The following is a 937,315-nucleotide window of genomic DNA, read 5'->3' on the forward strand; positions in this document are numbered from 1 at the left end:
TTTTCATATGATTATCGCAAGATACCTCACTTATCGTTTTTACCAACGAACTAATCCCACTAGCATTGTGATCGTCGTGGATGTTTCAGCATAAAACTATGTTATCTTTTGAAAACTATTTACACCTTATTTTTATGCTTTTTTGGGGATAGATTTTTTTGGTATACTGATAAATAACAATGTTCACATACGAATACTGCAGGATTGATTTAGTTTCACAGCAGTTGAAAGACATTTTGGAGGCGCTAATAAAATTCACAACGGCACATATACACACTTAACATAAAACAGTATAAATAATGTTTGTCAATATATGGTCAATGGTTAAAAACCCATAAACAGTTGTTATAGAGAAAAGTTATATCTCCCATTTTAATTTTATTGGCTCTTCAATCATCGTCATCGTGATGATTTTAATGTAGTACATATTAGTCAAATATCAAACTAAGAGTTCGGTTGTTTTGATAAAGTGACTTTTGGAATGTGGATTTTACTGAAACAAAAAATTCCTTCTCACAACTTTGGTCTGTTCTGAATATAAAAAATATAGAAGCACAAAAATAATTGTCGTATCAAATTCTAAACGAGGCAACTTTTTATAATCAATTTGATTGCCAACAACTTATCATTTATTAAGAGCGCGAAGTTCAGTTTGAATTTGAATTTTATTCAAATTTGGCGTCTATTGTCCAGCCAATAGAAAAATAATTACTTGTATCCAGCCAATAGCTATTGTCCTCAGAGATAGAAAACAAAAGCCGTTAAATACTAATGTTCCATGGCTTATTGCATTTAGCGTCGTGTTTTAAGTGGGTAGTTGAAAGTGCATAATATTTTGTATAAAAAAAATATCGGAATTTAAAACGTAATTGTTGATTTGAAATGGCTTCACCAAGCAAACGACTTCGACTTTCCCCGAGATCATCCCAAAGTCTGAGGACAACTCAGGATACCCAGGACTCGAAGATTACAAGTACCCCCATAAGATCAAGTGGAAACTTCCATTCTCCAGACATTTCAAGTATATCCTCTAGCAGAACTGTAAGGACGCGGTTGTCTGATGTCTTTGAGGCAGAAGATAATAGAGAAGTTTTCGAGTCTTCTAGCATCAGTGCCAAAGAAAAAGATGCGAGGTCATTGACTCCTGCTACCACAGTTTCCGAGGTTTCATATATTCCAGTGGGTAAGACAAACCTTTATCATGATTTCTTCAACCATACATACAAAGTCATATCTTTTGCTTCAATTTATAGTCTTCTTAGGAAAATATCAGTAGAAATTTTCAGTCTACAGATACTTTTGTTTCTTCAAGATAGGAACTGGAAAAAGATATCCTTCTGAAACTACCTCACTCACTCACTCATTTTGAACTTCTCATGGTGATTATTGAAATTTTGAGTTTTCTTTGACTTCTTGACACTGTTAGAAACAAATAGCTGATACCAATGATAAGGATTGCATATTAAGAATTCCCAGAGATAAAAATATTTAGAAAAAAACTTTTTTTGGTTTCCCACCTCTGGATTAATACTTGAATTGTATGATAATTTTGAGTTGATATTTTTTTCCAACAGCTTGACCTTATTAACCTTTCTCTATTTCATATCATTTCCAGAAACATGTGGATTCGTTTTCCAATGGCGTTTCAGAAGAGCTTCCCAAATTTCTGTTAACGCAGTTGTCGGTTTTGAAGATCGGTCAAAGTTGTCTTGGTTTTTCTCAGTTTGTCTTCAATCGATGACTGCCTGCCCGGTACTGATGATGCCCAACAGGCTGAAACATCTGTCTTACCAGTGGCTCTTTCAAAATATGTATTTTCTAATAAGTATGTATGTCTGCTGGATACAGTCTTCAGACATGGTTTGACCACTGTATTGGTACATGGGATGTTTCTTTCCTGCTTGGCGTTTTGTTCACGAGATGAAGCTGTTACTAGCTAACAACCTTTCTCTCAGAAGAAGGTTTCATACATGCAGTTAAGACGCATTGAAATTAATTGATTTCCAGGCACTTTGCTGTTTGGGTCAGATCTTTCCTGCACTGATGAGAGGTGATACTTGAAAACCGGTCTGTAGGTGATACTCAAATAATTTCAGCATAGTCCTGCTGCTGGGTGAATGTGAAATATCTGCGAGATTAACCTCTGTGAGGTATCTGGCATAAATATCTGTCGGATATAATTTAATATCCAGGCACTGGGGTGCCTGAATATTGATGATGGATATGGATCATGGATATGGATCAATATCCAGGCACTGGAGTGCCTGGATATTGAATTCAATTCAAAATAGTTATTTTCTACTATTTAATGTGTGAATAACTACAACTTAACATTTGCTAATGTTTTAAAATTTCAGAGGAGGACTACGATGCATATTTCAATAATTTGGGAAGAATCAAATATGTAGGGACAGTTTGGAAGTTGTACAAGCCTGTGAATGAGCATTCACTTTATCATAAAATTCTAGACGACCCTTTAAGTATACAGGTGCTTACGAAAATATGGCTAATAGTTCAAGTTTATAATTTGGTTAATTGTAGGAAATTGTTACAAAATTGTTCTTGAAATTCAACGTGAAACCAGAAAAAGTTGTTCACAGTTTAATTCAACTCTGTTTGGATGTTGCAAATTTCCAGAATTTTGATGTTACCAAGTATTACAAATTTCGGGAAAATTCAGAGAAAGAAATTATTGCTTTACTGGAAACTGATGAAGTCATTGATGATCATGAGACACTAAAGGTAATTGGAGATTTTATAAAGACTTTTCATCGTTAACAGCCTGACTTTACAGAGTAGTGGGAGATACTTATTTATGGAGTCGAGAAGTTCCCTTGTAAAAACGATGAAAATGGCCATTTACAATTTCTTCAAAAAACTGATCCTGGCTTCATATGATAATAACGTGCTGTTCAATAAATTTTTCTCAAAAAATCTGTTTAATTTCATCAAGTGCATGTCTTTCAGTAATATGATGGTCCTTCGACATACTGGTGTCATTATAGGTATGGAAATTGTGGATAATGTTCAAAGTTTGAAAATCTTTGTTATATTAGCTTACAGGTATAAGGATTCTGATACTTCTTCATCAAAATATATTTCTCTTTCAGCTATGAAAATCCTGACAGCTTTAGTGATAATTTACAACAACATCATTCATCGTCTCAACAACTCAAGTTCATCTGGCTCTGTTGAATCAGAAAAGATTGATCGAGAAAGTCAAAGAAAAGTTTTCAACAGTCTAATTGAATATTTCTATTTCATAGTCATTAAAAACTGGTAAGTTCGAAAGTCCCATGATGACTTATCTGAGATTTTTCTTTTAGTCGTTTACAAGAAAATAGATTACTCCTGATGAGAATAGAGTGTATACATGAATTTCAAGTTTGGGTGAAGTATTTTCCAAAAATTTTCATCAGTGAGCTGCAAGTTTGCACTTGTTTAAACAGACTCATTATTGATTCGGTAAGTATTTTAATAAATTAAAATTGTAAACTTGTCAACTTAGGTATTTTTATTTAATTATTTAATATGTGTGATTGATGACTTGTTTATTTATGGTAATTCATGATCACTTAAATGAAATGAATAAAAACACTTTTGTCTAAATACCACTGGTAGATTTTATTTATACGACCGGTTTTGAAAATATTATTTTATAGCATTTATTTATATTTAAATGAAGCATGTTTTCATCACCCCATCGAGGTAAGTTATTTGAAGAAGGGATTTGAATTGAAATATAAAGACAAAATAAAAATTGATGAGTGAATAAATATTTTTTCAGAAAAATTAAAATTCACCTCATTTTTTGAACAGACCTTGTGAAATGTATGCATTTTTAATCGGGAAATACAATTGTTCAATTAATTACACTTATTTTTGTGTTTTTTTCAGTCGAAAGATGTCCGATATGCAGCTCTTGAAGCATTCGAACGTTTTATAGAATCTCCTACTATTATAGAGTTCCTAAAACCGAACATATCAGAATTTATAGAAGTTATTTCTAAAAGGTTTTATGACATCGATTATAAAGTGTCAGTCAAAGCAATAGATATTTTTACCATATTGTTACAGAGGTAACTTGTTCATAATTATGTTTCAGCAACTCCTAATGATTTTTGTTTTAGTAATGAAAACTTCGTATCTACTCATCATTTCCAATTGATAACAAATTTGGTTTTTGATAAAATTTTCCATGTAGCAGAGGCTGCTGCTCGTTTTCTTAAAAAATTTCTTCAAGTTCAGGAATATTCCTCTGAATGTATACTTGAAAAACTTGCAAAAATGTCACTCTTGGTAAAACCTCTCGAGCAATATTATTCTGAGTGCTTAATGACTATTATTTCAGCCTAATGATTGTTCAAAACAACTTGTTGTCGAAAGTTTCCTTAATTGTTGCTCGGAAATGCAAAACTGGCAGTTATATTTGAAACTTTTGCTTGGCAAAGAAATTCAAGATCTGAAAATGAGGGAAGCCTTGGCCGAAATGTTAGCGGAGGCCATACATCAAATTTTGATTGGAAAATCTACAAAACAGAGAACGTTTTCACGAGAAGGTAAATAGATCTCTCTGATGCTTTTTAAGTCATTTTTGCCAATGAGAAAATTCATAACATCTGTTTAAAATCTGTTTTTCCGTTAATCAGCTGTCGCCCCCATACGAACGACAACTCTCAGAAGTTGAGAAACTTGTGCGAGCTAAGGACTAACGAGGTCTTACCTTTTAACGTGTGATTCCTAACATGCGATAAGGCTTTGTCTTTGAAATCCATCTTTTATTATTTGACTTTATTTTTATTGTTTTCGCATTACCTTTTAAACAAACTGGACATTTTTGCATATATTTTTTTTCAAGTCTGAAGATTATCAAGGAGAGACATATATATATATATATATATATATATATATATATATATATATATATATATATATATATATACATATATATAAGAAAATAAATATTTTGAAATAAAATCTCAAAATATTTGGAATGTCTGTCGGAAAACAACTACTACCCTGACTAATACCACGTTGGTCATTGAAGTATATCCTGTATACATTATGCAAAATATCTCACAGAGGTTAGTCTTGCAGATGTTTCTTATTTGTCCAGCAGCAGATCCATGCTGAAATCAGTCGATTAGATCTCCTACAGACCGGTTTTGAGGTATTACCTCTCAGTGCAGGAAAGATCCTACTCAAACAGCAATGTGTCTGCGACTTGATTAATTTCAACGCAGCTCGCCTGCATGTATGAAACCTTTGTCTAAGAGAAAGATTGGTAACTAGTAACAGCTCCATCTGTTGAACAAAGCTCTAAGCGGAGAAGAAACATCTCATATGCCAATACTCTTGACAGAAATCATGGTGCTGTGACCTGAAAATAGTCATTATAAATGTATTTCAGATACTCAAGTTTTGACCATTGGAGTACCTCAAGGATCAGTGTTGGGACCACTATTATTTATATTATATTGTAATGATGTTGGGGGCCGCGGTTGCTGAGAATACGTGCGTTATGTATGCAGATGACACATTACTTGTACATCTAAAGATTGAACCTCAAATGTACAAGCCCTTCTCGGATATACCTACACAGTAGGTCTGATAGGCGTCAGTCTATTCAACCTACTGTGTAGGTATATCCGAGACGGACTTTACAGTTCATTTCTTTAGATTTGTTTACTGCCTGTCCTCAAGCATAGCCCACTAACTAATAAGAAAGTTTTTCTTCCTTATTCAGAGAAATTGGGCAAATTTCTGATATGCAGTTGGTTAGTACCTCATTCACTAGATGGAGTGACAGTTTTGTTGTTTGCTCCAACTTAAGACAAGGAATGAAATACTCCGAAATGATTTCGATTTTCAATTATGGAATATCATTGACTTTAGGTCGATGATGGCCACTGTCTTGCATTGACGAGTGGCTAATGAGCCCGAAACCGGTCTGCAAGTGTGCCCGTTCCAAAATTGAAGGTCGACTCTTTCACTTGTATTGCCAATTGCATATGCAGGAAATGTTCTGTGAAGATTCCTGTACTGACGCCTATCGGATATTATCCAACGCCGTTCGTGGTATTAGCCAGTGGAGTAGTTGTTTTCTGATAGACGTCAGTACATTCAACCTACTGTGTAGGTATATCCGAGACGGACTGTCAAATATGATATAACCGCTAACTCACCTTCTTACTTGTGGCTAAAACTTTATAACAAACTGCCCGAATGATTGAAAACTACTGATAGAATTCAGGTTTTCAAAACCACCCTTATTTAGATCATAATTTTTATACCATAGAATTTCTCAAGCTTCTGTAATTTTATTTCTCTATCACATTAATTTAATGAAACTGGAGTTGAATGAAGTTGATATGTTTTGTCCATGACAATCTTTCATATTTTGTATGTTTGGTTTAATTTTACTTTAAGTATTAAAAAAAAATCTGTTTTAAAATCTGTTTTTCCGTTAACCAGCTGTCGCCCCCATACGAACGACAACTCTCAGAAGTTGAGAAACTTGTGCGAGCTAAGGACTAACGAGGTTTTACCTTTTAACGTGTGATTCCTAACACGGTATTATTGTACAAAATTATATTTGAGCTATCCTATAACTTTATAAGTTCTGAAGGATTAATAAAGTGATTTGATTTGATGAATTTATTTCAATGAAAGTACAGGTTACCCTGGTAGTCATGTTTTTTTTTTTTAAGAAAGTGTTTTGTTTTCATTTTGGTTGAATTATTTTATTCACGATTATTTCTCACAAATTTATTTTTAATTTTACAGTCGTTGACATAGATTCAACAGAACATCAGAAAGTTGCAAAACTATTCCCGACATTTAATAAGCTTCTACAAATATATGGAGAACATCCTACAGTTTTGAATCAATTGCTCAAGATATTTCCATTGGTGAATACCAATCATATATCTGGTAAACTCTGTGTAGTAAGTTTTTTCATAAGCAAAATCCTATTGTTGGGGACATGGAAGTAGTATTTATTTTGAGAAAAATCGTTTATTTGGTATTTTATTTCAGGAATGTACTGATCTTTTCAGTACAATGACTATATTGTTTGGTTATCATTCGGATGAGGGTTTACTGAAGAAATTGGCAGAAACCATGTACCACTTTGGAACCATCGCAGCTATTAGAGAAAGGATAAAGCAAGCTACTGAAATTTTGTGCACTAAACATGTTGACGAACTGCAAGCTTTCCTTTCAAACCCTGTAAATACTTTTATCAGAGGGTATCAGAGAATAATAGTATATTAATTAACTTTCATTTCAGACCAAGCACGTGTGTAAGGCATCTCTTAGAGTTGCTGTTTTATTTTCCCATTTCAATTTGACTGAAAACTTTACCTGGGAGATATTGTGTGACTGTTGGGCAGACGTGAATGAGAAAGTTTGTAGTGGTACCTTAGTTGATTTCGAAAACTCAAAAATGTGACTTTTTAGGCGATTGCCAATCTTATGATCTGTTGCAAATGGTTCTTGATTTGGCATTTGCGGAATTTATGGGATATGGCTCAGAAACATCAGACAAAAGAGCTTTCGAATATGTTCACACCACTCTTACATAAGTGTAATGAGTTCACCAGTTCATGTATCAACATGATTCAACATTTGCGAGGCGAAAAATTACATTTTCAGGTATACTATGATTATTCATTGCAAAGTAGATATGAACTTATACAGTGCATTTCTTTAATGTCCCCCACCCCTTTTATATTTTGAACGGGTCAACTTGAAAAATTGAAATTTGGGATAATGATATTAATGCATAAATACTTTATTTTGAAGTGAAATTGACAGGTGAAACGTTCAAAATGGCGACTGGGCGCCATCTGGGAAAAAAATTGAATGAAAAGGGGGGGTCTTGTGATACATCATTTTGAAGCTCCTGACAAATACTTCACAACCCTAGAATAAGCGAATCCTAACGAATTCGATATGGATATAGTATTCCAACAAGATGGAGCACCACCACATTACTCCAGACAAGTAAGGAACTATTTGGATACTACTTTTCCCGGTCGTTGGATTGGCCGCCGAGGTCCTACAGAATAGCCAGCCCGCTCGCCAGATTTGACACCTTTGGACTTTTTTATGGGACTATTTGAAGCAAAAGGTGTACGAAACTGAACCTGCTTCAATGTTGGATATACGACAGAGAATAATAAATATTTGTAGAGATATTGAGGTTACTGTGTTCGGAGTGAAATATCGGATAGGCTGTTCATATGTCAAGAAGTTCAAGGCAACCATTTAGAGCATCTTCTGAACTGACCTCAAGCTTATTACCTCAGATTATGTAGGTCAATGTTTTCAGGCAATTATTGAAAGTTTCGCCATTTTGTAGTAGATGAAGATATTGACATCGTATTCTTGGGTTGTGAAGCATTTGTCAGGAGCTTCAAAAAGATGTGCCATAAGACCCCCCTTTCTATTTATTTATTTTTTTCATGCATTAATTTCATTATCCCAAATTTCAGTTTTTTGAGTTGACCCGTTCAAAAAATAAAAGGGGCGGGGGACATTAAAGAAATACACTGTATGATAGTTTTATGAGCTCCATTTTTCATTTCAGGTATATGAAACCTTATGTGAATTTTATATATTGTACAGTAAAGAGCTCGAAACACCAATGAAGTTCAACAAACAATTTGAAAATCTGATACTGAGAATTGAAGATGCTCAAATACAAAAATCTTTGACTAATTTTCTGCATGAACGTGTTTTATCTAATAGAGAAAGTAAGCAAATTGACACATTTCTTATATTTTTAGTTAGATAGTTTATTTCTTTTTTAGTGGAACTTGTTGAACGTAGGGAGAACGTTGTTAGATATATTGATATGGTTCATTGCAACATTTTGCCTATAGAAGCGCTCGCTAATATTTTCAAATTCTATCACGCTGTAAGTATTTGCCTAGGAATAACCTTCATGAGATTCATCAAATAAACGTTCTTTCAGAATTACAATGACTATGGTTCCATAATAGAAAGTTCTTTATCGAGCATGTTGCAGGCAGATGATGAAAACACAATATATCTCGTTATTGTGTATACCTTAACTGTTGTCTACGAAGAAATCGTCAGAAAATTATCTGTAGTTGATATCAACACAGACGAAGCAAAACATCTCAAGGTAATGAATAACAGTGCAGTAATAGATCAAAATTGATTAAAAACGAAAGGGGTATATGTTTACCTACCTCTCTATCTTTATACATAAAATGTGAGAATCTCCCAAAGAAAGAAAACAGTTGACTTGCAGGAGACTGATGTGAAATCCAGGGGTTCTGTTTTTAAGCTTTCTAGTGTCCACATTTTTTTATCTTTGCTTTCTGCCCAACGTCTCTTCAACCAGCTTCTTGGAGTATTCATTCTGTTGAATAATCCTTTTAATGCTGCACCATTTCTTGTAGAAACTTGCATTGGTATTGCAGGCTGAATGCACAACGAATCGGGGGTGTTGATGTTTCTTCTCTTGGTAGAATGATGGTTTGTTTAGATGAATAATTCAAGTACTGATTTCCTTTATTGTCGTTGCTGCAGTTCATTTTGAGAATAATATGAGTTTTATGAAAGATAACATGTAGAGAAAAATAGACACCTGTCCAGTGTTGAGTAATAACATACTATAAAGGTAACCTCAAACAAACGAGACTGCTTCTTATGGGCGATCAGCAGCCCCTAGCAAGAAAAGGCAGTACAATAAAATTTTAATGGAAAACTATCAAAAAGTTTTTACATATGATTTCAATTATTCATGTGTATCCAAAATATTTCATCTTGTTCTTCAGATTCAGAAACATATAGAAAAGATTTTGAGGATATCATTTTTACTTATGTCATTAAGTATATTGTGTAGAAATCCTGTGAATGATATCTGATTCGATCCCATACGAATGTTTGGACTACAAACGGAATAGAGAAAAGTGTTTTCCTTATAATTCAGCGTTCATATATTGATTGATTGATTGATAATATGTTTATTGTTTAAGAATAAATTCTTGTTACAAACACAATGCCATAAATAAATATCAATATAAACACGAAGTATAAGATGTGAACTATAAGTGTATAAAGTATAAATTATTAAAATAAAATATAAACTATATATACATACATATGCAGAGGTTACTTGACAAGAACTTGGACAACGAATAAAAATATATGTTTCACACACAGTACAATCACAGTTTCATGACATTCTAAATTACAGGACATCGTCAAAATATTCTTGTAGGTCATAATAGGCTTTATCATGTAATAGTTTTGTACATTTCTTTCTGAATATAATGAAAGGAGTCTCTTTGATTTCATTGGGAAGTTTATTGTATATTCTGATTCCATTATATATCAACGAGTTTTGAACCAAACATGTTTTTGGAATTGGTAGACTCAGTTTCATTTGACCGCCTTGTGTAGTATGTGGCTGTAGCTGTATATTCATAATTCTCCCTATTTTTATTTACAATTGATATGGTTTCCTATAAATATTGAAATAACCGTAAGGATTATATGTTCTCGAAAAAGGGGTTTACAGGAATCCCGCCATTTCGCTTTACATAAGTACCTGATAGCCCTTTTCTGCAAAAGTATTTGTTTTGAAAGTATTTCTCTTTTGTATAATTCAATGTTTATATGAAAATAGCTGTTTTGGAAGGGCTTTTTCTTCTGGTTTGTGTCATAAAGTTACTTCTTTGCATGATCTACACATCTTTGTGTAGAGTTGATTTTTTTAAGTTGATTTCTTCCTTCCTTTCTTTCGAAGATTCCCACATTTTATGTATCAAGACTGATACAATTGTTCTCCTTCATTCTCCAGAAAATACTGAATCTTTCTTTTAGTTCTAGAGGGATACCATTGTTACGTTTTTCTCCGTGGGTTGACCAATGATTGACTACACTGAATAATCAAACTCAGCTTTACTTCACTTTAAATACACAAATATTTCAACTAAAACTTCAACTATTATTTGAAAGTCTATCGCCTCACTAGATCACTTCGCGTACCGCACTGTATCGTCCACTTGACTGTCTCAATATCCTCGTGGCTAGCCTTCCAATATCGTAATCGAATGTCGTCGAAATTTCTCGGAAGTTCTGTCGAAGTCGGTAGCATTTTTCTCGCTGCTTCTCGATCGGCGGGGAATCATCATGCACTCGCGCGCTCTTAGCCACGTCACGCCTGGTTTATGGCTATCAGCGGCGGCCGGCGTTATTTTCTTTCGGGCATGATTTACAACACTATGTTTTGTAAACGAAGAAGGTCAGTTATTTTGTAACAGAATCAATTGAAATTTTCAGCGCCGCCACCTATCACGTTCAAACAATATCATTTTTGAAAATTTACTAAATACTCACAACTCATGAGGAGCTGATTTTATCCATAGGTATTCTACTATTTGAAATGAAAAGTACGCTATATGTATAAAATAAAGATTTTTTTTATTGTTTAGTATTTTTTCGTAGAACTGTCGTGAATTTTTTGTTTATTCTTCTTTTTTCTTTGTGAATGGCTAGTCACCGAACGAAACATTTTAATTTGGGAGGATTTTCATTCTCTTTTATTTTTATTTCAGCTTTTAGTGAAGCAGTTTATAGCCTTCAGCCATTTCCGCAGCACCAAAAAACAATTCAAGAAGCTTCTTTACTTCTCAATAAAGTATGCACTGAAGGAAGAAATGAAGTATGCCTTTCTTTATTTTGTTGGTTATTTTATTGATTTGTTGAACGATATTGATGATCGAAAGGAAGTGTAAGTTATTATCGATTTAGTAAAATTCACTACTGCAACGAACTATCAATTTATTTGCCTATAGTACATTTTGCCTATTCATTTCAGATTTGAGTTCTTCAAACAAAAAATTCCATCAGGTGCAGAAAAAAATGATGCAGTGTTATATTTTGGGAATTGTTTTAAAAAGGTCTCCGCAACTAAGACACCAAGTATGAATAATGTCACTTAGTCTATGGAACCCTTATTTATATTTTTTTCAGAACCCCCCAAAAAGGTAGGAAATAAAAAAAGCAAAGAAAATGAAAAGCCAAAGAAAGGAACGCCTGAAGGAAAACAGGGACGAAACAAAACAGACGATAAAGTTTCAAAAAAACGCTCTGCCCCCCTAAAGAGCTCAACGCCTTTAGCGCATAAAAGAGGAGCTTCAAATAGAAGCAACAAGTTCAAGAAAAGAGCCGTAACAGAAACTGAAACTGAAATCTCTGATGATAATATCAGTATTCATGATGACAGTGATGATATGGATATATCAGTTTCAGGAATTAAATTGTAAAAAGTATTTGAGTACTGCAGAGACTATTGAATATTAGTCGATGAGTATTATCTGTAAAGAGTATCGAAATTTTTGTTAGAGTTTATGTATCCTTATTTAAAAAGAGTGTGTTTAGTTTTTAACTTTATTCTTGAAAAAGTTGTGAATAAAGTGAATTGAATATTGGTTTGTTTCAATTCATTACCATTATTGACATTCTCTTCTCAAGAGTTCCTACAGAATCTTGCTCAGTACGGACACTAATGAAACATTTTTTGTATGTTCATGGCATCAACAAATAGGATCATAGAATGTAAACTTTCACGGCCAGATATAACTGCGTGAAAGCTATTTTCTGGGTTTTTTGGTCGCGGTCCGCAGGTTTTTAGGTCTGACGTTTCGTCTACTACTGCGGTAGACATCAAAGGCGAGGAGGTAACGGTCAAAGTGCTCGAGTTGTTCCCAACGCAAAAACTAAAATGCTGGTATTTGACTCTGGTTCTATATTATCAATAGTTGTTGGCCGCGGCTTCGCCCGCGTAGAATTTGGTTTGTCACATTGTTTCGTGACAGACCATTTTAAGCAAGGAGTTGAAATATTTTTTAATTACCTAAAACTTGAGGTTTCCAACTTCAAAACCGACAAAATTCAATAAAATCTTTGAACCATTTTCCCTCTTGGGGGTGGAAATTTCTTATTCCCTTTCTTGGTGCTTATTTGCGCTATACAAAGAACCTACCTGCATATTTCAAGATTCTAGGTTCAGTCGCTTCAATTGTACATAAATATAAGAGCGGGCAACAGCTAGTAATTTATATTTCTACTTTAAAAATATAGAAACTTGAAAAAATATGCCAACTGCACTAAGTAATGAACGCAGCTTCAAGAATCGAACTATGTTACCTATGAAGAAATTCGCAAAACTAACACGACCGTCAAAAGACGTCTGCCTGCGTTCTCGGCGATGGCGCTTCATTGCTCTGATCGCGCATCATCTCCCGTCGTCTTACAGTAGATTCGACGCGTAATGGCTTACTGCGTTGCGTCAAGTTAATCTTATGGTGATAACTTTTTAACGATTCGTCCAAATACTCTGTGTAAAAGACAAAGTATACCATATTAAATACTTAAAACGACAATTGTATCAATTTTTTTGAAAATTTGACAGATATTCTAAAATGTGCATTGGAAAAAATGTATCCAGTTTAATTGTATACAGTGGCTACCACATAAGAGGTAGATATATGCTAACGGGGACTTTTATTTAGAACTATTCAAGATAAACAATATTATGGTGCAGTATTTGCATGTAACTCCAACGGTATAGGCAGCGCACGCCGAGATAGCTTTCAGAGAGCAACAATTTTTCCGACTTACTTAAAATACTTATCATTATATTAACATCAAAATTACAAAAAATATTTGTAAATTGTAGCCTATATGTTATTCTGATGTATAAGCTGTAATTATGTAAAGTTTCATCTAAATCCGTTTAGGCGTGAAAGAGCCACAAACGTGCCTACATCCAATATTAGTATAAACAGGTGGGCGTGGCTTGGTTTCTCACAATTGGATTACCTGACCTTGTTTGTGTACAATTGAGGACAGGTAGCCAGATTTTAATAATGTTCATTGCCTATTTTGACTCTCTATATACTCTTGGATAATAATTTTGGGTTTTGCAAGTATTACTGTATCTTCGAAGTATAAGTAACCGTCAAACGAGATGTAGCCGAACATTCTTTAAAAAAAGGAGGTGTTCATATTATCTCATTGGAAGTTACAGTTTCACTCGATAAAACTCAAAATCACTATTCAGGAGTATAAAGGGAGTACATTGAAATTCAAAAACAGGGATAAGTTCATTGGAAAAGGGAAGGCAATAAACATTAATAAAATCTGGCGTATGCCTCTTCAGGAACTGGGTTAGTTTACAAAGTGGTTTTTTGGGTTCAGCTCTGCAATGTTTTCCTCAAACCAGGTTAGTACATCCATAAGGTTAGTTTCAACTCATTCAATAAAACTGCAATGATCTTAATTCTAGGTTAGTGGGGTCGTAGGTTTCCTGATGGTTTTTGGGAATTGTCCTTGTAAAGTTGTTCATAGAGTTGCGGGCACAATAGCTGGCGAGGGTATGGTTCAGGTACAGGTAGACCAATGGTGGGATTAGGCGAGTTATTGAACATTAGAGTGGCTGTAGGCTGTCCCACTACTTGATTGCCAGCGGGAACTGGCAATAGCTCAGGCATATCCCCTGACTGGGGGAAACTTAAACCCACAGAAGGCCTTCAGGTGGTGGCCAGCAAGTCGATAACAGCGGTGTTGGTGCTGCTAAGGGTTCTAGTCAACCCTTAGAATTGGGCCATCTATAAAGTTGTGCTTGCCCTGTAGACGTAAATTTAGGGTGTTTCAACTAACTCCCAAAAATTATATTGACTTTGGGCAAATTATTTTAAAGAAATCAAATATCTGGAAATTTTTAATGATCATGTCGTATAAATCCATCATAATTTAAAACCATCAATATCTAATGCAGAATAACGGGCTACAATCACAGAATGCCAATTTCAAGAAATAGGGATTCTTGAAGGAAAAGTACGAATTCTACAGATACATCACTCCTGATTATTTCAAAATGTCTTATGATGGAAGGGACTTCTTAACTTGCGAATGGCTGTCGTGTTGGTGATTGCTGAATATGTCATTCTGATGGTGAACAGGTGAACTAGATTCATTGGGTCATCGAGTGTTCATGTCACGAACGTCGTGGTTTTTCTACCTCATCTCTAGCAGAATGTCAACATGTTTTTATGGATTGAACGATTATTCAATTCATGGCAATTAAAATATTTCGCACTTACTCATATTACCAACCTTTCATTCAGAATTACACTGTTCTTATGGTGACGTGTTACTCTTATTGGAATTGTCTTGTTTCATTAGTGTTACACATATTAGATCGATCAAGAGGCCCAATAATGACTAAATGATTATTTTAGTCACTTATTCCACTAAATACAATTTGAAGTTCTACTTATAACTATCAAATTCTACTTATAACAGTAACACAAGCAGTACCTACTGCGGCCAAACATCATCAGTGGTATATGCATTAACTGCTAAGACTTTGAGATATAACCTTCATCGCTGTTGACGCATATATCACTGATGATGTACATCGCAGTAGCAGACGAAACGTTTGGTACTTCAGGTTCCATACTATCACAGCTCACCAGCCCGGATTTTATTCTCTTCAATTGTGAATCCAGCCGTTAGAGCCTATATTCGGATACAATTATTTCACTTCTGCTTTCTTAGTTCCTTGTTATCTATTCAGTATCCAACAATAAAATTGTTTATTGTTGGATACTGCAGCGATAACAAGTAGTTTCTTGGAAATTCCGCTCAATCAATAGCCCCTACTACTATCGGAATAACATTTCCACCTCGTTTCCTAGGTCTAATTCCAATAACAAATATTTTTTGAGGAGTTTCACTGAAGCTGTCATGATTCCGCCTGCTTCGTTTCCGACTTATTAGTTGAAGACTTTCATTTGGCGTGGTACTTCTTGGGCCCAGAGGAAGGTATCTGATTTCAAGGCAAACATGATGGCACATCGTACAGATTCGCAGAAGTTTTCTCATTCTGATTTATAAATGCTTTTGATTTTTCTTGTCTTTTCATCCACTATTATTTTCCGCTGTCGCCCCAAACTTTCGACGATAAATGGACTAGAATATTTCATCATTGATGGCTGAGTTGGATGTTGATTTCAATTTAAAATTTTTCCTCTTAATTTTCAGGAGTTTAAAAATTTCTGTTTTAAGTTCTTGAACGCCTTGCTGTTCAAGTTTCTCTTCAATGATAAGTAGCAACTGCAACCGTTAAAAAAAAATAAGTTTTTTGTCTTCGTTCTGCTTGTTCCAACCATTTTAGTTCTGTCGCTTCCCTGTCGTCTATTTATATTTTTTTATAAGATCCAATATTTGAAGATCATTTGTCGACTACTACAAATCAAAATGGTGTAACGGTTTATGAATGTCAGTTTATTTTTTTATCTTTCCGCGTTACGGTCCACGTTCAGACCTCGCCAACGTTTTATAATCTATATTTCTTTTATGTCTGTAAATCTGTGCTTGCCAATCAATTCGAAATATACATTATTATAATTCAAATAAATCAAAATATTTTCAAAGTGTAGCGTCACTACTTTTACTACAAGAGTGGCAAACTACCTGAATCCGGGACTGACTAAATCGACAGAAACAAGCTACGTGCCTCAGATTCTAGAATATTAATCAGTACTAAGATGCCTAGAAACCCGCTAGTATTATATTCCTGATAGATCTCGAATCTCAATAATTCAAAAAGTTTCAGAAACATGAATCTTTCACAGTGGAGTAGACCGTAAACGTGAGCCTAGGCACGTCCATTCAATTCGTCGACACCAACAGATGATTAAATATGACACATTTTCCGAGCCAATAGAAAATTGGTAGGGTAAAATAGGAGACAGGGGTCACCTTGGAGCGGATATCTTGAAATATTTCAGTATTTTGATTTTGAGTTTGTTTTTGGGAGGAAATTAAAAATTATTCGGTGGTTCTTTATTGTTCATTAGGTAAGTATTATTAATACACAATAATTTATAAATTTTCTAGATAGTGAAAAACTACCTGCCGGTGTTTCTGTTCTTTAGAATGTTTCATATTATTGTTAAACTAGATTGTTTATTACATTTATGAAATTTTAGGCTAAAATGACAGAAAGAGCTGGATCAAAATTTATAGAACGGGGTGCCCATAAAGGCAAGGGTATCGCCGTTTTTACAAGTGGTGGTGACTCCCAGGTAAGATTTCAATTCATTTCTGAAAGGAAAAGTTTTTCTGATCCTTATCCTACATTTTAGGGTATGAACGCAGCTGTCAGAGCTGTGGTTCGTATGGGAATATATCTTGGCTGCAAGGTATTCTTTATTCGCGAAGGATATCAGGGTATGGAGTTGAAGGAAACAAAGACAGAAACCTAATTACTAATGTTTTTTATGAATAGGTATGGTTGATGGGGGTGAAAACATAATAGAAGCAAATTGGTCATCTGTTAGCTGTATCATTCACAAAGGTGGTACTATTATTGGATCAGCCCGTTGTGCTGATTTCAGGTAAACTTTTCTATTTTCATCATCTTCAGTTGCCAAGACGTACAGTTTTTTCATTCATTGCGTAGAAATATTACTTAATACCAAATTCTAAGCTACTTCAGTAATTTCAGGTTTTTGCTTTGCTATCTGTTTATCGGTGATATTGCTAGTCAAGGGATAAACCTCAATATTGAAAAATGTGGGACCATGTTTGAGCTCGTTCTTATTCTATTACTTCTATTTAACTGTCTATAGAGGATCTAAAATATCTTAACGTTCTCTAAAATTCAAAATTTCCTATAATTCTTCCAAAAAATTACTGTCATATATGTTAATCTTCAAAATTATGTTGATGATGTTTCTTAAAACACTAAGAGTTTTTATTCAATACTTAAAGATACTTAGAGAATAGGTACTTAAAATCAGAGAAGCAATTTTTTTGTCGAAAAGACTGTCTACAGTTTCTCATCTACCTTCTTTGGGTATTTTCACCTCTACAAAAAATTACTTTTGTTCAGTACTTTCTACAGATTAATTATTACTAGCAAGGCTCATTTTTTGTTCATTTCATTTATACATTTATAGACCACTCAAATTTAGACTCCAAAGGTCAAAGAACTATTAAATTGATGTGAATCCTCATAACTTACTACCTTGGGTTTTTATTGTGTATTATTATATACATTTTATTATCTGTATTGTCTTCCAACATACTATTTTTTTACACCATGTGACAAATTGATCATTCTTATTTATTCTCTTTTTAATTATTTTTATAATTCTCTTTTTTATTATTTTATTTATTCTCTTTTTAATTAAATAATATTTTGCAGTTTTCTTTGAAACTTCACTAGTTCAGTGATAAGTCTGTTGTAATCTGATTTGTTTTTGCTTCGGTGGGTTTATAAATGACTGCACTAAAATTAGTATGAGAATATTATATGTGAACAACTCATTTCAATGTAAATTTATTAGAGACAGATTTGGTTTTTTGCCAATATAACTTTATAATATGAATACGGTGTCTACCTCATGAAAAATTACTATAAGCAATGGTTTTGAATTGAAAGTCAACTATCCTGCAATGGCTTGTGAATTATTTTCTCTAATAATTATTTAATAAATTGATTGATGTAGCCGTACCTGGTAGAGGATGAAGTTATTCTGAATGACATGTTGTTCCTCCTGTCATTCAGATAACTTTTATTTTCTTTCATTATTTGTTTCAATTATCTTATTTATATGTACATGTATTTGATTATTGGTTGTATTTTTACAATTTTAAAATAATTTTTGTACTGAATAAGTTTTTTTACAGTTGAGGTTCGCAGTAAAAGTAATTATATAGAGAAACACTTCCAACTTTCCACAATTTTTTCAATGGATTATTGTATATCAATTTATAAATTTTCAAAACTGTTGCTTTTCAAAAGTATCATGTTGAGGAGTCCTTTTTTTTTTGTTGTGTAACAGGAGCAAGTCTTGATAGTATTTTTATTTATATATTTTTGAACTCTAGGTGATTAGGAATAACGATTGAAGAATGAAGGAGAATCGATTCTATTCACCAATTTATTTTTCAGAGAAAAGGAAGGTCGCCTTAAGGCTGCCAAAAATCTGGTGCAGAAAGGAATAACAAATCTGGTTGTTATTGGAGGTGATGGTAGTCTTACGGGTGCAGATTTATTTCGACAGGAATGGGGTAGTCTGCTTGACGAACTCCTTGGAAGAAATGAAATAACTGCTGAACAGCGAGAAAAATACAAGGTCTTGCAAATTGCCGGGCTTGTTGGATCTATTGATAATGATTTTTGCGGTACAGATATGACCATTGGTACAGACAGCGCTTTACACAGGTAATTTTGAATATGATTCAGTAGGGAGCATGAACTGTCTATCAAGAATTCTATCAAATACTTCAATCAATCAATCATTTACTTAATCCTGTGGAACTTAGAAAGTTATAGGACAAGTCAATTTGGAAACATTACAACAAATAAAACTCTAAACATGGAGAGTATAATAAGCATATAAATAAAATCAAACTTATTATGACAGTATGTAAGTCAAATAGTATGAAATTAAAATTAAATCAATTCAAGGAATTCTTGAATTGAGTAAGGACATAGATCTATCAAAACTTTTTTTAGTTGTCTTTTAAATGTATGAGTTGGCAAACTTATTAGATTGTATGTTGGTCATTGAATGATGTGAATGATTTTTGTATATAACTGTAAGGGGTATATTAGATATCACAGCGTTCATGAATCAACTTTAATGGGAAGAAAATGTTATTCTATTATTACTTATTACTTATCATCATAAAAATAATCTGTTTTGTAACTAATATAAAGGCTTTCATCATTATTATCATTTTTTCAACATAATTAGTACACTAATTGATGTGTACTAGGTTTCTTACTGAAATATGAAACACCCATAGTTTATTAGTGGTGAAATCAACTTTTTGTATAGCATTCAAGAATTGAAACCGTAGAAGCTTTTCAATAAAACAACAAGGAATCGGTATATGTTTAGGAGGAATTATTTTTGGGAAACTCAGGTTTTGGCTTTCTACTTCTCCATTTTTATTAAAAAAATATGAGAATCTTCCGAAGAAAGGGAGAAAGCAACTGATTTCGAAATAAACTTACAAAGAAGTAACTTTCAAACACAGATTAGAAAAAAATACCTCTCAAAACAATTTCTTACACGAAAGAAATAATATTTATGAAACAACATGTTTTTCTATTCAGTATGTAGTCCAAACATTCATTAAGGAATTCAATCAGATATCATTCACAGGATTGTTACACAATATAGTATATGAAAGAGGTGAAATTACATTTACATGTATATAATGCAAACTAATACGATAGTAACATGTCATCAGTTGGTATCAAAATCTACGAAATTGCTAGCAACTTTTATTTGCATAGCTTCCTCTTTTAGTTTAATGAATATAAGCTATCATCTGAAGAAGAACTATCTCTAATTGAATTCAAACTCTAATTGTTTTGCGTTTTTTTTTTGCAATGTCATAGTACGTGTTTTATCATGCTTATATGTATTCTTTCAACATCGGGACAGATAATTATTTTCCAAATGATTGGTTCAAGACAAGTTTATTCAAAAAATACTTTGTGATTAATAATTTTTAAAATAGTTGAATATGTTATGGGTTCAATTAGTTCTTGGAATAAAATAAAAATTATTGTACTTGAGAATTTTTAGTATATACACTGTCTGTTCAAAAAATAAGGTGTATTTTAATTTTTCTCAAAAAATATTTATTTATTCATTAATTTCTATTTTGCCACCTTCAACTACACTTGGCCAGCGATTTGGTTTTTATCTCTTCAATTGTCGCAAAACGCCGACCTTTCATGGGTCTCTTCAATCTTGGGAAAAAGTCGCAGGGGGGCAAATCTGGTAGATACGGTGGCTGAGGCATGATTACGATGTTGTTTTTGGCCAAAAAATTGCAAACAAGCAATGACGTGATGAAATCCATGAATTGCTTTCCCACAATACCGGATGGTTTATTCGTATTGCTTCTCGCAAGCAACGCATAACTTCAAAATGATACTCCTTATTGACCGTACAACCATGTGGCAAGATATTCTGTTGCACTACGCCACAGTAATAGAAGAAAATAGTCTTAGTTTTCCTGGGCTCTTCCATTGGGACGATTGTACTTTGGCTTCGATGTCATAATTATATACCCACGATAGATGTCATTCAAAAATTCATGGGCGATGCCCATGTAACGGTTTTTTTGGTCAAAATTTAGCAATTTTGGAACCAACATCGCTGCCACATGCTTTAAGCCCAAAATTGCTGAAAAAATTGCATGGCATGAGCCATGCAATTTTTTCTCAGCAGCTTCTCTCAGCAATATTATTCAGTTTATCTTTATGTCCCTCTTCAACAAAATAAAGATATGGAGTTAAACAATTGCAATTTCGAGTTGAAAAGTCGTAATTTCGCGTTAAAAACTCTAAATTTCGACTTTATACTCGAAGATTAAAGTCGAAATTTCGAGATTTAAGTCGTAAGTTCGAGATTCAAGTCGTAATTTCGAGATTTAAGTCGTAATTTCGAGATTTAAGTCGTAATTTCGAGATTTAAGTCGTAATTTCGAGATTTAAGTCGTAATTTCGAGATTTAAGTCGTAATTTCGAGATTTAGGTCGTAATTTCGAGATTTAAGTCGTAATTTCGAAATTGAAGTCCAAGTTTCTAGATTAAAATCGAAATTTCGGGATTCCGTAATTTTGAGTTGAAAAGTTGTAATATCTAATTAATAAAAAGTCGTAATTTCGAGTTAAAAAGTAGTAATTTCGAGTGTTAAGTCGAAATATCGAGATCAAAGTCGAAATTTCGCGATCAGAGTCGAAATTGCGCAATTCAAAGTCGTAATTTCCAAGAAAAAAATAATTAAAATATGTGGCCTTTCTGCTCTTCAGTAACTCCAAGTATGCTCCTGTATGAAAGTAAAATTGAAAATCTCGCTTATGAAAAAGTATATCACATAATAATAATTATAATGTGTTTTTATTTTTTCGAAAAAGTTAATGTTAAAATATAAATCAATAATAGCGGAAGGCGATATTCAACAGGGTTGCTATTCCACATAATATAACGATTCTCCATAACAATATTCTTCACTTTCTACACATTTTCATCGTTTGTTGATATTCTGAGGCGTCCAGGGCGAGTGTCGTCATTCACATTTTCTCGACCTTCTGTGAAAAGTGTGTACCACTTGTTAACATTATTTTGATCAGAGTACAATCACCATATGCCACTACAAACATTTCTAGTGAATTTGATGCAAATTCTCTTTGATAGTAAAAAATCGCTGAACATACAAAACACTTCAAACTTTTCTGCCTCTCATCAACAAAATAAAGATACTAACATAAAAAAATCGCTAATGGAATGCATATTCACCTTATTTTTCGAACAGTACTTATATTATCTTTTTGTTATTTGAGTTTCTTGTACCAGGCGGTAAAATCTTCTTCAGTATTATCATTTTCTGTAGAATAATTTAATTTGAAAAGAAGTCTTGGTATCATATCATCTCCAATCCGTTTTTTTTTTCAACTTTCACAGAATTATTGAAGCAGTAGATGCAATTGTGAGTACAGCTTACTCTCATCAACGTACGTTCATCATGGAAGTCATGGGCAGACATTGCGGGTAAGATTTTTATTTTTCTGTTCATTATTTTTGAAGAACATGCGACTTTGTTGTCTACTGTGAAACTACCCAAAATGTTATAGGTATTTAGCATTGGTCGCCGCTCTAACTTCTGAAGCGGATTATGTTTTTATTCCGGAATCTCCGCCGCCAGATGACTGGCAAAAAAGACTATGTGCAAAGTTGATACAGGTATATCGTTGTGAATCGCTTTGAAAATATAGGTGTTGTGGTTTGACTCTTGTACAAAATCTAACCATTGTGTTTTCCGTAGATAGTCTAACTGTATTTTTCTTCACTACTAATATTTCTTAGTAATCGTATAAAATTAAAGCAAAAAATTCTGTGAAATGATAGGTATTTATTATGGGGAACATTTCAACGTGATCGACGAAATAATTTCAGATGATACAATAATTACACTTGATTGTACAAAAAAAAAATTTTAAAGTACATTTATATGTATTTGAACATACACATATAATAACATTGAGAAAAATATAATTAGAATTTGAATCATAGCAACTGAATTCCTCAAACAGGTGTTAGGAATCACACGTTAAAAGGTAAGACCTCGTTAGTCCTTAGCTCGCACAAGTTTCTCAACTTCTGAGAGTTGTCGTTCGTATGGGGGCGGCAGTTGATTAACGGAAAAACAGATTTTAAACAGATTTTTTTTAAAACAGGTTTTAAAAGCCAAATGGAATAAATTCATTATTTCGGTTACGGTACATATTTTAAGAAAATCCCGAAACAAGTCATATTTAAATTATAATTTGACATACTTCAACGGAAAAAATGCTTCCCCTACTTTCAACCCCCGTCGAATGATAGGACAACCCCCAATTTTTAAAATGGGAAGTATAGGCTTGTGATATATCGTATGAAACGTCTCTCCATTCTCTATTCAAACATGTTATCGCTTTCAAGTTTATTGCAACAATTAAGATAAAATTAATTAAAATCATGTGTTTACCGAAATTCGATAAAATACTCCTAAAACTTATTGCAATGTACTCAAAACTTATTTCATGTGTAGGTATTGATAAGCAGAAAGTAAGCAAATACCATAGCAATGTTCTTTTCAGGTGGCATCCTTTAAAAAACTTTAAATAATTTCCATGGCAACGTTGGTTAAAAACGCCTTGTTAACTTGTTTTGTATGTCAGTATTTTAAAGTTTAAAGTTTAAAGTTCGTTAACTTCAAGTCTGACAAATGGTTAGATTAACGGAAATGCATAACAGTTTTACAAATGATTGGTTATGGAGATAAAACCCAAACACAACAGGTAGTAGCTCACCTATTTCATGAGAAATTTCCTAATTTACCGCCCATATCTCAAGGAACAATAAGCAAAATAGGGAAGCAGTTTCGTGAGCTTGGCCATGTGGGGCAGATAAAAAAAGCAGCTGCCAATCTGTTTGAAAAATCTGTTTTTCCGTTAACCAGCTGTCGCAACTCTACGAACGATAATCCTCAGAAGTCGAAACCTGTGCGAGCTAAGGACTAACGAGGTCTCACCTTTTAACGTATGATTCCTAACGCGAGTTGGACGATAGCAAGTCCGTTTTTCATTGAGGGCAACTTGAATGGCGATAATTTTTAAATATGTTTAGTAACCGAAATAATGAATTTATTCCATTTGGCTTTTTACACACTGTATAAAATTGATTGATTAAAATATGGGTATTGCTTTTTTCCAAACCTCAATAGTTAGCCCTCCTTCCTAATTAATCTTGATCACGTGAACTGATGGAAAGGATAAATAATAAGAATTCAATATTTAAAAAGAGAAATGATGTCTAAAATTCTTTACGTATATAGACTAAATTGTTGATTTCTTTTGAACTAATTCAAACATCCACTTTATTGTAACAATTTTTCTATTTTTGATTTATTGAATTTTGAAGTTAATCCGAATTATCATTTATACAATATTTATTTAATATATTGATTTACATCACATCGTGAAGGATGTTATACTTTGTATTCTAAAATATGTTACAACTGAGTAGAGCTCAATATTCATAAATGAACCTCAACTGACAATAGAAACGTATAACTCATTATATATTTTTGAAGCAGAATACCGGAAATGCCATCTTATAAGGCTGGTTAATGGAAAAAACTTTTTTTTTTAATATATTGACAAAATTCAGCTAATTTCCAATATTCAATCAATTTGATACTATTGCAGACACTTACTTCTGCCATAGAATTAATCTAACAGAAACACTTGGCCAACATACTAAAACTGTAACACTTTTCAACAGGTTTCAAACTAAGTTACAACTCTGATTCTAGTGTGTGATTTTGTATAAATTATGAGGATACAATTCAGAATTTCCAATCAGTCAATTGTATGTAAATGTTTTTTTTGGGTTATCGGAATGAAAAAACATTCAAGGTTGTTATATCAATCTCGTGTGTTTTCCTAAGTTATTCATGAGCAAATTTTTTATGTGACACTACTCATATAACCCTAATGCCAAAATCGATTTTTCGATTTGCGATTTATGTAGTAAATTCTGTTATTGACAATTTTGTTTAGCAAAGGTGAATATAATCAAATTGATATCAATGATACCAACTTTATGTAAACAAATATTTCAAGTGATCTCATTTGAACTAAATGTTTCTTAATTAAATATGGTTATACCTATCATACTGTATCGATTGTGTGAATCATTTGTTCTTCATGTGTAACGTCGTTAAGGGACAAAAGTTAATGTTCATCTCACTGACACTGTATTCAGCTTTTTCGTCAAAGAATTCAAGACGGAAAAAGCTTGCTCGTCCTCTCGAACTAGATGGATACAAATACTAGATTTATTCAATCAATCAAATTGCGAGATCAAAGTCTAAATTTCGAGTTGAAAAAGTCGCAATTTCGAGTCGAAATTTGGAGATTAATGTCCAAATTTCTAGGTTAAAGTCAAAATTTCGAAATTTAAGTCGTAATTTTACAAGATTAAAGTCGTATATCGAGCTAATCAGTCGCAATTTCGAGTTGAAAAGTCGTAATTTCGAATTTATAGTCAAAATTTCTAAAGCCTAATTTCGAAATTAAAGTCGTAATTTCGAGATTGAAATCGTAATATCTAGTTAAAAATTTGCGGTTTCAAGGTATAAAGTCGTAATTTCGAGTTAAAAAGTCGTAATTTCGAGTTAAAAAGTCGTAATTTCGAGTTTAAATGTCGTAATTTCGATATTAACGTCTAAATTTCTAGATTAAAGTCGAATTTTCGAGATTAAAGTTGTAATTTCGAAATTACAAGTTCAATGTCATAATATCGAGTTAAAAAGTCTCAATTTCTAATTAAAAAGTCGAAATTTCGAAATTAGATCGTAATTTTGAGATTAAAGTCATAATTTATAGTTTTAGTTGTAATTTCGAGTTAAAAAGTCGTAATGTCCAGTTGAAAAGTCGTAATTTCGAGTTAAAATGTCATAATTTCTAGTTTGACTTCGAAATTTTGAGATTAGTAGTGGTGGTAGTAATTTAGAGTTGAAAAATCGTAATATCGAGTTAATAATGTCGCAATTTCTAGTTAAAAAGTCACAATTTCGAGTTAAAATGTCGTAATTTCGAGTTAAAAGTCGAAATTTCGAAATTAGGTGGTAATTTCGAGAATAAAGTTGCAATTTCGAGTTAAAAAGTCGTAATGTCCAGTTGAAAAGTCGTAATTTCGATTTAAAATGTAATTTCCTGTTTGAAGTAGTGATTTCGAGTTAGAAAGTCGTAATTTCGAGTTTAAAGTCGTAATTTCGAGTTAAAAATTTGTAATTTCGACTTTTCAAGTCGAAATTTCGAGATCAAAGTTAAAATTTAGAAATTCAAAGTCGTAATATCAAAATTCAAAGTCGTAATTTTCAAATAAAAATATGTGGCCCTTCTGCCCTTCAGATAATCGAAGTATGCTTCTGTATGAAAGTAAAATTTAAAATATCACTTATGAGTATATCACATAATAATAATAATAATAATAATAATAATAATAATAATGTCTTTATTTTTTCGAAAAAGTGAATGTTAAAATACAAATCAATAACAGCGGGAGGCGATATTCAACAGGGTTGCTCTTCCACATAATATAACTGATAATATAACTTCATTTACAAATATATATGTATTTCTAAGATATTTTTAGTGATTATTCGTTAGCATTTCGACTATCCAGTTGTAGACAACAGAGCAAACTAGTGGAATAAAATATCACATTGTTTCATCATTCTAGTTACTTAGCTATAATAGCTGCACTTACTGGAGAAGCTGATTTTGTTTTTATACCGGAATGGCCAGCAGACGCAGATTGGCCCCATATGCTATGCAAGAAGATTTTGCAGGTACCTGCTCCTAAAAGGGTGGAGTATAGTATCACTGGGAACTACTCATGCTTTCATTTCAGTGACATCATCAATTAGTAAAACATGGAATTTTGCTAACCAACGCACATTCGAAATAAAGTCTTGTATAACAGTTGAGACAGTTATTCAAGTTGAGTATTTGAAACAACACATAGAAATAATCCAAGTCTTTTTTCAAGAATTGTTTGACTCAAGATATCCTAAATAATGGAATGTAAAATTGGTTGGTTGTAATCTTTTTTTATTCACTTGGTTGGTTATCTAACATATTAATTGCTGCTTGGGGGTATCACATCTTATTTACCTTCATCAAATATACATTCACAAAGCAAGTGGGATATAAAAAATCATAAATAAGTGGCTAGACACTTGTTTCAACTCTTGATAATCCATCTACATGTGCTTCTCATGTATCTGAGGTTATTATGTCAGGCATGTGTGCATGTAGGTATTTCTTTTTAATGAAGCGACCTGATGAGAAACAATGATTTAACAAAAGTTGAGAGCAAGCCGTTGCCTCTAATATATAATCGTGGCTTCAGGCAGTGGGGCGAAAGTTTTTTATTACTCGCAACAAAGAGATAAAAGTAAAGTACGTCACAACGCTATCACTAAATGAATCTAGATTCGGGTCAATGGCTTGAGATGTTAGTTAAAATTTCACCTCTAACACAAATGGATGGTTCAAGAGTAGCAATAACGATAAGAAAGCTAATTCCCTTGCTAAACAATTCACATTTTACCAAAATGTTCTGATGAAGTACTTGCCACTCCTGCCAGCACCTACACCATGGTGTAGAGTAGGGCATATTGAATAAACCTGCATATCTCGTTCCATATGCATGAATATCACAATGTTTGTCAAATTCATTAACGTTTTCAATAACACAATAGGTTGCCTTTTATATTTCAGGATTAAAGAACAAAAACAAATATTGATCATCGAAAATAACTTTATTGTTTTTCAAAATATTCCCTATGAAGATCTATACACTTTTGCATGCGTTTGAACCAATTGTCGAAGCACTTTTGCCACTCTGGTTGAGGTATCTCCAAAACATGCATTCTGAAGGCAGCAACTGCTTTTTCAGGTGGCGAAAAACGTTGACCTCTCAGTTTGTTTTTCACGTGCGGGAATAAAAAAAAGTCATTCGGTGCCAAGTCAGGACTATACGGCGGATGACTCATCAAATCGATATTTTGGGTGCCCAAAAATGCAATTGTTTGAGCAGATGTGTGAGAGCTCGCATTGTCGTGGTGAAGAGGGATCCGTCTTCGGCGGTTGGTTTTCCTGATTTCTTGGAAGACAACTGGCAAACAAATGGTTGCGTCATGTCCAATTTTTTGGAAAAAACGGGCGACCATTTGCTTGGAAGTGCTTCGTGCGCGAACAGCTTTTGTTGGATTTGGCTCATCTTGAAACAACCATACAGTCGATTGCTGTTTACTTTCGGGCTCATATGCGTAAATCCACGATTCATTATCTATCACGATGTCATAGACGTGTTTCGAAGCACCGCGATCGTATTTTTTGAGCATTTCCTTCGAACAATAGACATTAGTATTTTTTTGAGCGATTGACAAATTATGTGGGATCCAACGCGAACAATTTTTTTTGACAGTCAAATGTTTATGCAATGTATGCTTGTCCCACTAATGCCTAAGGTTGTCTCAATCTCACGATAGGTCACATGACTATGTTGCAATATCAGTTCGCTCACAGCATCAATGGTTTTCGGAACAACTACTGATTTTGGACGACCTTCACGAAATTCGTCTTGGAGTGAACTACGACCACGATTGATGAAGCTTTTTCGTCAAAAATTGAATTAAGTTCATCCATGCACTGTTGCTAAGTTAATCCACGTCGAAAGTTGTAAAAAATAATCGCACGAAAATGTTCACGATTTAATTCCATTTTTGGGCCGAGATGAATCTTTTAAGTTACTGTAATTTCTATCAAAACCGACAATGTTGTCAAACAATTTCTTTGGTGGTGCGACAATAACCGTCTAATTCTCAATTCGGAAAAAACTAAAATTATGCAATTTTCCACAAATCCTAGGTCACTGTCCAATAATATATCAATCAAAATAGATAATTTTATGGTCACTACCAGCCCGACCAATACCTTTCTCGGCACAATTATTGATGAAAAATTTATGTGGTCTGATCAAATCAACAGCGTATGTCAGAGATTGAACAAATCGTTTTTTGCCCTATATTCACTGAAATCAACCTTGAACAGATCATCCCTGCTAAACGTTTATTACCCTTTGCCTACTCAGCTATTAGCTATAATATCACCACATGGGGACAAGCTACAGAACGGAACCGGGTATTCATGATCCAGAAACGCATTATTCGATTAATATATAGCCTGGAATACCGGGAATCGTGTAGACCAACTTTTAAATCTCAAAAAATTCTTACTGTAACAGGTATATATTTATTCAAATTATTGATACACACATAGGAATATCATCAACCTACAAAAAATTCAGATCTTCATCAATACTCTACGAGAAAACAGGAGAATATACATCTCAGAAGCTTCAAGCACCTCTCGTATAAAAAATCACCAGAGTGGGCAGGAAGTTACTTTTATAACCTGCTGCCGAAGGAAATAAAAAATACCACCGTTAACAGATTCAAAAAGCTTGTAAAAACTCTACTGGCTGACAATCCGCTTTATAATATTCAAGAATTCGTAGATCTTCTAAATGTTAATAAATACTAATTTTGCATTCAAATCTGGGTGAGAATACTTGTTTATTGTACTGTTTCTTTAACATTTTTTTATCATTAATTCTACCTTTTTTTTTATATATTTTTTTCAATATAATGTTAGATTTTAAAGATTGTATCCGGTTGTATCCCATGATTGTAACTAACGAACCTACACTTATGTGGCTAATGAGGTAATAAAGTTATCTATCTATCTATCTAACAACACAAATAGCGCGCATATGTCAGAACGTTCTGAGTACGTATAAGCTCAAAAATGTCCAACTTTACGATAGAGCTGTCAGTTGCCAGATTGCAACACTAGGGTTGCCAAATACCGAAACATAAAAGACAACCCTCGTATCCAATGAAACTTTATAGATATTTGATGTTTTAAGTGGCATAATACCAAGTCGAATAAAAAAAGGATGTGCTCCTTGTAATCTGCTTTGGCTATTATTCTTATGGCCTTTTTCTGGCACCTAAAACACTAATGGAGTTACTTGAATGATTTGAAACCAGAATACCATATGGCATAACTGAGTGAAATAATCCATAGTAGGCTCTTTTGAGCATCATCAAGCTGACCACATCATTTAGTCGTCTCAGAACAAACAAAACAGTAAAACGTTTAGTAGCCACAGCTTTGTTATGACCAAACCAGCCGAATCTATTATCAATAACGAATCCTAAAAAATATATATTTTTAGTTGGGTTAATATTGGGATTATAAGATAAAATTATATTTTGAGTTTTACTTTCATTCACTTATTAGAAGCAAACCATTTATGTGCTAATGTTTCGCTATCCTGCGTCATTTATTGTGAGCTGGAAAAGTCTTTGCTACAACATATTAAAGTCGAATCATCTGCAAACAAGGTATATCTTGCTGGTTTTATAAAATTACATAGATCATTGATATAGATCAAGAACAATAGTGGACCTAAAACGGAGCCCTGAGGAACGCCATTTCCGTTATATGTTAACGATATAATGCTAACAAAGTATGTGTTTAAAACCATGAGGTGCATAAAGTTTTTTACAGAGGAGAATGTTATATATTGATTATTAGAATAAAAGCAATTATTTTTTAATTGGTTCTGACACACCACTCTCAAAATGGAACCGGTAGACAACAGAGTATAAGTATATGATTCCCTAATTTCCGTTTCACAATTGTCCTAAATTGCAGTTATTTAGCCTTAGTAGCGGCGTTGACTAGCGAAGCAGATTATGTGTTCATTCCAGAAGATCCTGCTGATGTAAATTGGCCTGAGGTTCTTTGCGATAAGCTAGTGCAGGTATTTTCTGTAGATGAAAAATGCAAAACAGCATAGTTTATGATGTATAGTTGCAAACACATCGGCTTTTTATATTCAAGTTTAGTGATATATCTGAATTTCCGAATCGTCAAAAAAGTTTTGATTTCAGTATATAGGTAATATGGTTTTGATGACAATATAGAGTCATTCCACTACTTGTTTTAGAAGTAATAAAATGGAAAAACTTTCATAACTTGATATGACTATGTTGAAATAATATCTGGGATGTCCCAAAGTCATGGATCATACAAAAAAAGGTGATGTGAGAGTTTATTACCGACGCAAAAACCCAAATATCCCCGTTTGATTCTGCACACTTTGAGAAAAAAACTTTTTGGTGGTGTCGAATTTTTTATGAGAAACAGAGAGGCCTTCAGAGTAGCACACTGTAATTGTAATTACTGTGTAACTTCTGCTCTACAATCTAGAACTTATTTGTTGTGTTACTACTGATTTTCATGATATTGTCATAATGAAGTTTCTATCAAAAATTTAATTAGGACGTGTAAATTAATTGACTCAAAATGTAACGCTTTCAACAATTGCTACTTATATTCTTTGCCCAGTTTTATTTTTATTTAGTTTCACACAATTAATTTTGTTTGCGAACGAAACCAAAAAGATGTCAACATTCAGTTTGGCTTTTTTAATGGGCGCAGAGGGTCAGGTACACAATTTGTCAAAACTATTGATTATTGAAATATTTCAGAAAAGAATAAAATAAATTGATTTGACAGCCTAATCTTTCAACGGGGACTTCCTAACTTTGACAACTGATAACAACCAACTAGTTGAAGTTACTTGAAAAAATGGTATATTTGGCATGTTTTGTTGGTAATAACCTCTCCTTTCTACTTCTTTATACTCATTCAAGACAAACTGTAATATAAAAAAAAATATGGTCCACTTTTCACTCACTTTTTTATTCAGTGTTGAATATCTCTCGTCATCATATTATGAATATATAAAAAACTACCAGGTAGATGTGTTGAGTATATCTAATCAGGATGTCTGGGATAACCTATCATTCAAAAGTTTTTTGCTAATGAACTATTTTTCTTCATCGAAGCATGTACTAACATTAAGTATTTGATTTTTCTCAGTTTTGCATGTTGTATTCATACATATTCAGATGTACTGCTAATCTAAATGTATAAATTTCTTTCTGCCAACATTTTTCAAACATATTTTTTTGTTATAACATATTTGGATTATGATATATTATACTTGATATATTTAACATAATCTGGTATGCTAAGAGTGAATTAAGAATTAACACTCTAACTTTTTCTTATTAAAAAAAACTCGTCACATAGTAACTGTTCTAAGGAAAAACTTCGGTTCTACCTTCTACCTGCATTTGATAGACGACTTTTATAATCGCTGTATGTTCCTGGAAACGAAGCCCTATAATTATTTTCATTGCACATAATCTTAGTATGTCTTTCATATTTCAGATTGTTGGCATAAAGAAATGCAATCAAGCTTTTTTACATATGCATTTGCTTTTATGTATTTTTAATTTTGTTTCATTGGAGTACCCAATAAAAAAAGTTTAAACGAAATTTTCCCTTTACATGCAAATATGAAGGAGAAGAAAGTGGAAAATAAAAATGTTGTGGAAAGAACAAATATAAATATAGATTTTTTTTTGAATACCTTAAAATGGTTTTGAATTTTTTTTATACTTTTGCTAATTAATTTAGGAATTTTAATCTATTCGCCAGTAACTTTTTGATATTTTTTCCAACAAAGTGTAATTTTGTTTTCTGTATTATCGCTAAAATTACTTTCATTTCCCATATTTTTCAAATCAGTTCCAGAAGCAAATTATGAAATTTTCTAAGATAAACTATTTAGCCAGATATTTAATAATTTATGAAAGCAAAAAATCTACTTTCACCCCTCCAAGGAAATATTTTTATCAGATATGTATTACATTCAGTTATTCTCAACATTTTCTTTTTTTTAAATTCAGGAACGAAGCGTCGGACAACGTTTGAACATCATCATCGTTTCCGAGGGTGCGATTGACCGAAATGGAAAACCGATAACTGCAGAACTCATAAAAAAAGTTGTTGTCGAGAACTTGAATCAAGACACCAGAATCACTGTTCTCGGTCATGTTCAACGTGGTGGAAATCCCTCTGCTTTTGATAGAGTCTTGGTGAGTGGTTGTAATTCAGCATCTGTTAATGGTTTTTAGGCAGTTTCTCTGGAGCAGAATTTATTTTTTTTTAGGGATGTAGGATGGGTGCTGAAGCTGTTATGGCCTTGATGGAAGCAAATGAACATACTAAGCCTTGTGTCATATCTTTGGAAGGTAATCAAGCTGTTCGACTGCCACTCATGGAATGTGTTCAGCAAACTAAGGCTGTGGCTCAGGTACGGCGGGTTTTTCAATAGTTTTTCCCTATATATGCTACTTTGATTTATGGCGTAGAAATAGATTTATTATCGTGTCGTGTCGGGACTGGTGATAGGTGAATTATTAATTAGACGGGCACAGCGTTTACAAATAATAAAATTCATTAACACCGCCAACAAATGAACAAACAGAAAATAACAGTGTAACCTCGTGGCGAGGAGAATCAGAATTAAGAGTAGTTCCCGGCCGAAATCCCTGAACCGAATGAATCGGCTAAGAAATGTGTTCGAAGTCACTTTCTCCCTGAAAATGGTCGAGTCATGAATATAGTCAAAAAGGATCAACCACTTGGGCCCTTATCTTACCCATAAAAGTATTAACAATGAGTAAGTACCTACTTGAAACATCCCAAATGGTTTCATTCTAAATATCCATCTGTTTTTTCGGCAAAAAACTTTCTTTTCGAGAGGAAAATAAAAGAATTAACACAAAAAACCTAAGCAGATGGATATTTTGTACGACTGCTCGATAATAGAGTTATGAAAAGTTAATTTCCCAACGAGAATTCATAATACGAAAATAAAAATCAATAACGAAATAAAATGTTTCTAAAGTAAGTAGTTGTAGAAAAAACCTTACAATCTTCTATTTCATGGCTACCAACCCCAACAAACACTTATGAAATTGAAGAAAGATGAACCAGCTGATGATGGTCAAACGTTAATTACAGAAACATTGAATGGATGAATTCTTTGAAAAATTATATAATTCAAATTCAAGATTTTTCACAATAATATTATAGTTACTATATTCGTTTTGCTTCCGTTTCCAATACAAATATTTACCATACTATTTTTTTTGTTTTACAAAATAATTAAGTTGGTCACTTTTTGAGTTGTTACAAAAAGTGAAATTAAAAATTTTGAACAAGATGTTCATTATTTTTCAAAATACTTACCTATAAGGTTTATAAATTTTTGTGAATGTGTAGAGGGATGAAAAATCATTAGGCGAATAAATCACGAGAATACAGCATGGTCAATGGATCTTTACACATGCATCAACAATTTGTCTGTCCAAAATAAGTCAAAAGAGTATTGACAACAAAACGACTTGGCTACTGCTCCGAACATCTTAACCTTTTGATGAATTGCTTATATTTTTATGTATGTTTTTATTTTTCTGAGATTGTTGATCTTTTTATTCAAAACTTACCAGATAAGTTAATGAAACATTATTTTTTGAGAATTAAATTTGTTCAACAGGTATTTTACCAGCATTGGTCAATCAATTATTTCCAATGTAGATATTAATATAGAAAGTATAGATTTTGAGGAACTAACGTGTGGCAACTCATTATTCCTAAAGGAAACCAATGCTAAAGAGGTATCTGAAGTCATTGTCGCTCTCAATAAAAACTCAGCAGCAGGGCACGACAACATATCCGTTAAAGGCATAATATTAATTGAAAAAAATGTCATTTCCATACTTGTTAATTTGATAAACGATATTTTCAAAGCGGGGGTATTTCCTGAGATACTGAAAACTGGAAAAGTAATACCATTATTTAAGGGTGGGGATAACAAAAACTTAGAAAATTATAGACTTATAACAATTGTGTGCTGATTCTCTAAAATTATTGAAACTATAATAAAGACAAGAAAAATGGACTTTGTCGATCGTTATGTGGGATTTGATGAGTATCAGTATGGTTTTATCAAGGGTAGCAGCACTAGATTTCATTCATAATATTACATCGGAATTGGATAAAAAAAGAATGGTTATCGCAGTGTTCATTGATTTAAGAAAGGCATTTGACGTTGTTGACCATACTGTTCTTCTGAACAAACTACGTTGCATGTGTATAAGGGGCAAAACTTATTCTCTCACTGAGACATTTTTTAAGAAAAGATCCCAGTTTGTCGCTGTTGATAAAAAATAATTGTGGCGTACCACAGGGATCCGTTTTGAGACCCATGTTGTATGCACTGATGGTTCTGTCACTGAGGCAGGCGGGGCTTAAGGGAAGGTATTTCATGTTCGCCGATGTCACGGTCCTTTTGTACAGTGGATATGATTTACATTTACTGGAGAAGATAGTTAATGAAGATCTCTCTAAAAACCCAAATTGGCTTGTGGACTCTGCAAAAACCGTTTACATGCTATTTAAACAAAAAAAAAAAAAAATAGAATTTGTGGAAATATTGAATTAAGAATAAATAACTTACCCTTAATTAATGTTGCAAAAACCAAGTATTTGGGACTCATAATAGATGATAATTTAAACTAGTCAGGACACATAGAACATATTATTGATAAAATTGTACCAATGTTAGGAGCTCTATATAGGTGTTTCAGTTACTTGACTTTATGTAATAGACACTTGGTTTACAATGCATATGTATTGGCGAATCTTAGGTATCTGTTAATCATATGGGGAAATTGTGGCATTACTAATTTCAAAAAAATTCAAATGCTACAAATTAAATCAATAAAAATTTTATTTCAAATTCCATTTCGAACCCACACAAATGATTTATTCTCACAGACTGAACTACACACTATTAAATATCTACTTAAACTTGAGCAATGCAAGAGTATATATAAAATTAAAAACAAAAGAATTAGTTACGAGTTTATATTTCCTTTCAAGGCTATGGAAGACAAAAATTGGGAGTTAGCTGTCACACTACGAGGCAAATCATTCAAGAGAAACTTAGATACATATAAGCTACTGACGCGTCTAAAACCCCCAAAAGATGCTTTTGACGATAGAGGCCATGGAAAAGTAAGTTCAATATTTTCGAATTTTTTTTTAATCTGAAACAATGTGAATATTCATTTTACTTTCAAAAGAATTGTATGAGTATCTTATTTAATTTTCATTTAACAATAGTTATAAGTATGTTTTGATCATAAATATTTTCAGTTCACTTGTGTGATAGAAATTATAGGTGGTTTGTGGCAATATTCAGTAAGATATACAAAGTTGAAATGAGTAATCTATCACACACAAAGTTGAAAATATTTCTGAGATTTATTGTAACAAATTAATACTAATATTTTGGGAAATGTTTTTTTTACTGGTAATGATAGTGTCTATTATTTAACTTTCTTTCTTTATGAACTTGGAAAAAAATGTTGAAGATATTGATCTCTCCATCAGAGATACTTTTTAAAGTGTTATTTGCTGACCTTGCAGAGTTGGATAAATATTGTTGAGAACCTGTTGTATAGTCTTGTCAAATGTAATTTATCATTTGAAATTCTATCTTTCATGTCACCAAATATTTTATTGTAGCAAGTTTTGAAAACTTCACCTCCGGTGTTTTTAGCATTTAAAATAAATCCACCATTTCTAAACCGTGTAATCACAGAATCAACTTTGGGTTCATAAATATTTTTTGAATCCTCTACATTTTGTTCTGTTTTGTTCTGTTGTTCTGTTCTGTTGGATATGTATCAATGTCAATTTGACAGTGATGTGTCTCAAGCTAACCACTTTTCTATTGACTAAGATAAGTTTCTATATAAAACCTATTATTTTTTATTAAATTCAATAAAAGGACAAGTTGAATCAGTCAAATTTTCTCTTGTTTGTTTGTTCAGTTTTGTATTTATTCTGTTAGCCTGAGATGTGTGAAAAAATAGTGTTCAAACAGCAAACGCAAGTGATTGTGAATTACTTTTATCCAAATCTGTTAGGTAATGTTCTAATAGATGTGTATTGCATGCTAATATTTTGTAATAATAATTAATCTTTTATTTTTCACATCTTGGTAATATCAACAAGTTATCTATATTTTTGACATCCTTTATTTATTAATTTTTTTTCTTGTATTTGATCAAATACTAACACGTGTGTTTTTTTTTAATAGAAAGATATTTTGTGGCAATCAGTAAGTATTCTAAAAATTGAAATCCTTTGCTTTTCGTAGCTTCTTCAGGCGCTTGGCACTACTTTCCGATAAATGCTTGGTAACCACTTTATGTATATTTAATGCTGTAAGTGTTCACAGATAAAAAAAACAATGATATTGAGTTGGGACTACTATAACATGGACTTAGTTAACAAGAATATATTGCAGTTACACATACACACATCGGAAAAGTCTAGGGATATTTTTATAACATACTAAATATCATAAAAATAAATGCATGAGGTCGTTTAATTTCGATTAAATTGGTACACTCGACCATCCTGTAGATTTCTATGGGTTGAACAAAGCCTGCAAAAACGGTAACTAATCTTTTATCAAGTTTTTTACAAACTGTAGGTTTTCGGCTAAAATGAATAATCTGAAAGTGTCGAGTTTGTACATTCTATGCAGTTATTGCTCAGCAATTAAACTGGAAATATTGTGCTTTAGCATGGAACGCCATCACTTACCATTGGCTGAGATGAATAGAGCTGTAGGGCTTCTTCAAGGTGGCATGCGACAAAATGATGTAGTTCTTCGTTTGGGGGTCTCCCAAAGTGTTATCAGTCGATTGTGGCAGTGTTTCCGTGAAACTGGCAGTCCAGCCGAACAACATCCAGGGCGAGGACGCGCTACAACTGCAGTTCAAGACCGATTTTTGGTCTTAACCGCAAGAAGACAACCGACAAGCACAGCACCTGAGTTGGTTAACGTGTTGCAGCAGACGCACCAGGTAACCATTGGTCGTGCTGTCAGAAATCCACTGCATGAAGCAGATCTCCACAACAGAAGGCCACTTAGATGTCCACCTTTGTCGAGAGGCAATCGCGGTAGAAGATTAGAGTGGTGTCAAGAACATCAAAACTGGGATGCAAATGATTGGGCCAGAGTTTTGTTTACAGACGAATCCAGATTCTCGTCGAGTAAGACTGTGGAGACGACCTGGAAATAATGAACGTTTGAGACACGTCCAGCAAGTCCACACATACAGAGGTGGTACAGTAATGCTATGGGGCGGAATCATGATCGGCGGCAGAACCGATCTCGTTTTTCCAAATCGCTCCTTCACAGCTCGACAGTACCTCGACACCATTCTTCTACCTATCGTCCGTCCGTTTGCTGGTGCTGTTGGTGAAAACTTCCACCTGATGCACGATAATGCTCGTCCACATGTCGCGCGTCTAGTGACTGACTGGCTCACCAACGAAGGAGTTGATGTATTGCCATGGCCAGCACAATCACCGGACCTGAATCCCATCGAGCATGTGTGGGACATGCTTCAACGAAGAATTACTCCGCATATGGGGAACATTCACACAACGTTTCAATTGAGAGAGCTTTTAATCGCTGAATGGGCAAATATACCTCAACAAGACATTGACAATCTCATTTTGTCGATTCACGATAGATGTAGGGCCGTAATAAACCAGCGTGGAGGCCATACTTTGTACTGATTCCATTTTTTTTTGTATTATAATTTTTTTTGGGGTGCCAAAGAAGAGCCATATTTTTTTTGTTTTGACCATTTAATAAATTTTGTTGTAAGTTACATTCGTTTAATAATCACCCGTCAATTTTTTTTTCCCTAAAACGATCTAAAAAAAATTATTGCCATTTTTTAAAATATCCCTAGACTTTTCCGATGTGTGTATATACATGTATATGCATATAAAGTTCAATCGTATTGAAATAGCTTAAATACAGAGAAAAATATATATCTGCCTAAATATAGACATATAGTAAACAATTTTTTCCAAACACATACATTAAGTATAATGTATATCACATTTGCCAAAGTAAAAATACAATCATTTAGATAGCAAATTGGAACTCCAGTAGGCCCAAATAATAGTTTTAATGTTTGATCGTTGAACACACTGTTCAACGATGGGCCAATTTGAATTCGTAGAGAAAAATTGGCTGAAAATTGCTTAATGACATCAAATAGTAACGGGCTGAAAAGGGGCAAAAAATTTAAATTTGATGAAAATGAACAGCATCGATATATAGATAAATTAATTGTAATTATTATCAAGTTCAGATCAATATTTTTTTATGAATTTTTTTGTAGACTTTTCAAGAATTCTTAGACTCGAAGTAGGCGTTCTTGTAACCTAAGGGTTGCCTCTTGTAGATGTTAACGGCGAAAAAAACCCTATTTTATGCATCAAACATCACTTCTAAGATTTTGACGTTGAGTGTTTATTGAATAGGTAAACTAGACAGTCAGTTTTTCATAGTTCAAAGCCCCAATATGCTTGTCTAAAAGTTGCTTAGTTCTGCTCTTCTACGCTTGACTACTTCATAATTGCACTCAGTTTCGTTCTTTTTCATGTACAAAATCATTTTCCTTCGTTGTTCCATTACTAAGGAGTTTTTGTGATTTATAGGAAGGGTATACTTTTGCGGTAATGCACATTGGAGCTCCGGCATGTGGTATGAATGCTGCAGTACGTTCCTTTGTTCGTAACTCCATTTTCCGTGGAGACAGCGTGCTGGGAATACATGATGGCATAGAAGGACTCATAGCAGGAAATATCAAAAATATGGGTAGGTTAATTCACATTTACATTTATAGCTTGTTCAATATTGACACAAATATTAGTAATACAGACTATAGTAATTTCAATTCTGTTCCAAACAAATTCAAATAGTCAGCTGTGGCAGATCTAATAAATAATGTATACAGGGTGTAACTGAATAAGTGTGAAACATTTAAGGAGGTGATTCCTCATCGAAAAAAAGATAGGATCTTTCATATAAAGAAACTTCATCCCTTGTTAAGATACAGCCCCTTAAAGAGAGAGAGAAAGTACTTTATTGTTCATGAATAACATCATGGTTACAAAGTTGAAAATTAAAAAAAAAAAAAATATAAAATATACATAGCACTGATACCAGAGAAAATATGTCAACAACAATTAAACTTGTTAATAAAAGGTAACATGTCACACTTAATACTATATAAATCTACACAACTATACATAATAAAAGATGAGCAACACTATGCGACATATGGAAATTAAAAAAGGATTATTCTAGTATTTCACTAAAGTATTCATTCAGACTGTAATAGGCTCTGTCTAATAATAGATTTTTTACTGCTCTTTTGAATTTATAGAAGGATCCAATGGTTTTTATTGCAAGTGGTAAGTGATTATATATTTTGCCACCTTTGTAGATAAAAGAGTCATATACAAGAGACGTGGTAGGCAGTGGGAGTTTGATGTCATTACTTTGCCGAGTTACGTAATGTGAAGAATTTGAACCAAATTTATTCAAATGTTTTTTTACAATGAGTACCGTTTCTAAAATATACAATGCTACTACAGTTAGAATTTTATGAGATTTAAATAGAGGTTTACAGTGGTCGTTAAATTTAGCTTTACACATGTATCTAATGGCACGTTTTTGTAAAATGAATATGCTATTGAACAGAAAATTACAGCAACTGCCCCAAAATGGAATGCCATATCTTAAGTGTGATTCAAATAATGAATAATATACAATTTTAGCAGTTGGAAAACTTAATTCTTTAGAGATTAGTCTAACTGCATAGCAACCAGAAGATAATTTTTTTTTAAGAACAGTCAAGTGATTATCAAATTTTAGTCTATCATCAATTAGTATTCCCAGTGTTTTCACAGTACCTATATTTCCAATATTCTTCGAGTTAATATTTAAGTCATCAAAATTACATTTGAAAGTCATCAAATTGGTTTTCTGTATATTGAATGAGAGACGATTCGATTCACACCAGATGAAGACTTTTGTTAAATCGTTCTCAACTTGTATTTTTAGAACATCAGTGTCTTTATTATGCCAAATAATAGGTACATAAAATTTGTATTACAATTTTTTTCACAAGCACTGAAAAAGTTACAATATTGAAATTAACCTGAAGTTTTGTACTACCAAAAAGACTTAACCAGTAATTTATTTGGTTTACCCCATGGTTGTAAAGGGTGGAAAACGCAACCCCTAAAATTTATTTCCAATGTAACTTTTTGTCTTATTATTTGTTTACCATTTTATAATTTATTTCCGATAGCCTGGTTCATTCTAAACAAAAAATGTCTCTTGGGTTTTTTTGCCTAAAATAAACCAATTCGCAGCAAAAAATTATTTTACGAACAACTACAGAGATACTGTATTTATTGCTATTTTGTAGTTAGTACCTGCATTAAACAATTAAACGGTAATAAACAAAACTAATTTATTAATAACAAAACACACAACATGTAGAAATTGTAAATGTTCAATATGTCTACCTTCAGACATTACGCATGCGTCTAGACGTCGGCGCATTGAGCCACGTATTCGCTCAAATATTCCTGGAGTCTCTCTGATTACCCTGCACGCATCGATGATGCGGTTTCTTAAGTCGTCTACATCGCGACCAGGAGTACGATAAACCAAATGCTGTAAATGGCTCCAAATAGAGAAATCGAGAGGATTGAGATCCGGGGATCCAGCGGGCCAGTTCTGTGGTCCTCCTCGACCTATCCACTGATTTACATATGTTTCAGTTAAATGCTGACGTGCTACTTGACTAAAATGGGCGGGAGCCCCATCATGCATAAAAAACATATCCCTTCTGACGCCCAAAGGAACTTCCTCTAGCAGTACTGGATGCACTTCTCTTAAAAATTGAACGTATGCCTCACCATTTAATCGAGGAGGTAGAAAATGAGGTCCAATTAAATCATTCTCAATAACTCCGAGCCACACGTTAAGAGAAAACTGTTCTTGATGGTTAGTTTCGACAATAGCGTGAGGGTTTTCATCAGCTCATATGTGGTAATTATAATAATTAATAATCTTGTCCCGAGAAAAACTACATTCGTCTGTGAATTCTATCGTCTTCAGAAAGTCGCAATTTTTTCTAATTATTTTCAGCATCCAATTGCAAAATTCAGAACGGTTCGGAAAGTCTCGCGGTAACAGTGCCTGTACTCATTGCGGATGGTAAGGGTATAAGAGTTGTTCCTTTAAAATTCGAAATACCGTCATATGATCAACATTTAGCTGGACAGCAATCTTTCTAGTACTGGTAGTAGGTTTTTCTTCAATCAAATTAAGTACTGGTTCCTCAAGCTTTGGTGTTCGTATTTCTCGATGGCGACCACAATCCTGCGTTCTTTTGTCGAATGAACCATATTCTCGTAATCGTTGATGAAGTCGAGCAAATTATCTATGTGAAGGATATTGCCGTTGAGGATATATTTCAGCATATCTTCTAAAAGCTTCTAACCCATTCCCCTGCGGCATACCGTAAACGTAATGCATATCAGTCATTTCCTCATTTGTGTATGTCATTTTAATAACAAGGTAATTATTAAAGTAACAAATTAAGAACAGAACAAAAACACACAATTAGTATTCATTCAATTTCGAAAATTCACAAACTGACAGCGTCATACCAATTTAATTGTCACTATCGCTAATAGCGACCTACTAGATAGATTAGTTTCGTATTTTCGCATTTATGACGATGTATCTCTGTAGTTGTTCCTAAAATAATTTTTTGCTGCGAACTGGTTTATTTTGGGCAAAAACCCGAGACATTTTTTGTTTAGAATAGAACAGGCTATCGAAAATAAATTTTCAAATGGTAAAAAAATAATAAGACAAAAAGTTACATTGGAAATAAATTTTAGGGGTTGCGTTTTCCACCCCTTACAACCATGGGGTAAACCAAATAAATTTCTGGCTAAGTGTCTGTTTGGTAGTACAAAACGTCAGGTTAATTTCAATATTGTAACTTTTTTAGTGCTTGTGAAAAAATTGTTATCAAAATTTTAGTACCCCCTTTAAGGGGCTGTATCTTAACAAGGGGTGCTCCAATGAAATTTCTTTATATGAAAGATCCTATCTTTTTTTCGATGAGAAATCATCTCCTTAAATGTTTTACACTTATTCAGTTACACCCTGTATTATGAACATATTCCGGAGAAATGCATATGACATGCCCAATTTCAGGTGAAAAACACCTTATCCCTTGCCTCTCATGTGGACCTACGACTTTGTAGGTAAGTGTGGCAGATATCCGACGGAAAAGCAACAACTAACCCAGCTAATGATGCATAGAAAGCTGAAGTAAAACTATCGAGCACCTGTGCAATGATTTGTAAGATTCGTCGCAATTAACTTCCTATATATGAAAAGCAGAAATTAATTTCATTTGGTCGAGACGATCACCGATAGACCGATTTCGAAGTACTTGCTCCTCGTCAGTACCGGGCAGGTCATTTCAGACAGAGTGAACTGTCTGAGTATTCCCAATGAACAAAATCAATTCCAACTATTTGATGAAATTTATATACCTTTTTTCTAATTCTAGGATGGTCGGATGTGACTGGTTGGGTAAGTCATGGTGGTGCTTACCTGGGTACCAAAAGAACACTTCCCGGCAATCGATTGGGTTTAATTGCCTCTAGGCTTCAAGAGTTCAAAATCCAAGGTCTTGTTATTATAGGCGGTTTTGAGGTAAGTTATTAATATATGTCGGTGCCCTAATAATAAAATATTATGTTATGGCACATTTGAATATATTACATATCGATGATTAGCGGAAAGTAAAAAAGTTGTTTGTCCATGAGAGTGTCTATTGTTGCAGAGTAATATTTTCTTCAGTCAGGTATAATAAGATCGTTAATATTCTCACTGATATCAGTATTAAAGTATCTAACATCTCTTTATTGGAAGTGCTTTCATTACAATTCAGTAATGCCCTCATGATTCTATTTTTCATTTTTTTAAATAATATATTGCTTATTCCTACTGTTCAGAATATCATAACTTTTTATATTTTGTGTAGACGTTCAAGATCTGGCAACATTTACTGTCTTGTATTTGTAGGCGAATGTTTTCTCGTTATCGAACAACTGCATCACCCTTAGGTAGGTAGGTAGATTTCTGACCCTTGCCACATGTTGGGTTTTAGATATTTGAAGTGGTGTTAATAATAACTTTTTGTGTGATTCAAACAGAGTAAAATAACATACAGTCCACGAAGGTTGTGTTGTAATCATCTAAGAAAGTGAACAATAAATACAGACAGCAAACACTGGAGTTTTTCTTTTTTTAGAATAATTGGAGTTCGAATTCAAGGGGGTAAACCCCAACACCTACAAAAAGACATTTTTAATTTGAATGAAAACGTTATTCTTAATTTCAATGAAATCGAAAAGAATACGCGACTTATTGGTGATGCATCTAGCTTCCTTAAGTAGGTCGGCTATTGTTGACAAATGTGACTTGAGTCATATTTTATTCTTATATCAATGTATTCAACTGAGAATATTTCAGGAGAAAATGTTCACGAATACCACTCGACCTAAAAATGTTCTCAGATAAAAATCCATTTTTTCAAACTCAAACTTTGTTATTATTGAGCTGTCCCAATCCAGCAACCACTCGTTCTAAGAACTCGTGGTTTTATAATAATAATAATAGCTTTATTGTCCCAACAGTTACCCATTTACAGGACAATATAAAATTTTATTCACAATACTTAACCATAAACGAAAAATAAAATGAACAAAAAAGAAAAACTAATTCTAATTATCTACTTTTAGTACACGTTAGCAATTCTAATAATGTTATGAAGGCAGGGAAGAATAAATCACCATGGGCACAAATGCTATTGAAATTTGTGCACATAACATATATTGAGGAATTGAGCATAATGTTAGTTCTTGCTCTGAGTGGTCTAAAAATGGATTGAGGTCGTGAAGCTGGCCGTGGTACATTGAAGTTAATTTGTTCAAAAATTTTAGGACAGTCAACTCTCTCATTCACTAACTTCAATAAAAATATGAGCGACGCACATTTTCTGCGATGCTCTAAACTAAAAAGTTTCAAATGTTCATATATGACATCATTACTGATACCTTGCTCAGGGTAAGAACCTATTCTGAAAATTATAAATTTACAAAACTTTTTTTGAACTCTTTCAATGGCTATGTTATGAATCTCATAGAATGGACTCCGGACGATACTTGCATATTCTATCTTCAAGCGTACGTAGGTGAAATACAACAGCTTCATGGCTTTAATATTATGAAAGTTTCTGCAATTTCTAGCAATGAAACCCTGAGAGATTCTGAAATTTTTTGTGAAATATGTCTATCAAATGTTAATTTATGATCGAACATTACCCCTAGGTCTTTGATCTCATTACATCTCAGCAGATCTGAATCCTGTATTACATACGGGAATGTATAAACCTCTTTTTTTTTACTATAACTCAGTACTTTACATTTCTCCACATTAAGTTTCAATTTATTATTGCTACACCAAGCAACAAGAAATTCTAATTGAGATTGAAGATTTACACAATCACCTACTTCCTTAATTATAGAAAATAATTTCAAGTCATCCGCGAAACATAACCGCGCACAAGCTAAACTTTCATATAAGTCATTAATAAATAATAAAAACAAAAGAGGACCTAGGTTGGAGCCCTGGGGCACACCAGAAGAAGCTATATGTATGTTCTAGATTTATAACCGTTATAGGACACGAATTGTTTTCTACATGTCAAATAGGATTGCATCAGCTGACAGGCAGTATTCGAAAAACCGAAACTCATCAGTTTATTGATTGATAATGCTGTTAAGGAAATTTAGCGATAAATTGTTGAGGTCTTGTGGTATTACTGTTGATAAAAAATCAATAGCTATTGTTAATTATATTTGTAAATCGGTAAAATGAAAACAAAAGTTCGAGTATGTAAAGGATTTTCGGTAGGTTCTCTTTTCAACTGATATTTACAAAATGATGAAGAATTTGCTCAATTAATAATAATAATAATAATAAATTTATTATTTACCAATACATAAAGTAATACAAAATATTTTTACAAAACAAAAGTATTAAATGCAGGTAAATAAAAGAAGGACAGTTAGACTCTGCAGCAAATTCTTCCACAGTCCCCTTGAGAAGCGGATAAATACATATACACAATAAGAAAAGTAAACTATACATTTTCGAACTCTAATCAAATATTTTGTCAACCAACTATGGTTGTTGAGTAGGATTTAATAAAACATAATCAAAAGGTACAGACAGGCAACAAACTATTGGTGACTAAATAGAAATCGTTTATACCTAAATTTAAATGCATCATAAGACAACGAAAAGTTAGGTACATCCAGGACATCGCGGAAAGTCGCGATTTATAAGAGAAAGATCGTTTAAATACTTCTTTTTTATGCTTGGGTATAGTTAGCATGTTCCTCCGTCGCAAGTTCAAATGATGTACGTCAGTCCTAAATCCAACTTTCTGATATAAGTATTGGGGGATTTATTTTTCAAAATTTTGTAAAAAGAACATACCATATGATGCTTTCGACGGTTGAACATACTTAGCCACCCAGCATCCTTTAATTTATGTGAAATATGCATAGGACGCTGTATTCCATGTATCATTCTCATACAAGAATTTTGAACCTTTTTTACTCTTCTTATATCAGAACTATCGATGCAAGGTCCATAAACTACATCACAATAATTGAAATGGGAGAGAACCATACTATCACACAACTTGATTTTCAATTTGTAGTTCAGAATGTGTCTTTGACTGCAAATAAGTTTCAATGACATATATGCATTTTTTAATTTTTGGGTAATATGGTGTTTGAATCGTAACTTATTATCCATAATCAGTCCAAGATTCTTACAATAATTAGCAACTTCAATCTTATCTCCTCCTACCCTTATTTTCATTATATTATTTGCTGAGGTCACTTCCTGATCAGTGCCAAATAAGAGTGCAACAGATTTAGTTGAGTTGATTTTTAATGGATGACTATTTGTGAGGGTCAGTAATTGATTTAGGTCAGAATTGATGCCGTCCGTAGCTTCCGCTAGATCACAAAATTTGAAAGAAAGATATAGCTGTGTGTCATCTGCATAAAAATGGTATTTACAGTTTGTCAGGTGTAGAGAGAAGTCGCTAGTGTAAATGGTGTATAATAATGGTCCCAAAATACTTCCCTGTGGAACGCCCTGACATATGTCCACAGAATCCAAAATATGATCATCTAATTTCACCTGTTGCGACCTACCAGATAGATAAGACTCAATAATTGAACAAGCAGTTGCTGTGAATCCAATGAAATGTAAGATAGAGAGAAGAATATCATGTCTTAAGGTATCAAATGCCTTGGAGTAATCAAGTAGAATTAGAGCACACATTTCATTATTATCAATTGACCTCAATATATCATCAGTAATATTAGGTAATGTTAGAAAAAAATAATTTTTGAACAGTTCCTAACTTGGTTAAAAATGGTTCAGGATCCTGTGTGAGAGAAAACAATTTACCTATTTCAACTTGTTCTCCATTTCTATGAATAATTGATTCATATCTTATTTTTCTCTAGAATAAATTATCTTCCTATAACGTTATTATTGTTATTTCAAAGTCAATCAATAACACCCTCTATATTAATCATTTGAAAAATTATCAAACCTCTGTTTTATTATTGCCACTTCCATTGAATCCGAATTTTTAGGCTTACCAAGCTGCTCTCCAGCTATCCGAGAACCGCGATGATTATGAAGCTTTCTGTATACCTATGATGGTCATTCCCAGCACTATAAGTAATAATGTTCCTGGCACTGAATTTTCTTTGGGATGTGATACAGCTCTGAATGAGATAACGGAAATTTGTGACCGCATCAGACAATCCGCACAAGGAACAAAAAGGCGTGTCTTCATTATCGAGACTATGGGAGGATATTGTGGTTATCTAGCGACAGTGGCAGGTATTTGAGTAGTCATATTATGCAATATAGAGAATTGAATAACGATTACTTTAATGATAAATTTTATGGCGTCGATCTCTTCACATTCAAACTTTTCTACCTCTTTATTTCCCTGTATGTTCTTTTTAATTCGTCCAGATGAGGTGTTTCTTAGTTCTCTGTAATTCCTTTTTTGTAATCATGAACATGTTTCTGCTTTATACATGAATACCAGTCTAATGGATATTTTGTATGTGGTCATTTTTTGTTTTATCAGTGATAATTCTACTCTATACTAGGTTTTTGTTGAAATAGAAAGCTTGGTTTGTGTTTCTTATGAAAGAGTAGATATTTCACATACATGGAACGCTGTCACCCTCAATGGCGGACATCGATGTTTCGGAATAAGACACGTGTCTTATTGCCAGCACCAGTCTGGATAACATTACAAGATAAAGTCTCTCCTTAAAGTTTATCCCTTTCAATTTAAATCTTTATTACGCGGTATACCCGCACTGTTCAAAGAGTTGATCAGTAACATTTTTGTGATTCAAGAGAGAAAAAAACATGTTTATTTTTTCTTTAGGCCTGGCGGGGGGTGCTGATGCAGCCTATATCCACGAAGAGAAGTTTACCATCAAAGACCTGCAACAGGACGTTTATCACATGGCCACCAAAATGTCGGAAGGTGTTCAAAGAGGATTAATTCTCCGCAATGAAAAAGCTTCCGAGAATTATAATACAGATTTCATTTACCGACTTTACTCCGAAGAGGGGAAAGGATTATTCAGTGCTAGGATGAATGTTTTAGGTAAGGTTTAGGTAGTAGGATCATTGACTTCAGATAGGAATAGAGCTTTGCCTGGTTTTTGAGAAAAATGAAAATTCACTTTATTTGAATAGAACTCGTATACAGAAAATGTATTACACAGTCGATGACTTCCTCAGTGCTGACCCGGGTTGTTACTGAACGGAATTTGATTAGCTTCATTTAGATAATTTGACCTTAATTTTTTATACAGTTCTGTACTTTTGTCTTGTTTGATTTATTTTAATTGTAATTTGTATGTTACTTTATATGTATTTTACGATTCAACCACATTCTTGACCTAGTGTAATGACTTCGCAAAAGCTGTTGAAAATTTTCTTGTTTGTAGGTCAACCCTTTCTGTAGTCTGCAAGAAAAGTTATGAGGATACTCTTCAATTTTTCATTTCATAAATATATCCTGGGGTTCATAGCAGACTGAATTTTGATAATCACACAAACTAGCATCTGGATGTTATGCAGTTCGAGACATATCCAATGAACTCGGACTGTCCAATACAAAGATGGTTTATCATTCATTATTCAAATCTTACTTGCGTTATGGTATTGTCTTCTGGGCGGCTAGTAACAACCACATGCCGGCCATTTTGATCCAACAAAAGGGTCAATACGGTACATGTGTAAAGCAAAAAATCGAGATTCTTGTAGATCATTATTTATTAAGTATAAAATTCCGATAGTAGTAGCATTATTCATTTTGGAAACTGTGTGCCTGATAAGAAAACACATTAATAGCTTTAAAGCCAACCAAAGGAATTATATTAGATTTTTATTCCAACCTCAAATCTTGTCAAAGACTCTCTTATATACAAAGGTTGTAAAATATATGATTATCTACCACTGGAGATAAGAAAAATCAAAATCTCAACAGTTTTTAGGAAAGCATTGAACACTTACTGAGAAACCATACTACTGCCTTGCTGATTTTTTTAATTAAAAATTTCAAATCGAATTCATTTGTGTTATATCGTGTCATGTGTAAATTACCCTGGTCTGATGTAGCATTGGATATTATGCACCTTCATTCATTATTTTTGGACTAATTTATGTTTTTTTATATGTTGTTTTGAATTATTTAGGTATATTTTCTGACTGATATGTTTTGTTATGTGTGTATTTTTTAAACTCCTAACATAAGATAGTTTGTCAATAACAATTTTTGTTCTTCAGACAATAAAGAATATTTCTCTCTCTCTCTCTCTCTCTCTCTCTCTCTGTGTATTTATGCTTTGATTTTTTCTTTCTATTAACCGCTTTAACCATAATATATACACTACATTACATTTTCGTCGGCGATTTTCAATGCATTATTTTTTCCAGGTCATATGCAACAGGGTGGATCGCCAACACCTTTTGACCGCAATTTAGGCACTAAAATGGCTGCTAAAGCTTGCGACTGGATTGTGTGTCAGTTGAAAGGTAATATTGATGCAGAAGGTAAAGTTAACTGTAAGGATCCTAACTCAGCTTGCCTCTTGGGGGTTATAAGAAGCCAGTATACATGTTCGTCATTGAAATCTCTGAAGGAACAAACCAACTTTGAGTAAGTTTTTGGAATTTTACAGAATTTTAAAATAAGGTATGATTTTGATTTTAAAAACTCTCTCGTACACTTTCTTAACCTCCCCCCTATTACATATTTTAAGTTGAAGAATTTTGTCACACGTTAAATATTTGTGAAAAATTCGATATAATAATAATAATGATAATAAAAATAATTCATTTCCAAGAAACAAAATATTGAATTGGAATTGTCCAGAAAAAAACATACAATGTACATTTAACATGTTCACATTCGGAGCTTTGAAATACAAAGAATCACAGTAAAAATTGTAAATATATTATAACAGAAATATTGATAACAATATTCTTATGAAAACTAATTAATACAGTTTATTGTATGATTTTCACCATGAAGTGGTGTGGTTGTGGAATTGGCCGCGGTGGTAGTGCGCCCGAGTCACTATCGGAAGACCGTGGGTTCGATTCCTGCCTTGACCAGATATTTTTCTCAAGAGAATTTATCTGGTTGAAGCTGGGATGATTCTGCAACCGTGTTAGGAATCACAGATTGACAGGTAAGACCTCGTTAGTCCTTAGGTCGCACAAGTTTCTCAACTTCTGAGAGTTGTCGTTCGTATGGGGGCGACAGCTGATTAACGGAAAAACAGATTTTTTTTAGGGGAAAAAGTTTACGCTTGAAGACGCTATTGAATAGCAAAACACGTGTCGCGGTTTTTGTAAAATCTTTCATAGTGTGAATCATACAATAAATTGTATTTGTTTTAATTTGGATTTTCAAGTATCGGCCAGTTTTATTCAATATTCTTGTGAGATATATTTATAAAGAATTCATCTGTTGAATTGAAACATCTTGTAACAAGTAATTTTTCGAGTTGCTTTTTGAAAGTCAATAACAAAGAACAGTTTTTCAATTCATTCGGTAATTTATTGAATTCATGTCAGCCATGATTAGTAGGAGAGCAGAAATGTACTCTATTTTTACAAATTGGTACATGGAAGTGATTTTGAGGATTATTTACTTAATGTACATCAGAATTCTTCACAAAACTATATCTATTCTTGAAAATATAAAGACACAATTCAAAATATATAACGATGAGACTGTCAAATTTTCATATTTGCTGAAAAAAAAATTACAACTCTCGGTACTAGGCACATTCATGATGCACCTGATAATTTTTTTTGTGCAATGAAAACTTTCTGAGACATGGTTGACCATTCTCAGAAACAAACACCATAACGCATACGATTCTCCACTTGCTCGTAATACACCATCAGCATTTGAGAATGTTTATGTACCGTTCTCAAATTTTTCAGAAGATAGCACTGCGAATGGAGCGCTGATATCAGACTCAAACATATTTTTTTTATATATCCCAGAAGTGTAAAACTCTCTTTTGTAAAATATTCTGGAATCAACTGGAATCTCTTTAGTATGGCCAATAGGGGATATTCCATTGGAAGGAGTATCTATGGAATGTGTCACAGAGGATCTACTTCCCAAGCGACATATTTGTGCTGCTTACCTACCTCACCAAGGTAGTCGCGGACTGATCGCCTATCAGGTCCTCACTAGATTGAGGATAATGTACCATGGTCTGTCTACCATGAAGTAGATTATTCTTCACAAAAAAATTTTAGGCCCTAGTAGCAAAGCACTTATTCTCTGACTACCCCACCACGGATAGAATTAAGTTGTCAGCATTTGGTAGTCTCACTCTTGCCAAGTAACCTGAGAAATCATTTGTCAAATAAAGTAGTCAGCTCTATTGAAAAGATGAATTTATTTTGTTGAGTTTTAATAGGTGTGAATAACAATGAACCCTCACAAGTTGCAGTGGAGGGTGGAATATACTAACTTTAGACCTACTCCCCACCTTGCCTACCTTACATCTTGGTCCTCTTGGTGAATGCTAATGTGACCTATTCGAATGGGCTCATATTATGTTTTTTCTGGACTAAGACGACTAAGTTTTCTGCATAACCTCTTCTAGGTTTTCCTATGAATGATACAGTGCCGATGATATCTGTCACAGTAGCAGACGAATCATATCTAGTTAACAGAAAACCTTTCGTCGAATATGAATCTTTCAAATCGGCTCAGTACGTAGTTACATCTGAGGTACCACAAGGTTCTCATTTTGGACCTCTTTCATTTTTAATTTTTATTAATGACTTGGCAACCTCTTTGAATATTTCTAGCCTACTATTTGCAGACGACCTGAAACTATATTATAAAATCGACGACATTAGTGACTGCCAACATGAATTAGATGTAATCAAACTTTGGTGTAACAATAACCGTCTACAACTGAACGTATCCAAATGTAAAATAATATCATTTACAACAAAATAGCGAACTTTAAAGTACGATTATTCATTCAACAATACTACAGTCAATCGCGTACATGAGATAAAAAATGTAGGTATAACATACAACAGTAGATTAACATTTACAACACATCAGGAATATGATTGTTGATGTAAATAGGATGCTTGGATTCATTTACAGAAATGGCAAAAACTTCAAAAGTATTGCCACCTTAAAATTGCTATATTTTGCGTATGCCAGATCTAAGTTAGAGTATGGCTCTATGTTATGGAATCCAGTTTACGACTACCAAAAACATCAATTGAGAGCGCGAAAAGGAAGTTCATTATTTCTAAAAGTTGATGGACAATACCACACGAGAGGCATCGATCATAACATTTTGTTGACACGATTTGATATGACATCTTGTTTTAGCATTTACTTTTATATATTCTATATTCCATTATTTTTAATATTCATTTCATATATACTCTTTAATAATAGCATTTCCTGTAACTGGTTACTCCTGTTGGAAATAAATCGCTTTTTTTTTTTTTCATTATACCTGACGATTCGATCCAAAAAGGATCATTTCGGTTGCGCAAAAGCAAAAAGAACAGAACTCGAAACGTGAAAATTTCTGCTGATCATTCAAATTGTGGGGCACCCACTTTTCAGCTTCTGGGTCTTTCCAAAACGTTTCAAACCAAAAAAACCTCATAGGAGCTGACGCCCAGTTCATACGCCATCCCACGCACCATTTGTAATGAGTCAGTCTTCATCAGGGTCCTTAAATCCTCGTCCTGGTTTCGCAAACCGACGTCGAACAGCGCGATCATTAACACTATCATTGCCAAATGATTGAGAAAAATTGGCAGAAAATCGTCTAACGACATCCTATGGTAAAGAGCTGAAGAGGCAAAACTTTTGAAACAACCTAATATTCAGTTGAAATTTCATTTTAATTTACAAACATAAGTTAAATGGAATTTTTTTGCAGGAAACGTGTTCCAACTGATCAGTGGTGGTTGAAGCTGCGCCCTCTCTTGAGAATTCTCGCCAAACACGATTCTACCTATGAGGAAGAAGGCATGTATATGACAGTTGAGGATCGTGCCTTCGGGGACTCTCTCTATGGTTGAATCTCACTCGAATGTCGAAAGATTATTAGGTTCACCTAATTTAGTGAAAGAGTATCCCTAAAGGTCTCGAATAAGCATAGTTAGTCGTGATATGTATTTTGAGAGCCTTTTTTCTTAGTAGTGTAAATTATTTATACCATTCACATTTTACGAGTATAGTATTGTCAACATATTTATTATAATTTGTAAGTGACATTTATAAAGTTTTAAATAATTATTGATGTTAACATAGACAAAGCTATAAATAATTATGAATAAAAATTATTTATAAAAATTCAAGTAAACCTTTCCACAGCTCCTTGAACCGTATTGGTTTTAGAGATTAAATTTATTTCAATACTACTATTACATGCTAACAATATTTGTAGAAATACTACAAATTTTCCATCTAATCGAGACAATGGGGAATGTTCCTCAATTTCGGTTATTACAGCAAATGCAAGTTTGAACAAAATAAAGTTGAGTTTAATTCATGATTTTTTCAAATACACTTCGAAAAGTATCCAAATTGATGTGTCAAATGTTTAGTTTTAATTTTTAAAGGGATTTGTTTCTAATTCACATTGGCAACAGCGCCTATATCAAGTTGAAATAATTTATACGTACCTAGATATTCTACTTTGAAAAAGGAAAATTATCTTTATAAATCAACAATAAGGCAAAATATAAATTATAGTTCAATGCCACCTCCACAAGCCACATAAACAACAGTTGTTTTGTTATTTATTTATATACATGAAGATAGGTTAGGTGCATAAAATATCATGTCACAGAATGTCTTGGAACATAAGTTAAAAAAACAGTTTTTTGTGATATTGATGACTTATTTATTTTGTGGAAATTCATCTTCAATTAAATGATAGATAAAATACTTTGTCCAATTTCCACTTACTTAATGTATTGATATAAATACGACCAAGGTTTCGGTTTTTACACCATTCTCAAGTATTATAACACTACTGACCTAAGAGAAATATCTAGGTATATATATCCGAGAGTAGGTAATAAGATATATACCTACATTCATTAATACCAAGTACATAAACTTCAAACTGTGATTAATTGCGTTGTCATCTTTATAAATTCACAAATCTGTTTGTTCATTAAGGGTTCTATATTTTGAGTTTTTAATTGATTTATTGATTTCCATGGCTTCCAACAAATTCATTTTTCTTCCTTTACTACATATATGTAAGATTTTGAGGTTTTCCTTACTTATTTTGTGGTTTGTTTCTTCATAGAAATTTCGAAGTAACACTCCTTGAACACGTTGGTGTAGACAAAAAACTCTTTTATATACGAATTGCTACAACTAGAAACGAATCCCTTTAAATGTTGAATGCATTATTTCATTCCTCTTTTTCAAGTATTTAAATAATTTTCTAAAGAAAAAGGTTGAAATAATAAGTTTAAAATGCGTTGTTTTAGAGCTCTTTTATGAAAACTACTTGATTTTCGTCAGGAGGAACATTTCCCATTCTAATACCAGTAGTGTGTAGATGAAATCAAAAAACCATAGATATTTGTGCCCAATTTTTCAACTGTTCAACTAATTATGAAATATGTGTTAGTCTAGGTGGAACTAATTCAACAGATAGGAACATGTTGCTGTTTCTAACTGGTACCAAACCTCTTTTTGTTTATACTTCATGGTCCAGTACCAACCTTTAAATAAATCACCAGAACAGACATGTGTAAAAAACTAACAGTACCTGATCGGCGGTTGACCATATGAATCACTTGGCCACATACATTTCATGCATACTATAGGTATCAAAAGTTCCTGAGTATCAAGTATGTGGAATGTTCAAAAAATAAGGTGAATGTTCCATTTCGAGGGCTACTTACGTTCGATTAGTGATTTTTTTATGTTGGTATACTCGTCTGGAACATATGTTCACAGTTTAGTTTGTTTGTGAGGAGCATAAAAGTTAGAAGTGTTTTGCATGCTCGGTGATTTTCTGCTATAAAAAAAATTGGATCAAAGAATTTGCATCAAATTTTTGTGTAAAAAATGGAAGCAAGGGCTCAAAAAACACTTAAAATGTTGACAGTGGTGTACGGTGATTGTACTCTGAGTCAGAAAAATGTTGGTTTGAAGGTGGTTGACAATGTTTCATAGTAAACTTCATTAGTTGCGACTTCCATTGTCTAATATGATATAAAATGATTTGAAATTCCTGAAAGAATCAATAAAATTGAAATGAATAGCTGAAAATAACAATTATATTAAGCACAAAAAACTTTGAATTGAAATTACAAAAAAAATACAAGCAACAATTGAAAATTGAACAATAAAAAAGAAATAAAAATTGAAAGATTTCAAGCCAAGTTACTTTACGACGTTTCGATTATTAGTATCCACAATCATCTTCGGGTGATGACCTATGACAGAAAAAATTTACAAGTGGTACACAGTTTTCACGGAAGGTCGAGAAGATGATAATGACGACTCTCGTCCTGGACGCACCAGCACATCAACAACTGATGAAAATGTTGAGGAAGTGAAGAAAATTGTTATGGAAAATCATTGAATCACTATCAGAGAAGTTGCTGAGGATGTCGGCATATCATGCCATGCAATTTTTTCGGAAATTTTGGGCATGAAACGTGTGTCAGCGAAGTTCGTTCCAAAATTGCTAAATTTTGACCAAAGAAACCTTATAGCGATCATCAATGCTCAGGAAATACATATCATGTAGATATCTCAATAATCTATTAAACATCCTGAATATATTCAGCCTTTCAGGAAGATTCAATAAAAATGTTTGTACATTATGAAATAGTTTTTGAAAGCAAGAATCATTTTTTGAAAGATCCCTTCAATTTCTGTTTGAAAAATTATCGTTTATTACGTATAAGAACAGATTTTTACATTAGAAAGTTTTTTCTAATGTATCAGACAAGTTAAAATTGCTGAATTTTGACCAAAAAACCGTCGCATGAGCATTGCTCCGGAACTGTTGAATGACGTCAACGGCGATCCAGATTTACTTAAAAGAGTCATAACTGCTAACGAATCATGGGTATATGGTTATGACATCTAAATCGAAGTCCAATCGTCCCAATGAAAGAGCCAAGACCAAAAATAACACGCCAAGTTCAGTCAAATATCAAGGTTTTGCTCAGCGTTTTCTTCGATTACCGTGGCTTAGTGCATCAGAAGTTCTTGCAACATGGTCGTACGGTCAATAAGGAGAATTATCTTGAAGTAATATGCCGCTTGCGAGAAACAATACGAAGAAAACGTCTGGTATTGTGGAAAAACAATTCATGGCTTTTGCATCTCAATAATGCACCAGCTGACTCGTCATTGCTTATATGTAATTTTTTGGTCAAAAACAACACCGTAATCATGCCTCAACCATCGTATTTACCAGATTAGGCACCATGCGACTTTTTTCTGTTCCCAAGATTGAGGAGACGGCTTTTTGAGTTGATGAAAACTGAATCTCTAAGAGAGCTCAAGGACATACCAAAAAGTGCTTATCAGAACTGCTTGGAGGATTGGAGAAAACGCTGACACAAAAAAAAAATCTGTTTAAAATCTGTTTTTCCGTTAATCAGCTGCCGCCCCCATACGAACGACAACTCTCAGAAGTTGAGAAACTTGTGCGAGCTAAGGACTAACGAGGTCTTACCTTTTAAGGTGTGATTCTGAGGGGGATTACTTTGTAGGGAAAAAAATAAATAAAATAGTTTTTGAGAAAAATGAAAATTCACCTTATTTTTTGAGCAAAAATTTCAACGAACATTTTAGATCCAAAGGGAAAGACTCGCGCTAAAGAAAATTTGCTTAAATAACAATTTTTTAGGGCCAATCGATTTTGTGGAAAAAATGGAAATTCTGAGAAGAAGAGGAACATTGGTAGAGTATGAGGTTATTGAATATAGAGCGGACTGGCTTGAGACGCAGATGCAGCAAATTCACAAGAGGCACATGGCTAGGATATCGCGTGATTCCTGATTATCAAAATGCGTCGAAATATAAGTATTGAATAACCTTTATCGTGATATTCGTGGCTGTGATATTTTTTGTATGAAATACAACCCATTTTGGTCCAATCTAATTTGTTGTTTTGACTTGATGGAATAATTCTGAAATCAATTCATAGTATACTTTTTAAGGTTCATAGCTGACATTCAGTACAAAAAATTGAAAGGGTTTCATTTTATTTCATAAGTTGCTACACACAATATTTCTTATTTTAAATTCACAATTCAGCGGTGTATTGTCACAAGTGGTAATACCCCTGACTTGCGATCGAAAAGTCATGTAGTTAAAGTTGGGGCGAAACTGCAACGTTATATGGCGACGGACTACAAAAAGCCAGATGCTCCCTAATAGTGGCTCGGGGAGTTATCAAAAAAATCACATTTGTCACTTACATTTTCACTATCATGAAATTTCAAACTGGTAGTAGTTGAATGTTGGTCAACAATCCCGGAAAAAGGCATATGCATGTTTTGCGAAATTGATATCAAATATTTGAATTATTTTTTGAAAATGCATATTCTGAATAGGAAATGGAAATACAGAAGTTCTATAGAGGAAAAAATTGTATTCATCCCTTCACGCTCTCACCTTACTCGTATCTTTTTCTTAAGAATTTCGCGAATTGAATAAATTTATTAATTCCAAGAAAAATTACATGTTTATAGTAGTAGTAGGAACAATGTAACAAACAAATTTTAAAAAAACATACCAAGAATAATACAACAAAAAGAAATGAACAGAAAACAAATAAAAATATGTGAAACTACAAAAACTGTCAATCTATTTCAAGATATATTCTTTCAGTTTTGGAAGTTGAAAAATTAAATAATTTATAGAAAAAGCGTATTCTGGCTAGAAAATGAAAATAGAGATTTTGTATAGATAAAAACAGTTTATTCACCCTTCCCCTTTACAGAATAGATGTTAAATATTCAAATTGTTTTCTGAAAATGCATATTTTGACTAGTAAATGAAAAAATAGACATTATTCATTGTAGAAAAAAAGTATCAACCTCCCTACACAACTGCTTTACTCTCATTTTTATAAAATTTTTTGTCGAATAGGTGTTGAATATCCAAATAATTTTTTGATTATTGGATTGAAGGGGGTATGAGTCAATATATTTTCTAAGAACATGAAAAAAGTTTTCAATTATGAATAAATGCTTGTATTTTCGTATTACCTATCAAATCTTTTTTTAATTTTTACTCACACATATATTAACTTTCTCACACCAGCATATGTTCTGTTTTCAAGTGTTACATTCCATAATAATAATAATAAAAATAATTTTATTCCAGTCAGATCATAATTCAAATGATATTGGAAAAGTCAAAAAAAGAAAACACAGCACATGTATATATATAAAATCTTGAATAAAGTAATATTCTGCTAATTATCACCGGTCATATACATAAAATATAAAATACATATTTAAAATGCATTCAGGCACCATAGTTACTCAATAAAAAATTCATCTACTTGTAAAAATCTATTTTGATAATATTTGATTATAATAATGAAATAAAAATTATTTCATCAAAGAACTAAGATTATAAAAAAAAAGAAAGAAAAAAAATCACCTCAAAGGTGCTGCTTCGTTCCCTCCTGTTCATAAAAGAGGACATATGCCTCATCAATGATTTTGGCGAAATTGTGAACACGTGTGAATCGTTGTATTCATGCCACGTGTCTGCAATATGCTGTGTAATGTCCGTCGCAAGTAGTCCCACTGTTATTTGAAAGTGGATATAGATTATAACGACAGTTATAATCTATATCCATAGTTATTTTTCATGTACTCCCGTGATATCAGTATTAAAAGATTTTGCTGAAAAGTATACGAAAAATTGAAATGACGTCATTTTGTACATTTCAATGATTTATCAAATGAAAGGATTCCAGGGGGAAAATTAAAAATAGCGGACAACATGGCCGCCATACCAATTTCAAAGAGTTACGACTCAGCTAAGGTTGAGGCTGGTTTGGTCACAGTATTAAGCTTTCTATTGTGGTTTGGTGTTTCTTGAACAAATGTATAGGAACTTAGCACGCAACAATGACGCATAATATGCATATTTGGCGATAACTGATTAATAATAAAAAACATTTTTAAAAACAAGCCTTTTTACATGTTTGAAAAAAAAGAACATTAATTCTAACCCACCAGTTTATTATATTACATAATTGGTCGCGATTTTGTCTAAAAAAAGCAAAAATACAATGTGTAACTTGATCTTGAGCGAGAATTATAAGACACTAAATGTATTATATTATATAAAAATGTGTAATGCGATAAGATTATGCATTTGATTGATTTTCAAGTTTATTATTTTCTTTTCAGAGCATGTAAATGAAAGCTTGTTTTCAAAAATGTTTTTACTGTTCATTTATCGAAAAATGGAGTTGTAGTTTTCTATAGATAGGAGTCTTCATATGAGAGGTAGATATTTTTCAATGAAATAAAATAGTTTTTTAATTATTTTTTATTCGACACATCAACATGTTATAAAATACTTTAGAAATAGTTATACAGAAATATATGTATATGAATAAATGCTTCAGTTTAATGAAGGTATGCATTATGCAACTGTCGCTAGACCATCAGGCTTAAGTTTTCGGGCTCCGGTGAACTTTTTCATCTCATCTGGTGTCAAGTCGGCGAATTTATTGATACCCATTTTCCACGTAACTTCTCCGTTATCATATTTCTTGTTATGTTCTTCTATTTTCTGAAGATTGGTTTCAAAAATGGCACGACGTGTTGCTTCCTCTTCCTCATTTTCATAAGATTTGCCATGTGCTTCCTAAAAATAATATTGCTAGAATGAATAATTTTTACTTTTTTTTGGCGTGTAATTAACATGTGATTGTTGTGTTATATTATAAATACCCCAACAATAATGACAAAATGGTTTAGACTTTCGCGGCTGGGGTTTTCAGTGTCACTGTTTTTCGAGTTTGAAAGCCGTGGATTTTCAAATTTATCACTTGCTGGTTTTGCAACAGAATTAGAAATATTTAACTACTTGATATTTTGTCAACGAGTTTCCATTGAGAAGTTTGAGGTGGAGACGTGATCGAAAAATTTTTGTTATCAAAATTTTAGATATGCTTTGGTCCTTTTGTTGAAGAGTATATTTTGTTATGAGGATATTTTGAATACGTAGATTTTCTGCATAGAATAATAATTTCATCAAATTCTTTTTCTAATATGGGCTGAATTAAATTTCAAAAAGATTTTTATTTTGAAATCGAATGATTTTGAGTTGAACCTTTTCAAAATCAATTCATTAACTGTCGATAGTATCTCTTATGTCAATCCTTTCTCCTGTTGCCTTTATGTTGAATCAACATTAAACAAGCTATTCATCTTGTTTTCGCCATTCTTCAACATAACTACTGTTTTGTTACATTAATCGTCTTGCAAAATGAGATTGCTGGTATTATTAGAATGGTTTTTGTCTCACTGATTTAGGGTAAGGAAGAGTAACGCCGGTCACTTGAGAGAAACCATCTTTTTATCAGAGAATAATCAACTTTCATTGAAGAACAATAACCTTAAAAAAAAATTCACCGGCATTGCCAGACACGGCGAAATCATATGTACCAAAGCTCGTTATTCTGACGAAGACTGTTGGTTATTCTCATCTTAGAGAACTATTTTTTGCTAATGATATACTTTTTGCTATACTTTTTCATACAGTTCGTACAGAGTTCAAATTATTTTCTTTTTTCTAGTTTCTGGTAAATAGGTAGATATTCGTTTTGAGGGCACTCGGCGATTTTGAAAAATTTTTTGACTGTACCTAAGTATTTTGATGCGTAGATTACGAATCCGAAAGAAAAAAGCGGCGGTCTCCCTTATTTACAAAGTTACGGCCCTTTAAAGTTCAGAAAAGGGCAACTTTTCGGCCTTCTTTTTCACAAGATAAACTATTTAAAAACACAAGCATTTATTCACTAGGTCACCTTCAGGTACACCTTATTCCTTCTTAATTGACACTTTTCAATTCAACAATCAACATTTTTCGTATAAAAAACTTGAATAAAAAACGAATGCTTGCATCAGTCGTACCAACTATGCCATTAACCTTAAAACGTTAAATACAGAGATCGGTATATAACCAAAAAGCAGCTCCGTACATTTTTCAACATTTTTATTGGAAAAATGTTGATTGTTGAAGTGAAAAATGTCAAGGAAGGAGGAATAAGGTGTAAAGGTGACTAGTGAATAGAAGCTTGTGTTTTTAAATAGTTTATCTTGTGAAAAAGAAGGCTGAAAAGTTGCCCATTTCTGAACTTTGAAGGGCCGTAATTTTGTAAATAAGGGAGAGCGCCGCTATTTTCTTTCGGATTCGTAATCTACGCATTAAAATACGTAAGTACACTCAAAAATTTTTTCAAAATCGCCGGGTGCCCTCAAATCGAATATTTACCGATTTATTAACGACTGCGAAACAGCGGGAGACATCATGGTACCTACTATTATCTAGAGCTATCTCAATTTAAGTGATGGCGAATTCGGTGCTGATCCAGGTGGATCTGTGCTAAAAGGAATGACTTCTGCCCCTGGAGTTTTGTTCAATTGGTCGCGCTCATCATCTGTTCAGCAGCAAGAAAGTCTTCATTTGTAAATATATCTGGATTTGAAGCATGAATTCCAGTAACGGAAAATCCTGCTTTGGCTTTTGGAATTGTTTTGCCATACAAAAGCTTTATCAAGCAAGTTAGTATGAAAACGCTTTTTTACAGTATATCAACAATTAAACCTATTCATTTTCCTCAGTAACATTTTGTCAAGGGATTTGGGGTGCTACTGCTTACCAACATAATGGAAATTATTAACATTTCTCACAGAAATGACTTTTTAGCATCACAAAATTCTTCAGATTATTTCAACCAATTTCTTTCTGGGTTTGAATTTGCAAAATATGACTGCCTAAGAGTCCTTGGAGGTGTGAATTTCAACCCTTTTGGGCAGTTTCAAAAATGAGTCTAGTGTACGAAATAGGATAAACAAATTTTTTAAATTTTTATTCGAACTTTATAACACGTTAGTCATTTTTCCTCATCTTGTAATTGGATTTTGAAAATTATTTTTGATATCTGATAATAAGGTGTTAGTTTTCATTTATGATATATCAGTTTATTCAATTTAATCTTGTTCTTCTTCTAATCCCAGGTTTTGATTCCTGAATTCTTCGTCTGTCAAATCAGCAAACTGGTTTATTCCCATAAAGTAAGATTCTTCACCTGCGTCATATCTTTCATTATGTTCTCGAATTTTATTCAAGTTATTTTTGAAAATCTCAAATCGCCGTGTTTCCTCTTCCGGGGTAGGGTAGGATTTACCATGTTCTGACTGAAAAACAAAAATGGATGATGATGAACTTTCGACGAGGTTGTCGAAATTTCAAAAATGATAAATTACGTGTATAGGGTCTTCCAACAGGGATTTCCGAACATTGATAATTGATAACGGCCATCTTGTTGAAGCTACATCTGTCAAATCAGTAGTCATTTATTCAGTCCAGTTTTCCCAAGTCACCATGGATGGGTATAGCATTCAACAAGTGTAAACAATAAAATTGTTTTATCAAAACGGGTGTTCCGTTTAGGCAACGTATCGCGTCCTTCGCCCATAATACGGTCGCCATAATCGTTCTACCGAGAGGACTACACGCCATGTGGAGGCTAAATTTGAGTCTACTGGTTCAGTTAACGATCGACCAACAACCGTACGTGGAACGAAACACAAGATCTGTCGAAAACATCGCCGCTGTCTGTGAGAGTGTGCAAGAGGATCTGAGGCAGTCGATTTCGCGTCGCTCACAAGAACTCGACCTTTCGCAGACCAACAACTTGACGAATTCTGCGTCGTGACTTGGGCCTGCACTCGTATAAAATTTCCACTGGCCCAAGAACTGAACGTAAACGACCACAGACAACGACCTGTGTTCGCTAAATGGGCTCTGGAGCAGTTGGTAACTGACCTTAATTTTCATCAAAAAATCATTAATAGCAACGAGGCCCATTTTTGGATGAACGGGTAGTTGGCAACTGACCTTAATGGGGAATGTTCCTCCTGACGAAAATCAAGTAATTTTCATAAAAGAGCTTAAAACAACGCATTTTAAACTTATCATCTCAACCTTTTTCTTTAAAAAAATATTTAAATACTTAAAAAAGGGGAATGAAATAATGCATTCAACATTTAAAGGGATTCGTTTCTATTTCACCATTTGGCAACATCGGTTATAGCTAATAAAGGACAATGAATCTGTTACCTGTATGAGACAAACAAAGATGACATATTTCAGAGGCGTGCTGTTCTGTTTACTTATGTTCCGAGTTTCGAGACATTCTGTGACATGACATTTTGTGCACCTAACCTATCTTCCTCTAAATAAATAAATAACAAAACAACTGTTGTTTATGTGGCTTGTGGAGGTGGTATTGAACTATAATTTATATTTTGCCTTGATTGTTGATTTATAAAGATATCTAGGTACGTATACATTATTTCAACTTGATATAGGCGCTGTTGCCAATATGTGAATTAGAAACAAATCCTTTTAAAAATTAAAATTCAACATTTGAAACATCAATTTGGATACTTTTCGAAGTGAATTTGAAAAACTCAACTTCATTTTGTTCAAACTTGCATTTGTTGTAATAACCCAAATTGAGGAACATTCCCCATTCTCATTGAAAAATCATTATAAGCAACAAGGCCCATTTTTGGATGAATGGGCAGTTGGCAACTTACCTTAATTTTCATCGACTTGTTCGTGTGAGGTTTTCTCAGGTATATGCGAATAAGTCCAAAACTACATCGGTTTTCCAAGTCCAATACCAGCGTGGTTCGAACAGAACTGACTGGTATCTCAATCACATCATAAGAAATAACCAGGAAAGGAATTTCTGGCAATAACATAACAATCTGCACTGATAGCAGATAAACTCTATTAGCTTTGAAGAGACAACGTGTTACCTCAGGGCTAGTACTAGAGTGCCACCAAGATTTAGCCAAAGCCTTGGTAGATAATAACATTATCCTGAGGTGGATTAAAGGGCACGACAGGAGTGAAGGTAATCGCATTGCCGACTTTTTAGCCAAGGAAGCGGCTGGACTAAGAATTTTAGAACCCAGTGGCACCTACAGTCTGATGACTTCGACGATTGCGGAACTAGCCAAACATCACACCCATGCTCAATCCCTAAAAAGATGGGATGAAATCAAAGGATGCAATTTTGCTAAGATCACCCATGGCGACCCTGGGAAGCTGGCGCCGAAGAAATATCTGGCGATGACCAGGAAAAATCTACGCTTAACAGTAGGATTTCTGACTGACCACTGTCAACTAAGGAAACACCTCCACAATATGGGGCTAGTGGACACACCTCTATGCAGGATGTGTGAACAGGAAGATGAGACTGTCAGGCATGTCCTGTGCGAGTGCCCGGGGTTATCGTCAATAAGAGAGTGTGTGTTCGGCGAGTCTTGGCCTACACCTGCCGATATAAAGGAGAGGTATCCCAGAGACCTATCCACCTTCCTGGAAAGGACAGGATGGACGATGACCTAGGAGGACAACTCCTTGGGAGGATTTACAATGGATCACATGTGGCTTAAGTGCTGTGGGCCTACACTCACCCTGCCTACTCTACATATACAAAACCCATGCCATCGGTCAAATTCAGCCTCTTGGGCAATCAACATTTTTCATTTCAAACTAAACAATAAACTATTTCTTAAAAATTTAGTGATGTTAGAAAAATGAATAGAGAGAGAATTTTGATTTTCAATTGTGGTGATGGGAATTCCCCCTAGTCCCCTTCGGTCAGTCGAATTTTCGTCACAAAAAAATGTATTGAATTCTGTTGTTTTCTATGAAAATTGACGCTAGAAAAAATATTTTAGTGGAAACTCTGGTTTTCGGTTGTGGTAGTGAATATTACGACCCCAAGTCCCATCGTGCAGTCGAAATTTTTCAATTAAAAATAAAATACATTCAATTGTTGACTGTCTGAAAAAAATTGGTGATGACAGAAAATTCATTTCACGTGGAATAATGAGTAAATAGTAAAAGGGTATAAATTAACAACCCTCAGTATGTCGAGCATAAAAACCTGCAAACCACAGCCAAAAAACCCAGAAAATAGCTTTTACACAGTTAATCTCCGGTCGTGAAAGTTCATATTCTTTGATCACCTCTCAGTATTTATTTTGGTCAAAATTTTCAAACCACGTTGAAATGTTCTATGAGAATTTGGTGACGCTAGAAAAATTATTTCAATTGGAAATTTGATTTTCATATAAGGAGGCGGGAATTATCATCCCGATTCCCAACGAACTGTTGAAATTTTTTCATGAAAAATGAATTGGATTTAACTAATCTATTGATAGTCTAATAACCCATTCTATGGGTATTCTGTAAAAATTTGGTGATACTAGAAAATTGTTTTTATGAGTAATAATAATTTTCAAGTAATAAGAGGGTTGAAATTAACATCACCCATCAGTTTGGACAGTCATCTTTTTCCATTTCAAATTGAATAAGAAATGCATCAGAATATTTTCAAAAATTTTTGTAATGCTAATGATTTATTTGGCTTTAGAATTACCTCTCCTAATCCCTTTCTGCAACTGTTATTTTTCGATAAAAAAATAAATGGACGATGTTGTTAGTACTTAGTCTGTGAACTTTTGGTTATGCTATAATTAGAATGTATAATAAATTTAAATTTATTTCAAAACAGATCAAGCAATGAAATGTGCATTTCATAGATATATATGTGATGGAATTGGCTGATATGTTGGGGGAGCTATAACCATTATTTCCAAAGAGTTAAATAGGAGGGTGACATTATATTAATGATAATAAATTTATTGATCCTAAGAAAAAATACATGTTTCTAACTTAATTACTGATTATCGTTCCATTCTGAATTTTTGAAGTTATTTTTACTCATAGGGACGCCGATTGTTTATTGTATGATTTATTTTGGGTGGAATTTCAGTGTAGTAGGTAATCTATTGGATAATTTCTCATCTTTACATCAAAAATCTCAAAATGTATTTCTGCTCTCTGGGAATGGACTATTTAATTTTCCTATTTGAGTTCACAATTCAACTATTCCATTGTTGCCACGTACATCATAGGTACATTTAAACAATAGCTGGGTGGTCTGATTTTATATTTTACAATTCATTGTATTTACGGACTGTTATCATTTCTGATATCAAAAACTATATCCCAGCTTAATTGTAACTCATCAACATATATTTACATTATCAAATGATACCAGTGATTTCATTGTATTGTATGCATTATGACTGATTTGAATTTATGGATGAATGTAACTCTAAATGCAACCAATGAAAATATCATAATGGGTAGGTACCTACCTTGAAATTTTTCCATTGTTCCTCCACTGACAGTTGTGTAGCCATGACGACCGACAAAACTACGAGAAGTAACACTGTTATTTTCATAATCTATAAAAATGGATAATTGATTAAGAAATCCTTATCTACTTATCTAAAAAATATATGATCGGAAACCGAACAACAGCTATATTCTTATTCAATTCACAATGTATAGGTATCATAACCTTGAAAGTCTACATACAAAAACGGATATGATCAGTTCAGACGAATTTCAACAAATACTCACCTCAACTACGTTGATAATTTGGAAATACTAAGCTTGACCAACAACAACTAACCAAAACTAATCAAGCAGAATAAAATAGTAAATACAAAATATTTCTGTACTCTGTCAGTTACTGCGTCAGAGAAGATGCATTTCACAGTGGCGTAGATAAATTTGAATTAGAGATCAGCGGTTAAATTTATATATCAAAACTTGAGTTGGGCCCAAAAAAGCGGGCTAAATGCCATGACTAATAATAGCTGTTCAAACAAGGCCAAACAAATGACATGAGAGGTATGAATCGGCCAGCTGGTTTGGCTAAAACGGGCTAAGTGCCACCAAGGCTAGGTAATAACCTGTTGAATGTGAGATTTGTCTATGGTAGATAAGCAGATAACATCACTAAATTGCAATAAAACCTGTTGGTTGTCACAAGTTTTAGATAGAATTAAGTCTAGGTAGAATAGAAAATGGAAATAAATAGTGACACGGCCAAAAAACGGAAAAAGGGAGAATCAATTTGGAATGAAAGGAAACATCGTAGAAGTGAAGGAAAATCTTATGTGAACTGTAAAAACGTGTTGGTAGAAGGAAAAACTGAACCAAAACAAGAGGTGTGTATAATATATTTACTTAATTCTAATAGTTATTGTTGTGCCAGATATCCGTCTATTTTATTCATTTTTCCAAAGGAATTTATGTTCAGTACCTTGTTTAAAGCTAAATTTCTAAATTTACTTGGATATTTTCCAAAGTTCGCTTATACTATTACTATTTTCTGCTTGTATTAAAGTTTTAAGCATCTCTGCTGGACTTGATAGTTTAATTTTTTTAATAGATTATGTCTTGTTTTGTTTCAGTTCAGCTGCAAGTGTAAGTTTCGGTGTGATTATGTCCTGCATAAGCCGACAATACCCACAATTTCTATGCCCTGAAAGACAGTGTGAATCAAAACTCTTTTTTAATGGGTCTGATGGTCATCATTCCTGTAAAACGAAGAAGTCATGGTCAGTATGATGATGCAAAGGACAGCAGACGGCAAGCTACGGTCTGTTTCTCATTGCTAGATGGAAAGAGTGATGTACTGATTTGCAAGAATACTTTTATGCACGTTTTTGGAACGCAGAATTGAAACTCTCGTGAAAGCTAAAAGAAATTGGTGAAGTGATCTTTAAAGAAAAGTGGGGTAATAAGGCTCAAAACAGCAAGTTCTCAGCGAAGATGTGGATCTTATTATCGGACATGTTAACTCTTCTCCAAGGAACGAGAGTCATTATGGAAGGAGGAAAAGCAATAAGCACGGTACAGCAGGCTGCAGCAGGTATATAAGTAGGTTTCTGATCAAATTTGGTAATTTCCCTACATATTTGTTTTAATTCAAGAACCATTTTGATTTAATTGACGTGCAATATGATGCTGAGTATGATGGGCCCTCTGCTGAATTGGAACATGAAAATTATTTTGGTAACTGGAAAATGCATTAATTCATTCACCAAATGATGCTAACTTCAAATAAGTTTCCGACAAAAATGATATTCACAGGACTACATATTATTGATTAGAGAAAGTCAACTTTTATTCAAAATATAACATCTTATTCAATTCTTCTTTCGTCAGGTCGGCAAACTGGTTTATTCCTAGGAAGTATGATTCTTCACCCGCGTCATATTTTTTATTATGTTCTCGAATTTCGTTCAAATTAGTTTTGAAAATCGCCAACCGCCGTGTTTCTTCTTCCGGAGTAGAGTAGGATTTACTGTGTTCTGACTGAAAACAAAAATAGATGAAAAACATTTTTTTTTGTCGAGGCTGTCGAAATTTTAATGATTAGGAAACGTTTAAGTGAATATCTAGTTCTCAATTTTATTGTTTTATAACAAAATCTAGAAGAATTTCAAGAATGGAAAAACTTTGTTCACTTCTACGATACATATGTTCACTATATATCTTGAAATAAATATATATATATATATATATATATATATACCGCAGTTGTCGGTTGATTGGTCAAACCACCAACACTGACATAAAAACTTGGCAAGTTGACTTGGGTGTCACACCAATAGATGATTCCACTTATGTTTCGCTTGCGTTTACGCAGCTATTTTTATCAAGTACTTTCTTAGTTTTTCTCATTTTGTCTTCAATCGAGGACCGCCTGCCCGGTACTGACGATATATATATATATATATATATATATATATATATATATATATATATATATATATCTATATATCAGAACGATCGTATGATTATAATTAGAACAACCGAAAACATATTTCGGAAGCATGAACAATGAAAGAACAATAATGATCGATGAGAATGGCAATTTATTTTCATTCACATACACAGTCTCTGTGTGTGTGAGAATGAAAGTTATTTTCGTGTGATTCAATGTTCATATTTGAAAGTTGAAAGTAGTTGTTCCAGATTGATTTTTCCAAAGGCTTCTCTATTCGATGATGGAGAAGTAGAAAACTGAAAAGTTTTTTCCAAAAAATTATTCTAGAAAATATTCCCATTTCAATTTTCATTCAGGTTTTTTCTACGATAGACACACGACACACTCATAGATAGACAAACATAACTCCAATGTATTCATTTTATAAAAATAAATAATGTAATTACATTTCAGTCTTCAAACTCAAAAGGTCTTTTGTTACGCCTATGTCGACTATCTCCATCAGTGAGTCACCCATGATTCATTGAAATAACAAAAAAAACTGGTCTCCCGTGAGGACATAGCATAGCTATTGAAGTTTCAAATACAAATGTTCAAGCTGTAAGTACCATTTGTGATTAGTAATCTCAAATTACTATGCATTGATATTTTTATAATAGGTTATGTCGAGTGTCATTTACATAAACTACAGGAAAACAAGAATAACATCAATTCAAACAATAAACGGGGAGAAAATCTTGAAAAATGCGAGTGGAACAAAATGGATAACTTCTATTATACAAAAATATATATGAATAATCAAATTATACCTTAAATTTCTTCCATTCTTCTTCAGCAGACAGTTGAGAGTCCATACTGATTGTGAAAAAAGTATAAGAGAAGAAAAAATAGTTATTTCTTATTTACTCCTTGAAAATATTTTACTATTATCTGTTTTAAAAGTAAATATACAATGTTTGATACTGACATGGAAGAGTTCAAGAGATCGGAAATTTCAACTGCATACTGAAGAGTACAAAGTACAAGCTGTACAAGTAAACACGATATACTTACGGCATCTAATACTGTTTACAAGACATTGACGTATATAGGGGTGGCCCAGCAGGTCCCATAAATGTTATTAGAAATCAATTTTTCCAAGCTACTGTACAGAAAAATGAATTAGTCCATTTGGAATACATTTTTCTGGGTTATTATTAACAAAGTAAATTCACTTAAATCCTTAGTTGAAATAAAAAAATCAGTTCGATTCAACGTATGAGATATATTTATTTTACGTATTTACTCATAGCAAACAAATTTAATCCAACGAATCACGATGGGAAACAATTTTTTACACACGTCAGTGATACAAGGTCCTTCATGATAATGTTTCGATCTATTCAAGAGATGATCATGAACTGAGTATTCATTAAGGGTGAGAAAGATCTTTCTTCACACAAAACTACAACAAAAAATACAGGTTCGTGTTTGAAAATTCAAAGATGGGGGTGGCCCAAGTCAGATGACACCCTGTATAAAAGATTCGTGGACATATTCTGATAGCCCACATCGAGTGCCAATAGCAAAATGTGAACAGATTTTCAATATGTCTGCGAATAAAGAAGATATAGGCAAAAACATAATTTGGGATTTTTTGGTTTTTCCTGTATATCTCTAGAACCAAAATAGCTATATTCGATTTTTTCACATCATTGAATAGGTCTCTAAAATACGCAACTTTGCCACAATTTAACCGACACTCTATCTCTTATCGTTTACGAGATCCCCATGTACAGAAACGAATTTGAATGACCCTGTATATACATAATATAGAATAAATAATAATAATATATAAATAAAATATACACATAGAAATTTTAAATCAAGAGCAATTGACATTTCCAATCCCGAATTCCGTAACAAAAATCTCCAATTAATCGAGAAAGACCTTGTAAAAAATAATTTTCCAAGAGCCCTCTTTCGAGAAATGATTAAAAAAAGAAGTTCCTCTTCCCAAAATACAAGAGTCTACACCAAATATCATAAAATACCATATGTAAAGATTCACCCGAAAAACTTGGAATGTCACTTATTAACGAACATATTCAAACAACCTTTTTAAATGAAAATACAGTTCATACATACAGTACAAATTGAACTGTGAAAGCTGTCCCAACTGCTATGTTGGTCAAACCGGACGATAACTTGATAAACGAGATTCAGAACCCTAAGAAACTAAATATCAAAAATCCCACAGCTCTTGTTGAACATGAAAGAGAACATGGACATATTTTTGAATATCCGACTATTCTAGATGTTCAACCATATTTATCCAAAATATGTTTGAGCAAAACGATACATATGTTCAAACACTATAGTGTAGTTGCAGTTTTTGGTTGACCCAAAAGTTCATCGTCCAGTGAGTAGCCCATAAATAGAACCGTACTAAGTGCCAGATTTTTCGCATATCTGTTGAATATCTCACAGACCTGACTATAGGTATGTATAAAGTTTATTCAGTTTCAGCACATACCTATGCGAGACAAATTACAAAGGTATCAAAATTAATGTCATAACGTATAAGTTGATCCAAACTTTTTGCGAGTTCAATTTAAATTCAAAAACTTAAGAAACATGACGGTCTGGATGATTTTGGAAAACAACATGGACATGAATGACAGTGGCATTCCACTGATACTAGGATATTATTACAGCCTGGTTCCCCAAGTAACATTCCCCAAAAAACATTGTTGACCATATTCCGCTGACATTTTTCAATGAATTTTAAAAAGCTATGCACATAAGTTTTTGTTATTGTGACTTTTGATCAATAGATCAAAAAAGTACAGGAGACCGTACTTGGTTCTTTTGTATAAATTCAAATAGGAAATAATCAGGTACTAAACACACCAGGGGTTTGTCTTGAGGTAGCAAAATAATATGATAGAACGCGTTATAGAAATGATATTTTCTCAATAACAGTTTTTTAAATTACTTCATTCAATACACAACTTTGTGAAATATTGCAACGAAGATATTTTTTTGTGAAAAAATCCTACAATTTCAAAATTATACGCATTATGCGAACGTAGCAAGACCGCCTTTAGGTGTGCGGCGTACACCGTTGTAAATTTTCATCTCTTCTGGTGTTAAATCGGAAAATCTATTGATCGCCATTCTCCAAGTAACTTCTCCATTGTCATATTTTCTGTTGTGTTCTTCTACTTCCCGAAGATGAGTCTCAAAAATGGCACGACGTTTTGCTTCCTCCTCTTTGTTTGCGTAAGATTTGCCATGCGATACCTAAAAAAATAATACACTTAATACACTTTCGGAGATAGAATCAGTACATCAAGCAAATCATAGATGTTATCTGTTATATTTGTATTGGTGGTTGTTATAATCCGCCTTGCAGTATGCGGCCTTAAAATTTCTCTGCCGAGAGAAGTTTCATCAGTGGAGGTAAAAGAAATCCTAAATGACACATCATCCTACTTACTTGTGATACCCTTATTGAACCATTAAGTAACCAAAGAATCCGATCCCTACTCTACAGGAAAGATGAAATCTACCAAACGACCCCAACTGTTCTCCATGTAACATCGGGTTGGCGGTCCTTGTTCATCTTTCACTGCCTGAACCACTGTGCATGTTGTTTTTGGGGAGTGCCAAAAACAACATGCAACCGATGGCCGGTTTGCTCAACCCCCACATCCCAAGCCATTGCAGTTTGGGATGTGGGGGTTGAGCAAACCGGCCATCGGTTGCCTCCACGTAGCCCCGCTGAATACGGGAATGACAGAATCACTTGTGGTTCTGTTATTCCCTAACTGAATGGCATCCCAACGATAGCTTAATCGTAAGGTGTGTGTATCCGTATCGAGAGGACGAATGACACTGAGCTTATCAGCTGCCTCTACGGAACCTTCGAGATACTGGGTGCCCTCTCGTCGTAGCATCGTCTTGTCACGGTAATGCGGGGCTCTGCCGTGATTGTTCATCTTTCCCAGCTACTCGCGGGACTTTTATGAACGGAGTAAACTTAAAAATTCTTTCTGACGTTGAGTCTACAGAGGAGATGGATGTCGAGCTTATGACTCCAACTGACTTCCCTGTAAATTCAGATCAGTAACGAGAGCTTCTCATCTCTCCAACTCCTGATCCAATAACTGAACAAAAAAAAAGTTATTGTGGTGCAGCCAGAAAACGACCGAGTCGTCTCATCAAGAGTGGGTTACCTTATGAAACCGCCTTGCACCAAATTCTTGAGCGGCGTACGCAGAATCTGTCTCAGGTGGAGGAACAAACCCCCCGTGAGCAGGTTAGCAAACGTTTGCGCTCAAGTGATGATTCACCAAAACCAGAGGCGAAAAAGACCTGCACGGTTGATTCTAAGGCGGCATCAGGTATAGCTGACGTGCAAAACACTCATATGGGAAGGTAGAAGTATCAAGAGGGATTCTTGCACCTTGACTATCCGACTAAGTCATTAACGACGAAACAGCAGAGCATATACTTTGTGCTTGCCCCGCTGGGGACCGAATCAGGTTTTTAGAGTTCGGCAGAGCCGTACTCTTACCATCTGACCTGAAAGACCACTCACCATAGACACTAATCGGCTTTGTTAAGAAGCTGGGTTTATTTGGTGTAGTGTGAATGAGTGTGGGTACCTAATCTAATCTAACCTAACCTAACTTCGGAACAAGAATATCACTGGAGTTCTATCCCAACACCGTTATTTTAACACCTCGACACGTGGTTTTGTTGATGAGGACTTGGGTCCGTTTCAAGTGGTCAAAAGGTTTGTAGTCCACTGTTAGCGTAGTATTGCAGTTATTATTGAATAGTTTGATTTGGTGACAAAATATCATACCTTGAAACTACTCCATTGTTCGTCCACAGATAAACTAAAAGTATTTGTAGTTATAAACACTGAGAAAACTACAAAAAGTAACAGTGTTATTTTCATTTTCACAGGAGATAAAAATTGATTTATTAGAGGTTTTTCTCTAGTTATCTAATGAAGAACTGATCAAAAACTCAACAACTCAGATATCATATGTAATCACATCCTCGAACTTTGAACTATGTTTACATATAAAAAGTGATACGATAACAGGGGACTACAAAATATTTTACTCGAAATCAAAATATATTTGATCTCGAAGTATTGAATTCAAATCGAACATCTGAAATACTCTGATGGATCGAGTTTTCAGGTCATCCAAACAAAAAATTAATGATGTTTTTTTGGTAAGGGTTGCCTTTTATATTTCGGGATTAGAGAACAAAAACAAATATGAACCATCGAAAATCACTTTATTGTTTTTCAAAATATTCCCTATGAAGCTCTATACACTTGCATGCGTTTGAACCAATTGTCGAAGCACTTTTGTGACTCTGATTGAGGTATCTCCAAAACATGCATTCTGAATGCGGCAACCGCTTCTTCAGGTGTCAAAAAACGTTGACCTCTCAGTTTGTTTTTTGCATGCGGGAATAAAAAGAAGTCATTCGGTGCTAAGTCAGTACTATACGGCGGATGACTTATCAAATCGATGTTTTGGGTGCTCAAAAATGCAGTTGTTTGAGCCGATGTGTGAGAGCTCGCATTGTCGTGGTGAAGAGTCTTCGGCGGTTGGATTTCCTGATTTCTTGGAAAACAACAAACAGATGGTTGTGTACCACTCAGAATTGACTGTTCTGCGTTGTTCTAGTGATACGGTTGCGACATGTCCAGTTTTTCCGAAAAAACAGGCAACCATTTGCTTTGGAAGTGCTTTGTGCGCGAACAACTTTTGTTGGATTTGGCTCTTCTTGAAACACCCATACAGTCGACTGCTGTTTACTTTCGGGCTCATACACGTAAATCCACGATTCATCACCTGTCACGATGTCATAGACATGTTTCGAAGCACCGCGATCGTATTTTTTGAGCATTTCCTTCGACCAATCGACACGAGCGATTGACAAATTGTGTGGGATCCAACGCGAACAAATTTTTTGTCAGTCAAATGTTTATGCAATATTGAATGTATGCTGGTCCCACTAATGCCTAAGGTTGTCTCAATCTCACGATAGGTCACATGACGATCTTGCAATATCAGTTCGCGCACAGCATGACCATGACAATGAACTACGGTAACGTCAGTTACGAACACGAGTGGTTAAAAACATAGAAACTCTCAGTTCTCATTTTTCATACTTGTTTCTTTTCTTCAGTATAATTAACTTATAAGAAGTGGACTAGTTCGTTTTAATGCAAATTGGATGCATTTAATACCTAATAATATTACTTTGTACATTGCCCACTCTAGTATTTCACTAACGTACTATATGTTTAATACAATATAACCCGCATAATGAAAAGGCGAGTTCTAGCGTTAAAAATCGCAGATATTAAACAAATGATAGATATAGTTTTCTATAATGTAATAGTTCGTAAAGAAAACTTACCTGTTTCTTGATAAATAAGATAATCACAGGTGTTATTATTTTTCTTCGCGACACAATTCAAATTTCAACTTATTTATTGGATTCGTGTTATCGTTTTAAATCTATGTAACATTATTTATTCTGACATCAAATACTTGTTGAGAAATTATAATACAGGAACATGAAGCGAGACTGCATCTGCATGCGATACTTTGATTGGCTTTCTAGTAAGGGAAAGTCCCGAGGTCTCTGACCGAGGATTCCCCGCGATAGTAGCTTGACGCCAAGTAATGTTGCCAGACCAAATAAAAACGAATGATATAAACGACAAATATGATAATTTTATAATTAATTAATTTCATAATATAATATAGTTTATCAGAGAAAAAATGTATTCAGCAATTTTTTACTTTTGTGCGCCGAAGAGTGGAATATCTTCAGGTTGAGAATTTTCTAATGTATTTTTCATTAATAAAACGGTGGTCCACACCTTACGCCGCCTCTGATAGCCGCCCCTTACTTTCATCTCTCATACATTTTCGTACTCGTTTTTGAACTGTTTAGCTACGAGTAAAATATTTGATAGGAAACATCATTAAATGATTACATGTTACGGGCATATTGTTGAGTGATTTGCCACGCTTCATTCGTAAACTTCAACTTGCGATTCGAATTTTACATCGCTTGTAAGCTTCGGTCATTAAACCTCGGATGAGTCAGACTGTTTTTCCTTGAATCGGATTAAAGATAAGATAACTAAATCAGGTGATGTAATCAATCAATAACTTATTTTTATGAACTGAAAATGAAATAAGCCTCATTTCTTTTATAGTCATCCAATCATCATGGCCTCCCCACTATCCGTTGAAGAAGAATTCAAAAATTTTAAGGTATGGCACTTCCGCTATTAGATATTCGTGTCATGGAATGTAATTTATTTTGAATTCTATTTCTATTTGTTCCACGTTGTTTCCGCTTGGCGTGCGTTACTTGACCCCATCAATTGTAACCTAACCTATATTTTGAAACTAATCCCGATTTACAAATACTCATCAACTTCTTGAAAGTTTTCAGTTCGAAACAGCCATACTTATCTTCACGATGGCCAGGCTTTAATTATTGTAACGAACCATAAGATAGATGGTCGACAAGGGCGTAACATTGGGTTTGCAGCTGGAATTCCCAGTCATTACATAATTTATTTTTGTACTTGTGATAATAATAATAATACTCTTGAATCATACCGGCTTGCCGCACTAAGGCAGGAATCTCAGCTGGAGAGATGCAGAAGGCTGTCACTCTTGGCTCACTGCGCTTACTCAGGGCACATGATTCTCGGACCCAGTGATCACTTACCCCACGGTGTGGGGAGTGGTCATTGGTTGATAATACTGGCACGTCCTTCTGAATGTTTCGGGGGATAGGGCCTGACGACCGCAAACTAAGGTTGAAAAAAAAATATAATGATGGTTTTTGTCAGAGGTGAGATTATACATAAAAAATAATACAAAATGAACAATAACAAATGGCAGGATTCAAAATCAGATCTTGCCACGTCTGAAGTGACCCAATCAGGGTTTGCTTTGCATTTATACAAAAAAAAACTGTTCGTATAGTTTGAATACATACTATTCCCAGGATTACATTAGATATATCAGACTAAAACATTATTAACATTGATGAAAGAATGTTATATGAAATCAGAGACGAATATTTCGAAATTTCATTTCGAAATATTTATTTTCTGAATGTAGAAATGTGTGTTGCCTTCAGATCTGTCGATGGCCACTTTTATTGTAAAACGTACGTAAGATTATATGTTTGTATAGTTAAGTTGTTTTTGTCTTCACGGCCATGAAAAAATATGAAAATACAATTATTACGTATTTAATAACAATTAGATGACGTGTCAAATTTTCAAGGAATTCATACATCATAACATGTATATTAGTGTAGGTATCCATGGATGAACACAAATAATGAAATTAAATACTTGAACACGACTCATTTGTACCTATTCCTATATATACTGGTCAAACTCGACAGTCTATTAGTCGAACAAGTGATTTTCTAAGAAATTAATCAAGTCCTGCGAACATCGAGATGAAGATATTCGTTTTATTGTGTATCGCCGCTTTCGGTATGGCAGAATTTTTGTCGGATGATGAGGAGTGGAGCAACTTCAAGGTGAATCTGATCTTTATATTTTCATTCAGGTCATCAAAATTGAAAATAATGATTCAATTAGGTTTTTTAGTGTTTGCATCTCTTGAATCGACTACTAAGTAACGCGAAGGCTGAATCTAGTGTAATTGTCAAGTGCTATTCCACACGCAAGTTTGAAAGTTATTTATTTATCTTAAAAACTCTCGAAGATATGCAAAATTTGAAACAGTTTAAATACGGAAAGAAACGACGTTCGATTTAGTTGCTTCAACAAAAAAATCCAACTCATCTGAGTATAAGTATGAGTATTAAACAAATCAGGTGCTTGGTGGAAGTTTTCCTCACAATTATACTCATTCAACTTTCCCCAAGTTGAATGTTTACATAAAATCCTAAAAAGTTGATAAAACAAACTGAACTGTTGCTTATTTATTATTGATTTGTTCAATAAGCAAAAATTGACATTACTGACTATCATAGATATAATTTTTGTATTTGAATTTCCTGATATTGAATCTTTTCAATTGCTCACGCAAAGAATTTTAGAGTTTCGCAGCACCGAAAAGAAATGATCTCTAAAACTGTGCAGTGGAATATCATGGCATAGTCAGTTTGATTTTATTTCTAATATTTAATAAGTGGATATATATCTTCACGTAAAATTAGTTATTGTATTAAAAAGGGAGAGTGGGGAAGAATTATCAATTTATGAACAAAACTACCCAAATGGTAATACGATTTTTCACTTTGAGCCAGCGGGATACTTCAGAAATGTAATCATACTTGCGAATTCCATAAATTACGCGGTAACAAGAATTTTTAACTTTAACTTTGACTAAGTATGGCCAATATATGAAGTCATAGTAGACGAAATAGCTTAGCACCAAACTATCACAAAGCATTTTTTTCAGAGATTGGCTCAAAATAGAACGATTGCAGTATAACAGTTTCAATGACATAAAAGTTTTTTTTTCATTAAAATTTCCGCATGATCAGTGAAGTGTTATAGCTGTATTGACATGAGTCAAAATAGTATGACCTAGTTCTAAGTGGGTTTTTTTCTGCAAATTTACGACTCTTCTGCGATCCAAAATGCATTATCATTGTTCAAATTATATTCACTTGATAGATAATTGATCTAGATTAGCGTTGAAGAGATTTGTGCCTCAGCATACTCAACGATTTTAAATGCATATGCATATGTCATCAGCATTAGCCTGTATTCAAGTCTTGATCGACGAGATGATGTCAGTAGTATAAATGATGAACAATAAAGGTCCCAAAGTGGAACCCCTGGTACTCCAGATAGAATATCAAAAGATAAGGAGTAGTGACGATGAAAAAACACTTTTTGAGATCTACCCAGTAAATAAGACCAGATAAGAAATAAGGCAGCACCATGAAAACCAAAATATTTGATGGTGCCGAATGCTTTCGAGAAATCTAGTAAAACCAGAGTACTAATCATTCCCTTATCAAGTCTCTCAACAATATCTTGTATAACAGTAGCAAGAGCTGTACCTGTACTGAAGCCCTGCCTAAAACTACATTTCACAAATCTGGAAAATATGAACGTTCAGAAGAACAGTTGATGATGTGTGATGATAATTTATTTATCTATATATGGGCTATGAAGTTTCAACATTCTGATTGAAATATTATCCACCCCTGAAGCTTGGCATTTCATACCATTCAAGATTTCATGCACAATTATTAAAAACATTTTGTGCGAATTGAGCAAAATAATTGTTTATTTCATCGGAATTCGAGAGGTGATTGAGTAATAAGTATTGTTATTTTTTTGAGCGAACATTGAGGTTAGAGAGAGCATTCCAGGTCCTATAGTGCGAAATATTGGAAAAAGTGGGAAATAATCATTTTAGCATCCAATCCAATGTATTAAATGAAATATTCATTCATTTGAATTCTCAGCACCTCTTATAGTAACACTTTCAATTGAATATGTGGTATATCACTCCAGAGTTTTTTTAAAGATAATATTGAACATCCAAGTTGGTTGGGTTTTCAAAACTGAAACTACCCATAACCTTACTTTCTAAAATGTCAAAGACCAGTGGACTTCGTTTTTTTATTTCGTGCTGTGAGTGCTAGTTTTAAAATGAAGCCGTGATTGGCCAACAAGTTTTTTAACTATGTAACCTTTTTTTCAGTCTAAATTCAATAAAGTCTACAACACTCCTGAAGAGGAAGCACGCCGATTCGAGATTTTTAAAGATAACCTGAACCACGTCCGAGAACACCAAAAAAAATATGATGCTGGTGAGGTGACTTACAGTCTAGGAATAAATGATTTTTCTGATCTAACCACTGAAGAATTCAAAATAAGATACACAGGATTGAGGACTGATTGAGGACTAAACAACTCAAAGCAATTCAGGACATTCTATAAGTTCTGATATTTTTATATTATTAAAGATATCAAATGAAATGTTGTTGTTGCTTTTGTTTCTCCGACTCTTAATTTGAGGATAATCAACACTGTTATTACACGATGGTTTAAAAACAAGTATATTGGAAACTAACTGATAACTTGGCACAGGACAGTGATCTTTTCATCTACTTGTTGTCTCGAACAGAACTAGAACTGTGTCACCTGTCACAACTGTCACAGGCAGTGAATATGGCCTAAGCTCCTGAAACCGTTGACCATATTCCTAGACTTGTCTGGTTGAGGGTTTGTTGTGTATACGTGGCCTGCTGCTCATTTTAATTTCAATAAGTCAGCAGTCCTCACGTTAACATTTACAATGTGAGGGTTTTACGAAAACTGCGACAGGTTTCGCTATAGAAAAGCTCTTGCTTGAGAAAGCTCTTTTATAGCGAAACACGTATCTGGTGTTTTGTGTTATTAAAGTGGAATACATTTGAATTTTTAAGGATCATTTAATTGCTACCTTGTATAATTTTCTTAATTATGAAGTAAGAAATGAGTTTCGGTTAAGATAATATACGTGTAAATCTTAGAAAATTGAAAACAACCCAAGTGGGGAGTAATTTGACAGAAGTTCCTGTATGGCTTTCAAAAATTTAGATACCAATTATGACTGGGACCTTTCCTCATAAAAATTTTCAGCTGTGAAATTATTTTTTTAGTTGAAAAAACGGCCATTAAACGTAAGATCAATTCTCGAATTATATGTCATAACAAATTAAATGACTGTTTCGAAATATAAAAAAGTAATTTCACAAAAGCCGTGCATTCATCACCTTTGCATATCGAGGTCACTTTTCAAAAAATTTAAAGTTTTCCTATTTATTTATTCGTTTAGAAACATACAGGCTACAATTAGAATACATTACTATGAACTGACAAGGTAATTGAAAATAAGATTAAATAAATGCCGATGAATGCTTAAATAAATACAACTTATGACTCACAAGTAATCGACATCTAATTCCTTTAAATGATTCATACCCAGCTTTTTTGATAAGGATTCCTCACAACTGAATCATATTCTAGTCTAGTTCTTACAAGAGAAAAAATAAATATTTTATGGTCCCCATGTCAGTAAACTCGGAGGTTAAGCGCTGGATAAAGCCAAAAATTTGCTAGCCTCTCCAAACATGGAAAAACTCCACGATAGTACCTATTTTTTTAAATGAAGACAAGTTGGATCGTATCCAACAAGTATCAGCACAAACTTCGACAGATGGGGTCACCGGAACTGTCGGGGAAGAACAAAGTTGCTGCAACAAATATGCTTTCCGTTCCAATCTTACTCTACTCGTTTGGAGTAGTGAACTGGACTCGGGAGGAGCTGTATCAACTCGACGTAAACACCCGAAAAATGATGCATCTCTATAGAAGTTTGCATCCCAAATCGTCTGTTCCACAGTTGTACTGCCCCGACAACAGGGAGGCCGTGGACTTTTGAGTTTGGATTGTCTACGTGACAGAATGGTACTGGATATAGCCTGTAAAGTCGTCAGGAGTTCGGATCCCCTTCTCTGCATGGTCTGTGACCATGAGAGAGCAAGAAATGGAGCATTTCTCTTCAGGGCAGCTGCCCGACCAGCTGATGAACTCGGTTTAGTTTTCGATACTGAACGAGGTGACCACAAGTCTGTCACCGAGTTGGAACCTGTTCAGCTAAAAGCTCATATAAAAGCCTCAGAGATCACCCCATTTCTGCAGAAACACAAGGATAAACCAATGCATGGGGTCTTCTTCAATAACATTGAAGACCTTTCCTCAGGTCGAGTAGGCTGAAGTCGGAAACTGAGGGGTTCATCATGGCTTGCCAAGATGGTGTCTTCAACACCTTAGTCTACCGCAGTCGCGTGATAGGTATAGAGGTTCCTGACACAAGGTGCAGGGCCTGCCACGGAGCGCCCAAGACCCTAATGCACTTGTCTAGGCGGTCTCGGCCTATATCCATCGTCATAACGCGGCCCTGCGACACTACGGTATTGACGGGACACTGGTGCTGCCCTACGTTTCGGAGGATATTGAATTCGTTGTGGGGGACGAGAAGTGCCGAATTTATTGAACCTATTCGTTCCCTACCCTCAGGCTCATACAAGATAATATGTAGTCCTTCTCGACCACCAGAGCCAGACGATATTTGTCGTGGAGTTTTCAGCTCCTGGCGAGACATATCGTCCGAAAAGAAAAACGGAAATAAAATCGAGATTTTCTCTTCGAACTCCACAGACTCTATCCAGACCACTCTGTCAAGATGGTTGTTCTGATTATTGAAGTCCTTGGTAGAAGGATGCCCTCTCTACTCTCGAATCTTGAAATCATACCGGCTTGCCGCACTAAGGCAGAAATCTTAGGCACATAGATGCAGAAGGCTATCATTCTTGGCTCACTGCGCTTGCTCTGATTCTCGGACCCAATGATCACTTATCCCACGATGAGGGGAGTGGTCTTTGGTTGATAATGCTGGCGCGCCCTCCCGAATGTATCGGGGCTTCGGGGGATAGGGACTGGCCAGCGCAAACTACGGTTGAAAATAATAATAATAATCTTACCGTGTAGGAACGTCGGGATGAGTGAATGTTTCTAATTTCATTTCAAATTATTCATACTCTTGATCCTTATGTATTTTTTCAGAAACAGCCTTCAGACTTCATTTGATTTCAGGTATAAAATTTTCAAATTATTCTTTTATATTTTCCGTAAAGTGCACAAAAGAAAATTCTTTCAACTTTTTGGGAATCTGTTCGCGCTTTTTTCCAAAAACTGTAGATTTTATATTTTTCATCGATATAACGTGAATTTATCTCAAGAGCTTTGATCATTTCGAAACGAGGGCTATCAGACTGTAACACTCCGTATAACGTTTGGTTTAAAGTCTACAGTGACTTACATCAATGTGTTCAAAACATATAGAATTTTAATGCAGTACCACCTTTTCATTTTTTAAATCCATGTTTTTGAATACGTTACAACTTTTCAAAAAGATATGTTATCCATATATAGTACTACAATAAAGGACCAAGCTGAATGTACCAGTTTCCAGAGTTTAGGAATCCAGAAATTGTTCGAATAGATTATATTATAATATGATAAATTACTTGATCATATAAAAAGTTGTCCAAACCTGTTACAATTTAAAAAAATATTTAAAACAATTTTTCATTGCAAAAAGCTAATATAAGGTAGATTGGACAATGTAGAGATATATATCTTTTTAGGTGTTGTACTTTATTTCATAAATTTTCTTTCAATCTGAGTGTTGTAAGGTATTCAGTTTAGTTATAGTACCATTTTATAATAGTAGGCACTGAATTCATTGGATTGAAACGAAATCATTATTGTCAAGGTTGTGTTCTATATATTTTTTAATCATTTTTCCTCATCTGTTCAGTATAATTCCCATACGCCACTGCAACAGACAGATTAAGGCAAAAACATCATTAATTTCTCAGAATTTAGTGTCTACTATTGTGTAATTATAGTATAGGCTAATTGAAAAACTACTCATACAATATTTGTAAATTGTTTTTTATTGGACAGTAAAGTTCAATTTTCCACTTTTGTATTTGATCAGTGAAAAATTTAATCAATAGAATAATTTTGTTATTATTTCGTTTTCAATTCATAATAACAATTTTGCTTCATTTCAAAGTGAGTAAATTCATTTAGGATTGATCCTTCCGGCCTCTGAATCCTCCGGTATATCTGTCCTTAAATTCTTCAGGTGTCAGATCGGTAAATTGATTCACTCCTTGATAATATGACTCCTTCCCAGCATCATATCTTTTGTTATGCTCTCGGATTTTCTTCAGGTTCTCTTTGAAAATTTCAAATCGACGAGCCTCTTCACTAGAGGATTCGTAGGATTTTTCATGTTTTGACTGAAAAAAAAAACATCAATGACTCCGCTTCTAAATACAAAGTTGTTGAATCATTCTTGAATAGAAAATTGCCACTGTACAAGTTATCACTACGAGGTCAATCAACTGGAACGATTATCAAAGAATTAGGTACATGTCCTACATACCAGAGCAATGTCAAGTGGCCATATCAACAACCGAAAATGACCCTGCAGGGTAGGTATATAAATCAATTCACATTGTCTTGGACAAAAAATTCACTAGGGTCAAAGAAATCGTCTCCAGGTTGAATTCGACGTTTACAACTGTCGAAAACCATAAGATCTGCAAATAGATTGATGAAAGATTCCTGGTTCAAATCATGGTAGTTTCTCAAGAAGAAAGAAATTTTAGGAAACACATCATGTCCAAAAATAAAGCACAAGTCATCAACATTTCAAACATCCAATAGTCTACTACACACCAAAAACTGAATAGATTGTCGATGTCTAAAAGATGGCACAGGTTGACAACATCCAAAAGATCAACTACGTTAGAAAAAAACCGATAAAAACGTTGTGTAATGAAAGCTACGAGAGAAATATCTCGAAATCTGCAACAGTAATAAACTTTGTTGAATAATACGTGCCAGAACGATGAATATGGATTCTGAAGAATCCGGCCAAGAATGAAGTTAGAAACAAATCAAATTGATCTGAACGGCGAATGGAGTTTGATCTGATAGGTATCGGAATAATGCAGTTGTCAATGACATTTCCTTCAACTACACAACCTATCGTTCTTAAGTCCAAGATTTTCTAGACCAACTGCTTAGTAGTCCAGTAGGAAGACTCAAAATTTGGCACTCTCTCATTACCCATGAAGCAACTGGCTATTTGTCATCCACCCTTATAACTGGTAACGAGATGATTTACCATTAGATTCACTACTACCATTAGATTAACGTGTACACGTGTATTCTAAATTATTGGCGGCCACTTCCATCAGAAATTTTTAAAAATGATGGGATATGTAACACATACTCTGATAAATATGATCTCATGAATACATTCAATTGTTCAAAAGTCGAAATCAGTGAATTTTCTCTTCAAATTATCTGTATAATCGAAATGAAAATCATATTTTCAGTAAATTTATTGTTTAACAGTTTGTGGGTTGGTAATTGATCTAGTTATATCCGAACAACCATTTGTTTTAATTATAAGCTGTCATTCAGTATCTCGTAAAAATTCAAAATAAGTGATAACGATCAAGATATTTTTGCTACCCCACCAGATATCACCGAGCAAGCAAATATTGTGATGAATAATTAGCTGCCAGCAAAATCGTGAGAAAATTACGAATATAATTTTGAAAATTTCGAGTTGGAGAGAGGAGAAAAACATAACTTCGTTCTCATTAAGGAAGTTCCAGATTGTAAATATTCGTTTTCGAAGGTAACACAACTGTGTTTTTATTTCTATTCATTTTTTATGAACGTTTCGCAACAATTTTTTAAAAACTAAGACCCAACATAAAGGTGTAAACTGAATTATTCAACCTCACCAGCCTACAGCCAATCGTATTTCATTTGCCAGACGCCTCTAAAGCAAAGCTTACTTCCGGTAATTCTATGAACTATAGAACTATAACAGCCAAGCAAAAGGATTTGAAAATATTTTACAGACCAAAAAATACCTGTTCGCACTTGTATTTGACATTATTATATTTTTTAAAACTCTTCAAACTGATTTATTTACTCACAAAGTGAATATCACTACTCATATCTCAATCAAACATCAAATTGGTAATCGCCAGAGTAGCTCAGCGGTAACGCGTGTATATATTGCATGTATTTTCCTATACCCCGAGTTCAAATCCCACTGCTGGAATTCTTTTTTATGTGAATGATATAATTATATATTAGTGTAACTATAAATGTACATAATTATAACAAAAATGAACCCTAATAAAATAATTTGTAGGAAATATTGTCAATCGTAGAAAAAGTATAGTACGCACTTCCAGGATTAGACCAATTACGTCCACTCGCGAATTATTGCACTTGGCTAACGCCATATGCTTACAATTTTTCGCTCGTGGGTAATTGGCTCCTTATTCTACTCGGTACGTAATATACTATTTATCCGCCAATGGGTTTATTATGTCAAGTATTATGTCAGGTAAAAATTTGTTCTTCGTTCAGTGGCAAACAACATTATGTTTAAAGCCAAGACCTGGCCGACTTATATAATTTGAAAGGAATGCCTAGTTTTCTTCTTCTCAGAGGAATAGAGCAAGTGTCATATGTTTTAGTGGCTCCTATATAGATTGGTGCCCTTACCTCACCTTTAGGGTTCCGGGTTCAGAATCAATTATCTTTATTTGTTTCAGGAGCAATAATATGTAGGGAATTAGTGAATGATTTCCTGAAATCATTTGGATGGGGAAAATCTGTATATCCTAAATATAAAGTTTGTGCAAGGTTTTGACACCAAGTTTTTATCGAAGACTGCTAATATTTTTGAAATGTAATAATAGTGAAAACCTCATGATACGATTTTGGTGCAATTTCATATAATTTGTCAGCTCTTCATTGATTATTATGCTAAAACATATTTTATTATCTATTTCTCAAATTCGATTTCTGCCGATAAAAATTTTCCCGTATTCGGAGCATTAGACACAGCCATTCCCAATTTGGTGTTAACATTCATGATTACGATTTGAAATTACTCACTGTGGAATATGAAATGCCCAGTTTCCAGTTTATTAGTAGTGAAAACAGTTATTTGTGTGGTATAGAACAATTGAAGCCATTAAAACTTTTCAATAAACATGAACTGTCAAACGATAGTTGTTCGTCATCAATCGGCCCCAAAATCTAAGATCTAGCTCTAGCTATCTCTCTTTGATGTAGCGAGTGCAATCTATCCTTCAAACAAGAGTTTTGTTTCTGATCAATGCAAACGTTGATTGTATTGTCTTCCTTTTTCACATGAAGAAGAAAAGGATGATATATGAAATTATGTGTTTTATCGGGTATTTTATTGATGACGCATCCAAATTCTTTAGGGTCCTAACTGTAACAAACATATTATGCATACAGACTAAGTTAACAACTGTCCTGAACTAGTGACGTGATTTATAATCACAGTCATGAAAGCGCATATAGGAAACAATGAAGACACCGCATTAAAGGTGACCTAATTCACAGATCTACTTGTTATCTTATGAAATGGAAATAAGAAATACATTTTAATTAAAACTTACGTTCAAGTCCAACTTACCTTGAACTTATTCCACTCCTCTTCATCGGACAAAAGTTGAGCCATTGCAAATGCTACTACGCACAAAAATACCAATATTCTCAAATGCATTCTTATCAAGAAGATTCGATATTACTGCTGTGACTGGCTGATAATTCGACACTGATGTTTGTCATGTTGAATATATATCAGGAAATTATCAGATGTGCTTCTCCCACGACAGTTGATTCTTGAAATCCTTCAATATCAAAACATTCATCTGATGATGAACAATCAACTTTTCAAACATGTTTTTATAAGGCAGATTTGAATGATTTTGTTGGGCTACTACTTTATTTCAACATATTCAACGAATTTGCATTCATGGAAGCCTTTTTCATATAGATTTACGGATTGCAGTGCTGTACAAATAACGTCAAGAATACGAGGAAGTAGAAATTTCAAGGCCAAAAAATGAGAAAAACAAAACATAATTGAACGAATTAGAGCTACAGAATCGTATATCAAATGTAACGAAAATTTAACTGAATACTTTAATATATCGATAAGATAAAAGTTTCTATGAACCGCTTAGACATTTTTTTGGATAAGCAAAATTATCAAATTCGACAAGTTACTTGTGAAGATCACATTTTCCTTTGAGAAAAATATTTTGATTTTACGATGTAATTTTTTCTTACTATTTTTTGAGTTCATAACTTTCCACAGTCTAAAAAATAAACAAAGCTAAATCAATAAATAATATCTATTATGTGATAGAATACTGACCTAAAAGTTCACCCCGAGAAGTTACTGCGTAAAATAAACCGCTGAAGAGTCCAATTGGTCAGTCATTCTTTGTACGAATCACATAGTTGATGGATGAAAAGGTAACTTTATTTTATGAACACTCTTTTTTTCCCGCAGCTCCAGTCGGAACATTTAAAACTCCTTTCTATTGCACATCTACAACATAAAATGAACCAACATACAAAATTTCAGCCTCCGAAAATATACCGGTACGGTATAGGGTAACCTTTAAAACAATTACCCAGCAACTAAACTCCAGGAATGTACCCTTGGTAGTAGGAGAATGGATACTTAAGATGCTCTCTAGCAGAGCAATAAGTATTAATGTAGAAGACATCACAGTGAAAGGACTGGTCATGAGGGGATGTCCACAGGGACACCCCTCCTATGGAACATAGTTCTGGATACCCTGAATAATTACCTCAACAATAATGGATTCTATTCAATTGCATATGCAGTTGATATATGTATCTTGCAGACCGGCAAATTTGTGAACACAATGTGCGATAGAGCGCAGGATGGTCTCAAATTAATAATACAATTTGATACCCCTCCTGTAGAAGATAAAAAGGTAAAATTAGGAAGACTCTATAGCAAAAAAAACTATAATGTATTTCAACAGCTTTGTAATAAAACTGATTGGGCAATTAAATTACGTAATAACGATGCATTCTTGGAATTTTATGAAAAACTCCGCACCAACTTTGAAAAAGCATTCCCTATTAAAAAAATTAAACGCAAAATGAAATTAAAGACTCGGATAACCAAAGGCATCAAAATAGCGGGAAAAAATATGAGATCCTTGCACTTGATTCATAAATTTACTGAGGAACCGTTCTTCCACAAGTATTACTTGGCATACCGTAAAATATACTGAAATGTCATCAAAGCAGCAAAAACAAATCATTAAACTAGTAGGATGGACAGTGCAAATAATATGAATAAAGAATGCTGGAAAGTGATTGATGAATTGAGGGGTAAATACAAAAAATATCAAGAAATTTCAATAGACGCCAACGACCTAAATACTTATTATTGCAACACAGCACGTGAGATAATTAACTCAATTTCGGTACCTCACTCTGCTTTAGATTACATGAATGGAACCTGCATAACAGAAGAGTTTTATTTGGATGACGACACCAATCTTTCCGAACTGAAAAAAATTCTCAACAATACTCAACTCAAAAAATCCTCGGGAATTGATGATATCTCAATGAGAGTAATACAGAATTTGCCAGATTCAGCCTTAGATGCTCTAATAGTGCTAATCAACCACTCATTCAAAATTGAGATAGTTCATCCATTTATTAAAAATGCAGTTATTATTCCTATACATAAGGCGGAAATATAAATGACCCTTCAAACTATAGACCAATATCGCTCATAAACAGTTTAGTGAAGTTATTAGAAAAACTAGTGAAATATCGACTTCAAAACTTTTTACTATCAAAAAATATAATAACAGAAGAACAATTCGGATTCTGCTGCAAAAACTCGAATTCTATGGAGTCAGAAATGGGAGTTTGAAATGGCTAAAAGTTTATTTAGAACAGCGCAAACAAATCGTTCGACAAGGTAACATGGTACGGAGTCTGAAGTAGGACACATACAATATGGCGTCCCTCAGGGCTCGGTTATTGGCCCATTACTTTTCTTACTGTATATAAACGACATCACTAAATTGAACATCTCAGCAAAAATTACCCTCTTTGCGGATGACACCACTGTACTGTGGCACAGTAAAACACCACAGCAACTGTTTAATAAAATAGAAAAGGATTTGTGCAAAATAAAACAATGGTGCGACTCAAACTTTCTAGCTCTGAACTTAAATAAAACTAGCATAGTCACTTTCCGCTGCATACCACTGATATACCAATGTCAAATGAACTAATAACTAATAAATCACAAACGAAATTTCTTGGGTTCGAAATTGAAAATAAATTGAAATTTGAATGTCACATAAAATCTTTGTGTAAAAAACTCTCATCAGGTTGTTACGCAGTTCGTATAATCTCCAATGACTTGGGTAGTTCCACGGCCAAAACTGCTTATTTCGCTCTGATTGAATCCCACATGAGATATGGAATCGCCTTCTGGGGTGTTTGTAGTACCTACTTATTTGATAGTGTGTTTATGCTGCAAAAAAGAGCATTGAGATATATATATATATATATATATATATATATATATATATATATATATATATATATATATATATATATATATATATATATATATATATATATATATATATATATATATATATATAAAGTGGATCGAAGATGCTCGTGTAGAGAATTATTTAAGAATCATAAAATATTAGCAGTAACATCACTTTATATACTTGAGACGGTGAGCCTCATACACAAGAATAGACATACCTTACATAGATCCCTGAATCATCGTGAATCGAGCCAAAGCTCTCTCTTCAGACTACCTATCCCCTCCAGCAATTTAATAAAGGATTCAATTATCTATAATGGGATTAAAATCTACAACCATCTTCCGACAGTTATAAAGGACAGCGCATGCATTAACCGTTTCAGAAAATTGTCCAAAAAACTACTGCTTGAAATCTCACCTTATCTGTTTCTGTTTAAAATCTGTTTAAAATCTGTTTTTCCGTTAACCAGCTGTCGCACCCCTACGAACGACAACCCTCAGAAGTCGAAACTTGTGCGAGCCAAGGATTAACGAGGTCTTACCTTTTAACGTGTGATTCCTAACACGGGTTGTCGGTAGCAAGTGAAGATCGATCGTTCAGACTAGGGCTTGAACCACCGACCAGCACGGCAGTCAATTCGAGTGAGTGAACAAAGCACCCACACCGAACCGCTTGGCTACCGACTGACCCTTAATGAATATTTTTCCTCCACTTTTGACTAATTATCTTCATAACTGTATGTTTACTACGTGGGCTGCTCATAAAACATCTCAGCATGTATCCATATATGAATATAAAAATCATGTGTAGAGTTGTAAAACATGTCTAAATCTCAATTTATTTATATTAATTAGTATTAGGATTTAGATATTGAGATTTTTTACGTAGATGTAATCTAACTAATTGTTTGACCAAATCACATTGCATAGCTTTGTCTAGGAGAATTATGTTCTTCTGACAATAAAGCATATCGTTATTGATTGATTGATTAATAGAAACATGGCGTAGGCAACACTCACTGTCGATCAATCCCAAGAAAACTAAGATGGTCCTTTTCACGAGTAAAAGAAGTTTATCGGGTTTACCTCCCGAAATCTTCAGAAGCAAACTTCTCTGAAGAGGTGAAATACCTTGACATGAACCTACAGAGTAGAGCAAGAAGAGCATATGTGGCTTATGAGCAACGTCGGAGGTCAGTGGGATGCACATAGGGTCTTTCATCCTGTTTGGTCACCTGGATCTACACTGCAATAATAATACCTATGTTAACGTACGGACTCATTGCACGGAGAACAAAAGTTCTACAAGCATCACAGGAGCTATGAGAACAACATCAACCGAGGCAATAGAATTAATTACTGGTCTGACCCTTCTGGACCTGTAAGTTAAAGAGGTTGCGTTAATGGTCATGTTACGATTGCGCATGGCTGGTGTAAACCTAGAAGTAGGAATGGTTCAATTGAGGCTAAGCCTATGGCGAGAAGCGCTTACTGCGCAAACTCTGCTGCAGGCAGCCAAGTCTGTGTTTAATAAACCCTACGAGATACAAATAAAACAGAACACATAGTCAGATGCTACAAATACAATACGCATATATACCAAAGTCTCAAAAACCAAGGAAGGCTCAGGATGTGGAGTACTCCAAATCACTAAGCCTAAGAATTAAGTGGGGAATGGGAAAGAATACCAGCGTGGTTCAAACAGAACTGGCTGGTATCTCAATCGCCACAAAAGAAATAACCAAGAAAAGAATTTCTGACACTTGCACTGATAGTAGACAAGACCTATCATTCCTGAATAAACGTGTTACCTCAGGGCTAGTTCTAGAGTGCCACCAATATTTAGCCATAGCCTCGGTAGATAATAACATTATCCTGAGGTGGGTTTAAGGGCACGACAGTAGTAAAGGTAATCGCGTTGCCGATTCTTTAGCCAAGGAAGCGGCTGGACTAAGAATTTTAGGACCCAGTGATTACTACGGCCTGATGACTTCGACATTTGCGGAACTAGGCAAACGTCACATCCATGCTTAATTCCCAAAGAGATGGGATGGAATCGAAGGATGCAATCTTGCCAGGATCACCTTTGGCGACCCTGGGAAGCTGGCGCCAAAGAAATATCTGGCGATGACCAGAAAAAACCTACGCTCAACAGTAGGTTTTCTGACTGGTCACTGTCGACTAAGAAAACACCTCCATATTATGGGGCTGGTGGACAACACCTCCATGCAGGATGTGGCCTAAGTGCTATAAGTCTACACTCACCCTCTCTACTCTACATATACAGATACTGGTACGGAGAAACACTGATAAAAAGATAATTTTCATATGGCGCGTCTCTAGGGATACGCCCCAGTTGGAATATTCAAAAATCCTTTCTTATTTCACATCAAAAACATAAAACGAACCTACATACAAAATGGCAGCCTCCAAAAATATAGCAGTACGGAGAAGCAGTGATGAAAAGGTAATTTTGATATGTAGACGCACCCCTTTTACCTCCACAGGGGGCGCCCCAGTTGGAATTTTTTAAAAAATTATTTCTTAGTGCGCATCTAAGACCTGAGAACCACATATATACCAAATTTTGGGTTTCTAGGACTCACCATTACGGATAAACAGAGATGATTGATTGTAACGTTAAAAAGAAGCCTGCAGCCTGATCATACTTTATTGGAAAAACCTACGGTTGTAATTTCATTTGTTGTCCAAATACATGTATACAGTGCATTGCAGTTGAAACGTACCACTCTGAATAAGTCATTTGATATTGAGACTGTAAAAAAACGTGAAAGCCGTCAACTCTACTTTTCAAGGAGACACATAAAAGTCAGTCACCCTCTGACTCATATAACAAATCACATGAAAACCAGTTTAAATGGAATTAATATTCGAGCGACTGCTTATTTGAAAGGTCTTTTATCTCGGTATTCAATACTGCAACATTTTTGATATTACAACGAAAACCAATGTCAGGAAAAAAAGAAGTACCTACTTTTCAAAGTTTGTATTCGATTTCGAACAAAAAGGTGAAACTGAACAAAATCAGTTCCTTTATCAAATGTTCGAAGTGACCGTCATTACCTTGCATACTTGTGATGCACTGTGTGGAACCTTTGGTGTAGTAACCTCCATCAAGACAGCGCATCGTGTCACCGTGGACCAATGTTTTTTTCTTTGCCATATGCAGTGATTCCTCTGCAATTTAGGTCTTCAAGCGCCCGAATAAAGTTATATTAAATTCACTGTTGGTTTTATTTCCCTTCTCAAGATAGTCGATGAATATTACACCACGCACAGCCCAAAATACCGAGGTCATTAACTTTCCAGCCGATTGTTGTGATTTCGGCGCGGACGAGGTTCACCAGTTGTTATGTTTGAACTTGGCCAAACACTACTTGTTTTTGATTCATTGTGAGCTCGCGCGGCATCCGCTTTGAACAGAGGTTTTTCATAGTCAAATGAACATGCAATATAAAGCTAGGATGTTCTTTTGATATTTTTACGTCAGCTAACTCACACAACTTCACTTTTCGATCATTCAAAACGATTTTGTGGATTTTTTTAACGTTTTCTGGTGTTACTGTCTCATTTGGACGTCCACTGCTTTCTGCATCATCGGTGTCTCTACGACCACGTTCGAAGTCAGCAAACCAACATTCAGAACAGACTTACCGATACAAGTAATGATGGAATTACTGTGTAAGAAACTGCTACTTTCAACTGAAGGACGAATTCTTTACGCAAGATGAGGGACTTCCAATGGAATCACCACTTTCACCGGTTATAGTCAATATAATATATGGAGAGGTTTAAAACCCTGACCATTGAAGAAGAGTCTGGTTGAGATACGTGGACGACACCTTCATAATATGGAACCATGGGAACGCAGAACTAGACACCTTCCTGAAGCACATCAACAACGCAAGTCCTTCCATCACTTTCACAATGGAGAAGGAAGTCCACAACGAATTGCCATTCTTAGACGTATTGGTGAAGAGGACCGACACGAAATGGGAAACGTCTGTGTTTTGAAAACCCACTTACACAGGACAGTATCTGAACCAGGAATCCAACCATCATCAATCAACTAAGAGAGGAATCATCAAGGCTCTACTAGACCGTGCTTTCGGGCTCTGTTATACAAAGGAAGGTCTTGAAAAGGAACTGAGCACCATCAAAAATGACCTTCAACGAAATGGTTACTCCAAAGTGATGGTGGAACAGGCTTTAGCGAGAAGACAGCAAGAGCTCCACTAGGAAGAGAAGCCGCCACAACCAATACTTGTACTTCCCTACATCAGAGGATTGTCGGAAAGGATAAGAATAATTGGGTTCAAGTATAACATGCTTCAGATCTGGGAACACTATCCGTAGCAGCCTCACAAAAACCAGGCCACCAAAGTCGAACTGCGATTCCAAGAATTGCATTTACCGGATACCCTGCGAGTGCAGAGAATCATACATCGGTGAAACTAAGAGACTATTGAAAGTTCGCATTGCCAAGCATAAGAAACACACATAGCGGGAGAAATCAGCAAATCAGGAATAGCAGAGCACGTTTGGACTCGTCAACATAACATCAAGTGGGCTCAAGCTGAAATCATCCACAAGAAGGTTTAGGAGAAAATTCAAAAAAGCAGCATATATGTTGTCCAACAACGCATTTAGCCACACTAGCATAGAGCTCTAACACACTAGCATATGCTCTAATCAAGCGGAACACGACCAGCTCCCGCCAAACCGTCAGCTACCGCTAAAACCGATGAAGCGGAGAGAGGGAAGAGGTGATAGGTGAAAGCACTCGAATGACCTATAAACAGTCAGATCTCTGAGGAATAAGTCCAAATCAGCTGCAAGGGTAAGGGAGCTAGGCTCCAACCTGATTGAACTGAGGATGAGCTTGGTCTGAGTAAGTCCAGTTATCACCCAAAGACGATTGTGGATACTAACAATCAAAACGTCGTGAAGTAACTCCATTTCTTGTTAATATTTTTTTAATTTTCATCTGGTGTTGATGGTTCAATTTTTTTGACTTTTTGGTTGTTGCTTGTATTTTATCTCATTGTAATTTCAGTTTTTTTGCTCAATATAATTGTTATTTTTTCAGTTAACTTCTTTTAATTTTTTATACATTCTTTCAGGGATTTCAAATCAATTTATATCATACTAGTACTATGTTGCAGTGCCCGAGAATACCTACCAGTATTCTCGGCCAGTGCCATCTAGTGGCGAGTTACAGAAAAATTGATAGCCTAAAAACCTTCTCTATGAAAAATTACTTATACGTGTCAAATTTCAACACGATCGGTTGAGCGATGTAGAAGTTTATCACTTACCAACCAACAAACATCCATTTTTATATATTAGATTAGACAATGCAAGTCCGAACTGATGAAATGATCATTCAGTTGTTTCTGATGAAGCGAAGTCCTTATAACATATTTTTTCCCATCAAGAAGCACTGTAAAATTTAAACACGAAATTTTTTTTACAATTGGTTCTGAAAGTAACAAAAATAGTGTCACTCTTAGCACAATAACTCACTAACTTATGAGTATAATATCATGAAATTTCAACAGCTTTCTTTTGAAGTTCAGTACGAACTGAAAAAGCGGTGAATGCAATAAGACTAACACCATCTATGTGTTAGGCCCGAGACCTTTCAGCCCATGTTACATATTATGATGTGTAAGTTCATGTATGGCATTCATTTCAATATCGTCATGAATGTTTGTAGTGCAAGCTGAATGAGAAAAAAATGATATTCCTGTAATTCAATTTTCATATTTGAAAGTTATATTTTCAAGTGGACTTTCCCTTTCAGATTGTATGAGAAAAAAACTTCAGTGTATGAACCACACATCTTTTTATTTGAAGAGTTTTTCTTAAAGTATTTGATTTTTTCTTCTATTCTTCAGCAGCTTCCCGAACATTTTTTTTCGATTAATCTATACAGATTGGAATTTCAGATTTGTTGACAATTTCTGGAAATTTAATCAGATGTGGGATTATGTCATCCTGAAATCATCATTTTAGGATATATAGCTTATTGCTCTTTTCTGGCTGATTGCATTTTTGAAAGCAGAATCACAACAAAACCTTTAGAGGATGCAAAATATATATTTACTACTGAACAATAAAGGTCATTCACAACAATGAAACAAGTATAAAGAATCAAATATTTAATACTAACATAATTAAGGCATGTTACAATCATATGTATGTTGCCCCAAACAAGCACAAAAACCCCTAATTTGGAGGTGATAGTAAAAAGGCACTGTCCACTTGGTCTCTATCAAAATTTTATCATTTTCATCATAATTATATATATGTATATAAATATATACCCTTTCATTTACAGTATTACCATGTACAAATTAACAATATATTTTCAACCTATGCATTTCGTAACTATAAAATTAAAATACTAAGTGATAATTTTCACAATTACTGTACCTGAGTGCAAAACAAAACTAAAGGATGAGAATCAATCTAACCCATACTAAAAATTGACTAAAAAAGACCAATAAGTGAAGTTTTTACAAGGATTGGTAGAGTTACATCTGATCACCATCACATCTACAATTTTTAAGCCAATGACAGAAATGTAGATATATCACTGCCAGCTTTTCTAATAAGACCCGTTTAGTTATGAATTAGATTTTGCGATAGCATCACGAGTTTTTATCATCCTTTTTGGCAGACATGCTTTTGTGTTCCAGTGATAAAAATCGTCAGTCTAAGTGAGAAAATGAATACAGGCTTTTTAAAAAAATGGATACACGTTATTGTGCTGATAGAGCACTAAGAAGACTATAGCTGGAACTAGATGCCTAATTGGAAACTCTCAGAAATCTTGGAAAGCATACTGGTTAATGCCTATAAGAACTGCTTGAAATGAAGAATGATTTTTGAAGTTCCGCTTCAAGACCTTTCATGGAGACTGACAGAGATATGAAAAATTCTTTAATCTGTAGAGTATAGGGACTACATGAAAAATATTTCATAGAAGTGAATAGAATTAGAAGGCAGAATATTCATTTTGTCGACGTTGAAAGCGTTAACTTTGCTATAATATTTAATGGTTCCAGGGAAAGATAAAAAAATGAGAAAACCCCTAATGAAATAATTGATAATGAACCTCAGTCCCATGCTGAGTTTTTAGGGTGTCATTTTATTTGGATACCAATTATGACTGGGATTTTTCTTACCCAAACGCCATCCACTTTTTGAAAAAGTGAAATCTATCTTCAAAGGTCATACATTCTCTTACCGCTTTTGTGAACCTAGATTTTTTTATAAAAAATTGTGATTTATTGGGTCATGCCGTTCAAATTATTTGGTTGTTGGGGCGGTAAAAGTAAAATCAACCACACAGGCATAACGTACTTAGAAAAACACAGTAATATGAGATTTCCACATGAAACTTCACAAAACTGTGACACGTGTTTGGCTATACAATAACATCTACATAGCATATACAATAGCGTGCATAGCATCTTCGGATGTACTGTGACGCCTAAAGATGCTATAGCGAAACACCTGTCACGGTTTTATAAACTTTCAAGTGTAATATAACATTATGATGTGTTTTTTGAATATGTTATAAAGAAAATACTCTGTATTCCGGTGCCATATTTTTGTATGTTTAGCTAGGAAAGATCTTAGACGTAATTAATATCTAAACTTATGAAAAAGAACTTTTAGCAAATTATTTCCTGAAAACTAATTTTCAAGTTCAGAATTATGAAAGTCATGTATTCAAAACACAAAACCGCGACACGTGTTTCGCTGTACGATGGCATCCTCATGCGTCATAATAATCCTATAATACGCCTGATGATGCTATTATATAGCGAAACACATGTTGCGGTTTTGTAAACTTTTTCATCAAGTGTTGGTCATTTATGAAAGTCATGTATTTTCAAGAGGTAATAAATCCCCCAACAAATTCAGCATAGGCTTACGCAGTATTACGAAAATCAAAATAAATAATTCATGAACGATATTTGGAAAGGTTGTTTCTTATGAGCGGGGAGAAAGTTGCGGAAATGGAATTGGCATAGATGAGACTAAAATTCTGAAGGATACCCATACAGATACAGTCATTTCAAATAACTTGAATAAAAAATTGAGGCTTTCACATATTCAGATAAATTAACGAAAACTAGACCTCATATATTGATTTTTGCTGTTATGGAAAAATGAAATGAGGAGGAGACGTAGAAAAAAAAATTTAGATACCATTTCTACGTTCGTCCTACCAGTGGACAGATCAATATTAGAGGCCGACTAATGTGATCATCTTTTCATGTTACTGGCTAATTTAAACAAATTCGTTTCTATCAGACGTTTGTCGTCTACCACTCCGCTTGTCTAATATTCACCTATGGGGCATTCAAAATATTTTTGAGCAAAACGGTTCTTTGAGTCTTGGGTCCCAAACAGGTCTTATTTCCATTTTGAAAATCCCCCAGGTGAACAGGTGTTCATATACAGGGCGAGTCATTGTTCAACAAAATAACAAAGGACTATAAAATACTGTTGGCTGGTACAATTTTCGATGCAAACTGAATGAACACATAATTTTCTTGAAAACGAAACTCGCCTTGCATAATAATTCAGGTAATAGAGAAGAATAAATATTTTTAAATACAAAGCATTCATATGAAATAAATATAAAATTCCATAATTATTTAATAGTGAGCCGGTTGCATTCAACAAATAAATTTCAACAAACTAAGGAACGTGTCTTCATTTCACGTAATTAACTAAACAGCAGATTCCATTTTGGAATAGTTTATTTCGCAATAGGAATATCCCAAAATGAGAGTTTGGTCAGCAGCACCAGATTTCAAACAATGTTCCCAGTAATTTCATAGTCAAAAACATATTGCAACCGTCCCATCAATCAACGTGATACGCTGTTACGATCTCTTAAAATCCGTATAAAAACATTTTATACAGAAAACGAGAAGTATACAATTTACAAAAAATTTTCTATATTTTGTTTTATATATTAGTAATAATATATACAATTTTTTGGTATTTTTCTTCATTTATTTAGCATTCACTCTAGGAAGTGCACTTTAAACAGTTTTTTCAGTGAAATAAAAATGGAAACGGTATACTGATTGTTTTCTATAGGAAAGGCAATCGTAAAAGTGTGGTGAATTTCTGACAGTTTGGCCTACATTTCATAAACATTTGAATAAATCGAAAATTGGACTAAATCACACATTCTTCAGTTGCATATTTATTCAAAATATTATAATTTCGCACATGATAAAACAGTTGAACCATGATTTTGAAAAAATTCAGATGGTACTCAAAATTCTAATGTAGTTCCAAATTTTCATAAAGTTCTCAACGGCCTCTCAGAAATTCACATATCTGAAGATTGATTGTAAAAGTAAAACTCCTAATGAAAAATAATGCATTACTTTAAAATTCTTCAGGAAGAAACCCTGTAAAAACTGTCAAGAAACGTGTATCACAGCCTTCTAAATTGTTTCAACCATATCATTTTACACCACCTTATGAAAACAAACAACGTACCTGGGAAAAAAACAAAAATTTCTCTAAATGAAAACCTAATCTTTGTCTCGCCATTTTTATCACATTCAGATTTTTCTGGTAACAATTACATTTTTACTTCCATTCGATTTACACACACTATATCAACTAAGATTGGACTCACACATCCAAACCTTGACTAACACCTAAATCACATACAAACTAACAAAACAGTAACTATAAATTGAAGAAAAGAAATCAGATGGCCTAACAGAGGATCTTTTTTCTTCCCTTTCCAATGACGGCGGTGGAGGAGGAGCCACATGCGTTTTTCCTGATTTTTGATTGAGGCGTATCAGGGTGTTCAGATATATCTTCCAGTTTTCGCTTCCTCGTCCTGTTTGGTAGAGATATGAACTCCACTGGCGGTTCTCCGTCAATCTCCAACCTAGTTCGTCTTATCCTTTCGCTCTGCCTAGTTTGTACGTAAACCTTCTTCTGTCTTTTCTTCCTTTCCTTGTTGCTGTCGATGGAATTCTTGTCTGATACCACAATGCCACTAGAACTCGTAGACTCGCGTATCGTTTCACTTGTTCTACTCTCACACTTGCTGGAGTCCGAAGTACGTACACTGTAATTCGACAATGAAACGTTAGAGTTTGTGGGGTTAGAGGTGATTGTTTGTAAGTATTCGGTGACGCGGTTCTCGCTATTGTCTTTTTCTTGCTGCGTTGAAACAACAGTTTCGTCTTTGTTGGGTGCATTTTCAGTCTTTTTGGGTTCGAGAGATAGTTTGGGTTTTGTGAGGGTGGTGGAACTCTTGAGAGAACCTTCACTCGTGAATGATGAGGAAGAACTGTTGTTCTCTGATGAACTTTTCTTCTTGCGCCTACGTTGAGCGAGTTTGGCATTCAGAACGTCCTGTAACCTGTAAGCAAAACATTAATTCAATGATGTAACCAACGAGTATCGAATTACAGTAAACTCATTCTGATTGACTATCACTCCAAATAATGAAAATAATAATAATAATGATGTTTATTTATGAATATACAACAGCACAAGACAGTAACATAAAAATAATGCAATACAAACAAACATGGATAAACCCACTAAAACCGAAGTTATGCGTGAAAATTCTTCAGTTACGCAATGCATAACTGATGTGCAGTATTGATTTCACATTTAAACATGTTGTAGTGAAACGAGAAATGACAAAAAAAATTAAGATAATCTGATCATATTGTTTTTCAATAATGATAACAAGGTCTGCTATGAACAAATTGTAGGATATTTAACTAGTGATTTTAACAGTATTTTCTGTGCAGATTACGGAAAAAATTGTAAAAAATTCTGTCACCTATAGATAAGTCACAAATTTAACCTGAAATTTTCTTACCAAATGGGTTTTTAAGTTCGGTAAGGGTTCGATGTTTCTGTATTATATAGCCTATACCGATTTAGAGAAAGGGAATTTGTCCCGGCGTCATGGAAATGTTCAACATAACGTATGAACCAGAGAAATGGAGACTTTCCATTGATTCACCAAAAAGAAGTTTGAAAGCTGTACTTCTTCGCAATGGGAACCCATATGCTTCTGTGCCTGTTGGACACTTCATTTGAAAGAATGCTACGAAAATCTTGAATTTGTTATTAACAAGCTCAGCTACTCTGATCATAAGTAGACCATTTGTATTTCAATGTTACTAGGTCAACAAAGTGGTTACACTAAGTTTCCATGTTTCCTATGTGAATGGGATAATGAAATCCTTCAGTTATGTTTAATCCTCAGTTCCAACAAACCTACTGCTAGAATGTTGGGAGCAGTTCATTATTATTTTGGGAAAATTTTATTTCAGTCTGACTCATCATCTATGAAAAATAAAAAGCCTGCGAATGTGTAAGAAAATTATGAAAAAAATCCTTTACCTGAATCCCTCTCTCTGCGCTTGGTGGAAGGCGTTGAAGGTTGTCTGCAAGCTCTTTTCCGCCGAGCTTCCCAGCACCTCAGGAGTCATAAGCGAAGTTTGTGAGAAGTTTTGACTGCCCTGTACCCAAGGATTGTTCTGGAGATCGGACATCCTCAATCGTAGCGCGGGGTTGACCGTTAGCAGTCCCTGGACAACCTGCTTCGCCTCGTTGCTGACGCCCTGCCAAGTGGGAGAGTCGAAATTGAAATCACCCTCCTTGATGCGTTCCATGATCGAAGTTACACTCTCATCAGTAGACCTGGCGTGGAAAGGAGCCTTACCGCAGAGCATCGTGTACAAAACCACCCCAAGACTCCACAAATCGCAGTTTTCGTCGTACCCTTCGGGATCACCTTTCAGTACCTCAGGGGCAGCATAATGTAGAGTGAAACAAGGCGTGTGCAAGGACTCCTTCTCTTCCTTCAACCTAGCGAATCCAAAGTCTATGATTTTTATTTCGGCGTTGTCGTCTTTCGAAGTGAAGACCAAGTTCTCAGGTTTCAAGTCGCGATGCACAACACCCCTCGAATGCATGAAACTCACAGCCGAAACGAGCTTCCTGAGAATGCTGGACGCCTCGGACTCTGTAAATCTCGACTTCATTCGTATTCGATCAAAGAGCTCACCGCCCTTTAAATACTCCAACACGAGATAGGTGTAATTCTCGTCTTGGATGAACTCGTGAAGGGAAACTATGTTGGGGTGATCTTGACAGGCTCGTAGGAGATTCACTTCCTGGGTACAGTCGCGCGCTTTGCTAACGATCTTGACGGCGAATTCTTTTCCGGTGGACTTTTGCACGCATCTTCTGACTATGGAGAAAGTTCCGTCTCCTATGATTTCTTCGCCGAAATCTACATCGTACGACTGGAAGAACTGACTGTTTCCGAGAGCGAAGTTTTCCAGATTGTCGTGCTCTCGTTTCGGATGGAGAATATCTTCGGAAACGACGTTTTTGCTCAGGAGAACCGACGGAGCAACGTAGGAGTAGCCCTTGAAGATCTTTCCATAGTTTACGGGAACTGAGGATGGTGAGTCAGTGGGGGGCATGGCTGTAAATTCCTCGCTGAAGTTGGAAACATCCAGTTCATTTCTGTAAAAACAATATGATACTTGAAAATACCTCCTCTGCATTTTCTTCATCAAGTTGGAAACCGAATCATGAGATAATTTTCTTATTATTATTTTTCTATTCCTCATGTAAATTTATTCACAGATTACTAATTTCATATTGATACTAATTAAAACAGCACCGAAAAACAAACGAAAAATCACTCTACTCACTTTATAATTGGTTTGAAAGGAGCAGGAATTTCCTTCCTGGCAAGTTTGTCCCAGTCTAAACCTCTGAAAAAACTGTGCCGTTTCAGTTCATTGGCGTCTTCTTCTCCACCTCCCAAACGTTTCCTAGGGTCTTTTACTAGAAGTTGTTTAATGAAATCCGCTACGTCAGCTCCCAGTGCTGAAAGAAAAAAAACTATTTTGAAACAAACTTGTCAGAAAACCCATGAAATTTAAATGGTATCAACCTTATTATAGTCCTTAAGAATTATAATAAGAGGACAACTATTATGCACAAAAACAAATGTTTGTATCTTCCACTTTTTCCAGAAAAAGACGATTGAATTTTGGAAAAATGCAACCGTGTATTGTCAGTCCTGACACTTTTTCCAATTGTACTTGCCAGATACGATAAATAGACCTTTGGTGTATTCGTAAATCTATTAGGGGAAATCAACTTATTCAGCAACACAAGGTTGAGAAGTTCGGGAGATTCCTATTTGAATATCAAAATTTATGTATCCAAAATTCGACATTTCATAATGCATGTGTTACAATGGTTGGAAATGAAATAGAAGTACCTTTCACAAAATAGGGCAATTTGAATGTTGTGTCCCTCAATATTGATATATTCAATATTTTTTATTATCCAAATGTTGTAGATATCAAAAAACTAAACAAAAAAGTTGACTATTAATAAATATTGATTCTAGCTCTTGTTTAACGTGGCATTTTTCGACTAGCCAAGTTGTTCCGATTATAATTTGACGAAGACCATAATAAAAATTGATAAATACTTGCTAAAAATTGATTCGAGTAAATTTTAGAGGAATCGAAACGATATTTGTATGAACAGGAAAAATAATTTGGATGCTTGTGTAGATGAAGAAATCTCGGTTCTGATAGTAGCTAAACGAAGAAGAATTCCCGTTGAATAAATTATTCAGAGATGTAGTTGATTATAGTACCAAAATAAAATAATACTCAATTGATTTTCAAGAAAAAACTCTTATTTTCATTCCTGAAACAAACAAATTTGGAAGTACATTCAAAGCTAGACGAGAAAGAGTTTGTTAAAGAAAGTTCGATTTATTTTAGGAAGCTGAAATATTGATCAAGGCAAAGAAATGACAATTGACCAATTTGGTGATGTCTGGAACGATTTATGATCATAATATAATTGAATATGTGATTTGAAGAGGCTTTCTAACAATTGTAATTTTCAGTAAGGCTGTAATTGAGAAATATGTGATTGTTTTTTTTCTTCTGCAGATACTATGTTGTACTGATATTGCTCCACCAAGAGGATTGCATAACTGTTTGGACAATATTTGCTACTATTATCAAATAACACTTCTGTTGACTATATTTTACTAAAACAATTATGAAACTGCGTTAGAATGAAAATTAACAGAATAATTGTATTACCGAAGTCATTTGAAACAACTCCGAATTTGCCATTTTTTCATTTTTGTTTTTTATATTATTCGAAATCGGAAAACGTTTGAAGCGATGAGAGACTTTACTTTAAGAATATGTATGATATTTATATGAGAAATTCAATTTTGCGTGGATATGTTTATTTATACTCCAATCGATTACTTATTTGAAGAATATATGCCTATAAATTGCATTGACAGGCAAGCCCTATTAGCCTTGAACAGACAACGTGTTACCTCAGGGCTAGTACTAGAGTGCCACCAAGATTTAGCCAAAGCTTCGGTAGATAATAACATTATCCTGAGGTGGGCTAAAGGGCACGACAGGAGTAAAGGTAATCGCATTGCCGACTCTTTAGCGGAAGGAAGCGACTGGACTAAGAATTTCAGGACCCAGCGACACTTACGACTTGATGACTTACACTCACCCTCCCTACTCCACAGATGCCTATAAGAGAACAGCAAAAATGAAAATAGGGTCAATAGCGTCATTGGCAAAAAACTGTCAGAAAATGACATTGACTGGATTCAAACCGAAAGTGATGTGGATCATTTGATTGTACAATCAGATCCAGATAGTAACAACGCTCATGATGTAATTGCTGTAGCAGAAAGCACTGATGTGTTATTGGTATTGATTGCACCTGATAATGAACAAGCCAAAAATAATGCCTAACGAATATCCTAATTGGATAAGTAGAAATTGGAACCACTGGCGTGAAATGAATCTATTTTCTTAATCATCATTATCAGACAACATTTTAATATTTTGATTTGTAAGGAAAAAGTGTTTTCGATAGGTTAAAAATCCTTGATCATGCAGACACTGTACGTTATACAACTGTAGAAAGCGTATAATGTTTTTATACTACATTGTATGGACGGTAACCTGGTGGGTTGACGTGGATGATAAGCTTCACTCAGACAATCGACCGATGTGCGAACCAGTGGTTCAAACCGCAAAGCCGGACGATCGATTTTCACTTCCTATCGTCACACGTTGGAAGGTAAGACCTCGTTAGTCCTTAGGTCGCACAAGTTTCGAGTTGTAACAGATTCATTGCTTTTATAATAAAAATCATTTTATTTTCTAATAGTTTCATTATCATGTTCGTTACCTTCGACAGAGGCTACAGAAAAATAACATATTAAGAGAGTATACTTGCAAGTTCAGCAATAGAAAACTAACTTTATAATATCTCTTAAAAAAGGGTGGGCAAAAAGATGACTAATTAAAATCAATCGAAATGACGCCGTTTCATAATTTTTTCTTTGAAATAAATTTTCAAATAGATAATCGATTCAAATATACTTATATACATATTATTCAAACGATGTAAACAATTCTATTTTCGTTTCAAAGGATTACTGATTTGAAATAAATAAAAAAACAAAAAATTTGACACAAAAATCATCAAAATCAGACCTGTTTCTGAAGAATACCCCATCATCCGAAGACGATTGTTGATACTAACAATCGAAACGTCGGCGACGTAAAGTAACTTGGCTTGGGATATCTAAATTTTTTATTTTTTGTTAAATCTTTAATTTTTTTTACTTGTATTTTATTTCACTTTAATTTCATTTCAGGGTTTTTTTGCTTAATATAATTGTAATTTTCAGTTATTGTTTTTAATTGGAATCGGCCGCGGTGGTAGTGCGCCCGACTCACGATCGGAAGGCCGTGGGTTCGATCTCCGCCTCGACCAGATATTTTTCTCGAACGAATTTATCTGGTTGAAGCTGGGAAGATTATGTAATCGTGTTAGGAATCACACGTTGAAAGGTAAGACCTCGTTAGTCCTTAGCTCGCACAAGTTTCTCAACTTCTGAGAGTTGCTCGTATGGGGGCGACAGCTGATTAACGGAAAAACAGATTTTAAACAGATTTGTATTGGTTCTTTTGGGGATTTCAAATCATTTCATATAATATTAGACAATGGAAGTCCGAACTAATGAAATTCATCATGAAACCGTTGTCAATCACCTTCAAACACCCCTTAAAAGTATTTATTGACGCGACTAATTGTTTTCACTGAAAAAAACTTACAATCAGGAATTGGGGGAGTAGTCCTCAATATCCTCCTGGAGATCTCCTGCTGGTGATTCCTTTCGCCCTCCACGGTGAAGGGAGACGCCCCGGTGAGCAACTCGTACGTCAATACCCCTACGGACCACCAGTCAACAGCCTGGAAACAAAAAAAAAACAACTGTAAAGAGAAAATCGTTTTTGCGACAATATCGTTCGAGAATCAGTTTCATTTCGGTCGTAAAGTGAATGCCAGCCCACTGAAAGGACAACCTGTTGGATGACAATATTGTGGATAGGTGTTTTGGATGAAGAGTATATTATGTTCACTGGCGAACAGAAACATGTGAACGTTGAGGCTGTTGATGGAATTTTGTGTAGGGGAGAGAGGAACAAAAAGTGTGATTATGTTCAGCTTGTTGAAGCTGTATCTGTCAAATTAGTTGTAATTTATTCAGTGTGTTTTGCCAAGCCACCACGTACGAATATAGCAGTCAACAACGCGTGCGAATAATAAAATTGTTTTATCAAAATGGAAGTTCTGTTCAGGCAACATACCGCGCACTTCGCCCATTTTACTGTCGCCATAATCGTCCGATCTAGAGGTCTATTCGAAATGTGGTGAATTAATTTGAGTCTACTGGTTCAGTAAACGATGTACCAACACCAGTACGTCGACGAAACGCAGGATCTGTGAGAGTATGCAGGAGAATCCAAGGCAGTTGATGTCGCTCACAAGAACTCTGCCTTTCGCAGACCACAACTTGAAGAATTTGCGCCCGTACAAAATTCAACTGAGTCAGGAATTTAAGGTACACGGCCATTGACAACGACATGTGTTCACTGAATTGGCTCTGGAGCAGTTGAAAACTGACCCTATTTTTCATCTAAAAATCATATTTAGCCATGTGGCCCATTTCTGGATGAATGGGTATGTGAACAAACAAAATTGTCGAATTTATGACGATACCAATCCACAAGAGATCCAAGAGCATCCAACGCATCTCGAAAAGTCACTGTTTGGTGTGGATTTTGAGCTGGCGGCGTCATATAACAACTCATTTAGGTTTGATCTGTACACCAACGACATGTGGTTTCGACAGGACGACGGTACGTGTCACACAGCTCATGAAACATTGGATATTCAGCACGAGCGATTTGAGGGCATAATCATCTTACATGGAGGTGATGTGAAGTGGCCACCGAGGTCGTGTGATTTGACCCCGTTAGACTTTTTCTTGTGGGGTTTTCTTAAGTCGCAGGTATATGCGAATAAGCCACACATGGTCCTCAAAGCCAATATAACCCATGCCATCGGTCAAATTCAGCCTGATTTATGCGCTAGAGTCATGGAAAATTGGACGTTTCGGATGTGCTCCACTCAGAGAAGCCGTGTCAGACATTTAAACGATGTAATATTCCACACATCAATAGGGCTTTCAAACGAATAAAACATTTCGATGATATCTTACACATACTTTATTTTATTTAAATTTAAAGATAGAAAGCGAGGAAGATAGGTCTATAATGTCTGGGATGGCATATGTCTATCTTTTAAGGATAGCTTCCTATACCCATTTTACTGTTTGGAATGATAGTAACATATAAATAAAACCATGAATAAACAAAATATGTCAGAAATTACTAAAGAAAGGAAGAAAGAAAAAAAATTGTAATTAAAACATTTATGAAGGTGGGTCTATAATGTCCGGGATGGCATATGTCTATCTTTTAAGGATAGCTTGCTATAAAATAAATGAATAAACAAAATATGTGAGAAATTACTGAAGAAAGGAAGAAAGAAAAAAACTAATTGAAACATTTATCAAGATAGGTCTACAATATCCGGGATGGCATATGTCTATCTTTTAAGGATAGCTTTCTATAACCATTTTACTGTTTGGAATGATAGTGACATATGAATAAAACCATGAATAAACAAAATATGCGAGAAATTACTAAAGAAAGGAAGAAAGAAAAAAACTGCAATTAAAACATTTATCAAGATAGGTCTACAATGTCCGGGATGGCATATGTCTATCTTTTAAGGATAGCTTGCTATACCCATTTTACTGTTTGGAATGATAGTGACATCAATGAAATCATGAATAAACAAAATATGTGAGAAATTACTAAAGAAGGTAAGATAGAAAAAACTGTAATAAAAACACATAAAGATATGTAGAACATACACAGAATGCAGGAGCCAGGACCCAAATACCATCATTAGAGAGTGATGAAGTGACATCAAATGTATGTCTCGACGTGGTTGAACGTGGAAAAGCCAGGACAAAAGGCTTCGCTAATAGGATTGGTGTAAGAAGAGAATTTGTGAGTTCAGTCCTTTCTAGAACAAATGAATCGATGCTTTGAAGTAACGAGATTTCGATTTATGGTTCGTTTGCTGTTGTTGGTATCAAGCCAAATAGTTTTGCCCCCGATCTCCCCCTCATGTAACTCATTCAATAGAGAAATCCATAGCCATTATATAAGTGCATAGTTTCAAATATCGCCTTCAAGTAATTTGATACTGCAAAAAATCGATGGCCGGTAATAGGTTGCTTGAGATTTAATATGCGGCATGTGACTTCATTATTACACGTGTAGCTAATAATAAGCTTTTTTCGTTCCTGGTATTGCACAAAATCGCAAGTTTGGTCTTTTTTTGTAGTTGAAACACACAATTCATAAAACGATCATGATGAACATTTGCCTACTGAAATATTCCTTAGTAATTCGGGAAGCTTCCTTTTTCCCAGCCGTTTTAAAATAAGCAAGCTAAAAATAAACAATTAATTAAGTTCAACTCATAAATGTCGCGCAAGATATAGTGATCTTGCAGAAAATGCACATTCTTAATAATTCAAGAGGCTAAAAATAATCCAGAGAAGAATGGAAGAATTTGATCTTTGCTCTAAAAGCTTGTGCTCTCTCTATAGACTGGCTATTTTTGCAACAATCAAGAGCTATACGTTACGATTACAAACGTTGGCAAGTTTTTTTACATTTAAATTCGAAAACAAGTCGCGCAAATATTTTTATCGGTTTTAATTTCAGCGGCATAGGTCATGGTTATGTTTATTCAAGGAAAACACCAATCTCGTGATAAGTTGTGTCTGATATAAAATGAACTGGTATGTTTTCACTATTGGTCGCAAAACATGAGTACAGTCTCTTAGTTGCTTCAATTAATTGTTGTTTCTTCTAATAAATTTAATGTAACATTTTGCACATATAACACAGGAATGGGGCCTTGAGAAACTTCAACAAAGAACGGAATCCAATACAAACATACGATTACAGATTAATGCCCGAAATAAGAAGTTTTTTATTTATTTATGGCATTGCCTATTTTTACAAAATAATTAACAAATTCGCACATATGTATAGTCAAAGTAATCTTCATTGTGAACATTTAAAGCTATCGGCACCTTCAAAGGCCAAAAAACCAATACAGAGAAATCATGCAGCTGCGAACTAGTTCACGTGGACTGAAGAATTGGCGGTTTGTATTGGATGATTTTTACTAACCGAGTTTTATGATTGGCTGAAGAGTCAAAAAATTAAATTATGAAGTCATGTTACGGTGACGAATAGAATGTGGGGATGAGTATCGCTGTTCTGTCGTCAATTTTCAGTCCAGGAACTGATCGCAATTTGAGTATTGAAATTCGATATTGGTGCAGTTATAATTACTTAAAATTTTTGTTATCTGTTTAAAATATGGCGTCCTTGGACAAGTACTAATAGTAATAACGAGTATGATAACAACGCAGACTTATTCCTGTGTAGTGATTCCAATAACGATGGTGAACAATGTAAAAAAGAGATACAAGTGAATAAGATTCGGATTCATTTGAATATTGAAACACAGAGAGTATGTTTCAATGTATATAAGAATCTACATCTCAAGTTTGGTTCTTTGAAATTATGTGAAAAAAAAAACTTGAGGACTGCAATGTTGACTATCATAAGAACACGGAAGCTAATATTTTTGAGGAATAGTTTGAAAACACATTGATCCTAAATTTGGATGCGATTAGTGTAATAGTTCTTGACAATGCTTCCATCATTCGCGACGGCTCATCAAAGTACCGAATAAAAATTCGAGGAAATATGAAACACAAAGTTTTTCGCTGGATAACAATTTGTATTTTGGCGTTTGAAGTTTTACAAACAAAAACATTTGAAAAAGTGTATGCCCTTGAGAGTATTGCCCCCCTATTTTTGTGTTTTCAATCCCATCGAGTTGATTTAGGAAAAATTGAAATAAAGCATCAGGCATAAAAATAATTTCCCAAAATTTGATAAGAAGGTGATAGAGCTAGTTAAAGAAGAAGTATCTAATATTATCGAAGAAGACTGGCAGAAAAGGAGTCAAAAAGTAATTTTAGTTGAAAAAGACTATAATATGGAAATTGGACACTTCCATATTAATGGTGAAAATACATTCGTTATGGATTTAAATGACGACAGTGATAGTGAAACAGGACTATGGAAGAGGAATTATCAGAAGCTTTCGAAGAAAGAATAATTAGTGACTGGATTAACTATAAATCGGTTCAATTCGTGAGGTTGCAGTCAATAGCTGGGCTGTTACAAAGAAAACTCTTTGTTATATGTCAAGCTTTCGGTATATTTCACACCTTCGTCAGGACAACTACAATAATAAGATTATATATCTTGTAAAAAAATATCCAATTCACTATTGAAGAGGAAATAAACAACTCTGTTCCTTTCCTCGATATGAAGTTATTGAGATCAGAACAAAATATTATCACACTGAATGGTACAGAAAACCAACATCAAGTAATAGATTTATTAATTACCATTCCTACCATTCAAATAAAATGAAAATGAATTTAATAAAATCATTAAAAAACAGAATCATCAAAATTACCCATCCCGATTTACGAAACCAAAGTTTGTCTAATTTCAGTAAAATTCTGATCCAAAATTCTTATCCTAAATTTTTAGTAAATAGAATTTTATTTTGTGAAAGAACAAACTTTCAAAATAAAAATGAAGAAGTTGAACATAACAACGTTATACCTCATTCATATATAAATCGCTCCCATATATTCAAGAATTGACACCAAAATTAATTAATGTATTCCGAAATAATAACCTCAAAATATCTAAAACAAATGTCACTACTATATCTAAATTATACAGTAAACTAAAAGCTCCTATTTCAAATAAACAAAAAATCAATTTAGTATACAAAATTTCTTGTATGGATTGTTCTAAAACATATATGGGACAAACATCTAGACCTCTAAGTAGTCGCATCACTTCCCATAAGAGCGACTGTAGACGAAATGTTAATTCTTGTGCATTAACAGAACATGTTATTTCGGAGGATCATAAAATGAATTTTGAAAACCCAAATATTTTAGATAGAGAAACCAATACAACTAAAACAATATTTTTGGAAATGATACATATTAATAACGTAGAACATTCAATGAATAAACGAACTGATATTGATAGTCTTAGCAAAATTTACACGTACCTACTGAAATATGATAAAGAAAATAAAAGATCTAGTAATTCGAGTATCATTCAGAATTTTCCCACTTGACATTGTCAACTAAAAATTTTTCATGTTTTTCTATCTGTTTTTAAACCTTTTTATATTTTATTCTCACGTTAGTGAGTTCTCCATATTTATATATTTTTTACAAGATATATAATCTTATTATTGTAGTTGTCTTGACGAAGGTGTGAAATATACCGAAAGCTTGATTGATATATAACAAAGAGTTTTCTTTGTAACAGCCCAGCTATTGACTGTAACCTCACGAATTGAACTGTATATATATATAATATAGTTATTGTGATTCTTATATAATCAGAAACGATTGTTGAATAACAAACTTAGTTAGATCCCTAACTATATTATTGAAGGAGAACTCTTGTAGGTTGCACTATATCGTTTACTTGAACTATATTATAACTATCAGCGAGATGTACGTAAATAATATATAAAAAAAGAAAGACAAAAATAAGCCAAGTCTTTTTAAATGATTCCCAGAGGAATTAAAACATTCTAAATCCACATTGTAACTGTTTGGAAGTCTCAAAATTCTATCTATACACTCATTCTGGCCATAGTTTGTATGATGAAAGGGTACTTTGGAGATTTCTGTATTTCCTGTTCTCTTTGGATTACATTTGAAGTTATAAATTCGACAGGTTCCTGGGAACTGATGCTACCATTGATTATTTTGTGAGTTAGTGTATACAAGATGAGAATGTCCAATATAATTTTACAGTTGTATTCACTAATACGATACCCCAGTTTGTATACAGAGTACCTTAAAAAACTTATTTTGAACACTTTCAAGCATATCAATATCCAAGTCATATGAAGGGCACCAAATTGTGGAGTTGAATTCGATTATTGATCTGAAACTCGAGCACTTTACTATGAAAATTAATCTTCAGATTTCCATTTTCAGTTTTCCGAATGCCACTTTTTGAATTGTTATTTCTGAACGTTATTCAAACGAAACGAGGACTTCGTTCTTAAAATACCTCTACGAAACCTATTCTTAGCTTCAATTCATAAAGCGTGCAATCGCGAACCGATTTGGTATCATTGAAAACCACTAGCACGGATCGTAAATTTACATAATATGTCTAGAAGAAGATCCTGCTTGTTGTCATGTATGCGACTCGGAGAGTAAGCCGTATAACTGTACAGTTGCGATTACAGTTACAAAAGTTACACGAATAAGCTCCACTCAAAAATGAAGTTTATATTATACTGTAGCAAAAGCTACGCCAGAAGTAGGTCGGCAATGATTGTGGAGTATCTCGGACGGATATAGGAACTTAGGCGTAGTCAGGTTGAAATTTAAAAGGGGAACGACAAATATAAATACGAAGATAATCAATAAATTGATTGATGTAGCCATTACTACGTGGTAGGAGATCATTATGAAAAAATGAGAAATTAAACTTCCTAAACTTGCCCTAAACTATATGGCCTAATAAAAACACATAAAGAAGATAACCTCATAAGACCGGTAGTTTCGTATGTGAACAGTCCGGTGAAAACGTCTTAACAAGTTGTTCAAAAATATTACCAATTTCGTCACACGTCACAGCGTTAAAAATTCGCTCACTTTAGTGGAAAAAGTAAGTAACCAAACCACGCCACATAATTCAATTTCAGTTCAATTCCATGTAAATAGTATGTGCAACAAGATACCCTACAACGAATGAAAGCCTCTCATATTAGATATATTAGATCAAGCCAAAGTAGACCATTTGAAATTTCGACAGCTTTCGATGTGTGCTTAAAGTCTATCCAAATCCAAGATAGAGTAAAACAAAACAAAACCGCACAGGGTTGTAATCAGTCGTTTGCGTGTTTGTGTGGCGTGCGTTATAGTATATTGTTTACAATTGTTTTCCAAGATGTCCAGTACAGACACTGCTGATGACACTGTGAGCTATCCTCCGAGTCCAGCCAGGAAACGATCCAAAAAAAGACATTTGAGTGTTGAGATGAAAGAAGTGATTTCAAATGTGTTCAAGAAAGAAATGGAAGAAATTGAGACATCGACTGTCGACGAAGTCGTATCGAAAGTTTCCGATAAAATTGGAGTGTGTTGTGCTTCGATTTACAATGTTTTACGGGAATATAAACAAATTCATACATTTTCCAAACCGAATACAAATCAGAATCGTTAAACCATTATAAAAGCAATAGATGATGATGATAAACATGCAATCAGGAGGAAAGTGCATGAGTACTTTTTCAGAAATGAAATACCCACGATAGACAAAGTACTCACAGAAATAAATGAAGATGTTTTATTGCCAAGTTTTAGGCGGTCAACATCCTATAAAATATTGAAACATTTGAATTGTGTATGGAAAAAACGAGGGCGCAATAGTTCATTTTGGATAGAGAGGAAATTGTGTTATGGAGGAGAGAGTATTTGACCAAAATTCAATATTATAGGGAACAATAGGGAACAATCTATTATATGGATGAAACCTGGGTTAATGCTGGTACTACCCCTAAGTATGGGTCGATAAAACTGTGACCTCATCTAGGAGGGCCTTTCTAGATGGACTATCCATCGGATTAACAAATCCATCAGGTAAACTTATATTTATATTAAGACCTGCCTCAATCTCAATATATAAAAAGTAATCCTCGTACTTGTTTTATTTACTTACATGAGAATGAGAATGGGTTTATTGCTGAAGGGCTGTGGTGTTTCGAGTCGAAGAAAACTGGAGATTATCACGAAGAAATGAACGGTGAATCTTTCGAACAGTGGTTTTCCAAAGTTCTACCCCGTCTGGAGGATAATGCTATGATTATAATGGATAATGCACCTTATCATTCGCGACGGTTAGAGAAGATTCCGACAACGTGTTCAAAGAAGGTTGAAATCCAAAATTGGCTGCGATCAAAGAATATTAACTTTGAAGACTCAATGTTAAGAGTACAGCTACCAAAAATTGTCAAGGAGCGCAAGCTTGAATACCAAAAATATATAGTCGATGAGATGGCAGCAGGCCAAAACAAAACTGTCCTTCGCCTAAACTGCAAAACTTGTGCATTTCACTCGTTATTATAAAAAAGTTTTCCTAAGTATGATATAGCATTTGCGATCAACAAGATGTTGGTTCTGAATACGACCCTGGCAAATTCTTGGGATTTTCAATATCACGTGCGTAGGGCAAGTCAATGTGTACATCCACTCTATCTTGGATTTGAATTTGCTTTGAATCAGAGTTACTTACAGTTCAACAACATATTTTGTATGTATTTTGTCCACTTTTAGCAGATATATTTATGACCAGCTTGGAAACCAACCATATTTATTTTTGATACAGATGTGTACACGACATTCTCTACCTCTTGAAGATGATCACTTGGTGATTGAAGCACGTGTCCAGTGATATTCATTACTACACCAAAGGTTCCACAAGTACTTAACAGTTATTTTATGCAAAAAGGTATTTCTTTAGCCAGGCATTTTGTTTTGCCTTATATTCTCGTTTCCAATTTATTCGGGACTAAAGTTATTACTCCAGAACAAGAGGGGATGGAGTTTTGTTAGAATATGGGTTAGGTGACAAGTAAATAATCACAGAAAATAATTTGGTATAGAGGTGAAGGTGATTTTTTTGAAAGCAAACGTGCAAATTGTGGTTAGGAGAAAAATAGATGAACAAAAATAATCATTCCTGCTCGTAAAATGACCAACAACTATTCTGAACTGCTTTTGATAATTTTGTTTGCGGAGTAATAATAAATAAAACTTAGTTTGTTGTATCTCAAAGTACCGAAAGTCCAAATAATAATCATTTTGATGTTTGGGCATTTTATCATAATATAAATTGGTTTTTCGATTTAATACTGCACTAACTAGTATGGAACTAATAAAAAAGCGTATGTTGTGACCATATAGTAAAATTATCCATGATAATAATTATAGAAATTTCACAATAAATTTTATTCATGACCTGTTTCGTTATACGGTATCTTCATCAGTTAGGCTGGTAAAATACTTTTGCAAGTATATTAGTTCACATCAGATTTCGAATGGCTCTTTAGTTCTATCACTTTTCGTTCCAAAAATGCACACTTCGAGTACCACACCCCCTTAACCTTGAAATATGATTTTAGTAATTCAATTTCACATCATTTCAACATACTTGCACTTGACTTGACTTGACAGAGATTTCTTTGTTCTCGTCCGTACCATCCATTGTAAATGAGAAAACATTTCTTTTTCATTTGTAGTTTCTCCGTGGTTTTTTATATTTGAAAAAAAAATACGTATGAGATACGCATCGAAACTTTTGATTTCGTCCTTAGGAAATAGCCCGTTTACTTCTCAGCTATTGTTTACTTATTCAATCTTTTGTAATTATCCTTCGATGACCAATAATTACTCGTGAATTCATTAAAGATTTTTACCTGAAGCCGGTGCCTTCGAAAATTGTATTGGACATGCCTCCTAATTATCCTGATTATCATCATATTTATGCGCACGTACGTATAAGAGATTAGCAGTATAAAGACCCAAACGTATTGATTATAACAACTATAGGTTTTACTTTTATACGTTCATATCGTGAACACAATTAATTGCAATCAAATGCTTTCTATTTCAATTTTACGAGAATCGAGCCATGCACATAACAACAAATCGTAACGGAACTACTGAATAATATTCAGTCGTGACGAAAATTTTAATTTACTTGACTGGCGGTCCCATTTCTCATAACGGTTTTCACGAAATACTTTCTTCTGTTCCAATTTCCACAGAACAGAAACCAAAGAGAGTGAATGAAGATTGCTAAATGGACTGTATACCCGTGATGTGATGTTTACCTATATTATGCAATCGAGGCTCCAAATTTTAGAAGACTACCGCCATTGTATTTGATGGTAGTTACTAGGTGGGTTGAGAAGTTCGTAAGCTTACACACAGATGGCACTGCTAGCATTGAATCCATATGAATACTAGTTTACCCTAACCTTGGTGTAATATTCATATTATCACAAGTCAATAAAAACGATGACAAAATTGCATGAATTGGGCTTCGAATTTCTTCCGCATCCAACGTATTCTCCAGATCTGGTCCCCGGCGACCTATTTTGAGGCTAAAGACAAAAACATACTAAAAAAAATAGTATGAAAAAATGTATGACCGCTATAAACGTTGTATCGCCCTCGAAAACATTAAATAATAAAATCAATTTTTATCAGAAACTTTTTTTTCTATGTTATTCTACGAACTTTTCTGTTATATACCTTTGGAAAATTTACCTCATCAATTATTAGCGAATCCAAATAAGGTTCTAGTGAAATTTTCTTTCAACATTTTTACGAAAGAATATGACATACCAAATGCTATTGTCAATCACCTTCAAATGCTATTATATTCTGAAGCAAAGTGAAAAATTGTTCTGGATATCAAAGGATTGTTCAAACAAGATAAATTATTCTTCGAATATTGATAGCACGTGTTATCAATCCTCGACATGATCAACACGTAATTTATAAGTTTTGTTAAAACTTGAAGCATGTTCAAATCCAAAGCTAGATAGTCAAGTCGTGATATAAACACATGCATATTTGTTCCATTAACATAATTTGATAACAAAACAATAACATTGACACATTTCCATTTTTTTTCTGGTTTCTATGAGCATATAATCCATAAATAACAACGTGAACAAGTTCTATGAAAAGTCGGACAAACAAAATTATTGAGGAATTTCAAATTAGCAAAAAACAAAGTATAAAAAAAGTATAACAATTGCAAACACAGATTTCTTGGCGGGCAATCTCAAATTATTTGGAATGGGTGATTCACAGATCAATACATTGGCGATTAGATTTCCTGCGAAGTTTATAAATATCTACGATGAACGAAACGATGTATTATTACCTGATTTTGCTTATTTTTCTCAAACTGTTTTCGAATTCGTGTAACTAACTGAACTATATATTCAGTTATATATAAATGAACAAAGAATTTTTCAAAAACCTTTTTCTGAATCATCTTTGATTTGAAAAAAACCGTCTGTGAAATTTAATCTATTTTTACGGTTAATATCCATACGTCTTCTTGAGTGAGGATCTTGAAAAAAAAACGTATTTACCGTACTTTTGATACACGGTTTTCTGAAAGTTCTAGACTCAGACCACAGCATGCAAGGATGAAAAGCAGTCGAAAGGAGTCTAATAAACAATATATTAAAGTACGCCACAAGCGCTCGCAGTTGTTATTTGACAAATGAGCTTTTCAATGAATAGCGAAGGATCAAACAGTGGCGTTCAATAGTGAACCGAATAAGTGAAATATTCTGAGTTGAAATATAAAAACGTAACAACGATTTCTAGTAACAGGTATTCTAGACTTCGGATGACATTTTCATAAAATATTTCACAAACAATTCGCAGATTGGATTTATATCCCAAGGTATATATTTTAAAGCCAAATCATCTGAAATCTAAAGGAACAATTCGTTCAGGCTAGTCCCAACTCCCTATATACCGTAGGTTGATAGACTGACACCCATCAGAAAGTAACTACTTCCCTGGCTAATACCTCGAAGAGCGTTGGATTATATGCGACAGGTATCAGTGGAGGATTCTTCACTGAAGTTATTCCTGCATATGCTGTTGGTGATACAACTGCTCTCTTTCACCATGTTATTTGTGTCATATGTTTTTTCGTTTTCATTCCTTATATGACTAATAGAAACGTAGAAAACCAGGATCAATCTGACAGATCATAATCACAAGTACAACCGTCTTGTCATTTTTTCCGAATTCCACATTTAGCGAAAAGAGTGATATTTCACTATGTTTTAGTTTTAATGTACATTTTTTTATATGATTCAACAACCCTTCAATGAACTTAAGGGTTTGTATAATTCTCGATCTTGAGATACTGTATATTTTATACAATAAACCTTTAATAAACCTGATAGTTTCTCAAGTGAGTAAATTTTAGTAAAAATTTGATATTTCGATATGTTTTACTTTAAACGTACATATTTTTCTATGGAAGTGATCTTGAAATACTGAATGAACTTTGAATTATACAACAAACTGAATGGGAAACCTTTTTTTTTGTATAATTCAATGTTCATATATTTTCTTTCGCGTAATTCAATGTTTCTATGACAGTAGTTGTTTCGAGAAGGCTTTTTCTTCAGTTTGTGTCTGAAAGTTACTTCTTCTTTGCATGATCTACGCATGTACATTTTGTAATGAATCGCTTTCTTTTTTACTTTAGAAGATCCTCACATTCTTTTTTGTATAAAGATGGAGAAGTGGAAAGCCAAAATCGTTCTTTCCCAAACATCTATTCAAATTCTGGCAAGAGTCATCATCTCTACTTTTGTATTGTCGTTTTTTTCTTAATAAAATTTAAAATTTTCAATTTGTAATATTTTTACTTATTAATTAACGTCATTCAAAATGCAGAATTATATAAATATAAATTACACCAATTGGCACCAAATGCGTCTTTGTTTTCAAAGGGTATAACATAATTTACTTTAATCCCTATTGAGTGCTTGCCTACCTGCTGATTTTATCTTCAAGGTTTGAAATGTTAACTCGGTGAGTCTCTGGAAACACTTTATCATATTCATTGAGAAAGAATATCATAGGATGTAAAAATTCTTACTTATCGCAATGATAGATACGAAGACGTGATGATGTGGTATCTTCATATAAGGAAGACTATATTTTGATGTCAAACATCTATAGCCGCAGGTTAAACCGAATGCTGCCGTGGCGACGGTCTCCATGCGCAAGCAACTGTGCGATTTTCCCCACTGATTAGGCGTTACGCTGCCTCTTTCGTCACACTGAGCTAGGATACCTATAGTGTATACAGGTTTTGTTTACTACAGTATACATAACCTGTGTTTAACTAAATGAATAATTTCTGAAAATTATTAAAAATAAAATATATCTGACAGTGATAGTTTAGAAAGTAAAAGTGAGTAGCCTACTGCAAAGAAAGCAAAATCACAAGGCGACACACTATCAAGTCATTAGTAATTTAATTATATTTTCATATTTTATAATTGAAATGTGCATTGAGCCCGCGTATATTTTGGTCTGTCTCAGGGGTCAGTAAATGTAAAATCTTCTCGCTTGGTAGATTAAAATTTACACAATTTTCATAGCATATATTTAAAAATTGATTATTAATTAATTTTAATTGCATAATTATGAAATAATGCAATTAAACACTTGCTTGAAGAATAAATTTAATGAAGACCGACAAAATTGTATTTCAAATCATTTGATAGCGAATAGCGCACGAAAGTTTTTCTTTTTATCAACAGGAACATCAAAAAATTAATTAATTTATTTATTCTCTAATGATGGTGGAATTTATATCGAAATTTATTATTGATATTCATAAATTGAGATCTTCAGTAATATGTTGCAATAACTAGCTGATATTCTTGAGTTTACTTGTATATTGAAGCCACATTGAAATTTTTTCATGTATATTTCAATTGCATATTCGTTATAATTATTTCAGTACCCAACAATCATCACAGGGGTCACAAAATATTACAATTGGTGTTTTTCATTACTATTTTTGATAAAAATCATGTAGAGGGAATAACATATTGTATTGTCATCATCGCACGTTTATATTCAAGAACTTCTCAGTTGTTTTCATTTAGAACCTAATTATTTCTTTTTCAACGTGATTTCCATCTGCACTCGATTAATCTTGACCTACTAATCGATTTGAAATCGAAACACCAACCAAACATTGCATTATTCAATTAACCAATAAATCCCAAGGTGATTCATCCAACGAATAACCAACAAATGAATAATAATACAAGTATCATTATCAAGTTACCGTTTTCATAGACGAGGTGCGCTTTGAAAACTAGCCGAGCGCTATACCACCATAATCTAGGCCGCAGAAGTATGCCAACGATTGATCGCATTGGAAACAATATTGTCGCAACATTTTATCGCCGTTACAAAACATTCTGCAAACATGCGGTACCGGCTTGACTTGTTTGTTTTTTATTAACCTCATTGGAGAGATCAGTAGGGATTTGAATATAGGGCCTTCCAACAGAGACTTTCGAACACAATTGATAACGGCCATCTTGTTGAAGCTTCATCTGTCAAATTGGTTGCGGTTTATTCAGTCTGTTTTGTCAAATCACCATTGACGGATATAACATTCAACAACATGTGCAAATACTAAAATTGATTCATCAAATGGGTGGGCAACATACCGCGCGCTTTGCCCATTTTACGGTCACTATTATCGTCCTGCCGAGAGGGCAGGGTAGATAAATTTGACTCCACTAGTTCAATAAACGATCGAACAATATCCGTACGTCGACGAAACTCAAGACCTGCCGGAAATATAGCCTCTGTCTGTGAGAGTGTGCAGTAGAATCCGACGCAGTCGATTTCGCGTCGCTTACATGAACTCGGACTATCGCAGGCGACAACTTGACGAATTGTGCGTCGTCACTTGGGCCTGTACACGTACAAAATTCAACTGATCCACATAACGGCATCAATAGGTCTCTCAATAGGAAGCGCTTAATGAAATACCTTTGCAGTTTTCGTTATTACACGTTGACGTGAACCAAACGTGATATGGTTCATATTCCAAAAAGTTCGAGATAAGATAATTCGATGAGGTTGCTAATCGTTTAACACGTAACTTCAATGACAGCGATTATATAATATTTTGGTCCTTTTTTTAATTTATATAGGGGACTAGTACTATGTTGCTGTATCGCTGCTTAGGCGTCGCAGCTTTATAGAACAGTGCTTTAAGTTTAAACTAGAATATATTGAAATATCAGTTTTTATTAAAACTGACTCAATTAAGAAACTTTCAAGTTTATTAAATGATTATTGTATAAAATATACAGTATCTCAAAATCAAGAACTATACAAAAATTTATAAGTTTGAAGTAGAACATATCGAAATATCAGTTTTTTTTTACTAGAAGAGTCTCACTTAAAAAATTCTTTAAGTTTATTAAAGGCACATTTTATGAAATAAACAGTATCTCAAGATCAATATCTATATAAAAATGTGTACATTTAAAGTAAACTATATTAAAATATCAGTATTTTTACTGAAACTGACTCATTTTAAAAACTCTCAAGTTCATTAAAGGTTATTGTATGAAATATACAGTATCTTAAGATCAAGAACTATACAAAAATTTATAAGCTAAAATGAGAACATGTTGAAATATCAGGTTTTTACTGAAACTGACTCACTTGAGAAACCCGTAAGTTTATCAAAGGGTTATTGTATAAAATATACAGTATTCCAAGATCAAGAACTATACAAAATTTTATATATTTAAAGTAGAAAATATTGAAATATCAAGTTTCTTTCACAAAAACCGACTTATTTGAACTTTTAGTTCACTGAAGGGTTACTGAATAAAATATTAATGAAGTTTCTCCAAATCCTGTCATACAAAAATTTGTCCGTTGAAAGTAAAACATATCACTCTTTTCACTAAAATTTAATTAACTAACTCTTTGATCAACAAGTTTTTACGTAACCGAGAAGAGGGACAGAAGTGATTCCCAAAATGTTTTTTTTAATAGATAAGTGTTTTAAATCGAAATAACATTCATAACATCGCCTAAGAATTTGGTACAGTTCCCCGGCTCGCGATTCACCCTGTTAAAGAATCCAACTGTGTTTACGTATATTATCCAAGCTCTATTATTCAATAACTCTAATGATAACAATTCTGAATCATCTCGCAACAAAGTTGACTAACAATTCCAAAAACCACCGAGCGCATCATGCACAACCGAAGAGAAGACAGGAAGCATTCGCAGACCTCATTAAAGGTGCTCTCATTTCATTTCCTTGCCAATTAAGAAGCGCCGTGTCTCACATTCAATTTTTTCATCATCGCCCGGCTCCATTCATAACAAACGCCCAATTACCGCGCCATACCAATTAAGCTAATAATTAGACACTTACAAGTGCAACCCATAAACCTACTTTGATTTCAATTGTCCAAGGATAATACGGGCTAATTTGTAATAAGTTCAACACCGTAATCTTAATGTTATACAAAAAAATATTCATTTAATTCGACCGTTTCGGAGAAACAGATACTAATACATATGTGTTACAAAAACAGTATCGGAAAACGGAAAAATAAGACACAAAATTTAAAAGAATCCGGTTCAGAGTTAGAAATCAGTATAGGTCATCTCCTGATGATGCCAACTGGGTTGATGAAACGTAAGTCGATGCGAGTGTAACAGTTCTGGTATTTGGGAGCAGTGGTCGTTTTGGATAAAGAGAATCGTTCTAAATAAATTATTGATTAGGGCATATAATCAAAGAAATTCGCATTTGAGGATATGTATCCTTTCGCTCAAAAGTATATTGGATAAATATGATTGAACATCTAGAATAGTTGAATGATCAAAATAAAAAATGTGTCAATATTCTTTTTTTCATGTTCAACAAGGGCTGTGGGGTTTTTTATATTTAGTTTCTTAGAGTCTCTCATGTGTTCTGAAATTCGTGTTTCAAGATACCGTCCGGTTTCACCAACATACCATTTGTGACAGCTTTCATAGTTCAATTTGTACACTATATTAAATTGTATTTCATGTGGTGTTTTTGTTTTTTGTATCGAGAAGAAATGCTTCATAAGTGTGTTTTCATTTGAAAAGGCCACTTTAAGTTGCTCGGTACTTAGTAGCATTCCAAGTTTATCAGATACATTTTCTACAAATGGAATTTTGTGATATTTGGGTTTCACCCCTGTATTTTGGGAAGAGAAACTTTTTTCTTCAATAATTTTTCTAATAAGAGCTCTAGGAAAACTACTTTTACTAGATAATTCTCAATTAATTGGATATTTCTGTTAAAGAATTCAGTATTAGAAATGGGAATTGCTCTTGATTTCAAATTCCTTATGATGTTAATTTTAATTCATGTTCCTCGTGATTCTTTGATCTAGGTGAAATTTACTGAAGCAAATGATTATCTCACATTTTGAGACACTCAAATTCATGAACTGATCGAATATCTGAACGGTATTAAAACAAATCTGCAGTTCGATATGATGAAACTAATTTTTCTCCCAAAAAAGTCACTAAAAACAGCCATTCCTCACTCTTAAACTATCACACTACTTTGAAGACTATCTTCCGTTTCTCCAACTCCATTTGCAGCAAAAATGATTGGGAAAATATTCAAATGAAAATCTTCTCAAACTCAGTATTATAAGTAACAATTTTTATTGCCAAGTTAAAAAAAGAGGTGGAGAAAAATCAAGTGTAAATTCCATTTACTCCACTCTGGAATTTATTTTAACAACCCCTATAATCTTCACTGTTGAATTTTATACTTGGCACCCTCGGATATCCAAGGGTGCCAAGTATATCTAGTATATAGTTAAAACGCCGAAACAAATTCAGAAACAATCATTGGTAAACTTTCATGAACTGCACCAACAAATACTATTCTCTCGAGTGTTATAACTAAAACAGAAGTGGAGGCTAGCTACTGAAACACAGAGGCTTTCAATGTCTTGATGAAGTTTCGCATTTACAAAGAAATCTCATTAAAATCTCGTAATGAATTGTGTCGATTAATATGATGCCAGAGTCAGGACTTGGATTTCATCTATTGAGCGGAACACAACTCTCAATTATTAATTAAACAAGCTCTAAAGAACAGGTGAAGTAGTTTCAGTAAACAGTATGTATACTTTATAAATTACCTCTAAATGCAAATAAATTGGAAAAGAGAATATATAAGGGACCATGAAAATTGCAAATTTCTTCAATGACTGGATGAAAGAAATTTTTAATGATAAGGACACATGTGTCCAGGACACATAATTGCGCGGTTATGTTCTTGACTGAAAATTGCGAGCTTATATTCCAGTATAATGTAACATCATGTATGAAAATGGCTATGTTGTACGTACACAACAATTTTTTTATAGTATAACAAATCCCGAAAAAGTGTTCAGACATAAAAGACATCACTATCATTATTTTTTGCAATTGACCAGCTGCATTTCAGTCTACAAAATAATGGATGCCACATTATTTGTAATTACTTTCTGCTTAAAAAAAAACGATTATGCTATTTATTTAATCCTATTTTAACTGCGACAAAGTGTTTACACCGAGGTACCTATCACAGTTATTTTTTTTATAAGTGTGTTTACTAATGGTCGCTGGACTTCAAAGTCATTTCGAACGAGGTTTCAATGTTGGATGTCGCTGAGCCAACGGTGTGTTTATTATTATTATCATTTTCAAAATACATCATTGGTTTTCATCCTCGACATATCGAAGAGCAGAACAATTCCCATTCATCATCCTGATAACACCCCTAAGAGAATAAAATTCCAAGCAAATATTGCACTCAGGAACTTAAAATCAATATTTATTAATCCATCAAATGAACCTACTAGAGTTATGAGTCGTGTTAAAGATACGGCCCCCAAGCCGTATCACTACGGCCTGAGATCGCAATAGATCACAGAACGAAGCGCGTGCCTAGACAAGCAAGAGAGTGTTAGTTAGGTACCTATTCAGTTCTAGTAAACAACTCTATCATAGACAGTAACGCCATCTCTTAGCAACAAGCGAAAATACCCTATTATTTTTGTAGAGAACGATAAAATCTTCCACGCGCTTCGATTCTTATCGACATAAAAGGAGTGCGTCGGCGCGACGTGAGCCTGTTGAGTCGAGTAATCGAAGCGATACGGTCGGAGAAGGATTCTAGTTGTACTGTGAAGTAGTGATTGTGAAGTCTAGTGATTATGCATTTGTTTGTGCCATGCGATATCCATAATTGTTATGTCGAGTTCCATAATTCCGGAATTCAACAACCGTTTTAAAGAATTCCACAAATTGAATGAAATGGAATTCCCAATTTTCAACAATCCGTTCAATTTTGAAACTTCACAGGCACCAGTTCATTTGCAAATGAAACTGATAGATCTTCAATAGGACAGTATTTTTAAATAAAAATTAAAAGAGGTTAACGCTCTTACATTGTATACATAATATTCCAAGAGATTGGATAACTACCCGGGATGAAAAAAGCATGTAGCACGCATTCTGTGCATGTTTGGTAGTACCTATTTATGTGAGCAGATGCTTTCCGCCATGAAAATAAATAAGAACAAACATCGCACAAGGCTCAAGAATAAACATCTTCAATTTATTCTTGAAATAAACACAAAGAATATGATACCTGACATCAATGAGCGTGTCAAAAAGAAGAGAAGTCAGGTATCTGGATCCTCGAGCTCAAAATAATTACTCTCTGATATGATTTTTAACAACAGTATATTATACAGGGTGTAACTGAATAAGTGTAAAACATTTAAGGAGATGATTCCTCATCGAAAAAAAGGTAGGATCTTTCATATAAAGAAACTTCATTGGAGCATCCCGTGTTAAGATACAGTCCCTTAAAGGGGGTACATAAAATTTGAGCGAATACGTGGCTCAATGCGCCGACGTCTACAAGCATGCGTAATGTTCATCGTACTCCTGGTCGCGATGTAGAGGACTTAAGAAACCGCATCATCGATGCGTGCAGGGTAATCAGAGAGACTCCAGGAATGTTTGAGCGAATGCGTGGCTCAATGCGCCGACGTCTAGACGCATGCGTAATGTCTGAAGGTAGACATATTGAACATTTACTATGATTTCTACATGTTGGTGTTTTAGTATTAATAAATTAGTTTTGTTTATTACCCTTTAATCGTTTAATGCAGGTACTAACTACAAAATAACAATAAATCCAGTTCGCATTTATGACGATGTATCTCTGTAGTTGTTCCTAAATTAATTTTTTGCTGCGAACTGGTTTATTTTGGGAAAAAACCCAGGAAACATTTTTTGTTTAGAATGAAACAGGCTATCGGAAATAAATTTTTAAATGGTAAACAAATGATAAGACAAAAAGTTACATTGCAAATAAATTTTAGGGGTTGCGTTTTCCACTCCTGACAACCATGGGGTAAACCAAATAAATTTCTAGGTAAGTGTCTTTCTGGTAGTACGAAACGTCAGGTTAATTTCAATATTGTAACTTTTTTAGTGCTTGTGAAAAAAATTGTTATATAAATTTTATGTACCCCCTTTAAGGGGCTGTATCTAACAAGGGATGCTCCAATGAAATTTCTGTATATGAAAGATCCCATCTTTTTTTCGATGAGGAATCACCTTCTTAAATGTTTTACACTTATTCAGTTACACCCTGTACACTTCATAATTAAATAAATAAAAAGGTATAACAATTGAATACATTTTTTTTATTTGAGTTTGGCCCGCCTACACAATCTAAATTGAATATATGAATGACCCTCTGCAAAATTGAGTTCGACACCTCTGCATTAAACCAAACTCCTGCACACAAATTCAATTCTGTTGTTATTATTCACCACGGAGCACTCAAAGAAGAAAGTCTACAACAGTAGACAACACGAAGTCTAGGGATTTACCATACTTAATTTCATTCGTTGAATGGTCACAATAGACACATAAACTACCTCCCTGACATCGATCAGCTCATTATTATGTTAACTCATGAGTCCTCTATCACTTAGAAAAATGTTCCAGCATAAACGAGTATTGAAAACAATTTGATTTTATTCTCGACCTTGACCTGAGGGATAAACATATTCCGTTGAAAAGCTCGCATTCATACCTCAATATCGATGTTTTAGATTATAGCAGAAAGTTTCCTGTAGTAATTTTATTTTCCTGCAAATTGACAGGTGGCGAAATGTTACGAATATCGAAAATATACAAGTAAATGATTAATCGTTGTAATTAACTATACAGTACTTTCATTTCTTATAAAATATTTGAAAGATGTTACAGCTAAATTACGCAAAACTGATTTGGCAACACTCGATAAGTGAAAATTGAGAAGGAATTAAATCGAACGGGTATACTCAATAACCTACAAAATTCGAGAATAATTAGCCAGTGTGTCTTGTTCTGAACAACTTTCAAAAACGTCGGAAAGAGAAAGGTTTTCGAATAATGAATGAAGAGAAAAGAACATTGAATCATTTGAAAATATAAATGATACACCTCATTAATTCATTTATAACTGTTATATAACCATATATTTCCTCGTTCTTTGCCGCATATTGTGAAAAAAATTATAATACGGCTATATCGAGAAAAACGCTTTTCGGGCTTTCTACATATATATACATTAAATTCAAGGTGGAAAACAACCGGAACTGAAAGAAAGCAATTAACTTCAATAAAAACGCTTTACCAAGATATGCAAGTTATGTACAGAAATTTATTCCAGATAAAACTTTCGAAGATCTGTACATTGAGTTACACAGAAATCTTTCTTTCTACGGAGATTTTCTACATTTAAAGCATAATGATGAAGAAGTAGTAAACAGATTTTTCTATGAAAACCAATTTCTTCTAAAGGTATTCCCTTGTCAATTTTAATGGTTATATTGTTATGTTGTCAAATAACTATTGAAACTCCTTCAATCAGAAAGATAAATAGATAATGGAAGCGGATAGTTTAGAAGTTCATTACTAGATGGGCAACTGTCATGATAAAAAGGATGTTGGTCAAACTAAACGAACCGTAAAAAAAGTTACAAGGCCCACAAGGTATGTATTTATTTTTCTAGACAAAGAATATGGAGTTGTATAGAGTTGTTTGGCACCCAATAATTAACGTTTACGTTTAAACAACAAAATATCTTGTTGTTTAAACAATGATGATAGTTTATACTCGATACATCGAAGAGAGATAGATATACAAACGTGAGTCGTCGGTATTTTCTTAGATTAAGACCAATTGATGATGTATTACTGATATTTGATGCAAAAATTTAGTTCGTTTTAAAGTTTCTGTGCTTTGCCGTCTTTAATTCTATACAAATAGTTATTTTCGCAACCAATACTATATATCTTATTTTCATCTCAAATTGTGGATGGCTCTGTCTGTTATTCTGTAAATGGAACTTTTGAATAGCCAGATATATAGGGTCTTTCAACAGAGACTTCCGATATCGCCGCTGTCTGTGAGAGTGTGCAGGAGAATCAGAGGCAGTCGATTTCACGTCGCTCGTAAAAACTCGGCCTTTCGCAGACTACAACTCGGTGAATTTTGCGTCGTGCACCTATACAAAATTCAACTGACCCAGGAACTGAAAGTAAACGAGCATATACAACATGTGTTTGCTAAATGGGCTAAGGAGCAGTTGGCATCTGACTCTACTTTTATTGTAATTTAAATTCTGTAAAGTCATAAATGAACGTAGTTAATGTGATTTAAAATTTTATTTTGATGTTTTTAGGGCACTTGAATAAAAGCTTGTTTTGAAAGTTTTTTTATCATTATTTTATTTTATATTTTTTAGATTGAATCGATAGTTATCGATCGATACGAAAGTTCATCTATAAAACGGAGAGTCCTTCAACAGAAAAACTTAAGGAACTGGGAAAACTATTATTGGGATAAACTATAGGTAGGTACCTACTCCTCCGGCATACCTTATAAAAGAGTTAGCTTGTTATATTTCTTAGTCTATTCATTTCATTGATGGCGTCATTATTATATGGCCGAGTTCCAGTTAATTTCGAACGGTCTAATATTTTTTACAATGCAAATAAATATGGGTTCTTACAACCTACTACACCATCTATTGTCTTCTTTTTAGACTCGGGAAGTAGGTATTTAAAGGTAAAAGCTTGATTTAATTTTTTTTTCTAGAAATATATTTTTGTTATTGAAGCCAACCCTGGATGTGGCATCTATTTCATGGTGGGCCTACCAACTGCCTATCATAAACGAATGCGTATACAAAATGTCGTGTACTTGCTATTTACCGCTGAGGAGATCTCTCGTACGGAGCCGATCCTGGCAGCAGCATCAGGTCACGTTTATGATTAACATGCATTGTCATCGGTTCTGGACCAGCATGCAAAATTTCAGGTCAATCGGATACCGGGTAGTGGGTCAAATTTAACTTGCAAGATTTGTTAATGTACATACAAGTCAAGTTAAATAAAAGCTTTTAAAAAAATCGATGATATCTCACACACAATTTGTTTTATTTAAATTTGAAGATGGGAAGCGATCAATGACATATCCTGGAAAGATAATGGAATATAAAATGTGAAGTTTTCACAGAATAATCAATAACTCGCCGCCGAATTTCAAAAATGAATGCAGTTTTGTCATGTTTGGTTGAGTTATTAAAGGCCGATGAAATATTACGTAAGCATATTTATTACAATTATTTACCACCCACCCCCTTTGTAAGCAATAGTAAGCATCCTACCCCCCATGTTCACGTAAATATTGTTATATGCATTCTTCATTTTTCAAACATAGACAATGTGTGGGTTACCATATGTGTAAGAAAGTAAATAACTACTGCTAACGTAATCACCATCTAAACTCCCCTGCCCCCCATGTCATCAAAAATAAGCAAAGCAAAGACCCCCGCCCACCTATAGTGCTTACGTAGTTTCACTGAATTCCAAAGTGCTTTAAACTACCTCACAAAACATTCATTTTATTCTACTGAAGAATTTCTACAACTCTAGGTACTATTGTAAAATTACTTAATTTTGCTTGTACAAATTCATAGATTTTACAATTTTAACTAATTTAAGCTAATCACCGTTCTTGCGTATTTTTCATATGTCTACTTAACTGCTAACGTGTATATAGACATTGTAAGTATAGATAAGCGCAGTTGCTTAATGTTCTGTTCTCACTAGTCTGATAAAGTTTTATATCTGTATGTACTACATGTATGAAATGTTCAATGATGCATACATTTCTATTCTATTCTATTATAATCGTAATATTTGAACGGCAGTAGCTACATCATTTTGTTCCAACGTATATTAACTACACAAAACTGATTCTTTTGTCGTCCAAACTGTACTTTTTCACTTGAAAATTTCTAATTTTCCATTCATCACAAGTGCCACAGATATACTCAGTTTCAAACAATTTCCCCCGCTACCTCTTATTGAACGGCATCATGCACGACCTTTACCTGAGTCAATAAGCGCAAGCATAAGTCATTACATAAGTTGAACAATAGTCTCGACCCCCTTAGAGGGAGGCTGACCCGGTTATATGCCACACCAGACGACAGAATCTAGGTTAGATTTGTTTGGCGATCCTCTCGTATGTAGAGAATCATATTCTCACTCTTTTCCTCTCGAACGGAGAGCCGCTGCAACAAATTTCACTTTCGCCGACTGCCGGCAAGTTTAAAAGTATCGATTCCTGCAAGCCCGCAGGTATATACCATCGGGCGATGAGTCACGACGAGCCATGGGTTTTTCGAAGGATGTTTCATCATGGGTTCAGTTCTGTTAGGCATGCGAGCTATACGAGGATGTATTTGGAATTGCAAACAAAAACAAGTAGGTATGTCTCATTGAAGATGCTCTAATTGGTTATGATAATATTTGATAGATTCATAAGAACGTTATCAAGGTGTATTAACAAGAACAGCTTATTAATTATATCAAAGTGCGTAGCGAATGAAAATTGGTGCCTCTACGGCATATGCCACATCCTCAAGGACTCACTCTTCTCCTGTTTTGTTTATAATGGTGTTAGCAAATCTTTCGGTGTCAACTTTAATAATGGATGCCTCAAATGATAATACTGTATACAGTAGGTGAGAAAAATCAACTGGACGAATGTAATTGCATATGGGTTTTCACAACCCCCACTTCAATAGTCTTGTTCCTCATTTCCATTAGGGTATTACATACAAAATTCCATAAATCCGGGGGGGGGGGCGTATGCCTACTGTAGATATAATACCCTCTACCGAGAACAACCTCTTGCTACCAATTCCACTAAGTCCCAATAGTTGTCGTGTATAGCAACCTTCTCTAGGCGTGCAGCCTATCCACTTGTAGTTAGTATCGTGGAGCTTTCTTTTCATCAACGACTCGATGACTGATTATAAAGACTCATTATGGAATGCATCCTTGGTGCTACTACTTGGGCTAAAAAGTCTCGGACCTAACAGATAGATGGCGTTAGTCTTGAATTCACCACTTTTTCAGTTACTACTAACCTAAGGTAAAAGCCTCGATATTTTGGGAAGTGTGTGGTGTAATATTCCTCGACTATCTTGAGAAGGGATTCCATTTAGAGAAAAAGAAAGTGCTGCTCCATCAAGGCAATGCACCGTGTCACAAATCAATATAAACGATGACTTCGAGTTGCTTCTGCATCCACCGTATTATCCAGATCTGACCCCCAGCGAATTTCCCTGTTCTCAGATCTAAAGAGAACGCTCGCTTGAAAGCCAGATACAACTCCCTAATATGCTTGTTGAATAGTTTTTCTAATGTTCTCAATGCAAAAAAAAACAAACCTTCTCTGGGTCCAAACAATTTATAAAATAGAAGTTTCGGTCATTTTTACATCATTACTGGACGAATGCCTTCTGGTATTGGTGATTTGTGGGCCTCTAGTTCTTCCTTTGACACCGGGACTGCAGTAGTAAATTCGTAATTTTACATCCGGGAATTGAGAGATCTTTTTTATAGAAACTTTTCAGAACAAACGTTACTTTGATGCTCCGCCTAGGTCGCCAAGCGAGCACACTCTTTATCATATCGTCGCAAATTATTCTCAACCTTCAAATAATAGATTAACATTCAGCTGTAGAGTTCTATTGTCATCTATTCCGTAGTTATCTGACTGTAATGAAAGCTGTAGAGAGAGAGAGAGAGAGAGAGAGAGAAAGCGAGCGGTTTTTCATTCGGAGCTTGATGTCTAGCCTTGACTTCGCAACGGAGCTCTTGTGTATTTTTGATATTCGTAATTTGAGTTTTCAGTTGATCCAATAAATGGTATTCATGAGGGGAAAGGGGAGTCATAATCAGCACTTCTCAACCCCCGAATTATTGAATGATGGGTTTAAACTTCAATGTGAATACTACGACCATAAGGCCTTTGTTGAGAGAGCCTATTTATGTATTATCCAAAATTTGTTCTTTAAAATATCGTTATATTTTCAACCTTCATTGGGATAGTTAAAGAAAAAGTGATTTCTTCTGTTTCTCAAAAGTTTTACTCAATTGCCAATTTAAAAAAAAATATTTGGACTCCAGTGAAATTTGACAACAATAGATGTTACATGTTATGACGTTTTGAATTTAGAAAATGTCGATTACTTTCGGATATGTTCGAAAGAACCGAAAATCTTAAATTTCATTTTCATTTTTATTCTGGCATCGTTTAAAATTCTACAAAAAATCTTATCATTGCCATTTTCAAGCTGTACAGTTGACATTCACAGATTTACAATACCGGAAAAAACATCACTGGGTCTATTCCACTATGACGTTTGACAAGAACAATGATTCAAAATTTCATTTTCTGAAGAAACCCGATTTGAATATGAAAATTGTGGGTTATTATGATCTGAACTGAAACTGCATTACAGCAATTGCCCTAGAAACAAGTCAATTATGTCGTGAAAGGTAAATTAAATTTCCGACAAATAGTAAACAACTTCATTGTTGATATTTCATCGGCTGGCTGACCATCCGCGAAGTTATAGATTGAATAATTTCAATGACAAGCGATTTGAATGTTTGAAATTGAAAACGATGCGATAATTTCTAAAACAAACGAACTATGTAAAAAAAAGCTAGATAATTTGATAATTTGTCAACTCAAAATTGACACGACGAACTTTGAAAGGGAAATAAGAAACTCAAAGAGTTTGATCTTTTGAGGGAATAACTTTTAGGATTCGTTTTTTAATACAACTAATAAAGACACGTCGTTATGGGATATATTTGTTCCATTTGAATTTACAGTTTTCGTCATATTAGAAAGTTGATGATTATTTATGATTTGGAAATTTTTCTATTAAACGAAGTTAACTGTAGATGGAAAAATGGTAAAAAAATTACAGAATTCAACTAGCTTAATAGCTTATCAAATAACAAATGTTATTATGGCAGATTTGATATATGATGACGTAAGAATGAATGGAACTAAGATCATCGTCTCGTGATTTTCTAGGAATGTTCAATCACGAATTTGAGAACATATAGGTTATATCTGAATAGTTGCTTGTTGTTTACACCGACGTTTCAACTATAGTTTACAAAAACAGAGACAAAACACCGAAACCTTTTGATCTTTCTGCCCGACGACGGAAGATTTCGTTATTGACAAAAAAAGTTGCCTGCAATACAGTTTTCTGAATGTTTCGGATTCTCACAACTCAAGTTTATTTTGGCGAAATCGCCTATTTTGCTGTGGTTTTGTTCGTTTAGTGGATATCCGCCTCAACACAGCAACATGTAATAGGTTTCGCCTACTTTCTAACAACTTTAGTTTTTTCTAAAAAAAAATAGCCTTGAGACTTATCAGTGGCATTCTCATGAATGAAATCATAGTTCATATAATATTCCTACGACTACTAATCCCCTTATAGTGAATATGAATTGTGACTTAACAATAGTATGATCAGGACGCGAAGATTGAAACCTAAATTTTTTGTATTTGGATAGCAGGTATTCGTAAACCAAAAAATTGATATGATAATGATAATAATAATTTCTTTATTTCCTGGGGTATCTTAGAAGTATGGAATCCGTGTGAAAGTATTCGAATATAATATACGAAAGCATGGAATGTCAAACAAATGCCCTGATTGAATTAAAACAGCTTTCTATTGAACTAATTATCGTCCAAGTGGAAAAACTCGGAGTTAACTAGAGATAATTTCAACAATTCTTTCTTGAATTTTTTTTTTTCAGATACAATAATAGGGCCAGTTGTAAACCTAAGACATTCGGTAAGTTCCCAGTTATATTTTCGAAATGGGAGTTGAGGATACCAATCTTTTTGATATCGATACCCCGATTCTCCAATAGAGCAATAATAATTATTCATTATTAGCAACTTCGATCGAAAGTGATATTCAAAATCGTCAAGCATCATAAAACCACTCAATTCCGACTATTTTCTCCATCATATTCCTATAGACGTTTTCCCCCATTCATTCAACGTCATTCATCATAAATGGTAATTCATATGAGAAAAAATCGCTGGTCATTCAGAGACTACGCAAACAAATCACCATTTCATTGGTGTACATTGGAAAAGTAGAACTTCCTCGAAAATCCTTCTCCTCGTTGCCCATTCCTAGAGTGTCCTGATTTACGATGGAGTTTCCGAGAAGTGGGAAGTGCACGATACGAGGAAAAATTCCGCTTTTCGAGAGGCGAACAATAGAGTGGGTTTAGCCAGACGTATAAATTCAGTGGAAATGCTTCAGATCAAACTTAACAACCATACTCAGAAGTGGCATTCAAAAATGTTATGGACGATGATCTTCGGAGAATACCGCATTATCTATTTTGTTATTAGAGGGTGATCAATAGTACATACTAACTTTTGAAAAAAAAGTTCGATTGACATTTTTGTTTACCTTACCTTTTTATCGAAGCGAAGCCCAAGGCACTTGTGTAAATAAAAAAAAACTTTTTTCAAACGAAGAAATACATGTAAAGTGAGTTCGAATTATATCAAGGAGGTTACGTAGAGCGCCATCTATAGATAGATCAAGCGAATAATGTTGATAATTCTGTCAAATACAGATCCAGAGCATTCAAACGGGAATAAATATAAAATGAAAAGGAGAGTTATAAACAAACAAACATACATACAGGTGAAGCAAATAAAAGTGTGTTGAAAAATCTCGAAACATTTATCTCTTCCAACGTACCTAAACAGTAGGCTTTGTTGGAAAACAACTACTTCTCCGGCTAATACCACGCTGGACATATCCTTGTCAGAATTAAGCCAACAAGCCCGCGGATAAAAAATTGTATTCACCTGTCACCCGCATTTTCACATTCGCCATAATTTTGGTAAAGGATAAGCCTTTCATGCGATGAGTTTCGCATTCACCATAATATCGACATCGGTTTTGGTGATACAATAATTGCATTTCAATCAATCCATCTGTTCCAGTTATGCTCAGTTTTCTCCTAATTACCCTCAATTAAGAGGTCGTTGACGACAAAAACATATTTATGTAGAATTTTTTCGAAAGCGGTACCAAGAAAAACAAATGATTGGCTCCAATAGCGTGAAAAAAAGTCACGCGCCAAACGCACGTTGAAGTTTTAAAATATGAATAACGTGAAAACGTGAAAAGGAAAAATGCTACGATTTGAAGCTGATTTTTCTAAGATATGGAATTCATTCCCGTGATTCACTGTGAACTCAGTTTGTTGTTCGAATTACATGAATGTAAACCAATTTTAATTTTTCTTGGTTATAGATGCAATAATTTACTTGTATTGTTGAAACCGTTCTTAAAATTGTAGATGACCGAAGCTTCACAAACTGGTCGATATTTAAATATGTAAAGAAAAACATATTAAAATATATGGAAGGTTATATATGAATGTGGATTTGAATAAATTACTTTTTCAGGTGGGAATTTTCAACCTGATAATATTTTGAATTCCAATGTCATTATCTAGGCCAAACAGAATAATTTTAAAGATTGAATTAATCGGACAATTCCAGCTACCAACTCGATATTCTGGCAATTAAATTATATACGCACAATTTTCCCAAATTATATACACAACGCAATTCCATGCAATATTTCACAATAACATCGAAATACAGCTACAATTTCATAAAATGTCATCGCCATTAAACGCGGTGACCTCCTTTGGTTCTGGAAACGAAATTTCGTGAAAAATGTCACGGTATTCCTCGATATCTAACGAAAATTAGTTTCTGGTGTTCAGTTACAGCAATTGTCTTGCAACTCGTGACCTCTTTTTAGATAATGTGGTGAAAAAATGGTGTCGACGCGCATGAACAGGTACTCGAACTGATTGGCAGTTTTCGGTTTCCATTGGGCGTTTCATATCGGTGAACAACATTCTTTTGATGCGGATGTAAAAAATCACAATATAACAATTGTAATTTCATCATAAATCCATCAAAACCAAGTATATTCTTAGTATGATTTCAATGTTCGGAAAAGTAGCTTTGAAATTTTTATTTTCAAGAATGCGGTAGTGAAACAGCTCCTTACATTGGTCTTTTTGTAGTCTTTTTTGTATAAGTCTATTAAAGACACAAATTGAACCAACTCATCAATAAGGAAAGATTCTGAATCGTTTTTGTAAACTTTTACTCATTCCTCTGCAGCAGCATACAAATTTATAGCGTCCATCTCTTCTAGGTGATTTAGAAAGCCAAATCTCCAACAAACACCTTTCAGTAAGAGAAACAAAGTTGATCAACCTCTGGCCCAAAACCAGACACTTTCAGTTTGTCTCTGGATGACACGTGATACATTAATTGTGTCTTGTGATATATCGATAACAATATAATTATTATGTTTGTGCAAGTAAAAATGCAAAAAAAAGTTTGGAACAAAAAACGTAATCAAAATTTTGATATTTTTCAACTGATAACTTCTTATGGGAGAGTAAACCGCTTCGTTATCTAACGCGTTACAGATTCAGTCTGTCTGGCAGGCTCCTCCTCTATCATCGGACAAACGCTCAGTATTTAGTGTGCGTTAGACATATACTGTTGACACTATTATAACAATCTAACCAGTGGGCACGTAATATTCTTTTATTATTTGAAATGTGGCTTAAAAATGATGCTACTAATTTTGTGCATGTACATTATTGGTATAATTATTTATTCCTAAGAAAGTAACAAGTGGATTTTGGTAGCTAAATTAAATGTACACACAAAATAATCAATAAAATATTTTCAATATTATCTAACAAAATCTAGTTTCTGTGCAACTTCAAGTTATCCTCGAAGAACCTGCTTGTCGAGGTTATTTAAAATTTAAATAGTCTACAAGCTGACAGTACAATATCAACGTTTTTAATTGCCGACTCGTCAATTATTCAATTATGGACGTGATTATGCTAGAAGGCGGTTCCAACGGCATCGTTTACTAAATAGGTTTCCGTAATCTTGAACGACCTCCTTTAGAATCTGATAATATGCGTTCGTATATAACGGCAATAAAAAGTAAAGAATGCTCAAGAAAGAAGAGAGTAAATTCACTTGTGAAAAGTGTTACGACAAAACGGTAATTCGGTACGGATTCCGTAGCCCATTAAAATGTTTCCACTACCTGATGAGAAGTACCGGTCGGTAACGAAACAAATAAGTGTATGAGTTGATCCTGTCATCAACTGGGTAGACGGTCATGCGATTCAAATTATTATTATATAAAACACTAATTAGGTAGAATTTAGGCAGTAGGAACCCGCCTGGGGAATCTATTGTATAGCGAAACACATGTTAAGTTCTCGGGAACTTTATTCCACATAAACGCAGTTCTCCAAATGAAAGATCTCTTAAAAAGTGACGCTCGAGGTGTATTGAGTTGAACCTCGAAACGATGAGCAGTCACAGTCCGTCGCAACTTCTGATATGTACCATTCTTGGTGGAATCAAATGTGCCAAGAACACCTCCTGTTAAAATATCCATAAAAGAGAGAAATATCTCCAACCTTTCTTCGATGTTCCAGACTATCAAGGTCGCGACTGATGTTCGTATCTCTAATCAGGCGGATGACTATTTTCTGGCTGAAATACAGCAGCTTCAGAGTATGCTTGGGAGCGGAACTCCATACATGTGAACAATACTTCAAAGAAGATCTGATCTGAGCTTTATAAAGCATCAAAAGTTGCTGAGGTGTGCTCAGTTTTCGGGTTCGGAACAGTATTCCAAGCTTTTGAGAAGTAGCCTTTGCAGTTCCAGCGACATGATTGTGCCAAGACATATTTGTGTGCATTTCAACCCCCAACAAACGTATTCAAGCAGAAAGCAGAATTGTCCTGGCATTATTATATCCGGTTCAGTAATATGGATTTCCAAACGGACTCGCTTGTTCTTTATCATTTCCAGCAAGAACAGTTTTCATCATGCCTTCTCTGCCAATATATTTCTGAAACCATTGATAGAAGATCCGAAACTGATGTCACATATACGGACTCCTCTAAGGCGTTTGACAGACTTGATCACGGATTACTGCTATCGAAATTGTACAGGTACGACTTTTCTCTGACCCTGATCCAACTTGTTATATCATACTTCACTGACAGGCGTCAGTATGTTATATTCAATGGCTTCAAGTCCGTGGAATATGCAGCTACCTCGGGTGTTCCACAAGGAAGCAACCTAGGTCCACTTCTCTTTAACGCCTTCATAAACGACATAGTTGAGATCATTGTCATCAACTGTTTGATATACGCGGATGACCTGAAATTATATTGTGAGATCAATGGCATCGAGGACTGCCTCTTCCTCAATCTGAAACGTGTTGAGCAATGGTGTTTTAGCAATAATCTTCCTTTAAATGCGAGTAAATGTAATGTAATGACGTACACACTGAAAAATCGTCCATTTTTATATCAATATTTAATAAGCGATATTCCACTTAAACCTTATACCATGCTCTCGTCAGATCAAAATTAGAATATGCATTCATAATCTGGAATCCATCTCATCAGTTGTATACAGAGAAATTTGAATCAGTACTTTCTACTCTCCTATAGATCAGACAATATCTATCCACCAATTGGGATTTCCTCATGATGTATTGTTAGCTAGACATGCTATGAATAGCTTGAGTTGCCGTCGCGTCGTGATTGTCACTCCACAATTTTTCTTTTTAAACTGATTGATAATTCAATTATTAACCCACATATTCAGCAAAAACTTAATTTCAATGTACCTAGACCAACCTCTAGGGTGGGTAATCCATTTTATCTGCCAACACCACGTACAGATATTCTGAAACGTTCACCTCTGCATAACATGAGTGTCAAATGCAATTCTGCAAGTTGTCAGCTCGACATTTTTTCTGTTCCATCTCTGAGATTAGGTCTTTTTACTTCTGCTAATTCTATATGTATTATTTTTATCTTATAAACTTATTGTAATTATGTTTTTATAATGGGCTGCGATTTTCTTTATAATCGAATCTTCTGAGTGAAAGAACGAAAGCGAAAACTAACAAATTTCTAGATGTGATCATTGTTAAGAAGATGAGTAGATTATGGAACGGTAAAATTATGGCAGAAACAAATGGAACTGAGATCATCGTTTCAAAATTTTTTAACAATGTCCAATCAAGAATTTGAGAATATATTAAATGTACTGGGACCAAAAATTTTCGAACAGAATAAAAATTACAGATAGTTGCTTCTTGTTAGCGTCAACCGATTCCACAAAGCGAACTTTGTTTGCAAAAACACAGACAAGACACCGAAACCTTTTGATCTTTCCGCCTGCCGACGGGACATTTCGTTGTTGACAAAAACAGTCACCCACGACACAAAGTCTTCGAAATGTTTCACATTTTGACAACTGAGGTTTTTGTTTTGTCGAGATCGACACAGTTGCTGATTTGTTGTGGTTTTGTCAGTTTCATGGAAATCCGCCAACACGTTATGGATTTTCACGAAGTATCGGTCGAATCCATTACATATTTGAGTAACAATGCGTGACATTTCCCTTTCAAATAGGATCTTATTTCCAACAAAATCAAATCACCTCGAACTTCGAATCTATACAATTTCTCCGTTCTACCAATTAGCGATTAAATCAAAACATGAAAAATATCTCCGCTCCATGGCCGACATAAAATAATAAACGAGCCGTGATTGAACCCCATTAGGGCTTATTTGATTACTTCCATTCAATTAGAAAGGCAATAATAGGAAAACTTACGATATCGTGTCCTTGGGTTCCTCCCCTAACTACTTCCGGAGCCATGTATTCGATCGTCCCGCAAAAGGAATACGCCCTTTGTTCGCCGTTTTCCTTCGGCAACTCCTTGCTCAGTCCGAAATCAGTGAGGACAATATGGCCGGATTCGTCCACCAAAATATTCTCTAGTTTGATGTCCCTGTAGATTATGCCCAGCTGGAAACAAAAATGAAGAATTATAAAAGTTGCATTGTTGTAAAAGATTTCATTACTTCTGACTTTACAAAGAGCCAAAATATCGCAGATATTCGAAATTTTTCTTAATAATTCACAGTTATATGCATATTTTTGTCAAGGGCAAACTAATTCAATGCGACGCACTTGATGAAAATCATAATTTTCTTTCATAACAATCTTAACGTCGTCTGTGGCTTGGTGTGGACCAATGATTACCAAAACAAGAGTAATTTAAAAGAATGCCATATTCTTGTTTCAAAAACATCATAAATAAATTCTTGGCCGATCCGTAGGTAAAAGCCTCACTTTAAATTTTGTCTTAATAAAGCAATTTGTAATTGAATCTGTGAAAAACAAGGATTGTTTTCAACACTTAGCACTTCACTCACCTCTGAAAATTACACCCGAAAAAAAATATTGTTGGCAGTTTTGAGGAGACTTGAAGATATAAAAAAGGTAACCAGTTTGAATGCAAGTCAACTACTTACCATAGCGGTTTATAATTTTGTCACCAAAAAAATACAATTGGTCATATCCATAAATTTAAATTTTACTTGCATGGAAATTTAGCACTCGCAAGTTGAACTTCTCGATCACCTCAATAATCTTCAGTTTCTTTTTTTACTTTCTTCGGGAATTTCTCACATATTTTTGTATAAATGTGGAGAAACTAGAAAACCAAATTGGTTTTTTCCAAAAACTAATATCTCCTAGAAATATACCCTCTTTCAGATAAAGAAATAATGTGTGTATTCCAATTTCTCTACATAAAATCTTCAATCTACAAAAACACAAAATTATCAATTAGCTTCTAAACTACAACAAAAACTAATTTTGAGGTTGAAAAGTGTGCTGCCTCTCTCAGTAATGGACCGCAAGGATAATATGTAATAAAATAATATCATATGGACAGTCCAAAAAAGGATAAAAAGCTTATTTTATCACTTGTACTGAAACATACACCTTCAAATTATGTGGAACAAATACTGAGTACAACTATTATATAAGACGAGTTGTACTCACTACCAAGGAAACAAAAAAAGCTCAACTTGAAAGGTTCTTTTGTTCCACACCCTTCAAAGTTTTCCTGATGTTCAAACAACTGTAAATGTTAGATAGGAGACGTGTAATAAAATATTCAATATAGAAAATTTTATAAGACATAATGTGTAGCAAATTAAATTGTTCACAACTTAATTCCTGTTACTTGTTAACTTAAAATGGAAAATGAAAAAAATATGAACAAAAATAGCTGATTTGTTTTCAACAAATTTTCTTTTAGGCCATTTTACAATGAAATAACATCAGATCAGTCTTATATAGAGTTTTTCAGCGAATAATTTGGACTACAAATGTGCTCAATTTCATTAATTTATCTGGGTTTTATAGCGCTCCAAAGTTGACCGGGTTCTTGGATGGTGATTTGGGATCGGAATTCGTCTCTGAACAACATTCTTGATGAATATGTTGTGTATGTAGAAGAACACTATGGACTATGTGTCAGTATAATATTTGATGGCTAATCCGAAAACTCTTATATCGTAGGAACAAAGTCGTGGGAACGCTTGCGTCGCACGACACAGATAAAGGTTTGATAAGAACTCCTCACCAACATTATCCCAAGATAAATTTCTTGGTGATGAAAAGAACGAAGCTAACTTAATAGAGCTTCCCAAAACTGCTCTATCAAAGGTGGGTTTTAGTGTCGACCAAGCTGAATCAGATGCTGATACAATCATTGTCCGTTCTGCGCTTGCTGCATCCCAATCTTATGATTCTGTGACTATCGTAGCAGATAACATTGACATTCTTGTCATGCTCACGGCATTAGGAAGGAAGCAGTCCAATGTATTTCTTTTGAAACCTGATCAATTATACTGTCCCTTCAGGTTTCATGTATGGCAGATAATTTGCTCTTCTCCATGCTTTTTCTAGCGAAACATCATTATTTCTGAGCGAGGAAGTCGAGCCATCTTTGCTCACTGGCGGTGGCGAATGTTTTTTTGTCTCTTTATATGGTCCCCGAGTTTATCACCAGGTTCAGTCGTGGCTCGATAAACACTGTGATCCTGAAGATTGAAGCTGGACAAAGGATGGACAAATTTTGACACCAATCCATACTTCCAAGCCTCCAACACCCCCTGAACTTCTGAAATAAATGTTCAGCAGATGCAAGGGAAACTTTGGAAGTATGTGTGATTGCTGAAAAGCAGGCTTCAAATGCTCTGCAGTGTGCCTGTATTGTTCTGGTGAAACCTTCAGTAGTAGCAAGAAAATATCAAAATTAATCGAAGAAAATGAATTCCAAGATGAATTACCTTCAATGACGTCAATTTTTGTGCCTGCCCCGCTGCGGACCAAATCAGGTTTCCAGGTTTCCAAAGTTTGGCAGAGCCTCACTCTCACCATCTGATCTGAAAGATCACTCACTAATCGGCTTCGTTAAGTAACTGGCTTTATTTGGCCGAGTGTGAATAATTGTGGGACACAATAAATCCTTGCGGGTTGCGGCGAAGGATCGAACAGACCAACTAACTTTTGACCTAACCTAACCTAGGCCTACTGGTGATACCATGTTAAATAACACACGTCTAGACTCTACCTCATAGGCGGTGGAGAAAAGGGGTCAATAATAAATTAATAATAACATAGGAGTGTTAATAAAACATAAAAAAAACTAGAATAGAAAAACTAAGCTTAATGGTTCATTTTTGTCGTATTTTTACGAGTTATCAAGAACCCAGTCAACTTCGGAGCGCTGTAAAATTCATATAAATTGATGAAATCAAACAAATCTGTGGGGAAATTATTCGTTGAAAACCACTCTATAAGATTGCTCTGATGCCATTTGATTGTAGAATTAACAAAAAATAATTATTACAGCCTACCATGTTGAATAACACACGTCTAGATTCTATAATAAAAAAAACTATAATAAAAAACTAAGACTAATGGTTCATTTTTCTCGTATTCTTACGACTTATTAAGAACCCGCTCAACTTCGGAGCGCTGTAAAATTCATATAAATTGATGAAATCAAACAAATCTGTGGGGAAATTATTCGTTGAAAAACCCTCTTTAAGATTGCTCTGATGTCATTTTATTGTGAAATGACCAAAAAAATAATTATTACGGCTTAAAGAAAATTTGTTAAAAAAAATTGTATACCCTTTGCACCCTTTTTTAAAGGTGCCGGCCGGTAGACAAGGGTTGCGACTCCACAAACTCGAACTTTTGCTTCAGCTAACCCCCTAACAGATTGTAAAAAAATTAAATTGTGTCCTCTGAAAAACGCACGCTAAGGCCTGAAAAATGTAGGTAACATTTCAATGGACTAGATAAAAAAGATAAAATTCGAGAATAAAAATTCATCTGTTCGAACGGTAATAATTTTCAAAAGGCCCAAGTCCGGGACAAGGTCTTAATTACTTCCAGGGCAAATAAACTGAAATTATCACACCAGTCAACAGGTGTTCCTGAAATCTATCAAGCCATCAATCACATATGTCAACTCGACTCCCTTCAGCAGACGATCAGAACCGACACTTCCCGTATCTTTTTCCGCTTACATAACGCCTCGAGAAATAAAAATATCGTCCTTGGTGTCGATTAACGGAAGAATGTCTTTTGTCTAGCGCTTCGCCAGAGAAAATAGAATAATCTATTTTTGTACTTTCACTTATTACATTTGCATTTAACGTGTGTGTCATGGACGACTTGAAAACATATGTGCCGGTGAAAGCGACCGTTTCGATATAGCTTTTTCGCGTTCTAGGGGCGAGGTCGAAACGCATTTCGTCTGCTCTCATGGGGGTAGTTTGTTAGAGGTCGTTCAACCTTACAGGGGTGGGTATTGTGTTTGACTACGAGTAAAATGAATTAATTGCCGAGATATATCTATTGTGGCTCAGATATGGGACGTTTATAAAATATATGGGTTTCATGTTTTCACATTTCCAAGGGCCGAACTTTCTCCCGGGGGATTTTCGTCATCATACCGTTTTTGTGGAAAACACAAATTCAACATCATTTTCTGATGCTATATTTTTACGGAGCTCATATTTTCAAATTTAATACCAACAAGAATCAACAGAAAACTTAGGCCAGAGTATACGATTCAGCTTACAGTAGAAGTGCCAACAGATTTTTTTAAGGACAAACCACAAGCACTACAGGAAAATCCCTAAGAGTGGAGACTGTGCTTGGATTTGAATCGCAGGAGAGTTCGAGGTGTACCGAGTTGAACCTCAAAACGATGAGTAGCCACAGTCCGTCGCGTATTTCTGATATGTACCGCTCTTGGTGGGAAAAAATGTGCCAAGTCACTTGAACAGTTCCCGTGAAAGTATCTATAGAAGAGGGACAAATCTCCAACCTTTCTTCGATGTTCCAGATTATCAAGGTCTGGATTCCAAATGAAATGACGAGACAAGTGTGCTGTCGTCAGCAGAAATATTGGATTCGTCTTTTTTCCAATAAGTCGTTGATATAGAAAAATCGAGGGTTGGAGACAATATAGGTTCTACGGTGCGCGTAGAATAGTAGCTGATTGCCGGTTTGAACGAAACTAATATGTTAGCTTTGATTTACTTTTGTTTTCCTCCAAAATACACACATCGGAAAAGTCTAGGGATATTTTTATAACATACTAAATATCATAAAAATAAATGCATGAGGTCGTTTAATTTCGATTAAATTGGTACACTCGACCACTCTGTAGATTTCTATAGGTTGAACAAAGCCTGCAAAAACGATAACTAATCTTTTATCAAGTTTTTTACAAACTGTAGGTTTTCGGCTAAAATGAATAATCTGAAAGTGTCGAGTTTGTACATTCTATGCAGTTCTTGCTCAGCAATTAAACTGAAAATATTGTGCTTTAACATGGAACGCAATCACTTACCATTGGCTGAGATGAATAGAGCTGTAGGCTTCTTCAAGGTGGCATGCGACAAAATGATGTAGCTCTTCGTTTGGGGGTCCCCCAAAGTGTTATCAGTCGATTGTGGCGGCGTTTCCGTGAAACTGGCAGTCCAGCCGAACAACATCCAGGGCGAGGACACGCTACAACTGCAGTTCAAGACCGATTTTTGGTCTTAACCGCAAGAAGACAACCGACAATCACAGCACCTGAGTTGGTTAACGTGTTGCAGCAGACGCACCAGGTAACCATTGGTCGTGATACTGTCAGAAATCGACTGCATGAAGCAGATCTCCACAAAAGAAGGCCACTTAAATGTCCACCTTTGTCGAGAGGCAATCGCGGTAGAAGATTAGAGTGGTGTCAAGAACATCAAAACTGGGATGCAAATGATTGGGCCACAGTTTTGTTTACAGACGAATCCAGATTTCGATTTCATCCAGATTCTCGTCGAGTAAGTATGTGGAGACGACCTGGAAATAATGAACGTTTGGACTCTGTATGTGTGGACGTTGGAAGTCCACACATACAGAGGTGGTACAGTAATGTTATGAGGCGGAATCATGATCGGCGGCAGAACCGATCTCGTTTTTCCAAATCGCTCCCTCACAGCTCGACAGTACCTCGACACCATTCTTCTACCTATCGTCCGTCCGTTTGCTGGTGCTGTTGCTGAAAACTTCCACCTGATGCACGATAATGCTCGTCCACATGTCGCGCGTCTAGTGACTGACTGGCTCACCAAGGAAGGAGTTGATGTATTGCCATGGCCAGCACAATCACCGGACCTGAATCCCATCGAGCATATGTGGGACATGCTTCAACGAAAAATTACTCCGCATATGGGGAACATTCACACAACGTTTCAATTGAGAGAGCTTTTAATCGCTGAATGGGCAAATGTACCTCAACAAGACATTGACAATCTCATTTTGTCGATGCACGATAGATGTAGGGCCGTAATAAACCAGCGTGGAGTACTTTGTACTGATCAGTACTTTGTACTGATTCCAATTTTTTTTAGTTTTGCTTATATGCGCACTCAGTATTTTTGACCATTTAATAAATTTTGTTGTAAGTTACATTCGTTTAATAATCGCCCGTCAACTTTTTTTCCCTAAAGCGATCTAAAAAAAAATTATTGCCATTTTTAAAAATATCCCTAGACTTTTCCGATGTGTGTATATTCATTTCGCATTCATTCCGGTCCTCGTATTTTCTTTACCACCAGACACTATCTAAATATTTTGTTTCTCAATTTTTTTATTGCCTGTTATTACTTCCACTTTACATTATTCGTGTTGAGTAAACTTTGCAAAAAAATCAAAAAAGATTAGTTTGTATACCTACTGTAATGCAGATTTAGGGATCCCACTTTTCTCTAAAAAAAAACCTAATATAATGTTTCCGTTATAAAAATTTTGAAGAATTTTTTGGTGTTAAGTGAATACAGAAATGATAGTTTACTTGTTTTCTATAGCAAGTTCAGGGAATGTATGAATTTCTGGCGAATAATTGCAGTCTTTATCCACTCTACAATCACAAGATAACTTTAATCCTTTCCAAGACTTCAAAAAACTGAAAATGTTTTCGGTGTTCAATGATTCCATAAAATATGAATAAATAGAATATCATTTTCTAGCTATTCAAACTCGATATTGTTTTTCGTTTCATCAGTGGTCTAACGGAAACAAAAGTATAATCAAATAAAACTTGAATATGCAAGTTGAATATTTAACTAGCTTACTTTGAATACCGAATTCATGCGTGAATGACATTGATCAACCTTCAAACGCACTTCAAAATTCATGTACATTAATTTCAGAAAATATTCCCTGTTATTATTCATCACTAGATAAATTGATTCAAATTACACGGATCATGAGATTTGAAGGTTTTCGTTGAAGTCTAGGAACCACAAACATGTCAAACCTGAATAGTCGGTTGGAAATTCAAGCGTATATTTTCATTCTAAACGATAGAAATTGATCTTCATTCTATCTATATATATATATATATATATATATATATATATATATATATATATATATATATATATATATATATATATATATATATATATATATCTCTATTTATCTAATGGATTTATCTAATATATCTGTAACTAGCCGTTCGATAAACGACTTTTGTTAATCCCTGTGTAATTATGATGGATGTAACACCTTAACAACCAGTACTCAATAGAAAAGTATCTAGAAATCCCTTTTTTATAAATAATTTATCATTCTAACTATATTATTTTCTGTTGAATTAGAAGACCTAACATACGTTTTGAACTGAATTTATAAGGAATGTGAGAAATAATGAACCACTCTATTCAATAGAAAATAACCATTTCAACGCTTTCAATTTTCACTATATTTATTGAGATTTTCAATTGAATTGATTGCTTGATGGAAATTCATAAAATATTACCAAGTTTTAGTCACGCTAATTTAAAATATGTATATTCTAATCGATTTATGGTTCAGCATAGATTTCATGGATGAAAATTTCCTTTGATTTCATGAACCTATTTAAAAAACATTTGGAAGTTTATTATATTTTTTACTGTTATATAATCTCTCCTGAAAACTAATCTGTAAAAAACTGTAACACAAAGAACATTCGAGCATTTACGTTAATTTTATTAAATCTTTTTTTTTCTTGATCTGTATTATTTTGTCTGAATCCTGGGATGATAAAGAACCGCTACAATGAATGTAAACAAAAAATATTAATATAATTTTCAATTTCTGAGGGTTAAATTCTTATTTTTGAACTTACAGCTACAAACAAAGTAACTACTAAAATTATTCATTTTCCAATCATAAACTATTCGTACTATTAACATTTTATCTTTTTTCAACTAACAATTTGATTGTGAAACCAATTTATAAACTTGATAACGCACGAGTTTGGGCTAGACCTTGTCTTTGTGCTATATCATTGCCACACGCGAAAATAAAAGTAAATAAAGATATCTACACAGTTGCAGAAAATAGTAGAAAACTTCGAAGAAACAACTAATGTCTGTAATTTAATCACAACACTAATGAGCATTCCTAAGTCTGGAAAGATTTAAATGTATAGGATCTATGAAGTCAATTGGAATGGCACACTAACTGAATAGTTACCGAACGTCGGCCCATTCTTTGTGTGGCATGGGCGGCGTAGTAGTTTTTTCAAAATTAGTTTCATTTTTCTTAAACCTACACGGATTTTTTTATTAGTAGTCAAGAGTAGTGCCAGAGTAATGTCTTTCATTTAGCTGTTCAGATTGACTTCGTATAGACTATACTCATGCAGATTACTTTAAAATGGCTACTTGAAGAGATAATGGTGTTCTACTCCAATGACGCAAGAAATATTTGTTATATTTCATATCATCAGAGAAAACGGTATTGAGAATGTTTTGACTGAAATTTATTTCAGTTCATTAAAAATACTTAATGACAATTTGATCAACGCGTTTTTACTCCATTGACCGATCTCGAATTTTCATTCCTACATCATATCTTTAACACCGTTGTAATTATTTTTGGAGCCAGTGTTGATATATTCGGCGTTTCTACAGATTCATAAATTGTAAAGCTGGAGGAAGAAGAAACCATTATTAGAGAATTGTTACGCGAACGATCTTGCTACATCATTCGCTTTTGAAACTCATATTGCAAAAGCTGTTATTTACGAGAAAAATATGCAAAGAGGAACAACAATGCGTATTGTAGTTATCACGAATGCTACTTTGCCGGAAATTGGCAAGAGAAAATAATAATTGTATACCTACACGGCAAAAAATCGTTTCGAAAAATGAACCGAATATTTAAAACACACGTTATCCTTGAACAAAAATATTCAGATACGGTTAAATAATACTGAAAAGTTTGATTCAATAAATCGAAAATCATATCTAAATTCTGTTTATCTGAAATATTTTCATACGCTGTATTTCCCCGGTTTTGCAATAATCGTACATCCGGGGAAATACTGATGCATCTGAAAAACAACTGCAACTCATTCAATGAGCATAAGCAGCAAAAAGCCGCTGGGATTTTTCCCCATAAAACTACTTACGATTTCTTCAAAGGATTCGATGTTTTCCTATTTCGTAGTTGACGTCAAAACACCAATTTCTATTAATTTTTTTCTGAAATATTCATACTATATTTGAATTGTAAATTAATCATAAAGTATACACGTGTTTGTCATTCATAGGAATTACTACAATAATGACCAGCAACTCGTGCTTTCGAAACGAGGAAATTATTATCGCTTTCAATGAAATTGCACAAGGTGTTCAAGTTGAAGAACTTAAACAAATAAGTTAACATTTTCAATTAGTACTGTTAAAAATAGATTCATTTTAAAGTTGTAAAGTTGTATTACTGCTGGTTTTCGAGTTTGTTCACTGACTGTCTATTTAAACTTGTCAACATTTTGTCAACACAAACGATTCTCTTCTCCAGGAGTGCTTTCAGTGTTAAACATATGACAAATACATACCTCGTGGATGAATTCCAGTAGTTTGCCATGTGTGTATGTTATCAGATCATCAGACTTTCCCTAAATTGATGTTATTGTCGTTTTCAGATCTACTGGCAGTGATTTGGGACACAAGCACTTCCACCCCTTTCTTCCAATTGATTTATTTATGACCGTATAGGTGAACTCATATAGTTATCTGGTATGAATAGAATAGAATAGAATAGTTTATTGGCTACGTGATACATTTGAACAAATATTTGTAGCAAGTCAAAACACAAAAATTTCTAAATATGACGTCATATATACAAATAAAACCATCACAATGCTTGTATGACAGAACAGTGTACATAATAATGAAAACAATCAATCAACTAATGTTAAAAATGAGAACAACTGTTACTCACTCAAAGTCACATGAATTATCTATGTTGTATAACATGTATTCATCTGTAGAATAAAAACAGTGATTAAAAAAAATGATTTGAGTTTTTGCTTGAAACAATAGAAACTGAGTTGTTTTATGTGACATGGTAACTTATTATAGAATTTCAAATTCAATGAATTATTTTGTGAGGTGCTCAGTCTGAATCTCTCAGTTCTTATCAGATTTCCTGATCTTGTAGGATATTCATGTTGTTGCGATTGTAAAATGTATTTTGATTTATCAATTTCAATCAATGTTTCATATACATAGGCTGTAGGAAGCGGCATTATTTTGAGATGAATAAAAAGTGGGCGACAATGATCTTTAAAGTTGGCATTAGATATTAGACGTATGACTCTTTTTTGCAATATAAAATTTTTTTTGGAATGACAAGAATCCCCCCACAACACTATGCCATATACCATGTGACTATGGAAGAGTCCGAAGTACGAAGATTTGACCGCTCTTATACCGGCGAAATCCTCCAGTCTACGAATCATAAATATTGCACTTGATAATTTCTTGGCCAGTTTGTCAACATGACATGACCAGTTCAATCTGTCGTCTATATGAACCCCCAGTAGCTTAACACTTTTACCCGAGGTTAAATACGTATTTGTGGAAATTATAAGATTTTGATTTTTAGCCTCATTAAGGAGAAGTCTATTTGAAACAAACCAGTTACTTGCAGACTTCATGGTGGCGTTGGCAAAAACACTCAAATCATTAACACTACCGTGACAGTCCACCAAAGTAGTATCATCCGCAAAAAGAAAAAATTTTTTAGGAAGTATGTGGTAGTATAGGTCATTTATATATAATATAAACAAGATTGGTCCCAGTACAGAACCCTGGGGCACACCATGTTTGACAGATTTCACATTCGATTTAAACCCATGTAATGATACACACTGTGATCTATTGTGCAAATAGAATTCAAAGAATTTAAGGGACAGTCCGCGGATACCATAATAGGAAAGTTTCTTAAGCAGAATATCATGCGAAACACAATCAAATGCCTTCGATAGATCGCACAACGTTATAAATGAATGTTTGCCCTCCTCAAAACCTATCACTATACTGGATATGATATTCAATAGAGCATCGATTGTGGACTTACCCTTTCTATACGCAAATTGTCCAGGGCAGAAAAGAGAATTAGCTTCTAAGTATGCTAAGTATGAATGTTATAGTGGCTTTAGATTGTTTTTGCCAAATAATTGTTTGATATTGTTATTTTTGTACGTTCATTTCATAAACTTGTTCAAATATATCAGATATCCATGTAGAGTCAATAAAAAAGAACTGAGTTTTGATTCCTATTGATCTATGTAGACATCAATTCAAAATAATTCACAGTATCGTCTCTTCAGACCTTCTTGAAACCGCTTTCGTGCCTAGGTTCAACTCGCATTCCTTACAATCCAACTATTTTCGAATTGTGATCATTCACCAATTGCATATGTTGGCACATGGTTCTACAAATCTAGTATTTACTTTCCAACAAGTCAAACACGTGTGTGAACTATTTAAAAGTGATTAGTAAATGTTAATGTTTACAGATCGAGATTCGCATACATAGGCACAAAATCTGACGATGTGAATATAAACAAATGGGTGAAACTAAGAAATGAAAGGTACTTTCGAAAATAATTCTACGCTTTTAAACGTATGGCTGGGACAAGGTACAAAATAACCAAGATCAACAACCACATGGTTTATTTTTTCTGCGGTTTTTTTATTGATGATTTCAGAAGAACTCGATAAAAGAAATAAACTCTTCGAAAGAAATCTCGTTTTTTGCACGCTTTTTTCAATTATGATTGTATATGTACATTAATCTGTAGTTTCAGGTTGAAACTTTTTTTTTCGAATGAGAGTTTTCGAAACGAAATATTCAAACACGGTTACGAATCTATACTTCAAAAATAACTAAACTGCCAAGTGCCACCTTGCCAGGTAATTGGGTGTTATAGTCCAGGCAATAAAATAGACAATATACTTTGCAAATCGTATTTAATATCAAAGTTCTATTCCTAAAATCGAAAGTCAAAAGAGCCTTGTTTGTGGGGTTCACTACTATGAGTACTTTCTACTATTTCTAGAACTGGAAAGCAAATTTAGATACGCAGTTTCGAAGCCCATGAATCAATATATACAGAGTATAATCAGTAATTGAATACACTAAACCTATTGAAGGACTAAAAAAAAGTTCATCAAAAGACTTGGCATCAATAATTTTGACATACGATTATCATTTTTGACATCTTTTCCATAAATTGTCAAATTTCGATAACGAAAATTTTTTCGAGTCCACCTTAGCTTTTAATTTTCTGACAAAATTTCAAAAATAGCATTAAATTTAAAGCATTCGGCATATAACTCTTGATTATTTATTTAGAAATTAGTCCCAGCGGTTTTTTAAAAATTTTACGACACTTGATTCAACGTCAGAATCGATATAAATAAAAATGTGTGTACTGTCGAGAAAAACATATGTAAAAAATATATTTTTGAGATATCTTTCGCCACTATATTATTTTAGGTATTTTCTACATATAAACCACAAATTATAAAATTGAAAAAAATAAAGTTCCTGATTATAAAAAATTTAATTTCTGTCGATGGATAAACGTGAACTATGAAATTGCAACTACAAGAATCCATTTATTTCTCGGGCTATAATAGGTACAAAAAGTGTATTGTATATAGCTTATACCTACCTACATCTTCTGTTCTTTCGGCAACCGAAGATATAATTCGGGCACGCACCATCTGCCGTTCAGATTCTGTGTGTTTTTATACTTCGAACACCATAATATAAGAGTCATTTTCAGAGAGCACAGATAGACACACACCTGGCGATCAACACAATGGCCCTAAACGTAAATCTCCTCGGTTTGCATGTGCTATTCAAGAGCACGAATTTTCTTCACCCCAACAAGAAAAATTTGAAGGTATCGCAGGTTGTGGGAACATTTCGAACAGAAAATGGCGAATGATGCAGAAGGTCGACTCAATAAAATAATTGTAACAATTCAACAATTAAGTTTTATTCTATACTCGGTCCATCAGAGCAATGGAGTGCTTCAAAACATTTTCATGCATAGTGCACGTGATCTCCCAGACAAGGCTGCTTGAACAGAGTCGCACTAAGGAACAACCTATTTTTTTTTGATAATATGTATTGTGGCTAGGTATAAAAAAAAATTTATATGGAGTGTAGGGACACAAATTAGCAGTTTCTTCAGCCGTATCAGCACATGACATTTTAAAAATTTTAAACTTCAAAAAACCGTATATGTACACACCATATCGGGTCGCTCGGTAGCCAAGCGGTTCGGCGTGGGTGCTTTGTTCACTCACTCGAATTGACTGCCGTGTTGATCGGTGGTTCAAGCCCTAGTCTGAACGATCGATCTTCACTTGATACCGTCCAACCCGTGTTAGGAATCACACGTTAAAAGGTAAGACCTCGTTAACCCTTAGCTCGCACAAGTTTCAACTTCTTAGAGTTGTCGTTCGTAGGGGTGCGACAGCTGGTTAACGGAAAAACAAATTTTAAAACAGATTTTTTTTAAACCACAGGCGTTAAAACGTAACTGACCATTTCGACAGCCGATTGCAGTTAAATCCGATTGGCCAGCATAGGGAGGCTTGTTTATTTTACCCAATACATGCAAATGTGATTGATGATCGCGCTTTGATCACGCATCTATCTTTGTTTGGTCTGCTTTGTTTGTTGGAGGGATATACTTTAGATCAACCACAATAGCAACCACTGAACATAGGACTATTATTTTGGTGAGCATGCATCAGTAGTGAAATACGATAAGAAATTTCGGAATAAAGTATATAAAATAATTATAAGAATATTGTAATGTTATATACCAAGTATAAATTGATACTTAGGTAAGGTACACTATGCCTTTATTAATTGAAATAATATTTTGAAAGTGAAGAGTTAAAAGAAAATACAAAATTAACACGTGATCTCATATGTGACAAATTGTGTCTGCTTTTCGTTGCAAGTATATTTTTCAAAGATATTGCAAGACAAGAATTTACTCATTGATTAGAACTGGCCGACACTTGAAAATCCATATTAAAACAGTGTATTATATGATTTTCACTATAAAGGATCTTACAAAAACCGTGACATGTGTTTCGCTATACAATAGCTTTCTCAACCGTTAATAAACCTTTAACACTTGAAAAAGCTATTGTACAGCGAAACACGTGTCACAGTTTTTGTAAAACACTTTATAGTGAAAACCATACAATAAACTGTATTAAAGAGTTTTAAGAATTCACTCATTTTACGACAATTTTGAACCTGTTCGAGGTTCAATCTTTCGCGGTCCGCAAACGAATCGCGGTCCGCCTGTTGATGACCGTTGCTCTAAAGAGGAAAACAAATTTTTTTTTCAGAAAATTAAATAACTACAAATGTGACAAACATTCTTTCTCCAATGAAAGCATTTCCAGAAAGCAGAATATTTTCTGATAAGTTATTGTACAGAATGTCGAACAAACAAAATCAATAATCGAAAATTCACGTATGCGATAAGGTCAACAAACAAATCAGGTAAATCGTGTATACACCTTGTAACATCATGGCCGCAAATGCTGATAAAGCAAGTTACCGCCCTATCGGTTCTATGATTTTCAATAACCTTCCACTACTGAAAATGAATTCACCTCGACAGTTCCGTTATCAGCTATCATTTTGCGAAATGTTTTATCGTTCATACGCAGAATTTATCAAATGTAGCACATGCGGAATATATGTTATTTATATAATATATGGTAGCTCCTATCGTCTTATTGTTCGTCAAGGAAAGTTTAAAAACATTACATTATGAAAGGGTATCACATATGAAAGGTCATATTAAATCTGTTTAAAATCTGTTTTCCGTTAACCAGCTGTCACACCCCTACGACCGACAACCCTCAGAAGTCGAAACTTGTGCGAGCTAAGGATTAACGAAGTCTTACCTTTTAACGTGTGATTCCTAACACGGGTTGGACGATAACAAGTGAAGATCAATCGTTCAGACTAGGGCTTGAACCACCGACCAACACGGCAGTCAATTCGAGTGAGTGAACAAATCACCCACGCCGAACCGCTTGGCTACCGACCGACCGGTAGGGGTTTGGTGATCTTTTGGTCATACCGCGGTAGATACTAAAGTAGAATATAAATATACAAAAACTCACTACAAATCATCAGTTTTGAAACGTCACCTGTACAGAATTAATGATTATGTTGTTGATTATTTCCGGATGTCTTTTTCCACGGGCACAATTTGAAGTGGTTGTTCGAGTAACAAATTCACTTAAAACTCCATTAACCTATCATTACTCGAAACAATTTAAGCACTGAGAAGTAGTTGAGGTACGTTGTGCGGTACCGAAAACGAAATATCGAATATTTTCAAGACACATTTGTAGAGAAAAAATTATGAAACAGGTTAGTTTTCAATTCAAGGGGGAAACCTTTCCATCACAACCTCAACTGTCATCCCTCCTCTCCCACCCCTTGGTGACCATGACCCCTACAAAAAGATAATTTTACATGGAATTCATCTATGTGACTATTCAATGCATGGGTTCGGCTCTACCGAACTCTAAAAACCTGATTCGGTCCCCAGCGCGGCAGGCACAAAGTATGTGCTCTGCATATGATTCAAATGACAGTGACCTGTAAGAAGGCCTGTTAGACATCATAGTTCATGCCTATTGGAGTGAGCCAATCCTGGAAGATTCTGCCAGAAGTCCATAATTTTGTTTGCCATCCAGGTGTTACATCTAAAGCGATGCCAGTGACAAGTTCTGGTCCGATGAAGCTGCTTGCAGCACCCTCTTTTGCAAGGGAGTCAGCAGCCTCATTGCCTTCCAGGCCAGCATGGCCAGGAATCCAGACCAGAGACAATCTGTTGAGTCTTCCTATAGAGGAGAGTGGCTTTTGGCAATTTTTTACCAATTTAGACCTTGCTCGGTAGGAGCCAAGAGCTTCCAACGCCGCTTGACTGCCGGAGAATATTTTTATTGACTTGTCTATGAGGTTAGATTCTTTCAATCTCTCCGCACAAAATTCAATAGCGTAAATTTCCGCTTGAAATACAATCGCATAGGTTCCTAGGCAGGTTTATATCTCTGTCCTGGGTCTGGGACTGAAAACACCTGCACCAGAACCGGAAGGTGTTAAGATCCATATGTGAACCAACAACTATTTGCTCTTAATATTTCCTTCTCCCGGAGGATCCAGCCCCCTCTACTCGGGAACAGTACTTTATAAGGTAGTTCGTAGTTGACAGTTGTAGGCATAAAGTCAGAGGTCATTTCCAGAGTGCTGTGAGTTCCAGTGTTAACCAACAGTCTGTTGCACTCTGCATTAAATTGATTTGTGCAATTGGCAATGTCCACAAGTTTATATGCAGTCCGTCTAGTCTCTCCAGAAAAATGTGGAGGCGGTAGATCTAGAAGGATTTCCATGGCCGCTGACGGTGTGGTACTGATGCCACTACTGATGACCAGACAAGCTTGTCTCTGTAAGCCAGAGGGCTTCGCCTGGACCGTTTTCTGTAGAGCCTTCAGCCACCAGGCAATTGCACCATAACTGATCATTGGTCTGACAATCATCACATAAATTCAATGGCTTTATTTGGAACCTAAACACCAAGTTTTACCACAAATCCTTCGACATGTCCATAGGCTTGTCTGGCTTTGTGTGAAACTTTTTCCAAGTGAGCGTTCCAGGTGAGTTTTTTTTCAAGGACAATGCCGAGATATTTCACCTCCGTTCCAAATGGAAATACCTCACCATTGAGGAAAAGTGCCGTTAGATCGTCCAATTTTCTCCTCCAGGGTAACTATTACTATTCATTTTGGAGACCTCTTGCGGTAAAAACAATATCATTAAGTAACTCCAGAAATGCTCCAAAATGTCAGACAACGTTCCCACTGTAGTTTTTTCGGATTCAAATTTTTTGGGGTCATACAAAGTATTTATTCTCGTTGTCTTTTTATGATTTGTTCACATTATCTTCCAAATATCAAAATCTGAAATAACTTTTTAATGATGTCAGACTTAGTACTTTCCCCATTTAGAATTCAAGGGAGACTGTCACCAAGGGACGAGGGATGATCTATGACAGTTGAGGATATGAAGAAATATGTCCCCTTGAATTAAAAACCTGTTCTTGTTGGATTTCAGATAGGATCAACATTAGTGAATTATTCGAAGTCACCTACTTATCTCGTCGTTTACGAATTAACTTTTAAAACAAATTGCTGAATACTGCATATGTGTGTAAATCTGAAAATTATCACTTTGAATATGAGTAAAATATATGCTTTCGAGGGGTCATTTTGTTCAGGGGCGTTGTACTACTTATTGAGAAAATACCGAATACTTGGCTTTTTAGCACTTCCAGTCATAAAAAAGTTCAAGAACCAAAAAACCTTTGAGATTATTTCAATAAAAATAAATAAATTAGTTATTGAAGAGATGTAAAAAGAAAACAATGAGACTGATTTATTTGAATGTTTGCTGGAATCTGATATTTGAGAGAATTAAAGACTGAACCTCTATTACATGAGTGAAACTAACAAAATGATATAATATCTTCAACCTAAGCAATTGAAATTAACCTCTTTAAAGTTATTGTCACGACTTTTAAAATGACAGTGTAAATAATAGAAAAAACTTTAGATTGTTGAAAAGGAAAAATAAATTCATTTTGAATAATTTCAGGTATTTGTTTATATCTTTAGGTACTTAGCTTTCTCAGAATTAAAATAACAATGCCTCATAAATTTTGAATTTAGAAACCATAAGATTGTAGTGATTTCGGCGATTTCGGCTTAGGACCTTAAGAGAGATGGAATTCTCAAGTCTCTTCCTAGTTTTGACAAGCTGTACATCTGTTAGTTTAAATTTTCAATGAACAAACGTTCATTATTTTTACCTGACTTTTCTGAAATACAGAAAAAAGGAGACTCTTTGCGGTATAATTACGAAGCCAACTGAAAAATGTATAACAAATCTAATGAATCTTATAGCTTAACACCTTTATATTTCCTATATCTTCTAAGAGTTCTGAGAACGCACATTCTTAGTATATAGATTTTTGACAAGGTATCGTATATTTACGAATATTCACTCAAAAAAAAAGGAAAACCCAAAATCACTATATTTATCGCTATACGAAATACATACACGGCGTTTTTCAAAGGAATATAACTTCGTCCAGTTTACAAAGTTAATAGATATGCGAAAGCTTCGAAGAGAGCAGGTAAAAAAAGATCTTAGTGTGCAACTTTGACCGGAAATTGTTCAGCTTGTCAGATATGGTTGGATCATCAGAAAAGATGATGTTTGGCCATGTCTGAGGACATTGAACTGATGCATTTTTAATGTTACAATGTTGAAATATAAAAAAATTGGGGAAATTATAAAAGAATAATGAATGAAAACGTGTTTTCTATGTGAAATATAATATTTTCAAACACTTTTCTCAAGAGCTGAAATGAAGAATTTCGTGAAATGTATGTCCATAGATGTTTAAATGCGAAAAATCTATCTATACTAATATAAATGTGAAAGTTTGTGTAGCCGTTACTACGTGGTAAGAGACCATGATGAAAAGAGAAATGAAAATTTCTATGTTTTTTACCACTTTTTAACCATAAAAGTGGTAAAAAACATAGAAATTTTCATTTCTCTCTCTTCATATATATATATATATATATATATATATATATATATATATATATATATATATATGAAGGCTAAGCAGCAAATGAAAGAGTACTCTTTAAAGTTTGTCCAAGCTTTCGGAAATTTAATAAATTGTTTCCATCATCAGGGATGCTACAATTTGAGGGTGTAAGTAATATTAATATATAGTTATGAATGGTTAGACTCACAACTTTTTGAGGATGTTTCATACGATGGTTATGTAAAATATTGGACACAACATGATGGATGAACATTGATACAATACATTTATAAAACTGGTTAAAGGATGTCTAATATTGGATAAAATATTTGTGAAAAACGTTACAGTTTAAAATTATTTTGAAGGAAGAATAATGTCACATGTCGAAATTTCACAAAACACTAATTTGGAAGGATTGACAGATAGTTGACATGACATATGTCAGTGGTTCTAGTGATAAAAGCTGTTACCAACTTTGATTTGTAAAGAATTATTTTTGGAAATTTTTACCTGTGCAGCTTTTTTTTAAAGTGAATGTAGGATAATAACATTTGGATTAAAGTATATTAATAGAATAATGTACTTAATATATATATATATATATATATATATATATATATATATATATATATATATATATATATATATATATATATATATATATATATATAAGGACAATCTTTGCTGACTAGTTAGAAACTTAGGAACTATCTTTGGGTGAACAGCAGAACGGAAGTGTACTCTTATAACACAAATTATTCCAAAATTTCGATAAAGTTTATTATCATTATCAAGGAAGAGCTACAAAAAATGTGATGCAATAATATAAATTTTGTTACAAAAAAGGGCTCAACTTACTGTTGGTGAGGATGGCCGTGTCAAAACAAATGTTACATTTAAATAGTTGAAACATGTCAATAAAGTAATAGTATATTATGCAACGATCATGTAATGATGGTTATTAAGACACGAGCATTAACCGGGATACGAAACGAGCCGAAGGCGAGTTTTGTATGGTATATGCGAGTGTATTAATAACCATTACACGAGAGTTGCATACGCTATTTTTTCTAAATCCGATAAATAATGAAAAACTATAAATATTATATTTGTATTGAACACATTTACAGTAATTAACTCATATTTTTTTTAAAAAACACAAACTTAATGGTATTATCATGGATATATGAAAACTATAAAGATTCTAATTATATTTATATTGAATATAACAACTGTAATTAATCTGATCTTTTAAAAATATTGGAGTCGATGGTATTCCTTCTATATCGCTGTTTTCAGACACTTTGATAATATAGGTAGGTAACATGAAAACTGATTTTGACAAATAAAGCAATTAGTTACTCAGGTTAAAATCTAGGACAAACAAAGGAACAGGATTCTTGATTGAAAAATTATGGGTTTCTATTGGTTGATAATCTGTATCGTTATGAAAAATCTGTATCATAATGGATATCATTATGAAACGGATTATGGTCATATAAGTGTATTGTTAGAGTACGGGTGTAGAAAAAACAAATTACCAGATTAAAAGAAAGTTTTGACTCCTCACTGATACAAGGAAGATTGTTTAAATTCACATAATGAAATCGTTATGGTTTGAAAATTATAATTTACTGGTAAAAGCCATGTTGATATAAACCACAGAGCGAGATAAAAACAATTGACACTGACAGCTGTCCTGTGATTCAATTTGAAAGATCGTTCGTTTGTAAGTTTATGTTTCAGTGTGGAACAAAAGAGAACAGTTATCGCTTACTTAATATTGATAAAAATCTACATGATTTTCAAATCAGTAACACTGCTGAATTCTCAATAACTCAACTCATAACTCGAAATATTCGAAACTCGATAAAGTTTATTATCATTATCAAAGAAGAGCTATAAAAATGTGATGTAATAATATAAAATTCCTTTATGTATAAAGGTAAGCGGTGTTATTATACAATATTTTTATTTTTTATGATTTCTTTTAGTACAAACATTTGAATGAAAAACCTTGCACAGATTCCCACTGCATACAGATTATCTCGAAAAAATTTACCTTTTCAATGGCCATGAAAGTAATTGGTAAGGGTAATGTTGCATTGCCATCGAGTTTAATTAAGTTGCAAATCTCTAGCAGGCCGGAAATTTTATTTAAAATCAACTGATGTATGTAGCCATTACTACTTGGTAGGCGATCATGGTGAAAAATGGAAACTAAAAGTTACATAAGAAGTTTCAATTCTTATTTTTCATGATTAGAAAATGTATACCGAATAGACAGAAAAACGAGAGAATTAAAATAGGAACTAGTCCTAGTCCAATTTTGATAGGAGAAGGATGGACAAATGTGCCTGAGAGAGAAGCAACGTCAAATAAGTAAGAAACACGAACGAAATCTTATATCAAGTCGCAAAAATGGATACCCAAATCGAAATAACATGTTAAGGAGACATTCAAGGTTAGACGGCGATTCGTAACGAAAATAACATTTTTTTTATCTCACATCTTCTATTCACAAATGGATTGTTGCTAGGTTGAGAAAGGTCAGGTTTGCAAAAAATAACTAATCACATGCATATCGCCTGTCGCAAGGTGAAATACATGTAGATTGTGAAACAAGTGGCAAGATGCCACTTTTATCGGAGTACTAAATCAGCTATAAATAATTCTTTGTTTGAAATAATTCGAGTTTTTGGTGAGATAAAGAACGAACTGCGAAACAGTCTATCGGAAAGAAACCATCTCAATTTGCATCAATCAATAACGTCGAAAAAGCCATGAAAAATATTTGTATTTGTATCAAGACCATCAATACCTAACGAGATGAACCACATGATATAACGTCATATTCTTTCACACGTGGGAATGAAGACCAAAACAATTAACACATGCTTTCATCACATCTGTTGTTTTGATGACCGCTTGGAGTCGTAAGTTCACCAAAAGGAGATGGAGATAGGTTGTGAGCACGATTTACGACTTCGTACTTTGTTTACACCGTGGTTGGTTTATAGCCGTGCACTCGAATTTTCAATTCTTCCAAGTTGTTTCCTCCGAGACTACATTTTATTTTTCATGGCCATATCACAATATTACGGAATAATTATAATATCAAACTGGCAAGCATTTCTTTCTGAAGGATGAGGAGTTTTCCTTTCTGTTGGGAGGTTGTTCAAGATCAGCCTATAATACCACGTCAAACAGAAAGTTAGGGTGTTTTTTTATAGAGGTATAGAATTTTGAAATGGAATAAAACAAAGATGACTTTCTAAATTAACATGAAATTTATTTTATTCGAAAGATAATCTTCTGGCATTATAACTTGAATATGATTTCTGGCATATGACCGCCACGGCTGGCTCGGACGTGTTCAAATCTGGAGGTCCAAGTTTTTCCGACATTTGTGGCCGTATATCGGCGATAACGTGGCAAGTGTTGTCCTCCAAGTGGTTAATAGTTTCGGGCTTAACGGCGTAGAGTAGCGACTTCACAAATCCCCACAGAAAATAGTATAGCGGCGTTAGATCGCACGATCTTGGAGGCCAATTCCCGATTCCAAAACGTGAAACTATGCGTGGACCAAACGTTCCCTTCAATAAATCAATTGTGGCACGAGCCATGTGACATGTTGCGCCGTCTTGTTGAATCCACAGCTCCTGCACAGCAAGGTTTTTGAATTTTTTTTGAATTAGCTTTATTTATTGTCTCATCAACTATTACAGTTATTAAAGACATTCATATTGTTAGTGAATACATTGATACTGTGTAAAGGTACTAAATATTGTTTAAGAGATTAGTTTGTTTTAAAAAGTTTATCACATTTTCGACTGCGCTGTATTCTCCTAAGATTTGCGCAATATTCTATGGGATGTTATTGTCCTCTCTTTGTTGATAATACAATGGACATTCTTGAAGAATGTGTTTAACAGTGATTTTTGTCTGGCAAATATCACAGTGTGGTTCTTCAGTTTTGTCTATGATATGCCCATGGGTAAGCCTTGTGTGTCCTATACGAAGTCTTGTGAGGATGACATGATGTTTCCTAGACATTGGTATGTATTTCCATTGTTTTACTGACGACTTTATTTCCTTCAGCTTTGACCCATTGGTGTTCCATTTTTGTTGCCAACTATTTATCAGAATGTTCCTCACAATTTTTTTGAAATCGGATCGGGCAATTATGTTCGTACATAGGGGTGCTTCACTCTTTGTTGTATTTCTTGCAAGTAGGTCACTTTTTTCATTTCCCTAAATGCCGATATGTGATGGAATCCATAGGAAGATAATGTTCTGTTCACCCATTTGGAGTTGTTGGAGTTTTATTTTTATCATTCGAAGGATTACATTATGAGGATAGATTTGGGAAAGGCTCATTATGGAGCTGAAAGAGTTAGTAAGGATAAGGGAGTTTGGTAATTTTACATTTTTTGCAAATTCCAAGGCTTTCCATACAGCGTAGAGCTCTGCACTGAAAACACTGAATGTCGAGGGGAGTTTGTAGGTGGCGTTGTATTGGTTTGTTGAAAATGCTGCAGCTGTTCCTTCAGGAGTTTTGGATCCATCAGTATATATACGTGAGTATGATGGCATTGTGTCGAGCATCTGGTATAGGTGTTGCTTTATTGTTGTAGGGTTAGTATGGTATTTGTTGTATTGTTGCAAGGATGTATTTATTTTCGGGATATTTATTGTCCATGGTGGAGGCGACAGAATGTGATGGGGATAGCATTCTGGTATTCAGCTTGATATCTGTTTATTCTTTCGTAGAAGGGTGGAGCAAGGTTTCTCATTCTCCTATAAGTGGATGTGAAGCGATCTGAGAAGCAGTAGCTGTGGACTGGATTATTTTTATTTGAAGATATCGCTGTAGCGTAAGATAGGCTCAAGTACTTTCTTCTGGTATGTAGTGATGGTTCTCCAGATAAACACAGTAGGCTTGGGCTTGGGCTGGTACAGAACGCTCCAGTAGCTAGGCGGATAGCTGTGTTCTGTATACTGTCTAGTGACTTCAGAAGTGACTTTTTTGCCGAATTGTAAATAATGGATCCATAGTCCAGTTTTGATCTGATGAGTGATTTAGATATATGTATTTGGCATGAATAATCTGGGTTTTTGAATTGATGAACGAAAAAGCTAGTAATCATGGCTCCATAGCAGTCACCATCAACTGTAACGTTTTGACCAGCATCGTTTTTGAAGAAGTACGGAGCATATAAAGCACACCAAACAGTCAGTTTTTCTGGATGTAACGGTGTCTCGACATACACTTGAGCATTTTCATAACTCCAAATACGGCAGTTTTGTTTATTGACGTATACATCGCTAAACAAAATTCGCTTATGAAAATTGGGATCAACGGCAAATGATTTGGGCCCATTCACCGAATCTACGCCTTGCTTGGTGATCCTGGGGCTTCAAATCTTGCACGAACTTGATTTTGTAAGCAAGCAAACCAAGATCTATCCGCAAAATCTTCCAGAAAGTGCATGGACACATATCCAATTCCTGGATAGACTGATTCCTCAACGTTACACTCTAGAGCAGCAATGACTTTTTCTGTACGCACTGTACGACGTCTCTGTAGATGCGTACTATCATTTTGAATAAACGTGGTGGGAAAATGTTCCATAGTTAATCGAGTTAATTGCTTTGATGGACGATTATGTTGACCGTTAAATGGACGTAGTGCGCGATACGTATTTCGCGATACAAATTTGCTCAGTTTGGAAGCGTTGTTCAGGCGTCAGTCTATTCATATTGAAATGCCAAACCAAACTGAATATAAATCATTTGACAGCTGACAAAATGGCCGCCAGTTAAAAAAGTGTTACCAAGTTAAAAGTTCTACACCTCTATTAAAACACCCTTACTCTTCCAAAAACTGTACATCAGTTGCTTTTTTACTTTCAGTGATATCAAAAATCAGGGGAAAACTTTTAAAGGATGGTTTTCGGGAAACATTGAATATCAGAGATGTTTGTCACATATTGAATCAATATTTAGGCATGGAAAAGCTATTCGCGCGCTGGGTGCCGCGTTTGCTCACTTTAGACAAAAAACGTGTTCGAATGAACATTTCCAACGCTCTGTTGGTGCAGTTTGGAGGCACTAATTTCGAGTTTTGGCGCAGATTGCTTACTGTAGATGAAACTTAGATACATCATCATATAATAAGGGAGCCCAAGCGGGGATTTCGGGATTTACTAAAGCGCGGCAGATTAATATACAGGTTAAGTACCTCCACCAAATATGAGCCCCATATATAAGGCCGCCCGTGAGGGATGAAGGATCAAATTAGGGATGAAGGATCAGAAGTTGAAGGCAGAAGGAAAAAAGTCTGAAAAATATCTTGCATCTTTGTTAGGTCGGAAACTTTTCATACACCCCTCGTAGCTTCACAATGAAGTGTTAAATTGTTAAAAAGCGTCGATAGACTGACACTTTTTTGGACGAATTTTTTTAAAATGAAAACGGAAATCAATTTAATATTTTATTACATTCAGTATCGACACCAGGGTGGTCTTGTACAGAAACAAAAAAAAAATCACCAAAACCACATACACTTGCAGTGTTCAACTTCATCCGCTGGGCGAGAGGAAATAGTTTCGCCGGCATTTGTTTCGAAATCTAGCTACAACCGAACCCAAAGACAAATTCCGACAATAAACGGAACGTCAACCTATGGCACACGTGGCGCTACGCGTGTAACACTATACATGCGTATATATGTCATAGCCAATTTGACATTTCGCTTTCGAGGAGCCATACCGTCGTTTGCAAATGTTTCGAGTTATTTCCAGTTAATTAATGCCCACTCTGAGCTGGTGTCGATGCGACCCAAATTCCGAAATCTAGCTCTGTTTGGCCCGACTACAGCGGTTCGTTGTTACTGGGCGACATTGGCGGGGAAAGAAGTTATTTCAGTTGAAAAATATCAACATATAAACGCTTTCTCAGTTATATTTTTCACCAAATGAATATTTACTGTTTCTAATTTGCAGTAGATGTTTTGGCTCTACTTAACGCTTCGAAGTCAAACACTGTCTCAATGTACTTAATTCAAAGTTTTTTTTTGGCTGAATCGATGTATTAAACTAAACTGAAACTTAGAGAGTTACTATTACATTGAAGGTTCATCTATCTCTATAATACCAAAAATAATTGATCAATTTTTCATTTCAATGACTAGCCGGTCTAAGTTTACTGAATAGTTTTGTTGAAAATGAAGCAAAAGCCAAATCAATTCCTCTACGAAACCCTTCATCATTCGGAAGGATCAATTGCAGCTTGAAAAATGGTTCATATGCAGATTCTGTGAAATATGTTCTTCCTTACGAATCAGTAGATAGTTGTCCTGAAAATCTAGAGAAGAAAATTGGATTGGATAATTTAGGAAACACTTGCTACATGAATAGCATTTTACAAGTGTTGTTCATGACGAAGAATTTCAAGAACAGGTTTTAATGATGAACGAGACCAATAATGTTTCCTATCTATTCACCAAACTCAAACACCTGTTCATGCAGCTGAAGTTTCGTAAGAATGTATCATCTCTCCCTCCAACCGATTTCCTGGAGGCTTTGAAGTGTACTAGATACTGATAAGGACCACAAGAGCATTGTTTTCAATTATTGGGGTTCTTGTTGAATACTATTCGTGAGCAAAACAATAGCACAATTAATACTCCTGACCGCTCTGGTTTGAATTATTCCGCCTTGTGTTTGTAATTTTTTTGCTGGAAAAATCCTCACTTGTTTACTTTGTAGTAAATGTTCAAGACGTATGTGAATTTCTGGCGATGCATTGAATTCAGTGGATCCTCTGGAGACATACATTTTGTTTTATGAGAGAGAGGATTGGCAGGTCAAGATCTTCAGATGATATGTTGCTGCAGGTTTTTCTGGGTGCATTAACGTGTTCATATACACTTTCAGTGATAGTGATATCAACATGAAAATGTCTACTACCGGAGATATTTCAAAAATAACGTTTTTATTGGGTTTTGTGTTATTTGGATCCCACGTATAAATCATTCCCCCTTTCAATGCATTTCTTACCCTTCCTTCTTAGATTTAGTTGTCGGAAGTGAGTGTGATTTTACTTTGAATCACGAATGAATCAGAAACTGTTTATACGCTCCGTGAGTTTTACAATTTTGGCAATGTTCATTATTTGTATTCTAGGCCCGTGACGTCACGGGCCTACAAAATCCTATTTTTCATAATTAATTACGGGAAAACAATGCTATTTAGAGAGCTGAAACAAAATACACTATTTTTCAATTTGAAATTACTAATCAAACCAAAAAATCATGAAACAAGCCCATTATTACGACTAAGATAGACATAAACTTTCTGTTTGGTTTTGTTTCGGATATAATTAGATGTAAATAATTTCATGTTTTGAACAAATTCATGAAACACTTTACTGTGAGATATTCACTAAACAGTTTTACAAACGCGTGTTTCGCTATACAATAGTTTCTTCAGGTCTATACTCTATAGGTCTGAATAATTTGTTTTATAGCGAAACATGTGACTTCGTTCAAATACTGAGGATAGAGAAACAATATTCAAAGCATAAAATCAATTAGTCTTCATCTCTGGTAATCTCACTCTCCATTTCAGTCACTCTGTACAGTTTTCTGTTTTTTTATATTTGAATTTATCAGTTAAATTGGTCCTACACTCCTTGAAAATGTGTTGGTATCTTATTCTTGAATATTATGCCATTTAACAAAAACAAATTTTTTGATATTTATAGTGACATGTTGATACAGAAGTGCCACACAAAGTGAAGGCATAGTTTATTTGACAGATTGTAATATTTTCAGAATAAATAACCAGATGAGAGAATTTCAAAGTAATTAAAGATCAACATCAGTGACGACAAAGAAATGAAATTCAAATTATTCCAATTCTAGATGTTACTTTCGCTTGGTATTAAATATATAAGTAGGTATGTTTATTCTAACCACAAAACCGCATATATGATATGCGAAAAGGGAATGTCATGAATGTGAAACAAGTTGAACGAATGTGATGTCTATAAAACAAAACCATATCTGGATTTATTTTCAAATGTGTCGTGGATTGTACATATGGAATAGTCAACGAAATTTTTCTATAATAAAATCGTCATATTTTCTATTAAAATTTCCACAGTTCTCTTGATGTAGACACTTCCCGAAAACTTCATGTATTTGATCGTTGATTCAACATAACCTAACATTTGATTAATTCAATTCTGACGTGAACCACGAAGACTATTCAGTGTTCCCAACTCTCAAAAATTTATAGTTCCAAAGCCCCAATAAGAAATCCCTAAAATCCGCACAATTGCCAGGAATTCCCCAGTAAAATTTTGAATCATTTGTGGAATGAATAATTAAATATTTTTACATGAATGAAGCATTACAAATCATTATTATATGATAAAATAGAATTAAACAAATAATAAATTCAAAACAATCAATAAACAATATCATTCAGCAACATTTTTTAATGTTCATTATTCATAAATTATTTATCTGAAACTTCAAGAAACAAATCATTTTCTTTAAATTCTGACTCTTTTTTAGAGTCATACATGTTAACATTGAATAATTTTGACATTTTTTCAGACGGTTGAAATGTTATACAGGATCCACTATTCCTTTGCAACGCGAATCGAAACATAAAAAAATCGATGTTATATAAATCCCTAAAAATACCCTTCAAAATATAACACCCCTAAAAATCCCATTCTACTTTTTTCCCCTAAATTTGCGGGGTAAACCTTCAAGTTGGGAACCCTGAAACTATTCAAGGAATCGAAAACGAGTCCTCCGCCCATGTCCCCCCTCTGCGCCATATGAAAATCAACACCGAAAAACAAGTGCATATCTGGTGGGCGATGCCATGGACGGAAAGCTATAATACAATTTGACAATGCTGCCAACCACGTGACGCCAAATAAACCGCACACCAGACGAAAGTGTGTGAACAACGTGGAAATATATGCATGGTACACAGAAATTATTCATGAAAGAGGAACATGTTCGATATCAGCTTGAATTAATTATAGTGGTCTGTAAACGGTGAAGCTGAGTGAAAATCTTTTGTATCGCGCGAGATTTTCAATTTAAGCTTGCCATTTAGGAACTGGTGAAAGGTTACCAATCTTTATGAGAATCTAGACATATTATTTTCCCCTAGTATTTTCAGCATACTTGAAACCAGAATCCGAAAAAAAAAATAGTTTTAAAACCTGGTGGTTGTGGAATTGGCCGCGGTGGTAGTGCGCCCGACTCACGATCGGAAGACCGTGGGTTCGATTCCTGCCTCGACCAGATATTTTTCTCGAGATAATTTATCTGGTTGAAGCTGGAATGATTCTGCAACCGTGTTAGGAATCACACGATAAAAGGTAAAATCTCGTTAGTCCTTAGCTCGCACAAGTTTCTCAACTTCTGAGAGTTGTCGTTCGTATGGGGGCGACAGCTGATTAACGGAAAAACAGACAGAGAGAGAGAGAGAACCTTTTCGATGCCAATGATAACAACTATGACGACCAAAATCGAGGATCACTTTTGATTAGAAGAGGTTCCAACAGATTTAAAGTATTCCATGATCGATAACAAGCTCAAATTGATGTGCCATATTGATTTTTATATATTTATTTGCTTGATCAAGTTAATTTTCGTTGACTGTTTATAGTATGACCAATAGTTCAAGAACCTACCAGAACTGAAAGGCTTACGATACCAATCTATGAGGAGAGTATTATCTGGTGTTCTGATTACCTTAGCGTCAAAAGGAACGGAACCCATTGCTCGTTGTTTTCAGTTACGAATGTCCATAATGTCAGATATTCCATCTTGAGGAAGGGAAATGATGTCATCTACATATTTTTTCATAAAAAAGAGAAAAAAGGGAAGTACGAGTAAAACCAAGTCTAATAGGTTGTCCATGGCATATGTTGTTAAGATGGGGCTAAACTTAGCTTCCATTGGAGTACCAAAAGTTTGTATATAAATTTCACCGTTGAACTTTTGACGTTTCATTGCCTAATATAATTGATATTTCAGGTATTTATTCTGATTTTATGTTTTCTTTCATAGATTCCGAATCATATTAGACAATTGAAGTATATATCTAATTATAGTTTTCATTCACAATATGTTTATATTGGCCCGACAATATATTACAATCAGCAAACTTAGTACTTTGTATCATTATAATAAAACAAGATGTTGTTATTCTATATGTGATTTTCTTGAGAACGTAGATGGATTTGGCGCCTAGTTATAAGGAGTTTTGCAAAACATGTAAATTAGGCGCGTGCAATTTAGGAGTGTCTCAGTCTCATTAGATACCTTCCAAATGGTTTAGGGTCAATTATTAAAATAATAATCACTGATATTTATTGTTATTTTGAGGAACAAGACGATTCTTATTATAAGAACGGTATCGAAATTAAGGCCGTATCTGGGAAAAGCATATAGAGCTGCAAGGAGATTATTTTGAAAAATAAATAATTTTTTTTACAAAAATTTTTGTGTTTTCTTTGTTGGGTCGGTTATTTCTGGAACCCCTCTACTTGCAATGCAATAAATTATTTATTATTACTTATTTTGTTTTTATTTATTTTTTTAATTGAGTTGATTAAAGTCATTATTATTTCTTTACAAAACAGAGATTAATTGTCTTACATATTCCAGAAGGCGTTACTTATACAAAAATTATGTTTTATTTTAGCCCGAAATATTAAATAGGATTAACAAACTTTGCTGAAATCCTTAGTATGTTATTCCAAAATTTTGTGACTCTGAGTTTCCTTTTTCGCATATAATTTGAATAACTATATGTATGTAACCCGATGTGGATAATTTAGGTCTAGAATATCTATCCTTGACTTTTCGCATTATCGATTTGTGCCTTGAAAAACTGCTAATGATAAACAATATTATATTACAGAAAGTGACAAAACAATCAAATGAGTTTTCCACGCGGAGTCTGAATGAAAATTTGACACTTCTCTACACTCAAGTTCATTGATAAACAAATATTCTAACTTTAATCTTATAATTCCATTCAGTTCTATTCGGTTTATTGTCCCAAGAAACAATGAATGCTTATAATTAGGGACTATAACTAACTACAAAGTATAATAAAATAACAGAAATAACATACTTTACAATGAACACATATTATATAAAAAAAATACCAATGAAATGCACTCAAATATAATAATGATATAATTCTAATAAAAGTATCTCTACTTCAAATTATTAGGAAGATGGAAACCTTTTTAGGTTGAACGATTGTGGCGCAGCTGTAAATTTTGTATCAAATCAATCGCAACATTACTGTCTCTAAAAAAGTGAAAACTCGAAGAAATAGTGATTTAGATGGAAAAAAAAATTCTTCGAAGTGGATATCATACCTCTTCAATTTCTTAAGAATAAAGAAATAATCTGCGATTCTTAGTATCTCAATTTGAAAATCAAAAATATTATGATTAGAGAAATTATACTCTACGCCAATAAAAATATTGGCGTAGTTTCCCGAAATCAGTTTCATTAAAACTTCACAATTGTGTAGCTATCTCAGAATTCATCATAAATACATCTGACGCAAGTCAACTGTAAAAATCGCGTACAATAAACTTGTAACAAGCCACAAACAAAGAAAATCTTCCGACACCTAGGCCAAACGTTCGAAAAACAAAACAATAGCCTTTGTGAAAAGCCTTTCACTGAACCGAAGGCCGATCTATTTTTCACATCGGAGATAAAACAAAAAGTAAAAACATGTTATTAATAAAACGCGAACCCACAAAGTAAAGTCACCTACAACGAGGTTTAACGACTGGGAAAGAATAACAAATTTGTTGTAAACATCGTGGGTATGGGTATCTTGATTGTATTCGAACTACACAAGTTAGGGCCAGATTGCATGTAATTATAATATTAAGAGCGAGGAAACGTGAAATTAGACTTTGGAACTGACAGAGATAACTATGACGAGTTGTAAAAAACTCGTAATGTGTTTTACCTAAAGTTCAATAACCACTTTATTTTGGCAATAACCCATGATAACTTCACGGGATAAAATTGGTATCACATGACTGATAAAACTCAATTCTGGACAAGCAAAAACAAGTCGATGTTGTTTATTTAGACTTTCAAAAAGCCTTCGATCAAATAGACCATCATTTTCTTTTCAGCAAAGTGACAAAATGGGGGCTCTCTAAACAACTGCTTACTCTAATTCATTGTTTCTCATTCTTTTTGATTTCGCGACCCCTTTACAAGTTGGAAAATTCTGGCGACCCCCTTATGTCATAGAAAGACAAAGAAATAATTTAATTTTATCAAAAGACTGGGTTAATGGTCTTTTCTATTTTGGTATATTCATCTATTATTTAGATCCACACTCTGCAAGAAGCCGCCAGAGTTTTTAAAGTAAATAAGAGGTACGCGCGACTCAAGGTAGTACTGAATTTCACTAGTTCAGACTTCCATTGTCTACTATATAAAATGATTTGAAACAACTAAAATAGGAGAATTGAAAATAACAATTATATTAACGAAAATAAACCTGAAATGAAATAATAGTGAAATAAAATACAAATAAAAATAGAACAATTGAATAAATAAAAATAAAGAAATGAAAAAAAAATAAAAATAAAAAGTGGAGAGATTCCAAGTCACGTTAGTTCACGATGTTTCGATTGTTAGTATCTACAATCGTCTTCGGGTGATGACTGGACTGATTCCTCCGAGAGATGACTATTTATAGGTTGTTCGAGTACTTTCACTGATTCCCGCTTTCCATTTTCCGCTTCACTGGTTCCGTGGGAGATGACCGTTTTGGCAGGAGTTGGCCATTTTTCGCTTGATGATGGGTTTCCATATGTTGCGTATTTCTACGCTGGCTTGGCTGAATACGTTGTTGGACAACATGTATGCGGCTTCCTTGAATTTTCTCCTAAACCAATGTTCCTCTCTGTGCAAGATCTCAGCTTGGGACCACTCGATGTTGTGTTGATGGGTCCAAACATGGTCTGCTATTCCTGATTTGCTGGTTTCCCCTCGCTGTGTGTGTTTCTTGTGCTCGGCAAAGCGAATATTCAATGGCCTCTTAGTTTCACCAATATAGGATTTTCCGCACTCACAGGGTATCCGGTAAATGCAATTCTTGGAATCGCAGTCCGCGTTTGGTATCCTGGTTTTCGTGAGGCTGCTATACGGATAGTGTTACCGGATCTGAAGCAGGTTCTGATGTTGTACTTGGAACCAATTCTTCTTATCCTCTCCGATAATCCTCTGATGTAGGGAAGTGCAAGCATTGGTTGTGACGGCTTATCTTCCTCGCGAGGCTCCTGCTGTCTTCTAGCCAAAGTCTTTTCTACCATAGCTTTGGAGTAGCCATTCTGTTGAAGATAATTTTTGATGATGTCTAGTTCCTTCTCGAGAAGGAACCAAACCAAACCACGATCTAATAGAGTGTTGATGATTCCTCTTTTAGTCGATTGATGGTGGTTGGATTCGTGGTTCAGATACTGTCCCGTATGAGTGGGTTTTCGGTATACAGATGTTTCCCACTTAGTGTCGGTCCTCTTCACGAGGACCCCTCGAGTAAGGCTTCGCGACCCCCCTTTGGGTCGCGACCCACAGATTGAGAAACACTGCTCTAATTGAATCATATCTAGTTAACAGAAAACAATTCGTCGAATATGAATCTTTCAAATCGGCTTAGTACGTAGTTACATCTGGGGTACCACAAGATTCTAATCTTAGACCTCTTTTATTTTTAATTTTTATGAATGAGATGGCAATCTCTTTGAATATTCCTAGCCTACTATTTGCAGACTACCTGAAACTATATTATAAAATCGACAACATTACTGACTGCCAAAACGTATCCAAATGTAAAATAATATCATTTACAACAAAAACGCGAACTTTAATGTACGATTATTCAATCAACAAAACTACAATTAACCGCTTATATGAGATTAAAGATCTTGGTATAACATACGTCAGTAAATTAACATTTACAACACATATAAGGAATATGACTGCTGATGCAAATAGGATGCTTGGATTCATTTACAAAAATGGCAAAAACTTCAAAAGTATTGCCATCTTGTAATTGCTATATTTTGCGTATGCCAAATCTAAGTTAGAGTATGGCTCTGTGTTATGGAATCCAGTTTACGACTTCCAAAAAACATCAATTGAGAGCGTGTGAAGGAAGTTTCTAAAATACTTATTTCTAAAAGTTGATGGTCAATACCCCACGAGAAGCATCGATTTTAACATTTTGTTGACACAATTTGATATATCTTTGGAAAATAGGAAAGTTATCCTTGGTATAAAATTCCTGCATAAATAACTCAACAACAATATTGACAGTACAGTTCTTTTACCCGAGATCGATTTCTTAGTACCAAGAAGTGAATGTCGACACAATCTGAAATTCTATTGCGAAGTATCACGCACAAATGTTATGCTACGATCACCATTGAATTTTATGTGCAGTAGCTTCAATAAAATCTGTGAACACTGCAATACTCATTTCGACTCTCTCAACGCCTTGGTATCATGTATTCACAATCACTTTTAATAATACTATAAATAACATTTGTGTCAGTACTGCTACACTGCATGATTTGTAACTTTTTTGTTATATACTCAATTTTTCATTCCTTTTTTGAAATTCTACATATATAAATATTTTATATATACTTTGTTTTAGCATTTACTTTTATACATTTCTATATTCCATTATTTTTAATATTTCGCTCATATATATTCTGTAATAATAGCATTTCCTGTAACTGGGTACTCCTGTTGGAAATAAATCGCTTTTTCTTAAATCCTCGGATATCATAGACCAACGAGGCTCCCAAGGGCGGTCACTTGCATTTATTTTCCACATTTATATAGGTTTTCCCAGGTAATTCTTCCAGGATTCTTTTTTTGACATTGAATCATCTTCCTATCTGGAGCCAAAAGAAAAATTATATTATTGATCCCCACAGATGATTCGGGGATTTTATAATTCGTGGCTAGCTCATTAATCAGCTTTTTTATTGGGTGTGATTTCTGACTATCCTGTCAACTAGTACAGAGTCGATTTTGTTCTGTTCGTCAATTTTCTCACAGCATTTCCAGTTGTCACGTATGGGCGCAATGGCCCTAAATCAGCTCCTAAGTCTTTTTATGCTATATTTATATGTTAGCCCAGTATAACGACCCAAAAATTGTTTCTCATTTACTGTTTTTTCTTTTCAGAACATTAGAAATGATACTTTTTCGTGTTTATGTTTTTCTCTTCCACAAAATTTATCAAACATCAACGCATTTCGATAAATTCAACATTTTTCAATACAAGAAAAATTTAAAAACCGCAGGTTACACCTACTGCTTAGTTGGGCAAATTAATTCACCTCTTGAGTATGAAAGCTCAAGGAAACAGTTTTTATTGACCTGACCTTCTTTGGGTATTTTCACCTAAGTACCACAACCTGAAAAGTATGAAAAGTGTAATGGTGAAAATGTCCAAAGATGGTCGATAAAAGCTGATTTTCCTCCACAAAAACGACTTTCGTTCAGTATATAAGGAAACAACTTACAGCGTGTAAATGTTCCAAGGCCAAGATTATTTCTCCGATGTAAATACGAACTTCATCTTCGGTGAAGTGTTCTCTTTGGTATAAATGAGTGAAGAGTTCTCCACCAGCTACGTAATCTGAAACAAAGAAATACTCTTTTTATAAAAAACAAATTCCATTCAAATTAATCGGAATGTGAAGAAAACGTCCGGTAATGTGAAAAAACAATTCATGGCTTCTGCACCCCGATGTTCCTAATTTTTTGGCGAAAAACAACACGGTAATCCTACCTCAGCCACCGTGTTCACCAGATTTGTCTCCCTGCGACTTTTTTCTGTGCCTAATATTGAAGAGGCTCATGAAAGAACTACATTTTGCAACGATTGAGAAGATAAAAACCGAATCGCTATGAGTGCTCAAGGGTATACCAAAAAGTGCATATTAGAACTGCTCGGAGGATTGACACAAGTGTGTTATATCTAAATAATCTAATAATAATAAATATCTAATAATAAATATCTAATAATAAATATCTAATAATAAAGAAATCTTTATTATTTTTTTGATTGATTCGGCCGTTACTTGATGAAGATCAATAGTAATTTCAAAAACTGCATATATAACAAGTAATACGTTGGGAAGTTTGTTAAAAATAATGAAGACAAAACATTAAAATTCGAGAAATCAGGAGTATATAAATTAAAATGTGGAACGTGCCCTAAGGTATATATTGGTCAAACTGGCAGGACATTTAGGAATCGAATCCAGGAACATTATACATTAGAAAACTAATTCAACATATTGGAATCATCTTTTAGAAGAAAATCATATCTTCTACGAAGAGTTCGAAATTTTGCAAACATTCTAATAAATGACCAACTAGATTTGAATAGATGACCATTATTGAACATGTTTTCTTAAAAACCGAGAAAGAATTATTATTGATGTAGATGTGAGGTGATATGCTTCAGGTGATCATAATTGAAGAGGTACCTTAGGTAGATGTCCAGGTAATTTTTTGGAGGTAGTCTCAATTATGGTTAGCTGTAGTATATAAATATTAATGTAAGAACAACTATAACAAGTATAAATTACTTGAAAAAGCTACTGTTCTAGCGAAACATGTGGAGATCAATTCGTGAGGTGTAACTTTTCAAAAAATATTCATTAGTGAAAAATGAAAATCATACTGATAATAATAATACATGGTCTTCATTTTTATCTTGGCGGATAAATTCACCTTATTTTTTGAACGTACCTCGTATTTACACAAACAATGACCAAACAAGAATTGCCAATGAAAGCTTCAAGAATGGGGAATGTTCCTCCTGACGAAAATCAAGTAGTTTTCATAAAAGAGCTCTAAAACAAGAGCTTTAAAACTTATTTAAATACTTAAAAAAGAGGAATGAAATAATGCATTAAACATTTAAAGGGATTTGTTTCTATTTCACCATTTGGCAACATCGGCTATAGCTGATAAAGGACAATGAATCTGTTACCTGTATGAGACAAACAAAGATGACATATTTCCGAGGCGTGCTGTTCTGTTTACTTAGGTTCCGAGTTCTCCGAGACATTCTGTGACTTAACATTTTGTGCACCTAACCTATCTTCCAACTGCTGTTTATGTGGCTTGTGGACGTGGTATTGAACTATAATTTATATTTTGCCTTAATTGTTGATTTATAAAGATAATTTTCCTTTTTTTAAAGTAGAATATCTAGGTAACTTGAACTCCGATCTAACATTGTAGGCGCTGTTGCCAATATGTGGATTAGAACTAAATCCCTTCAAAAATTAAAACCCAACATTTGAAACATCAATTTGGATACTTTTCGAAGTGAATTTGAAAAACTCATGCATTAAACTCAACTTTATTTTGTTCAAACTTGCATTTGATGTAATAACCCAAATTGAGGAACATTCCCCATTAGAAAACTACAGGTTAGTTTTTATGAGAAGGATTTGTCAATTATCCCAAATTGATATTTGAAACAAATGTATTTTTAACGATAATATCAGAGTAAATGTTACAGAAAATTTGGGAATTTCAAAGTTGAACATATATGGGGAAATCCTTGTTGAATTCCCCGGGAAATGCCAGTTCATTCGAACAAATTTCTAAAAGAATGAATCTTTTTTGTTCCTCAACATCTCTGAATCTTTTCATTTCCAGAGGCTTTGGAATTGAACTCTGATCTCTACAATTGCCATAACACATTAACGACGATACGCTTTTCAGTTATCTACTGACGCATGATATCAAATAACATTAATAAACACATTAAATATTTCCCCACGTAATTTCTCAGCGTGCGTCCCTACTTCAACGAATTGCATAAAACAAAACCAATTTAATTGTACTCGAGAACCCAACCACGCAATACGAAATAAAAGTTTTTTATAATGACAAGCGAACACATCAAACAATTTATCATAAACCATTGACCTTGGATAACTGTACTCTGTTGCAAAATTGCTGAAAATAAACAAAACCTTATATATTGTAATAAATCTTTGCTTTAATCACTACCATATCTCTGAAAGTTTTTCAAAGCTCGATATGAATAGGTTTCGAATAAATAACAGTTATAACTGATACGATGGTATTAACATTTCGTTATTCACAGTAACAAAGCAAAAATGAATTTCGTTGAATTAATTTCGATTCTAACATCTGCTTACAGTGCTTAATTTGAAAGTAAGGGCCAACTTTCAAAACTGAGCGTTTCTGTTCAATTTTTCATGATTCCTGTAAGGAGAGACGAATAACTAGGAAAAAACCAATGAGATTCAAAAAAAAACCTTAGTTAATTAAATGTAGACCAGTAAAGTGTAGGAAAGTGAAAAATAGATGACTTTAACACAGAAAAATAATAGTTTACAAAAACTGAATAAACTAAACTATTAATTTCACATTTTTTTGTTTTCCTTGCTATTTCAAGCCCATTTGATTTGATATAAAATATATACGCATGCGCAGACAGTGTGGTTGTCTCACTTGCTCTGACATCCTGGAGATAAGGATGATAAGGATAATGAGAGAAACTTATGAAACTATTGTATTGTCGAGTCCAAAGAAGTCGGTTACAAACTTGAATAAACGTCATGTGTATTTCCTATGCAATGAACATTTTCCTGTTACTGCTACTGTTGATTATATTTTAGTAAAAAATAAAACTATTGTAAAGAATTTGAAGTCGCCCCTGACCGATATGCCGGCCGACTCAGCGAACAAACACACGACATCACCACGAAAGAATGCAGTCGGGAATCGCCGGTAAAATTCTATGACCGAACCGACTACAGATTTCTATAAAGGACCGTTACCGATATAAGGACGTCTTCCTGACCCAAGAGGGCAGTTCAGAAAGTGAATCGAGCGGCTAAACAAAAAATTCAAATAGTGGAAATAAATTAAGCGTTTGATTTCTAAATAAAAAATGTTTTAAATTATCTGGTTATAAAAATTCATATTTATTTTCTAGAGCATTTTCCTCTTTACCCTTGTTTCTTCAATCATACCGAGTGTGTGATTATAATACATTAAATACTGAAATAATTATTTCATTCATTAAACTTTTCATTTCCTGTAAAAATATTTTTTGAACTTTACAAGTCGAAGATAACAATCAACTTGTTCTCTACGAACTCAAAACAAATAGAAGACTTATTTATGACAACGCGAAAATATATATTTGTTGTAAAATCCAGTACCTAGCAATTACAGATAATACGTCGCAAAAAAATTTATTCCAACCTAAGTAGACTGTTTACTATACCACAACTCGAGACGTGTAATTTCAATAATGTCTTTGATGACGTACACTTGATTTAAAAACAACGCTGTACACGTCACCGAGGCATCAATTACAAATTTGTTTATTTTCGACTGAGAGGACACGTGAAAAAAATAAGCAATTTTGTTCGATATAGCTAGTGCTGTGCGAATACGTAAAATCCTCATCTACCATAAATCCTCACTAACATGATTCTTTAACGGTATCTCCCAATTTATATTTTTCCTCCATGTTATTCCAACTGTAAAACGATAAACATAAAGAAAAAAAGAACGTGTTCTACATTATCATTACATCCACTGAACATCATATTATTATTAGTTAGCTCAAAAAGTGTATCTACCTCACATGAAACGTATCCTTTGTTTAATGTATGTGGCAAACGTTTGCTCCTTGCGTGCTCAGGTGTTTATTATTTCTCAATTTTCCACGAGGTTTTCACAATATTGTTCAAACACGTTGAAACAGAAGAGTCTTTACTAAGTACCGAATCGAAATTGTTCAATACTAGAAGAATAATAAAATTATAAAGTATAAATTATACTATACATTCATAAAAAATAGTCTTGTGGCTTTATTTTGAAAACTGATTGATATGACAGTTGTTCCTCACTTCCTTTTTTGACATTTTGAAATTGACAACTAAAAAAGTAGAATTACTTTGGAATTTTTGAAACGACTTTCAAAATAATGATAAAATTTATACGTGAGAAAAACAATCTCTCCTAAATTATTAATCCCTTTCAATTTGAAATTTATGATTATCAATAATAATAATAATTTTCAAGTAATACTTTCTTCAATCAGAAATATATATTTGCTGGATCATTTCCATGTGACTAAGTGACGAAGAAAGGTAAACACCCATTTATATTGAAAATATTTTAATAATTTTTTACTCAAATACTTGACAGATAAAAGCAACACAACGAGTAAGTTTTCAGAGGAAGTGGATGATCGTGAAACCAGTGAAGTTCAGTAGTGTGATGCAGATACTCGATGTCTTATACACTCATGGATACGTTTGGGCATTGCCCTGATAAGGTGGTCTATATCCTGTTGGGGTAACTAATTCCATTCTACTTCTAACTCATGTCTAAGTGCTGTTGAGGCTGTTGTAAATTCAGTATTCTGCGACCAAGAATATCCCACACATGTTCTATCGGTGAAAGATCGGGCGATCTGGGTGGCCGTGGAAAGCGGTTAATGGCATGGTGATCCATGAATACAAGAGTTGCTCTAGCCACATGACGTCTAGCGTTATCTGATTGTTATATGGGGTTCTCGATGATCTCAAGATATGGAAGGACCTGAGGCTATACTACTCCGTGAAATAAAGACTAAAGGTGTCCTGCTACCATATGCAATGGCACCCCATACTATTAAACCAACAGTATGGTGAACATGCCTCTCCACATCAAACTGGGGATCTCGTCTTTCACCACGACGCCTTCTTACTCTTGCTAGTCCATCGTGCATACCCAAACATAAGCGAGATTCATCCACTGTTGATCCAAATGTATTCTGTCTCTGCACCAGTGCAATCGGTTGCGTCGATGCTCGAGAGTTAGTGGCAACACCCAATGGGGATAACTCCGAAGCTTCTTATTCGCCGATATATTGTGGGCATTCCAACAACCTTTCCGTTTGTTTGAAGGTGATGCTAGAAGACAGCAACAGCTTCACAAAGAAGAGAAGCCGCCACAACCAGTACTTGTACTTCCCTACATCAGAGGATTACCGGAAAGGATACGGATGATTGGGTCTAAGTATAACATCAGGACCTGCTTCAGATCTGGGAACACTATCCGTAGCAGCCTCACGAAAACCAGGCCACCACACGCGGACTGCGATTCCAAGAATTACATTTACCGGATACCCTGCGAGTGCGGAGAATCATACATCGGTGAAAGTAAAAGGCCATTGAAAGTTCGCATTGCTGAGCACAAGAAAAGCACACAGTGGGCTCAAGCTGAAATAATCCACAAAGAGCAACACTGGTTCAGGAGAAAATTCAAAGAAGTCGCGTATATGTTGTCCAACAACGCATTTAGTCAAGCTAGCGTAGTGATACGTAACATATGGACATCTCTAATCAAACGAAAAACGACCTACTCCCGCCAAACGGTCATCTTCCGCTAAAAACCAATGTATCGGAGAGAGAGAATAGGGGATAGGTGAAAGCACTCGAATGGCCTATAAATAGTCGGATCTCGGAGGAATAAGTCCAGTTATCACCCGAAGACGATTGTGAATACTAACAATCGAAACGTCGTGACATAACTTGGTTTGAAATCTTTCAATTTTCATTTTTTGTTAATAATACTTTTTATTTTCAGCTTTTATTAATATTGCAATTTTTATTTTTTTTATTGTTGTTTGGTTTTCTGTTTATATTTCTTTGTGATTTCAGTTTTTTTGTTCAAATAAAATTGTCATTTTCGGTTTATCGTTTTAATATTTTTCAGAAATTTCAAATCAATTTATATTAAATTAGACAATGGAAGTCCGAACTGATGAAATACACCACGAAACATTGTCAACCACCTTAAAACAATACGAAACACTTTACAACAAACTTTAACAGTTAAAGCAAAATAAGAATAAAATTAGAGACATGGTAAATGCTCACACAAAAAAAAAGTTGAAAAACTGGTCAGAATAGCTTCTGATACATCTGAAATTTTACTAACTTTTTCCTGGCCTCAACATAAACACATTTTTGAAATATTTTCAATATAAATGGGTGTTTACCTTTATTTGTCACTTGTAAATATATTTGATATTAGTGCTCATAAACGCTTTGGGGGTTGAGACTTTTCCAAGTTGATGAAATTGAAAATTCTTCATTTGGCAGCATGAAATTTTTATGCTGAGCTACTCGAAAATTGTTTTTCTACTTATAGATTAATTTATCATAAGAATAAGAAATCAAATTATTCAGGCACGCATCAAATAAAGGACACAGGCTTTCACGATTATAAAACACAAACTCTGGTTTACCAGAGCCTAGATCTTGTTTTCTCTAAAAATAAATTTTTCTGTGTTATGCACGACTATCATGAATATTCTAAATTGAGTATAATAAAAGTGAAAGTTGTACATATTTGATGGCTCCATGCCTGTTAACTGTCATCAGAATTATTTTCCTTTAAGATCCACACAAGTAATTTTTGAATGAGATTATATAATACACATCTTACAGTTTGGATAATTTCTCGAAGAGGCTCAATTTTCACTTCAACTTTGAGCTAGTTACCGTTGCTTTCTTGATGATGATGGAATAGAAAAGTTCAAGCTCATTGCTTTACAAAATGAAATTCAATATTTGAATTTTATGATGGAAATACATTCATAATAATATTGAATCATCAAAAATGAATAATGACAATTTTCTAGAAAATAGAAATAAATCATTTTTTATTCTTGTTGACAGATCTCAACCTAATAGAAGATGAATGTAGTAGGTAAACGCCTAGGTATAGACATGAAAAAACAAAAAAGAAGACAAGAACCAGAATTTTCGGAAGAGTTATCCAAAAAAGAAAATCCTATCCAAATATCATGTCCAGATCATATATATCTCTCTCATTTTTGGAAAATATGTTCATTTTCACTCATCAGAACATTCTGGTCTAAACAGTATTATTTCTTATTTTACTCAAGTTTTGAATCTGTAAACGTTTTGAGATTCTGAACGACCCAATCTCTCGAAACAAATCATCTGTTGATATCTGTTGATATAAATGATATAGAAGTCACTTGAAATCTAATTATTCCCATTGTATTATAGTGTTATCAATTCCAATACATATTTTAAAAGCTATAATGACATATTTTGGGGAATCACCATCTGAATCATTAACTTATACAAAATATGATTTGTTACTATTGTTTGATTTGTTGATTTTATCGTTGAACACCACGTTTTGATGAATAAAATGTAGGATTGTTGGACAGTAAGTAATTCAGATCTCTACATAAACTAGTATGATGACTATCTTGAGAAGGGAGATACCATCATCTTTGAATATTAGAGCTGCTTCATCAAGAAAGTGCTGCTTCATCAAGACAATGTCACAAATCAATGAAAACGATGGCAAAATTACATAAATTCGGCTTCGATTTGCTCCCGCATATTCGCCAGATTTGTCTCCCAGCGACTACTCACTGGTAAAAAGTTTCGTTTGAATGAAGAGGTTATTGTCCCGGGACTTTTCAGCCCAGGTGTTACTGAAATGATTATACCATCGAAATCTTCCAGATTCATTCATTTCAAACACTTGAGTGGCAAAGAAAACTATTTCTAGAGATGAATGAACAAAACATCGGTCCAGCGGCCTCAATTGATAAACCAGCTAATTTATTTTTAGTTCTAATTATCACAATGGCCGTGCGCATATATCTATCTACGAACGAACATATGTCCAATTTTAGTAGGTGGAGGTCTTCCTCTCGCAATATTCTCCTTAAGCAGTAGGTAGAGATAATCGAGATAAAAAGGACTGGAGCGAGCTCCGCAAAGCATTTCAAATAGAATGCCATCTTGACCGACTGATTTTCAAAAACATTATTTCTATGATCTTTTTGCTGTTACATCTATATTCTGAGAGTAACAAACAAAAATGAATTTAAAATTAGGGACAGTTGTTCTTTGAAAACAGTTTATCGAAACTTTTAAGAGAACTTTTTTTAACACAAACATTGACCTATTGACCTCTATTTTTCGAGGTGTTCAAAAACCTCAATGTGAAGCAAAAAATAGGTACAGAATAGCATACATCCTATATTTGTATTTGTTTTATCTACCTCCTTATTTTATGCTAACGAACTTTTATAATAATAAAATAAACATGAAAAGTGTTCATATTTGCACATGTAAATAAATAATTTTGTAAAATTTAAGAAAATAACAACGTAAAGAAGTAGACAAAATCAATATAAATATAACTTGCATTACAGTTAGGTGTATATACCTAACTTACCTAGTCGTTGCATCGCCAAGAGGTTTTATGATACTTCGAAAAATAAAAATTGAGTACAACAAAAAAAATATGACGTTTCATATGGATACAATGATATTTTTACTACACTAGCAGATTTTTTTATGATGATTTATGTCGTCAATCATAAAGTAGGGTCAGTTATTGCCTTGTTCATAACGCATTTCAAAATTTAATGGCCAACAATTTAGACCTGTACCCCGAGTACCAAATATATACACAAATGAATAATAAATTGTCATTACTTTCAATGACCAAATGGACATTGTTGTTTAGATTGTAAAGCAGACAAGGACATTATCGATGGCTTTCCAGACAGAAAAATATAAAAACTGATTATTTGTAGACAAATATGTTTATCTTGAACTTTCATCTCCTATGATAAAAACGTACTTACTAAATCTGACTCATTTACGTCGTTATGTACAAATCTCAATAGGTGCCTAGCTTTAAAACATACTAAATATTAATCTGGGCTACGTTCTTGTAGCAGAAGAGCGAGTTTTCATTCTAAAATATACACCCAGGTTACTTTTACTTTCAAATAATCCCACTTTGTCTCTGGCATGGGGTTAATTATCAGTAGTGATAGCCCAATGAGTGATAATTACCAGATAATTTCACAATAATTTTCAAAAGCAAGCAGGCATTTTCCGAAGGCGACGTGCTTGCTCAAGTGTCATTAATGAAAATGAATGTTTTGTTTTCTTTTATGCCATGCAGTTTCAATACACTTTTTTCGATTTCTGTCAAATATTTTATGGAAGATAATTAACTCAATAACGATTATATAGCACTGAAAAAAATGAACTTTTTGACATTTCATGTCATCTTGAAAGTGAAAGATTAGAAGAATATGTTTGTCAAAGGTTGAAAATGATTCGATAGTTTTTGTCAAAATTCATTTCAAAGTTATAATTAGTTAGGAATTGAATAATTTTTTAAGCACTGAAATCATGTCCAATTCAACTTTCAAGATAGTTCTAGGTTTTTATATAGTGAGCATGTTGTAAAAATGTTATCAACCTAAAAGTGGACCCCATATGGTTCCTTGGCGTACTCCGTAAATGAAAATATTGATTTATTGACTTCGACATGTTGTGTTCTATAGTTGAATTGAATCCTTGAAATTCTATATTTCCTAATGAATTAGGTAATAATTTATGTGATATACTGTGTCAAAAGCTTTTCTTAGATTTATAAATATTACTATAGTTGTTGTGCAGATATATTTTTCTTGGATCCAAATTGACTACGAACCTAACCTCCAATGTGCAACACGATCATCTCTCCAGTCTTTCCTATTCCGATGGTTAAACTACATGCACCATACTTGGTCGGCGATTCATGATAGGAGAGAAATGCTCAAGATGAAATTCGGATGAGTCAGAATTGGAGAATTGAGTAACTGGAAACGAAATTACACAGCGCGATATATTCGTCGGATGCATTCAGTAGGATGGTGTTATAAGAATTTCGTCATTAACAGAACGGATAAAGCGCAGTACACTTGGTACTAGAAAATCGATGCAAGAACCATCGATACGAGGGCGGTCCCAGAAGTTGGGTGGGGCCCAACAAAGACAACACAAAAATTTGTAAAAAAAAAAGGATATTAACTTTTCAACATAATCTCCTTACAGCTATATTGTTTTGCTCCTCAAAATAGCTATTGACTGCCGACATCACGTCTTCATCGTTGGATAATCTTTGACAACTGAGTATTTTTTTCAAGTTTAGGAACAGAAAATAATCCAAGGGGGCTAAATCTGGCGTACAAGGTGCATGAGTTAACAATTCAAACTTCAACTCGTTAATTTTGGTCATTGCGATAATGGATTTGTAAGCTGGTGCATTTCATGATGAAACAACACTTTCATCACAGTTGAATAATACAACCAGTAGGGTCTCTTACCAGATGATCCGCCCGAGTTGCCGAGGACCTTCAACCGCTCTTAGGATGAGATTCTCATCAAACGCGTTCAGTGCTGTAGTATCGAAGGATTCGACGGTACCAGGGGCATCGGATTATTCATAATAAACGGTCGGAAATTATAAATGTGTTTAAGTTTATTCGCTGTTGTTATTATTGTTTCAAGTTTTTGTAGTTGGTTATAAGTGAAGTAACTTACCACAAAATCTTCTATAATATCCTTGAATTTCGTTTTTATATTTTATATGAGCGCACGCAAATGGTAAAAGAACGAAATTGGCTCCACACTTCGTTTCGAGGTCACCAAGAACTTTGTGATTTTATGAATTAAAGTAGTGGGAGTGGACTTGGAAAAATTTTTACTGTGCTTTTATCTTAGCCAAATGAGGCCGTTTTAGCTTGATTTCTTACCCCAAATGTTGCAATTAGTTCCCATAATACTCGCAGTTGATAGTTTTACCTTTTTTATGATATTCAATGAAAATTATTCCACGCTCATCGCAAAAAACCGATGCCATGACCTTGTCTGCAGATGAAACAGTATTCGCCTTATTTGGAGCCTGTTCTTCCTTTTGAGTCCACTATTTCGATTGTTCATTTGTCACGGGTGTAAGTAAAGGCGGCTTTATCGATAGTGATCACTGTTGATAAAGCTACTGTATTAGTAACACATGTCGTTATATATTTTTCAAATAAAGTTTGTGGAGATCAAATCGTGAGATGTAGTTTATGAAATTAATACGGTGATCTGGTATATGTAATGTAGGGAGGGTAAGTGTAGGCCCACAGAACTCAGACCACATGTGACCCATTGTACATCCTCCCGAGGAGTTTTCCTCCTAGGTTATCGTCCATCCTGTCCTTTCCAGGTAGGTGGACAGGTCACTAGGAGACATCTCCTTTACATAGCCACGTGTAGGCCAAGACTCGAGGAACACACAATCTCTTTGGCAACCTTGAGGTGTCTCATTGTGGCCTCCGCGAAGGTTTTGGAAGGTTCAGCGATATTACTGTCGTTGCGCGGCTTCTTCAACCTTCTTGGGGTTCCCTCCGTGGAAGTGCACAAGTGGGGGAGCTCTCCTGCAAGGGCAGCCGGTTCCTTGCCTTTATTCAAGGCGGAGCTCTTGGCGCCCGCCGCAGGAAGTGCTCTTGCTGTTGAAAGGCATTTCTGTTCATCCCCAGCCACCGCCTCAGATCAACTCTTTTAGCAGAAAATTTTACCAAAAAAAAAACAGTAGTGGAGCAACAAAAATTTTATTCATAAATTTTTATAAAATTTATGTTGAATGATAAGGTATGCGTAACAAACATAAAGGTAACTTTTTTTCCAAAATTGCATTGATTGTTTCTGACTTATGGGATGGTACAAATAAGGTAGCACCAAGCCATACAGTACGAAAAATTTTATTCTCTTTGGTGAATTATCTTTTGGAATTATTGGGCATATAATAGGGAACGGTGTTACATTTTCTGAATTATTTTGTACAACATCGGCAACACCAGAAGAACTTTCAAAATCTGGAGGTGGAGTTGGTTTACAAGTATTTGGCCAAGTTGGTGGTGTATAAGGTAGAGCAACATTTTGGCGGGAATATGAACAGGGTTAGTATTGACAATTATCTCCATTATCTCAGACAGGGGTAAATCAGATTCGAACCCATCACTTTCGAAACTTCCATCATTGTCAATTGCAACAAGGACATTATCTACCAAGTCTTTGTCATCGAAGGCGTGAATTTCAGATTCGCAATCAGACGGTATAGGTTCTACGTCTTCATCCACAATAGTATCGGGTCCTTCAATCTTGTTGTATAATTCTTCTAAAGAAATTCCAACTAAATTGAAAGGTAATTCATCCTTTCTGGGCCTCTCCATGTTACTGGAAAAATTACATAAAAAAAGTTTCAACCGATGCGGTGGTACACGAAAGGTACCACAACAATTAATTGTTTATGTTTACTTGTAATGTAATATTTTCAGTTTTGATGCTAATGACACTTACTTCAAACATTAGCTATCCAATTTTCCTCAATTATTGCATAAAAACTGATTTTTTTCATACAATAAGACCACTAAACACAACACATCAGTTGAACGTACAAAGTTTTGAGGTTAGTGGCTGCAACACGCGACCAAATCTGTAACCAACTGTTGTGAGCAATAGCTCACAACAGCAACCAGAGCAATATCTCTGTTGAGAAGGTGGTACACTTCATTTACCACCGCCACCAAACGTGGTGGTACATGGTGGTTTATCATATGCACCGTCGTTGCCTAAAGAGTGAGCCTAAAGGTGAGCACTTCTGTCCAGCATCGACAATGGTTTTTGTTGTTTCTGTTTTTCTGTTGTTTCATTCATGTGTGGTCCCACGAGTAGCAAGGGAAGAGTTAGTCACCTCTGGCAGAGCCACGCATTACCAGAGGTAGGCTGATTACAATGAGATTTCGCCCAGTTCCCCAAGGGTATCGTTCGTGACTGCATATCACCCTGCGGCTATTCGGCACGATTCCTTACACCTTAGCTTGGGTAGGTTGGTGCACGGTGGCATGTTTTGCAAAGGCTTTTGGGGGTTTTAGTTCCCCTCATTCTATTTATTTCTGCCACTGACCAGAAGTCCGGCGACCTCGTCCATAAGGCCACATTAGCTTCCCGGACAGGGCCTCCAGTCCCCTGGCCGTTCACCTATTCACCTGGGGACCTGCCCGATTGGTAGCCCAACCCAGTGATATTTTTCAAACAACTACCGCCGTCAGGCCGGATACTTTTGGGACCACCCAGAACATTTCGTGTCCATCTGGGACTACACTGGTAAATAAATTTGAAAGTATTTGATATGAATAAATTTATTGGAAAAAAGGTACTATTGAATTGCTTGTTAATATCTTGAATACAAAAGTCAACAATTGAAGAAGAAGCCATTTTTTATGAAGATAAATTTTCTTTCTCTCACTGGCGTATTTTGACCACGTCACTGAAGATGACTGTCGCAGTTGCAGTTGAAACGTTTGAAGATTGTAACCAAAGAACATCAACCAAAGAAGCCTACCAAAATATTGACGCCAGCAGTGAAAGTCTACATTCCTCTAGTAGAAAAACAGTAACGAATTTGGATCGCCTTCCTTAATCAATTAAGAAAAAGATAAGAAAAAGAGCGCAGAGTTCTCTTGACCTGACATGATTATCTCAATGCAGAGGAAGTAAACCAAAACAAGTAGACCACATATTTGTCCGACATTCTTTCGAGTTGGTTTTGTCGAGAGCTTCGCTGTCTTAGCATTTCAGACAAAAATTCCGTTATCGGTTGTTCTTGTTACAACACAATCACATTCTTATCTGTGTATACACAGATTTCTAGCAACCCTCATATCGGAGCTGCAGTCGAAATATTCAAAAGAAAACACCTATAAGAGGTCGGGTCGGGTTAACAGATTTTATTGCATGAATCATATGAGTCAAGCCAGCTTTCAAAGCTATCCTTTTTTGGAGCCCTTATTCGAAGAACAGTGAACAAAGGATGACTGTCGTAAAAGTTCGGTATCCTTGAAAGAAATCATGCCAACTCCATGAACGGTAATTGAGAACATATTTATGTTCTATCTATTGATTTAGAATGATTGTATCCGGTTATAGCCGGTTGCAGATAAATTTGAGGAGTACACTGAGATAATGAATGAAAATATAAAGACGAGATAAAATATATCAAATATATTTGAACTTTTTTTACTCGACTAACCCATTAATGGAAATAACGAGTTAAAATTCAGATAACGTCCAGACAAAACTAGTTGAAACATCAAATTCGTGATTAAAACATCTAAGAAGTTATTACACGTTTTAGTAAGTATTGATCCCTAAACATATTGTAGAGGGAATTGATTGTCAGTCTCAGACTGATGTCATCTATACTGATTTTTCTGAAGCGTTCGACAGACTTGACCATAGTATCCTGCTCAACAAGCTTTCGACTTTTGGATTACCCAATGAATTGATTACCCTCTTCAAATCGTATTTTTACAACCGTAAACAGTACGTCCAACTTAATGACCTCCAATCTATCGAATACATAGCCACATCTGGTGTACCACAAGGATCAAATCTAGGACCCCTCCTGTTCAATTTGTTCATTAATGATATCGGAGCTGAGATTGATGTCAATTTCCTTTTATACGCAGATGTCTTGAAACTCTATCACAATATAACAATGTTCTAATGATTGCGTCTCGCCATGAATTTAAATCGCGTTGCTACGTGGTGTCGGAAGAATAATCTGTCTCTCAACATATCCAAATGTAATGTAATGTCTTACTCACTGAAAACGAACTTGAATTTACACTACGTCATAAACAATCAAGTTCTGGAGCCTCCTGACACATTCACTGATCTAGGTGTTACTTTTGATCATCCTTCTCTTTCAATAAACATATTGACAGCTTATCGCATGTATGGATGTATAATGATTTTGAAATTGAATCGCAACCGTTTTGAAAACGATATAATCAGTTAGTTTGCTATCTCCTCGATATACCGCTATTTATCCCTTTTGTGAATGTTGTGTCAACGAGTATATGCATCAACAGTTAGCTGGAAAACATTCCAAGAAGCTCCTGAGAAAACTCAGAGCAGCTTATCCAAGAGGAAAACTCCAACTATCAGGTAACTTTGATGCTCTCGTATCGAAATTATTTACAATAAAAATTACAGTCCACTGATAACGCCATTTATGTACGTTCGCTATATCATTTGTATTTTTTAACGAACATTTTTTTGTTGTTTTTTTTTGTTTGTTAGTTAGATATACAAAAGATTTGGAAAAAGCTTCAATATTGAAATTACTTTATTTCACTTTTGTTCGATCTAGGCTGGAATATGCATCTGTCGTGTGGAGTCCCTACTATCAGATTCATATATATCAACGCTCCCTAAAATTAATGTCTTTTAAACTGGAAGGCACGTATCCTACTGTAGGAATACCCTATCATGAATTGGTTGTAACTCACAATTTTTGTAGTCACGATGTAAGGCGTGAATATTATTAATTTTCTTTTTATTCAAGGTCATACACAATATCATCACCCGCTCTCAACTGTTACAAATATGTTGAATTTTTGGGTTCCTAGACTGTCATCTAGGAATAGTGTCACATTTTATCTCAACACTTCGCGTACAAATATAATGAAAAAATCTCCAATTTATACAACGTGCGATACCTCTAATTCTGTTAGTTATGTTCTAGATATATTCAACTGCCAGATTATACAAATCGAAAAACATTTCCTAGCCAACTGACAGATCTGTTTTTAACTTTTTTTTATATAGATTCACAAATTATATTATGTAAGCACCGTGTTAGGAATCACAAGTTAAAAGGTAAGACCTCGTTAGTCCTTAGCTCGCACAAGTTTCTCAACTTCTGAGAGTTGTTGTTCGTATGGGGACGACAGCTGATTAACGAAAACCAGATTTTAAACAGATTTTTTTAAAAACATATTTATAAATGCCACTTTTACTCCCTATTCTGTAATTGGGTTCATACTGTAGAATATTGTATGAAATAAGTAAATAAATAAATAAATGCTAATTTACGGGACTTGAACGAAGCTGGTTATTATTGGAGGTAATGCGCTTGTCGGCAATACAATTTTTCTGTGCGGGAAAAACCTTCCATTGTAAAGACTTGGCATTTGAATTGACATTGACTTCAGGCAGATTATACCGTCATATTAAGGATTTTTTCGAGGAACTACAGCTGCATACTTAGTCACTAATGATTCATTCGAATTATCTCATGGAATAAGTGGAGGTTATAATTTAGCATCGAATTTTTATCATAATGAAGAAACCATATTCCGTATAACATTCAATAACGTTCCGTTCCAATAATTATAACTACTACTATAACAAAACGATTGTTCATAGTAATTTATCCTGAATTATTCTGAATTTCCATTTACTTCCTTCAAGGTACTTATGAACCTTCCCAATGCAGGTGAGATCATTTGACCTTCCTCATATTGCAAATCTGATGGAAATTCTACAAAAATGTACAATTAAATACGTTAACCTTATTACGAAGTTAGCTATTTATTGATGTGACCTGAGAAAAAACACCTAAGGTATAGATTTCTGATATTACTCCCAGGTGAATGACATGAATTCAACTTCTATATTTCATTTATTTATAATCACAACACCACTAATCAAGAAAGTCTTCTTTGCATCAACAAAAGATAGTAATATTTGCTACATATTTCCTTGTAATCACCTGATTTGGCATTCTCAGATTTATATTTAGTATCAAATCAAAAAAAAAGTCACCAATACGAAACAGAACAAGAACTTTTACATTATGATTTCAACAACTACTTCATATAGTTTTAGTCCAGATATATATTCAATATATCACGAATACTCTCCTGTTTTGGATTATCGAAAACACAAACAATAAAAAATAATTCAAACATGAAATTATGTATATATCCCCATTACTTTATGAATATGAATGAAAAAAAAAACTACAAATTACGACATATTTTCACAACCGGAAGTAGACAAACACTGAATGAAATAGATAATGAATGGATTGTTTAGCTGACGATACCAAAGTACCGAAAAACAATTATTACTTCCGTTAGGAATTAAAAAAGCATTTCATGTCTTCAAGTATGAACTGTACACCATGGTCCCAAGTTAATAATGCAACTTTGGGCGTCAAACAGAGATTGTGGTTATATAATTTATAATGAATTATAATGAATGACCAATGAAGAAAAATCATTGGCCTTCTAGCAAATATTTTAACGGGAAATGATGAATAAGAAAATTGTTTTGAATTACTAAAATTTACTTTCAGATTATATTATTCATTCATTTATTTATTCAACGGCAAAGCCAATTCACAAAAACATATTTAACAAAGTCTGAAGAACTACAAAGTATTTTTTAATGCTCATGTCTGATGTCTACATTACGATTTACAATTTAGCAAAACATTTAGCGAAGTGTGAAATACAAAATATTATTAAATTCTTGTATTGTGACTACATCACTAAAATATGAAACAATTCTGGTACTTACAAGGAAAAAGATGTAACAAATCTGGTACTTAGAAAGAAAATGGTAAGGTAAAGAAAAGCTTCGAAAACGCTAAAGACCTGAATGGACACATTAAACAGATCTAAGTTATTATGATATTAATTTCCCAGCTTCAGAATACGAGGAATCGGACTCTTCAAAGCATAATTGGTATAGAAAAATGTATATACAAAATTTCAGGATTTCTCGTATCTTTTTGTTTGACATGAAAAGTTATTAGTTGAAGTAGTTCTGGGCAGTTTATCTCACTATTTATTGATTTGAATAGGAAACTCAAGTTCATAGAAATTCTTCTTCCAATGATTTTATATTTAACTTGGTTAAGAGTTGACTTAGGCTAAGATTAGGACTAATTGAGATAGGCTATCCCTATTTGAGAAATAATAAATTCATGGTTTAGAATTTTTCAGCAAAATTTGAAACTCTTTTGTTGAAACGCTTGACTAATGAATTTGATTGATAAATGTAGAATTTTCATTAAAAGCAATAGGAAGTTGAACTAATGTCGGCAATGAAACAACTTAACACCTTCAAAAAATCAAAATAAATGAGCAAAACTACAATAAATTACCAATGAGAAAAAATAAATATTAAAAGTGATTGAATTATTTTCAGTACAGCTCATTAAGATTGTATTGCGGGCATGAATTGAAATTATTATATCATTGTGAATGAATTATCCAAGTATCTTCAAATCAATATGAAAATTTGGAGTTTATATCCACTTTCCCACACAAAATATATGACGAATGGTGATGCGTTGTTGCAATAAAAACCTAATGAAAAGGGATTGAAAATAATAAACAAATCTTCCAATCTAGAACAACCTAAATCAGTTCATATCGTAGAAATTTATAAATTTGTTTACATTTTAACACATACTGGCGAATTGGGAACCTCTTCCATTTTGAAAGTAGTTGGAAATCAAAAAATAAATATAATATAGGTGTACACCTATAATAGGTATCGAAAAACAATGCCAAAAACAAACAAACAATAATTTTAGGATAACAGCATGAGAATTTTCATCACAGAACTGTGTAATTTCTCGTAAACCAAAACATTTCAGTCTTGCATAAATTACAAAGGATACACCGTAAGTTTGTGAAATTATGTGTGATTCAGTCAGTCACCCGAAACAAGTATTTGATTATCGATTTAAGTGAATTGATTGGATTCTTGGTATCCGATAATGAGGAAAGGATATGTATAACATCAAAATAAATACCGAAATATGCATTAAACTTGTTGAAGCGCTCAGTACTGTTATAACCACATTCTAATAATTCGAATGCCGCCGATAGCATTGTGAATCAAGTCGACATAAAATCCTGCCTAGAAAAGAGAAAGTGCTTTCATATGAAAGACCCCAGAACTTGTCCACTTTCACTGAAAACCAAGACTGTTAACCTGATACGGTAACATTTAATTATTTTTGCAATACATTATAAGGAAAATATAAAGCGGTTTTAACCGAGACATTACAGGAAGGATCAAGTTATGCTTTCTTCTTTAACGGTGGGCCAAATATCTTCGAAACCGCATACAAAGCATGATAACTTCAGTAAATACTTCCTGTTCCTATTACAGAAAAGAAACACCAAAATTTAAAATCCAACTTCATGGAACGCGCACAAGAAAGTGATGAAGCAATTGTGAAACACTCTTCACGGTAATTTACAAGAGAGTGTTATATATACAGGGAGCGCCAGTGGAAACTAAACAGGGCTGATTTCACTCAGTTGGCGTTTGGAAAAAAATCGCCTAGCCTCTCGACGGGTTGCAATGTAACCCTTAAACTTTAAGAGGTGGGGGGGCTAGAGTTTAAATGCTAGCAATGGATGCCGAAAACTTATAAGTTGAAGACGAGTTAACATGAAGAAAGTTACTTTTTTTATGACTATTAAAAAGTTGTCAATTATATGACCGTTTCCTATTGGGCGAGTATGCTAAATGATTCAAAATCCACACCTTCAAACCAATCACAGTTGACTAGATTCAGGTCACTGAAATGACATTTCGTTTTGAAATATACACAGGCGGTTATTTTTTGCTGTTCCCACTATTGCTATCTCAGAAACGGTAAAACCTACAAGGTCGGTTAAATGGGACAAGAGTTTTCTATTTTGGGGAATTAGAATAATACCTTTTCAGATTGAGAGTATCAGTGGTTGTTTTTGAAATATTCGCCAAAAACTAGAAACGTCGATTTTCGTTTTTTGGCTCTACCGCCTCATTTTCATATGATTTAAAAAAAGGCGGAGGAACATTCAATACTTATAATCTGATATAAACCAATTCGCAATTCGACGTTTCGTTCATTATATTTCATCATCAACTTAATTTTTTTAAATGTAGACCTCTGGTTTTTTCATCGATTTCTGTAGTCACTGTGGTAACAAATTGAATCGATTTTTCTGATCCTTTGTCCGACCACTCTGTCGTTCACAACATCAATTCACTTTAACTGCGGACGTGTTTAAAACTCTTTCGTAAATCGTAAAATATATCGGTTGATAGAAACTATTATAGAGAGTTTATATGATACGAATAGTCAAAAAAATTAGGGCTCGTCAAAACATCCATTTTTGTGAGAACAAGTCAGAATAATAATAATTGAAACGAAAACAAAGAATGGAACAAATATAGGTTTTCCTATATATATAGGAAAATATAGGTTTTCCGTCAAATTTGTTGTTAAACAAATAATCGATTGGATTGAATTGCTCCGAGAAGTATATTTTTCTGTTCCTCTACTGAGTCTTTTCGAAATAAGGAATATTTTGTAACTTGTTTTGAGTCCTCGTGGCTCCACTGATGATGACTCTCAAAGTAATAGTAAATTAAAAAACAATTGTTTTAGAAATGTCCTTTCCAATGACAATATTTGTGGATTTCGTTTAGAAATGAATGATATTTGGGTCATAAAAGATCTGAAAAACTAATTATATACTTTTAAATTCACATTGCTGGATACAAAAATACTCACTATAAATATCTCGAAACCATTTGAATATCGACATCGATATTCAAATTAATTGTTTCCACTTTGTATGCTGGAACAGTTACGCCAATCGAATTAACTCAAAAAAGGGGCCAGCAAAGCGAACATTTTTCCTGGCAACTTCATTTCGGAATTCAGGCAGACTTAATTTGAGTTCTCGCGGTACCAGACTCGTTGCGTCATCCGCCATCTTGAAGTCAAGAGTTGTATTTTGTTTATTGAACAATTCGTTTATTTTCAATTTTACACAAAAAATTGTTATTGTAAAAGTTGTTAATCAAATTTCCTACAATTTTGGTCCTTATCGATGTTTTGGTAGAGTCAATATTTTTCGATTTATACCCGAGAAAATGAGACGGTAAAATCATTGTATTTTTATGTTTATTTTTCATTTTACAAGAAAAATTGTGATGAGCAAAGTTGTATGAAATTAAATTTCCTACAGTTTTATTTATTTATTCATTTACGAAAATGACTACTTTTTACGAGATAATTAACAAGTTCACACATATGTATATTTAACAGTAATATAAGCTAGGTTTAAGGAAAAAATATATGAAATAAAATAAAAAAATCGTAAAAATTATGAATTACAATCTTTTCAGTCTTTGTAAATGTGTTCAAAGAAGAATTAACAAATTCTAAATCTACATTGTATGTATTTGCAATTCTCAAAATTCTACCTACAGATTCATTCCGGCCATAGTTGGTGTGACAAAAGGGTACTTTAAAAATATCCAAATTTCTTGTTCTCCTTGGATTCACATTTAAAGTTATAAGTTCAAGGGGAATTGATGCTACCATTGATTATTTTATGAAATAGTGCAAGGTCTTGCTTCTGATCTTCTATAAGCCAGAGTTTTCAAGTTAAGAATGTCCAATATAATTTTATAGTCATATTCACCAATATGATATCCCAGTTTATATGCAGAGTACCTTAAACACTTATTTTGAACACTTTCAAGCATATCAATATCCACATGATATGAAGGGCACTAAATTGTGGAATTGTATTCGATTATTGATCTAACAATTGAACAATATATGATTTTTATTGAAGTGAGAGGTAATTCATTTGCAAATCTCAGAATGAAACCTAACATTTTCAAAGCTATAGAAGTAATATTTGCAATATGGGGTTTAAATGACATTTTTGGGTCGAGAGTGATTCCTAAATCTCTGATTGTGTTCGTTGTTTTCAGTTCTGATTGATTGATATTATATGGCCAGTTAATGGGATTTTTGTTTCGGAAAAAAGCAAATTTTTGACATTTGTCTATATTTAATTTTAGTAGATTTATATCACACCAGCAAACAAAGTTAGATAAATCGTACTGTAATAATTTTAGTCAATCAGTTGAGTCATGAATAACTTTAAACATCTTCAGGTCATCAGCAAACAAAAGAAAGTCACTATAAAGAATAACATCTTTCAAGTCATTGACAAATAAGTTGAAAAGCAATGGCCCTAAATGAGAACCCTGTGGTATACCCGATGAAACTGTGATCGAGGAAGATACTGAGTTACCATATTTTACAAAATTGTACTCTGCAGGCTAGATATTTTTCAATCCATTTCAGAATGTTTTCTTGAATACCCAAAGCGTTTAGTTTATGCAACAACAAATTGTGGTTTACTTGGTCAAATGCCTTTGAAAAATCAGTGCAAATAGAATCAACCTGGTGTCTATTTTCAAAGGCGTTTATTAAACAGTGTTGATAAATTAGCAGATTTGTGCTGGTAGATCTACCACGACTGAATCCATGTTGTTGATTAATGATTATATGTCTACAATCCCATGTTAGTTTTTTGTAATTAGGCTGTCTAACAATTTGGGTAATTCTAATTGATTGCTCGATTATTTTTTATATCATTATGTGATCCACTTTTATAAATAGGTTTTAAAAAACTGTTTTCCAATAATCTGGAAAGATCGACGATTTCAAGGAAATATTCAATATCATGTGAATTGGTTTGCTCAGGGTAAAAATACATTTTAAGATTAGGATTAGCGGAAATCCATCAGGACCTGTAGACAATTTCCCGGGTAATGACATGACTAGATCGATTAATTCTCCAATATCAACCCTATAACTACATATACCAATCGTCTTACTAAATTTACATTCTGGAATTTGGTTAACCGTTTCATCACTGTAGACCGATGAGAAATATTCTGCAAAAATATTCACAAAATCATCACTGACAGAGTCATCATAATACATTTTAGATGGTAAGGAGTGTGATTTTTTTATTATTAATATAATTCCAGAAGCTTCTAGGATTATTGTTGATATTATTCTCTATTTTATTTATGTATGCTTGATGGCAAGCGTTTCTCAAAGTTTTGCACTTATCTCTCAAATATAACAAAATTCTTCATATTTATAAAAATTTCCATTTTTGTATTCTCTGTGAACCGATTTCTTCTTGAAAACTAATTTTTTCAGCTCAGAATTGAACTATATTGGGAAAGTAGAAGCTTTATATTTTTTTTAGTGGAACAAAGTACTTCTCATGGCTGGGATTAAATCAAATAGGTGAATGAATGTCATTACGATGTCATCGATGATATAAGCAGATCAAGCTTATTCCGTGACATTCAAAATCGTAATTCATGAATGAAGTGTGTGTATTTTCTATAATGTTATCCAATTTGGTACTGAAGAGCCTTAGGGCAAGTGTCTTAAGGCGAAACACGTGTATACCAGTTAGGGTGACAGTGTTCCATGTGAGTACAATTTATTACCATTCATTCAAAGTAGAACTCATGTGAATGATATCTGATTCTTATTCCTCCACAAATGTTCGATATACAAACTGAATAGAGAAAAGTATCTTCTGTATAATTCAGTGTTCATATAGAAGTATTTGTTTCGAAAGAATTTTTTCTTTCGTGTAATTCAATGTTTATATGAAAGTAGCTGTTTCAGGAGGACTTTCTTTCAGTTTGTGTCTGAAAGTTACTTCTTTGCATGATCTACACATCCATGTATAGAGTTACTTATTTTCAAATTGATTAATCCTTCCTTTCTTTGGAAGATTCTCTCATCCATTTTTTTGTATCAGATGGAGTAGTAGAAAGCCAAAAACTTTCTTTCCCAAAAAATTAATCACTCCTAAAAATATAACCCTTTCAAATCAAAGTACTCCAGAGCTGTATAGAGAATGTTGTAAAAATTTGTAACTACAATATTTAAATCCTCATCCTTCAGTATCTGGATATATCAATAAACAAAAATCAGTCCTTTAATTCAAGATGACGGATGATGCGACGGGTTTGGTACTCCGGGAACTTAAAGTTAGACTGCCAGTGCCCCGAAAAAAAATTGCGAGCAAAAATTTGTGCGTTGTCGAATCCTAATCAGACTGAGCTAAGTGTAGAACATCAGAATCTAAACGTAGAAATGAATTAATAAGAAGCACCAGAAGAATGGTCACATGCTGAGCATACGATGGACCCACCTCTTGGCACTCGCCCAGAATGTTTGGTTCAAGACGTTGACCGGGCGTTGTGGGATTGTTGATAAATCAATTCATTCGTACAAAAAAACATGTTATTTCAATACAACGGAATCATCAAAATATGACAGTAAACTAAAAACATTAAAAACAAACATTTCTATGAAACGTTCCGCGTTGACAAACAGTTCCGAAGCCAAACGCGCGGAACGTTGAAATTTTCTTAAAACTCGTGACAGAAATTATTTCTATTTGCATTCGTGTGCGATCTACTCCACAAAGGTATGCCTAAAAATAAAAGCATAATATACAAATATTTGCACAATTAAATATAGTTCCGTCGAAAAAGCAAGGTCGATGGTTAATTTTAATGAACTGTATTCGGGTATTTATAGAATTCCTTGCATGCTAATATCACCGCAACGTCACCGTAAACCCAGCTGCAATTTGGGACACTAGCTTTTGGAACAGATATTTCTCTATTTCGATAGCAAGAGAGAAAGATAAACACTTGCAAAATATCACTTTCACTCAGACCAGCAGCTTCGAAAGTGAAAATGTGTCAAGTTTAACGATTTTCGCAATTGTTTAATGTCTACTTTATTCGAGATTAATTATCTAGTACACAGGCTTGTTTGCGAAGGCAATATTTTCGATATAAAAAAATGCGCTCACACTTTTACGCTGTTGATCGATTAACGATTTGCCAACTCGATTTGGGACATACACACTAAGCCAAGAAAGTGTTAGGATGCAAATCATTTTGATAGATACCGGGTGATCCAAAATATGACGTTATGAAATAACGAAATAGATTATTTTTTAAAGAATTTTTCATCTATTTGACTTCATATTTTTTACCTTTTTTGTGTTTTTTCGAAACAGTTCTTTTATATCTAATAAATACCATCAACCGCGGCAATGGAATTAATTACGGGTCTGACCCCTCTGGATCTGTACGTTAAGGAGGTTGCCATGGTACGATTGCGCACGGCTGGTGTAAACCTCGAAGTAGGAATCGGTCAATTGAGGCTGAGCCTATGGCGAGAAGCGCTTACTGCGCAACCTCTGAACCTTTGAACCCAGGTTTGTGTTTAATAAACCCTACAAAATACAAATAAAACAGAACACAGAGTCAGATGCTACAAATGCAATACCCAATAATAAGCGAGTTGATGTTCTAAACTCTAGAGTAAGATCCCAGAGCGATCAGACATAACTTATTTTCACACAGATGGAACCTTAGAGTCTCAGTAGCGTTTCGTGTGTTTTGAATACCTGCGTGTTTATGAAACTTGCTGAGTGACACCTGGGCAGGTACCAGGTGAGAAAGGTAACTAAAAATAGGAGCTACTTAACTCAAATTTGTATAACTTATTTTTATACATATTTTGTAGAATATTATTTCGAATAACTGTAATAAGTGTCAGACACTTGTCATGGACCAGAACTTTTGTCAGACGCTTTAAAGCTCCATTAAAATTAAATGAACTTTACTTACTTTTACATGTCTGATTTTTAAATATGTTATTAATGTGACTATAATAAAGTTACAAATTAGAATGACCAAACATCCCTCAAACACAAAAATTAGTTAACCAGAAGTATGAGCGCGAGAGTGCTGTGCTTGCATTTCAGAGTGAGTGAGACGTCCATAAAAACTCGTGTAATTTGTGAGAAATATTAAGTTATTTGCAATAGTGAAAATCATGGAAGAAAACAATTCAAAATGTATATTTTGTAGACAATCCTGTAATGCGTTAAAGTTATTTACTAAAGAGACATTAAAAAAAATCAAAATTGTATTAAACAGCGAATTATCCATAACAAATTCCAAGGAAATTTAGTTATAAGATATTCTGATACTGACATTGCGATAATTATGTTAGGACATATGCATAATTTAAAAAATGATGATTCGAATGTATGGTTAAACGCAGGCACTGGAAATAACCAGAGATACATCAATTTGACAAAGGTTTACGAGTACTTGGGACCATCTTTATGTGTAAGTTTGCCAGGGTTTCACGCTCTAACTGGATGTGACTTTAATCCCGCCTTTTTTAAAAAAGGTAAACAAAGACCATTCAATATATTAATGAAGAAACATGAATATCAGCGAGCTTTCATGAAGTTTGGAGAATCAGAGTTGTTTACCGATGAGCGCACCCAAAAAGATATTTTCAAAATAATCCAAAAATTTATCTGCGAAATTTATAGTGTTCCTGATACGTGCAACATTGATGCTGCCCGGCTTCAGTTATTTTTGAATAATTACAGCGTATCTAATATTAACGAAGAATTCAATCGCAGAAATTTAAAAAAAAAAATTGATGCTAGCAGTTTACCACCATGCCAAAGTGAGTTATTCCAATTCAGACATAAAGCTTCAAAACAAAAAAAAAATGAAAAATTAACATAACCCTCCCACTGAATATCCAGACTTGAAAATTCCATATTTTTAGAACCGTAACAAAACAGTGAATACAAATTTGATGTAACAATTCAATTTATACGACATATTCAAAATCTCGGCCACAAAATTCAATCCACAAGGTTCTATACTGGGGCCCATTTCATTTCGATTGTCTACAAACGATTTTGAAAAAATTCTCACAGGAATTGATGGTGATGACATCTTGTTGAGGAGACGATGAAATTGTTTCTCAACAGAGGAGTAAACGATAAATGAATGCATCGAAAACCCAAGTTATTGAATTTCACAACTAGGAAAAAGTTGTTCTTCAACTGTTTTCGTTAATGAAGTATCAACAGCGAAGAAAACATTCTTAGAACTGTTTGATGAAAACAAGTCCGTAACTAGGTATGGCACATGTCTATAGAATAATTCAACTTACGAGTAATGACATCTCAATTTCACAGAAAAGAACCATTAGAATATTAGCAAGAGTCCCCTCGACTTTCTCTAGTAGAGGATTGTTTAATGATATACGCGAAATGTGCCTATATGTTGATACAAATAATAAGTTTAGTATGAATAGAAAGAAACCACAATTTCCACATTCCACTTTGTAAATATGAAGTCTCTCAAAGTTTGAGAATTCATAAAACACTTTCTAAAAAATTAAAAATTCTAATCTGAGTAAAGAGTTTCATAAATGTATCAGAAATTTTAGTATTTGTAGAATTTCAGTTCATGGTTTAGTTCTTGTGTTTTTTTTGTTTCATGGCCTATTTTTTCATAAACTACACCGCACAATTTGAACTCCACAAACTTTATTTGAAAAATATATCACGACATGTTTCGCTATAGTAGCTTTGTCAACAGCCACTTTTTCTGGAAAAAGTGGCTTCATTTTTGTGGAAATGAGATATTGAAATTGCATATAGAACAAGTAATATGTTGGAAAAGTTAGTTAAAAATAATAAAGATAAAACGTCTAAATTTGAGAAATCACGGGTATATAAATTAAAGTGTGGAAGGTGTCCTAAAGTATATATTGGTCAAACTGGCAGAACATTTAGGAATCGAATCTAGGATCATCATATGAGCTATGTAAAAAAGAAAACAAGTTCAACATATTCAAATCATATTTAACGAAGAGTAAGAAATTTTAAACATGGAAAATAAAGGTTTTAAACTGAATCATTTGAAAGCAATGGAAATTAATAAACTTAAAAACTGAAACATTCTAATAAATGACCAACTGTATTTGAATAGATCACCATTATTGAACTTGTTTTCTTAGAAAAACCGAGAACGGATTATTATTGGTGTAGAAGTGAGGTTCAGTTGATCATAATTGAAGAGGTGCTTCAGGTAGAGGTTTAGGTAATTTGTTGGAGGTAGTCTCAATTGTAGTATATGAATATTAGTGCAAGAAGCAACTTGTAGTATTCAAATCGCTGTTGACAAAGCTACTGAGTTAGCGAAACATGTCGTGATATATTTTTCAAATAAAGTTTGTGGATATCAAATCGTGAGATGTTAGGAATCACACGTTAAAAGGTAAGACCTCGTTAATCCTTAGCTCGCACAAGTTTCTCAACTTCTGAGAGTTGTCGTTCGTATGGGGGCGACAGCTGATAAACGGAAAAACAGATTTTAAACAGTTTATGCAATTACTATGGATCTTCATCAAGAAACGGCCGAATCAATCAGAAAATGTATGGACTATGTTCAAACAGAAGTATATACATGAGATGTTTATAATTCGATAAATCTACTGAGGTTCAACAGTGATCCTTTTTTACCAAAAACGTACGTGGCACGAAATATCAATAATAACGCCCCAAAATCATTAGTAGCATTACTAAATAATTAATTCTGAAGGACAGTGAAATTGCTGACCTACGTGCAAAAATACCACGAGTTCTGTGCCTACATTGTCAAGGATTGAGGTCAAGTTATAATCATTCACACATTAAAACAATTTATTTATACGTATAGTCAGTGGGCATACTTGAAGACTGGCTATAAATCAAATCATCTAAAAGAACAATTCGTTCAGGCCAGTCTCATTGCGGCAGTTGTATCGCCAACAGCATATGCAGGAATAACTTCAGTGAAGAATCCTGCACTGACACCTGTCGGATATAATCCAACGCCCTTCGTGGTATTAGCCAGGGGAGTAGTTGTTTTCTGATAGGTGTCAGTCCATTAACCTACTGTGTAGGGTGTTGAGACTGGCCTGAACGAATTGTTCTTTTAGATGATTTAATTTATTTATATTTCTTATAGTAGTTTTGGTTGAAAGCATAGAAAGTTTCTCAAGCACCTAAAATTATTGCGTAATGATTCGCTGTCCGTAACAACAATTTGGTTTAAATGTTCAATTATCTATTGAAGCGGTATGTATCGTTTTCAGCGTTTTGCTGTATTTTAGAAATTTGTTAGTAATTTGGTATACGTTGCTATATTCTCGATAAGGATTTCAAATATTTCGATAAATGTTTCAACACCGAACTGACATAGATTGAAAATGTAAGACACCGAGTGGAAAACGATTTATAAATCAATAAAGTGATGCCTTCTCTTCACTAATGGACATATTGCAATTCATGTTTTTAGGTGATGTCCGACTATTATTATTGATCAACTCTATCATTAGTTGATCATTAGAACTATTGCTCAATTTGACGAAATTGAATAATTACTCATTTAGTTTTCACACTACGATGTTGAGTGGAAATTCGGAGAATATGAAAAATTAACTGTTAATGTCCGTAATTCATCTTTAGTAAAATGAAAACTGGAAGGATTTCTAGGTCAAGTCAGAGTCCAAAACCGTTGCAGTCGTTATCCAAAACAGTTCTAATAACTACCGTAGAATTTACCAAACTATTCTTAAGCTTGCTAAATCTAGCTATTTCCAAAATAGAATTAACTCTGCGAATAATAAAATGAAGGAGACGTGGTCCATAGTAAATGGCCTGAGAGAGAATCCCATAAAAAAGTTCAATGTTAAAATTTCAATCTGTGCAGACGAGATCAATGAGTTCTACTATTCAATTACTCGCAAGCTCAATAATAACATAATTGTCCCTTACGACCCTCTTATCAATGTTCATAACTGTCATACAGGAGATACTTTTATAATATACGATACTATAGTCTATTTCAAAAGAGTGTAGAGTAATAAATCATGAAGTGTCATAAAATTTGCCTGAATTTCGTTGTCGTCCATGGGCGTAGGCAAATCTTAGGATTATTAAACTTAATAATTAAAGTAAATTAAAAATTACAGACATAGATAATAATAAAAGGCCATTTTTGGGAAGTAATTTGGTCTAAAACTAAGTACCTACATGTATTTAGGTAAGTAAAATTTCTTAAAAAAAGATTAAGATTAATTTTAGTGGTTCTTGTAAACTTATTTAATATGCAATTTGGGTTCATATATTTGAGCATGATTTCTCAAAAAAGGGTTAACACTTAGTTCCGAGGTGCCATGTCATTATAATAATCCCTTTTTGACCCTGCCCACCAATCATGCAATACCTATTAAACCCAGGTAATTAAGAAAAAGGGTTTAAATATATTGTAATGGTGTCTTAAACATTCGAGTTATAATAGTAATTGTTACTACACCAATTAAACGTACAGTGATATTGTGATATAGAAATAGTGAAAAAGTTATAAAATGGGGACATTTACTCCAAAGAAAAGAAGTGTAAAAAATTCTCCGCTATCTGTTTGCGAAAAAGTTATAATTTTAAATGTATATGATTGCATAAAACACGATCACCCTAGTTTGTCTGTGCAAGAAAGTGTTGAGCGATGTGCCCGAATGACTGGAATTGGACAGTCCACGATTTTTAAATTATTGCGAGAAAGAAAGATATCAGGCCAGGTAAGTCCATGCAAGAGAAAATCAGGAAGACCAATAAAAATCTTAGATGAAGACACCAAATGTGACATTCGAAGAAAAGTTCATTCGTTTTATTTTAAAAAGGAAATACCCACTCTTGATTAAAGTGCCTTCGGGAAAAGGGAAGAGGCTTATAATTGCTCACATTGGAAGCGAAGACGGATTTTTAAAAGAAGGTTTGTTAAGCTTTGAGTCGTGCCGGACGGGAGATTATCATGAGGACATGAATTCGGATGTCTTCGAAGACTACTTCGGGGAAATGTTAAAATTTCTTTCAGCTGATTCGGTCGTGGTTATGGATAATGCAAGCTACCATTCGAAGCGCTTAGAGAAGGTACCAACTTCAGCTTGGAGAAAGCAGGAAATTATTAACTGGCTGTCAAATAAAGGTATTCAGTTTGAGACGAATTCAGTAAAGAAGGAACTACTAGCCATAGTAAAACAACATAAATCTCGCTTCATGAAATATGCCGTAGAAGATGTAGCAGAAAAGTATAAAGTAACTGTGCTGCGCCTACCGCCATATCATTGCGAATTAAATCCTATAGAACTTATATGGGCACAAGTTAAAGGATATGTTGCAAGGCACAATACCACATTTAAAATGAAAGATGTCAAGGTATTGTTTGATCAAGCCATTATGGAAATCACATCAGAAAACTGGCAAAAAGCAATCCAGCATGTTTTAAAAGAGGAAGATAAAATGTGGGAACTGGACAACTTGGTCGATCAGGTGGTTGACCCTATAATTATAACACCAGGGGATGATGACAGTTCTTCGGATGAAGACTATACTGATGTAGAATAATTTAATTGAATTGTAAATATACTGTAGCGGGATAAGCAATCTGGACAGAGACCAGTGTATCAGTGACAGTGACACTTTTGCTTAGGTTAGGGTTTAGAATTAAGGGTAGTCTGAATAATTATTTTCTCGGAAGGTTCTCGAAAATTGTACCTAGTAATCTCTAGAACATTCAATTAGGGTATAAATAGAGTGTTGTTAAACGTTAAGGGAAGTTCACAGTTTTAGTATTGTTCAAGTGTCAAATTGTAATAACGTATCCAGTAAAGTTCTTGTCGTTTTTGTGAATAAATTGATTTAAAGTCCCCACAAGTGTTTCAATACGTAAAGTTCGTTCGTGTGTGTTTGTGAGTATTTCCCGATTTCGGTTCGTATATATTTTATTGTTACATTTTATATTTTTTTAATAACACTGTTCTGCTGTATTAAATTTTTATTTCCTTTAATATAATTTTTATGAATGCATATTCTTTTGGCAATTATCCCACTAGCGCGCCTCTGGCTCAGTATTTATCCGTCGATAACAATGGACAAATCCCTTAAAACAGGGTGATACCTACCTGCTCTTTATGAAACGACATAATTTTGCAATGCGGACTAGGGAAGTGACAGAATTTATTGACGGATCACCCTGTAGCGCTTTTGAATACTTAATGAGATTTTATTACTATACACTCTTTTGAAATAGACTATAGTTTTGATGAAATTATCGAAGTGTTTGGGGATATTAGGAATAAAAAATCATCTGGATGGAGTAGCGCTTGAAACTCTTGTCGTATCAATGAATCTTTCGTTTCGCAATGGTACATTTCCTTCATTCTTGAAAAAGTCTATGATAATTCCCTTGCACAAAGGCGGTAGCTTAGACCATCCCTCCCACTATCGTCCAATATCACTTATACCGACCCTAGCAAAAATAATTGAAAAACTAGTGAAAAAAAGGCTCAATGAATTCCTTATTGCTCATAAAACCATAAAAGAAAATCAATTTTGATTCCAGGCTAAAAAGAACAACCAAGAAGCAATTTTTTCCTTCCTGTATGAGGTATATTCAGATATAAAAGCCGCAGATGTTGCTGCAGCAGTATTTTGTGACGTAAAAAAGGCTTTTGACTGTGTAGACCACAAAATACTTTTGCAGAAACTACATTGCTATGGCTGTGAGGGAGTTACTTTGGATTGGTTCGACTCCTACCTACTAACTGGGCGCAGTCAAGTCGTAAAAAGTCATGTAACTTCAAAATATAATAATATAGACTATGGAGTGGCACAAGGATCGGTTTTGGGACCCATTCTTTTTCTTGTATATATCAGTGATTTACTGTGTATAAACACTTCTGGCAAAATTACCTTATTTGCAGACGACACCACCATTTCATGGCATAGTAAAACTGTTGGAGATCCGAATGTTATATAATATTAACAATTATAATATTATTAACAATATTATATTGACAGTAAATTGAAGTTTCAACCAATTGAAGAATAAAATCTCCTCAGGGTGCTATGCAATGAGAATTATTACAAGGGAACTTGTACTGCCACGACTATGAACGCATATTATGCATTAATTGAATCTCAACTGAGATATGCCATTCCTTTCTGGGGGGTATGTAACTCTAGTCTGTTAGATTCAGTACTTAAACTGCAAAAGAGAGCCATTAGATATGTGTTCAAACTAGGACCGCGCAATTCATGTAGGCAGAGAAAAATATATTGACAGATGTGGCTCTCTTTGTAATGGAAACTGCGTGTCTTATACACAAACATACGTCAAAATTTGAATTTATTTCGTGTCATAGCACTCGTCTTAAATCTAAAAATAATTTTAAATTACCATTGCCTTCTTTATCCCTATTAAAGGACTCCATTTTCTATAACGGTGTTAAAATATATAACCACCTACCGCCTCATTTTAGAAATAGCCACGATAGTATTGACAGCTTTAGGAAATACACAAAAAAACTTCTCGCGAGCAGACCCTATTATAGTTTGCAAGAATTTTACAATGACAACTTCCAGTAAAATTGTGAACTACTGTTAAATTATAAGTAGTTATATAATTGACAAAATGTTCAAATAACATTGTATGATTGATATTTTATTTATTTATTGACACTTATTCTATCGAATAAAATGTATAATTGATAAATTTATATGTTTATACACTGCTTGTTTATATAACAATTTTATTTTAATTTTATTTTATTTTATTTATATTTTACATAATTGTAAACAAGATTGATTTTGAGCAAATGAGCATCATGACCCCTACAAAGACACCATTTACGGTATCGGCAGTAAACTTCATTAAATAAAAGATGAACAAAACCTGTAGTTTCAACTTCAACGGCCAAATGAGAACTCGCCGACCATCTGCAGCTTTCACAACATTCGTGACCCAGCCGAGTACCACACTTATTTTATCCTTTTTTAGGATTATCTGACACATTTGATAAACATTCCGAAACCAATAATATCGAAAGTGAAAGCCTGAGAATGCTGGTTCATACGATATCGATTTTTTAAGTTCCATTTGAATGATTTACGAGATTTTTTCGAATTATTAAAAAACCAAGAACATTGCAACAATTTCACAATGATAAAAATGATTCCGTAAACAATGGACAAGGTTGGAAACACGTGCCCGTTCTAGAAAAAACAACAATCATAATTACTGCGGAGAAGGCATAATATCGTGTTGTCATGCTATTTGGCAAACTTCATTTATATCAACTCTAGTTGGAAATATCAACCGTTCCGAGTACGAATAAAACTCGGAATGAACGTTCAAAATATTTCCAAGAATCTTAATATTATCGCGCATACGAGGTATGTTGAAAAAATAGGGTGAATTTTAATATTTCTCAAAAAACCAATTTTTATTTTGTTCCGGTTTTGGCCAAAGCCATGAATTCTTCACTTTCTTTTAAATTTCTCAACATTTTCATTCGTTGTTGTTGTGCAGAGGCGTCCAAGACGACGTCATTCACAACTTCTGAACCTTTTGTGAACATTTTTCTAACTCAGAGTATAATCACCGTATGCCACTGTAAACATGTCTAAGTGTATTTGAGCACTTAATTTTATTTTTCACATGAAATTTGATGCAAGTTCCTTGATCCATATTTTTCGAATGCAGAAAATCGCCGAACAGTTCCAACAGAACCAACAAACTAAACATGCTAAACAGTTGAAATTGTGAATATACAGTATGACCCATTTGAAAGCGGGACACCTCCATCTTTTCTCCGATTTCGAAAAACTTTATTTTGAATTGTAGAGCTCAAAATACTGTACTATGGAACCATATATCATTTTGTTTCTACAAGAACCAATATTTTTATAGATTAAAATATAAAAAATCGCATTAGCGATTTTTTTTGGGAAAATTAAAAACACCATTGTACTGGACACCTTCTCAAATGGTGGTATACCAAATTTCATAAAAAACATTCAATATTAATTATTGTATAAACTTCTTCGCCACAATTTGTTCAGTGATGAAGCTACGTTCACTACGAATGGAGTAGTCTCGTTCCAAAATTCAAGGTACTAACTAGTCTGCGGATAATCCTAACTGGGCTATAAACGCAAAAAAGCAATATTCTAGCAATAATAATCCATAAGATTATCGATTCATTTTTCCTCGAAAGTAATCTGAATGGAAGTATATTTTTAGACTTTTTGAGAAATGACTTTTGGGACGCAATACATAACTTACCAGTGGCGGATCGCCCAAATTAGTTTCAATTAGATGGGTATTTTGTACATAATGCAGTTGTTGTAAGAGAATGGCTGAAATCGATGGACAGGTCGAAATAATCCTTACATTGAGTGACCGCCAAGATCACCGGACCTGACACCGCTGGTTTTTTCTTTGAGGTATTGTGAAGCAAAACGTTTACAAGTCCAGACCGCAGTCAGTAGAAGAACTAAGCATCTGAATATCTGAAGCTTGTGCAGAAATTACAACAAAGCAACCGAGGAAAGTTATATCGAATATTACAATAATTTGTTGAATATTGTTTTCCAATTGTTTAATTTGTCTAATAATAATTGATCAGAATGAATATGCTCATTTGTTATTCAATTTGCCACATAGTTGTCAACGATTATACGAAATTTATTTTACTTTTCAGTTCATCAGATACTTGAATTAATTCATAATAAAAATATCTATGATTCGACGACAGAATTATTAATATTGAATATTTCTTTATGAAATTTGGTATACACCCATTGGAGAAAGTGACCGGTCCATTGGTGTTTTAAATTTTCACTAAAAAAATCTTCTAATACGATTTCTTGTATTTTACCCTATAAAAATAGTCGCTTTTGTAAAAATAAAATGAATATTTGGTCCCAAAGTACAGTTTTTTGAGCTCTACAATTCAGAATGAAGTTACTGAATATCACTGAAGTTTTCTCCCAAAACCTAACCGTTATTTCAACACCTCACCACATGTTTCGATCATCAAGTGGTCACCTTCAAGAGGAACATCAGTTTTGATATATGTCATCAGTATATGTCTAACGCACACTAAACACTGAACGTCTATCCGACGAGAGAGGCGGAGCCGGCCTCCCGCTGACGTATGCGTGAGAGAAAGGAAAGCCAGACACAATGGCGACGTTACGCGTTAGGTAACGAAGCGGTTTACCCTCCCATAAGAAGTTACGAGTTCAAAAATATTTATAATGAATAAGTTTCCAATGACTAGCTTCATTATGCTATTGAAATTGTAGGTGTTTGCGGCACCGCAAACAGATACGTTGAATCGTATCTTGAATCGTATCTTGAATAATTCAGATCATCGTAAAACTATTCACCCCAGTAAATAAAAGTCTCAATAGTACGGAACTATTAAATTTTTCATTACAGTAAATTTTCGCACGCAAGGCGATGGATATCCATAACATGAATCATCATTTATTCAACTTCATAACAGTCAAGAACGTTCCCATACCAGCTTCAATTGATAATTTTCCTCAATTATTGATTTCATTACGGTGTTCTCCTACTGCAGAAATTTTTTACGTAACACCACGAAACTATAGCTGTACGGAGAAATTAAAGACCACTTCCGAAGTGCAAATATCGCGAATTTAAGTTTTACACGCTCCTTCAACGTGACGTGGATAACTGTCTCGAAATGGATGACAAATAGAGGAAGCTAGTCTACGAGCTCATTAACATACTTTTAAAAAATTACGGGTTCCACTCCAAAATAAACATCGATATCTAATTTGGAAAATTTCCATTTTCTTGGACAAGTATGAATCATTTGTTTTAATAGCTAATAGTTCAATACGGACTTTTCATATTTTAGTAATCGTGATAATTATCAATACAGATAATATGAGAGTTGAATGCTTGACATGATTCAATTGACACACGAGAGATATTTTTTTGCAAAACAGTGATGAAGAACAATATTTTTCTGCAATGACGATGAATTTATTCAAAGGCCTTTTACTAAGGATCTTCATCAAGTAAAGCTGAGTCAATCAGAAAATTAAATGTTCTATTTAATTAATTAAACTTATATTTACCAATTTCGCCAGTGGAGAATACAATGGGTAATATAGGTTTATTATGGTCAGAATAAACTACTATTGTTTTGGTCAAATGCCAAATTTCTTATATCTTTCTATGTTGTTACATGTTTACTTATATCTTCCAAATGGAAATGTATAATTTTGATTGATGCAACTAGTTTCCTTTATTTTCAATGTTTTAATAATAAAACTTGTTCAAAAAAAGGATTTGAAGCTTTAATAGCTTCTAATTATTATATGCGAGCGCTTTCGATAGCAGATTGGTAATTATTATCATGGTTCTACTCAAACTGAACGTTTTATCTTCTTGTTTGTTCTTTTATACGGGTAGATCGTCTCGGTGTAGGTATTTGTCCTCTTCTTTCATCCGGAAGTCTCTTTAAATTTTCCGGTACTTCGATTTCATTAGGTAATATCGTTTGGGTTGATTTTTAACTAGGTTTATTGTTTCTAAGAATCTGAATTATTTTGTGGAGTATATTGAATGTTAGGTGTTGCTGGGTTTTGATTTGTATTCTTTCCTCGATAAGTGAGTGACTTTTGAATTTATGGATGTTCAGGTTTTCACAGAAGTTCATACGGTTTCCTTCATTGACTTGTTTTATGAGCTTCATGTTTTCTGATTGTGGAAAGTTATGTTTGTTTTGTACATATACATATCAAAACACAACAAGACCTAACATTCAATATACTCCACAAAACAATACACATTCTTAGAGACGATGAACTAGAAAAACACCAACACAATATTGCCTGATATAACCCAAGTACAGGCAAAAATGAGACACAATAAGCAGACACAAGTCTGCTTATGACGTATTTGTAAATCACAATTTCTCTGATTAATATCTTCAGGAATAAAACACGCATAGTAATAACACTCTTATAAAAAATGACAGTACGAAATCATATATCAAAAGGGGTATATTTTAGGAGAGATTAGTATTTATAAATAACTTAGTCAAATGATCAAATAAGTAAGGGAGTTGAGCTTAAATTATACCTTCTGATTTTGCTGAATTATACAGTGGGTAACTGAAAATGTCAATGAACAATAAAAATGATTTTTGTGCGGTGATAATGCAGAAATCATTCTCATATTACATATTACAAAAACTGATTCATCGAATTTTAAAATATGCTTAGGGTGGTTTTCAATAATTCCAGTAGATAATTATAACAAAACACCAGCATGTCAATAAACGAAAAAAAAAATTGATGGAGTTGAAAAAACAATACTTTATAATCCAACGATTTTTGAAATTGATTATAAATATGAATGTAATTTATTAATGACAGAAACTGAATCGTTCCTTCATAAGACACTATTTTATCGAATGATCTATACATATTTTTATCGCTATTATTGATATTTCTCTGTGAAAATATTATGTTTTTTTTTATCTTCAGAACACCAACTGAATGATTAAATTCCTATGAGATAAGGTAACATTTCGAATCTATACGGAAACATGAAAATTTCAAAATAAATTATTCATGACAACATATCAAAACTATGTCAACAGTTTTTGTGGATCTTGCAAAAAAAATCCGTTTGCACTAGCAAAATTAATTAAAGTATAAGTATTGAATAAATTCTTCATAATGCTTTCATAATTTTTACTGTCTACATACAATATAACAAACACCAGAAGCAATTATGTAATAATAAAAAAATAGGTAAATATTATGGATTATCGTTCATTTGAGGCAGTTAATAACTATATTCATTATTTTCTCGATAAACCAGTAATTACGAATTTACTTTCAAGAATTTATTATTGCATTGAAGGTGGATTTCCTATATATTTATCCTGTGTGTATCATTGAAGGTACCAAAAATATCAACGGAGGAATTTCAGCACAACATTATCGAAACTTCAAAAGGATTGAAAACTGTAAAATCGCTGAATTCCCAACAAGTAATAATCGAATTCAGATTAGCGGCGAAAACCCAAAAGTAGAACAAGTGAATGTCGCGTTATCGAAGATACCGCTCTGTTCCAACAGAAACCACAGGTGAAAGTTTTAGTTGAATAATTCAGCAACTTTATGCTGAAACCATATTGGCTAATTAAAGACTTCTCATACTCAAATCACTTGGTAACAGGATCGTGTTCCAAATATTCACGTAGAGCGCGATTAGGTTGAAAATAATTCAAAAATGAACTTACCCGCCATTTTACTCGATAGCAACTAAGGACATAGTAAGTGGACTGAGAAGTTCGTAGACTAACATACAGATGGCGCTACTAGTATATGATGAATATGATTTATAGTTTACCCTAACCTTCAAATTTCACAGCTGTCGGACTAGTAGTTTGTGGTATAGAACATTTTAAGTGAAGCAACTTTTGATAGTATGAAGAATTTGGATTAACAGGAAAAACAGTGCTAGGAAATAAGTATTAGGAAATCTTACATTCAACTCAGATATGAATACATAGAATAGTCGTCCATTGAAGGAAAAGAAAAAGACCATGTTTTCAGAACCACAGCCAAGCGCAAGCACCTGTTGTGAAACCTTTGCTAGTGACATTTCAGGATTGACACCATGTATGGTCCAATAAATGCTTCCCTCTTTGTTGGGACTCACTACTAGTTTGAAAAAGGCCACCTGGCGAAACTAACTCATGAAGGTTTTCAGTTGAACCCAAATATTTTGCAAGGAAAGTTTTCAACTTATACTTGCGACCAGAGCAGAGTTTTTCTAGTATTGTATAACGAAGGTGATGTTATTCAGAATGTGGTTACCTGGTTACAGTGAAACGATACAACAAAATGACCCAATAACCAAGCAGTGAAATCCACTAGAAACAAAGAAATTAAACTATTGTGGTAAATCATGACTGAAAGAAAATAACGCCGGCCGCCACTGGTAACCATAAACCAAACGTGACGTAGCTAAGAGCGCGCAAATGCACGATGATTCCCCGCCACTCTAGAAGCAGCGAGAATAATGCTACCGATTTCGAAGGAACTTCGCCGAAATTTCTACGGCATTCAATTGCGATATTTAAAGGCTGGCCACGAGGATATCGACACAACCAAGTGGACGTTACAGTGCGGTACGCGAAGTGATCTAGTAAAGCGATATACATTCAAATAATAGTTGAAGTGTTTGTGTATTTGAAGTTTCGTTATTAGTACCAACCATCAACTTCATTCGTGTCAGTCATCCTATAATATCATTTTTATCATTCTTACCTAATATGAGGTGCAATTTGGCATCCGTCTGGAAGGCATAATGTAAAGTAACAAGGAAAGGGTTGTCTCGGACGGCCTCCAAGACTTGTCTTTCCGTTTTCGTGTGTTCAGTCGTTTTTTTCTTTTGGACGATCGTTGCCTTTTTCAGTACTTTCATGGCGTAGAGTCGACCATCGTCCGATCCGCCCCGTTTCCTCACTAGGAACACTTTACCATAAGCTGAAAAAAAAACTTCATATATTGTAATTGCTTGAAAATGTCCTTATAGAGTACGAAACAGCAGTAACATCAGTTACGAATAAAAGTGTTTAAAAAACAGAAAATTTTATTTCTCGTTTTTCATGATGATCTACCATGTGGTAAGGGCTACATCCACCAATGCATTCATTAGTTCATTAATTACTGAAACTTGGTATCTAGTAACTGCTTCTTAAGTATATTTATTCCCGGACAATAAATATTTCATAAACCTGTCATTACCATGCTATTAATCGAATGTAATCATCATTTTCAATCCTTTTCAGTGGTAAGAATGGGGGGTATAGTTGATTTCTTTTGTTATTACAATCAATTTAATATTTTTGACAAACATAGATTATCATATTAATAGTTAGATATTTTTAAAACACACAACACCAGTTGTATCTATCAAGTGAAGAATATATTTTGAAACAATCGTGTTAATTTATCGGATCGATTGGAACGCCAGAAAGAATTGTTTATTCAATAATCCACAATATCTCAAATGTCTCCAAAAAATACTATACTCTTGAAAACCACAACTCTGGATGGTGTAGATCACTAGTTAGCTGTTATATATTTCTTGATAAAGTTAAAACCTACCGTTTAAATGTTTATAATAATGAATTCCGCCCAGAAACGAGATCAGACATCTCAAGTTGGAAATATCAAACTAGTACTGGTAAATACGAAACTCAATTTCCAAAAAAGTTCAAATCTTGTTCAAATTGAAAGGGGTATATTTCTAGGAGAAATTAATTTTAGGGAAACAAACGTTTTGGCCTTATCCATCTACATTATATGCAGCCCCCTTGAATAATCACCAGTATGCATATCAAACAGGCAAATCGATTTAGCACTAAACAACCTTTTAGAGAAAATGTCCCAATCCCTTGACAACAAGAACATTGCGGTTGTTATATTTCTCGACAATGAAGGAGCATTCGACAATGCTTTACCTAAATCTATAGGATCATCCCTGGCTAAGAAATGCACAGAATCCACCATAACTGGCTAGATCTATGTCATGCTGGTAAACGGAACTGCAACTACGACTCTTCAAGGCGAGGCAATTAGGTTCAGAGTCACGAAGTGGAGTACTATCTCCCCTTCTGTGGTCGCTTCTAATGGATAGTCTGCTGGATGCCCTCAACAGAAGAACACTAGATCTGAAAGCTCGTGCAGATGACCTTGTCATTTTGGCAAGGTCCACGTCGGGTAATATCCACCAAAGCACGATGGATGTTGTTCACAGTTGGTGCCTGAGGGAGCAGATGTCTGTCAACCGCAGTAAAACTGTGATAATCTCCTTCACCAGAAGGAAAAAATTGGTTGATTTAACGCCACCAATGATCGCTTATGGAGCAATTGCATGGTGGCCGAAGGCTTTACAGAAAACGGCTCAGGCGACGCTCTCTGGTTTACAGAGACAGGCTTGTCTGGTCATCAGTGATGCCATCAGAGTACAACACCGTCAGCAGCCATGGAGATCCTTCTAGATCTACCTCCTCTCCACATCTTTTTGGAGAGAGAAGCTAGATGGACTGCATATAGACTTGTGGATATTGCCAATTGCACAAATCAATCTAATTCTGAGTACAACAGACTGCTGGTTGACACTGGAAGGGCATTCCCGAAATGCTGACCTGCGGGTCATTCCCAGAATTCTCCGGGGGAAGGAAATATTAAGAGCAGGTAGTTTCTGGTGTTCACAGATGGATCAAAACACATTCAGGTTCTGGTGGAGGTGTTTTTATAGTCTTTTGAGTATTAAAAAGTACTGAATACCATTTTTCGGTAGCGATCAATTTGGACAAATATTTTTAGTCCATTTGTACAGAGGATAAGGATAACTGGTTTATTGTAATTCTTCTCAACAACTCGACCTTCAAAATATTCGAACTATATAGGTTGAAACTATCGTTTTTGATAGACTACCTAGTTGTGAAAGGTTTTTGAAGACAATTAACAAGTCGGATTGCATAAACAATGAAAAAGTTTCTTCATTTGCAGTACAATTTGTATTTTTCCTTTCCGATAAACTACATACGCTTTGAACAGTGTTTTCAATCGATGTTTTTAGAATTATTCCACGAATAAAGTCTACATCAAGTCAAATAGCAGGAATATTTTACTGATAATTTTAAGGCTTCACTAATGTAATATTAATTCAATTTTTACTTGAGCTATCCAGTGATAACTTTAATGGTTTATTTGCGTCTAAAAAAGAAAAGATTTTTATATTGAAAGATGAGCACGACGTATGTTTTTGATTTGGTGACAAATGTTTCAGTGGAAAATAGAAAAGATGAGAAATAGAAGAAAAAACTGATGATGCAAATCTGATACAGAGAGGTAATTTATATCTAAATCTGACGTCGATCTACTCAACTGCAAAATACATTTTATATATTTAAAATACTGGAACCTACATTGTTAGGAGTGTTTTCAGAAAAAATTACTATGTAGAGCAACATTTTGGAGTGTGGGTTAGCAATTTTTTTTTAATTTTTGAAAATCCTTTCTCAAGTAAGAACGTTCTAACAAGGTAATATCCACCAAATAGTACATTGGTACGAGTTCGGTACCAGCACAGGGTTGTAATCAGTCGTTTGCGTGTTTGTGTGGCGTGCGTTATAGTATATTGTTTACAATTGTTTTCCAAGATGTCCAGTACAGACACTGCTGATGACACTGTGAGCTATCCTCCGAGTCTAGCCAGGAAACGATCCAAAAAAAGACATTTGAGTGTTGAGATGAAAGAAGTGATTTTAAATGTGGTCAAGAAAGAGATGGAAGAAATTGAGACATCGACTGTCGATGAAGTCGTATCGAAAGTTTCCGATAAAATTGGAGTGTGTTGCGCTTCTATTTACAATGTTTCACGGGAATATGAACAAATTCATACAATTTCCAAACCGAATACAAATCAGAATCGTCAAACCATTATAAAATCAATAGATGATGCTGATAAACATGCAATCAGGAGGAAAGTGCATGAGTACTTTTTCAGAAATGAAATACCCACGATAGACAAAGTACTCACAGAAATAAATGAAGATGTTTTATTGCCAAGTTTTGAGCGGTCAACATTCCATAAAGTATTGAAGCATTTGAATTTTGTATGGAAAAAACGAGGGCGCAATAGTTTATTATTGGATAGAGAGGAAATTGTGTTATGGAGGAGAGAGTATTTGACCAAAATTAAATATTATAGGGAACAACAGAGAACAATTTATTATATGGATGAAACCTGGGTTAATGCTGGTCATACTACCCCTAAAGTATGGGTCGATGAAACTGTGACCTCATCTAGGAGGGCCTTTCTAGATGGACTATCCACCGGATTAACAAATCCATCAGGTAAACTTATATTTATATCAAGACCTGCCTCAATCTCAATATATAAAAAGTAACCCTCGTATTTGTTTTATTTACTTACATACCTCTTCATAATTTCAGGTAAAGGAAAACGGCTTATTATTTGTCACATCGGCAATGAGAATGGGTTTGTTGCTGAAGGGCTGTGGTGTTTCGAGTCGAAGAAAACTGGAGATTATCACGAAGAAATGAACGGTGAATCTTTCGAATAGTGGTTTTCCAAAGTTCTACCCCATCTGGAGGATAATGCTGTGATTGTAATGGACAAGGCACCTTATCATTCGCGACGGTTAGAGAAGATTCCGACAACGCCTTCAAAGAAGGTTGAAATCCAAAATTGGCTGCGATCAAAGAATATTAGCTTTGAAGACTCAATGCTAAGAGTACAGCTACTAAAAATTGTCAAGGAGCGCAAGCTTGAATACCAAAAATATATAGTCAATGAGATGGCAGCAGGCCAGAACAAAATTGTCCTTCGCTTGCCTCCATACCACTGCGAGCTCAATCCCATCGAGTCAATATGGGCGGATGTGAAGAATTTTGTAGCTCAGCATAACACCACGTTCAAATTTGCAGATCTCAAAGAACTTTTTGATGAGGCTTTGAAAAGAGTCACAGCGGAGAAGTGTGTTCGGCATGTGATATCTGAAGTCGAGACAAAGATGTGGAAGCTTGATAACATAATAGAGGCACAAATCGAGCCACTGATAATTCAGATTGGTGAGGATGACACTACTGATGAAGAGACACATTCATCCAGTTGAATAATTTTGATTAATATTCCTTTTGATTTTACATAAAATAAAAATTATCAATAGAGAAATAATTACGTCTTTTTTCATATAATGCTTGAGTGCGCTGTGAAAAATCCAATGAAAATCTTTTTATATTATTCATATTATCCGCATTTTTCCCGTTAAACTGCAAAACTTGTGCATTTCATTCGTTATTATAAAAAAGTTTTCCTAAGTATGATATAACATTTGCGATCAACAAGATGTTGGTTCTGAATACGACCGTGGCCAATTCTTGGGATTTTTAATATCACGTACGTAGGGCATGTCAATGTTTACATCCACTCTATCTTGGATTTGAATTTGCTTTAGTCATATAGGAATTGACGGTAATGAGAAAGCTGACGCTGCAGCAAGAGCTGCAACTGAGAATAATGTCGATCTGAATACACCTGTGAGTCCAAATGACACAAAAATATTCATAAAATTATAATTATTGGAGCTCCAGTTCCGGAAGATGGAACTTTTAAAAAAATGCCCTTGCGGACTAGTCTATATAATAAATAAATATAAATCGAAATATTTTCCCTGCGAAATGGATTCGCGTGTAGAAAAAACACATTAAAACTGAAAGGGGCCCGTCAACCACCTACCGCGGGTCGCCGACGTTCGGCCTTGGGCCTCCGAAGCCGACGAACTGTACCGTTGCTCGAAAGACCACAAAAACACAACGACCGAAAATGCCGGATAAAGTTCCGCAGCAGAACGAGAGAGTAACGCCCTATTCGAAGAGGTCATAAACACGAAGACGGCACTGACCACGGGTTATTTTCCGTCTACGGCGGAGGAAAGAAGCCAAACCACCACCTGTCCCACATATGCGGATCGGGTGTTGTGCTACAGATGGTCACGAATCTTTTTGAAATCGTCGTTTTTCATCTCGGTTGCAGCATGCTACAGCTTGGCTTCTGATTCGATGGGCCGAACCCCGCATAAAAACGAAATACAATTATTTGACGTAAGTGTCGATTTTTTAAGTTAGCCAGAGGTTTCAGTTATACATTTTAGAAAGAAAGATTGAAACTGACAAAGTCGCTTAGACGCTTATTTCTTCGAGATCAACCATCTATGGTTTCAATAATAACGAAATCGATGAATTCGTTTCTCTTACCAATTTGTGTATGAAACGAAATCAGTTCCAGGTAGAAGGTTGCTTTTATGAACAACAGGAAGGAACGGCCATGGGAAACTCCTTGTCCCCCTACCTGGCAGACCTGTTCATGAGCAGATTCGAAACGGAAACCAAAGAAAAGTAGAAGTATTTTCCTAGGATTTGGCTGATATTTTCGCGATATTCGATACCAAAAAATCGAATATTGACGACTTTGTTTCCATTTTAAATAAAAGATGTCCATCAATAAAATTCACGCATGAGTTAGAAAATAAGGGACAACTACCATTTCTTGACGTTTTGGTAATGAGAAGCCAATATGGAGGGTTAGAATACGATATATTTAGAAAAGAAACAAGCACGTACAGGTACCTATATTCCTGACAGTTCACATCACTGTGGACAGCACAAACGTGCTGGGTTGAATTTTTTAGTACATCGTCTTTTGACTTTTCCTCTTACACATGATAGGTTCATAAAAGAAAGACGTACAATACAGGAAATAGCAGCCACTAACGGTTTCTAGAGGGGTATTGTAGATGACATAATAAGGAAAAAGAAGTTTAGGTTGAGAATGAACGAAATCTCGACTTTCAGAAAGGACAAAAACCAAGATAAATACATCTCAGTTCCATACCACCAATATACGAGGAACTTTGGTAAGATTTTCAAGGAACTAGGTATGAAGGTGGTTTTAAAAACAAGTCATACATACAGAGCCTTTTGGGTAGTCCAAAAGACATAGTCGAGAATTCGGAAAAGTCTGGAATTTACGAAATTGAATGTAAGGACTGCGATGCAAAACATTATGGACAGACAAAAGGATCAATTGAAGTAAGATATAAGGAACAGATAGTACACTTAAAATATGGAAGACCTGAAAAATTAGCAGTCGCCCATCATATTTTGCAACAAAACCATTCCATAGAGTTCAGTTCATTAAGATTAGTTAGACAAGTTAACAACAACAGGCAACTAGATGCCTATGAGAGTGTAGAAATAAGTAAACACAATAATATTATGAATAACGATGACGGACATATACTAAAGAGCATACTATATAGCTTGTTAAAATAAAATAATGTTGTTGGGTTTACTGATTAGTACATAAGGACACATTGCAAAAATATATTTGGAAAGGCAATATTGTGAAATTAATTTTTATTTAGCTGAAAATTGTTTTATATAAACATAAATTGTAAAATTAATTTAGGTTGGTATACCTTTATGGTTGGTACGCCTGGATGGTTTACCTGTATGAGTTACCTTTATAGCATAAATAGGATTAGCTCGCAATAGTTCCTATTTTTATTCTTCCTCTTTGAAGATGATCACTTGGTGATCGAAACACGTGTCGAGGTGTTGAAAATAACGAGTTGGTGTTGGGAAAAAACTTCAGTAATATTCAACCATCTATGACTGAATAATTTCTGGACACTTCTGCCTATCTTCAAACAAACTATCAAACATCTCTTCAGTTTTCCTTTCCTCTTACATTCTTTTGTATGGGTCTTGCTTTCAGCATTTTTTCACCTGTTGATCGTGATTCATTCTTTCTAGATATCTAAACACTTTCTCTGGTGGATCAGCTTTTAACTTCTTTCTAATGTTATGTATTTTAACTTTTCTGTAGTTTTTTCAGTTACATTTAAATTGCGCCGTATTGGTACTTGCCTTTTTTATATACACAAGTATATATCTTTTTCTATGACTATTGAAAAAAAAAACCATTATATGACCGTTTCCTGTTGAGTCCTGTTGAGCAAAAAGCACATGGTGTGACCACCTTCAAGACCAACCACAGATGAGCAAATTCATAACTTTACTGTTGTGTCTGAATTATTTTCATTCGCAAAGCAAGCCAATTAAAACTATTTGTCATTACTCTAAGTTACAATGATAAAAATGTTATAGATTAAGGACGCCATAGTCTAGACATTTCTTAGTTAGATGCGCATGAAAAACCATGCAGTTGATTAGGGAAAAAACAACTGATATATTTTTTATGTAAACTTTGGTTTGTTTTGAAGTAGATGGAACAAAATTGGATGGAATTATCAACACAAATATTTTGCTGGAAAAACCGTGGAATAAAGGATAGTTTAAGAATTGGGAATTAGGTATTTTTGTGGAAGAAAATGTTATTATTGGAATTCAGGAATACTGGTCACTCGGGAGCTTGGATATTTTTATGCTGTGCCAACTGAAATTTATTCAGATTAGTTTAGATATATTATTATTTTATCTTGGCGGAACTCTGGACAAGACTTTGAACAAGAAGCAGAGGTCAATACTCCAGCAGCTAAGCCACTACTTCTAAAAGGTAATGACTGTGGTCAATCCAAAATGATGAAGAGGGCCGTGAACCAGACTTGATATCACACGTGTATAGATTAGCTCTTTCGATATTCACGGGGTACATAAAAACCTGTGTGGAGTAATTGATTTCGCAAGCTTCCCATGGTTTGAGACCCGGATTATGACTGTGTTAGTGTTAAAGGTACGAAGTGCGTGCTTTTCAGTGTTTGGCAAAACCTAAAGTGATGACAATGACAAGTTCAGATTGCAAAGAAGATTGCAAGTCAGAGTGATCAGGAGTCCATACCAGAGATGATTTTTCACGTGTTTCTATTAATTGGCTTCCACCAATTTCTCCACCCAAAAATAATCAAAGGCGTACATTTCCTTCAAAATATGATTGCATAGGTCCCCAGGCCGATAGATATCTCTGACCTGGGTCTGCGACATTAGCACAGATCCTTCGACATGTCCAAAGGAATAGTCTGGCTTTGTGTAAAACATTTTCCAAGAGAGCTTTACATCGATTTATAAAAATATTAACCGTCTTCCGTTCTGAACGATATCAATCAAAGATTTTTGTATTTGTTTACCGGTGGAACGAAGCCCACTGTAATTATTTAAAATAATTGTATTATAGTCGCACCAGGGAGATCATATCTCCAGATATGAACGCTACCAGTCTCGCTGCTTATTATAATTACCGAATGAATATGGCATGTACTGCCATTATTTACCGAACGATATTCCGATGCAAATTGTAAATGAACAGTTTGCTGAAGGCGTCGGCGCCCGTCCCTGCTTCCTCTTCGCACCAGCCTGTCGGATCTTCATAATAGTCTAGTTAACGAGTACAATTTCATCGGAATCCTGACTCAAATCAACTGAATGAACAATTCGTTCAGGCCAGTCTCAATGCAACTACACTGTAGGTGAATGGACTGACAGCCATCGGAAAACAACTACTTCCCTACGTGGTATTAGCCAGGAGAGTAGTTGAAATCCTGACTTTCAAGAAAAAAATGTTAGTGCCTTTATTCGATTGGGAACGGCATGTGGAAACTTTAAGGGACGTTCAAATAAAGGCCGTCAAAAATAGGAAATGTATTTTTTTTTCATTTTTCAAATTACTAATTTTCAAATAATCACCAGAAAAATTCATGTTTTGACACATTTTTTTTTAAATAGTTTTGGAAAATACTAAAAATGATTATTTTCTAAAAAATATAATTCAACAACAAAACTACATTAAGTAACGATTTTTTTAATATTATTTATAAACAATTATATTGCTAAAATTCATTTTGAATTTTAGCAATATAATACAATTCATTTTTGAATTGTATATAATATAGAACTCGCAAGTTCTAGTATGGAAAAAGTGTTTTCATTAGATTCATTTTGAGCCAGAGGTTCCAATTTCTCCATCAAATAATTTTTCAAACAAAAGGAGTTGAAAATTATCAGAAAATATTATTACATAGCTTTCAGATGTGTTCAGATATTGTAAAAATCAACTTATCAACAAAAATGCAGTTGATTCAAAGGTTACGGTGTCCCAAGCTGATATCATCTATAGGGAGGAACACTGGTTCAAGAAGAAGTTTAAAGAAGCAGTCATCACCTGAAGACGATTGTGGATACTAACAATTGAAACACGTCGTGGAGTAACTTGGATTGAAATATATTTGTTTTAATTTTTATTTATTTTACTCTGTGATTATTTTCATCTTCTATCTTGATTATTTCATCCGTTTTATTGAAATTTCATTTCACGTTCTATCGCTTAATATAATTGATATTTTAGCGCTTCATTTTCTTTTTATTTGTTCTTTCAGAGATTTCAAATCATATCAGAGAATTGAAGTCCGAACTATTAAAATTATCAACTTTTTCACCTCGAAATTGAAATTTCCTCAAAGACCTTTTTTAAGATTTTGGATATCTCGAATAGTTTATGAGATAGCTGAAAACCAAACCGTTATATTTTTTACTTAATCGTTTATAACTTTTGCAAATTTTACAGACCAACTATCAACATTTTCATAGACACAGACACCTTAATCGTATTTTTCGTCTTGGGAGAGAGACTTTCGATAAAATAGCACTTTGTGAGCTAGACTATAAAATGTCTAGGCAAGACTGATTTAGTATCCAGTACATTCCGGACGAGGCAAACTAGCGACTGCTTCTTTGTCTGTTTCCTAGCAATTAACGGTTTGTTGTTAATGACATTATTCTCTAACCGTGAAGTATATGATCTTATTACGTAGCTGGGCGATGGTCAGCTGAGATTTGTCATTATCGTCGACGATTTTGTCAATGTTTGTTTACTAGAAAACCCAGGATGAGTAGGAGGTTTGATTTCTGTTTTTCTGGACATTATTCTGTTGTTGTAAATTTAATTGTTGAACGCTTCCAATGTTCGTAGCATTTCACAACTGATACGAAACGCATGGTATATATCAAGATGACATTGAAGAAATATTCTTTACAGAAGCAAAACAAGGTAAAATATTAGCAGGATTTTATTTGGAGCACAAAGTATTTTTTCTGAATTGGTTATATATACTGTTTATCTTTTATCTATATATGGTAGTAAACATTTTTGAGATTTATTTGCTGTTCGAATGTCGCTTTTATCGTTTTAATTTCATTGTCTTTAAGCACAAGCAATTTGTTTGTGGCATATGTATTTTTTTAGATGGCTACTTTTTATATTTGTTATTGGTGCCAGTTTTGATAAGTAGTTGGATATTCTATTTGCTGTTTTCATTAAATTCATTTCCCAATTGATATTCTTAAAATCTAGTGTAGTAACAACGTGAACAATCAACATGACAAATGACACTAAAAATAATTAAACAGAGTAGCCACCTTAGAAAAAACTACACGAAACACCTATCCCATATCGTCTATTGGAAGTTTATTTTCGCTAATATTCCGTAATATACAGTATAATAAGTTACAACTTCATGAGGCAAATACATAGTCATATTATTAGCAAAAGAAATGTTATTTCTTCTGGAGATCAGTCTATCGAAATATTAAATGATAAAACCGTCATACAAAAAAAAAGTCAAATACGCATGATATCATTATATAGAATGCTTACTAAACAGAAAGAAAACTGAACCCAATGTACATGTGCCTGTGAATCACACAAAGTGGCAATGCAGGTGTTTGTTCTTCGGATTGTCAATATTTTGAGAAAAAATCAAGTTTTTTACGGTTAGAAAGATTGATGTCTTGTCTAACTTTTGAGGCAAGATCAGTTAGCACGCTTTGGATTGATACAGAAGTAAACTAAAAGTTTTGAAATACCAAAGAGAAAATGTTGTATACAGAATATACTCCAAAATACTGGAGAATAGTCCAGAATGAATTTGATAATTCAGTAACTTAACAGTAACTTTTTCAACACACTTCAAATCTGTTAACCCCTTTTCAGATAGTGGAAGCCCGAATCGGGATAATTGGCTATTAAAACAAATTGAGAATACGAAAATTCAAATAACGTTTGAGAATGTATCAACCAAGAATACTCAAATATGCTCATACCTAGTAAACCCTCAACTAAATGTAATAGTCTAACAGATTTGACGATATGGTTTTATTATGATTTCAAAAAAGGTAAGGTATACAGATTGATAGTCTAGTCGACACTAAAAAAAATAACAATGTAAAGTGAGAGCGGACGCAAAAAACGGATTTGGAAATTAGGCTCGAAAATGATATAAAACATAGTAAAGTACATTGGTACTCAATATTGTATGCCTAATCGAATAAAATTCATAGTGACTTGATACAAGTAAGTACGATAGATTCGAAAATACGCATCAAAATATCTATTTAGGTGTGTGAATCAAGGCTAAATTTCAGTTTCAATCGTCTAACAATGCATGTCAAAAACAAAGCTAATAGATTTTAATGGATGTAAATATGATGAATGATCATTATAGTTAAGACCTGACATTTCACATTCCTTTATGCCGAGTCAGTTCTTTCTGTGTTTCCACTTTAGACAGATGGCAAGTTGGCAAGCAAGAACTCTTTGAAATGATAACGTCCCCAGAGATCTTTGATAATGAAAATTTCCAGAAAAATACTGATACCCAGGCTAATACCACACCTTTCACAGAAATATATTTTTTCAAGTTCTCATTGGTGTTGGACACAATATAATAAGATTACCAAATAATAATAATAAAAATACCCTGAGTATCAATACAGTTGATACAAAAACTCATTGCTGCATACAAATATTGGATGAAACAATATTTTTTATTGTACTAGCAAATACAAAAGTAGCACAGTATTTACTAATGACAAGGAAGAGGATTTCACCAAAATGTTGATATAAAAAATGAAATAACATATTTAGGACCTATTTCAAGAGAAAATTTTTTGTTTTTTATCGGCTTCTAAACATTTCCTTCGGCGTGTACAACAATTGAAACGATGAACATAATGTTTGACTTACATTTCTCTGCCAACTTTTTGAATATACTTAGAAATTACCACCTATAAACCCTAGATAAAATTTAAAAACAAAATTGAGATAATGCTGATGGACAAGTAGTCATAAACAACAGTAACAAGTACATTCCGGTTTTTAACATGTTGAATATTTAAAAAGGGCAAGCGACACGGGTATTATATGCAAAGTATGTTTCCGCTTGCTTTTTCGAGTTTCATTACGATTTAAAACAAACTCGACGATATGCCATATAATTCTTGTTGCAATTCAAATGTCAATGAACCTCTTATGTGTTCCTCAATAATTTTATTTATACATTCAAGAAACTCCTCGATACTTCTGAACCTGTATCCTGTTAGCATCTTTCATAAGCAATAAGTGGAATATTTCATTATAGTTTTAGTAATCAAAAAACTTCTTAAAATCATTTTCACGTCAAGTACTTATTCACAGAAAGAAGGGCGAAGTTTCAATTTATAGGACCGGATTCTTCTATCGCATACATAGATAATATACTGTAAACAAACAATCGAGAAATAAAACAAACTTCAGAGTTGTTTCTTCATTACTGATACTGTTTATATCAAGGATTGTTGGAAGTCCATAGTATGAGAAAAATGAGGATAATAACATCTCTATAGATGAATAAATTGTTTGAGCATTAGAATCTAGAATGCGCAATTACGTGTGATTCCGTGTTAGGAATCACACGTTAAAAGGTAAGACCTCGTTAATCCTTAGCTCGCACAAGTTTCGACTTCTGAGGGTTGTCGTTCGTAGGGGTGCGACAGCTGGTTAACGGAAAAACAGATTTTAAACAGATTTTTTTTAAACATCTATCGATAGTAACATGCTTCATAATGGGACTGTTCTTTGATATGAGCCGGGCGTTCGATACCGTTGATCACAATTTGTTGAAAGCTAAACTGTATCATATTGGTGTTAGAGGCCCGGTTTGGAATGGATACATTCATATCTGTCAAATAGAAATCAACAAGTAGAAATCAACGGGGTCCGATCCGAGCCGATTGAAACTAGAATAGGCACTCCTCAAGGATCATGTTTGTCACCAACCGTATTCAATATATTTATAACTGATCTACCCATGGAGGTAAATAAAACAAGCTATCCAATTATTTATGCAGATGACACTAATTTAATCATCACTGGACACTCAAGGGGGGAAATACAAGACAAAGCTGACGAATCTATCAAAAACATAACCCAATGGTGTGGTAATAATAACATATCTCTGAATATAGACAAGTCAATAGCTGTTTACTTTAATACAAAAAATGCCACTGTGAACCAGAGCATACTACTTAAAACTGAAGAAACATCATTAGAAAACTCGACCTGTACAACATTTTTAGGGGTCCACTTGGATCAAAAACTCACATGGAACTATCATGTTGAACATACATCCTCAAAACTGAGCTCATATTGCTTCATTATTAGAAACTTGCGTAACACAGTGTCAATGGAAGTACTGAAACTACTATATTTTGGCCTTATTCAGTCATGCCTGTCATATGGTCTGATTTTCTGAGGAAAAGCCCATAATAGTGGTCAATTATTTATCACTCAAAAAAAATTATAAGGTGCATGCTGAATTTATCTAGCAAAACATCTTGTAAAAACCACTTTGTTGAGCTGGGTATTATGTCATTACCAAGCTTGTACATTTACTCAATAATTGTTCACATCATAAATAAACATAACTCTCTCAAAACAAGAAAGGATGTTCACAATCATAATACGCGGCAGAAGGACACCATCAATTTATGTTTCTCTAGATTATCAATCGGACAGGAGAATCCCAATAATATAGGAATCAAATGCTACAATAAAATATGTGACATTAAGAAATTTAGAGAACTCAGCACAAGTTTATTTAAAAATTATCTAAAAAAGTTTTTAGTACAGAAATGCTATTATTCAGTTCAGGAGTTTTTGAATGAAAATTTTGATTCGGGCCACATGAAACAGTAGTCTTTTGATTCAAATTTTTAATAAATAATCCTAATTAGTATTGATAAACTTATATTTCATTTATTAATTTTTAAAATGTGTACATGTACCTATTTATTTATATTAATTTATTTTATTTCATGACCAAAAAGTGAAATTGTAATATTATTATAACCTACTTATTAATGACGATTCCCATAATGTATGGTACTTGTATTGTAACATTCAGTGGAAAATAAATTGTCTTGTCTTGTCTTCAATTAATTATTCAAAACGGTTGAGTATTACGTTATATGAAATATGACATAGGAAGATACTTGGGAAGACATTCATTCAGAATAAGACAAAGTACGGTTAGAAATTTTGCTTCAATATTCGATAAATATTCTCATTCTGCCTCGAATCGGTTGAAACTAGTCGTTGTCATGACACATTTTTTTTCTCATGGAGTATATAACATTTTTTAACAGACTTATGGATAGGCGAAAGTATAACATACAGAGCATCATTATGAAAATAAAATATGCCATATTAATAAGTTATGACACTTTTGTTAGGAGTCACTAGGATTCTCTCTTCTCAGTAACAACCCATCCAGCATTATTACGTTCAATTCAAAAAAATATCAACAATATGAGAAAAACACGTTTAAAGTTTCGCAGTGTTTTACTTCTATGTATATGCTTTCAGTGGTCTGAGTTTCTGTGACGGCACTCCTTCAATCAGCGATGTTTACTCTCGTTGAAGTGTAGCGGTAGCTTCGGTTATCGAGTCTGTGATTGGGCTACAATGCAGCTGATTGAAGTAACCTTTTCTAAAGTAACCTTTTCGTTTCTGGGTTTTTCATCTGATCACCACAAATGATTTTTTCAGTTTCGTGATTTTCGTGTGGATTATTAATTTTCATAAATTCTATTTTATTATAATGAACGCGAGTGACGATTTTGGAAAAAATCGAGAGGTTTTCTATAAAGAGTTCGAAGCGGTTACTGGGATATACGCTCCTGTGGGTTGGGCTACCTATCGGGGGCGCGTCCCCAGGTGACGGATAGGAGAACAGCCAGGGGACTGGAGGCCCCGTCCGGGAAGCCAATGTGGCCTTACGGACGGGGTCGCCGGACTCCTGGTCAGAGGCAGAAATAAGGAGGATGAGGGGAACCAAAACCCCCAAATGCCTTTGCAAATCATGCCACCGTGGACCAGCCTACCCAGGCTAAGATTTAAGGAAACGAGCCGACAGCTGAATGGCCGCAGGGTGTTATGCGATCACGAACGATCCCCTTGGGACACTGGGCGAAACATCATTGTAATCAGCCTACCTCTGGTAATGCGGGGCTCTGCCAGAGATGACCAACTCTTCCCTTGCTACTCGTTGGAACACACACGAATGAAACAACACAAACACAGAAACAACAAAAACAAAAACCAGGCGGTGACTGGGGATGAACAAAAATGTCCACCCCAATCTACCGCTTGGAATGAGTCTGGACATAGCAGATCACCTCCAACAGCAAAGGCACTTCCTGCGGCGGGCGCCAAGAGCTCCGCCTTGAATAAAGGCAAGGAATCGACTCCCTGTACAGGAAAGCTCCCTCATTTGTGCACCTCTAGGGAGGGAACCCCAAGAAGGTTGAAGAAGCCGCGCAACGACAGTAATATCGCTGCATCTTCCAAAACCTTCGCGGAGGCCACCGTGAGACACCTCAAAGTTGCCAAAGAGAGTGTGTGTTCGGCGAGTCTTGGCCTACACCTGCCAATATAAAGGAGATGTCTCCCAGTGACCTGTCCACCTTCCTGGAAAGGACAGGAGGGACGATGACCTAGGAGGACAACTCTTCGGGAGGATGTACAATGGGTCACATGTGGCCTAAGTGCTATAAGTTTACACTCACCCTCCCTACTCTACAGATACGATACGATGCGGTTCAATTTGAATGATACACAACTGAATAGTTCTAACATCAGCTTCGTAGAACTTGAAGAATTTATCGTGCCTGTGCCTGTACCTTTTTTAAGCGAATTGTTCTGATTATACGATTACCAAATGAAGGTTTGGCGAAGTTCACATGGAAGAGCGAGATTTCAAGTGTTCGAAACCGTCGTTAAGTCAAAACAGACTTTTGACACACTGTAACTTTTTTCCGCGAACACCACACATGTGTTTTCCTAAATATCAGTCCGTAGCTTATTTCTCACTTCTGACTGTGTGACAAATGAAGCCACTTCTTAAGAACTTGGAAATGGTGATGAGCGATTCTAGAATCATTAGTTTTTGAACATGTTGGTTATTGGAAGATCGCCAACACATTTTTATCAAAAGAACTATGGCTAAAATAAATATTCTTGAGTGATTTATTCTATATCAATACACCGATGACTTAAGACAGGGTTCAGTTTTCCGGTAAAATGAATGGGATTTCGTTCAAGAATTTACATTAAACTCGCCCACAGAGAATGTCTCCTCGAGGCCGCGATTTTCAAACCAAAATCGTCTTGGCTATAACGAAGAAATTATTATAAAGTAACAATTGACGAGAGACAGATGTTACGAAAAGAAGAAACAGAACCAGCTTCGAGAACATCTTTTGTTTCAATGGCCGCCGTTCAGTGACACTTCTTTGGATGGCGTCCAGAATCCTATAATATGCAATTTCTTCGTTTCGGAGAACTTCGAACATTATATTCGCGAATCCTTGATAATATTCGCGACATTTTAACGACGATAAGTATTCCAGACTGCAATGCGGAGATATGAGAACGTTGGCCGTGGTGCAAATAAACCTTGGGTGTGTGTGTACAGGGTCGAGCGATTGTTGCGAATGATTCATCCTATCATTTAAAATACAATTTACGCTGTAGCATGGCAGTTAGTTACAGTTGAAGTTTCCTAAAATGTTAGTCTCAAAGCCGTTTGATTCATTGGCTACAATATTACGCAACAGTCTTTCAGGCAGATATTTACGCCTTTGAAAATGCTGTGGAAGCATTTTGGCATTTTGAAGAGCAGCATCAAAATTGGTATTGAATTGCCAAAGAGCTTTTTCTAAGGGAAGTCCACTGATTGGAGAATATGACCTTTCTTGGTCCGAGGTAACTTTGCCAAAGCCTTTTTCCGGGTTCTCTGCCCGTGGTCTGCAGTTTTTTATTCAATTTCGTTCGTCTACTGCTGGCGTAGACATTATCAAAGACGACGAAACAACATACGAAGGGCTCTAGTTGTCCAACGTTAATGGTTTGGGTCACAGGTTATATTCCATTGGTGGTATGTGTATCTCTGTTAATATTGGTTGAATTGAAATTGCTGATGATACGTGTACAACTGAATGCAAGTAGCCAGTTTTTTATACGGGTCTGAATCAGCTTGAGAACAATAACAGGGGCTGGAAAATGAGTTCATTATGATGGGAAATAAAGACCTTTATCATCATTATTAATAATTCCTAGCTACACTGTCTTGGAAGGAAGTGAAACTGATGATTCCCTAGCAAGGAAGGGTGCAAGCCATTTCATTGAATCATGACCTGTTATTTGCATCAGTTCAGGTTTCCCCAAACAAACAATGAATATCTGGACCGCAAGAAGAGGATCAAACTCTTGCCATTGAACCCTCCAAATATGCATCCTTCGAATAATGTCACCGAACAGTTGTGAGCAGGGATCACCTACTTTATATAACAGGCCTACTTATAGGTCTTCAGAAGATACTTGGACAGTCAGCAGAGCTAATACTTGATGTGTCCCGCCGCTCACATCAGATTGCAATGTTCAGCAGAGAGTTTCGGTTTAGCCATCAGACCTAATGAATCATCACCAAACAAACTATGTAGCTCAGCTGGCTTCATTTAACAGAGTTGGTGTGACCCACAATAAACCCTAACGAGTTTCAGTGAGGTTCGATTGGGCCACTTACTTTGAACCTATACTAACTTAGATAATAGGATCAGGAAGAACCAGGGCTATTTACTGAGGGTTGGAAGAAGAAATATTTACAAAACTTATTTCGGAGAGATTCAAGATGTCAAAGCATTCATTCACAACAAATCATTTTAATATTTTTTTGCAATTTTTAACACGCAACTTTATGATGACAACATCTTCTAGTTTATTTCCCTTTATGAGGTATGACCCTGTATAGGTACCTAGATATGAACACGTTACAAGGAATTTTTTATATTATATATTCATCAAAACACAAGGGCGAAACCCCTTGTTTTGTTGTGTAGCATTCATCTATTCAAAACAATAAAATGAAATAATATCTCTCAGTCGGGCTGAGAGAAATATGTTCATAAATATGTATACAGGGTGTTGAAATAAAAATAAAAAAAAGTTATTCGTACTATAATAATATATATAATCTTAAATATCCTTTGCCTAATTTTGTTGTAATTTGGCAATGGTATTTATAATATCAAGGGGCTAATTTAGCCCGAACGTGATTCAATTTATTAAGTCCAGTGGCGTCTCGAGTGGGATTTGAACGAATATTTTTAACCTAAAACATATAATTCTTTGTGAGGTCCAGGGATATGCAATTAGGTCGACTTTTTTTTCTTAAAAGCTAAGCAAGATACGAACAAATTTTAGGAGACAAAAAAGTTGTATTTCTACTTGCTCAATCCAAAGAAATAATAAAAATTGCACAAAAGTCAGTGGCGTTCATTTTTTAGTAAAAATATTCGTTCAAATCCCGCTCGAGACGCCACTGGACTTAATAAATTGAATCACGTTAGGGCTAAATTAGCTCCGTAATGTTATAAATACCATTGCCAAATTACAACAAAATTAGGTGAAGGTAAGATATTTACGAATAACTTTTTATTTTTATTTTAACACCCTGTATCTTGAGAACGAAGGATTTGCAGACCAAGTTTATATGAACATTTCGTCTTAAAATGACCTAAAGAATCGTCTGTTGAATTTACGGTACATACTTAATTAACACCCTGTATGCTCATAAATAATAAAAATAATAATGTTATTAATGTATACAATAAATTTGTAACAGAATTTAATTGTATCTATATCTATTGTTCATAATAAAACTTCCTTGAAAATTGAATAATCATGTTTTGTTTATTGCTCAACACGCTACTTTGTAAACATTATCTTTTAATACTCGTGACAACCATTAAAAATGTCACTTTTAATGACAATTGTACAAAAACATAATTTTCATATGTAAACGCTCCCCGTTTATCCCCAGGTGGCACCCCAGTTGGAATTTTTAAAAATTCTTTCTTATTGCACATCTACAACATAAAATGGACCTACATACAAAATTTCAGCCTCCAAAAATATAGCGGTACGTAGAAATAGTGCTGACAAGGTAATTTTCATATGTAAACGCACTCCTTTAACTGCACGGGGGAGCTCCAGTTGGAATATTTGAAAATACTTTCTTAGTGCGCATCTAAGACCTAAGAAGCACCTATATACCAAATTTGAGCTTCCTAGGACTCACCAGTATGGAGAAACAGAGATGAATAAGTGTTTAGAGACTTTCGTATTTATAAGTAGAGAATCTCATAAAAAAATTGAATGAAAATAGCTTTTCATCGGCATTGAGTAAACAATAACATACTTTTTTCAATCCATGTTAACGTGTTAGGAATCACACGTTGAAAGGTAAGACCTCGTTAATTCTTAGCTCGCACAAGTTTCGACTTCCGAGGGTTGTCGTTCGTAGGAGTGCGACAGTTGGTTAATAGAAAAACAGATTTAAAACAGATCTAAGCAACCTTTTGTAATAAATCTATTGGAAAAATTCTGGCGTAATTATCGACGAGAATCGATTTACATCAAACGAAATCCGTGTATATTATTTACCGGGAGCAGAACGGTTACTGAATTTTTATGTTTTTGCCAAGGTCGCAGAGTTCGAATCCGTTCATTTGAAACAATTAAACATGTACTCGTTTTCTGCAGATTATCGAATGAGTAATGCAATCACACTAGCTATTATGTGATCGAAACAAATCAAAAAGTCGTAAAAGTATAATTCACTGAATGAATGTATGTATTGTCGAATGAACTTGGTATAATATTTCAACTGAGAAAAACCGTTAATGAATATTTGAATTTTTAAATTTCCTAACGTATTATTAGATGCAGTCAACTGATGCGTGTAATAATTCTATTACTACCTGTCAATATCCCTACCAGACATCAAATATTAGGTTTCAACATGTATTATATTGATTCAATCAGAGAGTTATGTTGAGATATTTTTTATTTAAAATTGCCTCAAGAATGATAAAATATTTCTTGAGTCAAATTGAGTTTTCACAACTTGCATTTATAGTACAGGGCTGATTCTTATATAGTTAGAAGAATTAGAAAAAATAGTTTTAAAAAACATAACTTTGAAATATCACAAAAACATTCATACTCCTCGAAGGGTCGAATGTGAATAGGCGTGAGCCACAATAAACCCTTGCGAGTTGCGGTGAAGGATCGAATAGATCCACATGCCTTTGTCCTAACCTGAAGTACTCCTCGAGAAGGAGATGGATCAAAAACATTCGCAGAGCCAGGATAGAGATATCAACCTGCCTAGGAACCTATGCGACTGTATTTCATGCGGAAATTTACGCTATTGAATGGGGAATGTTCCTCCTGACGAAAATCAAGTAGTTTTCATAAAAGAGCTCTAAAACAACGTGTTTTACAAACAAAGATGACATATTTCAGAGGCGTGCTGTTCTGTTTACTTATGTTCCGAGTTCCGAGACATTCTGTGACATATGACATTTTGTGCACCTAACCTATCTTCCTCTATATAAATGAACAACAAAACAACTGTGTATGTGGCTTGTGGAGGTGGTATTGAACTATAATTTATATTTTGCCTTAATTGTTGATTTATAAAGATAATTTTCCTTTTTCAAATTAGAATATCTAGGTACGTATGAATTATTTCAACTTGATATAGGCGCTGTTGCCAATATGTGAATTAGAAACAAATCCCTTTAAAAATTAAAACCCAACATTTGAAACATCAATTTGAATACTTCTCGGAGTGAATTTGAAAAACTCATGAATTAAACTCAACTTTATTTTGTTCAAACTTGCATTTGCTGTTATAACCCAAATTGAGGAACATTCCCCATTGTGTGCGGAGAGATTGAAAGAATCCAACCTCATACAGAAGTCAATAAAAATATTCTCGGACAATCAAGCGGCGTTGAAAGCTCTTAGCTCCTACCAAGCAACGTCTAAATTGGTAGCAAATTGCCAAAAACGACTCTCCTCGATAGGAAGACATAACAGATTGTCTCTGGTCTGGATTTTTGGCCATACTGGCCTGAAAGGTTGTTGGACTACAGTAGGGATGAACTACGATGTCTAACAGGCCTTCTTACATGTCATTGTCATTTGAATCACCATATACAGAGACTAGAACTATCGGAAGACGGTGTGTGTCGCCTCTGTTTGGAAAATAATGACACAGCAGAGCATATAATTTGTGCCTGCCCCGCTGGGGACCGAATCAGGTTTTAGAGTTTGCCAGAGCGGTTCTCTTACTATCTGACCTGAAAGAGCACTTACCATGCAAACTAATAGGTTTCGTTAAGAAGCTGGGTTTATTCTGTCGTGTGTGAATAGGTGTGAGCCACAATAAACCCTTGCGGGTTGCGGTGGAGGTGGACCTAACCTAACCGAACTCCTCGAGGAAATAAATCTAATATTCTTTTTGACATCTCGATCACCTTGAACACTGACAAATTAGTTTTATCATCATCAGTATAAAATTGAAAGATCCTCAACTCTAATGTTCACTTTCAAATATTAAGTAGATTTGGACTTTTGTCTGGAACTATACTTTATTATTTGACCAGGTTCAAATGCGTAGTTTCTTATTCTTATCTGCTATTGTTGGAACACGAAACGCTCGGAAAAGATATTAGGAAGAATACTTCATAAAAACAAATATATGAACGGAGAGTTCGTTTACAGAAAAATCAAGAACCTTCGTGATAATGAACAACTTTGTTTTCAATATTTACCTTGGATTAGTTTTAATTGGAGTGTTCTCAATAACACCGTACAGATTTCATAACCTTAATAAAATAGTAGGCTGTTGATTTCTACAAATCTCACTTCCTGATAAAAAGTAAATTAATACAATATAAAAAGGTATTATCGAATTTAAAGTTTCTGCAAAACATTCAATTAAACCTTCGAGGAGAAAATGAAAGCACTTCTGAATTACTTTCGAATGAAATAACGAACAACTTATTTGAAAGGAAAAAATCAGAGGACTAGTAAACTTTTCAAAGGAAACAGTATACTGTCCTCGATGAGAAACGAATTAATAACCTCTTCGAATTGAAATTATTCAATTCATTCTATAAATATATTCAATTTGGATTATTCCATTTGAATTTCAATTATAATTCAGTAGTACTAAACATATAAAATACTAAGAGTAGAGAAAAACGTTGTAAAAATATTCTGTTGACAAAAAACTTACCTCCAGTTCCTAAAACTTTGAGCAAAACGAAATCCGACGCATCCACTTTATCAGCTCCGGAAAGATTTACTGAAACAAAAAATAAAGATATAAACTGATTATTCTACAATACCAACCGATAAACTAAATTAATATAAAGTCAGAATCTAATTAGGCTTATACAATATATGAATTCACAGGGGTATATCAAACATGAGACCGACTCGATTTAATCTTAGATCACCATGATATCTCAATGAATATTTAATTCGAAAGTCACATGTAGTTTTCCCATATGCAAATGACATTAAATTTTACAGGTTAATGAAGGCAAATGATCCCTAGGACTGTCCTCGATTCACTGTTTTCGGAGCAATGCTTTCATATAATCAAATCAATTTTCCTAAACCACAAACTTGCGCAATTAGCTGCTTAAAAGCAAATGTCGTTTTTTTTTACTGGGTAATTAATTCCGTCTCCAATTACTGTTTAACTATTTATGAGTACTTAAAAGAAATGTATAATGAAACTTATTAATAATATTAACATTCAGAAATAGATTTTTCATTGCCTTCCTATCGAGGAAAGTCGTTTTTGGCAATTGCGACTGAAAACACCTGCACCAGAACCGGAAGGTGTTTTTGATCCCATCTGTGAACCAGCAGCTCTCTGCTCTTAATATGTCCTTCTCCCGGAGGATATAAGGCAGTTCGTAGTTGACAGTTGAAGGTATAAAGTCAGAGGTCATTTCCAGCATGCTGTGACTTCCAATGTCAACCAACAGTCTGCTGGACTCTGCATTGAAATGATTTGTGCAATTGGCAATGTGCACAAGTCTGTATGTAGTCTATCTAGCCTGTCTCTTCAGAAAAATTTGGAGAGGAGGTAGACCTAGAAATCTAGAAGGATCTCCATGACCGCTGACGAATCTAGCTAACTTGAACCTCTAACTTTTTCGGTATTATCGATACCGAATAAATCTACTTGACGACATTCTTTTGAGGGTATTTAATAATTTTCAGGATTTTTTTCGTGTATTTAATAACAACCTTTATACCCACGTTGTCATGATGGATCCTGAACAAACTGCCACCTGAAAAAATTCTTCGTTTCATAACCACAATAGGGAAATGACTCGGGTTTCTCTCCCAGTTTGGTTTCTTGTTAGTTATGTTATAGCCGAATTAGTTCGATGCTTTTTTTTAATTTCTTATAACCAACAAATTTCTTTGTATACCAGAAATAGAAGTTCATGTGTAGCAGTGTAGAATAGAATAGAAATTTATTTATACTGAACAACAAACAGAATGGTGTCCACTTACATGATGTACAGTTTTTTCAAAAGTTCCTTACATATAGTATTTATTGAGTACCATTGATACAGTTAAAATCCATATAAAATATAACAATATGAAACAATAAATAATAAAATGACCGTAAAAAGATTCAGACACATTTGAGCATTCGGAGGAGTTGTCCCAGTTCACAGTTCCTCGCCATTTTGTTAACTGTTTCGAGACATTGTTGAAGAGGAGACAAATTGTTTGAGATACGATATAGATTGTCTCTTCCTCTCAGTCTTACGTCAGGTAACAATAAAATCAATGGTATAGAGAATGTTGAAAACAAAAATCACTTCCGAGAACTCACGGCGGTCTTTCAATGGTTGCATGTTAAATTCTTGTAATTGGCTACAAAACGATATAAATAAAGGCCAAACATTGTGTTTCCTGAAAAAGAGTGTTCTTAAAAATCGTTTCTGGACCTTTTCTATAGTTTCAGAATATAAAAAGGTCTTTGGATTCCAAATGACACAACCATATTCCAGCTTAGAACGAACAATGGAGTTGAAGAGTAACAAACAAGTATCGTGATTGAATTCACGGCTAGATCTATAACATTCAGATACTAAGTATTCAATGTGCCGAGAGAAAATAAACACAGCAGTAAAAATGATCCCGAGATCTTTCATCTCATCGATTCTCTGTAAATTGGTATGATTAATGAAATAGTCCTTGATAATAGGTGACTTCTTTCGTGTGAAACTCATTATTTTGCAATTAGCTTCATTGAGAGATGGGTCAGATACTGAAAAGTAAGTAGATAGATTATTGAGATCATCTTGAAGCATATCAGAATTTTTTTCACTTTCGATTCTTCTAAACAGCTTGAGATCATCGGCACATAGGAGAAATTGAGAATGCTCGATATACCGAGAAATGTGATTAACAAATAACAGGAAAAGAAGAGGTCCCAAAATCAAGCCCTATGGAACTCCCGAAGTAGCGGTAAATTTGAAGGAAGATATGTTGTTGAACTGTACACTGTATTCCGTTGGAGAGATAGCAGTGAAAGAAATCAAGTGTGTTGTTTGTGAAACCGGATGCTTTTAATTTCAGGATCAAAACCTCGTGGTTAACTCTGTCGAATGCCTTGGCCAAGTCAGTGTATATCTGTATCTGTAGAGTAGGGAGGGTGAGTGTAAGCCCACGCACTTAGGCCACATGTGACCCATTGTACATCCTCCCAAGGAGTTGTCCTCCTAGGTCGTCGTCCATCCTGTCCTTTCCAGGAAGGTGGACAGGTCGCTGGGAGACATCTCCTTTATATCGGCAGGTGTAGGCCAAGACTCGCCGAACACACACTCTCTTATTGACGATAACTCCGGGCACTCGCACAGGACATGCCTGACAGTCTCATCTTCCTGTTCACACATCCTGCATAGAGGTGTGTCCACTAGCCCCATATTATGTAGGTGTTTCCTTAGCTGATAGTGGCCAGTCAGAAATCCTACTGTAAGGCGTAGATTTTTCCTGGTCATCGCCAGATATTTCTTCGGCGCCAGCTTCCCAGGGTCGCCCAAGGTGATCCTGGCAAGATTACATCCTTTGATTTCATCCCATCTCTTTAAAGATTGAGCATGGGTGTAACATTTGACTAGTTCCGCAATTGTCGAAGTCATCAGGCCGTGGGTGCCACTTGGTCCTAAAATTCTTAGTCCAGCCGCTTCCTTAGCTAAAGAGTCGGCAATGCGATTACCTTTACTCCTTTCGTGCCCTTTAATCCACCTCAGGATAATGTTATTATCTACCGAGGCTTTGGCAAGTCAGTGTATATAACGTCTATTTGAATAATTATAGAAATATCTGTTTGCAGAGTCAGATTGCAAAGATCATATACATGGCCTTCAACACGAGATTAACAAGTTTCCTTGAATCTCGAAATATCTTAGGCTCATCTCAACACGGTTTTTGACAAAACAAGTCTACCAGTTCTGCTATGGCAGAATTATGTTTGCAACTATATGATGCTTTGAACTCAAAAAAACAGCTCTATTGTACTCTTCTTTGATCTGAGTAAAGCGTTTGATACGGTCGATCACAATCTCCTAGTTGAGAAACTCTATCACATTGGTGTTAGAGGGACGCCACTAAATTGGCTCACATCGTATCTCGAAAATCGAAAACAAGTATTGATACTGGGTAGTGCAAAATCGGAAGAGAAAAATCAAATTTTATCTCATTCATTCCAAAAAACATCAATAATACGTTCTGTTCCCTGAATAGAATTGATGGCAAAAGTATTGAACAGGTCACATCAACGAAGGTTCTAGGTATTACCTTGGACCATAAACTAAGCTGGGGAAACCATATTAACAGCTTATGTAATAAACTGAGTAAAAACTGCTTTGTACTAAGGCAATTGAAGAATACAGTGTCAATGGACGTGCTGTTATTGGTTTACTATGGTTTGATACAATGAAATATATCCTATGGGTTGATATTTTGGGGAGGCTCAACTCAAATAGAAAAAGTATTTCTACAGCAAAAGAAAATTATTAGATGCATAAAAGGGGTACATCAAAGAATATCATGCAAAGAAATATTTACTGAATTTTCTATTCTAACTGTGCCATCATTGTACATATTTTAAACTATTTTAAACGTAAAAAAACAATTGGAAGTACTACCTACAAATAGTGCTCACCATAACAATAATACACGAAGTGCAGGGAATTTGCAGCAGCCGTTTTCGAGACTTGCCATTGGTCAATGCTCTCACATATACAAAGGCATCATATTTTATAATTATTTCAAGAACAAATATGGCAGTGAAAAAAATTTCAATGATTTTAAAACTTTTAAATCTCTTTTAAGTAAGTTCTTGCTGAGAAAAGCATGCTATTCTGTGAAGGAATTTTTAAATGACTGAATATGACCTTTTTAACAAATTTTAGCGTTGAAAGTAGGTTGTGTATGTAGAATAGTCTTATAAATAGGTATATATTCTGATTTTAGTTGCCTAGTCTAATGAAGTAGTAACATTTGTGTACCAAATTATTTTGTAACATATTATGTTCTGCTTTTACAGATGATTAAATTCTATTCTATTCTATTTGATAGCCATTTTTTATTCACTAAGCAAAAATCAAGAAAAAAGTAATTATGAGTTTTAATTCTTTCGGTATTTTCAAAATATCCTCATTACAAAACTTTATCTTCAACTGAGTTATGATTGAAATAGATCAGCATTTTGATATTTTTTTTCCATCACTTTCCATCAGTATTCGGCAAATATTCAATCTTTCGAAATTTGTTTGAAACGGGAAACGGACTGTAAAACTGTATCAAAGTGTACGTATGTGCCAGTGGTGTTTCTGTATATTCATTGAATTGTTGATTCAAATAATAAAACACTCATTATCTTCAAAGTTCACCGCTTTTGCATTCTAATAATTCATAATTAATGAAGTTTTCTCAAAAAGTGATTCACGCTTATCCCCAAGAAGAGTCGGCTAGACGCCTAAAAAAGGTTGACGATCGGGTCGACATTGTTGAACTCCGGACGGTGTAAAAAAATGACCTCGCTACCCTCTTTCAATACGAACCACCTGGCGTTGGTGGCAATGCGTAGGGTCAATGTAAAAAACCCGAATCATAGTCTCTGCCCGGATTTTCAGACAGATAGTACGTTTTCAGCGACGGGATCGAGTTAAGAGTGTGCCAGTTTCCTTTTTCGGCGCTTCAGACGTCTACGTTTTTGCTACGCTTTTTTATTCGGAGGTACAGACACTCATAGGAGGCGAGACAGAGCAAGAAACCTTTCAGGACAAATTAAGAATCGAGGTGAAGCCAATGAGGAGTGTAATAAGACTGGTAAGGATGGGGACTTTCTAAATGTCCTGAATTTGGGCGGTTCGATACCGATTTCTGGGATCGATGACCCGATTAGAACTACTCTGAAAATAAATCAGGCATTATATAGATGGACCTTGAATATATTACAGAAATGAATGAAAATATCTTTTTTGGAAAAGAAAGTTTTTGGCTTTCTACTACTCCATCCTAATACAAAAAAAGGGGATGAGGGAATTTTCCAAAGAAAGGAAGGAAGTAATCAATTTGAAAATAAGTAACTCTATTCATGGATGTGTAGATCATGCAAAGAAGTGACTTTCAGACACAAAATTAAAGAAAGTCCTCCTGAAACAGCTACTTCCATATAAACATTGAATTACACGAAAGAAAAAAATTCTTTCAAAACAAATACTTCTATATGAACACTGAATTATACAGAAGATACTTTTCTCTACTCAATTAACATTCGTTGTGGAATAAAAATTAGACATCATTCACATGAGTTCTACTTTAAATGAATGGTAACAAATTGCACTTACATGGAACACTGTCATCCTCACTGATATACATCGATATTTCACCTTAAGACGCTAGCCCTAAGGCTCTTTAGTACCAAATTGGATAACATTATAGAAAATACACACAATTCATTCATGAATTACGATTTTTAATGTCACGGAATAAGCTTATGTCATGGAATAAGTAATAATGAAAATAAGTAAATAAGTAAAAAAACATAAGTGAGAAAATAAGTAATTCATGAATGAATTGTGTGTATTTTCTATAATGTTATCCAATTTGGTACTGAAGAGCCTTGGGGCAAGTGTCTAAAGGCGAAACATCGATGTATACCAGTGAGGATGACAGTGTTCCATGTAAGTGCAATTTGTTACCATTCATTTAAGGTAGAACTCATGTGAATGATATCCGATTTTTATTCCACAACGAATGTTTGAAATACAAACTGAGTAGAGAAAAGTAGCTTCTGTATAATTCAGTGTTCATATAGAAGAATTTGTTTCGAAAGATTTTTTTTCTTTTGTGTAATTCAATGTTTATATGGAAGTAGCTGTTTCAGGAGGACTTTCTTTCAGGGCTCATGAAAATATAACCCCTTCAATTCAGAAAATATCTTCTTACGATAGAAACAGGATTTTTATGGGGAAGCACATCGACTACATGAAATCCCTAAAGCTTTCTGATAGCGATGATCGTGCAATGCCGATGAAAAATCCTCTTTTTTTTGTGCGAACTATTGAAAAAAACACAGATGGTTCATCGACGTTATTTTCAAATGCGATAATACGTATTATCGCCGTTATTTTTGAAAGCGATAATAGGTATTATCGACGTTATTTATTAATGTGATAATAGGTATATTTTTGTGAATTTCATAACATACCCCCGACAATTTAGAAATCTTTTGTGCCAACTCTGTCTCCAGTTACAGCATCGAACCAAAACCAGTTGTGATTGTAATAAAACTGAAAAGAAACGAGTGAAAGAGAGAGGTGTTGTTGAAAAAAAGCTCACTAGATTGGTCACACTAATTTAAAAGCAAGAAGAATTTTCGTTACTTTTACTCCCATTAACAATGATTTTATCAGACAAGATCTTCAAAATAAATTATTTACTTGCAGTGCAATGCTGACAACCTTCTCTGCCTTTCACCGTTTTACTTATTGGCTTGAACAAAAAATAAAACAACAGAAAGTCGCAGAGTTTGATATATGTGGACTGATCTGCATTAAAATAATAATATTGTGCTGCTAATTGCAGCACAATATTATTATTTATATAAAGGAACGAAATTCGTGGGAAAAGTTGATTCCATAGATAATAGTTAGGCCTTTATAGTTGCAACAATGAGTGAATGTGAAGTCGTCAAATGAAGGAGTTGATGCAAGATAGTGAAGGTTGAAAATTAAATGTTAATTAATGAAAATTGATTGTAACATATCGTTGTCCTTTTATTATGAAACAATTCACATACAATGTTTTTCAGTTGTGCCAGTTTTAATACACACCCAAGAACAAATAGCAATTGGGCACATTTTGCTTCATGTTTAATTTTGATCAACTTAAATAACACTAGTTTATAGCCAATTTACGACTGTAATGCCAAAGGTAGTTCTTTGTAAATTTTTGGTACCTAAATGCGAAAATGATAGTAAAAATTTCCTAACACGTAAGATTTTTGAGTTAAGGTTTTTTTTCAAAAAAAAATTAATGAACACGGTATTCCAAATTTGCTTTTTCCCTAAATTGAAGAAATTGTTTAAAATCTGGCAACACAGCGGCTCTGCTCAGTATTCGAATCTGCTTCCGCTGTATGAGACTTGTAACGCCGCTTCTCGAACTTCCGATACTCGAAGTTTCCAGAAAATATCAGAAATACTTTAAAAGTAGCAGGTTGACCTAAAAGTCATAGGACTATTGCTAGGTCTTCAGGGCGGATTCACGAAGGTTTGCTGTTTTCTTTGCCTTTGGAACAGTAGGGCAACACAGAGCCATTATCAAATAAAAGAATGGCCTTCGAGAGATAAATATATTCCAGGTCAAGCTAACGTGAAGAATATACCTCTTGTTAATCCCAAAAACGTTTTGTTACTGCCATCACACATTAAACTGGGGTTAACAAATAATTTTGTGAAAGCATCAGACTACGAAGCTAATGCGTAATATCTTGAACACGTTTTTCCAAAATTAAGTGATGCAACGCTCAAGGAAGGTATATTTGTTGGACCACAAATTATAAAACTACTAAGCAATCAACAGTTTGATAAAAAATTAGGAAATTTTGAATTAGCTGCCTGGAGTTCTTTCAAAAGAATTGTTTCGGAGTTTTGAGGGAACAAGAAAGTAGAAAATTACGAAACACTTGTTGAAGAACTACTTGAAAACTACTGCAGAATGGGATGTCGCATGTCTCTCAAAATCCATTTCTTGCACTCCTATTTGAATTTTTTCCCAGAAAATTTGGGTGCTGTCAGTGACGAACAAGGAGAAAGGTTCCACCAAGACATGACAATGGAGCAACGTTACCAAGGCAGATGGGATGCAGGAATGATGGGGGATTATTGTTGGCTCCTTATGATTTTGATAGTCAACATTTGCAAAAAGGTTATGCACAAAATACTTCATTTGAATGTTTTTTAATATGTATTGTAAATAAAGTCTGTTATCCTTAAAATATATTGTTTTTTTCTTGTTTTGATCTTACAAAGACCTTCGCGCCATTAGTTTATTACCAACTTTTTCAAAAGATCTTGAAAGAGCTATTGAAGTTCAGTTGAAAGAACACCTTGACAATTTCTCTATACTTCCAATAACTCAATCCGGATTTCGTTAAGGACATAGTTGTACAACTGCTTTGCTGCATATAGTTGACGATATTATAAGATCACGTGACGCAAAAAATAATACAGTATTGGTGCTTCTTGATTTTAGTAGAGTGTTCGATACTATTAACTTAATGTTATTAATTCTTGGCTATATAGGACTCTCTAAAAATGCTATATCACCAATCATATCGTATCTCACCAACCGTCAACAAAAGGTTACCATAGAAGGAAACAGCTCACAATATTTAAAGCTGATATGTGGAGTGCCACAGGGCTCTATTTTGGGACCCCTTTTGTTTGCTATCTACACATGTCAACTTGCAAATTTTTTAAAATTTTGTAATATACATTTGTATGCAGACGATACCCAGTTGTATTATTGCTTCTCATCTGAAATGATGAATCAATAGTGAATTATTTGTGAAAAATGCTTCTGATCACTGCTCAAATATAATTTGTAGTAAATCCAATGTTATTGTTTTCGGACCAAAAGGCCCTAGAAATGATATTTGCAAATCTGTGAAAGTAGTAGTAAGTGATCATGTACTTGGGGTTGTCCCAGAAGCCAAAAGCCTGGGCATCATTTCAGATAAGGACTTGTTCATATTATTCGCCTAAAATCATATATGGACACCGAAATTTCCTACCCATGAAGGTGAAGGCGAATTTGTGCGAATCATTAGTTTTATCTATATTCAATTGTGCTGATGTTTTGTATGGTCCATGTTTAACCAACCAATTCAAGAAAAACATACAAAAAGTTCAGAATTCCTGCTTACGGTAATTTTTGGTATTAGAAGAAGAGAAAGAATATCACATAAACTGAAGGATACCGGCTGGTTAAATATGAACGATAGGAGAGTGTTTTACATGCTGCGACTTTGTTTCACAAAATAATTAATAGTAATGTGCCGTCTTAATTACACCAGAAAATTACTTTTAGAACTGATGTGCATAATATTAATGTAAGGTATAAAGGCCGACTAACTGCGCCATCCTTTCGCACAGAGTTCTTTAGAAGGAGTTTCAGCTACCAGATCTGTGCAATTTATAATGACATTCCCGAGCCCATGAAACGGGATGACATCAATCATTTTAATATCAATTTCAAACGATTCTTATTATCTTCAAACTATTAACGACCCAATAGCTACCTACCTATTGCAAATCTATATATAGTCATAATATTTTAAGATATTTAAAAATCCTTTTTGTTTATTCCTTTGCGTACTAGGCGACATTTTTGAGGTTAAGTGGAAGAGCAATTGAATGACGACCTGTCATCATGTGAATTGAACTTCGCCTTTTATCTTCATATAATAAATGAACTGTACATGATTAATTTGCTTTAAATGTATTAGAAGATAATAAATACGATATTATTATTATTATTATATTTCCCTATAATATGTGAAAATTTTTGTATGAAATAGAAATAACTTTAACTTGAAAAATTTTTGATGCTGAAGTCGCAGTCAGGATATGCTTTAATGTATAGCCATTATAATATTAGATATTTTTTAGCTAGTTCAAATCTAACCCTTAGAACACCATTAAAACAATATGGAAATAACACCTCATCGAATATCTTCCATTTCTACCAGTCGTTTCAGCATCAATTTATCGCCTCTCCGTACATAAGGACATCTAATTTTCCATTTCATGTTTGAGTCCCTGACACCCACTCAAATTACTTTGCTTTCCAATAATATCAGAGGCGCTGATTCGCATAAAAAAACAAGGCCGTTTGGCGTATTTTTAGATCGTCATGTTGTATTTTGATTTCAGCTACTATTTGATTGGGAAAAATAAATTTTTGTCGATGAATGGCACATTTATGCCGGCAAACATCAACAAGTGTTGCAGGGGAATAAAGAGAATGTATCCACGAGTTTCACGAAACACATGTAGATTTTGAGTTGAAAAATACAAATTTTATTGGCAATTAGTTCGGCACAAGTGTAAGGAATTCAATATCTAACCCCGTACTGAGGTATTCAGGACATAAAAAATACATTTTCAAATCCTTTTCCACGTCTCCATTTCAACTAGTTTTCGAGTTATCTTCCTCACAAAAAAAATGTTTTTCGAAGAACAAAAAATATAATGATTTCTAGGAAAACTAATTATCTACTATAGTAGATAGTCGGTAGCCAAGCAGTTCGGCGTGGGTGCTTTGTTCACTCGAATTGACTGCCGTGTTGGTCGGTGGTTCAAGCCCTAGTCTGAACGATCGATCTTCACTTGCTACCGTCCAACCCGTGTTAGGAATCACACGTTAAAAGGTAAGACCTCGTAGAACAAAATATCAGAGAGCAGGAAAGTTTACTTTCCTACGACATCGAAACGACGCGTTATAGATGGCGATTATTATTGAGTAAAACCATATAATGAGTTATAATCAGTGATAACAAAAAAAGGGACCTGTGGGCAAAAAGACGGTTATTGTGAGTAGTCAACATTATACAGCAAGCGCCAAATGTGATGGCGAGTCCGACCCCATGCGCACAAACTCATTTTCAATGTATCCCCCACAACAGCTCTTGTAAAACATACAAGTGCTCTCTAAAGAGGCGTATCATTTCTAGTTCTCCAATGCTAATTGGCGTTTGGCATTGTCTGAATAATTTATGTTGTTTCTGAAAAAATGTCATCGCCTAACAAAAAACCAGTCATCGAGAGTGAATAATTATATAACATTTTAATGAACTGTACCACTACCTTTAATACTAAATAAAATATACAAAGAAATTACAATGAAGTCATGTTCCATATGCTACCCTAATTAAAACTAATTATAGGTTCGACACTTGCCGGCAAGGGGCTTATCGTAATCCGATTGAAATTTAGTTGGGAGAGTCTATACCTGCGCGGTCGCTAGCCATCACGTTTGGCGCTTGTTACAGTTTTTATTTGGATCTCATCCTAGTTGCCTATTTGCGATATATTTTTTCTTGAATTGATATAAAAATTAAAATTATATCCGTTTAGTAATACTTCTCCCACATACTTACGTTTAACCAACCAAGTTGGCATCATTAGGAGATGATATAAAGTGAATCTAATCAAATTCTACCTTTCAATCCTATTAGTTAAAAATTCCCTAAACTTCCCCCTGCCAACGTAATAAAAACACAACAGTAAATGTCAAATGAAAACGAATTTGTTGAACTACACTGTAGTTTCGATGAATGATCGTTCGAGAGGTACTTCGAACACATTTCTTAGCCGGGTGCATTTAGTCTGTTCTGGGATTTCGGCCGAGTAACTATTTTTTATTCAGGGGTTTTCGCCGAGAACTAAACCTGCTCTACAGTCTCCTCGCTGATAGAGAAAAGACTTAGAGCGTTAGTTCCTCGAGGTTACCCTATAATTTCCTTTTTCCTGTTTTGTTTGTCGTTTTGTTTTATTGTTGATAAATTGTTATTGACAAACCCTGTGTTAGTCTAAATAATAATTCACCTGTCACCAGTCCCGACACACAAAATCAATTTACATATTTCAACATTCATTGTCCTAGTCCAAATAGTCAAAATGTGACAGTATCATTGCCTCTATAGAGGCATTTATTTTCAACTGGTTTGGTCAAGTGGATTCTTGACTGGTTTTTTGTCGTGACATCCCGTTATTCAATTCGACTATATCTTCAATCTAGCGTATGCCAAGACCGAAAATACCGTCATTAATTAAAACCCACTATGTCGAAATTTTTCAATGAGATTCTTCAAGATTATGTGGTAATTTTAATCGTAACTACTTTTTCTAAGAACGCCCAAATAACTACTTCAATAGTTGCCTTATTAACAACACTGCTAGTGGATTTAATCTTGAAAAAGGTGTTTAGTAGACCGGTCAAAATGAACAAACAATTTCACTACATCAATATCAAATGTAATAGAAACTTCGTCTCTAACATCGATAGTCTTATCTATTGATTGAGTTCGTTTATAAACAAGGCTTTTTGAGTACTCATTTTAAATTCATCATTACGTTGTGTATTGGTTTTCCATCAGTATTCATTTCAATTCCTTCAATATTTGATGATTATTTAAGAAAAAAACTAATTTGTATGTAATGCATTATCTGTAGAGGGTAATTTTAACAGATGGTTTTGTTTCGGGTTTGTAACTGGAAAAACCATATAGTCTGGATCACAAGATCCTTTTTTTTTGGAACTTCTGTCCAAGGGCGCCAAAAATTATGATCCAGAGCTCATTCCATTCAGAATGACCTCTAGCAACTTTTTCAAAAATTTAAAGAGGGGCTCGAAAAACTTGCAAAAGTTATAAACAATTTAGTAAAAAAAGGGGGTTTGGTTTTTTGCAAATATCTCGGAAAATATTGAAGATATTCGAAATTTAAAAAAAAAATCCTTAAAGAGAAGGAGATTTATTAAAAAAAGTCCTACCTCCTGGAACATTAGTATTTATAATTTTAATTTAGAGACGAAAATAGCGATAAAAGCGTGCTATGCACCTTTGAACGATAAAAAGTGACACATGTTTGTTTTTGTTTTTTTTTGTAGTATTTATACAAAAATAGGTCGTTAAAATTAAATTGTTTGAAACAAATTGTTTATTATATAAATAAAGAATATATAAATTTTAAAAAAGTTTTTTTTTCAGAATATCAAAGAGAAATGGAAATTATGATTTTAAAAAAATTGTTCCTTAATATTCGTATTTATTAGTAGCAAAAAAATTGTTACTCCATTATTCTTCCTTGATTGACAATCCCAAAAAATTGCATTAAAAGTTGTCATAGTACTACACCAATAAAAATATATAAAAATACATAATACATACACCCACTTAAAAAATTCAACAATTTAAAACTATTACATACATACATTCATTCATAGAGATAGTCAGCAACTGAATTTTTCCAACAGAAACTGTTTCAATAATTTTTTAAAAACATGTAAACTTTCCTTTCCTTTTATTAGAGGTGGAAGGTTATTGAAAAATCTAGCGTTTTTAGGCAATAACAAAATTTTTTTAAGAAACGATTTTGTTTTAAAAAATCATAATATTCATCACCGATGAAAATCCCCCAAACAAAAATTCAAATATCTCATAAACAATACATTTGTTTATAACAATTTTTCAAACAAAAAGAGCTAAAAATTATGAAAAATCATTTTTATGTAACTTTAAATAATAAGAATACGAATGAATTTGATTATTTGATTATTAAAAAAATATTTTCATTGCTTTAGTTGAATTTTTCATTTTTTAATCTTTCATTATTAATAACAAAGTGGAAAATTATTTTTTTTAAATTTTTCCAATGCGAATCTTTTTCGAAGGCTTTCAAGAAAAGCTCCAAGAAGTGAAAAAAAATTGAGGTTTTTAGTTTAAAAATTATCAGGGTTTCTATGTAAATTTAAAACTTGTAAAAATTAGTTAATTAACTGAAGTAAATCTAATAAAATAATCACGGGAAAAAATTTTTTTCATGGATTTTCGTTCATTCAAGTGTCTAGAAGATATGATTTTTTTGAATAATGATATTTAGTGCTACTTTCGCCTCTGAATTAAAATTATAAATATTGGTGATAGAGTTCCGGGAGATGGGACTTTTTTTAGGAAATTTCCTCCTCTTTAAGGGTCTTTTTTCAAATTTCGGATATCTTTAACATTTTCCGAGATATTTGCAGAGAACCAAACCCCCCCTTTTTTACTAAATTGTTTATAACTTTGGCAATTTTTTCGAGCCCCTCTTGAAATTTTTCAAAAAGTTGCTTAAGGTTATTCCGAATTGAATTATAATTGTCGGTGCCCTTGGACAGAAGTTCCAAAAAACGGATCTTGTGTCCCAGACTAATGACCACATGAACTGCATATCTCGCAAAAGAATTTTCATAAATGTTTTCTAATGGCTTTGCCTATTATCACTTTTTTTTCTTGAAGACGACTACTTTTCCCGCAAAAAGACAAAAGTGTATCATTAACTATCTAGAAAAAAGTGGAACTCCTTCCAGCACAAACAATAACCCAATCATTTGCATCACAACAATCTTAATGCAGCAGTACGATTTCATTCAAGAATTTCCATCGAACATTCCGCCGTCCTCAAAACTAACTTTATAGCAGTACCAAAGGTTATTCAAGGTAATCTTCGACACGAACACTATTATTCGTTTCAAAGCTTTCGCGTATCTTTCCTCATTTCAAGAAGAATGTGAATGGCATCCAACAACTGTTATAAATAGGCAAATACTTGTCTGAAATAGACTTTCAATGTTCTCGAATACATTTAAATTGTTACCTTTTCTCAACTTATTGAAAGGTGCAGTAATGTGAATAACTAAAAATAAACCAAGTTCTTCAGAAGTGCAGGTAGGCGTAGGTATAAAGATTTTGACCTTATTGTTTCTTGAACCATTATTGGGATAAACGAGTGCAGAAAGATTAGGAATTAGGTTTGGTTTTATCAGCTTTAGATACTCCAAATAAATATAAATACGTTTCCAATGACCTAATGAGAGCATGAAAAGAGAAAATTAATTGAAAGGGGCACATTATCAGAAGAAGTTAGCTTTTGGGAATGAAATGTATTCAACTTTCTACTTTGTTTTCAAGTTTCTGTATCGTAAAGCATTTTGATTACTTACGATTCATAAAAAACTAATAATAATAAAATCAACATATATGATGCAGGATTCTGCTATAAAATACGTGGTTACCGAAAGTAAGGGTTCTAGTTAAAGCTGCAGAGAGAAAGCTATTCTTCACTAAGAAGGCTATGCGAAAGCTTGGCTTCATAACGGTTCAACGTGGGGTCCTTGTTTATCTTTGATAGTGCCGGTTTGAGTTTTCTGACGATCTTATAGATGACATCTTCCCAATGGAGTAACCCTTGATAAAGAATCAGTGAACGTTCATTTATGAAGTGATTTACACAAACGTTGGTTTTGAAGTAATATTTGGGAAAACATTCCAGATGACATTGCTGACCTACCAATCCATCATAACTTTTTAGAAGCCCTATATAAATTTTATTGTAGGTTGATTTTAGAAATTTATTTTTTCAGTTACTTCTTCACTTATAAAGAGATGATAGTGCATAAAAACGACAGACAATTTGGTTAGTCCACTCCATATATAAACAATCAACTTCAGAAAAAAACACAAAAGCATGTTGTTGGATTTCAAGTCTTCAAAAATGTTGAATGAAAAGTTTGCGATTTGTTTATTGATTTTTCAAGAAATTAAAAAAAATACCTATATATAGGTATGTATTGTAATATTACGGACAGTTTGTGACAGTATTGATACTGAAATCAAGTATTAATTCAATGATTTGAATGTTCCAATGCCATAGTTGTGATCAATAGTTCAAAATAAACTTCTAAGGTGTATTTTTACGAGATGTATTGAAAAAAGTTTAAAGTACAACAGATTTTTAGCGAATCGGTAAAAGTAACAGTATTTAACAGCTGGGGAGAAATGTGCAAATAAATGTTCAATCGTAAAACTTTTTTGTCGTTATCTTCTTGTCATAATCTTCAAGAGGAAGATCAATCTTTCTCTGGAAAATGATCACTAGATTATCGAAACGCGTATCGGAGTGTTAAAATAACGGTTTGGTGTTGGGAAAAAACTCCACTTTGGAATGCATAGCTTATGAGTGAGAACAAAATATGCAACAATTACATCTTATACCAAAATTATTGGGGCTTTCATCTTGGAATGAGAGATAGTTAGTTATAAACTTCTATAAATCTTTATTTTGACAACCCTAATTCTGGGATTCTTAATCATGCCCTAACCAAGTCTGAACTTGATAATATACACGGTTGAAATAATTAATAAAAAATGCAAATTATTTATAATTACATATTTAGCAGCACCTCATCATCTGGAGATGATGTGCTGCAGGTTTTTTCGGGTTTTCCTGCAGCTGAAAAAGCAAATGCGACACTGGAATCAATCAATTCGCCCCGGAGCGCCAATTGATTTTTTGTTGTTGTTGTTGCATAATTTCATAATTTGTTCAACTTTTTTTATGTTTCTATAATTAAAATTAAAAAAACCAAAGAAAGTGAACAAAAGTTGTAGAGAATTTAACCCCCTACAATATTTAAAATGAATACAAATAGCATAAAACTCCTAGCAAACGAAACATTGGAAATAAATATGTAAAAAATACAATTTTTGACCGTTGACCTTGGAGTATCTGTAGCCGCGAAAAGTAGGTTTTTAGGGTGGCAAAATAGAGGCTTATACCAACTTTTTAGCTGACTACCCCTCATTCCGAGATACTTCCCTCATTCGACTGATATTCCTGGACTATCTACTTTCAGACAAAATAAATAAACCCGAAACTCAGTACCGAACCTCACAAGGTACAAGACAGGGAGACTAAAAAACTCATCTAGTTTACACCGAGTGAAACTTCCGGCAGGACATTCACCCCAGCAGAACCCTCCGTTTGAAATGTATGTATACTTTACCCCATGCCATGACGATGCCATCGAACCTTAACAGCTTGACTCGAGCACCAGTTGCTGTAAAAAATGAAAACAGATCCCCAAAATGGGCATATATGTATACAGACATGCACTCTATTTCTGACGCGTTCGGGGGCTCTTTATTACGAGGTCGGATGGATAACTTCCTGAACTCTACAAGAAAGATTCGTACTAGACTTTGCTAAAAACACTTCTACGAATTTTTTTTGACAAATGATAGTTTCAATGTTTGATTTATGTGATGTTATAAATTGTTGGCCAAAAGTAACTTGAGGAAAAATTATGCTACTTGAGATGGCCAATAAATTCGCTCGGTATATTGAAAACCTACAATTATCCTAAAATATACTTGACATACTAGATATGAACTTGGTTTATCAAAAGAATTGCACAATTTACTTAATAAATCTCAGCTGTTTTTCAACCACAGAACCAAAAACAGCGGCAATCAACAATGCAACAACAAAAATGGAATTGTCCGAAATGTTGATACAAATTTGACACTTCTATACAAAAATTTGCAGCTTTTTCTATCAACTTTTGGAACGGTCCAATCACAGTGTCATTTTTTCTGAATAAAGAATTCAACTTCTCAGAAAGTCTTCGCATATGGATTATCAAATACAGGAATAATTTAAAAACCTCATTAACTTAAATCAATGTCAATTGAATGTCATTTTCCTGAATGAGAATAAATTATCCACATTTAAAGTTCATGAATGTCTAATTTCACATTAGCCAAGAAATTATTCTAAATAAATTTCAAAGGACCCATTATGTTAATGTTATCACTATTCAAAATTTAAATTAGTGTTTCTGCACAAACACATTAGGTTTTGTGCTAAAAGAAACTTTTGCTCTGAACTCAATTTTCAGACTGCCGTGAAATGAGACAGAAGATCATCAAACCATGCTGATATTTTTATTGTTATCCCATGTTAAAATGTCTTATTTACTTAGTCTCATGAAACTTGATTCTGTTATATGTCAAATAATGTTCTTATTTCGTGGAGTAGCAAAGTGTAAAGGACGTAAACGAAATTTAATTGAAATATGATTGAATATCGTTAGATTCGTGTTGCCAATTTTCCATCTGCATTTCCGATGTAACTGGAGAGAAAAATGCCATTATTAAGGAAAAACACTAAAAGTAAACTCTATATATCAGCCGACATATACACTTCTTCATAATAAACCGTTCTCTTCTGGTTGGAAGACAGCTGAACAGGATATCTATGGGACCAAGAATTCTAACGTAGGATTTTGGAATAATGTGTCACTTGTCCTTGGTGTCAATTTTTTGGGACCTCTTCTTACACTCATATACTTTGTCTTCAATTCATTCAAAAATAAAGAGTGATCAGAAAACATATGACAAAATAATAGAGTCTAGTATATCGGAGAAGATTAGTCGGCATATAAAATGAAAAATTCATTCATCATCCACGTACTGGCCAGAATCATTCATACGGATGAGGATAATTAGTGGACTCAGAATGGACCCCTGTAGCCCACCGAAACAACAAGTAACGAAGACCAACAAGTGTTCTTGATAATATTGATGAGGCCCACGTACTGTTTTCTATCGAACAGAAATGTACACCAACAACTTTTTATTAGAATCGAACTTTTCCCGATATCAGTAGGTATAAGTTAGTAAAAGTTCACATAAAATACTTATCTTTTTGTTTTGTCACACGCCACCTGCCCTAATAGCGATAGTCCCCTTTTGGAAGGTGGAGGATAAAAATAAAAAAACGTCGCATGTTTATGTTAATCATGATAAAATAATAAAAGAAGAACGGAACCAAAGTCAGACTTTGGAACATAAAATGTCAATGTGCATGTTTTCTTCAGTAGAAAGCGGGGAAGTTGAATTAAGAATGAAAAGTGGGCAATGAATAAATGAATAATGCAATTATGAGTAGTATTTCAACTGTTCAAATTGTGCAGTTGAAAGTGATAAAACGTTATACAGTGTGTAACAACGGAAACTTAACAGAGCCGTTTTTGAATATAAAAAGTACGCACCCCCTCGGAGGGGTGCGTCCGACGACTCTTATTTAGATAGGAAAAGTAGGTCGAGTGGCACCTTGTTTTAAAGGTCTTTCGAATACCTTTACAACTCTGTTAAAAGAAAATTTTTGTAACGATTAGTTTTCGAGATAATTTGAAGTTAAAATTGCCACGTTAATAATACATTAGACAGACCACTCGGTAACTTGTATGCCTAAATAAAAAATAAAAAAAATTTCGAGCAGTTCTTCTTATCAGTTTTTTGTTGAATCAAATCCCTTTTCTAAAATCAATACCCACTCCTCTTCTTCCAGTTTTCATTATACATCGTTCGATTGTTTTGTTTAAACGGGTCGTTTATTGTTATTTGCTTAAAAATGCCTTACACTACTGCTAAAAGGGTTTCAGTTATTGCTTTATTTTTTGGCAACGACCAAAATGCTAATAGAACATCAATTTTATTTAACGAGCAAAACCCTGGTAAACATCTAAGCAGAAATCACGTTCTGGATTTGGTCACAAAATTCAGGGAGACAGATTCGGTTTTAAATAAGAAAAGAAATGTTCAGAGAAGGGTAGTGAATGACGATAATGCGATTGGAGTGATTGGTCAAGTCATCGTCAATCCCAGGTTAAGTACCAGAGGTTTATCAGCAATGGCCGGAATAAGCCATATAAGCGCATGGAGAATCCTTAAAAACCACAAATTCCATCCTTACAAAATTAAACTTGTTCATGAACTCAATGAGGATGATTTTGACCGAAGACAGGGGGCATGAGTGAGAGATTAATGCAAAATTCCGAGCTGCTTTACAACATCTGCTTTTCGGACAAAAGCTCATTTTAATCAAATGGTCGGATGAAAACCCAAGACAATACGCAGAAATACATACCCAATATCCCCAAAAGTTGAATGTCTGGACCGGAATATTAGGCAATCATATTATAGGTCCATTTTTCATTGATGGATATTTAACCGGTGATTCTTATTTACAACTTCTTGAAGAGGCAATACAACCTCGTATAGTTGAAATAATTGAATAGGGTCCAAGATGTCAAGATGAATTTATCCATTTTCAACAAGACGGTGCACCACCCCATTATGCTCAGCAGGTTCGAAATTTTTTGAATAATAATTGTGAAGGACAATGGATTGGCAGAAGAGGTCCAATTGAATGGCCAGCACGATCACCAGATTTAACACCACTGGACTACTTTTTGTGGGGATATTTAAAGTCTGAAGTTTATGCTACACAGACAGCCAATTTGGATGAATTACGTCGTAGAATTATTGATGAATGCCGAGCTATAACTCCTGAGATGTTGAATAATGTAAGAGCAAAATTCGAACAAAATCTTTATTGTTGCATGGAGCAAAATGGCGCACATTTTGAACATTTACTCTAAATGTCCTATGTGGGTTACCCTTATTAAGTGTTAATTTTTTTGTGTGTGCTTTAAAAACAATGATTGGGATTTGTTAACCCCAAAACAGTTTTTTAAACTCTTCTGTGTCATCAGCATTCAAGGAAATCAGCAGGTTGTATTCGTTGTGTAGGTAAGTTTTTAGTATGATTCACTTTTTTATCAGAAGCATAAAATATCCACGTCTAAAGGAAACCTTTATGAGGAGGTGCCACTCAATTTACCTAAAATGTAAGGGTGGTAACCAACACCATCCTCCGAAAAAATCTCCTCGTAATAAACAAATAATTCTTACTTTTTTACGAAATCAAATGGACGCGTATTAGCAGTTTGTCATAAAAAGCAAAAAATTAATTTTTTTATAAAAGTTCTGAACGTAAATTGTACCTTAAAAACAATTTGATTTATTTTAAAAAGAGTTGAACTCAATAAAAATACCTTTAAATCTTCAAATTATCTCGAAAACTAATCGTTACAAAAAATTTTCTTTCAACAGAGATGTAAAGGTTTTCGAAAGACCTTTAAAACAAGGTGCCACTCGACCTACTTTCCCTCTATAAATAAGGGTCGTCGGACGCACTCCTCCGAGGGGGTGCGTACTACAAAAAATCTGATTAGTCTGAAAGGTGTCCCCATTTAATTAGAAATCGACGTGTCCAAGCTTTTTTAAAAATCTTACTTTTTATATTCAAAAACGGCTCTGTTAAGTTTTCGTTGTTACACACTATATACAGAGGACACAAGTGCAATAAAACACAGGATGCAGCTTTGAAAACTCACATGACTATAAATGGATATTCACAAAAGTAGAACACGTTTCAGGAAAAAAAACTGAAAAATTAATCACAATTTTTATATTGGTTGTAATGATGGTTCGTTCTGATAACCGTTTGTCTTTCACTCAACATTCTGACTTATTTCTTATTTTCTGATATATTCCTAGATAGAAAATTTTGGAATTGTCTTTAATTTCTCTGAACATAGACAAAAAGTTCAGAGTGACAAACGAACCAATTTCAGTTGAAGGTTTGCTTCCTCTTAATCATAAGGCAATACTAATTTTGTTGATGAGATGAGGAAACAAACAATGCGGCAATGCGGATGGTCAAGCAGTTCAAATCGTTTGTTTGAAGGTGATTGACATTGTTTCATGATGAATTTCATCCTACTAAGTCTGCCATACCAAACTTAGTAGACATTTCAAAAAAGTGCGGTACATGTTTATACTATGTAGATTTTGGACATGAGAAAGCTATGTGCAAGATGGGTGCCGCGTTTGCTCACACTCAAGCAAATGGGTGTTTAGCGAAAATTAAATATATTTTTCCCAGAATGGTTGTGTTTTCTTTGTTGGGCCGACTGTACCAATAATGTGTTACAAGTTGTAAATTTTATCAAAGCCTGTCTATGAACAATAAATTCACCCCCGTACAAAAAAAAAACGCAATTCACGGATGTTATTTTTCAAATAGGGGATAATTATCAGTGTCGAGTAACCCTCGTGCTTTCACGGCTGGCACATTTATCTGAACGATAACGGATTGTCGACGTTCGGAAAACATTGAATTTGGAAACAAAGTGTGGAATTCATGTCATCGACCAACAGACACGGCGCGATAAGACTTGCATTTCATATATTTTTCGAAGTAGATACAGTTGTGCTGTCGAAACGCCAAATGTTTTGACTTGCTGTAACGCCTCTTTTGACGTACTACCAGATGTCTCAGCTTCTACATCAGTTTGAGTATTTGAAATAAGTGATAATTAACTGAAAGAACAATTTGTTCAGGCTAGTCTCGACTCACCTACCTTGTAGGTTAATGAACTGACACCTATCATAAAACAACTATTCTCCTGGCTAATACCACGAAGGGCGTTGGATTATATCGGACACGTGTCAGAGCAGGAATCTCCCCAGAAGTATTTCCTGCATATGCTGTTAGCAATACAACTGCTGGAATCGATTTTCAATTATAGGAACGGGCACACTTGCAGACTGGTTTTGGGCTATTTGGCCTCTCGTCAGGCCGGCCGTTAAGAAATCAACTATTCAAATATTTTTTTTCAAAACTTTATTCTGCTTGCAATAACAATTGTAATAATACTAACTATTCATGAATTTGAAAAGAAATATCGCTATTATTTAAAATTTCTATTCCATCGATGAGAGATTTACCGTCTATAGCACCAGATTTGACTTTGTAGTCGGTGTGGTATGAAATAGTTGTCTCGTTATCTTCATTCTCTTTGAAACTGAATTTTCAATATACGACTCCGCCACCGCCGATGATTTCCAACCTCCAAGTTCTTTTATCGATAGTAGATCGCCACCACGTTCTACAAGCATAGTAGCCGAGGATCTGCGAAACGAGTGCCCTGTGTAGAGCTGAGGATTTCCCAATTTTAAGAATGCTGCACAAATTCCATCCTTATAAAATTAAACTTGTTCCTGAACTCAATGAGGATGATTTTGACCGAAGATAGGAGTTTTGTGAGGGCATGAGTGAGAGATTAATGCAAAATCCCGAGCTGCTTTATAAGATCTGTTTTTCGGAAGAAAGCTCATTTTATTTAAATGGTTGCGTGAACCGTCACAATTGCCGTTATTGGAATATTAGGCAATCATATTATAGGTCCATTTTTCATTGATGGAAATTTAACCGGTGATTATTATTTACATCTTCTTGAAGAGGCAATACAACCTCGTATAGTTGAAATAATTGAACAGGATCCAAGATGTCAAGATGAATTTATCCATCTTCAACAAGACGGTGCACCACCCCATTATGCTCAGCAGGTTCGAAATTTTTTGAATAATCATTTTGAAGAACAATGGATTGGCAGAAGATGTCCAATTGAATGGCCAGCACGATCACCAGATTTAACACCACTGGACTACTTTTTGTGGGGATATTTAAAGTCTAAAGTTTATGCTACACAGCCAGCCAATTTGGATGAATTACGTCGTAGAATTATTGATGAATGCCGAGCTATAACTCCTGAGATGTTGAATAATGTAAGAGCAAAATTCGAACAAAATCTTTATTGTTGCATGGAGCATAATGGCGCACATTTCGAACATTTACTCTAAATTTCCTATGTGAGTTACCCTTATTAAGTGTTACTTTTTTTGTGTGTGCTTCAACAATTATTGGGATTTATTAACCCCAAAACAGTTTTTTAAACTTTTCTATATCATCAACATTCAAGGAAATCAGCAGGTTGTATTCGTTGTGTGTTATCTTCATTCTCTTTGAAACTGAATTTTCAATATACGACTCCGCCACCGCCGATGATTTCCAACCTCCAAGTTCTTTTACCGATAGTAGATCGCCACCACTTTCTACAAGCATAGTAGCCGAGGATCTGTGAAACGAGTGCCCTGTGTAGAGCTGAGGATTTCCCAAATTTAAGAATGCTGAATTTTTCTTCGGAACAGCTCCAATAGTATGAATACCCATTTATTATTCTTATAACCAATGAAGACCGCATTTTTGGGATAAACCATAGGCATCAAAAGGAAGTGCTTCTTTGGGGAATGACGAATACCTTGTTTTTTCTGTTTTTAGTATACCTGAATGTAACCAAAACTCTAGTACTGATGCTTTTCAAATCATCCACAGTTAGCTTAACAAGTTCGTCACGTTTACAGGCGCGAAAAATACCACACATCAATACAACCCACGTATAATCATCTCCTTCCAACAAAAACTTGGTTAATTCTTCTTCACACAAAATTTTTGCTTTCTTTTGTGTGTATCCATCAGACTTTTGTCTCAAGAACAAAGATAATTTTCCAAATTACCACCTCTGTAGGTAATACTCTGATATGGTGTACGATTTAAAAAACTAACCTTGAAATGTCAATGTTGTCATGAACTTTCAAAGCAAGTTTAAACATTGAAATATTGGTCCACAGCGAGTTAAGAGGATAAACCTCTGATTTTTCTTTCGTATAAGATAAAAATATTCACCTTTACATTTTTGCTTTTACTACTCTTTTGCTACTCTTCAAAATTTTCATATTCTTTTATATATCGCTGTTGAGTTATTTTTGGCAGTGAATCAACACGCTGCACAAGATTCTCCCAATATTTCTAAAGAAATTTGATTTTGTTCCTCAATTTCTTCAATTTCATCAATGGTCGTTGTTAAAGCGAACTCGTGAACACAAAAAACTGACCTTGTTTGGATTTTTCTGTAGAATAACGAGGTGGTTTGTTCTTTCCTCGGAATCAAAATGTATTCTTTCAGGGTAATCACGAAAAGTCTATAACGGTTGTTAAAATTCAATTACAATATTCAACCTCATCCATTATTTGCTACATATCGACCTTATAACGTTAATAACTGTTTTGTATAATTAGTTCTATTGATATATTCTGGTAATTTCACATCAATCACGTTACAATTCAAGTCGAATAGTGTGATTGTGTTATCAACAACAGAAAAGTAAGTGTGGTAAGGTAAGATTGATGAGAGTGATTTGCATAAGCACTAAATCATTTTCTTTAGTTGTTTGCCAGATAAATATCTTCTTACTGTTTTTTGGATATAGAACTTTCCACAATCTAAAAAATAAACAATGCTGAAGCGAAATAAAGGGCAAACTGAAAAGTTACTGATATAAACCAATTAGTCAATAACTTGAATTCATAATTTTTGCTTGTGAATTGAAAAAAATCAATGGAAAAATAGGAAATATCTATACTTAAGCTTTCTTTAGTGGTCTGGAAGGTTATATAACCAAAAAACAGTAAGAAATATCGAGTCCTCCACAAAAAAATGTCTTTCAAAGAATATAAATATCTTATAACGTCATATCATGACCAATGGTCATTTGTGGTTTTATTGAATACAATCAATAGTTTACTCAATTCATAAAATCGGAATTTACCACTAGGTTGTTGATAGTCGCGATAAATTTATGACATGCATGAGCAACAACAAAATAATCAATCAACATCGCTTCAATTTTTGCACAAAAAACAGTTTTGTTGAATGTTTGGACTCCAATTATGTCAAAATATTGACTGATTAGAAATATAAGGGAAACTGAATGAATCGAGTATAAAAAAAACGAGAATGAAAACACCGAAATATAGTGAAAATATTGAAAAGCAAGCAAGCACAGACAATTAAAGGTTCGATGCTTTTGTATTATACAGCCTTTATAAGCGGTAAATTGAGTCTGAATTATGGAGATTTTATGCTGAACAAGTTACTACACAATGTGAGTGTGTATCTAAGATAAAATACGGTTTTAATCTATTCATTTCAATAACAAAACAAGACTTGAAATTTATTTCAATGTTACTATGTCAACAAAGTGGTTACACTAAGTTTCCATGTTTCCTATGGGAATGGGATAGCCGTGACAGGAAACAACACTATGTCAAGCAGGTGTAGCCAATAAGAAAGGGGCTTATTCCTGGAGTTGAAAATGTTGAAAAACAAAGTTTAGTGGATCCTAAAAAAATCTTACTTCCACCACTCCATATCAAATTGGGGCTAATGAAACAGTTTGTGAAAGCATTAGACAAAGAAGGAGATTGTTTCAAGTATCTTTCTGAAAAATTTCCTGGTCTATCCGATGCTAAACTAAAAGAGGAGTCTTCGTTGGGCCTGACATGAGAAAACTTTTTAAAGATGAAAGCTTTTTCACTAAAATGGAAATGAAAGAACCCAAACTACAAAACTCTGGTTGCTGAATTGATACAAAACTACAAAATGTTGTGCTAAACTAAAAAAAGGAGTCTTCGTTGGGCCTGACATAAGAAAACTCTTAAAAGATGAAAGCTTTGTCACTAAAATGGAAATGAAAGAACCCAAACTACAAAACTCTGGTTGCTGAATTGATACAAAACTACAAAATGATGGGCTGCAACATGAGTGTCAAAGTCCATTTCCTTCACTCACATCTGGACTACTTTCCAGAAAATCTAGGTGCTGTAAGTGAGGAACAAGGAAAACGGTTCCATCAAGACATACAAGAAATGGAAGGCAGACACCAAGGTCGGTGGAATGTTAACATGATGGCAGACTACGGTTGGATGTTAAAAAGGGAAAATCCGCAAGAACACAGCTGAAAAAATACCAAAAGAAGCTTTGACGTTTTTACAAAGACTTATAATCACTTTGCAAACACTTGTGTATCACTATTATGCTTAGTTTAGCTATGTAGCATTGTTTTTTTGCTTTTATTTCATGTTAAAATAATAAAAATAAATCCACAATTCCTCGTTTTTTTGTACTTTTTCAATCATTTCATCCTTATTTTGTAGGCAAACCTTACGTGATAGATAAAAAACAGATGTCATTTTTGAAATCAGCGCAAAAAACTACATAAAGATCAGTTAATGAAATCAAAACACTTTTTAAAAATTTTTTTTTGCAGACCTGTGTTATTGGTGCTTTCATATATCATGTATTTACATAATTTTCAAATCTGTTGGAAAATTTTGGAAAATTGACGACCGAATCTATAATATTCGTAAAGGTATTTTCAGGCCGTATAAAATGAAATAGTTCAAAAATAAAATTTATTTTATTCTCTGACAGAATAAAAATTGAAAAGTCCGTGACTTATCTGAAATCCGTCCTTGTGTTTCATTACAAAGGATATGAACTCAAGAAATTATAAACAAATCATTAGGCCTAACCCAAGGTTCGAATTATAATAGGTCAATTTCTACCTGAAATATGAACTCGTGAGCCCACCAGCGAAGAATAGATTCAAGTAAAGATAGAAACTTTTATTTGCATCTGTCAACAAGATTTAAAATGTTCATTTCCGAACGCAACGACAACAACGTGACAGATGTTAATTGTCTGGAGAAGCACTAAATTGAAAATGTCCGTACAAGAAACGTTTTCTTTTGTTATATCAAAAATATTACGAGCTCCTTATTTTTCCAAGGTAGGAAATGCTATACCTACTCCACAATTTGTCAAGCCTTGTTCTGCTGAAAGATTTTTAATGCATTTTCAATTAGCCGGCGTTTTTCCTGTCAACAAGGGCTTACTTAATACTTGATAAGAGTGCACTCTTCCATGATACCGTACGGGAAGCTGAACCGCAGCTGCTTCGGTAAATTGTAACTTCTACGAAATTGCTATTGCTTTACCGCAACTACATACCGACAGGAATAATTAATTTCACTTCTAATCATGTTTGTTGGAAGTAGTAAGGTAAGGCTGTTATACGGTACATACCACTACCGAACTGAGTCATGGCCTGTGGGAGAAATCGTATCTGCGTAAAGTTTGGGTCGGTGTTCAAAATATGTTTATGCAGTTTACTTTTAAACAGATTTCTACACATCTACTGCACATCTTCAGGGAGAGGCTGCTCACTGGCCGTGCCTCAATCCGGCAGCTGTAACAGGGAAGAAAATTGCAAGAAAATCCTTCTTTGACTGTTTTTCAACAGGTATTTAAATCCAATCAACTGATATTTCAACGATGCATACTAATTCTAAGTACCATATCATCGAAAATCTGACCTGATCGAAAATGACGACTCGGAATGACATTAAAATTTATGAAGTTTCTTTAAGAAGTTTCTTTCAGATACAACCTGATGTGAATGACATTGTTGCAATTTAATACAAATATTTGTAGCACAAACTGAATGAAAAACACCGATTTTCTTGTAATTTAATGTTCATGTGACAGTAGTTATTTCTAAAATCAAAATAATCATTGTATAATACGTTCAATTGTTGATCAAAAAAGTGGAAATTCTGTTTTTAAACCTTTCTCTCGGGTATCTTTTTCAAACAGGTACAAGAGAAGGAAAAAATCCCAAATTATCAATTTAAAAATCATCCGGAATTTTATGTTACCCTGAAAGTGGCAAAAATTGAGGTGAAATTTTTTGTCGGTAATTATATATTTTTGAAAAACTTAAGCCTCTACTTATTCACTGAACTTTCGCAATGCTTTCCATAACCTCTGTGAAATATTTCAGATAACATTCCGAATCAAACTAGACGCTAATAGTTTTGAAATACAGATTTCCTCTGAAATTATGTAAAGAAAAAACTCCCTTACCCTTCTCCGAAGCCATAACACATGTACCCTCGTCTTTTGCTATCATTTACTTTTTTCCCGAATAAACACAGATATAATACACTTCCCGAAAACTATCAAAACGTCACTTTGTTCCTTTTGTGATACGACTAGGTCCTAGTGAGGTAACAGACACAACTGAAGATAAGTTTGTTATAATGTCTTTGCTAAGAATCGAAAATTAATTATTGAAACCTCATCAAAATTACCTGTTTTGAATAAGCCCTTTCAGGTACCTACTAATTGAGGGATTGGCATTGCCAAATGAAGAATATGAACATTGTGAATGTAAATATATTCACCTAAATCAGAAACAAACAGGAAAAATTTATTTGGCATCAAAACGTAGGAGGGAGTTTGAAAATGTTATTATTCAAAAGTAAATATCCTAAATTTGACGCATTTATAATTTCGAGATATATAAAAATGTTTCAGATTTGATAAAAATTCAAATGAAAACTGTACTGTTAGTACAAGTAGATTTAATAATTATATTTCAAAGTTAATTGCGAAATATATAGATTGAACAAAAGTCATTTTTGAATCAGGGTTTGGGTCTGAAGGCAGAGGCAGATTTTGGCCTCTCAAACCAAGACAGGTATCTGTACAATTTCTTCGCTTTTTTAATAAGTTGTTTAATACAACTAGTTAACTGGTAAAAAGTACTTTTTTATGTATAAAAAATACTCTGAATTTACGCAGAGGACTGAAAAGATTGCTGTAAGGCTGTATAAAGTTTTCCTTATTTTTGAGACTGCCATAGGTAAAAACTCTGAAAAATCGATAATTTTTGTGATATTCATTGGGAAAACTTTTTGACATTCTGCTTCTCTATCTTTATTAAAAAAATGTAGGGAACTCAGTAAGAAAAGAAGAAAGTGATCAACTTTAAATATAGTTTTTACAAATATGTGTAGATCATGCAAATATATTGTTACCTTTTGCATTTGGATTAAGGAAATTATGAAATGTTTATAGTATAATACCATAATAGTAGGCACTACATTCTCAGAAATATAATTGCATTAAATTGAAATATTGTTGTCAAGATTGTGATTCTATATAGAGTGTCATCCCCAAAGTATGCATCGTATGGTCATATCCTCACTGCGATTGTTAATAAAAATAAGTTTACTATTTATTTAAAATAGGCGATACGAAACTTAACACATAAAATATAGCTATCATTTATAAAAGCAGAGGAGTGAGTAGGTTAAACTTTCTAGCAACACATGAAAATGAACAATTGACCACTTATGTTCGAAAGTGTTTCGTTACTAGAATTCAAACTAAAACAAAACTATATAATTTTTCGTTTGCTACTGTTCAAGTTTTCAGAGACAAAGTGAAATACTACTACAACGGCTTATTCGAAGATGTAATTCGATATGGGATATTCTAATCACAAAAAATTTAATTAGGATGCCCTGTAGAGATGAAAATATTTCGACCCTAAAACTTTTGTTTGTCTCCGATACGTTTCCCAAGATCCAAATATACCTAGTAAGTACACTAATTTTCTCAGGAGAATAACGAGAAATAAATACACGATTAAAAATTAAATATAACCTTCGACAAATTCTTGCTAGACCTCGTAGACGAGGTCTTTTCAAAACATAAGGTGAATTTTAATTTTCCTCATTTTTTTTATTCATTGATCATTTTCTTTTTTGTCCCCTTCAAAGTAGTCCCCCCCCTTGTGCCAAAGTTTTTTGGGCTCTTCCATCGATTTGGCCATTTCCCAATCGTCACAAAACGCCCTCCTATCATGGGTCTCTTCAATCTTAGGAACAGGAAAAAAATCGCAGGGGGGCAAATCTGGTGAATGCCGTGGCTGAGGCATGATTACGGTGTTATTAATGGCCTAAAAATTACGAACAAGACGAGTGAGCAGGTGCAATATCGTGATGCAAACTCAATGAATTGTTTTTCCACAGTACAGGAGTTTTTTTTCGTGTCGCTTCTCGTAAGCGGGGCATAACTTCAAGATAATGATCCTTATTGATCGTTCGACCGTAGTACAAATCAACCAGTAAGTCCACCCCCACTACTTTCATTCATAAATTCAAAAAGTTCTCGGTGACCTCGAAACAAAGTGCGGTGCCAATTTCGTTCGTTCCATAGGTGTGCGCTCACATGAAACCGAAAGATGTTATAGAAGATTTTGTGGGAAGTAACTTATAACCAACTACAAAAACTAAAAACAATAATAACAACAGCGAATATACTCTACACAATATCAATTTCCGACCGTTTATTATAACCAATCCGATGCCCGTGGTACCGTCGAATCCTTCCATATTACAGCACTGAAGGCGATGGATGAGAATCTCATCCTAAGAGCGGTTGAAGGTTCCCGGCAACTCGGGCGGATCACGAGGTAAGAGACCCTACTGGTTGTATTATTCTTCTGTGGTTCGACCATGTGGCAAGAACTTCCGATGTATTACGCCACGGTAGTCGAAGAAAATAGTAAGCAAAACTTTTCATTGATCGAACATGGCGTGCTTTTTTTGTCTTGGCTCTCCTGGGCTCTTCCATTGGGACGATTAGAGTTTGGTTTCTGTGTCATCACCATATATCCATGAATCGTCACCAGTTATGACACTTTTTCAACATTTTCGTCGGTTTTTGATGTGCTGGGACGTCCAGGGCGAGCGTCATCATTCACATCTGCTCAACCTTCAATGAAAAGCTTGCACCACTAGTAAACTTTTTTCTGACTCAGAGTATAATCACTATATATGCAACCGTCAACATTTCAAGTGTTTTTGAGCACTTAATGTAAATTCTTTGATCAATTTTTTTCGACAGCAGACAATCGCCGAACAAGCAGAACATTTCTAAGTTTTATTTCTCTCGCCCACAAGGTTAGCATGTTAAACAGCGGAATCAACGGAAAAAAAATCGCTAATCGAATGTATGTATCCCTTATTTTTTGAAGAGACCTCGTACACCGTTTCCTCACACCACCAGGAAATAGAAATCCCACAAAGGAAAGTGCGAAAAAATTATGTCACCCAACGATTTTTATTATAACTGCATGACGGATAACGTCATAACATAGCAAAACTAGGGCAGTCATACGGCGATCGGCCTCCTCTTTCGTACATGACCTAGCATTGACACACATTTTAACAGCCTGTGTATTCGCAATATTCCGACCAACGGTGGTCAACGTCACAACCGCTACTTGTAGCTAGACTTAGTGCGGATTACGTCAGATTTAGCAGATATGTTTGGCCCCCAATATGCAACGAACGAGAATACCTCGAACGCCGGATGAAAACAATTTAGAGAATTTCAATAAACCATTACTTTGAATTCTCCGTTTTCTCAATGTAATGAGTGATTTTTTGCTGGTATCTTTTTGGCAACACTGTTTTTGACAGATCACGCGTGAATCGTGTCTTGTGACATTGTCAAACTTGTTCATTCAGTTCAGTCTATAATTTAACCATGAATCGACTTACGAATGAACAACGCTTGCGACTTATCGAATTTCATTATCAAAATTCATGCTCGATGAAGAAAGTGCATCGTGCACTTCTTCCAATTTATGGACAGTTTCGTCGGCCTACTGAGGGAGCTATTCAGAAGCTAGTGACTAAATTTCGAACCCAGTTTACATTATTGGACATTAAACCACCAACACGCATACGTAGACCGAAATAATATTGCGGCTGTATTCGCCAGTGTTCGTGATGACCGTGAAATGTCGATTCGCCGCCGTTCGCAGCAATTGGGCCTCTGTTACTCCACTACGTAGAAAATTTTGCGAAACGATTTGGGTGTAAAACCTTATAAGATACACCTGGTGCTGTATCTAGTGCTGTATCTGTACAATGTCAAACATTTGGTGAATGGGCGCTGGCAAAGTTGGAGGAAGATCCACATTTTTATCGAAAAATTGTGTTCAGCGACGAGGCTCATTTCTGGTTGAATGGATACGTTAACACGTAAAAATTGCCGCATCTGGTGTGGAGACCAGCCACAAGCATTGCAAGAGCTACCGATGTATCCCGAAAAAGTCACTGTTTGGTGTGGATTATGGGTCGGTGGCATCATCGGGCCGTACTTCTTCAAAGACGACAATGGCCTGAACGTTACTGTGAATGGCTAGCGCTACCGTGTGATGATTGACGACTTTTTGTTTGCCCGAAATGGAACAATTGGACATGCCTGACATGTGGTTTCAACAAGACGGTGCCACATGCCATACGGCACGCGAAACAATGGCCCAACTAAGAGCCGCCTTCGGTGAACAGTTTATCTCACGTTTGGGACCCGTCAATTGGCCGCCTAGATCATGTGATTTGACGCCTTTGGATTATTTCTTGTGGGATCATGTTAAGGCTCATGTCTACAAGGATAAACCAGTAACGACTGACGCCCTGGAAGCTAATATTAAAGCATTTATACGTGAAATACCGATCGATATGTTGAAGAGAGTGTGCCAAGAGTGTGTGACCTTGTACATGGGCCCTCTAAAGTGGAGCCGCGGACAACATTTGCATTAAATCATCTTCAAACATTAAATTATATTGATCGTTATATCGATTCCAATAAAGGTTTCATCAATTTTTTGAAATTGTTTGTGTTGTTTTCAAAAGCAATTCCTATACCTCTTGAAAAATCACTTGTTACAAACCTGTTTGCGAACAATATAGAGAAATCTGGAGGAAGTGTTTGATTCACCATCCATTCATTTTTTTGTATAAAATAACAAAAAGAATAACTTTCTACACTGAACCAGAATTATTATTCAAGGAAGTCCTAATCCTTTCAAAACTACTTTTTTCTGTATAAAACCTAGAAGCCTCGAGGTATATTCATATGTGATGTGGAATGTCTGATTTGAGCTTTATAAAAAGCATTAAAAGTTGCTGAGGTGTATACTACTTTCTAAATCGAAATAACGTTCTTAGTTTCTGAGAAGCTGACCTTGCAAGTTCAGTAATATGATTATGTCACGAAATTGATATCCAATTTGATATCTAACAAATTAATCGTTGCAGCTTGTAGAATTTGATGCCTAGGCATTATGTCGTTTTACACAAAACTGACAACTGGATTTGTGTTGTACGAAAGCCTACTTTGTTATTATCATCCCAAACGAAAATTTCTTCTAGATCTTCATTGAAAAATTTCACTGAAGTTGTGCATTGACAATTTATGTTTGGGCGTTCAAACAGAAACAAGAGACATGTCTGCTGTCGTGAGTAAAGCAAAATATTGAATTGTGTTGTCTTTATCAATAGGCAGTTGATGTATGCCGAAAAAAGAAACTTGAGACCATATGTTGATCCGCTTTAGTTGTAATATCGCCAGCCATTTAGGAGTTGCCGTTTGATGGATTAGTCGTAGATCATTCTATTTGTACAATGAGATTCCATGAGTTCTTTTACAACTTCTGGGCAATGTATTTCTCCTTGTAATTGTAGCTATAGTCTGTTCAGAAATGAGAGAAACTACAGCAGTATATCTATCGATAATTTTTAGAACTCTTAAGGAACTCAAGGAAAACAGAAGCTTTGAGCCGGAATAAGTCAATAATTCCACGAGGAGAACAGTAAGTACACTCTTTTTATAGAAGAAAACGAAATACCTATATTGAATAAAGTTTTGTCAGTTATTCATGAAGACAGTTTTATTCCTGATATGAGAAGAACTAGATTATGGAAGATATTACAAGAGCTTGACTTCACTTTTGGAAAACAAGATAGCAAGAGCATTTTAATAGAAAAATCACAGAATGGAGAAGAAACTATTTAAAAGAAATAAAGAAAGCCAGAACACCGGGTATTTTTTATTCGGATAAGACATGGTGAGACGAGAACACTAAAACCCTAAAGTGTATCTCTCAGTACAGCCACACTTCTCTACTTCTTGAAAATGGCTTCAAAGTCGAAGCCGAAACGTCGAATAATGCAAAATTTTGGTAGGGGTTCAATCTGAAATTCAGATGTTCAAATTTCTAACCGCGAAAACCTATTCTATTTGTATATTTATCTGGTGATGTTTCGAAGACTTTATTCATCTTCATTATCAAACCTACCATCTATTTGGTATAATCAGTGTCAATTATAATAATAATATAAAATTTATTTACATCAAAAGACGAATCATAACTACAAATTATAATGTTTTGATTTAAATAGGTTGGATAAAGAAAATGTATAGTCTTCAAAACGTCACCAGATGATACATATTTATTTTCATATGCAAAATTTTATAAATTCAAAATACTGAATTATATTTTTTTTTCTAAAACCTAATTTATCAAATTTTGCCGTTTCTACATTATCATTTTATAAATCTGTAAAAGGTAACGATCCTAAATGAAAAACTACTTCAAAATTGAATATTTAAACAAAATTTGTGTTCACGATAAGTATTTCAATTATCTTCGCATCATACAGAAAATATTATTGGAAAATGTTTGTTAATACCCCCAGTCCGACGACTAATACTGATAAACAGCGTCGGCCGCAAGTCACTATTTTGATGGCTCCTTACCGGTGTCCTCAAGGGGCATAGCGGGTAGAAATATCTCAGTGATTTTGGGAATGAATCGCAGTGCCATGTTTGTTTTCTTGAAATTCTTTCACTCTCATACAATACCGAATGTACTATAGAAAGGGACATTTCGAGAATACGACTAAAATTTACCGGAATAACGGTAAGAAAGAATTTTAAATCTGAGACCGACACTGCTAATTCAATGGAGGTTCTAGTATCTGCATGATCATGTTCACGCAGCGTGCTGTCTGAAGCATTCACTCTCTCATAACTTCGCGGTTTAGAAAGAAGCCGTTGTTTTAATATCGATTACGCTGCAGGCCGGTGCTTCACATTACCATTATTACACCTTATCAAAAGACTCCCATCGGAGTTTCATTTAAACGTTCAAACGGCACCCTATATCCACCGATCCGATTGAACAGCACGCTTTATATTCTCCTCCTGGTTTTCGAAAGTTAAGTGACATACGGGCTAATGTTACCCACATTAGGGTGCGAAGGGGGGGAAGGCGATGTTACTATTATACACTTATCTGAGGAGTGGAAACGGTGGATGAACCCTGTGCCCGTGAAAGACAAAAAGTATTTCTTGTATGGACATAGATATGTGGATGACGTTTTGGGATGTTTCACAAGTACGAAGAGACAATTAGATACTTTTCATAGAGATATTAACCAAATTTATGAAAACAATTAATTTACTACTGAAGTAGAAGCAGACAATTCAAACTCGATCAAGATGTAGCTTCCACAAGATGGATGTTATCAAATGTCAAAGTTCAATTAGATCCTATAGTTGTTTTACGACACATCTTTTTTGAAATTCTGCATTAATCAAACATTAATCAGTGCATACATACCTCCAAAATTTCGTTAGAAAAGTAATTCAAGGAATCGAAAACAATACCAGACATCAACATCCCCATTTTTAATTGTGACATTTACTTACTGAAAAATAGGATTAGAACCTCTAGCGTACCTATAATGAGAATACAAAAACCACTTTTTCCACAGACCAGAATCGTGAAACTCTATTGAGCTAAGCTATCTATATATCTATATCTTCCACTGAAGTCTATCCAAATCCAAGATAGAGTAAAACAAAACAAAACCGAAGCGTGATGTTCACGTGATCGCCCAGTGTCAGATGGAAAGGGCAGCGTTCATTGGTGAATTCGCCTTCTTGGTACGAGTTCGGTACCAGCACAGGGTTGTAATCAGTCGTTTGCGTGTTTTTGTGGTGTGCGTTATAGTATATTGTTTAAAATTATTTAACAAGATGTCCAGTACAGACACTGCTGATGACACTGTGAGCTATCCTCTGAGTCCAGCCAGGAAACGATCCAAAAAAAGACATTTGAGTGTTGACATGAAAGGAGTGATTTTAAATGTGTTCAAGAAAGAGATGGAAGAAATTGAGACATCGACTGTCGACGAAGTCGTATCGAAAGTTTCCGATAAAATTGGAGTGTGTTGCGCTTAGATTTACAATGTTTTACGGGAATATAAACAAAATCATATATTTTCCGAACCGAATACAAATCAGAATCGTCAAACCATTATAAAATCAATAGATGATGCTGATAAACATGCAATCAGGAGGAAAGTGCATGAGTACTTTTTCAGAAATGAAATACCCACGATAGACAAAGTACTCACAGAAATAAATGAAGATGTTTCATTGCCAAGTTTTAAGCGGTCAACATTCCATAAAGTATTGAAACATTTGAATTTTGTATGGAAAAAACGAGTTTATTATTGGATAGAGAGGAAATTGTGCTACGGAGGAGAGAGTATTTTACCAAAATTAAATATTATAGGGAACAACAGAGAATAATTTATTATATGGATGAAACCTAGGTTAATGCTGGTCATACTACCCCTAAAGTATGAGTCGATGAAACTGTGACCTCATCTAGGAGGGCCTTTCTAGATGGACTATCCACCGGATTAACAAATCCATCAGGTCAACTTATATTTATATTAAGACCTGCCTCAATCTCAATATATAAAAAGTAACCCTCGTATTTGTTTTATTTACTTACATACCTCTTCATAATTTCAGGTAAAGGAAACTGGCTTATTATTTGTCACATCAGCAATGAGAATGGGTTTGTTGCTGAAGGGCTGTGGTGTTTCGAGTCGAAGAAAACTGGAGATTATCACGAAGAAATGAACGGTGAATCTTTCGAACAGTGGTTTTCCAAAGTTCTACCCCACCTGGAGGATAATGCTGTGATTGTAATGGACAATGCACCTTATCGTTCGCGACGGTTAGAGAAGATTCCGACAACGTCTTCAAAGAAGGTTGAAATCCAAAATTGGCTGCGATCAAAGAATATTAGCTTTGAAGACTCGATGCTAAGAGTACAGCTACTAAAAATTATCAAGGAGCGCAAGCTTGAATACCAGTCGATGAGATGGCAGCAGTCCAAAACAAAATTGTCCTTCGCTTGCCTCCATACCACTGCGAGCTCAATCCCATCGAGTTATTATGGGCGGATGTGAAGAATTTTGTAGCTCAGCATAACATCACGTTCAAATTTGCAAATCTCAAAGTACTTTTTGATGAGACTTTGAAAAGAGTCACAGCGGAGAAATGGAAGAAGTGTGTTCGGCATATGATATCGGATGTCGAGACAAAGATGTGGAAGCTTGATAACATAATAGAGGCACAAATCGAGCCACTGATAATTCAGACTGGTGAGGATGACACTACTGATGAAGAGACATCCAGTTGAATAATTTTGATTAATATTCCTTTTGATTTTACATAAAATAAAAATTATCAATAAAGAAATAATTACGTCTCTTGTCATATAATGCTTGAGTGCGCTGTGAAAAATTCAATGAAAATCTTTTTATATTACACATATCATCTGCATTTTTCCCGTTAAACTGCAAAACTTGTGCATTTCACTCGTTATTATAAAAAAGTTTTCCTAAGTATGATATAGCATTTGCGATCAACAAGATGTTGGTTCTGAATACGACCCTGGCCAATTCTTGGGATTTTTAATATCACGTGCGTAGGGCATGTCAATGTTTATATCCACTCTATCTTGGATTTGAATTTGCTTTAAATCTGCATATCAAGATATCTCTATGGGCGTTTCCCAAGGTTTGGTTTTGGGCCAATTTTTTTTTATTCTACACAAATGACATGGATAATATCGAATCTTCTGCCAGCTTTATTAGATATGCAAATGACCCCAATATATTTGTCTCTGACAATGGTGAAAAAGTGTACAACTGCGGTTGGTAACCTCATTTCATGGTTTGATCAGAAGTCTCTCTATTTCAATAGTAATAAGACAAATATAATTCGATTCCAGAACTACCAAAAACAATGCGAAACAGTAACAATAAAAACTGATGAAATCTTAATGGAGCCTCCAACGGTTTCCAAAATCAAAAAATAGTTCTATTTTGAATATTCCAGATGTTCATTCTTTACTAATCGTTGTAATTCTTTGTTTCTGTTGTAACTTTTCAACACTATTAAAAAACAGAATTGATTGAATATATTCTGTATCGCTTTCCCAAGGACGACTCCGTTGCAATATTGAGTTCAACATCTGCTTGATTCTGAACCAAATATCCCATCAATTTTTTTTTCAAAATTGACAATACCGAATATGGATCACCTCTATGCACACCATCGCACCTTGCATGTAGGTATTACGAACGACAATATCATTTATCCTGTTGGTACCTGCCAAACACACAAAGCGACTACAACGCTCCCCCAAAACTGAATAAATAACTGATTCCTGTAGATTCCCACGATTTAAGATTCCAGGTGTGAACCCTCCACCTAGTGTACATTTCGATTACAAACTGAACTATACGATATCCGGCAGATCTGAGCCTATGTAACAATTGAGACATAGATTTCCAGTTTAATCAATTTTTGTTTTGCGATTATTCTCATTTTATTGCACCAACCACGTAGGGGTTTAACGATTCCATAAATATCATTGCGAAATGTATTTGTATTATAAAGCAGGAAATAGAGATAAGTTTGCAATGCAATTAAACTGTTGTAATATGAAAAGGTTATTAGCTTCGTTTCTATTAGTTCAATTATACAGTTGAATAATCAGGTTCATTATTTCAGCAAAAAAGAGGATTGTGGTTATTCAAACTCGCGTCCTTCGATATTTGTCCTCGTGTCCTTCCAGGCAGGGTCGTCTTGGGCCCAGCATGAGTTTTGGGACTTGATCACAGTGTAATATTTGGTTGATTAGAAAATTTTGTCCTTTTCAATTTCCTGTGTTTTTGGTAGCTTCATATCTCAATAAATATTCATTCTACTGTGTCGGTGGTATACACGACGTTCTAACGAAAACTTGACACCCCTTATAAGTCATAAACAGACGTGTAATCGAAAATTTCAAGAAACACGTCCGTTTTTATTTCTAGGGGGACTAATTCTGATATGATATTTTTTTTAACGGCATGTGGGGTCGAGTGATACATCATTTGAAAGGTCTTTTTTCCATGTATTACTTCTCTAATGTTTTTCGAAATTGGTTCATTCGTTATGAAATTAAATGTTGAACGTCTGATTTAAGAAAAAATAGAAAATTCGCTGTCGCTTATTTTATTGAGAAAATCAACGAAAGTAATATCAATGGCAACACAATCAACGGATTGTGTTGCCAAAATGACCACCATCCAGTTCCATACAATAATACAGTCTACTTTCGAAAGCGTTCCTTACATTATTGAAGATGTCCGAAGTCAGAAATCGGCGTTCCCGAAGAATTCTCTTCCACCTCCTTACTAACGACAACCCTCAAAAGTCAAAACTTATAGGAGCTAAGGATTCACGAGGTCTTACCTTTTATCGCATTCCTAAGATGGAACTTCGACATTGTGCAAATTTTCAACTTTTAGAAACTAAGTTTGTTCAATAATTTAGTAGTTGTCAACTCCAATCCGAATTTTGAAGTTCAAATCATGAAATATCACCTGAATATTCGTTTCCCCATCTTCATGTCAACAAATATTGCCACAGACTGAAGATTTGGAACCAACTCGGAATCATGAAATCAAATCTGATCACCTACTTGTGCAATATTACCCAAACGGAAGAATGATTTGATAAACGAGCCTGCTTTTTCGTGATCATCTATGTAGTTCATGAGAACAAAATCCTAAATTCACACAAACACATGTACAGATGTGAATGGTACAGGTGTGCCCTTTGCTCAAACAATCGAAAGTATTGAAGAGGTAATTGCCTGTATTAATTTCCGATAAATTCGGAAATTTAATTCCAATTTCTGTTGAAATCTATTCTGTTTTTTGAAAAGTAGATATGTTTTTTAAGTTACGGTTACGATGGTATCAACTTGGTTTGAAAATATTCATGATCCACTACAATATTTCTTAGTATTTACAAAAAAGCTCATATTTGGGATTTATGAAGAACTCTTCACCAATCCTAATCGTTATAAAGATAAGCACGCAAATTCATCACCAAAAATTTCAGATCATTGTCAAGCCAAGTCATCAGCTATCTTGGGCGCATAGGGTTAGATAGTTGAGTAGTTGAAATTAGTTTATTTGAAATCAGTTGTCTGAAAGAGTGGTGAGTAACTCCGATTAGGCCTCTTTATGAGTTTTTCCTTTATATGGTGACGAGTTCATCTGTTATTCACTGGGCATTGGTGACCAGCTGGCCTATCATGAACAGCATGAAACCTGCAGAGGATGATTTGGTGATATGCTGACCAGTAACCCTATTATGAAACTCAGTCATAGACATAAACGACCAATTGTAATACAATGAACAATGAAACTGGTCACCAACCTTAGGCCTAATGTATTCGACAATAAATTGTACAGTAATTCGTTGAAGTTGACCGAACTATAATAGTTTGCAGTTTAGTTGTAGTTGTTCAGTTGTTTATATGAAGTTTCACTTCAAATAAAAAAAGTTAACCAGATGAAATATGTTCATTTATGTAAGTCTTCAGATCTAAAAATGCAATAGATTTTAGTGACTACCTGTATCAAAATTCTTGCCAAGGTCTATCTTGCATTTCTTGCGCCATCAAGTATCAAATGTTTTTTCTTTGATGACCACAAGTATTGCAGTCACCACATTTGAAGAACCTGTATTCGCCAGATTTGGCTCCCAGCGACTACTGGCTGTTCGCAGACCTCAAAAATGCTCACTGGTGAGAAATGAATGAAGAGGTTATTGCTGAAACATAGGCATATTTTGAAGCAAAAGTTAAATCGTTCTACAAAAGTGGTATAGAAATGTTAGTGCGGCGCTGAAATGAGATTACAATGATGAATAAAGCTAAAAATAATATTTATAGACAATTATGGGAAAATCATGATAACGTCACTATCAAAGAAAGATATAAAGCACTCAGAAACAAAATAAGACAAAAAATTTACATTTGCAAAAAAGAACACATAAATAAAATAATAGAAAAGAGCAGTCTATGAAATTTTTCCTCAAAAAATACAAAATACAAAAATTGAATATTTAGAATATTTAGAAATATTTACTTAGAATATTTAGAAATATTTAGAAATATTTATCACCTCAAAAAATGAAATTGCACATCACTTCAACAACCATTTTATTAATTTAGGTCAGAGATATGCGGATGAAATAATAATACCAAAAAATTAAACAGAGAAAATTCCCTACATAAAAAATAGTATCTACCTAAAACCTACCAATGAAAAGGAAGTTATTGATACCATCAAAAACCTAAAACTAAAAAAACACCTGGATGGGATGGCGTCAGATCATAAATAATAAGACAATTAGGAGAACAAATAGCTTCACCTCTAGCTCATATTATCAACAAAAGTTTTGAGATAGGAAAATTCCCAAACTGCCTAAAAATAGGGGTTATCAAACCACTGCACAAAAACGGCAATAAAACAAATGCAGAAAACTACCGCCCAATCAAACTATTGTCAGCCTTTTCTAAAATATTCGAAAAAATAATGAAAGAAAGGATATATAAGTTTCTAGAGAAATATAACATACTATCTGATAACCAATTCGGTTTTAGAGAAAATCGCAGTACAGAAGATGCCATTCTGATGCTGACTTCCGAAATCTACAACGCATCAGATAAGAAGATCCCTTTATTAGGCATTTTTGTAGATCTATCGAAAGCATTCGATACCGTATGCCACGAGAGATTATTGCAAAAACTCTACTCCTACGGCATAAGAGGGCCTACACACCAATTGCTGAAAGATTACCTATCAGATCGAAAACAAACAGTTGAAATTGAAGGAATAAAAAGCCATCTTAGGACTGTCACTTACGGTGTGCCTCAGGGATCGGTGCTTGGACCCTTATTATTTACTATATATATAAATAGTTTGATGGCATTACAGTCCGATGGTAAACTCATCAGTTTTGCAGATGATATGGCAATAATCTACAAGGGGAAAACATGGACAGATTTGAAAACAACAACAGAACAAGACCTGAGTAGTATATGTGACTGGTTCAAATACAACAAACTAACAGTCAATACTCAAACATATTATTTGCCTTTCACATCTTACCCCAATTACCTTCCAAACTTGACATATTCCAAATACGACATATACCGGACTATGACAACCCACCTACCAAAATAAGACACCAAAACTCTACCTTGACAATAATAATTAAAAAAATATATGAAATTATATATTTTATTTTATAGTACCTGGGTAAATATTCAAATAAATAATTGTTCTAATATTACTGTTAATGTATTACTGTTGTATCCTATACTATATAAATATTACCATCTATATCAAGCACAAGCTTTAAAGCTTCAGTGATGTTTCATGTCTATTTTTTAAGTTGGATAGCCTTTTTTTGTATTTTCCTATTTTTCAAAATAAACATTATTATTAATTTTGAACAAAAAAAAGTGTTTTCTTTCTTAGGCCCGGGACTTCTCAGCTCAGATGTTATTTCCATGCATTGTTTTGCAGGACTGCTGAATTTACAACTGAACTTTATGAATTTTGAAATATTCTATAATATTGATCACATAAATCGAACAATTTATGTACCTCGTTGACACGATGGCACCTAAAATATATTGACATTCTCAGATCTTAATAGTAACTAACTGAAGCTGAATTTTTTGTCGGAGGCTGGTTCATATCGCTAATCGGCTCCTAGAGAAATAAGGTTTTCAACACTTCGGTACGTTTGCCAGATGTCTCTGTGCCAAACGAACGGAGTATAGAGATAGAGCATTAAAATCTGAATACTTCGAAAAGAATGATTTGATGAACATCTGTTCCCTAGCACGAACAAGACGACTAGCCAATTAGGTGACCCAGTTAATTTCTATTCCTAAACAAATGGTCGGCTCGAGTTTTTTCTCAGGTCATAGTCCACCGTAAAATTTACAGGCTAATTATAGTCTATTTCAAAAGAGTGTAGAGTAATAAATCATGAAGTGTCATAAAATTTGCCTGAATTTCGTTGTCGTCCATGGGCGTAGGCAAATCTTAGGATTATTAAACTTAATAATTAAAGTAAATTAAAAATTACAGACATAGATAATAATAAAAGGCCATTTTTGGGAAGTAATTTGGTCTAAAACTAAGTACCTACATGTATTTAGGTAAGTAAAATTTCTTAAAAAAAGATTAAGATTAATTTTAGTGGTTCTTGTAAACTTATTTAATATGCAATTTGGGTTCATATACTTGAGCATGATTTCTTAAAAAAGGGTTAACACTTAGTTCCGAGGTGCTAGGTGACCCTGCCCACCAATCATGCAATACCTATTAAACCCAGGTAATTAAGAAAAAGGGTTTAAATATATTGTAATGGTGTCTTAAACATTCGAGTTATAATAGTAATTGTTACTACACCAATTAAACGTACAGTGATATTGTGATATAGAAATAGTGAAAAAGTTATAAAATGGGGACATTTACTCCAAAGAAAAGAAGTGTAAAAAATTATCCGCTATCTGTTTGCGAAAAAGTTATAATTTCAAATGTATATGATTGCATAAAACACGATCACCCTAGTTTGTCTGTGCAAGAAAGTGTTGAGCGATGTGCCCGAATGACTGGAATTGTACAGTCCACGATTTTTGAATTATTGCGAGAAAGAAAGATATCAGGCCAGGTAAGTCCATGCAAGAGAAAATCAGGAAGACCAATAAAAATCTTAGATGAAGACACCAAATGTGACATTCGAAGAAAAGTTCATTCGTTTTATTTTAAAAAGGAAATACCCACTCTTGAAAAAATATTTATCGAGATAAGCCAAGATAACGATATTCCTTTGATATCCAGAAAACTTTTATGGAAAACTTTAAAAAGTATGAATTTTGCCTGGGAAAAGCACAATCGAAAGGCACTATTACTGGAAAGTGATGAAATTGTTTGCTGGAGACGAAAATATTTGACAACTATAAAGCAGTACCGCAGAGAGCAAAAGAAAATTTTTTATCTTGATGAGACGTGGATAAACGAAGGTTATATAGTCAAAAAAATGTGGCAAGATAAAAATATAACAAGTTCTCGCCAAGCTTTCATAGAAGGCCTTTCGACGGGTATTAAAGTGCCTTCGGGAAAAGGGAAGAGGCTTATAATTGCTCACATTGGAAGCGAAGACGGATTTTTAAAAGAAGGTTTGTTAAGCTTTGAGTCGTGCCGGACGGGAGATTATCATGAGGACATGAATTCGGATGTCTTCGAAGACTACTTCGGGGAAATGTTAAAATTTCTTTCAGCTGATTCGGTCGTGGTTATGGATAATGCAAGCTACCATTCAAGGCGCTTAGAGAAGGTACCAACTTCAGCTTGGAGAAAGCAAGAAATTATTAACTGGCTGTCAAATAAAGGTATTCAGTTTGAGACGAATTCAGTAAAGAAGGAACTACTAGCCATAGTAAAACAACATAAATCTCGCTTCATGAAATATGCCGTAGAAGATGTAGCAGAAAAGTATAAAGTAACTGTGCTGCGCCTACCGCCATATCATTGCGAATTAAATCCTATAGAACTTATATGGGCACAAGTTAAAGGATATGTTGCAAGGCACAATACCACATTTAAAATGAAAGATGTCAAGGTATTGTTTGATCAAGCCATTATGGAAATCACATCAGAAAACTGGCAAAAAGCAATCCAGCATGTTTTAAAAGAGGAAGATAAAATGTGGGAACTGGACAACTTGGTCGATCAGGTGGTTGACCCTATAATTATAACACCAGGGGATGATGACAGTTCTTCGGATGAAGACTATACTGATGTAGAATAATTTAATTGAATTGTAAATATACTGTAGCGGGATAAGCAATCTGGACAGAGACTAGTGTATCAGTGACAGTGACACTTTTGCTTAGGTTAGGGTTTAGAATTAAGGGTAGTCTGAATAATTATTTTCTCGGAAGGTTCTCGAAAATTGTACCTAGTAATCTCTAGAACATTCAATTAGGGTATAAATAGAGTGTTGTTAAACGTTAAGGGAAGTTCACAGTTTTAGTATTGTTCAAGTGTCAAATTGTAATAACGTATCCAGTAAAGTTCTTGTCGTTTTTGTGAATAAATTGATTTAAAGTCCCCACAAGTGTTTCAATACGTAAAGTTCGTTCGTGTGTGTTTGTGAGTATTTCCCGATTTCGGTTCGTATATATTTTATTGTTACATTTTATATTTTTTTAATAACACTGTTCTGCTGTATTAAATTTTTATTTCCTTTAATATAATTTTTATGAATGCATATTCTTTTGGCAATTATCCCACTAGCGCGCCTCTGGCTCAGTATTTATCCGTCGATAACAATGGACAAATCCCTTAAAACAGGGTGATACCTACCTGCTCTTTATGAAACGACATAATTTTGCAATGCGGACTAGGGAAGTGACAGAATTTATTGACGGATCACCCTGTAGCGCTTTTGAATACTTAATGAGATTTTATTACTCTACACTCTTTTGAAATAGACTATAGGTATTTCAGACCGGTGGGAAGATCATGAAAGTGAGCCCAAAGAGAAATAAGATTCTGGTAGGTATTTGGAAAAGTAAGTTCGTCATGCGAATAGTTTTGGAGACAAATAATGTCTGATGATGACAAATAATGTCATCAAAGAGATACACATTTCGCATCCTAGGAGGGGTAGCAATACAATACGTAGAGACTGGTACGTTGACACGAAAAAATATCCCAAAAGAAGAGAGAAAGAAGAGGGTATTTTTACATTCGAAACAAATACTTTCGCCGGGGGGGATTTCACATTTGGCTTCATTAGTTCATATGAATCGGGGAACGGTGTTGAACATTTGAAAAACAAGTATGGTCGACGCCTTACCTTTGTAAGGGCCGATGGCGTCTTTAAGCGTCTTCACACCATATACCTACTCAGGCTGGTTCTTTAAGGATAGTTGAGTCCAACAACGCATTTGTGGTTCAGCCGAGCACCACTCACGAGACCTTAGGTGGGTCGAAACAGCGCTGTCCTGTACTGAATCATAAATGCGTTGTGTTGGGTTATGGTTTTCAATTTGAAACCCAAACAAAACGTGCAGTAAATTCTACCTATTTAAACCAATGCGAAGTAGGGAAACAAATTTTTTCACACAATATTCTGGACCTAGCTTGGTTTTCAAAGTGATTTGGATAAGAGTCCTTTGCATGGATAATGCTTCATCAAAATCAAGCCAACCTCAGCTTGTAACATCAACGTGAAACTCAAGTTTGAAATCAATTAAAACAACGGTAACTATATAATATCCGGTTCTTCAATTCGGCGTGGTCCCATGAATTATTAAAAGAAATGCTAGTAGTAGAATTCCTCGCACGATGTGCTATATAATCAATATTGCTAGGTTACAAACTATAACTGAAATTCAAATCAATTAGGCAGAAGCGATTTGAACGCATGGTCATCTCACGTGCATTAGCATCATCTCTTGATGATACTAACTTGGTTAACGAAACAGCATTTTTGTACTGGCGAGGAAAAAATATCTTCAATAGACTCATTTCACGACAGACTTTCCCAACTCTACATCAGATCTTGCTAAAGAAACTGGACAAGATTATTTATCAATTTTCTATTGAATCATTTTTGCAATGAAAACGCATTTATTTCAACCTCGAGAACATGCGTGACACTAATTTGTGTTATCTAATTTTCTGGATTATAATTGTACAAAACACAAATTATTATCGCACAACAATATGATAACCACCTTGAACCGGAGCAGTGCCCCCTCCTCCATACCTGCACGGCATTAGTTACATAAAATAGTGACACGTGTGTCCCTCAAACTAATAATAACTATTTTGCTCCAGTGAACGTTTCATTTGCGACACGATACTTACTGCAGAATATTCGAACGTGTCGTAAATCAATTTACTAGTTATCGCTGGGTATTTCGCCGTGAAATGTTGTCCTAGTAGGTGTTATACGATTAAATTCTCGAAAAGCCTATAAAAATCCGCACTGAATGGTTTCCTTAAGAAGACATCAAATGAAAATATTTTTGCACATGTCAAGGACACAAGATGTACTTTCTTGGTGCAGAAACTAAAACATCCATACGCGCAACACCGGGAAAATGATTAATAACAAATATGTATGTGGAACTGAAAGATACGTACGATAAATTATCTAAAAGAACAATTCCTTAAGACCAGTCTCAATCTACACTGTAGGTTAATGGAGTGACACCTATTAGAAAACCACTACTCCCCTGTCATTAAAACGGACAAAACTTCACTTATTGTCAGTTTTGGTTAGCATGCTAACAATCTAGCTAGGGAAATTGATATAATTACACAGATGGACCATAATAATGGTTCAAACGCAGATACAATCCATAAGTTACTCAGAAAACAAAGCTGTAATTTCACTTACAGATAAATGTACCTGCAGATCTCATTATGATATTTCCATTAGACTGTTTTAGTAATCTGTCACATCTTTCATTACCTAAACAGTAACTTCTTTTGATAAAATTCCTACTAGAGAATTTTATTGACCTCAGTTACAATCCTGTGTTTAACTTTAATTTTTGTCACACTTTTATAGACGGAAGCACTTCTAATCATAAGAGCATTTGTATTTTTAATCCGTGGTAGACCCTTGATCGCTAAGATGAAAAAAAAAACAAACAGCTTCAAACAAAAGGAGAAGTTCAACTTTAAAAGAAGATCAAAACATTCTGCTTAACGTTGAGATTGCAGAACCCACCAGCATTAGCAAGAATTTTTTTTGGCGAAGGTAACCTACGATTTTATTAGTGTCTTAACAGTGGTATTGCACTAAGAAGGGGTGATCAAATAATCAATTGGATAATGACTGAAGCCTGAATTATAGCAGAATGGTAGAAATACAACTTTATTCAAAAGCTATCACGTAACAACAACGAAAATTAATTTCAAAAATATCTTGAAGTTAGAAATTCTTCCACTAATTGAAGGAGTTCCAAATTCTGTCACTTACACAGACTTTTCTAAGGCCTTCGACAGGCTTGACCATGGCATTCTACTGAACAAACTAGTAGCCTTTGGATTATCTCCATCCTTAATCGCACTATTTCAGTCCTATCTACGAGATCGAAAACAATATGTTCAGCTCAATGCTTTCAAATCTACCGAATATAGTGCTTCTTCCGGTGTTCCACAAGGTTCAAATCTGGGACTGTTGCTCTTCAATATATTCATTAATGATATTGCAGATATTATAGATGTGTATTTCCTTTTATATGCCGATGATCAAAAACTATACTGCCTCGTTGAGAACACAGATGATTGTTTGAACCTCTCAGCAAACGTGGGACGAGTTGTAGACTGGTGTTATCGAAATAACTTGTCACTGAACCCAGATAAATGTAAGGTCATGTCCTACAGTTTGAAAACGAATATCTTGATCTTTGATTATTCAATAGAAAACGTTTCCCTGGTGACACCAGAAACATTTACTGATCTTGGCGTCACATTTGACACTGCACTATCATTTAATAGGCATATCGATAATGTTGTAACTTCCTCCTGCACGTAACTGTAGTGATTTAAAAGAAACTTCGACCTTGAAAACTTATTTCTATGCTTTCATAAGACCAAAGTTAGAATACGCGTCAGTTGTGTGGAGTCCCTTTTAACAATATCACATTGATAGAATAGAAGCAATTCAACGACGATTTTTAAAAGTGCTAAGCCTAAAAACCGATGGCATTTATCCTCCAATAGGAACAACCCACTCTGAATTGCTACACTACTAGTGTTGCACTAACCTATAAAATTATCAAAAACATAGTTGACTGCCCAACATTACTGGAAAAGTTCAATATTTGCGTTCCTAGAATCTGTTCCAGACACCCAAGTACTTTCTATATAAAAACATCTCGCACAAATGTTCTGGAGAATTCTCCGATCCATACCATGTGTAAAGTGACAAATTCTGTTAGCGATAATTTAGATATATTTAGTTGCAAATTGTCAAATATAAAGTCCCACTTCCTAAAATAATTATTTTGTCACCTATAATAAATATAACATGTGTATTCTTTATAGTCACTTGTTTGTATTGTTTGTAGTGTTTGTAGACTTTACAGTCACTTGTTTGTGATGTATTTATTATATTCTGTTATTTCCTGCTCTTTAATTGGGCTATGTCCTGTAGAGTATTGTATTACGAATAAATAAATAAATCTTCCCAAATATTATATTATACTTTACCAATTGAAGTCAGTTAATTGTATTTAGTTGCTACATACATGATTTCATGTAACGTAGCGAAACATTCTATTTTATTCTATTGGATAATAGCTTGTACTAGTTAACATCCGCGCCAAGGGACACGAAAAGCAAAAGAACGAGACAGAAAGAGAGAAGAAACAAGTTATAGGAAAGTCTCAAGCGAGGTCACAACACAAAAGTAGGTAATACCTAGATGCTTACAGCTGCTACAACCCTTATTCATTAGATTTACCCCTCATAAATAAATAGCAAAGGTGATGTCTAGGCAAGCGAATCCTCGAACAAATCATTTGCTTCCCGACATTTAGGATAAATAATAGAAAATTCATAAAATATTTATAATTTTCCAAACATAACGTCATTGCCACAAATGTTACAAAATCACTTTATACCTGGATTTGATGATAAAGGTGGAAATAGAGATAAAAATTAAATAACTTGCCTATCACTTAACCTCGCTACTAATGCATTCCCACTTGAATTCTTAAATATTGCATTTGATTATTGAGGTGCTAACTTTTAGACGACCTTCGAATTGAAAAACAAAGTTTTTGCAACGTCTCAAGGTTTTATTCATTGAATAACATTTCAATTCGGCATTTCACCTAATTTGAAACCTGAAATTCTTTCATTAAATTAGACAGTCCCGACATTTTTATAGTCAGTGGTGTACGGAATATTGATTTGATTCTTATCGTTAGGAACAAACTCGAAAGTTTTGACAGACGGACAAATTCATTATATTTATTTTCCATTTCAGGTGAACAACAATTATGCAGTAAACTCGTTATCAAATATGTAGTATCACAATAACTTTCTTTTCTCTGCAGTTCTCATGAACTTCTCTAAATTCATTATGAAACCAACCAAATCCACCCCAAAACTAACCTAGCCTCAATTCAGTATTTTTTCTATATTTTGATTACATATTTCATTTATTTTCTCCTTATTTCAACCTGTTACCTAAGTCAAGAAATATTGTCAGCCACATTTAAACAAATGTATCCCAATTATTGTCATAAATAACTCTGTTAAAATAACTACCTACTTATTAACATTTGCCTTGTTTCATTTCAACAAAAATAAAGACTTCAATAAATATTGAGTGGCTTGAAAATAAACTTCCCTTTAAATGAACAAAACACAGTCTTCATTAGTATTAATGTCATGTATAAACATATCGTAAACAAAAACATACTTTGGATAACAAGGTTCCAAAGTGTGTTTATAATATTCCCGATAGTAACAGGATTTCATGATAAACATAAACAATATGGCAGATAATACCATAATATCAGTGATTGGGTAAATCCTCTCTATAATTAGCCTTGTTAAAACAGAGGCAAACTGGTTACCTGTTAGTTCTGTAAGAAATTTACTGTATCTAGCAGTGATAATTTTAGCATGTATTGCTTTCAAATTAACTAATACATTAAATCCAACAATGAAAATAATACTTTTCTTCATTTAGACACTATCCCATCAAAGAAATTGACAATTTTCTTTGAGATAAGCTGCAATCCTTCATATTTTTTCTGTGTTGAATGTTTTTGGTTTCCACTGAGAATTACAAAATCTCCATACAAGTTTCTGGTGTTGCCTGTATTTTATATTCGGTTGTTATTTGTCTTGCGAGAACAGAACAATAATTTATTTCTCAACGTTTATTTTCAGACGCGACTGGTTATTTTTAATGTCTTCAATGTCTTGGTTTTCATATTTATTGATCAATGCTTTTTTTGATTTGTGTTTATTGTCCCTACCCCATTATGATTTTTTGAAATTCGTGCCCCCGCCAACAAAATTATGGGAGCGCCCTTGTCTCCAATTCAAGTGAAAAATGAACTATTGGAAGGGTGCCTGAAATAAATAGGAAAGGGAAAGAGAGATACTGGGTTATATAGCAGGCCTCCAAACAGTATATTTTACCCTTGAAAACGATATATTTGAGAGTTGATTCAATAAATAAACTGAGTTTGCGAAACAAACCCTATTCTCCACATATTACATGAATTTCTTATAATTTGTAACAGCTGGTACTGGCATTTCCAATTTGGAAACTGTTAGATCAACATAAAAACTCACCTTCCAATGATCTCCGTATATGAGTATCCAGTTCATCCTGGGTATACTCGACTTTCTTTTTAGATTCACTCGATGTCGTGCATGCTGTGGTCCTTTTTTGAGCTTTTCCCTGATTCATCCCATCAGTATCTGACGAATCGCCTTCGAAAAAACCACTTTCCTTGGTTTTCTTGTGGCAACGCATTTTCAAAAAAATGACTCACTTTTGGTTCTTTACAGTTAAAGATAATTCATAATTCAGTCAGTAAGTTTTCGCTCGTTGATGCAGTTACACTTTACTGGAATTCTGATCGGAAAAATTGATATGGGCTTATTTTCTTTCACTTCACAAACGTTATTTATAACAGTTTATAAAAGTAGGTCGTGAAATAACTGTTAACAAAGTAACGAGATCCTGGTCCGATCACAATATCCACCTGGTTTGATAGAAATTTCACTACTAATGTTTCTCACAAAGGACACTTATCACAACGTTTTAAACTTCAAGTGAAATTTGTCAACAAAAAGTTAGGTTATGTTTAAATATTTTCAATAAATCCAAGTTTCACCACTACAACACTCACTCAGTTTCGTCACAAATCAATGTCCTTACATTTGATTAAATATTTACAGTTCACTTAAGCTAGTTTAGGCATTAAATAATTACAAAAATGAAAATAAGTAACTCCTAAACAACCGACAACGCGTATTCCTTGCAACTGTGTTTCTGAAATCTAGTTAGGTATCCATGTTCTTCTTCGATCCCCACTCTCTTACCCACTCCTACTTCATTCGAAGTAACTTGCAGTTTCTGCAATTCAAACATCCTTTAGCAAGGATTTTTGATGTCGGATAGTCAACGAAAATAAACTTTATTTTCACTGTACACAAGATGTATTTAGCGGTACAAGTTTCACCAATTAACAGTAAATGGAGTCCATGACCATAATATAATTCGAAGGAAATAAAACAGATAGAGCCCTCAAAATGACAGTGTGAGAGAGAGAGAAGTAAATTAAAAAAATCAGCTGTCAGGTATTCAAATTCACCAGAGTTTGGATAGTATGTTTATATCAATCATGAAAATTGGAAACAAATTAATTTAGCGTCACATGATCTCTACACGGACTTAATAGGTATCTTCTTACTTTTCTTCCGAATTGAACTCACTGAAAGTGGGAAAACTATTTCCAAAATTGAGAAATTGAATCATCCCTTTAAAAATCACATTGGATTTGAACAGTTCAACTATCCATTACTAATTATTCAATAATTTCTTATTAACAATTGGTGGAACAGTAAAGCTCTGAAATGAGTTATGTAACACACTATTTTTGTTTTTTGTAGAACAACGTTGATTTTTCAGTGACCTCAATAAAAACCAACTTTTCCCTTATCTAAAAATAGACATTAAAATTCTCCTTTCCTTCCATGTGTTACCTTCGTTTCTCACAAAAAGCGACCCACTCCAACCATAGGCAACTCTTTATACAGCTTAGATTCAAAAACAGGCATCAGTTCAGCTATTCAACGTTAGATGGCAGTGGCAATTTGAAATAATCATGGGTGAGGAATTGTGGTTAATTTCAGCAAACAAGATTATAATTTAATTTAGGTTACTTGAACATAAATATTAATTGGAGTTAATTTATTTATTACTTTCAATCTGATTATATAGAAGTTATTCGGAACTTCTCAATAATTCAAAGGAAAAAGTTGGAGAAAGTATTGTGTTTGGGGAATAATAGGAAACAGATTTAGGAATGAAGCAAAACAAAAAAGTGTCAGATAGGTAGGTATCCAAACGTATTAGGTTTGAAATATATTAATACTCTCTCACCAACTGAAGATAGTTGGTGAGAGAGGGCCTGAGAAATTCGTTATTGGTTTCCTTGAGAAAGTCAAGAACAGTTAACAAACAGGGATGTGGACGAGCTGGTGAGAGCCTACAGAACAAACAGATCACAGCCCATAATTGACTGTGATGCCAATGTACACCATCTGACCTGGAGGAGCACTGATAATAATTAAAGAGGTGAGCATTTACTGGAGTTTATTGTAGCAAATCATTTATACATTTTAAACTTAGGAGATAAACCACCCCCGTTAACACGAGACGTAGGGAAGTGATAAACCTAACATTAGGTACTACATTTATATAGTATAGTAAAGTATAGTAACTATTTATCCCCAGAAAACAAACAGGAAAGCCTTTATGGTAGACCTGGTGACGTGTTTATACCAGATGTAATTAGAGTTAACGATAGCAGCAGAGTGACATCTGGGAGCTATTAACTCTACGGACAACAAACATGTTCCCACCGTCATCCAGAGATCAAACATGAAGGTTTTCCAGTTTTAACAAACTAGGTAAACCTTCAAAGAGATGAGGAAATCAGGTATCTGTGATCAATACGAAAAGTCCCTAACTGAATACAACGAAGCTCCGAGGAAATTTGATAGAGACTAATGGAGAAAGCCAAACAGTCTCAAGACACTCTTTGAAGGACCACAAGATGCAATGAACAATCTAAAAACATATACCAGAAAGTGTATAAAAACAGGAGGAGATACTTCAAGAGAGGTACATTTCCCGGTCAGAAATAACAAATCTAACACGCTCCTGAAAGAGCGTCCAGGGAGAATTCGCTGGTAGCGAAGGAACGTGGTTGATTAGAAAAAAATCAAATGGGCCACACACTCATTCGAATCTTATAATTCGCCGGGACACGATAACATTTGAAAGTAATGCTTCAAAAAGAACCGGAACTTCTTAAAAAAAAATGTTAGTAATTCTCAGGCTACGTTTGCATACATACCAAAACATGGATATTGATTACGGCCACTTTCACTCTCAAACCTAGGAAAATCGGAGAGGACTCGGCGAAGGCTCTAAGACCAATCAGTCTCATGGCTTTTACATTGAAAACGTTAGAAAAACACCTGACAAGGCACTGGCTACTATAGTCTATTTCAAAAGAGTGTAGAGTAATAAATCATGAAGTGTCATAAAATTTGCCTGAATTTCGTTGTCGTCCATGGGCGTAGGCAAATCTTAGGATTATTAAACTTAATAATTAAAGTAAATTAAAAATTACAGACATAGATAATAATAAAAGGCAATTTTTGGGAAGTAATTTGGTCTAAAACTAAGTACCTACATGTATTTAGGTAAGTAAAATTTCTTAAAAAAAGATTAAGATTAATTTTAGTGGTTCTTGTAAACTTATTTAATATGCAATTTGGGTTCATATACTTGAGCATGATTTCTCAAAAAAGGGTTAACACTTAGTTCCGAGGTGCCATGTCATTATAATAATCCCTTTTTGACCCTGCCCACCAATCATGCAATACCTATTAGACCCAGGTAATTAAGAAAAAGGGTTTAAATATATTGTAATGGTGTCTTAAACATTCGAGTTATAATAGTAATTGTTACTACACCAATTAAACGTACAGTGATATTGTGATATAGAAATAGTGAAAAAGTTATAAAATGGGGACATTTACTCCAAAGAAAAGAAGTGTAAAAAATTCTCCGCTATCTGTTTGCGAAAAAGTTATAATTTTAAATGTATATGATTGCATAAAACACGATCACCCTAGTTTGTCTGTGCAAGAAAGTGTTGAGCGATGTGCCCGAATGACTGGAATTGGACAGTCCACGATTTTTAAATTATTGCGAGAAAGAAAGATATCAGGCCAGGTAAGTCCATGCAAGAGAAAATCAGGAAGACCAATAAAAATCTTAGATGAAGACACCAAATGTGACATTCGAAGAAAAGTTCATTCGTTTTATTTTAAAAAGGAAATACCCACTCTTGAAAAAATATTTATCGAGATAAGCCAAGATAACGATATTCCTTTGATATCCAGAAAACTTTTATGGAAAACTTTAAAAAGTATGAATTTTGCCTGGGAAAAGCACAATCGAAAGGCACTATTACTGGAAAGTGATGAAATTGTTTGCTGGAGACGAAAATATTTGACAACTATAAAGCAGTACCGCAGAGAGCAAAAGAAAATTTTTTATCTTGATGAGACGTGGATAAACGAAGGTTATATAGTCAAAAAAATGTGGCAAGATAAAAATATAACAAGTTCTCGCCAAGCTTTCATAGAAGGCCTTTCGACGGGTATTAAAGTGCCTTCGGGAAAAGGGAAGAGGCTTATAATTGCTCACATTGAAAGCGAAGACGGATTTTTAAAAGAAGGTTTGTTAAGCTTTGAGTCGTGCCGGACGGATGTCTTCGAAGACTACTTCGGGGAAATGTTAAAATTTCTTTCAGCTGATTCGGTCGTGGTTATGGATAATGCAAGCTACCATTCAAGGCGCTTAGAGAAGGTACCAACTTCAGCTTGGAGAAAGCAAGAAATTATTAACTGGCTGTCAAATAAAGGTATTCAGTTTGAGACGAATTCAGTAAAGAAGGAACTACTAGCCATAGTAAAACAACATAAATCTCGCTTCATGAAATATGCCGTAGAAGATGTAGCAGAAAAGTATAAAGTAACTGTGCTGCGCCTACCGCCATATCATTGCGAATTAAATCCTATAGAACTTATATGGGCACAAGTTAAAGGATATGTTGCAAGGCACAATACCACATTTAAAATGAAAGATGTCAAGGTATTGTTTGATCAAGCCATTATGGAAATCACATCAGAAAACTGGCAAAAAGCAATCCAGCATGTTTTAAAAGAGGAAGATAAAATGTGGGAACTGGACAACTTGGTCGATCAGGTGGTTGACCCTATAATTATAACACCAGGAGATGATGACAGTTCTTCGGATGAAGACTATACTGATGTAGAATAATTTAATTGAATTGTAAATATACTGTAGCGGGATAAGCAATCTGGACAGAGACCAGTGTATCAGTGACAGTGACACTTTTGCTTAGTTTAGGGTTTAGAATTAAGGGTAGTCTGAATAATTATTTTCTCGGAAGGTTCTCGAAAATTGTACCTAGTAATCTCTAGAACATTCAATTAGGGTATAAATAGAGTGTTGTTAAACGTTAAGGGAAGTTCACAGTTTTAGTATTGTTCAAGTGTCAAATTGTAATAACGTATCCAGTAGAGTTCTTGTCGTTTTTGTGAATAAATTGATTTAAAGTCCCCACAAGTGTTTCAATACGTAAAGTTCGTTCGTGTGTGTTTGTGAGTATTTCCCGATTTCGGTTCGTATATATTTTATTGTTACATTTTATATTTTTTTAATAACACTGTTCTGCTGTATTAAATTTTTATTTCCTTTAATATAATTTTTATGAATGCATATTCTTTTGGCAATTATCCCACTAGCGCGCCTCTGGCTCAGTATTTATCCGTCGATAACAATGGACAAATCCCTTAAAACAGGGTGATACCTACCTGCTCTTTATGAAACGACATAATTTTGCAATGCGGACTAGGGAAGTGACAGAATTTATTGACGGATCACCCTGTAGCGCTTTTGAATACTTAATGAGATTTTATTACTCTACACTCTTTTGAAATAGACTATAGACTACTGTCTCGAGACCAATACGCCTACTTACAGATCAAGTATGTCGGGTCTTACAGGACCAAGTAAGTGCCTTTAGCTGCTTTCTTGGGTACATATGATGATACAACAATAGTATACACAACCATCATAGAAGAGATTGTAGTAGCATAGGTTGTCCTCAAAGGTTGATCCCACTGTTATGGAAGCTTGTAATCTACTATAGTTTTGGACTAAAGTACTAGGCTATGCATGCAGACAACTCAGCCATGCCAATTCAGGGCAAATATGATAAAATAGTGAAGGGACGCATCCAGCAAGCCATATAACTTAACTGTGTGAAGAACAGATGAAGATATATATCTGGGTGGGGAAAAGTCTAATTTTTGAGAGTGATACTAGATCTCAGGCTGACATGGAACTAAAGTTAAAAAAATATATAGGTGGCGTCGATGCTGACCAGACTCACCTACGGAAATATATGGGAGGTGAAACCACACATGATATATTCATTGTAGTTGAAACCATGATATCATATGCACTCTCGGTCTGGGGGCGAAACATGATACAAACGACTGCTATTAACATACTAAGCAGAATATGAAGATTTGCATGTTTTGGGATAACGGAAGTAACGAAAACCACTCCTACACCTGAATTGGAATTACTCTTGAATCTTTTCTCCCTTTCATCTGTGATTATGGGGAAAGCACATTCGCTTAGCTTTTCGTTAGCAAACTCTATGATAAAACCAGTAACATCCAGCAACTGCAAAACTTGTGTGATAGCATGATAGCATCTTTCACTGCCTGAACCACTGTGTATGCTATTTTTGGTGAGTACATTGGCTTGGAATGTGGAGGTTGAGCAAAGCGGCCATCGGATGCCTGCTTCCACGCAGCCCCGCTGGATACGGGAATGACAGAATAAGTTGTGGTTCTCTTATTCCCTAAATGAATGGCATCCCAACGATGGCTTAATCCTATGGTGTGTGTATCCGTGCCGAAAAGATGAATTACACTGAGCTTATCAGCTGTCTCCACGGAACCTCGAGATACCGGGCGCCCTCTCGTCGTAACATCGCCTTGTCACGGTAATGCGGGGCTCCGCCGTGATTGACCTTCTTTCCCTGGCTACTCGTGGGAATTTTATGGAAAGAGTGAATTTAAAAATCCTTTCTGGCACTGAGTCTACAGAGGAGATAGATATTGAGCTTACGACTCCAACTGACCTCCCTGTACATTTAGATCAGGAGCGAGTCTACAGAAGAGATAGATGTAGAGTTTACGACTCCAACTGATCTCCTGGTGCATTTTGATCAGGAGCGAGTCTACAGAGGAGATGGATGTCGAGATTACGACTCTAACTGACCTCCCTGTACATTTAGATCAGGAGCGAGTCTACAGAAGAGATAGATGTAGAGTTTACGTCTCCAACTGATCTCCTGGTGCATTTTGATCAGGAGCGAGTCTACAGAGGAGATGGATGTCGAGTTTACGACTCCAACTGATCTCCCTGTAAATTTAGATCAGGAGCGAGTCTACAGATGGGATGGATGTCGAGTTTACGACTCCAACTGACCTTCCTATAAATTTAGATCAGGAGCGAGTCTACAGATGGGATGGATGTCGAGCTTACGACTCCAACTGACCTTCCTGTAAATTTAGATCAGGAGCGAGTCTACAGAGAAGATGGATGTCGAGTTTACGACTCCAACTGACCTTCCTGTAAATTTAGATCAGGAGCGAGTCTACAGATGGGATGGATGTCGAGCTTACGACTCCAACTGACCTTCCTGTAAATTTAGATCAGAAGCGAGTCTACAGAGAAGATGGATGTCGAGTTCACGACTCCAACTGACCTCCCTGTAAATATAGTTCAGGAGCGAGAGCTTCTCAACTCCCCAACTCCTGATCCAATAACTGAACCTAAAAAAAAGTTTGGTGTTCCAGCCAGGAATCGACTGAGTCGTCTCCTCAAGATCGGGGTACTTTATGAGACAGCCTTGCACCAAATTCTTGAGCCGCGTACGCATAATCTATCTCAGGTGGAGGAACAAGCCCTCCATGAGCAGGTTAGCAAACGTTTGCGTTCACGTGATGATTCACCAAAACCAGAGGCGAAACATCTCTGCACGATTGAATTCAAGGTATTGTCAGGTATAGCTGACGTGCAAAAACCCTCATACGGGAGGGTTGTCGCGGGTATCAAGGTGGGAATGTTGCACCTTGACTATCCGACTACCTCATTATCGATGAAACAGCAGAACATATACTTTGTGCCTGCCCCGCTGGGGACCGAATCAGGTTTTTGTACCATTGATAGTAAAGATATTCAGGAAAATATGTTTTTTGCATCTTTAACGTCTAATGAACAGTTTTCCCTCACTTGCTCGGACTGTTCAGAAATTGTCCTCCACGAAAAAATTGAGGTTCACTAAAACAATTCAAAAGACTTCATTAGTAGCGGTAGTCGATGGTACCTATTGAAATGAAATTCGGAGAGCGTCGTTCGTTTAATTTCATTGTTATACTGGGAAATTTTTTCAGACTACTCTTCCTTCCTGTATTATGAACAAAAAAGGATGCACACTTTCCACCTTTTGCACATCAACAACAGTATAAACACAGACATTACTTGTTGAATATAAAATATGTCAAAACTTACCGTACGTAATATCGTGGGTCACAGTCTCAGCTAACGATACTATCACTGTTTGGGTCATACATCGGATAGACGGTGATGTACCCGGCGATTTTGATATTGGTACAGGTGTCTTCGTGAATTTTTCACTATCACTCTGTTGTTCCAACACAGTCGACTCCATAGTTTTGAGAAATCACCACCTGTTGTCAAAAACACTCACCTACGCACTCAATATTCCAATGTGACTATTTTTAAAAACACTCCCGCCTCTGACTCTTTTCTGGGTATTCACTAGTGCATTATTGATTTCTATTAGTTCAGTGTTTAATTTTCACTACAAGGTTCATTTATTCAACTATGTCATTATTTGTTAGTTTTATATTTGTTTATTAAATGTGAATCAAAAACCCATGTTTCGATTGGTAAATGTCAAATCTGAATATCAGAGTAGGCTAGTCCAAGGCGCACCCTACTTCATTCACACTCACTTTGCGTTTCCTCACGGGTTTAATTCGAATGTGTAAATAGAAATTGAAGATGGAAAATTAGATAACGATTATCTCCGTTGGTTTAAAAATCCATTACCAGTTATTTATGCGATCTTGTGTTATTTTTGCCGTGGCACAACCTGTGTGCAAAAGTCGTAATCTCACTTTATTTTTAGATTAAACACTATTCATTCCGACTTTCTTGACTGGTGTTTAATTTTCTGTAGCAATCTCGGTTATATCATTGGCATTGAGAATAAAACACTGCCAAGATCTTCAATAACGAATTAATGCTTATAGCACAATAAGATAATCCTGACCATAACAATAAAGACTGCCTGACTACTGAATCTGAACAGGGAAATAATGTCCGACCACAAGTAGGTCTTATCAGTTCATACAGTGTGTTGCTATGGCAAGAAAGTACCATAAAAATTGCTCAGTTTGTAAAGTTAAACTACTGACTAGATTTTGTTGCAAGCTTATCACGTTTTATCAAGTTGTTGTGATAAAGAATGTAGATTTGATTTAAAGATAGAATCAATTATTGTCATTATTATTATGTTTCTATTATCCGATCAAATGAGTCACGTTTCTTACTGTTTTCTGGGTGTTGTTTAAACTCCCACAATTTATTATTTTTCGAAATGTCAACCATCTAAATGGAGATGAATATAGAAATTCCATTTTCTCCATATTCAATTTGCAGGCTGTAACTTTCAGTTCGCCTTTCATTGCGCTTTACATATTATCTATGGATTTGTTTGTTTCCTTTTTAGGTTCTAGCTGATAAACTCATAAGGATCAATGCTTGTTTCATAATTAATATTGAGAAGTACTGAAGCAGTCTTTTTTTTGAACGAGACAGATCAAAAAATTGAAATTTGGGATATGAAATTATTGCATGAATAGGTACTTTATTTTGAAGTGAAACTGACAGACGAAACTTTCAAGATGGCGACTGGGCGCCATTTGGGAAAAAAATTAAATGGAAAGGGGGAAAGCCCCCAGGTCATCCGTCCATTCCGGAAGAACAGCAAGTGCAAATAATAAGTGAGATGCTAGTAAATCCTTGAACAGTCTACTTATTTCGTCGCGAATGTTTGTGAGGTGTCTCCTTCTAGTGTGTGGAGACTTTTGAAGAAGAATAGGTATCATCTATACAAAATCAAAATGGTACACCAATTACCTGAAGATGACCCTTATCGAAGAACAGAATTCTGCGAAATCATGATGGAAACCATTGCAAGGCATCCTACCTATCTCCACAATATTTGTTTTAGTGACGAATGTACATTTTTTGTAAACGGAAATGTTCACAGACAAAATTGCCGTTATTGGAGTGACACCAACCCTCATGTTTTCCGGGAAACACATACCCAATATCCAAAAAAAATTAACGTTTGGAGAGGAATATTGGGAAACCATATTGTAGGACCTCTATTTATTGATCAAAATTTAGAACTATATTTGAATATGCTGGAAACTACTGTTGACCCTCTCAGCACTGAAATCGTCGAAGCAAATCCTAATGAATTAGATATGGATATTGAATTCCAACAAGATGGAGCACCACCACATTACTCCAGACAAGTGAGAAACTATTTGGATACTTCTTTTCCCGGTCGTTGGATTGATCGTCGAAGTCCTACAGAATGGCCAACCTGCTCGCCAGATTTGACACCTTTGGACTTTTTCTTATGTGGCTATTTGAAGCAGAAGGTGTACGAAACTGAGTCTGCTTCAATATTGGATATACGGCAGAAAATAATGAATATTTGTAAAGATATTGACGTTACTGTGTCCGAAAATGATCGACGTGAAATATCGGATAGGCTGTTCATATGTCAAGAAGTTTGAGGCAACCATTTCGAGCATCTTCTGAACTGACCTCAAGCTTATTACCTCATATTATGTAGTTAAATGTCAATGTAGTCAGGCAATTATTAAAAGTTCCGCCATTTCGTAATAGTGGAAGATATTGACATTACACAACCCTAGATGTGAAGCATTTGTCAAGAGCTTCAAAAAGATGTGTCACAATACCCCCTTTCCTTTTAATTTTTTTCCCAGATGGCGCCCAATCGCCATATTGAAAGTTTCATCTGTCAATTTCACTTCGAAATAAAGTATTCATGCATTAATTTCATTCTCCCAAATTTCATTTTTGAGTTGACCCGTTCTAAAAATAAAAGGGGGGAATTTAAAGAAATGCACTGTATAATTTTTAGTAATATTGATTGATGTTTTTTGAGTTGGTTATATATTTATGTATTTATTTATTTCATAGACTATTCTACAAAATGAACCCAATTACAGAATAGGGAGTAACAGTGGCATTTACAAATATGTACTTACGTAATGTAACTTGTGAATCTATATAAAAAATGAAAAATAGAACTGTCAGTTAGCTAAGACATGTCTTTTGATGTGAGTAAGACATTACATTACGATATGTTGAGAGATAGATTATTATTATATTATATAACGACAATTTATTTCCCAAGAAACATACAATGTTTATATAAAATAACAAACTAACAATTTTAATTTATTGTTTAATGATTTAACTACTTTAAGAAACATAAACACTATAAATTTAAAACTAAAAGCAATGATGCCTTGATAATGTAACTTGAAGTATTGACCTAAAACTCCACCATGATGTCCTCTAAAGGTTTTCTTTTTAAATCTGGAACTTCACAGCCTTCAGCTGGGTATCCTACTGGCAAAAGCAATGTGAGTTTTTCGGAATTCGGCCTTCCCAAAAGTAATCTAAGTGCTGGACCACAGTTCAGAGGCGTTGAAGTGAGAGAAACAAGACCAGCAACCTGAAAGTAATAATATAGTCAATATCACAATGAATAATAATATTGATAATATACTTCATTTGCTCAATATACTAAATTCACAATTTGTAAAAAAATCTGTTTAAAATATCTTTTTTCGTTAACCAGCTGAATGAAATAAATAATGATATAATAAGTTGATTGGCAAAAGGAAGAACCAGTTGAATATAAAAAAAAATGTAGATACCCAGTGATTCTCTAAGGTGGCTATAACTTTTTAATTATTAGATCTAGAAAAACGAAATTTGGAGTCTGTGTATTATAGTTATATTTACATTTTTTGACATATATACTTGCTTTGCAGTACTTCCGGTTTGACCGGAAATGACTCCAACTTTCGATTTTTAAATGGGACATCCTATATATTTTCACTTATTTCGATCGAGAATGACACTGTAAAACCAACAATAATTCACTTGTCAATATTTGACTAATAAAATCTTTTCCAATTTTCATTGTATGATCTAGAATGCCGTGGATCGTGTAAATCTCTTCATTCTTGATCAAGTAACATGGGAAAACTACGACTTTGAGGCTTATGACTTCACAGTCGTTTCGAGAATTATTTCACATTCGCAAATATGAATTTTTGCAGTTAACTTGATTTTTCTAAATGGAAAGGGGGTGGCTCGAAGGCTTTTTGTGTCATTTTCTTACGAATAAATTGATGCCACACACTTTCACTTTATTTTTGTATATTTTTCTGAATAATTGCAAGAAACGATCATACCTAATAACAAATAAAACGTATTCGGTATACTTATGCACTAAGTCATGTTATTCTAGTTATCCGTGGCAAACAATTGAAGCTGTTGCTAGGACTACCTAAACAAATAGGCTAATGAATATGCTGTCACCTTTAAAAATTTATTTGTTGGGTAGTTTATAATTAGATATGGCAAATTATACTAGAAACGAGAAAATTGACATGTTGCTAATTTACGGAGAAACAAAAAAGAATGCAACTGATGCAGCTCGAATTTATGCTCAGAGGTTCCCTAATCGTCGTTCATCCCACTAGGCATTATTTTCCAAAACTGGAAAGAAAAATGCGAAATGATCCAGAAGAAAATGCCAATAACTTCATCGTCAGTGAAGAAAAAGAAGTAGACATGTTGTACGGCGTCAATGTGATATAACTTATTCGTCCGTTTGGAGAATTCTTCACAAATATAATTATCGATCATTCAAGTACCATCTACACCAACATCTTTACGATAACGATCACAACCGAAGATTGACTCATTGCAACTGGTTTTTGACTAAATACAGGGAAGATGTACGTTTTCTATTTTAAATAATTCATTCAGGTGAAACCCCATTCACCAACTTGGGTATGTTCAATAGGAATAATAAAAGGTACTGGTCTCAAACAAATTTACATCTGATGAAAGAAGGAAATTTTCAAGAGCGATTTGGTTTCAATTGCTGGATGGGTATTATCGGAGGAAAACTTTTGGGGCCAATAATTTTCGACGGACAACTGATAATAAAAAAGTTATAGGGGTGAGCCATCTTAGACAATCACCCTGTATAAGTACTAGTATCAGTGTATTCAATCAATAAATATTTGCAAACCCATGAAAACTTTTACAGTTGCTAATAATGTTCAGTATTCACTTCCTGATAATAGTGAAGTTTGTTTGCAAATCCATTTCCTAAATACATTTCCACAATATTTGTAATTTGTTTATATTATTACTTGAAATAAAAAAAATGATAAACAACGATATAAATAAAACAACAATAAATTGGCGCTTCGGGGCGACTCCATTGATTCCAGTGGCGCATTCGCTTTTTCAGCTGCAGGAAAACCCGGAAAAACCTGCAGCACCACATCATCTGAAGATCTTGATCTAACAATGTCCTCTCCCATGAAACAAAATGTAGGGTGTCTACAGAGGCTCCAATAGATTCAATATATCGCTAGAACACTTCATGACACGACTATCGTCAAACTTAAACCAGTCCGTTTCGTCTTTGACCAATGCGTAATAATGGCCGGATTCAACGCAAGAACCACTGTGAACAATGACTGCATGAATATTATAACTGTGGTCTGCTAGATTGAAATGTTCTTCAATTTCGAACCTTCGAAAGAGTTTCTTGCTTCCGTCAGTTTGAAGATCATCAGTGTTATTATTAGATTGACTGGTGCCTCAGTTATACTTGTTTCCTTATAACAGTCAGTTAATTTGGCGCATGTTTTTCAGATGATTCAACAATATGCTTTGCACGGACTGGTTATTAGTCATATCAGGAAAAGCTAGATGAAGTTCGAGAAATTCACATAAATTTTCGCAACCTCTTGAACATTTACTGCAAAGTAAACAAGTGCGGATTTTTCCAGCAAAAGATATACAAACACAAGACGAGATGGACTGTACGGAATAATTCGATCCAGAGCGGTCAGGAGTATTGATTTTGCTATTGTATTACTCACGAATAGTATTGAACAAGAACCCCAAGAATTCGGAACAATCGTCTTGTTGTCCTAACGAGTATCTAGTGGACTATCTAGTGGAAATACTCCAGGAAATCAGATGGAGGGAAATATGATACATTCTTATGAAACTGCAGCTGCATGAACAGGTGTTTGAGTTTGATGAATAAGTAGGAAACATTCCCGTTCTCGTTCATCATTAAAACCTCGTTCTTGAAATTCTTCGTCATGAACAACACTTGTAAAATGGTATTCATGTAGCAAATGTTTTCTAAATTATCCAATCCAATTCTCTTCTCTAGATTTTCAGGACAACTCTCTACTGATTCGTAAGGAAGAACATGTTCCACAGAATCTCCATAAGAATCATTTCTCAAGCTGCGATCGATCCTTCCAAGTGATGAAGGGTTTCGTGGAGGGATCCATTCGGCTCTTGCTTCATGAAGCTCTTCCACTGAAAGGGAACCAAAACTACGAGGACTAAAACTCATATTTGGGGGGCAAGAATGACCTAAGTCCATTGACCGCATTGAAAAACAAGAAGGTGGATCAATCAATTGTGAATTAACCTTGACAGGAGACTGATGAATATCCACATATCTCGGCTTGTTTCGAAGAGATTTCAGTTCCGTACTGAAATTAGGGCAATGCATCATCTAATCAAAATTATGTGAAGGAGGAATAGTTCCAAGGACCGAAGCAGCATTGCCACGTTAAATAGCAATACTAATTCTTTCTATCAAAAAAGAGGTAGAACGATGGTCTTTCGTTGTTTGGCCTATTCTCCTTCCGAGTTCATGAACGAATAACAGAGACTCCGGGCCAGGAGTTCTCTTATTTTATGCATGGGCTCTGGAGTAGACTGCTGTCTAACCACGCAAACGTGGCAAAGGACACGTTTGCGTGGTTAGACAGCACCGGTTAGGATATTTGACATCTAGCCACAATATACCTCTCTCTTTCTATCCCAGTCCTAATCAGTCTCTCAGCTAATAGAAACCGTATAACAACTTTTGACAAATTACACGCCAACTTGTGAAAATATTTTAACTGTTCCATGATTTTGACGTGTTCCTCCTGACGGCATAAGGCTGAAACTCATTTTCCACTTCAGGACTATAAAAATCATATATTTTTGAGAGATATTATATGACTCTTTAAAAATATAGCACGGACTTGCGGTCTATAATGAATCCAATTACCAATATCTCACCTGAATTGCTGTTAATAATATCCCTGCTGCCAAGGACACGCTTTGTTCGTTATAGTAGTGCGTCTTTTTCCTTCCATCCTCCCGAAAACTATACAATTGTTTGAAGACAAGAATCAAGTAGGGAGCATCAGTGAGGTATTCCTTGACCCAGTTAGTTTTCAGAGGTTTCAAATCCGCCGTCCACTCCCTACTCATTCTTTTCTTGTAGTTGATTTCTTCTTCGTTTTCAATGATTTGTCGAATTTTAAGTTTCATCTCTGGGCAGGATACTACAACGTAGGTCCAGGGCTCTGTATGAGCACCACTTGGAGCTGTTCCTGAAAAAAGAATCCTATCTAATAAGTGGCTTATTATTCCGTTACAATCGCATTTACTGAAAGCATAAAAAATGTAGAAGGACTAGAAGTTTAATAAAAAAACATTCAATCATTACCCTGAGAAAAGATTATTTATTTACACCCTGAATCTGAAGTTATGTACTTTATATTTGGAACTGATTCCACTAGCTCTGAATTATGGAGACGGGTCCTCAAGAATCTTCTCAAGACAACTACCAGAGAAAGATGAAGTAACCATGCTGTGGACCAAGTAGCAAAAGTTCCACAGACGACGAGGAAGCCATAAAGAAGGCTACCAGGTGTTACTGGAATAAAATAAGTGAACTGTTCAGAAAATGAGAACTGCAATGAAATTTTTTCCGAAGGGTATTCTTCAGATTGAAGATGTATTTGTATTCTTTGATTATGTACTGCAAAAAAGTTGTTCAGAAAGGGTCTTTGGACTGAATCTATGTACAGTATTTTTTTGGTATAAACTATTTCGAGACCTTCGTGAAAACCTCTACTAGGAAATACCTATTTATTCTATACTTTCGCTTTACATGGAAATAATATCAAAGGAATTCGTTCAATTCTTTGGTCACTAAGTGCATTATGAAGACTGGATTTCTGTTATCACAGTTACCCATTGTTCCATTATCGACATTGTATACTTTAATTACGAATGCTATGTTATTTAAAATGTTATTTAGTTGCATATCCAATATATTGCTTTGCTGACTACAGCACACTTGTCTCGTTATTCCTTTTGGATTCCAAGACATCGGCTTCGGATGCATATCTTCACCGGCAGCAGGAGGTGGAATATCTTGAAGAGGATCTAGAAGTGATTTCGAATTGTAGTGAAAGTAACCATCTTCAATTCAATGCCATGAAAACCCTGGCATCGGTTTTCTCCAAAAAGATAAATGTCTCCAAACGTTGGTGGTGAAAATGAACACCAATCATGTCGATGGAATTGTAAAGGCTGCTTATTTAAAGCTTGAAACACTGTTTCGAACCAGAAAACTGTATACACCTCAGCAACTTTTGATGCTTTATAAAGCTCAGATCCGACCTTATTTGGAGTACTGTTCTCATGTATGGAACTCCACCCCCAAACATACCCTGAAGCTGCAGGATTCTGTGCAGAAAAGAGCCAGCCGCCTGATTGGAGACGCGAACATCATTTGCAACCTTGATAGTCTGGAAAGAAAGGTTGGAGATTGTGTGGAGACTGTGACTGCTCATGGTTTTGGGGTTCAACTCAGTACACCTCGAATTTCACTCTTCAAGAACTCTTTCATTTCGAGAACTGCGTTTATGTGGAATAAACTTACTGAGAACGGTTTTCCAAATGAATTTAATCTCCAGCGATTCCTGTAGTGATTATGTTTTGTCCTTTAAAAAACCAATCCAACAGATTCACCAAGTGAATTGGTTTGTGAGGGACAACAATCACTCTGTATGCTAATGCAACTCTCCTACCAGAATTTTTTCACACAGATCTTGTAGAGGATAAAATATCATAACAGTTGTAGTAAGTAAGGGCGATAGGCTGTGGTTTCAAACTATTGACGCGACCTTTATGCCCAGAAAAAAGTTGTAATAATGGGGCTATTGATGATCCTTACCTGCAGTTTTTATGATATTATGAATGATTTCTTTTGGAACGAAGTCGCTGCTGAAGTGTCGGACAGTTCTCCGTTTGTTCATCAGATCATAAAACTGTGCGGATTTAGCGATAGAATCTTCCACAGTCAATTTTTCAAATTTCAGCGGTATATGTTTCAAGTCCTTTGGTAGAGCAGGTGTGAGTCCATCGTCTTCAACTTCTTCATTTGTTGTGTCTGTTTCCTCTTCTATCACTGAAAGAATAGTGACAAAAAATGATTATCGGGTTACATTATCGGATGCGATGTGCTTTAGTTGTTTTTCAAACACGTACTCGTTTGTGCCATGAATTATTACTCATCTCTACAATATGATTTCCGATGGAATGATGAAAATGTCTGCTGGCCACTTCAAATTTTGGCTAAAAAATATCCTTCTCTCATGGAATTTATTTCAGGTAAGTAATATGATTTTGTTTTTATCGAATACATATGCATTACTTATAAAAAAGCATTTTTCTTCAAATCTTTATTTTCATGTGTTTATGTAACTTTTTTGTTTTGTTATTTAGGCTGAGTAGAGGAGAGCAATTTTTCGGTTCCAAAATGAGCAAAAACAAGAACTTACTCTGCCTTTTGATACGTAGATGTTTGTATGTTTTATAATTTCCAATTTGTTCTCAATTCGTTATTATCTATTCATGAATGATTCTGCAACCGTGTTAGGAATCACACGTTAAAAGGTAAGACCTCGTTAGTCCTTAGCTCGCACAAGTTTCTCAACTTCTGAGAGTTGTCGTTCGTATGGGGGCGGCAGCTGATTAACGGAAAAAACAGATTTGAAACAGATTTGAATTCCCGGCGGTTCTACATCATTCCGGTCAGTGGTTGAAGCTGATAGAATTTCACCAAGTCCATAATTGCTGCTCAACAGTATCAAATTAACCGAAAACTCAACATCAACAAATCGTTCCAACATAATTTCTTGTTTATACCATTGTCAATGATATCGAAAAAAATCATCGAGAACGTGTAAATCATGAGCATTCTCATATATTTGGCATGTTTCAAATTTTTTAGTCATTACAGTTTTCTCTTCATATATTTCACATCTTTGGATTGGTGCAATCGGAGTCTCAGGTTAATGCGCTTAATATGACAAGTGAGTTTACTAATATAACATCGTCCCCCTTGGACCAGCAACAACAAAAAAGAAAGGGTAATTAAAACATTGGTTGGTATTTCTCTAATCACCAGCCATAACAAAAAAGGAGGGGTAATTGAAACGTTGGTTGGTATCTGTGAACCTGAGAGTCTTCCTGAGGAACTCAACCATCTGAAGATTGGAATAGGTACAGCGAAGGAGAATTTGAGCGGGTCATACGACCCAAGAGGGAAACACTTTTCTTCCTTATGTTGAAAATTTTACAAAAAACACGACGCCAAACCAATGTTCAGACCAACAAAAACTATCAAAGTCCACGGTCAGCTAAGCTCTAGAGGACCTTTAGCAACAGCCGTGGGCCATTGGAATCACAAAAAGAAGTGTAGGTACCCGTCTCTCTGAACATAAGAGAAATTGACGACTCAGACAAACCGACAAAGCCGACCATGTTCCAACAAAGAAGGCATTCACATTATCTCATTATAATATACAGTTACACTCCATAAAACTCAAAATTAGATATTATCCAACAGTATATAAGGGCGATTGCTATTCAAAAATACAGGGATAATTTCAATAGAAAAGAAGAGACAATGAACATCGATATAATCTGGCTACCTGTCCTTAAAGATACAAAAACAAAGTCAGGTTATCCTATTAAGAGAAACCAATACACGCCCACTGATAATAATATGAAACCAGAGACAAATACCAATATCGTAGTTACTGGGCACAAAACAACGAGAACAACAACTCGAGCACCAACAACTCGAGCGACCGTTACCACATTGCCTTTGATGATGTCTAACGCAGTAGTGGACGAAACGGTAGGTTTAAAAACCTGCATATCACCCTGCATAAACCCGAGAAATAACTTTCACATAGTTCTTTACTTCAATTAAAACTCATTTTGAAGGTTTGCAATACAATTTTTTATATGAAATAATGTTTTTGGCTTCTCCACCTTGATACAAAAATATTATGAAAAAACTAGTTGTTTCCGCGGCTTTGCCCACGTAGAAATTGGTTGGTTTGTCACATTAGGTTTCGTGACAGACCATTTTAAACAAATAGTTACAGTATTTTTTTATCAACCCAGAACTTCAGGTTTCCTACTTCAAAACTGACGGAATTCAATACAATCTTTGAACTCCTATTTTTTCCCCTTGGCGGTGGAAATGTCTGATTCCCTTTCTTGATGCTTATTTACGCTATAGAAAGAACCTACCTGAATATTTCAAGATTCTAGGTTTAGTAGCTTCGGCTGTACGTTAATATAAGAGCGAGCAACAGCAAGTAATTTATATTTTTAGGTGGTTCCACTTATGTCTCGCTTCCGTTTAAGCAGTTATTTTTATTAAATACCTTTCTTAGTTATTCACATTTTGTCTCCAATCGAGAACCGCCTGCCCGGTACTGACGATACCCAATAGGCTGAAACAGCCGTTTACCGGTGGATCTTAAATTGAAATTAATATGGGAATGATCAGAATAGTACTCATCTATTTGTTTTTTGATTTTCATGAAATTATTTTCCAGCAGCTTGACTGCATTAACCTTTCTCGATTATATATATATATATATATATATATATATATATATATATATATATATATATATATATATATATATATATATATATATATATATATTCGTATTGCTTTTTTCGTGATGTTGTTCTTGTATTGGACTGAATACTTATTAGGTAGTTAAGTGATGTACTTTAATCTCGAAACAGGTGTTTGCTCACTTATCGAGAATAGATCAGCTATGCACAAAAATAATACTGTATTTATAAATGTTCTCATTATTGTGTTTACTTTTTGTATTACACTGTCATTCACATATATATTTTTTAAGTGTCATGCTTTTTTTCGTAATCCCCATGTTGTCCAAATGGATGGTGCTCCACCCCATAATTCTCATTCAGTCAGCGAAGCTTTAACCGAAATCTTCGAAGACAGATGAATTGGTAATAATGGCCCTTTTCGTTGGCCTCCTAGAACAGTAGATGGCAATCCATTAGATTATTTCGTGTGGGGTTTCATTAAAAATTTGGTTTACTCTACTCCAATAACAACAATGGAAGATATGAAATCGAGAGTTACAACTGCTTTCAATAGTTTGACTCCAGACTTGATCAGAAGCGCTACACATGACAATCTCTTGAAGAGATTACATGTTTGTTTAAGTAAAGGTGCAGATGTGTTTGAACATATTCTGAAATACACTGACGATAAAATTAACTCATCAATTTATGGGTTTATTATTTTCAGTTCGTGTTTCGGCGTTAATGAAACTATTGTTTGAAGAGAAGTTTCATCCGATGGTTGAGGAGTATTTTAATAATTATCTATTCATTGTATTATCTGTGACTAATTGAGAAACATCAAACGAAATCTGTTTTACAAAAATGAGTGATGAACAAGGAAACCATGTCAATTTCCGTTTGAAACAGTTTATCTCGAAAACGGTTCAAAATAGAAATAGTATTATCTGAACAAAGTTAATCTAAAATTGGATGTAGAGCTCAAAAATGTTGAAATATACAGGGTGTCCAATTTGAAAAAATTGAGTTCCACTCATCTTTTCATGAGATCAAAGTATTTGCATTTTTTGAAGACCCTGTATGAGGCAAATGAAAATATGACTCGGAGTAAAGATCCTCCTAGTATCACTCCACTCCATTTCAAATTTGATCGTTTTAGTGCAAGAGAGTTCAAGATTATCAGCATTTATAAAAGTTCATGTTTGGTAAAAAAAATATCGAAATTAATTTATATCTTCTAAACGATAATAGATAGGTATAGGGAAATATGAATTTGTTGACAAAGTGATAATGAATCATAATATGATATTATATACGGGGTGTTCCATTTGAAAAATCAAAGAAGCCGCGACAACGCCGCTTCGTCTAAAATATTTTAGGCGTATAGGTCATATTGACTTATGCATACTGTGGAATTTTCAGGTTGATCCGTTGAATAGTTTGCCAGAAACGGCTAATTAACGCTCATCATGAAAAGCCCTGTATAGTGGCTACCACATAAGAGGTGGATATATGCTAACGCGGACTTTTATTTGGCACAATCTTACGGTACATTATCTGCAAGTAACTCCAACGGTATAGGCAGCACACACCAAAATAGCTCTCAGGGAATAAACATTTTTCCGACTTACCTAATACTTATGACTAAAATTACACAAAACCTTTGTAAATTGTCGCCTATATGTTATTCTGATGTACAATCTGTATTTATGTATATTCATCTAAATCCGTTCAGTCGTTTAGGCGTGAAAGAGCCGCAAACATACATAGGTACATACATACATCCATCCTCCCAAACCTTCACATTTATAATATTAGAATAGATGGATTCTTAAGGAAAGAAAAAAGCAATTAAGTTTAAGATTGGACCTGATAGCTTTCTTCCTTCACTTTTTGTGTATGAAAATAGAAAAGTGAAAGCCATAAAACTTCCTTTTCCCACAAACTTATCTCCCCTAAAAATATACCTCTTCAAATTTGAACTTTTTAATGTTGAATACCAGTCGAATCGATACTTCGAAGACTTTGCACTGTTGTTGAATTGAAATAATCTGAAGAAAATAAATCACTTTCGCCAACACAATCTCCCAACATGCACATTTGCAAGATATGAATTGGCGACAGATTCATAAGCTTTATCTTACCTTGATCAAGTCTTCCGATATCATCATATTTCTTCTGCAGTCCTGAAATTGCCTTCTTCTTCTTCTGTAAACCACTGTATACCCCATAACCGATTCTGGCTATAATATACAAAATCAATCCGGCCACAAAGTATTGCCAATAAAGTTCAAAAAACATTTCGAAATGAGAATGCAGACGCGAATGATAAGACCAGTGAGAGTTTATGTTTCTCTGGCGGATATTTTAATTATCGTGACCTAAATTGATGCAGCGCTACGCATACAACGAAAAGTGTATGTATACCAGTATCAAGTTAATGAAAATAGCACTGAAATTAGAAAACAGGCGACTGATGATTGAAATGGATTGAAAGGGAGGACTACGTGTTATACATATAACAAGGGTGAGAATCACGTGACGGGTGGGTTGACCTATAATGATAATTGATATCCTTATATTGTGGATATGCGTGCTTGCAATCGATTTTTCAGTAGGAAACACATCGATTGTACATGAATGTGTGTTAAATGAATAAAATATTTCATAGAAACGTCAATGTTGTTTATTCTTGTGCTTGCATTATTTTCCAAATCACCACTACTTTTTCTGCTCTTTCAATTTTGAACAAACGAGGCCTGTTCAAAAAATAAGGTGAATTTTCATAAAAACAATATTCATTAATCAATTTCTATTTTGTTCTCTTCAAAGAAGTCCCCCTCAGATACACTTGTGCCACCGTTTTTTTTTCAATCCTCGAAGCAGTCGAGCAGAGAGTCAAATCTGGTGAATACGGTGGCTGAGGCATAATTACGGTGTTGTTTGTGGTCAAAAAATCACGAACAAGCAATGATGAGTGAGCAGATGCATTATCGTGACGCAAAAGCCATGAATTGTTTTTCCACAATATCGGACGTGTAGTATCATGCTCCATGTTTACAATTTTAGTTTTTCATCTGACAGTTCTACTGTTCTGTGATGTTGATTCTGACAATACACAAACACATCGACTATCAGTAATAAAAGTGATTATTGCAATCAACCCAACCATACTACGTTTTATGGCGACGAGGATAAACCAGTGAGAGTTTAGAAGACAGATAAACATATTGTTACAACTTCGGGTTTGGGGGTGACTCAGGGGTAGCCTTATGAGGGAAATACTATGAGGGAAACACCAGGATACTTAGATACTAGGTTTATTGCCTAGGAGTTGTACACGGGGGTCTTTCCCCAATCAGATTTTATTAACAACTGTCTTAGTATAATATATCATTATTAAATATAATACATGTTGACATCATCAAAACTATCAAGTCGAGGAATCAGCTACCGCGGTCCCCTCTCGCTCCTTACGCCTTGTGTTGGTCATAGTGACATTATGTCGCGTCGTTGCATCGATGCTAAATTAAGGGTAGAGGTGCATTGAAAACGCTAGAAAAACTACTTGACAGGCATACCAGGGACGTATCACTGGCTATCAGACCATTACATCGAGACCAATATGCATACAGGTCAGGTATGTCAACAGAAACGGCTCTGTGTCGGGTAACAGAAAAAGTAGAATATACTTACAAAAACAAGGAAGTACTTTTAGCTGCTTTCTTGGACATTGAGGGCGCATTTGATAATACGTCGTTAGAATCAATCATCCAGGCGTTGAGGAGAAGATGGATCGACAAGACAAGCTGTAGGTGGATAGACTGCATGCTTAAGGGAAGATTGGTAAATACAACCATTATGGGGGAAACAGTCGTGGCACGGGTAGCAAGGGGTTGTCCTCGGGGGTTCTATCCCCTCTGTTATGGAACCTTGTAATGGACGAGCTACTATGTCTCTGGGACCATAATGGGTATAAAGCACTGGGCTATGCAGACGATTTAGTCATCTTAGTCCAGGATAAATATAATAATATAGTGAAGGGATGCATGCAGCAGGCCCTGAACATTATAACAAGATGGACCGAAGAAGAAGGGCTTAACATAAGTCCATCCAAATCGACCAACCATATTAGCATTCACCAAGAGGACTAAAACGGAGGGTCTCGGACCTCTAAAACTTCGAGGTGAAGAAATACAAGTGTCGAGGGAGGTTAAATATCTGGGAGTAATCCTAGATTCCATACTGACCTGGAACCAACACTTGAACAGGATAAAGAGGAAAGCGGAGATAGCACTGATGCTCGTCAGACGCACCTAAAACCAGACATAGTATATTGGCTATACACGATGGTGGTTTAACCCATAATAACATACGCATCTCTGGTCTGATGGCCAAAGATGAAGCAGGCGACCGCCATCAACAAACTAGGCAAGGTGCAAAGACTTGCATGTTTGGGAATGATGGGAGCAATGAGAACTACCCCAACAGCTGCATTGAAGACACTCCTGAATCTACCTCCTTTACACTTTGTGATAATGGGGAAGGCCAGGATGGACCACATGAATTGAATTGAATATGTGCACGGACCACATGACGCCGAAGTACACCTTTAACACAAACTTCACGGCCAAAATCATAAGCCGTGAAGAGTGGAAAACCATTAGTCATCCCGAAAACATGTTTGGAAAAAACACCAGGTATACAGATGGATCGATGATCAAATATGGAACGGGATCTGGAATATACCAAGCGGATAGAAATCTAAACTACAGCTATCTGCTAGGACTTTACACATCCGACTTTCAGGCGAAAGTGTATGCTATCTTGCAGTGTGCAAGGCTTATTAAATTGAGACCTTGAAGAAATGGGCGGATCAATATTTTTACAGACAGCAAGAGCGCACTAAGGGCTCTGACAAACCCGAAGGTGACATCAAAACTGGTCTGGGAATGCCATGAAGAATTGAATGAACTTGCAAACAGTAACGAATTAACTTTGTACTGGGTGCCAGGGCATTCAGGAATCACAGGTATTGATAAAGCTGATGAATGCGCTAGATGCGGATTGGAGACTTGTGATGTATGTTCTATATTTTATCAAATGGCCTAGAAAAATATACTTAAAACTCTTTACTTGTGTTAATTTCCCATTGAGCTACAAAAACACATGACATTAAGACGGACAAAATTTTTGAAACAAGCAAATGCCAGTAAAAATGAAGAATAATCAGGTCAGCGAATCATCGAATACATTTGAAATATTTTTAATGAACTTGTTAACCTTTCCAATACGTTTTAAACCATCATAAACCGCATGGGAGCTGACGTCCAGTTTTTCCGTCATCCCACGCACCGTTTGTGATGGGTCAGTCCCCACCAGGGTCCTTATATCCCCGTCCTGGATTATTGTAGGTCGACCACTAACGTCGAACAGTACGTTCATTAACACTATCATTGCTAAATGCCTGGCAGCGCTTTGGTTCGATTTGAATTGGTTCAGAAAATTTTTGCCGAAAATCGTATATAGTCTACATACAATCATAGCATAATAGAGGTTTTTTGTCAAAAATAATTTAGCAAGCCCTTCTAAGATCAACCTGTGGCAGGAGTCCATTATATCTCGAAGTTGAGTGTAGAAGATTTATGACACAATAACATTTTTGAAATCTACTCTGCTATTAATAACTCCAATGTTACCTCTCTTGATGAACAAGTACCTACAGTTTGATTGCAAAAAGTTTTTCAATTCCCTTGATTTTAACTAAATTTTCCCTGCGTTGATCTTCCATAAATCCTTATTTTATTTAATTTATTGGTATGGTTGTGCCATTGCATATATACAAAGGTTGTGCAGTTGTTTGGTGGTCTACTCCAGTTGTTTAACACCTTTTCTTCATTCCATGTATGGGCGATAGATGTCTCGCATGGTAATGCTGATTAGGACAATTGTTCTTCCAACTTCACTGATGTCACAGTTAAACTCATAGGATTACTTTCACAAACTAATGTAACAAGCTGGCTTGTATACCTGGTATGGGGTCTGTTTGCTCAGAACACGAGTTGTATGTGGTGGTCCTTCTTCTGTTGTGTTCTGTATTTGCAGATCTCTTGTCACTGTTCCATGTCATCTTGACTTCATCTTTTATATATTTTTGACAGTTGATTCTCCTTTGTCATCCAATTCCGTTCGGGTCTCTTTTATTAGAATTCGTTTTCAACAGTGAGAAATATTCTAAATCTTCAGATGTAATATAAATGAATTTTGACTTGGGTAGAGTGGAAACAGTAAATGAATTAAGCAAATTGGAATAATTTTTGTATTTTCTTTATACATACATATACAAGTAATACAATAATGAAAGAATTTTCATCTCAATTTCATTAAGAAAATAGATATGTCACTAGAGATTGTATAATAACTGTGAAATTCTTAAAATTGGTCGTTAGGTGGAGATATGAAATTGTCTGAGAATTCTTTCCAAATTATATATTGGGCCAAGCAACAATCATTTTTAAAGATTTTGATTTGAAAATGTTGATAATTCGTTTCTCGTATCTTATGATTTCGAATAAGGCATTTTTGTAAGTTCCCTGTCAATAGAACCAAAATGAAGCACAAATCTTATCAAATATGAAGAATCTAAATTATTTGATTTAGGTTTGGAGAAAACAAGGGAACGTGGTTAGGCATTTGTGGTATTAAAGTATGAAATTATATAGTATAAATACGTCACATCACACGAAATTAAACGAAAATAATATTTACAGTTATACCTAAATAGCTACAGTGAAAATAAATCTGGAACATATTTGCCGTCTTAACAAGCCACATATATAATGTATCAAGAACGGCTCCTAGCGATCCTCCTCACTTTTGTACGACCCACAAAATTTTGACTTTTTCTCTTATAATTTTCTATCTCATCCATAGTTGATGAATTTATTTTATTCAACTTTTTATTATTAAGAAACCCCATTTCAAGGTTTGTTGTTGGAAATATCTATTACTATCATGGACTAGACTAGATGAATTGTCTGAATGTCCATTTTTGTCGTACGAAAAATATATATGGACTCAAAGCAAACGGAATTATTATGTATAGAAAATGCTACTTGAGCATAAACCAAAATTAAGGCCGGACTAGATAATTAACTACAAAATTTTGACAGAATTTCATAAAACCAAAAAAATGAATACTGACCAATTCTACAAATATAAAAAGCTTTCTATATAAAATATTACAGGTAACTTAGAGTTATCTAAATTAGATTTATCAAACTGCCAATTCCTTGATTCGCTACATACATCGCTCAATAACTTAAGAAAATATATATGGCATCAGATTGTCCCGATTGATGAGAATCAAAAAATTAGCTTACATTCACAATATACTTCAAAGTTTATCATGCTTTGTCACTTTTAACAACTAAATCACAGATCCGACTCACTAAAAACTATAGCACTCTTAGTGTTGCTACTAGTTTTTAATACACTCAGATTTCCATGATAACAGAAGAGAATCGTTAAATGAACAAAATCTAAGGACTCATTATTTACAAAGGGGGGAGGTGTATAATGAAAATAAAAAATAGCTGTTTAGAAAATAAAGTTCATAATTTACTTAATCTAAACGAGTTAAAATACTTTGGTTTTTCTTGTTTTAAGTTACCCAGTGCGTGGAAGATATTCACTTGTACATTCTTTTGCAAACAACCTCACTGTCGGATGAAAAATAGGAAGAGTAACGCTATACATGAGACAGTAGCTGATGACGTCGTTGAACCACAACCACCATGTTGAGATGCTGCAATAAAATCCAATATTAGTAATCATATCCTACTTCGGAGGTACAAATATTTGTCAATAACAATGGTATCCTTATTATCACTTCAAAAGAAAGTAATTACATCAACATTTGAAGTTTAATTTAGAGCTATAAATGAAATATCATGAGATAAAATGGTACAGAGATGTGTTGTATTCATTTTTCTTTCAGAATGAAAAAATTGCAGATCAGACATGATTCTGGATTTTTGACATAATCAGTGGGGTGAAACCAGTGCAAAATTGGGCAACTTTTGGTTCATGGTTAACAACACAAATACCCATCCATACTGAAGAGACAGAAACAATACAGATGACACTAGTATGTCAGACCATCACTACTATATATCAGTTCTAGTATATCAACAAGTTGATAATGACTCGGTGAAAAAAAAAAGCTGTAACACTGGGATTTCGGTGCCAACATTTTCCGACAAAAACATATCAATTATAATGAAAAAAGTCATACTGATCCCAAATTAATCCGCAATCTATAAGTAGGAGAGGATACCAAAGAGTATTTAGTAAAAGTAATGTATAGACCACCAGAATGACCAGCAAAATTATTCTCAATGATCTCATTAAGTTTTTTCTTTCAGACCATTCTAAAATAACGACTCATTGACGATATGGCTGTTATTCTTTAAATCGTTGAAATTATCTCAACAGTAGAATTTTTGTCAAAGCCACAAATGGTTGAAAACTTGTTTTCAATTTATTTGTATTTTTTCACAACTATGATATTATATTGAGTGACTGCTTCAGCGAGAATCAAGTTGAATTTTGATGACAAATCTTAGTAGGGTTCAAATTTAAATTTGAAATCCTTTCGAATCCATAATAAAAATTTTGGAATGAATATAATATTAACAGTCAACATGTATTTCTTCAATATTTTTTTGTAATTTCAAGTCACAGGATTACTGTTTTTTCACTATAGACCGGAAACACTTTATTGTGAGATCCTCTCAAGTGTTTTCATGTTGAACGTATGTATGTATGACAATGCTGGTTGCATTTTCCTTCTCTATGGGAAACGTTGGATTTAATAGATAGGCAACATAACATACACAAATTATAACAGTTGGGCTGAAAAGTTCTTATGCTAAAGTGAGAAGAAGAAAAAATGTTTGATAAAATTGGATTTTATTATTCAATGTAGTTGCCTTGGGGCGACACAACGATTATAGCGGTCATGAACTTTTTCGATATCGTTTTTATAGTGGGATTTGCCTTCAGCCTCAAAATAAGCGATCATTTTCTTGACGTCCGAGAACAGGAAGAAGTCGTTGGGGTCAGATCTGGAGAATACGGTGGATGCTGAAGCAATTTGAAGCCCAATTCATACAATTTTAACATAGATTTCATCGATTCGTGGCACGATGTATTGACTTGATGGAACGCCCCAATAACGCTATGTTGTTGACGGTTTTCCTCTTTTCAATATAGTCGATGAATATAGTATCATGCGCATCCCAAAATACTGATACCAGACCCAGGACAGAGATATCAAGCTGTCAAGCTGTAAAAAATGTTCGCAAACACCCAGATTTAATCTCACTCTCCAATATCTCCCATTAATTGGATTCCAATTCAAACCACATTGACTGTTTTTCGGCTGAACAAAATTTGTGGCAAAAAATCAAAATTTTTTATTCTTTTTTTTTTCAGGTGAATTGGCTGTATCCTACTTCAATTATCCAAGATAAGGTTAATCCAATTGGACACACGCTTGATGAATGTAATTCTGATGTATTTTTTCATGTCAATAGACACTTATAGCAAGACGGCAGGGAGAAGTAAATATTAAGAGCAGATAGTTGTTGGTTCATAGATGGATCAAAAACACCTTCCGGTTCCAGTGCAGGTGTTTTCAGTCCCAGACCCAGGACAGAGATATCAACCTGCCTAGGAACCTATGCGACTGTATTTCGAGCGGAAATTTACGCTATTGAATTGTGTGAGAGATTGAAAGAATCCAACTTCATACACATGTCAATAAAAATATTCTCGGAGAGTCAAGCGGCGTTGTAAGCTCAAAAACGACTCTCCTCTTCTCGATAGGAAGACTTAAAAGATTGTCTCTGGTCTGGATTCCTGGCCATACTGGCCTGGAAGGCAATGAGACTACTGACTTTCTTGCAAAAGAGGGTGCTGCAAGCAACTTCATCGAACCAGAACATCGCTTTAGGCTTTCCCAAACGAACATTGAATACCTGGATGGCAAGAAGATTTATGGACGTCTGGCAGAATCTTCCAGGATTGGCTCACTCCAAGGCATCTATTCACCCTTCGAAGCTTGATACCAAACAGTTGTTGGACTGCAGTAGGGATGAACTACGATGTCTAACAGGTCTTCTTACAGGCCACTATCATTTGAATCATCATATGCAGAGACTCGGAATGTCGGAAGACAGTGTGTGTCGCTTCTGTTTGGAAAATGAAGAAACATACTTTGTGCCTGCCCCGCTGGAGACAGATAAGGGTTTTCGAGTTCGGCAGAGCCGTACCCTTACCATATGAACTGAAAGACCACTCACCATACAAACTAATCGGCTTCGTTGAGAAGCTAGGTTTAATTGGTCGAGTGTGAATAGGCGTGAGCCATAATAAACCCTTGCGGGTTGCGGTGGAGGGTCGAATAGACCCACTCACTTTGGACCTAACCTAACCATGACCTTGCCAGCCGACTATTGCGTCTTTGCACGCTTTGGAGTCGATTCACCACGTGCAGTCCACTCAGATGACGATTTTTTTTATTCTGGTTTGAATTGATGGAGCCATGTCCCATCCATTGTCATATATCGACGCATAATGCACAATATCAATTTCCGAACGTTCATTAAACTAATCCGATGCCCGTGGTACCGTCGAATCCTTCGATACTACAGCACTGAAGGCGTTAGATGAGAATCTCATCCTATGAGCGGTTTAACGTCCCCGGCAAGTCGGGTGGATCACGTGGTAAGAGAGCCTACTGGTTATATTATTCTACTGTGCTAGTGTGTTAGCATACCAACTTTTCAGACCACCTGAGATTGCCCACCTCCTGGAATGTAGCGTTCTGAAATTTTCTTACGGCGAAAAATACTTCCCTCAAAACACAGCAAAGAAAATTTCAAATAAAAGAGGGTGAAAAGATGGATACATTATCAAAGGTCTGCCGCTGGAGGGAAAATCATTCCTGTGTTGTATGACTTCATGGAAAATACTTAAAAAAAATGTGTGAAAAATTATATAAATACCATAAACTGATTTTCATTTTTTGATATCCCAGTTTGAAAGAACTAATTTTTTATTGCCGGTAAACAAACCTGGTAATACTTTTTATTTGTGGTTTTGCAGAAATCTTAGTTAACAAATCACACACTAGAAAACATTTGAAGTGGTAAACGGACTTGAATGATAAAAAATAAAATGAAAAATACCTCCTACGGGTGCTTCGTTATGTTTGATCTCTTGATGCTGTGCGGGAATGGCCTCTGGTGTTGAAGCTAAGTGTTTTTCTGTGCAACAAAATTGATAAAACAAAGATAAAATAAACAACAGAAAACAAAATAATCAATTAAATATAAAACATACAAATCAACCCAAACCAGTGTATTTATTGAAAACATTAGTTATAATGAAATTAGCATACAGACATTTGAAAAATAAATAGGTTCTCAAAATATGTTTCTTACCCTTAAATACAGCTTGTCAAATCTAGTAAGAGACTTGGGAGTGGTCACAACCTGCTCATTTACTACACTATATCGCAGTTTAGAAAGCTTTTCCATTTGATACGTTGGGCTGTTTAAAAAATATGGTGAATGACCATAATACATGACATGACTCATCGCGAAAGAATGCAGTCTGAAACCGCCGGGAAAATTCTAGGCGAGTTCAGAACAGACTACAGAATTCTACAAATGGACCTCTACCGATATATAAGGCCAGCTCCCGTCCAAAGAGGGCAGTTGAATTCAGAAAGTCAATCGAGCAGTTGAACAAGTAATTCAAATAGTGGAAATAAATTAAGCGTTAGTTGTTGTGAATAAATCAGTTTGTGATAGTGAAACATTGTTGGAAATAAATTTGTTTGAGACAGTTAATTCTTGAATTCATTACAATACATTCGATTAGCAATTGTTCATTTTTTCATGTTTGTACACTCATCTATTTAGCATGTTTTGCGTGTTGCTGTCGAAAAAATTGAATTACGTGCTTAAAAGCATTTGAAATGTTGACAGTGGCATACGAAGATTGTACTCCGAGTCAGAAAAATGTTTACAAGTGTTACAAGCTTTTCATTGAAGGTTGAGCAGATGTGATTGACGACGCTCGCCCTGGACTTCCCAGCACATCAACAACCGACGAAAATATTGAGAAAGTGAGGAAAATTGTTATGGAAAATCGTTGAATCACTATTAGAGAAGTTGCTGAGGATGTTGGCGTATCGGTTGGCTCATGCCATGCAATTTCTTCGAAAATTTTGGGCATGAATCGTGTGGCAGCGTAGTTCGTTCCAAAATTGCTGAATGTTGACTAAAAAAACCGTCGCATGTGTATCGCTCAGGAATTGCTGAATGACATAAAAGGCGATCCAGATTTGCATTGAAAATGGCATAAATGGTGTCGAAATAATCATAGGTATATGGTTATGGCACCAAAACCAAAGCCCAAGAGAGCCAAGAAAGCATGCCAAGTTAAAAAAAAATGTCGAGATTTTGTTCACTGCTTTCTACGATAGTGCACCAGTAGTTCTTGCCACATGGTCGAATGGTCAATATAAGGAGTTATGCGTAATTCCTTGTTCGTGAGTTCATAGCCAAAAATAATCGTAAACATTCATCAGCCTTCGTATTCACCAGATTTCCAAGATTTAAAAGACCCACGAAACGACGGTGTTTTGGGATGATTGAGGACATGACAACTGAATCGGTGATAGAGCCCAAAAACACCAGAAAGTGATTATCAGTTGGACGGTAGCCGGTCGGTTCGACGTGGGTGCATTGTTCACTCACTCAAATCGACCGCCGTGTAGGTCGGTGGTTCAAGCCCCAGGCTGATAGATCGATATTCACTTGAATAACTTTTTTCGAGATCAATTGCCCTAACACCAAACTGATATTTTTGCACTCGACGCGCGTTTCGTCAACAAAGTTAGCATCCTCAGGAGAAGAGTGCGTGTCGAGTTCAAAAATATCAGTTTGATGTTAGGGCAATTGATCTTGAAAAAAGTTATTCAACTTTCACACCAAAGGTTCCAATCTCATCGATATTCACTTGCTATCGTCTAACCCGTGTTAGGAATCACATTTTAAAAGGTAAGACTTCGTTAGTCCTTAGCTCGCACAACTTTTGACTTCTGAGGGTTGTCTTTCGTAGGGGTGCGACAGCTGGTCAAGGGAAAAACAGATTTCAAACGGATTTCAAGTAATACTTCGAGGATAGGAAAGGAATATATATTTTTTGAAAAAAATGGAAATTCACCTTATTTTTTAACAGAGTAGTAGGTATGTACAGCTTCTTAAATGAAGGAAGAGTTTTTTTAATTTCGATGTGGAAACACTCAAGATAGTTAGAATTCTCAAGTCTCGTAGATTAGACAATCTATACTGATCCAGACTACACTCTTAACAGGGCTTGCTTTGATTCCAAAGGTGGTAATTTATATATTTCAGCAAGAATAATTGAAAAATGCACTTATCCTCGAACCATATTTAATTTTTGCAAATATCTGTATTATTACGTTCACTTGATAATAACTGCCACCTCTCAGGGTTGAAAACAGATTTTCCAATACCAGATAATATGAAAAAGTTAGTGAAATATATGACAATGCGTATCTGAATTATATAGGTCATATGAATGAAATTAATCAATTGCCTCCTTCCTTTCTTTGGAAGAGTCTCACTTTTTTTGTATAAAGATGGAGTAGTAGAAAGTAAAACCTTTCTGTTCCAAAAAATGAATCATTCCAAAAGATATAGCTCTTTCAATTTAAGTTAAAGGTCTCTGCCCACTATACCGTACCAAACCATGACCGTAAACGTACCGGCACACGCTGAAAAATATTCTTTCATAAAATTTATATGAACCAATGCCCACTAGACCGTTCCGTCCCCGGTCAGGCACGTAGCCTTGCATGTACGTGCCATCACAATATTCGAGTCGAGAATATTTTGCCGGTGCTGATATGCAACGTGCATGGCACGTATCGTTGCTAAACCGTAGGTCTCCGGTAGCGAAACGGTGTATAAACGGGTTGTAAATCATTTTCAATTTTATTCAGCAATACATTCCATTGAAATGTAGACATTCAAAAATACTGAAAAAAAATTTCCTCATCATCAACTAAATGTCTAAATAACGTCCAATATTCTCTTCCACTTTCTCGTTATCTTGAAGAGTCGTGAATCCAATAGCAACGGGTCTCTCTTGAGTTTCTGCTTCCTCATCATCCAAAATAATAGGTACCAATACCAATTGTCGAGCAGATAATCTCATAGCCATATTCGTTCTTCGTGGTAAACTCTTCTACACGTTCACACTACACTGATGAGTAAGCCGGATTAACATACAATACTTCACATTATTTACAGTTGTCAAAAGGGTATCTAACGGTCATCATACCCGTATAATACGGTTATTATACGAGGCAAGGTAGACCGTGTCATGTTATTTTCCATGTCTGATACGGTCCTAGCACGGCCATGGTTGGTACGGTATAGTGGTCAGAGACTTTAAAAGTCTCTTTCACTTATGAAGGTACTGAAAAAATATTATAAAACAAAAACAAAACAATAAGAAATCTGATTTCAAAAAATATTTTTTATAATAACAAACTGAATTCTTCCCGTAGCAGACTGAGTTGATTTAGTCTCATTTGTGAAAAAAGTTGTTGTACAAAATTTTACTGAGAGAAGATTGAAGATACGCATAATCACAAATTGGAAATTAATCTTACAATAAGTAAAATGATATAAATGTATTCAACATCAAAAGTAAGTAAGGTTTGTACCTTTTTGTTCTTTCTCTTTGTGGTGTTTTTTGTGGTGAGGTTTATGAGATGAACCATGTTTAGCCAAAACTGTGCAAAAGCAAAAAAATATATGTAAATGAAACTGCAAACAAGATTAGTATATCATTCAAAGCAAAAAGCGTCGAGTAGTTGGACTGAAGTAGCTTACCTCCCTCGAAGGGCATGATGTCTGAGAATTCTGACCATCCATGGTTATTTTTCGATCGCATCCTCGTTTCGTAGTTGCCAGCTTCCAAGTCTTTAAGGGTGTATGTTACCAAGTAGATATTGTTAACGTGATTACTGACTTCTGGTTTCGCAGTGCTCCATTTTGCTTCCTACAACATGAATGGAATTTGTACAATATTGACATTTATTCTTACAGAAAAATGATAAAAAAATCTGTTGAAAAAGTCTGTGAACCAGCTCTAGCCCCCCTACGAACAATAATTTTCTGAAGTCGGAACTTGCGCGGTCTAACAAGGTCCTTCCTTTCAACGTGCAATTCCTAGTATGGGTTGGACGATAAGAAGTAAAACGTATTTAAAAAACGCATTGAAAACATGTGTTTAAAAACAAAGAATTTGGCGTAGTCTACAGAACAAATGTTCACAACACAACAAAAAAATATTTTTTGAAGGTTTCCTACACTAAATTAGTCAATTTCTACTAATTTTGGGGTGATAAAAACGAAAATAACAAAGAAAAATTTTTATTAGCTCTGGTTTTTGAGATACACAGTACTTAATCTTAAAGGGTAGTTATAGTATACGTGAAAAGTGAAAGTACATAAAACAATATTGTTATGTTTCTTTTAGAATATTTTAAGTACAAAATTAATGAGAAAAAACATTATTCTTAGTGTTTTGACAAATAAAAGAAGTTTGTACCACCAAATTTCAATTAAGTCCATCCGATTCATTGTAAGATCGCTGTCGTTTAGCTTGTCTTCTATAAAACACTTCTGGAGCACCCCTACACACAGACCAGCAGTAGTCTGCAAGCATTGCTTCATTCCAACGGCCCTGATATCTCTGTTCCATTAAGGCAATGTCTTGATGGAATCTTTCTCCATGTTTGTCACTCACAGCTCCACAGTTTTGTGGGAAGAAATTAAGATGAGAGTGAAGAAAATGAATTTTTAAGGACATGTTGCATCCAAGTTGGTGGTAAGCTTGAAGAAGCTCTTTAACCAATGCTGTGAAGTTATCATCTCTTTTGTTACCTAAAAACCCATGTACAACCCCCTTAAAGGCTTCCCAGGCTCTTTTTTCATTTCCTGTTAAAATCATGTTGTTCATATTTGATTGATTGGAGAAATGTTTTCATATTTATATACATTTCCCTCATGTGAACTGCATGACCTATAGGAATAGAGGGTAGCTGATTTCCATTATGCAGAAGTACAGCTTTTAAGCTTAGTTTTGAAGAGTCTATAAACAGTCTCCATTCAGATGGAGTGTGATCCAAATTCAAGCAGTCCATCAAATAATTAACATCAGAACAAACTACGAGGTTTTCTTTTTTCTCAAAAAAAGGAAGCAAATCTTTTTGACGCTGTCTGTACTGAGATATTTTCACATCATGTTTTAGAAGATTCCACTGTTGTAGTCTTGACCCTAACAGCTCAGCCTTTTCCTTAGACAAGCGAAGATCTCTTATAAGGTCACTCAACTCTGCTTGACTAATTCTGTGCGGATCACTAGACCTATCGCTTACCTCAAAATCAGGGTCATAGGATGTAGAAGGATGGGTTGCTCCTTCTAAACAGTCTTCATCACCTTCCTCTAAAATTTCATAGTTTTGGGGTGGAGAGGGGACTGGCAAATTGTCTGAGTGTGGTACAGGCCGAAGAGCAGATGGGAGATTAGGGTATTTAACCGTTCCTCTTTTCTTCATAGATAAACCTTGCTTAATGGGAGGAGTTAGGCAGAACTAACAGTCGTCTGTATGATTGGTAGGCTCACGCCAAACCATAGGTACTGCAAAAGCCATTGCCCGGTTTTTATTTTTCAGCCACTCTCGCAATATGACGGAACAAGAATTACAACATATATGAGGAGCCCATGATTTATCTTGGTCCCCAACTTTCACACCAAAATAATGTTCATAGGCTGTCTTAACGATAGGTGTCATTTTACGTTTCTGAGCCTTAAATGTTATTTCACCACATATATAGCAAAAGCTATCGACAGAATTCACACACTTTCGAGGCATTTCAGATCAGCACTTAAATTAATTTAAAAATCAACTTCACACGATAATTTCAATAGCAACCACGTGCGTACAATTGACAAACTCACATAGGTTATGTTTACTACTTAAGAACAGCTGATGAGAGGGGTGTTATGTAAACAAACATGTGTACCAACTGTTGGTGATGAAATATTTCATTTGTTGAAAACTCAATATACATATATATAATATAATGATACTATATCTTGAAAACAAGAGCTAATATATAATTTTTATGGTCACTTTCGGTTTTAATACGTGGAAATACATTAAAATCATCTAATTTCAAACCCGAAACAAAAACTTTGTTGTGTTGTGATAATTTGAGTAAATTTATTAAAAACAATGAAGATAAAATTCCAGTATCGGATAGATAGCGACTATATAAGTTGACTTGCTATTCTTGTCTAAAATTTCATATTTGCCAAGCCGGAAGAACTTTCTCCAAAATAATAAAAGAGCATAGAAGTAGTGAAACGACCAATTCAACATTTGCATACCATCTTTTGACAGAAGAGCACGAGTTCAATCACGTATGACGTATTGTATTTGGAGGAGGAAGGTTCAAAACTCAACCTTTTGGAATGCTTAGAAATCGATAGATTTGAGAATTCGGGATTTCTGCTCAATGACCGAATAAATTCGAATTACTCCCCTTTGTTGAATTTAGGTTACAACGAGGAAATTGGTAACTAGGACAGATCTTAAAAGTAGGTTAAATGAGGTCCCAGTTAAAACTTGCATTCATTATTCTCCAGTTTAATAAGTTGTTACTAGAACAGTACAAATTTTATGTAATGAATTTATCATGTAGAAATTTGCCAGGCTGTAATAGTCATTAGGATTGAAATTATTATGAAAGCATGACACAGAATTTATTTAGTCAGTATTGTGACGCCAGAAGATGCTATTGTATAGGGAAACACGTGTATTTTTTGAATACGTTCCAGTGTCGGCTTAAGCAGCGAGGGGTCTGTAGCAAATTCTGTCAGGAGGCCTTTGGTTTGCTGGTTCTCAAGTTGGGGGTAATAAATAAAACAAAACTGTTGCAAATAAACTTTTCTGGATTTAATATGAGTAAATTCAGAGATGACACTTTCATATATTGACTTCTTTGGGCAAATCATTTTCTATATTCATCAAAGCGATATGATTAGGACGTTCTTGGCCCATCGTGTTTCAACTTAACGTTGAAAAATAACGTTCGCCACTGCAGTTAGTGATCATGAGAGACAAGTAAATACGAAAGGTATTTCTACATGATTCTGAGGAATTATTTGATGAAAGTTTATAAAACTGCAGTTCCAGAAGCTCTTGTTTCTTGCTGTCAATAAAAGTAGCCACATCTGTTTTTAGCAGTTCAACGAACTGCACTAAATCGTCGTCTAGGTTGTTTTCCAAATCGTCTTCGTAAGCACTGATCATACTTGAGGCGTTTTTCAAAATCTCTTCTGTTGTAAAGGATTTTAGCTGTCGAAATACTCCAAAATCATAAGAATTTTTTTCATTTTTAACAAAGTCATCTACTGGAGTAGAGCCGGTGAAATGGTAGTACTCTGTATTCTGCTTGCATCGTCTTGAAGTCTGTTACTGATATTCTTCATAGCCGCTCAGATCTTTGACTTTAACAACGTACAACATTTTATTATTGTTTGAGAGTCGATATAATCCTGTTTCATTTGATCGGGTTGTTACGACTAGTTCGTTCGATGACAATATCAGGGAATCTCCCTTTTAGTTTTGCAGTGCTGCCAACTTGCGTGTAGTGCAGTGCAAGTAGAACAACGCATAACTTTTGGTGTGGCCAGCGCTCAATTTTGGAAACGCGGTAAAATTTTAAATCGTTGTATATTTTGATACCAACGTTTCTTGTGGTAGGTACTATACCTACAATGAAACATTTTGCTCTAAATTAATAGGGAAAGTACCGTCACTAGTTCTCAATGATCTCCAAACATGATCGATATGATAATCGATTCAAAAAAAGGTCAGCTATATTCATTCACGAAATTATTCTATATTTCATAATAAATCAAGCAACCAGAGATCATGACTGAGAGACAGTTCGTCTTTTTCTCGAAATAAATTAGATATTATATAAGGTCATACTTCTTTAAGTACAAATATTTCAAGGGTGTGTTCGGGCCATGAAACTGAACAACTTTTGTCAAGAAACATAGGTCGCAAAATTTTGGTCTTTCCATAGGAAATTAATCAGCTGATCGGAAATTTTGTATGGGAGACCAAAAATTCGTTTCAATTTTTCGACATAAGTTCATTGTGAAAAGTTGTTCAGTTTCAATGCTCGAACACGCTTTTAAAATATTCGCGCGTAAAAAACAATTACTTTATATAGTAATCGATTATAATTAAACCAAAAAGTAATGATACGCAATTTTCAAAGGGGATCTGCTCAAGAGTATTACGGAAAAAAATATTTATTGGGAGTTGTAGTGTTTCCAACACCGTGAATATTAAGACATTAACGTTGAAAGTTAGTAAAATTAACTATTTTTACATGAGCGTGTTAATAAATAGACTCAAAAACGTGTCAATTGATTAATTTTTTATCTAATAAATACATTTTTTTACAAAATAAATATCAACTATTAATGTCAGGTAAGATTTTACGTGACGAAATCTAGTTATAGATTTTCAGGTGGCAGTGAAGCATAGCCTAGCAAAATACTTTTACACTCTTATTTAAATTGATATGTTTTACGGTCAGACAGGTGTTGGACCGAGGGGCCCCTCGAGTCGCGGGGCCCGTAGAATTTGTTACTTTTGCTACGTTGCAAATCCGGCACTGGTCAGTTCTATCACATTTTTGTGTGCTTTGAACTTGTTCAACAAAAATTTGAGTTTATTACTAACGTGCCAACCAGCTCGTGCATTGGAGAACAGGGGAGGCTAAAGTCATAAAGGCTATATACACACAGAAAAGCCCGCCGGAGGGCAGACATTTTTTATGTTGCTGCACGCTTTGCTTAATACTGAAGTTAGGGCATGGGCATGACAATGCGTAAAAAGTGCATGAGGAGCTATGGATTTTATTTTAGTTTGTAAACCATTTAGGTAAACCATAGGTTTGCGCATTTAACTTTTGCCTAAAATTATAGGTGTCACACGTACGAATTGAAAAATTAAACAAATCGTCAGCTGTGCGCCCAGATGAAACATCATGAAAACCCATAAAACGTTCTACCACATTACCATCTTTGACATATCTAAAAACGATTGACAGTTGTGATGTACAGGTTATATCGGTAGTTTCATCAATTTCCCATGCAAAAAAAGAAACACTTTCAGTCTCCTTGCTTATATTTTCCGTAATAATATATGCCACACTGTCTATAAGTTGATTTTGGATGATTTTTGAGTTGCCCGAAAAAACGCTACCGTTTGAAAAAGTGTCAAATTGTGAATCATATTTTCTCCATAACATTAAAAGTTCCTTGTTATTGCCGCGATTAATCGAATCTGCGGTTTCATCGTGTCCACGAAAAGCTGATTCTTGCGAACCCAAATAAATCGTAATATCGATAATTATTTTTAAATTTGACCGATTTTCCCTAACCTGATTATTAGAAGAAATTATGGCCTCTTTTTGAGCTGTATCTAAAGCTGTTGCTATATTTTGTTTGCTAAACAATTTTAATTTACAAGACGAAAATATATGCTCCTTAGATTTGAAATGTCTTTCTGTAGAATGAGGTAAATTTTTTAAATCGGAGTATCCTATTTAAGATCACGTTTGGTATTCGTTTTGTACGGAAAATAAAACACAGGGCCAACAAAAAAGTTTTTCTCGTTTAATGGAGCCAATCGCATTTATTGTACCAACTAATATTAAATCCTCGATTTTGTCGATTATCTGACATTTTAATTGAAATCGAATTTGGTTGAGGCCTTCCCAGAGTTTCAATAATGTAAAATTTATTATCATAAGATAAAGACTTAAAATTATTTGTCAGCAACCAATCGACTATATCGTCAGATTTTTTAATTTCGTCGAACTCATCCATATTAATGAAAAGAAAACTTACCGAAAAGTGAAAACCTGAAAACACCTTGAAATTGAAAGAAAACACTTTAAAAACACATTAAAATATTACCAAAAGGCACTGCTATAATATAATACCGCCTGTTTTGTACACAAATAACAAATATTATCAAGAAACATTAAAGCGATTTACCGAAATATTTTTCAGTCCCGGTCCGTCACGGCATCCCGTCTGAATAATTAAATAAAAAACAAACGCAGTTAGGAAAAAAAAATCATAATTATTTGTCAAAATATTTTAATTTATTGCGATGAATAGCCTCAAATTTTATGGGGAAGCTAAGCCTCCCTTGCCTCCCCTAACGAGCCGCCGCTGGTGTCAACTGTTTATAGGTATTTCTTCAGACGCAAATAGCCATAAGGTCGGCGCGATTATTCGCGAAAAAACGGACAATAAAAGACATGACATCATTTTTATATGGGCCATATTTTTATATAATATATATCATGAAGTTTTTGGCTTCAGTAGAAAACTAAAAAAATTCAAACTCTTTAGACAACACTCAAATGTCAAAATGAATGAAAGCTCGATCACCAACTTGGGCACTGCGACCGTTACCGCAGTAGTAGACGAAACGTCAGTCATAAAGACCTGCAGACTACGGCCAAAAAAAAGAAAATAGGTTTCACACAGTTATGTCCGGCCTTGATCACACCTTCAATTGATTCAATGTCTGGCAAAAAAATACTAACCCCCTTTTTCCTGTACTGTATCTCGTGCATCGAGATCGGAGTCTTGGACTCCACCCTCCACGTCAAAACAACGTCCTTGTTGTCTCTTTCGGGCTTCACAAACTCTCGAACGGCCGGTGTCCTCACCAAACTGACTTTCTTCTCCTGCTTTCCTTTACTATTTTTCGCCAGGCAAGTGTACGTTCCGAAAGAATCGTCATTCAAGTTGCGGATGGTTAAGATGCTCTCGTGCAACAACTCTCGTCTGACCAGTTTGACGGCATACTGGGAATTTGTTACTAGGTTTTCGCCATTTCTTTTCCAAACGATGTGGGCAGCGGGGTATGCGTCTACTGTGCAGGTTAGTTCCGCTTCTTCTCCTTTATCAGAAGTGACTATGTATTTTTCGGTTTTGACGATAGGCGCATCTGAAACATAATATTCGTTAAGTAGTCCAGTGCCGATAATTTTTTGAACCAAAAAAATTGTAGTAGGATGAAACTCATTGAAAAAGGTAGAAAATATAACAGGAATTGAAGGAACATATAATCATTAATCAACAACATGGTTCAGTCGTGGTAGATCTACCAGCACAAATCTGATCATTTATCAACACTGTATAATAAACGCCTTCGAAAATAGACACCACGTGGATTCTATCTACACAGATTTTTCAAAGGCATTTGACCGAGTAAACCACAATTTGTTGTTGCATAAACTAAACGCTTTGGGTATTCAAGAAAACATTCTGAAATGGATTGAAAATTATCTAGCCTGCAGAGTACAATTTGTAAAATATGGTAACTCAGTATCTTCCTCAATTACAGGTTCATCGGGTGTACCACAGGGTTCTCATTTAGGGCCATTGCTTTTCAACCTATTTGTAAATGACATGAAAGATGTCATTCTTTATAGTGAATTTCTTTTGTTTGCTGATGATCTGAAGATCAATCAGAACCGAAAACAACAACCACAATCAGAGATTTGGGAATCATTCTCGACCCAAAAATGTCATTTAAAGCTCTTATTGCAAATATTACTTCTAAAGCACTAAAAATGTTGGGTTTCATTCTTAGATCTGCAAATAAATTATCTCTCACTTCAATAAAAATCATATATTGTTCAATTGTTAGATCAATAATCGAATACAATTCCACAATTTGGTGCCTTTCATATCATGTGGATACTGATATGCTTGAAATTGTTCAAAATAAGTTTTTAAGGTACTCTGCATATAAACTGGGTTATCATATTGATGAATAAGACTATAACATTATATTGAACATTCTTAACTTGAATTCTCTGGCTCATAGAAGATTAGAATCAGATCTTACACTTATTCATGATGGTAGCATCAATTCTCCGGAAATCTTCAAAGTACCCTTTTGTCGCATCAACTATGACCGGAATGAATCTGTAGGTAGAATTTTGAGATTTGCAAATACATACAATGTAGATTTAGAATTTTTTAATTATTCTTTGGAAACATTTAAAAAGACTGAGAAGATTCTGATTCATTAACTTATTTTTACGATTTATTTTAATTTCATTTCATATATGTTTTCCTTCAACCTAGCTTAGATTACTATTATATACATATGTTTGAACTTGTTTATTATTTTGCAAAAAATGGGTATTGCCGTTTATAAATAAATAAATAAATAGTTTATGGGAGATCTGAGGTCGGGCAGTGGAAGGGGGTGAGTTTTTAAGGGTAAAAAACGGTTTATCGTGCTTCCAGCAAAGTTATAAGTAATGAAAAGATCTACAACTTTTGTATCCACAATTTTTTGACCTAACCTAAAAAATTTATGAAAAAAATTCAAATAACGTTTCCATGTCCCAAAAACACTGTAATTTTTTGGATTCAAATATTAATTTTTTACACTTATTTTGATTAAGTATCGAAAAAGCACACTAATTTTCAATCAAAAATTATCACGTTAAAATATCTGTTTAAAAAAAAATCGGTGAAATTTCAAATCTTTGATAGAGTAAAAAATATACATCACTATAGCGAACCTTCTCAGAAAATGCAAGAAAATTAAAAAACTCGAATTCAAAAAAAATGTTTTTCATCATTATGTGAATTTAGAGCTATTTATAGAAATTTTCACTTTAATTACCTGAAAAATATAGGAATTTTAGTATTGAATTCTAATGGATTTACATTTATTGAGGACAACAACGATAAAAATAAAAATAACAATAAAAATTATTTGGCGCTCCGGGGCGACTTCATCGATTCCATTGGCGCATTTGCTTTTTCAGCTGCAGGAAAACCCGGAAAAACCTGCAGCACCACATCCTCTGAAGATCTTGATCTACCAATGTCCTCTCTCTCATAAAACAAAATGTATGGTGTCTCCAATAGATTCTAATTGAATGTATGTCATATAAAATCAAAATATTCATGTAAATGTTAGGCATTTCATTTTTCAAAAATTATGCTTGAAATTGTACGATTGAATTTAAATACTTTATAATAAAAAAAATATATACCCCTTTAATTTAAATACTTTTAAAAACATTGATCTTGTTATTTATTCATACCTTATCTTGAATTCTAATCACTTATCAAAATTTACTCGTAAAATAATACATTTTCAATTCGATCAGAGATGTTATTCTGAATTTGAATGAAATCGAAAAGTATACGACTTTAGTCATTTATGTACTCAAACATATTGTGTTCTTGCTGAAATTTCTCGTTATATAGGTTATAATACAATGTATTTCATTCATATATCTATGCATTCAGCTGGGAATATTTCAGGAAACAATCATTACGAATACCACTCACTAGACCTAAACATTTTCGTGAGAAAATGAAATTACTAATGAAATTTCGGAAAGTTCATGGAATATCATATGAATAAATTCAGGCATATACATTTGCAAGTTGAATATAAAAACTTGTAATAAAAAAGACTTACGTTCAACGTGTATCTCAATATGATGATGGCTGGGTTTTGTAACTTTGTTATCGGCCAAACACCTGTAAATTCCTCCATTCTCCACTTTCAGATCAGGTATTGTAAGCGTCTCCCCGTGTATGTCGAGTCTCTCGTTGCCCAGATGCCATGAAATGTCAGGTTTAGGATAACCAGTCGCCTTGCATGTCAGATTCAGCGTTTCTCCGAGTTGATACTGAAATAACGAAAATAACATATTTTTGTTTAAAGGTGACAATGTTTCATTGTGAATTTCATTAGTTTGGACTTCCTTCCAACTGAAGGACGAATTCTTTACGCAAGATGGGGAACTGCCAATGGGATCGCCACTTTCACCAGTTATGGAGTGGTTTGAAACTCTGGTCATTGAAAAAGCCCAAAAGAAGCCCCGAATCTGGTTGAGATACGTTGACACCTTCGTGATATAGATAGATAGATAGGTAGTTCTTTATTTCCAACAGGTATAAGTACACCCAATAACAGGAAGCGTATAAACTGGATAAATGTAAATTTAAAAAAAAAAATTTAAATGTGATAGAAATGTACATTCACATGTGTGTGTTAGCAGGATTAGATACTACAGAAGAGAAACAAAAAAGTTACATATTGTAAGTAAATGTCATAATACAATTTATTATAATAGATAATAGAGATATATTAATATCACATGAACCACATATCAGATTGAAATTATTGCAAATGATTGAATGGGAATACAAAACTAGACACTGAAGCACATCAACAGCGTTGAACCTTCCATCATAATGGAGAAGAAAATCCACAACGAATTGCCATTCTTAGACGTATTGGTGACGAGGATCCACACCAGGTGGAAACATCTGTATACCGAAAACCCACTCAAACGGGGCAGTATCTGAATCACAAATCCAATCATCATCAATCTACCAAAAAAGAATTCATTAAGACTCTAGTAGACCGTGCATTCAGGCTCTGTAATACGAAGGAAGACCTCCAGAACGAACTAGGTATCATTAAAAAAGTTCTTCAACGGAGTGGTTACCCCGACGTGATGATGAAACAGACTTTGGCTAGAAGACAGCAAAAGCCTCACAAGGAAGAGACGCCGCCAAACCCAGTGCTTGCACTTCCTTACATTAGAGGATTGTCAGAAAGGATAAGAAAAATTGGGTCCAAATATAACATCAGAACCTGCTTCAGATCCCGAAGCACTATCCGCAACAGCCTCACGAAAACCAGGCCTCCAAACGCGGACTGCGATCCCAAGAGTTGCATTTACCGGATCCTCTGTAAGCGCGACAAATCCTATATCGGTCAAACTGAGAGGCCAATGCATTGCCGGGCACAAGAAACACACATACAGCGAGTACAAACTAGCAGATCGGGAATAGCAGAGCATGTTTTGACTAATCAACATAAAATTAAGTGGTACCAAGCTGAGATCATCCATAGAGAGGAACACTGGTTCAGGAGGAAATTCAAAGATGCTGCGTATATGTTGTCCAACGACGCATTTCCTTCGTATTGCTCATCGCAAGCGACGCATAACTTCAAGATAATACTTCTTATTGACCGTACGACTATTTGGCGAGAACTCCTGATGCACTACGCCACGATAATTGAAGAAAACAGTGAGGAAAACCTAGATATTGTGCGTGCTTTTTTTGGTCTTGGCTCTCCTGGGTACTTCCATTGAGATATGTCAACATCCTCAGCAATTTCTCTTCGCGAAATCTTCGATCCATGTATCATAGAACAAAATTATTTAAAATTTTCAAACAACAACGTAACATTTCATTTTCGTGCGTGAAGTCAATAACACGCAATTCTCAATTAAATAACACAATAGTTCGTTGCGGAAATGTATGACATAACATCAAAATGTTTATTTTCATCATCAAGCCAGCTGCAAAAAAGTTTCCGTCACCTAATGACACATTTCCTACTGTATCTAAAATTGAACGGGGGCCTTGCGTTTCTTTTTCAAAGGTCCTTGACATGGAATACTTGTTTAGGTATGCATGAATATCTTTTCAATCATTAGCTTACGAAATCTTACTACTTGCGTATCGAAACGTATGTTGAGTCGAAGTTAGAAGCAAAAGTTAATCGCTCGAGGCGCCTGTAATTAATATATTCCATGCTAATTTCCATTCATATCAATTCTTGACTACGTACCGTGACTAACGAACGGCGCATGCATCACATTCGAAAATTGTTCGGCGGACGTGGTATTTTCCATTGATAAGATATTCGAGTGAGGTTAAATAGTCTTCAAATACCTAAATGTAGTGGTATGTCAAAAAAGAGTAGGGCTTTCGTTACCTAATGATAATGATAATAACATCTTTACTTTCAGAAAGGGTTACCATTATCCGTTGTGCTCAGAAATACTCGTGGGTATAACTGTGGCGGCACCTTTATTCGCGCCGGTATCCAGGCCGGGGTGGTTCGGATGACCACGTAAAGGGACCTTGTATGTGAAGTCAAAAATTCGAAGGTTTCCCGAAGAGGAGGCGATCTATAAATATACCGGGTGTTCCACATTTTATGTGACAGGCAATATCTGGTTTGTTGAAGGAGATTCACAAAAATGTTTCATACAAAAGTTTTAGGAGTTCATGAGAGCTATATTTTGGTATAATTTTTAAATATACAGGGTGTTTGGTGTAGGTGCTACAGATCAAAATTCCATTTTTTAAAATAGAACGCCCTGTATATCATTACATATTCAGATGCTGCGTTGAATTCTGATATCATTTCATGTTTGGTTTTTGAAATTCGGTTACGGCGTTGTTGAGTTATTGCTTAAAATGTAAAGTCTTGAGAACGACTATTATTTTTAACAATATCTCATACAATTATTCTCTCTGCATCAGATCACATGAAAATTAGTCAAAATTTTGGGTGTTCGAAGTAATGGTTTCAATTTTGAGTTGTGGAATTCAGTCACGAATCATTTTGAATATGAAACAATTGCGAAATTGAAAGAGGTGTATTCGAAAACAAATCTTTAATTAATAACAATGTAAATAATATAACTTGATAAATCATTTCATAAGAATGGTAGGTACCTAGAAATAAGTCATGAAAATTGTTCAAAGTGATGCCCATTAGATATTATACAGGCTTCGAAACGTCGAATCACTTCGCTCTTATAATATCAGGCGTAATATCACTGCACGCTAGTCGAATTTTCATTTTCAGATCATCCACATTCAAAGGGGGAGTAGTGAAAACAATATCTTTTAAATAACCCCATAGGAAAAAATCAAGCGGTGATAAATCTGGGAAACGAGCCGGCCACCGAATTGAACCCTTATTACCAATCCATCTATTTGTGTACGTTCTATCCAGATATTCAGTAACAACCTGTGAATTGTGAGGAGGAGCACCATCTTGTTGCCACCAAATTCCTTGTCATTCTGCTATGGGAACATCTTCCATCAACTGGATCAAATCATTTTTTCGAAAATGTAAATATCGCAATCCATTGAGATTTTCATTGAAAAAGTAAGGTCCTATGATGCGGCCATTGAACAATCCACACCATACATTAATACCCCAAGTAGTTTGAAAATTACTTTCGCGGACCCAGTGGGGATTTTCTTGAGACCAATAGTGACTGTTATGTCGATTCACAACTCCATTATTGTGGAATCGCGATTCATCGCTCCACAAAATTTGACTGAATATGTTAGGACTTTCATGTAATATTACCTGAATACAAGCAATGAATTCAAGTCGTCGATCAAAGTCCGTGGGTTTCAAACCTTGTACCAACTGAATTTTGAATGGGTGGTATTTATTTTATTTCAGAATTCTCTGTACATTAGATTTACTCACACCGACTTCTTCTGCAAGAGTACGGATAGAAACATGTGGATGAATAATAATATAAGCCAACACATTGATCTCTAAATCTTCAGTTCTAACAGATCTCGTATGATGACGATCCTTTATAGTAGAAGGAAATGACCCAGTTCGCAATTTTTCTACAACTCTCGAAAAAGTCATTCGTGACGGAATGGGTCTGTCTGGAAAACGTTCTTGGTATAGACGTTGTGCTTGACGGCAGTTTTTCTGACATTCCCCAAAAATTAATAACATATCAATGCAATCACTTGGACTAAACGCGAAAGGCATACTGGAGTTTTCGCACAAAGAACACAGTTACTGTTTTGCAAAGAATCACTGAATCGAACTGACAAGTAGATACAATTCAACAACATTTGTTACTATGGCATCAACAAGCATAAGCTACTTGATGAAATTGTGCAATATAAAGCAATTCACCCTCAAGTTAGTCACATTCTCAAGAATTTCAATATTATATTCAACTGATATCGATATCGTATCGTAGAGGTGAGAATAATGGTTTGTATTCAGTAGTAGTCTAGTTCGTGTACGAGTAAATAAGTTTTTTTGAAACTTTATATTTAAGGAAAAGTGCAATAACTCAACAACGCCGTAACCGAATTTCAAAAACCAAATATGAAATGATATCAGAATTTAACGTAGCATCTGAATATGTAATGATATACAGGGCGTTCTATTTTAAAAAATGGAATTTTGGTCTGTAGCACCTACACCAAACACCCTGTATATTTAAAAATTATATCAAAATATAGCTCTCATGAACTCCTAAAACTTTTGTATGAAACATTTTTGTGTATCTCCTTCAACAAACCAGATATTGCCTGTCACATAAAATGTGGGACACCCGGTAAATATGTTAAAAAACTAAAAGGTCTTCTGAGCAGGAGGCGATAATAAAAAGTACTGTGTTTTATTATAAAAAGAGTGACAAAAAAGGGGTGGCAGCACTGCTTCGAACAAGACCGCTGCGCCCCCCTCGACGAAGCTACTGTTAATTTGATAGGAGGAGCCTGGACAAACGCGTCCGACTGGGAAGCAACGTCCATTAACTTAGAGAAAGAGAACTGTGGCACCCCGGAAACCGGAGACACCAGGTCACCCATTTGTTTTATATGGATGATCTTAAACTTTATGCCTTTGGAGAAAAGGACCTCCATCAGTTCTTGGGGGTGGTAGAAAATTAAACGCATGCTATCGGTATGAAGTTTGGGATAGATACATGCATAATGGTCCATCTCAAAAGAGAACGATGCGGGAACTACGGGGAGGATGTGCAGCTCGTAGATGGAAGCATCCTGCATCATCTGGATGCCGGAGAGATGTATACTTACCTGGGGGTGGAACAACGTCACTCACAAGAGGTAACAACAGTGAAGAACTCTCTCCGCGGCAAGTATCAGCACAAACTTTGACAGATCTGGTCATCCGCAACAAATATGCTCGCCGTTCCAATTTTATTCTACTCGTTTGGAGCAGAGTATGAACTGTATCAATTTGACGTGAAGACCCGAAAAATAATGCAACTCCATAGAAGTTTACATCCCAAATCATCGGTTTCACGGTTGTACTTCCCTCGACAACAGGGAGGCCGTGGACTTTCGAGTTTGGAGTGTCTACATGATAAAATGGTACTGGATGGAGCCTGTGAAGTCGTCAGGAGTTCGGATTCACTTCGGAAGCCCGAAGAGTGCTTTATTATCACCTACGGCACTCTTACGGTATTGACAAGACACCGGTGTTGCTTACGCTCCGGGGAATATTCAAGATGAAATATAGGGGAGTGAGAGATAAAATATTATTGACAGTCTTACAATTCCTGATAATAGAACTGTGAGATCGACAAGCAGAGTTAACAAAAAAATGTATGTGATTATCAAAAGTTGATAGTCAGAATAGACAAAGTCCATCCGAATGTTATTTGGAAATCTCAATATCTCAATCGAAACTTTATGGGTATAATAAGACATTTTTAAGTCGAATCGATACATTATTCTGAAGAAAATCGGGTTACTCAAATGTTGGCTCTGTGGTCAAGGCACGATAGATTTCAACAATGAAATCCTATGGTTCAAAAATACGAGTTTAGTCATTTACGTACTATGTTCATGTGACTTCAATAATTGTAATCTCGAACAAATGTTGTTGAAATTGCTCGTTATAATGGTGATAAAATTGATTTAATTTCAGAATTGATTTTGTTCTTATATCGATGCATTCAGCTGATAATATTTCAGGAAATAATCTTCAAGAATATCCTTCGATTTGAAAATTTTCTCAGATAAATGTTGAATTTTTGGACTCAAACTTTGTTATTTTTGAGCAATATCAACCGATCAATCAGCAATAGATGAAACCACGAGTCCGCGGACGCTGGTTGGCTATCATGGTATTGCCTAATGATGGAGTTATCGATGAAACATGGAAATGTATCGATACAATTTTGAAGTCTTGTGCTTTTTACCATGAAAGTTGCGTGGTTATCTCAGGAAGTGAAGATGGAACTGACACTGTCGGCAACGACTCTTTTTGAATCTCATTAAATTCGATTCAATTTATCATAACACTGATTCATGAAACATATTCCGCCACGTTAACGGAAATATTTCAAATATTCTGCACAATCAGTCGTTTCGTGTCATACCAAGAAAAAAAAACAATACAGTTACATCAGTATATGAGTATATGAGCATTTGAAAAGACCTTGACACGTAATGTTTGTGTTTGTAATAATCAGCATAAATTATTGTCGCTTGTGAAGTTAGAATTTCACTTCCTTCTGAGGCAACAATTCTATTGAATTGACTTTCTCAGTTAGACTATCTAATTGTACCTACATCACTGCCGATAAGGAAAAAATATATCAGACTGAACGTTTCTGAAAACCTAATTTTCTCGACCCTTCCAACATTGTTATTTCGAAAAATGTTCAGTGGGAATGTTCCTCAATTTGGGTTATTACAGCAAATGCAAGGTTGAACAAAATGAAGTTGAGTTTAACTCATGAATTTTTCAAATTCACTTCGAAAAGTATTCAAATTGATGTTTCAACTGTTGGGTTTTAATATTTATTGATTCATATATTGGCAACAGCGCCTATATCAAGTTGAAATAATTTATACGTACTTAGATATTCTATAAATCAACAATTGAGGCAAAATATAAATTATAGTTCAATACCACTTCCACAAGCCACATAAACAACAGTTGTTTTGTTATTCAGTTATATAGAGGAAGATAGGTTAGGTGCACAAAATGTCATATATGTCACAGCTATAACCGATGTTGCCAAATGGTGAAATAGAAACGAATCCCTTTAAATGCTGAATGCATTATTTCATTCCTCTTTTTTAGGTATTTGAATAATTTTTTGAAGAAAAAGGTTGAATTAATAAGTTTAAAATGCGTTGTTTTAGAGCTCTTTTATGAAAACTACTTGATTTTCGTCAGGAGGAACATTCCCTATTATATTTGACCACTGCTAACCATTCCGTTGGTACCAACTTGTTCACAGCTCATGGATGAAAGGTAAAACCTAATTAACGTTTCTCCTTACCTCTGTCCTGTTATTTGAAGGAATGATTGCCATAATTTGTGGCGGTGTTAGTGGTACAATTTTGTGAAGAAGTTGTGGCCTCTTATCGTCTTCGTTTGAAGTAATAAGAATGCAGGCGTAATTTCCAAAATCGTTGCTCGATGTCACGTTCACTTCCAAAGTGTTATTGGGAAACTCCATGAGATTGGTCGACCTGCTGACCGCTATATGACCTTGGAAGATGAGTGATCCGTCTTTTTGCCAAACAATGACAACGTCTGAAAAGTAAAATATTTTATTATCATACCTGAAACTGACATTAACGGGAGTATTTTGAAAGTCATTAGTCATTATTATTGATTTTACGTGATGTCTCTGATAAGAAGTATTCTCTAAGTGGGTTCACACTAATATTTTCATTATTTTTTGATGATAGAGGTAACATCTAAATGAATTGTTAAACATGCTGAAGACACAAAGTATCCAGCTGATAACCTCGAGGAACACCAATTCAAACTGAGAATAATATCTGTGCTATATGTCTACCACATATCCAACATAATACACACATCGGAAAAGTCTAGGGATATTTTTATAACATACTAAATATCATACAAATAAATGCATGAGGTCGTTTAATTTCGATTAAATTGGTACACTCGACCACCCTGTAGATTTCTATGGGTTGAACAAAGCCTGCAAAAACGGGAACTAATCTTTTATCAAGTTTTTTACAAACTGTAGGTTTTTGGCTAAAATGTATAATCTGAAAGTGTCGAGTTTGTACATTCTATGCAGTTGTTGCTCAGCAATTAAACTGAAAATATTGTGCTTTAACATGGAACGCCATCACTTACCATTGGCTGAGATGAATAGAGCTGTAGGGCTTCTTCAAGGTGGCATGCGACAAAATGATGTAGCTCTTCGTTTGGGGGTCTCCCAAAGTGTTATCAGTCGATTGTGGCGGCGTTTCCGTGAAACTGGCAGTCCAGCCGAACAACATCCAGGGCGAGGACGCGCTACAACTGCAGTTCAAGACCGATTTTTGGTCTTAACCGCAAGAAGACAATCGACAATCACAGCACCTGAGTTGGTTAACGTGTTGCAGCAGACGCACCAGGTAACCATTGTTCGTGATACTGTCAGAAATCGACTGCATGAAGCAGATCTCCACAACAGAAGGCCACTTAGATGTCCACCTTTGTCGAGAGGCAATCGCGGTAGAAGATTAGAGTTGTGTCAAGAACATCAAAACTGGGATGCAAATGATTGGGCCACAGTTTTGTTTACAGACGAGTCCAGATTTGGATTTCATCCAGATTCTCCTCGAGTAAGACGAGGAGATGTGGAGACGACCTGGAAATAATGAACGTTTGGGACACGTCCAGGAAGTCCACACATACAGAGGTGGTACAGTAATGCTATGGGGCGGAATCATGATCGGCGGCAGAACCGATCTCGTTTTTCCAAATCGCTCCTTCACAGCTCGACAGTACCTCGACACCATTCTTCTACCTATCGTCCGTCCGTTTGCTGGTGCTGTTGGTGAAAACTTCCACCTAATGCACGATAATGCTCGTCCACATGTCGCGCGTCTAGTGACTGACTGGCTCACCAACGAAGGAGTTGATGTATTGCCATGGCCAGCACAATCACGGGACCTGAATCCCATCGAGCATGTGTGGGACATGCTTCAACGAAGAATTACTCCGCATATGGGGAACATTCACACAACGTTTCAATTGAGAGAGCTTTTAATCGCTGAATGGGCAAATGTACCTCAACAAGACATTGTCAATCTCATTTTGTCGATGCACGATAGATGTAGGGCCGTAATAAACCAGCGTGGAGGCCATACTTTGTACTGATTCCAATTTTTTTTGTATTATGATTTTTTTTCGGGGTGCCAAAGAAGAGCCATATTTTTTTTTAGTTTTGCTTATATGCGCACTCAGTATTTTTGACCATTTAATAAATTTTGTTGTAAGTTACATTCGTTTAATAATCACCCGTCAACTTTTTTTCCCTAAAGCGATCTAAAAAAAAAATATTGCCATTTTTAAAAATATCCCTAGACTTTTCCGATGTGTGTATTAAGGGTTAGACGTTGAATCAAATATGAACAAACAAACAAATGAAGAGGTACGAAATCACGAACTACAAGGATAAACGAAGCTTTCAACGATTGTCTCTTGCAAAACCAAGTTCAGCCTTCGACCACAGGAAGAGAAATCGTTTTCTGTTTCTCTGCAGTTTCCACTGCAGACAGGCAACTGGATAATACCATAGTCTAAAACAAAAAGTAATTTCACATCGACATGAATAGATCCTCCTGCTGCCGGTGAAGATGTGCTTCCGTAGCTGATGTCCTGGAATCCAAATTAAGTGACGAGACAAGCAATATATTGGAGGGAGGGTGAGTGTAAGCTCACAGCACTTAGACCACATGTAACCCATTGTACATCCTTCCGGGGAGTTGTCTTCCTAGAGCATCGTCCATCCTGTCCTTTCCAGGAAGATGGACAGGTCACTGGGAGACATCTCCTTTATATCGGCAGGTGTAGGCCAAGACTCGCCGAACACACACTCTCTTGTTGACGATAACTCCGGGCACTCGCATAGGACATGCCTGACAATTTCATCTTCCTGTTCACACATCCTACATAGAGGTGTATCCACTAGTCCCATATTATGAAGGTATTTCCTTAGTTGACTGTGGCCAGTCAGAAATCCGTAGATTTTTCCTGGTCATCGCCAGATATTTCTTCGGCGCCAGCTTCCCAGGGTCGCCCAAGGTGATCCTGGCAAGATTACATCCTTTGATACCATCCCATCTCTTTAGGGGTTGAGCATGGGTGTAACATTTGGCTAGTTTCCCAATTGTCGAAGTCATCAGGCCGTAGATGCCACTGGGTTCTAAAATTCTTAGTCCAGCCGCTTCTTCGGCAAAAAGTCGGTAATGCGATTACCTTTACTCCTGTCGTGCCCTTTAACCCACCTCAGGATAATGTTATTATCTACCGAGGCTTTGGCTAAATCTTGGTGACACTCAAGTACTAGCCCTGAGGTTACATGTTGTCTGTTCAAGGAAATAGGGCTTGTCTGCTGTCAGTGCAGATCGTTAGGTTTTTGCCAGAAATTCCTTTCCTGGTCATTTCTTTTGTGGCGATTGAGATACCAGCCAGTTCTGTTTGGACCACCCTGGAATTTTGTCCCATTCCCCACTTAATCCTTAGGCTTAGTCATCCGGAGTACACTCCACATCCTGAGCGTTCTTGGATTTTTGAGGCGTCTGTATATATGCGTACTGCATTTGTAGCATCTGACTCTGTGTTCTATTTTATTTGTATTTTGTAGGGTTTATTAAACACAAACCTGGGTTCAATTGCATCACCGGTTGCCTGCAGCAGAGGTTGCGCAGTAGACTCCATGTTTCTCGATTGCGTTATTCCAAATATGGATGACATATGATAGAAGGTCTTCTGTCGATCTTTGTTTTCGAAAGCCATATTGATGATCGATTAAGATGTTGAAGCCTTCCAAATATTTGAGGATATGATGGTTTATGACTTTCTCCATGATTTTTGATATCACTGATAGCAAAACTACTGGTCTATAGTTATTTGGGAAATTTTTCTTACCCTTTTTGGGAATAGGCTGAACGACAGCAACCTTTCAACAAGAAGGGAAAACCCCTTTCTTATAAGACAGGTTGAAAAGTCTGCAAAATACTGGTGCGAGTTTATTTGCGCACTTTTCAAGTACGATGACGGCCACTTCATCAGGGCCAGATGCCATGTTGATATCGAGCTGTTTCAAAATTTGCCTGACTAGAAGTTGTCGAAAAGCAATCTCCGGCATTGTGGATTCTAGTGTGGGAATAGTGGGTGGTAGGTACCTTTTCCAGAAAATCGTGTATGGAGTGGGACACAAGTTGTTCAGCTAGTAGATTTGCTTTTTCTTTGGCTGCTGTTGCAACTGAACCATGTGCTTGTGTTAGTGGTGGCATTGTGGATTTTATGGAGTTCTGATTAACAGCTTTAGCTACTGACCAGAAGGATCTGGACCTGTTGGAATTGGCAAGCAGTTTATTCCTAATTATCTGATTGTGAAGTTCTCTGCTTTCATTTATCCTAAGTTTGCAGCTGTTGAGGGCATTAACAAACCCAGTTCGGTTTTCGGCACTGGGATTTTTGCGTCACTGCTGGTAGACGTGATTTTTGGGGCCTGCCGTTAGAAAGTCGTTTCATTGAGAAAGGAGTATATGTATCCTAGAATGACAGAATGACTTCCGTGCCTTCAGAAGCACAAGTTGATAGATCTTTAGAGCTGAAACAATAATCTAGCCAGGGGAATTTTCGGAAATGGTCTTGAAGATCCTCCCATTCAGCTGATCTGTAATGCCAAACTTTGCGCGGCTTAGATTGTTCCCCAAAATTTATCGGTAGTATCGTCATTGCTTGTTCGTAATTTTTTGGCCAATAACAACGCCGTAATCATGCCTCAGCCAGAGTATTCACCAGATATGGACCCCCGCGACTATTTCTTGTTCCCATGATTGAAGAGACTGGGTTTATTTCTTCTTAAATTGAATATATACACTTTTTTCAATGTTCACTATCAAATTATTAGCATTGCACCAATTTCTGAAAGAGTTTATGACTTCGTTTACAGTATTTTCCAGTTCCTTCAGGGTCTGTGCAGAGGCCATCACCGAAAAATCGTCTGCAAACATTGTTACTTGTCCATTTGTGATATGGTCGGGCATATCATTGACGAACATTAAGAAGAGTAGTGGTCCCAACACTGACTCCTGCGGAACCCCGATATCCACGAAGTAGGTTTCAGAACATTCATTTTTTATTTGTACATAGGCCTTTCTTTCATTAAGGTATGACTTCATTACTTTAAGAATTTTTCCTCTTGTTCCATTTCTTTCTAGTTTATTTAGAATAAAATTTATTTGTAGGCTGTCAAATGCACACGAGAGATCAAAGAAAATGCCAACAACGAAATTGCCTGCATCAATATTATAATAGACACATTCCATGAATTCAATTGTTGCACTTTTCGTTGATCTCCCTGCGCGGAATCCATGTTGTCGAGATGAGATAATAGGTACGATCAAAAATTTTAGAAGTAACGTTTAAGGTTGTCACCTGTCTATAGTTGTCCGGTGAAGTACGTTCGTTTTTTTAAAGAATAGGTATCACTTCACCCATTTTTAAATGGGACGTGAATACGCCTGTGTTGATTGTCAATTTGATCAGGTATGCCAGGGGTTCAGCAAAAGTTTCTTTTAGAGTTTTTAGTATTTTCACACGTATTTTGTCATAGTTGAGAGCACTTTTTGACCACTAACATAGTAGAAATAGAAACTTTCGCTGATACTTTTTGTAGGCAGTGTACATTCTGTTGATTTACTTTGACCGAATTTCTTGTCTAGTTTTTCCTTCGTTATATTGGAGAAATGAAAAGCAAAACTTACTGTTACTTCTTTCACTTGATCAACATTTGCGTCATTGATTTTCAAAGTAATATTTGATTTGCTTTTGCTCCTACCTATTTCATTATTCAAAATTGGTAATGGACTGGGAAAAAAAATATAAACTTCTTAAGTTAAGACAACATAGGTGTCTTTCATCTAAGATTCAGATCCTGTGAACAATGCCGACAGCAAAGGCGTGAAATATATATGAAAATTCACAAACCTGGGTTTGATACATCGCACGGTAACCGTACAACATCTCCAATTTTCGCAATCACCACTTGAGCCTGCGTCAGAAATTCCACCGTTTCCTCTTCTACAGGTCTCAGAGTGTCATTCGTTTCATCAGGAGGCCCTTGTCCATCTTCAGAATCTTCGTAATCACCGTATTCGTCGTTTTGTACATCGTCGTCTACTAGAGCCCCGTAAGTGTCCTCTATGTTTTGAGATTTTGCCCTCCCTGAAAAAAAGTAAAACAAAAATGAAACAACGATAACATTATGAAATGAAGATGTATTAGGTTAGGATTGACCCCTTTTACTAATCACCCGTTTATCTGTACCTATAATTCATGGACCATTTGTTCTGTATCTGTTCTAATTTAATTTCTCTCTTTATCATCTAAAACACTTAACCAAGAATAATTGAAATGGAATTTTTCAATGGCTCCATACAAATTAGAATAGTTCTTATCTTATATCGATTCCAGGGAATTTGTTTCCCAACCCGTCTCATAATTATCACAGCCATAGGAATTACCACAATAAACATGTCTTTAGATTCGTTATTTATATGTATTCAGTTTTCATAGCGTCAAAAAACTTCCTGAGAGTGCATCTCTTGAATAAGCAATTAGGGGCTCCCTTTCATGTGAATCGCTATAAATAATAATGCGTCATAGTACGACCCTTACTTTTTCAGCTGCGGTAAGAAATAATAGGAAAATAGTTTGTGGAAGGAACGGAATAAAAAAAACATACCTGCTGCCAAAGTATTAATCAAAAGGCCAACGAAATGCCATGTCACTTAACCTATGGCGCTTATTCAGGATTCTGTTGAGGTGACAGCAGGGGTGTATACAAATTTAAACGACTCATTATGTAGAATGATACTTTTTTCACTCGTATTTATTTCCATTCTTTGTGTTGGTTTGTTTGGTTATCAATGATAGATAATTATTTTATATTCCCACTAATAATTTTTTGAGTCACAAAAAAAGCTTTCGTGATGACTACAACATTTTGGGGTTGTTATTTTACACACAAGTATTTATCAGACGTGGCATTTTGAAATATTATTCAGTTGAGTTTGTTGATTTTCTGTATACTTGAGTTAGGTTAGAATGATTTTTATTACAACCCTTATATTGAAAATATGTACATAAGAAAATGGATAGTCGATGTAGCAGTTCTCGGAAAATACAACAATTCAACAAACTACACTCTGTTTTCAAATAGTAGAAAGTAATAAATACTCATTATGAATGCAAAATGAATCAATAAATTCAATCAATCAATCAATTTATTCTATTCAGATACATATTCTTGTCTTTAATAGATGTTGGCATATCTTTAATGATAATCACAGTAAATTAAAAAAATAACAATAAATAAGTGCTGGTGTTCAGTTTTTGGGAAACGCCTAATATAAGCAAAGCTTGTGTTGCGTATTTTCCCAGATCTGAACATAACCATGAATGTTAGTGAGAAAAAAATACTGTTCAGCCCTTTCAGTAAGAAATTAAAATTTATAATAAAAAAAATTAATAGAAAGCAATGATCAACCCGAAGAAGGATTGAACTATACAATAAGGCAAAGTGGAGGCAGGTCTGAGTGAGATAAAAAAATTTTCAGACATGATTCAGTGAGTTGATTCAAATATTTCTTTTAATAAATCAAAGTTGTGATCTACGAAGGATCTAATTGTTTTTTAACGTTCATTAATATTTTATATATTTCTTAGTTCAATGGGAACTTGATTGACAAGTTTTGGTCCAAAGTAAGTATATACATTTTCATAAAAAGGAACATTAATTGTTCTCTCGGATTTGGCTCGGGTATCGTGTATGTGTGTCAGAAATGTGAGAGGCGAGTTCAACATCCATAGTACCCAGTGATAGGTGTATAATTTTCTGATATTAAATGAACTAGCCTCCAAATATAAGCTATTAGTTGGATGTCTTCTATTTTTCTCAAATACTATTTTAAGCAATGTGGTTTTTGTATCACTTGAAGATTATGTAAGTGTGTTTCATTCAACCCACCCCAAACAATAATACCTTATAGATTCAGCTAATGCATCGTATGTCATCAGTAATAAATGTTTATTTAGTATGTTTCTGAGTTGGTAGAATTTGAGTCTTTTCACGAGAAAATCTACATGTTTGTCCCAGCGTACATGTTGGTCAACTATCACAACCAGATATTTCATTGTATCCGTTTTCTTGTATGTTGACAAGAACAAATTATAGGAGTTTGGCAATTGGGGGTATGTATGAAAATGTTTTTCTCTAGTGGTTGATGAAAAGGTTAGGAATTTTGTTTTGTCAACGTTTAGACCCAAGAGACTAAAATTCAGCCACGAGAATATGATGTTCAATCCATTTTGTGCTTTTGCATAAGTAGAGTCACATGTGTTACCATAGAAAATCAATGCTGTATTATCGGCAAACTATATCATCAGCAAAGTCCTTCAGGTTGTAAATACTGTTAATATATATTAGGAATAGAATTGGACCCATGACAGTGCCCTGGGGAATACCCATGGCGACTGGTTGTGTCTGGCTGTAAGTGTCCCTTATTTTGACCCTTTGGGTTCGGTCTTGTAAATAATAAGCTAATAGTTCTAGAGACTTACCCCTCACTTCCACATTTCCTAACCTCTGTAACAAAATATCATGACAGTTTCGAAGGCTTTGGCCAAGTCTAGAAACACCGCAATACATTTTATCTTTTCGTTAGCTTTATTCAGTTTTTTATTCACCAAGTGAAAAACGGTGTTTTCGGTTGACATATTTTCTCTGAATCCATATCGGCAAGTTGATAGAATCTGATGTTTTTACAGAAAATTCACAAGTCTAGCAAAGTTATTAATTACCAACATAGGTCTATAGTTTGTTACAAGTTTTTGTTTCCGGATTTGAGAATAGGCGTTGTGATGGCTTCTTTGAAATTATCTGCAATCATGCCATATATAAAACATTGGTTAAATATATGACATAGGGGATCAAGAAAGTATTGGCGACATTTTTTTATCGAATAAACAGGTACTCTATTAGGGCTAGCAGAAGTATTGTTTTTTAAACTAGAAATCAGAGTTATTAGTTCATTGCGTATTACTGGATGGAGAAATAGAGACTATTGAATATTTATTTGCTATTCGGGGATGGAGTATAGTCCCAACATCAAACCGTTATTTTGAACACGTGTTTCAATCACCCGTCTAATCTCCCTCTCGAAGATGATCACTTGGTGATTGAAACACGTGTCCAGGTTTTAAAAATAACGGTTTGGTGTTGGGAAAAAAACTCCAGTAATACTAATTACTACACCAAAGGTTTCAAATAGTGCATCACAAGTGCTAACAGAGCAATCAAACACAATTTTTTACTTTCGTTATGTTTTGCCACTGCAGATGTAGGCCGGATTATACTACTATACATAAAAACGCCTGAAGAAGCTACTGTGAAGCGAAACATGTGTTGGGTTTTTGTGAAACTGTTTCAGTGAAAATCTCATAATTTCTCGAGTACTATTTATAATTACTACCATTAGTTATTACCACTTGATCAATGGCATATATCAGGTAATTACAAATGACATTCCTATTGTTGTGCGAATATTATAAAGGATATTTTTGACGAATTAGATTATTCAGCAAAGTCAAGATATGAAAATCCATTCATCACAATTATATCCTCATGGCGTGGCTGAAATAAAATTCATTAAGTTCAACTAGAAAGCATGTGGTTCGCATATTGCTTGGTAATCAGACATTCATGATGTATTGTTTTTATACAACATGGTGTAATAGTGCCGCTTTTATTATTAGTTCTGAGAGCTGAATTTAAGATTAAACTTAAACTACATTTGCGAAAATTGGACTCTAGTATGACCTTGAAATTGTTCATTTGAAAAATATCATTTGTCTTGCAAAAAATGACTCAGTTTATATGAGAAACATCATACACGAATATCATTTTTCAACAGTGTTTCCATGTGTTCAAAAGTGTATTATATTCGAAGGTTATACACTAACAAACATACTGCATATTTTGTTTTAGGTCTTAATTTCATGTTTATTTCTATTCTTCTGGATCTTTATGCAGGTTTCATTACTAAGTGGTATATGCTGAAGTATTTAACGTGTATTGATTGCCAAATAATCCAGACTTTGAAACTTTTTAACACACCTGTAGAAGAAGTAATGGAATAGACTAGTTTTGGTAATAATATTTAATCAGAACAAGCAACGATGATGACAAAATGAAAGTTCTTTGGGGCAATATAATAACAGTTGTTCCCTCCCATAGCTCTAACGATAGCCTGCATCCTCCTGGGCCTACTACGCAAAAGGTCTTTGACTCTTGCTTGTGGAATTCGACATTCTTTCTGTGCAGCAATTCTTAAGTCTGCAATTGAGTTAGAAGCTGGATTTCGTGTTCGTATATATCTTTTTATGATGTCCCAAGTATGCTCTATGGGATTTGCGTCAGGAGTGTTTGGTGGTCACTCAACTGCATCAAGTTCAACAACTTCAAGATACTGGGTGATGGTTCTTGCAGCATATGCACCAGCATTGCAACCTTACTTGACCAATGACCAACAGTTGTTTGAATAGAAGTGTAAGAATATAGTTCACAGAAGAAATCAACTTCGGAGGAAGATATTACAACTTACTTCTCCTGAAGGGTATAAATACTTTAAAATACTAATATTACGAAAGGAAAATTGAATGAGGGTCATATTGATTCCAACTTGTTGAAAAAGCTGAAGTTTCTAAGTATTTCAGCTGTTGTATTTCTTCTTCTTAATTTTGGTCCCAGCTTCCGGATTTGGCGCTACTATGACCAGTGCTCTTTTTATTTGAGTGACAACTATAATAAAAATTTTGTCCAGGGAGTACAAGAGTCTTGTTTTACACAATATTGTACTCTCTTATAAGAAACTATCGTCTTCTTCATAAAAGATGAATTGTTGCGATCCTACTCCCAAGTGGATATCCGGCCTTCAACCGGCGTGAATGGGAGTAGGTATTATTCCACTTTAGCACTCCCATGTGGTCATCCGGTCCACCACAGCCCCCAAATGGCGTGAATAAGAATACTATTTATTTTAAAACACTTGAACAATTTTTAATAACACTATTTTTTAATTAACTATTGATGCTGGCAGTCGTTATCGGCTCGTCCATGCACCACCATATCAGAAACAAAACTCAGCTGTTGTGTTTAAGTTACGCATGAAGAAAAAAGTAATACATAGTTTGATACTTCCTCTGTGTATACGTCTTCATGTTTCTTCTTATTTCTGTCGTTCTACAAAATTAACAAACCGTTATAGGCTGCTGTTCATTAACTACTAATACACTGATTTGAAACTATTTTCGTACGTATTCATTCCAAGTTCACTCAGGGCAATTATGTATTCAAATAACAGGTTTGCACTTGGTTAATTGCAAAATGATACAGTACGTAGCAGTAACACTTTTTGTTCAACACATCTACATAATAATATGGTAGTTGATTGAATTCGCTTATCGATTACCTCAAATTGCTGTATTTTCTCGAGCAATCAAAGTTTGCTGAATCATAAGTAGATATCACCAAGTTCTTCGTCATACGAGGTTGCCTGTGCCTGAAAATTACTCACTTGAGAGTAGCAGTTCAAACATTCTTGAGACTAATAGTACTTAGTAGCCCAGGAATTCTATCTGAAATCTTTCAGAATAAATTGCTTTTTCCTGATAATTCGGCGCACATTAAACATTTTCTTCTCTGGACCGCTAGATATCTTGGCTCCAAAAATAATTTACTGAAGAGACACTTGTTTTAAAAATAGAACGAACAGATGAGAATTGAAAATATACTGCTTCCTCCTTAAGTATTATTTATTTTTAGAGTTGTTCTCTTATTGAAAGGCTGAGGTTGAAAATATGTTTTCACAGATGGAAGAGTTTCACGAAAGATCCAATATCTTCATGGCTGAGTGGAAATATATGGAAATGTAATGCGGATATACTGAAATAATTGACTTCTTGTAGTAAACGTTATGGCGAATCGTGAATGAAAAACTTGTTCGCACGTATTTTTTGTTTCGTTTAGAATATCTGTCAAATTCTTATATATCATAATTCGATTCTCAAAGCTATCCATTACTTAGTGCCGTTGGCATATTTTTTTGGTAACTGTATTAAGTAAATTTGAAGTAGATTACTAGCTGTTGTCCGCTCTTACATTGAGGTACAGCCGAAGCTACTGAACCTAGATTCTTGAAATATGCAGGTAGGCTCTTTGTATAGCGTAAATGAGCATCAAGTTAGGGAATTTAAAATGTTCTGTCACGAAACTTAACGTGACAACCAAATGCTTCGCGGGCGAAGCCGCGGATAACAGCGCAACCAGTGAAGGTAGAAAATATATAATTTATTGAGTGACTTTTATAATAGACTTTATGCAAATATGATTTTATAGTAATGGCATTTGTTGACTGTCCTTGTGTATATATTTGTTCTATATTCACGTCGATATTGCGTAAGTGTATATTATTAAAACAGACCTTATCGTATGTTTGATTAAACTCAACGATAGGAACCAAACTAAATACGCTTTTCCATAAAAAAATGAATAAAACATATGAATGAATAAATATATTGACCGTTGAAATTGTTACCTCAAATGAAATCGTGTTTATATCTAAGACCCTCTACTGAATTTTTACCTGAGTTGAAAAGGAAGGTGTTCGGTTCCAGCAAATTGAACGTGAATGAATTTTACCAAAAGTTTTGAAAGTATAAGCCGCGTAGCCTGATGCCAATGTCTGAAGTTCTTGCAAATTGTGAGCGATCGAATTATTTGTTACAGCTGTAGTTTCCAGAAATTTCACATCATACTAAAAATGTATGTTTACCATCTTATACTATAATTTACATATGGAGTGCGTTTAGAAATATACTGAAGTAACAATTCAATCCGAAATGATGTAATCAGAAGGTCTGGATTGGAGTAAATTATTGAAAGACCATTCGCAAACAAACGCGCAAGTACGTTTTCAGTATGTATTACTGCCATTTGTACATATAACTCTGGATTTTAAATGATGTTTACAAGTAGTGAAAATATTATCTTCTCAATATATATAAATTACGTGTCACGTTGTTTGTCCGCGATGGACTCCTAAACTACTTAGCCAATTTTAATCAAATCTGCACACCGTGTGCAGTTTGATGCAACTTGAAAGATAGGATATAGTCGCAATATTATTTTATTGCAAATTATTCGTTTTTTATTGGACATTCACAATTATCTGTTAACTCCAAATTATTTCAACAGATGGCGATATCTGTTGACTGGAATGAGTAACTAAGCAATGATGGCGCTGCTATGTTAAACCTACAAACGTGTCATACAAGCAACAGCAATCTCAGATGGAACCAGCACATAGACCACATAGTTAAAAAATTATGTTGCATATTTTACAAATTCAAACGGATAGCAAACATACTCAATAAAAAACAGAAAATTATGTTACATAAGAGTTTAGTAGAGCCCCATCTGAGATTTGGTATAATTGGTTGGGGTGGAGCGTCGAAAACTCATCTACATTCTCTTGAGGTTATGAAGAAAATATTTATCAGATGTATCCTACGGAAAGGTTACGACTACTCTAGCGATCTACTTTATTTAGAATCTGGAATATTTGATCCCAGACAAATATTTTTATAAATATTATTGCTGTACAGCATAAAAACAAAAACCATACACCATAAATATGCTACATGTCGGAATCATAGTATCGTCATACCATTAATGCTCAAATCAGTTGGGCAGAAATCTTACCGGTATTTATGACCAAAACTCTACAGTTTTCTTCCTGAAAATTCAAGATGCGAAACAAATCTCAAAAAATTTATGACAAAGATTAAATTATTTGTCAAGAATACACCACGAGCAGAGATACATAGACAAATATATTGAAATACTTCCACGATTGTGTATTAATTTGTTTGTAGTCTGGAACCCTTATGATAAGAATGTCTATATCCATTGATTGTTTAATTTATTTATATTCTGTTCAAATGTGTCCAGTTCAAACTCATGTTTTTATTTATACTTAGTACCTATTCAATACATTAGTTTATTTTCAATTCTTCATATCCTGTTAAACATGTCCAGTTTAAACTTATATTCTTATCTATATCTAGTACTTATTTCAATAGATTGATTGGTTTTATTTATTTATATTCTGTTTAAATGTAGCTATTTTAAATTTATATCTTAGTACTTAATTTAATGTATGTGTCTCATTCAATGTCAGATTCAGTATTCTCATTCCTTACACACATGCAGATCATCTTGCCTCGAAAGATGTATTTTATTTGTTCACTGTTCATTTCTATATGTACATGAATATTTAATGTAAATAATCATGAGAAAGTGAACAAATACGTATTATTATTTCTTAGCTCTTTTGGTAATCAAAATTATTGAATACGACAAGTTACTCAGGAATAAAAGTTACGCGGTGAACTAAAAAGTTTGTCTCTTCCACACGTGTATCAAGTTCTCCATTGCAATTTTCATATTGTCGAAGGTAAAAAGATTTTAAATATTGATCTGTACAGGTATGCTTGCCGTTAATACTTTAGAGGCTCTTTTCTTCCTGCTGTGTTTACAAAATGTAGCCCAAATATCAATTCGTTATATCTGAGAAAACATTACAACTCTGATTTGATGGCATTATTAGAATTTATTAGGTTGCAAACAACTATCAATTGAGGGTAGACTTGATCATCTTATTTCTTTCATCTCAGCTCGAAGAGACATGTCACAGTAACCGACTGAGAACATCTCATAAATACATTCTCGGATGAAAAATATAACACAATGGTATCGTTGTTTGTCGTTCGTGTAATAGATGAATCCATTACCATCAATCATTAAACAAATACATTGAACAAACAAATATGATTTGTTGTGCCAGTTTCACTCATTACACAATACTTGAAGATGCATAACGCTCAAGAGTGATGGATATAATTGGCCTATTTAGAGTATAAACATCGGCACGATATTTCCTCAATTCGTTGAAATTTTTGTTGGATGTTGATAACGTTACGTTGTACGTTGACCACCATTACAATATTTTTATGGAAATTATGTAGCTCCACAGGTCAAGGTACCTTTATCTCTGATAAGTTTGTAGGTAGCTGACAGGTGTTATTAAATTGTCACGAATGGATAAGTTATTGGGAAATGAAAAATGTAAAACTGACAGGTTTATTTACAATGGATTTTTCCGGAAGAAAAACAGTGAGATTAGATTTTCAAGGTACGTTTATATACAGTGTGGTCCACTAGGTGTGCAACAAATGGGAAACTTTTTCATTATCGATTTCTCAGAAAATTTTATTCTTGAGAAAAGTTGGTGCATATTCCAAAACTATACCAAGTGTACCTGAAATGGCTTAATGATAAACACCATACAGGATAGGCCAAATAATATAAAGTTCGTTCAAGAGTAAAGTATCCTTATTTCAAAAAATATAGAAATATGTTAAAAAGAAAAGTTGCTTAGAATTAAAAGTTATGTTCAGATACGAAGTCATGGCCTGCTATTCGATTTTTTTTCTTTTGGAAAATTTTGAATTACCCCCGTATGATACATATTTTTACTATTTTTATTTAATATGTATTTGAAGTAGCCACAATCAAATCAGTTTGGAGTATTTTTCATCAAATTGAAGTGTATTTGTAAAATTTACTTGGATTTGTATTTTTTTAGGTGACCGTCAACTTCATGTTTGTTGCAACGATATTTAACAGAACTATAGAATAAAACAAATACTCTTTTTAACGAGGCAAATAATTTACCAAGTATAATGTTCATATGAATAAACTGTCAAAATCTATCGCAGATAGCCATGAACGAAAAATAACCAATAAGCGATAGTACAGAAAAATACAGTAGGTAACTTAACAACTTAACAAGTGCTAACAATAAAAATTATCGAAGCGCCTCTGAAATCGATAATAAAAAAGTTTCCCATTTGTTGCACACTTAGTGGACTACACTGTATACTGGGTATTTATGTTTTGTCAGTATTTCGATGGTGTTTTCAAATTGTAACGAATTTCGAGGCCTGAAGAAGAATTTAATTGAATTCGAAACGTTCGGCAAAAAAAATTGTTTTTTCAAAGAAGAAATTGAGCCTGTTATCCTACCAACTTTTTTTCAGAACCATTATTTAAACTTATTAAATATCAAAATTGAGAAATTAAAAAATTCAAGCACCTACTGGATAGATGAATGAACAACAATCCGCGGTCAAGAAGTTTTTATCGTGATTTTCCAGTTGCTTATGCATTTGTTAATTAACAGTTTTTTTCTAGTTGAACAGTGCGATAATTGTTGAAAGAATCTGAAATTTGTTTTATTTTATCTATTTTTGAACGGTCTCAAAAAAGATTCCCATTGGAAAAATGAAAAAAATTGTCACTTTTCAGTTTGTTACCAACAATTCACTTATGTTAAAAATAAAGAGCTTCATCAATAACTATTTTTTTTTAATTACTATAGATCCGTTTTTCAATGATCAGAAGGAAGCTACATGAAAATGCGTTGTTTATAAGATAATTTAAACACTATTTTTGGAGACATGCAAGTTATAACTGAAAAAATCGTTTCTTAAAAAAATGTGCTTGAAAACCGAATTTTTTTAATCATGATTTATCCTGCACTTTGATATATGTTTAAAATATGTTTTTTCCATTAACCAGCTGTCGCACACCTACGAACGACAACCCTCAGAAGTCGAAACTTAGGCGAGCTAAGGAATAACGAGGTCTTACCTTTTAACGTGTGATTCCTAACTAGGGTTGGACGATAGCAAGTGAAAATCGATCGTTCAGGCTACGGCTTGAACCAACGACTCACATATCGGTCGATTCAGAGAGCGAACAAAGCACCACGTCGAACCGCCCGGCTACCGACCGACCGATAACTAAAAAAATTGTTCTATTTGAATTTTCATTTCATTTATATGAAAGAAGTTGTTTCGAAGGGGCTTTTTCTTCTAGTTTGTGTCTGACAGTAACTTCTTTACATCTTTGTATAGAATTACTATTTTGAAATTGATTGATTCCTTCCTTTCTTTGGAAGATTCCTACATGCACATGCTACTGAAGAGTCGATGAAGCAAGCTTACATCGGATGTCTACCAGTGAGGATGACAGTGTTCCATGTAAGTTAAATTTCACCTCTTCCATTTAGTATATTGTGTAGAAATTTTGTGAATGATATCTGATTCCATTCCACAACGGATGTTTGGAATACAAACTGAATAGAGAAACGTGTTTCTTGTATAAAATTTAATTTGTCAAGATTTCATCATCTTGTGAAATTAATTTTTCGTTGTCCAGTCCGTATAAGTTGAACTATTTCAAAACAACAATTTGATATTAAAACGAAAAACCATTTCATAACTTGTTTGTTTCACTCGGGTCGTTATTTTTATAAACTATGTTACTACATACTCCTCTGATATTTGATTGGGAAATGTTTTAAAGTAGTGAACACGCACAAAGCGCATACAGAGTAGTACTTATTGATTAGTTACGCATTAAATAATTCAGCTGAATTATCACCTTGGATTTATAAATAAATAAATCATACACTTCCATTTTGGATAAGTAAGCAGTACTGAACATTTCCTAAAGCTGAGTGAGAAAACAAGAGGTTGCCAGAAAAAATGGCTTCATTTATTATTTTTCGAAGTTTCTTCAGGATCTTACAGTTATTTTTGGAAGCAATTAATCTTGAAAGACAGAAACAAAAAGAAGACTTTAGATAATCAGGCACAAGAATACGAACAAATGAACAGTAGTGTTGTTTTGGCGTTCAGAAATTCGATTATTTCAAATGCTGTCAGAAACTTGGCACAGTGGTTTTGATTAACTTTAGTGTTTAACACCTGGACTGAAAAGTCCCGACCCTAAGAAAGAAAACGCCTTCTTTTGTTAAATTGGGCTCCATTCATCAACGTAATCTTCATCAAGAGCCACACTTTCATTTCAGTGCCGCTCTGACATTTCATTGTAGAAAGATTTTTTTTTTGCCTCAAAATAGACCTGAGTTTCAGCAATGACCTCTTCATTCGAGCGGAATTTCTTACCGATGAGCATTCCTTCGAGGTTTGCGAACAGCCAATAGTCACTGGGAGCCAAATCTGGCGAATACGGTGGATGTGGGAGTAATTCAAAGTTCAATTCATGTAGCCATTGTTTTGATTGACTTGTGACACGGTGCAATGCCTTGATGGAACAATTTTTTATTTGCCTTAAGCGGTCGTTTCTTTATAATTTCGGTCTTCAAACGCTCCACCAGTTGTTCTCCACCCAGATGGTATTCGTTTCGATTCCGGAGTGAAGTGGTGAATCCATGTTTCATCCATCATCACATATCAATGCAAAAATTTCAGTTTGTTATGTTTAAACATAGCCAAACACTGTTCAGAATCATTAAGACGTTTTTGTTTTTGGTCAACAGTGAGCTCGCGCGGCACCCACTTCGAACAGAGCTTTCTCATAGTCAAATACCCACGCAATATAAAGCCAACACATTCCTGTGATATCTTTATAATGTCAGCTAACTCACGCAATTTCACTTTTCCATCATTCAAAACAATTTTGTGGATTTCTCTGGTGTTACTGCCTCATTTGGACGTCCACTAGCCTCTGCATCATTGGTGTTTCTACGACCACGTTTAAAATCAGCAAACCAACGTTCAATTGTTGTTTCTGATGGAACGAAGGCTTTATGACACTTTTCAATTCATCGCTTCCCCTGAACGGTATTTTTCCCATCAAGAAGCAGTGTAAATTTGAAACACCAAATTGAATATACACTAATTAGTGTTAACAGTTTTTTAACTCTCTGATGCCTTGATGGCACTTGTATCTAAAGGTTTAGTTTTGAATCGTCCACTGACTCTATGAAGAATTTCCAAGTTTAACTTCAAGTTTGTTTTTCTCCGTTTATTGAGTACCTTGAATAGGCTCTTTGATATATTTTAAAGGTTTTTCAGGAAATTCATAAATGGCCACTTATTTGTAACCCTCTTTTCCCTCTTTCCACCTCATCATAATGTCTGTAATTGATAAATTCTTAAGTCTCGTTGTCTCCAATGCTGCTGTTAATATGGTTGTCATTATTATTGATCCCGTTATTCCCATTAAAACAAGTCTTTGATTAAACTGAAAGTGGTATATACTTGAGAGAGACTAAGATTCTCACATTTTTTTGTACGAAGTGGAAAGCTTTTCTTTCCCAAGCCTTTGATCTTTGAACCTTGGTCGTTTGTTTCATCTTTGACCACCAGATCAAAGATCTCCTAGATGTTGGTTCCAGCTCAGCCTGGGATCCACCATCACCCCCATATTTCAACCTCTTCACCTGGAAGTTTGAGAAGTGCTCGTAGCCTGTGGTCCTCGTCAAGGTCTTCTTCTTCATTTCAATATTATTATATTTGCCCTGGACTGAGATGCCACTTTGCCAGTGAATCTATGATCAAGATGATACTTTTTAGAAAGAATTTTAGCACGTTACTAGTGAAACACCTCCATAAAGTTAGCAAGACAACTTGCAGTAAAATTATTGAAATATACTTTTTTACTTGTTGAATAATTATCGAGAATTTGTCGTGAAAGGAAAATGATTGTCGCGCATCTCCTTTTTTTATAAGGGGTAGCCCTGCTAACTTGATATAAAGTTAGCACAGCACCTGTAGTGAAATTTTTGATATAACTGAATTATCAAAACTTTCATCACTAGTATTTGTCGAATAATTGTCGTAACCCAATCCATATCAAAACATTTCCTGAAAAGCATTTTTTGAAAAATATAGCATTTTTCGTGTCACATTTGATTTCTTCATATATTTTTTAAAAGGATCGCCAGTGAAAGGTGATACAATAAATTTGTAATGAATCTACGTATAAATTATCGATAAATTGTTTTGTTTCATCTATTTTTGTAATCATGTCGAATATTTTTTGTAATTACCAACCTATTGACAAATTGTATCTCTTTCGACAATCGTTTATAAATAAAGATCAATCGAAAACAAAAGTATTGTTCAATTGTCGAAACAGCAGAATTGATATATCGTATGTAGGTATATTAAAAAAGAATTATAAATTTCTGCCAGCAGGCAAAGTGATCTGTTGATCACTTGTCGTATCTCTTTCGACAATTGTTTATGAAGGAAAAATAATTGTCGCTCTTCAACTTTTTTTTTTAAATAGGTGGCTCTGCTAACTTGATATAAAGTAAGCAGGGTCACCCCTGTACAGGTCTCAATAATACTCAAATATCGAAAATTTTTGCTATTAATATTTGTCGAGTAATTGTTGCAACTCACTTGATGTCAAAAAATAATAAAAAATGTATTTTCCTGCACATTATATTTCCACATAACTCCATATCAAAAAACGATAAATTACATATTACATATACATCTACAATAACAAACGATGAGGTAAGTAAAACAAATGTAGGTAACCAACAAGGATTGTTTTGATACAATAAGTAAATTTTTTTTCAATTCAAAAGATGAGTATGAGTTTATATGTATTTGGTGGGCAAAAGATCTATTGAGTTTAGCATATATTCAATGCTTGTCATGAGCACCAATATCTGTTTTCAAAAATAGGTATAGGGCATTTAATCGTTGTGAAACTCTGTAAAGGCTGTCTACACCTCAACTTCGGGAAAATTAATGACTAAAATAATATTAATTATAGAAGAAATGACAATATTTTTATCGGCTTGCCATAAATGATATCATTATTTTCAAAGTTAAGGGGGAGACATTAATAATATAAACCACAAAAATAATCTAGGTGAATAAATTAATAAAATTTAAATAAAAATTCAGTTGACTTTTACCTCTATATTTTACAATACGTGAGAACTTCTGGATAATAAATTCTTGAAAATAATTTATTTATCGTTTTGGACAACTGATAACTATAGATTAGACTTTTAGGGATTTCTATTGCGGAGGATGTGGTAACTACATATCAAGTTAGCTGAGCCACCTATTAAAAAAAAAGGTGGAGAGCGACAATTTTTTTTCCTTCATAAACAATTGTCGAAAGAGATACAACAATTACTCGACAAATATTAATAACAAAAATTTTATTTGAGAATTATTCAGACCTGTACTGGGCTGATCGTGCTAACTTTATATCAAGTTAGCAGAGCCACCTATTTAAAAAAAAATGTTGAAGAGCGACAATTGTTTTTCATTCGTGAACAATTGGCGAAAGAGATACGATAATTGATTGATCAATAAGTTGTCTTTTGCAAAAAAAAATAACAGAAAAACAGATCATTTTGCCTGCTGGGAGAAATTCGTAATTCTTTTTTAATATATCTACATACGATATATCAATTCTGCTGTTTCGACAATTGAACAATACTTTTGTCGAAAGAGATACAATTGGTCAATAGGTTGCTAATTCCAAAAAATATTCGACATGATTATATGATTACAAAAATAGATTAAACAAAAAAATGTATGGATAATTTCCACGTAGATACATTACTTTTCACTGGCGATCCTTTCGAAAAATATCTGAAGAAATCAAATACGCCTGTTGCGGTGTTGCCATATGGTTTAAAATATCCATATAGTACAAGGTATGACACGAAAAATGCTATATTTTCCAAAAAAATAATTTTCAGGAAATTTTTTGATATGGATTGGGTTACGACAATTATTCGACAAATACTAGTAATGTAAGTTTTAATATTTCAGTTAAATTAAAATTTTTACCACAGCTGCTGTGCGACCTTTATATCAAGCTAGCAGGGCTACCCTTTATATAAAAAAGGAGATGCGCGACAATTATTTTTTTTTCACGACAAATTATCGACAATTATTCGGCAATTAAAAAAGTATATTTCAAAAATTTTACTGCAAGTTGCCTTGCTAACTTTATGGAGGCTAGTAAAACCGAATCTCATATTGACCCATTCTAAGCAGTATCTTCACAGCTTCTTTGGTTTTGGTGTGTTCCTAAAAACTAGTCCTATCATTTTTGAGATTACGTGAACTAAGTACTCATCTTTTATTAGAAAAAAGGCAGTCAAGTCACGCATGAAGAACTAGTATACAAAAAACACCTGTTGAGATTGAGTACATTGTTTGAGTGGAAATTTCATAAATAACTTATATGAGTGGAGTTTCGTTTCTGATGTGGTGGTGGACGGACGTGCCGACAGCGACCGTCCACAAAGAAGGCACGCGAAACTCAGGGTTAAATGCGCCTATCTGGAAGCAAAGGCCAAGAACTTCGAGTGAAGTGAGTGACTTATATTGGTGCTCATATTTCATTATTCCAATCCCAACCAAACTTTGTAAGAGGATATTCACTGAACATTTGTTTTTAAAACATATTTCACGGAGTCAAATGTACTTATAGACCATCTCTTATTAATCAAATTGACTCAATGAAACTCAAATTGAGATAGTTGCCGGTTTTCGCTTTGAAGTTGAAATATTGTGAGGAAGGTCGAGAAGGTCTGGTTTTCACTTTACGAACAAATCGCCTGAAGATACGCTTTGAAAGATTTACCATCGAGGTAACAGAGTTAACTCATTTCGAAGATTGTATCTCGACATGAAATATGAAGCATTAACTGGCGTGAATCAACGTTAATTATGTTTCTTACAGGATGAAGAAATTGGCGTTGTATGCAAACAAAGTGAATATACAGTGTGTTTCATGATTGATGTTGCCAGAGATGTAATGGACTAAAAATTTCTGATGAATTTCACTAGTTCGGACTTCCATTGTCTACTATATAAAGTGATTTGAAATCCCTGAAACAACTAAAAAAGAATAATTAAAAATGAATAGCTGAAAATAACAATTATATTAAGCAAAATAAACCTGAAATGAAATAATAGTGAAATAAAATACAAGTAAAATAGAACAATTGAACAAAAATAAATAAAAATAAAGAAATGAAAAAAGAAAATGGAAATAAAAATATTCCAAGTCACGTTAGTTCACGACGTCTCGATTGTTAGTATCTACAATCGTCTTCGGGTGATGACTGGACTGATTCCTCCGAGAGTTGACTATTTATAGGTCGTTCGAGTACTTTCACTTATCCCCGCTTTCCATTTTCCGCTTCACTGGTTTCGTGGGAGATGACCGGGAATTGGCCATTTTTCGCTTGATGATGGGTTTCCATATGTTTCGTATATCTACGCTGGCCTGGCTGAATACGTTGTTGGACAACATGTATGCGGCTTCCTTAAATTTTCTCCTAAACCAATTTTCTTCTCTGTGCAAGATCTCAGCTTGGGACCACTCGATATTGTGTTGATGGGTCCAAACATGGTCTGCTATTCCTGATTTGCTGGTCTCCCCTCGCTGTGTGTGTTTCTTGTGCTCGGCAATGCGAACATTCAATGGCCTCTTGGTTTCACTAGTTTCACTAGTTTCATATAGGATTTTTCCGCACTCACAGGGTATTCGGTAAATGCAATTCGTGGAATCGCAGTCCGCGTTTGGTGGCTTGGTTTTCGTGAGGGTGCTACGGATAGTGTTACCGGATCGAAGAAGCACTCCAAATCATACAGAAAAAGCTATCCGAAGACGGGAAACTGAAAGAGAGAATGAATCTACCTATAGAAGTATTTATGTAATTACAAGGATTCTGTGTACGAAACTGTTATTTCCAACTGAAGGACGAATTCTTTACACAAGATGAGGGACTGCCAATGGGATTGCCACTTTCACCAGTCATAGCCAACATATATATGGAGTGGTTTGAAACTCTGGCCATTGAAGAAGCCCACAAGAAACCTCGAGTCTAGTTGGAACCATGGGAACCATGGCAACACTGAACTAGACGCCTTCCTGAAACACATCAACAGCGTGAGAAGGAGAAGGAAATCCACAACGAATTGCCATTCTTAGACGTTTTGGTAAAAAGGACCGACACTAAGTGGGAAACATCTGTATACCGAAAACTCACTCATACGGGACATTATCTGAACCACGAATCCAACCGCCATCAATCAACTAAAAGAGGAATCATCAAGACTTTATTAGACCGTGCTTTCGGGCTCTGTAACACGAAGGAAGGTCTCGAAAAGGAACTAGACATCATCAAAAATGATTTTCAACAGATTGGCTACTCCAAAGCAATGGTAGAAATGACCTTGGCTAAAAGACAGCAGGAGCCTCGCAAGGAAGAGAATCCGTCACAACCAGTGCTTGCACTTCCCTACATAAGAGGATTATCGGAGAGGATAAGAAGAATTGGTTCCGAGTACAACATCAGAACCTGCTTCAGATCATTTAACACTATACGTAGCAGCCTCACGAAAACCAGGCCACCAATCGCGATTCCAAGAACATTGGTTCAGGAGAAAATTCAAAGAAGCCGCATACATGTTGTCCAACAACGTATTCAGCCAAGCCAGCGTAGAAATACGCAACATATGGAAACCCATCATCAAGCGAAAAATGGCCAACTCCCGCCAAACGGTCATCTCCCACGGAACCAGTGAAGCGGAAAACGGAAAGCGGGGATAAGTGAAAGTACTCGAACGACCTATAAATAGTCATCTCTCGGAGGAGTCAGTCCAGTCATCACCCGAAGACGATTGTAGATACTAACAATCGAAACGTCGTGAACTAACGTGACTTGGAATCTCTCAACTTTTTATTTTTATTTTATTTTTTCATTTCTTTATTTTTATTTATTTTTGTTCTATTTTACTTGTATTTTATTTCACTATTATTTCATTTCAGGTTTATTTTGCTTAATATAATTGTTATTTTCAGCTATTCATTTTTAATTCTTCTCTTTTAGTTGTTTCAGGGATTTCAAATCATTTTATATAGTAGACAATGGAAGTCCGAAATAGTGAAATTTATCATGAAACATTGTCAATCATCTTCAAATAAAAATTTCTGGATATTATTTTGAGATTCCTAGATGACATCTGAATTTTGCAGAAAATTTTGATTTTTGTATAACAAGTCGGCTTTGACAGTTAAACAAAAAGCAATTTCTTTTCAGGAAGTGTATCTTTTTTGTTCAGGATACGTCAAGATATTACCAAGTTAAGTCGTTCAGGATGAGACATTCTAAAGATCCTTATAAAATCAGGAAGATGATCAAACCGTCATTCCCTAAATTGAACAAAATACACTACTTGCTCACAAACAGAATTTACATAACGTAATTATGTTCTCTGGAAAAGGATCTCTCCAGAATAAGTCTACTTTGCTTGATTACAGCCCCATCTCGTGTAAACAAAGCCCCAAGTGGGAAAGAAATATAATTTATTTCGTTTCGGTCGGTAGCCAGGCGGTTCGACGTGGGTGCTTTGTTCACTCACTCGAATTGACTGCCGTGTTGGTCGGTGATTCAAGCCCTAGTCTGAACGATCGTTTATCACTTGCTATCGTCCAACCCGTGTTAGGACTCACACGTTAAAAGGTGAGACCTCGTTAATCCTTAGCTCGCACAAGTTTCGACTTGTGCTAGAAGGGTTGTCGTTCATAGAGGTGCGACAGCTGGTTAACGGAAAAACAGATTTTAAACAGATTTTTCAAACCTAAAAAAATGACAGTTGTATTAAAGTAGCTGTCTTCCTGAAACTTTATATGGAGCCACAATTTCTCATTTCGAACATTTTTTCAAAGTCATTTGGACCTATCATGAAAAGGGTTCGTTATCTGAAAAGAAAATGGTTTTCGCTAAACCGCCAAGGCCGACTTCTTCTGAAAATGAAATATGTTTAGTCCATCGCATCTTTTTCAACATCAATCCTGAGTCACACTGTATAGAGGGGGTGCTGATTTATCCTTTATCTTGATTAATTTTAACTTTTGTCAATTTGAGAAGAATTCACTCACAATACTTCAACTTGTTTATGAAATCTGAGAACAATATAATAATATAATAGATAAGCATATAGCTGCTGCTTTTAGAAATCCAGAACGATGTTTCTGCAAAATATTGAAGCATATTTCATAACTGTTTGGAATTTACCGGGAAATATTTTGAACATTTAATAAACTTACTGCAAGTTGCTTGCAATATAACTCGTATTAATACAATAATATCGATACCTAGACTTGATTATAGATGAAATTGATACTTGTATAAGTATAACGAAAGAAAACTGGAAAGTTTACCCGGAATATTACTGCATGACATGTTTTTTTTCCTGAAAAAGAAGACAAATTAGGTAGCTAGCAACTTGTGTTGGGTGTGAGACAAAGTGACAACAATCATGAACTGGATTCAAACTCGGATTTCCTGTTGACATCTACAGATTTGGTGTAACAGGTATCCAGAATAGTGTTACAGTTCTGGTATCTAAGAGAAGTGTTTTCGGTGGATTCACGTTACGCCAGACGTTCTAATTTTACCTTTCAGTCAAGGACTGTTCAATTAACTTCCACATTGTTGGAAAGGGCGTGTTGATATCATTATCCCAAAGACCACACCCGATGGGAATGAGATCATTATGTCCAAGAATTCTCTACCCTAAGCAAATGAGGTGAAAACGTTATTAGTAACTATAATTTTCTATTATCAGCATAGATTTTCCGAACAAAATTTGTTTGTTTTTGATCGGGATAGGTCTTCACATTTATTTATTTATTTATACACTGGGTTACACAGAACTACAGAACAGGGATATAAGTCAAATCGCAATACAATACAATTACAATAAGTTATAAGATAAAAACAATACATATAGAAGTAGTTGAAGTAAAAAGACCTAATCTCAGATATGGAACAGTAAAAAATGTCGAAAACAAGTATTATTGAGGCTCTTTATTAACAAAATAGAGACCAAAATGATGATTTTCAGAATTTCAGCCTTCAGAGTTCATTCTTCCTCTTGCACCTTACAAAAAAAAAAGAAAATAATGAAAAACAAAAAAAAAATAAAAAAGACCTAAAATGAAATTGGAATTGTGATAGCGGATACAAAATTTAATTATGAGGCGGATATCGATACAAACATAAGGATACTACAAATATTTTAGCTATGGCCTACAAGAGCCAATGTGTCATAGAATATATTCGGGTATTATTGATTTTTCAGAAGTTGTTTTTCAGGCAGTACCTGAAACTGGAAACAGATTTCGACCGAAAGGAAGGTGGTAGGTTGTTATAGAATTCAGCTATCGTATATGTAAATGACCTTTTGAATAGTTCTATAGAGTGTCTAACAACATGGATCATTTTGTGCCTGATGTTCACATTATGAACATCAGTTCGATAAGTTATTTTGTTATAGAGGTAGGGAGGTGTTCTATTGACAATAACTTTATGAAATAATGTCGAAGAATGAAGAGTCCGCCTATCGTACATTTTCAGCCACCTAGCTTTTTTGAGTGTATGAGAAATCGGTTCTCTTTTCTTGATACTGTATGAAAATCTCAAACGAGAGTTTTAAACTCTTTGAATTCGTTGTTGCTCATTTTTATTCAGAAAATAATGATACACTACGTCACAATGATTGAAAATAGATAATAGTAATTTGGTTTTTAGGCTCAAGACATGCCTATGAGGGTATAATACTTTCATTTTCCCAAATGCTCTTTGAATCAATGTTGAAGTATGTTTTTTGAATTTGAGTTCATCATCGATACAAACTCCTAGATTTTTAACCTGATTTACAACCGGTAAATCAGTGTCATCAATTTTTATGATTAGATCTCTAAGTTTTGACCTTGCGACTTTCCTTCCAAATACAATCATAGAGCATTTGGAATTATTAACTTCCAGGGCATGTTTCCTCGATACATTAACGAATTGATTCAAATCGTCATTAATGATATTTTCGCTTTGCTGTACAGAGTCAGGAGTAAAAGAATAATATAACTGTGTATCATCGGCATACATATGATACTTGAGTTTTTTCAAACAGGTTGTCAAATGGGAGGTGTAAATTATGTAGAGGATAGGTCCAAGGATTGAACCCTGTGGGACACCTGAAGAAGTATTTTTGAAATCTGACATGTGGTTCTCCACTCTAACAATTTGTTGTCTATGTGAAAGATATGAATCGAAAAATTTCAAAGTGCTTTGACAAAGTCCATTATAATGTAATATAGATCGAAGTAGTTCGATTTGAGTGTGGTTTTCACTAATGTTAAAAACACTTAGACACCTTATATTCACCCAGATATATTGTAAAATCAGGATTGATCATCAATATAAGAAAAAAAAATCTTGCTGAAAAGCAAATGAAAAGGAAATTGAAGTTTCAAATTCGAAAACATTCGTTCTAGATTCATTGTTAACTTTCATCTTCACGTCTGCTTCAGACTGTACTATTTTTTTCTTGGTTTTTTGTACAAAACTGAAAGTATCAGTATTTGTATGAGAGTAGAAGTTTCATATATCCTCTTAAATAGATTATTGTGACCTCACTTGGTGTTTGTCTCCTGTTTCTGTCAACTTTAGGCCTGTTAACTTTATTAATTTCTCATATTGGTAATTTTAATTTGTTATCAGAAACTAAAAAGAAAAGTTCCTCATCGTATGTTGAATGAGTTAATGAAGAATAAGTTGTTGGACTGAATGTTTTGATGAAGAAAAGTGTTATTCTCTTCCTCCATGTTCATTTCAAGTCCCATGGTAGATATATGTGAACTGTAAAATGAGTTAATGACCAAGCAAATATAGACAGAAAAAATACATTCTCAAGGTCGATTCAATCACACTTTTTCGCAAATTCGGTTCAAAAATATTAGTCAAGAATGCATTTATAATTTATAAAGCGGACTCATGAAAAAAATTGCTTGTTCGTGCAATAACGAAAACGTTTGTAATGAAAATGCACATTAATTAGTTTTATTCGTGCTGAAAATTGCCTGTTGGCCAGTTCACTTCAATTAGTTTCGTAATATTAACGCGATTTCAACTTGAAGTAGGACACTGATGGAACGGATACCTGTTCAGTTATTTCCGGAGCCAGATTTTTTTCTAAACTCTACTTTTATACTATTACCCTAATTTATTCAGTCTCACTTGATTTTCTTACACTGGAAACCTTTTTGGCTTCTAAACAAAATAGTTCGAAATGAAATCGCTCGATTTATCAAATTTCATCAAATTATGATAAACTTAAGTCATTTACTCACTTAAACTTGGTTCCTAGCTTGGTGCACTTGGCATATGACCCATTTTTAATGAAAATTCAAGTGGAGATAGGTTGATAGATCATCGTTTTTTGGAGAAAATATTATAGATAATCATAGTGACGATTGTTTCAGCTAATATTTCATTAATTTTCACAACATTTTTCACTTCAGGGCGAATGAATCCTAAAACCAGAACCCAAACAATGGAACTACGTTCGATATCTTATAACATACTCAGTCTGACTCAGGTTGTTTCGAAATAAGCATGAGAGTAGAAACCAAGGGAATAAGCACTCAAATCGCCAAGTGACGACTGAAGTATGGTAAATTAATAGTAAGATAAATGGAAGCGTTGTTAGTCGTGATTCAGTGTTAGTAGACTTTACTTTTTTTGAAAAGGCATTTTTCGATCGGATTTCGAAATCAAAATGGTTCACTGATCTGTTTTAGTCTCTTTTAATAATAGTGCAAACAAAAATAAAGCGTTCTTTGGTGTGACTTTTCATAGGTAGGTAAGTTAAGTACACATGAAAAAGTTTGATAGTTCATTTCAAGAATAAATTAAAGTAAATTCTCAGAGCACAAATACCTCATAGATACTAATTTATTTAAAAATCTTCCAATGTACAAATTCGGCTAAGAACACCTTGAATTGTTTTTGGGAAACGTAAGATCTCATGACGGGTGTAATGATAACCCAATTGCGAAACAGTTCAAATGTATTTACAGAAAAATTGCGAGCCATTTGGAATTGGGGAATAGTTTGGTGGAAATTGTATACCTTTCCAACAATTATCTATATTAAATTGTTCATTTGTCATACAACGACTAAATAAAACTACAAATAATATTGAATATAAGTTACATATAAAAGATTCTGGTTGGTTTGAATTGCCCAATTATGTCAATTTGCCAGAAACGTCTCTTAAAACTTCATCCCTGCATTGATAGCTTATTTTCTAATAAAACCATCTCTAATTATGCTTTGATGTGGATTAAGGACTGGGGTTATTTGATCTATCCCTCTGAAGATATGGAGAAAACATATCTAAAGATCTAAATAAACACAAAGTTTTGTATCAGACTCTCAAAAATTTTGTAGATGTTGATATTTTTTCTAATTTAAGGATTCATCAATTAGATAACTTTCCTGAGACAAACCAAATATCAGAATTATCAAGAGCTATTTCTGAGAAATATAGAAATTACAATCCATTGTATAGCAGATCAAACTAATTGCAAAGAAACAAAAACACAGCTTCTTAATACAATTTAATAGAATATAAAACTTATTTTCACCATTTACTTCAGATAAAATAATAATAATCGCCTTTATTTCTCACTTCATATTTGTGACTATGAGCTAAAAAACAGGAGAGAAGGGAGGAGTTCAACCCCATGTTTTTCCATGTCGCCGATACTCCTTACCGTACTTCAGGCTTCGCTTGTACGCGCCTATAGTCTTACTTATGCTTATTGAATTGATTTCTACTTCCATGGAAATAAGTGTTGCCTTTAGAAAATTTGGAAAAAGCATAACTATCATCATCATCATCAAAGAGTTTAGTTTCGATAAAGAAATTTCATAATTGTTCTTTGCAAATTCCCAACGATTTGAAATTATTTTTTTATCCTCATGCAATAATGCCATAACTTAGATGACGTTGGAAAAGCGGAAAATGACGTATTTGAAGACATTGAATATTTTATTTCCTGGAAACCTTTTATGATACAAATTAAAAGAAGATGTTATTGTCTTAATATGATTTTCATTAACATTCCATAAACTATTCATACGATTATGTGTATACCCCTTACCGCACTTCAGGCTTCACTTTTACACGCCTATACTTATGTTCATTCCAATGGTTTCTACTTCAATGGAAACAAATGATGCCTTCAGAAAATTTGGAAGAAGCATAATTATCTTATATCAAAGAGTTCAGTTTCGATAAAGAGTTGGTTTGATCATTGTTCTTTGCATAATTTTCAATGCAATCCTCATGCAATAATATCATAACTTAGATGACGTTGGAAAAGCGAATGATGAAGTATTTGAAGATGAATATTACTGGAGTTTTATCCCAGTTATTTTATCACCTCGACACGTGTTTCGATCACCAAGTGATCATCTTCAGTTTAGTCTTCCCCTTAAAGATGATCACTTGGTGATTGAAACACGTGTCGAGAACATCATTATGATCTCCTGATCTCAGTCATATTGATATCCTGAGGCCGCTAACTTGGTTAGCGAAACGCGCGTCGAGAGACCGTAATTTTTGTTGTGGTGTTGGAAAAGTGTTTTCAATTAGATATTGTATTTCCTGAAAAATTTTCAGATGTATGCACTTATACAGAAAACTCACTTATTTAAGTCTTAAATATGTTTACACCGATGAGTATCAATGTATATTTTCAAAATGAAAATTCTGTTACCTTTTTTGGCGAAAGTACAGTCCAAAACAACACACAGGCACAATATTACAAAAATTCCTTTCACTTCCATTTTCACAGCACCCACTAAATCATCCACAACACAGTTATAATCCAAGAATCGTTATCTTCACTGTCACCAAGCGGTTCTGCAGAACTTTTCAGTCATACCACCCGAACTATATCATCAACAGTTCCGCACTTCGCAGCTCTTCAAGAGGATCTTGAGGTACACTCTGTTTGTGACTGAACTCCCTCGCGACTACTAAAACCTGACTGACGGTATCCCCCACTATGTGACTGTTACGAAGTTCAACGATAACGAAATGCTTCGCTGAACGGTGTTAGGGAATGAGAGTCCTTCGCCAAACCGTTGTGTATAAGGCTCGTAGCTCGTAGCAACGCTGGGCGACTGGTCCGTTCCTGAACTGAATCCTCAATATATTGCAGCAGAAAACAAGAACAAATGAGCGTCGCTAGCAGCATTATACGAAAAACCACGGACGGATAAATATGTTAGCTATAGATAACTCTTATTTCTTGAGATGAAATTACACATCTCAGATGCCTTGAACAAATAAATTGTAAGAAAAGCTAATATTGTTGGAAGATGGAAGATACTGTTTCAAGGAATCATGATGTGTACGGGGGAACCCAATTGTGGATTGGATTATTCATTATTCTATATGAATTCGAAAATAGGTACAGAAGAACGACTAGTGATTCATTTTCTGTAAGTATGTGTAGTAAACACTGACTCATGACTATTTTAATCGTTAGATCATCATTTCATGTCTTGCTTCTTTTGCAATATTGTCTTCCACGTGTGGTCATTGTGTAATGGATGAAATGGAAATATGACGATGGCCTTGGTTGTAACTAGTCAACAGTTTTGTTTTTTACAGTACGCAGAATTGTTCATAGTGCTGAGTTGTAGATGAAGAGCGTTGAACTTGAATTGGAGTCAGATTATTTGGACTATTACCATGAATAAAGACAATGTAAGAATTGACATATCTTTTTCAAATTTATTCAATGTAAACGAGAAAAAAATGCAGAAATAATAATCTAATGTATGATATTTGTTTCTTCGAATTGAATTTTTTTGGAACACCGTTTTAATAAAGAAAGTTTTTGGCTTTCTACTACTCCATCTTGATACAAAAAAAAAGAAGGATGGGGGAGTCTTCCAAAGAAAGGAAGGAAGTAACTCTATACATGGATGTGTAGATCATGCAAAGAAGTAACTTTCAGACAAAAACTGAAAGAAAGTCCTCCTGAAACAGCTACTTTCATATAAACATTGAATTATACGAAACAAATACTTCTATATGAACACTGAATTATACAGAAAATACTTTTCTCTACTTAGTTTGTATTTCAAGTAAGTAGAGAAAAGTATCTTCTGTATAATTCAGTGTTCGTATAGAAGTATTTGTTTCGAAAGAATTTTTTCTTTCGTATTATTCAATGTTTATTTTTATTTTCTTTTTTAAATTTATTTCCTGTTGACAAATATACATTTTGTAGGAGCCGTCAGTGATAAAATCTCAGGTACTACTTACAAACTAATGGGACATGTACTCTTCAATAGTATAAACATTATGAGAACATAAAAAATATTTCAAGCGATATTTGAATTCGGCTTGAGATCTGCTCTCCCTTATATTCATTGGCAAATGGTTGAATATTCGGGGAGCCATCAGATTTGGTGAGTTATAAGCCAGCTTTGTTCTGGCGTATGGTACAAACAAATTATTATTTTGACGAGTATTCACATTGCGGATACATCTATTCATCAGAAAGATTTCATTGTCATTTTTAAAAACATGTAAACACAGTTCAAATATAAACAAACAAGGCAATGTTAGAATATTAAAATCAACGAACACATTTTTGCAGGAATCCCTAGTTGACAATCCTGTTATGGTTCTCAGTATTCTTTTTTGCACTAGGAATACCTCATTCCAACGTAACGATAATCCCCAGAAACATAGGCCATATCTGAGTCTGGACTCAACTTGAGCATAATACAGCGTCAGCAACTGACTAATATTCAACACTTGTCTTAAATTTCTGAGCTGAAATGTTATCGAATTCAACTTCTTCATTAAAAATTCACGATGATTATGCCAGCCTAAACATTGGTCGATATGAAGTCCCAGGAATTTGGTACTTTCGGTGCCTGTCGTTACAGAATCTCCCCTCTCATTAATCTTGAAACTGATTGGTGTATAATATTCCTGTCTGTTATGGAAACGGATCAGAACAGTTTTATCAACATTCATGAATAACTTATTTGCCGCAAACCATGAATTTAAGTTTCGAAAAACTTCAGCACATTTCTCTTCCAAGTCAGAATCATACCTATCCGAGACAATAATAGAAGTGTCATCAGCGTACATTATTACTGTTTCTTCCGTTATTGAGTTTGCCAAATCATTTATATAAAACAGAAACAGTATTGGGCCTAATATGGATCCTTGTGGCACCCCAAGGTCCGTAGAAATTATATCAGATCTCATTTTATCAACTACTACAAACTGTTTTCTATGAGAGAGGTAATCCGATAATCAAGACAGCGGAAGACCACGTATGCCATACTTGTACAGTTTATCTTTTAGAATTTGATGATCTACACAGTCGAATGCTCTGCTGAGATCACAAAATATCCCAATAGGGCACTCTCCTGCATCGAGGCATTTGATTATTTCGTTATAGGATGAATGTATTGCTGTTATGGTTGATTTCTTATTTAAAAATCCATATTGATTTCTGGCAAAGACGTTATTATTATCACAGAACGGTATCGATTGAAGAAGGCGTATTCAATAATCTTCGAAAAGCAAGATGGGATTGTCACGGGTCTGTAATTTTCTAAGGATTGGCAATAATTTTTTTTATGGATTGGAATAGTTTTTCCCATTTTAAGAGGGTCGGGAAATGATCCAGTGGTAAAGGATAAGTTCACCAAATAGACCAATGGCCTCATCAAGACTGGTAGTGGTAGTTTATATGAAAGTAGCTGTTTCAGGAGGACTTTCTTTCAGTTTGTGTCTGAAAGTTACTTCTTTGCATGATCTACACATCCATGTATGAAGTTACTTCCTTCCTTTCTTTGGAAGACTCCCTCATCCTTCTTTTTTTTGTATCAAGATGGAGTAGTAGAAAGCCAAAAACTTTCTTTTCCAAAAATTAATCACTCCAAAAAAATATAACCCCTTCAATTCACCGTTTTAATGTTATGTATTTGCTCTGTTCAAGTAGTTCAAATATATACAAGGCTCTTCAACATCACAAGATATTAATATCAGCAGTTGTTCTAATCGTACTTTTCATATTAATGATCATAAATAATAATAATGTAATTAATGTATATAATACATTTGCAACAGAATGTAATTGTATCTATATCTATTGTTCATGACAAAACTTCCTTGAAAATTGAATAATTACGTTTTGTTTATTGCTATTTGGTCGAAAAAAATCGTGTTAAAATTTTTTTCAAACAGGTTACTTTGTAAACGTCATCTTTCAATAGGTACTCTTGATAACCATTAAAAATGCCACTTTTAATGACAGTCGTACAAAAAATGTTTCATGTGAAAAATCGGAATATCTAATAGAGAATGGAGAAAACAACACAGCAATCATGCTTCAGCCACTGTATTTACCAAATTTGGCCCCCTGAGACTTTTTCCTATTCCCAATATTGGGGATACATGGTTACGACATAGAAATTTCTCACAATAAATTGCGAGACATGCTAATATTGTTGAAAGATGGAAGATACGAATGAAGTATGTGTGAATAATTTTTTGTGAGTACGTGAAGTGACTATCTCAATTATTGTTGAATCATTATGCGTCATGTTACTATCACAATATTGTCCTTCACATGCGGTCATTGTATAGGTAATGGATCGAATAGATATACATATGAAGATGGCCTTGGTTGTAATTAGTTAACAGTTTTTTTAAGGTATGCAGAATTGCTTATAGTACTGAGTTTGAGAGGAAAAGCGTTGAACTTAACGGATTATCTGGACTAATACTGTAAATAATAGTCACTAAAGAAGAAATTCACGACAGCCTACGTCATACTATAAATGGACAAGCGTCGACTTCGGTTTCAAGTTCAGCTACCAAGCAAAGCATATGAATATAGCAAGATCTTGCCGAAACGTCGTTATTGTATCAAAGATGAACGAATGTACACCCAGGATACCAATTTATCATGCGATACGTTGCGGAGAACAGTGACGAGTCCTGGGGCGTGGGTAGATTCAAACCACAGAGCTCAGTGTAGTCCTACCTTCTTGATAATGGCTATACAGTCGAAGCCGAAACGTCGAATAACTGCACGTGTATATATGATATAACACCATATAATAACTCAATGAATTTCAATGATATTATTGAACGAATCATTATTTTTGACGAGATGTACGAAAGTGGTTTCTCTTGTTGATGAATGGCACGATATAGCAATTTTATATTTTTGTCTATTCACACTAATTGCTATTACAACTCTGAGTTATTCCATCTAATGGAGCACTATTACTTTTTCAGTTATATTTCACGCTTTCAAAGAGGAATACAGCTAAACTAGGTTAATTGCTACATTATTAATCCAATTGAAGTAGTTTTTGAAAGTGGTTTTACTCTATAAGTAAATGCTAGGAGATATAATATTGGATTATTGTCAGGAATTTGGATCGAATGAAATTGATTCTGAAATCAATAATTTTTATTCAATACATTCTCATATTATTCGCTCGAAACTAATTGGTTTGTATTATAATTCTTGAAAGTAAGAGGTATTGGCAGTTATGATTTTCATTACTTTTTTGAAATGCACGTACATTCCAAGAAAATTTATTGTACACACATAATTTTATAACTAATGCTTTGTTTATGAAATAATTTGAAAACACTGGGAATCTGATAATAATATCGTTTTATAATGAAATTCATTCCATCTCAAGGCATCTGTTGATGAACTACTTTTGAAATTAAATATCAATATTGAGAAACCATTTTTTTTATTCATCAATTCACAAATATTTCTTAAGGACTCATTTGGCGAAGTTCTTTTTTTTAAATATTCTATGACTATGCCTTTTGCAAAACTTAATGGGCATGGATACATTCTGTTTGACTTTCACACTACTGACCATGTCAACATAGTCATATATCTGTCACTGGTCAAACAGTGCCCAAGATTAAATTATTAATTTAGTTAGATATCAACTTGAACGGAAGGAGCTCAACAATTTCGAGATTCAATTATCCGTTTACAGAATGATATGAGTTCGTTAATTTGTTTTCTTCAGATAAACTAGATTTAGCTAGAACTGGGCGAAGGCTATCACATTTATGAGAAGAATCCCACTTTGAACCGAGTAAAAAAAATTCCTGTCACCTTTTTTTATCAGTTCTTAGATGTGAATGTGCTCGATTCTCTTGGTTACAATGAAATCTGAGGTTTGACATCTGATTCACAAGTGTTGCAAGAAATTATCAAGGTTGAATGAGCCAGTAAGTGAAAATCTCAAGAAAATTATTCTGATTTGTTGTCTATATCTGAAATTCAGGAAGTTTGCGGTGGTGACAATGGAGGCACTGAAATCGAATCAGAAGTGTCAAAAATCTGATCCCGAAATAATGTCATTAAATAGGGTCGTAATGTATACGACTATTTGTAAAATAGGATTATACCGAGTGGACGATAAATATGAATGAAACCCAAAGTGGAAGATCATAGGAAGTGAAGCAATTTCTTTTATATGAACCTTGAATTACATACAAAAACCACTTTTTTCTATTCCGAACATTCTTTGTGGAATTGACAGAGTTGCTTAGCAATATAGTAAGTATATGAAAGAGGTAAAATTTCACTTACATGAAACACTGTCATCCTCAATGGTGGACATCGATGTTTCTGAATAAAACACTTGTATTATTGCCTTTTAATCACCAATCTGGATAACATTACACAATAAATGAAATCTATTCATGAAATATCGACCTTATATCACGGAATGAGTTCGATCTACTCAATTCTTCGATGACATTCATTCGCTTATTTCATTCAATCCCAGCCAAAGGAATCTTGTATGAATTGAAAGGGGTATATTTTTGAGGGAGACTGAATTTTGGGAAAGATGGGTTTTGGCTTTCTACTTTTTCATTTCTTTATAAAAATGTGGGAATCTTCCAAAAAAAGGAAGGAAGCAATTGGTTTAAAAATGAACTCTCTACAAAAATATGTAGTTTATGCGGATAAGTAACTTTCAGACACAAACTGGAAAAACAGCTCTTTCGAAACAAATGAATATTGAATTAAACGAAGGAAAACATACTTTCCAAGCTACTACTCTTATACGGAATATACAAAAACACTTTTTCCTATTCAGTTTACATTCCAAACATTCATAATGGATTTGAATCAGATATCTTTCACAGGATTGCTACACAATAAAGAATATGGAACTCTGTCATCCTCAATGACAGACATCGATGTTTCGGAATAAGATACTTGCCACCAAACTGGATAACATTATAAGAAGAAGCACTTAATTATTTAGAGTTCATTTTTGAATTATTTGCTTTGACATATTAACATTGTAACAATTGTAACATTGTAACATTGTAACGAAGAAAGCAAATAATTGTAACAATTATTTGCTTTCTTCGTTTCGTCGGAAGATTTTCATATTTTTTCTGTATAGAGATGGAGAAATAGAGAGCCAAAACATTTTCGTTCCCAAAAATATATATTTGTATATACATTAGTACGTTTCACAATTCAATATAATCCAACCACCATCAATCTACCAAAAGAAGAATCATCACGACTCTAGTGGATCATGCTTTCGGGCCCTGTAATATGAAGGAAGGTCTCGAAAAGGAACCAGGGATCATCAGAAAGGATCTTTGGTTACCTCAAAGTGATGGTCCAACAGACTTTGGTTAGAAGACAGCAAGAGCCTCGCAAGGAAGAGAAGCCGTTACAACCATTGCTTGCCTTTCCCCACAACACAGAATTGCCGGAAAGGATAAAAAGAATTTGGTACATCAGAACCTGCTTCAGATCCGGAAACACCATCCGTAGCACGAAAACCAGGCTACCAAACGCGGACTGCAATTCTAAGAATTGCATTTACCGGATACCCTGTGAGTGCGGCAATGGGGGAACTAAGAGACCATTGAAAGTCCGCATTGCAGAGCACAAGAAAAATACACAGCGGGGAGAAACAAGCAAATCGGGAATAGCAGAGCATGTTTGGACTCATCAACAAAACATCAATTGGTCCCAAGCTGATATCATCCACAGGAAAGAACACTGGTTTGAGAAGAAGTTCAAAGAAGCTGCATATATGTTGTTCAACAATGTATTTAGCCGGGCTAGCGTAGATACACGCAACATATGAAAACATGTTATCAAGCGGAAATCAGTCAACTCCCGCCAAACCGTCTACTCCCGCTAAACCGGTGAAGCGGAGAAAGGTAAGTGGGGGTAGACAAGCACTCAAATAACCTATAAATAGTCATCTCTCGAAGGAACAGTCCAGTCATCACCTGAAGACGACTGTGGATACTAACAATCGAAACTTCGTGAAGTAACTTTTTTTTCTGTATTTTTTTTTTCATTTTTAATATTCTTTTGTATTTTCTATATATTTTTTGCTCATTTTCAATTTTCATTATTTTTTCATTTATCTTCACTCTGTGGTAATTTTCATATTTTATTTTGATTATTTTATCTTTATTCATTTTATTTTTTCATTTCACGTTTTATTGCTTATACATAATCGATAGTTTCATTTCAATTTTATTTGTTCTTCCATGGATTTCGAATCATATTAGTATCATATTAGACAATGAAAGTCCGAACTAGTAGAAATCATATAATGCAAGTTTCACACTTCTCACACGTATAGCTTGTTTCTTTGAATTATTATAATGTTCTACAATAGCACTAGTATGGTTTCTAGTGGATAAGATATAGATACTGGGACTGTGGCACAATTATCTAAAGTTAACATTCCTTTTATCAAAACAATATTATATACTTACAATATTGAAAAATTTCATCAGAAAGGTCCTCATACCCTCATTATTTTTTCATCTGATTTGGAATTGTTTTCATCTCTTGGAGAAATATTAGCCTAGTACAAACTAAGTCGGTACAGTCCAGTGAAAAACTTCCTGTCAAGCTATCAAGTCAATTCAAATCCGGGCAATAGGTACAATCCATCATTGCTTGTCTTCAAATATGTACCGAGATTGACTTTTCTGGTGATACAGATACAGTATTTTTTGTGTGAAGTGAACGAACAAAAACAAAAAAATAATACACTACAAGAATGCCTATTGAAAAGATGTGACCCGAATCAGAATTACTTTGAATTTTATGAAAAAAAGTAACCTCTCCCAAAAATATAACTGAGACTTGACGTAGCCAGCTGAAAAATAGCAGCTGATGATCCTAACACTCGATGCTGCCTAATCAATAATAAGACAAAATAATTCGACACTAATGATTCCTCTCTTCCAAAACTATTAAGTTATGATAATATAACATTGCTGTGTTCCAAAATGGTTCACATAATGTATTTGATTCAATAATATCTACATAATGTGAATGTTTTAATGTGCATATGTTGATTTCCCTATTATATCATAGCCACATGTGTGTTGGTTGACGAATAATTTTTTATATTATTGCGAAACTCTTGAAGATACTTCTGTCGAATTATATCTGTGGGATGTTTGATTTAAACAGCTTCACGACTTAAATGATAAATATAATGAATCAATTTGGAGAGTGTCAGTTCAATTATTGGTATATAATTCTTCAAAAAAGTTGTGTGGTATAAAAGGAGTTGGTGATCGAAATAATAATTATACTGGGTGTTTCTGAATGACATGTAGATGTAGATATTTAAGAGGGTGAATCTTTGGATGTTTCTGAGGAGAAAATCTTTTTGAATCCATGTCTCAAAAAGCTTTATATGTTGAATCAAAAATTTAACTTTTGATATTTTTTTCTTCCTTACATGAAGACTTTGGTGTGGTCATGGGAATTGACAAAGTGGCATTTGTTTATCAATTGGCTTTTTCATCAAACATCCAAAATCTACGTCTAATTCTCAAGCTTGTCTTGAGATCATTAAAAATAAGATAGGAATTTATAGCTGCTCCATACTCAATGATTAGATGGAGTTGTGTGCCAAGTTTCAACTTAATAGCAGAGATGTTATATAGTTCCGTAATTGTAAACCGAAACTATCGAATGATCGGATAATCTATCATAATAATAATCGTCTTTATTATTTCCACATTCAAAAGAATACAAAAAATATTGGAAATCAAGGTTCATATATGGAAATAAAGGGCGAAGTTTATTTTCTGTTGTGTAAACACGACAGAAAATATCCTTCCGTTTAACCCCATTCCATAATCGTAAAATTATGTGATACTGGTTTAATAATTTTTAAATATCTGTATCCATATCCCAAATATCATATCTATAAAATTTAGGAAGATGTTAAAAGTTTAACGCCCTATTATACAATAAATGAAGCCTATGAAAATGATAATATATGAGAGTGTTTTTCTCAGAATCATCCATATAATCAGCCCTTCTGAAATATGTATCTGTAGAGTAGGAAGAGCGAGTGTAGGCCCATAGCACTATAGGCTCAGCTTCAATTGACCGATTCCTACTTCGAGATTTACACCAGCCGTGCGTAATCGTACCATTGCCATTAACGCAACCTCCATAACGTACAGGTCCAGAAGGGTCAGACCAAGTCCTTCGAATATTAACTGTTTTCCGGAATTCAAATATCGAAATCGAATCGAAAATAATCATTCCCATTATATGGCACTGGATTATTTTCATTTGATATATTCAACCACTAATAATGTCATTTTTATTTTCTGTTCAATACATTTTTAAATAACAGTAGAACCTATATAGTATAAATGAAACATAAAATAATATAATGACACCGAAAACACCTGAGCTTTATTTATATACAGTGTGACCCATTTTTAATGGAAACACCCCCCTAAAATTTGAAGTTGTAAATCGATTTTATTAATTTTTTTTTAAATGTCAAGTACTAAAAGGTCTACCTTGGAACAAAATTTGAAATGTTTATTAAAATTTCAGGGCATACTACAATATTTTTTCTTAGTCGAAAATCGGGATTTTTTATTAGCAATTTTTTTATTGAAAAAATCACTACGCCACTGGATTCAGAGTGCCTATAAATAGGTGTGACCAAAATTTCATGAAGAAATATTCATTATTAACACAGTTATGACAACTCAAAAATTCGGAAACTCACACAGCTAACAGTCACAATATATCATTTTTTTATGATTTCAACAATAAAGTGCCGCCAGATAAAAAAAAACAAATAGCGTTAATATTTTTAATGAAAATAACGGAACACAATTCAACTAACAATGAAGCAAAAATTTTAATAAACGTAACTAATAACTAATTATTGAAATGTTTCGATTCAGTGCAACAATTAATTCTAACTCATATTCTAGTAGCTTCTACTAATCCACCACGTATTTCGATACATGTGTCGTAGCGCTTACGAATGTTTCTGATTACGTTCCTTAGTTCTTGAGAGCTAATATCTGCACATACCTGTCGAATTCCGGCACAAAGTTCATTTCTATCTCTTGAGCGGTTTTTGTAAACCTTTTGTGTGGGAAGTCCCCAGAAAAAAAAGTCCAAAACTGTGAGGTCTGGAAATCTGGGTGGCTACTCTATAAACGGACTACCACGGCTTATCCATCGGTTTGGAAATTGTTCGTGCCTCACAGCTCTGGCATAATGAACTGAACACCCATCTAACTGGACAATTAAATTTGATCGTTCATTGATTGGCAGCTCGTGAATAGCATCCCAAAACTCTGTGTTTAAAAGTTCTAGAAACCTCTGCGCATTAATGTTTTCCTCAAAAAAGAAAGGACCAATAATTCGTTCGTTCAAAATCCCAAACCAGACGTTGATTTTTTGGGAATACTGGCTTTTACAGTTTATTACCCAGTTAGGATAATCCGCTGCCCAACACCGACAATTCTGTGATGACACTACTCCATTTGTAGTGAAAGTGGCTTCGTCGGTATATAAAATATTTTTTAGGAAATTTCTATTGTTTAAATATTCCTCTTGGGCCCATAAACAATATTCCAGGCGTCTTGCTTCGTCGCCTTCTTGAAGTGTGTGTAAAAATTTTGGCTTGAAAGGTTTAATATTCTTCGCCTTGAGACATCTCCGAATAGTTTCTCGTGGAATATTCAAATCTAAAGTGGCATTCCTTATACTGGCATTAGGATTATTTCTGAAATAATCTAAAATGATTTGATCGTTCCTGTCATTCTTGTTTCGTCTTTGTACAGGATTACTTTTTAACATCATTTTTGATACTCCACCAGTTTCATTGAATATTTGATTTATTTTATTTACCGTATTGCAGCTAATACGAGGACGATCTGGATGTCTCTCATTAAATACTCTACAAACCTCTCTAGCACTTCTAACGTCATCTCCCGAAAGGCGTACAATTTCAATTTTTTCTCTTACGCTCAATCTTGCAGCCATGACACAAAATAGTTCGAAGAACTGTAAGGTGAATATTGTTGACAATAGTACACTCAAATCTTTCACAAGTGTCAAACTGTAATATCATTTCCATGGCAACTAAGATTTAAATTGAAATATTAGGTCTTAGTTTTAGTTAATTTGCGTGAAAACTTGAATGTAATTCCGTTATTTTCACTAAAAGTATTTACGCTATTTGTTTTTTTTTTCATCTGGCGGCATTTTATTGTTGAAATCATGAAAAAAATATTCTCATGGCTATATCAGTTGATATAGGGTGTTTTTTGTAACTGTTAGCTGTGTGAGTTTTCGAATTTTTGAGTTGTCGTAACTTTATTAATAATGAATATTTTTTCATGAAATTTTGGTCACACCTGTTTAGAGGCACTCTGAATCCAGTAGCGTAGTGATTTTTTCAATAAAAACATCGCTAATAAAAAATCCCGATTTTCGACTAAGAAAAAATATCGTAGTATGCCCTGAAACTTTAATAAACATTTCAAATTTTGTCCCAAGGTAGACCTTTTAGTACTTGATATTTCAAAAAAAAAATTATTGAAATCGGTTCACAACTTCAAATTTTAGGGGGGTGTTTCCATTAAAAATGGGTCACACTGTATATTTCTGGTTGATAAAAATCATGCGGTGAATTTTCGATTACTCTCACACGAGAAAAACCTCCAATGAAAATATTCTGAAGTGAGTTGAATCACCAGAGAAGTTTGATTGAGTTATAATTGCTACTGAAAGCGTCACTTCAAATCTTCCTTCTGTTGCGTTGAAAATGGCTCGTAATAGTCGTAATCGGTAATTATTGATCTAATCTGTGTACCAGCATGCTTTAACAGCTTTAAATGGATTACAAGTGCATAGACGCCCAACTTACGAAAATAAAATTCAACCCGATCGATATTGGCTGTATACAAGGTGTTCTACGTAGACCGTGTGAATTAGAATATTCAGAATAAAAATGCTGCAGTTGGGGACCACCATCGGTTTCAACACACTGTGTATATTTAATATTCCTGACATATTAATACCCCTCACTGTCGGACACACCTTGGTTGCCGTAAATATACACAAGTTATATTGAGGGTGGGAGACATACTTCCAAATAGTGGGATATTAAAAAATAGGGCGAGGCTACTGTTGTAAATAAAAAACGTTTCTTATGCGAATGATAGGGAGTGGAAAATAAGTATGTGTTGGAGGGTGATTATATACTTCGTCTCGTTAGTTTCATTGTTAACTTTAATTTAATGTTTCCTAAATTTTATATAAAGCGATCACTGAAAAAATAGTGTAGGTGTTAAGGAAATAATAAAGGATTTAATTTTTTTTTTTCAACACAGTTACTGTTTTTTAGGTCATCAGCATCAATGTATTTTCGTGAAATGACTTAAAACATCAAGGATATCAATTTCACTTCAAAGGTAGTTTTTCACGTATACTAAACGACTTTGTGTTTTCTGCCGTAATTCTTCATATTTTCTTGTATTCCTCACTTTTTCGTCAGGCTTTCTGTACTTCATCCAAATTCGTTCGTTTTTATCATGGTACTTCTTCTTCTTCTCGACAATTTTTTCTTGAATTTTTCTATCTTCTCATCTTTCTCATGACTACAAATCAACCTATTTTCACCCTTTGTTTATTTTTTCAATTCCATAAGAAAGTTCTGATAGTATGTCCTTTTTTCTAATCTTCCATCAATCTCATTCCTAAACGTGTCTGAAGTTTTATTTTGTCTTTCTGCTCATATTTTCGAACCAGGTTCAGATAATTTTGGTGTAACCACCTTTTCAAAAATCTATATATTCAAGGTACAATTTCCTTTCCTATGAATGAATGTATAACATTCCATATAACACATTTACTGCTTTTGTATTCTTCTCTTTCTTTCATCTTCACCCTAGATTTGAATTTTTTGCACTCGATATACCAATGATATTATTAATTGTATTATTAATCTTCCCATTATCCAGCATACTTTTGTTTTCACGAACTAACCCACACATTGATTTTTTTAGAGTAACCTCCTTTGTTACCAATACTATAGACATAATTCTGAAATATATTTTTCATTTTCACGTATTTTTGCGAATTCAATGTTTGTTTAGCAAATGACAGGTTCTGGTCCGATGGAGCAGTTTGCAGCACCCTCTTTTGCAAGGGAGTCAGTAGCCTCATTGCCTTCCAGGCCAGTTTGGCCAGGAATCCAGACCAAAGACAACTTGTTAAGTCCTTTTGAGACTTGTGTGAGACTGCACCCAATTCAATAGCATAGATTTCCGCTTGAAATACAGTCGCATATGTCCCTAGTCAGGTTGATATCTTTGTCCTGGGTCTGCGACTGAAAACACCTGCACCAGAACCTGATCCATCTGTGAACGAACAACTATCTGCTCTTAATATTTCCTTCTCCAGAAGGATCCAGTCCTCTCTACCCGGGAACAGTACTGTATAAGGCAGTTCGTAAATGAATGTTGCTTCCAGTTACAACCAGCAGTCTATTGTACTCTGCATTAGATGGATTTGTGCAATTAGCGATTTGCGCAAGTCTATATGTAGTTTCAGGTAAGTTTTCTATCAAGGACAATACCAAGATATTTCACCTCCGTTCCAAATCGAATCACCTCACCATAGCTGATAATACTGTCATCATATATGAGGACAAAAACTGGTTGAATGTGAAAGATACGGCAGAAAAAGACCTGAAACAGATAATAGAGTGGTTTAAAGAAAACTTGCTTACAGTAAATCTCAGTAAAATAAATGTAATTTGTTTTACATCATATGAGAAGTACTTACCCCCATATGAGTCAATGAAAATTAATAACGAAGGTGTCAAACTAGTACTGTCAGTAAAGTATCTAGGTATTTTTATAGATTCTGTATTGAGATGGGATATATACATGTTCAAGTTTTATAAATTATAAAAAATACTTTCTGTTACATAGCTCAGGATCCTCTATTATACACTAGTGGAATCTTTGCTGCAATATGGAATACTTGGTTGGGGTGGAGCAAACAAAACAATTGTCAAAACCCTTAAAAATGTGCAAAAACGAATCTTGAAAGTAATATATCACAATTCATTTCGATTTTTTTCTGATTCATTATATATCGAGTTACAAATTCTTGACATCAGACAGTTGTTTTCCAAAACGGCAATATTTTTTATCCTTCAGCGTAAACAGTATTCAAGTAAATTAAGTCATCCATTCAATACAAGGGTCTTAATAGGTCAGAAATGTTTTACTTATTTAGGACCAAAATTGTACCACATAATTCCAAATTCTCTTAAAGCGATCCATAACAAATACAGTTTGAAGAGGGAACTCAAAAAATGGATACTTTCAAAAAATAAACATATTTTACATGAACTCATTGATACTCTTAAATGATTCATCCCATTTTTTACAAAGAAAATTTTTTGCCTTTGCTATAGATAGTTAATGTTTAATGTCTATATTTTTCCGAGTAGATTGGAAATTAAGGAACCATTACTATAGTTATTCGTTTTTCTTTTCTTTGTGTGTGTTTGTTATTGTTAGGAATATTTCTACTTTTCAAAAATTCGAAAAATTATACTGGAATATGAACAGTGTGTATATTTTTAGGTAGTATTAATTATTCATTGTTGCGTATATGTATGATTAAGTTTACCCATGACAGGGTCTTCAAGAGCATAAGCTTGTTGATCTAGTTCTCTCAAAAAGGTGGTAGTCGGTTGGCAAGAGGTTGAGGAATATGATGGGGACTTGAAGACAACGAATTCACCTACTTCAAGTACTCTGAAAGTGACTTTCTAATTATTAATTATTACAACATATCCCCCAGGTAGCTCTGACTTATCCATTTCTTCCAAGTCTCCCAGGACCACTACAATTTCATAAAATTATTGATTTTTTTTCATATTTCCATGGCACACATTCCAAAACTCTTGTTTCCTGTACTTCGTTTATATAACGCCTGTTTTTATTTTTCTCATAATCCTCAAAAACTCCTTGAAGTCAAACTCATCAAAACACAAAGAACTTTATATAAATCTTCTTTGTTGAATTATAATGAACTCACGTTATATTTCACAGATATAGAATTGTCACCCAGAAACCCTGATAAAACCACCCACCATAACGATAAGATGAAAGTGCCGTCACTTCTTATTTCCAGACAGGTAATATACAAAATCCACTTACTCGTCTCCATACATTGTCGTTGAATTTTCCATTATGTAGATTGCTGGTGTGCTTGAACCTTGACTCAAATATATTTAAAAGCTTCTCTCGTTTCAGGACTTTTATGTGGTTTTGCAAGTTCTTTATAGACTTTCTGTACAGACCTGTTTCGTGAATTCATTTTTGAAACATTTTTTTCTGTTTCAATGTAGAGTGTTAAATGGTTCTGGCGAAATTAAAATGAATCAGAATTAATCCTTTCATTTTATTCTAACGAGACTACGTTTTCAAGAGAAAAAACAATGGCATGAGAAGTGAATGGAATAATTACTTGAATTTTGCGATATATATACTACTGAAACGTCTCTACAAACTGGTGCACACATATTATCGATTCAACTTATAATGCATTTTGTTTCACTTGTTCACCTATAATTTAATTTTAGTCTCTAACCTAACCTGAAAGATACTATTGAGTTGTTTCCAAAGTCTTATCCGTTTAAACACTGAGCCAATTTATTCGCATTACCACGCACAACTTCATAGGGAGGCAATTGAAGTTTATAAGCACCCCAACAGCTTCAATAGAAAAGTAGAGGGTAAACCGATCAACATAACGTGGAATCCAGTACTCAAGAAGGCTAGAAATTGACTAGAATACAATTTCAATCGACATCACACCAGTATCATACCTGTCAACAACGTGCACCAATGAGAACAACCTAGTAACGGTTCAGACCAATCAGAACGGCCCAGCAAAAGTGTGGACCAATCAGGAATGAGCATTCGCATGGATATCCCGCTCCCAGCACTGTCCCCACCGTTGGCCATGTCGCTGTCCCTACCTTCATTCCCACCACCGTATGAAATCATAAATACTAGTGAACTAGTAGCTCGCTAGTCAGTCGTTGCTGAGACTTAGAGATATAACTTTCGTTTTCGCGCTCAGAGCACATACCAGACGAAACGTTTGGTACTTGAGGCTCCATTCGACGCATGTTGAACTGTTTTGTTACTCTTCTCAACTGCTTGATATTTAAAATACTTCAACCTGAAAATACAATTTTCTGAACTATAGTAATTGTTGCGAATATTACCTGATTAGGTTAAAAAATTCACAACTTACCCCAAAAACTATCGCTAGTTCCTTCCTTCCACCCAATATGTTGGCAATTAGGGAAAATAGAAAGGTGAAGTAGGAAAATGAAGGAAATATGAATTCTAATCGAAAGATCTTCCGAAAATTGTTCCACAGCAAACAAATAACTAAATTCAAAATGTATCACAAACCGATTGATTAACCAATAATAATATACCATGAGTTCCGTCTCTCATAAACGCAAAGAGCATATTAATTTTTCGTACCAATATGGTTCGTTCTCCTTTTGAAAAATGCACGGTTGCCGAACTATATAGTTTGTACCTGTATTTACAAACTTCGAACGATACGGAACAGTAATCAAGGTAAAACTTCAATGAAGTACTTCTTCAATTTCTTGGAAGAAATAAAACGAGTCTAAACCTTCTTTGATATTCAGTTTGATTTCGGTTCGAACTTGTCTTCCGTCGTCGAAATATTTGGGTTCATTTTCTTTCGTTTGTTGATTTCAAAACAGATTTTTAAACAGACTCATTGACCCAAATAGAAGGAAACCGAGTCACCTAGACTACGACTCTACGACATACTGAACCATAAAATAGAATTTTCCTCCATTGAGGCCACACGTTGGAGGATAATAAAAATTCTAATGAAACCGCTAAATTTAATATTTTCCCAAGACGTGCTATATGAACTGTACGCTTTATTAAAACGGAACAGCATCACAAAGCGAGAAAAATGAACGAGACATGGCCATTTAGGCTTTATCTGCCATTACTTAGTATTTTTCCGCTGTCGGTTTTCGTTTAATATTTCATTGTTTTGATATGACATGACGATTTCTCTCCAGGCCTTTGTACTGTTAGTTGGCTTCGGGCTAATGTGGCGTAAACGGTGTAAATGGAGATAACACGGAATTACGATCCATACCGTGATTCTGCATTCACTTTGTTCGCCAGGAACACCTTTCACTATAATCTTAAAGTATTACACTGGTCAACAGTGGTTTTGTTGCCCTTGATGTAGGTGTGGTTTCGAGTACCTCTGTGCAAACAATTCACGAAACTATGGTTGGTTTTGAAGGATTGGTGTTTGGACCAGTCGTGTCTATCGTGAATTCCTTTGATTTAAAGTCGAAATAAACCAAGAATTTAACGTTTCAAGTGAATCTTTATTTTTATAACTTTTTAAAAATTATTTTCGATGTCGCAATCGTATTTTTTTGTAAACAAACCACGAAACAACTATTTAAACAAACTAGGTGATCAAAATCAATCGAAAGCAACAATATTCTTCTCCTCGTGATGAAATCACTGCATTTGACGTATTCTTCAATCAATTTTCGTTAAGAATCTGTATAATCGATCAATTTCCAAATTTTCGTAACCGGCCGTCTATAGGTTCCTGATTTTGTTTTGACGTCCACAACTCTAATCATCTCATCCCCTATAAACATTTTCAATTTTTCTAAGTGGCCACATATTCCATTGTAATGTGTCGTCAATGACGAGTACCACATCGTCCTCTGATGAGTCGTCCTCCTTCTCATACCACTTCATTTGTTTATTCAGTATAAGTAAATATTCTTTTCGCCATCTTCTTCAAAATATATCTACTAGGGCTTGAGATAGTCTTCACTGTTTTCTGAGGTCGACTTCCTCGACTTTTCCCAATCGTGGTGCAGCTCTATTTGAATAGTGCAATAAAAAAATCGTTTCAAGGGTTTCTGGTTTCAAAGTATCATTCAAAATATATGATAGTAGACAAGCCCTATTGAAGCCCTTGAACAGACAACGTGTTTCCTCAGGGCTAGTTCTAGAGTGCCACCAAGATTTAGCCAAAGCCTCTGGGAACGACAGAAGTAAAGGTAATCGCATTGCAGACTCTTTAGCCAAGGAAGCGGCTGGACTAAAGATTTTAGGACCCAGAGACACCTTCGGCCTGATGACTTCAACAATTGCGGAACCAGTCAAATGTTTTCTGCTGTCGTGTAATACCTCCGAAATAGGCGACAATATCGTCTACATATCTGTACCAGAAATGAATATGTTTTTTACCCAAGTCGGAATTTACTATAGTGGTCTCCAAGCTGTTCATAAATAAGTCTGCTAAAAGTGGATTAAGGGGTGAGCCCATTGGTAAACCTGAATTCTGTTTATAAAATGTGTTGTTGAACTGTAGGTAGCTCTGATTTAGGCACACATCGAAAGCTGTTGAAACTTCAAAGGAAGTGATATAGCCTACTTCGCTAGATCTAATATGTCTGAAATGGGGGGTTTACACTCGTTGTACGGTATTGGAGAACATACTCTTTACATCGAATGAAACTAAAATTGAATTATGAGGCGTGGTTTGGTTCCTTATGTTTTCTACTGATATCAGTGAATTTTTAATGCTGTGAGGAGAGGCGAAATTTGTAATATTTTTGAACTTGTTGAGACGTATTCCTAGTTCTCTTACCGGACTATTTATATACGAAACTACCGGTCTTATGGGGTTATCCTCTTTATGTGTTTTTATCAGGCCATATAGTTTAGGATAAGAGATGAACCCCTCTTATCCTCTTATCCGTTTCTCTGATTCCGTGAAAATGATTTCAGTTTCTGAGAGGACATTTTTCAGTTCAATTTGACTATTTTTTCGTTGAGTCTTTCTTGATGACAGTAAGCTTTTCATTTTGATTGACTGATTCAATTTTCTGAACATATGTTACTCGTTCAAGGATAACGATGGCATTCGATTTATCAGCTTTCGTGAAAACAAGATCTTTTTTTTTTTATTTTTTGTTGTATAGTTTTTATTATGCCTGTTTCTCTACTGTTTGATGAAGCGAATGGATGGTTCTGAATTACTTAATTGATCTTATATGCCCCTATATCTCTATTATCTGTCTGTTTTAATGCAATAACTGTATCTGTTATCATTTCATATTATTATCATATGTCAATATGAGCCATGAACTATAATAATAATACTATTCGTGTTAACCAAAGTTGCCTAAAAATTACTCAATTGTTTGATAGCTGAAGAAGTCGGCATACAATGGGACCAGATCTGTTGATTGATGAAATACACTACATTCTGCCGTGACATAAATTATACACTCCTCGGCACCACACCTCAAACACGATTCGCTTTGCCACCACCCTGTATAATCCACAATTACTTATTACAACTGCGATTCATTGAATCATAAAGTACACTCCTTGCATAAACGATGTGTGTATGGAAAGCCATCAAGCATTTATGTCACACTTTATGCATTCTCCCAATTAAAACTCTTTCATTACTTCTCACATGAATCGCCATTTCATAGTTTATACTTCATTGCCTAATTGTTGAGTGTACGAAGAGGAAATTGCAGCAAATTGAACTATGTACACACTCACAATTTGAATTAGTTTGTGCTGCGGTAGAATTGCTCACAAACGAAAAGCTTTGTTTGATCATTATTCATTGAACAAATAACATTTTCAACTGCCGCTTGTTTGAAACAAAGAGGTGATAGGGAATGGAGAATAAACACTGTTATGCACTGTAAAAATTTGTAGTAAAATCACAAAAACTACAAATAATTCACACAGGTTTTCAAAGTAAATTCACAAACTATACACATCGCCAAAATTCTTGGACCCCATCGTAAAATGTAAAACAAAATATTTATCATGGCTGGTTTTTTGTACATTTCATCTTTATTTCTTTCGCCTGTGCTAGGCATTCAAAAGTGTTTACAAAAACAATTTTCTCTAATTTTAGATACCAATGTTTGAAAAGTGGTTCGATTTAGCGTGTTCAAGTGATTGTTGAGTTCTTTTTTGCAATTATACCTGGCAGTAGAATTTCAGTGTTCCATAGAACAAGCATAGTGGCTTTGCATGATGAGGGTCTGCCGAATCATCAAATCGCGGATAGACTAAGGATTCCCTGCGCTTCAGTTATTCGAATAGTGCATTTGCACCAGGAAACTAACAGTATTGGCTGGATACGTGGAACTGGGCGTCCTAGGGTGGTACTTAATGCAAGGGGAGATCGGTATCTAGCAAGATATGTACGTCGGAATCGAATCATAACAGTCTCCAGTCCGAATTCGTTTAAGAAGAACGTTTAGTTGATTGATTTCCAGTACCACAATACGGCGGAGACTTGCTACAGCCAATTTGCAATTCAGGAGACCAATAAGAGTACCAGTCTACTTCCCAGACACATAGCCGCTCGTCTACAGTGAGCACAGGAACACAGAGACTGGCTTTTAGCTCAGTGCCGAAATGTCCTTTTTTTGGACGAAACCAGATTTGGTTCAGTTAGTGATAGTCGGCGACACAGAGTTTGTAGAGGGCCAGGGCGACAAGAAATAATATGTTTTGCTAGATAAGTCGTTCCATACTAAGGAGGATCAGTAATGTTTCGGGGAGGCATAATGCATGGTCGTCGTATGCAGCTTATTCCCATTCCAGATACTATGACAGGGGATAGATATGTTCGAAACATTATTGAACCCATTATTCATCCCCTCCAAAATGAAATTGGAGGCACTTTCATTTTCATGGATGACAATGCTAGACCCCATCGCATGAAAAGAGTACAGAATGCACTAGAGATTAAAAATATTCAAAGATTACCGTGGCCAGCAAATTCACCAGACATGAATCCCATTGATCACATGTGGGATTTCGTTAAACGAGTAATCTCAAATAGAATTAATCCTCCTAGCACCCTCCTGGAACTCACACTCGCGGCCCAAGAAGAATGGAACAACATCCAAATGTATACCGTTAACGCCCTTATTGTTTCCATGCACAGGCGAGTTAACACCTTACTACAGAACTACAGATAAAATCCAGATCTGGATTCGTCTGTAAACAAAACTGTGGCCCAATCATTTGCATCCCAGTTTTGATGTTCTTGACACCACTCTAATCTTCTACCGCGATTGCCTCTCGACAAAGGTGGACATCTAAGTGGCCTTCTGTTGTGGAGATCTGCTTCATGCAGTCGATTTCTGACAGTATCACGACCAATGGTTACCTGGTGCGTCTGCTGCAACACGTTAACCAACTCAGGTGCTGTGATTGTCGGTTGTCTTCTTGCGGTTAAGACCAAAAATCGGTCTTGAACTGCATTTGTAGCGCGTCCTCGCCCTGGATGTTGTTCGGCTGGACTGCAAGTTTCACGGAAACGCCGCCACAATCGACTGTTAACACTTTGGGAGACCACCAAACGAAGAGCTACATCATTTTGTCGCATGCCACCTTGAAGAAGCTCTACAGCTCTATTCATCTCAGCCAATGGTAAGTGATGGCCTTCCATGTTAAAGCACAATATTTTCAGTTTAATTGCTGAGCAAGAACTGCATAGAATGTACAAACTCGACACTTTCAGATTATTCATTTCAGCCGAAAACCTACAGTTTTTAAAAAACTTGATAAAAGATTAGTTACCGTTTTTGCAGGCTTTGTTCAACCCATAGAAATCTACAGGGTGGTCGAGTGTACCAATTTAATCGAAATTAAACCACCTCATGCATTTATTTTTATGATATTTAGTATGTTATAAAACTATCCCTAGACTTTTCCGATGTGTGTACATCCGTAATCAAGTATGGATCGAATGTAAGACCTGTAAAACAATAATGAATTTCTGAGATCTGCCCCCCATTGGTTTCTACAGACACATTTGAGAATGTTTAAGTCTTTCTCACATTTGGTTTGAACATAGTTGATATGCTTCTTTCATGTAAGCTCATTATCTAAAATCAACCCTAAACATGTATATGAAATAATTTTGAAAAGTGTCACTTTATATGTCAAAAATATAACGCTAATAATCGGAATTTCTTTGACATTATATGAATAAAAATGTGGTATCTTTTAGAACTACTGTGATCTGTTGGATAATAATCATTACAAATAGCTAGTATCCAATATATTGATGAATGACTCAACCATTTCATTCTCAGCAAACCCCACCCACCGCTGTCGATGGCATCAGTTCATGAAGTTGTCTAATGAATAATAAATTGTGTAACGGATGTTGAACAGCTATTGTCCAAAATTAATGCATATCAGTTACTCATTCCAATTGCCATCAATTAATTCTGCTCTGGCGATCCATTTGGGTGGCTAACACGGAATGATCAACATTTGTCAATGCTTTGTGCAAGAGACAGCTTTTTCAGCAGCAGAATGGGAAATGGAAGTGCTCTGATTCAATATTTATCGGAGTAGAATCGAGTTGGAAAGCTTTCGAATGGAGTTTTCATCGAGGAAACGCCGGAAATGAAAGTTCGAGTTTGTTTGGTATTCATTGTTTTTCGTTGACATTAGGGACGAATAAAATAATATAATAAATGACACTTTTTGTCTCTGATGACAGCAAGTTCATGAAAAAATCAATCGACAATGTGAACAAATACATGAATTAACGTATTCTAAAATCACTTTATCGTGAGCTTTTCACTAAACCATTTTACAATTCTTGAATCTATTGATTTCTAAACATTCTAGAAGATTGAATTTTAAATATTCTCTTCTGAATGTAATACATCATATTCATGATTGAACTCATGTCCTTCTGCTGAAAGGTGGTTTACAAATGTGGAATTGGTCTTTCTATTCACAAAACACCTTCTATGCTCTTTAATCCTTTGGGAAAATGTTCCACCTGTTTGGCCAATATACAGTTCTGGGCAAGAGCCACAAGTCGGCTTATATACTTCTGATCTATCCCATACCAAAGTTACGTCTTTATTGTTTTTAATAAATCAACTCAGACTATTATTCGTTCTGTAAGCTACGTTTACGTATTCTTTCTTCAAAAAACGGCAATTTTATTGGTTGGTTCACCCAAATATGCCAATGTCCTATAACAATATCACAGCTGAGAAGAAAGAAGAGGAAACACAGAATCCAGATTGTTTCAATAATGAGCATTTTCTTCAGATTCAAACCGAATATAAAACCGTTTTACTTCGAATAGTTCCTGTCACTGTCATCGGCCCCAAAAAGTCAATGAAAACATATGCGCTCTTCGATGAAGGAAGCACGGTTACTTTAATGGACTCCAAACTTGCCGAGGAGATAGGAGTGGATGGAGTAAATGATCCATTGAAAATGTATTGGACCCATTGTACTTCTTATACAGGCGACCAATCGAAACGTGTCGATTTGAAAATTCAGGGAACGCTCAATCAGGAAATTTTTGACATGTCAAACGTAAGAACAGTTTGAAATTTGAAACTTCCTGTTCATTCTGTAGATGTCAAAAATTCAGCGACAACTTGGAATCATCTGTCACGAATTCCATTGGTCAATCTCAGAAATGGAAAACCGCTGATTCTGATTGGCCAGGGCCACATCGATTTAACAACAGCCAGAGATGATATACAGGGGCCTCCCAAATGAACCTAGGTCCTGAGGTGCCGTGTCCCTGTGGCTATGGAGAGCCTGAAACGGCAGAGCACGTGATTGAGAGATGTATGGACGGAGATAGGACATGATACAGGATTGTGGGAGTGGAAAGAGAACATGGAGCGTACGAATGGAGAAATGACATTGAGGGATATGAATGGGAAGTGGAATTAATGGATAAGGTTTGTTAATGAATGGGCGGAGAACGTGGTGAAGGATGAGAGAGACGAATGAATGGTAAGCTGCTGGCTTACTGAGGTGTTGGTAGTGGACCAAGTTGACATAGAGCCGTCACTGAGAGGTGGTAGTGGCAGACTCAGTCCGGGAAGGCCAATAAGTTGGTAGTTGTAGCAAACTCCGTCGAAATTAGTTGTTTTTGGGCTGGGTGAATTTTGAATTTTGTTCTGCTGTTTTTTTTCTTTTCTTTTCGGGATATTAAAAACTGTGTTTGAATAATTTTCTTATAATGTGCTTCTTATTGAAATTATTAGTACTTTATATATTTGGAACTATATGGGATAATAAAAAATATGGGTTTTCTATTCCGCTAATTTCTTCCCCTCGTGTGTGCGACGTTTCTACACGTCGTGTCACAGGAAGTGGGGGGGGGGAGAGTTCGGAAGAGTAGGGCTTCCTCTGGTAGTGGTGGCGCTAGATAGAAGGAAGATGACAGTTGTAAGGCCTTCGGGCTTGGTCAACGCAGGCGAAGGCGTTATTCATGTCTGTGAAAGTGTGCAAGATAATCCGAGGCAGGCGATTTCTCGGCAGGCGATTTCTCACAAAAACTCAGCCTTTCGCAGACCACAATTTTGCGTCGTGACTTGGATCTGCATCGTTATAAAATTCAACTGACCTAGGAACTGATGGTAAACGACCATATACAACGACGTTTGTTCGTTGAGCAGATGGCAAGTGACCCTAATTTTCTTAGAAAAATCATCTTCAGCGATGAGACCCATTCCTAGATGAACGGGTACGTGAGCAAACAAAATTGTCGAATTTGGAACAATAACACTCCAGATGAGATCCAAGAGCGTCCAATGCATTCCAAAAAAGTCACTGTATGGTGTGGATTTTTGGCTGGCGGCGTCACCGCTCAATATTTCTTTAAGAACACATTGGCCAGGCCATCACTGACAACGGCGAGCCCTATAGGTCGATGATAACCAATCTCTCTTGGCCTCAATTGGATGATCTGGACACCAACGACATGGGGTGATGTGAATTGGCCACCAAGATCGTGCGATTTCACCCCATTCGACTTTTTCATGTGAGGGTTTGTTACGTCAGCAGGTGTATGCCAATAAGCCACAACCCACAATATAACCCATGCCATTGGTCAAATTCAGCCTGATTTATTCGCCAGCCATGGAAAATTAGACGTTTCGGTTGTGTTTCCCCCCTGAGAAGCCGTGGTGGATACTTAAACGATGTTATATTCAACACATTAATAGGTCTTACAAACGAATAAAAATATTAGGTGATTTTACTCACACACTTTGTTTTGTTTAAATTTAAAGATATAAAGCGCTTAATGAAATACGATATAGAAAGCCCCAGAAAAAGTATTTTCTGAACAATAGGCCATCCTTTGATGATAAAACGCCAAGAATATCAATCTTGGAAAAGATGCATAGGTATTGCCGAAGGATAATTTTCCAATGAAAGAAGCAATAAATTTTCATAATAGTAATGAAAATGTTATAAAGATACGATGTGCAACGAATATATTAAACATTGTGGTCGATAATATCGCATGTGTCCAAGTATCACTTTAACGGCGTTTTCAAATCGTTCGAATGTGTTGAGAATATTAAATTCGTTCAGGATATAATGAGCAACTTATAGTTTTCTTGGACAGATGTCAGGACATCGTGTAAGAATATATTTTTTATTAACTCTACTGCATTGTGCTTCAGTAAATATAAAACGAGTATTAATGACTGAACACAAACAATATCGTCAAAATGTAATAACATCGTAAATATCTTAAGTAATTGAGTTCAAAACATAATTCATTTATTTTTCTCTACCCGGGCAATAAAACTCTGGAATAGTGATATTTTTCAATATAGATATTTATGATTCCCTTATAAAAAAGAAATAAAATTCAACAGGCAGAACAGAACAGAAATCCTGTTCTGCCTCTCTCTGCAACTGTCGCTGCAAGCAGCAATAACTGCAAATCTATGATTTTGTCTCATTCTGTTTGGAAGTCTTCATCACCACTTTTTGTTACAGAAGCTTTTTATTAGAAATAGTCGAGTTCAAATGGTGCATTCATAATCAGACCTAGTACCCACGAGAATAACTGATGAGACCTATAGCAGATCGAAACATTGCTTTTGTTCAAATTTGTGAAAATGTTGTTATGAACTGATTAACATGTGCTTTCCGCTTGTATTAACGATCACAGATCAAAGCTGAGCCATTTATTGCTCGCCTTGGATCACAAGTGCTTTACTTTTGGGTTTTTGGAGTAAACGCTACACAGAAACAAAAAACGATTCCGTAATTGGCGATCATGACAAAGCTCAGTTCTGCAAGAGTTTTATTTCACATCAGCAAATATTTTTTACAGAAAATCTCTTTAGATGTGTAGAGCATTCACAGAAGTTTCTTCCAGACAAAAAATTGGAAAAATCTCCCGAAACAACTGCTTGTATCTGTATACCATCCCGTGGGTTGGGCTACCTATCAGGCGCGTCCACAGGTAGCGGATGGGGGAACGGCCAGGGGACTGGAGACCCTGTCCGGGAAGCCAATGTGGCCTTACAGACGAGGTCACCGGACTACTGGTCAGTGGCAGAAATAAGTAGGGTGAGGGGAACTAAAACCCCCAAAAGCCTTTGCGTAACATGCCACCGTGGACCAACCTACCCAAGCTAAGGTGTAAGGAATCGTGCTAACAGCTGAATGGCCGCAGGGTGATATGCGGTTATGAATGATCCCTTTGGGGAACTGGGCAAAACCTCATTGTAATCAGCCTTCCTCTGGTAATGCGGGGCTCTGCCAGAGGTGACAAACTCTTCCCTTGTAACTCATGGGAACATACATATATGAAACAAACAAAACAGACACAACAAAAACCAATCCCGAGGCTGGACAGAAGTGATCACCTTAATCTAAGGCGCTGGCGGGGGATGAACAGAAATATCCAGATCACCTCGTGATCTTCTATGTCCAGCTATGCTATGAAGCGACGCTTTTGCGGCGCCGAGGCCAAAAGGAGAAAGAGAGCGAAAGTGGTAGCAACTATAAGTGCACCCTCCTCCTTCCCCAGCAAGGGCACTTCCTGCGGCGGGCGCCAAGATCTCCGCCTTGAATAAAGGCAAGGAACCGGCTGCCCCTGCAGGAAAGCGCCCTCACTTAAACAACTCCACCCAGGAAGGTTGAAGAAGCCGCGCAACGACAGTAATGTCGCTGCACCTTCCAAAACCTTCGCGGAGGCCGCCGTGAGATACCTCAAGGTTGCCAAAGAGAGTGTGTGTTCGGCGAGTCTTGGCCTACACCTGCCGATATAAAGGAGGTGTCTCCTAGTGACCTGTCCACCTTCTTGGAAAAGACAGGATGGACAACTCCTCGGGAGGATATACAATGGGTCACATGTGGCTGAGTGCTGTGTGTATACACTCACCTTCCCTATTATATACATACATACATTCATCTGTATAACATTTTCTTCCATTTTGTATTGTTATGTTTTCCTCGAGGGTTTACCAATGATTGACTTCACTGAAAAATAACCAAAGTCAACTTTATTTCACTTTTAATACAACAAAACACTTCAGCCAAAATTTCAACTATTATTCGAATGTCTATCGCCTTATTAGATCGCTCCACGTACCGCACTATCACTTCCACTTGACTGGGTCGATAGGCGAGTGGATGGCTCTTATATTTGGCAATCAAAGGCGAATATTTCAGTTGTCAATCAACAACATTGACATAATTTCATATTTCAAAACTTCTTTGACATCTGTCGAAGAAGTAAAGAAATAAGCTCTCAAAAAAGGAATAACTGCGTATATATTCAAATTTTTATCCATTTCTGAAGACGGAGACAGATTTTGGCCTCCGAAACGTAAAAGATAAGTATTATTTCTTAACAATTTTTTTGATAGGCAAAATTGTTAAATACGACAAGTTACTCATAAATAGAAGATTTTTCTTTGTGAAAAATACTTTGATTTTTACGCAGTAACTTATCGGGGTAAACTAAAAAGTTTGCCCTTCTACACTTGTATAAAGTTCTCCATTATAATTTTTATATTTTTTCAGATTGTGGAAGGTAACAATTACCCAAAAAAAGGTCGATAAAAAACTGATTTTTTTCCTCCACAAAAAATAACTTTCGTTGAATATCACAATTAAATTATGGCTATCAGTGGCGGTCGGCGTTACTTTCTTTAGGGCAAGTTTTACAACAGTATCTATAAGAAATATGTGTGCAAGATCTACATATCGTCGTGTTGAAAAAAATATGTTGAAATCTGTTTTTTCGTTAACCAGCTATCGCACCCATACGAAAGACAACTCTCCAATGTCAAAACTTGTGCGAGCTATGAACTAACAAGGTCTTACCTTTCAATGTGTGATTCCTAATTTATTGAGAATGATAGTAGAAAGTAGAAGGAAGCCATAAACACATTTATTTCAAATAAAGAATTTCTTCTGAAAATATCGTCTTCTCGATTCGGGAAATTTAATTTTCATTTTTTTCATCTTTTGAATGATGCTGAATATTCTGAGCAGAAGACTGAATTCCACTAACTTGTTTCTATGCGAACATTTCCTAAAACGAGCATGAGAAAAGTGCGATTGACCTAAATTCAACAGTGGAAAGGAAAAAGGAAAATTGATTGTTCAACCACATCTCAGTATGTCGTCGTCACCGTTCTCAATTTAGAGCGATAATTTACGGAGTGAGTGGCGCCATGGGATAGTGACAAAAAATCAATATCCCTGTATTTACTGAGCCCTGACAGCTTCATATTCACAAACCGAAGGAATATTTATGTCATAGATGAAAACATTTTCTGTAATAGCCGTGCATTTTTTATTGAGTTTTCTTGTTTGTCTATTCGTTTATTTTTTTGGTGTGAATTTTAAACCGAATAACTAGTTTGAAATATAGTTTTTGAGTCGAGGACAACCCGACAAAGCTGAAGTTTTAGTAATATTAATGGTGAAAGGTGAATTACTGAAAATATCTTTGATGGTCAAGCAGACATCAATCCACCGTAAAATGCCTCCAGAGAAGAAAAAGCAAAATTGACGACATAAGCTTCACTATATGTTTACTAGATTAGACAAGTTATCTTAATGTTACTGATTATAAATACTCTACCCAAACATGTGGGACATAATCATAAGCTGAAGAAACAGCCTTTTGTGTTAAATCACCACATATGACTTCGTTATTATTTAATTGTTCAACCTAAGTTAATTTAATAATTTTTATAATGTAGGTACTACTTTGTCAAAATCACTAAGTGTGTCTCATATTCTTTTTCTTTGTAGCTGTTTCTTGTTTTACTGAAGATCGGTAGCTTACTCCACTCGAAACATCAATTTCTGACATACAAATATATATGTATAAATTTCGTGGAGACAACATTGTTTTGATTCTGATCCTATCTTGTTTTAATTGAAAATGGGATTCTTTTTAAGAGAGATTAGAGTAAGTTATTTTTGAAGAAGTGTGTAATGTAATCAAATACCCTGTCTGTTCAAAAAATAAGGTGAATTTTCATTTTTTTCAAAAAGTATTTATATATTTATCAATTTCTCTTTCGTCCCCTTCGAAGTAGTCCCCCTCAAATATTATAATACACTCGTGCCAGCGTTTTTTCCAATTCTCGAATCAATTCTGATTTGTACTCTTTGTTAGTTCCTTGACCTCTATCAGCGATTCGTTTTTATCTCCTCAATCATCACAAAACGCCATCTCTACATGGGCCTATTCAATCTTGGGAACGCGAAAAAATCGGAGGATACCAAATCTGGAGAATATGGTGGCTGAGGCATGATTATGGTGTTTCTTTTGGCCCAAAAATTACGAGCAAGCAATGATAAGTGTGCAGGTGCAATATCGCAAGCAGCGCATAGTTCTTATTGAGCGTACGACCATGTGAAGAAAACTTTTGATGCACTAATCCATGGAGCAAAACCTTGACATTTTATCAAACTTGCCGATTTTTTTTAGTTTTGGCTCTTCTGGGCTTTTCCATTTGAACGATTGGACTTTGGTTTCGATGTTATAAACTATATATTCACGATTCGTTACCAGTTATGACCTTTTTAAGCAAACCTTGATCGCCGTTGGCGTCATTCAACAATTCCTGGGCGATGCTCATGCGACGGTTTTTCTGGTCGAAATTCAGCCATTTTAGAACGAACTTCTCTGCCACACGCTTCATGCCCTGAATTTCCGATAAAATTGCCTGGCCTGAGCCAATCGATATGCCGACATCCTCAGCAATTTCTCTAATAGTGATTCGACAGTTCTCCATAACAATTGTCTTTCACTTTCATTGGTTGTTGATGTGCTGGGGCTTCCAGGGAGAGCGTCGGTATTCACAGCTCTGCGAAAAGCTTGTACCGCTTGTAAATATTTGTATGACTCAGAGTGCAATCACCGTATGACACTGTCAATATTTCAAGTGTTTTTTGAGTATTCAATTCCATTTTTCACACAGAATTTGATGCAGATTCTTTGATCCACTTGATTCGATAGCAGAAAATCGCCGAACAGGCTAAAAACTTCTAACTTTCTTGCCTGTCACCAACAAAATAAATATGCTAAACAGCTCCCGTGGATTGGGCTAATTACCAGGCGCGTCCCCAGGTGGCGGATAGGGGAATGGCCAGAGGACTGGAGGCCCTATCCGGGAAGCCAATGTGGCCTAACGGACGGGGTTGACGGACTTCTGGTCAGTGGCAGAAATAAGTAGGGTGAGGGGAACTGAAACTTCCCAAAAGCCTTCGCAAAACATGCCACCGTGGATCAGCCTACCCAAGCTAAGGTGTAAGGAATCGTGCTGACAGCTGAATGGCCGCAGGGTGATAAGCGGTTACGCACGATCCTCTTGGGGAACTGGACGAAACCTCTCATCGTAATCAACCTATCTCTGGTAGTGCGGGGCTCTGCCAGAGGTGACCAACTCTTGCCTTTCTACTCGTGGGGACACACATGAATAAATCAAACACAAAAGTAGAGACAACAGAAACAAAAACCAATCCTGAGGCTGGACAGAAGTGCTCACCTCAATCTAAGGCGGTGGCTGGGGATGAACAGAAATGTCCACGCCAATCGACCGCTTGGTATGAGGCTGGACATAGCAGGTCCCCTCGTGATGTAATACAAAGGCCAAGGCGTAAGCGCATTTGCGGCACAGATGCCAAAAGGAGAAAGAGAGCGAAGGAGGCAGGAGTGGCAGCAACTATAAGTGCACTCTTCTTCCCACCTCCCCCCCCACTCCACCTCCAACAGCAAGGGCACTTCCTGCGGCGGGCGCCAACAGCCTTGAAAAAAGGCAAGGAACCGGCTGCCCCTGTAGGAAAGCTTCCTCATTCGTGCACCGCCATGGAGGAAACCCCAAGAAGGTTGAAGAAGCCGCGCAACGATAATAATGTCGCTGCACCCTTCAAAACCTTCGCGGAGGCCACCGTGAGACACCTCAAGGTTGCCAAAGGGAGTGTGTGTTGGCGAGTCTTGGCCTACACCTGCTAATATAAAGGAGATGTCTCCTAGTGGCCTGTCCATCTTTCTGGAAAGGACAGGATGGAGGATGACCAAGGAGGACAAGTCCTCGGGAGAATGTACAATGGGTCACATGTAGCCTAAGTGTTGTGGGGTCACACTCACCCTCTCTACTCTACAGATACAGATGCTAAACAGCTGAAACTCTGAACATATATTCCAGACGAGTGTACCAACTCTTCAAAAATATGTGTACATCATGCACAGAAGTTTGTTTCATATGTAGACTGGAAGAAGAGGTTTCTGTGCGAATTAATGTTCATATATTTGAAAGTAGTTGTTGAGGATGGATTTTTTCCAGTTTATAAATGGAAGAAACTTTCGTGCCTGATCTACAAATTTTTGAGTAGTTTTAATTGATGTATTCAGTTACTTCATTAATTTCTTTGATATATTATCACTTTCTGTATGATGATAGAGAAGTAGAAAGTTGTAGAACTCGTTCCCAAACGTTCTTGATTCATGTTTTCACTGGGAAGCACAAGTAAAGCGGAAAATTCTTTACTTGGGAGCGTTGTCTGTTGGAATGTGGCTGTTTACTTTGGATTGAATCATTACAGAATATATTCACTTGGAAAATAATCTTTAGGAAATTTATAACTACAGTTTACCGCATGAAAATCATCTCATAATTTTACGGTATAGTCGAAGTAACCAATATAGTAATTCTTGAAGCTTCGGCGAACTCAAAGGCCAAAAAAACCAATACAAAGGAATTATGCCTCTACGAATTAGTCCACTTGACTGAAGAATTGGCGGTTCGAATCATTACGCAGACTTTTTCCTGCGTAATGATTCCAATAGCGCTGGTGAACAATGCGAAAAAGAGATACCAGTGAATAAAATTCGGATGCATTTGAATATTGAAATACAGAGAGTATGTTTCAATGGGGAAAACAAACTATTACAAGCAACATCAGATTTGACCGAAATTCCTTCCTCAACTGTAAGTAAGATAGTCAAAAACAAACCTTATGAATGCAAGATGCGATTTTATGTGGGATTACCAAAACCTTCAGATGTTCATCTAATAAAATCATTAAAGAAAACAATATACGACTGTTACAAAAGCAATGAAATCATAAAGAAGAAACACTTCCGGCCATAACGTGAGCTGCTGTGACAAAACTCTTCAGAATTGGATACAGAAACTAGGATTTAGATTTAAAATTATAAACAAACGTCAAGCAGTTATGGAAAGCAGAAGAATAGTGGAATTGCGTAACATATACTTAGAACAAATTGCAAATATAGACAAGAAGAACGGCAAATTTTTTATTTGGACGAAATTTGGTATGACACTCACGACACAGTTACGAAAGGGTGGACTGATGGTTAGAGAATGTGTACGCGTAACATGCCTGCAAATAAAGGATCGCGACTAATCATTGTGTATTGCGGAGGAAGTAAAGCAGGAAAAGGGAAACATCCATCCCTATAAATTGAGACACAGAGTTCGAACTAATCAGTGTGGTTGAAAAAAAAAAACAGATATCACCAGAAGATGGCAAATGAGACTTTGCCGAAACGTTGTAAAAATAATCCTAATGGGGATTATTTTGGGCCAAAAGCCCGAAACACGTGTCTGTGGTTTGCCACTTCCTTGAGTGCTATGTCCGATTAAAAAACTCCTTTATCTATATCAAGACACTCGATAACCTTCGTATTTATATTATTTCCTGGACCCGGATGTCACGCAGGTAGCTATAGCTGCCTCCGTGGTGTTTTTATAGTTTTCTTGTAAACACAAGATCTATTAAGTGAAACCACAAATATGCGGCTGGCTTCTGCTGGTGGCTCCGTGCATTTGTATTTATTTCTTCTGGTAACCAAGTGTTGCCCATCTTTACACTTGGCTGCACCATACTGATGATGGCCAAAAGCCCGAAACACGTGTCTATGGTTTGCCACACGATTAAAAAACTCCTTTATCTATATCAAGACACTCGATAACCTTCGTATTTATATATATATATATATATATATATATATATATATATATATATATATATATATATATATATATATATATATATTTTTCGATTAACAAAATTAGTTAGCTCCCTAACTATTTTATTAAAGGGGAACTGCTGGAAGGTAGAGGGCACCATATCGTAAACTTGAATTATACAAGTGAAGTCTTATAGGAAACCGTACGGCTCGCATTTCATTTTTTTAACCTCTACTGTACCTCTAATGTTTTTCAAATCTTTTTGATCATGTACATTTCTATATTTACTACATTCAGTAATCAAACTCACGCTGTTAAATCACTCCCATTTCAAATTCAAGATAATTTCAACAAACATGTGGGCAGCTGGTGTATGATTTCATGAACTTGAATGTTTTCTCTCTGTATTGATGCTGTAATACGATCCCGGAGGCTAAATGGAAATCCCAACTGGAATGCATCAAAATATACGATGCTACACAATACCGAATCATAACCACCCATAATCCTCTTTGTATAATCTAATACATTCGGTACGTTAAGCACTTTTTTCGATAGTTATCGCATTATTCATATGGAAGGAGCCTTCATGGCCATAAAAGGGCAATTACCAGAGTTACTGTAGGGAACCGGAGATAGCTGGAGGTATTGGGGAAAGTTCGTTCTCGTCTCAAGTTCCATTCGGATTTATTCCTCCGACTCCGTCGCCATAGAAACTTCATTTTTGCGCCTTTCTATGTAAATTGTTACAAGAATTGATGATGCTGTATTTTGGGTATGGAGTCTCCGACGGTTCGAAGAGTTTTATTGGGGGAATCTGGAGTTTGGGTTGTCTTTGTTGTGATTTATAACAGTTACGATAGCAACTCGTACTCTTCATTTCCCTATTGGAGATTGGAACAGACGATAAAGGGAGTTGTTGTGAAGCAGATATGAAAAATAATTGAAAAATTACTCAGAAGTTGACAAAATGGTAAGAGCTGAGGTCTTCAGTGTCGATATTTTTCGGGTTTAAAAGTCGGCAATTTTTGGAATTTTTTCCTGACGTTTCGTTGGCGCCAGTGGCTAGGATCTTCAGAGATTTATACATCTTGAGTTAATGACTCCGATGACAGTCATGTATAAACTCCTGAAAAAGCCAGCCACACACGCCAGCCAAACGTCAGGAAAAAATTCCAAACATCAACGGCTTTCAAACCCGAAAAATAATGACTACTCAGAAGTTTTTACCGAATCCAATAAAAGCCTGAAAATCCAAAAAAAAAAGAAATCAAGGAATTGACCGTGATAGTCCTGACGGAAATTCTTACTGAAGAACATTTGAAAAGTGTAATGATTGTCATATATTTTCTACGCGAAATATATTTGCTGTCAGTCATATCTGTAACTGTAGAGTAGGGAGGGTGAGTGAAACCATGTGACCCATTGTAAATCCTCCCAAGGAGTTGTCCTCCTAGGTCATCGTCCATCCTGTCCTTTCCAGGAAGGTGCGCAGGTCACTGGGATACATTTCCTTTATATCGGCAGGCGTAGGCCAAGATTCTTACTATTCACACATCCTGCATAGATGTGTGTCCACTAGCCCCATATTATGGAGGTGTTTCCTCAGTTGACAGTGACCAGTCAGAAATCCTACTGTTAAGCATAGATTTTTCCTGGTCATCGCCAGATATTTTTTCGGCGCCAGCTTCCCAGGGTCGCCCAAGGTGATCCTGGCAAGACTGCAGCTTTTGTTTCCATCCCATCTCTTTAGGGATTGAGCATGAGTGTAACATTTGGCTGGTTCCGCAATTGTCGAAGTCATCAGCCCGTAGGTGTCACTGGGTCCTAAAATTCTCAGTCCAGCCGCTTGCTTCGGCTGAAGAGTCGGCAATGTGATTACCTTTACTCCTGTCGTGCCCTTTAACCCACCTTAGGATAATGTTATTATCTACCGAGGCTTTGGCTAAATCTTGGTGACATTCTAGTACTAGCCCTAAGGTTACACGTTGTGCTGATGTCAGTGATGTCAGTCATAAATCAGTCATACAAATTTTTAGGCTGCATGATACAGCTAAAAACAGTTGTTGGAGCATGATATCGCAGCCCACGTTACAAAATAGCTTCTTCAGCTCAGCCGAATGAACATTAATATGCCAAAAAATTCAGAACACACATATTGTCTCAATGAATGGTATAGAGTCGGGTTAAAGGAAAAATACCCTTCACAAACATTTTTTCACCTCGAAGCAATTTTCAAAAAGTATAGCTACACTCCTCAAGTGTTGACACTCTATAATGATTTTGTGACTTGACGTCAAGTTCTCAATCTGTCTACTCCCAAGCGAGGACTATGGGTCCTCTCTTGTCCTGAGGCTCTGATCTTGTGTTTATACGAGGTTGCATATCTTGATGAGGATCTAGAGATGATTTCGAATTAGGGTGAAAGTAAATGCCACAAAAAACCAAGCATCGGCGTTCTCCAAAACCACTAATTGGAAAAACCCAAGAATCCAATATATAGCTTTGCTTCTGTCATCACACTTGTCTCTTCATTGCATTTGGATTCCAGGACAACGGCTGCGGATGCACATCTTCACCGGCAACAGGACGTAAGTGAGGATCTCGAGGTGATTTCGAATTGGGGTGAAAGTAATCAGGTTCAATTCAATTCCACCCAGGAATTGCAAAGGCTGCTTCTCAAAAGCTTGCAACACTATTCCGAACCAGAAAACTGTACAAACCTCAGCAACTTTTGATGCTTCATAAAGCTCAGACCAGACTTACTGAAGCTGCTGGACTGGAGACGCGAACATCACTTGCAACCTCAATAGTCTGAAACATCGAAGAAAGGTTGGAGATTTCTCTCTTTCATACATACTCTCACCGGAAATGTTCGTGTGACTTAGCACATTCGATTCCAGCGAGAGCAGTACATATCAAAAAAACGCGATGGACTGTGGCTGCTTACCGTTTTGAGGTTTAGCCCTGTACACCTCCAACTCCATCGCTCTAAGAGCGTTTCAAGGATTTTCCTGTAGTGCTTGTGTATCGTCTTGAAAAAATATCCCTGGGTAGGTTGATATGGGACCGGCAGTGGAAGTGAGAGTGTGGTTGGTAGTAAAAACGGGGGTGTGCCTTGCCGTAGGGAGGTGGGTGAGAGATGTGTAGCTTTAGTACTAATCATCTCTAATGGGGTCATCTTTGTGAACCATTTCGTTTGTTGAGGCAGTTGGGATATTTTTCAATTTTGATAGCTTCGCGGATTATAGGCTACTGCTACTACTCCTGGCTTGGAGAGTTTTCTCGAAGGCAATGATTCTGGTGCTTTCTGAGCTTATGGCCTGTTTCACGATGTTGTTTGGAGAAGGAAGAGGCTGATTGTGATTTGCGGACAGCAAGCTCATGTTCAAAGACTCCAGATGTAAGTTCTGGAGCAGGTGGAATATGGTATTTTATATATTCCCTGTGCCTCGTTGAATATCGTTACCTAAGATATTACCTTTCTACGTCAGAACGAAATAATTGGTCTCATTTTGTGACCTCCATTGCCTCCATTAACTTGTAATGCACTGTTTGGAACCTTCGGTGTAGTAATGCATATTACTGGAGATTTATCCCAACACCAAATCGTTATTTTCAACACCTCGACACGTGTTTCAAGAGGGAGATTAATATTTCCCTGTAGAGGTTGAATGATTGGGAGTAGAAATCTAGATAATTCATGACTGGCTGTGACTGGCTGTAATTTAGAGCGGTATATTTTTTGTATGTAATTCAAATAGTCCATTTGGTGAGGGAGTCGATGTTAATTCAAAGTCTGGTGTCCTTCCTTTCTATCAATGCCGTGGTATTTCGGGCAATCTCCGAATTAACCCTTCTGAAGCACTTCGTTGATTTTCTGCTCCTAGAGATTGGTATTCATCACAACGGTACCGCCCCCTTGTCTGTAGGTGTGTTAGATGTTGTGAGCTGTTATCTTTTGGCCACGATCTAATCAACTGGGAATCTGGTGGATTCCACTGCATTGATTTCCTCAAATGTGGGTACCGATGTCGGTACAATGACAAAGCCGAAACATTTTCCAAGCAAGGATATCTGTATCTCCATGGCGGGAACTCACCTTGTTGTCACCCTCTTTTAGGTTTTCAATTGTACAGTGTTTCCACACCAACACCCCTTACTTTCGATTGCTGGTATTATCCATGTCTCTATTTTTCATCCCATCACAAATCTATCATTATTCGTATTGACAATCTATGTATTCCATGGATGCCCCTGTTAAGCTATAATAATTGGTAGGTGGATACTTTGATTCATTTCAATCTGTTTTCGAGGCTATTAGGTTAGGTCTAAAGTGAGTGGGTCTATTCGACCCTCCACCGCAAACCGCAAGGGTTCATTGTGGCTTACACCTATTCACACTCGGCCAAATAAACCCAGCTTGTTAACGAAGCCGATTTGTTTTTATGGTGAGTGGTCTTTCATGTCAGATGGTAAGAGTACGGCTCTGCCGTACTCTAAGAACCTGATTCGGTTCCCAGCGGGGCAGACACAAAGTATATGCTCTGCTGTCTCATCATTTTCCAAACAGAGGCGACACACACTGTCTTCCAACAGGACAACATGATCGCGTATACTTTACACTTGAAAGTTCAATGTTGACAAATCTTTACATATTTTCTGTCGTATGTGCTTACTTTATCTTTCTTCAAATCACACAAGTCGAGCATATCTAAATATATGAATATTCTGTGCTTGGTCCTAGTCATTTTGTATATTCCAATGGTAACTTTCACAGAAATCCTCCGAGTTAGAAGTTAACCACGTGGAAGCAAATACTCACTTAATGTTGATAATAAATATAACAGAATTTGTAGGAGGCGGCTATAATAACATCTTCAATTTTATTAACCAGGAAAGTTTCGGAGTAAAAGGTGAACCAAGCTTTTACATAAATTGGCGTAGCACCAAGAATTCCAGTTCCGTCTCGAATATATGCCTTTGGCTCGTTTCACTGAATGGTATCGAATTGAAAACGAATTTTTATAGACGAATATATTGATATTCAAAAAGCGATTGAAGTTGTAAATAGAATAAAATTAATTTGTAGATTTTGTAGATTATATCGGCTGCAGGAAATCATTGGAGAGAACCAGAAGTATAGTTTTTCAGCACCACAATACTAATATTTTAGTCGTGACATTGAAGTTCCGAAATAGTTACAATTCAATATTGTTGGATATTCGGAAGGTTCATGAGTTTGGACGGACTTAATGTTCTTTTTTCGGTTATGTTTGGTTCAAAGGTGAGATCTTCGTATTTTAATTTGATTTTATTAACGTTACATTCGAAGTTTGTTAAAAAATGAGGTGTATATTTGCTAGCTTTGATACTGAATCACATTCATATCAATTCTTTTGCTTTCATTTTCATAGTAAAATTCCTTGAAATGATTCTGTATCACAAATTCAAAACAGTCAAGTCATAGGATTCTTTGGTGTGTCCCTGGCAAATGTCCAACAACGCCCAAGCTTGTGCAATTCAACACGTTCTACTGGTGTCTGTTGTTTTTAAATCGAAAATAGTTCTACTCTTGGTTTTCGGGCCTGCATATTTGTTATTCAACATGTTTCTGGTATTCAACCAGGTTGTAATAAAATTATTAACAACCAGAAATGAGTTTGAGGAAACACATGAATATGTATCGCGAGTCGTCTTCGAGTTTATTTCTAGCGTTTGTAGACTTTTAACATTTGAGTTTACGGTTGGGATACTAAATGAATCATTTAGTCGAAATTCAATACAATTTTTAAAGCGAAAATAATTATGAAAGTACCGGGTTTTTTATCGTTTCTTTTTGTTACATGATATTTCTATGACTGTGGCCGTGGTTTGTGTAGAATAGTAACAATGCATAATTGTCTGTACACTCCATAGTTCTTCTTTTTTGTAAAATAGTATATAAGGTTAGGTTAGGTTAACATGCTCTACCTTCTTGTTATCTTCCCGGTATGCTGTGTGTTCTTGTAATGTAGTGGCGGGTTAGTTTTGATTAAAGTATTTATCGGTCATCGTTTGTATTACTGTACCAGTTAGTATATTACAGTTTAAACGAAGTAGAATGTTTAGTGGGATTTGAAACGATACTAGGTTGTAACAAATATTTTGGGAAAATAAATGTTTGGAAAAAAGAACAAAATATCAACCTCTCTCGTCACAGTATGATCTGGCAAATACCTTCCAGATAACGACTATTTCCTCGGCTGAAGCCATGATGGTCAATAAATTACATCCAATAGTCTAATCAACAAGTTCAGAAACATAAAAAATAGAAATTAAGGTCCTAAAAATATGAGTGATAGCTCATTCGATTCGGAATCATCTCTAGAAAAATGTTTTTGAAGGATTTTGGTGCAGGTAAAAAATTGCAATTGTTATTAATAAAACTAGATTAAAAAAAATGGTATTTAGTTCTTCGTTAATAACTCAAAAAATATTAATATTTGAGCAATTAAAAAAAAAATCGTTAAAGATGAGGAAATTTACGATAAAAAAGTCACGACTCCTGAAACTCTATCTCCATTATTTATAATTTTGATTTGACTTTGAAAATAGGGTTTCGCGCGGCTGTTACGGCATGCGCGCACTGCCGCTAAAGAGAGTTTATCAAAAGAAATAAATTTTTTATAACATAAAATGTCACTTTAAAAATTTTAAAAATTTCTAGTATTTTCTTAACACTTGAATGAATCGAGTCCCGTAGAAAAAAAAGTTTCATCACCATTTTTCAAAAGTTATTCAATTGTTAACTAACAAATTTTTTCCCAATCTCCGTTAGCGTGAATAATGGGATGAAAGGTATAAATAATTGGCCTATAATTTCAAACTTCGTGGAGCCCTTTTCAATATATATACTTCATACGATCTTGCGATGAAAGTTCATAAAAATTTATTAATTTGTTAATTATGATTTTTTATAACTATTGCAAAATGAAATATCTAAAAATTATTGATAAAAATATTTTTTTCAATTGATATTTAGCTATGTCTGTTTTCACATTGAACAATGGCAGTTATTAACGTAGAATATGAACTTTTTACGTAATTTGTTTATTAAATTGTTTTAAACAAATAGAGAAATTCGATACTTCAAAAATTTTTTTTTGCTTTTTGTTATCTAGAGATAATTATGATTTAAAAAAATTTCTTAATTTCAATTTTCAATTGTTAAAAATCGATTTTTTTATATATAAACTATATATATATATATATATATATATATATATATATATATATATATATATATATATATATGCAGGGTCCTGCAACAGTGGCGCGGTGTTCCATATCTCTATATAGGAAGCAGATAGGAATCTAATTTTCTATAATATTACCTTATTGCTCGAGCTCGACAAAATAAAAATATTGGCGGTCACACAGGGTGTTCGATTTTTTCTGGGCGGATCCCAACTGTGTCTTTTTAAATGGCAACCTATATTTTTTATCGCTTTTTCGGTTTCTTCATAGAAAATAAAATAAACTTTATGTATATCTGCACTTCGAAAATATTGACGGTTTTCGAGATATCTAGCATGACAGGTTTTTTTTTCCAATATTCGTCACTCAGAATATTTGAAATTATAAAGTGGTGCCAAGTCCAGTTGAAATTTTTTTTGGTCGAATATTCTACATTGGTAACTCTCTCAAACGATATATCTGAAATCGACCTGTGATATATAGGGTATGAAAAACCGCTTGCCAAATATTGTAAATGAAAATTTGCAAAATCTTCCTTAGATTAAATGGAACACCCTGTATATTATTGATCCATAAGAAGCGCCAACGAAACCTCTACAAATTTCATTAAGTATTCCCTATGGCTAAGTTCAATAGTTTTTCTTAAATGAGCATTTCTTTCGAAAAATGGTCATTTTTTCAAAGCGAAATCCATTTGACGACTGATAAGAATATACAAAAAATACCCTTTCCTTAAAATATCGCCCATTCCTAAAATTACCTGTTGCTAGATAAACAAGTTGCGAATTACACCACAAAATGGACGTTCTTGAATAGTTACAATAATTTCAAAAATCTCGGAAAAATTAGATTCCTATCTGCTTCCTATATAGAGATATGGAACACCGCGCCACTGTTGCAGGACCCTGTATATATATATATATATATATATATATATATATATATATATATATATATATATATATATATATAAAATAACTTCATTTTAATGAAATATATATCCAAAATATTTCTGGCATTTGACTCTATTGATATATTTTGCCATTTTCCTGCTCAGTTTCTGAATTGGTCTCTCCTCTCTTCAGGATTATTCCTAGCTCCATATATTTGGCCTTTGTCAGAGTTACTCAGCTTGCTTCTTTTTGGAATTCCCTTGTAATGCCTGAGAGGACTTGCTTTGTCTGCGCCATGATAACAACATCTGCATAAGCCAGGCACTGACTACTTCTGTTGTATATAGGTTTTTTGGTCTGTAGCTGACGTTTCACAATTACATGGTCCAGAACACAATTGAATAGAGTAGTGGACAGAGGTTCTCCTTGCCTCAGCCCATTCTTTATCACGAAGCTTTCCGACCCTTCGTTTCCTACTTTCACTTCATGACTGGTGTTGGCCAGAGTCATCTTCACTAAGTTAACCAGATTCTTCGGAACACCGTATTTTTCGAAAATTGGGCATACTCCATGTCCATGTCGTAGGCTTTTGTGAAATCTATAAAAACTGCTTGTATATTCAGCTGCTCTTTGGTCGTTTCTTTGATCTGCCGGAGCTATGTTTATAATTTGTTATGGATTTGCCTTTCCTGAAACCCGCCTGATGATTTCCAATTCTGTTTTCATCATTAACTGTAACTTCTTCTTAATTACAATCAAAACAGTTTTATAAGCTACATCTAGCAGTGTTACACCTCGCATTTCTTACTGTCCCCTCTTTTTGATGCGGGGTGCCAAGGGGATCTTCCTCTTGAAGATGATCACTTGGTGATCGAAACACGTGTCGATGTGTTAAAATAACGGTTTAGTGTTGGAAAAAACTCCAGTAATACCTAAAGGTTTGTTACTTATTTTGGAACGAAACTTGTCAATCAAGTTCCCATTGAACTAGGAAATATAAAAAACATTAATGAACGCAAGAGAACAATTAGATCCTTCGTTGATCACAACTTTGATTTCTTGAAATGAATATTTGAATCAACTCACTGAATCACGCCTGAAAGATTTTTAATCTCACTTGGACCTGTCACCCTTTCGCCTGATTGTCTGGTCAAATCTTCCTGCTTTCTATTAATTTCTCTCAATTTTTAATTTTCATCTCTTACTGAAAGGAATGAAAAGTTTTTTTTTCACTTTCATTAGTGGTTGTATCCAGATCTGGGAAAATACGCTACTCAAGATTTGCTTAGTCGTTTCCCAAGAACTGAATACCACCACTTATTCATTGTTATTTATGCTAGCATCTATTATAGCATCTATTATAGAATATGTATCTGAATTGTATGAATTGAGTGAATTGATTGATTGAACAAGGATCATCGTGGTTGCGCAAAAGCAAAGAAGAGCAGACCTCGCAGCGTGACAATTTTTGCCGATCGATCAAATCGTGGGGCACTTACCTTCTCAGTTTTCTGACCTTTCCGATAAATTTTAAACCATTAAAAACCACCTGGGAGCTGACTCCCAGTTCTTCTGCCGTACCATGCTCCATTTGCGATGGGTCAGTCTCCACCAGGGTCCTCAATTCTTCATCTTGGAATACTGTAGGTTGACCATTTCAGGGCTCATCTTCGAGGCTAAAATCCCCAAAATGAAATTTCGCAAATCAACAGTGCGTTCATTAATATTATCATTGCCAAACGCCTGGTTAATGTTTCGGGCTGTTTTTGCAGCGCTTTCGTTTAGTTTGAATTCGTGGAGAAAAACTGCACGATTGGAATCTCAATTCCTCAGCACTCAACCTTAGCTGATCATAAACGAGGTAGAGGAGGTGGCCGTAACTCAAAGAAAACTGATAATCACGTTGTAAAAAATTGATAACAAGCATCAACTGTCCATTTGTGAAATCGAGTCTATTTACATTCATCTTTTCGTTGGATCCTAGAATCTATAATCGCACTCGAATATCAGCAAGCCGCATTCAATCATAAAGACACTTGATGAAATGTCCCTCAAGATTTTAATTATAGCTAACGACACATCGTTCATCTTTAATTGCCACCAGATGATTGCTGGTGCTGCCTTATTGAGAGAGGGTGTGTCTTCGTTAAGATTCTGTTTGTTTTCAATCGTCATTCTGACAGCAATTGCTGGCAAGTTCGTTCGACATTACTCTTTTAATTACCACCAATATTTAGCTTGTTTCTACTCGGTTTCGTCATTTCAAGGCGTAATTAGTGAGTCAGCGAGAAAATTGGGGATATATTTCAATTATGACTCGGGAAAATTTGGAAGGATGCCAGTAGAGTGGGACGTTAACTTAGAAAATGATAATGTTTACCTCTCGTCGAACTTTCATCGATGAATATTCTACTAAGAATTACATAGGGCGACTAGTATTTCATCTTACGTAATTTCACGCCTTTTGTATTATAGTGGAAGATAATCTTTGAGAAACAAGCACTGCAGAAGAATGATTCAAATATCACTGTTTTTCGAGTTTGAAAACCGTGGATTTTTAGAATTTCTTCCTGACGTTTCGCTGGCGCGAGTAGCTTGCTTCTTCAGAGGTTTAACCATCATGGCTTTCTATCCGATGACAGCGATTCACATCCACTTTCGCACAAGCACCGGTCCTAGAGCGTCTTAAGGATTTTCTTGTAGTGCTTGTATTTGTTCTTGAAAAAAGTGTTACAGAAAGAAATGCCTCCTGAGCAGATTTTCATCATTCTTTTGTAGATTGAATTGAATGAAAATCTATTTTTTTCCTACAGGAAAAACCGTTTACTGAACGCAATTAAAACAAAACCCGAGAGCAGAATTCCAATGATTTCTTGCAGCTTAAAGAAAGAAGTCAATGGAAATGTGTTTCGATTATTTATGTATTGAGAATGAATTATTCATTGAATTGAGTGCTTAGGAAGGGCAGTTCAATGATAATAATAAGCACTCCCATAATTGGGGTCAACGTATACCTTTATCCGAGGTATACAGCTGCTTTATCGCGTACCGGTAGTAGTTTTTTCACTAACGTCGTTGTTATCGTATCTCATCCATCTAAATGTTAATTTCTTCTATGACAATGACAAACTCAAAATTTTTGTGCACCTGATGAGACGTCGTAGCAAAAGAATAGTCAAGGCCGTAGCTGGGAGGGTTATGTGGAATGGAATGCTCCTCCGAAATTTTAATGGGCTGACTGGGTGTCAGTCAGCCCAATGATAGTTTGAAACGTATTGGAAAAGTCAAAAACCTAGAAAAAGTGGTGCCCCACTAATTTGATCAGTAATAATTTGGAGTAATTTGTATTCTGAATATATTTCTGAAAAGGGAACTGAAAATCAAAACAAAAATTGAAATAACTCGTAACAGAGTCCTTCAATGAATGAAAGGATGTGATTGAAGTATTGAAAAAGCATGATGGACATCATTATCACAAATCATATATGCAAATGGCAGACAATTTTAGAAACCTTTTCAGAGCTAGCCAGTCAAATAAGCTCTCATCGATCACAACAATGAACTGACAATCGAAGTAAACTAGTTTAACACAAGAAGTTTCGTGACAGACCATTTTAAAAAATAGTAAAAAAATTTTTAACCCAAGACTTCAGGTTTCCAACTTCAAAACTGACGAAATTCAATATAATCTTGGAAACCCTATTTTTTCCCTTGAGGGAGGAAATTCCTGATTTCTTTCCGTGATGCTTCTTGACGCTAAATAAAGTACATACATTCATATTTCGAGATTCTAGGTGGAGTATTGTATAAGTGGATATCTTCATAGATATCGAGGTAGCGTTTGATAAAACAACCTTTCCAACCCAGCAACCCAGGAACCCAGCAACTACACTCCAGGAATGTACCCCTGGTAGTAGGAGAATGGATACTCAAGATACTCTCTAGTAGAGCAATAAGTATTAATGTAGGAGACATCACAGTGAAAGGACTGGTCATGAAGGGGTTGTCCACAGGGAAGGGTCTTATCAACCCTTCTCTTGAAAATAGTTCAGGATACCCTGATTAATCACCTTAACAAAAATGGATTCTACACAATTGCATACGTAGACGACATAGTTATCTTGCAAACCGGCAAATTTGTAAACACACTGTGCGATAGAGCGCAGGATGGGCTCAAATTGATAGAAACATGGTGTAAGGAACACTCACTGTCGATCAATCCCAAGAAGACTGAGATGGTCCTTTTCACCAGGAAAAGAAGTTTAACGGGCTTAAAACCTCCCGAAATCTTCAAAGCAAACTAAACTTCTCTGAAGAGGTACTTGGTACTATCCTCGACAGGAAGCTAACAAACTCTCATCTACAGAGTAGAGCAAAAAGAGCATACGTTGCTTATGAGCAATCTCGGAGGACAGTGGGACGCGCATGGGGTCTTTCACCTCGTGTGGTCACCTGGATCTACACTGCAATAATAAGACCTATGTTAACGTATGGAGCCATTGCATGGGGACCGAATGTTCTACAAGCAACGGCCATCCAAAAATTATACCAAATACAGCGAATGGCTTGTTTAAACATCACAGGAGCCATGAGAACAACACCAACCGCGGCAATGGAATTAATCACGGGTCTGACCCCTCTTGATATGTACGTTAAGGAGGTTGCCTTGATGGCCATGGTACGATTGCGCACGGCTGGTGTAAACCTCGAAGTAGGAATGGATCAATTGAGGCTGGGCCTGTGGCGGGAAGCGCTTACTGCGCAACCTCTGCTGCAGGCAACAAGCGATGCAATTGAACCCAGGTTTGTGTTTAATAAACCCTACAAAATACAAATCAAGCAGAACGTAGAGTCAGATGATATAAATGCAATACGGATTCACACAGACGGCTCAAAAATCAAAGAAGGCTCAGGGTGTGGAGTGTATTCCAGATCACTAAGCCTAAGAATTAAGTGGGGAATGGGAAGAAATACCAGCGTGGTCCAAACAGAACTGGCTGGTATCTCAATCGCCACAAAAGAATTAACCAAGAAAGGAATTTCTGGCAAAAACATAACAATCTGCAGTGACAGCAGACAAGCTCTAGTAGCCTTGAACAGACAACGTATAACCTCAGGGCTAGTACCAGAGTGTCACCAAGATTTAGCCAAGGCCTCGGTAGATAATAACATTATCCTGAGGTGAGTTAAAGGGCACGACAGGAGTAAAGGTAATCGCATTGCCGACTTTTTAGCCAAGGAAGCGGCTGGACTAAGAATTTTAAGACCCAGTGGCATCTACGGCCTGATGACTCTGACAATTACGGAACTAGTCAAGTGTTACACCCATGCTCAATCCTTAAAGAGATGGGACGAAACCAAAGGATGTAATTTTGCCAGGATCACCTTGGGTGACCCTGGGAAGCCGGCGCCGAAGAAATATTTGGCAATGACCAGGAAAAATCTACGCCTAACAGTAGGACTTCTGACTGGTCACTGTCAACTAAGGAAACACCTCCATAATATGGGGCTGGTTGACACACCCCTTTGCAGGATGTGTGAACAGGAAGATGAGACTGTCAGGCATGTCCTGTGCGAGTGCCCGGAGTTATCGTCAATAAGAGAGTGTGTTCGGCGAGTCTTGGCCTACACCGGCCGATATAAAGGAGATGTCTCCCAGTGACCTGTCCACCTTCCTGAAAAGGACAGGATGGACGATGACCTAGGAGGGCAACTCCTCGGGAGGATGTACAATGGGTCACATGTGGTCTAAGTACTGTGGGCTTACACTCACCCTCCCTACTCTACAGAAGTGGGTAACTGTTGATTGACTGACTTTCTTATATTAACGTACAGACGAAACTACTGAACCTAGAATCTTTAAATATGCAGGTAGGTACTTTGTATGGCGTAAAGAAGCATCACGAAAGGAGATCAGGAATTTTCACCACAAGAGAAAAAAATGAGGTTTTAAAAATTGTATTTAATTTTACTCACTTAATAGTTATCATTATATTATGATGTATGAGCTGTATTTATGTAAAGTTTCATCTAAATCCGTTCAATCGTTTAGGTGTGAAAGTATAGTATAGTATTAGTATAGATAGATCAGTATAGATGTGACCACCAGGAACTAATCTTCAAGAAGAACTGTTGATTCGGGTCCAACGAGGGTAAATGACCCTTAGCCATAGAAACACCATGGAATCTTCAGGGCCTTACTGATGATAAAGATGAGGTTTGGGGACGAAAACTTGATGGAATATTCTGAAACATTGTCGCTGAATGTTTCAGCCCCACAATTCAAAACTAACTATTTATGACATGTGGTGAACAATTGAGTGGCCTTCGAAATAACCGGGAACAACCTAAATCCTGCTGATATTGGTGATCTTAAAAACTAATTACTGTAATTATACTACTCTTCAGTCTATATACTTGTCATTTTCCTATTCCTATTATGCACCCAGCACTATTATGATGATGATACACAATTATATTCGTCATTCAAACCTGAAGAATAGTCTCAGGCTATTAGTGCTTTGAATTTTGATCTATATATTCTTGAGCAATTTTCTAATAATCATTGCCTGAAACTGAATTCAAATAAAACTGTTGCAATCGTTTTTGGTAGAAAGAATGCAAAAAAAGAATTTACTGCAAACCACTTTGCTAGCATTCAGATTGGAGGGGGGTCTTCAACACTTTCTGATAAAGTTAAGAATCTGGGTTTGTGGATTGACGAAGATATGAGATTTTCTTATCATATCAGTACAAGTATACAAAAAGCATACTGTAATCTCAAACTGATTTATTAAAATAGACAGTTATTTAATAAAAGAATTAAAAGTTTACTATGTGACGCTTTAGTGTTATCCATGTTGAATTACTGCGATGTTATTTACGCTCCTTGTATAAACTCCATTGATATCAAACGAATTCAAAAGCTCCAAAATAGTTGCTTGAGGTTAGGAGGAGGAGGAGGTTTTGGGTTAGGAGGAAGAACATATGTCAGTCTGTATCTTCCGGTGCCGATTGCCTGAATCTCCCTCATTTCTTTTTTTTTTTTTTAGTTCACATGTATGAATATAACTGGAAACTAATAAAAGACCTTCATTATTATTATTATATGATAGGTCAAGTCCATGATGGTGCTGCTGCAATGAAAGGATCTTTTGAAGGAGTTCAAAATTATTTTCTAAAGCTTTCTGTGTTCACTGGTGCTCCCATACATTGTTAAGTTAGTGTAAATTTCCCCAAGAATTCTGCCAGAAGGCTCGAAACTTTCGATCACGATACTTAATCAAAGTTTCATGAGAAGTGTTCAATTCAAGAAGGGCTTAAGAAGCGATGTGAAACCAACTCATTCACTTCGAACAGTATAAGAATTCTTTCTTGTAATCTATATTTTCTGCAGTTCTTGTTCTCTTATAAAATGAAACTAATAGAATAGATTTTGAGGAGTACCATTCTACAAAGTTACTTCACAAATGATTATGATGTGTTCAGTACATCAAAAAAGACTTGTCCTATGCCTTAGCTCAGTTGATTTCAAATTATTTCCAGAACGATTGGTTAATTTTCATACCGGTGGGCTTGTTATCAAATGGTACCATGTCGTATGGCTAGACAGTTATTGAAAGAATTTTTAAAGACTCAACATTCTTTATACTTCGAATACTCACCAACCTATGACAGTGGGCATCACAGTAATTTCCTTTTCCATAACTGGATCAGAAAAATAAATAAAATCAATCGAAAATGTAAAATAAGAGCTTGATCAGTTAGTTCAAGAAACATGGAACAAAGTAATTTGTGAAAGGCAAAAAAAAACGATTCAAAAATGAAAATCCAAGGCTAATGAACCTCGTTAACATTCATGGAACGAATTATCTCTGAAAAAAGCTCAGCAATAATTCTCTTTTTCGACAGAAAAAGGTAGAGCTAGTTAAATAATAAAAACCCCATTTCCATTTGACATTTTAGATTTAACGAAGTGATTCCAATTGAAGAGAAAATGAAAAACCGGCGAATGAATTTGTAGCAAATTTCATTTCCAGAAGTAGGTCAAACCGACGATAAATAGGAATGAAATGGTTTCATAGAGCCAGTGAACTGAGCAAAATCTTCTACTTCAATCATGTCAACCTGTTTATCTTCTGGAATATGGTAAATGTCGACCCTATAAGGCGGTGTTTCCGACTAGATTTGCAAAAACGTGTAATGGGGTCATAATCATGTTTATATACCAAGAAAATGGTAGTACTTTCTTCTCTGTTTTAAATGGTATTATGCCAAATATATACATGAATTTAATTTGTCACTCGCAGATTCGTGTTATGTTCCTCATTTGTATTTGCGATATTATCAGATATAATCATGATACTTTAAACATTATCAACTGTAAAAATTATTTGAATCAGTGCACTTTTGCTAACGTAACACAAGACCAATAATTCTAACCGAATAAACATGTTGTGCTCGGGATTCGATAAAGTCGACGAAAGCCATTTTTACCTGGTCGTGATTCGCGATGATTATAGTCGATTGGTGAGAGATCTGGGGAGTATGGTGGATGAGGCAGAACTTCGATTCGTTTAATTTTCTTACTGCTATTTGAGAAACGTGAGGACGGGCGTTGTTGTTCAGCAGGATCGGACCTCTTCTGTTGATCAGTGCGGGCATCTAATGCAATTTTCGGTATATTTCATCGATTTTCTAACAATAGGACTGCTGTGATGGTTACAGAAAGTTATAGTGACACAGACATTAAAGAATCATTGAAAAGGTATGACATGAATTATTATTTTCGATCTGGGTGGTAAATTGGGAGAATATCATAATATAGAATATGTATGTATAGGTTAGGTTAGGTCAGGTCCAAAGTGAGTGGATCTATTCGACCCTCCACGGCAACCCGAAAGGGTTCATTGTGGCTTACACCTATTCACACTCAAATAAACCCAGCTTCTTAACGAAGCAGACTAGTTTGTATGGTGAGTGGTGCTGCAACAGTTTTATTTTGTTGGTATTTTATAATTACTTTCCAAAATGCTAATTGATTATATTAGACGAGCCGTGAACATAATACAGTTGTCAGCAATATAAGTGTTTCATAAATTTGTCATAGAAACGTTTATAAAATATGATTGAAAATCCGTTATGAAATAGTCACGAAATTATCACAGATTATCGCAATTAACTATTAACTTATAAAACATATTTTCCTGTAAAAGTAAATTGCTTTGTAGCAGATTTAAAGCACTTTTCTGTGAGTTTTTATGCTCTTTATAAAACTATTTCCAGATTATCTTATAACTGCTTCCTGAAGCTTTAATGAAATTATTTTACTCGTATTGGAATGCTTTCAAAACAATTTTGTTTTCATTACCATATTGTCACTTTAATGATAATTTCTCAACTATTTCATAGTATGATATGAATAAAATAACTGCTATAAAATCAAATTGCTTCCTTTAATATATATTTGTTGTCGCCAAGTAAAAAATGCATCATTTAAGAAAAAACAACTGTCATTGTTTTTAGAGGTTGTGTAATGAAGTATAATTTGTCAGTTTTATTTGACTAGCGTCCCAATAAATATATACCCAATAACGTCGTGTAATATTGGTCATTGAGAAAGAATTAGGAAAAGTGGTACGTTTTAGACGAAGACCCTTGTAACCTAGTGCTTCAATTTTGTTCTCGATAAAAACAGAAAAAGGTTATTGATGATTAAAATCCGTCGATTTTATTGGAGCACCATGTTTATAAATACTCAAATCACTAGCTGAAAACTCCTTCAACAAAATTCATCCTTTATAATCGATGGAAGGAGCTTTTCAGCCAAAACATCCCGACATGTAATATTTATCCAAAAAATACGTGAGAAATCCAATCATTTTTATAGAAATCTATACTTATGATGCACTGTTTGGAACCTTTGGTGTAGTAATGAATATTACTGAAGTTTTTTCCCAACACCAAATCGTTATTTTTAACACCTCGACACGTGTTTCGATCACCCAGTGATCATCTTCAAAGAGATCAAAGAGATTAAAATAAGATTTAATCTTCCTCTTTGAAGATGATCACTTGGTGATCGAAACACGTGTCGAGGTGTTAAAAATAACGATTTCGTGTTGGGAAACAACTCCAGTAATATTTAGAAACCCATAGCTTGAAAAGTAGTCCGACTCTAACGCAATACCATCACTCCTAGAACTAAGTGTTTCTTAACAGTTTTATAGTAGTAACAAATAAGCTAAAATACGTTAAAACTCTTGCTTTCGATACCAAATTATTTTATTGAACGACGCCATTTTAAAATGATACCAACTCGGAATACTGACATTAGATGAGTTGAAAATATGAAATACTGCACAGGTGAAATTTACAGATGAAAAGTACATATATATTATAGGTTTATATTATTTAGAACAAACAGAGTTAATTTGCGACTAAAAAATTAATATGTCGACAGAGTGAATTTTTGTATAATTAATAATTTTTTTCCAAAAATGTTAATAAAAGAGCGGCGCGCTCAAATTTTACTAATAATAGACTATATATTTGTCAATAAAATTTCATTCGCAGTTAAAATATCAATCTTCCAAGCACAAACAATGTCTTTAACAGTTTTATACGTACAAAAGTAAAATTATTAAAATGGCCACAAACTTTCTATTTGTTCGTTTTTAGTTGGTGACATAACTATTATATTTTCCTAGTGTCCAATACAAAATTACTTCTTGCGACTTCAATAAAACATTTTGAACACTCTTTTATTTTATCGTTATCATTTTAGGCTGCATTACCTGTACTTGAACCTGGTACATCAACAATCTTGCCGCCTGTCGTCATTCTGTTCGTTATTCTCGAATTCCTTAAAATGAGGTTCACCGCTTCTTCTTTTCTGTTAAAATTCTCAGTGTGTTTATGGATCTCTATTGCCTCCCGTAACAGTCGGCAATGGTATCCCTGGTTGGGGGCAATTCCAGGTACAAGTGCAGGTACAAATACAACTGATTACCTGACGAGGCATAAATACGCTTTACGAAGCCAAAGAGGTTGTCATCGGACAACAAGCCAAGATGGTTAAACCTCTGAAGAAGCTAGCCACTTGCGCCAGCGAAACGTCAGGAAGAAATTCCAAAAATCCACGGCTTTCCAACCCGAAAAACAGAGACACTGATCAACTTTATTTTGTTCAAACCTGCATTTGCTGTAATAATCCAAATTGAGGAACATTCCCCATTAAACAAGGTGTTACCTCGATCCAACGTGACCATGGGAAATCCTTTTTGAAGATTGGAGTACTTGTATCCCTGCTCATCCGTATTCTGAATTTCAAATTGGAGAATGGTCCAATTCGAACGACAACTTGTTTGAAAGCTTCAAAAATATAGTCTGATTATTCGTTGAAACTTTTAATAAAAAATAAACAGATTGCCAATATATTTGGGAATAAAAGATGTTCCCCTAAAACAACAGAACTACAAAAGGTTTTTTGCTATAATTTATTATAGTACTCTACAATTGGATTTTTTTACAATATAACCTCTTATTATTAACGAGATCTCTATGTATAGACTCGAATTTGAATAACCATGTATAAGTCGATGCTATTAAAGGACTAACAAATTAGCAAAAACTAGTTAAGATAGATTCTGCTTCTTCTTAGTCGGTATTAACTTCGAGTGAGTGACACAGCAATGTGTGTTTTGCTTATTTCGAATTAAAATCAATCCGAGGTCGTTAACATTGGAGACCAAGTCGAGAACTTAAAAGGAAATGAAGGAAATTGATTTCTTTACTATCATTTTGCTCATACAGAGAATTTATATTCTTGTAAATAAAGTAGGAATTTTTTGAAGATTTCTCCTCATTATGAGTTTTTTCTGAATAGATCTGAGGATAATTTGAAGAGAGAAAGTTGATTGTGAAAAAAATTCACACCAATATAGAATATCACCTTTGATCGGACGTTGTTAGTAGATAATGGTGGGCGAAACTATTCACACACATTTATTTGAGAGTGCAGGTATATCTACGCAGCATAATGAGGTTGCTTTGAACTCCACTTCCGATAATAATGCATTAGTGCATGCATTAGGTTTCCGGCTAGGTTGAGCACGTGTGCAATAATATAAATTTACGATCAATCGACATTCGATGAGTCAGTCGGCGGGTCAGATATGCGGGTCTTTTCATGTGAATACTTCGTTATAGTACAGTGAAAACTATCTCTAAAATGGTTGAAGTATTGTAAGTTCTTCGTTTGACTTCACTAAAGTGAATTATTTAGAAAGAAGATGAAAATAATATCCACATTGTGAACAAATCAACAAAAATAGAAACAACGTATAAGTAAATTACCTAAGAGAACAATTCGTTATTGCCAGTCTCAACTTACCTACAGTGTAGGTTAATGAACTGATACCTATCAGAAAACAACTACTCCCCTGGCTAATACCACGAAGGGTATTATATCCGCCGGATGTCAGTGCAGGATTCTTCACAGAAGAAATGTCTGCATATGCTCTTGGCGATACAACTGCAGGAATCGATTTTCAGTTATTGGAGTACACTTGCAGACCGTAATCGTAATCTCCGTAATTTTGTTCCATTGAATATATTGAAGAGCTATTACTATTCAATCTTCACTCAGTTATTGTCTGATCAACTTTGATAACCGTACAAGAATAAACAAAATACTAGTAGCTCAAAAAAAATAGTGAGAACGATGTGTTTCAAAAAATATGATGACTCGTGTAGAGAGTTGTTTATCGATTTGGATATCTATCTTAACCATTATTTCATCATTTCACTATATATATATATATATATATATATATATATATATATATATATATATATATATATATATATGTATATATATATAGAAAGTAGAAGGAAAGGTTAGCTCGACTGGCGAAGTTAAGGAATAACGTAGGGAATGAATCGGGTATAGCAGTCAGAGGCAGAAAGATTGTAAAACTCTTTTTTCTGTCCAAGCTTTCGAGGCGTTTATTGTCTCTTCATCGGGAACTCTACAATAATTATTGAATTAACCTCACTTTCGTAAGTATGAGCACGTTGTCCATACCCGTTTGTTTATTCAATAATTATTGTAAAGTTCCCGATGAAGAAACAATAAACGCCTCGAAAGCTTGAACAGAAAAAAGAGTTTTACAATCTTTCTGCCTCTGACTGCTATACCCGATTCATTCCCTACGTTATTCCTATATATATATATATATATATATATATATATATATATATATATATATATATATATATATATATATATATATATATATATATATATATATATATATATATACAACTGTGTTGAAAATCAATGAGTTTGTTCTGAAATACCCATTTTATTTTGATATTTTGCGATTTGATATTATTGAATATCAAGTTCTTGTTACAGTACTATAAAATTTTGAATGATTTTCGGTGTTAACAAAAAATAAAAATAACTTTCCAACAAAAACTTTGAAAATTATTTCACGCTTCAAAAAACTCAACCGAGGTTAACACCATAGTTGTGTAATTCGTAATATTGCAGGCTTCCAAAATAAAACGTCGAATACAGGATGCTGTCTATTTATCGTTTTATCAAATTTTTCTTTTCGTAGTCCCCATTTTAAAAAAATTGGTAAAAAAATGAAACTTCACTTAGATGGCCGTGACTCCATATCTAGATGTATTTTTTAATGCTGAACAACTTTTCCAAATAACATTTCCCGAAATTTTTCAAAGTGAGAGTACTTTACTCCTGACTCAAAATCAAATAGTTGAAGGCTCCTCGTATATTACGTGTGTTTTACTATATTTTGTTGGTGCATGTTCAGTTTTAGGAGATGCACAAACTTTTATCAGGAAAAATAAGTTTTCCATATAGTGCATACTTTGGGGATGACACTATAAATTATTAAGTCTAGTGGCAACTCCGGCACAGTTTATACGTTTCATTCAATTTCATGCTACGCAAAACATCCAAAATTACACATTTTATCGCATGTTTTTTTTTTCGTAGCTTGCTATGTTTCACAAAAAAATCAATAGCAGATGAAAATCTACTAGTGTACTCTTTGGCAAGATACATGGCTGTGAAAACCAATATTTATAAAATAAAAGCTCTCAGAAAAGTTTAAGACCCTATATCTTGGAAATAATGCTTTTCCGGACCCATGTTTCTCTGGATTTTTTTCATAAAATCAGGTTCTAAATACACCCTCATATTTTTTCACCCCACAAATATTTCCATTTTATAGCGATAACTGGTTGAAGTTTTCGTACTCACCTCGTAATGGGTAAATATTCCACGATTCGTGAATCGCAATATTCACTGCTATTGTGATAGCAGTTTCATCAACAAGGTGATTAATTGCTTATGCACAGCTTGCCCCGTCTGCTTCAATAGTCACAAACAAATAAATCTTCATATTCAATTCTCACCAATTGATATTGAGTATCAACGAACAATTTATGACACTCATTTGTCTAAATATGGATCAAAGTTAGTCAATAAGGTTATTGTTCGGAAGGGTTATGAACAATGTAATTGAAGACTCGATTGAAACTTTCGTTGATATCAATTATGAGGAATAATTTCGGTTCGAAGCAATACTTTTACCTAGCCTACAGGTGTGTCATGTATGTGACTTATTTTATTCATTCTACCAAAAATTATCTTTTTAAGAGGTGTCTTAATAAGGACTTAATATTTTGTGACATTATTAAAAAAAATCTGTAATCAAAAAAAATTCATTGAGAATATTGTGAAAGAGCAAAGCAAGTACAGTCGAAGTAAACGGTGTTGTGCACACTTAAAGGTGTCGGCGCTCTCAAAGGCCAAAAAAAAAACAATACAGAGAAATGAAGCAGCTGATTTTTTTTAAACAGAATAACGAGTGTGATAACAACGCAGACTTTTTCCTGTGTAGTGATTTCAATAGCGATGGTGAACAATGCAAAAAAGAGATACCAGTGAATAAGAGTTGGATGCATTTGAATATTGAAATACAGAGAGTATGTTTCAATGTATGATAAGAATCTACATCTCAAGTTTGGTTTCGAGGAAAACAAACTATCACAAGCAACCTCAGATTTGACCGAAATTCCTTTCTCAACTGTACGTAAAAACAAACCTCATGAACGCAAGACGCGATGTGATACGGGATTACCAAAACCTTTAGACGTTCATCTAATAAAATCATTGAAAAAAACAATATACCACTGTCACAAAAGCAATAACATTCCTACAACTGAAATCATAAGGAAGAAATTTACTACTTCCGGCCATAACGTGAGCTGCTGTGACAAAACTCTTCAGAATTGGATAAAGAAACTAGGATTTAGATTTGAAATTATAAACAAACGTCAAGCAGTTATGGAAAGCAGAAGAGTAGTGTAATTGCGTAACAAACACTTAGAACTGATAACTAAATAAAAACAAGTACAAAGACAAATTTTCTATTCGGATGAAACTTGGTATGACACTCACGACACAGTTACGAAAGGGTTGACTGATGGTTCGAGAATGTGTACGCCTAATATGTCTGCCAACAAAGGATTACAACTCATCATTGTGCATTGCCAAGGAAGTAAAGGATGGATTCCGAATTCTTTGAAATTATGTGGAAAAAACTTGATGACTGTAATGTTGACTATCAAAACACCGGATATGAAGGATAAGTTTCTCAGTTTTCAAACTTTCGAAGCTGTTACCAAATCTGAGAGGTTAAGTGCTTCAATCAAGATGTGACATCGTTTGTTCAAGAGCTGGAATCTGTTGGCACGAAATTCTTGAACAGCAGAATCAGAATCTGCATCAGGAGAGAAAACAATCTCCTTTTGAGCAAGCCAGCAAATGCTCACGCTCTATGATTTACTCAAACTGGAGGAAAAAAAACTCTGCATGACTGCGCATGTGTATGGGTCATACACATGCGCAGAGTTATATGTAAAACACCAAATTACAGAATTCAGCGGGTGTTAGGTATTGATAAAGTTTGAACAAATGTCTTACACTGGAAATTAAATAATTTTTCTTTCTATTTTTTTATTTCCATTCACACTCCATTTACACCCTTCAACTGATGAACAATATTTATACCGAGCTATGTGAATAATAACGGTGACCTAACAAATTCACTCATTTAATATTCAAAGCCGAGTTTCAATGAATAATTATGTACATCCTTAGAATTCGGTACTTTGTACTTTTGTCGGTTCCAAATCAACGGATTGTGAAATTTTTGTGCGTGACATGACGTAATCAACGGAGACCAGATGGAAGTAATGACGAATCGTCGTTTCAATATTATTTGCAGTCGACTGAATAAGATGTATCCAACCAATCATAGATGTGAATAAATATCGAATTCATTTTTGATACTTTTGTTGTTTGCATGAATCTATTAATCATGTACTTCCTTATTCCACTTTCTTACTTTCTTCGTTCATGAAAAGTGATATTTGGACTGATATATTTACATTGTTAAACATACAGGTTGAATATTACTGGTTATCCTAACACCAAACCGTTTTTATAACACCTCGACCTGTGTTTCGATCACCAAGTAATCATCTTCAAGAGGAAGATTAAACTAAGTATACATACAATGGTGTCCTTATTTATACCACAGATATGCCTGCGTCTCAATTGTCTTGAATTAATTTTAAAATGTTGCCTCATCTACTACTCTTAAATTAATTTTGCAATGTCTTAACTAATAGTCAGATGAATCCAGTGTATGGAATGGTTTTGTTGCAAAATATAATGGGTAACTGCTGATTTTTCTGGTGTTCCATATTTTAGGTGTGCTAAGTGCTCCCTAAATCTTATTTTAATAGATCTTTCAGTCTGTCCATAATATTTTATATCGCAGTCCTTGTCCTTACATTTAGTTTCGTAAATTCCAGACTTTTCCGAATTCTCGAATTTGACTATGGATTTCCTAAAAGGCTCTGTAGTCTATGACTTGTTTCAAATACCTCCTTCATACCTTATTCTTTAAAAATAAATCCAAAGTTCTTCGTGTTTGGTGGTATGGAACTGAGATATTTCAAAAGACGATGCATTGGTAACGTATTGATAATAATTGAATATATCAGTTTGGTTTCCCATTTCTCAATCAATATAGAAAAAAAAATCTTTCAAAGAAAGAGAAAACCCCAGAAATTTTGGATTGGTGTGGAAATTATCATTCTCATCTTTTACACTGAACATATTTAATATCTACCTTTGTAGGAGATGAGCCAGTCGAGCCCATTATTTATTGTAACAATTCGGAAATCCTATTTACCAAACAATTACAATTCTGCCAAAATACAACACAATAAATATCCTGCAGATTGGTAACAATACGATTGGATAATCAATAAACAGTCGACATGACACAGTTCAACAATGACAGTAGCTATGATTTATATAATAACCGATCCTCGAATTTCAATACGCGCATCCATTGCGAATGCAGGCGACAAGTACTAGATAGAAGGAGTGCCGGATCAATCAAACACGCTCCCAAACGGAAGTGGCCAAATTACGGGATTCAGACACTTTCACATACCGGATGTTGTAGTGCCAATGAACGAGAGCAGGACTTGAAGGTTCGTGAATCGAAAAAATTACAGGGTATCTCGGAAATCCATAACAGTTTAAAAAAATCTGTTTAAAATCTGTTTTTTCGTTAACCAGCTGTCGCACCCCTACGAACGATAAGCCTTAAAAGTCGAAACATGTGTGTGAGTTAAGGATTAACGAGGTCAGACCTTTTAACGTGTGATTCCTAACATGGGTTGAATGATAGCAAGTGAAAATCGATCGTTCAGACTGGGGCTTGAACCACCGACCAACACGGCAGTCGATTCGAGTGAGTGAGTGAACAAAGCACCCACGTCGAACGGCCTGGCTAGTTTATTCACTTTATTGTCCCGAGAAACAATTAATGCTTATAATTAGGGAGTATAACTAACTATAAAGTATAATAAAATAACAGAAATAACATATTTTACAATGAACATATATTATATTTAGAAAAAAAAAATGGAATGCAGTCAAATAATGAAATTGGTTACAGAAACTATATGTTGAAATCGAAATCAAGTGTAGAAAAAATCAAATGCAAACTATGAAATTCCACTAATTAGATTTTTTTTCAATTGATACTTGAATTTTGTGATAGTATAATGCTTCTTTATTTTTTCTGGAATCAACAAATTCCTACCAGAAATGTTCGTAAAATGGAACGCAAATGAGGTCATTGACATTTGAATTGTTGTCTTCTAAGGCTCCTCTGTTACGGATGCTTCTGAGGGAATGTTATGTATCTGTACACAGCACTCAGACCTCATGTGACCCATTGTACATCCTCCCGAGGAGTTGTCCTCGTAGGTCATCGTCCATCCTGTCCTTTCCAAGAAGGTGGACAGGCCACTAGGAGGCCAAGACTCGCAGAAGACACAATCTCTTATTAACGATAATTCCGGACACTCGCATAGGACATGCCTGACAGTTTCATCTTCCTGTTCACACATCCTGCATAGAGATGTGTCCTCCATCATGTCCTTTCCAGGAAGGTAGACAGGTCACTAGGAGACATATCCTTTATATCAGCAGGTGTAGACCAAGACTCGCCGAACACACACTCTCTTATTGACGATAATTCCGGACACTCGCATAGGACATGCCTGACAGTTTCATGATCACACATCCTCTATAGAGGTGTGTCCACTAGCTCCATAATATACAGGTGTTTCTTTAGTTGACAGTGGCCAGTCAGAAATCCTACTGTTGAGCGTAGGATTTTAATGGTCATTGCCAGTTATTTTTCAGCGTCAGCTTCTCAGGGTCGCCCAGACTGGCAAGACTTCTTCTTCCATCCCATTCCTTTAGGGCTTGAGCATGGGTGTGACGTTTGGCTAATTCCGCAATTGTCGAAGTCATCAGGTCGTAGGTGTCAAAAGGTCCTAAAATTCTTACTCCAGCCGCTTTCTTGAATAAAGGGTCGGCAATGCGATCACCTTTACTCCTGCCGTGCCCTTTAACTCACCTCAGGATAATATTATTACCTACCAAGGCTGTGGCTAACTCTTGGTGGCACTCTAGTACTAGTCCTGAGGTAACTCGTTGTCTGTTCAAGGCTAATAGGGCTTGTCTACTATCAGTGCAGATTGTTATGTTTTTGCCAGAAATTCCTCTCCTGGTTATTTCTTTTGTGGCGATTGAGATACCAGCGAGTTATGTTTGAACCACGCTGGTATTTTTTTCCATTCCCCACTTAATCCTTAGGCTCAGTGGCTCAGTTTGGCACGGCTACTGCCCGAACTCAAAAAAATATATTTAGAAGAGAAAAAAATACACCAACAATTGATTAAAAAATCCAAACAAGAATACTATCAACACAAAATAGAGACGGCACCTAACAAAAATAAGGCAACATGGCATGCTGTGTCTGAAATAACACAAAAAAATATGTTGAACAAAAAATGATTTTGGAGTTTAATGGTAGATCCATAGAGAATCCCAAAGAAGTATCTAATATGTTTAATGAGTTTTTTAAATCAGTTCCTGAGAAAATCCATCAAAATATTGTGGTTACAATCATTTTGAGAAATAGGATGCAATATGTCAGTCTACGATATCAAGATGGAAATTCAATTGAACACTTCAATTCTGATAAAAACCAAATCAATATAGGTGTTCCTCAAGGTTCCATCTTGGGGCCCATATTATTTCTTTGCTACATAAACGATCTTCCAAATAGTTATGATGGAGCCTCGTACACTTTGTATGCAGATGGTACATCTATAGTTGTTTCCAATAGAGAAGAAACAATTTTTAACGAACAATGCAATATTCCTATGAATAACATAAATGAATGGTTCGTTGATGATTACTTGCAGCTTAATGTGGAAAAGACCAATTTCATTCGTTTTCATAACAGACAAAAAAATGTAATCTAGATTTATCACTGCGCTCAAATGATACAAATATTTCGAGAAAACAAGACACAAAATTTTTAGGCCTTTATGTGGATGAACATTTAAATTTCAATAAGCATTGTGAACATATTATCTCTCACCTGAATTCAGAAAGTTACAAACTGAAAAACCTTAAAACTGTAATGAATGAACACCAACTAATACAATCATATCACGCTTTAGCTGAATCAAAACTGAGATACGGTATTTGTTCCTGGGGAACATCTGCGCTAGCTGACAAAGTGTTTAAAGCGCAGAAAAAAATCATCAGATGTATAGCAGGAGTCTCTTCAAGACAAAATTGTAAAGAACTCTTCATAAAATACAAAATTTCAACCTTACCCTCACTGTTCATCTTTGAGTTGTGTATATATACATATTTGAAAACAAAAATAACTTCCTTATGAATTTTAATTATCACTCTAGGACAACAAGACAATGTTCCTTGTTCCATATTTCATTTGCCAAATATGAGGTTGGAAAGAATTCCTCAAGTATACTTGGTTTAAAAATTTTCAACAACTCACCAGATGACATAAAAAATTGCGAAAGAATAAAAATATTCAAGTCGAATTTGATAAATAATTGCTTTTACAGTCTTTCAAAAATTTTCGAATAGTTTTCACCGCTTTAACTAGCACTATGTTCTTTATGGTTTCTATTTTTATTATTATTTTTATTATGTTGATGTTCTGTTGTTGTTACTTATTTGTTGTTGTTTGACTTCGATAATAGAACTACCTCGAAAGACAGCACGCATTTCCGTTGCCTTTCTGCATTTTATTTATCTTATTATAGTATCTGTTGGCATGTAACACAGTACCATGTGCTAAATGTAGTTATATAAGCTTGACGATTACCATACAACGTAATTTTTGTCTAAAAGGTAATAAAGTTTTATTATTATTATTATCCGTAGAGTAACTGAGAATCTATGAGTGCATAGTACGCCATCTTTGCAGTGCTGCACCCCAATTCTTTATAAATCACTCTAACTGCATAACAGCCAGAGGAGACTTTTCTAGTGAGTTGTTTAACATGATCACAAATTTTAAATTCTGGTCAATGAAGACTCCTAGAAATTCAGTGATATATTTAGATTCCAGTTATCTGTCTTCAAAAAAAAGTTCGTTAATTGAGCATCTAAATGATAATCTTCAACTTTAACTTTTTTCAAGTCAGCAGAGATTATTTTGTCCAACTCACAAGTGTTTTATTATTCCAAAGTATGGTAGTGTCACCTGCAATTAAGGTGAACTTTTCAGAAATATCAAGCTTGGTGAGATCATTAATATATATTAAGAAAAGAATAGGACCTAACACAGAACCTTGTGGAACTCCAGAATTAATTTCCTTTTTTTTTTTGAAAGTTGAGATGTGTTGACCATTTGCGTTCGTCCCATTAAGTGGGAATCGAACCATTTGTGAGTTACAGCTCTGCAACGATAACGTTGGAGCTTTCTCAGCAGTATTTTGTGATCACCAACCTCTTTTGGCTTGAATTGTATGATCTGGTCATCTTATGTGGAGGTGATTTGAAATGGACACCGGGATTCTGCGATTTCAGCCCGTTAAACTATTTCTTGTGGGGTTTTCACAAGTCGTAGGTGTATGCAAATGAGCCAAAAACCAAAGCGGCCCTCAAAGTCAACATAATCCATGCCATCGGTTAAATTCAGCCTGATTTATGCGCCGAGGTCATAGAAAATTTTACGTGGATGCGCTCCAGCCAAAGAAGACGTGGCGGACATTTCAACGATGTTATATCCCACACATAATGGCATCAATAGGTGTTTCAAAAAATTTCGATGATATCTTACATACACACTTTGTTTTATTCAAATTTGAAGATGGGAAGCCCTTAATGAAATACCCTTTATTTCGATAATTTCTGAGTTAACCCCTCTCTGTTCACTGGACTAACTTACTTGATTTCTGAAGTGAATAATTTTTTGAAAGTCACCTAAGCAACCAACCATATATCAAATGAATGTGTCATAACAAATCAAAATTCTGAAAATCGCAATGACAAATATTTATCTGAAACTTCTTTGTATTCTTATCGCTTCCAAGTTGTGTGAATCAGCTTGTGAGGATAAGTGGCCGAGTTGCGGTAAATATACAAATATAGTTTGTGAGAGAAAAGAAAGCTGTAGCGGAGCAAGTGGATGTACCATAATGCCCCTGAACGAAGAGTTCCGGCGATGGTACGTCGAAGAACACAACCGACTCAGAAACGAAGTAGCCACTGGTAAGGAAACCAGAGGAGGAAACGCGGCAGCGGCTGATATGATGACCTTATCCTTCGATCTGGAATTAGAATATACCGCTCAATGTAATGTGAATCTTTGTACATTCAAGCACGACAAATGCAGAAGACCGAAAAAATTCGAATCGGCTGGCCAGAATCTGTACACCTCAACTGGCAAACCACTCGATACCAAAGATAATGTCGTTAATGCTATAAAGAATTGGTACGAGGAGGTTCAATACACAACAGAAGCTGCCCTCACGAGCTATTCTTCATCGACCAAAACTATAGGACACTATACACAACTTGTATGGGCCAAATCAACTCATGTGGGATGCGCTAGAGCTAAAAAAGGAAACAATTATTATTTAGCCTGCAATTATGGTATTGCTGGCAATTTAATCGGCAGTCCAGTTTATACTAAAGGCACTGCGTGCAGCAAGTGCCCGAGTGGATCTGCTTGTAACACACACTACAAGGGACTCTGTGGTAAAATTGATGAAGCAGATATCAAAAAGTCGCCTCTGAAGGGAGGCAGAATCAGTAGTTCATACATCATCAGTTTAGGAGTACCTTTCATATTGATCATTTTCAAGTTTATGCACTTTTCTTGTTAGATGTATAAATGGCAGTAATAAAATGATGTGTATTGTTCTAAGTTTGTTTATTCAGAGTAAACCTTTCGAAATGTCAAAGTTTCAAAATAACAGTGACTGCATGCAATGCAATCCAGCTGAAGCAAACCTCCCTGCATGGGTTATTTGATATCGATGCTGTGAAGGTTCGTGAAATACGTCAACTTCAGTTTTCACCCCAGTCGAATTGAAATTTGACAACGCAAACATTTTCACTGACGAAATTCTTCATGAGAGTTCACTGGCAGTCTACATTTAACCCTTTCAATACGGATTTGATTTCATAATGGTTTTTTATTGAAATTTGGCAAAAATGTGTAAAAGTGGGTTAAATAACAAAAAAATTTCGTTATTTATTTTTATTATAAATAGTTTTTTTTTAAGTATGGGACGCTAGTGTCTCAACAGGGTTTTTTGCTGGGATATATTTGTCCCAACAGTGATTTATTTAAGTATGGTATGGTGTAAAACAATCTAAACACAATGGTAAATTACACATTCTACACAAGAGTTTGGTTCTCTTTTCAATTTTTTTTTGAGAGCAACGATATCATCTTCTTGTGGGACCGCTTTCAGGTAAATGATCACCTACATTGGTTTGATCCGTCCATGCTTGCGAGTGTCGGCCAACTTTTCTGGTTCTTTTACGTTTGACACCAGTTCTGCCATATGCGATCATTGATTCAGCTAGTTTGACAACATACTGAATAAAGGTAGACTTTTTGTAATTTGTTTCTTTGAATATAATAAAAGAGTTATGAACAGCCATCATAAGAGTTTTGTAATAAACTTTTCGGCACCATTTGGCAGATTTTCTATTGATATCATATAGAGAAGCCATTTGATCGGCATGGTCCACGCAGCCCATGTATTTATTATAAAACACTATTGCTTCAGGACAAGGAATTTATGACGTTGATCCGTCTTTCATTTTTCTTGAAACCGATGTTATTACAGGGTTATGACAGTTGGAGATCACAATAAAGTCTTTAGTTTCTTGCCATCTAATAGCTGCACTGCAGCAAATTCAATGTCATTCATCAACTTGACTGATGTAAAAAACCTGTCAAAACAGAGAACTACGTTTTTTGTTTGGCAAATTGAAGAGGTCCACTTTTTTACCACCCGTTCACCCAGAGTTCCTTCAGAGTATTCAGTCTCCTTACCACTATACAGTGCTAGTCAAAAGTCCCCTCCCCCCCTCGTATCTTTTGAACGGGTATACTTCTAATAATGAAATTTGGAGGGTGGAAATAAACGGATGTAGGCTTCTTAACTGGTCATAACAGGTGACGCAATAGTCATAAATGACGTCACAAGGCCACTGTGACCAAAAATTTTAAATGGGACCCTATGGCAAGTGACAGCTCGTTTGAAAGGTATTGAAAATACCTATTCAGTCATACCAATTTTGTTTGGGTTTCGGCTGATTTTGATTGATAAATTGAAGAAATACGAAAATTATAGTTTCGCATTTAATTAATAAAGATTTAAGAACCAGTTCTTATAATAAGTGTTCAAAATGTGCTCCATCTACTTCCTGGCAGTAATGCATCGTATTGCTAAACTCTTGTCGTACTCGTCCCAGTGTGTCAGCGGAAATTGCCCTACATTCTTCAACAATTCGTTGTTTCAGAATGGCAATACTGTCAGGTGCTGTAGCGTAAACCTTAGATTTCAAGTACCCCCATAGAAAAAAATCTAATGGTGTAAGGTCCGGTGACCGAGCTGGCCATTCGATCGAACCTCGTCGTCCAATCCATCTACCACGATATTCTTCATCTAGGTAACGTCTTACTGCACCGTAATAGTGTGCAGGAGCACCATCTTGTTGAAACGTTATTTCCAAGTTGTCGAATTCATCTGGATTATCTTCTAGAATTTCAAGAATTAACGCCTCAATATCAGTTTGTAACATCTCCAGATACAATTCACCGGTTAAGTTAGCATTGAGAAAAAGAGGCCCAACTATGTGGTTTCCGAAAATACCTGCCCAAACATTTACTTTTTCTGGAAATTGAGTATGTTTTTCACGAAAGATGTGAGGATTTGTGTCACTCCAATACCTCACATTTTGAGTGTTAACATTTCCATTGAGAAAGAAAGTACTTTCGTCACTAAAACAAATTGTCTGTATGTAGCCTGGTTGTTGGTTCATTTTATCGGACATAGTTTCACAGAATTCTAGTCTTCGGTCGGGGTCATCATCTGAAAGTTGGTGCACCATTTTTAATTTGTATGGATGAAATTTGTTTTTAGCCAACACCCTATGTACTGTCCTTTGACTGACTTCACAGATAGACGCAACTTGGGCTGTGGAAGAAGTAGGGTTCACTACCATTTCTCCAAGTATGTCAATTTTTTTGTCATCACTAATTGTTGGTCGACCAGATCGTTTGGCATCTTGAACACTACCTGATGCTTCAAACTTCCGAAGAAGCTCCCTCAAATAAACCCTCGATATAGGGCGATCGGGGTACCTCTCATTAAACAGTCGTTCCGCTGCATGGAAATTGTTTCTACATTCACCAATTATTAAGATAGCTGCTACTTTGTCGGCTACAGTACGTACCATTTTGCCTATGTAAACACTTAAACGTCTCGTTAAACAATAGCTTAGGTAAATTTTCAAGGTATAAACACTTTTGACAAGTAGATAATTCAAACACGTCAACCTTTTTGACAATGAACCAGAGGCGTACTTTAAAATCTTTATTAATTAAATGCGAAACAATAATTTTCGTATTTCTTCAATTTATCAATCAAAATCAGCCGAAACCCAAACAAAATTGGTATGACTGAATAGGTATTTTCAATACCTTTCAAACGAGCTGTCACTTACCATAGGGTCCCATTTAAAATTTTTGGTCACAGTGGCCTTGTGACGTCATTTATGACTATTGCGTCACCTGTTATGACCAGTTAAGAAGCCTACATCCGTTTATTTCCACCCTCCAAATTTCATTTTTATAAGTATACCCGTTCCAAAGATACGAGGGGGAGAGGGGACTTTTGACTAGCACTGTATATGTTTAGATCATACACATAGCCTGTCAACGAGTCGCATCTTGTCCATATTTTTATTCCACGTTTTATTGGCTTTAGGGGCATGTATTGTTTCAGAGACGATCTGCCTTTGAATTTTGCCATGGATTCGTCGATACTTTGGAACGTTGAGTCGCTTCTTGCTTGAGGAAATGTCTTTTTGAAGCACGATAAAACTTCATCCATATAGTAGGTCTTTGACGAATTGTCAGGCTTTTCAGATTCGTTGAAATATAATTTTGATAAAAGTAATTGACATATATCCCTAGATAGTGCATTTTTTATCGCTTCGTTACCAAGAGATGCATTATTTGACCAATACATGGAAAATGTCGGAACTCTATTATAATGCATAATCAAACAGACACCAGTAACTAGCATAATTTCTCTGGCATTGGTTTTTTCATACTTTTTTTTATAGATTTTTCAAGAATCTCTAGTCTTTGATTTGTGCAGTGGGCTATATAAAGAAACAAACTTTTTGGAAAGACTTTTAGAAAGCAATCTAATTCCGTACTGCTACGATTTAGACCACACTGGATAATTGGTTTTACTGTAGGCGGTATAGTTTTCCTAGGAACAAAATTGTTGTTAACTGTAGTCCACCAGATATTCCCATTGGGTAGCTGTTGATTATCTTCAGTGTCTGCGGCAGCATTCGGAATCTGTATGTCTTCGTTGTCGTCATCAGAAGAGTCACTTTCACTCTCTTCTGACCCAGATGATGAAGAAACATTTCTATCTTGCACACTGTCGTCACTACCATATGGCTCGGAGCGATCTGAATCTTCCTCACTCTCTATCTCATCCAAGTTATCAACAAAGTATGCTAGTTCGTCCTCTGTGAGGGCTTTTCTTCTGGCACTCATGCTGCAATATAAGAAGAGGTTAGGAGTGCATACTAACCTAATGGGAAACATATGTCCCAGTATAAGTACCTGTTGGGACATATATAACCCAGAGATAATACATGCGATAAAACACTCTAAACCATTATTTGATTCAAAATTTTGTAAAATTACTTACCTATGCGCTTTGCGTTACCGAATTTCTACAAATCAGCACAAAATAATGGAAATAAACTACAGTAAATGTAAATAATAGTAAGTTGGACGCTAGTTTACATGTAAACAGACTCGCAGAACGTGCTCGACTGGTCGTCGTTTTATTTGCCGAGGTTGCCACATCGCAGGATATTTACGCAACACCATAAAGCACTGATGTGTCCCAGCGCAAGGTGTTTTTGATGTGAGGATCCCGTTTTAGAAATTTATGAACAACTGTTGGGACATATGTGTCCCTACAGGAGTGAAAGGGTTAACAATTGTAATAGGGTGTGGTCACGTTAGGACCAAAGTGAGTGGACCTATTTGATCCTCCACGGCAATCCGCAAGGGTTTATTGTGGCTCACACTAATTCACACTCGACTAGATGAAGCCAGCTTCTTAACGGAGCCCATTAGTTTTTATGGTGACTGGTTTTTCAGGTCAGATGGTATGAGTTAGGCTCTGCCGAACTCTAAAAACCTTTGGTTTGGGGATTTGGTCCCCAGCGGGGCAGGTAAAAAATATGTGCTCTGCTGTTTCATCATTTTCCAAACAGAGGCGACACACACTGTCTTCTGACAGTTCTAGTCTCTGCATATGATGATTCAAATGACAGTGACCTGTAAGAAGGCCTGTTAGACATCGTAGTTCATCTCTACTGTAGTCCAACAACTGTTTGGTATCAAGCTTCTGAAGGTGAATAAACGCCTTGGAGTTTGCCAATCTTGGAAGATTCTGCCAGCAGTCCATGAATCTTCTTGCCATCCAGGTGTTCAATGTTTGTTTGGCAAAGCCTAAAGCGATGACAATGACAGGTCCGATGAAGCTGCTTGTAACATCGTCCTTTGCAAGAATGTATAGGGTAGGAATGTAATAGGGTAGTTTCTACAATGAATGAATGGTTTTCTCAAAACTTACTACATGCGCCAATCAGGCCAATTAGGCTCTTTTCTGGATGGAATCCAGCCACTTCAGGGTATGTTTTGGGGCAGAGCTCAATACATGAGGACAATACTCCAAAGAAGGTCTGATCTGAGCTTTATAAAGCATTAAAAGTTGCTGAGGAGTGTACAGTTTTCTGTTGCGAAACTGCGTTCAAGCTTTTGAGAAGCAGCCTTTGCAATTCCAGCAACATGATTGTGCCAAGTCATATTGGTGCCCCAACAGACTTATCGAAGCAGAAAGCGAAATTGTCTGACTTGACCTAATTATATTCGGTTCGGAAACATTTATCTTCTTGGAGAAAACTGATACCTGGGTTTTTATGGTCTTGAATTGAACCTGGTTACTTTCACCCCAATTTGAAATCACTTCTAGATCCTCTTTAAAATATGTAACATCCTTAAAATCCAAATGGAATGACGAGACAAGTGTGCTGTCATCAGCAAAGAAATATATTGGATTCTCGGTTCATTCCAATAAGTCGTTAATACACAAATAAAAAGAGGATTGGATACAATATGGATCCCTGGGGAACACCAGCGTTGATTGTAAAAGTATTCGAGAGACATCCATCGACGCCCACTTGCAGGAAACGTTCTTTCAGGAAGCTTGAGAGCCATGAACAAAAATAATACGACAAGCCATGTTTCCATGTTGCGTTATTCCAAATATGGGTGACATATAATAGAAGGTCGCCTGTTGATCTTTGTTTCCGAAAGCCATATTGATGATCGCTCAAGATGTTGAAGCCTTCAAAATATTTGAGGGTATTGAGTTTGATGTATATCCCTGACAGCTCCTATTATTTTCCACAGAAAAATGGCGAGATTAAAATTTCTTGTCCATAGACTGCTCACATTTCTCTTGAGCAAAGAAAGGTATGAGATTGAGAAATAAGTTGTTAGGGAAGTGGCAGAAAGCAACGGGTATCCATCAAATATAGTGGATAAATTAAGAAAACAAAAATTTAAGGAATATCTTCGTAATGCCTGGACTTTTCGAAAAGGGAAAGTTTCAAAATTCATAGTGCTTCCATATGAACCCAAATACACCTATGGGTTGGTCAAAAATTGAATATAAGAGTGGCTTTTAAAACTGCACCTACACTTAAACAAGTGTGGGGCAGTCCGAAAGACAAGACTTTGGAAAAAGAAAAGTTGGAGATTTATGAAATAAGCTGCAAGGATTGTGATGAGAAATATGTTGGTCAAACCAAACGGACTATATTAGCTTGCTACAAGGAATATGTTTCGCAAGTTCGGTTTTATAGACCAGAGAAATCTAGTGTCGTTCTACATGCCATAGCGAATGACCATAGAATGAGTGATATATGTTTAAATTATTGAGACCGGTACATAGCAACAGGTTTCTGGATGTTTTCGATAGCTTGGAGTGTGGAATAAGTTCTATGAATAGCGACAAAGGTCCTATTTAGAACCAGGCCTTTGTTTGGTCGTATACGTAATAATTATGAATGAAAAACAGCTAGATATTAGAGATAATCACTAACATAGCGGAAATACATAACAAATTATAGGTACTAACAACAGGTAGTTTAGTATAGGATCCAATAACGGGTAGTATTTAGGCCACTAGCATATATATTCATTGGTGAAGTGGTGTCTGTTAGTTAACCTATTATGACCTAGCGTTACTTATAGGTAACGCAGTTAAACGTTTCTTCTAATTGCAATAGTTGCCCTATTTATGAGATTTTTCATTTGATGGCATTATATACCACATCTTCGAATGTCGAAATATCAAAACGTTCAGTTGCATGGTGATAGTACAGCTGTAAGGTTCACTTTTTTCGAGTTATTCTGAAGCTAAGCATGAGCAGGGACGATGAGATGGACATTCGCTTCGAGTAAGTATTAGATAAAATTAATTTGTCAATTATTTATTATCATTATCAAATATGTGGGTACAAAAAATGTATGTTGCATGTAGTATATGTTGAATTTGATGTTTGCCAAAACAGGATAAGCTATGGGGGATTCGTTTGTTGATGTTACAAATAAGTAACGCTAGGCTTTCAGATATTTGGAACTGGACTTTTTCAACTTATGTCGTATTTTGATTCCAGGGCGGGTTTTACATTACAAGAGGCATTAGATATGGTCTTTCTAGATGATATCGAAGAAATTTTCATTGAACCTCCTGATCCCAATGCTCTCACCGATGAAGACTCAGCCGATGAAGATAATGGAGGTACATTGGATAATCTTAGTCGGCGGCAACTACAACGTGAAGTTGAAATAAAGTTTGCAAATTCAACAAAAAGATTGACTTCGAAAAATCAGACGAATGACCTGGTTACTTCAGACAATACCGCAGTACATAATGGTAACATTTCATTACCTGAAAAGGTCAAACCGAAAGATAAGATTATCTGTGAGGAAAATGCCGATATAGTAGTTTCCAGAAGTCGAATATTCCCGGTACAAAACTACAATATGTTTCTTGAAAAGTCTCCTGTTGAAATCTTCGAAATGTTTATTGGTGACAATACAATAGAATTATTTGTGAGAGAAACTCAGAAGTATTCACTATTCAAGAACTGTCCCGATCCTCAAGTAACTTTCGAAGAAATGAAAACATTCATAGCCATATTGATATTGAGTGGGTATGATACCAAACCCAGTAAACGGCATTTTTGGGAGATGGTTTGGACATGAAAAACATAATGGTGTGCAATTCCATGAGACGTGATCGATTCGTTCAGGTAATAAGATTCATTCATTTGGCTGATAACAATTCCATTGATACCACCGATAAAATGTATAAATTACGACCCCTGATCAATGCCCTTAAGACAAAATGTTTGCAGTATTTTGTACCTCAAGAACACTTGAATTTTGACGAATCGATGATAAAGTATCTGTAAACAGTTAATTCGAGGAAAACCAATTCGCTTTGGATATAAAATGTGGTGTCTGAATGCAAAAGATGGATATCTTGACGACTTTCTATATGTATCAAGATAGAAACCCAAATGCTGTCGATGAATACGAACGCCTTTTTGGAAAATGTACTGCACCATTCATCTAGCAGACTTGCCACATCCTGAATATCCTTATAAATTTTACTAGGATAATTTGTTTATGAGCGTAGATTTGCCAATTTCTTTCGACTCAAAGGGTACGGAGGAAGTGGTACTTTTAGAGATAATAGAGTTCCAAATAGTTGTCCACTTGCCCATAAAAAAACGATGCAGAAGAAAGATCGATGTAGCTATGTATCTGCAATCGATAAAAATCATGGAGTAATGATAGTCAAGTGTGCAGACAATAATATCGTAACAGCTGGTTCTAATTGTTATGGTGTGAATCCCATAGGACTGTTCCTCGTCCATTCCTTATTGGCCAATACAATAGTAGTATGGGCGGAACAGATCTGATGGATAAGGGAATATCATCATATTGAATCGCTATACGTTCAAAGAAGTGGTGGTGGAGTATTTTCACCTGGTTATTAGATGCAGATATCTTCAATTCATGGGTACTTTATAAAAAAAAATACTCAAATAAGCCAACTAGATTTTCATAGAGCCTTGGTTCAAAATTATTTAAGCCGCTATGGGATTGCTGGAAGGCCTTCTACATCCAAATTTAGCCTCTCATTAAATAGAATATCCGATGAAGTGAGATATGATAGAACAGATCACCTTCTGATGTCCATTCCGAACAAGAAACGTCAACGATGTGCTGGGGAAGGATGCTCTACAGCACTAGAACTATGTGCAAAAAGTGCGACATAGGACTTTGTATTGAGAGTAATATTATTTTCCATACATATACCAGGTAGCCCTCGTGTTTATAGGAACGTAATATATTTCTTCAACGCTGTAACCGAAAGACCTAGTGTGACTTATATGTAACATGCATTTGTTGTTATTATTCTAATGAATATTTCAAAAATACTTTATTTTTCCATACACTGTACCCCAATAATGCCTTCATGTTGATTTTCAACTGAAAATTCAAAAGTGAATAAATTCCGGTCATAATGGGTTAAATTTGAGTAGCTCTGAGCTAGACTTAGCCAATAGTACCAGACCCTCCTTTAACTTTTTTCTCATTTCTACTTTTATACTTTTTGTATTTTAAATAAAGCCGATTTGTTATTATTATCAAGGTGACCTCTACAAAAAATTCTACATAACCATAGGACCACTATGCATTTCACAAAAGAAATGAGTTATGCTCGATTATTATTTAATCTAAAGGCGTCACCCAGCTGCGTGGTATTCCCAAAGATAATACATCACTCGTTAATGGAATTCCGCTGATATTCTGGCATTGATGAAGCAACGACTGAGAACAAGACATCCTTCTAATAATAACAACGCGTCTGGGCATCGACCTTTGTACCTAAATCGTTGTGAACTACATCAAAAAGCCGCGTAACTCTCACTTTCCTGATGTTCAGCAGTATTTTTGGGGCTTCGATTTCCGTTATACATACCTCCATATGTGATAAGGTGGCTGAAACCTGTAGCTAAGTGTTACAGTCATGTGAATATCGATATTTTATCTGATTTCTCAATTTAATAGTTGTGAAATAGGGAAAAATTGATTGTGAGAAGACATTGGATTTTATCAAAAGGAATACCACAAGATATCAAAATTCGCTCATTGCTCGATTCGTATTGCTCAGTAATTAAAAAGTTTTATTTTGAAAAAATGGACACCTATCTGAGATTTTTTTTTAGATCTAGTGATAGTCGTGAAGATAAGTTTCTGAAATATCCTCAGCTGAATGCGTCGATATAAAAACAAAATAATAATCCTCAAATTGGATACATTTCATTACCTGCATATCGAGAAATTTCAATGAGAACATTTGTTTGGAAGTACGGTTATTTACGGCTTCAAAGCAACTGGTTTGTAAACACTGAATGCACATGCTATTCAAGAAACTGCATATGCTCTGTCTTTATTGACAGAAGCTCCAACCCCTCCTGTATCTGACGATGTTGATAAAGAAATTTCGCAACCTCATGAACAGCATTTCAGCAGCTTTTGCCTATATCGGTCAAAAATACTGTAAAACATCACAAGGGAACTCCAGTCACCAAAGACTTGTTTGAGAAAAAACAAGAGAGAGGAGGAAAAGAACACAACCCTCAAAGGTAGAATTGGTCTCCTCCAGGCCAATGATCCCAGAGCCATCAACATCAACAATACGAGAAAATGAATTGAGCCTACCATAAACAGATCTCCTGGAACGTTTTGCCGCATGGTTTACAGTAGTACTGAGTTGGACGATGATGAAGACCATGTGTCGCTGTATCAAGTAAATAGAACACCATTTCAGCAGCGTTTGTCTACCCCGGTTAAAAATACTGTAAAAATTTACAAGGGAACTCCAGTCACCAAAGACTTGTTTGAGAAAAACTAGAGAGAGGAGGAAAAGAACACAACCCTCAAAGGTAGAGTTGGTACTAAGCTCCAGCTCTTCCTGTATCTGACGATGTTGATAAAGAAAATTCGTAACCTCTCGTCTTCCCCAGGCCAATGATTTCAGAGCCATCGACATTAACAGTACAAAAACAAAGGATTGAGCATACCCTAAACGGACCTCCTGGAATGTTTTACCGCATGGTTTACAGTACTATTAAGTCGGACGATGATAAAGATCATTTGATGCTCCTTCAAGTAAATAGAACAGCATATCAGCAGCTTTTGCCTACACCGGTAAAAAATACTGTAAAAATTCACAAGGGAACTCCAGTCACCAAAGACCTGTTTGACAAAAACAAGCAAGAGAAAGAAATAAAAAAGATCTCAAAGGTAAATTTGGTACTGAACAGAACCAGGCGAGTTTGTTATTATTGATCTCAATTACCAAATATAAGAAGCGTATTTTTATTATGTATGTGAAAGTCTTAGGTCTCATTTCCCTACTACAGTCCAATAATGTTTACTGACAAGGTTTTTGAAAAAGTTTAGTTTTGTTTTTGTTAACTGCAGAAGTTGCATTTTTTATTTTAATTTATAGCAATTGATCTACAGGTTCAACTATCATTAAAATTTATTGATTCGGATATATAGTTTCCATTTTATTTCGAATATCCCTCAGCTGGGCCTTATTACCGGCAACTACCTTACATTCCCTTGAATATTTTTCAAAGATGGGGTATTAGTTATTAAAGTCGTTATTTATATACTATCAGAAATTTGCTAAGCAAAGCAAGCAAAGTAAAGCAAAGTCGTCCCCACAATTCATTATTACCCTCAGATGTTAGATCGGTGAAACCATCAATCAGTACATGTTTCGACCTTATACAGGTTCATCATCAGCTAATTATTTGAAAATTCTACAATAAAAGAAGAACAACGTAACAATAATTAATACTTACATGGAGAAGATTTTTTTTAATGGAGAAAAGACAATAATCATATGTTACAAATGAATATATGGTCACAACGACATGTTAATAGTAAAGAAAATTTAATATTTAGTGAAACGACGGAAGTTTATAACATCCTAGCTATAAATGATTGAAGTAGGGGAGGCATAGAGCCTTTATACCCACTAACTAACATAAAAATAAAAAAAAACGCCACATGAAAACGAATTCTATTGAAAGAGATCCGAACTGAATCGAATGAGAAAGGAGAATCAACTGTCAAAAATATATAAAATCGAGATGACATGGAACAGTGACAAAAGATCTGCAAACACAGAACACAACAGAACACAGCATGAAAACTTGTTACGATAATTTGTGAAAGTAATCCGATGAGTTGAACTGTAAGATCAATGGAGAAGAACAGATCAGCACCACCATGCGATACATCCATTGCCTATACATGGAATGAAGAAAAGATGTCAAACAACTGGAGCCGACCACCAAACAAGTGTACAACCATACTAATAAAGTGAACAAAATAAGGGTTTATGTTTTTATGCTTCGCAAATCTACTGCTCTCCACTTCGAGATATAATGGACTTCTACCACAGGTTACTATCAGAAAGTTACAATAATTATATAACTGTGGAACAACAAAAATTGTTTGCATCGTAATATACAATGTTCAACAAAGAAACTGTCGAGATAAGAAACTGAACCATGTTCGTTAATGTCGATTATTAAACTCAACCTAATTTCCGTGTATGGAGGTTTCGTGCTCTTGCATTTTATGCTCACTCACACAGGTGATTTTCATTCTCAACTTCTCAGACTATCGCTGAATTTGTTTGAATAAAGGTGATAACTTTCGAGTTACTAAGTCAGTACTTATTCATCATGGAAGTGTTTCTACATTTAAGAGGAAACTATGTGGCAACTATGTGTTCAAGTCATTATATTTTTTATTGAGTTATAATTCACCTGGAAATGATTTATGAGAGAAGGCTGTCAAGTGAATTTCGTGTGAGATATTTTCTCGTGTTATGTCGGCATTTTTATGGTTTTTATTATAAGAAAAAGATGGTGCAGTATTTGTTGATTGTGTTGTCCAACAATGTTGAGGTCTACAATAAATACATCTGCATGAAGGCATAATACTGAAAATTTTTCAAAACTTCTAGCAGGTTGTGTATCAATTGAAAAACCATAGAAGATTTCAACAGAGAGTTTATCAGATCCCTGTCAAATTCACTTCCTGACATTCAGGTAAAGAACGGATTTCACGAGTTCGAAAATTCGTCGTCTAATATGATTTGAAATCTCTGAAAGAACGAATAAAATTCAAAGAAATAGCTAAAATCGGTGTCACTATTTTTATTCGGGTTTGGAGGCCGTCGTTTTAGGAATTTCTTCCTGACGTTTCACTGGAGCGAGTGGCTCGATTTTTCAGAGTTTTATACGTCCTGAGTAATCTCTGATGACTGAATATCACGTCTGCCTAAGCCGTATTTATGTCAGGTAGTTTGGTGTGCTAATACCTGTACCTGTACCTATACAATTTTTATTTTTTGTATTTTAGTTTTTCACTGTGGTAGTTTTTGAAGCGAAATATTTTTACGGGAGGACATTTTTTTGGAAAAAACAAGTTGGCTCTTCACTTGTTCATTCATACATTGAGTCAATAATAAATATTTTTTGTCGAAATCTGAATAATGATATATAATAATAATTCGTCTTTATTCACCATAAAAACAATTGAAACAAATAAAAAGAGAAAAAAAAATAACTTTCAGTATAGAGGTGAATAGGCCAAGTATCAGCCAAGGCGGTTTTTCAATTCAACCTGAAAAAATCAATAATTAAACAATAACAAATAAGTCTAGTTAACAGTGATACTGTCATGACAGGATCAAAAAATGTATGCAACTGCTGTAGGAAATTATTTTTTTTAATGCCAAGGTCGGGAACGGACCTTGGCATAACAAGACAGATACAGAGACTAGACAGTTAAATAAGACTTTATTTTTAAAAGGGAAATTTTGTGTTTGGGAATTACTAAAACTGAGCTGTTCCTTGTGGTGAAAATATTTTTTGGTTAGAATATTCTACGTATCTTCAGTCAGTAGTCATGTTGACGAGATATCAAAACTCTATATGTGTTGAATTCTGTAGAGTTTGAACAGAGATTCTGATGGAGGTTCTGGGACCGTAAAATCTACATCTTGCCCTACTGGTTGGATGGCGGAAATTAGGTTATGGTAGCTTATTATCTTCTTATTTTTTGAGTTATGGTCAGTAATATCAATACTACAAAAGTAGCAATCATCAGTGTGGTTTCTATGTTCTCTCCATACTATAGGAACAGCGTACTTAGATGCTTTTTTCTCTTTTCTTGACAATTTTCTAAGATCTTCAACCTTTTTCACAGTCTGTAATGGTTCTTTGATGTTTTTCAATAACAAATTCACCACAAATATAACAAAACCTGTCAACAGAGTTCTTACAACCGCGAATAGACATTTCAATGAGCACATGTACTGGAAACCAGAAAGTAAGGTTAGGTTGACAGCAAACAAAACATCGGCTGTGAACAGATCAATATAATTTCCCTTTTTCTGGACAGTAAATGTGTTTCAGCAGGGCTGCTAACTCTTCTACATCCAGCACAAATTATTTCCAATTTTATTTGTAGTATATAAAAGCTGTTGAATTCTGTAATAAATCAAAAAATTTAATATATTGATGTGCAAATGTGGAAAAATGGTAGGCTTAATGAGTGTCATATTTGGATTTAGCACCCTGAAAAACAGAATAATAAGGTATTTCAAGTAAAAAAGTGTTTTCATCGTTGGCTTGTATTTGAGTAATCATCATCTTGAAAACAACTAATTCTGCTCATGCATGGATCTTTATACCCAAGTTCATGGCCACCAATTGGGATCATTCTCCTTGTATCAACTCATCATAAATATGACCGTTTGTTTCGTTCAAATTATAGAAGTAATCGTGACAATTCTGGATTGAACCGTGCAGTCTAGCTCCATATATGGCATTGCGAACAATTAATTATTCATCGGTTTTACGCTCATTGGGATGTTAATAAGGGTGATTAATGATTCCATGAATTTCATGGCTATTTCAGTTAGCTCCTTTAATTATATCAGCTCTAATTTATCTTGTATGTACAGATAATTATCGTTCTAGTTTCAAAGTAAACAAGACGCAATTTTCCAGACATTTTGTTTTCAGAAAAAAATATGGTTCAGAATATGGTTCGCATATTCTAAATATTGGAGATTTCGGATTTTCGTGTAAACCGAATTTCGGATTTTAGGAAAATCGTTCCTACAATTTTGTGAACATTTTATCTATTATTGTCAGTGACATATTATTTCATCAGGTTCCCAATTTGATGAAACAGATCCCAAACAAGCACTGCTCCCAAATAACAGAACTGCAACATTGTTTTTGACGCGCGTTTCACCAACAAAGTTTGAATCTTCAGGTCATGAAGTACACTGGAATGGAATAAATTCCAGGTGTAAGCCTTTAAAAACACATTTTTTCAATCATAGTCGTTTATATGAAATCGAAATATACTTGGAATAAATCTTGAAAACCTTCCCAACTAGCAATTTTATATTTTATAATGGTTGTGAAAACGTTTCGGAGAAACAAATCATAAAACTGTATTTCTCCCAGAAATGTTTTCAATGTGCTTATAAAACAGCTATAAATAGGAAATTGGTACCGTTTTATAAAACATTATGGTCTTTAATAATATTTTGTAACGCCTTTTGCAAACACTACAAAACAGTTTTATAAACATTTCGGCAGTCACTATAAAAAATTTCTAACACCCTTGAACAACAGTTTCCTGAAGAATCTTATAAAATAATTGAAAAACAATTTTATAAAAGTTTTTTTAATAATTCCAAGTGAGGGTTATAAAATATAATGCAGGCGCAAGAAGTGATTTTGTATTGGTAAAATTTAAGCGCGCCACTCTGTTGTTAAAATTTTTGGAAAAAATCATCAATTATACAAAAATTCACTCTGTTGACGTATTCATTTTTTAGTTGCAAATCAACTCAGTTTGTTCTAAATAATATAATCTTATAATATCTATGTACTTTTCATCTGCAAATATTACTATATGTGCAGTATTTCATATTTTCAACTCATCTAATGCCAGTATGCCGAATCATCATTTTAAAATGGCGTCGTTCTATAAAATAATTTGGTATCAATAGCAAGAGTTTTAATGGCTTTTAGCTTTTATGTTACCCCAATAAAACTATTAAGAAACACTTAATCATTAATAATCCTGTTTTTTGGCAAGAACAAATTCGAAACACTAGGTATTCGTCTAAAACGAACCACTTTTCTTATTTTTTTTCCAGTGACCAATATTACACGACGTTATTAGGCCTATAGTTATTGGGACGCTAGTCAAATTAAACTTGACAAATTATACTTCATTACACGACCTCTAAAATCAATGTCAGCTGGTTCTTCTAAAGTGATGCATTTTATTCTTAGCGATAGCAAATATATATTAGAGAAAGCAATTTGATTTTATAACAGTTATTTTATTGTTTTGGAATTGTAGTAAATACCCCATACTATGAAATACATGGGAAATTATCATCAAAGTGACAATATGGCAATGAAAACAAAATTGTATTTGAAAGCATTCCAATAAAATAATTTTATTAAAACTTCAGGAAGCAGTTATAAAATAATCTTGAAATAGTTTTATAAAGAGCATAAAAACCTCACAGAAAAGTGCTGTAAATCTTCTACAAAACAATTTGATTTTATAAGAGAATATGTTTTATAAGTTAGTTGTAAAAAAGTTTCTGTGATAATTTCGTGACTATTTTATAACGTATTTATAATTTTATTTTATAAACGTTTCTATGACAAATTTATGAAACACTTTTATTGCCTACAACTGTGTTATATTCACGACTCGTCTAATATAATCAATTAGCATTTTGGAAGTAATTATAAAATACCAACAAAATAAAACTGTTGTAGCACCATGAAATTATAAAACAATTTTGCTGGTTGGGTTACTTTCAAATTCTGACCCTCAATATAACCAGTGAACATTGAGGTGCATGAAAATTTGATGACTGGTAGCCATCAGTTGTTTTTCAACTGTGAAACCGTTTCAAAAAATCACCACGTTTAGAGCACAAATCAAATATTCATATCTCATTCGAATATCACACACGCCGCCTATTTTATCAAATATTTAATATGAATGGTCAGTCGTCGCATACTTATCTGATGGTGGTAAATTCTTCGTAAAACATATTGTACATTTTGCGCTCACCTGAAACAAAAGAAATGAACGAATCAATTCACGAACGTTGATATCAAAACATGATCTGACGAAACATTAATTAAGCTATCTGTCAATAAACTGATCCACATTTTTCGACCTCACACGGATTATTTCGACATAAGACGGACCACCAGAGGCGGATTGATATAGTTTAGCCTCTGTATACCGACTGAGAGCTTGAAAAAACGCTATTTTTGCCGAGTAATAGTGGAACGGCTTTTCTTTGTGAGAAAGGAGAAATCAGCTCATTTTTATTATAATCAAGTACCAAAAAGTATAAGTATCATATTATCAATAATTACAGTACCTAGCGAAGAAGAAAATTAACAGTGGTGATATATTTTTGGCATAAACTTTTGTGAAACACATGAGATCTTCACGTACTTATTGATTTTTGAGTTGACATGGTTCACAAACGGTTTTGCCAAATTAGATTCCATATACAACTTTTCATTCAGTGTACATCAGTAAATAATTATCCAAACATCATTCTCCGATGAGATTTCTCCTGAAATCTATAATAAACCCTTACCTACTTCTCCACTACGGCAGGGATTGGACCTGATCTCATTGCTAGTAATCTTATTTCTTTTTTCAAGTATTTTGCGACTTTCAATGTCTCATTTATATCATTTTCCTTTTCTTTTCAATTTTTAACCTTTTCGATAATCTCGAAAGTTTTCAAATTCAGTCTATGAACATTTTTACAACTAAATGTCAAAGACGTTATGTTCACTGCCGATTCTTTTTTATCTGATCATTTAGAGGCTTTCCTTGTTCTATAGCTTCTTTTCTAACCTTTATCTAGATTGTTTTCTGCGAATTTCATTATTGCTGAGATTTTAACATTTGACCAACTCCATCTTGTCTCATTTTTTCAATAATTGAAATTCTAACTCCCATATTCCGTTTTTTTCTTCAAATCTTCAAATTTTCAGAAGAGAAGTTGAGTAAAATTGATTTATTAAATTTATTAATAAAAGCATTAATTTATTCATTTCTTATTTACTGAATCACTTTTCACTCCATAAATCAACAAAAATATTGGATATAATATATCAATAGCAATCACAACACAAAATTTCATAAATTCAATTAACACATATCATAAACCTATACCAGTTTTATCTATAAATCAGTTATCACGATATCATCGAACAGAATCGGTCAAAGCTACTCACATAAATATAAAGAATGGTTTATTAAGCATGTTTGCATTGAAATACTCAGGACATAATGTTATAAGTTATGAAAAGCAAATAGTGTAAACTTTCAGGGCTGGAGGACATAACTGTGTCCAAAATATTTTCCGGAATTTTTGGACATGGTCTTCAGGTTTATATGCCTGACGTTTCGTCTAATACTGTGGTAGATATTATCAAAGACGATAAATAGTGCTGGAGTTGTTCCCAACTCAATTTAATTGAATGACCTTCTTTGTGTACATTTGAGGATAGGTAGCCAAATGCAACTAGTGTTTATTACCTTTTCCTATCTATTGAAATAATTCATGTTGTGGAATTGGCCGCGGTGGTAGTGCACCCGACTCACGATCGGAAGGCCGTGGGTTCGAATCCCCCCTCGACCAGATATTTTTCTCGACAGATTTATCTGGTTGAAGCTGGGATGATTCTGCAACCGTGTTAGGAATCACACGTTAAAACGTAAGACCTCGTTATTCCTTAGCTCGCACAAGTGTCTCAACTTTTGAGAGTTGTCGTTCGTATGGGGGCGAAATCTGATTAACGGAATAACATATTTTAAATAGTTTAAATTCATGTAGTAATTTTGAGTTTTATCGAATATTTGAGTATCTTCGATTTCTTCTGTGTTCAGAGAGACGGATACCCGGGTATTGCTGAAGGTATTGCTGGGGTCCTAAACTGATCTGAAAACTATCAGAGAGAGTCTAGGGTCAGGATGGCAATGTTGAAATTTCATATGAAGACTAACCCTACTAACACAATTCCAAAGACGATGACTATCAGCATCTACGGCAGTTCTCAAATTATTCAGAAAATAACATTGCGAATGAAACAAGAAATTCAAATCCGATCAATGGACCTTCCAGTCTAAGTATTCATCAAAATTGATTCTCAAAAACTTTACAGCAACACTAGATTTGGGAATAGGGATGTAGTTTACGTTCCAATCAGGTTTCTATCATTCCTTTTGTCTATTATGAAAGTGAAGATACTGTGTCTTATCAATGATGGAAAATGAAAAGTTTAGATATGCCCATGTAGCCAAAGATTGGATTGTTTTATACGACCTTCTTTGGAGATGATCACTAGATATATCTGACACAAGAATAAAAATATTGTCTGCATACATTGTAACATGAATATTATCAAATAATTTATACATATGGTCTATTTATACCATTGTATACCATGAATAACACTGGTCCTAGGATAGAACCCTGTGGAACTCCTGCTGTTTATAAAATTTTCTGAGTTTGAGCTTGACATCCTCTCATATACCTACTGCTAATGATTTCGTAAGAAAGTTTTTATTCATGATAGAGCATTCACTTTTAGACCCTATTGAAATAATCGTAACATGCTACATGGGCGTTTGTGATTCACTTTTAGCATAGTAACTTTCAGACAAAATATTAACAAATGTTTTAAAAGCAACAAAGATCCATTCTGTACCAGCAGCCTAGTGAGTTTTCGGAATTTCTTTTGAATTGAGAGCACAACAACAGTTGGAAATTGTTGCAATTCTTAAAATGTTAATAATTGTATATTCCATCTGTCGTTTTCATTATTCTTTACTTTATTTTTTCTTCTTGTTCGTTTCTCAATGTTTGACGATGGCTTGAACAATACTGGGGATGTGTAGCAGTCTCCATACTCCTCATTCAAATACGACTCTGCAGACCACTATTTTTGAAGTAGGTCTTCACACGTAGCAGACAGCCGAATAATAAGGAAGTTTACGTTCTACTAAAGAAAACAATCGAGAGCCGTTTATTTTTGATTTTTGCTCTAAGGTGTAACCTACCTATTTACCCTACATTCTAAATTTAGAAATTGCACGGCGAATTTTCTTCGAACAAAATTCATAATCAATTAGGAGGAAAGCTAGGTACCTTTGGGGTTATTGACCAACTGGCAGCAAGCCAAAGTGTATCTCTAGCATCACATATTTTCTGATATATAAATACATGGTTCGCCTAAGAATTCCTTGTTCAAAGCGAGTTCCACGCTTCCACTATTAGTTACAGTGTGACTTTTTGAATGTGGGAAATGGACCAAGAAATAGAATACCGTACGGGGTGGATGTAAATTTTGAGGTTTTTAGTCATTGTATCAAGATTTCATATGTAACATATATCAAGGTGTGGAAGGGCAAGCTAAAATTTCGTTTCGAAAAGTTTCTGTTTTTCAAAACTGACTAAATTCAGTACAATCTTTAGACCATTATTTTTTCCCCTTGGGAGTGGAAATTCCTGATTCGCTTTCTTGATGCTGATTCACGCTATACAAAGAACCTACCTGCATATTTCCAAATGACCAGACAAATATCATGACAGTTCAATTCATTTTGTATGAACGGCATTAGATTCTATTTTCTAATAAGGATTTGTTGAGATAGGACAGGCGCTGATTGTTAACTAACCCCCGCCCGATGACCATTCACCACTAAATAAACTTAATATCCCTGCAGACACTATGTCATTAAGAGTCTCCAAACGTCTAGACAAGCAAACGGTTCTATTCTAAAGTACCACACGAAACGTTCAATTATATTTCCATTCATCCCCCTAGCTCTGCAACAAAACAACCGTCTAGTTAAAAAGCTTTCATTCTGGCATCTGACGAATTTGTAAAGATGACACCCAACACCGAAAGAACTTGACAAGGAGATAGTGTCCCATTACATCATACAGTATAACGATTTAATGAAAACAGTTTCTTTTGATAGAAATGTTACAAGGTGGCCCACAGAAAATTAAAATGTGACAGTTTTTGAAAAATATTGAAAATGAAAATATTCGTGATCACATACAGTGTGTAAAGGCCAAATGGAAAAAATTTATTATTTCGGTTACTGTACACATTCCGTCGAATGTACATTATAATTTGACATTCTTCTATGTAAAAGTGCCACCCCTACCTTCAACCCTCTTCGAATGACAGGTACAACCCCAATTTTTTAAATGGGAAGTATAGGTTTGTGATGTATCGTTTGAAAGGTCTCTTCATTCTCTATTCAAAAATGTTATCGCTTTCAAATTCATTGCAACAATTAATATAAAATAAATAAAAATCATGTGCTTACCCAAATTTGATAAAATACACTCAAAAACTAAAATGTAATGCAAAACGTAATGAAATGTAGAATACGAAAAATAACTATGGATGTTAACGAAGTAGATGTTCAAAATAATCACCGCGAACATCTTGGCAACATCCTAATCTCAAATAAAACTGTCCTCTAAAGGCCACCATACACTGCAATGTTGCCCGACAATTTTAACCGAGGCGAGTAAAATTGTGCGTGCAAAATTGTAGTGTGTGGCGTAAGTACTGACAATCTTATTCAGCAATTTGAATTACGGTCGCCACCATAATTCTACACGTACGTGCCAACAGGTTCGTGCAAGTCGACGTGTGTGTGGGCATAGCAATCTTAACCGTCATTCATCGAGAGCAAAAACTCTTCAAAAAAAGGGAGCAAAGATTTTGTAATAGAGTTTATTGAGTTTTATAGAAGTCACCCTTGTTTGCGGAATGTAAACTGCAAAGAATATAACAACAAGCGTACCAGGAATTGGTGACGAAAGTACAGCAGGTAGACCCTGATGCGACGAAGGAGACTGTTAAAAAGAAAATAGATTCCATAAGAGGACCAGTAAGAAAAGAAACGAAGAAAGTAATAGATATCAAAAAATCCGGCGTAGGAAGTGACGCAGTATATGAGCCACATTTGTGGTATTTTACATATTTCCAGTTTTTAGAGGACCAAGAAGTTCCGCGTCAGAGCCAATCCAATATTGAAAGTGATCAGGAACTAGCAGAACAGGAACATTTACAACAGGTGATAATAAAAATATATGGGGTATTTTCTATGTTTATGTAAGGAATTGTTGATTTTTTTGTAAATAAACCACATATTTATTTGTTAATTGTAATACCATCGAATTGAACAGTTATTTGGGTTTTCACAGTTTGAACATGTTGGAGATAAAAAAGAAAATATGTTAATCTTTATGTTATAAATTTACACTCGTGAGAAAGTAACTGTGTTAACTTCTTTTTTCAGATTTTCAACCCAAACTCGGTGAAATTGTTGCACATTTGAAATGCTCAAACTGAAAATAAGGTGATTTCAAGTATAATAACAAAGAGCTAAGCTAAACAATGTGATAACGTTGAAACTAAGATTGTTTGAAGGTGCTTGACAATGTTTCTGTATAAGAAGAAATATTCAGGACTACCATTGTCTGTTTTTTATATTTTGCCTTTTTTATCACTAATGCCGCTGCCACTGCCACTTTATGTGCTCGTTTCATTGTGTCGCTGTCCAAACTCCAAACTACCTGCGAACTGGCATGAACGCTTCGTCCCTACAATTTTGCACGCACAATTTTACTCGTCAAGGTTAAAATTGTCGGGCAACATTGCAGTGTATGGCGGCCTTAACATATCAGGCGTGACCGACCTAATCGCAAACGTTATTCGTTCTTTCAAGTCATTCAAATCTGAAGGTTTACTTTTGTACACATTGCTCTTTACATATCCCCATAAAAAGAAATCTAATGATGAAAGATCAGGTGATCGCGCTGGCCATTCAATCGATCCTCGCCTCGCTGATTGGGAAATTTTGTATCGAGGTATTGCCGGACATTAACTTGGTAATGTGGTGGTGCTCCATCCTGCTGAAACCATATCGAATTAACTGGAACGTGAGGTTTCCTGGATCAGGATATAAATTTGCTAGACCTAGAAGAACATCACTTTGAAGTAGTGCCAAATAATTATCGCCATTTAAGTTGTCCTCAATAAAAAAGGCACCAATGATATGGTTTCCTACAATCCCAGCTCAAACATTAACCTCTTGAGGGTATTGCGTGTATTCTTCTCTCATACAGTGAGGATTTTCCGTTGGCCAGTAGTGCCAATTTTGCCGATTAGCGTTAAGCGAGAAAGTACACTTATCAGAAAACATAACGTCTTCTAATTGGATGGTTGTTACCCAACATGTCCAGCATTTGCTCACAAAAATAAGTTCTTCTATAAAAATCGTCTTCCATGAGCTCCTAAGCAGGTATCGTTTTATAGGTATGCAATTTATTTTCTTTTAATATGTTTACTATCGATGTATGGCTAACATTGAATGTAGTGGATGCCTTTCTACTCGATGTATGTGGGTTTTCCTCAAACTCAAGCATCACATCTAATTTGACTCATTGGAGTTGGTAACTGTCATTCTAAGGGGGTTGAAGGTAGGAGTGGCATTCTTACGTTGGAGTATGTCAAACAATAATTTTTTCACGTGTTACAGGATTTTGTTAAAATATGTAGGTATACCGTAACCGAAATAATGAATTTATTCCATTTGGCTTTTTCACACTGTATGTATCTTCCTAGACTTCATGATGTCATCAAGGATAACCCATCTTTTATTAGAAGTGGTTACGAATTCGGATTCGGTTGAAAATAACGAGTCATTCAGGAATAATAGCAGTGTTGTTTTGTTTTGTAGCACACAGCGGGTATTGAGAAGTTTCTCCAACTCATATATTCAATATTATAATATTAAACCAACAATGAGTATACATTTTTGTGACTGATAAAATGCATAGAAGAGGTTCTTGGAATTCTAAAGACATTGTGCATAACCTTATTGGGTAAAATTCACGTCTCATAGCATGAAAATCACATATTTTCCAAAATTATTATATTTATTCTGCAAACTGTTATGAAATTAGGGGGGTATTAATATTTCAATTGAAATCACTATCACGGCATATTTTAAGGCAAAGCCCTTCGGCTGACCTGTCTCTCTGTGTGAACGTAATAAACTCAAAAACTTCCGAACAACTTCCATACGGTATTCGTCAATATAATAATATGTAGAAATAATATGTAATGATATGTATTTAATAATAATAAGTATTTATTCACTTTCTCAAGATTATTTACTGTGAATATACATGTACATATAGAAATGAACAGTGAACAAATAAAATACATCTTATGAGGCAAAATGATCTGCCTGTGTGTAAGGAACGAGAATACTGAATCTGACATTGAATGAGATTCATGCATTTAATTAAGTACTAAGATATAAATTTGAAATAGCTACATTTGAACAGAATATAAATAAATAAACCAATCAATCTATTGGAATAAGTACTAGATATAGATAAGAGTATAAGTTTAAACTGGACATATTTGAACAGGATATGAAGAATTAAAAATAATCTAATGTATTGAATAGGTACTAAGTATGGATAAAAACATAAGTTTAAACTGGACACATTTGAACAGAATACGAATAAATTAAACAATCAATGAATATAGAGATTTTCATCATAAGGGTTCTAGATTACGAACACATTAATACACAATATAATGGTGATAAGTAGTTAATTCTTCTTTTTTTATGCTGTACAGCAGTAATATTTATAAAAAACAGCTGTCTGGGATCAAATATTCCAGATTTTGAATGAAGTAGATCGCTAGGGAAGTCGTAACCTTTCCCTAGGATACATCTGATCAATATTTTCTGCATAAACTCAAGAGAATGTAGATGAGTTTTTGACACTCCACAGCAACCAATTAAACCATATCTCAGATGGGGCTCTACTAAACTCTTATATATCATAATTTTCTATTTTTGATTGAGTATGTTTGCTATCCGTTTGAATTTGTAAAGTATGCAACGTGATTTTTTTACTATGTGGTCTATGTGCTGGTTCCATCTGAGATTGCTGTCTAAAATGATTCCAAGATATTTTATTTTTTTTGTGGGTTTGATGACTTTTATATTGGAGATTTTGATTGTCATATTCTGGTAGAGAGTTGTCATAACTACTGAATGGTGCGTAATAGGTTTTCTCAAAGTTAATAGGCAAAAGAGCCTGTGGTCGAACCACAATTTGATTTGATGAAGGTCATGTTCTAATTTCTGTTTCAAATTGAACCAGTTTATTTTGTGTTCGCAAAATGGATGGAGTAATTTGACAGGAAAGTTTATGTGTATAATTCATTACTATTTTCTGAACTTGGTAGAAATATGAAGATGCTAATAGTAGGAGTTTGGAGCAACGATTCCACTCCTACTGTATTTTTTTAAGTTTTCAAAAAAGTTCATTCACGAGGCCTCCGATAAAGATATATTACTATAAGGACATCTATAAGCTATATAAGTTATAAGCATGTTTTATAATTTTCGGGTATGCAATCAATAGGCGGATGATAAAATAAGTGAACTCTTTTTTCTGTTCTAGTTTTCGAGTCTTTATTGGCTCTTCATCAGGAACTCTACAATGAATTGATAATTGATTTTAATATTTATTTGACCAATTGTGAAACGTGTGACACTTACGAAAGTAAGGTTAGTAATTCCTTTCACTTGCCGAGATTTGTAAACATGATTTCCCAAACGACAAAAACTCTTGGTAAAAAACAACATGAAATCTAATCAATCATTACATAATGTAAAGTTTTTAATTTCAATCAATTATCAAACTTCGGATGTCCTGTTGGAAGTCCTTGTATAATCATTTCAATGTTTAAAATAGTCTTCTCTATGATGTGGTAATTCAAACTCCGGATAAATGAGTATGATACTGATCCGTATCGAATTGCATACGTTAATAACTTCTCAGCATTCCATGTATAGTCTATCCATTCCCAATTGGAACGGCAATAAAAATAAGAGTACAGTCATAAACATTTCATATTCTATGAAAAAATCAATCTCTACTTTCTCAATAGGACAAATGCTGCAAAGCAATGTCAGTACTTCGAACTGTTTGTGTCAGTGCCTTTCTCACCACTTTCAAAGACAGCAAGTTCTTCGTCCAAATATTTATAAAAGTTATGTATACTCATGTGCCGAAAACACGTTTCTCAAATCCGCCTTATGTAACACAAAAACTGTCACTTGATGTCGATGTCGACGTGACTTATGCGGGTTACACAGAATTAGATATCACAAAAAATGTGACCTCGTAGAAGACTCTCACATCTGAAGTCTGCATATTTAATGCGGGGTTATGTTTCTTATGTTATTCCATTTATTTGTAACTGCCAAGGACAAACTGCCAGTATGTGTATTTAATAATTACTATAATGACTCCATTATTGCCAATATTTGTGGATATAACTTGACTGGAAGAAATAACTATGAATGATATGACTGTTGAAAATACGGTTTTATTTTGTGCGTAAAAAAGTTTGCGAAACGATCGTAGCGAGTTGAGCAATTTCACGAACAAAATATAACTCACTTTCAACACAGTTTTTTTTGTACAACTGTCCTGTTTTCATAATAAAATAAGTAAATTTAATATTTCTATAAAAACACATTTTGACATCCCTTGTCAGTTAACTATTTTAATATGATAATAATAATAATTTAAAGTCGGAAACTGAGGAGTTCATCATGGCTTGCCAGAATGGTGTCTTCAACACCTTAGTCTACCACAGTCGCCTGATGGGTATAGAGGTTCCTGACACAAGGTGCAGGGTTTGACGCGAGACGCCCGAGACCCTAATGCACTTGCTGTCAGCATGGCCAGCATATGCGGTCTCAGTAGGAGATTTGAGCCGGTTCTAAGCCTCCCCCCACCACTATGACGTATTAATTGCTTTTTTATTGGTTGTTGTTTGGTGAAGTCAAGGTGATGTGACCTTGAAGGGTGTGGTGTATGGATCGTTCAGAAATTTTTTCCCGGTTCTAATCCTCCCCCCACCAATATGACGTGTTATTTGCTTTTTTTTGTTGTGCAGTGAAGTCAAGGCGTTGTGACCTTGAAGTGTCTGGTGCATGGATCGTTCAGATTTTTTTTTTCATATGAGATTTTGTGTGTGTATGTGTGTGTGTGTGTGTTAGAGAATGCACGGTACAGGGTTTCATCATGTGCTTGTTTGTCTATGTACAAACATACGTCTGCATACTTCGAAGATCCTCCAAGTAATGAATGCTCCATCGGTGTGAGGGCACCAAGTTAGTAGTGGAGTGACGTCACAGCAATAACCGTTCAACGGCTAGAGAGCGACATGTTCACTCCACGACGTGTGGCAGAGTAATGCGTATTCATCGGTCTGCTCTCACCTCCCTCGATGTAGTGAAGGATGTGACGTAACGCCCCAGACTCGCCATCAATGGTGACACGCAGGCGGGCGAGGACTGCGCTAACGTCTGTCTTCTCCGAGAGCGCAACGACAATTGCTTGTTCGGCTATCGCTCTCGAAGCAGTGAATGATGTGACGTAACGCATCACCCTACCCTCGCTATTGATGGTGACACGCAGGCGGGCGAGGACTGTGCAAACGTCTGCCCTCTCCGAGAGCGCAACGATAACTGCTTGCTCGTGCCGGCAACTCGCATCAAATTGGGAGATGGGCTTGGCTGTGACGTCAGGCATCTCTAGCGGATGCATCGATGTGTCCTTACCTACCCTCACTCTCTACGGTGATGCGCAGGCGACGTGGATTATGGTATTTAAGAAGGGGGCGAGTGTTGGTTATGTCAGTTTCCATCGAGTGAGTTAGTGAGAACATATCATAGAAAATGTATTCTTGTGAATGTGGTAAATCTTTTACCCGTAGTGACAACCTTCGTCGTCATCAGCTCCAGAGTTGCCAAGGAGGGCCATCAGTGAAACGAGTGAGATTAGATGACGCTGCAGCACCTATGTACACATGTAATTGTTGTAATGTGATGATTCCATTGACTCAAGTGAATTCTCACAATAGAACTCTACAACATAAGAATAATACATGTGTTCAATTCAGTGATGGTGTTCAAATTATAAAGAGCGCCTTTAAACGTCGGATTGCGACATACAGGGTGCAGAGTTCCATTGTTTCCACCGATTACATGTTATTCTTTAATGAAATCAGGCAGAAAGTTATAGAATTATTGGAATCGGCCATCAGGGTTCACAAAATCATCAAAGTGAATATGGAAGTATTTGGGAGTTATATTCTACAAACACAAGACCTGAAGGAAACCAAATCATTTAATTCACAGAATAGAACAGTTGATCAATCTACTGATTTGAATTCCTTATTTGATGGATTTCGAAATGGGATTATCGCTCAAACTACAGAATTCCAGGAACGTGATTCAGGTAAACATTTCTACCAAGTTTTAATTGGATGGATTAGTAATATTGTTCTGTATTTAAGGTTGGACTTGTGAAAAAATCATGTTTCTGGAGTTGAACATTAATAAATACAGCCCGCTCAGTGGATGTTCATATGTGAAGCTGCCTGAATGTATTGAGCGTAGGAAGGCCGTGGTTAATGTCCGTAATGAAGATCAGCATTGTTTTGCATGGGCTATCACTTCAGCACTACATCCTGCAATCGATAGAACATCAGAAGTTTCATCGTATCCACATTTCAGTACAGTCATAGATGTAACAGGTATGAATTTTCCGGTAAAGTTGAAAGATATTGTGAAATTTGAAGACAAGAATGATATTTCAGTTAATGTGTACGGTTTAGAAAGTAAATTCGAGAAGGGTAAAATAATGTATGAAATAATTGGACCATTACGTTACTCTCAGAGAAGACTTAGAAGACATGTCAATTTGTTACTTATCACAGATGATTTCGGTAATAATCATTATTGTTGGATCAAAGATCTTTCAAGATTAGTTTCAAGCCAATTATCGGCTCATGAACATAAGAAATATTTTTGTGATGGCTGTTTATTATATTTTTCTAATGAACAATTACTATTACGTCATAAGATAAATGATTGTAATCACTTGAGTACTACAACACCATCAACCAATTTCAAAGTCAATAAATATGGGAAAACGGTACCTGAAAATATACTAACTTTTGAAAACTTTGAGAAACAAATGAAGGTACCATTTGTAGTGTATGCAGATTTTGAATCAGTACTGAAGCCGATTCAAACCACTAAACCAAATCCTGAATACTCGTATTCGATCAAGACATTCAAACATGAGCCTTATTCATTTGCTTATTTGATTAAATGTTCATACAATGATGATTTATCAAAATTTGTTTCGTATAGGGGTGTGGATGCAGCCCAAAAATTCGTTAGCAAAATCGAAGATGATTTGAAAAATATTTATGAAAATCATCTCAGGTTTCCTATTCCTATGGATGTACAAACTCCTGAGGAAGAGGAACAGTTTGCTTCTGCCACAAATTGTGGCATTTGTTCCAAACAATTTAATGATGGCGAAGTCAAAGTGAGGGATCATTGTCACCTCACAGGAAAAAAAAGGTCCCCTGCTGCTCATTCATCTTGTAATTTGAATTTCAAATTGCCAAATTTCATTCCTATAATTTTTCACAATCTCAGTGGATATGATTGTCATTTATTCATAAAGGAATTGTATAAAAACAAAGATAAAGTGGATGTCATCCCACAAACTAATGAAAAATATATATCTTTCACAAAACATCTCTTTACACACTCCTATACGGATAAAGATGGTAGGGTGAAGAAGAATTATTTGAAAATGAGATTCATTGATAGTTTCAGATTCATGCCTAGTTCTTTGGAGAATTTAGGTGCAAATTTAACATCTGATCAGTGTATCGAGATGCGCAAACATTTCCCACAAATTGAAAATTTCAATTTGATGAGAAAGAAAGGTGTATTTCCCTATAGTTTTGTTGATGACATCGAAAAACTGAATCATCCAAGACTTCCAACCAAAAATCAATTTTATGATAAACTCAATTGTGAACATATATCAGATAATGATTATGGGAGAGCTCAACTTGTTTGGAATTTATTCGAATGTCAGGATTTGGGTGAATACTCTGATTTATATTTAAAGTCAGATGTGTTACTATTATGTGACATTTTTGAAAACTTTAGAAATATATCTGTTGATAAATATAAATTGGATCCGGCACAATACTTCACTGCACCCGGATTATCGTGGGATGCCATGTTGAAATATACTAATATTGAATTGGAATTACTAACTGATATTGATATGGTTCACTTCTTTCAAAAAGGTATTCGTGGTGGAATAAGTCAATGTAGTGAAAGGAAACATAAAGCAAACAATACATTTTTACCGGATTATAATCCAAATGAACCATCTTCATTCATTTCATATTTGGATGCAACAAATCTATATGGTCACAGCATGTCGCAACCATTACCAACAGGTGAATTTTCATGGTTAGCACCTCATGAAATTCTCAATCTTGATATAATGAATGTGGATATCGATAGTCCTTATGGATATGTATTGGAAGTGGATATACATTATCCCCAAGAACTTCATGATAAACATTCCGATTTACCATTCTTAGTTGAACGTTTGATACCTCCATATGCAAAATCGAAAGTTCCCAAATTAATTCCAAATTTAAACGACAAAAGAAAATATATTGTTCACTATAGAAACTTACAGCAAGCTGTCAATCATGGTTTGATAGTGATGAACACACATAGAGTATTGAGGTTTAAGCAATCATGTTGGATGAAGCCTTATATAGATTTGAATACTGAAATGCGTAATAGGTCTAATAACAAATCTGAAAAAGATTTCTACAAACTAATGAATAATGCAGTCTATGGAAAAACAATGGAAAACGTAGACAATAGAATTGATGTTAGACTCATTACACATTGGGAAAATATAAAAAGAACTATAGGTGCTAGTTGTCTCATATCTCGACCAAATTTTAAAAAATGCTCTATTTTTACAGAAAATTTTGTTGCCATTCAATTGGCTAGAGTAAAAGTTCATTATGATAAACCACTATATTTAGGATTTTCCATTCTAGAATTATCTAAAACAGTTATGTATGATTTTTTCTATGGATGTATCAAACAAGAGTTTGGAGAAGATGCGTCCTTACTCTACACTGATACCGACTCCCTTATTCTCAAAGTAAATACAGACAATTTCTATGAATTTATCAAAAATAATATAAATAAGTTCGATACATCTAATTATAAAATAGGAAACCAATTCAATATTCCAGTGACAAAGTCAGTTCTGGGTAATTTCAAAGATGAATTCCCAAATGATCCAATAATCAGCTTTTACGGTACAGGTGCTAAAGCGTATTACGTGAAATCTGTTGATGGTGAACTGAAGAAGGCCAAAGGTGTGAAACGAACTGTTATAAAGAATGAATTGACATGTGAAGACTATGAAAAAATCATTGAAGAGGGAGGTATGATATTCAGGAAGATGAACTCGTTCAGAAGCGTATTGCATGATATTTACACTGAATTGAAAAATAAAGTCGCTTTATCGTATCATGACGACAAGAGATTCATCATTCCGAATACCACTCGAACTCTTCCATGGGGTCATAGCGATATAGAATTTTATCGAAATGATCCTAATGATAACATTCGTTGGGTGTCTGAAATCGTTCATTCTTTTTCTCAAGAGAGCGCCTTAGACCAACTAATCAATTTGTTGACTGTAGAGATGAATAATTGAATTATAATTCGAAGTATTATTGCTTATTCCTTCAAACCGGAACATTCTTATTTGTGATTATTTGTGATTATTGTATTATGTATTGTATATGTATCACTTTTACCAAGTTACTTAGATGAATAAAAAATGATAAAAATATTATTTGTTTCATTTCTATTTTCCTAACCAATTACTGTAAAGTATATAGCATAATGTAAATGAAAGGAATATCAGTTTGAAAAGAATCATCGTAGAGTGCACAATGTCTAAAACAATCGATAAGTTTGGTAGAAAAAGAAAATTGGGTGGTAATGTCATTCGAGGTCCTCCCGGGATTGGTTTTAAATTAACAAAAGATGGTCATTATGACATGCAAAGAAAAATATTGAAAAATATAAGCGAACCAATTGACAAGAGTGATTGTGTAACTGTATCATATCTTGAGGGGGAAATTAACGGAACAAAGGAGGTTATACTTCTAGCCCTACAAGCTGCAATACAATCCACAATAGGTAATATTGCTCGCGATGCCCGTCAAGCATTTGACGATAAAATTGCAGAGGCTCGGATAACTTTCACTCGTAAATTTGACAAACTTACAAATGATGTGGACATAAAAATGTCTGACATAACAGCGTCTACAAATAAAAAATTTGATGCTATGTCAAACATAACAGGGACTACAATGAAAAAGTATGATGTACTAGAAGAGAGAGTTGAAGTTTTGGAGAAAAGCCATAAAGTCAGGCCATCAGGTGGACTGGGATATCCAGGACTGGACATTGATCCAAATGTTAGAATAATAGAACCAAAACCAAAACCAACAGATGACGTATTAATTGAACCAACATGGTGAATTTACTCCCGCGTTAGGTTAGATTAGATTAATACATACTGTAGGTTAGGGTCATAGGTGTTAGGTTAGGTTAGGTTTCACGGCGCGCGAAGCGCGCGGGTGGGGGTGGGGGGCGGCGGGGCCGCGCGTAGCGCGGCCCCGCCGCCCCCCACCCCCACCCCCCCCTCCTCCCCCCGGGGTGGTGGGTGGGGGGCCACCGCGCCGGCGCGCGAAGCGCGCCGGCGCGGTGGCCCCATTACGCTCGCGCCGGCGCGCGAAGCGCGCCGGCGCGAGCGTAGCGAATTGGGGCGTAAGCCGCGCGGAGCGCGGCCCGCTTTCTTCCCACCATTGCTCACCCCGCCCACTTCCTACCATTTCTCGCCCCACCATATTCCAACCATTGCGCATGCACGCCCCCACCTCATTCCCTCCACTCCCAATGATGTTGATACCCCGAGGAGCACGTTCTTCTACATTCAGTACGACAACTCCAGTCATCCAGAGCAGTCCAGCCATACTCAACCAGAAGCAGTGTACTATACGACGAGGAGCTAAGTTTGAGTAAGTTAACAATGTACTTTAATTTTTTACATCTACTAACTTTGTATTATTTTACATTTTCAGAATGGCATCCAACACTCAGGAATTAAATAACGCTGTGGCATCCATCATGCCTATGACAGAGCAGGAGAAGGCATCCACTTCGCGAGTTAGGTGCAGATCCACCAGCCCTGACTTATTCGAGGAGGAGGAGGAAGTCAGGCCTGTAAAGAAGGTTTGCCAACGACCTGCAGCGAAGGTTGGTCCTATTTCTAAGTACCGAGCTACTTGCAATAGGACTAATCCTTATGCAGGTAGTTGGTCGACCGCTCCAAACAGCTTAAGGCCCTCCACACCACCCGCAGCAGTAGTGGAACAACCTAGGGCGCCTTCTCCGGAGGAGCCACCAGTTGTATTGTCCCCATCGGAGGAGGCTCCCATCGTATTCACTCCGTCGGTGGTGCCGCTTTCGCCGATGCTGGCAACACCGGTGACGAATCCTGAAGTGTTAGTGCCACAAGTGCGACAGCCTATCGGAGAGGTTAGTGAAATGTTGGACAGTTTTCTACAGAGATGTAAGGAAGCAGAACATGCTTCTCGAGCTAGTGAGGCCGCGTTGGTTAAAAGGAAGCGCGAAATGGCTGAAATTGTTAACCGACGGAGGGAAGCAGAAAAAGTAATAGCCGAACTAGATCGGAAGTATGCATCTCTGGAGAAAAAGTGTGAAGCAGATACCTCTTCGATAGAGACTTATAAAAAGTTAGTGACTTTTATAAAAACTTTCCCATAGATTAAGTGTAAGTGTAGTAAGATTAGTTTTAGGTTAGTTAGGAATATTTAATTAAGATAGTTTTAAGTTTATGTTTGTAATTTTAGGAAATAAAAATAAAATAAAAAAAAAGAAGTGAAATTAAGGGTGTACATTGTTTTGGTTTGGTACACATTGAACAATGCGATGGTTGGAGCATTTTTCTTCACTTCGTCTCATTATTATTTCCTTTTTTTATTTCAATTACAAGTTCTTCTATGCAAATACCTCACATCAATTTTTGTGTTCTCTAATCTATTGTAAATAATCTCTTGGGAAGAAAATATGTTTCATAATGAAATCAATAAGTATATTTCATATAATTCATATAGTATTTTCAATTTTCTCTTTCATGGAATATAGCTCATGTCATTTTTGAAATTCATTCCCACTTAATCCCCTCTCCTCCCCACTCCTCCCCCACTCCCTTTCAAAAGTATAAAAGTAGGAATTATCTGTTGGAATATTCAGTTGATCAGCCACCTTCAACATGGAACCTGATTCAACTACTGAGCCGTACAGTGACCCAGCGCATCAACATCCTTACTGGGCTTCTATCCATGAAGGTTTCGTTACCTCCACGACGGCACCTCACTCGATGGATTATGATGACATAATTTATGATGATCGGATACAAGTGCTTCACGTTACTGGAACCGATCAAGCGGACCTGTCTGATGGGGATTATCCAGATCCCTATGATTGGCGGAATGATTACGAATGGGATACACAGTCCGGAAACACAGACGACGACGACAGCGATGACGATGATGACGGTGACGCTGACAATGAGTCCGATGATAGTCCTCCACCATCCCCTATCCTGATTGATGAAGTCCTGAATTCAGACGATGATATGTAATCGTTTCCTCATTTCTCCCATCCTTTCTATTCCTTTCCTTTCCTTCCACGGAGTACACACTTTTTGGTTGGTGTACACGAGGCACTGCGAGGTTGGGGCAGTGTCTTTTTCCCTCTCCCTTATTAGTTTTTTTTATAATAATCACTCAGAGTTTCTCATAATAATAATCACTTAGAATTTCAAGAAAATTGTCATTCTTATTGCTTTCGAATTTCAAACACTGAATTGTTCTACATTTACACTTCACCCCCTCCTTTTTTTTCCAATATAAATAAAGCATCAATCCCAGTTCTATATCATTCTTCCACAATGTCGAGTGCTGATTCCACCACCGAACCGATGAGTGTACCAGAGTGTTCTATGACGAGTACAGGCCCCATCCAGGTACATGGAATAGATTCAACGTTCGATCATTTCAGTACAAATTTTGCACAAATGCTGCAACGTATCTATGATCTACCTGATGATTTCCCGGCACGTATGGAAGAAGGTATGCAAGAGGAAGTAGAGGCAGAGTTAGAGATGGATGTCAATGAGTTAGACGATCTAGAGGATAACGAGCTAGATAATTATGCTAATGATGATGCCATTAGTATATCGTCTGATTCAGATGATTATGAGGATGACATCATCAGTATATCATCAGATACAGATGATGATACAATCATCATTGTTTCTGATGATGATGAGGAGCGTTAGTCCATACCATTGCATGGATTAATAAAAAAAACAGCCCTTTTCAGGGCTACAATTGAAGACTGAAACAATAAAAAAAAATAGCTCTTTTCAGAGCTATCATTATACTTTCAAACAGAAACAGGTTCATACCATTGTTAACATTATAGTCTCAAACAAAATGTATGTATGTAAAAGTATTCATCATTATATGCATACAATGATTGACAAAATGCCAACTTCAACTTTCATTTAAAGTAGTACTCATCATATGCATAGATATTCAATGACTATCAAATTCCAAATATCGACTTTTCAGTCAAAGTAGTAATTTATTTGTCATATAATGTATAGATATTCAAAGACTAACAAATTACTTAGACTTTTATTAGTCAAAGTATTCATTTGTCATATAATCTATGAATACTAATACAACTAACTACTGTTTGTGTGAATAATGTAGCCCTGAAAAGGGCTGTTGTTTTTTTTTGACCAGTAGGTCCACGGTTATTGTGCCACAGGTTGGACATTATTACATATAATACATGTAGATACTCGGGTGAAGTTTGTTAGTGGCCTCTCGCAAGCTTCACACCAATTCTGTCCCATTTCCATAATTGAGACAGTGTTGTGGGTGTTGACATGGGCATACCACCCTCCATTATTGTTTCTATGCGAATAAAACCGAAAGCAGCACCAACATAGTTTTTTGTTCTCTCCATCTATTGTGCTGATCAATACGTATGCATCCATTGCACAATACAAATCCAAGGGATCTTCCAGTGTCTCACTGACATTGAGCGTTCGCATACCGATCCTCAAAGCACCATCGCCTTCAGTTGTGTCAGCTTCTATCCCTTCATCATCTCCTTCTTCATCCATGACCCTCTCAAACTCCATCACGTCATCATCTTCGTCGCTTTGGTTGGCCTCGTTTTCAACTTCGTCTATCTCATCTTCATCGACTCCAACATCTTCTGCTTCAACTATCACTTCCTCTAGCGGAACATTGACATCCTCATCATCTGATTCGTCTATCCAATTGTTTTCATCAACAGCAGATATTCTATTTAATGCAGCATTTATTTTTGCAGAATTCATCTTGTTGTTGTTTGCTCACAGTTGTAGAGAGTGAATGAATGAACTCTAGGTTTGCAAGTCGACTTATATAGGAGGTGATGCGACTCCCACTTGACTCGTTTAGAGTGGAATAGTAGGAGAAGTTATCCCACTATACTTTCACATGATGTTGATTTGTATAAATAGAGATCGTAGGTGTAGGAGAGAGCATTCAGAGTTTCTGTAAGTCATCTCTTAATATTTCTAATCGAATTAGTAAAATGCCGTTTCCAAAAGAGTGGAATGAAAAACCAAAAGTGTGTGTCTACCCAATGATGATTGCAGGGGCTATTGTGTGCTACTTTTGTCAAATAAGTAGACCTAAGGATTCAATCAATCCATGTACTGGTATGTGTAGTGATTGCGTGTTGCGGATTCAACTATCGCCTCCTTCTCATCCACCGAAGCGAACAAAATCGGATTATCGTCAACAACAGTTACAGTGTCTGAAGTGTTCCGAACCTATAATATTTAACAATATAGGTATCTGTAGAAATATTTGCGGTACCTGTGCTGCCGTTCCAACTCCACTGCAACGTTGTTTGCGTTGTGATACATATTCCATGAATTGTTGGAATCATGTATGCAATGCATGTAGAAGTACTTGGGATCTGTGTGAGAAGGTTGGTCAACTCTACCCCAATAGGAGAATCCATTTTTTTCAATGTTGGTGTTTGACGCACGAGCAACAACTATTGAGGAATAGAGTCAAAGAACGTTCCACATCCACAGAGACATATTAACATTTTTCATTTTATATTTTTTATTATCGTTATTGTCCTCTATTAATAATAAATATATATATATATATATATTTTGAATTTATTTGTATTATTTTCTAACATTTAAAAATACATGCATGCAACACAAAGTTTTCCTCTTAAATGACAAAGATTGTTACATGCGTGAATAGTTTAGTGAGAGAGCGCATGTGCCAGTTGATGAAAGAGCGCATGCGCTAGTTTATTTTCTTCTATAAATGGTGAGGTCTCAGTAACATCATCACCTTTCCTATCCACATTCTATTGCTATCACATATCATTCCTCAGACCTTAATAATCATGAGCTCTATGCCGCTATTGATTGCTGAAGATGGTTCACCACTTATTGATATCGATCAGACTGATTTTGAAAATATTCCAGTATTACATTTATCCAGTCAAGATTCGATAAATGATTTTGATATTAACGACTTCGTTAACTTTGCAGATGTGCCAGAACCAAATGAGCAAATTATTATTGAAAATCCGATCGTTTCGCAATTATCATCACTCAAACACTCTTCATCTACCCTTCCTCTTGGTGTTGATAAGAAATCTAGAACAATCAAGAGGAAGGTTACTAAGGCATCTTCATCGATTGTCACTGACTTTAAAGAAAAGAAAGAATCCAAAAGTGTTGTGCGACAGAAAAAACCCGCAACGAAAAGTGACAGATCGAAGAGGAAGCCAAAAGGTACTCCTAAAGAAATGAAGAGTGATTTGAAAGCTGAACCGCTATCTTCTTTCAGTCCCCTCCATCGGTTTGGGGAAATGAAAAGGAAAGCAAAATACCGTCTTGTAAAGGCACAGATGACTATTGCTGAACTTGAAAAGAGTGAGCGAGCTATTAATGCTAATAATGAAACTCTTGAAGCATTAGATGCCAAGATTGCATTAGCGAAGGTTGAATTGGCTAGAATGTCTAAAGATGCTGATGAACTCCGTTCAAAAATAGGTAAAGATAAGCAATTCCATCAACGTTCGAGAATGCAAGCTCAGGCTGAGCTTGAGCAGTCGACTAAGCTTTATGAGACGGCATTATCAGTGAGAGATAATTGGCAAAAGGAGTTGGATACTGCATTTCAAAGTGACGGCGATTAGTTTTGGGAATGATAATGTGTTTTCAATATCGTGAGTTGAAAAATATAAGCGGGAATGGAGTATACAATTAATTTGGTTTGGTATACACAGAACATTGCGAATGGCTGGGGCAATGTTTACCGCTGCAATATTTTTCAATTCACATACTTATAATTGAAATGAAAACAATAATGAACTTTAATATTACTTTATTCATAAAAGTCACTATTAGATACATTTAAACCATATTTGATTCATCAATCCAAGAATTTTGTTCGCTAGGAAGACCTAACCACTTTACATATACTTTATTTTTTCTTCTCTTCAACACCTTCTCAATCAGATATACGTCAGGATTCTCGGTTCGTAATAACTCTTCTTCGTAAAAACATCCTCTAATCGGCTGTTCATTCATATCTTCAAGATTATAAGTCGTTGGGATGGTTTTATTAATTTTAACAATCTTGAATAGCTCCGTGGTAAAATTCGCAGTGTAAGACTTTTCAAAAATATTTTTGTATTTACTTATACGTACAATATCATTCAATTGGAATTTGGGTTTACTTTGTCTTCCTCCAATTCCATTGATACCCTTGAATTTCAATTTTGTTGTTGAATCAACATTGATGGGTGCCATACCTATTGTACGATGAACTTTATTATTATATCTACTAGTTATAATTGGAAGAATATCAAGCCATTTGTGGTGACCTCTCATCGAAAATTCCTTGTAGAGCCATGCCTTTATTGTACGAATCACTCTTTCTGCTATAGCTGCCTTCTTTGTGCTGAATGTTGAATAATGATTGATATTATATTCTCGCATGAGAGATGAGAAGCTTCTATTAAAAAATTCTTTCCCTTGATCGCTTTGTATATGTTTAGGGGAAAATTTGGCTTTCTTCAGTACATATTTCATTGCATTAGTTATTGTACTACCTGTTTTATCTTTAACTGGCACAGTCCATAGATATTTTGAGTAACAATCAATTACTACAAGTATATATCGGTATCCTTCATTACTTTTTGCATAAGGTTGTAGTTCAGCTAGATCTATTTGCCATAGATCTGCAAAACCTTTGATGGTAGTTATTCTTCTACGAAAATTACGTCTTGCAGGTCTATGTAATTCATTAACAACTTGTCGTTTGATATCACTTACTTCATTAGTCATTCTATTTCAATATGATTAAAGAGAAAAAAAGTGATAATGTTACTGCATTGAATGATGATGTGACAGTGATCATTACTTGTGGATATATATTAATATATTATACCTTCTTCACGTAATTCTTCAATTATTGAAATTATTTCATTATCATGTCCGGTATGTCCAGCTGACTTTGATGCTACCAATAGTCGTAGGCGAGCAACTAACTCTTTCGGTGAATTCCAGTACACATAATTCGCAGGTTTAGAATTATATGTTTTCTCCATTTTCACTCGTTTGAGTGCTCCACCAATTTTACTTCTACTCCTAATTGGATATTGTCGTGAGTCTAATAGTGGTTTGATGACTTCACGAAATTTTTTAGAATTTGTATTTTTAAAACCATTCTTCAGATGATATTGTTTATATGGAGCATTCGTTATTTTCAATATTTTGGAATATACTTGACGAGTTTCTTCATTATCAACATCTTGTGGATTCTTCAAAAAGATCATATCATATAATTCTGGACTACCTGCGCATTCATATTTTTTCACTTTATTAGCATCCCAAAATGAAATGTTTCCATCTTTGAAATGTACCACTAGACTTCCCATTTTCAGCTTTTGTGTAATTGGATCCATACGTACGCCAAATGTTCCATCATATGCTGGATTTCTAGATTTTACATTATTCAAATGTTTCATCAAAACATCTTCACCACTTTCATTCATAACAGGTGAGATGTCAGGATCCGAGGAATCGATGTGGGACGATGATGGTGTTTCGAATAGAGTTGTTCTCATATCGTCTTGAAGTGTGCTCGTGTCACTATTCACAGATGATACACCATCAAAAGATTGTTTTCTTCCTATTGGAGTACTCATGGGATAATTTGAAGTAGATTGAACAGATCCACGATTTGGTGATAACACTGCTGATTTAGAAGTAGCGTTTGATGATAAAACATTCAATGGTTTCATTATGGGCTCATACAATCTTTCAAGTGTCGAACGATTTTCAATATTATCATTCTTGATAGAGTTGAATTTCTGTCTGACAGCTTCTGTTGTCTCTACTAGTTGACGTTTCAAATTCATTTCATTGTTTTTATGTTCAGAATCGTTTTTTGTATTCATAATGCCCTTTTTAAATTATAGCTCAATTCGTTGATGAAGTGACCTCTACAATATTCAGTGATCGAATAAGTTTCAAAAACAAGATCATGGGTATATAAAACTATCGAATCCTTTGCGATATCTACCTTCATCTATTTTTCTATCCTTATCAATTACTAGAAATCCATATTGATCCTCCCAGCATTTAACACACATCAATTGGAATTGTTTGAATGTTACATCGGGTGAAACATGATCTGAATAAATGTGATGTAAATTCGTCTCATCTTGTTTGAACATTATAATGAAATTGGTATTGTCACGCACTAACTGTTTGGGTACCCGTGAATATGTCTGTGCTAGATAAAAACAATCAACATCCTTATGACGTCCCATACAGAAATATGATCTAATAATATCTTGCTTTTCACATATCACATCATCGAAAATGAAAACAGAATTAGGCTTAGCGTCGGAGGGTTCCACTATTTCTGCATTATTGCTGAATGTATAAAAACCTAATCCTTTTATAGGTTCCAAAACACTTCGCAAGTACTGATATTTAGGTTGATTGAGTGACTTCGAATAGAGATACACATTTCTAAATCTCAATCCTTGTGGATGTGTTAATAGTGATATCATTGCATTCGTCTTTCCACAATTTGAAGGTCCTATAATGAGTCCTCGAACTGATGATGGAAGTAGTGGACCATGTCTGAATACTCTTTGTCCATTCAATCCACACCCAAATTTCTCATCTAGATTATCTACAGCAAACTTTTCTTTCTGTTTTACAATGCGCATCGTGCCGTGGTTGGAGACTATATAAATGTTATTAGCTTATTCATTTCAATGTGTACCATCAAACGATACGGACGTATTGAAAGTGATCGTAAAATTAAAAGAGGTTGTGGTTTTGTTAATGATTTAATAAACAAACTTCCTTTCGAATTACATCTACCTGGAGGATATCAATACTGTGGACCGGGTACAAAATTGAAACAACGTTTAGCTCGTAACGATCCTGGAATCAATAAATTAGATATTGAATGCAAAAAACACGATATTCAATATTCTAAGCATCCATCTGATCTTGCAGCAAGACATTTAGCCGACAAAGAACTTGAATACAGCGCTTGGGATAGGGTTAAATCAAAGGACGCGAGTATTGGGGAAAGAGCAGCTGCATTACTTGTCACCAACATTATGAAAGCGAAAAGACATATGGGCATGGGTTGTAGTACCAATAAGAAAAAATGTAAGAGGAAACAATCGAAGAAAAATAATATTAAAAAAGTTGCATTTGGTGCTGGGATAGTCCATAAAGTGCGAAATGTATTGAAGAAAGCTGGTGGGAATCAATTTGTGACGAATAATAGCAAAAAAGCTATCACTGTGGCATTGCAGGCGGCACGTAAATACCTTAAAGCTGCCGGTGGAAAGAAGAAAATCCGCACACCACGCATAATTCCTGTTCCCAAGATCGGTGGACTTTTACCATTGATACCAATTTTTGCTGGACTATCCGCACTAGGAAGTTTGGCGGGAGCCGCTGCTGGTATTACCAAGGCCGTGAATTCGGCAAAAGCCAGCAGAGCGGCTTTAATGGAAGCCAATCGTCACAATAAAACCATGGAGGCTGTAGCATTAGGCAAACGCGGAAGTGGAATATATCTCAAACCATACCGTAAAGGTTTAGGACTATATTTAAAACCATACAAAGCCACAAACAAAACAAAAAACTGATTGAACCCCTACCTCAGAGGCCTCTTACTGATCTCGATCTCAGTTATTATGCACAAAAAATGAAAATTCCACATTTTCGTGGTGTTTTTATGCGTGATAGATTACCATCTTCAGGTCCAAAACAAAACGAGACAGCTATTGTTAATTTAGATGGAATAAGTGGACCAGGAACACATTGGGTGGCATATAAAAAATGTGGGAAAGAAGTCACATATTTCGATAGTTTTGGAGATCTACCCCCACCATTGGAATTGACTCGATTCTTTCGAAAATGTTCGAATGTAAAAATCAAATATAACTATGATCGACAACAGAAATTTAATACAGTTCTCTGTGGTCACTTGTGCTTGCAGTTTCTCTCTAAATAATTTTCCAAATAAAAATGGATTCAACACCAAAACTGGATCGGGAGGCTATCAAGGGAATGGGGTTTTCACTTAGAATGTTTTCAAAATATGGTACCTTGAAAAAAATGGATAAAGTGATGCTTGCAAATATGCCTAAGGAAGTGATACTTGCATGTGTTGCACATGAGATTGCATATGTTTGGGAAAAGTTGCCTAAGCATCTGCAAGATGACATCGATATAATGAAACATAGATATTGTTATGAGCACCACCACGATCAAAATTCAGATTCGGATGTTAATGATGGTCCTATACCTCGAAAATCTATGTGTTGTATTTGTAATATAGAGGATGTGAATATTGGTATCAATAAAAATGATACTTATTACAATACAACACCTTCCAAAAAGTGTAAATTGTCTCAAATGTGCTGTTGCTGTGTACAATAATAAATTGAAATGTGTTTCAAAATATTCATCAGTCATGTCACGAAAGTTCGAGCTACAAGCTGTCGGGACAAGTGTCTTGAGTGCGGATTTTTTTCCACCAATTGAATTGGATAGGAACAGTCGTTATGGATTAGGACTTTTGGGATTCTATGGATGCAATACAATCAATAATATAACTGAAGCTAATAACTTAGTTAGTTTTAGAATCAGTAATGACAACTCATCGATACCCCAAAAGTTGACAATTGAAATTCCATGTGGTGCTTACGAAATAGAAGAGATCAATGCCGTCATACAGAAACATATCATGTTCAGATTGTTTCATGATAAAAAACCAAATGATGTCGTTGCAGATGATATTTTCTATCTACACGCCAATAATAATACATTCAAATGTGAAATGCGATCCAAATATGAAATTGATCTGACACATCCAAATTCTATAGCAGAAATGATGGGGTTCGCTCATGGAATATTTCCACCAAATCAGATACATGAATCATCATTACCAATAAACATTACAACTGTGAGACTTATCCGCTTAGATTGCAATATAATATCAGGTTCATATATAAATGGTGAAGAATCTCACATTCTTTTCTCATTCGATATTGATGTTGAACCTGGCTACAATCTTACTAAAGAACCACACAGTATTATATATATGCCTGTCAGTCCAGAAGGTCGTCAATTGATTCACAACATTACAGTGCGTATTTTGGATGAAAAAAATAACCTTATCGATTTTGGAAGTGAAGAAGAGATTTTCATTATTTTGGAATTGAAGAAAATCGAATAACTGTTGTTATGGGTTTCATTTACAATAGACAAAATCGCATTGAACAATCCCAAACGAGTTGCACTATCAAAAAGAAAGGTGTGCATAAAAAGAAAAGTATGCATAAAAAGAAGCTCATTCCACAAGTGTATGCTAAACAGTTAGCACATAACGCTCTGTCTGTGAGTGATCTTAAATTTTTGAAATCGATTGGATTGAAAGTGAGAAAATAACAATGGTGCTCGAAACAAACAGTGAAAAGTTGAATATATTCAATGAACCAGTGCTCGATCATTCTCTCATAAGTTTACATGAGCACACATATAAGCCCTATGGATCACCGCTATTCAGGAATTCGGATGAAATCAGAATTGCAATCAATAATCAAGATGTTATACTAGATATTGCCGACAGCTTCATTTACATAGAAGGTAAATTCACCCCCAAAGATGTAGCGAAAACATGCTATCTCTCGAATAATGCAATTGCATTTCTCTTTGACGAAATTCGTTATGAAATGGGTGGTGAACAAGTGGCTGTTGTTAGAAAACCTGGGATAACATCTACAATGAAAACCATGATATCATTTGGACAATCTCATGCTAACACATTATTGACATCTGGTTGGGGACTTTCACAATTGAAGCAAGATATCTTGGATACAAACAGTCATGTTTTTAGTGGAAAACTACCACTGAAATATTTGATGGGTTTTGCTGAAGATTACAACAAAAGTATCTTGAATGCCAAACAGGAATTGATTTTGATTATCGCTCGATCATTCAAAAACTCGTATATAGGTGAGGTTGATGCTGATTTGGAAATAAATAAAATCGAATGGAAAATAAGACATATTGTACCAGATGATAAACACAAGCTAAAACTTTTGAGTAGAATAAACAAAAGCGGTCTGAATGCCAAAATCAAGTTGGCGTATCGTATGTGGGACCTCTATGAACTACCATCATTACGTGGGACTTCTTCAGACATATGGGCCATCAAAACAACTAATGCATTGGAAACTCCTCGTTTTGTCATCATCGCATTCCAAAGTACTACCACATCTGAAGATAGAACACAGGATATTACAAAATTCACAACTGCTGATATCAATAGTATTCGAGTATACTTGAATTCTGAAGTTTATCCATATGAGCGTTGGAATTTGAATTTCGATAAAAAACTTGATGCTCCTGCTTATTATGCTTTTGAGAGTTTCCAGCGAAGTTATTATGATAAAGATATGAGTGAACCTCTGATGGACATTGGGCAATTTAGAGAGAATCCACTATTCGTCATCGATTGTTCCCATCAACCGAATGCAACAAAATCATCAACTATTGATATAAAGATTGAGTTTGAGACGAGGAAGACCAAGTTTCCAGACAACACTAAAGTATATGCATTAATTTTGCATGATACAGTTTTAACATACAATGCATTGGATGGTTCAGTTCATAGCAGATATTGACACTTTTTTTCACTCTATCATATACTGTTTTATGATCTTTTTTTTATTTGTAACTGACTTATATCATGTATTGTATTTTATATCATATTTATTGTTTTGTAATCATTTTCTATTGTATTTCATGAGATTTAAATAAATAAAACATGAAAATAATTCAAAGTTTTTTATTTGACATTATTTATGATTTACAGGAACATACAGACTATCTAAAATAACTTCTTCCTCATAATCATCATTTTCGCGACCATCTTCAATTTCCTCTCGATTTTCATCATTCAATTCAAAGTGATGAATAATCCATTCTGGCAAGTATGGTTGGAGGCTATACAGGAATCTTCTTAGGTTCAGTTCAATCATAACCTCACAAAGTTGCCACAATTCCAATTCATTATCCAAAAATTTGTTACAAACTTCTGCACCACTCCAATACTTCTCAGCATCACGAAGGCATAATTCGATTTGTTTTTCATCATAGCATACACTCATATCATAATTGCTTGCATGTTCGGCTCCATCACCCAACACCTTCAATTTAGACGACAAATGTTGAACCGATGATTTGAGATCTACAACATCGACCCAATCTTGACTTGCGTACTGCATCCACATCTTTAAATGGTGGAACTGAAATCGAATAAAAAAAAAACAATAAGCAACCTCCAATTTTTCAGTGATATAATACTCACATTCCCATTTTACTTGTAGTTACAAAGTGGGTGTATTCAACTAAGTTAGTAATGTTTATATTTCCATATAATTATCATCTAATATATGAATATTAATAAAACAATAAGAAATTCATTATAATTACTATTATTATTCAATCATATTGAATTTGACTAGAGTTAGCGTTTTCACACCAAAAAACTTTGTAAGCTATGACCTAAAGAAATTCGCTATAAATTATTACAATTATTATTCAATCATATTGAATTTAACTAGAGATCGCGTTTTCATGCCAGCAAAACTTTGTTGGCTCTGTCCTAAATACACCATCGTATATTTACCACCTGATGAGTTGATACAAGATATATCGTCATCACTGAATTGCAACGAAATACGTTTTGGTAGCCATGTTTTAAATAATTTATCATTGCTCACATCTTGCAAAGTTAATAAAATTGATTTACCAAATCGTGTAGAATAAGTTGACATATTTTTAATTATGTACACTTCATCAATTGGCAATGATGATAAGGCCTTTTGCTCTAGTATTTCAACCTCCTGTACAATCAAATTATTAATTTTATTCAAGTCTACTTTTGAAACGGACATGATGATAATATATATGAAAATATAAACAATTTCCAACAGACAAATACACTCACCGTCTTCCTTCTATTACGAACTGAATAACACTCTACCAATTGCTAACTGCTGCAGATATATTCGTCTACTGATTTCATAGTGTGCCAGGCATTTCTTTTATATTAAACAGTGTGAGTCACCCCCACCATGAAACCGTGAAAGGTTCACATTGCTAGTTGCTATCCACTAGAGATGCCTGACGTCACAGCCAAGCCCATCTCCCAATTTGATGCGATAACAGTTGCCGGCACGAGCAAGCAGTGATCGTTGCGCTCTCGGAGAGGGCAGACGTTTGCACAGTCCTCGCCCGCCTGCGTGTCACCATCAATAGCGAGGGTAGGGTGATGCGTTACGTCACATCATTCACTGCTTCGAGAGCGATAGCCGAACAAGCAATTGTCGTTGCGCTCTCGGAGAAGACAGACGTTAGCGCAGTCCTCGCCCGCCTGCGTGTCACCATTGATGGCGAGTCTGGGGCGTTACGTCACATCCTTCACTACATCGAGGGAGGTGAGAGCAGACCGATGAATACGCATTACTCTGCCACACGTCGTGGAGTGAACATGTCGCTCTCTAGCCGTTGAACGGTTATTGCTGTGACGTCACTCCACTACTAACTTGGTGCCCTCACACCGATGGAGCATTCATTACTTGGAGGATCTTCGAAGTATGCAGACGTATGTTTGTACATAGACAAACAAGCACATGATGAAACCCTGTACCGTGCATTCTCTAACACACACACACACACATACACACACAAAATCTCATATGAAAAAAAAAATCTGAACGATCCATGCACCAGACACTTCAAGGTCACAACGCCTTGACTTCACTGCACAACAAAAAAAAGCAAATAATACGTCATATTGGTGGGGGGAGGATTAGAACCGGGAAAAAATTTCTGAACGATCCATACACCACACCCTTCAAGGTCACATCACCTTGACTTCACCAAACAACAACCAATAAAAAAGCAATTAATACGTCATAGTGGTGGGGGGAGGCTTAGAACCGGCTCAAATCTCCTACTACTGGTCTCAGCCTATACCCACGACATAACGCGGTCCTAAAAGTGCTTTATTACCACCTACGGCACTCTTACGGTATTGACGAGACACCGGTGTTGCCCTACGCTACGGGGGATATTGAATCCGTTGTGGAGAATGAGAAGTGCCGAATTTATTGGAACTATTCGTTCCCCACCGTCAGGCTCATGCAAGCTAATAAGCCTGATGCAGTCCTTCTCGACCACCAGACCAAAACGATATTTGTCGTGGAGTTTTCAACACCTGGCGAGACGAATATCGTCAGAAAAGAGGAGGAAAAACGGATTAAATATCGAGATTTTCTCTTCGAACTCCGCAGACTCTATCCAGATCACTCTGTCAAGATGGTTGTTCTGATTATTGGAGTCCTAGGTGGATTGATGTCCTCTCTAATCTCGAATCTTAAAATCATACCGGCTTGCCGCACTAAGGCAGAAATCTTAGCCGCACAGATGCAGAAGGCTGTCATTCTTGGCTCACTGCGCTTGCTCAGGGCACATGAATCCCGGACCCAATGATCACTTACCCCACGGTGGTGGGAGTGGTCATTGGTTGACAATGCTAGCGCGCCCTTCCGAATGAATCGGGGCTTCGGAAGAAAGGGCCTGACCAGCGCACACTACGGTGAAAAAATAATAATGATAATAATAAATTCATTCGTCTTTTCGATCATTTACATGATATAAGACATGGCATAGAAAAATATTAAAATTATATAAAACAATAATAACGGTCCACAGTATAACATAGATCGGACACTCAAGACAGGTACTTAAGACATATACATGTCTATTTCGTGTTGCATAATTATGAACTATTGAATAATCTCTAGGATTGGGTACACTATTTTTCACATGTAGCAGAGCTTTATATATATATATATATATATATATATATATATATATATATATATATATATATATATATATATATATATATATATATATATATATAGATACACGGTTACGTTAGCATCTTGTTCTTGCAGAAAGTAGGTCTACAGCTATCCCTGGGTGCAATATTAAAGATAGTTCTAATTATTCTTCCTTGCCCCCACAGAAGAACTCCACATTGATACATTTTAAGCCATATGTGAGTACGCCAATGAATAGTAAACAGACCTGATACCCTCTAAACTAAGCACGTATTTGATCTGTCGTATTGCAAATAACGCTTGATTCAATTTTTTGCAGACATGATCGATATGGGGTTCCCAAGACAAGGTTTTATCTGTAAACATACCAAGGAGTTTGGCTGTTTCTGAGAGTTGGATGTTGTTGAGTTTCACTGTTTTCCTTAACGCGAAGCTTAAATGTACTGTTTTACTTTCATTCAGTTTTAGTTGATTTCTATCACACCAAGAAATCATGTCATCCATGACTGAATTAATGTTGTTTTCTAGCTCCTCCGCAGTATATCCAGAAACTGTTATGGTAGTGTCATCTGCAAATAGGATAATGAAACCTTGTTATAGATAGATAGAGAATATATAGATAGAGAAAAGCATTGGGCCTAAAATGGACCCCTGTGGTACCCCAAGGATAATATCTTGAATATCAGATACTGCATTATTCACAGTCACTACCATTTTCCTATCTTCCATAAAATATTCCCCTTATCGATTTCATTGTAAATAAACTCGAATTTTCTAGCAATAGCAGTCCCAACTGATCTAGCTTTTCTAAAACCATGTTGATGATCGGTTAGAGTCTTGTATTTTTCGTGAAACGCAATAATTCTATTTGCTACTATTTTTTCAAAAAAGTTTAGATGGAATACTCAGTAATGATATTTGGCGATAGTTATCTATATCTTCATGTAAACCCTTTTTATGAATAACTTTGGCTGTTTTGAAGACGCTCGGAAATACGCCTTTCATTATGTAGTGATTAATAAGATTCAATAGAATTTCAGATATAAATAGAATGACATATTTTAGAACTTTCATTGTTATATCGTCTAGGCTCGTTTTTTTATTTTATAGTTCGGTAATTGTTGAAACTAGTTCAGGTTCTAGCACTTCTTCAAAAAACATTGAGTTTTCGTTAAATTGTTTTTTATTGTCAATTTTGGTTTTCCCTCTGAAACAATTAACAATATCCTATGTAGCTTTCTGTTTGTTTTCAGCTGTTTCTATTTGATTTGCGTAATATCCTGTTTTTAACTTCTTCAATCTATTTATATATTCTCTTTTTTTTCCCTTCTGTAAATGTGGTCAGTCGCTTCTCTATCTATCACTCTTTTGTGCAATTCTCTCAACTGACTGCTTTCATTCTCAACTTCTCTCGTCACCCAACTTTTTTACTTTCTGTTTTTGTTTTACATTTATTCTATTTTTAGGACATGACACGTCAAGACACCAAGTCAATTCCTTCATAAAGGCCGCGAATGCATTATTTGTAGTAACTCCACTTACACAAGTCCAATCAATATTACTTAGTCATGTCCTAAGTTCTTGTAAGTTCTCATCTGTAAATTTTTTTTGAAGTAGGTAGTTGCAGCCGGAGAATCATTCGCTAAATACTTGGTAAGATTGCATGACAAAATATGGGCAAGATGTTTGGCTAATAAAGTTGGCTAAAGAAGTTTTCTTTTGAAATATTTGTGACAAGGTAGTCAATTGCTGTTGCACTCACATAGTTATGTTTATTTTTCAGGCTATCTGTTGGCTCATTTGTTGTTTTAGTAAGACAAAAAGATTCTGAGCAATCATTCAATATTTTCGTTTTGCTATTAGTGATATCAAGACTGTTCAACAACAAACAGTATTGTTTACAGCTCACGCGTTTTATTAAAGTCACATTAGAAGTTTTTGCTGGTGTTTAATGTCTTGCATAATGAAGAACAATAATGAGGAATTGTGGGTTCCTGACGATATTGAAGAGGCTGCAAAAAGAGCTTCAATTGAATTGTTACCAAAAAAATCGGCTCAGCAGTACATTGCATATTCTACTTTTCTTAGCTGATGTAGACTTTGAAACGTCGAAGGAAATTTCCGCAAAACCGACTTCTTAGCCTATCTAGAAGAGTAATCAAAAATAAGGAACTCGTCAACTTTGTGGAGCAAGTTTTCAATGATAAAGTCGACTGCGGTAGTTAAAAATGGTGTTAATACACGCAAATATTTCAAGGTAATAGCATTTCTAAAGCGGAACAATGAAAGTTATATGCCAAAAACATCAAAAACTCTTACGTTTGAACAAGTCCAGAGGTTTATAAATAAGGCGCCAGATGAAAAATATTTGATGATAAAAGTTGCTACTATGTCAACTCATTACTAATTTCTCATCCTAGTAATTTTCAAAACAATGCAGTAAAAATAACAAAAGATTTCAATATGGATTATGGTTATGTTTTCGGTATCGTTTGATTCAAGTAACTGTCGAACTGTTAGGCAGTAACTCAACTTTTAGTGCACCGATTTCGTTTCGTGTTTTATCGCCAAGTAAAAAACGAAGAATTGAATTTCAAACAAACTGAAATTCTGAGAAACCATTAGCTTTATAGTTTCTCAAAACACTGATCTCTTTTATTATAGCTTCAAGATACGTCCCATAAAGTTTTTATAAAGCCCATATAGCGATAAAGTAAACAGGAGTTAATTCCCTATTAGACAAACTAAGACAAACATTGAAAATGAATGTGATTCGACGGTCATAATGTATATTAGGAACAAACGGGATGAGTACCTGTTGAAAATTAAAATAATTACTGACAGTATTGACCATTGAATGAAATATAAAAAAAAATGGGAACCGGAAAAAACTAGAATAAAACCAGAATAAACGTGATGGGCAACTTGAAGACAGAATAACCGAAGAAACGTATGGGATTTACGAAATAAGCTTAGATAATTGCGACCAAGAGTATGTTGGTCAAACTGAGTGGGGTATAATAACTCGTTACAACAAGCATATTTCACATATTAAAAGTCTAATATTCCTCAATATATGTTAGAGAACAATCACAGAAAGAGTGAGGAATGTTTGAAATTGTTGAGATTGTTACATGAACACATATGTTTAGATGTCTTCAAAAATGTAGAAATTTGAAAACTGTCGATTTGCTCATCGTATTTCGTTTCATTGTCAAATAGTTGTGATTCACTCTGACTGGTATCTTTTTCAACATTTATCACGAATCCTTGCACCTCATCCATAATGTCTTTTTTTCAATACGTTTTTCTTCAATTTCCTCTACGTGTGTGGTCACTTCTTGAAAAATTTCTTCTGTTAGCATTCGCACATCAGCTAGTTTGAATGAGAGATTAGGGACTGCTTCTTCATTTTTCACCAGTGCCAATATTTTTTTAAGGGGTTGAGCTCAGGATGGCACGGTGGTAGTCGCAATGTTGAAATGTCATCTTCAGCTAGAATATATAGCTGCAAAGCTGCATCGTTGCTTCTTTCTATCGAAAATTTGGAGACTTGGATCAACTGGAACATTGTGACTGAAATGTATTTTTTGGAGCATCAGAGGACAACTCCTCGGGAAGATGTACAATGGGTCACATGTAGCCTAAGTGCTATGGGCTTACACTCACCCTCCCTACTCTACAGATACAGATATGCTTTTCACAATAGTCAACCAACTCCACTTAAATAGTAATGTTATATTGTTATGATGAGCATAATTAAAAAAATCACAAAATTTTCCAAAACCAGTGCGGCAGCTGAAATTTATGGTATGAAATGAGATAATTACATAGTAGTACTAACTGTTGAAATATCAGTTTAGAAAGAGTGGAGCATAAATAAACAGTATTTATTTATTTAATGTATTCATTTATTAGACCACTTAACATCTGGATTTCAAATGAGTGTGAATGACGGGGCCGTAGTTTCAGGTTATGACGAAAATTATTTTTTGGAGAGATAAATGGAAAGAAGGAAGAAATATTAACAGATATAAAAAGTCTTTTGGAAACTAGCATTAGATAAAACGTTTCGTCCTACGTACTAATGGTTTTATCATTATGTTTCCTCTCATTATATTGCTAAAAAGTAGATTCATGAAAACAGTAGCACAATAATGAACAATAGAATGCATACTGTTTGAAAGTCATTTTTGTGTGTTTTTCACTGTTCTTTGGGAAATATAACCTTCCACATTCAACTCCATTTTTCCGATTGTGGAAGGTTATATGAACATAGAATGCACTTTGTGGGAGCAATTTGAAGTTCCAATCATGTAGTTTTTGTTTTTGTTTTCATTGACTTGTGACACTCAGATGACGATCGTTCTGATTCCGGAGTGGAATAATGGAACCATGTTACATCCATTGTCACATATCGACGCAAAAATTCCGGTTTGTTATCTTTCAACACGGCCAAACACTGCTCAGAATCATCAAGACACACTTATTTTTGGTCAACAGTTAGCTCGCGCGGCACCCACTTTGAACAGAGCTTTCTCATAATCTAATGCTTATGCAATATAAAGCCAACACGATCTTTAGATGCCTTTATAATGTAAGCTTACTCAAACAACTTCACGTTTCGGTCATTCAAAACGATTCTGTGAATTTTTAAATGTTTTCTGGTATTCCTGCCTCATTTGGACGTCCACTGCGTTCTGCATCACGTTTGAAGTCAGAAATCCAAAGTTTAATTGTTGTTTCTTATGGAGCGGGGTCCTCATAACACTTTTCAACAACTTTCTTCTAAGGATAGTAGTAACTGAAAAAGCAGTGAATGCAATAATCTGTATCTCTGTATCTGTAGAGTAGGGAGGGTGAGTGTAAGCCCACGCACTTAGGCCACATGTGACCCATTGTACATCTTCTCGAGGAGTTGTTCTCCTAAGTCATCGTCCATCCTGTCCTTTCCAGGAAGGTGGACAGGTCGCTGGGAGACATCTCCTTTATATCGGCAGGTGTAGGCCAAGACTCGCCGAACACACACTCTCTTATTGACGATAACTCCGGGCACTCGCACAGGACATGCCTGACACTCTCATCTTCCTGTTCACACATCCTGCATAGAGGTGTGTCCACTAGCCCCATATTATGTAGATGTTTCCTTAGCTGACAGTGGCCAGTGAGAAATCCTACTGTAAGGCGTAGATTTTTCCTGGTCATCGCCAGATATTTCTTCGGCGCCAGCTTCCCAGGGTCGCCCAAGGTGATCCTGACAAGATTACATCTCTTTAAGGATTGAGCATGGGTGTAACATTTGACTAGTTCCGCAAGTCATCAGACCGTGGGTGCCACTGGGTCCTAAAATTCTTAGTCCAGCCACTTCCTTGGCTAAAGAGTCGGCAATGCGATTACTTTTACTCCTGTCGTGCCCTTTAACCCACCTCGGGATAATGTTATTATCTACCGAGGCTTTGGCTAAATCTTGGTGGCACTCTAGTGCTAGCCCTGAAGTAACACGCTGTCTGTTCAAGGCTAATAGTGCTTGCTGCTATCAGTGCAGATTGTTATGTTTTTGCCAGAAATTCTTTTCTTGGTTATTTCTTTTGTGGCGATTGAGATACCAGCCAGTTCTGTTTAGATCACGCTGGTATTTCTTCCAATTCCCCACTTAATCCTTAGGCTTAGTGATCTGGAGTACACTCCACATCCTGAGCCATCTTTGATTTTTGAGCCGTCCGTATAAATCCGTATTGCATTTGTAGCATCTGACTATGTGTTCTGCTTAATTTGTATTTTGTAGGGTTTATTAAACACAAACCTGGGTTCAATTGCATCACTTGTTGCTTGCAGCAGATGTTGCGCAGTAAGCGCTTCCCGCCACTGGCCCAGCCTCAATTGACCCATTCCTACTACCAGCCGTGCGCAATCGTACCATGGCCATTAACGCAACCTCCTCAACGTACATATCCAGAGGGGTCAGACCCGTGATTAATTCCATTGCCGCGGTTGGTGTTGTTCTCATGGCTCCTGTGATGTTTAAACAAGCCAGTCGCTGTATTTGATATAATTTTTGGATGGCCGTTGCTTGTAGAACTTTCGGTCCCCATGCAATGGCTCCATACGTTAACATATGTCTTATTATTGCAGTGTAGATCCAGGCGACCACACGGGGTGAAAGACCCCATGCGCGTCCCACTGTCCTCCGACATTGCTCATAAGCCACGTATGCTTTTTTTGCTCTACTCTGTAGATGAGAGTTCCATGTTAGCTTCTTGTCGAGGATAGTACCAAGGTATTTCACCTCTTCAGAGAAGTTTAGTTTACTTTTGAAGATTTCGGGAGGTTTTAAGCCCTGTTAAACTTCTTTTCCTGGTGAAAAGGACCATCTCAGTCTTCTTGGGATTGATCGACAGTGAGTGTTCCTTACACCATGTTTCTAATAATTTGAGCCCATCCTGCGCTCTATCGCACAGTGTGTTTACAAATTTGCCGGTCTGCAAGATAACTATGTCATCTGCGTATGCAATTGTGTAGAATCCATTTATGTTAAGGTGATTAATTAGAGTATCCAGAACTATGTTCCAGAGAAGGGGTGACCCCTCCCTGTGGACATCCCCTCATGACCAGTCCTTTCACTGTGATGTCTTCTACATTAATACTTATTGCTCTACTAGAGAGCATCTGGAGTATCCATTCTCCTACTACCAGGGGTACATTTCTAGAGTGTAGTTGCTGGGTAATTGTTGGAAAGGTTGTTTTATCAAACGCTCCCTCGATATCAATGAATATACCCAGGTTGGACGCATGGCACAACCAACACATGGTCGTGCCCTGAATTGGAATGCAATAATAATAGCGTCATCTAGGCCCGAGACTTTTCAACCCATGTAGTAAATATTTTTCAAAATTACAACTGACAAGTAGAATTAACAATATATATTTTCTCATTCTTTTAAAGTCATTTGACAATTTTGCTAGAAAATTCAGGGACATGAATCACCAATTTTGCCGAACGCAACTGTCCTAGTCCAGTGTCTCATCTGAATGAAATTGCTATGCAAAGAACCATTCAACGTCTATATTGTGTCGCACTTCAACAGTTTAATGAAACTGCATATTATATAACTGGCTGTTAGGCCTTGTGCTCATCGAAAAGCATTCCTTTCTCCAGCCAGACAGATGATAATATAAAATCATCTTAGTAGGCGTATTATAAATGATAGCGAGATTCGAATCTGATCATCTTTATGAATGTAATCCAGACAAGTTGAGTCGAAACAGTCTCCTCTTGAGGTCGGCTTTGTACATCTGTGACACTGGTGGCTTTTACGTCTCATGTGGTGGTAGAGTTATTATTCGGTGCATTCTTGGCTCGACAATGATTTTCTTTTGAGGTCAACATATTCGACGTTCCTCGAAGTGTTTTTATTTTGTCTACGCCGTTTTCGTACCATTGACATGAGAGTTCGACCACCTGCAATAATCAGAATTGCTCCAGTCGATACGAGTTTTGTTCATGATGCTTTCGCATTGAGATGCGCTTTCAAGCTGTGACTAATTTAATTATTTGATAATTTTGTCCGTTTTAATGTCATATGTTTTTGTAGCTCCATATGCCAATGTCAATCAATTCAATTGTGCGAGCTAAGGATTAACGAGCAGCAAAAAAATATTTTACGAACAACTACAGAGATACATCGTCATAAATGCGAAAATACGAAACTAATCTATCTAGTAGGTCGCTATTAGCGATAGTGACAATTGAATTGGTATGACGCTGTCAGTTTGTGAATTTTCGAAATTGAATTAATACTAATTGTGTGTTGTTGTTCTGTTCTCAATTTGTTACTTTAATAATTCACTTGTTATTAAAATGGCCTACACAAATGAGGAAAGGCTGATATGCATTACGTTTACGGTCGCATGGAAATGGGTTAGAAGCTTCTAGAAGATATGCTGAAATGTATCCTCAATGGCAGCATCCTTCACATAGAATATTTGCCCGACTTCATCAACGATTACGAGAATATGGTTCAAACGACGAAGGAACGCAGGATTGGTCGCCATCGAGAAGTACGCCATCGAGAAGCAGTATTTAATTTGATTGAAGAACAACCTACTACCAGTACTAGAAAGATTGCTTTTCAGCTAAATATTGATCATATGACGGTATTTCGAATTTTAAAGGAACACCTCTTATACCCTTACCATCTGCAACGAGTACAGGCACTGTTACCGCGAGACTTTCCGAACCGTCTTGAATTTTGCAATTATTGTATGCTGGAAATGATAAGAAGAAATTGTGACTTTCTGAAGACGATAGAATTCACAGACGAATGTAGTTTTTCTCGGGACAAGATTATTGATTGACATAATTACCACATATGGGCTAATGAAAACCCTCACGCTATTGACGAAACTAACCATCGAGAACAGTTTTCCCTTAACGTGTGGCTCGGAGTTATTGAGAATGATTTAATTGGGCCTCATTTTCTACCTCCTCGATTGAATAGTGAGGCATACGTTCAATTTTCAATAGAAGTGCATCCAGTACTGCTGTAGGAAGTTCCTTTGGGCGTCAGAAGGGATATGTTTTTATGCACGATGGGGCTCACGCCCATTTTAGTCAAGTAGCACGTCAGCATTTAACTGAAACATATGCAAATCAGTGGATAGGTCGAGGAGGACCACAGAACTGGCCCCCTCGATCCCCGGATCTCAATCCTCTCGATTCATCTATTTGCGGCCATTTACAGCATTTGTTTTATCGTACTCCTGTTCGCGATGTAGAGAACTTAAGAAACCGCATCATCGATGCGTGCAGGGTAATCAGAGAGACGTCTAGACGCATGCGTAATGTCTGAAGGTAGACATATTGAACATTTACTATGATTTCTTTATGTTGTGTGTTTTGTTATTATTAAATTAGTTTTGTTTATTACCCTTTATTCGTTCAATGCAGGTACTAACTACAAAATAACAGTAAATCCAGTTCGCATTTATGATGATGTATCTCAGTAGTTGTTCGTAAAATTTTTTGCTGCGAACTGGTTTATTTTGGGCAAAAAACCCAAGAGATATTTTTTATTTAGAATGAACCAGGCTATCGGAAATATATTTTTAAATGCTAAACAAATAATAAGACAAAAAGTTACATTGAAAATAAATTTTAGCGGTTGCGTTTTCTATCCCTTACAACCATGGGGTAAACCAACTAAATTACTGGCTAAGGGTCTTTTTGGTAGTACAAAACGTCAGGTTAATTTCAATACTGTAACTTTTTCAGTGCTTGTGAAAAAAATTGTTATACAAATTTTATGTACCCTTTTTATGAGGCTGTATCTTAACAAGGGATGCTCCAATGAAGTTTCTTTATATGAAAGATCCTATCTTTTTTCCTATGAGGAATCACCTCCTCAAATGCATCCATGCATCCATGCATCCAAATGCATCCATGCATCCATGGATGATAGAATATTTCCGTGACTTCAGAGGCACAACTTGATAGATCTTTATAGCTGAAACAAACATCTAGCCAGGGGAAATTTTGGAAATGGTCTTGAAGATCCTCCCAGTCATCTGATCTCATTATGTTAATTTTTTCAACATTTTCTGTGATTGGGTGTACACCTGTTGGAAATAAAATGCTTTCTAGATATATCTAGATATCTATCTATCTATGATATTGCTTGATGCATGTTCGGACTTTTATTGTCTGAAAAAATGCCAACATATTTGAAATCTATCAGAAAAATAGATATTAGGTTTCAAAAGTTCCATCCATTTTAATGGATACTTTAAATTGAAATAAACAAACTGATATGTTCAAATTGATTAGAGAGAACAAAATCTGATCTACCAACTCAGATTTTGACTTCGATCATGAAAGCCTATGTTCTTAAACTGATATTACTTTCATTACAAATTAAAAATCTGAAACTTTTTTTTTAATAAAATTATTATTATCTGATATTCTGAATAAACAAGTCTTTTTTATAAATATCCCTAGAGAAATCGTTTTATTGTTCATCAAAATAACCTTCCACTACGGCGAATGATTTCCAACCCCCGTGTTGCTGAAGATAAAAAACTGCTCCACACTCACTCAATTGAAAGGAAAACAGACGACCTTCGAAATCAGTGACCTCTGAAGAAATTTTACTATTTAATTTGGAAGTCGTCCGATTTTATTAGTTCTCACAAAAAGTTTACTTCATCTGTCAGATTGATAACTGAAAATAATTATAATGGATAATTTTCAGGGCGTAAGGCCATACAATTTTTCGTATACATTGCATTCTTCCTTAATTTTTTGAGATTATAGGTAAATTATAATGTTCTCTACTTTGATATTGGTATTCTGGAGATTGTGTATTAAAACAGTGTATGTTATATTCATTTCTAATACACGAATTTTCAAAAATTATTATTTTTATGGAGTCTCTAGCAAGTTCGCCAAAAGCCGTTTTACAATAAATAGAAAATTCATAAAATATATTTCATTTATCTGGTTTATTTACAATATAATCACCCAAAATAAACTTTCAGAGACCGAAACAAATTCCGAAATAGTAAATAATAACAATTTCGTGTCTGTGATATATTTGGAATGCAACTGTCTTATCTAGTGAGTAATCTCCCGCAAGGCGTCTACATAACTGGTAAACATCTTGTTTGGATGTTTCCTTTTACGATTGAAGTCTTATAAAAACAACATTAAATTCGTTTAATGATCTATGAAAATTAAAATGAAATTACTACATATTTTCGGCTACTTCTCCCAATCAAGATTTCTTAGCGCAAGTGTGGATGTTTGGAAATAATAATAATAATGATAATAATAATATTAATAATCATAACAGGTGAAGGATATCTTATTTATATTTACATTAATTGAAAAAAAACTTTTGACAAATGGGCGGAATGTTTGCTAAAGCTGTTTTTCAACTCAACCCTGGAAGTATAAGAAATCTAAATCTATGCAAATAATGTCGCCAACAGCACGTTTCCAAAAATTCATGAAATGATTCGAAAATAAATGACATGATTCACAACACAACAAAGTTTTTGTTTCGGGGTTGAAATTAGATGATTTTAATGTATTTCTACGTGTTTAAACCGAAAGTGACCATAAAAATTATATATTAGCTCTTGTTTTCAAGATATAGTATCATTATATTATATATATGTATATTGAGTTTTCAACAAATGAAATATTTCATCACCAACAGTTGGTTTGTTTACATAACACCCCTCTCATCAGCTGTTCTTAAGTAGTAAACATAACCTATGTGAGTTTGTCAATTGTACGCACGTGGTTGCTATTGAAATTATCGTGTGAAGTTGATTTTTAAATTAATTTAAGTGCTGATCTGAAATGCCTCGAAAGTGTGTGAATTCTGTCGATAGCTTTTGCTATATATGTGGTGAAATAACATTTAAGGCTCAGAAACGTAAAATGACACCTATCGTTAAGACAGCCTATGAACATTATTTTGGTGTGAAAGTTGGGGACCAAGATAAATCATGGGCTCCTCATATATGTTGTAATTCTTGTTCCGTCATATTGCGAGAGTGGCTGAAAAATAAAAACCGGGCAATGACTTTTGCAGTACCTATGGTTTGGCGTGAGCCTACCAATCATACAGACGACTGTTATTTCTGCTTCACTCCTCCCATTAAGCAAGGTTTATCTATGAAGAAAAGAGGAACGGTTAAATACCCTAATCTCCCATCTGCTCTTCGGTCTGTACCACACTCAGACAATTTGCCAGTCCCTTCTCCACCCCAAAACTAAGCAAAAGGCTCCACAACAGTGGAATCTTCTAAAACATGATGTGAAAATATCTCAGTACAGACAGCGTCAAAAAGATTTACTTCCTTTTTTTTGAGAAAAAAGAAAAACTCGTAGTTTGTTCTGATGTTAATGGTTTGATGGACTGCTTGAATTTGGATCACACTCCATCTGAATGGAGACTGTTTATAGACTCTTCAAAACTAAGCTTAAAAGCTGTACTTCTGCATAATGGAAATCAGCTACCCTCTATTCCTATAGGTCATGCAGTTCACATGAAGGAAACGTATATAAATATGAAAACACTTCTCCAATCAATCAAATATGAACAACACAAGTGGCACATCTGTGGTGATCTGAAAGTCATTGCTATACTCCTAGGAATGCAATTAGGGTTCACCAAGTACTGTTGTTTTTTGTGTCTGTGGGACAGTCGGGATAGAAAATCTCACTATAAAAAAATGAACTGGCCTACACGAGACCTAAACCCTAATGAGAAAAATGTAGTTTACGAGACTCTTGTAGATCCTAAGGATGTTCTCCTTCCCCCATTACATATTAAGTTGGGACTAATGAAAAACTTTGTGAAGGCCATGAACCAGGAAGGACAAGCTTTTAAGTACTTGAGAGCAAAGTTTCCCAGGTTGAGTGATGCTTAAGTCAAGGAAGGCATCTTTATTGGGCCTCAAATCCGTGAAATCGTAAATGATCCTGCTTTTGACATGATTTTAACAGGAAATGAAAAAAGAGCCTGGGAAGCCTTTAAGGGGGTTGTACATGGGTTTTTAGGTAACAAAAGAGATGATAACTTCACAGCATTGGTTAAAGAGCTTCTTCAAGCTTACCACCAACTTGGATGCAACATGTCCTTAAAAATTCATTTTCTTCACTCTCATCTTAATTTCTTCCCACAAAACTGTGGAGCTGTGAGTGACGAACATGGAGAAAGATTCCATCAAGACATTGCCCTAATGGAACAGAGATATCAGGGCCGTTGGAATGAAGCAATGCTTGCAGACTACTGCTGGTCTGTGTGTAGGGATGCTCCAGAAGTGTTTTATAAAAGACAAGCTAAACGACAGCGATCTTACAATGAATCGGATGGACTTAATTGAAATTTGGTGGTACAAACTTCTTTTATTTGTCAAAACACTAAGAATAATGTTTTTTTTATTAATTTTGTACTTAAAATATTCTAAAAGAAACATAACAATATTGTTTTATGTACTTTCACTTTTCACGTATAGTATAACTACTCTTTAAGATTAAGTACTGTGTATCTCAAAAACCAGAGCTAATAAAAATTTTTCATTGTTATTTTCGTTTTTATCACCCCAAAATTAGTAGAAATTGACTAATTTAGTGTAGGAAACATTCAAAAAATATTTTTTTGTTGTGTTGTGATTTGATAATGTTACAATTCTCAGCGGAATAATGGCTAGATGTTATATTTATTACTGCAAAAAATATTTACAAAAAATATGACAATACTGACTATAGCAGATTTGTTTAATATATTGAACATAAATAGGTATTTTGGCATCTGTCTCTTGAAAAAAATCTGTTTTTCTGTGCGAGATAAAGATTAACGAGGTATTAACTTACTAACAACTTAAAAAAATCATATATTCGTAATAGCCGGACTTTTAACCAAGTACTAAAGTGGGCGGAGCCTCATTCTCAATTTCTTTTTGGAGTTATACAGAGGATAATCCCAGAATTTATTGACAAGGGAAAAAAATTATTAGGTAGAGACGTAAGGGGAACTTCGTGTAAATAGAGCAGTAGAGTGTTTAGGTACAAGGTAGATTGTATTTCCTGGTATTCACTAGATTCAGGCTACGCATTGTTATTAGCCTTTTGATTAGATACGTGGGATAACCAGTAATCGAAACTTTATAAATAAGAGTGAGTATATGAAGTTTACGCATCTTTTCGAGGTTTACCGATTCGGAATCTGCAAACTTGCCACTAATGTGATCAAATTTTTGAATCCCATATGCAAATCGAATACAAGAATTCTGAATTCGTTACAGACGAATGAAATATCCCGCAAAAGAATTGGCGAAAATTCACATTTTCATTGTTTTCTGAGGGTCATTTCTATATGAGTCCATATTCCAAATAAAAATGTTTGTGCTGATACAGCAACAAAATTCAATTGAAGAGTGGAAATGACCCCCTCTGTTCCCTAAAATCTGTGAATAGGGACATTGAAAAAGTTATCGATAAGATTCTGCTATTGAACACTGGGTGAGTGAATTGTTCAGACAGAATCAGCTTCTATCAAGTCTTTTCGTGATTTGTAGGAAGCTACCCTAACGATCTCAGTCCGTTAGGTTCTCACGATAAGGTTAACTTAGCCTCGACATTTTTCTCTTCCTAGGAGCCATGTAGGTTAGGTTGGGTCAAACGTGAGTGGGCCTATTCGACACTCCACCGCGACCCGCAAGGGTTTATTGTGGCTCACAATTATTCAAACTTCGTTAAGAAGCCCCGATTAGTTTATATGGTGAGTGATCTTTCAGTTCAGATTGTAGAAGTGTGAAAACCTAATTCGGTCCATAGCGGGGCAGGCACAATGTATATGCTCTGCTGTTCCATCATTTTTCAAACAGAGACGACACACACTGTTTTCCGATAGACCGAGTCTCTGCATATGATGATTCAGACGATAGAGACCTGTAACGAGGCCTGTTAGACATCTTATTTCAACAACTGTTCGGTTTCAAGTTTTGAAGGGTGAATGAACGTCTTGGATAGAACCAATCCTGGAAGACTTTGCCAAAAGTCTTCAAATCTTCTTGTCATCGAGGTATGCAATGTTTGTTTGGCAAAGCCTAAAGCGATGCCAATGACAGGTTCTGGTCCGATGAAGCTGCTTGCAACACCCTCCTTGGCAAGGGATTAGTTAGGGAAGCCACAGATTATGCTGTAGACGACCCCTCCCGATATAGAAGGCCCCGACACTCTGTCGAATGAGGCCCTCATGTCCCCCGTTAACGGATGAATAACTTTTTCATCCATCCCACCCCAGCCAGGTAGGGGTATCCCGTGAAGGGCGGCACTGATGTCTAAGGACTTCATGCCGTCACCAATTCAGTCAAGAACCCATTGGTCCCTCTCAAGACCAACAATCAGCCTAAAGGGTAGGGGAGCTGGTCTCCAAACCTGGACGAAATCACGATGACATTCCTTGGCAAGGGAGTCAGCAGCCTCATTGCATTGCAGGCCAGTGTGACCAGGAATCCAGACAAGAGTCAATTTGTTGAGTCTTTCTATTGGTGAGAGTCGTTTTTGACAATTTTCTACTAACTTAGACGTTGCTCGGTAGGAGCCAAGAGCTTGTGACTTGTGTGTGAGGTTGGATTCTACCAATTTCTCCGCAAACAATTCAATAACTTAGATTCCCGCTTGTAATACAGTCGAATAGGCAGTCCCTAGGCAGGTTGATATTTCTGTCTGCAACTGAAAACACCTGCACCAGAGCCCGAAGGTGTTTTTGATCCATCTGTGAACCAACAACTATCTGCTCTTAAAAAGATCCTTCTCCTGGAGGGTCCAATCCTCTCTACTCGGAAATACTAAATGAGGCAGTTCGTAGTTGAGAGTTGGATGCATAATGTCAGCTCCTTGTCGTAATTTGTAGGGAGCTACCCTAGTGATCTCAATGAATTAGGTTCTCACAATAAGGTTAACCTAGCCTGGACTTTTTTCTCTTCCTGGTAGCCATGTAACTTATCCATTTCTTCCAATTCTCCGGAAAAAACAGTTGCCTCAGATGCTTATTGCGTTTTTCCATCTTTTCATGAGTGCCATGGAGCTGAATCGGACATCTTCTGTTGACCAGCCGCTGATCACCAAACAGAAACCTTGGTGTTTTTTCACCTTTGGAAAGTGTCTGAGTTTATGAATGGCTCATCGCTGTCCAACCACTGTCTTGAATCTCTCCTGTTGTCGTAGAGAATTTACTTTTCATCACATGTGTCGATTCGATCCAAAAAAGGATTGTTTTGGTTGCGTAACAGCTAAGAAAACAGATCTAGAAACGTGACAATTTCTGTAGACCATTAAAGTCGTGAGACGCCCACTTCTCGAACTTTTTTGACCTTTCAAACTATCAAAAATCGCATGAAAACTGACTCCCAGTTCTTCCGTCATCCCATGCACCTTTTGTGTGGGTCAGTCTTCACCAGGACTCTCAAATTCTCGTCCTGAACTACTGTAGATCGACTACTTTGGGGCTCATCTCCGTGACTGAAATCTCCGGAACAAAATTCCGAAAACTAACGTCGAATAGTGCGTTCATTAATATTACCATTGCCAAATGCCTGGTTAATTTTTTGGGATGTTTGGGTAGCTTGGTTCAATTTGAAATCGTAGAGACAAATTGGCCAAAAATTGCTTAACATAATATAGTAAACATCTGAAGAGAGGCAAAAAATGTGTATGGAGTACAAAATCTCTAACGATCAATATAAACCACGACACAGTAGAATAAATATTTATTGAGATATGCAGTTACAAAAACACATGACATTACCTCATCAACATAGTTTCATTCAAATTCAAACAGTTCAGAAATTGTTTGTTAAAGAAATAAATAAGTAGAAAAAGAAGTGGCCTTTTTAATATATGAAGTTTCCAGATTGTCTGTTTTCTCATTTCATTAATTGAATTCATGAAATTCAATCAATCACGCCCTTCATCGTTTTTCAGCAGGCGTTTGATACATTCATCCCTTCCAGACTGAGTTTGATTAGGCATTTTTTCGCCAGATTTAATTTTCAAAACACGCATGATTTTGAATATCTCTTCATTACATCATTTGGCGTGAATGTACTCCTTTCTCAGCATTGTATATTGCGACCATAGCGAGGATGATTTATATTTTCCAACCAATTAGTCGAATTATGTCAAAAACATATTCTCCGAAAAGGATCTCATGTTCTTGATGCTTCGTTTATGCATGAAAATATAAATCATTCCATACTTTTTTCTGAATTGATCTGGTAATAGAGACGTAATTCTTGCCGCATTAAAAATTTCTGGTGATATGCACTTAATTTCACTTTCCATATTTATGTTCTCCTTATTTTCTTTCGTTAAACATGTGATAGTGATTCAATCTGAAATACCAATTCAATATTTATGACGCTTATGACGCAATAATTTAAACATATAGTGATGTACCGAACACTACTTTTTTTCATGACTTTCCTAAAAGGGTTGATCAATATTGTTATATATTTTTATAAAACAATACTATTGTTTGAATTTTTCTATGTCAAAGTTATCGAGTTTCTTTGGTCAATGATGGATTCATTCACTAGTGTTTTGGAATCCCATCGACCCTCTCATGTTTCTCTCATATTTTTCTAAAATATGGAGTGGATTTCACAGGATTTAATAAAAAAATTAACAATATTACTAGATTTTCAAAGTGCGCCTACTATATTGAGAATAGGTTGAAAAACTTATAGTTTTTCAATCGTGATAATAAAGAGAAGGTCATCATATAATTGACTTTTTTCATAATCATTGAAAATCAATAACAAATGGTTTCAGTTTTGTGGAGAAAAATCGAATTGAAAATTGAATAGATTGTGCATTTGTGGGTTTTCTCCATATGAGTAACATATTTTCCGTAGGGGTTATAGCTGTACGTCAGCACTTCTCCACATCACTGAGATGATATCTTGAGAGTTACTGATCAAGGTCAGTACCCACTACTAGTTTTACTCGATTTTAGTCGTGCTTTCGACACAAATAATTACGATTTGTTACTAAACATGTTACATTATATAGGTTTTTCAGAAAATTCACGAGTGCTGATAGGCAATTATCTCGAGAATAGCCAGCAAAAAGTTGTTCTCGAAGATAAGAGCTCTGAATATTTGAAACTCAAGTCAGGTGTCCCGCAGGGATCTATACTGGGGCCTCTTCTGTTTACTATATACTCCTCTCATCTGGTCACTGGTATAGAAGCCTGCAATTTTCATTTATATGCTGATGATACCCAACTTTACTATAGTTTCCTTCCACATATGGTGGATGATGCATGCAATCTTATTAATAATGACCTTGGGACCTTCGCAAAAGCTGCCAAAGACCATTGCCTACTTATTAATCCTGAAAAATCAAAAGTTATGTTGTTCGGAAGTAGACTTCAGCGTAAAAAAGTGGAGGACTCTATCAATATTACGGTAAATAATAAGAAGCTGGAAATGGATGAGGAAGCAAAAAATGCAGGAGTAATTATGGACCCATATAAATAGACAATTACTATAGGCGTACTGTAATCTGAAAATGATATATAATAACAGACATTTGTTACCCATTAAAGTTAAAAAATCATTAAGTGAAACGCTAGTTTTATCAGCCTTAAATTATGCTGACTCTCTCTACGGCCCTAATTTAACAACACTCTATAAGAAAAAGATACAGAAACTGCAAAACTCATGTCTGAGATTAATCTACAGTATTGGAAGACGACAAAGAGTTTCTCATAAACTGAAAGAAATTGGGTGGTTGAATATGGGTAAGAGAAGAAAACATCATACTGTTGTTCCCTACTATAAAATAATTAGAAAACAAGGTCCTTGTTACTTACATAAGAAAATAACTTACCGTACAGATGTATATAATCTGAATATTCCAAATAAAGGCCTACTGACTGTACCTCCCTTTAAAACGGAATATTTTAGACGGTCATTTGGCTACCAAATCTATTCTTTGTGCAATCCGGTTCTGAATATTATAAGAACACAAAATGCTCACAAATTCAGACAATTTTACAAATAACCTCTTCTTGAATCTCAAATTTTATAAAAATATTTTTTTTCTTTTTTAGTTTTTAGCGGAATATGTTCTTTTTTTTGTATCATTACACAGGTTTGTTGGGGTAAAGTGGAAGAGTATTTTCTGTCGTGTTTACACAACAGAAAATAAACTTCCCCCTTTATTTTCATATATGAACCTTGGTTTCTAATATCTATTGTATTCTTTTGAATGTGGAAATAATAAACACGATTATTATTATTACTATTAAATTATAGAACAAAGTTCCCCTTTGCGCCTGTATGTTCATAAGTTTTTCAACAATGGACGGAGTGTGATTCAGATGGAAGGTTTATGTGTCTAACTCACTAATATTTTGAGTGAATTGGCTGAAATATGACGTGTTTTATCAGTGCGAAGTTAAGGAGGTGATGTTACCCATGCGGAGCCGGGGAGCTTTCGCCAAAAATGTTGCCTAACCTCTTCAAAGATATAACAAAACAATACCTACATACATACTGAATTGTTTCTTTTTGTAGCGCTACATAAAAGTCTGCTATGGCAAATGTCAATTGTTTAACCGATAGCCTAGTCCCATTTTGATGTTTTGAAAAATATTGCTATAAAATGTGCTAATTGAAAAGCTATTTGGAGTAACATGATATTAATATGATGGTAACCTTGAGCATCTTAACCACATTATACACCATACAACTCAACTTATTATCCAATTTACGACAAAATCGCGACAATCGCGCGATAAAATACATTTAAGCGGCTTCACACACCGATGCAATACGCGCGGATGAAATATTGCAAATGTGTTGGCTACTGTCGGTATAATCATCTGATTAAAATATAATTGTTCATAATTGACCGCTGATTTCAGAGAGGTTTTTTCGTCATTTGGTCCCTGTACATACATTTTTGTGAACTGGGTTACGAACTGATGTGCACTTATCCAAATTTAGTCTCGGTAATCGTATGTTACATTTGCATACAACAGAGAAACAACAATAGTTATTACATACTAAACTTGGTTTGGAGCAGGCGTTAACATCATTTGTATAATTATTGGGCAAACATGGATATAAGTACCAGATTTGTATGTTGAACATTTGGATTTAATGGGTTCGGCTCGTATGGGATTACTCGCTAGATTTATGTGAATATTATACAGAATTTGTTAGGAGCTCCTGGAAATTTTATTGCTTGGCTTTGTTAAATGTTTCACTTTGATTTTTTCCAGAAGTCGATACGTTGCCAATGCTAGAGTACATGCAGTTTCATGTAATTATCAGAGGTAGGAATTCGCGTTGAATTTTTTTTTTTCGATGAGTCTAAACAGTTTCTTTGCTGAAACTGGACAAATCATTCCATCAACGTATCCTTGAAAGATTATCATTCCAATAAATCCAACAAGTATACATGTATCCTATGATTATCGATCAAGTCATTATTTTGTATAGTATAAAAATGTGTCTATTGCACTTTATGCCTGGATAAACATCAGATATATTTTTAAAAATAATGATATGATTTTCTCATCTTCAGTTAAGTCAGCTAAGGACCCCAGAGGACCTTTAGCAACACCCGTATAGCGGATTCCTGGTAGCTACGGGTCGGTCAGCAGCAGTGTTTTGTGATTACTCGAAAGCTTTCTATTGCATTCATCATAAGACACTGTTGCGGAAGCTTAGCCATTATGGGATGAGAGAAACAAATTTGACCTAGTTTGGTTCATATTTGACAGGACGTCGACAGGTGGTATAAACATCAAGCAGACAGTCTGATCTCAGTGACATAAAACATGGAGTACTTCAGGGGTCTGTTTTAGGACTAATGTTGTTTTTGATATATTTAAGTGACCTAATTATCATTAATATCGCAGGACGATTTACTGTATTTGCCGAAGTAGAGTTGAAGATTTTTAATCAAAAAACCTGTAAATTATACTTGATTTTTCAATGTTCACCTAAACTAATCTGTTTTCTTGATGTTTTATTTGTGAAACTGGGATGTTTGTATTTTTTATATTTTATGTCACGTAATGTATCGTGTATTTCTTATGACATGCATTTTATTTTTTTACAAGACTTTGTCGATAAGATACTAATCTTCCGACAATAAAGCATATATTTATTGATTGATTAGAACCACGAAAAGTGCGAGTACCCATCTATTGAATACAAGAGAAATTGTCGACTCCAACAAACAGGCAAATCAGCTGTAATCAAATATGCTCTCAATCAAAAAGGCACCCACATTATCTCATTTGAAGATACAGTAATACTCAATAAAACTCAAAATGACCATCCAATAATCTTCGGTTGTGAAAGTTTTCATTCTCTATATATACTGACCGATTAGTAAATTAAAAGGACACGACCAAATGAGAGCATCATTCAGTTTGGGAAAACACACTTCTGGATATATATTTGATTCTCTGCTTTGTCTGTGACAATTTCATACAATTCCACGAATTATTTGTTTTCATTTGCACATGTGCATATCTGTAAAGGTTCCTGCCCCGGACTGCATATAATATGCACGTTCTCCTGCGAATGTATTTTATTTGAACTGCCTTTCTACTGAACTAATTCCAACATATGGCTAAGAATAATATTTTACTTACACCAGATGGTTTCGCTGGTTTCGATTATTATTTAGTGAAACGGTTTCATGGTCGATTTTGTTTTTTACTTTCATGAAAATTTGTAATCAAACCGGGAGGTGTTGTTTACATTCACGAAAATGTAATTTCTCTGAATTCATAAGGAGACCGGGATGGAGACCGAGTTATTGTTCTTTTTAAGAATAGCAATTGTTTCACGTCGGTAAATTTTCAGCTTCGAAACATTGGGGTAAATCTTTCGAATATTCACTATCAATTCTTTCAACAGATTTTGCCCCGAGTGACCAAATTTAATCGAATAAAATGTATGCAAATCTATAATATTCGAATTTCTATATACCGTACAAACATCCAAACGAATTATAATAATCGGCAGGCAGAAAATCTTAGATTACCTATTTCAACCTCAAATCTTGTCAAAGACTCTCTTATATACAATGATTATAAAATAAATAATAATCTTCCACTGGAGATAAGGAAAATTATAAGCTCAACAATCTTTAAAAGAGCACAAAAAACTTTACTCAGTGAGAAACAAAACTATTTTGTTGCTGACTTTTTTAATGAATCATTTCAAATCGAATTAAATTGCAACACTAAAGTCATTTTGTGTTAGTGTAATTACTAATTACCCTGGTCTAATGTAGCATTTGATATGATGTATCTTTGTTTATTATTTTCGGACTAATTTATGTTTTGTTAGGTCTCGTTTTAAATGATTTTCAATTATTTATCTTTCGATTGATGTGTTTTTTTGTGTCTATTTTTTCAACTACTGACATAGGATAGGCTTTGTCAATAATAATTTTGTCTTTCAGACAATAAAGAATATTTTTCTCTCTTTCTCTTATTACAAGCAAAATTTTGAAAATTATGTGATTGTAGATTGATCGATTGAACTTGGTGTATGTTGAACTTATGTCGAGAAAACTTAAAGGATAATATAAACTCAACAAAATTAGTTTGAAAATCCAAACTTGAGGGTTTCTGTGAAATGTCTCAAAACAGCTTCAAATTTGATCTTTTTTCAATTTTTTGTTTTTCAAATCACTTGAAATCAGGAACCTTTTTTAGTAGGGACAAAATTATTCAAATTGATTAAACAAATTGTATGTTTTTTATACAAAACATTCAGTATTGCGTAGTTTTTTCTGAAAAATTCCTTGGTATATTTATAAGCATTGCACCGACATTGAAGTTTGTTTTGATGGATATAACAATAAGTTATAATCGATCATCCATCGGACCACTCTATATCAACGATCCTTCAGTTATAACATATACAGTTCAGTATAACATATACACAAAAATGTAAAGTCAGTAAAGTTTCCTTATTTAAGTGATGTTACAAAAAATATCTTATCGCTGCTCAATCAGAAATTTCATATATTTATGTGAAAAATTTTCAGTATGAACATTAAACATGTTTTCTATCCCTCTTCCCTCTCTCCTTCTCTTTTTTTCTCTGTTTCTTTTTGTTTTTTCTCTTGTTTTCTTCAAGGCTAGAACTAAGATCAACAGTATCCTTTCGGTACATGTTGTTTCTAGCCTCATTTGTAGATTTTTCATTAGTTTTATAGTTTGAATAATAAATGTATTTATATGTAATAAGAAACTACAAATAAATATTATATTATTATTATTTTGAGAATACATGACTCTTAATTCTCAGGAAACAGCTTAAATAAAAAAAAGGTTATTAGTTTTTTGTTTTGCAAAAAAGCTAAGATAATATCTACATATTTCAAACCACTCAAAAATAATGCCTCACAAATAGTTCATTCGAAAAAAATCATGATAATGAAATATATAAATATTGCATTGAATCATCCCTTCTTCATATATACATTCACTGATTGTGGTAATAACTTCACTTTTCATAATAAAATGAAACAGTATTTTGTTAAAAGTTGAAATAAGTTTTTGTGCTGAATTTATTTATTTTATGGGTGACCTCCTGATTTGAAAATGTCAGATATCTAACCAACTTCTCATTATTCATTGTTATTCATGAAATGGGAAATCATTAAGAGAATTCATTAGTAAGTAATAAAATTTAGTATTTCCTGTTTTTTGTAACAGTTGACCTACATTCTCCTACATAAACAATAATTTCGTAATGGTTTATCTACATGTTGCAAAAATGCATTCAGTTATAAAATACAAAAACAAGTTTTTTACTGACAGAAAAGCGATAAATGAAATGAAACAATGAAAATCTATTCACTACAGTCGTAAAATGCTTTGAAATTATATTATGAAACACAATTTCAGATAGCTCATTTTTGTTAATGCGTTTTATTTGTCAGTAATACGAATAATAATCACATTATTTTTAGATATTCTGAATAGTGTAAAGGTTTAAAATCCTTTAGAATGGATGCGTTGAAAACAGAATCCTCATCTCATTGAAATTTGTCTCATCAAACCATTACACAACTCAGGTAATAAAACAGATATAAATTATTACAGGTCTATATCATTGTAATTGAAAACATGCTGAAAAGTAGAATTACGAGTTTTTGAACCGACATATTATGATTTCTAAAACCGTCAATACGGTTTCAGAGAGGGGTTATCAACAGAAGATGCTACTCATTCATTGATAACACGTATTGATGAAGCTATTGATAAAAAAACTACATATATAGTATATGCATATATAGTATAAACGAAGTCAATTCGAATGGCATGAAAATTAAATAGTTACCGAACGTCGGCAGATTTTTGTATAGCATGGGGGGCGTGGTATACGTTTTTTGTATGATCATTATTTCCATGTGGGAGGTTTAATATGATATTAACTAGTACATTTATCAGACCCAGAACATTAGTGTTTTACTCAGCTGTTCGGATTGATTTCGTGTAGATTATACTCACACCTCTCTCAAGCATTACTGAAACAATTATATGCCTACAGTATCAGAAGAAATGTTCATGAACTACTTATGAGTTACTTATCAGATCGAAAACAACGGGTGAATATAAATAACAGCATCAGTGTCACCTTTTTTATACCACAAGGCTCTGTGTTGGACCCTTCATTGTTCACGCTACACATAATTAGCCTAATTTCTATCAATTCAAAAGGCACAGTTCTCAGTTTTGGTGAAGAAACGGTAGTAATTTATACTGCGGATAACTGGAAATATTAAAAACATAATGCAGAGATTGATTTTCAGTTAACTGAAAATTGGTTTCAATATAACAAACTTACATTGAATGTTCATTACACTAATCATTATTAAGTTCACTTCAAATGAAAATAATTTACCTCAACTAGGACATCTGGATATCTCCAAACAGCCTAATTTGAGTCTGTCAAACCTCTTGGCATTATTATGGATGAGCATTTACGGTGGGACCTTCATGCTAAGAGTGTTACAAAAAAGTAGGGTCTGATTAGTAGAATCAGTGTTTGTAATAAATCAGGGGTCTACAAACTGAATAATGTCAAAAAGTTTTCACAGGAAGGACTCATATCCTTACTGTTCTCCTAGAAAAAAATATTGCATCAATTGTGTTTCCTAAACTTACCTGTTTTATCAGATTTAATCATTTATCTTACGAGTTATGCCATTAACTACTGTTATATAAAAGACATTGTAGAATAGTTTCATTTACAAGTCCAAATGATGAACGCGTTTATATAAAATCAATTTTAATCTCTATATAAAATTAATCATTAATGTGTTATGAATTCTCATCAACTAACGGGTATTCTCACTTTGAACTTTTACTGCTTTTCCTATGAGTAGCATGCATTTTTTCTTAAAAACAAGATTTGGTAGTTTCATTTAAGTACAACAAAACCATTGTTATGAAACGGAGCACTGCATTTTGTTAACCCAGGTGTACCAGTACCTTTTGCTAAACAATGTGACGTATTTCGCCGTATTCAAAATAAATTCTCCAAGGCATTGATGCGATTATATAACGCCATCTCAAATAGCCATCGGTCTTTTTCAAGGTGGTCCAGACCGTGCAGATCGACAAATACCTGACGAGCCACCGAATTCTAGGAATTCGTACCTTTTTACCTGAACGTCACCATTAAACCAGAATGTTTTCATGATACATTTTCGGAAACATATGGCCAACGTTGATGACTACACACCGGTCAGAATCAGCTGCTCTGCTTCAATTAGAGAAACTATTGTTCGTTGGTAGTAGGTGTAATGCTACAGGGGTGCTAGTCTTTCGGTCTAATGCCGGTTGTAAATTTAGTTTTGAGGGGGCATTTGTTATTCTAGCTGGCCTCGGAAACAATTCATGTTTGATGTTTTTCAATAGCAATTGCGTCATCAAAAAAGTAGTTGTTGAGAATTCAAAGAGACATTTTTAATTAATTCCAAATTATCTTTTGAGATCATGAGTTTGAAATACGTTTGACTGAAAAACAGCAATTTTTTTAACAATAGGTTCTAAATGCTCACCACTTTTTTATCTCTCATGAACATAGTAATTTCGTTTGTTTCAACAATCGATATTAGTTATTTCAAAACGTATCGTATTAGACAATGGAAGTCCGAACTAATGAAATTAAACAATTGGATGTTTTTCAAAAGTCGAACATAAAACTCCTTGCAATATTTTTACTCGAGTTTCTTATATACCCACACTGCACAGTATTGAACAGTTTATTTTGGTTCTCGGTTGGTTTTTATTGATACTCCAATGGAATGTTTATAAGTTTTTTCCACAAACTCTCAATCATACTATTGATAACAATATTTCAAGAATAATAAAATAGACTAGTTTTTGGGAAAGAGAGGTTTATACAAAAATTTTGAGGAACTTTCAAAGGAACGAAGAAACCAATCAAGTTCAAACTCTTTACAAAAAACAGGTAAAGAAGTTATTTTCAGATACAAACTGGAAAGAAAAGCCTCCCCAAAAAACATGAAATTATTTTAATAAAACTAGAATTGTACGGTTTCAGTGGAGTGGTTCATAATTACACTTCGCTGAAAACAATAAATGATATAGGGTTTCCCTAGGGTTCTGTTTTAAGTCCTCTGTTATATCTGATATACGTGAATGATATTTCTGAAGAAAATTATATAATGTATGCAGACGATACCTCCCTCATAGCTACAGGAAGCAATGTGGAGCAAACAGTCTTGAAGGCCAATGAAGAAATCACAATATCTGAGGGATGGTTCTTTTCAAATGGATTAGTTTTGAACATCGCGAACACAACGTTCATAAAATATAATCACTCAAATGATAAACTCGAACACAGCTTGTTGCTAAAATTTAACGGCAGATATATCACTCAAGCACCTTGTGAATGAACGCTGTACATGGACTACCCATATGAATGAAGTGTGCAAAAACTAGCTCGAAAGTGTTATCTCGTATACCAGCTTAGGAAGACCGTCTCAGGAAAATATGTATTGATGACAATATATTTTTCACACTTTCAGTGTGATAGTATGGGGAGTATCACCGGAGGCCAATAGAGTACTCAAACTCCAGAAAAGAGCAGTTATAAATATCGTTGGAGTGGCCACGAGAGTAAGCTGTAAGGATATATTTGAACAGCTGAAAATCCTGACTTTCCATTCTTTGTATCATGCATAAACTGATATATGCCAAAACAGAGTTGGCCTCATTTAGAGCGCTGGAAAACAGTAGATATCACACAAGAAATGCAGCAATCCTGGAAGTGCCGAATCACCGTCGCCAAAAAAACAGAACGTTGCCCCAAATACATGGCAATAACCTTGTTTAACCATCTACCAAACTGCTACAAATATCTTCTTTTGAATGAATTCAAAATAGTAGTTAAAAATATCTTATTAAAAAATAAAAATAAATATCTTATTATAAGTGAGTACTTGGGAGATACAGATTTTACCTGATTTTATATTTTATTTATGCATGCATATTTCCATATTTTACACCACTTGTTTTTAGATGTTTTTAAGTACCTATGATATGTAATCTGTAATCTGTGAGTTTGTATAAACGAAAACTCGCGTGGACAAACTGTTCCTGACACCTGACTTGTTCTATATTATGCTAGACATAATCTAAAGAACTAATAAATTATTATTATTATTATTATTATTATTATTATGAACATTATTTTTTCCATTCAATTCATAGAAACGCTACACAATATATTATATGATGAGTTCCGATATAAAATTTCACTCACAGGGCGGACTTTGAAGTTTCGGAATAAGTCACTTGTCTTATTCCCTCATCAGCACTGTTCTGGAAGAAGCATTCCACTCATTAATAACATTACGACTTTATCTCGAATGAGTTAAATCTACTCATGTCATGGATGACATTCATTCGCTTATTTGATTCAATCCCAGCCATAGGAATTTCGTTTAAATTGAATGTGGTATAGTTTTAGGAGAGATCAATTTCTGGGAAAGAAAGTTTTCCACACTGTTTGTATGAGGATGCAGAAGTAAAACGCTAAAAGCTTTTATTCCTGTAAATTCAAAATGTTTAGACAAGTAGAATCAAAATTTACATCCCTACTAATATTATAAATGCGAATGTAAATTTGTTACGGTTTCACGCGAAAACTACTCAACCGATCATCATCAAATTTTGTACACATGTTTTTGGAGGTATTAAAAGTAACATAGGACACGTTTTATTTCAAAAAGTTATATTTTATGTAAGATAAAAAAATTGTTTGTCAAAAAAATCTCAAAATCCAGCTACATTGTTGGTTAGGTTAGGTTATGTTAGGTTAGGTTAGGTTAGGTTAGGATAGGTTAGGTTAGGATCGAAAGTTTCTACTCTATTATCACTGTATCTTTTTTATTTGCATAGAAATTGAATATTTTCATAGAATTTTCATGCAGGATATCGTCAGACTTGGGAGACCTTCGAATCTGAAATTTGACTTTTCATAAAACATTTTTGATCGGTAATATTCGTATAATATCGTAAAATCGAAGTTTTATTCGATATTGCCGAGAGTTTCGAAAACTTGATGATCGTCAAATGAATTATTATCATTACGGCCCTGATAATCACTCCAATGAGATCCATTTTTACTTTCTCTATGTACCGCGGTTCATTTCCAAAAACTACCAAGCACCTAAATGTACTGATATTACAAAAAACAAATATTTCCAATGAGGTTTTCCCACATCGTACAACTTCTATGGCCATTTTCTGACAGTAAAATGGAACTTTCAACGGTGAAGCGCTAACAGATTTTCAATATATATGCGATTAATTATTTACTATGGAATACAGTTGCTTGTAATGAGTAGCCTTTGAACAGGTCACTACATATATTGAAAAGAGTAATTTTCTTATGTTTCCCATTCGGATTTTGTTGTCATGAAAAGGTACCTACTATTGTGTTCAAAGTGTCCAGAAAGCAAACATTGCATTTTAAATAAAACTCTATTCAGAATACCTCAACGTTACTCGTGCTCAAATTTCAAGTAATGATCAAGCCAAAGTGGCCACCCTGTATATCATTCAATCGGGTAGAGGATTCTTAGAAGAAACCCTACACCGTCATTAGAATTTGCAGCTTTTCATAATCAGCCTACTTTGATCTTCAACACTAAAACGCCCAAACGTCTAACAATACCTGGGCGTTTCTACAGCTGGAATACTAAGGGTATGTTGGCCAACAATAGATGAGTGAATATGGAACATCATCATAAAAGATTTACTGGTCTTTGAACGTACAAAATGAGGCCTCGTGTCGGTTAATCAAATGGGGAAAACATTCCGAAAGCATATATGTTCTTTTCATAACATATTAAATATATATGATGGTATTATAACGATCCATGTGTAGAAGTTTCAATAAATCATTTGTGTTCAGTTTGTCAATTCGTAATAGATTCACATTCATAATGGTAATATAGAGGTTGAAATTGACGATGAGGACGAAGATATTTGAACAATAATTGTTTATGTTTCTGTAGTCACTGAGTCCAATCTATTTGATTTTAAAAATGTCCCGAAATCTCAAAAAAATTAACCCAGTAATTTAAATGGCTAGCCATTGTTCTCAAAGTTTGATCTATCACACAAGAACATTTATTTTCCAAAAGGTTGAAATAGGCTTTTGTATGATGACCGGCAAATTGCTCAGGAAGCAGAGCCAAGAAAAATAAGAAGAAGAAAGATTTTCTGTCGACACGTTTTTCACTTCCTAATACAGAATTCCTATATGACTAAAGGAAATATTCCAGGATAATCTATCTATACTAATATAAATGGATGTACGTATATATGTTTGAGGTTCTTTCACGCCTGAACGACTGAACGGATTTAGATGCGAGCTTGGAAACGTTCTTCCAGTCTGACCTATATAAAACATCGGACATGACTTTTATAATAATTTTTACACTCCCTTGATGATGATAACGATAGCAGTCTAATATATTCTTATTATCAAATAAGTCATACAGCCAAGCTTTGAAGGAAGATTACCCAATTCGAATAAAATAGGGTAAAAGTTATAGAGCCTTAACCTTTTTAGGCCAACCCATTACAAATATTTTAGATTTTTTGCACAGCAAAGGTGTAAATATTGCTTTCAAAACCAATAACAACTAAGGTATGCACATTAAGAATAACAATGATAAACGTTCAGTTTCAGAAAAATCGGGAGTGTTTGAATCATCATGTGGGTCATATTCGATCTTTTATATAGGTCAAACTAGAAGAACGTTCAGAGCCCGCATAAAGGAACACAAAAATAATTTCCAGAATCGAAAAATAAATTCCACATATGCCTCTCATTTAATCACAGAGGGATATGAGTTCAACCATGAATTCAAGCCGCTCCATTTACAGAAGAAAGGTTTGAAACCTAACCTGTTAGAGGGTATGGAAATAAACAAATTAAAAAACGCTCAATATCTAATGAACGATCAAACTGAATTGAATAATTCGCCATGATTGAATCTGTTTATTTTCAGGTAAAAATAGTTAAGTATATTCACGATACTTTTGAAAAATTTATTCATATAGTTAATGAATTCAGTAATTTTTCGGGGAGAACTCAATTTGCTGAACAGGTCCTCTGCCGATCTAGATTTATTATTTTCCAGATTGAGAAAGGTATAGGTTAAAAAATAATCGAGGAACTTCATATAGTTGTAATTTTTGCCATTTATTTATTAAAATTACATTATATTACATACAAATAAACGAAACTGAACTGTTTGGAAAACTTGAGACACGTGAAATCGTTATTCAATTCAACATAACAATTTCGCGAAGCAAGTAATCCAGACAACGGAGACATACGACTTCGATGCATATAAAAAAATGAACCACTATGTTTAATTGAATGAAATGTGAGATCACGAATTTCCACTAAAACAGTATATTTAGAAGGGAAAACTCGGCACATTTCCTCGATAACTCTCCCCTAGGTGACAGATGACCTAACGCCTTATGTTTCCCCACAACAATCCATCTGAGTTCTGAAAAAGATTCGGCAGAATGTTCAACGATTGCACAGTTGGACAAACATGCTGCGGAAAAAACGTGTACGAGCTATAAAATTTTATGGGTCACCGGAAGACGATTATTTCCTATTTTCAATTCATTATTATGAAGGGTGCAAACTGGTTGTTGAATGTGTTTGTGACATACGCGTGTTCAAGGTTATTCTCATTCAATTGCCTGAGCTTATTTATTGAAAAGTTATCAGTCATATGGGGTAGGGGGCCAATTTGACGAAGAATTGTTTCTTTTTGAGTCCAGAAGTCCAGATAATTTCTTTTCATTCCGTTTTTCAACTATTCTCTCATTTATAGTAATCAGGACTTGGTGGGCCAAATAAATAGGCAGGTGACTATCAAGTATTGGCCCTGTCGTCAACTTCTGCCTTTTGATACATAAACTCATTTTGCGTGAAGATATCCACTCAATGAATATCGCACTGCACAGGAAATTCAAATACAATTATGAAAATTATGTCTATTGTAGTCGGTAATCTCAATTTCTGCTTATTGGACAAATCAATAATAAATAAGCTGATGATCGAACTGTATTGCAAAACATGCGCCAAACTAACGGGGTCTTATAAGAAAACAAGTATATCTGAGGCACCAGTCAATCTAATAATGGCACTGGTGATCTTCAAACATGTCTCAACCTCTGACGGAACCATCAAACTCTTACGAAGGTTCGAAATAGATGAACACTTCAATCTAGCAGACAACTATTAATGCAGTCATTGTTCACTGTGGTTCTGGCGTTGAATTTGGTCATTATTAGGCCTTGGTCAGAGACGAAACGGACTGGTTTAAGTTTGACGATTGTCGTACCACGAAGTGTTCTGGCGATGCAGTGAATTTAGTGGAGCCTCTAGAGACACCCTACATTTTGTTTCATGAGAGAGAGGATATTGGCAGATCAAGATCTTCAGATGATGTGGGACTGCAGGTTTTTCCGGGTTTTCCTGCAGCTGAAAAAGCAAATGCGCCACTCAATCTGACTTTTCAGAGAATAGTAACCAATCAATACGTACATTAATCTTTCTCTTGTCATGGTAGAATTCCCGTTAAGTTTATGTTTGCATTTATCATCAAATGGTTCTTGTTGATTTAGTTTGAGAAGCTCTGAGTTAGACTTCGCCAATGAGTACCATAATCTCTTATATTTGTATTTTTTATGTATTATCAATAAAGCCGATTTATTATTGAAGTTATACTTCTTTTGGCACGTTAGAGAAAAAAGAGTTAATTTATGCGCGCACACACCGTCACGAAAAACCAACACCCTGCAGTTAGCTTCTTCTTCTTCTTTAATTTGTATGGCTATTGTTTCTCATTAGAGCGCATTTGGCCTGTCCATAGTGAACAGAAGCTTCGTCCGGAGGCGCAGCTGTCTTGCATGAGGCAATGCTGTCACCCAAAGTTTTTACCTGCTATTCGAATTTTCTTCAATTCCTATCAAACTTTTGACTGTCATTACTTCTTAGCCATGTAGCGAGCATTTTATAAAGTCTATTTTCCTAATAGATCCAGTGTGCTCACGGTCTTAAAAAATCTAGTATACACACGGTGGGTTGAATATTTTATGATATTGAAATAAACTGAATTCAACTTGATAATGCCTTATAATAGAACTTTAAATGTATTAAATACCTTTTTTATTGTTAGTGTCGTTTTTTCAACAAACGTATGATAACGTGAGGTGTTAAATTTTTAGAAAGATTCTTAGAAAAATGTTCATCGTCGATGTCAAAGAGGTATAACTTCTTACGTGCGTGCATAAGTAAACACACACTTTATTATTATTTTTTTCTCATGTGGCCTGAGCAAGCGCAGTGATGCCTTCTGCATATGTGTGGCTAAGATTTCTGCCTTAGTGCGGCAAGCTGGTATGATTTTAAGATTAGAGACTAGAGAGGGCATCATTCCATTACGGACTCCAATAATCAGAACAACCATCTTGACAGAGTGATCTTGATCCAAATGTACGATCAATGTGTTTTCAAACCATTTTTCGAAAATATTAGCTTTCATGTTTTCATGATAGTCAACATTGCAGACCTCAAGTTTTTTTCCACATAATTTCAAAGAATTTGGAACCCATCCTCTACTTTCTCTGCAATGCACAATGATCAGTCACGATCCTTTATTTGCAGGCATGTTAGGCGTACACATTCTGGAACCTTTAGTCCACCCTTTCGTAACTATGTCGTTAGTGTCATACCAAGTTTCGTTCAAATAGAAAATTTGAAGTTGTTCTTGTGTATATATTTAGTTTTTGTTCTAGTATTTGTTACGCAATTCCACTATTCTTCTGCTTTCCATAACTGCTTGACGTTTGTTTATTATTTTAAATCTAAATCCTAGTTTCTTTATCCAACTCTGAAGAGTTTTGTCACAGCAGCTCACGTTATAGCCGGAAGTATTCATTTTTTTCCTTCTGATTTCAGTTGTTGGAATCGAATTGCTTTTGAAACAGTTGTATATTGTCTTATCCAATGATTTTATCAGATGCACATCTAAAGGTTTTGGTAATCATGTATCACATCGCGTCTTGCGTTCAAATAACAAACATTTTATTTTATCATAACTGCACCAATATAGAATTTCAATACTCAAATCGTTTAGTTCCTGAACTAAACACGACGGCGATCATCGTCCCCGCATTCCCCGATTTCTATTCGTCACCGTAACATGACTTCTCAGCCAATCAAAAAACTCGGTTAGTGAAAATTATCCAAAACGAACCGCCAGATCTACAGTCCACGTGAACTAATTCGCAGCCGGTTCATTTTTATGTATTGTTTTTTTTTGCCTTTGAGAGTGCCGCCAACTTTAAGTGTGCACAATATCGTTTACTCCGACTATACCTGTCAACTGAAGACCTCCGTGTATAACAAATCTACCCTAATTAGTCAACCGGTTTCCAAAATACACATTGCCACTCCATTCTGTTATTAAACTTCTAGAATAGCTCGAATTCCTCAACACCCGCAACATTTCAGTAACCCCCGTTAATGCGAAAGTGTCAGACATGTTTACAAATTGTAGTGTCACGTCTAAATAGCTGTCTGTCGTGCCTCGTGTCAAAAAACCGCCGTAAAAGGACCGAAATTCGTTGACACATCATCCATATGTGGGCGTCGAATGCGAAGGAGCATGAAAAACAAATAAATCGTGTTTTAGAGCCGACTCGGCAGGGTTGAATGGAAACACACCCCTTCGAAGTTCCGTTATACAGGATGGTAGAAGGGTTGACGACCATCTGTATTTATTGTTCTCGGAAATGTTATTATTCTTTGACAGCGATATACGAACTAGTTCTCTTGTGCTGCACCACGATCATGAAGGCTTTCCTTTGAGAAATACGAGGTCTGATAAAAAATAAGGAGAATTTTTGGTATGTCCTTAAGTTTTTTCAGCGATTCTGTTTTTATCTCCTAAATCGTCATATAACGCCGTCCTTTCATGGGTCTTTCCAATCTTGGGAACAGGAAAAAGTATCAAAAGGCCAAATCTGATGAATACGGTAGCTGAGGAATAATTTCGGTGTTGTTTCTGGCCAAAAGCTAGAGAAGTGAGCAGGTGAATTATCGTGATGCAGAAGCCATTAATCGTTTTTCCACAATAACAGACGTTTTCTTCGCATTGCTTCTCGCAAGCGGCGCATAACTTCAAGATAATACTCCTTATTGACAGTACGACCATGTTGCAAGAACTCCTGATGCACTTCGCCAGAATTTTCTAAGGAAACAGTGAGTAAAACCATGAGATTTTCTACACCAGTGACCTTCCGAGGTCTGAGCGTGTGAAAATATCTCTATTCGGCTCTCCTCTCGTCTTCCATGGGTCGTGAGCTCGGGATGGTCTACATGCAACGTGCATTAGACGACCTCGAGCGCTGGTACCTCGAATGGAAGATCCGAGTGAACCCGGACAAAACTCAGGCGATAACCATGAGAAGAGTGTTATCTCCTTCGGCCAGAAAAGTGAGGATCTCTGGAAGGGAAATCGACTGGCAAGCGCGGGTAAAGTACCTCGGTCTTCTAATAGACCGTAGGCTCACCTGGAACCCGCGCATTACAACCGTGAAAGCAAAGATCGAGGGCCGGATCAAAAGTCTGCACCCTCTGATCAATAGAAGATCCAAACTGAGCCTAAAAACAAACTGACGATCTGAAAAATGATGTTAAAACCTGTCATCATGTATGCTTCAGGCGTCTGGGGACAAGCGGCTCCGTCTTACATCTCCATTCTGGAGAGAGTACAAAATACGACTAATACGGATGATTGTGAATGCTCCGTGGTTCGTGCGGAATGAAGCCATCCGCAGAGATTTACAGCTGCCTTCCATTCAGCAGTCCATTCAGTCGAGGAACCGGCGAGTTTTTGATCGTGCGGAAACTCAGGAATAACTAAGCATAGCGCTACAACTATTGATTACTTTTGCTCCAACTTAAATAGGGTCAACTGCTCAGTAATACCAGCAGGTCTCCCAGATCACGAAGCCATAGTCAGCATAGTGTCTTTTGATACTCCTCATGTAGAAGATAAGGTAAAATTAGGAAGACTCTATAGCAAAAAAAATATAATGTATTTCAACAGTTTTGTAATAAAACTGATTGGGCAATTGAATTACGTGATAACGATGCATTCTTGGAATTCTATGAAAAACTTCGCACCAACTTTGAAAAAGCATGCCCTATTCAAAAAATTAAACGCAACAATAAATTAAAGACTTGGATAACCAGAGGCATCAAAATAGCGGCAAAAAATATGAGATCCTTGCACACGATTTATAAATTCACTGAGGAACCGTTCTTCCACAAGTATTACTTGGCATACCGTAAAATATACCGAAAGGTCATCAAAGCAGCAAAAACAAATCATTATTTTAGCAGGATGGAAAGTGCAAATAATATGAATAAAGAATGCTGGAAAGTGATCAATAAATTGAGGGGTAAATACAAAAAGTATCAAGAAATTTCAATAGACGCCAACGACCTAAATACTTATAACTGCAACATAGCACGTGAGATAATTAACTCAATTTCGGTACCTCACTCTGCCTTAGATTACATGAATGGATCCTGCATAACAGAAGAGTTTTACTTGGACGACACCAATCTTTCATCGGGAATTGATGATATCTCAATGAGATATTTGCCAGATTCAGCCTTAGATTCTCTAATAGTGCTAATCAACCACTCATTCAAAACTGGGATAGTTCACCCATTTATTAAAAATGCAGTTATTATTCCAATACATAAGGGCGGAAATATAAACGGCCCTTAAAACTATAGACCAATATCGCTCATGAACAGTTTAGCGAAGTTAATAGAAAAACTAGTAAAATATCGACTTCAAAACTTTTTACTATCAAAAAATATAATAACAGAAGAACAATTCGGATCCCAACCAAATAAGGGAACCAACGATGCCCTCTTCTCATTCTTATCGATCATGTATGATAACATAAATAAAGGTGCGTGCGCCGCTGCAGTATTTTGCGATTTCTCGAAAGCGTTATTGTTAAATCATTTACCTCTGTAAATATTTACAAACACAAGACGAGATGGACTGTATGGAATCATTCAATCCAGAGCGGTCAGGAGTATTGATTTTGCTATTGTTTTGCTCACGAAGAGTATTCAACAAGAAGCCCAAGAATTCGGAGCAATCCTCTTGTTGTCCTAACGAGTATCTAGTGGACTTCAAAGACTCCAGGAAATCGGTTGGAGGGAAAGATGATACATTCTTACCAAACTCAAACACCTGCATGAACAGGTGTTTGAGTTTGATGAATAAGTAAGAAACATTCCCGTTCTCGTTCATCATTAAAACTTCGTTTTCGATTGTAAGTATTTCATTAACTACAGTCATAATTATTGTACATTTGTTTATCACTTCGTGCTACTTTGTTACTGTACAGGCGTTACTGCCTGTTGGGTAGCCTATATGTATTAGGTAAATGAAAAAAATACTATTCGTTCCATATCAACTGTGTATCAATAACTGAAACTTCATTCAGAGTTGACTATCAAAAAAACCTGACAACACCCATAATACCTTGAATAAGTCAGATGTTCTTCAGCTGCCAGTCCCCTGTACAGTAGTTTTACATGCTTCTCGATTCATTGCCTAAAAACATATTTCAACATCTTTTATAAAATACAACAGACTCAATCTTTCGGGCCGTCTTCATAATAAGTACCGTCTTATCTTCCTCCACAATCAAAACATAAACTGAGTCAAAAGATGCCGCAAATTTCGGTATAAGTGTGAACTTTCTTGTAATCTGAAAAGTCAGCCGATGTCGGGTAAACAAGAGCATGTGTCTTCTTACTCTCATGGGGTTTTTAATGCCGCGAGCGGTAGGAATTTAACATCCCTCTAATCTTTCATCGGGGGACTTTGTTTAAGCCGTGCCTAGGCTTCCAGAAGAGACTAGTGGAAGCAGGATTTACCAATGCTCCAGTGGAGTACAACGCGAAACTTGTAGTTATCAATACAAAAATTATGAGGTATGTTAGTAACAACTTTCCTCAGTTTGCTTGTTCTACCGTCCAATGGTTAATTTGAGGAAGACAAATAATAAGTAAACCAAAAATTTCCTGTTTTATCAGTGGATTCATGTGGTTTTTGTCTAAGAGACACTCAACCAGTTCAATTGTTCCAATTGGAGGGATACTGGGAAATAAATTTTGGACATGGACAATTTTGCGTCATCAGGAAGAATTACGTTTTCAATTTCATCAAATAATTTTCAGTTTGACGAAAAATTCTATTCATGCAGTGAAGGACTAACAATGAGGAACCCTTTGAGACCCTTGCTGGCTGAAATTTTCATGGATAACAGAGTATGAACTCCACAATAATCAGTTAACAGTTTTTTGTAGTCTGTTTTATTGGTACAGATAGGCAATCAGGCTAAGTTCATTGAATATGTCAATTCCATCCACCCGTCAATAAAATTTACCACTGAGAGGCCGGTTAACAATTCAATAAATTACCTTGACTTAACCATTAGAAAAAATAACAATAAACATGAATTTGCAATTTTCCACAAACCATCGTACACACATTATCATACATAATTCCTCCACACACCCTTACCAGAATAAATTTGCTGCGTTCAATAGCATTCTTCACAGATTATTGAATATTCCACTGTCTGAGAGTAATTTCCAGAAAGAGCTGAGTTAGATTTAACAAAACGCGGTTAACAACGGTTATAAGGTAGATATTATAGACTCCATTCTTTCTAAAAAACTACAAAAGCAAGCCATGGACCTGGTCTACTCAAATTCAAGATGCGATAACGTCAGTTATAGAACATTGCCATTTTATTGAAAACAATAAAGACAAAACTTTGGTGTCTGATAGATCAGGAGTATATTGGCCAAACAGGGAGAACATTTTCCCAAAGAATTAAAGAGAATAGAATTAGTTTTGTAAATAGAAAGACTAATTTCACATTTGCAAACCACCTTTTAGCAGAGGGATATGAGTTAAATCATGAATACGATGTTTATTTATTTATTCATTTATTTTCAGTGGAATACAAAACGGGACAAACCCAAAACGAGTATTCACAAATGATGAGGTGGAAATAACAATAAATGATTTGATTCTTAAAAATAATATGCAATATCGTGTTATGAACAGTGCAGTGCACTGCAAATTATAATAGTTTGATGTGAAAATTGTGATTGTATGAACGTTTGAGGGACGTGGTTGAAGGAGAAAAGATGCCAATTTCTATTGATTTGGATATAGAGTTGTAGGATTTACAACACCTATTTAGGGGAGAATTCAAGTAGTAATTAGTTTTACTTTGATTTGTTTGGAATGAATATAATCCTCTGGTATTGTACAGAGGTACATTTATCAAAAGTTGGTTCGGTATAGAACTGCTGTCCAAATAATTATTTATTATTTTATATAGGAACTTAATAGCAGCTATTTGGCGTCCATCCGCTAAAGATATCAGATTGAGTTGTATTTTAATTTGTAATGGATCTTTGAGATTATTAAAGAATTTTCTATTGATATAGGTGACGAATTTGCTTTGTATGGATTCAAATCTTTCAATATACGAGATATACAGGGGGTTCCAAATAATTGAAACAGAACTGAGCTGGCTATTCACATAAGCCATGTAAAGTGTAGGAACAGAGTTAGTATTACGGAAGTCGTGACAAGTCCTGATCAGAAATCCAAGAGCTTTGTTGGCTTTTTTGCAGAATTTCACAAGATTATTGATGTCGATCTGAAAGACGAGTGAATCGTTGGAACCTGCCACAGTATGGAATACTTTTAAGTCGTCAGCATACATTAAAACATCGCAGTAGGAGAAACAACTAGATGTATCGTTAATATAAATGTTGAAAAGGAGAGGCCCCAGGTGGGAGCCTTGAGGAACTCCGGAAGTAATATTAATGAATCTAGAACTAAATTTTCCCAGAGTGATTGCCTGAGACATATTTGTAATATACGACTGAAACCATCTTAGCAGATCACCGTGTATACCGATTTCCGCCAGCTTGTCGAGTAAAGTTGCATGATCTATCTTGTCGAATGCCTTGCTGAAATCGGAATAGAAGGCATCAACCTGGTAGCCTTTATCCATACTCTCTAGAGATTGAAACTCAATCTTCTAGAATGTTCAGAAATCAATAGATTCAGGAATTCGGGTAATTTACTGAATGATCAATTAGAATTGAATAACTAACTCCCCGTTACTAAATATTTTTTCAAATATGGAGACTGGGACATAAGCTCAGTTAATTTAATTCATTACAAACTTAGGTAAACATCAGGTACTTGAAATGTAGGTACTTCAAATTGTAAAATAAGGTATATTAAGCATTGAATATGTAGAATTAGGTAATATAGATAGGCCCGAAGAAGCCATTGTATGACGAAACACGTGTTGCGTTTTTGTAAAATCTTGTAGTGAAAAACTCACAATAGAGTGTTTTTTAAATACGTTTGCTTGTGATGTCGTTGAGAGATTTTTTGTCAGTTTTCCTCTACGACAACGTAGATAAGATATACTTAACCTTTAATTATTGAAATAATACTTTTAAGCCACATATAATTTAACTTAGTACTTATTTTATATCAAGTTACCTATTTAAATTGTTTTAGAAGTACAACTAATATGGTTTGATCAGTTTCCTATCTAGCCTGTGTGTGCGTGTGTATTTGTAGGAATTAGTAATGATTTTAAATCTTTATTAAGCACACGAAACTTCCATAGGTTGAACTACATACCATTTTTACGGAAATATGTTCTTTCAACCACAGCAATGATTGGAAAAAAAAGGTGTAGTAAAGAGAATCAGGTATAAAAACCCAGGTCTAATATCGTTTCAGTGCATAATTCACCATGTAGCCCTTTGTGGTAAACTTAGTGCTACACTGAAAGAAGTGATGAACAGCTTGGTCAAGTTGGATAATTTTATGAGGTCTCATTCTGCTCTTCAGCATCGACCTTTCAGCGTATTATGACTTACTGCAACATAACAATGTTCCTTGGCTAAGTAAAGATCAAGTTATTGAAATTTTGTGGCTAAATTTGCAAAATTTAAATAAGCAGGGAGACAGAAATCACTTTGAATTCATAACAAACAACCACAATATACTGGTTGTGGCTTTTCTGAAAAAATGAATATATATTTGAAAGCGTTCAGCGCAGAGTTACAAGGAAATGGAAAATTGATATGTGATCTGATACAAAGCGAGTCTGTTTTTAGTCGCAAGCTAGATATCTTTGAAAAAGATATTGCAAGACAAGAATTTATTCATTTTCCAACAATTCTTGAATTTAAAAATATCTGAAGAAGACTGCAGTTTTGTAAAATTTCTGGCCGATCTTAAGAACGAATTTGCTACAAGATTCCAAGACTTTACAGAGATGGGCAAGCTATCTCCGTTTCTTAAATCGCCATTCGCAGTTGATGTAGCGACAGATGTCGCTGCCAAGTTGTTAAATCTGTCAAAGCCATCACATCAAATAGAGATATAATTTATTCGCAAGAAGATGTGTCTTTGCAAATGTATAAAACGGTATGTACTGAAGAATTTAGGGCCAAACATGTCCCAGAAAAATATGAAAATTGAAAGACATACGTATATGAAACATCTTTCTCAAATAATTTTTTGAAAAACAAGTATCGTTCAAGATTAACGGACGCCTACGAATTTGCTGTTCCTCTCGAGAACCAAACTGTAAAAAACTGGCACAAGACCGTCTGTGTAGTCTCACATTAAATTTAGGTCTTGTGTTTTATAATTCAGAATTCTATTTGGAAACAAAATAATACATAGGTAGCACTTAATTATTATCAATTCTTTTTTTCTGGACCTCGTAAAATTTTCCCACAGTATCCGGACCCCACCTAAAACTACTTGCGGAGCCCTGCTCTACGAATTCGAATTGAACCAAAGAACTGCCAAAACTACTCGAAAAATCAAGATGAGCCTCGAAAATCTTTCTTTCTCGTTCATTTCATTTATGAAACTTAGAAGTATTTTGAGAAAGTATTCCGAAGTATTGAGTATTGAAAGCACTGATGAAATGAAAGGATCAACATTGTAATCATATGTAATCATACAGTGCTAACCTTTCATGTTATGAAAATCATCAGCAGTTTTTTAGTGTGCCGCCGGAACTTCCAAGACTTGATATATTTCAATGAAACCGATGACATCGTTAATTGAAATTTATAAACAAAAATCTCTTTGGAGAAGCGTTTGCCGCTACTATCAATAGTTCCATTGCTGTCTCAAGCTATAAATTCATAGAAGGAGTTTAATTCAATAAGCCTAATTGATTTCTTCTCTAGTAAGGATATATAATGGCTTTGAATTATAAACAGCCAGACTAATCAAGAGATGAGTCACTATTGGAGTTGATTCGGTTTTTTAAAACTAATTTGAAGAATACATGAACAATTGCGAACCTGTTCGAATTTGAAAAACTCAATTTGAATTATTCATCATCGTTTTTATTTTTCTATTATTTGAAATACTTTTGGTGATTACAAAAAAAATTTCGACACTTTCTATGATTTTACGATTTCTCACGAAATTCGTAAGAAATCAAATTTTAAACTTTTAAAACCTTCTGGCCATACTCTATTAATGATATACCGTTTTTTCTTAGATTTTCTTAATCGTTGGTATCTATACGAATGGCATTGAACGTAAGAAGGCCCTAGATGCCATCGGTGAGTCGCAATAACCATTTTTATGTTCAAAGGTAGGATGAAGCAGGGAAAAAACAGGCCATGTCCTATGGCAGATGGGACCTAGCCCGTTTCTTCATTGTTTCTAGAAAGCTAATATCAATAAAAAATAATAATGTCAGAAACTCTCTTTATTTGATTTTTCTTCAGAGAAGTATAGAATTTATCCGCAGCCGGATTCATTCAAAAACTTTTGAGCTTCTGAAGATCTTTATACTTGGCTGCTTTGATAGGAATCCTGCCAAAATAAGCTCGTGTTGGTAAATAAAATTCGCCTTCTTTTAGTCCATCCTTAACAGCAGTCAATGGCAAGACAGAACTATTGAACTGGCCGGAGTATGTATGCTTTAAAAACACGAGGCGAGGATGTTTCTTTTCAGTCTGGAAGATCCTGACCGCTCTGGTACCGAAGGGGCATTTTTTTTGTATCTAGGCTCTAGAAAGTTGGTCCAAGCCCGAAATTTTTCTTGTCGAAAGTTGACAACTTTGAACGGTTTGGGATTCGTCCTGGCATTTCTAAATACTTCACGCCAATCCTTTGGTAGCTCACATGGAGATTTTTGGTTAATCAGACCCACGTTCTTATCAGGTTCCATATAAGAGTGCCCCCTTATGGGAAACGTAACCTCAATGTAGTCAAGCCGTTTCTCCATGTGCACAATGTAATGCATTAATCGGAACAGTGTGTAATTCTTGTTTTGTCCACCGCAGCTGTCACAGAAAATAAGCAATTTTCTTACCGACGGCTTGAGAATGTTGTATATAAAGTCATGAAGCATGGATGCTACGTTATCAGCCCCTTTTTTCCCCTCCCTTCACGATACGTGTAGAAAACACTTTCGTTGTCTGATAGCTGGTGTATATCAAACGAATAAAAAGAAAGCTGCCTCGTATAATAAACATCGCTAGTGGTGACATTGGGAAGTGGTAAATTTTTCTGGTAGTCCATTGCAATAGCTTCAGTATCAGAAGTAGTGCGGCTGAGGAGTTCAGCCTTCTTTTTTAGTTCATAAAAAACGGCTTGCTCTTGCTAAATGGACTTGTGAATCAACTTTCAGCGTGTTAAGCTCATTTTATATAACAAAACTGGACTATTTCACTCACCTATAACAGTAGGTTGCTTCATGGAAATCAGCAACAGCCTCGGATTGACGGGGTCGCCTTCTAGCCTTTTAGCGCCTTTTAGCATCATACGTTCCCAGGACATTAAAATACCTAATTGTTGCTTTCCTGTCTTCGTCTATAATATTGGTAAAACAATTCAGCCTCTTGCACTTGCAATCATCTCCAGTAATATGAGATTGCAGCCTTAGACGCTTGGCTACGTCTGTGAGTCTACCAAACGACTGTCTCTTCTTTGTTGCTTTTTTAACACTTTTATCAATGTTTTATCAGTTTCGGCCCTAATATATAGATGGTGCTAGTCTTATTGCATTCACCACTTTTTTGGCTTTCAACAGCTTTCAACAGCTTTCAAAAGAAAGCTGTTGAAATTTCATGATATTCTACTCCTAAGTTGGTGAGTTACTATGTTTTAATATTGCACTGTTTCTTGGAGGTTATAAACATAGTTTAAAAAACTTTGCATGATCTACACATCCATGTATAGAGTTATTTATTTTCAAATTGATTACTTCCTTCCTTTCTTTGGAAGATTTCCTCATTCTGTTTTTTGTATCAAGATGGAGTAGTAGAAAGCTAAAAACTTTCCCAAAAATTAATCACTCCCAAAAATATAACCCCTTCAATTCAAATAAGATTCCTCTCGGCTGGGATTAGATCAAACAGGTGAATGAATGCTATTACGATGTCATCGATGACATAAGCAGATCAAGCTTATTCCGTGACATTAAAAATCGTAATTCATGAATGTGTGTATTTTCTATAATGTTATCCAATTTGGTACTGAAGAATCTTGGGGCAAGTGTCTTAAGGCGAAACATCGATGTATACCAGTGAGGATGACATGTGTTCCATGTAAGTGCAATTTGTTACCATTCATTTAAAGTAGAACTCAAGTGAATGATATCTGATTTTTATTCCACAACGAATGTTTGAAATAGAAACTGAGTAGACAAAAGTATCTTCTGTATAATTCAGTGTTCATATAGAAGTATTTGTTTTTCGAAAGAATTTTTTTCTTTCGTGTAATTCAATGTTTATATGAAAGTAGCTGTTTCCGGAGGACTTTCTTTCAGTTTGTGTCTGAAAGTTACTTCTTTGCATGATCTACACATCCATGTATAGAGTTACTTATTTTCAAATTGATTACTTCCTTCCTTTCTTTGGAAGATTCCCTCATTCTTTTTTTTTGTATCAAGATGGAGTAGTAGAAAGCCAAAAACTTTCTTTCCCAAAAATTATTGGCTCCTAAAAATATAACCCCTTCAATTTAAAAACACGATTTTAAAGAACATCGAACTAGAAAGTTAAAAATAATTTTTATTTTCCGATTCCGGAGAGGGAGGCTGAAAATCAGCTAACTAGCCCAAGGCAGCAGGCGTGCAAAGGAGATCTACTTTTTTTCCGATTCGAATCCTGAAAACTGTTGAACTACGACAAGTTTCGTGAAATCAGAAAAATATAGTCAATTTGGAAATATTGCTTCCCGTCTCTGAAATATTTTCAAAAGATAAAAACACCAGTTATTATTTCCAATTGTAACATACATGAATGGCACTCATTGCTTTGACAATGTGATCGATTTCAAAAATCAAGTTTCACAAAATGAATTAATTAATTCATTACTTGTACAATCTGCATCGGTATTTCCATTATGCTGAAACTCGTGCTGAAATGAAAGGAAAAACTAGTAGCTCTTCCCACATTCCAAGTTCCGACATACACACGTTTCGAGTGGGTAGAACTTTCAATGTAATCGCCTTTTTAACAGCTCAAAGATCACACTACAGAGAAAGGGTTATTCCATGACAAAGGGCTTTACTTCTATTACACCATATTAAGCAATAGCGATTACAGATAAGAACACCCAAGTGTTTCTTCTTTGGATAGTCGTAAATCGAAAGTCTGAAGTCAATAAAGCTGTTAGATCCTTATCAGGGTAGTTGAGTGGGTGAACGAATAGGGGTTTATCGAGGGACGTTAAAGTTTTATGTGTGATTCGACCAGTTCAACGATGTATCGCGTCAGAGCGGATTTGGACAGAGAATAATGGGTCTCTTATTCGAACTTTTGATTGTTATACCTCTTTCGGTAATCGCTCACTCTGTAATCTCTTATTTGATTCCAGATTTGTAACTCCATTTTCTGTTCGAATATTAGAAGTGAAATTTGAAGTATTTCACGCAATAGAAAAACAATGTTGGGTGTTCACCGAAGGATGGACTGGTCCTAAAGGGCCATCTGTTGTCTAAAGGGCAAATCTGGAAGAAGGTAGTCGAACAGCAATGTTGCCAACATCATTCTAGACTAAAACTGTATGCACAGATTATAACAACTACGTTTAGATATGAAACATTAATACCTGGCGGCGACAAATCCTAATGCGCCACAGTGGATGAATAATTAACAACACTCTGATAGATGAAAAAGGAAACTGTTATATCGATAGTGACATTTGGCGGTGAATTTTGAATTTTCAACAATGATCTTGATTTAAATAACTGGAAAAATCTGTAAGCGAAGAATTTGCTGCATTTTAAGTTGCTGTTCATGATTTTCTATCCAACAAATGGTCAATTCAAAAGTTATATGACGTTTATATTTTAGTTAAAAACAGGATTGAATTTGGATCGATAAAAATTGTTGGCCAGAAAGACCCACTACCACGGGACAGTATCTGAATCACGAATCCAACCAAAATCAATCTACCAAGAGGAGAATCATCAAGACTAACTAGAGAATTGTGCTTTTGGGCTCTGAAATATGAAGGAAGGAAGTGATGGTGTAGTAGACTTTGGTTAGAAGACAGCAAGAGCCTGACAAGGAAGAGCAGCCGCCACAATCAGTGCTTGTACTTCCCAACGTCAGAGGATCACCGGAAAGGATGAGAAGATTTGGGTCCAAGTTCAGCATCAGAACCTGATTCAGATACGGAAATACCATCCGTAGTAGCCTCACGAAAACCAGGCGACCAAATGCGGACATCGGTTCCAGGAATTACATTTGCCTGATAACCTGTGAGTGTGGCAAATCCCATATTAGTGAAACTAAGAGGTAATTGAAAGTGCGCATAGCCGAACACAAGAAAAACACACAGCGGGGAGTAACCAGCAAATTGGGAATAGCAGAGCATGTTTGGACTGAAATCACCAAAAGAGAGAAACACTGGTTTGAAACGAAGTTCAAAGAAGCTGCATATATGTTGTCCGAGGACACATTCAGTCAAGTTAGCGTAGATATATGTAACATATGCAAACCTCCAATTAAACGAAAAACGATCAACTCGCGCTGAACCGGTAAAGCGGAGAGAGGAGAAAGGGATAGATGAAAGCGCTCGAATGACCTATAAATAGTCATCTTCCGAAGGAATAGTTCAGACATCACCCGAAGACGGGTTTTATTTGTTCTTTCATAGATTTCGAATCATATTAGACAAGTCCGAACTAATAAAATTCACCATGAAATATTGTCAACCACTTTCAAACAAACCATGTTTCCATTATTTTCAAGGTAGATAGATGGATAGAAAGATAGATGTTTATTGACTACGTCATATAAAAAGATTACATTTGTAGCAGGTTATGAGGTGTGGATAATTTGTATGTATAAATTAGTAGAACACAGTACCTAAAGACAAATAATCACATAGGCATAAAACATTATAAGTATAGATGAAAGTTGTTAAGCAGGCAATCAGACAGGTAAATTATTAGCGGAGTTTATTAGCGAAATATTTTGGAAGTTAGATTATTGAATACCAGTATGTATCATGAGTGTGTGACAGAAAACAGGACCAAACTTTATATATTGCAGGCCATAAATTCGTCAACTGTGTAGAAACAGTGGTGGGAGCATATTTTCTTGACTTCTGAATTGTATTGATTATAATTTAGGTTTTTAATTTCGTGTATATCCTAATATCAACAGAGTTTCTGGCTGACTTTCTTAGACGATGTCTTCGTTCTCTTAGCAGATTTTTATTTCTGGTATTATCGTTATGGAAGTTCGCATTAGTTGAGTAGGCATTTTTGTTTTTATGTTATATGTAGTAGTGAGTGGTGTATGTATAGGGAAGGTACAGACATTATTCCATACTCGACAAACAACGGCCGGGAGTGATCCCTACGTCTTGCATTAGCTTATAGCCCTCTTTTGAATTATGAAGACTTTTTTTGAGTTTGAAGTATCACCCCATAAAATGATACCGTGATTCAAATGGCATTGTATGACTCCATAAACGGCAATCAATAAGGTTTCTATGTTCGCAAACTTTTTGAATTGACGCAGAACATACGCTTATTTGGATATTTTTTTAGGTCATCAATGTGTGCGGACCAGTTGAGATTATTGTCCAAGGTTATTTCAAGGAGTTCAACAGTGCGTGATTTGTGAAAAAGTTCAGTTTTTATGTTTTGTTTCTGTTCAGGCAGAGTAGATTATTACTATACCAGTGATCTGCTATATTCCCACCTCATTTTCAATGTATTTAAGACGGCTTAAGTCTGAGTGTCTGTTAAACAATGTCGAATCATCAGCATACATGACAATAGTGTTCAGAAAAAAGTAGTAAAAAAGATCATTGATGTAAACGATGAACAAAAGGGGTCCCAAGATAGACCCTTGGGGCACACCATATTTTATTTCACGTAAGTCGGATAGTTTTCTGTTATCGGGGACACACTGAGTTCTTCATATAAGATATGATTTTATCAGCTGGAGAGGTAAACCTTTGACGCCACAGTGTTAAATTTTTTTTATTGAAAGATCATGAGAAACACAACTGAACGCTTTACTGAGATCTATAAGTGAGATTGATGTATAAATACCTTTCTCGAAACCGTCTCTGGTATAGTATAGAGTGTATAGTATTTTCTTCATTTAATAAAAACATGTATTGATTTGAAAAAATTAAAACAGATTGGGTCAGATAATTATCTAGTTTAACGAAGCGGTGTGTAAATTGTCATCCATTTTTCCAGTATCGCTACTACTATAATAAATAACAGTTGTAATTAGAACCTTTTGCTGCGCCAGATACAGTAAATATTGAATATCCAATAACATCGTAGCTATAATTGAACTCATGCCATAATATAAGCAGAGTTGTAAAAAACATATTAGTAATATATGAAAGCCATCAAAGATGGACCACTGGCTACTTTGTTTGTTTTGTAGTGTCGTGATGGTGACATCCACTAATTGTCAACTCGACTACGGTGATTACTACGAAAATGTCGCTGGGAAAGAGTCGAAAGAAGCGCTTTCCGATCTACACGGCACCACATCCAAATCAGTGTTGAAAAATTCAACTCTCCTAGATGGATTTGTTGCCAAGGAACCAAGGTTGATAGGGGAGATATTCCTCTCATCCATCGCGGAATTCTTGAATACAAGTTATCTCCATCACAAGGGAACGTCGTCTGGTTCCAGTACTTCTACTTGTTGGTTTGTTAGTGTGGTGAACGCCTTGTTACTAGTTTATTGAGTGATACGTTACATCTTCAGGAATGATGAGCTGTAAACTCCAAATATAGTTTGTCAAATGGATGAATGGCTGTGACATTCCCGGTTATAATAGCATTTGGAGGAAGTACCTACTTTTCATTGTAATTATCTTAAATTCCTGATATTTATAATTGTGATAGAAAGTAAATCAAAAATATAATCTCCAGGAGGTCAATAAAGTTGAAATGGAGTTTGAATTAATTTTTAATTCGCTGTTGATTAAATTTTTCATGTTTTATTTGATAAGTATAGTTAATTTGCTTGCACCCCAGTGAAAAAAATTAAAAACATCAGATAAAGCTTTGTTCTGGAAATAAACCAAAATATTTAGTACATAGAAGTTGAAATAATAAACAGTAACAAAAATGTAATAGTTTATTTTCCACATAAAGAGGGCCGAAAGGTTACCGAACAAATGGGGTTTCAGTCTTGTGACCAACAACGCTATTCGATAGTTAATTTTGAAAATTGAAATAATTTCTCTTCTGAATATATGTTCATTCAATTATTAGTCTTCCATGAACATGCAAAAAACATTATCTACATAATGTAATTATAAATGTAATCTATACTTACCTGGTGAATCTATACGACTGGCGAGGTCAATCTTACTGTCATTTGAAACTGGGTTAGGCAAAAAACAATGTTGAACAATGTTCAACTCATTTACACTTCGACACTTGATGACATCCAATGTCATTAAAATAGCCATATCTCTGACCCGATACAATTTAGCTGACCCTAAATTATTACATGGAGAGCCCAGAAATATAAAATAATAATGCATTTCTACGTTGGTTTCCAAATTCACCCATTAATGACCTTGACATTGCTGAGGTCAGTTTCTCTGAAAAAATTCGAGAGTATTCAAATAAAATATTTTCAGTTGTCCTGGAGAATATTACTGGAGTTTAATCCCAACACCTCGACACGTGTTTGGTCACCAAATGATCATCTTGAAGAGGCAGGAAAATGGTTTGATCTTCCTCATGGAGATGATCACTTGGTGATCGAAACAAGTGTCGAAGTGTTAAAATAACGGTTTGATGTTGGGGTGGATCTCCAGTAATATTCATTACTGCAACAAAGGTTCCAAACAGTGCATGACAAGTATCCTGGAGAACATAATAGACCACCAACAGTTAACATACACGAAAAAAATGTTACTGTCACGGATTCCAAAAATGCTCGATAATAACCTAACCATCATTTATATTCGATCCACTGGTGCATTTTCTACTAATATTATAATCTAAAGAAATGAACTCTTCCTTATTCAGAGGAATCGTGCATATAGGCCTTTTCATCACAAATAAACAACCATGTTAAAGAGTCCGCAACTCATGTTTTAAAAATTATAATATGCATTGAAGTTTATTAATTTTAAAAAAAGTGAAAAAAAAATAAAGTAGTAAATCAAAATATTCAGAAAAAAATGTTTATACTCCATTATAATTATGTTATCTGTACGAAAAGGAACAACAAAACGGTGTTGTTATGAAGTTATGAAGTATGTAAAAGGGATACACGATACAAATCATTCAAAACCAACACATATGTTGGTTTTGAATGAATATATATATATATATATATATATATATATATATATTTCAATATTAAATTCTAAAAAAAGAATTTGAAGCTTTATATCTTCTATTAATTATCTGCCTTTTTGTAGAATTCAATATTGAAATACTCAAAATAAAGGAAAATTAGTTGCATCAATCAAAATGATATCTACCCCACAAGGTAACGCAACTACTACCAAACTACTGAACGAATTCCAGAAACTCAAGCAGATAATTAATAGAAGATATAAAGCTTCAAATCCTTTTTGTAGAATTTAATATTGAAATACTCAAAATAAAGGAAAATTAGAAAATCTAGAAAGGTTAATGCAGTCAAGCTGCTGGAAAATAATTCCATGAAAATCAAAAAATGAATAGATAAGTACTCTTTGATAATTCCCATATTGATTTCAATTTAAGAGCCACCGGTGGCTCATTTTATATATATATATATATATATATATATATATATATATATATATATTATGATTGTAATGAGTTGATAGAAATAGTATCACCCATTTTCATTTATGAATTTAGATCTTGTCGTACAGTTCATCAATTTTTATTGAACGAATATTTGTGAAGTTATTGTTTTCAGTAAAATATTCAAATGTTGAGCTCCTTCATTTGACGAGAAACGTATTGCAAATGTTTTTAACCTTGTATACTGATGTATCAAAATAAATGAAAAACAGAATTGATAACTTCATAAATATTGTGCAAAACAAGTGGATTTTTATCAAACTAATGATAAGAAGGATGATACTGAACAAAGTTATTCAAGAAATAAGCAGTCATGAATATCTTCTTCGAGAATAACCATCTAGTCCTCAAGTGAGAAAAAAGTGTTATTTCGTCATTATTGTCATTAATGTGTGTTCCAAAATGTCGGATTGTGTTTTGACAATCTCCATATTGTGTGTCTTCTCTCTACTAGTCAACTCAACACAAGTGATAATGGACTATGATGAGTATGACTACGACGATGAAATTTATGATGGTTTCACCAACGTCAACATATCGATAAATACAGTTCCCGAAACATTTTCAGTGAAGCTAGGAGAATCCGTTATCCTTCCTTGCCGAACTTCACACCTCAGTTATGTTGTCCTGGACGAATGGCAACATGAAAACGTGAGACTTTCTGTAAATATTGATGTAGGAAGTTTCTTTGATTTGAAAGTCAACGTCACTTCGGAATCTGATGCTGGAATCTACACCTGCACTTTGTTATTCTTCACAGGTGTGAAGAAATCGGTCTCTCATACTATAGTAATCGTACCTGAAACAACTGAAAGTGGGGTAACTGATAATCTAAATAAAAATTATTCTACGGAAGGTACTCATATTTCAAGTACGACTCAGAAATTCCAAGTGAATGAAAAAAAGGTTGAAGTTGTAAAGAATTATCTTAGGTTTGGCCTCCTAACCACCTTATCAGAAACTGTGGACAGCAATATTTTCTCTGGAATGTCCACGAGCCGACAGGCACAACTTAAATCTTCTGCAAGTTCACTGAATAGATGCCTTTGGAACATATGTCTTGGGATAAATATTCTGGGAATTGCCACCAGATGATCCGACTGACTTTCAACATTGTTTATTATTGTTTGTGAGAAACCAACAGATTTCAGTATTGATCAATACATATACATACGAGAACACATATTTTTCTGTTACAAATAAATACATCAATAAAATCAAAATGAGTGAATAAATTCCCCTCAGAGTACTGGGTTATCGTTTTGAATGTTGTTTCGTCGGATTATGTCTCTGAGAAAACTGTTATATTATTCCGTTTTCGATACAAGTTACAGAAACCAAGCTGGGGTTATCTATTATATTGAGGCCATTTTGGCACTTCTTCCTCAACCCCTTCTAGTCATTGACAATCGAAAACAACAGGGTTGCGGCATTCCATTGGCTTCTCTTAAGCCTCAGGGTCCTTTTGACATTTGTCTTCGTCGAGGACGTCGACGACAACACCCTTGTGGTCATTGACGATACCCTCTACAAGAACTAACAAGAGTGCACAAGAACTTACGCCATTCCACTGTTTCCGGGGGTACATTTAACCCTTTTCAACAACTCTTCACGTACCTACGACACCCTTACACCTAAGGGTTGAAAGAACTCGATGGACTGTATCTAGTATAGCGGTTATATTGGTACTATCAAGATATATTTGTAACTTTTTATACTAAAATATGTGGGAGAAGTAGAGGATCAAGTATGAAAACAATTGCGTCCCGTATTTTATCGGAAATGATATTTCACAGGAAAATGTTGGCTAGTGGAATTACCAACACGTGCAATGGTTTAAGTGAAGAATACCTTGGTTCCACTGAAAATCGCGTTTGAAAATCGAAAAAAAGATGAGACTTCTCTTAGCCGGAGATGAAAAATAGATCAGAGGTTTCATTTTTTGAAACAACCAACTGATCTTCAGCCTTTCCCGTTTCAGTAGATATTTACAAATATTTATTGTATCATTCTGGGAATGAAGACCTATTATTTATTTTACCGTAGTATGCTCTGGTTAGGCCTTATCCCCCGAAGCCCCGATACATTCAGGAGGCCGCGCCAGCATTATCAACCAATGACCACACCCCACACCGTGAGGTAAGTGATCATTGGGTCCAAAAATCATGGCCCTGAGCAAGCGCAGTGAACCAAGACTGACGGCCTTCTGCATCTGTCCGGCTAAGATTTCTGCCTTAGTGCGGCAGGCCAGTATGACTTTCAGATTCGAGAGTAGAAAGGGCATCATTTCACCAAAGACTCCAATAATCAGAACAATCATCTTGACACAGTGGTCTGGATGAAGTCTGCGGAGTTCGAAGAGGAAATCTCGATATTTTACCCGTTTTTCCTCCTCTTTTCGGACGATATTCGTCTCGCCAGGAACTGGAAACTCCACGACAAATATCGTCATGCTCTGATGGTCGATAAGGACTACATCAGCCTCATTAGCTTGTATGAGCTTGAGGGTGGGGAACGAATAGTGGCAATAAATTCGATACTTCTCGTTCCCCACAAAGAATTCAATATCCTCCGGAGCGTAGATCAACACCAGTGTCTCGTCAATAACGTAAGAGTGCCGTAGATGGCAATATAGGACTACAAGGGCCGCGTTATGTCGATGGATGTAGGCCGAGACCGCATGTGCTGGACATGCTGATAGCAAGTGTATTAGGGTCCTGGACGCCTAGCGGCAGGCACTGCACCTTATGTCAGTAACCTCTATACCCATCACGCAACTGCAGTAGACTAAGGTGTGGAAGACTAGAAGAAGAAGACTGTAGGTAGGTAGGTCTGAAGTGAGTGGGTCTATTCGACTCTCCTCCGCAACCCATAAGGGTTTATTGTGGCTCACACCTATTCACACTCGGCTAAATAAACCTAGCTTCTTAACGAAGCCGATTAGTTTGTATGGTGAGTGGTCTTTCAGGTCAGATGGTGAGAGTACGGATCTGCCGAACTCAAAGAACCTGATTCGGTCCCCAGCGGGGCAGGCACAAAGTATATGCTCTGCAGTTTCATCATTTTCCAGGCAGAGGCGACACACACTGTCTTCCGACAGTCCAAGTCTCTGCATGTGATGATTCAAATGACAATGACATGTAAAAAGGCCTGTTAGACATCGTAGTTCATCCCTACTGCAGTCCAACAAATGTGTGGAATCAAGCTTCGAAGGATCAATGAACGCCTTGGAGTGAGCCAATCCTGAAAGATTCTGCCAGAAGTCCATAACTATTTTTTGCCATCCAGGTGTTGAGTGTTTGTTTGGCAAAGCCCAAAGCGATGCCAATGACAGGTTCTGGTCCAATGAAGCCGCTTGCAGCACCCTCCTTTGCAAGAGAGTCAGCAGCTTCATTGCCTTCCAGGCCAGTATGGCCAGGAATGCAGACCAGAGACAATCTGTTTGGTCTTCCTATTGAGGAGAGTGTCTTTTTTGGCAGTTTGCTACCAATTCAAACGTTGCTCGGTGGGTTGGATTTGACCAATCTCTCCGCACACAATTCAATAGCGTAATTTTCCGCTTGAATTACAGTCGCAGCTGCACCAGAACCGAAAGGTGTTTCTGATCCATCTGTGAACCAACAACTATCTGCTCTTAATATTTCCTTCTCCCGCAGGATCCAGTCCTCTCTACTCGGGAATAGTACTTTATAAGGCAGTTCGTAGTTGACAGTTGGAGGCATAAAGTCAGAGGTCATTTCCAGAATGATGTGACTTCCAATGTCAACCAACAGTCTGTTGCACTCTGCATTGAGTTGATTTGTGCAATTGGCAATGTGCACAAGTCTGTATGCAGTCCATCTAGCCTCTCTTTCCAGAAAAATGTGGGAGGAGTTAGATCTAGAAGGATCTCCATGGCCGCTGACAGTGTGGTACTGATGGCACCACTGATAGCCAGCTCTCTAGCTCTGTAAGCCAGAGAGCTGGCTCTGTAAGCCAGAGAGCTTCGCTTGGGCCGTTTTCTGTGAACCTTCGACCACCAAGCAATTACACCATACGTGATCATTGGTCTGACAATCATCACATAAATCCAATGGATTTGTTTGGGACATAAACCCCAAGTTTTACCACAAATCCTTCGACATGTCCATAGAGAAAGTCTGGCTTTGTTTAAAATATTTTCCAAGTGAGCATTCCAGATGAGTCTTTTATCAAAAGCAATGCCAAGACATTTCACCTCCATTCCAAATGGAATGACTACACCATTGAGGGAAATTGGCGTTAGATCGTCCAATTTCCTTCTCTTGGTGAAGGGGATTAACACAGTTTTGCTGGGGTTGACAGACATCTGCTCCCTCAGGCACCAACTGTGAACAACGTCCAACGCGCTTTGGAGGATATTACAAGCTACCCTTTCCGACGTGGACCTTGCCAGGATGACAAGGTCATCTGCATAAGCTTGCAGGTCAACTTTCCTTCTGTCGAGGGCGTCAAGCAGACTATCCACCAGAAGCGACCACAAAAGGGGAGATAGTACCCCACCTTGAGGGCAGCCCCTGGTGACCCTGAACCTGATAGCCTCGCCTTGAAGAGTCGTAGTTGCAGTTCTGTTTACTAGCATGGCATAGATCCAGCCAGTTATGGTCGATTCTATACCCTTTGTAGCCAGAGACAATCCTATAGATTTAGGTAGTGCATTGTCAAATGCTCCTTCAATATCAAGAAATACAGCAACCGCAATGTCCTTATTGTCAAGGGATTAGGGAGAGGTTGTTTAATGCTGAATCTGTCGATTTGCCGGTTTGATAAGCATACTGGTGGTTATTCAGTGGGGATGCATATAATGCTACCCTCCTGATATGTCCGTCCAGTATCCTCTCAAGTCCTTTCAGCAGGAAGGATGTAAGGCTGATTGATCGTACCGATTTGGGGTGTGGGTCTCTCCGGCCCACTTTAGGTATATATACCACCCTTGCTGCCAACCAACTGGGTGTATATAGTTCCACGCCAGACTAGCTCTATACAATTTTGTGAGAATGGGTAAAATTATTTCCAGTCCGTTTTGAAGAAGAGCTGGGAATATACCATCCTCTCCGGGAGATTTGAAGGGCTGAAAAGACTTGATAGCCCATTCAACTGCTGCAGCAGTGATAACCTTCCTTGCGACGTCTCAGTCGTTCTTTTTTGGGAGTTTAACGCCTTCGAAGATGGGCGGTCTGTTTTTATCAAGAGTCAGATTTCCAGGAAAGTGGTTTTCTATCGAAAGCTCTATCGTTTTTTTACTAGAGGTCGTAAATGTTCCATCGGATCGTTTGAGCGACCCAATTTCAGCAGTCGGCTCTCTAGAGACAATCTTGTGAATTCTTGCGCTGCGAGGTAAATCAGAGATACTCTCACAGAAGAAGACTGTAAGTAGTTATAATTCAATATAGATACAAATACTTATTTTTCTTGAGATAGTAAAAGTTACATGATGTTTGTGTAACACATCAATGAATTCAGTATAAAACTGGTTGAAAATGTGGTACCGCAAAAGTGAAAAAACATATTTTTCGATAAAAACTATTTTGAACAACTTTTTATATTTCTGCAAATAGCAATATGGATCTCAAAATGTTTTCCTTGGCCAGTTATCTTCTGTACTCTCCTCTTTTCCCATTCCTTTTTATCGCTCTTGCAATATATCTTGAATTCTTTTTTTCGTTTTTTCTCATTTGTATCTCCTTTCTTGTTATTTTTCTCTCTCTTTACTTGTTCATTCTTCTCTTGTTTTTGCTTCTCTCGCCTTCCTGTTCAATAATTTTCATCAAGGAACACTTTGGTGCACTATCAGTCTTATGTAAATATTCGAAATGTGATAACATCGGTGATATAATGCAAACATATGGAACCCTCCCATGATAGTCGCGAAATTATGAACGAAATGCATTAGAAGTCGTTGAATATCATACACAAACAGACTAGTTGTGAGCCACCAAGAATGAATCAATTGCTCGTTTGTTTTATTTCTGTGGTCATGGTGACACTCACCGGTGGGAAGCAAGACTACGAATACTACTATCCGGAGTATCAGGAGCAGCCTGACGTACGATCTACTTCTACATCCACGAATTCCTCAATCTCAATGGCTCGTCATTCATCTTCATCGGTTAACAGTGCTGAATACTGTAGATTGGATGCTCTAGTAAGAAATGTGTTGCTGTGTATTTACTCAAGAGTGATATTTGAACTTACTTGTCAGTAAAAAAAACGAATTTGAGTAATATACTATTTAAAATTGATTCTGTTATCAGCAAGATACCACAAACCTTCAGAAGTCTCAATATAATCAAGGAAAGGTAGAAAATTTCAAACAACGAGACAGAATAAACAAATACACTATTTTATAATAATCGTATAAGGTCACTTTGACACATTTTTGTGGAAATAATTTTTTAAACTCATTTGATGCCACTTTATTGAATGATTTTCACAGAACAAAACAGTAACAAGTATTCCACTGTAGAATAGCTTCTTCAAGCGATACTAATGCTATGTAACGAAAAGGCAATTATATGTGAAAATTGGGAATGATCTCTCAAGCCAATATAATATATAATGTAGGTATTGGAACCCCTCAAGGGAGTATCTTAGGACCACTTTTATTTCTGTTGTACATAAATGACCTACCTGACTTCATTGAAGGGGGAAAGGGGTTTATGTATGCAGACGATACGACAATAATAGTGACGGGCTCTTCGCTGAGTACTCTTAACGTGAAAGTGACCTCAGTAGTGAACCAATTCTATGAATGGTGTACAAGAAACCATCTTGTGGTGAACCTACAAAAAACTATGTTCATTCAATTCAACAGTGCACGCAGTAATAAACCAAACCTTGTCAATCTAAATATAAACAACAATCAACATGAATTATCAAGCTCAACAAAATTCTTAGGCATACATCTCGATAATAACATAACGTGGATCAAACAAATAGATAATACATGTAACAAACTGAAAAAAAGCTGCTTTGCCTTCCTAACACTAAAAAAAATCTCTTCATGAATCATCTCTACTGAAAGTATATTACTCCGTAGTCCACTCGACTTTATCATTCAACATAATCAGTTGGGGCCTTGCAACTGAATGGACTAGAGTCTTCGTTCTCCAAAAACGCATAATAAGAATCATATATAATATGAAACCTTTTGACTCATGCCGAGAAATATTTAAACAAAAGGGTATATTGACATTTCCCTGTATATACATTCTAAATATATTACTGTATATACATACTAACAAAGATTGCTATGCTAGAAATGGTGATAGACACAGGTATGAAACAAGAAACAAAGATAACCTTCGCATCGAAAAATTCAACCACGCATATTATACAAAATCACCACAACATAATGGACTTACACTATATAATTATATATCAAATAATGTAAAATTATCGCACCCTCTCTTCAAGAAAAAAATTTAAAAAATGCTGACAATGAATGCTTTCCACAGCCTTGAAGAATTTGTGAACTATTGCAAAAGTACCTAATTTATGTTAATACTTGTATGTAAGTATGCCCCTGTATGAATATTGTACTTTCAAAATAATTTATTGAATGTCTAATTAAAAAAAATGATTTGCATAACATTAACAATGTGCTACTAAATGTAATATGACTTGCCATATCCAAGCACAGCTTGGCTACAAATGGTTAAAAAAGAATCTGAATCTAATCCATGTTTATAATACAATGCGTTCGACCCCCCATGCCATTGAAAAAAAATGGGGGGTTAGTTGCTGTACGCAGAGGGGTATGATTTTCATATCCTTTGAAATTTTCAATTACAAGTGCGTTTCACAGGGGGGTCAAGTTTTCGTTGGAACGCATATTAAAACACAGCATGGGGATGTCAGAAACGGTCATTGATACGGGGTCGATTAAATTAAAGAAAAATAACACATTTATGTGCCCAATCGGAAATATCCGAGAAAAACCGAAATTTGAGAATTTTGTTTCTATTTTCTCCTAGCTTTATTCTCAAAGGAAATGTAAAATGAATAGCACTTTGTCATGACATAACGTAGGCGGTATTTTTCTGCGACGTTTCGTCTTTGAGAAAACATCATCAACTTTGTATGTTTATATGGGCCGAAACTGAAGTATACCTTGTAATGACTTCATTTTTCATTGTGAATACAGCAACGTATCACACAATATGATTTCATAACCATTTCTCACACAAAATGTAAAGTGCTTTTCTTCAATTTTAGATAGGAAAACATGACACAATTGTGATTTAATATAAATATCTTGAAGAAGTTCTAAACATTATTTTTGAATCAACCCAGTAATATAACATTACCAAATAGAAGAATATCAAATTTTCAACTGGAGGTTATCACAATATAAAAACCATTGGGATTTTCTTCAACTTATCTAAATGAATATATTCGTTTATATAGTTCAAAACAAGTGAATACCTAGTTATCTCACTGACGATGCGCCACATATTATCATAAACGAAGTTGATTCAACAAACACAGATAGTCACTGTTGTTTTTTTTTCAAAAGACAGTTTAATGCAATATTGAGGAGAAAATTGACTATTGCTCGTTATCACGCGTCGATGGGTGAAGCTTGCATTTTGTGGACAAAATTGAACTTTACTGTGTTTTTCAATCGTTCCACAATTGAACCTTGCTAGAGACTGTATGGCTTTAGGGTGGATAAGATGTATACCGTCTCTTCCAGAGTGGATCTCAACTGACGGTACATGTGTAATACGCCATTTTATAGCTGCGGCCATATTTAATTTACATCTTTTTCAAAGTGTAGCACTATTCTATTTGTGAAACCTTGTCATTTTATACCCATTTTGAGGTAGTTGTGAAAAAATACATAATTCGTCATTTTTTAGCTGCGGTCATCTTGGATTTAAAATGATACACAATTTATTGAATTGTACTGTCATCAAAACTAAATGTGTGTACCAAATATCAGATCAATATGTCAACAGGAAAACGGTCAAACTTCAATTACTATATTTGACCCAAACAAACGGGTCAAACTACCACGTAGTAACAGCTACATCTATTTAATAACATTTTTGTTATTTCAGGTTCAGGTTTGATTAAGCTACCCAAATGACATTGGCTTTATTATTGTATATTCATTTGTTTGTCAAATTGCGTCAGTTTACTCGAGAATGGTTTAATAAACCGAAACCGGTTCTAACAAATAAAAGTCTTGTTGGAAATCGAAAAACAATTATTTTCTCTACCCTGTATTTGATTTAAAGTCCTTTCAAATGAGATGTCACTCGAATATTACTTATATTTCAAATTTTTGACATGATCGTGAGATGATCATGACATGACATGAGATAAAGGACTGCCGACTGGAATGGGTTGATTTTTACTTTACAAAAATGTGTACCCCTGAAAACCAAAGTTGGAATAATTCACAATTTTGTTATAATCTAAATATCATTGTCTTATTCGAGACAGCTCGTTTTTACTGAAATGCACTGTATTCCAAAAATACATTTAGAAATAAAACTCATATATTATTCTTTTTTACAAATGTGAAGCTTGACCGATCGATCAAATTTTGTATAATTGAGTTTTTTCACTTTTCTACAAGGCCTTAAAATAAAACATTCGTTGACTAATAATTTTATCAGTCCTGTGAAATCCATCCGTTTGAAGAAATCTGATATTTTTGTTTATTTCATATATTTGCGCAATTCTGAGAATGACGTGACCATTCTGACCTATGATGATTTGATGAGTCAGTCGGAAAATTTAAGTTCAGTCGGGTCAGTAATTTTGAAATCAAACTTATCGGTGCGGCATAGTGCAAAATATCCAAATAACGAACAATTCATTTATTTCCTTCTTGTTGGAAGATTGCTCTCGTTCGGCCTATTCCCAAAAAGGACAAGAGAAATCTTCCAAATAACTACGAAATTTTGAAATAACCGATAGAGGATGTTGATTGTGGTAAAGTAATTATGAATTGTCTTTTTACTGGTTCAAAATTTTTTACTGCTTTTGTCTACGGAATAAAATTTTACTTTCTTCCAGTTTCCGAATTCGTCTGTTAGACACATTATTTATAATTAAAGACCCTTCACCATTTGTTTGTTCACCACATCAATACAAAAATTCTAAAGACAGAACCAAACGGAACGAAAATGAAAGTGAGCAAAAGTGATCGTTTATACAATGTTGAATGAAGCTGAGAATATGGCAATACGGTTAGTTGATTTGAAGGTGGTTGACAATGTTTCGTGGTGAATTTCATCAGTTCGGACTTCCATTGTCTAATTTATAAAATTGATTTAAAATCCCTGAAAAAAATTAAAAAATATTATCCGAAAATAACAATTTTATTAAACAAAAAACTGAAATAACAAAGAAATAACATACAAGCAACAACCAAATAAATAAAAATTGAAATATTAGTAGAAGCTGAAAATTAAAAAAAATTAAAAAATATTATTAACAAAAATGAAAAATTAAAATTAAAAAGATTTCAAACCGAGTTATGTCACGACGTTTTGATTGTTAGTATCCACAATCGTCTTTGGGTGATAACTGGACTTCGAGATCTGACTATTTATAGGTCATTCGAGTGCTTTCACCTATCCCCTCTTCTCTCCTTCCGCTTCATTGGTTTTAGCGGAAGATGGCTCTTTGGCGGGAGTTCCTTCTCATCCTTTCCGATACATCAGAGGATTATCGGAAAGGATAAGAAGGATTGGGTCCAAGTATAACATCAGGACCGGCTTCAGATCTGGGAACACTATCCGTAGCAACCTCACGAAAACCAGGCCACCAAACGCGGACTGCGATTCCAAGAATTGCATTCACCGGATACCCTGCGAGTGCGGAGAATCATACATCGGTGAAACTAAGAGGCCATTGAAAGTTCGCATTGCTGAGCACAAGAAACACACACAGCGAGGAGAAACCAGCAAATCCGGAATCCGCATTTAGTTAAGCTAGCGTAGAGATATGTAAGATATGGTGTTGATGTTTGAGAGAGTTAGGGTTCTGCCAGCCGAAGAAAGGAAAGTCAACTCACCTGAATTCCTGGACTTCTCTGGCTTCGGTGGTTTCCACCGCTCTTTCACACGTAATGCAAAATGGACTGTATTTTGGGTATGGACTTATCGAAAAAAAGGCACTTTTCCGGGTCACGTTTCTCGGGTTTTCGAGATTGCGATATGACTTGGAGTTGCTATTGCCAGCACGAGCTTCTCGCTGAGAACTGACATACCATCTGGCGGCTGGCCAGAAATTATGATAAAGCGGGAGCAAACAGTGAGGGACAAATAATTTGATAGAGAATCTCAAATATTTCTGTTGAACGACCAAGTAATGGGTTTTGAGAATGAAGTAACATAATATATAATAATTAAATGCTTAACCTAAAAGAAGAAAAAAAATTAACTAAACTAGCGGAAAGAGAGAAAAGGGGATAAGTGAAAGCACTCGAATGACCTATAAATAGTCAGATCTCGGAGGACGATTGTCCGAAGACGATTGTAGATACCAAAAATCGAAACGTCGTGACATAACTTAGTTTGAAATCTTTTTAATTTTCATTTTTCATTTTTGTTAATGATATTTTTTAATTTTTTTAATTTTCAGCTTTTACTAATATTTCAATTTTTATTTGTTTGGTTGTTGCTTGTATGTTATTTCTTTGTTATTTCAGTTTTTTTGTTTAATAAAAATTGTTATTTTCGGATAATTTTTTTAAATTTTTTTCAGGGATTTCAAATCAATTTGAAAAATTAGACAAAAGAAGTCCAAACTGATGAAATACGGTCAGTTGAGTTCTATTGTCTTTTCTCTACTTAGTGACTTTATTGATATGCCTTTTCTGTTTGATTCGAAAAAAAATAACTTGAATTTCCCACGATCTAACACCACTCTTCCTCAACGGTGAGGTCATTCCATTTAGAACGAAGCTGAAATATCTTGGCATTGTCCTTGATGAAAAACTTACCTGGAACGCTCACTTGGAAAAAGTTTCACACAAAGCCAGACTGTCCCTATGGACATGTCGAAGGATTTGTAGTAAAACTTGGGGTTTAGTTGCCAAACAAATTCATTGGATTCATGTAATGATTGTCAAACCAATGATGACTTATGGTACAATTGCCTGGTGGCCGAAGGCTTTACAGAAAACGGCCCAAGCGATGCTCTCTGACTTACAGAGACAGACTTGTCTGGCCATCAGTAGTGCCAACCGTCAGCGACCATGGAGATCTTTCTAGATCTACCTCCCACACACATTTTTCTGGAGAGAGAGGCTGGATGGACTGCATATAGACTTGCACAAATCAATTTAATGCAAAGTGCAACAGACTTTGGTTGACAGTGGAAGTCACAGCATTCTGGAAATGACCTCTGACTTTATGCCTCCAACTGTCAACTACGAACTGCCTTATAAAGTACTGTTCCCGAGTAGAGAGGACTGGATTCTCCGGGAGAAGGAAATATTAAGAGCAGATAGTTGTTGGTTCACAGATGGATTGAAAACACCTTCCAGTTTTGGTGCAGGTGTTTTCAGTCTCAGACTTGAGACACATATATCAACCTACCTAGGAACCTATGCGACTGTATTTCAAGCGGAAATTAAATTGTGTGTGGAGAGATCGGAAGAATCCAACCTCATACACAAGTCAATAAAAATATTCTTGAACAGTCAAGCGGCGTTGGAAGCTCTTGGCTCCTACCAAGTACCAAAAGCGACTCTACTCGATAGGATAGCCTCAACAGATTGTCTCTGGTTTGGATTCCTGGCCATACTGGCCTGGAAGGCAATGAGGCTGCTGACTGCCTTGCAAAGGAGGATGCTGTAAGCAGCTTCATCGGACCAGAACCTGTCATTGGCATCACTTTAGGCTTTGCCAAACAAATATTGAATACCTTGATGACAAGAAGATTTATGGACTTCTGGCAGAATCTTCCATGATTGGTTCACTACGAGGCGTTTATTAACCCTTCGAAGTTTGATACCAAATAGTTGTTGGACTACAGTAGGGATGAACTATGATGGCTTTCCTACAGGCCACTGTCATTTGAATCATCATGCCCTACGCTCCGGGGGATATTGAATCCGTTGTGGGGAACGAGAAGTGCCGAATTTATTGGAACTATTCGTTCCCCACCCTCAGGCTCATACAAGCTAATAAGCCTGATGTAGTCCTTCTCGACCACCAGACCAAAACGATATTTGTCGTTGGAGTTTTCAGCTCCTGGCGAGACGAATACCGTCAGAAAAGAGGAGGAAAAACGGATAAAATATCGAGATTTTCTCTTCGAACTCCGCAGACTCTATCCAGATCACTCTGTCAAGATGGTCGTTCTGATTATTGGAGTCCTTGGTGGAATGATGTCTTCTCTACTCTCGAATCTCAAAATCATACCGGCTTGCCGCACTAAGGCAGAAATCTTAGCCGCACAGATGCAGAAGGCTGTCATTCTTGGCTCACTGCGTTTGCTCAGGGCACATGATTCTCGGACCCAATGATCACTTACCCCACGGTGTGGGGAGTGGTCATTGGTTGATTATGCTGGCGCGCCATCCCGAATGTATCGGGGCTTCGGGGGATAGGGCCTGACCAGCGCACACTACGGTGAAAAAAAATAATAATAATAATAATAATAATAATAAGTGAAAGTGCAAGTATCAGCACAAACTTTGACAGATCTAGACATCGGAGCTGTCGGGGAAAAACAAAGTTGCTGCAACAAATATGCTTGCCGTTCCAATCTTACTCTACTCGTTTGGAGTAGTGAAGTGGACTTGGGAGGACGTAAGGACCCGACGTAAGGACCCGAAAAATGATGCATCTCTATAGGAGTTTGCATCCCAAATCGTCCGTTCCACGGTTGTACTTCCCCCGACAACAGGGGGGTCGTGGACTTTTGAGTTTGGAGTGTTTACATGACAGAATGGTACTGGATACAGCCTGTAAAGTCGTCAGGAGTTCGGATCCCCTTCTCTGCATGGTCCGTGACCATGAGAGAGCAGGAATTGGAGCATTTCTCCGTAGGGTAGCTGCTCGAGCAGTTGATGAACTCGGTATAGTTTTCGACTCTGAACGAGGTGACTACAACTCTGTCACCGAGTTGGAACCCGTTCAGCAAAAAGCTCAGATAAAAGCCGCAGAGATCACCTTACGTCTGCGGAGACACAGGGATAAGCCAATGCATGGGGTCTTCTTCAATAATATTGAAGACCTTGGCTTATCAAAGCGCCTGACGTTCGCTTTTCTCAGGTCGAATGGGCTGAAGTCGGAAACTGAGGGGTTCATCATGGCTTGCCAGGATGGTGTCTTCAACACCTTAGTCTACCGCAGTCGAGTGATGGGTATAGAGGTTCCTGACACAAGGTGCAGGGCCTGCCGCAAGGCGCCCGAGACCCTAATGCACTTGCTATCAGAATGTCCAGCATATGTGGTCTCGGCCTATATCCATCGACATAACGCGGCCCTAAGAGTGCTTTATTACCATCCACGGCACTCTTACGGTATTGACGAGACACCGGTGTTGCCCTACGCTCCGGGGGATATTGAATCCGTTGTGGGGAACGAGAAGTGCCGAATTTATTGGAACTATTCGTTCCCCACCCTCAGGCTCATACAAGCTAATAAGCCTGATGTAGTCCTTCTCGACCACCAGACCAAAACGATATTTGTCGTGGAGTTTTCAGCTCCTGGCGAGACGAATATCGTCAGAAAAGAGGAGGAAAAACGGATAAAATATCGAGATTTTCTCTTCGAACTCCGCAGACTCTATCCAGATCACTCTGTCAAGATGGTCGTTCTGATTGTTAGAGTCCTTGGTGGAATGATGTCTTCTTTACTCTCGAATCTCAAAATCACACCGGCTTGCCGCACTAAGGCAGAAATCTTAGCCGCACAGATGCAGAAGGCTGTCATTCTTGGCTCACTGCGTTTGCTCAGGGCACATGATTCTCGGACCCAATGATCACTTACCTCACGGTGTGGGGAGTGGTCATTGGTTGATTATGCTGGCGCGCCCTCCCGAATGTATCGGGGCTTCGGGGATAGGGCCTGACCAGCGCACACTACGGTGAAAAAAAAAATAATAATTCTTTATTGGTGTGATGCCATTAAAAATGTTTACACAAGTCAGGAAAGGATAAAAACATAAAAATGGTAATATACATATATATAGTAATACAAAGTACAAGAAATAAAAACTTATTGTAAATACTACAGTTCACAAATCTTTGTAAAATCAGCATTTAAAAATTCGTTAAAATCGTAAAAGGCACCCCTGAGTAACAGTTGCTTAATTTGGACCTTAAATCTGTTCAAATGTGCATCCTTAATCGATTCGTGTAGAGCATTGAAAAATTTTGGAGCATAGTAGTTGATTCCATTGCGATTTTTTGAAACTCTCTGATAATCTAGGTATATGTTTTTGGAACTTCTGGTGTGGTGATTATGTATGTCAGAGTGACTTGTGTATTTATGTAAGTTGGTTTTAATATATATAAGGCACTGGAAAAAGTAAGAGCTGGGAACTGTAAGTATTTGTAGAACTTTGAAGGAGTCCTTGCAGTCATCTCTGTACTTCAAGCCTGACAGTACCCTTATAACTTTTCTTTGCATGCCAAAGACTTCTGCAGCGTGTGGAGAGTGTCCCCAAGAAATGATTGCGTATGATAAAGAGGAATGGATAAATGCATGATAAGCGGAGAGAAGTGTGGCGTTGTTCACTGTTTGAGATAGGATGCATATTAGATGGATGTGAGAAGATAGTTTTTTGCAGATGTTTTCTGTGTGATGCTGCCATGACAATTTTGTGTCTATATAGACTCCTACAGAGACTCGGACTGTCGGGATACAGTATGTGTCGCCTCTGTTTGGAATATTATGAAACAGCAGAGCACATACTCTTTGCCTGCCCCGTTGGGGACCGAATCAGGTTTCTAGAGTTAGGCAGAGCCGTACTCTTACCATCTGACCTGAAAGACCACTCACCATACAAACTAATCGGCTTCGTTAAGAAGCTGGATTCATTTGGTCGTGTGTGAGTAGGTGTGAGCCACAATAAACCCTTGCGGGTTGCGGTGAAGGATCGAATAGACCCACTCACTTTGGACCTAACTCAACCTAACCCACTAAATTCAATTCAGCCAACATACGTGAACCTTTCAACAATGCTTCCAATATTTTAATTATTGTTCAAACACATCCACATTGATTTAATTTCAAGTAAAAAAACTCATTATGTAAATACTCGTTTTATTTTTTGGTTCACAAATGAAACATATGTATCGGAATTGTAGATTTCAAAATCAGTATACATATAGATATGTTCAACTTATGTAATTACTCCTCCAAATGAAAATAATCCACGTCACTTTGAGCAATAATGGACAGTACAGGAGAGTATTCCCTAAAGATTTTCCAGCTCTATGGAATTTTTTTGCCACACCTGAACACGCAACACTCCTACAGTATTCGTCTTTGAAAATTTGTAAATTGTCATGTTTCAAAATCATCGTATACGTTATGTTCCTCAGATTTTCTGCAGGTGAAGCACATCCACAAGTATAACTTCCAGTTCCTTCTACAACAACATCTAGATTTTCCTGTTCAAAAAGTGCAGCAGTTTGATTGTTATTTATCGTCAAAAATCTCTTAACACAACCCCCCAGGTCACTTGATGAGCAGTTGAGTTTCACGATATCTCCTCTTTTAGCTTCAGAAACTAAGCCGTAGTGAACGATCTCTTGAAGAGCCTTACCTTTTTCGGGCTCATCACCTTCTTCGAGGCCGAATACTTCAGGTATCTCGTAATCCTCTTCCACCTCCACGTATTCGTAATAATTATTGTAGTCGCCATTTGAAAATTTGGAAGAAATTAACACTATCACAAATAACACTGTACGAATATTTTTCATATTTTCCGCACGTTTGCCACAGTTGCTTGTATTCGACTCATTTCATACTTTACTGAACGCGTTAAGAAAAATATTGTGTCACGTTTATATAGGTAGGTAGATGCTAATTGATATATATAGATTCCAATGTTGATAATCTTATCTTTATGGCCAACACAAATAATATTATGGCAGAGTTTCAACCTTGAATGTTTATTTGACTTGCTGAAAACGAGTATTGGATTTTTCTCAAACTAGTAAACATTTTAGCATAATTGACAATTTAAAATTGTCAAATGAACCAGCGAAACCTTAAAACATAGGCAAGTCCTTGCTGAGACTCCGAGATCAAGCTTCGTCTGCACAGTCAACGCATATACGACTGATGATGTCTGCCGCAGTAGCAGACGAAACGTTTCGTACTTCAAGTTCCATTCTAACACGGCCTATCAGCCCTGATTTTATTCTCTTCAGTCACACCTCAAAAAAAAGAAAACATTGAAGATGAATTGAAATAATATAATTGTTGCGATAGCAAATCATTCCTTGACCCTCTCGAATTCCGTTTTCAAAAATATTAAGTCGAATGAGTTCTCAGGTATTCTCAGCATGAAGAGTTTTAAACCCATACCCTAAACTGGTGGCCAAAACGGGGCTGCTGTTCAATTTTGAAGTGTGTTTACCATTTGTTTTGTTTTTTGTCAAGATCTTTGCTTATACAAATTTTGTCGACCTTCTGTACCTCTTGTAAACATTGTTTCGACTCGAGAGTACAATCGCTGTATGCCACTGACAATATTTCAAGTGTTTTTTTGAGTGCCCCATTCCATTTTTTACACAAAATCACAATTGATATTCACTTTGTGAGTGAATAAATAAATTTGAAGATTTAAGTAATATAATAATGTCAAATACAAGTGCGAACGGATATTTTTTGGTCTGTAAAATATTTTCAAATCCTTTTGCTTGGCGGTTATAGTTCATAGTAGAAGGCTTTGCTTTTGAGGCGACTGACAAATGAAATATGATTAGCTGTTGGCTGGTGAGGTTGAAGAATTCAGTTTTAACCTTTATGTTGTGTCTTAGTATTTCAAAAATTGTTTCAGAAAGTTTATGAAAAATGAATAGAAGGAAAAAGCGGAGTTGTGTTACTTTCGAAAATATGTGGAGCTTCTTTAATGGATTGATTTATTTGTTCAGTGGTAAGCGTCGATGATTTCTTCGGATCGGATTAGATTTGCATTCAAGAGAGGCAGGTAATTTGGAATATTTGTAGATGTCCACATTTTTCTTGACATTCAGGCTACTTTTATGGAGCAAATTGCCCATAATGACGATGGTTCCAAAGTAACCATAAATGAGAGACAAATCTCCAACCTTTCTTCGATGTTCCAGGCTATCAAGAGTGTAAGTTATGTTGCTGAGGTTTGTACAGTTTTCTGGTTCGGAACAGTGTTCCAAGCTTTTGGTTGCTAGATTTGGTATTGTTAGAGTCAACTATCTTCGAAGAATGAGTCTGGGTCTCGTTTACCTTTGATATTCGTGGGTTTAGTCCTTTGTCGATCCCATTGACGGTGTCTTTGTGGGGGGGGGAGATCAAAGTTTTTGCTAAATCTTTTTTTATTTCATTATTGAGTTCTTTATTAAAGAAACGATAAAAATAAAAACAACAATGAAAATTAACAGGCGCTCCGGGGTGACTTCATTGATTCCAGTGGTGCATTTGCTTTTTCAGCTGCAGAAAAACCTGGAAAAACCTGCAGCACCACATCATCTGAAGATCTTTATCTACTAAATGTTCATCTATTTCGAACCTTCCAAAGAGTTTCTTGCTTCCATCAGAGGTTGAGTCTTGTTGAAGATCATCAGTGTTATTATTAGATTGACTGGTGCCTCAGATATACTTGTTTCCTTATAACAGTCAGTTATTTTGGCGCATGTTCGGCAATACAGTCAATCATCACTTGTTGAAAATTCCATTATCAGATGATTTAACAATAAGCTTTGCACGGACTGGTTATTAGTCATATTAGGAAAAGCTAGATGAAGTTCCAGAAATTCACATAAGTTTCCGCTACCTCTTGAACATTTACTACAAAGTAAACATGTAAGGATTTTTTCAGCAAAAGATTCACAAATACAAGACGAGATGGACTGTACGGAATCATTCAATTCAGAGCGATCAGAAGTATTGATTTTGCCATTTTTTTGCTCACGAAGAGTATTCAACAAAAACCCCAAGAGTTCGGTACAATCCTCTTGTTGTCCTAACGAGTATATAGTGGACTTCAAAGACTCCAGGAAATCGGTTGGAGGGAAAGATGATACATTCTTACGAAACTGCAGCTGCATGAACAGGTGTTTGAGTTTGATGAATAAGTAGGAAACATTCCCGTTCTTGTTCATCATTAAAACCTCGTTCTTGAAATTCTTCGTCATGAACAACACTTCTAAAATGCTATTCATGTAGCAAGTCTTTCCTAAATCATCCAATCCAATTTTCTTCTCTAGATTTTCAGGACAACTATCTACTGATTCGTAAGGAAGAACATGTTTCACTCCATAAGAAACATTTCTCAAGCTGCGATCGATCTTTCCAAGTGAAGAAGGGTTTCGTATAGGAATCGATTCGGCTCTTGCTTTATGAAGCTCTTCTACTGAAAGGGAACCACAACTACGAGGACTAACTCATATTTGGGGGGCAAGAATGACCTAAGTCCATTGACCGCACTGAAAAAGAAGAAGGTGGATCAATCACTTGTGAATTAATCTTGACAGGGGACTCATGAATATCCACATATCTCGGCTCGTTTCGAAGATATTTCAGTTCCGTACTGAAATTAGGGCAATGCATGATCTCATCAAAATTATGTGAAGGAGGAATAGTTCCAAGGACCGAAGCAGCATTGCCACGTTGAATATCAATACTAATTTTTTCTATCAAAAAAGAGGTAGAACGGTGATCTTCCGTTGCTTGGCCTATTCTTCTACCGAGTTCATGAACGAATAACAGAGACTCCGGGCCATAAACATTTAAGTTTCAACCGCTACTGGATGAAATATATAGTTGTTACCAAGATTCTTGCATTTTTTTCTTTTCAATTTCTCGCCAGACAATACTGCAGTTCCAGCAGACTTCGAACTTCCGGCTAGATGGGAAGCTGCGACCGTGTCAACGCAAATGAAGTCCCATACCACAGATTTACCGTATTTCCATGATATGAGAGACATACCATCTGATCGTTTACCATCATCTCGACTGGTACCTAAGGGTTCCAGAATTGCAGGAACATCCGCTGACAACATAGCTCGTTTCAATATGTCGTTTACTTGGTGATGTCGAGATGTACGCCCTGCACTTCTGCAACTCAAACCATGTGTACCTTTCTCATCAACTATACTACCACAAACACAAGTATGAGGCACACACATAGATGAACCCATCCTAAGTCTTAATGCTATTCTGAAACATTCATCGTCTAACAGTGTTCCAAGAGATGCAACAGGTAAAGCATTCAGCCAAGCTGAATGTGGTTGTTGATTCACGGATATAACTAGACTCATTACCAACCCACAAACTTTTGAACAATAAATTTACTGAAAATATGATCTTTCTTTCGATTTTACAGAAAATTTGGAGAGAAAATTCATTGACTTTGGCTTTTGTACAATTGAATGTATTCATGAGATCATATTTATCAGAGTAGATGTTACATATCTTATCTTTTTTTTAAATTTATGACGGAAGTGGCCATCATTAATTCAGAATACACCTGTATTCTAAATAAGCCATAACCTACCTGTGTCAAACACGTAATGATTAGTTTAGAGTGGAGGGAGTAGAAAAATACATTTTGCGTATGAAAACTGTACCAGACTTCTGTTTCATCGTGACGGTTATCAATTAGAATTTCTGAAGGGACCGTTCTTCACATGTATGATGTCACGTCGGAAACCACCAACCGAAACCACCAACAATGTATGAGCTCATAGAAATATATTGTAATTAGTCGGCGTTTGAAGAAATTTATGACATCATGAGTCAGTGGTATTCTTTTGAGAACCCACGCGTTTTCAAACCGATCACGAAGGTATCGTGAAAATATTCGATATTTCCATCCATCCATAAACATGTATTGCCTTTGTGACCAAGCAAAGTATTCGTGTCACTGATACAGGCATTTATGAATTATTCTACTTCTTCATTGATGTTGAGAAGCAAACGTGAGATATATATTAATTGGGCTTAAGTATTGAAAATGGTTTGAGAACGTGATAACGTGTTTCTGTTAATAACACCCGACCCTTTGTTTTATATTTTGAGCTTAACATTCTGTATAGTAATGCTCCTAATTTTTTGTCATGCAAAAAACTGTTACGGTCTCAAATAATTCACTGTGAGGCTCAAAATAACACTAGCCAACAAATAAAAAAAAATTGCGACTAATATTATATATGGCTATATATGAGAGTTAAAAGCATCCTGACTGCAACTTCTTCATAAAAAATCCATCACGTGAAGATTTTGAGTTATAGTTATTTTTATTTTGTACAAAAATTTTCACATATTATAGGGAATTATATGACATCACCAAGTGAACAACATATTGAAAAGAGCTATGTTGTCAGCTGATATTCCCGCAGTCGAGGTACCAGTCGAGATGATGGTAAACGACCAGATGGTATGTCTCTCATACCATATAAATACGATAAACTTGTGGTATGGGACTTCACTTGCATTGACACGGTCGCGGCTTCCCATCTAGCCGAAAGTTCCAAGTCTGCTGGAACTGCAGCATTCATTGTCTGGCGAGAAATTGAAAAGAAAGAAATACCAAAATCTTGGTAACAATTATCTGTTCCATCCAGTAGCGTCTGAAACTTTTGATGTTTATGGCCCGGAGTCTCTGTTATTCGTTCATGAACTCGGAAGGAGAATAGGCCAAGCAACGAAAGATCACCGTTCTACCTCTTTTTTGATAGAAATAATTAGTATTGCTATTCAACGTGGCAATGCTGCTTCGGTCCTTGGAACTATTCCTCCTCCACATAATTTTGATGAGATCATGCATTGCTCTAATTTCAGTACTGAACTGAAATATCTTCGAAACGAGCCGAGATATGTGGATATTCATGAGTCCCCTGTCAAGGTTAATTCACAAATGATTGATCCACCTTCTTCTTTTTCAATGCGGTCAATGGACTTAGGTCATTCTTGCCCCCCAAATATGAGTTACAGTCCTCGTAGTTGTGGTTCCCTTTCAGTAGAAGAGCTTCATGAAGCAAGAGCCGAATCGATCCCTCTATGAAACCCTTCTTCACTTGGAAGGATCGATCGCAGCTTGAGAAATGGTTCTTATGGAGATTATGTGAAACATGTTCTTCTTTACGAATCAGTAGAGAGTTGTCCTGGAAATCTAGAGGAAAAAATTGGATTGGCTACATGAATAGCATTTTACAAATGTTTTTCATGACAAAGGATTTCAGGAACGAGGTTTTAATGGTGAACGAGAACGGGAATGTTCCCTACCTATTTATCAAACTCAAACACGTGTTCATGCAGCTGTAGTTTCGTAAGAATGTATCATCTTTCCCTCCAACCGATTTCCTGGAGTCTTTGAAATTTATTAGATACTCGTTAGGACAACAAGAGGATTATTCCAAATTCTTGGGGTTCTTGTTGAATACTCCTCTGACGGAAGCAAGAAACTCCTTCGAAGGTTCGAAATAGATGAACATTTCAATCTAGCAGACCACTATTACAATATCCATGCAGTCATTGTTCACTGTGGTTCTGGCGTTGAATTTGGTCATTATTACGCCTTGTTTGACGATAGTCATGTCACGAAGTGTTCTGGCGATATGATGAATCTATTGGAGCCTTTGGAGACACCCTACATTTTATTTTATGAGAGAGAGGACATTGGCAGATCAAGATCTTCAGACGATGTGGTGGTGCAGGTTTTTCCGGGTTTTCCTGCTGCTGAAAAAGCAAATGCGTCACTGGAATCAATGAAGTCACCCCGGAGCGCCAATTAATTTTTATTGTTGTTTATATTTTTATCGCTGTTTTACAATAAAATTTATGTATTTTGAAATCAAAACAAGAAAAAATACAATATATTTTGGGGATAACAGACTTTATTTACAATACACATGAAAAAACATGCAAATGAATTTTTTTGTGCATAACCTTTTTGCAAATTTTGACTTTCGTTTATATGTTTCATTGTTTTCCCTCATGAGGAACCAACAATAATCCCCCATCATTGCTGCATCCCATCTGCCTTGGTAACGTTGCTCCATTATCAGTATGTCTTGATGGAACCTTTCCCCTTGTTCGTCACTGACAGCACCCAAATTTTCTGGGAAAAAATTCAAATGGGAGTGCAAGAAATGGATTTTGAGAGACATGCGACATCCCATTCTACAGTAGTTTCCAAGTGTTTCGTAGTTTTCTACTTTCTTGTTCCCTAAAAACTCCGAAACAATTCTTTTGAAAGAACTCCACGCAGCTAATTCAAAATTACCTAATTTCTGATCAAACTGTTGATCACCCAGTAGTTTTCTAATTTGTGGTCCAACAAATATACCTTCCTTGAGCTTTGCATCACTTTATTTTGGAAACACGCCTATAAGATATTTAAACGCATCACCTTCTGTGTCTAATGCTTTTACAAAATTTTTCATTTACCCCAGTTTAATGTGTAATGGAGATAACAAAACGTTTTTGAGATTAACAAGAGGCATATTCTTCACTTTAGCTTGACCTGGAATATATTTATCTCTCGGAGGCCATTCTTTTACTTGATGATGGCGCTGTGTTGCTCTACTGTTCCAAAGGCAATGAAAACAGCAAAAAAAACTTCGTAAATCCGCCCTGAAGACCTAGTAATAGTCGTATGACTTTTAGGTCACCACTTATTTGCCACTTATACGTATTATAACTTATTGCATTTAGAATAAGTGACATACATTCGTGTGTTTCCTTTATGACAGCTGCAAGTGCAAGAGGAATGGAGAGTCTTTTGTAACCATTATGGAGCAGAACGGCTTTCAAACTTGTTTCAGACGAATCTATAAATAAACGCCATTCGTCCGGATTATGTGCAAATCCTAATTTTTAATTCACACAAACACACATTTTATCCTGCATAGTAAAAAACGAGGATAGCTCATGGTTAAGGTTCCTAAACATTGTAATTTTGGTTTTAGGGGGCCAGTAAAATCCATTGTTGTAATCTAGACCCTGATAGTTTAGAATTCTCTTTGAACAAGTGGAGGAAAAGGGGAAAACCAAATTTGGAATGTCGTGTTCATTAAATTTTTTTGAAAAAAATTATAACTCAAAAATCTTACGTGTTTTTTACATTGTTTCTGGACTCAATTTCAACTTATTGCGAAAAATTAGGTGGCCAACTCAAGAAATGCTTTTATTTTTCTATGAGAAGTGGTTTAACAATAAATCGACTCAAAATATAAATGAAACAAAACTGGTAATTATATTGGGTTTGAAAAATCTGTTTTAAAACCTGTTCTAAAACCTGTTTTTCCATTAACCAGATGTCGCTTTCACGAACGAAAACCCTCAGAAGTCGCAACTTGTGTGAGCTAAGGATTAACGAGATCCTACCTTTCACCGTGCGATTCCTACTACGTTCCTATCAGGTTGAAGAAGTTAACATCGGAAAATGAACTAGAAAACGAGAAACCGATTTGAAATACCAATGAATCGTTTTGTCACTTTGGAATTTTCTTCTCGATATTTGAAAGCCGAAGATGGTACAGCTCTCAATACGTCTCATATCGATAACAAACCTCTCGATGTTACTCTAGGGATGAATTTCTTTTTTTCATTTCCTTTCATCCCCTCGTTTGTATCGAAGAACACGGGAAACCATTTTTTATCAGCGAAGGTTGTGTGTAGAAGCCAAACTCGAGTAGTATATTAAGTTAAATTGGAAGGTATAGCGAGAGCAACATGAAACAAATAAGACTATTCAGCTCTCTGTCTCAGGGCCAACAAGAGAAATAAAAGAAAATCATGAGCAACGCCGGGTAACCCAGTGTCTGTGGCTTTCGCAAGAAGATTATTGAGAGCATATGTATGTATAATTCACGCTAACGCAAGGTCTCTCGTGAATTGAGCTGAATAAAATGTCAATTCCAGTGAAAATTCTGAGGTGCTTTTTCATAAATGATTCATGATTGGAAACTACCGGAAAGCACTTGGTTTTGAGTCGCAAGAAAACTATAGATAGATAGATTAATTTAGCGATGACATACTTCTGAATGGAAATATCATCATTATATAATGTTTAGACATTTATGCATTGGAACAAAAATTCAATGATTTCTTCAGTGTTGTATTCGGAGCAATGGAAAATACGATTTTTTGTCCTTATCATACAAAACTATGGTGTAGAAAACCACAAACTATTTTGAAAAAAAATTACTAAATTTCGAGTTCAAACTTGGAATTCAACAAAATTTCGATATTGTAGTTAGAATTATCAGGTTGTTATTTTTCTCTACGAATTCAAATCTAACCAAAGCGCTGCCGTAACACACAAAAAATTGACCAGGAATTTAGCAATGATAGTGTACTGTTTGTAACCTTTGGTGCAGTAATGAATTTTACTGGAATTTTTTCCTAACACCTAATCGTTATTTCAACTACTCGACATGTGCTTCGATCACCAAGTGATCATCTACAAGAGGAAGATCAAACGGCTACTTCATGGTAGGAAGTCGTAATGGAGAAAACATAATTGAAACTTGCTATGTTTTTTACCACTTTTATTAGTAACTAACGTTACTGCAGATTCGTCCTATAAGAACATTTTCAAAATTATACATTAAACTAACAATGATTGATGGCATTAGCCCTTCTATAACACAACTGTAGGTAATAATAAAGGTACTTAGCTAGAATGAGTACCTGAATTTTGTTTACTGGTGACAATGTAGATATGTCAATTTGAAAACCGGTGAGTAAACATATACTTTAGATTTTAAATAAGCCCATAAGAAGTAATCGAGAGGAGTCAAATCGTGGGATCTAGCCGGCCATTCGATCGTTCCACGTCTTCCAATCCACCTATTGGGAAATACCTCGTTTAAATAATTTCTAACTGTACGTGCAAAATGCAGTGGAATTCTTGCCTTCTGTCAGGATCACCTTCATTTAACTCTAAAGTACATCTAACTTTTTTTCATCAGTAAATTGAACATTTCTACCTGGTTTTCCAATATTATTTACATGTCCAGTTTCACGAAACTTTTTTTCAGTTTTGCTAACTGTAGACTGCAACACGTGTTGACCAGGGTATTTATTATTGAAAATTTCACAAACCTCCTTTTGAGTTATTGTTTTATTACCACAACCAATCATAATTAAAATGTCTATTCTTTGAGTCTGGGATAAATGAGCCATAATTAAAATACGCCCACATCTTTTAGTAACTTCAAATACCTAAATGACAGCAGCCTACTCGATTCATATCAATCGTTTATTTGGCTTTTTGTCTAATATTTCAGTATCTTCAAAGATTTTTTCCAAGATTCAAGGTTAGTAAGGAGCGTGTTAGAGGTATGGTATGTTTAATAGATCAGGTTATTGTCAAGGTTAATGGTGGTCATTTTGAACATTTGATTTAATTGTAAAAATTTATTTTCTCAGTTATGATTGCACCAAACTTAAAAAACTTTATATTGCTGAACAGAGGAGACTAAAATCCCTTTCCAACAAGGTGCCACACGACCCCCTTTGCTATTTAAAATTTTCGAGGGAGTGCTTATAATTCAGAAGGGGTGCTGGAGGGGGATAATATTTTCATACAGTAAATTGTCAATTCAAGAATGAAAATCGACCTGTTTCAGGTTTTTTTCACATAATACATAATAACGCTAAAAATTAATTTATCCCAAACATGTGGACCGCACAATATGTAAGGTCTCCCAACAGGTACTTGCTAACTTTGACTATTGATAACGGCCGTCTTGTTAAAATTACATCCGTCTAATTAGTTGTCATTTATTCAATCTGTTTTGCCAAATCACTATGGACGAATATAGCATTTAATAACACGTGCAGCCAGACGAACAGGTACACGCATAAGAGAGCAACGTATTATCCCAGATTCGAAAGTTTTCACGCTCGCTTTCCCGGAGTTCCCTTCATGGAAGCTAGCTGATATACATTGCAATGTTTCGGGAAGTGAAATGAAAAAGTCAGCATTGAACAACACAAACTGTTCACTTCACCATTCAACATGAAAGACTTTCGTCTGGAACACATGTATTGTATAATAGGTTTGGGTTATTGGTCAATTTCTCGCTAAAGACCTCACAAAACTGAAGTCGGCGATCAGCATCATCTTCATGGAGGTCATTTTGAGTACTTTATCCGTTGATTGTGTTGCCATTGATATTACTTTTGTTGATTTCCTCAATAAAATGAGCGACATCGAATTTTCTGTTTTTCTTGAATAAAACGTTCAACATTCAATTTCTCAAAAACGAAATAACCAATTTGGAAAAAAAAGAAGTATTAAAGGGACAAAAGACCTCAACCCTTCCTGGCATAGTGCAAAATTTCCGTATCGTTTAGATTCGGGAACTTGTGGTTGCATACCAAGGAATGGTTTTGAAATGTCGAATCATTTTTTCCCAGTCTGAAGGACCTTTCATGTTCAGCATACCGTTTTTGGAAATTTCGACCACATTGTCCCACATAAACACTATTACACTCCGGACACTTAAGCTTATAAACTCCAGATTTCTCCAAGTTGTCCACTTTATCTTTGACATTGAAAAAAAAATCAGATCGTTATCTGATTTTGGCACGTTTGGCATGTGGTCTGTATGCCACTTCCACATTGTTTTTTCTGAAAAAACCCGCAATCATCTCTGTTCTTTTACCAAAATATGTTGGAGTTACCCGTTTCTTGATTGCTGATTTCTGATCTGAGGGTGTATTAATCTGTAATAAATTTACGGCTTTGTTTTCTGACTTCTGGATTGTATCTGCGTTGAAACCATTATTATGGCCTATCTGTGTAATTATATCAATTTCCCTAGCTAGATTGTTAGCAGACAAAGGCAGTGAGAATGCTCTGTGCAACATTGAACATTGTAGGCTGCTAATTTATGACTGTCTGGATGGAAAGAATCACTTGGGATGATAATGTCTATAATGTCAGAAAACCTAGCTATACAGACATTACCATCACAAGTGATTCTTTCCATCCAGACAGTCATAAAGTAGCAGTCTGCAATTCAATGGTGCACAGAGTATTCTCACTGCCTTTGTCTGCTAACAATCTAGCCAGTGAAATTGATATGATTACACAGATAGGCCATAATAATGGTCTAATCTACTTATATGAACATTGAATTATGAAAATAACATCCTTTATGGAATTGAATCAGATGTCATTCACAGGATTGCTCTACAATATATTATATGAAAGAAATAAAATTACGACTTCATATCAGGAATGAGTTGAATCTACTCATGTTGTCGATGACAGTACGTAATGAATGGGAAAAAAGGTTTTTGTATAATTCATTGTTTATATGAAAGGGCTTTTTCTACCGGTTTTGTATCTGAAAGTTATTTCTTTACATGATGTATACAGTATGTAACAACGAAAACTCAACAGAGCCGTTTTTGAATTTAAAAAGTAAAATTTTAAAAAAATGCTCGGACACGTCGATTTCTAATTAAAGGGGGACACCTTTCAGACTAATCATATTTTTTCAGTATGCACCCCCTCGGAGGGGTGCGTCCGACGACCCTTATTTAGATAGGGAAAGTAGGTCGAGTGGCACCTTGTTTTAAATGTCTTTCGAATACCTTCACAACTCTGTTGAAAGAACATTTTTGTAACGATTAGTTTTTGAGATAATTTGAAGTTAAAATTGCCATGTTATTAATACATTAGACAGACCACTCGGTAACTTGTATGCCTAAATAAAAAAAATTCGTGCAGTTATTCTTATCAGTTTTTTGTTTAATAAAATTCCTTTTTTAAAATCAATACCCACTCCTCTTCTTCCAGTTTTCATTAGTACATCGTTCGATTGTTTTGTTTAAACGGGTCGTGTATTGTTATTTGTTCAAAAATACCTTACACTACTGCTGAAAGGGTTTCAGTTATTGCTTAATTTTTTGGCAACGACCAAAATGCTAATAGAACATCAATTTTATTTAACGAGCAAAACCTTGGTAAACACCTAAGCAGAAATCACGTTCTGGATTTGGTCACAAAATTTAGGGAGACAGGTTTGGTTTTGAATAAGAAAAGAAATGTTCAGAGAAGGTTAGTGAATGACTATAATGCGATTGGAGTGATTGGTCAAGTCATCGCCAATCCCAGGTTAAGTACCAGAGGTTTATCAGCAATGGCCGGAATAAGCCATATGAACGCATGGAGAATCCTTAAAAACCACAAATTCCATCCCTACAAAATTTAATTCGTTCATGAACTCAATGAGGATGATTTTGACCGAAGACAGGAGTTTTGTGAGGGCATGAGTGAGAGATTAATGCAAAATCCCGAGCTTCTTTATAACATCTGTTTTTCGGACGAAAGCTCATTTTATTTAAATGGTTGCGTGAACCGTCACAATTGCCGTTATTGGTCGGATGAAAACCCAAGATAATACGCAGAAATACATACCCAGCATCCCCAAAAGTTGAATGTCTGGGCCGGAATATTAGGCAATCATATTATAGGTCCATTTTTCATTAATGGAAATTTAACCGGTGATTCTTATTTACAACTTCTTGATGGGGCAATACAACCTCGTATAGTTGAAATAATTGAACAGGATCCAAGGTGTCAAGATGAATTTATCCATTTTCAACAAGACGGTGCACCACCCCATTATGCCCAGCAGGTTCGAAATTTTTTGAATAATCATTTTGAAGGACAATGGATTGGCAGAAGAGGTCCAATTGAATGGCCAGCACGATCACCAGATTTAACACCACTGGACTACGTTTTGTAAGGATATTCAAAGTGTGAAGTTTAAGCTACACAGCCAGCCAATTTGGATAAATTACGTCGTAGAATTATTGATGAATGCCGAGCTATAACTCCTGAGATGTTGAATAATGTAAGAACAAAATCTTTATTGTTGAATGGAGCAAAATGGCGCACATTTTGAACATTTACCCTGAATTTCCTATGTGAGTTACCCTTATTAGGTGTTACTTTTTTTGTGTGTGCTTTAAAAACAATTATTGGGATTTATTAACCCTAAAACAGTGTTTTAAACTTTTCTGTGTCATCAGCATTCAAGGAAATCAGCAGGTTGTATTCGTTGTGTAGGTAAGTTTTTAGTATGATTCAATTTTTTATAAGAAGCATAAAATATCCACGTCAAAAGGCGACCTTCATAAGGAGGTACCACTCAATTTACCTAAAATGTAAGGGTGGTAACCAACCCCATTCCCCGAAAAAATCTCCTCGTAATGAACAAATAATTCTAACTTTTTTACGAAATCAAATGGTCACGTATTAGCAGGTTGTCATAAAAAGCAAAAATTTATTTTTTTTATGAAAGTTCTGAACGTAAATTGTACTTTAAAAACAATTTGATTTAATTTTAAAAAGAGTTGAACTCAATAAAAATACCTGTAAATCTTCAAATTATCTCGAAAACTAATCGTTACAAAAATTTTCTTTCAACAAAGTTGTAAAGGTATTGGAAATACCTTTAAAAGAAGGTGCCACTCGACCTACTTTCTCTATCTAAATAAGGGTCGTCGGACGCACCCCTCCGAGGGGGTGCATACTACAAAAAATCTGATTAGTCTGAAAGGGGTCCCCCTTTAATTACAAATCGACGTGTCCGAGCATTTTTTAAAAATCTTACTTTTTATATTCAAAAACAGCTCTGTTAAGTTTTCGTTGTTATATTTGTAGAGAGTTTATTTTGAAATAATTTACCTTCTTCCTTTCTTTCGAAGATGCCTAGATATTTTGTATTGAGATGAAGAAAGTCGAAACCTTTTTTACCCAAAACATATTATCTCTTGAAAATATACCCTTTTCATTCATTATGTTAAATTCCACATCAAATATGCAATGCTACATCAATTTCACCGAGTTTTCCAGTTTCCTTTGTAACTCACTTCCCTTTGATTCGAGTACCAGAAGATTGTGAATTCCTGTTTGAATATGTACACAAATTTCCCGTTCTTGCCAAGTCGAGTATATTACATTCATAGAAACAAGAAACTAGTTATTATCAAGTCGAAAACGTCTTAAACGTTCAACATTATTAGTGGTGGAGGTTTGTTTTGGAATTGAACTGAATAGTCAAAATTTCTGTAAATGGATTTACTCAAATATAACTAGTCAAAATATATACGACGAATGGATATGCATGATCCTTCAATGAAAATAGTACTACAACTAAGGCCTTCTACGGATAATTCTTGATTTCATCGTAGAAAAACTAGTGGGCTACATTCAACATTAGAAGTTGGAGGGAGGTGAAGAGATGCAATCATTTGATTTTTTTTTTCAAAATTTCAGATTTGAATGAATGACAACTTTTGAAATGGTAGTTGCACAATTCTTGCAGATAATGAAGAAAAATAGTAGTGTGAGTACAGGAAATGATAAAGCACAGGAAAAAACAAGGAGTAGATGCGAATCGCATGGAAATATATACACATCGGAAAAGTCTAGGGATATTTTTAAAAATGGCAATAATTTTTTATTTAGATCGCTTTAGGGAAAAAAAGTTGACGGGTGATTATTAAACGAATGTAACTTACAACAAAATTTATTAAATGGTCAAAAATACTGAATGCGCATATAAGCAAAACTAAAAAAAATTGATTGGCAGAAAGATTGGCAGAAAGAGTGTGGGATACAGGGATGACTGAACGTCTATGTATTATGTAGGACAGTCGTGAACGACATGGTGGCTCTAAAACGGAAAGCCGCTCAGCCGTTACTTGGGCATGACATTTTTGGTGGCTACCTTCCAAGGTTTGGCTTGAGGTCCGAAAAACCATCCCCCTGTGGAAGGGGTGAGCCTAAAACGGCTGAGCATGTAATAGATAGATGACTAAATGAAAAGAGAGTGGGTTGGAGAGAATGTAAAGGGCGAATGAAGAAGGAAAGAAGGATGTGTAGGTTGCTGGGGCAAAATGGGGCGGAGAACGAATGGATTGCCTTTGTTCATGAATGGACAGAGTGAGTCATGAGGAATGAAAGAATGGACTAGAGGTTTCTGAGAAAGAAATCGACGACAGTGCTGGATTGAGAGACTAACATTAGTTATCATTTAGTAGAGGTGGCACAGACCGAAGAATACGGGTCTCCTTCCTACACTGTTTATGAACTTGCGACTCGACTAGAGCAGATGGGTCCCTGGCTTGGTTTGGCGAAGCGAAGAAGAACGGGTTCCTTTGGTAGTGATGACATTAAATTGGGGGATTCAACGCACCGTAGCCGTAGAGCTAAATAAGGCACGTGCATGGCGGTGTTCCCTGCCTATTGATCACTAGGTAATAATCTCTCTGACATTTTGTTACACCTGGTGAGTTATATTCTACATTTTTCGAATGATTTGGTGTTTCAGGTCTCTCACGATAGACTTTAGATTTCGAATAACCCCATTAAAAGTTTAATGGGCTAAGATAACGTAATCTAGCGGCTCATTTGAATGTTCCTTTTTGTTCTTTGGCCGACCTGAAAATATTATTTTTGCAATTTCGTAAACAGTTGCAGCGCAATGTGACCTAACCAACCAATTCTGCGGTCTGAAATATTAGTTCTTTCCATGTCAGGAAACGCTAGGTCTACTCAAGAATAAATGTATTTTGTGAAAAATACAGTGTTATTATCTATTTTATGGACAAAACGTACTCGATGACGAAATCTCACATTTTCAAAATTTATTACATTTTAGATAGTGCAGATTTTCAACTGTTGATAAAATTACATCTTGTTGAATATTTTCAGCAATTATATGCCTCATTGGTTTGTTTGTCTCACATGACCCAATTCTCTTTGTTTTCGCTCAATTCTGAATTCGATTCTGAAATAGGTTTACGTTCTACTCCCATTTCACGGATTCATTCAAATACTTTTTGTTGAGTCCGCATCATATTGTCAACACCAATCATGATGAAAATTTGATCCCCTTTTTTGAGGAGGGGATACTCAAAAATTAGATTCAAAGTTAATAACTTTAGATTAGATTTCAAGTAAACTTACCTATGTTGAAGCACCACAATACAAAAGTGAACGTACCCATTATAGGTACCATTTGCGACAAAATGCTAGTATATCACAATGTAGCTAGAACATGAAGTAAAACGACAGTTTTTCCGAATAATTTTTCATTGAAATAATATATTGTGCACAAAAATCTTACGTTCGGGAATTATATTTCAAACTTTTGTAGATGAGATGATAGATAATTTAAAATTCCTACTTTTCCAATAGCTTTAGTGTGTGAGTAATACGGGTCGTCAAGAAGCCCATTAAAGGGTATTACATCACTGGAGATTTTGAATTCTCAGCCGGATCTAGATTTTCTTCAAAGTGTTCGTACCGCCATGAGAATTATAATATAACCACTCATTATGATGAAGGATGATGGGGTTTTGACTATTTTGGCCGTATTAAAATATAAATTCCAGCATTAGTCACTTAATGTTTGAGTTAAAGTTTAATGACCGAACTGTTGAAAACGAATTTGTTAATTTCGAAAGAGAAAACCGTTCTTTGCTGTTTCGTAATAAGTGACATTTCCCAAGGCTGTAAGTAACAAAATGATCAGTTGCACAGATGGAAAACCACTCTGAATTGAATAATTATGAAAATTCATGAGTTTTTTGAAAATTAAATGAGTTATATCAAATATTTCAGAGACTTTGGCAGATATCTTTCAAGATTTTCCTTGATAAGCCAATGCAATTACAAATAGTTGAAATGTTCAACAATTGATATTTCAAAAAGCAAATCTTTGAAACTTGCATAAACTTTTGTGAACATCAAAATGAAGTTATTCAGGAAAAATCTTTAAATACCGGTGAATGAAGATCAATATTAGTTCAACGGTATATCTATATAACAAATAAATGCTTATTCGATATGTCTAGTAAATACATAAAAAAGTGATAAGTATCTTATAAATAACTCTAGGCCCTAGGTGTATTCCTACGTGAGTTAAGAAATGAATTATATCACCTGCTTAATCCTTTGTGTTCAATCTAGGCGGTTTGTATATTCAACAAAGTAAAAATTCGTTCACAATGTATTTAAAAATTTTTTGGTTGAGTCAACTGAATCACCAAGAAGAATATTAAACATGTGTTCGACTCCCGTATACGAAATTTACGTTCAGTAACTATGAAAAATTAGTCAGATTCTCGTACGTGACCAAGGTCTCGTCATAATTTGATTTTGATCAACAAATGATCAGTGAGTGTCAACAAAGTTGGGTTATTCAATATTTATTATTAAAAAAAAGAAGTTTCTGAAAAAGGAGTACTCCCAAAGTTGTTTCTCTTTTGCAATTGATAAAAAATTTATGTTTTTGGAAAATATATACTCATTTTATACCATCGATATCAATGTGGATATCGAATTCCCGTTTATACATTTATCGTAATTGAAACGCTGAAAAATGATAGACAGGAAAAGCTACAGCATATTATGAGATGATCATGGCACGACAAATTTATTAATACGGGTTTTCATTAAGGAATTGGAGCATTTTTTACTTACATCACAATGGTGATGTATGTACGTAGGTAGGTCTAAAGTGAGTGGGTCTATTCGACCGAGAATATTTTCATTAACTTGTGAGTGAGGTTGGATTTATCCAATCTCTCCGCACACAATTCAATAGCGTAGATTTCCGCTTGATATACAGTCGCATAAGTTCCTAGGCAGGTAGATAACTCTGTCCTGGGTCTGCGACTGAAAACACCTGCGCACCAGAACCGGAAGGTGTTTTTGATCCATCGGTGAACCAACAACTATCTACTCTTAATATTCCCTTTTCCCGCAGGATCCAGTCATTTCTACTCGGGAATAGTACTTTACATGGCAGTTCGTAGTTGACAATTGGGGGCATAAAGTCAGAGGTCATTTCCAGAATGCTGTGACTTCCAATGTCAATCAACAGTCTGTTGCACTCTGCTTTGAATTGATTTGTGCAATTGGCAATGTGGACAATTCTGTATGAGGTTCATCTAGCCTCTCTTTCCAGAAAAATGTGGAGAAGAGGTAGATCTAGAAGGACCTCCATGGCCGCTGACGGTGTTGTACTGATGGCGATACTGATAGCCAGACAAGCCTGTCTTTGTAAGCCAGAGAGCTTCGCTTGGGCCGTTTTCTGTAGAGCCTTCGGCCACCAAGCAATTGCACCATACGCGATCATTGGTCTGGCAATCATCACATAAATCCAGTGGATTTGTTTGGGACCTAAACCCCAAGTTTTACCACAAATCCTTCGACATGTCCATAGAGACAGTCTGGCTTTGTGTAAAACTTTTTCCAAGTGAGGGTTCCAGGTGAGTCTTTTATCAAGGACAATGCCAAGATATTTCACCTCCGTTCCAAATGGAATAACCACACCATTGAGGGAAAGTGGCGTTAGATCGTCCGATTTCCTTCTCTTGGTGAAGGGGATTAACACAGTTTTGCTGGGGTTGACAGACATCTGCTCCCTCAGGCACCAACGGTGAACAACGTCCAACGCGCTTTGGAGGATATTACAAGCTACCTTTCCCGACGTGGACCTTGCCAGGATGACAAGGTCATCTGCATAAGCTTGCAGATCAACTTTTCTTCTGTCGAGGTCATCAAGTAGACTATCCGCCAGGAGCGACCACAGAAGGGGAGATAGTACCCCACCTTTAGGGCAGCCCCTGATTACCCTGAACCTGATAGCCTCGCCTTGAAGAGTCGTACTTGCAGTTCTGTTTACTAGCATGGCACAGATCCAGCCAGTTATGGTCGATTCTATACCCTTTCTAGCTAGAGACAATCCTATATTTAGGTAGTGCATTGTCAAATGCTCCTTCAATATCAAGAAATACAGCAACCGCAATGTTGATGTAATGTGTGTAACCAAGATGCCTTTTCATGGTGAAAAGTTTACCCAAAAATTTTTTGGTGAAATCTGTATTATATATGCATCAAGTGTTATCTTCTCAATCGAAGAAATATAGACGAAGAGGAAACCCGATACAAGTTATTTAAGTATGATGAGATCTACATCATGATAGCAATAGTATCCTTTACGATTTCTCTCAATATGAATTTCTGCATAATAAGATTTCCTTCAATTGAAAGGAGTATATTTTTAGGAGAGTTAGTTTTTTGTGAAAAAAACTTTTTGGCTTTACACTACTCCATCTTTAATCAAAAAATATAGGAACCTCCCGAAAGAAGAAAAAGAGGAATAAAACTAGGATACTTTCAGATAAAAACTGAAAGAAAAAGCCTTTCCGAAATAAGTACTTCCATATGATCATCGAAATATATGGAAATCACTTTTTTCTATTCAGTTTGAACTGAAAAAATTCCTCATAGGATTGAAACAGATATTATACATATAAACACTGCACAATATAATAAATGAAAGACTTACGATATAAAAATTCACTTACATAGAACACTATCATCCTCAATGACGTACTTCGACGTTTCGAGATAAAAAACCCATCTTTGTAAAGAGTTTAATTTATATTCTTCCTTCTTTTTGAAGTTTCCCATATTTTTTGTGTAAAGATTGAGCCTTTGCATTTTTCGGTTAACTGTAGGTTATGAATTTCCAGATTCCATCCAAAAGAATTAAATTCCAGGTACATATACCTAAAATGGGGGAGACCGGGACAAGATAAGATATCTAAGACAAAACTCGTTGTACAAAGAAAATAAAATTGTTGATTGGAATTGTTTGACAGGAAGAATAACACTTATACATTCGTCTCTTATAATTGTAAACTCGGCAAATTTCCCGTTTTGCCCCATAGCCGGGATAGGATGGAAGGAAACGCTATGAGCAAAACGAGTACAAATTTGAGGCTGTGTAAAACAATAACATATTTATACTTTCATAAATATTCAAATTTTTCCTCATGCGATCTTAATTAACTGTAATAACTTAAAACGAAAAAAAAACTAACGGACAGATGTCAGCCTACATAGCAGCAACGGAAGTAGAAAATATACAAAAAAATGCAAAAAACAAGTATAATGTATTTGAATCTTGTTAAAGTAGAAGTCACATCAAAATATATTATCAGTACACAAAAAACATCATTTTATCCACAAGAACGGGGCAAAACGAGATAGTATTCTACTATGCCCCGTTCATGAGTTGAAACAATTGTAACCTCGAACGTTTTCGGCGTAAAAATCTAGTCTGAATTCAAAGTTTTAGACTACTACAATAAGCTTAGGATTGAAACATTATATTAACTCTGGTACTCGCATGTCAATACATCAGTTTTTAAGCCAGAAACCGCATATAAACACTTGCAAAATCATTTTTTTCTCTCGACAACACAAAAAAGAATTCAAGCCCGTTCGCTCCGTTCGGACGCATTGGCGGAGAGTGAAGTTAGTGGAAATGGCGCCGTCTTCAAGCCTACAAGCTTACATCCCGTCCTTCATCTGGCCCCGGTCTCCCCTACTTCGAAAGATAAAAGAATGAAACTTTAATATTTCTCATGGGTGCACGATTGTGCAAGCGGCTTGCTTTTATGCGTTCTTCAGGAGAGATGATATCAGAATTTGAGAGATTTCAACTTGGCACTCACATATACATCTAAATCTCGTATATTCAATATCATTCTTTCTCGAGTCACAGAGGATGCATATTATAAGCAATTGTGCGGTAAAATGGTGAAACATTTCAGTCTGGTGCATTCTAAGGAATGGAGAAGAGGGTGATATCAATGGAAGGGATGATATCTGAAAAAAATGTAAACTAGTCAATGGTGTCTTGGAAACAAATGAAGAATCATCAGATTATAGCCTGAGTAGCGTTGCTCATATCCTGATGATGCTATTTTTTGTTGTTTTAAAACAACAACAAAAAGTGGAAAAAGTGTTTTCTGAAATAAGATGAATTTCAATTTTTCTCAAAAAATATTTATTTTTTCAAATCATCTAAAGGAACAATTTATTCAGGCCAGTCTCAACTCCCTACACTGTACGTTAATGGACTGATACCTATCAGAAAACGACTACTCATCTAGCTAATACCACGAAGGGCGTTGTATTATATCCGACAGATGTCAGTGCGGGATTCTTCACTGAAGTTATTTCACTTTCAAGTGTTTTTGAGCACTTGATTCCATTATACACACAAAATTTGTTGCAAATTCTTCAATCTATTTTTTTCTATGGCAGAAAATCGCCGAATACGCAAAACACTTGTATAGTATTTCCAATACCAATTGGAACAGCACAGAGAAGGAATTCCCGCCTCGACATAGGCGTCGGCATATTATTTTTCAGTGGTAGCTTTTCAGTTACTTATTCTCAAAATCATAGCAATTGATCACTCCATGGAAAAATTATCTCAACTGAATTTTTCCACCATGGGTAATTATGAAAAACTTCGAAATTTAAGGTAGTTGATTTCCGAGTTGAAAACTCTAAAATATAATGAAAACACAAATAATCACACCGAATTCTCGTCAAACATATATTTAGAAAATAATAGAGGCCAATAAAATTGCTAGAAAAATCAAAATTCTTCTTCGCTATATTCGGATGAGTTGGAATAATCATCGGGTTGAATAACGATCGGATTTATGGAACTTTGCACATAATATTTGTTCTCTTCTTTTATAACGTGGGCCACACAGTTCTTCCACAACACCACCATTACCTACTTCATTCACCACTCGCCTTATATTGTCAAGCACTACAGCATTCAAAGTCGGTGACTGATTACATTTCCGCAAGCTTTCTTTCATTGTGGCCCAAACCATTTCAATTGGATTGAACACACAATAGTATTGAGGCAAACGTAAGAGAATATGACCACGTGTTTCACACATCGAATCAATAATATACTCTTCTTTGAAATTACCTTGTTTTATGGTCGCCAGTAATACCTTGTTCGTTGGAATCTTTTTAGGTATTTCCATGTCATGATTTCGCATGAAATCAACAATATCTGCTTTTTTTGTGTTATTGTTTGGTATTGTAGTCAATAACCGAAAATGTTACGAAGCGTTATCCATAACAATAACCGAGTTTGGAGAAATATTTGGGAGAAGCTGCTCACTGAATCAGGTTTCGAATAAAGCCGCAGTCATATCTTCGTGGTAATCAGCAGACGAATCTTTTATATTTTTGGCCGACAGAAGCAAAGCGTTAGATGCGAAACCACTTTCATTCCCGGCATACAAAATTATAACACGTTTTTCCCTTGAAGAATGTGTGTTGAAAGCACGATACTGGGTTTCGTCTACCCAGCCATATTTGACAACATCATGGGTGTCAAACCAAATTTCGTCGAGGTAGATTATATGTCTGCTGGATTCTCGGTAGCTTTTCATTCGCCTCAAATATTCTTGTTGGAGTTGAACAATGCGTGTCGATTCCATTATTACCATCCGATTATTCAATTTTTCATATTTGAAACCACAAGACAATAAGACACCTCGTAGAGTTTCTGAAGATTTGTAATTGTAATCGGGATAGTCGAGTAATTCATACCAAATCATTTCCAAGGTTGATACTTCATTTTTTTGGTATAAACCATAAATTGTTCGCCGAATCACATCTTTTGTAGCACCATCAACGTTTGCGAATTTTGTATTCCTTTGTTTCCGTTTCATTGCATGGTCAATGACATCCCATATTTAAATGACTCAAAGAACTGTCGAACGAGATAGTTTCGATAACTCGCATATTCTATTCACAATAGCATTTTGTGAAGTGTAACAGTTTTCCATCTTCAAGCATTCATGAGTATTTGAAATTACTCGATGAACTTGAACATGTAAGTCTTTATTTTCAAATTCGGGATCCCTGTCGATTGACACAGATTTCTCACACATCATTTGTTTAAAAGGTCTCCAGAAAACCATATTGATGAAAGTACCCAAAAACACTAAGATTTTCACAAAAATTGGTTCAAACGATGAGATTGGAACCTTTGGTGTAAAATTTGAAAACTTTTTCTAGAGATCAATTTCCCTAACACCAAACTGATATTTTTGCACTCGACGCGCGTTTCGCTAACAAGATTAGCATCTTCAGGAGAAGCAAATTGATACTGAATCTAAAGACAAGGGTTAGCTGTTTATAACCTAAGACATTTTGGTCCGATGTGGGCTTTGTTTGTTAAATGATGATTATCCTAATTGATTTTTCGGTAATTAACTTGTGGAACCACTACCTGCAAATTAATTTGTCGGCTTTTTAATCTATTGTTGACAAATTAATTCACAGGTAGTGGTTCCACTAGTTAATTACCGAGAAATCAACAAACAAACAAAGTCCACATCGGATCAAAAAACTTCAGGTATATAGATTTAGATTCAGTATCAATTTGCTTCTCCTGAAGATGCTAACCTTGTTAGCGAAACGCACGTCGAGTGCAAAAATATCAGTTTGGTGTTAAGGTAATTGATCTCTAGAAAAAGTTTTCAAAAATCGTTTTGTTAAACCACTCACTACCTCACCTAACCCCACGAACACACGGCAATGATAAAAAAATATTGTGAAACGGACAAAAAATTAGTATTCAGCCAGTTCAGCTAGCCGAGCCTTTATTCCTCAACTACATTTGATAGCACGTTTACTATCTGGAGACTATGGGCCACAGGCAAGAAATTTTTATGACTGTACTCTTATTTTTATAGCCGTTCCAATTGAGAATGGATAGGCTATAACTATTATAGTTTATTGATTCGTTCATCTATTTTCTCCATAAAAAAGGTGGGAGCAAATATTCGTATCTTTCGTAACATCATCAATCAATCGAAAACCTTTATCACTTCTGATACATTATTTTATCACAACTCACATTTTCTGCTTTCTGGATATGTTTTGTTATCTAATGATTTATAACGAGTATTACTCTTACAAACTCCATAAGAACATCGTCGTTTTGTTGTTCGTTTTCGAATAATTAGAATCTCATCTATTTCACTTTTTCCAATCCATTTGAATTGAATGGGATCAATTTGATATTTTAGTATTTTTACTTGAATATTTCTAAACGTTTGTTTTTAAAAAAACGGTATGGTACTAATGAATACAAAATTGTGATGAAAAGGACTATAGGGAATATTAGATGGTAATTAATGATGGCATTGTTAATAATGTCGCAGTAAAAGTCTTTACAACTATTTTGTATATTAATGAGAATAATAAAATCGTATGGAAGAAATTAAGCCAGAGAACCAGCATTATGCATGTATCTGTACACCTCAATAAAACCACCCATGTTTCAATAATAACATGAGAACTATCGCCTGCATCGAATGAACTCACGTCAGTAATTGAAATTTCAGAAACGTAGCATGTTTTCACTGGAAACGCATTCATTGAACCGCACTTTCTCATGAAGGCTGGTAATAAATTTAAATTTGTTTGCCTGATGCATGTGTTCTAGGGGTCAAAGCGAAATGGGTCATAGTCGAAGCTAGTTAGATTAGTTCATTAGAACCGAAAACAAAACGTTCATAAATAGTAGGTTTGTAGTCTAGACATGAGACTACAATGATCATTGTTCCATTTAGATGCCAGCCAGGAACCTCACAATGATCTCCTGCTGACTGGATGGTGAATGTGAAGATTCTTTGAATAATTTAGAGAACTGCCAATTAGCAAGTTTGTTACAGTGAAAAATAGGTAATTTAATTCGGTAACACGGCACTTATGGAAACCGACCAATTTGGTAAAAACGTGTTAGTTTTAATTGGATTTGAATTCATTTTTCACTTTCTTGGAATGAAACTTCATTTACTTATTCACTTCAATATATAGTTTTTCAGATAAAAGTATAGTACAGTACAACGAGTATAGTACAACTAGTGAGAAAATCGACATATTTTTCACTCACAAACCAAGCGAGTGAGAAATATGTAATTTTCTCACACATTGTACACTGTGCTTTTCAAGTATTGAAAATTGAAACACATATATAATAATACTTTGTCATTAACTCATTTTTATATTTTATTTGAAATAGTAATTAACAGTTATATTTGAACAGTTTTGTAAAGTTATTCCTAGTAGGTCGTTTTGTTTTAACATGTTTCGGTAATTGAAATATTATTAACTGCGGTCGAAGTTGAAGTTGATGGGGAAACGTAGTGAGCTTCCACAGCATTGTTGTGTTCAGGTTCTAATGGCGCTGGAGGCTGAATGGATTCTACTATACTTTTTGAAATTTTCATTTGGTTAGCTATGGAGTTGTCGATAAAAGATTTAGCAACATTGCTGCATTTCCAACCCCCATGGCGTTTTAAAGTTAAAAGATCTGCCCCTGCATTAACTAAAATAGTCGCAGATGACCTTCGGAAACAGTGGCCAGTATATAATTCAGGGTTCAGTAACGGGGAATGTTTATCAATTTGGGTTATTACAGCAAATGCAAGTATGAAGAAAATAAAGTTGAGTTTAATTCATGAGTTTTCCAAATTCACTTCAAAAAGTATTCACATTGATGTTTCAAATGTTGGGTTTTAATTTTTAAAGGGATTTGTTTCTAATTCACATATTGGCAACAGCGCCTATATCAAGTTGAAATAATTTTTATAATAATATATTCTACTTTAAAAAAAGAAAATTATCTTTATAAATCAACAATTAAGGCAAAATATAAATTATAGTCCAATACCACCTCCACAAGCCACATAAACAACAGTTGTTTTGTTATTTATTTATATAGAGGAATTTCACAAACTACACCTAAACGATTTCATATCCACAAACTTTATTGAAAAAATATATCACAACATGTTTCGCTGAATATTAGCTTTTTCAAGTGATTAATGCATTATTAATTGATTTAATTAATGCACATTCACTTGAAAGAGCTGATGTTTAGCGAAACATGTTGTTTAGGTGTAGTTTATGAAATTACTATGGATCTTCATCAAGTAACGGCCGAATCAATCAGAAAAAAAATATATATAGAGGAAGATAGGTTAGGTGCACAAAATGTCATATGTCACAGAATGTCTCGGAACTCGGAGCATAGGTAAACAGAACAGCACGCCTCTGAAATATGTCATCTTTGTTTGTCTCATACAAGTAACAGATTCATTGTCCTTTATTAGCTATAACGGATGTTGCCAAATGGTGAAATAGAAACGAATTCCGTTAAATGTTGAATACATTATTTCATTCTTCTTTTTTTAGTATTTAAATAATTTTTTAAAGAAAAAGGTCGAAATGATAAGTTTAAAATGCATTGTTTTAGAGCTCTTTTATGAAAACTACTTGATTTTCGTCAGGAGGAACATTCCCCATTGCAAAAATTTCGCTGTTTCTTTCGCCATGGTGCCAAATTTATTCATCCCAACAGGCTGTTTCGTATATTTACTATTTTTGTAATTTAAAAAAAGCCGTGTTTCATTTGTGCATGGTCGGAGCTTCACATATTTTGTGTATATTTAGTAGAATTCTCCTATGACTGTAAAATTTCTAGGAACCTTGGTGTTAGTATCGGGTGATTTTATTGAAAGAGCCGAATCAAGATCTTACATGTCATCAATTTTTAATTTTCGATGTTCAACACAACGGCATGCCCCTGTAAGGCCAATAGCTAAAGCAGCCTGAAATCAAAAACGAACATTCATTTTTCGATAACAATTTGAAAATTTTCAATTCATACCTTTCTCAGCAAATACTTTTCATCAGGTGCATCTTTTAACAATTGTTGAATTTCTTCAGAAGTTAATGTTTTTGACATATAGTCAGTGGGCATACTTGAAGACTGGCTATAAATCAAATTATCAAAGAACAATTCGTTAATGGACTGACACCTATCAGAAAACATCGCCAACAGCATATGCAGGAATAACTTCTGTGAAGAATCCTGCACTGACACCTGTCGGATATGATCCAACGCCCTTCGTGGTATTAGCCAGGGGAGTAGTTGTTTTCTGATAGGTGTCAGACCATTAACCTACTGTGTAGGGAGTTGAGATTGGCCTGAATGAATTGTTCTTTGATAATTTAATGTTTTTGGAACATATTTTTCAGATTTGCGTTTTGAAAATGCCCGTAGTTTTATGTATTTTGATATATCAACACAGTTTTTAATAATTCAGATACTCCTCAGCATCGAGTACTGAGACCATAATGTTGATGATTTCAATCTTCTTGACAACTCTTCAAAATAAACTAACAAGGTATTTTCGGAACAAGAATTCACCTTGGCTTTCATTTTCCAGTCCATAAAATTTCTGTAAGCGATTTCATATTTTTCTCTTGATGTGCTTGCTAGCAAATTATTGCAAACTTTCTAAACAATATCTGGAGGTGTATTTTCCAAGTCTAAATCTTTGTATTCCATTATATTCAATATTAATTAAATATGAACTATTTATACGATAACAGTCAACAATAAAACTATTTTCGTTGGGTCACTTGACAGCAATAATTATGCAGTGCTTCGGTTTTGTTGTTATGGAAACGCCGACAATGGGCTACTTGGATATTGCACGCGAATTGTTGGCGTAGCGTTGTCAACATGGAGGACGTGTCATATCAATCTGACATATAATGATTCATGAGTGACTTGGGTTATCGTGAAAACAATGAGAAATTATTTCTCACTGAAATGGCGGATATTTCTCACTGCATGAGAAATCTTTCGTTTTGAAAGTATGAAAACGATGAGAGAAGTGGCACATTGTATAGCATCTGTAGAAAAACTATTTTGCACTGAAAAAAGTTTTGGTTTGTTACATGTTCGATAATATTTCCACTAAAGCATATATCGGGAAAAATATTGAATTTTCCAAAAGCAGTTCTTATTAAAGCCACATCCCATCAATAGCATACTTGTCAACAACGTGGACCAGTTAGAACAACCCAATAACAGTTCGGGCCAATTAGAACGATCCAACAAAAATGCGGACCAATCAGTAGTGACCAATCAGTAGTTCTCACCACCATACCCACGTAGCTCTCCAGTCAGTCGTTTCGTAGACTTCGAAATATTACCTTCGTCCTCGCAGTCAACGCATATACCACTGATGATGCCTGCCGTAGACGATACATTTGGTACTGCAGCCCGGATTATCTCCTCTATATCCTTTACTTCAGCCGTTTACTTATGAATGTTTCATCATAAATAATAATAAATGTTCAACGGTCCATCCCAGAAGAGGATAATGCGGGAATTATGAAGAGGATGTGAAGATCGTAGACGGAAAAATCTTGCAACACCTTCACAAGAGATCAGGTCATCGAAACTGTCCAGGAAGAACAAAGTTGCTGCTCGCCAGTTCGATCTAACTCTTTACTTCTTTGAAATACTGGAGCGGCATCGAGAGAAACTATTTAAATTCGACATGTAGACTCAATATATAATGCATCTCTGTTAGATTCTGCAATCCCAACTATCCATTTTACGAGTATACCCCACCCGACAACAGAAAAGCCATATTCCTTTGAGTTTGCAGTGTTTCAAGTCATAAGAAGTTATAATTTCCTTCTCTGCATGGTACGCGACCATGAGAGAGCAGAAATTGGAGCACTTTTTTGAGGCAGCTGCCATAGCGGCTGATGAACTTGACCTATGTTTTTTGCAACTATATAAGTTACAAAGCCGAAGGCTTACATCAAAGCCGTGCAGACCAACAACCATACACAAGGATAAGCTTATGTTTGGGATTTTTTTCAGAATGAATGTGGCTATTTTGCCAGGATAATGCCTTCAAAATCCTGATCTAGCCTAGTGGCATGATGGGCCAAGGACCTACCACGAAGCGTCCAGAGTATGCGGTTTTCGCCTATATCCATCTTTATACCGCGATCCTATGAGTGCTTCATTACCATCTTTGGCACTCCTATGGTATTAACGAGACAGCGATGTTTCCTCATTCTCCGATTAAATAGAGAATCTTTTGTGGAAAAGGGGATGTGCTGAATTTATTAGAATTACACATTCCTCACTCGCAAGCAGATACAAACTAATGTAGTTTAATGTAGTCCTCCTCGACCAACACGAACTGCAAAGACGATGGATGTAACTATCGTCAACTCAACACGTAAAGTAATATCCATTTTCGCCTAGAAAATGTTATATTTTGCCTAATTAGAAAACATTTCTCGGTGAATTCACGAGCGGTAATAAAAAGGATTCGTAAAAGCCCTATTAATTTATATGGGATGGATGAAAGCGTCTGAAATGCTTTTTATGATCTGTAATTAATTACATTTAAAGCTTCAGTTTTCTCCAACATACATTTTCCATTCGTCGGAAGGGGAGTTCATTATAGGAACTTATAAGTATACATAAGTAAAAACATACAAATAATATTAATTATAACATGTTGAGAATAAACTGTTGAACAATTAACTAAAACGTGAAATAATTCAAAGATTTTTTTTGGTTATTTGATTTCAAGATCATTGTTTATTCAGGCAAAATTAGTTGAATCTATATTTGAAAGATAACAAAGAAAGCTTTTTCATACTTTCTTTGATATTATTGTAGATACTAACAGCCTGATAAGAGAAGGATCTCTTGAAATGTTTGGATTTATGCCCTGGGATAGAATATTCAGTCCGATTACTGAGACTTCTATCATTTGTATCGCGTCTGTATATCAACTCCTTCATAATATATTGAGGTTGCTGTTTTATTTTGAGGTTTTGAACGAACTTAGTCAGATGCAGTCCTCTTCTGGTAATCATTTTCAGCCACGCAATCCGATTTATGAAAGACGATACATGATCTCTGAATTTCAAACCAAAAATCAATATTTTACATGCATTCTGAACTCTCTGTATTCTTGATGACGTGATTTAATCGGGACAAGGTCCTCAGACGATATGGCAGTAGTTGAATATGGATAAAATTAAACTATTGCATAAAATTATTTTCATGTTTCGACTGAAAAAATGTCTGTTCGAATAAAGTTTTTCTAACAATCCATAAGCTTTACATATTAGTGAGTTGACATGTGATTGAAAGCGTAATTTGTAGTCAATATTAAGTCCCAAACATTTAATTTCATCGCTAAATTCAATCTCGTGATTGTCGATCCTAATTTTGATACTATCTATGGCCTCTGGCTGTCTTTAGAATTTCCGAATACAATACAAGCAAATCAGCAAAAATGATTATGTGTTCAAGCTGCAATATTTCACAATTTCAATTTCATAAAAGTATTATAATTTGAATATTACAGAAGGATGTGAAAATCTCAAAATCCATACAGTGCATCAAGCTATTTCAGCAACACCCCGTATTATATATTGAAAACTTTTTTCATTGTAGAAACATCTAGTCATTTTCTCACTCTGATGATATAACAAAAATAAAAACTGGTGAACGGGTTGATAGTGATACTAATGAATGACATTCATCTTTCACGCAGTAGTACCAATACAGATTTCAAAAAATTTATATCAGCTTCAAGAAAATGAGTATTTTTCTGGATATACTGATTTTGAAACGGCGAGTTCAAATTTTGAGTTGAAAATTGCTAAGATCTTATTTGTGACTTTCTTTCTCATTTTCATACAGGTCAGATTCGTGTTTTTTACTCACCATAACAACACCAACTTCCTGGACAGTACAGCAGCTTTCTACTTTTTTCTACGTCATGTCCCCTACACATTTTTTTAGTATCATACACCTGATAATCTAGTTTCTCTTTGATGAGGTTCTGAAGTTGATATTTACCACTGTGAATACTTCTTTTTGTTGTTATAAAAACTATACCGAGTCTTCACATTTCACATAGCAATGTTGTTTTTTGACAGACCTAGTGACAGTATAAAATTAATGAAACGATAGTGATTCTGAATGAAAATGTAGTTTGTATTGGACTTCCGAACACGAATACAAACATTTTATATAAGTGTATATGCATATTTGTTGCGCATTTCTTCGAAATTATTAGTTGGATTGTAACCAATTTTTTTATAGTTTACATGTACTGTTCCTTTCTAGGATTTCGTTGTGTTGGTAATGTTTTATTAATTGTGAAAATGTATAAGTTTACCAATCAAACAGTTACTTATCTCCAACACTAACAAAATTAGAATCAGACTTCACATAAATATACAAAAACTAAAATATTCAATAGTCTTGTAATTAATTATTTCTTCATTATTAAAACACCCAAAAAGTAAAATCTGACGTGCCAAATATATAGGCTTCGAAAACTTTTTCGTATGAATCAACAAATGATGCAACTGGGAAATTAAAAGTTTTTCCATTATTCCGAGTTTATTCCACGGGGAAAAGTTTAAAATTATATTTCATCACCCATGAACAAGATATTCATTTCAGAAAATAAAGATGTTACAGAACGACCCTGACGATGAAAATTCGTTACAGGAGTCACAACTATATTTAAAAAAAAGACATCACTGATTCGAAATGGATGAAGATTGATATTTTGGAATGGTTGAAATCATCAGAAAGAGGTATAAGAAAAGCTGATATGAAAATAAAGTTTTAGAAATTATGTCTAAGGACTAAAAATCACGAGTGGAAAATTTCAAAAACAAATATCTGACAGAAGTCAAGTTGACCCTGCTGAACTTTTGCTAAGAATTATAATCACATGAACATCATCCACAAAAAACACCAACAAACAAAACTATCAATTGCAATTATCATGTTCAACAATTGAAAATCATTTTAAACCGCTTTCATATAAATAAGTTCGGAATCTCAAAGAAAGAAGCTCATATATAAGACTAGTATTTTGTGAATAGTTATATTTGAAACTCAAGAAACTTCAATTGAGTCAAAGATGTCATTTGTCTGAATGTGGTGTAATAAATATATGTATGAAGTAGTTTTTCCAGTCAAACTTTCTTTCGTATAACTTCACCTTCATTGTTATTAATTGTTGGTAGGTCAGTATAATTTATTTTTTAACGTTGAAAGCACCACATCGTTCTAATTATTTTCATAATATGTAACACGTTCTCACATACCTGTTGAATGGTATTTCATAATTCTTCACATTTGACTTCGTGATTGCTATATAATGTGTTTTTGATGTCGAATGACCGTAAATTATACAGGCTCCATCATCCTAGACGGTTTGACGCTTGGTATAACGTCATTTAACGGTGATTCATTATAAGCTTATCTCCAAAAGACGCAAAGTAATTTGTTTCGGTCTTCGAAATTTATTGAAAATCGTGGAGCGAGAACCATTGAGCTTGCATCACATCTACAACGTTTTGGATTGATCTTCTCACAAACCTACTTACTCTATACTTATGTGCTGTTTATTGATATGAATAAATAAAAATAATAACAGCTAAATAATGATTTATTCTGATGCTATTCAGAACGAGACAAACAGAGGGTCAGTAGTTACACTACAATAAGCAATTCAAAAATTAATTTTGTAGTTCCACAAGGAACTGTTTTGAGACCAATTATTTTTCAGTTTAACTCAAATAAGTACTTTAAAACGAAAGGTAAGGCTTTGATCTTTAGGATAATGTTGATATCCTCTGCGTGGGATCCACTCAAATTATGTGTATCTTGTGTATAACAAGATGATATCCATTGGAATCAACAGAGCACTGAAAACTCGCTCGAAATAATGGTTGGAATCGCTTTCCGTTTTTCTCTGTGGCTGCCACCGTGAACAAGCTTACATTGCAGCGTTGGGTGCATCATGCGGTGAAAATGAATAAAGTAATTGCCAATCATGAATTACTATTCCGAAGATTAGAAAATTGGGTATCGCGCTGAAACTGTTTAGCCATTTATTATCTAACAAAAATCAAGTTGTCCAAAACAAAGGTCTTCACAGTGAGAAACTGACAGTTATTATAGGAGTCCCCCAAGGACTGTATTAGATCCAATTCTCTTTATACGATAAACTTCATATACGTTAATCATGCATGTTCTTTTGCTGATAATTTTCTTTCAATTATTGTTGTACAACAAGTACTTTTTGTAAAATTATTTTTAAATAGTTATTAAGCTATGCAAATACGTATGACAGGATACACTCCACATCACAAGCTTGCTTGAGTAGCTCATCTTAGCACAAAATTCAAACATTATATGAATATTCCTGAATAAACTTTTCTTCACTTTTTTATGTTCACTGATAGGGCCGAAGTAGAAGTTTGCCTATTTGCAGTGAAAGGTGCTGAAAAGACTGAAAGCGATTTATCCTTTGACGGTTGAAGATGAACTGAACTGAATATCATTCGGCATTCGGCATTCGGCATTCTCCATTTACTTATATCAACTTGCTCTACAAAAGATCTAACTGTTGTAATGCACTGTTTGGAACCTTTGGTGAAATAATAAATATTATTGGAGTTTAGTCCCAACACGAAATCGTCATTTTTAACACCTCGACACGTGTTTCGATCACCAAGTGATCATCTTCAAGAGGAAGATTAATCTAAATCTACATACAATCTTCTCCTTATTTATACGATACCCCTACTAGGTACCTGCGACTTAATCGTCCTGAAATTAATTTTGCAATGTTGCCTTAGCAACTAACAACTTATTTCAACAAGCTATATGGTAAACTATTAGGTATTGTTCCACCATCGTTATTCATAATATTATTATGTTGACTTATTTTTAAGCTCTCATATGCCCGTTGTTGTTAACTTGTCTAACTAATCTTAATGAACTGAAGGAATGGTTTTGTTGCAAAAAATGAAGGGCGACTGCTAATTTTTCTGATCTTCCATATTTTAGGTGTGCTAAATGTTCCTTATATCTCATTTTGATAGATCTTTTTGTCTGTCCATAATATTTTGCATTACTCTTCACATTTAACTTCGTAAATACCAGGCTTTTCTGAATTCTTGACTTTGTCCTTTGGATTTCCTAAAAGGCTATTTGGTGTATACCTTCTTTCAAACATTACCTTCATACCTAGTTCTTTGAAAATATTTCCAAAGTTCTTCGGATAGTGGTGGTGTGGAACTGAGACATGGTATGGAACTGAGATATATAACGAGATTTCGTTCATTCTTAGATCTAACTGAATTAATGGTTGACATTATGAGGCAGAATATTGATTTTTGCTTCTCATTCTTGTCATTCTTTGACGACAGTGATTCATAAAAGAAAGAAATGAGTTTTCAATAATAATTCAACCTTTAATTATGCCACGCCTTGAGAGGTGCATAACATCTATCAAATATTGTTAAATCCATGGCCTCTTTAAATCAGAGATATCCTTAAAAACTGACAAATATATTCAGTACTCGAAAAGTTCATAACACTTATATATTTCATGGAAAAACACAAATAAACTTATTTAATACACTGCCCTATAGTTACTAATTTATGTTCCTTATTCATAATTACTTTCAGTAAGATCTATAACCGTGAAATTGATCAGAGTAATAGTGAACATGAACATTAAATTTGTGTATAGTGAGAAAATAACAACTTTATGAATCTGGACATTATTCAAAACCCAATCAGAATTAATTTCAGTAATAGCGATACAGTTCAAAAGATGAAGATATATTCTTTGCTGGGTTATCGAAAAGTGAACTTATCATCCCAAATGGCCCAGTACTAATGATTTTAATGATATTCTTCTTATTGAGCAAACAAACTTATCTCTACCCAATATCAGTAATAAAAGTAATGACAAATAATCAATTAATTATCAACTCGGTTCACAACGCCAGTAACATTATCTAACTTTACGGAGTCACCAGCAATAAATTTCAAACGCAATTCCGGAACACTCCGCTTAGGGTAAGTCATTACACTCTGTATATCTCTATGGAATAATTATTATGTGTGGCCTTATACGTTACTATTACTGTGAGTCGCTAGAAAGTGTAAACAACAAATTAAAAGCTTTAATTCATCAATTAAGTATGACATACTGCACTTAGGAATGTATTTCAGTACTACAGTCAAGTGCACAATGAAATGAATTTCAATATTTCCATTTCTGAAACAGGTGTTTCATATGTGAGGCACTTTCTATATTTCAATTTTTTTATCCGACTACAATTACCATTAATTTGCATCGTGTTATGTATCTGGATTTCTGATAATTATCTATAAAATATAGTTTTTCATTATCTCCTGGATGCTTTATGAATTAGTTCTACAGTTTGACCTGTGTGACAGCTATTTTCCGAGAGCAGGTTCGGCTACAGCTGATTTGTCGGTTAGTACAAGTCGGAATTTTTCTTGCGTACGGGTACTTCTTTTCGTGGTTCCAATGTAGACCGACCGGGGTGAACTGGATTCCTTGTGGCTACGGTTATACCCCAGATTCCTTCTAGCTGTGGGTCGGTCCACATTGTAGCTGTCAGCAATCAACTGTTGGAGAAGTCTTGAATGTTGAACAGCAGAGAAGACCAAAACTGTACAAGTACACAAATCACTTTGTAAATAGGATTAGTTTGATTTTCCTCTTGAAGATGATTACTTGGTGTTAAAATAACGGTTTGGAGTTGGAAAAGACTCCAGTAATATTCATTACTATATACACCATATTCGAAAAAACTCTAAAAAAGCAATTGACTTCATTTTTTTGATAAATTTGGAATAATTTCAGAAAGCAACATGGTTTCAGAGAAGGTGTTTCCACCCAAGACGCGATACTAAAATTGACCTCCAAAATACCTTCAGCTCTAGACAAAAGCCAGCCTGCTCTCTGCGTCTTTCTTAACTTATCTAAGGCATTCGATACGGTCAGCCATAACCTACTAATCGAAACACTCAAAAATTCAGGTATTAGTGGTAAAGCTCTAGACTTGTTCAGAAGCTATCTCTCAAATATATCGCAAAAAGTCAAATTGAAGAATATCCATAGCAAACCCGAAACAGTAACGTATAGTGTACCTCAAGGAACCATACTAGGTCCAATCCTGTTTAACATTTATTTAAATGATTGTTCAATTGTTCAATTTGTAATTAATTCGCAATGTGGTGGATGAATTTGAGTCCACTGGTTCAGTAAATGATCGACCAACACCAACAAAATATTGTCGGTATCTGTGAGAGTATGCAGGAGAATCCGAGGCAGCCGATTTGGCATCACTTACAAGAACTTGATGTTTCGCAGGCGACAACTTGGAGGATTTTGCGTCATGACTTGGGTCTGCACCCTAATTTTCATCGAAAAATCATCTTCAGCGATGAGGCACATTTTTGGATGAATGGGTACGTAAACAAACAAAGTTGTCGAATTTGGGACGATACCAATCCACATGAGATCCATGAAAAATTCAATGTTTGTTGAGGATTTTGAGCTGGCGGCATCATCGGTCCATATTTCTTTGGGAACTACGTTGGCCAGACCATCACTGTCAATGGCGGGCACTATAAGTCGATGATTACCAACTTCTTTTGGTCTTAATTGGATGATCTAGACACCAACGAGATATGGTTTCAACATGATGGTGCTAAGTGCCACACAGCTCATGTCACATTCGATATTCTGCACGAGCGATTTGAAGCCATGGTCATCTCAAGTGTAGGTAACTTGAACTGGCCATCGATATGGTCCGATTTGACCCCGTTAGATTTTTTTCTTGTGAAGGTGTATGCGAATAAGCCACGTACCACAGGGGTCCTCAAGCCAATATAACACATGACATCGGTCAAATTCAGCCTGAGTATGTGCCAGAGTCGTGGAATAATCAATAGGTGTTTTAAACGAATACAAAATGTCTATGATATCTCACAAACACTTTGTTTTATTTAAATTCAAAGATAGAAAGCGCTCAATCCTATACTTGATTGATGTTGGATACGTAGTTTCCTGGATATTTCGTCCGCGTTGTTATACACTTGACTACTTTGGTAGATTGTCGGGATACGAATTTGACAAGTTGACTTGAAATAATATCAATATCAGAATCAGTAAAATGAAAAATGAAAACTGAATTGAAAGTACTTATTACAGATTTCATTTTGGATGAATAGAAACGACATTCAAATTCCATTATATTCGTTTCACTATGTTCACTGAAATCTCAGATCCTCTCCGAGTAAAATGCTAATTTAGCACATGACAAGCCACATCCGTTACACTTCCTTGCCTTCTGGAAACCGGCTGCAAAGCGCTGAAATGTACTGAAAGGCCAAAACATTCAGTCTGAATATCAAAATGCCGGAATAAATCGGATGAGTCTTCAATCAACATATCCTGTAACCGCATCAATGCACTTGTTTGCAGCTCGCGAGCACATGCTCCGATTTCATGAATCGAGCCTTTGTATGAACATTGGTGAGAGCAGTTTGTTTGTTTTTGTGTCATTAAAAATATTTAATTACCACCCAGCGTAAATACGCCTGTAATGATTCGAACCGAGCTCATTTTCAATATCATTAAATAGGAATATTATTGATGAGAGAAATACGGTAATGGAAGTTTATTTTTTCACTAATCCATCAGTCACTAGCTTTGAATTGGTCCTATGGAAGGTAATCCACTGTAAAAAAAATACTTAAACTGAGGTGAACGCGAGCGGGCTACATACATTTGATTAGCGATTTTTTTATTATTTTGTGTTGGTAAACTCGTTCCGAAGATATGGTCACAGTTTCAGCTATTTTCCATGTATATCTTGTTGGTGAGAGGCATAAAAGTGTGCGTGGTTGGTGATTTTCTGCTATTTTCCGCTACCTGCTATCTACTAACATTCTAGTTAGGGTTTCTTTGAAGGTGGTTGACAATGAAACTAGTTAGCTTCGATATTGTATCCGTGTTCACAAGTGTACCACTTGAGGAATTCGTAAGCTACATAGAGGATATCTTTCCACAAGGTATCAACTTCTCTCGACAGTCACTAACGACAACTCATTTTCAATGGAATAAAACCTTTTACGAACAAGTTGATGGAGTCGCCATGGGCACTCCACTTAGCCCAGTAGTGGCAAATTCCTACATGGAAAAATTTGGAGAAAGAGCCATTCAAACTTCAGAAAAGCGATCGAAGCACTTTTTGAGGTATGTAGATGACAATCTCATTGTTTGGAGTCATGGAAAAGACGAACTTCAGAATTTCCCAAATTATCTGAATAGCCTACATCCAAAAATCCTGTTCAACATGGAATTAAAAGAAAACCTCCAAACTCCATTCACTGATGTTATAGTTATCAAGAAAAATAATCAACTGGACCATAAAGTATACAGGAAGAAAACACACACCAATCGATACCTACATAACACAACACAACAAAAAAATATTTTTTGAATGTTTCCTACACTAAATTAGTCAATTTCTACTAATTTTGGGGTGATAAAAAAGAAAATAACAATGAAAAATTTTTATTAGCTCTGGTTTTTGAGATACACAGTACTTAATCTTAAAGAGTATACTATAAGTCAAAACTGAAAGTACATAAAACAATACTGTTATGTTTCTTTTAGAATATTTTAAGTACAAAATTAATAAAAAAAACATCATTCTTAGTGTTTTGACAAATAAAAGAAGTTTGTACCACCAAATTTCAATTGAGTCCATCCGATTCATTGTGAGATCGCTGTCGTTTAGCTTGTCTTTTATAAAACACTTCTGGAGCATCCCTACACACAGACCAGCAGTAGTCTGCAAGCATTGCTTCATTCCAACGGCCCTGATATCTCTGTTCCATTAAGGCAATGTCTTGATGGAATCTTTCTCCATGTTCGTCACTCACAGCTCCACAGTTTTGTGGGAAGAAATTAAGATGAGAGTGAAGAAAATGAATTTTTAAGGACATGTTGCATCCAAGTTGGTGGTAAGCTTGAAGAAGCTCTTTAACCAATGCTGTGAAGTTATCATCTCTTTTGTTACCTAAAAACCCATGTACAACCCCCTTAAAGGCTTCCCAGGCTCTTTTTTCATTTCCTGTTAAAATCATGTCAAAAACAGGATCATTTATGATTTCACGGATTTGAGGCCCAATAAAGATGCCTTCCTTGACTTTAGCATCACTCAACCTGGGAAACTTTGCTCTCAAGTACTTAAAAGCTTGTCCTTCCTGGTCCATGGCCTTCACAAAGTTTTTCATTAGTCCCAACTTAATATGTAATGGGGGAAGGAGAACATCCGTAGGATCTACAAGAGGCTCGTAAACTACATTTTTCTCATTAGGGTTTAGGTCTCGTGTAGGCCAGTTCATTTTTTTATAATGAGATTTTCTATCCCGACTGTCCCACAGACAAAAAAAAACAACAGTACTTGGTGAACCCAAATTGCATTCCTAGGAGTATAGCAATGACTTTCAGATCACCACAGATGTGCCACTTGTGTTGTTCATATTTGATTGATTGGAGAAGTGTTTTCATATTTATATACGTTTCCTTCATGTGAACTGCATGACCTATAGGAATAGAGGGTAGCTGATTTCCATTATGCAGAAGTACAGCTTTTAAGCTTAGTTTTGAAGAGTCTATAAACAGTCTCCATTCAGATGGAGTGTGATCCAAATTCAAGCAGTCCATCACACCATTAACATCAGAATAAACTACGAGGTTTTCTTTTTTCTCAAAAAAAGGAAGCAAATCTTTTTGACGCTGTCTGTACTGAGATATTTTCACATCATGTTTTAGAAGATTCCACTGTTGTAGTCTTGACCCTAACAGCTCAGCCTTTTCCTTAGACAAGCGAAGATCTCTTATAAGGTCACTCAACTCTGCTTGACTAATTCTGTGCGGATCACTAGACCTATCGCTTACCTCAAAATCAGGGTCATAGGATGTAGAAGGATGGGTTGCTCCTTCTAAACAGTCTTCATCACCTTCCTCTAAAATTTCATAGTTTTGGGGTGGAGAAGGGACTGGCAAATTGTCTGAGTGTGGTACAGGCCGAAGAGCAGATGGGAGATTAGGGTATTTAACCGTTTCTCTTTTCTTCATAGATAAACCTTGCTTAATGGGAGGAGTTAAGCAGAAATAACAGTCGTTTGTATGATTGGTAGGCTCACGCCAAACCATAGGTACTGCAAAACCCGGTTTTTATTTTTCAGCCACTCTCGCAATATGACGGAACAAGAATTACAACATATATGAGGAGCCCATAATTTATCTTGGTCCCCAACTTTCACACCAAAATAATGTTCATAGGCTGTCTTAACGATAGGTGTCATTTTACGTTTCTGAGCCTTACATGTTATTTCACCACATATATAGCAAAAGCTATCGACAGAATTCACACACTTTCGAGGCATTTCAGATCAGCACTTAAATTAATTTAAAAATCAACTTCACACGATAATTTCAATAGCAACCACGTGCGTACAATTGACAAACTCACATAGGTTATGTTTACTACTTAAGAACAGCTGATGATGGGGGTGTTATGTAAACAAACATGTGTACCAACTGTTGGTGATGAAATATTTCATTTGTTGAAAACTCAATATACATATATATAATATAATGATACTATATCTTGAAAACTAGAGCTAATATATAATTTTTATGGTCACTTTCGGTTTTAACACGTGGAAATACATTAAAATCATCTAATTTCAACCCCGAAACAAAAACTTTGTTGTGTTGTGTAATGGATCCAACCATGATCCAAAACAGAAACGAACCGTCATCAACACCCTAGTGAACAGATCTTTGAGGATATGTGAAGAAAGGTACGTCGACGACGAAATGAAACACATAACAAATGTGTTACAAACAAACGGCTACAACAGAAAAGACATAATCCACGCTACACGTCCAAAAGAAGAGAAAAGAAACAGCAGTGAAGATCAACCCCAAGACACTGTCTATCTGCCATACATATGCCATATCACCAAACGAATCGGGAAAATTCTAAAAAAGGAGAAAATTAACACCCTCTTGAAACCAACTAAGAAACTGTCTGAGTATCTGTCCGACGGGAAACACAAGATCCTTCTCGAAAATACCGAAAGACTCACAACCGCGAATCATTATTCAACAAGAAATACACAAACATTAAAAGAACTTAAACAGAAAGGAAGAAAGAACATATCTACCTAAGATCGTGCACACAGCTTTGAAAAGCGCCAAGAGAATTCAAAATATAAATTAATTATTGTTTCTGTTCCGAATATTGTTTGAGGTATAACATAACATGTGTCGCGGATTTGTAAACCTTTAACAGTGAAAATCAAAAAGTAAACTTTATTGATGAGTGACGCCAAAATTTTCTGATGAATATGAATTTTGCTATGTACGACTGTAAAAAAATAAGCTTAGGTATTTGTTTTCGACAGCATTGTTGATCGTTATCTTGATGCTTGTTGATGAAAGTTTTGAGAACCTATCTCCTTTTTTGACAGCTACGATGTCCAAACCATATTAGTCCGTGTCCAACTGAAAAAACGAGCTATAAGTATACCTTTCCTTCAATAATGATTCCATTGTTGTAATATTAGTGTTTTCTTGTTCTATACTACTTTGTTGGAATCAGAATGGTTATTTCATATGCTTGGGTACTAGTTTTGTCAAATATGGAAAATAATCATGAAATAATTCAAACTCATTTAAGTAAAGACATGAATTGAACGATGTTTCAACCTCAACTTCAATATTCTAAAACAAACACACTCAGTATTCAGAATTCCATCTTTTAATATTCCAAGTTTATAGACATCAAAATTGATATAATCATATGATATAGACATATAAAACAATCTCCAAACCGGATCAAAGTTGCAATGTACAAATCTTCATAAATATTGAGGGAGGTCAAGATCATCAAAAGACAGTATTGAGAAATTCATTCATTCAGTATTGATCTTCAGAAAAGATTCTAGCAATGCAGCACATCTTCGTTTCTTCGATCCTACTGGGTGGCAGTATAATGTAAGTTTCTCGTGATTTATTATATTTTTCATCAACATTTTTAGTAAATGTAAAGAAATGAACTTTAAACGTTCAAGCCAGTGTCGAACATATCTGCACAGTAGGTTGAATGGACTCACGCCAGTCAGTCAGAAAACAACTACTCCCCTGGCTAATATCACGAAGGGCGTTGGATTATATCCGACAGGCGTCAGTGCAGGAATCTTCACAGAAAATTCCCTGCATATGCAATTGGCAATACAACTGAAAGAGTCGACCTTCAATTTTGGAACGGGCACACTTGCAGACCGGTTTCGGGCTCATTAGCCACTCATTGGTGCAAGATAGTGGCCATCATCGACCTAAAGTCAATGATGATATTCCATAATTGAAAATCGCTGACGATCATCTTGATTTCATCCAGGATTTGGAGACCAGCTCCCCTACCCTTTTGGCTGATCATTGGCCTTGAGATGGACCAATGGGTACATGACTGATGGATGACGGTATGAAGTCCTTAGACATCAGTGCCGCCCTTCACGGGATACCCCTACCTGGCTGGGGTAATTGAAAATCGGAATTCTTTCAGAGTATTTCATTCCTCTTCCTGAGTTGGAGCGAACAACAAAATATCACTCCATCTAGTGAACGAGGTACTAACCAACTGCATATCCGTAATTTGCTCGATTTCTCTGAATAAGGAAGAAACACTTTATTATTAGTCAGTGAGCTATGCTTGAAGACTGGCAGTAAACAAATCTAAAGAAATGAACTTTAAACGTTCAAGCCAGTCTCGAATATACGTACACAGTAGGTTGAACGGACTGACGCCTATCTGTGAAGATTCCATTCAACCTACCGTATCGGTATATTCCAGACTGGTTTGAACGTTTAAAGTTCATTTCTTTAGATTTGTATACTACCAGTCTTCAAGCATAGCTCACTGTCTAATAAGAACCATTTTTAGTGTAAGTTTGTTCCTGAAGTATTTTCCCCATTTCGTTACAATAAATATTCAATTAAGTTTTTAAATGAGTTCTTTCATTATTTTGGATAAATGATAAATGGGTGAAACAGCGAATAAAATCCTCTCGTTAATAAGCCAAGCGAGTACTGAGTTGCGATAGTAAACACTTGAAAATTATAATTTCAAAAAACTCATAACTACCAATTTGAGTCTCCTCAGTTTTGAAAAACAGTCTTTCCAATCATATCCTACAGTCGATGTATATCAAAACAAAATAATATATATTTCTGAATTGAAACATCAAAAAGGAGCCTCGACAAACCAGTATAATTGTCATTTCTGTAGTTATTTATGTTTCATAATTTTCATGAGCATATATTTTCGAATCACCGCTAAAAATATCTCTTGTAGACTTGAAATAAGAGGAAACTATTTTTGTTCTGTGAAAGTGAAGCAATCTTGAAGTATTTTGTAGATGAATTGCAGAAGCAAGTTCAAATGAATTGGCAATGAATGTACCAAATTTATCTCAACAATTAAATATACAGCGGTTCTCAAAAGTGGCGGACAAGTTTTATAAAATCATTGAGAAAAACAATTCAACATCATTTGGTTATGTAATATGTAACACCCTACCCTTCCATCCTTAAGAAGTTGCAAATTCAACTTCGAAATTTTCAGTTGAAAAGTACTTTCTATGATGACTTAGTTGCTATATTTTTTATACTAAATATAACAAAAATCAATTAAGGTATAAATGACGAATATATTTATCAAAATTCATTCATTGAATCAAGTTGCCGTTGCACTTGTTGAAAGTCTACTATTTCCACCCCTTTAACGTCTCAATACTTAAAAATTATATTAAAATTAAAAGAAATTCATGAAAGACACAATATGGAGAGATTAAATAGACCCAAGCATGTGGTTTGTGGCTCATTCGCATACACCTGCCACTTAAGACAACTCCACAGGAAAATGTCTAACGGGGTCAAATCGGACGTTCTTTGTGGCCACTTCATATCACCTCCACGTGAGATGACCGTACACTCAAATCACTCGTGCAGAATATCCAATGTGCTATGAGCCGTGTGGCACGTAGTGTCATCCTGTTGAAACCACATGTCGTTGGTATCAAGATCATCCAATTCAGGCCAAAATAAGTTGGTAATCATCGGCCTATAGTGCTTACAGTTGACATTAATGGCCTGGTCAACATCGTTCTCAAAGATATATGGATCGATGACACCGCCAGCCCAAAATCCACACCAACAGTAACTTTTCCGAAATGCATTGTACGCTCTTGGATCTCATGTGGATTGACACCGTCTCAAACTCTACAATTTTGTTTGTTCAAATACCCATTTATCCATAAATTGGCCTCATCGCTCAAGATGATTTTTCAATGAAAGTTAGGATCAGTTGCCAACTGCTCCAGAGACCATTCAGCAAACCCACGTCATTATCTATGGTCGTTTACCTTCAGTTACTGGGTCACTTGAATTTTTTACGAGTGAAGTCCCAAGTCACGACTGAAAATTTGCCAAGTTGTGGTCTGCGAAAGGTCGATTTCTTGTGAGCGACGCGAAATCGGCTGCCTCGAATTCTCCTGCACACTCTCACAGACAACGGCTATGTTTTCGGCAGAACTTGCGTTTCGTTGACGTACGGATATTTGTCAATCGTTTACTGAATCAGTGGACTCAAATTTGTCCACGATCATGTCGAACGTACAAGCCACGCATTGAGTTTTCAGGAGTGTTCTGTTCATACGAAACGTAAGTTAACAACGAATAACGATGGATTGGAGATTTATTTTTCTTTCAGCTCCTACAAAAAATGTGGCTTGGTTTGAAATACAGAGTAATTTCGAAAAATACCGTTTGTTCTTCAATGACTTATCTTAAAATTTAAGAACCGAATCAATCTACAAATATGCCAGGAGGAAATTATTTTCTTGGGTTTCTTTATGATAATGAACGTATTGTGTTTTTGTGAAAATCACACGTTTCTTTGGGACGCACCGTATCTGTTTACTATTAAAATTATTGTATGGATTTCGACGTACTTGTGTATGATTTCTACTTACCTATTTATCAAAAATACACAGCTCATTGGTACTGAACTTACCTAAAACAGAAAAGAAATTATTATAGTCAATGAAAAATAAATTCAAAATATTTCAGTCTGATTTATACATATTAATGTCTCAAATCGTCAATTTCGAAACTGGAAGAGAATATGCACGCGGCTTCTTCAGAATTCCTTTTGAATAAGTGTTCCTCCTTGCGGATAACTTCAACATTGAACCGTTTGTTATTTTGGTGAGTCTAGACAAACTTAGCTGTTTTAGACTTGCAAAATGTTTTTCTAATGTTCCGTATGTACTGACGGTATTTGTAGATACTGTTGTAAATCATGCCCGAAAGAAAATAACACCGACCGCCACTGGTAACCATAAACCAAACGTGACGTAGCTAAGAGCGCGCGAATGCACGATGATTCCCCGCCACTCGAGAAGTAGCGAGAATAATGCTAGCGACTTCGACCGATTTTCGGCGAAATTTCTACGGCATTCGATTGCGATTTTTAAACGCTAGTTGTGAGCATATCGACACAGTCAAGTGGAAGCTACAGTGCGGTACGCGATTTATTTTTTATTTGGTTCATAACAAAGCTACAGCTTTAGAACATGTCACAAAATATCATCAAATTAACATATGCCAAAAGTTAAATATAAAATCTTCAGAAGATACAGTGCAATAAAAATAATAATAATATATTACATACATACAATCGTGAAAGGCATCTTTGCTCTATGGTCCAGGAAGTGAATGGAAAAAGTCATTAATACCATATAGGGGATTTTTCGTAAGTAATGTCTTTAACTGTTTTTTGAATTTACTATAGTTCAGAGAACGTACTGTGAGAGGTAGGGCATTGTACATTATCAATAGTATCCATTGGTTGATTAGTTGTTTAACTTTTCTTATAGCAAATACTGCACTATTCAGTCTATTGCAAATTGTATATATATGTATGTTCCATAATAACCTGACATCTATATCTACACACAGAAATTTAGTGTGCAGCATGTCTAGGTCGTTTTCTACATTGTAGAATGGTCTGGATTCGAAAATGAGACTCTTGGTTTTTTTTTATTGAGCCTGTTTGTCAAGAACCAGGTTTTTGCTTGTTCCATAACTTCCCCAAGGATTGTAGCCGGACACTCCCTTTCATTGATACTGATGCCAAAAGTAGTGTCATCAGCATACATAATTCTCTCGATATTTGAGGTGAACATATTTGGCAAATCGTTTATATGAATAATAAAGAGAAGGGGGCCCAATATTGATCCCTGAGAATCCTAGTAAAGCGATAGACATTCAAATAATAGTTAAATTTTTAGTTGAAGTGTTTGTTGTATTTAAAGTTAAATAAAGTTAAGTTTGATTATTCAGTGGAATCAATTATTGGTGAAACCACGGGGAAAAACGTAACATTTGGTGTCGGAAGTGTAATAATTGACTGAAATTTTACTGTTTCATGGTGAAAACAAGGAGAGTCAATTACAGCGGAATGGAAAAGCTTGACAAGATGTTCGAAGCTTTGCAAGCGAGCCCAGCAGAGAATGAAAAGCGCAGAAGAGAATAAGCTGAACGCAGAAAAAAGGAATAACGATTACGCCGAAACGAAGATCGTGAATTACTACTACCAGAATATTCTGGAAAAACAGAGAGGAATATCTTAAATTATTGGTGAATATTCAGGAGACACAAGAAAAAGACAATAAGATGTATCTTCATTTATTTGAAGATTTGAATTCTTCCCAAGTGAGTAAAGAAGAGGTACAGGAATTGATTCGGGAAGAATTTGAAAAAGTATTTCAGGGAACAAAGGAGGGATTGGAACAAATAGTCGATGAGAAGTTTGATGGGGTTTGATAGGAAACTTGAACAGGAGCTTGAAGGAGTCCGAAGGAAATTTGAAAAGAAGCTTGAAGGAGTCAAAAAAAATTGAAGAGGTTTTCCGGAAACATCGCAAAGGAAAGAGTCACGGAAACGCAGATAGCCTCTCAAGAAGACCATACCTGACATTCGGATGTAAATTTTGCCAACGCCAAGAAGACAAAGATATTCAGCCACCAGAACAAGAACTTCCCACCAGACATGGTAAGGTAGCGGACAGACTCCTTTATGCACAGCTCTGATAGGAAAATGAACCTCCCGACTCTTCAGGTTCCCTCTGACCCGGAGGGTAGCAACCTGTGAGGATCCTTTGTCCAGGGATACGGGAAGACAATTTGAGGAATCACCTGACCATGGTATGGTCGTTAACAGCCTCTGAAGGGGACACTACCTTCCTGACGAGGCAAGATATCATCGTAACGCAGAAGGAGGATCCCGTCTTGAAAACTTGAATGACCATAAGATGAACTAGAGTTAGCAATTTCAGTCCCAAAAAATGAATGATGAGGTGAAAATAAGATTGGGAGGTGAATTTATAATCCAAGCCAGTTCAACTCAATCGAAATTCAACTCAATTGAAATTTGTCACGATTACATGATTGAAAGATCCTTTGTTAATTGAAAAAGTCTGATTCTGAGTGCCCCAGAACTTTGTGAATGAATACTGACATTTTCAAAAAATGTTCTTCAAATCCCGACTTAAGTAATTTTCCCCTCAAATACAAAAATTCAGCAACACGATGTGATTTGTATCAGCTTATTGGTGACTCGTAACGAATCAGAGATGAATCTACATCAGAAATCAGAAACGGTGAGATATTTTGGACACTCAGTGGAAAGCTAACCACTCATTTTATTTCCGTGCTTATCGTGACTGGGTAATTCTGCATGAAATGAATAACAGATTCAGTTCAAGATTATTCTGTGATACGGACTTCATTAATTTGTTAACAACGTTTTTATGCAAATTATAGTGATATATTTCGACACGTTCAGTTATTGTTTACTAATTAATGATTTGCATGAAGAATTAGGTGGAAGCATGAATCAGATGTACACAATCAGTAAAGAAATCGATGAGAATGTAGATGAATCGAATTGTATTGCATCTGATTACCAATTAGAAATTATGATTTTGCATGTGGAGTATGATATCACTCATTCCCAATTCACTTCAAGATGTCCCTTGTGGACAACTGAAAGTTTACTGATATCAGATGTTCAATTCTCATATAATAGTTTGTGAATATTTATAGTTGCAACATATTACGACTGTTTTTAATAATCATAGTCATGAATTCGAAAATCGAAAACGTTACATTGTTTTTCCTTCTTATTCCAAATAAGAACATTTGAATCTTGAGAAAAGGACAGTTTTTTGTCAGTTCTCTACCAACTGGACCAACTAGACGTTGGCATGGCATAAAGTATCACTCAGAATATGGTCGCATATGTTTCTAGGCAAGTTTATATCTCCGTCTATTTGTGCCAGAACCTGAAGGTGTTTTGATCCATCTGTGAACCAACTGTTATCTGCTTATCATTTCCTACTCTCGGAGGATTCAATCCTCCCTGTTCGGGAACAGGACTGTATAATGCTAGGCTCTGCAAAAGCCTCTTTTGTGGAATCAGTAAAAGATTTCCATGCTCGCGATGTAGTGTCTTTGGCAGACTTTCAAGTGAACTCTCCAAGTCAGTTATTCATCAAGGATAATACCTAGCTACCACATAGATACCACACCTATATTGCAAAAGGCATAACTTGATGGAAAGTGGAGTCATATCATCCACCTTTCTCTTCCTATCACTACTGAAGGGCAGACATTTGCTCCCTATGACATCAACTGTGAACAATGTCCAGCCATCTTTGAAGGATACTGCCGATTGCTCTTCCGCTAGCATAAGCTTGCAGATTTACTTCTCTTCTGTCAAGAACGTCAAGCAGACTATCCATCAGGACTGACCAGGAAAGAAGGCATAGTTCCCACCTTGAGGGAGTCCCCCATGCTGTTACGTTTTCGAATATAGCGTAGATCCAGCGACTTTTGGTCGATCCTGTGCCTTTTTTCTGCAAAGGACGATCCTATATATTTAGGTGGTACATTTTCAAATGCTCCTTCCATGTTTTTTGTTATGCTTCACTCAGTCTTTTTCAGTACATACCCTAAATCTTGCAACAACAACATTTGAGAGGAAACAAAGATTTTTGGCTTTCTACTTATCCATCTATATGAAAAAATTGTCGGAAACTTCCAAAGGAAGAAAGTAATTGATTTTAAAATGAAGATTGATTGAGATTGATTGGTTGAGAAGTAGAAAGCCAGAAAGTTTTTTCCCAAAAACTAATATTTTCTAAAACGTATACCTCTTCCAATTTAAAAAAAATGCCTAACGATTTCAAAATACTCTCTGTATAGAGGGTTCGTGTGAAAACAAAAAATATATTAACAGTAAACCTATTATATGCTGGGGGAGATATAGGTCATCTGGAATGTGACGTTTTGTTTTGTACAAATAATGGGTGTGTTGAACGGCGAGTTTAGTAGTGCGGCACGAAACCATAGGCGCATATTGAATTTTTATCGAGTAGAACTCACATAATATCTTTGAAAAATTAGAATTTACCAATATAATACCAACAACAGTATCATTTCCCAACCAAAACATTTTTCTCGTTCACTTTAACACGATTTAATAATAATATAACTGTGGCACCCCCAGAAACCGGATGCACAAGGTCACCCATTTATTTTATATGGATGATTTCGAACTTTATGCCTCTATAGAGAAGGATCTGCATCAGTCCTTGAGGGTCGTGAAAGAGTACATGCATGCTATCGGTATGAAATTCAGGATAGACAAATGTGCAAGGGTTCATCTCAAAAGAGGACTTTGCGGGGACTACGGAGAGGATGCGCAGCTCATAGATGGAAGCATCCTACACCATCTGGATGCTGGAAAGACGTATACTTACCTCGGGGTGGTACAATGCCACTCACAAGAGGTAACAGCAGTGAAGAACTCCCTCCGCGGCAAGTATCAGCACAAACTTCGACAGATCTGCTCATCGGAACTGTGGGGGAGGAACAAAGTTGCTGCAACAGATATGCTTACCGTTCCAATCTTACTCTACTCATTTGGAGTAGTGAAGTGGACTCGGGAGGAGCTGTATCAACTCAACGTGAAGACCCGTAAAATGATGTATCTCTATAGGAATTTGCATCCCAAATCGTCCGTTCCACGGTTGTACTCCCCTCGATAACAGGAAGGCCGAGGATTTTTGAGTTTGGAGTGTCTACATGACATAATGGTACTGGATATAGCCTGTGAAGTTGTCAGGAGTTCAGACCCCCTCCTCTGCATGAGATAGCAGGAATTGGAGCATTTCTCTTTAGGGCAGCTACACGAGCAGCTGATGAACTCTGTTCAGTTTTCGACACTGAACGAGGTGACCACAACTGTCACCGAGTTGGAACCCGTTCAGCAAAAAGTTCATATAGAAGCCGCGGAGATCACCTCACTTCTGTGGAAACACAAGAATAAGCCAATGCATGGGGTCTTCTTCAATAGCATTTGAGACCTTGGCTTATCAAAGCGCCTGAATTTCGCTTTCCTCAGGTCGAATTAATTCAATCAATAAATATAGAATAATAAACATGTATGCTCACAGAAGCAAGGGGTTGCTTGTGCGTGAGTGAGAAAAAGTAAGTTGATATTTATTTAGTAAGCATGATATAGAAACATATGTAAACGGTAAAATAGATGAATATATTGACAACACTTATAATTAAAATATATACAGTAAAAGCGAAAATAACGATAACACTTATAACTAAAATATATACGGTAATAATGAGGAGTCATATTCGAGAAATTTGCGTCAGAATCGGGGTATTTTGTCGAAAGCGGAAACTTCACTATTCAATTTGAGTATTGAAAACACTAAAATAAATTTCATCATCATATATTCAGATTAGAGTATGGAATAATATATGATTTACAAAAGTTATGTTTTCATTAAATTTTGTTGTAGACTTTTTTTTATATTTTTTATTTTTTTTTTTATAATATAACTCATTTATTGAATAAGAAATTACAAAAATGAGAAGTTGAAAAAAATTACAAAATTGAAGAAAATGTTTGAATGAGTTAATGCTGTTAATCAATTTGAGTTCTGGAGGAAAATGATTGTACAATTTATGACCTAAAAAGCTTGTACATCGTTGTCCAATATTTTTTTCACATTTGGAAATTTGCACAGTTGTATTTTTTTTTCGAGTAGGATAACTATGATCGATGGCTTTCAGTTCAATTTTAGATTTGTGTATGTTCATAATAACGTTTTGGCAGTATAATTGTCTTATATCTAGTATTGTACTCAAAAGAAAGAGTTCGTTACTGGAAAAGGTAATTTTTTTTTGTAAATAATTCTCAGAATCCATTTTTGCAATACATTCACCTTTTCCAGATGACAATCAAGTACTCCACCCCAACCCATTATTCCATATGTCAATTGGGATCGGATTAATAAGTAATAGACAGTTTTCAAGTGATGTATATCCAAAAACTGTGTTAAGCATCTGAAACTACCAATAAGACCTCTAATATTTTTTGTTATATAATTAGTATGTTTATCCCAGCGTAAGTGCCTATCTATTATGATTCCGAGATACTTGACAGACTCTGCTTCTGGTATTGTTGTACTTTTATCGACATACAGACTTCCCAGTTGAGGTAAATTTTTAATGTAGGATGTGAATGGAAGATAACGGGTTTTATCTATATTGAGCGTCAATTTATTGAACTGAAACCATTTTTTGATTAACTCAAAATCGGTTTCGGCCATGACTTTCACATCTTCCCAGCAACGCGCTGCATATACTATCGTTGTGTCATCAGCAAAGCTGGGAACTGTTCCCCTTATATTCATAGACAATAAACTGTGAATATACAAAGTGAATAATATTGGTCCTAACACAGTTCCTTGCGGAACTCCACACGTGATAGTTCTCACCTCACTGATGACTCCATTTACGCATACCTGTTGATGTCGATCAGTCAAATAACTCTTCAAGAGATCATGTACCTTTCCTCTAATGCCATACGAATATAATTTATTTAGTAGAATTTCATGATTTACGGTGTCGAACGCTTTAAAGAGGTCCACAAAAATACATAAAGCTGGTTTTTTCTTATCCATTGCTTCATATAATAGTTTTGTGGAGGCATATATAGCATCTTCAGTGGATTTGCCTTCTCCGAATCCGTATTGATGACTTGAGATGATTTTGTGCGCATTTATGAAGCATAAAATTCTACTTTTTAGCATTTTTTCTATTATTTCAGACAGAGTTGAAATTAATGATATCAGTCTGTAGTTACTAACTTCTGATTCACTACCTCCCTTATGTATTGGTTTAATGATTTTGGAAAATAGGCAGAATCAAAACATTTTTTTATTATGTAATAAAATGTAGCAACAATGAGATCCCCAATTTGTTTGAGAGTTTCAGCTCTCAATCCATCAATTCCAGGGGATTTCTTTAGGTTTGAGACTATTAATGGTATCGATCATCTCTTTATGGGTTGGTGAAAACAAACACATTGTGTGACTCAAAAGAGAAATTTTGTCTTGGAACTCAGTAGGGTTCTCGATTTTACTAGCATAATCTTCACCCATATTACTAAAATATTTATTAAACTCATCTGCCATTATTTTATCATCACATATACTATTGTACATACATATGGCACAGTGCAAAAGAAATGCGGGGAAGGAAAATAAATGGGCAACCCTACAGAAGATCAAGTATGTGCTTAGGGAATAAGAAGGGGAGATAAATTGAATCTAAAGTTAATAATGATAGTACATACGAAGAATATAAAATATCTGAATGAACAATAAGTCTATAGTTGATAAAAGTAATATGTATATGATACAATATTAATTATTTATAAGAAATATAAAAATACAAATATGCTCCACCATGTTCTGTAATATGTATGTGCTTTAGAGCCGGTCAAAAAACCCGGAAAATAGATTTCGCACAGTCGTGAATGTTTACATTCTTCGAATAATAACGGATGTTGAATGCTTGTGCAAACGCGGCCTATAATAGGTGTATTCAAGAGTGTCTAGTTGTCAAGGGTGTTCCCGCAAAGCATATCATGTTCATCAAATTCTCGAAATCCTTGACCTTCGAGATTCTGTTGTATGATTCATGAGAACAATAACAATCTCATCCATATTGAAATCCTCCAGTGGCTATGTCATAGTCAACAAAGGCCGGCGTATCTATCAATAATGTTGCTTGACATCCGAGATAAAGCCGTTTCCCGTTTGTTACTCATGCCAGCTAATTCTAAATCAGAGGAATCCCTTTCTCCGTTGTCCCTCATTTGCTAAGATAAATCGCCCTTGCCGTTTCGGACAAGTGCCCTTCTATTCAGCATACAACTGTTTTAATTAACTTTTCCAGAAATGACGTACACATTAATTCCACCATGAAGTTCGGTCTCGGCTGTTCTGAGAAACAGCTTATTAACGGGGTGATAGAAAATGAGTAATCAAGGGTTATATCCCGAGTGCACCAAATTTCATCGGTCAAAATCTGTAATGTCCATAATTTTTTAAAGAAAAGCTAAGCAAATGACTTGACGAAAATTACGAAACGAAATTACTTTTCAAAATTGTGGGATTGCACGCATTTTGATCGATTGGCTCATCGTAACTAATCACTGCCCTAAACGCGTCCTGTTGTAGAGGATCCACTTTTTATCACACGTGATGATCCAATCCAAAAAGAATCATTTCAGTTGCGCAAATGCGAAAAAAAACAAACATCTAAAGGTGAAAATTTCTGTCTATCGTTCAAATCGTGGGACGCCCACTATTCGAGCTTTCTGACCTTTCCAATACGTTTTGAACCATCAAAAACCGCATGGGAGCTGACCCCTAGTACTTCCGCCATCCCAAACACCGTATGTGTTCCAAAAATCTTATAAAATTATTAACAAACCCAAATATAAGTATTCGTTTCCTGATTACTTTGAAAAAACAACCAACCACGAGAACACATTGTCGAAGGGAAATTCAAGGGTGGGGTTTTCTTCATCAATATATTCCTCACGCGCCTAACTTCTTTCATCTAGATTTCTAGTCCAAGGGCACTTCGTTCATTATCTTATTGATTTCCCCGATGAGGTGGCGGATTGTCAAGATTTCCACTCGGTCACGCAGCGAAGAAAGAAAACAGACACCTATGAAAAACAAGTAGGACGATCGATGCTATTCGAGACGCAATCAATTTGAATGTGTGACAAACGTCTGGAACATTTGATAAAGGGATGGAATCTTTTCCATTAGAATGATTTCAAGAGGTCATCCATGAAAGGGGTGGTGGAGCTAATTAAGGTAAAACATATTTATCAATGAAAACGAAATAAAAATTTCAATTACTTTGAGAACTACTTATTCCAATGATGACGTTGAATTATGTCAAAAACATTTCATTTCAATTTCTATACAGATTCTTCAACCTAATTACATGAGCTAGAGTTCACATACTTTACATATACACTTACTGAGACACCATTCAACTAGCAACGAAACATTCATTAGAAGAGAACCGAAAAGTCAAATTTTATAGTGAGGAATTCCGGGATGAAATGTACACTTTCATAGCCCCAGAAAAAATGAGATGAGAAAAATGAGCAAATAGGTCATGGAAGAAGAGAAGCAAGTATGAACCCATCAAAGAATAAAGACCAACATGTGGCCAGTCTATCAACATCTTTTGGGCAGAATATTGACGAGGAAAGCCTTATCAAGAACGATAGGACCATAACAAGTCAAACTCCTGAAGCCTCCAACAATCGATGGTTAATCATTGTAACCTTGTTTCATCAACAGTCGAAAGCAGTGGCAGTCAATTAACACTAAAAGTTAGACGTAAGAGGAATAAACATAAGACTACTACTGGCACTGCGAGTTTAGGCACTACAGATATTTTATAACATTCTGGACGGTCGATTAATCAATCAATATGCTTTATTGTCAGAAGATTAGTATCTTATTGACAAAGTCTTGTAAAAAAATTAAATGCATGTCATAAAATATATAAAATACAAACATAGCAATTTAACAAAAATATATTAAGAAGACATATGAGTTTAGTTGAACATTGAAAAATCAAGTAGAATTTACAGGTTATCATGGTAGAATTCATGGATCGAATAATAAGCTTTTTTGATTAAAAGATCTTTAACTGTATTTCGGAATTTTTTGATATCTGTGCTATTTTTTAGAATGGTAGTAAGGTGATTATACACTTTAATACTATCATAAATCAGAGAATGCTGAGTCAAGGTGAATTTTGGAATAGGTAAGTAAAGAATATGGTTTTGTCTGGTGTTGTTACAATTTGTTCCGGGAGTGAACATGCTAGTTTTATTTTTATGAATTAAGCACACTGTTTCCATTATGTATAAACAGGTGACAGTTAATATTTTGTGGCTGATGAATAAAGACTTGCAGTGATCTCTCGGCTTGGACTTTGTAAGGTATTTCAAAGACCTCTTCTATAGCTTAAATATCGTATTATATAACTTTAAAGTACAATGGCCCCAGAAAGCTATTCCATAGCGAATATGAGTAAACCATTCTAGCTGTAGTGTACCGTAGTTTATTTGATATCACTCTAATAGCATAACATCAACTAGATACTTTTTTTCTCAAATGGGATATATGTTCTTCGAAATTTAATTAATTTTTTTTTTGGGTATGCCTAGGAATTTATTGTGTTGTTTGTTTTCTTTGTAGTGGTTATCCAAATCTAAATCGTCTAGTATACATTCAAAAGTAACTAGTTTTGTTTTGTTTACTTTGAAGCACAAGGAGTTCGCGTTACACCAGGCTTTAATTTGTTGAATATCTATTTTTATCATATTTGATACCTGATTGATTTCTTCATTACTCCATATAATAGTAATATAGTCGGCAAATACAGTAAATTGTCCCGCGATGTTAATGGTTCTCAGGTCATTTAAGTATATTAAAAACAACATTGGTCCTAAAACAGATCCCTGAGGTACTCCATGTTTCATGTCACTGAGATCAGACTGTCCACTTGATGTTTTCACCAACTGTCGAGATCAAAAAGTCAAAAAAATCACCAAAGGATTGTAAAAGTTCTGGAAATGTGATATGGGCAACAATATTTGAAGCGAGTGTACGAGAGCCAACTATGGAGCTATCGACAACCATATGAGACCTCGTAGGTCGTATGGCAGGTATCGAATTCTAACGGAACTGGATCAAGAAATGTTTCGAATAGAACGACGCTCAGGGGAATAAGTTTTAGCGAGGAATCAATGCTGAACAGATCTGTAAACTCCAAATTGAGTTCATCGGTTAAGAAAATGCGACTGATGCCACCAACTGTGAAAAAACCGGAGCATACAAATTGATTGTTGGAAACTACAGATTTCCTGAAACCTGACAAAAAGTAGCGAAAGGACACGAGAGCATAACGGTGAATACAGATCAATGTGCCATAGCCCATTGAGAGGAAATAACAACGGACATTACAAAGATGCTAAGGCATCAGGAAAACAAGAAATAATCAGTACTTTGTGGCGTGTGGCGGCTTACTAAAAAATATACTCCCAAATAAATTAATTAATATTTTCTCAATAAATCAAAGAGACGCTACTCAATTCTATCTGCTCGAATCAAAACTTATTCCTCAATCAAATTGAAAGGGGTACAATTTTAGGCGAAATTAATTTTTGCCAAAGAAAGGTTTTGGCTGTTTACTTCTCCATCTTCATACAAAAAAATATGGGAATTTTCCAAATGAAAGAAGAAATCAATTGATTTGAAAATAAGCTCTTTACAAAAATTGGCAGAACATGCAAAGAAGTAACTTTGAGACACAAACGGGAAGAGAAAGACTTCTCGAAACAAACAACTACTTCCATAATATGAATATTGAATTATATAAAAAAAAACATTGAATAAAATAATTAAAAATAATCGAATATCCCTGTATCTCTGGAACGAATATTATCATCAATGCAATCATGCCGTACTAATTCACCCTTTGGGTTAATTCATTTCTCGAAACTCTTAATTAAATTATTTTTAGTAGGCAGTTATTCTGGCCATTTGGTGCCCCTATATGTCCATAACCGAAATTTACTGTTATGCTCTTGATTTCGATGTGAATGCCGAATGACTTGGAGACATTTTGATGGCTATTGAATTGGGGCAGTTGTTGACGCAACTGTACTAGGTCATTAAAATTTTTGATTTTATGTTGAAGAACATGGGTGGCGGTATGTGAAAGTTGGAAGAATAAATCGTAATAAACAAAAAACATATGTGTTTTTTCACTTTCGACTTTTGATCCATTGTAAAAGACTACCATCAGAAATTCATTCTCCTATATAAGTTCGATATTATTCGATTTTTCGGTATTACTTGAATACTTTGGATATTTCATTTTTGTATAAAAACTTTTCCAATGAAGTAGCAGCAGCACAACAAAAATGACGTTTTCTTCATGATTACCTCAATGAAAAAAGGGGAAAACTCTATAACTAATCCGTCGGATATGCCGATATATAAAATGATAATTATAACTGGTAAATCTAAAAATGGAAAACTTCAAAGGTGCTACTCATTTTATCCTGTTTGTTTGAGTCATCTCCTGGTCACAGAGAAGACTAAATATAACTGATAATAAAACCACACCAGCCGGGCAGAATCAGAATCACTGTTATGTCCTCTTTTGGTTTCCTTTTTGAAGTAGCTGTGTCGGTTCACCTTGTTCAAGCCTACTTTGCAATAAAATGAAAGGAATGTGATAGATGAAGCAACAAAATAAGCGTGTGTCACATGAAAGTCCATACAGAGATAATTTCAAGTATAATCTGTAGAGTGTCATAATGTAACGCCTTCTAGCCTATACTGCGTATAGTTAATTTGCAAATAACCCTCATCTGCTAAACCCCGGAATTTCTGATGATTTTTTTTCTGGAGGGCAATTCTTCGATATAACATGGTATACGCTCTCCTTTTAAGGAACTTAAACATTTTGCAGATCGGAGCAAAGCACGTGTTCTTCAGTTTCGAAGACAGAGAAAGCAGTATCGTCTCTGTCCTTCGCGAGGACATCAAGTTTCTTATTTCCTTCAAGTCCTTCATGACCAGGCACCAACATCGAGATTTCTCTCTGTCAGCTGCCTTGGAGAGGTTTGAAGGTCCCAAGTCAGTTTCAGAGCTGATTGGCTGCCTGATAAAATATAGAATCTTTCACCACCGGTGTCTCGAAATTGTACAGAAGTGCTTAATGCGTGTGTGTTTCAACGTGGATTCCAGTGAGGTCAGATCCAGAAACTTAATGTGCCCATACATATGTCCTGCTTTTCTGTTAGGTGATTGATACATCCTTAAATCATTTAATACTGCTTCTTTAATAATGAATATATGCCACAGTTGAAGATTCGGTAGGTGTGGGGTATATAGCTTTTGTGATTCTCAAAAAGGCGAGTCACTGAGTCTTCTGTAACTCATTTTTCTTGATAAGGCACAGATAACCGCACAGATTTTTCAAGCGACCAGTATATCATTATTGATTACTTCTGTTGGACTAGAGAGAATCTCAGTTTTTGACCAATAATCCCGCCCAAGTATTTCATTCTTTCGGAAAAATTGCATGTAAAATTATTACTCTAGATGTCTCTTGGTAAATGAAACAAGTACTGGCTCCTCGCTATTCCCTGATATTCGATGATTGAGTCTTCTATCGATCCCATAGATGGCAACTTCGTGAAGGGAGATATTACCACCTTAACAGTACTGTTTTATTTAGATTGTCATTGAATCCTTCCTTTGTAGAACAGCTTTTGATTGAACTCGGAGCCACTTTTGAAATGACCTCATCAAGTTTTTCAATCATAATGACAACAAGATCATAGGCATCTTGGAGACCTGCTCAGGCTGCTTTGCCATTTGTCGACAACCAGCTATTCTAGAAGAGGCCACGGAATGGAGTTTGAGTCTAAAACATTTCCTGTATCCAATCCGATCAGTATGGAATGAGTTTTGCTCTCGATGGATTCGTGTAAAGTATTATCAAAAGTCTCCACAGTATCAATGAAGCAACAAAGAACCATTTTTGAACAGACTTTTCAATGTCTTCAACAAAGCATTGTAGAGCATTTATTGTGAATTCAACTGATAGACGAATTGTTTTTTTATAATGCGGTTCATCTGCAACATAATCGCTTTTCGTTTCGTAATTTGTGATATTCAATATCTTTCGATGGGAAGAGGCGAAGCTAAGGAAGCGATAAGACTCAGGTTTTTCCAATGTATGAACACCACATATTCCTTCATATCATTGGAATAAAGAGTGCTACATCTGACCTGCCGGTTGAAGCTGATGAAGGCGAAACTACGTTTACTTTCTAAAAGTTCATTACCCTAAGGCTTATAACACACGAGCGTTTAACACGCTGCGTGCAGAACGCCGCGTGACCTCTGCTGTAATGGATAGTTCATATTTGAATTGAAATAAATACACAAGCGTTGAGCATGCTCATATCCGCTCGCCGAATGGAAAATGATGCATGCGGCGTGTTGAACGCTCGTCTATTATGGGCCTAACCGCTATGACGAGAATTTGAAGACAAAGGTGGTTGCTTCACAGACACGCAGTATGTGATATAACAGTTGGGCTGAAAAGTTCATAAACTTACATAGAAAAAGAAGTTTTTGGTAAAATTTGATTTTATTATTCAATGTAGTTGTCTTTCATAGTATGATTTGTCTTTAGCCTCAAAATAGGTCTCAGTTTCGACGATTACCTCTTCATCGATGCTGAATTTCTTTCCAACGAGCATTCTATTGAGATCTGAGAACAAGATTAGGTCGCAGAGTGCCAGATCTGGAGAATACGGTGGATGCGAGGGCAATTTGGAGCCCACTTCATCGTTTTCATTGATTGTGCTTTGAGCTTTCACATACCCAAATATACAAGCACGATATGGTTAACACGTTCGTTTGTTATCTTCAGAGCCTCAGCTGTCTCATTAAACTTCACTTAACGGTCATCCAAAAGTATTTTGTGGATTTTTTTATATTTTCGTCGGCAACAACCTCTTTGGGACATCCACTACATGCATCATCCTCTGTGCTCGTTTCACCTCGTCTAAACTTAGCAAACCTCCTCTCAACGATTGATTTTCCTCTTGTATATTCCGAATAATGTTTACCTATCAAAGTCTTGGCCTCGCCAAAAAGCAATGCTTTATCAGCACACGAAATTTCTTTTCAACCATTTTCTCCAAACTAACTAAAGTTGCTTCACTCGAAATGTTCCATCACCAACAGCTGTGAAATTTGTGCACGTGTCTTTTGAAGGTTAAGGTTAACTGAAAATCATATGGATTCAATACTAGTAGCGACATCTGTGTGGTATCATCCGAACTTTTCAGCCGACCTATTATAATATTGTAAGAAAAGAAATGGGATAACTTATAAAAATTATGACAAACGCTGGACAATCCATTAAAAATGCATCTTTGAGATTTCATGACTATATAATTCATTCTGATCTGTGTAAATTTCACTCTTAATAATGCTGAACTGTAATATTGGAAATTATTTTTCGCAGAAACATGAGGATCTACGGAATCGAACACAGATATAAGAGGATGCTACAGGTTGTGCCATCCCTATGGATCGTAACTCCATCCGAGGTTCTTGATTCACCAAATTCAATTACCACTATAGATTTTATGCCTTGTTAATTTTGGATTACTTCGGCGAACGCCAATGAAAAGGCGTTTCTTGTACATATATTCAGTCGTTTTATATTAGTAACCCCAGAACTGCTACTCCCATCCCCTAGACTCCGTAATTTAATTACGGGAATGCCAATTTATTACTCGTTTGGGAATGGTATGTATGGAATAGATCGGCGATGGCCCATATTTATCTAATGAAAAATGTTAGTACTTTCCATGATAATAATAATAATCCGAGCAAAAGTGCCCGTTCAAAATGAGCAATTTTATTTTATATGTTTTGGATTCAAGATACCTTGATGATTTCCACATTTTGATAAAAAAATCGAACTTCCAGATTCTCAGTAACTACAAAAAATAGGGTAGAGCCATAGTACAATAATAATAATATAACAAAAAATTTAATATACGAGGTATGTTCAGAAAGTAACGGGATTTTCCAATCTCAGGTGTAAAATTCATATGTCATTATGTTGCTGTAGTCTGTAGTCTTACAGCTGTCTGTAGCTGTCCTGACGGTTAGACGTGTTTTGTATCAAATTTTACGATAAAAATACAAAAGTTGAAACGAATTACGAATTTTCTTTAAACATGTTCGGCTAACCTTCGAGAAAAATATAATTCTACTATTGAACCACCACGAGAGTCAAGAATTACTCAGCTTAAGATTAGTCTAGCAAGAATAACGTAACACTCTCAGCCCTTGGCCTTAAATACTACTCATAAAACGCCGATCTCTTAATGATGTAGCCGTTCACAACCTACTGTAAACATTTTGAGAGGAAGATGAGTTATTTGCAAATGATGCATCCTGGCAGAATAAATCAGTATGATGTAGCCAGACTGTTATCACCAATTTCTCATCAGTTATGCATTCAGTGATGGAGATTACGAATCAGCTGCTATGAAGGCAGACACATCTAATATCAATATCATTACAGTGGGCACAAACTCACTTGCAGGAATTTCTTGAACCTCCTCACCTCCACTCATTCAAGAGTTCGTCACACCAAGCAGTGCTACAAGAGTTTACAAGTATATGCGTCTCTAAGATGGCCTTGAACACGTTGAATACATATAAGGAGCGCCCCGGATGCCCCAGCATGTCAAAAGTGAAAGAAACGACCTTTGAGTCACAATTAGAGGAGTCGCTGATGATGTTGACACATCGATTGGCTCTCATGGCCTAAAATGTTTTTGAATGCTCGTAATGCACCTGCTCGCATTTCGTTGCTTGTTCGTAAATTTTTGATTAATAACATTGCTGTAACGATGCCTCAGACATGGCCAGACATGGCTCCGTGTGACTTTTTTCCATTTCCAAAAATGGAGAGAACCTTAAGGGACCGTCGTTTTACTAGCACATATGATATCAATAGCAAATCGCTGAAAGAGTTAACGGTTTTTCCAAAGTTGGAATATGAGAAGCGTTTCGAGGATTGAAAGAAAACGACAACATTAATGTAGATGAATGAATGAATATTTTTTCAAGAAACGAAAAAAAACGAAAATTTCCGTTATTTTCTAAACATCCTACAATGTGTTAAGATATCTACTTATAAAAGTAGATTCCTACTTTTTCGGTAGATTTTCGCCGGTAAATTTCGGTAGATTTGGATAAGATACCTTAGCGATAGAATTTTCATTTCAATGTGTGTAGCGACATCCACAGCAAATGACATGTATTCTTTATTTCCAGATTCTGCTCGCTTCGATACATAGAACATAAAATGGATACAGATCATAAAACATCCATTTCCCGATTGCTTGATTCGTTTTCTGAATATCTTTGACCTCCGAATAGAGGAAGAAGAAGATAATAATACATACCACATTTCAGTTTTTGCAGACTTTAAAGAATTGAAAGTTTCATTTCAAACATTTTTTTTTGAATCTTGAAATCAAATACTTGAAATAGTCCCAGTATTCAAAATAACCAACTAGAAATCCACTTGATATTTCAAGTATTAGACCACGCTCATTGGCCTTACCCGTAGGAAGGCCAAGGCCTTCTAGATTCAGTGATGCTATTCAAATGTCTTCACAAGCGCCACCTACTGGTGGAAAACTCAAATTTTCACTATGTTGGTGCTTAAAATCAAGGAGTACACCACTGCAAATACATTGCAGTAGATTTCAGTAGATTTTCGATGACACCGTAGGTAGATTTCTCAAATAAAATGTGGTAACGCTGGATACAAAGTCGATTGAAATAGGAAAAAGTTTGCCATTTCAAAGCCCATTTCCATGAGTTTTTCAAATTCATTAGTTAAACCATTTCGGTGATACATCAGTGGAATTGTCACCAAAAACGCTAACTTATACTCAAAGTATTTCAAATTATTTTTCTTGTTTCTTCGATCTGTGTTTCCTATTTTATTACAAGTATGAATTCATCAGTTTTTCTCTCTCTCATTCAAAAGTCGACACCTGCACGATATAAATTCCTTTCTCGCGTGATTGAATACAATCGATTAAACACTCGGCACCATACCCTTAAGGGTGTTTCAGTATTCCTTCTGGAAAATAAATCTTCACATTCCTCGGTGCCTTTTTACTGCATTAATTTTATTAGTACGATGAGAGAGACTCTAGGTTTAGACTCCAGTTTCAGAGGGTTGGATATAATTTTAGAAATTAATATTAAATCTGTTCTGCCAAAAATAATATGAAACATATAATCTCTCTTCATAAAAAAGATAATGTACCTCAAGAGCCTAACTGTAGCAGTGTGTGAGTTAGATAGATAGATAAATTTATTCAGGTAATTACATATTTTGATAATAATAAACAATTTTGAATATATATATATATATATATATATATATATATATATATATATATATATATATATATATATATATATTTATATATATATATATATATATATATAGAGGACCGCCTGCCCGGTACTGACGATGCCCAATAGGCTGAAACAGCTGTCTACCGGTGGCTCTTAAATTGAAATCAATATGGGAATAATCAAAAAGTACTTATCTATCCATTTTTTGATTTTCATGAAATTATTTTCCAGCAGCTTCACCGCATTAACCTTTCTAGATTTCATATCATTTCTAGAAACATGTGGATTCGGTTTCCGATGGCATTTCAGGTTAGCTTCCCAAATTTCTGCTACCGCAGTTGTCGGTTGATTGGTCAAACCACCAACACTGACAAAAAAAACTTGGCAAGTTGACTTGGGTGTCACACCAATAGGTGGTTCCACTTATATTTCGCTTGCGTTTACGCAGCTATTTTTATCAAGTACTTTCTTGTTTCTTCTCATTTTGTCTTCAATCGAGGAGTGCCTGCCCGGTACTGACGATGCCCAATAGGCTGTCTACCGGTGGCTCCTAAATTGAAATCAATTTGGGAGTGATCAAAAAGTACTTATCTATTTATTTTTTGATTTTCATGGAATTAATTTCCAGCAGCTTTCTATTATATATATATATATATATATATATATATATATATATATATATATATATATATATATATATATATATATATATATATATATATCTATTATAACTTAGATTATTGAAGATGTCCGGAGTCAGAAATCGGCATTCCCGAACAATTATCTGTCGCAGGTCTTCTAGATTTGTAAAATTTATCTAATTAGTAATAAACGTTTTAAAATGGACGACACTGTTAGTTTTATCTGCACTGGTAGTTTTTGTTGAATCTAGTTGTCGCAGAACAAAAAGTAGATAGTTGGCCACTGTCACTTCTTCAAGAAATATTATTCAGTCATCCTTGTTCACTGTGTTCCAACATGGTTTATTCTACTGAAGAACGAATAGAAATTGTTGAAACCTATTATCGAAATAATGAATGTGCTAAAGCTGCTGCAAGAATTTATAATACGACTCATCCAGACCACAACGTGAGCCATCAATACGTTAAACAGTTAATGGATAAGTTTCGAACTTCAGGTTCTGTTCACAACAGAAAACATGGAGTATCCCGTCCTGTCAGAAATGACGGAGTAGAAGTTGCAGTTTTAGGACATGTACAAATGGATAATCGACAATCTATCATACAAGCAGCTAAAGCGTCTGGTGTATCGGCTACTAGTGTTTTTCGGATTTTGAAAGCCTACAAATTCAATCCTTTCAAAATAAGGCTAGTACAGGAATTAAACGAAGATGATCCTGATCGTCGACATCAGTTTTATGAGGTGTTCAGCGAAAAATTGACCAATAACCCAAACCTATTATACAATACATGTTTTTCAGATTAAAGTTCTTTCATGTTGAATGGTGAAGTGAATAGACATAGTTGTCGTTACTGGAGCTATGTGAATCCTCATTTGGTGACGGAAACACATTCACAAACTCCCTACTGCCTGAAGACGATTGTGGATACTAACAATAGAAACGTCGTGAAGTAACTTGGCTTGGAATCTCTTAACTTTTCATTTCTTATTTTTATTTTTTATTCTTATTCAATTGTTCCCATTTTTACTTGTATTTTCTTTCACTATCATTTCATTTCAGGTTTTTTTGCTTCTTTCAGGGATTTCAATAATATGGGAGTCCAAGCAGGGATTTCGGGATTTACTAAAGCGCGGCAGATTAATATACAGGGGGATACCTTGTACCCGGTTGAGTACCTCCACCAAATATGAGCCCCATACATATAAGGCCGCCCGTGAAGGATGAAGGATCAGATTAGTAAAAAAAATTGATCATCAGAAATTGTCGAGCGCGTCTGATTAAGGTAGGGTGAGTTGATTACCTGCTAAAAAGTGTATATCTGACAGTAACCAGTAATCTGACAATTTGAGAGTGACGTCAAGGAAGGGGTGGGCAGCAAAGTTGTAAAAAAAATAACGTCATTTTGACATTCTCAATCGTAGCTGATTTTTGTTTATTTTGATGTAAATAATTCAATAATAAAGTTTAATGCGTACAGCTGTGTGATACCTATATTACCCTCTCCGAATTTCTATTCCTCTTTCACTGTTTCTCTATCTATTACTCTCTCACTCCGTCGCCACTCTGAATTCTGTTGCCATGACACCATCACAGCTGATCACAAAGACTCGTTAGTGATGAAGATGATGATCAATTAATCAATTGATTATAAAAAAACAAATTTTTTTGAGCATTTTTTAAAAATTATTCTCTTATAAATACAAGTATTCTACTTAAAAAACATACACTCATTTATTTCAAAATGACGAATTTTTTTGCACATTATAATAATGGCCGCGAGTTTGTGTCAGATCGAAATCGTCAGATTATTGAATGAGACCTTTTTTTTTGTTGCACTTAACACCCCCTTAGAAAATCTGACGCACTCGATTATTTTTTTTTCTTTTCACTTTTAACCCTTACGTACAACCACCCGCATCATGCAAACGATCAGATTAACATAAGAACATTATTAAAATTACATAGGACATTGATGCAATCAATATCTGACGCGCTCGAGTATGTCCATGCAACAGTATTTTTTACATATTTAAAAATCTATAGCACCTTCCCCCACCGATAGAAAGGTATATATTATATTACATTTTTTTCTTCTTATCATCTAAGCTTTACAACCTAATATGTCTCTATGACGCTCGAGTAAATCCCCATTTTGCGTCGTGGACTCCCCTATCATTATATATCATACAATGGAAGTCCGAACTAATGAAATTCATCATGAAACATTGTCAATCACCTTCAAACATTCTTTCAGATCATTACACATGTTTTTGTTCAACCTAATTGATGTTCATTATGCCACAGAAGTGTGGTTTCCTTTGCAAAAATAATGAAACTACTACGAATTCTAATAGTAACCAGAAAATTCATCTACAGTATGAAAATACAGATCTCAGAATTTAATCTCAGAGTAATACACCTTTTACATCCTTTGCACATTGATATTTCCGTTCAAAATCATAAAAGATCTACTTTGGGTTTGAGAAATTTGAAATTTTCAGACAATGTAACCGGAAACCATTTCCCATAAAATAAGTACGGAGTCTTTTTGAGTAAACATAATCCAATCTTACGTTTAGAATAAACCACAAAATTGCAAAAACTCTAGAAGGCAATATACATCCATTCTTCGTTTCGAAATCTGAATCGAAGCATATTGTAAATTGAACTTCAGAAACATTCCTTTGATTTGAATGAACTGAATACATCGACAATAAACGAGGAAGATTTATTTCGTGTTAGCTGGCATCTTCCCAACCTAAATGTTTTTATTTGTATTCGTTTTCGTAGTTTAATGTTGAGGTGATGTCACTGTTGAAAGGAACTGTGCAACTTGCGCAAGTAGGTCAGTAATGTAGTAGAAAAATTAAATATAAATCTGTTTATACACGAAAAAATATGAGAAAATGTGGGTTATAATATGTCAATATTAATACTGGAACATTCACATCGACATCAATCTATGTCGGATTGAATAAATATAAGGTTCATTAGCTGTCAGTTATGCAAAGATGTTGTAGGTATATTTTCGAGAGCAAACGAATTGAGCATCGAGGTTCTGCCTCATCCACCATACTTCTCAGACCTCTCACCAACCGACTACCATCTCTTCAGGCACTTCGATAACTTTCTCACAGGTAAAACCTTCGTCAATTAGGCCCAGGCAAAAACGGCCTTCGTCGATTTCATCGCATCCCAAGTACACAATTTCCATGCTGACGAAATTAATAGGCTTGTGTTACGTTGGCAAAGTGCACTGATTTAACTGGCGCATATTTGGATTGAATTGAATAAGTGTTTACCGAGATATTACAGTTCAAACTAATCTCATGAAAACAGGAACTTAATTTTTTGCCGCATGTTTAATAAACACCCTGTATGTATTGACAAATGATACGAACTTTCTCATATAATTTGAAACACCTTGGGCATTTTTCATTATTTCATAGTCGAATGAATTTTGGAGTTTTCTAAACGCTCGTGACCCGGTCTAATATTACTGATAAGATCTATGGTAGATCCAAAGTGTGCAATCCAGTATTGGAACATCAATGCAATGATTTTGGGCTTTAGTATTATCTAGTAAACTGCTTGCAGTAAAAGGTGTAGATATCGAAATGAACCGATTTCTCATACAAAGGCAATATTGAAACTATGCTTTCCAACGATGCACCGTTAGGACCCTTGTTTATTTTTAATATTGGTGATTTGAGTTTTTTGTCGATCACGTAGATTGGTATCTCCTGTTTTCACAAAAAAGGTATCGAGGTATTGCCGGACATTAACTTGGTAATGTGGTGGTGCTCCATCCTGCTGAAACCACATCGTATGCATTTTATTTTCTTTTAAAGTGTTTGTTTGCTACCGATGTATGGCTAACATTGAATGTACTGGATGCCTGTCTACTAGATGTATGTGGGTTTTCCTCAAACTCAAGCTTCACATCTAATTTGAATTCATCACTCATTACATTGACAGCTGGTTTTTTATCTGCCCCACATGACCAAGCTCGCGAAACTGGTTCTCTATTTTGCTTATTGTTCCTTGAGATACAGCCGTTAAATTATAATAGGGGAGCCCAAGCGGGATTTCGGGATTTACTGAAGCGCGGCTGATTAATATACAGGGGGATACCTTGTACCCGGTTAAGTACCTCCACCAAATATGAGCCCCTTATATAAAGCCGCCCGTGAAGGATAAAGGATCAGATTAGTAAAAAAAAATTGATCATCAGAAATTCTCGAGCGCGTCAGATTAAGATGGGGTGAGTTAATTACATGCTAAAAAGTGTATATTCCAGTAATCTGACAATTTGAGAGTGACGTAAAGAAAGGAGAGGGCAGCAAAGTTGTAAAAAACGCCATCTCGACATTCTCAAGCATAGCTAATTTTTTTTTATTTCCTGAAACTAAACAACGTTATGAAACTGGTGGTAAAATTGTGAACAAGATTAGAGCTCAAGCGTTACAAAGAAGATCATTCAGAACCTTGGCCGATGAAGTTGACTGTCAATACGGGGACCTACTCCTTCACTCTGAAGTCCGATGGTTAAGTAGAGGACGGGTGCTGAAACGTTTTAATGATGTCCTATCTGGCATAGTTCAATTTTTCAAACAACGCGATGAACCGACTCCGGAACTAGAAAATTCAATCTGGCTTAGAGATTTTGGTTTTCTCGTGGACATTACAGAGAAATTAAACGAACTTAATTTGCAGCTTCAGGGAAGAGACAAAGAACTAGCGGAAATGATTTCTGATATAAAAGCATTTATCAAAAAGCTGGAGTTTTGGGAACAAAACCTAATTAACAGCGATGCCAAGCATTTTCCTATTCTTTCAGAAAAAATATCTCAAAATCCATTAGAACCTATGACAACAAATATCATGTAGAAATAATTTCTACCCTGAAGTATAACTTCAAAAATCGTTTTGAGGATTTCAATGAAATGGCTTTAGTAGCGCAGTTTGTTGTTTCATCCTTTATGGAAATTGATATCCAACAGTTTGCAACTTGTGTTATGCAGAACTTTGGCGAAGACATCGCTGCAACAGAAACGGAAGTCATTGAGTTTCAAAATAATTTAGCCTTAAAATCGTTAGTCTCGAGTACTGAATGTATCTGGCCTATTGTAAGTAAAGACAAATATTCAGTTCTATGCCGGGTTGCCTTGAAAGTGAAAGCATTATTCAGTTCGACCTATTTGTGTCAATCTTCTTTTTCCAATATGAACATTTGGATAATTGTATTCGAATGGCTGCATCAAATTATACTGCAAACATTAAGAAAATTATCGATGAGTCTGAGTGTCAGCCTTGTCATTGAACGTGCTTTTTTATTTTTCAATGTTTATGTTCATGATAGTGCGTTACTTTTTTTTTGTTATTATTAACTATTTTTAAATCATACGTGACATGCCGTTGTGGCTGGATAGAAGTTTGTGTTTATTTTTCAAACACCTTCGTTTGATAGGTAGGAATGTAGCTATGAACAAGTACGTACTAGTAATATTAGTTATTTGTTATTAGTTTATTATTAGTACCTATGTATTATGTATTACCAGTTGAATAGTAAAATAAATACATATAATGATAAATTAACTGTGGATTATTTCATTTACGTTGCGTTACGTGGCTTTCGTGTGGGTAGCTCGCTGTTTATTCCAAAATTACCAAAGTAGCTCAACACATTGAAGAAGTTGGCGACCACTGCTCTAGATAATCGTCAGATTATGAGAAAGCACGTCTGAAACATAAAGATGAACCATATATATCTTAATGTGACGCGCTTGAGTATTTTTGAGTATTTTTTTGCACATTATTATAATGGCCGCGAGTTTGCGTCAAATCGAAATCGTCAGATTATTGAATGAGAGCTTTTTTTGGTGCACTTAACACCCCCTCAGAAAATCTGACGCGCTCGATTAATTTATTTTTTTTTTCATTTTTAACCCTTACGTACAACCACCCACATCATGCAAACGATCAGATTAACATAAGAACATTATTAAAATTACATAGGACATTGATGCTATCAATATCTGACGCTCTCGAGTATGTCCATACAACAGTTTTTTTACATATTCAAAAATCTATAGCTGCTTTCCCCACCGATGAAAAGGTATATATTATATAATTTTTTTTTCTTTTTATCATCTAAGCATGGCAACCTAATAGGTCTCTGTGACGCTCGAGTAAATCCCCATTTTGCATCGTGGGCTCCCCTGCTATTAGGAAATTTCTCATGAAATAGGCGAGCTACTTCTTGTTGTGTTCGGGTTTTATCTCCGTAACCAGTCATTTGTAAAACTGTAAATTTATGCATTTCCGATGATCTAACCATTTGTCAGACTTGAACTTGACGAACTTTGAACTTAAATTGAAATTCTGTTAACTAATGTTTCAACATACAAAACAAGTTAACAAGGCGTTAAAACCTAACGTTGCCTCGAAACTTATTTACAGTTTTTTAAAGGATACCATCAAAAAAGAACATTGCTATGGTTTTTGCTTACTTTCTTATCATCAATACCTCAACATGAAATAAATATATTGCAATAATTTTTTGAGGGTATTTTATCGAATTTTGGTAACTACATGATTTTAATTTATTTTATCTTAATTGTATTAACTTAAAAGCAATAAATTTTTTAATAGACAATGAAGAGTCCTTTCAAACGATATATCACAAGTATAGGCATTTAAAAAATTGGGCGTTGTGGTACCTGTCATTCGACGGGAGAGGAAGGTAAGGGTAGCATTTTTCCGTTGAAGTATGTCAAATTATAATTTAAATTTGACGTGTTTCGGGATTTTGTTAAAATATTTACCGTAACCAAAATAATGAGTTTATTACATTTGGATTTTACACACTGTATATTATAAAATATAACTAAGAAAGGCAGGTTACTTTACAAAACGGAATAATTGTCAGGATCTTACATTAATGGACTGCACTATTCAATTCAAACGGCATGTAGGTTACAAGAAGGAATCTGCAAAGAATTCTCAGAAATGTTCAACACACAAAAGCTAATATTTACCTAAGTACCCTACCTACAATTTCGCTTCGAGTATTTCACCGTTTGTATTCGGAAACTAAAATGTGAAATCACGAACTGGGGTGCAAACATAAAATCTTAAGAATGTCGAATACCTATATTTGACGATCCCAAGAAATCTTACCTGGTGGTGTCAATTTTTCCAGGAAAAAAGTCTTGTCAGTTACGAAATGGTCATGTCGAATATAGCCATCCTTCGCCGAACATTAACTGTACATACCGGTTGTAAAAAGTGGTCGAAGTCAATAATCACATAATAATTACAATTATTATCATAGAAAAACGTATCCCACTGACCTTACCCATATATAATTGCGACTGCTGTGAAACTTGTGGCCGTAAATAATCGAACGACTGTTCGAAAAGTAGCTGTGACAGCGGCATTACTTGCCTTATAAGTATCATTCAATTTCTTATTATAAATAACTGCACAACGTCGTTAGTAGAAGTTGCAAGAAATATTATAAATCAGAGGCTTTTCAAACATAAACCACCATTGAATAGAGAGTTAATGCGTGCTACACAGGTTTCATCACGTAGTGAATATATGCAACAAAGTTCACAGACACATACGAGTACAGGTGGAACAACCAGAAGATCCAAAACTACTTGAAAGTATTGGGTTGTTTCGAAAGTTTTGTCCGTTTTACTGAGTCTACATTACCAACGTAACACAAGTCGATTGATTCCGTCAGCATGAAAAGTGTGTGCTCGTGATTCGATGAAGTCGACGAGCACCGTTTTTGCCTTGTCCTGATTAGGGAAGATTCTACCGGTGAGGAAGTTATCAAAGTGCTTGAAAAGATGATAGAAGGTTGGCGACAGGTCTCTTCCGGACGGTGATTGTCGGCATTGTCGTGAACCAGGATGGGTCCTCTTCTGTGGACCAGTGCCGTCTGCCTGCTGACAGGGCCGTAGCGAAAAGGAATACTAGGCGGGGAGGGAATCCAAATTTTCCCAACCCCACCACAAAATTTCCCAACTTTCGAAAAAATTAAAGCCGAGGGATTAGTTACTACTATAATATATTAATTTTCTTACTTAGCTATCCAAATGATGGATGAATGCTTATGCCCGTTAGGGTATGCACAAACAAAAATAATTTTCGGTAATTATAAAAATAATAGTGGGAATTATTCTACTTTGGACCAAGGTCCTTAGTCTTCCACCATACCTACCATGTATAAGAATATTCAATACAAATGAAAGGAAACAACACTTGAATAATATTGTGCTTATTGTTTTCTACCATTATTTTTTCTATTTTCACGTCCCGAAATTTCACAACTTTTCCTAGTCGAAAAAACAGCGAAAAGTTGGGAATTTTGTAAAATTTTCACTTCAAAATTTATGGACTGTTCTCTTACTTTGGAGAAATTGAACAACTCAGAATTTCAAAACATGGGATCTCAAAGTTATGCATGTTGGTAAATCCCAACCTTCTCCCGGTTCTTTCCCTTTTCTTATTACCTCTCCCATTCTTTTTTTTTCTTTTTTTTTAATTTTCATCCATTTTTTCACTATTTTTTTTTTCTATCTTCACGGCCCAAAATTTACCAACTTTTTCCGAACTTTTTCCCAAGTCGAAAAATCAGGGGTGGAGGCTCCCCTCATTCCCCCATCCCCCCATCATCCCATGGCGCCAGCCCTGGCTGCTGACGCAATTTTTGGTACTTTCCGTAGACTTTTTCACAATAAAACTCGGCTAGGTAATCATGGTTTCGAAACGTGAGAGTTTCGTCGATCGCTCAAATCGTGGGGTACCCACTTTTCGAACTACTCGACCTTTCTGATGCGTTTTAAACCATCAAAACCCTCAATGGAGCTGTCGCCCAGTTCTTCCACCAAAACATTTTTCTTCATGTTCCTTCACCAATTTTGAATATCAATTATCAGGTTTTTTATTACTGCAGTAGTGTACAGTGATAAGTTTTTTCATAAAACATTAGGTTTTCAAACAAATTCAAAATTGGAAATACTCATATATGTAGGTTAGGTTAGGTAGGGTCTAAAGTGAGTGGGTATATTTGATTCTCCACCGCAACCCGCAAGGGTTTATTATGGCTCACGCCTATTCACACTCGACCAAATAAACCTAGCTTCTCAACGGAGCCGATTAGTTTATATAATAAGTGGAGTTTATATAGTAAGTGGTCTTTCAGGTCAGATGATATGAGTACGGCTCTGCCGAACTCTAAAAACCTGATTCGGTCCCCAGCGGGCCAGGCCTAAAGTATGTGCTATGTTGTTTCATCATTCTCCACTCGGGCTGTCTTTCGACAGTCTGAGTCTCTGTATATGATGATTCAAATGACAGTGATCTATAAGAAGGCCTAGACATCGCAGTTCATTCCTACTGTAGTCCAAAAACTGTTTAGTATCAATCTTCGAAGAGTGAATAAACGCTTTGAAGTGAGCCAATCCTGGAAGATTCTGCCTGAAGTCCATACATCTTCTTGTTATGCAGGTGTTCAATGTTTGTTTGACAATGACAGGTCCGATGAAGCTGCTTCGTATTCGTATTAGAATCACTGTTCATATTGAACGAATTGGGCGTAAAAGTTCAGTCTCACCCACCATACTCTTCAGGTCTCTCGCCAATCGACTGCCATCTTTCCAAACACTTCAATTACTTTCTCACCGGTAGAATCTTCGCCGATTAGGATAAGGCGAAAACGGCCTTCTTCGACTTCGTCGAATTCCGAGCACAGATTTTTCATGCTAACAGAACAAATGGATTTGTGTTACGTTGGCAAATGTGTACTGATTCAAGTGGCTCTTATTTGGATTAAATCGAATAAGTTGTCGCAGAAATATCACAGTTCAAAATAGACTCAGTGAAACGGGCGAAAGTTTTGAAACAACCTAAGGTTAAATCTGAGTCCGTGTAGATATGTAGAAACACAGAACATGTTTGAATTTCTCTAAAATTAATTTGAAAACAGCAACATTCGGGTCTAGCTCATGAAAAATAACGGCCAAGTTTCGCGGATTTTCAGAGCATCCGACATTTATTTAGTACTCTCACACAGTCAATGTGCATCTCTTCAGGATCTCATAGAATAAATATTTCTTGTATCGAATAGGTGTTCAGAGTAGATAAGGAGATCCATTTTCAGAATGGATGGGGCTGAAATGGGAAGATAAATATAAATATAGCGAAACTCCCTCTCGTAAGTGACAGACTTCGTTCTATGCCATATTCCGAGATTTGATATTGAATCAAATATTTATTTTTCAGTATCATTCGGAAAAAGTTAGTCTTTCAATTTCTCAGTCGGGTTTTTTTTTCAGTATTCGGGAAATAAATCAGATATTGGTTTGAAAACAAAATTCAGAATGTATAGTAGGAATTACATAAATTCTGACAACTTATCGTTAAAATAATGACGAAAATAATTAATTTAAGAAGAATCATTCATTTTTCCTCAAAAGAACGGAAATGCTTTCTCTCGACGCGTGTTTCGCTAAGCAAGTTAGCGTCATCAAATTCTATAATAATAATAATAATAAATGTCTTTATTTCTGGAGAATAATCGCAAAAAGACACAAAAACAGAAATAACGTCACCAGCAAGATATATTTTGTCAGACAGTATGGCTGAGGTATTCAGTAATGGTATAGGGTTCTATATTCAGTAGAATCTTATAAATTCACTTTTTGAATTCACCAAGTTTATTCATTTGTTTAATGCTGGTGAGGAGTTTGTTGAACATTTTCATGCTTTGATAGAACGGGCTCCTTTCTGTCTGTAACAGTTAGTATATGTTTTAGGTATACATTGTCAAAATTTCTAGTGTTATATACATTTTGTGGTAGACTATTTTCAAAAAGATGTTTGTTTCTAAAAAGGAATAACAAGAGTTCCTGTATATAGACTCCTGTAAGTATAAGTATTTTAAGACTACTGAATTTGCCAATACATGATTCTCTTGAGTTTAGTTTCAGCATAGTTCTTAAGGCTCTTTTTTGTACAATAAAAATTTGCTCTGCATTTCTACTACCTCAATTAAAAATATTCCCACACCTACAAACAGATTCAAAATTTGAATGATAGACCATTCGGATTACATCTGTGTCGACATACTGACCAGTAACTCTCATTGAATACAACACTGAGTTCAACTTTTGACAAACATTTTGAATATGACTGTTGAAACTCAGTCTGCTGTGTATGTGCAGTCCTAAGAATTTTCACTCATTTTCTATTTTGAGTGAAATATTCGTCAACCGAATTTCTTGAGGTAAGTCAAATCCTGCATAGTTTGTTTTGAACATTACAGTTTTGGTCTTATTGTTATTCAATATATGTTTGTTTCTCCTGAACCACTCATCTGCCTTACAGAGGCTTTCTTCAGTTATGTATATCAGACCGGGATAGTCCACTGCATTGACCAGCAAGTTTATGTCATCCGCATAATTCGTCATTTTGGAATTTTCCCTACAAATCTCCTCCAGGTTATTTAGAAAGATGACAAACATCATTGGGCCAATTAAACGTCCTTGTGGCACCTCAGTATCAACTGATTTTATGTCTGATTCAGCTTTGGTTCCTGCCTTGTTAATTAACACAATTTTGTTTTCTCCCTGATATATAAGAATTAAGCCATTTCAGCGCAAGGCCACGTATGCCATATGATTGCAGCTTTTGTAGAAGAACTGTGTGTTTCAAACAATCAAAAGCTTTTGACTGGTCTAGAAATAATCCCAATGCCAAATTATTGTTCTCAAGTTGTATCAAGATATTTTGAATGGACTGAAAAATTGCTGTGCATTTTGCATCAAGTAACACTCTTTTGTTACAAATATAACAATATGTTAGAAATTCCAAATATAACAAGTTGAATATGAATACCAGTTCGTCGTTCCAGGAGAGACAGAACCTGGGAAGTGAGTTTCCATAAAAATCTCAGCACTCTCTTGGAGGTTGGCGGTTCTTGGAGGTTCCCTCGTGGGAAGTCTTCAACTGCCTCACAATAGGCTCTCCAGGCTTCTGTTTGTTTTTTTGTCTGCAGACTTTTTTGAACTCTCTGAGGTTGGCTTGATATACACCCCAGTCTTTTTCGAGTCTTAAACGATTTGCCGTGTTAAAGGTCGTTCTTGCTGTCTTCCTGAGGTGTTCCAGTTCAGAGCACCACCATGTATTGGTTGTGACACCTGTTTAAACCATCCTCATTGGACAGGATTCCTTATAGACAATGTCTATTTTGTTTTGGATAGATACATCATTTACTATTATATCTTGAGAAACAAAATTTCAGATTAGGAGTTGGTAAATTTTGAATTTTATGATGTACTCAAAATATTCACAAACTATCCTATCCTAGAACTATCCTTTTCCATGAACAAAAAATTCTAACATCCAACAAAAAAAAATCATTAAATTTCTTGCTGATATCGGTCCCGTTCATCCCCCTACTCTTTTAAATTAACTCTTCTTCCTGTATGTTCAAAGTCCAGATATAAACCTTTTCGGTTGATTATATGTTATACTTATCTCAACTTTTTATCAAGATGAGAAGGAAGTTCTTTCTCAATGGGTTTTACGGCCCACCGCTAAAGCCCTTATCGTGTATGTATAGTACACGCTCTTCAGTTTAGAATAAGATACCTATTTACCTTGGTTGATAAATCTATTTGAATTAATTGACGCTGGACAGGAAACCACTTTAAGAGTTAGAAGTTTGTTTGATAAAGAATAACATAAAAGTGGGTCAGTGTTTTTGTTCCATGTATCGAATTACCGTTAATGAAATAATAGTACAAGGTGAAATGATGGATGTTTATTCACTCTATTCACGTACTTAGAGATCTAAAAATCCAGAAATGAGAGGAATTTCCTAAGGAACTGATATTTTCAAAGGCTTCGTTAAGGTTCTTTGCCACTCATATAAATGATATTGATTTGACCTTCCACTCTCAAATTCTTTTGTCAGATTGTATGATTATGTACTGTCATGACGAGAGTGTTGTTATAATTTTATAAAACTGGCAATACTTGATGAAAATCCATATGAACTCATTAATAGTTAATTATGATTTTCATTACAAATAGTTTACAAAACCGCGACACTTGTTTCGCTATACAATAACTTCCTAAAGCAGGACTTATTAGCTCTGCTTGAGGAAGCCCATTTTGAAATCTTCTGTTGTGAAAAACAAAATGCTTGTTTTGGAGTGGGTTTTAGTTTTGAGTTATTGGATATTCAATGAAATTGAGTTATGCAATTCTGTTGTTTCTGTTGGAAATAATGGTTAACTAGTATACTGTAGGATTCGGTATTGTAAAAGTATCACAGTGTCTATGCCACAAAAGGCGATAAGTGCATTTGTAACATCATCCAATCACTAAAACTTTTGATGTAGCAATAAACTTTCATTATCTCACATATTTTTCATTTCAAATTTTCACGTCTAGTATTACAAAAAGGTCTAAATGTTTATGTGAGAAAAAAACACAAAGGCTTTTCCAGTATTACGTTAGTTTCAGAATGAAATCATTGATTTGTGAGACATCACTATCCAGATTTCAGGTCCTTCTTTTGATTTCGACCAATATTTTATTATGGATTCAATGTAGACATATCAATCTATTGAAAACACTTAAGAAGATGATTTAGTCATCTCCGGTTGGTTGCGAAACGCACGTCAAGAAATGGCAATTTTATCATGGATGTTTTCACTTGTGAACTGAATTGTTCTACCAACTTATGTAGATGAGTTGTTTTACTGTTTGTACTGGACCTTGTACGACTATTTATTGATACCTGTGAATAATAGTTTTCTTTTATTATTGTCTTTATTATCCCAAGAAACATTAGATGTTTATGAATACGGATTGACTGAATTAAGTAAATATACATATTCAACAAAATAATGAAATATCAAACGAGAAAACAAAAGTAATTAATGTGAGCAGTGAACATTAAATTCGTTAATAGGTATTGAAAAATAAAATATGAAAAATTATAAATAATTGAATAATCAATGTAGTCAAATGTAAAATTCTCCATAATTAATATAAAAATATTTAGATTATTCTACCTATATAAATCCTGTATTTTTAATTTAATTGATTAAATACGTTTTCATTGATTTTTGAATTTGGGAACAGTATTAGATTTTTTTATTTCTTCAGGAATTGTATTTTTGTCCAAAATTAGATTTAAAATTACTGTTTAAAAATCTGTTTAAAATCTGTTTTTCCGTAACTAACCGATAATAATTTTGTTTGTCTAGTGTTATGACTATAAATATTACTGATTTCTATGAAATTTATGTTCGAAATTTTTTATTTATTTATTATTGAATGAATAGAACAACAAACATTTTATTTGTATAGTGTGTTCAAATCTAATAACTTTTTTTGTTTATGCAAATTCACCGTTGATTCTGAATACGATAATTTATATATGCATTTGATAGTTTTATTTTGGAGAGATTTCAAAGGTTTTATTGTGGATTTATTGGCTGATCCCCAAATAGAAATCAGATAATACAGATGTGAGTATATGAAACTGAAATTAATATTTTTCAACAATTTAAGAGGAATGTAGTTTGTGATTTTGAATAGAATATCAATAAGGGGTGCTACTTTTTTTCGAATAATTTCAATATTTTTTTTCACGATGAATTTTCATCAATATATAATCCTAGGAATTCAATAACTCATTGAATTGTTAGATCTAATTCATTCTCTTGAAGCAACCTAAAATTGTTTTCATGTCTGTTTTTATACCATCGTGAATTTTGTCGCAGTTATCCGAAGAGTATATAATTGTTGAATCCAGAGGTAAATTTGTTAATGAGTTTATGTATATCAAAAAAAGGAGTGGACCAAAAAAGATCCTTGTGGTACCCCAAAATTTATTTTTCTCATGGAACTTCTTTGATTTTCTATGCAAATGTATTGGTGTCTATCACTCATATGATTTACAAACCAATTAAGGATATTCCCTCTCATGCCGAAATTGTTCAGTTCTGAGATCAATATATCATGATGTACAGTAAGTATCAAATGCTTTTAAGCAACTCTAGTTGATGAAAAATATAAGGAGACTATAGAATACACTCCTGATTATATTGTTTTATACCTATATTTTACTCAACTAAAATGGGGACTATTATTTTAAACTGCCAAATAAAACGTGTAAATGGACTGTTGAAAAAATAAAGAGAATGTTCAAATTTCTCGGGCTATTTTTTTATGTTGGTACACTCGTCTCGAACGTATGTTCACAGTTTCAACTGTTGAGCATGGTGTTGAGAGGCATAAAAGTTAGAAAAGCATGGAAGTTAGACAGTTTTTGTGTGTCTGGCGATTTTTGCAATCAAACACTTTGCATCAAATTTTAATTAAAAATGGAACTACGTACTCAAAAATATTAGAAAACATATTTATATGTGGTACACACTTCTCACAAGAGGTCAAGAACATGTGAATAACGAGGCTGTCACTGGACACTGGATACCTCCAGTTTTGAAAAATCCTCAAATCACTATCAGAGAAGTTGGTGGGGATGTCGGCATATTGGTTGGCTCATGTCATGCAATTATTTCGGAAATTCGGGGCATGAAGCAGGTGGCAGCAAAATTCGTTTCAGAATTACTGAATTTTGACCAAAAAAAACCGTCGCATGAGCATCGCTCAGGAACGGTTGAATGACGTCAACTGCGATCCGGATTTGCCTGAAAGGGTCATAACTCGTGACGAATATTGAATATATGGTTATGACATCGAAACCACAGTTCAATTGTGCCAATGGAAGAGCCCAGGTGAGGTAACACCAAAAAAAGCACACCAAGTTCGAACAGCTGTCAAGGTTTTGCCACTGTTTTTGATTACCGTAGCGTAGTTCATCAGGAGTTCTTGCTACATTGTCGTACGGTCAATAAGGAGTAATTTCTTTACCAATAACGACACCGTAATCATGCCTCAGCCACCGAATTCACCAGATTTCGCCCCTTGGAATATGCTTCTGTTCCCAAAGTTGAAGAGACCCATAAAATCTACCTTAGACAGCATAATTTGATTCATCCATGAAATATTATAAAGACAGAATGAAAAATATCATACGGTACATGTCCGTTAGGTATTATTTTCTACACCCGTACTCTAACAATACACTTACATGACCATAATCCGTTTCATAATGATATCCATTATGATACAGATTTTTCATAACGATACAGATTATCAACCAATAGAAACCCATAATTTTTCAATCAAGAATCCTGTTCCTTTGTTTGTCCTAGATTCTAACCTAAGTAACTAATTGCTTTGTTTGTCAAAATCAGTTTTCATATTACCTACCTATATTATCAAAATGTCTGAAAACAGCGATATAGAAGGAATACCATCGACTCCAATATTTTTAAAAGATCAGATTGTTATATCCATGATAATATCATCAAGTTTGTGTTTTTTTTTTTTTTTAAATATGAGTTAATTACTGTAAATGTGTTCAATACAAATATAATATTTATAGTTTTTCATTATTTATCGGGTTTAGAAAAAATAGCGTATGCAACTCTCATGTAATGGTTATTAATACACTCGCATATACCATACAAAACTCGCCTTCGGCTCGTTTCGTATCCCGGTTAATGCTCGTGTCTTAATAACCATCATTACATGATCGTTGCATAATATACTATTACAGTACAGTGCAGTTTATTACAGAACTAGTACTGTAATAAGTCAACTACCGGACTTTCAACGTAAAATATTTGATTTAATTTATCACCAAATTGTGCCTTGTCTAACAAAATCAACCTATTTCAATAATTGTTTTTTTGAAAACTGGGACTGAATTACAATACAGAAGACAACTCTGTATTGTAATTCAATAATGTGTGGTAGTACTGAGAAATCGTAATAATTTATTCAATTTCTACACCAACGGGTCATATTTCTTCACTAGCTTTGAAGTATAAACAACATTATTCTTCATTTTTATTTCCTTTTCATGCAATAGCAAAAGGATATACAATTTTTCAGCTACAGTCTCCAGTCAAGGTTAAACATTTGGCGTAAACCCAATTTCAACAGACGGCCAACTGTTTTCATTTGAATTCAAGACATTAACCACATCGGAAAAGTAAATCCATTACGATCTTTTAGTAAGCAGGAATCTTCTAAATATCCTTAAAATCGGCGTCTTGATTGATTGGTTTTCTAGTTTCTAAAGAGTTAAAACTGGTTCAATACTCTCGATAAAGGTATCGGCATTCTTTTGAAATGAATCGTTAATACGAGGTTCAAAAATCGTAATATATGAAAAGAATAATTGTTATTGATAATGACGGTTTGTCTATGTTGTTGTCAGTTTTGATATATTGGTAACCTAGTTTACTTTGGCACATTACTTTTCAACTTATTTATAGTTAGTCAATGATATCGAAAATAGCGCGAACAGAAATACATGGATGAGAACGTTAATTATAGAAAATGAAGAAATTTGATTTAATACTATACACCTAAACGTGGGATTATTAGCACGTGAAATGGTTAGTTGGCTGAAGAGTTAGTAGCCTAACATAGGAAAAAATTCTTTGATAAAATTCGATTTTATTATTTTATAGATTTGCCAATAATATGTTCCAGTTGCGAGAGGATAACGAACTGAAATTTAGTAATCATGTTTCCTTTGTCATAAAAAAAGCATTTCTGAAAGACATATATTAAAAAGAAAATGTAAGATCCCATTATGCGAATCCCTTGTTCTGTCACACCTCAACTATGCTGAGTGCATAAATGGGCCTGCTTTATTGCAAACTGATAGTCGGTGACTTCAGATGATACAAAATTCTTGTGTCAAGCTTATATGTCGTCTTCGCCAACGTAGTCCCATATTTCGTCTGCATTTTCTGAAATATGTCGGATAGATATGAGGAAAAGGCGTTCACTTCATTCTTGTTCTCTTATACACAAAATTATGTTCAAAAAACCGCGATATCTTTATGGTAAGGTGCGATTTCGCTCATAAATCCATGACGTGAATATCCTCTGTTCAAAACTTCTCTTTTCGAAGCATCTTTTTCCTACAATATGGTCAAAGAATTATAATTGTATACCTATGGAAATCGGTACGACCGATCAGCCATACATCCTTCCTGTTGAAAGGACTTGAGAGGATACAGGACGAACACATCCCCCTGAATAACCACCAGTATTCTTATCAAACCGGCAAATCGACAGATTTAGCATTAAACAACCTTGTAGAGAAAATCTACCGATCCCTCGACAACAAAGAGATTACGGTTGCTGTATTTCTCGAAATTGAAGGAGCATTTGACAGTGTACTACCTAAATCTATAGATTCGTCTCTGGATAGTAAATGTATAGAATCAGCCGTAACTAACTGGATCTGTACCATGCTGGTAAACAGATCTGTAACTACGCCTTTTCAAGGCGAAGCCATAAGGTTCAGGGTCATCAGAGGCTGCCCTCAAGGTGGGCAGCCTCTGCCCCCTTCTGTGGTCGCTCCTGGTGGATAGTCTGCTTGATGCCCTCTACAGATCTGCAAGCTTATGCAGATGACCTTGTCATCACTGCAAGGTCCTCGTTGGATAGGATAGCTTGTAATATCCTCCAAAGCACGATAGGTGTTGTTCATAGTTGGTGGCTGAGGGAGCAGATATGTCTTTCAACACCACTTTCCCTCAATAGTGAGGTCATTCAATTGGAACGGTATTATCCTTGATAGAAAACTCACCTGCATTGCTCCAGGTGAGTTTTACACAAAGCCAGACTGTCCCTATGGACATGTCGAAGGATTTGTGGTGAAACTTGGGGTTCAGGTTCCAAACAAATCCATTGGATCCATGAGATGATTGTCATATCAATGATCACTTATGGTGCAATTGCCTAGTAGCCGAAGGCTTTACAGAAAACAGCCCAAGCGAAGCTCTCTAACTAACAAAGACAGGCTTGTCTGGTATTCAGTACCACACCATCAGCGGCCATGGAGATCCTTCTAGATCTACCTCCTCTCCACATTTTTCTGGAGAGAAAGGCTAGATGGACTGTATATTGCTGCACATTGCCAGTTGCACAAATCAATGTGATGCAGAGTGCAGATAGTTATTGGTTCATAGATGAATCAAAAACACCTTCCAATACTGGTGCAGGTGTTATCAGTCGCAGACCAAGGATACAGATATCAACCTGCCTAGGTACCTTTGCGACTGTATTTCAAGCGGAAATTTACGCTACTGAACTGTGTGCGGAGAGATTGGAAGAATCCAACCTCCACACAAGTCAATAAAAATATTCTCGGAGAGTCAAGCGGCGTTGGAAGCTCCTACCAAGCAACGTCTAAATTGGTAGCAAGCTGCCAAAAACGACTTTCTTCGATAGGAAGACTTAACAGATTGCCTCTGGTTTGGATTCCTGGCCATTCTGGCCTGGAAGGCAACGAAGCTGTTGACTCACTTGCAAAGGAGGGTGCTGCAAGCAGCTTCATCGGACCAGAACCTGTCATTGGCATCGCTTTGGGCTTTGCCAAACAAAGATTGAACACCTGGATGGCAAGAAGATTTATGAACTTCTGACAGAAGCTTCCAGGATTGGCTCACTCCAAGACGTTTATTCACGCTTTGAAGCTTAATACCAAACAGTTGTTGGACTACAGTACGGATGAACTACGATGTCTAACAGGTCACTATCATTTGAATCATCATATGCAGAGACTCGGAGTGTCACACAGAGCACATAATAGTGAAGTGAGAATAGGTGTGAGCCACAATAAATCCTTGCGGGTTGCGGTGGGAGGCGAATAGACCCACTGACTTTGGACCTAACCTGACCCAACCTTACCTAGAGAAATGTGAAATCGTTCTCAATTTGCATTTGAAAAATCATTTACCGCTCTTCTTTCAATACTTTAAAGAAGTATTAGTTTCCAGGTTGAGTGGAAGAGCACGTCTTTTCGGTAACTCACCTTACCGTCAATACTGAACTCTGCCTTTTGCCGGATTATTATGAAAGTTCTTATTTTATTTCATTGTTCTATGTTGTAGTCTGGGGCAATAAAATCCACTATTATTATTATTCCCTTTTTGCCTCAAAATAGGCCCCAGTTTCGACAATTACTCTTTCATCAGCGCTAAATTTCTTCCCAGCGAGCATTCTCTTGTGGTCTGAGAACATGAAAAGTCACTAAGAGCCAGAAATGGAGAATACGGTGGATGCAAAAGCAATTCTAAACCCAATTCAAGCAATGTTGCCATCGTTTTCATAAATTTCTGACACGGTGCATTGTCTTCATGAAACTACACTTTCACTAATACAGTGAAGAATCCTGCACTGACACCTGTCGGATATAATCCAACGCCCTTCATAGTATTAGCCAGGAAATTAGTTGTTTTCTAATACGTGTCAGTCCATCAACTTACAGTGTAGAGAGTTGAGACTGACCTGAACGAGCTGTTCCTTCAGATGATTTCCTTAACATTTGTTGGAGTCCAATCCTGTAGCAAACACTCAACAGTTTCTGAAACTAAAAAACCTAATAACCCGGTTAAGCCGCTTATTCACAAACTGCGTCAAGTTGTTTTACTTGAATTGAAGTCTCGTCTCGGTCTTTTGATCTTCTCGATCCAGTCTTGCGTACATATTAAAAAAAAAATGCATGTTTTATTCATCCCAGCGGATTTACATTGAGATTTATGTCGCCATTCATGACTACCAAAGGCAACTCTGCATTATACAGAATGGGTGTGCAGAAATACGTCAGGAAGGATGAAAGGGTTGTTTTGAGTTTCGTATGATGGTCTCAACCGAATATCAGTTAGTTTTTTGGTTATAGTTTGAAATAAAAATGTGGATATATTTGTACAATCCAGTAAATATTTTATTGACAGAACAATAACACTACCAAAAGGCTTTTCATTGGAATGGTACATACAGCACATTCGAACATTTCCTTAAATACAGAAACAGACTTGAATCACTTGAGTGAAATTTTTTCTTACTCAATTTGTATGAATACTCCTAAATTGAGAGAAAATCATCATATTTTCCCCACCAGTGTTCATTTCACACATTGAATCTTTCATATATCTGAAAACATCATCAGTAGTTCAACTTTTTTCATAAGATAAAATTCATTATCATAACTCATCTTACAAATTCTCATTTAATGATGTATATAAGTCATTTTTCATCGATTTTCTTTATATAACTCAAATTTTCAGCTCTTGTCACATTAGTTTTAAATTGTAATCATTTCTAAGTATCTGTTAGCCACAGCAAAGCAACACCCAAGTTAGTTGGCAACATTGCTATGGTCGGGTCACAGATCATTATATTTCATGATGTCGAATGTCAATTGAACTTGAGCTTTGGCATTGGCTGGTACTACGCCTGTACGAATTGATCAACTGTCATTTGTCAACCTCAAATTTTGATATTCTCACATGGCCGGCGTTTTTCCTCTTTGAGGAACAACAAGTCGTTCAAAAAATATGTATCATTTGTGATGTAAAATTTTGTTGTTCGTCTTCAACATCCTTTTTTATTGTTTCTACAAAGTAGATATGTTGTGTCCACAATTAAACCATTCTGCCGCTTAACCTCACATATACTGTAAGTTTTTTCGACTATTGTCTCTTTATAGATCTAATCTATTTCCTTCTCCATATTGTACCATCTCTGATGATGATGATAAAGATTGTCGAAAGCTTGGAATCTGTGTTATGAGAGTACATTGTTTTGGCCTGCTGCACACACAAATATTGTTTCACTCATTTCCTAAACAAAAAGACTACCGGCAAAAAAGTTATCGAATTGCTTGAAAAGATGATAGTCGATTGGCGAGAGGTCTGGGAAGTATGGTGTCTGAGGCAGAAGCTCAACCCGGTCAATTTTCGGACGGTGATTTGTGAAACGGGAGTTGTACATCTTCTGTAGACCATTGTTGACAGCTGCTGAAGCAATATTCGGTACATCTCGTCGAATGATTTGGCCAGGTAGCAAAAATTTATAGTAAATCTCAACAGCCGCTGACTACCATACAATTACCAAGGTCTTTTCTATTGTGATTGTGAAGTACTGAAGGTGTTTGATTCATCCAATAGACAAGAGATGGTTCTGATTAGTTCTTCTGTATACGAAGGTCATATTCCTCTACTGAAATTGAATACGAACTCAAAAAAGTATTACAGAATCCAAGTTTTTATGAATACAAGTTTATTTAAACTCGTCATTGCCAAAATTGACCATGACAGTGGCTCAAATTGCTAAATTGCCGAAAACAAATGTACCGAACATAATATTTTGGATTCGAAAAATTAGACGAATCAAATGAAAAAATGCTTCCAGTGCTTCGCATCTGTAAAAACGTTAAAAAAATATATTATTGAAAATATATACTGCTAAAAATACATCCGTTTGGCGCATTGAATAATAGTTTCTCCAACATTTAAATTGAAACATATTCACAGGTTATCATTGAGAAGTCGATAGTACGCCTACATTGAAGTAGGTGGTTTCTAGCAATCCATGAAACTACATACATTCTCAGCGAAGCCCATAACTCAATCTAAAGGTAGATTCAATAAGTGGGAAGACAGGAAAAAATAAATTGCTCTAGGTTTTGTCGGCACACACCCAATTTGTTTGAGGCTGTAATGTCTGGTCGTTGGAGTCCAACCCTTAATTAATGCAAGAAGTTGCCTATGATTGAGTTGGTTCGAAACAGAGAACCCTCATTTACATAACTGTTTATTGTGAGAGTTTGTTTTATATGCAAATTGGAAGAGACGAACGCCAGTTGTGTTTCATTTTCAGGCATATCTGAAATTGAAAATACGCACGGCTGATGATATTAGGCTTTCAACGTTCACTTCAGAATGGAAATGTTCATCTTCAGAGAAAAATATAGACGACTGGTTGATTGAGATTTGTAAATCGGCTACCAACTATTCCCTGCAAAGTAGAACATAAATTTGTCAGTAAGCGAATAATGTGCACAAACGTAATGAAGACCAAACTGGAAACTTCGATTCAAAAATTGTTGCAAACTTTCTCTAAAGGAAAGGACTGAGTAGCCCACTACACCTGAATCAATTTGATCTATGATCTATTTATAAAAATATCACATGTTTTGTTATCACACTAGCTTTTTCGTAGTAAATAACAGACTGGAAACTAAATCCTATATATATATATATATATATATATATATATATATATATATATATATATATATATATATATATATATATATATATATATATATATGTGTTGTTTTTCCGGGTGTTCATCCGTTGTGTACTATTCGATAGTCGACGTTTCGCCATCATCTCAGATGGCATTATCAAGACGAGTTACTGCTTCGCTTCGTGAGGTGTAACTGATGTTAGGTTCTTCTTGGTTCTTCTTGTGGTGTTTTTATATGGTTTCGCTTGCGTAAGTTGTATGGATTTGTTACCTGTTTTTCCACCTGAGGGTTGTTGATGGCTTTTGGCAGTTCTCCTACCTGTTTTTCTACCTGAGGGTTGTTAATGGCTTCTGGCGGTTCTCCTACCTGCGATGGTTCATTATCAATTTGTGGTTGTCTTTGGGGGTTGTTTTTAATTATTGTTTTCCAAATCCTTGGGATGTTTAGTGAGTCATCCCTTTTGTTGATGAGGCCTTGCTTTTCGATTTCGATTCCTGATTTGTCGAATTCTTGGGTTTTGCACTTGTGCTATCTGTTTTGTGGACTCAAAATTAATCTTGTGACCTGTTTATACATGGTATTGAAAGAGGGTAGAGGAGGTTTGTTTTGTTCTTATCGAGTTTTTGTGCTCCTGGGTTCTGGCAAATATACGTCTGTTGGTCTGACCGATATATTGTTGACCACAGTACTCGCATGTGATGCTATATACTCCTTGGTTTTCTAGGGAAATTCTCTCTTTCGGCACTCCTCAGTTTGAGGAGTGCCAGAAGATGACAGTACTACCAACTGTCGAAAGCACTCGCAGATAATTAATAGAAGATATAAAGCTTCAAATCCTTTTTGTAGAATTTAATATTGAAATACTCAAAATAAAGGAAAATTAGTTGCATCAAGACTCAGATTTTCACCTTCCACAACCTGAGGAAGATTTTGGCTTCCGAAACATTAAGATAAGTACTGTAATATTTCTTGGCAATTTTTTTTTGTGAAAAATACTTTGATTTTACGCAGTAACCTCGAGATAAACTGGAAAATTTGCCCTTTCTACACTTGTATAAAGGTCTCCATTATGATTTTCATATTTTTCAGATTGTGGAAGGGAAAAATAGCCAAATAAGGTCGATAAAACTGATTTTCTTCCACAGAAAATGACTTTCGTTGAATATGACTTGAATATGTTGAACTTGTTTTCTTATTTACCTAGCTCATATGACGTTCCAAACTCAAATTCAAATTATAATTATTTATTAACCATAGATCACAAAAGTGATGTAAGGATCGTCAATTGAAAGTTATAAAAATATACATGGTAACAAATACAGTACATATACAATATTGAAATACACTTCAATCATAAGATAAACATATTCACATATATATGTATACTTGTGCTGCACTGTTTCGGATCTTTGGTGTATTAATGAATATTACTGTAGTTTTTTCCAACACCAAACCGTTATTTTAACACCTCGACACGTGTTTTGATCACCATGTGATCATCTTCAAGATCCTCTTGTCGTGTCGAGGTGTTAAAATCAAATCAGTTTGATCTTCTTCTTGAAGGATATTTTAATATTTTCGTACGTATGCCTCATTTTTTTTTCAGTTGAGATTATGATCGATTCAAGTTCCCAAAAATTTTTTAGATTCTTGTGGTTCCTGGATGCGAGTTCTGAATGTTCTGCCGGTTTGACCAAAATATATTTCAAAACAAGTTCCACAATTTAATTAGTATACTCTTTAAATGAATCTTCTCTTGGTATATTGTTTCTCATTCTACAAGGATAATGTGTATCGAAAATGAATCTGGCTTAAATTTTTAAAGAAAATTGCCATTTAATTCAAGTAGTTTTTTCATTTTTATCATTCAAGTGACAAAAATATTCTCAATCATTTTTTAATTACAAGTTCTAATACTAATTTTATGAAGTTATCAAGTAGGTAATGTATTTTTGTATTGAAGCAGACAAGTTTCAGAATTTATTCCTGTTCATGGTTTCGCTCATGAAAAGGGTAGGGAGAAAGCTTCAACAGTAGAGATAAACATCATGATACATAATCATGTCTTGAGTAATGAATAAAGAAATGCGTCTTGTATACCACATGCCCACCCACGCTTTGTAATTGATTTTCCTTCAACATACACGTACAACGTCGAAGTTTATTAAAATTGGTTCTGAGAAAGGTTGTGACCCAGTCATTTTAACCACACCCTCAAGGAATAATCAAAATATCCTTGCGATTGGACACATTTCAACCTATATTAATGAATGAGAGAACCATTGCCTTTTGATTGTGAAATATGTTTAGTAATTAGCGTGAAAAAACGAAAAAGGTGACGTTAGTTAGTCAGTGGAGTTGGAGTATTTATTTTCATATTTGGCGGCTCCAGTGCCAAGGATTCATTAAACATGCATCTCTTGTAATTTCCGTTGCTGGGTTACTTAAGCATGATATGTGGGTATGATCAATAATCGGTACTACTCCTTCAATTACTACTTAATGCATTACCTGTTGTTTTAAGTGAGGTAATAATAATAATGAGAATCAGTAATATACACCTTCGCGCAAGCCTATAAGCGTCATGAAGTTATTGTCTCTCTATGAAATGAATCTCTAGAGTCTAGAAGCTCTATATTTTTGATTTCTACTCCTCTTTTTCTATAAAAATAATACATTATTTTCGAAAAACCTGATAACTCTAATTGAAACAACCATGAATAATGAATTGTCCTGAATTCACTTTTCAATGTGTTTATTCGATCTACTAAATGTCTTGAGAAGTTAACATTGATATTCGTTCCCTATTAATTTTTTTCCCTTTTTTTCAGAAATTTTGAATCTTTTCTCTCACTGAAGGATGGATAAAACCTCGAAAAGAAACATTTTCTGAACAATTATCTTCTCAAGAAAAACACTATATCAGAACACCTGAAGTAGAACACTCTTCTCGACGCGTTTTCCACAAACCAAGTTGTCTTCATCTGCAGGTGTACAATAACATATAGTTAGTCTACTGATCAAGTGTGTGGGACCTGTGACTGTACTGCATTCATTCTGAAAGAGGTTTCAGTTGTACCTTTTCCATACACAAAATGAAATTTTCTCCAAAAATAAAGAAATTGAATAGGTAATATGTCACTATTTTCGGATTCGAATGCCGACGACTTTTGGAATTTCTTCCGGACGTTTTACTAGGGCGAGTGGCTAGCTCCTTTAGAGGTTTATATATTCTGGATTACTATCTGATGACTAAAAAATACGGTTTCGTAACGCGTATTTATGTGTCAGGTAATTTAGAGTACCTGTACCTGTATCAGGTAATTTGTCGTCAGCATTCATTGCCTCGTTTCTATCTGCTATATTGCTATTTGCTATCCTCGAACTTGAACAGCATAACAGCAGATAGAAAAGACAAATTACCTGATCCAGGTACAGGTACTCCAAACTACCTAACATATACATATATGTTACGAAACCGTATTTATATACAATGGATAGGTAATATGTCACTATTTTTAGGATTAGAAGGCCGTCAACTTTTGGAATTTCTTCCGAACGTTTTGCTGGTGCGTGTGGCTAGCTTCTTCACAGGTTTCGTAACGTGTATTTATGTGTCAGGTAGTCTGTGGTGCGTGTACCTGGATAAGGTACTTTTTAGTCAGCATTCATTGACTCGTGTCTACCTGCTATCATGCTGTTTGCTGTCCCCGAACCTGAACAGCATGACAACAGGTAGAAAAGACAATTTACCTGATCCAGGTACAGGTACTCCAAACTACCTGGCACATACATATGTGTTACGACACCGTATTTATATTTGCTATCCTCGAAGTTGAACAGCATGACAGCAGATAGAAAAGACAATTTATTGAATTCAGGTACAGGTACTCCAAACTACCTGGCACATACATATGGGTTACAAAACCGTAATTTTTAGTCATCGGTTAGTACCAGAATGTATAAAGATTGAATTTATGCACTTCTCAAATTATAATGAAACACTTTTAACAACGAGCATAAATACCAATTTGATTTATTATTCATATTTATGTTTCAGATGAAGTGCATTTTATCTTAGGGGCACTGTGAAAAACACAGATAATTGACCCTTCAAAAAATATCATTTATTTAATTAGAAAGGTCCACACACAATCACCATGATATACTATAGTATAAACTTCAAATCTTCAGATTCAATAGCGAAATTGATTTTGTATCTTTCTAAGAGCCTAATGTAATCATACAGGTATATATGCCAGAAATAAATAATTTACTGAAGCATTTTACAATGAACTTTTGACAGATAATGAATAAATTGAAAATGTTTCACAATGTAACTTGTTAAATTGGTCTTGGTAATTTAATTTCCAATAAAAATTACTTGTGATCGAATAAAAGAAATGCATTCCTAATATGTATCTATTTCTGACCAATGGCAACTCAAAAAGTAGAGAGACAATACCATACCACATTTAATATTTCATTTCAACTTTTACGAAAGATTTTTAGCTTTCTCCTTCTTCATCTTCATACAAAAATGTGGAAAACTACTGAAGGAACGAAGAAAGCGAGTGCAAAACAAAGCAGAAAGTCAAAAAGTTTTCTTCTCCAAAAACTAATTTCTTCTAAAAATATTCCTCTTTCAATTCATTCCAGTATTTTTAATATACTGTAACTGGGTCAGGAGTTACTTTTTTTTAAATACTGTGTAACTGATGAAGTCGACTGAAAAACAATAGAAAGCATAAAAATACGATCTCAAAAAAAGAAATAGAATTTCCAACAACAAAAAATATCTTTTAAATATACAAAGTTTATGATATAGATGGATTAATAAATTATTTTTTCTTAGTACCCGAATTTACATAAATAGTGTTTTTCTTATTTCTTATCTACTCATTTCACCAAAGTTGGTCTATGTATTCAATAAATTAAGTTGACAATATAACCTAATTAACATCAATTCTATTTTGCTCAAGCAAACATATGACTATAAATCTAGGACAATAAATTACCTCCTCAGTTATGAATGAAATGATAAATATTTTACATTCATGAATGAAGAAATATTTAAATAGAACCCACGCTTCATAGTGGTTTGTACATATTACGCAAATGATAATTAGGTAATCCATTAGTTAAGAAGCAACGAAAACTCAGACTGTCAACACATTAAGTTGATAATTTTTTCAGATTCTTAAAATGTTATTAGTATTACACCATAAAGCATATTTATCAATTATCTCCAGGTCGTCTATTCGAATATTCTTGCTCATTCATTAATCAGACTATTTATTCTTGATTGAGTCCGAACAAAATAAGAAATTCAACACCGATACTCGTATTTGAAAATTGATAAAGAATTCAAAGACACGAATTTAATGTTTAATTCATATATGATCTACACAGAATACTATTTCAGCTTGTCGAGTTTCTAAAAAATTTAAAAAAATTTTTCCTGAAACTCAGGTTACAGATATACTTTATTGTAATTAAGCTCAGATTTATTGAATGAATGAATTGAATGTTCTTACGATATACTTCAGGGTTTGTATTACAGAGCCCAAAAGCACGGTCTAATAGAGTATTGATGATTCCTCTTTTAGTCGATTGATGGTGGTTGGATTCGTGGTTAAGATATTGTCCCGTGTGAGTGGGTTTTCGGTAAACATATGTTTCTCTCTTAGTGTCGGTCCTATTCACCAAAATGTCTAAGAATGGCAATTCGTTGTGTATTTCCCTCTCCATTGTGGAAGTAATGGAAGGTCTCATGCTGTTGATGTGTTTCAGGAAGGCGTCTAGTTCAGTATTCCCATGGTTCCATATTATGAAGGTGTCGTCAACATTTCTCAACCAGACTCGAGGTTTCTTGTGGGTTTCTTCAATGATCAGAGTTTCAAACCACTCCATATATATGTTGGCTATGACTGGTGAAAGTGGCGATCCCATTGGCAGTCCCTCATCTTGTGTAAAGAATTCTTCCTTCAGTTGGAAATAACAGTTTCGTACACAGCATCCTAGTAATTCCATGATTACTTCTATAGGAAGATTTTTTCTCTCTTTCAGGTTCCCGTCTTCGGATAGCTTTCTCTATATGATTTGGAGTGTTTCTTCGACCGGAACATTGGTTTAAAGGCTTTCCACGTCGAAACTAATTAGTTGATCTTCCTGTGTGACCTCAATTCACCCTAGTAGTTCGACAAAATGCCTTAACTAAATAGTTGCTTGTTATTGTAGTCGACGGTTTCGACATTGCAAACTGTTTACAGAGGCAAAACTCCCAAACCTTTTGATCTTTCCGCCTGCCGATGGGGCATTTCGTTGGTGAAGTCTTCGAAATGTTTTTCTTTCGACAACTGAAGTTTTCATTTTGTCGAAATCGACAAAGTTGCTGTTGTGTTGTAGTTTTGTTTGTTTGGTAGAAATTAGCCTTTATGGATTTTCATTTCTTCGCTTGTTCAACAATATTTATTTTCAGTTTTTTTTTCACTAAGTGGAACTTACTTTTTTAATGGCACGTGTGAGTGTTAAAAATGTCTCAAATTTCCTCGTTCCCAATAAATGACTAGAAACCTGTTTATGTGAACCAACAAGGTTATCATCTATATGAAATGTCTTTCAGAAAATCCATTAAAATATCGTGCAACATAAACAAAATTATTTGGACTTTCAACACGATACCCGATGCATATTTTGGGAGTTCGTTCACCCTAATTTGATGTTAGTCATCAAATTAAATTGTGATTATTCACAGCAGAATGACATGGTAGAGTAAGTCGTGTCTAAATCAACGGGCGTGATGCATTTTTATTGTTCGATGGAAATGGAATGTAGCACAGTAGTTTGAATAAATATTTGGAAGATTTTTGATTCTTCGTTTGGATAACGGTGATCCTGATTTTTTATCCAAATTATAGTCACATTTACCTAGATTATCTCTTAATATGAACAGTCTCAAGAGAAAGGGTTGGTAAATGTACATATAAACATATATAATATACAGATTGCGAGTTTTGGTGTATGATAATAGTCCAATAAAACGAGGATTCAAAATAAAACCCATGCATGTTGAACTTCTTTAGAGGGTAGGTAATAATTAAAAACCACTGTTTTGGAAATATCCCGAAAACATAAAAAAATATGAATATGAAATATGAAACTTTTGACGCACTTGCAATAAAAACCGAGAAATTTGCTATGAACGATTGAAATTTATAGCTCAAATAATGTGAATTTTTAACTTTTTTTCATCACATCTACCAAGTCTAAGTCTCAGAGATGTAATTATTGTTTTATTGATTTATTCAAAAGTTATACGTTTTATCAATAGAGACCGTATCGTTGACAATTTGTCAACGATTTATGTCAAAATTTATGTCGATAGTTTATCGTTGACAATTTGTCAACGATAAACTACCGACATAAATATCACGACTTCCATCAGAAGCATCAGAGAATTATAGAACACCCGTAGGGTCTTGAACAAAATAAAGCCTCTACTGAAAAAATTGACATATCAACAAACAGAGAAAATCAGGGCCAATTTTTTTCTCAAAAGGAAAGGGGGGTTTTGCAACAATTTCTGAAAGGTACTTCAATTCTTTATGCAAAACTGTTTTAAACAACAGTTCATTTCATCCGCTTCCAGACAATGAAGAAGTTTATTTGCAAGGTCATTCCTTACATTATGGATTGTTTCTCGGGTAATTTCGTTAGAAACACGTCTCATCTATCCATGAGCTACGAAATAGACTGCGGATATGTAACGTATACTTTATATTTCAAGAATCCTCACAAAAAACTCAAGGGGATAATATCAAGTTATCCAGCCGGCCATTTCTAGAGATCTGAACTTAATTTACAAAATCATTTCTCACAATAAGGATTGTTTCGCGGGTAATTTCGTTAAAAGCGCCCCTCGTCTATCCATAAGCTCCGGAATAGACTGCAAATGTGTAATGTATACTTTAGATTTCAAAACTCCTCACGAAAAACTAAGGGAATCATCTCAGACGATCTAGCCAGCCATTCCTAGAGACTTGAAGTTTATTTGCAAATTAGTTAGTCATAATGAGCATTGTTTCTCGGGTAATTTCGTTACAAGCGTCTCTCGTCTATCCATTAGCTCCGGAATAGAATCCAGATGTGTAACGTACATTTTAGATTTCAAGAATCCTCCCAAAAAACTTAAGAGGGTCATATCAGGTGATCTAGTGGGCCATTCTTAGAGATCTGAAGTTGATTTGTAGATTAATTCCTCACAATACGGATTCTTTCTCGGATAATTTCATTGGAAGCTACTGTCATCTATCCTCAAGCTCCGGAATTGACTCCAGATGTGTAACGTATACTTTAGATTTGAAGAATCGTCAAAAAAACTAATGGGGATTATACGATTATATCAGGTGATCTAGCGGGCCATTCTCAGAGGTCTGAAGTTTATTTGCAAATTTATTCCTCACAATAAGGATTGTTCCTGAGGTAACTTCGTTAGAAACGCCTCTCATCTATCCATGACATCACTAGATCACGTGACATGATCCCGTTAGATGATTTTGAAGGGATACGTGACAGCTGAAGTGAACGATACACAACCGAGGTTTAATTTGGAAGTCGGGCAAGGGAAAAGCTTGCAACGGAATAATCTCAGTAACATTTCTCAACGTCAGAAATGAAGTGGTGAACAGATTAGATTCAGGATTATATATTTTGAACATTGGCTTTCTAACTGATCGTCTTGGGAAGCCACGTTTGTCTTTGACGAGGGAGAGATACCATTGACTTCACTTTTAGGCTCGTCTTCTTTAGGACAGTTCAGTGGTTAAGTCTAGCACCACTGATGATACCTTGGCAGATTGTAACAGGTATTGTCTGGAATTTAATCATCATGAGGTATTAAAATGATGCATTCTTCCGACATGAAAATGTACAAAGAAAAACAGAAAGAAAGAAATGCATTCATTCATAGACCAACTACATGGTATCGAACATATCAATTTATACCTAATATGAGAATTATCCAAAGTTCACAAATTGAAAAAGTAAGTATAGAATTTGAACTGTTTGTGCAGATTTGAAAGACTCAGCAAAAAGGCGTATTCTGCAGTAGTGAATTTTGTTGATTAAATTCGTCCATATATCAAAAAGCGGGCGCCCAAAATAGATCCTTGAGAGGCGCCAAAGTGTATTTAAAGATATTTATATTCAACCCCGTCAGTATTGACTTTTTTTTGGCGATTTTGCAATAAGAAAATAATCAGCAAAACGACTGTTCCAATGAAAGCTATGGATGAGAAAATGTTCAGTAATATCACCTGGCTAACCTTGACGTTGCTCTAATTATAACGTCACGTCGACTATATGCACGGGGGTGTGGGAGTTCAACTATCAAATCAAAGATAATATTTAAAAGTTTTTCAAACGTTCTTCCAATTGAAAAATCATTAGTTTTCCAGTTGGAAGAAGCTGTTGCCTGCTCTCATTTCAATATACAGCCGAAGCTACCGGACCTAGAATCCTGAAATATGCAGGTAGGTTCTTTGTATAGCGTAAATAAACATCAAGAAAGGAAATCAGGAATTTTCACCCCCCAACAAGGGGGAAAATAGGGGTTCAAAGATTTTATTGGATTTCGTCAATTTTCAATTTGGAAAGCTGAAGTTTTAGGTTGACAAAAAAAAATTGTTACTATTTTTATAAAATGGTCTGTCACGAAACTGAATGTGACAAACCAAATTCTACTCGGTCGAAGCAGCGGACAACAACTAGTAACTAATGAATTTAAAAGACTGTTGAATAATTTTTGAACACTTCACCACAACGCTCGACAATTTATGATCATGTCAGATTATTAAGACAGCATTACTTCTGCACAAATATTGATAATTCATAAGACAAGCGTACCCTGTAATGCCCCACTAATTTGCCATGGAGTAACTCAAATATTTCTCCTCGATTTGAGAAATCCAGGAATTTGGATCGTTGCCCGATTGCGAAAGCAGGTGCACGTTTCCGAAGAATAAAAAAAAGCAATATCCGATGTTTATTTATACGGCATTGTATACAAATACTATCACCGGTATCTCTGATTCCAGCAGGCACGTTTCGTAGTATGCAGACCCGCTGTCGTTGTTTACATTAATCAAAATTCACGAAACTCACCGGCATAAAGAAAAGCGAAGAAAACGACCAAGAGTATCTTCATTGTTGCCTCGTTGAATGGGGTCCTTCACTTCACTCGAAACTCGACCCCGATATCACTGTTTCGAAAAAACAAACGATTTTATCACGAGTCCGAAGGAAGATTTCGGTCCAGATAAAACAAGAGAACAACACTAAATTTTGCGTAAGTTCGCGCTGCCAGCTCAGAGTATTTTTGAATAGGCGGCTGCGCAACGTCAAGATCTACCTATTCGCAGGAACAAACTTACAACGATCATAATACGATATTCGAATGGGAATTTCTAAGCAATTCACATTTCTCTCGTATGCCACTTTTTCTTGTGATTGTACTGGCAGCAACTGGCGTGTTATTTTTCATTTTCAAACATTTTTTCAATATAACTGTGATGAACACCTACAAATTATTAATTAATTTCATCAAATTAGGTGTGACAAAAGAATAAATGGGAAAAGTTGAAAGTCCAGTAGGTAGATGTTGCCACTGAAAAACGGTTTTGCTCCTAGTCGAAACTTTTGTTGGAAGTGATAATAATAATAATAGTTATTGTCTTTATTAAAGAAAAATTAAATGGCTATATAAATCACAATATGATGGTGTAACCCTCTTTTTTACCCAATGGCTATCCTTACATCTAACCTTCTAATGATCAACCATAATAAAAAGTACAAAAAATTACAATTACAAAACGAAAAAAAAATGTTTCCTGACCTCAAGAGATATGGTGCAGAGTAGTTGACTGCTGTTTGAAGAAAAAAATTACCAGAAAAATCAAGTTTTTTTCTATGATCTCAATTGAAATAACCCAGAGAAGCCCAGAAGAGAACAAGACCATGCCAAATGTCTCTTCAACACTCCCTTTGTAGCCAATTCCGTTTGTCACCCCCTTACCTTCTCTTCCTCTTACTCCTTCTCACTCTTCCTATAACTTCAAATTACTTAGAAGGATCTAGAATAGAACTGACCCCAAAAAAAAACAAAACCCTGCCAAATGTTTTTCCACACTAAAATGTCTCACATTTTGGTAGCACTAAGCCCAAACGAGCCTTTTGTAGCCAATTCTGTTCGTCTTCCTCCACCACCTTCTATTTCTCCTACCCCTTCTCACTCTTCCTATAACTTCAAGTGCTGAGAAGGATCTAGAATAGAACTAACACAAAGAAACCCTGCCAATTGGTTTTCAACACTAAAATTTCTCACATTATGGTAGCACTAAGCCCAAACGAGCCTTTTGTAGCCAATTCCGTTCGTCTTCCTCCCCCACCTTTCATTGCTCTTTCTCCTTCTCACTCTTCCTATAACTTCAAAATATTGAGAAGGATCTAGAATAGAATTACCACAAAAAAACAAAACCCTGCCAAATGTTTGTCAACACGAAAATTCCTCACATTTTGGTAGCACTAAACCCAAATGAGCCTTTTGTAGCCAATTCCGTTCGTCTTCCTCCCCCACCTTCTCTTACTCCTACCCCTTCCCCCTTTTTCTATAACTTCGACTACCTGAAGTGGCCTTATTTTCAAATCAAGTGAATTTTCACATCGAAAGAAAAATCGGATGTTTCTCTCTCTGTTTTGAAAGTAAACCCGATTTTTCTGTCGATGTGAGAGTTCACCAGATTTGAAAATGAAGCTTCAGAGCTCTTACCAAATAGTGTAGAAAATAGGACTGACTTTATTCAAGAGCAATTACAAAAAGGAGTGGTGGCAAACAATGTTGCTATTTCTAATACAATGTATACAATTTTTGAATGTTGATGTCACGATATCCATAAAAAATTAGAAATGAATGAAGTATGCATCCGTGTTAGGAATCACACGTTAAAAGGTAAGACCTCGTTAGTCCTTAGCTCGCACAAGTTTCTCAACTTCTGAGAGTTGTCGTTCGTATGGGAGCGGCAGCTGATTGACGGAAAAACAGATTTTTTGAACAGATTAGAAGTACCTAAATGTTTCTTTTTTTAGTTTTAGATGTCAATACATTGGGGTTTTATGAATCACTCATCAATATCAGGGTGTTAAGTAGAAGCGTAGGTTAGGTTTTTTGTTGAGATGTCATTTCATATTGCATATGGTATTTCTCATATCAGAAAAACTATTTTCTCAACTTTGTGAAATATAATGCGTTTTCAAGAACTTCAACATAACTTTCATCAGTTCGCCGATTGTATAAGTGTTTTCCTTAATGTATCAAGAGATAATTGAAGTTTTTGCAGGTTTTAGTATATAACCTCACTTTTCGTAAATACCTTTTACTAATATCATCTATTTATGTTGTTCGATACGGTGGAATTGGAACATTCGGCACATTGAATATTCACAATATGACCTAACTGCAGTTCTGTAATACTCAAAACAATCATTCATAATCATGACTATCATATTTTTTGTTTATCAGATAGTTCAGAAATGGTCTAACGGGGACATAATCTTTGACATAATTTGCATTTATTTCAAAAGTTGTTTATTGTTGTATATCGCACAAATCAGGACACCAAATTTTCTGAATCAATTGATGGGATTCAAAAGGCAAACGAAATAATAATGCACTATTTGTGTGAATTTTTAGCTCTTTGAATTGTTTTATTTTAATTAATTCCTGGTATCATCGTGATACGTTTTAGTATTTTGTCGATTATTGATTCAATGTCGGTCCTATTGATTTATGAGTCTGTTGAACCACTATGCAGGCACTATACGTGATATAACTTCAATTCCGACATTCCCGTTATTCAAATTGGACACATCGTGTATTTGATTTTGGCAAAGAATTTCGGTTATATTTGAATAATTTTCAGAAATGTAGACTATGAAAATAATTACATTTGTAAAAAGTTCTGGAAAATCTGGACAATGAGATATTCGTAATATGTGGTTTTACATGAATTCTGTGAATATGCATATTGCCTCCAGTAACACTTCTATTATTTGATCGCTGTTACCAACGTTCTATGTTGTGTATTCTATTTATAATCGGAATCGATCGCCAACAGTATTTCCAATATATGTCAAGATTCAGTGACATCATGAAACCAATAAACAGTATTCGTATTCGAAAATGGCAATGTATTATTTTAGTGTTGACCGTGTTTGATTATTCAAGTCCTACTATTTCCTACGCCCTCAAAATGTTTGAATAATGAATTATCCATGTGACAAGATCTGGTACCTCTAGGAATATATGACAACAATTTTAATTGTGCAATAATTTTACGTCTATTTGCGAATTATGATGTCACATTGTCGAACACTCTAACAATATTTAGGTGAGGTTTGTAAATATCTAAAGAACAACTGGAAGAACACTGTACGGATAGGAAAAATATTTCTGTTGAATTGGCAGTCTTTCCAGAAATATGGTGATCAAATGTTTTCCTGGCCAGTCCATAATTTCAAATCACTATTTTAGAAAGAAGTGCTATAACTGCCATAGAGCTAATGAAACATAAAAAAAAATTCAGTCGTCCATATGGCAACTGACAGAGTTGTGTGTGAGTCATATAAATATTTTTATAAACTCAATATATCTCGAATAAATTTTCAAAATTGAATTTATGAATCACAACACGAAAGTTTACAAATATAACTCACTTTTTGATTACAAATGTGATTCAAACAAAAACTTAACAATGTTATTCCTCAATGCTCGATCCATTCAGAACAAAATACAAGAATTAGAAATAATAATAGCTGATATGAGAGCAGATATTGTCATTATAATAGAAACTTGGATCAAAGAAGAACAAAAGAAGTACTACAACTTCCCAGGTTTTTCTGCAGAATTTTCGTGTCGTAAGCAACGTGGAGGTGGAGTTGGAATTTTTATTAGAAATCATATACAATGTGAACTAATAAAAACGGCGAGCTTGGATATATCATTTGTCGCTATAAAACTAAAATCACCCAATAATACTATTTTTGGAGTTTATCGATCTGAAAAAACTAAAATTAATGACTTTCTGACTTTTATGTATATTGAATTTCAAAATTTCAATCGGATCAATAACAATGTTTGTGTATTTGGTGATTTCAACATTGATAACCTAACGAAAAATTCTGCAACCAAGAAACTTCATGAATTATATTGTGTAAATAATTGCATCATACGTATGCGGTACGAATGAATGAATGCGGCTCTCTCCATGATTATTGATATCACTGATAGTAAAGCGACTGGTCTATAGTTATTTGGAAGTTTTTTCTTGCCCTTTTTAGGCGTACAACTCATTTAATTTCCAAACACCAAAAACCTTAATTTTATGTTTGTATGTTTCACTCGTCTTTCATAAAGTAAGATCCCTAACAATTTAGTGATTTCAACGTATCCTGTGAGAATTATAATAATATTTGACTCGATTCGAATTGAATATCGATTTGTTTGTTACAAAAAGTTTTAAAAAATATACAATGTTTTGGAAAATCTGCTACTTTCCAGTGTTTAAAGTGAAGTAAACTTTATTGACTACACTGTGAATAACTTACACGAATAGCAGGTCAAAAACAGTACACATATAAATGTAAAAGTAAAAAAAATAAATATATAAAAAGAAGGTGAATGTATAGCAATGGACTAGTGAATTGTGGAGTTCATGTATTCTTCTATTGAATAAAAACAATGTTAACTCAATGTTTTTTTTTATTTTTTTCTTAAAAAGATACATGCTGAGCTTTGTTAGGCCTTCATTGAGTTTATTGTACAAATTCAAGTTGGGAGAGTTGGAAGAAGACACCTGACTATTATTTCGGGTAGGATAGTTGTGGAAGTCTGAGTTCAACTTTAGATTTTTCCTATTTCTGTGCAATTCTATAAGGGTTTGCAGGGAAGGGATGCAAGGATTTTTGATGAAAAGTGGCCTACAAGGTTGGTCGTAGCGCGTACCTCCAATTATTCTCAGTGCCGTTTTTTGCAACTTGAATACTGTTGTTGCCTGACTAAAATTTCCCCATGAAATGGTACCATAGCTTATATGCGAATGGAAGAGGGAGTAGTATGTAGTCAATATCACATCTTTGTTCACAATATTTTTCAGTTTACGCAGCAAAAATAGTTGGCTAGACAGTTTATTGCATAGATGGTTTATGTGGCTATTCCACTTCAATTCATCATCGAGAGTTATTCCCAGAAGTTTAGCAGTGGATTCATTCGAAATGTTTTTATTAGAGGAGAATATGATGTGCTGGGTCTCATCATTGTTCTTTTTGAGTTTATTTGTCGTTAACCACAGTTCTGCTCTAGAGGCAGTGGTCGCCATAAATTCATACAAGTAGACTATAATGCGAATTTATCAATGAAGTGTCGTCAGCAAATACAAAACACATTTCCGGTAACAAGTAATGAAATATATCATTGACATAAATGGTGAACAACAATGGCCGAAGTACGGATCCCTGTGGCACACCATGGTCAGTATGAGCCCGTAGCGAAATAGTTCCGTTGACAGATACTACTTGTTGACGGTTGGTTAAATAGGGCTTTAAGAGATTCAGTCGAACGCCTTAGATAAGTCACAAAGTGTGAAACCTGCTAACTTCCCAGTCTCAAGACCCTCAACTATTCCTCCCACGACTCTGTTCACCGCCTGGACCATGGAACAGTTCGTCCGAAATCCATATTGACAACAGTGTTGTATCTACCAAAGAAACAATACAGCCGATTTTTCAGAATGATCTCAATAATTTTTCCTAGAATTGGTATTATGGAGATAGGTCTGTAGTTGTCATGAAGATATCTGTCACCTTTTTTGTTTGTAAGAGATACAACTTCTCTTGATGCCGCTTTCTTCAAAAGTTCAAATCAGTTTTTTATATAATGAGGGCGTTGTGATTCAGTCTAGCCCCTTTGATGAGACCTATGGCGGGTCGAAACAGCGCGTTGAATTACGAATGCGTTGTGTTTGGGCTCTGGTTTCGACCAGTTCTTTATTATTTCTACATTTGGAACCCTGTTTCTGAAAATTGCATTTTTAGACATATGATGTCATTCATTTCAGTATTCATACTTCGTAAAAATAGCATAACCTTTATTTCAAGCACAGCAAATGTTTGTATACAGTTTCCATCAGTCTGAGTTAAAAATACACTACAAAAATAGAGTTGGACTATCATCGACGGACTTCTTGGTAGCTGGGGGAGAGGAGTGCAAGAAAATATCAACCGTCCATCAATAGTTCTCAGATAATGTTGAAAAATTAGTGGTGCTCGGTGAATGCAATCAAAAGAAGTTGAATTATAATTTACTGAATATGAAAAAGTCAACTCTAAAATATTGAAATACATCTCTGTAATTTCAAATTTTCACAGTTTGTAATAAAAATATATTTTTCAAAAAGTGACTCTGCGTGTACGTTGATATATTGGCGCAGTCGGTAGGATTATCAAAATTGTTTCGAATCGTTCGTGCAATTTTCGTTTCTACGGTTTACTGATTTTCGAACTGATATCAACTTGGTGCATCGCTGTTTTGACTTTCTGTTTCGGAGTGGATTCTTAACTACCAGAACACCCAGTCTATCGCAGACCCGCACACAGTCTGTCAAGGAGCATATCATCGAAATTTAGGACCAACATAGCCCGAATTTGCAAGAAGCAATGGGCTGGAAAAGACAAAATCGCTCTACCAGTCGTCGACCTTATAGAAGGATAAGTACGAAACATGCACACAGTCGCTTTCATACTTTTGTAAGTACCTACAATTGTTCATGTCTTTTGACGATTTAATCAATATTCTTGAAAATTTTAATTTAAATTTGCCTTCAACTGGCTAATTTATGAATGGAGTTGAGTCTTAGGTCGATTCAGCAACATCAGCATAAAATGGCATCAACGATGCTGGATAAGCTCTTCTCCCTAAAGGTGGTACGATATAATTCATGTAAAACTTTCCAGAGTTCAGTTCTATATATTGTGAGGTGAGCAAATCAGGATCATCGGTAATAACTTGTGAAACTTTATCTAAAGTTAGTATTTGCTTGTTGAAAAAAATTTATAGACTATTCTAAGAACTGCGAAAAAATCATCCAGTTTCACTTTTAATAATTTTGGCGTGGTTCCGATCAAGGATACGATACAGCTAATTAGCGAGGTATTACCAGCAGATATAGCCGCCCTCTCCGCTCACTTTTCATCATCAACTTATTTTCTGTGGGATGGACAAACGGATAGTATCGCAACGGGTAGTCCATTAAGTCCGGCAGTGGCAAACTTTCTCATGGACAATTTTGAACAACGGGCCTTAGAGCAAGCGGCCATGGAACCATATTCTGTATCTGTAAAGTAGGAAGGGTGAGTTTTGGCCCACAGCACTTAGGCCACAAGTGACCCATTGTACATCCTCCCGAGGAGGTTTCCTACTAGGGCATCGTCCATCCTGTCCTTTCCAGGAAGGTGGACAGGTCTCTGAGAGACAGCTCCTTTATATCGGCAGGTGTAGGACAAGACTCGCCGAACACACACTCTCTTATTGATGATAACTCCGGGCACTCGCATAGGACATGCCTGATAGTTTCATCTTCATGTTCACACATCCTGCTTACAGGTGTGTCCACTAGCCCCATATTGTGGAGGTGTTTCCTTAGTTGACAGTGGCCAGTCAGAAATCCTACTGTTGAGCGTTTATTTTTCCTGGTCATCGCCAGGTATTTCTTCGGCGCCAGCTTCCCAGGGTCGTCAAGGGTGATCCTGGCAAAATTGCATCCTTTGATTTCATCCCATCTCTTCAGGGATTGAGCATGGGTGTGACGTTTGACTAGTTTCGCAATTGTCGAAGTCATCAGGCCGTAGGTGCCATTGGGTTCTAAAATTCTTAGTCCAGCTGCTTCCTTGGCTAAAGAGTCAACAATGCGATTACCTTTACCCCTGACGTGCCCTTTAAGCCACCTCTGGAACCATATTATTGGCTGCATTATGATGATGACACATTAATGGGGTGGCAAGACGGTAAAGGGACACTAAACAAATTTTTATTACATTTAATCAGTCAGTATTATCATCAGCCTTCCACTAATGAAAATTCGTCCTGTTTGGTAACGATGTGCAAAGTGACAAAATTTTACATTATTTCATGTAATGCTGAAAAAAAGTACAGTTATTCCCATCCCAAAAATAAATAATTCAGTTGAAATGTCAGACTTCAGAGCAGTAAATACTTTTCCGGTTATTGAAAAAGTTTTGGAAATTGTTGTAAATGAACAAATTACTAGGCACTTTACTGAAAATAACCTGTTTATAGGAAATCAATTCAGATTTAGAGAACACCACTCGTGTGAAACTGCCCTTCAATTAACAGTTTCGAAATGGAAGAATGAAATCGATAGTGATAAATTCATAGTAGCAGTGTTCCTTGATTTCAAGAGGGCATTTGAAACTATCGATAGGCAAATATTACTTCGTAAACTGAGATATTATGGAATCGATGGAATAGCCTTGTGTTGGTTCAAAAATTATCTCAATGGCAGGTCACTTATAACTAGAGTGGGGAAATGTTTCTCAAATGAAATTTCAAACAATATAGGCGTACCTCAAGGGAGTGTCCTGGGACCACTTCTGTTTATAATTTACCTGAATGATGTAAATTATATACAAGGTTATGATTTTTTGAATTTATTTGCAGGTGACACGTTACTTGCATGCTGTGGACATGACGCTGTAGAAACAGTGGAGCGCATGAATCGATAGTTGAAAAAAATTGAAATATATTTAAACGAAAATAAACTAAAAATTATTACGAATAAAACCAAATCAATGATAATTAGTAAGAAACATAAACTGAAATCAATTGACTATGAAAAGCTTCAACTCGAAGTGGAGGCAGACAAAATTGAATGGGTGTCAGAATTCAAGTAGTTAGGCTTCGTGTTGGATGAATCACTAACACTCAATGCACACTGTGACTATATTTGTAAAAAAATAACAGAAAAACAATTTTTTTTCTCCAGGATTTCATCGGAAGTTTTCATGTTTTCAAAAATAACAATATACAGAACCATTATACAGAACCATTATACAGACTGCTTTATCTTTTAGATAAAAACAATATACAAAAGTTACAGAAACTGCAAAATCGAGGTTTAAGAATTATCTTAAAATGTAATAGACACATGCTGGAGTGCCCTCAAGTGGTATGATGTGGCAGATAGACTGTATTACTCAAATATGATATTCATCTATAAAATAACCAGAAATTCATTACCAAAATATTTTTGATTCCTTCATCACGTACAATAATCAAATTTATGACCACAACACAAGAACCACCAATCAATTGCACATTTTCTGGACAAGAACAAAGCAATCTATGAAGCCGTTGAATTTCACTAGTTCGGAATTCCATTGTCTACTATATAAAATGATTTGAAATACCTGAAACAACTAAAAAAGAAGAATTGAGAATGAATAGCTGAAAATAACAATTATATTAGGCAAAATAAACCTGAAATGAAAAAATAGTGAAGTAAACTACAAGTAAAAATAGAACAATTGAATAAATAAAAACAAAATAAAAATAGAGAAATGAAAAGAGAAAATGAAAATAGAAAGTGTAGAGATTCCAAACGTTAGTTCACGACGTTTCGGTTGTTAGTATCTACAACCGTCTTCGGGTGATGACTGGACTGATTCCTCCGAGAGATGACTATTTATAGGTCGTTCGAATACTTTCACTTATCCCTGCTTTCTATTTTCCACTTCACTGGTTCCGTGGGAGATGACCGTTTTGGCGGGAGTTGGCCAGTTTTCGCTTGATGATGGGTTTCCATATGTTGCGTATTTCTACGCTGGCCTGGCTGAATACGTTGTTGGACAACATGTATGCAGCTTCCTTGAATTTTCTCCTGAACCAATGTTCCTCTCTGTGCAAGATCTCAGCTTGGGACCACTCGATTTTGTATTGATGGGTCCAAACATGGTCTGCTATTCCTGATTTGCTGGTTTCCCCGCGCTGTGTGTGTTTCTTGTGCTCGGCAATGCGAACATTCAATGGCCTCTTAGTTTCACCAATATAGGATTTTCCGCACTCACAGGGTATCCGGTAAATGCAATTCTTGGAATCGCAGTCCACGTTTGGTGGCCTGGTTTTCGTGAGGCTGCTACGGATCAGAAGCAGGTTCTGATGTTGTACTTAGAACCAATTCTTCTTATCCTCTCCGATAATCCTCTGATGTAGGGAAGTGCAAGCACTGGTTGTGACGGCTTCTTTTCCTTGCGAGGCTCCTGCTGTCTTTCAGCCAAAGTCTTTTCTACTATCGCTTTGGAGTAGCCATTTCGCTGAAGATCATTTGTGATGATGTCTAGTTCCTTCTCGAGACCTTCCTTCTTATTACAGAGCCCAAAAGCACGGTCTAATAGAGTCTTGATGATTCCTCTTTAAGTCGATTGATGGTGGTTGGATTCGTAGTTCAGATACTGTCCCGTATGAGTGGGTTTTCGGTATACAGATGTTTCCCACTTTCCTCTTCACCAAAACGTCTAAGAATGGCAATTCGTTGTGGATTTCCTGCTCCACCACGAATTGCCATTCTTAGACGTTTTGGTGAAGAGGACCGACACTGAGTGGGAAACATCTGTATACCGAAAACCCACTCATACGGGACAGTATCTGAACCATATATAAATATTTCATTACCTACCCACTCGAATAATTGTTTTTATGCCCTAGTATAATTGTAATATGGAACTAACTATTCTGAATACTCCTGATTTGTTCTGTGTTATGAGACAATATTCTCAGGAACACATTTCTATTTCTAGCATTTTAGCTTCTTGCATTTATAAATTATTTAAACGCATTTTATTGTTAGAAGAATTTTTATACTATTTCAATATTTTTATATACCATTTTTTTCTCTTTGGACTTTTTTAAATACTATATAGTATTCACAAAAATACAGTGAAGATTAAAAATAATCGACAAAAAAACCATAAAAAAATATATGAAAGATAAGAAAGAATGTATAAATGTTATCAATAAAACAACACAATTTTAAAATAAGTTAACATAAATCATAATATACATCGTGGTATACCAAAAGCCTAGAATTTGTATGCAAAATACTCTTCCAAACTGTAGAAGCACTTTCCCAAAACAAGGTTCTTTACTGATTTTCTAAATTTTAATATTCGGCAGCCTGATAAAAAATGCGGGGAGTGGTATCGGAAATAGGTACTTTTAGAAAACATTTAAAAATGCTTTGATAAGGTAAGGACTCTGCGATAAACCAAATGAGTCTACAAAAATTACGTTTTGCGAAACATGTTTGTGACAAATAAATTCTCAGTATTTTATTTCCACATGGTTTGATATCATATGTGGAATTAAATCATAATGTTAATAAACATAACCACATTTTTGCATAGTGAATGGCAAAATTTTTTCCAATAATATCCCATGTTGCAATTTCTTCTCTATGATTTGTCATAACCTAACTGCCTTATTTACGTGTGATGCATAAATAGCCCAACATTATCAACCACGAAATGAGATAAAATAAGGTAATTCCACATGTAACCGCTGAATTTTATATAAAGAGTTGGTGGTATTATAAATATAAACGAGAGTACCGGATACCGCTTGATTTATTTTCAGTAAATTGGGTTTATTTTCATATATTTCCGGTAGTCATTGTGTAAGGATTGGATATATAAATAAATACTGAAGGTTTGATAGGCGTGTATATTGCAGTGTTTTCCTCAATATCTCATTGTCTTCTGTTAATGGGCCAACGCTCATAAGCGAAATAAAGATCCAGATTAGAATTACCATTCTTGGTTTTTCATTGTCATAAAATTGCTGGTAATTTTTAACAAACTAATAACATAAACAATGAAAGTGATACTGAATTATATGATGGAATCGGCCGATACTTGATGAAAATCCATAACTAACGTATTATAAAAACACTTTATTGTGTGATTTTCACTAGACAGTTTTACAAAAACGCAACACGTGTTTCGTCATACAATGGCTTCCTCGGGCGTGTCTTAATAACTAATTCTACACATTCAATGCTATATATATCTATACACCTCATTCTACAATTTGAAGTACCTGAATTTCAAATACCTGATTTTTCACCTAAGTTTGTAATGAATTAAATTACCTGAGCTTATGTTCCATTTTCCACATTTGAAAACATATTTAGTAACGGAGAGTTATTCAATTCTAATTGATCATTCAGTAAATTACCTGAATTCCTGAGTCTATTGATTTCTAAACATTCTAGAAGATTGAGTTCCAAACTCTTCTCTTTTAAATGTAACACATCGTATTCATGATTGAACTCATGTCCTTCAGCTAAAAGATGGTTTGCAAATGTGGAATTGTGGACCGTAAAAATCAAAAGTAAATCAATAATGAAATGACGAAACTGTACATAACACAGAGTTCTCTGACTGGATGATGGTAAAGTTTATTTACCTACCAAAGCATAATGTAAATCAGTGGATATGGTAGATTACGATAAGAATATAATATATCAGTTTAGGGTGGGTTGAAACAGTCAGCAGTTTCCAAAAAGTTTTATGAGAACACCACAAAATATGCCAGTTGCATGAAGATTTTGAAGGGAAAAAATTTCAATTTCGTAGTACCACTATCTAGAGGGACTTTGTGAAAAACCCTGATACAACAATAACGACAGACTTGTCCACTACATCACTGGAGAGGGAAATGTAAACATTTTCGACTGCCGAATTGGTGCAAATGGCGACCATCAACGTCAAATATGATTGGTTGAATTCAGGGACTAATGAATTATCTAGCTTGAAAAATAGCCGTGCATATATATAATAATAATAATAATATTTATTCATCCATGTTGCATACAAAATAGAATTAACATCTTGAAGATAAAGATGAATAAATTGCAAACCACTGAGGGTTCAACCCTGTGTGTGGTTAAATAAACAAATAAAAAAAAATAATGGTACATATAACACAATCACAATTACTCACGTAAAACGATTTGTTGTAATAGCTAAAAAAAAGTATTTTTATATTTTTTATATTCTCGCTGTTATTACGGGTTTTCAGAATTTCTGAGTAATTCAGTGTACAATTTATTTTTTTCATTTACAGATTTTATTAGTGAATTTGTCATCCATAATGTTCTTTTTCTCTCACTACTTTTTATTTTGATTTTTTTTTTCACATTTACTAATATATGACTGGATTATATTGACAAAAATTTTTGCTGCAGTTCCTACATCCATCGAAGCTTCATCCCAGCAGGCCCGAGATAATTCACTTTTGAGTTGTTTATAATTTATCTGAGAGATACATTTCACAGGTTCATATTTGATTTGTTTTTCATTTTGCAAAACTATTTTAATCATAGTGGTATATAAAGTGATCTGTAATATCTGTACGTGAAATTATTGATATTATCGAATATATGATCTACATTCATGAGAAAAGTGGATTTCAATCAATTACCAAAGTACCTATTAGTGTAAGTCTTAGTTGTTGATACAAACAGTATTTCTTACCACCTTGGTCAAACATAAACTTCACTAACCTTAAACTAAATTTTCCAATATTTCAAATTTTTCCTCCTCTCGTATAGTAGTTTACATATTCAAACTTGTTGGTATTTTTTGCTCGTACATCATCTCGATATCACATACCATTGCTGTATTTAACTCGAAAATAGAGCCTATAAATAGAAAATCGTTCTTATTATCTAAGTTTGTTTTTATTCCATGCATTTGGTTTGTATCTTTTTCCAGTACTGCACTTACTTGCTTATAATTTTTCTTTCTACAAACTGTTTCGAAATGATTTATTGTTTTACAGAAATTGCACTTTTTGTCATATGCTGGGCAATTATTAACTGGGTGTGATCTTCCACATTTGGTACAGTTTTTTATTGTCTTTATCTTTCTACTAACCTTATATACCGATAACACTTCTTCATTCTGCAACGTTGCTCCATTCGTAACTCCCGACATGACTTCGCTTCTTACTTTTGATGTTTCAATTATCCTACACAGTTCTATTGCTTTGTCAAGGGGCAAGTTGTCCTCCTGTAGAAGTCTTTCTCTGACGTTGTTATTCTTGATCCCACAGGCTATCATCGTTACTACTAAGCTGTCTTGCAGGGTGTCTAGCTTGCATTTGGCTGCTTGCTTTTGTAGATCAGTTATGAACTGTTCAGTTGACTGGGCCTCCCCCTGTTTAGTGCTGAACAATTTGTACCTTTCGTAATTAGTATTTTCTTTACCTTCGAAATGCTCTTGGAATTTTTGCATGAGCGGTTTCAATTTATTTCTATCGTCTGTTTCTAGTTTGAAAGTGGAGTATATCTTGAATCCATCTTCACCCATATAATGTAGGAGTTGTGCACACTGGACTGATTTATCTTCTTTTAAGAATTCGGATGCAATTAAATAATTTTCGAATCTTCCTCGCCATGTTCTCCAATGTTCGGCCACATTGCCCGCCAAAGACAATGGTGAAATTCCTCCACTCATGTTTTGAATTTATGGAACATACGATTCATAACGACTGCGCCATGTTATATTCTTTGTATTAATCATACAAGCATGGATTTAAATAAATTACTTTAATATAATAAAACAAGATACATCATCTCGATACCACATACCATTGCTCGACTCCCGTTAACCTCGGTCTGTCCGTTGTTCGTCAACCTAGGTATGTTCGTTGACATAGTTCTCATAACAGTTTTTAAATAGGGTTTAGTGAAAGTTCAGTGTCTACATTTTCCTGGAGTCATTTATAAAATCATAATAATTATTATGTTCTATATTTTCGTAGTAACCAATGGCAGACATCGGTAATTCCAAATTTCACTTTTCCGCTAACGAATAATGACTGGATTTCAATAAACATGCACTCACATGATTAATTAAACTATAATCGTTGATGAATAAACTTCGGTAATTAGTAATACAAAAAGTAATAATGAATCATACATTCAAGAACGTGACACAAATTGTAAGATCATTTAATGAATCCGCAGCACCAAACCATGTCACTGGATTCGTAATAATCTCATTACAGCAGTCAAATGAACTCGTGAAATAACAACCGAAACCAAATCTAGACATGAAAGCAGAGTGTAAAGTACCCCGAAATACCTCTCATCGAATTTTTATTCAGACCAGGTCCCAAATTTGCATGAAAGGAAGCGAAGAAGCCATTAATATCATTACTCACATTGGTGAATCAGAAGAAATGGAGCACGTATCGATAATAAATTCAAACGATGTGGTCAAGCCATAGGTGAATAAATAACTTGAACTTCTGATGTGTTGGAGGAAGACTTCAACCTGTAATATTTCATTAGGTAGAAGGAAATGTCTTCATACTTATAAAATAGAAAGTTATTTTCCGATGCTTGAATAACGTAAAAATGTGGAATGCGGAGTAAATAATACATACCTACTTATGTATACTTATGTATACTGTATCTGTATACTCAGTGAAAAATGTGCATTATTCATGAAAAAATACACAAGAAATGCTAGTCTCGGCCTATACCGGAATATATAATTTATTCACTACAAACTTGTGTCGTTTACTGAAGAATATAACATATTTTACCTAACAAGAGTATAGTTGAAGAACTGCAAGTTATTTCTGAAGCCTTCAATGATTTTTCACAAAATTTCCTCAAAGGCACTATAAAAAAAATTGTCACATACCGAACTCAAATCTGAAAGAAGTATACTTGAGAGTTTTTTCGTGGCATATATTACAGAACACGAAATCATCAAATAAGGGGTCTTCCAACAGGGACTCACGAACTTTGACAATTGATAACGGCTACATCTGTCAAATCAATTGTCATTCATTCAGTCTGTTTTGCAAATCACCATAGAAGAATTCACTCAACAACACGTGCAAATAATGGAGTTGTTTTATCAAAATCGGTGCCCTGTTCGGGCTTCGTCCATTTTACGTCCCCGATTATCGTCCCATCGAGAGGACTATCCGCAATGTGGTGGATAAATTTGAGTCCACTGGTTCAGTAAACGATCGTACCTTGACCAAACACAAGATCTGCTGAAAACTTCGCCGATGTCTGCGTGAGGGTGCAGATTTCAAAGCAGTCGATTTCGCGTCACTCACAAGAACTTAGCCTTTCGCAGACCAAAGCTTAGCAAATTTTGCGTCGTGACTTGTGTATGCACCCGTACAAAATTCAGCTGAACTGGCCCCAGGAACTGGTATCAATAGGTCTTTCAAACGAATAAATAATGTCGGTGATATCCTACACACTCTTTATTTTTTTCAAATTTAAAGATAGAAAGCGCTTAATTAAAGACCTTATACAAACTATAAAATGAACAATCCTCTGATTATTATAGTCTTTCAGACTATTTAGTTGATGAAGTTGTTGATTTCATCATTGCTCCTCCTACCCACAAAATGAATTCCTCCCTTACAAGGAGGAACTTTTCCAGACTGAAGATATCGCCCTATTACGGTGGCACTGTATTTTCAAAAATTTTGGAATACAGTATGCTCGATCAACGTTTATATTTTTTGAACACAAACAGGTTACACAATCCAAATCAACAAAAATTTCGCTCAGAAGTAGCTTTCATGTCTTGTGTTCGAAAATTGGGAAGATTGCTCTCCTAACTATAGAAAGGCACAGAATTTGTTTTTTCATTTGATATCTCTTGAAGAGTGTTGGTTTGGTGTTGGAAAAAAACTCCAGTAAGATTCATCACTACACCAGAGGTTTCAAATAGTGTGTCACAAGCGGTAAGCTGGGTTAATAATGTGATCAATGTGGTATTTGAAAGTCAGACGATGATCAAAATATATTCCTGTATCCCGGATATTATCTGTTCTTTCCGATATCATTTAGCAATGTGGTAAATGTATTGAATTTTCAGCTGAATGTCACAATTTTGCATTTAGATATATTGAATGGAGGTGGTCCTTGAGACACCCAAGTTGTAAGAAATCAATCTGTTTTTGCAAAATGGTGCAGTCACCTAAACTGCTTATAGATGTGTAAAGTTTCAAATCATCAGCAAAAATTAATCTATTGCAAGTTAATGAGGTGCACAGCGTTAATGAATAATAAAAGCAATAGGGGGCCAAGATAAGATCCTTGCGGAACTCCGCTAGTAGCTAAGTACATATTTGGAGAGAAGATAAGATTCCAAAAGTTGACAGTAAATTTTATTGGTCTAACGATTCCCACAAATATAGAAAACAGTAGATTCGTAATTGTGGATCTAGAATTCATAAAACCATGTTGATTTGATATTATATGTCGAGAGGACCGAAATATACGGCTATACAAGTTTGGCAAAGAAGTTTGGCAAAGTTGTTGTGGATTGAGATAGGTCTGTGATTACTGATTTCATTCCGTTATTGAGCTTTGAGTATTGAACAAACTCTTATAGTTTTCCAGACTTCAGGAAAAACAGACGTTCGTAGTAGATAGTAGTAGTAGTAGGTAGGCAAAGGTGGCAAAGTTGCCTATTTTCTGGTACTATTGAACGATACCAATATAACGATTTCAATTTTTTGTTTTCTATCTTATTCATTTGCAGAAAAATTGGAAATTTATTCACACTTTGCCTGAGTAATATTCATTGCCATATCAGAATATGATGATTGAATTTCTATTCAGGCTGTCGTCCGATTTGTAGCACCCCCAAACTTGAATTTCTGAGTGAGAATCAGAATTTTCTGTAGAAATATTGTTCATTTAGTAACGTTCAATTGTAGTGGTTTTGATATCCCCGATAGTTTAGGTAATTCTATTACGAAATAGTTTAATATTATTTGTATTACAGCCCTGGTAATCGCTCCAATGTGAGCAATTCTCACCATTTTCATGTACCACAGCTAATTTCCAAAAACATCGATGAGTTGGTGGTATTTCCAGTGAGGTTTCACCACATAGTTCAACTTCCAAGATTTAAGAAAATCTTAAACTTCCTCGTCCAGTCCCCATTTCGACTCGCGGGGTTAAGTTGGGAGTTAATCATGTTCGCACACTTTGTATTTTTTCACAACAAATCTTAATAATCTGATGTGAATGGCTGATAACATAAACATAACACCACGTCCCTCTATTTGAAACAGTGTTTGAATAAAACATAGACTCGACTAGTTCATTGCGTAGGAAACCGTTTCGAAAAGTTTATGAAATTATCAGTCACCCATTCAATAATGGAGTTTATTATTCTTCAGAGATACCATGTATTTTATAGTGAACCAGAAAACTGAAAAAAAATGTAATATTAGCGATTTAAAATTTCGACAGGGTATGTTGGTTAATCTCTGAGACGAAACTCAGCTTAATTTGCTGCAACAAATTCACGTTATCACTTCCTCTGATAAGAAGTTCAAGTACCTTGGAAAGCAAACAACAACTGCATGGTAGTCAATATTTATCATGCTCCCTTTATCGTCTGATTTATAACGTCTCACCTAAATATTGAGCCTTCATTTTTCACATGAGAAGCTGTAATCAGAATAATTATTTACATATTCATTTTCAACAATTATCAGTTCAATTCATTGACAGTTTCATCTTACCTCGATAAAATACGCTGTCTGTTCAATAAATAAGGTGAATTTCCTTTTTTCTCAAGGAATTTTTTTTCTACTAACATTCAATATACTACACAATACAAAACACATTCACATTTTGTCGACATATGTTTGGGTAGGTTCTTGAATCATGTTTAGTATAGTTGTTGCGTGGTTCTTGGGTTTTGTATTCTCTTGGAAAATGAAAAAGTTTTCTTTTATTCATCTATCAAGACGTTTCGCCCCTAGCTAGGGGCTTTTTCAATTGTTTAATAAAAAAAATGTTTATAACACATTGGACATTTGACATGGTTTTCTTGCTTAAAATTATTGATTACTTCAGAATCATCAACACTATTTACATTCTGAAGTTATCAATAATTTGAAGCAAGAAAACAATGTCAAATGTCCAATGTGTTAAAAAAAAATTTTTGAATAAACAATTGAAAAAGTTCCTAGCCAGGGGCGAAACGTCTTGATACATAAATAAAAGAAAACTTTTTCATTCTCCAAGGAAATCTCCAAAACACGAACACTGACATAAAAACTTGTCAAGTTGACTTGGGTGTCACACCAATAGGTGGTTCCACTTATGTTTCGCTTGCGTTAACGCAGCTATTTTCATCAAGTACTTTTCTGGTTTTTCACATTTTGTCTTCAATCGAGGACACAATTATTATTTAAAAATAATTATTGGCTGACCAAATAATCATTTGATGCTGAAAAAATATATATTATGGGTTTTTTAATGAACTTGCTTTATTCAAATATTCCATTATATTGTAGAAACATTTCTCGAGGAGAACCTTTTTGATGACGGCTTTGAATTTGTTAAATTCCAATGATTTCACTGATTTATCGAGAGAATTATACAAATTTAGGTTCAGAGAATTTTTATTGCTAACAGCTAGTCTATGCCGTTGGGGATTCAACATCTCTGCAGATCTTGTGTTATACTGATGCATATCGGAGTGTTTTTTGAATTTGTTTGTTTTTATATATTATGTTAATATAAGGAAGAACTACAAATGCACGGAGCCACCAGCAGGAGCCAGCCCCACATTTGTGGTTTCAGTTAGTAGATCTCGTGTTTACAAGAAAACTATTAAAATCCCCACGGAGGCAGCTATAGCTACCTGCGTGACATCCGGGTCCAGGAAATAATACAAATAAGAAGGTTATTGAGTGTCTTGGCTCCTGCTGGTGGCTCCGTGCATTTGTAGTTCCTCCTTTCAGTAACCAAGTGTTGCCCATCCTTACACTTGGCTGCACCATACTGATGATGGGCCAAAAGCCCGAAACACGTGTCTATGTTTTTTCTTTGGTTTCGTGGATTCAGAGAGAAGATCTAACACAAAGAAGAGTACCTGATGCAGAACAAATACAGGAAAATTTACCTAAAGTACCTGAAATACCTGAGTTAAGACGCTCTGACCGTATAAAGAGGCAGACAACAGGATGACCAGTTCAGTTTGAGAAGTGCCTAGAAGATGACAGTACTACCAACTGTCGAAAGCGCTCGCAGATAATTAATAGAATCTGGAAAAAGCAAGATTATTGTTGTATATAAAGATATATACATTTTATTATATTTCTGTATGATTTCCTTTCAACTAAGAATGAGATTCAAAGTGTGGCTGATAAAACGGAAATTGAAAGTTGATTGGTGAAATATTTCCACCCTGACTATAAACGAGTATTTATTAATGAAACTATAACTATTTTAGGCCCATATTCACCTTTCGCAGAATGTGTGTATTTCTCCAGGAAAGATACATGCAATAAATTTTATTATTTCCTGGTTTTTAGTGCGGTTGAGAGCTCAGGATGTGTTATTCTTTGTTGTGCAATTAGATACACAGAACTTTTATATTCTTCCATTGAAATTTCTACAAACAATACATCGTGATTTACCTCATTTTATCGTCTAGAACACACATGAGCTTTGTTGCCTCAGAGCTGTTCGTAAATCCACGTTAATCTGGATATGATGTAACACTTCGTAGATACCATGTGGTGTATACATTCAAATTAAGCTCCCATTATTTTTGTTCTCTCACCCTTTCTGAAAATTCATTATAATTTTCTCACTTCACAAACATTGATATTACCTATTTGTAATCCAGAAATGGGCTGAAATTACCAATTTCTGGTGAAAAATACTGCTCAAGTATAATTTTTACTCGCTATTCTCATAATTCAGAATTATTATTGTTCGAACATTTCTCTTGCATGTATCATTCCTCATTTATTGCGCTAAATTCCACAATCAATTATCAAATGATATACTGACTGCTCTAATTAATTGAGTTGTCTTTTATCAGAAAATTGGCCAGTTCAATTGATATTTATGTTTCTTCAATTTCCACTGGATTCTTTTCTGGTGAATCAATGGATTCTTCAATATAGTTGCCTTACAGGGTGATTTTTTTATACCATTTTTATAGTAGGATTTGTCTTTAGAATGAAAATAAACCCTCCTATAAGTCATAAAGGGTACTGGCAAATAATAAATAAATAAAAAAAACAGTTTGTATACAGTGTGTCCGCAAAGTATGGAATAAATTCCACAACCAAAGGTCGTTTTACAAAAACCTGAAGTACGTCGATTTTTAATTTCAATATTCTACATTTTACACCGGAATTTCATTATAAGGGTGATTCATATTAATGTGATGACGCCATCGGTAATTTTTTTAAATGCAACACCCTGTATTTGGTATCAGTTTTATATAATCCGTAACAAGCTGATTCCGAAAAGGTGTGATACTTGGGGTCTAACGGACAGAATATGAAAGATGTGCGCTTAGAAAATAAATTTTATTGATAGGCTGCTGCGCCATCTGTGTGTTAGCCTACGAACTTTTCAGTCCATCTTCAGAACAACGACGCATTCAGTCAAATTAGCGTGGATGTTCGCAACGTATGGAACACCTCAATAAAGAATTGAAACAGATCGAAATGCATTGGACTGGAAATCTGAAAGGAAATAGGTGGGAATAGTGACTTTCAAATATCAAGTATGTCTTTTTTCATTCTTCATCATTATTATCATTGTTATCTTTATTTTTCATTTTGTATACATTATGACATTTGACTTGGCATTAATAATACCTTTCTTGAGCCTTTTACTTGATTCGTTTCCATTTCAGGTCATATAAATATGTTTTCTTTACAAATTAACTTATTATTCTTTTCATATTCATATTGTTTTTTTTTCTCGTTACTGATATATTATTGATATATTGGTATATGTATTATTACTATTAACTCGATAAAATTTTGGTTTAGGTACATTCTTATTTTTTAGATTTAAAATCTGAGAAGTCACAATCTCTATTATTCATCTGTACCTACGTATTTTAACTAATGGAATTGAATATATAATATATAATAATTCACATTCCAATATGAATAGATAATGAATAAAATGTATTGAAAAGACACCTGAACAAAAATGTTATCTCTCTGTTCTGGTGGGTAAAAAGTGTTTTCAATAGATTCCTTTTTAGTCAGAGCTTCCAAATTCTACTTACCAAAATAAAATAACAATAAATTTTAATTAATAAATCCAGATACATTACAACAATAAAGACAAACGACGTTTCTTATGTGGTTTTAATACACTCAGTTAGGCAACTAACTGTGCTTGTGCATGCAATTGTGGATGCTTACCGCTTGTTTACAATTGACCTCATCAGCTTCAATCAGTGAAATGTATACTATACGTTCTGATGGGTAAAAAGTGTTTTCAATAGATTAATTTTACGTGAGAGCTTCCAAATTCTACGTACCAAATAAAATAACAATGAATTTTAATTAATAAATCCAGATACATTACAACATGTAGCTTCAATACACTCAGTTAGGCAACTAACTGAGCATGTCCGTGCAATTGTGGATGCCTACCGCTTGTTTATAATTGACTTCATCAGCTTCAATATGTTTTCTCGTTGTGCGCTGTGTTACAGGGTGTCGAGTTTCATTTCTGTTTTAAATTTATCAAACTTTTCAGGTTGCCATCATAACACTTTAGGAGATTCTCTGTTGATTTACCTTGGTACTGAAACAAGGGTAGGTATGTCATCATACCTACCCTTGATTATTGGTAGTGAGCGAATCTCAAATCAATTTTTTTAACATATAAAAACAAATAACATTTAATTCAAAACTGATGGTGCTAAATTTAAAAATGAATTAATGAGTCTAATATATGAGACCAAATAAAAATACTACAAAAAAATTGTAGTTGTAAAACAGTTGTGGAACATTGTTCAAGAGCTGACTGGTAAAAGAGTGAAAGCTAAAGTAATAAGACCACTGAAAATGTTGATGACAGAAATATTAACTGATGTAACTGAAATTACCAACCACTTCGATATTAAATTTATTGTAATAGATCCTATTTTTCATTAGAATGCAGTTACTATAACTAATTCACTTGTATTAAAAATTTTAGGAAGTAAAGGAACTCGGGTGAACTTCTCAATATTTTGAGTAGTTATTCAGCAAAACAAAAGAGATGAGTCAACTGAACCTCAAAATTTCAAATGAGGGTTACCGCAAGGTACTGCTCTTGGTCCTGTTCTGTTCAATGGTGAGGTCATTCCATTTGAAACGGAGGTGAAATATCTTGGCATTGTCATTGATAAAAAAACTCACCTGGAACGCTCACTTGGAAATAGTTTTACACAAAGCCAGACTGTCCATATGCACATGTCGAAGTATTTGTGGTTAAACTTGAAGTTGAGGTCCCAAACAAATCCATTGGATTCATGTGATGATTGTCAGATCAATTATCATTCATGGAATGATTGCCTGGTGGCCGAAGGCTTCACAGAAATGGCTCAGGCGAAGCCCTCTGGAAATGACCTCTGACTTCATGCCTCGAACTGCCAACTACGAACTGCCTTATAAAGTACTGTTCCCGAGTAGAGAGGAGTGGATCTTCCTGGAGAAGGTGATATTGAAAGCAGATAGTTGTTGGTTCACAGATAAATCAAAAACCTTCAGGTTCTGGTTCAAGTGTTTTCAGTCGCAGACCTAGGAAAGATATATCAACCTGCCTAGGAACCTATGCGACTATATTTCAAGCGGGAATCTATTGAATTGTGTGCGGAGAGATTGGTAGAACCCATTTTTATACACAAGTCAATAAAAATATTCTCGGACAGTCAAGCAGAAGCTATTGGCTCCTACCAAGCAATACCTAAACTGGTAGTAAATTTCCCAAAACGACTCTCCTCAATAGAAAGACTCAACAAATTGTCTCCGGTCTGGATTCCTGGCCATACTGACCTAGAAGCCAATGAGACTGCTGACTCCCTTGCAAAGGAGGGTGCTGCAAGCGGCTTAGTCGGACCAGTACCTATTATTGGCATCGCTTTGGGCTTTGCCAAACAAACACTGAACACCTGGATGGCAAGAAGATTCATGGACTTCTGGCAGAGTTTTTCAGGATTGGCTCACTCTAAGCCGTTTATTCACCCTTCGAAGCTTAATACCAAACAGCTGTTGGACTACAGTAGAGATGAACTACGATGTCTAACAGACTTTCTCACAGGACACGGTTGTTTGAATCATCATATGGAGAGACTAGGAAAACAGTGTGTGTCACTTCTCTTCGGAAAATGATGAAACAGCAAAGCACATACTGTGCCTGCCCTGCTGCGGACCGAATCAGGCTTTCACAGGTTGGCAGATCCGCATTCTTACCAGCTGATCTGAAAGATCACTCACCATATGAACTAATCGGCTTTGTTAAGAAGCTGGGTTAGTTGGTCGAGTGTGAATAGGTGTGGGTCACAATGAACCCTTGCAGGTTGCGGTGAAAGGTCGAATGGACCCACTCACTTTCAACCTAACCTCACCTAACCTGTTCTTTTCAACCCTTATGTCAACGATATGTCTGAACTGAACGGTGCCAGAAGAGTAAATAGAGGTACACCGATAATACTAGTCTTTTACGAGGCGGACGCTTGGGATGATTTGATGATAATAAAAATAGAGTGTTTTCTCATGAATGCCTGTTTGTATCATAAATTTATACCAATCTGTAAAAAACTACATTTGATACCTTCTCTTGTAACACATACGGAGCTGCAACAATTCAATAGATTGTAGTAAGTATACCTGAAAAAAGAGTATATATAGTATGTCTACACTCGTGCCAGCGTTTTTTCCAGTCTTCCAAGCAGTATATGCACTTTTTGGTATGTTCTTGAGCTCTCTCAATTATTCGGTTTTTATTTCTTCAATCGTCGCAATACGCCGTCCTTTCTTGGATCTCTTCAGTCTTGGGAACAGAAAAAAGTCACAGGGGGTTAAATCTGGTGAATACAGTGACTGAGGCAAGATGACGGTGTTGTTATTGGCCAAAAATTTACAAACAAGCAATGGCGAATGAGCAGGTGTATTATCGTGATGCAAAAGTAATTAATCGTTTTTTCCACAATACTGGACGTTTTCTACATATTGCTTCTCCCAAGCGGCCCATAACTTCAAGATAATACTCCTTATGTGGCACGAACTCCTGATTTACCACGCCATGGTATTCGAAGAAAACTTGGCGTACTATTTTCAGTCTTGGCTCCCTGGTCTCTTTCATTTGGACAACTGGACTTTAGTTTCGATATCATAATCCATAATTCGTCACTAGTTGTGGCCCTTTCAAGGAAATCTGGATCGCCGTTAATATCATCCATCAATTTCTGAACGACGGTTTTTTTTATCAAATTTTTCTCTTTCAACAGACAAAGGATAACCCAAAATATAACAAAAAATATACTTATTTTCTGCGAATGGCCTGATCGATTCAAAACTGCCAATGGGTTCAGGACTAAGAAGAACTAGACGGACCATAAATTATTCTAAAAAGAATGAAAGGGACACAAAAAAACAAATTTCCTTATGGGTAAAACATCTTAAAACGAAAGAAATTCAGTTGATAATGTTTTGATGTGTTAGAAAACAAATATTTCCTTCAGTAGTTGATCGCCATGTACTGTTTTCATTCACGTCTATGTCAGCAGGCGAGAGACAACACGACATAAATCATCCAATTACTCAGCAATTGGGATACAATATCTAATTTAGCCTTTTGTGCGAGACAAACGCCTGGGACCATTATTTCCTGTATTATTTAATAACAATGGCGCAAGTAACCTGCCAAATACGGTTTGTCACATTGCATGGGTTGATGTCGAATGATGTGTTAGTTTCATTTCTAAAATTGATTTTTTTCATATACAAATCACAAGCACTACTGGAGAATCCTGAAGGTGAATCGCCGAAAATGGCGATTCCCGTGTCCATTTTAACCCCCAACAAACTTATCGAAGCAGAACGCGGAATTGTCTAACCTAAGATATGCAACCTTCTGCTGCCGGTAAAGATGTTCCTCCGTAGCCGATGTCCTGGAATCCAAATGGAATGACGAGACAAGTGTGCTGTCTTCAGCAAAGCAATATATTGGATTCTTGTTTTTTTTTCCAATGAGTCATTGATTTACAATAAAAAGAAGGTTGGAGACAATACGGATCCCTGGGGACACCAGCAGTTTAGAAAATTGACGCAATTTTTTCAAACAAAGAGTCTATCGCAATCGTCTAGTTTCAAGGACCATGAAGTTTACGCTTTGAAGAAATCACAACAGAATCCAAAAGTTGAGTTGAGGGGATTAACTCAATAATGAAAGATCTGCCCAAAAAACAATGACATCAGAATATTTTCATATTACAGACCTTAAAGCCATAATCCATGGCCGATAGAGTTCAATTGTGAGAGGTTCTTCAATAATGTCAATTAAAACAGTGAAAGATAATTACATTTGTTGTTTTAATTATCCGCTAATGAAACGTAGAAGGGAAATGTGGGTGTAGCAAATTAGATAATTATTTCTTGCTGCTCGTCTTTTACGCTCTCTGTTATATCACACGAGAAGTAAGAATAATTGAGGTCAATTGAACTGGATATTTTTTCTTTTCAGGGCTGAAAATATTTAACTTGGCCTTTAGAATGCGACTTCGTGTTCCGCACTTCAAAATCCGACAAATACTTTCTCAGGAAATTTATCTCAAACTCAAACTTTTTACGATTTGCTTTATGTGGTGGAAGACAAAAGCATCTATAAGCAAAACAAAGCAAATATTCCCAGTGATCTAACGAATTGCTTTTAATGCATTCATCAATAGCTTTGCTCAAAGCTACTGCGGCACATATTCTTGCTCCTTTGGGAATTCTCTTCAATATGTGACAATGGAGTTTGTATAGAGAAAGTCTATCGTTGATAGCTTCGGTAGAAGTTGCGCCAGATTTGAATTCAATATTCGGACTCAGTGCGAAGGTGAGAATGGAAGGAGAAAACGTTATAGACTTAGATTCGTGAATTTTTGATGAGTGGATTCTCAAACCTTTTGTGCTTTTGAATTTCTTATTACAAGATTGACAAAACACATATTTTATATACTTGCATCGTGTTCAGTTGTAGAAGATAGTTCTTCTGTGGAGGGCTCTTTCTGGTGTGGTTTTTTGATCTACACATAAATGAAATGTTTGGTGGAGATCAAAAAAAAAGTTGAAATAAATTCTATAAAAAATGAAAATGAAAACATGGTTAATGATATGAATGAAATTGTAGACATTTTTAACAGTACCTTTATCAACACAGGAAAAGAACTTGCAAAAAAAATCAATAGAGCATCAAACCATAAATTCACTGAATATATAAACGAAAAATCTATATTTTTGAGTCCTACAACCCCTAAAGAAGTTTCAAGCGTTATAAAAGGACTTAAAAATCAAAAAGCACCTGGAATTGACAATTTTATTTTCGAATTAATATATATATATATTGTGACACAACTAGAAATACAAATCAATTCAAAGAACTAAGATTATTAAGAAAAAAGGAAAGAAGAAAAAAAAAAAGGAAAGAAAAAAAAACACACATCAAAGGTGCTGCTTCGTTCCCTCCTGTTCATAAAAGAGGACATATGCCTCATTGCTCACAATTGATTTTGGCGAAATTGGGAACACCTGTGAATCGTTGTATTCATGCCATGTGCCACTATATGGGTGTCTGCAATATGCTGTGTAATGTCCGTTGTAAGTAGTCCCACTGTGATTTGAAAGTGCATATAGATTATAATGACAAGGAGCCACATTCTCTGCTGCATAACTGCTCATATCTAATCCATCTGAAGAAAAGTCAATGGAAACATTCAATTTGCCACTGAACCTTTCCGTCGGAAAGAATCTTTTCAAATGAATTACTAAAATACGGGGAAACTTATAGATTGATAAGGACTTTGTACATTTTCTCCTTTGCTTGCACCTCGAACACATTGGTTTTTCATCTCCATCCAGAGTTTCCTCTCTTGTGAAAGAATCCAAGCAATGTGACAAACTCACTTGGCCAGATCTTTGTGGTATGGGAAGGGACAAATCCCAGAAAGAATCAAAGATTACTGATGAGTGTCCACAGTGTGTGCACTTCATAGTGGATTTTAATTGACCAACGAAATTGTCTACAATCTTGGAGTTGTTCATATTCAAATATCTCTGCCAGGACTCTTGTGCTTTTCCGTTATCGCTCAATTTTTCGTCAATCTCAGTTAAGATTGGTTCAGGTTTCTCAGTAATTTTGTTGAGGTCCTCATGTAAACCTTCTAAAAGATATCGAAGGAATTCGTGGGCGGCTTGATGGGCAGAACCCATGTATCGAGGGGCAAATCTTTGAATCTGATTTTTTAAGTAGACTGTGTTAATTACTCTATTAGATGAATCTTCTGACCATAATTCCTTGATAACTTCCGCGAACGATTTGATTAAAACACCTTTCATACTAGAAATACTAGTATTGATATCTTCCATGTATGCATTCTTTTTTAGGTATTCTAGCAACCATCCCGTGTTTGATAAACATTGGATCATACTGTTCATGAAACAGGTGTTTCCAAGATTTTTTAAACCATTGAACCCAAGAGTTTTGATTGAAGAATGTATCACCGTTTGCCACTACTATCTTCTTCTGAGTAAACACGGATAGGATGATTCATCCCTTCTTCGGACTGGTAGGATAAAGAATTCGAAGCAAAACTGCTCAAAACTGAATTAGATATTAGTTCGTTTGAGGGCTCAGCCAGAGGACCAAACTCAGCCTCTTTTAGAGTTCCCACTTCCTTTTCTGTCAAAGCTTGACGGTTTTGCTGCGAATCTTCCACCAAACTGCACAACTCCAGTTCTTGCACTGTCTGTACCGATACATTTTGTTCATGGGAAACATTGATAATTCACTTAGGGTTTTTGATTGAGGAATTGTACCTAAACATGAAGCTGCATTTCCTCTTTGAATCAGAATGCTAATTTTTTTAATCAAGAAAGAGGTAGCTCTTGGGTCATTCGTTTCTTTGGATATCCTATTGCCGATTTCACGAATGAACTCCAATGCTTGGGGGCCTAAGGTACCAAATGTTTCAATTCCTATTGCATAAAAAATGAAATCATCTCCCAAATAATTGTATTTCCGTGTTTTTGACAATTCCGCTGATGAAGCTGCTGCACCGCTGGATACAGAAGTCGAAGGAACGTGACAAGGAGCCAAAGTATCGACGCATGTGAAATCCCAGACAACCGGTTTTCCTTTCCGCCAAGGAATGAGAGTCATGCCATCTGGTCGTTTCCCATCATCGCTGCAAGTGCCTGGGGGTTCTAAGATGGAAGGTATATATTCAAATTAGTTACTGAATTCATCGCTGAACCGATAACGCATATTTTCAACCAGGCTGTAGAAACTGGACACTTTCCATCATGCTTAAAAACATCGATAGTAACTCCAATATATAAAAGTGGAAGCAGAGATGAAGTGGTTAACTATAGGCCAGTTTCATTATTAACAGACTTCAGCAAAATTATAGAAAAGTTAATTAAATCCAGACTAAATTCATTTATCCAAAAACACAAAATATTATCAAAATCACAATTTGGTTTTCACGAAGGGAAATGCACCCAAAATGCACTATTGCAGCTAACTGATAGCATATGCAAAGCACTAGATAGAAGCAAACCGTCAATAGGAGTTTTCATCGATTTATCAAAAGCATTTGACACAGTTAACCACTCCATACTATTAACCACTCTGGAGAACATTGGAATAAGAGGGAACGCAATCAAATTATTAAAATCATATTTGACAGATCGGAAACAAATCGTGAGAATTCAAAATATAAAGAGTACTGAAAGGAAAATTGAATATGGAGTACCACAAGGAACGGTTTTAGGTCCAGTACTATTCTGTATATATGTGAACCAATTATTTTCTATAGGATCTTCAGGTGAAATAACTAGTTTTGCAGATGACACTGCGGTTTTCTACTTTGGGGAAACCTGGCTTGAGGTCAAAGAACAAGCAGAAAAGGACCTGGAAATGATTGAAGATTGGTTTGATTACAAACAACTTTCCTTAAATTTCAACAAGACATTTTTCTTACCTTTCTGTAATTATAAATCTTCCTTGCCACAATATCAATTCATAACTATTCAAAATACATTCAGAATATCTTCAACGACAAATATAAAATACTTAGGAGTTTTAATAGATTCTCATTTGAGATGGAACTTCCATATAAATTATTTAGGGAAAAAATTAAGAACTATTCTTTATGAGTTCCGCCAACTTGTTTCAGATTGGATCTGAAACAAAAAAAAACAGTTTATTATAGTCTGGTACAAAGTCATTTGACATACTGCCTAATAGGATGGGGAGGAGTATCCAAAACTCACCTGTATCCATTAAACGTAATACAGAGGAAATTCTTAAAACTAATGTTGAACAAGTCTCTCCGCTATAGTAGTGACAAGTTGTATGAGGAATCTGGGATGTTCGACCTAAGACAATTATTTTATAAGACACTTGTGCTAAATCAATTCAAGGAAAAGAAAAAACTAAGTCGGCCGAGCCATGAGTATATCACACGCCACAAAAATAAATATATCATACCATATGCATCCAAGAATGTAGGTCAGAGGTCCTATAATTTTCTGGGACCAACTGTATTCAACTCCCTACCAGATAGCATACATTCCCTAGAATCATTTTCACATCTGAAAAAAGCGGTCGATAAATTAATTAGAAGCCAACCTCGTGAGAAAATTGGTCAAATATTTGATGATGCCATTTGAAATGTTCTATTTAAATTAAAAAAAAAATTACTCACCGTTACACTCTCGCAAGACAATTTCCAACTTGTAAGAAATTTTATTTACACCTCCCATGTGACCTATTTCATCCTTACACGTCTCTAATTGTTTTGTGTTCCGAATGATTTTTCTTATACATGTGATTCATTTTATATATAAAAGTCTGGGATGTTCTTATGATTGTTATAATGGTTATTTTAATCTATTTTATTTATACAACATATGATTAATTTTATATCTACTTACACGTCTACAAAGTTTTTGAATGTTCTGTATATATTCATTTCACCCTTTTGTTAACCTCATACTCATTATTGATTTTAGTATCTGAAGTTATAAAAATTTATTTACACCACGCACAAGCAACACCTGTTGCTTCTGTGGGTTTCCCAATGTTTATTTGCAAAATGTATAGCCTTGTTATGCTTGCTGTTTTTCTTTTTGTGTAAATAAACGATGATGAAGATGACATCATGACTGCTAAATAAAGGATACTTCTCGTGTATTCTGCAGGCCTTAGAGTTTCAAGTGTATTTTCATTGCTTTTTCGTCCTCTATCCAATGTTCAACAAATATCTTCAATGGTTTTCACAGCATTAGTGAGTCTCTCACAAAAGCTGTGTGCTGTTTGGTGGTACAAATTTGCATTTATAACTATCAATAGAAAAATGAAGAAACACGGACTCAGGAATCGGAGCAAAATTGGTTTTTAAAGGAGTGCAAAGAACTTGACAAGTCACTTTGACATTGGCACATTTCAATACCTGATACCAACTGATTGTCGAGAAATGTTTTGAGAAAAATGTCACAGTCTAACATGCATAGAAATTTATTTTCGTCAGCCTCATTTGCATCACGTAAACTTTATCCTGAGAAAAATATTCTTTGAACTTCCACATCGTAACCGTTAAGAAATCAGCCCTCTTGGGTATTATCCCAAAACCAAAGCACATAATCGAATTAACTAATTACATGCCGTAACAAAGATTCGTTCGACCAACGTTAATCCTCTGAGAAAAGCCTAATTGAGAGAGTGACGACTATTTTAAACCGCATAGATGGCCCTGTGCCCCTAGTAATTGTCCAATACTTGATGGTGAAATAGCCAGTATGTCTCACTTATTACTTCAGTACCAGTGTTGAGATGTGTTAGTAGTCGAGCATCTATTTGATAAGTAGTTTATTTTTGTCGCAAATTTGCTTAACGACAGAGACATGCACATATGCAAAATTAATTTATTGTTACCAGTTTGGTTATTGGTGCTGAGTTCCTGTAGAAGTAATGAAGTGAATGAGTTTATTAGTTCGCCGACGACGGTTAAAGCTAGGGAAAATAACACAGTATTGTTACCTTGTTACTTGAATACCTTGTCTAATGGTGAGTTCTCAATTTTTTCATAAGTCCATCCGATACATTATCAAAACCACAAATAAAAATTGAAGCTGTAATGAGTTGTGCAAAAACTCTGTAGAACCTCTATGATGCTTAAGTCTGGAGATGACCTATCAGAAAATAATATTTCTGAAAATATATAGAGTAGAGTTTTATTTAACCACGTTACGTATGAATACATTTATGGCAGGTCACAGTAGGTACATAAAGAGAAATATTGCAATAAAAATAAAATGTTAAACACATAAAAGGAATACATATAAATAACACAATAAAATTATTATTTGAAAATAATTATTGGCTGGCCAAATATTCACTTGATGCTAAAAGATATATATTATTATAGTCCGGTCAATTTAGACATTCGAAGCTACCTAAATTCCCACCAAGCTGAAAATCAGTAAAATTGTTTAAAATATGATTAAAAATAGAATTTGAGAGTTTCCCGCCTTTCCCCTGTATGGAAAAAATTTTATTCAAGGTCAAAGAAAGGGTTTTTCGCGATTTTCAGCAAAACGGTAAGTTTTATCATAAAAATAATTCAGACAAAAATTGTAAATCGTAACATTATTTACAAAAACTTTTTTTCCTACGAGCCACCGTTTTTGAGATATAACGATTCAAACAGTTGTAAAAGTTGTAATCGTCATTATATGCACTAGTTTCCACGCCACCTATGATGTAGTGTACTTCAACGTGGTTTCCCAGTAGGGCTATTCCACGGGTCAGTTGTGATCCTGTTTAATTTGAAAATATTGCAAAATAATGGATATTAGCAGATATTGAAGAGGTAGAAGCAATTTAAGTTAAAAAAGTAGTGAAATTTAATAGTCCAAATAGTAACTTTCAAATTCTTCTTGTTGTTCTTCTTCTTGATCTTCTTGTTCGTCTTGTTTTTCTTCTTTTTCTTCTTCATCTTGTAAACTGCGTTAATAGCGATGTATCGCATGTCGCCTCGTTGGAATCAAACGGATCCTCCACTGTTGGTGATTCAATATTAGAGCACGAGCGGCCTTGACAATGTGTACATGCCAGAGAACAAAACAGTCCGGCTTTTTTGCAGCCACATTTAGCACTGCGTCCTTTTTTGCAGTTGCAAAAATTGTGTTCAGCAGTTTTTCCGGCGCAGGTGGAAGTAAAGTTTGAACTGGTTCCAATGAATTGTTGGCCAACTTCCAACCGCAGTCTGTAGGGTCTAGCTGATAACCAAGCCACACTTGCACTTGGTAATATACTCTAAAAAGATGTTGATGAGCAGCAACTGAGGTTGGAGGAAGACAAAGTAATTTTAATTGTTTTTTACTTTTGGTATTTTTAACTAAACATGCATATCTATACTTATCCAAGCAGGTAGTTTTTTTAGGAGCTCCGTACATAGAAAGAAGAAAGCGAATGCCGTTAGCGATAATTTCTTGTCGAGTTGAATTACTATTTTTAAAAACTTCAGCACATTGAACCAAATTTTGTTTTTCAAACATTTTGAAAACTATTATTTAACCCCTCCTGTAAAATGCAGATGTCGTATCACAGCCAGTTATTGCGTGTGAAAATTGTACATGATTTTGACACTTTAGATTTTGACATTTTATATTATAAGTGTAAGTTCCAATGACCGATAGAAAAATATTTTAACGTATATTACAACAACAGATATGTATATACGTGGCGTACTCATGCATATTATGACGATTAAAACTTTTACAACTTTTTGAATCGTTATATCTCAAAAACGGTGGTTCGTAGGAAAAAGTATTGATAAATTTTTTGTAGACAATTTTATCATCTACAATTTTTGTCTGAAGTATTTTTATGATAAAATTACCGTTTTGATGAACATCGCGAAAAACTCATTATTTTGACTTTTGATATTGAATACAACTTTTTCCATACAGGGGAAACATGGGGAACTTTCAAATTTTATTTTTAATCATATTTTAAACAATCTTACTGACTTTCAGCTTGGTGGGAATTTAGATAGCTATACTCTTATTACACGCTTTATATTAGCTGCATCTGTATGTATGTATGTATGCTTGTTTGTATGTATGTTTGTTTGTAACTATCAAGCTGGGGATCTGTATTGACAAAATTATCAGCATTATTTCTTGATCTATTCGCGGGCAGATGGCGCTGTACGTAATATACTTAATATTTCTTGATCTATTCGCGGGCAGATGGCGCTGTACGTAAACTCCTTGATAAGTTGTTCAGAATAAAATCAAAATAATAAATATAGTTCAGAAAACTAAAAAACACGCTTTTATAGTATATGAAACTCAAAAGTAAAAAATAAATATAGTTTGAAATAACAATAAGCTTAAAACAATAACGATCGAAAAATACTAGTATTATTGTGACAAAAGTATTATTGTGCCATATTTTTTGTATATCTAGCGCCCAGGCTTTTTTCACAATAATACTAGTATTTTTCGATTGTTATTGTTTTAAGCTTATTAAAAAAAAATATTTCCGTTTTCAAATTTTCAGCTCGATGTTCTTTAAAAGCGTGTTTTCAAGTATTTTTAAAGTATATTTATTTTTTGGTCTAATTTGACCGGACTATGGGTATTTCAATGAACTTGCTTGGTTTAAATATACCATTATATTGTAGAAATATTTCACGAAGAGAAACTTTTCGATGACTGCTTTGAATTTGTTGAATTCCAATGATTTCATTGATTTATCGAGAATATTATACAAATTTAGATTCAGAGAATTTTTGTTGCTAACAACTATAGTCTGTGCCGTTGGGGATTCAAACATATCTGCAGATCTTGTGTTACACTAATGTATATCAGAGTGTTTCTTGAATTTGTTTATGTTTTTATGTCTAAAAGACGATGTATATGTATAATAAAGGCACCGGCATGGTACCAAGCTGAATTAAGTGTTGATGACAGTGATCTTACATATGCTAAAATATGAATGGCTTTTTTCTGATATCGAAATACGATTATTGGGCACGGGCTCCCTTTTTAGTGGTTAAACCCCTGTAATCGTATTCTTGAAAATTTCGTTGGCAATAACATAAATTGATAACAATTCTAGTTTTGATAATTTCGTTGGCAAAAACATACACGTACATATCGTTACAGGCATTGAGATATATCTCAGCTTGAACATTTTTGGGGAACAACACGAACTTTTCCATAGGAACCCTTTCCTAAGATATCTGACATTTTGGAGACTAAGATGATGTCTTCAATTTGTCCATCTTTTCTCACCATAGTAAGAAATATTTAAGTTTTCGGAAACTCTTAGCTCCTCGTAGAACTGGATTTGTTTGAAGAGCCTACGACGAGGTATCAATTTTCAAACAGAAAAAAACGGCTAAATAATTATGCTTTATTGAATTCCACGGGACATAAACCGAGTACCTTCGAAGACTCGGCCTACCAGTCCTGGAATGAGACACCAAAGGTGTACATGCCATCCAGATTTCCAGAAGCATCACAGCTTCTGCTAACGAACTAAGGATAACTTTGCAGTTCCCCAATTACGGTAAATGGAACATCCATTTTATGCATTTAGAAACTTGAGTTTCTATCAAACTGACCATACCACACAGTCCCCTACGGCTCTGAGGAATGATTGATTCTCTACAGTCCCCTACGACTCTAAAGATTGTTTCTCCACAGTCCCTTACGACTGTGAGGAATATATCTGATAGACCAGAGCTTCGAAAAGGATACATCGAAGTATGTCCTGTGGGGTCCAATAAAGTCATTGGACAATATTTCAGTGCGTCTCGCTCAATATATCTACCAATTTGTAAATATAAAGCGGTTGTATTTGTAACTGCTGCCATCTGTGATGCTTTATCATGTTTCAGTTTTGACATATTTCGAGTTGTTAGGCCGCTTTCTTCGCATATGGGGCACTTAGTACTTACTCAAAAATGATGTGAAAGTTTGTTGTATATATCGAAACTTTACGACGGTAAATGACGAATCAAATGTACATTAATTTAATATCAAATTTCAAAAAAACATAAAATGACCATTTAAATATTGTCAGACTTCCATTTTTCTTTTGAAAAGTTGGACTTTTCTGAAAAAAATTGGGAGTATTGATTCAGTGCACTTTTGCCTACGTAACAGAAGTCTGTTGATTACGTCAGCATAAAAATTGGGTGCTCGAAATTCGATGAAGTAGGAATTTGGTTTATTATTTAAAATTTTTAAAAACTCGGTAGCTCATTATAAAACTTGATACCTTAATAATGAATCGAATTTTTCCTAATAATTGTTTTCATTTTCATCAATTTTGGATTGCCTGAATAGATGTTCAACCTTATTTTTGACCAAATGAATGAAGGTACATAATTTGAATTCATGTGAGGATGACAAATCTATTAATTTTTTTGGGTTTATACAAGTTGACTGTAGAGGCTTCTTGTATTTTAACTTGAATATACACCTTAAAATTTTGTTCTGATTTTTTTTAAATTGGTTTCAATAAGGAATTTGTTGCCATTTCCCATACTGATATTAGATATTGAATTTTGGAATATACTAATGAAAAATAAATCAATTCAAGGTATTTCAGTGGTACAACATTTGTTATTTCAAATAGAATTCCAATTATGGGAGCTACTTTTTTTCTTATTGTTTCAATATGTCATTTCTATAATACATACAGGATACGACCAAGAAATTTAGTACTAAGTACTAGTACTAGGATAGTACTCAATATTTTTATTATGGAATTCAACTGGATTTTTCAATCAGTTGATATAGACTTTTTTAATGTAAATATATATGAACAATTATGAAAATTCAGAGACATTTCATGACATTGAAGACATAAAGATGTTTAATCAAGACCTTTTTAATATTAATTTTGATTTCTTGCACACTATTTCCATTCACCAGATAAATTCACTGTAGTTGAAGAATTGAAATATATAAAAAACAAAACAGGTCCGCGTATTGATCCTTACGGTACCTCACATATTTTTTAAACTAATCTTGTCGCCCATATAGGCATATTCAATAAACAATTTTGAAAACAATTATAAACTAAACCTCGGATACCTTTATTATGCATTATTTTCAGAAGAATTTCATGGTCCACAGTATCAAATGCTTTCTTTAGGTATAATGAAAGAACTCCACATTTTTTGTTCGAATCTAAATCTAGCTGGAATTGGGTTATGGCATCTAACACTGCTGACTCTATGTCACTATTTTGTCGAAATCCCTGTTGCTCATCATATAATGATTCTGTATTTTCAAGTTATTCAAACAATCTAAAATGTGCTGATTTCTCGATAATTAATGAAAATTTATACTTACTGATAATGACAACTGTTAAATAACGATAGAAAACGAAGGGTATACTGCAATAACCTTCCAAATTGGTCATTAAACCAACTTTGTTACTGACATTAATTAAATTTTACCCTCCAACCGGTAATTTTTCAGAATTAAACTAATCTGGCCCTCTTCTACTGATATGTGGGTTCATATTTACCAAACAAAAGTTAAATGAGGAAGTGAAGAATACTCCACTGATGAATTGATTGGGCGAAAGCTTAGAGTATCTTTTATGATCTCAAGTACCCAGATATGAACGTATGTGACATATAAAAATACTGCTGGCTACATACTATTTCACTATACAGTGTGTAATAACGAAAACTTAACAGAGCCGTTTTTGAATATAAAAAGTAAGATTTTTAAAAAAAGCTCGGACACGTCGATTTCTAATTAAAGGGGGACACCTTTCAGACTAATCAGATTTTTTGTAGTACGCACCCCCTCGGAGGAGTGCTTCCGACGACCCTTATTTAGAAAGGGAAAATAGGTCGAGTGGCACCTTGTTTTAAAGGTCATTCGAATACCTTTACATCTCTGTTAAAAGAAAATTTTTGTACCGATTAGTTTTCGAGATAATTTGAAGATTTTAAGGTATTTTCATTGAGTTCAACTCTTTTTAAAATGAATCAAATTGTTTTTAAGGTACAATTTACGTTCAGAACTTTCATAAAAAAAAATGCTTTTTATGACAACCTGCTAATACGTGTCCATTTGATTTCGTAAAAAAGTAAGAATTATTTGTATATAACGAGGAGATTTTTTCGGGGGATGGGGTTGGTTACAACCCTTACATTTCAGGTAAATTGAGTGGCACCTCCTTATGAAGGTTGTCTTTTGACGTGGATATTTTATGCTTCTGATAAAAAAGTGAATCATACTAAAAACTTACCTACACAACGAATACAACCTGCTGATTTCCTTGAATGCTGATTACATAGAAAAGTTTAAAAGTTTAAAAGTTAATAAATCCCAATATTTGTTTTTAAAGGACACACAATAAAAGTAACAGCTAATAAGGGTAACTCACATAAGAAATTTAGAGTAAATGTTCAAAATGTGTGCCATTTTGCTCCATGCAACAATAAAGATTCTGTTCGAATTTTGCTCTTACATTATTCAACATCTCAGGAGTTATAGCTCGACATTCATCAATAAATCTACGACGTAATTCATCCAAATTGGCTGACTGTGTAGCATAAACTTTAGACTTTGAATATCCTCACAAAAAGTAGTCCAGTGGTGTTAAATCTGGTGATCGTGCTGGCCATTCAATTGGACCTCTTCTGCCAATCCATTGTCCTTCAAAATGATTATTCAAAAAATTTCGAACCCTTTCAGCAGTAGTGAAGGCATTTTTAAACAAATAACGTACTACAAAAAATCTGATTAGTCTGAAAGGTGTCCTCCTTTAATTGGAAATCGACGTGTCCGAGCTTTTTTTAAAAATCTTACTTTTTATATTCAAAAACGGCTCTGTTGAGTTTTCGTTGTTACACACTGTATAAGGAGTAGGTACTGCACTATATAATATTAATAATAATAAATGGGCTTTATTCATTGACATACTTTGTTTATAAAGTAGAAGTAGACACAAAAATCAATGAAAGGGCGAAGTTCAGCCGATGCTGTTTTACTACTTAATCTGGGGGATATCATGTATTATACATATAGAAATATAAAAATAATTACCTAGTATACATTGGTGAGTGAGTAGTTCACGAATCTTTGTGATACTGAGAAAAAAACAAAGGTTATAAATTCCAAAGTAAATATTAAAAGTCTATTTAGCTTAAATAAGGTAAAATATATAGAAAACATACACAAAAGTGAGATAAAGGAAAAACCATATGAGCAAGGCTTAACATGAATATATTATCTATCCAGAAGACATCAGATATGTTTTCAACTTTTTCTTGAAATTATATGTGGAGTAGTGTCTTAATTCACTGGACAGAGCTTTATATTGTTTAATAGAGTTGTAAATAAAACTATGAGAAAGGCAGGCTGTCGAGTGTTTTGGAATAATAAAAGTGTGACGGTTTCGTGTCCTTGAATTATTCTGAGAATTGAAAGTTTTATATCTTTCATAAATATAATTTGGCTTTTTGTAAATGAGGCATTCATGTGTAGGTAAGTGGAACTGCCACGATTTAGCAATCAGTAACCAACCTGACTCCTCGAACTTGGGGGATATATGGTCGAATTTTCTCAGACCATAAGAAAGACAAATGCAATTGTTTTGTATTTTTTGAAAGCGATTTACATCAATTTGTATCAAAGTAGTCCCGTAGATTATATCGAAATATGCTATGTATATATGTTTGTGAAATCTCAGATCAGCATCTAGCCACAAACCCAAGTTCTTGCTTTCTGTCTGCTTTCTGTCTGCTTTCTGTCTGCTTTCTGTCTGCTTTCTGTCTTGCTTGTCCAAGTTTGATTTCAATTCTTCCTTCAATTTCCCATCTTTTGTGTTTCGGGCCAAAAAGTATCAGCTGAGATTTTTTAGAATTCAATTCAGTTTATGGGCTATACAAAGATCCAGTAACTTTTGTAGATCGCTGTTAATCATTTCCATTATTCATTCTCAAGATAGTTTGAAGAAAATAAAAAAAACATGTTTAAATTCAAAGCGAGATTGTTTTAGGGAGATTAATTTTTGGCAAATTCACTATATTGTGCAGGAATCCTGTGAATGATATCTGACTCGATTCCATCAATGATCCAAACAGAAGATTTAAAACTTCATTGATATCGGACTCGAACATTTTTGGAAATGAAAAACCATCCCCAAATATTCAAGGTATTGACACAAACATGGGGATGAAAATTGTGCTTTCAATTAAATTTTACCGGATATAAAACCAAATTTCCTTCCCGGCTCGTTCCACAGTCCTAGAAAGGGCACAATTGCATGCGTCCATTATCAAGCGGCCATTGGAATATTCCATCCGGCTCTGATAAGCTTTTGATGTTGAAAGCTTTCATCCGGCTTTCAGAAGCTTTGGACAAAAAAGGTTCCATCTGGCGCAACAACGGGAAAATGCATGACCTAGTTCACTAGAACACGTGTGAACATGCCTCAAATAAACTTTACACGGTATATATAGAACCAGTAAACTTCAAAATTTTAATTTTTTTTAATATTTAGTTTTAAGAGAATATAGACAAAACAATGGCAGACCAAGACTTCTAAATAGATCTCTTCAAGCTACTTTATTGATTTCAGCAACAAAAAAAAATCCATTAAAAAAAATTTAATTATGTCTCAAATTTTGAAATTTCATAAAAAATACGCAATTAATTATGCGAAAATGAATGAAAAAACAATCAAATCACCAAGTACTTATTAATACAACCATCACTTATTTATAGAAAGTGCTTCCAAGAGAAAATCGTGTGTTATAAATCAAGTGTGTCATTTTAGAAAGAATCTAAAATAACAACTTCGAACTTGCTTCACCCAGTATTTGAAAAAATATTTTAATCCAGTAATTATTCGATAATGAAAAATTTTCCTTTGAAAATATCTTCGCAACAAACTAATCATCTGTGTTGCATTTAAGATGGATTCAGTTGAGTGGATCAACTCTGACATTATTTTCAGCATTCTTTCTGAACACTTAGATACCCGTATAATCTTATATTGTTATAATGTACTTTCGTAGCGGAAACTAAGTATGCCAACAATATAAGACGTATCATTCAAGAACCTAACTTCCACACGCCACGCTCCTACTCGGTACCCTGTATATTGGTGAATAATTCGAAAAATCTATCTTTGGTAACTATAAAAATATCTTTTGGTAACTTCACTTCTTTCTACACCTATAAACGTCTAATGGAAGCTCGGCAGACACGTTATAGGTATCTAAAATCAACAATACATGCGTAACACGTCATACTTGCAGATGGATAGTGTGCATTCATTCCTATAGATGGCAGTATTTACATGCAAACACTTTGGATTTACAAATATGCTAGATATTCCGACGGGCAAGCGGTTGAAAGTTGTCCATTAGTCATTGGACCTTATCGGATGTATTTCTATGTATCCTTTGTGAGGTTTCCTGGTTGTATTTAACCACGTAAACTTTCTTTGAGGTATGTTTCAAACGTGTTCTAGAGAACAAGGGGATGCATTTTCCCGTTATTTCGCCACAGGAATCTGTTTTGTTCAAAGCTTCTGAAAGCTGGACGGAAGCTTCAAACGTCCAAAGCTTATCAGAGCCGGATGGAATATTCCAGTGGTTGTTTGATAATGGATGCAACGCAATTCCCTTTCTAGGACTTGTGGAACGGCCGGAAAGGAAATTTGGTTTTATATCCGGTAAAATTTAATTCAAAGCATAATTTTTTTGATCGATGTTTGTGTCCAATTACGTTGAATATTTGGGATGGTTTGTCATTTCTAAAGTTGGAGCAAGATGACAATGTTTTATTTAAATCTTCTGTATGGATCATTTTCCCATGTAATAATAATAATAAGTGTTTATTCACCATTAAAGTAGATTCAATACAGACAAAAAAAGGAAACAGAAAACAACTTTCAGTGTAAAGGTGATTGGCGGAGTATCAGCCAAGGTTGTTTTTCATTTTCATCTCAACCATTAATTATCTAAAAGTCACATTAATTGAAAAAATCATGTTTGAAATGGTTTACTGTGATGTCTAGTTGGACTCTTTGGAGAATGGAAAATTGTAAATCATTGTATTATGAGAAGATGAAAACGTGCAAAAATTAAATGTTTTCTGATTTTTAAATATTAGTTTTCAAATGGTTCAAACAAGAGAAAAGTTATAACTGCAATATTTGTCAATACATAAGAATTTAACTCATTAGGTTTCACTGATATACTCAAGAAAATTATGGTGATTATCATTCTTACAGTAAGTATATGATTTTTAAATTGATTGATTGAAGTTAGAGGAATGAATTGAGGTGAAATTTTGGAGCCAGAAATGGTTTTTCATAATCTCCATCGAAACAAGACTCTTTACCGAAAAAATTTACAGGATGCAAATAATAAAAATAGATGCCTCTGCAATATTCGTATATCGAGTCTTTTGTGGATTTGCATTTACTCAATTACGAATACCTATTCATCTATTTTGGGCAACAGAAAGTCGTTAATCACACGGTAGCGCTCGCCATTCACAGTAACATTCCAGCCATTGTCATCTTTGAAGAAGTACGGCCCGATGATGCTACCGACCCATAATCCACACCGAACAGTGTCTTTTTCGGGATGCATCAGTAGCTCTTGCAATGCTTGTGGCTGGTTTTCACTCCAGATGCAGCAATTTTGCTCGTTAACGTATCTATTCAATCAGAAATGAGCCTCGTCGCTAAACACAATTTTTCGATAAAAATGTGGATCTTCCCTCCAACTTTGCCAGCGCCCATTCACCAAATGTTAGACGTTGTGGGAGGTCGTGTGGCTTCAATTCTTGCACCACCTGTATCTTATAATGTTTTACACCCAAATCCTTTCGCAAAATTTTCCACGTAGTAGAGTAACAGAGACCCAATTGCTGTGAACGACGGCGAATCGACATTTCACAGTCATCACGAACACTGGCGGATACAGCCGTAATATTTTCTTCGGTCCTCACTCTACGTATGCGCGTTGGTGGTTTAATGTCAAATGATATAAAGTGGGTTCGAAATATAGTCACAAGCTTCCGAATAGCTCCCTCAGTAGGCCGACAAAACTGCTCATAAGTTAGAAGATGCACTTTCTTCACCGAGCATGAATTTTGATAATAAAATTCAATAATTTGCAAGCGTTGTTCATTCGTAAATCGATTCATGGTTAAATTATAGATTGAACAAGTTTAGCAATGACGCTAGGCACGATTCACGCGTGATCTGTCAAAAACAGTGTTGCCAAAAAGATACCAGCAAAAAAATCACTCGTTACAATGATAAACTCTTCTGAAACCATCGGTCTTAGTACTAAACGTTTTTGGGAACTCTCATTAATGGTAAAGACCAAAACAAGAAAATGAAACGTTATAAAAATGCTTTCATGAAAACACATACACATTGAAGTTTTTTCTTGATACTGAAATGAAGACAAGAACGAGGACTAAGATGTCATTGAAAAAAAATATAGTCGAATATAGTCGGTGATATAATTTTTCGATACCATTTATACAATACGATTTGTCTTTAGGCTCAAAATAATCCTCAATTTATTTCCAGCGAGTATTCTCTTGAGGTCTGAAAACAGAAAAAGTCGCTGGGTGCAGATCTGGAGAATACGGTGGATGCGGAGCAATTCGATGCCCAATTCATACAATTTTGCCATCGTTTTCATTGATTTGTGACACGGAGCATTGTCTTCATTTAATGTAATAGTCCCTGTTGATGGTTTTCCCTTTTCAGGATAGTCGATGAATATCGCATCCCAAAATAATGATACCATAACCTTGCTAGCCGACTGTTGCGTCCTTGCACGCTTTGGAGTCGGTTCATCACGTGCAGTTCACTCAGATGACGATCATTTTGGTTCTGGAGTGAAATAATGAAGCCGTGTTTCATCCATTGTATCATATCGACACATAAATTCGGAATTTTCAGGGTGAAACAGCTCCAAACTCTGCTCAATCATCAATTCGTTGTTGTTTTTGTCGATTGTGAGTAACACCCACTTTGAATATAGCTTCTGAATACCCAAATATTCATGCACGATATATCCAACACGTACCTTTGATATCTTTAGACTTTAGAGCCTCAGCTATATTTACTTTGCGGGCATAATTATAATAAGCGTCAGGCGCTTATCAAAGAGCCGGACGTTCGCTTTTCTCAGATCGAGTGGGCTGAAGTCGGAAACTGAGGGGTTCATCATGGCTTGCCAGGATGGTGTCTTCAACACCTTAGTCTACCGCAGTCGCGTGATGGGTATAGAGGTTCCTGACACAAGGTGCAGGGCCTGCCGCGAGGCGCCTGAGACCCTAATGCACTTGCTATGAGCATGTCCATCATATGCGGTCTCGGCCTATATCCATCGACATAAATCGACCCTTAGAGTTCTATATTACTATCTACGGCACTCTTACGGTATTGACGAAACACCGGTGTTGCCCTACGCTCCGAGGGATATTGAATCCGTTGTGGGGAACGAGAAGTGCCGAATATATTGGAACTATTCGTTCCCCACCCTCAGGCTCATACAAGCTAATAAGCCTGATGTAGTCCTCGACCACCAGAGTAAAACGATATTTGTCGTGGAGTTTTCAGCTCCTGGCGAGACAAATATCGTCAGAAAAGAGGAGGAAAAACGAATAAAATATCGAGATTTTCTCTTCGAACTCCGCAGACTCTATCCAGATCACTCTGTCAAGATGGTTGTTCTGATTATTGGACTCCTTGGTGGAATGATGCCCTTTCTACTTATGGAATAATATTTTGGGGTAACTCTGTACATATGAATAGAGTTTTTGTTATGCAAAAAAGAATTATCAGATGTATGGCAGGAGTGCACTCCAAAACATCATGTAGAAAATGGTTCAATCAACTAGGAATTCTCACTATGTGCTGCAGATCATATTATACGTTAAAAAAGATGAAAATTATTTGAGGAAAAAAAAAAGATATACATAATTACTGTACAAGAAACAGTGAAAGATTATACCAGCCATACTCACGATTAGGAGTTGGTCAAGACTCCCATGTATATCAAGGTATTGAATGTTATAACAAACTCATGGCTATTCATCCTGAGTTAAGTTTAATGAGTAGGAATGAACTAAAATGTTGGTTGAATGAATTTTTAAAAAACAAGGTGTTCTACTCTCTTCAAGAATTTTTAAATTGTTGATGTTCATTGTATATTTTAATATTTTACTTATCAAAAATGTATATGTATAATCGTGTAAATTTTAATTACTTTTAAGCTCTCTTTGTGACTAGTCCAATAAGTCATGTATTTACACTTTTTTTATGTTGTACATGTGAACTTTAATGATGAATAAACTTCTATTCTATTCTATTCTATTCTAAATCTTAAAATCATACCGGCATGCCGCAGTAAGGCAGAAATCTTAGTCGGACAGATGCAGAAGACTGTCATTCTTGACTCACTGTGCTTGTTCAGGGCACATGATTATCGGACTCAATGATCACTTACCCCACGGTGTGGGGAGTGGTCGTTGGTTGATAATGCTGGCGCGCCCTCCCGAATGTATCGGGGCTTTGGGGAATAGGGCCTGACCAGCGCACACTACGGTGAAGAAATAATTATAATAATAATAATGTCTTTTATTTCCCAAAGTAAAAAAGAAAGTACACATAGGAAAATACAATGGGTTTGTTAAAATCCTGGAGCGGAATTCAGGAGACAAGCGTGTGCAACACGCCGAATACTGTTCTTCCTTTCAACTCCTTTACAATATACAAAACTTAAAAGTATTCATCGAGCATATGATGTACAAAAAATTATAGTATCCATGTAGTAAGAGAGAAAAAAAATATGAAAGAGGGATCATTCATAATGCTTACAGAATGACTTGAATTTTTGCATTTTATGCGAGACTTAAGTTGCACGATAGCTCCAGTTACGAGACTGAAGCTTGAAAAGTGGCAGTTTAAATTTTTTAGATGTGTGGGAATGAGTGCAGATAGAAAAACTGAACAATCTCTCAAACAGAACATGAAGTGTGTCGGATATTCACTTCATGTTCATTTTCACGAAATCGAACTTTATCATAAAGATACTGCGGTGATTTGTTGATGATTATATTGTGAAATAAGTGAGGGAGCTTTCCTGCAGGGGCAGCCGGTTCCTTGCCTCTATTCAAGACGGAGCTCTTGGCGCCCGCCGCAAGAAGTGCCCTTGCTGTTGAAGGTGGAGTGGAGAAGGAGGAGGGTACACTTATAGTTGCTGCCACTCCTACCTCTTTCGCTCTCTTTCTCCTTTCGGCCTCGGTTCCGCAAATGCGCTTATGCCTTAGCCTTTGTATTACATCACGAGTTGATCTGCTATGTCCAGCCTCATTCCAAGCGGTAGATTGGGGAGGACATTTCTGTTCATCCCCAGCCACCGCTGGACTTATATCCAGCCTCGGGATTGGTTTTTGTGTTTGTTTCATTCATGTGTGTTCCCACGAGTAGCAAGGGAAGAGTTGGTCACCTCTGGCAGAGCCCCGCATTACCATAGGAAGGCTAATTACAATGAGGTTTCGCCCAGTTCCCCAAGGGGATCGTTCGTAACCGCATATCACCGCCAGCGGCCATTCAGCTGTCGGCACGATTCCTTACACCTTAGCTTGGGTAGGCTGGTCCACGGTGGCATGTTTTGCAAAGGCTTTTGGGAAGTTTTAGTTCCCCTCACCTTACTTATTTCTGCCACTGACCATGAGTCCGGCGACCCCGTCCGTAAGGCCACATAGTGGCTTCCCGAACAGGGCCTCCAGTCCCCGGACAGGGCCTCCAGTCCCCTGGCCGTTCCCCTATCCGTCACCTGGGGACGCGCCCGATAGGTAACCCAATAACCCACGGGGTAATCATGCCTCAGCCACCGTATTCATCATATTTGGCCCCCTGCGACATAAAAGACCGGCATTTTGCGACGATTGAGGAGAACAAAATAAAAATGATGAATAAATAAATAGTTTTCGATTCAAATGGAAATTCACCGTATACCTAATATTGAAAATGAATCCTGTAAAATGCAAAAAAATATTCCTTAGGAAAATTTACCTTATCATACTTCAGAAAATTATTCAATTCATCACTGAGAATATAATACTGGCTGATTTTTTGCAGATGATGCATATGCAATATCAGTTCGATGGTACAAAAACGAAGATCTCTTAGCAGACAGCGCCAATGAAACGACACCTCTTCCAGAGCGGCATGTCTTGTGGGAAAACGGTTCGCTGGAAATATCCAGAGTACAACCTGGTGATACGGGTGAATATACGTGCGAAATTGAAAGAACTGAACCTTGGGGCCCCGTCAAGCAAAAGCATGCAATCGAAGTACTGCGTAAGTAATTGAACTAACTCACCTTACATTTATTCTTATGAAACAGAAATATATAAAACCAAATTTTCATATTCTGTTGGATAGTTAATAATAATTATCTCAAAATCATACCGGCTTGCCGCTTCAAGCCAGAAATCTCAGACTCCAGGAATATTTGAGCGAATACGTGGCTCAATGCGCCGACGTCTAGACCCATGCGTGATGTCTGAAGGCAGACTTATTGAACATTTACTATGATTTCTACATGTTGTGTGTTTTGTTATTAAAAAATTAGTTTTGATTACCCTTTAATCGTGTAATACAGGTACTAACTACAAAATAACAATAAATCCAGTTCGCATTTATGACGATTTATCTCTGTAGTTGTTCGTAAAATAATTTTTTGCTGCGAACTGGTTCATTTTGGGCAAAAACCCAAGAGACATTTTTTGTTTAGAATGAAACAGGCTATCGGAAACAAATTTTTAAATGGTAAACAAATAATAAGACACAAAGTTACATTGGAAATCAATTTTAGGGGTTGCGTTTTCCACCCCTTACAACCATTGGGTAAACCAAATAAATTACTGGCTAAGTGTCTTTTTGGTAGTACAAAACGTCAGGTTAATTTCAATATTGTAACTTTTTCAGTGCTTGTGAAAAAAATTTGTATACAAATGTTATATACCCCCTTTAAGGGGCTGTATCTTAACAAGGGATGCTCCAATGAAGTTTCTTTATATGAAAGATCCTATCTTTGTTTCGATGAGGAATCACCTCCTTAAATGTTTTACACTTATTCAGTTACACCCTAGATAATTAAAAAAATCTTACAGACTCACCTTCGGTAGAACCGTTTCCGCCTACTGGATTTTTACAAGTCAAACTAGGAGAGGAAGTGAGGATGTCTTGCAGAGGAGGAGGAGTACCTTATCCTATTATCACTTGGTCCAGCAAAGTGAGTATACTATTTCGTGGGCCAAACTTCATTTACGGATCATGTGACGGAGGCTGGTTTGTTTTCAGGGAGAAGAACTGAAGCTAATTGACAATCGAGAAGTTCTGAAATTTACCGCGTCTGACCGACAGATGGCAGGTACTTATGAATGCACAGCTGCAAATGGCGTTGGTGAACCAGCTAAAGCTACTATAGATTTAAATATAATCTGTGAGTTTATTTTTGTTACGCCTATGGGTTTTCATAAATATACAGGGAGCTCATCAATTTACTTCTCTGGATATTTTCACAAAAATCTAATAAAACCATTCTATATATCATTACGTGTTCGCTTGATTTTTGTATCTTACAAATACACAATTATGTATTGCAAAAGTTTATGGGAAAGAAAGGTTTTAAGCTTTCTACTTCTCTGAATTTATCAAAAAAATTAGGAAAACTTCCAAAGGAAGGAAGAAGCTATTGATTTCAAAATATACTCTTTACAAGGGTGTGTAGATCATGCAAAGAAGTAACTTTTAGGACAAACCTGAAAAAAGCCTTCATGTAAGCATTGAATTAGACGAAAGGAAAATACTTTCGAAAACAATAGTTTTGTATGAACACTGAATTATACAAAAAAACACTCTTCTCTAGTCAGTTTCTATTCCTAACATTTATTGTGGAATTGAATCAGATTTCATTCACAAAATTTCTACATAGAATAGTATGCAAAAGAGTTAAAATTTCACTGAGATAGAACACTGTCATCCTCAATGGCGAACATCGATGTTTCGGAATAAGACATATGTCTTATTGCCTCTTCAGCACCATTCTGGGTAACATCAAAAGTCAAGCATTCAGTTCATTCATAACATTATGACTTTGCCACGAATTCGTCAAATCTACTCATGCCATCTCTGACAGTACGTAATGACATTTATTCGCTTATTTCATTTATTCTCAGTCATAGGAATAGTTAAATGGGAGTCCTCAAAGTCTGCGAGTCAAAAAAACCATTTTTATTGTGTTGTGTAAACTATTTTTTCGGCAACCATGCAAAATAACAAATCAGTGAGACACATTTCTTCATTATATTTCTTTGTTTAGCAGTGGTAATTGATTTTTTGATGATTTTGAGGGATAAATTATACAGCATCAAAACCATTTTATCTCTTGTGATATCCTATTGTAAAAAATCCATACGCTAGATAATAATAAATATCTCTTGTAAATAATGAAATATATTTCCAAGATCCTCCAGAGGTGATGACGACTAGGTCCTGGATACACACTGCTCCAGGGCATAGACTCCAGATAGATTGCAAAGTTTCTGCGGATCCACAAGCGACAGTAACCTGGTTGAAAGGAGAGATACCGGTACCGTTAGATACAAGGGTTGTGAAAATAGTAGATGGTGATAAACATACACTGTTGATAAGGAAAATGCAGAGAAGTGATTTTGGTATCTACACCTGCAGAGCCATTAACGAACTCGGGCAAGGCGAAATAGTTATACAAGTTTCAGGTAACTACGAAACGTTTGCAGCAACGAAAGGTTTTGGCTTTCTATTTCTTCATCTTTATACAAGGAATTTGGAGTTTTCCAATGAAACTACAAACCTTATTTAAAAAATTGATCTCTTCTAAAAATATATCTCTTTCAATTATTCCTATGAAACTTCCACGATCTTTTGGATTCTCCACAATAACTCAGGTTCAAATATTGAACAAATCTTTGAAGATCTGTTCTTTTTTGAATATGTTTACGTTTGAGATTCTTTGAATCAATCAATTTCATTCAGGAAAGTGGTTGGAAGTTGATCGAGGGTCAAAATGGCGTTTACCACAAAAATATACTTTTATTCATTAAGTTTGAACTTTGACGTTAACGTTATGAAACGTACTACTAACCATAGAATTCTTGAGAACTATTTACGCTTTTCAAGTAAAAATCTCTTAACTCATCAAAACATGGCTATAACAAATAATCTCAAATTACTTACTTGTGGCTTCAATAATAGTCCAACTAACTATTCAATTTTCGTTCAAATAATATGATTAAAATATATAGTTTTGTCAATATTCTTGAGAAATTACCAGTTGAAGGGATATTTCTAAATTTATACTAGGTTTGTTGACAAAATTCACTTTATTTTTTTAAAAGATCCAGTATATTCTATGAACTAACATAGGTGTGACATAAAATGGAAAAATCTATACTTACAGCAATTACAAATGAGACAGTCATCAATTTATCTAAAATTCAGAGCCAGTGAATTTTTCTAAAGCAGATTCGAACTTAGACTTCTTGATCTTTTCAGTCCAGGTTTTTTTTGTTTGTATCGGTGTTGGTCAATTGAATCGCTAACTTGAAAGTTGCAGGAGTATCAATGTTTTTCCTCGAAAAAAGGAGAAATAATAACTGTAAGGATAGGGATAGGAAAAAAAATGGCCATATACAGTGTGTCTCACTTCTCATGGAAACACCCCCGTATCTTTCGTAATATTCGAGGTAGAACGATGAAACTCTCAGGACTGATGGAAATGCTCAAAATGCACCTACCACCAGAATGGGGTTGGCCAAAGTGATATACACTGTCCGCCACTCGCGATGGAACACCCCATTTTTACTGCGGACCGACAGTGTATATTACTTTGGCCAACCCCATTTAGGTGCTAGGTGCATTTTGAGCATTTCCATCAGTCCTAAGAGTTTCATCGTTCCACCTCGAATATTACGAAAGATACGGGGGTGTTTCCATAAGAAGTGAGACAAATTCGGATTTTTCAGGACTGAAATTTTATCAGGAAAAAAGTGTATTCGTAGTAAGTTGGTAGTCCTGATCACGAATCTGAAGGAATTTTGAGCCTATTTTGCCCCCTAATGTTTTACCGTAAAAATGGGGTGTTCCATCGCGAGTGGCGGATAATGTATATCACTTTGGCCAACCCCATTCAGGTGGTAGGTGCATTTTGAGCATTTTCATCAGTCCAGAGAGTTTCATCATGCTACCTCGAATATTACGGAAGATATGGGGGAGTTTCTACCTTGATTATGAGTATGATTTTAAGCCCGATATCTAGGGTAAGGTCGTGGAAACTTCCAGCTTTTCTTACCGTTCCAGCGAGTCAAAGGAAGGATTTTTTTTGCTATTCAATACCCAATCGCACAATAAAGTTTAGCGAATCAGACCCACCAATTGCAGGTTGTTATTTTCTTTTCAATACATGCTCATTTCATTCACATTGACAGTTTGTTATAATCTACATCCTCAAAATTTACGTATGATTTATTGAAATAATTTGCATTATTTTACCTACTGAAATTGATGATGGTATTGAAGTTTCTGTTTCCCCCGCTAGTTTCTGATATTTTTCAGTGAGGCGGCAAATAATAATAATAGCTTTATTGTCCAACAGTTACCATTTACAGGACAATATAAAATTTTATTCACAATACTTAACTATAAACGAAAAATGAAATGAACAAACAAGAAAAACTAATTCTAATTACCTACTTCAAGTACATGTTAGCAATTCTAATAATGTTATGAAGGTTAGTGGAGAATAAATTACCATGGGCACAAATGCTATTAAAATGTGTGCACATAAACTATATTGAGGATAATGTTAGTTCTTGCTCTGAGAGGTCTAAAAATGGTACATTGAAGTTAATTTGTCCAAGAATTTTAGGACAGTCAACTCTCTCATTAACTAACTTGAATGAAAATATGAGCGACGCACATTTTCTGTGATGCTCTAAACTAAAAAGTTCCAAACGTTCATATATGACATCATTACTGATACCTCTCTCGGGGTAAGAACCATCTATTCTGAAAATTAGAAATGTACAAAACTTTCTTTGAACTCTTTCAGTGGCTATGTTATGAATCTCAAAGAATGGACTCCAGACGATACTTGCATATTCTATCTTCGAACGTACGTAGGTGAAGTACAACAGCTCAATGGCTTTAATATTAAGAAAGTTTCTACAATTTCTAACAATGAAACCATAAGCTCTGAAAGATTCTGAAACTTTTTGTGAAATATGTCTACCAAATGTTAATTTATGTACTTATGATGCACTGTTTGGAACCTTTGGTGTAGTAATGAATATTACTGGAGTTTTTTTCCCAACACCAAACCGTTATTTTTAACACCTCGACACGTGTTTCGATCACCAAGTGATCATCTTCAAAGAGGAAGATTAAAACTTCCAGTAATATTTGTTAATTTATGATGGAATATTATATCGATATTAAAAAATTATCATAAATAAATGATATAAAACACATTGAAACATAACATACCATTTAATCAGAAAAAAATAAAAATTTATGTGTACATGGACATATTAAAATGGTTGAATGATACTAAAACAGTTTACATGATAATCAAATAAAAAAATTAATGGTATTAAATTAAACAGTACAATTTAGAGAAAATCATCACAGGAAAGTCCTATTGTGAAGAAATCGACGAACTTTTACAACATCCACAGGAGTTTTATTACATACTTGTATGTGGTAAATATACAGTTCTTGTAAGTTATTAAAAAATAGGATATATAAGCAAGAATATAAAAATGGAATATGAATCAAAACAATATATAATCGTATTCACAACACATACACCTCATATCAGTTCTCTATTATTAATCCAGCCCTCCATTACTCTGTGTAATTTTGTTTTGTACGTTTCTTCAACAAATGATAGGAATTGGTTTTTAAAGCCTTTTAAAAAAGTTTTATTGATTATTGTTTGTGGTAGTTGCCTGAATGATTTTGGTGCTAAGTAGGAGTAATTTTTGACCTATTGTTTTTGAAGTTGATATACAATATTAATTCTTTGATCTTGTCACGTATATAGGGCTTTACTGGTAAGTTCGTTTATATTTTTATACTGCATGGCAACTTACTAAAAGTATACATAAAACTAATGAAACGACTTAAAAAATGTATGAACATTACTCAAAATATAACGAACAAAAAACAATAGTATAATATTAAAACTTATCAATTTCCACATATTCAAATGAGGAAAGCACTAGAAAATTAAATTATTTAGATAAATTATCATTATTGATGAATAGAGCTATAGAGATAATATTTGAAAACTGTGGAGCATACCTAATTTGCATTAAGTTTACTTTTTGAGAAAGCAAAAATAAATTGGCATATTCCTGAATTTTGCCTACATGAAATACTTTTATTATATTTCATCATCATGATCAATTCTATAAGGACCAGGACAATTTTCTTTCAAATCTTCCGTATCTGTACCTGTTATGCAACAGTAGAGGCAATACAAGTGTTTTCTTCTTAGATAGTTAATAATTGCAAACAGATTTTCTTCTGTTACATACATTTCAAATTCATCATCTTCTTCGCTGCTATCCGAGTCGATGGTATCAGCCTTTTGAACTTTTCTTTTTTTCTTTATAGTTTCCTTCGTCCAGAAAAAGTCCTCTATGGGATCTTCAATTTTACTTCTGAAATCTAATTCTTCACATATTTTTTGAGCCTTGAAAAAATCTTTTTTTATTTGGGATAGATTCTTTCTCTCTTTTACGGCAAACCTGAAGCGTTCCTCGCAGAACTGAACGTTTTGTATTTTCTGTTCATTTCTTTTTCTAAATACTTCTTTCAAGTGAGTTTCTCTACCAATTCCTGAGGTGCCTTGTTTATGTATAATATCGATAGGTTCCCTAATGCCACTTCTTGATTTTCCAAGTGCACCTCCTGCTTGGAAACCCATTTTTTCTAATAACTTGAATCCTTTATTTTCATTGGAGATGGCCGTCTTCAAACCCTTGTCGCGATACTCCTGCTCGAGTTCACGAACAGATTTTTGTTTCTTTTTGGAAGCATCCAGTGTTTTTTTGAAAATATCCAATTTACGTTTTTCTCTGTTGAATACTAGACTTGGGCGGACGTCGTTTTTATCGTCTATTTTCAAGGACATGTAGTCATCTTCAGAATCTGACATGGTTTTGAAATATTCAGTTTCCTTCAAACAGAATAATAAAAGGAATTAGCCAGGAGAAATAGAAAACTACATCTATTTAAATCCTTGCAACACTATAACTGAAAGTTATTGAAATGTTCACACTTTATATAGATAAGCATCCCCAGAATCAGGATCAAATTCAAAAATTTACCTGCCAAACACCTGCCTGGAACACTCATAAATTCTAAATACCTGTAAGGGTCATAGGTAAAAATTGATAATGCCTTTGATTTCTAGAGGCAAAAAAGTGTGTCAGGGTTTTTGCAAAAAAAACTAATTTTGTGAGACATTTATCATTTGTAACTATTGAACATTTTATTAAATATAATGAGTTGCAGACATGAAAATCTGGTAGTAGAAAGAAACACTGATAATAAATCCAATCTTTTCTTTTTTCACTATATCAAGATGGGAAAGTTATAATAATAATAATGTTTTTATTCCTTTGAAATGATCATCTAACAATGATATAGGAAACGTCAAGTAAAAAAAATATGTAGATGTATAATACAGAATTAATAAATTACATAGAGATTACAGTACATTGATCACAAGTATTTGGAAGTATATTCAAAATACTCATTGATAGAATAAAAACATCCCTCTAAACTTTCCGATTGAAAGTAGACATTAATGGGATACTCTTAATATTTGAAAGCAGAGAATTGAATAGCTTGGAGCCTGCTAGTGAGGGTGATTTTTGAAACAATCTCGTACGATGTTGCTGCAGTTTAATTAGATTTCCATTTCTGTATTACCCAAGTTAAAGTAAGTGTTGTGAAAAAAAGTGAATTGTAGAAGATTTAGTTACCATGGAGTTTGTTATAAATATGGAGGAAGACATTGACGACTAATTGCAAATGGAACCTCTACCGGAAGTCGAGAAACTTGCAAATGTAGCGGAAATCACAGAATCTGCAAGAGAGGAACAGACAATCGAGAAACGCACGTATTCTCCTTGACATGCGTCACCAGATGCGTCAAAAATTGGAAAATAGTCAGGAAAGTAGACGAGCAATAATTCCACTTGCAACTGTAGCCAGACATATTATTCGGTATCTTCAGTACTTTCTTCTGGTTGCAATCCGGCGGCAAACCAATTCTCCCCACTGAATTTTGGCCAATATTTGTTAGCTTCGAAAAATACCCGTGAAGCGACATGTGATTCATCAATGAGTCGGTGGAAATGGCGTCATGTTCTAAGTCGGTCCATGAACATTTTGAGTTGCCCGAATCGACAGTAACGTGGTTCATCAAATGGACATCGATCGCTTCCCAAGAATTGCACTGTATTTCGCATATGTCCCGTTCGAACTTTAGAGTAAGCGGTTCATCTGACAATTTGATATGGCACCGTTTCTCGATTGTCTGTTCCTCTCTTGCAGATGCTGTGATTTCCGCTACAGATTCCATTCGCAAGTCCCTCGACTTCCGGTAGAGGTTTCATTTAAGTCCTTCCTTCATTGATGAATCACTTGTCGCTTCACGGGTATTTTTCGAAGCTAACAAATACTGGCCAAAATTCAGTGGGGAGAATTGGTTTGCCGCCGGATTGCAACCAGAAGAAAGTAGTGAAGATATCGAATAATATGTCTGGCTACAGTTGCGAGTGGAATTATTGCTCGTCTACTTTCCTGACTATTTTCCAATTTTTGACGCATCTGGTGACGCATGTCAAGGAGGATACGAGCGTTGGGAGCGAGTCCAAAAATGAAAAGGTTCCCTGTTGCTGGAGGGGTTGTAAAGCACAATTTTTGATCCGCACCAAATTAGCAGATCATGAAGTTTGTTATAAACATGGAGGAAGATATTGGGGACTTATTGCAAATGAAACCTCTACCGGAAGTCAAGGGACTTGCAAATGGAATCTGTAGCGGAAATCACAGCATCTGCAAGAGAGGAACAGACAATCGAGAAACGGTGCCATATCAAATTGTCAGATGAACCACTTACTCTAAACTTCGAACGGGACATATGCGAAATACAGTGCAATTCTTGGGAAGCGATCGATGTTCATTTGATGAACCACGTTACTGTCGATTCGGGCAATTCAAAATGTTCATGGACCGACTGAGAACATGACGCCATTTCCACCGACGCATTGATGAATCACATGTCGCTTCACGGGTATTTTTCGAAGCTAACAAATACTGTCCAAAATTCAGTGGGGAGAATTGGTTTGCCGCCGAATTGCAACTAGAAGAAAGTAGTGAGGATACCGAATAATATGTCTGGCTACAGTTGCAAGTGGAATTATTGCTCTTCTACTTTCCTGACTATTTTCCAATTTTTGACGCATCTGGTGACGCATGTCAAGGTCAGAGTCAGATGAACCGCTTACTCTAAAGTTCGGATGGGACATATGCGAAATACAGTGCAATTCTTGGGAAGCGATCGATGTCCATTTGATGAACCACGTTACTGTCGATTCGGGCAACTCAAAATGTTCATGGACCGACTGAGAACATGACGCCATTTCCACCGACGCATTGATGAATCACTTGTCGCTTCACGGGTATTTTTCGAAGCTAACAAATATTGGCCAAAATTCAGTGGGGAGAATTGGTTTGCCGCCGGATTGCAACTAGAAGAAAGTAGTGAGGATACCGAATAATATGTCTGGCTACAGTTGCGAGTAGAATTATTGCTCGTCTACTTTCCTGACTATTTTCCAATTTTTGACGCATCTGGTGACGCATGTCAAGGAGGATACGAGCGTTGGGAGAGAGTCCAAAAATGAAAAGGTTCCCTGTTGCTGGAGGGGTTGTAAAGCAAAATTTTTGATCCGCACCAAATTAGCAGATCATGGAGTTTGTTATAAACATGAAGGAAGACATTGGGGACTTATTGCAAATGGAACCTCTACCGGAAGTCGAGGGACTTGCAAATGGAATCTGTATCGGAAATCACAGAATCTGCAAGAGAGGAACAGACAATCGAGAAACGGTGCCATATCAAATTGTCAGATGAACCGCTTACTCTAAAGTTTGAATGGGACATATGCGAAATACAGTGCAATTCTTGGGAAGCGATCGATGTCCATTTGATGAACCACGTTACTGTCGATTCGGGCAACTCAAAATGTTCATGGACCGACTGAGAACATGACGCCATTTCCACCGACGCATTGATGAATCACTTGTCGCTTCACGGGTATTTTTCGAAGCTAACAAATATTGGCCAAAATTCAGAGGGGAGAATTGGTTTGCCGCCGGATTGCAACCAGAAGGAAGTAGTGAAGATACCGAATAATATGTCTGGCTACAGTTGCGAGTGAAATTATTGCTCGTCTACTTTCCTGACTATTTTCCAATTTTTAACGCATCTGGTGACGCATGTCAAGGAGGATACGAGCGTTGGGAGAGAGTCCAAAAATGAAAAGGTTCCCTGTTGCTGGAGGGGTTGTAAAGCAAAATTTTTGATCCGCACCAAATTAGCAGATCATGGAGTTTGTTATAAACATGAAGGAAGACATTGGGGACTTATTGCAAATGGAACCTCTACCGGAAGTCGAGGGACTTGCAAATGGAATCTGTATCGGAAATCACAGAATCTGCAAGAGAGGAACAGACAATCGAGAAACGGTGCCATATCAAATTGTCAGATGAACCGCGTACTCTAAAGTTCGAATGGGACATATGCGAAATACAGTGCAATTCTTGGGAAGCGATCGATGTCCATTTGATGAACCACGTTACTGTCGATTCGGGCAACTCGAAATGTTCATGGACCGACTGAGAACATGACGCCATTTCCACCGACGCATTGATGAATCACTTGTCGCTTCACGGGTATTTTTCGAAGCTAACAAATATTGACCAAAATTCAGTGGGGAGAATTGGTTCGCCGCCGAATTGCAACTAGAAGAAAGTAGTGATGATATCGAATAATATGTCTGGCTACAGTTGCGAGTGGAATTATTGCTCGTCTACTTTCCTGACTATTTTCCAATTTTTGACGCATCTGGTGACGCATGTCAAGGAGGATACGAGCGTTGGGAGAGAGTCCAAAAATGAAAAGGTTCCCTGTTGCTGGAGGGGTTGTAAAGCAAAATGTTTGATCCGCACCAAATTAGCAGATCATGGAATTTGTTATAAACATGGGGGAAGACATTGAGAACTTATTGCAAATGGAACCTCTACCGGCAGTCGAGGGACTTGCAAATGGAATCTGTAGCGGAAATCACAGCATCTGCAAGAGAGGAACAGACAATCGAGAAACGGTGCCATATCAAATTGTCAGATGAACCGCTTACTCTAAACTTCGAACGGGACATATGCGAAATATAGTGCAATTCTTGGGAAGCGATCGATGTCCATTTGATGAACCACGTTACTGTCGATTCGGGCAACTCAAAATGTTCATGGACCGACTGAGAACATGACGCCATTTCCACAGACGCATTGATGAATCACTTGTCGCTTCACGGGTATTTTTCGAAGCTAACAAATACTGGCCAAAATTCAGTGGGGAGAATTGGTTTGCCGCCGGATTGCAACCAGAAGAAAGTAGTGAAGATATCGAATAATATGTCTGGCTTCAGTTGCGAGTGGAATTATTGCTCGTCTACTTTCCTGACTATTTTCCAATTTTTGACGCATCTGGTGACGCATGTCAAGGAGGATACGAGCGTTGGGAGAGAGTCCAAAAATGAAAAGGTTCCCTGTTGCTGGAGGGGTTGTAAAGCAAAATTTTTGATCCGCACCAAATTAGCAGATCATGGAGTTTGTTATAAACATGAAGGAAGACATTGAGGACTTAAATGGAACCTCTACCGGAATGGAATCTGTAGCGGAAATCACAGCATCTGCAAGAGAGGAACAGACAATCGAGAAACGGTGCCATATCAAATTGTCAGATGAACCGCTTACTCTAAAGTTCGAATGGGACATATGCGAAATACAGTGCAATTCTTGGGAAGCGATCGATGTCCATTTGATGAACCACGTTACTGTCGATTCGGGCAACTCAAAATGTTCATGGACCGACTGAGAACATGACGCCATTTCCACCGACGCATTGATGAATCACTTGTCGTTCACGGGTATTTTTCGAAGCTAACAAATATTGACCAAAATTCAGTGGGGAGAATTGGTTTGCCGCCGGATTGCAACCAGAAGAAAGTAGTGAAGATATCGAATAATATGTCTGGCTTCAGTTGCGAGTGGAATTATTGCTCGTCTACTTTCCTGACTATTTTCCAATTTTTGACGCATCTGGTGACGCATGTCAAGGAGGATACGAGCGTTGGGAGCGAGTCCAAAAATGAAAAGGTTCCCTGTTGCTGGAGGGGTTGTAAAGCAAAATTTTTGATCCGCACCGAATTAGCAGATCATGGAGTTTGTTATGAACATAGAGGAAGACATTGAGGACTTATTGCAAATGAAACCTCTACCGGAAGTCAAGGGACTTGCAAATGGAATCTGTACCGGAAATCACAGCATCTGCAAGAGAGAAACAGACAATCGAGAAACGGTGCCATATCAAATTGTCAGATGAACCGCTTACTCTAAAGTTCGAATGGGACATATGCGAAATACAGTGCAATTCTTGGGAAGCGATCGATGTCCATTTGATGAACCACGTTACTGTCGATTCGGGCAACTCAAAATGTTCATGGACCGACTGAGAACATGACGCCATTTCCACCGACGCATTGATGAATCACTTGTCGCTTCACGGGTATTTTTCGAAGCTAACAAATATTGGCCAAAATTCAGTGGGGAGAATTGGTTTGCCGCCGAATTGCAACTAGAAGAAAGTAGTGATGATATCGAATAATATGTCTGGCTACAGTTGCGAGTGGAATTATTGCTCGTCTACTTTCCTGACTATTTTCCAATTTTTGACGCATCTGGTGACGCATGTCAAGGAGGATACGAGCGTTGGGAGAGAGTCCAAAAATGAAAAGGTTCCCTGTTGCTGGAGGGGTTGTAAAGCAAAATGTTTGATCCGCACCAAATTAGCAGATCATGGAATTTGTTATAAACATGGGGGAAGACATTGAGAACTTATTGCAAATGGAACCTCTACCGGAAGTCGAGGGACTTGCAAATGGAATCTGTAGCGGAAATCACAGCATCTGCAAGAGAGGAACAGACAATCGAGAAACGGTGCCATATCAAATTGTCAGATGAACCGCTTACTCTAAAGTTCGAATGGGACATATGCGAAATACAGTGCAATTCTTGGGAAGCGATCGATGTCCATTTGATGAACCACGTTACTGTCGATTAAGGCAACTCAAAATGTTCATGGACCGACTGAGAACATGACGCCATTTCCACCGACGCATTGATGAATCACTTGTCGCTTCACGGGTATTTTTCGAAGCTAACAAATATTGACCAAAATTCAGTGGGGAGAATTGGTTTGCCGCCGAATTGCAACTAGAAGAAAGTAGTGATGATATCGAATAATATGTCTGGCTACAGTTGCGAGTGGAATTATTGCTCGTCTACTTTCCTGACTATTTTCCAATTTTTGACGCATCTGGTGACGCATGTCAAGGAGGATACGAGCGTTGGGAGAGAGTCCAAAAATGAAAAGGTTCCCTGTTGCTGGAGAGGTTGTAAAGCAAAATGTTTGATCCGCACCAAATTAGCAGATCATGGAATTTGTTATAAACATGGGGGAAGACATTGAGAACTTATTGCAAATGGAACCTCTACCGGAAGTCGAGGGACTTGCAAATGGAATCTGTAGCGGAAATCACAGCATCTGCAAGAGAGGAACAGACAATCGAGAAACGGTGCCATATCAAATTGTCAGATGAACCGCTTACTCTAAAGTTCGAATGGGACATATGCGAAATACAGTGCAATTCTTGGGAAGCGATCGATGTCCATTTGATGAACCACGTTACTGTCGATTAAGGCAACTCAAAATGTTCATGGACCGACTGAGAACATGACGCCATTTCCACCGACGCATTGATGAATCACTTGTCGCTTCACGGGTATTTTTCGAAGCTAACAAATATTGACCAAAATTCAGTGGGGAGAATTGGTTTGCCGCCGAATTGCAACTAGAAGAAAGTAGTGATGATATCGAATAATATGTCTGGCTACAGTTGCGAGTGGAATTATTGCTCGTCTACTTTCCTGACTATTTTCCAATTTTTGACGCATCTGGTGACGCATGTCAAGGAGGATACGAGCGTTGGGAGAGAGTCCAAAAATGAAAAGGTTCCCTGTTGCTGGAGGGGTTGTAAAGCAAAATGTTTGATCCGCACCAAATTAGCAGATCATGGAATTTGTTATAAACATGGGGGAAGACATTGAGAACTTATTGCAAATGGAACCTCTACCGGAAGTCGAGGGACTTGCAAATGGAATCTGTAGCGGAAATCACAGCATCTGCAAGAGAGGAACAGACAATCGAGAAACGGTGCCATATCAAATTGTCAGATGAACCGCTTACTCTAAACTTCGAACGGGACATATGCGAAATATAGTGCAATTCTTGGGAAGCGATCGATGTCCATTTGATGAACCACGTTACTGTCGATTCGGGCAACTCAAAATGTTCATGGGCCGACTGAGAACATGACGCCATTTCCACAGACGCATTGATGAATCACTTGTCGCTTCACGGGTATTTTTCGAAGCTAACAAATACTGGCCAAAATTCAGTGGGGAGAATTGGTTTGCCGCCGGATTGCAACCAGAAGAAAGTAGTGAAGATATCGAATAATATGTCTGGCTTCAGTTGCGAGTGGAATTATTGCTCGTCTACTTTCCTGACTATTTTCCAATTTTTGACGCATCTGGTGACGCATGTCAAGGAGGATACGAGCGTTGGGAGAGAGTCCAAAAATGAAAAGGTTCCCTGTTGCTGGAGGGGTTGTAAAGCAAAATTTTTGATCCGCACCAAATTAGCAGATCATGGAGTTTGTTATAAACATGAAGGAAGACATTGAGGACTTAAATGGAACCTCTACCGGAATGGAATCTGTAGCGGAAATCACAGCATCTGCAAGAGAGGAACAGACAATCGAGAAACGGTGCCATATCAAATTGTCAGATGAACCGCTTACTCTAAAGTTCGAATGGGACATATGCGAAATACAGTGCAATTCTTGGGAAGCGATCGATGTCCATTTGATGAACCACGTTACTGTCGATTAAGGCAACTCAAAATGTTCATGGACCGACTGAGAACATGACGCCATTTCCACCGACGCATTGATGAATCACTTGTCGCTTCACGGGTATTTTTCGAAGCTAACAAATATTGACCAAAATTCAGTGGGGAGAATTGGTTTGCCGCCGGATTGCAACCAGAAGAAAGTAGTGAAGATACCGAATAATATGTCTGGCTACAGTTGCGAGTGGAATTATTGCTCGTCTACTTTCCTGACTATTTTCCAATTTTTGACGCATCTGGTGACGCATGTCAAGGAGGAAACGAGCGTTGGGAGCGAGTCCAAAAATGAAAAGGTTCCCTGTTGCTGGAGGGGTTGTAAAGCAAAATTTTTGACTCGCACCAAATTAGCAGATCACTTGGTGACTCACTCAGAAGAGAAAGTGATTGGTTGTTCTACGTGTTTAGCCACATTTGGGAACAGAACCAAATTTGCGGTTAGCAGATCACTTGGTGACTCACTCAGAAGAGAAAGTGATTGGTTGTTCTACGTGTTTAGCCACATTTGCGAACAAAACCAAATTCGCTGATCACAGGAAACGACAACAACCAAGTCACACCTTGTAACACATATACGGTTCCAGCATTCGGATGTTAAACCTTATAACTGCTCTTCTTGCGACGAAGCACAATTTAGATGCTCACATAAGGATCCACAACAAAGAGAAACCTGTGAAATACGATACGTGCGATTTTAGTTGTCGTACTAAAATCGGTTTGAATAATCACCGTCTGAAACAACATGGTGCTGCTAGTTTATGTTACCCTTCTAGCGTTAGGAGGAAGTCCCAAAATGAAAAGGTTCCCTGTTGCTGAAGGGGTCGTAAAGCAAAATTTTTGACTCGCACCAAATTAGCAGATCATTTGGTGACTCACTCAGAAGAGAAAGTGATTGGTTGTTCTACGTGTTTAGCCACATTTGCGAACAGAACCAAATTCGCTGATCATAGGAAACGAGAACAACTAAGTCACACATATACGGTTCAAGTATTTTGATGCTAAACCTTATAATTGCCCTTCTTACGACGAAGCACAATTTAGATGCTTACATAAGGATCCATAACAAAGAGAATCCTATAAAATCTGATACGTGCGATTTTAGTTGTCGTACTAAAATCGGTTTGAATAATTACCATGTGAAACAACATGGTGCTGCTAGTTCATGTTACGTGTGCCACTGTTGTGAAAGACAATCCAATCGAGGTTCGTATTTAACAAGACATTTAGTGAAGGAGCATAATTGCTTTCTGGCTCAAGGGCACGCGCGGTTCAGATATTGGCAGGACCGTGATGGGTTTCATCGCTTGCAGACTATCAGGTATGAAACTCTGGAAGCAGCTCAGCAAGTCAACAAGCCGACTCCTAGATGTGACGATGAGAATGTTCAGTTCTTGGTCGAGCACAACATGGGTGAAGATGGTATGTCGGTGCAAATATCAAGTAGGTAATGTTGGAGAATCCGTTCTAGCAGTTGACCCCAGTGATTCATCAGAAAGTTCGACGGCAGGCGTCGCGACATTAAGCGTCGCAATATCAAACCCAAAAAATTCATAGTGAGTTTCCGATGGTAGAATCAGTTCGCACTGAAGTGAACCTTTTTCAATGAAGGTAACGAACGTATGGCATGACTGACACCTGTACTAAGTATGGGGGTGGTGGACGGTTCTAGGGGTGGTTTGAGGTCGATATAGACCTGGGGCTGCCTTCAGGATGGGGTTGGTCCTGCTATCAAAATAACCAAGAAAATTGAACACATGCTCTATGAGGTTGCCTAGTGAAACCGTCCACTACAATCAGACATGTGTGGGGCCTTGAAACCCCTAGGATTCAAGTTCGGGTGGCCCATGTTGCGGAATGGGTGAGTTCCAGGAAATCTAGAGGCCAACTGTAACGAATATTTGTAGTGCATTCATTATTTTTAGATGGCTAACTATAATTTGGACACTTGGGTAGTTCAGTCGGTGGTTGGGGTTTATAATTAATGAATCGGCGCTAGTACAAGGCTTTGATTGAATTTAGATGTAATTACATTACAGCTTTAACGAGTTTTCATGCAGGCATTATTCCACAGATCTCTTGTTTTGCTGATATTTCAAATTTTAGTTGAAAATCTTATAATTCAAAGACTGTAAATGAAATATTCACTATGGGGGAGTCGATATTTCAAGTTTCAGTTGGAAATCCTATACTTCAAAAAATGTATTCACTATGGAGGGGGTCGATATTTCAAATTTTAATTGAAAATCTCTACTCAAAAACTGTAAATAAAATATTCACTATGGAGGAGTCGATATTTCAAGTTTTATTTGGAAATCTTATACTTCAAAAAATGTATTCACTATGGAGGGGGTCGATACTTCAAATTTCAATTGAAAATCTTATACTTCAAAAACTGTAAATAAAATATTCACTATGGGGGAGTCGATATTTCAAATTTTACTTGAAAATCTTTACTCAAAAACTGTAAATAAAATATTCACTATGGAGGAGTCGATATTTCAAGTTTTATTTGGAAATCTTATACTTCAAAAAATGTATTCACTATGGAGGGGGTCGATACTTCAAATTTCAATTGAAAATCTTATACTTCAAAAACTGTAAATAAAATATTCAATACGGGGGAGCCGATATTTCAAGTTTCAGTTGAAAATTTCATACTTCAAAAACGGTAAATGAAATATTCATGGGGGAGTCGATATTTCAAGTTTTAGTTGAAAATCTGATAATTCAAAAACTGTAAATAAAATATTCACTATGGGGAAGTCAATATTTCAAATTTTAGTTGAAAATCCTATACTTCACTATGAAGAAGTCGATATTTTTACTGTTTTTTTTTGGATCTGTAACCTTCCACAATCTGAACACGAAGTTAAATCACTAGAAGTGCTGCTGAAATGCGACGGGTGGCAAATTGAAGTATTCACCCAATAAGTTACTGCGTAATACAAGAGTCCTGTTTGTCAGTAACTTGCCGTATTCATGTATAAGTTATGAACGAAATTTCCCAAAAATGGAATAATCCGATGGTTATTTTTTCAAAAAAACTATCTTTTCTGTTCTCAAAACCTAGTAAACTCAAATTTGCAAAATTCAATAGCCATTAGAAGGTTTGCAAAGTAAATCAATAAAATGTACTTTTAAATCAGATTATCTGGTTTCAACTGAAATTTATATGAACCTAATAAATTATTGGATACAGAAACTATTTATAAATCCAGAATTTGTAAATTCTACCTTTTTATTGAAAATGAATTAATTTCTTTTAAATTTCAGTGTGATGAAAGATGTTCATAAACATGATACATACCAGAACAGTTTGTGTGTGTATGTGTATACGTTTCTAATCTTGAATAGTTTAAGGTGCTGAATTGCATTTCCCTAACACCAAACTATAATAGTTTCTCATTATATTATTGACATATTTATATACTTGTTCACAATTGAGGCAAGTGAACTTATTGGGCTTTGAAAATCGGAGAGTTATGTTACCCTCAATCCAGCTAAGTTTGTTTTGATTCACATAATCCCTTTATATCCTTCTTATTAACCCAATTTTTTACATTATTGTTTAGCTTATATTTACGACTCTAATTTCCATCATATTTACGTACAAAATCCAAAACAGATCTGGGATTCCCATTCAGCATCAACTGTGCTGGAGATACCATTGTTGTGCAATGAGGTGTTATTCTATAGAAAAGCAAACTAGACTCAAATGTTTTGAATTGCCTTATTTTGAAACTTTGAACAAAGCTTTTACAAAGTTTTCAGCCTATCCATTGGACTCGAGGTGGAATGGAGAAATTTCCCTTGAAAGACTGATAGTATTATATGACTAAATATTACATTTTGAAATATCTTCAGGCCAGTTACTACCTGCATCAATCAACACTAAAATATATTTTTTTCTAAAAAATATGACCTGCATAATCAATATGTACTCTATACCAATGTTTCTTTGGAAATTCCCAAGTCTGTAGTGGAATTTTGCAGGAGAATTTTGAATTTTTATACAATATTTACAGCTTTTGACCATATTTTCAATATCTAAATGTATGTAAGGCCACCATACATAAGAACGAGCTAAGCTTTTACATTTAACCATGCCCAAATGTGTTGAATGAAGGTTTTTCAAAAAAATACCCCTAAGAGAGGCTGGAATGACAGCCTTTTGACCCAGCATCAAACATCCATCATAAATAGAAAAACTGTTTTTAGAGTTAGCATATTGTTTTAACTGTATTTTCAGTGATTTTGGCCATCCCAGTCTTACATGCCTGCAAACCTCCTCTATTTCTGAATCCTTCATTGTTTAAACTGCAATTTCTTTCTAATCAATGGATAAATCATTATTTGAAGACATTAATTTTGAATCTGGATAAGAGCAATCACTTTCATTTGCTTCTTCATTTATTGTCATCTTTGAAAAAAATCAGCTTGATTATTCAACGACTTTACATATTCAGTCTCGTAGGTATAACTAAATATAACCCTCTGCTGCAATCTATGTGCTGCTAAAATAGACAAGTCCTTATTTCCAAATATAGTTAGAAGACATTTAGCATTGATATTAATAAGAAATTTCCAAAACTGTTTTAACTTCATCATTACATGCATGCAACCCTTTATTATCAATTTTGTATCTCAAATATTTCACGGACTCTTTGAAAAACTCACATTTGTTTATAGATATTTTTAACGCTCTATTTTCAAATCTTTTAAGAACTTCTGGGATCCTATACATTCTCTGAGTGATTACGCCCTGTTATCAGAACGTCATCAAGAAAACAGGTTACTCCTTCTATACCAGCTAATTTTTTTCCATTATTGCCTGAAAAATAGCCGGAGAGTTCGTGATCCCAAAAGGTAACCTAATATAAACAAATTACCCCTAACTTATTGTTGTTGGCAATCTAAAGTCAGCGTAGACTTCAACTTGTTCTTAAGCATTGGCAAAGTCAATTTTAGTAAACTCCAGTCCCCCTTGTAACTAACAAAATAATACATCATTTGTCAGCTTGTAAGACTGGGTAACCTTAAAATCACCGCATATTCTAAATCCTTCACCTCTCCTAACTACTGGAACGATGGGTGATGCTCAATCGCTGAGTCACACTGGACTCAGAATACCTTCATCCAAAAGTTGCTTCAATTCTTGTTCAACGCCTTCACGCATAGCAAATGTAAATGCTTGAAAAACTTTGGCTGTGCTCCTTCTTTCAACTCCAAATGTATGGTGCCACCGTTATAACAACCTGAAGAAGATAAAAAGACTTCAGGAAGTTTTTTTTTAAATTTTCACCGTCAACTTTCTCACTTAAATCATTAATTGATAGCTTAAACAAATTGAAAAAGTCTAGACCACCTTGATCAATGATGAACAATTTAAAAATGTGATTTTCTTATAAGTAATATTTACAGAGATATAACCTATTGCCTTTATTGTTGATACATCATAACTAGACTTTTAATTCATTGGAAACTGTTGAAACTGAGGCGCCTGTATCCACTTCAAACAAAAATATCCTGTAGTTAATTAAAATTTTCAAAGAAACTGGATCATACTGTTTTAGTTTTGAGGTTATAGTGAAAATTATTTCTATACCTCACCTGTATTACTCAGCAAAAAAAATTTTTCTATTTCGTCTACATATTTTCGGTAAATGAACCTTTTGTTTACAAATATTACATGAATATTTGAAAAAACACTTATCTTTTATATGATTACGTTTGACACTTCTTCTTCTTCTCTTTTTTTATGGTATTTGCTTCCCTTCGGCGCACTAGACAAGTCGTTTGACACTGATTACAGATGTAGACCCGTCATATGATATCCGACTCCTTGTTGCCATGTGTTTCGTCGACCTTCCTCTGCCGGTTGAAGATGTCATTACTCTACTACTTGACCTTGCTTGTCAAAGCTCGGACGATTTCAATGTTGTGGATTCCGTTGACCCATGTGTTTATAAAAAACTTCCTTCACTCGTAGGCTGTTTTTTAAGTCTGGTTTTTTCAACTTAGCAGCTCACTAATTCTGACCTTGTCGAATTCCACTGTGATTTTTTCATTGAAAATGTTTTGCATCAACGAAGGATCGTCAAGCCGCTTGATAAATTTGTCACGTAAAAGTACATTGAGTTCGGTTTCAAAGGAACATTTTCCAACTAAACATTTTACTCTCACTGCCCACTGATGAACTGTTTCAACTTAATTTTTGACGGCACTATAAACTATATATCTCGCCGCAAAAGCACTGACTGTGTTTGTCACACAATTCCACTAGTTCCTCGTACTTTTTTCATCTGGACTTTCAGGAAGTCAACGACTATGAATCAACATATAGGCTTCTTCATCGCACGCATTCAGAAGAATAGTTCTCTTCACATCACTTTCCGTCGACTTATTTGCAAGGAAATATTGCCCTAATGTTGCTTTGAAAATACTCCAGTCCGAATCTTGAAAGCAAAATTCTCGCACATTTCCGATAAACGTGTACGGTGCATTTTTTATCACTAGTTTCTTTCGTTCTCACAAGTTCGCGATTTATAATAACTTGTAATATTTTACAATACTTCTATCACTTTTTTCTCGTCGTCAACTGTGGTGTCTTTGAATTTGGAAGTGGAGCAAAAAACTAACATTCGTTGGATGACTTATTGCGTATTTAAACGTCTTTCCTCAATAACCTAACAATTTAACATCCACAGCACCGTGTGTCCACTGCTATATGCCGTGTTGTCACATCGTTTCTGAACTTGAAAATATTTAGGTTTTATTAGGCTAAACGGTGAAAAACCTTACATGGAAATCAGGTTTTTCACCGTATTCAAATACATCATTTTAGCCAACTCAACTGAAAGCCAAAAAATTGGTACTGTAAGTTTATGAAAATTCTTACATTTTGTATTTGTTCTTTTTTCAGGAGTGCCCAATCCAGGAGTTTTCAAAAGAACCGAAGACAAAAACTTGAATGCTAAGACTTCGTACACCCTAATCTGGGAAGTTGACAGTTACACGTCGATCATCGAATATAACCTTTGGTTCAGACCATACCGAACAACCAGGGGTACGAATTCGCCCAATTGGACAAAACTAACCATTCCCACCGAACATTCTTCAGGTTCGGTTTATTCAAAGTCTTATACCATCAAAGGACTAAAAGAAAAGACAGTGTACGAGGCTTTGCTGGTTTCTAGAAATAGATATGGCTGGTCGAAACCTTCGCCAATTTTACGGTTTGCAACAGCTGGTGCAGGTAAAGATTACATTCGTTTGATTAGTTTCTGTAAGATAAGGATTTTTGCGTTTTTTATTTGCCTATTTCTTTATATTTCTCGAAGCAAACTATTCAATTCTGTGCAATGGGTCAGTAGACTAGGCATAATATATTAAGTTCAAAATGCTTTAATGCGCATTTAAGATATCAAGGATTTTAAAAGAAAATTTCCATTCAAAAAGTGTAAACTTTAACTGCCAGTGTCAAAGTTGATATCCGGGTTTTTTGGCCATGGTCAATACGTTTTTATCTATGACCTACAACTCCGGCAGATATCAAAGGCGATATATTATTCAAGGGACGAAGTATATGATGGTTATCCTCAAAACAGATTCTACGGAATTTGTTTGGTTCTTCGGTTCTATTCCATTGATGCTGGGCCTTCCTATTGGTTGAAATGAGTGACCTGAAATTAAACAGGGGAACTAAAACAATCAGAAAGAGTATAAGGTCATCTAAACATACCAGAGGGCCTTTAGCAACTTCTGGGATTTACTGTCATCTTTTTGGTGGCTGATGATCTCTTTCAAGACAGTGAAATACTCGCAGTACAATTTGTTTTTCTCTTACTGACCGACACTCCGACCGTTTTACCTTTTTCGACGTGGAAGGCCCGACCATGTCTCCCATTTTTTGAGTAGTTTGAGAACGGTGTAGAAATACAATTATGTAACGCTTAAACACTTATTAGCACTATTATTTTCACCAATTGTTATCACAACACGTCGATTGCTGACTAACTTAACTGTAAAACGTACAATTCACGCTGTATGATTCACAAACCAATGATACGCTCATGGCTGCAAGTACATTAGTGAGAACTGCAACGATGAGATGGAAGTTACGGTAAAGTGACAAAGACAAAAATATCGTTGCGTACAGCGTTGCCACTAGTTGTAATAAATATCTAACACTTTACAGAAAATAATGAATTTTAACTGATCAGTAATCAGGAAATGTATAAGTATTACTCATTACAAGCTCATTACTGATTTTTGTCATAAATAATACCTTTTAATCGTACTAGTATTGTGTATTATCTATAATTTGCCACAACCTACAACTCTACTGCTTACTATATTTTGATTCTGCTATAAACTGGTAACGTAAAATTTAGATATGACAACGCGCTTTACTCTCAATCATTATTGGTTTTACTATACGTGTGTACCTCCGAATAACCAACCAGGCATTTCTACATCTTTAAGTTCCACAATTACAAAATATAAATTAGTTGAAGCAGAAATTCATGGGGACGTACAGACGAAAGTTTTTTCATTCACTTTTTCCTAAAAAAACACTTCAATGTTTTACTGGTCGCCTCCTTCTTCGGAGACTTTCGGATAAAAATAACATATCTATTATCGGACTGACGACCTCGTCAAAACCGTCGACTTCCCGCCTGGTTACTGGCGGGAAAGGGAAGAAAACTGTTCACATATAGTCAGTGGGCATACTTGAAGACTGGCCATAAATCAAATCATCTAAAAGAACAATTCGTTTAGGCAAGTCTCAACTTCCAATACTGGGTTTTTTAGCTGCAATGGAGAACTTTATACAGATATAGAAAACTGTTTAGTTCACCTGCATAAGCAGTTTATTCATCAGTTACTTTTCGTATTTAGTCCTATAAGGCAAAGAACTAATAATTTAAACATATTTATCTTAACGTTACAGACTTTTGTTCAATATTTATGGCAAATTGATTTTAGAGATATGGCAAAAGTACCTAAGTTGGGCAAATAATAAGAAAACCCCTACTCAATTAAAAGGACATACATCTCACTGAATATTCATTTTTTCCTCATTTAAGAAACACCTTCTCGTGATTTTATTCGATTTTGATGAATTCAAGATATTTATGTTTTCAATTTCAGAACTGAATGAAGAGATGATAACCACAGTCCAAGTAAATGTGCAGGAAAACATTTTCACACTGGAATCCAGTTCGTCGAGTGGGAAACAAACTTTTATGCTATATATTTTTGTATTGTTGAACATTATACAATTTACTGTTTGAAAAATGAATTTTTGTCCAAAACTATCACAACAGATAATTTTATCATTATGTTCACAAGCTCACATAGGTATAAAAATAACAAGTTTTATGGATTGAAATTCTGTTTCTTAATCTCACATACAAAACACATACCTTCTATGTGTAACTCATTTAGAAAACTATTTGAGGCATGTTCTATTCTTGATATAATTTGCAATATCAACAACCAATATTTAGATTCTACTTTCATTCTGAAACTGTTTTGCCAGCACCATACTTGTAACTCTTTTAGTTAATCAACATAAACTCTAGGTTAGTCAGAAACTGATATATCTATATAAGGAGATTCAAGATACACTATATATCTGCAATGATAAACATAGTTTTGAATATTTTCGTATGACTGGTGTAAAAATTAATTATCTGACTTATTAGGGTTCCATGCTCTTTTAAAATTTTCAAATGAATCAAAGTATGTTTTAAATTACATATTTAACCTAGAATATTATACCTAGAATATAATTTATTCTTTTAGCACACTTCTGAAACTTGCCAGTTTCTTTAGATTTCAAGAAAAACATTTGAAAACATAAAACCATTTTCTATATAAATGTGACAATGAATTACTACCAAATGTATTTTTATCACAACCCAACATATAAAACATTCTCACTATTTATAATAATGTAATAGTGTAGAGAATGAAAATAAATCACAATTCATAATAGAATCTATTTAATATAAAAATGTCATGCAGTTATCGTGGCAAATGAAAAGTTATAGTGATCATAACAAACAAAATGGATAAAAAGATAGGTACAAAGATTTCTAATGTGAAAAATATTTTTATACAAATGAAAATGATTATAAAATCATTAAATATAAAAATACTAAATAATTTAGGACTCTCAGTTTTATAAAAAGTTAATTGTTATCTTAGTACTTTCGGTACTTTCTCAGATCAAGAAATTGTAGAAACTTGTTAGTTTTATAAAGTGTATGATAAATTTAAATTTCCTTGTCCTTTGCATATTACTCGATTCCCAATTCTGCGGCCTCTTCTGGTGTCAGTTCTGCAAAACTTTTATTAACATTTTCTGACTTTGCAGATTCTCTTGCTAAACCATATTCTTCAATATCTAAATCATCATCATCTCTATTGAAAATACCATCTCTAATTTTTTTCCCACTTCCTTTGCTTTTCTTTTCTTGCAATAATGGTGGAACAGACAAATCACCTTCATAATTAATCACTTCATGTTGTGCAATCCTCCACTCTATTGTCTCCGTTGAAAAATCATCACAATTGCCAAGCTGCGTGAATCCTACTATTTTATCGACCATCACACCATTCTTTATCAAGACTATGGTGGGTAGAGTTTTTATTTTCAATTTTTCTACTAGGAAAGGAGATTTTTCAGCGTTGAGTTTAGTGAAGCGAGTCTCGATGTGCTTGGGTGCCAAAGCCTTCAAATGTTTGTCAACAATTTCACAACGAGGAGTACTGTTTCTGTAAAAATGTAAGATAACATTGTCAGATTTCTTGATGACATCAAAGAACATTTTTTCCTCTGCCAACTCCTCATATTTTCCATGATCATTAGCAAGCCATATTTTTTTGTTTTCTTCTTGTTTCTGGAGTTCTCTAATCCTGCTCTGTTTGAGTTGCTCCAAATCATTAACATCCAAATTATCTATATGTTCTATAACTGCATCAACTTGTTTTTCGATTGCTGCTGTGACGTTCATTAAATTTTGTTCCAGTTGTGCCATTTTTTTATTTAAATCGTATCAAATCGCTTGTGTTTTTGAAATACGACAATTTTTAGTAGCAGATGTTTATTGTACCCCTTTTATAACTTTTATCTCAAATGCCGATGACAGTTGACAAGTCAGTCAGGTTAAGGTAAAAAAGATACGTTCCAAAAGTAACCACCATAGAACGACAGAACTTACAATTATATATGTGGGGAGTACAACGCGTTACAAATATGGCAGATGGACAAATCGTAAATTCCCTAAAAAAAAGGGAGTTCTTAAAATCAACAGAAAGTTTTTGATTGATTACTTCAACCAATAAAAACGCGATACTATTATTGATGATTCCATAGAATTCATCAACATGAGAAGGGAAAAAGGGTAATGTTATTCCACTTTTCTTTTCTTTCTTCTTCTACTTGAATTAGCACAATTCTCAACAAAATAATTCATCGTTTTACAATAGATAAAAACGCTTTGCACTATTCAAATTATAACAATATTGTTCAATAATATTAGAAAATTGCCTTCTCCAACGTATGTAAATACAATTTCCAAAAGGATCGTCTTGGTTGCGTAAAAGTAAAGAAGAATAGACCTCGAAACGTGACAATTTCTGTCGATCGTTCAAAGCATAGGACACACACTTTTCGAGCTATTTGACCTTTCCAATACGTTTCAAACCATCAAAAACTACATGAGAGCTGACGTCCAGTTCTTCCACGAACTGTTTGTAATGGGTAAGTTTCCACCAGGGTCCTCAAATCCTCGTCCTGGATTACTGTAGGTCGACCACTTCGGAGCACATCTTCGACGCTAAAATCTCCGGAACGAAATTCCGCAAATTAACGTCGAACACTATCGTTGCCAAATGCCGGGTTGATTTTTGAGCTGTTTTGGCAGTTCTTTGCTTCAATTTATTTTCGTAGTGAAAAACGGTCCGAAAAAGCTGAAAAGGCAAAAAATGAAATTTATAAAAAATGAACAGCAATCATAGAATATTACTGGAGTTTTTTCCCATCACCAAATCGTTATTTTTAACACCTCGACACGTGTTTCGATCACCAAGTGATCATCTTCAAGAGGAAAATAAAACTGTTTTGTCACCTCGACACGCGTCGAGGTGTTGAAAATAACGATTTGGTGTTGGAAAAAAACTCCAGTAATATTCATTACTACACCAAAGGTTCCAAACAGTACATCATGGGCAATCATAGAGTACAACATTCTCTATCGATCAGTATATACCATGACAAAGTGAGATAAATATTAATTGCGATATATATTTACAAAAACACGTAACCTTGAAATTTCATTGAAAAGTTTCCTCTATATTGTAATTCGTTAACAGCAACTTCATTCTAGTTGAGAATTTTTACCATTCTGACCACAGAATTATAACTGTTCTGTGATTCTGACCTACTGTTGTGGTCAGGGTTGCCAACGATTTTTGTAATTTTTTTGGAAAATATTCCAAAAATCGACGACCATCAATCCGAAGAATAGTGACACTGAAATTTCTTAATTATTATCATGGATAACTTCCAAGAGATATTATATTAAAGTTTTATTATTCAGACATAGTCTTTTGCAATCTGTTATGATTACAAAAAGCTTCTGTGGAAGAAGTGTGTCTCGGAAAGAAACAAGTCATTGTAAAAATAATTTAATATACAAGTTGGTGTATAATGAAAAACAAACAAAAACTGATAACAAAATCAGTACTATAATACTTGTAATGGTTGTGTAGAAACACCATCAATCAAGGACGCTTTATCATTCACTTGGTTATCAGTGTGTTTTTTAAAAAATTTAGAAGTCCAGTTGCACATTACACAGTCTATCAAAAACTGAACGATTCTATTGACTATACCTGAAAATAAAAACAAAATTTATCACAACAATATAAATTGGAATTGTACAACTGAAAAGAAACAGAAAATGGTATAATATGGCGATGTCACAATAAAATTACCTGAACAAACAAATATTCCTCCCACGATCGAAGACAATCTAGCAAGAAATACACCCAAATTATCCCTTTCTTGCTTAACAGTTACACGTAGGGCAGACACATCATACTTGAAAAACAATCCAGGAATACCATGACTGCCTTTATCATGGTCAATTGGTCTGCTGAGAGCCTTAACACTATACTGATAAGTTTTCACCGATGTCAAGAACGTATCCACATTAGTTGGTACAACTTCAATAAAGTAATTGAATAACGTACGACCTGAAATTGCGAAAAATGATTGTTTAATAAGTGATTCGGGAATGCCTTTCCTGAATTACCACCTACACTTTCAGGTCAGTTCAATTATTCTAACTAGGTAAAATTGTCAGTATATTCATGATGTGTAGAATTTCACAGCAGGTGCTTAATAGATTATTTGCTGTTGCCAGATTTATTAGTCGTGGTCTGCGATAAGCAAATTTAGTTTGCAACTCGGGCACTGCAACTGTTACCACATTGCCTTTGAGTGTCTACCGCAGTGGTAGACGAAACGTCAGGCACGCAAACCTGCAGACCACGGCCAAAAAAAGCACGAGAAATAGCTTTCACATACAGTAGAATCCGGATGTAACGACTTTCAAGGGACCAGATATAATATATCGTACTAACTGGACGACGCACAAAACAGATCAATTTTGTGGTACTAAAGTGTACATTAGTTCATTTGTCTTTCATTTAGCTGTTCGGATTGGTGATCGATAGGTGAATAAAACATTTCAAAGGAATCACATATGCTTGATTTTAATAGTTTTTAAATAAATATCCTAATGTACAAAAATATGTACTTACATTATGTACTGTAATACAAAGAGATAAAATACACACGCAATGCACGAAAAGACTGTGTTACTAACATAGAAATTCTGTTACTTGAGTTTGTTTTTGACAAACTTTTGTTCTGTAGTAAGAATTTCGTACAGCATAATGAATTCGCAACACCATTGAGAATTTTTGCAGCCTTCAGAGCTTCAGACACACTCGAGGTTGGATAAATCTCCTTTGGTGCGTCATCATCACCGTTATTATCTTTGCTATTCACGTCGTTGGCCATTATATTTTCCACAATGTTTTCATCAGGTGGTTCCTCACAAGTGGCGACAGCATCATCGACACACGCGTATTGTTTGAAGTTCTCGTTTGTTATGGGTAACTGATGCATATCAATAGCCCCCGCCCAAATGCTCAGCGGCAACTCGTCTTCTTCGTTGAAATCATCTGGGTTTGAAGTTAGGCTACATTCTATATTGTTTTGCACATCACTTTGTTGAACTGACATAGACTCGCCAGCAATCTTACCACAGACGATGTTGTGTCTCACTTCTAAATGGTTTATCCAACTTATGGAACATGTGAAATTTTGCATGTCTAACTGTCTAGTAAAAAAGTTTGCTTTCTCTTGTAGCAGAGGTCCATTAAGGAGTATTCTCAGGTCGCACTAAAGCTTGAACCACTGTAACAATGCCTTATCCAACTGCTCATGAGTAGAAGTCCTTACCCTTACATGTTTGTATTTCAAAACATTGGCATTGAACAGGACTCGAATCTTATCTTTATTCTTTTTAATTGTGAATATTGTAGAATGGAATACCCCAAACTTCTTTGCGAGGGCTGCATTTGATTCACCGGCTTCTAATCGGTGTAATATTGTACTTTTTCTTCAATTGCAAAACACTTTCACTCCACAGAATTCGTTTTGTTGAATTTTATGAACTTACAACAAGTGACAAAGACTTCATACTGGAACCTCTGGCCTAAAATCTATTAATATCTGTTAGTAGTACCTATCAATAGAGGTACCTAAGAAGAGAGAATGCGCCGAGGCATTGGTGTGCAGATTGTGTAAACAAAACATTGCGCGACGTTTCAACCAGAAGTATTATTATGAGAAACGGTCGCTATAAGCGGTGGTTCGCTTAAACCGGAGTCGCCGCTCTAAACGGATAGTCGTTATAAACAGAGTCGTTATATATGAATTCTACTGTACTTGTATTTTCTTCACCTTTTTGATAATCTGGACTACAATGAAAGTGATATGTTTACACCTTAATTTGAATTAGCGATACTTTTGTGTTTTCTCAAAAAGTTTTGAAGCAATGATTAAACTCACCATAAGCTCCAACCAACTCATCTCCTTCTAATGGATGGACAATACCAGGACTTGGATCGCCGAAACTGAACTTATTGATCCTGTGTGAAAAATTATAGTCTCTTTCAGACATGAAAGCATTTATGTGAACATGACCCCTTGGCAAATGCAAACTTTTACCTGCAGTTATGTGAAAGTTACCAGCTACCTTGTTGAGGATCAGACTACCATGAATCCTGCAAGCATCGAAGGGTTTGTCCGGTTTATCATTTCTCGCCGGCAAGTCGCCGAAATGTGTGGAGAATCGACTCCTCCATAATAAATCCTGGAAATAGATTGAATGTCTTTTAGAATTGTTATAGGACCTAAACACGTATGGAAAGTTATATTTATATTGATGAAAGATCTTTCTCACCTTGACAGCATGATATTCTTCACGAAGATATGAATTAAAGTGCCTTTTGTTTTCAAAATGGATATGTTGATTTTGTGCCAGCTCAAACCATGTATCTTCTTCCTCCAGTGCTCCAAATTTGAAGGCATTTTGATTTGTTGAATCTAGTATATCTGCTCCTAAAACTGAATCCTATTTACAGCTTTCCATTAAATACTATTTTCATTTTCAAATATTTTAGATGGGTCCCTTTCCAGACAACACTTGAACGTTTATCATTGTCAGTATCGAAGTTGTCACTTCATTGTTGGCAAAGATGGTAGTCAGAGACAGGTTTTATAAATGTAGACGTGTAGTTACCCTTGTTCCAAACAGTGGATTTTAGAACCTCATGTGTTATGAAAATGGATGTTATGCTTGTGTAAACATAGTCACTAATATTGGTAATAACAAAAAAGGTTTATAATGTATCACCCTTCATACTTACAGTGACATGGCATAGCTACTGTTATATCAACATTTATTTTCAACTGTTCATCCAGTTCCACGTCAGGTGAAAATTTGAAAATGAATTTGCTATCCAAATAATAATTTACTTCAGAATATACCAGCCACAAGATGAGTAAGAAACTTATTATGGAAACTGAAAAGAGCACTCTGAAAGTAATTGCTATTTTTTCTGGTACTTACAACGTACAGGTGCCACCAACAGATGAGGTTTCTTTGAAAGGTTCCTCTACTTTTGGAAAAATGTCCAATTTCTTTACTTTACTCAATCTCGAACCTCTGTACCTGAGCATCGTTACCTTTTCTGGTTCCATATTCTTTCGTGATGTCCCTTAGTGGAATTTCTGCAATCGTACATACACAAGTTACATGTATTAATATTAATGTCCTAAACCTGAGAGATAAGACTTCGATCAGATTGAAAATATACAAATACTGACATTTTATTGTTGATATCCTTGACAGTATGACGTATGACAGAAACAGTGACAGTTGTTGCGTCTACCAATATTCAGAAAGTGCATATCAGAACTGCTTCGAGGATTGAAATAAACGCTTGCACAAGTGTATTATATCTGAGGGGTCAATTTTGAAGGGGACAAAATATATTCGTGGATAAATGAATATTCACCTTATTTTTTTATTAGAGTAGTGTGCCTACAAATTGAGTTTTGTGGCTATATGATTACGCAATACTGTTATTTGCTCCTAATAGACAACACAAGTTTTTTTTAGTGATGTGACGTGCAGGAAGAATATGTACTGAAACCCCAGGAAACGCGAGTTTCTTATTTGCTGTTCTACAGGACAAGCGATATTATCCGATCTAACTTAATATCGACTTTGTTTTTTTGTTGATTTCAATGAATGTTTTATCCATTCATTTTGTTATAATAAGATATGCATAGTTTTTATACTCCATTATTGTTAAACACAAGTGAAATGGAATGTTACGTTCACTATTTGATTCGGTTTTGGATTGAAATTTACCGATTTCTTCATTTTTATTAACCGAGTTAATGAGGAAATAACAAAAACTTATAATTTTCCTGTTCTATAAACTACTTTCATAGATTTTGAAATACTGAATACTATGGCAATTGAAACAAATAAAAACAGTATATTCAATTAGTGTCAAACTAAAAAGAATATTCTTTTAATACTATTATCTTTCTGAACTTGAATCTCTGGTTTGTAATCAACTTACCAAACTCAATTTTAGAAATAACGGTTTTTCGTTCCTAGTGAAGAAGATAACTGTAAAAAACATGGATGAGCCTGAACAGAATCTAAATGCTGCTAGTTCCTCCGTCCTCTTCGTAGGTGCTCCCTCTGAATCGGACATCGATATGATAGTAGGAGTCGCCAAAAAGATTGCATCATCAGGACAAAAAAAATTGAGGACGAGCGCTACATTTCTGGCCCTGCAAGAATCCGTTAAAGAGAGAGCGGTGAGAGATTTAATTTACATAAATCGTGATGTGTTTCGCTATACAATAGCTCACTCAAACAGGATCATCAATTCGGTTGCGAAACAGACTCGCCGTGACCCATGTAAGGGTACGGGAGCTTTTATCTCATTCTTTCTGCTCTTGACTAATCGCCAAAGAGAACCATCCCCGGGCTTTAAACTCTCGATATGTTCTTGTCAACTCTAATTCCTAAATATAGCTTGTTTTACTTCATTGGCTTTCGCGTTCGCTCTGACTGTTGTGTCTCTAGGAAACAGAGTCTTGTGATACGTTCTTCTCAGACGGTTTCTTTTTCTAATCAGAGATTTTATCCGTGGAGGGAATTCGTTATAGGATCTCGGTGATTCTTCATAATTCTTGGTAACTGCCGAAAGAGCGTTGTTGGTGTCTTCCTCGAGGCGTACCACAACTACATCTGAGACTGCGGTGGTTTCGAGATGTCGTAATATACTGGTTTCTTTCTTGAAAGCTTCCCAGTATGTCCTGATCCTTCTGCTATTGTTTTGTATTGGGGGGCCTTTTGCCAGGATCAGTGTCAGTGGGTTGTGATCTGAGTCCAACTCATAGGTGAGAGTTAGGTTTCTGACAACTGCTATGCCGAGAACGACGGGTCTATGAGGTAATTGGTAATGGGTAGGCTCCACCGGTCCCAAAAACTGGTAACAGTGTTGATTTGCATTAGCGTAAAAGCGCTCTACCGTTTAAATTATAGACCATGCTCAACTGTGTGTTTTGCGTTTAAATCATCTGCAGCTATAGTTGGAGTATCCGTTTCGAGTAAGGGTGTCTTCGGTAGTAACCGGTTGTTAGAGAGATTATACACTGATATAAGTACTGGGTATTGCGACTGCGTGAATCATATTTATGTCGATTCAAGTAGTTTGGTGTGCTAATTACTGTACCTGGATTGGGTGAATTGTCAATGACATTCATTGACGCTTTTCTACCTGCCGTCATGATGTTTGTTGGTCTTGAACTTCTTAGAATGGGATTCCATATTCGGTCGAAGTTCGCAGCTTCATCTTTTTTCTTGAAATTATCCGTGTGTTTTCAACATAAATACGCTTTACGCAGTCGATATACCCAGTCATCGGAGATAAACTCAAGATGTATGGACCTCTGAAGAAGCTAGCCACGTCAGGAATAAATTCCAAAAATCGATGGCCCTCAAACCCGAATGAAAATAGTGACACTGAAAAGCTCTGCCGCGAAACCATTAACCATTTCGTCATTTCAAAAATACTTTCAGCAAAAAATGAAGGAGCAAAGAACTCTTCGGTATCAAGAATTGCAATTGCCCCACAGGCATATATGCGATATGGTTGCGATGTATTGGGGAATCGAACCCAGCGAAGTGATGGAAGGTGTTATTGATGATGTATTCCATTTGGAACTCCTGCAGAGTCTTCTGGATAAAGATAAAATAAAATGTATCCTTTTTTACTGTCAAGATGGACCACCATATCCTCTGGGTGAGTCTATATACCTCCAATATAGGTTTTTAACCGGCCAAATTAGACCAAGAAATATAGATAATAAATATAAAAAATATAACAATACGTCGATTATTAACTATAAAAATTATAATAAAGATAATATTGAACGTTTTAAAACTTTTATAACGCGATCTTATTAAGTACACTGATGAAAAGAGCTCCATGGAGCGAACATTTTTTTGGAAAACTATTCAAGCTTTTTTGTGATCTTAATTGAAGATTCAAGTCGAGTAAAATATTGTTAAATCAATAATTATTCAGTTTTTTTTTAAACAGAACTGGCTGGTATCTCAATCGCCACAAAAAAAATAACCAGAAAATGAATTTCTGGCAAACACAACAATCTGCACTAACAGCAGACATACCCTATTAGCCTTGAACAGATAACGTGTTACCTGAGGGGTGGTACTAGAGTGCCACCAAGATTTAGCCAGAGCCTCGGTGGTTGATAACATTATCCCGAGGTGGGTTAAAGGGCACGACAGAAGTGAAGGTAATCGCATTGCCGACTTTTTAGCCAAGAAAGCGGCTGGACTAAGAATTTTAGGACCCAGTGGCACTTACGGCTTGATGACTTCAACAATTGCCGAACTAGCCAATTGTTACACCCATGCTCAACCCCTAAAGGTGGAATTAAAGGATGCAGTCTTGCCAGGATCACCCTTGACGACCCTGAGATGCTGGCGCCGAAGAAATATCTGTCGATTACCAGGAAAAATCTACTCTTAACAGTAGGATTTCTGACTATCTACTGTCAACTAAGGAAACACCTCCATAATATGGGGCTAGTGGACCCACCTCTATGCAGGATGTGTGAACAGAAAGATGAGACTGTCAGGCATGTCCTATGCGGAGTTATCGTCAATAAGAGAGTGTGTGTTCGGCGAGTCTTGGCCTACACCTGCCGATATAAAGGAGATGTCTCCAAGTGACCTGTCCACCTTCCTGGAAAAGACAGGCTGGACGATGACCTAGGAGGACAACTCCTCGGGAGGATGTACAATGGGTCACATGTGGCCTAAGTGCTGTGGGCTTACACTCATCCTCCCTACTCTACAGATACAGAGATACCTACTCAGTTTTTTGAATAATTCACTTTAATATTTTTTTCCAACGAGAATCAATTTTTCATAGTATTCAGAATACACCATAATTTTCCGTATCTTCAAATTCACCCGCGGAGGCCTATTTTCGGCGTTGAATTAAAATTATAAATAATAGAGATACAGTTTCAGCAGGTGGGACTTTTCTCTGGAAAGTTCCTCCCTTTTAAGGATAATTTTTTAAATCTCTCAATTCTTTATAGTTTTCGAAATATTTGCAAAAACCTAAATATCACATTTTAGCACATTTTTCTAGGAATCATTCCCAGTCGAATGAGCCATCTCACGTATTTTTTCGGCCATTATCTCTATTTTCACCATTTTCAATTTCTGAACTAGACTAAAATGAAATTTTCAGAATCCGGTAGAAGCGGTACTACTACTAACAAACTGATAAGAAGAATATTTGTTTCGAATGGTACAACTTATGGAATGGATGGGAAAGCGGTTGCTGTCTATAAAGTTAGCAACGCCGCTCTTGACCTGAAAAATATAAATGACGTAAGAAAAATTCAAAATAATAGCATTTATAACATTTTAGTGACATGTTTCATTTTTAGGATGTGTGTTTCGTTCAGTTTGACATGAGCGAAGGCACTTCAAATTTTGCTGCTGTCGCGTATGACCTGTTGAAAGACATCTCAACACCCCTGATCGGTCTAACTAAAGATTGGGGGGATCTTCCGAAAACAGAAAACGGTCGGATGCAAAAGTTGGATTTCGAAGGAGATTTCTCGGCATTCGTCACATTTCTAGATAGTACATACTTATATTTTCTTTTTTAAATGACTAAAGACAAGATGGCGTCGTCCAAAAATCACCATTATTTTGTATTCATCGTATGAAATAGGATTTATGGATGATAAAAATCGTTACAATTTTTATATATTACATTAGGAACTAACATTTATTTTTCGTAAAATCAAATCCGTCATTATAAGTTAAACAGCAGTCATAGCGAATGACGTCACATCTATGTAAATATCATTTCGTTTCCTTCCAGGTCATCCTGTGGTGAAAATGCTGTAAATTAAGTAAATCTTACCTAAACGTGATAGCAATCAGACTAGTGTAAAGATTATATTGTAGTTTCACACCAGAATAAGATTTTTTCCATTATGATCTATTTATTTATGATTGTAGGTATATCAAAGCTGTGCAAAATTCAGTCACTTATTTCGTATTGTTGTCTTGCGTGTAACAAACGTTTGAAATTTTTTCAGATCAGTTATGTTATCACACTGAAGAACTGCACACCACTTCAGAATTTATAATCATTGGAATAATAACTTTCTTTAATGTCTAATGTTGATATAGACGTGACGTCATGGAGAATTGTCATGATGCCGGCGAGCATTTTGGCGCGAATTTCAAACTTTGAAGTGAACTACTAATTTTGTCTACCAAACTTCCGTATTCCAAAATATTATTTGTTTTGGAAACAGTAATACTTCTGAACATTTCAAAATAGTTTTGTTGAAATCAGTCATCAAGCCTGCCTTTAATATTCATGAATTTATTTTAGGAACAAAAATAGACCTGAGTGGAGTTGTTACGTTTTCCTACGACAAAAATGTACTCAATCAGATAGACCGAGAAGATAAACGGGAAAAGGCATTTTTCGATAAGGCGTTAATCCAACAAGTAGAAACAATAGTTAGAGTCTGGCATAAATTGATTGAAAGGGTAGATAGGGAACATTCTAGACAATTCATCGACAATCATGAACGGAATATTTTCAGTGTTTGGTACAGTTTAGGCAACTGCGAAGAGAAGATGAGTTTGTGGGACCAGTTGCCGAAATTGAATACTGGAGAAGGCAGTTAGCCAGATTTACGAGCCTGGTTGAGTTTTTGGAAAAGGAGGAGTGTTATCAGTTCATAGACTTTCTGGAATATATTGATAATAAAGAGATTATGAAGGTTCGTTCAGTGAAGAATTTTGTCCTGGTGGTAGTAATGATTTTAATATTGATAAAGAATATCACAATTTCAGAATATTGAAATGAATTTGACTAATGAACGCAAGGAAAAAATGTCAGTCATCTCATGATGATGCTAACTTGATTATTAAAACCTGCGTCGAGAGAGAGTGCTGCAGCTCTAGTGTGGGAAACGTGATTTCATTAGAATCGGTTGTAGAAGTTATAGAGAGGATATATTATTGAAATGTATTATTCAATATAAATTCACATATTTAAGAGCTCTTGGAATGTAACGACGATCTATTTCGTATATTTTTATATATTAAGCATTTTACGCCATCTGGCATAAATGGAAATAAGTCTGGATACTGTATCGAGGAGAAATACATACGACGCCAACTGAAATGAGTCAGCGCAGAAACGTAAAATCGTTCTGTGTTAAAAGTTTCCGCGCACTTGAGTCATATTTCGTCAATGTACTATTGACATTAGTTTGTGTGACCAATAGCTATCTTCTGGGGCTATGTTGAAATTTCTGTAAGTACAATTTTGGACCTTTGGCGTAAAGAATCTATTGAAAATTCTTTTCATTCAATAGAACAACAATTCTGTCTCTCGACGTGGGTTTCGTAGAAACGTTTTCCTTAATCGAGTGAAATAACCTATAAAATGGCGAAAAAGTTTTCTTGTCTTTAAATTGTTAATAAAAAGTTTTCATGTCCTGGCCATTTTTGAAAATGTCCCAAAAAAGAGTACCATCTTTCCAACAATGGACGCACTTTATGGTTTCAGATCAGTTAATTGTTTCAGATCTGGAAAAAACACTTGAACGCTGTATACGATACAAGAAACGAATGTTCTGATAACGTCAAATACTTATATTCAATGGAAAAATACTGGGAACCGTTCTACAGACTAGAATTACCGGAGCTTGCCAATCACATTCCCCCTCTCTTACATGCAATTCGAATGGTTTACACCACATCGAGATATTACAACAGCACCGGAAATATAACAGCCCTTTTAGTGAAAGTTTCAAATCAGATCATCATAAAATGCCGAAATTATTTGAACTGCAACGGTTCTAAAACAGTTTGGAACCAACCCAAGCAAGAAGTTCTAGACAAAATCAAGGTAAAATCTATACTGAGAAGGATACCCTTTTAGTTCAATGAAATGTTACATTCTTAGGCCTTAGCGTGCGTTTTTCAGAGGACACAATTTTATTTTTTGATGTGTAAGGGAGTTATTATAAGCTTGAGTTCAAGTTTGTGGGGTCACCCGGCCGCCATCTTGAAAAAAGGGACGCATCTTGTGTTGGAGGGAGCGATGATAAGTTAAATGTATTTATTTCTGACCGGGATATTATAAGCTTATATCGTCATAGTTACGCTATCAATAAAGAGGGTCATAACTCCCTTGGGACATTATAGATTTTATGAAAACTGAACCATATTTTATTTATTCACGTCATTACAAATAATAAATGTACAATTTTGAAATGTTCCCTGAAAATTACTTCCGCCACTGGAAACAATTTCTTCTTTTGTATGGCTGGAGCTTCTGTTCACTACAGTCGAGGTACCTGCCTCTTCTGATGACAAAGTAGACAGCATACGCGCCGTTTTATTTCTCAATTCGATGCTATCCTCCAAATACCCCTCCGCCACCGTGGAACTTTTCCAACCACCGTGTCTTTTTAAGTTAGTCATAGTTGCTCCTGCATTGGCTAGAGCAGTAGCAGAAGTGCGACGAAGGCAATATCCCGTATAGGAAGATGAGTTTGGCAATCCTAAATACATTGCGATTTTGCTGGGGATTTTCCCAAACATGTTTTTTCCAATTGGCTGAGATGTACATTTATTTTGTCGGAAGCTCAAAAAAAATCGTTCAATACCTTCAGGACGCAAAGACATATAAAGTCTTAATAAAGGCAAAGCGGAGAACTCTTTTTCATCCACAACTGTAAATTTCTTCGATACACCAGTTTTACTTTCCGGTACGTTCACTACCATAACGGAATCTCGGTCCTCTATATCCGATATCTTCATATTCAAAAGTTCCTGACTTCTGCATCCTCCAAAATAACCCATAATCAAAACAACCTATAACAAAAAAAAGGAAATAAATACATACAAAAAGGAAAATAAGAAAAAATTACCTTATGCAATAAATGAATATCATTAGGAGCGTCCTTTAGGAATCTGATAACATCTTTAGGAGATAAAACAGCAGACTTTTTTGGCTTATAACTCTTATTCTTCCGTTTCAAAAAAGCCTGTAGTTCATTGAACTTGGTGATATCTCGTTTCTCATGTATAGTCACCATCGATTTTAGCATTGACCATTTAGTCCATAAAGAATTCGGACTATACGTTTCTGACTGAAACGAATAAACACAATTACTACCAAATCTACCGAAAAACATAGAAAATTCCTTACCAGTTCTTGAAAATATGCCAGAAATACAGTTTCAGTGACATCTTTTGGCATAACATTTTTCCGTGTCAGCCAGTCCAGATATATCTTGTATTCTTTTTGGTATACGGCTTCACTTCTCGATGGAATTAATGATTCTCTTGCTTGTTCAGCTTTTTTCAAAATATCCTCCATTATATTTGGGGTAGAAAACACGTTTTCACCGCAAACACAGCTTGATAACAAAGTTCTGTTTATAAACAAGTAACATAGCAACAACCTAGCAACAAGAAAACTCTACTATAATCAACGGTACCTGATTCAAATATACCGGGAAGGTAATGAATTGGTACATTTTTCCGTTTCAAAAATGAACAAAATGTTATTGAAATCGGTCAGAAATAAAATTATCTATGTACCACGGGAATTAATGAGCCTTAATAACCTCAGGCAATTGCTGTCCCTCGGGCCAGAGGCCCTCGGGACGCAAACTTTGCCATCGATAATTAAGGCCCTCCTAATTCCCTTGATACATAAATAACTATTTTGGTTACTATTTTAGCGAATTATTTGTTTCTCTTGATGTCCAAAGGATCATCTTCATTTCCACCATGTAAAGAGAGGAAAAAACAGTGAGCAAAGATGGCTCCACTTTCTCATTGAAAAATAATGCTGTTCCGCTAGCTAACTCAGGATGTTTCTGTGATATTTTGATGAATTCAAATTTGGCTGTGTTATAAGCTGTTGATGTTGTGTCGCATCCTGAAAACGCATGGAGAAGAGAAAATTCTCTGCAATGACGTCATCATACATGAAACCTGAAAGACAGTATAATTGATCAGAACTACGCCCCTTTGAAGGTTTTGGAAGAAAAACATTGAACTGCTTCCTTCTTGATGACGTGAGCAAGACAAAAAATGTCAATGTCATCTGCTACGATAGTCACAGAATCATGAGATTTGGATGCAGCAAGCGCAGAACGGACGATGACTGTATCTGCATCTGATTTATCCTGTTCTGACTAAAACCCACCTCTTCTAGAGCAGTTTTGAGAAGGTCTATCCAGTTTGTTTGTTTTCTTTATTACCAAGACATTTATTTTGCATCAATCTGTCGATTGGTGCTTTTTCGTGCGACGCAAGGGCTTTGTTTTTGGAGTAGCCATCGAATATTAAACTTGCAGATAGTCCATAGTGTTCTTGTACATACAATTTCGATCCCAAATAAATATATAATAGAAAACTAAGCCTAATGGTACGTTTTTTTTGTATTCTTACAAGTATCCAAAAACCCAATCAACTTTGGAGCATTGTAAAATCCAGATAAATTGATGGAATTAAACAGATTTATACTGGAAATCATTTGTTGAAAACCCCTATATCAGATTGCTCTGATGCCATTTTATTGTGAAATGACCAGAAAAAAGTTATAACGCCCGAAAGAAAATTTGTTCAAAAACTTTCAGTTGTTTTTGTTCATATTTTTTTCATTTTTCAAATAATATCTCATAAAATTTTCTGTAGAGATGCCAGTTTACGAGAAGAAGCGCGAAATTTCTTTCCACCCCTTTTTCCAAGATGGCGGCCGGAAGACAAGGGTTGCGACCCCTGAAGCTGAAACTTTAGCTTTTACTTATCACTGAAAAAAATTAAATTACCTCCTTTGAAAAACGCAACCCCAAATGTAACTTTTCGAGGTTCGGTGATCCAAATAATATTTTCAATTTTTTTATATCAATTGGAAAAGGGATCAAAAAATTTTTCGTAGATAAACAATTTATTTTTTTGCAAAATCAATAAAAAAATCAATCAATATTTTTTATTTTTTTTTAATATGTCTGTGGTTGTACGAGTTTCATGTACCTATGTTGTCTGTTACATATATTTTTAACGTTTTTTTAACATGGATGAACTAATGTTTGAGCCCTGATGATGGATGTAATAAAGTCCGAAATTTTTGGCAAAAAATTAAACTGTTCATCTATATGAAAAATTTTTTGATCCCTTTCCCAACTGATATACAGTGTACCCATTTTTAATGGAAACACCCCCTAAAATTTTAAGTTGAAAACCGATTTCAATAATTTTTTTTTGAAATGTCAAGTACTAAAAGGTCTACCTTGGGACAAAATTTGAAATGTTCATTAAAGTTTCAGGGCATACTACGATGTTTTTTCTTAGTCGAAAATCGGGATTTTTTATTAGCGATTTTTCTATTGAAAAAATCACTACTTCACTGGATTCAGAGTGCCTCTAAACAGGTGTGACCAAAATATCATGGAAAAATATTCATTATTAACAAAGTTATGACAACTGAAAAATTCGAAAACTCACACAGCTAACAGTCCCAAAAAACACCCTATATCAACAGATATAGCCATGAGAATATTTTTTTTATGATTTCAACAATAAAATGCCGCCAGATGAAAAAAAAACAAATAGCGTAAATATTTTTAATGAAAATAACGGAATTACATTCAAGTTTTCACGCAAATTAACTAAAACTAATACCTAATATTTCAATTTAAATCTTAGTTGCCATGGAAATGATATTACAGTTTGACACTTGTGAAAGATTTAAGTGTACTATTGTAAACAATATTCACCTTACAGTTCTTCGAATTATTTTGTGTCAAGGCTGCAAGATTGAGCGTATATAAGAGAGAAAATTGAAATTGTACGCCTTTCGGGAGATGACGTTAGAAGTGCTAGAAAGGATTGTAGAGTATTTAATGAGAGACATCCAGATCGTCCTCGTATTAGCTGCGGTACGGTAAAATAAATAAAATATTCAATGAAACTGGTGCAGTATCAAAAATGATGTTAAAAAGTAATCCTGTACAAAGACGAAACAGGAATGACAGGAATGATCAAATCATTTTAGATTATTTCGGAAATAATCCTAATGCCAGTATAAGGAATGCCACTTTAGATTTGAATAAACCACGAGAAACTATTCGGAATATTAAATCTTTCAAGCCAAAATTTTTACACACACTTCAAGAAGGCGACGAAGCAAGACGCCTGGAATATTGTTTATGGGCCCAAGGGGAATATTTAAACAATAGAAATTTACTAAAAAATATTTTATATGCCGACGAAGCCACTTTCACTACAAATGGAGTAGTGTCATCACAGAATTGTCGCTATTGAGCAGCGGATAATCCTAACTGAGTAATAAACTGTAAAAGCCAGTATTCCCAAAAATCAACGTCTGGTGTGGAATATTGAACGAACGAATTATTGGTCCTTTCTTTTTCGAGGAAAACATTAATGCGCAGAGGTTTCTAGAATTTTTAAACACAGAGTTTTGGGATGCTATTCACGAGCTGCCAATCAATGAACGATCAAATTTAATTGTTCAATTAGATGGGTGTTCAGTTCATTATGCCATAGCTGTGAGGCAATGGCTTAACGAACATTTTCCAGACCGATGGATAGGCCGTGGTAGTCCGTTTATAGAGTGGCCACCCAGACCTCCAGACCTCACAGTTTTGGACTTTATTCTCTGGGGACTTCTCACACAAAAGGTTTACAAAATCCGCTCAAGAGATAGAAATGAATTTTGTGCAAGAATTCGACAGGTATATGCTGATATCAGCCCTCAAGAACTAAGGAACGTAATCAGAAACATTCGTAAGCGCTACGACACATGTATCGAATTACGCGGTGGATTAGTAGAGGCTACTAGAATATGAGTTAGAATTAATTGTTGCACTGAATCGAAACATTTCAATAATTAGTTATTAGTTACGTTTATTAAAATTTTTTGCTTCATTGTTAGTTGAATTGTGTGAATGTAATTCCGTTATTTTCATTGAAAATATTTACGCCATTTGTTTTTTTTTCATCTGGCGGCACTTTATTGTTGAAATCATAAAAAAATGATATATTGTGACTGTTAGCTGTGTGAGTTTTGGAATTTTTGAGTTGTCATAACTTTGTTAATAATGAATATTTTTTCATGAAATTTTGGTCACACCTATTTAGAGGCACTCTGAATCCAGTGGCGTAGTGATTTTTTCAATAAAAAAATCGCTAATAAAAAATCCCGATTTTCGACTAAGAAAAAATATCGTAGTATGCCCTGAAACTTTAATAAACATTTTCAATTTTGTCCCAAGGTAGACCTTTTAGTACTTGACATTGAAAAAAAATTATTAAAATCGGTTTACAACTTCAAATTTTAGGGGGGTGTTTCCATTAAAAATGGGTCACACTGTATAAAAAATTAAAAAACCCAAATCTAACTTTTCCAAACAATGATTGTTAATGAAGTGTTTCTTTCTAGACATGTCTTGATCTGTATTTAAAATACTACCAATGCTTCAAACGAACTAGAAAACAAATGGAAGAAGCTGGAGAGAAACCGTTTGAATGTTCGGAAATGTTCATTTTTGGAAAATTTGAGACTTTCAAAAAGCGCGTGGAAGAAATAGTATTTGTATTGAATACCACAATAAAATACTCCATTTTGCAAAAGAGTACGATTGAGGGTATAGACGTTTTCGCAAACAAGTTTATAAACTTTCACAAGAAAATATCAACACAGAAATACGATGCTTTGAATCACCGACTTCCTTATTTCGATAATGACTATAAGGAATTCAGGCAAAATGTTGTGGATACTGAATGGGAAATGGAAGAATTTGTTGGAAGTTCGCTTTCGAAAATAACAGATGTGAATAACGTTATTAGATTACTCAAAAGGTATTTCCACAATCAATAATAACACATGTCTGCGATGAAAAAATTGTAGGATATTTAACTAATGATTTTAACAGTATTTTGTGTACAGATTACGAAAAAAATAGTGAAAAAATTCTATCACCTATAGATAAGTCACAAATTTCATCTGAAATTTTCTTATTTAATGGGTTTTAAGTTTCGATATGGGTTCAACGTTTCTGTATTATATAGCCTATACCAACTCAGAGAAAGGGAATTTGTCTCTTTTTTTACACAAGAGGGTGACCTAGATTTCTGTAACAATGTACCCGGCGTCATGGAAATGTTCAACATAACGTATGAACCAGAGAAATGGAGACTTTTGTTATTAATAAGCTCAGCTACTCTGATCATAAGTGGACCATTTGTGGAGACTTGAAAGTTATTTCAATGTTACTAGGTCAACAAGTGGTTACACTAAGTTTCCATGTTTCCTATGTGAGTGAGATAGCCGTGGCAGGTGTGGCCAATAAGAGAGGGTCTTATTCCTGGAGTTAAAAATGTTGAAAAACAAAATTCAGTGGATCCTAAAAAAATCTTACTTCCACCACTTCATAACAAATTGGGGCTAATGAAACAGTTTGTGAAAGCATTAGACAAAGAAGGAGATTGTTTCAAGTATCTTTCTGAAAAGTTTCCTGGTCTATCCGATGCTAAACTAAAAGAGGGAGTCTTCGTTGGGCCTGACATAAGAAAACTTTCAAAAAATGAAAGCTTTGTCACCAAAATGGAAATTTGGATTTCATGTAAACTTGTTATATCAGGCTTTCTTAGAAACAAAAAAGACCCAAACTACAAAACTTTGGTTGCTGAATTGATACAAAACTACAAAATGTTGGGCCGCAACATGAGTGTCAAAGTCCATTTCCTTCACTCACATCTGGACTACTTTCCCGAAAATCTAGGGGCTGGAAGTGAGGAACAAGGAGAACGGTTCCATCAAGACATAAAAGAAATGGAACCTCAATGGAAATGGAATCTCAATGGATTAAGATACCAGCCAGTTCTGTATGGACCACGCTGGTATTTTTTCCCATTCCCCACTTAATCCTTAGGCTAAGTGATCTGGAGTACACTCCACATCCTGAGCCTTATTCTATAAGCATATAACTAGGTTTTTCAAAGTTTGAAGTCAACTTGAAAACATATAAAATATTGCAAAATATAAAAAAAATTGTTGAAAATTTATTTTCTAAATTTTGATTTGAAAGAATGATAGATAAATAGATAGAAAGATTTGATAGATTGATTGAAAGTCTTGAGTTTATTTCAAAGTTTGAGACCATTATCTTAAATTGACTTTCTCATGCGTCTCAGAATTTTTGTTTGGTATTCATGGGTGTTATCACACATCTTGAAATTTTGTCATGATTCATTGAAATTCAAAATGATTTTTTCACTTCGAGAATGGCTGATGTTGAATCATCCAATCAGTCGTATAGAGAATTATAATGCTATCACTTGAGGAGGTCCACTAACATATCCTTGGGGAACACCCGAGACATTTTCATTGTTGTACTTTTTGTTCCATTGTAGCACACGTATTTGAATGATAGTTTTAAGAGCAATCCTCTGATGTCTTTTTCTTTTCTCAAAAAATATGTATGAGGATAGTACTGTATTAAATGATATCTTTAGCCCGATGAAACAAAAGAGCATTGCTCATCTAATTTCTTATTTTGGGTAATTTCTAGGTTTGAAAAGTTGAATTTGGAATGCCTTCACTTAGATGAGAGATATCTTGAAGCGATGTTGATGTTTCAAGGAGAAATTGAGGTGCTTCGAGATAGATACAACGAGGAACGACAAACGCCACAACTACCTAGAAATATGCCTCCAGTAGCTGGCAGAATTATGTGGATCAGACACTTCTATAGTAGAATTGAGGAACCTATGAATGTGTTCAAAACTAAAGACAGGGTAATAAAAAAAATTCAACATTTACAAACGTTCTAAACGACTAATTTTAAGGTTATACGACATGCAAAAGTCCAGAAGTGCATTCAGCTGTTCAACGCTTTGTCAATGGTGTTCGTTCATTATGAAAATATCTATCACGATGCTTGGTATACTTTTTCTGGTCAAGTTCGTAATTGCCTGATGGCTCCGATTTTGACGAAACACGAGAAGACGCGGAGGTATCACGTCAATTTCGATCCATATATAGCCGAAGTTATAAGAGAAGCCGAATACATGTATAAACTCGATCTTGGTAAGTATAGTCAGGATATCTTAGTTATTAGATGATGAATATTGAACAAAACTGGAGCTAATAGAGAACCTTGTGGCGCTCCGTACTCAAATATTCGCTTCTCACATGTAGTTCCATTTATATTGACTTCAGTTCTGCTAAGCAAATACGTTTTCGTTGATGGTGTGTGGTTGGAAGAAGCATTCGATACGATTAAAATTGAAAATCGACGTGTTTCAGGTTTTTGTAAAACGACCTTTGGTTTTGGTAATATCGAATTTGTTCCATATTTTGTGGACACACTGTACATGGGTTCAATGAGACCTACTTCAATCATTTGGACACATTCCATTGGAAAAAATTATAATAATTGAATAAGCTGTAGGTTTACTTATGATATCTCTTGGAGTTTTTGATGTTTCAGATCATATCCAGATCATATCCTGGTGCTGGCCTGAAAACATTGTTTACTTCATTTTCAGTTATTTCTCCCAAGTAAATGGTTTTTGTATATTACCTCTCTGAATTTTTCTGTACATACTCATTTTCCTTTTTCTGCCTGGCCATGATATTCCATATTTCGATAACAACCTATTCCAGCTGTTCCGGATGTGGGCCAAGTGCTTGTATTCTGTAAAGAGAAACTTCTGAACTCCTATGAAGTAGTGAAAGCACTGGTAGTAAGAAACGACACCATCAGGATGAACATTCCAACGCTCTTCCTTCCAATGATGAGGCCGCAATTGCTGAAGATGGAAAACGCTTTCATGGAGGCCTTTTCTACAATAACGTGGACTTCGATGAGGATCCCTGAATTCTGTACTGAAGTAACCAACGTTCTCGACTACATAGAAATGTTTGTCAAGGAAGTGAGGGATATGAAGGAGGCGCGGATTGATGAAGTACTAGACACGTTAGCTCAAACATCGCTCGTCTATTTGCCAGAAGACGCCATTAGCCCTAGCACATTTCTGGAGAAGAACATCAAACACAGACAAAAAATAGGTAATTACTCATCAGCTTGATATTAACAGTATTAAAGGGCCGAACATAACAGAAGTAGGCTTTCATTGATCTCTTTGGTCATTCAATATAATTTCTCGGCACATATTTAGATGTAAATTTGAACTGGAATGCACATCATGATCAGGTGTGTAACAGACTCAATAGTAGTTGTTATGCAATTTTGCAGCTGAAGAATATATTTACACTAGAGCAATTAATAAATGTGTACTATGCTCTCTCATATTCACGTATTTCTTATAATATTGTCCTTTGGGGCCAATGCTCGAAGAGTTTTCATCAGTCAAAAAAGACTAATTCGTCTAATATTTGGCTTAGATACCGAATGGCGTGTAGGAATCATTTTGAAAAAGTTTAAATTACTGACGGTACTGTCGATCTACATTTATAAAACTGTAACATATCGAGTGGTCCAACGAAAAGTATGCACCTTGCTTTTCTCCTTTTATTGTAACTTAACGCAAAAATGCTCGGACAGGTCAATTTTGCTTTTGAGGGGGGCACATTCTAGATGTATTTTTATACCTGTGCCTTCAACCCCCTAGCGAGGGTGAGTAACAACCCTAAAATTTTAAATAGAAAGTGGGGTCGAGTGATATATCATTTGAAAGGGCACGAAATTCTATTTCCAATGATACCTAGTTTGTTGTATTTACTTGAATAGTTATCAAAAACAGCAAGAACATTTACTCGACATTTTTGGTGTTAATGAAAATGCGGGAAAATCGGCAATTTCATCACTACTACATTCCTCAATCTCTCTCGTGCGTTTTTTGGTTCAAATAACAACAGCAGATAAGTGTACAAAAAGAATTTAGGCAAACGTTCATTGATTCAGTTCGGTTGCTTTTGAAATTATTCCAACTTTACTGTAAAAATGGTTTATTCCATTCCTGAACGAGTTGAAATTGTTAAACTTCATTATCAACATAATAGTTGTACTAGACTCACTGCTCGCCTCTTTAATAACAGTCATCCCGGGAAAAATGTGAATGATTCGTACGTTGCCAAGTTAGTCCAAAAGTTTGTCGATACCGGATCTGTCTGTAATGTGAAACACCAGCCACGGAAACCGATCAGAAATGAAGCAGTGGAAGTCGCTGTTTTAGGACATGTTGAATTGGATCATACTCAAAGTACCCGTCAGCTTGCTGCAGCCTCAGGTGTCTCCCGTTCGTCCATAATACGAATATCAAAAGCCTATAAATTTCATCTGTACAAAATTAAATTAGTACAGGAACTCAATGAAGATGATCCTGATAGAAGGCTGCAATTTTGTGAACAATTGAGCCAGCTACTAATTGATGATCCGCACCTATCATTCAACACGTGCTTTTCCGATGAGAGTACATTTTTTTTTAATGGAGCTGTGAATAGGCCTTTACTGGGATGACAGTAACACACACTTATTCCGAGAGGTCCATACCCAGTACCCTCAAAAAATCAATGTCTGGTGTGGCATATTAGGTAGTCATATCGTAGGGCCACTTTTTATTCTTGGGAATTTAACTGGTGAGGTCTACCTGAACATGCTTGAAGATACAATTGATCCTCTCATAACAGAAATAATTGAAAATGACCAAAATTATAATGATGATCGGCTTCATTTCCAGCAAGATGGAGCACGTCCTCACTATGTTTCTCCGGTAAGAGAGTTTTTAGATGATCGGTTTCCTGGACGGTGAATTGGAAGGAGAGGCCCCATCGAATGGCCTGCCAGGTCACCTGATTTATCGCCTTTAGACTTTTCCCTTTGGGGACACTTGAAAACTAAATGTTTTGCTACGCAGCCCGAGTCCATAGAAGATCTTCGCCAACGAATTACAGCAGAGTACAGAAGTATAACACCTGATATGCTACAGAATGTTAGGAATAGATTTGAACAAAATCTTTATTATTGTATGGAAGCAAATGGGTCACATTTTCAGCACTTGCTGAAGTAAGATTCTACTAAGTCAATTACACATTTCAAAGTACTGGGTTGTAGTTGTTTTTCTTCATAATACCTACATGTTTGAGTGAAATACAACAAATTAGGTATCATTGGAAAGAAAATTTTGTGCCCTTTCGAATGATATATCACTCGACCCCACTTTCCATTTAAAATTTTAGGGTTGTTACTCACCCTTTCTTGGGGGTTGAAGGCATAGGTAGAAAAATACATCTAAAATGTGTCCCCCTCAAAAGCAAAATTAACCTGTCCGAGCATTTTTGCGTTAAGTTACAAAAAAAAGAGAAAAGCAAGGTGCATACTTTTCGTTGGACCACTCTGTATGTTAAAATTCTGACTCTCGACTCTCATGCCCATGCTACGAGGCATGGTGACTTATTTAGAAGTATAAATCACCGTACATCGCTTTACGAAAGCAGTCCTAAATATAATGGAATACGATTTTTCAATAATCTCCAAAGTGATATCAAAAACGGAAAAAATATTTTCATACACTTGAGAAAGCTACTATGCTAGCGAAACATGTGATTATATTTTTTCAAATAAAGTTTGTCGAGATTAAATCGTAAGGTGTAGTTTTTGAATACAGAAAAAAATATTAATAAATTCAGAACAAGATTGAAAAAATAATTAGTAGAAACCTGCTTTTAAGACATTAGTTAATATTTTGCTAATTTGATTTGTTGTTCGCTTCTTTGTATGGACGGTATGTTTGAAGTAATTACCTATATACCTATGGTGTGTGTACCTATGTGTACTTATATACAGGGCCGTCGCCATGGGGGGGACGGGGGAACTTCTCCCCCTGCTTTTTCGATTTGGGAAAAAGTTGGGAAATTTTGGGCCGTGAAGATAGAAAAAAATAATAGTAAAAAAATGAATGAAAATTAGCCCACCCTATATGTAATAAATATCAGGTGATATCTCTCATGATTGTTCCGAGAAACGAAAGTTTGTCACTTTTGCTTCTTATAGATTTACTCAGCCATATTTTTAACATTAAGATGAGGTCCAGTTTTCTGGAACTCAAATTCTATCCGTTTTGAATAAATGGAATGTGAACAACCAAAAATTGCCGCAATATTCAGAGTGAATAAAACATATAATTTTTCAAATGTTGTTTCACGCTAGAACAATCGAAAGACAAAAATTATTTTTGAGACACTCGAATGATGTCCCAAAAATTGATTGAAATATTACAACATCCAAAAAATGTTTCAGTTTTTGATATGTGATTTCTTTACAGCCAAAGAAATTGAACTGAAGTCTTCTACTGTGGAGAGGTGTGTTATTGAACTAATAAATAAGTTTTTGAGTGTGGTCGATCAACCAGAGCTTCAGAAAAACAAATACAATTGGTTGGACCCCGAAAAGGCGTTGAAACCAATCAGTTCGACGTCTAGGCTGTTGATGTCTGAAGATGCAGGTACTCTTTCAACAAAGTTTCGAATCTATTCAACATATTGAAATTGCTGACAATTTTAGCATTTAGAGAAATAGATCGGAATGCTCCATTGGATCTTACATTTATTCATGCCGATTGTTCCGAAATGTTCTCGTTTTTCAACATGAAACTAGTGGACGCCCTGATAAAATCATCTAAACTGTCACTGGAGCAGGTGAAGAAGAGAGCCACTGGGTAAATAATAATAATAACTTATTCACAATGGTTTTGAACAAATTTCTCATTGCAAAAGCACTGAATATATCGGTAATGTAAGAGAACGTAAGAAGGGCTTGAAAATGTCTCGAAAATTCCGATTTTGAAACTCGTAATTTCAACTTCGATCACGAAATTTCAACTTTAATTTCGAAATTTCAGTTTTGAAGCCGGAATTTTCAAGAAACAAATAAGAAAAGTATGTGGGTCTTCTGCGCTTCCGTAGTAATGGGCCAGGATGAACTAGATTTTTTTTCTAGAAATCTCTAGTGACCTTTTTTCACGAATCGAAAAAGTGGGGATTCACTGTCAAAAATCACCTTGATGTATTTGTGATTAAGAAAAGTTCATTAATGATTGTCCGATGTTTCGGGGTTTATTAGCCGTGGAATTTATGTTTTTATACCTGGCGTTTCGCGTGCTACTGCCGCAGACTTTATCAAAGGTGATGCCGCAACAATCGACGTTTTATTATTTGGACCAACCTCCAAGTGATCCAATATTTCAGAGTCCATAAACATAACAGTCAATGACGTTAATATCCAGTTGATGGAAGAAGCGAAAAATCTTGGAGTCATCCTTGACCACACTCTCAGATTCAAAAAGTACTTAAATAACTTGATACGACGTGCATATTCTTCTTCAAAATTGGCATATGGAGTTAGGCAATACCTTCCACTGAAATTAAATTTGATATTATGTGAAGCACTAGTTTTATCACATATTAACTATTGTAATACTGTCTAAGGGTCACAATTGAGGAGGCAGTATAAACGCAAAATTCAAAACATATTAAACTCTTCAACGAAAGTCATTTTTTGTGGAGGAAAAAATCAGTTTTTTATCTACCTTTTTTTGGATAATTGTTACCTTCCACAATCTGAAAAAATATAAAAATTATAATGGATAACTTTATACAAGTGTAGAAGGGCAAACTTTTTAGTTTACCCCGATAAGTTACTGCGTAAAAATCAAAGTATTTGTCACAAAGAAAAATCTTCTATTTATTAGTAACTTGTCGTATTTAACAATTTTGTCTATCAAAAAAATTATTAAGAAATAATACTTATCTTTTACGTTTCGGAGGCCAAAATCTGCCTCCGTTTTCAGAAATATTCGAATATATAAGCAGTTATTCCTTTTTTGAGAACTTATTTCTTTACTTCTTCGACAGATGTCAAAGAAGTTTTGACATCTGCCGATGCTGATGATACCACCTTAATCTACAGTGGAAATAGTATCAACAAACTAACAGAAATATCGGAAGACATTGAAAATAAAGCTAATACTTGGTTTCTAACAAATAATTTGAAATTAAATACCAATAAGACACAACGTCTTCAATTCTCCACTGTAGGCCCCTCAAATGATAGCGTGAAATTGCTTGGCATAACACTTGACAATGCTTTATCTTGGCATCAACATACACATCAGCTTAGGAGCAATTTATCCAGCACTATTTATGTTCTACGATTTTTCATTCTCACATTGGTTATGGGATTGTTCTTTGGGGAAACTCACCTGGTTCTCTCAATATCTTTAGGTTACAAAAGCGAGCCATTCGAATATTGGCAGATGTAGGTTTTCGGGAACCGTGTCAGCCAATTTTCAAAAAACTAGGTATCGTGCCTGTACCAACGTTATTCATTTTTCATGTTTTGCTAGAAATCCACAGAATTGCGAGTACCTTACCTAAACGTTCTAATATTCATCAGTACCGTACGAGAAACGCTGAAAAGATCTGTACAAATCGATATCGCCTAGCTAAATCACAAAAAACATCTTTGGATTACAACTTATATAACTGTTTACCAGTCAAGCTGAAAGATCTTAGTATGAATAAATTCAAACAATCCATTAAACAACTACTATTGGAGGGCTGCTTTTACTCTGTCTCTGATTACCTGGGGTATTTTAAAAATCGCTTCTAAGTCTCAACATACAAGCAACATACTCATCTGACTACCGTAAATATGCTACATCATGTTGTTCTTTCATGTTTTTAATGTTAATCTTCATGTTGCTCTACTTTTTATCTTAAAATATATTTTATACTCATCCGATCTGAAATTACTTTTGTTATGACTTGCTACAAACATGTAAAGTGTAATGTGGTTAAATAAACTTCTATTCTATTCTATTTTATTCCATTCCATTCCATTCCATTCCATTCCATTCCATTCCATTCCATTCCATTCCATTCCATTCCATTCCATTCCATTCCATTCCATTCCATTCCATTCCATTCCATTCCATTCCATTCCATTCCATTCCATTCCATTCCATTCCATTCCATTCCATTCCATTCCATTCCATTCCATTCCATTCCATTCCATTCCATTCCAATCCATTCCATTCCATTCCATTCCATTCTATTCTATTCTATTCTATTCTATTCTAAATTGTTTGGGTGATAGTCACCGAAGGGTGGGGGAAGAGGTATGACAGTTGAGGTTATGATAGGAAGATGTCCCTCTTAGATTAAAAATTGACGTGTTTTTGAATTTTTTTCAAAACACATGTGTTTTGAAGATATTCGATCTGTTTTGTTTTCGGTGTCCCACCCTGTATATTATTATCATTGTTCTTGTGAGCGACTGAGCGTATGACTTTCTTCTAAAGGTGATTCTCCGTTCACACATATATTTAGCTACCATCTCTTTCTTCAGTTTATCTGGGGAACTAAATCCTCTGATGAAAACAAGTATGGTTCTACAAATACCGGTATCAAAGATCAACCCAAGTTTAGATGAAATCCATAATTACTTCTCACAAGTTTTAAGCAACACTTTGGATACTCACAAGTACGTGTCAATGTGGGGACAGGAAAAAGCGAAGAAATCATCTATGAAAAAAGGTAGTTTTCAGGAAATTGAATCAAAGAAGATCCAATCCATTGCGATCCAATCGATTTTTTATCAAATTTTGTGTTCGTAGAGATGAAGACAGTTAAGATAAGAACAAGAAATTACTTCAAAGTAATCAGCGAGAATAAAGAAATCATGCGGATTTTTATGAGTCTGCAAGGTGTGATGTATTTAGTTCAACCAGATGTTGTGAGTCTGCTAGAGGTGAGTATTTTCATTTTTGAAGAACACATCACTGGAATACGTTTGAATTTTAGAGATACTTGGAGTACAGTTACTTGTGGGCTGAAGACAGAGACAAACAAATAGAAGATTTTTGCGAGCTGAATCCGTTGATTGTGGAAATCTCTGAGAAATTTCAAGAATACGATGCTAGAGCAGAGTACATCAAACAGCTTCCAGATAATCATAATTTGGGGCCTATTCAAATAACTATGGGTAAAATTAATATTTATCGAAATTTTGTGTAATTTTGAAAATCCATCTCATAGAAACGTATAATCTTCTATAATGGCTCAAAAGTTGAAAAACTTTCTATATCTGATTTGGGATGATATCCCATTTCAATTGTAGATCAACTTTTAGATTTTTTTAGATAATTCCGCCGTCCAGAATCTGAAAAACGAAGTAATCGACTAGATACACGTATTAATAAAATATTCATTTCATTTTCTGTTAGACAGAAAGTATGTTGGTATTTGTGAGGCAACATTGAGATGAACTAGGATATTCTTTCATACACCTCTATGAAGGTCTCCATAACAATTTTTTAAAAGATTTTAAGCTTGAAAATACAAAAAAAATGTTGAAAACTTTCAGTTCCTCAAACAAGTGACCAAGTACTAAGTTTTCAATCTATGTTTTTTCATGAAAACATGCGTATTTAAATCGCTTGTGAGTGAGGAGGCATATGTTCTCTTTTATGAACAGGAGGAAACGAATCAGCACCTTTGAGGCATTTTTTCTTTTTTTTTATGAACCAAATTCTGTCAATTTATTCATATCTCATAATTCCTCTGCTTTGATTACTGTATTGTTATATTTATATTTCCACCAGTAATATGGAAGTGTTCAATTTCCATATAGTCTTTGTCAACTAAAATTACTTTTTAATATTTTTCTGCCAGTGGCATCTTCTTCCGTAATATTAGATACATCTTCTTTAACTAGCTCTATTACCTTCATATCAAATATTGGAAAATTATTTCCACGCCTGATACTTTGTTTCAATTTTCCCCAAATCAACTCGATGCGATTGAAAACACAAATAGAGGGGGGAAGGCTCAGTATGGTGTGTCCATACTTTTCAGCAATACTCTCAAGGGCATACACTTTTTCAAATGTTTTTGTCTGTGAAACTTCAAGTAGTTGGTTTTTGGTATAGTAATCTTCAAAATACAAATTGTTATCCATTAAAAAACCGAACCGAACCGAAGTACCGAATTTTTATTCGGTACTTTGTTGATCTGACGCGAATGATAGGAAGGGTTGTCAAGAAATATTACACTATTCGCATCAAAATTTTTGATCAATGTGTTTTCAAACCATTCCTCAAAAATATTAGCTTCCATATTCTTATGATAGTCATTATTGCAGTCCTCGAGTTTTTTCCACATAATTCTACATGCAGACCTGTTAGGCGTACACATTCTCGAACCATCAGTCCACTCTTTCGTAGCTGTGTCGTGAGTGTCATACCAAGTTTCGTCCACATAGAGAATTTGCCGATGTTCTTGTCTAGGTTCTTGTCTAGGAATAGGTCCACTATTCTTCTGCTTTCCATAACTACTTGACGTTTGTTTATTATTTTAAATCTAAATCCTAGTTTCTTTATCCAATTCTGAAGAGTTTTGTCACAGCAGCTCACGTTATGGCCGGAAGTATTCAATTTCTTCCTTATGATTTCAGTTGTAGGAATTTCATTGCTTTTGTAACAGTCGTCTATTGTTTTTTCAATGATTTTATTACATGAATATCTAATAAGGTTAGTTTTTGATTATTTTACTTACAGTTGAGAAAGGAATTTCGGTCAAATCTGATGTTGCTTGTAATAGTTTGTTTACCTCGAAATAAAACTTGCGATGTAAATTCTTACATAGGTACATTCAAACATACTCTCTGTGTTTCAATATTCAAATGTATCCGAATCTTATTCACTGGTACCTCTTTTTTGCATTGTTCACCATCGCAATTGGATTCACTACACAGAAAAAAGTCTGCGTTGTTATCACACTCGTTATTACTATTAGTACTTGTCCAAGGACGCCACATTTCAAACAGATAGCAAAAATTTTGAGTAATTATAACTGCATCAATACCGAATTTCAACACTCAAATCGCGATAAGTTCCTGAACTGAACATTGACAACACGACTTTGAGGCGCCGACACCTTTAACTTTGCACAATACCGGTTACTTCGACTATACAAGGAATGTTTAATATATTTCTAATCACTTGAACTTCAGAACTTTCGAATGAATGGAAAACTAATTTTAATTCTCCACAGATCAATTCAAATTGGCCTTATTGGTGGAGTCCGACGCTTGGAAACATATCATGGGCAAAAAGCTGGGGCAAAGATACAAAGAAAAATTGAATTCAATGGTGGACTTCATTAAAATGCAAGAAAAGATCTTGAACAAACCAATCAAGGATTTAGACGACTGCCGGTAAACCAATATATCTTCACTTTTAACGAAATTGATCCACATTTTTGCAGACTGAGTATTACTGAAGCTTTTTCCAACATCAAACCGTTATTTCAACACCTAGATACGTGTTTCTATCACCAAGTGACCATCTTCAAGAGGAAGTTTGAACTTCCTCTTTGGAAGTTTAAACTTTCTCTTGAAGGTGGTCACTTGGTGATCGAAACACGTGTCGAGGTGTCAAAATAACGGTTTGGTGTTGGGAAAAAACTCCAGTAATATTCATTATTACAGCAAAGGTTCCTAAAAGTGCATTTTTTGCAGACTGGCAATGCATTGCCTGGAAGTTATCAGAGAGAACTTCATTGAAATGGATATGGATCTGGGCTTGATGGAAGAAGCCTACGGAACGTTTGCCAGATTTAAAATAGATGTCTCGAAGGATGATATTGAGAGAATCGAATCTCTTAGGTTCAATTTCCAAAACATGGTCAACCATGTTAGTTGCAACATTCCACAATTCACACTAACAACTCATTATATTTTTACTTTGTTTCTAGTCTAAAGTGGTGCAAGAAAATATTTGCGACGTGCAGGGACCACTTTTAGAAGAATTAACAAACGGGGTGGCAAAATTCGGCGAAGAAGTTGAACAGTTTGATATAGACTTCGAATTAAAAGGTCCGATGATACCGGGTTTGTCAGCACGAGAAGCTAGCGACCGAGTCTTAGCGTTCCAAGATCGTTTCGATGAGCTGTGGCGCAAATTTGAGATGTACAGCAGTGGTGAACGACTGTTTGGTCTCGAAGTTAAAGACTACCCAGTTCTGCACAAACGAAAGAAGGAGTTCAATCTGCTGAATAAGTTGTACGGTCTTTATTTGGCTGTAAATCACAGTATCGATGGTTATTTCGATATTTTGTGGAGTGATGTGGATACTGAGGTCATTTTCGCCGAGCTACAGGATTTCCAAAATAGGTATTAGGTTAATTTTACTAGTTCGGACTTACATTGTCTGATATGAGTCGAAATGTATTGCCCTACTAGATCCTTTCTCATACCGCACTGTAACTTCCACTTGACTGTGTCGCTGCTCGTGGCTAGCGTTTATATATCGTAATCGGAGGCGGTAGAAACTTCAGTGGAATTCCATCAAAGTCGGTAGCATAATTCTCGTTACATCTAGAGCGGCAGCAAACATCATACATTCGCGCGCTCTTAGCTACGTCACAATTGGTTTATGGCGCCAGTGGTGGCCGGCTTTATTTTCTTTGTGGCATGATTTACAACAGTATTATAAACATTTTTGAATGAATGGAAATTGAAGAAGATTCCGAAGCATGGTTTTTAGATTTTGAAAAAAAAATTCAAGTCAATATTACTTATAGGAAACTATAATTCATGAATATGTTAATTATTTTCATTTCATGTAAATAATCAATTCTGGTAAAATAAATTCCAGATTTGTCTGGAAATCAATAAAAATATTGTTTTTAGATATTTGCAATAGTTTTGTCAGAGCTTTCACCTTCTTGCATATACGAACAGATAATTTCAAAACCATTATTTTACATCTCTCATTACACCAATATGATGTATAATTTTTAAATTGAATGGATAATTATGATGCGATAAGTAACTTTGTGATGCAATTTTGAATGAATGAATTCAAAATAAATAACTAACGTTTATTTTGTGTGTTTTAAGATGCCGGAAATTGCCTAAAGGAATGAAAGATTGGCCTGCATTTCAAGAATTGAAGAAGAAAATTGACGATTTCAGTGAAACCTGTCCATTACTTGAGCTCATGGCTAACAAGGTATTTTTTGATAGTTGCGTTTTCCAATAAAAGAATTTCAAGTAGTATAAAGTGTAAAAAAGGCAGAAATGTTATGTTTTATCAGACATAATAATAATAATAATAGTCCCCTTCTCTTCTGCATCTCACTATTGCCATTATCCGTTGCGCTCAGAAACACTCGAGGGTATAACTGTGGCACCCCCGGAAACCGGAGGCACAAGGTCACCCATTTGTTTTATATGGATGATCTTAAATTTTATGCCTCTGGAGAGAAGGATCTCCATCAGTCCTTGAGGGTGGTGGAAGAGTACACGCATGCTATCGGTATGAACTTCGGGATAGACAAATGTGCAATGATCCATCTTAAAAGAGGACGATGCGGGGACTACGGAGAGGATGTGCGGCTCGTAGATGGAAGCATCTTACACCATCTGGATGCCGGAGAGACGTATACTTACCTCGGGGTGGAACAACGCCACTCACAAGAGGTAACAGCAGTGAAAAACTCCGCGGCAAGTATCAATACAAACTTCGACAGATCTGGTCATTGGAACTGTCGGGAAGAACAAAGTTGCTGCAACAAATATGCTTGCCGTTCCAATCTTACTCTACTCATTTGGAGTAGTGAAGTGGACTCGGGAGGAGCTGTATCAACTCGACGTGAAAACCCGAAAAATTATGCATCTCTATAGGAGTTTGCATCACAAATCGTCCGTTCCACGGTTGTACTTCCCCCGACAACAGGGAGGCCGTGGACTTTTGAGTTTGGAGTGTCTGCATGACAGAATGGTGCTGGATACAGCCTGTAAAGTCGTCAGGAGTTCGGATCCTCTTCTCTGCATGGTCCGTGACCATGAGAGAGCAGGAATTGGAGCATTTCTCTTTAGGGCAGCTGCCCGAGCAGTTGATGAACTCGGTATAGTTTTCGACACTGAACGAGGTGACCCCAACTCTGTCACCGAGTTGGAACCTGTTCAGCAAAAAGCTCAGATAAAAGCCGCAGAGATCACCTTACTTCTGCAGAAACACAAGAATAAGCCAATGCATGGGGTCTTCTTCAATAACATTGGAGACCTTGGCTTATCAAAGCGCCTGACCTTCGCTTTTCTCAGGTCGAGTGGGCTGAAGTCGGAAACTGAGTAGTTCATCATGGCTTGCCAGGATCTTCAACAACTTAGTCTACCGCAGTCGCGTGATGGGTATAGATGTTCCTGACACAAGGTGCAGGGCCTGCCGCGAGGCGCCCGAGACCCTAATGCACTTGCTATCAGCATATCCAGCATATGCGGTCTCGGCCTATATCCATCGACATAACGCGGCCCTGAGAGTGCTATATTACCATCTACGACACTTTTTCGGTATTGACGAGAAACCGGTGTTGCCCTACGCTCAGGCTCATACAAGCTAATAAGCTACGTCAGGCTCATACAAGCTAATAAGCCTGATGTAGTCCTTTTCGACCACCAGAGCAAGACGATATTTGTCGAGGAGTTTTCAGCTCCTGGCGAAACGAATATCGTCAGAAAAGAGGAGGAAAAGCGGATAAAATATCGAGATTTTCTCTTCGAACTCCGCAGACTCTATCCAGATCACTCTGTCAAGATGGTTGTTCTGATTATTGGAGTCCTTGGTGGAATGATGCCTCTACTCTCGAATCTTAAAATCATACCGGCTTGCCGCACTAAGGCAGAAATCTTAGCCGCACAGATGCAGAAGGCTGTCATTCTTGGCTCACTGCGCTTGCTCAGGGCACATGATTCTCGGACCCAATAATCACTTACCCTACGGTGTGGGGAGTGGTCCTTGGTTGATAATGCTGGCGCGCCCTCCCGAATGTATCGGAGCTTCGGGGGATAGGGCCTGACCATCGCACACTACGGTGAAAAAAAAATAATAATAATGGGCTTCAACACCTTAGTCTACCGCAGTCGCGTGATGGGTATAGAGGTTCCTGACACAAGGTGCAGGGCCTGTCGCGAGGCCTCCGAGACCTTAATGCACTTGCTGTCGCATGTCCAGCATATGCGGTCTTAGCCTATAACCACGACATAACGCGGTCCTAAGAGGTTTGTGGTATCCAATGGGTATTGGGCCATTGATCTCACTTCGACGTGGTCCTATCCTTGATATAATGTATGTCTCAGACAGAGAAGTGGTTTTTCACTTCTACAGGTCATGAATGAATCATTTTCTTCATAAGTCTACTTCTCCTTGGATCGAAACTTTTGCAAATATCTTGAGAAGTAAGATTTTTTAACATTTCTAAGAATCCAATGCATGCAGTGATAGATTTGCTCTGTTGCGGATCAATCAAATTCAGATAATTATGTCACCTTTACAGGCCGTTTTTTGGCGGATCTCACTACTGCTATCTCGAGATCGAAGAGACCTACCAGGTCGGTTCATTAGAAAAAAGTTCTCTTTTTTAGGGAAATAGAATAATCTTTTTTCAGATCAAGACAATCAGTGGTTATTTTTAAAATATTCGCCAGAAACTAAATTTCAAACTTTAAAAACTTCATAGCCTTTGCCTAGTGAGGACGACACAAGGCAAAAAACTCTTGTAGTTGATGAAACATTTTGTAGTGATGGTGATTTTGAACACTTTTATCGTGGTTCATTGTGATTTAATATGAGATGGTAATATTTTGAAGAATGTTGATAAACTTAAAAATATAGATTTGATGGGTAATCACTTCCCATTCAATTGATTGAAAATAAATATGAATAACGACATGAGAAAAATTGGAAAAGGGTTAAAGTACTTCAATTCAATAATCAGCTTAGAAAAGACAGTTTTCATAATTTTCAAGCAAAAAAATATGAACAATATAAAACTGAATCTTTCAATTGAGAACAAATCAATCAATCAAGCTGAAAAACATAAATATTCAGGTCTATAATTGATAAAGATTCAATTTTCAAAAGTTTTATAAATATAATAAAGAATAAATTGTACCCCCCGTGGGGTACGGAAGAATACATTTTTTAGGTACTCATATACAAAATCTAATCATAATGCTCATATTTTCTTTCGAATTACATATATCATTACAATTTGGCCATCCTACACTAAGAGAAAAAAATGAGATTTATCGTTTAATGAATAAAACTATGAAAGTAATATTTGAAAAACCATGAATCATTTAAAACTCTTCAAAAAAGCTAAATTCATATATGAAATCTCCTGGAAAGTAGTATTCGATTATCGAAACATTCTAAATTGCATGCTCATAATGAAAAAGTTCCAATGATTTTTATCTTGATGTGATAGATACTAACTATCAAAGGAAAAAATAATCCTATTTTAAATTGTTCAGAAGTTTTCAATAAATTGTCTGAAAAATTAACAGTATTCCCAAAACATCAAAAACATATTTTTAGTTCTATGATGATCATCAAATTGAAATTGTTGGAATGTTCATATTTTCTCATTATCAAAAGTTGTTATTAATTATACCAGCATAATCCTTTCTGGAAGTTTTGTTCCGGCTACCGTAAGACCATGATAAATTAATTTACTTCTCATTTAGGCTATGAAAGATCGTCATTGGAAGAGAATGGGTAATTTGACAGGTTACTCATTTGATGTCGATTCTCCTACTTTTACACTTAGGAACGTTATGGAAGCTCCGCTACTGAAATATAAAGATGACGTAGAAGACATCTGCATAAGTGCCGTTAAAGAAAAAGACATAGAAGCCAAGCTCAAGCAGGTGATTGCTGATTGGGCAGTTGTGGAGTTGTCGTTTTCGAACTTCAAAACTAGAGGAGAGTTACTTTTGAAAGGACAAGAAACGGGAGAAATTATTACCGTTCTAGAAGACAGTTTGATGGTCATGAATTCTCTCCTGAGCAACAGGTATGAATAGGGTTTATTACCAGATACAAGCTCCACTCTGATATACTATTCCAGGAGAAAAACTTTGGGAAAATTTCATTTAGAACCGATGCGCACCATTTGAATTTAAGATTCCGAATTTTACCAACGTTACCTAAACATAAAACAAAAACAACATTGTTCGGTATAGTCAGATATATATTTATAATCCTCCAATCATCAATTATTAGTAATTTTCCAAATGCCCCTTGTCAACTTTTAGCCTTTAAGGAGATGACATCATTTACCTAGGTTAGTTTATAACTCACTCAGAAGGAGGCAGTGTGTCGATACATCTGTTAGATTGAATGTTAGTGTTATGTAAATTGTGAAGTATTATTTTCTCCCTAACCCATTAAATTTATATATATTTTTTTATTTTATTGACTCTATTGCGAACACTTACAAGGAAAAGAAAAGATAAAACCATGGATAGAGACAGGAGACTCCAAATAACGTACCATAGAATTGTTTACATATGCTAATTAATTTTGATGTTAGGGAAAATGAAATTGTGATTCCTCCATTATTTCGAGTCGTTGCTACAGGAACCTTTTCTAGACGAATGAATATTCATTTATAGATATAACGCCCCCTTCAAGAAAGACATTCAACTTTGGGTTCACAAGTTGGTGGACACTTCTGAAATCCTGGAGAAATGGTTGATTGTGCAGAATCTATGGGTGTACTTGGAAGCTGTTTTTGTTGGTGGTGACATTGCCAAGCAGTTACCTGCAGAAGCCAAACGCTTCAGCGTGAGTCAAACATTAAAATTTTATGTTCGATGAGCTCCTATCAACAAATTTATTTTTTTTTATACAAACATATCAGATATTCAAAAGTCTCTGAGTGATATACAATACAGGGTGTTAATTAATTATGTACCATAAATTTAAAAGACGATTCTTTAGGTAATTTTAAGACGAACTGTTCATATAAATATGAGTCCGCAATTCTTTCGTTCTCAAGATATAGGGTGTTGAAATAAAAATAAAAAAAAAGTTATTCGTAAATATCTTAAATATCCTTCACCTAATTTTGTTGTAATTTGGCAATGGTATTTAAGGAGCTAATTTAGCCCGAGTGTGCAATTTTTATTATGTCTTTGGATTGAGCAATTAGAAATACAACTTTTTTGTCTCTTGAATTTTTTGCTTAGTTTTTAAGAAAAAAAAGTCGACCTAATTGCATATCCGTGGACCTCACAAGGAATAATATGGGGAATTTAATGTTTCTTTTAGAAATTATTGTTTTTACAATTTTTAATTACTAATTATTTTATAATAACAACAAATATTAAATAATCACTAGCAACTTTGTATACCAACGCTTCACGGTGTCCCCAGAGAAAATAATCTGAAGGATTCATTTCGGGCGAGCGAGGTGGCCATGGGAGTGGGCTTGCTTTCCCAATCCAGCGAACATGGTAATTTTCATCCAAAAATTGCCGTGCCACTACACTAAAGTGTGGTGGAGCAAAATCGTGCATGTACCACATACGGAATCTTTCCATGACTTGAATTTCTTCTAAAAGTCCAGGTAAAACAAATTCTAAAAACCTTCGGTATTCTTCTCCATCAAGTCTAGTTGGAAGAAAGTGAGGCCCAATGAGATGGTCACCGACAATTCCAACCCAAATATTAAAAGAAAACTGTTCTTGAAAAGTATTTCTATCAAGGCGTGAATTGTTTTCGGCCCAAATTTGATTGTTGTGGAAGTTAAGTGAAGTGAATTGCGAGAAAAACAAGCTTCATCTGTAAACAATATTCGACTCAGCAAACCTGGATTTCTTCTTATTTTACCGCATAACCAATTAAAAAAAGCTAGTCTGACAGGCAAATCTCTGGGCAATAGAGCTTGCACACATTGCATGTAATAGGGATATAGCTGCTGGGCTCTTAAAATCTGCCACACTGTGACATGGGTAATATTCAGTTCTTCAGCTATTTTCAAAGTACTGGTTTGAGGATTTACTTCAATCTCATTTAAAACAGCTTCTTCAATTTGAACGTTGCAGTCCTCCAATGACAACCGTCGATCTTTTAAAGCTGCCTGTTTCAGAAAGTCGTGCATGGAGACGTACAAAAGTTCTTCTATTAGACACTACACGCTGAGAAAATCTTTCATGGTAACTGCGTTTTGCAGCATTCGAGTTTCCGTAAGACATTCCATAACAGAAAGGCATATCTGCCATTTCACTGTTAGTAAATTGAACCATGTTTTACAAAAAATTCGGGCACCAGCCGAATGTTTGAGTTATTGGTGCCTAAACTAACTTTGGAGCAGTATCTTTGGCTGCATTTAGAATCAATAAAAATTGTAGCTATTCACAAGTGTCCTATGGTGACAGAACTGGTCATGAGGGGATGTCCACAGGGAGGGGTCTTATCACCCCTTCTTTAGAACATAGTTCTGGAGACACTGATTAATCTGTTTAAAATCTGTTTTTCCGTTAATCAGCTGTGGCCCCCATACGACCGACAACTCTCAGAAGTTGAGAAACTTGTGTGAGCTAAGTACTAACGAGGTCTTACCTTTTAACGTGTGATTCCTAACACCCCAACAATAATGGATTCTACATGATTGCATATGCAGATGACATAGTTATCTTGCAGACCGGCAGATTTGTAAATACACTGTGCGATAGATCGCAGGATGGGCTCCAATTGATAGAATCATGGTGTAAGGAACACTCACTGTCGATCAATTCCAAGAAGATTGAGATGGTTCTTTTCACCAGGAAAAACGTTTATCGGGCTGAAAACCTCCTGAAATCTTCAAAAGCAAACTAAACTTCCCTGAAGAGGTGAAATACCTTGGTACTATCCTCGACATGAAGCTAACATGGAACTCTCACTTACAGAGTAGAGCAAAAAGAGCATATGTGGCTTATGAACTATGTCGGAGGATAGTTTTCTACCCCGTGTGGTCACCTGGATCAACCCTGCAATAATAGGACCTATGTTAACGTACGGAGCCATTGCATGGGGACCTAAAGTTCTACGAGCAACGGGCATCCAAAAATTATATCAAATACAGCGATTGGCTTGTTTAAACATCACAGGAGCCATGAGAACAACAACCGCGGCAATGGAATTAATTACTGGTCTGACCCCTCTGGACCTGTACGTTAAGGAGGAGGCGTTAATGGCCATGTTACGATTGCGCACAGCTGGTGTAAACCTCGAAGTAGAAATGGGTCAATTGAGGCTGAGCCTTTGGGCAGATGCGCTTACTGCGCAACCTCTGAGCCAGGCAGCCAGTGATGCAACTGAACCCAGGTTTGTGTTTAATACACCCTACAAAATATAAATAAAACAGAATACAGAGTCAGATGCTACAAATGCAATACGCATATATACAAACGGCTTAAAAACCAAAGAAGGCTCAGGATGTGGAGTGTATTCCAGATCACCAAGCCTAAGGATTAACTGTGGAATGGGAAAAATACCAGCGTGGTTCAAACATAACTGGCTGGTATCTCAATCGTCACAAAAGAAATAACCAGGAAAAGAATTTATGCCAAAAACATAACAATCTGCACTAATAGTAGACAAGCCCTATTAGCCTTGAACAGACAACGTGTTACCTCAGGGCTAGTACTAGAGTGGCACCAAGATTTAGCCAGAGCCTCGGTGGCTGATAACATTATCCCGAGGTGGGTTAAAGGGCACGACAGGAGGGGAGGTAATCGCATTGCCGACTCTTTAGCCAAGGAAGCGGCTGGACTAAGAATTTTAGGACCCAGTGATGCCTACGGCCTGATGACTTTGACAATTGCGGAACTAGCCATGCTCAATCCCTTAAGAGATGGGATGGAATCAAATGATCCGATCTTGCCAGGATCACCCTGGGCGACTCTGGGAAGCTGGCGCCGAAGAAATATCTGGCGATGACCAGGATTTCTGACTGGCCACTGTCAACTAAGGAAACACCTCCATGATATGGGGCTAGTGGACACACCTCTATGCAGGATGTGTGAACAGGAACATGAGACGTCAGGCATGTCCTATGCGAGTGCCCGGAGTTATCGTCAATCCTCAGGTACTATCAAGAAAGTTACATGAGCTGGGTTTTGGGGAAATTTGGAATAATTGGATCGATTCATTTATGTTTGGCAGAAGCCAATATGTAACCATCACCAATGTAATTAATGCTAAAAAAAGAATAATGAACTCTCAACTGATACCTCTACCACTCGGAGTACCACAAGGTTCAGTCTTGGGACCTGTACTATTCCGAGTATATATAGATAAAATTGACGAATCTGTTCCTGATGCAAAGTGTGTGAAATTTGCTGATGACGTTGCCACGATTGTAACAGGCTCCGACCAAACAAGTATACAACGAAAATGCGAGCAAACAATGAGATCATTGAATTGGTGGTTTTCCAGTAATTCGCTTGTTTTCAATCCAAATAAAACAGTAATTATTCAATTTTGTAATTATCAAAAAATTCTTGACCCACTATATATTGATGTGAATAATCAGCTGCTTCCATTGTCAAAAAGTACTAAGTTTTTGGGTGTTGAAATTGACAAAAATCTTAATTTTAAAGTACATTGTGATGGCCTTATACCAAAATTGCATTCTTTAGCATTCAAGCTACGAAATCTTAGATATATTCTCAGTCTAGATCAACTAAAAATTATTTACTATGCTGAAGTGGAGTCGAGATTGCGCTATGGTGTACGTTTCTGGGGTTGGTCAACCAACGCAGGTAAAGTTTTTTTGGCTCAAAAAAACATCATCAGAAGTATCACTGGTATAAGTTACATGGAGTCCTGTGAACCTTTTTTCAAGAAATTGCAAATACTGACTTTACCCTGCTTGTACATAATGGAAATTTGTGTCTACGTTTTTCAAAATAAAAGTCAATTTCCTTTAATAGGCTCTACTCATACAATTAACACTAGGCCAAAAAAAATATATCAAGTTCCTCTAGCTCGAGGGCGGATTGCTCTTAAAGGTCCTAATATTGCAGGTCCTCGTTTGTTCAATATTTTACCAACTGAAATAAAAGAAAGCAAATCATTAGAGATGTTCAAAACAAAGATTGAAAATTTTTTAGTTCTGAATGCGTATTATAGTGTTGATGATTATTTAACGTAAGTGTATGTGTGGTGTGTGCATGCGTTTTCGTGTGTGCTTCTAGTTTTAGTGTAGTAGTTTATAATTTTAGCTTTACTGACTATTCCTAATACAATTACTTATGAAATTGTCGAACAGGAAAATAAAGGATTTGATTTGAAGAGAGTGTGTGTTCGGCGAGTCTTGGCCTACACCTGCCGATATAAAGGATATGTCTCCCAATGACCTGTCCACCTTCCTGGAGAGGATAAGATGGACGATGACCTAGAAGGACAACTCCTCGGGAGGATGTACAATAGGTCACATGTGGCCTAAGTACTGTGAATGGTTTCCTATGATGTAGTTTGATAAGATTCTTTTTTGTCATTTGGTACTCGTTGCATTATTTGAAGAATGATCTAAATTCTGAATGATGACGTGAATTGTGAAGCACACGAATTATTGTTGTCTGAGACAGTGCTTCCCGCTCATACTTTTTTGAGTTTTATCAAAGCATAGAAACTGTTGTTGAGTTTTTTACTCACACGTAATAATATATAATACAATTTCTATTATATGTTTATAATTCACTTTCAAATACTCAACGTAAATATTCATTCGTGATATTGTTTTCAGAATATCGATAAATCGTGGAATAAAATAATGATTAGAGCCCACGAGATTCCCAATGCAGTTGAATGCTGCACAGGAGACGAAACCATGGGTCAACTTCTACCCCATCTTCTGGAACAATTGGAGACATGCCAAAAGAGTTTAACAGGATATCTAGGTAGGATACATATTATTTTGCAATAGGTGATCATTTCAAAATTAAACTTGCTTTCAGAATCGAAAAGGTTGTGTTTCCCAAGATTTTTCTTCATATCGGACCCCGTGTTATTGGAAATACTCGGTCAAAGTTCAGATCCGTCTTCGATACAAGCACACTTGCCCAGTTTATTCGATGCAGTTTTCAAGGTACTATTCACTTGTACACTCTCAATACTCATTTAATATCAAATGTCTGTTAACAAATTTAAATTCAGTGACCACAAAATTATTTGAGCCGACCTCAGTTGGAAATAATCAACCATGGTTTAAAAAATATGCAGAAAATCGTAGGAAGCTTCAAATCTAATTATTCACAAGAAAATATGGAATTCAATATGAACTTTTGAATTTGGCTCTCAAGAAAAAAGTGGCATACAAATAGTAGATATGGAAGTAGTTAATTTTATTCAGGATAATCTTGATAAAGAAAGTTTTGTAGTAGCTATTTTGTTGGACATAAATTCTTTTGAAAAAATTTGAATCAATGAGAATTAGAGGCAGAGTAAATGATCTTTCAACTTCATATTTCACTAAAAGAACTATTTGCACTCAAATAAATGAAGTGACTTCTGGCTGACATTTAATAAATAAAGGCGTTTCTCAAGGTTCAGTTGTGGATCCAATTCTGTACCTATTATACATACAAAATATTTGCCAGATTGAATTGAAATGTAAGTATGTAATATATGCAGACGATACAGTACTTTTATTTGCAAATAAAAACCCAATTATTTTAGAAAATGCAATTAATCATGATTTGAAACTTTTTGAAAAATGGCTTTACTCATTTTTTTTTTTCAGTTAATCCAAATAAAACTGAATTTATTACGTTTCATAAAAAAAATAAGTAAGATGTTACAATAAATATTTCTAAGAAGAATACACAAATAAAACAAACTATGCAAATGAAGTAACTTGGTGTTCATGTTAACAATAAATTGAAATGGAATATACATATTGACAAACTTATTAAAACAATTTCTGCCATCGTTAGAGCACTACGCAGTTGTCCGAAATTGAAACCAGAAATAGCAAAACATTTTTTGGACTCACATATTCTTAGCCGGATTGAATATTTATTAAATATATGGGGATCATGCTGTAAAAATGCCTTCAACAAAATTTCCATTGTTCATAAGAAATCATTAAAAGTACCTACTGTATCGGCTTCCATTTGACATTCCAACTAACCAACTGTATTCAATAACAAACACATTTTCTTTAGAAGAACATTTCATAATAAACAGACCTGAAGTTGCATATTCAATGATCAATAAACAAATTAAATCTAACCTCATCTCAATGAAAAATTCAGAAAATCATGATCATGATACAAGGCAACATAATCTGTTTCATCTTGATATTGCAAGCTCCATTATGAGCAAAACAACATTTAATCATGATTCTCTTTCTGCTTTCAATAAATGGCCTGATCACTTACACAACTGAAAATTTAGTAAAATTCAAAAAATCAATAAAATTAAAAGAATTTGTACTTCAGGAAAGAAACTAGAAAAAATAGAATACATCTTTTTTGGGAAAAACCAATTTCATTTCTTTGTTTACTGATATCTCAGTTTAAATGTCCTAAATTTATATGACAAGATTTGTGAATAGTCTTATACCAGAATAAGTCTGTCTGACTATTCATGCTCTTAAATAAACATTATTTATATATGTGTATATGTGTATGTATATGTGTATATATGTGTATGTATATGTATGTGTAAAGGCATAATCTTATTATTTCGATTATTTTCTTTTTATATTTTAGTTGTTGTTATAATTCTGTAATAATAATGTTGATTGATTAAAAAAAAAGAGTGAACATTCAAAAAACTCTTAACCCTGGTTTAAAAATATTCGTCTCTCCTAAAGTACCTACACAGTGGGATCTGGTGAATGCCTGACGGAATACAACTACTTTCCCAGCTAATACCACGCTGGACATTGAAATATATCCGACAGACATTCATGCAAGTTACCCCACAGAGATTAGTATCGCAGATGTTTCTCGTTCATCCAGCAGCAGGACTCTGCTGAAATCCATCGAGTAGATCACCTACATATACAATGAATGAAACAACTATTTTGTGAATATAGGAACCAAAATATCATACAGTATTGTATGACTGTACAGGTAATTCAATGTTAATTGAACCGACGTTATTAAGAAGTGGACAGTGTAATAGTCAGTAAATTGGCTAATTTTGATAATATAAGCGTTACACCATTGGAGGTGGTAAAGAACTATAAAATCTATTAACCAAACTTCCCGACGACATTAAAGTTTCAGGAAATGTACATATTTTCAAGATAAAAGTTAAGCAACTCTTATTGTCAAAAAACTGCTACACTGTTGAGGATTTTCAGCCGTAACTTTATTTCCACGTGAAGGGTACGGTTTGTTTAATATACACTTTTAGTAACTTTAATATATTTTATATTCATACTTTATATTATTTGTAATAATTGTTTGTGACGTGAATGTGATGGTTCTATACACACCCAGAGATATTTAATTATTCTAGTCAATTTATATGTATATACATTTTCTTATATCATTTCTCTACTTGAGTTTATTCACGTTTTTCTCTTTTTATTCGCATTATCACACTGTTGATATGCAAAGTAATTTGTGAAAATAAAGAAATTATTATTATTATTGACATCATCAAAAAATTTGCATCAAATTTTGTGTAAAAAATGAAATTGAGTGCTCAAAAACATTTGAAATGTTGACAGTGGCATACGGCGATTGTTAGGTTAGGTTAGGTTAAGTCCAAAGTGAGTGGGTCTATTCTACCCTCTGGCGCAAACCGCAAGGGTTTATTGTGGCTCACACCTACTTACACTCGACCAAATAAACCCAGTTTGCTAACGCAGCCGATTAGTTTGTATGGTGAGTGGTCTGTCAGGTCAGATGGTACAGCTCTGCCAAACTCTGGAAACCTGATTCGGTCCCCAGCTGGGCGGGCACAAAGTATGTCTTCTGTTGTTTCATCATTTTCCAAACAGAGGCGACAAACACTGTTTTCCGACAGTCCCAGTCTCTGCATATGATGATTCAAATGACAGTGACTTGTTAGACATCGTAGTTCATCCCTATTGTAGTCCAACAACTGTTTGGTATCAAGTTTCGAAAGGTGAAGTGAGCCAATCCTGGAAGATTCTGCCAGAAGTCCATAAATATTCTTTTCATCCAGTGTTCAGTGTTTGTTTGGCAAAGCCTAAAGCGATGCCAATGGTCCGATGAAGCTGCTTGTAGAACCCTCTTTTTGCGAGGGAGTCAGCGGCCTCATTGCTTTTCAGGTCAGTATGACCAGGAATCCAGACCAGCACTACCACCAGCACCAGCACTGCCACACGCTTCATGCCCAAAATTAACAGAAAAATTGCATGGCATGAGCCAACGGATATGTCGACTCCCTCAGCAACTTCTCTAATAGAGATTCAACGATTCTCCATAACACTTTCTTTTACTTTTTCAACATTTTCTCACTCACCTCATTTTTTGAACAGCAAATATGTATGATGATGATGATATTTCAGGTAGATTTCGATGAGAAGAAAACTGATACGATAATAGCAATGAATTCCGATCTGGGTGAGAAAGTAGCTTTTGAAAAAGGAGTTCAGTGTGTAGGAGGTGTCGAGTTTTGGTTGAACGGTCTGCTACAAATGGTGAGAGATACGGTTAGGAATGTCATCGCTGCACAAGCTCAATGTTTCGTAGATCCGGATTACGATTTTATTGGCGGATTTACCCAGTTTTGCGGTCAGGTGAGTTTTCTTGAAGGAATCAAACTTCAATTCATATTTTATATTTACCTACATATATAATATTGAGCGTGGAAAAATTCCTGCATTCTTTAATGACCTTTCGTAGATTCATTTGTAGGTAACAAAAACAAAGAATATAATTACAAAATTGAATTCTGTGATTGAACGCACTTTGGATGTCTTCAGGAAGAATACTAGTACATTCAAATACCTATATCTTTGATGGCTACCACCAATGTTCGTAACAAAAAATGGCGGAACTTAATTTCCTTGCCAAATATTATCATATTCAAAAGCCTAAATGAAATATTAGTTTTTGCCCAAATTTAAATCGATATGATTTAACTAAAGTACAATCTCAAATATTATTGCATTAAAACGAAAACATTGTTGTCAAGGTTGTGATTCTACATATTTTACCATTACTTTTCCTCATCTGTTTAGTGTAATTTCTGTACGCCACTGCAAGAGACAAATTAAGGCAAAAACGTCGGTCAATTCCGACAATTCAGTGCCTACTATTTCGGAATTATGGTATGGTAGTTGTTTTGTTCGACTTGTATTATAACCATCCATACGATCTTAAGTTAACCCTAACCTTTAAAAGACATGTCTCTATTTAATGTATACACTCTTACCTGTTTCATTTTCTTTTATCTTCATATTAATACAGACTTTGTCATTGACGATTATAATTCTTCAGAGAATAGGTATAAATAACTTTCGATTCACTACCTGATCTGACAGGTCTCGGGCGTAACATATAGATGGCTCTAGACTACTACTAACGTTCAAAAGAAAGATGTTCATGATATTATTGTGCTGAAAGTGCCACTACTTTTGACCAGATACCAGGCACTCAAAACAGAGTGAAACCGACTCAACGCTCGTCTCCTCATCAACAAATTCACTCAGAAAAGGTGGATAGAGGTGACGAAAAGCTTGAACATAAACATAAATTCAAAATCATCACAGGACAAAAACGGAAAACCGTCAGTCACCTCGAGAATGACGGCAACATCATTTCCAATTCCTCAGATAAATCAGAGGCCTTCCGAGAAAATCTGGAACGTACGTTCTAACTTCCGAAAGATATTCACTTCGACAACCGCCACTTAAACTTCGTACAACAACAAGTCCCTGCTCATCTGGGCAGACATCCAGGTCAAATTCCCCTTGACCCAAACTGCCCCCTAAGATCCCCTTCAGTGAGGAAGACATCCTCCAAGCGATCCACCATGGTAAAAATACCGCCCCTGGACTCCATTCTATGAAACGTCGAATTCTGAAAAACCTCCCCGACTCCGCCCTAATACATCTCAAACACGTCCTGGACGCATGTTTGAAACACGCTTATTTCCCATCTGCCTGGAAACAGGCGAATACTATCCGATTCCCAAACCTCAAAAAGACCCCACCAAACCTTACTCCTATAGATCCATCAGTCTCCTCAATGTATTCGGAAAACTGCTAGAACGTCTAATCACTAACAGATAAAATCACTACATCCCTGAAAACAACATAATCCCCCCACACCAACATGGCTTCAGACCAGAACACTCCTTCCAAAACGCATTGGTCGAACTAAATACACACATCACCCAAAACATTAATTCTTCCTTCGGTACTGTCGCTATCCTCCTAGACATCGAAAAAGCATTTAACAAGGTCTGGCACGTGGGCCTGATCTAGAAACTGATTCAAATCCGTCTTCCTCCTATTTCATCAGACTAGTCGCGTCCTATCCTACAAACCAACAAATCCGCGCAAAAGTAGGCGAAGCCCTCTTCTCCCCTCTCATCCTCTAAGCCGGAGTCTCTCAGGGCTCAGTCCTTGCACCCACCCTCTGTATCTGTATCTGTAGAGTAGGGAGGGTGAGTGTAAGCCCACGCACTTAGGCCACATGTGACCCATTGTACATCCTCCCGAGGAGTTGTCCTGCTAGCTCATCGTCCATTCTGTCCTTTCCAGGAAGGTGGACAGGTCGCTGGGAGACATCTCCTTTATATCGGCAGGTGTAGGCCAAGACTCGCCGAACACACACTTTCTTATTGACGAGGGCACTCGCACAGAACATGCCTGACAGTCTCATCTTCCTGTTCACACATCCTGCATAGAGGTGTGTCCACTAGCCCCATATTATGTAGGTGTTTCCTTAGCTGACAGTGGCCAGTCAGAAATCCTACTGTAAGGCGTAGACTTTTCCTGGTCATCGCCAGATATTTCTTCGGCGCCAGCTTCCCAGGGTCGCCCAAGGTGATCCTGGCAAGATTACATCCTTTGATTTCATCCCATCTCTTTAAGAATTGAGCATGGGTGTAACATTTGACTAGTTCCGCAATTGTCGAAGTCATCAGGCTGTGGGTGCCACTGGATCCTAAAATTCTTAGTCCAGCCGCTTCCTAGGCTAAAGAGTCGGTAATGCGATTACCTTTACTCCCTTCAACCCACCTCAGGATAATGTTATTATCTACCGAGGCTTTGGCTAAATCTTGGTGGCACTCTAGTGCTAGCCCCGAAGTAACACGCTGTCTGTTCAAGGCTAATAGTTCTTGTCTGCTATCAGTGCAGATTGTTATGTTTTTGCCAGAAATTCTTTTCTTGGTTATTTCTTTTGTGGCGATTGAGATACCAGCCAGTTCTGTTTGGACCACGCTGGTATTTCTTCCCAGCGTGGTCCAAACAGAACTGGCTGGTATCTCAATCGCCTCAAAAGGCGATTGAGATTGCACCCACCCTATTTCTAACATATATGCACGACTCTCCCTCCACTTAAAAAATACCACAATATGCAGATAATACAATCCTATACTCCTCAGCCACCAGCACCCGTATCCTAAAAACAATCCCAAACAATGATAAAATAATTTGAGCACTGGTGCAATGAGTGGCGAATCAAAATAAACTCCCTTAAAACCCAAACCATCCTATTCAGACACCGTAACACCGCCACCCTGTCCAAACTTAATACCGACAATTTGAAACCTCAGACTGTTAGGAGAGAACCTCCACCTCCAAAATTCGGTGTCCTACTTGGGGTTTCTTTCACGAGTACCCTCAACTGGGAGACCGACCTTAGAGAAACCCTGGACAGAGTCCGGAAAAGGGCCAATTTCCTGAAAGCGCTGCGCTAGATGCAACAGTAGGACTCTCTTACACACCTATAAAACCTTCATAAGACCGGTCGTGGACCAAAAAGCCACGATCTACAGCACCCTCTCCCAAAAACAAATCCACCGAATATTAAGAACCGAGAGAAGAATGCTGAGAAATATCCATAACCTCCCTTTCAGACATCTCTCCCACGACCTATAACCAAATAGATATCACCCCAATCAATTTAAGAGTGCAGGAACTCCAAGAAACATGTTGTAAGGAACACTCACTGTCCCCAAGAAAACTGAGATGGTCCTTTTCACCAGGATATGAAGTTTATCGGGCTTTAAACTTCCCGAAATCTTCAAAATCAAACTAAACTTATCGGAAGAGGTGAAATACCTTGGTACTATCCTCGACAGGAAGCTAACATGGAAGTCTCACCTACAGAGTAGAGCAAAAAGGGCATATTATGTAGCTTTTGAGCAATGTCGGAGGACAGTCTTTTACCCCGTGTGGTCACCTGGATCTACACTGCACTAATAAGACGTACGGAGCCATTGCATGGGGGCCGAAAGTTCTACAAGCAACGGGCATCCAAAAAGTATATCAAATACAGCGATTAGCTTGTTTAAACATCACAGGAGCCATGAGAACAACACCAACCGCGACAATGGAATTATCGTCAATAAGAGAGTGTGTGTTCGGCGAGTCTTGGCCTACACCTGCTGATATAAAGGAGATGTCTCCCAGTGACATGTCCACCTTCCTGGAAAGGACAGATACGCAGCGAGAACAATGAGAAGCCACAACTTCGCGGTCATTGGCCACCCTAACGATCCCATGGAGGCGCCAAAAGGATACCACCGAAAAGCTCCCGTTCCCCTCAGTCAGACTCCTGGGGTTAGTGGAAGACCCAACGGAGCAGATCCAGAATATCCTGAAGGAATATCCATTAGCCATTCGATAGTGAAAGATCACGTCCTGAGAACTCAACTTGAAGACCAACCACACCCCTGGCTAAATACGAACCTACTTCCCTCCGAACAACGACCAGCGCCATGGACCAGGACACCAACTACTAAAGGAAACACTAACACAGATAGGATAAATAATTGTAACCCGGAAGAGGCATAAGCACACTATTTTGTTATTTCCCAATGGATCAAAAACAATTTCGGCTGTTCGCAGACCTTAAAAAAATGCATACCGGCAAGAAATTTCACTCGAATGGAAGTTATTGCTGAAACTTATTTCTAGTCAAAAGATAATTCGTTCTATTGGTACCTATTGAAATGTTTGAAAAAAAAGCGTTTCTTTTCTTAGACCCGGGACTTTTCAGCTCATGTGTTATAATTCTGTTTCTTTCATTTTCAGTCAGTCAGAAGTATAGACTTCACTTTTGTAAACGTTTCAACATTTGAATCTCATCGTAATTTGTTATTAGGCGGGACTTCTAGGCGTTCAAATTTTATGGACGAAAGAGGCAGAGATAGCAATTAAACGTGCCAGAGTGGACAGAATGTTCATGAAAATAACAAATCAGAGATTCTTGGATTTATTAAATGCCTTCATCGATTTGACTTCAAAGGACTTGACAAAAATGCAAAGGATACAATTCGAAACAATGGTAACAATCCACGTTCATCAAAGGTAACTATTTTCCGACTTTTATTTCAGAAAAAAGCCAAAGCGACTTTGTTTCAGAGACATTTTTGATAACATCTGCAAATTGAGAGTCAAGTCGCTACTTGATTTCGAGTGGCAAGCCCAATCTAGATTTTATTACAACGATGAAAACGACGAAGTCCTGGTGAAAATAACAGACGTTATTTTCCTTTATCAGAATGAATATCTTGGAATTACAGAACGCTTGGCGATCACCCCTCTAACAGACAGATGTTACATAACGTTGGCTCAAGCTATATGTTGGTCCCTGTAGACAAACGTGAACGCTGTAGTAATAATAATGAACTTGTTTTAGGGATTAACATGGGTGGTGCCCCTGCTGGTCCTGCCGGTACTGGTAAAACGGAGACCACGAAAGATATGGGACGGACTTTGGGTAAATTTGTCGTCGTCTTCAATTGCTCGGATCAGATGGATTTCCGTGGACTTGGTCGCATTTTTAAAGTGAATTTTATATTTTCAAGAATAAAATAATCGAGTCTAAATCACACATTCAATTTCAGGGTTTGGCACAATCAGGTACTTGGGGTTGTTTTGATGAATTCAATCGCATTGAGTTACCGGTACTGTCTGTGGCAGCCCAACAAATCTACATAGTGCTTCAAGCCCGGAAAGAAAGAAAACCCATGTTTATTTTCATGTAAGAAATTACGTTGTAATTCGAGATTTAGCGGTTTAGAGTCATGATCTGAAATGCCACTGCAAGATTCTTACTTTTTGTTTCTTAATCTGTTTAAAAATCTGTTTAAAATATGTTTTTCCGTTATCCAGCAGTCGTACCCCTACGAACGGCAAGTATAAAAAGTTGAAACTTGTGCGAGCTAAGGACTAACGAGGTCTTAACTTTTAAAGTGTTTTAATAACTGCCATTGCGATAGTTAACGTAAAATATTATTTTATTCACAATGATCGAGGTCGATCACCCGGTCCTTGGATGTTGATATTTTCCCAGATGGAAAAGCGTTTAAACTTTATGACTGTCTGACTTTTGAGCGTCGTTGTGGTCATGTACAAGTTGAGGTAGACTAAACAAATTTATATATTACATTCTGCCGATGATCATACACTTGGGAAGTTAGAAAACGCTGAGACGAGGTTTTTGTGTTTAGCATTGCTTGGGAGTTTGTGCGATAGACACAAAAAGTCGGTCATAGGAGCCCGTCGAGACGAGATCGGGGGGTATCATTCCTCAGCCTTCGAGGGTGAAGGAGGTGGCCTAAATAGGGGAGTCAGCCTGGGGCTTGAACCAGCGACCAACACGGCGGTCAATTTGAGTGAGTGAAAAAAACACCCATGTCGAACCGACCGATTACCGTCCGACGGAATGCTATTTTCAGAAAAAATTATACAGGGCTATTCGAGGTTTATACAGGGCTATTCAAATTCGTTTCTATACATGGGGATCTCGTAAACGATAAGAGATAGAGTGTCGGTTAAATTATGGCAAAGTTGCGTATTTTAGAGACCTATTCAATGATGTAAAGGAATCGAATATAGCTCTTTTGGTTCTGGAGATACACAGGAAGAAACAAAAATCCCAAATTATTTTTTTGCCTATATCTTCTTTATTTGCAGACATATTGAAAATCTGTCCGCATTTTGCTATTGGCACTTGATGTGGGCTCTCAGAATATATCTATAATTCTTTTACACAAGGTGTTATCTTACGAACCTGTATTTTTTGTTGTAGTTTTTGGATATTAGACGTTCACTTCATACTGAGAAATCAAATTATATATTTCGGGATTTTTCGGTAATATTCGATTATAATTGTATGAAGTATTCCCTTTTAAATTACGGCCCTGGAAATTGGTTGACTGAGTTGAATAGAAACATAATAGTCACGTCTCCCTATGTGTCGTAGAGTTTTTTGAGAGTTTTTTTTTCAGGTACCTATTCATATTTTTTCCGTTGCTCTGAGCGTTTTCTACAATGAACTTCGAATAAGAAAACCTTTTATGATTATTTGAAACATACCTACATCAAAAATATATTATATAATTCACACAATTATAATCGAATATTACCGAAACATCCCAAAATATAAAATTTAATTTAATTTCTCAGTATGAAGTGAACGTCTACGATACAAAAACTACAACAAAAAATACAGGTCCGTATTTAAAAATTCAAAGATGGGGGTGGCCCAAGTCAGATGACACCCTGTATAAAAGATTCATGGATGTATTCTGAGAGTCCACATCAAGTGCCAATGGCAAAATGTGGACAGATTTTCAATATGTCTGCAAATAAGGAAGATATGGGCAAAAAAATAATTTGGGATTTTTGTTTCTTTCTGTATATCTCCAGAACCAAAAGAGCTATATTCGATTCCTTTACATTATTGAATAGGTCTCTGAAATACACAACTTTGCCACAATTTAATCGACACTCTATCTCTTATCGTTTACGAGATCCCAATGTACAGAAACGAATTTGAATAGCCCTGTATATAAATATATTCAGTTGGTTCCAAGAAAGGTAGATGAAAAATGCATTCAATAGCTTTATTCTGCGAACTTCTTAATGGTTTCAAATTTGTATTTGAAGCAGTTCCCCATTGACTAATTGAATACTGTAATTCGGAATGGATGAGTGAGAAGTAAATTTTTGTCAAATCCTTCAAAGAAATATAGTTTCTTATTCTATATGGATTCTCAATATAGCTTTTTTCGAATGACATCGATCTGGATATTCCACTAACGAATTTCATTTTAATATAAAGCCAAGATCATCTTCAAGAGAAAGATCAAAATGATCTTCTTGAAGATGATCACTCGGTGATCGAAACACGTGTCGAGGTGTTAAAATAACGGTTTGATGTTCTGAAAAACCCCAGTAATATTCATTACTACACCAAAGGCTCCAAAGATTTTTTTACAGGTTCAAATCAATGACATGAACAGTAACACTAAAGCAACAAAGAAATATTTTGCACAGAAAATGAAAAAAAATTAATATCAGTAATTAATTCAGGTCTTCCACCAGTTAATAAAAAAATAGAATTTCAACAACAAATGTTTGAAATTTGTTTTAAATTTTAGTTTGTCATATTTTTCAATTGTATTTGTTGGTCCCTCATATAATTTTATGCATACACATATATATTTGAATTACCTTTCAATTATGCTAATCAGGTCAGTTAAGCCTGATCATGCTGCTATCACCTTCAAACATTAGTAGCATAAATCTAAAGAAATAAACTTTAAACATTTAAGCCAGTCTCGAATATACCTACACAGTAGTTTGAATGGACTGACGCCTATCAGAAAACAACTACTCCCCTGGCTAATACCACGAAGGGCGTTGGATTATATCCGACAGGCGTCAGTGCAGGATTATTCACAGAAAATTTCCTGCATATGCAATTGGCAATTATGGAATATCATTGAGTTTAGATTGATGATGGCCAATATCTTGCACTGATGAGTGGCTAATGAGCCCGAAACCACTCTTTCAGTTGTATTGCCAGTTGCATAAGCAGAAAATTTTCTGTGTTCATTTCTCAAGATTTGTTGCGTTGTTGTAAAATCTTTTTGTCAAAATCTCACAATAAAGTATTTTTTGAATACGTTACTTATGGATTTTCATCAAGTATCGCCCCATTCCATCATATATTCAAACGTTAGATTTAAATGCCGCAGATGTAGAAATCCTACAGTGAAAATTTCGACTATAAAGGTGTTTTTGCAGGGATGGAGATAACGTGTCGATGAATATTGAATTCGGCATCTTCTTAACGATGAATCCCGGATATGCGGGAAGACAAGAACTCCCGGAGAATTTGAAAATCATGTTCCGAAGTGTCGCCATGATGGTCCCAGATCGTCAAATCATTATCCGTGTCAAACTAGCCTCCTGCGGCTTCAAAGATAACGTTTTCTTGTCAAGAAAGTTTTTCACCCTGTACCAGTTGTGCGAGGAACAGCTGTCGAAACAAGTAACGCCATTTTTCATTAACTATATCCACCATATTTCCTCAGTCAGTACAAAACAGAAACATAAATACTATGTTTTCCTGGCCGTTTGCCTTTATTCAGTGAATTTCCTTGGCAGATTTAGTCGATATAGAAATAAACTTAGAAATAATATATACTCATTTTCAATAATACAATAACGACGTATGTTTTGGCATTTCCGCTATCTTCAAGTAACTAAAGTGGTGTGTACTGATCGATAGAAAATTTTGTACTCAATAAATTGATGGATGTAGCCGTTACTACGTGGTAGAAAATCATAATGAATAGAGAAATGAAACTTTCTATGTTTTTACCACTTTTATTTGTAACAAACTCATCTATTTAGAATCCTTGGAAATTCATAAGCATAAACATTGCGGGTGCAACCTGTTAAATGGTCAAATCGATTTAGTTTACTCGCCGTTTTTTAAATTGGCACATCCGCATTGTAAACTGTAAATGCAAGTACTCAATCAAGCCAAGTACCTTTATTTGTACCTACAGGAGTGGTATATAAGGGCTAATGTAATGAACCATTGTTAGTTTATTGTATAAGTTTGAAAAAGACCATATAGAACGAAACTGCAGTGGGTAACGTTAGTTACAAATAAAAGTGGTAAAAAACATAGACAGTTTCATTTCTCTTTTCATTAATATTGTACTCTATACATCCCATGCGGTTTTTGATGGTTTAAAACCTATTAGAAAGCTCAAAAAGCTCGAATTATCGACAAAAATTATCACGTTTCGAGGTATGTCCTCTGCTTTTGCGCATCCGAAACGATCCTTCTTTGGATCGGATGTGGATCCTCTACGACAACAGGCACTTCCTAAAGGCAAAAACCCACAAGAAATTGACCACTATAACTTTCTGCAACCAAACCAAACCACCAAAGCAGAGTCATATTTTGCAGCCGGCATTGGACAACAGAAGAGCTCCGATCCTGCTCTATGACAATGCACGCTTCACGAATTACCGTCTGAAAGTCAAACGAATTGAGCGTCGAAGTTCAGCATCACCCACCATACTCCCCAGACCTCTTGCCAACCAACTTCCCTCTTGTCAAGCACTTCGATAACTTGCACACCGGTAGAACCTTCGCCAATCACGACCAGGCAAAAACGGCCTTTGTCGACTTCATTGAATCTCCATCACACTATTTTTATGCTGACGGAAATAATCGACTTCTAATACGTTGGTAAAAGTTGGCAAAAGTGCGCTTATTTCGATTAAATTGTATAAGTGGACTCATATAAACAGACAAAACTTCTGAAGCTACCTAATATTCCAAAATGTTAGTGATAACAATACGATATCACAGTCAGTGTGTGAATATTTATTGACGTGAAGATGGCAAAAATACCGAAACGTACGTCACGGGACGCCTGGCAGATGTGAAACATCAATAATAATATTTTGCGATCCCTGTGAAGATTGTTGGGTACTGAAATATTTATAAAAAATTTGTAATGAAAATATAGACGAACACATTTTAATGTGGCTTCAATATACTAGTCAACTCAAGAACCTTAGCTATTGAAGATCTTAAATTATAAATATCAATAATGAAAGTTCCAAAACAAATTCCACCATCATTAGAAAATAATAATAATAATAATCTTTAATAATCCCAAGAAACAAGAATGTTTATAACAGGGATAAAATTTAAAATAATGATTGAATAAATTATTTCAATATTAAATATCAGTTACATATACAGCACATAAATACATAAATACAAACACAAATATACATACATAGTTACATATACATATATACATTTTTGAATTGTAATGGCAATTAAAAACAAAAAAATGTAATATCGAGATCAGAATTTCAACCAGAGGAAGAAAGCAGAAACTTTTTCAATTCCGATTTGAATTTTGTTTTTTGATTCATTTTTAGTTTCTCTGGAAGATCATTATATATTTTAACTCCTAAATGAAATATTAATTTCTCCCCAAATTTTGAGCGATATGACTCAACTAGTAGTTTTTTTTTCTTGCCTTGTATTATAGTCATGGATGGTATTTATTTGATTGAAATCCAAATTCGAATTTTTGTGATTGTTTCTAACAGAATGAATGAAACAACAAATTTTCAATTGAAAAATAGACTGAATATCTAAAAGACCACGTGGTATATATAAATTTGACGTAGGTTCAAGATATGGTAATTTAAATATACCTTGTATCATTTTATTTTGCAGTCTCTTGAGAGGATTTATTATTGATAAATTAGCTGTCCCCCAAATCGAAATTAAATATTGTAGATTTGAAAATACCAAACAGAAATATATACATTTGGAGGCCAAATGTATATTGAGCAACTTGATTTATGTAGGTCTCCTCTTTTGAATTTATGAGTTTAACAACCCCTAGAATTTTCAGGATGGTATTTTAAGTTGGCATCCTGTCTCTCAAATACCTGGCCTTGCAGCATACCTGAAAATTCTATAAAATCGATGTTTCAAATTCAGATTTCAGTTTTATACTTGATAATGGGATCAAACCCGAAACCGGTCGTAAAATAAAATTTCCCAGTGGTATTTAAACAAAAGTGTTTTTATTCATTTCATTTAAGTAATTAATAATTAACCTATAAATATTATTTGCCATGAAAATTGTATAAATTTTAATCTATCAAGAGAGTAGGTTTTACATTTACTGACCCTTATTATTCTCTGCATTCATGATTTGTTGTCAATCATTTTTTTCATACAAAACAATAAAAGAATGGATATTGAATATTGATTTGTCCAATTAACCAATGGAAACTGAGCCAATTTCAGATATTTTGACGGCATGAAATTCTTCATTTTGAATAAAATTTCATATTATGTAGACGGTTTTTTTACGAAAGCGCAAAAGGGATATCGAAATTTCGATTCAGAGTAGAAATTTCGAGAATAAAGTCGGAATAACGAGGATAAAGTAAAAATTTTGAGTTTCAAGTCGAAATTTCGAGATTAAAATAAAAATTTCCAAAAAAACAAATAAAAAATAATCTGACCCTTCTGCACCTCCGTAATATTTTTCTTATATTTCAAATATTTTCATCTATAATGAGATCGAGAAATTTCACACTTGGCGAGTATTTGATGTTTCCGTACGGAATTCAATTGGTTCTTTTGAATCAATGTATATCAATGATTCGATACCTCACTACAAATTCATCTTCATAGATTATATTATATATGTCGAAAATTTTTTCTTTTATGTTTTTGTTAATCATATCTTCATTAAAAGGGCATGTTTTTAAATGTAATATGAAATAAAACTATTATTATTATTATTATTATTATTATAATACTATTTCATTTAGATTGAGTAAATGGGGTTACTTGTTATATTAGGTCCACTATGATTTTGGTCTACGGAACATTCTGTCAGTTTTGCGAACTCTGGGAGCTCAGAAGAGGGCAAACCCAAATGAAACTGAAGATGTCGTGGTTATGAGAGTGCTGAGAGACATGAATTTGAGCAAACTAATCGACGAAGATGAACCCCTCTTTCTCTCTCTCATCGAAGACATGTTTCCTGGCATAAAATTAACGACGAAAACCTGGAAAGATTTGCAGAAAGCTATAATTAATCAATGTGCGGAAATGGGTCTGGTGAATTACCCCTCTTGGAATTTGAAAGTCATCCAATTGTATGAAACTTCCTTGGTGCGCCATGGTCTAATGGTGCTAGGTACAGTCTCTTACTCTAAGTGCAATTCATTACTTATAAATATTTTTTTTTATGTCAGGACCTACTGGAGCCGGGAAAACGAAGTGTATGAGCTGCTTAATGAGGTCGATGACAGAAACTGGTTTACCCCACAAAGAACTGAGAATGAATCCCAAGGTGAGATTTTAGTGAACAGTCGGTCTAAGAAATTCCTAGGCTAACATAGGAAAAAAATGTTTTTTGTGAAATTCGAAGGTGATACAATAATTACAGCGGTCATAGAATTTTTCGATAAGGCCTCAAACCTGAGACCTCCTCATCGTAGCTTAATTTTTTTCCAGTGAGCATTCTCTTCAGGTTTGAGTACAGGAAAAATTCCTTCGGGCCAGATTTGGAAAATACGGTGGATGCAGAAGTAATTCCAATTCCAATTCATGCAGTTTTACCATCGTTTCCATTGATTTCTGACACGGTGCATTATCTTATGGAACAGAACTTTTTTGTTCTTCAAATGTGGCCGGTTTTCCGCGATTTCGTCCTTCATATGCTCCAATAACGCTATGTAGCCATGTTTCATCCATTGTCACATATCGACCCATAAAATTCGCATGAAAGTGGAACAGCTTAAAACACTACTCAGAATCATCAATTCGTATTTGTTTTTGGTCGATTGTGAGCACACGCGGTACCCATTTTGAACAGAGCTTTCGCATAACCAAATATTCATCCACGATATGTCCAACACGTTCCTTTAATTTCACTAGTTCGGACTTCCATTGTCTATTATATAAAATGATTTGAAATCCCTGAAACAAGTAAAAAAGAATAATTAAAAAAAAAAGAATAGTTGAAAATAACAATTATATTAAGCAACAATAAACCTGAAATGAAATGATAGTAAAATAACCTACAAGTAAAAATATAATAATTGAATAAATAAAAATTAAAGGAATGCAAAAAGAAAATAATAAAAATAAAAAAGTGTAGAGATTCCAAGTCACGTTAGTTCACGACGTTTCGATTGTTGGTATCTACAATCGTCTTCGGGTGATGACTGGACTGATTCCTCCGAGAGATGACTATTTTATAGGTCGTTGAAATACTTTCACTTTCTCTACTTTCCATTTTCCGCTTCACTGATTCCGTGAGAGATGACCGATTTGGCGGGAGTTGGTCATTTCTCGTTTGATGATGGGTTTCCATATGTTTCGTATATCTACGCTGGCCTGGCTGAATACGTTGTTGGACAACATGTATGCGGCTTCCTTAAATTTTCTCCTGAACCAATGTTCCTCTCTGAGCAAGATCTCAGCTTGGGACCACTCGATGTTGTGTTGATGGGTCCAAACATGGTCTGCTATTCCTGATTTGCTGGTTTCTCCTCGCTGTGTGTGCTTCTTGTGCTCGGCAATGCGAATATTCAATGGCCTCTTAGTTTCACCAATATAGGATTTTCCGCACTCACAGGGTATCCGGTAAATGCAATTCTTGGAATCGCAGTCCGCGTTTGGGGGCCTGGTTTTCGTGAGGCTGCTAAGGATAATGTTACCGGATCTAAAACAGGTTCTAATGTTGTACTTGGAACCAATTCTTCTTATCCTCTCCGATAATCCTCTGATGTAGGGAAGTGCAAGCACTGGTTGTGACGGCTTCTCTTCCTTGCGAGGCTCCTGCTGTCTTTTGGCCAAAGTCTTTTCTACCATCGCTTTGGAGTATCCATTCCGCTGAAGATCACTTTTGATGATGTCTAGTTCCTTCTCGAGACCTTCCTTTGTATTACAAAGCCCAAAAGCACGGTGTAATAGAGTCTTGATGATTCCTCTTTTTGTCGATTGATGGTGGTTGGATTCGTGGTTCAGATACTGTCCCGTATGAGTGGGTTTTCGGTATACAGATGTTTCCCACTTAGTGTCGGTCCTCTTCACCAAAACGTCTAAGAATGGCAATTCATTGTGGATTTCCTTCTCCATTGTGAAAGTGATGGAAGGTCTCACGCTGTTGATGTGTTTCAGAAAGGCGTCTAGTTCAGTATTCCCATGGTTCCATATTATGAAGGTGTCGTCAACATATCTCAACCAGACTCGAGGTTTCTTGTGGGCTTCTTCAATGGCCAGAGTTTCAAACCACTCCATATATATGTTGGCTATGACTGGTGAAAGTGGCGATCCCATTGGCAGTCCCTCATCTTGTGTAAAGAATTCGTCCTTCAGTTGGAAATAACAGTTTCGTACACAGCATCCTAGTAATTCCATAATTACTTCTATAGGTAGATTCGTTCTCTCTTTCAGGTTCCCGTCTTCGGATAGCTTTCTCTGTATGATTTGGAGTGCTTCTTCGACCGGAACGTTGGTGTAAAGGCTTTCCACGTCGAAACTAATTAGTTGATCTTCCTGTGTGACTTCAATTGGCCCTAGTAGTTCGACAAAATATCTTGAATTCTTCACAAAAGACGATGTTTTCCCTTGTAATGGTTGTATTAAGGGAAGTAAAAATCTAGACAAGTTTTGAGTAGCCGAATCTCTGGAGCTGATGATCGGTCTAAGCGGAACGTCCTTCTTGTGGATTTTGGGTAGACCATACAAGTGAGGGGGCTTACTGTGGTGCGGTGTTAGGCATGATCTTTCCTTGTCCGAAAAATAGACTTGGTGTTTTTTCAAAATCTGGTACAACTTCCTTTCGATTGATGCAGTTGGGTCCCGTACGATCTTTGTGTATCGTCCCTTCTGCAGAACCTCTTCGATCTTCTGTTCGTAGAGAACGGTATCCATTACCACAGTAGCGTTTCCTTTATCTGCAGGTAGGATCTTAATGGTGTTGTCTCTACGTAGGCCGTTCAGAGCTCTACGTTCTTCCTTGCTGATGTTAGATGTTGGAACTGGTTCTCGATCCAACTGTTCTCTAATTTTCCATCTGAACTCTTCTGCCTCGGTCTGGTCAATGAGGGAACTGGTGGATTCCACTGCAGTAATTATCTCCAAAGTGGGCACAGATGTTGGCGTAATGGCAAAATTCAGGCCTTTCCTCAACAAGGATTCCTCTATTCCCGTGAGCGGGCGGGAACTCATGTTGATGACGTTGGTGGCTTCATAGTTGTCCTGTTTTCGGTCTGTATTTGGGCATTGTTTCCTCACTAACTTCCCCCACTTTCTGTTGTGGGTATTCTTTCCTTTAACATCTTCAGAGCCTCAGCTATCTCGATCAACTTCATTTTGATGTCATCCAAAATTTGTTTGTAGATCTATTTTGTTTTCTTCTTCAACATCCTCTCTGAGGTGTTCACCGCTTGAACTGTTTTCGGTGCTCATATCACCTCGTCTAAACTAAAAAAAACACTTTTCAACGGTTGATTTTCTTGGTGCAAAGTCCGAATAATGTTCATTAAACAGAGTCTTGGCTTTTAAAGTATTTTTTTCGCTAAAAAGCCATTGCTCAACACATGAAATCCTTTTTTTATCAATTTTCTTCAAACTGACAAAAGTTGTTTCATTCAAAATATTGTATCCCACAAACTAATAGTCCAACAGATGTGCAATTTGTACACGTTTCTTTTGAAGGTTAGGGTTAACTGAAACATCTTTGTATATAGACTAACCTAGTAGAATAATGTATGTGTATTTACTATTTGACACAAAGTCGAGCTCCATCTAGTCAAAAAACGGTATAGGGTAAGAGGGGCATAACGGGGACGCGAGGCACGATGGGGCCACCCACACATACAAGTAACCGCTAACATTAGCCGCGTTTTGTTTTCACTAACAGGCGACCATTTTGCATCAGCGTTCAGTCCGCGAATGACGCACGAGCAGACTGCACGCTCTTGTTTCTCACGACAAAAACATTTTTCGACGTGTTTTCATCTAATTTGGTGTTCTTACAAAAATAAACGTAACCAGGTAAGTGTTCAGTTGATCACTGTACATTTTTGTAGTGTGTTTTGTAGCGATTTTGGGTGTTATGTTTTGAACAAAATCACTGTAGCTATTGACAGTTTTTTTTAAATCTGTAATTAAAGCAATGTCAGTTATAGGGGCATAACGGGGACATGGTTACTGGGCAAGATGGGGTGTCGAAACAAGAGGAAGATGAGCTCGTGAGGTTTATTGAAGAAATGGAAAAACGTTTGTTTGGTTTGACCACCGTCGTTCTACGGAAACCAGCGTATCAGTTGGCGTAAAAAATGGCAAGGCACATAATTTTAACCGCGATAAAGAGATAGCTGGGCCTAGATTGGATGAAAGGATTTTTGAAGCATCACCCGGATTTATCCACCCAAAAACCAGAAGCTACATCTTCATATGAGGTTCGTTCTAACCTTGAGTCACAAACATATTTCCAACTGTTTGTAAATCGTTGACAACGCGCACGTCTGGTAAATATTGGTTTCTGATTAATTTGAAATTTCTGATTGGAACAGCTGATAGTTCAACTGAAGTTTGGCATGGAATTTCAACATAACCTTTAAAAATAATTTGGGAAAGTTTTTGGCTTTCTACTACTCCATCTTAATACAAAAAAAGGGGATGAAGGAATCTTCCAAAGAAAGGAAGGAAGTAATCAATTTGAAAATAAGTAACTCTATACATGGATGTGTAGATCATGCAAAGAAGTAACTTTCAGACACAAACTGAAAGAATGTCCTCTTGAAACAGCGACTTTCATATAAACATTGAATTACACGAAAGAAAAAAAAATTCTTTCGAAACAAATACTTCTATATGAACACTGAATTATACAGAAGATACTTTTCTCTACTCAGTTTGTATTTCAAACATTCCACAACGAATGTCACTCTTAAAAATATAACCCCTTCAATTCTTTAAAAATAAATCTAATCAAGTGTATTTCTGGAGAGTAAATGAAGGTTGCAGTATTTTATATCTCTATTCTATTTACTTATCAACATGGAACTGGGAGGTCACCGCAATAATTAATTTGTGTAATTAAAGATGTTCATATTATAGGTTCACTTAAAGAATTCCCAATTTTCCTGCGGCAGCAAATACATAATTTATTTCATAACAATTTTTGCAGGTTATGTTGTTTGTAAGTTGCATGAACATAAAACAGAAACAGTAATACGGGATACGCATGCTTCAGATTAATGGTTAGAAGATAATCCACAAACCATTCTGATAGATTTCGAACAGGTTTGAATCTTGGATGGAACAGAAAACTGATAGTTTACTAATGGTTGGAAACTCACGTTGGAACGCAATCACATTACTGCGCAGAATCCTGACTGTCAGAAACTGTTTCTGACGCTGGTTGGAACGAACCTATGGGGTTTAACAAAGGGGCTGTGGATACGTTCTATTCTTTGCTTGGGGAAGTATATGGCAAATATAATCCGACGCCAAACAAAATATGCAATTGCGATGAGACTGGAATATCATGTGTGTCTAAAACAAAGGAAAAAATTATTGCAGAAAAGGGAAGAAAACAGGTAGGATCGCTTTCATTAGCAGAACGAGGACAAACGATTACGGTTGAGATATGTTTTAATGCGGCTGGTACTTATATGCCTCCCATGTTAATATTCACTCGACAAAGAATGAAGCAGGAGTTATTGGATCGAGCTCCTCCAGGAACGACAGCAGAATGCAATGTTCGAGGCTGGATGACAACTGAGACCTTTATGACATGGTTCCAACGATTCGTCAACTTTTCAGGAGCATCATTAGCTACACCAGTCTTACTTCTTTTAGATGGTCATGTTACACATACGCAAAAAATTGAATTAATTGTACGCAAGAATGTAGGCAAGAATGGTGTCATAATGCTTTGCTTTCCCCCGCACTGCACCCATAGGCTGCAACCCTTAGATGTTGGCTTCATGAAACCATTGAGTGTATATTATGACCATGCTTGCACTAACTGGTTAAGGTCGCACCCGGGGCGTGTAATAACAACTTTTCAGATCAGCGAAATGTTTGCTGATGCTTATGTTCGAGCTGCAACAATGTCTACAGCTATTAATGCATTCAAAAAATGTGGCATATGGCCATTCAATCAAAACAACATTTCAGATTCTGATTTTTTAGCTGCATCAACAACAGATGTCTTATTGGCAAATGACGAGCCCGAAACAGCTCCTGCAACTGATGAAGATCAGCAACAACAACCGCCTTCCCTTGAAATTCCCCCTGCATCACTTTTTTCTGCCACGACCCCACCTCTCGAAAGATCTCCTATTTCACAGTCTTCACAAGGAACTCCTATCTCAGAGCCTCAGCCTGGACTATCACGACAAGATGATAGCCTAATCCGATCTCCGATCCGTAAAGTTTGTCGTGATTTAACAACGACTTTTGAAAATGCTTCTCCTAAAGATATCTCGCAATCCCAGCAGTGCAACAAAGAAACCAAACAAGAAAAAATTATCGCAGAGGAAAAACTGTTATTCTTACTTCAACCCCCTACAAAAACGAACTTGAAGAAAGAGAACGACTTCAACGGACGAAGAAATGTTCAAATCCATGAAAAAAGGCTTAAAGAAACAAAAGATCCAAAAAGTTCACTCCGACGTTGAAAATATAGATAAGGACGCTCTATGCATTTATTGCATGGACCTCAATCATAATTATTTAAAGTCCTCGGAAGGTTGGGTGACCTTTCAACTTTGTGGATGTTGGGCACATCCAGCCTGTGCAGGTGTAGATGACGACAATGAAGAAGAAATCCACATCTGCATATTCTGTGAGACAAAATAACTATGTACCCCGTACTGCCCCAAATTGGTACTCCATACTACCCCTACCCTGGGGCATGATGGGGTTTTCACTACGGTTTCGTAAAATTAAAATTTAAAAAAATGTTGATTGTTTTTATTCCAAATTCTATGCCTAATGATTCTCTAATGTGTTACCAAAGGGTTGTGATTAGTTTCAATTATTAAATATATTTAATAATTTTTTAATTGTTTATTTCCCTTAACGTCCCCTTTATGCCCCTTCTTCCCCTATCTATTGAATTTAATGACTGTACAGATTCGACCCCTAGGCAAGACATTCAAAATTACAAAGTTGAAGCAGGGCTGGACTCCGATAATTTAATGCGAATTGTATTAGCTTTGTATATAGACTAACCCTATATACAATGATAACATATTTGGTATTTTATGAGCTTCATCTCACAAACCGGTTGATTATGGCTAAAGATCATGTTTCTTGTCATGTATTGATATGTCAGTATTATTTCGTTTAGGTATTTTCATTGGTCTCCAAACTTTATTAACAAAAATTTCAGGCCATCACAGCACCTCAAATGTTCGGTAGACTGGATGTAGCTACAAATGATTGGACCGACGGGATATTCTCTACATTGTGGAGAAGGACGCTGAAGTTCAAAAAAACTGATTTTTGTTGGTAAGTAAAATTTTCCCAAGGAATCAAAATAAAAATGCTCCAGTAGTTGGTCATCTTGTAGGAAAGCAATATCTGATAATAATAAAGGTTGTGGAAACACATTATCCGCCATCCACGAAAAATATTTCGGTTTTTACCTGAAAGGCGTGCTTTTGAAGATAAAAGACAGGAAGTTTCACGGTCCAGAACATTCGAGAGTATTCGAGAGCTCTCCACAACCTTCTAGAACATTTTGGAACATTCTGAAACGTTAGTAATGTTCGGGAAGAGTCTTAAACGCCTGAAAACATTCTGAAACAGCCCAAGTCATTTCAGAACAGTCCAAATGCTGTGGAATGTTTTGGAACATTGTGGAACTATTTGAAGACTTCTTTGTATGCAGGGAGGGGGGGGTATTCGTTGATAGGACTGCCAAGATCCATAAATCTATTCTAATTTAAACTTCCACACAATTTCATATCAACTTCTTGAGCGAAACTGGTCAGGCCCTATCCCCCGAAGCCCCGATACATTCGGGAGGGCGCGCCAGCATTATCAACCAACGATCACTCCCTACACCGTGGGGTAAGTGATCCTTGGGTCATAATCATGTGCCCAGAGCAAGCGCAGTGAGCCAAGAATGACAGCCTTCTGCATCTGTCTGACAAAGATTTCTGCCTAAGAGTCTGCGGAATTCGAAGAGAAAATCTCGATATTTTATCCGTTTTTCATCCTCTTTTCCGACGATATTTGTGTCGCCAGGAGCTGAAAACTCCACGACAAATATCGTTTTGCTCTGGTAGTGGAGAAGGACTACATCAGGCTTATTAGCTTGTATGAGCCTGAAGGTGGGGAACGCATAGTTCCAATAAATTTGGCACTTCTCGTTCCCCACAACGGATTCAATATCCTCCGGAGCGTAGGGCAACACCAGTCTCTCGTCAATACCGTAAGAGTGTCGTAGATGGTAATATAGCACTCTTAGGGCCGCGTTATGTCGATGGATATAGGCCGAGACCGCATATGCTGGACATGCTGACAGCAAGTGCATTAGGGTTCCGGGCGCCCCGCGGCAGGCCCTGCACTTTGTGTCAGGAACCTCTATACCCATTACGTGACTGCGGTACACTAAGGTGTTGGAGACACCATCCTGGCAAGCCATGATGAACCCCTCAGTTTCCGACTTCAGCCCACTCGACCGGAGGAAAGCAAAAGTCAGTCGCTTTGATTAGCCAAGGTCTCCAATGTTATTGAAGAAGACCCCATGTATTGGCTTATCCTTGTCTTTCCGCAGAAGTGAGGTGATCTCTGCGGCTTTTATATGAGCTTTTTGCTGAACGGGTTTCAACTCGGTGACAGAGTTGTGGTCACCTCGTTCAGTGTCGAAAACTAAACCCAGTTCAGCAGCTGATCGGGCAGCTGCCCTAAAGAGAAATGCTCCAATTCCTGCTCTTTCATGGTCACGGACCATGCAGAGAAGGGGATCCGTATTCTTGACGACTTTACAGGCTATATCCAGTATCATTCTGTCATGTAGACACTCCAAAGTCAAAAGTCCACGGCCTCCCTGTTGTCAGGGGAAGTACAACCGTGGAACGGACGATTTGAGATGCAAACTTCTATAGAGATGCATTATTTTTCGGGTCTTTACGTCGAGTTGATACAGCTTTTCCCACTTCACTACTCCAAACGGAACGGCAAGCATATTTGTTTCAGCAACTTTGTTCTTCCCCGATAGTTCCTTTGACCAGATCTGTCGAAGTTTGTGCTTATACTTGCCGCGGAGAGAGTTCTTCACTGTTGTTACCTCTTGTGAGTGGCGTTGTTCCACCCCGAGGTAAGAATACCTCTCTCCGGCATCCAAATAGTGTAGGATGCTTCCATCTACGAGATGCACATCCTTTCCGTAGTCCCCGCATCGTCCTCTTTTCAGATGGACCATTCCACAATTGTCTATCCCGAATTTCATACCGATAGCATGCGTGTACTCTTCCACCAACTTCAGGGACTGATGGAGGTCCTTCTCTCCAGAGGCATAAATTTTAAGATCATCCATATAAAACAAATGAATGACCTTTTATCAAATACCTTACGGTAATCGATCCACGCCATAGAGAAGTTACCCTTATATTGTATCGAGTCCTGTCTAACACATCTATCGATGAGCAGGTTCTCTTTACATTCAGCGACACCTCTCTTCGACCCTCTCTACTCATATATCCGTTGGAACACTCGGTCAACTGCGGTGAGTATTCGTGTGTACAAGATGCTTGTAAACAACTTATAACACAAATTCAAGCATGTTATCGAAGACGTTCATTATTATTATTAGATCATCATGAAAAATGAGAAATAAAACTTCCTATGTGTTTTACCACTTTCATTTGTAACTAACTTTAATGCAGTTTTCAAACGAATACAGTTTTTTGTATTCCCTTTAAAAATGTCCTCGTAGGATAAATCTGCAGTAACTTCAGTTACACATAAAAATGTTATAAAAACATAGGAAATTTTGATTCTCATTTTTTATTATAAAAGCAACTCTCAATTCATCGACCGATATCTTTGTATCTAGGCTGGTTCTTGATGGTCCAGTGGATGCCGTCTGGATAGAAAACCTCAATTCAGTTTTGGACGATAATAAAACTTTGACGTTAGCTAATGGTGACCGAATAGTAATGGCAGCCAATTGCAAGTTAGTATTCGAACCGGATAACGTCGATAACGCCAGCCCAGCGACGGTTTCCCGGATGGGAATGGTCTTCATGAGTTCTTCCGTCCTTCCTTGGTCGCCGATTCTGGAAGCTTGGTTGAAAACCAGATCCCAACAAGAAGCGGACACACTCAGATCATTGTTCAATAGAGTGTACGGAGATCTACATACTTTCGTTCAAACTAGGCTCAAAGCGAAAATGTTCGTGAGAGAAGCTCTCTATATAAGACAGTGCTATGACGTTCTGCAGGGCATTTTGGACATATCTGATGAACCAAGTAAGATCCATGAAATTTGAATTATCATTATCAACCATTCATTTTCTTGGAAATATTAATTTCCTTATAAAAATCTACGTGAGGAAAATGTTTATAAATATAACATAAGTACTTTAAAATATTCAAGTGACGTATTCCTGAGACAATTTTAAGAAAAAAAGTCGATATGAACTTGTGTCCGAAAATGCTTCGTTTCGGAGATACGGGTTGTTGAAATTGAATTTTTTTGTTCGCTTTTTGAAAATAACTCTTGCAATAAATAAGTTATTTGCATGAAATTCGATACCCGGGGTTTTTTTGACGTGGGAAATCATAAACAGATTTTTTTTTATCAAGTAGGCTATGAAAGTTTGTTTATAAAAATAGAAGTTCGCTGTCACACTATTTATTGACAAATTCACAGTTCGGCGTTTATAAAGTGATTTTTTGGAAACATGCCCGACTTTACGAATGCTGAAATGGCTGATATGGTTTTTGCATACGGCTTGGCTGACGGAAATTCAAGCGAGGCCAGACGCATCTATCAGGAAAGGTATCCCCAACGCGTGACTCCTTGTGCAGCGACATTTGCGAATCTTTTCCGGCGACTTTCCGAATCTGGAAGTTTTGAAACAAATTCTACAGTAGGACGGCCACGGACTACAAGAACTGTAGAAATGGAGGAGGCGGTTCTCGAAGAAATTAGTGAACATCCAGAGATATACAAGAAAAATTAGTCAAACTTTGTATGTGAGTCACATGACAGTTTACAGAATTTTGAAGGGACAGCAATTATATCCTTATCATATTCAGCGTGTCCAGGCACTTACGCTACGTGATTTGCGACCACGTATCGAATTTGCTCAATAGCTTCAAAGAAATGTTAAACAACATCCGCAACTTTTATCGAAAATCCTCTTCACAGATGAGGCTAATTTTTCAAGAGATGCTATCATGAACTTCCATAACAACCACATCTGGCCGGAAGATAACCCTAAAGCGATAACACAAACTCATTTCCAAGACAGATTCTCTTTTAATGTATGGGAAGGCATAATTGGGGATTATTTAATTGGGCCCTATTTTCTCCCCTTACGTTTACCTACATTTTTTGGAACACGAGCTTCCCCAACTTATGGAAGATGTTCCCATTGGTCTCCGAAATCACTCTTGGTTTATGCACGATGGAGCTCCTGCTTATTTTGGTATGACAGCAAGAAATTTATTAGACGTAGCATATCCTCAACGATGGATAGGAAGAGGAGGCACAGAGCATTGGCCCCCGTGGTCACCGGACCTCAATCCCGTCGATTTTGTCCTTTGGGGACACCTAAAATCACTAGTTTATGCTAACCCTATTGAAAATGAGGAAATGTTGGGGGATCGCATCATAGCTTGCTGCGAAACGATAAGAAACACTCCGGGCATTTTTCAACGGGTGCGGAATTCTTTGATGAGGAGAGCAGAAGCTTGTATTACTATTGGGGGTCGTCACTTTGAACAGTTGTTGTAATAGTTGTTTCTTCTATTTTTATATGTTTATTTTCCTAATAAATAACATAGTACTTCTCCGAATTGTTTTTTTTGTACAAACTCCGAAATGTAGCACTTTCTAATTGAATAATTAAACCTGACAAATTTTTTCAATTTGGATTGAATAAGCAGTTCGATAATGCTCAGTTTAGAAGAAGTCTGTACGGGTATACTGCCTACAAAGTTTGATGAAAATAACTGAAATTGCAAAAAACTCACAAACACAAACCTAACATGTTTTGAAAAATTTCAACAGTCTTTTTTCATGAACAATACCAAATGTTTACTGTCAAAAAAGTTAGGGCAATTTGAAATAAATAATGACAGCGTACGCAGCGCCCTCTAGATGTTATATGAAAATGAATACGAAATTATGATTTCCCACGTCAAAAAAACCCGGATACCGAATTTCGTGCAAATAACTCATTTTTTGCAAGAGTTTTATTCAAAAAGCGAACATACAAATCAATTTCAACACCCCGTATCTCCAAAACGAAGCATTTTCGGACACAAGTTCATAGAAACTTTTTTTCTTAAAATTCTCGCAGGAATACGTCACTTGAATATTTTAACGTACTTATGTTACACCCTGTATTATGAGAACAGTTTTTTAGACTCGTCTCTACAAAAAGAGAGCTCAGAATTTTATTTTTATTTATATGGAATTTTATTTAGATTGAAATATTATAAAAGTATCTAATAAATGGAAATAATAGAGACGTTGATTATTATTTCAAATTTTTTGCGTTAAATTGCTGTCTTTGCATTTTTAGAAGTTTGGACGGACAAACAACTCGAACGTCTGTTTTTGTTTTCTACAATGTGGTCTCTGGGAGCTATTTTGGAATTAGACGACAGGGCCAAACTAGAAGAGTTCGCCCTGGCCCACCCGTCCAAACTAGACTGGCCGAAATGTAATGAAAATGAAACAATTTTCGAGTATGTCGTCAACCCCGAAAACGGCAGGTGGGAACATTGGTCGCGCAGAGTCGAGGAATTTGTCTATCCCACCGACAGTATATTAGAATTCACAAGTATATTGGTACCAAATGTGGACAATGTGAGAACGGCATTTTTGATACATACTGTTGCGAAACAAAATAAAGCTGTACTGCTCATAGGTGAGGAGTTTGAATTTGAATATTTTTTGGTGAGTTTTTCTGGTTTTCAGGCGAGCAGGGTACGGCAAAAACCGTAATGATAAAAGGATATACATCAACATTCGACCCGGAATATAAGTTGAACAAGTGTTTCAATTTTTCATCTGCAACAACTCCGAATATGGTGCAAGTGAGTGGATTTTTGGAAGCTTCAACTTTAAAAAAAGATCTGGTAAAATCTATTTTTCCGTTAATCAGCTGTCGCCCCCCTACGAACGATAACTATCAAAATTTGAAATTTGTGCGAGCCTAGGACGAACGAGGTCTCTCCTTTCAACGTGTAATTCCTAACGATAGAAAGGGAAAATCGATTGAACGACCTCGGGGTTTGAACCACCGGTACACACTACGGTCGATTGAGTGTGTCGAGCAAATCGCCCACGTAACCCACCAGGAGGTTGCGCTTTCTGCTTCGATAAGTTTATTGGGGTTTAAATTGGACACCATAGTCTAATCAACAAGTTCAAAAACATGAAAAATAGAAATAACAGTCCTAAAAATATGAGATAGCTCATTCGATTCGGAATCACCTCTAGAAAAATGTTTTTTAAGGATTTTTGTGCAGGTAAAAAATTGCAATTGTTATTGATAAAATAAGATTTTAAAAAATGGCAATTAGTTTTTCGTTAATAACTCAAAAAATATTAATATTTAAGCAATTTTGAAAAAAGCTCGTTAAAGAGGAGGAAATTTCCTATAAAAAAGTCCGGACTCCCGAAACTCCATCTCCATTATTTATAATTTTAATTTGACGTTGAAAATAGGGTTCCGCGCGGCTGTTACGGCATACGCGCGCTGCCGCTAAAGAGAGTTTATCAAAAGAAATAATTTTTTTTATAACATAAAATGTCATTTTGAAATTTAAAAAAAAATCTAGTATCTTCTTAACACTTGAATAAATTGAGTCCCGTAGAAAAAAAGTTTTATCACCATTTTTCAAAAAGTTATTCAATTGTTAACTAACAAATTTTTTCCCAATCTCCGTTGGCATAAATAATGGGATAAGAGGTATAAATAATTGGCCTATAAATTTTAAACTTCGTGGAGCTCTTTTGATATATATCTATATATATTTCATACGATAAATAATTATGAAAATTTATATATTTGGTAATTATGGTTTTTTATAACTATTGCAAAATGAAATATCTAAAAATTGTTGATGATTTTTTTTCAATTGATATTTAGCTATGTCTGTTTTCACATTAAACAATGGCAGTTACTAACATAGGATATGAATTTTTTACCTAATTTGTTTATTAAATTGTTTTAAACAAATAGAGAAATTCAATAATTAAAATTTTTTTTCGCTATTTCGTTGTCTAGAGATAATTATGATTTTTAAAAAAAATGTTTCTTAATTTTAATTTCTAATTGTTTAAAATCGCCGTCGCTTTTTTCACAATACTAATAGTATTACTCATTCGTTATTGTTTTAAGCTTATTTAAAAAAAATACTTTTTAGTTCGATGTTCTTTAAAATCGTGTTTATTTCGAACAGATCTCGTTCCATTATTTACCATTTACCATTATTTATTTCAGCGAATTATCGAATCTTATGTAGATAAAAGAGTTGGCACAACTTATGGCCCGCCAGCAGGTAAAACTTTAACAATATTCATCGACGACATCAATATGCCTGTCATCAATGACTGGGGAGACCAAATCACGAATGAAATCGTAAGACAGTGCATGGAGTCTGGAGGTGAGTGAAAAACCAATCTGTATTGTATTTTTAATGTCTTTCGTGCTCTTTAGGTTTCTACAGTTTGGACAAACCTGGCGATTTTTCATACATAGTCGACGTAATGTTTTTGGCAGCTATGATTCACCCTGGTGGAGGCAGAAACGATATTCCACATAGACTGAAACGACAATTTTGCGTATTCAATTGTACATTGCCCAGCATCGTTTCTATGGACCTCATTTTCAGTAAGGAATAATTTTTCTTGAAAACTATCATAAGCGATAAATAAAACTGCAGAAAATGAAAACCACACACATCTGAAAGGAAATGATAAACTAATGACTGAATTACAGAGAAAAAAATTATGTTTATCACGAGGCAGTATCTCAAATTTTTTAAATCAATCGTCAACAAGTAATTCTTGATCAATAATTTGTTTGGATTCCAAACGTTTTGATTCTCACTAATATCCAAATTTTTTTCTGCTTTCCATATTCAATTTTTATCATCAAAACAATCTTGAAAATGTGCAGAATCATTATTTTGTAATTTATTTTTGTATATATATTTTTTTCCAATACTACACATTTTACATTGATTGACATTGTAAGACAGAATTTTCAAATTTCAATCTCCGACAGTAAGTTGCTCAGTGAACCATTGTTTTCTTTCCTTCCTGTTATTCACAGCCTGTGCCTGAGGGTGCAGATGTCTGTCGACCCCAGCAAAACTGTGATAATCCCCTTCTCCAGGAGGAGAAAATTTGACGATCTAACGCCACTTTCCCTCAATGGTCAGGTCATTTCATGAAAAACTCACCTGCAACGCTCACTTGGAAAAAGTTTTACACAAAGCTAGACTGTCCCTATGGACATGTCAAAGGATTTGTGGTAAAACTTTGGGTTTAGGTCCCAAACAAATCCATTGGGTTCATGTGATGATTGCCTGGTGGCCGAAGGCTTTACAGAAAAAAGCCCTGGCGAAGCTCTCTGGCCATCGTAGGTGCCATCAGTACCACACCGTCAGCAGCCATGAAGATCCTTCCTCCACATTTTTCTGGAGAGAGAGGCTAGATGGACTGCATATAGACTTGTGCACATTGCCAATTTCACAAATCAATTTAATGCAGAGTGCAACAGACTGTTGGTTGACACTGGAAGTCACAGCATTCTGGAAATGACGTCTGACTTTATGCCTCCAACTCTCAACTATGAACTGCTTTATAAAGTACTGTTCCCGAATAGAGAGGACTGGATCCTCCGGAAGAAGGAAATATAAAGGGCAGATAATTGTTGGTTCACAGATGGATCAAAAACACCTTCTGGTTCCGGTGCAGGTGTTTTCAGTCGCAGACCGAGGGCAGATATATCAACCTGCCTGGGAACTTATACGACTGTATTTCAATCGGAAATTTACGCTATTGAATTGTATGCGAAGAAATTGGAAGAATCAAACCTCATACACAAGTCAATAAAAATATTCTCGGACAGTCAAGTGGCGTTGGAAGCTCTTGGCTCCTACCAAGCAACGTCTAAATTGGTGCCAAATTGCCAAAAACGACTCTCCTTAATAAGAAGACTTAACTGATTGTCTTCGGTCTGGATTCCTGGACATACTGGCCTGGAAAGCAATGAGGCTGCTGGCTCCCTTGCAAAGAAAGGTGCTGCAAGCAGCTTCATCGGACCAGAACCCGTCATTGGCATCGCTGTAGGCGTTGCCAAACAAAGATTGAACACCTGGATGGCAAGCAGATTTATGGACTTCTGGCAGAATCTTCCAGGAATGGCTCACTCCAAGGCGATTATTCACCCTTCGAAGCTTGATAAACAGTTGTTGGACTACAGTGGGGATGAACTACGATGTCTAACGGCCTTCTTACAGGTCACTGTCATTTGAAAACAGTGTGTGTCGCCTCTGTTTGTGCCTGCCCGCTGGGGACCGAATCTGGTTTTTAGAGTTCAGCAGAGCCATACTCTTCTGATCTGAAAGACCACTCACCATACAAATCAATCGGCTTCGTTATGAAGCTGGGTTTATTTGGTCGAGCCACAGGTGTGAGCCACAATAAACCCTTGCAGGTTGCGGTGAGGGTCGAATAGACCCTCTCACTGGGGACCTAACCTAACCTAAGGTAAGGATACCATCATTTTATGATATCATTTTGACAAACTGATGTCAGATGGTTTTTCAAAGTCCATTCGTTACTTCTTGAACTGCATAGCATCCAGATGATAACTTCGTTACATCTTGATATGTTTACTATTCTATTGTAGCTTCATACCTCAATTATTATTCATTCTACTGTGTCATGGTGTAATATTGATCGATAGAGAATTTTGTACTTTATACATTATACTGTTCTCCACCCTGGTGGAGACTGACCTATGACAAACAGTTCGTGAGAAGGCGAAAGAACTGAAGGTCAGCTTCAATGCAGTTTTTGATGGTTTATAAAGTATTGAAAAGGTCAAAAAGCTCGGAAAGCAGATGACCCACGATTTGAACGATCGACAGAAATTATCACTTTTCGAGGTATGTTATAATAATAATAATAATAAATTTATTCATCCTCAAAAGATCATTCACATGATTATAGGATATGTCATAAAATACAACACAGGAAACAGTGAAAACAATTTTACTTGTGATATACTGTTTGGAACCTTTGGTGTAGTAATGAATATTACTGGAGTTTTTTCCCAACACCAATAACTAAGTAAAATCTACGTGTTCCATTATTCATTTCATTGTAGGGCAATAATCTGAAACATTGTAAAAACATGACTCTACTAAGTGTGATTTCAATTTGGCCTTAAATTTCATGAAATTTTGTTCACCCTTAATGCTGATAGGAAGACAATTATAAAATTTAATGCCGGTAAAATTTGGAGATTTCTCGTTCAACGAGCTGGTATGTTTTGGGATCCTGAGGAGGTTACCGTTTCTAGTAGGGTACTGATTCAATTTGAATTTGTCAATATTTTGTTTAACATATAATGGTATTTTATATATAAATCGATGGAAGTGTAAGAATTCTACTCTTTCTAAAGTGATTTTTACATGTTTCATTATGTGGAAGATTGTATATGAGTCGTATAATTTTTTTTGCAATATAGATACTCCAGAAGCATCGACTGCATTCCCCCAAAGCAATACATTGTATGAGATATGGCAATAAGCTATGACATAGTAAATACTTAGTAATTGTTCTGCAGAAAGAATATTCTTTAGCTGTAGAATCGCATAGTAACTACTACGTAACTTTTTAATAACATAATTAATGTGGGTCTTCTAGCTCCTGTCTTCATCGAGATATACTCCCAAAGACTTTGTATGTTCTGAAAACTCAATATTGGGAGAGGTGTTCAGTGGCTCATAGGCCGTCACTCTATTGGAAAATTGAATACATACCGTTTTTTCGCAGTTGATAATTAAAGAATTCCTATGACACCAGTACGTGAATTCTTCAGTCAAAATTTGGAGTTCATCCTCCAGTTCTTCGAGAGAGTTGGCTTCCGTAGTTATTGTCGTGTCATCCGCATATAGAATGATATTGTTGGAACTTACGTGACGTGGCATGTCATTTATATAGCACAGGAAAATCAACGTCCCCAATATGGAACCCTGAGGAACACCTAGTTCTATTTCTTTTAGAGGAGATTTACATCCTGCGATATTCACTAAAATTGTTCTTTGTTTTAAATATGAGGACAGCCATGACAAGAAATTACGACGGAATTCAATATCTCCTAATTTAGATGAAGTAACATTTGTATTTATTGAATCAAAAGCCTTTGATAGATCGAAAAAAAGTGCGCCCACGTACTTTTTTTGATCCAGCGAGGAATATATGAAATTGGCTGAAAGTGAATATATGATGGACGACTCTCATAGTTATAAATGTTGCAAAAAGCCTCTCAAATATTATGTGTGCACTAAATGCTTCAGTGTTTTTCACCAAAGTTGTATCATGCGAAAGAAAAAAACGATTACCTTTATTAGTGAGAACAAAGTGATCTGCTGTGGAGCTGAAAATGAAGAAAACACAAACCAACCTGACAGCGTTCTCGAACAAACTATAAGAGATCTGGTGGAAGAGAATCACTGGAAATGCAATTATATTTCCAAACTGAAAAAAGAAAATAGTGTGTTGGAAAGTGAAGCCCTTGAAATGGAATCAAAACTCAATGAACAGGTAGAAGTCCAACGACAACAGATTGAAAAACTGGAACAACAAATCACCTCGCACATACAAAAACTGGCTGATAAATATCTTGAAACAAAAACGATAGAAACTCAAACTGATGAAAAACATTTGACCAAGGAATTCCTATCAGACATAGAACAGAAAAGAAAAGAGAATACCCTAGCAAAAAAGGAAAATTTGACTTCAAATTCCAATGAGTCACCAAGCAAACATATACAGGGGGATGGACAACGGAAACCGATAAATTTACACATTGACAAAATTCTAGAACAAGAAGAAAATACAATAGAAGTGACTGAGATTCCAATCCCAACAATTATACAGAGTATTGACCAAGGTACCCAAACTAGAAATGACAGAATTTACAAAGTGGAAGACGTAAGATGTAAAAGAAAAAGGAGGAAGAAAAGGCAGTCCAAGAAAATTAATTCCTTTGAAGTTGAAATATTAAATGAGGACAATATTCAACTCAATGAAGAAAATACTGGAAAGTTGGCCCCTCAATCACCAGAAACTGAATCAAAGGAAACCAGGTCAAAGTCTATTGGAAACCAGACCTCACAAAATACCCTATTAGACGATGAAGTGGTGGTGAATCTAATAACCGACGAAATAGGATCGAACGTTAGTGATGACAGGTCACAGACAGATTCATTAAAAAGAATAGTGATCTTGGGAGATGACTATTCAAAAAACTTTTCCATGGCCCTGGAAAGTCGTATGGGAGAACGCAAGTACTCAATGTATGAAATATTGAAACCAAATACAGAGCTATCTGAATTAACAAGTAACTTGTTCCAAGACACTATTAACTTAGGGCAGGATGATTATGTTATCGTCATGTGCAATACCAACAATATAAGCAATAGTCGTAGTCTAAATCTAGCGCTGAAACAAATTTTACCAATAAGCAAATTCACAAACCTCCTTTTAATTATTGAAAGAAATAATATTATTGACCAAAAGTTGCTCAATTCTATCAATAAAAGGATCAATGAGTTTAGGAAACATAATCATAACTTCTCTCTCACATACATAAGCGACGTCAGGGAAAAAGGAAGTAAATTCGATGTACTTACAAGGGTACACAGCTTCCTTACTGAATCTAATAAATGTCTTGTTGTAAAGACAGTGAAAATACAAGAAATCGACAAGGCTGAGATTCCAAGTAGATACCTCCACGAATCTTTTTTATTGGAAATGCCGCTAAGCCAAGAAAAAGAGTAGTAAATTTGAATCTTCCAGAATGTATATATAATAGTAAATTAACCCTGCTTCTCATTAACATACAGTCAATTCGAAACAAAATTGATGACTTATATATTTATTTAGAAAATCTTGATTTTCCAAAATTAGTATTAGTTACAGAACACTGGCTGAAACCACAGGAACCAATAATTGTACCAGGTTATAAATGCATCTCTAGATTTGACCGAGTTACGGCTGAACATGGAGGAACCCTGATACTAGAGAATGTAAATGAAGATACATGCTCCTTTGTTAAGGTAGAAAAATTCAGTAATTTGTTGGAGGAGAAAAATTTTGAGTTCTCCTTGGTGTACTGTGAAGCGTTTCCCCTGTATGTTCTGTGTATCTATAGAACGCGAGATAACAATAAAACCCCTTCCGAAGAAATGACCATATTTTTCGAAAAGCTCGAAATACTGCTGACACATCTTCCAATGAATTCGAATATTGTCCTAGCAGGCGATTTGAATATAAATTTTGAAGACAAATCAAATCGTTCCTGTCAGCTTCTAGAACAGTTATTAGACTCCTTAAACTTAACCATGCACGTGCAATCCGCAACACATATTTGCCGGAGTACATCTACTATAATAGACTATTTCTGTTCTAATTTGGATGAGTCTAAGGTAACCTGTTCAGTTTTGTCAGCAAATCTCTCAGATCATGAAGCCGTTCTCAGTATACTCAGCTTCCCTGGTAAAGGCATTTCTAAAAAACATAATATACTTGGGCGTATATTTTCTAAAAACAACTATTGCAAATTTCAAAAGGCCTGTGATCAGGTCAACTGGAACAGAATCATACATATGAACACATATTTGAATACACTCAGTAATATTTTTGAAAGTGCTTTCCCTATCACCAGAATCCGAAAAAAGGTAAGGAAACCTTGGATAACGAAGGGCATCAAAATATCAGCCAAAAATATGCGCTCATTGAACTACATTAAAAAGTTTAATAAAGAGGAACACCTACAAAATTATTGCAATAGGTACCGAAGTGTATACAACAGTGTCATAAAACAGGCTAAGCTTTCATATTATCATACCAGGATTAATACTGCCTCCAATATAGCAAAGGAGAGCTGGATTATTATAAATGAAATCCGTGGAAAGAGCAAAAATCAAATCGATGAAATCAATTTGAAACCTGACTGTTTCAACGATTACTATTGCTCTATCGCAACTAAACTTACTAATGACATTTCCACTAACATTCATATTAATCCAATGCAATATCTTGAGAATGTAAGAATTGACGAAAACTTCTTTTTATTTCCAACAGACCCAGATGAAATAAAGAGTGCTATGAAGGACATTAAGAACAAAAAGGCATCTGGAGCTGATGGTTTGTCTATAAATATGCTGGAAAAATTGCCCCGGCAGCTATTGACGCGCTTACTGATATAATAAATGAATCGTTTGTCTCGGGAACATTTCCAACAATACTTAAATCAGCCATGGTGATCCCAATTTACAAAGGAGGGGATAGGGAGGATCCATCAAATTACAGACCAATATCCCTTCTATCTACTATTGCAAAAATTATAGAAAAATTAGTAAAGAAGAGACTCATGTCATTTGTCATTAAACATAAAATACTAAATGGTAACCAATACGGTTTCCAAACCAACAAAAGTACAAATGACGCTATCTATAACTTTTTAGAAAATGTGTACACTAATCTCAATAATCAAGAAGCGACCGCGGCGGTGTTCTGTGACTTATCCAAAGCTTTTGATTGTGTGAATCATGGAATACTGTTGCAGAAGCTTGAGTACTATGGCATCAGAGGCATATCTCATAAATGGATGACATCTTACTTGCAAGACCGGGAACAATATGTGAAAGTTTCGGGTGCAGTATCTGAGGAAAAAAAATTGACCAGCGGAGTTCCACAAGGTTCTGTCTTGGGGCCCATATTATTTTTGCTATATGTGAATGATCTCACGAACTTGAATATTAGTGGTAGGTTCACTTTATTTGCAGATGATGCAACTATAGAGTGGCACACTAAAGATAAGAATATTCTCGGCCAATTGATCTCCTTAGATCTAACTGAAATAAAAAGGTGGTGCGATGCCAATCAAATGGTCTTCAACTCTAAGAAAACTAAAGTGTTATCATTTAAATGGGACATCGACAAAATACAACTAGATAATGATACACTTATGAAATCTGATAATTACAGATTCTTAGGTGTTGTATTGGACCATAATTTAAAGTTTGATGAGCATATTATGGCAATGGCAGAGAAATTGTCATCTGGGTGTTATGCTATCAGAGTTATTAGAAATGACATCGGTTATCTTATTGCTAGAAAAGCCTACTTTGCTCTCCTGGAATCTCACATCAGATATGGGATAGCATTTTGGGGAGCCTGCTCGCAAGCGTTGTTCTCAATGATCTTTAAGCTACAAAAGAGAGCACTGAGATACTTATGCCATGTTAATCACCAAACTTCATGTAAACCCTTATTTACATCTCAGAGGATACTCACGTTAACATCAATATTCGTGCTAGAATCAACTAGTTTAGTTCATAAGCATAAACTACATTTATTAAAATCTGACACTGCACGTAATACTAGGGCAAATGGCCAATATATACCTTTATCAGTCCCCAGAACCACCCAATACCAAAATTCAATTGTTTACAATGGTACGAAAATGTTCAACCATCTACCGAAGCAAATTAAAAATATTCATAGCACTCCGAAATTCAGAAGGGCTGTAAAAAATTTTTTAATAACAAGACCGTTTTATGATTTGAGGGAATTTTTTGAACAAAATTTTGAATAGTTGTGACAGCAGTACAAAATATGTCGTATCTATGTCTCTCACTAAATAGTTTTAAAGGTAGGTGTGTATGTATGACTATATATGTATGTACATATTAACTGTATTAAGAAATCAAACATTTTATAAAATTATTATATGTGTGTACATGGGTCTATGTACGTGTATATGTGTGTATATGTATATATGTCTGTGTGTGTGTATATATGTGTGTATATATGCGTATGTGTATGTATATGTGTATATATGTATATATATTATTTTAATGTTTTTATCATCTGACAATTCTTTCCTGTTTTGTATTTATAACCAATTAATATAGAATAAATTAGGGAAAACTGTTTTTATTTCTATTCTACTGTATTGTTGTGAAAATATTTTATAGAAACATGACTGTATATATACATTAAGTACATCCACTTTTAACATCCGACAATCCATATTGGTTTGCATAATTTTAATTTTATTTAATTATCATGACTTCCTGCTCATTTTAAGCAGTTAGGATTTATGTACTATTATATTTAGGAGCTTTGTCAATAAGAATTCTATTCTTCAGATAATAAAGCATGCTTTGATTTGATTTGATTTGATTGGACAGTGAAACAGCCGTCGATCTACCTGGCAGGGAACCATTTTGGTGATCAGTAATAATTTTATATTTATCCAGAAAGGAAAGCATTTTACTGTGGATACATTTCTCAACAATTTTGCAGATGACTGACAGTACCGTAATGGGTCTGTAGTTGTCAACTAGATGGGGGTCACCCTTTTTAAAAATAGGGGTAACAACACCGATTTTAAATATTCCGGAAAGACTCCTGATTCAATTGATACGTTTATCAAATGAGCTAATGGCTCGGCTATACATGGCACAATACTTTTAATTACTCTGGTGTTCATCTCTGCTTCTGCGTTACCAAAAACGATCTTTTTTTTGGATCAGATCGTCAAGTGTGGTGGAAAGTGAGGCCTCTACGACAACAGGAAACGTTCTGAACAGTGACTGAATACCAATGAGCCTTCCAGACACTTCACAAAGACGAAAACCGATTAAAAAAGACCATGGTGTAGCAGTCAGCAGCTGGTGTGATTCACTATAACTGCTTCTGACGCAGCAGCTGGCACTGCTATCATTTTTTTCTCTTAAACGTTACACAAAACATGGTTGCATCAATGGCAGCAATGATTTTTCTTTAACGATGCACACACCCTGTATACCACGATAGCAACCATGTTTTTTCTTTAACGTTCCTTTAATCTGAACAAAACTTCCGGAACAATTTATTATAAAGTAATTTTTTATCGTTTCAGAACAAATCGGTTGCGGTTACTTCTGCATTGAGAGATTCACTCAAGAAATCGTTGATTTCTTGCCAGTTTTCGTCCCTCTCACCCGTCACCTTTGGCAAAATGTTAAGAAGAAGATGCTACCTACACCGGCAAAGTTCCATTACGTTTTCAATTTACGAGATTTGTCGAGGATTTGGCAGGGGATATTAACAGTTCAGAACCTAGAATGTCAAACGAAATCGAAACTCATAAAACTTTGGAAGCACGAATGCACCAGAGTTATTGCGGATAGGTATGAAATCGTAGACTGAAATGATTCATATTTTTTTATATTCTCCCCAGAAATTTGTCAAAGACATTTTTAAAATAGGAAAGAGTAGATTTTCCCTTGACCAGCCCTTCGTTTATAGTTCAAGTAAACGATATAATGCAACCTACCGTCCAACAGCTCCCCTTTAATAATATAGTTAGGAAGCTAATTAATTTCGTTATTCAATCATCATTTCTGATTATATAAGAATCAAAATAACGATATAATATATAAAATTAAAATGTATGTAATAATATATATAATAAGTATTTCGTTTATATAGGTGAGTGGGAAAGTGGGGATTCAAATAATAGGGTGATAATTGAAAATACTTCTGAATAATACCATATAGTCTCTTTCAACTGAAATTACTATTTTAATCCTTTTCTGCCAGTCTTCTTTGGTGATATTAGATACTTCTATTACCCTCTTATCAAATTTTGGAAAATTATTTTTACGCCAGATGCTTTGTTTCAATTCCAAATCAACTCGATGGGATTGAAAACAAAAAGAAGAAGTGTCAGTATGGTGTTTCCATACTTTTCAGCAATACCCTCAAGGGCATTGTTTGCAGGCATGTTAGGCGTACACATTCTCGAACCATCAGTGCACCCTTTCGTTACTGTGTCGTGACTGTCATACCAAGTTTCGTCCAGATAAAAAATTTGCCGTTGTTCTTGTCTATATTTAGTTATTTGTTTTAAGTATTTGTTACGCAATTCCATTACTTTTCTGCTTTTCATAACTGCTTGACGTTTGTTTATTATTTTAAATCTAAATCCTAGTTTCTTTATCCAGTTCTGAAGAGTTTTGTCACAGCAGCTCAAGTTATGGCCGGAAGTATTCAATTTCTTCCTTATGATTTCAGTTGTAGGAATCTCATTGCTTTTGTAACAGTCGTATACTGTTTTTTTCAACGACTTTATTAGATGAACATCTAAAGGTTTTAATAATCCTGTATTACATCGCGTTTTGCGTTCATAAGGTTTGTTTTTGGCTATTTTACGTACAGTTGAGAAAAGAATTTCGGTCAAATCTGATGTTGCTGGTAATAGTTTGTTTCCCTCGAAACCAAACTTGAGATGGAGATTCTTATAAACATTGAAACATACTTTCTGTGTTCCAATTTTCAAATGCAACCGAATCTTATTCACTGGTATCTCTTTTTCGCATTTTTCACCATCGCTATTGGGTCCAAGGGTGCCACATTTTGAACAGATAAGTAACAAAAATGTTGAGTAATCATAACTGCATCAATATCGAATTTCAACACTCAAATTGCGATCAGTCCCTGAACTGAACATTGACGACACAACCGCGATTCTTATCCCCACATTCTAGTCATCACCGTATCATGACTTCAAATTTTATGACTCTTCAGCCAATCATAAAACTCCGTTAGTAAAAATTATCCAATACGAACCGCCAATTCTTCAGCCCACGTGGACTAATTCGCAGCTGCATTATTTCTCTGTATTGGTTTTTTTGCCTTTGAGATGCCGATAGCTTTAAGTATTCACAATGAAGGTTACTTCGACTATATCTCAACACAAAAACTCTAACCACCAGCTACAACAAAAGAGGGGCAATAAAACGTTAAATCAATATTTTTTACTAATATGTATGATAATCGTATTTTATCAGATGTACTGAAGAAAGTGATCGTACTTGGTTCGTGAAGGCAATGCGAACCCAAGCTGAAGAAGAGCTCGGAGAAGACTTCCAGTACTACGAGGACGAAGACTCATATTGGGTTGATTTTCTTCGAGAACCACCTGAAGCCACAGGTGACGAGCCCGACGATTTCAGTTTCGAAGCTCCCAAAGTATACGAAGAAATTCCTAGTTGGGAATTTCTCAAGGAAAAATTATTCAGTAAGTGAATTACTATTACTCGAAGTATTACATTACGCTTTTATTATATTATTGAATAGGTATTTCCTAGTTTTCATAACAGAAACTTCCAAACCATCAGTGTTAAAACAAACCTGAACTTTCATATAAATAAACCAAAATTATTTAAATATCGTACGCCTCTCTGCAAGAGACAGATTAAGAAGGCAAACACGTCTGTAATTTCCAAGAATTTAGTGACTACTATTCAAGAATAATAGTATAGTTAGTTTCTCTCAAAATATATTTGTAAATAATTTTGTTTCGATTTAATTCCACTGGATGTATACACCCAATCTCCTTCTAAGGTATGGTTCAGCAGCAGTTCAGGAATGACACGCCTGAGGTGCACATGTCACCCCGGTTTACAAAAGCATAGCTTTTGCTATCGGACCGAGGAACCTTTTCAGGTCCCTCTGTTACGGTAAATGGACCTTCTCCATTTAGGGGTATAGAACTTGGGTTCTAAATCATCGCTATGGGCCATCAGTTCCCTCACACCCCCCTACGACTGAGAGGAATGAAATTTGAACTGGCTAACCCATTAAGATTGAAGGTTATCCGGATATACATCCAGTGGGGTCCAATGACTAATGGACGATTTACAGCTTCTCGTGGCCCAATATACATAGCAGATATGTAAGTCGGAAGTGTCTACAAGTAGCTATTGCCATCTACAATGATAAATTCACACTACATAATTGTGTTTACAAATAGGGCTTTAAGAATCATCACTTAACCTAACCTACAAATTTGTTTGCAGTTATTTGAATTATTCAAGTGATAATTTTCCTAATAAGCATGGATAACAAGAGTGCATCAAAAGGGGGCAATTAGTTGAAAGTAGGTATCACTAAGACACTTTACTTTGAACAAATAGTATACTTCTCACAATAATAAATCGCTGCAACAAACATATAAATCCTACTCTACTCTACTCAGCAATGAATTAATATCTCTCGATAACATAGCAGCTTCAATTATTCATATAGTGCATAGCTGGACTATCGACATATAGTGCAGTTGCTTCTTACATATAATATAAAGTTATTAATTTAATAATCAATGTAAAAAACACACGCTAAGGTTATAAACCCCTGTCTTGCGACGCACTGACACATATTTAAAATGCATGGAAAGTGAAATGAAGTTAACAGAAGGAAGAATAAAGAATAATATTTAAAAACTATACGTTTTAAGAAAATAACTTCAAAATGAATTCTCATGTAACATAGGATCCCAACAGTACGCTATACAGGGTGTTTGCTAACTACGCTACTTTGATTCGTAAGATCATTGCTTCATTTCTGAGATACAGTTATTTGAAGTAATAAGGCGCCTATTTAGCCCGAACTTGATTGGAATTATTAGGGCCAGTGGCGTCTCAGTGGGCACCACAACCAACAATATTGAGGAAAAAAATAACGCCATTTACTTTTTTGTAGTTTTTAAATTTTTTATATTGAGCAACAGAAAATACAACTTTTTCATCGCTTGTGTTTTCTTCATTTTCGAGAAAAATTACGACTGCAATCGATTTGTCATTGATTGTCTGACACTGACATTGAACAATGAGCATTTACGAAAGAGAAATATTTTCAATGATAATGTCACTCTTGTCATTACATAACTAATATCAGATATCTGAAAATTTTGACATTATTAACATCAATGCGCCAATTTTATTGAATTTTTTCATCAATATTCAATTGTAAAACTCAGATTACTTGTAACTATTTTCGGTTTTTTTTTGGTTCGTTTCTATTGTATTTCACTTTAGCGTCCTGACCAAGTCTCGTATTTGACTGAAAGTCCCGTTAGTCCCTACTTTCCATATACAGGGTGATTCAAAAGTACTTTGACAAACTTCAGGAGGTGATTCCTCACAATATTCTAATATGAATTGTCCAAATAAATAAATGTCTGGAAACGCTTCGTTTCCAAGATACAGGATGTTGAAGTTTTTTTTTTATTTTCGTTTTTTTCAAATAACTTTTGAAATACTGAACTTAATTAAACGAAACTTGGTAATAGGAGGTTTTTGAGGTGTTGAATTCGAACCTGATGTTCTTATTGCTCTTACTCGTAGGGGGCGCCACCTACACGTCTTTTTCTTTTTTAAAGATTCATAACTTTTTTGGGCGTATTTCTAGCACATTTTTCAGTAAAAAAATCGATTTTTCTATCATATCTACGTAAATAAGCTACCCTTGTTACTAGTCGCTGTAAGCAACCGTTTTCTAAATATTTGGACTTGAAAACTTCAAGTCGATTATTTGATAATCGATGAATGTTGAAGTTATTACGAATATTTTGCATTTTTCACAAGAATGCTTTGGAAATAAATTTGACGTTTGTGAGTAGTTTTGGTAATTACATATTTTGTGACAGTTAGACGTTTTGTTGAAGTTTCCGTAAGTAGAAGTAGAAAACACTTATTTTGAAAAAATGGATTATTTAAACAATACCTAATGCTCATTTAGCCGATATGCATTTCGTTTATGGCCTTGCGGATGGCAATGCGCGCGAAGCAAGACGTATTTACCAGGGTGCGATTTCCTAATCGAGTACTGCCTTCAGCTCCAACATTTGCTAGTCTCCACCGTCGTTTGCCAGAAACAGGTAGCTTTAAGAGGGCAGCTGATATTATTGGAAGACCACGAGCAGTCCGAACCCCAGAATTGGAAGAAGCTGTTTTGAACGCTCTCGAGGAGAATCCAGAAACAAGCACAAGAGTAATTGCTGAAGCTGTCAATTCTACTCAGTCCACAGTTTGGAGAATTATCCATGATCAACAGTTTTATCCATACCATATTCAAAGGGTACAATCTCTTTTGCCACGAGACTTTTCCCAACGCATTACTATGTGTCAATGGTTTTTGAGAAAATTGGCTAGAAATCCTCAATATTTAAGATATGTACTCTTCACGGACGAGGCAAACTTCTCCTGAAATGCTATCACAAACTTTCATAACAACCATGTTTGGGCTCTCGAAAATCCGCACGCAGTTAGTGAAAGGCATTATCAGTATCAATTTTCTGTAAATGTATGGGCGGCAATAATTGATAATTACTTGATAGGTCCTTTCTTTCTTCCGCTCCGACTGAATGGCGCAACTTACAGACACTTTTTAGAAAATGAATTGCCGGGACTACTTCAGAATGTACCATTAGAAATTCGTATCCGCATGTGGTTTATGCATGATGGGGCTCCGGCCCATTTTAGCGTTGTAGCCAGGGAATTCCTTAACACAGTCTATCCAAATCGATGGATCGGTAGCGGTGTAGAAGAACGTAACCAGGCGTAGGCACCAAGGTCCCCAGATCTAAACCCGAGAGATTTTTATTTTTGGGGACATTTGAAGTCACTAGTTTATAAGACTCCAGTAGTGAACGGGGAAGATCTAAGAAACCGAATAGTAGACGCCTGTGAAACAATAAGAAACACACCAATAATTTTTGAGCGGGTACGAGATTCAATGACTAGACGACTGACTGCCTGTATCTTCCCTGAGACATTAATATTTTTGGAAAAAACCCATGCCTGGGTTTTTGTGCCATTAAATTGAACCTGGTTAATTTCACCCCAATAGGCTTGTTTCGTGCTATTCAAAATGATACTGGTTTGCTTGTAGACTGATCGAGTTAGGTGTATATTATACCTACTTATCGAGACGAATCGGTCCCAATACCTTTTTATATTTGTAAAAAAAAGAAAAATTCCAGAAGCAAGAGTTTACATTGGCCACTTGTCTGCTGACCAATAAAATTGATCGTGTCTACAGAGGTGTTGCCAAGTGTCAATTATTTCAACAAAAATACGAAGGTTTGAAACATTAAAAAGAGTACATTGTCTCATACATTCAAGAGAGATAGCTGACTGAGTGGCAATATGGCTAATATATAACGTTGAATTTCTTATTTTTGGTGAATGGCATGAATGCATAATTGATTCATTTTATTAGGGTTCAAAGCCTTCGAGAACCATTTAAAAATATAGCTCGTTGAATTCTATTCAGAACCATGGTTTTAAAGTACATTTTATTTCATATGGAGATTTTTTTCATGAATTTAAACGTTGAAATTTCTGTGATATCAACATGAAAATGTTTACTGCCGGAGATATTTCAAAAAATAACGTTTTTATTGCGATTTGTGTTATTTGGATCTCATGTATAATCAATTCTCCCTTCCAATGCATTTTCTACACGTTCTTCTTAGATTTAGTTGTCGGAACATCAAAAAAGCCAACCCAGTTGATCCAAGTACAAAAGTCACTACAGGATAAACCGAGAACGCGCCACGGCTCGGGTTACAAAATATAACTCAATGATACCCATTAAACTTTTTTATTGTTTCAATCGATTTTATTCAGTTCTACGAAAGTTACGTCTGAAGTAATCATGGATCCATTTATAAGAGAGTATCAAAATGAACCCGTTCAAGCACATCAAATAAAAGAGGTCACAGACTTCAATGTACATTTGATGAAAGGACTCAGCGACTTTAAAATTTTCCACACCAATATAAGAAGTATTGCCAAAAACATAGATGAACTTTTCATTTATTTAAATCAGTTGGAAAAAAATTTTGAAATAATCGTATTGACGGAAACTTTCAAAGTCACTGATGCTAACATATATGGATTCATACTGTTTGTCATACAAGGCTTCTTAAGAAACTGGAAAAAATTGGCATGCGGGGTAAGCCGCATGATCTATTGAAATCGTATCTCTCAAACCGTAAACAAGTAGTCGATATTGATGGTGCAGTAAGTACACCAAGGACGATTACCTACGGGATTCCCCAAGGTACGGTCTTAGGCCCCCTTCTGTTCACCGTCTATATAGACAGCCTATTGAAAATGACCTCTGAAGGAACTATTCTGAGCTTTGCAGATGACACAGCAGTATTTTATAGTGACGATACATGGCAACAACTGAAAGCGAAGGCGGAAAAAGATTTCAACAATATTAATAAATGGTTTTTATACAATAAACTTACTTTGAATGCGGAAAAGACCAAATACTTACCCTTCACCTCCTATATTAACAATTTGCCGAATATGGGGCCATTGAATATAAACCAGAATATATCAATTCCAGAAGCCAGCTCCATTAAATACCTCGGTATAAAAATTGACCGACATTTGAAATGGGATTTACATATATCGTATCTCACAAATAAACTTCGAGGATTCATATCAAGATTCAAACTCTTGAAAGAATACCTTGATATCACCCATTTGACAACTGTGTATTATAGTTTAGTTCAGTCCCAACTTTCATACGGCATAATAGGATGGGGAGGAGTAAATGACACACTTAAATTGCCTCAATATTGTACAAAGAAAAATTCTTAAAATCATCTTGGGCAAAGGAAGGATGTATCCAAGCGATAATTTATACAAAGAAAGTGGCATTTTCGATGTTAGACAACTCTATTGCCAAAAAATGTTGCAGAAAATATATAAAAATGAAATTAAAATAACACGCTCGGATCACCCATACAATACTAGGAGACAAAAACATAGTGTTGTGGTTCCGAAATGTATCAAAACAGTGGGACAGAGACACTGCAGCTATCTGGGTCCAAAAACTTGGGATTTTCTACCTAAAACCATTAAAACTAGTCAAAACTACGTTAAGTTTAAGAAACAAGTAAAAAATTGGCTAAATAGTTATGACAGAGATATATTCCAAAAAATTATTTTACTGTAAAAAGTGCAAAAATTCAAACCTGTTATAATTTATAAGTTTTAACAAATTGTTTGTCATATTCAAAAGACAATGACATATATCTCTAATAAGAATCTAAATGTGACTTTTTACCGACTGTGATATTTATCTCATGTGATACCTTGCATAAAAGTGTTAATCATCTATTGGTGATATTTGGATAATTTGTAATGTGATATATGTATATTATGTTTCACTGAGATTTCAAACCGATCGTGTTATTCACTTGATCTGGATGCGACGCTTTTACCGACTCGACTGTGATATTTATATCATGTAATATCTTGCATGAAACTGACAACCAATCATTGTGATATTTTAAATATTGTATTATGTGCTACATGAATGTTTTTTTTTTGTCTTTTTTTTTGAATTTTTTCTAGAGGCTATATCACGCACAAGGAGCAATCTTGCGATTGTTTCTTCAGTGATGCTATTGTTTATTTATGCATCTCTCAAGCACTACTGATATAAACTTATGTATTCAATATTGTAATTTTTTGATAAATAAACATTATTATTATTATATCCGTCAACGGCCACATGCAGGGAACGTTGTTTCAGGAAGCAGGAGGACCAAACACCAAAATGATCTATCATTTTCAGATAACAGATTTCATAATTAGTATCAACAATAATATGGGCGAATTTTCATTCTAGGTTTCATGGACCAATACAACGAAGCAGTGAGAGGTGCAACAATGGACATGGTTTTCTTCCGAGATGCAATGATTCACCTCATGATTATATCGAGAATAATAAGAACGGCGAGAGGAAATGCCCTTCTCGTTGGAGTAGGTGGATCAGGGAAGCAAAGTTTGACAAGGCTCGCTTCATTCATTGCAAACTATAAAAGTTTTCAGATACAACTAACCAGGTATGTGACATAAAAAAATTAAAGCCTCGATCAGGCGGGACCTGATCATTTTCCAGCATTCATCATTAAAGATTGTGCCTCAGCGCTGGTTGAACCACTAACAACTCTAATTAATATATGCCTGAAAACATCAACTGTACCATTAATATGGAAAATGTCGAAAGTCTGCCCAAATTTCAAAAAAGGAGATAGAAGTGAGATAAAAAATTACAGACCCATTTCTATCATATGCAACTTTTGTGAAGCGTTTGGGATGCTTCTTGAGAAGACAATCTATTGTCATGTCAGCAACATTATTAGCCCCAATCAACACGGTTTCATGAAAGGAAGTTCAACCACCACCAATCTTGTAACAATCACTCGATGTATTGCAGAGGGTATTGATTGTCAGTCTCAGACTGATGTCATCTACACTGATTTTTCAAAAGCGTTCGACAGACTTGACCATGGAATCCTGTTCAACAAGCTTTCGACTTTTGGGTTATCCAATGAATCAATTACCCTCTTCAAATCATATTTTTACAACCGTAAGCAGTACGTCCAACTCAATGGCCTCAAGTCTATCGAAAATATAGCCACAAGGATCAAGTCTAGGACCCCTACTGTTCAATATGCTCATTAATGATATCGGAGCTGAGATTGATGTCAATTTCCTTTTATACGCAGATGACTTGAAGCTCTATCACAATATAACATGTTCTAATGATTGCGAACGTCTCGCCCTGAATTTAAACCGCGTTGCTACATGATGTTGGAAGAATAATGTATCTCTCAACATATCCAAATGTAATGTCTTCCTCACTGAAAACGAATTTGACTTTACACAACTACGTCATAAACAATCTAGTTCTGGAGCGTCCTGACACACTCACTGATCTATAGGTGTTACTTTTGATTCATCCCTCTCTCTCAATAAACATATTGACACTACTCTAACAGCAGCTTATCGCATGTATGCGATATATAAGTTATAACTTATAAGTTATACATGTATAACTTTCTCGTCAATGTATATGTTCAATTTATTGTTTTTCGCTCATTTCTACTGCCCTGAAAAAGCTTCCCATTAGAAGCGAAAGCTTGGCAAAGTAAAGCAGAGCTTGATTTTTGATTTTTGACTGAGAGACCCTGTTAATCTATTTTACCGTATATATATATATATATATATATATATATATATATACTATATAGGGATATTTTTAAAATTGGCAATATTTTTTTTTTAGATCGCTTTAAGGAAAAAAAAGTTGACGGGTGATTATTAAACGAATGTAACTTACAACAAAATTTATTAAATGGTCAAAAATACTGAGTGCGCATATAAGCAAAACTAAAAAAAAATATGGCTCTTCTTTGGCACCCCGAAAAAAATCATAATACAAAAAAAATTGGAATCAGTACAAAGTATGGCCTCCACGCTGGTTTATTACGGCCCTACATCTATCGTGCATCGACAAAATGAGATTGTCAATGTCTTGTTGAGGTACATTTGCCCATTCAGCGATTAAAAGCTCTCTCAATTGAAACGTTGTGTGAATGTTCCCCATATGCGGAGTAATTCTTCGTTGAAGCATGTCCCACACATGCTCGATGGGATTCAGGTCCGGTGATTGTGCTGGCCATGGCAATACATCAACTCCTTCGTTGGTGAGCCAGTCAGTCACTAGACGCGCGACATGTGGACGAGCATTATCGTGCATTAGGTGGAAGTTTTCACCAACAGCACCAGCAAACGGACGGACGATAGGTAGAAGAATGGTGTCGAGGTACTGTCGGGCTGTGAGGGAGCGATTTGGAAAAACGAGATCGGTTCTGCCGCCGATCATGATTCCGCCCCATAGCATTACTGTACCACCTCTGTATGTGTGGACTTCCTGGACGTGTATCAAACGTTCATTATTTCCAGGTCATCTCCACAGTCTTACTCGACGAGAATCTGGATGAAATCCAAATCTGGATTCGTCTGTAAAGAAAACTGTGGCCCAATCATTTGCATCCCAGTTTTGATGTTCTTGACACCACTCTAATCTTCTACCGCGATTGCGACCCCGTCATATTACTTCACTAATAATTGGCTTTTTAATTGGATTTCTACAATTATTTGATGATTTATTCTATTCAATAAAGTCAATGAAATTATAGAGATCCCGATGAAGAGACAATAAACTTGATACCGACCATCAATTTGATATTATCAGTGTCAATGATAATAATAATATCAAATTTATTTACATCAAAAGACGAATCATAACTACAAATTATAATGTTTTGATAGGTTGAATAGCTTGGATAAAGAAAATGGATAGAGTCTTTAAAATGTCACCAGATAATACATATTTCGTTTAATATGCAAAATGTTTTTAATTCAAGTTAATGACGAATTTGATTTTTTTTTCCAAAAAGCTAATTTCTACATTTGTATTTATTTGTAAATTTAATATTCTGATTATTTTATAGATCTGTAGAAGGTAACAATTCTAAATAATAAATTTGATATTTCAAATATAAATAAAATGTTTAAACAAAATTAGTTTTCACCATATTTTAATTATCTTCTCATCATACAGAATATATCAATGGAAAATTTATATTAATACCCTCAGTCCGACGACTATTAATATTATCTTAAACGTATTATCAGAAAAAACATCGAGCGGTTCTTTTGGCGGTATTTTCGCATTCTTCGTCAGTGTTTTCGCGTTCTTTGTCGCATATACATATGTTAATTGCTCGTTGGTGGCGTCTTCAAGGGATATAGAGGGTAGACATATCTCAATGATTTTGTGGGTGAATTGCAGTGCTATTTGCTTGAGACCCGACTATGTTGCTTTCTTTGATGTAGCAACAAGTTTGCATTCTTGAAATTCTTTTACTCTCAGACAATACTGAACGAACTATAGTATATTTTCTTGATTTCATACTCATCTAGTAAGTAGTTGTATAGCTCTTTAAATAATTTAATGAAAATCTCATAGTAAATGAAGAATTATTCTACAACAAGCATTGAAAATTTCGATTACCCCATTATATAAATCTGGATTGTTAAAATGTATCCATTATTTTTACTAATCGCTGAAATTTTTTTTTTCTATATATTATATCTGTATTATGTTAGTATTATCAGAATTTTTCAATAAGAGATTGGACGATTGATCAGAAAAAGTTTCTTTTCTTTGTTCTAGGACTTACAACGTCGGCAATTTGATGGATGACATGAAGTTTCTTTATCGTCAAGCAGGTTTGGTGGGCTCCGGTATTACATTCATCTTCACTGATAACGAAATAAAAGAAGAAACTTTTCTGGAAAGCTTGAACAACATTTTAAGTTCTGGTGAAATCGCCAATCTCTTCGCGAAAGATGAGTTGGACGAAATACAATCTGAGCTGATACCGGTGATGAAAAAAGTTTTCCCTAGAAGACCTCCGACTGTAGACAATCTCTATGATTTCTTCCTTTCTAGAGCTAGGTCGAATTTGCATGTTACCCTATGTTTCTCGCCTGTAAGTTGCATCATCATTATGTCTGTAGGTTCTATACCTTTTTATTTCCCAACGCTTAAATTCTGAACTTAGAATATTTGTAGCCAAAATCTCGATAGCCATCGTTTTCACCTGAATTGTCTCCGGTCGATTTTTTTCCATAGCTCAATCACCATTTCGAGGCACCAGTTTTCAGTCGATAGATCACATAAAAGAGAATTTGCAGCAAGTACTGAAGTCGATCCAAAGCGTTTATAAAAGGGAGTTAATTCCTGGAACTTTTTTTATATAACCTCTGGTAGAAGACCATTGTATCTCAAATTGGAGTGCAGTAGATTTGCGAGGAATAAAAACTCAAAGTCGTCTCCACAATTTAATGTCGCCATCGGATGTTAGTGCGGTAAAACCATCAATTAGAACATGTTTCGAACCTATATAGTTTCATCATCAGCTAATATTCAAACTTCTACAATAAAAGGAACAACACGTGATAATTCCTTTTCTTTTCCATTATAAAATAAAAAATAGTTTATTTACCAGGTCAGTTCTTTATACTGCATTGTATCAACTATTGTTACATTGTTCTTCATTTTATTGTAGAAGTTTAAATATTAGCTGATGACGAACCTATACTGGTGCGAAACATTTTCTAATTGATGGTTTTACCGCACTAACATCCGATGTTGATATTAAATTGTGGAGACGACTTTGAGTTTTATTCCTCGCAAATTTTTTTATATAGTCGTATCTGGTTATGCGGATTTTATCCCAAGAACACCAAGTTCAATAGGTTAAAATGCCTAAAAGTCAAAAATTTTTGCAATTTTACTGAGTAAATGATTTAAATATATATTAAATTGATAAATTGTCAAGACCGTAGATCGGAGGATTTAATATTAGACTCGTATCTCTGATAATGGCACCAATATGCAATTTCTATCAACCTTCACATAGAATGTGGTAATTATTTGAATTTGGAAAATTTATTTTTTCCTAAGAAACATACAATGTTTATAGCAGGGAATGCCCTTTCTAACCTCAATGTTCGTTCAAAAAAACAATATTCATTACCCAATCACCTCTCGAATCCCCATGAAATAACAACTATTTTGCCCAATTCGTACAAAATGTTTCTAATGATTGTGATGAAAATATTGAATTTAACAGCAATAATTATTTAATCAGGCAAGGTAACTTCTCATTTCGATTCGCTACTGAAGAAGCTATTCATGAAATCCTGAATGATATTAAAAGTCAAGCTTCAGGGGTTGATAATATTTCAATTAGAATGTTGAAACTTTGTAGCCCGTTTATAGATAAATATATTACGCATATCATCAATTGTTGTTTTGAACGTTCATATTTTTCAGGCTTGTGGAAAATGTCCATTGGGAAACCCATTCCCAAGAATAATGAATCAGCTAGTTATTCTAGCTGAATCAGAATTATCAGTATACTTCCAACCATGAGTAAAATTTTTGAAAGAGTTATTTATTTAGAAATTAATGAATATTTCAATACCAATAATCTATTTTCACCATCGCAATGTGGTTTTAGGCAGGGTTTTAGCACGGCTACAGCTCTTGCCACTGTTACACAAGACATTGTTGAAGGATTTGATAAGGGAATGATTAGCACTCTGGTACTATTAGATTTTTCGATACCATCAATCATGAGCTGATTTGCATGAAACTCAAATATTATGGTTTTGATAGTGCTGCCTTATTTCTCATCTGGTCTTATTTACTTGGTCGATCTCAAAAAGTTGTTGTTGATAGTCATCACTGCTTACCTCTTGATATTCTATCAGGAGTACCACAGGGTTCCATTTTGGGACCTTTTTTGTTCATCATTCATACTACGGACATTATCTCGTCCATCAAGAAATGTAAAATACAGGCGTATGCTGATGACATACAATTATACATGCACTTTAAAATCGATGAGTGTGCTGAGGCACAAAATCTCTTCAACACTGATCTTGATTTGATCAATGGGCTATCAAGTGAACATGATTTGAAAATTAATCCTAATAAAACAATGATGATGCACTTTGGATCGCAGAAGAATCGTAAATTTGAAGAAAACAATTTCCGTTTAGAACTAGGTCATACTACCTTGAATCCTGTCAATACAGCTAAAAACTTAGGGGTCATGCTTGACACTGATCTTAGATTTACTAGTCATGTTGAAAATTTAATGAAAGAAGCTTATATATCATTGAAACTGTTATACTATAATCGTTTTATTTTGAGCCAACCTCCAAAAAGAATGCTCTGTGATAGTTTGGTGCTAAGCCATTTCAACTACTGTGACTTCATATATGGGCCATACTTATATGATTCGGATAAAAAAAGAATACAAAAAGTGCAAAATTCTTGTTGCCGCCTAATTTATGGACTTCGTAAGTATGATTCAATTTCTGAAGCCTTTAAAAACTCCCGCTGGCTCAATATGAAAAACCGTATGATTCATCATCTGGGTTGTTTTGTCCATAAATTGATCACCCTTCCCCATTCTCCTCTTTTAATACAAAAACTAATTCTGCGTGAAAATATTCACTCAAGAAACATTAGACATAAAAACAAATTAACTATGCCACAACATCGCACTGCACAGTTTCAGAGATCATCACTGAAACTTGAAAAAATATAAATATACATACATATACACATATATACATACATATATGTTTGAATATGATCCATTTGATCTTGCTCATAATAATGATTATAATATGCAGGTAGGAGAAAAATTCCGAAGCAGGGCTTTGAAATTTCCCGGTCTCATATCGGGTTGCACGACAGATTGGTTTTCAAAATGGCCCGAAGACGCTCTAATAGAAGTTTCGTCCCATTTCCTAATGAACTATACAGTAGTCGCCACGCCAGACATCAAGCAAGAGCTTGTTCTCATTATGGCGGAAATCCAGGACGGCGTATCGGAATTCTGCAATCAATATTTCAACAAGTAAGTAGTTTTGATCGCCCTGCAGCGGGTGGCCTTAGAATACTCACCTCTATTTAGTCCAGTCATTATAGTAAGTTCACCTCGGAATTCGAGATACCCAGCTGTAAGTCTGTAAATACTTGTATATTGACACCCTAAAAGTTGTCTCAAAACCTACATATGGTAGGGTGTGAGCAACTATTAAATTTCAAGGTCAAAGGTCACAAAAATCGGTTTTTTGCGCTTTTTTTTGGAAATATCTCATTTCCTATGGGTTTTTTGCTATTTGTATTTATTATCAATATTGTAGAATACAAAATTCTCTACAAATTTTGTTGAAAAAATTTTTTTATACGGTGAACCGTTTTCGAGATAGAGGGCGGAGAGCGCGCGGTCACAGCATCACTTCAGGTCAACCGGTGCCTCCGGTCGAAAACGCGCCATATATAGTTGATGAACTATCGATAAATCAATGATTATAAATATTTGTCAATTTTTATTAACTATTATATTATATTTTATCATTTTTTTCCTAACTTATCCACTTTTTATTAAGTATTAATTTATTTAACAACACTTACCTGCCCATGTAATTGCAGAATTGTTAATGAAAATATAGGAATTATATTTGAATTTTAACCTAATTAATATTCATAACTTCTTACATGATGAAAAAAAAAACAAATAAATTATGAATTAATCTTTTTATTAAAAAATATCATTGAATACATTTATTTTTATTGAAAGTAAAGAAATGGAGTAGAGGGTACAAAAACTACAATTTATAATTTTAATCATCTTCTTCCTCTTCATCGTCGTCTTCTGGCTGCTGGTAAATTTCAAACTGGTCTTCATTATCGTCTTCAACGACATTTGTCTCAAGTTCTTCCATGATTTCGGGGTCAGAGGTTCCATCTTCGTTAATGTCGCTCTGATATGGTAGAGCATTGAGACAAGCTTGCCCATTACATTGGCCACAAGCTAAAGAGCATTGCAAGCCCGCTTTCCTGCATCCGCATCGCGAACCACAACCACTCTTGCAGTTGCAGAAAATTGTATTTAGCAAATCTTCTGGAGCAGGTGATAAAATTGTCATGATAGGCTCCAGAAAATCGTTTCGCATTGCCCAACCCCATACCTGGGGTTCCAAATCATGTCCTAACCAAGTTTGAACTTGATAATATACACGGTTGAAATGTTGATGAGCAGCTGCACTTGTTGGTAGAATATTTGAAAGCTGCACAGGTTTATTAAGTTTTGTAGACTTGACGTGATGCATATAACGAAGATGATCGAGACTTTTCACAGATTTCGGAGCATTATAGATTGAATAGATATAGGTTTAATACATGAAGAAAATGATAAAATATAATATAATAGTTAATAAAAATTGACAAATATTTATAATCATTGATTTATCGATGGTTCATCAACTATATATGGCGCGTTTTCGACCGGAGGCACCGGTTGACCTTAAGTGATGCTGTGACCGCGCGCTCTCCGCCCTCTATCTCGAAAACGGTTCACCGTATAAAAAAATTTTTCAAACAAAATTTGTAGAGAATTTTGTATTCTACAATATTGATAATAAATACAAATAGCAAAAAACCCATAGGAAATGAGATATTTCCAAAAAAAGCGCAAAAAACCGATTTTTGTGACCTTCGACCTTGAAATTTAATAGTTGCTTACACCCTACCATATGTAGGTTTTGAGACAACTTTTAGGGTGTCAATATACAAGTATTTACAGACTTACAGCTGGGTATCTCGAATTCCGAGATTCTTACCTAATTTAAGCTTAAATGACGGGATTATATTAGGTAAGGTGTCACCCGTGGATACATGGGTACTCATAAAAGACATTCGAATTCACACATTCTAAGATGTGTGAATTCGTGATAAAAATCACCGCTCTGACCCCACTTAATGTCATTAACGAAACTTTCAAGATACACCACGACCTCTGGTCGGGATGATACGGGGCTCATTCGTGATGGACCTCATTTCCCTAGCTCCCTTCGTGGACCGCGAAATAACCGATGAATCTGACCCTGATTCTACAAAGGAGACCAAGAGCAAGAAATCAATACTCAACTCTTGATCCTGATAACAAACTAGTCTAGTGGTGCAGTCAGGAAGCGACCTAACGCATCCTCGAAAGTAGGATATCTTATTAATCTGCCTTGCATCAAATTCTTGGGAAGAACAAACAGAATCTGTACGAGGTGAGGGAACAAACTCCGCCCAAGAGGGTAAAGAAACGCTTAGGCTCGAACAATGAATCACACTTAATCGAGAGGCGTGGAAGCCCTATAAAGCTGAATTTGAACCGAGAACCTTAATATCGACTTACTAACTAGAATCACTTCAGTATGGCATGATGGCTGTCCAGGAGCAGATATAGGAATTTATTAAGTGGAGAGGTGCACTTGAAATAAGTCTGGTTATCTGTGGCAATTTGTTAATGGGCGAAAGTGGATGTAACTGCCACTGTGGCTGACACAAAAAGTGTTCTAAAAGAAGGTCAACATATTTGATTCCAGAGCTGTATATTTCCGGCCTGTATAGTTGCAGGTTGCTGAGAGAGGATCAGAAGAGGGTCTTCTGGCCGGTGGTTGTAGTTAAAATCCTGCAACCAGAGAGAGACATATCTGTAAAATGCATCACAAGAGACATATTTTTCATGCCACACATTTGAGTTGCTTATCTACTTGACGAAGGGAGTCGCAGACATACCGCCGACGAAGTTCTCACTAGATTGAGGAAATTGTACCGTGGTCTATTAACATTGAGTGGATTATTCTTTATAAGGAATTCAAGCTCCGTAACAGAGCACATACCTTCTCACCAAATGAATTGATGGCTTCGTTGAGAAGGTGGATTTATTTGAGCGAGTTTGAATGTATGAATCACAATAAATCCGCAAGGATTGCAGTGAAGGGTCAAATGAACCCACTCACTTTGAACCTACCCTATTCCATTCAGCTCGATCAATATTGGTTCATTCATTAGAAAGGGGTTCACTTACAAAGGGCCCACCAGTTCGAAATTGTCGGTATGCTATCTTGGAATGGATAGTTAGTAAGTGAATATATTAATTGAAAAATGTACGCATGCAAAATGCGTCAGGAAGAAAACATCAGATTTTCACTAATGTGTTCTTTTTGGTACATTTGAACTACAGAAGAGATCTCTTCAAAAGTGTTTTTGATAGATACTGTTGCCCCACAAGAGCAATAAAGTTTTTTTTTTGTAATTTCACCATCCACAATCTGAAAAATAATAAGTGTTTCAAAAAATATTTATTCTACTTACAAAAAATCCGTTAACCAGCTGTCGCACCCCTACGATCGACAACCCTCAGAAGTCGAAACTTGTGCGAGCTAACGACTAACGAGGTCTTTCCTTTTAACGTGTGATTTCTAACACGGGATGGACCACAGCAAGTGAAAACCGATCGTTTAAACTGTTGCTTGAATCACCGACTAACACAACGGTCGATTTGAGTGAACAAAGCACACACGTCGAACCGACCGGCTTTCGACCATGGAATTTACTGATCGTTGGAGAAATTTATACTCTATACATCAATGCTGTAAATTTTTTCCAAACTTTAATTTTTTGCCCCTTTTGAACTTCTGTTTCTCTTAAAATCCGTTAAAATCTATTTTTCCGTTAACCAGTTTACGATTTTCGAGCAATATCAACCAATGTCAACCTACAGTAATTCAGAACGAGGATTTGAGGTCGCTAGACCCATCACAATGGGTGCTTGGGATGTTGGCAAAACTGGACGTCAGTTCCCATGCGGTTTTTGATGGTCACTGGCTGACACTATAACTTTCTGAAACCAGGCCAAATCATCACAGCAGCAGAGGAAATCTGCCAAATGTACCGTCACCAGCGTCCGGCACTGGTCAACAAAAAAGGTCCAATCCGGCTCCACGACAACGCCCGTCCGCACGTTTCACAAATCACCGTCCGCAAATTAAATTTCACAGACCACTCGCCAACCGACTATCATCGTTTCAAGCACTTCTGTAACTTTCTCACCAGTAGAACCTTCGCCAATCAAGACCAGGCAAAAACGGCCTTCGTCGACTCCATCGAATCCCGAGTACAAATTTTTATGCTTCTGTCTTCAGAATTGGAAAAAATCTACATCCGTGAAAAGTTCTCTATTATGAAATATTTTTTTTTTAGATTGTGGAATGTGAAAATACTCAAGAAGGTCGATAAAAAAACTTTGATTATCTCCACAAAAAATTACTTTCGTACAAAAATACTGGTGTTTTTGATTTTTTTTGTTAAATAAAAAGTACCTACATAGTTTTGTATAGCTTGTCAAATGTAGGAAGAGCTTTCTGAATTCCGTTATGGTCCCGCCCACTAGTTGTGCTTTGTTAGAAGACTATGAGAGCGAGAGAGAGACAGAAATTTCAAGTATCTTCCTAGATTTGACAAGCTTTAGTAGTTATTTGAATTCCTCATAAGTTTTATTCTGAAAATAGTTTTCCTGAAATGAGCTAAAACAGAAGTAGAGCGTCCTGAAGTAAATACTTTTAAATATTTCTGGAAGATGCGTTTTTTTTTTAATTTTTCAAAAAGAACAAAGTGTCAGTCCTCGAAACAAAGTTCAAGAGTATAAAGAAGGATTTTCACCAAACGAACAAATTCACAACAAAACAACACAACAAACACAACAAAAACTTGAGTTGTCAAAACAAGAAACATTTTAAAGACTTTGTTTCGCGAGCGACTGTTTTTGTCATAACGAAATTTCCCGTCGGCAGGCGGAAAGATCAAAAGGTTTCAAATGTTTTGTCTCTGTTTTTGTAAACAGAGTTCGCTATATGAGCAACTATTCAGTGTTGATCTATGTTAATCGATGTTAATCAGTAGTGGGTATAAATTAAGATGATCCCAGTTCTGCCACCATTTATCAAATCTGCAATATTTTTTTCCGTTCCATAATAGGTATATTCGTCTTCTTAATAATGATCCAAAAATCGATTTTAAAAAAGCCGCAGGCTGTCTTAGAAACATCGTCTAGAGAAGCCATTAAGCCATTATGAAGACTGTTTCTGCAGTGGAAACTACGGAAAACATTTCACTCACCCGACTCAGACTAGTTTTTTCTGTTTGGTGGAATTCAAGTTTGTTTTTGAAACTAAAACAAGTTTTTTGTCCGTGTTTTTCAAAACGAAACTAGTCGCATGCGCTTCCGTTTGGTGGAAATCCGCCTTAAGTTGTAGGAAATCAAGAATAACTCTTGTAACTGAAATGTATCAAAGATAAGATATGAGCGAAAGTACAAAGATTCTTTCCTAGTTTTTACAGGCGGCAAAGGGTGCGAATGGGGAGGAATTGTAAAATTAAATTTCAAACACTTACTAACCATCCTAGATAACATAAAACTATAGAACTAACGGACCATTCCTGAGTAAACTTTCGATCTGTATTCATATGACTTTATTTTTCATTAGGTTCCGCAGAAGGACATACGTCACTCCCAAAACTTTCATATCTTTCTTAGCGGCGTACAAAACTTTGTACAAGAAAAAGCTAGATGAAATTGGAGTGATGGCACAGCGTATGAAGACAGGTTTGAAAAAGTTGGTTGAAGCTCAAGTTAGTGTGGATGAACTACGAAAAGAACTGTCTGTCAAAGAAGTTGAAATGAATGTGGCTACTGAGAAAGCAGAAGTTGTAAGTTAATTAGAGGGTTATGAACCAACTTTATGAAATCTCTGTAGTTCATTTGATATTGAAGGAGAGTGATTCTAGAACTTTAACAGAGCAATTCCTTTCCTTGCTTCATTTAAATTAGGAATTGAGTCGTATTTCGTGTAAATAATTTAATTGTGTATTGCAAAGCGCTTTCGGCTTTTACGACATCATCAGTGTGATACCTGCAAGTAAATAATAGTCGTGAAATTTGTTTGAAGTTGAACTTTAAATTCTTTTTTGAATTACTTACTCGTCAAGTATATACAAGAGGATCCTGTAGAATAAAAGTACAAACCTTAGTACAACACTACTTTGAGTAGACGTGAACATGAGCATTACAATAAATACCCTTCTGGGTTCAACGTGTTAATATTTTGTTTAATGATAATAAAACTGTTTTCAGAGTACTCAACGACGAGTAGGAGAAGAAAAAGGAAGTGAAAATTTGACATAGACATAAGGTCATCATTATAGAACATATTTAGTTCAACAAATGATATATGTAGTAACAACAACACGTAAAAATTCTCAAAGATGAGCAAAGAATTATTCAATTGGGATTTTGAGAAATGTTGATTTTCAGTTGGTTAATTTAGTCGTCTATGTAAAGAAATATATGATCTATTCAATTATACTTGTGTTTTCAAACAGAAGGTATTGTTATGTAATTTTTCGTCCTTTTGTAAATCTTGTAGAAAATCCAACGTATTAAAATTTTTTGAATTGACATCTTTTAGAATGTGTGAATTACGATTGGGGCTGAAATTATGTTGATTGAAAATTATATATTGACCAAAAGCTGATTTGTCTGGTTTATTCAAGTTATTATGATAGAACTTGACAGGTTTCATCAGCTTTTCTGGACCGCTGTTGATAGAAACGAGTAGATACCTGTTCCCTGCACTTTTTACTTCCTTCTTCTCTATATATTCGGGCAGATTATAGATAGTAAATTGTTATTCCAGTGAAGCATAAATTTTTACCAAACTTTCTATGTATTTGGATGGCTTTTGAACAGTTTATGACAGTAGCAAATTGACAGTACAAGAGATATTCAAATGTTTATATTTATGCTTTGCCAAATGGCCAGGACCAAGCGAAAACGGTTTTCGTCAAAACTTTTAAAACAACCTAATAAAAGCCGTACAAGACTTTGAAAAGCATTTCCTCCTACTGATTCTTGATTTTTGACAATGACGAAGAAAGAGTATTTAATTTTATTTCAATAGGTTCTAAACGAGGTACTCGCTGCTTCTGAAGTTGCCAACAAAATAAAAGAAGAAGCACTGGTTGTCAAAGAACGAGCTGAGAATCTTGTAGGGATAATCAGTGTAGACCAGAAAGAAGCTGAAGGTAAACTTATGGCTGCAAAACCTGCACTGGATGCTGCAGAACAAGCTTTGCTCGTAAGACCCTTTTCCACTTCTCTACCTACCTACTTCATAAATCCGTATCGCTGAACCTGATTTTATTTTCAAGACCATCAAAGCAGCAGATATCGCAACGGTAAGGAAACTGGGAAAACCGCCCTATTTGATCACCCTCATTATGGACGCGGTGCTGATTTACTTCAAAAGGAAAGTAGAACCTGTGAAACCAGACCCGGATAAGAATTTCTTGGTACCGTGTTGGTCTGAGTCTCTTAAAGTGAGAGGTTATTCATTGTATTGAGTGACACTATTCCACTGATTTCTTTTTTAGGTAATGGCTGATTCAGCATTCTTGAGGAAACTGCAAGAATATCCCAAGGACACGATAAATGCCGAAACTGTTGATCTGCTTGTTCCTTATTTCAACTATCCTCAGTACACTTATGAAGCAGCGAAAACCGCATGTGGAAATGTTGCTGGTCTTATATCTTGGACGATAGCGATGGCGGCATTTTTCGACGTCAACAGGGAGGTTTTGCCATTGAAGGTGAGTTTGGTGGTTAGAGAGAGAACGAACTGAGGGGTGAACTTTTCAAATACACATAATTTTCACACAGATGAAACTTTGCGAGTAATTGAGTTCAAAATATGATTGGCCCACTAAGAAGCAGAAAATAGAAATATTCAAAACCGTCTCATTACTAGCGTGACAAATAATGTAAAAAAAGAGTATTCTATTTTTCCACTAATCAACGGAAACCCCCATTTTGAAATCTATTTCATTTTTAAATTGAAAGTTCACATTCAAATTTTCAAATTTCAAATTTTCAAATTTATTTCAATTTTTCAGTTCAAATATGTGCAATTTAGTCATTAACATATGTCAAAACCACTACAAATGGGTGAAATACACCCAGGCATCAGAATGCCTGTTTGTGCTGTTTCATTCCACTCATAGTTGGAATATCATTTAACAGTACATGCTTACATAATTCAACCAAAAATTATTTATTTTTTATTGTCAATTTAGAACAAAAGAAACATAAAAGTGACAGTAAATCAAAATTTGATTGAAATTACAATGGGGTGAAGGTCGGAAAAAAGTAAACTGTAAGTTACCTCCAGCACTAAATAATGAGTTGTTGGTAATTCATTCCAATATATTCCAATATATTTTCAGAATATGTCAAGTATTTTAGATTTTTCTGATATATACTTTTTGATAGTAGATTTGAATTTTTCAATTTTTGATATTGTTTTAAGCTCCATAGGAAGCTGGTTATATAATTTTGGCCCGAAAAAAAAGACGAATCTTTGCGTATGGGATTTTCGGTAATGGGGGGTTCTAACATTTTGATTATCAGTAAATCTAGTTTTTTTAAAAGTTGTCGTTGTATATTTTTTTGAATTTGAAAACATCCAAATCAAACACTGGTAGCAGTAGTGTGCTCTAACATTCAGTAATTTGGTTTCTTCATACAGTTTTTGGGAAACTATTAGGTACTATTTTTGCAAATTTGCTAAATGAAACACAAAACATAAGAATGTTCTGAATTATAATAATATATTTTTTTTTCAACAAATAAACAAACGTAATAAAAGAAATTAGTAACATGGGTCTGCGTATGTATGTTGAACCATTCCATAAAACTCAACCAAACGAATCAGGAGCACCCATTGAATTGCCGGGGAAGGAATCAAAGCTGAATCAGATATAGAATCAATTGATACTGGGGTGCCACAAGGTAGTATACTTGGCCCAATGATGTTCATCATTTTTCTAAATGACCTGGAGGAGATTTGTGAAGGAAATTGCAAAAGGACAAATTATGCGGATGACACAAACTTGCTGGTCAATACAGTGGACTATCCTGGTCTGATATCCATAACTGAAGAAAGCCTCTGTAAGGCAGATGAGTGGTTCAGGAGAAACAACTTATAATTCAATGACAATAAGACCAAAACTGTAATGTTCAAAACAAACCATGCAAACTCATTGTATTCAATGAGAGTTCTTGGTCAGTATGTCGACACAGATGTAATCTGAATGGTCTATCATTCAAATTTTGAATCTGTTTGTAGGTATGGGATTATTTTTTATGGAGGTAGTAGAAGTGCAGAGCAAATTTTTATGTACAAAAAAGAGCCTTAAGAACTTTGCTGAAACTAAACTCAAGAGAATCATTTAGAGGCAAATTCAGTAGTCTTAAAATACTTAAACTTATAGGAGTTTATATACAGAAACTCTTGTTATTCCCTTTTAGAAACAAACATCTTTTTGAATATAGTCTACCACAAAATGTATATACCACTAGAAATTTTTACTATGTATACCCAAAACATAGACAAACTGTTACAGAAAGGAGCCCGTTCTATCAAAGCATAAAAATGTTCAACAAACTCCCCACCAGCATCAAACAAATGAATCCACTTGGTGAATTCAAAAAGGGAATTCATAAGATTCTACTGAATATAGAACCCTATACTATTGCTGAATACCTCAGCCATACTGTCTGATATAATCTATCTTGCTGGTGAAGTTATTTCAGTTTTTGTATCTTTTTGCGATTATTCTTCTGAAATAATGATATTTATTATCATTATTATTATCTAGAATATCATTGAAATTATTTTATCTTATAAGAAATGACCAAATGACAAACAATTTTTCATCACAGCTAAATTCAAATTGGAGAATTATTTACTATATCAATTTTACATAGTTATATTTGTTTGTTTGTGTTATGAATCAGACCCATTCTTAAATAGCTACCTAAAACTGCTGGTCATCTCCTGATGACGCTTACTTGGTTAGCAAAACGCTCGTCGAGCTAGTATTTTTGTTGTAGGGTAGGAAAACTATTTTGAGAGATTCGAAATGTTTCGATTTTTGGTTTCATTATTAGTTGTGTATTTGAATTTTTAGGCAAATTTGGCGATTCAACAAGCAAAACTGAGCAAAGCTGAAGAGGAATTGGGAGCTGCAATGGAACTTTTGAGAGCTAAGGAAGAAGAAGTTAAAGAATGTCAAGACCAATACGAACAGGCAATGCAGGGCAAACAGAAAATTTTCGAAGAAGCTATGGTAGTGAAAAACAAAATGGACGCAGCCACAGCGTTAATTAATGGTTTGTCGGGCGAACGAATTCGATGGACTGACCAACTTGCTCAGTTCAAAGCGGAAACTGAGCGACTCATTGGGGATGTGGTTCTACTAACTGGGTTTTTAGGATATACCGGGCCTTTCAACCAAGAATTCAGAAGTACAATGCAACAGACGTGGCTGGACAGTTTGATTAAGAAGAAGATTCCAGTCACATTGAGTCTGAATATTATCGATAGTTTATCCGATTCTGCAACTGTAATGAATTCTTTTAAATTGAGGAGAAAGATACACATGCTATGTTTTTCAGATTGGAGAATGGAACTTGCAGGGATTGCCAACTGATGACTTGTCCATCGAGAATGGTATTATAGTCACTACAGCTTCCAGATATCCTCTACTGATAGATCCTCAAAGTCAAGGCAAATTCTGGATCAAAGAGAAAGAAAAAGACAATCAATTAATTGTTACTTCTTTGAATCATAAGTATTTCAGGTAAATTGGAAAAGGTACATTTTTAGGAGAGAATAATTTTTGTGAGGGGAAGGTTTTGACTTTCTGCTTCTCCGTCATTATACAAAACAAAGGGGATTCTTCCGAAGAAAGGAAGAAAGCAATTAATTTCAATATAACATAGTACAAAGGCGTATATGTATATGTAGAATAGGGAGGGTGAATGTAGCAGCGGCGGCTCGTCAGAGGAGGCAAGGGAGGCTTAGCCTCCCCATAAAATCTGAGGCTATCCATCGCAATAAATCAAAAGATATTGACAAATAATTATGATTATTTTTTTCTAAAAATGCTTGGGTATCATTAGTTTACAATTAATTTTTAATATAAATACATAATATGCCCGAAAAAACACTATCACTCACTTGTAGTACGTACCACACTGTATCCTGCATCAACAAAACTCAAACGCACTGTCCAAGAACAAATAACGAATAAACTATCAACCCGAAATAATAAATGCCATACGTTGCAAGGGAGCCAAGCCTGCGACCGCTTTAAAAAACACAGGCTCCACGAGACCGATCCAACCAGCGACATACGTCCCGATTTGTAATTTCAGTTGCAGAAATTATAGCATCAAAGGAGGCTAGCCTCCAGTTGGTCTCCGTTAGGATACGACTGCGTTTGTTTTTTATTCAATTATTCGGACGGGATACCGTGACGGACCGGGACTAAAAAATATTCCGTTAAATCGTTTTAGTGTTTCTTGATAATATTTGTTATTTGTGTATAAAACAGGCAATATCATATTATAGCAGTGCCTTTTGGTAATATTTTCAATGTGTTTTTAAAGTGTTTTCTTTCAATTTCAAGGTGTTTTCAGGTTTTCACTTTTCGGTAAGTTTTTTTTTCATTTATTATGGATAAGTTGGACGAAATTAAAAAACCTGACGATATAGTCAATTGGTTGCTGACAAATAATCTCAAGTCTTTATCTTATGATGATAAATTTTACATAATTAAAACTCTGGGAAGGCCTCAACCAAATTTGATTTCATATAAATCGTGGAAAAAAATTGTGAGCCGTCACGTGACTGCTGGCAGATAATAATAGTGTGATCCCTGTGATGATTGTTGGGTACTGAAATATTTATAAAAAATATGTTATTAAAATATACATAAACAAATTTTATTGTAACTTTCATATACTAGTACAATCAAGGATCTTAGCTAGTATTGCAAAATAATATTACTGAAGCTCTTAAATTATAAATAATAATTCAATGTCAAATAAATAAAAATTTCAAACATAAATTTCATAGAAATCAATAATATTCATAGTCATAATATTAGACACACAAAATTATTATCAGTTACTTAGTAATTTTAGTAATTTCAAATCTAATTTTGATCAAAAATTAATTTATCATGATGGAATTATAATATTTAATACAATTCCTGAAGAAATAAAACTAAAAAATCTAAAACTTCTCTCAAATTCAAAAATTAATTGAAAAAATATTTAAAGAATTGAAGTGAAAATACAGGATTATTTGATCTTCATATAGCCGGAATCATATAAAAAATTTATATTAACTATGAAAATTTCACATTTGACTGTTTGCCCATATTGATTATTCTACTGGTATTTTTTTTATTCAATTATTTATAATTTTTTGTATTTTATTTTTAAATATCTATTGAAAAATTCAATTTTCACTGCTCATATCAATTACTTGAGTTTTCTTATTCAATTTTGCATCATTTTGTTAAATCTGTATCTTTAGTTAATCTCTATCTATAAATATTTAATGTTTCTTGGGATAATAAAGACAAGTAAATACAAATAGTAAATATTTCAATATAAATTCCACCATCAGAAAATTAAATTAATTAATTGATATCTTGACGTTCCTGTTAATAACAAATAAAAAAACATTTGTGCGCTCGCTATCAGCAGATTTTAAAATACAATTTTCTCAGATTTTATGAAATATATTCTTAAAGCAAGTGTTTTAGTGCATTATTTTTAATGGGAATGAAAGAAAAATTAATTAATAAATAATTTAAAAACATTATATGCCATGAAAATTGTGTAAATTTCAATCTACCAAATGAGTAAATTTTACATTTACTGACCCTTGAGACAGACCAAAATATACGCGGGCTCAAAGCCCACTTCTATTATAAAATATGAAAATATAATTAAATTACTGATGACTTGATAGTATGTCGCTTTGTGATTTTGCTTTCTTTGCGAAATTATCACTGCCAGACATATTTTATTTTTAATTATTTTCAAAAATGTTTATGTAGTAAACACAGGTCATGTAGTAACGCCGAACCAGTAGGAAGAATATGGCACAGTCGCTTGCGCATGGCGACCCGTCGCCACGTCAGCAATAAGTATTACGAGCGGATATAGATGTTTCACATCAAAAGTCCTCTCGAAACAAATACTTTTATATGATCATTGAATTATGCAAAAACACTTTTTACTATTCAGTTTGTACTCCAAACATTCGTTATGGAATCGAATCAGATGACATTCATATGTTTGCCACACAATATAGCAAATGAAAGAAGTAAAATTCCACTTACCAATGTTTCGGAATAAGTCTTATTGCCTCTTCATTAACTTTCATAACCTACGACATATACATTATATTATTCGAATACATAGAAATGTCATAGGCATAGGGGCACAATTTTGGGGCACATATGAAATGTATACAAAAACGTTTCTCATTGCATTGCCTCTAGAAGTTAGGGGAGAGTGGGGTAATTGCGTACACCTAAGGAAGAACTTCAATTAAACAAAACCATTTGAGGTTATGAATGCTATTTATTACTAAAACTCAACTAAAACTAATAAATCTTATGTTTTCATGATCAACGTAGATAAATGTTACATATAAAATAAAATATTAATACAAAAACAAAACATTGGAGTCCGGGATTACCCCACAACACGTGGGGTAATTGCGGATGGTCTGTTGGGTAATTACGAACATAGTCTAATCAGAACAGAAATCATAAATAATGCCTCGTGATGTACTTCCACCACTCGTACAGTTTTCGTGACAAATTTGGCAATAATACTCGTTTTCCTTCCCATCTCCTTCATTGGCCTTTTTCTTCTTGTACGGTATGTCCTTTTCTTGAGCCTTTGTATGAATGCTATCATCGGAAAATAATATAGGATTCTTCCCCTGTTTTTTACCTTTAGCGGTACTCACAAACTTTTGACTCTTTCTTTTTTTTTTTAAGATATCTTTCATAGGGGTACTGTTTATTATATTTAATTTAGATACAGGGCAGAAAACAATCACAAAGCCCTACCTGCTCTTTCATGATGGTGAGAAACAGAAACGGTATTCAGTTCTGGAGAGCGAGGGGGTCTATGATGAGCGAATATTCATAACCTGTTGCATTATTAACACTTTCATAAATATAAAGACGTTAATGTTTTTCATTTTCAGGAATCACATCGAAGATTCAGTCTCATTGGGTTACCCGATGATCATTGAAGATATAGGGGAAGAGTTAGACCCGGTTTTAGACAACGTTATGGAGAAAAATCTCATCAAACTCGGTACGACGTACAAAGTGAAAGTCGGGGACAAAGAGGTCGATTTCAACAACAACTTCAGGATGTACATCACCACCCGACTTGCTAATCCTAACTACACTCCGGAAATATTCGCCAGAGCATCCATTATTGACTTCACTGTTACTATGAAAGGTTTAGAAGACCAACTCTTGGGCAGGGTTATATTGACTGAGAAAAAAGAACTCGAAACGGAAAGGACTAACTTGATCAAAGATGTGACTGCTAATAAAAGGAAGATGTTGGAATTGGAGGCAAATCTTCTGTATAAACTCACTACAACTCAAGGTTCGTTATTGGACGATGAAACTGTTATTGGCGTTTTGAACGTTACCAAGTCTACCGCGAACGAAGTGAAAGAAAAGTTGACGATAGCAAAGGACACAGAGATCAAAATCAACCTGGCCAGGGAAGAGTTCAGACCTGTAGCCGCGAGAGGAAGCGTTCTATACTTTTTAGTTGTCAGCATGGCCATGGTGAACGTCATGTATCAAACTTCATTAGTTCAATTTCTGGAAAGATTCGACATATCCATGTACCGATCGGAAAAGACTCCGATAATATCCAAGTAGGGAATCGTTCTCAAAAGTATTCCAAATAATGAACGTTGCATTTTTCAGACGAATTAGTAACATCATCGAGTACCTCACGTACGAGATATACAAATACAAATCGAGAGGTTTGTACGAGGAACACAAATACATGTTGGTGTTGCTGATGTGCCTCAGAATAGACTTGGAAAGGGAGAATATCACGCACGAAGAATTTCAGAACTTTATCAAAGGCGGCGCTGCTTTGGATCTTAATGCTTGTCCACCCAAACCAGCCAAATGGATCACTGACATGACTTGGTTGAATATAGTCGAGTTATCCAAGTTAAGGCACTTCCAGTACATCATTCAACAGGTAAGAATGAGTTTTTCATCTGTGGAACTGAACTTTCGCTTAAAACAGGTTCGATATTTGTCTATGCTAGAAAACTAAATTTGATTTTGTGAAAAGATGTTAATATTTCTGTTAAATATAAAATATAGTATATGTTCATGTAACACAATTTTCTTGCTTTCGTTTTATATTTCATGTTTTTATACTATTCCACCAAACCAAACCCCCTCCTGAAATTGTTTTCTGGCTACGGCCTTGTCCTCAATGTTCTTAACTGTGCCTCAAAGAAAATACGATATATACGAATTACTACCTGCGAACCTCAATTTACTTTTAATCGATGAACTTCAACAAATTACTTCCTGCCAGAAGAAATAATAACTATTTTATTCATTATGAACAATGGGGCTTACATACATCTTCAAGAAAGTCTATTGTGAGTATTCGAAATGAAATCTAGTAAAATTCATCTCTCCCAACTACCTACAACGTAAGTTCTGGTAAATGCCTGCCGGAAAACAACTACTTCCTCGGTTAATACCACGCTTGATATTGAATTATCTCTTATCAGTGCAGGAAACATATTAGTCGGGAAAGTAGTTGTTTTCCAGCAGGAATTTACCAGAACCTACGGTGTTGATAGTTGGGAGAGCAAATCATCTGAAAGATCAATTCGTTCAGGTCAATCTCAACTCCCTACACTGTAGGTGTCAGTGCAGGATTCTTCACTCATTCCTGCATATGCTGTTGGCGATACAACTGCCGTATTATATTTTCAACTATTGGAACACAATTACAGACCGGTTTCGGGCTGTTTAGCCACTCGTCAGTGCAAGGTAGTGCTTATCATCAACATAAAGTCGATGATTTCCAATATTCGAAAATCAAATTCTTTCAGAGTATCATTCCTCGAATCAGGCTGAAGCGGACAACAAACAACAGGTTTGTCATCGCCCCATCTGCCTGTGAACGAGGTTACCAACCACATGATACAATTATCGGAAATCATCGACTTGATTATAGACACTATCTTACACACAAGTGGCCAAACAGCCCGAAACCGATCTACAAGTGTGTTCCAATAATTGAAAATCTATTGCGGCAGTTGTATCCCCAACAGCATATGCAGGAATAACATCAGTGAAGAAACTTGCACTGACACCTGTCGGATATAATCCAACGCCCTTCGTAGTATTAGCCAGGGGAGTAGTTGTTTGCTGATAGGTGTCCATTTACCTGCAGTGTAGGGAGTTGACACTGGCCTGAAAGAATTGTTCCTTTAGAACTTTAGATGATTTGATTTATAGCCAATCTGCGAGTATGCCCGCTTACTATATGTGAATAGTTGGGAGAGATTTATGTTTCGAGATATTTATTTTCTTTCAAACAATCTGCTGAAGTATAATGAAAGGCAATTCAATAAGTTCACCTCGGAAACTTACTGTGTGATAAAAACAACTGAAGAATCCAATTAGTCAGTAACTTACAGTCATTAATTTCACCCACAAATTGAATAATCAATGAAAAAAAAATTAAATTGCTTATACTTAGCTATTTTCAGAAGCTAAGTATAAGCAATTAGTATATTTCGTAAAAAATATCCTTTCCCGTTCTCAAAACCCAATGAATCAACTTGCCTTGGAAGATTTTGTTTTATTTCTAACGAAATCGATGAATTATTAGGATTATATGAATTTCATTTGGCATAATCTAATTTGAAAATACAATTAATTTATTTATTTATTCGTCCAAACAATCCCTACAGACTCAATAACATGGATCGACTCATAAACAAACCAAACATACTTTAAATAAACAAACGTCTCAAAAACTATAGTCTCAAAACTGCAGAGGACCCCAACAAACTCGCAAGAAGTAAGGATTTTAAGTCAAAAAGTATAAGAATTGAAAAGAATAGGTTTATTGCTCATTATTTATTATATGGTTCAAAACTATTTTGTAAAATTTATTCTGGAACATCTAGTCTGTATATATCGACTGGTTGAGTTTGTCAGCTAATTGTAGTTGTAGCATCTAAAGCATCTGGAGGTTCGAAGGGATACTGAAAAGCAAAGTCCGTTTAATGTTACGTGCTGGCACATTGAATGGAACTAATGATTTGCAATTCTTCCAATGGCTCGATTGTAGAAATATTAGCTACTGAATATTGCAAATTTGATTTTATCAGGTTTTCAAAACAGAAAAAAAGTAGTTTTCCGAAATGTTTACCATCTGAAAGAAGCAAAGTATACAGACTTATTTTCTTATGACCAACAGGACTCTTATATTACGCAGTAACTTTTCGAATTGAGTACTCCAATTTGCCCTTCATATACCTACGCATCGCACTACAGCAGATTTTGTATTGATTTAACTTTGTGCTCAGATTGTGGAAGGTTATGAACCCAAAAAACAGTTGGAAATATTTATTCTTTCACAAAGAATATTTTATCTACAGTTTTTGAAGTATAAGATGTTCTGAAATTTGAAAAATTGGTTCCTGACAGAACAACCAAATTTTATTTTTAATACATTTTGAAAAACATATTGGAATTGTAATGTGATTTATAATTCAATTCAGCCTGATCTTCGTTCTAGCGCAGATTCATTAATTATAAACCCCACCCGCTCACTGTGCTACCCACTGAGTGTTCAAATTATAGTTAGTCATCTAGTCACTACAAATACCATTCGCTACGATTGCCTTCTTGATTTCCTGGAGCTTCTCCCTTCCGCAACTTTGGCCGTCCTAACCTGAGTCCTAAGCAACATCTGATAGCAGGCCCACCCCGTCCCTAAGGCAGCCCCAGACCTTTCTCGACCTTGATCCACCCCTGGAACCGTCCACCACCCACATACTCGCCGTATGGGCGTCAGTTCTGCCATATCCACGTTACCCGTGTTAGGAATCACACCGTGTTAGGAATCACACGTTAAAAGGTAAGGCCTCGTTAATCCTTGGCTCGGACAAGTTTCGACTTCTGAGGGTTGTCGTTCGTAGGGGTGCGACAGCTGGTTAACGGAAAAACAGATTTTAAACAGATTTTAAACCTTCGGCGCAAAAAGTTCACTTTAGTGCCACTATGGATTTTCTGAGGTCACGACGCCTGCTGACGACCATTCTGAAAAATCACTGGGATCGTCTGCTGGGTCGGATTCTTCAACGTTTCTTGATATTTGGACCGACATACCATCTTCACCCATTTGGTACTCGATCTAGGCGTTGGTTCCTTGACCTGCTGAGCTATGTATACGTCCGCGATATCTCAACAATCGTCCACTTGCTAATATTTCATTACCTTCGAAACACTGGTGAGTATCAGCAACACTTGGGTCTTCAAGTGGTCTGCTAATTTGGTGAGTCGAAAATTTTGATTTGCAACCCCTCCAGCAACAGGGGACCTCTTCATCTTTGGACTATCTCCAAACTCTCCTCGACAAGCATCACCAGTGGCGTCAAAAACTGAAAAATAGTCAGGAAAGTAGATGAGATGTAGGCAAACACATTATCTGGCATCTTTACTGCTTTCTTCTGACTGCATTTCTGCAAACTATTTCTCTCCCCTGAATTTTGGCACAGTTCGATGAACGTGGTTCATCGAACACTTTCCAAGAATTTTCCTGCATTGGCATGTGTCCCGATTCACATCGTAGAGAAAGAAGTTCATCTGATAATTTGATATAGCACCGTTTCTCGTTTTTTCTGTTCTTCTCCTGCAGTTGCTTCGATTTCCTGTGCAGGTTACGTTTGAAATAAATTTGCGATGTCATCCTCTATGTTCCTGACAACTTTATCCATGGTTAGTTAGGTATGTACTATACTTTATGTACAATACCTCACATAGGTTAATAACGTAGGTACTTCATAATTAGAACATTATCAGGTGAATATCTAACATTGAATGGACAAACTCCACAATCTACCTGGAATCAGAGGTAAAAAAACAAGTGTGAATTGGAATTCATTTGTTTTCATACTTTTTTGTTTCCTGATGAAGAAAAAGTTTAAAAAAAAATTCTGAAATGATCATATGCGGATACTGATTTCTAGTGAACATTGAATGTTTTATTCAATATAAAAATATGGTATGGCCATATTAATCAACTGAGCTCAAAATTATGTATAGCAATTTATGCAGTACGAGCCATTAAAATAAACATCAATGTGTTAGCAGCGATGTCAGTGCATTATGCCTACTTCCAGAGTTTGCTACAGTATGGCCAAGGGCGTCACCAACGGGGCAGGGGGGACAGTTGTCCCCCCCTATAGATCAAATGTAGCTATCCGCAAAGCGACCAAAGTGCGAGCAATTGACTTGCTCACCTATTAATAAATTCCGCATCGTATGACAAAACGTTAATAAATTCACAAGGTTCAATGTATATTGTAGAAAGTATTGAAATATTCAGAATAACATTAAGATTAACTTCCGTTTTTAAAATCGCCGCCATTATCATCACGACTATATCAACTGCATGCGGCTACTTCCAGAATTTCTTTCATTCTCGGGATTATGTTAGTAGCCAAATATTCGGCTTTGATGGAACCCTTTGTCAACGTACTCCAATATGTAGTTTTGAACGTGACCAAAGCCTCGTAACACGATAAAAGGATTTTACTTTTTATTAAAAACCACAGGGATAATCCAGAAAAAGTGACAGACGAAATTATAAAGGAAGCTACTGATGTTGCGGAGAAAGTCGGACTGGAGGAGGACATTACATCAATGCCGCGTATTACGGGGAAACAACGTCATAGAAGCAATCATCCAGCAGAAAGCCCTTTAGAATACTGGAAGAGGGCTTTAGTAATACCATTGATTCAATTTTCACCTCTCTTGAAGTACGTTTTGCTGCAGAAAACACGCCATCATTCGCATTATCTAAGCTACACCTGGCGCAGATGACAACTGAAAATCTAAAACAAACTTGTGAATCTATTGCCTAGTTTTATGATTTACCGAACATAAAGAATGAAATCAATTTTTGGCAGCAATTGTGGCACGATAGGCTCAATCTAACAAATCTTACAGTTGTTGATGTCCTAAAAGAAACAAATTCCTCCTTTCCCGAAATGGAAAAGCATCGATCATGCACGACCTGTACAGTAGAGCGATCCTTTAACAGCCTCAGAAAACTGAAAACATGGATAAGAAGCACCATGGAAGAAGATCGCCTTAATGGTCTGGCCATGATGAGTGTACACAGAGCTATAATAAATAAAAACTTAAATAATTTCAATGATAAAGTGGTTGAAAGTTTTGCAAAAAATCCCCGCAGGTTATGTTTTAATTAAATATTATTTATGTTAAAATAAATAATTATTTCTGTGTTTAAAAGTTTGATTTAGGGCTTGTGAAGTTTTATACATTAATATTAGAACCGTTCTTATTACAATCGTCATCGAGGCAAAGACTTTCGAAATGTAACGCTTCATTATTTCGACTGTACCAGGAGTTCATATTTTTTATCCTTCATAATATTGCCCCATTGCCACTTAGTCATAAGCTGGCGACGCCCTTGAGTATGGCATTGCATTCTGGGGTCATATCACATTCTTAATTGAAAAACGAGCCATTTGTACATTATTTGGTCTCGATTACAGAATGTCTTGCAGGAATTATTTCGTTTGAAGGTGGTTGACAATGTTTCGTGGTGTATTTCATCAGTTCAGACTTCCATTGTCTAATATAATATAAATTGATTTGAAATTCCTGAAAAAATATTAAACAGATTAACCGAAAATAACAATTTTATTTTAACAAAAAAACTGAAATTACAAAGAAATAACATAAAACCAAAAAACAACCAAAAAAATTAAAATTGAAATATTAATGAAAGCTGAAAAATAAAAATTATTAACAAAAAATGAAAAATGAAAATTAAAAGATTCCAAACCAAGTTATGTCACGACGTTTCGATTGTTAGTATCCACAATTGTCTTCGGGTGATAACTGGACTTATTCCTCCGAGATACGACTATTTATAGGCTATTCGAGTGCTTTCGCCTATCCCCTCTTCTCTCTCTCCGCTTCATTGGTTTTAGCGGGAGATGACCGTTTGGCGGGAATTGGTCGTTTTTCGTTTGATTAGAGGTTTTCATATGTTACGTATCTCTACGCTAGCTTGACTAAATGTGATATTTACACTCACTGATGTGTGAATTTACATAATAAAAGGAATGACCTACATACTCCTAGATTCTGACATCGGTATCCTAAAAGAAATTAGTCATTAACTCTAGCAAGCTACGAATATAATCGAAAACTTAATGGACCTCTTTCTGCAGGAATCAAAATTCATAATCATTTACCAGATGAAATGAAACAACTTCAAATATTAAATGAAAGAGTTGAAAATTCATTTACATTTAACACTGTCATCCTCAAGATGTTTCGCAGTAAAACATTTGCCTAATCAGCTCTTCAGTATCAAAATATGGATAACATTATAAGAAAAAACAAAATTACGACTTCATGTCAAGGAATGAGTTTGATCTACTCATGTCATCAATGACATCGTAATGACATTCATTCTCTCATGTGATTAAAACCCAGCCAAGTGAATCTTGTTTAAATTGAAAGGAGTATATTTTTAGAAGAGGTTAATTTTTTGAGAAAGTATTTAGTTTTTCGTAAATTCAATGTTTTTATGAAAGTAGCTGCTTCGAGAAGGCTTTTTTCCAGTTTGTGTCTGAAAGTTTTTTTTTTAAAGATTGCCACATTTTTTTTGTATGAAGATGCAGTATCAGATAGCCAAAACTTTCTTTTCCAAAAAAATTAACCTCTCCTAAAAATATACCCCTTTCAAATTCAAATATGATCTGAAAAAATTATCGAATCATCCGTTTCATACTATTGGAGAAATTTTTTGCAATAAATTTCAATATAAATTTGTCCTCTTTCCATAATCAAAATTACACTCCAATCGACTCTTTTCTCTTTCCGCAAGCCTTGAGAGCGATTGATATGTATATAAATAATATAAATCTAATATTATCATGTTATTGTAATTAAAATTTAATCTAATCTAATCTGATGTCTAGTGACGGTATTTATAGAAAAACAGATGACGACATAGTTTGAAAATAAACAAAGAAAATGGAGAGTATTTGTGACGTCGTTTTAAGGACTGTGAATTGCCGGATGTTGATTCAGCATTAGTCAGCTTTGACATTGATCCTGTGTATCCATGTCATCTTGGGTATGAATAGGAAAGGTCAATAAACAACAAGTAACATACATATCTTGATTTTTGGGAATGCCAACCATTCATGTTGACAAAACGTTAAGAAATTCACTTGAAATAAACGACGCTCGACAATTCGGAATGAATATAATATGAATAATGTTTCATTTTCAAACTATTTTCACTGATAATTTTTTCTCAGGTTTCTTCTAATGACAAACAATGGAAGAGCTGGTTTGATAAAGATGCTCCAGAAGAAGCCGTAATACCAGATGGATATAGTTCTTTAGATACTTTCAGGAAGCTTTTGCTGATAAGGTAACCCTTTAACCTGTGACACCGGAAAACTTGACTGTTGCATTTTATATTACAGATCTTGGTGCCCTGATAGAACGATTACACAGAGTAGGAAATACATTGCCAGCTCATTGGGTCAAAAATTTGCCGAGCCGGTCATTCTGAACATGGAGGTACTTTTCAACGAATCTCGCCCTTTGACGCCAATGATATGTTTCTTGAGTATCGGATCAGACCCTACGCCTTACATTGAACAGCTAGCAAAGCGATTGGAACTCAAGAGCAAGTCTATTTCTATGGGCCAAGGACAGGAGGTACACGCCAGAAAACTGATGACTGGTGCAATGACTGAAGTGAGTTGCGCTGCAAAGTTGTACAGGAAATACGAAAATATTTCTATGATTTACATTTATTTCTCCACATTATAAAAAGTGATTTCTGTGTAAGTCAGTTTCGGCAGCAGAAATTTCTTTCCCGCTTGAGAATTTGCTCACGAGATGGAGCTGTTACTATTTTTTTTTTACTTATTTTATTTGACAAAAGAATAAAGGAGGAAAGTTTGAGTTTGTATAACTTTGATATGTCTAATATGTTTTTTGGTTTGTATAAATAATTGTATAGTTTGTTATTCATAATCTCATCTGAATATACATTTCATAACTTCAGTATGTAGTATATTCATCAGTTTGAGTGAATCATGCGATGATGCTCCTCAAAATTATATAAAATACTGTCATTTTAAACACATTCAATATTTTAGTAACAAAACATTTCCATATCAAAGTTTTTTCCGGGTTTTTGACCGTGGTCTGCGGAATTTTATGCCAGACGTTTCGTCTACTACCGCGGTATAAACTCTGCGTTGAGCAGAGCACATCAATCGTTACCTCATCGCCCTTGATAACGCCTACCGCAATTGTAGACGAAACTACAGGTATACAAACGTGCAGACCACAGCCAAAAAAGCCAAAAATATAGTTTTTGCATACTTATCGCCGGCCGTGGAAGTTCATTTTCTTTAAAACATTTCTAATTTTGAAAAGTGTTCCAAATAATGGAGATTCGTTTGAGTAAAATTTTTATACGTTAACACCATGATAAATTATCATTTGAAGCTTCAAACAGTCGATAAATGATGAATATTTGATAGTGTTATCATGAAGGTTTTTTTGGTACCTTGAGAGCTGTCTGACTTGCCCATTTAGTCCAAGTCTTCAGAAAACACTGCAGCCTCTTGAGCTTATTGTGTTTATTCTCCCATCTTCTCATGACACCCATTCCATCAGTCTATTTCCTTGTACTATTTTGTACAGGTTCCGTGTTGGATGTTCGTCATATTCTTCTGGACGTAAATTCGTACGTCCATATATTACCTGCCTCCTGTGATTCAGTGCCTCACATTCCCATAAAATGTGTAGAGCTGTTTCTATGTCTCCGTTGCATAATCTGCAGCTGAGGTCTCCGTTAAACAGCCCCATTTTATTCAGGTGTCCTCTAAGCGGACAATGACCGGTTAGTAGCACTGTAATTAATCTGATCCGATCCCTACTAATTCTTCGGTTCTTTTCTCGGACGGTTCCCTAATGAAGGTTTTACTGTGTTTGTTGCCATCCTGTCCTTTCCAGGAAGGTGGACAGGTCTCTCGGAAACATCTCCTTTATATCGGCAGGTGTAGGCCAAGACTCGCCGAACACACACTCTCTTTGTCAACCTTGAGGTATCTCACGGCGGTCTCCGCGAAGGTTTTGTAGCGACATTACTGTCGTGGCGCGGCTTCTTCAACCTTCCTGGGGTTCCCCTAGTGGAGGTGTTATAGTTGCTACCACTCTTGCCTCTTTTGCTCTCTTTCTCCTTTTGGCCTCGGCACCGCAAATGCGCCGCGTTTGTATTACATCACGAGGTGATCTGCTTTGTCCAGCCTCATTCCGAGCGGTAGATTGGGGTGGACATTTCTGTTCATCCCCAGCCACCGCCATAGATTGAGGTGAGCACTTCTGTCCAGCCTCGGGTTTGGTTTTTGTTGCGTCTGTTTTGTTTGTTTCATATATGTGTGTTCCCACGAGTAGCAAAGGAAGAGTTGGTCACCTTTGGCTTCGCCCAATTCCCCAAGGAGAACGTTCGTAACCTCATATCACCCTGCGGCCATTCAGCTCTCGGCACGATTCCTCACACCTTATCTTGGGTAGGCTGCCCCACGGTGGCATGTTTCACAAAGGCTTTTGGGGAGTTTTAGTTCCCCTCACCTTACTTATTTTTGCCACTTACCAGGAGCCCGGCGACCCCGTCCGTAAGGCCCCTGGCCGTTCCCCTATTCGCCACCTGGTGACGTGCCCGATAGATTGCCCAACCTACGAGGTATTTCAACCATGTTAAGCCAACGATCAAAAAGTGATTTCGGCATTTAATGGCTATTTTGAGCAGCAAGTTCTTATTTTAAAAACGGTACCTATCGAACTTATTGAACGTCGCTGGAAAAAATGTAGAGAGCTGCAGGGAGATTATGTTGAAAAATTATTACATTCCAAAATTTTCGCGCTAACGTTTCAAATGGACCATTAGTCAATCGGTCAATTTAAGATCTCGTCCTAATTTTTCCGCATTTTTTAAATTTTTCCTTTGATTACAGGGATATTGGGCTCTACTCCAGAACTGCCACTTATCTCTAGATTACATGAACGAAGTTCTAGGACAATTCCTCGAATTGGAAAAGGGCATCGGCAGTGTGCATCCAGACTTCAGGCTGTGGATCACCACCGAAGTAACACATCAATTCCCAATAAGTTTACTGCAGATCTGCATCAAATTCACCAATGAAGCTCCATCTGGCATCCGAGCAGGATTACTGAGAACGTACAGTTCCATGAATCAGGACTTGTTAGATTATTCTGATGCGTGGCAGTACATTCCGCTGGTGTATGCCATTTCCTTCTTGCACACGGTAGTGCAAGAAAGGAGGAAATTCGGGCCACTCGGCTGGAATATCCCGTACGAATTCAACTCTGCAGATTGGCTGTCCAGTGTTTTGTTCCTTCAGAACCATTTGGATGACATCGACCCTAAACGGGGTATCAGTTGGCAGACTCTCAGGTGAGTGTTTATGAAGAATTCGAAATCCAATAGCATCAACCAATCCCAACCAAGATGAATTCTGAGATGTTCATTACATTGACAGTGTTTATTGGTACATTATTACCAACGTATGTTCGCAGCTAGATCACTTTTCTCACTCACCAAAACTTCTCGATGCGCGCTCCACCAAACAAGTGCCTCATCAGAATTTGACATCCAAAAATTCATACATCTTCATAAAAGTTTGCATCCTCAATCATCTGTTTCACGGTTATAGGTACTTCCTCCAACAACCAAGAGTGTCTACATGACAGAATGACATCGAATAGGGCATGATGGCCATCAAGAGTTCAGATCCCCTTCTTTATATGGTCCATGACCATTGGAGAGCAGGAATTCGGGGTTGATGAACTGGGTTTGGTTTTTGACACTGAACGAGGTGACCACAACTCTGTCACCTTATTGAATTCCATTCCGCAAAAGGCCCATATCAAAGCTTCAATATACAGTTTACTCAATGATGAGCTGATGCATATGATCTTCTTCATCAGCATTGAAGACCTTGGCTTATTGAAGAACTTGGCCTATGCCTTCGCCAGGTCGAGTGGGTTGAAGTAAGAAACTGAAAGATTAATTCATCATGGTCTGCCTCTACCATACTCACGTGTTGGGTATAGAGATTCCACCAAGTATAGAACCTGCTGCGAGGCGCCTGAGACTCTAATGTATTTGCCATCGGCATGTTCAGAATATGCAATCTCAGCCTATATCCATCGTATGGTATGGTATGGTATTTACGAGACACCGGAGTTGCCTTATGTTCCAGGGGAGGAGTACCGAATCTATTTGAACATTTATTTCTCCACCCTCAGGCTCTCACAAGTTATTAGTCCTGATGTAGTTTATTTCGACTATCAAAGCAAAACGTTATTCGTCGTAGGGTCTTCATCTCCGAGTGAGACGTATATCGTCCAGGAAGAGAAGAAAAAACAAATAAAGTACCGAGTATTCCTTTTCAAACTACACAGACTCTATCCAGACCACTCTGTTAAGATGGTTGTTCTGATTATTGAAGTCCTTGCTGGAATGATGTCTTCTCTACTCTCATATATCACGATTGTGCCGGCTTACCGCACTAAGGCAGCAATCTTGGCCGGACGCAGGAGGCGCCTGCGTCTGCTGAGAGCACATGATTCGTGGATCCAATGATCACTTACTCCACGATATGGGGAGTGGTCATTGGTTGATGATGCAGAGATGAAGCAGAGAAAGACGAATCGGAACTTCTTCTTATCCATAGATTCTCTCTCCCCAGAAAAAAAATACTGTCTCTCGACACGCGTTTCGCTATTCAAGTTAGCATAATCAGGAGATGACTGAAGCTACTGAGCTTCATATGTACATTTCAAAATTGGCAACTCATCATCTATATTCATCGTTATAATACAAATTTCTATTGACTCTCCCTCCCTCATTCTCTATCTTTCTCACTTCCTTACTATTTCCTCTTTCCCAGCCTTATTCTTGCTCTTCTATCTTTGAATATTATTGACTTACATTTTTGGATATTTGTAGGTACATGCTAGGAGAAGTCCATTATGGCGGAAGAGTCACAGATGACTTCGATAAAGTTCTGCTGAACACCTTTTGTAGAGTCTGGTTCAGTGACAACGTTTTTCACGATGATTTCATTTTCTACAAAGGTTATAAAATCTTCAAGTTCAAGAATACTTCGGAATATGTTACTCAAATAGACGGTTTTGCAACAACTGATCCTCCTCAAGCCTACGGTCTCCATTCTAATGCGGATATAACGTAAGAAATCAGTAATTTCTGTGAAAGAATTGAACTTTTCAGACAAACCTTGCAGATACCAGACGAACACCACTGTGGCCATGTTCGACCAAATGTTGGCCATCCAGCCTAAGGAATCTGGGGGTGGCGGTGGCGAATCTAGGGAAAGCGTTGTCGGTTCACAAGCTAAAGACATGTTGTCCAAATTGCCAAATAATTATGATCCGTTCGAAGTGAAAGAAAGGTAAAATTATCATTAGTTGATTATGCAAAAACTGACGCGACTAAAATTTTAGTACTTTTTAAAGTCCATTAGGTACTTTAAAGTAGAAGTTCAATTGCATAGTTTTATTTTCATTTTACAGAACAAATCGTTGGCTTTCTGGTACATGACTTAGAGTGCACCAACGTGTCATTGGTGTGGTCTCTTAAATTCAGCAAGATATTTAATATGTTATTTTGGCCTATGGATTTTACCAGAAATCGATGGGAACAATATTTTGATCAATCAGTTGATCACACCTTTGATGAATTGGTTTCAATAGGCACTTTAGTTTTTGAAACATCTCTCTTTCTCAATTGGTTCAAATGACATAACCTAGTGAGTATAGCTGTAGTTTGAAGTAACTTTCATTCTAATTTAAATTATTTTCCCCATAACAACCCTTGGAAAGTCAAGTGTATTTGGTATGAAAAAAAAAACAGGAAACATATTCATGAATCATGAAGAAAGCACTAGGAAAATAGGTAAACCGTAGACACGTCTTTTTTTGCTCATTTGCTGTCATCAGTAGGTACGCTATAGCCAAGTGGTGACTCCGTGCATTTGTGTTGTTTTCTGCAACCAAAAGTGTTCCCAACCTTGCACTTGGGAACCGTACTGATGCCAGCTAATGAGCTAGAAACATGTGCCAATATAAAACAAACACTTGAAGGATATTGTTATCATCTCAAGTCCTGTCAGTAGTTTGATCAAGTATATTTTGATTGTAATGTATCATCAAATTACCTACGAACAAGTTGCATGAATGATAGCTCTTATTGAGAACGATAAAAGTAAAAGATATGTAGCTGGTCAGCGAGAAGCCAGAAGAAATTGGTTAGGATCATTGAAAAGCTGATTGAAGACGACCTAGGAGTACCTTCAGTATGGATGATCAATTCATTGAATTGCAAACTTGGAGCAACCTGCTGTTAAAACACATTCTCTATTAAGAGAAGTAGGCAACACGTATGTAATTGATGAAAGTTTATTGAATATTGAAAGAAGAAAATCTAAGAGTTAGTAGGCCAGCAACAGGACCGAAATTACTTCCGAGGCATAAAGCGACGCCAAAAAGTAATTCTTTTATCAACACACATTTTTATATCCGTTTTCTTTAAACTAACAAAAGTTGTTTCACTCACAATGATATATCCCACAAGCTAATAGTCCATACTTCGACAGATGTGAAATTTGTACACGTCTTTTGAAGGTTAGGGTTAACTGAAAATCATATGAATTTAATTTTAGTAACGCCATCTGTTTGTGAGTCTATGAACTTTTCTGTCCATTCTATAAAAAAGATACAATCTTACATACAATCTAAAATACAATGTTGTTATTCTGGTGTTATTTTGATTTCTTTGTCTAGTCGTACTGAAATAAAAATGATCAATTTATTTGAAGTACAATGAAAAAAGAAGTAAGTAATTGATAATTATTACTATGAAAACTATTTTTTTTCATCCAGAATTCTTTTCAAAATTGTGCTTCGTAATGGAATGCGTATTGGTCTATTGTTTAATAAAGGAAATAAAGAAATTTTGTTGTTGTGTCTATTGTTCAAATTGTCCAGGGTTTGATTCCGGGTCAAGTCAAAATTTTTTATTTCCTTGACATAAACGTGCTGGAATGACCCATGTAAGTTGACATTTTCTGTGTTGACCATAGAAAAAATAATTTTCCATAGATTGCTAATAAAATCCAAAAGGCGTTTGAAAAATAGCATAAAAACATCTACCCATTATTTTACTAAAATAAATCTTACCGCTGATATAATAAGGCATTCCAAGTTGTGTTATGATGCCAACGAATTTTTCCATGAAATTGAATGAATTTTATGTACCTATTCAGAATTCCGCGGTAAAAGTTATGAAGATTTGAATGGTAGCAAAATCTCAATTGCGTCAGTTTTTTCAATCTAGGCTATAACATTTTTATTCAACGGTTTTGATTTTCAGGTTACGAGCCATGAATATATTGAATCCTCTAAATATTTTCTTGAGGCAAGAAATAGACAGAATGCAGAAAGTAATAACCTTGGTAAGGGCTACACTCAGGGATCTACTTTTGGCTATCGAAGGAACAATCATCATGAGTGAGGTTAGTGTCGATCTTAGAAAAATATTAAATGATACACGTCAGAAATCCAATTTGACTTCAATGTCCAACCGGTGGTGTTCCCAATTCTTTTTGTGTAGTAGTCAAACACTATTGGTAAAAACTTTCATAAATTAAAGGCATCTCATTAGAGCCAGATTCTCAAAACATGAAATTTCATTGCTCTGTTCGAACTATAAATGTTCAATCTCAACTTTCAAAATGACGCTTTGGTGAGGAAGCCTCGTTATTCTGATTTCCGTGGATTGAGTTTTTCGTCACTCACATATGGGTAGATCGTCGACCTACAGATATCCAGGATCCTGGTGGAGACTGACCCATCACAAATGGTGCATGGGATGGCGGAAGAACCTGGCGTCAGCTCCCATGCGGTTTTTGATGGTATAAAACGTATTGGAAAAGTCAAAGAGTTCGGAAAGTGGGTGCCCCATGATTTGAACGATGAACAGAAATTGTCACGTTTCGAGGTCTGTTCTTCTTTGATTTTGAGCAACCAAAACGATCCTTTTTTGGATCGGATATTCACCCAGGGTTTTCCCGAAGGCAAAAACCCACCAAAAAAGACCATGGTTACTGTATAGTGGCCAGCTGCTGGTGTGATTCACTATAACTTTCTGCAAGCGGACCAAACCGTCACAGCAGCAGTCCTATTGTGAGGAAATCTACTACTTCATCGAACCCGATCAAATAATTTTTCATGCTGACGTGTTTCGAATTGAATAAGTATCCATTGTGATACCTACTACAGTTTAAAGTAGGCTCATAAAAACGGACAAAGCTTTTGAACCAACCTGATATCAATGTCAAATAATTTGTTCAACAATGATCAACAGTATTCGAAGCTTTACAGAGATCTAATGACAAAGTCCACATTTTTTTAAGTTCATCTAAATATATAGTTGTGAAATTTCAGGCATTAGGTGATGCTTTAGACAACATTTACGATGCTAAAGTGCCCGGTATGTGGCTTCGTGGATCATGGGCAGCAAGCTCGCTTGGATTCTGGTTTACTGAGCTCGTGGAACGAGATACCCAATTTAGAACATGGTGCTTTTCTGGCCGACCTGCGAGTTTCTGGATGGCAGGCTTCTTCAATCCTCAAGGTGCGTTTTCACAAGTGAGAGACACAAGTGTTCACTTCATCAGTTTTTTTTTAGGATTCTTGACTGCCATGAAACAAGAAGTAGCGAGAGCACACAAAGGCTGGGCCCTGGATCAAGTGACGTTATTCAATGAAGTTACGAAAAATTCTAGAGAGGAAGTAACAAATGCGCCACCGGTAAATTCAGTTCAGATTAGTTGTAAGTCCGGCCGTACACGGACCACATTTTTGCAGTTGAGGCAACCACAACATTGTGGCCACGTTGACTGCACTTCGCGGTTGACCCAACCACATTTTTGTGGTCGACTTGCGGTCATATACCTAAACCGCACTTGCAGTTGAAGCAACTGACATCTATATTTTGTGGTGTCAGAGTTTAGTGCCAGTTTCAATATGGATTTTGAAGGAAAAGCACTACTACTTCTTATTTTGAGGAGAAGGAGAAGACGTAGGAATGTACGAAGAAATTGAAAAGATTAGGTTAAAAATCAATTTTATTAAGCAAAAAAGTGAAATTACAATGAAATAACATACAAGCGACAACCGGTAAACTCCGCGGAAAAGACGAAAAAATTTTTTAATTATTTCAGAATGACCATTATTTCTTTTGATGAATTTATTAAAATTTGAAATCAAAAATTGAATGCTGTGAGACCAATATGAGAAAAAGTACACGACGGTGTACGCGGTTGGAGACGACTGCAAGTTTGTGGTTCGTGTACGGCGGATGCCGCGATGACATCTCGGCGGAGATCAGCAGCAAGTTGACAGCAGATGCCCGTTTTGACTTTTGTGAACGTCCGTGTACGTGTAGTACAGTATTTCTTATGGGCGGCTTGAGTTCGCTGAAACGCGACTGCAATTGTGTGGTCGATCCGACCGCAAAATATGGCTCGTGTGCGGGCGATCTAACAAAGTCAATTATATAGGGTCTTTCATAAGGCGCTTCCTATTTTTGAATTTCAATACATAAAAGTGAGTGTGAGATATAATCGAAATTTTTTATTCGTTCGAAAGACCTGTTGATGTCAATATGTGGAGTATAACATCGTCCAAATGTACGCCACGGCTTCTCTAGGCGAAGCGCATCCCAAACGTCCAATTTTCTATGACTCTTGCATATAAATCAAGCCGAATTTGATCGATAGCATAGGTTATGTTGGCTTTGAGGAAAAGTAAAGAAGGGTCACATCGCACGATCTCTGTGGCCAACAGTTCACATCACCTCCACGTGAGATGACCATGCCCTCAAATCGCCCGTGCAGTTGTGTGGCATGTAGCGCCCTCTTGTTGAAACCACAACAATCTGTCCTGGTTTTTTCATGAACTTTTTCCAGTAGTATCCAGCCAAACACGATAACTACAGTTACATTTTTATGTGAGCGACCTGAACATTTAATCGTTGCAATGGTGTGCATAAGCTTTGTCGGCAGGAGGCACACAACTCAGTCGTTATAGTGAAATCTGCATTTCTGGGCGCAGAGGGCGTTCCCCATTGCCTTCTTCCAGCGGGGGCGTGAGGGCGCGCTTGTCAGAAGCAGAAGTCATCTACTACTCTACCCTTCAGGTAAAGATTGCTTTGAAATGTAGATGTGTACATAGTATATTTTAATAAAAAGAGTTTTAATTTTATTTTATTTGTTGAAACTACATATCGTTGGTGTACAGATCATCCTATTCAGACCAAAAGAAGTTGGTAATCACCGACCTAGAGTGCTCGCCATTGACAGTGACAGCCTGGCCAACGTCGTTCTCAAAGAACTATGGACCGATGACGTCACCAGCCCAAAATCAACAGCAAACAGTGACTTTTTCGGAATGCATTGAAAGCTCTTGGATCTCATGTGGAATGGTATTGTTCCAACTTCAGCAATTTTGTTGGTTCACCTACCCATTCATCCACTAATGTGCTTCACTACCTCACAGCGGCGATGTTTTCAGCAGATCTGAGACCAGTGGACTCAAACTTATCGACCACATTGCGAATAATCCTCTTAGTAGGACGATAACGGCGGACGTAAAATGTGCGAAGCGTGTCAAAGTTCGGAACTCTCTGTTGGAAGTCCCTAATATAACTTCAAGTCTTAAATAGGTTTTCTCTATACAACATTTCAAGAGTTTCAATATAGACCTAACGTCCATATTGGCATTGCTTCAGGCTTTGCCAAACAAACTTTGAACACCTAGATAGCAAGAAGATTTATGGACTTCTGGCAGAATCTTCCAGGATTGTTGGATTACAGTAGGGATGAACCACGATGTCTAATAGGCCTTCTTACAGGTCACTGTCATTTGAATCATCATATGCAGAGACTCGGACTGTCGGAAGACAGTGTGTGTCGCCTCTGTTTGGAAAATGATGAAACAGCTGGCCGTACTCTTACCATCACAATAAAAACTAATCGGCTTCGTTAAGAAGCTGGGTTTATTTGGTCGAGTGTGGATAGGTGTGAGCCACTGTAAACTCTTGCGGGTTGCGGGGGATGGTCGAATAGACCCACTCACTTTGGACCTAACCTAACCTGACCTAACGTCTATATTCGTTTGATGTTTTTGAGTTGACTTGAAAATTCATGTAAAAAAGCTTTCAATGTGGACTTTCACAAGAATGTATTGTTGAGTGTTCTAGTTCACACTTAGAATGGATGATATGAATAAATAACTGATATCGACTTCAAAGTTGTGTAGATTGTTTTTGCTGAAAAATTTCTCAATCACTATAAAAAAGTGAATAACTTCTGAAAGTAGGAAAAAATATATACATCAAAACAAACTCTTTGGGAGACGTATGAGCACAGACACAAACTGAAAAAAATCCATCCAAAACAACTACTTTCAAATGTAATTAAGGTACACGAAAATTACTTTCTCGCATTCATTTTGAACTCCAAACATTCGTATCAGAATTGAAACAGAATCTCCTGGAAGTTTCGGGCATAAACAGTACTCTACTTTTCAACTGTCTTCACTGTCTTGACTGATGATATTTTCTTTTTTTATTATTATTAGGAAGGAGTTTTAGTGTATGGACTTTTCTTAGACGGTGCTGGGTGGGACAGACGTCTAGCCCGTTTGGCAGAATCGATCAATAAAGTACTTTACACACTGATGCCTGTTATCCACATATTTGCTGTTTATTCAACGGATCCTAAGCCATCAAATCTATACGTGGTAAGCTGTGGTTCATTCAAAACCTAAAACATTTCTGGAGTTTTAATTGTAGTGGTCTAACACTAATTTGGAAGTTGTTCGCTTATATACATATGTATATATTTTTCCTCGGCATAGTCGAGTTTTATTTTAATTTGAGAATATTCAATTTGCAGTGTCCTGTTTACAAGAAATCACGAAGAACTGGTCTCAACTTCATCGTGCGTTTATATCTGAACACAGCCAAACCACCGGAACATTGGACTCTCAGAGGAGCAGCATTACTTTGCGATATTCAATAAATGTCAAATCTTATACTAATTTTAAATAAATAATTTAAATTTTGTTATTGACTTTGAACGTGTTCAGTAGTTTGAATACCCTGGATACAAATCGAAACGTTTTGTGATATATCTAAACAATACAAGTTTTTCACAAAATTTTATGATGGTAGAAAATATGGAATATAAAAAATGAATAACAAAGTATCATTGGAGAGTTTGTCTTCGGTGTGAATTATGAAAACGAAACTATAAAATGATAAAATAAAATAAACTTGAATGTGAAAGTTATCTTGAAGATATTCTTTAGTTTTTTTTTTTATCGGATCGTCACGTGTAATGAGAAGTAGATTCAGTACAATAGGAGACATTCAGGACTGTGGTTGGACACCGATGAGCCACCGATAAAAACGGACAAAACTTTTGAAATAACCTAATATTATGAATGACTGATATTTTTATTCCTTCATGCTTTGTCAATTCGTATCGCATTCGTGATTTTTTTATTGATTTCAGAGTATAACGCCATGGAAAATCAACTTGAAATGCTACTAATGTTTATATTTGTTTCGGATAGGGATCGAAAATGTTAACAACCAAGTTTGGCAGCCAACCGTTTAACCTCTTAAACATACGACAGAGATGAGTAAAATTAATTTCTTCCCTGCATACTACCATTAATGAAGTATATACCTACCAAGAAGATTAAACTTTTGAAAGTTTAACCTTCTTGTATACCTATTGCACAAAATAAACAATTGTTTATTATTCTGTGCCTACGCTACGAGTTCTGTGGCCTCTAGGCGTATATGTAGTAGGCTGTTTCTGTTTGTTCTGCATTCTGTCAAAAATGTAGAAGTGTCAAACATTGGAAAAACACCGGCACTGGTTGAAGAATAGGATCGATATTTCCATTTTCATCATTTTTTAAAGACATCGAGTTACGCCCTAACACCATGTCTCTCTATCCTCTAGAATCCAACCCAGACGTAAGTAAGAACTTTGTAAATCCAAATTGAAATTTACGTATTTTCTTTATAGGTTCTGAACAAGGTGAGTGAAATTTTTTTCTCTCAAGATCTTCGTACAGACTTTGATTTCAGTTCATGAGCTTGGTAGGAGTACCAGATAGATACAAGATTGTAGATGTATACGGTCTTGATAGTGATGCTCTAGCTTGGATACCAAGACCAGTTCTAGCAATGATCTTGCTATTTCCTTGTAGTGAAAAGGTGAGGTCCTGATGCCAATATCCACTGTCAATTTCATATTGTTTTAAAATTATATCACAATATTGTCCAATACAGGGAATGCTATTATTTTATAAATTTTCTGAATTGTGTAGGTACAATTGAAGATGATAAAAAACTGTTCTAAAAAATTGTTTAAATAATCTGCAGGAAGACTAAATTATTTATGCCTACATTTTTTTGTGAAAGATGAAAAATGCATAACTTTAAAGGGTTATTTCTTTAGGAGAGATTGTTGTTTGGGAAAAAGGTGTTTAGGCGTTCACTTCTCTTTTGTTATTCTGGAAATAACCCTTGAAAAGACTTATGAATATTCCGGGAGAGTATTTCTAGAATGTTGATGTATAATTCTATAATTTCTTATGAATATTAAAATTTGATTACTTCATGAAATAATCCACAGAAAAGAGGTTTTTGAAATTAATTTTCTCTTTGATATAATTCCAAATTTGTAGCCGATTGTGGCACCTAGCCAATACAAAAGGATTGCTTTATCAAATTATTCACATACTACATTGGGAGGTAAAATAATGTTTGATAAGGAAAGGAAGTTATTTTTTTGGAATAAGTGTTCAAACTTTTATGGAATATGTTTATACATATATAGTGAGATCTCTAGTAAGGAATCAAATAGATTGTAGGCATTCAATAAAAGTGTGTACCCACCATCTTATTCCTTCCAGCTGGAGTATGTAGATGTGAAAACTTCGAATTTATAACTTATTTTACCTTCACGGTAAGCTAATTTTCAGATGCATTATTAATATCCCTATGAGTTTACCAGTTCAAAGTAATCCATTTTATTTTTTATATCGATATCAAATTTACAGAGTTTGAATATTTTCTCTTCTATAAACATTTGTCTGTTCCTTATTATTTCTACCAATTACTATCAAGTTATAATTTTCTTCACATTTGTTCTTGTAATATTTTGTTTTGTGGTTAAACATCGAGTATCGTTATATCTTTTGAGTTCAATAACGGTTTATTTTGCAGTACTATGAACATGTCAAGAAAGAAAAAGAGTTGGTTGAGGATAGAGGCCAAGCAATAACTCCAAGTTTATGGTTCATGAAACAAAAAGTATCAAACGCTTGTGGAACTATTGCTTTAATCCACAGTCTAGCAAATAATGCAGACAGGTAATTTAGGGTGTAGGATATACAACTAAATGATAGGTTTTCAATTTGAACCTACGATATATCAATGTATATAAACTTGATTTCATCATATAAAATTCTCAGGAGTAATATTTTAAGAACACTGATAATCACTACTTTATATGAAGTCTTATTTACCTTCATTGATTTCTCTTGGGGGCCTGGACTAAACATTTATTTTTTTCATTGTCATAAAACTCAATCAAATGTTAACTGCTAATTGAAAATTTATTTTGAGAACAGTATAAAATTAAATTGATCATTTTAGCTAGTGGCAGTTCATTATTTCAATAATGTATTAAATAACTTAGTTGCTGGTCAGGACTCTAATAATCTTAGTACATTTTAGAATCGAACTCAATGATGGAATTTTCAAAAAATTATTAGAAGAATGTGCAGAAAAAACCCCAGAAGAGAGAGGCGAAATGTTGTCCTCGGCTGGGAGTGGTTCTGAAGCATTCAAGTTGATAAGTGCTCATCAGGAACTTGCTATGGAAGGTCAAACAGAGGTATTGTTGTTCTTTTTCCCCCTTTTTTTTTCACTATATCGCATGATTCAGAAAAGATTTTCATCAAAGGCAAACACGAGGTTTTTCACCTTGATGTAAGCAGATAAAGTAACAAGTTGCCATGTTCATTAATGAACAATAATGCATTGAGAGATATACTATGCTTTTTCGAAACATCTGGGACGTCGGTAAAACTTGCATTTTTTCTGGGGAATATCCACTGACATAGAATTTGTATATTTCACACTTTGTGTACTACAAAAGTATTTGTAGAACATTTTTTGTTTATATAACAATATTGTTTGAATATTTCATACAGAAAAAAAATCAACCTGTTTTTCAAAAAGCATTTTTGCCTCTCAAAATCTTTTATTATACTTTCACTCATTGATTTGGTTTGGTTCAAACTTATACTTGTATAAGTGTATAAGTATAAGTTTGAAAATATACGGACATTTATACTCATATACTTATACTTGTATAAGTTTGAAAATGTCCGTATATACGGACATTTTCATACTTATATGATTATGATTTCCTACCACGTAGTAATGGCTCCATCCATCAGTTTTATATGACTATACCTTCATTTTTGAGATTATTAAAACTTCCGTGATTATACAAGGGCTATTACAACTGTTTATATTTTTATGTTGTATTGTCTATTTCAGTATTTTGATAATTTCTGCGCCGAGAAATAATTTTATCGTGAAAGAACCAATCATCCTCTTCTATATTTTTCTCGACAGGTTAATCCAAATGAGCAGGTCAACCATCACTTCATAGCATTCATAGAGAAAGATGGTGAACTGTACGAATTAGATGGAAGAAAGGAATTTCCAATTAACCATGGCCCTACTACAAAAGATACATTTGTAGAAGTGAGTTCTCTGATATTTGTTGGATTAATTGAATATTTTATAAATGGCTCAATTTTCTAGTAACAATTTACAAAATCGCTACATAATATCTTCCTTTTATAATAAATGTGATGGAATTGGTCGATAATTGATGAAAATCCACAACTTATTCAAGAAACACTCCATTGTGAGATATTAACTAAACAGCTCTACAAAAACTCATAATGTTTTGTGTTTATAATAACTTAGAGTTAGTATGTGCAACCGCAACGTGTTGCGGTTTTGTACATTTGTAAACAGGTATTCCATATTTCATATGAACATTTGAAAATAGTTTGAATTCGATTATTCAGAAGGCTGTCGGAAAATTTAATAAATATTTCAGGTATACAATCATTAGTTGTTTTTGAAGGTTGTTAGATTGATGGATGGATAGATTTTTATTTAATCACGTTATGAATATACATTTGTGACAAGTCATAGACAATTGCTACAAATTAGTGTACAAATAGAGAAAACAATATAAAAGCATCATCAAATATAAATTTTTAAAATGATTTATAAAATAGTTAACAAATAAAGAATCGAATTATAAAAAAGAAAGAGATTCCTAAATATAGTAAAATAAAAAATTAAGGCTATTCAGTCTGAATATAGACTTTGCATGAAATCATGAACAGAATAAAAACAATTTCGTATAAGGTACTCTTTGATTTTCCTTTTGAACAAACTAAAATTCAATTCAGTCATATTATATGGAAGTTTGTTGAATAATTTAATGTCCAGGGAATTTCGTAATGTCTAAATCTGGGCTGTCAGGTTTGTTCCGCATTTCTAGTTTAATAAGTATGATGATCTGAGTATTTGGAGAGTAGTATTTTTTTTATATGTATTTCTAACAGTGAGTATTAAAGGTTTTACATTTTTTAGTTCATCTGGGATTTTATCATATTATTAAAATACTGTTTCTCACAGCCATTCTGGATAATGAAAACCCAAAAAAAAAAATATATATATATATATATATATATATATATATATATATATATATATATATATATATATATGATGATTTTTATAGTGATCAGTTCATTATGTATGCTGATGACACATCTTTATTGATAACTCAGGAAAATATTAAATCCACAGTTAATAAAGCATCTCATGAAATAAAAAGAACCTAAAAGTGGTTCTCAGACAATTGTCTCTTGTTGAATGAAAGAAAAACTGTGCTTTTACGTTTTAATCATTCAGGAACCACTCCAGATCACAGTTTATTAGTAACGTCAATTAATGGATCAATTCAATAACAAGAGGAGACAAAATTTTTGGGTTTGAAGATAACATAAAATCTCAAATGGAACAAGCATATTGACACGATTTGTAAAAAGATATCCTCAATATCTTATTGTATTCAACAACTACGCTGGAATGTAAATAGATCACTCTTATTAATGTACTCCCATGCATATTTTCATTGTAACATTTACTATGGTATTATAGCTTGGGAAGCATCTAGTGATTGTTCCAGAATACTCAAAATTTAAAAAAGAACCGTAAGGTATATAGCAGGAGTTACTAAAAGGACAAGTTGCAAACTTATTTTCCAAAATCTTAAAATATTTACTGTTAAAAGTATATACATTTATGAGATATTAAAATATGTAAAATCTCATACAACCAGTTTTCCTATTCTTAATGGTAATAAGAATTATAATACTATAATTTCCCTGAATCAAGCCCCAGGCTTATGGCAATTAAATTGTACAAGTACAATAAAAAATCTGAATCTAAAACAGTATAACTATCAAATCAAAGAGTTGCTCCTGAATAAATCCTATTATTATCTCAAAGAATATATGGATGATAACTTGTGACCCTGTATATGTGTAACATTTTAGGAAGATTTTAATAACGATGCTGATTTTTGGTTTTGACTATTATATATTATGTACATGTCCAACATTTTTGGCCGATTTTAATAACGACACTGTTGCATAAATAGCAGATTATTTTAAGTTTTGACTATTATATATTATATTATCTATGTAAATTATATATTGTGCCTCTAAGTGCACGGAGTTTGTATTTTTAATTTTGTATTTGGACACGTATTGTCATACTTAATGTCATCTATAGATGATCCAACTGAATAATTATTATTGTATTATTTATATGGAAATCTTAAAGTGATATCAAAACTGTTTTTTCTTTTTTGTGTTGTGAGAGAGTCAGTTATTATAATCACTCTTACCAAGTAGCGCAATGAATAGTTATGCTATCAGTTTTTTCTTTTGTTTTAGTTTTCTTTCTTTTGTTTTCTATTCGATGTTATATATGATTATGTTATATTCATATAGCATGTCAAGAATAAACATGATTTGTTAATTTATTTCATCTATTATCAGTACTGATGTATTTAATTATGTCCTGTAATTGGGTGTTACCTGTTGGGCAATAAATGATGTCATTATTATGTTTATAGGATGCTGCAAGGGTTTGTAAAGCATTCATCGAGAGAGACTCTGAAGACATCAATTTCACCATAATGGCTCTGGTCGAAGCTGACTTTTAGGAATGCATCTGAAATCTCAGTTTGGAAAGCTTAATGCTTAATCAGGTTTTTTTTTATGATGAATTCGTTAATTTATTTTTAGAAAGATATTTCTATTTCACTATGTGAGCTCGGCTTTATGCGTGCCTTGCTTCTTTTGACTATGCTTTAAATTCTTTGATAGACTTAAACACGAACAACATGTGATATGCATAATGGAACCAAATAAATTATTGTCACTTTCAGTAATTTAGTGTTTTACTGTTTAGTAATTTTTGAAACATCATTCAAAAAAAATCTGAAGTGGGTAACTTTTTCCTAATTACGGTTTCTGATTTTCCCATACATTTTCCCACTGGAGCTTCCAGTGCATGGAATCGACGCAATGGTTAATGCGGAGCGTGACCCTCTGGTCTCTTTATCTCAGCTCGCTTGTTCATTTTGGGCAAATGCTCATGTGAATGAGCAACTTCAGATAGAGCATCAAATATCGTGTAATTTTATCTATAGGTAACTTTATATGCTTAGGGCGGCCGCGTATTTCCTACTTTCGGATCTGATTGTCGTATCAGGGCATCTGACGCTCAAATACATAGATAGATAAAATTATTTGTTCAGGATAAAAATACAGTACCCCTGAGGGCATAGAACATGTCAGTATAAATATAAACATATATCACAATAATACTAGGTTAAAAGAGGAAGGAAATATGTACAGTACATAAACTACACAAAAATATATGAATACATATAATAGTATATTATGAAACTAGCTTATAATGCACAAAATTATTGCATGAGTGGGTAATTTATAGCGCTCATACGCAAATCATTCGCTCTAATCTCGCATATGTGACTCACATATGTATGCTATTTTATCGCCAAGTAAAATTCTTTTTGATATCAAAAAAAATTGAAATACCAATCGGACTTCCTCTCCGACCGCTACAGAGGACGGTTGTGCCGATAACGACCGCCCTCAAAGATGGCACGTGTATGTCGGAGTGGAGTCCAAAAGGTGTAAACTAAAAATAGAGTGTAATCTAAAATAAATATACGTTTAAATAAATATTGAAGTGAAAAATGAAAGAAGTGGCGGACCCCTACGCCAGTAACCAGGTTGGATGTCGACGGATTCGAAGAGAAGGAGGCGACCATTAAAAACTAAAATGTTTTTATTAAAAAAAATGAACGAAAAAAACTTAGGACGGCAAAATTGCCTCTAGCAGGACCGCTGCGCCCCCTTACAAAGCTTTTTTCACTATGGATAGGAGGAGCCTGGCCAAATGCGCTCGAATCAGGAGCAACGGCCATAGAGAGAGAGAAAAACCAACCGTGCCTTATGCCAAATCGATTGGTAGATAAATAAACCACGTCAATGTTACGTCATTGGTAAATTGCTTCGTGAAAATACGAATTTACGCTATGGAATTCTTCAATAAATTGAACAAGCTAAGTCTTGCCTGCCCATTTGTCACTTTACGACACAGGTACCTGAAAGCAGCGGCTCCTTGATGATTTTGACATTCATAATTGTTGCTTTCTTATACTAGTAGACGACATATGTTGTCAATTTTCTACGTTTAAATAAAATTGTAGATCATAACAGAAAATTATGTGGGAAATATACAACTTTTTTTAAAATTATTCATTACATAAGTAACAAAGCTGCATTCAACCTATTCCTAACTTCAAATTCAGTTAGGTTTATAATCACTGTTTAAAATATGTTTGGAAACATACTTGTGTTAATCTCCACATGCAGTCAATGAACCTTTTTCCTGAAGTACGAAATATCACTCACTAGCAGCGCTAGTAGTTCGGTAGGGACAAACACTGCCTAATCCTCATATGTAAAGTACAATATGTTTTTAACAGAAGATGTTCCTGGAGTAAAACTAAAATTTGCAACTGTAAAGGATAACAATGTTGTAACATCAAAACGTTGGCTTACATGCCGTAATTTAAAAGTAACTGGAAAAAAAGTAAATTAATAGACAGGATAGTATACATACTCTAGTAAAAGAGTAGCGGTAGATTCAAACTGTAATAAATGAAATTAAAAATAATTATGAATTTCAGACTTATTTTCGAGTGAAATATGAATCAAATATAGATGGTAATGAAATAAATTTAATTAAATATAATGAATGAATACGATTCAATGAACGATTGAGGTTATATCTCATTCTAATCAATGGTAATTAACTATGAAAAATTTACTATTCATTTCATGTTTAGAGCATTCATATGAATATTTATTCATTTTTTGCACTGTTGAATCCACTCTCCTCGAAGCATGTATCCATTTCTTACATCTAGCCTCATTAATATGAGGTTTTATAAATGGTATAAAAAACACGTTTTCTTCCGGATATCAATTATCCGACCTACAATTCGCAAAACAACAGATTTATATTGTTAAATAATAAATTAATATTACGTAAATAACACTGTTTTACATCTGAATAGTTTATGTTTGTCCCTACCGCTAGTGCCGTCTCTCGTGACACGTTCGCTGTACTATTCTCAGAAAAAAGGCTCATTCGGTGAAAAACAGTAACGAACGTGATTGCAAAATGACTGTATTATAAATAATAATTTTTTTCAACTCATTTTGTACTGAAAAAAGAAATGAAAATTTCTATGTTTTTCACCACTTTTAATTATAACTAACGTTACTGCAGTTTCGTCCTATATGGACGTTTGTACCGTTGAAAGATCTATTTCTACCTGTAAATATGATATAATTTCAAAAAAATACATTCGATTTTACGCAACAGTTTCTATAAGGATATAGAATTTTTAGTACCTATACTAGGTAATATATAATAGTGGTACATTCATAGTGAATCACTCGATGTAAATCAACGATGTATAAGTTTTAGTCTTATCACACTTTGAAGCGAGCCTTGAAGTAAAAATGTGTGTGATATGTTCCAAAATGAATGTTAAAAAAGCGGATGTTATACCAAATGCCAGCACAAAAAATGCGGATTCCATTTGATGTACGCCAATACTGAACACCGTTTTTTCTTTCTCCTCTATTTTACTTCTCAAAGAGTAGATGTGTTTCCATTTGGATATGGACTGGCTAAAAAAACCACTTTCCACTATTCTATGCAAAGTTTTTTCGAAGTATTCATTCAGTACATGGTCGAAGGGCATGTAAAATACCATCAGAATGTTAGATATAGTGAAGTACTGCATCAGTTTTTTGAATTTCGGTTCCAAAATCAGGACACCCTCATCAACTATCGTGGCAAAATTTTGTTTGTGAGCGTAATCGGCAATCTTATTCAAACTTTCCGCTCTTTCTAAAATTTCAATTTTTTCCAAAATAATATCATTTGTTTTATCTTTGAACATGAACAAAAGCTTTGTAACTTCTAGACCTTTTATTGGGACATCGGACGCTGCAAGTTCTTCCAAATTCGTAATAGGCTTTTCTAAAGGTGGTTTGCTAATGAAAGTAAATAATTTTCCTTGAACAATTGCAGCGAGGATCAGAGTGTAAAACATCCAAGAACCTGAAAAAAAGATTTTCGTGATCTTCTCGTGATAAAATAAATTAGTACAAAGTTACAGTAGGTATTAATTCAAATGAGTGCACTCAAATAAATATGTATGAAATTCTGAAATTCCTCATTGGGCGATCTGGACTAGGTTTATTAGAAGAGTGTTGTCGGATATTTCAGTTCATTTTTCATGACTATTTGAGTCTTCCACGAATAAGTAACAATACCCAATAGTATCATTCGGCAATACTATTCCAGAAATCATATCATATAAAACGGATATCCGGCAGCGTAAATACTATCCGGCAGCTTAAATACTATCCGGCCGAAATGTAGGTAATTAATTGCTTTATTCATACTGACAGTATTTTCAATTAGTAGGTATTGGGACTCATGCACTCTTCTTATGTATTGTTTGAAAGTGTTAAGATTTTATGTATGAGCCCTTATTTTTATTCACTTTTGGAGTGCAAAATTTGCACTCCAAAAGTATTTGTAATCACTCAAATATGGCCACGGATTATCGTCAGTAGTGAAAATGGATTCCGACTCCGTAATACGGTTTTAATTTTCACAACACACTATACAGTGTATATATTACACTGCACAGACGTAAACTATCACTGACACAAAATCCAAAAGTACATAGTATTTATATACTCAACAAAAAAAACAAACAAAAGACTCGTTACTCCAAACGCCAGCGCTAAATGATGGAAACGATTAAACGAATCATACACAAGAATCAAATTTCTTCGCGAGATCCTTTTCTCACTCACAAGGTCCGGAAAGACATACAGTTTACGTCAGTTTCATTCGCGACACGCGTGGCGCCACACCTGCCAACCGACACGAACAAACTTGTCAGAACATGTTTCTCACGGCGGCGCGGCGCGACACTGTTGTTGTTACTCAAATAGTAGGTACTGGATTAACGATAACCGGACGAGTCCGTTGGAAAATTTTTGAGTTAACTTGAAAGGTAATTCGTTAGTGGAAATGTTAACTTCGTTAACGAATTAATGCCCAGCTATGCAAATAAGTATAGCAATCTCAAAATAATAGAGAAGTTTCGTTTGATAACACAAACAATGAAATACCCACCAATCAAAGTCCTCAGTCTCGTAGTTTTTGGAACTTTATGTAAACCCATATTGAGACTGACTGTCAAAGCGTAAAAAACGATCTCTCTTGAAGAACCGAACCTGTTTTCATCTAGAGATTTTTTAACTACAATGTGAAATACAACTGCTGCTAGGAAAAACGTCAAAGTCATTGATATCCAGCTTTGTAATGAGAATAGCATTAGGACATTTTGCCAATACGGAATTGTTTTCGGTCTTGGAATGATAATATACAAATGATTGTCAATAGAATAAATAGATGAAACTCTCAAATAATCAACAAAAATAGAAAGTCCTACGAATAAATCTGCCTTTTTATTATCGAAATCATCAATCATGCTATCAAAACTATATCCTTCGGATAATTCTTTCGCATAAACTTTGTTTTCCGGCATGAAGATTACGTCAAGTTGGCTGACATCCTTGAAAACTTCAATTATCTCGATGAAAATACCGGGTTCAGTACCATTCACATCGTTAACCCACGGCGGTACTTTTATCCAAATTACTTTGAATGGGCATTTATGAAGTTTTCTTCTCATATCAGGTTCGAACACTGGTGTGGTTTTTTTAAACGATCTTCCATAGCATTCGTTGATTTTCATAGGCAATATTTTTTCGCCGCATCTTTCAAAATGAATGCTATACATTTCTACCTTTGACTGTAGATCAAATAATATGATACTCTTGTAAAAATTGTGGAACCATAATATTCTTACGGCTTGTGGTAAGTCAATTTCGTATTTCAGTATAAGTATATAATGCATCAAGTGTGTTTTCCAAAAATAATTTGCTGATGAAATTTTGGAAAGTGTATCGTTGAGTTCTTCAACGTCTTCGACAGTGATTATGAAACTACTGGGTGCTTTTTCAAATTTCTCAAGTAAGTCTATATTTTGGAAATCAATATCAGTTTTGCCCAGATATGGAACAGGAAAATCAATAAACGTTTTCCTACTGTTTATAATAACGTTGAAGGTATTGGAAATTTCCTTATGGACAATATCTTCAAAACACTTTTCGAAAACTTGTTTACTTTTCATTTGTGCTCTGAAATTATTGATTGTTAGTTTAGTGCTGACGCAACTAAGAAGGGAACCGAATAATAAATTTCGTAACATTTTGTATGTTCATCAGATTGTTCAGCAACGGAAAACCTTCTACATACTCGAAATATAATTTATGATATCAGTATACAGTTCCAAGAGAGCCATAATTGGTTTCAATAAAGAATAATGTCTTCAATATTGAACACATTTGTTATTATTAATTTTTACGATATCCGGAAAATAATCATTATTTACTGGATGTTTTTAACACCCTTCCATCATATATAATGTATATACATTCCATGAATGTATATGCATTTCAGAAAATTATATTGTGCCTAGAAGTGAAAATTATTACTTACTGTCGACTCTTTTCAATACAAAAGGAATAATACTCGTGACACTTATATGAATATGAAATTATATTTTAATTTATGCTTATCACATCACTGTCCATAAATATACTTTAGAACTAGACTAATATTTGCGAAGTCGTCGTTATATATTTAGGTGTTAGAAATCGCACGTTGAAAGGTGAGACCACGTTAAAACCTGGCTCGCACGAGTTTCAACTTTTGAGAGTCGTCGTTCGTAGTAGTATAACTGATTTACGGAAAAACATATTTTTAACAAACGCTACGATCGGGATTCGATGAAGTCGACAAAGGTCGTTTTGATCTGGTCTTGATTGGCGAAGTTTATTTCCAACGTTTTCTTCGCAATCAAAATGCGAATGTGTCATCTGAAGGATGGCGCTTTGTGTTACTTACAATACTCTTGTTAATTTTAGTGTAATTTTTATAATTTCTGTAACCTATTGATCATTATAAAACTTTTTTAAATCTTATCAACTATATATGGTTATTTCTCAATTTGAGGTTAATGATTTCGATATTTTTATGGGGATGTCGAGATTTAAACCAGGAAAAGGTAAAATTTTAGTTTGGTTAACCTGCAAACAAGGATGGAATCCTCAGAATTTTTCTCTCTTTTTCTCAAGGTCACAGATCCAGTTTACCGTGGTGAAGTCGGATATCTCCATTTGCAGAGGCCAAACTAAAATAATGTGGTTATAGCATCTGTTATCTACTCATTTTTTATCAATTTTACATCTTATTCAAATTAACGGAAACATAATAATTGGAGTTTAAAAATGATTCGAGCTGTTCTGATAGACTTGAGTGGAACATTGCACATCGAAAATCAGGCAATACATGGAAGTGCGGAAGCCCTGAAAAAGTGGGTTCTTGTTCAGCCAAATAACATGACTTTGTAGTTTTTCAATCATATATACCTAAAATGAGGTATTATTTACGAAACAGAAAGTATACGTATGTTTTCACCTTTTTGGTGATTTGTGAAGAGACTAATAATGACGGAAGAATTCCTACAATGGAAACTTGACCTAATAAATGAAATGTTACTGAACAAAGTGACAGGACGGAGAATAGATAGATAATGCTTCCTTTTGAGGAAATCGTCTGTCTCCTTATGGGATGAAAAGTCTTGGGGCCCATTATTACCATCCATACACCGCATCATATTTTTACAAAGAAATATATTTTTTAGATTATTCCAGAAGAATATCCAGGTCAGATTTGTTACCAATACCACGAAAGAAAGCAAGAGGATTTTATATGACAGATTAATGAATTTGGGTTTCGAGTTGAAAAAAGATGATATATTCAGTTCACTGGGAGCCGCACGATCACTGATTTTAGAACGTAAACTAAAACCCATGCTAATGCTCTCCCCTGAAGCTTTGGAAGATTTTGAAGGACTAGCTTGTCCTAAAAATGAATCTCCCAATGCTGTTGTTATTGGCCTTTGTCCTACGGAGTTTCATTATGAACGGCTTAACGAAGCATTCAGGTATCCTTAAAGTATTTTAAATTAGAGATGGAATAAACTTATTCTTCAGGTCATATCATTTGCTTCACTAAGAAACATAAAACATCTATGATGTATCGTAGATACTCATTTTTGTAAAAGTTTTTGTTGAAAAAAAAGTTGTAGATTATGTATGTGCCTTAAAGAGCCCCATGATTGAAATAATGACAAGCTTAATTGAAACCAGGGTTTGAAAAACCGAGGCATTTGTAATCTAACACCAGATTGCGCTTTTTTTATATAATTCCCATCAGTGCTGCTAGAATGAACAACTCAAATTCTCTTGAAGAAAAAGCCTGAGATTAGCAGAAGTCTTAATCTTCGAAATCAACGATATTGAACCAAGCAGTGCATTCATCATTCACTTTAGCACACTGGCAGGCCAAAACAATGGACACATCTTGTTTGGCGGTCAATGACAAAGCTTGGCTTCAAAACTAATTACCTTCGGAAGCCTTGTTTATCTTTCATATTCGTGGATTGAGTCTTCTGTCGATCCTACAGATGAAACTTTGTAAAAGGAAATGTCATCGCCTTCACTGACAAGTTTCATGTTTCTTATCTTGATAATATCTTTAGAAGTGGTAGATCATTCCACTTTTGATTAGAAATTATGGCTATCGTGAAAGATTTTCAAAACATAATGTTCCTTTACATCTGGAGAATCAATAATAAACTGTGAGATAAATGCTTCCAATGACTTCCATTGACATATACAAGCACTTCCAACAGGCTGTAAAGCGTTAATGTCACGAAAAATAAGCTAAACCTCTCTGTTATAAATTTTAGACTTACCACGAAGAAAATATCCATATTTCCTCAGCAAAACTCTTTCAGATATCTGCAAGCAGGTGCCAAGTTGATTGCCATTCATGCTGGCAAATATTGCGCGAGAGCTGATGGGTTAGCTCTAGGACCAGGTTGCTTTGTCAAAGGCCTAGAATACTCTGCGCAGTGCACTGCCGAAATAGTTGGTAAACCAAATAAAGTATTTTTCACGACTGCGCTTGGAGACATTCCACCAGAAGAAGCTGTCATGATTGGAGATGTAAGAAATTTCATATTTTCAGATATTCATCTCTACAGTAAAGTACTTTTAGGATGTGACTGATGACATTCAAGGTGCCATGAGTGCGGGACTACAAGGATATTTAGTACAAACTGGAAAATACAAACCTGGAGACGAGAAAAAAATTACTCCCCCTCCAACGGCAGTATTCAAAAGCTTTGTTGAAGCAGTAGAAAATATCTTGACTCAATGTGAATAAGCAAACTTTTTTCTTGAGAATGTTTATTCAGTAAAATTAACAGCATATGTAAATAGTATTTGGAAAAATAAAGTTATTTATTACATTTTAACAATACATAACATCGATTACATCAATAAATATTTAATAAATATTGTAAATACATATCATATATATTTTTATTTTAGATTGGACTGCACCGAACGTCTGAAAAATAAAAACCCAATTTCAGAACCAGTATAGATTTTAGTAAAGGCTAAAGTTTGAACTGTATGGTTATCATAATATAACTGTTTTAATGGAAAAAAGATGACAGGATTGAGAAAAAAGTAAACTCCATATTTTTTTATTTTTATCAGTATACAAATAAATCGGTTTGAAACAATATTATCAACTGCTCAAAGCAATTTACAGATAATTTTGTTTAAAATGGGCAAGTTTCATTAACAACTTTAATCTTAGAAAATAAATATTTCCAAATATTTCCTACATATCAAATAAAATTTGATATGTAGGTTCTGGTAAACAACTGCCTGAAAACAACTACTTCCCCGGCTAATACCATGCTGGATATTGAATGATATCCGACATACACTTATGCAAGATACCTCACAGAAGTTAGTCTCGCAGGTATTTCTCGTTCACCCAACTGCAGGACTTCGCTAAAATCAAACGAGTAGATCACCTACAGACCGGTTTCGAGATTGTTAACTAGTAACAGCTCCATCTCGTGAACAAAGCCCTAAGCGGGGAAGAAACATCCCATGTACCAATTAACATCAAGTAATTGTGATTACACTTTTGTTTATTTTTGGTGTTGATCATTCCTTTTATGTGTAATTTTGTATGTTATGATAAAATAAATACTCATTATTATTTTTATTAACAATTTAAAAAAAAAATAGGAAATTTGATATTTGACAAATATTTCCTAAATTCTTGTCAGCCTCACTGAACACAATAAAATACAAGATACTTTTTGTTCACTAGTTTGTTTGGTGAATATTGCGAAAACAAATTTTATAAAGCTGGAAAAATACAATCCGATTTTGCTCAATATTTGTAATCGCTTTCATTAACTTCTTATAAGGTCGAAATTCAAAACTAATACTTTGTTTTCCAAAAGATATAGTGTTCAATAAAAAGAACGTCAGGAATAACACATGAAATAAAAATTTGGGAAGACCCCGTGTTTTATATACATTCATGAAGTTCTAGAGTAGAACAATCATTGAATTTCAAGCAACGATTGCTTGCAGAAGGGGATCCATTATAATAAATCAAAAAATAATCATAAACATGATGGTTGCAGTGGAATAAATAGAAAACTCATCACTGACTATTGAAGAAATGGTGGAAGCATTTCAAGCTATAGAGACATGAGTGCACATCAACTATACACTTACCTTTTTAATACTGGTAAATTAGATACTTTGGCTGGAGTAGATCCTTTATTGTGCTTGGATATGGTAGTTTTAATACTGTCATCTATTGGCACATTTTCTTTGACCTCGGCTCTACTAATACTCTCTAAATTACCCATATTATCACCGCTAATATTGTAGAGCCTTGTTCCACGAAAGTTACTTTTCTTTTCTATATTCATTCCTCTCTGTTGAATGTCTGATGTCAACTTTGGAGCTGATGAGCTGGACAATAATTCAACTCGACTTCTACTATAAATACTTTGTACACTGCTGGACTTACTTCGTCTCATATTTGATTTTTCTTCAATTTTCTTGCCAGTTTTGAAGCAAACTGGAATTTTACTGACCTCACCGCCTCCTATATTCAGACTTCTCCGCTTCTCAGAGTTTTTGAACGATGAAAGATCTGCGGTGAGAACGCAGGAATACCTTTTGTTTCTTTTTTTAACTGACTCGACTGGCAGTTTACTTTTGGTGACGCTTTCAGAACTGCTAATCTTCTGAATGTTTGCCTTTTCATCGTCTGTAATGTTAGTTGTGGATATTTCCCGCTCAATCAAATCCTCATCAGACATATTTTCCACATTGGTGTTTTCAACAGATACTTCTGATGTATTTTCCTCCTTCACATACATCTTTCTCTCTATCGTCAAATGTGACATACTGTTCTCGATACTAGACTTACTTCGTTCAACAGATGAACCTTCAGAATTATCTGGTAAAGCTACTCCAGCATCTACGTAAAAATGATGGTCTAAGAAGCTCATCTCGCTAAAAAAAATTAAGCATGTTAGCCAAGCAAATTGAAAGAGTAGTGAACAAATCTAAAAATATACTCACTTAGAACTTGTGGATGTAATAGACCTTCTACGATAGGTTGGTTTGGTCTGAGCTGTTAGGTTAACTCGAGGAGTATCTTTCACTGAACGGATAGAAGTGCCTGAAAAATCACAAATATATTGCTATGTTCCCTAGTAATTCACTATTGTGAATTTCTTATTTGTTTACTTTTGATGATACTAACAGTGCTTGTGACATTAATAATGATTCATTTTCCCGATTATTCACAACTATAACATTTCATAGCATTTCTAGAAACATGTGGATTCGATTTCCGTTGGCATTCCAGGATACCCAAATTTTGCTACCGCAGTTGTCAGTTCATTGGTCAAACCACCAACACTGACATAAAAACTTGGCAAGTTGACTTGGGTATCACGCCAATAGGTGGTTCCATTTATGTCTCGCATGCGTTCACACGGTTATTTTTATCAAGTACTTTTCTTGGTTATTCACATATTGTCTCGGCTCCGTCCAACATTTCCATTTTGGAAAGACTACAAAATAAGTTAATTAGGATGATTGTGAATGCTCCTTGGTTCGTGCGGAACAAAGCCATCCGCAGAGATTTGCAGCTGCCTTCCATTCGGCAGTCCAGTCAGTCGAGGAATCAGCGAGTTTTTGAAGGTACGGAAACTCACGAAAACTCGTTAGTTAGGGAAGCCACAGATTATGCTGTAGACGACCCCTCCCGATATAGAAGGCTCCGACACTCTGTCGAATGATGCCCTCAGTTCCCCCGTTAACGGATGAATAGTTTTCTCATCCATCCCACCCCAGCCAGGTAGGGGTATCCCGTGAAGGGCGGTACTGATGTCTGGGACTTCATACCGCCATACCATCAGTCATGAACCCATTGGTCCTTCTCGAGACCAAAAATCAGCCGAAAGGGTAAGCGAGCTGGACTCCAAGCCTGAACGACACGAAGATGACTTTCCACTTACCACATATTGTCTAATTTTTTCGTTGTGCTAATTTCGAAGTGTAACATCTTTCTTTCGAGATGGAAGAAGTTATAGAAACGATTTTCAATTTTACGAAAGTTCGTAAAAAGCCAAGAGAAGCAGGTCTGGCTATAATATCAACTATCATAGTACTATAATAACTATAATACTACGACATAAGTAGTACTGAACTAGTGGAAGCATATAAATTCTATGCAAAGAGAATGGACTTGAATTTGAGAAACGAAAAATCTCTACTTCATCGTCTTATCGACTTCGACTCTGAGATCAGCGATCTGGACAACGACGATATAACATCGGGCGAAGAAAGTCAAGCGGCAAAGGCCCCGAAAAAAAGGAAGAAAGAACCAGAAATGGCTCAACAAACCAAACAGATAAAACCCGGTTCTTCCCAGGCCAAATGGACCACCAAGCCAAAATCAAATAAAACCACACCCACCTTGACAAAATGGTTTAGACTTTCACGGCTGAGGTTTTCAGTGTCATTGCTTTTCGAGTTTGAAAGCCGTGCATTTTTGGAATTTCTTCCTGACGTTTCGCTGGCGCGAGTGGCTAGCTTCTTCAGAGGTTTAACCATCATGGCTTGCTGTCCGATAACTACCTTTTAGGCTTCGTAAAGCGTTGTCAAGTAATCGTAATCCGTTGTATCTGTATCTGTAGTCGTACCTGCACTTGAACCTGGAACATTAACAATCTCGCTGCCTGTTGTCGTGTTCGTTATTCTCGAATTCCTTAAAATGGGGTTCCATATTCGATTGAGGTTCACCGCTTCTTCTTTTCTGTTGAAATTCTCCGTGTGTTTGTGGATCTCTATTGCCTCCGGTACCAGTCGGCTATGGTATCCCTGGTTGGGGGCAATTACTTCTGTGTTTTCAAACAAAATTATGTGGTCTCCTTCACTAAGTGCATGTTCTGCCACAGCTGACTTGTCAGTTTGGCCTAGTCTGCAGTTCCTTTTATGCTCTTTTAGTCTTGTTCCCATGGATCGTTTGGTGGTTCCGATATATACCTTTCCACACGTGCACGGTATGCGATAGACCTCTGCTGCTGATAATGGGTATCTTTTCTCTTTAGCCGACCTGAGGCTCTGTTGTATCTTCCTCGTGGGTTTGAAGACTGTTTTGATGTCGTGTTTGCCCAATAGTTTTCCAATTATGTCCGTGACCCTAGGGATAAACGATAGATATGCGCGTGCAACTATCTGATCCTTTTTCGCTTTCTGAACCGTCGTGCCTTTCGGTTTCATGGCTTTTCTGGTCTCGGAGGCACTGTATCCATTCGGTGTCAAGGTATTTCAGTTCCCTGATGTTCTAGTTCACATATTCTCCGAGCCCGTTCGGTTAGAGTAGAGATGACTCCTCTCTTTTGGCTAGGATCGTGGTTCGATAGTGCGTGCAAGTATCTATCACCCATCTTATCACAAAAGTCGGGCGTAATTACAAGTCGGGCGCAGAGTAATTAACATGGCATTAGTCTTTGATGTATTCAAATTCAGATTATTGTTTTTCGACGACTTCAGCACATGTTCCAGAGTAATTTCGGCTACAATTCAGATCTTCTGGGCTACTAATACATTAGTATCATCGGCATAACACACCATATGTATATTAAAGTTGTTAGTCATATTGAGATATCTTATGAGGTCATTTGCATAAACTACATAGAGAAATGGTCCCAGGATCGAGCCTTGCGGAACTCCTTGAGGTATGTATAGGGTATCTGAGTAGTCTCTGGGTATCTGGGTCAGTCTCCACCAGAATCCTCAAATCCTCGTCCTGGATTACTATAGCTACAATGTATAGAGTACAAAATTCTCTATCGATCAGTATACACTACGACACAGAATAAATATTTATTGAGATATGGAGCTACAAAAACACATGACATTAAAACAGACAATACTTTCCAAACAACCTAGTAGCTTCCTCAATGAAGTGAAATAAATTAGACGCAGATAAAGTTTAAGCATGATTTGAAAATGTTTTCAAATGAATTGATGTGTATTCACCGAACGAATATTTTTCATTATAGGATTAGTGACGATGTCTTTCTGTGACTGTGACTAACAAAAAAATACCTGTATGTGTTCCAATAGCTGTATGAAGAGATAATTTTCCCTGCAATATCTTATCTTCTTCTTCGACCTTTCTTTTTTCCTCCATCAAAGTTTCTTGTTTATTAATCTGAGGTGTTCGCATCTCTTTCAATTTCGTCTTCAAAGAAGATAACACATCCTTATCTTTCTCCATCATCTCAATTTTTGACATAAAGTTCTCTAGTTTCAATTGAAGATTACGATCTATTGGTAAGACGAGCATTTGTTTGAGCATCGGACAAAGGTTTACCACACACAGACGAACTGTTGACACTGGGTCATCTAAAAATTAAAAAGAAATGAAAATACTGACATTTGTAAGGCTGTTTGTTGTTTATTCCAACAATTTTAATAATATATTGAAAAAATGGCAGACAGTTCACTTAAAATACCATTTTCAATAATCACTCTCCGAAGTAACCATAACTATAAGTATTTTATACTCTTTTTTTGGCTTTATAGCCTTCCACAATCTGAAAAAATTAAAGTGAAATCAATAGAGAATCTGCTGAAGTGTAATGAGAGGCAAACTGAAAATTTCACCCCAAAAAGTTGCAGCAGATTCTCTTCTGATTTAGCTTTTATTTTTTCTGATTGTGGAAGGTTATAAACCCAAAAAAAACAGTATAAAATTTTGAGTCCTCCACAAAAAACCATGTTTAAACTATAAGTGGTACTGTTCTGCATGAATTGAAATTATTATTAGGTTGTTTCAAAAGATTTGTCCACTTTTATGAGTCTACTTTAAACTAATACATCAGTGGCACAAGTCGAATAATTCTGTCAGCATAAAAATTGGATGCTAAGGATTTGATGGAGTCGCAAAGGCCGTTTTTGCCTGGTCCTTTTGTCACTTTTTGTGTAAAAAAAGAAAATTATAATTTTTTTTTTAAATATAGGAAGTTTTTTACACAAAAAGTGACACATGGTTGTTTTTGTTTTTTGGTAGTATTTAAAAAAATATATCGTGAAAATTAATTTGTTGAAAACAAATTGTTTATTAAATGAAGAAAATATAAATTAAAAAAAGTTTTTTCAGATTATCAATGAGAATCAGAAACTGATTTTAAAAAATCGTTCCTTAATATTCATGTTCAGTAGCAAAAAAAATTGTTAATCAACAAATGCATTTTTAAGAAATAATTTTTTTTAAGAAACGATTTTGTTTTTAAAAATCATAATATACATCACTGATAACCCCCCCCCCCAAAAAAAAATTCAAATATCTCATAAACAATACATGTTTTTATAACAAATGTTTTAACAAAAAGAGCTAAAAATTATGAAAAATCAACAATGAATACGAGCGAATTTGAATATGGGGAAAAACATTTTTCATTGCTTTAATTGTATTTTTCACTTTTTAATGTCTTTGATTATTAATAACAAAGTGGAAAATCAAAATCTTTAATTTTTCCAACAGGAATATTTTTTGAAGGCTTTCAAAGAAAGCTTTTAGTTTAAAAATTATTAGGATTTTTATGTAAATTTAAAACTTTTAATAGTATATTATGCAACGATCATGTAATGATGGTTATTAAGACACGAGCCTTAACCGGGATACGAAACGAGCCGAAGGCGAGTTTTGTATGGTATATGCGAGTGTATTAATAACCATTACATGATAGTTGCATACGCTATTTTTTCTAAACCCGATAAATAATGAAAAACTATAAATATTATATTTGTATTGAACACATTTACAGTAATTAACTCATATTTAAAAAAAAACACAAACTTAATGGTATTATCATGGATATATGAAAACTATAAAGATTCTAATTATATTTATATTGAATATAACAACTGTAATTAATCTGATCTTTTAAAATTATTGGAGTCGATGATATTCCTTCTATATCGCTGTTTTCACACATTTTGATAATATAGGTAGGTAATATGAAAACTGATTTTGACAAATAAAGCAATTAGTTACTTAGGTTAGAATCTAGGACAAACAAAGGAACAGGATTCTTGATTGAAAAATTATGGGTTTCTATTGGTTGATAATCTGTATCGTTATGAAAAATCTGTATCATCATGGATATCATTATGAAACGGATTATGATCATATAAGTGTATTGCTAGAGTACGGGTGTAGAAAAAACTAGTTAATTAACTAAAGTATATCTAATAAAATAATAACGGGAATTTTTTTTTCCATGGATTTTCATTTATTCAGGTGTATAGAAGGTATGTGATTTTTTTCTTAATTGATGTGTTAAAATAATTTGTACTGTTCAAATGTCTGTATCGGTCAGCGCGTGCTGGACGCGAATCGCCCGCTTTTAGCGCTATTTTCACCTCTAAATTAAAATTATAAATATTGATGATAGATTTCCGGGAGGTGAGACATTTTTTTAGTAAATTTCCTCTTCTTTGAGGATCTTTTTTCAAATTTCGGATATCTTTAATATTTTCCGAGATATTTGCAAAAAACCAAACCCCACTTTTCTTTAACAGAATTGTTTAAAACTTTTGCAGTTTTTTCGAGCCCGAAAATTGCTCAAAGACTTCATATAGTATTAAGTTGAAAAGAGGCAAAAAACTAAAATTTGGAGAAAAATGAAAAGCATCTATGCAAAGAGTACAAAATTCTCTATCAATCAATATATACCACACCACAGTTGAATGAATATTTATTGAAACATGGATCTATAAAAACACATTAAAACGGACAAAACATTTGAAACAACCACGTTATTTTTCAGATAAATGACATGTGCTAATAGTTATATTTGAATTTCTACAAATGAATACTATCATTACCTCCAAGCCCTAAGAGAGGCAAATAAAAATACTCCTTAAAATATTTCCAGCTGAATATCTCCATAGCGTGGACGCACATATTGATAAAAATATGCCTCGTATAACACGAAGTAGAGTTGCACAAAATATTCAGGAGGTTTTCTCTAATCCATTTCCTGTGATTCTCCTTAGCGCTGTATCGTAAAAATATCAGCATTGTTCGAGCTGCTTGCGTTCTCACAGGTTTAGATCTCTGAAAAGGTTAACTCTTGTAAATGAAAATTTATCTGAAAGCCGTATTCAATTCGTAAAAACTGAACATAATATGTCAAAATCCAATTTTTTCTTATCCATGTCCACAACTTTTAATATCCGAACGATTCATCACAAGTTCATCTTATCAATAACCCTTCAGGCCTGTTGTCCCCCGAAATCGGAAAACTGCGAAAACAAACGATGTCGAGTTCGGCCGAATTCGCACGAAAACGGATGAACGATTCAAACACCTGACGATAAATTATGCCTCGTCCACTGGGTGACCCTAGTTCGAGACTATTATTCTTCCGCCTAAATGCAAAGTTCGAACGCATTCAGCAGCTTGGAATTGTCATAAGAAAAATTGCTTTGAAAATAAATATTTGGATTTTGTGTAAAAGCAATTTTCCGGATTTTTTGACAATGGTCTGCAGGTTTTGATGTTTTGTCCACTGCTGTGATAGACATTATCTAAGATGATGAGGTAACAATGCTGGTATTTGGCTCGTGTTTTATATTATTAGTAGGCGTGGCTTGGTTTCTCTTAAGGACAGGTAGCCAGATTTTTTAAATGTTCATTGCCTCTTCTTTCCTACTGAAATTGTCCCTGAGTTTTTGAATTTCTGTTGCCTTCTTATATACTCTTGGATAGTAATTTTGAGTTTAAACAAGTATTACTGTTTCTTTGGATGAGATAATGTGATTTATCGGTTTTCCCGAGTCGACAGTTTTATCTTGAGATGGGTGCCTACACTTCTTTTCATGGTTCCAATGTAGACCGGCCCGCAGCTACAAGGAATTCGGTATATCCCGATTCTGTGGGGTCCTCAGCTAGCCTTAGATTTTCTCTGATGGTTTTCGTCGGCCTAAATATTGGTTTCACGTCGTGTTTCCCAAGCTTGTCTGCAACATTTTCAACATAGCAAAGGAAAGCTTTTCCCTAGCTACCTCCTAGCCTACCAGGTTACTTGCGTCCTTCTTCCTGGGTCGTATGACCCGCTCGAATTCTCCTTCGCTGTACCTAATCCCTTTGAAGGCATTTTTTAGGTGATTTAGATTTAGAGTTCCTCAGAAAAACTCTCAGGTTCACATATATGTCGAGCTCTCCCAACCAACGTTTCAATCACCCCATAGTTTTGTTGCGGCTAGTCGTTAGAGTTTTTGTTTAGGTTCCTTTCTCTGTGTGTTGGTTTCCTGTACACTCTGTGGCTTTCACACAGTTATCACCGGCCGTGAAAGCTTATATTATTTGAATTTTGTATTTGAAAATGCAATGTGAAAATTGAGTTCATTCGGTATAGGATCGAAGGGAATCTAATTACTATACGTGAAATGTCAAAAAAATTGGAGATCGAGAGAAGGACAAGTAAGTTCTTAGACCAAAAATCATAAGACATCGCGTATTTCTGATATGTACCCCTCTTAATGGAAACAAATGTGCCAAGTCGCTTCAACATTTCCCGTGAAAGTATCTATAGAAGAGAGACAAATCTTCAACCTGTCTTCGATGTTACAGACTATCAAAGCTACAAGTGACATTCGCGTATCCAATCAGGTGTATGGCTCTTTTTTGTATGGAATACAGCAGCTTCAGGTAATGTTCAGCTCCATACATGAGGACACTACTCCAAAGAAAGTCTGATCTGAGCTTTATAAAGTATCAAAAGTTGCTGAGCTGTGTACAGTTTTCTAGTACGGAACGGATATATTGGTGTACATTTTAACCCCCAACAAACTCATCGGAAGCAGAAAGAGGAATTGTCTGTCCTGGCATGATTATATCTGATTAAGACATATTAATTTTTTTGGAGAAAACCGATACCTGAGTTTTTGTGTGATACTAATATATTAATTATTGAAAGCCATATGGACTCCGCGAAAAACACAGCTCTTGAGACCTACAAAAAAGGTATGTGGTTATGTGGTCAAAGAAAAACAATTTAATGTTGAATGAAGCCAAAACTAACTTGTTGAATTTCAAGATGAATACTGGGCAACAATATGGGTTGAATCTGTTGATAGTAATTTAGAATTCAACATAACCAAGTCAACAAAAATGTTGGGTGTTGTTTTTGATAACAAACTTCAATGGAGGACACATATTAACAACTTATGTAATAAACTTAGAAAAGCCTGTTATTCTCTTAGGTTTCTCTCTCACCATTGTGGTCTAAGTATTTTATTAACTGTCTATTATGCTAACTTCAATTCACATCATAGATATGGCATCCTTAACTGGGATACATCCTCTACCATGTCTCGTGTGTTTTGTATACAAAAGTATGCTATTAGGATCGTTGCTAAGTTGAGCGATAGAGATTCTTGTAGAGAAACTTTTCAGAATTTGAAAATATTAACGCCAGCAGGAGTATATACAGTGTGACCCATTTTTAATGGAAACACCCCCCTAAAATTTTCTGATTGATTCGGCCGTTACTTGATGAAGATCCATAGTAATTTCACAAACTACACTTAAACGATTTGATCTCCACTAACTCTCCCCCCTAAAATTTGAAGTTGTAAACCGATTTTAATACATTTTTTTTGAAATGTCAAGTACTAAAAGGTCTACCTTGGGACAAAATTTGAAATGTTTATTAAAGTTTCAGGGCATACTACGATATTTTTTCTTAACCGAAAATCGGGATTTTTTATTAGCGATTTTTTTATTGAAAAAATCACTACGCCACTGGATTCAGAGTGCCTCTAATCAGTTGTGACCAAAATTTCATGAAAAAATATTCATTATTAACAAAGTTATGACAACTCAAAAATTCGAAAACTCACACAGCTAACAGTTACAAAAAACACCCTATATCAACAGATATAGCCATGAGAATATTTTTTTTATGATTTCAACAATGAAGTGCCGCCAGATGAAAAAAAAAAAAACAAATAGCGTAAATATTTTTAATGAAAATAACGGAATTACATTCAAGTTTTCACGCAAATTAACTAAAACTAAGACCTAATATTTCAATTTAAATCTTAGTTGCCATGGAAATGATATTACAGTTTGACACTTGTGAAAGATTTAAGTGTACTATTGTCAACAATATTCACCTTACAGTTCTTTGAATTATTTTGTGTCATGGCTGCAAGATTGAGCGTAAGAGAGAAAATTGAAATTGTACGCCTTTCGGGAGATGACGTTAGAAGTGCTAGAGATGTTTGTAGAGTATTTAATGAGACATCCAGATCGTCCCCGTATTAGCTGCGGTACGGTAAATAAAATATTCAATGAAACTGGTGCAGTATCAAAAATGATGTTAAAAAGTAATCCTGTACAAAGGCAAAACAGGAATGACAGGAATGATCAAATCATTTTAGATTATTTCGGAAATAATCCTAATGCCAGTATAAGGAATACCACTTTAGATTTGAATATTCCACGAGAAACTATTCGGAGATGTCTCAAGGCGAAGAATATTAAACTTTTCAAGCCAAAATTTTTAAACACACTTCAAGAAGGCGACGAAGCAAGACGCCTGAAATATCGTTTATGGGCCCAAGGGGAATATTTAAACAATAGAAATTTACTAAAAAATATTTTATATACCGACGAAGCCACTTTCACTACAAATGGAGTAGTTTCATCACAGAATTGTCGCTATTGGGCAGCGGATAATCCTAACTGGGTAATAAACTGTAAAAGCCAGTATTCCCAAAAAATCAACGTCTGGTGTGGGATATTGAACGAACGAATTATTGGTCCTTTCTTTTTTGAGGAAAACATTAATGCGCAGAGGTTTCTAGAATTTTTAAACACAGAGTTTTGGGATGCTATTCACGAACTGCCAATCAATGAACGATCAAATTTAATTGTCCAGTTAGATGGGTGTTCAGTTCATTATGCCAGAGCTGTGAAGCAATGGCTTAACGAACATTTTCCAAACCGATGGATAGGCCGTGGTAGTCCGTTTATAGAGTGGCCACCCAGATCTCCAGACCTCACAGTTTTGGACTTTTTTCTCTGGGGACTTCTCACACAAAAGGTTTACAAAATCCGCTCAAGAGATAGAAATGAACTTTGTGCAAGAATTCGACAGGTATGTGCAGATATTAGCCCTCAAGAACTAAGGAACGTAATCAGAAACATTCGTAAGCGCTACGACACATGTATGGAAATAGGTGGTGGATTAGTAAAGGCTACTAGAATATGAGTTAGAATTAATTGTTGCACTGAATCGAAACACTTCAATAATAATCAGTTATTAGTTACGTTTATTAAAATTTTTTGCTTCATTGTTAGTTGAATTGTGTGAATGTAATTCCGTTATTTTCATTAAAAATATTTACGCTATTTGTTTTTTTTTTCATCTGGCGGCACTTTATTGTTGAAATCATAAAAAAAATTATATATTGTGACTGTTAGCTGTGTGAGTTTTGGAATTTTTGAGTTGTCATAACTTTGTTAATAATGAATATTTTTTCATGAAATTTTGGTCACACCTATTTAGAGGCACTCTGAATCCAGTGGCGTAGTGATTTTTTCAATAAAAAAAATCGCTAATAAAAAATCCCGATTTTCGACTAAGAAAAAATATCGTAGTATGCCCTGAAACTTTAATAAACATTTCAAATTTTGTCCCAAGGTAGACCTTTTAGTACTTGACATTTAAAAAAAAAATTATTAATATCGATTTACAACTTCAAATTTTAGGGGGGTGTTTCCATTAAAAATGGGTCACACTGTATATTGGAAGCTTGTACATATATCTATCGAAATAGAAACACATTAGTTGCTAACAGAGCCTGTCACACTCTACCCCGGAATGCCCACTTATTATTACCTAGTCAACATCGAACTGTTCTTTTCCAAAGAAGTTTTGAGTTTCAGGGCTGCAAACTTTTCAATAAACTCCCCGGCAATATGAGAAATTCTGAAAATGTACACATCTCTAAATCAAGACTGAAGCAACTTCTTCTGTCAAAGAACTGCTACAGTATTGATGACTTTTATCTGTAATCCAATATTATATGTATGTATAGAAAAGAATTATTTAATATTATATTTATGTGGCAAACATCTGTGTATGTTATATATACATTTGTACTTCTGCTCCTGTGGTTACACAAATCAATCTGAGTAAATAAAGAGATTATTATTATTATAAAATGTGTTATAATTGAAGCAAATTTCTCAAAATTATTTTTTTCCTTATATCTAAAATCATTTTATTCACCTATATAACTGAAAAGTGTGCTTCTACAGTTCTACAAATGTACACATATAAAATAATTTTCTTGTATCGACTCACCGCTTCCACAGTTAATTTTAGAACTAACGGTGCGAAATGCTGATGAATGAAATCGGCACTAACACAAATCGGCAATTGTTCTAGTTGTTTCAGGAACTCCATTTTCCTTCGCCAGTTATAATATCTAAATATCTCCACTTGACATTTCAAAAGGGCGCGACCTATTTCTAAAGTAGTCTGAGAAGTTTGTTCCCTTGAGAGAATTCCAGTCGAAGCCAATAGTTCGAGAGTATTACCAATGTTTGGTACCAGAACATCAAGTACCTCCTCAGCATCGTCACGAAGGAGTTTTACGATGTCTATAACTATCAGTTTGCTTTCTTTGTCTGAAACGATAACAATAAGTGAAACATGGCTAATGACCTCAGTAGTCGATGCCAGAATAACAAATCTCTCTTTCTATTTTGGATAGTAAAGAATAATAAATAGAAAAAAAAATAATAATAAAAAAACTAAGTAAAACATGGATTAAAAAATACGGCCACGGAGCGACTCCACGTAACGCGAATCACTGTAGAAAATCTGAGATGAATTTGTACTTATACTATATTTTTTCAATATATATATATATATTGCTCAATTTTTTGATTGGCTCGGCCGTTACTTGATGAAGATCCATAGTAATTTCACATACTAAACCTAACGATTTGATGTTCACAAACTTTTAGGTTTGTTTTGTGAAGTATATGCTCAAGTTCAGGTGGAAACACCTCACCCTTGCCTCCCATGTGAAGCTACGGGTTTGTGAGTACGTGTGGCAGATACCCTACAGAAAAACAACAACTAAACCACCTAATGCCGCGCAGAAAGCTGAAGTGAAACCAACACCCATATGTACAACGCCTTCCCTTTGGAAGATTCGTCGCAAGTAACTTTCTATATATGAAAAGCAGAAATTAATTTTATTTGGTCGGGACGACCACCGACAGACCGGTTTCCGAGTACTTGCCTGTCGTCAGTACCAGGCATTTCAAATCCGTCGGGTATCTGCACGTACCTACAAAGTCGTAGTTCCACATGAGAAGCAAGTGGTAAATTGTTCTCCACCTGAACTTGAGCATGTTATGTGCATCTTTAAGGAATATGTTTATTATTTGAACTTCCACCACGGAGTATGTGTTTTTGGGGTTGTTTCCTGGCGCAGTAGACACCCTACCGAATGAACTGCAGATAGAGCTTATAACTAGTAGAAATTAATTCTGTTCGGGATACAGGTCGTCATGATCCTAAAACAGGGTCAGAACCCGCTGTTCCCACAGAACTATCGCCCGATCAGTCTACTCTCGTCGGCGGCTAAACTAGCTGAAAGAGTTGTTCTCCAAAGGCTCAACGAAGAAGTTGAGGACCGAAATGTTCTGCCTGATGAACAATTTGGCTTCAGGAGAGAACACTTCACTGAGTTACAGGCTTTAAGGCTGGTCGAAAACACCATCCAAGAGTTGAATAATACAATCTGTCGAATGAGGCCCTCATGTCCCCCGTTGAAGGATGAACAGATCTTTCATCCATTCTACCCCAGCCAGATAGGGGTACCCCGTGAAGGGCGGCACTGATGTCTGAGGACTTCATGCCGTCAACATCTCCTCAGTCATGAACCCATTTGTCCTTCTTCGACAAAGATCAGCCAAAAGGGTAAGGGAGCTGGGCTCCAACATGAACGAACTCAAGACGACGTGCAGGTTATTCTGGATATAGTGCGATGACCGCCTGTTAGCCGTAATTTGGGAAATAATAGGATTCATATTGTGAAAATTGGCAAATACAGTTTTTTCAATATGCTTTATCGAATGAAAATAATGATATCTTTTCAACACTTTCGGTTACACTGAAAGTTGGTATACAGGGTGTTACATTTGAATTAAGGAAGTTGGTAGTAACTTCTGGCATAACCATAAGTTTCGGAAAAACGCCATTATTTTAATTCGATAAAGCATATTCAAAAACCCTAGTTTTGCCAATTTTTTGGAATTCTACTTTTGGAATACAACTGATGAATTACTATTCAAATAATTTATTTAATTACTATTTTAAAAATTTTATCCGTGATTTAAAAATACTTGTTACTAAAATACTTCATATCTAAATTTGTTTTATAAAATATTATATTTACTGAACGTAAAGTTTTACATATTGTTCATGGAATGTTTTTTCACAGCTTGGATCCACTTTCCTACATCGTATCCAATTTAGTAACTTCTTTGATTGACGACTTGTTTATTTTGTGGAAATTCATGTTCACTGAGGATACACTACAAAAACACACTTTTGTCTATTTTCCACTCTAGAGTTTGACTCAAAACTCTAGAGTTTTGAGCCAAAACTCTTGAGTTTTGAAAATGGTGTAATAGCCGAAACTAGTCAACAATAAAGAAATATCGTGGAAAATAGACAAAAGTGTGTTTTTGTAGTGTAGATGTCATCGCTTTTTAACTTACACACTACCTAAAATTTGTAATATTCTACCCTTAAGGATGAAATATTAAAAATTATAAAACCTTCTTTATAGAATAAAAAAAATGTATCTTAGAAAATTACTCTGAATTTATCAAAATATTAGGACACCAAGAGATACACTGCCACTAAATTGTTTCCTTATTCTCTGTACACAACGTTATTTTATATTAATTAGTATTACTTTGTAGCATAACACAAGTGTTAAGTCACTTAGATGGTATTGTATACACAATATTTACTTTATGTACTGCAATTAATGTCTTTATATCTGTCTCTTTGTTAGTATTTTATTCTTATTTTCTGTATTTTTGTGTATCAATTTAATTGAATGAGTATTTCACATGAAACATTTTGAGTAACCTACATAATAAAAGTAAGTACTTGAGTCATTTACATATTAATATTCAATATTTCTATATATCCTATGTTTTCCTGAAATTTCACTTACCCAATATTCTAGTTATCTCATGAATACATCCAGCAACAGTTTTTCTGACAATATAGCAGGGATCACCAGCTAAATCTTTGAATATCATATACCATTTGCCAAGTTCTGTTTGTAAATGATTCATTGTGAAAAAAGTAACCGCTGGTAAGTTGTAAGCACAATAATTTCTACAAGTAACTGCCTAAAAAAACAAGTAGAAATCAATTAGGGATTACCCCACAGAGTTAGTGAAGGAAAAGTTCAAAATGTACTGAAGAAAAGGGAATTAAAACTTTCTATGTTTTTTACCACTTTTATTTGTAACTAACGTCACAGCAGTTTAATGTATGAGGACATTTTCAAACTTATACATTAATGTATAAGTTTGAAAATGTCTTTATAGAACGAAACTGTAGTAACATTAGTTACTAATAGTGGTAAAAAACAGAAAGTTTCAATTTCCTGTTATTGATTATGATTTCCTACCACGTAGTTAACGGCTACATCCACCAATTTATTCAAAATATACATTAACAGTCGTAGAAGCTACATTAATATAAAAAACAAAACTGTGAATTTGAAGTTTGCTTACCAGACTTGGATCAGTATCTAAGTCTACGTTAGTTAAACTTAATCCTCTCATAGACAAATTTCTAAAATTATCTAGAAACCAAAGAGACTCTGTTTGCGACAAATTGTTTCCGAGATTTGTAAGAAGATTGCCATATATTTTTGCTACAGATGGGTACGTTTGATCACCTTCCCTGTTACATTGTATACACAGCTGTTTGACTAAGGGGATAGCAGTTGTCCGTATTGTATCTGGAAATGAAAATCTGATGAAGTTCTTGTTAAAAAAAATTCACAATTGGATTAATTCACACACAGAAACTATGTTTACCTCAGTAGCGCTAAATTACTTGGAATTGAATTGCCCGGTATTCACCTATTATTATATGTGGGTTCAGGATTTGTTTATTATTATTGTTATTGTGTCATAATTGGTAACACCGGTCTTATAAGCACGCGCGGAGGTCGGAGGCAGTCATGAATGATAACGGCGAGAAATAATAATAATAATAATATGCTTGGGTAGTAAATACTTAAAAAAATGCAATACATACTAAATGAAAATAAAAATAAAAAAGATACATGGATACAAATTATGTTAAAATGGAGGATATAAAAGATATGTATATATAAAATAGTAAAAGTCAAGTTTATAAAAGAGTAGACATAAGAAGAAACAACTTAGGCGCTCCTTAATTATTAAAGATAAAAAATATGAGTAAGTCAGTCAAAAGCTATCGTTAAAATATTCATCCAAAGTATAATAGGGTCTACCAGATAGAAATTGTTTGACTAACTTCCTGAATTAAAAGTCATTTATATTGGCAGATCTTATGTCCATAGGCAAATGATTGTACATTTTTCCACCTTTGTAGAATATGGAGTCTCTGATGATGTTTTTAGTTGGCAGAGTGTGCAGGGAAGAGGATGCAGCAAAATTAAATATATGCTTGTTTATTAAAGTATAAATAATGCAGTTACCGTTAGAAAATTATGTTTTTTGAAGAAATTTCTACAGGAGTCTCTTGGTTTAAGGTTTCTTATATACCTTATTGCCCTTTTCTGTAAAATTAGTAGACTTTTGAATAAAGTTGGACTACATGCTCCCCAAAACGGTATTCCGTAGCGTAAGTGAGAATCCTATGAGTGCAAAGTACGCCATCTTTGCAGTACTGAACCCCAATTCTTTATAAATCACTCTAACCGTATAACAGCTAGAGGAGACTTTACTAGAGAGTTGTTTAACATGATCCACAAATTTTAAATTCTGGTCAATGAACACTCCTAGAAGTTTAGTGTTATTTTTAGATTCCAGTGATCTGTCTTTAAAAAAAGTTCGTTGATTGAGCTTCTAAATGATATTAAATTTGTTTTAGTTAAGTTAAAAGATAAAATGTTTGAATCACACCAATCTTTAACTTTTTTCAAGTCGGCAGAGATTATTTTGTGCAACTCACAAGTGTTTTTATTATTCCAAAGTATGGTAGTGTCATCTGCAAATAGAAATTTGAACCGCTAGATATTTTTCAGGTGAAGCATAAAAAAACCCCCTAAAATGCATCCTTCAATATTTCTTGGACAAGATCGCTCCCTACACTCAAAGAATAGCAATTGAAACAATCAGAGTCCAAAGAGATTTTCCGGGAACAAAACAAGGTTGGGGTCATCGATTATCAATTTTCCAAATTGTCTCTTCTTTTTAAAAATTAACATCCGGCCCACATATGGTAATTAGTCATTATCGAACATCAATATTCACTCAAGAACAATGACATCATCCCTTACAAAGACGCCACCTGCGGGATCGAATGTCAAAGATAACCGAGGCTACCCAAGGCGGTCACTTGCGAAGCCAAACGTCTACATCGACCGCCGACGAGATTTGTCCGCTGTATTTCACCGTAGCTTTCTTTGCAGGGCACTAGCTTGAAATCAGAGCCCAAACACAACGCATTCATCATTCAAAACCAGACTACACTGTTTCAACCCTGCATAGGTCTCATCAGTGGTGGTAGAGGTAGCACCTTACGTAAGTAGATGGCGTAAGGGCCACCTTACGCCATCTGTAGATCCATCTATTGGATCTACAGTGAACTCAATCTTCAAATATCCAAAAAGGGAAAAGGCTCCCCAAGGCAGTTAGTTGCTGCCAGGAAATGTTCCTCAATTTGGGTTATTACAGCAAATGCAAGTTTGAAAAAAATAAAGTTGAGTTTAATTTATGAGTTTTTCAAATTCACTTCGAAAAGTATTCAAATTGATGATTCAAATGTTGGGTTTTAATTTTTAAAGGGATTTGTTTCTAATTCACATATTGGCAACAGCGCCTATATCAAGTTGAAATAATTTATATGTACCTAGATATTCCACTTTAAAAAAGGAAAATTATCTTTATAAATCAACAATTAAGACAAAATATAAATTATAGTTCAATACCACCTCCACAAGCCACATAAACAACAGTTGTTTTGTTATTTATTTATATAGCGGAAGATAGGTTAGGTGCACAAAATGCCATATGTCACAGAATGTCTCGGAACTCGGAACATAAGTAAACAGAACAGCACGCCTCTGAAATATGTCATCTTTGTTTGTCTCATACAGGTAACAGATTCATTGTCCTTTATTAGCTATAACCGATGTTGCCAAATAGTAAAATAGAAACGAATCCCTTTAAATGTTAAATGCATTATTTCATTCCTCTTTTTGAGTATTTAAATAATTTTTTATAGAAAAAGGTTGAAATGATAAGTTTAAAATGCGTTTTTTTAGAGCTCTTTTATGAAAACTACTTTTTCGTCAGGAGGAACATTCCCCATTGCAATCAAATGGATCAACGCTACTGAGATAAACCTAGCACGTCTTTTTGAATCCATTAAGCACAAAAATGTTACATTCCCACCTCTTTACCGTCTTTATGAAGAATATTCAAGACAATATAACTGTTTATGGAAAATTCAATATGATTTTTGTTTCATGAAAGAATTAATCAATAATTATTTGCTATGCTATCACCTGAATTCATGTACGGTATGAGAAGTGCCACCGCATCTACAGCTGCTGCCCTAACATGCATATTCTCATCGCTAGATAATTCAACCAAACATGGTAACAGGCTACTTTTCACAACTGTGTCACTAGCAAGTCCTTTGGCAATATTAGGAAGCTCTGTACACATTGCTGATCTTACTTCATGAAGGCAATCTTGACACAAGCTTTGTACCAATGGAAGAATATCTTTCTTCACTCTATAGATACAATAATTATTACTCATATAATATAATGGTAAAATTAGACATAAAAATACGTATTAGCAGGAACTTATACTGGATAATAATAAAGCCCCCACAAAAAAAAGATATTGGAGATAGTGTCATTATTTTTCGAGTTTGAAAGCCATGGATTTTTGGAATTTCTTCCTGACGTTTCGCTGGCGTGAGAAAGAAATTCCAAAAATCCATGGCTTTCAAACTCCAAAAATAATGACACTAAACCATTTTGTCATACTGGAGAGAGTTGAATTACCCTAAATTTATCAAATTTTTTAGAAACAGGACCACATAGAGACAGGTATATCTTTCAATCAAGATCTTTATCATCAGGAAATGAATTATACTTTGCAGGCAAGTGGGGTTTCTCAATTGACTGATTCAATAGCGATATTTATCATTTACCTGAGATTACTTGCAAATGAACTAAAACTGCTAAAAAAATTAAAATCATAAATCTGATACCCAAAATAAACCGACGTTGGATAGAAAATTGAATGACTTAAAAAATTATACCACAAGACCTCCTTTTGCAGTATTAATATGGCGACAAATATAAATTAACAGAATATAGTGGTTATATGACAGCCATTCTCAGTTTTTATAACTATCTATGATTAATAATAAAGCGAGAAATCTAATAGTAATATTCAAGAAATTAAACAAAATATAAAAAAATACTAAAATCGTGAACAATTCTGAGTCAAGTATCCTCAGTTTACCCACTTATTTATAGAATGAACTTCAGGTCACTCACTCATATGAAGAAAATTTTGGATGGATAGCAACTTGTCCGAGTATTTTGCAACTGTTTACTCTAAAGAAAACAGCTCTATTCAATTGAGACATTTTGGTAGCAAAAGGCAAGACCTGAAACAGAAATTTGAAAACAATATGATATTTATAAGAGAGCCGAGTTCCTCACGTCATTTTTCAGAGGGGGTTCCGCCAGACAATGAATAACTGCAAGTAGTGTCTCAATCCAAGCATTGGAGACAATCGGGTCTTTGCTTTCAATTCCTTGTAGAACAGGACGCATCAGATTCAGGTTGAGTTTCATTTCGATTAGGAGCTTGAAAATTTTACTTGTAACAAGATGAAATTCGGAAGAGGAGTTTGGCAATTCTTGTTGGATTTTTGGGATGATTCTAGATATGGTGGCATTGTTATCTGTTTGAAGGAGGTCCGGTAAAGCCTGAATAACACTTAATTTCTGTAAATCGTCTCCTTTCCTGAAGAAAATTAAATTATGACAATATCAATTCTAGGTTTGAGGATTGTACATGTAAAGATCTTGCCACAGTGCTGCTGAATCGACCGAGTCTTTTAAATCCGTCATAATGTGTCCATTTTTTGAGAACATAACTCAAAGTCGAACTTCTATCCATGAGCAATTACGGTATTTAAGTATTTGTTTACATTTTTGTGAAAACCTTATTTTTAAAACCCTGTATTTCTCTCTAATGATTTGTTCGTTTGTTAATAAAACCGTTCCATGCCATGCCATGCAGTTTGTTAAGTAGTAGTACGAGAAAAACGGAAACCGATTGGATGGGCGTGTGTGGTTTGTTTCACTAATTCAATCGGCGACTAGGTGAAATAGCCCCATCCGTGCTAGGAATGGCTCGTTAAAAGGTAAGACCAGCTGGTTAACAGATTTAAACAGAAACAGTAATAGTGCCGAAAATATGGGAGAAAGGTTATTGTTTATACACCTCGAGAGGATGGTTATTCCTTTACATCACTCTGCCATTATGTTAAACTAGTGTTAACTCATGACATCACCAACCGTGCTTCTAACTAAATCCCGACCAGAGCTTCATCGTTTTTATATCATAATCATTTATAACTGAGGATTGATGAATTTAAATCGACACCAGTTAACAGTGAATAACTACGTGGCAAACTTCCGACATAGCAGGTTCAGTCTCAAGAACCAAATGTTGGCAATCACTTTTTGTTGCGTTCTCAGTTATCATTTAATAATTTTTTTAAATCTGTATTCACAATACGACATTGAATTTGAATTCATCACCATCATAATGGAACTTATTTCAATTTCTTTCCTAATATAAACATGTATGTTCTTGAGAAAATAATTTGTTATTATGAAAAATGGGAAATAAAACTATGTTTTTACCACTCGTATTTTTAACTAACGTTGTTGCAGTTTCGTTCTATAAGAACATTTTCAAACGAATACAATGAACCCTAATTGTATTCGTCTGAAAACGTTAGTTACAAATATAAGTGGTATAAAAATCGAGTACATTTTTTGTTACCTGAAGTCGGTAAGAAAAGTATTGACCTGAAATACCATACAAACATATTAATTCTAGTATCTTTAGAATAGCCCACATAAACATTGAAAAAACTCCCAGAAGCCTAGATAATGGGGCAATTGAAAAAAAAAAATGCTTTTTAAATATCTGATTCATACAAAATTATCTCCAAAGCTTTGTCAAAAATTAGGTATTTTTCTGCCCTCAGAAAATTTGACACAAAAGTTTCAAGAAGATAGGAAACATAATTGAATATAACTCAAGTGGATCATACCCTGTGTTTCTAGAACTGTCTTGTTACTTTTGGGGATAATTGTGAATAACTCTGTGTTAATCAACACAAATATTTCACATTGTTTTTATAGGAAAAAACTGGTAGGTACGTCGAGTAACTCACGTCAAAATGAAGAGACTTCTTTCTATAGGTTTGTTATCGTATTGTTCATCAACCGTATGCCTTTGAAGCTGAAATGCAGTCTAGAAAAAAGAAACTACTTTTTTACCAGTTTATCAAATAATTATATACCTTACCTTTCCAGCTACTGGTCTGTCAAGTTGTAGACTCTGCAATTCTTCATCAAATTTTGATAATTTCATCATACTAGTTCATAATAAATAAACATGCAATTCAAAAGTTATTTGGAATAAAAATGACAGTATTTTTGACATTGATATCATTGAAAAATAACCAAAAAAATCTATTCGTGTATTTTGTGTAGTATTTTGATTACTGAAATCAACAAGAAAAATGTGTGAGGATTAGTTAGAAGATCTTTTCTAAATATTATAATAGGTAAACAAGTTTATTATTGCAGTGAAGTGAAGAAATTTTTGTACACCAATGATTGCTTTTGAACCGAATGGGAGTTTCTTCCCTTGAATTGCTATCTTTATCTTTAAAAAATCATATTTTCGGTGACTCTCTCTCAAAAAATGGCAAAATAAGCTGATTACAATAAGTTAAGAGATATTATTTGCAAATGCAAAAAATACAATTTCTTACCATAAACTTTAAAAGATAGAGAGTAGGATAAATTGTGGCAAAATTGCTTATTTTGACTATAGCACTTTTAGTGCCGGAGATATATGGGAACAAATGAAAATATCAAAATTATATTTCTTGCAGTATCTTCTTTATTTCAAATAATATTGGAAATATGTTAACACAACACGGTTCTGGTGTTGGGATAAAGTGCGATGTCTATCGGAAACATTAGAACCAAATCGGATTGTAAAACATAAGCAAAGTTAGGGAAAGTCATTTATTTTACCTTTTCATCAGTTTCTCAGACAATTTACGATAAAACACACTCGAAAAACAGAAAACCCTAAAATAATAAACATAACTTATGTTTCGCATTCAGTTGAATGGATCAGCAATTTATCGTTGAGGTCTTCATTTCTTAATTACACTAAGGTCAGCATCCCTATGAGTAAAATGTCACCCACTGGCAACACCGCCTGAAAATACTTCTAACCTTATCTAGGATTCAATGTCACAGAGTTTGTTTTTTTTAATTTTTTTTTTCATAAAGTTTTTCAACATTCCTAATTAATCTTTTTTATCATTCACTAAAGGTTTGTTTCCATTACTCTGAAAGAGGAAACAGCTGATAACGTATGATCAACTGGGAAGTAGTATATTGATATGAAACCTATTATTTTGTAATAAAAATTAAAATGTGTTCAAACACCCCTAAAAAACTACTTGAGGGTGCGTAAATTCACTTGTATGAACGTACTTTTAATCATGGCTTGTTTTAGATTGCGAGGTGGGCATGGATAATTTACAAATTTGCGACAGTAAAGCCTTGCAAATGATGGTAAGAGTGCTGTAATTTTATAAATCCAAATGAAAACAGTTTCTGTAACAAAATATACTTGAAGAACTTCACCACAAAGGAAAGAAACTTCTTCGCATTGTGATCAAAATGTCTATATGCATCCTAAGTTAAAAACGAATTTCTGAAGTTGTGTAGTGCCAAAAGTATAAAATGAAACTGCTCATTGGTCTTTGAATTAACGAACCTGCTCATTGTTCTTTTGAAAAACGGATGAAGCAATGGGCGGTCCATTCATGGAAAAATTTGAAGAATGGGCCTTAGAAAAGTGCAGTGAAACCATATTGTTTGAGACGTTTCATTGATGATACATTCGTAGTATGGCAGCAGTGAAGAGAAACAATTAATTTCGATCAAAGACAATGACTGCTCTCCAAGGCAGTCCACTGCAAAACTAACCTTTGACGTTGGCCATCTAATGAAACTTGTCCTCTGTCATTTGCTGCAGATACTTGTTAGGCAACTAGTTGAAACTGGAGCCAAAAACAAAGCATTCAAAAAGTAAAGATGCCTTCATTTACTCAGGCTTGCCCTTTAAGGACATTTGAGACCACTAATGCATTCGTGGTTCAGCCACACACCACAGATAAGACCGGTGGCAGGTCATGAAAGCACTGATGAGAGGTTATACCTTGAAACTGGACTGTAGGTGTTCTACGCGAATAATTTCAGCATGGTCCTGCTGCTAGATGAACGAGAGGCATCTGTGAGAATAACCTTGGTGAGGTATCCTGCATAAATGTTTGTCAGATATAATTCAATTCCCAGCGTGGTATTAGCCAGGGAAGTAGGTGTTTTCTAGCAGGCATTCACGAGAACCTATTATATAGATTTAGATAGTTGAAAGGGATGAATGTTTTGAAATATTTAATTTTTTGTACTCATGTATCTCTTCTGAATACAGTCTTCAGACACCTAAATAATAATATACCCACCTCCGTATCATAATTAAAATATTTTATTGCCGTTGATATACAGTTTGATCATATGATATTTTTTATTAATAACATGAAATGTGATTCTGGCATCAATTTCTGCTTAAATCGAGATGAAAAATAACCCTAAATATAGCAGACTCGTCATTCGCAATAGCTACTGAAAAAGTTTGTCTAATAATAATAATCTTTATTTCAAAAATATGCCGACTATTACAGCTTGTACACAGACAACATAGAATGAAATGATGTCAACAACAAAAAAAAACAAAAAGACTGCATATACTCATAAATATATACATTTCTATAATTCGATTTGGTCTAAAAAGTCACTAACACTATATGGTTCTAAATCTATTAAATATTTTTTTAATTTCTTTCTTAGATTTCTTTATGCTCCTCACATCTTTGATTAGATTAGGCAATTTATTGTATAGCTTCATTGACATGTAATGAGGAGTTTTTTCTGTTATGGTTAACCTATGTATAGGGAGCACGAAATCATTTCTTCTTGTTACATAGGAATGTTGATTAATATTGTTAAAGAACAGATGCCTATTTTTTAATACAAACATAAGGTATTCATAAATATATATAAAGAGCATATATCGTCATTATCCCGTTATTCTTTGATTATACTTCAAATTACTCATCATTCTGATTGCTCTTTTCTGAATTATAAATATTTTATTTATATTACTATTGCTTCCCCAAAATATGATTCCATATCTAGCTACAGACTCAAAATTGGAAAAATATAAAATTTTTACCGATTCATTGTTGAGATATTTGTGAACCACCCTTAGTCCATACGAAATTTTGCTCTATTTGTTAGCTGTATAATCAATCTGTTTGTTCCATTTCAAGAGTTCATCAATATGAAGTCCTAGAAATTTGGTGTCTACTGAATATTTTATAGTTATGTTTTCAATATTCAAAGTTTGAGGTCGTTCTATCTGTAATTGATTAGTTCTGAAAAGTATAAGATTTGTTTTAGTCTAAATGCAACTCTGATGTATAATAAAACCCAACCTACATAGAACTTAATTTCAGTAATGACAATTGGTGTACTTTAGAAAAATACATTGAAGATGGCGCTATTCAAAATGAAGCGTTGTCAAAACTAAAAAGTTTTATGTAGATTATTTTGGGTCCTATTTTGCAACAAAATAATGTTATGCAGCTGAAAATTTACATATTGACAAAACGTTGCATTTATGGAGTAACTTCCATATTTTAAGGAAGTTACTCCACTTTTGAAATAGATTTGGAAAAAATAAAATCTATTTTTTTGTTATTTTTCATCCCAGTCGAAGCAGAAATTGATGCTTTAAGTATAATTTCGAGGGAAGGTATTAATAAAGAAATTGAGACTCCACTGGTAACACTGTATAATAATAAATGAACTAGAACATGACATATTACTGGAATAATATTTTCAACAAGACATTTCTTATAGAAAAAAATGGGTTACAAAATAGGATCAGGCTTGGGAAAGTTTGAACAAGGAATCACAGACACGATAGACATCAAATATCAATCGGGAAAAAGAGGTTTGGGACTGCATTTGGAAAATATGAAATCGGCAACAATTTCTTGGGATTTCTCAAAAGAGGTAAGAACTTGCATCGATCGTTTTTAAAAATGGTAAGCTTTATACTTCCATCATGCATTTCGTTTATTTATTTATAATGTGTGCAATCCAAATAGGGATTCAAGAACAAAAGCAAGTTTAGCTCAGATTTGTTGAGTCCTTTGGTAAATTTTTTATAAAAAGATATGATAACTTTCTATTCTGATTTTATTTCGTTCTTAAGGAAAACGTGATCGAATTGGTTAATATGATCCTATTTTATCTGGTGCCTGGCTCAATGTTTTTCCTGTGGCTTCTTTGGGTACTTTCTTAAATGATACATCTTTTAGAATTTCAATGGGTTTTCGGTTGGGTTAATGAATTTGTGTTTCTCACAAGTGCAGAAGTGGAACCACTATAGAAGAAAATGGTTACCATGGCCTGAGTTGTGAAATTAGTTCTGTCAGATTTACAAGACATCATTCCATCTTATAAAAAGAGCTTTAGCCACTACGCACAGACGAGCTGAGTTTAATTCCTTGGAAATTTGGGAAACCTCTGCTTTGGGACTTTACCTGTGTAAACACAGTTGCAGCTTCACATCACGCAACATCTAATTCCAGAATAATCATCTTCTCCCAAACTCAAAAATTCTGCCATATATCTATCCAATTCAGTTCGAAGCAGTTCAACTTCAAACTCCTTATCCCGCTGGTTCAATGATGAGGAGAATCATCACATCCTTGATTACTCAGAAGAAGACAGTAGGGATTGAATCAGGCTTGCATACAGTATGATTTTAAGTGTCATTCAAAAGATGTATTAAACCACAGGTGTCTTAAACCTAGATAACTTTGTTTTCCTTTGTATAATGTGTATAAATCGGGCTTTATTAGGAAATTTGTGAATTATTCTGAGATATAGCAAGCGTTAAACGTGATAGCGAGCAATCGCGCAGGTATAGACTCTCCCAACTAAATTACTATTGGATTACAATACGCCCCTTGCCGGCCAGTGTTGTACCTATAATTAGTTTTAGTTAGGGTAGCAAATGGAACACGACTTCTTTGTGATTTCTTTCCATATTTTATTTAGTATTATAGGTAGTATTCAATTATGGTAAAAAAATGTTAATTTATTAATACTCGTAAATAAGTAACTTTGACAATGTAACAGTGATATCTAAAATTGAACTTGAATAATAGTATAAATAGTATAAACAAAATAATTGAATATTTGTAAAATGTTCACCTTTCAGGATGTAAATGTAAAAGAAACTGTTGAATGGCTACATAATCTTGAAGAGTCAACTCATACCTTTGAAGAAATGTTATCATGGATAAGGGAAGGTCCACCTGATCATGACGTCCAGAACCAGTATAATTTTTGTGATAAGGAAGTGTTACTGAATGTTTTAAAAGCCAAAGTGAGTACAGTCCTCAAGAAAATCTCTCGTCACATGCAGTATTCTTTCAGGATATATACGATGAATTGGATGAAAATGAGTTGAAAAAGGCAAGAGCGAGGTCAAATCCGTTTGAAACTATCAAATCAGTATTTTTTATGAATAGAGCTGCTTTGAAAATCGCCAATATTGATGCTGTGACTGATTTCATGTTCAGCAATATTGATAAGGATGTATGGTGATCTATCAATTGTCAGATTTAATAAATGAATTCTATTGTCAATGAATATGTTGGAATGAAATGTATTCAAAACATAAAATTGTTCAAATTGAAAGGGGTATATTTTCAGGAGAGATTGAATTTTGAGAAAGAAAAATTTTGGCATTCTACTTCTACATCTTTATACAAAAAAAATGTGGGAATCTTTGAAAGAAAGGAAGGAAGCAATCCATTTCAAAAAGTCAACTCTATACAAGGATGTGTAGATTATGCAAAAAAGTGACTTTCAGACACAAACTGGAAGAAAAGTCGTCTCGAAGGAGCTACTTTCATATAAACATTGAATTATACGAAAGAAAAATACTTTCGAAAGTAATACTTTTATGAATATATAATTATACAAAAACCACTTTATCTAGAATATTTATTCATTTATAAACATATAATTGACTATTAATCAGAATAGATCTGGTGTTATGGCCTACAAAGTATTCTTTGATTAATATATTGTAGTTATTTTTAACAATACCAAAATAATAAAAACAAAAAGTATGTATAAAAAGACAAAAATTTAAAAATATAAAGATGGACTTCAAAGGCGAAAAAAAGTTCCACAACTACATGTTGTCGTGACCTTTTCAAAAACATGAGGATTTTAACAGTTAGTGATATTTTCATTTTAGAACTTTTGAAGAATATTCACAAAGCTCGTAACGACCATATGCGTGTAGATGAACTACACAATTATGATACTAGACAGAAAGGCAAATATTGCGTTCCCTTCAGACGCTTAAATATTAGCTTAAATTCACCTACTGTACTTGGCTTAAGACTCTATAATCGACTTCCACAAAGATATAGATTCTTTTCAAACCGGAAATTTCTTATTGAAGTGAAAGAGATACTAGTTGATCTGTGTCCCTACTCCATAGAAGATTATTATGAATTAGTTTTTTAAAGAACAACCTGTAAACATGTATTATTTCACTATCCTATGTTAATTGTATTTTGTCTGCAATCTTCGTTATGCATGTACATAATTTATTTTATTTTATCATTTCACTCACTGTACTTTGTTGTATGTCTGTATGTTTTTTGACTTGTCCTATAGCTGTATTTGCTCTAATGGATAAATAAAGAATTGAATTGAGTATTGGTTGATAGCTTCAACATGGTAAAATTATACTCAATCAGCCTACTTTCTAAACAGTTAGCTGCATATTCGAATACAATTTTTTTTACAGCTTTTTTGAATTCAGTCATAGAAGTAATGTTTGTGAAGTTTATTGTATTGCTGGATTCCTCTATAGATGGGTATATCCTGATTTTTCTTTGTTCTCGTGTATATTTAGTTCAGTCTCACAGCATTTCTTATATTGTGAATATGTGTATCTCCTACTGTTTCCATGGTGGTACTGCATAAGATGTATTCATTCAGGATTCCATGTATAAGTTTAACTTGTTCAAGTGTAATGATTTTTTCTATTTTCAGAAATCTCGTTATTTCATAAACAGTGTTTGTGGAAGTTGGTCGATTCAAGTTATACAGAGTTTTTATTGATTTGTTTTGCGCTCTTCCTAGTTTGTTAATTAATTATTAAATACATTGCCCCAACATGGTAAGAGATACCTTATATGAAAAGTTTAATTCGATGTTGATATGAAAGTAACTGTTTCAAGAGGGCTTTACTTCCAATTTGTGTCTGAAATTTACTTCTTTGCGTGCTCTGCAGACGTTTGTATAGAGTAGATTTTTTTATTGTTTCCTTTTTTTCTTTGGAAGATTCCCGCATTTTTTTTTGTGTACGATGGGGGACTATTTGTATTTTGGGAACTGGCAACACTAATGTCAAAAGGTTAAATGTGGCAATACGATAATAAAGTTTGACACTTTTTAGCATAAACGTACTCACAACGTTTGGTTTACAGTGAGTTATGAAAATCAATTTGACCAAAAAATGGAAATTTCAAGAGAAGGTTCTCGTTAGATTATTTTTCACAACCTTAGACGTGGATTATGTCAACAAGAATGTGTCGATGAGCTCAGTTCTTTGTATGGAGATGAAGCGCCATCAAAATCCACAGTATATCGCTAGTATAGAGAATTGAATCGTGGTCATAGTTTCTCTTCAATACATTCGATTTTGCTTGAACACTCAGTTGTAAAACAAAATTGTTCTCGTTGGATACTCCATACCAATCATTTCCTTACACCATACCCAAGTGGTGTAAGGAAATTATTGAAAAGTTCGACTGTGGTGCTTCAAAACACGTCTATAAAATCGCGACAGGTGACGAATCATGGATTAATGCCCGTGAGCAGCAATCGACCATGTATTCCAAGACGAGTTAAATCCAACAAAAGTTGTTTGTGGAAGAAGAACAGCGAAGCAAAGGGTCGCCTATTTCTCCGACCGAATGGGTCATGTGGCCACTGTATCGCTTGAGCAACGTAGAACGGTCAATTCGTAAAACTAACCGCCAAAGACGAATCATTTTCCACCATGACGATGAGAGCTCTCATACATCTCGTCAAACAGGTGAATTTTTGAGCTGACAAAACATCGAATTGATGACTCGTCCTCCGTACAGTCCTGATTTGGCACCCAATGACTTTTTCTTGTTCTCGAATATCAAAGGTAATCTACGTGGTCAAAGATTAACAAGGACCAAAGAAGCAGTTGAAGCGTTGAAATACTATTTTTTCTAGGTGTCTTGAAAAGAATGAAAAATCTGCTTTGACAAATGGTTTGAAGCAATGCAAAAGTGTATTGATCATCAAGGGGGATTTTTCGAAAAACAAAGCCATTTTCATTAAAAAATGTTTGTTATTATTTGATTCACTGAATAAAAATAGTACCCCTCGTAAAGATAGCGAAATATGAAGCCATAACTATTCTTTCCCATAAAAAAATTTATATTATCATTCATTTTTTAAACATAAACAACTTCTGACTTTCTACTTCATGAATTTGTTTTGAGTTGAATAAATTGACATATCAAAAATTTCACTTCACTATTTAATTGCAACATATTCATTCATTACAACATCTCTTTCGACGATGGAATTGAGAAATTTTGTTGTTCAGTTCGTATTATAAATTTGAAATATTTCAGGAATATCACAAGGACCACAAAGGTCCTTTTTACTTTGCAGATGTATGTGCAGGCCCAGGTGGGTTCACTCAATACATTCTTTGGCGAAAGGAATGGTTCTTCAAAGGCTTCGGTCTCACCTTGAAGGGGGAGCATGATTTCAATATGAATGACTACGTTTGTCCATCTCATGTTTGTTTTCAACCATTATATGGGAAAGAGGAAGATGGAAATGTTTGTTCGCCCGAAAACATTGAAGACTTCAAGACCAAAGTTTTACATGCGACCGACAACCAAGGAGTACATTTCATGATGTCTGATGGGGTCTGCTCTATTTTTATAAATGCAATGCTCCTTGTATCTAATTTCTATATTTCAGGGTTTTTCAGTTGAGGGAAATGAAAATCTCCAGGAGATTCTTTCCAAAAATATATACATTTGCCAGTGCGTAGTTGCACTAGAAATAATTCGAACACATGGTCATTTTGTCACTAAACTGTTTGACACTTTCACGCCTTTCAGTGTAGGCTTACTTTACTTAATGTACAAATGTTTTAAAAAGGGTAAATCCGTTCAGCATGAGTGTAAAAAATAATGATTTCATTGTGCTTTGTATTTCAGTAACAATTTTGAAACCAAATACTTCGCGACCAGCGAATTCTGAACGATATTTGATTTGTTCAAGCTTGAAAAAGTCTCCATCAACTGAGAATATCAAAAATTATCTCAAGGATATTGTGAATCGATTATGGGATATTAAGGACAAATCTGATGTGGACATTTTGGAAATTGTTCCTCTTTGTATTCTGAAAGAAGATCAGGATTTTTATCGATATATTTATGAAACGAATCGACGGTATGTTTTTACGTTTTTTCTGTGTATGTACTGATTAAAATGGTATTGAAATTTATCGAAAAAAAACAAGTCAGTTTAAATGTAATTGTCAGGAACTACCTTTTGGCATCACATAATAATAATATAAGTTTATTCATAACATTTTATAGTATACAGAGTGGTCCAACGAAAAGTATGCACCTTGCTTTTCTCCTTTTTTTGTAATTTAACGCAAAAATGCTCGGACAGGTCAATTTTGCTTTTGAGGGGGACACATTTTAGATGTATTTTTCTACCTGTGCCTTCAACCCCCAAGCGAGGGTGAGTAACAATCCTAAAATTTTAATTGGAAAGTGGGGTCGAGTGATATATCATTTGAAAGGGCACAACATTATCTTTCCAATGATACCTAATTTGTTGTATTTCACTCAAAAATGTAGGTATTATGAAGAAAAACAACTACAACCCAGTACTTTGAAATGTGTAATAGACTTAGTAGAATCTAAAGGCGATAAATCAGGTGACCTGGCAGGCCATTCGATGGGGCCTCTCCTTCCAATCCACCGTCCAGGAAACTGGTCATCTAAAAACTCTCTTACCGGAGCAACATAGTGGAAATGAAGCCGATCATCATTATGATTTTGGTCATTTTCAATTATTTCTGTTATGAGAGGATCAATTGTATCTTCAAGCATGTTCAGGTAGACCTCACCAGTTAAATTCCCAGGAATAAAAAGTGGCCCTACGATATGACTACCTAATATGCCACACCAGGCATTGATTTTTTGAGGGTACTGGGTATGGACCTCTCGGAATAAGTGTGGGTTACTGTCATCCCAGTAACGGCAATTATGCGTATTCACAGCTCCATTCAAAAAAAAGTACTCGCATCGGAAAAGTACGTGTTGAATGATAGGTGCGGATCATCAATTAGTAGCTGGCTCAGTTGTTCACAAAATTGCAGCCTTCTATCAGGATCATCTTCATTGAGTTCCTGTACTAATTTAATTTTGTACGGATGGAATTTGTAGGCTTTTAATATCCGTATTATAGACGAACGGGAGACACCTGAGGCTGCAGCAAGCTGACGGGTACTTTGAATATGATCCAATTCAACATGTCCCAAAACAGCGACTTCCACTGCTTCATTTCTGATCGGTTTCCGTGGCTGGTGTTTCACATTACAGACAGATCCGGTATCGACAAACTTTTGGACTAACTTGGCAACGTACGAATCGTTCACATTTTTGTGAAGAGGCGAGCAGTAAATCTAGCACAACTATTATGTTGATAATAAAGTTTAACAATTTCAACTCGTTCAGGAATGGAATAAACCATTTTTACAGTAAGGTTGTAATAATTTCAAAAGCAACCGAACTGAATCAATGAACGTTTGCCTAAATTCTTTTTGTACACTTATCTGCTGTTGTTATTTGAACCAAAAAACGCACGAGAGAAATTGAGGAATGTAGTAGTGATAAAAATGCCTTTTTTCCGCATTTTCATTAACACCAAAAATATCGAGTAAATGTTCTTGCTTTTTTTATAACTATTCAAGTAAATACAACAAATTAGGTATCATTGGAAAGAGAATTTTGTGCCCTTTCAAATGATATATCACTCGACCTCACTTTCCATTTAAAATTTTAGGGTTGTTACTCACCCTCGCTAGGGGGTTGAAGGCACAGGTAGAAAAATACATCTAAAATGTGTCCCCCTCAAAAGCAAAATTGACCTGCCCGAGCATTTTTGCGTTAAGTTACAAAAAAAGGAGAAAAGCAAGGTGCATACTTTTCGTTGGACCACTCGATATACATCGGAAATAATAAACAAACTTCTAAGTAAACTTTGATGCAATAATTGAAAAAGCTTGACGTCGTTTCCTAAAGTTTATGTACTTCAAATCATGTAGTATCTATCCTGATAGAGGTAATACATATGAAACTTTTACCATTACATTCAATATTGAATGTCTTCAATTAGGCAGATAAGTAATTTGCTTGAATAATTTTTCTATATAAAATACTGCACAAGAATGTTGATGATATGAAGGTGTTATCTCTTATGAATTTATTTGTGCTTCATTTTAGAACTAGAACTATGAGTACAAAAACTTTTTACAGCCGACTGTTCAGTACCAATTTGTACCTCAAGTCACCTATCTTTAGTATTTGCAATAATTTCAAATTTGTGTGATATCAATTTTGATTCCCTTTTGATTGTAGATTTCATGTAGAATTTTTAATTTTCTGGTGTAGTTTTTTTTTATTTTATAATCCACCGAAGCTGATATTATCGGCTTGTGTGTGGTGACATATTATTATGGTGTGATGTTGACGAATCAAATGTAATACAGTCAAATTAATGGAAAAGAAAACAAGGGTAAAAATGAGATTATAGGTTAACCAAAAGAATGTGTTTTCAACTAGCTCGAGAGTTTCAGATATAGCTTAATTATATAAAGAGCAGTAGACGAAAGTTGGAACAAAAAGGGCTTAAGAAAAGTGTAAACAATATAATTTTTTTCCAAGGCAATAATTCTAAATAATTTCATAAAAATAAAATTACCATTCAGGTTATCATAACGATAAGATTGAGAGTATTCATCAGAATAAACGAATTGTAACTATAATTTGTTGTGAAGTAAGGATAATTAGTACAAAAGAATCGTTTCAAACGTTATATTTACGTCATAAATTAATCATGAAATATGAAGTAAGCGCGATCATCAAAATCAGGAAAGTATAACTTGTGTTGATATGACAATGGCATGCCTCAGATTTCCACAGAAAAATCTGACAGTACGAGTGTGTGAAAGAAATTATTTTAGCTAGCCTTAACTTAATATCAATCATAGTATGTATTTTTTATATCGATTAATCGATATGTTAAAATTCTTCACCTTGAAGTCGGCCATAATTCAATTCATTTGGTAGATCGTTGTATATCTTTGGCCCAAGAAACAAGCTGGATCTCTGGGCTATTGTTTTAGTCACATGTGGAACTAAAATGGTAATTTTTTTTGACCTTGTGGAGTAGGAATAATCTAGGAATATTTTGCTCCGATTTTTTTTCTGGTCAACAGCAAGTGTCAAATGAAATATTTGTTTTGCATATAATATATTGCCAAGCTTGTAAAGGTCATCTGATGGGTAGGTAATTGGTTTTCTGAATATTATTTTCAAAATCCATTTTTGAATTATTTCAACATTCTTTATAATGTTATTATATGCCCCTCCCCAAGCTATTATGCCATATCTCAGTTGGGATTCTGCTAATACGCAATACAGCATTAAGAGATGTTTTTCTTAAAGAATGTTTCTTAAATATTTGAATTTAGACAATAGGCTTCTAATTTTTTGCACTACCTTCCTAATGTGTAAGTTCCATTTTAAATGATTGTCTATCATTACTACCGAAATACTCTATTTCTGTAGCTTGTGTGATTTTCACGATGTTGTTTTCACCTCTGATTTCAAGGGGTTGAAGACTGGGTAAGTTTTTGTTATTCACTGAAAAGGCTAAATATTTTGTTTTAGAAAAATGTATAGTCAATAGTTTGAAATTCATTTTAAAGTCATTTTGTGCTTTAGTGATGAGCGAGTTCCAGTTTTCGGCTTCATAAAAAACTGATGTGTCGTCTGCATAGCTTATAATTGTCCCATCAGAGTGGAGATTAAACAGGTTATTAAGATATACTGTGAAAAGAATTGGACCAAGTATGGTACCTTGAGGTACCCCAAACTTCATCACTTCATATTTACTTAACATATTACCTACTTTGACACATTGCTTTCTCTCAAGTAACTTTTTATTTATTATATTATTGTTATTCATTTTCTCAAATTGTAACTTTATAGTTATAAGCACCTTTGTTACTTTTTAACCATACTTAGTTAACCCTGTAAGTGGTTTTCAACTGTAGGTAATAAAGGCTATAATTATTATTATATTCAAGGGTGGTCCCAGAAGTACGCGGCCTGACCAAGAGATGGCGGTAGTTGCTTGAAAAATATCACTGTATTAGAAAGCGCACAATCTATAAAGCATATGTTTCAAGTTTGAAGACACTGCGTTGTTTATCATTTGTTTGACAGCCAGCCATCAACAGCTGATGTTTTTGGTGAATTTGTGAAAATGGAGAAAATTGGTCATCGTTTTGTGGTACAATACTTTTATTTGAAAGGCCTCAGCCCCACCAATATAAAAGCTGAACTCGATTCTACTCTGGGTGAGTCTGCTCCTTCGTAAAATATTGGATAGCAAACTCAATTGGCTCCAATCTTGAAAAAATGGTTCAATGGTCAATGATTTTCCAATGATGAAGAAGTGATGTCGGCAGTTAATGGCTATTTTGAGGAACAAGACAGTTCTTATTATAAAAACGGTATCGAACTTATTGAATGTCGCTGGGAAAAGTGAATATAGCTGCAACGAGATTATGTCGAAAAATTAATAAATTTTTTCCAAAATTTTTGTGTTTTCTTTGTTGGGCCGGATACTTCTGACCACCCTTGTAAGTATCCTCGTTTTCTAGCTCAGGATGGAGAAAAACTGTAATAGCATCCATTCGACTGATATTCCTATCATTTAAGTTGCTGTAGTTCTCAAGAATATCAAATTTGTTGACCGCACAAAGGCTCAAATGTTTGACTCCGTAGACTCCATGTGATTAGGAAAATCCCTTCACAACTAGTTGTGACTCGTATCGAACCAAATGTGCTTCTCCATTTCTTTTTTGGCATAAAACGCATTGAACCAATGGTAGTTGATTTTCATTTCCAGACTCGGAATCAGACAAACAATGGGTCTTGAAAAACTGGCAACTTTTTGCCACAATAAAAGTCTGGTCGAGGTAAGACAACAAGAGTGTAGGACAGAGTGCCTAAGATTTTGGAATATACCTGATGAACCTAAAGAACCCCCGAAAGAATTGAAGGTGGACGACTTGTTGAATATGGCCATGCATAACCAAAGTAAACATTTCCAAAGCCATTTGTGGCTAAATATAAAAGGTTGTTTTGTTTTCAGAAATTCTCAAAATACTACCCCGAGTGATCAAAACAGTGGAAAATTTCAAGGAAATATTTACAGATGTGGAAGATTGGCACTACTCCCCTTTATGCAGCAGCCGAAATTCGTATAATATTCATTTTTATGCTGGTAAGATATATGATAAATATTCAAGTAAAAAGTTTCATCATCTATCCTCTCAATGTATTAACATTTGTTAGTTGATTAGAATATAATTCTCTGATGAAATGAAATTTGTATGAACTAAATATTCAGATTGGAAACCAATGTGGAATAAGTTTAAAAATAATGTATTGCAATATCAGCTGGAACATAATGTGTTGAAAAATTCAGCATTCAAAAAAAAATCTGTATCAAGAGTCTATCAAATGTAAACTACAAACTTTGAAGAATGGTAGAGAAATATTGGTAGATTGTGTAGAACTTTAAAAAACTAATTTCAAATACTTTTTCTGACATCCTGTTTTTTTGGAAATGTTTTGAGGCAGAGAAACCGTTTTTATGTAATACAATTGCATTTCCTTAATGTAGTAGAACAGGTCAGAACTATTGAATTATTGAAAAAGTTCTCAAGAAGATGGAAGTCGACCTTCGACGCTCAATTCATTCAATTTTTGGACGGTGATTTGTGTGAAGTTGGAGATTGACATCATTAAATGATTTATACAGGTCGGTCAAGTACGCAATATCATTCTTTGAAGTGATGAGGTTGTCGTGCAATTCTTGGTCTTTGTTCTCCAAGAACTCTTTTACAGAGTCAAATAGATTGTAAAATCGAGTCAGTTACCTCTTGATAACCAACGCACTTCTCTGTGAAATAGCAATCGGTTGAAATCTGTTTCGGATTTTTTTGACTACTTTGATGATATATTGCAGTGATTGAGAGAGGCGCTCACTCAAATTTTTCGCAACCAAATGTTGCCTATGAGTGACGCAACGTACAGCGAGCACATCTGGAATTTTTATTTTTTAAGTACGCTATGAAGCCTTTGTGACGTCCTGTCATAGCCGGAGCGCCATCCCTAGCAACTTATATAATATTCTACAGTGGAATTTCTTTCTCATAACAAAAATTTTCCGGTATATTATACTCGTATATGATTTCTCCTTTTGTATCCGTATTTAAATTTCTGGCAAATAGTAGTTCTTGATATATTTTCTCATTTTTAATAAACCTCACGTATGACAACAACAATGCTTTATTGGTTGGTAAAGTAGACTCATCTAACTGCATTGAGAAATCTTCAGATGATTGTACAATTACTCTTTAATGTTTTCAACCATCTCATCAATTCGTCTTTGCACGGAACTATTATTATTGCTCAAAGAAATTTTTCTGTTAATAGCTGCCGCTGGTTTATGGAGCCCAGTAGTTATTCCTTCTTTTATTGCCGGTAAAATTTAATTCCTTTCCAATAGTGTGAGGTTTACCTTGTTTTCGTAATATCGTCGAATGACATTACTAGCTGGATGGCGCGCGCGCTTTTATATGTGGCAGCGCCGCAGCGGGCGGGCCTAGTACTTTCGAGAATGGAAACTAGAAACTTCTCGATTATTGAAGCTTACCGCCATCTATTGTACAGTTTGACAACTATCGGAAAGGAAATAGTTACTGTCTAGTCCCCTAGATGGCGTTACACGAAGAAACGCGCGTTAAGCGTAAAGTTTGTGTTAGAAGAAAAAAAAACTTTTTCAAATTAGCCATTGCCCCCTTAAATCGCTTCAACGCCCCCCAATCTTCTCTGTGCCCTTCACTGCCTCCCTATAGGCCGCCAGCGCCCACAAGAGGGCGTTAGCTCCCACTTTGAGAAAGACTAGTGTAGAGCAACTTCAAGTTATGATATATATTTGGTCTATAGTGGTATCTCTATTCTGTTTATTGAATTCATTACGTACAAGGTTGTGCAACAGTGTATCCTAGAATTATTTCATTTTACATAAAAAATATTGAATTTCTTGCAATTGTTATCTGATTGTTTTTCATGAATACACGCTGTATCTCGAAAGCTGTTTAAAAGATGTATACATACTTTTCAAACCTAAGCGAAAATATTGAGCTGAATAACACTGAAAATTAAAAAACGATAGGCATTTCCCTCCCAAAAAATATATGATATTCCACGTTACATTTATTGAAAATAACTCATTTACTTTGAAATCAGCTGTAGGATCTTCTAGAGTGTTCCGCTTACAAAAAACTGAATGGACGAAACTAAAGAATCTTCAACTTTGCATGGGGACTTTACTCTATGGAGAATTCGTGAAAGAAAGGGTCATCAATGAAACCAAAGAAAATTCTACATTCAGATATAGTCTTCATGTCATTGACGCATTGAGACTGGGTGATAAAAATGTTTTTGAGTTGACATTCACTGAAAGGTATTCTAGGAAACGTTGCTAAACCAACAATGGTCACTTTCATCAGATTATATCAAGTTCTATGGCAAACATTGTTGAAATGAACAATTAGGGATAACCCACAATAACCATTTTTTATCCTCGAGAAACAATGGTTTATTTAGGAAGCGATTTTAAGCAATACAGCATCAGTCCTTATCCAGTTAAGTACCTTAAATACATTGTGCATTTAATATAGATCAATATGGCTCTTTACAGAATGTAATTTAAAGGAATATGATCGAAGAAATTAGACTTGAAATGCAGGGAAAATTTTCCTTTTTAACAAAATTCTTACATTTCGACGATCAAAATGAGTCGGGTAGATTTACATGAAGTAAATTTTATTAACCATACTAATGGAGCAAATACGGCACTGTTGACATACGGAAGAATCAATATGTTTATCTATAGCGTAACCAGATGATTCTATATTGAAAGATGAATGGATACTAATATGGTTCCTTATGCTTCCATCAGGGTTAAAATTGTATCAATTGAGCTAGAATGATCAATTAGTTACAGCGTTTGTTTGAAGGTGATTGACAATGTTTCGTGATGAATTTCACTAGTTCGGACTTCCATTGTCTACTATATAAAATGATTTGAATTCCCTGAAACAAGTAAAAAAGAATAATTTGGGCTCTGTAATACAAAGGAAGGTCTCGAGAAGGAACTAGACATCATCAAAAATGATCTTCAGCGGAATGGATACTCCAAAGCGATGGTAGAAAAGACTTTGGCTAAAAGATAGCAGGAGCATCGCAAGGAAGAGAAGCCGTCACAACCAGTGCTTGCACTTCCCTACATCAGAGGATTATCGGAGAGGATAGGAAGAATTGGTTCCAAGTACAACATTAGAACCTGTTTCAGATCCGGTAACACTATCCGTAGCAGCCTCACGAAAACCAGGCCCCCAAACGCGGACTGCGATTCCAAGAATTGCATTTACCGGATACCCTGTGAGTGCGGAAAATCCTATATTGGTGAAACTAAGAGGCCTTTGAATGTTCGCATTGCTGAGCACAAGAAGCACACACAGCGAGGAGAAACCAGCAAATCAGGAATAGCAGACCATGTTTGGACCCATCAACACAACATCGAGTGGTCCCAAGCTGAGATCTTGCACAGAGAGGAACATTGGTTCAGGAGAAAATTTAAGGAAGCCGCATACATGTTGTCCAACAACGTATTCAGCCAGGCCAGCGTAGATATACGAAACATATGGAAACCCATCATCAAACGAAAAATGACCAACTCCCGCCAAAACGGTCATCTCTCACGGAATCAGTGAAGCGAAAAATGGAAAGTAGAGAAAGTGAAAGTATTTCAACGACCTATAAAATAGTCATCTCTCGGAGGAATCAGTCCAGTCATCACCCGAAGACGATTGTAGATACCAACAATCGAAACGTCGTGAACTAACGTGACTTGGAATCTCTACACTTTTTTATTTTTTGTTATTTTCTCTTTTCATTCCTTTAATTTTTATTTATTCAATTATTATATTTTTACTTGTAGGTTATTTCACTATCATTTCATTTCAGGTTTATTGTTGCTTAATATAATTGTTATTTTCAACTATTCTTTTTTACTTGTTTCAGGGATTTCAAATCATTTTATATAGTAGACAATGGAAGTCCGAACTAGTGAAATTCAATTAGTTACAGATTGCATATGCGTGAAATCTTGTGCTACAGTTTCCAACATTAATTTAACTTGATTTGTTGCGAACTTCTACTACAGCTTGCCAATCAGTTCTCACAGAAATATTTCATGTATGGTCGTTGGCTATTTTATATCTGACTCGATAAATTTTTTTTGGCCCTCGGCTAAAACATAACTCACTGTTATTGGAAATATTTCAAATTGAATGTTTACGCTATAGTTAATGCAATTATTTCATTTTATTGCCATAATTCATATGACTCTGATGAAGGTGACCAATGTTGTCATCTTACATTTCTTAAATGGATTTTTTCAGGCGGAAGTTGATTGAAATTTACTGCAAGTCTGTGAATAAGGAATTTCATAGGAATTCAGTGAGGATTCGTCCTAAAGTAATCGACAATTTAAGCAACATTTCCAGTGAAACCTTCCACACGGAAATTGGTCAAATAAACAAATATATGAATTTGCCCGTTATGAGTATGCAATGTGTTGCTGAAAAAATGGATGTCAATTCTTTGTTATTCCTGAAAACAAACAGCAGTGAGGGTTATCATAGTGTAGTGTATTGGTATTTTATTTATTAATTTTTTTCTTTTGCAGACCAAACCTTTTACACAACCTATTTCCTCAGAGTACAAATATTTATAGATGACGAAGCAGAATCAAATTGCGAGAGTAATTTATCTTTGAACGACATTGTTTCAGAGATAAAACAGAAACTATAAAAGAAGAAAACTGGAATGGACACATATCTACACTTTTTTTTAATCGACTGATGTGGTTTCTCAATCCAAAAACTTTTATTAGTGATCGTATATACCAAATTTCAATATTTTTTTTAATGAAATTTCTATTGTTTTTTCTGATTACAACTGTGTGAACTGAACAAAAAACACCTTTGACTGTATACGTCAAATTTTAAAGAATATATAATTTCACACAATTTTCTTTTTATTATAAATTCATTGTTCTGTTATTCATGAATCCTTATTAAATAACATTAAATTCACACAAGTGAAGAAGCCCTCATTAGGAACTTGAGGTCTTATTTTAATATCCCCTGCCTACGATGCCGGATTTTGCAACACCCTTTGTATGGCCATTGCTTCCCTCTTGGGCGCATTTGGCCAATTTTCTCCTGTCCTGTCAGCAATCTTGCCTCAAGGCAATTCTGCCACCTAGTTTTCTACTCATTTTTTGTTTATTTCAAAACATCAGCTTTTTAACATTCGCCTCTTCCTAGAGAGACCTTTTGATTTTTTCCACGTGCATGGCCCTTTTTACGTGGTTATCGAAACCATCCGGCCTGGATATCGGCGTGAATAAAGGGGATACTCCTCATATAGGTTATTTTTATGCCAGACAATCACTACACAAAATGGAGCCACGAGATGGCACACGGTATCCATGTAGCTTCTTTGTGGGCGGACGTTATCGGTACGGCCACCATGGAACTTGATTCCAAAGAAGAATTGAAAAGTTAAAAATCCACATTGTGAGTGTTAGCAAGTCTCAAAATTCTACCTATAGTCTCGTTCTGGCCATAGTATGATAAAAGAGTACTTTTGTCATGTCGTGAGGTAATTAGATGTATTGAGGCAGGTGAATGCTCGGCGGCGATTTTCTGTGATTTGAGTCGGGCATTTGACTGAGTCAATCACCAAAAACTTTTACTGAAATTGGAAAAGTATGGGCTAAGAGTTGCCTTTCTCAACTGGATATCCTCATTCCTTGAAGGTAGGAGTCAATATGTATCTCTCCAGTGTACGGTCAATAGTGAAATCCAGAGTATAAATTCTGAGCCTTTAAGCGTAGGTATGGGTGTACCTCAAGGGTCCATTCTGGGCCCAATCCTTTTTATCCTATATGTAAACAATATAGACTCTGTTGTTTCTAAAGTTCATTACACAGCTTATGCTGACGACATTTCTATGATCATCTCTGCAGTTGAACAAATATCAGATTTTTTCAATTATCATGATTTATTTTTTAATTCGGATAAAACGAATATTATTGGTTTTCATAATAAACATAATAGGATAGAAGACTTCAGTTTAAGTGCTGATAATGCGACATACTTAAAATCGAATAAAAGTGTTAAATTCTTGGGAATTCTTCTTGACGAAAACTTGAACTGGAATGCCCATTGCCAATATCTAATTTCTAAACTTAACTCAATAAAATTTCTATTCAAGAATCTGTGGAGTTTTAACTACCACTTAACTAATGAGCATTTATTATGCTCAAGTTGATTCAAGACTGAGGTATGGTGTCTGCTTCTTGGGTGGGTCATCCATGATTCATAATGTATTCATTGCTCAAAAACGCATTATACGCTGTATTACAAATGTCTCAAGGAGATAATCTTGCAGACAAATTTTCAAAAACTATCACATCTTGACACTTAGATCAGTTTATATATTTGAAATGTGCATTCACATATTCAAAAACAAAACAAATTTCAAAATGAATAAAAATGTTCATCACCATGACATTAGAACAAAAAATAGATTTCATGTGCCATATGCAAGACTAAGAGTGACTTCATTTGCACCAGAATACATTGGAATACAAATATTTGACAAACTGCCCGATCATTTAAGGGAAAAAAATAATTTTGTGATGTTTAAGAGAAATTTGAAGAGTTTTTTAATTGAACAACGTTTTTATTCATTGAATTAATTTTTAGATTAGATAAGTAGGGTATTTCAGTTTTAAGGTGATGTTTTCTATTTGTATGTTTCTTATACTCTGTCTTTATTTTTACTTCTTTTATTGACTATTCCTATACAATGTATATTGTCTACATGGAAAATAAAGTATTATTATTATTATGTATTTCTTGTTCCGTTCGTAGGCACATTTGAAGTTCAAGTTCCAGGGAATTATTGCTACCATCGACTATTTTGTGAACTAATGTAAGATCTGATTTTAATCTTCTATGAGCCAGAGTATTCAAGTGAAAAATGTCCAATATAGTTTTATAGTTATTCACCAATATGATATCCCAGTTTTTATGCACAGTACCTTAAAAACTTGTTCTGAACACTTTCCAACATATCATATCAATATGATCTATGAAGGGCACCAAATTGTGGATTCGTATTCAATTATTGATCTGACAATTGAGCAATATATGATTTTGAAGGAAGAGAGATAATTCCTCTGCAGATCTAAGAGTGAAATCTAACATTTTTAGTGCACTGGAAGTAACATTTGCAATATGGGGTTTGTGGCATTCTTGGGTCAAGAATGGTTCCTAAATCTTTAATTGTATATCTTGATTCCAGTTCTGATTGCACCTCATATTAATGAGGTTAGATGTAAGAAATGGATACATGCTTCGAGGAGAGTGGATTTAACAGTGCAAAAATAAATAAATATTCATATGTATGCTCTAAACATTAAATGAATAGTAAATTTTTCATAGTTAATTACCATTGATTAGAAGGAGATAAAACCTCAATCGTTTATATTAAATTTATTTCATTATCATCTATATTTGATTCATATTTCACTCGGAAATAAATCTGAAATTCATAATTATTTTAAATTTCTTTTATTAGTTTAAATCTACCGCTACTTTTACTAGAGTCTGTATACTAACCTGTCTATTAGCTAACTTTTTTTCCAGTTACTTTTAAATTACGGCATGCAAGCAATGTTACAACATTGTTATCTTTTACAGTTGCAAATTTTAGTTTTGCTCCAGGAACATCTTCATGTGTTAAACACATCATTTTTTTAATTGTACTTTACCATAATATGTTTATATGTATGAGGATTAGGCAGTGTTTGTCCCTACCGAACTACTAGCGCTGTTAGTGAGTGATTTTTTGTACTTCAGGAAAAAGGTTCATTGCAATAAGTTCATATCACACCAGCGTTTAAAGTTAGATAAATCGCACAGTAATAATTCAGAATCAGATAAGTCATAAATAACTTTGAACATCCTCCGATCATCAGCAAATGGAAGAAATTCACTATAGAGAATAACATCATTCAAGTCATTCACAAATAGGTTGAAAAGTAATGGTCCTAAATGAGATACTTGCGGTACACCAGGTGGAACTGTGATTGAGGAAGATATTGAGTTACCATATTTCACATATTGGACTCCGCAGGCAAGATAATTTTCAATTCATTTCAGAATGTTTCCCCAAATACCCAGCATTTAGTTGGTATATCATTTATGGACATATAATACTGACTAGTGTGTTTATCAATTTCATTAATAGTTTTTAGCCAACTTTTGCCATAAACTTATGTTTAAGATAAGCATTCCAAAAATAAAACAATTCCTTTTTTATTAAAAAAAAAAAAACTAATTACATAAAGTGAACGACAGTAAAATACACCAGTCGTGTACAATTTAATAAATACAACTTATGACCAAAAATATCAAAATATAAAAATAAATTTAATACTTTCTAAAAATCGTCGTCATCTGAATCATCAAATGTGTACTTTGACTTTGCGGCCCCTCTGCCTGGTCTCACAGACCTCACAACTTCCGGCGACTCAGATACATCACTATGACTGGCAACTTTATCAAATTTGTCTAATTCAAAATCACTATCATTTTTCTTACTTTTGCTTTTAACAGGACGGAAATCTTCGTCATCAGTGGAATCATTCTTTTTTGAGCTTTTCGTTTTCTTAGCAAAATCATCATCACTTGAATCACTTTTCTTTTTCTTTGTTTTGGTCTTTTTAGAAGACGATTCATCATCGCTGCTCTTTTTCTTTTTCTGTCTGGGCTTTTTAGGTTTGGGTTCTTTTGATTTTGGTTTAGGTTTGGATTTACCTCCAAATATATCATCATCGCTGGATATTGTCTGCGATTTTGTTTTCTTTGACGATGCATCATCTGAGTCTGATTGACTTTCATCTACTTTCTTTCTCTTGTTGCTAACCTCTGAAGTTTTGCTTTCGTCTTTTTTTCTTCCGATTAGCGAATCAAACATATCTTCAGATGTTTCATGTCGAGGAGGAGGCTTTTCCTCGTCGTCTGAACTGACCAGCACTTCTTGACGATTTGTTTCCATAATAGCACCATTTTCAAATAATTCGGGTTCATCGTCCGATTTTTCTTCTTCATCGGAAAGGCTGTATTTGATAACTTTGGCGGAAGCCCTCCGATTCAAAGTACGTTCTTTGATTAGTGGGCTGCTTACTCTGAATTCTACATCCGACCCACCTGAAAAATCTGATATGTCTTCTGAATCTGAATCGTCTTTCTTCTTCCTGCCTTTCTTCTTAGGAGATCCGTTAGCTGAAAAATATATTATTTCATTGTATACTATCTTGCAACTTAATAATAAACAATTTTTAGGATTATTCATAAATTCATACACAGCCCATTGCCTCTCTTGTGAATCTAACTTTTTAGGTACATGTAACAGATACCTGACTGAAAAACAAGAACTAACCCAGCTAATGTCGCGCATAAAGCTGAAGTAAAACCATCGGACATCTGTGCGTCTCATATAACTTCATGTGAACCTACGTAGATACACCTGAGAGGCAAGGAGTAAGATGTTTTTCACCCGAACTTGGGCATGTCATGTGACTCCCACCCCGAAATCAATTTTATTTGTTGGGGATACTCAGAAGGTTCACTCCGTCAGAAATGACCTGCCCGGTATTGACGAGGAGCCAGTACTCCGAAATCGGTCTATCGGTGGTCGTCCCGACCAAATGAAATTAATTTCTGCTTCTCATATATAGGAAGTTACTTGCGACGAATATTCTAAATATAAGACGTTGCACAGGTGCCTGATGGTTTTACTTCAGATTTCTGCGAGGCATTAGCTGGGTTAGTTGTTGTTTTTCCATTGGGTATCTGCCTCAGTCGGTAGCCAAGCGGTTCGGCGTGGGTGCTTTGTTCACTCACTCGAATTGACTGCCGTGTTGGTCGGTGGTTCAAGCCCTACTCTGAACGATCGATCTTCACTTGCTACCGTCCAACCCGTGTTAGGAATCACACGTTAAAAGGTAAGACCTCGTTAATCCTTAGCTCGCACAAGTTTCGACTTCTGAGGGTTGTCGTTCGTAGGGGTGCGACAGCTGGTTATCGGAAAAACAGATTTTAAACAGACAGACAGACAGAAACACGTACCTACAAAGTCGTAGATCTACATAAGAGGCAAGGGGTAAGGTGTTTTTCACCTGAACTTGGGCATATCATATGCACCTCTCCGAAATATATTTATAACAGCCCAGCTATTGATTGCATAATAGGAACTTTTGTTTCATGATAAAACGAATTTCAATAAATTTCATCAGCTACATTTTTTAACAATTGTAACGAATACACATAAAATGTTGTTTAAGAACATATTGTAAATTTATATAGCCCAAAACACGTGTCTATGTTTTGCCACTTTCTTGAGTGTTATGTCCGATAAATTATCTCCTGTATTCAGACATTCAAGAACCTTTGCATTTATATCATTTCCTAGACCTGGATGTTGTTCAGATAGCTATAGCTGCCTACGTGGTGATATTAGTAGCATTCTTGTAAACACAAGGTCTGGGAAAATTTCCATGACCACTCTCTGTGTGGCGCTGACGGCACCATCTTTTGAGACAGACAGAAAACTACTCAAAATACAGTCATTAGGACCCTCGTATAACTTGAAGGTCATCTTTTGAGTTTCTTTTAACGCCAGCAGGGTCCAAATATCCAGTAGATCACCAACGATGACATCAATGACTGGATTGGATCTTAAATGCAACACTTATGAGCTCTGGTATCATTAAGATGTAAGATTTTAGAGGAAGCCAAAGATGGTGGTATCTTTATTGAGGAATTTGTAGTAATTATTTCTTGTAGTATACACCAATGCTGCAGGCGTTATTAGGTTCGAAAACTAGTATTTAAAAATGAGGCCCATACCTTTGGGGAAATTGAGTTTGCTTTGTTTCAATCCATCTCCTCCTGCTTCCTTCTTTTTCCTTGCCTTCTTTACAACATCTTCAGGAGTTCCCAACTTTTCTTTCAGTGTCTTCTTACTCTTCACCATATCGTCAAATTCGTCCTGTTCTTCCTATATGAAAGAAAAAGTGAACAACTATCTTAAAAAAATGTTCTTTTGTATCCAACTCACATCTTCCTCTGTGTTCACTTCCCTTTTAACTCCTTTCTTTAATCTACTTTCTTTGCTCTTTACTGCAACTTGAATTTTTTTCTTGATGTCTTCACTGATTGTAGGTTCGACTCTCTGGGCATTGGAAGAAGGCATTGTTTCAAAGATTTTAACTTTTTTTTTACCCTGAAAAATTGAAAGAAAATAGTTAATCCCTTTATAGACCAAGATCAGAAGGTCATCCACTGAGATTTGTATTGTTCATTAATAATATGTCTGAATACACCCATGAACACAATCGCAAAAAACTAATCCGTTTCGCCCATGATACTGGTGTGATTATCTCAAGGGAAATTTCGATGATATTGTGTCAAATGTACGATCTAATATTGATTCAATGATAAATTTTAGCAAAGTAAACAGGTTAATTTCAAATAATGCCAAAACAAAATTCATACAGATTACACCAAATTCAGAAATTGTGATATCGATATGATAAATTCTTACCCTTCCCGTCTTTGTGGTATCCTATGCAGCATGAAAAAAATCAAATTAGAAATTTACTGAACAATTATGCTGTATTCAATAATACAAACTTCTGAAAAAGAACATCAGATTTCTGCATAAAAAGAAAACTGAAAACATAGAATGAGGACTTACTTTACAGATTATCATACATATTTTTGATACTTGATGTTATAGTGTTGTAGTGTTATTCTTCACATTAAGACAATATTTTTTTTTCAAATTATTTGCTGCTTTTGGTTTATTTATACCTTCTAAAAAATCATGTATTTAAATACCTCTTTTTGTGTTTTCAATACGAAAAGAGCAATAACCACAAGATATTCGGTATACTTCCTGGGGTCTTTGGCTGACCTGAGACTATTTTTTATTGTTTTTATGTGTTTGAAAGTGAATATGAATCCATGATTTCGTGGAATGTTCGAATAAGGACTTACAAAGAACAGATCTTCCACTGACAGTCTGTTCCAGTACTACAGAGGCAAAAACCCACCAAAAAAAGACCATAGCAGTCAGTAGCTATAACAAAACTGTGTCAGCAACAGTTGACACTGGTCAACAGACAAGGTCCGATTCTGCTCCATGACAACCCGCATCTGCATGTTTCACAAATCACCATCCATAAGTTAAACGAATTGATCGTCTAAGTTCTGCTTCGTCCACCATACTCCCCAGACCTCTTATCAACGGACTACTATGTTTTCCGGAACTTCAATTACTTTCTCACCAGTAGAACCTCCAGCAATGCTATGTTATGTATCACTACTATTTTATTCTACTTAGCGGTTAAGTTTTATCTTAAATGGTCATATATAATTGTTTATTGTCTTTTAATTTTATACTCAGTGCTAGTGTGCATCTGCTTTCCTTTTGACCTGTCATAATTGTATTGAATGCATAACATGATGAAATAAATTCTGTCAGTCAATCAGGACCGGGCAAAAATGGCCTTTGTCGACTTCATTAAATTCCGAGCACCTAAATTTTATGCTGACAGGATTAATCAACTTGTGTTACGTTGCCAAAAGTGCACTGATTCAAATGACGGCCATTTTGCTTAAATTGATTAAGTATTCACTGAGTAAAGACATGCTTTGAGAAGCCATTGTATGACGAAACACTTGTTGCGTTTTTGTAAAACTGTTTAGTGAAAATCTCACAATAAAGTGTTTTTTGAATATGCTAGTTATCAAGTTTCATCAAGTATCAGTCAATTCCATTATATATTTACTGAGATATTACAGTTCAGAGTAGACTCATAACAACGAGCAAAGCTTTTGAAACAACCTAATACTTTGAAGGATGTACAAATGCCTTGGAATGGACCAATCTTGGTAGATTGAGCCAGAAGTCTGAAACTCTTCTTGTAATCCAGATACTAGTGTTTTGCAAAGCCTAAAAAGATACCAATAACAGGTAGCGCCCTCTTCTGCAAATTAGTCAGCAGCTTTATTACTGCTTGGCTGTACAAAAATATTTTCAATGATCTGTACCTGAGGATGATTACTGCCATTCTCTTCATACACAAATCGAATACGTAGTAGGTATGTGACTAATCCTAGAAGCCTAATTATGACCAAATCTTAGGAAATTATTGGCTCAACGACAAGCAAGTCTTTGCGCCTTTCTTTTTTTTCAAATAGCAGTAGATTGTTTTATCTTTGACCACCAATGAGTACAAAAAATTATCATGTCAGGTTTCATCAGCCACCATATCTTCCAATTATTTTTGGTCAGCGTCAATGCTAATTCTGCTTTTTTTCATATCCTATCTAAGAGACAGTTTCAGGTCGGTCTGGAATCTAGCATCACCCCCAAAAAAATTCCCCAACAGTTGTATCTCTACACCAAGAAGTTACAGGATCCTCTTGGCGATTTCAATTTAAATATAAATATCAATTTTTTGTTGGACAAACGAAAACAATTTCATTCAACTCATAGAGACAAATTTCACTTACTGGTTGAGACTTTTGTCTTTTCTGTAGTTCCTGAATCAGCTCATCTCTTTCCTTTTTCTCCAGTTTATCAAGCTGTTCAATGAATACATCAAGATCTTCTCTCCACAAATCAGAAGGTGACTTGCGTTTCAAAACATCCAGTTCCGTCAATTTATTTTCTTTCTGCCTGAGTAATTCATTCTTCCTTTCTTCGGTCAACATCCACATCGACAATCCCAACAGATAATCAAATTTCTTGACATCAGGACTAGTTTTTTCCGAGTACTCTTTTTTCTTCTTTTTGGAAGATGTTTCTTCAGAATCATCTTGAGATTCTTCATCTGCAGGTTCTTCGGCCTCTTCTTCTTCCTCTTCCTCCTGTGTTCGTGCCTTCCACTCCATGACCGGGTCTGGAGCGTATCCCCTTCTGATCAACTCATCAACTATGGTTTTCCTTTTTTTGTTTTCAACCGTGATTTCGCCAGTACATTTTTCCAATATGAATCTAGCCTGATTACTCAATTTGGCTGCTTCTGCTTCTAGGATACCCAGAAGATAGTCTTTACGCTTCTGATACATTTTCAAGCGAACAGTATAAAATTCTTGGAGTATGTCCATAACCGTATCAAAGCTGAAATAGCAAGGAACATTAGTGAGAAATACTGCCTAATGGGATTTTAAAACCTTTTCAAACAACCATATTCGTCGAACGCGTTCATAGAGTTGGTATTAATGAGACTCTGCAGTTTGAACGCTTTATGTAATCCTTCCTTTTCCATGGTTTGCATTTGTCCGTTTTGCAAGGATACAACAAACTTCACGGTAGCATCTGTACTGTAATCCTTATAGTCTGACAAAACTGCTTTTACTTTTTCAGTACCTACGACAAATAAAATTAATTTCATCAAAAACTCAGAACTCATTCTCACCATGATTCATTGGTTCAAGAACATTTTCCTTATAATTTTGGGTCCAGGTTCCAATGGGAAGTTCCGTAATCTCTACTGTGTCATTATCAAGTATAGCTATTTCTCCACTAACTACATATCTGCCATCCCCTCCATATTCAATTGTACCAGTAAAATTTTTGTACCAAGGTATGAGTTCCTTTGGTTCTTCTCCATCCAACAGTCGTCTGATATTTTCCACCAGATCCCGAGGATTGTAATTGGGAATTCTTGTCATCCAACCTGTACCAATACCATCAGCACCATTGACTAGTACCATAGGTATTATGGGAATATACCAATACGGTTCGATTTTAACATTATCATCGTATTCATGTTTGAGCAACGCATCATCATGTGGATGAAAGATCAATCGAGTCAAAGGAGACATTTTAGTGAAAATATACCTTGGACTTGCAGAGTCCTTTCCCCCTGTCAGACGAGTACCGAATTGACCTCTCGGTTCCAAGAGGTTGATATTATTGCTGCCGACATAGTTTTGGGCCATGCCAACTATCGTCATTGCCAGAGAAGTATCACCGTGATGGTATCCAGACTTTTCTATAACGGAACCAACAAGCTGGCCTACTTTAACTTCCTTCTTATCATTGCGTTTTATACATACATACAGGACCTGAAATATTCAACAAACGTAGTGAAAAAACTGTCCTACCTTGATACATCAAACAGTTATCAAGTAATGACTTTCCAATTTAATACTAAAATTGCTGAACTCATTATAATGTATCAATGAGAAAAATAAAAAAAACAAAGACAATTCTCCATTCAATTTCTGACCATACAAATATTTATTTATTTATTTATTTATTCATGGGTAACTCCCATTTAATATAAGTTACACAAATATCAGATTGTTAACACAAATCTTATCTAATTTAATTATAAGTAATAACAATTTAAACAGTTATAGTAGAGAATCGAAATGAAGCGAGAATAAAAGTAAATGACAGATACAAGCAATTTAAGAATAAGTATATCTTAACTTATTTCTAAGAATATCCTCGGAAATATGAAAGAGATCGAATTTTGTATTATTCCCGTTTATGACTATTCTTGATAAAGGAGAATGCATTCCATAGTTACACCTATGGTAATCTATTGCAAAGGTTAGATTATTTCGTGTTTTTCTAGAGGGAACATGAAGATTTACTTGGGCAAGAAGAGTTGAGCAATTAATTCTAAAATTAAGCAATTTATGAAGGAATATAATATCTATATGTTCTCTGCGTAAACTAAGTTTCGGTAAACCAGTTACAGACCGAATTTCTGAAAAAGAGTGATCACTGAGAGGTATAGACAACTTGAAGGCGATAAATTTTTTAAATTTGTTTTGTACTTTTTCTATAGTGTACTTATGAATTTCATAAGTTGGTGACCAAACACAGCTACAATATTCTGTAATCGATCTAACCAAAGCGAAATACAATAACTTGATAGAATTAATGTTGGTGAAGTCTTTTGTAGTCCTGCATACAAAGCCTAACATTTTCATTGCTTTGCTAGAGATCTGTTCATACTGCAGGTGAAAATCCATTTTGACATCCACCACTACACCAAGATCTCGTATGGATTTCACCGATTCTAATAGTTTGCCTGCTATAGTATACATATTGTTGTAATGAGTAAGTGATCTAGAAAAAGACATACTTTTGCATTTAGACACATTCACGTCCATATCATTGTCTACACACCATTCAGTAAAAGATGTAATGTCATTCTGAATATGTTCGTAGTCAACTGTGGATACAATGGTTTTGAATATTTTCAAGTCATCAGCAAACATTAATACTTCAGAATGACTAATTTTGGTTTTGATATCGTTGACAAAGATATTAAATAGGAATGGCCCTAAATGGCTTCCTTGTGGAACTCCTGAGCTAACCGAGATTTGTTGAGATGTAAATCCTTTAATTTTTACAACTTGTGTTCTGTTACATAGATAATTTGTGAGCCATTTCAATAAATTCCCAAAGAAACCGATTGCCTCCAATTTTGCACCGAGAATCCTGTGATTAACTGTGTCAAATGCTTTGGAAAAATCTGTGTATATCACATCCACTTGCTGTTTTTTCTCCAAAGCATTTAAGATATACTGAGAGTAGAGCAACAAATTAGTATTGGTCGATTTGCCCTGGCAAAAACCATGTTGCTCATCAATTATAACCTGATTCAGAGGGGTCTTTATATTATCGCATATGATGCTTTCCATCAATTTAGGTATAGCACTCAATATGCTAATGGGGCGAAAATTTTTTATGTTTGCTCTGTCTCCAGACTTATATATAGGCGTTATGTAACTCGATTTCCATACAAGAGGGACCTCACCTAGACTGAGTGAAGCTGTAAAAAGCAAAAATAGTGGTTTTGTCAGAGTAAATCTACACATATGTACACATACAGAAACACAACTCCACATATGTTCGTAACTATATACAATACTACCAATAGAAAATTCTTAATAAAAGAATATGCTAATCTAGTTCTATCCCCAATACTATATGATTTTAATTCTACTGACAATTTTTTAAATTCCTTTTTTGGATTCATTTATATTCCTCAAGTATATCTTCATTTCCATGAGAGGTTTTTTTTTTTGGATGTTACTTCATATACATTACACTCATTTGTACTCTTTGTCGAATTTTTTTCTTACCTTCCTTTGACCAGGTTTCATACCATCCACCAGACTTGGAATTGACCTAATGTTATCTCCATTGGAAAATAAAACGAGTTCCATGTTGACAAAATCAGCGAAAGATATAAATTTAGTTTCTTTGCCATAAAGATATTTTTCTGGCAAACCAATTTCTTTCCTTCTTCTGCTTTCTACCATGAAGTTAGTCAGCCATTCTTTTCTTAGATCGATATGTTTTTTGCTGAAAGCGAGTAGAATGTGGTCATCGTCTTGCTGACCACTGTATCTGAATCTGATTCGATGCCTATCCATATTGCTAAAATACTCTCGTCCCTCTTTAGGATCGGATGTTCCCAAACCTGAATACAAACAAATATTACAAAATATTCAGTAGAATTTATAGTATTGACTTTATTTCAACTTTCCCAAGAAACATTGGCTGTTTATAATGGGAAACTCAAAGTGTATAAAATATATAAACATGTTCAAGGATAAATTGTCAAAAGTGAAAATACTATTCATCATTCTAAAGTCAAAGGGATGATCTAACTGAAAAAGAAAGTTTGATTTTTTCACAGCACTTGATAGTGTTAACCGTGAAACCTATGTAAATTCCAGATATATGGTGTCAGAGCATTATTTTCAATTATTATCACAAAATATTCAGCAATAATATTATAGCCAGTCTTTTTTATTTATTTATTTATTTTACGGGATCACCCCCATTTAGAATAAAATTAACAATTATATAATAAAGTAATATACTACATTACATTAACTCAAGTTATTATAAAATACATATCACAATACTACCATGCAGTTAAGAGATTGTTTTTGAATTTGCTGAGAGATATACCAGTTACTTCCAATTTTCTTTCATCAATAAGTCGAAGTGTACGATCAACAGGGTTATGTAAGCCATAATTTGTAGAATGAAACCGTAAGTGAAACAAATCGCTGGACCTTAAAATTCTGTTTGGGACATTGAAATTAATATTTTCTAGAATTTCAGGAGCAACAATTAATCAGTAACTTGTATATGAAAATTAGATCAAAGTTTTCCCTTCTTTTTCTCAACAGATTGAGATTAAGGATTTCTATAATGTTGCTATAATCATGGTCCATAACAGGTATACTCATTCTATGAGCACAAAATCTTAGGAATTTGTTTTGAACTCTTTCAAGAGTAAGATTGTGATTGTCCTAAAATGGAGACCATATCATTGAAAATAACCTTATGTTATCCAAGAAGCTACGTAATCTTACTAGTTCAGTAAAACTTTTTGAATGCAACAGCTATCTGAAATGGTTTCATTTTCATAGATATAGTGAGATGCTGAAAAACTCAGGAATAGTGTTGGTAAGCAAAGCTCTCATGACATTCATAAATGAGAAAATAATGCCAGCTGCAGAAGATAAGATTTCAGAGAATTTTGAAACCTTTGCACAAGAACCCAAATTAACAAATAACAACGGAACTCAAGATGATCACTTATCTCAGTCTGAGTTTATTCCTCATGAATCAAGAACAAAAAATATAGATAAGTCACTTTTTACAGAGATGAATGAAACAATAAATCATTCTGATTTTTTAGAACTGAAATGGACGTAGAATCTATAAAAGTACTGAAAATATTACATATTGATGTACAATCCATGGCATCAAAAATAAATCAAATTGAAAGTCTATTAATTCAGACAAATATTGACTTCCTGTGAACACTGGATAAATGATTTGAACATTAACATGGCAGTTATTCCTAATTATACGTTGATGACATCTTTTTGCAGAAAGTCAAGAATTCATGGAGGAACGGCTATCTACATGAAAAACAATACAGGAATAAATTATAGGCCAATGACAAACAAATTTTCTGAGGAGATGGAACTTGAGTACTGTATGCTAGAAATAACTGCGAATGTAAAAATATGCTTGATTTGCATATACAGACCCCCAAATGGCTGTGTTGAGAACTTTATTGACAAATTGTCTCCCATTATCAATGAAGTATCATCTACTCATAAAATCATAATTTGTGGTGATTTGAACATTGATTTTGTAGACAAGAAAAACGACAACTTTAAATTATTAAAGGATCTGATGGATTCATATGAATGCCACAATTTAGTTTCGACACGTACAAGAATTTGCACTAATAAAAACAATCAAACTTCAATTAGTGGAATTGACTACATTATAACTAACTTGGATCTTAATAAATGTACTCAAAAAACATTCAATCCCCACCTCTCAGATCATTTAGCAACTTCTATGCATTATAACTACAGCACTGAAGTAGATATTATCCCTACTGGCTTCCACAGAAACATATCATTTAAGAATATCCGTCAGTTAAAAACAATGTTAGATACAAAGGAATGGGATATATCCTACGAAAAATCATTATCGGTCAATTTCCAGAATTTCTGTGATCAATTCAAAATGCTTTACGATGAATCATGTCAACCGATACCCAATTCGAAGACCTCACGAAAAAAAAATAAAACAAATTGGTTTAATCTGGAGTTAAAACTGGCAAGGGATGATCTAGACAATGCCTACGTTATGAGTAAACAATCAGAAAATGCATTGTTGGAAAGATTGTATAAAACAAAAAGGAAAAATTATAGATAACTTATAAGCGATGCTAAACGGGCTAGCATTAACGAAAACATTGTTAAAGTCAGTAACAAATCAAAACAAATTTGGAAGGAAGTCAACACAAAATTAGGCAGAAGTCCAAAAAATAAAAGCGGTATAACACTTACAATAAATGATACCACATTTACTGATCCCGTCTCAGTAGCTAATTGTTTTGGCGAACATTTCTCCACTAATATAAAAAACAAAATTGACGAATATTTTGGAGTTGACATGTTTCAAAGCTGCACCACTGGTGAAATGCAACAAAATACCTTTTTCTTTGAACCCGCCACAACCGAAGAGGTCAAATCAACAATATTCAACCTCAAAAGTAAAACGGCATCAGGACCTGATAATGTATTTCCCAATGTTTTGAAACTAGTTTCCATTAATGTGGTGCAACCCCTAACTGACCTGATCAATATGTCTATTGAAACAGGTGAATTTCCAGATGTGCTGAAATTGAGTAAAGTGATCGACATACATAAAAGTGGTAATAGATCAGAAATTGATAATTATAGACCAATTAGTCTTTTCAGTATTTTTTCAAAAATTTTAGAAAGACTAATGTACAATAGACTAATGAATTTTTTAATAAGTCATAAAATTTTATCTGATTCTCAACATGGATTTCGCATGGGCAGGTCAACTGAATCTGCTACTACCCTTTTTGTTGATTTCATATCTAGGAATATGGACAATAGGAAGCACGTGGCAGGAATTTTCTTTGACTTGTCTAAAGCTTTCGACTGTATTGATAAAGTGTTTATGGCTTCCAAACTGTATAATATTGGCATTAGAGGAAATAATCTTGACTGGATCATTTCATTCCTATCAAATAGACAATTCTTTGTAGAAATAGATAGTGTTGAGTCAGAAAGATATTCAGAACAAGGGCAAAAAGTTCATATCAGAACTGCATTGAGGATTGGAGGGGGACTACTTTGAAGAGGACAAAATAGAAATTGATGAATAAATGAATCTTTTTTGAGAAAAATTAGCAGGGTATGTTATTCAATACAACACATAAAAAAGCATGAGTATATAATTTTGTAATAAATTTACCTTTGTAATATTTGACGGAGTAGGTATGATGATTGGGGGTATTTGCTTTCCATTCTTCAAACTCAGGTAGAGAGTAGAATGACAAACACTCGTTCTTCTTTCGTGCTTTGACAATGGGGGTGATGAACTGCTCAAGAAAATCCCGTTGCAGCAATTCGGGCCAATTGTGATGTATGAAATTGATGAGCAAACCCTTAATGTGGGACCCATCCTGATCCTGATCAGTCATTATCATAACTTTGCCGTACCTTAAAGTTTTCATATCCTCGATGGAATTATATTTCTTTTTATACTGCAATCCAAGGATTTTGATTATATTATTAATTTCGACATTTTCCAGTATTTGTTTGTGCGTGGCTTCTCGTACGTTTAATAATTTACCTCTTAGTGGAAATATACCGTAATGATCTCTGCCTACCACTCCCAGACCAGACACGACGGTACTTTTGGCTGAGTCTCCCTCAGTCAAAATCAGAGTACACTTGAGTGCATTCTTTGTTCCAGCTTCGTTTGCATCTTCTAGTTTGGGAATGCCTTTCAGTTTGCTTTGTTTCTTTCCACTGGTTTTAGCTAACTCATTCTGGGCTTTGAACTTGGCCCACGAAAGTACCGATTCAACTATGCCGCTCTTGGTTACTTGATTTATGAACTTCTCACTGAGTGTACACTTGGATCCGAAACTTTTCATTTGCAAAGTCATATGTTCCTTAGTTTGTGAATCGAATGAAGGATTAACGATGAGACAATTAATGAAGACCCACATATGGGTTTTCACTTGAAACGGTTTGATATTGACACCACCTTTGTTTTTCTTTTTCAAGACCTCTATGAGCTGTTTCACAACCATATCAACGATATAATCAACATGTCGACCACCTTTAGAAGTTGCAATACTGTTGACGAACGAAACTTGTTGAAAGCCCCTATCAGAAATTGTTAAAGCAACCTCCCATCTTTCATTAGCCTGCTCGTAAACTACTTTTAGAGGGTTTCCTGTATCATCCTCTTTTCCTTTGATGTACAAGTCAATATAGTCTTTAAAAGACTTGACTGGTAATTTTTTACCATTCAAAAAGACCTAAAAAAAGATTGTTATATTATATCGTACTAATTCAACATCTTTACTATGTATATTTTGAAGGCACTTTCTGATGATTGAAAGAAGATGACATCTTACACTTTATTTTGTGAATTTTAGACAAATTTTCTACAAAAGTGATGTGAACACTATGAAAGTCAGATTCCTGTTAAGCTGAATGAAGTATCTTTTAGCATTTGCTAAAAAATATTTTGACGTCTGACCTAGGAATCGCAAGTTGAAAGGTAAGACCTCGTTAATCCATAGCTCATTTGTTTTGACTTTTAGGGGTTGTCTTTCGTCGGGGGGAGGGGGGGGGCAGGTGGTTAAAAGAAAAACATATTTTTTTAAGTAAAGTAGAAAAATGTGGAACCATTATATTCAAACGAGTTGGTAAAAATATATGAATATGAATAAATATGATCTCTGATCTCATCTAGTAGTATGTATCTATATTTCATCATAGTTTTTTTTCTTGTTTACAATTTCTTGCAAGAGGGAGCTCTAACAATTTACAGAATCAAATCATTTTGTGAGTATTAGTTAATGAATAAGGAAAAAATATAATTAACGAAACTCAACTCATATTATTTTAAGGTTTCATTCTCCAAAACGAGAACTGTATCCATTAAACACATTATTGGGTTATTAAGAGTTCAAAATAATTTTTGATGGAAGGGACCAGTCTTCAAAAAGTGCTATAAATAAATTCAGTTTCTTTGTTGATTATAATAATTATTATCAATCCAATGAAGTAACATATAGGCATAGGATACGTCACATAAGTAAAAAGACTAAATTCTAAAATAGATTTAAAAGAATATCAAAATTATATAGGAGCAAAGTGGTAGTACGTAGTGTATAAAGTGCTGGTAAAGATATAAATAAGTTATATAACATTAAGATTAGACAAAGATTTTGTTAAAAAATTCATTCAGCCTGTAGAAGAAAGTCTATGATCATTTTTTAGAGTTTCAATTCAAAGTTACAAATGCGTAGTGATTTCGGGGTGGGGGGTAGGTGGTTGTACCCTTTGATTCCCATGACTGTGGGACCCTGACCCGTTATTTAAACAGTGTGTTTTGGAATGATTTCCTATATTTTCCTTATAAAATATGGATTTGTATTATCTGTGACATTGGATTAGTGTTTTCTACTACATATGTGCAAAGCAAGCTATTTTCTGTACATACAGGGTGATCACTGTTAAAATGTCTAGGCGTTGAAAAAAAGTGGCTTGCATGGTTCTAGATAATGACAAATAGTGTGGTTTGGTATTTTCATCTCTTCCACTGGCAGCTTATGTTGCTTCATCTGATACAAAGGATGGAATAATTAAGAACTTTCTTCTCTCTCAATTCAAGATCTCAAGTCGTATACCACAGAAAAATGAAATAACTTCCTTAGTATGTGAGCAACGAGAACTGAGTTTCAACTGATGACTGGCAGCTGGCGAGAAAAAAATAACAATTACTACAACAAGAAATATACCTTAACACCTCTTGTAGATGCAGCAACGTCAAAAGCCCTTCTTGACATTAATCCTACTATCCCTTCATCTAATTTGTCCATTTTGAACTTTGTTAAATCTGGACTGAATGTGATCTTTGTGTAATCTTCTCCGGATGCATCTTTTACTCTAGGTTCCGATGCTCTTGTCATATTGCTACCCCAGGTTTGTTTGAATTGTTTTTTATATTCGCGGGAAGATGTTTCGACAGTAAATTTATTACTAAAAATGTTGCACAGTTTGGCACCATAACCGTTTCTACCACCAGTTACTTTTTCTTCTTCGTCGTTGTAATTCGAAGAAGTGAGAAGGTGACCGAAAATCATAGTCGGGACATACATATTTTCTTCTTTATGCATTGCTACTGGAATACCTTGTCCGTTATTCCATACTGAGATTATATTTTCTTCAGGATTTATCTCAACTTTGATGCAATCCATTTTTTTGTCTCTTTGTTTATTGTCTGCAGCATTGACCAATATCTCATCAAAAATTTTGTATAAACCTGGAACATATTCTATTTGCTTTTGAACCATTATTTGTTGTTCTGTGTCATATATCCACATAATTTCTGTCACTTTTTCAACGGAGCCAATGTATGTGTCAGGACGCAATAGGATATGTTCTAACTGGGACTTTTTTTGATACGTTTTCTCGATTGTTTGCTTTTTTGGAGGTTTATTTGTAGCTTTGGGAGGAGGCTCTGATTCTACATTATCTTTTTCACCATTCTCATTTCCATTAGATGTGGAATTCATTTTGGAAAACATACTCTGAAAAAAATTAAATAAGTGAGAAATTAGTTTGTTAATATTTTGTCAGTTTTTACAGATTATCATCAAACCATCTCTTTGTTCGATATTTTATTGATTTCATTGTAGATAAAGGCTCAACAACCCTCAGACAAACATTTTGCAAAGAACATTCCAAACTATGAATAAGATATGATGCAATAAGATTCAATGCATTTTCCTTCTCTACACTTGCTGAAAGTTTTCGCACTAGAAATTTATATTTATGAAACACACTGAACATTTCGGTTTTTTAATATTTTTCCAAAATATCTGGCCTCAACTTTAGATGTAATAGGCAAGTACTAATTCTGATATATAGACATCTAAAATGTTTCACTGATATAGGAAAAGCAGTATGCAAAATTTTGAAAGTTTCAACACATCTGAAAATGTTCCCTTTAATGTCTTGATCATATTAGTGAGAGGACATATTAGTTAAAATTAGCATCTTAACATTTGATCATTTTCTTGAAATCACAAAAAAAACATGAGTTTTTCACTATTGCATGACACCTGCATCATCTCTTGCACTGGCCCAAAAAATATAAAACCTAGATCTCTAGGTCTTCTATAGAGAAAATCAGTTTCGTCGACAAGCAACTGACTGATAACAAATTTAGCTACTTCAACTTAGTACTAATAAAAAGGACAAGCAAAAATATTATTGCTAAATAATGTTTTAACGGTGGCGTCTGCCATTTTATGAGAAACTTTATGAAAGAAAAGCTCACCCTTATATCTGCCATTTTTCACTTATTAGCAATCACAATGGTCTACGTTATGTTGAAATATCAGAAAAACATTGTCAAATCAGCTCAATTCTGAACAATTTCTAGATTCTGAAAACAAACAATGGCTCCACAATAAACCACTCGTTTGGAATTGATACTTCTCGTGTATAGTCGCGTGTAATCGTAATATTTTCAAATTTGGCCAATGATAAACTTCATTTTAAATCAATTGACCAATCACAGGGATAATAAATAAACCAATCTTCACTTTTAGCGGCTCTAGGTATGTTTTGTTACCGCAAATCTTGAAGCATTTTCCATTGCTAAAAGTAGTGCAAAATCAGTGTCTTTCTATCCTTAATTAACGTATTTAGAATTAGAGGATAGAGAAACTGTGAATATGCACTGCTTTATCAATAGAAAACTGTGTTGGTAACCTGTTCCAGATGTGTTATTTCCGCCAGAAGTTATTCACTCATTCTGCTAACTTTTGGTTGGAATAACAAAATACAACTTCTGTTCCTTCTCAAAATAATGGCGAATTCTGAAAGGTTGATCCACGAATGCAATGTTAGACTCAACTGTCCTTAAAGGAAGATTCAATACACAAATATAAAAAATTTAGGAGCCCCTTAAAGAGGTCCGCTGCAAATTCAAGCTTCGACATATACC

The 937,315-nt window shown here is 35.2% G+C and overlaps 24 protein-coding genes and 5 long non-coding RNA genes across 55 annotated transcripts; 15 read left to right on the plus strand and 14 right to left on the minus strand.

The window, feature by feature from the left end:
- The first annotated feature begins 587 nt into the window (after positions 1–587).
- Positions 588–12,470, plus strand: LOC111507589 (cohesin subunit SA-1). 2 transcript variants are annotated; one of them, XM_074172050.1, is made up of 19 exons: positions 588–1,183; positions 2,358–2,488; positions 2,542–2,742; positions 2,795–3,005; positions 3,111–3,279; positions 3,327–3,465; positions 3,898–4,079; positions 4,131–4,299; positions 4,352–4,559; positions 6,787–6,947; positions 7,039–7,230; positions 7,292–7,408; positions 7,462–7,656; positions 8,594–8,759; positions 8,817–8,923; positions 8,981–9,154; positions 11,598–11,773; positions 11,861–11,964; positions 12,016–12,470. In XM_074172050.1, the coding sequence occupies exons 1-19, from the start codon at positions 883–885 to the stop codon at positions 12,306–12,308; spliced, it is 3,396 nt and encodes a 1,131-aa protein (XP_074028151.1). In that variant the 5' UTR covers positions 588–882; the 3' UTR covers positions 12,309–12,470. The 2 variants fall into 2 exon arrangements, with proteins under 2 accessions (XP_074028151.1, XP_074028152.1); XM_074172051.1 differs by lacking the exons at positions 3,898–4,079; positions 4,131–4,299.
- Positions 8,520–24,923, minus strand: LOC141481061 (uncharacterized). The gene is made up of 2 exons (XR_012464728.1): positions 24,843–24,923; positions 8,520–9,558 (listed from the first exon to the last, which is right to left on the minus strand). It is a non-coding gene; the product is annotated as an uncharacterized lncRNA (long non-coding RNA).
- On the plus strand, positions 16,755–57,972 carry Pfk (ATP-dependent 6-phosphofructokinase). 7 transcript variants are annotated; one of them, XM_074172055.1, is made up of 18 exons: positions 16,755–16,910; positions 17,043–17,138; positions 17,199–17,283; positions 17,342–17,450; positions 19,013–19,285; positions 22,550–22,636; positions 22,720–22,828; positions 33,033–33,221; positions 33,296–33,439; positions 36,076–36,210; positions 37,301–37,321; positions 39,733–39,892; positions 43,686–43,831; positions 47,866–48,118; positions 48,684–48,908; positions 50,246–50,468; positions 53,761–53,849; positions 57,718–57,972. In XM_074172055.1, the coding sequence occupies exons 2-18, from the start codon at positions 17,049–17,051 to the stop codon at positions 57,867–57,869; spliced, it is 2,490 nt and encodes an 829-aa protein (XP_074028156.1). In that variant the 5' UTR covers positions 16,755–16,910; positions 17,043–17,048; the 3' UTR covers positions 57,870–57,972. The 7 variants fall into 7 exon arrangements, with proteins under 7 accessions (XP_074028156.1, XP_074028157.1, XP_074028155.1 ...); XM_074172056.1 differs by lacking the exon at positions 22,720–22,828 and adding an exon at positions 26,876–26,984; XM_074172054.1 differs by lacking the exon at positions 22,720–22,828 and adding an exon at positions 30,925–31,033.
- A 2,383-nt stretch (positions 57,973–60,355) lies between these two features.
- Positions 60,356–74,771, minus strand: LOC111510026 (cystein proteinase inhibitor protein salarin). Its single transcript, XM_074172243.1, has 6 exons — positions 74,600–74,771; positions 72,808–73,029; positions 67,584–67,610; positions 67,316–67,405; positions 63,062–63,265; positions 60,356–60,707 (listed from the first exon to the last, which is right to left on the minus strand). Exons 1-6 carry the CDS (start codon positions 74,693–74,695, stop codon positions 60,483–60,485), a joined length of 864 nt encoding a protein of 287 aa, XP_074028344.1. The 5' UTR covers positions 74,696–74,771; the 3' UTR covers positions 60,356–60,482.
- LOC141481062 (uncharacterized) lies at positions 69,989–70,710 on the plus strand. The gene is made up of 2 exons (XR_012464729.1): positions 69,989–70,344; positions 70,404–70,710. It is a non-coding gene; the product is annotated as an uncharacterized lncRNA (long non-coding RNA).
- Positions 74,772–76,857: 2,086 nt separating the features above from the next.
- Positions 76,858–80,776, plus strand: LOC111510028 (crustapain). Of its 2 annotated transcripts, XM_074172065.1 has the most exons (3): positions 76,858–76,926; positions 76,994–77,051; positions 80,499–80,776. In XM_074172065.1, exons 2-3 carry the CDS (start codon positions 77,007–77,009, stop codon positions 80,697–80,699), a joined length of 246 nt encoding a protein of 81 aa, XP_074028166.1. In that variant the 5' UTR covers positions 76,858–76,926; positions 76,994–77,006; the 3' UTR covers positions 80,700–80,776. The 2 variants fall into 2 exon arrangements, with proteins under 2 accessions (XP_074028166.1, XP_023021655.2); XM_023165887.2 differs by lacking the exons at positions 76,858–76,926; positions 76,994–77,051 and adding an exon at positions 78,188–78,348.
- A 3,506-nt stretch (positions 80,777–84,282) lies between these two features.
- On the minus strand, positions 84,283–88,062 carry LOC141481063 (protein CTLA-2-alpha-like). Its single transcript, XM_074172068.1, has 2 exons — positions 87,903–88,062; positions 84,283–84,654 (listed from the first exon to the last, which is right to left on the minus strand). Exons 1-2 carry the CDS (start codon positions 87,990–87,992, stop codon positions 84,439–84,441), a joined length of 306 nt encoding a protein of 101 aa, XP_074028169.1. The 5' UTR covers positions 87,993–88,062; the 3' UTR covers positions 84,283–84,438.
- On the plus strand, positions 85,761–88,550 carry LOC141481064 (uncharacterized). Its single transcript, XR_012464730.1, has 2 exons — positions 85,761–86,069; positions 88,266–88,550. It is a non-coding gene; the product is annotated as an uncharacterized lncRNA (long non-coding RNA).
- Positions 88,551–97,011: 8,461 nt separating this feature from the next.
- On the minus strand, positions 97,012–300,015 carry LOC111510031 (ribosomal protein S6 kinase alpha-5). 2 transcript variants are annotated; one of them, XM_074172067.1, is made up of 9 exons: positions 299,677–300,015; positions 239,756–239,824; positions 217,005–217,223; positions 176,821–176,936; positions 141,414–141,608; positions 107,099–107,237; positions 103,613–103,790; positions 102,288–103,421; positions 97,012–101,286 (listed from the first exon to the last, which is right to left on the minus strand). In XM_074172067.1, the coding sequence occupies exons 1-9, from the start codon at positions 299,834–299,836 to the stop codon at positions 100,626–100,628; spliced, it is 2,871 nt and encodes a 956-aa protein (XP_074028168.1). In that variant the 5' UTR covers positions 299,837–300,015; the 3' UTR covers positions 97,012–100,625. The 2 variants fall into 2 exon arrangements, with proteins under 2 accessions (XP_074028168.1, XP_074028167.1); XM_074172066.1 differs by lacking the exon at positions 299,677–300,015 and adding an exon at positions 291,543–292,291.
- Positions 300,016–302,666: 2,651 nt separating this feature from the next.
- On the minus strand, positions 302,667–313,787 carry Iyd (Iodotyrosine deiodinase). The gene is made up of 4 exons (XM_023155756.2): positions 313,437–313,787; positions 308,600–308,833; positions 306,649–306,965; positions 302,667–302,974 (listed from the first exon to the last, which is right to left on the minus strand). The coding sequence occupies exons 1-4, from the start codon at positions 313,591–313,593 to the stop codon at positions 302,792–302,794; spliced, it is 891 nt and encodes a 296-aa protein (XP_023011524.2). The 5' UTR covers positions 313,594–313,787; the 3' UTR covers positions 302,667–302,791.
- Positions 313,788–317,597: 3,810 nt separating this feature from the next.
- LOC111501843 (protein amalgam) lies at positions 317,598–653,367 on the minus strand. 4 transcript variants are annotated; one of them, XM_074172070.1, is made up of 9 exons: positions 653,187–653,367; positions 349,151–349,387; positions 343,461–343,717; positions 336,032–336,245; positions 333,117–333,523; positions 326,295–326,463; positions 326,126–326,194; positions 322,548–322,625; positions 317,598–319,099 (listed from the first exon to the last, which is right to left on the minus strand). In XM_074172070.1, the coding sequence occupies exons 1-9, from the start codon at positions 653,227–653,229 to the stop codon at positions 319,011–319,013; spliced, it is 1,563 nt and encodes a 520-aa protein (XP_074028171.1). In that variant the 5' UTR covers positions 653,230–653,367; the 3' UTR covers positions 317,598–319,010. The 4 variants fall into 4 exon arrangements, with proteins under 4 accessions (XP_074028171.1, XP_074028170.1, XP_074028172.1 ...); XM_074172069.1 differs by lacking the exon at positions 653,187–653,367 and adding an exon at positions 374,784–375,026; XM_074172071.1 differs by lacking the exons at positions 326,126–326,194; positions 653,187–653,367 and adding an exon at positions 374,784–375,024.
- LOC111501844 (uncharacterized) lies at positions 375,379–375,777 on the plus strand. Its single transcript, XR_002721656.2, has 2 exons — positions 375,379–375,513; positions 375,686–375,777. It is a non-coding gene; the product is annotated as an uncharacterized lncRNA (long non-coding RNA).
- Positions 438,902–439,836, plus strand: LOC111501845 (venom allergen 5 2). Its single transcript, XM_023155759.2, has one exon. The coding sequence runs from the start codon at positions 438,957–438,959 to the stop codon at positions 439,797–439,799; it is 843 nt and encodes a 280-aa protein (XP_023011527.2). The 5' UTR covers positions 438,902–438,956; the 3' UTR covers positions 439,800–439,836.
- Positions 472,439–473,362, plus strand: LOC141481058 (uncharacterized). Its single transcript, XM_074172049.1, has 2 exons — positions 472,439–472,593; positions 472,657–473,362. Exons 1-2 carry the CDS (start codon positions 472,439–472,441, stop codon positions 473,360–473,362), a joined length of 861 nt encoding a protein of 286 aa, XP_074028150.1.
- Positions 590,147–592,536, plus strand: LOC141481059 (uncharacterized). Its single transcript, XR_012464727.1, has 2 exons — positions 590,147–590,584; positions 591,858–592,536. It is a non-coding gene; the product is annotated as an uncharacterized lncRNA (long non-coding RNA).
- Positions 653,368–666,829: 13,462 nt separating the features above from the next.
- LOC141481128 (uncharacterized) lies at positions 666,830–667,664 on the minus strand. Its single transcript, XM_074172245.1, has 2 exons — positions 667,083–667,664; positions 666,830–666,847 (listed from the first exon to the last, which is right to left on the minus strand). The coding sequence occupies exons 1-2, from the start codon at positions 667,662–667,664 to the stop codon at positions 666,830–666,832; spliced, it is 600 nt and encodes a 199-aa protein (XP_074028346.1).
- A 17,355-nt stretch (positions 667,665–685,019) lies between these two features.
- Positions 685,020–725,000, plus strand: LOC111509759 (opioid-binding protein/cell adhesion molecule homolog). Of its 2 annotated transcripts, none has more exons than XM_023165567.2 (7): positions 685,020–685,297; positions 700,406–700,627; positions 701,443–701,564; positions 701,633–701,774; positions 702,799–703,071; positions 722,623–722,955; positions 724,854–725,000. In XM_023165567.2, exons 1-7 carry the CDS (start codon positions 685,135–685,137, stop codon positions 724,994–724,996), a joined length of 1,398 nt encoding a protein of 465 aa, XP_023021335.1. In that variant the 5' UTR covers positions 685,020–685,134; the 3' UTR covers positions 724,997–725,000. The 2 variants fall into 2 exon arrangements, with proteins under 2 accessions (XP_023021335.1, XP_074028174.1); XM_074172073.1 differs by lacking the exon at positions 685,020–685,297 and adding an exon at positions 692,616–692,763.
- On the minus strand, positions 705,841–722,546 carry LOC111509760 (G patch domain-containing protein 11). 5 transcript variants are annotated; one of them, XM_023165568.2, is made up of 3 exons: positions 721,311–722,544; positions 720,768–720,955; positions 705,841–707,555 (listed from the first exon to the last, which is right to left on the minus strand). In XM_023165568.2, exon 3 carries the CDS (start codon positions 707,532–707,534, stop codon positions 706,758–706,760), a length of 777 nt encoding a protein of 258 aa, XP_023021336.2. In that variant the 5' UTR covers positions 707,535–707,555; positions 720,768–720,955; positions 721,311–722,544; the 3' UTR covers positions 705,841–706,757. The 5 variants fall into 5 exon arrangements, with proteins under 5 accessions (XP_023021336.2, XP_023021340.2, XP_074028177.1 ...); XM_023165572.2 differs by lacking the exon at positions 721,311–722,544 and adding an exon at positions 721,131–721,304; XM_074172076.1 differs by lacking the exons at positions 720,768–720,955; positions 721,311–722,544 and adding exons at positions 720,378–720,531; positions 720,590–720,761.
- Positions 712,890–717,148, plus strand: LOC141481097 (histone H4 transcription factor-like). The gene is made up of 3 exons (XM_074172209.1): positions 712,890–713,045; positions 716,109–716,263; positions 716,689–717,148. Exons 1-3 carry the CDS (start codon positions 712,890–712,892, stop codon positions 717,146–717,148), a joined length of 771 nt encoding a protein of 256 aa, XP_074028310.1.
- Positions 725,001–725,693: 693 nt separating the features above from the next.
- LOC111509761 (thioredoxin domain-containing protein 9) lies at positions 725,694–726,875 on the minus strand. Its single transcript, XM_023165575.2, has one exon. It carries the CDS (start codon positions 726,746–726,748, stop codon positions 726,008–726,010), a length of 741 nt encoding a protein of 246 aa, XP_023021343.2. The 5' UTR covers positions 726,749–726,875; the 3' UTR covers positions 725,694–726,007.
- Positions 726,876–728,386: 1,511 nt separating this feature from the next.
- LOC111509758 (endoplasmic reticulum-Golgi intermediate compartment protein 2) lies at positions 728,387–732,209 on the minus strand. Its single transcript, XM_023165566.2, has 6 exons — positions 731,928–732,209; positions 731,718–731,873; positions 731,252–731,415; positions 730,858–731,161; positions 728,709–728,969; positions 728,387–728,606 (listed from the first exon to the last, which is right to left on the minus strand). Exons 1-6 carry the CDS (start codon positions 732,049–732,051, stop codon positions 728,458–728,460), a joined length of 1,158 nt encoding a protein of 385 aa, XP_023021334.2. The 5' UTR covers positions 732,052–732,209; the 3' UTR covers positions 728,387–728,457.
- A 586-nt stretch (positions 732,210–732,795) lies between these two features.
- On the plus strand, positions 732,796–858,968 carry kl-3 (dynein heavy chain 8, axonemal kl-3). Of its 2 annotated transcripts, none has more exons than XM_074172077.1 (62): positions 732,796–732,927; positions 732,983–733,188; positions 734,459–734,681; positions 736,167–736,309; positions 736,369–736,567; positions 737,334–737,494; positions 737,551–737,730; positions 738,543–738,866; positions 744,441–744,859; positions 746,572–746,797; positions 746,849–747,089; positions 747,669–748,073; positions 751,289–751,468; positions 751,528–751,681; positions 754,372–754,559; positions 754,640–754,773; positions 754,827–755,007; positions 757,077–757,239; positions 757,543–757,717; positions 757,779–758,197; positions 758,927–759,038; positions 762,554–762,882; positions 763,484–763,655; positions 768,607–768,760; positions 768,818–768,948; positions 772,354–772,584; positions 777,128–777,333; positions 777,388–777,608; positions 777,665–777,813; positions 777,873–778,009; positions 781,063–781,309; positions 784,685–785,024; positions 785,083–785,180; positions 792,249–792,367; positions 794,922–795,337; positions 797,623–797,970; positions 798,021–798,139; positions 799,552–799,714; positions 799,768–799,941; positions 809,263–809,533; positions 811,196–811,425; positions 817,842–818,058; positions 821,241–821,559; positions 824,282–824,508; positions 829,976–830,198; positions 831,449–831,625; positions 831,699–831,866; positions 831,921–832,136; positions 834,516–834,950; positions 835,003–835,187; positions 838,628–839,323; positions 839,376–839,661; positions 847,031–847,146; positions 847,202–847,478; positions 849,752–850,212; positions 851,770–852,009; positions 852,065–852,232; positions 854,212–854,353; positions 855,285–855,474; positions 855,529–855,650; positions 858,483–858,644; positions 858,800–858,968. In XM_074172077.1, the coding sequence occupies exons 2-62, from the start codon at positions 733,006–733,008 to the stop codon at positions 858,923–858,925; spliced, it is 13,818 nt and encodes a 4,605-aa protein (XP_074028178.1). In that variant the 5' UTR covers positions 732,796–732,927; positions 732,983–733,005; the 3' UTR covers positions 858,926–858,968. The 2 variants fall into 2 exon arrangements, with proteins under 2 accessions (XP_074028178.1, XP_074028179.1); XM_074172078.1 differs by having other exon boundaries at positions 732,847–732,927; positions 732,988–733,188.
- LOC141481065 (uncharacterized) lies at positions 739,173–740,777 on the minus strand. The gene is made up of 3 exons (XM_074172083.1): positions 740,175–740,777; positions 739,894–740,115; positions 739,173–739,837 (listed from the first exon to the last, which is right to left on the minus strand). The coding sequence occupies exons 1-3, from the start codon at positions 740,343–740,345 to the stop codon at positions 739,190–739,192; spliced, it is 1,041 nt and encodes a 346-aa protein (XP_074028184.1). The 5' UTR covers positions 740,346–740,777; the 3' UTR covers positions 739,173–739,189.
- On the plus strand, positions 829,200–916,608 carry Cmtr1 (Cap methyltransferase 1). Of its 4 annotated transcripts, none has more exons than XM_074172081.1 (13): positions 829,200–829,204; positions 898,422–898,481; positions 900,894–901,049; positions 902,266–902,433; positions 902,484–902,645; positions 905,750–906,052; positions 906,108–906,291; positions 906,350–906,584; positions 911,349–911,539; positions 911,595–911,726; positions 913,760–913,976; positions 915,979–916,205; positions 916,266–916,608. In XM_074172081.1, the coding sequence occupies exons 2-13, from the start codon at positions 898,437–898,439 to the stop codon at positions 916,388–916,390; spliced, it is 2,145 nt and encodes a 714-aa protein (XP_074028182.1). In that variant the 5' UTR covers positions 829,200–829,204; positions 898,422–898,436; the 3' UTR covers positions 916,391–916,608. The 4 variants fall into 4 exon arrangements, with proteins under 4 accessions (XP_074028182.1, XP_023021749.2, XP_023021747.2 ...); XM_023165979.2 differs by lacking the exon at positions 829,200–829,204 and adding an exon at positions 898,150–898,372 and having other exon boundaries at positions 898,423–898,481; XM_023165981.2 differs by lacking the exons at positions 829,200–829,204; positions 898,422–898,481 and adding an exon at positions 897,352–897,451.
- On the plus strand, positions 859,737–865,486 carry Uch (Ubiquitin carboxyl-terminal hydrolase). Of its 2 annotated transcripts, XM_074172084.1 has the most exons (7): positions 859,737–859,893; positions 859,946–859,957; positions 860,008–860,136; positions 861,151–861,296; positions 861,664–861,823; positions 862,573–862,704; positions 865,169–865,486. In XM_074172084.1, exons 1-7 carry the CDS (start codon positions 859,861–859,863, stop codon positions 865,256–865,258), a joined length of 702 nt encoding a protein of 233 aa, XP_074028185.1. In that variant the 5' UTR covers positions 859,737–859,860; the 3' UTR covers positions 865,259–865,486. The 2 variants fall into 2 exon arrangements, with proteins under 2 accessions (XP_074028185.1, XP_074028186.1); XM_074172085.1 differs by lacking the exon at positions 859,946–859,957.
- On the minus strand, positions 865,305–870,081 carry LOC111510116 (uncharacterized). Of its 2 annotated transcripts, none has more exons than XR_002722731.2 (2): positions 868,824–869,482; positions 865,305–868,767 (listed from the first exon to the last, which is right to left on the minus strand). XR_002722731.2 is itself a non-coding variant. In XM_023165985.2 (2 exons), the coding sequence occupies exons 1-2, from the start codon at positions 870,059–870,061 to the stop codon at positions 868,091–868,093; spliced, it is 879 nt and encodes a 292-aa protein (XP_023021753.2). In that variant the 5' UTR covers positions 870,062–870,081; the 3' UTR covers positions 865,305–868,090. The 2 variants fall into 2 exon arrangements, 1 of the variants encoding a protein (XP_023021753.2); XM_023165985.2 differs by lacking the exon at positions 868,824–869,482 and adding an exon at positions 869,860–870,081.
- On the plus strand, positions 871,929–874,230 carry LOC111510115 (haloacid dehalogenase-like hydrolase domain-containing protein 2). The gene is made up of 4 exons (XM_023165982.2): positions 871,929–872,167; positions 872,498–872,800; positions 873,656–873,866; positions 873,919–874,230. The coding sequence occupies exons 1-4, from the start codon at positions 872,082–872,084 to the stop codon at positions 874,084–874,086; spliced, it is 768 nt and encodes a 255-aa protein (XP_023021750.2). The 5' UTR covers positions 871,929–872,081; the 3' UTR covers positions 874,087–874,230.
- On the minus strand, positions 874,145–897,343 carry LOC111510113 (serine/threonine-protein phosphatase 4 regulatory subunit 4). 4 transcript variants are annotated; one of them, XM_023165975.2, is made up of 13 exons: positions 897,190–897,343; positions 897,056–897,135; positions 895,302–895,608; positions 895,134–895,246; positions 894,123–894,355; positions 891,130–891,359; positions 890,559–890,739; positions 887,657–887,982; positions 882,162–882,393; positions 879,375–879,674; positions 876,333–876,432; positions 875,472–876,263; positions 874,145–874,272 (listed from the first exon to the last, which is right to left on the minus strand). In XM_023165975.2, the coding sequence occupies exons 1-13, from the start codon at positions 897,256–897,258 to the stop codon at positions 874,245–874,247; spliced, it is 2,991 nt and encodes a 996-aa protein (XP_023021743.2). In that variant the 5' UTR covers positions 897,259–897,343; the 3' UTR covers positions 874,145–874,244. The 4 variants fall into 4 exon arrangements, with proteins under 4 accessions (XP_023021743.2, XP_023021745.2, XP_074028181.1 ...); XM_023165977.2 differs by lacking the exons at positions 897,056–897,135; positions 897,190–897,343 and adding an exon at positions 896,933–897,041; XM_074172080.1 differs by lacking the exons at positions 897,056–897,135; positions 897,190–897,343 and adding an exon at positions 895,675–895,849.
- Positions 916,609–920,018: 3,410 nt separating the features above from the next.
- Top2 (DNA topoisomerase 2) lies at positions 920,019–936,810 on the minus strand. Its single transcript, XM_074172079.1, has 10 exons — positions 936,644–936,810; positions 935,100–935,891; positions 932,531–933,608; positions 928,840–929,180; positions 926,148–926,799; positions 925,903–926,098; positions 925,240–925,849; positions 922,778–922,942; positions 922,567–922,717; positions 920,019–920,940 (listed from the first exon to the last, which is right to left on the minus strand). The coding sequence occupies exons 1-10, from the start codon at positions 936,656–936,658 to the stop codon at positions 920,096–920,098; spliced, it is 4,845 nt and encodes a 1,614-aa protein (XP_074028180.1). The 5' UTR covers positions 936,659–936,810; the 3' UTR covers positions 920,019–920,095.
- Positions 936,811–937,315: the final 505 nt, after the last annotated feature.

This window comes from Leptinotarsa decemlineata, unplaced genomic scaffold (assembly GCF_025532065.1).
Source record: "Leptinotarsa decemlineata unplaced genomic scaffold, Ldec_3_MD MMD2_tig00000035_RagTag_RagTag, whole genome shotgun sequence".
NCBI lineage: Eukaryota > Metazoa > Arthropoda > Insecta > Coleoptera > Chrysomelidae > Leptinotarsa > Leptinotarsa decemlineata.

Excerpts from the sequence above, each read along its gene's own strand:
- LOC111507589 (XM_074172050.1), top strand. The coding sequence starts at position 883 with ATGGCTTCACCAAGCAAACGACTTCGACTTTCCCCGAGATCATCCCAA. Across the intron at positions 7,409-7,461 it reads GGGCAGACGTGAATGAGAAA|GCGATTGCCAATCTTATGAT; the intron begins GTTTGTAGTGGT and ends GTGACTTTTTAG. Across the intron at positions 7,657-8,593 it reads GCGAAAAATTACATTTTCAG|GTATATGAAACCTTATGTGA; the intron begins GTATACTATGAT and ends TTTTCATTTCAG.
- Pfk (XM_074172055.1), top strand. The coding sequence starts at position 17,049 with ATGACAGAAAGAGCTGGATCAAAATTTATAGAACGGGGTGCCCATAAA. Across the intron at positions 17,284-17,341 it reads TATTCGCGAAGGATATCAGG|GTATGGTTGATGGGGGTGAA; the intron begins GTATGGAGTTGA and ends TTTTATGAATAG. Across the intron at positions 53,850-57,717 it reads TTCTACCTATGAGGAAGAAG|GGCCAATCGATTTTGTGGAA; the intron begins GCATGTATATGA and ends ACAATTTTTTAG.
- LOC111510026 (XM_074172243.1), bottom strand. The coding sequence starts at position 74,695 with ATGAAAATAACACTGTTACTTTTTGTAGTTTTCTCAGTGTTTATAACT. Across the intron at positions 73,030-74,599 it reads AACAATGGAGTAGTTTCAAG|GTATCGCATGGCAAATCTTA; the intron begins GTATGATATTTT and ends TTATTTTTTTAG. Across the intron at positions 60,708-63,061 it reads GATTAGAAGAAGAACAAGAT|GAAGCACATGGCAAATCTTA; the intron begins TAAATTGAATAA and ends TATTATTTTTAG.
- LOC111510028 (XM_023165887.2), top strand. The coding sequence starts at position 78,265 with ATGAAGATATTCGTTTTATTGTGTATCGCCGCTTTCGGTATGGCAGAA. Across the intron at positions 78,349-80,498 it reads AGGAGTGGAGCAACTTCAAG|TCTAAATTCAATAAAGTCTA; the intron begins GTGAATCTGATC and ends CCTTTTTTTCAG.
- LOC141481063 (XM_074172068.1), bottom strand. The coding sequence starts at position 87,992 with ATGCATTTGAGAATATTGGTATTTTTGTGCGTAGTAGCATTTGCAATG. Across the intron at positions 84,655-87,902 it reads AGGAGTGGAATAAGTTCAAG|TCAAAACATGAAAAATCCTA; the intron begins GTAAGTTGGACT and ends TTTTTTTTTCAG.
- LOC111510031 (XM_074172066.1), bottom strand. The coding sequence starts at position 291,726 with ATGCGTTGCCACAAGAAAACCAAGGAAAGTGGTTTTTTCGAAGGCGAT. Across the intron at positions 217,224-239,755 it reads CAAAGTTTTAGGAACTGGAG|CTTATGGTAAAGTGTTCCTA; the intron begins GTAAGTTTTTTG and ends TTTTTTTTTCAG. Across the intron at positions 176,937-217,004 it reads CAAATTGCACCTCATATTAG|ATTACGTAGCTGGTGGAGAA; the intron begins GTAAGAATGATA and ends TCTTTGTTTCAG.
- Iyd (XM_023155756.2), bottom strand. The coding sequence starts at position 313,593 with ATGTTTTTTGAACTTTATTGGCAATACTTTGTGGCCGGATTGATTTTG. Across the intron at positions 308,834-313,436 it reads TATCGGAAGACTTGATCAAG|TGATAGAAGAGGAAACAGAC; the intron begins GTAAGATAAAGC and ends CTATTCTTTCAG. Across the intron at positions 302,975-306,648 it reads TATTATTAACAGCAATTCAG|GTTGCTGGTCTTGTTTCTCT; the intron begins GTGAGATATTGG and ends TATTACTTTCAG.
- LOC111501843 (XM_074172069.1), bottom strand. The coding sequence starts at position 374,853 with ATGGAAGTGAAAGGAATTTTTGTAATATTGTGCCTGTGTGTTGTTTTG. Across the intron at positions 343,718-349,150 it reads GTGCGATGTATCAAACCCAG|ACGTTGTCATTGTTTGGCAA; the intron begins GTTTGTGAATTT and ends TTTACTTTTCAG. Across the intron at positions 326,195-326,294 it reads CATCATGCCCTTCGAGGGAG|TTTTGGCTAAACATGGTTCA; the intron begins GTAAGCTACTTC and ends GCTTTTGCACAG.
- LOC111501845 (XM_023155759.2), top strand. The coding sequence starts at position 438,957 with ATGACAAATATTTATCTGAAACTTCTTTGTATTCTTATCGCTTCCAAG.
- LOC141481058 (XM_074172049.1), top strand. The coding sequence starts at position 472,439 with ATGCACGCCCCCACCTCATTCCCTCCACTCCCAATGATGTTGATACCC. Across the intron at positions 472,594-472,656 it reads CGACGAGGAGCTAAGTTTGA|AATGGCATCCAACACTCAGG; the intron begins GTAAGTTAACAA and ends TTACATTTTCAG.
- LOC141481128 (XM_074172245.1), bottom strand. The coding sequence starts at position 667,664 with ATGAGTGGAGGAATTTCACCATTGTCTTTGGCGGGCAATGTGGCCGAA.
- LOC111509759 (XM_023165567.2), top strand. The coding sequence starts at position 685,135 with ATGCACATATGCAAAATTAATTTATTGTTACCAGTTTGGTTATTGGTG. Across the intron at positions 701,565-701,632 it reads TTATCACTTGGTCCAGCAAA|GGAGAAGAACTGAAGCTAAT; the intron begins GTGAGTATACTA and ends GTTTGTTTTCAG. Across the intron at positions 722,956-724,853 it reads GTTTGCAACAGCTGGTGCAG|AACTGAATGAAGAGATGATA; the intron begins GTAAAGATTACA and ends TTTCAATTTCAG.
- LOC111509760 (XM_023165573.2), bottom strand. The coding sequence starts at position 707,534 with ATGTCAGATTCTGAAGATGACTACATGTCCTTGAAAATAGACGATAAA.
- LOC141481097 (XM_074172209.1), top strand. The coding sequence starts at position 712,890 with ATGGAGTTTGTTATGAACATAGAGGAAGACATTGAGGACTTATTGCAA. Across the intron at positions 713,046-716,108 it reads AAACGGTGCCATATCAAATT|CCACATTTGGGAACAGAACC; the intron begins GTCAGATGAACC and ends CTACGTGTTTAG. Across the intron at positions 716,264-716,688 it reads CAACAACCAAGTCACACCTT|TATTTTGATGCTAAACCTTA; the intron begins GTAACACATATA and ends ATACGGTTCAAG.
- LOC111509761 (XM_023165575.2), bottom strand. The coding sequence starts at position 726,748 with ATGGCACAACTGGAACAAAATTTAATGAACGTCACAGCAGCAATCGAA.
- LOC111509758 (XM_023165566.2), bottom strand. The coding sequence starts at position 732,051 with ATGGAACCAGAAAAGGTAACGATGCTCAGGTACAGAGGTTCGAGATTG. Across the intron at positions 731,416-731,717 it reads AGTAGCTATGCCATGTCACT|TTTTAGGAGCAGATATACTA; the intron begins GTAAGTATGAAG and ends AATAGGATTCAG. Across the intron at positions 728,607-728,708 it reads AGGAATATTTGTTTGTTCAG|GTATAGTCAATAGAATCGTT; the intron begins GTAATTTTATTG and ends TTTTATTTTCAG.
- kl-3 (XM_074172077.1), top strand. The coding sequence starts at position 733,006 with ATGGATGAGCCTGAACAGAATCTAAATGCTGCTAGTTCCTCCGTCCTC. Across the intron at positions 747,090-747,668 it reads CATGTATAAACTCGATCTTG|CTGTTCCGGATGTGGGCCAA; the intron begins GTAAGTATAGTC and ends AACCTATTCCAG. Across the intron at positions 768,761-768,817 it reads GAGTTTAACAGGATATCTAG|AATCGAAAAGGTTGTGTTTC; the intron begins GTAGGATACATA and ends ACTTGCTTTCAG.
- LOC141481065 (XM_074172083.1), bottom strand. The coding sequence starts at position 740,345 with ATGGAGGATATTTTGAAAAAAGCTGAACAAGCAAGAGAATCATTAATT. Across the intron at positions 740,116-740,174 it reads TGGCATATTTTCAAGAACTG|TCAGAAACGTATAGTCCGAA; the intron begins GTAAGGAATTTT and ends TATTCGTTTCAG. Across the intron at positions 739,838-739,893 it reads ATATTCATTTATTGCATAAG|GTTGTTTTGATTATGGGTTA; the intron begins GTAATTTTTTCT and ends TTTTTGTTATAG.
- Uch (XM_074172084.1), top strand. The coding sequence starts at position 859,861 with ATGTCTCTCTATCCTCTAGAATCCAACCCAGAC. Across the intron at positions 861,824-862,572 it reads CTATGGAAGGTCAAACAGAG|GTTAATCCAAATGAGCAGGT; the intron begins GTATTGTTGTTC and ends TTTTCTCGACAG. Across the intron at positions 862,705-865,168 it reads CAAAAGATACATTTGTAGAA|GATGCTGCAAGGGTTTGTAA; the intron begins GTGAGTTCTCTG and ends TTATGTTTATAG.
- LOC111510116 (XM_023165985.2), bottom strand. The coding sequence starts at position 870,061 with ATGCTATTCTCATTACAAAGCTGGATATCAATGACTTTGACGTTTTTC. Across the intron at positions 868,768-869,859 it reads GAGACTGAGGACTTTGATTG|GTTCTTGGATGTTTTACACT; the intron begins GTGGGTATTTCA and ends TCTTTTTTTCAG.
- LOC111510115 (XM_023165982.2), top strand. The coding sequence starts at position 872,082 with ATGATTCGAGCTGTTCTGATAGACTTGAGTGGAACATTGCACATCGAA. Across the intron at positions 872,168-872,497 it reads AGTGCGGAAGCCCTGAAAAA|ATTATTCCAGAAGAATATCC; the intron begins GTGGGTTCTTGT and ends TATATTTTTTAG. Across the intron at positions 873,867-873,918 it reads AAGCTGTCATGATTGGAGAT|GATGTGACTGATGACATTCA; the intron begins GTAAGAAATTTC and ends AAGTACTTTTAG.
- LOC111510113 (XM_023165975.2), bottom strand. The coding sequence starts at position 897,258 with ATGATGAAATTATCAAAATTTGATGAAGAATTGCAGAGTCTACAACTT. Across the intron at positions 897,136-897,189 it reads ACAGACCAGTAGCTGGAAAG|ACTGCATTTCAGCTTCAAAG; the intron begins GTAAGGTATATA and ends TCTTTTTTCTAG. Across the intron at positions 879,675-882,161 it reads GCCTCTCTTAGGGCTTGGAG|ATGACCCAGTGTCAACAGTT; the intron begins GTAATGATAGTA and ends TTTAATTTTTAG.
- Cmtr1 (XM_023165979.2), top strand. The coding sequence starts at position 898,339 with ATGTGTTCAAACACCCCTAAAAAACTACTTGAGG. Across the intron at positions 906,053-906,107 it reads ATTTCATGATGTCTGATGGG|GGTTTTTCAGTTGAGGGAAA; the intron begins GTCTGCTCTATT and ends TCTATATTTCAG. Across the intron at positions 911,727-913,759 it reads TAATATTCATTTTTATGCTG|CTGTAGGATCTTCTAGAGTG; the intron begins GTAAGATATATG and ends CTTTGAAATCAG.
- Top2 (XM_074172079.1), bottom strand. Across the intron at positions 933,609-935,099 it reads CATCTACAAGAGGTGTTAAG|GTCTTTTTGAATGGTAAAAA; the intron begins GTATATTTCTTG and ends ATCTTTTTTTAG. Across the intron at positions 925,850-925,902 it reads GAATATGGTTGTTTGAAAAG|CTTTGATACGGTTATGGACA; the intron begins GTTTTAAAATCC and ends TTGCTATTTCAG.